This window comes from Battus philenor, unplaced genomic scaffold (assembly GCF_028537555.1).
Source record: "Battus philenor isolate CCGP_79_NKW_IND1 unplaced genomic scaffold, ilBatPhil1.0.hap1 SCAF_11, whole genome shotgun sequence".
In the NCBI taxonomy this organism is placed as follows: domain Eukaryota; kingdom Metazoa; phylum Arthropoda; class Insecta; order Lepidoptera; family Papilionidae; genus Battus; species Battus philenor.
Window position 1 is genome coordinate 1,374,709 of NW_027181673.1, and position 1,153,433 is coordinate 2,528,141.

Sequence of the window (1,153,433 nt, forward strand, 5' to 3'; positions counted from 1 at the left end):
TCTCTTTCATATCTTCTTTCATATATCCCCTTCCCGCTTTCTCATTCCTATAACACATATTATTACGGTATCACAGTTTATTTGACTTTTATATAAACTTTATTAACATTTTATTTTAATTGTATATTTTAATAATTTTCTTTCCACCTAAACTCTTTTTATATCTAATCTAAAGGATATTACCCCGATAAAACACTTTTTATATTACCTTTAGGCTGCTATGTAAAAGATCGATATAGTAAAATATAATACATCCAGGGTGATTACTTTCAATTGTAAAATCTACGGTATATCTTACCCAAAAATCAATGGTTTCAGAAATACTAAATAACGCAATCATAATGAAATAAGAAGAAACGTTTTCTAAAGCCAGATAACTACATATTAAAATTACTTTTCCCGCAAACTTTTTATTCTTCTCTGCTATCTGATGATGAACATATCTATGGGAAGATACACCATTATGACAACGCTTGGCAGACGGGGTTGGCGATTGCAGTGTAGTATTATGGTGCAAAGGATGCTATTTCCCCTCCTCTGGAAACCTAGAAGCTGTAGCAATCGTATGTAATTAATGCACAGAATGTGATTTATATCAGATTGTATTCCTGGAATCGAACCCGTGTCCTTCGATTGCAAGTCTCAATCCTCTACCGCTGGGACTCATTGTACCATCAAAAGTTACTGGCCTGTAGCATTCCAATTCCAAATTTAATTTATTTAATATACTTCAGAATGATCACTTTTTTCAGGATGATTGGGAAAAATACAAAGCATTTTGTTGACATCTATATTATACATTCACATCTTTAAAGGTTTTAAGCTTATAATTAATCATCCTTTATATAAATTACGCATACAATATAATATACAAGTAAAGTGTAGATAACTTCGTAAATTCTTCTGCCTTATTCCAATTCTCGAACTTTCTACTTTCATCTCACAAGTGAGGAAAGAGCAGTGTTGACAGACCTTTTTAAGGTTCTTAAAAAAGGTATTAGGAAAAACAATAAAAGGCAATGAATTAAATAAAAAAAAGAACTAGAATAATGAAAATAATGAACAAATGTTATAAAATAGCTGATAATAGAAATGTAAATTAAATGCGATATAGATAGTAAGAAAATAAATAAAAATTAAGAATGAATGAATTGTTAAACAAATAATAAACGTAAAATTTGTAAAACACTGGAGGGAAAGCAAAGTAAGTAAGGCGATGTATGGAAGGAACGTATTGAAAGAAATGAGAGACATTGAAAATAACAAAAAATGAGTATGGGAATAAAATTAAAAAAAATAATTATGTAAATAAAAATCTTATCCATCCTCGATAGTGGTTGAACGACGGAACCCTAAAACGAGCCTATAAAAAGAAAGTACCTTCTTTTGAAACACTTAATGGTTTTCAGACACTAATCGGGTAAAATTTATTTCATTATACGCTTTAGATATAAAAAAAGAATAAAGGATTCCGATTTTTAGATATTTAATGGAATCAGGCGTTACCTTGCGGAAGTCCATCCTAAGTAAGAAAAGGACCAATATTTAGCCACTCAACACGTGCTTCACCCCTCCACGGGGCATCTTCAGGAGTTACATTACACCGATTAATGCCAAACACGTAGTTCGCATTGTTTGCCGCATGCGCATTTGTCAGTGGGCTGGCGGGCGGTGCACTTTGTTGCACAACTACCTCTATATGTGCGGAAATGGCTAAACATTGGTCCTTTTCTTACTTCCGATTTTTAGAACTACAAAGTACTAAAAGAATATCAGATGACCGTAGATTTCTCTCATATACTTTTTAATACTTGTTCCACTGAAGTGGATATACGGGGATATTGCTGCATATCACTCACCCAAACCCGCTTAGTTTTTATATCAAATGCTTCAAAATTTAAAACTTTATATATTATTCTTAGCAAGTAGCATCCCATAATTGCAGCAGTAACATGTCCACGGTTGGACACAGGTTTCATCGATAGATTTTAATATAACTGATTGAAAAGTCTGCATCGTGTTTTCTTAGGATCTGTCTCATGTCCTTGTTAATATTTTAATGTGTTAATAAATTGATACATATTAATAAATTCTTCTCTTTATTTGCAGGTAAAAGTCACGTGGTCGTTTTACATCAGAGTATTAGTCAACTGGTTTAACTCAGTGAAAATGTTAAGGTTTAATTTTCCGAATTCAAAACCATCTCTAGCTTACAAAATAAGAGATTCAATTTAAAAAGTGTATGATGTGGTAATGGTATTTCGTCTCAACAACAGAACAGAGCTCAGCGGAAGATATATAAAACAAATGGATATTGTGTAAATAAAAAGTGGTTTTGGCAATGATCAAAGTTCTAAAGTGAAGTGTGTAAGTGTAGAATTATTGAACTGTGAAAGTGAAGTGCAGAAGTGTAGAGTTTAGTAATCCGTGCGTTGTTTATATAATGAAGTGAAGATGGGCTGTCAGTTGGGTAAATTGGCAGCGTCAGAGCGGCGTGGAAACAATGCGGGTCCAGCGTTGGCAGACGGACCTCCTCCAGCCACGGACCCACGGCTTCCACTGACGGCCAAGCAGAAGTATTCCATGCTGGCCTCGTGGAAGGGCATCTCCAGGGCTATGGAGAAGACGGGCATCTGCATGTTTATCAAGTAAGCATAATTTATCAATTTATGACTAATATTTATATATATATATATATATATATATATATATATATATATATATATATATATATATATATATATATACACATTTATAATAATATTAATAACGATATGATAATGCGATGTTATAATCAATACAAAATTTACAATGCTTTTCATTTATTTCTAGCAGGACTCCGTTTGTTGCTACCCAACCAAAAAATAAATTTGACAAAAAAAATATCACGCACATTTTATTCGTCGTTATCAATTATGATATTGCAGCGTTTCGTTGCGTTATGTTATACCATATTACTTATTTTTCAATTTTATGCGTAAAACAATAAACGAAATTTTTTTCCAACGCGTGACCAGGCCTCATAGAGCCCATGTGAGAAAGGCTTCTCCAATGTTATGTCATCATTTGTTCGCTGTTTTCGTTTCAATTCAAATCGGGGTGAACTATCACGGCAACATATGATATTTATTGGAATAACAGTGGCGCCATCTGTCTAAAATTGACCATTTTAACTTAGAAACCTTCACGGGTTCAAGCACAATGACTTTGCTAAAGATCATCACATGATTAAATGCATAGTTTACGACTCTATAAAGGACATACAGACAAACACTCATTTATATACATAAATATATTTATATATATGTATGTGTGTGTTATTTATGACCATTTACATTAACATTAAAATTGTAACTGGATTAAGCTTGTTTGTGAACGAATATGTAAAAGCACGTTCATAAAAAATATTTTATTTTGAATTCCATTTTTAAAATTACACGTGATAGTTTTTTTTTAAATATATTTCGTATATATAATAACGGGTATCATTATAAAACATATCTATCACTTATCTAAATGAGTTTAGAATATTATATATTTATATAAAATTTTACTGTATGTTTTGACTTCGAAAAACAAAGTTTTTGTTGAAAACACTCGATTAAATTAGAATGATTAAGCCTATATCACACCGATATTACATAACAACCAAGTTATCGAAACACTTTAAGTTTAAAGTCAAGAGAATTTTCGTTCATTAAACCTTATAAGTGAAAGTAAACGCTTCTTTGATTATAAACCTCATATAAATGCAAATTGGCTTCTTGAAAACGGAAGACGCGTTATCGGGTGACGCTTTGTTTGGTTTTTCACATAATTTGGACAGACTTGAGTCTATTATGTTAAAGCAAGAATTCACAGATTTTATAATTAAAAGAACGTATACAATATTATGCAATTAATATGAAATTTCACTTAGTTCAATTACACACGGAATATTAACACTAAAAAAAAATGCAAAAAGAAAGAACGGGCGAAGTAAATTGCCACTAGCTGTGCAGGTATTTATTTATTTATTTACTTTATTGGAGATAAACAGTAACAAAAGGCAGTAAGTAAAAACTTAGAAACTTAGAAATATAAAATTAGTTACAATTGTTACCTTATAACTATCTCACTAAGAACATTTAATGATTTATAGTCAAACAATGACAAAATAAATAAAAACATTACTAAACAGGAATTCTGCATAACACAGCAATAATTACGAGTCACAGCAAGCCGTCACGTTCTAATGAGGTTTAAATTGTATTGTGTGTACTCAATAATTTGGATCGAATTTGTCTTTTAAAAGATACGAATGAGCAAGAGAATATATCAAGATCACTGATATATGAATTGTGGAGGTCACACATCCTGTATAAGGGTGCACGTTTATCGATGTTTCTCTTAGCCGTTGATAAAAAAAGAGAGATCTAGAACGCGTTCTTGCTGCAAGAATTTGAAAGTTTACCTCGGACAACAGTTCCGAACAGTTAACATTGCCACCACAAATATTTTTAGTGTAGTGGCATCCATTAGAAAACGTTGATCCTTCAATGATAACATTCGGTGTCTGTTTAAAAACATTTTATAAGAATCCCGGGACTGGACAATTCTGCACATATGTTTAGAGGGTCATCGTTTTCAAAGCAAATCAAGATTACCAATACATGAGTTCTTCTTTGATGGTGAGGAATATGAAAAGAAAGAGGTTTAAGAAAAGGACCAATATTTAGCCACTTCCGCACATGCAGTGGTAGTCGTGCAATAAAGTGCACCGCCCGCCAGCCCGCTGATAAATGCGTATGCGGCAAACAATGCGAATCACACAACCGCCACCGCCAAATTACTCAACACGTGTTTCACCCCTCCACGGGGTCTCCACAGATTTTCTGTGTTTGGCACTAATCGGTGTAACAAAACTCCTGAAGTAAGTGGCTAAATATTGGTCCTTTTCTTACTTAGGATGGACTTCCGCAAGATAACGCCTGATTCCATTAAATATAAATAGAAAGGGGTTTTACATGTCTTCTTCTTCTTTTCAGCCTTTGGTCGTTCACTGCAAGGTATACGCTTCCTCTTAGATCGTCACGATGTCCGGTCTTCCTCTGTCTGCGTCCATCAACTTTAACTATATCATTAGTTCACCTACTGGACTGAGGATTGAAAATGCCGTTATATAAGAACTCAACTCTTCTAGTTTCTGTTAAATTCAGCTTAGAATTCTTCTCATTACGTACTCAATTGGTGATATCATCACAATCATGTAAGCTGATGTCAAAGATGACCACCCTGACCTCTGATGAAGATAATCATGTCGTCGTTTCACCTAGTAAGGAGCCAAACCACGCCGCGTCTGGTGACTCGAAATCCTTTTGGTAATCCAAAGGCCGTCAATTGTACCAGCGATGTGCCGCTTCCACTTTAGACGACCAATTCTTCGAGCTAGGTCGATGATTTCGGTTCTTTTACGGATCTCATTGCTGATTCTATATCGCAGCGAAACTCCGAGCATAGCATAATTTTTTTTTCTTATCGCCCCCGCTATTGTGAGGTTCTCGTATTTCTAATTTATTTCTGGGATAGGGATTTTATTTTTTCTTTTTTAATAATTTTTTCATTAAATATTCTTATTTTCGCACTCTTCTTTCATGCATCTCAGGTTTTTTCGTGTTTTCCCTTTGTTCCTGCAATTCATCTACCTTTACCTTCTATGCCTATCTTTCATCTTGTCAATTTTACGTCTCTTTATTTTATTATTCTTTCTACAAACTTATTTAAATCTTATTTATTTTTATTTACATGCTTTTTCATTTTTACAATATTTCTTACATTCTAACCTTTATTTCTATGAATTACATTTTCCCTGATTTTTCTGCAAAACTTGAGTAAGTTTTAAAAAAAAAGAGGTTATCGTCATCTGTGCAAGTATGATTCCTAAACTTATTTTGATACACACATATATGTGTGTGTACTTGTGTGTACACACACACAGATATATGTACATATATGTACATATATCTGTGTGTGTGTGTACATTACAGGTGGTTTTTATCTTAGTGATTATTTTCCTTCTCAATTTGATTTTACTTGACATTTTTGGTTTCACCTACTTTCATTTATTTATCTATAAACCACCCAAATGCTTAACAAGTAGAAAGTGAACCTTCAAAACAACCCTTCAAAACAGGTAGAAAAAACATGTAAAAAATAGGTATGATAAAATGCCTTTTGCTTAAGTTCGTTGTTATAAATAAATTTTATATGAAATGACAAATAAATAAATAAATATTATTTCATTAGGGATAATAATGAAATTCACAAATTTTCATATATTAAATATGAAGAAAATTTAAATTTCCTCATCAAGTAAAACAAACCGCTTACGACTGAGAATAAAGACATGAATGGAGTCGATTACGAAAAGTTTCGAGTCTTGCCCGCGGCGCGGTAATACAGAAAGTTATTCGAGTCGCGCGGATATAAATGTCTGAAGACGAACTCTGGTGTTTTAATTATAATTTTTAATTAGTTATGATTTAACTCGCGTTCACGACACATAGTTAAGGCTTTGAATTGAATATTGTATTAAATTAAAAATGTAAAAACGATTTATGAAACTAACTGCAAATGGACTCAACACACGTATTGAACCTGATACAAGTTTGATAAAAATCTGATTAAGTTTCTCTTGGACTTTTCCCGAATGCATTTGAAACCCACGCAGCTATTTTATTTTAAGCTAAAATATGCTATTGTAGTGGAGAAAATTGTGCATCTGTTTTGACTCTTCTAGTATAATTGTTTTAAAAGAAATATTATATTGTAGTATGAACTATCTAAAATTTATATATTTTTTTTTAAATGGTGCCCGCTCTTGGGGACCTCCCCTTCGACCCCTAATTTTATAGGAACAGGGTTTTATATATCTTTATTATTTTTTCACATCTGTTTTTTATTTCTATTCTTTGCTTCCATACTTTATATTATCTTTCTCTTCGTTCTTTCACTCTACAGTTCTATTTGTCTTTCTCTTCCATTCCGTTCCATTCATTCATCACCAAACACTGCAGTTATGTAATAGACATGGTGTAATGGACATGGTAGGTTGTATTTAATTTCTGCTTATATACTCTAGAAATTTTCTGAGTTATTACTGTAAAGAGATTTTACTGGAATTAAATTTCTCTCTCTACTGGAAAAAAATCTCTTAATTCTTCTGTGCGCTATATAGTCTGTGTACTGCTATTGTCTACGGATCTCCTCGGCGCCGATTCGACATCATAGATATACCGAATAAATCTCTCATCCTTTATTTATAGGAATTTTTTATATTTTTCTTACTGATTAATAAATTAAAAAATTATTCATACAGGCAAAACTAATCGTCTTCACAAATTATTATTTAAAATATAAGTTTAACATAGTTTTATGTTATTACCATATTTAATATCAAGTTTATGCGGAGCAAAAACCGCGTCAGCTACAGTCCTCTCCGGTGGCTCTAAACAAGTTAAATTCAGTATTCTAGGTCAACAGAAGCTGTTGTAGTCTCGGCGGGAATGACACGTTTCAATGTACAAAGAGTTTGCGTTCAATAATAGAGAATGCTTTAACCATTTCATAGCTTTTGTGTAGACGTATGCTCCATTTTGAGCGTTTAGAATGATATGACACAGGAAACCAAGTGAAAAGGCACCTGGAGAGTTCCGTGGTTATACCAGCGTACTATTTAGGACGTCCATCATGGACATATGTGGGTAAATGAAGGTCTACAGACAATTCTGGATATAACAATGAGGAAATTCGTAGAGAAGACAAAGTAATCTTTTTTTTGCTCTTGGAGAAATCCTGCATCATAATTATGGCACAAAGTGTGAATTATATAAGACTGTATCGAGAAACGAATCCGTAAACTTGCGTAAGACCAGTTTTCTCTTACGCGAGCGTTGTACTCGTATTTGCGCACGCTGCTCTCGCCAACCTCAACACTCTACATACACTCCTAAACCGTTTCTCTTGGATAGCAACCGGATTAGTTCTAGCGCAATGTAAACCTCCACAGCGACCTCAAACTCCCCACGGTCCAAGAGTTCTTTCTGGCTTGCTCAAAAACTTACTTTCAGTCGGCTTCTGCACACGTCAACTCTCCCCCCACACGTCAGTACAGACCAAGAGACGTCTTAAAGACGTTCTCCTCACGCCCATCAGGAGATTCCCACAGAACACTCACCACACCGCACCCGCTGCAGACACTCACAACACCGCAAGCGCAAACCACTCAGCATCATCAGCAACCACTGCACCTGCAACACTCCACACAGGTCGTCGCGTTTTACACAACAAAACCAAACACTATCCACCATGTCACAACACATTTTTAGATATCGGCCGCCCGCTCCGTAACTGCGAACAGCGTGGGCGGACCGTGGTTGGATCCAGATCCCTCTTCGGCTCGCCTATGGTCCACGCTGCCGTCCCAACCCGCAAGCACACTCCAGCAACACACCCCGTCAAACCTCTACTCGCAAAGAGCCTTGGCAACGTGCGACCATCACCGTAAAACTTGTAGGCGCCTCACCAGCTTTAGTTTTTAGTTTGTAGTTCTAGAACTCAGCTCCAATGAAGCTGTAAAAGCCTTAGGACTAACAGCATTAACATCAACAGAGAAAAAGCAAAAGAACGAAACCGCGACCATTGATCACAAGTCTAAGTCCTTTGGGATACCACAGCAGCAAAGAAAATCTTTGCTGTATCCTAAACAGTATATTCAGGATTAAAAACTTTCCGATTCGTATCTCGAACGTTTTTAAGCTACAAATGCGATGAGCTTAAAGCTGAAAGCTGTATAGAGTCCGAGGCGACGCAATGAATAAAGATCACGGCTGAGCTTCCAATACCCGAGTGCGGTCCGAGGAAAAAATTCATTAAGTTAATTAAGGTTTCAGAGCCGATGTTTTCTTTATTAGCAAGTTACTGCTCACTTTTTTATGTAACTTAATTTATACTTAGGATTCATATAATAATCTTATTTATGTATATTTATTACTAATGTCAGCAAATGAACATCGTTACAGGGTGATCGCTTAAACGTGAAAAAGCTTTTCATGAATAAATTTATAGCTTATTTATCAGCAAAGACATTTATAGCTTTAATATATATTACAGTCACCCTGTATAGAGTGATCACTCTGAAATTAGTTTGTAATATGACAATATAATAACTTCTAGCAGTAAAAAATCTACACAGAGAGAAGTAGAATTTATTTTTCTGGACTCACTTATTCAGGATAGGGTGTAGATATTAGCAACACTTCTTTGTTGAAATACCTATTTCCAGTCATCCTGTATAGATCTTGTATATAAAAGATTTAAAGGGACAAACATTTAGCTCAATTTTCAGCAAAAATTATAAAGCTTGTATACCTATTTTTAATCACGCTGTATAAAGTATTCACTCTGAAATATTTTATGTAATATATATTTTACTGTTTGAAAGCGATACGCCTATAATTTTTACCTGTACAAAAGCTGCAGAGTCGGATACTTAACAATTATAAATTTTAATGTGTAGTAATCTGAATTTTGAAAATAATTTTTCTTACCATATTATCATAATGTTATGTATTATTTCTGAACTCATTTATTTTGGATAGGTTATATATATTAGCAAAATTTTTCTATTTATACAGAGTGTTTGAAAATAGATACATAAGCTTTTAAGAGAGATACGTATAGCTCATTTGTCAGCAAAACACCAATGCACACCAATTTCAATTTCCAATCTTTCTGCTTAAAGTAAGAAAGGACCAATATTTAGCCATTTCCGCACATGCAGTGGTAGTCGTGCATCGTACAGAGACTGTGTTTGGCACTGATCGGTGTAACATAACTCCTGAAGATGCCCCGAGGAGTGGTGAAACACGTGTTGAGTGGTTTAACGGTGGCAGTTGTGTAATTCGCATTATTTACCGCATACGTATGTATCAGCGGGCTGGCGGGCGGTGCACTTTGTTGCTAAAACTATTTATGTTTTGGATATTCACCCATTAAAAGTTTTTACATCTATTATTACATTTCCTGTCATGGCAATACATATTTATATTTCACAAATCGTACTTATAATGCATTATTTATTACTGTATCATGTCAGAAATAAATTAGTAACAAAAACCAAAATCATACTGCTGAAAACATAAGTATAATACATGTTTAGTAAGATAATATTTTATCTCATTCCACCACTCGAAGCAACGGTTTAAATGATAGAAACAATAAAATAAAAACAAAGTTGCCTACAAACGTAACGTGAAACTTGTGAGAACTCATTAAAGCAAGTTCTCCCTTTCACAGGGATGTTTATTGTTGTTAAAATTAATAAAGTGTGTCTCTAAGACAAGCACATGAGCGGTGTAGTTTGAAATTATTATTTATTTTATATTGTTACGTACTGTGGGTTCTGACCCGGAATAAAACACCACTGGTTCACAAGGAGTCCTTTATTCACAAATCAGAAGGTCACCCTACTATAACACTAAGTATACTTGCGCTCAGTCCAAACTTCGTTTCCAGTGATTAGGATAGGAAAAAACAAAACTAATATATAATGTACTACGTCTAAAAATATAACTACACGATATTAAGTAGTATTAAAAATGTCATAGATCATCATTGTGCAGTGATAGCTCAGCGGTAGAGGACTTGAATTTGCGATCGTGGGTCGAGGGTTTGATTCCCGAGATACAATTCTATTTAGTTCACTCTAAGTATTAATTATATAAGAATGCCACTGTTCACGAAAAAGTTTCCAGAGGATGGGCAGCAACGATTACCAGTTTCGGTTGCAGAAAAGGATCGAAGGAAAACATTGCCTCACCAGTGAATAATATAGAAAGTTCCTAGCCTTCTGCAGGATGGTCATAGAACCTTCGATAAGAGTCAATAGTTAAAAGATATAATTTAAATAAAACAGAAAAATAAAAGAAGAGCGATATTAAACTGTGATATACATAATAAGGAAACAAAATATTTAATGGAATCAGGAGTTACCTTGCGGAAGTCCATCCTAAGTAAGAAAATGACCAATATTTACCCACTTCCGCACATGCAGTGGTAGACGTGCAACAAAGTGCACCGCCCGCCAACCTAGAGCCAGATTGACTCTGTGTTTGACACTAATCGGTGTAACATAACTCCTGAAGATGCCCCGTCGAGGGGTGAAACACGTGTTGAGTGCTTTAACAGTGGCAGTTGTGTAATTCGCATTGTTTGCCGCATACGCATTTATCAGCGGGCTGGCGGGCGGTGCATTTTGTTACACGACCACCACCGCATGTGCGGAAGTGGCTAAATATTGGTCCTTTTCTTACTAAGGAAACAAAATTATTTTAATATTAAACTAAGAATTACAATCCTGCAGAGAAGGCGATGGAATTGAGGTGATGTATGAAAAGGAATGCAAGATATTTTGAAGGGAAAAAAGGAACAAATAGAAAATATTAAGAAGGATCAGAGAGGAGCATGACAACAATAATATTCAGTGAAATATTATTTATTGTATAAATCGTCCCTGCTTTACCGTGGTAGGGGAAAACGAAAGGTCCCCAAAAAACGGAGGTCACATTAAACAATGAACGCACAATGGTTCGTCCCCTTTTGTTTAATTATTAATTACAGAGCAATTAAATATTATTTCGCGTCTTATTGTTCAGTAATTAATGTTTAGATAAACGCCAACATAATTACGTGTGCACAGCACTTACCATAATTATACAATAAGCGTACCTATAAATACAGACTACAAGAAAACAACACCTAAATAGTAATAAAAAATTCTTTCCCTTCTATATAGTATTTTGTTAACCCGCTTACTCCCTCTTACCTTAAATCTAGATTACCTTACTTACGTAACTTACACGATACGTTGCTTAGATCATCATGGAACTTGAAATTGACTATGCCTGCTCATTCTACTATGTTTATGGAGAAATCTTTAACTGTTGTCGCTGTCATGTTATGGAATGAGCTACCAGCACTAAATGAATGCGCTAAATCGCTTTTAGCATTTAAATAAATGGTAAAAGAGCATTTTCTTTATATATATGTATGTATATTTGTATACAAATGTATGAATTAGAATGCATATATGTACATCCAAAACTGCCATCACCTCTATGTATCTCATCTCGATCCAAAAGTTGTCTGGTAGAGATCGCCGCGTGTACCATATGAATTTTTTCTTTTTTTCTCTATTTATTGTCTATGATCTATAAAAAAAAGTATTGATAAATAAATAAAAAATAAAAATGGTAAGGTGAATAATCTGTCATTGAATAAATGAAAAGTATAAGCAAAAATTGTAAATAAAGATACCAAATTAATATATACTGAGAAATAAGAACAGATGTAAGTAAGAATGTGGACGAGAAAAGAAAGGCGACGTGTGAAAGATCAGAACTTGAAGAATGAAAGATTTTGTTAAGGGTAAAAGAAAAGAATGGAGAAAAAGCAATAAAAATAAAAAAATTGAAAAATTAACTACACTCGCATTTTAACTTCCCTGTCCCAAACAATGTAAGGAAACGAAATAAAAAAGTACAATAAAAAATATGCGTAAATAATTAATGTCGTACCTTTTTTAGCTGTTGACGTGCCTACTTGAAATAAATAGTACATCTATAGTCTTAAAGATTATCATCATAAAAAGTAACACTCAACTCGTTACTCGTGCCAAACAAAAGCCTAAACCCCTTGTGGTGAGGGAGTTCTGGATTAAACAAAAAAGGAACACTACTGTCGAAGTTCACTGAACATCCCTCTTTAATATGAGAATTATTTAGAATCTTTGCAAAATATAAACTAGTCATATTTTGTAGATCCAATCTCGTTTTTTTCAGTCAATAAGTATTATTATTGTCATATTTTTCTCTATTTTTATTATCATCCATTAATTTCTCTTTTTTTCCTCAACAATATTTATCATAACTTTTCTTACCTTAACTTTTATCAGAAAAACTACAACTCACAGCACAGTAAATACTTTTATTCCATTTTCCATTCTTTTAATACTCATATAGGCCAACTAGCGTAGTTTCCATTAGACAAATTATCTCTTAGATGGTTATCGAACGAGTGACCGAGCTCCCGACTCAATAATCAAAACGCTGTTTCAACCCCACCACTCTCAATCCCTTTTATCGGAAGTCATCACAAAAGGGTGACGGGGTCGTATAGTATTTCCATTTAAGGAAAATAAAACTACCTTTTATAAAATTATTATACTTTCGTATATTGTCTCACTTTTATCACCTTGTCAGCAGAAACCAACATTTACATTTTCATTTATTTTTGTATGTTAATTTAGACTTCTTACATTTATCTACCTTAGATTAATATTTATATATCTATTATGGAGTATTTTTGGTGGACTTTTAATATTATCATCGTTTATTATCACTTTATTTCCATTTTTGTTTTATTTAAATTATTTCAATTATGACTTTTATTTGCTTGCTCTTATCGTGGGTTCTATGACCATCGTACAGAACTCTAGGAAGATCTGGCGATTTTCCTTCTTGATCACTTGTGAGGCTATGGTTTCCTCCTCGATCCAATTTTGCAACCGAAACGGGTAATCTGTCTCTGTCTGTCTCATCTTCTTCTTTTCAGCCGTTGGACGCTAGCTGCATGGCAATATCACCCACGGTGACTGCATCCAGCTACTTCCTGTGACCCTAACTTCGTCTTCGGTCCACCAACCCAAGCTTTGTCTACCGGCTCGAAGTCACCGCTCGAGAACCTTTTGGCTCCAACGGCTAGCGATGTGCCCCTCCTATTGCCATTTCAGACGAGCAATTCTTCCACGGATCTTCTCATTTTCGAAAATAGCACCCTCCATTGCTCTTTGGGTCACAAATATTTAATGGAATCAGGCATTACCTTCCATAAGTCCATCCTAAGTAATAAAAGGACCAATATTTAGCCACTTCCACACATGCAGTGGTAGTCGTGCAACAAAGTGCACCGCCGGCCAGCCCGCTGATAAACAAAAACTGCCACCGTTAAATCACTCAACTCGTGTTTCACCCCTCCACGGGGCATCTTCATGAGTTAACTTACACCGATTAGTGCCAAACACAGAGTAAGTATTCTGACGGTGCACTTTGTTGCACGAGCATTTGTCACCTTGAGCCCATTTTTGAAGCCCGTCGTCCAATCTAATATTAATCAATTTACGTACTTACCGACTTTTTATCTCTAAGAAGACACTGATTAAACAAAAACTATTATCTTTAGGAATGCTGTTCTTAATTACAAGATATGTTCGAATAATGATCATGTAGATGAGAAATACCGTCGGTTTTTATAGCACGTAACAGACAGCCGTTTCAGTCAAACATGAGAAGTGACATATATGTATATATATGCGACCACATATATACACGCGACCTTAACAAAGTGTACTCTGGAATAAGAAGTCGTAAAAAGTAACAAACATTAAAATAAATTTGGATTTATGCAGATTAAATTTCAAAGAAATTGCTTATCTTGTTAAATTTATGACGATGTTTTTCTTTAGCTTGTTAGCTTGTTCTAAGCGTAACTAACTTAGCTACTTAAAACTTTCTTGAAGTTATACATCTACATATATTAATAAAAATTACTGGTGTAGTGCTGTCATGAAAGGCTTAAAATTTTAGGCACTTTAGGTATATTGTGAAAAATTTTAACAATATATGAACGACACTATAGTACAGATAAAAGCAATTCGATACATAGGCCTAAGTCGGACAGACGATCGAGTGCAGATACGAGATTGACTTTTACTTTGCACGTTTAACGTCACCCACATCTCTCGCTTAAACAAGAGTCGCATATCTAATGTTTTTTTAAACACGTAGTGTCCTGTACTACCTATTTGTATCATATAATACTTTTTTACTAGTTTCTTGACATTTTACTTACGCAAAAACTTGAAAAAGCTTCTTAACTTACTTCACTATAACAGTTTTACGCATTTGACAGTTCTTCTTTAACCTCACATATGCCAATTCGCACGCAGCAAAAGTAGTGTTATTTTACTTACGCAAAAACTTGAAAAAGCTTCTTAACTTACTTGACTATAAAAGTTTACGCATTTGACAGTTCTTCTTAAACCTCACATAAACTAATTCGCACACCAAAAAAATTTAATTCTCGCGTAACATGCAACTCATATTTAATCAATAAACAAAGCGATGGTTCTGAAATATTTTACACAATTTTTTGGACAATTTGTCAATACGCCCCAATACTGCTACTACAGATGGGCGATTCTGAGAGATTTTTTTAATATTTTCTTATCCGCCATTGACCAACTAGCTTGATGGAAGATGAAACACACAGTCTAAATTGGTACCTGTTCACTCTGACCCTGAAGAGACCTGGGTTATAATTCGAAATAAAGAAGCCGGCTGGTCGTTCCATACTCAGGCTGCGCGGATCAGAAACATTGAGTCGAAACTTGGTACACTTTCACATCTACGTACGTTGGTGTCTCTGTTCATCGAACAATATATTTCTTCAGCGCTGTCAAGCCTGCGTAGTTTCTCGCCGGCACTTGTCAACTGCCTTCCGAGTTGGTGGTAGCTTCCAGTAGGGACAACAATGTCGACATTTATGTTGACAGACGCTTTAAAAGTGGTTTTTTTTATGGCCCCCGCTATTGGAGGCCTCTCGTACCCCTAATTTGTTGGGATCAGGGTCTTTGTTTACAAATAAGTTTTCCAATTTTTTATCTTAATTATTCACTCACTTTCATTCTTCTCAATTTCTTTTGTTCTTACCTTTTTTTCCTTCACAATATTTTTCATTTTGTTCTTTCATTCCTTCTTGCTTTCATCGCTTTCCTTCCATCATCTTATTACTCTTAGGTGGCTAGGTACATATCTTTTATGTTCAAAAGTGGTTGAATTGGTCTAATATTTCAGCGATAGAAAATAGAAATTGTCCTGGAATTATTTCAAAAAGAGAGCCAAGAGAAGTGACTGGAATAGTCCAATAGGCAAATTGAAATGACATTAGGAAACCACACACAATAGCCACATGGAGTGAAGATATTAATGCGTGGAATCAAATGTTTTGATGCTCCCTCGAGAAGCTAATTATTATCGCGCACTCTTTATAAAACTATATTTGTAAAGAGCAACTGTTGAGTTTCTAGCCGGCTCTTAGCAGAACTTCCTTCCAGTAGCTTGCTGTAGTAACAACAATGCCGACATTTTGTTTATACGATTCGAAAGTGCTTGTAAAAAGCTATTCGAAATAAAGAATATTTTAAATTTGATTTTGATACACAAATATCTATACGCAAACAGCGTCTTGTTTTAACAATTGTTCAATATTTCTTACTAAAATTATATTTAACAATATATTTTGATTTAAATTGAAAAAAAAATTCGCTCACCCAGAAACATTTAAATAACTCTTGTATCTCTTATTTCACATTTGCTCGTCATAAAGAACATTCTAGAAATATTTTTAACAAATTCTATTTTAATGAAAATTTTTAAAAAAATTACCATGCTCGCATACCAAGAAATACATAAATAACTCTATCTTTTTTTCATATTTTGCGCATCATTCTGAACATTCTAGAAATATTTTCCACGCGAGTTCATATTTACACAGAGCTCCATATGAAGCGAATGTACAAATATTCTATTAAAATATACACGTCGTACTCTATTGATATTTTTCATGTCGCATTATGGATAACATTTTTGTTGTTGTGTTTATACAGCTGTAAATGTGTATATCATTTTCAGAAATAATATTTAACGCGGAAATATGTTTAAAGACATATATTCCCAATCACCCTGTATTTAGTGATCACTGTGAAATATACCATTTAAGTTTTTCTTTATTTTTCTATCGGAATGCGACAAGAAAATTACTTCTCACAGTACATAGTCCGCAGGAAAAGATGGTAAACAAAAATTAATTTTGATATATATTAATCCGTATTTTTAATCTTTTTTAACTATGTTATCATTAAATTATTTATTATCTTTGAAACCATCGATTCTTGAATAAGGTTAATTATCCTAAAGGCTTTTGCACCTTGTATGTATATACCAATTACTTATGAAAGCTGTCGAACCGAACCTTCGATTAATACGCGTGCAATATTCTGTTTTTATAAAATATTGTTACCCGCATTTTTCTATCAATAAATGCGCCAATAAAATAGACTCTCTTCTACGTATTTTAATAACACATTGCGATCGTCAACCGGCCTGCCAAACATAGCGATTATGTTATAATACCCCATAGATATCTTTGGTGGAGGCCTATACTTTACAATGTGCATCGATGGTCTGAAACGATAAATATATATATAAAGTACATTTTATCATTCCAACGGCTACAATTTTTTTGATCTCATACGTTACACTAAAGTTGCAGGAGCCTTAAGGTTCCTGAGTGAAGATCACGGACCGGAAAACGAAGCCTAGAACCTCCACACACTCGATGGATAGACAATCTTGTTTTGAGAGTCGGAGGACGCTGGATGTAGACCGCTTTCAACAGGTCTTATTGGAAATTTTTGTCGAAGGCCTATGTATAGCATTGGACCTCCTTTGGTTGAAATGTTAATGATGGTTCCGTATAGTTTATATATTCGTGTTAGAGATCTAGTTAACCTTTTTGGTCTTATTTTAAATCAAAATTATTATTATTATTTTTGATCAACGTTATAAAAGGACAAAAGTGCTCGGCAATATGCTGTTTAAATTAATATAACAGTAACTAAATTAAAATAATTGTGATATAAATGTAGTCACGTTTTACAAATAAATAATAAAAAGAATATATATGAAAGATTGCACTGGTAAAAGTATCATTGAAATGTTTTCTTTAAAAACAAAACTCTGCGAAAGAAAATAAATCTAGTGAAGAACTCTGTTTGGAATGTAAACAAAATCGTTACTCACAACATATTATTTTATATAATATGCCGATATATATACAGTATTCGATATATAAAAACACCAAACTAAATTACAATAATAATATTTATACAAAGCATTGAATACATTAAACTATTTCAGTATTCAATTTTCCTACATTTATTTGTACAATAGATATTTAATGGAATCAGGCGTTATTTTGCGGAAGTCCATCCTAAGTAAGAAAAGGACCAATATATAGCTACCTCCGCACATACAGTGGTAGTCGTGCAACAAAGTGCACCGCCCGCCAGTCCGCTGATAAATGCGCATGCGGCAAACAATGCGAATTACACAGCTACCACCGTCAAATCACTCAACACGTGTTTCACCCCTCCACGGGGCATCTTCAGGAGTTATGTTACACCGATTAGTGCCAAAGACAGAGTGCTCTCTGGCTGGCGGGCGGCGCACTTTGTTGCACGACTACCACTGCATGTGCGGAAGTGGCTAAATATTGGTACTTTTCTGACCCATCTTACGATTCGAATGTACAGCAAACTGTATTATTATCACTGTTACAAAAATTACGTGATTTGTATGACGAATATCGCAATAATTTCCATAGAAACATCTCGAATACTTCAAAAATAAACAAGCCCTTATTAAACGAAAGAAATCTGTATTCAAATAACGTAGTACCCATTTCGGAGGCTGTATATAATTTCATATTACTTTTAAAGCGTGCGACGTTTGAGGCTTAGGGGTCTTATTTCTTACATAAAGCGAAGAACCAATTCGCTTGGTTTCCACGCCGTTGGTTATTTTATGTACAATCAATCCGTACGAACGTATTGTAAATGTGTTTACAGTTAAATTCCATTGTTTGCAATTAAATTTGGCTACTATTGTAAATCTAAAATTGAACTGTACAGAAGCCGTAAACACACTCGTACGTAATCACGTTCAATTACACGTACACTTGCAAATGTATAAATGTACAAAGATCCAAAGCATATATCTTCTACTGTATCAATATCTTTGTATCTATATTCTACTTCTACTGAGTAATAAGAGTTAGACAGCTCAGCGGAACGGGTTAATAGAGACCTATAAAGCCCCAAACAGATGGCCCCTGAAGCCTTAATGTTCGGGAATGGAAACCGCGAACTACTAAGGGCAATGTAAGACGTCGTTATATAAATTAGTTTTAGTGCGTATTTAAAGTGTTATAAAACTAGTTACTTTGTTTTGTCGTCCTGCGAATTTCTTTTTTTTATCGTCCTGCGAGTTTCTTTGCTTTATCATCCTGCGAGTTTCTTTGCTTTATCGTCCTGCAAGTTTCTTTGCTTAATCGTCCTGCGAGTTTCTTTGCTTTATCGTCCTGCGAGTTTCTTTGCGTTATCGTCCTGCGAGTTTCTTTGCTTTATCGTCCTGCGATTTTCTTTGCTTTTTAGTCCTGCGAGTTTCTTTACTTTTCCATCTTGTGAGTTTCTTTTGGGAGCTCACCCCCCGTTTCATGCTACAGTTCACTAAATATTTAAGTGAAAATTCTGTGGAATACAGCTCCAAGAATTCTTTAAGGTCTTCCCAGAAACTTACTTTGAGTCAGCCGTTTCCGACCCAAACCCTCTCATAACGAGTGCTTCTTGCTACTCCACCCGTACCTCAATAAAAGCCAAGAGAAGTCCCAAAGACTCCTCACGCCCTCTACATGGTTCCCTCAGAACGCATCACAACCGCTGCAAATACCTACAATACTGCAGCACGCAGCACCGCTCAGGACATCGCGTAATACACTACAGAACCAATCGCTACCCATCACACACCACAACATCCGTTTTTAGAAGTCAGCCGCCCGCTACCTAACCGCAAACAGCGTGGGCGAACCGAGGTGATCCTTCTTCTGCATACACATACCATCAACACTACATAGCTTTACCCGGGTAGAGCGCATTACTACGTGCGAAAGACTTCATACAAGTAGTACACGCCCGTCCAGTTTTGTACATTTTTAAGTTTCTGAACCATTCCGCTCCATAAACTCAGCTCTGATGAAACAGCATGTTATAATAAGGAATACGGTAGGAGGCGCAATAATATTTTTAATTGATTATTCATAATTAAGACACAATCACGTCTGTCAAGTCAGCTGGTAAATCAATTTATTTCAACTAAAGTTTAACCGTTTCGTCCCGGAATACTAAAACATAAAACTTATCAAAAAATTTATACACCAAAACCACGTGCAGACAATGGAAATTAGCGCTAGACTAGCTAGAGTCATGCAGACAGCGTGCGATTTTTGTACATAACCTCAAAGCCAAACGCATAAACAACGGCCTGGTACAATTTCCACTGAAAACGAGCGATCATTTTAGGTTCCAGGGGTTTTCACACATTTGTGGTACACATATGTACTATCCGGGACGAAAGGGTTAAAACAAAAATATTCTACATAAAGTAATTGAACAAAAAAATTTTAGTCAATTCGCTAAAGATTTGCCAACTGCTATAAGTCAAGTATTAGGATCCCTCGTCCCTTCAAGATTTTTATTTAATGGAGATCGAATATCTAAGTAGGGTATCTTAATTTCAAATAAACCATAACTCCGTCGTAATTGTATGTAAATTGAGGAAACGGTCTACTGTTATTTCGTCGGTAATAAAGAAATATTTTGAAGTATCCATTGTTTCTTGACGTATTTTCATTTTGAATTATTCATAGAGACCGGAAGACGTTTTAATGTTATTTTTGAAATTTCCATAGTGGAAAAATTCTTGATCACTAAAGCCTTATGGCTAACGTTTGTTCACTTAGTTAAATAGGTTGCAAGTGAATTGGCAAATCGAACCGTACGTCAACTGCCCGAGCATAGGTAACAAGGAATGCTCTGTAAAGTAGGTGCTATCTTTGTTTAACTAAAGGTTGCCACAGCTTTATTGATGGACGGTGATCAAGAGACTACAGCCTCATGCACTGGTCCGATCAGATTTAAACCATACACGAACCACACCATCGAAGACTGGTACAAATGGTGTAACATATCGTGCGACAATCTCAAAAAAAATCACAATCTTCCATCACTAGACGCAGGCCTGTCCCAAATATTTTAAATAAGACCGTTTTGATCAAAATTTTCCGATGACTTTAACAAGTTCATCTGTTCACTTTGTTGGTGGACGTCCCACACTGCGCTTGCCAATTCGTGTAAAAATAAATAATCACAATTTTTATGTAGACTTATTTTCGAAATAGGACCCCTAATGCGTCTATTATAAGTTTTTCGTAGCCCAAAACTATACTAAATAGCCTATCAAATTACTTCATTTGTGTTGTCCTTGCTTTAAAAAAGTTATATTCCATTTGTTTCACATGTTGCTTTGTATACCGTAGTTACAATCGGTGCCGGACGAAATTCAATTATCCCCGGTGGATATTCCGAAAATCTGCGCGAATTTTTTTGTTTATTTATATTTTATACGCTTGCTTTAATAAATGAAAAACTTTTTGAGGTTTCTGTTTTTGTATTAATAACAATTTCTTTTGATGTTGTCTAGCATTATCCACCGTAATTACAATAAGGTTCCTTTTGTGTTTATTTTAGTAATTTTTAATTCACAATCGAAATATATTTCACTTTGGACTTTGATATGTTTTTTTTTATTTCTATTATATTTACAGAGAAAACTTATAATATCTATATCATTCTGAATAATAAATCATAGAATTGCTCGTTTGAAGTTGCTGTGGGCGGAACACTTTGCTATTGCAACCGATATCCTTCGGGGCAGAAAGTGGCCGTCGCGACCACAACGGTAGACGCTATGTGACTCTAGCCCGTTCTCCCCTCCTTGGGTAGACCAACTACAGAGCTAAAATCGCAGGAAATCACTAAGGCTTTTGGAAATGGAATTGGGAGTCAAAATAGACTGTGGCAACATAGCCTCCATGATGAAGGACTCAGGATACCGTCATACTTTCTTGCAATATAAAAAAAATTCATAGAGGAGGAAATGAAAACTACTGTGACATGACCAAAAATTAAAATTGTATAAAATAAAATATATAAAAATATAATGTAAAAAATGTAGCAAAAGATGGAAAACTATACATAAAAGGTATGTAAATAAAAGCAATAAGAATGAAAAATATGAAGAAAGAAAGAAGATTTAATGGCAGATATTGTGACGGATGAAAAAAGAAAAATAAATAAAATTACACTGAAAAACTTAGTGAAATCAAAGTTCCTGTACTAAAAAAATATAAGAGAACGAGAGGTTGCTGAAAACGTGGGAAATATAAAAAAAGAAAAGGTCCCGATAATTTCCGGCATACATAATGAGATATATATTCACCTTTTTAAATCTAATACATATATATTATATAAACTTGTATAGAAAACTGAAAATACTCTCGTAAAATTCGAATCAAACATTTAATATTTACTGTAAACAAAAAAAATATGTATTTGCTTCATTAGCTTTTTATACAAGAGAGAAATATTAAATTAATGAACCGGGATGTCAGATAAAGGACAAAGGGAAGCGGTAACGACAGAGGGGTGCAATAAAAAGAATTGTTTTTCACAGGGAGGTATTGTTAGCGATATATTTGCTGACGTTAGAAGGTATATACAGACCAGGTTTATGGTTTATCTGATTTATATCGCGCTATCTAAGCTAATAATGTATTCAATTTTAACAAATACTGACAACCGAAGTAAAAGTTTATCTGATGGTAATTCGCTGTTGTCGCTGTCAGGTTATGGCATAAATTACCAGAACCAATAAGATTCACTAAATCGCTGTCAGCTTTTAACCCTTAATAGCCTGATTTACGAAAGTTATTTTTTTAAATATTACTGTGTTTGCTTGAGGGTCTAGATGAAGGGAAAAATATATATTTTTTAATTTCGTTGAAAAGAATATTATACAACAGAAAAATACGTACAGCCAACCTATAAAAAAAAACTAATAGTAATGTGAACATTCGGTTTAAAAGATTGGTATCAAAATTGAAACTCTAGGCTATTAAGGGTTAAAAATATGGTATGGTAAAAGAGCATTTCCTTGACCTCTGAAATAGGATATTGCGTACCATTTATTATTTATTCGTATATATGTCATACCTTTATCATGTATGTATACATATATATTTATTTATATATTTGTGCGTGTATATATACATATATATATATATATATATATATATATATATATATATATATATATATATATATATATATATATATATATATATATATATATATATATATATATAGTGTATTTATATATGTATATGTATTTGTGTGTACACCCTAAAATGCCCTCTACTTCATGTCTCTCATCTCCATCGAAAGGTTGTCTGGTAGAGATCGCCTTGAGCGATAAGATCGCCTCTTGTACCTCTTTGTAAATTGTTTCTTTCTTTGGTTATTATTTATAGTGTACAATAAAGTGTAAATAAATAAATAAAAAACTTCGAAGACGGTAAAAAACAATTCACACAGAATAAGGAAATGTAATCAAAAATATAAGAAAGTATAACTTTATTTAAGCTTTATTTATTTTCATTTCAAATGCTTTGCCTATAAAGGATTAAAAAAGATATACAGGATGGAGCCGTAATGTTTTAGAATGGCAAGCACACTATTCGGCACCTACAAGACGGACAGATGCTTTCAACTCGTCTGACTGGAAAACTGTGAAGAGATATATATCCTGTACTAGATGATAATAAAAATAAAAAGAAAAACGAAAGAATATTCAGTAGAAATGAAATTTACTCACAAAGCGTTCATCTCCTACCTACAATCCTCTGAAACTGCAATAGCCACAAGGGAAAAAGTAAAAAAAGTGCAGATGTATTGTACAGAATAATCGTTCTATATTTATGTCATATGCGATAAACAGAGGGATGTTGTACATACTAATAGGCATCAAAAGCTTTTTAGGTCAACGGGGGATGATGGGAGATTTTAGCTCGCCGCGTGCTACTTGTGTTTATTCCAGTTTTTCTACGAACACATAATACAATTTGACATTGTTTTAGGGTCTGTTTAATGACACATTACACCGTAAGCTAACGAAAAGCATACAACGTTATATTTTTCAAATTTTAACCACTAATGAAATGTTTAAAAAAACCATGCGTTGAATAAGGGAAATTCTTTTAAGAATTTGTTTGTTTATTGATTTTAATATGTAAATGTTGTTAAAAACTCTACAAATGAGAGAATATAAAAAGGAATGACAATTTTTTTATTTAAATTTAATACTTCATTATTTAAGTAAACGTTCACAAACACTTTCATGTCGTCAATTATTTATAAATATATTAACAACACAATCAAAAAGGACAATGTTAGTCTGTCCAAGTGTAAGTTACTATCAGCTCGGAATGCTGATAAAATATGAAAAGAAACTCAATTTTTTTTAAAGTTATTCTTTTGAAATCAAATTACAGGTATATATATGTATATATGTACAATATATATATAACATATAACCCTGAAAACAAGTAAACGCACCAAGTATTACAAGACGTACAAGTTTCCATCAGGTGATAACTTATTTTTATTTATTTTATTTTTATTTAACAGTTTATTGTACACAATAAAAACACTAAAGTAACAATACAAATATAACTGACACAACAGGCACTACTTATTTCTAACCAGAAATTTCTTCCAGTAGGCCTACGGAAGGAGATTCATAAAAAGTAAGGCAGACATAACGTGCACAATAATTAAATTGAAATATTTACAATCGATACGACTTTTGACCATAATTACATACTTAACATGAACATAAGTGTGTACTTACATATTATATACTTACATAAATAAGCATAATAAATAATATATATACATAATATAAGCATAAATACATATATAACATATATAACTAAAAATATTATATATACTAGACAACTAGGGATAAATAGTGCTCTTTGACTCACTTTTTAAATACAGGTAATGATGGACAATCACTTAAATGCTTTAATAAACTTACAAAAAGCTCTAATATTTTTTTAACCAAGTTTAGTATATATGCGTACTTAGTAATAAAAACTATAATTATTAATTAAACTTTTAACTGAGACCAAATTAGGTTTTTTCGTCGGCAAAACTTATATCAAACAAAAAGCTGTTAGACTAGAACTGAATTAAAGTACATTTGCTTCATCTTCCCCGAAGCCTTACTATTTGCCACCCTCCACCCCGTCGTTTCCGTCTGCTATGTGAAAACCGCTATGAAGTTTTACACTGAACTTTTTAATATCGTACCATTCCACTACGTGCTTGGAAAGTTTTACAATGAGAGAGTTTAGCGCTGAGTATTTTCTTACATCTTTATTTTTTATATATATTCGTTTTTACACAGGCAGTGAAATAAGATCTATACTGTTAGACGTCTAGATATTTAATCCCTCTACAATTCGTCTTAAACATAAAACAGAAGAGACCAATTCATAGTTTTCATTTAATGTTAGATTATCTTTATTATTTTTATTTACATATCGTACCTTAGTACGTAAATAAGGCTCTGGATATCGCATTATATATTATCCTGTAATTATACTGTTAACATATGTAGAGTTCAAGTAATAATGCTTTGTATCGCTGGCCACTACGGATACATTTTTGTGTCGTAGACCCCTTGCCATGTTTTTCCGTGTTGGGTAGACCCCCTACTTACCTGATATTGATATCCTGTAAATTTCTAACTGTAGTGAAGTTTAGTGTTAAAAACTTAAAGTAAAAACACATGTTAATTTATACATTTATTAATTGAATTTAAATTAAAACTACTCAAAATGAAATTTTGTATCCGTTGTATAAAATATACGTAACATTAAAAAAAAAATTTTTCGCTGACGTAGACCCCTTGCAGGTTGTCATAGACCCCTAAGGGTCGATATAGACCACTTTGGAAATCACTGTTTTAAATCATTCTTGCGCATTCGAAATCCAATTCGAACGTGAATTTAAATTCAAACTCTATCAGTAATGCTTCCGTCGTCGTTGCGTTTGGACGACGATTTTGCGGATGAAATACCTGCACGAGTGATAGTTAAAACCACTATCTAAACGTAAAACATTTAATAGAAAAGAAAATTATTCAATAATTATTATTGTCACGATAACAGGAAACATCAATATAGCTGTCACCAATAAAATGTTTAGAAAAGGTTCAAGAAGTTAGTATGATTTAAATCCATTAGAACGTGTTTCTAAATTATATTTTTGTAACGGCTTGCAAGAAAATTTACAATGTTATTAATTTCATAATTTCAAATATTAAAATTATTACATACTAGAATGCTCAATTCAACATTGTTGACGACTTTAAAAGTCGATACTGGGGTATAAGTCAGTCTACATCTAGAAGAGAAGTGAAAAACAAGAAGACTCTACTGAAAACCGTAGAGAATGAGCTGATATGGGCAGAATCGCAGCCAGTTTCGTTGTTCGAACGAAAATTTACAACATTATTTTTCGATAACATTACATAGCAGCGTATTGTATTTTTATACACAGCTGTACATAATAGAATTATAAATTTTATAAAGCCTAGATGAAAGCTTTATTTCTTGTTTATTTTCAACTTTATATAGATCGTTATTTTTATAGAAATATATGTCAGATGTAAAACTATAATAGAATAAGTGAAAAAACTGGTAAGATGCAGCACATTTGTCGTCAGATATTAAATTTAACGAAAAGCTCCGAGGCGCATGCAATTAGCCTGGAGCCAGTTTAAGCTCTGCTCTGGGCGGCAACCCATTTAGCCTAGATTACTTTGCCCTATGGTATAGACTTGCATTGTTTTGTTTACCATTGTATTACCCTACATTGATGTTATTAAGTGAAATGAATAGTTTCAAAATACAAAAGTTATTGAACAATATATATATACTAGCTGATCCCGCAAACGTTGTTTTGCAAAAAATAATTGATATTTTAATTTACAAATAAAAAATAAGGGTTGATCGTAGAGGGGTGAAAATTTATGGTTGTATGTATTCTTGTATGCTGTATCATAAAAAAATAAAAACAAAAAATTTCGTTAAAAAAATAATTTTTTTTTTAGTGTGAACAACCTTTATCACTTAGGGGTATAGAAAATAGATAGTAGCCGATTCTCAGACCTACTGAATACGCATATTAAATTTGGTAAAAATCAGTCAAGCCGTTTCAGAGGAGTTCAAGTTCGAACACCGTGACACGAGAATTTAATATATTAGATTTACCCACCGTCCCGCATTCGGAGGACTCCGAGTCGACTCCGAATGCATGGTAGACAAGAAGATTGAGGAGGCGACCAACATCTCCGTCATGTTAGAGGAAGAGGGAAGGAAATCCTTCCTCAACTAGTGTAAGAAGGTAGCCAAAACCGCAATAGATAGAAATAAAACTTAATTATAGGCTCAAATATTGTCAGATAGGAAATTAAATAATAAGTTAGCATTAAAGTAAACAAAGAAATTAAATTAAATTGTAAATTAAAAATATTGGAATAAGTAGAATAGAAGATAAAAACTGTGATGAATATATGTAAATAACAGAATGTAAAGCTGCATAAAATTGAGTTTTAAATAAAAATGTAAATAAAGATGCCTAGAATGAAGTGATTGAGGATAGATGTATGGCGAATAGAACGAACGAGAAAAACTGAGAAAAATATGGAATGAAAGAAGTAGAAAGACAGATTATTTGATGAATGAAAGAAGAGAAAGATAATAAAAAAACGAGCGTAAAAAAATCAATAAAGAATATAAACGACCCTGTAGGTAAGGTAAGGACAATAGGCTCCCAATAGCGGGGGCCATTTGAAAAAAAAAACTAACTTATTTATATATTTGATTACCTTAATACAGAGTTTTCTAGAATTTTCTTATCATACGACTTTAAAGATCGTAAATAGATTTAATTTTATGATCCTATAAATGTTACAATAGGTGTATCAATAATATAATACGATAAAATGGAAGAGATCTTATTTTTTGACATAAAAAAATAAAGATAATAAATATATTTATTTCATTATTCTATATTACAATTAGTGATAGATATAAAAAAACTATTTATTTACTGTATCTCAATACGCTCGGTTTATTGACTCATTTACGTGGTTGATATTATAATATACACATGAAAAATAGTTAAATTTGATTTAAAAGTCAACTTTTAAGTTTTTGGTCGGAACATTTCAACAGATCAGCGTTTCGAACTGTTGGTAGCTTAATACTTATGTTAAAATAATCGACCATTCAATGCCTACTTGATTTTTGAACGAAATCAAAATGAAATTCAGCCAGAGGACTTTCACTGCTAGGCTTTTCCGAGATATTTTTAATAAGGCTGTTTGGATGAGACCTACAGCCAACCACTTTCCAGGATCTTGTCAAGGTCGCCTGACTACCTGGTTAGTACATACCCTACGTCGTGGTCTTCACTCCAAATCTCTACGAAAAGGGCATTGTATACTGTAGAGTATTATATTGAGTAACTTTTATTGTAATTTCTAAATGTATTTGATAGAAAAAGACCCATTATTATTATCTAATAATATGCATATATAAAAGAATCAGATGAACCAAATTTAGCCTTAAAACGTAGAGTATATGTCGATATATATAGATTAGACCTTTTACAGAAACGTAATGGAAAATTATTCATTTTCACGGCGGATATCTGTATAAATAACATTTATTATCTGTAATTTCGAAACCTCATTCTTTCTAATAAGCATTAATAGCCCAGTGGTAGAGAACTGAGATGCACGATCGCAGGAAAGCTTAAAAACGTTCGAAATATGAATTTAAAAGTTTTTAATTCTGAATATACTGTTATGGTTACAGTTTTCCTGTGATAACGCGAAGTTTTAATTTATAGCTTAATTCGAGCAGTGGTAGCTCAGTGGCACGGAATGGGACTAGAGATCGTAGGTCACTGGTTCTATGCTCGATACAATTTGTATAATTCACACTCTATGCAATAATTATATACACGGTTACACAGACCGAAAAATAATGAAAAATATTGAATTCTAATTCTTATCAATACTACTATTTACCGATACTTCTGGCGGCCGGCCCGCCATCAGTTCATGATTCGCCCGAGTGGCCCCTAGTGTTAATAAGTGTGCAACCATGATTATATAAGATTACCACAGCTCACAAGCTTCCAGAGGATGGGTACCAGCATCTTTTGCGTACTAATACACTGCGACCACTAATCTGCGTGCCAAATGTGGCGATCATGTGGCGTAGGCGTCTATGGGATGAAACGAAAGAACTATTTCTAAAGAGCAGTGATAGCCTAGCGGTAAAGGATTAAGACTTGCGACGGTAGATCGCAGGTTTGATTCCAGGCATACAGTGTTATATAATTCACACTTTGTACTTTACTAATTATATAGAATTGCCGCAATCCCCGAATAGGTTTCAAGAGGAGAGGCTATAGCATCCTCTGTATAATACCACAATGAGATCGCCAACCCGCCTGCCTAGCATGGCGATTATGGTATATCCAGTCATAGATATCTTCGTGGGAGACCTATGGATTGAAGAGGGCGTCTGTGTGCTGATACGACGACGGCTATGACTCTTTCCAATAAAATATAACGTTGAACAATTTACACTGAAGTTAAGGTTATATAGATATAAAACTTTTGTAAAAATAGCAAGGCTGCATTAATTCCATAAACCTTAAAAAAAGGATTCAAATTTAGTTGATAGGTTAGGCTAATGTTATATTTTTTTCAATAGAACCTATAATTATAAGTTAAATAACTCGCAATAATAATAAACAATAAAGCACAAATAAATAGATTTTAATTTTAAAGCTTGCAATTAAATAAAGCTTTTGGTATCGAAGCTTATAAACAATTTCCGGTTCCGCTGCGTAGCTATACAATAATCGGCCGAGTAATATTGCTTCCGATATTATTGCGAAGCAATATCTGAAGTACGGACCACATCGGATACGGACGCTGAATTGATATTAACTTTGTAATTTTCTTATTGTTAATACTAAGAATTGAGGACGTATTAGGTACGTATCTATATATATAATAATGTTTTGTTTGTCCGCAAAAATAACCAAAATTAATTAAAATACAGTGATAAACACGGCGGTAATAAAAGAAATAAAAAAACTACATATTTCCAGCTTTCGTCTTCAAAAATTAAATATATATAAATGTTTTGTTTGTCCGCAAAAATAACCAAAACTAATTAAAATACAGTGATAGATATGGCGCTAATAAAATAAATAAAAATAACTACACACATCTAGCTTTCGTCTTCAAAAATTAAATAAATCGTTCAATAAATATTGTTGACGAGTGTGTGGACTATTCAGTGATTAAATAAATAAAAATTATGCTGATAGTTAAATTAAAAATTTACAAAAGTAGATAACAGTAAAACAATACGTAACAATAGACTGACAGAACAAACGAACATTTAAAACTGTCAATGTAAAAAGTATAAAAAACAAATAGAAAATTGTTATATAATAAGGTTCTGTATGACCTTGTTAATCGCCAATAACTATGATTTAAAAATTATATTATTCTATCCATGAATACTATACTGATGTTAATGCGTGAAATTAAACGCTGTCGATGCTCACTCAAGAAGCTAATTATTGTCGCACACTCTTTATAAAACTATATTTGTAAAAAGCGACTGTTGTTTCACGCCAGCTCACAGCAGAACTGACTTCCGAGCCGGTGGTAGCTTCCTAAAAGGTAGTTTTTTGTAATAGCTTCTAATAAAGAATATTTTTGAACTCGTTTTACTGATAACAATAGAAAACCAGGAGTGCAGATATTCTTTTACTGACAAGTAAAATGAAAGTCAGTTGTGATACCATCACCGTCATCATCATTTCAGCACTAGAACGTCCACTACTAAACATAGATCTCTATCTCGTATTTGGCGCGGTATGAACAGAATACCAATCTCCGTTAGCAGAGAGAATAGAGAAGGAGAACTTCGCGTTGCTGTTGAGCAAAGAGGAGTCTTGCTAGATTTTAAAGTTGTGTAAAAAGGTAATAGGGAAAACAATTAAAAGCTATTATATCTATCTTTATTCCTGTGAAATGGTGTGGTCTCAGATCAAAACCACGCACGATGTTTTAATAGACGGAGTTATACACAGTGGAATACCAACCGGCTTTATGAAAAAAACTAGTCACTTTATCCTAAATAGTGAGTGATAATAATGAAGAAGGTTCTATATTTTTACACTTTATACCACGTAGTAGCCCATTAGTATTAATATATATTGAAGAACATATCGATCGTGGACACCGACTCAGTAAGAAACGGCAAAGACAAATTGGTGCTACGACAAGAGCCTACGCTATGCGTCAGCCGCGTAGCACTATTGCTACACCCGTAGGCGACCAGTCTACGGCTTTCTCTACTTCATATAGGTGAGGTCGTTGACATCGCACTCATATACAGGTTTATTGCTTAGACGTGTACAAAGTTTGAAGGGGTAAATATATGGCTTGTTTTTAAGCCTATTTTTAATCATCCTTTATAAGTTATCGCCCTGAATTAAGTAAAAATTATTTATTTTTTCTGTTGAAATATGACAGGTCAAAGCTACTGGCTGTACAAAGTCAGTACAGATATAAGAGAGATTTAATAATAATTAATTTTAATATGCAATGATTCGAATTTTGAAAAAACTTTTTCGTGCGATTTTTTTCGTTATTTGTTACTTTAAGAAACCATTAATTTAGGTAGATTGTATAATAAATAAATTAATGGAAAATAAGCTATATATACAACCACTTAAAACTTTAACACGTGATATATATTTAAATCAATATATAATAGTATTATTGAAAGTTGTCAAGTTAATTGTAATAGATTTACTTAGCAATCGCGTCGCCTTTGACAGGTTTAATGAAATTACGCTATTAGTTCAGTTAATATAATAATTTATTCAAATTAGAGTAATTGATAGAGCTACGGAAAGGCGAGGTGGTACGTAAATTATTTCTAAGATTTATATACGAATATTACTCATGAAATAAAACTTTTATTTCTTCTGTTGACTCGATGGACGTCTACTAGAAGTCATCAGCTTCCCCCAAAGTAACCTAGAAAAGCGTCTATTACTACTAATAGAATAAATCTTTATAAATTATATTGTAGCTATTTATCCGACATAACTGTATAATTTATGTTTATTTACTTAACCCATATCGCTTTATGTTATATTTACTAGATTTATGCTAGAGTTAATAATTTATTTATTTATTCCAAGGTTCTTCTCAGCTGATAGGTTCGTAACAAAGTAACACATATTTATCAATAAAAAAAATAAACAAAGGAGGGAATAGAGTATTTGATAGTGTGCATAGAGTATGTGACTCTCTGTGTGTAAAATGTAAAGTATATAGTACACATTATGCAGTATGTATTGTATATAACTCAGGAATGGTTCATATAGAATGATTTACACATTTTTTATTATCGGTTATTAATTAGTAATAAAAAAATAAAAAAAATTATTTTATGTAGCAGTTCCAATTTCGTAAGCCTTCTGCAATTGCTACCATTTCCCTCTATATCGAGCCAAGCGTAGCCATAATGGATCTAAAATAGTTTTAGTCATCAAACCAGATCTGTATGATCTGCCTCTTCTTGATATATCTTATATTACCCCTGGAAGTCCATACGGTGGTTGACTGTATCCACTTATCATTTACTTCGAAAGAGAAATTCTTATTCAAATATTAATTCACATTTAAATTCAAATTCAAATTCGAATTCGAATTCATATTCAAATTCAAGTTCAAAATCAAATTCAAATTCAAGTTCAATTCTAGTTCAAAAATATCTTTATTGAAATAGACTTTTACATGCGCTTTTGAATCGTCGATTATTTTAACATTTTAAGCAGTAAGGCACCACCGGCTTGCAATGCTGATCCGTTAAGAAGAGCCGGCCAGAAACTTAACAGGTGATGTCTTAAATTAAATTTGACAATATATTTTTTTATTATTACATTATAATATCAATCATGTATAAGAACCAACAAACTTAGTTCCGAACATTTCGATAAACTAAAAACTCTTGAATGCTATGTTAAGATATATTTAATAATATACTTTTAATTTTAAATTTAATACTAAGAAACGGAAGGTCTAAGTAAAATTGGAACTTATTATATATGCGCAAACATACCCATGAATGATTTAATAACTTTTTGAAGATGAAATTTATACGTTACGAGTTTATATTTATTTCTTGTATTTATACTACATGACGATTTTTCATATATGTTTTTAAATTAAGGCCCAATAATAATATGTTATAAAAAATGTATTGCGAAGTAACTGTTAGAATTCTGGTTTCATTAAAAGCCTCTCTCAGAAAATTTCTAACCTCATTTCTCAAGTTTTTTAAGTCCCTTGTCTTTTCTTTCTAATTTTGTGCATCCATGCGTGCTTCTTTCCATAGACCGCTTAAAAATTTTAAGTTTATGGATGTGTTTGTTTTTTTTATACTCAAGTTTGGCGTCCATAGATAAGTATTTGGAGGATGCATATGTTACAGGTTTTATTTTTTGCTGCTATAAGATGTTTCTGTTTCATCATGCGTTTCTCTTTCTTATTTCCTTTAAATGATATAAACTATATATATACATAACTATTACTTATTTATAAAAAAGAAGCCATTAAAAAAATATAAAGCAAAAAATTCCAGAAGATCGAAAACCCGGAAAAAAAATTCATATTCAGTACACGTATTACAGTGAAGAATTATAGAAACAGGCCACCAATGAAATTGAATCGTAAAGAAAATATTTAAATTTAGAACCGTCCCTCAATTATTATTTTTTTTACAAAAGAAATAAATTAGGGGCGAAGACAACCGTGCGACGCTCACTTCTTTTTAAATTCATTGAAAAAGTTAAAACGTACATTATTCTTAAACATTACTTTTTATTAATCAAATTGGCCAGTGTTTAAGTGGCTCTTTGACTTATTTTAATTTTAATTAGAAAAAGAATCGGCTTCTAATTTTAAAATTACAAACGATATCTTTTACTTTGATATTCATTCCTTTAAGCTGAATTTACAACTTATTTGCTTAATAAGCTATTTACACGTCTATCCATCACTCTGAAATATATTAATTTATTTATTTCTATTGGAATAACCCGTGCCAATAAATTCGCGCAGTACAAAAAGTGCACCGCAGGCCTGCCCGCCGATAAATGTGCATGCGGCAAACAATGCGAATTACATAACTACCACCGTTAAATCATTCATCACGTGTTTCACCCCTCCACGTGGCATCTTCGGGAGTTATGTTACACCGATTAGTGCCAAACACAGAGTGCACTTTGTTGCACGTCTACCACTGCATATGCGGAAGTGGCTAAATATTGGCCCTTTTCTTACTTAGGATGGACTTCCGCAAAATAACGCCTGATTCTATTAGATATTTAACAATAATTGATTTTAATGTGTAATAATTACAAAAGTTAATTTTTATCTCTATTTCTTTATTTATTATTTCTGAAACTATTGATAGTGATCCATACATTCTTCTTTTCAGCTAATAAACGCCCAGTGCAAGGCCTAGGCTTCCTGCAAAGGTTGTTACGATGACATTCGCTGCCCGTATCCAAGGACTTTCCGCGACCATAATTATGTCGTTCGACCACCCAGTGGGAGCTCTGCCCACGCCATATCTACCTGGTTTTGGTCGCCAATCAAAAGCCTTTCGTTGATACCATACATTAGTTGATTCTTTATGCATTCACCTCTTTAGAGATTTTACACATATAAACAATGGCTCGATATACCTATTTATTTAATATATAACACCCTATAAAAATATTAATTTAATATTACAGCAACCCAGGCATCTTTGTATTCCGATTTGGCTCCTTGACCCCTTTCCGAGATATAAATAGCTTCTTCATGTTTCAGGATTTCCTCGAAACTCAATACTCAACGTAAAATTAAGTTCAAGTGAATCTTTTATTGTGTGATTTTATGAAGCAATAATATTGAATATGTTACTAATAAAAATATTTTATTAAGTGACAATACTGATAAGATTTGGAAGGTGTGATCTATTTTTATGTATATTCAAAATGTTTGTATATTTGTTTAGGTTTTGGTAAAAATTAAATTTAAAAAAGTCATTTTTAAAAAACTTTTAAATAAAAAATATATATATATATATATATATATATATACATAATTATCACTTATTTATAAAAAATAAGCCAAAATTCCAGAAGATCGAATAACCGAAAAAAAAATTTAAAATTTATATTATATATTATTTTTTTTGTTTAATAGAAGCTATTTTTAATTTCAAAAAAATTCAAAATAGCTTCTTTTATACCAACTGAATCAAGTTTCTCAGCAATATATTACTATAAATCAAAGATGTAGAAACAAAGTTAATTCGCGTAGTGCATTCGAATATAAAATATTTAATGAAGCCGTGGTAAGAAGAATCTTAGTTAAAATGTAAATAAAACACGTAAAGAAAACATTCAGCCACACGTTTAATAAATAAAATATGGAATCCTTCATGATCTAATTTATTTATTTATTAATTATTTATTTTAAAAACATATTTATACATAGTAAGATACATTCAAATGTACCATAAAAAAATTATAAATTCAAAATTAAAATAGTATATGTGCTAGCACATATACATCTAATATTTATTTATACGTTCATGTGTATGTGTGAGTACAAGAGAAGTTTATGTAATAATATGAAGAATAGTACAGAATTTACTGTAAATATTTTTTTCAAATTCTATTTAAACTTTTTGGCACAACGCTGTGCTACATAAAAAAACATATGTACATGGCCTATAAGATCTTAATTCCTATAAAAATGTTACATTGGCGTTAAAAGAGTAACTATCAAGTTTGTTGCCATGTTCTTATCTATAGAATCAAAATTCTTTATCTGGTAGAAATTTATGTTTATTTATATATATATGCCCATCGAGTAAGCGGACGTCTTAGGCTGCGTTTTTTGGATCCGTGGTCTTTACTCCAGAACCATAAAGCTCCTGAAACATTAGTGTAGCGCATGAGAAAAAAAACCTTTATGCATATATATATATATATGTGTGTGTGTGTGTGTGTGTATATACACATGTGTGTGTGTCAATTATATTCGAAATTATTAGGTACATATTTGTTTCTTTGTTTAATTATTTCAGCATATACTCTATACTCTACCAAATTTTTTTATTTTACCGCCTAAAACATTTTCAACTTTCAAGTGTAGTTCGATAAGCGAAAAGGTTTATCCGTTTACACTAATTAAGTAGTTAAACCTGTACTGTTATTTGATCTGGCACATTGCCAAATGGGCACCGCTGTATCTCAGCACTTAAACTGTGAAAATTGTTCAAAGTTTTCGCTTTAATATGTAATTGAAGTTTGTTTTATACTTCGAGCCTATTTAATGCAAATCGCTTCTTTGTTTTTAATCTGTATGTTACTATATCTAGTCATATCTATATACATACTATATAGATATGCCGGTAAACGCAGCATATGTAATCCTCTCACTGGGTTAACTGACGGCATAGTCAAGGGTGCAGGAATTCCCTGGAACCACAATGACGATCGATCTTGCATTACCTGGATCCAGTACCATCGCAGCAATTTTAAAAAGAGGCTTTAATGCGCGTGTCTATCGACAGACATGATGACGATGGTTAATTAGGTGATAAGGAAATATGCGTCTACTATTTTCTTCTAATTCTTCCACTCTTGTCAGAGTGGTTGTGGTAGTTCGGTGTTTGGCAGAAAGAGAAAGCATTCGTTTACTGATTTTAAGTGACAGTTTTGATATTATCTATACATCTTGTTGGACAGCGTCCATTAAATCGCTTGTTTTCTTTTCCTTATACCATCAAAGGTTCTATTAAAACCTCATTACGTCATGCCAATCTTTGAAGTCTTGGAAGGATGAACATGATTACTTATTCCGTAATTTTACTTACTTATCTAACCGTTACTATCTTTAAAAATAACCTTACTATTGTAAACATACATTCATTTTTTAAAAGTGTTAGATGCATATAGCGATCTTAAGTTAAAGTCTATATCTTGGACTGACATAGTTATGAATCAAATATATAGTTTTAATAATTGAATTAAATAAATAAAACAACAAGACAACAAAGTAAACGAAATTTATAAAAGGATAAAAATATTTTACAATATAAAATCAAGTATGATACGTTGTAGTTAAAAGTAGGGATATGTTCGCGGTACGTGGGCCGAGCCGGACTGACGATAGGGGGAGATTGTTCGGCCGGTCTGACTCTTTCTCACCGCATGAAAATTAAAGAAATATAACATTCACTCTACAGATGGAAAGACGGTGTAGTCATGGCAATGTTGCTTGATTATTTTGATTTCATTTAAGCTATATCTTATAAAGTGTATATGTGTAAATCTGTGTTGTTTAACTTTATTAAAAGATGTGTTGTTGTGAAGTTTCTTTCTGATTATTCTCCATAACTACACATCTTGCAGAGTAGAGAGAAAAATAAAATAGAAATAATTAGTTGACGATCAACAGGAGTTCTAATGTTGAATAAACGAATTCTATGTTTATCTTATATACAGGCTAGGTATAAATGTATGAACAATAAAAAGGAATAAAATTTATAGCTAGGTTATTGTCAGCGGATTTATTATCAATTTTTGAACTTGGCGCGATATAATTTTATCGGCACTTAATAAAAGCAGTTTATGGATGATTCCGACGCAAGAGTTGGGACATAACACTGTGCCAGTTTCGAAACGAGCCCTCCGAGTTTCGAGGAGGGCACTTACCTCGCAATGAGGTCAAGAGGTCTCGTCTGAATACAGAAGGCAGGTACAGCTTTTGTTCCCCGAATTCCGTGCCAGTCTTTTCGGGTATTTAGGTCTTTGTATGTTTAATTATTCATGCGGATTACCATTCCTCTCTTTGGACGTTTTGACGTGTTGTACTTAGGGCATTCGCTTATAGTTACAAAAGCCTTAAATGGTTGAGCATATAGATCATTTGTCATCAAAAAGCACCTAATTCTTTACACACATTTCCTCAAAACACTCTGCAAATGATCACTGTGAAATGTATAACGTTAATTTAGACTGCAATTATCTTAATATTAAATATTAATTATCCTAATATTTAAAGCACCTTTCCTTACTGTATTGTCATTACCATCAATCATTCTGTATTTACAATGTTTAATTAATAACCTATTGTACAAAAATAAATTAAATATTAGGTTATCTCTATAGTAGAGTTTGTCAAACGCATAAAGTAATATACTCTGTGGTAATGCGTTCTAGATATTATAAAAATTATAATAGGAGATTACCTCATTATTTATCGCCTGCCAAAAATACTTAAACCCACTTTTATAACAATGGACGAGAGCCAAAATCAAACCCACTCGGTTAGTGGAAGGAAGAATCAGAGATCTTTGTCTATCACAAAGCGTAAAATATAAACATGTCAAAAATTAATAATCCGTCAAATAATAACAAAATGGCGTCGTTGAAATGCGCGGGAAATGTTTGTGTTCCGCTGATGCGTGGAACTAAGATATATTACAGACGTCAAACATGCACCCACGTACTTTAATGTTCAATATATCTCAAAGTTTATATGTAGAGCTATAAAGTTTACAATTAATACGCTTTCAAAGTTTCCCGAGACTTCTAGAGATCTAAATGCAGCTCTGCTGAAAAGATTTAGTTATAAAATCAAATGTAAACATGATATAAAATTAAATTTATGTTTTAAAGACCCAATTCGTACTCTGTGAAATTATTTGGCATTATTTTCATGTTTGAAACTGAAACTGTAGAAATATTAATGGTTTTGAATTATAGTTGCATTTTATTTACAACCAACTAGTTCCATTTGTAAAATTAAAAATGAATTATTGTGAACGAAACGTGAACGCGTTTTTAATCATTCGATTTTTAAAAAAATATTGATGTAAAGAGACGAATTTTTTATCTGTACCCGCAGACTTTTACTGCTAGAAGTTATTAGCCAGTCGCATTCTAATAATAAATAAATAAATGTATTTTAACATATTCTAGAATGATCGCTTTATACAAGAAGAATGGGAAAAGATTTATAAGTTTTTTTGCTGACATTTAAACAATACATATATTTTAAATATCTAATAGATTCAGGCGTTACTTTGCGGAAGTCCATCCTAAGTAAGAAAAGGACTAATATATAGCTACATCCGCTATGTATTATTTGTCCTTTTCTTACCTAAACTTATATTTAAACTAACAAATCAACCTGTACATATATATCTATTAACAGTGTTCAACTGAAAATACTAAAAAAGTGAAATACATTGAGTAGTTAAAAGGAAAATAAGTCGATACCGATTCAAATATATCCGCAATGTAACACCAGTTAATAGGCATGGTCATAAAATATTTATGGAGTCAGCATAACGGCGACTTGAAATCGACCTCCGGACTGACGCTGAGACATTTTATGACTGTGTACCAGTTTCACTTAACCCAATAACTTCGACGCATACCCACTAATATACGAAACAGTGTACATAGTTTAGACGACACAGACTGGCCTATAATGAACTTTAATTTTGAAAATAAGGTCAAAAATTCATGTGCTTAAAAAACAGATATATTTTTAATTAAATAAAAGAGTTAATGATTTTTTTTTTTGGAATTTATATCATCATAATTCAAAAACTTATTCCTTCACAAGATCTTTCATTCATTTCCATACATCTGCTCACTTTCTTCGCGTTCCCTTTAGAGTTCTACAATTTTATGTCTATTATCTTTATTTATTGTAATTGTTATTTATTTCCTTACTATCTATATCGCACTTAATTAACATTTCTATTATCAGCCATTTTATTACTGTTCCAAAAATATGCTTGCAAGTTTAAGAAGCTCAAACTATGTTCTTTTTCTTTTAAAATATTTTGAATATCGCCATAAAGAGAAAAAGGTGAGAAATATAGCCTTCCTTGTTTACATTTGATGTCACCCTTCTTCGATATGCCTTTTTTTTAGAACATTAATTCTTGTATTACATATGTGACAAGTGATTCAGATATTGCTGGAAAGTAAGGGTTTAGGTTGCAAAAACGATTAGGCTTTTGAAAAACAGAGATCAATGTCTTTTCCTAGTCTTGGAAGAGATGCGGGAGGAATAGCGAAACATGTTCACTATGAGAAGATTTGGGTGTGACGAAGCCTTTTCAACGTAGGACCCAGAGCAAGCTTGATAGAATTCTTGGACCGTTAGAAGTTTGGGGTCTATGTGAAACTGTATCCCTGTATCTATGATTAAAAAATAAAAGATCAAATTAATTTATACAAAATATTGAAACTTTTATTGATCGACAATTTTTTTTAATTATTTATTTTTGACTTTGCTTTGCAAGGTGTTATAGTTAAAAGACGGAAGAATTTTCTTAACAATGGTGGAGGTTTTTATATATATAATATATATATATATGTGTGTGTCCATATATAGATAGATTCCATTTGTAGATTTGATAAAGCAATAAAATTCAAATCAATGTTATTAATAAAATAAAACCTATCGTACTTTATATTGAACAAACAATTTTCAATTTCAATTTTAATTCAATACCTCTTCACTGCAATCAATAGTAAACAATAAAGTTATTGAAATAACATTTAAAAAAGAACATAAAAGGATTGAGGGGAACGAAAAAAGTAATCCCGTATATATGTCAAGGGTTGAACACGTGGAAGCGATTTACAAAGGTCCGCGCTGATTTATACCGAAACTGCTCCGATAGAACATAGTACGATTGACAATATAAAATAATTCCGTAATCCAAAACGGTAAAAGTCTAAAGCGAGGTCTTTACGGAGATCGAACGTTTCGCATTTGCCGTCAGATTCAATAAATTTTCTTCACATCTTTTTAGTTTATAGATAGTAATCTTTTTTTTAAAAAAATTTCCTTCTTTCGCAGAAATAAATCAGGAAACCTATATATATTTCAAAAGAAGGTTCTAGAATTATTGACGGAAGTATTTATAATGACCTTTACTCTACTGTATAACAACTGTATATATGATTATTTGTCACATCATATAAAGTGATCATTCTCAAATATTTCATATCGATTTATTTTTTCTATTGTAATACGATAGAGTCTGTCTTATTGTAAACACAAAGCTTGCTAGATAGTAAATAATAAATAATTAAAAAGAAGAAACCGTAACAAAAAAAACTGAAAAGTGATAAGAGAAGAATAGTCTGCAGAAAAAGTAATTTTAATATTTAGATATACGAATTTTGAAAGCCCTTTATTTTCATTACGTTATTATCTCTGAAAATATTGTTATTTGAAAGAATGTGCAATCCATTAACTGACAGTAAATGAGCCATAATATACAGATACTTTATATATATACACACACACACACATATATATATATATATTATGCGTTTATATACTACTTGTCATTTAAAAGTTCATGGTATTAAGAAGACAGAATTTTTTTCTACGTTGGCAGGGCTGTTTAATAAATTACCATCAAAAGGCGTGTCTCTGTTATACTTGGAACATCAATAAGTTATTTAATGAAAACAGGCGTTACCATGCGGAAGTCCATCCTAAGTAAGAAAAGGACCAATATTTAGCCACTTCTGCACATGCATAACTCCTGAAGATGCCCCGTGGAGGGGTGAAACACGTGTTGAGTGATTTGACGGTGGCGGTTGTGTGATTCGCATTGTTTGCCGCTTACGCATTTGTCAGCGGGCTGGCAAGCGGTTCACTTTGTTGCACGACTACCACTGCATGTGCGTGTGGCTAAATATTGGTCCTTTTCTTACTTATCAATAAGCTGCCTAAACCATTTTTAAGGTTGTTTTGTGCCTCAAACACGTCAAGTATCGATCGGTTCCAAAACCACAATTTTTTTGAAAAAAAAAATGCGTCACCGACTATACTCATATCGTCTCGAAACCACCTTATTAGCCTAATTTGGCTCCGTGCAACTTCTGGCTATTCAGGAAAATCAAAAGATCAATGCAAAGACTCCATTTTAACACGATTAACTATTCCGAATATTTTAAGGTCTGCAAAAGCCTTGGCTGTGTTTTCTCAGTGGGGATTACTTGGAAGGAGATGAAAATGGAATAATAAATAAAGAATTTACATTTATATGTGCTATTATTATAAACTTATTTTTGCTATGTAAAAAAAGTTTATACTGTCCTTCAAGACTGTAAGCCCTAGTTATAAAACATGCGAAAGTATTATATCAATAATAATTTATCATTTCTATCGCGACAGAAATCCCCGAATTGGACGGCTATTCATATTTTTAAGGTATTTTAATTTTCCATTTGCATGAAATTAACAGTATATTTTACTGAATATACTAATCTAAATTTCGTTTATATGGTCGTCCATAGATACTGAACACAAGGCGCTTTGAACCTGGTGACATAGATATGTATGGCGAAGCCATTTTTCAATAATAAACGTCGTAGGTTGATAAAATGAAGTTTTTTTTATTATTTTTAATAGACTAATTTCCCCTACGTTCTTACTCTTGGTAGAGTAATTCTTGCAATGTTTCTTCTTTCTCTATTCAAAAACACTTCGTACATATTCGATTCTTTCTCAGGGCATTGAAATTTCGTCGCCGTTTCAGACCATAGACGCCTGCTATAAGACAGCCCCCCCCCCCCCCCAGGATATCTATGGGGGGATATACCATAATCGCCATGTCTGGCACGCGCTTTGGCTACCATATTATGGTATTATCGAACGCAGAAGACTCTGCTCATCCTTTCAAAACATCTTTTTTAAGATAAAAGATAACATACATTTATTCAACATTGGAACATATAACAAAACTCTTATTGATCATCAATTTATTATTTTTATTAATCTATTTTATTTTGACTCTACTCGGGTTAATAAGGCGTTATAGTTGTAAAGAATAAACAAGAATAAACTCTACAACAATGTTTTTGGCAAGCTCATATAATTAATTCACCAAGTGTGTATTATTTATGATTATATACCGAGAATAAAACCGGCTACATACACAGCAAGTATCAGTGCTCTACCGCTGGGATATCACTGCTCGGCACTGGACTCCATTGGCCTTAATCTGATGCCGTTATTGGAGAACGCAATATTTTACTAGTTTCTTTTAAATTTAGTTCTTCTAGCGTTCTTCTCATGATACTCAAGTGGTGACATCATCATCACAAACACGTAAGCTGATGATAAAGATCACCACGATGATCACTCTGACCTCTGACACGATGTCTATGTCATCTCAAAATCCTTTTGGTGGCATAGGCCATCGATTGTACAGGCGATGTACCCCACCCGCTACCACATCGACGAACAATTCTTCAAGCCATGGTTATTATGCGGATTAAAAAAAAATTTAATTAATTGATAAATAAACTATAATACATGTTTTCATCTTCGCAACCATACTTATCGTTTATATTACAAGTGTTTTCACCTTATCTTGACGACCGCAGCAGATGACGTGTCTGACCTAGAAATATGAAGTAACAAGTGATTAATAACACCGAACGGAATTATACGCTCTGGAAGAATCTCGGGTGGCTAAAGTAAGATTAGATATTCAATTGGCTACATCTAACCGTATATAACAATGCAAAATTTTATATATTTTCATTACTCTCTTACTAACAGATTTACTAACGGAATACACAATGGTATTCTTTGTTTTTCAATGTGTATAGCAGTTGGTATATCCAGCTGCTCTTTGTTGTACATATTTTATAATATTTCAGATTTTTCGAATTTTATTTTAATAGCACTTCGATAAATGAAATATTCTTCTTTCTTTTTTTTCTTTTGAGTCGATGTACGCCCACTTTAAGGCATAGGCAAAGATCAACACGATGACCGGTCTTGCGCTGTTTGCATCAAGCGACTATCCACGATATTAACTGTGTCGGTCCACCAGTGGGACGTCTTCCCACGCCGCTACCAGCTTTTGGTTGCCGCTTGAAAACCTTATAAAATATAGACATCCAAAATAAATAATATAAATACATATTAAAACATATGAAATATTTTCTATTTCCTATTTCTTTTTCTATTTGTATTGTTGTTATGTTATATCCTTCGTTATCTGTTTTATTACGTTTCTTCTTTTTCTTTTAAAATATATTTTAGGGGGACCGGAAAGTAATGTCGTTTTTGTCGACATATTTTACAGAAATACTGATTTTTACCGCTCCGGCATTGACTTGTATATATAGATGTAAAAAAGCCGATTTAAAACGTTTAAAACCAAAAGTGGCGGTTTAAAACCCCAAATAAATCTTTTTAAACGGTTTAAAACTCGCCTACTAAAATAGAAGAACAGTGTTTTTACACATCATTATCGACAATACTTGGTCTTGTGTTAGTTACCTATGCAGTTTATACCTATGTAGGTAAGTATATTACATATAAAGTACTATAATTATAAAGAAACAATATTACATACAATAGATTAAAATATGTACCTAAATCATAAAGAAATTGTGGATAGGAGTTTTGACGTTTATTTCCAAGTATTTAAGGTCTACTCAAAGGTCTCTTGACGTCTCTCCGCGTGAGAAGTGCAAGTGTGTGAGTTTGGTTTTAAACCGAATGAAACACTGATAAATCTTTTCAAAATAACCAATATAGTTAACTAGGTAATGGTTTTTCAACTTAGCTAGGTAATGTCTACGCTTGGATTAGATAATGTGTTTATATTTAAAAAAAAACATAGTCGTCAACACTAAACGTTTAAAATCGAAAAAAATGGGTTTTTTCGGTTATAAACGGTTTTTTTCGTTTTAAACCGATTGGTTTAATTCGTTTTAAACCGGCCTTACATCTATACTTGTATACTAGATAGCAGAAGGTTGTTGATAACGAAGATGAATATATTATTGATTAGAATTAAAAACTTCTTAAAATGTTTGTGTAAATTTAACTTAAAAACCGACATTAATTTCCTATCCCGCTCATATATAAATAAATTCTATATTATATAAGTACATTACTTTTAATTAAAGTTAGTTATAACAATCTACTATTAAACGTAAAAACGTAATTTTGACGTATAAATTTAGCTAAATGTTTAGAGGAATTTAAAACACTAAAGACTAGAGTTTTTTTCATACAATAATCACTTGAATATAAAACGACAGGCCGCCGTCTGTCCTCGCACAAGCTGTCAATATCAGAATTGTCAAGAGTGTGATAAATTGAAAATATATTTTATCCACTACCCACTGGTCGCCCAAGGGCGACTTTATCAAGATAAATATCATAGATAAAAACCCTAAATCTGTCAATCAAAGGGTTGTTGAATAATGTTTATGACAGCGTAAATATACAGAACCAATATAAAATATCGTCATTATTATCCCCACAGGAAGCTACTATAGGCTCGGAAGGCAGTTCTGCCAAGAGCCTTCGAGAAACACAACAGTAGCTTTTTACAAATATAGTTTCATGAGAAGTGCTTAACAATAATTAGCTTCCTGAATGAGCATCGACTACATTTACTTCCTCTCTTTAATATCTTATCTTTATGTGGATATGTCTATGTGGTATTCCCAATGCAATTTCAACTAGCCAACTGGGCTATTTCGGGCACTTCCCTAGACTCACTTCTTTTGAATAACGATTTCAACTAGCCAACTGGGCATTCGGGCACTTCCTTAGACTCACTTCTTTTAAATAACGATTCCAACTAGCCAACTGGGCTATTTCGGGCACTTCCCTATGCTGACTTCTTTTAAATAACGATTTCAACTAGCCAACTGGGCTATTTCGGGCACTTCCCTAGGCTCACTTCTTTTAAATAACGATTTCAACTAGCCAACTGGGCATTCGGGCACTTCCCTAGGCTCACTTCTTTTAAATAACGATTTTAACTAGCCAACTGGGCTATTTCGAGCACTACCCTAGGCTCACTTCTTTTAAATAACGATTTCAACTAGCCAACTGGGCTATTTCGGGCACTACCCTAGGCTCACTTCTTTTAAATAACGATTTCAACTAGCCAACTGGGCATTCGGGCACTTCCCTAGGATCACTTCTTTTAAATAACGATTTCAACTAGCCAACTTGGCTATTTCGGGCACTTCCCTAGGCTCACTTCTTTTAAATAACGATGTCAACTAGCCAACTGGGCATTCGGGCACTTCCCTAGGCTCACTTCTTTTAAATAACGATTTCAACTAGCCAACTGGGCTATTTCGGGCACTTCCCTAGGCTCACTTCTTTTAAATAACGATTTCAACTAGCCAACTGGGCATTCGAGCACTTCCCTAGGCTCACTTCTTTTAAATAACGATTTTAACTAGCCAACTGGGCTATTTCGAGCACTACCCTAGGCTCACTTCTTTTAAATAACGATTTCAACTAGCCAACTGGGCATTCGGGCACTTCCCTAGGCTCACTTCTTTTAAATAACGATTTCAACTAGCCAACTGGGCTATTTCGAGCACTACCCTAGGCTCACTTCTTTTAAATAACGATTTCAACTAGCCAACTGGGCTATTTCGAGCACTACCCTAGGCTCACTTCTTTTAAATAACGATTTCAACTCGCCAACTGGGCATTCGGGCACTTCCCTAGGATCACTTCTTTTAAATAACGATTTCAACTAGCCAACTGGGCTATTTCGGGCACTTCCCTAGGCTCACTTCTTTTAAATAACGATTTCAACTAGCCAACTGGGCATTCGGGCACTTCCCTAGGCTCACTTCTTTTAAATAACGATTTCAACTAGCCAACTGGGCTATTTCGGGCACTTCCCTAGGCTCACTTCTTTTAAATAACGATTTCAACTAGCCAACTGGGCATTCGGGCACTTCCCTAGGCTCACTTCTTTTAAATAACGATTTCAACTAGCCAACTGGGCTAATTCTTGCACTTCCCTAGGCTCACTTCTTTTAAATAACGATTTCAACTAGCCAACTGGGCTATTTCGGGTACTTCCCTAGGCTCACTTCTTTTAAATAACGATTTCAACTAGCCAACTGGGCTATTTCGGGCACTTCCCTAGGCTCACTTCTTTTAAATAACGATTTCAACTAGCCAACTGGGCTATTTCGGGCACTTCCCTAGGATCACTTCTTTTAAATAACGATTTCAACTAGCCAACTGGGCATTCGGGCACTTCCCTAGGCTCACTTCTTTTAAATAACGATTTCAACTAGCCAACTGGGCTATTTCGGGTACTTCCCTACACTCACTTCTTTTAAATAAGTGTACAATAGTTCTCTTTTCTATTGGTGAATTATTAGACCTGTTATTTCTTCTGTAACATTTTCATATTTCACTGACAATGATTTGTTGATTCTGTTTATATTAAAGTCAGTGAGATATTTCAATGTCAGTTTTGTAATAAAGTAGCATCCAATACTAACTTATCTGTGTGTTAAGTTTGTTTTTCTATTCTTTCTTTATTACCTTCTTTCATATAAATGTGTCTAATGATAACTTTAATTTCAGACTCTTCGAAGAAAATCAAGATCTATTACACATGTTCGAGAAATTTCGCCAATACCGGACTAAGGAAGAACAAATCAATTCCACGGAACTCGCGGAGCATGCCAACAATGTTATGAACACACTCGACGAGGGTATCAAGGGTTTGGACGACTTGGACAACTTCTTCGCGTATATTCATCAAGTCGGAGCCAGCCATAGAAGGATACCCGGATTCAAAGTAGAATATTTTTGGGTAAATAGATTTATTTTATCATATATCACTTTAATAATACATCTTTGTTCTTTAACAGTTGTTAACTTGATAATTTCATCATCATCGTCGTCATTAACACGTTCACTGCGGCTTGAAGTCGATTCAACCTCATGGTAAACTTTGCACTGGTGCGGCACGTAAAACTCGTGTTTTCTCTCTAGTGTGGCGGCTGTTTACACTCAACCGTATGAGGTATGACAAAGACAAATATAGCTTTCTTTATGTCTGCGAAGCATTGACTCAATATTGTAAAAAAATATTGATGAACATGAGGCAGAAAAGGCCTCAACCGCACTACTAGGAAGTTCAGCTTGAGGCTGATTCGACCTCAGCCGCACCAGCTGAAAGTTCTTCAAAATTGGGCCCGCAGTGAATGTGTTAAAACTAAAGGATGTGAACAGTTGGACTTGGGCCTCCTAAATAGATATCCAATAGGATCGATTGAAATCAATCCGCATCCAATATTTCCCGGTAACCTTACTTAGGTAGTTCATCATCTAAAGACCCATGGCTTCTACTCCAAATTCTCAAGGCTGCTGCAGTCAACTGGTTTGCGCAATATGAGGCCTGCCTGGTCACTTTAATTCCCCTGTGAATCTCATCATTTTTGAGTCGATCTGGTAGAGAAATTCCGTGTACAACCCTCTCCATAGCTCCTTGAGAGACTGTAAGATTACCAACAAGGTCCGAAATAAAGCACCAACTTTCACTGATGTAATTCATTTATAGCAGCCTTTTCCAACGTGGAGCCCACGCCCCAAAGAGGGTTAATTTGATTTTTTTTGAGGGGCAATTCGAAAATGGAATCAATATAAGTTTAAGCCTACCGCTCCGGGCTATTTAAATGGAATACCAAGTGTCAAGTTTAAAGTTAAAAGCATATTCTTAATTAAATATAAATGTGTACAAAATAAATTTAAAATGCTGGGCATGGGAATTTTAAAAAAGCTAAGGTGTGACATGATATAAAAAAGGTTGGGAAACACTGATCTACAATACCACAAATCGTCAGTTCCTGGAACATAAAATAGCAAAATAATACTGAATGAAGAAGTGATAGATAATTTTTAATTACTTCAAAATCTTGACACAATCGAAAAGACCTTATTTTAGACCTTATGAACTTATATATGCATATTATACTTCGACGCTTTAAAAGTTTTCATAGATAAGTTAGTGAGAAAAACTTAGAACCGTATTCCGTGAAAGAAATAGGAAAAATCCGGAAACGGAAATCAATTGATTGTAATGATTTCTTGACATTAAAAAGTCATAAAAAAATGATTTTAGTTAAGTTAGTACTTTTAAATGTCACATTATTAATTTGTACATATATTCTTTAATCTTTTTCGTAGTTAGAGAGTGATAGATGTACATATTCTATAAATTTATTACAGTAAATGATTGATTACTTCGTATGTACACACTCCAAACTTAATATCAAGTATATTTTTAAATGCTGTAACTTTTTTGCTAAACTATAATAAATAAATAAATAAGATATAAAAGCGATTTAATCCACCGACAGCAAACCAAACATATCGCGTGTAAACTAATTACCAACGCCTTAAGGATATCTTTAATGAGAAACAAACACCAAACTCGTATGTACGCAGCAAACAATGAACTGTATTATTAAACTTAACAATAATAAAATATTTTCAAGTATAGTTATGTCTGTGCTATTCTTCTTTTTTATAAATAACACAGATAACATAATAGTTAGTTTTATAAAACTCGAACATCTGTTATCTTCCAGTTTTTAGATAGAAAGATTTCTGAGCAATATCAATAATGTAATATGTATCTCTTAGGTATATTAGTTCTTGATAATCTGTTCATTATTCTGTATTAAAACATTCATCATATTAGACATCTTCTGCTGGATATATTCCGAAAGAAAGTGGCCTGGAATCAACGTCTTTCGATATCTTAAGCAAGATTGTCTGCCCACCTGGACGAGCTCCAGAAGCTCAAGAACTCACCTGCTATTTTGCGTGCTATGTGACCTGCCTATTGTTACTTCAACTTACAATTCTTCGGATTACACTGCTTATGTTAGTTCATCTACGAACCCGTTCATTTCTAACTCGATCTCTTATATTTAAAAATGAATTGTCTCATAAAAATATAAATTCAAATGACTTTTGCTCACAACGGAATCGATTTTTTTCATCAGTTTTAACTTTTTGCAAATCATAACTAAGTTTTTTTATTCTGGCCATCGATGTAGCTTTTAAAAAAAAAAGAAAATTGTATTTTTAGTCTGTTAGATGTCATATGTTTCTAATTTTAGGTCTTAGATTAAAACGGTTTACTTAACTTATTTTCCTACCTTTGTAAGTGGCCAAGTTATACAGGATGATGTAAAAGCTTAAAAGTGGTGTAATGCTCATTTGCTTTCGGTTTATGTACACGCTATCGAATCAAATAAATGATTTCAGAAATAATACGAAAAAGCGTCCTAAAATTCTGATTATTATGAACAAAAATTAATTATTTTTTTAATATCTAGTCTCTGAGCAATGGTAGCTCAGCGGTAGAGAACTGGGACTTGCGATCATATGTCGCGGGTTTGATTCCCGATATACAATTTTATGTAATTCACATTTTGTGCATTAATTACATAGGATTGTCACTGCTCACAAATAAGTTTCTAGAAGATGTGCAGCAGTGTTGTCTACGTACCATAACACAACATTACCATCGCCAACACTCCTACCAAGTATGGCGATTATGGTATATCCCTCAATACATCTATTTGAGAAATACCTATTCCTTGCAATGTGCATCTATGTATTGAAACAAGGACTCCGATCTCTCCCCATAGACTTTATATTACCAGATTATTATACCACATTCTAATAGTAAAAAAATAATAAATATAACATGTTACAGAATGATCAATTTAAAACTTTTTTGCTGGCAAATAAGTCTTACATTCACCACTTCAAAGTTTTTAAATTTATAACAAATCAACCTGTATAATTTAATAGGTAGTTCTGTTATTCAAATATGTCGTCATACGAACATATGTCAGGTTGTTATTACATTTATTTTGAACATTTTTCCGCTCAATTCTCACGATGAACACAACAAGATAAAATAATATCTGATCGTAAAATTATCAGGAAAATAAAAACGCTCAGCGAAAATAAATCAAAAGTAAGTTATTCCGAACATTGGGTCCATAAAATGGATGGAGCATCATAAGTCACGTCACGGCTTAGTCTTGTGATTCTGTGAGATACATTATTCGCGGGAAAGTTTCACCCGGATCACATATAGTGTGCCAACACCCGAATCGTAATATGATTGATGTTTCCTAAGTCGTTTATCGCATTCCTCTGATATATTTCATATTTCTTAAACATCCTTTGTTTATTTATAAAAAGGATCATAATACATTATATGTGTATTAGTTTTTCTTTCTAACACAAAAAAATAACACTTCTTAGTGACGATTTAAAAGTTTTTTTCTTGATATTATATAACATAATGCGACTAAATGTAAATATATTGACCAACAGGTCACAGGTTCTTTTCCCGAAACACAATCTCATATAATTCACACTTAGGGCATTAATTATATTTGTATTTTATATCGGTTTCCGAATCTTATTTTCCTTTATTTTTGTAAATAGTAGCCATATTATATAGCAGGGGTGGACAAACTGCGGCCCGCAAGCCCGTACGGCTCTTTGAACGATTATTTTTGGCTACGATTGATTGTTGAACTATTTCAATATTTAAATTTATATAACCTATGTCAGCTTCTGGGAAATCGAAACAAATTTCTGGTGTGAATAATTATTATTATTATTCCATCATGAAATTAGCGAAATACAAACACCGATCATAATTAACTAACCGGCATTACGAGTGCTATCATATATGTGTGACATATCTAACTTCAATACTCATATTTTGTACTTTTCTTCAAATGATTTTAATAAGTATGAATTCTTGTAAAAAAAAATATCTTGTGCGTGTTTCAAATGCGTATTCAATTGCGGCGCGCAAAAAATGTCTTGCACAATTAAAGAGCTTGATCACCCCTGATATAGAGGGTGATTAATTACGTGTGTAAAAGCTTTGAAGGTATTAATGTATAGCTCATTTACTTTCAGTTTATATATGGTACACCCTTTTCAATCGATCGACCAAATCAATGATTTTGGATATAAAACGAAAAAACGTTAAAGAATTCGGATTATTCCAAATTAAATTTTTTTTTTTTTTAATATCTCTACTTGAACAATGGTAACCTAGCGGTTGAGAATTATGATAATAGATCGCAATTTCGATTCTCGGAGTACAATCATACATAATTCACAGTTTGTTAATTATATAGGATTGCCACTACCCACAAACAAGTTTCGGAAGAATTTGCAGAATCTTGGTATATCCCTCCAAAGATATGTTTGGGAGAGCCCTAAGCCTTGCAATGAGTCTAGGGAACTAATACAATATCTTTCACTTTATATAGTCACATACAACTTCCGACATACATACGAGCAGGTATATAAAATATTTTTCTTATATTAATCTTGTCTCTTTTACAAATGTCAAAAAAATCTATCTCCTTCACCCGTAACATGGATATCAAATTGTCGACCAATCTTTAGGTCAGAATTTTATTAAATTAATCCCTTCATAAATTTTACGAAACTCCAATCACATTGTACAGTCGTGCACAAAAGTGTTACGAATTAAAATTAAAAAATTAATATTTAAATAGTTGAGATTTATTATTTAAATATTTCGTCGCTCCTAAAATAATCTACTACGACCAAAATGATATTGCCAACCTAAAGTCGTCCACTGTTACTTTTATATCAATTTTTAAACTGTTTCAAGTAAGCTTGTATCTGTGATTTTTAACAAATATCTTCTTTTGTCAAGTATTTATTATGATAAACGACATTGTTTCTTAACAAATATATATATTACAATAGCTAATGTTAGAAATTGTTTATTGTACGGTAGACGCAAATAACTCAACATAAACGACGGATTATTGTTGACTGTCCAAATACGAATCTTCAAGTTCTTTGAACAATTCACCCGTAATGAGGACTCAATCAATCATAACTGTCACTAATAAGTCAGTAAACGAAATCTCTCTCTCCTTCTCTCTCTCTCTGTCTATCTATCTCTCTCTCTCTCTCTCTCTCTATGCCTAACTTTCAATTACCACGACCACTTGTACAAGAGTGCAATGTTGAGAAAAATATGGTAGACGCATATTTTGTTATCACCTAATTCATCACCATCACCATGTCAGTCGATAGACACGCGCAGCAAGGTATAGGCCTCCCTAAAGATCGCTATGATGACCGGTTTTGTATTACCTGCATCCAGTGACTTGGACACCTCATTTTTAAAGTCATTATTGTGGTGAAACAAAGGTATTGGTCAAATTTTTCACGAGGACCTGTCGACCTGGTCATATCTCGAGGATTAAAGACAATAGGTGGACACTAAAATGACTCGTTTGAAATGACCATTGGAAAAAGTAAATGTCGTCAGACCAGTGAAATGGTGGGCTGTGACAATGATACGATTAGATGACATTTGCTAAAAACAGAGAATTCTGAAAAGAGAATAAGGAGATCTCTACCCTAACGAGATCCACATTTTATTTATTTATTTATTTCTTTATTTAATATTCTTTATTGTACACGTTAAGAAACATTTAATAAGTTTTACAATAATATACAAAAAGAACAATGGGCGGTCTTATCACTCAAGGCAATCTCTTACAAACAACCATAGTATATATATATATACCACATCAGTCTTTATGATGCTATAACGATGTAAAGACAGCACAGGTAGATAAAGCTGCTAGAGTCACTGCAGCGTTGGAAGTTCTAACAAGAGTTCCTGACATCACTCTCTTTTAAAAGTCACTACCAAAACTATACCTATGACATAAATAATTTCGTAAAAAAACTAAAACAGTGTCTAAATAAAAATCACGGACGCTGCGTATGGTTTGAACGTGCGTCGAATTGCAATAAGACTTAGTTACAATACCGAAAGCGAACCAATAACGGACTGCGATCGGCCTTTTTTGATACCAGCGAAATTGCCTACGTGACACACCACACGCAACAAATCAACCTGTTAATACATATATAATATATACATATATATATATAATACAAGAGTCACGGCCAATGATGCTACAATCATATTACTCTTTCGTAAGAAATATTTTTTAATCAAAATTACATAATACTGTAATCGAAGTGTAAGATGAATTTGTTGATAAAAAGTGAATTCTTTATTTATTCATACAAATCAATTTCATCCTCTCAAAGTACTCCCCGTCCAATAAAACGCACTTTTTCCAGTCATTAAAATAGTCGGAATAATCTTCTTTATGCATAGCCCTGAACACCATCTTGAATTCGGTTTTAATCTCCCCAATAGTGTCAAAATGGCCCCTCCTCATTAGTCGTTTTTAGTTTGCTGAATAGCTAGAAGTCGCATGAAGCCAAATCAGGGCAAAACAGTGTTTGCGGAATGATATGAGTAGAGTTTTTGATGCAATTTCGGCACCAACCGTGACTTGATGGTTTAAGACAAAAAAGATCCTTCACAATGATTGATATGAGCCAAATGATATTCCAAAACTATCAGTGAGGTTTTCAATTATCAATCTACAATATTAGCATCAAATTTTTGATTTTTTTTTGTATGTGGCTCTCGTCGGTTTTAAATGACAATGTCACCTTACTTTTTAATCACAATAATTAATCGAGATGTTAGAATAGAAAATAAATTTGAAAACGCATCTATTTGGACATATACTTGTAATAATAGTATTAGAGAGAGAGAGAGAGAAATAGATAGGTTACATATCTCGTTGACGTTAAGTTGACTCTAGTCTGTCCGAATGTAATGCCACAGAACTGAAAATATCAGGTGAATAGAGATAAAATGGCATTTAGTTATATAATTAAATATACATTAAAATAGTCTGGAAGCCAACACGTTTTCAAGATGTGGTGTATTCTATGAAGCCATTTGCAGTAATATAACATATCAAGCAAACATTCATTAGCAATTCTTTTTAACTTTGGCAGCAGAATCTTTCTGAACATTATCAGGAACTCTTTTGTTAAATAGAATAAATTATATTATAACAGTGTAATTAAATATTACATATTTTACGCCATTTTGTGTCCATCAACAAATATAGATGCATTCAAAATGTAACGACTACATGTTTTGCCACAAATAAATTTTAATTATGTTAAACAGACGTAGCTCGAAGAATTGCTCGTTCAATGTCGCAGTGAGAGGACCACGTCGCTCGTGCAACCGGCGGTCTTTGGAGACGAAAGGTTCTTGAGTAGCATCCACGAGCTGATGGACGTGCAGTAGGTTGGTCTTCCACTTCATGGATTGACGACATAGGGTCGCTGGATACAGGAAGCGGAAGACCTGATATCATCTTTAGGGGAAACTTCTGTCTTCCGATGGGAGTCCATCGCTTGAAAAAGAATAAAAGCGCACATCAGATCTTTTCTTATATGGACTTCTAAATCAGGTGTTTCGTAGGTTAAAGTAAACGTACGTGTATTACAAAGAGTCCCCTTAAACCTGATACTTTCTATCGCTTAAATAACAATAATAATCCGAAATCTTGTAATTAAAAATATTAGTTTCAATTATGATAGCAGTTGAAATGTCAAGATTCCAACTTACAACTTCAATTTCGACGATACTTCTATAACAAGAATTCCGACTGCATTAATTCAAGAATCCTATTGTGGATAATCAGAACTTGGCTAGTACGGCTTTGATTATGAACTTCAAGGCGAACATGGAAGCTGTATTAATGGAATAAACGAGAAAGCATTTCTCCAAAATATCTTACACCTATCTTGAAAATGCTCATCTTATTCTATAGGTTATATTATGAGAAACAATTTAAAATACCTCAGAACGTGGCAATGACGTCTTCTAGATTGGACGTATGCTATTTTCAATAGCATTGAAATGTGCAGTATTAATAGAATTCACTTAGATTATTTTTTAAAGATATAATGTCGTTATTTTTCTTATTTATAATCTATATTACAATTTGACATATTGAAGAAAAATTTACCATTAAAACAATTTGAAATATTTTATTTGTTGCAGAAAATCGAGGCACCATTTCTAGCCGCTGTGGAATCTACTCTTGGAGACCGGTATACGCCGAACGTGGAAAATATATATAAAATTACAATTAAGTTCATCCTAGAAACTCTTATAGAAGGTTACGAGAAAGCAGGCACCCCTGCCAACAATACAACGTGAGCAGGATTTTGGCCGAAGAGAGATTATTTCACCAAAGCAAAAACTAAAACTGTCTATATCTATAATGTCAATTTCCTACAACAAAAAAAATTCTGGACGCCAAAGCGACCTTCAACTAGCTGTTATGTGTATAATGTGAATAATATATATATAGCCGACGTGTTAACACTTTCCTTCGCGATGTTACAACCTACTTATAAATTCATAAGTCAAGGAAAACTGTTTTAAAATTTAGGTTAATTTGATGTTGGACGTTTATATTTAAAATTCAATGGATTATTTGATAAGTGGTATAGAGTATTAAATAAACAGTATTATATGATTCCCTAGCGGTAAATTTTAGCGAAAACTATTGTATGTTTGTGTGTAAAATAATGTGTTTCAAATAGGCTTTTACTAAATTCTTATTTACCCACATCACTCATGCTAGCTGTCTCTACAAACTTTGTATTGCCAGAAGATATTCGCTTGTCGCATTCCAATATCAAATAATAAATTAATGTACCTTATTTCAGAGTTTTCACTTGATTCATTGATTAAATGTGACATAAATAAATTTTGTCACCTATAGATGTTGTTGTTAACAAAATATAAATTTCCAACACGAGAACTGTCAAACGCGCGAACTTCAAATCGAACTGTCAAATGCTCAAATTTTCAATAATCTTTATATTTTTTTAATTTGTTTTAAATATCTACGCTATTTTAATTTTTTAATCACTTTTAACTATGTATTGTAAAAATTAATTAAATGGATAAAGTCATTTTCAAGTTATAGCGTGAACGATTCATTTATACTTCATCATAATTATTTCAGGGTAAGACACCCACTGCTGGACAAAAGCCTGCATCAATGGCTTCTAAAAACCGAAGCGTTCCTAATATGGGAACAGCCTAACCAATGCACAGATAAGAGTAATTCTTATCACAATGTTTATTAAGGTAATCCGACTGGTTATAAAGAAAACAAGAATTTCCTATAAAACCTCTTTTATACATTATGTAGAGTCATGATACATTTTTTTAAGAATTCCTTTAGGTATTCGCGAGGTGTAAAGCTATGATCCCAGTTGGCTATTACTTCGGGTCTTGTACAAACATCTCTGTATGTATAAGAAGCAGAGCGGTCCCGATATGGAGGCAGCCTAACTAAATATTAGCTCGGCCGGAAAAGCAAAGCGGAGATGACTAGTCATTTTTACGATTATAAATTTATCAATGATGAAAACAGACGTGAAAGAATTATTTTCTACTTTTATCAATGCTAGGGCAGTTGTCGAAATTAATTTTTGTAGTTTTATTAAAGCTATGGCTGATATCGAAGCTTCGTTTTCTAGTCTTACCAAAGCTGACACAAATACAAAAGCTACTATTTTTATTCTTATCAATGCCGATCAACAACAAGGTACTAATTCTAGCTTTATCAAAGCTACAGCTGTTATAGAAGCTTTCTTTTCCTTCTATTACTACACACAAGAAGATGCTATTTTCCGCTATATCAAAGCTATGGCTAATACCGAAGCTTCGTTTTCTAATCTTACCTATGCTACAATAAGTAAAAAATCTGCTATTTCTAGTCTTACCAATGCCAAGACAAGTACAAAATTTGCTATTTCTAGTCTTACTAATGCTAAGACATACGAGAAGCTATTTTCAGTTTTATGAAAGCTATAGCTAATATAGGAACTTCGTTTTCTTGTCTTACACATGCTAACACAAGTACAAAATCTGCTATTACTAATTTTACCAATGCTAAGACATACAAGGAGCTACTATTCCAGCTTTATTAATACTATTTCTGATATAGAAGCTCTGTTTTCTAGTCTTAGCAATACTAAAAGAAATTCAAAAGCTACTATTTCAAGTGTTACCAACGCTAAGATACGTGAAGCTAATATTTCCGAAGTTTTGTCTGAGCAATTGTAGAAATAGAAGCTTCCATTTTTAGTTTTACCAATGCTATGACTAATACAAATGTTTTTAATTGTAGTTTAATCAAAGTTATGGTAGAAATAGTAACTTCCTTTTCTAGTTTTACCTTTGCTGCGACACATACAAATGCTTCTATTTGTAATTTAATCAAAGCTATAGCAGAAATTGAAGCTGCTATTTCTAGTTTCAATATTATTAAGACGTATACAAACGCCACTAATTGTAGGTTAAATAAAGCATGGGCAGAAACAGGAGCTTCTATTTGTAGTTGGACCATTGGTAGGACGCACAGAAACGCTACTATTTGTAGCTTTATGAAATCTATGGCAGATATAGAACCTTCTATATCTCTTTTAACTAATGCTAAGACATATGCAGAATCATCTACTTTCAGTTTTATGCATGTTAAGAAAGATATTGAAACATTGTTATATCTAACGGAGTGCTCTTTGACCATACGTTACAATGTAAATTTTATTCGTTGTAAATGTTATTGCTATAATTTTTCCAAGATCCATCTGTGAGTTCAATCTTCTACTGCCATACCTAAATAAGATACTTTACTTGAAAATATTAAATAAATCTGAAAAATCGTTACAACAAATCCTTTAGATTTTCCTGGATAATCGCAACCTCCAACATCGTCCCAATAAATACACCGCTGGTTTTATACACCATTCCTGTTTATGAATATTTTATTTACAAATAAGTTCATGGTGGCTATTCTGTTACGTCAATCATACAATCCATTAATATCAGTCTTATATAAACTATTTCTTTTATAAATCAATTTATTATTTGTCAATAAACACAGGAAACCTTATTTCGTAAATAAACTTCCGACATTTGACCGGAAAATGGATGTGTATTTCCGTTGATTTCATCTTTCAATTCGCCAAATATGTTTTCTGTCAAGCACTAATGTATGTTCGTTTGCCGAAATAATAGAAATGTATTTTTAAATGTAGATGATTGACATACTACCTATTAAAACTCCTGGCACGTTAAAATATGGAGGCAAAATTAAAAAAAAATCATACTTCTGGTACGTGTGATGAATCTAAAATCGAGTGTTAGGTATTTAATTTTTCTTCCTCCAATTTTCGTCGTCTCACTGTAGAAATTCGTGATCTTCTTTGGAAAATTTATCTTTACGCCATCTGTTCCGATCTTTTGGTCTGTGTATTGCTTCGACCTGATCAAACTAACGCATGAGAATACAGCTGATCCACTTTTCCAGTGATTAAAAGTACACCTAGTTATCACACTGTTTTTCTGGCTTTCTTCTTATGTGGCATCAAATTGAGAAAAAAATAAATATGTATATAGTATTACAGGCTTGAGGTTTGGAATTCTGGGAAGCTTTTCTATCTGGTCTAGACTTTATTTAGAACACTAGAGAAACAGGGCTAATTAGAACCTAGAGGTTCACGCTGACCTCTTGTACTCGATCGAAGAGTACCTTTATACAAACCTCATTCCGATGCCAGATTCTAAGTATTTTGTTGAACTTACATATTCTTCTGGAGCAATTCGTAAAGCTTAGTTCATATTTAATTTACTTTCTACTACTTTTCTAAAGTCTCGTTCGGCTCAGAAATTTCCAGAAATTTCCAAGGAATCTAAATCCAACAAAATCCCAATATTCATGACCGATGATCGAAGCTCGAATTTTCGATGCACCAAAGGAAATTTTTCACTAATGTGCCATTCAAGCGGATTATAAATTTAACTTTGCTAAATGCTAAACGCCTTGCGTAATGTTTGACAGTTACCGTGTTATGTGTTATTTCAAAATCTTACAACGCTGCGTCAATAGCTGAAATGATTCGAAGAATGATAGATAAAGTTAGTTAGAACTTTGCAAAAACGAGCCATCTTCCCTGTGATGTCCTGTGAGATTGTTTCATCATCATTTCCACCGTATGACGTCCACAGCTGGTTTAGCCCAGCTTTCCACGTATACTTTCAGCAGAAGCAGTTGAAAATGACTTTCTTTTCTATGCTTTCTTTTTTTTATGGCCCCCGCTATTGGAAGCTTCTCGTACCGCCTATCTAGTTTGGGACAGGGACTTTATTTACACATAATTTTTTCAGAGTTTTATCTTTATTCGACACTTAATTTTATACTTCTCATCTCATCTCATTTCTTTTATTCTTTCCTTTTATCCTTCACAATATCTTGCAATTTTTGTTCTTTCATTCCTTCTTGCTTTCATCGCCTTCCTTTTCTTGTCTTTTTACTTTAAGGTGGCTAGGTACATTTATTTTCCAATCTTTAACTTTATTTTTTTTTTGATATCACAGATTTGTTTGGATTTGAACTTTTTAATACATTGCTAGACTTGTCTTTTCTGTGCTTTCTGTCGACGTTTACTAGGTCGTTCGACTACTTTGAAGTGAACTTCCTACGTTGTATTCGCCATTCCGTGGTCTTGTTGCTCTATCACCTTTACAGTAAGAGAACGGCGCTGAGAAGTCATAGAACATAGATTGGAAGCTTCCTTTATCCAGCTTCTTCCGGTGACCATAACATGGTCGTCCAGTGGTGTACCAAGAACTTTTGCCGCCCGGGGCGGTCTCCAATTTGCCGCCCCTTCTATTATAATTCAATCAAATAGTGGTTTTTTATAAATTGATACACATAAATAAATTATTAAGTTATTTAATAAATATTAATTAATACACAAAGTAAATTTTTTTAGACATATGTGTATGCACTCGTAAACATATTTATATAATATCTACTCTTCTTTCTAGCTTTCATACTAGAAAAATCGTGTATAATGCTCTCAAAATTAAAATTATTTGTAATTTCTTGTTCTATTGGCAATATTGCAAGAGTTTTTGGTCCTAATTGACTCATTGTAGAACGAAGATAATTTAATTTATTATTCAAGAAAGAAAATAAATATGAAATGAATATGTTGCTTTTTACAACTATAAGTAAATTTAAAAAATGCCGCCCCTAGGTAAGTGCCGCCCGGTGCGGACCGCACCCACCGCCCCCCCCTAGGTACGCCACTGTGGTCGTCCGTTGACCTTGTGAGCTCCAGTTCAGAACCCTATGGCTCCAACAACAATCTGTTATGCGCGTTATACAGTCTGTCCACTGCCACGCCAACTCGCCAATCTGCTGGATAATATTAGATACTTACTTTCGTCTACCAATCTCCTAATTCTTCATTTAGTCTCAAGGCTTGTGTGATAAATAATAAAATATATGACGTCAGTTACTTTACGAATATATACTTTATAACCTTAAAAAGGAATTTTAATTCATTTTGAAATTCTAAAAGTCAAAAGCTTCAATGTCACAAACTGATTCGCAAAATATTCGATATTTAAATTCGAACAAATCTACTCAAGCCACTGCTTACTTCATATGTGCATGACTGTACATACATATTTGTAATATACTTTGTTATAGATGAACCTACATAGGAAGATTTACTAAACAATTTGAAACTGTATTTTCAGAAGAATATTGTAATCCTTTATATTAAAAAAAATATCTTGTTAACCTTTTCTTAATAAGTGTACATTTTTACCAGCAATTTGATTTTGAAAAAAAAAATGTTAATTTTCGTAAACATTTCTAATATATTTTTGTTTTATATATTCGTTATGTGATTTATTATAATTTCCAATTAATTTCTTTTAACGTAGTATTTAAGAAACACGTCTAAATAACCTAATGGTTTCTTACTTAACAGCCTTCATATAAGAACTCTTTTATAAAGATTGATTTGTAGATTAAATAAAAAAAAATAAAAAAATAAAATAGTCCGATATACCAAAACACAATTATTTGATTGTTACAAAATTTAATTTTAGAATAGTAAACGCTATATAAAAAAATATCTCGATGTTATTAATTTATTTAAAAAAGGCAACACTGAAATTTGAAAGTACGTGTTAAAAAAATCTAACAAATAAAACAATGTTGCATAATATGTAAATCCTTATTGTCGTCACTTAGATTTAAGTGTCTAAAAGTGTCGTATATATGTGTGTTTGAATTTGTCGAAGATATGACCTGTGTAAAAATGATGTAACTTTCGGTTTGAAAATAAAAATTATTTATGACTGTCTATTGTTGTTTTTTGGATACATGAGGTTTCAGAATATGTTAACTGGTTTGCGGTCTCCACTTTAAAATCTTAGGCCCCCGCTGGCTTGCCCACTGTAAATCAAAAAATGTGTAAATTAAAAAGATGTCAAAAGATAAAATAGGACTACATTGGTTCCCTACAAACCCTAGTCTGAGAAAACACCACAACAAAGTGGAGTTAACAAATCCTTTATGGGTCAGAATGTTCGCATATATTAGTAAATAAAGTTTCACAAGATCTCTTTGTCTACATTTTCTTAATTTTAAATATAAAATATAATTTTATTATTGAATAAATCGTATAGCATTCAAGAGTTTTTACATAAAAGAAATGTGTGGAACCTCTCAACAGATCACCGTTCCAAACCGGTGGTGGCTTAGTTCTTAAATTAAAGTAATCTACTATTCAAAAGCGTATGTAAATGCCTTGAATAAAGATATTTTGAATTTTTGAATATCGAATCACAACATTAATATAACTGTAACATTAATATAACTGTAACTCTCAATTAAAAAACTTTTTACCTTTTTTGTAACAATAATACTAATACAGATTATAAAAACAAATAAACAAAAATATTTCACTTAGACAGTTCACAGAGATATTTTTAAAAGTAGACGATACCAAATTTACATTATTTGATTCTAAATTTCTTGCATATTTATCTAATATAATTTATAAACTATCTAAAAAGCTGACACTAATATTTCAATGTCAACAAAAAATACATGAATCTGACATCAAAATGTTAAACTACAACATCTTGTGACATATGTCATTTGTTTATTTTCGCGGTTAAATTTTAGTGAGGTGACAGTGGCCGAGATTGTGCAACGATTCACAATCACTTAAAATCAACCTTACGCTTACGTGTTTAGGTTTGTATTTCAATAAAATTAAATGCAAAATGTAAAACTACTATGACGTATGTGGACCATAATTACGAAAAAGGACAGCACTATTATCACACAATCGGCTCGGGCGTCATTAAGTTGTGTATGGAGCTGAAGCTAGTGTTGTAAATTAGTTCGATCGTTATCGATTATTATAAAATTGTAATTAAAAAATAAAAGGTTTAAATTGATTAAAAATATTACAGTAAAATTAGAGTTTACGTGATAAATTCTTTTTCTTCCATACTTTAGGGTATAGAGACAATTTTTTCTTTCTGTTTTAAAATCTATTTTGAATACACTAACTTTCACTATTAATCGAGTATTCCAAATATGATCTTAAATATTAGGGAGACCGGAAAGTAATGTTGCATTCTTAAGTTATTTCACGCAACTTCATTTTTAACAATGTTTATTTCTAATCAACAATATATTCACCTTCGTTATCAACAAACTTTTGCCATCTGGTATACAAATCGAAAACAAGTATTCATTATTATCACTTAAATGTTAATTTCTATACTGTTGCTATACAAGCCACCTGAGAAAACCTCATATGCCCACAGCACCTTTAGTAAGCAATGAAAATAATTAAAATTCCATATTCATTTTCGATTTCATTCATGGTCTTTACTACAAGACTAACTTACGAAAACTATTTACAATATATAAATATTGATATTTACAGATGTTTACTTTTATTAAATAATTAATAAAAGTGAATATACATAAAGATTAAAAAGCAACGAATCGGAATAAATAAATTATCGTCATGATTTTAAATAGCGTATCACGTTTCACATCACTAGCGCTCGTGTGCCGCGACGCTTAGAGCAGTTATAAAAATTATTTCGCGCGCTTCACTAGCACCGATTTGACATCGAAACAAAAAAAATATTTAAGAATTAATAATACTATTTTCGTTATTTTTTGATAACGATTATTAGTTTTTCGAGAAATGAATGTGTAAAATCTGTGTAATATTCAAAATCAGATTGTTTATTTATAACTTTTGATTTGTTATAATGTTTTATTATAAAAGTGAGTGTGGCTAAAAGACGTTATAAATTCTTAACATAAACAATAATAAATATTTTGAAACTGTCGTATTTATCAGTAATTAGTTAATATCGGTGTAACAATACAAATCATTTTCAAATCACGTTCATCTTTAAAATTCAATTATAACCAATTAGCTGTGGCTAATTTGAAGATAACAGTGTTGTGTTTATAAGTGCAATGGGTTGCAAGCTGTCTCAGCTGGCGGCGTCGGAGTTCACCAATGACCCTCTGGACCGTCCACCACCAGCTGCTGACCCTCGGTCTCCACTTTCTGCCAAGCAACAGTACTGCATGCTTGCGTCATGGAAGGGAATTTTCAGACAGATTGAGAAGACGGGCATCATACTCTTTGTCAAGTAAACTTTTTTTAAATATTTCTTTATATATTGTCAAAGTTATATTGAGAAACCATGGTTACGTGACAGTTTTTTTTTTTTAATAATTTCAATGTTTTTACATGAATCGTTTGTCTTGTTGTATTTAGATGACCGTTTTATAATGTTTTTCTCATTTATAAATAAATAAATTTTTAGTTATCAGCTAATTATGGGCAAGGCTGTACAGCCACATACACAAAATATTCCATTTTTTTTACGATATTTTCAAGGCAAGCATGTAACATAGTAGACATCATCGCTTAACATCAGCCGAGATAGAGGTCAATTGCTTTTTATATAAAAATAAAAAAATCTATAATAAATAAATGTTACAGCTTGAAAATAAACTACTTTAATATATTTTTGGTAATTTCAAAATCAGGATGCTTTTGGAACTCTAACAGCTTTACGGTGAAGTCTTCCAATACAGGGAAGTCTAATTTGAATTTTTTGTTTTTGTATCAACTTTTTAATCTTTCGACATTTTACTTCGTTTTCAAATAATCGCTTTAAATCAGTTTTTCCCAACGTAAAGCTCACGCCCCACAGGTGGACAATTTAATTGCTAAGGGGAAAATTCGAAACTGGACACAACAATAGTTTAACCCTTTCGCTTTAAAATAATTATATATGTTATATAGAAGGGCGTAAGAAAGTCTTAGATGCAAAGCACGAAAATGGTTGGAAAATACATATATTACTTATAAATCACACACACCAACGAAGACCGGTACAGATGGCGAAACAGCGCTTGACAAACTTTCCAAAAAGGGTCATATTCCTCAGTATTATTGTTGCGGACGGCTGGCATTGCGCAGAGCGGCCATACACAAAGCCCTTCCCCCACTCCTCGCACCCAGAGGGCCTGCGCCGAGCGTGCATACGTGGAACCCCACTCCGCGTCCCACGCCCCGATATCTCTCCCACTAGCGCTCAGGCCAGAATAAATGAAAAGTAGGGACCAGGTTACCGTAACCAATCTCACTGTCAGGAGACACGTGCCGAGAAAGCACGGTACCTTGTAAGATAGTATAGTTACCTTGTAATAATTAGTTGTAGTATGTGTTAATTAGTGTAAACACTTAGTCCGGTCTGGCGTTGAAATCAGGGAGGAGTCAATAGCCTCCCTGATAGGCGGAAAAGATAAACAGTCATTCGTATCTGCAAAAAAATCGCAAAAAGTGCGATAGAAATAAACAAAAAGCAAACACAGTAAATAAATAGATAAAAAAAGACAAAATAGAACCAAAATGATACATAAAATTGTGATAGAAAATAATTATAGGATATAAGTAATAAAAATGTAAAATAAAAATGTAAATTGAAAATGTAAAAAGAAAAAGGGAAAGAATGATAGATGAACAGAGCAAAAGGGAAAGAAAGCAGAAATGTAGCATGAGAGATAGATAATAGACCGAAAGAGAAAGTAAAGTATGAAAGAAGAGAGAGAAAATAAAAAATTATGTGAAAAAATTAAATTGCCAATAAAGTCCCTGTCCCACCAAAGATAGGGGTACGAAAGGCCCCCAATAGAGGGGGCCATAAAAAAAACACTTAGTCAATAAACTTATTTGTTTACTTCATCGTCATGAGTGTTTCTTTTCGGATTCAACCCCGCGATTCACGCTACAGTCCACTAAACGTCAACGTAAAAGGCACCTCAGTGGAACGAGAACGAAGCCTCAATAATTATCATATTCCTCGGGAAACGATGCTAGGAAGATACGAGCGTTCTCTACCAATGAATGTTTCGAGTAAGAAAACCATCTCTCTTCATACCGCTTCACCAGCTTCCTCAACACTCTGGGGAAGTTGTACAAGCGTATTACACTATACGCGTATAAGCATATACTTATAGACTGTATTACATGATGTCGCACATGAAAAACACCTCAACCAACACCATCAGGTTCAGGAGCTGATTGATTTTTCAGGTATCTCCAACAGAGCCTTAAAAGTCCTTATGTCATTCTCCTACTAATGTCCGTTTTCAATACCCTCAACATAAACTGTAACTTCAAAGACTTCTAGAAAGAAGTAGTGGTGATAAGGATTCTTAAGCCCAACAAATCAAAGAACCGTCCTTCTTCATGCTGCCTCATCAGCGCACTCAATACTCTAGGGAAGTTGTATGATCGTATTATACTTTAGTGCCTCAAAGATATCGCGCATGAAATACACCTTCTCCCGGACGAACAGTTCGGGTTTCATAACCATCACCCCTGTGTTCACCAAGTTCATCGTTTTACCGAACACATCCTCACGGGATTCGCACCAAGTAAACCTCTGGACACGTGCGCCATTTTGTTCGATATCGCAAAGGATTCCGACAAAGTTTGGCATTTTTGTCGAATCGTACTTTTCGATACCTTCAGGTATACTCTTCACCCAGGGGCGGCATAATGCACACGGGCGCTGCCGTCTCAGCGGACGCCGCGGCGCTCTTTGTGACAACTAAGAGCATCATTTTGGAGCATCATGGTACAACAATGATATGACAGAGGCAATCAGCCAGCACGGTGGCGACAGTTATCAAACGCGAGCGCCTTATGGGCGGCTTCTATTTCGAACATTTTGTTACAATTCGAAATAAACCTTATTTCACATTTTTAAAATTTAGAAGCGGCCAGACTGCTGCGAGCAATAAGTGTTATTCTGCCGTCATAAGAAGAAAGGCCGTAACTAATACCATACTGTAAGCCATGGTTGCACAGACTTATTAAGACTAGGGGCCACTCGGGCAAATCATAAACTGATTAGACTATTTTGAGACTACTGGCGGGCCGGCCGCCAGAAGTATAAGTAATAATTTTTTTTTATTCTGGAATAGAATTCAATATTTTTCGAATGTACGAGAGTATTATTTATGCTTTTGGCGAGCCACCAGTATTCGACCGGCGGGCCGCGGTCTGTGCATCCATGCTGTAAGCTATACCTACTTATAAAATAGCTTATCGGAATATGAAAAAACTTTCTTGTTACGACGGCAAAGCTAATAGTTATAGCCGCGGGGGGATGGTCAGGCCTAGGGGGCGCCAGGGTTTCTAGCTAGAGCCGCCCCTGTCTTCACCGCCCGACTAATTCAAGAAGGCGTCCTCCAGGTGTCCTGTCTCCTTCTTTTACTTTCTTCGCTAGCAATATCCCCACGGTCTCCAAAGTTAATTTAGACCTCTTTGTGGATAATACTCTACAAATTATGGACACTTTCTCCTACCACGTCTACTTCAATCAGCGAAGACCCGCCTAGGCGAGTGATTTAGAATGGAGAATTGACGCGAATGACAAAAGCCAAGCGATTGTATTCTCTGAAATCTCCCAAGCAGTCCATAAGCATAATCACCACGCCAACGGGAGTGTAATACGATGGCGTGTTTTAAATTTTTTAATAGTTCACGGTTCCTTTCGTTCCTTGAACTCTGTTCCAATGAAGCTATAAAAGCCCCCGGGGTCGGCATCAACATCATCCAAAACAACAGATAAATTGTCTATGCAGCTAATGTCGCTACTAATATAATGATCTTATATGATAATGTCATTTATACATACATTATCATCACCTGTCACATATCGGCTGCCTACTCTACTTTTACCCTTTAACCATGTCCATCCATCGTTAGCCATATTTTATCCAAATACATGTGATTTTTTATGTTCGTTGATTTACAATACAAGGTAAATAAATTGATAAAAATAAATACATCTTTGTTGTTTATACAATACATATTTTTTTCTTATTTGGTATCGAAAGGCGATACGTGTATTAAATTCTAGATCTTTTCAAATCCATCCATAGCTCTGTCTGTAAGAAATCGTAGATTGACTGAGAGACTGAGATCCAGTTTATCGGTATTCTGCAGACTGCATTTTAAAAAGTGTGCAAAAGAACTACAAGTAATTTATCCATCTCCTTTTTTTCATCGGACAACAAGACGTACGGATTCACGACACCCGTACACGGTTGGAATTTCTACCACACGCACTAAGTGTTTTGCTAATATTTTTATAGTACCAACAACCTAGGAGTGGAAGAACCTACCGCCATCATTGTTTCCAACCGATTATAATGTATAACTATAATAGATCTTCTTGTCTCGAAGACTGATCTTGAAGGTGATCAGGTCAGGTCCGAATCACGCGTTACCACAATAGTCGAAGGAAAACATAGATGGCATATCAGTGCGACAAAGTTTCCAAAAAGGATCACGATCTCCTATAGTGACTGATACGACGCAAGAAGAAGGATTGATAAAACACTTACCTTGGGTTCCCAAAATCCAAGGGTTGGTTGTTAATATTTTTATAGTGCGAACAGTCGAGGAGTGGAACCACCGACAGGCGTCATTGTTTCCAACCAATTATAACTTAGAAGTCTTCAATACGCGAGTAAATAGGTATCCTCTTGGCAAGCATGTAGCATCTTAGACTCTTATTAGGCTAGACGGAGGTCAAATGCTTCGCCTATAAAGAATAAAAAACAAAACTTTTTTTTGCGAAAGTGGACATCTCTTCATTGATACTACCTTTTCTATTTCGCGAGGAATTTAAAATTGACCCAACCAATATATTGACTGGACTACAAAAATGTTTATCTCGGGCCGAATGCGACTCGCGAACTAGACACCCTTGACTTTAACAACCAATTTTATTGTAATTGTATTGTTTCTATTTTTTTAAGATATATGTATAATAGTGTATTATATATCCAGGGCTTTGAAATACTAAAATTCTGATGCAATATCTCGTTCAATCTCGTTAATATTAATGGGTAAGATTCACCATACTTGGTTCAAAATTTCTTCTAAGACGTTTGCGGTATACGATTAAATTCATTAAGGAAAGACTTAAAAGTACATTAGTTAGGATTCTTTCATGGTCATTTCAGCCGTGGAACCTTCACTAGGTACAGGTCTACTTTATAGATTCCCAATAGGACCGGTTTAAATCGACCCATATCCAGAATCTCCTGACGACTTAAACGAGCTCGTCTATCCGTATGTGTGGACGTCCTGCGATACACTTTAGGGGCCGTGGTCTCCACCTTAGAAATTTAACGCCCAAGTGAACATCTGTTCGGCGCATTTTGGGCCGCTGACATAAACCAATCACATCCACTAAGATATCTTTGCTTATCGAGCATTTTTTTACCAGATTGGAAAGCCGCCAAGCTTTCAGATAGCTAGTGCAGGATACTTTCAATAGTGTTTAGGCAAAAAAGCTCCCCCATATTGCATAAGCTATAGTCGAGAGAGACCAGTGGCGAACATAAAGGACGCCCGAAAGATATTTTTTTTTTTGGTTTCGTGGGTAAATCATTCGAATGTTCAAGATAGCCTGCCTCTGGGAGGAAGGCTATCTTGAATCTTAGAGTTATGTGAGATTCCTGCTCAATAAAACCCTCTCAATGATCGCCCTCTACGATGTGGAGACCGCAGTATATCGCGTTCTGGGATCACCACGCAATCTTACCTTGCGCTTTGTCATTTTAAAACTCGAAACCTTCGTCGTGCTATCACGATGATTCGAAACCACATCGATCCATCGTCCGCCTCAGAGTCGTTGCTGCTTGTGGGAGTTTAGAGCCCCTTCCCTAAAAGCAGGCGACTCCGAAGGCCCCGTTTCTGAGAGGGGAACACCAATCTCAGGAAGGCCGTCGAGAGCCACGTTCCTGCGATGATGGCGACGTCTCTGAGCGATATCGAGTGCGATGTCCTCTGCCGATCCCGTTTGGCCGCCTCCTTCTGGACCATGACAGTCTCGCAGAAAGAGACCACAGCCCTCCACGCCAACACAAAACCAACCCTTACGTCCTTTAGTAACCTAACACTTGTATCTTCTCCGATGAAGTAATAAGTAAGAAATAGTTTTAGTTTAGTATATATTTGTTTATACATTAATTCATTTATAAATTTTACAAAACTTCTAGCTTTATGATCTTTTATCGTTCTAATGCCCACTGTTTTCCTCACGCTGCTTTGCTTGGGGCAGGGAGGTTACAATACGAGTGTAAATATTTTTTTCTATTTTTACTGCTCTTTCTCCTTTCTTTCCTCAAGTCTTTTATTTCTTGATGTTTTGATCTTCTTTCACACGTCGCCTTTCTTTCACTCGTCTACATTCCTGGTTTTCTTTGTTTAGATTTTTTTGCTTATACTTTTTATTTGTTTATTTATTCAATGACACGAATTTTTTATTCTTACTCTTTTTATTTTTATTATCATTTACGTTATGTTTTCTTAAAGACAGGTTTCATCCGATCCTTTATTTTAATCCTTTTTTATGTTCCTAGCAATGATCTGTTGCACCACTTTTCTGCAGAACCTTATAAATGGAGGACGTCATTTGTCTTCGCCCATTAGGGAGGTGAAACTTTCCTCTTCCACTTTCTTACTCACCTCAACCTCAAGAGCAAGACGGAGAGAGTGAGGTTATTGTTATTAACACAGTATGCATGTGTTACTCTGGAACCGAACCCGAGACACGGGATCTTAAGTTCTATATCACTAACACTATATGTAAAATTAAAAGTGTAGAGACGATCGATACGTAATTAATGCAGAGACCGGTGTATCGGAGAAATAACCTAATTAGCAGTTTCTCATTTTACAAGCACTATATTGAATTTTAAAACGCTCGTCTGGGAGACGAGGGTAGAACGCGTTTATATCAATTTATTAGTTCTACCCCACCATTAGGTTTTATAAAAGTATAATACAGGATGATTGGTTATTGATGTAAAAATTAAGGGGTGAATTTATAGCTTATTTGTGTTTCTTTCTATTGTTAAGTAGTCGTTATTTCTTATTATGTTATCCTTGTGACATTAAATAAAGTAATAACACTAATGATGTCTTTTCATATAACATATACAGGATGATTGGTTATAGGTTCAAAAGCTTTAAAGCATTCATTTCAAATCAGCCTGCATAAAGATCAAACTCAAATGTGAAACATATATATCGGAGTGCAACGGATCAATAACTTGTATTGCTACAAGTTCTGCAGGGACAGATAGTAAAAAAAGTTAAATTTTTAAGCTTCCCACGGTTGGATAAAACTTAATAAACCTACATAAACGAAGAGCGCACAATAATATATACAAAACAGTGAAGTAATTAAAATTTGATAATGATTGCGATACAAAATAAACTGGGACAAAATATCCAACTTAAAGAAAGAGATCACTCGCGGAATCCAACTCGTTTGCGTTCAGAAAGCTCAAAAACATCTCGTTCAAAATACCGCAACGTTTGAAGACAAAGGTCTATATCCAATGTGTGTTGTCCAAGATGTGGTCACTTACTACTGGTCTCATAAAAAATCTCAAGGTCACCTAGAAGAGAGCAATGGAAGGGGTTATGCATGGAGTTTCGCTGCGTGAACAAATCAAAAATGAGATCCGCAGAAGAACCAAGATCATAGACGTGGGGCGAAAAATTGCTTGTATAAAGTGGCATTGGATGTAACACATCGATATTGCATCCGATGGAAGTTGAAGCCATCTACTAGATGAACAGACGACATAGTAAGGGGCAGCACAGGGCCGGTCATCACTGCTATCTTCAGATACTTCTATGCCTTCCAGTGGGCGACTATCAACTTAAAAGATGAATAATGTTCGTGGACCAAGTCCATCTGGCAACTGAGTATAGCCAGGTACAGGTCTGACCTTCCCAACGTCCATAACGAAAAAGATATTTGTTCCTTAAAAAATAGAATCCCATATCTGTTAGATATAAAAACACCAAGCGTACTACATTCTAAATATTGTTTTTATATTATTTGATAAGAAGAATTGCTAGTCCGAAGAATGGGACACATCACTCGTGAAACTGATGGCCATTGGAGCTCTGTAAGCTGACTGAAGGTCTACTAGGTCTCAGGAAGTCGTTGGATACGGGCAGACCAAGACCGGTCATCTTCTTAATTGGGGAAGATCTGTGCCTTGCAGTGGGCATCCATCGGCTCAAAAGAAGGAGATGGATATTTATATAGGATGCTCTACATAAATTTATATGTGCTATGCATTCACCCCTTTTTACGTATGACTAATCACCCTGTCAAAAGCACATAGTAAATTAACAAGTCAATTGAGGAAAGGAATATCTCGGCCATCATGCAAGACGAAGGGGAGAGAGAATGCTTCCTCAGCTACTGCAGGAAGGTGGTAATAAATGCAATAGGTAAAAATAAAACAAACACTAAAATATAGAAATAAAAGGAATATAGTAGTACCAAAAATAGTGCAATAAATAGTATAATATAAGATGATAATTACAAAGAAAATACGTGTTAAATATTTGAACAATAAATAATGTTGCAAAATAAAATAGTAAGGAAACCTAGAATGTAGTGGTTGAGGATGGATGTATGGCTAATGGAATGAAAGAGAAAGACTGGGAAAATTGTAGAATGAAAGAAATAGTACGACAGATAAGATGATACATGAAAGAGAAGAATGATAATAATAAAAAATATTAATAAATTACTAGAATTAAAAAGTCCCTGTCCCACACGAGATAGGGGAACGAGAGGTCCCCAACAGCGGGGAGCATAAAAAAAAAGTCAATTATTATCTTTATATAATACATGAGTGTTAGTAAAATATAAAATGTTACAAGCAAATGACAACAATTTTTTTGTTGTTGTTACTTATGTAGGGATATGTACATAAAACACCAATTCCACCGGCTCGTTTGGTTGTGACGTCACTGTCACGTTACAGTGAAGCGATTAAAGTATTGTCTACACTGACGAGTACAGTCGCGAACAGAAAGCTTTTGTTCTCACCACTGATATGTACACAGAACATTCCAGAGTATTTCAAATTAACAATTGCTCTTATAGATATATTAGTCTATTTAACTCGTTTTATTTAATGAATATGACAAATGTGATCCAGATGGACCGCAAGGATTTACAGGAAACTCGACAGAGTAAGTATTAAGTTGACATAAAAATGGAGATTCACAATTCAATAGGAGATGTAGAGCATCCGTCAATTTTATTTATTTTTTATTTATTTAATACTGTTTATTGTACACGCTAGGATACATTTGAATAATTTCATAATAATAAACAAAAGAGTACAATGGGCGGTCTTATCACACGAGGCAATCTCTTACATACAACCATAGTATGGAAATGGTAGAAGTGCAAATAATGGGTAATTATCGTGTACAAAACATACATATATACAAACATATGCACATAAACACACATACTTAAAATACATATTCTAAATATAAACATCGAACTGATTTGGATCGCACTTGCCTCAGAAAGAATAAACAAAATGGGTAGAAAAAGAAATGAATTAACAGATAAATAATCATAGTTCTAGTAAATAGTGTTTAATCATTTTATTAAAAATAGGTAGTGAGTTAGCACGTGTTATATTCAGCGGTAAATCATTCGATATTCAAATGGCCTGTGTGGTAAAAGATTTATTTTTCAATGACATCCCTGCTATTAAAATATATTGTTGTTCTTAAATTCTTTTTTATTTTCTTTATGTTTTCAGCCTATAGACGAAGATTTACTGCAAGGAAAAGGTCTCCACAATAGAACGCCGCTATATCCGATCTACCCTCATCTAGCGACTTACCTTATCTATATCATCAGTTCACCCAAACTGAGTTACTATTAACGTTTTACAATGTAATACTATAACAATAATAATTAATAATGCAATAATATTTAATTTAAGTGTAAAAAAATGCACTTTTTCACACTTCATCTTTAACATCCGTAATGGGGAATTTTCTAGACGATTTTCTTAATCTGTGAGTCGTCATTGTCGCATAGGCCTCTCCAAATAATATATATGGGGAAATATATTTTTACGGCCCCCGCTATTTGGGGCCTCTTGTACCCCTAACTAGTTTAGAATAGTGATTTTATTTTTTTAATAAATTTTTCACATAATTTCCTGACTTACATTTCATCTGTCTTACCCTTTCCGGGGATATATCATAATCGTCATGGCAGGCGGTTTGGTAAAAGTAGTTTAGTATTATGGCACACTGAGGACACTGCTCCATCCTCTAAAAACTTTATGAGCAGTGGCAATCCTATATAATTATTGCACAGTGTCGAACCTGCGACAAACGATCGCAAGTCTCATTCCTCTACCGCTGGGGTATGACTGCCCGATATAACCTTATTTGATCCGCTGAAATCCATCCACAGCGCTTTTAATTAACTAACCAATCAATTCTCATGTTCTCTTTTTAAAAAAATCAATTAGTAGTTTAAACTCAATCGCAATTTAAATTTCGATATTTAGATATAAATTTGAAATTTGAAATTTTTTTCGAGTTTTGTAAATATTATCAATGGAAATGTCTAATGTATAGCTTCGTTCTCATGGTCAAGATATTTCATTTACGAAAAAAGTACTAAAAGAACAATTTTCTCCCAACATCACGCAGTAATTAGCACGTAAAAATGAAACGCGGTTACGAATTTTGTACTGTTTGTCGGCAGTACAAGGTTTTGTCAACAATTGCTTTCTACTTCAAGGTTAGTTTGATTAAATATTTTTTTTTAAATCGTTCAAGTAGATGACAATGGATTTATTTTATTCTTTATAAGCGAAACACTTGACATCTGTCTTACCTGATGTTTATTGACAAGGTCTAAGATATATAGTTGTGTGGAAACAAATACGCCGATAGGATGTTCCTCGGCTGTTCTATAAAAGTATTAAGGAAGGAATTTCAACCATGTGCGGAGGTCGTGAATCCTTGCGACTTGTTGTCCAATGTAATAAAGGAGATCAGGGAATTATTTGGTGTAATTCCGCTGCACATTCTCCAAAATGCAGTCTGTAGAACACCGATATACTGGCAACATTTCGCCGTTGCTCCAAGCTTGAACGCTTAATGCTCACCAAAGTATCTTTACCTTTCAGCCTCTAGGCTCGTGTCTATATAGAGTCCAAAACTAATAATGTATCTTTATGCTAAAATTTATATATTTATAAAAAAGTACGGCAGACACACCAAAAATACAATAATTAAAAATAAACCAATACGCCAAAATTTTTCAAAAAGTTAACAAATGCTTAATGGGTCTGTGTATATGCCTATATATTAAATTTCCAAGAGAACTTCCTTGTCTTACTTTTAAATCAAAATTAAAAATATATCTATACAAATATCTGAAATTGGTGTGTCTGTTTGTAATATTTTAATTACCGCTGTTTACATGAATAAAATTTTTTTTTTTTAAATTTTTATGTTTGTTTGTTCAGGCTAATATTTGAAATGGCTGGATCGATTTTAAAGGGAATAATGCCAGTAGGTAGTAAAAATTGAATAAACTAAATTATTTTACGCTTAAATCCACGCTAAGTCATGGGCAGAACCAGCAATAAATAAATGAACCAAGATGATATATTGACAAGGGTAGAGTTGCAGTAATCCTGTTATCTAAATGTGTGCAGAATAAACTAGATCTCTACCACGAGGCATTTACATACGTTGTGAGATCTCTTTTTATTTACTGGGAGAAAAGGGAGGGATCTTTTAGATAGACACAAGATACCTCACCCTCTGGAGGAACGACAAGGTTATGTGGGATTTCCTCGAACAAAAATCAACTTAGTGGTCGCTCCTTCTAGGGGATCCTCTAAGGAAATCGCAGGTGTGTTCAGTACCGAGACATTCGGGGGGTAGCTGAAGATCCTTAGATATCGATGCTAAGAAACCTAGCTTGAATCTGACCATTCTACAATAAAGCGTAAAACCGACGGTAACAGTGACTGTCATTAATAATGATTGTTATTCGGATCACGTACGCGGTGCGTCAACGCACACGCTACCGTCGGTGACCATTGACAAGACATAAAAGGTAGCGGTAAGGATGTGGTTACATGAAATCCCAATTACTCAACCTATAACTGCATTCGGAAATACTTTCGCGAATAACTGCTCGTTTGTTTTTATTAAACGGTTTTATTTAGTTTGACCCGTACGGAATTTATTTGTTTATTTATTTGGGTCAAAATTAGAAATTGAAATTTAAACACCTTCCCGTTGTCAGATTGATCTGAAATTTGGTACACACATTTAATTTAGATGACAATACAATATAATAAAATCAATAACATTATAAAACTAAGATGGCCGCCGATACAAAATGGCGGATTACGTATTTTTCCTTAACCCCCTCAATATGGGTATCAAATGAAAGGGCTGCACTAGTAAAACACGATGATTATGTCAAAATTTAAAATTCAAGATGGACGCCGTTCCAATATGGCGGACTAGGTACATATTTTTCCACAACCACCACAATATGGGTATCAAAAAACCGTTTAACTTAAAAGTTTTTTAAATGTATTTATGTTATTGACTTTACAAGTTTTGTTGTTTTACAAGAGACAACACCTAACGTGCTGGAGCACAAAAATTAAATCGCTTGGATGAAAGATAGACACAGTTTATTTTAAAAGTCATCCGCCTACAACTTCAGACATACCAACGCCGTAATAAATTATTTGTTATGCGAATGAAATAATGTTTACGTAAAACTTTCACTACTCATTTATACATATTAAACATTGATTCAAAATTAAATTAAAATAGTCTTTAATTCAATATTCCATCAAACAATAAATATTTAATACAAATTCACAAACAACAACACATATGTCACTTGATGCCGTTCGCCATTTTTATATTTCATAATATTTTTCGGCGTGAGACGCGGTTTTGACAACCGCTTAGAAATCATACGCCGCGCGTCCTAAGTTTTTGCGCATGCGTAGACCGATGGATTGACAGATAAGCGAAAGCATTTTGACTATTGTGATTATTTTGCTACAGTTTTATTATTAAACACTTGCACAGCCTTTCAACCGGGACATCTATTAATACCAGAAGTCATTACTCTGTCGCATTTCAGTACAAAAAATAAATTTATGTGACCTATTTCATAGTTATTGATATAATCATTGATTAAACTTAAAATAAATGAATTTATATATCGGGCATATATTCGTCCAAGAAGGTGGTGCACTTCTTGTATAGGCGTCCCCTGAGGAAATTATCTCGAAACAGAGAAACACCCTGTACCTAACAACCAAGCTGATGAACAAGTTCTCATAAGACCAAGGGATGCAGGTTCAAGGACGCTCATCATCCACGAGGCTCAGGGGCTATGGAGCGAGGTGGTCATCGTTGTCCGTTGAACAACAGACACTCTCAGGCTGTGTAACAGTGTTCATCATGCGGTAGCAATATCATGTCACACACGTGCGTGTATTGCACGGACGAGACTAAAGATGCGATCGCAAGGTTCATCGATGTGAAAACGGCTACCACCACAGAGATACTGGCGCACAATTTGAGGATGCCAATATGGAGTAGGGATGAGGAAGTGGTCGGACGAAACATAGTTTTAAAACCTGGAAATTGATACCAAGATACCAATGATTTAAAAAAAGAACAATAATTAGTTGACTTTAATTTATTTATAAATAGTTTAAGAGACGTAAACACTATCATGGAAAAACGTGAGTAAAAAATAAATTCCATAATATTAAATGTAATTGTAAAAACAAAGGTATGAACGCTAATGTCTGTGTGAATATAGATTCTAAAAAAAAATTATGATATGTATACACTGACCGCATCAACTAGTCTAGTAATCTATGGGGGAGGCCTAAGTCCAATCGTTCACGTTCTATGACTCAAATTATGATAATGATCCAGCATATGATTTGGCACATCTGGTAATAAAGTAAGATTTACTGAATTCGGTTTTTGTGGAGCGTTTTCTTAACATACTCTTGCAATAAAACAATAAAGCTTTGCTTCTGAAAAAAAAATATTTTTACACGTACTTAGATTACATGTGTCTCACTTGAAAACAAAGGAACGATATTTAAAGTTTATTTTTTCCTTTTTATTATTTTATATTTTTATAACCTTTTAAAACGAAAATTTTATGATAAATTAATACAATGACATATGATAGTCTTGTCCAAAAACCACAGTAAAGAAAAATAGTTTCTTTATATATATGTAAGTACGAAAGATATTTCGAACGTGCCAATTCAAATGTCGGAACCACAGTACATTAATTTAGTTGGAAAACCAAATTTTCCATCATGCAAATGTTTAATAGATCGATTGACAGTTTCAAAACGTTCCATAAACTTTAATTTCCCAGTGTTAAACTGCAGTTCAATCAACACAAATTCAGGAACAAACTTTCACCGGCATCGATTGCTTGTTCCAAGGCGTCTGTTTCCAAACTATGCGTTATAATTAGTTAGTACTTTGTTCCAGCTAGACCAGGTACAACTCTAATTGAAGTTCTAAACACAATTGCAGACGGAACATTGATACAGGGTGATTGGCTTTCCGTGTAACTTTCCTCTGAACACTTGAAATTATATATACAATGGTATAGGTCGTTTACTGTTAAATATACACTACACGCAATCGAAAAACAAATTGTTTCAGACATATTAAACAATGTTATATAAAAAAAGGAGTTTTCTATCTATCTTGTTTATATTACACTTACAGAACATATAATTCTGTCGCATCCCAATTGAAAAAATAATAATAAAACATACGTCAGAGCGATATGCTATATGAATGCGAGACGTGGAAGATCACGAAAGATATTTCGCGTCAGCTCCAAGTCTTCGTTAACAACTGTTTTTGACATATTCTCGGGGTATACTGGCTTGAGAAAGTCTCCAACGTAGATCTCTGGAAACGCTGCGGTGAGATGCCAATTAACCAGCAGATCAAACGCCACAGGTAAAACCGGATAGGCCACACAACTCCGAAGACACCGGAATGAAATCCTCAAGAAAAGCGAAGACGTGGCCGCCCAAGGCAAACCTGGCGCCGGACAATCATTGCAGAAGTGAAGGCAGTTGGAATGACGTGAAGAGAAGTAAAGATGGCGACGTACTGTGGACGCCCTCTGCCCCATCTTGGGGACAGAAATAAATGACGTCAGAGCGATAATTTTATGGTTTAATTGTAAATAGATGAAAAACTAGCGTTTTTTTATTAAATGAAATAATTCATATACGCCTTTAAAGATTTTAACCTTATAAACAATCATCCTGTATATATACAAGGTTTATCAAGGAGAGCTTTATTTAAAGACAACGTCGTCATAGAATATCATACATCTGCTGGTTTAATTACGTTAATTAATCGATCGAATAATTTAATAATACAAAAAAATACATTTACAACAATACTTAATATTTACAATAACAAAATTAAATTTATAATAAATGCAATAGATATTATTTGTTTATATGTTTCATAAAGAGACAAATAAAGAGGGCAATACTCGGAGTTTCGCTGCGTAATCTAATCAGATACTAGGAGTTCTGCATCCGAAGGCTCATCACCAATGTAGCTAAAGGAATTGTTCAGTGGGCACATCGCTCATGTATCCGATGGCAATTGATTCACAAGTAGTTACCACGACCCGACAGTCGCGAGAAGTCCCATCATCATGGTGATGTTTGGGGGAGCCATATGCCTTGCAGTGATCGTCCACTGACTGAAAAGAAAATGATATATTTGATGAAATTACATCTTTAATGACAACTGTGTACGGTATTACACTACCAAAATAATAGCTCTAAATTATAATGTAATCAATTTTAATAGGTCATTATAGAAAAACTTGTTATAAAATTCTATGATAGTCTAAAATACAACAAAAAAATAATACTACCATTTTATAGATAGAATATAAAAAATTGCACCTTTTGTTTCAGTAATGAATTATTAAAATATTGCAGACATTCGGAATTTTTGATGCCAATATATATTTTCATAGTGCAAGTTCAACAATGGCAGTGCACTGAAAGACGATAGGTATTCCTGAATAAAAATAAAGTGATTACCCTGATCTCACGCGTACATTCCAAGTAGAGATTCAAACAAAAAATATTTAAAAAAATTAACTATTCCCTACGAAAAGTCCTAACATAATTCTGATTTAATAAATCTTCCAGATTGTTCCAAGAAAACGAAGATCTACTCCACCTGTTCGAAGACTTCCGTCACCTGCAGACGGTGGAGGCGCAAGTCAGCTCTACTGAGCTAGCGGAGCACGCCACAAAGGTGATGCACACCCTGGACGAAGGCATCAAAGGCCTGAGCGACATGGACTCATTTTTCGCCTACGTCAGACATGTTGGCGGCACACATACCCAAGTACCTGGATTCGTTGCCGAGAATTTTATGGTGAGATTGAATTTATTTCTTTATATAACGTCACTATTGTATCTCTTTAATGTCTAATGTCTCTATCTTACTCACTTCTAAAAAAGAAATTTCTTGGTCTTAACCATCAACATCATCGTTGCAATCATCGGACGTCCAGCGTGGACATTGAGCGATTCTTGACGACCTTACGTTATCTGTCAACCTTGTGGGTCTCCACCCCAGAACCTAAACGATCCATAACGAGAGATCTATGTTTGAGATTTTTCTACGAAATCTGTAGACGAAAGAAAATAACCTATAATTTTCGCAGAACCAACAATAATAGATAAAGACAGATATAATAAACAAGAGAAACGGGACATGGAAACCTGAAGTTTTTTTTTTAGTGTTGCATCGTAATTATTTGCCTATTGGCTTTAACAGTCTAGCCATATTCAAGATTGTTGAGCGTTGAAAGCGCTTAGTCTAAACTTAATTGCTGTAAGTCTAGAAGTACCTAGGGAGCGAAAAATCATCTAATATAGAGTTGTCAAAATATTTCTCCACTACTGATATCCCAGATTGGCTAGTTAAAGTGGCAGTTAACAAGCCACTTAGCCCAGAATCAGTCGCTGGATGGGTTTGGTAGTGGAGAACACACCGGCAAGCGCAGCCTGGGACATCTTTGTCGGAAGACGACTAAATGCACACCTCTTTCAAAATCTTTAAATATATTTGGGAGAAGCGTATGCCCAGTTGTGGTCGACCTACGGCTGAAGACAGTTACAAAGCGAGATCTTTTCATTGCACTGCGGTTAGGTTGACCCCGTAATTTTTGACTTTGGTACAGTTAAAATAATATTTTTTCTAAAATGAATAAATAGTAATATTTATTTTATTTGCAGAAAATCGAGCAACCATTCCTCGAAGCGGCCAAGACTACTCTGGGAGACAGATACACGCCAAACATCGAAAATATATATAAAATCACTATCAGATTTATATTAGAGAACCTCGTGAGAGGATTCGAAGAAGCCTGCAAAGAGAAAGAGAACGGAACGAATCATACTAAAAACACTTAAATGATGGAGCACTTTTCATTTCATTTTTAAATTTACCATAACTATGAAATACAAATTAGCATTGAAAATACTGTACAAAACAATATGTATCTTATATGTAAGATCACAAAGCATGTGTTGAATTATAAAAATTAAATACTAAGCGAATAAATTATCTTTATCTCTTTAGTTCACTATGAAATAATAAATTATAAATATAATACTAAATATCACTTGAACTACTCTATATTTACACTTACTATTCATGACGAGGTATTAAATTTTGGAAAGTGAACTTTTTAAAAAAAAAACTAAGTTCGTATTATTCTAAAGTGGAAGTAGGCGTGGCACATCGCTTGTCCAACCTATGACCGCGGGCGTCAAAAGGTTCTCCGGTAGACGCGGTTTTGGAACGCACCCTACTAGGTAGACCGTCATGGTTAAGGTCCCAAGAAGTAGCTGGATGCAAGCAGCGCAGGTCCGGTCATCATGACGATCTTTGAGGCAGACTTAAGCCTTACAGTTGGCGACCATCATCAATATGGAAAAGTAGATTTGTGCGTATATGGTAGTAATTTTAGACCGTAGATTTCAGAACAGAACCTGACATTGTTATTTTAATTATTCGAATAGTTAATAATAAATACAAATTTTCTCTTGATACACATTAGTGAGTATCATTATTTAATAAATGATATTTACCTTCATTACCGTCAACTCTCTCAAATATCGCTGCAATGAGCGGTCGATGGACTATGTCGTAGTTCCACTTAGTGTGTGGTCTATCAACACTACGTCTACCGACTCTTGGTTTCCACTTGAGGATCTGTTGCATACATGCTACATTAGCGAATCTCCTCATTTATTCCTTATCTCTCTCCTTGATCTTCCAGGAGATCCGAGCATAACCCTTTCCATTACTCTCTAGACGGCTTCTCAGGTCCATGTCGTCTTCGGCAAAACACACTAGTCAAAACTCTTTTTCTTTATTCACTTATATATATTTCAAAGTTTGTTACAGGTCTCAAAAAGCTGTCTTATGTAATAGATTTGTTTAGGCCTTTTTGTTGTTAGGACCTCTAAAACATGTTTCCCAAGAGTTTGTCAAGTAAATAAACCTCTTAAAGAAATACTTTTCGACGTAGCCCGTGGCTGGATTAAGTTCTTAACAACTCAGCCATCCTCCCTACCTCCGAGTGAGGAGGGATTACCTCTTGGTGTTTACACCACTCTCGATTCATGTTGCAAAAAAAACTAAAAAGTTTCAGTCATACAAAAGTAAATTAAATTATTATATCCTGTATTTTATAATGTACGGGACATATATTGATTCTGTAAACGAAATTTAGTTTACTTATTTATTATTTGATTTAATCTACTCTCACTCAAAGGAGACCAAAAAGGCATCGTACCGAAAAGATTTAATGTATCAAAATCCTTGATGAATCTGGTTTGAATGAATCTTTTCCATTATGTGACATTTCATGCGTAAAAACCAAAAATTAAAAATATATATGTATTAAAGGTACCTTCCACTGTTATTGTAAGAATTTAAAATATATATTTACCTCTATCATTACTCGAAGTTATTGTCACATTAAAGTTATTTTTTAAATTTAATAATTTAGTAATGATTTCAATTTTATACATCTAGTGTTTGCATGTTATCTGTGCTATATTCTTGAATGTTTTTTAATAAAAATTTAAAAATTATTTTTGTTTTTTTTTTTTTTTTATTGTAAGAAACCATTTCACACTTAATTGTTAAAACAAATTCAATGTATAATTTTCTTAAAAGAATTGTTAATATTATTTGATTTAAATTTCTGAGTTGAATGTAATACGTAAGTCCAAATCCCAAGAATATCCTTCTCTTTAAACATGCACTAAGAAGGACACGAATTCGCCGCACACGTTGAACCGCTATATAAGAAAAGGACAGCCATTCTTGGCTCACTCCTGAAAATGCCCCGTGGAGGGGTGAAACACGTGTTGAGTGATTTGACGGTGGCAGTTGTCATTCGCATTGTTTGCCGCATGCGCATTTATCAGCGGGCTGGCGGGCGGTGCACTTTGTTGCACGACTACCACTGCAAGTGCGGAAGTGGCTAAATATTGGTCCTTTTCTTACTAAGGATGGACTTCCGCAAGGTAACGCCTGATTCCATTAAATATTGAACCGCTATCTTTCGCAAAACCGTCTACTTCAACATTATAACCAATAACCATATATAAAGAAGTAAAAAAAATCATGTCGTATTTTCTTTCACGAAAATTTATTTACGTCACTAATATCGTACTGTATATTAATTTGTAAACAGATCTTTTCCGATCGTGAAATATGAGTTCACAGCCCCCGGGCCCAGCCTTTGTTAACTTGTCAGATACAAAAGAATTGATTTCGTTTTTAAATAAATGTCATCCGAGAAACAACTGGTTTATGTACAACCAGTATTTATATGATTTTTTGTCTGTTGATTTTCATCTTCTGTTATTACATTGACATAAGCTCGGATCAGATAGAAAGAGATAAACAACTTTGTTACATTGTAAAATATTTTAACACATTCCATACCAATGGGGCGGATACCACCCCCGTTGCACTTTCAGTTCAGACCATTTGCAGTACTCAAAAAACAAATGATTCTTAAAAATGAATTGTAGGATTGAATACGGATAATTATAGGTATTACAGATAATACGCTAATTATAGCTTTTCACTATTGAAAAAATGAATAAAATGGGTCTTAAACGACTTTTCTATTTAAAGTGAGGGTCGTATACGCCCCACGCGACCTGAATGGAAAATGTTCAAAAATTGCCGTAGCACGGTACGTGTTAAAATAATAGTCTTTGGCGACTGTCTGGTGCATTTTGAACTTCCTTATTTTTTATATTTGTTTTTTATACTTTTTGTATTAAGCTTGTATCGCTTTTTTCATGTTCTGTCATTTTTTTAAATTTCGTTCGATATTTAAATTTTTTGTAACGTAAGAGACTGGCAAACAATAGTAGATGGATGTTTTAATTGTTTTTGTTTTAATAAACACTACGTACTGTCAGAATTACAATAACATAGTTATATTTTTATTTTAATGCTATATGTTTCCACTCCTCTTTGTATCGTTTCCCTCACTATGAGGATCGTGACTCTTTTTATAGTTTGTTGTTGTTTTTTTATATGGCGCCCTATGTGGGACCTTTCGTACCCCCTCTTATTCTACGACAGGGGCTCTTTCTTACAAAATATTTTTTCTCTCGCATTCTCTTTTCTCTCATCCTTCCACTACTTACACTTATATTTCATTCATCGCTTCCCATATTTTGCCACATTTCTCCCAATTTTCGTTTTCTTTACATTTTTGCAATTTTATTTCTAGTTTTGATTTAATCATCATTTAATATTTATTACAATTCTATCTTACTTTATTATTATAGTTATCACATTTTTATTTCCTTTTTATAATATCGCAAGAAGATGCGATGAGACCCATCATCTTATATGAAAACGATGCGTTGTTATATGTTATTGTTATATGCTATGTTATCAAGCATAGTTCAGACCAACAGCTGTGGCTTCGTTGTCACCGTTCATCAACTTTTTCGGTGATCAGATTTCTTATTTGTCATCAAATTCTAGCCTTAAATACACTTTGTACAAACAGTGAAGAGATGAGTGGACTCTCCGAGTTCCATCACTATGCGTTGGTTCAATGAGTCCACAGAATTCAAACCCGAAGACGATTTTTTTTTATATGTGTTGATTTCAAATACACTTAAATTCATTTTGTTGCTATCTACATTCAATTGTAATTTATTTCATTAAAAAAAATTAAAAATGTCTGTTTCCACACGCATGAGAATAATCATAAACAATAAAACCTGTCATCGTCGTCATCAATTCAACTGTATGAGGTCCACAGCTGGACGTGGGACTCTACCATAGATTTCTAATAAGACTAATAGAAAGCAGACTACATTAAGCGTCCATAAAACGTATATGAAAGAATAAGTTTCCTTTTATTATATTTATAAATTGAATGTGACATTTTTCTACAACACTTTTTTTTGTTTAAAACGAATATGTGTGAATATATGGATGCAAACAGCTTCTGACCGGTCCTATTGGATATCTATGAAGAAATAGGAAGGAATCATATGTCCAGATTTAGATATACTACCAATGTGTAATATTTACCATAGCTGTAAACAACAGAAGGCTATGTAAGAAAGGGACTAATACATAGCTACTTCCGCTATGCAGTAGTAGACTGGTCGGTGTAACATCTCCTAAGGATGCCCCGTGAAGAGGCGAAATACGTGTAGAGTAGATTAACGGTGGTAGTTGTGTTTCGCATTGTTTACCGCATACGCATTTATCAGCGGGCCTGCGGGCGGTGCACTTCATTGCACGACTACTGCTGCATAGCGGAAGTAGCTATATATTAGACCCTTTCTTAGTTAGGATGGACTTCCTTAGCTATGTTACTTGGGTTATGCATTCTATAATAGTGTTCAATGTGAGAATTTCGCACGGAAGTCCATACACTTTATATGTCTTCAATCAAAAAGCTTTGCTTAATACATGATCTACTATTTTTGTACGAACAAATCTCTTCTGAAAACCTTTAAGAATTTATTGTACTAAAGGTTTCATGCCATTAACCTCAACGCCCTATGAAAGCTATTCTGTGTGGATCTAATTATTGAACAAACGTTGGGTTACATTCTTCTATCACACAAATGTGCAGTTCTTATAACAGAATATTTTGACAATTGCCTGCCATCGATATCTTTCGCTGCTGTTTAGTGTTTAGAAACCATTTTAATAATTCACTGTATTCATAAAAGATTTTTTATTTTAATTGCGTATTTTTAAGCACACGAGTAGTAAACATTATTAAATTAAAATCTGTTTTGGTGTTAATAGTAATAAGGCAGATGTTTCCTCGCACGTGCGATCTCTTTTCACTTTAATTTTTGTTTTGATCTGATGTGGTCTGTACTTTCTTTCTGTTGTATATAGTACATTTTAATGTAATTTCATCGCTAAAGGAGCACATAGCAGTACCGTTATTTATACGATAAGTTATAATGTACTTTTTACTTTTGTGTACTACTGATAAATGTATAAAAATATTTATTTAGAATAGGAACTCATGAGGCTTTTCTACTCCTAATCTTCTTGAAGGTTTAACTTAACTATTCTATGTATTACTCTATGCAGTTCTTTGAGGATTATACCAAAAGTTCTAATATTCGAATTTCGAAATTTTTTACTATACGCAATAGCAACGCCATCTGTTGCCTATATTAGGCACTTATCAAAAAAAGTGATAAAAATATTATTCTTAATTTAAAATTTACAATAACTCCTTGAACTCTCTGTCTGGGACAGAGCACGTAGTCAGACATGCCTTTCAACGTATATTTCATTGTAAATATATTTCTATTACACAAGAAGAAATTATAATTGAAGAAAGTTCTCGCAGCGAGTACAAGGGAGCTGTTTTAAATTGCAAAGTGCGCTTAAACTTCGCTTATTTATATTCAAGAGACAATAGCTACTGCGAGTGGTAATGTTTAAGCTCTATATATATATATATATATATACATGTACATATATATATAGGTACCAACAAATAAAATAGGATTGTTTGTTTGTTATATTAAAATAACCGCTTTTTTACTACATGCCTATGAACGTATATACGGTGCATATATCAAGTTAACTTTTTTTAATTTTGTCTGTCTGTACCGGTTAAATTCTGATGAATGATGGAATGATGAAATGGCTGCACCGATTTTGACGAGATTATATAAATCTCACGCGAAGTCGGGTGCACAGCTAATAGTAAATAAATGAACCTTTTTTACTATATGTCTGTCAACATAAATACGGTACATATATCGATATATCTTCTTTAAATTACTGTCTGTCTGTTCCGGCTAATCTCTAAAATGTCTGGAGCGATTTTGACGGAACTCATACTGGCAGGTAACACATGTAATAAGAAATAACTTAGACTACTTTTTTTTTAGAAATATTTAAAATAAAAAAAAATAACAAAACATTTTTTTTTAAATTTCACGTGGGCGAATTCGCGAGCACAGCTAGTTTTATAATAAATTTATTTTCATCCTCACCTACCGTGAGAATAAACGTCTACTGTACATATAAAAATCACTTGTCACTTATGGACATTTATTCTCGAATATATATATAAACAATTCTTAAAAGAAAATAAAGAATGAAAGAATTTGTTACCTCATATTATTATTATATTACAAAGACATTTTTACGGTCCTGTTTTTGTGGCCCCTCGTTTAACCCACGGGTGGACAGGGTCTTTTATAATATAAATATTCAATCCTTTCAATTAATTTACATACTCATTTTTCATCTTCTTAATATTCTTCATCATACCTTTTATTCCTCGTCAATATAGTCAATGAGGAAGGAAGTCGCTGGATACGGGTAGCGCAATATCAGTAGTCATCGCAATTTTCAGGGAAGGCCTTGTATTGGGCATCCATCCTAATGATGATTATGGACCTAATGACAAGAATGGAGAAGAAGGGAATATATAATGGCATCCTCTGACTTAATACACAGGTATGTGGGTTCCAAACGCATTGATCTATGAAGTGCCTATAACAATCAAATTTTTTTATGATCATTTTCATATTGATTCGTCAATAACTATAGAAAACAATTTACAAAATTTTCTTTACTTCTTCCTTTTCAACTGATGTACGCCCAATGCAAGACATCGATCTTCTCTAAAGCTCGACACGAGTCCTATGTAGGATTTCCCTCCTCTGTCTAGAACAGTGATTCCCAAAGTGGTCTATATCGACCCCTAGGGGACTATGACAACCTGCAAGGGGTCTACGTCAGCGAAAAAAAATTTGGGGGCCAATGAAATGAAAATGGGGGTCCACAGACTAGACATCATTAGCCGAGGAGATTTAAGATTAACCCTTACAAAATTGGCGCCAAATGTTTATAATTTATTATTAAAGCATCAGGTTCATCCTTCTCACTAAAAATATTGACATATTGCTTATGTTATTATATATATAGTTTATTTAATGTTACGTATATTTTACTCAACAGATACAAAATTTTATTTTGAGTAGTTTTAATTTAAATTCAATTAATAAATGTATAAATTGACATGTGTTTTTACTTTAAGTTTTTAACACTAAAATTCACTACAGTTAGAAATTTACAGGAAATCAATATCAGGTAAGTAAGGGGTCTACCCGACACGGAAAAACATGGCAAGGGGTTTACGATACAAAAAAGTTTGGGGAACTCTGGTCTAGAAATTGTAAACAGAGATATATAGGCTCTGACCATGTTGGAGCAAATTTTGCCAAAATAAATTAAAAAAAATGGTCGACACGATGATCGGTTCTGCGCTACCTATTCAACAACCTTAACTATGTCGTCAGTTTACCTAGTGGGGGGCATACCCACGCCGCGTTTACTGGCTCGTGGTAGCCACTGAATAACCTTTCGGACCCAACGGCATCGGTTACACGTGCGTTATGCTCCGTCTGCTGCCACTTCAGACAAACAATTCTTAGAGCTACGTTGACGAACTTGGTTTTTGGAACTAATATATAACTACTTCCGCTATGTAGCAGTAGTCGTGCAATAAATTGCACTGCCCGCCAGCCCGCTGATAAATGCGTATGCGGTAAACAATGTGAAACACAACTACTACCGTTAATTTACTCTACACGTGTTTCACTCCTCCACGTGGCATCCTCACGAGATGTTAGACCGACCAGTCTACTGCTGCATAGCGGAAGTAGCTATATATTAGTCTCTTTCTTACATAGCTTTCTGTTGTGTACACTTGTGGTAAATATTATACATTGGTAGTATAGCTACATCTGGACATATGCTTTCTTCATATCCAATGGGACCGGTCAGAAGCTGTTTGCATCCATGTATTTACACATATTCGTTTTAAATGCGCATGCGGTAAACAATGCGAACTATTTATCAGCGGGCTGGCGGGCGGTGCACTTTATTGCACAATGTAGCTATATATTAGTCCCTTTCTTACTTAGGATGGACTTCCGCAAAGTAACGTTTGAATCAATTAGATACGAAAAATGTTCGTTTTTGTTTATAAACATTTTAAAATCATGGCAAGATAAACCAAAAGCATTAATGGTGCTTTTAGTAAGAGCGTACCCTGAAAAGCTTCTCTTTATTCTTATGCACATACAGATGTGATAGCTTTAAGTGGTGAATGTATAGCTCATTTCCTCTAAAATAATGTACGGCACACATCATCCAAAAACTAATTTCTGAAAGAATTTGTAATGTACGTAATATAATAGAAAAGAGAAGCTGTTTTATCATATTACTTTATTAATAAAATTTATTATACCAAAAGTTATGAAATTATTTCAAAACTTATCACAACGCAATAAGAAAAACTTTGTTTTTGTAAGGTTTCGTTAACGTTCCGAGAATCAATGCTTAGCAATATGTTTCTTAATGTTACCTCCATAATAATTCATTGTCAATATTTTTACATCATAATTCAATATACAATCATTCAATTATCATTCAAAGATAAAATATTTAATATACAACATATTTAAATCATAATCAAAACATAATTTTTATGAAGAAAGAAGTTAATTAGTATACATTAAATTGGTTATTTCTCAGTGAAGTAATTATTTATTACTTAATTTTATATTCAATTAAATCAAAAAGCTCTATTTGAACGCCTGACAAAACATAATAGCAAATATTTCTTATTAATACAATTATGATCAATTTAGGAGCTTTGTCTTGACTAAAATTGTGTATATCACAACAAATGTAACTATGTATCACATTAACATCATTTAAACTTTATTTATAGAAGTTGTACCGTGAAAAAAAGACATTAACGTTATAAATTCATAAGAAAAGTTGAGTAAGGAAGAAAAATCTTGTCCTTCTGCGACGCTTTTAAAAAGTTATATTTTTAATCAAAGCGGTAACTTTGTTATTTTTATATGAAAAATTTTTGAAGATACCAAACGAGTTTTTTACATTTTTAAATACAGACCATTGCATTTTTTATGCAATATTTCTGCCTTCATCTTCTGACATTGCTTATACGTACTTATTCCATATAACTCACATGATAACTGGTTCCTTTGGTGAAATTGATAATAATATTTGTTTTGAAAAAGACTGTTCGTGTATCTGTAAAGTGAAACAAGAAAAATATCTAAAACAAATGTTTAACGAAGAAAATTTTACCACATTCAACATATATAGAATATGTGTAAAAAAATTTAATGGCTGAATGTATATTTTCACTCACTATTTCAAATCACCTTATGTAAAGTGATCACTCTGAAATATATTACAATTATTTTTTCTTGGAATGCAACTGGCCAATAATTTGACATTAGAAACTCTGCAGGAACAGATGGTAAATGATTATTAATTTAATTTTTTATACGATCGTCATTACTAAATCTATGGATAATTGTTATAATACTTTACTATCTGCAAAAACAAAGGAATACAGATAAGAAAAATACTAAACAAACACTCACAAAATAAAAGTACAGACATGCATCGTCTTATAAGCGAAACGTTCTTGATTATAAAAGCCATCAAATGATCCATAAAAAGCCTTTCAGGTAAAACTAACCGAATTACTTCGGCGTAATGTGATTTAAGGTAACCTTTTTTTTTTCTATACGCCATTAAAGACATTGAAGTACAAGTGAAGGTAAAACCGTGACATAAACTTTTATTATCTAAGGAAACACCTAAGCGAAAACGAAATGATTTGAGTTCACACTTAAGTTATATTGCTTCAAATAAAGATAAGGATTTGGTTATAAAACTACAATTCTTATTAAAAAGACTGGTTATTTTGATAGACACTTACTGGCCAAAGTTATTTGCCTATCGCATTCCATTTAATAAAATGTCGTTTCTGTCGACATATTTTACAGAAAAACCGATTGATTTTTTATCTCTCACGCCTCAATTTGTATAACAGATAGCAAAAGATTGTTGATAACGAAGATGAATATATTGTTGATTAGAAATAAAAACTTGTTAAAAATGTAGTCGTGTGAATTTAAATTAAGAAAGCGACTTTACTTTCCGGTTCCCTTGATATATGCAGTATATATACAAAATATTTTTTTTTTTTTAGTTTTTGTCCGTCTGTTTTTTCCGTTTAACCTCTGAAATGGCTTGACCGATTTTGACGGGATATACTGGTAGGTAGCTGATGTAATAATTATATACTTAGGGTACTATTGTTTCAGAAAAATACTCAAACAAAAAAACACCAACTATTTTTTTTTAATTTAATTCAATGCAAACGAAGTCGCGGGCAGAGCTAGTTACAAATAAACACATACATAAATAGGAAGATGCATATATTATCAATAAATATATATAATATACTACAGTATGCGGGCGGTGCACTTCATTGCACGACTACTGCTGCATAACGTAAATAGCTATGTATTAATCCTTTTCTTACTTAGAATGGACTTCCGTTCTTAAATATCTCTTGTGCGTCTCATATATTTTTTTTAATAATAGGATCTTTATTCCACAGATATTAGGGTCCGTGCTTTTCTTTTACATTTACGTTTAATATTTACAATTTTTTATATCCATTTTTATGCATGCTACTGTATATACTAACACTTGTTTTATTTTAACGAAACTTAACAATGTCAAGTTTTTAACATTACGTTTCTTGCGACCACTTCCTCATCCCTACTGCATATTGCCATCCTCAGGTTGTACGCCAGGGTCTGTGCGGTGGTTGCCGTATTCGCCACATCGATGAATCTTGGGATCGCATCTTGAGTCTCGTCCGTGCAATACACGCACGAGTTCGTGTGACGTGATATTGCTACCGCATGTTGGACACTGTTATACAGCCCGAGAGTGTCTGTTGTTCAACGAACAGCAATGACCTGGTTCTTAGCCCCTGATCCTCGTGGACGGTGAGCGTCCTTGAACCTGCATCCTGTACACTTGGTCTTATGAGAACTTGTTCATCGGCTTGGTTGTTAAGTACAGGGTGTTTCTCTGTTTCGAGACAATTTCCCCAGAGTAAGGACGCCTACACCAGAAACTGCACCACCTTCTTAGACGAATATGTATGCCTTTCATATATTTAAGTTTATTTATTTTAAGTTTAATCAATAGTAATAGCCTTGGCAAATGAGAACTTGTTTATCAGTATGGGTTTGAGTTAGGTGCAGGATGTTTCTCTGTTCAAGGAGCACAAGAGATTAACCTTTAAGTAATATCTATAACTCGTAAAAAGTTTAAATTGCAATTTAATTATTCAAATAACATAATTAACAACAAAGGTTGTAATAACAGTCCGGCAAAATTGAGGTTGTCTATTTAAATCTCTCAGTTGTATTACTTAATCGCAGACGCCAGATATCGTTATTTGGTAATTGCAATTATAGATAATGAACCCATATTTAAAGTAATAAGCGATAAGTATGCTAAACGACATTGAAACAGGCAAGGTTTGAACTCTCCCGAGGGTGCGTTAGGTCAGCCAAATGTATTACGAAAATTTCTTCATTTTTCCACAAAATTTAAGTTACATAGATCTTATGTTTAGTCGATAGTATATGGTACAATGTATACGTATGTAGAATAAAATTCCGAAAGCGATTTCAGATCTGCCGCTGTTGAGATTTAAATCTAATATTTTAAAAAAGTTTATAATTCTATTCAAGAGTGCTATACTGATGTTAATGCGTGGAATTAAATGTCGATGCTCAATCAGGAAGATAATTATAGTCGAGCACTCTTTATAAAACTATATTTGTAAAAAGCAACTGTTGAGTTTCTCTTCGGCTCTCAGCACAACTGCCTTCTGAGCCGGTGGTCGCCTACACCAGTAGGGATAATAATGTCAACATTTTAAATAAAGAATATTTTGATTTTGATATCATAGTCTTTCATCAATCTTGGAGAGAGACTTTCTTAGTCTCTCTCCAAGATTGACTTATCTTACATATTGATTTATGAATATCATTCTAAAGAATTTTTTTAGTGTTTAGGTTTAAGATTGTATGCCTTCAATCTTCAATCTAACTCTGGATCTTATAAACATACGCGATTTACCAAAAGTATAGGAGAAGGGCTTGTAAGATAATACCACTTCGATGCTCAGCAAAACAATGAGTCCACACTTCCTTTAATTTTCCTATCTTCTGTAAATAAATTAAAATGTATATAGCAATCAATATCGACATGTATTTATATAACAAATGTACAAGTTTTAAAATCAAAGTCAAAAAAGTTTTATTATATGAAGCCATTACAATCAATTATATTCGACAGTTTAAAATTAAGTTTATGTTAGTTCTTAATACGCATATTAAGAATAACTAAGAAGAAACACAGTGAGGTTAGTTATTTTTGATGAATTTATTTACAATTTTAGACCTGAAAAATATCACAATACATTTCCATAGATCTTTATCGTGAATACTCTGAAACAATAGTAATATGCCTTTCGACAAAGCCTTCGCTAAATAAATTTCTTGAATCTGCTAAAATATCAACTTACAGCGTGAATAAAATCGTATCGTAGTTTGTTTTTCTTAAATTAAATAAGCTTTTTATGTAAATACATTAGGTAGTGGAATTATTTAATAATCTTTACAGACATTAAAAGTAAGTAAAGGACCAATATTTAGCCACTTCCGCACATGCAGTGGTAGTCATGCAATAAAATGCACCGCCCCCCAGCCCGCTGATAAATGCGTATGCGGCAAACAATGCGAATCACACAACCGCCACCGCCAAATTACTCAACACGTGTTTCACCCCTCCACGGGACACCTTCAGGAGTTATATATATAAGCCGCGAGGTAACGCCTGATTCCATTAAAGACATTAAAAGCTTTCAAAGAAATTGATAAGGCAATTTCGAAATCAATGCTTTTGTGAACGTTATTGTAAACAAAAAGCATAAACCCACAGGGGAATTAAAGTTCATTTACAAATAGAAGTGGCTTTTCATGTACCATGAAAGCTTTGTGCCAACAGCAAAGTTTAACGTTTTAATGAAAATTTTCTTTACCTTTTCAATTTAAGTATTTCATATCGAAGATTTCAGACCTGTCTCGTATTATTTACGTGAGATTTATTACTGGAAATTTTCGTTATGCTACAGAAAATTTTAAGACTGATATAATCAACTTTCGATTTTACTTACATTCTAAATTCGTAAAACTTTATTTATGAAATTAAAATATTAAATTTCCTAGATAATACTATTTGTTAATAATACATATCACTAAGTACACGGTGTTTGAATTGGCACGACAGAAATCACTTTTATCTTATATATTATTTTTTACTGTATACTTATAACAAAAAATTTAAAAGAACATATACTATTATGAAAGTAAAGTCGCCGAAACGTCGCATCAACTTTCGTTCACGTTGGTTGAAAATAAACCTTTCATCAAATAAGTTAACTAACATTTTTTCGTTTTTTAATTGGAAGGCTGTATAATAACATAATTTAAAAAACTAAACGTATCCAATTACTAAGCATTTTTCGTAAAAATGAAATGTAAAAATATCTGACGTTAATACACAAAATATATTTAAGAATGATGTCATTTTATTAAAAAAAAATTATGATTATGTAAAATTTGCACTAACATCATACTGCGAGCAACTCCCGTAGCTCATAGCGTTCGCCCTTTCGTCAATCGAACTCGGCCCGCGTACATCGAATATCACACACTCTTATAGCCAACATGCTCCATAGTCATATGGATCACGGTCCAAGGAACCTATTTTTTTTATTTTTAATTAACTGTTATTATTTGTATATTATATAATAAATGTTGTAACGTTGCAAGTTAACGTCCCATAAATCTTAGATAAAATTTTAACCAAAAAATATGAACACGAGAAACAAAAAATTTGTTCAACCCTTGGCGGGGAACAGTACATCTCAACATTATATACTATATTTTTTAGTTAAAATTTTATCTAAGATTTATGGGACGTTAACTTGCAACGTTACAATGTAATGCGATAATTGCGCTTGTTTATCTTCGGGGCACATTACTAAATGTTGAAACGGGCAGTAAGGCCGGAACATAGATCAAAGGAAGTATCTGGATGCCGGCAGCCCAAGATCTTTGTAGTGATCTTTGAGAGCGGCTATTACATTTCAATAGACGTCTCCAGACAGCCCAGATCTTTAAGTACTGTAGTACTATAATAGGAACAGTAATATAAAGAAATAAAGTGAAGAGAGATAATTATTGCGAACAAACTGTAAAAAAACAAATTGAACATTTTGATACAGAGTAAAGTATAATAAACACATTTAAAAAACTTTTAAGTTAAACGGTTTTTTGATACCCATATTGTGGTGGTTGTGGAAAAATATATACAAAGTCCGCCATATTGGAACGGCGTCCATCTTGAATTTTAAATTTTGACATGATCATCGTGTTTTACTAGTGTAGCCCTTTCATTTGATACCCATATTGAGGGGGTTAAGGAAAAATATGTAATCCGCCATTTTGTATCGGCGGCCATCTTAGATTTATAATGTTATAGATTTTATTATATTGTATTGTTATCTAAATTAAAAGTGTGTACCAAATTTCAGATCAATCTGACAACGGGAAGGTAAACAAACAAATAAATTCCGTACCGGTCGAACTAAATAAAACCGTTTAATAAGATAATGAACACAAAATATAACTCAAATAAATATGAAAATTGTAAAACAAAAGTGAAAAATAATAATTAAAAAATTTACTGTATTCTCGAGGAAAGAGAAAGTGAGAGGATGTTTGATTGGAACAATGTGTTGAAAGGAACGGAAGAGAATGAGAGAAACAACAGGGGAATGAATGAAAGAACTTAAGAAAGACAAAAAAGTAGTGTGGAAATAACAAAAAAACTGTGGTAAACATATTTTAAATAATGTCCCTGCTTACCCATGGCAAGAGAACACGAGAAGTAACTTAAACTGGGCAATAAAAAGAAGAAAAAAATGTCTTGGCAGTCATGATTATAATTGGTTTAATTAATAATATTAATGATAATAATTATGCGTGACAATATCTTTTTACATCTTAAAATAACGTAATAAACCATTACATGATGTCATACAGGATTTTAAGATTGAAAATCTTGCACACTGCTTTTTTTAAGATTGTCACTTCATATATACGGATTAACTAAACTAAACAGTATATCTTGATACAGGTGTATCGTATCTCATTGCATTTACTTCTTAAAACAATACAGTTACAGGAAAAAACTAATTTATGTGTACGCTCCAACATAAATAATAAATAATATGTACGTGTACACAAAGTTTTTTACTTTTGCTATAACCTTTTAAGAGGACAAAGGTAATTTCAAGAGAAGCAATATCTCAGTAAGCGAGGTCGAAAACTTTGATGTTTCTAACACGTGTCGCGACTGCGGACGCCATCTTTAAAATATGAATCCACTTTGATATGACACGAGGCAAATAAATTTTATGGCCGATATTTTCATATATTATATCGACCACAGATAATATAATAATTTTCATGTTATTTACAAAAGTGTATTTTTAAATGGTTTTATTTAGTTCGACCAGTACGAAATTTATTTGTTTATTTATTTAGGTAAAAATTAGAAATTGAAATTTAAGCAACTTCCCGTTGTCAGATTGATCTGAACTTTTGTACACACATTTAATTTAGATGACAATGCAATATAATAAAATCAATAACATTATAAATCTAAGATGGCCGCCGATGGTCCGTAAAATGGCGGATTACATATTTTTCCTTAACCCCCTCAATATGGGTATCAAATGGTCTACACTAGTAAAACACGATGATTATATCAAAATTTAAAATTCAAGATGCACGCCGTTCCAATATGGCGAACTAGGTACATATTTTTCCACAACAACCACAATATGGGTATCAAAAAACCGTTTAACTTCAAAGTTTTTTAAATGTATTTATTTATATTTCAAAAAGTAGCTACAATACAATGTTTGTAATTATTTAATACACATAATTTTGTAAATATTTGTTCATTGCATATTTAATAATTAAAATAGAATAGATATTGTGATTTTAGAAAAATAATACAGATAAAAAATTAAATAGAGATAGAAAAATTTTAAAATTCTTTGATGTAAAATTTTCCAATTTGTAATTAGCATTTCTTAATAATTAGTAGGTAAGCAAGAAACGGTTCGATCTCTAATTAAAATTCTTTAGAACTTTTGAATTAAGAACGAATCTCTGGTATGGACAGCCAGTGCACTATAACTATAGTATAAACCTGATATTTTTACAAAAAGTGACAACACACAGATTGTAAAATTCTTCAATTTTTACTAAAATAGACATTTTATAATGTGATTTAATAATATGTCGATGACGTCGCAATACACATAGAGACACGAACAAATGACATCTGTCACTTTTATTTTTTTAAATAGTGAGGTGTATGTAATAATAGTGTTGTGCCTAAAAACATCGTATCGTCCTTAAAGAATATTCGATTTACTAAAGTTGCTAAGCACGATCAGGCTCTTCATCATCTAGTCTTAGGTCTCCTCCAAGGATCATCATGATGACCGGTTGACTTTCCGCGACCTTGACTATGTTGTCGATCCTTCTAGTGAAGGGCATACCCATATCACGTCACCCAACTTTTGGTCGAACCTTTTGTATTCGATGTACGAGCGTGGTGCCCCGCCTACAGCAACTTCAGATGACCAATTGTTTTAGTTATTTCGATGACCATAGTTCTGTATCCCGATCAAGATGCTTACTATAAAATCTTAACAAGCAGTACATTAACACTCTTCCAGCAGTAAAAGTATAATAATCGTGTATAATATTTTAATGAGGATGTTGGTTTTAATTTTTTTTATGACCCCTGCTATTGGGGGCCTCTCGTACCCCTATTTATGGTGGGATAGGGACTTTATTAGCATTTAATTTATTCACTTAATTATTTTATTTTCATTCTCTTCTCGTTCATTCTTCACATAATCTTTCATTCTGTTCTTTCATACCACAATTCTGCTTTCTTTCCCTTTTGCTCTGTTTTACTATTCTTTCATCCTCTTTTCATTTTACATTTTCTTAATTTCTAGTTTTGTTGTATCACATTTTTATCTTTATCTTTATCACAGTTGTTGGTTTTAATTGAGCAAGAGACGAAAGTCACGGTTTCATTCTTTAACCACATTACGTCGTAAGCCAAAACCATGCAAATTGGGATGATGAGGAAAAGGGAGAGAGAGAGTCTAAAGACAACAAAATTTCGAACATCTCTCTCGCATTCCATATCTTCGGACACTGCGGTCTTCAAGTACTCAACAAAGCGAGACGGCATAGGTATCAGAACAGTTGACCGCTGAAGCCTTAAGGTTCTAGAGATGCCAGACGCAGGCTACTTTCATCTAGTCCCAGTGGAAATCTATAGGGGAGACCCATGTCCATCAATTGACGTCATGCGGCTGATGATTGGTAACTATGGTAATTATTAACACCTTTTATGCCTTTCTTATATTACTATTGAAACTTTTCTGTTGATTGAACCTTTTCTCAAATTACATAATCGACACCCTTTCGCATTTCAAGCGTAATGAGTTTCATTTCATCAGGTCTGAACACTTGTTTCATTAAGAATCTCTTACGTTATTAAATTACGTTGAAAGCCCCTTTCGAGGTAGGCTTTCGCTATAAAGTACGTTCTTTAAAATTCCGCGTCGTTTTCACGCGATGCGATAATGAAGGTAATGTATCAAGTGATTTTATAGCTGGGAAACAGGTCGCAGAGAGCTTGGGATTGTTTAAAAGCGTTCACAGGCATCGTTCGGGCATATTGACACCATTATTAATATTTGATTAATGGTTTTTATTGCGCCTCCGGCTGTATTCACAGAGGCGCTTTAAAATTTACTTTAATATTTAGTGATCTGTACATGTGGGATTAGCTCTCAAAACAAACTCGCAGGACGATATAGCAACGTCTATGGGTGATACTTTTAATCTAATATATAAAATTCTCGTGTCACGGTGTTCGAACTTGAACTCCTCCGAAACGGCTTGACCGATTTTTACCAAATTTTACATGCGTATTCAGTATGTCTGAGAATCGGCTACTATCTATTTTCCATACCCCTAAGTGATAAGGGTGGTCCACCCCTAAATTTTATTTTTAATTTTTTAGACAATTTTTTTGGTTTTTATTTTATTATGATACAGCATACAAAAATACATACAAACCTAAATTTTCACCCCTCTACGATCAACCCTTATCTTACATTTGTTAATTAAAAACTTTAATTTTTTTTGCAAAACAACGTTTGCGGGATCAGCTAGTTTTATATATAAAACAACTTACTTTATCACTGACTCCATGAACAGAATCTCGGGCTCCAAGTAATTGATATTTTAGTTCGTGGTCGCCAGGTCCTAATGTTATAACGAAGGTCGAAGAATCTCTCCTCGCCTTATCGCAACGTTTTGTGATCCAAGATGAAGTTGGGGGGAACCTACCGCTTGAGGCATAGGGTATCCGCTCTTAATAGACTAGATGAGCCCCCATAAAGGGGTAAAGGGAATATTTATCATACAGACTCGAAAATTGGAGGAGTCAAAAACAAACCGCTACAGTTATTTAGTTGATCAAGAGTTCAAAGGATCCAATTGTTGGAAAATTTGTCGCGTACTATATAAAGTCATCTTTTCTGGTCTTCAGCGGTGTGTATTTCTTCAGACCCTTTGATTTGTTCGTATCTGATCATACCAGCGTAGAGGCCGTGTTTTTTTTGGTTATGTGACACATATATGTGTGCGGGTGTATGTGTGCGTGTGTGTGCGCGCGCGTGTGTGTGTGTGGTTTTTTTTTTTTTTTTTTTTTATAGAGGTTTAAAAATACCTTTACGTATCATAGGGCCTGATGTTGGTGCCCCGTATGTCGGACTCGATCTAGATCAATACCGACTAAAAACAATCCTCTCTCTTCGGTATCCCTGGTCCCCACGGCATGGCCGTTAGGCATTACTTCGCGGGGGGGATTTAGCCGCAGCTTTCTCTGATAGAGTGGCTGTTCAGGCGAACTTCCTCCGCTCTTGCTCTATTTTACGCAACTCCTTTAGCACCGTCGTACAGTACGCGCTCGTAAGTTCCCAGGCCGAAGGCGAGGATAGCATTGTAGCTATCAGAGTTTCAGGATAGATTTTGCATCCTACACCTTCTTCCCAAGACCTCCTGGCTTCGTTAAATCGGGGGCAGACGAAAAAGACATGCTCTGCATCTTCAATCATTCCGACACAATTAGGACAGTCAGAGGAATCTTCGTATTTGAACCTATGGAGATACGCTCGGTAACAGCCGTGGCCGGATATCATCTGAGTCAGGTAGTAGTTCAACTCTCCATGATCTCGGTTCACCCATGACTCTAGGTTTGGTATAAGCTTACGCGTCCATTTTCCTTTCGTCGACTTATCCCAGGACGATTGCCACTGTTGCAAGCTTTTCAGTCTTCCCCGAATTCTAAGTTCAGCTGAAGTTGGGTCTGATTTGCTTTTTTTGCTACGGTACAGATCAGTTCTTTCGTCTGCAAGAAGCGCAACAGGAACCATACCTGCTATCACGCATGCTGCATCCTCCGATACTGTACGAAAGGCGCTAGCTACCCGTAGAGTGCTGACTCTATAAACAGAGGCGATTTTCCGTCGGGACTCCTGTTTGCTCAGTGCGTCGGACCATATGGGTACTCCGTACATAAGCACTGACGTAGTCACCGACGCTAATAACTTCCTTCTGTTTTGCTTGGGACCTCCGACATTAGGCATGAGTCGGCAGAGTTTAGCTGTCACCAGAGACGCTTTCGCTGCTGCTCTCTCAGCCTGATCTTTAAAGTTTAGCCTATGGTCGATCATTACTCCAAGGTACCGTATAGCTGGTTGAGTTGCGATTTCACAGCTGCCGACATTGAGTGTGATGGTCTCCGCAACTCTCCTGCCAGTAATGAGCACTGCTTCCGTCTTCTGCTCAGCCAGTTCTAGTCCGACTGACCTCATCCACAGGGTGATTACTTGGAAGGATCTTTCAAATGCCCACTTCACTTCCTCCACGTGTTTCGCTACTATAACGACTGCTAGATCATCAGCGAATGCGACGAGTTTAGTTTCGCTGGGTAGATGTTTCTTTAGGAGTCCATCGTACATAGCGTTCCACAAAAGTGGCCCTAGTACTGACCCCTGTGGGACGCCTCCGGTGACTTTGTACTCCTCCGTCCCGATTTCCGTAGTGTATATGAGGACCCTATCAGAGAAGTAACTAGCGACTATTTTACGTAGGTATAGAGGTACATTCAGTGAGCTAAGTGCCCCCATGATGACCTCCCATTTTGCTGAGTTAAAGGCGTTTTTAATGTCCAAGGTGGCAACCAGGCAGTATTTTATCGAGCCTCTCTTCCATCTTTTCCCAGACACTGCTAGTTTGGCTATATTGACTACTTGCTCTATAGCGTCTAGCGTAGACCGGCCTTTTCTGAACCCATACTGTGAGTTAGCTAGGTGGGGTTCAACTGCTGCTTCGATCCTGCTGTGGATAATACGTTCTAGTATTTTCCCCGCAGTATCCAGCATACAGAGGGGCCGGTATGACGATGGCTCGTCTGGTGGCTTCTTACCTTTAGGGAGAAGTACCAGTCTCTGTCGTTTCCACGCGGTAGGAAAGGTGCCTTCCAGTAAGCAGCTATTGTAGGCCTCCAAGAAGACTCCTGGTGTTGCTACAATAGCTTGCTTAAGAGCTACGTTGGGGATCCCATCCGGTCCCGGAGCTTTGTTGTTTCCAACCCTACCGCATGCTACCATTAGCTCCTTCTCGGTAATAGGGGGGATTTCATTCGGATCCACAATCCCTAGTTGAAAGGAGGATTTTGGTTGCGTGGGGAACAGAGCTCTGACAATTCTTCCCAGTAGAATAGGACAAGTGGGCGTTGTATTCTCATGTCTCAGTTGTTTAACTACAACCTGGTACGGCTTGCCCCATGGATTCTTTTCAACCTCTTCCAACAATATTTTCCACGCGTTTCTCTTGCTCTCTTTAATGGATTTATTTAATTTTAATCGCGCTTCCTTATATTTGTCGTAGAGCTGGTCGAATTGTGGTGTTTTCCGAGCCCGTTGGGAGGTTCTACGCGCCTTAACACATATTTTCCTAAGCTTAGCAATGTTATCATTCCACCAGTACACCGGTGGGGTTCGGTTGTTGTTGCGTCGCCTTGGCATTGTTGCATCGCAGGCCTCGGTCAGCCTCCTTATGATTTCAGCCGCCTTTTCACTGGCACTTTTGGAAAGCAGTGGTCGATCCTCGAGTGCTATCTTGAACAGGCCGGGATCATACATGCTAGTCCTCCAACCCACTGAGCCAGTTCTTGTGTGTGGTACTCTATTTGTATTTGGCTTACATGATACCTCCCAGTATATGGCACAGTGGTCGCTAGCGGTGTAAGTATCCGAGATCTCCCAACTGTTATTTCCTCTTGCCAGTGTACTGCTGACGAAAGTGAGATCCACAATTGAGCTCGCCTCGCCTCTTGTGAACGTGGGTTTATCGCCTGTATTAAGTAAGGCGACGTCCAACAGTGACATCGCTTCCAGAAGCTGGCAACCTCTAGTATTAGTAGCTTTACTACCCCAGTCCACTGCCCAAGCGTTAAAATCTCCAGCTATAGCTACCGGGGAGTACATTCGGGCATCCTCCACTAATTTGGCCAGGAACCGGACGAACTCATCGTGTGTTAGGCTAGGTGGTGCATAGCAACTGTAGAAATGTACTCCATTAAATTTGGCTCTTACAAATCCAGAACAATTATTTTGATTACCCTGGAGAGGTTTAGTGCCACATGCCCAGATGACAGCTTTTCCTTCCTTATCGGTGATCCAGTTTAGGCCACTGATGTGCTTATAGGGTTCCGAAATTAGTACTATGTCTAATTTTAGCTCCCGTACAGTCTGCATGAGTAGGTCTTGGGCAACCTCACAATGATTAAGATTAATTTGTAGTACCTTGATCATTTTTGAGGCTGTCTTAACATCTGTAGTGCCTTTTTAAATACAGGGCAATGACCACATCCTGCAATGTGAGCACAGTCTTCGGAATTCCCAATGTCAACACAGAGGACACATCGGGCTTCCTTACCGCACTCTTTGGCTTTGTGGCCTATTTCCCCACATTTGATGCAGCTCTTCGATCTGTCATGTTTGTTGCTGCATTTGTTTGCAACGTGACCATAGTGCCAGCACCTGAAGCATTTTATAGGCCTTTGAGTAGCTCTTATTCTACAATTGACCCAACCTATCTTGATGTTTTGCCGCTCTGTTAAGGTTCTTGCCAGTTCAGCTGCTACTCTAATAGAAGCCGTAAGTGTTCCTCCGTATGCTTTGCGAAGGGACTTGACACAGTGTTCAGAAATTTGGCTTCCTCCGCCAGTTATTTTCTGTAGGGCTTCTACGATTTCAGGCACTGTCGTGGTTTCGTCTAGGTCCTTAATCTCTAATTCCTGTTCAGGTACTTTGCATACTACCGTAGCATCTTTTCCAAGAACTGTGGAAATGGTGTTTCTTATCTCCTGCGTTTTATCTTTTTGATTTTTCGCTAGGATAAGAAGCATATCGCCCGTAGCCGTCCTTCTAATTTTATCAACACATTTGCCTATATGATCCGCGGAAGCATCTTTTTTGACCCGCTTAAGGATCTCGGCGTACTGATCCTTCTGGCTTGGGCGAATGATAAGAGCACTCGGACGCGTTGCTACTTTTTTCTTGGGTTGCTTTTTCTTTTTTACCTCTTTCCACTCCGAGTGATCGTGTGGAAGTGGCGGCTTTGGCTTCAGCTCTGGCCTTACCGTAACTGCTAAGTCCGTTGTATTAGCTTTTCGCAGTTTCGGTGCCTGGCTGATCTCCAAGGGTGAAGAGCGTTCCGTCCTTTTGACTTTTCGCGTTTTTCGGCTCTTCGGTGTTGCCGATTTGCTTTCTTCTTCGGTTTCTTTTACAGTCGTGTCCGAATACAATCTGTATAGAGACGGTGACGTTTGCACTTCTCCTACAGATGTGGTGGCGTTTGATTTTCCGACGCTTCCAATTTCCCTGGTGATCTTTGCAAACGATGTACCTAGCGCGGCCACATGTTTGCGGATCTCTCCATGAACGTTTAATTTGCCCTTTATGTACTCCGCCAGGGCAGTGATTGTATTTTCGTGGAGCTGTAATGCCTTCTTCAGCTCCATATTACTTTCATTTTCGTTTGTTTTTTTTATTAATTTATCCATGCTGTTCCCACGAGAACCTAGGGAAATATACAGTCCGCTTCGGCAGAGCCCCGGTTACCGAAGTAAGGCCACTTAAGTACGCCTGAGGTGGGACCTGGTACCCTCAGGGGAGCGCTTGCGACGACCATTCCCTGTCGCCTTCCAGTCCTGGGCACGCTAGACCACTGACATCGGGTTGTGTTTTGTCCGCGAGGGCTATTTTATTTCACCCCTACCCTGTTTCGCAAATTGCGACTCTCGGGCTTTCCCCTATCCGCAACCTTGGGGACGCGCCACGTAGCAGTACACCTCAGCCCGTGGCGCGTGTGTGTGTGTGTGTGTGTGTGCGTGTGTGTGTGTATGTGCGCGCGTACGTGTGTACGTGTGGGCGTGTGTTAGTATATGTGTGTGTGCATGCGTGCGTGTGTGCGCGTGCATATATGCGTGTGTTTGTGTGTGTGCAATCCGAGTTTCATTAATACGGATGCGTTGTTTCTACTAGCGATACACGGAATACATAACATAAATTTAATTATAAAGTAAATGAATTTATTCCACAATAATTCAAAAGGATAACTCTGTGTTCGGAGTAATATTGTAATCGGAGAAAATAGCTGAGGAGGCGAAACGTGATTAAAATACAAAAGACTAACAAATAACAGAATTATATAACGTCCCTCCGGCGTCTATTTCAACGAGATCAAATCTGTACAAAGTTAACGGGAGAGCAAGTTTGCGGACGCCGAGCTGGCCTCCGAGTTTCCCTCTCGGAGGATCGCGTGTCACGTCGCAGGAGGCTCTCTAGACAACTGACGTAATCATAAGAAACAAGGTATCAGTTCTCTCTATAATTAAAACTGATATTTGAATAGTCTATACAATGAAATACAATTATATTTACGACAATTAAAATGCATTTATACCGATTAACTTGTATCCTTTGTCGTTTTAGCCAATAGACGCCCTCTGCAAGACATGGGACGGGCTCCCAAACGACACCGAGCGCCTGTTGGGAAAAAAGTTAGAGGCGACCATCGCCTCCGTCATGATTGAAGTAGAAATTAAATACTTTATCAAGTTCTGCAGGTTGCCAAAAATGTGTACTAGAATGAATTATATTAGTTAAGGTTAAAATGTAGACATAACAATACTGTTATCGTGATAAATTGAATAACTTTGATATATATATATAAGAGGAAAATGAAAATCAAATCTGTGATATTATAAATAGTAATCAGACTAAACTGCAGTGATTGAGGATGGATGAAATGTTTAAAGAGCGGAAGAGGAAAATAGAATGAATTATTGAATGAAAGAGATCGTAAGATAGATATTGTGAGGAATGAAAAGAATAATAATAATAAAAGAGAATGAAAAATTTACATTAAAAATAAAATTCTTGTTCCCAAAACGGTGGCGATTAAAAAGGCGCAGGCGTCACCCAAAGATATCTATGAAGAGATATACCATAATCATCACACTTTGCAAGCGGATTTCCGATCACAGTGTGGTATTATGGTAAGCAGAGGATGCCGCTGTTCATCCTCAAGTATGAATTATAATATTGTATCGCATATATTATAATATACAATCGTAAGGCTTAGTTATATATCGCTTGACTACCACTGCACGATTTCATCTTTAATTCTTAGGTTCAATCAACTCGTTTAAAAGTGATTATATGTTCTCAGTGAGATAGTTATAAGGTAACAACTGTAATTAATTATATATTTCTAAGCTTCTAAGTTTGTACTTTCTTACTGCCTTTTGTTACTGTCTATCTCCAATAAAGTAAATAAATATTCGGAAACTTACATTATTATTTTTTTTCTATTTAAATGCAACCAGCCATTAACTTACAGTCTACAGCAGAGTTTCTCAACCTTTTTTGGGCTATTTCCCATCTTAGCCTTCCTAAAATTGTTATGGCTACTGTAACATACATAATTTATATATTAAAGCGAGAGGGTGTCTAGACCACTTTCGAATTGTCCCCTTTGACAATCAAATTGACCCCCTGTGGGGCGTGGGACCTACTTTGGATAACTCTGATCTACAGGGGCATATAGTAAACCATAATTGATTTTATAATGTTGTAATCCAAAATTTTCAATATGTTTTTATTACAATTATTACGTTATTCAACATTTCTGAAACTACTTATTTTCAGCAGGGCGTACCTTACATTAATTGACAATCAACGGACTATATATTCACTCGTTTAAAGCTCTTGCACTTATTAAGATACACCCTGTATAGGGATCCCATGTTTATCAAGGTAAATCATATAACCATCTTTTCAGCTGATGAACGCCCACTGCCAGGCCTAGGCTTCAAACATTGCCACGATGACAGGTCCAGCGCTGCTTACATCCAGCGACTTTAACTATGTCTTCCGTCTACCTAATGGAGGTCTACCTACGTCGCGTCTACCGGCTTGTGGTAGCCATCTAAGAACCTAACGACCATGAGTTGCATGAGCGATATGCCCCGTCTCTACCACTTCAGATGAGCAAACGCAGCGAAACTTCGAGCAGAAATAAATAAATCATATAACCTTCCACTTTTCAGTCAATGAACGCCCACTACAAGGCCTAGGCTTCCCACAAAGATTGCCACGATGACCGCAACTAGCGACATCTCGCGACTTTAAATATGTCGTCAGCCCACCTGATATGGGCTTACCCACACCGCGTCTACTCGTATCGCATTTCAGACGACCAAACGCAGTGAAACTCCGATCATAAATAAATAAATCATGTAATCTTAAATAATACCGTTGTGAGAATATACACATCTTGTACTTTAGACTGTTGTAGCGAAGGTTACTTTTAACTTTGGCATAATACTACGAAATTATAAATGACATTAAAAGTTTCCTTTGATCGACTTAGCGTGATCCCACAAAGCAAGACGTTGTGATACGAAGTAATCCTTACGTAAGGCAGAGATCCCGGAGTAAGTGTCCCATCCAGGCCATCGCAAAGATTCGATTAAAATACGTACTCGGAGATTCGCTTGGCTTTACAGTTAAGTGCTTTTTCAAGGAATAAAAGGAAAGGAAATAATAGGTAGGTTGTTCAGCGATAAGAGAACTCTGCAAGGAAATCTCTGGCGCATTAGGTAAGTATCTGGCCTCGATGTAAAATGTTTGACATTATCGTTGAATGCAGTCTCCTATGTACAAACATTTACGCTTGGACATTTCAAGTGAGTTTACATTATACAACATACAACTATTTTTTAATCATCATCATCATTTTAACCATGGAATGTCCACAGCTGGACTTAAATCTTGCCAGACATTTCCAACAGGACCCGTAAAAAAACAATGCATACTGTTTCTCAGTTCTTGGACAGTTTTAGTCAAAAAATTTACGAAGCAATATGTCCTGCACAGCATAGGGATGATAGTATATCCTTTCAAAGATATCTATGGAGGGATATATCATAATCGCCATAGTTAGCAGGCGGTTTGGCGATTGCAGTTTAGTGTTATGATATGCAGAGGACAGTGCTACCAATTTTCTGGAATCTTTTTTGTCAACTTTTACAATTTTTATAATATAATATAATTATTGCACAAACTCTGAATTATGTAAGATTGTAACCCGGGAAAGATCTATTAATTAAGTTTATTTAGGTTTAAAAACATTTTCTATAACCCTTCCACAATAATAACTGAATGTCCCAAGATATATATCCAGACCAAATATGATCGTTTTTATTTATTTATTTACAAGACACGTAAAAAATGTAAACATACTATTGCTAATGTATATATTAAAATTAAAATGTAATTATAAAAATTAACCCGGAAATAAAATTAATATCTATGCCAAAAGATTACTATAAAATTACCATTACGATTAAATTTTCAATTATAATTATAAATGTTTTATGTAAAACTCCTATAAATAAGAAACATTTTTACTCTATATTTTGACGTCACATCAACTGTAAAAAGATCCGAATTAGCTGTTTTGTAACGTCCTCCCTGGCGAGCAGTCTATTCAAAAACGTTCATGTTTAATTACGTTTCAATAAATTTATTTCAAAAGCTCTTCTAGCACCACCAAATAATTTCTCTTCGTACATCCAATTTGTTATGATTCAAAACAATTTTATAATCAATTCCTTACTGTCTACGTACATAATAGCAACTAATAAACGTATTTTGCTAAAATTTCAAATGGTATCGTCTATTTTTTTATTAGTATCGTAAAGAATTACAATTTTAATACAAGATAGCACAATAAACCGAATTTATATTTGTGCTAACAGAGTTAATAATAAATAAAAAAAAACTAAAATGAAAAGATTAAAAATGAAATTAATCAAAAAAGTAAAACAGGATAAGTTTCTGTCGAGCAAACCGAGTTTTATTTACTTAAAAAGTCCTAATGATTAAAAACGCTTGAACTAAATTTATGCTAATCTTACTTTAAAAACTTCGTTTTTTTTTCTTGTGACTAGTGTGGCAATTTGTAATCTGTCATTAAAACATCATTCTCATTAAAAGTTCGATTTCAATCTAATTTGACAGTTGCATAATATAAAAGTGGCGGGAAACAACTTTAACTTTTAATTTGCTTTTTAATTTTAAATATTATCTATTTACTAAAATAGAGTATAAAAGGGTACAACTTCTTATTAGTAAATTAGAAAAAAATGTTATCCAACTTTATCGTATATATTATTGAAAAAATATTATTTGGCAATGAGAGCTCCATCTATCGAGTAATATGAGAAAATAGATGTTTTGAAGCGCTAGATTACGGCCTCCGTCGTACATAATGCAGTGATCTACATAAATACTGTAATTTAAATCAAATTTGCATTCGCATGCGGGTTTCCAATTACGTACAATGCCTTTGTAACACAATTGTCTGTATTATAGATAATTTTGGTCCTAATTCAGGGTTTGGATTGTATGGTAATACCGAATATATGAATAGGAAAATACCGAAAACAATAAGTTTTAAAGAAAAATAATACCGTTTTATGAATTGTACTATATAAAACTTATATTCAATGAACGTACACAATAATAAAAATCAAAATATATGAATAAAATGATTAAAAATATTTTTAATTCGATTACATACAATAAAATATGACTGTAAATTTGTTAACTTCTAAGAAAAGCATTTATTAAAAAGGCAATAATTTTTTAATGTATTTTATATTATCTAATAATATTAAGTGACTTGTTTTCTTTATTAGTAATTAATTAATGATTAAGTTAAGCTGCGACGCCTGTCATTTTACAAAGAATTCTGTCAATTATCAGGTAAGTTGAATTATAACCACATTATATTTATTTAAGTTTTTTTATTTGACAACACTACAGAAAAAGTGCGTTTGGCGCTTTTTTTTCTTACTTCTCGTACACCCCTACGCAGGGTTTTTTTTATTGTTTTAAATATTTTTCACGTCCTTATTTTTATTTCACCCTTTACATTCTTCACAATTTCTTACATTCGGCATCTATTTTACATCACTATATCTTACATTCTCCAGGCTTACACGTCTTCTTATACACATTCTTAAAAATTATAGTATACATAATTATTTTTACTTGTAACCGAAACATGACAGCTAATTGACAAGTTGAATAGTAGACTGGCCAGCTATCGTGTAAGAGAGATGGCCGCCGCGCTGCGACCGGTCCTATTGGAAGTCTCTGTTTGGGGTAAATGCCCAGCAGTGGACGTTTTAAAGCTAAAATCACGATGACGATGACGGTCTATTAGCATATATACCTGTTTTAAACATTAAATTCTCGGAGAAATTTGTACAAACGTGTGAAGCCCTTTGTTTATAGCTTAAACATTTTTGCAGAACTATGTACTAAGTTAAAAAAACGAATATAAAGTTATATACAATAATAACACTTAAGTTTATTTATCAACGACTTACATAAACAACAATGTAATAATAAGCTAAAATTGTTGGATGTATATTTCCAGGCGAGGTTTGTAAGAGGGACACAATCTTCATAATTTGTAATGGGCCATAAAACATCCGGCCTGTCCGTGACCCATTTACACCGTGGGCAAGAGCTTTCGAGATTTAAATGGCGTCTTTTATAGTTCCAGAGCAAAATTGGATGAAGCTAGAGGTCACTAGTGTAGCAATCGGACTCTGTGTCTTAAAACAGATTTGCATAAATTCATGACCATAAATTTAAATGTATTTTATCTTTAAAATCTGTAATTTTAATAATAATTGTAGAATTTTTTACACATTCTTTATCTTTAACACACAAAAGTTGTCAAACAGATAATGTCTATGACATTATATTTGTTGATAGAAGTGTGTATTAAGTATAAATTAATATGTAAGTAAATAAATTAAAATATTATTGAAATTTAATAGATTACTTTCATGTCGTGATATTATTGCGATGATTGAGAAAATTCTTAGATTATAAATATTTTTTAAACCGGATTTCATATCCCCTGAAATATTTTATTCGCCGAACAGAGCTGATACAGTGTTCTTCTAACAGCTCTTTTGTAATTAACTGATAGAGACAGATGATAGCTGAGGATGATAAAAATTAAAAAATTATAAACAGTTTAAAAATGCTTTTACATATAGCAACTATTTCAATAGGTTTGAGAGTTAATTTATTTTTCTTAATGTTATATAATAACATTTTTTATTATATAATTTGACGAAACTACGTGTTTTCTCACTGTTATGTTAAATTTTTCGTCATTACTTCCATTACATTCATTTTGATTCAGACTTTTATATGTTTTGATCTTAGAATAAATAGAAATTAGTCTATAACCAGCCTAGTCGTAAGGGAAGTAAAAATAATTATTACAATAATAAGAAAATGCTTCGAAAATACCAAGGTTGCTAATGTTACTAACAATTCAGATATGTTGTATAGTTTACACCCTTTTCAAGGAAAACAGATATGTTCAAAAGTGTATATCAAATTTTAGACTATTAATATAGTCATAGATAAGAGTAACTTCGTTAACTTCGTTAAGAAACAAAAAAGTTTGCTACAACCAATGTTTTCAGAAGAGATAATGTAATTTGAATTATTGAATATTTAAACTATGGAATGAAGAATATGATTCATATTGAATAAGTATTATTTGCGGCTATACCCATGTTTTACAATATGATAATCTCTCTAAATATTTTACTTAAAATCAATTGATTAGCATCCTAAATAGTTGAAAATGGTGAAAGTTGTTAAAATTTAAGATAATTTCTTGATTTAGAATTTATAATAAAAACTTGTTAGTAACATTTTTTTATTTTTAACTCTTTTGCAAGTAAACGTTAGCACAGAAGTCTTCGAAAAATATTTCAGTTCATTGTTTAATACTAGATGGCCCTGTATTAAAATTTTGATTACATTAAATCAATAACAAATAACATATCTTTTATTTACTTACATTGCAAACATTTTATAAATTTACAGTATTTAAAGGGAAATATAGTGTTATTTATGGTCTTTCATGACCAATTTCAGACAAAGTTTCAGTCCCGTGCTTTCATTCGTTCAAATCCTGTATTGACGTCAACAGTGACGTCTTTGCTAAGTTCCATTCACTTAAGTTTTCCTTAGTTTTTCAGTGTTTTCAGTTTTATTTTGTTAAAATCAATGATTGTGGGAAAACAAAATGTTTAGTTATGATGAAAAAGTATTAAACTGTAAGAAAGTTTAAACGGAGAATTTTTAAAAATGGACGAAGCCTGCGATTATGAAAACGAAATACCGATTTGGCAGGAACCCCGATGTGAACCACTCGGGGCTCCAAAAGAGAATCTCTGCGATGAAAGTACACCGGAACAGCTATCTGGGGATAGAATACACGCATTGGAAGAGGAGCAAGAGATTCTCTCGTCCTCAGTTTTCTCTTTAACGTCGCATCTCGCTCAAGTTGAATTTCGTTTGCGACAGATTTTAAAAGCGCCTCCAGAAGACAAAGATGCAATGCTTCAGGCTCTCGAGGAGTTCACTTCCCGCGGAGTCCCTGATTCACGAACAGCGCCCCAAGGTAGCGCAGATGAAGCGAATTGCAACGAGTGTGTAGAGTTGGAGCGAAAAATGAAACGGCAACGAACCCGGCAGTCGCATTTTATCGAACGGCTCAAATCACAGCTGAAAGAGCTTGAAAGATTCGCATCTGACCCAAATTCGGAATCAGGAGATAGCACACACAGGACATTGATAGAACATTTACGAAGTGAAATAGACCGAAGTCTGGAAGAAGGCTGCCACCAACCATTAAGTGCGGATGAGTTAAGACATCAAATCAATTGCGCCGTTCGTCAATATGCCGACAAACAGTTGTCCAAAGACGAAATAATTGGTAAACTACAAGCGCATATAGATGATATGCAGAAATTCATAAAACTAATTAAGAATGAAGACTTGAAAAATAATGGTAAAACCAAACCGGAACCAAAGATATTGGGAAAGTCAGAGTCATTTGATAAGAATTACACCAGGAATAAAGTTAATGATGAACTTAAAGCAGAAACTATTAACTTGATGAGGAAAGCATCAACATTAATACAGATATTCACAGTATCACAATTTGGATGTTCTCCGCATAGTAAAACTTATGATAAGAAGTCATCTCCAGTTGTGACACATTGGGGTAACCTTAGAGCTAAACTTGAGATGTCAATTGATTCTGTATTACATCTAATATCCCGAGAGAGACAGTCAAGTTCAATCATAGATAGTTATGACAGTGACTCTGAAGAGGGAGCTGTTGTAATTAATGATGCACCATTAACAACAGCTGTAAGAAGACATATGGCTGTTAATTTACGAGATTTACTTCAACATGGACTAATTGGTCCAGAGAACTCATCACTTGTACCGATAATAGGTTGCTTTCCCGTCCGCAGGTCTTCCACATCTCGTTCAATACACATATGGGAGGTTATTCTACGTTACTATGATCTGAATGATGGTGATAGATTTAACTCAACTCCTGCTAGAAAACTAAGTCAGAGCTTTAATTTAGACATAGTTGGTGGTACAGCTATCACAAATAAGCAGAGTTTGTTGAGTACTATAGGCAGTATAGTAGCTTCGCACACACCTTACAAGCGGAGTTATGATGCACACTTTAAGGCATTTGTGTGCGCTGCCTTAAATGCCCATAAACTTGTTATATGGCTAAATATAATGCTGAAATGTAGATCCTTGATTGATTCTTACTATTCATCTACAAGTTATATTGTGAACACAGGTTTCCAGGACACATTGCAAAGTCTAGACCGCCTCACACCTTATAACTTTGATTTGCCAGTGGATCTCGCCGTGAAGCAATTTCAAAATATCAAAGATGTATTTATGTAATTTTAAGAGCACCTTTTTTACACTGTCTTTACGCGTTATATATCTGCAATTCTAGTCCAATTTACTGTAGCATTTAGTTATTTTGTGCGACAAATTCAAATGTTGAATATATATGATTTATATATATGTTACTTATCTAAATAGTGATAGATATTCTATCAAGGATATTATGATGCTATTAGTTGCTACGGAGTTTAATCAGCTCTCTCAGTATGGTATTATAATTTAGTGTAGTAGATAACACTAGCCACTACCTAAATAAAAGACTATTCATATTCATACCAGAATATCTATGTATAAGTATATCTAAATGATAGATATACACATATTTATCATTAAAATGTGTGTGAAAATGGTTATATCTTTACTAATTTAATTCAAAATAAGACAATTTTAATACCTCCATGTACAGATATGTTTTTTAAATCATCCAATGTATATATTTCATATCACTGAACAATATGTATTGGCCTAATTATTATATGTTTAACATATATGTTTCAGTCAATTGTGTTATATTTTTAAGCTTAATTCAAGCAGTTATTGCTTAATGATTTTCTGATAATTTTGACATTTTCAAGTTTCATTGATATATGTAAATAACTGAGACATATATTTATCAATGCTATATTTATTTTAGTCTGTATGTGTCAAAAGTACATTCCATGTTTATTTCTGGTCATGAAACCAAAGAATTTACCTGAATATTATAGTTTTAAATGTATTGCTAATATAGTAGTTGAAGCATGTGTACATGTGTTTTATTATTCAGTAATTATCAATAAATTTCATGATTTTTTTTCTACAACACCGAGAGAAACATTAAGTTCTGGGTATAATTGTCTTGAGGCAAGTCGGTCCAGCTGAGCTGATTATAGATGGCTAGTGTGACAACATATGCAATACCAGAACCGGAACACCGTGACAAGTTTTATGGAATATGTGGAGTAGTAGAGAACTTTTTTTTTAATTACAAGATCTTGTTGACCCGGTGGAGTGATACTAAAAATAAAATGCACAACATATGCTTGGTACAGATAACAAAAATGTATATATGTAAATTCATCTAACATTTGTAACGGGCTTTATCTTGTAATTACATAGATTGGTTCTTATTTAACTTACTAGGCTTTTCTTTTGGTTTGAAATTTATTAAACATGGGTTTGGAAGGATTGGTAATTTTGTTTATCAGGTAACAATAATTTCAATCATTGATCATCTGTATGTGGAGGTGAGGTCCCCAGAGATTTTCAATATGACTAGTTTTAAGGGGCCTGACTCAAGGGTCTTCAAACAACCTTTGTTGTCATCTGGACATCTTACGCTGTGCTAGCCGATCCGCAGCTACCACTCCACAACTTACAAAGCCCCAAGGATACGTGTTCACGCTATGTGACCTTCCGATTAACTTACCAGACCACTGGGGTATATCGGTTAGTTTAGTTAGCTCAGAATCTCATTCTTATTTGATTTTGTAGAGAAATCCCAAGAATAGTCCTCCTATGTTCATCATTAAGCAACCGAGCTTGTCAAATGTGGCCAAAAGTGAGAGACCATGTTCCATGATCATAGATCAATGTTGGTAAAACCCTGATTAGATGATAGAAAGTCTAGTAAAACAGGGTGTGATATTTTTGGCATTTAATCATATCTTGTTATATATACATGTTTTAATATGTAACTATGTAAACACATCATTACAATCAATGACACTAATTTAATTAAATTAGTAAACAACTGTCTCATTTACTGACAAAGGAAACAAAGGTTCGAAAAGTCATAGGCAAAGCAAGAAGCCATCAGTATGTGTTGTATATAAATTATTTTGGCTCAGTCACTGAAAACATTGAACACATCCCTTATGGCATTAGTCATGATTATTGGTAACAAGAATGCTTAAAATGTCCTCTTTTTTCGTTACTTTATTCAAAAGCATGAACACACATTTACAAGTACGCTTGAACACACACGTACTTACAAACACACGCACACATTTAACTTTGGACAATTCATAGGTCTGTTGGGTCAGCTTGCAACGAAATTAAACAAAGTACTAAAATTTCACAGTATATTTTAACAAACATTCGGCACATGTCAAAAATAACATCAATACTGACAAACAAAACGGGACAAAATGCCCCGGTATAAATAAATTCCTGTCGGATAAGTAGTGATCCTTCAATAAATGCGGCACATACCCATTCGTTGGTAACAATTGCAACAATTTAATAACAATCCACAGAGAAAAAACATTTCAACAATTTCCTATCGTTTTTATTTCGGCTTGCAACACTGACAGGACTTTGTGCATAAACTATACACGTAATAAATTGTATAGAGTATTGATATAGATTACATATATAGTATGTTTCGTTGTTATTTATGTATAATTTTTATCCAAATGAATATTAAAAACACGTCAATTTTCACATTTTAAACAATAAATAATACTAAAATATTGATAAATAGGACCATAACGATGGTGATTTGTTACAAGCACAGTTGGAGGGGAATTGAGAGGTGGTTTACTCGGGTCCAAGCATCTTTTCGGGGCGGACCCACTTGTCAAACTGTTCAGCGGTGAGGTGGCCCAGTTTGATGGCGGCGTCTTTCAGCGTCGTGCCCTCCTTGTGGGCAGTCTTCGCGATAGCGGCAGCCTGAAACATTGCCATGGATTTTATTAAGAATAGTGTAAATTTGCGGAAAGTTTCACATAAGCTTACTGAAATATTGCCATGAGACTAATTTTTATTTTCACCAGATTGTCCCCTGCAAGGGTATAGGACTCCCCCAAAGATCTCTACGTTAACCAATATTGCGCTGTAACAGTCCACCGAATGGTAGGCCTATCCCCACACTCGTCTACCGGCATGTGCAATCTTTCGGACCCAATGGTCATCGGTTGCATTAGCGACGTTCTCCGCCCGCTGCCACTTCAGACGAACAATTTTCCGTGCCACGTAGATGACCAATTTTTTTTGCGAACCTCCTCATATCTGATTCGATTTCACAGCTCCTAGGACATCCTTTCTTCATTGCTCTTTGGGTGACCTTGAGCTTCTCATGACCGAACGAACGACCATGTCTCGGGGATCCGTATGCCATCACCGGCAACACATTGCTAAAGACCTTAGTCTTTGGCGTTGCTGTATTTTAAACAAGATATTTCAGGGCATTCCGAAAGCTGTCTATTCGAGTTGAATTCAACGAGTAATTTCTTTCTAGAAGTTGGATTTACCAAACTGGACGGTTTGACCCTGGTTTATATAATCTTGTACAACTTTGTGTGTAGCACTTCCAATGACTACATTAGACATCAACTTCTTCATAAGGCAAACTGTTACCTAAACGAGGATTGGCTCCAGAGGTGTAGTTTTAGTGTAGCTTACCTTATCGTATCCGATGTGCGGGTTGAGTGCGGTGACCAGCATGAGAGATTCGTTCATGATCTTGGCGATCTTCGCCTCGTTGGCCTGGATGCCGACCGCACAGTGAACGTTGAACGCATTACACCCATCACCTGTAAATCCCTCATATTTTACACATTGACACTCTTTAAAATAATAAACTACCTTTCTTTGTAGACAAAATCTATAATATACTATTAAGAGTGCACGTGTAGCTCAGAAATGGCCCCTTTTATAGTTCGAGCCATTGTTTCGAAATTTGAATTATTTACAAACGAATAATATTTTTTTCCAAAATTATTTTTACTGAGATTATACGACAAAAGTGCAAACTATGTATTTTGAAGTCAAATATAATGACAGCACTTTTACTTGTTAATTATGATCGGTGTTTGGATTTCGCTAATTTTACGGTGGAATACTAATAGTTATTCACATCAGTAATATGTTTCGATTTCCCAGAAGCTTATATAGGTTATATAAATTTAAATATTGAAATAATTCGACAATCAATCGGAACCAAAAATAATCGTTAAGCGTCGCATGTGGCTCGCAGGCCGAAGTTTTTCCACCCCTGATATAACTTATTCATCATCAAAAGGCTTTAAAAGACTACACATATTTCTAAACACCCTTATAAAATGATCACTGATATTTATTACATAATTTTTTTTTACTATGGTAAACAATAATTAATTTTATAATACTACATCACTTGTTATTTATGAAACTATTTTCATGTAACCAATCATCCTGTATAAGTAGACATGTGTTCGTGTGTCCTTACCGATAAGCCGAATAGAGCGCAGCACGTTGGAGACAATAAGAGGTTTGAAAACGTTGAGCTCAAAGTGGCCGTTGGAGCCGCCGATGGTGCAGGCCACGTGGTTGCCCATAACCTGCGCCGCGATCATTGTCATCGACTCGCACTGAGTCGGGTTCACTTTCCCTGTTAATATTTTGTATTAAATTAGTTTAAATATGACACTAACGTAACACGCTCCTTTCAGCCTGTAGACGCCCACTGCAAAGCATAGGCCTCCCCCAAAGATATCTATGGAGGGTATACCATAATCGCCACACTTGGCAGGCAGGTTGGCGATTTTAGTGTGTAATCGAACCAGTGACTTACAATCGCAAGTCTTAATCTTTATCGCTAAGCTACAAGTACTACTACAAATATGGCGTGCGCACAACACAAACTGCTCCCAGACGGCCGGCGCATGCGCAGACGCGTCAAGACACTGACAAACGCAAGACGTATGCCATTCGCTGATTCATTTCCCCGCGTTTTCGCTCATAACTACACTGTGCCGCTAATTATATGGCAGACAAATAATATCCTATCAAGATTTATCGAGTGTTTCATTCTTACACTCCTCGAATAGGGATTAGTATAAAGGAAATACTAAAGGTAGCTAAAATGAGGCAAATGGGTAGTTGTATTGTAATACCATACCTAGCTAGGAGTATAGCAAGCATATCTTTATTTAAATTTTTTGTTTTATGTTTTGTTTGCAACTGTATATGGTTAATGGTTTAATAAACTAAGGAGTGAATCATACACAAACTTAACAAACACAGTGTGGATATTTTTAAGAGAAAATAAAGCTTAAGAATAAATTGCTATACAACCATATTAAGAACATTGTAAATGAAGTAAAAAAGACCCGTTTTAGTTTGTTGTAAACTCTTACAGGTCAGGGAATGTTAGGAACCTAGTTTTAAATTGAAGGATGCTATAAGTTTAGTCTGATTTTGATGAGCTCTGAAGAATTTCCAAGAACATGGTCTTTTTCCGCAATCTGGACTGTATTGTCGGTACTATAAATGAGAATCCTACCCACGCCGCCGTACACCAGCTCGCGGTCACCGCTTTAGAACTTTTCGTCCTAAAAGACTGTTACAAGTAGTGTTCCGTGCTTACTGCAAGTTCATATGTGCAATTCTTCGTTCTACTTTGACCTTTCTTCTTTGGGTCAGGAATTAAAAATATGTCGATAAGAAGACAATCACCAGGCATAATGGAGGATCCAGGCTCGTTCTCAGGTAGCATCAGCTCGGCCAAACCACATCGTGGCCCCGACGCCAGCAGGCGAATGTCGTTCGCGATCTTCATCAGCGACACGGCGAGCACGTTCAGCGCACCGGACACCTCCACCATGGCATCGTGGCAGGCCAGCGCCTCGAACTTGTTCGGTGCCGCTTCAAACGGGATGCCTGCGTATGATAAACGTTATTAGACCAAAACTATATTCGTGGTACCAAATAATATAGCGCTCTTTCACTCGCACTTTTGAAAACAATAGAAAGGGATAGACGATTGCAGCGGGCGTTAATAATTAGAATGAAATGTAAAGATGTGTTTACAGATGAAATAATTGTATGTGTAACACTTATTTCATTTTTGGTGTTACAATAAACTAGAATTTCGATATACAAATTAAATTTTTTTACCATATTAATAATAAAATTATACAAATTTTTCTCATGTTGCTGTCTTTTTGGTTCTACAATCAATGAAATCACATCATCATTCCCTTGTTGTCCTTTTAGACCTTGACCTAAATGATTTGTCTTAGAAAAGAGACACTGATTCGGTCTTTCTCTTTGCCTTCTGAAGCTTATTCTCTAGGATTTTATATCTCTCCTGTTAGTCTCTTGCAAAAATAAAATCTTACAAAAAACAAATTAATTGAATGCCTTTTCTATTTAAATAAATAAAAGCCTACTCATAAAAATAACATATATAACATTATACATGATATCACAGAGATAAAACACAGACCAGCTTCTACTGGCAGGAACGATGATTCTGACTCATTTTCAACCACCACTTCCCTGGGTGTTTTTTTGTGTATGTGTATCTAACAGCATGAGCAATGTACTATATGGACTGTTAATATAGTCTCACATAAGCTCAAAAGTTTCCAAGGAATATGGTTCAAGTTTTCTACTGCAAGCCGTCTAAAGGGTTTTAGTACTTCATTTTAAATTTATGTAAAATAATTTTACGTCTTTTTGTTTTCGCAGGAAGCACAAAACCAGTCATTGTAGCGATATTGGCTGAAAATAAGAACTAAAAAAGGAGAGGTAAGAGACGATTCATTCATTACTGCAATAATCTTGGAAATTGTTCTGTACAAGAGGTGATATGCATTGATGTAGGAAAAGCTTTTCTCTTTTTGTCACTCCACTCCGTTGACTCATAACTATACCGGTACTTATATGTGACAGTGGAAACGGTCATAGGTAGACTTCCCACTAGGTGGGCCCACGAGTCGCTGGAAGTCGCTGGATTCTAGCAGCTGGCGGCTATGGGGTGACGTGATGATGATGATGACTGACCAGTGAGGCAGGCGATCTCGGCGCAGCACTTCTCCGCGAAGCCGATGCGCGTGTTGAGCCCGGTGCCGACAGCGGTACCACCGATGGCGAGGTAGTGCAGGCGGGGCAGCGTGGCGCAAACGCGGTCGATGCCGTACGTCAGCTGCGTCACGTACCCGCTGAACTCCTGCCCCAGCGTCAGCGGCACCGCGTCCATCAAGTGGGTTCTGGTCAAGGCATTTATTTACATTAACAGAAGACAAATTAGGTACACATTTATTTATAATGCCAGAATCTAATTTGATAGAAATCAAATTAAACTCTTCTAAGATCCTTCAGGATCAAAGGCTCAAATAAATATTACAAGTACATAGAAAACAAATGGACACCATTTCATTTGCAACAACTAATTTATATTTATTTTAGCGTTCATTAGTGATATTACATGATATTTTGAAATCCCTTCCACCCTTACCAAGACTTCATTACTACTTGTATAGTGAGATCAGCCAAGGAGTGGAACAATCAACCGGCATCATTGCTTCCAACTAACTATAATTTAAGAGGGTTCAAGACAGGAGTGAATAGGTTTCTTTTAGGTAAGCATGTAGTATAGACATCTTCATCACATAACATCAGGTAAGAGGTTAAAAGCTTTGCCTATAAAAGAAAAATGAAATATTACGTGTAAGAGTGGTTGTAGTACTGTAGCTTCTTGTTCTTCGGTAGCTTCTTCTTCGTCGATTGCTTCTTGTTCGTCGGTTGCTTCTTGTTCGTCTGTTGCTTCTTAATCTTCAGTTGCTTCTTGATGTGTTGACCGCAATTCCGCTAGCCCTTATAATGAGCGCGGAGACTCAACAGCGCGATGCAGATTTTCGTTGCGTCTACTGTGGCGCCATCTGTCATTTATTTGTTTCACTGCCGCCGCCGCCGCGATGCGATTGACGGTCACGTGGGTAAGAGCTTGGTGTTTGAGTGGCGCGCGATATGCACGCCACATACGTTTCAATAAGGTTTAGGAAATTACCATATGTAAGATGCTCACCTGCCAATCTTGACAATCTTATCGAATTCCTTGGCCTTGCACTCGAGGGTGTCTCGTAGCGCGACCAGGCCCGGCATGAGACGGTCGCGAAGCTCCATAGCGACGGCAATATGCATCGCAGTGGGGTACGTGTCGTTGGAGCTCTGCGATTTGTTCACGTGATCGTTGGGGTGAACCGGGTCCTTGCTGCCCAGCTTGCCGCCCAAGATCTGGATCGCGCGGTTCGATATCACCTGGTGATTGAGATTAATTTATTAAATAGGGTCATGATAGATGTTTTCAACTAGTATCAAATATTTATATAAAATTCTTATTTAGAGCGCATAATTGTTTTTTTTTAAATATGATACGTGCGAGTGAAGACCATCAGGGTCGGTCCACGTGGTTTCCGACAGCAGAGCAGTCCTTGCTACACTTCAGTCGCAGCAGTATACACCTGGACGGGTATAGTCCCTCTGCGTGCGAGCGTCACAGTTGTAACTGCCAAAGTAAAGTTTTTAGCTCACGGACCTCTTTCCGTGAGCTCAATTCAGAAGAAGCTGAACGAAACCTGTAGTATCTAACAGCGTAATTATATCGTATAAGCGTATTCATATCACAGAATATCGCAATATGAAAAGAAAGGTCTTTGACTGGTGTCTTCCATGAAGAATTTGAGACTTGGTCGTTTACGATGGGCCTAATAAGGCTCCAGGACAACTAGAGCTTCGCTGCGAGATCGAATCGGGAATGTTGCTCGAAAAATCGCTTTTGAACTGTCGGCCATTGAGGACGAGTGGTTTTAGAATCTAATGGATTCCTAAGATCCTAAGTAAGAAAAGGACATATATATAGCTACTTCTCTTGCATGGCGGAAGTAGCTATATATTGGTCCTTTTCTTACTTAGGTTTTAGAATGGCGACAACGAGCCGGTAGACGCGGCTTGGGCGCAAGACCGGATATCGAGGCAATGTTAGGGGAGACCTATGCTTTGAAGTGTTCTACCATGATGATGATATTTATTTTCATTTTCCTGACTGTATATATAAGTAGTGGTCGAGCATATACTAACCTCATTGGCGTTCATGTTGCTCTGGGTACCGGAGCCCGTCTGCCAGATGACTAACGGGAAGTGACCCTCGCGGTACAGCTTGCCACTGATCACTTCGTCTGCGGCTTGCATGATTGCTTCCGCTGAGGAAACACGGTGGGTCAATTACATACTTACATTATATATGTAAATATATATGAACACACACACACGTATATATAATAAATATACGTGTACTTAACGGTATATCGATAGATGGCGCTAGTAGTCGATTATGTAGGTAGTCGCAAATAATGGCACCAATCATGAAACCTGTATATGTATGTGCATATAATATATTTGTATATATATATTTATATATATGTCACGTTATATATATACATATATATATATACATATACATATATATATATATATATATATGGTCGCGTTTTAGCTTGAAAACGATTTTACCGAATTCATTCTTATATATTTCTTCTAAATATTATGTAAAAGGAAAAATAGAACTTCCAGTGCGGCTTGTATTTTTAATGCCGATAAATAAATTGTAAGGACAGTCGCCTAGTACTTTATAAAAATTATATTGCAGCATACTGTTACATTTAATCTAGCACGGTGTTCCCAAGCTTTATTGGTGCCATAATCCATCCAAGCCTTTATATACATAATTTATGTATAGATTTGATCCCCGTAACAATCAAATTACCCTCTAGTAGGCCGCGCGTAGGAAAACACTGACCTAGTATGAATCCCATCCACTTAAGCAAGAAAAGGACCAATATTTAGCCGCTTCCGCACATGAAGTGGTAGTCGTGCAATAAAGTGCACCGCCCGCCAGCCCGCTGATAAATGCGTATGCGGCAAACAATGCGAATCACACAGGTAACACAGATAAAGATTAAACGCTCTTTGTTTGGCACTAATCAGTGTAACATAACACCTGAAGATGCCCCATGGAGGGGTGAAACACGTGTTGAGTGGTTTGGCGGTGGCGGTTGTGTGTTTTCTTGCTTAGGATGGACTTCCGCGAGGTAACGCCTGATTCCATTAAATATTCCCACACAGCCGCATTTCATCACTGTCTCCATTCATCGTCCGCACCAAACGATAGCCCTTTGTTTATTTGTCTCTTTTAAAAATTAAAAAGTTATATATTCATTTTTATATTTTCTAAAAGGCTTCTCAATAGAGACTCGTAACAGTACAAAGTTTCATATACAGATACGAGATGGCGTTCGAAACGCTGTCATATCGGACAGCGTCAATAGATGGCGCTGGCTGTTCTGACATGAGTACACTAATAGGAATAATAATGTTCGATTACCCCGTAGAAATGCGCAAGCAATTTGCAAGTATAGAACATTATATAGAGTCACTACATTAACATATACAATGTATATCTTACCAATCTTCTTATCGAGTCCGAACTCCATGTTAACTTTTGCGGCGGCCTTCTTCAAAATACCCATCGCTACGACGACCGGATACTGCGACATACAAGTGTACATATAATTTTTGAACTGTATCATTTTTTTTATCAAACCCTAACACGTTTCAACCACTATAAAAATTTTGTAAGAATCATGGGCTTTTTTTTCCTCACGCTCGCCATCTTATTCTAAAAAATCCCCTGTATTTTGTTCTTTATTATTCTTCTTCCATCTTTGATGTGACCCCTCATTCTCTTCTTCCTTCCTTCATAATATCTTTCATTCTTTAACACGTTAAACCCCGGCGGGGGTCACCAGTGGCCCCAAGCAAATAAAACGTTCAACTCTTCTTTTATGGTGTTAAAGACTTTTTTAACACTTTTAATGCCTAATGTGTGTGTCACTTGTGAATTTAATTTGAAAAAAAAAACAGTCTAAACCTCTTATTATGAAATTATAGACATTTTAAAAATATATTTAAAAACTATTTACTTAACAGAACAAAAACCTGAAAAAGCGTGTAGGTCAATTTTAGTCAAAAACCCGCGGCGTTTAACGTCTTAACTTTAATTTACATTATAAATAGCTTTTTATCCGTCGCCACATTTCTCACAATATTAAATTATAATTTTATTTTAATATTAAATTTGTTCGTCCCTTAAAAATTGTTTTCCTATTACTATATCTCAGCTATATCACTGTTATTCGACCTTTGATAATCAGATATACACGTTCCGAGCCGCGGCAACTTTTGAAGAATTTCCATTCAGGCCACGTGGGGCGTATACGACCCGCGCTTTAAAAATTAAGAAAGTCGTTTAAAACGTATACTTTACACTTTTTCAATACTGCAAAGCTATAATTAGCGCGAAAATAATTATAAATTTCAATATGCATTATATACGCGAGTGCGTGATATGAAGTTATATATATTACCCTACAATTTATTTGTTAAAGAATCCTTTGTTTTATTAATGAGAACTGCAAATGGCCTGAACGAAAAGTACAACGGGGGTCGTATACGCCCCGCATGGCATGGAATGTGCTGACATAAGGCAAGACAGTTTTTTACCTGACCATGTATTGGGTGATTTTTGTCTGTCTGTTTTGTTTCACTAGACGCTTATATACCTCGGTAGCCAGATAAACAAGGACCTACTCAGTATTTTTATTAACAACTTTGTTACATTCCAAGTTGTAAATTTTACATACACCACACAGAAACAAGTTTGAGCGTATGAATTTCAAAATGTCTTTGATTTGGCATTTACATGCACTTTTGAATCGTCAACTGTCCAAGAAAAGTTGGCCAAAAATTAAACAGTTGCACTTTTTATTTGATATTTAACAATTTTTGACGAGGACATTATAGTATAAACCATGCAAATGTTTCAACAAACCAAGTTCCACACATCTCTATCAATTAAAAACTCTTGAATGCTTTTTAATTTTAGGCTTAATAAATACATTAACAAACTTAAATTAAACGGTTTTTGATACCCATATTGTGGTGGTTGTGGAAAAATATGTGCCTAGTCCACCATATTGGAACGGCGTCCATCTTGAATTTTAAATTTTGACATAATCATCGTGCTTTACTAGTGTAGCCCTTTCATTTGAGACCCATATTAGGTTAGGTTAAGGAAAAATATGTAATCCGCCATTTTGTATCGGCGGCCATCTTAGATTTATAATGTTATTGATTTTATTATATTGTATTGTCATCTAAATTAAATGTGTTACCAAATTTCAGATCAATCTGACAACGGAAAGGTGCTTAAATTTCAATTTCTAATTTTGACCCAAATAAATTCCGTACGGGTCGAACTAAATAAAACCGTTTAAAAAAGTTTGAGATATCTCGTGGAACTTTAATCTATATATATAAAAATGAATATTTGTATGTCCTTTATACAATCGCAAACTATGCATTTGATCATGTGATTACCTTCAGCAAAGTCGTTGTGCATGAAAACCACGATTTCTAAGTTGGTATAGTAACCAATTTTCGACAGATGGCGACACTGTCATTCCAATGAATTTCACAAATAGCCGCGACAGTTCACGCTGATTCAAATTGAAACGAAAACAGCGAACGAACAATGGCGTGTCGAGTTGTAGGTGACAAAAAAATTTATGTTAAAAATCATGTTCGGCTTACATAATTAAAATAAACACGATAAATGAACTAAGTATATTTATCCATTTCGTTTTCGAACAGTGAAGTCGCGGGCAAAGGAGGTGTATAATACAAAAGGATTTGAAAGCCGAAGGCGCTTTAAAAGCCAGAAGGGCTTACAGCGCCGAGCACCAATACAATATGGTTACACAATCACCTACAATTCTGCACATACTTTTGTAGTATATTCTTATTTGAGCATTACACATGTACTTACCGGCATACGTTCCTCAATCCCACCAATGGGGAAGTTTATAACTGAACGGACCGTTTGAGCGCCATACAGCCTGTCATCCGGCACGTCAACCTCCCCCATAGTATCCTTCTCCTTCCGCTGAAATTCAAATTCAGTCATTTCAATATTCAAATAATCCGTTGACATGTAACGGCGAACTAGCCGAAGGCCTTATTTACCAGTTACACCTATGGGCTGTGCACAGATAATAAAGGTAAAATTCAAATGAAATTAATAAAGAATATAACAAAGCATTTAACCCTTAGTAGTCTGATTTACGAAAGTAATTTTTTTTAATATTACTGTGTTTGCTTAAGGGTCTAGATGAAGGGAAAAATAGATTTTTTTTTATTTCATTGAAAAGAATATTATACAACAGTAAAATACGTACAGCCAACCTATAAAAAAAAACTAATAGTAATGTGAACATTCGGTTTAAAAGATTGGTGTCAAAATTGAAACTCTAGGCTATTAAGGGTTAAATATACCAGTGATTACAACTATAATAATATACGAATAAAATATATGTCGGCTGATAAAACTTCACAAAGGTAGTGTGGGACTGAGATAGTGTTCTATGAAGCCGAAATTAGCCAATTGTCTTTTTCTAAACGTCGATGTGCAATATTTATCGCCGGGTGTACAATGTACATTGTGTTAGAGTAAGACGACACGCTTTTGCGGTATGTAGGTTGAATCTAAAATAGTTCATTTTATTAATGCATCCATTAGCAACTCATTGAACTCTATTCCTAGTGAACTCGAAAAGTGGTAGTCCAGTAGGGGATTGTGACTTGCTATCAAAGGTCGCAAATTCGTTTTTTTTGGTACATTAACATATTTGCTAACAAGAAAGATTCCAGAGGATGAACAGCAGTGCCCTCTTCGTACCATAATAACACACTTTGATCGCCAACCTGTCTGCCAAGCGTGGCGATTAAAGTATGTCCTCCCATAGATATCTATGGATGCGGCCTATGCTTTGCAGTGTTTGATTTATTATTTCTTAACTGATATAATTTAACGTAAATAAACACTCAAATATCCTTATAATATAACTTGATCTCTATTTTGTATTGAAACTCACAGAAATCTTTTTCAGATATATTATACTTGCGATACATTCTCTGGCATGTCAAACTCAATATCTCTATTCTTTTGCAAAGGTACCTTAAATAAATCTCATATCGTAGAAACATTTTTATAGATAATTCTAGAATGTAGATAGCCTTATAAAGTATCCTCTATATATAGTTCAGTGACCTCTATACATTTATAAATTTTAATGATACATTCAAATGTACTATTTATACACATAACGTTAAACTCAAGGCGTGTCTGTATGTTGATCTATCAAGTTTCCTCGCCTGCTTTAATATAGTCAGTGGTATATGTTGGATAATTTTCACGTCATTAAAACTAATTCTAGACGTTTCCATTCAAAGATAAACTCGGCGTAGATTGGCATCGAGTAACATTTAACAATGAAAAATGTTTGCCCCTTGCGGTAAACATGTTACCTCATATCTCTATATTTACATATATGGTAAAATACACATAGCTTATCTAAACAATACAATATAATTTCTACAAATTTATCAATGTAGCTGAACGAAAGTCGAAGTGTTCAAGTTGAAGTGGTCAGGTCATAAAGAACAGGAGACGACTGACTTCAAGGTGGACCGGACACAAAACCTCCAACTTTCCAACCGGTCTTATTACTAAGTTATAAGGGCATATAGTTCAACAGTGGGCGTTCTACTCCTAAATTCATAAATACAATTTTTTTTTAAAGAGCGTTTATTTAAAGTTCACATATACAATTTTACATTAGTTAACTAAAAATAAATATATCGTCAACGTTCTGTTCGTCTGTTGTTGGCAAGTTTCTCCATTCCCTTCCATTCCATTCCGTTTTCTGCCAGTCTTGACCATAAACTACCTGCTCTCATTTCATTCTCCCATCGTCTAAATTGCCGGCCGAATTCTCCTCCCATTCTTGGTGTACCAAAACACTTTTCTACTCCATTGTTCTATGCATCTGGATCTCCAGATCCAGATCTCCATACCCAGTCCATAGCCAAAAGTTTTTTTTTTACTTTTGTCGTGACTTCCGAGACCCTTATTTCCTACTTGAAACAAAGTACAGAGTGCTTGACATCAAATACATTTCAACCTTCCGGCCAATCGACATGTATTTTTGGAAACTATTTGTGATATAGTTGACATGTGAATAACACAAGTAAAAAAAAATAAACCGCAAACCAAAACCACAGATGTTCATCAGTTATCAAAAAAATTTTCGTGTCCCAATTTAACTGAAAACACCGCAGTTTCCGTGAAACACAGTCAACGAATAGATAACAAACTGAAGATATATTATTAATTAGGTTTAACGAGAACTCTTTCTTTTTAGAATAACTTTTAATAGAGAACCATAGAGATACAATTCCGATATATTTCTCCTTTTTCTAAAGATATATAATTCTGATTTGGAATTTAGATTCTAGAGAAGATATTTTTTTTGGTCTGAAACTCTTGCCGAGAAAAACACAGAAGGTACTCAATCTAAACTTTGTTTAAACTCGGGGGCACTCTTCTGAACATCTGCTCAGGTCTTTAACCCTTTTCTTACCGCAGTCCGTTCCGCCGAAGTGACGCTACTGAACCGGCTTCACTTTCACTTCCAAAGAATTGTTTTCGACTGAAGGCGCATTCATAACAAAATTGATTGCACCCTAAGAAGAATCAATTCAATAATAAGGCAACATGAGGAACGGCAAATGGATGCCGGCTAACTCGGGCGCTGGTAATGAAAGGGTTTTTTTTATGAGGCCCCCGCTATTGGGACCTCTCCTTCCATCCCTATTTTGTTGATAACAGAGTTTTTTTATTTCTTAACAATTTTTTCACATGATTTTTTTATTTCCGTCCTCGTCTTCCATAGTTCACAATATCTTTTTTTCTTCCTTCTATCATTCCATAATTCCATCTTCCTTTCTCAATAATTCCATTCCTTTCATCCATCCTCAAACACTTCAGTTGTATTTTATATTGCAGTATCAGTGTAATGAAAGGATTAAACCCCATTCAGTACTATGAAGTAACCAGGTGCAAAGGTTGGTGGTAAGACAAAAGCCTCCCACAAAGATATCTGTGAGATTTATCAATCGCCACGTTAGGTAGACGTATTGGCGATCAGTGTGATATTACAGTACGCAAAGGACGCTACTGCTCAACGTCTGGAAGCTTATTTATGACCAATGTAGTGTACTCAGTGGCGTACCTAGAACTTTTGCCGCCCGGGGCGATCTCCAGTTTGCCGCCCTTTCTATTATATGTCAATCAAATAGTGGTTTTCGATTTAAAAAAATATTGATATATCACTTCAAAGTAATCACATAAACTTTTCAAAAGAAATGACATTTATAAACTGACATCAAAAAAAATAGTTAGGAAAAATTGCCGAACAAAGTCGTAAAGATCCATTTACGAATTCAACGAATTTTAATGAATACAATAAAATAAAATTATTATCTTGTTCTTGAATTAGAATCCAAAATTTACACTAAAATGCATTTATATACACCATAATTTATATAAATCAAATATTAAACTTATAATAATCATATATTATTCAAGAAAGAATATAAATTTGAAATGAAAAAGTTGCTTTTTACAACTAATAAGTAAATATAAAAAATGCCGCCCCAAGGTAAGTGCCGCCCGGTGCGGACCGCACCCACCGCCCCCCCCCCCCCCTAGGTACGCCACTGAGTGTACTTAGTAGATGCCACATGAAAACTGTGAAAGCTATATCGGATATATGATAATGCTATTATTTCGTAAAACAATCACATTATATTGTTCACAGGCATAAAACAATTTGCACCAAATTACCGCACGTCGCCACTCTACGCGTGTATTATATTACCGTTCAGTCATAATCCGCCTCAAATGAACAGTGGCTGTTATGAAAACAAAAACGTTATTTCGTTATAGCATATAGCAGTTGGATAGCTGTAAAATTAACAACAAACATACTTCCTCTCCAATGGCCAACTTAATAAAGCAATGACATAAAAATTTAAAGAATATATATATTTCTTGAACCATAATTTTTGATATGAATACAGAGCTATCGCATCACTGCGATAGTGACATCGCTCTCCAAAAGCAAACTGTGTTGTCTTACTATCCGGTGTGCCAAATCAATTGCCGCGTACCAGAAGCTAAGTTTTTATTCGCTCGTATCTCTGTAACTTATGTGCGTAACTTCAGAATAATAAATACGACGAAACTTAACGTATATTCCTGTGGTAAAATTCGCTTCAGACTATTAGAAACAAACTTTATGGTTAGTAATTAGGTTATAAATTAAAATCTGGCTAGATAACTTTCATATCACTAGTTAATAAGATTCGCGTTTATTATGAATTGAATCGATTTATATATATATATATATATAGACAGGTAGACCAGACTATAGATAGGTTTGAAGCGGCTTGCATCCCGCGTTTTCAGAGGATCTTAATGTGGTGTCTGTCCATCTGTGGACGTCAAAATTCAAACTTTCCATCCCCTGGGTCATGTGGGTTACTTTCATAAATCGGCAAATCAACCAAGATGTCAAAAGACAGATTCCAAAAAAAAATACTTCTTATATTTCATACAAAGATGTCTTAAAATTAGGTAAATATAATTATTTAAACTATCAGTTGATTTAGCAAAAACAACACATAGCAACGTTGTTAGTGGAGTCGTGAAATATGTTGTAACATTACATTTATATTGATAACCTTATTACGAAAACAAAGTGTAACTATATAAACAAGTTATACAATAATATGTCTTATCTCTATAAATATACGGCACAAGACACTAGAACAATAATCGAAAGTTTAAAGTTATCTAATGCAACAAGATCCAACGAAGCAAAAGTCACAAGAAACACAAAAATATCAACTCACCGTTTTACCGCTCGACTTGCCCCCATCAGGGGTCATACAGGTAGTACACGCCATTATAAAATATCAATTCACAAACGAAATATAAAATAAAATAAATATAAAAGCCGAAAAATACGTGCCGAAATTTTCTGTTGTAAAATGACAAGACAGATTAAGTGCCAGATACGAAAAGGAAAAAATTAAACAAAAGCGCGTCAAAGCGGCCAGTGATTTTATGTTTTTAAACAGCGGCCTGCTAAATAGCGTTTTAAATTAAAAACGCTTTTTTTTATAACGGACCGTCACGAGTTTACAATGCCACGTAGCGGCTGGAGACACACTGAGGAAACCAGTCGGGCGTCCCCTCCACAATGCGAACGGGGCGACTTGTAAACGATTTTATAGCGCCTTTATCATATACTCTAGCAGCGTGGGAGTTTCGAATACGTTATAACAATACTGCTATTTGTTTCAAACGTTCACGTTAATTTATATGCTACTTATTTTTGTGCCTGAAATAAAAATGACAGGCACTTTTCCTAAGTCATAACATGTAGTTGTATCTATTATCTATGAAGAATTTAAAGAAATATAACACCTAAGTTATAGAACTAAATAAGTTGTAAAAAAATAACTAGAAATCTAATTCAATATTTTTTTATAAAATCAGATCAAAGAAAATTCTACACAAAAAAAATTGTGTTTTAAAACATGATTTATTAGATCCCAATTGCTCATCAATTTCACACTACTTCAATTAATAAAACTGCTAATTATTCATTTTAATGAACTATGAAGTTACTTCTGTAAAATTAAAAAAGAGGTTACAGAGAGAAATATACTGACTTTAAACAGGTTAGGCAATGGAACCTTTTTTTTACTGAACAACTTACTAATTTAAAAACATAAATAGACATAACAATTAGAAAGTTTTTAAAAGTGCTATAACAATACTACCCACAAAAATATTAGTCATTCTTAAGATTGATGGATGACCTTGTAAAGTTTAAAAAAAAGGCTAGATGTAGACCGCTTTCAACAGGTCTTATTATATATATATACATTTAATCAATGGAAATATCCATGTAATTTTAAATAAATGGACACATTAAACATTGTATATAACAAATTAGAGTAATTCATTGTAAATTTTAAACATTTTCTTCACATTAAACACGCCATATATATCTTAAATAGTTTGTACAATAAACATAATACATATACATATTTTATAATAATTTTTTTATAATTAAAGTATATGTTGATAAACCAAAAACATTATTTTAAAAAAAATTCTGCTAGAGAAATATAAGAGGTAATTCAAATGAAATTTTGTTTACATAAATTTACCTTCATATATTCCAGTGGATAGTTCACTGTTCGTGATAATCACAATCTGAAGTCTTAAATATTTTTTCATATATATTAAATAATGAGATACTACACTCTACTAAGACTTTTCCTTGCACAAGTCCACATTTCAATTATAAGTGCATAGTGTGCGCTGTTCAAACAATTCACTTCAGAGCCAATATGTTAACCATATGTTATACTAACAATGGTATAAAATACAGAAATAAAGTCTAATGTTGCTAATGACATGAAAAGGATATCCTGTGTATAAGTGCAACTTTTTTTAATTTACATGTGTTAGTGTTGCCAGTGAAGTGTTCTATTGGTGTACACAACTAGATATGTTAAGGCTAGAGCAATTATGAATAGAGACTCATGTGGAGAAAAACGCATATTACAGTATTTAATGGAATCAGGCGTTACCTTGCGGAAGTCCATCCTAAGCAAGAAAAGGACCAATATTGAGCCACTTCCGCACATGCAGTGGCAGTCGTGCAACAAAGTGCACCGCCCGCCAGCCCGCTGATAAATGCGTATGCGGCAAACAATGCGAATCACTCAACCGCCACCGCCAAATTACTCAACACGTGTTTCACCCCTCCACGGGACATCTTCAGGAGTTATGTTACACCGGTTAGTGCCAAACACATAGTGCTGCGCAGAAGTGGCTAAATATTGGTCCTTTTCTTGCATATTACAGATTAGAATTGATAGTAAGGTTAATATATAAATCTATCTTCACATATCTAAAGATATCCATTCCATGGTGGGTAAGTGACTTTTCAGATTACAGTTACCAATCACAAACACAGCTTTAGCGAGACATTTCAATCCATATATGTCTACTTTTATTTACAATAAAATACTTGGATCTTATTACAACATTAAACACTGCTCTGTACATGAAGCTAAATTTAAAATTTCTAAGTAGTCATTATCTCTATCATATAATGGGACTGAAAATGCTTTTAAAGGTATAAAATAATAATTGGGTCTGTTCCCTTATTTTGCACCCTGAATTAAATATTTATTAATATATTTATTATAATATAAAAATGGATCTATTTCATATATATGTATTTATTGTAATAATGACTGGTTGTTACAACAGATTTTGTACTACACAAAGATATTTGCATGTCGGAGAAAATTTATTTATGTATCTTATTAAATAAATTATTTTTGGATTGATAAAAATTTACCTATACTGTTGTTAAACTACAATATAAGTTTTTTATTTATTCATAAAACAACCTTACCTAAAAGGATAAGGGCACTTTTAAAAAAAAAATGATTTGTCATCATTGGTCATTCTCAGTGCCCAGTGTGACCAAAACAAATGGGTATTTATTTATATATAAACATTGATTATGAAATAAAGAAATTTTTTTAACTAAAAATGCTATATAGTTTATATAGCATTTATAAAGCTATATAAGCTAACCAGGGGTAGCAAAACTCTGATATCGCGAAACATTTTTCGAAATTTAGAATTTCTCTCGAGTCGCAGTTAAATATGCAATTAAAAGTGGCAATTTTTTTTAATCATATTTATTGATATTATTCAAACAAAAGTACAAAATATGTGTATTGATGTTAGATATAATGGCCCACTTATTTGACAGCACTCCTAATAACACTAAGATGCCAGTTAGTTAATTATGATCAGTCTTTGTATTTCACTAACATAATGGTGGAATAATAATAATAATTATTATTCACACCAGTAATTTGTTTCGATTTTCCAGAAACTGACATAGGTAATATAAATTTTAAATATTGAATTAATAATTCGACAATCAATTGAAGCCAAAAATAATCATATAGAGCGGCATGTGGTTCGAATGCTGCAGTTTGACCAGCCTTGCTATATACCACACTGTTAAACAATCTGAAGTTTTTTCAGGTTGGAACATTATGTAATATTTGGACTAAACATATTACAATTACGTAATTATATAAAAATTTATAGTATTGTAAACATTATTGACAATATTGGTACAGTGACAATTCAAAATCCATATGTATTTAGGAATCTATTTAAAGTAATATATGTATCATTGAGATACATAGAATATTTTGAAATGTAGGTATAGTTGGCCTTTCACTCTCTATATGTATCCTATAAATCAGGAATTTGATTGACTTTCTCTTGTCAATATATTGTTATAAATTTCATTATAATAAAATACTGGTAAATGCTAAACTGAAAACAATTCATTAATATAAACCACTAATCAAAACTGAATGATGCACGATTAGAATTTATAGACAGTAGATTAGACCGCCTCTTTGACCATATGAAATGTTTCTTCTTTCTTTTCCTACTTATTGTCTATCGTGTACAAAAAATTGTCAATAAATAATTAGAAGAAACGCTGCCAAATTTCTTATTAAAATTTTCAAGTACATTCATTTTTCACATCTCATCTCGTTTTTTTTTATTTCACATAAATATCTGTATATATTCTTATGTTTATTAAAAGTGTTACATTATGTGCAGCCTGCTAAATAATATTAAAATTTAAATTGGCCTATTGATTAAAAAAGTTACTCACCTCTGTTATAAATAGACTATATAAAGTGCTCAGTATAATATAAATTACATTAATTATTTTATTCTCTTATAATGCGACAGGTGTATAACTTCTGGCAGTAGAATATACAGGGACTGATAGTAAAAAATATATAGTTTTATTAAACAATAATGTAAATTTATACACGGTTTTTCTTGCTATTTTATCATTGAATTATTTATTTTTACAACCACTTCTTCAGAGTTTCACACCTAATTCTGGTCACCCTGTATATGTATCCTACAAACCAGAATAAAGTAACATTGGCCTTATATCTCTTCTAGTATAGTTAATTTTACAATGCCCATTTAAATACCATAATAGTTTATATAATCTACAAAAAGTACTAGTGTCACCAATGCTTGGATAGATCATGTAACAAAAGAATGGTATCTTTAAAGAAGCATATTTTTATACACAAACTATTTAATGTAATATATGAAAAGTGTTTGTCCCCTTTGTGGGTGGAAGTCTTATTCATTGCTAGCTGATCTGTTGTCTCCATTTTAAAACCTAAAGTTCCCGCGGTCATCTGTTATGTGCAATGTGTGGCCACTGTCACTTCAAGTAATATTTACACCAAAGTGATCTATGACCTTGGCAGCTGCTGAATTTTGTTAACTAAATAATGTAACAACCCTAGCTTTCAAGATAATCCCTCGAAGATTAGCTGCTAAGACATCTAGATCACTCACTCATTATTTATCTCAATAGTTAGTGATAATGAACTAAGGATGCATTTACTTGCAACTGTTATTATATGGTGGACCTGTCCTCTTGCTATATTTAATTAATGTTGTATAATTTACAATTTCACATGTTGTACATTAAGTATGTAATAAAGATATTTGAAAATAAGTTTCTATACATGCAAGAAACTGATGGATTTTGGAGGCATTGATGGATGTTATTATGGGAAGTATTCATTTATTATTTAAATAAAAATAACTTGACTAGTTTGTAGTTTTATTTTCAAAACAGTTTGAAGACAGATCTATTGATAAAAATAACAAAACATATGTATATAATATTTTTTTTTACTTATTCTCTTATTCTAGAGTAAGATTAATAAGAAAACTAATGAAAAAAATTATAAATATAACTATTTTTTTAAATATTTTAACTGGTTATGCAACTTACCGCTTGGATTTTGGTTGTGGAAAATTCATGTTTTTTCAGAAGATGAACGACACTACGAAAATTTTTAGAAGAGCTTGCAAAAATTAAAGGTATTTTCAACATGGTCAGAGCCATGATTTATGTTATATTACAATATATAAAAATTAAATTCTACGTTTATTAGACAGCAATGTGACATATATACAGTTGCCCGTTGCGTTTAACAACATTGCCAGTATTTTAGAACCGCATAATAAAAAACTTCTTTTTATAGTCGACATAAACTTTAAAAAAATTTTACTTTTGCACAAATCAAGTTGGTTGTTAATTTTCATAAAAGATTTAATTATCAACTTAACATTTCCTTGATTATGACGAAATTTATTTCGCACTGAGGTATTAACTGAGAATTATTAATTATGTCTTGAAGTATAACAAGATATTTATAGTAAAGGTTTTATTTAAATTTAAGAAAAATTAATACAAATAAGAGATATTGTTATTAATATGATCAATAATAATCTTTTGGGCAGTGTCATACTTATACACAATTATTAGTCATGTCAATTTATAAAAGACTTGAAAAAGTAAATAAGTCATTATTAAGATGTGTAAGGATTATAAAAATAAAATGTACATAATTGATATTTCATCCAAACTTTTAAGAGGACATGTATTTTTATATATAGCAAACATATATGTACCAAACAATATTTACACCAAGAGAATGAAACTTCAAATGTTATAGGTATAATTTATTTAACAGACTGGCCGATAGTTATTTGGTAGACGAATTTCATGGTGGTTATTGATACGTAATTTTTGGATACCAATAAATTTTATGTGACATAGTTTAAACTTACTTTGATAGCAACTTTCAGGTTTAGTTCCTGTAGTGTGGTGCACGATTTAAGATGTGTTAATTTTTTATTTTACTAAAGGCATCCTCTATTTTTTTAATTACAGTAATATTTACATTTAACTATTGGATGATTTGATAATTGTGAACGCATCTTACTGGTGCTGCCTCTGGTGATGAAAATGTGTACTATCGTGTCGTCGGCTGCGATCGGGTTTTCTCGGCTCAGTCACGCCTAGACTCGTTCGGTACGCGAAGCCGCAGCCATTCCACGGCGACGTACCGACACTGACGCTCATGTCGTGGACTCTCTGTGCAAACGGGACATTTTATTCATTGCAACGGGCTTAGTTTACTCGACATAGTTTATTTTATACAAAATAATGTTGTGATACAAACGGTCGCTTGTGGTGTTGTGTTATCGTTATAAATTCCAGTGATTTACAAAGAATATTGTGAAGTGCATTTCTAGTGATCATAACCGTTTTTTGTCAATCGTTCCGGGATACCAAAGGATTGTTTTTTGAGAGCTTAATATTATATAAGGTAAGTTGTAGAGTTAATAGTTTAATTCGTTCAGAGGTGCGTGGCGTTTGGAATGGCTTCCGTCTATCGAATCGCGTGCGCGATAATGGCTGACTTTCTTTTCCGTTCTACGTCAAAGAAATAGACCTAGAGTACCAAAACAAAAATACGTAATTATGGTAGTTTTTTAAACACAATGGTGATAGATTTTGATGATACATGTGTGGGCAGATAGATTACGTATTGTGGGCGGATGCAGGGAATGCAATCAAAACTGTCCGGTCGCGCTAGTGCAGCGCAGTGTGGAGCCGACATTGGGGTTATCGAATGGGATTTATCGAGTGTTGAGTTTATGCTTATGGTTAATGCGATGTGGGTCGATACGTTCGTCCTCTGATCTTTACCGTTGTTGAGCTGTAATAAGTTTAATTTATAAAAGTTTATAACGACGTAAATAATACTTTGTGTGGAGGGATTTATTTTATTTTGTTGATTGCACAAGATAAGTGTTCATTGACACAGTTCGCGCTGCATTGCGAGAGGATCGATCGAGCCCGGGCGGGCTTTAAAACATAATGTTTGTTGTTACAGGTCCCCAAGGGAAATACAAGGACTCGGTCCGCGCATTATGAAAGTGCGCTTCCATAAACGTACTATCAAGTAGACCGTCATTTCGAAGCCCGTCCGATCCTTTCCGTCATGGCTATCCTGTAAGTATAGAATCGATGTCGTCAATGTGTTTAGTTAATTTCGAATGTTGAGTTCAATTTTCTGTTATTATTATTTCTTTATTTCCCGTTGCGCTACCACGTTTGCTCCCTCGTATCGAACAGCATGCCAAGTATGATTTTATGTTGACTCCCCATTATATTGTTGAGGCTTTCGTCGGGTGTGTGGTCCGTTGCCGATACCCGCTCTTCCCCCGTACTAACCTGCATTGGGTCGTGTCACCTGCGCTCGAGAGGCTAGTACAGACGATAGGAAGACGGTGATCGCGCGACGCCGCTCGCTCCGAGCGGGAGCGGGCGGCCGACGGCTAGTTCACATCATTCAGTTTGAACCGCGCGCGGATGCACTGCCGCGCCCGCGCGCGTCGACGGAAGCGCACCGTGGGTTGGAGCCGCGTGATGTGAACTAGCCGTGACGTGTCGCGTTGCAGATGGGCGGGCGGGGAACCGCGCGAGCGACGGCGGTAAGCGGGCGGCCCGATGCGCCCGCGTCATGTGGCGCGTGCTACTGGCCCTGGCGGCCCTCGGCGCCGCCGACGGCTCCTACGACGTCGTGCGCTCCTTCTCCGATCCCCTCGCCGCCCCCGCGTCGCTCTTCAACCACCTGGTCGTCGACCGGAACACCGGACGCGTCTACGTGGGCGCCGTGAACCGAATCTACCAGCTGTCCCCCGACCTCGAGGTCGCGCAGTCCATCGTGACCGGGCCGGTCAACGACTCGGCGCTCTGCACCTTCGACTGCCCGCCAAACTTCGTGAAGAAGCCCACAGACAATGTTAACAAGGCGCTCGTGATCGACTACGCGACCAGCCGCCTCATTACGTGCGGGTCCGTGCTGCAGGGGCTATGCTCCGTGCGCAACCTCAACAACATCTCGCACGACGTGCGCGAGGTGCGCGAGCCCGTCGTTGCCAACAACGCTAGCGCCTCCACCGTCGCCTTTATCGCCCCTGGACCGCCGAACCCGCCTATGACGCAAGTCATGTACGTCGGGGTCACATTCACCGGCAATTCGCCCTACCGCTCCGAGGTGCCCACCGTCAGCAGCCGTTCGCTGGAGGACGACCGTCTCTTCATGATCGCGCGCACGGCTGTCACCACCGGCACCAGAATGTTCGTCAACTCGCTGTCCAGGGAGCGCTACCCTATAAACTACGTCTACGGCTTCAGTTCCGAGGGCTTCAGCTACTTCTTGACTACGCAGCTGCGCAGTGTGGGATCTGACACTTACTACAGTAAGCTGGTCCGCGTGTGCCATGACGACGAGAACTACTACTCGTACACCGAGATCCCGATGTCGTGCACGGGCGAGGGCGGCGGTAACTTCGGCTACAACCTCGTGCAGGCGGCCTTCGTCGGCAAGGCGGGCTCCGTGCTGTCTTCTGAGCTCGGCATCACCGCGCAGCATGACGTGCTCTTCGCGGCCTTCAGTCAGAGCGAGTCCATAAATACGAACACGCCTTCCAACCTCTCAGCGCTATGCGTCTATTCGCTGAAAGCCATCCGCCGCAAATTCATGCAGAACATTAAGACGTGCTTTAGCGGGAACGGCTCCCGCGGCTTAGACTTCATTTCGCCTTCTCATGCCTGCATCGGAACCAAATTGCAATCTATAAGCGAAGATTTTTGCGGACTAGACGTAAACACGCCGTTGGGAGGCGAGCAGCCGGTGGAAGCTGTCCCCGTGGCCATGTTCAAAAAGAGGCTCACAGCAATCGCGGCCACGGCGACTGGAGACTACACCGTGGTCTTCGCCGGCACCGCCGAAGGACACCTGAAGAAGATCGTCGTCGAAAGTGCCACATCGGCGTTCGAGTACGGAGACATCATGATCGACGAGCGTTCGCCGGTCAACAAAGACTTATTCTTCGATACTCAATTAATGCATTTATACGTGATGACTGAGAGTAAAGTGTCCAAAGTGAAAGTTCAGGAGTGTAGCGTATATAAATCGTGCTTGACGTGCCTCGGAGCCAAAGACCCGTACTGCGGCTGGTGTTCTCTAGAGAACAAGTGTAGCCTTCGCTCGGACTGCCAGGAGGCGGCCAAGGATCCATTGTATTGGATCTCGTACCGCAGCGGCCGTTGTACGACCATTACCCAAGTTACACCGAATCAATTACAACGAACCACCGCGAGAACCTTAGATTTACATATAGAAAACTTACCCACTCTAAATGGCCAGTTCCTGTGCGCATTTACAGCTTTAGACCGTACTTTAAAAACAAACGCCACCCGTAAACCGTACGGCGTGAACTGCACTACTCCGCGAACCGACACGCTGCCGCCCATACCCGCCGGCCAGCACCACTTCACGGCCAAGCTGTCAGTGCGCACCACGCAGGGCCCCGATTTTGTTGCCACCAACTTTACCTTTTTCGATTGTAACACGTACAGCTCGTGCACTCAGTGCGTCAGTTCATCTTTCCCTTGCGACTGGTGCGTGGACGGTCACCGCTGCACCCATGACACCGCAGAAAACTGTAGGAACGATATACTAGTTACCGGCATCAGCAGAATAGGTCCCAGTTATCGCTCGGGCCCCAGCTTCTGTCCGACCATCAATTCCACTTCCGATGGCACTAACGAAATTCTCGTCCCGTCCGGCGTCAAGAAGGCGATCAAAGTTAAAGTCCATATCATAGGACAATTCATAGTCCAGACAAGGTTCGTGTGCCAGTTCAACATTGAAGGTCGTGTTACCCACGTGAACGCTAAGTTGCTAGCCGACACCATCTACTGCGAGCCCATCGACTTTACGTATACGTCGCGAGCTCCGAACATAACCGCGTCGTTCGCTGTCATCTGGGGCGGGTCTAAACCGTTAGACAATCCGGACAACACGCACATACTCATTTACCGATGCAGCGACATGGCGGACAATTGCGGCATCTGTTTAGCTCTACCCGAGAAGTTCGGTTGCGGCTGGTGCCAGGGATCCGATAGATGCGAAGTACAGGAGCAGTGCGGCGCGCCCAGCGTATGGTTGAATCGCACCCAGACGTGTCCCAACCCAGAAGTCCATTCATTCAGACCGCAACTAGGCCCGTGGGACGGCGGTACCAATATAACCATCGAAGGCATAAATCTAGGTCGCAACATATCGGATATCTATAACGGTGTCACGATAGCCGGTATTAAATGTCAGCCAATAGTCGAATTGTACGTGAAAACGAGGCGAATCGTTTGCACCGTCGACGGGCCGGGAGAAGAGGTCCCGCGAGACGGGCCCGTGGTCGTGCGAGTTGCGGACTACCGCGGCGAATCGAAGCATCACTACGCCTTTGTGAACCCGAAAATAAACTCTATTCAACCGAAATACGGGCCGCAATCTGGCGGAACTAAAATACGCATCACGGGCGAATATCTGAACGCTGGAAACAACATTCAGGCTTTTATTGACGATCTGCCGTGCGCTATCCTTTCGGTGACGCACGAGGAAGCAGTGTGCCGAACGAGTCACTCCTATCAGCTCAAAATGGGCACGCTGAGGATGCGTTTCGACACAGGAATGCGCACTTTAGAGCGTGAGAAATTTGAATATATTGAGGATCCTGTGGTCGAATTTGTAGAATCCGGTCCGCCTCTGGCCTCGCAGCGCAAACAACCCAAAGGCATTCCGTCTGGAGGGATAAATATCAAAGTAATTGGCCGCAACTTCCATTCCATTCAGTTCCCCCAAATATATGTGTATCACGACAACCGGCCTTACATCGCCCCGTGTCATAGAGTAGATTTCCAGACCCTTCTCATTTGTGAGTCCCCCGGCATCGAGAGCGCGGGGCTCAGCCTAGACCCGGACAGACCTCTGGAACTAGAGTATGGGTTCAATATGGACGACGTCCAGAGCGTCCAGAATTTGACAACTAAAACGGGCAACGCGTTCCTTCTGTACCCGGACCCGATTTATGAGAAGTTTGACGAGGACATTAAGTACTACAAGTCGGAGTACCTGACCATTAACGGGCAGAACCTAGACAGGGCGTGCACGGAGAATGACGTGGAGGTGCGCATCGGCGAGAGCTTCTGCAACGTGACGTCACTGTCGCGGCACCAGCTGACTTGTCGGCCGCCGGCGCGCGACGAGCTGCCCGACGGCGTGGAGTCCCCGGAGGTGGTGGTCAAGGTGGGCCGCGCCCTCACCTACAAGATCGGCAAGTTGTCGTACTCTTCCCAGACGGGCCTGCAAGCGGCCATCGGGAAGCCTATATTATTCGGTGTTAGCGCCAGTGTAGTGATACTCATATTAGTATTTGTCGTGTTTTTAGTTATGTATAGGAGAAAGTCAACAGAAAATATTAGGGTACTGAAGAATATGCAGGAGCAAATGGATATTTTAGAGTTAAGAGTAGCGGCCGAATGTAAGGAGGCTTTTGCCGAACTTCAGACTGAGATGACCGACCTGACAGGCGACGTGACGGGCGGCATACCTTTCTTGGACTATCGCACCTATGCGATGAAGATCCTGTTCCCCAACATCGACGACCACGCAGTGCTGCAGTGGGAACGACCAGAGCTTATTAGGAAAGAGAAGGGTCTCAAAATATTCGGCCAGTTGATAATGAATAAAACATTCCTATTATTATTTATTCGTACTTTAGAGAGCAATAGGTATTTTTCAATGCGCGATCGTGTTAATGTAGCTTCTCTTATCATGGTAACTTTACAAAGTAAGATGGAATATTGCACCGACGTGCTGAAGACGTTGCTTGCGGAGCTGATTGAGAAGTGCATGGAGGGCAAGAGCCACCCCAAGCTGCTGCTGCGGCGCACCGAGAGCGTCGCCGAGAAAATGCTTAGCGCCTGGTTCACATTCCTGCTCTACAAGTTTTTGCGCGAATGCGCGGGCGAGCCGCTCTACCTTCTGTTCAGGTCAATGAAGGGCCAAGTGGACAAGGGGCCCGTAGACTCTATCACCTCCGAGGCGCGTTACTCCCTTAGTGAGGAGAAACTCATCAGGCAGTCGATAGACTTTAAAGCGATGACTGTCAGCGTCTCAATATCTCAGCAGACCATCTTCGTGAGCGGCCTGGAAGCGACCACAGAGAACGTGCAAGTGAAAGTCCTCGACTGCGACACTATCAGTCAGGTGAAGGAGAAATGCTTGGACGCCATCTACCGCGCCACCCCTTACTCGCAAAGGCCCAGCCGTGACGAGCTCGACTTGGAGTGGCGCACAGGCGCTTGCGGTCGTCTCATCCTGTACGACGAGGACAGCACCACCAAGTGCGAGGGCGAGTGGCGCAAGCTCAACACGCTCAACCATTACCGCGTGCCGGACTGCGCGTGCCTCAGCCTCGTGGCCAAGCAGAGCTCGGTTTACAATCTATCAAATATGGAGAAGAACGACAAGTCACACACGTACGAGACGCTCAACAGGGGCAAGTACGGCTCGGCCAGCCCGCCCGCAAGCCCGCTCAAGTACGAGCACGGCGGTGGCTTCAAGTACTGGCACCTCGTGCGGCATCACGACGGCGACGCGCACAAGGAGGGCGAGCGCGGCAACAAGATGGTTTCTGAGATCTACCTCACGCGCCTGCTCGCCACCAAGGGCACGCTGCAGAAGTTCGTTGACGACCTTTTCGAAACTATCTTCAGCACGGCGCACCGCGGTTCGGCGCTCCCCCTCGCCATCAAGTACATGTTCGACTTCCTGGACGACCAAGCGCTGCAGCATGCAATCAACGACCCCGAGGTCGTGCACACCTGGAAAAGCAACTCGCTGCCGCTCCGCTTTTGGGTCAACCTCATCAAGAACCCCAATTTCGTGTTCGACGTCCACAAGTCAAATACGGTCGACTCGTGTCTGTCGGTCATCGCGCAGACCTTCATGGACTCGTGCTCCACCTCCGACCACATCCTCGGCAAGGACTCGCCGTCCTCTAAACTGCTTTACGCGAAGGATATTCCGGTGTACAAGGAGTGGGTGGAGCGGTACTACGCGGACATAAAGCTGATGCAGCCGATCTCGGACCAGGACATGAACGCGATGCTGGCGGAGGAGTCGCGGCTGCACACGAAAGAGTTCAACACGAACTGCGCGCTGAACGAGCTGTACGCGTACGCGGTCAAGTACAACGAGCAGCTGATGGTGACGCTCGAGGAGGACGAGTTCTCGCAGAAGCAGCGGCTCGCGTACCGCCTCGAGCAGGTGCACGGTCTCATGGCCCACAACTACGACGTGTGAGCCCGGGGCCCGTCGCCAGCCGCCAGCCGCCCGCCTGTACATACCCGCCCCCGCACATATCTTTGCTGGCAACCGTTGTATATATTAGATAGTGTACAGTCTTTAATATTGTAATTTTTGTATAATTTCAGCGGTCCGACGTCGTTTTTTAATTTTATATAATGAACTTTGTATTGGTTTACACGAGGCGGCCGCGCCGCAGTATGCATCGTAAACTTATTGTGTATGTCTGTCTATGTGTGCTCGCGTCCTACGAGTTAATGTTACGTGGATCGGTGTCAGTGTGTGTCGCAACCGTCGCAAGCGCATGTGAGCCCGCCGCCGCGCGGGCCGGTTTTAACTTTGTACTCGCAGTCTTATTAAACGAAATAGCCGACAGTGAACCGGTGAACGATTCCATTAATAAATATCGTCGAATGTACGCGTGTGTTTCATTCGGGGCCGCGCATGGTCCGCGCCCGGCGGAAGCCCGACTTGGCAGCTGTGGGCAGGGAGCACGCGGTACCGTCTCGCCCTACCCGCCCCTCCACTCCACCCCCCTACCACTCCCCCTCTCCGCCCCCGCCTCCGCTATCCCGGGCCGCGGCGGGGCGAGACGGTCACCGATAGCGCCCTGCTGTTTCAGCCGCTGTGCCCGGCTCGCGGCGCGTACCATGTTCGCGGTCGTGAACAACCTATACTGCATACCCGCCTACGTGGTGTGGATGCTGGTCCTGCGAGCCGTCAGGCCCGTGTGCGCGCCCCTCTATTGGCGGGTCGAGGGGCTCCTCTACCACTGGTTGCTGGCGATGGTGTCGCTGTGGGCGTGGACGGCCGGATACGAGAGTAAGTGCCCTAGTGCCTTTACATCGAGACGCCTGCACCTCGGCGCGAAGCTCTAGCCGTCACACCTGCATAATAATTCACTGAATATTTTCTTTAGCTCAGGGGTCGGCAACTTGCGGCACTTTGGATGTGTGAAGCTACGGTACTTTAGTTCCGTACACAAAAGTTAATACTATAAAAATAATATAATAATAATAATAAAACACACGTTTTCTTGCATAAGTATAGTTAAAAGTAAAGTAAGAAACCAACTAAGGTATAAAAATTTCGTCGTGTTTGAAACTTAGTTTTGTGCCAAATTCATCAGAATTTTCCTTTTTTCTCTTTAAATTCTTACTTAAGTATTAAATTATTAGCTTGTAATATCACATATATGAACAAATAGATTAGTTTTTTTACCAAAATACTTTATGCAAGTAGTATTTATTGCCGGCAAGAAAATTTGTCGTGGCTTTTAAAAATGAAATTTTGTAAATCTTCTCAAAAGGTTCCCGACCCCTGACTATACGCTGAGAGCATCGCGTCGAGAATGTGGAGCAATTAACTAAACAGAGAAAACAAACATTTTCCAAAGATAATTCAATAATGTGCCAAACAGAGCACGTAATTACTATATATGAAGCTATATACAGAAAAGTAATAAAAAATCTAAGAGATTGTCGCTGTCAAATCAATATATGAATTTAATGTAGATTCAAATTTGGTCGTAATTTTTTTTTAACATAATTTAGTAATGTATGTTGTTTTAAACAGCCCAATAATAAAATCAAGATCTTTAAAGTTGATTTGACAACGACATGCTACAAATGATATTATTCTACCAAAGGCACAGTAGTCATTACATAATTAGGAATCTAATCGTAAATTAAACACGATATTTGAAAGCAGTAATTAACTAATTATATTCTGATTATCCTAACGAAGTAAACTACACAAAGCACATACTGTTCGAGTGAGACAAAGGTTACATTGAACGTGTTTGATTTTGGAACTCTGGTAATGCCACCATAATCTCCTGGTGATATAAAACTAAACCAACTGGTATACTGATTAGGACAAAGAAATAAATAAAGAAAGAAAAAATAATTCATTATAAATAAATTTTACTTAAAATAAAAAAATAACGTGGTTGTCAAACCAATATTAAAATTTGATTTCTTTATTTATTACGCATTAATTTATTTAAAGTGAAACTTACAAAAATTATGGTTCTCTATAAGGCATCTTTTAACTTATTGTTACAAGGGCTTACAAAGATGCTGTTTTGTGAAGAGTGCATATATATATATACATATATATATATATATATATATATATATATATATATATATATATATATATATATATATATATATATATATATATATTGAAAGAGACTATATTGTAAAATCAAACATAATTGTCCCCAATAGTTATTGTCTTGAGCAAGGAATAGCATATGCCTATATTTCTAGTGCTAACCCTATGTATATTTATTTATCTACATTATTATGTTTATATACATATTGAATAAAAATATTCTAAAGTAAAATTTTATTACGCACAATTGGTTTGACAATTACGTTTTAAGTTGAAATAGACAACAGTTTGACGATAAAAATTAAAAATTAACCTGGTAAGAATTAAGAGAAAATGGAAAAAAAATATCTAAAATAATATATAAAAAATAAAAATAACCCAACTGAAATATGGAGCAAAAACCTGATGGCAGAGGCGTTCGCCGTGACGTCATCCGAGTTTACAAAACAAGGTAAGTGCGTATTGTACTTAATAATCTAAGCACAGACGTTAGGTGATGAAATCACCTCGCTGTTATACACGCAACACGTGTTTGGTGTACTGACTTGCCGACACTGCATACGTATACATATTCAAAATTAAATAATAAAAAAGATAAAAGAAATAAATCATTCTATAATTAGTTTTAGGATTCAGTAATACAACAAGCAAGTAATCAGATATTCTAGTTAATATTTCTAAAGCGATTTAAGGCTATGAAAATATGGAGTCTGCTTTAATTCTTTGTTAGTAAATAGAGAAAAGGAGCTACTTATGTAGTCTACTCGCCTACATACAGGTACAAACCATTTCATTATAATACAATTTTTTTTTGAAAAAGTGTCTTCTATACTAAGCTAACACATGATTGGTAAATAAAGCAGTTGGCGCGAAATATCGCAGGTTGTCATGAATTTTTTATCGATATCTGTCTTACAAAATTTGGACGTCATTTTAATTAAACTTTTCTTTTACATAAATATATTTATATACTTATTTATTTTTAAGCAACAGGTTCTTAATATTCAATGCATAAATAAGTGTCAAAAAGTCGACCCAATATTCTGATAAATTTGTTTTGACTATGCCTATTTAACCCTTAACTGGGCAGATTTTTTAAAATATTACATTAATATTCATACCACTTGACTTTTAAGACCCAATGATGCCAACAGAAAAAAACTGAACAAGCGTTCGAAAATTATGAAATTACCTTAACATTCACATACAAATGATTACTTTGCGTTCAAAATTGATGCCACTATTTTTTGTTAAATTTATGATGTATCTATACAGATACATTATCAAGAAAAGGGTTAAATATTTAATTTTTGATTATAACATTGAAAACAAAATTAATGATAGATTTTTTTATGAACTTTAGATGACATTAGTAATTGTTATAGACATTTCAGCCGTAAGACGTCCACTGATGGATGTAGGATTTGGATTTCCAATAGCACTGGTTGCAAGGGGCCTGTGCAGCGTCTTCCAATGAAGACGAAGATCAGCTGTGTCCACCTTGATACGTTCTCTGCTAACGTGGTCAGAGCTGACCGACAGTAAAGTTTTCCTTTAGGTCTATTTAAAATTTACTAAATTGTTTTCTTTGCTTAAATGCCTTTGTCTTTTACTCAAATGTTACTTGGTTATAACCAAAGTCAATTTGAGATATTTATAGATGAACTAGCTGTTCCCGCAAACGTTGTTTTGTAAAAAAAGTTTTAATTAACAAATAAAAATAAGAGTTGATCGTAGAGGAGTGAAAATTTAGGGTTGTATGTATTTTTGTATGTTGTATCATAATAAAATAAAAACCAAAAAAATTGTCTAAAAAATAAAAAAATAAATTTAGGGGTGGACCACCCTTATCACTAAGGGGTATGATAAATAGATAGTAGCCGATTCTCAGACCTACTGAATACGCATATAAAATTTGGTAAAAATCGGTCGAGCCGTTTCAGAGGAGTTCAAGTTCGAACACCGTGACACGAGAATTTTATATACTAGATTTTTCAGATAACTTGATATGGAAAAGCTAGATGGTCGCGCGGGTCAATTAATATGATATTTAGTTGACAACACTGCCTATTAGCCTGAACGAAACGAAAACCCTATGGTAAATGTGGTCATCTCTGACTGACGCGGCTTAACCCTCTGAGACACGGAATTTTAGAAAATAAAAATACCCATGTTGCACAGAAATTTTATTTCGTTTAAAATTTACCGAAATTTGTGTGTTATTATTAATAAGGATATACAATGATATAAAAAAAAATATTCTGTTATTAACTACTAAAAATTTTCGGTTCAAAACTTGAATCTGTCATATGATGATAAACCTTGCCAGCGCAATCGAGTATATTTTTAATAATTGCTAATGGTGTTGCCAATTACTTTAAATAATATGTATGTGCGCGCAACTATTCCAATATTTCCAGGTGGGTTGAGAAATGTCCCACCATGGGTTGTTACACTGAAAAAAAAAAGTTAAACTGAAATTTTACACGTCAAACGTCACTGATCGACACGGCCTGGACAGGAAACTGCGTTTATATTCTCGTCATATAACGTGTTAATATTAAACGTATATATGTAAGCCTAAATCACCTTTATTATCAGAAAATCAGTCACTGTTTAACCGTGTGATATCGAAGTTGAGTCACAGCGTGACGTTATAGCGAGGATTCGTAACGATAAATGTATTCACACGGAGTCATGTTTTGACTTGCTCATTTTATTCATAATTGGCTGCCTTGGCAGACTTTGTACTATCAGAAGTTTTAACTTGTCGTATTCTAATAGAAAAAATAAATTAGTGTCACGCATTTTATAACTGTTTATTTAATATATGTGAATGCAAATGATTACAAATATGCAACCCATGGTCGAAAGGTACTGGAAGGATGACCACGAACAGGTAGACGCGGCGTGGTCATCCTATGTGGACTGACATAGTTAAGGTCGCTGCATGTGGGTAGTAGAAAACATGGCATCATGGAGATATTTAGGGGAGATCTATACCTTGCAGTGGTTATTTAACGGCTGAAAGTAGATATATTTGCAGTCGTCAACTGTCAAATGCGCGAACTTCACAGTGAACTGTCAAATGTAGTTTTAAAAGTCATATATTTTCTTAAATTTATCACGTTTCTATACGATTTATTAGGTTTTTCTTTATGTAAATACGTTCACAAAAAAGTGGATTATAGTATCAGGTGTATGATTTTTGACACATGATTTTTTTAATTATTGTAGTAGAAGTAATTATGTTAACTGGCCTTACATATTTGAATATATATGTAATGTAATTATAATTGTCTACAAAAATACGATAAAAGATTTGTTTATCCCAAATCATTAGCCGGGTATTATGGACAGATATGTTAAGAAATGTTAATTACGAAAATATGGATCAATGAATTTTATTTAAATATACTATGTTTAATAATCAAGTCTAAAATTAACAATATGGTACTCTAGGTAGAGAATATCTAGTCATGGTATTACTTCATCAATGCGACCATATAAAAATGGACCCTAAAACCAGTCCGCGTCTAAGACCGGAGCGGTCGTAGTCGTATGTGGAAATAAAGTCGTCATTTACGCAAGCCTCAAATTAGATTTCTCGCGGCGCTGCGTAATTGATTTTCGCAGCGGTGCACAGCCGTCAATGGAACAATGTAACGATACGGTATCGACGGACCGGTCGCTCGGCGCGCTGTATTGACCTTATGCGGCTGCGTAGTTTATGCCGGAGGACGGTCGATGACCGGCGCCCCTCCGCCTCGGAGCTAGGAATGCCGGCCCGGTTCCCCCCGCTCGTCACGTTGCATTCGAGTGGCAGATTTGCATGTCATGCCCCCACTTCACTTCCGAACTGAGTGCGCTACAGAATTTCATTAGATGTTTTCTTATAATATAATTGAGAGAACAATTGTTACCGATCCGCGGCGCGGTCACGTATCGGTCGAGCTGCGTGTTTCGTCGGTGACTCAGAGGCGAAACCTGCATAATATATTCAGTGTATTTTGATATGCAATGTCGATGTATTTAAACGCTATTTCTGGTGCGAGTTTCGCGTCCGTCGCCGCGTAAAGATGTCTTATGACTCGAATGTAGCCAATAACACATATTTTCGTGCGTGAATTTGAAAAAATTGGGGACGTCTATAGTGTATTTACAAGGCTGACTGTACCACAGTTTCAACTGAAAATTGTCTCCATTTCATTTGTAATAAACGGAATAATTTTAATAAAACTCCGCAAAACATTATTAGACTACAATTAACAAAATTTATTACGCATATTAATCATAAATTCATAGAAAATGGTTAGTATTCAACCAAAGAATAATTAAACGATAAGAATCCTTCGCAGTGATGTCGCTTGATTGTTTTGATTTCATTTAGGCTACATGTGATAGTGTACATATATATATCTGAGTTTCTACCTGCTTCTTCACAACTATAACACCTTGCGAAGCAGTGATAAGCCAAAAATGAAACGGATTAAAAAAAAATTAGATAATAAGCCGTCGATCAAGTAGAGTTCTGTTAAAAGTTACAACATTGAACAAACGTGTTTTATTTATCTATGTGTGAGGTTTCTGCCTTGTAACGGGTGTCTATGGACTGTTGGTCTTGGACAGCCATTTGCCATCAGAAATGCATGAAATCGGGTCACTACAATTAACATAATACACCTAATTCATACGTAATATTAGTGTAAGTGTAAGAAGACATTGATTTTTGTCCAAAGCGTACCGTAACAAGAGTAATGAGTGTTCGATGTACATTTTCATCTTTATTACCGCGCACGTTGAAGTTTCACATGCCTTGCTTCCCTCCAATTACACTCCAGTGTGTACAGCACCGTGTGGACGGCTCAAAGGAATTCCGTCCTTAATGAAGTTCCGCGAACTCGAAACTCGAAAGTTTCGGAGCCCGCGACCGGCGAAAGGTCTGAACGTTGAACATTTTTAAAGGTCTCCGCTGTCTACATTACAGTTAAAACGATGGCCTTAATTTTTACTGCACAGTTATTATTTATTCCCATAAAATATCTATAGGAACGTATACTATAAAATACTCTTGACTAATGTACTATCATTATAAGAGAAGGTACTTACATAATAACATTTAGATTTTTTAATTGATTAAAATATATTGAAATTGGCTGAACTCATTTACATGGTTGATATTGTAATGTACAGGTCAAAAATTGTTAAGGTTCATTTAAAAAGAGCAACTGTTGAGTTTCAAGCCGCTCTGCATTCTAAGCTGTTGGTAGCTTACTATAAATATAAAATGCGATCGGATATATATATATATATATATATTTATATATTCTGATATTTATATATATGTATGTATATATATATGTAAATATATATATATATTGTCTGATGCATGGTGTGTATATATATATAAATAGTTTGAGCCCAACCGGTGGGAATGAGTTCGGTACCCGGGATAGAATCTTATATAATTCATACTTTGTGCATTAATCTTATTGTATTATCCGGATTGGCACTGCAGACAACTAAGTTTCTAGAGAATGGGTAGCAGCGTCTTCTGCGTAACGTAATACCACCTGTGATCGGCCGTTATGGTATATGCCCCATAGATATATTTGAAGGAGGTTTATGCCTTGCACTGGGCGCCTATCGTCTGAAAAGAAGACAGAAGATTAATGTTAAAAATATCATCGTCATTATTACAGCGGTAGTAGGTCTACTGTAGAACAGACAGGTACACTCCCATAGATTTCCAAAAGAACTACTTGGAAGCAGGCTGGGCTGCTTGCAGCTCTTAACGTTCTTAATTGTGTTGTGGATGGACATCGTGCTATGTGGCCAGGACTTAAACAACTTATTGCTCATTCTACTTGTATTAAACTATTTTTTGTAATTCATCGTTTCTCGTACGAAACAATAGTGGTCATGTCTTTGGATAATGGGTTCCCACGCAGGAAAAAGATTTGATCAACTCATCTCTTAAGTATTCTTAATGGTTTTTAATTGCGCGTATGAATTTTAAATTCGTACGTTACTAAAGAGGTAAACAAGATCTAGTTAAGTTCGATAGAACAGTTATGCAGGCCGTTTTGAATTGGTTCCATTGGAAATCTGTGTTTGGCACTAATCGGTGTAACATAACTCCTGAACATGCCCCGCGGAGGAGTGAAACAGGTGTTGAATGATTTGGCGGTGGCGGTTGTGTGATTCGCATTGTTTGCCGCATACGCATTTATCAGCGGGCTGGCGGGCAGTGCACTTTATTGCAAGACTACCACTGCATGTGCGGAAGTGGCTAAATATTGGTCCTTTTCTTACTTAGGATGGACTTCCGCAAAGTAACGCCTGATTCCATTAAACTATTGGAAATATATGGGACAAGCCTGTGTCCAGTTGTGAACCTATGGCTAAAATTGTGTTTATAATGATGATGATGTTATTGATATTCTTATAGTTTACATTTATGCATGGTCTCTGAGACTACACGCTATTTATTTACACTTTTTATACATTGTGTAATAGCCAATTAGCTTTAAAGTCATTCTCTACCAGTCAATCAAGTATAGAGATAAAAAATAGGCATGGTCCCAGTTTTTGGGGACCTCTCGGCTTACGAAGTATTTTTTCAAGTATTTTATTCTTCAGTTTTCTTCTTTCAATCATTACATAATCTCACATTCTCTTCTTTCTTCCTTCACAATATCTCTCACTCTATAATTTTTACTTATTATTAATTCACAGCTATTTATCACTATTACCCGACATTAGGTTTTCTTCATAGCCATGACTTTATGACCTCCTCGCAGTGTTGTAAGAATCTGTGACAGCCACCTGCATCCTCTATCGGGGAGACGATGCTGCCAATCTCTACCTTCCTTTACCTATTCTTCTCTACATCTATTCGGACAATCCTAAAAAAGGGTCAGCAGGTGATTACGTGCACCTCGATCTGGTCCACCACTGAGTTTAGATAGAAGCACGGAGGACTCTCCTTCAGTATAAACCTGGGACAAGACCGGTTCCAGCTCCACAATAAGAAATGCGCGATAGGCAGACTGCTTACGGGAAGAGATAATAAATATTACAAATTCTTAAAAAAAAATAAAATTTTGTTATATACTTTTTTATATATACTTTACTTTATGGTTAGGTATGAAGACTAAACGAAGAAGGAGAAATTCAAATCTACGAGTGTGTAAGAATCCAGAATACTATAAATTAGATTTGTATATACAATAAAGTTTTAATAAATGAGTCATGTTTGTCTTATTATCATCCTCATCTGTCCGATGTAGAACAAATGGCAGGTAGTATGTTAATTCCCCCCTATCACATCATATTACACGATTTCATATCCCACCAACAAGTGTTTCCTCCCTTTGTGCGTAGATTTCTTTAATTTAATAAATATTCGCACAAAACTCAACAAAACACTAAATTTAATTTGGTTTTTTTGACAGAGTAATCCGTAAATTAATTGATAACAAATAGGGTTTAATCTCACCCCTTTAAAAAAACCTTTAAAACAAAAACAGATTAGCCTGTGTAGAAAACATATGTTCATCGTTCATAAATGAAGTTTTGGCTACAAATTCGTGCAACGCCAAGTCATAGAGTCGATTTATGGATAATTCAATATTAAAAATCATATTCATGTTGCGTCATGAGTTTTAAAGAAACGATATATATTCAACCGGCGTATCGTGCGGTTGTTATGAATCAAAAGCATTCAAGCGATATAAATTCCGTAGAACATCCTTCGATTGTCACGGCTGGGATGCAAATTGAGACCTTCCTGTGTCCCACTCGTTCATTCGAGACTTATCGAGAAAAAAAAAACACCGAGCTGATACAATATAAGACGAAAGTGTAAGAGTCCCGTTCTTCACTTGTTCCACTATCTCATTGAGTTGATCTCTGTGACCACCCATTGTGTGTCGAATTTACACACACTGTTACTGAAAGCAGTAAATGTAGGGTTCTAATATAACATCTATGCCTGCCCATGCGACGGCTCCACAGTACAGTAGACTTATCATCGATTACTTCGGCATTATTATTCCCGATTCGAATCCATAAGACCACGTTCAACTTATTAGACTTCAAGAAAAAATCTATTGCTGAATCTTTTCGCGAGTCGGCCCGGCATATTGTCTTATCCCCAATGCATCTATCGGTCTGCAGCGCTTAAGCAAATAATGTAGAAATCAATGTATAAGTCATAAATTATATTTTGTATGTATATAAGTTTTAACTGTATTTACCAAAAAGAAAAAAATATATATATAGTAGAACGTTGTTGTGACTCGCAGCTGAGAGAGGAAAGTTCCGTATTAAATAGCGGCAAACTCTTACCAACACTGCGGTCAGTAAACGCGAAAAAAACTAGTGACCAAGGCACCATAGTTTAACAATTCTTTATACAATATATGAAAGGTTACATGGCGAAATCGATTCGGTAGACGCGCCGTGGGTAAGCCCGTACTAGACGGATCGTCGCTATAGTTAAAGTCGCCAGAAGTAGCTGAATGCAGGTAGTGCAGGATCTATCTTCATGTCTATTTTTGGAGTAGGCCTGTTTCGTGAAGTAGGCGTCCAGCCGCCGCTTATATAAATTTTAAATCTTTCGACCATGCTTAGTAAGGTGTTAGTTTTGGAGAAGAAGCAGAAAGGTTTATGACATATAGCCTAAATGAAACAAAAATAATCAGACGACATCAATGCCAAGTATTCTTTGTCGTTTAAATATTCCTTTATTGAATAATAAGCTTTTTCCGTCAATTTATTTTTAATATGGGTTTTGAATTTTGTTAATGTGGTAGTACTTTAACGTTGTGCAGCATTTTATTAAAAAAATATATTGTTTATTCACGTCCAAATAGAGGAAATATAGTAAAAAAGTTATTCCTTTATATTATTATTGTGAAGCCATTTGAATTATTTTTAAACAACCGGTAATTAGTTGAATTTTTTATCAAAAACAATTTATGTATATTTCGCGAGTTGAATTACCCTTGGCACACTTTTTAAAGTAAGATTACCGGAACGTCCACTCTATATGATATACAATATTACGCGCCTTTTCGTCTTTTTTTTTTAATTCCACGAACAGTTGCCAGTCGAGTTGTGACCGTGTATTGATTTTTTTTTAATTTCCTGTTAAATTTAATTATATATAATTTTTATAATCTGTTACTTGATCAATAAACTGTGTATATTTCGTATAATATAAATCAGAGAGATTTTTAATGAAAACGATTAAAAATATTATTTTATTGTAAATTAGTTTGATTATTATAAAATACGTTAGAAGATATGGCGATTTTAACAAAATTTCTTTGGTTACATTTTGAATTTTGATTTTGTAATTTGATTGGAGGGATTCTGAAATTGCGACCACGAGTCACCACTGGCGTGGGTCACGGTAAGTTGTTAGATGCAAGTAAAGCCTGTAAAATAGTGACATCTATAATTAGTGAATATATTTTTTAACTTTATTACTTGAATTAATGAAATGGACAATTTAAAAAAGCACTGAGAGGAATTTTTTGCAAGACCTTCGGTAATTGCAATGAAAGATTACATTTTTTTTACAAATTATTAAAGAATTACGATTTATCATTTTACGGTAATCCGTTCTTACCTTACATATGGCTACAAAATACGATATTGCTTATCTAATCGGCTTTCGCATATCTATACCGTTCGATTATTTAACTTGACCTAGTAACGTCTAATACAATTGTATAACGATTCGAATTTGCTATATAGCTATATTTTTATGGTGTAAAGAATATACTTTTAGACTAGATAGCTTATATTTTTATACTGTATAGAATATACTTTTAGACTAGACAGCTTATATTTTTATGCTGTATAGAATAAATATACTTTTAGACTAGATAGCTTATATTTTTATACTGTATAGAATATACTTTAGACTAGATAGCTTTTATTTTTATGCTGTATAGAATATACTTTTAGATTAGATAGCTTATATTTTTATACTGTGTAGAATATACTTTAAGACTAGATAGCTTATATTTTTATGCTGTATAGAATAAATATACTTTAAGACTAGATAGCTTATATTTTTATACTGTATAGAATAGACTTTTAGACTAGATAGCTTATATTTTTATACTGTATAGAATATAGTTTAGACTAGATAGCTTATATTTTTATGCTATATAGCTCATTTTTTATGCTAGATAGCTTATATTTTTATCCTATGCTAAATGTTTAGGAAATAAAGCTATTTAAATAATAAAGTAGGCTATTATTATATTTCTTAATATTGAACTATTAGCAACTGTTTATCGCTGGATAAACCGGTTATTAAGTGTCAATAGCATGGAATATATTTGTTTTTTTATTTCATTGAATAGTACTGCTCGCAATTAAGAAGTACTTTTTGTTTTTATTTTTAAATTAAACAATTTATTTATAATATACATTAGTGAAGTTAAAAGACCTTTTATTATAAGTAATTTTGAAAGAAAACTAATATACATGTATACAGGTGATATGATGTAGGGGTAAAATTTTGCTGTCAATTACTGTATGGTATATACGAAATAAATGTTTTCAGAAGTAATAATAAACGTAATGATAATATAATAAGAAGCGTTACTATCTATCCCTGCAGATTTACTGAGTTATTGGTCTGTTGTATTCCAATTGTAAAAATAAATTAATGTTACGTATTTCGGTGTGATCACTTCTTTGATGACAGCACTGCTCGCATTCAATGACTTCCCGTGACAATGTCGTCAATATAAGAAAGGACCAATATCTAGCCACCTCCGCACATGCTAAACACCGAGTTAGCACTAATCGGTGTAACAACTCCTGAAGATGCCCCGTGGAGGGGTGAAACACGTGTTTAGTGAATTTACGGTGGCGGTTGTGTGATTGGCATTGTTTGTCGCATGCGCATTTACGAGCGGGCTGGCGGGCGGTGCACTTTCATGCACGGCCACCACTGCATGTGCGGAGGTAGCTAGATATTGGTCCTTTCTTATTTGGGATGGACTTCCGCAATGTAACGCCTGATTCCATTAAATACAATGTCGTCAGTCCAACTATTGGGAGTCTGCCCACGCTGCGTCCACCGGCTCGTGGTCGCCACTCGAGAACCTTCCGGCCCCAACGGCACTGCCACTTCAGACAAACAATTCTTCGAGTTACGTCGGTGATCTTGATTCTTATGCGGATCTCATTTCTGGTTTGATCTCGCAGTGAAACTCCCGAGCATAACCCTACAAAGAAAGTTATTCTATGTGTCTCGGCCACTGTCTACTTCAGAGTGTTAACTATACACCTGTTATTAATCAGCCTGCATAATAGATGTTTTTTTTGGCCCCCGCTATTGGGAGCCTCTCGTACCCCTATTTTGTTTGGGACAGGGACTTTATTTACAAATAATTTTTTCAGGGTTTTATCTTTATTCTACACTCGCTTTCATTCTTATAAATTTCTTTTATTCTTTCCTTTTATCCTTTACAATATCTTGCAATTTTTTTTTTGTTCTTTCATTCCTTCTTGCTTTCATCGCCTTCTTTTCGTCATCTTTTTTACTCTTAGGTGGCTAGGTATAATTTTATTTCTAATCTTTATTTTATTCTTACATTTTCTATCCTTATTTTTAATATCGTAGTTTTGTTTAGTCTTGTCTTACATTCTATTATTATTTAATAAGTTCTATATAATAGATGTTGTATTATTGATATTTTAAAAATGTTAAATGAATTTTATTTTAGATCACGCGACAGCTACTCCTTCCGTCTTCGCTCGCGTCTGAAGTTTAAGCGAGTTGGACATAAGTGATTCATGCGTCCGTCCCTTAGTTTTATGAATTGGTCCATTGATTGGCTTTTGTTCTCTTATTGGTGCGCATAAATAGCCGTGACTCAGTTTTCCGGTCGCGTTGTCGTCGTAAATTGACGATTTTTTTTATTTACTTCGTATAAATATTTCATTGGTGGCCAGCATTCGTGGGTAGTTCGGTGATAAGAGTTCGACGAACTCGGTTTTGGACGCCATTGTAATTTGATGTCATGTTTTTAGATATCTCCCCTTTTTATTCGAATTTATTTCTGGAATTACATTTGTGACTTCTGTTTATAATCAGACTTCACGGATCCTCCTTATTTCAGTTGTATGCCCGTTCATTGCTAATTTAGGTATCCTTTGTAGATATCCAATTGGAGCAGCGTCTATTGACGATCTTACCAAGATTTTTTGTCCATGTTGCAGCTGGACGTCTTATGCTATGTTTTCCGGTCTAGTGCCCACTTCTTAAATCCTCAGCTGCCATCCGTTCTGCGCTATATGACCTGATCACTGCTAGTTCAACTTTTGAAGCAGTTGCGCTATAACGATTATATTTATTGGTGTTTCGATCCAATTCCTGAATATCACAGAGAAATCTAGAGTCATAATAGATCGTTGTGGGATTTTTGATTTCTAATGAGATTCTGTGTTAGAAGTCATGTTTCAGAGCTACATGTCATTAATGGTAAGATACATAGAATTTGCTCTTAAGCCAACAGATATAAGTCGTACGACGTAATATCTAAAATAAGTAGGACATTGTAAGTTTAATATGAAACAACTATGTTATTCAGAAAATGAAAATTTTAATCTAAAAGCGCAAAGTAAAATATGGCTATAACAAGCAAAGGTAAAATTTTAAGGCCCGCGTTACCGAGTGCTTGCGAATAAAGGAGCGCATCACGAGATAAAATGCTTGTTCTAGAATAATGTTATTCAAAGGCTCCACCGTCTCGCTAACGAGCATTACCTGAGGAGAACCCGTCTCTATTATTTGTAATACAGACATTTGTTAAAATGTACTTACATATATGTACATATATATATATATATTTATATATATATATATAAATATTTCAAACTTATTTGCGACCCACAGCCTTTATAAATTTTATACTTCCCCTATGTATTAACATATATTTTATATATTAAAGCGAAAGGGCTTAAACTCGTAACGAGTAAACTTTCGATTTGCCCCCCTGTGGAGGAGTAAAGGCTCCACGTTGAAAAATAATGTTCTAGAAGGTTCTTGTAAGTATCACAAAATTGATAAGAAATTTTAATTTCACAGTTCATTGTAACTTATGCATTTATGATAGTTTGCTTCGTAATTGTGAGCGTTTTATTGACAGTTCATCATCATCAAAGACATCATTTTAATGTTAGCAGTAGAACGTACACGGCTGGACCTAAACCTATTTTGATTTTCCTTAGTTCGGCTGTCCTATGGATATTCCTAGTAGATGGAGGTCGTACGCTATGCTTGCTGGTCTGGGAACTCCTGGTCCTCCAATCCAAGACCTTAAGGTTCCAGCAGTCATCTGTTATATAAAATAAAATTTCACTTTGAATATAAATGTAGAACGACTAAATATAAAAGTACCCACGTTAACATTTTAAATCGCGTTAATTGTTCAAACTACCCTACTTTCTGAGCGATCGCGTTTAGTTATAAACGTGCGTAAATATTAATAAAACCTTAAACATTTCGGTAGCGTTGGCGTCTAATGAGCAAGGACATGGGTTCCGACAGGCGTCGACAGATTTACAACAGAAACTGTATTATAATTAAATTAAACCATTGTGTGCTTTATTACAAAGCGTTAAGGTTTAGTTACGCTTTACACAAATTTAAAAGTAAAACAATTTTTTTTTATTGAAATAACAGTTAAGGAGTTTAGACTGCCAGTCATTTAGTTATATTGTTGAATGTGTTCCGTATTTAATTTCCTTGTTTAGTGTTTAAACATAGGTTATATAAACCGTCGATGTGACTAAATAGATAAAAGAGGTGTTGAGACAATGATGGCATATTTTTTTAAATTTCGAATAAAGAATTACATCTTGACTTTATTTATTGAATATATTTAAAAAAAATATTTATTTCCAAAGCAATGTACTGATCTGAAAGAAAGCGAGTGAGTAAGCACTCTAGTATAGACATTGAAAATGAGGTTAGGTTAGGTTAGGTTAGCTCCTTGATCTATTATATCCGCGATATATGAAAATGTCAGTAACGTTAAAAATTTGTGGTTTGATTTAAAGAATTGGTAAACACAAGGTGGATAAACATTGTTAAGGTATTTGGAAGACATCGGATGAAAGCTGCTTTCTCTGTGTTTGGCACTAATCAGTGTAACATAACTCCTGAAGATGCCCCGTGGAGGGGTGAAACACGTGTAAAGCTGCTTTCAACTGGTACTATTGGGAATCTACAGAGGTTTATACCCAGCAGTGGTCGTCATATAACTGAAATGTTCAACTAAAAGTGTAACTATAAGTTCCAAAATTACTAATTCAAGAAAAATGTTAAATTAAACTGCAAACACTATGGTAATGACTCATCACGATATCTCTGAAATGATAAGGCTTAGATGCATGAAATTCAGTAGGAATATTTCAAATATCGATTAGAGGTCAGCTAAGAAAGGATTTTTCGAAATTCAAACCGCAAGCTGAAATTAATGGCGCATTAAGTTTTCAAAGCGAGTAGGTGACAGATATTTATATATGGGGGGTATGTATGTATGTATAAGTAAATAGTTAAAAAGAATCTATATTCCACAGACATTAGCGTCCGTGCCTTTGTTTTTACTATCACATTTTCTTAAACCGTAAACTATTTGAAATTAAATTGAAGACAACAATTTTTTAACATATATATATGTATATATGTATATATATATATATATACATATATATATATATATATATATATATATATATATATATATATATATATATATAGAATAAATATTTTTACTTCTACCTTTTCCATACTATATTTGTTTGTAAGAGATTGCCTCGTGTGATAAGACCTTTCATTGTACTCTTTTGTTTTCTATTATGAAACTATTTATATGTGTCCTAGCTTGTACAATAAGATTATTAAACAAATAAATAGTTATTTGATACGTAACTTAGCCAACTTGTGTATATACGTGCTTCGTATTTGTACGTATGCATTTTCTTATCAAACTTTACAAGGTTGGCAGACGATGACATACCATAGGAAGTCATTGGTCACTTATGTGTATAAAAGTTAATTATGTTTAATCGACTCCCATCAGTTCCATGATGATGATCATATTATTAATGTCGATGATGGTAATATATCAGGGGGACCGGAAAGTAATGTCGCTTTCTTAAAATCACACGACAACATTTTTAAAAAGTTTTTATTTCTAATCAACCATATATTTTCTTCGCTATAAACAAGCCTTTTTCTTTTTTCCATCTAGTATACAAATTTTCAATGCCGGAGCGGCAAGAATCAATCGGTTTTTAGTGAAAGATCATCGATAGAAACGACATTACTTTCCGGTACCCCTAATATAAAGATATTTATGTGAAATAATTAAATAGAGAATAAAATGATTTATTTAATTAAAAATAAATATAAATTATAACTATATAGATCGGATAATGCATTGTCACGTATATTCAGTTCTTTACACACATAAATTTCGATTGACATATGCGGGAGTTCCCGAAGCTGTATTAATAGTCGACAGTTACACCGTTCCGTTTCGTGATGGATTAGTCACAGTATTGTCTGTTTATTGCGTACTTATTTAGTCTACCGCAGCTCCGCGCGTAGAATGGCCTGAATGATAATAGCATGTGGCGTTTATAAATGACATAGTTTTATTGAAAGATATAGTGATATATGACGGAATGTACAACAGAGGAAAAGTTTTAAGAGAAATAAAATTTGACTACTAAATCTTCTGATGGTAAGCGACGATTTCTTCAAAGTTGAAGCATGCAGACTAGGTAGACATCTAATCAAACTGACCCTGAAGAGACCTGGGAATTTCTGGGAGACCTGGAAGACTCCCGGGAAATAAGCAAGCTGAAACATAGTTCCATACTAGAGCTGTGCGGAACCGAAACGTAGAATCGAAACCCTTGGTACGCCTCCAGGGAAACTCAACGGTGTAAGAGATATTTAATGGAATCAGGCGTTACGTTGCCGAAGTCCATCCTAAGTAAGAGAAGGACCAATATTTAGCCACTCCCGCACATTGCACCATTATATGTGTATATATATATATGTATGTATGTACATAGCATACATTTATTCATATATACACATAATAAAATGTGTAATTCTTTTAGCGTAACTTAATGATAACTTGAATTATTAGTGTATTCCATTTTATATTATTATTTGGTTAGAAGATTTCAGACATTATTTACCACAATGAAAGGCGAACGGAATATTATCCGGATTAGACCTTATTAAAAGACTGGTTTGCCTTTAAGGTTGCGAAGGACGAATTGTAGTCACACAGGTTTCGTAATCTAAATCCTTTCTGTTTTGGATGTGACTACTAAAGCATTTTATTTATAACATAACTAATAATTTATAGATACATTGTCAATTTTTATCATCTATAGCAGAGTTGCCCAAAACTTTTTTGTGTCGTAGACCCCTTGCCATGTTTTTCCGTGTTGGGTAGACCCCCTACTTTCCTGATATTGATTTCCTGTGAATTTTTAACTGTAGTGAAGTTTAGTCTTAAAAACTTAAAGTAAAAACACATGTTAATTTATACATTTGTTAATTGAATTTAAATTAAAACTACCCAAAATGAAACTTTTTATCTGTTATGTAAAATATACGTAACATTAAATAAACGGTACTTTTATAAATAATGTTAATGTTTTGATATTATAATATAGTATGATGTAAGTAAATAGGTACTATCAGTGTGTGTGTTGAGATCTGCTATCGTGGACCCCCATTTTCATTTCATGAACCCCCAAATTTTTTTTCGCTGACGCAGACCCCTTGCGTGTTATCATAAACCCCTAGGGGTCGATATAGACCACTTTGGGAATCATTGGTCTATAGGCAATGCATTTAAACTATATCACCTGATGTTAAGCGATGACGATGTATACAATGTTACATGCTTGCCAAAAATTGTTAAATTTAAAGTAAAAGAGCAACTGTTGACTTTCATCCGGCTGGAAGCTTATTCACAAACTAACTACACCAGTCTTTTCCAACCTTGTGCCATGCACTGTTGGAGATGCTCGCATTCAAATTAATATATAATATAAATAAAATTAAAACTGATATAGTGTACATTGAAAATAGAGTTCTAAGAAGCCGAAATTAGCCGATTGTCTCTTTCCAAAGGTCGATGTGCAATATTTATCGCAGGGTATTGTATAAAAATGTGATAATTGTGCTGCCATTTGAACCTGGTGTCGGTATGTTTTCATCATTAGTCTTTCAGCTAGACTTCTAACAATGGAGTTCTTACACGTGGAAACTCTTGACTAAAGGAAAACGATAAGATATCTTTGAATGGCGTTAAATTTATTGATTTCAACTTATTAAAAAAATTTTAAGAGCCTCAAAGGCATTTGAGGTGCATAAAATAGCTGATGTTTAATATTATTGATACAATAAAAATATAGCATGGTTATATAAAGTTGTAATAGATTTAAAGGCGGCGAATGTTAAGCTATGGTTTCAGATGTAATAAATAATTTAACACGTTCCGTACGGTCAATTTTTGAAGATTTTCCATCCAGGCCGCGTGGGGCGTATACGACCCGCACTTTAAAAATTTAAAAAAAAAATCGTTTAAGATGTACGCTTTGCACTTTTTAAATACTGCAAAGCTATAATTAGCGAGGAAAAGTTAGAAATTTCAATATGCATCACGTACTTACTTATCTGTATTCGACCTTATAATTATTTTTTTAAGAATCCTTTGTTTTTGGAGTACTGCAAATGACCTGATCGGAAAGTGTAGCCGGGGTCGTATACGCCCTACATGGCATGGAATGTGTTAATGATGATATAGTGAGAATAAGCGTTTTAAAATTAGAATTATTTTATATTTAAATTAATTATCGTTTACTGTCTTTGCAAACTTTACTGTTAGAACTTTTTGTCCTATCGCATTTTAGGGTGATTGAAAGTAAGTAGGTTTGTCAGTTTTGTTGGTGAATCATTTATACATTCATCCGGTTAAAACTTTTGCGCCTATATTCAATCAGGCTGAGTTTCGCTTGAAGGCGACGTAAAACTTTCTTTTTTGTATAAAAATCTTTAGGTTATTTTTTTATGTGGGTAGAATGAAAATAAAAAGAAATGACCTCAATGCTGCAGATGTCGATGGGCGGCTGAGATTGTGTTCCATAGCGTAGGCAGCTGGCTTTCCCCCTCGGTTTAAAATACGCGTATCTTTAGATTAAGAAATTTATACAATACTTGAAGGCGTATCGTTCCTGTTGAATATAAGTTTCGTTATGAACGCGGCATTCGTGCGAGCATCATTATAAAATTGTTTGTCGAGGTTGAAATTGTTGTACAATGTTGCAGATAACATGCACGTATGTACAGGATGTATTTTTTTTAATAGTAGACGAGATGATTGCGGTTACGGAAATTATTCTGTGTGTTCATTATTTTATTTCATTTATACACGCCATCAGCATAATGTATAGATACATATACATAACAGGGTTAGCCAAAGTGCGATTCGAGCCACATGCAGCTCTTTGAACGATTATTTTTGTCTCCGAACGATATTAAATTTCAATATTAAAATTTTTATAACCTTATTAAGCTCCTGGGCAATCGAAAGAAATTATATAAAGTAATTATATAATAAACGTGCTATCATTTCACCGCTTGTCGCTTCATTTGTCACACTGTATATATCCATCAAAACCAAAATAATGATTGATTGAAAATAGGTCTAAAAGGGGTGAATGTCTTCGTAGTTTCAGCCCATAGACGCCCACAGTAAAAGATAAGCATACTTCAAAGATACCGGGGGAGGGGATATAACATAATCGCCATGCCTAGCAGGCGGGTTGGCGATCGCTGGAAGGACTCTGCTATGTGTAAATTTTGTTTTAGGAATCGAACCCTGGCTATCACTAGTAAGGGTTGGATTTGTAGCTCATTAATTGGCAAACGAGCTGTAATCTCACCGCTATACAGCTTATATTTCGTTTGTCAGCAATTGATATTTACAATCAACTTGTATATATATGTATATATATAGTTGGCCTGTATAAACGAACCCATCAACATTTCTCTTGCCATCGCACAGAAGTAAATATTCGCCCGAAGGTAGCGCGTATTTTTCTATTGCGTTACCGCGTTTCTTTCACGTAGAAGGAACGTAATTACGAATTTGTAAGCCCCGTGGCATTCGCGCTTTTCATCCTTTGAGTGCGCCGGTGACGTTTCGTGGCGGAGGCGAGCCTTTGGTTTGATGAACAAACACCGCATCGGGCGGGCGGGCGTTCGATGTTTTCATTTATTTATGCGTCTTTCGACTTTTAAACCTTAATAATCTAGAGTTTCAATTTTGATACCAATCTTTTAAACCGAATGTTCAAATTACTATTAGTTTTTTTTTAGATTGGCTGTACGAATTTTACTGTTGTATAATATTCTTTCCAACGAAATTAAAAAAAATCTATTTTTCCTTTCATCTAGACTAGTGATTCCCAAAGTGGTATATATCGACCCCTAGGGGTCTATGACAACCTGCAAAGGGTCTACGTCAGAGAAAAAAATTTGGGGGTCCAAGAAATGTGTCAAAAAGTTTTCAAGAGGATCGACAGCAGCATCCTCTGCGTACCATAATACCACACTGCAAACCGCCTGTCAAGTGTGATTATTATGGTATATCCCACATATGTATCTTTAAGGGAGACAAATACTGCACTGATACGTTTTTGTAAGCAAATAGCACTTTATGTCAAATTATTAGTTAATTCAAGTTTTATATATGTAATAGATTTTTTAATGCCAATTTTGACGTTGATATATAGAAATATATAGTGACATTGGAATTTATGCACGCGTATGTTAGCAGTTACATTTGAATAATGGGTTTACTGAATTCAGATGATTGATGATGCTTAAGATTTATGTGTTGATGGTTCGTGAGGCACTGCCGCCCGAACAGCAAACAAATTTAAGTACAGTTTTGTAACTTAGTAGTTTACTTAGCGAAGACAAGTCTGTCTGCCTCCGTGAACGTTTATTGCTACAATTATTGGTGGGACCGGAAAGTAATGTCATTTCTGTCGACATATTTTACAGAAAAACCGATTGATTTTTACCGCTCCGGCTTTGATTTGTACACCAGATGGCAAAAGGTTGTTGATAACACAGGTGAATGTATTGCTGTTTATAAATAAAAACTTTTGTTGAAAATATAGTCGTGTGAATTTAACTTAAGAAAGCGACATTACTTTCCGGTCCCCCATATGTATACCCGGCATTTCGTCGATATTTTCTTGCTAGATATTGTGCCAATAAAACTGCTAGTCCTAGGCCAGCCCGCTAAAAAAAAATTTAGGGGTAGACCACCCTTAACATTTAAGGAGATGAAAAACAGATGTTGTCCGATTCTCCAACCTGGCCGATATGCACGTTAAGATTCACGGAAATCGGTCGAGCCGTTTCGGAGGAGTTCAATCACACCGTGACACGAGAATTTTATATATTAGATTGCTTATCGAAAAGTTCTGGAGCGGCGACCACGAGCTGGTAGATGCGGCGTGAATAAGCCTTCCCACTAGGTGGACCAACGGCCACTATCAGTGTGTCTCGCTCACTGCCATTTCAGACGAGCAAATCTTCGAGCTATGTCAATTATCTTGGTTATCCTGCGGAAATTTTGATTCGATTTCGCAGCGCAACAAGAGCATAAACCTCTAGGACCCCATTGTCCTCTGGGTGACCTTGAAACTTTTTATGGGGCCCGTCGTTAGTGACCACGTCTCGGATCCATTACGTCTCTACCCAAAAATCTTCTTCTTCTTCTTCTTCTTCCTTCCCTTTTCCCTTTATTTGGGGTCGGGTCTCCTTATCAATTTGCGCCAGGCCACTCTATCCTGGGTTGTCTCTGCATCAAGTTCAAGGGTTTCCAGTTCCTTTCTAAAATTAGACCACCACGTAGCTTTTGGACGCCCTCTCCCTCTTGGGAATTCTGGGAGGCTTAAGACAGTTTTTCTGTCTCTATCCAACAATAACTGTAATAAAAAAATGTGATGTAAAATCTGACACACAACCTTCAAAGAATACTACATCGGCTAAATAATCTCTTATACTCTTAAAATAAAAATAAATGAGCTTAGTATAATAAATATGAAAAATGATTCAATTGCAGTACATTTTCTCATATTGTATTAAACATAATTTCAGTTATAATAAATATAAAAGGCATATGTATGAATGAGATAAAGACCGTTGCGTTAAACCATTCATAAGTAAATCAGGTCTTATTAAAAGCGTTTATTCATTTCGTTTATATTTAAATAGCGATGATATAGTTTGGAAATGCTTTTGCTCTAACTGTACAGTTGTTAAATATTGTTTTCGGCGTGGTGTTAGTTTTATTTTCCAGGCTATTGTTGGCGCTGGCTCCACTGATAATTTATTTACTTTATTGGAGGTAGACAGTAACAAAATGCAGAAGAAAGTACAAACTTAGAAGCTTAGAAATATAAAATTAGTTACAGTTGTTACCTTATAACTATCTCACTGAGAACAAAACTGATATATTGTCTGGCCCGTAAAGATTTTTATGTCGGGACCCATGCGACTTTCGGCCCGCGATCTTGACACCCCTTCCGTAAATGTAGAGGGAATCGATGTATAAATAAATTAACAATACAATTGTGTTTATTATATTAACCAATTCAAAGTCTAATGTTAAAATTATGCGCTGTGAAAATTTGCAATAAATTTACTTTTTCCTGTCATGTGTCACCGTTCCGTTGAAATGTCACGTCAGCGAATGTCTACATTTTTGATAACAATGTACATCATATATATATATACGATAAGTATTTAGTTCTGTTAGTCTTTCTCGATTTTATAACTTCGTGGAACTTGGGGTTACTGCATCCGCGAGATAATAAATTAAAAAAAAAACAACGTCAGATGTGACGCCTGACGTATTGGCTAAGTGCTATCTACTCTGTTGACGGAAGAAGACGTGAATCTCTTTCGAAATTAACTCTCTCTTCTGTGCAAGGAGTACAGAAGAGAACGGTTCTAGATGGAAATTCGTCAATGACTATAAAATAATAAACAATGTTAGTGTTGCACTTTGACAGCATTGATAAATCTAACATATAAAATTCTCGTGTCACGGTGTTCGAACTTGAACTCCTCCGAAACGGCTCGACCGATTTTTACCAAATTTTACATGCGTATTCAGTAGGTCTGAGAATCGGCTACTATCTATTTTCCATACCCCTAAGTGATAAGGGTGGTCCACCCCTAAATTATTTTTAATTTTTTTTGACAATTTTTTTGGTTTTTATTTTATTATGATACAGCATACAAAAATACATACAAACCTAAATTTTCACCCCTCTACGATCAACCCTTATCTTACATTTGTTAATTAAAAACTTTAATTTTTTTTGCAAAACAACGTTTGCGGGATCAGCTAGTTAAGTATAAATATTTTTTAATTGCGTCGTTCTGATTTAGTTTTATCTGTATTCTGTGGATCTGGCCTGTAAGAAAATATAAATGTAGTTTCTACTTATAGCGTAATATACGTGTTGTGTTTTAAAACACTTGTGTGAGTTTAAAAAAGCACAGTACAATTTGTAAATTAAAAACTGAGCGAAGTGATGAGTTCATGTAACACGTGTCCCGGGCGCCCGTAAATGATATTAAATTTTATTTTTAGTCTGTCGCCCGCCTTAGCGTCGAAAAATTTAATGCGCCTTACATGGCTCCGTTTTTTTTTTTCAAAATGGCGGCTCGAGATTTCGCTCATTACGAACTGTACACTCTGCGTTCTTAAATGCTTACCGGTGTACAGATAATTAAGTGGAAAATAGAGAAATAGCAAGTGTAATCTTTGAATTAAATTGTTTTTTTTCACATTAAAACAGTACTGGCGCAAAATAAAATGACATTAAAAACTATGTATGTATATTAAATATCGTTATTATCATACAGGGTGATTTATTATACATTGATTTAATAGCTATAAACAGTTGTTTATATAGCATATTTATTATTAATGTATAGTAGAAGCTTTTTAAAAAACAGATAGTTTCAAATTTAGTTTACTACGTATTAAAATTAATTATTTTTTATTATCTGTATCCGAAGACTGTATTGATAGAAGTTATTGTAATGGAAGAAAGAGTAATATGTAATATATTTTAAAGTGATCACTTTATATACAGTGACTGCAAATAAGTCTAAAAGTTGAAAAGATCTTTGCTGACATGTGAGCCATATATTTAGTCCTTATTCATATATGCATGTATATGCATTTCATTAATATGATTTGTCTGTTTGAAACAAATTTTAATTATTGTTTCCTTAGTGTCCATTGACGTTGAACATTCAGAAATCGTCTTACCACGCGTCAAATTCCTCACTATTGAGGAACGGGATTTCTTCTGGAAAGTTCGTCGCATACAGTTACGCCATCTATGTTGATATTTGACAGTGTATTACTTCGGCTTTTGTATCGACCGTGGTTTTTTAGACCTGTTCGAACCAAGGTGTAATACTGCGGTGTATTGACTGCAATGTATCCACTATTAAAAAAAATAATCTGTGGATACAGTTGGAAAGCAATGGATATACACCAATACCTTACTTTGCGTCGTGGTTACGTTCCAAAATAACACGACGCAAATTGAAACGCCGCAAAGTGAATTAAGATTTTCTATAGTAAACCATGTAAAGATTGAAGATAGGTTCCAGGGATACGAAAGTACTACTTCTTAAAAAGAAAATTGAACAAAGTATACATTTAAAAAAAATATAAATAAATTGGAATAATATTTACCTTTTTTGTAACCAGAAACAACACGTAAAAATTTATAAATTTATTATTCTCTTTTAAAAAAAGCACAACACACTGCGTAATTGAAACTGAACTATTAAAATTAGCTAAACAATGTGAAAATAAAACTGTATTCAAATTGCGTTGATTTTTAGCTAAAAAGGGAATCCCCGAGTTTTGATGGCATGGCGCAATTAGAAACAAAAGTGTTGCCATCTTTAAGAAAACAAAAAATAAATTAAAGACTCGAACTCAAAACAACGCAACCTCGAAAATCTAACGACGCATATAGAAAATTAGTACTAATTAAGCAGCGACGCAACTTCGAAAAAAAACGCAAAACGAAACGACGCGAAGCGAGAAATTGGTGTATAAGTTCCATAAGTATGGATGCGTAAAGAGAATCATTCATAGAGTTCAAACATCGCAACACATAATCTCCATACTTATTAACAAGACTAGTCAGATTAATAAGGTCACGTGTAATCGAGGCGAAGCGTGTTCCCAGCGCTGGTCGTGTTTGTAATTCAACTGCCGGAGAAACAGAGCGTTGTATGTGTAGTAACGGCTTGTTGCGTATCATAAACTGTAATGCAACGTTCAAACTGAACGCTTTCATTGTCGTTACAATTTTTTTTACTGCCTTGTGTACATTATTTTTCTTTATGAGTTTTTTACTTAATAAGATTATTTTCATCGTCATCTTTATGTCCGTCTGTATCGTCTATATCTTTCTTTTGTTCATCACATAATCTATCATTCCTTTACATACTTATTACATCGTCTTTCTTACTTTATCTTTACCTCCAGAGTACTATTTTTCATATTTTATTTTTGTTTTATTGTTATTTACTTCTTTTTAAACGGTTTTATTTAGTTCGACCTGTACGGAATTTATTTGGGTCACAATTAGAAATTGAAATTTAAGCACATTCCCGTTGTCAGATTGATCTCAAATTTGGTACACACATTTAATTTAGATGACAATACAATATAATAAAATCAACAACATTATAAATCTAAGACGGCCGCCGATACAAAATGGCGGATTTCATATTTTTCCTTAACCCCCTCAATATGGGTATCAAATGAAAGGGCTACATTAGTAAAACACGATGATTATGTCAAAATTTAAAATTCTAGATGGACGCCGTTCCAATATGGCGGACTAGGTACATATTTTTCCACAACCACCACAATATGGTTATCAAAAAACCGTTTAATTTAAAAGTTTCATTTCTTAACACTAGACATTAGACTACGACTTATTTCTTTTGATTGCATCACCCTTATTGCAGTAATCTAAGAAACCAAAGACAAAGGTGATGATATATTTATAAGCTATTTACGACTTAAGATCGCAAATCTCCTTGTGGTTTACTCTTTAAATAACAACATTCTTACAGTGGCCTCATGATATATATATATGATAATATTTTGTACATTTACAATAATTAATATTTGTAAAAAAAATATGCGTCGTCCATAGTGTATTTAAAAGGCACCAAGAAAAGTTAGTTGTACCAAAATTTCAACTGTAAAAAATCTCTAATTCATTCGTAATTAACGAAATTTGATGTTTAAATAAAATTCGGCAAAATATCATTGTGCTAATATTTAAAACGCATATTAAATTGACGAAAAAAGCTTATTATTTAATAAAAAAAATACTGAAATAACAGGAATCCTTTATGTGTAGCTTGATATACTTTAGGCTGTATGTGATAAAGGATATAGTACAGTACAGTATTTACATACTCCTGTATTGATAACTTTATTAAAAGATGTATAGTAGTGAAATTTCTTTCTGGTTCTTCTCTACCGCTAAAACACCAGGCGGAGAAGAGAATAGCATAAAATTTAATTTTATAAAAAAGTTGAAGATCAATAAGAGTTATGTTAAGTTCTAATGTTTTAGCTGTATCATGCCCACTGCTGAACATAGGCCTTCCCTATATATTTTCAATGGGATCGATTGGAAGCGGCCTACAGCCTTCTAAATGAATGCTCTCCTTTGTGCTTGATGATCTGTGATGTGATTATTTTTTTATAATAAAAGTGTTTTCTTTTGAAGTCCTAAAATCTTATAATTCGTGAGAAAATGGCATTCCATAACTATCCAACCAATCCTTATTTTTACGACAATCGTTAATATTTAAATTTTAGTAATCTAAAGTTTAGTAACGAAATTAGTTAACACTAATCATACCAACACTTATTAAGTACTTATTCCTACCATAATAGGTCAAATGACCCGACTTTGTTTACTGCTTGAATGTATGAAAAAATTTTCTTTGGAAGGATATAAAAATTAAATTAATGAGTATAATTGCTGCAGATTGATTAGTAACAAGAAGTCAAAATATCAAAATTTGCAAAATCAATAAGATGAACCCATATGGGTCATTTTGACCCATTACGGTACATTTAGTGTTAACAGTACAAAATATGTAATGATATCGATTCTTCACAACAATGTGACGAATCGATTTTAGATTTTATTACAAAAAATTGGACGGATAATGCTCGACTGTATCATTATACGCACGTGCCGGGTTTTATACGGAGGACGTAAAAGATTTTAGTGTTGCCCATCAAAAATCTCTTTCCTTAATTAATTCACGTCATTCTAGATGATTGTGAATCTATTGCGGTCAATATATATATTTTGTGTATACGTTCCTAACGAAGAATCTCTGATTCTATATCTGTATATATATTTGCTGAATTTTAGTATAAATAATATATAAGATAAATAATTCTACTGAACCTGTTATAAAAAGTATCAATAAGTATAAGGCAGCAATACTTTTTTTATCTTACTGAGCACTTAAACTTATGTGATGCAAATCTATCTATAAATATAACTATAACCATATATATATATATTTATATATATATATATAAATATATATATATATATATATAAAAATATATATATAAATATATATATATATATGTATATATATGTATATATATATATATGTATATATATATATATTTGTTCAAAATATGTATGGAACTGATGGATACTGAAACCTGTTCTGAAATAAAGACCAAAGATCAGCAAGTGCAGTGCAGAACGATGTGGATAGACGATCTTGTTAAAGTCCTAGGTAGAATCTAGATGGAAACCGCTTCCAATCAGTCCTATTGAAAATCTATGAAGGAAGTCAAGTCTAGCATGGAAGATTAGTATGATGAAGAAAAATGTCTATGTACTCATATATGTTGTGGGGGAGTTTGTGAATTTAAGTAGTGTTGGTTTTATTTGTCTAAACATTTATACTTTGTATGTATAGCAGAGTACTTAATGCCGAAGGTATTTTTACCAGTGTACTGTTTGGGCGCTGCAGAGATATAATAATGAAGGTAGGTGAAATAAGTAAATATAAAAGATAAAGCAAAACGAGAAAGGTAATAAAGACAAAACGAAAAAATACCTCGTATAAATATTTAACTAATACCTCTAAAAAATGAAGATAGGTGAAATAAGTAAATAAAAAAGATAAAGCAAAATGAGAAAGGTAACAAAGACGATAAGAAAAAACACCTCATATTAACTAATTCCTCGTAATTTTTTTGTCTTATAAGAAAAAAGTCTATGGAAGCATGCAGTGCAAGAACTTGTAGTGGGCGTTCATCGGTTGTATAGAAGAATCTATTCCGTAATCTTTTGGAGTAATCTTGGATTTTTGTGGAGGATTGATTTTTGTGTAAACGTAAGTCTTATTAGGAATTTATGACAGAGATGTAAGTCCATGGTAGAATAGTAATATAAAGAAAATTGTTTATTCATACGTGTAGTGTCGGTTTTACTAATTTCTTGTATTTTTTTTCTCTTAAAAGACAATGACGTAGCCGGATTGATCAATTTGCTTTAGACATTGGATACAGCGCATAACTGGTATATTTGGGGTAGGCCTATGCGTTACAGTGAGTGTCTATCAGCTGAAAAGGAGTATCAATTTGGACTTTTTTTGTCAAGTAATAAGGAATATTTTTTTTTGCTGAAGTTCACCTATGTAACGGTTTAACGTGGCAGTTGTGTAATTCGCATTGTTTGCCGCATGCGCATTTGTTAGCGGGCTGGCGGGCGGTGCACTTTGTTGCACGACTACCACTGCATGTGCGGCAGTGGCTAAATATTGGTCAAAATAAGAAATACTCAGGGTTAATTTTTGTGTAGAAATTTCTTATTGGAATTCTACTTGTAAACCTTTGTACAGTTGTACATGGCGTTCATTTAAAATTATAATGATAATATTTATAGTTATTATTAGCGATCATTCACCCCTTGTTGAAATGATACTCTGCACCATAACAATGACTATAGAAATACAAAATGCGGCGTCTCATCTCGGCTCACGTTAGGTAATATGATACGTTTCATTCACAATCACTAATGTAGGTGGTAATCTGGTTTGCGGCGCATTTCGATGCGTAATTAAATACTGACGCGTGTTGTTTTAAAATTTAAAAGGCGTGGAACTATACTATTAAGGGCTACTGTACCTGATAGCACACTTATTTTATGGCTCCATGTTTTAGGGTCCTTTACCCTATCCTAATCTATGGCCTTGGTTTACGAAATATATTTTTAAGTATTTTGTTCTACATTTTTCTTCGTCAAGCCTTTACAATATTTTTAAATAGATAACTTATATTTACTATTCTAATCATACATCGCCTATCTGTCGACACATTTCTCAAATTTTTATCATTACATTTGTTTATCTTAGCTGTTAAAATTTGTTTTCTTATTACTACACCAAAGCTATTTATCACTAGTACTTGACCTTAGGTTTTGTTCACAGTTATGATTTTATCACCTCCTCCATGTCTTCACTCTAAAACTTTAAGAAAATTGGATTTATAGCATGACTTCTATGAGCATTTCGAACTGTATATATATACGCTTTAAAGATAAAATGTGAATTTTTGATTTTAAAATATGTATAATGGAACAAGTGTGTTTATTCTATTATACCGGTTTATTTGCTTAGGTGTAGATTTAGACGTGAAATAATTGTGTTGAATAAAACAAATGTATTTAGAGACAATGTGTTCATTAAATGTTTTACATGAAGCTGCGTTGCGGTACCAAAAATTTAAAAAGAAATTTATACCGGATAGTTATGTAACTCGAAGGGCATGGCTTGGCGCCGATGGCCGTTGGGGCCGAAAGGTTCTTGAGTGGCGACCACTAGCTGGTAGAAGTGGCGTGAATAGACACCCCCCCCCACTACTAAGTGGACCGACGACATAATTAAAGTCTCAGAAAATCTCTGGAAGTCTCTGGATGCAGGTAATGTAGGCCTTTTTAGCTCTTCCCTGCAGTGGGTGGGTAGTGACCCACTTGCTGAAAAAGACAAAAAAGATACAGGATGATTACACAGGTGTTAAAACTTTAAAAGGATACTTATAGATTCTATGGTGTTAATGTAAGTATATACTATGCAAAAATCAAGTCCAGTGAAGTTCTAGTATGTACCAGACCGAATTGAGGCCCCCTAGCAAGCCTTCCAGCTTCACAACCTTTAAAGAACTTTTATGCTAAGCCTCTTCAAGTTATATCAATTATCATTAATAATTAACATTAGTAATTTATTATTACTATATTATTATTACCTTATTTGATATTTGTAAAATATTAATTTTAAGATATGGTGTAACATATAGTTATTGACAACGATGACCTATACTTTTACACCTTTAACCCTTAAATGCATGACTTTTATTTGTACTTTTTTTTTAAATATATTTATCTTGTAGATAAGTACATTAAAATGCAGGGCAAAAAAAATGTATATAATATTTTTTAAACCTACTTTTTAAAAAACCTTATGTTGCATATGTACAACACTATGCATTTACTCCCTCATTTTACGTTTAAGTGGTATGTTACAGTTTTACATCATTATGCATTTAAGGGTTAAAGATTTTACAACTATTTACAATCAACCTGTATATGCAATAGAGTTTAAAATAAAAAAAGGTTATAGGGATTGCATTTATTCTACAACCTGTGGTTTCTGTAGCGGTGTTTTGATTAGCAACCGTATCGCGGAGCATTTTTTAAAGCGAGCTCAGTACACAAAGCGTGCGGTAGTTGACGCATTAGTTAAATTTAGCGGCACTTGTACTCGTTGAAGGATAGTACAATCGCGCACGTAAATGTTTTGTTACACCAACATGAATTTATAAAATTTTTAATATTTTAAAACTTACATATTTAATTGAAATAAATTGTTTATTGTTTAGTGGTTATATTAAAGCATGTTTAAATGTTTTTACTCCTCCTCCCTGCGTCGTATTCCTCATTTCAAAATAAGAAATTTCCTAAATCAAGGAGGCATTTATATGTGCTTTTGAATCGTCGATTATTTTAACATTATAAACAGTAAGCTGCCAAGAGCTCAGAATGATGATCTGCTGTGAAAATTTAACAATATTTGAAGTACAGATTATAATATCAATCATGTAAATGAGTTTACAAAATCAGGTTCTGTACATTTCGATCATGCTTTAATAAGATTTATCCAATAGTATACTTGGAATTTTAGTTTTAAATCAAAGAAAAGTAAGTGTACAGTATCCGGCGGTAAATATTGCATCGGGTTTTGGAAACAGACAATCGGCTAATTTCCGCTTCGTAGAGCGTTATCTCTGTCGCACGAAATACAACGACTGACAAAACGTCACATAGGTAGTGTGGGACAGAGATAGTGCACTTCAAAGACGAAATTATCCGATTGTCTCTTTTTAAAAGTCGGTGTGCAATTTTTATCGCCGGATACTGTAAGATATGTTGTAGAAGAATAACAAATATGCGTAAATTCAGAACCATGAAGGATGTAATATCAAGGAATCTTGCCCCTTTTTGAAAAGTTTGTAGCGATCTATGTTACGTCATTTGTATTGGTCTTGGGCAGTGTGTATTGCTTCGAGCTTTTTTTATTATGCCATGTTAACACTGGAGGGTTAATTTAACGAAAGAGGCAATAAAAAAAGTATGTATTTTTAACACATAGACCTAAAAGGACTACCGCACGACCACAAGGAACGGGATTACGTTCGCGACTGTACCACAAACCGCAGCCGGACAAACAAGCAGCTCTTTGTTGTGCTGCGACCCCGTATTGTGAGAAGCGAGGGCGCATTGTCACCGCACCGACGCCTGTGTGAAGTGGGCACCGTTCCCTATTTAAGCCCGGTTGAGACCGGCCGAGTGTTTACTACACGTCGACAAAACCCGCAATGTACCGATGACTCATGGAAAAAAATACTGAAGATTTTATTTAACCTTTCAATGTATTTGATATTACTATTAAGTTTAGATCGTTTACTCATATATTTTAATGTGAACTAATAAAATACTCAGTACTATGTATATTATAACTTCTAGTATATATAATAAAGGAAGATCTATCACTAGCGGGACCGCCGGCCTAGATAAGGTGATGGGAAGTCGCTGGTTACCGGCAGAGCAAGATTTGTCTCTGGGGAGGCCTATTCCTTGTAGTTGGAGTCTATAACCGGATATGATGATGATATGGCACACATGCAATGAACTGTGTTCTGTTTTATGAAGCACCGTATTTAACAGTGTAGCAACAGCTCTGTGTATTTATAGAGCTGTTACAACCGATTATGTTTAATTATTTGAACTCTGTCTCGCCTTAAGCGATGACGAGGTCTACGATGGTACATGCTTGCCTACAAGAAACCTATTCACTCTTGTCTTGAAGACTCATAAGTTATAACTGTCTGGAAACAATGACACTGGTAGGATGTTCCACTCCTTGGCTGTTCGCACTATAAGTATTAGCAAAACACTTTGTGCAAGTGGAAGAAACTCCAACCGTTTACGAAGTTTGTGGATCCGTACGTCTTGTTTGATGTAAGGAAGGAGATGGGGGATGTATCTGGTCTAATTTCTCTGCACACTCTCCAAAATGCAGTCAGTAGAACACCTGTACACTTTAGCAGTACACAGGCAACATTTCGCCGATGCTCCAAGATTAGTGTTTACCAAAGCATCGTTACGAATCAGCCTCTTGGCCCTTCTCTGTATGGAGTTTTAGCTTCGAGTTGGACGTGTTAAATCAAATGCTGAGTACAATTTTATTATGTAGAGATATCTACAGGGATTAGTTACAGGTGTAAAAGCTTTGAAAGGGTGAATGTATATGCTCCTTTGCCAGAAGCTTTCATTCATCCTCCATAGAATGATGTCTGGAACTCTATTGCAGTGCAGAGACAGATAGAAAACTATATTTAATTATAAAAAGTAGCAATTCGAATTTTAAAAACTTTTTACGTTTTGTAGCAGTTCGAATTTTGAAAATGCTATCTATACTACGTGTTTTCATGTTATCTATTTTTTTTCTGAAACCATTCATTCATTCATTCATTTTTATATAAGCTGTGCAATACATTAATTGCTGACGAATGAGCTATACATTGAAGGCTTTAAAAGTTTTTACAGCTATATTCAATCACCCTTTTTAACACAGGTTCTTATTTTAAATTTTCTAGATACTTTATCAGTAGTGTTATTTAGCACGATTAATATTTTAGTGAAAAAAATCATTAATGTACTGAATGTCAAATTATATTTTGATTACTCTACCAATTGCTATATCGATACGAAAAAGTATATAAAGGATTTTGAAGTAATTTAGCTTTGAGGGTCTAATGTACCAGTTTATATTAGAAAAGGTGGTATTTTAGTAAATAGTTTGGTAGTAGAATAACGAAAATCATGCAACGTAGTCTAAAAACACGGATATATCACACGATTATGCAAATCCACTCGTAGAATTTAACCCAGTTTCCAAAGTTTAATTAAATAAGCATGTCCATACGGTGCTATATTGGTAATGTCAGGTGAGTATTTATGGTAAGCAATCGTGAGTCAGCTATGGCGTGATTAGAGGTGTGGCTTTCCTTGGATGACTTGACGGACTTAATTAGTGTTTTATCCTAAACGAGATCTTGTTCGCGGATTTGTTCTCGTAATACAAAATATCCAAAATATTAATAGCAGCAATATTGTGAAAATTGTTTAATCGAAATGAGATTCATTATTTCGACAAAAGAACTTTCACTACTGATCATGCTTAATATAATTAATAAGGCTTTAGTCGTCGTTTCAGCCCATAGACGCCCACTGCAAGGCTTAAACATCTCCCAAAGATATCTATAAGATATACAACAATCGCCACGCTTGGCAGATGGATTTGCGATCGCAGTGTGATATTATAGTACGCAAAGGGCGTTGTTGCATATCCTCTGTAAACTTATATGTGAGCAGTGGTAATGCTATATATTTAATGCAGAAAGTTTGAAATATATATAAGACTGTATTCCGGGAATGGAAGTCTCAATCCTCTACTGACGGTCTACCACAGCTCAATGATATTATCCTATGGCAGTTTAAAAACTACATACAACATATTTCAGATAGATTATATATTAAAGTACTGACCAAAACAGTTGTTAAATGATGATTTGCAGCGTGAGAACTGTCAAACGGGAAGCTTAAAGTGTCAAGCTATGATTCAATAGTCATTAAGTTTGAAATTCTTCAAGTTTCTGATGATCTGTTTCTGATGATGATGAAAATCTCAAAGGAACTTTTTTAAAAATATGAGTGATATCGGCAGTCGTTCTAAAGTTATGGCATAACGTGGCGAAAACACGGTTAAAGTCGTGGGAAGGAAGGATCTAAGCTATATATATACAGCTTACATTATTCGATAGTGCTATATATGATGCTATATATGATATGCTCTACACGTATATTTGAATCATTTTATTTTACTGTGTTTACTTTCATATTAAAAATAGGAACTTTTATTGAACATAGAGTACAGTAAACTCCCATACACGGTATTTTTATATTCCGTTTTCAAATAACGCTGTTTTATGTTCCTCGTATATACATTAGGAACGTGAATTGCCCGTGTTATATCTACTGTGATTAAAAAGTAAGGTGAAATTGTCATTTAAAACTTCTGGGTGTTAAGTATGTAATTTTTTTCTAGGTTGGTAGTACAGTCTAAACATTTGCTAAAGTTAAAATATCATTTGGCTGCGACCAAATCATTTTGAAGGTTGTTTTGTGTGATTGAGTAGATGATAACAGAATCGAAGAAGATCTTGAAGGCTATAGCGGTAAATAAATATTTCGACTGTTGGTTTGAAAGCGTTGATAATAGTATATTATTTCGTACGAGGATTATTTTGAAGGGAATAAAATTGATTTTGAGGGATAAATAAAGAACTTACATTCTATAAACAAATTCACCTTACTTTTTGAACACAGCCATATTTTACACCTTATGTTTCTTACGATTTGTATGTATTTATAACATATTAACATAGCTTTTTCTACAGATCAAATTTAAACCTCCTATAACGATATAAGTTAAAGTGAATAATTTATATACAAAGCATTATATAGGACACAGCGGTATACAAGAATACACGTAAAAAAAGTTTTAACTATACATTATTTAATAATTAAAGGTACTTTAATGTTTATTTATGCTCGTTTGGCTTGTAACCAGGTTTTAATTCAGTTCGTACGGCTATGGACTCGATAACGGGGTCAAAAGGTCCGGAGTTCGCACCGGTTCCATTTCACTCGCGTTGCGTTTCGACTGAGGAGGCGTTACGAAACCTGTTCCAGGTTAATGTTGGTTTAACGCTGATTAAATGGTAGTTTAACGCAAGTGATTTCTTAGAATTGGATATACGGGTATCTTGCGACAAAACTTAGTTTTGAATTTTGACATAATCATCGTGTTTTACTAGTGTAGCCCTTTCAATTAATACCCATATTGAGGGGGTTAAGGAAAAATACGTAATCCGCCATTTTGTATCGGCGGCCATCTTAGATTTATAATGTTATTGATTTTATTATACTGTATTGTCATCTAAATTAAATGTGTGTACCAAATTTTAGATCCATCTGACAACGGGAAGGTGCTTAAATTTCAATTTCTAATTTCTACTCTTTAAAGTTCAGTTGGTATTATTATTAATAAAAATTAAAATAAGCTATTATCTTTTTAAAAAGATTAATAGACAATCTATGGTCAGGGGCGGCTTTAGCTCGTGGCGCCCCCTACGCCTGACACCCCCCCGCGGCTATAACTATTAATTTTGCCGTAGTAACAAGAAAGTTTTTTCATATTCCAATAAGCTATTTTATAAGTAGGTATAGCTTACAGTATGGTATTAGTTACGGACTTTCTTATGGCGGCAGAATAACATTCATTGTTTTTATGCCTGTAGCACATCTATAGCGAAACTAAGCGGCGAGCCGCGATAGTTCATGTTTCGTCTTGTGTTTTAAGTTTTATGGACAGCGAAATGTATCGAATTTCTATTTCGCTGCCCATAGAACTCGGAGATGGTGGCGCCCGTGTGCATTGCACACCCTGCACTATAGGTTAAGCCGCCCCTGTCCATGTTAACAGAAATTGCCCAGCGGAATTGATCGAAGTGACAGTCGTTAGGCTTAGAATGTCAAGTCTAGAACTTTCTAGAGGCTGTCGAAAAACTTTGAATACCGCTTCCAATATGTCGTATTCGATGTATGATGTATGGGAGGTAGATCTATGTCCAAAGGACGCTGTATGGCTGAATTTTTTTTGGTGGTGTACATAGAAAGCTAGGATTCATAACAAAGAAACGCTCTTCAACGTTGTGTTGTTGTAAGAAAGTTATATATGTCTCTATTGGTGTACACCAATACCTCGCTTTGCATCGTTTCGTTTTGCGTTTTTTTCGAAGTTGCGTCGCTGCTTAATTATTACTAATTTTGTATATGCGTCGTTAGATTTTCGAGGTTGCGTTGTTTTGGGTTCGAGTCTTTAATTTTTTTTTTCTTAAAGATGGCAACACTTTTGTTTCTAATTACGCCATGCCATCAAAACTAGGGGATTCCTTATCTAACTAATAATCAACGCAATTTGAATACAGTTTTATTTTCAGTTTGATTTGCTTATTTTAGAGTTGTTTTAATTACGTAGTGTGTTGTGGTTTTTTTTTAATAAATTAAATTATTTAAATTTTTACGTGTTGTTTCTGGTTTCTTGCTGTTTATTGTAAATAAAGGTGAATATTATTCTAATTTATTTATTGGCAGAGTCATATAATTTTTGTTTTTTAATGTTTACTTTGTTCAATTTTCATTTTAAAACGTAGTATTTTCGTGACCCTGAAAATCTTCGATCTTTACATGGTTTGCTATAGAAAATCTTATTTCACTTTGCGGCGTTTTAATTTGCGTCGTGTTTTCTTTTGGAACGTAACCACGACGCAAAGTGAGGTATTGGTGTACATGTATGTATTGTATCAAATTGTTTCTTATATGTATAAAAACAAATTATCTACCAAGTGGCTAAGCTTTCCACTGTCGAACATACGACATGGTAAAGATCGCAGTAAGGCATGCTGGCATTATAAGACCATTTTAGTGATTTTTGGGTGATCGTTTATACCTTGCAAGTCAGTTCAATTCGGATGACAAGATGATGAGAATAACAAATGAATTATTTTATTCAATTTTGCAGTATAATGTCAAGGCGTTGGAGTAAGCGAAGCAGCCAATAATTCTATCTCTGTTGTTTTTGCACAATACGTTTTAACTTGGTCATATTGTTCTGTTACCTTGCGCCCGTAAAAGAGAAACCTCATCGAATTTGTTGATTTATAAGCGAGGACAAATAAAGAATTACATTTTATGCGGTTATTGATGGTTTTGTTTATATTACATTGTTTAACCTTTGACTTGAAAAAAGTCAGATTTTTTTTTCGAAAACAGCACCTTATTATTTAAGTGAAATATTGGTTATAATTTTTTATAGCTAGATTCTGTTTAGATGGGTATAGTACTCGGCATTTGATTTGGCACGTCGGAAATTTTATTCTGTTATTAACACGATCGGTTTTAACTACAGTATCAAACGGCGTGACCCATGGAAATGGTCGTTCAATATAATACGCCGTCTGTTTTGGTTTTTCTACGATAAAAACAATGCTCTATAAAAATAAACCATTCGATCTTTAACGAAAGTATTACATTTCTTCTTGTTTATCCCCTAGATGTCTTATTTCTTCCTTAGCTTCATTGGCAGATCTTTAAAGAGAAATAGAGTCCTGATCAGGCCCTTTAGATCATAATTCCTTATCCCGTCTAGACATGTTGCCTTCCCTATAGCTCTATCTCCCTCTTCTATTATCGAAGACATGTTTACGATTTTCTAGTTAAAATTTACTTTTCCCAGATGGCGTGCATACTTCAAATATTGTCTCACTTACTCCTGTATAATAGTATACAATAGTAATTAAATCGATTCAAGTGCAAGTATAGTCTGTGTGACTATAAAACTGTTGCCCATGCTCAGTATCCCATATGTGGACAATAAAAGTAAGATCTGGAAAATCTAAATTGATAGAAGAGTTAAAATTAACGTATTTATGAAACTCATCAGAGATAAGACAATTGTAGAAAACAAAAAAAAAAAAAATAACGTGAATGTATTATGTATTTGTAAATTAAAATAAGAAACACAAAAAAGAACTCAAGAGTGGAAATAAATACACTAAACGAGTGAAACGGCAGGACTTACAATAATTTAGTGAAAGTTAGGTATGCCTTGCTGAGAAGCGTCTTAAAGGAGGTAAACTAATTATAATAAATATGCTTATAGTGTGATACTGATTGCAGATAGATACGAAAAAAAATGAGATGTAAGATAGAAGTAGCTTACCGAGAGGGCAGGGAATATTGACAAGAGTGAAAATATAAAAAAAGAAGTAAAAAGACACGGGAGGAAAGATATTTAACAGAGAAAAATCTTGTACACTGATATATATTGTTTCAGCCCATAGACACTAAAAGGCCGAAGAGGATATTGATGCCTATACACAGGAAACTTGTAATCGAGGAGTGGTAATCCTATATAATTAATGCACAGTGTAAATTATATAAAGACTTCATCACGATTGAGGGTATTAGTTCTCCACCGCTGGGTAATCATTGCTCATAATTGAGTAGATATTTAATGGTATATTTAATATTTGCGTCAATGTTATTCTATATAGTAAGTACTAGGGTCGCATAAGAATGTATAATAATTGAGTAGATGTTTGAGGGTATATTTAAATATTTGCGTCAATGTTATTTTATATAGTAAGTACTAGGGTCGCATAATGTATAACAAGATGTTTATGGTCGATAAACAGTTGCACTACATACGTCCCGGACTTTCGTGGAGCACTGTAATAACTGTCGACCGGTCTGTTGACAGCGTACCGCTGTTCTGTTTCCTCTCAACGCATAACGACGGTGAAGGCTAAAAATAAGTCTCGACCTTGACTTGGGCTTTGTTTTCACGGATGTTCGTTGTCGTCACGTATGGTGTTTTTTTGGGTTACGTTCGATATTCAAAAATGTCTCTGGCCGGATGAGATTGTAAAAGTTTCGTTAGCATTTTGTGTGGAAATTTTTTTAGATAAGAGATTTAATGTTATAATTATACGTCTAAATAAGCAAAACTATACGGATACTAGTTGATTCCGCAGGGGTTGTTTTGCAAAAAAAATTAAAGTTTTTTGTTATTTTATTAACAAATATAAATGTGATCGGTGTTTGGATTTTTTTTATGATGGAATAATAATTATTATTATTCACACCAGTAATTTGTTTCGATTTGCAGAGCTGACAGGTTATATAAATTAAAAAATTGAAATAATACGACAGTCAATCGGAGACAAAAATAATCTTTCAAAGAACCGCAGTTTGGCCAACCCTGGAATTGCCGCTGCTCACAGCAAAGTTTCCAGAAGATGGGCAGCAGTATCTTCTATAATCAATGATCCTAATATATTAGGTCTCTGTGGAATTATATCTAGATTAGGAGAAACTAAACATTGTATTGGTTTGATTCATTTTGATAAAATAACTCTAAAAATTGCAAAAACAATTTTGTTTCCATTGCTAGAAAAACAATGTGTTGAATTAATTTCAAATCTCTTATCCAGTCTCATTATCGCTTGGCCTTGTCCGTACCTATTCCATAAATCACTCGAACCATTTCGTTTATCTGACCTTATCTACATAAAGCATTAATATCATTAATTCAAACATTAATAGTGGTGTGTCGAATAGAGCGCATCGGTGTAACTCCGCGCCTAGCGACGGATTCTACCATCGGATACAAATCACGACTGCGCCAGTAAATACTAATTCGTTCATTAAACATCACAGCGAGAGCGTCCCGGGGATAAGATGTCTTCGGCGCAGGCCGGGGCCGACTGTGGGAAACCAAACCGGTCCACAGTTTGGGAATTCGATCCTTCAATGGATACGGAACGTTAAGTCATAAGCGATAGCGTTTTTATTTTAACTAACATTTTTTAGTGAACATTCTTTACTGTTATTTAGCCTGTTTTTCCCAATGTAGGGAAATTTCATCGCTAAGGATGCAATTAGAAAGTGGACTCAACACGAGTTTAACCCTTTCGCTATAATTTAAACATTATGTATGTGAAATAGGGAGGCGTAAGAATTTAAGAAAGTCTAATGTGGGATATGGCACAAAATTAGATAGGAAAATATTGATCAAGCAGAACAGTTTTCTAGATCTAGGTGATATTAAAGGAATGAAATAGTAATTCAACTTAGGATTAGACTGCCTAAACAGCTTGGGACATATGATTATATCTCACTTTAGATTGTCAGAGCCTAAAGTCTATTAAAAGAAGTGCCTTTTAATGAAGCGTGGCCTAAACGGCAAGTAACATATATGTCCCCTACCTGATTAACTGTATAGCTATTTTAATTTTCTTCAGTAAAAGAATATACATCAAGTAATTTACTATGTGTATATATTAATTTACGATGTTTATTCTAGCAGCTCAAGTTAGAAGTCAGCGGTTCAATAGCAGCGGTTACGTTAACCGCTTTCGCTTATGAATAACGCCAGTGGATAATTTTTTTTAGTGTCTTCGAGTAGTCTCCAAGATGGCGATGATCGATCATTGCCATACATCGTTATCTTAAACCACAGCCTTTTAGTTTGGGGTGTTTTTACACATGCCCCGCGCTAATGAACAAGAACGTTCTAGAACAGTGACGCTATTTGTATGGTTTTTTAAAGAGATGAAGATAAGACTAGAAATAATTTATCAATGTTGCATAAACTTTGTATTGGTTCATCGAACACGAATCTCGTGATTGCGGAAATTAAAATTGGAGTTATATAAATCTATTTGTTATTATTTATTTTAATTAATTTATGATCTTGGACGATTGTATTTTTTAATGCGTTTATATTTTAAAATAGTAAACTGAAAAATAATATTACACTGCGATTTTGTAAATACTAGAAAATTTAGATATAGTTTTCATTTATAATATTAAGAGGTTGTTTAAATGTGCAATGCTGCACTGAATTATACAGAGTGATCGGAAATTGGTGTAAAATATTTAAAGGAGTCTATGCACATCTTATTCGCTCTATGGTTTCAGAAATAAAAAAAAACCTAGTAATAAAAAATCAAATGAACTATAAAGTCAAAACTTAAAACTAGGCCTATATCCACTGGACGCTCGGCTGCAGATGATGATAGTATATTTATCGTATATTTATACGTTATAAACATTGAATTAGTATCCGTGTGCACTAAACATGCAGTGAATCCAGACGGTAATATCCGACCTTGTGACGCAACATCGGATATCGTGCGGGCGAGAGGCGGACGTCTGTCCGGTCGCCTGGCACTGATTTTGTATACATTATAATAATTTAACTTGCTACTGTGTTGTTTATACATTCTTAAACTAGGATCACCATGTTGTAATTTTTTTACGTACATTCCTACACGAGATAGGAAATTAAACTCATCTATATATGAATAGTATATACGTTCAACTTTGAGAAAGACACCACTTGTGTAACATAGCTCCTGAAGATGCCCCGTGGAGGGGTGAAACATGTGTTGAGTGATTTGCCGGTGGCGGATGTGTGATTCGCATTGCTTGCCGCATGCGCATTTATCAGCGGGCTGGCGGGCGGTGCACTTTGTTGCACGACTACCACTGCATGTGCGGAAGTGGCTAAATATTGGTCCTTTTCTTACTTAGGATTGACTTCCGCAAGGTAACGCCTGATTTCATTAAATATAATAATAAAGACACCACTCGCCGAATTCAATTCGGATTGACATCTTTCAGGAGGTACCGAAACCTCTTCTTCTCCGAGCCGCAATGTTTGAAGACCAGGTTCTTTGACCAATGCGCGTTGTCGATGATTACATATGGATCCCAGACTCGGTTCACTTATAGAAAGCTTCATGGTCACCCAGAGAGCAATAGAGAGATCGAATCTAAAATGAGAAGATCCGTAAAAGAACTAAGATCACTCATGTAGTTGGTGACGTAAGTTTTCCAAATGGTGATCATAAACCAGTAGACATAGCGTAGGTAGGCTGTCCACTAGGTGGGCAACATAGGGTCGCGGGAAGTCACTGGATACGGCAGCGCAGGACCCGTCTTCGTGGTCACTTTTGAGCGAGATCTATGCCTTGCTGTGGGCGTCCATCAGCTAAAAATAAGAGGAAGAAGATATGTGAATATATTTCTGGAGAGGATAGTACCCATAAATGCTGCGGCGTATTTTTTTAACATACCCCCGTTATGGGTAACCTCCTTCTTTACGCAGTGACAATATGTTCTCAATAATTTTTTCACTGGATTTTTTTTTATTTTATCGTCATTATCCATCTTATCATCTTCTACTCGTCTTTCTTTCAGTCTTCACATTCTCTTTTTTTTTACTAAGCATAGCACTTTATAAGGGGATTGTAAACGTTGTTAAGGTTTGAAGATATTAATGCCTTTAACCAGATTTATTGAATATTTATTGAGTGTTAAATAAAATTAAGAAGATTCGATTATAAAGAATGTAATCGATATGTTAACATTATAATCAGAGTTTATAATACAATTGTTGCAGATTCAAGATGTTTTCTATAGTATTCATATGTATTTAACGGTGTGATTGCGTAGTTAATTATTGGAGGGTAGATGATATTATATATATATAATGTAAACACCTGAGTATTAAGATGTAAAGATATTTGTGAGTTGGTTTTGTTATTAGGATGTAAAAATATTGGTGAGTTTAAGTGATAATGTAACGTGACTTTAAAATTAATGAAATATATATGTATATATATACTTAGTTGAGGCTGAAAAGTTTTCAAATAGCCATTAGACGGTAAAGATAGTGTGGGCATGTCCCAGACTTGGTGCACATTGAATGCAGGCAGTGAACAATCATGGAAATCTCGGGGGGGGGGGGGAAGTAGCCTTATTCCTTGCAGTGGATGTCTATTGCCTGATATTATAATTATTCAGTATTAGGACTGTCCTTAAAAAAATATTGTCACACTAGTCCGGATAGAGTAATGATCCAAGCATAAGATTGAGTGTAAGTTATAATTATATCAATCGAACAGAGCAATGGACGATATGACATCAAATTGATTACTATTCTTATGTTAGATTGATCTGATACGAATTAATGTTATGCGTAATAAAGGTTATGTTATAATTAAAAATCTTGACAGTTCAATTGCGTGATTGTAATTATATTTTCGATTCTTTAGTATAGTTTTAATGAAAGAGATTTATTGAGCAGTCGTATAAAGAAATGTGTGCTCGATTAGGTCTGAACTTTTGTAAGAAAAGGACTAATAAATAGCTACTTCCGCTATGTAGCAGTAGTCGTGCAATAAAGTGCACCGCCCGCCAGCCCGCTGATAAATGCGCATGCGGCAAACAATGCGAATTATACAACTACCACCGTTAAATCACTCTCGGTCTCTCCCTGTGTCTCGTGTGAGTGGACTCGGTGTTTGGCACTAATCGGTGTAACATTACTCCTGAGGATGCCCCGTGGAGGGGTGAAACACGCGTTGAGTACGGGTGGTGCAATTTATTGCACGACTACTGCTACATAGCGGAAGTAGCTATATATTAGTCCTTTTATTACTTGGGATGGACTTCCGCAAAGTATCGCCTGAATCCATTAGATACTGAACCTTTTTGTTACCATAATTATTTTAGCCATAGTACGTCCACTTCGGACATAGGACATAGGCCTCTCCGTGGTTTTCCAAAAGGAAGTGTTGGAAGCAGCCTGCAGTCAGAGTCCCCTGATGATGGCACGCTCCTCTGTTCACCTTGTTAGTGGACGTTGTACGTTGTAATTCCCTTGTCGGTTCGAGATCTGCAACTTTAATGTGACATTGGCGCGTTACATGTTCTGTTCACTTTTGTGCTCTTCTACGTCTTCTTCTTTACAAGTGATGGATGTCCATTGTAGGGCATAAGCCTTTCTTAAAGATCGCCATGGTGACCGATCCTGGTCTGCTTGCATTCAGCGTCTTTCTGCGACCTTAATCATATCGTCGGTCTATCTATTGGTGGTCTACCGCCTTTTGTGTTCTAAAAGTCGTAAATTGTATATAGCTATGGGTATCAATTGGACCCTCACTATCCAATATAAGAAAGAAGGTGAGCCTTCGCTATATTTGAAATCAATGAAGTCTGAAACAAAAACAAAATATAAGTAAAAAATTATTACACCAAAATATTTACAAACTACATCAATTCATCTATGATACATGAGAGTTTTATACCGTCAATAAATTTAGAGGTAAATTTAAGTTAAGAACAATATATTTTATTTTTAAATAATATATAAATTTATTATTACTCGCCAGTGTTCGAAATGTAAATAAACTTTTATTTCGAATAATTTTGATAATAATAGCGAGATCGGTTAGACAGTTTATAAAATGATTTCTATGAAATACGTGCGCACGCGTGGGCATGGGTCCGATAGCGTGGACCTTATCAGGGTCGCATTTCCGTCCACTATTCGTGTTTATATACGTATCTAGCATCCGTTTAGCTATACCCTTTTTTTTAAAAAAAGAACGTAAAATTTTTGGTACCGCGGTTAGTTTTGGTAGGGTTAGTTTATATGAGACCCTGCCTTCTAGGGAGATCAGGTTATAGATAAAAATTCTAGATTGATGAATTCTAGATTGATGATTGGTATTAACAATTATCATTATTACACTAGATTGCTTAAAGCAGTCATTTTGACTGTTTTTGAAATTCAGACACAAAAAAAATATATATTTAAAAGGATACAATATATATATTTATAAAAATATATATCTACTTGACCTTTTATTTATTCTATAAAGGTTTACTAGTATATATCTTTCGTCCCTTTTTATTTACAATATACGTATATACTTTACCTATATTTTAATATAATTTAATGAATTTATAACTAGATTTTGTTAATTTATTATATGATCACTCCATCTTGAATTGAAATATCATATGCTTTTTATTTATTGTTTCCCTTACTTATGTTTTGCTATAGATTTGTATCACATAAGTTTTAAGTGCTCAGTAAGATAAAAACTAGTACTTCTGTCTTATACTTATTGACACTTTTTATAACAGGTTCAGTAGAATTATTTTTGTTATAAATTATTTATACTAAAATTCATCAAATATATGTACAGATATAGAATCAGAGCATCGTCGTTAGGAACGTATATGCAATATGTATATAGTGTACGTGTGTGTGTGCGTGTGTGGGTATACATTTCGTCACGTATATCTTCCTACTTCTTTGGAAGGGAAAATAAAAACTAGTTGTGATCTGTATCTGGTGTATGTTAAAGAGAATATTTATATATACAAATGAATGTGTGTCTGTACTCACGACGTGAAAATTTGATAAATTGTTACGTATATCTCCGGGAAGGTTTTTATAAAATTGTTTCTTTTTTGTTCGGATTTTTAATTAGATGCACTGACGTGCACACCTAATTTACAATAATAATTGATTTGTCGGTACTTGAATTTACATCGGTTTTTGAATTTAAAGTCAAAGAAAATTTATCCTTGATTACGTTGATCTAAACACTAAAGAGTAAAGAAAAGTAAATTTTGAATAATACTTATATATTCATAGTTATAGATAGTTTTTAAATTAGAAAATATTTTAATTCTCTAATATTCTAATTTCATTTCGATATGTTTAGGTAAATATTTTGATTGCTCATACACGTGAAAAGGTTGACTATTCGTGAACACATTTAGTGCTTTATATAAAGTAATTTATTACTTTTATTAAGTGAAAATAAATGTGAATGTAATATATAAGGATAATCGAATATATAAATGACAAGAATTCTTGACAATGATGTCGCTTGATTATTGTAATTTCATTTTCGCTATATCTAATAAAATGCATGTTTATAAATCTGTATTGTTAAAATTTATTAAAATACTAGCTGATCCCGCAAACCTTATTTGCAAAAAAAATTGATATTTTAATTTACAAATAAAAAATAAGGGTTGATCGTAGAGGGCTGAAAATTTATGGTTGTATGTATTCTTGTATGCTGTATCATAAAAAAATAAAAAAATTTTTTTAGGGTGAGCAACCTTTATCACTTAGGGGTATAGAAAATAGATAGTAGCCGATTCTCAGACCTACTGAATGCGCATATTAAATTTGGTAAAAATCAGTCAAGCCGTTTCGGAGGAGGTCAAGTTCGAACACCGTGACACGAGAATTTTATATATTAGATGTGTTGTTGTGGAGTTTCATACTCGTGAAGCAGAGTAGAGTCAATAGTAAAATAGATTAAAAAATGATGATAGTCAATAAGAGTTCTGTTAAAATGTTGAATAAATTAATTTTAAATTTATCTTATCTTCAAAAGGAACAATTACATATTCAAGCAGAATGTGTTTAAGAGATATCACTGTTACGCCATAGTAACGGTCGTTGTACGGCAGTTATGGTTCATATAAACGAGACGTTGGATGCTGAGTGATACACGAAAGCATCGAGTTGCTCTCGGAACAGGTTTGCCCCACCAACTCGACGGCGGAGGAATTTAGTTTGCTTTGTAGTGAAGAGGAGGTTTGGTCTTTAAAACGCTTCACAAATCTGTATATTTTTAACTGCATTAGATCAACTCGTATTAATTTTATATTTTACAATGTGTGGAACTTATTTGACTAGTATACAGGATATTATAAAATGTTAACAAATCGTTAATGGGTCTAAATATACGTATATATAATAAAGTTCAATGATATATCTTAGATCTTGCTTTAGTTTTAAATCCAAAATAAAAGCTGTTATTAAATAAATCTAAATATAGCATTGAAAAACTTTTCGTTGGTCGAAATGTACGGAAGTTAGCTAGTTGACTAATTGAAAGGGTTTATATTATAATGTACTAACTGTGCCCCACGACTTTGTCTGTAAGGAATTAAAATAGTGGTTTAATTAATTTTTTGTTTTTATTTTAATTATGTGAAATGATTTTAACAATTTATGTAAATTCTTATGTCACCTATACAACTCGAAACGTCATAATTCGAGCACTGATTTAGTTTCAATTGAAATAATCATGAACTGCCAATACAATATTTCGTATATTATATTTATTGGATGATAGTGGTGCCATCTGTTGAAAATTGGATATACTAAGTTAGAAACCTCCGTGGGCTCATGCACAACAACTTTGCTAAAGAACATCATATGATTAAATGCATAGTTTACGAGTCTATAAAGTACATAAAAACTTACATTTATATGTGTATATATATATATATAAACATATATATATATACACACATAGAAATGTAAGTTTTTATGTAATATATTATTGAAAAAAGTAAATTATTCTATCCAAGAATACTGTACTGATGTTAATGCGTGGAATTAAATGTTGTAGATCATGAAGCTTTTTATTGTTAAGTACTCTTTATAAAACTATATTTGTAAAGAGCAACTGTTGAGTTTCTAGCCGGCTCTTAGCAGAACTGCCTTCCGGCTGTAGATTCTTGTTGGGACAACAATGCCGACATTTTATGTGTGTTTCGAAAGTGATCGTTCGAATAAAGAATATATTGATTTTTGGCATTCTTATCAGCAGAATAAATTTTCATTATAAATAAATAAAATTTAGGCGTAATATGAGAAAATAATTTTCGGTCAATGTTTATTTTATAACATCACATTGTTAATAAAAATAAATACTTGTAATTAACAGAAATCTTCGTGTAGTAGTCAGATGTTTGAGAAATAATTTAGGTTTATACCCATCACTAGTCATTCACGAATGCATTCCAGAGACTCCGGTCTCCGATACGGGAGACCGGGAGTGGTATGAATGAACGAAAAAAAAAACTCTGAGAATGTCGACTTGAAACGCTAAACAGGATGCGTGTCAAAGCGAAATAGCTTGTCAATTGATATGACACATTCGGTTGGCCAATATCTTGTGGTTTTATCATTTTATTTTGAATTTACCGGTTTTTCGGCGGGAAATTTAAATTTGCGTCGAATAGATTAGTATATTCATTTGTTTATGATGTTATCCGCTTTTATTGTGTACATTTATTGCACCTATATAGACATAGATCTCTTCTATTTAATGGAATCAGGCGTTACCTCGCGGAAGTCCATTCTAAGTAAGAAAAGGACCAATATTTAGCCACTTCCGCCATTAGTGCCAAACACAGAGTCATTCATTCATTCATCAAGACTCTGCATACGCATTTATCAGCGGGCTGGCGGGCGGTGCATTTCATTGCACGACTACCACTGCATGTGCGGAAGTGGCTAAATATTGGTCCTTTTCTTACTTAGGTCTCTTCGACAGTTTTCTAAGAGGGGATATACCATAATCGCCACGCTTGGCAGTCGGGTTGGCGATTGTGGTTTGGTACTTCTGAAAACTTGTTTGTGAGAATTGCCAATGCTATATAATTAATACACAAAGTGTGATTTATATATATGACTGAATACCGGGAATTGAACTCGCAAGCTGCTATCGCAAGTGTCAATACTCTACCGCTGGTCACAGTTCTATTATTAATATTCTATTATTTATTATTGTATTCGTCATAAGAATAACACCAGAAGATACCAATTTGATAGAGACTAGAATTGGATTATGCTCCCCTGTTTGCTAGCCCTCCCGCGCCTGCCGCACTCCTCGCACAACTCCACAGTTCCCCAAGCAGTACACCAAAGACTGACACAGATGTTTTCATATATTTCGTAAGTAACTTACCAAGAAGGATAAGGATACTCCGTGGTCAGATATAACGCAAGAAAGAGTAGGATGACAGGGAAAATGACTGAAGGTGTGATCGACGTGATGTATTTACACACACACACACACATATATATATATACGATTTCGTTCAGATCAAGATGGCAGCGATTATCTCATTGATGGCGTCCGAATTCAAATCGGCGTTTCCAAATTTGAATTTAAACGCGCGAGTAGAATTTGATTTAAAAAAAGTATTGTGGCTTTAGTAGCCAGTAACAAGCGTTCTCAAGAGTATTATAAGGACTTTCCACGATGCTAAGATCACTGCAGCTGTGCCATGATACGACTAAAAAGAAGAATTGGGAAGAATACGAGAATAATAAGAAGGTAATTTAGAATACGAACACGAAACCAAATGTTCATACAGTCACAAGAATCCGTGATGAGACCGTCGGTCATGGGTTATCTGGTGCAGATAGGGTTCGCTCGTTGACCCCGCGCTATCAACCCGACGCTGGGACTTTTGCGGGCCTTATATGGCGACAGTCGGTTACGTACAGATGAGCGACCCTGACTGCTTGGAGGTCACGGTGATCTTCATGTTTTAGGGTCAATTTTATCTTTAAATTTGTGAATTAAATAAATTGTAAAAAAAAATTGTTATACAGGGTGTTATAATAGGTTAAAAAGATTTAAATGATTTAATTTATAGCTCATTTGTCAGCAAAATTTTTAGTACTTTTTAAATCTCAATTTAAACACCCTATAAAGTAGTCAATGACGTATATACATATACATTAATTTATGATTATATTTGAATGCAACAGACCAATAAGCTCTTAGTAAAATGTACTCGTATGTAGGGACAATAAACAGTAATCAATTTTAAAATTATATATATGTTATTTATTACTTCTGAAACTATGTTACACTATGTCGTTATATTTCAGCATATAAACGCTCTGCAAGGTATGATAGTGATGAAATACAAATGTCTAATTTTATGTCTAGTACAATAAAAAGTATCGAATAATAATGTTTTACAATCATTATGAATGTTTAATAACATTATCAAAGTTATTGAACAGTAGTAGTCCAGTGCTAGAGGTCTGAGAGTAATAGGTCGCGAGTTTGATTCCCCAGGATGGTGTCTTATATAAATCACACGTTTTACATTAATTGTATAGGATTGTTACTGCTCACAAATAAGTTTCCAGAGGATGGGCAGCAACGTCTTCTGCGTATTATAATACCACACTGCGATCACCAACCCATCCGTTAAACATGGCGATTATGGTATATCCCCCACAGATATACCTAGTCTAGACATAAGTTCTGTAACACGCTGTTGTGATCTTTCGACTCTCTTTTGTTTTAGTGCCTGATTGAAGGTATGTCCTGTGTATCTCCGGTAAGCCCCTAGACCTCAGTCTAGTTTGGTAATCCGAGAAAGTGTCCTTGTTGGGATTTTCATTTCTTTGGAAAGGTTTTTCTGCTTACTTATGGGATTTCGAAGATATCTGGCCTTGACTGCATTAACGGTCTGGTTCGTTCGAATAGACCGCGTTTGCCCGGATCACTCGCAGTCATCAACAGTCATGGTTTTAGTGTACCCTTGGGTGGTATGATACATAAACATTCGGTAATCCCTAGCTTTTTCAATGTATCAAAAATATCGGCTGTCTCCTTACCTACTTTGTACAGTGCAATTAATGAAATCCTATTCTCTTTTATGTCCCACTTCCAAATAATTTCTCAACAAAAACATACAATAATGGCAAGAAAGTTTTTTTTTTTATTGCAGAAGCTAATGTTCGAAATCAAATTAACGGTTTTTTTTAATGTATATAAACAGCCAGTAACAGAATTTATGGCTAGACCAGGTATATGTGAAGAAGGCCTGTGCCATGCACTTAACGTCTGTTGTTTAAAACGAAGATGATGAAGTTAATGAATGCATATTGTTTAAGATCTCATTCCACCACAAATGACTTTTGTTTACTTTAATTGTCAATTAAAATGACATACAAAACGTTTTTCCGATGATTTCTTGTTGACGATATCAACGTAATTATGCATTATGTATTCTCCTGCAGAACAATACATGTTTATATAAATCGCGTAATATTTCGTGTGAACCGCGCTTTACCGCCTCATGTGAACTGGCCTTTACTTTTATGCTATATCGTCTAATGAGATTGTTTCACTTCGCGGGCTGTAATTGTTAACCTACAAGCATATAAATATTTACCTAATGATATAATTGCTGTAATTATTAGAATAAAGACGTTCGTATTGTATTTATAACTATATGTTGTATACAAGATTTATATATATACATGTTTTATATGCGGGAAGTCGCTGTGTATCGCGATATTTGGAGTAGTCTTAAACTTCGTGGGCGGGCGTTTTTCGGTTGATTTGAATGTCTTAATGTTTTATGAACTAGTTCTCCGAGGACTTTGTGCTGCAAGAAGTTGGCCATCATGTCAGCTAATAGGCGCTCAATGAGAGACAGGCCTCCTCAAAAAATATTTATGAAAGTATACCACAATCATCGCATTGCATTCAGATCGGCGATAGTTTAGTATTATGGGTACACAGAAGACGCTGTTGTCCATCAAAATCAAATTAAATATTCTTTATTCAAATAAACTGGAGCACGTACTTTCGAATCGACAACCAACATAAAATGTCGGCATTGTTGTCCCTACAGGAAGCTACCACCTCGAAAGGCAGTTGTGTCTAGAAGAACCTGCGAGAAACTCAACAGTTGCTCTTTACAAATATACGTTTTATCAATGACATTTAATTATTTAATTCCATGCATTAACATCAGTATAGTGAGCAGTGGAAATTATATATAATTAACACACAAAGTGTGGATTATATAAGATTGTGTTGCGGGAATTGAACCCGCGATCTAAGATAGCAAGTTTCGTACATCTACTGTTGCGTTACCACCACTTTACGAGGTCATGTGTCACCCTTTTCTGACTACGTGACCTAAAAAACTAAGATGGAATATTAATACTTGGAATATTACATGCATTTTTATTGTATTTACAAAGTAATGGGAATATATACAGTGTTTAGTATAAAAATGTAGTTTCTAGATTCAATTAATTCAAGTTAAAATCAGATCCTAACTTTCTCTGCTTCGTAATACGGTTGCTTTAACTGATGTGGAAATTTTTTGTTTATGCAATTAGGTCTCTAGGTATATTAGCATTAATTTAAATATTTTTAACAATAGCCTGAAGTAGGGGCCGGCAACCTTTTTTTGTTACGGATCAAAATCAGAATAACAGTATAAATGTGATGTTTTGTTTTTGGAATTTTAGTGGGTCATTGGATATTATAAAATGTGTCACTCTGTGATTGACATTTTAAAGGTTATTGACCTCTGACTTAGAATCGTGTACGGATTTGTTAAGGTTTGGTTTTATTTTTTTTTTAAATTTTAGGTATAACAGCACTTTAATCAAATAATACGTAAAGAAATTGATAAATGTTCAATTAAATATATTTTCAAAAGCCTAGTCAGGGATCAGCAATCTTTTTTACTGCAGATTAAAATAAATTTAAAAGTGATATTTTATTATCGGAATTTCAGCGTGACCCACTTGAAATTATAATTGTGTCACTATGTGATTCATAGGTTATGGGTTATTGATCCCTGACTTAGTCATTACTATGTGCTATCATTAAGTTAGTGCTTGTATTAAAATTGTATGACTGTAAGAATACGCTTATTTGGATGAATCACTTGAGGCAGTGTTCTCCAATCTTTTTTGTGTCCTTTTTTGTGAAAAACATGGCAAGGGGTCTGCCCCCTTGCCATGTTTTTCCGTGTTGGGTAGACCCCCTACTTACCTGATATTGATTTCCTGTAAATTTCTAACTGTAGTGAAGTTTAGTGTTAAAAATTTAAAGTGAAAACACATGTTAGTTTATACATTTATTAATTGAATTTAAATTAAAACTACTCAAAATAAAATTTTGTATCTGTTATGTAAAATATACGTAACATTAAATAAACGAAAAGGTACTTTTATAAATAATGTTAATGTTTTGATATTATAAGAATAGTATGATGTAAGTAAATAGGTACTATCAGTGTCTGTGTTGAGATCCACTATCGTGGACCCCCATTTTCATTTCATGGACCCCAAATTTTTTTCGCTGACGTAGACCCCTTGCAGGTTGTCATAGACCCCTAGAAGGTCGATATAGACCACTTTGGGAATCACTGACTTAAGGTAATGAGATATATAGAAACTTGGTAGATGTCGTATTCGGTGATGTCCTTCAAAACTTAAACCAATTAAAACAAAAGAAATATCCCTTTTTTCTATTTTATATATTCATCGCGCTCGTAACTGTATGAAGGTATTTTGAAATATAGACAATATTTTTAGTCAAACCGTATTTACATGAAATCGTCACAATTAAAGCAGTGGTAGTCCAGTGGTAGAGAACTGAGATTTGCGATCGAGGCTCGCGGGTTCGATTAGCAGGTGACAATCTTATATATTTCACAACTTGTGCACAAATAACAGTTTAAGTCACGTAGTAGGACAAAGAAACACTTAACCTCGTAAAGTGAGAGTAAATGCAGCTGTAGAAGACTGACTTGCATTCGTAAATCACAGGTTCTATTATACAGGAGTAGCACTGCTCAAAAAGTAGTTTCCGTAGTAAGTTAGATTTCCAGAATAAAATCAAAATCAAAATATCCTTTATTCGAATAGGCAATTACAAGCAGTTTCGATTCGTCAAAATAAAATGTCGACATTGTTGTCCCTACAGGAAGCTACCATCGGTTCGGAAGGTACTTCTGCTAAGTGCCGGCGAGAAACTCAACCGTCGCTTTTTACAAATATAGTTTTATAAATAGTAAAAAACAATCTTATTCACACGGGTATTAATTATATAAGATTGTCACTGCTTACAAAAAGTTCCCCGTGTGGGATCTATACCTTGTATTGAGCGTGTATGGGTTAAAACGACTACGTCTTGCTTGGCAACATTTAGGATAGGCAATAGGCAAGTATATGTTACATAGACATTATGATATTTTAATTAAAGGAATGTATTATTAAACATTTTAATATCAACAATTTGTCATTTATTTCAATTTATAACATTTTGGAACAATGAATATATTTTGTTATCAATTAACCACGCTGCCTAGGGTAGTTCAATGTTGTGAAGTAAACCAATTCTGGTGGAAGGCCTCCGCCACCTAAAAAGACAGCCTTCAAGTCGTCATAATGGAAATCAAAAAATTAGTTTATTTAACTTAATACAGACACAAAGAAAGTGGTAAAAACAGCTCTATATAAGTTTTAAGACATTTGAATTAAAACCAAAAAAAACTAACAAAGAATTGAAAATTGAAGACAAAAAGTTTCTCTATTTTTGAACGTAAACGATGTTATTATTAACGCAATAAATCAATTAATTAATTGCTGACACTAAAATACGTTATTTTTTTTTTGGTGACCGCGAAAGGTCAGTAACCTTTGACTAGTTGTTTCAATAAAAAAAATTTCGTCCGAAGTAAAGTTAGAATAAACTTTTTTTTATTGATTATTAGATTAACGTACATATATTTCGAAATTAAAAGTGCTTGGTTTGACATGTCACAGCTAACAAATATTTTTACGCGCCAAACGAACATGACGCAATCGTTCTCACGACACACAGGATGACTCATGCTTCGCTGGTTACACGATTAAAATAGATTATCTGTGGTATCTTCAATTCAATCAATTTTAAACCTTGTGTGTATATAATAAGATTTATATTACATTATGTGCGGTATTGTTTTGTTGCCATATTCTATGTAATTATTGTATCTGTGGCAGAGATGAGAAAAAAATCACGTGGAATATTGTTTGTCCTCATATAACTGGAAGGTCGTATAACTGAATTTATTTCCGCGGTTATAAATTGTGTGAATATACATTTTTTATGTAAACGACGTGTTTTAAGATGCGATCGTGGGAGGTTATGTAAAATTGTTATTTCGTCTGTGCAAAATGGTTACATATGATGTATCCGTAATGAGTAAATACTCTATAAATAGTAAAAATTTACATTAATGTCCGAAAAATATGTATAATTATAAAGAAAATCTATCTGTTATTTTGTATAGTTCCAAAAAAATGTTGTTGTTTATTTTTAGTCTGTGCTCTTCGTTATTTCACTGGTAGGTGAGAAATTCCTTCGACGCTTATTGCAGAAAAAAGAAAAATAAAATCCGATTGCTAGACGCAGTGGCTTTTATTTCGTATTATGTTTTGATGCAGAATTGTTCATTATTTTACACAAAAGCTGAGAGTGACGTAATGTTGAGATTTTTCAGGGAAATTGAATCAGGAAAGAGATTCGTAAAAATCGCTATAGTTCAGCGGGTTGGCAAGTTAGTTATAGTGGGTAGGCAATATGGCCGCCGGGGTTTTGTAGATCAGAGACCTGGAAGTGCAGCATAGGAGATCGACCCATATGGAGAGACTACTTGTTGTTTAGCTGTGAACGTTCTGGAACTGAAATGATGATGACGACAAATATTTAATGGAATCAGGCGTGTTACCTCGCGGAAGTCCATCCTAAGTAAGAAAAGGACCAATATTTAGCTACTTCCGCACATGCAGTGGTAGTCGTGCAACGAAATGCACCGCCAGCCAGAGTCCACTCTGTGTTTGGCACTAATCGGTGTAACATAACTCCTGAAGATGCCCCGTGGAGGGGTGAAACACGTGTTGAGTAATTTGGTGGTGGCGGTTGTGTGATTCGCATTGTTTGCCGCATACGCATTTATTAGCAGGCTGGCGGGCGGTGCACTTTGTTGCACGACTACCACTGCATGTGCGGAAGTGGCTAAATATTGGTCCTTTTCTTACTGACGACAAATATATTGAGAATAATTATTGTCTGTTTATATTTGACTCTACCGGAGGACGTTTTTGCCGACCACCGTCTTACAAGCGTATAAATAATTTCTAACATCTGGCAGAAGCTGTGACGAATGACTTGCTCATTATAAATAGGCAACGCCCGCTGTGAATAATTCACTCGGAGGCCGACCCTTCGTGCGTTTAAGGCAGGTTAACTGTCTCAATGCCGCGGGTTCAACGCGGCCATTAAATTCTTACCCGTCTGCGTAATGGCCGCCGGATAACAACACGTCATAATCTCGTCTACGCTATTTAGCATCTCATTAAACTATATTTTATTACTATTTCATTTAACTGAAGAAAACTTTTTGTTTTTTGTGGAGTTATAAAGTTTTTTTATGATTTGAGATTGTATTTAGACTCTGTGTGGTATACTTTTTATGGCGTCCGTTATTGGGGGCCTGTCGTTCACCTATTTTATCTTTGGAACAGGGATATACTTTCCAATTTTCACCTTTTCTCTCTCTCTCATTCTTTACAATTTGTCTCTTTCTTCCTTCTTTCATCATTCATATTTTCTATGACTCTTACAGTATTCATTTACGTTACATTCACACGTCGCCTCCCATCTTTCTCCATATTTCTTGAAATTAATTATTTACATTTCCAATTGACTATTTTTATTTATATACACTGAAGTTTTTATATATTGTGTTATTTTACAATACTGATATAACTTTCTCATTTTCTATATAACAATTTATTCTTAATATTATTAATAACTCATTGTATTACAATGTCTTCTTACACGGTTTACTTTTACGCTTTTTGTGATATTTTATTGGTAAGATGGTAAGAGACTGTTGAAAATCAGCTTTTATTGAATTATTTAGTTGCAGAAGTGCGTCACATGACTCGGCACAGGTGCAAAAAACGCTATATATATATATATATATATACATATATATACATATACATATATACATATTCACTTATGTGTGTACATTTATAGGTTAGCAAACTGTCAAGCGACGTGGTAAATATATCTCTTAGTGCAATCAAGAAATTTATTAAGTACAGATTCTGCCAAAAAGGCATATTACTATATTTCACAGTATGTTCACGATAAAGATGTTCTAATTTTAAGGAAAAATACCTAAATTTAGTATGCTGATAATTATATATTGTTTTTTTAAATAGTTATTTTGACTTTGAGTTTGTCTATTTTAATTACTAAGCTCTCAGCAATTGTCTGTAATATTTGAATAGCCATTGATTTGTGTTCATATATCAGACGCGACACTAACGCCCTCTTTTATAAGCGATGTCCCATTTATTACTTTTTCAAGATTATTGTACAGTTCTAGCAATCACTTACAAGATTATAGAGATACACTTGTTTAACCATGTAATTAAAATGAGTGCTAACATATATTTCGAGGATTATATAAAATGATTTACTATTCGTTGAGTAAATTAATATAACAGTTTTGATTATTATCAAAAAATCATTTACGTCCGGTATTCAATTATACACGTGTAAATCTATGGTCGATCGAAATCGAATTGTAAATCGACGCACGCGCAACTTGTCATGGTATTGCGCCTGCGTTTGAGTCACGCACACATCTGTGTCAATTCATACGTAACTATTCACACAGGTGTTGAATTTAGAGAAACAAAAGACACTAATGTAACATGATACAGAGCGATGACTTTATATAGGGTCATTGGAGATAATTGTTTAACTAAGTTTTCACATCTATAACTAATATGTTTTATAATTTTTTAAATTATAAATCGTTCCAAATTCAAACAGGATATAGTTCTCGGCGATAAATATTGCACATCGACCTTTGGAAAGAGACAATCGGCTAGTTTCGGCTTAGTAGTAGTGAAGAATGACAGAAGAGAACGCTAATAAAAAAATACTGTTATTTGAAACAAAAATCCCTGTTAAAGATGTAAGATGCGGGAATGAGAGGGCCCCCAGGTATCAAACGACCTTAACAAAGTCTGGTAGACGTGCTCACTGGTCCATGGTGTCTATTTAGGAACCTCAAGGCTCTGGGGTCAATCTTTGTAGCCAGCCTTCGCTTATTCACTGGACTATATAGAATATGTTAAAAATATACTACCGTGTAAATCTTTATTTAAATTATGTTCTTAATTTCCGAGTAACATATACAATAACATATTTTCAAACATAGCTATGTACACAAGGATAGCACAAGAAAAGCCTTGTGATAATTATTTAGAAGTTTCATAAAATCAGTAAACTTTTTGTGGGTAACTGTGTATGCTTATATAAACACTATATCTCTGAATTGTTGTGCAATGAGTTAATAAAGTGGGATTCTTTCTAAGGCCCGTAAGTATGAGGTGTGAGGATAGAAAGAAGTCCAAAGTAGAAGTATGTGTATTAGCTAAATTAATTGAAAGAAGCTATGATTCTAGCTAGCTTAGGCTTTGTGATATTACATCTAAGTTTAGCTCGCGGAAACAAGAAGTCCATATGCTAATTAATATGCTGGTCGATCGTATTCCAGTCAAAACGATAACATTTGCATGAAGAGGGTCTATACCCGTGTAGGTGTAGTGTTGTTACTGTAGTGTAGTGTAGTTTGCGTGGCAAAGACTACTCGGCGGTAAGTACTGTCGCAGTCTGACCCTGACTGCTGTCGTTTGCACGCGGGTGCCGGTGCCCTAAATACGAGTGTGATGGGTGGGCGGTGTATCGCGCCCGATATAAGGTTTGTGTATTAGTTAAACATAGTGTATATTTGTACTGATTCTTAAAACTATGGAATCTATCAGGGGAACCGAAAAGTCATGCCGTTTCTATACATATAATTTACAGAAAAACCGATCGATTTTTACCGCTCCGGCATTGATTTGTATACTAGACGGCAAAAGGTTGTTGATAACGAAGGTGAATATATTGTTGATTAGAAATAAAAGCTTGTTTAAAATGTAGTCTGAAATTAACTTAAGAAAGCGATATTACTTTCCGGTCCCTCTAATATATTCCACCAATGAAAACTGTCAGCCAATCATAAGACGAGAAGTATCGTAGAGCATGGGATTCCCCTATTTGATGCGTCGCTGACGATGACGTCATATGGCTTCTGCATAGATTATTAAAAATAAAATCGTAAGAATTCTATTCCTGAGTAAAGGGTTGGTTTTAAGATGTTTACTATACTACCAATAAACTCGTCAAAGTTTCTTGATTGGTCTTATCAGATCTGGTAGCGTGTAGAACCCTCATAGACTTGTATTTAAGGCTGCAAGATGCTATTATAAGAGAAGTCAAGTTTATGGCTGTCTCTACGCGAGGTATACAAGATAGAATGAAGATGTCCTAAAGTAGTAATATGGATGTATACGAATCTCAAAACGTGATCAATTACGATGGGCCTCATAATATGGCTCAAGATCATCCAGAAAACAATAGAGAGGGCTATGCTCAGAGTTTTGCACAACAATCCAGATAACCGGCTCGAAGAATTGCTCATCTGAATAGTCATTGGGGCCGAAAGCTTGTAGAGACGTGGCGTGGGTAAAGCTCCCCCTACTAGGTAGACTGACTATATAGTTAAGGTGGGAAGTTAAGGTGGTGGGAAGTCACTTGATTTGGGCAGCTTAGGGCCGGTCATCGCGGTGATAGTTTAGGGAGACCTGTGCCTAGTAGTGGGCGTTCATCGGCTGAAAATAATAAGAATAATATGGAATCAATGAGTAAATACAAATGATAGGTTTTTTTGTTAAGAGATTTATGGTATTGTCTTATAATAAGGTGACCGGAAAGAAATGTCACTTTTTTAAGTTAAATTCACACGACTACATTTTTAACAAGTTTTTATTTCAAATCAACAATACATTCACCTTCGTTATCCACAATCTTTTGCCATCTAGTATACAAATCAATGCTGGAGTGATAAAAATCAACAGGTTTTTCTGTAAAATATTTCGTCAGAAATGATATTACTTTCCGGTCCTCCTAATAGATATTTCATCTGGTGATTGGTTTTTATCTGCTATCGTGAGATATATCTGATAGAATTATTTAAACTGGTCGATGTGAATATATCTATTAAAGTGACTATTTTATATACAAATACACTATAAATATCACCAATCGTGTCATTAACGTTTGACTTTGATAGGGAAGCCATCGTACACTGACCTAAGTCAACCTTCAAACAGTAACGCGTTTCCGTGCCAACAGTTCGTCTTTGTTTATTTTTAAATTTAATGTTTGTTTGATGCCAGAGTTAAATGGAGTTAGAAATATTTACAAGATCGTCTACCTGTATTTCAACAAGCGGATTGAAGATATTTGACTGTTGATGCAACGAAATTGTTTAACTCGTCAGAGGTCACTATTTAATCATATATTTTTAACTGTAAAGTAAATTTATATGCGATTTTTTTTCTATTGTAATTTTAAATGTACAGTTTCACTAATGTGTTGTATTTTCTGAAAAGATAACTTCCTTAAGTATATTAGTGGTAGAAGGGTGTTCGACACCTTCTTTATATGACCACTTCATTTAGTTGAATAGACTTATGGAGAAGGAGAGACGAGATTGAGAAGGTTATAATGTAGAGAAAAAATATAAAAGTGTGTGAAAAATAGTGAAAGCTTCAGTTTTCTTTTTCCGTACAAACGAAAAAGGAAATTAAAATATCTTTCTTTAATGGACACATGAAAAAAAAAACGCGTGACGTCAAACAAAAAATACATTTGAATAAAGAGAAATACTTTGATTTACACTTGTAGCTATTCACCAGATTAAAATAATGCAATGGATCTAGGAAATCATTTTCTCTGAAATTTTAGATACTCTGATCCATGAATAGAAAGACGACGCTACGAAGAGAATTGTCAGGTAGAATCAATGGTTTGACATTTAGTGGCCGCCCAGCTTAACGATGGAAAGGTCAGTTGAGGACTTGTCGAAATTACTTTTGCATTCAACCGATTTGATTCTAAGAGGAAGAAACGCCAGAGACTGTTAGAAGGAACGTTCAGTAATCACCGTGACTACGAATTCTCTATTAAATCTGCTTAACTATAAGATATAAACTAATTATTCAACATAGTCGAGCTATTCCATTGTTATACCAGATCAAAAGAAAATTAAAATTATAAAACAGAAATGTTACAAAATACAGATAAATAATATAATAGAATAAGAATTGTGAGTAAGCAGTCCGGGAGGTAATGGTGAAGGAAAAGAGGTGATATCTAATAGATTCAGGCGTTACTTTGCGGAAGTCCATCCTAACTAAGAAAGGGACTAATATAGCTACTTCCGCTATGCAGTAGTCGTGCAATAAAGTGCACCGCCCGTTAGACCGCTGATAAATGCCAAATCACTCAACACGTGTTTCACTCCTCCACGGGACATCCTCAGGAGTAACTACATCGACCAGTGTCAAACACCGAAGTCGGTGGTAGTTGTGTAATTCGCATTGTTTAACGCACGCACATTTATCATAGACTCCGTGTTGGTATTACCTCGAAGACCTATCAACTCTAGGAGAAATCCGATATTGGTAAATGATTCAGGTGGCGAAATAAAAAGGGCTCGATCGTGTATAAAGATATAAATTTCCATTATACCAAGCACGTAAATATTCCGTAAATAATTCGAAATTTCACGTAATAAATCCATTGATAATTGCGCTTTCATAATACTATTGCTGGGAAGCATAATCGAAAGTTTAGAATTGTATAAATACGTGAATATTCAACATGGCCCAATTCACGCTGGCGGCGCTATCTCGTCCGGCGCAGGGTTGTCGATCACCTGAAAAATTAATATACGAGTTTTATACATTTTCAAAATAAATAAATAATTAATTTTTACAAATTATTTTATTGGATTTATGGTGGGAGGATGTTTAAGGTATAGGCCTTCCCTAAAATTGCTACTTTGATCGGTTTTACGCTATTTAATGGAATCAGGCGTTACCTCCCGGAAGTCCATCCAAAGTAAGAATAGGACCAATATTTAGCCACTTCCGCACATGCAGTGGTAGTCGTGCAACAAAGTGCACCGCCCGCCAGCCCGCTGATAAATGCGTATGCGGCAAACAATGCGAATCACACAACCGCCACCGTCAAATTACTCAACACGTGTTTCACCCCTCCACGGGGCATCTTCAGGAATTATGTTACACCGATTAGTGCCAAACACAGATGATACATAGATATACATAGAAACACAGATGCAGCGTGGTTGTCACTCAAACATGTGTTATGAAACCTAATGCGAGTAAAATGAAGTAATTGTAAATTATGCAGTAATGCAACTGCATATACACACATTACTGGAAATATCAAGTAGTTGAGATGATGATCTGTAAGCTATATCGAACCTGAATGGTTTCAGGATTACTTGAATAAAGATATTTCGAATTTTGAATTCACAGGCCTTGTGCGGATTAACATATAGACACCAATCAGACACCCGCGTGATAGCGGTATCTATATATTGATTTTAATTTCAATTACATATTATTATTTATTTATATTATTCAAGTATATCGTTAGTGGGTGAACTAGATTCGAACTGTATTATTGCCGTCATCGTCTTTTTTAATCAGCGAAATACAAAATTTTTGACACATTTAAATACATAACTACAAAAAGCTAGGTACTATATGTAATTAATTAATGAAATTGTATTTGTTATCACAATAATTTCATCATCATCATCATCATATTAGCTGATAGAACTCCCCCCCCCCAAGATATTCCAAAGTTTGCCACAGAAATCGGTCTTGGCCTGCCCGTACAGCACACATTGGAACTAGTATTTATCCAAAAGTAATGAAGTGGTTTATTCGTAATTTCTATGAATCTTTTGGGCCTGAATATTTCCATTAAATATCAAGGACAAAACCCACGGCTCTTACCTCTTATTGCTTTTAAATTAAATTGACAATTATCTACTTTTCTTAGGTTACGTTCTAACTCTAGATTGACTAACACAGTTAAGGAGCCTCAGAGAAAAGACCACAGCATGGATTGTCACTCGAATCGCGTTTGTCTGTCTACCTTCATATGAAAGCCCGATTCAGCTGCAATGAAGTGTAAGCGGAGCGAAGTCGTTTGTTACTCGCCTCGTGTCCCGTACCGACAACGTGTCGGACGCTTTAATTGTCCGCATTCGGGATTGTTTGTCCCAGTTTCACAACTGCGCCGGCGAACTGGGTTAGCCGAATACAAAAAACTTGACACATTTTCTGCTGATGCTACCTGTGCCTTTGTGATTCCACGTCGCGCTTGTACAAAGGAGATTATTAATTAAATCTTACATGTTTTGTTAACGTATTGTATTAAAATATATTCTAACTATAGGTACGGCACACGATATACTGTAGTATCTCTTATATCTGATGTAGAAAAAACAGGAAGCTTCCAGTTTACGGGTATCCAGAGAAAAGGTAGTAAAAGGAAAGGTTGTTTTTGCTATAATACTACGCAGAATTGCTAAGTTTCGAAGTTGGAAGATTTCAAGGTTTTTACTAAGTATGACCATTGATTACTTTTCCAGAATCTTCTCTCCAAATGGTAAGATATTTTGTGAACGAAAAATTATCCTACGAAACCAAAAAAAGGCTGATAATCATGGAGGTTTGCCTAAGGTTCCTTTGGTCTGGTTTTAAAAAAGTCCGAGGAGTTCGTAATTACTAATGAATATTAAATATTTAATGGAATCAGGCGTTACCTTGCGGAAGTCCATCCTAAGTAAGAAAAGGAGTCAACTCAAAAAGTGACTTTGTGTTTGGCACTAATCGGTGTAACATAACTCCTGTAAATGCCCCGTGGAGGAGTGAAACACGTGTTGAGTGTATTAACGGTGGCGGTTGTGTGATTCGCATTGTTTGCCGCATACGCATTAATCAGCGGGCTGGCGGTGCACTTTGTTGCACGACTACTACTGCATGTGCGGAAGTAGCTAAATATTGGTCCTTTTCTTACTTAATGAATAATAATATGAATCGGTTTTCCTTGTTCAAAAAGTCTTGCGTGAGGGTTTTATTTTACAAACTTTTACATGAGCTAAGCTGCGTAAGATGTTCTGTTTTAAGATTCTCTTCCACTAAAATTGGTTACTACAACCTACCTAACTTTAGAGTTACATATCTTCTCTTGTGAGGGAATCCCATATAAGATATCATTTTGCTGTGAGATCAGTGAAGGGTTTATCTAGACTCCTACGGATAAAAACATCTCGGTATTTCTTGACTCTTTTTTTTAACTGGAACTCCCTGACATAAGAAAAATTAGTTCAAAAGTTACAGTGTGTTCAAGACATACTTGCATGAGGAGTTCTGATAATTTACCTCTCTCTGCCGCTTCCTGTTGGCTTCCTTTTTATGACTTACCATTTGGTATAATTACTTTAACAAAGGCTGGCAGCGAGACTCTTCTTGAAGATATTACACTTCTTATATCGATTTTAAGGCCAATCGATGTATACACAAGAGCAAGAAAGGGCTACGTTATACAGTAATAGAACATTTCTAGAATTGTATTTAAAACTTATTAGATGTTCATATTAACATATGTTTTTTATATGGTCCCTGTGTTTGGTACTTCTATTTAACCTCTTTCTTAACATAACAGGGACTTATTTCGCAATCATTTTATTTACGTACTTCGTTCTTCTTTCGTCCTTTATATCTTTTTTATGGGTCCGTCTTTGGGGACCTCTTTTACAGCCCTAGCTTATCGTGGAAAGAGACTTTTTTTTGCTCACTTCTTCTATCATGTTCTCTTTTTGTTTATTCACAATGCTTATTTGATCCTGATCACTGTTTAAATACTAATTATAACGTTAGGTCAAATTGTCTGGATGTCTAAGTGTTCGTAAAACAGAAAACGTGATGATGGTCTGTTAACCTATTGTATATTATACTTTTAAGTTTTAGATGTAAATGTGTCGACAATAATTTAATTGATTCGTAATTGACAACCCTAAAACTGAAATGCCCCAGTTCGAGGAGCAATTAAAATCGGCCTTCGCTGCGTTCCTACGTTTTTTCGGCGGTTCGACACGCTCCAGGCGCATTTCACGTGTACACACGCCTGCAACCGAACGTGTGATGTGTATTACATTGGTAACATTTTAAAACGTTCTTGTGCTCCTGTTACATAATCGCATACAGATCTAAAACTTTAATCTGATTCACTTACGATAAAGTCAGGTTTTTTTTTAAATTGCAAATGTCATCAAAGATATAATTTCAGCAATCAGACATGCACTGCTAGATATAGAACTTCCTCATAGATATATAATGGGCAAGTTCCGAAGACTGCATCCAGCTTCTGACTACCTTAAGGTCGTCAGTCAACGTTGTGAGTGAAAGTCTTGCGTAGTATAGGTAGTCTCCACTTTAAAGTTTAAGGTACTAGCTGTCATCCTATCTAGAGGCTAAGTGACCTGCCCTCTGTCAACTTTAACTTGTCAATCAGCCTTACAATCTCGGTTGCTTTAGTACAATTACAAATATGGTGAAACTAGCTGCGCCCTCGAATTTATTCTAGTGGAATAAATAAATAAATACTTTTTTTATTTAGTTTTAATTCAGGAATAAAAATATGTTTGTTACTCCTATCTTTCGTCATCAAAAATTAAATAAATCATTACGTATGTACCATAAAGTACCACGAAAAATTTCAGATCTGTCACTTGAGAAATTTAAAATCAATATTAAAATGTGTGAGAATACTATACTGATGTTAATGCGTCGAATTAAATGTTGTCGATACTCACTCAGGGAGCTAGTTACTGTCGCGGACTTAAAATTATTATGCAGAGTTTTTCGTCGGCTATTCTCAATAGTACTGCATTCCGAACCGGTGGTAGCTTCAAATGATTCATATATTTAGCTCTTTATAAATTTTACACTGTAAAGATATACATGATCTTTATTTTTATTGTTTGCAGTATTATTTTATGGTTTTTAAATAAATATAAACTTGACAATTCTCCTACAACACGGACGTGATATAATAACCCACGCCATTCAGATGCTGCAACACTTTGTATATTAAACGAAACAAATAACTTAAAGCACTTATTCAGAACTTGTCACCGTTGAGTACGAAACAAAGGCAACGTCGGAGCGCGGCGAACAATCGACGGGAGCGTGAGACGCCGTTGTAACACGGGGCAACCCAGCCGGTAATGCGTTATGAATCAGGTGGAGGAATATTCTTAATGGGATTAAAGTGGGCACTGTACAATAACTACACCAACATTGCAAGCGAAACTACTATACTTTGATATAGGAAAAAGCGCATGGTTCCAGAGAAATCGTGATGACTCGATACATAGGTGAAAATTCCATAAATATAACCATATAAGTTCTAGGATTCAATCATACTAAGAAGAATCGATGCTAGAGTTTCTTTCGAAACTTCTTCCAGTGCTAACTTTCCGAAATCGTAGTAATGTTATTACCCAGGCAATAGCGGACGATTAAACCGAGATTCGGTCCCTACTGGCGCCCTAATGTCAGAATATTAGGCTGGTGTTATTGACGTGTTAATTGGAATTTAAAATAATTATTTAAAGAAATCGTGGAGCATAGACGTATAAATGACGGTTTAACGTAGTCAGTTAACTTATAAATAAAAAGTTAAGTTACCTTCAAGTGTATCGATCTAAGTTTAGTATGCAAAGTGAACGTAAAAGATAAGCAACTTCGCTAAACATTGATGTTATCTTTTCGAGACAATCAGTTGAGAGTGGCCCGCGAACAATGTACCAATAGACCCGTCTGAAGAATTAAAATTGTCACAATGTTGGCATCTTAAGTGGCAACACTGTAGATGCTTCATTAAGATATTTCCAATTATACGTATTAAGAATGTCTTTACAAGATCGCGGACCGACAATTGCACCATCGTTTTAATTGGAGAGTACGTTAATTGTAAGCATTTGTGCAAATAAGTGAAATGGTACGATAGCGGTTAACGTTCCGGAATGTTCTAAATTTGTCTCAAATCTCTGACGTCACTAATAAAAAATTTTTTTCGACTAAAAGCGTAACAATGTCTTGAGAGATCAAGAGTCAACTCTCTGAGCCGCCGGAGTGTCTTTACTCGTGGTACAAACTCAACAATAATTACAAAAACTCGTCTACCCTCAGTAATTAATTGTTTAAAAACCTGTGTCAACCACAGAACAACAAATTTTCAAAAGTAAAATTGGATTTTACAAAGTCGTGCTTATGAACATCAACAAAATTTCAGCCGTAGAAAGTCCACTAGTGGACATTCCTTCACGATTGATTTTCGATCAGACCTGTTGGAATTGGTCTACATCCAGCCCGTCCTGCTCTTGCCGGCCTCAACTCCAGAAACTTAGGCAATAATCGAATGTAAATATTTACAAAATCATTCGAAATTATGTAAAAATAGTAATAATAGACACGGTTTTTGTTCAATAACTTCTATCCAGGTTGCTTTGTTTTCATTGATTTTGTTCAATTTTTTATCGCCATATCCAAAAACGTTTTTCTGTTGCCACGTTACGTGATACTCCAATATTTGACTGCGACGCGTCTTGTGACAATAGTTTTAAGTGAATTGCTTTCGTCTTGAAATATAACTAATATATATATTTAACAATTAAATAAACAAATGGAAGATAAGTGAAATAAATCTGGCCATAAATACTCTGCAAATAAAAAACATATGCATAACTTGTAAGAATATTTGTCGACTTCATTATCTATTCTACACTGAATATTACTACGGTAGTTATAATTCTCACAAAATGTGTTAGGTAGGTGACAAACCAAATATAATAATACGTACAATTACCCCTACCAAGGGCTTATCGTATTCTATAATTATTGACATGAATAAAAAATACATACGAGAATTATATGGGAACTATTATTGATAATTGCGCCTTTAGGCAGCGATAAATGGTGGCGTTGATCGAAGGTAGCTCTACCCTAATCCTAGCCTATGAGAATCACGCACATGTGTAGGAGGTGGTGGCGGGAGTCAAAAGAATTGTCTTTGTTTTTTGGTGCGTCTATATACCATCTTAGCCTTTCTAAAATTCTTCTCCACCTATATAACATGTATATTTTTGTACTAAAGCGAAAGGTTTAAACTCGTGTCGATTCCATTTTAAAAAGATCCCTTAAGTAATTGCTCCCTTGTAGGGGGTGGGTCAAATGATAGAAAACACTGGTTTAGATACAAGATGTTCTTATTTAGTGATAATTATGAAGAATTTAATGTCGGTTATGAAGCTGAAATAATTGAAATTTACAAATATGCAATACAATAGTAGTGGACTCGAATTTTGACAGTTTTGTATGTATGTTATTTGTAATTTTGTGCCGATGTTCAGAAAAATAATTAAAATTTTTATCAAACGAGTTTTCTATTTTTTTCTATAATATTCGCTTACTTTAAATATTTTAATTTAATGAATATTTATGATATAAATTAAGTTTTTCTATTATTAGTTTTAAATGCTCTAACTTTGACAAACACAGAGTTACATGGCGACACGTAACAAGAGAAGCGTGAGTTATCAGAATGGATCGGGACATGACCGCGATCATTGACACGTGTGTACGACTGAGAAAAAGTTTTTTTAGTTTTAATCTCTATTATTTAGATGTGAACTTGCCTGTAAGAGATTGTTGCTATTATGCAAATGTTCATCGTCTATTTACGTTTTATGGCTCCATTTTTGGGGCTTCTTGTACCTACTATTGTATCAAGGATAATGGCTTTTTGATTTTATATATATTTATTAGACAGTTTTTTTGTTATCACTGCCCTCTCCCTTTCTTCACAGTCTCTATTACTCTGCTTTCGTTCTTCACATTTTCATTTAACACGTTGCCTTATTTAGTACAAATGGCCACTATGCTGATGGTTTTGAAGTAGATTAGGTGAAGCTGTCGATAGAAACGGTGAAGCATTACGTATATTTGGAGCATGATCAACAAGCTTCCTTCATACGGCTTACCTTCTGGTTTTGGAGCATTGATATCGGACTTCATGAAACATGTCATGTAATGCAAATGGACGCTGGGAGAATGATAGAAAATATGAAGGGTAAAAGAGAGAAGAAAGTGAAGGATGAGGAAGAGGAGGTAAAAGTAGAAAGGTTTGTATCCCTGTCCCGAAAATAAAATGGAGAAACGAGAAATTTTTAAAAATGCCGGCGTTTCTCAGAAGACGGTTCTCTGTATAACTCTTTTTTACTGTCGCTGTTTTTGGGTATATAGACGACAGCATGGTTACAAAAAGATATATGTCTGATTTACGAACTGGACGAACACATATTCAGTCTCGCAGCGAGCCTCTAGTTGGTCACGTAAACTTGGCTTTAAAGACAGTCCTGACTCAGGCAACTCCAATCTGATCAAGTTTAACCCTAGCGGGCAATAATCACCCTAATATGAAGACTATTTTAACTGTGTCCGACTTTCCAAGCTGTATCACCTTGAGTTGTTGGATACACTAACATCGAATCTCAACTTTAGATCCTGGCAGGCAATAATCACCCCAATACGAAGACCTTTTCAACTGCCTCCGACTTTCAAAGCTGCATCACCTTGAATTGTTGGATATTACACTAACATCAAATCTCAACTTCAGGCCGTTTATTGAGTCCATTGCTAAATTAGCTGCAAAAACTCTGGGTGTTCTGGGAAAAGTTCCGCAGTATTTTACACCGGGATAGCTCTTATGTCTATATGTAGCACAAGTCCGGACATATGTAGAATATTGTCACCATATGTGAAATGGATCGGCGAATTACCAGGTCGAAGCTTTGGAGTTCATACAGAGATGAGACAAAAGGCTGATTCATAGCTTGGAGCACTGGCGGAAAGTTTTCTGTTGATAGATGTTCTACTGACTGCATTTTGAAAAGTGTGCAAAATTACACTAAATAATTTCCCCATCTCCTTTCTTCTATCGGACAACAAGACGCACGGATTCCTCCGCACACGGTTGAAATTCCTTCCACCCGCACTAAGCGTTGCGAACAACCAAGGAGTGGAAGAACCTACCAGCGTCATTGTTTCCAGACGAATATAACTTAGGAGTTGAAGACAAGAGTGAATGGGTTTCTTCTGAGAAAGCATAGACTATCCTAGGCCTCATCATCGATTAGGCGAGACAGATGTCAAATGATTCTATAAATGATAATAAAAGATACTACGGGACAGTAAGGGCAGCGCAAAACGTCAGAACAAATGAATACATTTAAAAAACCTTTAAGTTAAACGATTTTTTGATACCAAAATTTTGGTGGTTGTGGAAAAATATGTACCTAGTCCGCCATATTGGAACGGCGTCCATCTTGAATTTTAAATTTTGACATAATCATCGTGTTTTACTAGTGTAGCCCTTTCATTTGATACTCATATTGAGGGGGTTAAGGAAAAATATGTAATCCGCCATTTTGTATCGGCGGCCATCTTGGATTTATAATGTTATTGATTTTATTATATTGTATTGTCATCTAAATTAAATGTGTGTACCAAATTTCAGATCAATCTGACAACGGGAAGGTGCTTAAATTTCAATTTCTAATTTTGACCCAAACAAATTCCGTACGGGTCGAACTAAATAAAACTGTTTAAAAAAGGGTGTCAGATGTTAAAGCAATACTAAAAAGAACTGAATATTAAAATTTGAAACAAGTACACATTCGAGCGTCGACTGTACGATACGAACAAATCAATATAATGGCGTCGTTACTAGGTTTTCCCCGGTAAACTTTTAAATCGTCAACCATTGAAGTTGTGGCCATTTGTTTTAATAGTCGCATTCCGAACCCCTATACGCCCGATTGTCACGTAACGTTACAAACATTCTCTACTCGTTATAAAACTAATTCATGATTATTCATTATGTCTTATGTCTATAATAACAAACTTTACATGAAAAGTTTATCAAATTAATATGTATTTTCATATACGTTTCCATTATTTTTTGGTGATGAATCGTTGTGGTATACTGTCATTTGATCCCACCTCTGATGACGTAGTAGCCCAATTTAATAGAAACTAGAATCAGATTCTTTAAAATATGTAACGGAATGGGTGTTTGTCTTCCATCTCACTTAATGGATGTAGATGAAGACGAGGGTGGTATACGCCCATCTAAAAGAAACCTGTTCACTCTACTCTTAAAGGCTCCAGAGTTCAACTCATTAGGAATAATAGAACCAGGCTGGTCGTTCTAAATCTTGGCGACTCTAACCAAAAATGAGCTGTCAAACCGTTTAGTTCGACTTTTGGGTATGTCAACAACGTATGGATGAAACTTTTGCCTGCGCCTAGTAGTCCGACAAAGGAATGGAGATGGTTCAGTCAGTTCTAAAAGAGCCTTCGAGCACTCTCCAAAGTGTATCCTATAAAAAACCGATAAGCTGGCTTCTCGACGACGATGCTCAAGGTTGTGTAGTCTGAGTAGATTGTGTAGATTGAGTTCCCCTTTACTGGCACATCTCAACTTGTGGAATTCTTCACAGGTCCGGTAAGTCTTTGAGGTAATGCCTACATGAAATCCAAACAAGAAGTGTGTATATTGATCTATTGTTTCTGAAGATGTTAATGCTGTTAGCCCTAAGGCTTTTACAGCTTCATCGGTACTGAGTTCACAGAGCGGAAGGGTTCGTGAACTAGATTTAAAACTAGAAACTAAATGCTGGAGGGGCGCCTACCAGTTGCACGGGGACGCTCGCACGTTGTTAAGGCTCTTCGCGGTAGAGCTTTGACGGGGTGTGTTGCTGGAGTGTGCTTGCGGGTTAGTACGGCAGCGTGGACCACAGGCGACTTGAAGAGGGATCCGGATCCAACCACGGTTCGCCCACGCTGGTGTATATTGATCAAAATATGCTTGTATTTATATCGATTCTTAAAAATATGAAAAAAAAAATTAAGCCAATAAAAATCGTCAATCAATCACAAGGCGACTTCTCTTTCGCTCTACATAAATATAGAGCGATCTGGCGTGGGATTCCCCTATTTTATGTGATGTTATAATGTTTGATTTTACCAACTTAAAGTTGCGTGATTTCCGAATATCTGAGAAGAACCCGTAACGAATCCACACGAAATTTCATTTTTGGTCATTTTTACAATTTCGTTTATACTTAAATAAACTATCACTTTATACCGCCGGTAAATTACAAAGATGTCAATTATGAGACAGTTTTACCCCACTTTCACACCTATAGAGCATTACTCTCGGCTGGATGTGGTCGGTAAACAAAGCCCTTCATAATCCGTCTATTGTCCGCGGAACAATATACCGGTGGTCACAGTGTAGATAGGTAAGCTCTCCGAGTTGTAATTAAACCCTTTCAACTCTTCGAGTCTACTCGTGTGACGTCATAAGCGTTTGCGATCATTACCTGTGTAATCTTCGTGTTGGATTGGCTCTTTGTGATTTTAATTACATGAAATGACTTTTAAAGCTTTTTTGGGTAAATTTCTATTTTAATATTTCTTCTCACTTTTAGGAATTGGAATATTTGGGTAATTAATGACTTATACTAGGTTCTAGGTTTATTAAAACGTAGGCTGTTGTAGCCATAAGTAATTTATTTAATGTCTCGTTTTGTATTATACTCTTGATTTAGGGCCCCCGTTTTCGGGTACTTCTCCACTTGCCATGTACGGTAGGAAAATCACATTTCGAGTAAATGAGTTTATCAGATTGTTAATTTATTTATTAACATACTCCTTTCTTTCACATTATCTTTTAAGCCTTTCTTTTGTATGTCACATATTTGTATTATTAAGGAATCATCATTAATGTTCTAGAACATTTGTAGCCGGACCCAGGTCTCCTGTATTTCACAAAGACCGGTTAAATGCAGCTTATTTCCGGCGTTTCTAACGACTTTAAGAAGGTACTTTGTTCACTTCGTGAGCGCTGTGTGACCTGCTCATTGCCTGCTCATAAGAAATTGGTCTACGAATCTCCTCAATCTTCATTCTATCTAGATCAATCTCTATGGCTCAATAAGTGACTTTTAGTTCGAGTATGAAGTCCGAAGTGACAGACAAAAACTGTTAACACACATTGTTAAACGTTTTTATTTAGTTCGACCCGTACGGAATTTATTTGGGTCAAAATTAGAAATTGAAATTTAAACACCTTCCCGTTGTCAGATTGATCTAAAATTTGGTACACACATTTAATTTAGATGACAACACAATATAATAAAATCAATAACATTATAAAACTAAGATGGCCGCCGATACAAAATGGCGGAATACGTATTTTTCCTTAACCCCCTCAATATGGGTATCAAATGAAAGCGCTACACTAGTAAAATACGATGATTATGTCAAAATTTTAAATTGAAAGATGGACGCCGTTCCAATATGGCGGACTAGGTACATATTTTTCCACAACCACCACAATATGGGACTCAAAAAACCGTTTAACTTAAAAGTTTTTTAAGTGTATTTTTTTATACAGGCGGATCTATTCCATGATTATGCTTATAGGTGAATGTATACACCAAGTTATATTTGACTACTATGGACATGTATATAATACTCTTTCCGTGTATCTCACACCGCCCCATTAAGGAAGTTGGATCCATTGTGATAAAATGAATAGCGGATGGGTCCGCATTTAGCTTTCGTTACTGCTATTTTTAGCTGACGTTTTCCTGCAATTTCGTTTACCGTGAATCGCGCCGTTATAAATATATTTCACGTTTAGCACACACATATATGATTTGCTTTTCGTATGCTCTTGTTATGATAATATATCACTTTTTGTATGTGTGCGTGCGAGGGGTTGAATTTAACGGTTTATTTATATTTGTCTGCAATGTATTTGCTGAGTATTGCTATCGGGTGATACATCTCCTTTTAAAATTTCGTGTTTTTAATTAATTAAGATTTTTTCTTAGATATTTTTTCGGAGGTTTCCAAGAGCAGGTTGAGCAACTTCCGATGACTTTAACAAGGTCAACTTTGTAGGAACAACATACGGTTGAGGGTACGTGGTTTCAACTCCAGAACCTTAAGGCTCTATTGGGCATTTGATCTGCGAACAATGTGGTCTGACCACTAAACAATCCGCTGTACTATATCGGTTATTTTCCTTCATCTACGGACCTCATTTCTCATTTAGATCTAGCCGAGAATTCATTATTAGTATTAGTGTATTATTCGATAAATATAATATATATGTCAGTAAGATAACCACAATATCGTTTTTAATGTGTTTTCAGCTTTGCCGATGTAGTAACATTATTTAAGTGATAATACAAAACTATCAAAGTAAATTTCAGAGAATCTTAGAGTTTTAAATGCTTCGCGTCAAGCGATAGTTCTTGTATATCGCCGGCGCCTCTTCAATAATTAAAACATTAAACTGTACTACAATTCAAAAGTATTTTTTTCTTTGAGAATATATTACTAGTGATTGATTCATAGTATACTAATCTTTAGTAAGAAAAGGACCAATATTTAGCCACTTCCGCACATGCAGAGGTAGTCGTGCAACAAAGTGCACCGCCCGCAAGCCCGCTGAGAAATGCGCATGCGGCAAACAATGCGAACTACACAACTGCCACCGTCAAATCACTTAACTTATTATTTCCAAATACAGTCCTAGGTAACGCCTGATTCCATTAAATACTAATCTTTACCCTCTTTTTCACCATTGTGCGCCATCGGTTGCGATTTTCGGTCGCAGGTATGATCTCATGTACTTCACCGTGTAGTGCAGGGGTGTCAAACTAGAGAGCTAACATGAGCCGAATAATCAATTCTTAACTTCATATGTGCGGTAAATCAATGATAATGAAAACAAATGTTTTTATTTTAATATTTTAATAAGTACATAATACAGAAAGAAATGAAAATTTGAACGTGTAAAAATATTTTAACATAATAAAAAGACGCTGTTCCTCTCTACATAAGGGCGAACGATATAACAAAAATTATAAAAAAGATAATACAAGGTCTCTAAAGTCTTAGGGCAGAGGTTTATGCGAGTATAAATAAAAATGTAGGTATGCAGATTTTTTGACATGTGTTGTACAACTTAGTGTAACTTAGTATACTGTATTTCTCAATTCTAAATAGAAAAGCCTTATGATATAGAGGACTACGTGTACATTAAAGTAAATATATTTTAATATATAAATTTATAAATTTGAAATCAAATAAAGTGGAGTCAATTCTAGAGTAGAAATGTTTCATTTCAATGCACGATATATATGACAGGTGATTGAGATAGGCATTTTTGATCATTGACAAATGTATGTGTATTTCGTATTTATAGCATTATCTGGTGGTAAATCTAATCTGTTGAAATTCTAGTATGTAGATACCCAAGCGAGGTTATTCAACTTTGGTGCTTTATAAGTGGTTTTAAGTTAAGCGTCTTCTGTGCTTTTTACCATCGTAATCTGCAAATGCCACTTGGACTGCAGTGTAAGTTAGATTAAAAAAAATCGGAATACTTACATAACATAAATCTTTCTAAAGGACTCTTTCAGGATTCTCGACTCGCAGTATTTTAAAAAGTATTGGCGTTCATCTGTTGGATCCAATTATACATAAGTTCAACAAGATATCTTAGATCTTCCATTACTTCTAAATCTAAAATTAAAAGTATATTATTAAATAAATCTTATTATAGCATTCAAGTGTTTTTAGTTGAACGAAATGTGTGGAACTTTGTTGAATGTTGGTATCATAATGTATACATGATACAGATAGGCAATTCGAGTCGATAGTAGATAACATAACATGTTGTAAAAATGGACTGTTTAAAAGCGCGTGTAAATGGGAGATAGATATATTTAAAATTTGAATTTGATCCATAGTATTAGATGTACAACTGGAAACATCAGGATCGTGTATTTAATATAAAGTTTTATCGCTACTAGAGAGTCGGTAACAAGTTCCAGTTTAAAATGATCGAACTGGAAACGGCATTCGATAGATCTATTCCTGTTACGTATTACAAAAAACTAGCAGAGCTGCGCGCACGCATGGCGCCATCATACACACGTACCCCGTACACACGCACTTACACAGACGTTTAACGCACACATGGGCTAACCATCGGTCGCACTCGGATACAAATACCCGACGAGTTGGATTACCGACCGCGTTGCTTCAAAGTCGCGGCCTTGAACGACTTGTGAGCCACGCCGAGTCGGCTTTGAGGAAATTCTTCTTTACTTTTTTTTAATTATTATATCTGTACCGGGTCTTTTAAGTATTGTATGTCTAGGTATTAAACAGTCGAGATGTTCATCGTACAGTAACCGGCGATAAATATTGCACATCGATCTTTGGAACGAGACAATCGGATAATATCGGCTTCGTAGAGCGTTATCTCTGTCACACTAAATACAACGACTGACAAAACGTCACATAGGTAGTGTAGGACAAAGATAGTGCTCTACGAATCCGAAATTAACCGATTGTCTCTTTCCGAAGGTCGATGTGCAATATTTATAGCCGGGTGCTGTGAGTTTAATATAATTATTTTATAAGATAATTTGTTTAAGTAAAGAAGGGGCCGGGTACCATCGTCGATACACTGTATAAAAACATCAGAGATGAAAGAACTGTGTTTGTTAAGACGCAAATTTTGAAATACGTTTTCGTTATGCGACAAAATAATCATTATAACAGTATAAAAAAACTAAGTTCATAAAAAAAGGTGTAAAAAGGACGAAATAAAATTTCTATCACTATTTTAATGATTCAGCAATACACTAACTTTCAACATATAAATTACTTTCAAGATAAATTCACTTCGTGCATGTAAGTTGTTTAAAAGGTTAATAAATTATACGGAATCCAATTATACTTTGCATTAGTTTTTCGTGTTCAGTTTCGTCCAAAACTAGATTTAATTAAACCTCTTGCCGATTATTAAAAAGTATTTTTTATGATTAAATACTAAATCATTCTTGTTAAAGAGACGAAATCGACATCCGTCATGATTTTTCATGTCCGGGACATAATATCGAAAGGTATTTTTCGGACAAATTTTTTTAAAGATTGACGTTGAAGTGAATTGGAAATATATTTTTTTTATTTAACACATTTTATTGTTGATCTGTTATCAACACCTTTCTTAGCTTTTTTCTTGTTTTGTATGACATGTGTAATATGTCAAATGGCAATTGGGCTTTTTGTACAGATTAATTTTTTATTATTAAATTAAAAGAATTGAAATTAGATCTCCTTCTTAACAGTAAACTTTCTATTGTGGTAACAAAACTTCGTTAAATGTTATCATTTTTAATAAAATTATTTTATTTAACAAGATTTAAAGAAGCCTTATGTGTTTGAAATTTTCAAATTCGAATTCGAAAATTCTTTCAACTTATGGAATACATGTCTTTGATGTTAAGCCGAGTCTACCACCTATTTGAATGAAATGTTTCATTCTTCAGAATTAAACTCGAAAGAAACATACTGGGACTATGTAATTTGTTTTTAATAAAAACGCTAAGTAAAAGGTTCTAAAATTTAAAAGTTTCTTTGATCTATTATGTTGGTCAATCATCTCAACATGTCAAAGTTCAAAATACAGAGTATCGAATTTTGAAAGAAAAATAAAACCAAAACAAGTGTCTTCGTATACACACACACATGCGTGTGTGTTCTTTTGTATAATTGAAATTTGTCATTGATATTTAGTATCGATTTCTTAAATAAAATTATAGGCCTGTCGATTCCGAGTAATGCGGTCGATACATCGAGTCCCACCGTTTAGCGCCGCACGTAGGGACGGTTATTTATTTATCGATGTTTTATCGAGTCGATTTACTTTATCGATGCAACGCGATCTAAATGCGCTATGAATAGAAATAGCACCGTATGCTCGGAATGTTTTCTGAATACGATATCGGAGGTTTAGCAGGTGAATGAGTGTTGTGTTTAGTAGAAAAAACTTTTAGCTGGTGTTTATTAACATTATTTTTTTAGTATTTAAAACATAGAGTAGGTCTAGTTTAAATACTAGAGGTTACTAATAAAACATTTAATAGTTGAAGACCACAAGCAGGTAGACGCGGCGTGGGTAGATACACCATTAGGTTGGCTGATTCATGGTCTTGGGGTCGCTGAATGGGGGAAGCGCAAGACAGGATATTTTGGCGATCTTTGGGGGAAGCCTATACCTTGAATTGGGCGTTTATTGCCTGACGATGATCATGATAGTATAATACACACCATTACTTTTAAAAAGGATCATTTGAAAAGAAATTTATTTGCTTCCTTACCCCGACATAAGTCTTGTCTTAGCTATGAGTAATCAAATCTATCTTTAATGAACAAAGAATGTTATTTTCAGCACAAGGTGTATGTACAATAAAATTTCAGAATCAATTTCAGATCTGTGACTGAAAAGGTTTAAAACAAAAATTAAAAATGATACTTATGTTAATGCGAGGAGTTAAATTTTGGTGCTCACTCAGGAAGATTATTGTGAAGCACTTTAATAAAACAATATTTTTGTATAAAACAACTGTTAAGTTTGCCGGCACTTCTAAGCAGAATTGCCTTCCGAATCGGTGGTAGGTTTCTGCAAGACGGACAATATCGACATTTTATGATGATTCGAAAGTGCTTGTAATTGCCTATTCAAATAAAGAATATATTGATATTGATTTGGTATGGTTTTTGATACAAAACATTGTTAGTTATATACGCACCGTACAATGGAATCTGGTGTGTATATATATATTTTTATGATGCCTGTTTTTGAGATTCTCTCGTTCAACAAACAATTTAAACTTTTTTTATTTTACTGTCTACTTTCAAGCTTCTTGAACTATTATTCTCCTGTGTATTTTATTGTTTCTGAAAACAAGGACTTTGGGATGGCGTATACCATACAATTAAAGGAGCTATACATTAACTCCTTTAAAGCCTTTACATCTATAACCAAACACCCTGAATAATTATACCTATAACAAATAAAAAAGGAAATTAAACTAATTAGGTAAATATTTATATTCCCCTGAATCACTTGTTAGCAAGACGATACGTCTTTGTTTGTTTATAGCTGGAAGCGCTACTCTACTCTGATGTCGCGCAATTAGTGTGCGAACGACCTAATTAAATACAAGGAATTATTTTTGTTCACCGCCCCGGCCCTTTTGTTCATAACAATTTAACAAGGTACAGTCGTGTGCGATATTGTTTCAATTTAATATTGTATACGAAACGAGAATTAAGTAATAGTGTGATGCTATAAAAGGTTTAGAAATATGTAATTATATGTAAATGTTTTTGTATACATAGTGCCAACTCTCCCAATGTAATCTAGGATTTTATTTAAAATCAAATGACTACAGATTTGTATTTGGATGTTTAACCCTTAAAAGCCTAGAGTTCCAATTTTTTAAACCGAATGTTCACATTACTATTAGTTTTTTTTAAAGGTTTGCTGTACGTATTTTACTGTTGTATAATATTCTTTACAACGAAATAAAAAAAAATCTATTTTTCCCTTCATCTAGACCCTCAAGCAAACACAGTAATATTAAAAAAAACTCACTTTCGTAAATCAGGCTATTAAGTGTTAAGTTATTATAAGATACTTAGGGTTGATATGTCTAAGCACAAAACTTAATAATAAATATTTTTAGTAAGTATCTATGTCAATGATATTAGGAAAATAGTTAAAAAAATTCTAATACGTATACTATACTACTATATTCTAAGCACAATACTGGTGTCCGTAAAAATAATTTGATTTAGATTTTATTCTTTATTCCTATAAAATAGTATAATGTACAAAATATTGTAATATAACATTGTAATATCTTCTATCATGCTGTATATATATAAAGATAAATATAAATTTCTTTTATGGAACAATGAAACTTTTAACAGAACTGCTGTTGATTGTCAACTTTTAATAATCTATTTTATTTTTGATTCTACTCCGCTTCGTAAGGTGTTAGTTGTGGAGAAGAACCAGGAAGAGATCCAGTAAAATAACACATCTTTTAATAGTTTAAAAACGAGGATTTATTCATATACACTTTATTAGATATAGTCTATGAAAATAATTAGGTGACGTCGTTGCCAAGGATTCTTGTCATTCAAATGTTTGTTTATTGAATAATAAACCCTTTCTTAAAATTTACTTTTAATATGTTACGAATTATCAGTGCATTATACGCATTTATCAGTGGGCTGGCGGGCGGTGCACTTTGTTGCACGACTACCACTGCATGTGCGGAAGTGGCTGAATATTGGTCCTTTTCTAACTTAGGATGGACTTCCGCAAGGTAACGCCTGATTGTATTAAATATTCAATAATATTTTTTTTACAAATGAATTAGAGATCTTTTGAGGTCGAAACTTTTACAAACAGTTTTTTACGTCGCCTTGTGAATACACTACGGATCTTTCCTTTTTTTGAATTAATATGATTATTGTAAACGTACAAAATATCATCATAAATATATTGTGAGGTCACAGTAAGTATATTGATCTCTTTAAACCCCTTACTCAAGGAGATTCGCGGTTCTAAGCCGTAAATAGCTGGGATGGCTCTCTTTTGCAAAACAAATATATCTTCAATATCCGCAACTCCACTACAAATCATCAATCTATATCTCTATGATAATGATTTGGAAATAAATAAAATAAACTAACCTAGCAGTATCAATATCATAGTGCACATATATTTATGTATCCTGGATGTATAACCTGTTTAGTGAAAAACCTATTTTCAATCGAACTTTGGCTGTATCTTAATGTATATGAAATATAAATATATAAATAACTAAAGGAACAGATTATTGCCAAAGTAATTTTTAAAATAAAGCTAGGTTTACATGTGACTACTTTATTCTAGACATTCGATTTGCGGTAATAAAATGATTAATTAAGATTCTAATTTTTAGATGTAATTTACTACTACTACTACTACTACTCCGCTAGCTCAGTGACCCAAAGTGGGTCTTGGCCTCCGAAGCGAGAGACTTCCACTTTCCTCTATCTTGCGTCATCGTCTGCCATTGGTTGACATTCAATTCGCGCAAGTCTGCCTCAACGCGATCGATCCAGCGATACCTGGGTCTTCCCACTGGTCTTCGACCCCTCGGTTTTTCCAGGTACGCTACCTTCACGCTCCGATCCGATCCCATTCGCTCCAAGTGATCAAGCCAACGGATTCGTTGAGCTTCATATTCGCCAAAAATTACAACTTTATATGGCGAATAGAAAGATGTAATTTACATTTCTGAAATTTAAATGACTATTTTTAATCTGCCCGATTTATATAAATACATTTTGTACGCGACTGTACGTCCGCTGAGTGTTAGCGGTTCCACGAATATTGTCTGCGCTGCTAGTACACGGAGCCAGTGACTCTACGGTCTTAGTAAGTGTTTACTTAGAACGACATGATTAGGCAAACACCACAATGTTTCGGTGTCGGAATTTTTGTCTTTCATGTTTTAAGAAATGACGCCTTCATTGCTGTGTAATTATAAAGCGATTGGACTTTAAACTTGGGCTTAAATTATTTCAATTTCCTTTTAAATGGTCGATCGCAATTACCTGTTTAATATTCAGTTTAAATTATACACATTGGTTATAGGTGTATAAAGTTAAAGGATGTGAATGTATTGTTAATTTGACAGTAAAATGCTTGAAAATATTTACACATATTTTTTTTAAATAGTCTATTTTAAAAAATATGTGTAAATATTTGTTTAATTTTATTCTATGGGGACCCCTAGTACCCCCCTATCTATTGTAGGACAGTTATTTTTCATATCTTTAAATAGTCCGCTACAGTAAGATATTTAATTTACCAATATCTTTATGTAACCTTGTTAACTAAAATTTAAGAAAATCTGGACTTATCGATATAATTTGTCTCAGTATCACATCACTAGTATTATATATTTAAAATATAAACCAGTCGGAAGTTTTAATTGAATTACGCATCCGTTTTTTAATTAAAAACTCATTTTATAAGTACGCTATAAAGATAGTAATGTATTACTTTCATCTTGTTAATTACGTTGAAATATATTATGTCGATTACCTTGGTTGTCATTCATTCTTTTTAAATATTTAAATTGACGAAGCATTATTTGCCAGTATTTGTTAGTTATCGGAACGAGTGATACAGTTTAGGGAATTTATCAAATATGTTTCAGTCTATTGTTTCTGAAGATGTTAATGCTGTTAGCCCAAAGGCTTTTACAGCTTCATCGGTACTGAGTTCACGGAGCGGAAGGGTTCGTGAACTAGATATATGTTTCAGTCAGATGAAACAGTGGTATGTTGCGGACTTAGCAATATAATGATTGTCAAGCATTTTTAATAAAACTATTCATAAATAGATTGAAGAAGAGGAACTGCTTCAGCGATAGCTTTCCATAGGGACAACAATGCCGACATTTTATATTGATTGACCATTCGAAAACACTTGTAACAGCGTATTGGAATAAAAAAAAATGGATTATAATTTAGCAGAGGTTTCTCTGAGAGCTTTGCCAATTCTAGAGGTAATACAGGAATGTCCAAATAAATCTGCAAAGAAAGTTCGGTACTAAATAAAAGTTACATATGTAGGTAGGTTGCTATAGATATACCTCCACGATTATGGATTTTCAAAATACAAATCTGGAAAGTTATATATAGTGACATATGATAATAATTTATATAATTACTGTACTTAATATTTTTAAAATTCTAAGGAACGAATGGACCTTAGAGTTAGGTTCTGGATTGGAAACTACGAACCATTAACCGCAGCGTAAAAAGGAAAGATGGAGGAAAAGATGGACAGATGACTATATTACTGTCGTTGAAAAGCTCTGGATCCAGGTCACTTATAATTTAATGGAGATTACATATATCTTGATCTAATCCAGTCAAGATTCTCAACCTATATTATAATAGAAATGCTCTAAAGGAAGTAGTGGATAGTATGGCATGTAAACATCTCATCATCGATTCTGTCATGGCAGTACAATGCAAACACGGTGTTCGATGATGAAGTAATTATTAAGTAGGAAATCAATAAATAAAGCGATTATCCTGAATTTTACCATAAATGATGTCAGAAATAATTAATAATATAATGATCATTATTTCATTTTATTTTATTTCACATTATTTCTAACTATATAATAATGTTTGTCAAACTTTTGATTACAACGTAATAAAATTGATTACTGTTTACTATCTATCACTGTGACAATTTATTGGCATGTGATCACTTTATACTGGGTGTTTGAAAATAAGTCTCAAAGTCTGTTGCCGTCAAATGAGCATTCACCCCTATAACACTTTTATGCTTAACAAATCATTCTGTATTTTTCAGTGGTTCATTATTAAACAAACAGAATAGTTACATCTATCGCTTGTTATAAGTTTTTGAGGCGTTCAAAAAAATAATAAATAATATATTAATATAACATATCAGAGTGTATATACAGGCGAAAATAGATGTAAAAGCATTTTGTTAATAAATTATCTATACATTCATCCATTTAAATTTTTGCAACTAAAACCAAACTCTCTGTATAAATGTTATATAATTATGTAGGAATGTCAATAAATGGCAGCTGTCATATGCAATTTAAATATGAACTTTAGGAGTCAATGCTCCCGCTCGTAAAATGTTAACGATTTGATATATTTTTTGCATATGTTAGAATCAAATTACATCGGTATATTATATCTGTTTGTTGATATTAATGTCCGTGTTTGATTCTATAATTTGTTTAATAAATATATAATTGTATTTTGTAAAATAATTTCCGAAAACTTCAGCAAACGATATGGTATAAGATATCTAATAGGACCCGTTGCAAGTTGCTAGCATTCAACGTCTTTCAGCTTCATTTATGAACAACCATAGTTAAATATCAGGTGGCGCAAAAGAAATGTCATAATGTGAATATGTTTATTTTTACAAATGGCGTCAAAATGTTACTTTGTTTTTTATGGTATTTTAATCTTACAGGTTTCAAACAAATTTTAATCAACAATAAAGCTCTTTTTTAAATTGTAGCATAATGGCTGCCGTTTTAAATTACGACATGACCTCTTTTAAAGTAGCGAAGTTTGAAGATATCCGAAAGAGTCTCACCTTGGGCCTTTATGTACTACTATTTTAGTTTTTTTATTAAATGAAAATGCTTTAATGGAATCAGGCGTTACCTTACGGAAGTTCATCCTAAGTAAGAAAAGAACCAATATTTAGCCACTTCCGCACATGCAGTGGTAGTCGTGCAACAAAGTGCACCGTCCGCCAGCCCGCTGATAAATGTGTATGCGGCAAACAATGTGAATCACACATCCGTCACTGTCAAATTACTCAACACCTGTTTCACCCCTCCACTGGTCATCTTCTGGAGTTATGTTACACCGATTAGTGCCAAACACAGAGTCTTGTCTAGTCTAGTCTAAAAAGCGTCGCTTATGCCTTTTTTTCTCTTCAATTTCTCACCGTGCTTACCGAAGGCGCGGTACTGCAGTTTCAATAGCAACATAATAACAGTTCAGTGTTCTATATAATTTAATAATAAATTTTGTTTTAAATCTATTTTAGAAGTAATTATACCATAGACTTATATCGTAACCCTAAGCTTAGATTTCTGTTTCAATGGAAAATTTAAATATTCATAGATGCGGCATTTTAATGCGGTAATTGATTACATAATGAATCGATTTAATATTTAAACCTTTTCCGAGTTCGGCCTTGTAATTAGAGAGAGAGATGCCCAGAGTAACGTTGATATTTAGTAACGGATACAATAATTTCATTACCGCCTCTCCACAGCTCTGAGAATTAGAAATGGAACCATTAATTTCCATCGAGGCTACTCTTTACCATTTGACTTATTTACGATGCCTATAAACCAGGTGGATGGGTAGTTAACACGGCAGTTAAGTGCGGCGAGGGTGTATCAAGGCGAGTTATCTGCGTGTAATTTTTTTAATCAGTATCTTTATGTATTCGGTGTAATTAAAAGACTTATTAGTTCGGTTCTTCTTTAACGGTTTAAATTTAAAGATTTAGTTCGATCCGAGCGTTCCATATTTAAACAGCTCGATATTTATAGATTTACTTTTTTCTTCGTCATTAAATTCTTTTGTATGTATGTTTGATATATTGTATTATATATACTGGACGTAATGCTATGTGGATGTTTTTAAAACTGTCCAGCTGAAAAAAAAAGTTTAAGAAAAATTCGAAAAAAGAACTGTTATTTTTTAAAGTAAATTGTATCATTCATAATTAGTTTCACAAATTGGCAGTAACTTAAAATATACATATATTTTTAAGACCTTCCACAATGCGATGGTTAGGAAAATATAACGAGGAAACGTATTTTATTAAGAATAAAAGTAAGGGAAAGCTTCTTCTCTCGCAAACATATGTTTAGTAGAAGCACCTGTTCTAGATGTGTCAGTAACATAAAAGGCTTTGATATCGAACCTGTGGAATTACTTAAAGCAGCAGTGTCTAAGCGTAAAAAAATAATAATAAAGGTTCTAAATTAAATTATGTTTGTTAACTTGGAACGTATCTTTCTTCGATTATCACCGCGTTTTTGTTAAGATACCAAGGCTTTTATGAGAGTTTGTATATTTGAAGATCAAGTCTGAAATACGCTTGATGCCACAATAACATAAGTAATAAACACTGCCGAAGATCTGCATAGATGGCGTTGCAAAGTTTCAAAAAAGCATCACGATATTATTGCATTTTTGAAACATAAAATGTTATACGGTTTAATATTTTTAAATTAACATAAAGATATCAACAAAGTAGGCATGCTGGTTCGGTATGAGCGGTGTGTTTGAGGTGGGCGCTGGATAGTGATCGCCTCGTACTTTGATCACAGAGACAAGTGCGCGTGGTAGTGTCGGCGCGTTTGGCATGCGCGTCACGCGTAAGACCTCTCACCGTGCTCTAGGCGTAGTTAAATTCGATTTAGATTAAGATACATTGCCTTTAACGTCCGCTTTGGACGAAACGTAATAATAATAAAACATTTTATTGTACATCCAAGTAACTTATAACAGTATGATGAGAATCAAGTGGAAATTTCCAAAGATAATGAAGTATATATCGACCACGTATTCATGTCATCTTACGATATATTAAACTTAATCTTTTCTCGGGCACCACTATAAAGGCGGTGCCAACCTGACGATCCTCGAGGCTGATTTACGTGAGAGGCTTATGAATATTTAATGTCCTGTAACGTGTAACGGGCGCGTAGGCGATAGGGTGAAAGGACATCGTTCCATTAATGAAGGCATTATCCTTTAAATTGCTGGTATCTGATGTTCAGTTTAGAATCACGGAAATAAGGTCATAGTACGTATAATAAGGTTGTGTTTGGATTGTTAATAATGTTGTTTCAGCGTTTTAGACTATAAACGCCCTTTATAAAGATTTGGCCCCTCCTTAAAGATGATGAGGGGATATACCATAATCGCCACGCTTGGCAGAGCAGGTTGGCGATTGCAATGTGATAGTATGATATGCAGAAGACGCTGCTGCCTAAATTCTGGAAACTTCTTTGTGAGCAGCCACAATCCTTTATAGTCAATGCCCAAAGTGTGAGTCATATAACATTGTATCCTGAAAATAGAACCTCAGATCTATGATCGTAAAGCTAAGTTCTCTATCGGTAGGCTACCACTGCTCTGACACTAATGTTGTTTATTTAAAGCAATTTATTGTTATTTATTGCACATGAGATAATAGCGAAGAGGAAGAAAGGTAGTCGACAAAACTCAGAGGAATAGCACGTTAGAGTGGTTGTGACGCTGAGGCCAAAGCCGGAACGCCGTTTTGACACCATTCAGGAGTTGAAAACTGAATCGATGGTAGTGAAGGCGAAACTGGAAAAAGACTATTCCTTCTGTTTCGAGGATCGGAAAAAGCGTTGACAAAACTGCGTTTTAACATACGAGGGTTACTTTGAAGGGAATGAAATTGATTTGGAAGACTTCTTCTTTTTCCTTCCCTTTTCCCTTTATTTGGGGTCGGGTCTCCTTATCAATTTGCGCCAGGGCACTTTATCCTGGGTTGTCTCTGCATCAAGTTGAAGGGTTTCCAGTTTCTTTCCGATATTAGACCATCACCAGATTTGGAAGACTAAATAAAGAATTTAAAATCTTACTTTTTTATCACAGTATTAAGGTGACGTTCCTTGCTTACTCAGGTCTCATTTACTTAGGTTTGACTATATATTTCTGTAAAAAACAATGAAGTTTAATAATTTATTTTCTGTGTTTCGCACAAAAGTGCGTTTTAATGAGCAGGAATTGCTTTGAAGGAAGTGTAATAGATTTAGAAGTATAAATAAAGAATTTACATTTTATGAATTTTATCTTTACTCTTTGATTACAGTGTTATGTACACTGGTATCTACCGTCTTGTCTTAATATATACTCGTTCCAAAATGTACACAGCCTATTGCATTATATTTTGCGGACCTTTGATTCTGTTAGGATAATTTATAAGTCTGAAGCTTGGGTTATGCCAGCAATATGCATAACTACGTACCTCGTCTACATCGAATATCTTATTCTAATGAATGAGTCAACATAAGATGTGTTGTAATGCCGTTTTAATCTCCTTCTTTTGAATTTCAACCTTAGTGTATAGTATTATAGTGTACAATGGAATGGCAATTTACTTTTATGTAAACACGCATCTTTGTTGATGTATTCCATTCAATACTCATGTTGCACGCGCCATGTACCTCATTGTTGACACGCGATCGATCTTTCTTTTTTTCACACGTTGCTAGTGTATGTTGCCTCTCTGTCTGCGATTATGGATGTATTTATATATTCAAATGTATAGTTAAAATTAATGCGAGTGTTTGTATGTGTAGTTTTATGCTATGTGGTTTGGATAATTGTCTTTGAAGTTTGAGGGACAGTGGCCGTTTTGCTTAGTCCAGGTTTGAATCTCAATTCTACCGCTTATATAATAAGAGAATGTATAGTTGAGAACTGTATTAAAAGCATTCAGCATTTTAAAAAAAATGGTAAAAGAGCACTTTCTTGGCCTCTAAAATAGAATATTGTATACCATCTGTTATATATTCGTATTTATGTAATGCCTTTATATATATGTATATGTGTATATATATTTTCTTGCATGTGTATAGTAATGTATGTATTTGTATGTACATATACCCTAAGTAGCCCTCTCCTTCATGTCTGTCATTTCCATCCAAAGGTTGTCTGGTAGAGATAGTCTTTAGCGATAAGACCGCCTCTTATACTTCTATATGAATTGTCTCTTTTTTTTCTTTTTCTAATCAATGTCTAAGGTAAACAAAAGAGTGTAAATCAAAGAAGGCAGTTCTACCTAGAAGAGCTGACGAGAAATTACACAGTTGCTCTTTACAAATATAGTTTTATAAAGAGTGGCGACAATAATTAGCTTCCTGAATGAGCATCAACATATAATTCCATGAATTAATATCATGATAGTATTTTTGGATAGAATAATATACATTTTTCAATTCTTTTTAATATTGATTTTATATCTCTCAAGTACATCTGAAATTTATTGTGGAATTTAGAATATAGGTAGAGTCATTATCATTTCTGGACTAGAACGTCCACTAGTGGACATAAGCCTCTCCCATAGATTTCTAGTTGAAAGCGAACTATGTCCAGAATCTTTCGACGATATTGGAAAGGTCGTATGTTTTACTTTGCACTTGTCCGTCTCTCTCCATACTAGAACCTTTTAAAATATTAGAATTACAACTTAAATTACAAAGAAATTACCAGAATAATTAATGGTTCAATTTACTTTTAATGCTATGTACATTCGCAGTCATTGACACCCGACCCACTTTTAAATAAATTTAAAATTCATTTTATTTACGTTCATTACGTACAATTCCAATTTCGTTATAATTTTATAATCGCACTTTTCATATTCTTTACTATTATAATTAATTAAATATTACATAACGTTTATTTAAATATTAATTACACAAAATTAATTATTAGTACTCTTACAGTATTTAAATTAACAAATAAATTGGGTAGACATAGATATAAATTGCGAGTCTTTTCGTACTGTCAGAGCATGTTGGCATACGTTAGAAAATGTTAGCTTATGCTATATGTTAGAGTATATTGTCGATTGTTATAGCATGTTGGCTTATGTTAAAGCATGTTGGCGCTTTATTGTACGTTGGCCTGTCTTGTAGCATGTTTGCCTACATAAGAGCATGTTGATGCACCTTATAGCATGTTTGCCTACATAAGAGCATGTTGACGTACGTTATAGCTTGTTTGCCTACTAAAGAGCATGTTGACGCATTTTATAGCATGTTTGCCTACTTAAGAGCATGTTGACGCATGTTATAGCATGTTTGCCTACATAAGAGCATGTTGATGCACGTTATAGCATGTTTGCCTACATAAGAGCATGTTGACGTACGTTTTAGCTTGTTTGCCTACTAAAGAGCATGTTGACGCATGTTACAGCATGTTTGCCTACATTAGAGCATGTTGATGCACGTTATAGCATGTTTGCCTACATAAGAGCATGTTGTCGCATGTTATAGCATGTTTGCCTACTTAAGAGCATGTTGACGCATGTTATAGCATGTTTGCCTACTTAAGAGCATGTTGACGCATGTTATAGCATGTTTGCCTACATAAGAGCATGTTGATGCACGTTATAGCATGTTTGCCTACTTAAGAGCATGTTGACGCAGGTTATAGTATATTTGCCTACCTAAGAGCATGTTGACGCATGTTTTAGCGGGTTTGCCTACTTAAGAGCATGTTAACGCATGTTATAGCATGTTTGCCTACATAAGAGCATGTTGAAGCACGTTATAGCATGTTTGTCTACATAAGAGCATGTTGACACACGTTATAGCATGTTTGCCTATATAAGAGCATGTTGACGCATATTTGCCTACATAAGAGCATGTTGACGCATGTTACAGCATGTTTGCCTACATTAGAGCATGTTGACGCACGTTATAGCATGTTTTCCTACGTAAGAGCACGTTGACGCATATTATAGCATGTTTGCGTACATAAGTGTATAATATAGCACGTTTGCCTACATAAGAGCATGCTGACGCGTGTTACAGCATGTTTGCCTACATTAGAGCATGTTGACGCACGTTATGGCATGTTTGCCAACATAAGAGCATGTTGACGCACGTGATAGCATGTTTGACTACATAAGAGCATGTTGACGCATGTTATAGCATGTTTGCCTACTTAAGAGCATGTTGACGCATGTTATAGTATGTTTGCCTGCCTAAGAGCATGTTGACGCATGTTATAGCAGGTTTACCTACTTAAGAGCATGTTAACGCTTGTTATAGCATGTTTCCCTGCATAAGAGCATGTTGGAGAACGTTATAGCTTGTTTGTTTACATAAGAGCATGTCGATGCATGTTATAACATGTTTGCCCACATAAGAGCATGGACGCACGTTATAGCATGTTTCTCTACATAAGAGCATGTTGGAGAACGTTATAGCATGTTGGCCTACGTTAGAGTATTTTCGTGCATGGGCCATGCAGCGAAGCCCAACGCGAAGGATAATATTACGTCATCTTCAACGGCGCAATGAAAGGGGAAATTTCACAGAAACAAATTTATTCATTTACATAAAACAGTATAAATATAGGCGAAGCTTGAATTAATATATAAACTTCTACTTTGTGTTGTTATTACTCAAGACTTACCGGGACTAGGAAGAATCCCACAAAGACTTTAATTATAATGATTTACGTATTGATCACTATGATCATCACCTCTATTTTTGTTATCCAGATTAAACAGAGATAGTTAAACCACTTTAAATGTGATATTTTTCTACTTTTCTCTTTCAATGTTATCTTGTTAAGTTTTGTAATCCGTGATGTTTAATCACATGTACATCTACTTGTTATAAACTTAGAACCCTCGTTTGAAAATCGAACGAGCGACCCCCTTATACGTAAGCGAAGTGCACTACTGCGCCACCCCTAATCGGTAATAACAATGCATAAGGGCGGGCTCATCGGGGCACCAAAAATTCTTTAGCGATGCCCAGTTCACGGCGTCACGGGACATGATTGTCGGATTTACTAAGACTCCAATATGCGTTCAGATATGCACACTGTTTAGTTTAAATCAGAGTTCCCCAAACTTTTTTGTGTCGTAAACCCCTTCCGATGTTTTTCCGTGTTGGGTAAACCCCCTACTTACCTGATAAAGATTTCCTGTAAATTTTATAACTGTAGTGAAGTTTAGTGTTAAAAACTTAAAGTAAAAACAGATGTTTATTTATACATTTATGCTCCGACTCTCAGGTTTTTACAAGTTCAAAATGTATTGGGATCACAAAGCGAATACCAACATCCTACAACTTACTCAATTTTTTAAACATATATATATTTTTTTTACTTCATAGGTACTTTTAGAAATAATGTAAATGTTTTGATATTATAAGATAGTATGATGTAAGTAAATAGGTACTATCAATGTATGTGTTGAGATCCACTATCGTGGACCCCCATTTTCATTTCATAGACCCCTAAATTTTTTTTCGCTGACGTAGACTCCTTGCAGTTTGTTATAGACTCCTAGGGGTCGATATAGACCACTTTGGGAATCACTGGTGTAAATAAACTAATATATTACATAGTGGTCTAAACGAAGAAAGATTTTGCAACAAATTACGAGATGGGGTTGGTTTTGGAGATGTTTTTTTAAAATACTCTTATTTCGTAATGTTGATCTTTATCATTTCAATCGAAAAACGCTGACTGCAAGGCATATTCGTAATGTACATTAAATAGTTCGTCTGGTTATCACGATAAGTTTTAACCTAAATTTTTCTTTCATAATAATTTCACCGTGGTATATATAGACAAGCATATATATAACCTATATAGACAATAAAAAATATAAATAGAGAAGTGTGATACTATTATCTTTATATCAGCTGATAGATGTCCACTGCAAGGCCTGCACCAAAGTTCACCACGGTTGTATTCGATTGGTCTTGTCGATCGGTCTTTTCTTAAATATCTCGTGTACGTCTAGTCGTGCGTTGATACAAGTGTGACCGATGTAGTGTAGTTGGTGTCTGTGGGCGGAAACGACGACAACTATGATAAACTAAAGATAAGACTTCAATTAGAAATCAATTTGATAAAAACTAGAATCAAATTGAGCTGCTTAAAATTTTTGTTCAGGAATAAGTCCAAACAAAATGCAGATGCTTTGTACAAAAAAAAAAAAGTTTTTGTAAAATAATGTCGGTGTGTGGCAACCCTAGATCGCACCGGTATTACGTAATGTCTGCACTTTAGTCCCCGCTGTCGACAGTAAGGCACTGGACGTGTTATTGCGGCGCTCCAGCAAATGCTGGCTTTGACACCCCTGCAATTATATATTCGTTTAACTGTTTCTCTCAAGTTTATGTAACTGTGGTTACCAATAAGACAGGTATTTTTTTTTAATTTACCTAAAAAATATTCTTATTATATTTATTTATGTCTTGCTATATTTAGGACCATTCTTTTTGTGATTTTAAATAAATCTTAGTATAGCATTACAGAGTTTTTAGTGGATCAAAATATGCGGAATTTGGTTTGTTACGTCATTTATATGGTGGATATTCTTCTTAATAGCCGATGCTGAAGAACATAGGTTTCTTCCTAAGATATCCTGGATGATCAGCGCTGTGCTGCCCGCTTCCATCGACTTCCAGCGACTTCAACTATGTCGTCCGTCTACCTACTGAGGGTCCACAATGGTTGATATTATAATGTATACATTAAAAATTCTTAAATTTAATTTAAATAATGCAACCTTTCAGTTTTTTTTTTCGGGAGCTACTATGTTAAAATAAACCACAATTATAAAGTGTGTATCAATGTATACTTTAATAAATAAATTTTGTATTTGAATTTTAATACTATCTTATATAATCTATCGCACCACAATCCATATTGTAAATAATAAATAATTATTTCACATAATTTTAATTACAGCTAACATAATCAAGTTTTGTTAAGTAAACGTTCATGTACAGCTGTTACTATATAAGTTTCAGTTAAGTAGAGAAACGTATTCGCTTATGTTTAAATTAAATTTGATTCTTAGTTTCAGAGGAAAGACTCCCACTAGAAGGTATAGGCTTCCTCTAAATATGATCTGCGCAGCCTGCATCCATCTACTTGTCATGATCTTAACTATGTCGTCAGTCCATTCGAGAACCTTTCAGACCCAACTGCCATCAGTTGTGCGTGCGAATTTGATTACTAGTATAATAATTGTTTTTAAGTAATAAAAGGACCAAACACAGAGTGCATGTATGCATAATGTAGAATTTGACCTTTTAGACCACTGACTCTGTGTTTGGCACTAATACGGTGTAACATAACTCTTGAAGATGCCCCGTGGAGGGGTGAAACATGTGTTGAGTGATTTGGTGGTGGCGGTTGTGTGATTCGCATTGTTTGCCGCATACGTATTTATCAGCGGGCTGGCGGGCGGTGCATTTCATTGCACGACTACCACTGCATGTGCGGAAGTGGCTAAATATTGGTCCTTTTCTTACTTAGGATGAACTTCCGCGAAGTAACGCCTGATTCCATTAAATAATTAATTGTTTTTGGTTTTCTCAATATAAAACAATCTTAGGTAGTGTTAGTATATAAAGTAAATATTGTAATAAAATATTTGAGTCCAGTGAGCGAATTAAAAAGAGATTGATTTCGCTAACGTTTGCTTCTAATCCCGCGCGGCGCTCGCCTGCACCATTTCGTTAAAACTCAAACAGAAAAACGCAAACGCGGGCCAACCGTCGCTAAAACGTTTCCAGATCGCTATCTCGTGAGGTCTCGGAATCCTGTATTTAAACTGCATTGTCAACGCGGCGTCTCTCAGACGTCCCTGTCCTCCGCACAATACTACAACTTAATCTATTTGCACAGAGCTCCGTGAACCATAGGTCCATTTAACAAAAGGGTGTTTACTTAAAACCCCTTTCACACCTCTATTGTTCGACGACCAGTTATGTTAGATACTCGGCAGTGGCGCCATCCGCCCTTATTTCACTGGTGTTCAACTAATTTGCGGGAGGAGGGGCGGGTCTACTAACATTTGTCGGTGAACGCTGAATAGCCAGATTGAATCGAGACCCCGTCTTTGCGGAGTATGGAAGAATTTTAAGCGTTTATAAAGTATATTTCTCTACGTGAGAACTGTGTTCTGTTTAAGTTCTTACTACTTTGCGTAAGAACTTTGAATCTTTTATAGTTTATATAAGCGTTTATTGTTAATTGTAAAATAAAAGTGTTTTCGTGTTCACCGGGGAAATATATAACTGTTGTTACAATTTTTTGAGTTGTGTTATTTTTTGTTTGTTCGCAAAAATATTGAAAATTATTTAAAAAACAGTGAAAAAACTTTACTAATGAAATTAAGAAATAAAAATAAGTTATGCTACGTATGTTCAATGAAATACCTCAGTCAATTTCAGATCTATAACTGGAGAGATTTAAAAACAAAATTATAAAAATATTATTGGAAAAAGTATATTATTTTATCCATGAGTACTATACTGATGTTAATGCGTGGAATTAAACGTTGTTGATGCGGTTAGGAAGCTAATTGTCGCGGACTCTTTTTAAAACTACATTTGAAAAGAGTGTCTGTTGAGTTTTTCCTCGGCTCTTCTCAGCGGAACTGCCTTCCGAGATGATAACTTCCTGTATAGACAACAATGCCGATATTTTATGTTGATTGAAGATTCGAAATTAAAGGTTGTTAATACGCTTAGGAAGCTAATTATTGTTGCGCACTCTTTAGACAGGTATATTTGTAAAGAGCAACTGTTTAATTTCTCGCCGGCTCTTCTTAGCTGAACTGCCTTCCGAGGTGATAGCTTCCTGTAGGGACAACAATGTCGACGTTTGTATGTATATTTTGATTTGATGTAACATCACAAATGCATGCACATTTTCATACTATCTATATATTATGGTACGTTGTAATAGGTGCAATTTTAAATTAACGAATCATAAATGTCTCAATTCTTATTGTAATAAGGTTTTTGTTACTTTTCTTTTTCGATATATTTTAAATATAGATAAGGGCTGCAAATAGTGAAAGGGATGACATATCCCTTAAAATCCCCAATAGTGCATCCTTTTCTATTTTGTAAACAGCATTAGTTCAAATTTAGATCCAACTTAAAATCATTCTTGATTCGCCTCACGTAGCACGTTCAGAATTAAACCATCGAACCGCGAGGAGATCGGGGCATTTACAAATACGCAACACGCTTTGTCTACGCGAGAACTGACTGATAATTGCAGGAAATTTGGACCCCCAACCCTAAACGCATCGCGTATTTGAAAATTTATTGTATGTTGCATTCGGGGGATCATAGAGCTGCTAGCAGCTGTCCCGCGCTCTTGTGCGATAATTATAACACACAATTGTAAACTATATTTAGTTGTAATAGAGTTGAAATTTGAATGTGTGTGTTCGAAGTCCCATAGGACGTACGGTACGCCACCCTCGACATTAGATTTAGGCAGAAAAAATTACTTAATGGGATGTTTTCTGAGTGAGCAACGGTGGACGCAGTGCTCGGGATTGGGATTTTTTTTTTCATCCCAGGGATTTGCGTTGAAGAGGCATTCCCAGCGGGAAAAGAATTTTATTAAAGTTTTGTCCAAGCGTTATGGGATACCATGCGACTACTCTCTCGGAGGGATGCTGTATTTTTGGATGAAAATTTTGAATGGCCATTCTTTATACGAAATTATCGAATTATTTATTTATGATACAGTAATATACTGAATTAATATGAAACCTACTGTCTATAATTGGAATACTATATGTTTATATTATTTTAATAAAAAAACAGTGTATTTATATACACATTGATAATTAAAATTATAATTTGTACATAAGGGGATTATTGTGCATCACTGGCATGCCTTATTAAAATGTAGCCGCATGTAAACGTATCTTTGCATTTCTTTATATAATTAAATGTACGATAAATTACACATTAGGTAAAAATCAATCCAAACGCGCCAAATAGAATACACACGAATAATTATTAAAAGCTATAATGCTTTTGGTTCCGCTGGTAGATTCAAGTTCTGGAATGGTGACCACGGATCAGTAAGCCAACCATAAGATGTACACCTTCAAGGTGTATAGATGACCTTCTCAAGGTCGCAGAGGTCGATTCCGTCTCATTGGAAATCTTCGAAGAAGACTTATGTCCAGCTGTGGACATCTTTTAGCTGTTATTACTAGCCATTAATATAAGTTATGGATTTTCTGTTAATGAGTATTTAACCTTTGATTTCTTAACTCCGTAAGGTAACTGTTAAAAGACATAGAACCTAAGCGCTTCCATTGCAACTCTGCGCAGTGGAAGCGAAAAAAAAAACTTACATATGTTCAAAGAGATCACGTAAACTATTACTTGTGAACTAAACAACTTCAAAAGACTTGCTCGGGTTCTCAACAGCTGTTGTGAACATTCGTCCATCGCAGCCTGACCCCGTGTCCCGGGACCCTCGACCTTATAACACTCGGGTGTGAATGAGGTGTTGGGGGCAAAACGTGTCCGACTCCGCTGGCGTTACACGGGGAGGGGTTGTTCCATGGGGTTCTATTGTCCCACGTGTTGTTCGGACCCCACGCGTAGCTACAAAAAGACAAGTGATTTAATGGGTAGAGGAGAGAAAAAAGTTTTGTTATACGGCGAAAGTTTAAGCTTTTTTTTCTCTCTCGTATCGATGGATTGTTTCGTATTTTAGGCGCAGATTAAATATTTGAAGAATTTTAGGAACGTAAGATTTATTTGATTGGTTTTCAAAGTAATAAATCACGTGTTTATTGTAACCCTTCGTAAGGTTATCTTAGGATAAAAATGCTAAAAGAGTATCGAATGACAACCCCAGCTAAGCCTTCTCGGGTGCCTTTTTATTTGGTCATTATATAGTATTGTTTATGTGCCAAAATTTAAATAATTTAAACATGTAATAAATGAAATAAATAAAAATAAACTCATAAACAAGTTTCCAGAGGGTAGGTAGATATCTTTGAAAGACGTCTGTGTCTTGAATCTTTGAAACGATAGTGACATGCTTTAACTTAAATATAAATAGACCATAAACGCAACATAAAATTCGAAAGAGCCCACAAAAAACTAAAACAGATTTTCTTATGGACACTTACTATATCTCAAACATATCTTATATTATCTAATAGAATCAGATGTTACCTCGCGAAAGTCCATCCTAACTAAGAAACGAACTAATATATAGCCACTTCCACTATGCAGCAGTAGACTGATCGGTCTAACATTCTGATAATGCCCCGTGGAGGGGTGAAACATGTGTAGAGTGAATTAACGGTGGTAGTTGTGTTTCGCATTGTGCGCACGTGCATTTATCAGCGGTGGGCGGTGCACTTCATTGCACGACTACTGCTGCATAGCGGAAGTAGCTATATTTTAGTCCCATTCTTGGTTATATCTTATATTATTCCACCCGTAAGACGTTTACTGCAAATTATAGGCTTTCTCTATAGATTTACTAGGAGACCGATTGGAAGAGCCTGCATCTACTTCTTCCGAAGGTTTTCAAGGTCGTTGACCTTATGAGTACGTTCCACACTGTGTATGCTGGTACACATATATATGGTACTGGTATATATATATATATATATATATATATATATATATATATATATATATATATATATATATATATATATCACATATTTGTAATTTAATAATATTAACTTAGTTGCTTTAGCGGTTAGACCGTTAAGTATAAATGGTAATCGGTTTAAATGTCATTGTAAAATGTCAAACGCGGAATGTTTAGTCGATAAAAAATTACATAGCGAATTTATAGTTAAGTGGCCTTATATCTAAACATATAAATGATATATATGCTTCATCGCATTAAAAATATCATTGTCACGATTAAGTGAAGCCGAACTGGTAGCTTATTATGGAATACAACTTTGTACGGTATATATCACGGGGATTGAAATACCTATAGAATTGGCGTTTGACGTTTGTGTGTTGGCTATATCGGAATGCACTTTTGTAACGAAAAATTTAAAAAAATACTACAGCTAGCATTATTTCATGTAAATAAAAAGTTGAAAGTGTTGAAATTTCGTATGGGCGAATGCAACGATAAACTACAATTGATTTTAAAATTTTGATAATTTTTATTTTAGTAAATTACTGAAACCGCTTCCATAGTTTTTTAGATCAATCAATAATTTTGTAAATTATGTATAGACGCCAAAAGGCATATGATCTCCCCACATATCGTCACGATGACTGGTATTTCTCACATCGAATATGTTGAAGAAATATAATTAAATGTATTCTTATTATTGCTATCAGTGGTGGTCTAGTGGTAGAAGACAGAGATTTGCAATAGTACGTCGCGGGTTCGATTCCGGGGATAGTGTTAAATATTTCACACTTTATGCATAAGTTATTTACTTTTATTACTTTTATTTACTTTATTGGAGATAAACAGTAACAAAAGGCAGTAAGAAAGTACAAACTTAGAAGCTTAGAAATATAAATTTATTTACAGTTGTTACCTTATAACTATCTCACTGAGAACATATAATGATTTATAGTCATACAATGAAAAAACAAACAAAAACATTACTAAACAGGGATCAAAGACTATGGTTTATATAATTATATTATGGTTTAAATTGTATTGTATGTACTCAAGAATTTCGAACGAAATTGTAGTTATATAGGATTGCGACTAGTCATAAACAAGTTTCTAGACGATGGACAACAGCGTCATCTGTGTACCAAAATACCACACTGCGATCACCACCTGTTAATCGTGGCGATTATGGTATATACCACATACATATCTTTGAGGGAAGCCTATACCCTGCAGTGAATGTCAATGGGCTGAAATGACGATGTTATTGTGAAAAAAAAAACCTATTTTAGGTTTGATCGATAAATATTCCTCGCGAACTTCCAAATCTCAGGATCAAATGTTAACTCCGACTTGAGCGTTACGTAATTGTATCTCGTTTTCGTTTTGATATTATCTAAGGTTATTTGGCTCGGGTGCCGGTGTCAATTTACTTGTGTATTTTTCCGAAAAAAAATATAACGAGAAAATCGGTATTTTATTATAATTCACTTAACTTATTTAAAAAAAAGTCACACAGTTTGGATCGAAGGTCGCGGGTTTGATTCCGGGAAAATATCTTATGTTATACTTACTTACTTTGTACATTAGTTATATAGGATTGTCACTGCTCGTAAACAAGTTTTCAGAGGATTGGCAGCAGCGTGCTCTGCTTATCATAATATAACACTGCGATCGCCAATCCGCTTGCTAAGTTTGGCGATACTTGATACTTAATCTTCGCAATGGGCGTCTATGGACTAAAACGAATTAAAGTATCAAGACCATTATAACATTATACATATGAGAGACTGTTTAAAATCCTACTACTTGCATATTTAAAAAAAATAATAATAATTTTGATAATTTAAGTAAGATTTGAAACCAGAGTGTTTATTATGACATTACAGATTATAAAAGTTAAATAAATTATTTATTGATTAGTAAATAAAATCAATGAAAATATAAACGTAATTAAATTGAAATTAAGATATTACGTATGAAAGAGAAGTGGGCTAAAGATATAATAGAATGGTACACAATAGAAGATAGTAAATGCGAGAGAGGAAGACCAACATGCAGATGGAAAGATGACATGAAGGCAATAGGATATGCGAGAAGTGAGATTAAGCGGAGGTTTATACTGGAAAGCAAAACAAACACCCGAATGCATATCATTATTATTTAATTGTAACATTTGTTTGTTCTCGAAAACCAGATGACCACTTGGTAAAAACTGCCTTAAGCCTCCCAGAATTCCCAAGAGGGAGAGGGCGTTCAAAAGCTGAAAGGAAAAGGAACTGGAAACCCTTCAACTTGATGCAGGGACAACCCAGGATAGAGTGGCCTGACGCAAATTGATAAGGAGACCCGACCCCAAATAAAGGGAAAAGGGAAGGAAGAAGAAGAACATTTGTTTATTAATAAAGGCTTTCTTAAAACTTCTAGTTTCGTTAATAAAGGTTCTGATAATTTTTTGTTCACGGTTAAGATCCTTTCTATAATTTTCTCGTGATTTAAATCAAGGTTATGTATACGTAAATATAAAAATTACGAATGGATTCTTGAAATTGTACTCGTACGATGTAGAGTTTGTACCTCAAGAATTCGTCTCAATTTTGTCGATTACATTTGTAAATGATGCTTGAGATTGGAGTGTCCGAGGAGGCTTTAGACATCGATCGACCTTGGAACTTCTTGAGTAATGTCTGACCCGATACAGTATACGTCTTGCAGATTATTCGCTTTAGTCGTGCCATGTCTTGTATTATTTAGACGATATTTTTGATATTCTTTTGTTATTGTACACCGGGAGTGATTTAATAAACTCAATTGTTAGTAATTTTTAATATATCAAAAATGTTTAATCCTAGTTTTATTTGTACAAAAGTTAATGTTTAAAAATATGAGTATTCATTGAACGCCTCTTAAACCTATACCGTAAAGAATGCCATGAAATTTATTCTTAGCTGGTATCTATTTGGTGATTCAAATATTTCTACCAATTATTAAGTCTCTAAGTCTTAGGGTTCCATAGATATCGTGATGAGTCAGTACATAGTTGCAAATGCCTTATGTATAAATATTTATTGGCGAGATCTGAACTTATGGCCGATTGATCTCTATCGTCAAGAAAGTGGATGAGGAAGTATCGCCTCCCTCATGGGTGAGGACAGACGTCCTCCAGCATTTCTATGGTCTAAGAAGAGCAAGAATTAAAATAAAATAAAATAAATATATTGGCCTCGCACTGTATCGTCCTTGCCCCAAACAAAGCATGGGGAACGAATATAAAATAAAAAAAATAATACTTATGATCGGTAGTTGTAATTGTACAACACTGCAATTTTTTATATAAACTTATATTAATTAAACTAGCTGCGCTGCTATTAAACTAACTTCGTCAGGGTGAAATTTAAAATAAAAAAATCGTTATGTTTTTTTTTCGTTTTATTTTAATTATTTGAACAGGATATGAATTTCACGATTTATTAATATTTAATTTCAGCCGCAACTCGAAATGTCATCATTGTTTCACTGTTTTCATTTTAATTCAAATCAGTCTGATTTGTCACAGCAATATATAAATTAGATTTGAATAACATTGGCGTAGTCTGTCGAAAATTGGTCATACCGACTTAGAAACCTTTGTAAGCTCATGCACAACAACTTTGCCGAAGATCATCACATGATCAAATGCAAAGTTTACGATTCTATAAAGGACATACAGACAAATGTTCATTTTTATATAATAACAAGCTGATCCCGCAAACGTTGTTTTGCAAAAAAAAAATTGATATTTTAATTTACGAATAAAAAATAAGGGTTAATCGTAGAGAGTGAAAATTTATGGTTGTATGTATTCTTGTATGCTGTATCATAAAAAAATAAAAACAAAAAATTTCGTTAAAAAATAATTTTTTTTAAGTGTGAACAACCTTTATCACTTAGGGGTATAAAAAATAGATAGTAGCCGATTCTCAGACCTACTGAATACGCATATTAAATTTGGTAAAAATCAGTTAAGCCGTTTCAGAGAAGTTCAAGTTCGAACACCGTGACACGAGAATTTTATGTATTAGATATGTTCATTACTGTTATTTATTCAAATTAATAGAAAATTGTTGAAATGTTTCGTTTTAGATGTGTATACGTGTATCACAAAATTTCATCAAACTTTAATATTTTGAAAATGGAATGCGAAGGCCGGTCAAGTTAGTTGCAATCGATCGATAGTTTCTGTATATCTTTTTTTTTATGGCTCCCGTTATTGGAAGCCTTTCGTACCCCCTATCTGGTGTGAGACAGGGACTTTTTGTCATTTTTTTGACATTTTGACATTTGATGACATTTTTTTCATTTTCTTTCTCTTCTTTCATACTTCATATTATCTGTCGTTCATTTCTTTCTTTCCACAATTCCACTATCTTTCTCTTTCTTCTGTATCGCCTTTCATTCATTCCTCATTACTTTTACATTTTCTTATATTCCATATCCCATTACTTTATTTTGCTTTTATTTTACCTTTGTGTTATTTGTTTAAATTTTTTTACTTTTTTAGTCTTTATTTTTATCTATCGCTTCTCCTAAAATTTTTTTTACAGAGGTGAATGAACTCTTTTTTAGTTTTTTCGTCGCATATCAGGGAGGCTATGGTTTCCTCCCTGATTTTTACGCCAGACCGGCACTCGAATTCGAAGTTTCTGTATATCACTAACTACGCTAGTGTTACTTACACGACACGTGAATGCAAGTGTGCACCCGGCCTTAGTGTAGGGATCGTCTTGTCTGCGGCGAGCCCAAACGCCTTAACTTCGGATCCTTGTTTGATTGCTTGGATTAGTGTTGGTTGAATTTAATCCCAGTCTAGACTTTAGTTTGTTTCTTAACTTCGTATTTACAGATATTTCTCCATCTCGCTTTGATGAAATTTGTTATTATATTTACTGAACATCATTACATTTATTGATTTTAACTATTGCACTCAAAAATATATATTTATTTATTATATTAATTTTGATTAATTATTGTAACATCAATATGTTTTATTAATAATGTTTCAGACTGGATATTTATAAAATCTTTTAATATTAGACAAGCAAACTAATCATAGACATTTCGGCCAATGTCCACTGGTGGGCTTTGTTTGTTCCGACGATTTAAACAAAGTCATCTTGTGTGTCAAAGTGGATTATGTGAGTGCAGTACCAGCGCTGGGCTTTTCGATTCATGGTGTTCATTCCAGAACATTTAAGTTCCAGCAGCCATCTTTTCTGCGATTTGTGACGCCGAAAAAAATAGCCAAAAAGAGACCGAAGACCGGTCATCGTGATGATCATTAACGATGATCTGTAACGATACTGAACCGGGCATGTGCTCCGCGAAGTGTGTACATGGCGGTAGGCTGATGTTCGAATTTTCTCATTTGTGTTACATATTTAAGGATTTTACTGGTATATTAATTAAAAATTGAAGTTAGGATAATTATAAGTAAATTATTTGGCTGTGATAAATCTTAAAACAGAGATCTACATATTAACCTACATTACAAGGTATATGCCGGGTAACTTCGGCGCTGGTAACGAAAGAGTTATAGGAGATCTTGTACATTTCCTGCCTTCATACTTTCGTGTATATAATACGATTAAATTATTGTACAAGCCAATATATAAGACATACAATTGACGTCTTGCAAAGGAAAATCAAATTTTTTTTTTGGCCCCCGCTATTGGGAGCCTCTCGTACCCCTATTTTGTTTGGGACAGGGACTTTATTTACAAATAATTTTTTCAGTGTTTTATCTTTATTGTACATTTACTTTCATTCTTCTCAATTTCTTTTATTCTTTCCTTTTATCCTTAACAATATCTTGCAATTTTTTTTGTTCTTTCATTCATCCTCATCTTTTTTACTCTTAGGCGGCTAGGTACAATCAGGTAAGTATGGATAATTAAAGTTAAAATATGTGACAATGTGGCGATTTATTTAATATTTCCGTATCGCCAAACTAATGTATATTACAAACAGTGAACCGTTGTTATCAGCTGTTATCAGTCACATGAGCGTAGCGATGGTGCTAATAAAATTAACACCGTCTCTAACGACACGCGCTTATCATCTAAATTATTTATTTCTTTAACTTGCGGTTCAGTTAATTATTTAAAGTGAGCTCTTATCAGTTCTTTTATTATACATTTCGGATAGTAACACGATATATTTTATCGTATTACAGCTGTATATCTTCGTAACGTATTCGGTGAAGTCAATTCGTTATCAAACTAATAACAGAAACGCAGTTGAGAGTTCATAAAAAAATTATAAATAAACTATAACAGAAGTAATAATGAATTTGCTATCTTACGCAATATTTAATAAAATTTGCAAGCAATGATTGTAGGAAAAACAAATGTTGAAAATAGTATTCATGGTGAAGAATGTATTTGATGTTTAATTAAATCTCACGTGGTGGTTAAATATATAAGCGTTAGTCCGTTAAAGTGACAAGGGCCAGGAGGCTGTATAGCGCGCAAAACATATTGCCTAATGGAACAACATAGGATAGACAGAGGACTCCGATAAGTTTGTAGGAAGATACTGGACGAAGACCGACCGCTTCGAAATTTGAAATCCATAGAAACTCTGCCTACCCTCTGTAACAAGCCTACAGAGTATCAAGGACTAATGCACCGGGTAATATATAAACAAAGGATCTTGTTACGTGTGTAAAAAGATGCTAGATGCAGCCAACTTTCAACTGGTCCTTTTTTAAATCAATTGGAGAGTATTAGGCTTGGATATTAGTCCAACAGTGGACGTATAGGCTGAAGTGACGATATAACAACTGCGAATGTTTCTGTTACTTAGTTCTGGAAGGGTCATTTTTAAATATTTAATGGAATCAGGCGTTACCTTGCGGAAGTCTATCCTAAGTAAGAAAAGGTCCAATATTTGTGATATTGAGATAGATTCTAAGAAACTTCTTAGCCTTGACTAGCGTGCAGCGAAACTGGTGACTAAATCTTACCGTCCCTGTTTCTCTATAGAACGAGTAAGAAGTGACTTGACTATCTCTCTTACACTAAGTAAGAAAAGGACCAATATTTAGCCACTCCCGCACATGCAGTGGTAGTCGTGCAATAAGGTGTTCGCACTTGAACTCCTCTGAAACGGCTCGACCGATTTTTACCAAATTTTATATGCGTATTCAGTATGTCTGAGAATCGGCTACTATCTATTTTCCATACCCCTAAGTGATAAGGGTTGTTCACCCTTAAATTTTTTTTTAATTTTTGACGATTTTTTTTGTTTTTATTTCTTTACGATTCAGCAAACAAAATTACATACAACCCTAAATTTTTACCCCTCTACGATAAACCCTTATTTTTTATTTGTTAATTAATTTTTTTTTCCAAAACAACGTTTGCGGGATCAGCTAGTAATAAATAAAAACATCTAACTGACTTCGATCAGTATTGGTTCGAACGCACTTGCCTCAGAAAGAAGCAAGAAGAAAAAGAAATGAACTAAGAGATAGATAGTTAGAGGTCTAGTAAATGGTTCTTAACCTTTTTCTTGAAAATAATAATTTAGTGTAAAAGTGAAATAATTAAGTTAGGCATTGATACATTCGTCATTTCATTTACACTATTTTACGTGCGGTGGACCATTAGTTCGAGTTTCAATAGTGGTTTGTTACTGTCGCATTGAAAAAATTTTTTTATCGAATCATTACGATTGTCCGTTGGTCACGACCTGCACGCAATGGTGCACGTGTTGCCGATTGAGACACATACCTAAGTTATGAAGTAACTTAATCTGGACACTTAAAAATATATATTTAAATTATTTATCAGTGATTGATTCCAGTGAATTAGCAAATTCAATTGGTGGTGAATAGGTTGCATGTGGCAGAACAAATGACTGCTGTGGCTTTGAAGTGGAGAGACGGACCTGATAGCGCATCGTAGAAAGTCCAGGTCCAAGGTGGACAGGAAACCTGGTTGGATGATTCGATGCAGACCGCTTCCACCTTCCATGAAGCGAGTATATACAATATCTAGAAGTAATGCATAGTAAGAAAAGGACCAATATTTAGCCACTTCCGCACATGCAGTGGTAGTCGTACAATAAAATGCACCGCCCGCCAGCCCGCTGATAAATGCGTATGCGGCAAACAATGCGAATCACACAACCGCCACCGCCAAATCACTCAACACGTGTTTCACCCCTCCACGGGGCATCTTCAGGAGTTATGTTACACCGATTAGTGCCAATCACAGAGTAATGCATAGGGCATTTGTTAGACCTTGTGGCTTATGAAAAGGACTTGTTACTAAAAACTTTTTTAATTCTTTGGTTTGAAATTTCTTATAACTCTTCCATTTCAAAATATTGGATTAGATCCGCTCCATTACTCCATTTTTACCTCAAATCAAGGTTTCATTTTCTTTATACACATGAGAGGTATTCGAGATCATCAGATAATCTGAAATTAAAAATGCCGGCGTATTTTTCTTCGAATTTGGCTAAATCTTTCACCACACAGGCCGTTCTATTGTGGAATGATTTGCTGTTGAATATAAGACGTGCTAACTCACGACCTATTTTTAATAAAATGGTTAAGAAATATTTACTAGACCTATGATTATTTATCTGTTAATTCATTTATTTATTTTCTCTGAGGCAAGTGTGATCCAAAACAGTTTGGCGTTTTTATTTAATGTCGTATTTTACTTATAATATGTGACATAACGTATTTATTGTAAGTATATATGTTATATACACATGTATATATGATTATATATATGTGTGTTTTGTACACGTAAACTACCCGTTATTTATATCTCTACTGTTTCCATACTATGGTTGTCTGGTAGAAATTGCCTCGTGTAATAAGATCGCACACTGTACTCTTTTGTTTATTATTATGAAACTATTAATATGTATCCAAGCGTGTAAAATAATAAACAATATTAAAGAAATATTTAAATCACATAAAAGTAACGTATTGTCAACATAAAGGGTGTACACACGATCGCACATCAAAATCCTTTTCGGAAACTTTTTTTTTAAAACTGTTTGTTGTCAGCTCGTATCGTACAAATGGATAGGCACCTTAACATCGCGTGCGACCGTGAGAATCGAACTGTATACCGGTCGCAAAGCATCAAAGGCACCGCCGGGGCGCCTAATCGCCTCTATACCAAATTACACCCCGCGTATAAAACTTAATTCAATGCCAGCTCTATATTTAGTGACCCTTTGTAATGGTGACGTATTTATTTGAAACACGCGCGCCTGTGTGCTGTACGTGTAAATGTAATTGCACACGTTTGCGCGAGATGATTTATGAAAATGACATTTAGGTATTACGAATTGGCTCCAACAAAATATAACTATATTATATCTTTAATTGATTCTAATAGATTTCGTATAATTAAATTTTATTGGCCAGTTGCAAAAACTATTGAAAGTGTATTTGACATATCGAATTGAACCACACGCCTTTGACAGTTCACGTATTGTAAATTTATATTGTCGTTAAAAAAGTACATCTGTTTATTTATATAATTCACATTTAATATAACAGACCAATTAATTCTGGCAGCACAAGACTTCAGAGACAGGTTGTAAACAATTATTAATATGTAATTACTGTTATCTAAAAAAAAACAATTCTTCAAATTACTGGCTGAAAAAAATTAAAGATTATAAAAGACATGAACGAGTTATCTGTCAAAATTAACCCGACGACATTATGTTTTTTTTTTTTTATAAAAAATTGAACGCTTCTAAACATATCTCATTTAAAATGACTTTTGTAATTCTCGTGAATAGAGTATAATCACTTGTGTATATTGGACCTTAGGAAAAACGACCTGTGCCAAAAAAATATTAGAATAATATGAAAACGAAGGTATCAATGGTAAAGAATAAAAGTCTAATCTACTATCAAATGAATCCTTGTATAATACTGCCAAATACAATTGTACCCTATTCACAGCTGTCAAAGTAACTTAATTTATGCGTCTGTAATTTCGTCGGAGCGCCTCCGCGGAAATGAAAGTGAATGCCTATTGTGTAGTGCCTGACACAATGCCTTTGACGCCATCGTCTGTGTTTACATTCCCTCGCTTATCTGAGAATTGATCTCACGTATCAATGTAATATGGACATAACGATTTGTTTATGCATGTGTAATTAGTTCTATACCGGATATCCTTGAGTGTGGATGTGATATTATAAGTTTTCTTTGTTACGAAAAAATGCGTTTAAAAAAAATACGTTGAATTTTTATTCCTGGCTTACCGGCACAACATCAACATATAATATTTAATAGATTTAGGCGTTACCTGACGGAAGTCCATCCTCAAAGAAAAGGACTAATATATAGCTACTTAGTCGTAGTCCTGCAATAAAGCGCACCGTCCGCCAGCCCTCTGATAAATGCGCGTGCGATAAACAATGCGAAACACAACTACCACCGTTAATTTACTCTACACGTATTTCACCCTTCCACGGGGCATCCTCAGGAGATGTTACACCGACCAGTGTCAAACACGGTGTTTACAGCACGCGCATTTATCAACGGGCTGGCGGGCGGTGCACTTTATTGCACGACTACTGCTGCATAGCGGAAGTATATATATATTAGTCCCTTTCTTAATCAACATATAAGTCGACAGAAGCCGATTATCTCTAAAAATCTTTATCATTAAAATATTTCTCAGATATACAACAACCAAGTAGATAGTTTTTGACAAAAAACATTAAACTTTATTGTAGAAGCCTATGCTTCCAATTGGGATCTGGGTGAATGGATTGTCTGCCTAAGTGTTTGTAGAGCTCGGTGGATTTCTGATAAAATAAATAATGTATGATCTGGTATGTATATAACAGAGGATACGCAATTTAGTAATAAACCATCTCGTATGGTCTGGTTCAGTGATTTAAAACCTTTTTCGTGCTATGCTCTACCTCTTCATCTTTATAGCCGGTAGACGCCCACTGCAAGGACCTCCCTCAAAGCTCGTCAAAGATCGTTAAAGATCGTCTAAGAACGTCAAAGATCGTCAAAGATCGTCAAAGATCGTTAAAGGTCGTTAAAGATCGTCAAAGATCGTTAAAGATCGTCAAAGATTGTCAAAGATCGTCAAAGATCGTTAAAGATCGTCAAAGATCGTCAAAGATCGTTAAAGATCGTCAAAGATCGTCAAAGATCGTCAAAGATCGTCAAAGCTCATCAAAGATCGTTAAAGATCGTAAAAGATCGTCAAAGATCGTCAAAGATCGTTACAGATCGTCAAAGATCGTCAAAGAACGTCAAAGTCGTCGTCGTCGGTCAATCTAGTGAGGAGCGCATACCCACGCCGCGTCAGTCGTCTCGTGGTCGTCACACGAGGACCTTTTGTGAGAGCGATGTTTCCCGCCCACTGCAACTTTAAACACGCAAACATTTGACCTACGTCATTGACCTTGATTTTTACTATTACCCACCTTCAATTCTTTTATTACAAAGACAAATGGAGGAAGTTCAGTTTATACTGTCAGGGAAGAAAGCTTAGCTTATGCTGTCAGGGAATTTATTTCCGACCAGCACTGGTGCTCAACATGTCTTGCTTTCTCATGTCTTATAGTATGAGTGTAGGAGATAGGCTAGGCTGTATTTATAAATGCCAAAACGTGATACTGGCAGTATTAAAATATAATCAGCTAAAGAAAGTGCTTCAACTCAAACTGATTAACAATTTCATTGGTAGTCACTTGCTAATTGGATTTCACTGTTTCATAGTACGAAGCCATTGTGGTTGAGAAGCACTTTATATATGTCAGGTACGGCTGGTTTTATTTTTAATAACATATCACATGTATATAGCAGATTTGCAGCGAATTCTTTTAATTTTCTTAGAAATTACGGATAGGTGTGAGGTATAGTGCTGCATTGTGTCTAATACCTATCTTTAGCTGTTACGACAAATATAGGTGTCTATGTTTGTACCGTGGTAGAGATTTTGACAAATGACATGCGTCTATTCTTTAACAAAGGAACAAAAACGAGGGATTTTTTATTCTGTATGTCCACGATATAAATAATAATTTTCTTTTATAAGAATAACAATAGCTCAAGAAATAGAGAGAATTGTGACAATGAGGTGATTCTTTGACGAACTCTACCTTTTCACTGTTTTTTATTACTTGACTTGCTCTCTTGGTCAAGTGTCATTTGCAGATTCAAATATTGCGAGGGAGAAGGATGCTAAAGGCTTTTAGCCTGACACCTCTTTTAAGGTAGCAAAGCTTGATGTCTCCCTAGGAAACCTCAGCTTGGGTCGCTATGTAAGACGAACTCTACTAACTGATATAGTCCAACGGATTATCAAGTTGAAGAAATAGTGGACAGTGTTTATAACTTAGGAGTTTATTTTAGACAAGCACGTAACATTGTAAACCTTGCCATCGAATATCAGGCGAGACAGATATCAAATGTTTTGCATATAAATGTTAAAAAAAGAGTTAGGCCGCATAACGCGTGGAATGGATAGATTTTTGGTTCTAGAAGTGACAAAGCGGACCAACAAGCATAGCATAAGACATCCACTCACATGAAAACTGATGATGTTGTTTAGGTGATCAGTAAACGCTGGATATAAGCCACATGCCTCCTTTAAAGATTGTCACAAGGTTTGGTCCTACGGTGTCCGCATTCAGCGGTTTAACTTAATTAAATATAAACTTAAAATATGTGTAGTCGTACCTTTTAAAAACAAATGTGGCTGGCGGAAATTTTTAAATTTCGAATAACGGGTTGGAAGTTTGGTCACTTACGTTTTAATACATTAGTGAAAAAGAAGTTGATCGTTCTCCGTCTACCATCAACTCGTCTTATTGTTTAAAATTGCTGAGGTACGCGCGACCATTTTTATTTGCGCACGCGACCATCGGAAATTCCGACCAGAACCCTTTCTTAACACACATGTGCTGCTATGCCTTAAGCTCTGTCGCCACGTTCATATAACTTGAAGGCGTGATTATTTAATTCTCAATTAATCTTTAATATATGTTGCTGTCATTTAAAAAAATAGTGTTAAAATCCCATCTGAATCGAAAGTACGGACTCTAGCACGTATTTCTTCGTGTTCCGCAACACACGTTCGTCCAGTACCGTCTTCTGGTTTTACGGCTCCGTGTACCACTTTTACATGGGAGTACCACGCCTGAGTAGGAACATACAGCCTACATTCCTCCCATTACCCTCAGTATTCTTGCTTTCGGTTAAATAATATAATTGATGACCAGCCCTCTCATTTAGACGTCTAAAGTCACACCAGCGTGAGTGAATGTAATGTAAATGATTGCTGTGAGAATGATATAAAATATGAATGGTGGAAGAGAGAAGAAAGAGAGAAATCGTGTAGGATGAGAGAGAGAGGGTGAAAGTAGGAAGGTTTATTTCACTGTTCCAAAAATAAGATGGTGGAAGGAGAAAAGAAAACAAACAATATGGCCGTATTTACGCTGACAGTTTTTAAAGAAGCAACCCAGATAGTCAAAAAAATATTGTTACAACACCCCTGCATTATATATTGAAATGAGGACACTAACTATATGCGATGTATCCTAAAGTTTGAGATTTTTATAAACATTACTACACTAAAAGTACATGAGCATGTACGTGTTTTAAATTTAACTATTACACTAAAAAACGTCACTGTACCGTCGGTTCATTTAATCTCGTATAGATCTCTGTGAAAATAAAAGACCTCTTCGGCCGCCATTTTTTATCTTTTTAACGGTAAAATTGGAACGTTGGAGTGGGACGGCGATATCTTTGTCTCGTTCGGATGTCACGACGCCGGAATCCATGCGTAAGCGCCATTCATCTCGCGTTCGTATGGAACTAAAGAAAGGGTAGGGTTGTCACCTGTACAATATCTTATTATCTATATGTTCTAACAGAGATTTTGCAGAGCTTTACTTGAAGAGGTAATAAATGGGAATAATGGTAAAAATACTACAGGTAGGGTAATAAATTAAAGGAATAGGAGAAAAAGTAAAACACTAATGTGAAATAGAGAAAATAAATAAAACAAAAAGTTATGTAAATGAGCAACATTTGTTCAATTGTGGTAAATAGGTGTATTAATTACGGATTTTAAATATTATAAATAAGATTGTATTGCCCTGTCCTATGAATACGATAGGGGAGAGTGAAAGATGGTACATAACCTAAAATACCTGTGTCGCATAGGCAGGAAACCGTCAACGATATACCACCATTGTGGTAGCGAAGAGGATACAGCTTAGCACACGCTTGAGAGAGTTCAGCTGCGCCGAGAACTCACCGACAGTGTGGGGAATGATCTCTCGTTACCAGGCTTAATTAAGGCGATGGTATAGATGGAGCAGTCATGGAGCGCTGGTATAACTTTCTGCGAATAAGTGATGTCGCAGAAGGAGGCAGCGGAGAGAGGGAGAGCTACAGAACAGTTGAGTTCTCCCTCTACAGTCGGAGACCTGGACGTCTGCGGGTGTTACACCGCGCTTTTCTCAAACCCCCTTAACATGGCCTTGGCGATGGACTTGGAGATCCGTCTCAAGTAAGGAGTTGACGCACTGGGCCACCGCCGTTGAAACTGCGGTAGTATGCGAAAGCGTTACCGTTGATTCAAAAAAAGGCGTTCAAGAAGACCGTAGGGTTTTTGCCTCTAGGAGTCCGGCATACCCCTTTCGTTGCCCCCGCAGCTGAGGAGTATTCTATGCAGGATTTTCCCACGAGAAAAAAAAGGTCGAAAAAATTCGATACGTATAATGACGTGAGTGGTTGTGTTCCATGGATTCATAGATGGACTTTGACATCTATTTCCTGTGTAAAGTGATCGCTCTGAAAATATATTATTTTCTATTAGAAAATAACTATTATCAGTATAATGTATGCAAAGACAATTAGTAAATTTTTTTAACTGTGTATGTTGTAATCCGAATTTCGAAAACATTTTTTCTTGTCATATTATCATTACGTAATTATTTATTTATAAAACCATTTTGAATTGGATATTTGAAAAAATGTACCACATTTTAATTGACAGCGAATGATATATAATTCTCACCTTTAAGGTTTTGGATCTTTAATCAATCACCCTATATACTAATTGTTTTTAATGTTAAAAATTATTGGCTTGTCGAGGGCAAAAATATATAATATGTATTTGTTTATTTATTGATAAGACTTCGATAATAACAATTTTTCTTTCATTCGTCATTTCTGTCTATAGACGCCTGCTAGGCATTAAACTCCCTCATAGATATCTATGGAGGTATATAGCACGCTACACGTGTAAGGCGAGTTGGCGATCACAGTTTGGTATTATGGTACGAAGAGATCGCTGCTGCACATCATCTGGAAACTTCTGTGAGCTATATCTCATGTATGCACATGTGTGAATTATATATGAGACTGTATCTCCCGAATCGAACTTGCGACCTAGTATCTCAAGCCTCAGACTTTAACCGCTGTGCTACAACAGCATCCTTTCTTTCATTGTTACGCGATAATTTTTGTTTCTTTATATCCTAAAGCCTTTTGTTTGGTTTTGATATACGTTCTAATAATTGACAGCTGTGTTTCGAAATTTATTGACTATTTTTTCTATATTTCAATTTCTCTGCGAAAGAAACTTGGTTATGCTTTAACAAAGATAAAAAATAAATTCTGTTTAGCTGTTTGAGAAGTTTTTTAATCGATTCGTTTTTGTATATACAGATTTAATAATTAAATACGAAATATATCAGGTAAAGCAATGCAAAAATTGTAAAGAAAAAATAAAATGTAAAAAAAAAACTACAGAGAGGAACTGTGTGCCTCAATGTCATGTGTTTGATTAATAGATATGCCATCTAATGCATATTTGTATATTGATAGAATAAGTAAACAAGTTTAGATATAAAGAATAGGATTGAAAATACCAAAAAATAAAATGTTAATAAGGAAAAGATAAATAGCAATGTATGAATAGTTATAAAATAAAGAAGGAATAAATGTACAAGCTCACGTTGGTCGCACAGATAAACAAATCAAAGAGTAGTAAATATGGACATAAATTATGAAATAAAAGATGAATGAAAGTCTCATTTGGCAGCAGAGATTTTAGGTCGATCAATAAACAAAAATCAGGCAACACACGACACGACATTGAGTGTGGTCCACTAAGGCTTCGTTTATAAGATCGCGAGGATCCACAGTACCGCGTCCCTGCACTCGGCCCTTATCTTTGCCGTGCTGCTACCTGTAGACCTTTTGAAAATGCAGTTTTCCTCGGCAAGTGGTAGGGGACTGGTACCTGGAATTTACCGGTCAGCTACTTGAGATTTCCACACTCGTCTGGTCAGTTTGGTGTAGAATTCTTCTGCCTGGAGGAAGGAGACGAGGCTGCTCTTGCCACCGCGGCTGCCGATCTGATGATTTACACCGACGTCAGCGGCATTGACAACAAGGTGGGTGCAGCATTCTGTGTTACGCGGGACGCTCCGGATCTGTAATATTTGAGGAATGAGGCGATGAATATACGGGAAATAAGTATGAACAAGAAAGATGGAAAATTGTTAAATAAAAGAAGAGGAAAGGTAGATCATGCAAAGAATGATAGAAGAAAACAGATCTAAAAGGAAAGTAAATAAATCATTAAAGATTATGAAACCATGTTCCACAACAAGTACTCCCTATGGGTACGAGAGGTCCCCATTAACGGAGTCCATAAAAAATATTGAAGGTGACACCTAACTTCATGATGCTCTCCATGATGCCAAAAGAACAGGTGAGCAATGGAGACGAAGGTAACTCTGAGTTCATAATACCAAGATCCTCAGCAATGAGTAAAAAGGAAAGAGGAGGCATATTTAACGTTTAGTACAACCCTAATATTTGCACCATGCTGCGATTTATTGTTGTCACACTCTTTCGTATACATGCGCCACTTTCTATGCGCAGGCGCATGTAGTTCAAATTTAAATTATAACCTAATAGGTATACGATCCAAAATTGATTGTAATAATCATCTTTTTTCAAATCTCTTATTTATGTCGGTCGTGATAGTACACGGTGTTGTTCCGATATTTTCGCGGCGTCGTATAGGGGGATATACGAATTGAAAGTTTCACGCAAATTTTAACCTTAATGTGTACTAGGTTTAGTACATTTGAAATCTAAATTCGTGTAGATAGCGTATATTTTAATAACAATTCTGATGCGACTCTCGACTCTAAAGTACCGCGTTTAGTACTTTGTAGGTGTCAATTTCGGATAAAGTACTCCTTATTGCGTTATTAGATCGTGTTGTACGGAGCTGGAGTTATTTTGTTTATGTATATACAAAGGAGTACAGTTTGTCTGTAGTGAGTACAACACACATCGTGTAATGGTACGGTACCGTAAGGTTAAAGGTTTCTAATATGGTTCGCGATGTTCCGCCTCAAGGTGTTGGATTTGAATGGTAATACAATATACAGAACCCATTTGAATTGATAACTGTATTGGTTTGTTTAGAACTCTGATATCAGATATTAGATACAGAGTATCTCTAACTGTTTGGTTTAAATGGATAGTTAAAAGCGGTCCGTAATGTTTTTTGTTTGACTTTTAATTTCTGATCTAAATCTTGTTTTTAAAAGGTTTTATGTAGTTCGACCCGTACGGAATTTATTTGTTTATTTATTTGGGTCAAAATTAGAAATTGAAATTTAAGCACATTCCCGTTGTCAGATTGATCTGAAATTTGGTACACACATTTAATTTAGATGACAATACAATATAATAAAATCAATAACTTTATAAATTTAAGATGGCCGCCGATACAAAATGGCGGATTACGTATTTTTCCTTACCACCCCCAATATGGGTATCAAATGAAAGGGCTACACTAGTAAAACACGATGATTATGTCAAAATTTAAAATTCAAGATGGACGCCGTTCCAATATGGCGGACTAGGTGCATATTTTTCCAAAACCACCACAATATGGGTATCAAAAAACTGTTTAACTTAAAAGTTTTTTAAATGTATTTATTAGTAATTTAGGGTCATGGTGACCTAGTATTTAATCCTTTCGTTACCAGCGCCGGAGTTAGACGGCATCCATTTGCCGTTCCTTATATTGCGGAGTTATAGAATTGATTGCTCTAAGGGTACAATCATGCTATTGAATGCGCGTTTACTTAAAACATGTACTTGGAAACGAAAATTTAAAATATAAAAAAGTATCACCGTAATTATAATCTACTAAGGTTGACCAAAAGACGTTTTACTTTCAATTTATAAATCAGTAGGAATAAATCGAAGTAAAAGATGCGTTGTTTGCAGCGCAAATGGGAGAAACGGGTATCTAAATATGAACGTAAAAATTGTAATGGGAGTTTATGTGTAGATCGCTGTTTTAAGATTTATCACCGACAAATAAATTACTAATAATTATCCTAACTTCCATTATAATACCAGTAAAATTTTTAGATACGTAACACTTGAATGATAAAATTCGAACATCAGCCTATCACCATGCAAAGTGCATACCTCGCGGCGCGTTGCTCGGTTCAGTAGCGTCACTTCGGCGGAATGTACTGCGGTAAGGAAAAGGTTAATTGAAATGGGAGATTGCCAAACTTTTAGGTAAACCAAAGTATTCGACTACACACGTGTTAAGCATTACTATATAATGTTATTAAAAATCGATGCAATTTGCGTGCAAGTGACTGTCGCTTCCAGAGGTGAAGTTCACGTTTATAGCCTGTCACATTTGTATTAAAAAAATAAACGTATATAAGAACTTCTTTGATTTCGAAAATAATTGTAAATGTTGTATTTTATAACTTCCTCACTTAAATATTTTTCTATGTAATATTTTCCGCGATAACTATATAAAATTTAATTTTTTTCTTTTGTTTGTGTGTAGTAACTTATTCGTATTGTGTTACTAAGATATAAACGGAAATATTCTGTATATAACAGGTTGTCAAATATCTCCCTTCCGCTTTTTTGCTCTTTATTCAATGCTTTTTAAAAAGTGTTACAGTGATCGGATTTAGTTCAAATATGCGCCGTTTTGTTCGATAATCTGTTTCCATCTAGACGGCAACTTCATAATACCTCCCTCGTAGAAGCCCCCCTCCTTATTTGCGAAGAACTCGGACAGCCACTTTTCACAAACCTCTTTTGAGTTCAACTTTACACCACCAAGGGCGTTCGCCATGGACAGGAACAGGTGGTAATCACTTGGCGCTATGTCCGGGCTATATGGTGGATGTGATAAAACCTCCCATCCGAGCTCCCGTAGCTTCTGACGAGTCATCAACGAAGTGTGTGGTCTGGCGTTGTCCTGGTGGAACACTACACCCTTCCTGTTGGCCAATTCTGGACGCTTCTGGTCGATCGCCTGCTTCAAGCGGTCCAGTTGTTTGCAGTAGATGGTAGAATTAAGCGTCTGGCCATATAGGAGCAGCTCATAGTGGATGATTCCCTTCCAATCCCACCAAACACACAGCAAAACCTTCCTGGCCGTCAATCCCGGCTTGGCCACTGTTTGGGACGATTCACCGGCCTTCGACCACGACCGTTTTCGCTTGATATTGTCGTATGTGATCCATTTTTCGTCGCCAGCCGCACCATCCGCTTCAAGAATGGGTCGAGTTCGTTCCGTTTCAGCAGCATATCGCAGGCGTTGATTCGGTCCAGAAGGTTTTTTTGCGTCAAATCATGCGGCACCCAAACATCAAGCTTTTTTTGTATCCAGCCTTCTGCAGATGGTTTAAAATGGTTTGGTGACTAACTCCCATCTCCTGGGCGATGTCACGAGATGCCACATGCCGGTCTAACTCGATGTAGTCCATGATTTGATCGGTATTTGTCGTCACAGGTCTCCCGCCGGCTGGCATATCCATGGTGTCGTTTTCGCCGGCTCTGAATCGTCGAAACCATTCCACCGCGGTTCGAAGTGATAGAGTACCATCCCCCAAAACACCATTAATCTCACGGAACGTTTCTTTAGCGGATTTGCCTTTAACGAAGGAAAACTTTAAAATAGCGCGAATTTCGGCGTTAGTGAACTCCATGTTTACACGTCTATAACTGTTGAACGCAATATCCAAACTAATCATGCATAGCGTCGTTTTGTAGGTTATGTCAAGACCTTTCAAATTATGTATAGTATTGCCAGATACGAGCTCTGTAGCGCTTTGTACATAGCCGCGAAATTCAAAAGACAAAAAGGCGGAAGGGAGATATTTGACAACCTTTTATATAGAGCACGCACAGAAGCCAATGCGGTTAAGTCGAAAACTTTAAAATTGAGAAAATTTATGTTTTTAGATACATTAGTTTTTTAAAATTATTGGTTTGTTAATTTAATTTGAAAAGTATATAAAGTCTTTTTTTGAGGTGTAAAATCTGCGATAAAAGATATATATATATATATATATAAAGAATATTATATATTTGCATGATAAAGTTGTTCTAGGTTTATAAAAAATTAATTGAAAGTAATGAGTAAAATAGGAGAATAATATCATCGGTGTAGTGTGTCGGCACCTTTATCTCCGAGTCCGGTACATTTATCAGTCGCATCTCGTGCTGACCTCAACGGGGAAAGGTCGTCCGCACTCGTCTACTTCATCTCCCAGTCTATGCTCTCAAGAAAAATTAGCTTAAACCATTTTCAAGTTGGGTTTTCTCTGTACTTATTTCATTATATTCTACACCGGCTAAACATCAACGTAAAGTAATGTAGTTTGTGTAAGCCTTTAAATGTTTAATATATATTACAGTCTAAAATATTTTCTAAAATTAAAATTAAATACCTCTCCTAAACTAAATATTATAGATCATTTTAGACGTTTGGATTTCCATGATAAACTGATGATCGTGTTGAGGTCGTCCGAAGTCATTGGATTCAAGTCTTTTCCAACCAGGCTTGGAAATCCACGAGGAAGGCTTATTCCTAGCAGTGGAGGTTATGTATCTGAAAATATGATTTTAAAACTTTTTTTTCCTTCTAGAGAAGAATTTGAAATTAGTTTGTATTGAATTACGCTCTTCTTGCTTTCCTCTCTTAAGTTTTTGAAAAAAGGCTCGTATATAATATAGAATCTCCGAGGTAGCTGTGATGTCTTCCAAACTGGACTTTTTTTCTACTTCAAAGAACATTGGAACCCGTAGTGATAATATAGCTTACTCTTTCAAATTACGTTGTTCTCGCTTTTTTCTCTCAATTTTGTGAAAGCTCATGTACAGCATCATCTAGACTTTAAAAAAACATTTAAACTTATATTGCTAATATAACCTAATTAATGAAACACATATAAATTTATTCATTGTGAATTTTTATGGGGTGGAGGTAGCAACGGAGGGTATAACAGTAAAATCACTCTACAACTTGCTGAATTTAAATCCGCCTAGAATGAACGTTAGGTTATTCATGGTAAAGGCTTTCAAACGAGATTTGGTAGGACAATCGAGCTTTAGTAAGAAAAGGACCAATATTTAGCCACATCCGCACATGCAGTGGTAGTCGTGCATCAAAGTGCACCGCCCGCCAGCCCGCTGATAAATGCGTATGCAGCAAACAATGCGAATTACACAACCGCCACCGTCAAACCACTGAACACGTGTTTCACCCCCCCACGGGGCATCTTCAGGAGTTATGTTACACCGATTAGTGCCAAACACAGTGTGGCATTTATCAGCGGGCTGGCGGGCGGTGCACTTTGTTGCACGACTACCACTGCATGTGCAAAAGTGGCTAAATATTGGTCCTTTTTTTACTTAGGATGGACTTTCGCAAGGTAACGCCTGATTCCATTAAATAATCGAGCTTTAGTAATGTAGGAAAAGGAGTTTAGTCGGTGAATGTGAGTACCTGTACAAGGAGGCCTCGTTAAACGTGCTAAAAGCAATCAGCTCCGAGCACCGTACCCAGCTGTTTTCCCTACAACGCTATGGAACTGGCGTCTGTACGGTAAAAGAAATACTAAGAGGTTACGTCTGTAACAGCTGTGTATTCTTCTTTTAGACGATGGACGATCATTGCAAGGTATAGGCTTTCTCCAAAGATCGCCACGATGATGAATCCTGCGCTGCCTGACTCCACCGACTACGGAAAATCCAAGATCTTAACCATGTCGTCGATATATCTAGTGGGGTACCTAACCACCTCGCCTCTACCGTCTCGTTTGCCGCTCTCTCTCTTCTTTTTCTCTTTCTCGATTGATTCCTGTTTCTCTTGGTTCTGTTGATTTCTTTCTGTTTCTCGATTGTTGATTGATTTGTTTCTCGATTGTTGCGCACTACAAAGCACAGGTCTCTCCCCAAATATCACCACGTGTTGTTCAATTTATATCTGTTATATTTATTAATGTGATTAGGGGAGTTATTTTAGAAAAATGTCACGCATTATGTTTACAACTAAATTAATATACAAATTGCGCGCGAAGTAGCGGGGCGGGCCACCCATTCGCTTCCGGTGCCATCTGCCGTTCAACACGTTGTATCCAGTTACATGACATTTGCGCGGGTAGAGACAGAAGGTGTGTTAAGTAATTAAGTTAGAAGTACTTAATTGAATCAAAAGAGTGTTTTTAAGTATGAATGGAGGATGGAGTGTCAAGGCTTTTGGCGTTTTTTTTCTCTTATAATGCCTCCACTATTGGGGGCCTCTCGTTTTCCTATCTTTGGGAAGGACAGTGTCGTTTTTGTCTTATATTTTTTTTCTTTCACTTTCCTTTTCATTTTCATTCTCTACTATCATTCTTCACAAACTAATCTATCGTTCCATTCTTATCACAATTCATTCTATCTTTCTCATTCGTTCTAATTCTGATTCATACATCGCCTTCTTATTTTTCTATTTTACAATTTTGTTAAGATTATTTCACATTTTTATTAACAGTTTTATGCTCACTCTATTACACTGTTTTACTTTTTTATTTTTGTAACATGTTTAACTATTACTTAACAAAAATTGAGAAACTATTCCTTACTTTTGGCATCTTCTAACATAGAGACGATGTTTTCCTTATTTATTTTCACCCCCAACCGGCATTCGGAGTCGACCCGGAGTCCTCTGAATGCGGGACAGTGGGCTACCAAGTGGACCGCGGTCTGGTCCACGACCGGTTCAAAGAAGCACGAGGGGTCCTCCTTCAGCATAAATCGGTGATGGATTTTGGCGTTACGGTGTGTGCTTGCATGTATGTCCTTACGCATTTTACTCTTGTAGATTTTCCGTACAACGAGATGATCTACCTATATATACAGGATGATCCGTTATGGGAGTAAAAACTTAGGGGTTGATAGTATAGCTTGTTGATTAATATATTTTGCATGGTGCACCTGATCACCGGCTGTCTGGTACTTGGCGCGGTAAGACCAGAATACCAGTTTCGGTTAGCAGAGAGAATAGAGTAGAACATTATCTCATTGGTGAGTGAAGAGGAGTGTTATCAGACCTTTTTGAAGCAATGCAAGAAAGAACAAGTATAAAAATGTGAACAAGTGTGATAAAATAGCTGTGATTAGAAATGTAAATTAAGTGCTGTATAAATTGTAAAAAATAATAATTAACAATAAATAAACTGTTAAACAAATGCTAAAAGCTAAGGAATATAGAAATTAATAACATATACTGAACGTATAATTGTAGAAACCTAGAGAAAGTGCAAAGCAAGAGAGGCGATGTATGAAAAGGAATGAGTGATGATGTGAAAGATGTAAGAGGAAATAATGAAAAACATTGAGAAGGACGAAAGATAAATATGGAAATGAAAAGGAAAAAAAACCCTTGTTTATAATGATTCTGTCGACCCATGGGTTGAACAAGAGACCTCAAAAACGGACATTAAAGAAAAAAATATAGTGTACCATATTCAAAATCCAATGCTTTTAGAAATAATCAATTACTTAATGATAAAATATCAAGAAAAAGCGTTTCAAAAATTTTGAGTACTACATATTAAAATAAATTGTTTACTGTCTGTCACTATACACTTTGTATTGCCAGAAGTTATTGGGCAGACGTATTTAAAAAAAAAAAAATGTAACATATTTCAGAGTGATTAATCTATACAGTATGATTGGAAATAGGTGTAAAACTTTGAAGTATTTTGTTGCTAAATACCAAAGACTGTATGTAGTATACGTTCAATACGATGTGTTAAATAATTATGCACGAAAGACTATATACTCGAACAGTTTCATCCGCGGTCATGCTTTCAATCAATTGAAGTAAAGCAACGGTCTAAGCCTAGGTTTATAACAGAGCACTTTGTAAATTCGCGTAATAAATTTGTGATGTTTTCTCATTGATATTGAGTTTGTACTAAAAGCGATCTACCTCCAACGTTACACGACAACCTTCCATGGAAGAATATAGCATATAAAAATTAAACAGTTAAATTTAAAACATGTGATCTAAGGATATGTATCTCTGACAGCACGGGGTTAAAGAGTTTCCAGTGTTAGGAGTTCGAAAAGCAATGCGTCAGTTTGAAATACGATATTCACTTCGGAGTTATTATTCTCGTGGGCCATATGTTACGTAAGACGGTCGTGTCAAGGGGTTGCGTACCCAATCCATGGCTCCGTTATTAATACGCTTTCGACTTCACGTTTTGCTTGGTTATTAGTCTATGGGTTATTTAGTGTATGAGATACATATTTATTCTATAATGTACATCTTAAGATGATTTTTTCCGTTATTTTTCTCTCTTCCACCTATTGATACCTACTGCAAGGTACAGGTTTTATCTAAAGGTCGCCATAATGACTGTTCCTGCCCTGGACGCATCTAGTGACTTCCTGCGAACGTGACTATATCATTGGGCGACTTGATGAGGGGCCTATGGGCTTACTTTACTTGTAAAATATTTTCCATGTAATCTTAAACATAATTGAAATCGATTTTTAAATTTGCTTCATCACTGGTTAATTGCTTCATCGACTGTAGGCAAGGAGCTAGACCGGATTCAGGTCGGGTGATGGAGTAGTTACGAACCTCTCTAATTCATTTTAATGCTGCAGTGGCGTAATTGGTTACGTTAGGTTCTGAATTATCATGTAAGTTTTTTTGTAATACCACGCCTTCGTACATCTACCGTCTAATGGCAATCTTTTAATCTTAGTATAATCATTTTTTTGCAAGTTCTTATATCTACATTTCATGAATCATTGTCTTATTTTTATTTCCGCGATCTTCCTTTGATTTTCCTCGAGTTTTATTCTAGCTTGTCAAATCCCAAAGATTTTCTCTGTACATATTAATGCTCTGTTATTTTCTATTCTATAAGCCGATTAATATTCCTTAAAGCACAGCCAAATTGCACATTACTATATTTTATTACTTTACTATCTTTATTATATATTAACTGTATAGTGTTAAATAAATAAATATAATAGGAGTAACAATATCATAATTTTTTAAATTGATAATGGTTTAGGATTGCTCTATTACTAGTATTAAAGATATTGTAAAAATAATCACAAAAAAGAACACGTCTGAGTTTGTTGTAGATCATGAAATACTCGTAACATCAAGTTGGAGGTTGCTATAATTGGGGAATATTCAACTGATTTTAGATAAATTCAAATCTTCTGTCATTCTTCTCCTATTGTACACAAGTGGATATTTAATAATCGTATGTAATGATATCAATAAAAGAGTAATGTAGCTAATGTACAGAATGTTGTTCCAACAAGATGATGCGACATATATCCAATGAGTCTTTAGCAGTTAAAAAATAAATGTTTAGTGGTAAACTGATATCGAAACAAAGAGACATTCTGTGGCCTCCCTGAAGTCCAGATCTTGCGTTACTGGATTTTTTTATCCGGAGTTACTTCAAGAGTACGAGATATACGAGAATAAGTCGATGACGATTGTCGACCTCAAAACAACATTTGCAAAGAAACGTTAGTTATCCTACGAAAGATGTACCAGTGAAGTGTCTAGAATATGCGGTTTAGATTTGAGGAGCGTGTACATTTTAATGTGTTTTCCATTTGTTTACTATAACATTATAATTTTTCTTTCCTAAGCTTTCCTATTCTTTTTTCTATGTTTTTTATATTTCAACTTAATGGTGTACAACATATTTTAAAGTTTGAGAATGTACGATTGCCCTGGCGATTATTGGAGTCGAGTCATGGTTGCTATGCCAAGAGAATGACATCAAGAAGTAGAGAAGGAGATTGATCTAGGCAGGCGTAGACTCAAAAACTAATTTTGATACCACGAGCGTATCAGTATAAAGTTTATAAAGGTCCGACTTGTTCTCGACATCAGCTGACGTGTTAATACGGAAATTAATGTGCAAATTATAATTGAACGGAAGGCGAAGTTTAATAACGCGATTAAAAGTTTTTCTAACAAAAGGCACTTTACGTTTTTTTTTCGCTGTTAATTCGAATGCGAAGCCCGTAGCGCTGGGATGCGAGATTTTTGCATAAACCAATTTAAATTCAGATATTGCTGAGCTATAAGACGCGTTTTCGTGGACAGGTGTGGATTGATATTCGATAGATTTGTTAGTGAGACGTTGTTTCGAATAAGAATAGACCAAATAAAAAAAACTACTTTTATATATCCTACTATTTTACTATAGTGTGGATAGCTTATTTAGTATATTATCATCGAGGCTGCATAGGCCATCCTATAGATTCCCAATCAGATTTTTCAAAGATTTTTGGAATTTTAGATTTTCCAAAAAGTATTAAATATATATTGCTTATAATGAATATTTTTTTCAGTCCAGGTCTTACGTACACTGTTGCCCTGTAGGCCAGAGTTCCCAAAACTTTTTTGTGTCGTAGACCCCTTGCCATGTTTTTCCGTGTTGGGTAGGCCCCCTACTTACCTAAGCTCTGAGACTGCGACTCTCAGGTTTTTACAAGTTCAAAATGTATTGCGACCATATAGCGAATACATCCTACAACTTACACAATTTTATAAACATATATAATAATTTTTTTACTTCGTAGGTACTTTTATAAATAATGTAAATGTTTTGATGTATGATGTAAGTAAATAGGTACTAACAGTGTATGTGTTGAGATCCACTATCGTGGACCCCCATTTTCATTTTATGGACCCCCAAATTTTTTTCCGCTGACTTAGACCCCTTGCAGGTTGTCATAGACCCCTAAAGGTCGATTCCCAAAGTGGTCTATATAGACCATTTTGGGAATCACTGCTATAGGCAATCACAGGTTCCGCGACTACAGGGAGTAGGGCGCGAAAGGCACTTAGCCAAAACTTTCTTCACGTAACTTAGCGTAAGTGTCTTCTCTTGTACTTCAGTCTTCTTTATTAAATGCATTTATACTAGATTAGGATAAATTTGGACGCATAGATAGTAGAAACAAAAATAGTAATATACAAAATGAATTGTACTGTATAAAGATAGATTATGTTAGTATAAGATAAAGTAGATGTAAAAGTCGTATGGCTTTCCACAATAGAATGAGAAGTAAACAAAAAGGAGAAGATAAATAATGTATAAGATAGGTTGACATACATACTTACTAATTAGAAATTAAAATTAGACCAACAGAAGACAGAATGTAAAATAACAAAGTAGAACATAAGCCGGTCAGTGTAGATAAATAAGAAATGGAATAAGTAAAAATGTAATAAAGCAAACTTAAAAAAATATTATCTTACATATTATATGACTCGACGATATAGGTATAAAGGCGTGACAAAAAAGAGATTTGGATGAATTGGTCTAAATACTGTATTCAGGCGATCACATATCAAACTAAATTTGTTGAAACCTCGAAGTTATATTTGAAATTGGAATATGCAATTATAAGCGATTTCAATATGCCTTATATCTTCTGCTTTACTCTTCCAGCGTTCTTCTCAAAGAAAGAGATCAAAAAGACGATCAATGTCAACACGTTCATAGCTTATCACAAAATAGATCGTTATCAAAATCTTTTAATAGAAATAAACTCGTAACAGAGATTCAGTTGCTTTTATATTCTATTGAAATTACATATGATCTTACATGTACAATAATACAAGTATTGCCTGTAATTTAAATACGTTTTTGTTAATACAAAGATGACGTGAAAAGAAATGATTTATATTGAGATATATATATATATATATATATATATATTTATATTATATCAATATATAATTAAAGACAAACAAATTCATTTTTAAGAAATACAAAGATATCAACCCACGGCCATATTTAAACAATTAGTTGAAGTAGTTAAATCTATTTTACATTTTTGTAAATGCTTTGTACCATAATGTTAATAAGGAAATTCGCAAACGGATCTTTCGTTTTTCACCCGTGCTGGAAGCAAAATATTCATGAGTTCCTTGAATTGGATACATTTGTACCGTCGATTAGCATTATGATCGTCTGCAGTTAGATGTAAGCACTATTGTTTCACAAGATCCGGGTATGAACGTGGTGCGGGTATCCACATAAGGTGTCTGTTCGGGATCGATTATATCTTGTATCTAAATTTCTATTAATAATTTACCGTTAAACATTTCTCACAGATCTAGACTTTTTAGGTTTATATGTGATCAAACTATGTTTAATTTCGTCACATATTATAAAAAAGCACAGGATAAACGCATTCCAGTTGTGGTGTTAAGAATCCCGTGGAAAGCACGCCCAACTAATCCGTCTATCCTCAAACATCTAAAATAATAACCTTGCATGCTATCCACAGTTTGCTTGCTTATAATCCTAAAGTATGCTGCATAGTACATAGGACCTTTGAAAAACAAGAAAAGCTTGAATTTGTCAGCAATGTAGATGATAAAAGGTCAAAAGTCGAACTAAACGGCTGTACGTTTTTGGTGAGAGTCGCTAAGATTCGGAACGACATGGCTGGGTCTATTTATTCTGGTGAGTTGAACTCTGGAGCCTTTAAGAGTAGATTGAACAGGTTTCTTTTGGATGGGCGTGTACCGCCTTCGTTTCCATCTACACTTTCCATCAGGTGAGATGGAATACAAAAACCTATTTCATTACAACTATGTAAAAAAAAGACTTACTCCTTGGACTAATGCAAAAACAGACGTGTGCAACACAACCGTACTCGACTTAATAAAACTTTCCGCAAAACAGAAAAACCTAAAGATAGTTGATATCGGAGACTGATATGAATAGCCGTCAACCTGATCCATAAAGAAACGACTGAGACGATCCAATAAATTGATGTATTCATACCTTTCTTCCTTGAATTTGTAACTACTTTGAAGGCAAACATTTACCTGTTAAGGTACAACGTAAGCACGTACCTTTACGGATAAAATTAATATAGGTTAGGTTATACAATAAACCTTAATGATAGGTTTGCTAAATGTCTTCAATTAAATTAGGGTCAAAAAAACATTAACTCAATTGAAACTATGAGCAAAATAAATACTAAAACATAAGGACAATAATAAATAAAGAAGAAATAAAGGTAAAATATGTAGCAAATGAAATCTAGTAAGATAACCTTTTAACAATAGTAAAGAAAGATATTTTAATATTAGATTTAAAGACATGTGGTTGTTAAAGGCCTTGTGGATCGTACATTTCTCGGCGTGCTACCAAAGAGCTGTAGTATTTCAGAGTACACCGCGCAATGTAAAGCGTGCCACAGCGAGTTAAGCGGACACAAATTTCAATCGAGTGGAGCAACCACAGCCAGCCTGATACCGGAATGTGTTCACTGCGTTGCTACAGACAGATTTGCTCCGCGTCTTGCCTGTTCATTTGTTTCCGTTGATATTTCTCAGTGTAATCTGTGGGTACTAGAAAATTTGTAGCAGTTTCATAACTTGTTACATTAAAATTTTCAAGCGCTGCAGTTAATAGCAAAGCTAGTTCTTTGTACAGTAGTAGAAGCAGTAGTAGCACGCTTGCTGCTAGTATAATGAAAGCGATATTTTCAATGACTGTAGTATTGAAAGTAGTAGAGGCTATAATAAAAATAGTATAAGTGGTAGAAACAGTAGTAATAGATATGACAGTTTCATTGACAACTGTAGTGATAGTAGTAGAGGCTTTAGTAAAAACTGTAGTAGTAGTAGTGGCAGTATTAATAGCTATGACAGTTTTGTTGACAATAGTTTTACAGTGGTAGCGGCTTTAGTAAAAACTGTAGTAGTATTAGTAGCGGTATTAATAGCTATGACAGTATTGTTGACAATGGTTTTACAGTTGTAGCGGCTTTAGTCAAAACTGTAGTAGTACTAGTAGTGGCAGTATTAATAGCTATGACGAGTTTTGTTGACAATGGTTTGACAGTTGTAACGGCTTTAGTTAAGAATGTTGTAATGGTACTAACAGTTTTAGTAGCTATGATAGCGGTGGTAGTGAGAGCAATAGTTACTATGGCAGTGACAGTAGTATAGGTTGTAGAAAAGAAAAAAGTATATAGTTATAGTTAGTGATAGTTGTAATGGCAGAAGCTAAGAAAATAGTAGCGGAAGCATTAAAAGCAAACGTTGCAGCAGTGTGGGTATCAGAAATGGAGATAGCAGCAGTAGTAGTTATTTATTCTATGCCAGAGATAATTGGTGTTCAGGAAATTTCTTTTCATTTCACTCAAGTAAATTCTACGTTATCATTTTAATTCTACCTACACATGTTGAACTTAACACGAGTGATATATAAAGGATTTTGTCTTGTATTCGTCTTGCTGGCCGATCATTTGTTAGGTCCGCTTGAGGCAAATCGGTGGGAGCTTTGATATATCGCCTCTGGCTGGGACGCGGGGATTGTAAGGCGGGCGTCATGTTTCATGAAATTCATGAAAGCTTTCGTGGCGTTAACACGTGCAATGTGTTTACGGTAGCTGACATGTGGAAGATAACTTTATGTGTTTAGCTTTGAACCATACGCTTGAACATTTTTATAATTTTATTATAAAAGTTTCATCCAATAAAATCTATTAAGCGAATACTACTACTAGTATTGCATTTTTAAAGTGATATTACAGCTTGAAAATAAATTAACCAATGTTCTTAATAAACATATCTATGAAAGTGACCACAAAAAACTCGTCTGATTTTTCTAAGATCCAGGTGCTTTCGGTTTGAAGCATGCAATTTTAAGGGAGCCCAATCAGATTGTAGTTTTCACCAAATTGAGTCAAATTTCTGGCACTCTTTTAATGTCATAAAGGAATGAAATAAATAAATGTCAAAATGAATTATACCATATTGTTCAAATTACGTACTTAAACTGGTTTTAAATATTTAGGTGCATTTTTTTTTCAAACATCGCTTTATCTTCCATCTTTCTACTGATATTTTCTATCGTCTTTTTTGAATTTTCGATGTAACCTGATGGATTTCATTTTGAAATTTCCGTACCATCGTGGTTAGTTGTCCTGGAGCTTGTTGGGTATATTGTGCTATACCAGGCTACGCGTGTTCTCGATTCGAACTTTGTCCAAAATCGTTACATTAATCTACCTCAGCATGTTCATCTGTGCTACTTGGATATACGGAGATAAGTCTTTTGATCGATTCTCTTTTATTCAAAATCATCACTTGAAATGTATCTATACAAGTAATTAGATATTGTTTTTTTGATCACAGCAAAACATATTTTTTCTCTTGGGGTTATTTACCACGTATAAACATCATGAGAAGAATCTACGAAAATACCAATTCGATAAAAACTAAAATCAAACTTACCTCTATTGTAATAGCACCTTTAAGCTAGAAGTTACGTGTGTTCCAAACACAAGCAGATGTAAGAGGAGACACCAAACTGTAACAGGATTTTTGTTGTGATCATGTTCACATTTGTCCATATATACATGGCTTTCAGTTTACAGGAATGTGAAGATTGATGTAGCCTTATTAGAATCAGCGTTGGATGTTATATGGTTCGATTCTGAAATCCAGATTAATGTACCACGGAGGCGATAGGTCCGCTTGATGTATGGTCCGCGTGCGGAGGCAGTAGACTTGTCACCTGTCAGCTCGGCTCCACTTCCTCGGCCCGTTGCCCGTGCACCATCCATCATAGTTGTTAGAGCGGCGTTGGTGCGGGCATGTGCCAATTTGTCACGATCTAAACGTTCGCCAACCGTGCCGATCTCTCAAATGCCTTGACCGTTTTCAACTGCGAATCTTAGACGAAGTTTTGTGATTTTAACAGATGTCCCTTCTTTGTGATTTATTGTATTATTATTGGAAGGCTTTTACTACGGGCTCCTCTAGAGTGGTTAAATAAAGATGGGTAATGGTCAAGAAAATTGACGAGGAAGAGATATGATCTTAATAGGGAAATAGCATTCGTCGTAACAAAAACCTTTTTGTTAAAAAAGCATTGAACTGAAACGTTTAGGGTTTTAGTTTAAGGATTTCTTTGTCATGGACTGATATCGAGGTGATAATGCATTTGACTTAAACATCATTGTGATATCTAAGTTTCAAGAATGCCTTGGGAACATAGGTTAGGACTACCATTGTTGTAGCACTGTATTGGGTAACCGCCAAGCTCGTGGAGTACTGAGCCCACTTACTAACACTTAGAAGTGCTTATTTTTTTTAAATGGAATCAGGCGTTACCATGCGGGAGTCCATCCTAAGTAAGAAAAGGACCAATATTTAGCCACTTCCGCACATACAGTGGTAGTCGTGCAACAAAGTGTCAAAAACAAAGCATCTTAGTTATGTTACACCGATTATTGCCAAACACAGACTCTGTGCTGTGAAGATGCCCCGTGGAGGTGTGAAACACGTGTTGAGTGATTTGGCGGTGGCAGTTGTGTAATTCGCATTGTTTGCCGCATGCGCATTTATCAGCGGGCTGGCGGGCGGCGGACTTTGTTGCACGACTAACCCTACATGCGCGGAAGTTGCTGAATATTGGTCCTTTTCTTACTTAGAAGTGCCACAAAGAGCTTAGTCTCAGCTTGATCGATCTCTGACGTCGTTTTATTTGAAAAATTTATAAATCTGAAAGTGTGATGAAAGCTGAAAGTGAAATTCATTAACATTTTCTGAAGTATTAACTTTGTAAGAAAATGATAGAGTTACATTGCAGTACGTGGCCAAGAGTCTATGATATACACCATAGACAGCATTTTATTAAATTATTCTTCTATTACTTTTTTAGTTTACAGCTTTTTCAGACAAAAAATATTTTTTCTTACTTTCTTAAATGTTGTAAATGTATAAAAAAATTGAAACTTTTAACAGAATTTTTATCGATCTTCAACTTTTTGTTTGATCTATTATATTTTTGACTCTACTCTGCTCCGTAAGGTGTTATAGCTGTGGAGAAGAAACAGGAAGAAACTCCACAACAACATATAGTTTAGTAAATTTTATCATAGATTTATACATAGACTTTATCAGGTATAGTCCGAATGAAATCAAAATAATCAGGCGACATCACTGCCAAGGATACTTGTCATTTAAATATGCTATAATGACTAATAAGCTTTTACCGTTAATTTATTTGTAATATGCGTTTTGAATTTTGTTAAAGTTCGTTCATTAATGTTTTGCGATATTTCATTAAAAAATCTGATTCCGTTTATTACAAATGAATGAACATTTGCAGTTGATACTTTGGTACAGTCAGTTTTTCACGGGTCTTGTAAATACACTACGGACGTTTGTTTCTAAATAATTTAATTATAAAATAAATAAAATAAAAATAATGAAATTAAAAAAAATATTGTATATCGATTGTCCTCAACGTGAGTGCAATTCTAAAGCGTCTGCGTACTATTGCAACTTGCGTGCAACTGTTTCAAACAAAAAAATTGGGTCTCCCATTTTAATGAACACAGAAATAATTGTCTGTTATATTTTTCAATGGTTCTCCGTGTTTTAATTGGACCGATCGATAGAAATATATACGTTTTAATATTTCAAAGTGTAAACGATTCTTTTCTAGGTCACGAATCGCTAGTTTTGAAAGCAATCTATTTGCGTCCGGTACCGAATAGATGCGTATGTTTATTTTGATATATTTCAGCCGTTTCCAGTATCTGGGGCATCCCATCCAACGTTAGTTCGCAGTTCATTGGACTCGGTTTCGATATTAAAGTCCATCGATCTTGTTTTATGTTTTGCCCAACCTAAAATGTCATGTAAACTGCTATTTATTCGAATTGCTGAACTAAGTTGACATCTACGCTTATTCATATTATTATGAACTTTAAATTATTTTTAATGTCATTAGTTAAATGTGAGAAGAACCCAATTCGATTGACACTAAAATCAAAATATCTGCTATTACGGTGTTCTTAAATTTAAAATAAGTATCTACAGGGGTTCTAGATGCGACTGTAATATCTAGTATCAACTTAAAATGAATCTTTAGTAGATTCATTTTTAGTAGACCTATTATTTTTATAACGCATTTATTTAAACTAATATAAAATTTTTAACATTCTATTGCGAGGTAATTTGATTTCTTTACACGAAAATTTGGAATGTTAGCAATGAATCGTGTTATATCGCCTAGGATTCATCATATGGTAATTGTCATAGTATGACTCTGTAATATATAAGGTAGTAACATATTCAATATTCCGTCTAACACGTTATTCGATGTCTTGATTGAATTGGATTTCTATTTATTCAGTATGAACGTTTCTCAACTAAAGACAGAAATCTTTTTTTGAAAATTTTAATTGAAAATTATTTCTTTGTTCATAATTAAGATATATAAACTTAAGTTAGTAATAGTGTCATATATCAGACAGCGGAAATTACAGAAGCCGCCATGCAAAGGTGCAAAACTAGTGTTTAACAATAGAGGAGAGAGATTCTCACGCGTTCCGTCAAGATCCAGGTCGTGCGTCGAGTCACGCGGATCCATAGTCGTGGCTGGAGTTCAATGTCCAGTATTGAGAATCATAGAATTGTTTTATTTACTCTTCTAGATATGCCTAAGAAATTCGGCCCTTTCAATACTTATACTAATGAAGAGTCAGATTTGCACCGGGAATCCTACGAGATCGAGAAATCTAATGAATAATTAAAGTGCTATGGAAAGACCATAATGCGCATCAGTGTTAGTCATTGAAGCATAGGATGGTCTTCCGCAAAGCAACGCCTGAATTTATTAGATACGAAATTATTTATTCTTCATTCTTATTTTCTGATTTATTTTCATTTCTTAGATCACGGCTATTTTATCACTCTAGTTTATTATTTTAATTATACTTGTTCTTTTTTATTTATTGCTTATCATTGTTTTTCCTATCACTTTTTTACAGAACTCCAAAAAGGTCTGACACTCTTCTTTATTTACCAGTGTGGCGATGTTCTCCTCTGTTCTATCTGATATCCGAGACTGGTATTCATATAAATACGGGACATCCGGTGATCAGGTGTACCACAGTCTGGTCAATACCCATATCCCAGATGTACGGGGGACTTCCCCGGAATTTGAAATGAAGACACACGCAGTTGATTACAATGGAGTAACTAATTTTATAGATTTATGATGAAGGTTTTGTTTCTGAATTTTTTTGTATAAATAATTCATACACTATGTTATAAAGATATGTTTGTTTCATTCTTCTACAAAAGAGGAAAGGATGGAATGTCAATCGCGTCTTCAACTCGTTGGTTACGAAGTGTACGCTCTCCATTGCTCGCTATTGTGATAATGTTATCAGAGAGCAACGGGTCAATTCGGGGCGCGCAGGAAGCTGATAACGACCTTTGGTAAAATTCAGTCAACATTCGAAACGTACATTATGAACTCGCATGGGTCTTTATAAAAATGCGTCATTGTAAAAAAAAAATCAATAACATTAATTACTATTCTGTTCCTTTTTTAAATATTAACTTTACAACGTTCTATAAAGCTCCTGATACGGCTACCGCTGTCAGAAGATGCAATCTCTCTACTTGTCATAAGAATTGCGTTAAACACAGTTAGTCATTAGTCGTTAGTTGAATTTTTAGGACTACCGTCATATATTCTTTCGAAGTACCGTCATCTACATTATGTTGATCTTTATATAATAAATAGCTATATAAACGATTTTATAAATACGAAAGACATGTCTTAAGGAAAGGATTTACGTATATTTTCTTTTTATTTACAAATAAAACTAAAGACTTGATCCCTTATCGTCCGTAACGGGGAATTACCTGTCCCCGTCTGCTGAACAATCCCGGACAAACCGTCGCACAATTGTGAGATGGGCTATAGATGTTCCCTGTCAAGGGACACCCGGGATTGTTTTCCGCCCGGGACTGCTCGATCCCGGGATGCGGCCGTGTCACCAACACTTGGCGCCTCTCGGCGGGGAATCCCCGACGTCCGACACGTTCGGATTCGTCTGCTTTTCATGTCTATTGGAATTGAATGTCGTTTATGTGTTATCGTTTTGGAATTGTCCGCTGTTGAATGTTTGTTTTTAAAGCATATTTTTACATTCTAGTCCTTTTGCGTCCACGGTCAAAATCCTGTGGTCTATATAAATCCTATATTAATACCATATAGAGTATTTTTTTTATTTTAGTCCTTTTTAGTATACTATTATATATAATTTTAAAATAAACATTGAAATTAGTAACTTTGAAATAAAAGGCATATATTTTAATGATTTGATGACACATATCAGAAAAAGTTCAATATACAATGCAGTAAATAATTTTGTTCCACTTTTAATACTCTTATAGGCCAACTAGCGTAGTTTCCACTAGACAACATATCACTTCGATGGTTATCGAACGAGTGACCGAGCTCCCGACTCAATAATCAAAACGCTGTTTCAACCCCACCACTCTCAATCCTTTTACCGGAAGTTGTCACCAAAGAGTGACGGGGTCGAGTAGTGTTGTCATTTAAGAAAAATAAAACTACCTTTTGTAAAATTATTACACATACTATACATTATTATTATTGTGTGTAATATTCGGTATTTTTTTATTCCTTTAAATTATTAAAGTTCTTAAATGTATAAAAATTGAGGGTAGTTCAAAGATAAATAAATCAAAGCTTCCAATTGTAATGTATAAAAACGTTTTTGCATAGACCTTCAATTAAATAACATCCCTAAAAACCGTTAAAATTTTCTAATATCTAATATATCTAATAATATATCTAATAATTAAAAATAACTTTAAATTTTATAAAATTATCTTTATTAAACATGCTTTTTCGTTTCAGGTAAGTACTCCGAACTATTACAACTATGCAGAACATAAAAGTAAGTATCAACATATATAATGAAAGGGAGTCACTACTGCAAAGATTTAAAGGTAATGAACATCTGAAATAAAGACTGTGCTTCATGGTTACTATAACTAATGTAAAAACAATTACTACACTTGTTACTTCGAACTGAAGTTTGTTTAATTTGTTACTGCATGTGCAGAAGTAGCTAAATATTGATTCTTTTGTTATTGTGGAGGATGAAAGGAGAAAGTGAAATAAAATTAAAAAAACGAATCTAGTTATAACGTTCCCACGCATGGTAGGAAGACACGATAGTTTCAAAAAAAGGGGAACTATGAAAATAAATTTGAGGCTGCTAATGGAGCCTTGAAGTTTAATCTATGCTTTGTGTGTCTGTTACACTGTTTTATATATAAATATATAATAATATTTGTCTTCGTTTATAATTATATTCACTTCAGTACGTTACAAAGGCTCAATTTGAATGAAGAATAGATGCCACAATATTTTTTTTTATGAATTTAAAAAAAGTAGGCATAACTGCTTTCGAGATTTAGAGAATAAAGTTGATGAAAACTAACACTGAAAAATATACATGAATATTTAGAATCAATTTTAAAATAGAAAAAACGTCTTTAAAATCAAATACAGGGTGGCCCATAAGTCCTTTGAAAAGTAAAATTTGAATAAAACGAACAGGGCGCGCGTGAGCGGTGCAGGGGAAGCGATGGGAGTAACTTCGGTTTCTGGGAATTTAGTCGCGATGGAGCATTTTACCGGAGCAGACCGTGCGTTTTGTGTGCGCGAGTTTTATAAAAACGACAATTCGGCAACCGTTGCGCGGCGTAAATTTCGAAAACACAAAGTTTTACACAACTTTGACGACACTCTAACTCTTCAAACGATTAAGAACTGGGTTGCTAAGTTCGAGGAGACCGGTTCGACGTTAGATAAACCGCGGTTGGGTCGCCCAAGGACGTTACGTACGGAACAAAACATAGACACAGTGACACAGTCTATTCGCGAAAATCCGACACAGTCAACTCGTAAGCGCGCCAGAGCATTAAACGTATCCAGGACATCGTTACAACGGATTTTGAAGAAAGATTTACATATGCACCCTTACAAAATTCAGTTGGTTCAAGAATTAAAGGAAACTGACGGTATTCAAAGACAAAATTATGCGAATGAAATGTTGAATCGGTTTACTTCCTTCAATAACATAATGTTCTCTGACGAGGCTCATTTCCATCTTAACGGGCATGTTAGTAAACAAAATTGCCGCTATTGGAGCCCCATCAATCCAAAACTTAAGCATCAGAAGCCCTTACATAGTCCGAAAGTGACTGTTTGGGCCGCTATGTCAACCCATGGTATCCTAGGGCCTTACTTCTTTGAGGATGGCAGAGGGCGCGCAGTTACTGTTACGTCGGAGCGATATGTGGCTATGATCGAAGAGTTTTTCATACCAAAATTGCAAAACTTTTCAGGCTTTAATGCCAGAACGCGGTTTCAACAGGATGGGGCCACTTCTCACACCTCTAACACTGCTATGCCCGTTATCCGTCAACTTTTTCCTGGCAAAGTGATCTCTAAGAGAGGAGACATTTCCTGGCCTCCACGTAGTCCAGATCTGACCCCGATGGATTTTTTTGTGGGGCTACCTTAAGGCTAAAGTATACGACACAAACTCGCGGTCAATTGAGGCCCTAAAAGAAAACATCCGCCGAGAAATGACAAGCATTTCAGCAGTGACGTGCCGCGCAGTCATCGACAATTTTAGACGTCGTTTGCAAGAGTGCCGTGATCGCCACGGATTACATTTAGAAGATGTTATTTTCATAAAATAATTCCCGTTTTTTAAGCTTTTTTTGTAAATAAAAATTTAATTCATAATGTAATTAGTTTTATTTTAATAATTTTTTTTCATTTCAAAGGACTTATGGGCCACCCTGTATTATTACGTAAGACGACACCGTTGTTAGTCAACTGTGTTTGGTGATCAATAAAACTAAATATAACATTAGATCCTTAATAAAAACGTATAAGATTTTACGAAATCGATTTAATTATAGCTCGTAAATATCGGTAGATTTACTACCTTCATAAAAATTTCAAGGCGCATGAGTCATCAAACTTACCACTTTCGTATACTCAAAAATAATATGTTTATTGTCACTCACGCCGGTCAATATGTCAGCCTTAATTTACGTAGTTACGATAACGATGTCTTTTTTATTTAATGGAATCAGGCGTTTCCTCGCTGAAGTCCATCCTAAGTAAGAAAAGCACCAATATTTAGCCACTTCCGCACATGCAGCGGTAGTCGTGCAACAAAGTGCACCGCCCGCCAGCCCGCTGATAAATGCGTATGCGGCAAACAATGCGAATCACACAACCGCCACCGCTAAATTAATCATCACGTGTTTCACCCCTCCACGGGGCATTTTCAGGAGTTATGTTACACCGATAAGTGCCAAACACAGAGTGACATGATGTCTTTTTTCCTATTTTTTTAATGGGAAATACCACCAAATAAATTTATGGCGATGGTCATACTTCGTAGTTTGATAGTCAGCTCTCAATGTCTGGAAAAGGTACGCCATATCATGTTCATCCTGTGCTTTGTGCAACTTTGCCTTTAAGTTTTCTTTAGCGAGTACCTTATCCTTAACGCCAGCGAAATTAACTTCCCTTTTACAGGGATTTTTTTTTGGTAACCTTTACAAACATTTTTAGGTTTATTTACTAAATCAAAATTATATAATTTTGTTTCATTTCTACAGTCATTATGTTATTTAACAATACAATAAAAAAAACATAAGCACGGTGTGAGAAAAAGGGTGCACAAATTATGCGAAACTTTTGAAAATTGGCATGCTCCCAAAAAGGAAGTGATAAAAACATGCCTGTCTTTTTCAACGAGCCTGATCTATGCAAGCCTTCACTGCTTTTTATTTCATCCCACTTTCAATTGGACAATATCTTTGGAACGACAATGTTGTGTTCATATCAACCATCAGGGCGTGGCCTTTAGAGTATATAGTAACGTATTATAGCGTGTCAGTTTTGCAGAACGCTGCAGCTATTGTGCTTACTACTCTTCTGGATTCGTCTCCTTTTTTCCAGCATAGGATACTCTACCGGCTAAAACCACAAGGATTTTCATGACACCTTTTGTAGAAACTTCTGGAACGTTTTTGCGAAGTACCATAGTTAGACATTGACCTAGTGGTTCACGGTAGAGTTGGAGATATACCTGTTATCATAAACACGCCACCGCAGAGTTAGACGTACAGTGGATTATTCTCTTATATTTTGTTATGGTGGTTGAATGTTGGCATGGTGCTACCTCTTCCAGAGTCCAGGTCTCCTTCTTCTTTCTCCAAAGCCTCTTTCTTTATTTCTCTGTTTACTTTACCCTTTTTTACGGCGAACCCGTCAATCTACTCGACCACCCCGTTATGTAAATCGTAAATCTAATTGAATTACTTACGACCAGGTGAAAAATTTAGAATTAAATACCATAAAAAAATAAAAAAGCCTGTTTAGTTTCTGCATCGATTTGAATTATTCATGGCCGTTGACTATGATCTACTTCCTCCTGGGACAGTCCATCTATTCGGAACGTGGAACGATTGATGTGACAAACTTTGTAGCTCACGCGCGGGTCGATGTCGACCGACGTTGCCTTGTCGAGTGGAAAGCCCCCGGAGGCAAATTCGTACTGGCTGCACGTAAAAGTTTCAGATACGTGGTCGAAGGATCTTCATTTTTTTTTTAATACCTATATAGATAGACTTTTAACTAATAAATTTGCGTCATGCTTTTCAGATGTAACAAACATTTTTCAGTATTTGTCTTCTGTATATGTCTTCGTATGTAAAAAAAAAAGTGTTTATTTATACAACTAAATGATAGTTATTTAATGGAATCAGGCGTTACCTCGCAGAAGTCCATCCTAAGCAAGAAAAGGACCAATATTTAGCCACTTCCGCACATGCAGTGGTAGTTATGCAATAAAATGCACCGCCCGCCAGCCCGCTGATAAATGCGTATGCGGCAAACAATGCGAATCACACAACCGCCACCGCCAAATTACTCAACGCGTGTTTCACCCCTCCACGGGGCATCTTCAGGAGTTATGTTACACCTATTAGTGCCAAACACAGAGACAGACTCAGTGTTTGGCCTATATTGGCCTATATTGGTCCTTTTCTTGCTTAAGTGATAGTTGCCTCTTTTGCGTAGGCCTGCTTTCCTAAACCGCTCCATTCATTACGCTCCTGTGCCTCCTAGATCCATAAAGATCCTCGTCTCTGGTTAAAGATTTCGTTCGATCCTTTACTTGAATTTGGTCGTCCTCTTTTCTTCTTCTTATCTCGGCACCGACTCTCTTGGGCGTTTTGTCCAACTGATGTTCATTCAGAAGTGTCCTGTCAAGTAAAAGTTTCCGGAGATTAGTACAGGCTGGATTGATGCCATAGCAGAGTCGAATAAAATGTAATCAAAATTAAACCATACGTTTTATCTGTACAAATATCCCGAGAGAACAAAAATATGCAATATTTTTAAGATAATAATAATGTAAAACGTCAGTGAAGTCTTTATTATAAACATAAACATGACTACTGCCAGATATTTTCCTTCTAGAATCCCAATTGGAAATATCGAAAGCGAAGTTTTTTTTTCAAACGTGCTAAGAGGCTGAATGGTTACAGGTGTTCTGTATATCGCATTTAGTATATATGCAGCGGAATTAGACCAGATAATTCTCCCGTCTTCTTTCTTCCATCGGACAACAAGCCGTACGGATTCACGATATCCGTACACGTTTGAAATTCCTTTCTCAACTAATAGAGATTTGTATGTAAATACTCCGTATTGAAATATATAGGATATAAAGCAACAACGTAACATAAGTTTCTAAGCTACTTGCAGTTGCAACAGTGCAGTTTTGAATTCCAACGAGGTATAGAGTAGAAGAGAAATTATAAAGTTTTGTTACAAAGGGAGCTCGGTAGCGTATCGCCGCTCGGAGGTGTAATATTCGCTTAAGAAAGTCGAGAACGAAGCGAGAATTCGCCCGAAAACTGGAAAGAATTTCACAGCCCGTGGGAAATAACGGGATTTGTTTTTGTTGCGTTATAGACGCCGCTGCGACGATTTTTGGCGACATTTGTGGTCTAAGTGATAAAATACGTGATGTCCGGTATTATGTATATATATAAATATTCTTGTATATATATGTAGTAATATATGTTTGGATATATTTATGTGTGTATAGTAGTGTATGTATTTGTATGTATGTATACCCTAAACTGCCCTATCCTTTACGTCTAATTTCCATCCATTGCCTGGTAGAGATCGCCTCGAGCGATTAGATCGGCTATGGTACTTTTTTATGAATTATGTCTTTTTTTAGTTATTTTCTATGGTTTCCAAAAAGTGGAAATAAAAATCAAAAAAGACTAAGAGATCGCGTCAGAAATCAGTTGATACGAACGAAAGTACGATTGACAACTTTAAATGGAAGTACACAGGTTGCACAGGTTAAAGTCATGTGGGCATCGGCTCCCCGATAGGGGATTCAGAATGCCACAACAGATTCTTACAATACTGCGAGGAGGTCACAAAGTCATAACTATGAACAAAAGCTCGTCATCTTCGACGAGTAACAATGATGACTTACTACAAAATTATCACTAACTATCACCCTAACAAAATTATCACAGAACAAACTTGAACTGCATTTTTGATTTATAAGTGAAGCATAAATTGGTAACTTTTTTGAACTAATTTTGTATTTAAATGGGAGAAGTATGAAACAAATAAGTATAAGTAATACGTATAATAATTAGGTAGTAACTCCACTATACTACTACTACTACTGACTGCTACTGCTCTACAATAGTGTTGTTGAAAACATGTCTCACAAGACGAGCGGAAAGGCAGCTAAGAAGTAGAATAGGGCTCAGAAGAATATTTCAAAGTCCGATAAAAAGAATAAGCACAAGAAGAAGGAAAGTTATGCTATCTACATCTACAAAGTGCTCAAGCAGGTTCATACCAACATCGGAATCTAGAGCTAGGCGATGTCAGTTATGAACTCTTTCGTGAACGACATCTTCGAACGCATCGCCATCGTAACTTCCCGTCTTGCGCACAACAAATGTTCGACTATCATCTCGAGGGAGTACCAGACCACAGTCAGATTGTTGCTTCTCTTCGAGTTGGCAAAGCACGCGGTTAGTGAAGGCGCTAAAGCCGTCACGAAGTACACTAGGTCCACTATAGGCTGCTGATGACTTTCGTAATCATTGCGATTGTAGTCGTAAGTTCAGTTCTCGGTATACAATTTGATATAACTCACACTTTGTGCATTAATTATACAATATTTCCAATGATCATAAACAAGCTTCCAGAGGATAGACAGTAGCGTCCTCTGCGTACCAAATTACCACATTGCGCTGGTCAACCAGCCTACCAACGGTGGTTATTGTTATATATCCTCCCATAGATATCTTTAGGGGAGGCCAATGCTTTTCAATGGGCATTTATATGTTAAATCAAAGATGAATTATGATAAAACGTGGCCGTTCACGTCGGGCTTCATGCGCAAGCGCACAGTGATTCACCGAGCTACGAGATCGAATCGAAAGTAACGCATAGCTCAGTCTATTGACATTATTGTTAAATTGGCATTGGGTAGTTTTAGTAGCATGCAAAATATTCCGATGGAATCTTAAGGTCTTTGTTAAAATACCATGTTGAAGTTAGAATTGATTTAAATATGAAATTCATTCTCAGCTTTTCACTTGTACCACACTCAGAGCGATGTGTTGTTATTAAGACAGATTCCTTTGGCCGTTGAAATTATGTAATTTGCGGCAAGCACTCGCAGCCCCGGTCTGGTATTGGACCGCCATTCACGTTATGAACGGTAAAGCCTACATCTTCGATACGAAGCGAACGGTTTGACCTATTTGTCGCTCTCGAAGTGTTCGACAGGCGAGAATGGCGCTGTGTATAGCGCTTATCGCTTAAAATGCTTTTTTAAAAATCTCCGGCGTCAGCTATTTGCAAAGGTTGTTTGTGTTTTTGTGACGGTCTGTTGTGTGTTTGCAGTTTTTGAGCTTTTTGCAATGTACGCAAAAATGTTGTTACATGTTCACTTTATTGGAGTAACGCTTTCGAAAATTAAACATAATACAAATGCTGACCATCTTTTTTCTTTATAAAAAATGTTGATACATATTTTTTACTATACATTATTATATGATGTGTAAAGATATCTGACACATTCGTATTCACAATAGTACTATTCGCGTTGACGTGTTGCGGCGAAAGAAGTGTAACACAAGAGTGTAATTTAATAGAGCAAGTATCAAATTGAATTATATTTTAACATTTATATTAACTCAAAATAAATGTCTGAGTATTCTTAAGGCTATATGGGTAAAATTCAAACACGACCTGGGTTTTTTAAACATCCATTGATCTATTATTCTTATAACAATAAAACTTTGTATATATTACAATATCATATTCACAAAGAATCTATCCATTATAGAAGAAGATCTTGAAGAAGAGAAAATAAGAATAAGGTTAATCGATACTAACTTTTACAAGGTCGTCTGTAAACTTTACGATTGGAAGGTCAAACTCTACACTTGTCCCGTTGGACAGTTTTTTTCGTTCTCTTATCTTAATCTAACAGGGACTTGTTTTGCGAAATATTTTTTTTTCAGTATTTTGTTCTTCATTATACTTCTTCCATCCTTGACGTAATATTAAATTCTCTCTTCTTCCTTCCTTCACAATATTCTTGATTTTATAACATACACAGACGTCACAGAGTGTTTGGCACTAATCGGTTTAACATAACTCCTGAAGATGCCCCGTGGGGGGGTGAAACACGTGTTGAGTGATTTAACGGTAGCAGTTGTGTAATTCGCATTGTTTCCGCATACGCAAGAATACTTATACATAAATATATATACATGTGTATGTCTATATATATATATATATATATATATATATATATATATATATATATATCACATAATATCTGCTGTTTTACCATTTATTTGAATGCTGATAGCGATTTAGCGCATCACATTGGTTCTGGTTACTCATTTCATAACACGACAGCGACAATAGCAAGATTTCTCCATAAACATAGGCGAATGAGCAGGCATAGTCAATTTCAAGTTATCCTGTGATCTAAGCAACATATCATGTGAGACACGTAAGAAAAGATATCTAGATTTAAGGTAAGAGGGAGTAAACAAGTTAAACAAAATACTATATAGAAGGGATGCGGGCATTCTGGTGAAGTAGAATCGGCAAATATACAACATTACTGAAGTGTTTTAAAATTAGCAATCTTCTCATTTTAGACCGAACAAGGTCATATAAAGAAAAGGCAACGGAAGAGGCGCCGGGCTGGTGCTTCACACAATTAGGTGCGGCAATTAACATAGATGTCCATCTCAACCATTAATTCCGTCGGACGGATCTTAAGTCTTTCTCAAAACCCTTATTTTTTTTGCCTTATTTTTTTGACGTACTATGGTCCCCTTTTGTAACGATCGTCCTTCCCGGACACTTACTTTGTTGCACTAGTAACGCGCCGCTTTGTCGATAAATTTATTTATTTTAATTAGTTTAAAGTAAGTTTACAGTGCTCGGCGATCAATATTGCACATCGACATTTGGAAAGAAACAATCGGATATTTTCGGTTTCGTAAAGCACCTGTACCACACAATACACGATCTCTGTACCACATTACCTATGTGACGTTTTGTTAGACATTGTATTTCTTGTGACAGAGAAAGCTCTACGAAGTCAAAACTAGTCGATTATCTCTTTCCAAAAATCGATGTGCACTATTTATCGCCGGGTATTGTACAGCGTGTTTGCTTATAGATGTACGTTGAAATTATGTTGAAATAATTTTTATTATTATTTATTATTAATTATAAAATTATGTATGTTGAAATTATTTATTATACATTTCATTTCATTCTATCCAAAAATGTAACACTAAACATACCATAACGAGACAAATGACTTATTTTGAACTTTTGCATTTAAAATGCACGTATCATATTATTGTTTAGGCATATTTGATTTCATGATCCTTTTACTAGATATTCTACAGTTATTGTACTATTTTTATTTATTTTATTTTCTTACTTAAAGCCATATTTCATACATTCAAAAAGCAAATATAAAGTCGGGTCATTTGACCAGATATAGTAGATATTAGTACCTAGTAAGTGTTGGTATGATTAGTGTGATATAGTAAAAAGAGTAGTTCAAAACTTTAATTACTACACAATAATTATTGGCTACTATCTAGTCAAGTTTCATAAATCCAAGACTTTTTTTTTAAAGTTATACAAGAATGTATATCTTATTCTATTGTTTAATATATCTAAGAGTCGAATTGGGGACTCTGTGAGTCTGAGCTAGTGCTCTGGTGAGCTGGGATTCCCCTGGAGTCTCACCCAGAACTGAAGCTATGACCATCTGATGTTATTAAGTTGTGTTTCTTGGAACGGACATCGCATGTTAAAATCGTTTTGAATATTGCTTACTTGGGAAAGTAGAGTCTAGGAAAGTTCTTGCCTAGTCTGTACATCATTTTGTAACAAGACGTCTGCTGGTTTTATAACTATCTGTCTCTGCAGCCTTTGTACTTCCAGAACTTATAGGTCTGTCGTATGCCAACGTAATAAATACTTACTGTAACATTTTTCAAATTGATCACTTTATAAAGGTTTATAGTACATAGTTTAAAAACCTTTCTTGACTTTTGAACGATATATTCACCGCTTTAAAGGTTTTATATCTATAAATAAACACATCGTATAATAAATAATTATGTAATCAGAGATGATAAATGTTTTTTTTTCTAATTTAACATCTCTTTAATTAGACACAAAAATAGACAGTTTATATTTATTTATTTAAATATATGGATATTTATTAAGTATGCATATTAATAAGGTTTTACATTCCCAAGTTATGTTTCTAAGTTTTAAAATTATTTAATAGGATTCTATTAAAGTATGAAAGGATTTTTAAGTGATAAAGCGGAAGAAATTGCTCTACAACTGTATTGTCGACTTTTTTCAGATCATCATGCGTTTTGAACACTTCTAGCATTAAGTTGAATGATATCATCACTACTGAGTTTATTATGATTATATTTATTTAAATATTCTTGACGTTTTATTTTTGAAGTTCTCATATAAAAGTGATCGTCGTAAAAGGTTCAATACGTATAATAATATTTTATATCTTTAATACGGTATTATTTGAAATAACTATACACATTAGAAATTGCTTAAGAAATGTTAAGTATGTTTCAGCGCATACAATGTAACTGAGAAATAATAGGATATAAGCTACAGACCTAATCGCTTTGTTCGTAGCGAGGATTCGACTCGGAATATGAAGTTAAGATTACGTTCTCTACATGATTAAGCCTATAGGGGAATCCCCTTTGAGGCTTAGACTTTGTTACATGCTACCGTGCCTTACATAGATTTAACTTAATGTTACTTGATACGGTTGTAACTTAGCTATGTGAATTATAAATGGTGTATTTATTTTTGCTTCATCGTCAGTAAATTTAGTGTGGGACTCCTTTTCCGTAACTTCATGACGTCAACACTATATATATTTTATCTAATATATAAAATTCTCGTGTCACGGTGTGCGTGACTGAACACCTCCGAAACGGCTCGACCGATTTTCGTGAATCTTAGCGCGTGTATCGGCCTGGGTGGAGAGTCGGACAACATCTATGTTTCATTCCCCTAATTTTCATTTCATTCAACCCCAATTCTTTATTTGTTTTTTTTAATGTTTCCTAGAAATAACATACATGGCAAAACAAAGTTTGCAGGATCAGCTAGTGATAATATATTAATATTTATGACACCTACGTGTTCTGTAAAAACTACTTTGTAAACAGAATAATATATAACGTAGTCTCCTATGCTATAAGACGACTGCCAATAAGGTGGTCAGATGACCTTGTTTAAGTCATCGGAAGATGCTAGATTCAGGTCCCTTCCAAACGGGTCGTAAATCTATGGAAGAGGTTTATGACCCGCAGTGGCAGTATGTATAAATTCGTTTTGTCAAAATATATTTTTGATGTGCCAAATCACATGCCGAGATTTATTTTGCAATGCTGCAAAAATTATTTATAGAAATATAAAGAATGCAGAATTACATCAAAAACATTCGTCGGCAACTGAAAATTTATTAAGTTTCCTGATTAAAAAATACTCGGTCTAATTTGGCCGGCTTCCACATTTGCCAGAATGAAAATGAGATTTCTGCGGAAGCGGATTTGTAAGAAGCGTAATGTTTTGCTCGCACCCCGCGCTGTGAAATTTTTTAAATCACATTCTTTCTGTCTTTTATTTTTATATTATCATATCAACGTAAAACATAGAATTCAACTTGGATTAGCTTCTGGGAGCACTGAAAGATCTTGTCCAAAATACCGCTATGCTTGAAGACGAAGGTCCTTGGCCAGTATGTGTTATCCGTGATGACTTTCGAATCTGAGATGTGGTCGCTTACCATGGTCCTAATAAGAAGACTCGAGGCCACAGAGATAGCAATGAACGGTGCTGTGATAGTGCTCAATTCAAAAATGAGAAGATCCACAGAAGATCAAAGGTTACTGAAGTATCTCGAAGAATTGCTAGTGTGTTTATGGGCGCCGCAATGTGCAATTTCATAGTAGCGACACCGTGCTGATAAACGGACAGGGCCCGTCACTAGATCAACTGAAACAATCAAGATGCAGAAGGTCAATGAAGGTATCGCAAGGTCTTGTTTTCTTGCAGTGGGCGACTATCGGTCGACATGAATTGATGTTTTATGGTCTTTGTGCTTTGTTTGGAACTGATCGGTGTAACATAACTCCTGAAGATGCCTCGTGGAGGGGTGAAACACGTGTTGAGTGGTTTAACGGTGGCAGTTGTGTAATTTGCATTGTTTGCCGCATACGCATTTATCTGCGGGCTGGCTAGCGGTGTACTTTTTTGCTCGACTACCACTGCATGTGCGGAATTGGCTAAATATTGGTTTTTTTCTTACTTTGTGATTTGGTAATACTATTTCTTCGCCCAACCGTGTGGTGTAGGTGGGGAGCAGTGTTTGTTGCCGACGTTTTGGTTATTTCTGTGTTTAAGTTTCCTTCATTTTAAGATTTCTTCTTCTCGGCGGCTCTCTTGCATGGGAGTTCCAAGTCCGTGCGATGACTCATGTTGGTGACCTCCCAAGAACGGTGGAGAAGTTTAAGCTATAGTACCTACACGAACAAGACTATTGTTATTTTAAACGAAATTCCACACAGGCTCTTTTACAGTAATCACTTGTCATCATGAATGTCAGAGATGCTCAATTTAATCTTTTATTATAAGATAACTTAGATCTAAGAATTCGGTGGTTTTCTAATCCGGTGAAATTATTGTATGCAGTGCCTGAGCCAAGGTTTCATAGGGAGCCAGATATGCTATCATTAAAGAAGTGCTAGGATAAGCACCCTCAACGCCCTGCCACTTCGCACCCGCGCAATCTAAAAATGATATTTGGGCAGCAAAGCCACTCAGGAAAAAAATAGAGATAAAGAGGGTATTGCAGTGATGTACGGATGCCTAAGACAGAATTTAGTTGAAGCCCATTTAAAACAATAAATTTTATTATTGTAACAGTACTATTGTAGATTGATCTTCTAGTAATGTTACTTCGTATTTATGTAAAGGTAGTAATGTAAGTTTGAGAACATTATCCGACTGTTCAGTCATATTACGTTTCAAAGCTTTGACAATAGAGGTTAAATGTATCGTTTAATCTTAAGTATATCTATCGTATTATATTTGAAGATAATGTTTCATTAATATGTGTATGTAGATATTCAGAATACAACCAACTCACATTGACAAAGATTGGAGGTTTTAATAAGGAGTTTTTTGTTGTGAATGTATTGCTCGTTTATAAATATGTTATATTTTTTTATGGGTGGCCAATAACATCTTGCCATATAGTAATGTCTATAATTTTAGTCACATATCATCATTCATCATTTATTCCTATGTCCGGAACATGGGGCAGAGGGCGTCCACAGTACGTCGCCACCTTGAGGATCGGTTCAGTTATGTACTGTTTCAGTTTCTTTAATCGTATATTTTCGGGTAGGCGAGTGATTAGCCCATTATACCCTAGCCTGCTGGTGGTGCTGCCACCTTGGAGCCTGCATGCTCGGTTTTATATCGGGTTGCCTCCCTAATTAGTTATTTCTGTGTTAAGGCGCAGAAGACTCGCTCTTTTGCCCTGCACTCTCAGCTCAGCTGCACCTCGAGGTGGTAGCAGTTCCTGAGAAGGATGACGAGAACGTGAGGTGACTCGGACTGGCCAAGAATCTGCTTTAAACTTGGTGTGCCGTCACTAACACAGCAGATGATTTCTTGGCATTTTATAGGTGATGCTATTCTCACATATAGCGATTCCCACCAAGATCGTACACTGACTCCCTTCTCCCCCCATTAGGGAAATATAGTAAACAGTATTAATTTTAATATACAATAATTCGTAATTTTTCAATTGCTTTTTGTTGCTATGTTATCAATATATTATTGATTTTTTATAAAACCATAGATTTTTAGATAGAGCGTAATATATATCCATCTTCGGCTTATTGTACGTGGCAAAATATCTATAATAATATCTTGTATGTCTGCAAAAATATAAAATATTAAAAAAATTGCGATAGACACGATGTTAATACAAGAAATTTAAATAAGCTGTGTGCTACTAGTTTTCGTTTTCAAAAATTATATCAAATTATAGCACTAGGTATACATATGTAGAATAAAATTCTATATATGATTAAAGTTAATATTTAAAAACGATTGAAAAACGTATGTTGATCTATCCAAGGATACTATAAGGATGTTAATGCGTGGAATTAAATGTTGTCAAGCACTCTATAAAACTATATTTGTAAAGAGCAACTGTTGAGTTTCTCGCCGGCTCTTTTCCATACTATGGTTGTCTGTAAGATATTGCCTTGTGTGATAAGACCACCCATTGTACTTTTTTGAATATCATTGTTAAACTTATTAAATGTATCTTAACGTGTACAATAAAGTATATTAAATAAAAATAAATGAATAATATAGATATCATAAATTTATTTTCATATGAAGTGTAAAGTAAAAAAGCTAGTTAGGTGAAAAAATTAATAATAATGTTGTAATACGAAATTATTTTTATATAAAAGAAACATACGAATCTAATGCATGTTGATTGCAAGTTTACAGGAGAATGGTCAGTACGCGACACGTTTTAGCAGTTCGCTTGAGAGGATCGCAATCGACAGTTCCATTGCGCACATAACACGGTGTACATTTTTAATTGCCTTTAGAAACCGCCGTGGGAACCGTTATACGGGTTAAATGGTCTGCTAAAGATTTTGTATCCTCATTGCATAGTAAGCGTCAGTAATTTTGCAAGATTTCTTTATTAGCGTTTAATATGTCAAATTTCGTTACTAAGAGTATGTGTTACGAATTTTTTTTGTTCCTTCCAGTTTCTGTTATACAAATATTTTATTTGTATTTTTATTATATATTATGGCTATGCACTTCAAAATATTTGCAATTTTACTACGGTTTTATAGTAGACGCTATCTAAATAATATATAATTTTATTGTATTATAATAACAAAATATAATCTAGGGGCGACCAAGCTGCGGTTCGCGGGTATCGTGTGGATTTTTTAAAGTATTATTTGTGGCTCTCTATCAAAATTATCCGAATTAAAATTTTCAGTTATAATATTTTAAATAAATATTAACATTCCGTAGGTGTTTCAAAAAGTTTTTGTGTAACACTATTGTTAAATTTTTTTGCATATTTAAATTAGTATTTTACTGCGGACTTTCAGGAAGCTTGGCCTCTCCTGACAAATACTAACAATATAAGTATTTATTATTTATATATTTAATACGGGATGATTAGTTTTAGCACATATATATATATATATATATATATATATACATATATATATATATATATATATATAACAATTTCTACAGGGACAGATTGTTAATTAATTGTAATATATAGTAATCTCTATTTTAAAAATGCTTTTTCGGCAAAGGGTATACCATACAATTGACAAGAAATGAGCTGTTCATTCATCCTTTTAAATCCTATAATATATATATACACATCCTACAGAAAATCACATCCTTTCAGAAAATCATTGGTTTCAAAAATAATAAATAAGGTCATGTTATAGTAAGAAAAAGCATTTTTAAAATAGAGATTACTATATATTACAATTAATTAACAATCTGTCCCTGTAGAAATTGTTTTGTCGGAAAATATTGGGCAGCCATTCTGATAGCAATATAAATTATTGCAATATGTTTCAGAGTGATAACTTTGTATAGGTATATTGTAAAATGAGCTCCATATTAATCCCTGTAAAGTTTATACAACAGTAAATAATCAGCCTGTATAAGAGCTGACGTTTTGCAGGTATAAAAACTTTTAAAAAAAAAATATATTTTGTAATAAAAATATTTTAAATTCTTAAATATTATATTTTTAGTATTATGTTATAATGTAATAAAAAATATAAAATTACACAGGCCAGAAAACCGAATCTTAGGTTATTAAAAAAATATATGTATGGAAATAATATCAATGAAATGCATCAATATTGACATTAAAAATTTTAAAGTTCGAATACACTCGTTCTAAATTTGAATTTCCCTGAATTTTTTTTACATTATGAAACTTTTGTATGACATATAAAAACGCGCATTATTTTATAACTTCCAATTTGAAATTATAACAGATGCAAAAAATTTAAATTGATACCGAAATATTTAATAGATGATTTAAGTAATGCAACGGAATATTTTTTTTTAAATTTCTTACTTATTATTTTTATTTATTTATATACAACAGCAAAACACATAAATTGAAGTTACATTAAAAGTAACTGTATTAATAATGGTTCTATTATTAAGATGATGGAAGGAAGGCGATGAAAGCAAGAAGGAATGAAGAACAAAATGAAAGATGTTGTGATGGAAATAAGATAAGAATAAAAGAAATTGAGAAGTATGACAGTGAGTGAAGAATAAAGATGAAAAATCTAAAAAACTTATTTGTAAACAAAGACCCTGATCCTAACTAATTAGGGGTACGAGAGCCCTCCAATAGCGGGGGCCATAAAAAAATGGTTCTATTATGTGTTCCTATATAGGTGACCAAAAATTTAAAATTTCCTATTATACTGTAGAAAGATTAGGATCAAATTTCATGTAACATAATTTAACACGTTTAATGTACTATTTAAATAAATTTATATTTAAATATAAATCACATAAAAATTTTAATTTGAAAATATTTTCAATTTTATAGATATCGATAAAAATTTTAATCGATGTACATCCCTACGCCGATGCTCTCCCGTCGCTCTTTGTTCGTCAGCTTATTTACGGCTCTTCTTTGACGTATCACTTGTCCCGACACGTCCTGTACCAGATCCAACAGGTTCCGACATGATTTCAAAGGCCATGGGCCGGGCCATAGTGACCCTATTTTTTGTGATAAATATGCAACAAGTTATTGCTTATTGAATTGTATATTAAAAAAATATTCGTTAAATTTGCTTTTACTAATGTTTTTCTACGTGCAAAGAGTGTGTAATTATTTTAGTATAATCATTTTGGATGGTCTGTTTGTATCGGGCCAGTTTTGATGGCATTAAAAAAGTTATACTTTAGAAAAAGAAACAAAAATGAAATTATATTTTATGTCGTTTTTCTGTTTATCAAAATGAGTGATTATAATCCCCTAAAGAGGTTGTAGGTGATTATATATACTTGGAAAAACTGTCCAGCTTGATAAGTGCAACTTGGAGAACGAGACCTCGCCGAACCCAACTCGGATGGGCAGCATTCAGGAAGCTCCGAAATCTTATCGTCTATAATACCGCAATGTTTAACCCCTAAATGCATGACTTTTATTTATATTTTAAATATTCATATGTCATAATGATAAGTACATTACAATGCAGGGTAAAATAGAAAAAAATATATAAATATAATATTTAAATACTTATTAAAAAACCTTGTGTTGCAGATATACAATACATGCTACAATACTATGCATTTACTGCTACTTATGGCGTTTAGGCAGTATGTTGCAGTTTTTCATCATTATGCATTTAAGGAGACTTTTCTTTAAATAAAACGTAGTTTTAAGTATTATCTTAAATTCCACCAAATTAACAATTTCCAGCTGATACTGATATGCTGCAATGGAACCGTCAACAAACTATTTATCCAAACATGCGATAACAAGAATATGTATTTCAGCATCACAATAAACTTTCTTGGCATCGTCGTCATCAGTTCTTCAACAGTAGGAGGAAAACTGGAAATAGGCCTTCCCCTTTCATGTATATATAATCATGCTTGTAATATTAAATGATTATCATCATTTCAACGGTAAAATTTCTATTACTGGACATAGACCTGTCAGGTAGATTTCTAATTCTTCCAGTCGGAAGCGGATCTGCCTGCATCCAGTATGTTTCGTAGACCTTGAGAAGGTCATCTGTCCACTTTGCAGATGAATGTCATGCGCCATTTTCCAACAAAAACCAGTGATCATTTAGCTGTAGAAATATGGCGTGTCATACTAGACACTTCAAATGGTATAGCTTAAAAAAAATATTGTTATACTATTTTGAGTGTGACTGTACAAAGTGTTTTAAAATTTAGCATCGTTCACTAGTCGGTAAAGCATCGAGATTCGATAGTACAGTCAGGTAGACAAGTTGGCGATCTTTCTAACAGCAGTTTGTTTCGCAAGTGCGGACAGTCTGGTCCCGGCGGCGGTCCGATGCATATTCAAGAGACGTCTCCTGAGCAACGCGGTTGAATTTCAAAACGGCACCTCGGCACGTCGCCCCCGCGTTTGGGGAATACCTCGCGCTTCGGCTCTGGCTCGCCATGTTTGCATTTCGAATTAAAAAAAATAAAACAAAAACAGTTTTCTTTTTTTGTTTTAATTGACTTTACGATCCGCATGTTCTAAAAGTACACCGTGATTGGCATTTTAACATATATAAACTTTTTTCAACGAACAGAGATTTTTGTAAGCAAACAAAAAATTAAAAAAAATATGTTTGATAGCAAGTACGTTAAAAATATCAAATCTCCTTTTTTTCATTGTTGAATAATGTCGCTACGATCTCTTTGTTTTTGTACTTTTCTTTTCAAATCATTAGTTATACTATCCTAGATTAACATGCAATTAATGACTCAAATGCAAGTTAAATAAAAACCAGTTTAACTAAACTGAAATGAACATAAAAAATCGACAAACATTCGGTATATCTTTAAAATAAATTTATATATAACAAATAAAATATAATGTTATTTTATATATTAAAAAGATGCTTCCTTTTCCAATTGTCATCATAGAAATTAAGATTAGAAACGCACAAAAATTGTATATTTTATATGTAAATTGGAGACATTTTTTTTTCAAAATTTATTTACATTTAACTATAGTAGGTGCCATTTTGTTTGTCGATTTTTTCCATCTAATAAGTATTGACATAATGCTGTTACTTTAAAATTTTTAATAAAATAATAAATAAACCTTAATAACGATAAAAGATTAATTTATTCAACATTGGAAATTTTAATAGAACTCTTATTGATCTTCAACTTTTTATTATTTTTTTATTTATTTTCTTTTTGACTCTAGTATGTTTCGCAAGGTGTTATACTTGTGGAGAATAAGCAAGAAGAAACTCCAGAACAACACGTTGTGCACTGACTAGACCGCTACGAAAATCTACATTAAAACTGAAATGTAATTTTTGATTCGCTGCCAATTTGCAAAAATAAAAGATCGTATGATGTAATGTTTTTCTAAATATTGGTAATGAGCTCTATTTTTGAATGGATATAATTTTCAATGTCGTCAACGAGGTAAAGGACGTCCGGAGTACAAGCCGATAAGAATCTTTTTTACCTAACGATGACCGTCAAATCTAGTTGTATAAAATCGACACTACAGGTTATTTAATTCTAGATTTAAAAGCCTTTCACCAAGTTTTAAAGCTTTTACTTCTATTTCCAATCAACCTGTATAAAGTGATCACTTTGAAATATATTATTTTTTCTCGTGAAATTAGAAAGGCGTGATTTCTGAGAGATCAAAGTCTGCAATGGTTTCAGCAAATAGATATCGACTGCAAGGCGTATGTCTCTCTAAAGGATATCTATGGGAGGATGCACCATAATCGCCACGCTTGGCAGATGGTTTGGCAATCGCAGTGTGGTATTATGATACGCAGAAGACGCTGCTGCCCATCTTGTGGAATCTTTTTTTTTTTGGGCGAAGTGGCAACCTTGTATAATTAATGCTCAAACTGTGAATTATATATGACTGTATCCCGGAATCGAACCCGCGATCTAAGATTGCAAGTATCTTCTCTACCGCTGAGATATCGCTACTCAATTATTAAAAAAAATTATTATTTTAAATATGTATTTAGAAGAATTTTGATAACGATTTAACACATTTAATTTATTATCTGTGAAGCTATTGATATTTGAAAGCGTACATTCTATATTAATTAACATCAAATGTGCTTTGCATTCGCTAGTTTAAATTATTTATATATAAACTAGCTGATCCCGCAAACGTTGTTTTGCAAAAAAAATTAAAGTTTTTTATTAACAAATGTAAGATAAGGGTTGATCGTAGAGGGGTGAAAATTTAGGTTTGTATGTATTTTTGTATGCTGTATCATAATAAAATAAAAACCAAAAAAATTAAAAATAAAATTTAGGGGTGGACCACCCTTATCACTTAGGGGTATGGAAAATAGATAGTAGCCGATTCTCAGACATACTGAATACGCATGTAAAATTTGGTAAAAATCGGTCAAGCCGTTTCGGAGGAGTTCAAGTTCGAACACCGTGACACGTGAATTTTATATATTAGATTAAAACATCCTGTATAGTGTACAATCTTGCTAAAATAATCAAGCGAATATTTATTTTGAAGATAGGGTAATTTCCTATAGCGTCAGACATACGAATTACGTTTAAATATTTCATTAAGGCATTATGAGCAGGCTACAAAGGAGATTATGGCAATTCGAGCCCGCGAGTCGTCTAGAGGCGGAAACCCTCTCTCTCTCTGTCGTCGCAGGGAAATGTAGTATTTAATTATAATGTGTTTCGTTATGACGTGGTCACACTTCTGTATTGCGAGAGCCTTCCAGCTGACGTTCTTAATAACGTTAATAAAGTAGGTTTTATATTTGTACGCTAGCCTTTATCTAAATTTAATACCCACGTCATTTATCGGGCACCATTGCGCCATAAAATTTAAAATCAATATTGATATTTTAAGACACTCTAATGAAAGAATAAATACATTAAAAAAACTTTTAAGTTAAACGGTTTTTTGATACCCATATTGTGGTGGTTGTGGAAAAATATTTACCTAGTCCGCCAATAGGAACGGCATCCATCTTGAATTTTAAATTTTGACATAATCATCGTGTTTTACTAGTGCAGCCCTTTCATTTGATACCCATATTGAGGGGGTTAAGGAAAAATATGTAATCCGCCATTTTGTATCGGCGGCCATCTTAGATTTCTAATGTTATTGATTTTATTATATTGTATTGTCATCTAAATTAAATGTGTGTACCAAATTTTAGATCAATCTGACAAGGGGAAGGTGCTTAAATTTCAATTTCTAATTTTGACCCAAATAAACAAATTCCTTACGGGTCGAACTAAATAAAACCGTTTAAAAACAAACAAAATATACGTTAGGAATTTGGGAAGCATGCTAGTCATTTTTAAGCCCATAGACGTCCCACAGCTGGGTATAAGCCTATAGATTTCCAACAGGATAGGTTGGAAGTGGCCTGGATTCAGTGTTTTCATATGACCAGAAAAGGGTGGTGTATTCAAGTCCAGCGTACAGTCGTTAGAGCTATTTGGTTATTGTATTATATTACAAAATCAACAAGTAGAATTATTTTGATTAGCTACTAGCTATGCCCGCGACTTCGTTCGCATGGAATATAACAAAAAAAATAGTATATTTAGTTTTTTGAATTCTTTTCTAAAATAAAAGTAGCGTAAGTTACTCCTTATTACATCAGTTACCTGCCAGTATAAGTTTTGTCGAAATCGGTCCAGACATTCCAGAATAGCCGGAACAAACGGAAGGACAGACAGACAAACATTTTGTGATGTAATTTTGGTATATGTACTATAATTATATACATATGAATGTAGCATAAAGCGGTTATTTTAATATAAAAAACAGACACTTCAATTTTATTTATTTATATGTATATATTATTATCTCCACTTTATTATCGCGTCTTATCAACTACTAGATCCGCATGGAATTTGACAAAAAATATTTAATTTTTTGTTATATAAAAAATTTTCGACTATAAAATTAGTCTTAGCTACTCATTGTATTAGTTACGTGGTCGTATAATTCCCGTCAAAGACGAACAAACATACAGAAAAGATAAAAAAATGCAATTTTGGTATGTATACCGTATATGTATTTGTATTAAACTAAAAAGTAGTTATTTTAATATTACAAACAGACAGTTTAATTTTAAGTATTTGTATAGATGAGTTATTTGTTGAGAAATATGTTCATAGAACCCCAGAGTTAATTATTATATTAATTTACCGACTCTATGCTCTGTGGGTCCTACAAAGCTCGCGAAGGCTTCCGGCCGTAGACAAACGCGGCTCCGGCTGGACCCCGTGGGACTCCGCGTCTTAGATTTTCGGACCTCTACTCCTTTGTTGCTTAATTAAGCTGAAGTTATACCGTATATATTATATATACACATAAATATATATATATATATATATGATTGAAAATATGCGTAAAATTTTGTAACTTTTAAATAATGTATTTCCAACCAAATTGTATTATGTGGTTCCTCTGAAATATGAAATAATATTTTATTTAACATTGCAATACGATTCGCGAACAATTAGTTTTAATATGTAGTAATTTGAATTTTGAAAACAATTTTTCTTACTGTATTATCATTACGTCATTTATTATTTCAGATAACTTTGATTTTTGGTTAGGGTGTACCTTATATTAGTTGACAGCAAATGAGCTATACATTCTCCACTAAAAGCCTTTAAACATATTACAATGCCCTGTTACATACAGGGATAATAACGATATGAGCCGCACAGAAGCCAATGCGGTTAAGTGGAAAATTTAAAATTGAGGAAACAAATGCTTTTAGATACATACGTTTTTTTAATTTAATTAGATTATTATATATATATATATATATATATATATTTATATATATATATATATATATATATATATATATATATATATATATATATATATATATATAAATATATATATATATATATATATATATATATATATATATATATATATATATATATATATATAAAGGATGTGTAAATAAAAACGTACGACTACCACTGCATGTGCGGAAGTGGCTAAATATTGGTCTTTCATAAAGTTGTACAGTACACTTCTCAGGCAAATAATTTTACGGAATCTAGTGAAAGGTATAAGTAAATTGTCTTTATTTGTAGTGTAATCTTATGTGATTAGATATTTTTCTTACAAGCTTAACTACATGACGGTAGCGGTGATATCAATCCATTGCCCAACTGTGAACATTAGTCATGATTTCTATTAGTTTAATTTTTATAGAGGAAGCGTGTTGGAGCGCATCCCGGACGCCGCATTAGGTAATCGGCAGGTTACTTTTGGTTAGTCCGATAGGTTAATTGGTTTATTGAACCCTTTGTTACCTCCCCCCCCCCTCTTCTCCCCGCGATCACGTTAAACGTCAATTCACGTTAAGTGATGTAAGTGAGCGCGTAATCGATATTCAGGACGGATGGTTGGCCACGTGTTGCGTTAATGACCGTGTTTTAATCTATGATAAATATTACATTTCATTTCACAGATCTTCTTAATGACAGGTTGCGCCATCTGTCGAGTTTTCATGTAACTTTTGCAGCGATATTGAATTATTGCTCTGTTAAATAGTCCGTTTATTGGATATATAAAGTACAAAGTGGAGTCTCTGGATGCGTTCAGAGCTGGACTGATCATCGTGGCGGTCTTTGGAGGAGGTGTAGTACCAGAAAAGAGCGTTTATTAGCTGAGTAGAAGATATAAGTACAAATTTTAAAATGTTAATTAAATGGGTTGTAAAAGCAAGTATGCGGGCGTCTTAAATCTATATATAGTATATTTAAAAATTATTCAGGCGGTTTTCATATTATTGGCGAATATAAAGCTCAACGAATTCGCTGGCTTGGTCACTTGGAGCGAATGGGATCGGATCGGTGCGTGAAGGTAGCGTACCTGGAAAAACCGAGGGGTCGAAGACCAGTGGGTAGACCCAGGTATCGCTGGATCGATCGCGTTGAGGCAGACTTGCGCGAATTGAATGTCAACCAATGGCAGACGATGGCGCAAGATAGAGGAAAATGGAAGTCCCTCGCTTCGGAGGCCAAGACCCACATTGGGTCACTGAGCTAGCGGAGTAGTAGTAGTAGTAATATATATATATAGTTGAAATTCTAAAACCTTGCTTCCCGGGAATTGAACCCGCGACCTGCGATCTCTCAAGTCCTATATCACTGGGTTACCACTAATCAACAAAGCATACGGTACGTGTAAAACTTAAAACTATGTTTCGTTTCACAAGCACTGAGCCAGCGGAGTAAGTAAGGTTTTCATATAATAAATAGTACATTGCAAAGAAAGTTGGATTATTGTTGAAAATATGTCTATTGTTATTTTACTTATTTGACGGTTTCGTTTTATACATCGCGTCGTTAACAGTGCCAACTGCAAATTATTTTACTAATATGTTTTTGAATTTTAAAAGATTATTAAAATAACTTCTTGGAATCAGCAGTATGGGGGGATAAACACTAGTTAAAAAAAAATACTTTAATGTTTCCTATCTAAAATTTATCTAAATTATAGCACAGTAGAAATCGGTCGATACATAGCATTGTGACTTCAGTGAATAGACAGTTTTTTCTATGGTTAAATAATGCTTAACTACAATCTCTTATCTTCTTACTTAATACTAAACGAAAACATATACGTAGTTGCATAATAGTGAAGAAAAAGTACAATGGGCGGTCAATTCCTTCCACACAACCATAGTATGGAAACAGTTGAGGTGTAAATAACGAGTAGTTATAGACATATAGACAAAACATACATTCATATTTATTTATTTTATTGGAGAATATAATAAAAAAAGGCAGTATAAATAAAAAAAAAGAAATATAAAATTAGTTACAATTGTTGCATTAAAACAATCCCACTAAGAACACTTAATGAATCAAAGTTAAAGAATAATAAAACAAAACAAAAACATTACGAAACGGGGATCAATAAACAAACGCATTCTGCATATATTCATATACATATGTACATAGCATATACGCACACACGCAGGCGCCCGCACACACACACACAAACACACACATGAACATACATAAAGGCACATGTATATAGTACATATATTAAATACGTTTTAATAATATACCGTATTTCGGCTTCGAGTGCCGGTCTGGCGTTGAAATCAGGGAGGAGTCAATAGCCTCCCTGATAAGCGGAAAGGATACCAGGGAAGAATTCCTCTCTTATTGCAAAAGACACAATATGCAATAGAAAGAAATAAAAGTTAGGCATAGACAACAAATAAAAACTAACAAGACAAGTTAAAAAATAAAATAATATAAAACTGTGATATAGAATAGATAAAAATGTGATACAATAAAAATAGAAATTAAGAAAATGTAAAATGAAAAGAGGATGAAAGAAAGGTGAACAGAGCAAAAGGGAAAGAAAGCAGAATTGTGGCATAAAAGAATAGAATGAAAGATTGTGTGAAGTATGAAAGTAGAGAATGAAAATAAAAAATAATTATGTGAATAAATAAAATTGACCATAAAGTCCTTGTCCCACCAAAGATAGGGTTAGAGACCCCCAATAGCAGGGGCCATAAAAAAAACCAAAATGTACCGTATTTTTCCAGTATTCTAAACATTCATAATATTATTATAAGAGTCTTACTCTTATCAGATGAAGGCTTTAATCGGTAGTTCAATCTGATTTTGGTTTCTATGAACTTGAATTCTAATTCTTTTGACATTTTTCTCATGACAATATGGATATTAATACAATTAAATGTAAAAACATGGCATATAAGAATATTAAATGTATGTACAAAATTACAATGTCAGTTTTACAATTGAAGTGTCTCGAAGACAAACTTTGCACCCCGTAAGCTGAAGGGGGTGGGCAGGCTGCGTGCGTCCGGGCGAGGTGGCCATCGCTGAGGGATGGTCGACGTGCGTGTCGTTTTCTGCTGTTCGTTCACTGAATGGTTAATACGTCAGTGTGTGTTACAGTGGCGATACTACACAGATATTTATTGATATTTTATTATTTTTTTTCCTTTTTTCCTGCTGATTTTTGCTTACTTTATAAAACTTGGAAATCTATGTGAGACGTGTATGTCAAGAAAGTTAATTTTAATTTAATATTCTTCATTGTACAAGATATATTCGTATAAATAGTTTCATAATAATAAATAAAAGAGTACAATAGACGGTCTTATCCCACGAGGCGATCTCTTACAACGTAGAAGTATAAATAATGGGTAGTTAACGTGTACAAAACATATATACATATGTATATAACATAAATATTTACAAATAAGGCGACTATTATAAATATAGTACAGTAATGAATAAAAACATCAAATGGATTTGGATCGCACTTGCCTCAGAAAGAATAAAGAAACAGAGGAAGAAAAATAAATGAACAAACAGATGAATAATCATAAGTATTGTAAATAGTTCTTAAACATTTTCTTAACAATAAGTAGTAATGAATACATTAAGACTGTAATAATAATATAAAACCTTGATATTTTATACTAAGCTCCGAAATGAAGATGTTTGTACATATATCAGAGGACAATTAATATATAATTATAAGTATGAAAAGGACCAATATATAGCTACTTTCGCCATGTAGCAGTAGTGCCAAACACAGAGTGAGCTACTGTTTGGCACTAATCGGTGTAACATTACTACTGAGGATGCCCCGTGTAGGCGTGAGGTGCACTTTATTGCACGACTACTGCTGCATGGCGGAAGTAGCTACATATTGGTCCTTTTCTAACTTAGGATGGACTTCCGCAAAATAACGCCTGAATCCATTAGACATAATTACAAGTACATTTAACAGACTTTTCTTTGGGATTTTTTATTTATGCGATCTTTGGATATATTTGTTTTCGAAGGAACAGTAAATTACATAAATACATTACGTTATAATGTTTTTAAAAATGTAAAACAATTCCGGACTAGAAGACAACATGGCCATCTCAGAAATTATGTAGTCTTTCTCAAACGTGTCCAATTAAGAGTTGCGTTTTGGAAAAAAAATTGAACATATGTTTTGTCCTGTTACGTAACTAAGGAAAGTAAACACTATATAAAAGTTATAACTATTATTACATTTATTATTGTAACTGACTTGAATAACAAAGAGTTGTTTTTAAGTTGATAATTTTTTATCTCTTCAATTTAATAAGTCGAAACAAAAATATTGGGCATATCACATAACACGTATAAAAATAAAAATAGGTAGATTTTATATCAACCTTTACTTTACTAAATAATAAGAAATCAGAGTAGACTATAGTAGACTAAGATAATAATGTAAAGAAATAAGAGTAGAGCCAAGAAACAGAGAGAGAAGATTAGGAAGGAAAAATGAGAAAGAGAATAAGTGATAATGTAAACAAAAATGAAACTAAAAATTAAACCATTTATTATAAAAAGTGTCTGCCATTTAACAATAGAGATGAGAAGGCGTTGACAATGTTATATATTACGTCACATATATATGTTTAAACTTTATATATAGTATATGGACCAAAGTACCGATGAACACAAGGTTTGCCTGATAAGCCTGGTGGAACGTCATCCTACGTCTGCTTATTCTTGAGGCCCACTCTAACAACAGGGGGGTACCATGTGGGGCGTGGGCCACAAGTTGGGATACTCTGTTCTAGAGTACAGTAATACAACGCTGTACGCGAGGGATACGTTCCAAAAAAAATCGCGTTAACTGAAATTCGCATATAACGAGGTTTATGATTAAACATAGCCAAAAAGTATTACAAAAAAATACAAATCATTTTAATCAATCACTTTAATTCTAGGAACACTTTATGCAATACATACTCTTTGTTTTTTACGGAAAAATACATCTATTGACTTTTGGGAAACGTTTTGTTTACGTTCTTGTAAAATACGTTCATAACACCCAACACTGTTTTTAATTGTTTGACAGGTGGTCAAGACACCATAGAGAAGTTGATGACTACATTATATTTATATGCACTCTTTCGCGTAATTCGAGGCATTTGAGCGCGAAATTTGCAATTCGCGTTATAGTGAAACAACGTTTAACAGGGTCGCGTAAAGCGGGGTATTACTGTATAATATAGTTGGGCAGTATTATGTGTATCGCCACGGTATCGCACATTCGCAAAGTCGAACGCACTCGATATTTCACACACGAGAGCGTACTTATTTAAGGGATCAGAGGTGCCGAGAGTTGATGTATTCACGGCGCCGCGCCCGGGACCTTTGTTATCTGCGCACTGCCGCAGCGCCGTAGACGCTTCTAGAATTTCAAAGCCATCAATAACGAAACCATATGCCAATCAAATGGAACAAAATTAAATCAAAATTTAAGCTAAGCATTTGGGAAACGTGTCAATTTACATAAATTACATCTTACGTTATTTGTTAGATTATCGTAGTTTAAAATCAAGTAGACCAAATATAAATATTTATTTTAAACATATATTTTTTCTTACGCACCTCCATAGTCTAAGTGTTCGAACTTGAACTCCTCCGAAACGGCTTGACCGATTTTTACCAAATTTTACATGCGTATTCAGTATGTCTGAGAATCGGCTACTATCTATTTTCCATACCCCTAAGTGATAAGGGTGGTCCACCCCTAACTTTTATTTTTAATTTTTTAGACAATTTTTTTGGTTTTTATTTTATTAGGATACAGCATTAAAAAATACATACAAACCTAAATTTTCACCTGTCTACGATCAACCCTTATCTTACATTTGTTAATTAAAAACTAATTTTTTTTGCAAAACAACGTTTGTGGGATCAGCTAGTTTGTTTATAACAGACTGGTGTAGTCAATTCTTAATTCTTTATTCTTCTTTTATTAAAGATTTTGTTTATAATACTTTTTAATTTCGTAAATATAAATTAACATTTCAAAATCGTCTAAATTTAAATATGTATCAAAGGCTTTACAACTATTTCCGTTTGTCCTGTTTCAGAGTGTTCAAAATTACTCCCTGTGCCCCGAAGGGTCAATAGAATGGTCAACTTTTTAATTTATTCATAACTTCGCCTGTAGGTGGGAGAGTTGATGAGGTTTTAGATATTTCATTAGATATGCGTCGGAAAAATTTTTAGAAAAATTTTCAGTTTGTTATTTTAAATGTTGTTTTACTTTAAGTGTATAATTGGACCACAATATACAATAATGTTTGATGATTAAGCTAGTATTCGAGTTATTGGACGGCTATACTTTTAATGTGCAACCATCACCATAATGATAATCATGTCATAATCATCATTATTTCCACCGTAAGACATTCTCTGGTTCAAATTCATTCAAAATATAATATAAGTTGGCATTTACACACGATTTTAAAACGTCAATAATTTTGTTATTATAAGAAGTAAGTTACCACCAGCTCCGAATGCTGATCTATTAACACTTTGCCGTCCACACGTTTCTCAAAAATTTATTCGCTTAGCGCCGGCAGCGCTAATTCGGCTACTAGGGTTGTCGCCGGCCGTTTTTGACATTATCGGGTAATTATGAATTGTAAAGTTTTAATCAACTCATCGCTAGTTCTCATGCTTTCTCATCCCTGTTCCCTAACTTTCATGAAGAGCTAGCTAGAAACTCAATAGTTACTCTTTTGTGTGTACATTATAATATGAATCACATAACAACAAATCAAGTTTCACACATTTCGAGCAGCTAAAAACCTTTTGAATGTTATAATAAAGGTATGTAGGTGGTAATTTTAGCAAAGCAAAAGAGACTTACAAAGCGAGGTTAGGGCGACCCCGGGCGGTCCTGGAGTCTGTATTGCGAGGCGCTTATTGCGTTATAACCTAAGACGAGATTTTTTTAAGAAGACCCTTGCCATGGGTCATTTATTGGAGCGTCATTCACTTGGCGTTTCAATTTGCGTCGTGATTTTTCGGAACGTAACCACGACGCAAAGTGAGGTATTGGTGTATACATAAAGCGTTATTAGATAGTTATGGCCGTTGGGGTCTAAAGGTGAACCAACCACGAGCCAGTAGACGCGGCGTGGGTGGGTTCTCCACGGCCGGACCGACGACATAAAGTCGATGGAAGTCGCTGGATGGGGACATCACAGGATCGGTTACCGTGACCACCTTTGGGAGAGATCTATACCTTGCAATGGGCGTCCATCGGCTGAAAAGAAGAAGTAGAAGTTACGAAGAATCTTTCGCCAACAGGTCTCAAATCTTCTTTGTAAACATGTACCAGTTTGCTGACTCTTGACTCTTTGTTTGGACAAGAAAAGAAGAATGAACAAAGTCATATTTGTGCGAAGGGCATAGTAAAAGAATTTTTGACGATCGTAGATTTCTATGATCGTTTGATTCAAGTAATTGGAGAAGTAGGAAGGCGATATGGTAGATATAAGTAAAGAAATTAAGTTATTTTCAAATACGAAGTTTTTAAACAATTGAATCAAAAAATAAATGTTTAAGATTTTTATGTTATCTACTAATTAATAATGGATTTGGAATGCCCGAGTTTCTACCTCGCTGTTGACAGCGGTGGCAGGTTGACGCGATGATTTATTTAAGTTGTTCCGTCCATCGCTAAACAAACCTCCTTTTAGGATAGGGTGAGAGGCTTTCCCCCTATACCTCTCTCTTAAATTACACTTTTACCTGACTTCGTGAGAAGTAGTTGTGAAATGTACATACGTATTACGTATAATGTGTTAATAAAATATTGTATGATTTTAGATTGATTGAGACGCCATCAGTGATGTTTTCTCGCTCTTCTTTTATCTTTCTCTCTATATCTCTCATTAGTTCTTCTGTTTTTTCATCAAATTCTCTTTAATTCCTTTCCATCCCTTGTTACCTTTCATACATCGCCTCTCATTCTTCTATTCCTCCTGGACACTTAAATTTTACAATTTTTATTTTATATCTCTCTGCATTAACAATTTTTACAAACTTTTGTTTTTTTGGTTTACTTATTACATCTATATATATTTTTATATGTATCATATACTTTTTCATTTTTATTATAGATTGTTCCTTTATTTATTACCCGACTATTTTGGTTTGTTACTTTTTATACCTTTCTTCATCATCTTCCAATACACTAGATATGTCTGGCATCTTCCTTCTTGGTTCAACAAGGAGGAAATGTTTACTTCTATTCTTTCTTGTAACTGGAACTGGTATTCCGTGCAGCGAGTTTGTCGCTGACAATTGAATTCGACAGAGTGACTATCATTGCTATAGCGCTCACGGTTCTTATTGCTGGCCACTGTGGTCAAAATACTTTTATGTAAAAGCACTCTTGGGCATTTTGAATATCGAATGTTTCGAACGCCGATTTAAATTCGGACACCGTTAGTGATGTGGTCGCTGCCGTTGCGTTTGATTCTTGTAAACTTTAAATACTCTTTGTACAAATCTAAATATGCCTTCTTCGATCTCTCTTGGCTATCATTTTTGTTTACATCGTTTGAGATGATAAATCACATGTGCTCGCTAATAGCATATACTGCTATTGAGTTTACTCTGTGTTTGGCACTAATCGGTGTAACATAACTCCTGAAGATGCCCCGTGGAGGGGTGAAACATGTTGAGTAATTTGGCGGTGGCGGTTGTGTGATTCGCATTGTTTGCCGCATACGCATTTATCAGCGGGCTGGCGGGCGGTGCACTTTATTGCACGACTACCACTGCATGTGCGGAAGTGGCTAAATATTGGTCCTTTTCTTACTTATATTGAGTTCAGGTCAAAATTGTATATAGTATACGATTGTAAATAATCTATGTAAATATATAAATACGCCATCTCGATCACAACTGGTTTCTATTGCCCCCGTGATCAAAGTAGATACGAATACACGCGTAATTGATCTCTCGTCGGTACCCGCATATATGTATAAAGGCAATAAATTGATTTTAATTAATTTATTTATGCTAGTCACTTATAACGTATCTCGAAGAATTGCTCGTGTGTAGTGGCAGGTTCGTGCAGACGATGGCTGTTTGAACCGTAAGATTCTAGGTCTTTCTACCTAGATAGACTGACGAAATAATTAAAGGGAAAGTCCCTTCACGCGAGCAGTGCAAGATCGGTCCTTCTGGTAATTCCGTGAGAAACCTATTACTTGGAAAGAAAATAGATAAAATATTATTTTACTTAAAACAGGGTAGTTAAAATCAGAATAATAGATGCGTTTATTTAAACGATTTTTATGACATTTAGAATAAATTATGCAAATGCAGTGATAGCATAGTGGTAGCGGTTTGTGGGTCGCGGGTTCGATTATCGAGATGTTTTATATACTTTGCACAATGATTATAGGACTGCTAATACCCACAAATGTTGCCAGAGGATGGGCAGCTTCGTCTGCGTACTTACAACACATGCGATCGCCAACCCATCTGCCAAATGTTAAGTATGGTATGTTCCCAATAGTTATTTTTGGGGTAAGTTTATTACCTTGGAGTGAGCGTCTTTGGGTTGTAAAGACAACGTTGATACTCCAGTACGATTTGCGCAAATTAAGCCGTAATATATGAACAATAAACTTTGGATTATTATTAACTTTGAAATTGTTTATCCTCGTATTTCAAGTTCGTGTTCTAAAATTACCAAAAGGAAATATCTATCGATAAGATGAAAATTAAAAAGAAAATAATATAGGCAAATTGAAGGATTTAGTGTATATATACTACGATTGTTAACATCCTTGCCAAGTGTGGCGATTATGGTACCTAGTCTAGCAATAAGTTTTGTTATAAAAATTTGTTTTATTTGTGATTGTTAGTGTATATATACTACGATTGTCAATATGCCTGCCAAGTGTGGCGATTATGGTACATAGTCTAGCTATAAGTTCTGTTATAAAAAAAAATATATGTGATTATGTAGAGTGAAAAAGATATGTTAAAGTTCTAAATAAGTTATTCAAAGTGTCTGCCTTTTAGATTTAACGGAGGCTTTTAAACGGTCGGGTCATGTGTGGATTTACGAACGGTTTACATTAGAAACTTGGTCACTGCTGCCTCCAAAGATTTTTCCAGCGACTTAACTCTTTCCACTCCAATGTCGAATGTCACTCGACACTGATTTTGTTCCACAAGCTCCACTGTCGAATGATACTCGACATGGTGTAATACTTCTTTTAAAACAGGAAAGATTATTGTTACTAAAATGTTTGAATCACGAATGAATGAAACATATTCTAGAATCGCAATATACTATAATTTAATTCAATTTTATCGATGCTACATAACAGCCTTGGAGTGGAAAGGGTTAATATTTGGGTGACGGCTAGAGCAGGACAGATCATCACAAATGAATTTTAGTTTCTGAATTCGGTATTTTAGTTAATTAAGTGGATCTAATAAACAATGCGCGTTCACCCCGCAATCCCGTTTATGAATGCTGAACTAAGCATAGTATTAGTTGAACCCCGCGTCGGGAATGCCGTTGCTCGCATATCGGCATTCCACGCCGGCGTGGTCGCGGCGTTGATGATCGCGTGCGTGGCGTGGGCGGCGTGGGCGCGTTCAACGTGTCTTCAATAGCGCGCATAATTAGCGATACATTCCGCCTGGAATAGTACGGATGTTTAGCATAGATGTATACATATAAGTACATATACAATGGTAGCTAACAGCGTGATGGATAGGAAGTAATAATATAAAGCGTTTTCATCATTGTGATTATTGGTTTTGATTTTATTTAGCACAATATTTAAAATCATTTCAGCTGTAGTTCGCATATATGTATACATATATATATATATATATATATATATATATATATATATCAATCCAATTTTACACACACACACACACATATATATTTATATATATGTATATGTGTGTAAAATTGGAGTATCTGTTTGTAATATTAAAATATCCGCTTATACCTACATGTAAATGAATATCTATGGTGCATGTATCAAAATTAGATTTTTTCAAATCTTAGTCAGTCTGTATGTTTCGGCTAATCTCTGAAATGGTTGGACCGATTTTGACAGGATTTATACTGGTAGTTTGCAGATATAATAAGGAGTAATTTAGGCTAATTTAATTTCTGAAAAGTTCTTAAACTGAAAAAAAAATTAAATATTTTTTTTACATTCCACGCTGATGAAGTCGCGAGTACTGATAGATTGTAAAAAGTAGTTAAAAAACCATAAGAGAAGCTGAGTTGCTAGGACATTTGTAAGTGTTGGTTTCTATTCATATATTCTTTCATTTATGTTGTTTTTATTTACATAAAGCATGGGGATTATGGTATGTTCAAATAGAGATATCTGTAGGGAAGGCAGATGCCTTGCAGTGGGTGTGTGGTTGAAAAGATATAAGAGGAGTATTCATATACTAGTGCCTCCTTTAACTGTTCGACCTGTGACTTTTTTATTTAATATGTTATGTTAATGCCAACAATATTACAGACTCTCTACACATATTTGGTGGTAGTTTGAATTTTTTACCCGAGGTCAAAATTAAAAAAATAAATACAAGAGTCACTCATTAATTAAACAAAGTGTAGTGTAAATTACATTTCGATTTAAGATATTAAGTATTAAAGTTATAAACGTAGCTTCGGTTATGAAACTCGGAATTACCTTGCTTACCTCTTGGACGAGGTACGCAAGGCATTCGAGATAAATAAACTGGATGCTGATTGATGATCTTGTCACGTGTGTCGGGAATGCCGTCCGACGTCTCTGTGAAGCCTCCCGACGTAACTGGGTTGCTCTGAACCGTATACACTCACGTACAGTACAATATAAAATATTAAGAACATTATGAGAAGTGGGTAATACTGTGACTTATGAAAGTATATTTCAGACTCTATTTCTTAAATTTATATACAGGGGAAGTAAATGATTGTAAAACAATAAGTTATATATTTCATTAATATTTTAACAAAAAAAAAACCTTTAAATTGACGCAGCGTGGGCGTGGACCTTCACTAGGTGGAATGACGATATAGTTAAGTTAGTTAGTTGCTGGATACGGTCAGCCCAAGACCGATTATGGTGATGATCTTCGATAAGACCTAATAAGTAAGAGACCTAAATAAGACTTAAGACTCGCAGTGAACGTCTATCATATAAAAATAAATAAATTTAAAAAACTTTTAAGTTAAACGGTTTTATTTGATACCCATATTGTGGTGGTTGTGGAAAAATATGTACCTAGTCCGCCATATTGGAACGGTGTCCATCTTGAATATTAAATTTTGACATAATCATCGTGTTTTACTAGTGTAGCCCATTCATTTGATACCTATATTGAGGGGATTAAGGAAAAATACGTAATACGCCATATTCGTATCGGCGGCCATCTTAGATTTATATTGTTATTGATTTTATTATATTTTATTGTCGTCTAAATTAAATGTGTGTGTACCAAATTTCAGATCAATCTGACTACGGGAAGGTGCTTAAATTTCAATTTCTAATTTTGATCCAAATAAATTTCGTACGGGTCGAACTAAATAAAACCGTTTAAGAAGAAGCAATGTTTTCATAGAGGGGCACATTTTGGAAATTATGTCTTTGCCTGTATGCTAATTCAATGTTTATTAAATACATAGCTTCTCAAGTTTAAGGCATCTCATCCGAACAAGTGGTACATTCAATTTGAAGTCAACAAGAGATGTATTCCAAAGTAGATTAAATAAATGACTTTAGTTTTAGTTGTTTATAAATCGTCTATTCTTGCGCTATTCAAGCGTCATGTGTAATTTCAAAGCGAGAATGAAACGATGCAGAAATTCTCGTCGAGGAGCACGGACACGCCTCAATACGGCGAGCCAACGTGCCGTGGCGAACGGTAACGAACATCCATCGCGCGTAAACATACCGACCGGGACACAATAAGGTCGCCCCAGTTCGCGGCGAGCGGGTAAATTCGATTGCGTCGCCTCTCTTCGACGGAGTTCGAAGCGAAAATCCAGTTTGCATCCACCCACGGTCTGGAAAACGTGATACCCGCAGCGATCATTGTTCTCGAAGCTTTGTTTTGATTCTTTGTTCTGCAATTTTGACTCATCATCGGCATTACTCTATTGCCTTTAAATATGATATATGATCAACGCTATATTCACCCTATTTGTTATTGTGCTCATTGAAAAAGTTCATAAAGGCCGCTTCTTTATTTAATGGAATCAGGCGTTACCTTAAGTCCTTTAGTCCATCCTAATGATGGCCCTAAAAATTCCTCGTGGAGCGGTGAAACACGTGTGGACTAATTTGACGGTGGCAGTTGTCTAGTTCGCATTGCTTGCAGCATGCGCATTTGTCAGCGGGCTGGCGGGCGGTGCACTTTGTTGCACGACTACCACTTTTCTTACTAAGGCCACTTCTATTCTAGTAATACTTCATCATCATCATCACGTCAACCAAAGGTCGTCCACAAACCATAGGCCTCTCCCAAAGTTGCACGATGATCGCTCTTGCGATGCCTGTATCTAGCGACGTTACGCAACCATGTCTATGCTATAGGTCTACCCATGGAGCCTAGTGGACATGGTAGACACTGGTACTTAGCAAGTAGTAAAATGTAATTTGTATTTAATATATCATATTAAAGTTAAGATTATTTAATGAAATCAGGCATTATCTTGCGGAAGTCCATCTTCAGTATGAAAAATACCAATATTTCGCCACTTCTGCACATGCAGTGGTAGTCGTGCAACAAAAAGCACCGCCCGTCAGCCCGCTGATAAATGTAAGGATGAATGTAAGGTGTTTGCAATGACCACTAAGATACGACTGTTCCACAAATACAATAAGACTAAAACAAGCATTATTTTAAAATGTCAATCAGATATATTTTGCCAAACTATAAAAGTTTATCTACTAATGTGATAAAGTTCATTTTTGTCAGCACAAAACTTTTGCACACACAATACGTCACCAGACCGCAAACATGAAGGTATTCTTGATATATTGAATAAGTTAAAAAGCAATAGCAATTCTTTGAAAGGTCTGCTTTGATCCAGTTGAGGTACGCTGGCAATGGTTGAACTAAAGAGCGTAAAACTAACTGATGTTGTTCAGAACAACTATTTACGTAGAAGTTTATTGACCATTGAGTGTCTAACAATGATCTAATTCTCTTTATTTCTTAGTAAGTTACATTCTATTTGTATTATAAAAAGAAGAAATAATAACAATAACAACGTTGTAGGGTCAGATGTCGAGTACATTGTTCTTTTTTTTATGGCCCCCGCTATTGGAGGCCTCTCGTACCTCTAATTAGTTCATCAGGGTCTTTGTTTATAAATTAGTTTTTCAGATTTTTCATCTTTATTCTTCACTCACTGTCATACTTCTCAATTTCTTTTATTTTTACCTTATTTCCATCACAATATCTTTCATTTTGTTCTTTCATTACTTCTTGCTTTCATCGCCTTCCTTCCATCATCTTATTACTCTTAGGTGGCTAGGTACATTTTTCTTATTCTTTATTTTATTATTTACATATTCTATATTTTTTTAATCACAGTTTTCTTTGGGTTGTGCTTTCTTAATACATTACTACACGTTTCTTAGTCTATTTTTCCTATTATTAATTGACTAGTTATTTTATGTGCAGTTTATTAGATACCTACTTATCTATACTGTTTTGTTTCTATTAACAGTGTCACTCACCACCCTAATGAGTACGGTGTTCGGGTCTGTCACAGTGTCGTTAACCATCACCAATCAGACTACTCTTCTTATATCACCAATTTAAACGATCCTTCTAATACCGCTGTTCACTCTTGACAGACTTTTGTCATCAGGTTGTAGAGAGGTTTCGATGTTAAGCCTATCATTCCTATCTTCGTCGATTCAGCCAATAGCCGCTCACTGCAAGGCATTTGCCTCATCACAATCGCTGCTATTGTCAGGCGTGTTGGTGATTACAATACAGGAAATTTGTTTATCATCAGTGGGTGGTATCCCGGGAATCGATCCCGCGACGTATGATTGTAAATCTCAGTTCTCTATCGCTGGGATACTTCTGCTATTGCATATTGAATTCATTCCTAGTTATTTCATTGACTAGATCGTAATGCTTGTTAACAATAGTTGTTTTGTCTTTGTGTTTATTTATTTTATACGTATTAGTTATGAAATTAGTTCTACTTAACGCATCTGTTATTCTTATTTGCTTAGAAATTCGAAATTTGATTGTATTTTTCGATTTTATGATTTTATGATCTAAATTTGGTTCAATGTCTGAATGGTATTTATCATTGTTGTTATAGGTACAAGTTTTGATATACCGCTGCACACTCTTAGCGGCCGCAGTCACTAAATTACACGCCTGGCCCGCTAGACGATGTTTTATTGTCATTGTCCTCATCCCATTTATCTCAGAGTGGGTGGACAGTGGGAATACGAATATAATAACTTATGACAACAGTTTGTGCATCTTCTAAAGTGTATTTGTTTCGGCGTATTGTTGTCCTAGCTGAGTTTTGTATGAATTTTATTGGTGCTTTTAGTATAGAGTTGTATAGTGTGATGACACTTGTTGTTCAAGTTAGACGAAGTGTAGTTGATAACATTAGTAAATTTAGATATCTTAAGGTATATGAAGAATATTTTTTTTAACTTTACAGCTATTTTAAGAACTTGTTTAAAGTATGGATAATTTATTTGTACAAGATGCTTGGTTATATTTGGGTGTAAAAGATTTTAATGGATCAATGTATAGTTTATATGTGTATTTACAATCATTATGTAGAGTTTTAATAACAAAATCTGATTCCGTGCATCCGATGCCTTGTAAATAGACCCTATTTAATTTAACTAACATATTCGATTAATGTACATCTACATGCTTATAATTTAAAACAGTGGCAGAAACTGGTGTCAATTTGTTACGCCACGAAGTTTTATAATTACAGATATTTAAAGTATTAATAAAGTATATCGTCATTCCATACCAAAATTTAACATATTAACTATCGTCAATAATTGTGTCTGTTAATTCAGATACGTAACAAAGGTAGATCAGAAAGATAAACCATCTATATTATGGATCTACCCTCCGTGTATAAGCTGGTACAGTCAGCCGTCCTGCATGCGAACACACGTTCGTCTAGATTGCCGTACGAGTGGATTCCGTCAGTTAGCCGAGGTCGTGACCGCGCCGTGTGCCCGTATGCTCTAATCAGATTAAGTGAGCAGGCACTTCCCTCCGACAATATGTCGGCATCGGAGAGTATTGGTGAGCAAACTGCTTGATTGCCCAACCGTATATCCTACGTCCATTGGGAGCCGTAAGCCAACTAAGCTTAATTGTCGACGTTTGCCATCGCGTCGCTGAGGAAGTCACAGATTTACGTATCGATTGGGTTAGTACATATATTCATGTACTTTTGCGTATACACCTATCCCCCGATTTACAAGGTAAATATGTTCCTGAGGAAAACGTGTAAATCGAAAATCGAAAAACTTGCAGAAAATACATAATTTTGCTATTTAACAGTTGTGATTTTTTTTTTCAATATTTTTAAGTGTACACAGAAATAAAAATAAAATACATTGACAAGTTAAAATATATAATATATTACGGAAAAAACCGTTTTTTTTTTAGTATGTATATACGTTTGTTTGTGAATACGTATGTTTTGTACATGTCAACTACCCATTATTAGTACTTCTACCTTTTCCATATTATGGTTGTCTGTAAGATATTGACACGATTTTCCATTGTACTTTTTTGTATATTATTGTGAAACTATTTAAAAGTATCCTAACGTGTACAATAAAGAATATTAAATAATTAAATTAAAAAATAAGTAAAAAGCCTATAGAATAGTATTTTTTACTTTTTATGTGTGATGGCCCATCTTGGCCTTTCTACATTAACTCGCGATTCCAAAGTATAAATAAAATTGATAATAAATAAGTCTACACTGCATTAGATAGTATGTATACCTTCGAAATATTGTATCATTATGCTGTAATTTTTTTTAAAAAATATGTCCATATTTTGTTAGCCGAGTTCCTCTTCTAAGAGTTGAGGTATTTCATCAGAACAGGCGGTAGATACGACATGATGTCACTAGGAGTTGTATTCCATCGTAAATTTAATAAAGATTTTGAATTTAAATAAAAATTATAATTCGAAAGTAATATTCGATATTTAAAATATGTGTTTTAGATTTCGTTTGTTTATTCTGTTTGTTTGTTCTCGTCGTGTGATGTTTTTAAATGTATATGAACGTAAAGAGTTTTAATTGCGATAGCAATTAGTGGAAAATTCATATCGGTTTCAAGCAAAATATTTATTTCTTTAATTGCTCGATGTTTTTGGTATAAAGTAAAAACATTTAATAAATGACCCATCTATAGATATGCGTATCTCAGGGTACCTAAATACGGATTTAGGGTCAATTATTAAACTAAATATAAACAGATAAATATGCATGTTTTTGTTTCGTTTAAAATTGGTAATCTTTCGAACTCCAGATCAGAAGTCAACCCAAATAGTTTTTATCAGTGATCCACTTCATTAATTACTGCTATAGCCTAAAATATTTATCAGAATGACGGTAATTCTGAAGAATAATATTTTTTTTTCTCACGTTTTTGCATATTACAGTGTTTACTAAGTCTTTTAATATATATTAATGGCGCCCTAACATTGTCTAGTTTCAAGATTAGGTTTCGTGTGACCACTTCCTTATCGTTACTATATATTGCCATATTGATGAATCTTGCGATCGCATTTTGAGTCTCGTCCGTGCAATACACGCATGAGTTCGTGTGACGTGATATTGCATAAAGCGTGGGCCACGCCACGCAATGCCGGACGACGACGCACCGACATCGAAAGGTATCAAAAGACGCCACCCAAAAAGACCAAGGGGGCCCCCATAAAGAAAGTCACACACAAGGTGACAAGACACGCCCAAGCAAGAGGGCGCACCGAATAGCAACTGCCAGGAGGCAGAAGCAAGAAGAACAACACAACACAATAAGACACTGACGACGACTCCAGCACCACCATCGAAGGAGAAAAGCAGCAACACAACAAGTCTCTCGCAGCGCACCGAGCCCTGGGAGGCGGCGAAGAGTATAGCGTAGAAAAAATTTTTATTAGCTCGCGGGTCGAAGACCTTAAACCGTCCTAAACTAACGAAGTTGTAAAAGCCCCACAAGGCTAACAATGAAAACATCAACCATAATACAGATACGTGAAATTGCTATAGCCCCATGATGAGCACTGTTATACACAGCCCGAGGGTGTCTGTTGGTCGGTGGACATCGATGACCGCTCTCTTTAGCCCCTGAGCCTCGTGGATGTTAGCGTCTTTGAACCTGTCAGAATAATTTACTGAGGAAGAGTAATTAACATGTGCAGAAAGTCGCTGGATGTGGACAGCGGTATACTGGTCTATATGCCTTGTTGTGGACGTCTTTTGGCAGAGATGATGATGATGAATTAAGTGATACTATTTCAGTCAGTATAGTTGAGCAATGACAGCCAAGTTGTGATGGCCTGAGACTTGCGAACATAAGTCGCGGGTTCGAATCTTTGGAAACATTATCACATACACCAATACCTCGCTTTGCGTCGTTTCGTTTAGCATTTTTTCGAAGTTGCGTCGCTGCTTAATTAGTACCAATTTTCACTGTGCGTCGTTAGATTTTCGAGGTTGCGTTGTTTTGGGTTCGAAACTTTAATTTTTTTTTGAAATTTATTTTCCAAAAGATGGCAATACTTTGGTTTCTAATTGCGCCATGCATCAAAACTAGGGGATTACCTTTGTAACTAAAAATCAACGCAATTTTAATACAGTTTTATTTTCACTTTGTTTTGCTAATTTTGGAGTTCCGTTTCAATTAAGTAGTGTGTTGTACTTTTTTAAAACAGAATAATAAATATATATACATTTTTCTGGTCTGTTTCTGGTTACAAAAAAGGTAAATTTATTTATTGGTAGAGTTATGTTATTTTTGTTTTTTAAATGTTTACTTTGTTTAAATTTCTTTTTAAAAAGTAGTATTTTCGTGACCCTGGAACCTATCTTCGATCTTTACATGGATTGTTATAGAAAATCTTAATTCACTTTGTAGCGTTTCAATTTGCGTCGTGTTTTATTGGAACGTAACTACAACGCAAAGTGAGGTATTGTAATTCACACTTTGTGCATTAATTATAAAAGATTGCCTCTACTCTTATACAAGTTTTCGGAGTATGGGCAACAGCGTTTTCGGTATACCATAATACCACACTGCAATTGCCAAGCCGCCTGCCATACTTGGCGATTATAGTATTATCCCTACATTGATATTTCTATAGGCTAAAACGACGACAAGTTTACATAACAGTATATATGCTATACCAGTTATAACATTATATATAAGTATATATGCTAAAATAGTGTATTTTATTTCTCCCTCTTTGAATTAAAAGTACTAAGGAATACATAGTTCTTATGTATGCACATTACATCATTTATTATCATTACTAAACTCAAAATTTTGCTTTATTTTAATATTCAAATAGGCATGTAAATACAATTTTGAATCGTCGATTATTTTAACATTATAATCAGTAAGCTACCATCGGCTCAGAACGCTGATCTGTTGAGAAGACCCGACAAAAACTCAACAGTTGCTGTTTTAAAATGTAATCTAATAATTTTTGATGTGTACATTATAATATAAATTATGTAAATGAGTCAAAAAATCAAGCTCCACACATTTCGATCAACTAAAACTCTTCTATGCTATAATAAGATTTATTTAATTAATTTTTTGTTTATAACTTAGAAAATGTGTAATATATTTCGTGGAATATTTACACCCATTAAGGATATTTTAATGTTTCGTAAAAGTTACGAGATTATTTTTTATTTTCATATGAGATTTTAAATTTTGGTGCATAAATAATATGTTGATAAATTACATATTAAATGAGTTTTTTTTTCGATCGTTTTACGTACACTGTCAATTTATAATTTCTCCGAAATGTCTGTTATTTGCAACGTATTGGACGACGTTATTCTATTATTAAACGGTTTTATTTAGTTCGACCCGTACGAAATTTATTTGTATCAAAATTAGATATTAAAATTTAAGCACCTTCCCGTTGTCAGATTGATCTGAAATTTGGTACACACATTTAATTTAGATGACAATACAATATAATAAAATCAATAACATTATAAATCTAAGATGGCCGCCGATACAAAATGGCGGATTACATCTTTTTCATTAACCCTTTCAATATGGGTATCAAATGAAAGGGCTACACTAGTAAAACACGATGATTATGTCAAAATTTAAAATTCAAGATGGACGCCGTTCCAATATGGCGGACTAGGTACATATTTTTCCACAACCACCACAATATGGGTATCAAAAAACCGTTTAACTTAAAAGTTTTTTACATGTATTTATGACAGTCTAACTACGGTAACCTATTTCCAAAGCCTGCGACCTGACAACCAATGCTCTATTGCGCCTCTCGATTTGGTTCACGTGGTATGACGTAACACGTTAACGTCAACATACGAGAGTAGAGGACGAAATGGGCCAACTGTCCAACGAGGAGTTCAAGCATAATTAAGCAATTGGCGAAAACAGGATACCATCGTTTGTCTCCGCGTGGTGACCACCCACGCCGATTTTTATGGACGTGTGGGAAAACACAAAGGATCATGATCAATTTTAAATTGAATCGTATATATAGTAGGTACACAAAAGGACTTTGATATACATGTTTCGGACATTTAAGTGAAGTAATTAAAAATTAAAAAGTTGATCTTTAAATCGACCTTTCGGAGCTAAAAGAAATAATTTCGAATACGCTAAATCAGAGCAAAATTAAAAGCCTTAGATATATATTTAAATTGAGACGCTTTCCAAAGGTTAATTGGACTAATGTTTACAAAATAAGATCCAACGAAATGATTTAATGGTACTGTCTGAATTAATGAACAGAAAATAATTATAAATATTATACGAAGTGCCTCGGTAGACTTTTTATTTTAAGTTAAAGTTATTAGCAGTCCTATAAATAGAATAAGTATATAACACGCAATTTTACAGTGCTAACTTTTTTAATTTTAATTCTCACGACATTTTATTAAAATGTTTGGTGTTTAATTCTTAATAAAATACGGCTATGTACGCGTAAATATTTATTGGTGACTACTATGACAACTATATTCGTTAGTAATATATGCATACATATATAATTATATATGGGATTAAGAAATGTTTGAAATAACAATAAAACAGTTTTTTATGGATCCCCGCTATTGGAGGTCTCTCGTTCCCCTAACTTATTTATGGGGTTAGGGACTTTTATTTCTTTTTAATAATTCTTTCACCTATATTTTTATTTTTGCGCTCTTCTTCCATGCAATATAGATCGTTCATTCTTTCCTTACATTCTACATTTTATCTATCTTGCCCTTTCATTCCATTTTCCGATGCCTTATATCCATCACTTCGTTTCTCAGTTTTGTACAATTTTTTTTACATTATTTATTTATATAAGTAAGAAAAGGACCGATATAGCTACTTCCGCCATGCAGCAGTTGTCGTGCAATAAAGTGCACCGCCCGCCAGCCCGCTGGTAAATGCGCATGCGGCAGCACAGTTACAAAAATGTAACATTACTCCTGAGGATGCCCTGTGGATGGGTGAAATACGTGTTGAGTGATTTAACGGTGGTAGTTGTGTAATTCGCATTGTTTGCCGCATGCGGAAATAGCTATATATCGGTCCTTTTCTTACTTAGGATGGACTCCCGCAAAATAACGTCTGAATCCATTAGGTTTATTTATATACTTATTATTTTGCTTACATTCGTTTTATTTTATTTACGTTTCTCTTACATTATTGACTCTTATTTCATTCTATTACGTTTATCACATTTTTTCTACATAGCAGCATAAATCAAATTCATAACTGAGACTCTGGTTTAGAGTTAGAGCAGTTTTTTTTGGAACTCCTCATGAATACGAAAGGGCAGTGAAGGCAAACAGTCGCTAGGAGTTGCTTTGTCCACTGGAATATATTGGGCAGGGGAAATGGAGGGGGGTAGGGGGTATGATTTGGTTTACTCAGGTCGCCAGCCGATCGAACTGATGCCAGCGCGGTTGGTTAAGTCAGTGATCGAATTTTCAATAAGATAAGGGTGTTCATGACATATATATATATATCATATGAACATTTTAAATTAAATTTATTTTTGGTTAATCTAAAAGCTTGGGGCTACATATCTAATCTAATACTTTCGAGCGTTCTGATACTGTTCTTTTAGTAGCATTATAAATTTGGCTCTTAAATTTTTATTTCATCACCGTCATTAATATTTCAGCTGTTAATTGTAGTATATCTAGTTGTTGTAGACTTCTTATATTTCCTGTAGCTTTTATATTACATATTTAGTTTGTATCTATACGCTTTTTTACATTTACATAGGATATTGTACGATTATGATACAGGAAAGGTAATAAAAATTATCGACCGTTTCACATTTTCAAAAGCCAATCAATTAAAATTTTTTTTTCTACATGGCTTCTGTTTTGGGGACCTCTTTTTGTCCCTTTCGCGCCAAGTTCTTCAGGTTCTTTAATTTTTATTTACATACTCCTTACTTCGCAATATCTTTTATGCCTTTCTTTTGTTCTTCATATGTTCTATCTTTTTTCATTTGCAAATCTTCTTTCACACGTCACCTTTCTTCCCTCGTCTACATTCCCTGATCACATTTTTTTATTAAAATTTTAAAAATATTATTTTTGTCTAAAATAAAATATTGATATTAATTCTCAATTATATCGTTATGAGTAAAAATATACGCCAATAGTTACTTGTAATTTAATATATGAATAAATGTATCAAGTTTTTTTATTAATAGCGTCCCTTGAATAATAATGAACTTGGTTAGAACTTAACAATAACCAATAAACATACCTGAATTTTGATTAGTCCGACTAAATGACACAGCTCGATTTTAAAGATGGCGCCGGGCGTAACCACGTATACTGTATATGGCGCTGAATTGCGTTGAACTTTACGATTTAACAAATTTGAACTTTAATACAATGTGATAAGAGTTAGAAGCGTTTGTTTATCGAATGCAGGTTTCGTATAAACTTGAGGCCTACAATTTTAGTGATTTGTACTGAATTATTTATATTATCTGTACACACATATGCGATATCACTCACACAGCGATATGTACACGTTTCTATCCGCGTAATACACGTGGGGTGAGCTCGAGTGTTGTAATACTCTTAAAGTGTCGAAGTGTTTGAATTTAGTGGATTGTTTGAATGGGAGGGAATGCTTAGAGAGGCTTTAGCACTTGGAACGGTTTTAACCAGGCACTCGTGGCATAATAGCGGGGCTTGATTGAATTGAACGAGGCGTCGTAATGTTGTATTAGATGATTAGTGACACGTTATGTGCTTTAACTAGAGCTTTATATTCTCGTATTATAAAACTGTAGTGCGATCAGCGGTAGGCATCATAGGTCGCGGGTTCTATTCCCGAAATATCTAATATATAAAATTCTCGTGTCACGGTGTTCGAACTTGAACTCCTTTGAAACGGCTTGACCGATTTTTACCAAATTTTATATGCGTATTTAGTAGGTCTGAGAATCGGCTACTATCTATTTTTCATACCCCTAAGTGATAAGGGTTGTTCACCCTTAAACATTTTTTTTTATTTTTTCGACGAAATTTTTTGTTTTTATTTTTTTATGATACAACATACAAAAATACATACAACACTAAATTTTCACCCCTCTACGATCAACCCTTATTTTTAAATTGAAAATTAAAAATATTTTTTTTGCATAACAACGTTTGCGGGATCAGCTAGTTATCTTATATAATTCACACTTTGTGCATTAATTATCTATGATTGCTACAGCTTTCAAACAAGTTTGAAAATGGGTGGCAGTGTCATCTGTGTACCATAATACCACACTGCGATCGCCAATCCGCTTTCCAAGTGTGACGATTTTGGTATATCCTCTTTTGCGGAAGCCTATCCATTGCAGTGGATGTCTATGACCTGAAACTACGACTATATAAACAAGAAGAACGATATAGAAATGGAGAGTGAAAAGAATTGATGAATGAAGAGGTCTCCAGTTCTCGAGTAGAGATATTAGACCTGCAAGCGCAGCGCGGGACTTCTATTTTTAAAATGGATATACAACCTTATTTAATTGTCAGAACGCGTTGGATGTGATCCGCTTATTAATGGTTCTACTGGAAATCTTTGTGGGCGCCTATGTATGGTGGTAAACATCTTTCGGGTGATATGATAATGATAATAGTATTAATAATCAAGATTCATCGGTGTGGCGTAATCGGCTACGACCGCACAGATCCTGTCATATAGCTTGAGGATGGCAATATGGAATAGAGATGACGAAGTGGTCGCACGAACTGTTGCTCGAGTCGTTGTGAAAGCAACCAACACAGCAATGATGAAATAAAAATGTAATAAGTTTAATTTAGTTTAAAATAGTTTAAGAGACTAGAGTAACTTAGAATAGTTAATACTGACATGAAGAAATATGAGCAAATAAATAAAATACGGAAATATTACATGTTATTGTAAAAACAGGCACGGATGCCAATATCTGTGGAGTATATATTAAAAAAAATACTATTTATTATGTGTATATAGTAATTTTTTTACTTCATTTTTTAATTTATATCTTTTACACGCTATATCCTGGTTATCGCTATACTATATCTATGTTGATTGATAAATTATGTCTTCTTAGCTGATAGCCGCCCACTATTCCAAATATTCAGCCGCTGAACTTAAGTGTTTGAGGATGTACGAAAGGAATGGAATTATTGAGAAAGGAAGATGGAATTGTAGAATGATAGAAGGAGAAAAAAAATATATTGTTTAAAAAAATTATGAAGAAATACAAAACCCTGTTCCCAATTAATTAGGGGGTGGAAGGAGAAGTCTTAAATAGCGGAGGCCATAAAGAAAAATATTCAGCCGCTGAACTGAAGTGTTTGAGGATGTACGAAAGGAATGGAATGATTGAGAAAGGAAGATGGAATTGTAGAATGATAGTAGGAGGAAAAAAGATGTTGTGTAAAAAAAAGAAGGAGAGGTCCTCAATAGTGGGGGCCATAAAAAAATATTCAGCCGCTTCCAGTGACTTCCCGTGGCTTTATCTATGTCGTCGGACTATCCAGTAGGTGCTTACCCTCGTCGCGTCTACCGGCTTGTGGTCGCCACGAGAACCTTTCGATCACAACGACCAGCGGTCACAAGTACGAAGTGTTCCACTCACTGCCACTTCATACGTGAATAATGTCAAATGATGTCCACAAGGTATTAAGTCGGTCATTGTACAATGTGTGACAATCGAAAATATATTGCTGAAATTGCGTATGATAATTAAATTTTGGCTATATAGAACTTAAACATTTTTTTTTAAATAGACGTCCATATTTTAGGCATTTAATGGAATCAGGCGTTACCTCGCGGAAGTCCATCCTAAGTAAGAAAAGGACCAATATTTAGCCACTTCCGCACATGCAGTGGTAGTCGTGCAATGAAATGCACCGCCCGCCAGCCCGCTGATAAATGCGTATGCAGCAAACAATGCGAATCACACAACCGCCACCACTAAATTACTTAACACGTGTTTCACCCCTCCACGGGGCATCTTCAGGAGTTATGTTACACCGATTAGTGCCAAACACAGAGTCAAAAAAAAAGAGACTCATTGCACGACTACCACTGCATGTGCGGAAGTGGCTAAATATTGGTCCTTTTCTTACAAATTTTAGGCCTTATTATAAAAATATAGATATATGTATTGTTTTCACAATGAGGTCAGTCAAAGTGTCCTGATCGGGAATATATCTTGCTGTACATATCTAGCAATTGAATCAACATGCTAGCGACATTAAACATTAATATTGTCCTGTTAGGAATGTTCCTTTAGCGTGAAGTGAATAAGGGTAATTGGATTTCGAATTAGCACAAACAGAGTGTCGCGCGTTCGTTGGTGAAGTAACAAAAATCGTTTGTGCTTCTCTATTTGGACTACATTTGGAATTGATTGGAGGGTAGATCAATATTTAAGCGCCGCGCGTCCCGTGAGAGAGCACTCCGCTGATTTTTGGCAATCACCGCCGAATGTTTGCATGTGATTTGAATAAATATATTTGCACTATATAATGAGATGCTTTGAATGGACAATTTGGACTGATATTACATATTCGGGTGCCGGATTAGAGAGAAAATTGTTACGTGGAATATAGAAATATGTAAATAGATTTTAAACGAATTTCATATTATTTTACGTGAGCTGGTAGCTTGGTGGTAGAAAGTGTAACATGCAATCGTAGGTTGCTGGATTTGCTACTGCTCATAAACAAGTTACAGTATCGTCCTCTGCGTATTATAATACCGCACTGCGATCGCCAACCCGCCTGCCAAGCGTAGCGATTATGGTATGTCCCCCAATAGTTATCTTTGGGGGAGGCCTAGGCCTTGCAGTGGACTTCTATATGCTGTAGCAACGACGTCGATAGTATGTAATGATTATTCACTTAAAAAATATTTATAGTTGTATTACATTTTTTAGATCGTGTTCTATAATTATAAAAAAATATAGATGTATCAATAATATAAAAACCAAAAAGAAATAAATTAAGGCAAATTGTTATATTTATTGTACATAAACGTTTGCTATAGATGGATAAAGTATACGTTGAGGAAGCACCGAAACATATCGTCTAAAATACCGACCGCTATGCCAAAACACGAAGGTTTTTTAACTAGTGTATGCTGCCGGTGATAACGTACGGATCCGAGAGGTGATCATGTTGGGCTCCAGGTCACTCAGAGAGCAATTGATACAGATATGCTCGGGGCTTTGTTGCTAGATCGAATCACAAATAAGAAAACTCTAAGAAGAGATAGAGTTATCGAGGAAGCTTGAAGAGTTGATCATCTGAAATCGCAGTGAGCCGATAGTCATTGGGGCCGAAAGATTCTAGGCGTCGGCGTCGACAGCCCCATGACTTGTTATTCTTTTATATACCCTACATGTAAAATAGGGACTTGGTCTGCAAAGGTTTAATCTTTTTTCAGGTTTAAATTTTTAATTTAAATTTAGTATTTCTTGCTTCGCAAATTCTTACATTCTTTACATATTTTTAAGAGATCTCCTTTCGTCCCGCACCATTATTTGTATGGTATAACAACATTTTATTTTAGAAATTGACAATACGTTATATGAAAGTCCTCGTTACTTAACTCATGTAATTCGTTTACTCCTTGTTTGTAAAAACCTTTTCTTTTTATTTGTTTTAAAATATTACTTTAAAAATTTGGTAGTTAGTTCCTAACTAGTGGACCGAAGGTACTCGTATATATTAAGGTTGCAGGAAGTAACTGGATGTGAGCAGCGCAAGTCTAGTCACCACAGCGATCTTTGGGAGCGGCCATTGTCTTGCATTGGGCGTTTATTGACTGTAATGATGATGTCGATGAAATGTCTTCTTCTCCCAGCTGCGAGGCACGAAAGCGTTTTATAATTTTTTACAATTTTTCTTACACAATTTTCTCTTATGGCTAAATACAGCTAAAATTTATACATATTAACAAAACAATTTGGAATACTTAATTATATATTAGTTGCTACATTATTTTATGACAAGTCGCTGCCCAAGCGCTATAGACCGTTAAATGCCTTAAACTTTAGGACAATGCGCCGGGCCAACTCATCAAAAGATTCTGCTGTAGATTTCTTCTTGAGAAGATCCGGTAAGTTAACCGGAGGTATATTAAGGTTTTCACATAAGGTCACGTGGTTACGTCTTTTGGATGCGAATCGGGAGCAGTGTCTGAGTAAGTGATCAAAAGTCTGTACTGTGGAGTCGTCACATGGGCAAGTCTCATTATCGATTTTTTTAAAACGGTGCAGGTACTGCTTGCAGTACCCGTGCCGGCTTGGTAGTTGTGTGAGATGGAAAGATGTCTTGATGAGTTTTCGCAGTTTGTTTATGTTGGTGAGTTTCGAAAGGAGTCCTATGGTACATCGACCCAGAGCCGAGCTCTCGTATCTGAGAAATTTATAATTAGAAACATTTATAAAAACATCCGGAAACGTTTACACTTTCTCATACGGCAAAATTGTAATTCTCAAAAGCAATCGCACAAGCATTTCTTATAATTAAATTCCTCTGTAGGTACACTCCGTACTCAAAAGAAATCTTATTTCTGACATACAAAGAGGTTACGTCCGGGATATTTTCTTTTGAGCTGGAATTCTTGGTGGAAAAGTATTTTTTTTTTTACCGCAAACACCCCGCCATCCCCTCGTTCGTCCTTCTAAACGACTGTTGCTTGAGAGGAAGCATATTTTTTTATGTAAAAGGTAAATGAACTGGCAATAATTGGACTCAAGAAATTAGGTACAGACATTAAGACCTGTTGAAACATATTTCGAGGCAGTGTGAAATGATTTAAAAATTTGCCTTTGTTCATATCCTATGATAGGTTGGAATAAATGGCATTGTAGGCTGTTACCATTCTATTCTCCTTCTTGAGTCTACAGTTACGGACTTTACTTGATCAGAGATAGGTGATTCTATGGCTCCCGTTTTTTTGGAGTTCCACTCAAATCGACACCCATAACGCGGACAGACGACTTTGTTAAGATCTTTAACTAATCATACAAACATACTTGGTACTTATATCTACCACTGGTTGTATTAGCACCACTTTATGTTTCCTGCGTAAATGTATGAAATACAGGTTGTTGGTAAATAAATAAAAAATAAATTTAATGAGTACAATAACTGTAGATTAATTAGTAAGAAAAAGTCATGAAGTCAAATGTGCAAAAGTAATAATGATACATGCATTTTCAATGCAAAATTTCAGAATGGGAAATTTGACCCATTATGGTGTGTTTAGTGTTTTAAAGACAAGATACAGGCAGCTTTTAACTGGTTGTATTAGAAATCTATGGGGTAGTCTATAACTTTCTTTTTAACCTTTATAGGTAAAGAATTTGACCTCTGTCTCGCCTGATCTTAAGCGAGTTCTACGATAAGACATGCTTGCCTAGAAACCCATTCAGTCTTGTCTTGAAGACTCCAAAGTTATAATTGTCTGGAAACAATGATGCCTGTAGGTTGTCCTACTACTTGACTGTTTGCACTATAAAAGTATTAGCAAATCGCTTAGTGCGGGTGGAAGGAATTTCAACAGTGTACGGATGTTGTGAATCCGAGCTTCTTATTGTCCGATGGAAGAAATATGGGCGAAGTCTTTGGTATAATTCATCTGTCTATTCTCAGTTCATTAGTGTACGATTGTCGTGAATCCGTGCTTCTTGTTGTACAGTGGAAGAGAAATGAGAAAGGTGAATTATTTAGGATACTGATAAACTTCTCGTCGATGCACCAAGTTTCAAAGTATAGCTCATCGAAGCATCTTTATCAATCAACCTCTTGGCTCATCTCTGGAGTCCACAGCTTCGAGCTGGTACTTCGCTGATCCACCACGCAGATGGCTGCAGTATTCTACACATGATCAGACTTGTGTTACATACAATCTGTTGTTTTGAAATTTCAGTGACTTGCAACACTGCTCTGTTAAATTATGTTCTATGTTCTTGAACAAATCCGTACTTGGCACAAACAAGAGTCTAGTTGAAGTTAGTATAGTTTGCGTTCCAATCATCTCTCACGTCACTCCGTTTGTTTTATTTACAATCAGCTCAAGTAGATTTCGCCTCCGACGGAACTGCAGGCTGGCTGCCTCAGCCGGGGAGCGTAGTCCTCGGCTATAAATATTGAAATACAACGTTCTCTACTTTACAATGCAGTGCAATCTTTAAATATATTACCTGCGCCGGGAATTCGCACCGAAGTAGTCTGAATATATTCTGCCTCTTGTTTCGTAAGGCGAATTGTTTTATATGACAAACGACAACATAACATATTTATCATGTGATTTGTTTAAAACATTTCTGAATTACGATATATGTGCACCGTGTTATATATTTATGATATCCTATGATCAAAAAGTAAGGTGAAATTGTCGGAAGGCAGGTTTTTTTTCTATGTTGTTAAGACTGTTTATTACATTTGCCTTTTTGTTTGTCAAAAGGTTTAATCAACTCGGAATTACACATGTTTTTGTTAAAAGTTTCAATTTTGTCAAACGCGTCAAGAGTCGATTGGTGTCAAAATTGCTCAATTTTTTGTAAATTGTCAAAAACTCGACTCATGTCGTTCCGCAGCTACTTTATTAGGTTGTACCTGATTTGGATCCGTGCGACTTCTAGTTATTTAGCAAACTCAAAAGGCTAATGGGGGGATACTGTTTTGTCACGACTGTGCAGATAAAAATCAAATCGTGTAAGGTTTTGAAGGCTTTACCGGAAAAAATACTATTCCGACTGTTTCCAAGATTGTAAAGGGTGTTGGCAAAAGTGCGTTTTAAGCGAAGAGGATGAAATTGACCTGAAATAATATGATGATTTTTGAATGGCGTACACTATACATAAGTGACAGCAAATGAGATAGTTATTCGCCATTTTAAAGCTTATATGTCTATATCAAATCATCCTATATATGACAAAATGAAAACAAAAGGTTGTATGTTTCGTCTGCTGTCGTGGGCGCGTAATTCACTCTCACCTAATAGTAGTAAGGCGGAGTAATTCAGTCCGGATGTCTCGGCGCGTTCCGGACGGTCCGGGATGCAATCTGCATGCAATTTGCGGGCGTCATCTCGTTCCGGACGCGGGGAGCGCCTCATTAGCATGCGATGTGCCGGCGCCCACTAAACGGTTTATCATATCGCCTCGCTCGCCTACCATCGATTGTTGCAAATTGATGACCGAGTATGCAAAGTTATGGACTTTGAATACTGATGCATACAGACGTGCGAAATTCGATAACATTTATTTATTTTATAGCTTTATATTTATTTACGTATTCTAAACAGGCTCCGAAACGATTTTGTTTATATCAGTATCGTATAACGTATATAGGAGCAAAATTAGACCATCGTAAGCAGCGGATCTAAAAGGGGAATCCCACAGAAATAAAATTATTTATTTACATCGCTATAAATATGGGCAAAGTTTGAATGAATATTCACACTTCTACTTCGGATGTATTGTTATTAACTAAAAATCTACCGACACTAGGAAGAATGCCACAGATACTAGAAAGTACGAGCAGTGGTAGCCCGGTGGTAGAGGACTGGGATTTGCGATCATGGGTCGCGAGTTCGATTCCCGGGACCTAATATAATTCATACTTATTAACAAGTTTCCAGAGAATTATGGAATGATAGAAGGAAGGAAAAAAAAAGATATCGTGAACTATGGAAGACGAAGACGAAAATAAAAAAATCATTTGAAAAAATTGATAAGAAATAAGTAACCCTGTTTCCAATAAAATAGGGGTGGAAGGAGAGGTCCCAATAGCGGAGGCCTCAAAAAAAATAGTTTCTAGGGGAGAGATAACAATGTCCTCTGTGTGCTATATCACACAACGAACGCCATCCAGTTTGACAAGCGCGGCTAATATGGAATATTCCCTGATAGATATCTTTGGGGGTGGCCTATACCTTGTAGGCGCTGAAACGAAAAGACTGTTTCATAGTCCGATAAATGCTATCTATCTAGCCATGGTTTAGAATGTTCTGTTAGTATGGTATATTCAAAATGTTAGATATCTTATCAGGTTATAGCCCAAATTGTGGTCTCGTTTCGAAGGCTCCTGCGGCTAGTTATTCAATAAAACGTGCGCCTATGTGGTCTAAGAGCTTGGCGGTATTCCAGTCAGAAGCAATGACAATGAAACAAATATTTGTCTTTTCGAATGCCCTTTGATAAGCATCTTCAAAAATTAAGGCATTAATTTAAACACATTTAAAGATGTATATGTATATATATATACATCGTTTTTTGGTGCTAATTTTTACCATATGCCACTGCTAGGTTAGATATATGATTCTATCTAGAAGGATCTAGCAAGAGAATCAATAGATTCTGTTTTAACATAAGTTTAAGTATATTGTTCCTGCCCAAAATCTGCTTCATACTAATAGACATAGCCTGCTATATTATCCTTAAAACGATAATTTGATTAAATTTTTTTTTGCTGATAAATTTTAAATTGGGAATGTAAATACAATTCATTGCTATCGAGTAAGTTCTCTTATATAGTTACAAAAAGTTAGGGTTATGTGCCTTCAGGGATCTACCAACTTAAACCTCGATAAGCTGTAACAGTACGTGTTATCAGTTGAAGTATAAACTGTAATACTAGTTTTATATCTGAGGTATGATCTCCTTGAGTGATATCCCTCAATACGGCGGATTGTGACTTAATTTGGGAGGTTAAGAAAAAATAGGATAAAACACATTCAACATTGGAACTTTTAACAGAACTCTTATTGATCGTCATCTTATCATCTGTTTATTTTTGACTCTATTTTGCTTCGCAAGGTATTATATTTGTGGAGAAGAAGCAGGAAGAAACTCCACAGCAACACATCTTTTAATAAAGTTTAACACAGATTCATACATATACAGTATACAGTAATACCCCGCTGTACGCGAGGCATATGTTCCAAAAAAAATCGCGTTAACTGAAATTCGCGTATAACGAGGTTTATGATTAAACATAGTCAAGAATTATTACAACTAAATACAAATCATTTTAATCAATCACTTTAATTCTAAGAACACTTTGTTTTGTTTTGTTTACGTTCTTGTAAAATACTTTCATAACACCCTTCACTGTTTTTAATTGTTTGACAGATGGTTAAGACACCATAGAGAAGTTGATGACTACATTATATTGATATGCACTCTTTCGCGTAATTCGAAGCATTTGAGCGCGAAATTTGCAATTCGCGTTATAGTGAAACCGCGTATAACGGGGTCGCGTAAAGCGGGGTATTACTGTATAACATATAGTCTAAATGAAATCAAAATAATCGGACGACGTTGCTAAGGATTCTTATCATTTAAATATTCGTTTATTGAATGAAAAGCTCTGTTGTGCACTATGTTAACACTGTGATATCCAGCGTGTTTCAATTGCACTATAGTACCTTTCCAGCGATTAAAAGTTTCTCAAGTCGTGTGCATATAGTGATATATAGAGATGCAACATAGTGTAGTAAAGAGTAATGAGTCATCACCGAAATGTTAATTTATCAATAGGCGAGATGGTCCGCCGGGGCAGGTGTGCCGGCGCCCGTAGACGTGACTCGGTTCGTGAGAATCAGGTCGTGGTATTCAGACTCGTCTAAACTTTATATTTGCTATTCAAACTAAGATTCATTTAGAGTAAATATTGTATTGGTATATTTACTTCGATAATTATTTCAAAATGACATTTAATTTGTACATAGTTATAACGGAATAGAGGTTTGTCTTCTATCTCACCTGATTGAAAGTGTAGATCAGTGATTCCCAAAGTGGTCTATATCGACCATTAGGGGTCTATGACAACCTGCAAGGGGTCTACGTCAGCGAAAAAAATTTGGGGGTCCATGAAATGAAAATGGGGGTCCATGATAGTGGATCTCAACACATACACTGATAGTACTTATTTACTTACATCATACTAGCTTATAATATCAAAACAGATTGAATTGACGCCAAATGTTGATAATTTATTATAAAAGCATCAGGTTCCTCCTTCTTACTAAAAATATTGACTTATTGCTTATGTTATTTTCTTTATAGTTTATTTTATGTTTATTTAATGTAACGTATATTTTACATAACAAATACAAAATTTTATTTTGAGTAGTTTTTATTTAAATTCAATTAATAAATGTATAAAGGTGTTTTTATTTTAAGTTTTTAACACTTAACTTCACTACAGTTAGAAATTTACAGGAAATCAATATCAGGTAAGTAGGGGGTCTACCCAACACGGAAAAACATGGCAAGGGGTCTACGACCCAAAAAAGTTTGGGGAACTCTGGTGTAGATGGAGACGAAGGTGGTACACGCCCATCCAAAAGAAACCTTACTCTTAAAGGCTCAGTTCAGCTCATCAGGATGAATAGACCCAGACAGGTCGTTTCAAATCTTGGCGACTCTTACCGAAAACGAGCTGTCAAAACAGTTTAGTTCAACTTTTGGATATGTCAACAATGTATGGATGCGCCTAGTAGTCTGACTAAGGAATATGAGATTTTAATTAATAATATCGATTGTCCTTGACATAAATTGATTATTATACAGGGTGTTTCGTAATAGATGCAAAAGTTTTAAAATTGTGAAAATTAAATTTTTTACTTTCAATTGAAGTATACATACATACTTCAATTGAAAGTAAAAAATTTAATTTTTCTAAATATGATGATATAATTTATAACATTATTACTAGTGCGTCTACTATTACTAGTAAGTCTGCAGGAACAGATAATAAATGATATTTGATGTTATAGTAAAGTAATTCGAATTTTAAAACTTTTTTATCATCCGTCATTAATTATTTTAATAAATGTAATAAAAACATTGATTTTTGTATTTTGACAGCAAGTGATCTATACATTTAAGCTTTACACCTAAAATCAATCATCCTGTGTACATTAAGATCACTATCTTATTATATAGAGATTGATTGCACGTATAATAATGGTCAGTAGTGTAAGATTAGTTGCGTATTGTGATTTTTATGAACGTTTTAGTAAACGATAGGGTTTTTCTTTGAAACTGTCTAGGTATGAATCGATATTAAATAGTAATGTATTTAAAAAGTTTGCTAATATATTCTATCATATTGTAAGGTTTGATGTCAATTTTGTTGGCATTAAAGAGTTTTGCGAAAGTGAATTTGGAAAAAAAAGTAATGTGTTTATTATTGGCTCTTCTTTCTTTTACTTTAGATTCAACAATATTTTGGAAACAGTAATTATGTGAAACTGTAATTTTTAGTGTAATACCTTTTGTAAGAAGTATTATAGAGTAAAGATAAATATGATTTTTTTTCCCACATTGGAACTTTCAACAAAACTACCATTGATCGCCAACCTTTTTTTTTAAGGTATTTTATTTTTGATTCTACCCTGCTTCGCAAGGTGTTATAGTTGTGGAGAAGAAGCAGAATGAAACTCCACAAAATATATCTTCCAACAGTTTAACAACATAGATTTATACAAATACTAGATATAGCCCAATATACTAAATATAGATATAAGTGACATCAAAACAATCTAAGATTATAGTCGTTTAAATAATCGTTTATTGAATAAAAAGCCGCCTTTTCTGCCAATTTATCTTTAATATGCGTTTCGCACCTTGTAAATGGTGGTCTGATAATGTTTAGCGGAATTTTATTAAAAATCTGCTTCCGTTTATTACAAAGGAATTAGACACTTTTTGCAGTTGAAACTGGTACAGTCAGTTTTTAATGGTGACTTGTAAATACACTATGAATGTCCGTTTTTTATAATTATAGATTATAAAAGTTTATCGAACTAAAACTAGTCAAGAAAATCTTACGTAGGAAAATAGATTCATAAGGTGATAGATTGTAAATAATATGCTATATGTGCTTTATGTAAGAGGTTAGTATAAGTGACCACGCCACGTCTAAAGGCTCGTGGTCGACGTCGAGAAAATGTGTTTTATCTGATCAATTTTATTCGAGATGGCCAATGGCTAGACTAGAAAATTAATGTTTTTGAATTTTAATAAGTACATTGGGCGGCCATAAGTGCAATTTCACTGTATTGCCTTACGTAAACTCGCGAGCGACAGCAAGTGTTGCGATGAATTCTTCACCGTCGCCGATGTAGGTGAGCATGCATTCGGCAGCAGGGCCGGCGTCCGAGGCGCGCGTGCTGCACCGCGTTATTGCATGCTCTGACGTGATGCGCATAAATGCGGCGTCTACCACGCTTTTGGATTTTTCGGGACAGTCCCGTTTTTAAACAGTCAAATCACTAATCGGTGTAACATAACTCCTGAAGATGCCCCGTGGAGGGGTGAAACACGTGTTGAGTGGTTTGACGGTGGCGGTTGTGTAATTCGCATTGTTTGCAGCATGCGCATTTATCAGCTGGCTGGCGGGCGGTGCACTTTGTTGCACGACTACCACTGCAGGTGCGGAAGTGGCTAAATATTGGCTCTTTTCTTACTTAGTCCTGTTTTTTTTAATTACAAGGTTTTTTACTTGTTTTTTTTTTTTAATAAATATACTGTATGTAGTAACATAGACTTAAATAAAAATTGTTTCTGGATAATTATTTATATTTACGCTATTTTTATATTACAAAAACACTCTTTTCACATCGGTTATTTTTTATGTTAAATTCTTTTTTAGACATTTTTCTAAGAAAACGTTTTTCATAAAGGAAAAAATATTAAATACTAAATTAAAAACTGGTTTATATACGTATTATTAAGTAAATATACGTTGAGACTATTTCATATATCTCAAAGAAATTTCCAACCTGTGAACAATACAAATGATTATAATAATAAACGTAAAATTGTAGAACTCTGGAGGGAAGATTCGTCTTCCCTGGGTGTGAGACGATGTATGGAAAGGAATGAAAGATATAGTGAAGGAAAATAGAGAAAAGAATGAAAGACATTGAGAAGGACGAAAGATGAGTGTGGAAATAAAAAATATAGTATGTACCTTTTCTAAAGCTTTTAAATTCCTGAATTCTGCTTGTTCAGTTAAGTTTATTACTCCTAGTTTAGTGAAAATTAAACTTGATTTTTGTTTCTACCAAATTGGGCTCCTCTAGCATTCTTATCCTGGGAAACACATGTGGTGATCCTCATGAAGATGATGAAACTGATTTTAAGCAAATGATAATATAATTAATCAAGTACACCTGTAAAATCAAATATCTGGTTTGAAAACAACTATGTGACATTTATCCCGTTTTGGAATGCATTAATGTGGTCACAGGAGTCACGTAGTATACAACGGCCTTCAGTTGTACGGCGGCGAGAGCTCGCAAATAAATGAAACAGCCTTAGTTTCATTTGCGGGCCATCTCGCTGTGTTTTAGCGATGATTAAATTCGCATGAGTTGTGCTCGCTCTTTGCACTACACTTTGTGATATGAAGAAATGTTTTAAAAAATAATTTATCACGCGCTTGCATTCGCATAAACTCGTACACGCTTTAACGTTGTAACAAAATTAATGAACGAAAAAATGAATAGAATAGCCATGATTGTATGCGATAAGGTTTAAATACTTTAAATATATTGAACGTATAGCTAATTTGATTTCATTTAATATATACATACACTTATTGTAATATAAAAAACAAAAAGCATTTAAAATTCGAATCAACTCATATTTAAATTAATTATTCTTAACTATATATCTCTGCAGCCAGTATTTCTAAAAGTAATTAGCCTGTCGCATTCCAATTTCAAAAATAATGTAATATATTCAAGTGATCTATTTAGACAGGGTGATTGAAGATAGTTTGAATTAAATCATTGTATGTATATTATGCATAGATTATATAAATATGTGACACAAAAGTAGACTTCTACGTGAAAACAATGTCACGTAGGATTTTCACACTCATACAATGTTATGACTGTATATACGTCTTAATAATTCCGAAAGGGAAAATCTTCCTAATCTGACACGTCGACCTTAAGTGGGGAGAGTGTTCGTGGTGGCACCCCGCGGCGCCCCCCACCGGCCGCCCCGGGTCACTCAGCGTGGGGCCATCCCTGGCATCGCTTCATTACAATCTTTAATAGAAACATTGGACTTATCTGCGAAAATATTTGAAAGAAGAAAGATTTAACTGCAAGTTATATGAGACCGTTTGGCAAGTTGAATGCAGGATGCTTCCAAAAGGTTCTATTGATGTCATATGATAGTGATGATGAAGATGAAGAAGCCCCGGGTCACTCAGCGTGGGGCCATCCCTGGCATCGCTTCATTACAATCTTTAATAGAAACATTGGACTTATCTGCGAAAATATTTGAAAGAAGAAAGATTTAACTGCAAGTTATATGAGACCGTTTGGCAAGTTGAATTTAGGCTGAATCCAAAAGGTTCTATTGATGTCATATGATGGTGATGATGAAGAAGCGCAAACACGTAAACAGTAGGTTATTAGCGAGTGAATGCAGCATTTAATATATGGTTGCTGATTTGATATCTCTTAATACAGTTATATTTTAATTTAAACAAATTCAACTCAACTTATCTCAACGGAAAACTCCATTAAATTTAATACTATTTACTATAAAGAAAATATACCACAATAGTAAAAACAAACTGTATTGGGCGGTCTTAACACAAAGGGCAATTTTTTCCAGACAACCATAGTATGGAAACAGAAGGATAAATTACGGTTAGTTAATTATTTAGACGAAACATACATACACATAAACATTTATATAGCATACATTTATTCATAAATACTTATATTAAATATAGTATATTATATAACTAATAATACTATAAAAACATCAAGTTATCGTTGATCGCACTTGACTCGGAAAGAATAAAGAAACAGATAAAAAAATGGATTACAGGATAAATAAACACAGGTCTAGTAAATATTTCTTAACCATTTTCTTAAAAATAGGTAGTGATAGCACGTCTTATTTTCAGCGGTAAATCATTCCACATTCAAACGACCTGTACGGTAAATTTAGGCAATTAAATTTGGTATTTTAACGAAGTTCTTTAATTAAAATTATTATTAATTTCTTGATTAGTAGTTGTATCAGTAAAAAAAGACAATGTCTAATTATTTTTAGCAATAGCATGTACTGTTCTCTGTAAATAACTTTTATAAGTGGACACTAAATTAATTTGAACATTTTGAATTATGTTAAAGTACTTCGATACAATTGCTAAAGAAAGATTCGTCACACCAAAGATTCGCCTGATGAGGCCGCGGCTAATGAATATTTCCTTCCGCAGCTGGGGAAATCAAAACTTTTCCGAACTCGCTTCCCCGTCGACCAACAACAAAGGTGATTAAAGAAAGGTTTCGACTGACTTCTTTATTACTTTTTTTTTGTGTCTACCAAACAACCTTCAAGTAAAAATTCACCTTGCACTTTTTATAATTAGAGAGTAGCCGGTTCTATTTTTTTAAAATATAAAACTTTTGAGAGTATTGTGGATTGAAGAGATAATTAGGCAAGGGGTGTTTATGAAGAAGGTGTTTCGTAACTTTAAAATACACAGGTTAATTGCTATTAGACGACTCTTTGGCAATGATGGCGCCTGTTTTGTATTCATTTAAGATATATCTGAAAATTTATATGTGTGTGTGTATGTATGTATATATATATATATATATATATATATATACATACATCCCCCTAATATATATATATATATATATATATATTAGGGGGACCGGAAAGTAATGTCGTTTCTGTCAACATATTGACCAAAAAAGTGATTGATTTTTTCCGCTCCGGTATTGAAAATTTGTATTGTATATTAAATTTGTATATTAGATAGCAAAAGGTTGTTAATATCGAAGGTGAATATATTGTTGATTAGAAATAAAAACTTGTCGAAAACATAGTCGTGTGAATTTAGCCTAAGAAAACGACGTTACTTTTCGGCCTCCTTTATATATATATATCTATACTGTGAAGACTTGTTTAAATATGTGTTGTTGTGAAGTTTCTTCCTGCTTCTTTTCCACAACTATAACACCTCGTGAAACAAAGAGAATGAGAGAGAGAGAGACCTAAAGAGTAGCGTCAAAACCAAAATATTTTAAAAAAGTTGTCAAGCTATAAGAGTCCTGTTAAAAAAAATTTCAATGTTGTGTATATGAATTTTATTTTCTCTTATCATTAATTTATAAAAATAAAGAAACTCGTCAAAGAAATAGTCAGTCATTGCACCGAAAATCAACGTCCCAAACTCATTTTGAATGACGTGAACGCGTTAATTTCGGCATCGCTATCAGGTGACTGTTCACCATTACGGCTGCCATCAATTACACGCGCTTCAGTTGTCGGGAAAATTTGCAAGGTCACGACATTTATGACGACGCGGGAAACACCGCACGACTGAGTCGACCCGACGCCGCCCGTCCCGGTCTTAAATACGTCTTTAATCTTTACCTAAAAGCCTTTTACAATTTTTTATGCACTGGACTAATTACTAAGAATATATACGTGTCGATTGTACTGTTTTTAGATTATTTTATACAAGCATACGTCGTTCATCAAATCACTAACGAAGAGATAAGTCAATGAGCGAAAGTAAATGATATGGCCCAGCGGAATGAAAACAAGTGGCAGCTTACAGGATACATAGCGCGCAAAAGAGACGGTTGATCTCAAGCGCAGCGTGGAATGTCCAACTCTAATGTGGATAGACGATCTTGTTAAAGTCACTGGTTTTAGACCTCTGTTATTTGATCCTATTGGAATTTTCTAGAAAGCATTTGTTTAGCAGTGGACATCTTACGGTTTTAATCATGGTTGCACAGATTTATTAAAACTAGGGGCCACTCGGGCAAATCATGAACTGATGGCGGGCCGGCCGCCAGAAGTATAGGTAATTAAATTTTTTTGGTTTTATTCTGGAATAGAATTCAATATTTTTTCGAATGTAAGAGTGTATTATTTTTGCTGTCGGCTGGCCACCAGTATTCGACCGGCGGGCCGCGGTCTGTGCATCCATGGTTTAAATGATGATGAAAACATACCGTGCACTTATTTCTTTCGTATTTCTATGAAGTATGGTAAATGCTCCTTATTAGCGCTTTCTTCGTTCGCGTTTTAACTATTCGCGGATTAAAAAAAATGCGAATAAGTACATAAATAATAATAGAAGGATTTCAATAGCCATAGCCAATAGCCAACCCAATATCCTTTGTAAATGTCGTCAGATGAAAAAATAAAATAGATCTTATTACAACGTTGATCCGTCTATGGAACGAAGTCTTATTTTCAAGAGGCGAATTGCAAATGCGACTGCCGCGTGTCGGTCTGAATTGAAGGAACTTTTAAAAACTGCCAAGCGAGAGACCATTACGAAATTCATCAAGCCATTGTTTAAGTTTTGAGATCATTAATTAAAATGTCCAAAAGCTTTAACTAAATTGACTTTTTATATATTTTTTTTTGTGTTTTGTCACCTACGAACGTATCTCCTATAATCCCTTTTAAACTACCATTCCATATTCACGGTTTATGTATCTGCAGCATATTTATGGAACATACCCCGTGAATATAGAGAATTTATTGTAATTATATTAAATACAAGATTCATTTAAATACACTTTCCATGTTACTGGCCACTATGACCAAAATACTTTTAAGTAAAATAATTCTTGGGCGTTTTGAATGTCGAACGTTTCGAACGCCGATTTGAATTCCAACGCCATCAGTGATGTGGTCGCTGCCGTTGCGTTAGGTTCGTGTAAATTGTAAATAATAAAATACATATATGAATACACTTTCTTCGAGCAATCTTGACTATTATTTTCATCCGGTTAGTTTCGTATATTCTAGGAAATATATACATATTATTCTTTTTATTCAAAAACTTAGATATAAATATGTCTTAATTACTGTTAAGTGATGTAATTAGAATTTTGTAAAAAAATATTACGAAGTAATAATCAAGTATCGGCCATTTTGACGAAGGCTTTATCTTGTAGAGCGTATCAGCTGTCATGGATGAATGAAAAAATATTGTAACACAGTGCGATATTACTAATAATGATAATGCATTATGTTTAATTCTGTTTATTTATTTTGTATTTTTTAAATGTTATTTTATAGGCGTAGGTTGATTTTTCATTGTTTTCTTCTTTCATTTTTCACTAGGAAAGAAAATATGAAAACAGACGAACAGTACAAATAACAAAATCGTCACATAACAATAATGTGCAATCTTAGATCATACTAGCCTATTTTCTTATACGTTTGAAGAATTTATTTAATGGTAAATATTCAATTTCCGTTTGGTCTTTCATCTTAAAATTTATTACAATCGTTTCCTTGGCTTCCTGCAGGCTCCCCTCGCGTCTCCCCCCCTTCGTGGTCTTATTACGACCTAATAAAGGGATTTAATGCAGAGTTTTCTTTTACCGCGCTTTCTTGTTTTGACAGGCAATGTTGCCACCCCGGGGATTCGTGTTGTCATGTTTAAATATATACTTTTGTATCTCTAATGATGAAATATTTACAATTATTATATTTTATTGTATTTTTTAAGTTATTTATATATATGTGAGTCCGTGTTTTAATTATTATTGCATATAGTATTCATTAGAGGGCGGAACTGTTCCGATTGAGAGCCTTAGCTTGAGTGGTTTTAGGTCATCCAACGTAGAAAACATAGAGATGTACGTTCTAACGTAGATCGTTCACGATTACTTTCAAAGTATTAGGGGGGCCGGAAAGTAAAGTCGCTTTCTTAAGTAATGTAAACTTAAGAAAGCGACTGATTGTCACATGATTTGACTGATTGACACATGATTGATTACATTTAAAAAAATTGTTTCTAATTAATAATATATTTATCTTCATTAATAACAACCTTTTAAGATGCAAAATATGAAGAAATAAAAAGCTATCGACACACGATTTTCGGATGCTCCTCGATACAAAAGAGCTATACATATAATAGCAACACCACGTGCGATTCGCCAAACGTCTATCTCCTTTGTGTCATCAGTGTGACATTATTTACACCCACTTACAAGATTTACAAAGTCCATCCTCAATAATTAAACTATCAAGTGTTTATACAAAAACGTGTCAACTTCGCAATAATAAATTTTCAACAATTGCCTGAGTTTACAACGCGTTTAAATCGACAAATAAAAATTTAACCTTAAAAGCAGTCATCTTCAATTTCATTCACTAATAATATATACATTATATATCTAATATAATAATAATAAAGTCCATCCTAATTAAGAAAAGGGCTAATATATAGCTACTTCCGCTATGTAGCAGTAGTCGTGCAATAAAGTGCACAGCCCGCCAACCCGCTGATAAATATGCGTGCGGTAAACAATGCGAAATACAACTACCACCGTTAAATCACTCAATACGTGTTTCACCCCTCCACGGGGCATCCTCAGGAGTAATGTTACACCGATTATTGCCAAACACTGAGTGAGCTCATTCGACCTTTTGCCATCTAGTATGCAAATCAATGCCAGAGCGGTAAAAATCAATTGGTTTTCCTGTAAAATATGCAACAGAAATGATATTACTTTCCGTTGCCCCTAATAATTAAGACTTTCAATGCCAAATCTTCCACAACATGGTGCTGGGATATGTTACGAAGAAAAGAATTTTCTGTTATTAATGTAATAAGAAAATTTGTCAAAGTTATCACAAAAAAACTTGAAATGATTCAATTGTAAGATTTTATAATATCTAAAGGCGTCCTGAAACCAAGTTTATATAGTTAGTTGAAAGATAATATATAAGCTTTCATTACAATGTCTAGGGACTTTCGAACAAAGACTGGAAAATACTACCATAATGTAAAAGATTTTTTTGTAATAATAAAAAAGTCGGCTGAGTTTATTATGAAATGAAATATGAAATATTTTATACTTGCATAAACACGGTTAAAGGGTTGTTACAATTTTATAAATATAAGTACCACATGTTTAGCCAGTATCGGCATGCAAAAGTAACTAAGTATTATACCTGTTTTAAAACAATTCTACTTATAACTACTAACTTACATTACGTATTTATTATATTCAACATCATCTAAAAATCCTTAACAGTATAGTAGGATTTATTTACTAACCATATCCTTAAATTATGTAAAAATATCCTTTGTGTTAGTTGCCTTACATGCAGTGGTATTTTATTATATACAATGTTGGACATGACATTTTTTCTTATATTGGGATATTCTACCAGATGGCTTCACTAATGCTGTAATATCTTTCTATGATTAAAACGCAGATTTGAAATATTTTAAGTTGAAATATGTTATTTTAGTGGAGCCAAATTTTATATTTATTTTTATAAAATGGGCTTTCTTTGCTAGATTTATACAAGTAAAAACTATTGTCATTCATAAACTATATTTATATTAAATAATACTGATAAATGAATACCCCTTCTTAAACCTAAAAGAAGGGGTCCTAGTGCCTTGGACTTCAAACATACTTAAGTGAAACAAGACTGATTAAAACTGAATTAAAAATAAACAACTTAGAAGTAAAAGATAAGGTAAGATCTTCATTATATATATAGTGTTCGGTTATGTATTAAAGCCGTAGAGGGGTAAATGATCATTTGTCACCAAGAAGCCTTAAAAATTTCACACCTTTTTCCAATCATGAGGTATAAGTGATTTGTTTTGAAAGACAGACTAAAACTTAAATGAGAGTTATCCGAATTTTGTTAAGGCTTTTTGTTACTATAGTAACATTATGTTATTTATTACTTCCAATACCTTTGATTTGTTTTTTGTATGGTGACCATATGTTAATCGACATCAAATGAGCTGAAATGAGTTTACACGTATAAGCAATCATCCTTTATACATAGTCAAGTTGATCAGTTTAGAAACGCGGCAAATTGCGAACGCTTTTCCGTTCGGTACCTTTTTGAGACTCAAAAGACATTCCAGAACCCATCCCCGTGGAACATGTCACGTTCGGCAAACAGGGGCGGCGTGGTTGAGAGGCCCTGGTGGGGGAGACGGAGGGGAAGTCCCCGGCCGGTCGCGACGCAAATAAATATTTCACTGAACTTCGTATTTACGCGAGCAATACAAACAATACTCTCCCGGGTCCACAATGCGGTGGCAACGATTTAAGTTGACTGCGCGGACTGTCTGTAATTGGCGCCTATAGAAGCATTCACGTGAAAATTCTCTGTAATACTGGCCACTACCGACACAATAATTTTTTGGGTTAAATTATACTTGGGCGTTTGATTTGAAATTCGAACGTCGATTTGAAGTTGGACGCCATTAATGTGATAATCCCTGCCATCAAATTTGAACCAAAATTGTAAATAGTTTGTGTATATATGTAAATATATCACTACTGGCTTTAATATTCTTCGCCGTTGAAAAAGGAAGAAACACATGCACGGGTGATTATTCACCGACACCCGTATAACGCGACATAATAACAGAGATCTAGTAATTAAAAGCAGACATAGATCTATGAAGACATGGGTTTATTTATTAAATTTTCTAATAGAAAAAATAGTAATGTAATATTGAATATTTAAACTATGTATTTTATTCCTCTTCAAATTTTATTTTTATGCAGTATCATCAGCATTGTCATTTTATACATAAGACGTTCAGGACCTGGACATAGACTTCTCAGATAAGTTTCCATAAAGACCAGCTGGTAGAGGCCTGTATTCAGCCTCTTCTGACCTTCTGTCTACCTTGTTAGTAGACTTCCTTTACTGTATGTCCCGATCCGTGGTCTTCGCTACTAGCCGAAAACAAGAATTAAAATAAATTAAAAATTATTTAAATTTATGTATCAACTATTTTAATATTAATAATAAAACACGGTAAAATATATATCAATCAAACAACATTATTGTAATATTTTATCTCAAAGATAATTTAGAACTTAATCTCATTATACCGGTTTTACAATAAAAAAATGTAAATAAAATTGAATACTCGTAAAATAAAAATTGAAATTATTATTACATATTCGGACTCTGGTAAAGTAGTCAGTAGAGGTTTACAAACGATATGAAATATTTTTATAAAAAAATAATAACAAAAAACAAAAATATTTAATTTGAAATTACGATATTTTTTCATTCTTTTATTTAAAGTGCTATCCATTCATCTTCTTACGAAAGAATGCGACCATTAGAACATTCTTAATTTTAGACATTGCGGCTCTGAAGATCGAAGGGGTGCTCTTTTCAAACCACTGGAGTAAGTTTTTGTGCTAGAATTTTCATCACCTACCAACACTGCTTACAGTGAATCTTAGTGTAAGATAAGTAGCACTGCACTGTTTTGATTTTCTCATCATGCAGCCCAAATATTGTAGATTTCTTATTTTTCTTGTATAATTTTCCATAAAAAGGTTTAATTTAGGGGCTCCCGTTTTATTTCGTTGTCCTACAAAAAGGAAAAAACTTATGGTCGCCCTATTACTCTAACAGTTTTCGATGCATCTGAATGGACCTGAATCCTTCAGATCCTTCAGCGAATACCCGTATCGGTAATGTTGTTTACTACATATTGTAAAATTGTACATTGTACTGCATATCTTCCAGACATCGTACTCTAGGGGAAATTTATCTTTCACTTTACTTCTTGGAAATCACCGCGAGATAATATTGAGCAACGTAATTCTAAGGAAGAAAAGGACCAATATTTAGCCACTTCCGCACATGCAGTGGTAGTCGTGCAATGAAATGCACCGCCCGCCAGCCCGCTGATAAATGCGTATGCGGCAAACAATGCGAATCACACAACCGCCACCGCCAAACTACTCTTCCATTAAAAAACCTAATTCTATTCAAGAATTCAATTGATTCATCTTGCGGGGGTGCTGGGTAAAGCGGCTGGGTTCGATAACCCAAGCTCAGAGAGGCTTTGCAATGCTTCAACCAGACGATTATTTGACTAAATTTTAGTAAGAAAAGGACTAATATACAGCTACTTCCGCTATGTAGAAGTAGTCGTGCAATAAAGTGCACCGCCCGCCAGTCCGCTGATAAATGCGTATGCGGCAAACAATGCGAATTGTACAACTACCACCGTTAAGTCACTCAACACCTGTTTCACCCGTCCACGGGCATCCTCAGAAGTAATGTTACACAGATTAGTGCCAAAAACTGAGTGAGTGGACTTCCGCAAAGTAACGCCTGAATCTATTATAAAAATGCGCATATAAACGCGCCTGTTCAGCTACGCATGCTGATCTTAAATATTTAATAGATTCAGGCGTTATCTTGCGGAAATCCATCCTAAGTAAGAAAAAGACTAATATATAGCTACTTCCGCTATATAGCAATAGTCGTGCAATAAACAAAATAACATTGAATTTCGTAAACCAAACGATTTTGGCGGAAACAAGTTTGGTTTTTTTATAACAGGGGATACCACCCTATCGTATTAGATAGAAGCGTTGCTGGAGTTACTTCCGCCACTTCGCTCAGCGCTAAGTTGTCAGCCAGACAATATTAACCGACCAAGTCGAGGTTCGGTTCTCTCGCACCCCTCCATGGGAGCCTTTGAGTCTAGACTCAATCACATCATCCGTTGAAGTTATTTAAGAGATCAGCGGCCGCCTAAAGAAAAGTAAATAGTACGTAGCGGCCCGAATCGAAGCCTTCGAGTTTTGTTACCTTAAATAAAGTGTTAGGCTAGGCGTCCTTTACGCCCTGCCTTAATTCGTGGAATCTACAAAAGCCATTTTGGCAGCTGTGATAGACCGTCCGGTCCAAAAAAATAACTTAATCTTTTTAATACCATTCTTCTTTACAAGTCCGTTACAGAAATAACCTGATGTCCATTCTTAATAAGGATAAATCCTTCAGCAGGTCAGAGAGAGGGTTAGATGTATCATTAGTGTTCAGTTTCACCTTCAAAGGCTAGAGGATAGATCCATGTATTTTATTTTGTAGTTACTAAAGAAGAATCGTTTAAGAAACAGCTTATGTTTTATGTAATTTTTATTAATTGGTCAATGAACAGAAGATAAACAGTTACAAGATGTTTTGTTATAATTTGATTGATGAACAAGGTTTTTTATTATTTTTTATATTACACTCATATTTAATTTTTTATTTTTTTATTGTTCGTTTTTGGAGCTATTCGTTTAACTCCTAGGATGGGCAGATAGTGCCTTCGTCAGGTTCTATTTACATAACAAGTTTTTCACGTAACTTGTTTTATTCTAGAGTCATCTTTCGTTGTTTGTTTTTCATTCTTTCCTATAATTTCCTTCCCAATATCTCTCATTCCTTCGCCTTTACTCCAGAGTTCAACAATATTACATTTATTATTTTCATTATTTTATTCTTTAGCTTGCACACATGTACTTTGATTTATTTAGAAAACAACACAGAGCCTAACTGTTGTAAATCAAATTTATTACACAACATGTACAAAGTCCTCTAGATTGGTAGGCAATTTGTGTGGAATCAGGTTTAAAAGAGGATACTTCGTCCGCAGTTCTGGAGAGTGGAGACGAGCCAGCTGCCTGCAGCGGTCGTCGTACGCTGGTCCTGGCAAACCACCAGAGCACGGCCGACGTGCCCGTCCTCATGGCCGCCTGGAACCCGAGGTCCGGCGTGCTCTCCAACCTCATGTGGATCATGGATCGAGTCTTCAAGTTCACCAACTTCGGTATCGTCAGTGTGCTTCACAAGGACTTCTTCATACAAGCGGTAAGTTTTTTTTTTAAAAACAGAAGATACAAAAAAAAGAGATCAAAATTCAAACATCAGAATTTATAATTCAAAATTAAAAATATCTTTATTCAAGTACACTTTTACATGCGCTTTTGAATCGACAGTTATTTTAATAATATAAGTAGTAAGCTACCACCAGCTCGAGACGTTGATCTTTTGAGAAGAGCAGGCCAGAAACTCAACAGCTGCAGTTTTAAATGAATTTTAACAATATTTTTTCTCATGTTTACATTATGATATCAATCATGTAAATGACCAAACAAACAATCCTAACATTACGATAAACTAAAACTAAACTTTTCAATACTATAATAAAATTTGTTAAATATAATAATAAGTTAAAATAACAGTTACGTAAAATAACTAAGAAAAACTATATAATCATAGAGATATAATTTTAACGCACTTTAATTATTTTAATCATCAGTTTTGCCGTCGATGTCGTATATTGAATAAAACAAAACAAATTTAAGGAACCCATAAGACATAAATATATGACCAAACAGGTTAAACAACGAAAGTATAAGTAATACATATAAGTAACTTCCGTAAGAAATGACGCGGAAAGTACTCGAAGATATTTAACCGTATTGATATTTAAATAACAAATTGTTTTTATTTCTGGAAGCTTCCCATATTTGTGATACAACTGTGATCCATCTTATTATCTTAATTATCATCAGAATTTTAATTATAAAAATAATAAAAATAGGTCTAGTTTAAAGTAAATAGAAAATAATGCTACATCATTGAGTAAATAAATAACATAAAACACAAAACAAAATAGATTTCTTATGTTATGTCACCAATCACGTTAGCGATAGAAATCTAAACGACACACTTAAAGACACTATTTTAACAAAGTATAGATGTAATTAAATTAAATTTTTTATTTATTAAATAATTGCAATTTATTATTATACAAAATAATATGTTAGTTCTTATAATAACAGTTTATAAGACCGCCTATTTTCGACAAAAACTATGTGTACAGTTTAGCGACGTATATACTTTTTTTATTAAATAAGTAAATTAAAATTTAAAAAAAAGAACGTCCATTGATTGATATAGGCTTAACCAATAGATTCACAACAGAACCGGTAAGAAGCGAAGTATATTGCATATTCCGATGACCATAACAAGATGGTCTGTCTAACTTAAACATAGAGAGATTACCATAGGAACAAGATCTTGTCTACCTGTGTCCATCTCGTGGGTGGACATCAACGTTGCGCTTGCTCGTCTGGTCTTCACTTTAGAATGTAAAATCTCCGGCGATCTTGCCCACTACCATTTTGATTTGCCAATCCGCTAGACTATGTCAGATATGTTTGTTTATCTATAGATAAAATTGAATAACCTAAAAAATAAGGAGTCTGTTTCGCTAATGTGATGATCTACATAGGTCTGAAAAAAAAATTGTAGGAGATAATAGCCAGTCGAAAAGCAATTAAAACTGTCCATAGAAATGAAGGCACAGGTATTAATTTTCACTACCTGCTGCCGTCGATAAGGTTTCCCAACCAATTTTAGTGTCGATTGAAAATCCCATAAAACAATAACGGTAGGCGGCAATGATTGGGCGGGCGGCCCGGTACGTAATAGTTCCAATATTTGTGGCCGGATACCGGTTGTACAACGCTAATGAATTATCCGGGTCAACCGGTTTTGTTACTTCGATTATCTATATCATTAATATCTCTCGCAATCCACATCTCGGCAAAGTTTATTATTTTGCTCCCGTTTTGTTTTCTTAATATTAACTTGAGTTATATAGCTGTTTAGCTTATACTTTGTATTCCAAAATTCTGTGCAGCACTAAGCCGGTACGTGGATAAACTTTGTTCCAAAACAAGACAGGGGTACAAGATATCGCCAATAGCGCAGGCCATTTATAAATAAATAAAACAAACCGGTACAAGACTGGTCGTTCACTTTCGCACGACGTCCTTTGACTATCTCTTCTAGAAGTATTTTTATTAGTAACTTGTGTGGTTTAGTACACAGTTGAAATTCCTTCCACCCGCACTATGCGTTTTACTAATACTTTTACAGTGCGGACAGACAAGAAGTGGAACCTGTCGGTGTCATTGTTTTCAGACAACTATAACTTAGGAATCTTCAAGACAAGAATGAATAGGTTTCTTCTAGACAAACATGTAGTATCATAGACTTCGTCATCGGTTAGGATCAGGCGATACAGAGGTCAAATGCTTCACTGAAAAAGGATAAAATAAAAGTTGTCCAGTTTATATTTAGAAATAAAATTCCGCCCAGCCAAAATAGTTTCCCAAGGTTTTTACTAAACGGTTTTATTTAGTTCGACCCGTACGGAATTTATTTGGATCAAAATTAGAAATTGAAATTTAAGCACCTCCCCGTTGTCAGATTGATCTGAAATTTGGTACACACATTTAATTTAGATGACAATACAGTATAATAAAATCAATAACATTATAAATCTAAGATGGCCGCCGATACAAAATGGCGGATTACGTATATTTCCTTTTTCCCTCAATATGTAATTCCTTTATCCTCAATATGGGTATCAAATGAAAGGGCTACACTAGTAAAACAAGATGATGATGTCAAAATTTAAAATTCAAGATGGACGCCGTTCGAATATGGCGGACTAGGTACATATTTTTCCACAACCACCACAATATGGGTATCAAAAAACCGTTTAACTTAAAAGTTTTTTAAATGTATTTTTATATCTTAGTAACCTACGTAGATTACTCATTCAGTTCACATTTTGAAATACAAAATACTGCGCACAACCGGGTAATGATTAAGATTTAATTCTATTTTCCTCATCGCTAGTCAAAAACATTTCCATGTAAGTACTGTATGACAAAAACTTTGATTATCTTCTTACAATTTTTTTTGTTTAACAATAACCTTTCGTTAATTAAAGAAGCGTTTATACAAATAAATAAATAGATATGAGCTTAAAAATAAAACCTGTAATAAGCTATTTTAAATATTTAATATAGTAATGAATAATAGAGTTAAATGCTCACGAATGCGCGTCCCCGAGCACCGGGTGCACTGTGGACAGCGTGCGAGCGCGCGATGGATAATGAATAATTTAATTATATCGTCAATACCCGTATTTCACGGAAGAAACGCATTCGACAGCCGTGTGTTAGGGCGCTTACAGACTGGCGATAATTTTCTGCTTTAATTATTTTTATGCATTCTGATATAAATAAAACTTTTAAGTGTTGAATTTATACCTTATGTTACATGTGTTACAGCCTATCTATAAACCAATGGTTTTAATAATAATTAATATAATGATAATAAAGCAACAAAAAGCTTCAATAAAATTTATTTATCACATATTAAAATTAATTATTATTTATTTGTCACTGCAGATTTCATAATGCCAGAAGTCATTGATTTGTCGCATTTAAATAGAAAATATTAATTATTATAACATACTTTAGCGTGATTACTTTGTACAACGTGATTGAATATATTTGTAAAATCTGAGTTTTTTGATTAATTATGTACACATTTTTCCCTCTAGAAGCTTTTACACTGATAAACTATCATCCTATATATTTATATTAATTTATAAGGCCAAAATCAATGCGTATACAAGGTTTTCACTGATTTGATCATATCAAACAACAATTTTATATAAAAATAGCAGCATTGTATTTCGTTGTAACTATAATGGATTTCTTTTTAACCGGTAAGGCTTCGCAGTGTTATATTTTGCTATAATGGATTGCTTTGTAACCTTGTTCATGGACACAGTTAGCTACTTATTTTTTTTATGATACACGCCTGTGTTTTTCTTCTTTACGTTCCATCGTATTATTCTGTTTTTTTCTTATTATCCTCTGAGTTTTAATAGGTTATAAAAAGTATCAAGGCATTTAGAATTTAGTAGTCATATCGTGGACATTCTTATTGTTGGCATGTTCAATTAAATTCTTATTTTGATTTATTTTTTATATGTCTTCTCTAATTAATTGTTATTACTGGCATTGATTTTGGACATTTAATACTGTAGCGTTTGCTTTCATAGAGATTATTTTTAAAAATATTATTATATTTTGTTGTTAAATATCGGTATATATATATATATAAATATATATATATATATATATAAGCAATGGAGCCTAGTATAGGAACAGTAGTAGCTTAGCCGTAGAGGATTGAGACTTGCGAACGTAATTCCCGGATTCGATTCCTGGGATTCATTCTTACATATTCACATTTTTTCTTTATTTACATAGGATTGCCAACGCTGATAAAAAATTCAAGATGATGGGTAGCAGCTTCCTCTGCGTATCATATTACTCTGCGATCGCCAAACAAGCGTGGCGATTATGGTAAATCCCCTCATAGATATCTTTGGGGGAAGCCTGCGCGTTGCAATAGTTATATGTAAAAAACGTTAGTAGCGCACTGCCTAGACATATACTATCACAAAGATTTCTATTAGGACTAGTTGAAAGCGGCCGCCGTCTTAACAAAGTCGTATGTGGTTTTACTCCATTTTTTTATGGCCCCAGCTGTTGCGAGTATCGTACCCCCTATGCAGTTTGGGACAGGGACTTTATTTACACATAATTTTTTCAAAGTTTTATCTTTATTCGACATTCACTTTCATACTTCTCAACTTCTTTTATTCTTACCTTTTATCCTTCACAATATCTTGCAATTTTTATTCTTTCACTTCTTCTTGCTTTCATCGCCTTCCTATCCTCATCTTTTTACTCTTAGATGGCTAGGTACATTTTTATTTTTCAATCTTTATCTTTATTTTTTGATATCACAGATTTGTTAGGATTTGAACTTTTTAATACATTGCTAGACTTGTCTTATATTATTTTAGTTTTCACTCCATTACAGTTCTTAACGCCCTGTTGTTTGTGAAGTGCAAAAATCTATTTATAGTTATTGTATAGAAATCACTTGTATCTCTAACCAATAATAAATTGATTTTTTTTTCATAAATTTTTTCGTAATTTATTTCGTCAGACGCTTGTGTAACAGAAGCCTTAGATATGAATTGACGAGCTGACAGCGTGTCCGCGACGTGTCGGCCAATCAGGCGTCGTGATAGCACGCGCCACGACTATCTGTTACCATTCGCAATTCAAATCCGCCCATTCATTTTAGCCCTCATGTGAATCATTAAAAGATCATTATCATTATTTCTGTTTCTTTCAATTAATATATCATTAACGTTATTTCTGTACATTTTATTTTATTCACATTAGATCATTATTAGTGACCACTGTTGTACGTAATAAAAATTTCAGAAAAGCTTAACTTGATAGATATTAGATTTGAATAAAGCTTCTCAATAATTCAGATATCTTACGGCAGTGAAACATGGTCATTAATTTCAGGTATCATTGATTTTAATCTAATAATAGCACACAAAAACATAGCTTTGTGATCATTAAGTATCAAGGCCTTATTGAAAAGCACAAAGTTGCTCGTAATTACTCGATGAGACACGGAGAGTGCTATAAACATAAAGAGATGAGGAGATACCAATGAAAGGCAATTTGAAGTGGTAGGTGGTAAGTCACATAGTGCAGAACAGATGGCCGCTGGAGCCTTCAGGTTCTAGAGTGAAGACAGAACGGCAAGCGCAACGTAGAACGTTCCTCTACACATCTAAACTGAGGTACAATGCGCCGTTGGCCTCTCAATCTGATAATATTGCAAGGCGTGTAACCTGAGTCGAGGTTTCTGATCGAGCCTTCAATTAAGTTACGTTATCGAGGTATAAGCTAAGCGAATTCCGCGATCTCCTTCCTTTAGCACGAGGTATATATAAATTGCAACAATAATAATTCCGTCTGAACTATAACAATGTGCAAAAATGTTTGCAGAGTTTTAAAAAAAGGTGTCAAAGAAATCTGTTTTATCCTCTAAAATTCCGGTATAACACCATATCGATAAGAGACAATCTACTAATTTCACACTATCTCTGTCCCACACTACCTATGTGACGTTTTGTTAGTCGTACGACAGAGATAACGCTCTACGAAGCCAAAATTAGCCGATTGTCTCTTTCCAAAGTTCGATGTGCAATATTTATCGCCGGGTATTGTAAGCATTTGCACTTTTGAATTTTCAATTATTTTTAAATATTTAATGGAATCAGGCGTTACCTTGCGGAAGTCCATCCTAAGTAAGAAAAGGACAGAGTGAGCTCAGTCTGTGTTTGGCACTAATCGGTGTAACATAACTCCTGAAGATGCCCCGTTGAGGGATGAAACACGTGTTGAGTGATTTGACGGTGGCAGTTGTGTAATTCGCATTGTTTGCCGCATACGCATTTATTAGCGGGCTGGCGGGGGGTGCACTTTGTTGCACGACTACCACTGCATGTGCGGAAGTGGCTAAATATTGGTCCTTTTCTTACTTTTAATTATTTTTAAAGTTCTAAACTAGGTCGGTGTAGTTAGACCGTGAGTTAATCATCGGCTCGAATTGTTGATCTGCTGAGAAGTGCCGGCCTGAAACTCAATAGCTGGTCTTTTTAAATAAATGAGTTTTTTTTCTGTTTAAGTCCACGCTGTTAAGCTTGTGAGGATATAACAGCATAGTCAGTCACAGGGCTCGAGGATTGAAGACTCAGGAGCAAAAATGTAATTGAGTCAACAAAATAACTTTCTCATATTCTAAGTAAAACACTTGAATGATATTATCTAATATATAAAATTCTCGTGTCACGGTGTTCGAACTTGAACTCCTCCGAAACGGCTTGACCGATTTTTACCAAATTTTACAAGCGTATTCAGTATGTCTGAGAATCGGCTACTATCTATTTTCCATACCCCTAAGTGATAAGGGTGGTCCACCCCTAAATTTTATTTTTAATTTTTAGACAATTTTTTTGGTTTTTATTTTATTATGATACAGCATACAAAAATACATACAAACTTAAATCTTCACCCCTCTACGATCAACCCTTATCTTACATTTGTTAATTAAAAACTTTAATTTTTTTTTGCAAAACAACGTTTGCGGGATAGTTATAATATATATTTATTAGTGTACTGTGGCCGAAAGCCGTATTTTGTTAAAATTATTATATACACGTACACTTAGACATATAAAGTACTTATTAAATTAATAATATATTAATTATTTTGCCATTAAACATCGCATATGCGTCTAAATTTGAAATGCAATTTATTGCACGCAAGTTTTAATTAGCTAAATACAATTCGCAAAGCACTCCGTTGTGACTGTATTTTGTTTTATTGTACGTATCATATTTAAAGCGACGGCTTCACTTAGTGCCGGATGCGTATTTACAACTCCACGTACACGTGCTTTATAAAGTGCTTTTAAATGGGGAAACGTAAAAAAAATAAAATTGCTACGTCGAGAGTAGGAAATGCGGACATTCTACTTAACCTGAAGGATAATTTCTGGTAATTTATTTAGGTTTGTTTAATTTAAGTATATTTTGTAAATAAATACATAAGAAAAGAGATTCAATCATGTATATTTTGTAAACCTCCGAGAAATCACTGCCCGGTAAATACAGCGTAGAACGTACACTTAATAATTTATATTTAATGGAATCAGGCGTTATTTTGCGGAAGTCCATCCTAAGTAAGAAAAGGACCATTATTTAGCCACTTTCGCACATGCAGTGGTAGTAGTGCAATAAAGTGCACCGCCCGCCAGCCCGCTGATAAATGCGTATGCGGCAAACAATGCGAATTATATAACTGCCACCGTCAAATCACTCAACACGTGTTTCACTCAACCACGGGGCATCTTCAGGAGTTATGTTACACCGATTAGTGCCAAACACAGAAACACCTAAAAGTCAGAGTACACTTAAAAATTGAATAGGTCACATTGTTAAGGTCATAAAAAATGTTGAGTGCAGACCTCTTAAGACTGGTGTTTTTGGAAATCTATAGGCGAAGGTATGTACAGCAGTGACCCTTGTCTGACATGATAACGATAAAGGTCTATATGAAAAAAAAAATGTTTTTCAATTTTAGATGCGATTATTTATCTGTGTAAACTCACGTCTTAACGAAATAAAAAAAATAGCCAATTGGTCGAACAGTTTCCAAGTTTTGAATTTTGCGCCACATTTGAAGATTCATCTTGATTTATATATAAAGTACAGTATCCGGCGATAAATATTGCACATCGACTTTTGAAAATAGACAATCGGCTAATTTCGGCATCGTAAAACGTTGTCTCTGTCTCACGAAATACAGCGACTGACAAAACGTCACATAGGTAGTGTGGGACAGAGATAGTGCTCTACCAAACCAATTTATCTCTTTCCAAAGTTCGATGTGCAATTTGGTATACGCATTTAATTTAGATGACAATACAATATAATAAAATCAATTACATTATAAATCTAAGATGGCTGCCGATACAAAATGGCGGATTACATCTTTTTTCTTAACCCCCTCAATATGGGTATCAAAAAACCGTTTAACTTAAAAGATTTTTAAATGTATAATTTTAAAACAAGGCTGATTCATATAGAGTAGTATAATAAATAATAATAAATTAATTTGAAATGTAAGCGAAGTTGTAGCCCATTACGCGCTAAATGTTGGAGCGCTTGAGTGATTCAAGACGTGTGTTATCATTTCTTATTTACAACTTCCGCTGTTCGCTTTACGGCCACGTGTTTCGTTGGTACACTCGTCTGACGTGTAATGAACTGTCTTGAACCGGCCACGGATATTGCTATCTATTGCGCCCTTTTATTTGAGTCTTAAAAAGCCAATTAGGATCTATAGCGCAGATTCCGAATGCCGGATGGGCAAAAAGATAAAAGAAAGGAATATCTCGGCCATCATGCAAGACGAAGGGGAGAGAGAATGCTTCCTCAGCTACTGCAGGAAGGTGGTAATAAATGCAATAGGTAAAAATAAAACGAACACTAAAATATAGAAATAAATGGAATATAGTAGTACCAAAAATAGTGTAATAAATAGTATAATATAAGATGATAATTACAAAGAAAATACGTGTTAAATATTTGAACAATAAATAATGTTGCAAAATAAAATAGTAAGGAAACCTAGAATTTAGTGGTTGAGGATGGATGTATGGCTAATGGAATGAAAGAGAAAGACTGGGAAAATTGTAGAATGAAAGAAACAGTACGACAGATAAGATGATATATGAAAGAGAAGAATGATAATAATAAAAAATATGAATAAATTACTAGAATTAAAAAGTCCCTGTCCCACACGAGATAGGGGAACGAGAGGTCCCCAACAGCGGGTACCATAAAAAAAATTAGGATCTACATATCTGATTTTAATTTATATTATCTTTAATATTAGAAAATGACGCTATTACATTAATGTAATATTTATTTATTTACTTTATTGGAGATAAAAAGTAACAAAAGGCAGTAATAAAGTAAAAACTTAGAAGCTTAGAAATATAAAATTAGTTACAATTGTTATCTTATAACTATCGCACTGAGACCATTTAATGATTTATAGTCAAACAATGACAAAACAAATAAAAACATAAATAAGAGGGATCAAAGATTATGGTTTATATATTTTTATTATGGTTTAAAATGTATTGTATGTACTCAATAATTTCGAACGAAATTGTCTTTTATATATATATTTTATATATATAAATTTAGTAAATAAGGAGAATATAAATATCTTTCCTAATATACATATATATGTTAGGAAAGATATAATAAGATAAATATCTTTCCTAGCAAATAAGTTAAACATTCTTATGTTTACTACTTATTTCAAATTACACTGTAAAAAGCGATCAGTTTGAAATATATGACATTGATTTATTTTACTAAATATGTGACGGGGCAATAAATTCTGGCATAGTAGAGTCTGCTAGGATCTATTATTAAACAGTAATAATTTAATACACCGAAATGCTTAATTTCGAAAATGCTTTCTCTATATTTATTTTATTTTACTTTATTGGAGATAAACAGTAACAAAAGGCAATAAGAAATTACAAATTTGAAAAAAATAAAATTAGTTACAATTGTTACTATCTCACTAAGAACATTTAATGAATCAATGTCAAGCAATAATAAAACAAAACAAAAACTTTGCAAAACAGGGATTAATAATCCAGCGCATTCTGCAGAACAGACAGTAATAATTACGAGTTACAGTAAGCCGTCATATTCCAAAGAGGTTTAAATTGTATAGTGTATATACAATAATATCGAATAAAATTCTCTTTTAAAAGATTCAAGAGAGCACGAGAATATATCAATATCACTAATATATGAATTGTGGTTTATATTAATTCTCTCATTAGGCTCTTTATTATTTCTGATATTAATGATTATTGAGAAGTGTTCCATTCATTAATTAACGACAAAAGAGCTAAACATTCACCCTCTTAAAGGTATTACACCTGTTTCTAATCAACCTGTATAACGAGGTAAGGATATATTTACACTGTGGCGAAATGTCACTCTATATTTGACGTTTGGATGGTGCGGACGTGTGCTTTTGTCGATTGTTCCTAAAAAAAAAAAAAGATAAAATTCGTTCATTCAACATTGCAACTTCTAACAGAACTCTTATTGATCCTTAACTTTATATTACATTTATTTTATTTTTGATTCTGCTTCGTAAGTTGTTGTTATAATTGTGAAGATGAAGCAAGAAACTCCATAATAACACATCTTTTACTAAAATTTATTACACGTTTACACATGTACACTTTATCGGATATATCTGAAATTAAATAAAAATAATCAGGCGACATCACTTCCAAGGATTCTTATCATCTCAATATTTGGTAATTGAATAATAAGACTTTTACCTCAATTTAATTTTAATACGCAATTTGAATTTTGTTAATGGTAGTCCAGTAATGTTTAGCGCTATTTTATTAAAAATAATACTACGTAAAATAATACGATTGTGTGTTTTTGGACAAACCTATATTTGAATCACAATGAAGAAGAATCCGCAAGACTATGCTCTTGTATTTATATTGAATCATTGTCTTATTGAGTTTAACGGACAGTTTACATCAAAATTCTAGCAACTAGGATACAAGGATGGCATCTGCTTCAACCTTGGAGATTAAAAGAGCATGATATTCGAAATTAATGTAAATTTTAAAGTGCCCATCTTCAAAAGAACTATATAAATACATATTTAAATTTCTTTTATCAATAATTTTAGTCGTATGTTATCTATAGCTGAATGGGTCTCCTATATAGATTTTCTATTGGAGGGCATGGAAGCGACCTTCATCCAGTTGCTTCTGCGTACAAGCGTAATAAGCCCGGCTCTACCTGACCAGCTTGTAAGTGGCAGGGGTCGGTTGCTACACAGGAAGATAGTAGGCAAGAAGGAAGATCTACTCTAAATCTTCTAAACTCTACTTCTTTCGCAAGAAAAGTACCAATATTTAGCCACTTCCGCACATCACTCAACACGTGTTTCACCCCTCCACGGGGCATCTTCAGGAGTTATGTTACACCGATTAGTGCCAAACACAGAGTGTGACTTGACTTGGTTGTGTGATTCGCATTGTTTGCCGCATACGCATTTATCAGCGGGCTGGCGAGCGGTGCATTTTATTGCATGACTACCAATGCATGTGCGGAAGTGGCTAAATATTGGTCCTTTTCTTGCTTAGGATGGACTTCCGCGAGGTAAAGTCTGATTCCATTAAATATCTACTTCTTTCATTAGCGTCATTCGAATATCGCTATATTGTCTCTGGTATTCCAGAACTTTAAGACAACAGCGGTCATCTGGTCTGCCCGCTATAAAGCCTGTCACTTCAAAATCTTCTTGCAAATCCAGTGGAATGTGTTTGTTACTTTCGTCGACTAATCTTCTTATATCTATTTTTATCTCGCTCTCTTTAACTCTCGCTCTTTCTTTGGCAATTGTTTAATTAAAATTCGTGAAAGTAAAGCATAAAGAAAGATCTTTAGACTAAATGTTTGTCTCATTAAGAACAGGAATGCATTCTCACGGAAGTCATGGCATATCAAGCAAACGGATGCCGGATATGCGACGATAAGAAAATCAGTGGTTCGTTATTAAAAAAAAAAAAACAAAAACAAGTAGCGTAGGGGAACGAAATCCCATGCTTGTTTATTGTGAATTTTATTACCATGCAACAAAGCTGAGATTTTATTGTATGATGTATTTGGTCATGTTGGATTTATATGTTTGGTGCAAGTCACACGCTATTGCGATGTTATTTGATATACGAGAAAGGAATGTGCAAAGTAATGTACTTGAGCTGGTGATGGCTGTTGATGGAGACTGGAGATTTAAGGCTCTAGTGTGGAGACCACAGACTGCGCAGTATAGAGCGTACGAGGTGTTGTACGACGTGTGGTTTTATTGTTGTTTTTATTTACTCCACGGTCTATGACGAGTATAATTCAATCCTACGGTCGAAAGGATAATAATATTGGCAATACTGTTTATCCCTGTCAATGTACTATAAACTATCAAAGTCACTGTCGATTTATTTATATGTGACTAGCGCCCTGTGCGCGTTGCTATGTCAACAACTAAAATAAATTAGAAGGAAGGACGTTAAACGCTGTTTCAATTTAAATCAACATGTAAATATGAAATTTATTAGAAAGACAGTAGCGCCATCTATCAAAAATTTATCATACCAACTAAGAGACCTTTGATTATGCGTAATCAAATTGTTATAGATCATTGTATGTTCAAAAGGATAGTTCACTATTTTATACAGGACATACAGGCAAACATTCATTTATATACTTAGTCTGGCCATAAATACTGTTACTATTCAAAAAAAGAAAATATTACGTTTGAATTTGGAATCTGTCATTTTTATATGATTGCTTGATGTGTTTTCTTATTTTCGCGCCATTATATTGTTAAATATTTTGTTATATTAAAATGGAGTGGGGTGATAAAGAGAACCGAATCGCTGTGATTGCCTTACATAAAGTAGGTATGGAGAAAAGTGCAATTTTTAAAACCCTCCACCCGCTTGGTATTAGTCAAATGTTTGTTTACCGGGCTATTGATAGGTACAATGATACCTCCTCTGTTTGTGACAGAAAAAGATCTGGCCGTCCACGTACCGTTCGTGTGAAAAAGGTGATTAAAGCAGTTAGGGAAAGAATTCGAAGAAATCCTGTCCGTAAGCAAAAGATTTTATCTCGGGAGATGAAGATAGCTCCTAGAACCATGTCGCGTATATTAAAAGATGACTTAGGACTTGCAGCCTATAAGAGACGTACTGGTCACTTCTTAACTGATAATTTAAAGAAGAATAGGGTGGTAAAATCCAAACAACTACTTAAGCGGTACGCAAAGGGAGGTCACAAAAAAATTTTGTTTACGGATGAGAAAATTTTTACAATTGAGCAGTATTTTAATAAACAAAATGACCGTATTTATGCTGGAAGCTCTAAAGAAGCTTCGCAATTAGTAAACAGAGTACAACGTGGGCATTATCCCACTTCAGTGATGGTTTGGTGGGGTGTTAGCTATGAAGGGGTGACTGAGCCATATTTTTGTGAAAAAGGTATTAAAACGTCGGCACAAGTTTATCAAAATACCATTCTTGAGACGGTAGTTAAGCCTTTAACTAACACCATGTTCAATAACAAAGAATGGTGCTTTCAACAAGACTCGGCACCGGGTCATAGAGCTCGATCCACCCAATCTTGGTTGAAAACTAACGTTCCGGACTTTATCAGCACTGAAAACTGGCCGTCGTCAAGTCCTGACCTAAATCCATTGGATTATGATTTATGGTCAGTTTTAGAGAGTAAGGCTTGCTCTAAACGCCATGATAATTTGGAGTCCCTAAAACGATCCATTCGGTTGGCAGTGAAGAATTTTCCTCTAGAAAGAGTTCGTGCTGCTATTGATAACTGGCCTCAACGTTTAAAAGACTGTATTGCAGCCAATGGAGACCACTTCGAATAAACATTGTATATTTTTAATAGTTATATATTGATGTATTAAACTAACTCACTATGAAAGGAATAAATGTTACGTATAAAAAAAAAATCGTGCTTTTCTTTATAACAATATTTATGGCAAGACTAAGTATATAGATTTGTATCCGATTGGAATTATTGTCTGTGAAATGGTCCTAAAAAGTGCTACCTGATAGAATTTTTAATTACTACAGATAATTCCGCTGGTCTTTAGCCATACACTATATATATACATAGCCGTAGCACTATATTGGATATAGAATAGATTGCGGTCTTAAATTCAAAATCCGTGACGTCGTTAACAAAAAAAGAAACGTTTTGTCAAAAATTTTGATAAAATATATGATAGCGGCAGCAGGAATGTCAGTTTTAATTGTTTATAATGATCTAGTTTTGTTCATACCGTACTTACAGGTTTAGATGCTGAATCGTCATCATTTTAGATGAACGACGTCCACCGTTGGACATTAACCTGTTCCATAGGTACAACTAGGTGATTAAATGTAAACAAGATTCAAATGTCGAACTTGATATTCTATTGCGACGTTGTTCTTGAGAGGCAGTTTCCATCTCTTAGTTCAGATTTTGGTATATAAGTAGATGACCTTTGGGGAGAAAGATTCTAGAGAAGTGACCACGCGCTGGTGGACGCGACGCGGGTTGATCCCCCACCAGGTACGACATGACGTAGTCAAGGGCGGAATTCGTTAGAAGCGGTCAGCGCATGACCAATCATTTAGGCGTGTTGGGGTCGTAAGGTAGTTGTAGGTAAATCAACTATGCACATCTATACAAAGAACTTTACGTATTACTGTTCGTAAAACTTATTATGTGGTAATCAAATTGACCACTCACGGTTTGTATGTTTCCGTATATTAAAATCAAGAGAGTGATAGCTGGCACGATTCGCAGCTGTAGATGAGAACAAAGGAGAATGCCGCAAAGAAATATTGATGGTAGGTAGAACGTAACAATTAGGCGTAGTCGCGACTTAATAGAAACACAAAGCACATCAGGTAAGAAAAGGACCAATATTTAGCCACTTCCGCATATGCAGTGGTAGTCGTGCAATGAAATGCACCGCCCGCCAGCCCGCTGATAAATGCGCATGCGGCAAACAATGCGAATCACACAACCGCCACCACCAAATCAGTCAACACGTGTTTCACCCCTCCACGGGGCATCTTCAGGGGAGGTACCTCTTCAGGAGGGGTGAAACACGTGTTGAGTGATGCATTTCATTGCACGACTACCACTGCAAGTGCGGAAGTGGCTAAATATTGGTCCTTTTCTTACTTAGGATGGACTTCTGCGAAGTAACGCCTGATTCCATTAAATACAAAGCACATCACGTCGGGTCACCAATGTGATGGTGGAATTAAATAAACGGATGCAATTGAGAAAATCCTAATTTATTGTTCACACAACCACTATACAAAGATAGGTGCGTCTCACTTACTCTGGGTGCGGCCGCACATCAGCGCACACGCAAGCGCGCTGTAATAAACTCCAATAAATTCGGATTTTATCAATTGCATCCGTTTATTTAATTTCACCACCACAGGCGTAAGTCTTGATGATGTCTTTCGGCTTACATGTTATTGATCATTACTATTATTTTGATTTGAAAATGAAAATTAAGTTGATATTGAAAAATTGTTTTTTTTTTTTGTATAATCGCCCAAGACGTAGACTTGAAAAGGCGGCATAGAACACAGCTACCGATTTTACTGTCCGGGCACGTTTATGAACAGGCAATAAACCAGGATCGCCTTACAACCGGGCGGTAAAACGGCCCCGGGAAGTAATGACTCCGTTGCTAGGAACACGTACACAACCGAATGCGAGATTTTATTATACAATAACATGCATATTACCGATTCCTCGTCTCTAAATATTTGGGCTCTTAATTGTATGGGAATAAGAGTCATTTCGGCCTGTGATTAATTCCCTTTGCTGTTTTCATTTTGCCGCATATACAAAGAATTTTCAGGTTTTGGAACACTGAGATGTATAATCAATAATTTTAAACTGTGGTTTGATAGTCTCAAGGTAGAGTCAGAATCTAATTGTGAAGTTACATCGTAATTAGATAACGCATCATTAAGTTAGTTTAATGTTAAATCGGTTGGTTTGGCATGTAACTTAAATTGAGCTAAGTCATAAGTGTCAGTTGAGACAAGCGTTCGCTTCGATTCTTTTTCATCTTTTCAGCCGGTGGACCCCAACTGCAAGGCCAGATCTCCCCCAAAGATCGTCACGATATTTATCCTACGCTATCTGTATCTATCTACTTCTTGACTTAACTATGTCGTCCGCCGCATGCTTACTTCGATTCTACTACTAATACTCCGCTAGCTCAGTGACCCAAAGTGGGTCTTGGCCTCCGAAGCGAGAGACTTCCACTTTCCTCTATCTTGCGCCATGGTCTGCACTTGGTTGACATTCAATTCGCACAAGTCTGCCTCAACGCGATCGATTCAGCGATGTCTGGGTCTACCCACTGGTCTTCGACCCCTCGGTTTTTCCAGGTACGCTACCTTCACGCTCCGATCCGATCCCATTCGCTCCAAGTGACCAAGCCAGAGGATTCGTTGAGCTTTGTATTCGCCAATGATGTTTGGCTGTGCTACTAAAGTCTCAACTTCGATTCTACCTGATGTAAAATAGTGACTAGTATTACTAATATTTTATTTATTGTCAATGACCTTCAAAGCACCTATGTTATATTTGAACTGAAACGGCGAAATAAGCCTTTATTATTCATAAATGATTCCGCTGTAGGTGTAGTCAAATTGAGTCCAAAACTAACTTGGATAGTTAGTAAACAGCAAAGAGTTAAGGCAAATAAAAATGCAAAAAACTACTATCGATTCTCGACTGTAACGTTATTCATAGTTAGAACAATATAAGCGCAGCGCACAGCACCTGTTCTTAGGGTGCGGTCGCCTGCTCCATAACCACGAACAGCATGGGCGAACCGAGGTTGGAACCCGATCCCTCCTTGACTTGCCTGTGGTCTACGCTGTCGTCCCAAGCCGTATACACAACATCAACACTACACAGCTCTACTCGGGTAGAGCGGTTTACTACTTGCTAACGTAATCGTACAACTGGAAAGCTTCTGTGCAGCTTCTGTTTCATTTTTAAGTTCACGGACCCTTTCGCTCCATGAAGCTGTAAAAGTCCCCGGGCTAACAGCATCAACTTCAACAAAAACCTAGCAAATTCAACGCGCAACAACTCTACTCATGACAAATTACACTCGAAAAAACCACTTCGCATTTGTGGACAGTCGATTTCGCTTCTGTGCACAGAGAGGGCGATCAAGTTAGTATCCGTATTCTACCTTCAATCGCCTAGTACACCTCGCTTTATCACATCTTTCAATTACAATCATTACACTATTCACTAACACGCGTGTAGTTTACCTTCGTGCGAATGTCTTCTTTCAACTGTCAATATCCGGCTTGTTTCATCTTGTTAAGTACGCAGACTCAGTTATACGAACTCATTTTCGAAAAAGCTGCAAAAGCCTTTATTCTAAGAAAAACATATGTATGTAAAAGAAAAAAATCAAGTTATAAATATACTTATTAATACTGACTAATAAAAAGAAGTATTAACTGCAGCAATTCAAACTAGAGAGACTAAACAAGCATAACGTATAAATTCCGACAAAGCAGGTTTTGTACCGAATTTTTATTGTTAAAAGTAGACAACTTGCCCTTTCTCTTCTTCCCATATCAATTTGTTTCTATGGTGCGCTGTAAAAGGAGGCCATTAATGTCGTGTTAAGATGGAGATCGAGTGCATTTAGCTGACCGTCCCAGAGTCCGTTTAATGCATCTGCTAATGGCTCTCGGGGCGCGTAAAATTTCTCAAACTTCCCAGCGAGTCGTAAATGGTACGGTTTATTGGAAACAGCTGTTGAGATGCAGCGGAGTGTGCGCTAATTGTTCGCGACTCTTAATTTGTGTCGTAAAAAAACATATGTTTTCATACAACGACGGATTTGTACCTTTTTTAAAAGAAATATTGGAACAGTTATATTATTAGGGATACCGGAAAGTAATGTCGTTTCTGTTGACATATTTTACGCTTTGACATTGAAAATTTGTATACTAGATGGCAAAAGGTTGTTGATAACGAAAGAAGGAATAAAATATATTGTGGATTAGAAATAAAAACTTGTTAAAGATGTCGTCTGTCCTTGTTGGTTGACTTCTTTTACTTTGCTTCTCGATCCGTGATCTTCATTAAACATATATCGGGCTAATAAAAAGGTTACCTAGCCGAAAATAAGAATTAAAATAGATTTAAAAAAATATTTAAAATTGTTTACCAATCATTTTAATATTGATAATAGTCATAGCATAAGATGTATTAATCAAACAACATTATTATATTAGGGTGACTGGAAAGTAATGTCGTTTCTGTCGACATATTTTACAGAAAAACCGATCGATTTCTACCGCTCTGGCATTGATTTGTACTTTTTGGTAGTACTTTGTACTAGATGGCAAAAGGTTGTCGATAATGAAGGTGAATATATTGTTAATTAGAAATAACAACTTGTTAAAATGTAGGCGTGTGAATATAACTTAAGAAAGTGACATTACTTTCCGGTTCTCTTATAGGGTCCATGAATAGTTCATTCCTCAGCAAACTGTAAAAGTTTTTACACTTACTTTCAACCATTCTGTATAAACTCATCACTCTAAAATATATTGCATTAATTTATTTTTTCCATTAAAATACGACAGATCAACAACTTTTGGTAGTACAATGTCTGCAGTTATTGATAGTAAAGAATAATTAATTTCAATGTGCGGTATTATTTAATATGTTAGAAAGTAAATTTGTATGACTAGAAAAATGACACTTTCACCACGGAAAGAAGTAATAAATAAATTCATTAAAAACTTTTACGTTAAACGGTTTTTTGATACCCATATTTTGGTGGTTGTGGAAAAATATGTACCTAGTCCGCCATATGGAACGGCGTCGATCTTGAATTTTAAATTTTGACATAATCATCGTGTTTTACTAGTGTAGCCCTTTCATTTGATACCCATATTGAAGGGGTTAAGGAAAAATATGTAATCCGCCATTTTGTATCGGCGGCCATCTTAGATTTATAATGTTATTAATTATATTATATTGTATTGTCATCTAAATTAAATGTGTGTACCAAATCTCAGATCAATCTGATAACGGGAAAGTGCTTAAATTTCAATTTATAATTTTGACCCAAAAAAATAAACAAATTTCGTACGGGTCGAACTAAATAAAACCGTTTAAAAAGGCCATTTCCCATCAGTGCAAAAACCGTGATATTAATAACTGCTATATCACAACTGTACCTACTTAGAATCAGCCGTTCAAATACAATGAAGTTTAAAAAGGATGCGAGCTATTGCCCTCCTTGCGTTACCTAATTAGTTTAATGTTCCCTTTTAATATTGGTAGGCGGAATAATGGGCTTAAATTGACAAGAAGACAGGCTCTTTTCATGTTTGCGTTGTATTTTAAAAGGAAACTTTGTCTTATATATACGATTGTTAAAGTAACGTAACACCTTAGATCTGTCTTCCTATGCACGTGGTATGCTTATAACGCAACCGAAGAATGTAAAAACATACTAATTTTAACTTAATCCACTAGTTCTATAGATGTAAGCATAAAGATGTTGCAATATTAGAAAAATCCTAGAGAATAAAACTTTGTTTTTTGGTATTGAAAAGTGTTATTTAGCTGTCCAGAAAGACTTTGTACTGGCATAAGTCATTGGCTTGTCGCAATCCGGTAGAAAAAAATACATTCTTACTACAGGCTCTTGTGTCTTATGTGGCTTTGTGTGGTGTTGCTATTATATATTATATTATAGCTCTTATGTGTGGCTCTTGTGTGTGGCTCTTGTGTGCTCTAAGTGGCAGCTGAAAATCATGTGTCGTGTGTGTTATATTTAATATTCTTTTCTTTTTAAATTTATCCTGAGGGTTCAAATAAAACCGTAAAGACTTTAAAAACCACAAGGTTACAGAGGTGTCGTGTGAACAGCCATAGCTTTCGGATCTCTCATTGTCACGCTGTTAGTCGAAATTAAAAAGATTCTCAGAAACTGAATTTATATTAAAAGATAAATCACCGAAATGATATTAGTTTGTCGGCAAAGCTGATATCGCTCTCTAGTTAATTTACACTATGGATTCAAAATTTCAGACAAATATTTTTTTTTCTCTACTATTAAGTCCAACAAGTATAAGGTCTGTAAGGTAATTTAAGTATTAATTAAAAATATAGTGTTCAAAATTAAATTTCACTGAACAAGTGCTGGTACAGAGATTTATTTCAATTATGCAATAATATTCCATCCGAGCCTGCACATTACCTTCGAAGGCATCGCGGGGCACTTTCATTAAATTTGTCTGAAAACAAATTTCGTTGTCTCAACGAGCAATTAGTGATTTAATTCGAGAGTGGGTCCTCTCCGCCCGCCTTTATAACAACAAAGGAGCTAATTCCGAAATTCTATTACGTGGGACGCCGGAGCACCGAGTGTGCTAAATCGTTGTATATAAAAACCATCACCGAGTATTTTTAATCAAATTCATATTTTTATGTTAGTTTATGTGGTGCTTTACACAAGCTCTACCATATTTCAGTACACTTTATTGTTTTTAAACGGTTTTATTTAGTTCGACCCGTACGGAATTTATTTGGATCAAAATTAGAAATTGAAATTTAAGCACCTTCCCGTTGTCAGATTGATCTGAAATTTGGTACACACATTTAATTAAGATGACAATACAATATAATAAAATCAATAACATTATAAATCTAAGATGGCCGCCGATACAAAATGGCGGATTACGTATTTTTCCTTAACCCCCTCAATATGGGTATCAAATGAAAGGGCTACACTAGTAAAACACGATGATTATGTCAAAATTTAAAATTCAAGATGGACGCCGTTCCAATATGGCGGACTAGGTACATATTTTTCCACAACCACCACAATATGGGTATCAAAAAACCGTTTAATTTAAAAGTTTTTTAAACGTATTTATTCATATAAAAATAGCGGTGCTATTTTGTTAAATTTTAACTTCAAACTTTAATATTATTATAGCGCATAACGCGTTTTGTGATGGCATTTAAAAGTATATATTTAATTTTATTAATTGATTTATTCATGCATAAGACGTGCCTGGTCAGTTGCATCTTTTTTTATAATTTCTAGTGCGAGAAAAATATTACCAGGCATCTGAAGTCCAACGATCCGTACCAATACACTACAGGGAGGGTTGTGTGAAATAGACTGTTATTTTATTTTTTTATTAAATATTAATTAATAAGCATTAAGAGGTATCCCTTCGCTATTAGCCATTATAAATAGCTATGTATTTTACCTTCCTTTATGTTCAGTAATGTTGCGGTTATGGTTCATTTTATTCAGGTTTATTTATATATTTAATAGAATCAGGCGTTACCTTGCGGAAGTCCATCCTAAGTAAGAAAAGGACCAACATTTGTGTCGTATATGTTAAATTGCATTTAAATCACTCAACACGTGTTTCACCATTCCACGGGGCATCTTAAGGAGTTGTTACACCGATTAGTATAAAGCACAGAGACATTTATATATTTGCCATAATGATAGGTTATATTCCGAATTTTAAAAAATTGTAGAATTAAATAATTTTTTTTTAGAAAAGTTCTTAGAAGTAGAGGAGTAGGTGGTTTGATTTCAAGGTTAATAAGTTTGACGAATTGTTTGTCTCAAGTGGCAGAGATAGGTATATTACTCCTGAAATCGACGACTGTTGCAGATGAAACGTGCGACCGGGAATCACTGACGGAAGATAGGGTTAAAGCTGGTGGAATGATGATGATATAATATGATCCTGCTTTCCCAGCTATAGCACAGAGCGGCTTCACTTCGTTTTATTTCTTGCAACCTCTGCCAGTATTGCGCGGCACCAGATTTACTTGATCACACCTTTTTGTTCATATTCTTTTTTATTATAAATAATAGTATATATATTCCACAGATATTAGCTTTCGTGTCTTTGTTTTTATATTTACTTTAAATATTACCGAATTTTTTTTGCTTACATTTGATCTTAATATTGTTGTTTATTTGTTTTTATTGTTAAAGCAATTATGATATTCTTTTCGTGCTTTTTAACACTCTAAAGTTACAGTAGTCGATTTTTTTTCTTTAAAAAATCTGCTCAATTTTTTTTTGAAAGCCTACGACATTTATATTTCAACTTATCAAAGCAATATCAAAATAAATAAATAATATATTAAAATAATCATAATAAATTTACTAAATTTTTAAGCTAAAATGAAGGTTTTTATTTTTATTAGGATCTGTATTCCACAGATACTAGCGTCCGTGCACTTTTTTTTATTTTTACGTTAAATAGTTGCGATTTTTTTTTCTCACCTTTTTGCATGTTAGTGTTTACTGAGTCTTTTAATCTATTTTAACGACGCCCTAACAATATCTAGTATTAAAACTACGTTCGTGCGACCACTTCCTCATCCCTACTCCATATTGCCATCATCAGGTTGTGCGCCAGTATCCGTGATGTGGTTGCTGTTTCGCCACATCGATGAATCTTGCTATCGCATCTTGAGTCTTTTCCGTGTATCTCATTCATATGTGCTATATAGACGCCCATTTTATTGCACAGGCTTTTTTATTTTATTAATTCTAATTTGTATCGCTAGTGTTTTTTTACAATATTTATTTTTCTCTTTAATTAAGCGCAGACAGTTGGGAGAGGGTTGCTGCTATTTAATATGGATCTTTCTTCTCCCAGCTGCGAGGCACGAGAGCGTTTTATAATTTTTTACAACAATTTCTTACACAATTTTTTCTCACTGGTAAATACAGCTAAAATTTATACATATTAACAATACAATTTGGACTACTAAATTATATATTAGTTGCTACATTATTTTATGTCAAGTCGCTACCCAAGCGCTACAGACCGTTAAATGCCTTGAGATTTAGGACAATGTGATGGGCCAACTCATCAAAAGATTCTGCTGTAGATTTTTTCTTGAGAAGGTCCGGTAAGCTGAACGGAGGTATATTAAGGTTTTTACATAACGTTCACGTGGTTACGTCTTTTGGTTGCAGTGTCTGAGTAAGTGATCAAAAGTCTGTACTGTGGAGTCGTCATATGGGCAAGTGTCATTATCGATTATTTTAAAACGGTGCAAGTACTTCTTGCAGTACCCGTGCCCGCTTGGTAGTTGTGTGAGATGGAAAGATGTCTTGATGAGTTTTCGCAGTTTGTTTATGTCGGTGAGTTTCGAAAGGAGTCCTATGGTATGCACAGGCTTTTACCAAAGATAGTTATAATGATCGGTTCTGCGCTGCCATATGTAGTGCCTTCCCACGAACTTGATTATGTCTTCGGTCCATCTAGTGGAAGCCTAATCACATCGCCACTCGATAACCTTTCACTCCAGGGCTGGGAGGCGATGCGTGTATGTAGTATAAATGAATGCTGTGAGAAACATAGGAAATATGAAGGGAAATGTAAATTAAAAAAATAAAAAACGTTTCGGCTCTTACGCTTAACGGCAAAGTATATAGGCGGTCCAATTCCCGCCGATTTTATAAAGTAGCCAGTTTTAGTAAGCACCATGTTTACAGAGACAGCTAGTTTATCATTTTGTCATAACATTGTTTACATCTTAACTGAAATATCCGAAAAGAACCCGCGGGCTGCGTATCTTCCGGGTTCTTGATTTCGGCGCGGATGAATTTATATTTTTCGAAATAGCGTTACAGTAATTGAGTTTCTCGAAATACCATCGCCTCCGCCGAGCTTCGCGAATTAAAATTAACAATTTTGTTCCTATTGGTATTCCGATACCCGTCAAGGATAATACGAGACCTGGAAACTCTTGGTGGAATTATAAAAGTTAATCTTTACAGACAGATCTTTTTAGTCAACCCGACGAAGTTATTTTCGGCCTGATCTACATTATATTGGATATAACCTTTATAATATATAAACAATAATACTAATAAAAATAGAATGCTTAAAATTTTTATAACGTGATTACACGGTCTTGTGATGTGAAAATGTGAAATAGATTGCGATGTTGATGTTGATGACCACGTGGTAAAAACTGCCTTAAGTCTCCCAGAAATCTCAAGAGGGAGATGGCGTCCAAAAGCTACGTGGTGGTCTAATATCGGAAAGGAACTGGAAACCCTTCAACTTGATGCAGAGACAACCCAGGATAGAGTGGCCTGGCGCAAATTGATAAGGAAACCCGACCCCAAATAAAGGGAAAGGGAAGGAAGAAGAGAGAGAAACATGGTCTTGTGATCTTTTAGGAAGGTTCATGTGGGTCAGTGGGCACCCATCGCTTGACGTAATGGTGATGACAGCGTCTTCCGACTGACAAAGTCCAAAGACAAAGGGCTATCCGATAAATATACCTATTTACCATGTTCAAAAAGCGTCCTATGATCATCTCATAAATATGTATATATATATAACATATCACAAAAAATACGAGGTAAATAAATCTACATAGATAATCCAAAAAATTCCGATAAATATACATTTTTTTAAGATATAATTCTTAACAAAATTGTCGCAAATTATATTTCTACAATATGATCTGTGATTAAATAATTATCTGTGATTAGATGAATAATGATGATATAATACTTTCTTTTGTTTTAGTTTTCGATTGCCTCCGCTATTGGTGACCTTTCGTCCCACACTCCTATTTTGTGTTAAACAAGGATTTACTTTCTTTTAAAAAAAATCACTTTTCTTTTATTATTTTCATACCTTCCTTCCATTCTTTACATCATTCTCTTCTTCATTCCATAATTCAATCAATTTTTCTCTTCCGCTCTAATATCCTTTCGTTCAATCTTAATTACTGCAGTTTAGTTTATTTATACAATTTATAAATATCACATCTTTTTTAGTTAATTTTACATCTTATACCTATGTAGTACAGTTGTCCTATTTTCAATATTAGTGATGATATAATATTAAATTCTGTAAATTATAATTTTGATTCAACAAACAACTCCAAAATAACATATTAAATAACGAAGTTATATTTAAACTAGAGGGTTAGACTATGGGGACACATAAACAGTTTATTAAATTAGATATAAGTAGTTGCTTTTAGTCCGTGGACCTCTGTTTCCAAGGGCTCAATTTCGATGAAGCTGTACAAAGCCTAGACCGGCTAGTAGCACAATATCAAATACATCAAATAGCAATAGATATAAGTTATAGAATATATTAATGTAAGCAAGAAAAGGACCAATATTTAGCCACTTCTGCACATGCAGTGGTAGTCGTGCAATAAAATGCACCGCCATAAATGCCCACTGATAAATGCGTATACGGCAAACAATGCGAATCACACAACCGCAACCGCCAAATTACTCAACATGTGTTTCACCCCTCCACGGGGCATCTTCAGGAGTTATGTTACACCGATTAGTGCCAATCGGCTAAATATTGGTCATTTTCTTACTTAGGATGGCTTTCCGCTAGGTAACGCCTGATTCCCTTAAATATATATTAATGTACAAGAAATGGTTATTGACGGAATTTAAAAAAAATCTTAAGAAATTTACGCCGTCTATTTTTACAGAGTAGTGAATAAATGAATTCCAGATGTTATATCTTTTTAAGATGATATATGAATTCGTTTCGTATATGTTTATATTTCATATATGAGCGTAATATAATTTTTAAATATATACCAATTCCAGTAAATCGGTAGCAATGTCGGAATAAAATATCCGGGTGTTATCGTCTGGATGCAGGTGGGGTACTTTATTTCCCGGCACCTGATTTTCTCGTAATTAAAGATGGGATTTTGAGCTACGGAGAAGGGTGGCCGATACGGAAAATTTATAGTGATTTGATCGTTTCTTTCAGATACTAGTCGCTAACGATTACACCCGTATCGTATTCAACACTGAATTGTTGCCTATACTCTTTCTTAGTTTCGTCGTTTCAAACTATAGAAGCTTATTGCAAAGCATAGATATCCAAAGATATTTAATGGAATCAGGCGTTATTTTGCGGAAGTCCATCCTAAATAAGATAAGGACCAATATTTAGCCACTTCAGCCAAAGAGAACCATTCTGTGTTTGGCACTAATCGGTGTAACATAACTCCTGAAGATGCCCCGTGGAAGGGTGAAACACGTGTTGAGTGTTTTAACGGTGGCGGTTGAGTAATTCGCATTGTTTGCCGCATGCGCATTTATCGTTGCACGTTGTTGCACGACTACCACTGCATGTGCGGAAGTGGCTAAATATTGGTCCTTTTCTTACATCCAAAGATATATGGTGGGATATACCATAATCGCCATGCTGGACAGGCGGGTTGGCGATCGCAGTGTTATAATTGTTATAATTTATCAATACATACTTTTTGAACATTACCTGAAATGTTATTGTAAACACATATAGATTAAAGTCGAGTCATAAAAGTAAAAAAATAGGTTATTGATTACAATTAAAAAAGAAAATTTGCATTAAATTAATTGTTAAATTTCATTTAAAAGTGCAAATATACAGTTTGTGGTCGGCTCTTCTCGATAGTCAAGCGTTGAGAGCCGGTAGTAGCTTAGTTGTTGTAGTTTTAAAATGATCGTCGATTCTGAAGCGCATGTAAATGCGTACTTGAATATAGATATATTCAATTACATGAAAGTAAATATACCAACAATGGAAATCCGCAATACAGCGCTAATTTTCGCGAAGGATCCTGTCATTTGATTATTTTTGCATATCTATATATTTGGCAAGATAAAAATAAAGACAAACTAATAAAATAAAAAATGACAATAAACGAAATAATAAGAAAAATATATAAACAGAAATTGAAATAAAAATATTCAATTTTCGCCACTAGATAAAAAGTAAATTTAACTTGTAAAATCTCTAATACACACGTTATAAAATATGTACATAATTATATAATAGTAATAAAAAAGTACAATGGGCGGTCTTGTCACACGAGGCATATCTTCCAGACAACCGAAGTATGGAAACCGTAGAAGTATAAATAACGGGTGGTTAACGTGTACATATAGACAAAACCTATATATTTACAAACCTACATATGTACATAGCATATGTTCTTAAAATAAATACAGTGTAATACATGATTATGAATATAATAGTTAATAAAAATATCAAACTGACTTTGATCTCACTTGCTTCGGAAAAAATAACGAAACAAAAAGAAAAAAAGAATTAAAAGTGTAGTAAATATTTTCAATATTTTTAAAAAAAATTGATAGAGACATCGCGTCTTCATTCAACAATCGAACAGCGTGTGTTGTTAAAGATTTCTTCATAAAGGAAGAAGAATGCGGCGGCATTTTTTAAACCTCAGAAAAATTAAAAAATATAATTATTATTGTGCCTGAATTTGTAATAAAAATGTTTATAATGGCATTGAAGTTTATTGAAGTTTAGTTTGAGTCTTGGGTGCACAAAATTAGTTGTATGTCACACTTCTGGGGATAGATTCATTATCGGAATATTTACTTCTCATAAATATATTTTATATATATATGTGTGTGTGTGTATATATAAGGTTGTTGTTTTTACATTATCGCAATGCAACATTTTATCGGACGAAATTTATTTTTCCTCGAGCAAGCTAAATAAGCTATGATTCCTTCTACCGGCTACAATAGCGGTTGGCGCCTGGCTCTGCGCCAGCCTTGCGCGTCGACTTGTGAATTTTGCCCGCGAATTCAAACTTTCATGGCCCGACACGATGTTCGGTGGCAATGTTCGTCCTTGCCAAATGCACCGGCTGCCTCATCCGGCGACGACGATTCTTTTACATATCGCTTCTAAACTTAAACTTACACGTTCTTGTCCCGTGCAGTATTAACAGAGGAATTGGAATATTTGAAACTAGAAACCAATAATCGATTTGACTAAAAGCATAAGGTCGTTAAACCACTGCACCTGCAACACTTTACACAGGTCGTCGCGTTTTACATAACAAAACAAAACATCACTCGCCACGCCACAACACCCGTTTTTAGTGAGCGGTCGCCTGCTCCTTAACCGCGAACAGCGTGGGCGAACTGTGGTTGGATCCGGATCCCTCTTCGGCTCGCCTGTGGTCCACGCTGCCGTCCTAACCCGCAAGCACACTCCAGCAACACACCCCGTCAAAGCTCTACCGCGAAGAGCCTTAACAACGTGCGAGCGTCCCCGTGTAACTGGTAGGCGCCCCACCAGCTTTTAGTTTCTAGTTTTAAATCTAGTTCACGGACCCTTCCGCTCCGTGAACTCAGAACCGATGAAGATGTAAAAGCATTAGGGCTAACAGCATTAACATCTTTAGGAACAATACAAGGTCGTTAAATTAAGGTGTCTTTAATATATTACTCTGCGCTTATCGACGTATCAGAAAAAGGAGACATTTGTAGCGACATCATCAAGAGCGGTGGTAGCACAACGATAGAGTACTAACACTATCGGTGGTCGCGGTTTCTATAGATAGAACATGAATCCAGTCTTAAATGTAATTTACACTTTGTGCTTTATTTTGTAGTGTATGTGTGACTTTGACGGTCTTCGACAACGTGTCCTCTTACGAATATGGCGACCTAGCGATACTTTCACAATTGTAAAACTATTTATTAAAATTACAGATAAATATTGTGTTCCTCAAAGAAGAGGGGTTTAACATTACGTATTTATATAGAATTATCACTGCTCACAGACAAGTTTCTAGAGCATGGATGCACAGACCGCGGCCCGCCGGTCAAATACTGGTGGCCCGCCGACAGCAAAAATAATACTCTAGTACACTTGAAAAATATTGAATTGTATTCCAGAATAAAACCCAAAAACTATAATTACCTGTACTTCTGGCGGCCGGCCCGCTATCAGTTCATGATTTGCCCGAGTGGCCCCTAGTCTTAATAAGTCTGTGCAACAATGTTTTTATTTATGGGCCCCGCTATTGGGGCCTCTCGAACCCCTAACTTTTTGGGATCAGGGACTTTATTGTTCAATAATTTTTTCAGTCTTTTCTTTATTTATCACTCTCTTTCACGCGTCACAATATCTTTCATTCTATACTTTTGTCTTTCACGATATCTTTCGTTTTGCTCTTTAATACCTTCTTTCTTTCCTCGCCTTTCTTCCATCATCTTCTTACTCTAATTATGTTCTAGAGGATGGGTAGCAGCGTTCCCTGCGTATCGCCAAACGTGGCGATTATGGTATATACCTCCATAAATATCTTTTGCTGAGGCCTATGGCTTGCAGTGATCTATGGGCTGAAACAACGAAAATAGCCTCATGTATTTATAAGATATAAACCGCATTTAACTGAAATAATGTGATTTTGATGTCAATAAAATATAATAAAAGTAATTATTTTAATCAGAATTCTGTTTAAAATTCAAAACTTATTGTATTTAATGCTGTTATTTTATATCTAATTTGTGTACATGATATTTATTAATTAAAATAAATGAAAATTTGTGCACTGTATATCTTCTTTTGCTGACTTCTTATTACTGTTTTAGCGTAGGTCCTATTTTAAATATATTTTGTGCTAATATTAATTTGGTCGCAGCCGGTGTTGGACTTGTATCTGTCAAATAATTCGCTCGGATGTCATGAGCTGCCGTTCTTGGTTAGTGCTTCTAGGACTATTTTGTTTATGAGAGCAATGCGAAGCTTCCTCGGAAAAAGAGTCAGGAAGCACGTGGTCTAATTAAATTAAATGTAACAATAATAAGTTAGCTATCATAAATAACAGATTATAACATAAAGTAATTAAGAAAGATTAGAATATGTAAGATTACATGTATGTTGGATTGTCAAACAATGAAGGGGGTGGTCCTGAACACAAGCTTTTGTGTTTCTTAGCAGCATACTGGTTAACATAGAGCTCAATCTACAAAATACCTGCACAAAGTAATCAATTTGAAACATTTTTCATTCATATTTAATTTAATCAGGCGTTTCCTTGCGGAAGTCTATCTTAAGTAAGAAAAGGACCAATATTTAGCCACTTCCGCAAATGCAGTGGTAGTCTTGCAACAAAGTGCACCGCCCGCCAGCCCGCTGATAAATGCGTATACGGCAAACAATGTGAATCACACAACTGCCACTCGGTGTAACATAACTCCTGAAGATGCCCCATGGAGGTGTGAAACCCGTGTTGAGTGATTTGGCGGTGACTACTGCATATGCGGAAGTGGCTAAATATTGGTCATTTTCTTACTTATTTTGCATTCATTTATATTTCCATAAGAATGCTAAGGACTTGCATATATTTTTCGACAGAACAATTTCTGCAGAGACAGATAATTAATTCCAATGTAGTATACTATATACAATACCGTTACGTTATTTATTATTTTTAAAACTAAGAATTTTCTAATAGGGTTTACCGCACATCAATTAAAAACAAATGAGCTGTACATACATTTTTAGATCTTATATTTATATATATGTTTGTATGTGTGTGTGTGTGTATTTATTTATATATTTACTTTATTGGAGATAGACAGTAACAAAAGGCAGTAAGAAAGTACAAACTTAGAAGCTTAGAAAAATAAAATTAGTTACAGTTGTTACCTTATAACTATCTCACTGAGAACATATAATGATTTATAGTCAAACAATGAAAAAACAAATAAGAATAAAAACATTACTAAACAGGGATCAGAGACTATGGTTTATATATTTATATTATGGTTTAAATTGCATTGTATGTATTCAATAATTTCGAACGAAATTTTTTTTAAAAGATACAAGTGAACACGAGATTATATGAATTGTGGAGGTCACACATTCTGTATAAGGGTGCACGTTTATATTTGTCCTAGCCGTTGATAAAAAAGAGAGATCTAGAACGCATTCTTGCTGCAGGAATTCGAAAGTTTACCTCGGACAGTTCCGAACAGTTAACATTATGTAACATAATGCAATGCTCTCATATGACTTGCACATTTAAGTTTTGTAGTCAGTTCCAGTTGCGATATATCGCTATGCACTCGTAATCCAGTTTAACAGAACGTCGCGTGTTCCGGAGTCGTTCTCTGAGAGCCGCGCTGCGCCCGCTTGCATGCGGTCTCATCAATTTTTATTTCCCTTCTACGTCTACCTAATGTTCGGCTGTGGACTTTATCTTTGGAATGCTCTCCGTGAACTTTGTATACATTTCTCAATGTTTTCAAGTTTACTAGCTTTAAAAATAATAAATTGCTTTTATTTTAGAAAGCTTCTTATATATCAGATATAATTGTGATATATATTATTATCAGTATTATAATTATAAATAAAATAAAAAAGATGCAGTTAAAATTAAATACAAAAATGTTACATCATTTGCCATTCATACTCTTGTGTAGGAATGTCTAGTGGTGATAGAAAGCACTTCCGTACACATTAGTGGCACTCTGTGTTTGGCACTAATCGGTGTAACATAACTCCTGAGGATGCCCCGTGGAGGGGTGAAACACGTGTTGAGTGATTTGGCGGTGGCGGTTGTGTGATTCGCATTGTTTGCCGCATTCGCATTTATCAGCGGGCTGGCGGGCTGTGCATTTCATTGCACGACTACAACTGCATGTGCGGAAGTGGCTAAATATTGGTCCTTCTCTTACTTAGGATGGACTTCCGCGAGGTAACGCCTGATTCCATTAAATATAAAAGTACATATTAGTATTGCAGTTAAAATGTTATAACTATTGTTAAGTGTTATAGTTTTTAGCGGTACTTCCTGGTGTTTTTTTTACAGTGGTCCCCGCTTATGGTCTCTCTTATTTATGGCACAGTGACGTATTTTATTTTTTAATATTTTTTCACTTTTTTTATTTCCATACTCTTCAGTTCATTCTTCACATTTATTTTTTATACTTACAATCTACGTTTTCTATCTTTCTTTTTCTTAATAACTACCGTTCATTCATCACCTCACTTCTTTGATTGTAAAATATCATTTATTTGTAGTAAATCTTTATTGCTGTGTTTAAATAAGGGATTAAAGACTATCTTATATCAATTCTGAATCAATATTTAATACGTACATCTGAGTGGCGATAGTTTAATGTAAAAATAATTTCATTCGCATTACTAATAATTACGTTGGTGTATCTGAAGTTGTAGGCGGATGAGTTTTAAAATAAACTGTGTCTATCTTTCATTTAAGCGTTTTAATTATGCTCCAGCTCGTTAGGTTTTGTCTCTAAAATTGACTAATAAATCTATTAAACTCCCCACAATATTTCTAATTTGATTCGTGTCATATATACAGAATCTATAATTATTTCAATTTATAGTAGCGCTATAGATACTCTATGGTTTTATTGTTAGACTGATGTTAGAATCAAAATTTTACCAACAATTATAGATTACAGATCCGAGTTGTTAAGGCGAATGAGTAGTGTGTACGAAGGTTTAATTTCTACGTAATAACAGGAATTAAATTTAATTTCAATCGACGTTAGTTACAGTAGAAACATTTCCCGTCAGCGCAAAAAGCGTTCGCAACGTTTCCATTTGAATAATTCCGGGGAAATCTAACTAAACTTATGAATAGGTAATGCGACAGAATTTCCACCTTTTCAAAAATGTCCCACAGTTAATTCTATTTAAACGTTCCGTACTATTGAGGAATTTAGTCCGAGACCGTTGGCAGTTGTGAAATGCGAAGTTTTGCACGAAACGCCTTCGTCGAACCATTTGCGTCTACTTACCGTGTAACGGAAAACTATTCCACAAATTATCCGATATATACCTACAATATTATATCATATTCGAAAAATATCCGATAAATACCCTACATACAATATTTGAACACTATGCTACATATATTTTTATATATCATACACGCAAATTATCCGGTAAAATATCTTTGTATCATACATGAATAAATATTCATATATCATATATAAATCGTATTCTAATAAAATACCTCTGAATCATACTACTGCGACATAAATATTATCCGAAAATATTCAATAAGTATACCTGTATACGATATCCGAAAAATATTGTGCTAACCTGTACTAGATTAATTACGAAATTTAATGAAAAAAAGATTATTACTAAGCATTTTATTTACTTTTAGTTACGTAATATTTCAGAATATTAGACTAGGCATCGTTTTATAAAAAAAGTGTTTATTGAATTAGTTATTGGTGATGCGAATGCCTTGCTGAAATATCCGTATCCGATGTATCCAGACTTCGACACCACTATTCCGGAATACGCATGTTACTGAATAATATATGTGGATAGAATGCGAGGTACGAAACACGGTCGTAGAGCGGTGCCGGGCGCCCGTACAGACACTATCGAACATTAGATTTGATAATTAAAAGGTTACACTGATAATAATTTGCTACAATTTAAAAGGTATAAGCATTTAATGCTTTGTAAAGCTTCATCTAAATTGAGGTCACGGAAACAGATGTCTGTGGGCCAGAAAAAATATTGTGGACGATTGTACTCTTGTTACATTGATGACGAAAAACTACAGGGTGTTTGGTGAAATGTGTATCGCTTATCAGTAAAAATCTTTAGAGAGTTTATATCTATTTTCAATCAACCTGTATAAAGTGATCACTCTGATATATGTTACATTAATTTATTTTTATGTCGTTTATTTTTTAATTAACGTCGCAGGAAGTCGCTGGAGGCTTTTGGGGGTGTTCTATGCGTTGCAATGGGTGTCTATAGGCTTTTATAATGATAAAGTATTTTTTTATTAGAATGCGACTGGCCAACAAGAGTTAACTTAAGTCTGCAAAGACAAGTATTAGATAACTTACTAAGATAGCTGTCTATTGAAACATCGTTTATTTTTTTAAAGGTAGCTATCTCAGCCAATGTCACGTAGCTACCGCCCTCTGGTGAGTTGGTCGTGATTAAAGTAAACGAGAACCTCGTGTATACTAATAGGTTTACGAACGGTCTGTACGCTTAATCCATTAAATATTTATAGAGTTTACAATATAATTTCAGAGCTGCGTGTTTACAGATTGTGGTATACCGTACGGTTTGGTTTCCATGCGTGTCGAAAGATTCATTAATCGATTTGTATTGAGGGGTTGTCGGTTTTGTAGTTACCTTTCAATGTATTGATCATTCGATATCTTTGAAAGCTATTCTGTTTGGGAAATAAGAGTCATTATAAAAAGGTATGATATGAAAAAAAAATTATTTATGGCATAATGAAATTATACTTGGGAGATTTGAAAACATTGTAAAAAAATTGTTGTAGATGCGTTCATGAAGCTTTTTATTGTCAAATACTCTTTATAAAACTATATTTGTAACGAGCAACTGTTGAGTTTCACATCGACTATTCTCAACAGAACTGCCTTCCGACTCGGTGGTAGCTTTCTTTAAGAACAACAATGCTGATATTTTATGTTGATAGACGATTTGAAAATGCTTGTAACAGCCAATTTAAATAAAGATTAGATTGATTTCAATTATAACGTGTAACATTCTTGATACACTTATCACTTTGGTTTAAAAGTATTAAATTTTGAAAATAGAACAGAGCTAAAACTTAAAAGCAGATGGGAACAAAATATAAATAGTACGTAATCAAACTTTTGGTGATTTGAAAAGAAAATGTACTTCATAAAAATCTACTAGGTGGTTAAAATACAAAATAATTATAAATCTTGAATAAGGTTCGTGAGTAAGCAAGCAGTAAGTAAGTCTGCGACAATTATTCTTCAGGATTTTTTTCCGTAACTTTTATGAAACAGGGCAAGATGGAGTTGCAAGCTTTTATAACTGCTACAATCTATAGAGTGCTTGTCAGATCTCTAGTCCTTTTGTCTATCACATTATAAAATGCGAGACAAAATTCGAGCAAACTTGAAATTGATGACTGATTTGAAACATTAAAAACATTGATAAGCGAAAAAGACACCAAACAGTTATTCATCACTCTCTGCAGAAAAATCTTAAAAAATGCTATAGAAAGAAATAAAACGTAAATATTGCAAATAAATAGACAATGAAGACAAAATAAGAGCAAAATAATATACAGTACTGTGATATCAAATAATTATAGAATTTAAGTAATAATAATGTGATATAAAATAACAATGTAATTATGAAAATGTAAAAAGAAAAGAGGAATAAATGAAAGGTGATACAGAGCAAAAGGGAAAGACAGCAGAAATGTGGCATGAAAGACAATGTGAAGTATGAAAGAAGAGAAAGTAAATAATAAAAAATTATGTGAATAATTAAATTTGCCCGTAAAGTCCCTGTCCCACAAAAGATAGGGTGTACGAGAGGCCCCCAATAGCGGGGGCCATAAAAAAAAATTAAAAACATAATGCCTTAGTGTACCACCGAGAGAAAAATAACATTCATAACAATGTCAATCAAAATATCTCCTTCCATATCCAACAAATTCCGTTAGGATTAAAAGTGGTATTTTACCATTTTTCGTGAAATACGTTCAACGTATTTCGCTAATAGGTAGTTAATACGACCGTCTTCTGGCAGCGTGACTGGAAAGTCGCCTGTTGCTCTCTTGGGCACTAAGATAGCGCTCGAGATTATTGTACAAACACCTTAAACCTAATTTATAGAGTAAGGTTTTATCACATCGACAAAATTTAAAGCGAAGTTCGAAATATCTCTTTTTATAAATACTTTGGCAAAATATTCTATAGCAATTTTTATCAGGAGTGAGTATTTTGCGACTGACAAGGAAATACCTCATCTTCTCGTCACCGGACCTTCATTAAAAACCTACTAGTTGTCCCAAGGGACGGGCCCGGCGGGAGACAACTCCGCGGAAACATTTGCGGCGAGGGATTGGTGCCGTTCGCATTATAAATTGATTACTGAACAAGCCGCATTGACGAAGAAAGGGGGCTTTTCGCTTTGAAATTAGGAAATGCTTTTTGTTTACTTGCCCGATGTTAGATGACTTCATTTATTATAAAAATGACGGTTGACCATCTTGTTTTATTGCTTCTCTATTTGTTGACCATTGTACATCTTTCAGCGCTTTATTTACTGATGTCAATCATTTCTTTTTAGTATATTTCTCTTTACTGATAATAGGCGATCTTCTTTCAGTGCTTCTCCATTGGCTGATTGGACTTGTTTCAACGTTCTATTTATTGATGCTGGTCATCTTCTTTTACTGATAATGAGCTATCTTCGTTTAGTGCTTCTTTATTAGCTTCTGTTCGGCTACCTCCTGTTAATAACTCTCCTTTTACTGATTATTGTTTTCTTCTTTAGTGCCTCTCTGATGGCTTGTCAGATGAAATAAAAGATGTAAGTGTTTTAACATCAGTAAACGGAAAGTAAAAAGATTTTTTTTAGTAACACTGAAAAGTCTTTTCTGTTGGTTAGCTATCTTATGTTAGACACTCTTTTTTACTGATTATTGGCCTTTTACTATCGCTTCCTACTTATTGCAGGTTTTTCCTAATGCAATATAATAGGACATTTTCTTACAATACATTAAATAGAAATGACTAAAACTTTAATACGTACTGTTTACTAAAGTATAAGCGGCCTCTGTGAACTCCGTCAACGAATACTGCAATAAATCAATCAGGTTGGACACCATGTCGAGCGCACACAGCATGGCGGGGCGTGCCGCAGAAGTTGGTGGGGACTCGGGCACCCACATCAATGGAGATCACACACCTATCAGGAGCATACAACCAAGCTGCTTGTTAGAACCTGTGATTTTGTATTTTACCTTGTGATACGTAATTAGTATTATTACTTCCTCACCAACTTCGAATTTATGGTAACCAGAAAAACTTCAAAATATGAAGGATATAGCGAAGGGTAAGCCGAGTAAAGACAGAACTGTTTTATACAGGCGGCTTATTTAAAGGTATACTTAGAATGGGTGAATATATAGCTCATTCGCCAGTAAAAATCATAAAGTGTTCACTATGAAATATGTTTTTTTTTTAATTGGAATATGACAGGCCAGTGACATATAGCTGTCTAAAGTCTGCAGCAACAGATAGTAAACAATTATGAAGTAATTTGAATTTGGAAAACGTATTTGTTTTTCTATATTATCATTATTTATTATTTATGATATCAGTGGTTTTTGGATAGGTTATACTTATATTAGTTGCCCGAAAATGCCTGTTGCAAGGCATCGACTTTCCCTTCACATGACTATATTTATATCCCTCATATATCAAATCGCTACACTTGGCAGGGTGGTTAGCGATCGAAATGTGGTATTGTGGTACATAGAGAAGGCTGCAGCTCATTCTCTGGCAACTAGTTGATCCCGCAAAGGTTGTTTTGCCATGAACAAATAAAAATAAGGGTTGATCGTAGAGGGGTGAAAATTCAGGGTTTTATGTATTTTTGTTTGTTGTATCATAAAAAAAATTAAAACAAAAAATATTGTCTCAAAAATTAAAAAAAATTTAGGGGTGGACCCTTAACATTTAGAGGGATGAAAAATAGATGTTGTCCGGTTCTCTGTTCGGCCGATATGCGCGCTAAGATTCACGAAAATCGGTCGAGCCGTTTCGGAGGAGTTCATCACGCATACCGTGACACGAGAATTTTATATATTAGAAGATATACAAGTGTGATTTATATATTATATCCCGGGAATCGAATCAGCGACCTTGGATTGCAACTCTCAGTCCTTTACCGCTGAGCCAACATTGCTCTATCGTTTCTATAATGAATGCACAAAGTGTGAATTATATAAGATTGTATCTAGGGAAGCGGCGAACCTAGTACCTATGATCTCAAGTCTCAATACTCTAACATTGGGTTACGATTGCCTACAAAAATCTAGGTATCGTTTTTAATTATATAATCTGTAATAATAAAGTTAATGAACAGTAAAAAATTGCATCGAATTTAAAAGTTCTAGTTTATATTAAATGCGCTTGCAGAGATGCTTATATTACGTAATTTATTAAAAATTATTTAAATAAAAATAACGAACAGGAGCCGGTATTTTTTTTTGCAAATGCCGTGCCATTTACTCACCCTCGTCCCGACAAAATAACCGAGGTAAGATAATTTTTGCTTCGGAATCACGGTAAATTGCATTCGTCTCAGGTAAAAAGGCGACTGTATAATAGCAACATAGAGTAGAGTCATAACAGAGCTGATATCTTATATTTTTATATTTAAATTTTTATATTCATAATTAACATTACGCTAATTGAGTAACAAATGTGGTAATTAGATAAAGAACAGTGGTGGTCAATGGTTTAGGATTGAGATTTGCGAATATCGGTCGCGAGTTCGATTCCTGGTAAGATTGCATCTTATATAATTCACACATTTTGCATTAATTATATATGATTACAGTAGTTGACAAACAAGGTTCAGAGGATGGGCAGCAGCGTTTTCTGCGTATCATAATACTTAACTGCAATCGCCCACCCGCCTACTAAGCGTGGCGATTGTGGTATATCCTCTCAAAGATATCTTGGTGGATGTATATGGGCTGAAACTGTGATCTGACATATTCCAAGATTTATTGCGATAAACTCTGAAAAACTGAATTATTTTTTGCAAAAACTCTGCTTACAAAAAATTCCTCGTGAGGTCCTTTGAACTTAGTCACTCCACGGAGCTTTCTCCGAAGCGATCTAGGATCTCATAGGTGTGCCAATCAGGTAAAATATGATCTATGGTCTTCTACCAGATTTCCACCACGACTGGTCTTCCGTTGCCCACACCAACGACTCCTCGTGTGTCTATATCAGATATAGTGAATATTAAAAAAGATATCCTACAAGGTGTACAGACGCTGTTATTAAGTATTTAATGGATTCAGGTATTATTTTGCGGAAGTCCATCCTAAGTAAATCATTCTTGAGTGATTAAGCGGTCGTAGTTGTGTAATTCGCATTGTTTGCCGCATGCGCATTTATCAGCGGGCTGGCGGCCGGTGTACTTTGTTGCACGACTACAACTGCATGTGCAGAAGTGGCTAAATATTGGTTCTTTTCTTACTGCTGTTATTCAGGTTTATAAGGGAGTCTTATGTGCAGCACTAGACATGCTACAGCTGAAATAATGACGGTGATTATAAAATACTAATATACTCTCTGTTTCGTTTTTGATCTATGTCATTTAGTAAATCCTTGGGCAGAGCCGGACATTTTTATTCAAACCTTTTTAAATCAGCGATGTGGGGTAATGAGGTCGAAAATCAAAAATTTATGCGGGAAAAGTAATGTAATAGGATAGATACACACACACATACATATATATATACATATATATATTTTATACATCTAGACAGAAAGAAAAAATAAATCGTATACAATAGATAAATCGCAATCCGAGGTTTCTTCTGAGAAACCATAGAGTGGACCTAGTTACTAAAGACAAATATGTCAGGCGATCATTAAATAATAGAAGGGTGTGGAAATTCGATGTATAATACATATATATTAAAATGCAAAATACTACTTACTATATTACATATCGAGTTTCGGCTCGAATTAAAATGACTCTTGTATTCAAAAGATATATAAGAATAGTCGTAAAAGTATACCTATTATTCGCACACATTTTTTTAACTTCGCGATCACTTAACTATAACTTCGTGAACCCACTAAATGTTCGCACCATAAACTCTTCACTTCGACACAATGATGTCCTGACTATCGCTTTGTTATCGCTTGGTATCGCTGACGAAAATCCCGGTCTTCCTCAATACCCGTCTTTAAACACTGCAAGCAGGTAATTTCTAGGCAGTTCGACATGAGCTGGGCGAGTGAGGTAGAGAAACAATAAAGACACCTGAAGGACGAGCCTTTATCTACTTGAAAGATACAATAAAGATGTGCACAACAGAGCCACCATAACTTTTTTTTTATTAATTTCCTTTATTACCCCACTTGTAACTTTTTGATGTCGCACCGTCAGCCCCGACTGGCTTGATCGTATGATTTGTCTTTTGTTATTGGCGTTCTCCGCAGTGTCAGACATTTTAGCGTTTGTCACAATAGATAAAATTTATAGTTAACATGCAATATATCCAATGATTTACTTTTTTTCTTTGATATTGGCAGCTCAATCCATAAGCATGCAGACGGAACACTCATTAGTTTGTCTAAGGAATAAAAAAGTTTCATTCTTCAACTCCTCAAATATTCATTACTTTATTTTGAATAGGGATTCTATCTCATGTAGTATTATATTATACAAATGTTTTCACCTTCGCCTAAATTTATAACAACGCTCAAGTTTTTTAATGTATTTACTAGACTTTACGAAAACATTCATCTTGAAATAAACAATAAAGTTTAAGGCTGAGTAATATAGGTTACAAGGCACTTAAATTAAAACATAGTTTTACCAGATTAGTTTGCCAGCTCAATTTAAACCTACTTCATTTACGACAATACTCTATGAGGTCGAATCAGAATTGACGAGAACAGTGGAAGAACGAAAGTAACTAAAATAGCCTAGGGTATTGGGAAGATGAAGTAGAAGTGGATAGGTTACATGCGTGAGGAATAGATAGACGCTGAGGTGTTAAAGTTCTGGAGTAAGGGCAAGCGCACCGTGAAACGTCGACCACTGGACGCAGGTCGCTTCCATCCAATCCTATCGGAGATCTATGGGAAAGTGCAAAGTACAGTAATATACATATGACAGAAATAACGAATGATAATGTATGTGACAAAAAAAATTATATTTAATTCTTCATTGTTTATATGAGTCATAAAAATTGATTTATATAACGACATTTCAACGACAATGAAAAACAATGGTAGGGTACCTCGTTAATTGATGGATGTTACAGGAGGGGAAGTTATTGGGTGAGGTCACGTGTAGAAGTCCACTATTGTTCGACTTACCCTACCATTGATTTACGACGGTGCCGTGTGACTCGAGAACGGTTCGGAACACCTTTATATAGCCTTCGAGGTGTAATTTCGTCGTACGACCGTTGTACGATTTGAATTATTGCGTATTCGAATTCTTGAATTTAAATGTGTTACGTAATAAATTTTAGATATTGGTTTCTTAAATGAAACGATTTTAAATTATTTAATTATAAATGTATTCCTTATAATTAAACATTACTTATTTTATCAAAAACTTTTTTTTTATTGATAAAGGCTAAAATAGAATAGAATATAGTGTGGTTTCGTGATTCTGAATATTACGAATAACACAAAACCAAGTAGAATGCTACTAACCGTAGAAGAGTAGCACCAAGCCGAGTAGTTTAGCACAAAGCAGAGTTGAATTATATTGAATCGAATAGCAGAAAAGAGTTAATTAGCTATGAGGAGATTAACTAATAATAAAAAATAGCACAAAACCAAGTACGTGTATAATACCAAAAAACAAAGTTGAATTGATTTTTTTTTACTGTACAATAGTAAACACTGTTAAAAAAAACAATTATTGGAGGTGGCTTTTCCCAGACAGCCTTTTTATTTAAAAATTCCAAATAACATTTTTAAATAAAAATAAATCCATTTTGTGTTATATAACATTGTGCTAGGGATATCGGAAAGTAATGTCGTTTCTGTCGACATATTTTACAGAAAAACCGATTGATTTTACCGCCCCGGTTTTGAAAATTTTATGGCAAAAGGTAGTCGATAACAAAGATATATTGTTGATTATAAATAAATATACTTGTTAAAAATGTAGTCGTGTGAATTTAACTTACGAAAGCGACTTTACTTTCCGGTCCCTCTAATATATATCTGTGTAAGTTTTAAATCCACAACGAAAACTATATCAGTGTTTCATGTGTTACAACTGCAATGTTCCTATTAATATTTTAGTTTATAATGTATTTCTCTTAAATTAAATATAGATTATTAATTATAATATTAAATAAATATTGGCGTTGTCAAAGTGAAGGCAAACAATAAGCGTGTAATTAACGGGTAAATAAGCTTTCAGCGTAATGAGCGGTGGTCAATATTTTTAATCGACACCCTTATCACTGGCCCATATCTTAATTAATATTAAATTAATATTGAAAATGGGCGTGTAATATCCGCTTATTAATTCAAGTGGTCGTCATATTCTGGCCACGTCACCAACGGCAGGGTTTTAATTTATACGATGACATAATTCAGAGAAATATTAATGACTAAAAAATAATTATGTCGATTTTCAAAATGAGAGGCAAAGTTATCAAATATATTATTTATTAGAGAGTGCAAGGCGACTGAGAATCGTGGGGGTAATGTAGCATATTTCTGCTTCGTCATGGTCCAATGCTAGGCAAGTAGTACGTGTAAGAAAAGGACCAATATTTAGCCACTTCCGCACATGCAGTGGTAGTCGTGCAATGAAATGCACCGCCCGCCAGCCCGCTGATAAATGCACAGATCTGTGTTTTTTGGCACTAATCGGTGTAACATAACTCCTGAAGATGCCCCGTGGAGGTGTGAAACACGTGTTGAGTAATTTGGTGGTGGCGGTTGTGTGATTCGCATTGTTTGCCGCATACGCATTTATCAGCGGACTGGCGGGCGGTGCATTTCATTGCACGACTACCACTGCATGTGTGAAAGTGGCTAAATATTGGTCCTTTTCTTACTTAGGATGGACTTCCGCGAGGTAACGCCTGATTCCATTAAATAAGTGGTATATGTGGTAAAGCCCGAAGATAGTACGGGGCCTGGAGTTGATCTCGAGCCCGTACTTTGGACCCCAAAGTGGTTTTAGCACTGCAACTAAAAACGTTAACGATATCAATGCTAATTAAAAATGAATTGAAGGGTAAAGGTTTCGCCGCTCGAGTTATATGTACATGACGACTGAACTTATGTATCAAGTTGCATGGGCGTGTCTCGGAGAGCTTCAGCTTGTGAGGCTCTAAATTATGTAGGAATTAAAATAATCATAGTAAATATTATTAATAAAAAATATTTTAATTGTAATTATATAATATTAATTGAGATTATCAATAGTGTCTAGGCTCCTAAGCAGAAGTACAAAAGTCCGTATGTACAAAACCGTAATACGACCAATATTGATGTATGGAAAGAAGAATAAAAAGTGCTAGTGACGGAACGCAAAATCATGCGGAAGATCTTGGGACCAGCGAGAAATCAAGACGGATCTTGGAGGCTCCGAAAGAATGACGAAATCGAGACTTTAGTAGCACAGCCAAATATCATTGGCGAATATAAAGTTTAACGAATCCGCTGGCTTGGTCACTTGGAGCGAATGGGATCGGATCGGAGCGTGAAGGTAGCGTACCTGGAAAAACCGAGGGGTCGAAGACCAGTGGGTAGACCCGGGTATTGCTGGATCGATCGCGTTGAGGCAGACTTGCGCGAATTGAATGTCAACCAATGGCAGGCGATTGCGCAAAATAGAGGAAAGTGGAAGTCTCTCGCTTCGGAGGTCAAGACCCACTTTGGGTCACTTAGCCAGCGGAGTAAGTAAGTAAGTAGGATTATCAATGTAGCTCAAAGAATTGGTCGTCTGAAGTGACAGTGGTCGGATTATCGAGCAGCGCCCATGAATCGGTAGACGAATCGAGGGAAAGCCCCACACTAGGTAGACTGATATAATTAAAGTCGCAGGATGTCTCTGGATGTAGGCAGCGCACGACCTGTCATCATGGCGATATTTGAGGGAGATTTATGCCTTGCTAGGGGTGTCAATCGGCTGAAAAGATGATGAAGAATATTACGTTAATTAAAGTAGGGTAGATACATAATAACACTTGAACGTTGAAAGTAATTGTTGAGGTTGGAAGAATGAAATAACTTGTTAAAACTTGACCGAGTACCTCAGTTGTGAGTTGTTGCTTGAACCGCCGTAGCGGATTTTTCTCTCAAGATATTGTTATGCTCTCTAGTATAACAACATGCTTGAAAGTTGTGTAGTATTAAAAGTGTTTTTTAATGAATAAAATCATACGAGTAATGTCGGTAAAGCTGAAATTAAATGTATATCTATCAATAGGAAATGTTTACGCTCTTACGATAAGATTAAAGATAATATTTAATAATCTCCTACTAGTAGATTTAAAAAAAAATCTAAAACTTTATTGCTTATTACACTGTAAATGATGTCACATAGCTTACCTTGCTTTGATTGGTTTTGTATACTGATAAGCTGCATTACTGCAGTAATAATGTGATTATACCACGGAAAACAGTTTTCTGATGTTTTAATCTGTAGGCATTTTTTGGAATAGACAGCTGGCGATGGAGATCTCAGGCAAGTATCTCAGATTAACCGAGTCGTGTGGTCTTGTGGGACATTATACATACATGGTAGAAGTACATGGGCAGTAGTGTACTTTTCCACGTATACCCTGCATCTAAAGTAAACAGATGTTTGTTAAAATAACCGGTGAGAACCTCATTTACCAGACGCAAATGGTGTCGCGATAGCTGGAGCACGGCTTTAAAAAGCTGGCACCTAACAGTGGGAGTGAACGTAAGAAATAGAGAATACAGAAATCGACGGTAATTGATTTAAGATTTCGATCAACATAAGCCAAACAAAGCGTTAATTTATAGTTAACGCGGAATTATTAACGCAAACAGGGCGGCGACCGCAGCGCCGACGCACGGAGCCCCGCGTCACAGGTTCGCGGCCCCGAGACAAGCCGCATCACAATTTACAACTTATCAAATTGCGAGGCCTTACCGCAGCGTGCGCGACAACCAAATCCGGATTAAAAGTTACAATTTTCCAACGCCGCGTTTAATCACCTCGGAGTGGCGTTCACCTAATTTCAAATAGGGGGTGGAGAATGAAGTCACGGGGGGGTTATGAGTAGGAGTAGCAGGGGGAATAATTTATCCGCTTTGTCGCGATTCCTAATGGAATATTCAGTCGCGGATGACTTTGGCCGTGTTATCTGACGCCTCAACGTATTCGTGATTGTCTAACGAGGAAGTTTATACCCGTATACATTTTACCGACTTCTTGTTGATGTTATTGTTTCTTCGCCTGTAATTTTACGTTCACCGCCGAGTCCCTTTTGTTTATTGTATTTATTTAGGTGTAGATATTTTGATACATCTATAAACTTTAATTAATCTATCTAATTATTTATTACTATTGTTTTAGTACGACAATACAGAATTTATTTGCTACTTCATTTGATATTTTTTATTGTACATGCAAAGATACATTTAAATAGTTTCATAATAATAAAGAAACGAGTACAATGAGTGGTTTAATAAGACCGAAAGATTGAAGATCTAGACATTGTTAAAGCCGTTAAAATAGATTAAGAGACTTATTTTTATTATTAAAATAATAAGATTTTTGCATCTTACTTGTGCAAAAAAAATTGAAATATTAAACGTAAATGTATGTAGAAAATAGTAAAAAAAATAATTATGTGGTTAAGTAAATACGTCGTTCAACATTTTTGTAAGATAATAAAAAAATGTCGTTGTCTGTTTCAAGTACGTGCGTATTTTAAAGTGGAGTTTCTTCCTGTTTCTTCTCCGTAACTATAACACCTTGCTAAGTACAGTTCAAAAAATAATAAGTTGATAATTAATAAAAGTTCTGTTTAAAGTTCCGATGCGGAATAAATGAATAATTTTAAGATTAAGATTTTAAGTTTTTACACCATTAAGTAAATAATCAAATACCCCACTCCAGATAACATTACTTCGTAGATTTAAACCGTCCGTTTTCGTCTTGAAGATTTGCATGAAATAAAGTTATTTCCGACCGAATATTCAACGTAACGTCTTAGCCCCCGCAGCCAATAAGCCTTCGTCTCTCCCCGGCCGTCTGAAGCCTGATTGAAATTCCATTATCACCGCCCCTTCTGGAAATAGTAAATCTTTATAACTAAGGTTTTTCCTTCTCGCTGGCTCCGAGGCTCGCCTTTGTACTGGCTTTAGAGAAGCTTTTATGATTCGGATGCGTGTTGAATAGGCCTGGACTGGACGGATAGCTTTGAGTGTCTATTCGGCATTGGGAACGTGTCAACCAGTTTGACTGAGTTAGTGGATTTGTTTCTTTTGAATTTGAAACGTTCGTTGGTCTTGCGTTATAAAGGATTTTTCAGTAATGTACAATTTCAGGTGTAATAGCTTTAAATGGGTGAATGATAAAAAACGCATTACTTAAAAATCAAGGATTTGAGAATTAGCGTAATGATAATCACAGAAAAGGTTTGTTTTAAATTCGGATTGTTAGCATATTCAAAGTAATATTTGTTTATGTCCGTGTAGAATTGTACTAACAGAAGTAATTGGCCCGTCATTACTTTATATAGAGTGACTAGCTGATCCCGCAAACGTTGTTTTGCAAAAAAAATTAAAGTTTTTAATTAACAAATGTAAGATAAGGGTTGATCGTAGAGGGTTGAAAATTTAGATTTGTATGTATTTTTGGATGCTGTATCATAATAAAATAAAAACCAAAAAAAATTGTCTAAAAAATTAAAAATAAAATTTAGGGGTGGACCCTTATCACTTAGGGGTATGGAAAATAGATAGTAGCCGATTCTCAGACATACTGAATACGCATGTAAAATTTGGTAAAAATCGGTCAAGCTGTTTCGGAGGAGTTCAAGTTCGAACACCGTGACACGAGAATTTTATATATTAGAAACATGTGCAGTGGAAGCTATAAGTATTATATCCGTAACTAATTATCCTATACTGGTATATTCATATGCTATATAGGTAAGAGTGACAAGGGTAATAAATATCACTTTATTACCTGTTGAAGATCTATAAAGAGTAAATATTAGTTCATTTTAGTAACGTATATCTAAAGAAGGATTGGTAGGATGATATAAATATATGTTATGGAGGGAGAGGGTTTGGTTGGTGAAGGTGGACTCTGCTACGCGAATTGTCAGCCCCTAGCACCGTACCTGACTTATTTCTCTACAATACTCGTACAACAGACCCAACAGCTCCGTGGTTGTAGCTCTTCTCACCGACTCCTGTCATTTTTACCTCTTTATCTATGGACTCAGGCGAAATACCGTAAGGGATCCTTAACAATTCACTTTATTCTTGGCAACAAGTGTTTCGATAGCGACGTCCTTTTTTCGCATAACGTGACTAAAGGACTTTAAAATAGATAGAGAATGATTTTCGAAACAACTTATTTCATCTTGAACTCCTGAAAAATGGAGTTATTACTTACCTGCCGAGTCTAATATAAATGATCACGTGTTCATGGTTATTATCATCACTATTCCATCTTTAGAATGTCCACTGGTGGAGGTAGGTCTCACTCATAGATTTACGACCTGACGATCCAGCGCCGTCTGAACACCATGTGGCTAAGCGTCACGCTTGCTGGTCTGCAGTTTTCATTCTAGAATCTTAAGGTACCAGGGTCCATGTGTCAGCCGTGTTAGTATTTTAAAACCTTCGATCACATTTAATAATATTTCACAAGTTATTATTTTATTTATAAATACTTTTAGTTAAAAAATTTCAATGCCCGGAGAAGAATCGAAGAAGTTTTTTTTCACACGATACCTTTAAGCAACAGAAACAGGAACCGGAATGCAAATACAACATAACTAATTCAAAATTTCATTGTTCACTCGAATAAAGCTTAAGTGAAATAATTCCTCAAGTTTTGTTTTAAAAAAAACTCAATTCCGTCGCCTTATCGCTTTTTGTCGGCTACGAGATTATCTCCCGAATTTGAATATGTAATCCCGGACTGAAAAGTTACAGAAATTGTTCGTAGTAATATTAATAAACAAGAGGGTGGAATTTTTTCAAACTCAGGGCTGTCGACTGCTTCTTGAGTTCTTTCAGTTTCTTTTTATATTTATGTAAGGTGTTTTCATACGCTTTTGCATAAACCAATATCAAAGTTTTTAATAAACTGTAAATGTTTGTAATAAATCGTGTTTTGGGAATAAAATCTAGTACACAATTAGATATATACATCATTTTTACCCTTTGATAACGTAAAATCATGTCTATTCATTAGTAAACTAAATTCTTACAAGTTCTTTCCAGATGTTATTTTTTTTTAAATTTAGCCTGATTCGTTGCCTTAATCACAAGCATTATGTCAGTTGAGTAACTTTTGCAAACATGTAAACTCATCCTTACCTTATCACACGGATTGATTTGATACAAGTGTAAAAACTCTCACGAGGTTCCTGTCCAAAAAATAATGGTTTCAGAAATAATAAATGACGTAATTATGAAATAGTAAGAAAAAATATTGTTTACTCTCTGTTCCTGCAGATTCTGGCAGAGAAGGTAACGGCGTTTCGCAATTTAATGGATAAAATAAATCAATGATACGTATTTCAAATTGAACACTTCGTACAGGGTGATTTCAAATAGGTATATGAATGTAAAAGTATTAATGTTTTTTCTCATAATCGTCTATTGAAGGTTATACATATATATCTCATAATCATAAAAGGAGTATATAAAGGGGTGTTTATATATATTGAAAAAAAAAAACTTTTCTGTAATAGTATGTTACTTAAGCTCAAAAAGTTTACATTTTGAAGGTTTGTTAATAATTTTTGATTTTTAAGTTAAAAAAATTTTTACCGTGTTCGGAAATCTACGTTGTGACAACCCTAAGAGCACACAAAACACTCGCACGAAGGACTGCAACTAAACATTTTTCCTTTTTAAAAAATCTCTCACGCTCCGCGCTCACAGTGAAAATGAGGCGATATTTTAAGTTTCAAAAAGCGGCTGCGCGAAGCTGTAACGGTATTCATTTTGTTGATACAAACGAGAGCGAGCACAGAGCTTTTAGACGCAGCATCCGTCAACGGACGTGGCTCCGGTGTATCATCTCAAGATCGATCTCCTCGCTGGGGAGTTTACCGTACTTTTCCTTGGAAAGTCGAACTTAAAAATGAATTGATGGACTCTGGTCTAATGCATTATTGTTAAAAATAGTTCGGGAAATCCCGGATGAGGTATACATCTCCTTGGGAGAATATTACAAACGAAACTTATTGATAAATTTGCTGTTGAGTCCAAAACTCAAAAGCAGTTCAACCGATTTATCGATTTTTTAAACGGTTTTATTTAGTTCGACCCATACGGAATTTATTTGGATCAAAATTAGAAATTGAAATTTAAGCACCTTCCCGTTGTCAGATTGATCTGAAATTTGGTACACACATTTAATTTAGATGACGATACAATATAATAAAATCAATAACATTATAAATCTAAGATGGCCACCGATACAAAATGGCGGATTACGTATTTTTCCTTAACCCCCCTCAATATGGGTATCAAATGTAAGGGCTACACTAGTAAAACACGATGATTATGTCAAATTTTAAAATTCAAAATGGACGCCGTTCCAATATGGCAGACTAGGTACATATTTTTCCACAACCACCACAATATGGGTATCAAAAAACAGTTTAACATAAAAGTTTTTTAAATGTATTAATTCGTTCGATAGTTTGTATGGAAAGATAAAAATATAATTGTTTTTAATTCCCATACCAACAACAGAGTCATAGTGTTTCGAAAGCCTTGCCGTGTACGAATTAAAAAGACTTATTTCTGTAAGTAATCGTTATTTATTATAAGCATCTTAACTCTTTCATTACCAGCGCCGTTATTATATTATATCCCCCATAAATATCTTAAAGTAAGCCTATACCTTCCAATGGGCGCCTGTGAACTGAAACGACGACGATGGCGAAGGATTATTTATAGTGATTTCTAGTGAACGTCCTGCGAAGAGTACCAGGATCGTCTTACTTAATGCAAACTTAAACCAAACCATGTCACCTGATTATAGCATCCTTCAACTTAATAAAGTTAAGAGCAATCAAATGTTGTAATCTGAGAAGAGAACAGAACAACTTTTGATCACTTTGCACATATTTATAAAAGTTGTTGCATGTAAACACATCTTTATATGAGTTTACACCCCCTTTAATAGCATCCATTAACTTAAAAAAAGCTGCGAGTCAAATGCAGCCTAGTTTGTAAAGAGCTTATAATGAATCCAGGTTTTGATCACTTTAAAAAAAAAACTTAAAGCTTTTCAAATTTCTTTGTAATTTTTGCAATTGAAAGAGAGCTGTATTTACTATATAAACAAAGAACTTGTGAAATGTTTCATTGAATTCGAACAAAACTGCGAAGGTAGATTAAAATTGTTTATCTTACGTTTGTAAAAACAGATAATAAATTGCAGCAATGACCATATCTGCGATAGCAAAACAATAAACGTACCCGAGCGCTCGTTATGAAACTTCGCCGAGTGGAACTCCATCGTTAAGCGGAAGTTCGTACACTGTATCGTATATTTTACCGAAACTTTGAGTTTGTTTCCGAATAAAATCAGTCTGAGCCCGCTGGGGAAGGTAACCGCGTTATGCGAGATCGATCCCGAATCTCGATGTCGCCCCGTCTTTAATACATCAGCAACGACAAAATTATCCCTAAATTCACAAACGGACGCATCTGTGGGATTCTCGCTCTTAACTCTAGTGGCGCAACGATTAAATTGCTTCCCACTCGAGGTTAATGTTACTTTGCGTAAGTGTACGTCAGAAAAGTGGTCCTTTGTTGGCAGGTGTGTAAAAAATGCGACGTTATTTTAGTGGGACGTTAGCGAAATGAGTTCAAAGGAATAGATTTCTCCCTCCGTATTAAATTCTCCACGGGTCCTGTCAAGATAGTTTCGAATGGGATCCTTTATGCATGAGCCAGACATGAAAATATTCTATCCTCTTGTATGTGTCTGTCAAAGAAAATATTAAAAAATTCTTTTGTGCAGCGTAATTGACATTTTCTAAATTTACCTGAGTGCTCTGATATAGAATATGACTTGACATACCTGACCGACATTATACTCGAATTGATTTTGAGTTTATTTAGATTATTTTAAATATAACTCCTTATATTTTTATGTCTCCCCTCTTTGGGATCCTTTCGTTCCCTCTGCCATGTATGTCATGCCATGTATTTTTTTCAATTTCTTTTATTTCACTTTTTCATTTCATACTTACTCATATATTAAAATTTTCTTCTGTGCTTCATAATCTCTGTTTAAATAGTCTCTCGTACATCACCTTCCACCTACACCTTTCTATCTTCGTTTCCAAACCCTTATTTTCCTACATTATCACAGTTATATTTTTATACAATTATAATTACTTACATATTTTTTCCAAACCCTTATTTTCCTACATTATCACAGTTATATTTTTATACAATTATAGTTACTTACATATTTTTTCCAAACCCTTATTTTCCTACATTATCACAGTTATATTTTTATACAATTATAGTTACTTACATATTTAGTAATATAGTTCATTACCTTTATTTATTTAGTAAACCGATGTTGCTTTAATCATGACTAGCTTGGGATTTTGCTCGACTTTTTTTAACTCACTTCTGAGTCTTATTCTTCTCTATTTTATATTGTATTACTGTACTACTATTGTATTTTTGGAGGCTTCTAGAATTGTAGTACGACATTTGTCATCACTTATGAGAGAGGCGATGCTGCCTTCTTTGAAATTCTTCCATATCACGACTTAGGAATCAGAGCGGAATTCTCAAAATGCCAACCACTCATATTTACAGCATGCCATTCAATATGTACATTATTTATTGTAATATGAAGCATTAATATTATCGTTATAGACACCCACTGCAAGGCATAGGGCTCCCACATAGACTTCAATAGGGAATAACATAAATGCCACACTTGGCAGGGTTTTGACGATCGAATTGCGGTATTTTGGTACGCAGAGGTCGCTGTGAACATCCTCAGGAAAGTTATTTGTGAGCAGTGATAATCCTATATAATTAATGCACAAGGTGTGTATTATACATTATATCTAAAGAATCGAACCATTGACTTACGATCAAATCTCGATCCTCTACCGTTGAACTAACACTGCTTATATTCGATGATTCGTGGGTGAAATAAATTCAGATTTTTTCATTTATTTTTTGGTCACGACTAACACTGCTACCTAAATGACATTTGCAGTTTTAGAGGATTAGAGGGTGCAGATGGTATTTGATCTACACCTCTTTTATAATTTGTAAAGTTCAAAGGCTCTCTCGGAAACCATATCATGGGTCTACCTATTCAATTACCAAAAGCGAAAACCGCAGAGATCTTCTAGCACTGGGGCCTTCAAGAGAACCTAGGCATAGACTTTTTTATTTAATGGAATCAGGTGTTACCTTGCGGAAGTCCATCCTAAGTAAGAATAGGACCAATATTTAGCCACTTCCGCACATGCAGTGGTTGTCGTGCAACAAAGTGCACCGCCCGCCAGCCCGCTGATAAATGCGTATGCGGCAAACAATGCAAACACAGACTGTGTTTGGCAATAATCGGTGTAACATAACTCCTAAAGATGCCCCGTGGAGGGGTGAAACACGTGTTGAGTGAATTAACGGTGGCAGTTGTGTAATTCGAATAATATATATATATATATATACACACACACACACACACATATATATATATATATATATATATATATATATGATAGTAAACATGCTGCTAAATATGCAATTTTATATCGCGATTAAATAAAAATCGATCGAAACATATAGCGACATCTATGAACATAATTAGCAAATACTTTTATATCATATCAATTACTGTTTATATATATAATCGTAATAAATGGAATAACTTGCCCTCACGTCATGCGGCGCATAAAGGATCTATTTTTCTTTCATTCCGTCTTTATTACACAGACAGACGTTTAATGTGGGTATACGTTAGAAAGAATCCCCTCGAAGAAGACTGGATTGCCTAATAACAATCGACCACAATGTGCTTAGATACGGGAGGTCGAATTGTGTCGCTTATTACGTATTGTCATTGAAAAGAAGACGGTTGAAATGTATATTGTAAATGAGTGTAGTAACTTTTATCTTATGATCAAACAGGTTTTTTTTTTTTTAAATAAATAAATGTTTGAATGATCTATACAAAAAAAAAAGATTATAAAAATACCTAAAAATATTGTGTAAGTAAGATTGATAAGCAAGACCTTTTGAAACTGACAGTACAAGCAACGGGTTTTTTAAAAGGCTAATTTTTCTATCTAGATTACTTTGTATTATTTCTTACATAATTATACATGAGAACGTAGAAGTGACATTAAAATAAAGTGTGCGATATAAATACGTTTTTTAAAAACCTCGGGAACTATCACACATAATGGTTTCATAATACTAGTAAAAATATATGTGTTTTAATATATTCGAAAGAGGTTTGTGAAATATGATGTTCGATGAAAGACAATTTGACTTTTGAAAGGTAAATAGTTATTTCATACTTTTAATGATTTGATGCATCTAAATATAATGACTACCTTTGATACATGCGCGCCTCATAACGACTCTTATTAAATAGTGTCTCCGTTACTATTTTCCAAGACTACCCTCAATATTTAACAATCAATTTTAGGAATACCCTCACATATGACACTTCGAAATTGTGTCATTGAATTTCATTCAGAACATTTACCACATAAATCATGTCAAAAGTCTATATTATTAAAATGTTTCTTTAGTTTGATACCAAAGATAGATTCTACTTACAAAAGAGTATATGAACATTACTGCAGACTATAAAGGCATATTATAAAGATTATAAAGGATTATAAAGTAGTCAAGTCAAGCAGATTATAAAGGATCATTACCAACATACATGTCTTTGCTAATTAGTGTTATCAGTTTATCTCTCAATATATTTAGTGACAGCGTGGTGATATAGGATTTTGTAATTTTATTAATATGTGTAATGCCTTCCATGTAACACACGAAATTTCTCTCTGTGCCTTCAATAATTATGGCTTCTGAAACTATTAGATATATATTTTTAATCTAAAAATAATAATTCTGTGAAATCAATCTTCTAGAACTTCTCACTTATCTAAAATTATTCATTATAACCGTTGTCTTAATAGATGTATTCAGGATGTCATGTCTCCACTATCATTTTCGTTATTTCTCTATTATATCAATAATATTATATATATATATATATATATATATATATATATATATATATATACACATATACGTTTATATATGGACGTATGTATTCACGTGCATAGTAATAAGAATTCAATGTGAATAAGCACTCTTCGTCTTCCTTGCTAAGATTCAAAGGCAATTCAAATTCAATCGAATCGACTAATGACTATAGTGATATCTAAAATATGTCAAAATCTTACGATTATTTTGCCTTTATGCAGTGCTAATGCTGTATCTACAAAATATGCGCCATCTTGGAAACTCATCTCATGCTCTTTGTTTAATTCTAAACTATTACACAAACAAATTGAATTAGCAATACATCGGTCTAATCAAGATAGATTCAACCTTACCTTTCGATTTATTAATTATACATCCGGATAATACATTATCAGGCTCGAGTAACGAAAACGGTTGGGTACGTGACCTCGTCAAATTTAATAAGCTCATACCCGGTTACAGCGGCCTGGCGTGTAGCACCCGGACGGGGAATGGAAGCAATTCCGTTAAAGGGAAAGCCGGTTATAAGTCACGTAATAGGAGCCACGGTCTCAACAAATCCGATGGGAAAAGAACAGCGCTCACCGCACAAAATTAATTCCCTCTGTTAGTCCCCTTTGCGCATTAAGCATTCATGCTCCCGCTGTCTTGTCTGCTCCAAAGTTCTTCAGACTCTCTGTCAAATGTACATGCGCGAATACCTTGCAACCTTACTCCATACAGAGTGATTGCTTTTATGTGTAATAGTTTTCAAGGGCATATGTATCAGAAAATAGCATTAATTTTTACACCTGTTTTTTATCTTTTATAAATTATACACATTCTGAAATTATATATATTGAAATGCGACAGTATAAAGTCAGAAAGGAGATGCTTTGAGAATGCAATTTCTTATAGATTCCCACTGTAATACATACGCCTTTACCAAAGATATATATCGTGGGATATATTATAATCGGCTGGCGATCGCAGTGTGAACAATGGCAAAACTATGAAATTAATTAAAATAGTGTGAATTATATATAACACAATCCAAGGAATCGAACCTTAGAACCTTTAGCCACTTCCGCACATGCGGTGGTAGTCGAGCAACAAAGTGCATCGCCCGCCAGCCCGCTGATAAATGCGTATGCGGCAAACAATGCGAATCACACAACCGCCACCGCCATATCACTCAACACGTGTTTCACTCCTCCACGGGGCATCTTCAGGAGTTATGTTACACCGATTAGTGCCAAACACAGAGGTTACTACGGTTCTAAGTCTGAGGACCAGACAGCTGGGTTATCACAGCACAATTTAAATGAGCAACTGTTGAGTTTCTGGCAGGCTTTTCTCAGGAGAAAGCGTTCCGAGAAGGTGGTTGCTTACTACTAATAATGTTAAAATAATTAACGGTTCTAAAACGCAAGTGAATGTCTAATGAGATAAAGATATTTTTAGTTAAATTATGTTGTTTACTTTACTTTTGAAAATTAATTTATATGAAAGAGTAATATTCCGGAGATTTTTTAAAAACGATTACGTCACTAAAATGTAATTACTCGATGATTTTGTTTTTAATATTTTTAGTACTATTAACAGAGAGTAATTATAATTGTTCAGTGTAGTATAGTTTCAATAATACGTATTAATTTATCAATTTATGATGTCGCTGCAGCGAAAGACAATTGACTGCAGATTACGCTGTCATGTATAATTGGTATGTTTTTGAAAGTAAATAATTTATATTAATTTTACTTTTTAATTTAGTCTCATTTTCTTTTGGTTGAATGGGTAGGTATAAGTTGGAACTGTGAGTAACGTTGACGAATTTTCGGTCGAAAAAAAAAAGGAAGCGACTCGCGGTTTTTTTTTTCTCTCCTCTTCACTGCATTAGCCGGGAGCCCCAAGCCCATCCGACGTGCACTTAACCGATCTTCTTATTTTGGTCTCCCCGCAAGCGACCGCGCATCGCAAATTAGAATTTCATTTCGCCAAAGTTTCAAACGAATGTTTCACGTTGTTAATTGTAAAAAAAAAAAAAAACAAATCGTTCACCGGTTGCAATGTGTATATATTAAACGGTTTTATTTAATTCGACCCGTACGGAATTTGTTTATTTGGGTCAAAATTAGAAACTGAAATTTAAGCACCCTCCTGTTGTCAGATTGATTTGAAATTTGGTACACACATTTAATTTAGATAACAATACAATATAATAAAATCAATAACATTATAAATCTAAGATGGCCGCCGATACAAAATGGCGGATTACATATTTTTTCTTAACCCCCTCAATATGGGTATCAAATGAAAGGACTACACTAGTAAAACACGATGATTATGTCAAAATTTAAAATTCAAGATGGACGCCGTTCCAATATGGCGCACTAGGTACATATTTTTCCACAACCACCAAAATTTGGGTATCAAAAACAGTTTAACTTAAAAGTTTTTTAAATGTATTTTATATTTTATACAATTTTATTTGTAGCTTTGTAACATGATAAATATAAAGATAAAATTCATTTATTCAACATTGGAGCTTTTAACACAACTTTTATTGATCGTCAACTGTTTTTTATTCCATTTTATTTTTGACTCTACTCTGCTTCGAAAGGTGTTGTAGTTGTGGAGAAGAAACAGGTAGATATTCAACAACAACGCTCTATTAAAATAGTTTGACAAAACTCATTTACCCACAGATATTTTCTGTCAAATATAGCTTTATAAAAAAATAATCAAGCGACATCATTCCTAAAGAATACTGGCATTTAAATATTCTATAATACAGTAATACCCCGCTTTACGCGAGGGATACGTTCCAAAAAAAATCGCGTTAACTGAAATTCGCGTATAACGAGGTTTATGATTAAACATAGTCAAAAATTATTACAAAAAAATACAAATCATTTTAATCAATTACTTTAATTCTAGGAACACTTTATGCAATACATACTCTTTGTTTTTTACGGAAAAATACATCTATTGTCTTTTGGGTAACGTTTTGTTTACGTTCTTGTAAAATACGTTCATAACACCCAACACTGTTTTTAATTGTTTGACAGATGGTCAAGACACCATAGAGGAGTTGATGACTCATTATATTTATACGCACTCTTTCGCGTAAATCGCGTTATAGTGAAACCGCGTGAAACGGGGTCGCGTAAAGCGGTGTATTACTGTAATATGCATTAATTGTCAATCTATTATTAAAATGTGTTTTGAATTAAGTATAAATAAGACTGCTGACGCTGAATAGTTCGTCTGAAATGGCAGCGGGCGGAAGAGATCGCCCGTGCAACCGATGGCAGTTGGAGCCGAAAGGTTCTCCAGTGGTGATCACGAGCTGGTTGATGCAGCGTGGGTAGGTCTAGCACTAGATGGACCGACGAAATAGTTAAGACCAGTCGTCGTCGTGATCTTTGAGGGAGGCAGGTACCTTGGAGTGGACGTCGATCAGTTGAAAAGAAGAAGAAAGTAAGAAAAGGACCAATATTTAGCCACTTCCGCACATGCAGCGGTAGTCGTGCAACAAAGTACACCGCCAGCCCGCTGATAAATGCTCATGCGGCAAACAATGCGAATCACACAACCGCCACCGCTAAATTACTCAACACATGTTTCATTCGTCCACGGGGCATCTTCAGGAGTTTACACCGATTAGTGCCAAACACAGACTCTGCGTCTATACGCACTTTGTTGCACGACTACCACTGCATGTGCGGAAGTGGCTAAATATTGGTCCTTTTCTTACTTAGGATGGACTTCCGCAAGGTAACGCCTGATTCCATTAAAAAAGAAGAAGAAAGACTGAAGCAGGGCCTGCATCTGCAAAGGCGTTGTGTATATTGTACATTGCAAAGTTGGCGCTGAATGGTGACCGTTTTTTACTGAACCTATTGGAAGTCTATGGGAAAGGCTTATGTCCAGCCGTGGACATCCTATGGCTTATTAATTATAATTATTTTAAAAATCAAAAGAGTCTAGTCTTTGCAAAATGTTTAAAGAACTAGAAAACGGCGCCCTAAATGTTTGCCATGTTTATAAATATTTATGTATTTTGAAATGAAATATATACAAATGTAATCGAGTAACAAATTGGAAATGTTTGTATTTAAAGGCATCACAAATGAGGTTCTTATGTATGCAATAAGGTAACACTGATCATAAAAATGAGGGAGATAATGCCCGCTGGGAGATGTTTCGGTCTTACACCGAAGCTCACAAAATATGCATTCAGTATACCGAACCGTTTGCTTTTAAAAAAATTGTATTTTGACTTGTCTTACGAATAAGGTTTTGGGCTCTTATGAATTTAACTTTTTTTAAAATTTATAAGTTGATAACACAATTCGAACTTTAATAAACTGAAAATTGATATTTTAAAAACATTATTCATTTAATTGATTTTGAACTATTGATAATAAAAATATTGATGATTTTATGCCATGGGTACAGGCTACAATAAATTCGCTATGTTCCTCGCCATCTTAACAAGGAAAGGATCACACCTTTCTCCGTAAATAGAGTGGATAGCAATTAGCCAATACAATGCGTCAGGCGACGTATGTCATGTACATTTTTTTAGTTAATTAGCTCTAGGATTTCAGATCCGAAGAAGCTGTAAAAGTTAAAAAGACTAAAAGGTTCCAACAGCAATCGAATATAATATAGACTCTGAAATTTATGAACTCACACACTGAAATTTCGAAAGCAGTGTTTACATTGACCAATAAGGATAATCATAAAATTAATTAAAAAGACTGTTATTGATTGTCAACTTCTTTATTTTAAATCTGTTCTATTTTTGACTTATTTACTTAGCAGTAGACGTCTCTACACTGAAATGACGAAAAAAAATTATGATTACCTGCAGTAAAATATATTTTTAAATATTTATAATAGTCGTGAAACGTTTGCCTAATGGAAAGAGATATGGAGCGCTCATAACGGTATAGTGTAACACAGGCTTTAGAAATACAAGACAGCGAACGGAACCGTACGTTAGTCTTTGAGAAATAGGATAGTACGTGTCATCAACGTAATTAAACTAACAATGTCTTTATAGCGAAACATAGTACTGATCTTAAATATTATGCTTGTAATATGCCAGTCAATGTCATTCGGCGATCTAGTATGGTTGTCTGTTCATCTTGTAGGTGGACGTAATTCGCTGTATATATATATATCTAATATATAAAATTCTCGTGTCACGGTGTTTGAACTTGAACTCCTCTGAAACGGCTTGACTGATTTTTACCAAATTTAATATGCATATTCAGTAGGTCTGAGAATCGGCTACTATCTATTTTCTATACCTCTAAGTGATAAAGGTTGTTCACACTTAAATTTTTTTTTATTTTTTAACGAAATTTTTATTGTTTTTATTTTTTTATGATACAGCATACAAGAATACATACAACCATAAAATTTCACCCCTCTACGATTAACCCTTATTTTTTATTTGTAAATTAAAATATCAATTTTTTTTGCAAAACAACGTTTGCGGGATCAGCTAGTATATACTCGTATATATATACATATAAGTCTCAGGTCACAGTCAAAATGAATTGACGGAAAAAGGTTATAATTCAGTTAACGAATATTTAAATGACAAGAATCCTTGGCAGTGATGTCGCTTGATTATTTTGATTTCATTTAGGCTTTGTGTTAAACTTTATTAAAAGTTGTGTCGTTGAGGAGTTTCCTGCTTCTTCTTCACAACTCTAACACCTTGTGAACCAGAGTAGAATCTTTATCTGATGAAGTGTTAATGTGTAAATTCGTATTAAACTTTATAAAACGATTTGTCGTTGTGGAGTTTATTTCTGCTTTTTCTCCACAACTATAACACTTTGCGAGGAAGATTCAAAAATTAAATAAGTATATTCCAATGTTGAATAAGCAAATTTAACCTATTATCTTAATCACTTAACGTAGGGTACGATAAGCGATTTAAAATATCGGCAGTGTCTATATGACGTAACTGCCGAGGATTTCAAGGGAATCTTCGAGCTAAGCAACGATAACGAGATCCAGTCAGCCTAGGTCTAATTACCACCAAGTTAACGCTTCAAGATGGCTTCAAGATTCTGTTGTGACCACAAGTGCTGGCAAGCGCAGCATAGGAAGTCCATCTAAGTCCACCACGGATGGATGAAGTCAAAGTCAGAATGCGCTAGATCTAGGAAGCTTTCAATCCTTTTTTGAAATCTATGGAGCCTATGTCGACTCTCACAATTTGAATGGTCCCTTGCGAAAGAGACGTTACAGTAAAAGATTTTCGTGTAACTTATTTTCTTTTACGATTTTGTTCTTCACCACTTGAAGAGGGTTCAAAATAATCCTTTTTTAAGTTGCGATACATTCATACGTGTGTCAACAAAATAAGATCGTGACGAAGACATCAAAGTGCGAGGCGCTTGGCACTAAAGGCCTTTGTGTCGGCTTTAGTACCTCCGAAGCGCTGAGGTTTAAACGAACTTATAGTTAGGGAAATTCGTCGCGGCGTTGGGAAAATAAAAATAAATTTCCACAGAATACGCCGGGCCTTCGGCGGTGCGGGGACGCGCGGGTTTATACAGCGGTGTGGAACATTTGTATGAAACAAAAACTGTATAAAGCGTGTACATTTTCGATTAAGACATTTTTTATTCTACTTAGAATAAAGGAATATAGGCTCCTATATTCCTAAACAGAGTCTATATTCCTTTCCTATAGATAGAAAAGGAATATAGACTTTGTGTTTGGCACTAATCGGTGTAACATAACTCCTAAAGATGCCCCGTGGAGGGGTAAAACACGTGTTGAGTGACTTACCGGTGGCGGTTGTGTAATTCGCATTGTTTGCCGCATACGCATTTATCAGCGAGCTGGCGGGCGGTGCACTTTGTTGCACTGCATGTGCGAAAGTGGCTAAATATTGGTCCTTTTCTTACTTAGGATGGACTTTCGCAAGGTAACGCCTGATTCCATTAAATATTTTTTATTCATTTACAATACATTAAGTTTGTGGATCATATGGATCAAGGCAATTTAATATTTTAATATTTTTATATATATGTACACATACAAACATTTGTCTGAACTCAAACTTTAAGAGCTATGTTTACATTAGCTCGATGCAAGTAAAAAAAAGTACAGGTCAAATTAAATCTACTATTTAATATATATGTACGTAAACGAAATAAAGCACGGTATGAGGTGAGTTTTATTAGCAAATGTATACTTCGTATTAACTATTTATGAAAAGTGTGTGTTTTTATTCTCATACACATGCCATTGTAGCGTTCAAGTAAGCAGGCTTCGTATTGCTGCACTAGAGCCAACGATAGTTTTAATTTTAAATCATTCTTGCGTGGGCGTATTGAAATTTAAACTCGGATTCGAAATCGGACGACGTCGTTGATGCGTTTGCGCATTTCGGTTGATTATGAATAAGCACATACCAACCTATGCACCGTTAAATTAACTTCACCTGCTAACTGCACCTTCGTATGTTGGTTTTTGATAAGACTTACATACAATACTATTCAATTAATGTTTTTAGTTATAAATATATAATGTAAGTTGTGAGAAGTCATTGAGATCATTAGGTCTGAAGTAAAACTGCTAACGCATTACTTACTTACTCCGCTGGCTCAGTGACCCAAAGTGGGTACTTGGCCTCCGAAGCGTCAGACTTCCACTTTCCTTTATCTTGCGCCATCGTCTGCCATTGGTTGACATTCAATTCGCGCAAGTCTGCCTCAACACGATCGATCCAGTAATACCTGGGTCTACCCACTGGTCTTCGACCCCTCGGTTTTTCCAGGTACGCTACCTTCACGCTCCGATCCAATCCCATTCGCTCCAAGTGACCAAGCCAGCGGATTCGTTGAGCTTTATATTCGCCAATGATATTTGGCTGTGCTACTAAAGTCTCAATTACGGCATTCTTTCGGAGCCTCCAAGATCCGTCTTGATTTCTCGCTGGTCCCAAGATCTTCCGCGTTATACACCTTAAATGCCCTTACTGTACAAGTCGGTTGTGAAATGCGTCGCCAGTAAAAATAATGGGAAATGGTACGAAATTGCTACGAACGTTTAAGATAATGTTTATGAAGTGTTTTGTTTACTTTTCTTCTTTCTTGAGCGAGTTTATATTAGTCCAAATTTATTTGATAAATTAATGTATTCTTATGTAATACAATGTATGTAAGAAAGAAGTGTAAGAAATTGTTTTGAATACTTTAATTGCCTATTCTTCCTTAGTTATGATGAATCTTTGTATTTAATAATGAATATTAAATTAAGTATCCAGTTCATTAAGTTAGTATTCGGGTTGCTCTATTAATTAAAAATTATTTTACAAAAATAATTAAAACGAGGCACCTAAATATAGATACCGTTCAATGAATCGTGGAACTTCTCTTCAAGCTCCTTTGTGCGGTGATTTTAAAAATATAAAAAAAAAACTTTTTGACACGCCACAGAAGTTTCCAGGTGAAGTGTACTTGTTAATCGAGGTGAGTTCTCGTGTTAGTCTAAATAAGTTTCGCGAATAATAATTTAATTTTGGAGGGTAGTTATTTTGAGATCTGATAATTCAGCGAAAATTCGGATAAGTACGCGAGATTCTTTCGGTATAATATAATTATAAAGCATTAGTCAATATTTTCTTTTCGTATCTTATTAAGTAGTTAATATATAGTATGAGCAGTAGAAATCCGGTGTTAGAGGACTGAGAATTGAAAACGTAGCCCGCGGGTTCGATTCCTGCCTTACAATCTTATATAATACACACTTCGGGAATTAATTTATAATAAGTTTTTACTATATTACACTGTGATATATAATGGAATAAGACGTTACCATGCGGAAGTCCATCCTAAGTAAGCAAAGGACCAATATTTAGCCACTTCCGCACATGCAGTGGTAGTCTTGCAACAAAGTGCACCGCCCGCCATCCCGCTGACAAATGCGCATGCACCAAACAATGCGAGCTATACAACTGCCACCGTCAAATCACTCAACACGTGTTTCACCCCTCCACGGGGCATCTTTAGGAGTTATGTTACACCGATTAGTGCCAAACACAGACATAATGAGACTCTCACTCTGACTTTGTTGCACGACTACCACTGCATGTGCGGAAGTGGCTAAACTTTGGTCCTTTTCTTACTTACACTGCGATCGCCAAATCGCCTGTCAAGCGTAGCGACTATGGTATATCCTTTTCTAGATATCTTTAGGCGAGGCCTATGCTTTGAAGTTGCTCGATGCGGGTAGCGTAAGAATGGTGATCGTCGATCTTTGGGGACGCCTTTTTTGCTAGAAGCGTCTATCAGCTGACATGTTGATGATAGACAGCAACCAGATCGATATGAATGAAGGAGATCCACCCAAAAGGTGGTAGAAACGTTGGATGTAGACTGCAAATCAAGTCATCTACGAGGGAGGTTCATCTTTAGCAGTGGATGTAACTTATGATGATGATGTACAAGAATTAAATTTAGAATCTTAGTGTCATATTTGTTATAGTGATGATTATTTTATAGTTGTATATATGTAAGAAATTTTCAAATATAGAATCAATATGCAATTCTCTTTTTAAATTATATTACTTATACGCAAATAGATGTAAAAATCTGCATTAAACTTTACGTCATGTTAACGAAGATGCACGATGGGCGGATTTCGCTCCCACCCTAGCAGAGTAACCCTAAAAAAGAGCAAAAGTTAAGACCAACGTTGGTATAATGCGCGCCTCATTCATTATTTCCGACAAGGAATGTTTAATGCAATACAAACACCTATTCGAAGTTTAAATCTTGTTGGGGTTCGCGAAGATGGAATAGGCCACACACCCTTCACAAAGAAATGTTTCTACAAAACTTATTTTCATCAATTTTCTTTAAATTTAATTTGTTTTATATAAAGATAATGATAAAATATAAAAAATACTTTGAACAGAACCCTTATTGATTGTTATTTTATACCCTATTTATTTTTTAATCTAATTTCTTTTTGAATCTGCTCTGCTTCACAAGGTGTTATACCTGTGGAGAAGAATCAGGAAGGAACTTCAACAATCCACCAAGAACTTTGTTGCTTGCAGTATAAGCAATTTTAATGACAGTCCGCACTTTTCTTTGGTTGATAAGTTTTTAAACATTTATTGAAGTATTGTTACAAAGCACGAGTTACAGAACCCTCTAAACAATGACACGCGTGACCTTGAAGTTATTTATAGTTTTTTGTGTACGGTTCTCGGAAATTCTAACCGAGTACTATCGCAAACTTACTAGAACCTTCTCCGAGGTATAAATAGGTGTACTTCCCATGTAGATAGTTCAGTGTTGACTTGAGTGTTTAGTTTGACAATTCTCTAACATTCTCTAAAAATCTAGGTAGAACCATTACCATCTTTATCACGTTAGTCGATAAACATTGCAAGGCACATGCCTCTCTTAGGCCGGGTCGTCCCGTGAAGGTAGTGGAACAAGACCAAAACATCTCGTCGTTTTACAAAAAATAGTTTAATATACTATTTCCGCAATGTGGTAATCAAATATTAAGCTGAAAAAAAACATTTACTAAACTTTAATCTTATCCAAAAGACCCAAAAGTGATCTTCCTTAAAATTCAATAAGATAGTCCAGAAACTTATAGCGATTTTGACTATGGAGTCGATGCACCCACAGATAATATCTTAATTTAAGATGTATAAGAGATGATACTAAAATTAAAAGAGTATATACTTATCTAAACTTTTGAGAATTTTATACTTTATTTAATGGAATCAGGCGTTACCTTGCGGAAGTCCATCCTAAGTAAGAAAAGGACCAATATTTAGCCAATTCCGCACATGCAGTAGTAGTCGAGCAACAAAGTGCACCGCCCGCCAGACCGCTGATAAATGCGTATGCGGCAAACAATGCGAATCACACAACCGCCACCGCCAAATCACTCAACCCGTGTTTCACCCCTCCACGGGGCATCTTCAGGAGTTAAGCTACACCGATTAGTGCCTTTTAGACTCTGTGTTTGATAATAATCGGTGTAACATAACTCCTGAAGATGCCCCGTGGAGAGGTAAACATGTGCTAAAATTTTGGCTAAATATTGGTCCTTTTCTTACTTTTATACTTTATTCTATAGATGATTCCAAATGAATATTTTTTTCTTCTTCTGTGTATTTCATTCAGTAGATGGGGAAGGTATCCAATCTTAATGCGCGGCGGTGACGTTTGACGCTCCCGTGAGGAAACGTCGTGTTCTATTCAAAATCTTTTGCACCCTCATTTGCAGTTCTCAATTGAACATGTACTGTGGAATATTTAATTTGAACAGATGTCTTTTTCCTTTTCTAATGCGTACTAACTCACATCGCGAGGATCAGGTTCTATTCTTTTTCTATGTGTGGAATTAGTTTGTTAAATCAAAAAAGGAAAGCATCCAATGCAATGAAATGTTCAATATATAAAGGATGTTTGATTATGGGTGTAAAAACAGACGAAAGTATATCTAGGTTGCTATCAATGTACATAAGGTATATCTTATACAAAAATCAATGGATTCAGAAATAATAAATGACGTAGTAATAATATAGTAAGAAACGGCGTTATTAAAATTCGAACATGGAAAAATATTTTTATCAACCCTTAAATGTATGACTTTTATTTATACTTTAAAAAATGTATATCTTGCAGATAAGTACACTACAATGCAGAGAAAAATAGAATATAAAAACGTATATAATATTTTATTACTTATTTATTAAATAAACCTTAAGTTAAGATATACAACAATATGTATTTACTTTTAAGTGGGGTAATCATTTTACTCATTACTCAGTACTCATTAGTGGTATGTTTTTCATCATTATGCATTAAAGGGTTAAGTCTTTGTACTGTCTGAATGTGTTTTATAGTAGCATTTCAATTCTACTTCAAAATTAACTTATTTCGGGTTAAGGTAATTGGTAATAGTTGTACAAGCTTTGTTAAATCTAGCTGTGCCCGAAGAATTACAAAAAAGGAATTTTCTTTTAACAGTTTTTATAAAGTATACATAGCCTAATTTACTTCGTATTACATAAGCTACTTGCCAGTATAAGACCCGTCAACATCGGTCCAGCCATTTCAGAGATTAGCCGGAACAAACAGAGACACAGACGGACAAAAATTAAAAAAAAATTTTGGTTTATGTACCGTATATATATCCATACGAGCGCAATAAAAGGCGTTTATTTTATTTTTACAAACAGACACTACAATTTTATTTATTTATATACAACAGTACAACGACTGCAAGGGCAGATAGTTAACTATAATTAATTTTAATATTATTATTTCGTTATTATTTCTGAAAACCGTGATTATTAAAATTTGTGTACCATACAGTAATTGACAGCAAATTATGTATACTCTTACTCCTTTAAAGCTATGACGTGTAAATTCAATCATCCTGTATGTTAAACATTGCTTATTTTAAATATCCCACACAGTACATGTTCAATTCAGAATTGCAAATGAGGTTGTAAAAGATTTACGAGTGAACACGCGGTTGCGTCACGGGACTGTCAAATCCAGTGAATGAAAGTCGATAGAAAAAATTATTTATTTAGATGCATTAAGAATTCGGTGGATTTATTAGGCATTGAATGAAAAGTACTACCTTTATAAATACCTTATAAAAAGGTTGTACTTATGTATAAATCTTTCTGTAGAACGCACTAAACAATAAGCACAGTTCGCTGAAGAATTTTTCCACTCGGCCCACCTCGAGCGACAATCGATAAAGCACCTGCAATTCTAATAAAACTCCATCAATGTTTACTTTATTTTCCTCTAAAAATACAACGTGTAGCTAGGGTTGACGCGTATTACAAAATTATAAATTTATAACAACATTTTTGTAACTCTGCATGTCTGTAAAAAAAGTAGGAGTAGTTTTTACGTTTGTGGTATAGTTTAAACATAAAAAAACATTTTTTTTTAAATTTATAAAGTGAAAATTTTGGATTAAATATTTAAAACACGCACAAGACGGTAGAGGCGGTGTATGCAGGTCCCAGAATTGGTGGATATTGAATGCAGGCATATATAAACTGCCTTGTGAAATAAAGATCAATTATCAGCAAATATTGGATTTAGAATTTTTTTGGGCCGAGCTCTTAGATTGCTTTGATGAAAGTTTCATGGAGTTGCTAAGCCCATCAGTGGACCTCGGTGTGGGGCTAATATCACAACTAACACTTCGGAGAACGTTACCGCTTGAAGAAGAAGTGGCGGAAGCAACTTCAGCAACGCTTCTATATAGTATGACCGGGGTTTGTCGTTTGTTGTCGTATGGAGTTTTTATAATATTTAAATTTATATAATAATGTTTAAAAGAGGTTTTTGACAGCCCTAGCGCGTCGCGCGAAGGTACGGTATTGGATGACGAACGATTCGCGGGGACATCATCTTTTACGACAATATGGGACGTAAAGTTATTTTATTAGTGAGAATAATTTTCGCGTCTCTTAATGGAAATTTCCTTGAGCCCTTCGTGCTTTGGTCAAAATTTCTAAATAAAACACGATGTACTACAAAGCCTTCGCTTCGTTATATACAACTTTACTGGCATTTTATTGGCATTATACCTCATAAAGGTCTGCAATCTCGTCAGACCATCTGGCATTAGGTCTGCCACCTGTTATCAGCAAACGTCAGATGGTCAGACGAGATCGTGGCTACGGCAGGTCAAGGGTGGCTCCAATTTGCAGAAGATGGAGAAAAATGGAAAGCTTTGGAGGAGGCTTTTACCCTGAGGGGGTACATGCAAACTTAGTACAAAATTATTATCTTATATTTAATATTACAAATTTTGAGTCATTTGTATGGACGAAATAAAGCATATATATATATATATATGTGTGTGTGTATGTATGTAAATGGCGGGTGATGCACTTCATTGCACGACTACTGCTGCATAGCGGAAGTAGCTATACATTAGTCCCTTTCTTAGTTAGGATGGACTTCCGCAAGGTAACGCCTGAATCTATTAGATTAATATATTCACCTTCGTTATTGACAACCTTTTGCCATCTCGTGTTCAAATTTTCAATGACAGAGCGGTAAAAATCAATCGGATTTTCTGTAAAATATGTGTACAGAAACAACATTACTTTCCGGTCCTAATGTTTAATGCACATGTATGTTAAAATTAGTATCCCGAGAATCAAACTCGCGACTTATGATCGCAAGTCTCAGTTCTCTATCGCTGGGCTGGGCTAGGTTATATATAACGTATAAAGAACAAATATTGGACGTTGTCAAACGACATTGTGGCTGGCAACACTGCGCGGTGATCAAGCCCGCCGTAATACGCTGTTACCGACCGCGGTAAGCCTGCCTACGTGCCCCGAATGGCGCGAAACGTATTATCACAGATTATATAACGTCCATCGTCGAAACAGATACAACAATCTTGCAGCGAAGAATATAACGTGTAGCGTGCCAGCAATAATAACCGCTCGCCTGTGATATCTAGTTTCGAAAGTTTGTTACTGGCAACTCTTAGATGAGGTGTTTTGTTTTATTTTTCTATTTTTGATTAATAGCGTGAAAATTTAGTGGTTAATTGGAGTTCTATATAATTAACCCTTTCCACTCCAAGGCTTTCAGGTATCATCGATAAATTAATTGAATTATAGTATCCTGCGATTCTAGAATATGTTTCATTCATTCGTGATTCAAACATTTTAGTAACAAAAATCTTTCCTGTGTTAAAATTTAGCAGGATGTTGGCGTGATAAGTGTAAATAATTTAGTTATATTTTTTAGCTTCAAAAATGTCGGCGTTTTGAACAACAACTGTACTCGCTGTCGGTGCATCGTTATATATCCCTGCAAAGATTTACAAATATTCATATATCCTCAATAATTATTTTTTACCAAACAGATTTTCACTCTGCGTTTACAAAAATAAGTGTTCAAAGAATCTTCGGTGCTGGATATATTCCTTCACCATATTTTCAATAATACCGGTTGCAATCGGCGTATATCCAGTGTCTTCCGACGACTGTACAAAAAGTCATTTATCAATGTCATTATATATGTTTATATCACAATATTTATATATCTACAATCAAGCGATCGTACAACGCGGTCTCGTCGACATATATGTTTATATGAAAGGGGGATGCTGTGAATGGTCTCGCCGATACGGACAGGGGGGTGAGTGCGTGACAAATAGGTATAATTGGTCAGGCTGTCAGTTGCTATTTCGACCCTCGACTCGTGGTGCCCCCGCAACTGATAGTGCCAATTTGATTACTATATTTATATATAAAACCTTATAGAACCTGAACTACTTGATGCTTGAGACTTTGGACCTTAAAACATTGAAATTTTAATGTAGAAATATATTATAGTTTAATCATTAGATAATGGAGAAGGTATGATTCTTAAAAGCCACCTAATCTTAGGTAAGAAGGCACGACAAACTCCATCTAAACATCATAGAGGTTCAGGATAGACTGGAAGGACATAAAGAAAGCCCTTATATCTCCCTTCTGGGGACCTTATTCCTCAGTCCTTAGGAGGTCTATGTTACAGTCCAATATGAATGTAAACGTCTTACGTTGCGTTTGACATTCCATGGTCATTACTTCAGAATATTTAGGCTCCGGTAGCCATATGCTCTGGGCGCTATGTAGACTGCCCACTGCTACTTCTGCTGGTCACTCCTGTTGATTTGATCGTAAATAAACTGGGTATATTCTTCTCCATGGCTTTTTGAGTAACTGTGAGCAATGCATATATGTATTTTCCCAGAACCTAATTTAGTCAATAGGTTTTACTGGACTGTGCGGGAACGACGTGGTATTCTTTGCTTACCGTGGGTAGAATATAATAATGAAGTTAATAGCCTGATGTATATCATCATTATCATCATCATATCAGCCGATGGAAGCTGACTACAAGGCATAGGCTTCCACCACTTGCTGCCATGTCATTGTCTACTCACGCTGCGTCTACCGGCTCTTGGTCGCCACTTGAACCTTTCAGTTCGAATGGCTTGATACATTTATGTAGAATCTAGATAAATTTATCATGCCAGAGTACTCTATCTTTAATCTCTAGAGTAAGAATCTTGAGTAAGTGTACTCTAGTAAGATGTAGTACTGGTGTACTTAAGTTAGAAGTTACAGAATCACTAGACTCAAAGGCGAGGGTAGAACGGAATAAAAAAGTTCCCCTGTACGATTACAACTTTAATATTACGAACCGAAAAAAATACACACGAACGCTGTTAATGTTTTACGATAAACAAAATGGCGGTGGAAAGAAGAAATGCTTGCAACTTTCTTCATCGGACCCATGCCGTTTGATTTTATGCCTTACGTGTACTGAAATAAGATTCAACAGGGACGCAAGTAGATGTTGTTACGAGAAGTTTATGAGATTCTCCGCTATGGCCTCTAATGGCTCGTCTGGGTCTACCCGGGTACTCCCCCCCTGCGCTCCCCGTCAATCGTAACTTCAAGTCGTAAACGGTGCCAGCGAATACTACACGCGGTTTTTCTTGCTACTGCTATTTCTCGTATTAAAAGATCGCCAGATCTCTATTTTGTGTGTAGTTGTAAATACATATTTAACATATACGTAAAAAATAAATACATATAAGCTTTGAATATATAAATATATTAACAGAGATACAGCAACTTTTTTTTAATTGACTAAAAATTTTTCAACTCTCTTTATGTCTACTCGAAGAGAAGTTTATAAATATAAAATCCGCGATGTGAAAAGACAAAATTTTTTTTAAATAAATATATTATATTATGCGTGTTGATAGCGTTGTAATGTTTTGAATTTCAAACAAGAACCAAGAAATATATTTATAAAGTTTTTTGTTAAAAAAGTAACTTTATTTAGATACCGTCTGTTTTGGAAAATTACCTTATGCCACAGTTCTGAGACTGTCAAAGTTAAATCTTTGTAAAATTTCTGATATTTGCTAACAAAATACTAAATTAATTGTGATTTGACAGCATAGTCTGAAGACACAAACTCGTGGCTTTATGGTGGATATGACAAAACATCTCAACCCAGTTCCGATGATTTTTAGCTTAGCATTAACATGGTGGAAGATAACACCCATACGATTAGATGACACCGGCCGCTTTTCTTGAGTTGCACCACTCAGATGTTGAATTATTGAACTTTCATTTGAACGAACTACATTTGCATTGACCGTTTGGTTTTGTAGAATTAGTTCAAAGTAAAAAATTATTTTATGATCCCACGAGATTGATAGTATCTTTATTTGTTGAATTTTTGCTTTTGATGCTTCTTCGGAAACATTATAGACTATCCACTTTTCGTCACCAGTGATTTGTAAAACTTTTACTTATTGAGGAGTTAGCTGCAGTATTTCTATTTCACCAAATTTGTCTCCAGCCTGGAATCCTATATCTTTGATATTAACAATAGAAAACGGAATACATAGCAAGTTAACCGGGTCACCCATTTACAGCGCAACGAACGCAATTTCCATTAAAACGCTCGTCTTAACAACCTATTTTACTGCACTTCTATAAATTCGCTAGATCGTTACTCCGGTGTCGGACCTTGTATTAAATTCCACAACTAAGTTACTTTATGGACACCTATAAAGCTCTGCATCGTTGTAAAATGTTTGCGAATTTCATTAGGGTGTTAGTATTCCGCTTGGATCCGTCTCGTACTGCAGCGTGCATTTCTATGCATTGCCAACTGGGACAATTCGGGTCGCGGTTTACTTCGATATTGCAGACTGTACTTTTGATTTGTTGTCTTGTTAGTCAGCGAACTATAAATAAAGTTTCACTCTTCTGTGAAGTTTAACCTAAATTTAAAATGCTAGTCACTTTACAAATTCAAGCTACACGACTATTAGGACCTTGAATAAGTTCTCGCTGTTTTTTTTTCAAAAAAAAAAATATTTAAAATACAATGCGTACAATGACGTTACTCAAAGTATTGTCCATCATTAGAGACCACTTTCTCCCATCTCTCTGGCAGCAATTGAATCCCCCGTCGGAAAAATGACTCATCTTTCGAGGCAATCCATGAATCAAGCCATTTTTCGGCTTCAATAACATAAAACATTGCAAAAAGTCTTTAGATTTCTTAGTGCATGAAAAAATGATTAAAAACAACTCTTTAGTTTATTTAGGTATTTTGAACACTTTCTAATTATAAACCGTCATATGATTAAAAAAATTGTCAACCTAAGAAATGGTAGAGTAGTGGTAAAAGATTGAGACTTACGGTCGTAGGTTTTGAATTTGATTCCCGGGATATAATCTTACATAATTCACATTTTGTGCATTAATTATAGGATTACCACAGCTCCCAAACAAGATTCCATAGGATGGGCAGCAGCGACCTTTGCGTACCATAATTGCGCAGTGTGAACGCCAACCCGTCTGCCAAACATGGCGATTATGGTATATGGGGATTTACCAGAATCTATTTAGATATCTTAGGGGGAGACCTATATCTTCCAGTGGGTTGCAATGATTACACTGAGAAAGTTATTGTATTATTTATAATAAATTTATTGTATTAGAAACAACAGAAGGTGATGTGAGTATGCTCTTCTCTAGATGGACTGACGACATAGTAAATGTCGCGGAATGTCGCTGAATGTGCCAGTTGGACCAGTTCTGGCGATGTTTGGACGTGGCCTATGAGTAGCAGTAGACATCTAGCTGCTAAAAAAAAAAGAAAAACAACACCAAGAAATTTGTTATATTAAATACAACAAAGGTATCGGGATTTCACTGGATTCGAACAGCACATGACCTGTCTTCGTGGCAATGTTTTAGGGGAGGTTTATACCTTGCAGTGGGCGTATGGTGGTGTTAAACAAGGGATATAAGAAAGAAAAGGATCAATATTTAGCCACTTCCGCACATGCAGTAGTAGTCGTGCAACAAAGTGCACCGCCCGCCAGCCCGCTGATAAATGCGTATGCGGCAAACAATGCGAATCACACAACCGCCACCGCCAAATCACTCAACACGTGTTTCACCCCTCCACGGGGCATTTTCAGGAGTTATGTTACACCGATTAGTGCCAAACACAGAGTCCACTAATCTAAGTGGGTTAGCGGGCGGTACACTTTGTTGCACGACTACTATTGCATGTATGGAAGTGGCTAAATATTGGTCCTTTTCTTAGTTAGGATGGACTTCCGCAATGTAACGCCTGATTCCATTAAATAAGGGATATAAGAATTCAAAGTAAGCCTAATAAGAAACCAAAGCATCAAAAGAATCACCAACAACTAATACAGAAGTAATTCATCAAAATTAAAACAAGGTAAACGTACCGGGGTTAAGTCAATTCATTAATAAAGACAGGGTGTTATTTTGATTTTTAATGACGGCAATGTAAAATAAAACCGGAAGTCCCGTACCCTGTGTGTACACCGGTAACAGGGGATGCCGGGGACGCATGCAATAAATACCAGACGGCCCCATTTTGTCAAAGTCCAGTTGCGATTATTACAAGTAACATCCGTTTGAAACAATGCCGTGAAGCGACGCGACAGACAAAGGCGGTGATTTCACCTCGCTGCTATAAATCAAAAGCCGAAACCACCTGAGCGTTCGACGTGCTCGAGATTATAAATGTTAGTTGTACCGCGTTAATATTCATTCTATTTTGAATTTAATACTGTTAAGTACAAAGTTCAATTTGCATTGCATGAAGTTTCTTGTTTAAGAGTAACCAAATTAGCGTTAGGAAAGCGGACCGTATTGCGTACTTCATAGCTTACGAATCGCTAATTCATATAGATCAATTCATGTTCACTTCAAAACATATCTTATCATCAACCGTTATGGTTTTATTTCACTTGAAATATCTTGATATATAGGTAACACGATAGTGAAATTTGAACCTTAAATTGAAGAGTAAAGAATCTAATTTTAAGTGGCAAGATTTGACGAAGGTTTATCCAGGGATGAGCCGGTGTCCTTAGAGACCGACACCCCTCTGCTCGCTGCGCTCGGCGTGTGTGTCTTAGCACTTACGCCCTCACGATTAGACGACACAACGGAATTCTAATATTGGCGAAAGTCTGATCAAATATTTGCCAATTTCTGTGTTGACTGATTTCTTGATTAAAAGCGCTGAAGTGTCGGACGCCATTATTTGTTCAGCGCTGAGACTATTGTGCATGTTGTTGAAATAGGAGATAAAAAAATCAGTTCGAAATTTAAATATTAGTTTCTGTTCGATGTTACCAGCACAGGTCGCTTTCAATGGGTGATATGATATTTTAAATGAGAACTGTTGTTCTTCCCTGCCATGTGTAGGCGAGAACGCTTTAACTCGGGTAAAGTATTTTTTTTTTTTCATTTTATTTATTTTTTCCTTTTATCATTCACAGTCTATTATATTACAATTTTTTTCTGTCATTCACTATCTCTTTTTTCACAATTTAATCATCTCCAGTGCTTCTTTTCTCATTTTAGTTTTTAGAACACCGTTTCCTGCATTATCACAGTTTTGAATCGAATTTTTCTACTTTTGTTTTTATATAATTATAGCTAGTTTATTGTTTTTTCTTATTTACTAAACCTATATTGTTTTATTTATGACTAGCTCGGGATCTTGCTCGACGCCTTTTGACTTAGTTCCGAGTCTTATTCTTCTATATTGTACTACCTTTTTGGAGAGTTCTAAAAATATAAGAAGACATTTCTCGTTGCCCACGAAAGAGGCAATGTTACCTTCTTCGATCCTTTTCCCCGTCTAGACCTCGGAATCAAAGCGAAGTTCTCCGAGCATAGGACAGCACGAATAAATGAATAATTTTTAAAAATACACAAAATTCGCGATACTTTTTGAACACACCTCGTATAGTTCAACTTAGTAAATTTATAGTAGATATGGCCGATATTTATAAAAATAAATCGAAATAAATTTACTGGAAATTTTTAAGTCAAAATAGATGTTTTTTCTATTGTTATTAGGATCTATATTTCATAAATATTAGCGTCTGTGCCTTTGTTTTTACATTTACGTTTAATATTTACATTTTTTTTAATTTATTGATATTTTAATAATGTCCAGTTTTTAAGATTAGATTTCGTGCGAACATTTCGTAATCCCTACTCCATATTACCATCCTCAGGTTGTATGCCAGTGTCTGTGCGATAGTTGCCGTATTCGTATTAATAAATCTTGCGATCGCATCATAAATAATGAAGGTTTAAAATAAAGTAAAAAAATAAATTCGTCCACAAAACTGCGCAATATTTTCACCCCGATCCACCCTCGAGCGAATTCAATGGAACAGAGGTTCATTTTAGTTGACAGTTGCACAGTTGTGGAATATCTTTAGCCAACAGTCTGTAGGCTCCTGAGAATATATCGAAATTGCATCGTGAGAATGAACTCCTCGGGGACGGTGCGTGCATACAAATTGAGTCACTGGCTTTGTTACCGCAATATAACAATGTGACGCCCCACACCATTGATTTCACATTTTACAATTGATGTTTAAAATAGTAACTCTTTTATATTTCTAATATGTACAAGATTATTGGCTATAGGTGTGAAGGCTTTAAGGGTTGAATGCTTTCATAATTTGCCGTAAATTAGGGTATGGTACAACATTGTATGAATAGCGTTTTCAAATTTAATATTATTTATATATTTATTTTAGACCAAAAGTCTATGTAAAAAGACGAAAAGGAAATGTAACAGAATAACATAGAATTAACTTAAAAAATGGAATTTATATAGAGGTACAACAGACGGTTTTATTGCTCAAGGCGATCTCTAACAGACTACCTTTGGATGGAAATGAGAGACATAAAGGAGAGGGCAGTTTAGGGTGTAAATTTATTAACATGAACACTACATATTAAAATTATTTATTGTTTACTATTTTTCCCTGTAGACTTTCCAATCTAATAAAAACAAATAAATATATGTAATTCTTCAGAGATTAAATTATACAGGATGATTAAAAATAGGTGTCAAAACTTTAAAGTTTTTTGCTGATAAAAGAGCTATTACATATATGACCAATCAACTTTATTATTGTGATCATCAATTTTGGAGTGCCCGGTATTTTGGAATACAAGATGATGGGTATCATCACCTCTGAATTCCTGGGTAGTTAATGAACCGAGGATATACTTGAGTTCGCGGGAAGTGGCTAGATGCAGAGCTTGCCTTGATGTGGTCATCTATTGGCTTAGAAGAAGAAGAAATTCTGAAATCTTTTAAGAGAAATTAGTAACAATATAAATCATAAAAGATACTTGTGAAAGTGTTCACAATAAATTAACACTTTTAGAAGTGCTAGACTTCGTACTCTAGATTTTAATCGCAGTGTATATTCACTCAGCTATTACTGTACCAGTATTCGTTCTGATTTTAAACCTTTTTTTTTCAATTTACTTTATGGTTATGCTCAAGTGTAGTGAATATGTTTCGTAATTTTGTCGAACACACTGGCCGTTTGAAATTGGCAGCGTCTGCGAAAAATTTGCGAAGTTTAATTGCTTCGCAGTCGATTACAGGGCGCACATGTGTTGTGGGTACGCGGCGAGTAGCGAATAAAGGGTTCCCTGCTTTGTTGTGCGTTTAGGTATCGAATTTTTTTTTAACCCTCTAATTCGTAAAAAAGTATTAACAACAACCCTTTTATAATTTATAAACGGATTCGCAGGAATTCGTTGCGATTCTGAGCTCCTGCGAGGAAAAAGGTTAGTGAGAAGATAGGCCTGCGTTTCTTAAATACTGCAGGGTCATAGTTGAAGACGTGATCAAACGAAACAGTACCGAAAAATAAAACAGGTCGGGTAAGCAAACCAAAAACAGTTGGAAACAAAGATAAAAATAAAACAGGAATTGTTAACAAAATATGTAGTATATATATACTAGAAATGATGTAATAAACTTAATATTTGTCTATAAAAAAATGTGATAATAATTTTAAAACAAGAAAATAAATAGCATTTCAAATAATAGGTTTCTTCTAGGCGAGCATGTACCATCTTAGACCTTCATCGCACCTTAAAATCAGGCGAGACAGAGGTCGAATTCTTCGCTTATGAACGATTAAAAAAGCCGTGGAGAGGGCTAAGCTTAGAATTTTTCTATGAGATGGTTTTACAAGAACGGAGATCTGTAGATGAAACTGACATATATATTCGAGCCGATTGGTAAGTTGTACTAGCAACGACAGATCATATTGCGCGGAGAACTGTTTGACCGCTGGAGCCTTAAAGTTATGGAGAGAAGACTACGGTCCGTCAAGTGGAGTATAGGGCGTTTACCCATAAGGTAGACAAATGATTTTGTCGATGACATGGTCGAGAAAGGCTGGTTGCTGGCTTCCTACAGCTAAAATGATGATGACGAACATTTTGATGCGTTAATTTAACGTTTATATTTATTATTCGCTGGAACAATTAAAGAATATATAAGAATATTTGCAATACTATGATTCATAGAGTTCCTAAATTTCAAAGAACATAAAAGAATATGCTGTGAAAGAGGTGATGAAACAATTCGACCAGCCCTTATCTGACTTGGTTTCGGAACCTTTGCCGCTTCGTTCGAGGAAGCTACAGGATCTGTTTTATAATTAGAAATAAGACATGTACTTAAATAAGCTTATAATATAAAAATCGTTATGTATAATTATAATAACGACTAATGACGGTGTAAAATCGTCGTTTTTTAAGAATACCTTACTTATTTTATCTCCGTGTGTCTTGGTACTTATAATCCTTTCCTTTTTTAATATACCGTCTCTGTGTTTGGCACTAATCGGTGTAACATAACTCCTGAAAATGCCCCGTGGAGGGGTGAAACACGTGTTGAGTAATTTGGCGGTGGCGGTTGTGTGATTCGCATTGTTTGCCGCATACGCATTTATCAGCGGACTGGCGGGCGGTGCACTTTGTTGCACGACTACTACTGCATGTGCGGAAGTGGCTAAATATTGGTCCTTTTCTTACTTAGAATGGACTTCCGCAAGGTAACGCCTGATTCCATTAAATAATATACCGTGGCACTTTTCGTATAGTCAACCGGTAGAAAATGCCTTTGTTATTAAGTTCATTTGTACTTTGTATAGTATAAGAAGTGTTTAAATAAATACATTAAGGATTAACATCACAAAAGTTAATGTCGTAGTTAAAGACGTTGTGAGGAAGAACATATTTATATTGTTATGATTTGAATCTTAAATCGTACAGGTAAGGGCAGAAGACGTTAGAAAATTTATAAAGAAGTTTATATTTGGTATTTATTTCTTTGAAAGATTTACGTTTATTTTAAGATACTCCCCCTGTATATATTTTTATAATCTACCGTAAGCAGCGCAGAGCGTTACAAAGAGTCTCCGCAGTATTCACTCTATCACCGTCGCTTTTGTTTCAGTCAAATTGAAAGGAGAAATTAAAAAAATGCAGGCACGCGTACATCTCTCTCTTCTTTTTATATTCCTTTTTCGAATCCACTATCCGGACAATCCGGAGTTTCGCTGCGACCCGGGTAAAGAGACGTGCCCTTTAAAAGGGACAAAAGCATCGAGCACAACACTTGCTCGGCGGCCGGACAGGAGTACGTCAAAAGGAACGACGAGGGGGAGTTTTCGATCGTGCTTTTAACGGAGTTCGACTGCATGGAACGATGCCCGCGTAGACCGCGGCAGACCGCTACCTCCCCCGTTCAGGGAGACACAGATCAGGAAGGGGGGTCCTGCCTATCCGCCCTTTACTCCGCTCAACGGATTTGTGTAAATTTGATTTTCATCGCCCCCGAAGAGTGCGCGCGTTTGTTTATTTTTAATATCCTGAAAAGTAAGGTCGCAAAGCGCCGGCTTATAATGTTATCAGGCCCCGGCACCGGCGGGTTAATATGGAAGACGTACTTGTCTCATAAGAAGAGTTAAATTGAAAAGCTACGACGATATAATGCACGTGTTTACCCCCGATATTAGATTGCATCCGTGAGGTATATCGCTCGCTGTGCAAATAAAACTTTGTCATATAAAACCGATGCTCGCGGTTATGTTGAAGCAAATAGCCGGCGAATCGAATGTTTGCGATTCGGTTGTGATATTAATTCAATTCGACTATCGGTGAAATTTAATTAACTAAATTCGATTACAGTACATTTGTATACTTGTTTACATTAGGTATTAACATTATTTTTATTTGCATATTACGAATATGTCAAAATATTTTTTTTATCTATAAAGAGATATTAATAAACATAGATGAGTGGTATATTAGGTAAAATAGTATTATTGGGAAGGTAACTAGATAATGTGATGTTGCTTCAAAGACACAACTTATTAAGAATAAAGCATAACTCTCTCTCTCTCTCTCTATATATATATATATATATATATATATATATGTATATATATATATATATATATGTATATATATATATATGTATATATATATATATATATATATATATATATATATGTATATATATATATATATGTATATATATATATATATATATATATATCGTTTTTGTAGAAGTTCAATCAACCAGTAGATACAACCAACTAACAGATTGTTATACACACACACGCGCGCATACGCGCACAAACGCACACGCGCGCACGCAAGCACACACGCATATATATATATATATATATATATATATATATATATATATTTTATTGATTGGTTGTTAGTTTGGTGAATGTATAGTTCTTTCGTGATTAAAGAGCTTTAAAAACTACAAATATTTACAATCAACATATTTATATATAGTGATGGTTCTAAAATACGTTATATTATTTTTTTCTATTCAAATGCGACAGGCAAATAATTTATGGCAGCACAAAACCTGCAGGGACAGATGGTAAACAATAATTAATTTTATTATATACATACAATATTATAATTAATTACTTATTATTTCCGAAATCATTGATTTTTGAATAGGGTGTTGCTTGGTTTCGGTTGAAGTTGATGCTGTTACCTCGAAGCACTTTTACAGCTTCATCGGAATAGAGTTGACGGAGCGGAAGGGTCCGTGAACTTTAAAAATATGGTTTGTCATACATTAATTGACTGCAAATGAGCTATAGATTCACCTTTCTAAATATTTTATATACGTAACTAATTATCCCGTGTTTTAATAAACGTTTGAAAATAAAAAAAATTCATATGCTACGGCTCATGGTGTCATACTGAAGATTTTAATTAAATCAAAAATCACCGACGCACGCGACGAATTATACGCATCAGTGGACTCAGAAGCAAATAACAGACGGCTCATCAATCCGGCGTCTACGCCGACCTAGTTGTACAATGGAATATTTGCCGTACACGTCGCACCCTATAGAGACCGCTGGGACACCCGGGAGGTCCGGGAGGGTCCGGGGGGAGGCGCGTGCCCTCGCAATGCGTTCATTAAGCTGCATTGTGCGCGCCCGGGTCGAAACAGCAACACTTTCCACGCACCTCGTGATAATTCATACATCCATAATAAATATATTCGGCGTGTTACGTCGAAATCATTTTCTAAATTGAATTGTAACTTAATGTAAAAATGTTCCGCTCCTCTGATATATAAATCGAATCGGAGAAGTTGAACATTTTTATCATGTTAACTTCGCTTACGGTGTAATAGAATAATTCAACTTATGCGTAATATAAAATAAACGCTGCTTACAATTCTCTAGAAACTTGTTCTTTGGCACTGGCATAAGATTGTATCCCGGGAATTGAACTCGAAACCTACGATTTCAAGTCTCAGTTTTCTATCTCTGGGCTTCCGTAACAGAGGAGTAAGCAATAACAATTAATCAGAATGGTATATAATAGTAATAAAAATGTTTACAGCACCGAAAATCGACTTAAATATTCGTATGAAAAGGAGAATAATTCCGCTAAGAATTTTCCTTCTGAAAGCCGCACAAATTTGATTGACACATTTCGACAATGGGGGGATAGACCTTTTATGTCTTAGGGCGACGAGAATTTCTTAAGAGGAAAGGAAACTTTTTTTTATTATTTACCATTCGGTAAACTCTTTGTGATTCGTCCCGCTTCGCTTATTCACATTACGCAATAACTTTCAAAGTGAGGGGAAGTGATTAAGGTAGATATTTATTGCTTATTATGTACAACGCAGTTGAAACTCTGGCAATATTTTAAAAAAAGAGACGTCGGCTTTGCCGATATCATTGACATAATTTATGTCATTATCGGATACATCCATAAACAATATTATCATGATCATTTCAGTCGTAAAACAATGCTGAGTATGGGCTTCTTCCAGACCTTCAATACGGATGTATATTTCTTCATATGTTCAACTGACAGCTCAAAAAAAAAATTTTAAATCGTGTGGATTAAATGTTTCGTCGTCGTGTTGTCGGTAAACGTGGCATTAGTTTCAAAAAACACCACTGAGACTAATCTTCAGACTATATGTTCTTCTTTTCAACCGACAATATGTATATAAATATATTTATATACTTCTTATGGCTTTCGCCTATAATCCTTGCCCATAGATTTGTGATAGGACCGGTTAAAAGCAGTCTGCATACAGCATCTTCCGAGTACCTCAACAAGATGTTTATCAGAGTGAATATATGTACTCTTTAATTACGAAAGAACTATACATTCACCAAACCAACAACAAATCTCACGCTATTTATATATATATATATAGGTGTGTGCGCGTGCGTGCGTATGCGTGCGTGCGTCTGCGTGCGTGCGTGCGTTTGTGCGTGTGTGTATAACAATCTGTTTGTTGGTCGTATCTGCTGGTTGATTAACTTCTACAAAAACGAGATTGTTATTAATATCATAACATTTTAAATATACATATATATATTTATATGTATATGTTATAGATATTCTTAACACAGAGAGCAATGGAGTGGGCTATGTTTGAAGTTTCGCTGCGAGATCGAATTAGAAATGAGGTGATGTGCAGAAGAACCAAGATCAACGACGTAGCTTGACCATTGCCGTAGCTTGACGTAGCGAAGAATTGCTCGTTCGACGTAGGCAGTAGGTGTGGCACATCACGCGTGGAACTGAATGCCGTTAAGGCCGAAAGGTTCTTGCGTGGTAACCACTGGCCGGTAAACGCAGCGTGGGTAGTTCGCCCACTAGGCTCGTTGGATGTGAGCAGCGCAAGATATACCTTGCAGTGGGCATCTATCGGCTGGTATGATGACGATGTAAAAATCAAAGTTTATCTCTTCATCCTAAGTGGTAATATATATAAATACTAAAAATGACGGCTTCGAGTGCCGGTCTGGCGTTAAAATCAGGGAGGAGACAATAGCCTCCCTGATAGGCGGCGATGACAAACAGGCGTTCATATCCCTTTGTAAAGAGATCGCCAAAAGGGCGATAGAAAGAAATAAAACAAACATAGTATAAAAAGAAAAGATTTTAAATAGATTAAAAACGTAAATAGAAACAAAACTGATAGAAATAATTATAGAATAAGTAATAATGTGTAAAAAAATAAAAATATAAATCAAAAAATGTAAAAAGAAAAAGGGAAGAATGATAGACGAACAGAGCAAAGGGTAAGAAAGAAGGGTATAAAAGAATGGAATGAAAGATCATGTGAAGAATGGAAGCAGAGAACGGAAAAAAAAATTAATTGCCCAAAAAAGACCCTGTCCCACCACAAGATAGGGGTACGAGAGGCCCCCAATAGCGGAGATCATTGAAAAAAATACTAAAAATGAAAGTATTTTTCATAAAAGCAGAATCTAGAATATTCCATTAAAAATTAAAAAAGATAAATACTGAAAACATTGGGGTCGAGGATACATAATAGAACGTTCTAGATGTTATTACATACGCCGTTATATAAACTAAAACAAGGGCGGCGTGAAGTGAGCCAAATTGAAATTCCGATAGCAACGTGCTCGTGGACCTGGCCTATTCCATATTTGAAACAAATGCGAGTGAATTTATAAATGCAAACTGCGAACCCGATCCGGTTAGCGGAGTAATCTAGGCCCGCAAAGGAAGCAGCAATGGAACGGAAAATAAATCGACAAATTTTATTAACGCCTGTGTTGAATTGCGATGAGATTCGAATCGAAACTGGCCAATGACAAATTACTCAACCCTTTAACTATAATCAATGTAGAGAAATAATTAAAAAGGCAATTCACAAAAACCAAAGCTGAATAAGATAAATAAAAATGTAAACAAAAAATAAGTAATAATGATAATATCTCTTAGTAAATTGTAAACAATCTCTTAGTACATTGTAACAAAAACAAAATGATAAAATACTAATGTGTAACGAGAGAGGAATGGAAGGTCACAAAGCGAAAGAGAATGGAAGAAGAAATGTGGAATGAACACCGAAAAAAAGATCATAAGATGCATAAATGAAGAGTAAGAAAATAAAAAAGACTGTGAAAAATTAAATAAACGTAAACAAAAGTCCCTGTCCCACACCAGATAGGGGGTACGAGAGGCTCCCAATAGCAGGGACAAAAAAAAACTATAATCAATATCTGTTATAAATCGTTTAGCTTGTTTGATTACCTTTATTTTTTGTTTTAAATTGTATTTGTTAATAAAGTATAAACTAATCTTGAGCAGTGATAGCCTAACGATAAAGTCTGAGACATGCAAATCTTCCAGAATCTTCCATAATGCACACTTTTTGCATTCACTATGTATGATTGCCACTGCTCAGAAACAAATTTTGAGTATAGGCAGCAACGTTCTCTGCGTACCATAATATTACACTGCGGTCGCCAACCAGCCTGTCAAGCTTAGCGATTATGATATATATACATCTATGGGCTGAAACAACGATGTATGCCACATTATTAAAATTCTTTAGTCAAACTTTTTAGATTCAAAATTTTTAATTAACTTTGAAATAAATAAATAAATTTTGTGACAGATAAATACTGTTTAATGGAATCAGGCGTTACCTCGCGGAAGTTTATCCTAAGTAAGAAAAGGACCAATATTTAGCCACTTCCGCACATGCAGTGGTAGTCGTGCAACAAAGTGCACCGCCCGCCAGCCCGCTGATAAATGCGTATGCGGCAAACACCGATTAGTGCACTCTGTGTTTGGCATGTGCGGAAGTGGTTAAATATTGGTCCTTTTTTTAATAAATACTGATCTATGCATATAAATAATGCCAATATAAATTTGTAGCGCTTTAACAGTTAACCACGCCAAGTTCAAAGCAAATTGTTATAAGCTCGAAGTATATTCCGAACAGTTAAAAATGAAATTATGATTATTAAACATCAAGAGTTTTGTTTTCCGCTATTTTCATTTTTTGAACTTTTTTAGTTTTTCATTTTTACATATTGTGCCGTTATAAAGGGGAAATAGTATATATTTAATTAATTAAAAGGGTAGTTATGTTGGCAATAAAAAAAGGCACACAAAGAAAAATATGTATGTGTTTAATTATCTAAGGGTAGTGGGCAGAAGGCCTGGTCTAATTTTGCACCGCAGTTCGGTACTCCCCTGATGGTGGTGGTAGGCAGCTGCACGATCTCCCAGGACTGGTCAGGCGGCAGCAAGTCGAGAGCTGGGAGCGCCGGTAGGTTGCAGTATGTGTCGGTTCCGGTGCACGGTGATATAATTCCAACGGTGTAAAACTTGCAGTGTAAAACTTGTAGTATAAACTTTGCAGTATAAAACTCGAAGCATTAAACTCGCAGTATAAAAGTCGCAGCATAAAAGTCGCAGCGTAAAACTCGCACCTGTGAATAAATGTCACAGTTATGATATACATATATAAGTATATGTACAATTTGCTCCGCTGACAGTAAAACCCGGAGATGGCTTGCGATGATGGAAGGGCAGAAACCGAAAGCAGTTGATGTGATTGTTTACTGTCAGAACGGAGTTACAAAATGTAAAGCATGTAAAACAAAAATAGAAGAGATAAATAAATAAACAAATTGAAAAGTAATAATGAATACATAATGATGGAACTAAGGACACAGACAAAATGTTGAGCTCTAACTTATAGATAAATGCTACTTAATAATGATGTCTTTATAATATTTGTTCAACACTTACCCCTTGGGGTGCGAGACGATGTAAAGGTTGTGGCGTGAACTAAATGATGCCCGGAGAATGAATAGGATCAAGGCGTGAATTTATAACGTAAATTCTTATTGGCCCCGGCGCGTATGAAGACACATAGCTGGTGAACGCAACCGACACAAAGATTGTGCGTCGGTGCGTGAGACGACACCTAGCTAGTGAACGCGACCGAGGCCTCGATCCTTCTCCTGGCAAATCTGAACTGCTGTCGCTGGTGCGCGGGCGCATAGGAATTTTTGTTATAAAAACAAAGATCCGTTAAACCAATAGCACGCTCCCACGACCCCACGCCACTTGAGATATACCGTTACCCGCTAAGGGTTGAACAATTTTTTGCTGTATTGCGATTTATGAGACGTTTCTCGTGATTATATTTTTTGGTTAAAATTTTAACTAAGATTTATGGGACGTTAATCTGCAACGTTACATTACCCCGCGCGTCACCGAAGGATTTTATTTCATTTAAAGGAAATAAAATCCGAACTTATCGATAACAATTTCATTTTTATCCTTTTAAACTCATTCTTTCATACTTCTCGCAAACAAACTAGCAATAGTAATCATTATAAGGATTACTAACGCGACCAAACAATTATGAAGGTTATAGATTCATTCTAATAACCCAAACGAAATATTACGCGGTTAATGGTAATGCTTTAGTTTATGTTGTGTCGCATTATCTTTGTTATTAATTGAAACCTATTATTTTTAAATCCTTTATGTGCCATGTTCCAACATTTTTATCGGCCATGTCTTCTAATACATACACTAAGAGAGAATTATTTTTAATTGTACATTTTATATAAAGAATCAAGAATAACGTTAGTCTTAACGAGCTCGTCTTCTACGCTATCGGAATCGTCCGAAATTTGATTGACTCTATTAGTATAAAACATCCCCAGAAGGAAAAAGAGGACCCAGTGTAGCAATTTGTTTACGTAAGTTGTTAACAATAGCGCCATGTTTAACCTACTTTTATAAATTGATAAAGAGAGAAAGAAGAAAAAATTAAATGCACCACAATAAGGAAGGTGTTGAACAAGTATTCTACTCAATCTACTCCGTTCTGTTACAAATTTACTAACGAACGTTATGGTTGCTAGTATAAGAATTAAAAAAAAATAGCACAAAAAAATATGAAAATGATGCGTATAACTGCAACTAATGTGTACGGTCCTATGAAAAAATAGCAGAAGCAAAAAAAGTTACAACATAAGAACAAAATGTATGTTAAACTAAACAAAAACTTTTTTAAGTGAAGGATGTACACTTCAGTTGCTGGCAGTAGAAAAGGCAAAAATAACGTTTTACAAAATTAATTAAATAAAAAAACAATCACATAACTACACTACAATGCAAAATCAGACCTTTTAATACCACGTTAAGGGCGCCAGTGTGCCGTTTTAAAGAGAAGAAAAATATATTTATTTAATTATAAACGGGTAGCGAATGTTGGCCTGGTCTAATTTTGCACCGCAGTTCGGTACTCCCCTGATGGTGGTGGTAGGCAGCTGCACGATCTCCCAGGACTGGTCAGGCGGCAGCAAGTCGAGAGCTGGGAGCGCCGGTAGGTTGCAGTATGTGTCGGTTCCGGTGCACGGTGATATAATTCCAACGGTGTAAAACTTGCAGTGTAAAACTTGTAGTATAAACTTTGCAGTATAAAACTCGAAGCATTAAACTCGCAGTATAAAAGTCGCAGCATAAAAGTCGCAGCGTAAAACTCGCACCTGTGAATAAATGTCACAGTTATGATATACATATATAAGTATATGTACAATTTGCTCCGCTGACAGTAAAACCCGGAGATGGCTTGCGATGATGGAAGGGCAGAAACCGAAAGCAGTTGATGTGATTGTTTACTGTCAGAACGGAGTTACAAAATGTAAAGCATGTAAAACAAAAATAGAAGAGATAAATAAATAAACAAATTGAAAAGTAATAATGAATACATAATGATGGAACTAAGGACACAGACAAAATGTTGAGCTCTAACTTATAGATAAATGCTACTTAATAATGATGTCTTTATAATATTTGTTCAACACTTACCCCTTGGGGTGCGAGACGATGTAAAGGTTGTGGCGTGAACTAAATGATGCCCGGAGAATGAATAGGATCAAGGCGTGAATTTATAACGTAAATTCTTATTGGCCCCGGCGCGTATGAAGACACATAGCTGGTGAACGCAACCGACACAAAGATTGTGCGTCGGTGCGTGAGACGACACCTAGCTAGTGAACGCGACCGAGGCCTCGATCCTTCTCCTGGCAAATCTGAACTGCTGTCGCTGGTGCGCGGGCGCATAGGAATTTTTGTTATAAAAACAAAGATCCGTTAAACCAATAGCACGCTCCCACGACCCCACGCCACTTGAGATATACCGTTACCCGCTAAGGGTTGAACAATTTTTTGCTGTATTGCGATTTATGAGACGTTTCTCGTGATTATATTTTTTGGTTAAAATTTTAACTAAGATTTATGGGACGTTAATCTGCAACGTTACAATATATAGAGTGGTTGGGTATAGGTGTAAAACTTTTAAGCTTTTATATTTACTGCCAAGCACTTTGTATAAAGTACTTGTGTTCATTAATAAAATATTTTTTTTATAGTAATACGAAACGTCAATAACATGTTGCGGTACATCATTAGCAGAAGCTGATAGTAAATAATAATTTATGTAAATTTGCATTGGTGCTTATTATGAAACAGATTTTTATTAATAAGTAATGTAAAAGTTTTTATTATTTCTTGAAGGCATTGATTTTTGGATCGAGTTTAATATATCTTAATTGACAGCTAAGGAGAAATACATTCACTCATTTTAATGCTTTTACAATCACCATGTGTATAGATCATGGATGCACAGACCGCGGCCCGCTGGTCTAATACTGGTGGCCCGCCGACAGCAAAAATAATACTCTCGCGCATTTGAAAAATATTGAATTGTATTCCAGAATAAAACCAAAAAAATTTAATTACCTATACTTCTGGCGGCCGGCCCGCCATCAATTCATGATTTGCCCGAGTGGCCTCTAGTCTTAATAAGTCTGTACAACCATGGTATAGATGGTAGTGGTTTCTTGTGGGTAGAAATGACATCATACATTAATGTCGTGAAGGATTGATACCCGCCTTAGTCTTTTGAATTCAAATTTAGACAAGATTTATAATCTAATATATAAAATTCTCGTGTCACGGTGTTCGAACTTGAACTCCTCTGAAACGGCTTGACTGATTTTTACCAAATTTAATTTGCCTATTCAGTAGGTCTGAGAATCGGCTACTATCTATTTTCCATACCCCTAAGTGATAAGGGTGGTCCACCACTAAATTTTATTTTTAATTTTTTAGACAATTTTTTTGGTTTTTAATTTATTATGATACAGCATACAAAAATACATACAAACCTAAATTTTCACCCTTCTACGATCAACCCTTATCTTACATTTGTTAATTAAAAACTTTAATTTTTTTTGCAAAACAACGTTTGCGGGATTAGCTAGTAGAATATATAAATTGAAGCGATTAATAATATCTAACGTACGCAAATATCGTCTTGTTCAATCCTATCGGCACATGTTGCTCTAAATTGATAACTTTCATTAATAAGGGGGAACCCCCGTCTAGACTGGTTGAAGGTTCGAAATTTGATGCGAGTTAATGACATGTCGAAGTACACTGTGTTCCTCTGATCGTCCGCAGTGCTGGTTTAGACGTACACCTTGATTGTGAGTGCGCTTGTCTAACCGCTACAATAACATTGGTGTTCGGGAAGACGATAGACTATATATTATCAGAGGCAACGCAACTGAAATAATTTGTTTACTTTTTATTTTTTTTTTATCAATTCTTAAATTAAAAAATTACTTTTGATTTGTCTTTGTAAATTTGAAATATAATGATATTATTTACAATATATAGTTACAGAATGTCTATGGGAACCCAATTAGATGGACTTTGTTTATAATACATTATAGCATTAGTTTAGCTCAGTGATTCCTTGGTCTGTAAGACAAAGACAACCTTCAAGGGGTCTACGTCAGCAAAAAAAATTTACTTACATCATACGAGTACTATCTTATAATATCAAAACATTTACATTATTTATAAAAGTACCTATGAAGTAAAAAACTATTAATATGTTACGTATATTTTACATAACAGATACAAAATTTTATTTTGAGTAGTTTTAATTTAAATGCAATTAATAAATGTATAAATTAACATGTGATTTTACTTTAAGTTTTTAACACTAAACTTCACTACAGTTAGAAATTTACAGGAAATCAATATCAGGTAAGTAGGTCTACCCAACACGAAAAAACATGGCAAGGGGTCTACGACACAAAAAATTTGGGGAACTCTGGTTTAGCTATAGGTCGTTCACTATTGTACATAAGCGTCGTTCGTAGATTTCCAATAGGACTGGTAAGGAACTGCTTGCATCATACATCTTTTGATAACTTTAACAAGATGATCTGTCCACCTTGTCTTATTATTAGGAAAGCAGGATTTTTTTTTCTAGGTTTATTCGCCAAGCATCTCTAAAAAGTTAGATTATCACTTAGTTAAGTAAAAATCATTTCAAAGGATGTTCTGTGTCTTAAATACGTCAAGTCTTGATTGTTGATGAAATTGCTCATTTTTAAAAAAATGCATCTAAAACTCGTCTCATATCGTTCCATATCCATCGTATTTTCTTGATTTGGCTTCGTACGACTTCTGGCTATTAAATGTATCGTGGACTGGATAAAGCGTTGGCCGAATTGCTTTTTATTGGATGGTAATTACTTTGAAAGGGATGAAATTGATTTGGGAGTATAAATTAAGAATTTGCATTTTATAAACAAATTCACCTTATTATATGATCAAAGTATTACATTTATTTTAATATCATACATCCTCTATTTTTTTAAATAATAATTTATTTTATGCGTGTGTTTTTCTTTTTTATATAAGTAATTTAAGGTACATTAATTTAAGTTTTTTCAAAACAATTTCTGTTTAGTGCATTGCGTACATTCGTCTCTAATTTACTTTTTTTATATCGAACGAGAAAGAATACATATGCCTTGAAATATGAATATCTATACATTTGCAATTACTATTCACTTGAGTAATATTATAAAAATGACTCTATCGAGTGAATTAATAATTTATTAGTGTCTTGTTAAATTATGTTTGGAGATCTCTACCGACTGCATTACTCTGTGACGTTGTTCAATTTTAATTAAGTCCTGCAGGGGCATGTCTGGGCGCTGTGTGTGTTTCTGCTTATATCTACGTAACTTGCGAATGGCACCGCCTCTATATCTCCACTTTGAACTTAACTACCAAACAGCAAGTGGTCCTGCGATAGTTTTCAATTATGGATACAATTACTAAATGGGAATGAAAGGTATGTGACGTCACTTCACGATAGTCTAGTGCAGTGATTCCCAAAGTGGTCTATATCGACCTCTAGGAGTCTATGACAACCTGCAAGGGGTCTACGTAAGCGAAAAAAAAAATTGGGGGTCCATGAAACGAAAATGGGGGTCCACGATAATGGATCTCAACACATACACTGATAGTACCTATTTACTTACATCATATTACCGTATGATATCAAAACATTTACATTATTTTTAAAAGTACCTAGAAGTAGTATTTTGAGTAGTTTTAATTTAAATTCAATTAATAAATGTATAAATTAACATGTGTTTTTACGATAAGTTTTTAACACTAAACTTCATTACAGTTAGAAATTTACAGGAAATCAATATCAGGTAAGTAGGGGGTCTACCCAACACGGAAAAACATGGCAAGGGGTCTACGACACAAAAAAAGTTTGGGGAACTCTGGTCTAGTGCTTGAACATAGATCTTCCAGATTATCAAAAGGACCTTTTGATAGCGGCATTCTGCGACGATTTTTACAATTGCGAATAACCAAGGAGTTGAATAACCTACCAGCGTCATTGTAGCCAGCTAGTTATAACTTATGAGTCTTAAAGACGATAGCTAATAGGTTTGTTCTAGAATGTACCATGGTAGACCTCCACATCGCATAACACCACGATAAATAGAGGTCAAACGCTTCCCTTATAAAGGATAAAAAAGGTCTTCTATCTTGTGGATGAAAATCCTATGCTATATTTTATTACTCATTTATAACAAAGGTTGTCGAATGGCGACCACGAGCAGGTAGGTGAAGTTTTTGGGTGAAGTCTGTGCCTTGTGCTGGACGTCTATCAAGTGAAAAGAAGAAGAAATTATTTCTTTATTTTATATTTGATTTTTTCATTTCACAACTTAAAGCATATTAACAATGTTAATAAAAAATATTGGAATAGTAAAACTAATGCATAGGTTAATAATAGATGATTTAAATATGTTTAAAATAGTTATACTGATTTGAATTTAGAAGTAAACATAAAATACAGTATTAGACTTTAATGAAAGTAGATTGGGTAAAGATTTAGGTGCAGATTTGAATGCAGGTAATAGCAAAGTAAAAAAATCACTTCATTCATTCATTCATTCATTGATTCATTGATTCATTCATTAATTCATTCATTACTTCATTCATTCATTCATTCGTTTGTTCGTTCGTTTATTCATTCATTCATTCATTCTCATGTCTTCCTATGGACGCTCACTGTATGTTACGGGTCTCCCCTAACTGCCAAAATAACTGGTCATTGATTATGTCGTCGGCCCGACTAAACACTCCAGATAATTAAAAAAATAGTAATGTATAATATAATTTTAAATAGAAATTATAAAGAAAAGAATGAAAGTGTAAGTAATAAATGTCTTTATATGGTGGCAGATCCGTAAATGAGATGTAAATGAATGCGAAAAAATGTGAAGGAATTACTCTTTATTGAATTGAAAGAAGAAAAAGAGAATTGGTGAAGGACGAGAGAGGGTGAAAATAAAAAAAGTGAGATGAAAACATTATTGTTAAATATGACCCATTCGCAAAAATAACCCAGGGCAACGACAGGCCTCCAATAACAGGGGACATTAAACGACGAAAAAATAAAATAAAACTAACACTTCATGATCTTAATAAATTTATATGTTTAACATGTGATTTTGTTATAACTTCCCAGTTGGTTTAGGTTGTAATTATTTTTGTATATAAATTAGTTTGTTATATGAATAAAGTTTCATGTAGAAACTAGGCCTGAGACATTGGCTTTGCAAATATACGGTTAGTCCAGTATTTCTAAACGTGATGCCCACGCCCGACAAGGGGCAATTCAATTGTAAATAGGTGGTAATTTAGAAATAGACTTTATAATTATTTGTTACTTAGGGGGTCATAAGAATTTTAAGGTGACGGTACAAAAAAAGGTTGGTTACCACTGGCTTAGTTGCTAAGTGTTTAAATTCAGCAATGTAATGTAGTGATCCTTATTAAAAATCAGGCTACCGATTCGAGATATAACTTGCTCCGATGTAAAGAAGCATGTGGCTTAAGATAATCTACGTGACACAGCCTTAGGATGAAGTTAAATAGGCTTCTTTATTTCAAAAGATTAAATCTGATGCGCCATTAAAGCCTTTACAATCTGCACTTGTTAAAATTAGTTCCGTTAAAAATTGTCCGTTAAAATTGTTTAGCGTACTATATAAAAATAACATTATATGAATTTAACAGTTTTTTTCTTTTCTTTTTTACAGGTAAGTGAATGAAAATCGATTTGAGATTTAACGTGTATGTAAGTATTAGTACTGACTATATATATATATATATATATATATATATATATATATATATATACATAATTAAACTTTGTAGTTTTTTTATAGTTTATAAGGATTGCAGAATTAATTGCAATATTTATGATAGAATGTTTTTTCATTTATTCAATCAAGATCTTTCTTGTACGTCGTGAGGAGAAAACCAAAAGAGCTTTATTTGAAACTTGAATTAAATTGAGTTGATCCTGGAATTATTCAACTCAAAGCATCGATAATTTCAAATATGTTTTCATCTTTAAAGAACCCACAACACTATCAGATAATAAATCTTATTATAGCATTGAAAAGGTTTAAATTATCGAAATATGTGGAATGTGTTGACTCGTTTAAATGATAGATATAATAAGGTACGCATGACAAAAGAAATCGTTTATAAGAGCAACTGTTGAGTTTCGTGCCGGTTCATCTCACCAAATCAGCGTTTCGAGCTGGTGGTTGCTTATTGCTTATAATTTTTAAATTATTGACGAATAAAAAGGCATGCTTACCACACTTATTTTGAGTTTTGATTTTGGAAAAATATTAAAATCAATTTTTGAAATTTTCTCGACATTTTTATATTCTCATTCGTGTACTGGGCAGAGTGGTGGTAATAATGGTCAGGTCGACATTTATTAAGTCAAAAACTATTTCTGAATATTTCTAATGCAAATTGTATCAAATTTGTTTCTTATATATATTACTCGTATAATACGGAATAAAAAATAATATACATTTATTATTTAATTTCAATACTGCTGTTTTATTTCATATATTTAATCCTATTAAATAAAGTCAGATATAAACGGTAGTATCTAGATTTTGTAGCGATTTTCATTAATAAATTAAAAAAAATACATCTTATGTTTAAACTATAACTTACGTGAATAAAGGTATATTTAATTTAAACTTGAATTATGTGTACTCATTTGCATATCTCTCTCTCTTTTACTCTTTCTCGTGTATATATATATATATCTGAGTGTCTATATTAGTGTGTGTTTATCGGTATTTATGTTTGTGTGTCTTTTATACGCGTATTTGTCTCTATGTGTGTATTATACGAGTATGTCTGTCTTTACGTGGAAATCTGTGTGTTTATTATAAAAGCTCTTTCGTTGTATAAACTGTATTATGTTCAATATCATTATAATAACTATTTTAAACATCGTACTAAATTAGTAATAAATTATTCCTTATGTTTGTACATATAATTACAAAGTACATTGTTACATTCGAGTAATTGTTCGGCAAATATCAAACGTAAGGTAAAATAATATTCGTGTGTAATTATTAAGAAAACTTAATATTCGGAGTAAGTCTATAAACCTTGTACCAAATAATAAATGTTACGTAATTTTTACTAAACAGAATAATTGTTATTATATGTAAAAATTTGAAATGGGTGAATATTTAAGTCATTTGAGCAGCAACTCAAAAGATTTAAAACTTATTTACAATCATCTTGTATATAATGATCACTCTGAAATATGTTACATATTTTTGGGATGGATAGGTAGTAAACTGTGATTAATTTAAATATATTAAATTAATTTTAAAAACGTGTTTTTACCTTATTATTTATTTTTGAACGTTGTTTATTATTTATGAAATCATTGATTTTTGTACTAAGTGTGCCATATTTTATTTGATAGCAAAAGAGGTATGTTTAACCTTTTAAATCTTTTAAACTTGTAATCAAATACGTTGTATATAATATATATGTTGAAGCATACTTGTGTAAATGTAAACCTATCACCCAGGTATGACAAAAGTTTTGTTAACAGTCTAAATTTTAATAAGCAGCATTCCCTTGTACGTAACAAGGAGATGAGATTTTAAAACCTCCCGGCATTCGGAGGGCGCTGGAGGGACCGCCGTCCGACACATAGCGCCCTCTAATAAACAATGACATAATTAAGCACGTCGGTCGCATCGCTGACGGCCGCAGATGCGTGACGTCAAATTTGAATGCCACACGCGCCACGGCCGCCATTTTGAAATAGCGCGCGAATCGAGCTCCCTCGTCGTCGCCACTTCACGCGTGATTGACTTTACACAGATCAAATTAAACTGATTTATGTTTTACCATAGATTATATATTTTACTTATTTCGACATAAATAATAGAACGCTCTTATAAAACGTTTACTTCGCGAATATTTTTACCATTAAGTAAGTAAGTTGCTTGCTTCCAACTGGTCCTTTTCGAAACTTATGCGGGAGGTCTATGACGAAAATACATATGACTTTTATAAGTAAGCAATGCACTCAGTTTGTACTTATAATAACTTTGTACTTATATTTGGTATCAATTGTTTTGGAGCATGTGGCTTTATGTTTTCACTAGGTCGTGTCATTTTACATCTGTATTTTTCTTACATGGATTAATTTTCATATGTACATAGACACAAAAAACCTCAATAGGTACCAAGTTATGTTATATTGATATAGTTGTTATTTTAAAATACTTCATTTGTATATTTAAGTTTGAATAAGATTATATGCACACAAAAGTGACATATATATAATTAACGTCAATATATAGGTTATGGGTAGGCTTCCACTAGATGGACTGACGTCATGGTTATGGTCACGGGAAGTTCCTGGATGTAGGCAGGTCAAGGTAGCGATGTTAGGGGGAGGACTGAGCTTGGCAAAGGTCGTACACCGGTTGAAAAGAAAAATTGAATTACGCACTCTCTTCTTGAGAAATTTTTTCACTATGTTAAGTATTATTTCAGATTCTTCAAATTATCATGACATATAGTGTATGCCGTAAATAATAATATAGTCGATTACCATAGACTATACTAACTGTAGAAGTCGAAACTGGGACAGTCAGATACAAAAGTGTAAAAAAATAATTTAATAAAATCATTAAAAGTGCCGAAGGCTCTTTAGTTGAAAGTATGCTAATTAATTCCTTTTCATAATCACGTACAGTTCCGACGGAGGCTGTGGCGGGATGCAAAGAGCCTTAAAGTCCGGCCGGTTATTAGCATGGTAATCGAAAAACGGACTCATAAAGAGATACCGGGTGAACTAACATTTTTAATACGGACTTTATCTATTCCGTGATGTATTAATTAAAAATCGCGTACGTTTTATTAAGTTTACTTTGCTACGTTAGTCTTGATTTATTTCTTATTCTCATTCTCTTCTTTTTCTTATAACATAATTTTTCGTATATTATTATAAAATATATATTTTAGTTATAGTTTTTGTATTATATAAAATGGATATTAATTCAAAATATAAAGTGTTATATACAGACAAATGTATCTGCTAAAATCTTTATTTTCCATATGTAAACAAATACAATAATTACTAATAAAGATGTAATTAATTTTAGCAATATTATTCTTATGGTATAAGGTTTATAAAATAGCAAAAAATAATAAAGCCCGTAGATGCAGAAAATCACATGGGTTGGGCTGGGTTTATTTTCTGGTGGGTTAGGGTAGATTTCTAAATGTTTAACCATAAACGGGGCCTTCGGAGCCGCGGGAGTTTAGAGTGGGGGCCCTAAACTCCCACTAGCTTCGGACACTTTGAGGCGGACGATGGTTCGACGTGGTCTCGAACCATCGTGATAGCACCACGAGGGTTTCGGGGGAAGCGTGAACCATGCATGCATACCCCGGGACGAGCTATCTGAATTAGCACGGCGCGAGGGAAGACCGTGTGGTGATCCCTGACCGGGAGATACCGCGGTTTCCCGTATAGCGCAGAGGGCAGTCACCGGGGGGGTTTTAGTGGGTAGGAATCCCACATACCCCTGTCCTCCCCTCAGAGGCGGGACATCTTGAAGTTAGGAAGATTTTCCCCCGAAACAAAAAAAATGGTCTCTAAATGTTATACTGCGAACTAAAATAAATTTACTAATTAATAGTTTTGGATACGTTTGTTTCTTCAGTGAGGTGAGGACCCAGAGGTTGTCGAACCCATCTAATATCTATCATAATTCAATGTTGTATAAGAAAGATTTAAATAAAAAATAGTATATAAAAATCACGAAAAAGGTTTCAAGTGAAGTCTTGACAGAATATAAATATAAATTTATTACGGTTTTTAAATTTCTTTCCAGCTATTTCTGAATCGCGATCCCTTTCCGCAATCTATCTTCATTAAATAATGTAAAGCGATGAGAAATGGCCAGTATTGTTACGGCTAACCCCTTCCAAGGATTTATTTAGAAAAATTATAACTTAATCACAATTCAGACAGAGGGTCTTTTCACATCGATGGGTTAATTTTCACGAGTTATTTGCATCCAGTCAAAGCCTGGCAGACTTAATACCTCAGCGCTGACATCTGCATACAAATGGATGTAATTTCGCTGTGTGACAACCCTGAGGCGTGCGCCAGACAAATATTTACTGCTAGGGTTGTGCGTTGCGGCCGCCCGTAAAGGGAGATCGTATAGACCGTCTGGCAAGTTGTTGTACTGATTTCACATGCGCTTCCCTGCACCGGGTTATGATATTTCTCATTCCTTACCGATCCTCGTTAGTACTGTGATAATTAAAGATCACTAAAATGAAAATAAACCTCCTTTGTAACTCAGACAGATGGAATTTAAAAAAATATTTCTTGCTTGTACGTTCTATTTTTTAATATTTTTATATTTGAGTTTGATTCGTTGTATTTTTTCTTCTGGGTTATATATGTATATATATAATAAACTCGTTTGTTCATGTCCCAGAATCTAAATTCGAAAGACATGTATAATATCAATATATATATATATATATATATATATATATATATATATATATATATATATATATATATACACCTATATATATATACATATACCTATATATATATATATATATATACGCTTTAAAAACTGCTTCCACAATAATATCAAATAACAATAAAGGGTTCACTGCTTTGTTCAATTTGTAAAATTCGAGAGAGAACGCTTTATATAGCAGGTGTACTGGCCACTACGTACATTGATACTTTTTAGTTTTAATTTTATATAGCGCGTTCGAATTCAAATTCGAATGTCGATTTGAATTCGAACGCTGACAGTTAGACAGCTGTCATTATTATCGTATGAATTGACATTTTGAATAGTCTGTGTAATATACACCAATTATTTGTTGATTTAATTGTCTGCTTAGGATCATTTAATGTGACCACGTGTACACGCTGTGAGAAGAATGTTTATTGATTTGACTCTACTATTATGACATCCTTCAACTTAAAGCTACCACATTTTATGACATCCGTTTTTGGGAACTTCTCTTTCACCCTTATATATAATAGGGACTTGTTTTATTCCTCTTCTCCCATTTCAGGCGATGGACGCCCACTGACATGCATCCACCTCCACCAAAGATTGCCACGATGACCGGTCCTGCTGTGATAGAATCCAGCAACTTCTCTCATTTATCGGCTCCTGGTCGCCATTCGAGAATCTTTCGGCCCCGACTTAATAATTGTTTCATAATTAATTTCTATTTAATTTTATTTTTTCATGCTTCGGCTTTGTTCGTCACCTTCCTTTGATCATAACATTTATTACTCTTTTCATTCATATCAGCTAACATGGTTCCGAACGTACTATGAATTGTGATGAATCCATAAGTTCAGACGGGTTTTTTTTGTGGTCACCTTTTTAATATTAGCTAATAAACTTATAAATTGTATTTCCACTAAAAATCTTTTGTACTGTAAATAGATATGTTTATCACTTCCTAATTTAAACGTATTACATGAAAATGTATGGTAATACGGTATACAGTTACCAATAAGAGAGATACTAGTGCACTTTTCAGATAATTGCGCGTTTGGATCTCTCAAAGCCTTAAGTTTAAAGATGCTAATTCAGATAAATCCCAACTTGATTTTTTAGGAAAAAAATTTTGTTCGTAGTTAAGAGCAAAGTTGATACTCCTTAAAGGCTTGCATTGTATTGTTTCGAAGATGTTAATGCTACTAGCCCTAAGGCTTTCACAGCTTCGTCTGACATGAGTAGACGGAGCGGAAGAGTCCGTGAGCTATACTAAAAACACAACTGCCACCGTCAAATCACTCAACACGTGTTTTACCCCTACACGGGGTATCCTTAAGGAGTTATGTTACACCGATTAGTGCCAAACACAGAGTTGATGCTTTTCGCATTGTTTGCCGCATACGCATTTATCAGCGGGCTGGCGGGCGGTGCACTTTGTTGCACGACTACTACTGCATGTGCGGAAGTGGCTAAATATTGGTCATTTTCTTACCTATTCTTGTTTTAAAACCTACATTTGAAACTATAAGGTTGAAGCAGCTAAGACGTGGCTTACTTGATCGTGTCAGTGTTGATGTTGGTGTAGTGCGTGTGGATTGAGGATCAGAGGGTAGCGGGGACTATTCGGCAATCTAAGGAAGAATTCTGACCCTATTTCGGATTGCCCATGATGTTGGCGACGACGGGATCTGGCGGCCGAAGCATTTTGCATTTCAGACGATGAAGAATGTTGTGCTTGTCTTTGGAACATTGTACGTGTTTTTTGTTCGGTTAGCGGACGTCAGTGGAGTGATCCAAACGGACTTTAGGAATCTTCTTTTATCTGCTTCAAACTGTGCTTTAGTTGGTAAAGACAATACAGAGCGTACGTGATCGGTTGGCGTCGCTGCAATTTTAATTTCTATCAAGATGGCTTCATTAAAATGATCCTTATTAAAATAAAGATAAATAACATAACGACTTATATGAGATATGTCGTTCTAGAGTTTAAGACAAGATCTTGAATAACGGTATACGAAAGTTTTATTAACCCTCTGGATAAAATAACTGAATTACAAAAGTTTCTAAACGCAGTCTACGAAATTACGCTACCTTCCTAACATTCCAGATGCTATAACAGCGAACAGTGCCGCGAAAGACGCTTTCAACTTCAAGACCTTCTTACCAGTTTGTACCGCAGTCGAATTGTTCGAGAAAGTTCCAAGCTGCGACTTCATCTTATTGTTTATAGTGCTAAGATTGGAATGCAGGGTGGAATTCCACGTCCAACAAGTGCGTTCCAGTGTAATGAGCAACAGGTTTAGTTAATCCTGTTATTTCAATGCTATTTGTAATATTGGCAATGATTAGAGACATTTGGCACGCATTAGCAATAGCTGTAAAGCCTTCAAGTGTTAAATGTATGGCTTATTTATGTCACTTATATTTGATATACTATATCTGAGAACAAATGGTCTAAGAAAATAATGAAAATTTATTAAGAAAAAGCGTTTTCATAATTCATATAACTAGATATTTAAATTTAATTATTGTTTACTATCTGTCTCTGTAGACTTTGCGCTGCCAGGCGTTATTGTCCTGTTGAAATCCGAGAGAGAGAGAGAGAGTGAGAGTGAGAGTGAGAGGGAGAGTTTCAGAATGATTGCTTTATGCAGGATGATAGGATATAGATGTAAAAGCTTAGAATGTTTTTGTAACTGATCAGCGATGTATTTAAGCTTTTTAAGATTTTACAATCATTATGTATATAAAAAACCAATATATTAATGTTGACTCACATTGCTGGTAAAAATTGCGAACAAAGGCTCTTACTATTATCTATCCCAGCGACTAACCAGATCGAGGAACTAGTTTGGCTTATTTATAGAATTTCATTAGATGATGATGAAAGATTTTCAACATTGGAAATTTAACAGAGCTCTTTTTGGTTGTAAACTTATTTTTTAAAGTAATTTATTTCTGATCCTGCGTCGCAAGATGTTATATTTGTGCAGGAGAAGCAGGAAGAAACTCCACAACAATATATTTTTTTATAAAGTGTCACAATACTGATTTATACATATACACTTTATCAGATATAGCCTAAATGAAATCAAAATAACCAAGCGACGTTATTGTTAAGGATTCTTGTTTTGATTGACTAGATTAGACTGGATTAGACAGTGAATAACTTAAACTTAATTCAGCTATATAATATCACATAACTTACGGCAGATATAAAGTCATTGAAAGTGATGTGAAGTCGATAACAAAGTCATTCTCAGTAAGGAGTTCGTCAACAAGTTTCAGTATGTTAAACTTATAGATACATGAAGTATCCTGTAGGAGCTATATAACGATATCGTCGGTGGCGCATCAAAAAAGGGAATTCCAAAAAAGTTTAATGATTATATTCTTAGGTATAAATATGGGTGAAACTCGAATGAAATACACGCTTCTATTTTTACTACCGACCCTAGGAAGAATCCGACATTTTGTTTTCTTTTTTTTTTACAATAGAAAATTTATTGATATTATATATTATATATATATGTAGAACAGCGCTCGCCGTGCACGTTTGTACTTGCGGCATGCACATTTTAAAGTAAATTGTATTTGGTTGTGTTAGACGACTTCGCTCTTTTGTTAAAATTCTGTGAACTATCATTTCATATAAATAGTGAGTAGATACATTATAAAAACATTATTAATAAATAGTTTCTGTGTTTTATATTGTAGTTTAATAAACGGATTTTCTAGGTCCTTATAACTTGTCTTCAATCAATCTAAGCCAACTTGCTGTGGTTATTACTTGTTTATTATTATTTTATGTATCACAGGACTGTTTTATATTGTTTCTCAGTAATGGCAGATGTGATCTTGATTTTCTTATAACGTTCAAGGACATAGACATCTCATATAAATTTTTAATAAGATTAGTTGGAACCGGCGTTCTTAAATTCGGTTCTTAAATTTGTTGTCTGACCATCTTGTGAGAGATTCTTTTATATGACTTGACAATTACTCTAAAAAAAGTCATTAATATTTTTGATGCAAAATATAACATGCGATGTTTTATTTTGATTTTAGAGGAAAATATAACATAGACCGAAAAATTTTTAGGACGAAAACAATGGTTTTCCGCATGAAGCTCGCAGATATTTAAAAGTCGCGCAATATCGGACACGCGTGGAAAATAAAAAATCCCCGTCGATGTGAACATGCCCCAAGGCGCTTCCGTGGCGGGACGCGGATTCGGTTAGCATTTTATGTGCTAATGAACGCGGCTGCGTATTTTTATAAAGACCAGAGAGCTAATTAAAAGGTTGTCGCTTGTACGAGACGGCTGGGGTTGGGTCGGCGCAACTTCTCCGCGAAAACATTTTTCACAGTGACGTCTAAATGTAATGGAACGAAATGAACTAATGAGGCTTTCGCCGGATCTCATTCAATGGGAATTTCTTTTATTAGTTTATGCGTTGTTCGTGAAATGCGTTTAATAATCGTGAAGAATTTTTAAAGTTAAATATGTTTTTGTAATTTAAATTTAATTAGTTTCTACTTGGAATAACTTAACGTTATTTTTCTGTAGAGCGATGGTGTAGCACCCCGGGATAGAATTTTATATAGTTCACAATTTGTGTATTAATGATATGGGATAATATACAAACAAGTTTGCAGAGTATGGGCAGTAGAGTCTTCTGCGTACCATAATACTACACTGCGGTCATCAATCCATCTTTCGAGCGTGGCGATTGTTCTATACCTTATAAAGGTCTGCAATCTCGTCAGCCCATCTGGCATTAGGGCTGCCATCTATTATGAGCAAACGTCAGATGGGCAGACGAGATCGTGGCTACGGCAGGTCACGGGTGGCTCCAAGTTGCCGAAAATAGAGAAAAATGGAAAGCTTTGGAGGAAGCTTTTACCCTGAGAGGGTACATACAAACTTAGTACAAAATAATTGAAACTATTATCTAAAATTTTATCATTTATATATATATACACACACACACACATCTATATATATATATAGCTTTACCTCATCCATACAATTGACTTAAAATTTATTTATTTATTTAATATATATATGTATTATATTTATGTATTAGAGGGACTGTAGTAATTTCGTTTCTGTCGACATATTTTTCCGGCATTAAAAATTTGTACTAGATGATAAAAGGTTGAATTTAAATTAAGTTGTAGTTAAGCCCGTCAGATAGATGTCTTGATTGTAATATATGTGTCGTGGTTTAAACATATTTTAAAAGTTAGTTCTAAAATAGCCTATATATACATGTAAGAAATTTAAAAAAACTGGATTCGTTCATGAATTAGTCCATTACAACCACGTGTTGACGCACATCTGTATACGGTAGGTTGTTGTTACCAAATTTATATCCGGAAAAACTAACAATCGGCATTCCGCGCAATTGGTATTTCCATATTTAAAATTGCGGACAAAAGCAATTACGATGCGCACAACAGCTATTGGTTTTCCATTACGGGATAAATATTTTGTTGGATTGTTTTGCGCGGCGTCTACGAAAAACAATTTTGATAGTGCTACGCCGTAGCCAAGTTGTAACTTGGGCTTACAATGTACTGCAGTATTGGCGAAGTTCTTTTTTATTAATTCTAATTTGTATCACTAGAGTGTTTTGTTTAGAATATTTTTTCGCATTTACTGAGCGCAGACAGCTGGGAGGGGGTTGCTGCTATTTGATACGTATCTTTCTTCTTCTAGCTGCGAGTCAAGATAGCGTTTTATTATTTACTTTATTTATTTACCTATATAATTTTTTTTATTATTTATTTTATATGTAAATGCAGCTAAATTTAATTATATATTTACTTTAACTCTATTATACATTAATGTGAATATCTTGAGTTTTAAAACAATATGCCGAGCCAACTCTCTCTTTTCTGAGGAGGTCCGGTAAGTTGAACGGAGTTTTATGAAGATTTTCGCATAAGGTCACTTAATTACGCCTTTTGGATTCGAATCGGGAACAGGTTCTAAGTGGTGGTCTGTATTGCGGAGCCGTATCACGGGCAAGCATTGTTGTCGATTATTTTAAAACGGTGCAGGTACTGCTTGCAGTACCCGTGTCCGCTTAGCATTTGTGGGTGATGGAAAGATGTATTGACGAGATTTCGTAGTTTGTTTATGTCGGAGAGTTTTAGAAGGAGTCCTATGCACGAAAAATGTTAAAGTAATAGATATTTATTAATAATAAAACATTTGTAAAAAGTTATTAAATGTTTAGAAAACTATTTTCTCTGGATTGAATCTTCAATCTAAAATTATTAATTGCAGTTTTTAGCCAATAGCTAATATTTCTAAACATAAATAATTTAAGGTATTGTAAAAGCTGAATCCCTTCCATTCGTTCTAGAATTTCTTCTCAAATAAAACGTAGAATAAAAAACGCGGTACGGACCGAGGGTGAAGATATTAATTTAACGTATCAGCAACTCCGGACGGGCATAGAGGCCACAAAAGGGCAGACTTGGCTTTTTAATGAGCTGCTTGCATCCCATTCAACGTTTGACATAACGAAGTTGGCCAGCGGTCTGATGAAGTTTAGCGTTTATAATGACAAAGTTCCATCGCGATGTCGAACTGAAAGCAAATGGAACCCGGTCGCTTCAACTGTAATATGTTCGTCCAATTACATTTAACAGGGTTGTAAATCTACGGTCCGGTCAAAGGAAATGGAACTGTTTCGCAATAAATAGCGGAATGATGATTTTCGCATGGGCGACGTAAACGCGGCGCCTGAATGGATGAGTGTGACAGGGTTTCAACTGCGTAGTTGCCGAGTATTTAATTGCGATTCAGTCGTATTAAATCGCGTCGCTATGCAGCCGCTGGAAATCTAATTTCGGTATTAATACGATTTCGCCTGTGATGACTTCCATTTAATCCGTACCGTTGATTGTGTTGTCGTTGTACTTACTTATCGGGCTTTGATTAAAAAGTCTAGTCTACCTTTATAATCGGTCATTGATTGAAATGTCTGTCGCGCTGCTCGTTGGTAGACAAAGGGAAGCCGTATCTTTCAATATTGAAGTTCATTCTCATTTCCATGAAACGTAGTGATGGCGGAGGTCAAAAACCTCTTTTTTTAAAATTACTTATGAATAATTAATAGCAACTAGATGTTTACCAGTGCTGATCGATCGTGTACATATTTATCATATAATTTTGGACTAGCATTAACAAAATTCAAAAAGCATATATAAAATAAATTAAAGTAAACATCTTATTATTCAATAAACGAATATGTAAATGATAAGAATCCTTGGCACTGATATCGATTGAATATTGTAGGCCATATATAATGAAGTATATATAAATGTATTAAACTTTATTAAAAGATGTGTTGTTGTGAAGTTTCTTCCTTCTTCTTCTCCACAACTACAACACTTTGAAAAGCAGAGTATAGTCAAAAATAAAACAGATTAAAAAATAAGTTGACAATCAATAAAAAATTGTTCTGTTAGAAGTTCAATAACCCCATAGACGCCCACTGCAAGGCGTATGCCACCCCCTAAGATATCTATGACGAAAATAGATGCGGCGATCGTAGTGTGGTATTATGCAGAGGACGCTGCTTCCCATCCTCTGGAAACTTCTTTGTAAGTATAGCAATCTTACATAAATAATGCACAAAATGTGAATTACATAAGAGTGAATGCCGAGAATCGAACCGGTGATCTACGAATGCAAACCTCATTCCTCCACCACTAAGCTACCACTGCGCATTAATACATAGTGGTATGTTAGTGATAATAGTTATATGAATGTGTGCATTCCAGTTTGTATAAACGACATCTCCTTATAAGGTAGCTACTGCTTATATAAAGTACTTGACCGTTACAAAATATAAAAGAAAGACGTCGTTGGTAACATTCTAGTAAATCTCATTATTTCTGTAATATTTATGATTCTTTGACGAAACAAAAGTACGTTTGTAATGACATTGCGTCTCGACCTGAAAAATTGAAAGAAATAATATATATATATATGAATGTTTTCTTTTTTTAAATCTCAATGGGCAGTAGGGGTATCTCGTTACTGCATGCCGATGCGTGCTTAGGCCGCCTGCAGACGGGCCACTTGGCCTAATGAGCCGCCGTGGGCCGTGACGTCATTAGGGCCGCGGTGGACGGTTTTCTACATGAATGTACTGACCCGGTTTAAACAGGTTTAGCACGCTAGTGTCTCATTACTTGAGATATTTGCATACACTAAGAATTGTGTGTATTTTTTATTTGTTATGGTTTTTTTTTTAATTATTACAAAAAAACTCTCGAATATTTTTACTGTGAAATTGAATTTTATCTTGATTACATAACTATCAAATAACATATTATGTATATAGCGTAAGTTTATGTATCAGTACATATATATATATGTCATATGTGTGTGTAAGCAATTACTTTTTTTACAACTTTTGGTCACCTACTTTTTTATTAGTAAATAAATAAATAGATTAACAGCATCCATCACTAATCGAAAGTTGGCATAGTTTATTTGCTTGCTTCCTATACATACACGTCCATATATGGACATAAACATAGATATGTCTACGTCTAGACAGGTGTTTACGATTAAGCCGCTGTAATTATATCCATGTAGACGGTCTCTGGTTGCGACATTCGGCCAGTATGTGCATAATCTATTAGTTTAATATTAAACTGAATGTAAATGTTATTATTGTATCCCGTCTTATGACTCAAATGGTAATGAAGCGAAGAAAATTTTCGACCAAATTCTCATTACTTTAAGATAGAAGATTTATTTATGTATTTAGTATTTATTGCATGATGATTTAAAGTTCCATAGGATTAGGTGACTGTAACGCAAGAGACCTCGTGAGGTTTCCATGGTTAAAACCCTCAAATATGACAGTGTCGTGGACTCCTACTACGTCATGATCCAGAAGTAGGCAGCAGTTGAGGATCAGCAGAGGACAGATCTCGCTCGGAGACGACACCGTCAGCGCAGGGATTCGTCCTGACGACCCTTCAGAGAATGGGGCCGCGAGAAACGCGGCCTTCGCAGGGGCCTTAGGGGCTTAAAACTCCCACTAGTTTCAGCGGTTCTAAGGCGGACGATGGATCGATGTGGTCTCGACCCATCGTGATAGCACCGTGAGGTTTTCGGAAGTAGGTTGGACTATGCATACCTGAGGATGAGTATCTAAAATAGCTATGTGCAAGGCAAGATCGTATGGTGACCCCTGGCCAAAAAATACCGCGGGTTTTAGTGGGTACCCCAGAGGCAAGGTATCTTGACTGTTCGGAAGATTTTCCTCCCGAAACCAAAAAAGGCTTTCGAATATGGGTCTCCTGGCCTTGGTCCATACATTTTTTATTTTATCTCTTTAGGAGATTTAATGAATTTCATGTAACAGCATCATGATTTAAACTATAGGATTTACACTGTTGAACACAGGACTGTAATCAGTGTCTTACTAGAATCTTAACAAGCTCCTTTGTTCACATTGTGGACCTAGCCCAAGCGGTCAAAAGCCCTGCGTGCTATGTGTAACCCTTAACCTTAACCCCTTAACCTTTCCCACTTAAACTTGTCAATCAGTTAGGCTTCCTTAACTTCATTGATATAATAAGACTATATTTTAAAGACATTTTGATCGTAATTTTAAAACCCCTCTACAAGGAGGGGGGGAAAGTCCGTTGCTTCGAAGAATACCCCCGGGGGTTCATTAGTAGGAATATTCTAATGAGTTCGTTCCTCGTGCGGTCTGAAGCGAACTTTAGTCTAGAAGCGTCGCTTGAAACAACATGTATCAGAAAAAGCAAGCCCTTTCTGGAATTAATTAAAAAAAATCAAATAGCACATGTGAAGTGAGTCCTTTACCTCATTGCAAGATAATTATCGAACGTAAAAACTAATGCTCAGTGAGATAGTACATCAAAATATACGAGGAAAAATAGGAGATTCAATATGTACATCATCATGTTCTGAGGTATAAGCCTCTCCAAAAGATTTTTAATGGCGCCCGTTTTTAGTGTTTATCGTCCTTCCTGCGTTGTGATGGACAGAGACGTTACAAGTTAGGATAATAATTTTTTCAGGTATATTTATATTTAGATCTCCCAAAGATAATCACAAGGACCGATCTTACACTATTCGTATCCAGTGATTTTTAGCGATCTTCTCTATGTCGTCGGTCCTCCTAGTGGGGGCCCATGCTAAACCTTCGATAGCATTTACTGGCTCGTGGTCACCACTCGAGAACTGTCGGCTGCTCAGGCGTAGTGCCACGCACACTGCCATTTCAGACGGGCAGTTCTACGAGCTTCATCGATGACTAATTTTTCTGCCGATGTCATTTCTCACTTCCATACCTTGAGTATCGGCAAGTCACTCTTCTTAATTACTTTGTAGAAAAGTGTCCCTTTCTAAATGATATCTCGTTGCGTTTATATCTACTATCAGGTATGTAGGTTAGAGTTTGACAGTTTGCTACAAATTTCGCGCGTTTCTCATATCGATACGAGCTTCGCACGTTTGACAGTTCGCTATGAACTACGCGCGTATCACACTCAGCTAAAAACTTCGCACGTTTGAAAATTCGCTATGAACTTCGCGCTTTTTAAACTTCGTTACGACCTTCGAGTGTTTGACAGTTCGCTATGAACTTCGAACATTTCACAATTCACTACGAACTTCGCGCATGTCACACTTTGCTACGAACTTCGCGCGTTTGACAGTTCGCTGTGAACCTCGCGCGTTTTAAACTTCGTTACGACCTTCGAGGGTTTGACAGTTCGTTATGAACTTCGAACATTTCACACTTCACTACGAACTTCGCACATGTCACACTTCGCTACGAACTTCGCACGTTTAAAAATTCGCTATGAACTTCGCGCTTTTTAAACTTCGCTACGACCTTCGAGTGTTTGACAGTTCGCTATGAACTTCGCACATTTCACACTTCACTACGAACTTCGCGCGTGTCACACTTCGCTACGAACTTCGCGCGTGTCACACTTCGCTACGAACTTCACACATTTCACACTTCGCTACGAACTTCGCCTGATTCAAACTTCGCACGTTTGACAGTTGACCATGAACATCGCACTATTGACAGTTAGCTTTGGACTTCGTTTAACAGTAGACGTGCAGCAAATTTAAGATGTTTATAACAGCGATTATAAAATTAATTTCTTTAATCATATGAAAATTATAAATATTCATTCGGTTTTTCGAGCACTATGTTACGTCTGTGCCGGTCATCGGCGGTGAGTATCACTTCGGCAATTGTGATGTAGAGCGTGATTGACAGGACCTGCACATGAGGCTGCAGCCACGTGGACATCTATTCGTAGACTTTTCGGTGATCAAAGCTTTTCCCAAGTTTTCACCGCTTTTCCTGGCATATAGTGCATAGCTAGTAGTTACTAAATTTATTTTTTTATAGAATATCACAGCTAATTCTTATTTGAATTTTATGTGTTAGAAAATAATGCAAGAGAAAAAAGAAAAGCGTTACATGTATGCCGCTACGGGCGCCTGTGGAAATTAATTCGTGCGCATAATTTTAACTTTTTTTTTAACTTTTTCACCGCGATGAAGCTTTTGAAGTGTCCGGTTCATTGAACTTTGTATTCATCTTTATCCGTCTCTTTTAAATCGTAAACTGCTTTATGAAACTTTAATAATGAACAAGTTTATTAATAATAAAGGAAATCGTCGTATAGTACACAATTCTGGTCGTGAATGATTTTAAATTAAGAATAGGTTTAAATGTCACAAAAATTTCAGAATTTGAATATAGAACTCCGGAAATTTTTAGTGATAACACCACATAGCGTGTAGCGTAATAGAACAGCAAGTGTAAGTGCTCTTAAGGTCGTTGGAAGACGCTGAATGCAAGTCGCTACCAACCTGTCTTATAGGAGATCTATGGTAGAGGTAGATGTCCAGCACTGGACATCCTGTAGCTGAAACGATAATGATGATCTTACGTATGCGTTATTCGTATAATTGTAATAATTTAAAAAAATACTACCTTTTATTTGGAACACTTGTCACAAGCGATATGTATGTTGTACAATGTACTCTTATATCACGAAAGAATGTATAAACTACGTATGTGTACAATCTGTGTGTATGTTTACACTCTACGCTGTAATAATTACGATCAAAGAGCATCGCTATCGCGCAGAGTGATCAAAGTTATTGAAACGATATCCGCCCCGGGGAAATTCTAGGCGGAATAAAAAAAAAATATTTTCGTCCCGTGATTAAAATCGGAAGACTGAAAAATATATTCAAATGAACGTTGATTTTTGTTGCGGCATCGACGGCGTACGTATCGCGTCTGAAAGTCAACGAGAGTAGGTCCCCGGGCGTCGCGATTACAGGGGCTGTCAGACCACAAGGGCGCCCCGGGCCGCTGGCTGGATTATGCAAATGCTACGAAAACCCGGCCCCTCGTCGCAACTGGTCTAACAAGCTCCGACGCAGATGTGGGAACGGCGTACTGTCGCGTTCCACGCTCATTTACTCAGACCATTAATTGGCGTGCAATTTTAAAATCATCCCCGCAACTGTATCATAAATAATTCATGTTTTGTTGAATTTTATTTTTAAGTTATATTAACCTGTGGCGTTTTCTGTGAATTTCATCAAGTGGCCAAGGATGCAACGGACACAAGCGGCTACTTGCATAGATGTAGGTTGACGTCATATCGCATGAGCGTCGCGCTATGCGCACGCGCGTTCCACCACGTCAATCTAAGTAAGAAAGGGACTAATATTCCGTTATGCAGTGGTAGTCATGCAATAAAATGCACCGCCTGCGAGCCCGCTGATAAATGCACATGCGGCAAACAATGCAAATTACACAACTACCACCGTTAATTCACTTTTACTTAGGATGGACTTCCGCAAAGTAACGCCTGAATCTATTAGATACGTTTAAGACTTAGCCTTCAGCTTAGCGTACGTACCTCCAACTCCTCCGATCGGTGAATGAGCACCGCCTATATCTAAATTTTTATGTGAGATGTTATATTTATTGCAATAAATATCAACAAACCCAATAAATAACGGATATTCAAAAAAAAAAGAAGAGTCCTAAAGCCTTATTCCTGGACAGTTATTATTCCATAATAATCCATTCCTACGCAGCTCTGATTGAACCTAGAGGGGAGTCTGTGAAGGGGGAGATATAATATTAGCTTTGTTCTTTCGTAGAACGCGTCTCCTCATTACTGCTGAATAAATTTTACCGCTCGGTCACTTGAATAGCCATTGCAAAGGGTCAACTTTATTCGCAGACGTAAGTTTTTTTATTTCTATGTTTAATATAAATAATTATTTTCATAGCATGCCCGATAGACTGTGATAGCAGAAGTTGTTGACCTGTCGCATTTTAATAAAAAATATATTACTAGTACTTACAATTTCAATTTGCTTCTGACAAACACCGTTCGTAATGAACCCTCGAAAGCAAAATAATTTTTCAAGTTTTTTTCTTAAGGACTATTTATTAACCTTCTACATAGTGTTAAGAAAAATATAAATATAATAATATCGGTAATGTAATTTTCAAGTTATGACGCGACTATGGGTATATATGTTGTATGACAATAGCCAAGGTAGTTTTTTTAAGAACATATGATGTTAGATATGCCGTCATAACTAACATAGCTAAGAAAGGGACTAATATATAGCTACTAATGCACTATCAGCATCAGCAAGGCATCAGCGGGCTGGCGGGCGGTGCACTTCATTGCATGACTACTGCTGCATAGCGGAAGTAGCTAAATATTCCCCCCGTGCCCTGAGAAGAGCTGGATAAATTATTTCATGGAATCAGGCGTTATCTTGCGGAAGTCCATCCTAAGTAAGAAAAGGACCAATATTTAGCCACTTCCACACATGCAGTGGTAGTCGTGCACCGATTGTGTGATTGTGATAGTGTTTGGCACTAATCGGTGTAACATAACTCCTGAAGATGCCCCGTGGAGAGGTGAAACACGTGTTGAGTGATTTGATGGTGGCGGTTGTGTAATTCGCATTGTTTGCCGCATACGTATTTATCAGCGGTGCACTTTGCTGCATGACTACCACTGCATGTGCGGAAGTGGCTAAATATTGGTCTTTTTCTTACTTAGAGCTGGACCAAGACCGCGTCCACCTTCATGTGGAATATCTGACCTTGGGCGGTTGTGAACATACCATTAGTAACGGCTGGGAACTTAGGGGGCAGTATAATCAACACATTAGGAATATGTAAGAGAGGGTGACGTCAGTTACATCTTGAGGCATTTGAACACTAAAGCGGTTATTTTATTTATTTATTTAATATTCTTTACTGTACACGATAAGATACATAATATACAGATACAATAATATACAAAAAAGTACAATGGGCGGTCTTATCACACAAGGCAATCTCTTACAGACAACCATAGTAAGGAAAAGATAACAGTAATTATAAAGGGTAATTTACGTGTACAAAAATATACATATTCACAAACAAATGAACATAAATATACATAAACATACATAGACATACATACTTAAACATACATACATACGTATATAACATATATACTTATAATAAAAAAGGTTTAACACAAATATGTTTTTGAAACAATAAAGGTAATTTAAATAAAAATTCTTACGTAACTTTTCATATTAGATATAAAGTCAGACGGAGTTTTAGTAACCGAACGTAGTTGTAAGTAAATTGTGAAATACTAAAACTTGCCCGGCGCGAGGCAAAACTACATAATGAACACTGCTTGCATGCCCCGGAATAATTCCGGGAGGCGTGTGCTGTTAGCTAAGTGCAAGGGATGCCATTGCTCCGCTCTCGTATCCGATACAAGAGATATATCCGATAAAAGATACTTAAAGTATTAAGGAATATTTTCTTATACAATTAATTGTCAATTCACTAATTAATTTTTCTTTCCTATTTTTTCTTTCAGGTACTTGCGAAATTAATTCAAACAACAATTTTTTTTTTAGTTCGACATTTAACTTACTCAATATTATAATACAGTGTGGCGTGGAAAAACGTTTATTGAATAATTAACATAATTTGTGCAATGAATAATGCGCCTACGAGCGGTTGCGCATCGTTCCCTAGTTCAAATCCGACTCCCCGAGAACTGCAACGGCCGCGGGCGCACGTGCTGCGCCTTGGCTACCTGCCAGGCGCAAGGAAGAGCGCGCATAGTGCACGCCGTGCGAGTGAGCGAGACGAGTGGGCGAGACGAGCAAACGGTTGAGCGTTGTGACGACGTCCGCGGGAACTTTCACATATGGCAGCTTTTTATGTAGCAATATTATTACAACAGTGTTAATAATAGTAAACATACAGGGTTCCACTGGAATTTTTACGGCATAAACCAATGATAACAATGACTTCAAATGAATTTTTTCTTATATAGAACGGCAACGACCGGCAACAAAAGATATTTACTCAGGGATATACTATTATCGCAACACTTGGCAGGATTGGCTATCGCAGTGTGATATTATAGTACGCAGAAGGCGTTGTTACTCAACTTGTAGATATTTGTTTGTTAGCAATGGTAGTCCTATATAATTAAATCCCTGGAATCTAACCCGCGATCTGCAATTGTAAGCCTCAATCCTTACCACTGCTCAGTTCAACTATAAAAAGTATTATTTGTTTCAAGTTTTTTTAAAAAGAAGTCTAGTATAAATTAAAATCAATATATCCGATATCGTCGTACATTGTACAACACTAGTGGATATTTCAACGTGATATAGTCTACGAACCCATCTATTGTAAGAGGATTGTGATGTGTGGATTAATATTTGTAATTATACATAAGTTATATATTATAGGTTTTCATTCATATATACAACTTTAAGTTAAATTTAAGTAATTTTTGATTCTTTTTTTTTCTCAGCCGATGTCCACTTTTTTTTCGTTATGATATATCGCAGTTATAGAAAGATGATGTTTGTTATAAGAATTTTTCAGAGGGTGTGTTTGAAAATCTAGGTATCATTATTTCTCAAATTAGTTAATTTCGATTCCAGTTTCAATAGCATTGGTATTTTTTTTTGAGATACTATATTCTGTGCAGCAAGATTTAGGAGATCGGTCGATAAGTTGTGAGTGATTTTTTAGACCCATTATTGGGGCGTCACGTTTTACTCCTATCATGAGTTAACAGTGTCTCTATTTTTTTTTCTTATTCTTTATTTTTATTTATATCTCTTCTTTTATTTATCACATTATCTTTGTTTTTTATCTTTTATAGGCGAAGCATTTTACCAGTCTCGCCTGATCTTAAGCGATGACGATATCTATGATAATACATGCTTGTACAGAAGAAACCTACTCATTCTTATTTTGAAGACTCCTTAGTTATAATTTAGAAACTTTGAAAAGAATTAGCAAAACGCTTAGTGCGGGTGGAAAGAATTTCAACCTCGTATGATGTCGTGATAGACAGGAGATGTTTCATAACTTCCTTCCTTTGTATCTTTCTTGTCCGTGCCTCATTGCCTTCTATGTATCGTCTTTATTCTCCCATCACTATCCTATGGATATTAAAGTCTATTTTCGTTTTTATTAATACACTGGAGTATCACAGACTTTGTTATTATTTTATATGTGTCTCTTTATATTTTAAGTCCACAAGATATATAGACGATCATGTTATGTTCAGATGCAAGCCGCTTTCTGTCAGTCTTTTCAGAAATCTACAGGTGAAGCCTGCAGTGGTGAACCTGTACTTTTAAGGCTGAAATTTTGATGATGATAATACACGCGGAAGTGATAGTAACCGCCTGATTCCATTAAATATTTATATCCCCTATGGATATCTTTGGAACATGTCTATGTCTTACCGACTATTTAGATACGTTTTGAATGTATAATGTTAAATGATTCGATATAATTTATAATTTAAAACGGCGACGTATTTGATACGGCCAGGGCTTCCGAACAGCGTCGGAGGAATGTAAATCAACAAAATTCACCTCCTTTATTACAGCTAATGCTCCAGTTACGCACCATAACCGGCGCAATCAAATACAACAAAGACATTAAAGCTCTCAAAGTGTTATATGAACGGCAGTATCCTTATAAGTAATATTTATTACTCGAACTGCGTCGAGTAATTATTTAGCAAGAAGCCCTCGTGGCTCGTTCGCCCCCGTCGCGGGTGGGGGGGCCTGGTGGAGGGGCGCTGTTAGAATCTGCGCGGATGAATAAACTTCTCTCGTATATTTTGAGTGAGGGTGTACAGGTAACTGAATTAGGACCGTAATGTCTGTTTATGCTTTTTTGAAATTTCGGTTTCGTTTTGTTTGGCAATAAACTTTTCCTTCTTCGTCGTAAATTTTTTTTTCCGTGCTTATCTTTCCGGTTTGTTTTTGTTATGCGTATTATAACTTTTTTTTGACGTGAATAATGTGGGTATAATAGCATTTTTAATTTGAATTGCCGTTGTCACATATTTGATATATTTCATCCCATGTTTACGGAATGGTGAGTTGGAGGCGCATTTACATATTGTACTTTACAGACTAAAAATATTTTTGTCAAGCCGGTAGGCCTTCACAAAGTGGATCGACGTCATAGTTAAGGCTTTGGTGATCCTTGGGATAGGCCTTGCAGTGGGCCCTGTCTATCTAGGGTGGTTGTAAATAAATCTAAAATCTATTATAGTTTTAGCTGATAAGTGTGGTACATGAATATCCCTATGAAACTTTTATAAATATAACGAATCACTATATATGTATAAATATGTCAAGTCTTCAAACGTTCAATACCGTTTGTGTTGTGTAAAACATGGATAGTGAACATTTTATATTTAAATTTACCGACTAATTAATATGGTATTTAATTAATTACCTCTCACCGCAGTTCCAAATAGGTAATTTGAAACTGCGGCCGACGTAGGGACAAACAGACAGCGTAACAATTGAATTATCGACGCAAACATTAATCGAGTGGCGATTATTAGCTACTAAATCGATGTTTGCGGATACATCGATCGCATTGTACGCCCGAATCAACGCTTCGCAGTTGAGAGCGCAATGAATATATTAACAGATTGTAGACAATTAAATATTCACTGCAAATATTAAGATAACGTTGATTTATAATACTGATTAACTAACCTGAAAGTCTTTGTTTAATCAAATATTACTGGTCTCTTAGTATTCAAATTAAAAAATAAATTATTAAGACATATCTAATAGATTCAGGCGTTACCTCGCGTAAGTCCATTCTAAGTAAGAAAGGGACTAATATATAGCTACTTCCGCTATGCAGCAGTAGTCGTGCAATAAAGGTACACCGCCCGCCAGCCAGCTAATAAATGCGCGTGCGGCAAACAATGCGAAACACAACTACCACCGTTAATTCACTCAATACGTATTTCACCCCTCCACGGGGCATCATCAGGAGATGTTACACCGACCAGTGCCAAACACCGAGTGAGCCACTTAAAACATATTTCCAATTGAAAGTAACCTAAGGATATTAACCTCTATTAGCACAATTAATTTGCGAATAGTGGCTGTGCTAGCTTTAGAAATGGGTAGACAATACTTTTTGGCCCACGACGGTACTTTTAAGAGCGTCTTATTGCTATCTGCATGTACAATATTCGCCAGACAGAGGTAATACAGCGTTGTTTCACTGCTCATTAATATCTTGTGATTTAGAATGTGAGAAAGCCAAGTGGTATTGGTTTATTTATCTCCATAACATATTATGTTCGGTCCTTGATTAAATTTTAGTTTTAATATCGAAGAAAACCTTCGACTTAGAGTTTATAATATCTTAAAAATCGCCACTATGACCGATCTTACGCTACTCGCATCCAGGGACTTTACACGACTTTAAATATGTCGTCAGTCTACCTAGTGGAGGCCCACCCATGCCGCGTCTTCCCACTAGTGGTCACAACTCGAGAACCTTTCGGGATCAACGTCCATCGGCTGTATGTTGGTTTACACCCATTTTTAATAAATCTGTATGAAGTATATAAAAATTCTGGAAAGGCGGTAAATAATTATTAATTTTAATATATTAAAATATGAAGATCTGTTAGTATATACTTTTTTTCACTATATCATTGCATTATTTATAATCTCTGAAATCATTAGCTTTTAGTAAGGGTGTCACGTATATTAATTGACAGAAAATGAGTTATACGTTCACCCCTATATAGCTTTTACATATAAAACCAATCAATTTGAAACTTGAAGGGTTTTAAAAATGTACGTTTGATGGAAATAGAAGTCGTTTTTTTTTTCGAAGTAACAATAGCAGCCTTACGTAGATTCACGTCAAGTGGCGGAGCCCGACGAGTGGTTGACTCGAGGGCCTGGGTAATCCCGTTCGTTACAAATATCCTATGCTTCCCGAAATAAATTACGTCGCGGTGTACTCTAGAATAGCAATGAACGTGGAGATTGGCTGGCTTCGCGGGTTAATCAGATACGGGACGTGTTTCACAATTGTACTGGTTCTGGGTAATTATTTTGGGAACTCTACCATTTATAGGCTCTCTTTTATAACAATTATTTTTAAATTATATTCTAATATTGTATGCATGTGATATTTTGTAGTGTTAAGGCTTTAAAAGGTGACTACATATTTACTATTAACAAATAAAAAAACATGTTTAAAATTTTTATCGCTGTATATAAAAAATAATTATTGTTTACTATCTTACACTTACTTTTCTTACTTAGAATGGTCTTCCGCAAGGTAACGCCTGATTGCATTAAATGTTTACTATCTGTTCCTGACTGTAATGCTAGAAGTTATTGGCATGTCGCATTGCACTAGAAAAGAAATCATGTTACATATTCCAAAGTTAAACAGATTGTCACAACTTATCGTTAAACTTTAAAGGTTTTTCTGGTAAATGAGCTTTAATTTCACTTCACTGAAGCTTTTACAGTTAAGTATTTTGTGATTTCTGTAGACTTTAACAAAAGCATGGTTCTATGGTCTCCACTTAAATAACCGCTGTTCTTTGTCTCTCTGTTACGCTGACTTTGCGGGGTGTCCACAGTTATTTGCAACTTGCAGATCAGCTTCCAAGATCGCTATGAGGTTAAATAAATCTCAATGAATAGAGTCCAAGTATGAAAAGCAGATCGTTCCCCTCTTAGACTAAACGTGGGTAGAGCATCCGTTTCACAAATGAAATGGAATAAAATAAAAAAAAGCCACCAGCGAGTGCTTTCATGGTTAATTTGAAGGCAATTTTTTACGCGCGGCAATTTCGATTTACATTGAAGTGGGCTCGTATTGGGGAATCAATTAGCCGAGTGTGCGGTTAGAGCGCCGCTGCACTGGCTGCGCTCGCCTGATAACAGAACCCGCCATCAAATTCTATAATGCTATGCGCAAACGTATTATGAATATATATATATATATATATACACTAACTGATCCCGCAAACGATGTTTTGCAAAAAAAATATTTTTAATTTTCAATTTAAAAATAAGGGTTGATCGTAGAGGGGTGAAAATTTAGGGTTGTACGTATTTTTGTATGTTGTATCATAAAAAAATAAAAACCAAAAAAATTGTCTAAAAAATTAAAAATAAAATTTAGGGGTGGACCACCCTTATTAGGGGTATGAAAAATAGATAGTAGCTGATTCTCAGACCTACTAAATACGCATATAAAATTTGGTAAAAATCGGTCAAGCCGTTTCAGAGGAGTTCAAGTTCGAACACCGTGACATGAGAATTTTATAAATTAGATATACATGTATATAATTTGTATTATACTTCATTTATTTTAAATGTATATGTTATGTATGTTTATGTAGGGATATTGTGTACACATCAATTACCCATTATTAGTACTTTTACCTTTTACATACTATGGTTGCATGTAAGAGGTTGAACTTTCTCTGTCCCGCGCTACCTATATGACGTTTTGTCAGTCGTTGTATTTCGTTCGACAGAGATAATACCCTACGAAGCCGAAATTAGCCGATTGTCTCTTTCCAAAGGTCGATGTGCAATAATTATCGCCGTGTTTACCGATTTTGTTTTTGATAGTAACTTGTTTTTTTTTCATGTATGAGTTTAAAATAATTTGAATTCGATATTCTTAACTTGAGGTTGATTTTTCTAACAAAAATAATGCACAGGTAGTAACATTTATGTACGAATGTAGTTACAAATTAGCACTCTGTCAGACTAAGATCATATATGTACTTTGTGGGTGGTCAATGTGTTTAAAAATTTTATATTAACGTATAAATATTTTTATAAAGCAAATAATAAACACTTTTATAGCTCTAGTCTTTATCCTGCATGGGATTGGACGTCGTCCAACATTTGTGCAAAATAATAAAAACTAATATCTATTCTGTAGTTTTTTTTAGTAATAATGGATTACTATTCAATATTTTGAAATACAAAATCTGGCTGAGTGATAATGACGATTAATTTTTTAACAATAATTCACAAGCCTTCAAATATATTTACCCTATTTTTATTGTTATAAATGAATAGTCGACTTGCTTCATTACAATATAATGCTGCTCAATATTTTGAAATATAAAACCTAGTTGTTTTATTAAAAAAAAATAGCCTGTCGTCAGATAATTTTGTTTTATTATTATAGTCATAAATGATTAGACCTCTTGCTTGATTACAAATTGGTGCTACCCAATATTTTGAAATACAAAATCTGGATCAGTCCTAAATGTATTACAATTTTTTTAACAATAATTCACTAAATGTCAGATAATTTTGTTTTGTTTTTAGAGTTAATAATTAGTAGCTGTCTTGTTTAATTACAACGATATGCTGCTCAATATTTTGAAATACAAAATCTTGCACTGCCTTTGTTATATAACATAATATATTTTGGTATTTTTAGCAATGACATGTATGTATATATAAAAGGTACTATTTTATGACTCCAGCAATTAGCTAAGTTAATTATATGTACTAATAACTATTATAGCTCTAACATTGAATAGCGTTGAAATAAAAGCTAATATTCGCATTTAGCTAATAGCGTAACATTGTTTGATTTTATTTTAATAGCTCGCCAGTGGAACGACCGCTCGATTTGTTGACTGTACGGAGGCGGTATTGGTTCTTAATAAAATTTCAGAATGCGGTGCCGCAATACTCGCTAATTTGTTTGTATTTGGTCCGAGCGTTTATTGCGAACGCTATTCGGTATTCGTAAATGTATATTAGTGAATACACTAATTGTACGATCGAATATACTCGACGGTTATATCAAATTTAAACGATTCGTAAATTGTACCTTGAATTGCGTTATCATTATCAAAGCTTTAATATATATTATGATTGGTAATAGCCGTAAAGGCTTAAAGAGTGAATTTATAGTTCAATTGCTATCAAATAATCTGTTATACAGCCTATATAAAAATGAATGACTAGAAAAACTTGATAAATTTAGGCTAATGTAGTAAGAAAAAGGGTTGTCAAAATTGACGTTACTACATATTAAAATTAATTATTGTTTATTACCTGTCTGTGTAGACTTTGAACTACCAGAATTTTTAAAAAGATAAAATCTGAGAGAGATCACGTTATACCAGGTATTCGAAGTAGGTGTGAAAGCTTCAAAGTTTTTTGTCGACAAATGAACTATGTAATCAAGCTTTTTAAGCTATTTCATAAATACACTTGTACTAAACTAGTAAACAGTAGTAGGTTTTTTAAAATCTTCTGAATTATTTATACGAGTAGACAAATAAGTCTGATTGAAAAGTTTTGTAAAAAGCTCCGTTTAGCATGTCACAGGTTCAAGGTTGTCTTTCATTTTCAATTGAAAACCTCCGAAAGCTCCGTAGCTGATTTGAAATTTAAATTCTTCGTGTATTTATGAAACCCAGGTGCAGTCTGGCCCGCGTCGATTTAGTCATTCGGGAGATTAATCAATTCGGGGTCGTTTTACCCGGGGGTGCTACGGAAAATTTTAAAAGCTCCGATGATGTATTGTCCTTTCTGCTCTCCGAAGCTTATAAAGGTACTACGTTGTCGATTGAGTTTAATATAGTTGTTATCTATGAACCATTTTGTTACCTTCATATAATGGTAACGTAAAATAATATATATATATATATATATATATATATATATATATATATATATGTACAAAACAATTAAATAGACAAAATATTAGCTAGCTATAATATTCTTTTTTTTGGCCCACGTTTTTATAGAGGTTTCTATCTACTATATATGGGTTAGGGAGGTTATATTTCGGGTAAACGACCTCTTTAGGTTTTTTAATTTTTTACATACTTCGTTTTTAGACAATTCTTTAACTCAGATAAGCCTACTGTCCTATATTTAGGACAGTAGAAATAAAAAAAAGACCGTTAGCTGCGCATGAAATTTTAGATGCTTTAGAAAATATTTCTGATAATGAAGAAGATTATAGAGAACGACTGATATGTATTCTACCTCCTCCTGTTGATCCTGACTATCTCACTGACGAAGATTCGGGTGAAGAAGATAATGTAACTTTGAATAATTTGCCACGAAATATTCTGCTTCAACCGGCTGAAGTAATGATTCAAGGGCAGATTATGGTGAGTGATACAGAAGAAGAACCTTCTGATTCTACAGGTCGAACTAAACGTAGGCGTACCTACGCATGGAGAAAACGGGACTTGGCAAAAAATCCCGTGAATTGGCCTGATGTTCAAGTCGCTTGCCAAGATAAGCGCCCAATTGAGTGGTTTGAAAACTTCTTAGATGAAGATGTTATTTCGTTGTTTTTTTTTTTTTTTTTTTTTTTTTTTATTCGAGCTAATTGGCAAATGGGGAAAATCCTCATGGACACCTGGGAATGTTGCCCAGGTAGTGTCGGACTCTAACCGACTAAAAACCCCATTTGCCAATCTCCCCACTTTTCAAGTTAGTCCATCGACATGGAGGTCGATGCCTTTTTTCTAGATCCTTCTATGTGTACATCTCCAGGTCAAGGTGTCTCCTCAAATCTTTACTTATTTGTTATACCTTACTTCTAGTATTAGCTGTGCTGGCCTTTTTTTTTTTTTTTTTTTTTTATTATTAAGTTTTATGACTATGGTTACCATAGTCGTTTTCCTTAGTTTTTGTTATAAATGTTATTTATATTGGTTCTTTTTTTTTCCTTCTTTTTTATTTATTTATTTTTCTGGCCTTCTTTTTATTTTTTTTATTAATATTTTTTTTTTATCTTATACATATTTCGTTTTGCTTATCACTAATCTGGTATATGTCACCTGTATATATTCTAATATATACAATTTACATATCTTTCTTGCTCATTTTAATTTCTACGCACAGCGTCCTCCACCACCCGGACGCAGTATTCGGTAAAATCCCTTCGAGTTGTTTCGCCTTATGGCCAATCTTTAAGCAAAATAAATTGATTACATTTTCCTCCGCGTCCGGGTCGCAGATACACGTTGGGTCTGTTTTACATCTAAGCCTACTTAAATAATAAGAGGAGAAACCACCTTGACCTGTCAACATTTGGACCAATAAAAGGTCCAATTTTAAATTAATTTTACAATTTTAACAGCTTTTTTCGTTTTTCTAGCGTTCGAGAGAAAATTTTTTGTTGATGTTTCCCTTTCCTCATTATCACCAGGGTAGAATTTTTTAGCGAGCAGCTTCCCTGACTCTTTCGAGCTCAATTGACTGCCGTTCGCTACAAGCATTTGGTCCCTTTCTAATTTATGTGTTTTATTAAATGCCCTGTAAATTTCTTCCCATATGCTTTCCCGTTCTAGTTTCGTGCAGAACTCCATGTTGGCTTGTGTTATAATATACTTTATTTCCATTTGGACGCCTTTAACAGTAAGCTACACTACTCCTCGCCACCGCGTCCCATCTCTTCTTCACTGGACATTCAGAGTCGAACGCATTATGGTTGTTATTTCGTTGTTGGTGTCAGAGAGCAATAAATATGCTGTCAAAAAGAATTTGCCTGGAGACATAACCACTGAAGATATGAAATGTTTCATCGGCATATTGTTGGTTAGTGGTTATTCATGGCTCCCCCGTAGAAGAATGTATTGGGAAAACTCCCCTGATACAAAGAATGAATTGATCAGCTCGGCTATGACTAGGGATAGATTTGACTTTATTTTTCGCCACCTTCATGTCAATGATAATCTGGATTTGCAAGACAAATACACAAAAGTACGCCCCCTAGTTACACTTCTAAATAAAAAGTTCTTAGAGTTTTCTCCTCTTGAAGAGCATTACAGTGTAGATGAGGCCATGATCCCCTACTATGGTAGACATGGCTGCAAACAGCACATAAAAGGTAAACCTATTAGGTACGGGTTCAAAGCTTGGGTTGGTGCTACACGGTTAGGGTATGTTTTATGGATGGAACCATACCAAGGTGCTACAAATATGTGCAATCCAATATATAAAGAATTGGGGCTGGGTGCAAGCGTTGTTCTCACTTTTTGCGATGTGCTGATTTCACGTGGCGTTGACCTTCCTTACCACGTAGTTTTTGATAATTTTTTTACTGGGACGCCCTTGCTGGAAGAGATAACAAAGAAAGGCCTTCGTTGCACTGGGACAGTTCGAGAAAACAGGACATCTAGTTGTCCTCTGATTACATCGAAGTTACTGAAAAAAAAGGAACGTGGTGCTGTCGATTACAAAACGACACATGACAACACGTTCATTAATTATAAATATATTATAAATTAGACAATAATATATTCAGTATTGCTTCTAATGCTGTAGGAATAAATCCAATCAAAAACAATCTGCCAAACGCTTCTCACAAAGTGAAAAGAGAAACATTGTCATAGAAGAACCACATATGGTGTCCATCTATAACAAATATATGGGAGGAGTGGATCGGTCTGATGAAAATATTTCACATTACCGAATTGGTATACGAGGTAAGAAATGGTACATGCCGTTGCTCACACACATGATTGATCTTGCCGAACATAATGCATGGCAGTTATATAAAATAAATCATGGAAAACTGGATCATCTTGGCTTTCGCAAAAGGGTAGCAATTGCTTTGATTGAATCAAACAGAAAAAATGCCAAAAGAGGGCCTAGCCGACCCTCCCATCATGAACATGCTGATAGTCGTAAAGACCAAATGAATCATCTGGTTATTCCTCAATCGAAGCAAACACACTGTCGTCAATGTCACAAAAAATGTTTGACACGTTGCAAGAAATGTGATGTTGGAGTGTGTGTCAAGTGTTTTGAAACATATCATTCATAAATAGTGTTAATCTAGTAAATTACATATAACAATGGGTAATATAATCAATAGTTATCTAATAAACTACACTTTTTGATTACATTCTGTTTTGTCATAAATGGTTTTTATTTCCTCTTATTATCCTACTGTCCTACATATAGGACGGCTGTTTCCCTGAAAGCCTTACACTTAATTTTTTTTTCATAATTTTTTTTATGTTGCATAAGATCTAATAAACTAAATAATGTAACTTTTTTCAAAATTTTCAGAAAATTTTAGTTTCAGGCTTATCTGGGTTAATGCTTTTCTTTTAGCTAGCTATAACAGAGGAATTTTCAAGACAAAAGTGAATAGGTATCTTCTAGGCAAATATGTACTATTCTAGACCTTGTCATCGTTTAAAATGGGGCGATATAGAGGTAAAATGTTAGCCGATAGTAAAAAAGGCTATTAAAATACTTAAGATAGAATCTTGTAAAAAACGGAATGTAATTAAAAGGGGGTGTAGTGTGAAATGTGTCATTATTCAGTTTCAGATGACCTCGTCCTCTCTGTAAATTTGATCTTATTCTTCGACCACTAAATAATACCTAAATGTTACCTTTCATTGTTATTTATCGCAATTTATTTCCAAATTTGAATCTTTAATGTTCAGTATAAGGTTTCTAATATTTGAAAAGTTAAATTTCCTTTGTGTTGAATTTTTTAAATAATTAAGAAAATTTTCTTTGTACTTTTCCTTTCTCCCGACTAATCGGTAGCTATCACTTCTATAGCGTGCGATGCCTTTGTAATAGCTCATAAAAAAACTTTAATATCCCCTCCGTTGTAAAAAACTCTGATAGAATAACTTCGCTCTGAAGGCTTTGTACAGAGATCACTTTTTAAAAGTTCGCACTGCAAAGGATTTGCTTCCTTTGCCGTGCTATACGCTAATTATCTATCTAATCTCGTTCCGTTGTAGTGGAAAATTGTATATAAGAGAAGATGTGAACTAAGGTACATTTTTAATATATATATAACATTTGTTTTAAACTAATTACTCTTTAATAGTTTCAGACTATATATGCCCACTACATAAGTCACCCCCGAAGATATGTAGTGGGGACATACGACTAGCGATCGCAGAGTGTTTTTTTTTTAATTTTTATATTATGGTCCCCGTTATTGGGGACCTCTCCTTCCACCCCCTATTTAATTGGGAACAGGGTTTTGTATTTCTTAATATTTTTTTTCACCGGAACTTTTATTTTCGTTCTCGTCTTCCATAGTACACAATATCTTTTTTCCTTCTTCTATCATTCTACAATTCCATCTTCCTTTCTCAATCATTCCATTCCTTTCGTACATCCTCAAACATTTCAGTTATTCATTTGTATTATAGTATCACAGGTTTAATTGGTTTAATTATTTTCTCGTGTACATCAATTTTATCACGGATTTATTTTACAATTGTTTTTTTTTAATAACAATGAATCTATTTGAATAACTTTACCGTAGTGTGGTATTATGGTAGGCAGACGCTAATGCCTATCCTCTGAAAACTTGTTTACTAGCAGAGACAATCCCATATCATTCCACGTATCGCGGGAATCGAACCCAGAACCTTCGATCGCAAGTCTCAGTCCCTACCGTAGTATCTATTTTCACTTATTTAAAATAATAAGCTTTTTATTTAATAAACATCGCTGTTACTCAACATTTATACTGAATTTTGAGACACTAATTTTTCATTCATCTCTAGGAGCGACAATTACGAGAAACTGATAATATACAATGTAGTGGAGACAATCGCAAGTATATGCAGTCACATGATTGTCTAATTAGGTCCGTACCAAATTTGACACTGCTATACAGCGCAATATACAGGTGATCAAAAGTGTAGATAGATCCGTTGACATCGCGGAAGCTACGGGGCGAGTTCCGAGGTTTTTTAAATAACGTTCCCCGTTATTGGTGCCACCCGTTCCTTTATCTTATTTTTGTATCAGTGAAATGTTTCAGAATTATTTTTTTAATCATTAAACTTTTTTATGTTTTCTCTTACTCTTTCATCCTTCACATTCCTCTCTTTCTTCCTTCTTCCATCCTTCATATTTTCTATCATTCTTACAGCATTCATTTACATTACATTCACGCATCGCTACCCATCCTTCGCCACATTTATAAAAATTTTAATTATTATCATTCCCAATTGACTATATTTATTTTTATTTCCTTCAAATTTTCTATTTTGTGTTATTTTATACAGTACAATTATGAATTTCTCGTTTTGTATATAACAATTTCTTCTTAATAATTTACGTAACTTCTCGGAGAAGTAGGTTGTATCAAAAAAAAAACCGTAAGGCATATAACCAATTATGGATAATAGTTTTTACGTCTTTTTCAAAGGAGTCTTGAGTGTTACCAATCCTTAGTTAACACTAAACATGAATTAAAAATTCAATAATCAATTAACTATTTTGTTTAATAATGATAAATTTAATTTCTAGTTCCTTTCTATCAAACCTATGGAATATATTAGAGCAGGAAACAGTACGGTCATTTGACCCGCAATAGTAGAAATAGGTACCTAGTAAGTGTTATTATGATTAGTGTTATCACCTCTTCATTACCATCACCATCATGTCTCCCGATAGACGCCCACTGCAAACCAACCACAAAGATCGCTATGATGATTGGTTTTGCGCTACCCATGACTTCACAAGAATTTAACTATTCGCCGCATCTATGAGTCTGTGATCGCCACCCTAGAATCCTAGATCGCCATCCATTTCAACGGCTGTCATCTGCATAAGTGATATCCTGCACTGATTGTCATTTCAGACGAGCAATTCTTAGGTCTATATCGGTGACGTGGTGGTTTATGGTGGACTTTATAGGAAACTTCAATGTAATCTTAAAAAAAAATAACATGGTACAATCGAATAAATCTTTATTTATTAATTAAACTGCTACGGGCACAGGCTATCACATTTTCGAACGGATACAGGCGTTATTTTTTTCGAGCGCCCTAACACCCGAAATAGCTAAACGGATGTTATTATCGAAACCGCTTCCGCCATTGCCGGCGGTAAACAGTGTTGCCTTTAAAATTGCTCTCCCGGTTCGATCCGGTAATTTCAAATCTTTTTTTCTCAGCGCGAATGTAAATATTTATTATTCGAATTGAATTCCTGAACGATATTTGACTTTTACGGAATAGGCAATTAGAATTTGGTCAATTTTATTTTATTGGAAATATAAAAGAGAATGTACCTAATAATTGTTTCTGATTTCAGACAATATTATAGTATCGTTAGATAGCTATTAGATTACTTAAATGTCGCTTAAAAAGCTTCTTAAATCTTGGAATTTCTATAGGAATAACTTATTGACGTCAATTAAAACCAACGTATTTTTATATTAAGTCGGAAAACGTTGGGTTCAAACCGTTTCCAACCGGTTCTATGCGAGTGGCCCATGGTGTCTTTTAACATCTTTGTCACTTAATGTCCCACTGTGATCGAAAAGTAAGACGATGTTGTAATTTGAAACTGACAAAGGTCACGTCCGAAAACTCAAAGATTTGGTGTTTGAGCCTTGAGATCTAGCTGATGTTTGAATATTATTTTAGCTTAGCCCAAACTATTTTGAAGTTTTTTTTGTATCTCAAACATGTAGTCTTTTGGTCAATGACAGCAACTTCTAGACTTTCTTTTGATCATAAATCGACTTTTATACTTCCACAACCACCGTATTCGCTTAATTAGACTCCGTGCTACTTCTGGCTACTCAGCAAACACAGATGGCATATGTGGGGATGCTTTGACAAAATTCAGGAGATAAAAACCGAAAGGAAAATGATCTTGATAGCCTTCAACCGGAAGAAAACTATTCTGACTGTTTTCAGGACTGAAAGAAGCGTTCCCAAAAGTGCGATTTATTTGACGGAAATTCAAAGTAATCTGCTTTGTAGGGGATAAAACTAATTAGGGAGAATATATAAAAAAATTACATAAACTTTTTGATGACCGTATTATTTGTATTATACGGTGAGAAAAGTAACAAAATTATTTTAGCATCTAATTATTTTTTTAAATATTATTAAAAATGTATTTTTGCTCATATTTACGTAAAACTATAACGTATTTAATGTCCGGAAGTGTATGTTTTTGTAGCTATATGCGCTAGTCCGAACAGGCGCGATGCCACAATAATCGAAGAACGGTACTGTTAGCGTAAAATAATGCGTGACTTACTTTCCAAAAAAGGATCATGATCCTCAGTAGAGAGGAGAAAGAGGTAGAAGTCTACAAAATTAACCTTTTTAAATTAAGCTCTAGTAAGTTGTATGTGTGAAATACTAAATGACGCAGCGAACTTCGTTCCGCCTAACAGTAAATGACTCATTTACTTACTACTTACTCATTGACATTCACTTACTGTTACTGAACAAAGTTTAAATCGGAATTATAGATAACAATATTATTCAGCTTATTTTTGTCATGGCTGCTTGATGTATTTTAATTGGTACAAAAACGTAAAATTTTAGATATATCAACTCTTTCTTCAGTTATAAAAAATAACACGACTTCGTGCTGTGTGTGTGTGTACAAAAACACGCACACACACACATTTATATAAATTTGTTGCTCAATGTCCTGAAAACTTTTCAAATATAAGAGATTCGTATTACCCACAGTCGACAGAAAAACCTTCATACATTTTCATTTTTATTTACACTATAAAATTGATCAAAACTTCTCTTTACTCAAATAGATTTCTGCCTCGCTACAAAGCCGTAAGCAAAAAAAAAATGCAAAGCAATATCTACCGTTGCCCTCGGGGACTTTCCGATTGGACAAATGGCCATGAATTCAACGCATCGCTTAACGCGAAATCAACCGTAGCTTTTAGTGCTTAGAGTTCGAATTTCATATTCTCGAGCCTTCTGGACTTTTCCAACTTATCGTAAATCAAATCGCAAAGAAAAATAAACCTTAAGTTATTGGTAATAAGATATTAATTGATCGGCATAAAGTGAATTGTATGTTGTGTCGGCAAACGGACGGAGGTAGGCTTTGTCGATGCCATCGTTGTTTGTCAGGGTTGCCGTACAGCCTTGTGCGTGTCGCCGGAAACTCTTTATCGAGGACTGATCTATTTCAAGGTTTCCTTAATGTTCATGATTTTGGATAAATTTACGAGTTTGTTAATTAACTTGCTATTACGCTTGTGTTAAGCCTGCGATTTCGGAAGCGGCTTGCCTATCTTCAAATAGAAGATTTAGATATGGGTTCTACTCACACATTAGGTATTTGTTGGTTTAGGATAACTCACATACTTGTATGTTAAACACATTATTTGTCTATTCAAAAATGTATGTAGGTTTAGGAAATGATCTCATATATACATGTGTGATTTACAATATTCGTATAAAGGTCTTCACTTCTATCGGAACAGGACCCGCTTAAAGCTCTCGTAGTTTTAACTTGAAGGATCCTATTAAAGTTGAGCTCAATTTATTTTTATTTTGAATCAAATTGGCCTCTTAAACGCATAACGTTCAAAATTGATCACTATACACATACAGATAGATCTTATATTGGTCATTTATAGGAAAAAGAGATTCATTTATATACGTAAATAAGTCCATTTTTTCATGGTCATGCTAAACTTGGAGATGACTATCGATTTATATGTATTTGTGCGTCGTAGAAGATTGTAGAATAAAATGAATACAATTTTCTGTGTGGCTTGCATTTGCAATCGTTAAAAGTTTATGTCATCAATTCGGTACATATTTTTTACGTGGACAATCATATGTTGCTTGTTCCCGTGTTAGAAAAGCTCGTTTACACAATGTTTATTCACGAATCAGAAAAAAAAGTATGATTAATATGGTGTTATATTATACAAGACATTACAATATGAAAGATTTATAGTTTAATATATTACAATTAAAATATCTGATTATTAAAAAAAATATATTTCGTATTGATTATTAACGGCTAAAAGAGGTTAATGTAAGGAAAGTATTGAAATTATATTAAATACATTTTGTATTAAAAGAACATCTTTTATATTAAGAATTACTTACCTACGAAATATATTCTTTATTTGTTTTTACTCTAGTGAGCGGTAAAAACAAATAAAGCCTCTGCCTTTGACCACCAACTCGTCTTTTGGAAAGCCACGATGTAGTCCAAGATGAAGCAAGTCGACTAAGTCAGTTCCTGTTCACATTGACCTTGAACAGACCTAGGTTTTATTTCTCAGGATATAAGTCGGCAGATTGTTTCATACTCGGGCTGTGCGAGTGAAAAACTGGTTACCAGGGCTCCAAGGGAACTCCACCGTGTAACGGTGATAATGGATTGACATCCTAATCCTAATCGTAGAATTTAAAATGAATCCTATAGAAAATAACAAATGTCAAAATTTAATGTGACTTTAACCAATTAAATAAATGTATTTCTATCTAGGCTTGTAGTTCATCTTTCATTGGAGTGTGTATATGCTATTAAATAGTCTTAGAACTTGAGCACTAATCTGTGTCGTCCAATACATTAGCATAACTTTAATATTAGCTGACAGTGTATGCTTGGTAAATATTTATGAGTAATATTTTTACTAGATGACCTAACTGTTAGATTTAGTTTTGTGTGTTATTAGGCACAAGTATTATAATAATTAATATTTATCTTGTAGCATAAAGAAATAATGATTTAAATTAGTGCATTGTCTACGCCGTAGATATTTCGTAGACTCGTAGCACTAGCGTAGACGCGCCACAACGTACCTACGACGCTACGCCATAACGCATAACGCTTAAAATCATTTCCATTTTCTCGGTTAAGCGAATAAATTAAATTTTATTTCACAACCCCTCTGTGCAACCGCTGCAGACAACGTGTCCTTTGCGATAAATAAAATATTATTTACCGAAGGATATTTTATTAAAGTGTAATTCTGTTTGCCATTGCCGAAACGTTTTCTGCTGCGGTTTTACTTGATTTTCGCTATTTTAATGTTTAATTTTAAAAATAATGCGAATTTATAATAATTTCATTGTCGTTAAAAAAATGGACTACACTCTCGAAGAGAAGGGAGGCTTGTGTCCCAGTTGTGGGCTTCTTCTGATTATTATTTATTAGAACCAGGATTTATTTAACTTATTTTTATGATGATATTTTACAAGCAGTAATATCGTAAATGATATTTTTCCATGCTTGTTCGTTCTCGAGCAGAAGTTTTTCGCAGCGACCTTTGCCATTGTTCGCTCTAAAACAATTCGCACTCCATTATTTAGGTTTGATTCGGTGAAGGGTTTCTCTTGATACGTCCTTGGTAAAACGTGGCGAACTTGTGAACTTATAATTCATCATCGTCATTTTAGATGTTCACTGTCACGGGCTCCTTCTATAGATTTATACGTGAAACCGGTAGGAAATACTGCATCCAGCGTCTTTCGACGTCCTTAATTTCAAAATTCACATATATAATACAATCTCTCATAAAGCCATTTATTTGCAAACATCTGAAACGTAAAATAGTTTTTCTAACTAACTTGTAATATTTTTTTATTTTAATTTTTGTATATTTCCCTATCGATAGAGTTTAACGCAGTAAAATTGTACTTAAGAAAACCAATATTTACGTATCGAGAAAACATTCTTATAGATATAGTAATAGAGTTAATAATATGAATTGATAACGACAAAGTCATCATCAAGGCAGCATCAGCAAGGCCTGGGCCTCCTCCAAATCATCGCCACGATGACCAGTCTTGTACTGGATTAAGCGAGTTTTCTCTAGCGTATATTTTCGTTCCAACTAGTGAACGTATGTAACGTCGTATGAAACGTAAGTTAACTAACTTATTTATAAAGTGCTCTGTGTGCTTATTACGTCGTTTTTCATTACGTTATTGTACTCTCTGTTGTGCGGCTACTCTGCACCCAGCGTTTCGCTGTCGCCACGCTGGCGGTCGAAAAACAGCAATAAATTTACACAAAACATTATTCGAGCGTCGCCGTTTTCAGAATTAGCTTTCAGGTGCTCGCGAAAACCGGAAACGCTTCGCCCCTGACACTTCTGACGGACGCGTAATTAGGTTTTTTTTTTTCATGTCTACCCGCGTGACGAATGAGGTAAGACGTAAAAAGAGAAATTTGGATTTGTTTGCTTGGGTTGTATAAATTAATTTACTAGTGATAAAGATTTGTATCGAAACAGATTGCTTGGTTGTTGTCTCTGTATTGATTATTCTTACACAGCTGTCATTATTTGGACAAACCACCACTCGCTGTGAAGTTTGATAGAGGTGTCTTTTACTTTGATGTTATACGTGTGTTATTAATTAGACAGTTGGTCTATTTGTTTTTATAAAAATAGTAATAAAAATGTATGCATTTATTAAAAACTGGAATAAAAATGACAGAATTATTTAACAAACTACAGAAAAATAAACTAATTTCATCAAACATATTTATGTTGTAGAAATTGATATTTGTAATCATATGTTACTTGCTTTTTACAACAAAAACGAAAGTCAATACTAGAAATTTACTAAATTATCTAATAAGTTCTCATTTAGTTTAATTTTGTGCAGTGTTAAAAGTGGTATTAATAAATACAATTAATCACATTATTCCCCCCAAGGACTGTCGTTAAGGACTGTAAAAATTTGGAAATTTCACCCTGCTACCTGATGCTCTTTTAAATTATCTTTTCTTTCTTTCTTTTTCTTCCTTAAATTGTATATCTTTGTTGAAATTTTTCCTGTCTTTTTATACGTATGGCAGTTTGTGGCGATTTAAGGATACAGGATTTTTTTGCCGTGCAGTGGATTCTGTCAGATTTGTCGTGCTGTTGGTCTGTAACTAGAAGTCTGCTATCCCACACTAGTGATGGATGGTCGCCTTCGGTACTTTTGAAAAGGCTGGTAGTTCTCCTACGAAAATTGCAGTTCCTCTTAGTGCTATGCCAGAACACACCCCGGGAGGAAGCTGTGTCTTCCCAGATATCCTCCATGTACTGCAGCAACACGAATCGACTTCGCTATGCTGCTCTTGGGCTGGCATTGAGTAGACGATGAAGGCTTCCACTTTCAACGCCCGTCGCCTCTTACGGCGGACAGGAAATACCTTAGCTTTATTCTAGTAAACCCGGGCTAAAGAGTTGGAGAAACCAGACGTACGGTACCATGGCCTCGTCGCGACCGACTCCCTTCTTCTGTGCCATGACTCTCTCGCAGATGGCGACCAGCGTTGCCCATGCTCTTTTCTTTTCCAGTGCAGCCGCTACTGCTACTGTCAGAGAAAGGTCTTGCCCGATTTCCTAGACTAGGATATCGGACTCCCAAGCTGGGAGTTCACGCAGAATCACAGTCTCCGCCACTGTGTTGATATACAAGTACACACGCTAACATAACTAAACTGTACTAGACTTGCAAAAAAATATAAGATGTTTGAAAGTCAAATAGTTTTTATACGTCCAAACTATTCCATTGTAAGACAGTTAAAGACTCTATATTTGTAATTAATAGAATCTTATTTGCGATCAAAGTTATTATATAGGGCTCGTTTAAAAAGTTCAACAAGCACTACCCTTGTCCGGCGATATTAAAGGCTTCAATCAATCGCCACTCCAATACATTCGCCGTTATCAGACGCCCGGAGGCAATCCATTAAACCAATGCTAATTGTAGCGCTCGATGCTTTTTGTTTTTAATTTGTATACGCCCGTTCAAAATTCATATTTCAAATTGATTGATACACCGATCTGTTATATTTGTTATCTATGGTTCATAAATAAATATAGTAAAGGGTTGTTTAATTTTATGTTTGTACTGCTAAATGTATTGAAGCATGGAGCAAATATTCGCTGGAGCCTTAAGGTTTTGGTGTAGAGATCACGGATTAGTTTATGCAGCTTAGGCCGCCTGTGAACAAATAACCTAGTTTTTTTTTTGGTTTTTATGGCCGCTATCTTGATAGGATAGGCACTTTATTTTTTAATTTAATTCTTTTTAGTTATTTCCAATTATTAACATCCTCGCCCATGAATAACATATTCTTCTGTACTTTTTTTGATTCTTTTCCTTCTTTCAAACACCATCTCACTCTCTTGTCCACAATTTACAAAGTATCGCAATTACAATTTTATCTTCATTCATAATTTTACAAGAATATGTCTAACGTAATAAGTAACTATATTTTGTTTTTTACCATCATCATTTCAGCTATAGGATATCTAGGATAGGTCATTATCTACTAAATGTCATACGCTATACTGTGTTTACTGATTTTTGGCCTCCTATAAAGTTTCGAATTTCTTCCGTAAATTATTCATTTTAACAGAAAGAATAACATTAAAATATCTTGTAACGTTTTTTTACTGTTTTTTTTTAAATTTGATCTTTTTAAACCGAATAAAGTTTATACATACTTATTGCTAAAATATGATACATATATACATAGTTTTTATTATTTGTTATGTTTCTATAATAGTAACGTAATTTTACACTTGTTATATCTATACCGTTATAACTTGATGGCTACGGAATGCCTACAAGACAATAAGTCTACCATAAGTATTGTGTAAATATAGTACAAAATAAATAAAATGGTAATCATTTAGTTGAGTAATTTTTTAGGCAACTTTACTCTTTACAATGGAATATAGGGACTTTTGGTAGTTGGTGCTAATTTTTAAGAAGCCTTAAGAAGTCCACTCTTGGACAAAGGTCTCCTGGGATTTTTAGAATAGGACCTATTAAAAGAGGTCTACATCTAGTGTCGCCTGATATTTTTCTTACGTTAAACGTAATGTGTTTTGGTTTTTGTGAATACTATTTTCTATTATTTGAAGAAAAAACTCACTTTTCAAATAGATTTTCTTTATAAATAATATCAACTTTTAATATTTCACGATAATAAATTGAAAGAGGTTTGAAAATGAAAAACACTTTTGATTTGTATAAAATATCTTCAGTCTGAAGGCCAAATGAATAAATAGAATGACCCGTCAAGTACATGGTTGAGTTCAATGCATAACATAACGGCACAGTCTATAGGGAGTTATAAATAATGAATAGTAATATTATTCGAATAGTGATCCACTGTATATCATCGTTATTTTATTTATACTTAGTAAACTTTAAAGGCTGCTTAATTTATAAGCCTTAGTAGACAGACATGTGAAAATCATTAAAATATCTCGTTAAATTATAGGTGGTCATTGTTTTAGCCCAGGGGTGAGCAACCTTTTTTGGTCGGAGGGCCGCAGTTTCAAAAACAGTGGGCTATGAAAAAAATAAAGTATATATTCAAGGTTCAAACCATATTCAAAACGTAATTTATGTTCGTAATCAACCGATTTACAACTAATTAGACACTTTTTTATCTTTAAAGCCTTGATTCTAGCTTTTAAAAAATACAAAAATATATTAAAATTTACTTGCCTCGAGGGCCGCATGCGGCCAGCGGGCCGCGGGTTGCTCATCGCTGTTTTAGCCCAAAGACGTTTAATGCAAGATATAGACCTCACTCAAAGACTAGGGAAAATATACCATAATTGCAGTTCTTAGTAGATGAATTAGCGATAGTAATGTAGTATTATGGTACGATTTGTAAGCAGTGGCAATCCTATATAATTAATATACAATATCTGAATTACATAAGATTGTATCTCCGGAATCGAACCCACGACCAACGATTGCAAGTAACCTAGGTAAAGGATACATAAAAATCATATTTATTTGCAGAGTCATCATGGAGGCTGAAGAATGACCTTTCGTTCAATCCCTCGCCTTTTACGTCTTAGTTCAGGGGCTATTCCGAGAAGGCTTTCTTTTGATACCTAAGAAAAGGACCAATACTTAGCCACTTCCGCACATGCAATGGTAGTCGTGCAACAAAGTGTACCGCCCGCCAGCCCGCTGATAAATGCGTATGCAGCAAACAATGCGAATTACACAACTGCCGCCGTTAAATCACTCAACACGTGTTTCACCCCTCCACGGGGCATCTTCAGGAGTTATGTTACACCGATAAGTGCCAAAGAGAGAGTGACAATCATTCTGTTTTTGCGGCTAAATATTTGTCCTTTTCTTACTTACGATAGACTTCCGCAAGGTAAGGCCTGATTCCATTAAATATTCTTTTGATGCGTTACGAGAATCAAAAAATACGAAATAAAGGCTGTTTCGTTGTAGATGTAAAAGTTTAAAAGAAGTAAATGCATAGATCATTTTTCAGCACAAAGCTTTAAAGGTTTGATACAATGCCAATGAACCTTTGTAAGTGATCGCTGTTTAAAATGTAACATTATTTTTATATATTTGAACGAGAAAGGCCAATAACTTCTGAAAGTGAAGTTGGCATGGCAGACGGTAAACAAAAATTAATTTTAAGGATTATAGTTTTTATTACCTTGTTTATTACTTAATGCAATAAGTTTTGTACAAAGTGTAACTCTCTCTCTTCTTCTTTCCCTTTTCCCTTTATTTGGGGTCGGGTCTCCTTATCAATTTGCGCAAGGCCACTCTATACTGGGTTGTCTCTGCATCAAGTTGAAGGGTTTCCAGTTCCTTTCCGATATTAGACACGTAGTACCACGTAGCCTTAGGACGCCCTCTCCCTCTTGGGAATTCTGGGAGGCTTAAGGCAGTTTTTACCACGTGGTGTCATCTGGTTTTCATTAAATCTGGCCATGCCATCGCAATCTATTTTCCTGTAATTTGCTGGGGATCGGAGCTACCTTAAACGATTTTATAAAGTGTAACTATTGTCGTATAATAATCGAAAGAAAATGAACAAAACGTCCATCCGTTTAATTCTTTCACACATACTTCCAATGACCTGTATAGCAATCACGACATAATTCTTAAGATCTAGTCGCATAATTTTGACAGAGCTGTCATGATTATGGTGTTTTAATTGATTCATATTGACTTATTTATTCCGACACAACCTAACGGTGTCTTTTCATCTATGGTCCCCGTAATTGGGAGGCTCTTGTTCCTCTATTTTATTTTTGGAGTAGGGATAAATTTCATAATAATTTTTTAACAAATTTTCCTATTTTCATCCCCCCCCTTTCTCTCTCATTCTTTACAATCTCACTGTCTTACCTCTTCCATCCTCCATATTTTCTATCTTTGTCACGAAATTAAAATTCACGCATCGCCTACCAACCTTCACCACATTTCTTGAAATTTAATGATTTAATGACTTTTTTATTTTCTTCTATTTTTCTATTTTGTATTAATTTGTATAATACTTTTATACCAATATTATAAATAATTCAATGTATTACTAGGTCTTCTCCTTACACAAAACAAAACTGTAACGGTGTCCTTATATATCCGACGTCAAATGAAAGCGCGAGGCAATCTACCACTAGCGCCATCTATTGTCGCTTTTCGAAGTAACCGAGTTAAACATACATGTATAATAGAAATTTTTTTTTTTGTAACCGATTTTTTTTTTGTTATATTTAATGGAATCACAGAGACTCTGTGTTTGGCACTAATCGGTGTAACATAATTCCTGAAGATGCCCCGTGGAGAGGTGAAACACGTGTTGAGTGATTTAACGGTGGTAGTTGTGTAATTCGCATTGTTTGCCGCATGCGCATTTATCAGGCTGGTGGGCGGTGCACTTTGTTGCACGACTACTGAGTACATAGCGGAAGTGGCTAAATATTGGCCCTTTTCTTATTTATTGTTATACACACATGCAAACGTATAAATGACACACACATAAATAGCGTATGTGTATACGGAGGCATCACTGAATTTGTTCAGCGGAATATCTTCAAACTGAAAGAGTGCTTTAATGGATTGCCGTCGTATCAGATGTGCATCGGGTAGAATCTGATAACGCGAATATATTTGACGGCTGATTGGTTAAAGCTTTTAGTGACGCGATGCGAGGCGCGCTACGAGATTTATCGGATCGGATGCAACTCTGTATATTTAAAGGTTTAAAAATAAACGAATTTTATACATATAAAACTCCTGTGATATACTACGGTGACATATTTTGAACGACACAATGTGACGAGGATTGTATTAATTTCGTAGTACGGTTTTACAATAAACCACTGTGTAATATATTCACATACACAAATATATCAATTATTAAACAAAACCTAGATATCATAATCATCACTATTTAAACGTGGTCGCTCTGTCCACTTGTGGACTTAGATAGCCAGTCTTTCGGATTACCAGGTCTTATTGGTGGATGCACTGCGCCCGCCATATCGTGGTCACCACTTCGATTCCTTAAACCACTTGCGGTTATATGGCCTGCCACTGTCATTTCAACATATCAATCCGGTGAACAAAAGGTTATTTTTTATATATATTGTGTAAGTAAAATAGGATACTATTAATTTCAGTAAAAAACAATCAGAACTAATTAATATTTAAAAATATATAGAAAGCAGTACAATGATTTTTTTTATAAAGAAAACAGAACGGTTACAATATTTATAAATATTTAAAGAAAAATGATTTAATTTTTATAAGATGTTCAGTTATTAACGACATTTTTTAAAATCTATTTATCGATACAAAAAATAGGTTTTTATCAGAGAGATAATCATTATACGCCTTTTATAATACGCTTTGATGGTTATGACACGAAAAAAATGCTAATACATTATTATTTCAGCCGTAAGACGATAACTGCTGGATAAATATATAATCAAGATTTACAATAGGAGTTGGAATCGCCCTACATTTTGTATTTCAACGAACTTAACAGGGTCTCTTACTCTAGATCCTTAAGGATCCTTACCACCTGCTTACTGTTACTTTAACTTGCCGATTCGTTGGGCTACGTCTAAACTCTTTTTTGATGATGAACAAATACTGTAGTTCCTCATCAAGAATAAGGGCCTCGAAGAAGATTTTTACACTTGGCATATTCTAATAGCAGCTGTGTAATAGTCTGGTCTCAGCCAAGGCAGCGTTCTTCGTGATTGATATCTAGGTCGTACGTGGCCAAGCATGTTTTGATTTAAGAACGACTACGCCTTCATGAATAGCTATAGTGTAGGCCGGACGGCATTTATCTAACCCGGATTGGAAGATTTGGTTATAATTAAAGAGTTCTTATTAAACCCCATCAAAAGCTTTCGAATTTGTAGCCATTTGCGTATTTAATTAATATGGTATTTAGCTTAATTTATAGAGGCACTCAACAAACGCACCCGAGCCTGCGAAGTCCGTTTTTAAATTAGCGAACCCTTTTCTCCCCGAAAGAGAGTCTCGTGCAAGGTTCTATCGTAGGCCCGACATTAGTGCTTTACCTTCGTCAAATGGTAATTTTTTCGAGCGTTTATTCTGAGGCGATTTACCCTCCTCTACCCCCCCCCACCCGTCCGTCTTCGTAATATTTTCAACTATTTGTATCCGAGTATCTCCGTTCCCTTTCTTTATTCATAAGCTCGGATATTTCGGTTATTTGAAAATTATGCGGATTCTCATTCCGCTTTCGTTTTATTATCTTTAATAAATTTCGGGATGTTAATATATATGTTTGAATTAATTTGTTTGTTGGAGCGAACTGTATTACCTTTAGTTATTATATATAGCAATAGCGTTAAAACAACATTTTTGGGTAAAATCATATTAAAATATTGTAATATATTTCTGCTATTACTCGTTTCATAGTGATCACTGTATTTCGTAAGAAAAATTCCCGAAGAACCTTACTTAATAAAAAAAAACGATTATTAATCCAAGCTCTACCTTTTCTCTTCTTTTCAACTGATGAACCCCTACTGCAAGGTATAGTTCTCCAAAGATGGCCACGATGACCTGTCCTGCGCTGCCTGAATCCAGTAACTTCCCGCGACCAAAACTATTTCGTCACCGATTGCCATTTTAGACGAGCAATTCTTTAGCGGAACTTCTAATTTCTGATTAGATCTCACTCATTGCTCTCTCCGTAATATTGATCCTTTTAATCAGGCCCTTTATAAGTGACCACTTCACAGTGCAGCACTTCGACGCACCTTTTTCCACGGCGAGGCCTATTTCCAACTTTAACATTTGATGCGCACTGTTTCACCTGGACATTTATTACCAGACTACGTTATTCAGGAAGAAACTCTTGGCTTTGATGTTGCAGTTCTTTATTTACTTTATATTTTGCCTTTATGTAATATCTTACGGTCTTTGTTCTGCTCGATTTTAAATTATTGTAGAACAATGTTTTGTTTTACTTAAGTGCATAAATTGTGCAGTGCTGTCAGTTACGTATGGACAAATTTTACGATTTGGTATAGTGAAATAGTAAATCTACTACAACTGTGGGATGTCCACTGCTGGGTATATGTCGGACCTATAAATTATTGGAAGCGGCTTGCACCCAGCGCTTTCCAACGAGCTTGACCATTATCCTTCCATTATGAAAAGCTACGCTGTTTAATTCGATTCGTGGTTTTTACTGCACTATCCGTTTACCGTCCCAGCGGCCATGAGTTCCTTTTTTTCTCTTGCCTTCTCACCTCTACTGTCAAATGGCAGAGACTTTTTGTGATAAAGGGTTAATAATATTTCAGATTGATTTGTTTACATTATTACTTATTCTCTTATTTTTTTCTTCCTAATCTGAACGGTTCTTAGCTATACTATATACTCTTATATTATTCTAGTCTACTCTTAAGTCTTATTATTAAGTATTTATGTCAACATATCTTTATTTTTACATCGTTCTTCTCTTTCTATGCTTTCTGCTCTCTCTTTCCACACCATTATGGAAGGCTTTACTGCTTTTTTCTACTTTACCTTATACTACTTAATATATCTTTATACAATGCTATTAATTTATTTTATTTCTATTATGTCTGCGTGCCATCTATTTCCAAAATAGATGGCATTCGGCACTGTGTGATGTCTAAGTTAGCTTTTGATTTCTTTAATTTAAATTTTTCCTTTTTATTCCATGAGTCGTAGAACCTTAGCCATCTGTTCTGCGTGGTCTGCCTATATGCCACTTTAATTTCCCCACCTGCTGGGCTATGTTAGTTATTTCCGTTCGTCTACGTTAGGCTTTAAATTGATAATGTTGTGTAGTTCATAAAATGCGTAGTTTATCTATTAAGGTTTTGATTCTGTTTTTCATGGATTAGTCTGCTGTGAAAGGTCACAGAATTAGTAGAAATATATGAATAAATTTGTTGAATATGTACGTAAATTTCCCAGTATTATAATTTGCAAAGGGAACATTTCTTATACAGTTTGTAAAAGCGAAAATGTCAACATAGTCCTGAGGCGTTATCCTCTGAATACTACAACATAGCTTTTGGGGCGGAATCTCTAACAAAAAGAGGTCGTATCGCTTCAGGCGCCGCGGTCGGACGAACTAAATTTACGACTTCGGAACTTTGCGGAATCTATCGAAATTCGCTATCGGTTTCGGACGCCCCACATTATCATATAAATGCGGTGTTGACGCAAAAATATGCCAGTTCCACCTGCCGACTGAAGGCGACGTGATCCAAATATCTCGAAATACAGTTAAGTGTTATGGCGTGGAGATGAATTTGTTATGACCCGGGGAGGCTGTGCTCTCGGAGATATTACAAAACACTTACGGCGGGGTACCTGTGTCAGGACGTTGCGGATCTTTAATAACCAAATTTCCCTGGAGCGTTTACGATTGTTGCCATCGAAATAAGTACGCTTTGTTCGTGATTTTATAAATTCAAAAGCTTCAAGTGGCGACCTACTTCACGAGAATTTTCTGAGCTTTTCAATATGACGTCATGTAGAGGGTTTAATTCTCACGTCCACGATGCGAATGGTGAATCTATGGAACAAAGTGTAGTTGAGCCCGTTGTAATTATGTATCTATGGGAGATATACCATAATCCCTACGCTTGTTAGGCGAGTTAGGAATCGCAGTATGATATTATGGTACGCAGAGGATGCTGTCTATCCTCTTTAAACATATTTATGAGTAATCCTATATAATTAATGCAAAAAGTGTAAATTATTTAATATTGTATCCCTGTTTTATCATTGGAATTGAATCCGAGACCTACGATCGTATTAATATTAAATAAATTGTTAAACAAATGATAAAAATAATGAACGTAAAATTATAAAACTCTGGAGGGAAGGCGATGTATGGAAGAGAATGAAAGATGTTGTGAAGAAAATTAGAGAAAATAATGAAAGACATTGAGAAAGACGAAAGAAATTACAATTTAAATAAACACACTCACCAGCCATTATATGAACGAGAGGCTTCCGAAACAGGGTTATTTAAAAAAAACCTACTAACGCAAGTCTCAGTCCTCTACCGCTAGGAAACTACTGCTGATAGAAGCCTCTAATACTTCTATTTATTTGCTAAGAAATAAAACTCCAGATGACTAAGCTTAGTTGACTTAGCTTAGACTAAGCTTAGGGAAGTGTATCATATCTTTCTCTAAGGTTGGTTCTTTATAGAAGTAGTAACTCTTATGTGGACAAGTGTGAACGATAAAACACACTCCGATGTAATGTCTCTAGGTTGCTACTCATCGCCTTTTCAACTTGCTGTTTCACTAAGGTACATTGGTTAGTTACGTTCGTCATCTGCTTATTCCTGATTCGATTTCAAATAGAAATCCCGAGCATAGCCCTCTCCACTACTCGATTACCATGAGAAAAATGTGACATTAATGAACTAGTTTTATTTCACAGCTATAAAATGTTGACTTTAGAGATTGGACTTAAAATTGACATCCGGAAGACACAAGAAATAAGGTGCGGAGCAACAGGTTCTTTGCCGTTGATTATTGGCACAGAGGGAGTGGAGAAAGTCCGCACATTCTCTTACCTATGTGGCGTAGTATCGGAATCAGGAGAGACTGAAGAAGACACCGCTTCGAGAATCTCCAAGGTAAAGGCAGCCTTCGCATGACTCTGTTCTGTATGGCAATCACGGAAGCTGACTAGGAGAGTTAAGCTCAAAATATTCCGGTCCAATGTGAAAACCGTGTTGCTATATAGATACAAGACGTGGAAGGTTACCAAGGATATCACGCGTCGGCTTCAAGTCTTCGTTAACAACTGTCTTCGACGTATTCTCGGTAGAAACTGGCCTGAGAAAATCTCCAACGTAGATCTCGGGAAACGCTGCGGTGAGATGCCGATCGACCAGCAGATCAAACGCCGCAAGTGGAACTGGATAGGCCACACGCTCCCAAGGGACACTGATCACATTCCGAGGCAAGTCCTAGAATGAAATCCTTAAGGAAAGCGAAGACGTGGTCGCCCAAAGCAAAAATGGCGCCGGACGAACACTGCAGAAGTGAAGGCAGTTGGAATGACGTGGAGCGAAGTAAAGCGCGAGGCTCAAGACCGTTCGGGATGGTGACGTACTGTGGACGCCCTCTGCCCCATCTTGGGGACATAGGAATAAATGATGATAAATGTTGATAACGCTCGAATCCATTACAATCGCGTCATAAAGTAAATCAGACCGACTCAATATCCATATCAGAATATAATCATAAAATAATATTGGTTGCAAAATAAAAAGAAAAATTACGATTTAAAATGTTTAACTATGTACTTTTAATTAGCCTATTTTAACAGAAACACCGACTGATACTTCCGAACGGTATAATTACGGTATCACGGTTTCGGTATTTCAAAAAACCAAAACGAATGGCGAAATACCAGTTTTTTTTTTGCAATCCGGTAACAGATCCAGCTCGGGCCGGGGCGAGTGTACAGCAATGCGGTGATTACGTGCCATGAATTAACCCACTTCTGGTTTCTTTGACTTCGTCCTCGGGACTGTCTTTGATTTATCGCCGACATTGTTGTGGCGCCTTGACGTCTTGAGTAATTTGAGAGACGTATATTTGTTATTGCAATAGAACAAACGTGGAAACAAGTTGGACTCTCTTGAAAGTTTATTTTTTAATAGTTCAAAATGACATGTGACCATGCAACTATAAGGACAGTGTCCCACAATATCTCATGTATTGATACCTAGTGAATGCTGTCTATATTCCAGCATCATCTTCATGAACTTGAGAACTAAGCTCGAGATGTGTCATCACCATCACAGTGATGAAATAGTGATGATATATTAGTAGGATCGAAAAGTAATGTTGTTTCTGTGCATGTCGATATTTGATTGTCATATTGTAGCTCATTCCGTAATTGGAAGATGTATACTTGATGGCAAAAGGTTGTTGATAACGAAGGTGAATATATTGTTGACGAGAAATAAAAACTTGTTTGAAATATAGTTGTGTGAATTTAACAGAAGAAATCGTCCTTCTTCTTCACCCACTACTTGGCGCTAAAGCCTTCATTATATTCGAAAAAGGGCGTTCTTCAACTTTGTCCACATTGATCTCTAAGACGAATGGAACCTTTAAATTACTTTACTAATTGATTTGTATTCTTTAGGATAGTATTTTGTTTTCGTATAATATATGTCACTATATTTTAAAAGTTAAGTGTTCACCTGTCATACCTCTTTCATTTATTAATGGAAAATTCTCTGGATAATATGAAACATTGTCCTGTTATATATTTATTTATTTACTTTATTGGAGATAAACAGTAACAAAAGGAAGTAAGAAAGTACAAACTAGAAGCTTAGACGTATAAAATTAGTTACAATTGTTACCTTATTACTATCTCACTGAAAACATTTAATGATTTATGGTCAAACAATGACAGAACAAGTAAAAACATTAATAAACAGGAATCAAAGATGAGATTATAATTTATATACTTATATTATGTTTGTTTATATATCTATATCATATATTTATATAATGGTTTATATTGTATTGTGTGTACTCAATAATTTCGAACGAAATTGTCTTTTAAAACATCACTAATATATGAATTGTGGAGGTCACAAATTCTGTATAAGGTTGCACGTTAACGATATTTGTCTTAGCCGTTGATATTTATAATTGTTAGTATTTTTCTGTTTCCCAGATAGTTACAAACACATCAGACAAGCTAATGAAGAGATAACATGTATTTATTAGACATTTATTTGTAGTATCATGTATACATCTGACGTCCTGTCCGAGAAAAACAACTTAAAAATGCGAGGAATATTAGTTAATTCTAACTTAGATTTCAGGGGAACACTGTTCACTAGAGTTCTAGCTTAGATTCACAGACTACAGACATCGACTCAAGAGGAATCGTTCTCTATTAGAAATAGAGTCCCATAAATAGGCTCTTAAAAAGTTTTACATATATAGTGTTTGATTTAGTTTGTAAAAACGAAGTCTCTGATGAAATTTGACTTGATATTTTGGAATAAAAATAAAAGATTAATACTTTATAGAACCTATCCTCTGGAACACTTACTTATGAGCCAGCTTCTGATGTACAAATCAAGCCAATGTACTTATGTATTATGATTAATATCTAATGAAAGGTCAACCTTCCTTGGAATCTTCGCTATATATGCTTGCTATTTGTTTCCTTAGCGCAACGTATAGTAGCGAGCAAATAGACGTGTGCTTTGTTCTAATTATTAAAAAATCACGAATAATTTCAAACGTGTCTTAATAGAAGATCTGTTTCTGGTTGGATTTTTTTCAAATTAAATTTAAATCTTTACTGTCTCTTCGAAGATCCATTTGTTTTGTAGTACATTTAGAGGGAACAAATGAAGTAATGGAAAGAAATTAAGCTCGTTCTTACGTATCCCTAGTGAGGGGTTCAATGCCGGATAGTTTCGGGGTTAAAGGAAATTGCAGACGGGCTGTACGAGTGTCCCGTGGGACAGCGGGGGCTGGCGTATTTATTGTGTCGAAGCTAAGGATTATATTTGTAGTTTTGCGATTATAGGACTGTACCTTTGAAATAGTTAAAAAGGTTTTTATGTATCGATGATGACTAAATGTGATGACTAAGAAAGGGACTAATATATAGCCATTTATCGTGCAACACCGAGAAGTTTGTGACTCAGTGTTTGGCACTGACCAGTGTAACATACTTCTGAGATTGTCCCGTGGAGGGGCAAATAGGGGCAAAAAATAAAAAAGAACAAGCATTATTAAAATAATAAACTAGAGTGATAAAATTAGCTGTGATATTAGAAATGTAAATTAAATGCGATATAGACAGTAAGGAAATAAGAATGAAAATAAATAATTTGGTATCTAATAGATTCAGGCGTTACTTCGCGGAAGTCCATCCTAAGTAAGAAAAGGACTAATATATAACTACTTCCGCTATGTAGCAGTAGTCGTGCAATAAAGTGCACCGTCTCTTGACTTGATGTTTGGCACTAATGGGTGTAACATTACTCCTGAGGATGCCCCGTGAAGGGTTGAAACAGGTGTAGAGTAGATCAACGGTGGTAATTGTGTTTCGCATTGTTTACCGCACGCGCATTTATCAGCGGGCTGGCGTGCGGTGCACGACTACTGCTACATAGCGGAAGTAGCTATATATCAGTCCTTTTCTTAGTTAGGATGGACTTACGCGAGGTAATACCTGAATCTATTAGATAAATCTGATGACTAAGCTATAAATTAATGATTATATCGTCGTTCTCTTACCACGGAGATTCTTTTCACTTTGACATTTAACGGACTGTAAAGTGTCACGCGGGGTTATCTCCGAAAAGAAACTCGCAGGACGATGAAGTAAACGCAAGGATAAAACGTACTAAGTATTTACATTACACACATACTACAACTAAAGAATTACAAGACTAACTATGCTATGCTTCGAGGTACCGTGTCCGAGAGAGTTCCGTTGGTTACGGTACCTTGGTCCCTGCTTTCATTTACACAGGCCCGTGTGGGAGAGATATCGGGGCGTGGGACGCAGTGTGCGATTCCCCGTATGCACGCTCGGCGCAGATCCTCTAGGCAATGCCAGAAGTCCGCTACAGATTACATCAACGTTAATAAATCTTTTATAAAAATATTTCGACTACAAAACTGTACATTTATGATATCGACATTTATAATCTATTGTTGCTTTCAATAGAAGCTTTTAAACAGCCTTTACTGTTTCGTTAGGTTACTTTACGTCATAGGTAAAATTCTAAGACGGCACATAATCTACATATTCATGATACCTTCACTTATATAGTGAATTATCACAATATCTATGAAGCTATAAAGATTTTAGACACGGCATTTAATAGAAATTTTGAGAAATTTGAGATCAAGTAAAAATTTTTTTTGGTTCGAATTTTTAATATATTGATTATTGGCAAATCATTTGACGTCTAATTTGCCGTATGTTATCTAGAAAACATATATTCACTTTTGATTAGAAAATTCCGTAGTTATAGCTAGCTTGAAACAACGACACTGGTAGTATGTTCTTTTCGATAGCTATTCGCACTATAAAAGTATTAGCAAAACACTTAGTGGGTGATTCAAAGCGTCTTGAAGAAAAGAGTAGGGGAAAAAATTGATGCAACTCCAACGCATGCTTTCAAAAATGCAGTCTTTAGAATACCTGTAAACTGGAATTTTTTTCGCTGATACTCCAAACTCTGAAGCTCTATTTAAGCGTATGCTTCGATAACAATAAGCCTCTTTACTCGTCTCTGTATGATTAAAGAGAATCCACCCAAAAGGAGGTGGGAAAGGAAAGTTGATAGTGCCTAAATTGAAAGAAATGCAAATTTTCTGTAGCTCTTACAGGTATAAAACAAGTTTTATACCTGGACAAGTCCAGAAATTTTTTTTGGTGTGATAAATATAACCAATGTTGGATAATATGAAATTACACCCATTTAAGACAATTGGGGCCACGAAGCGAGCGGAGGAGAGCTAGTAACATCACTAAAGTTGAAGTAACTTTTATTGAAGTATCTGATCATTTTATGTATACTACATGCTTACACAATACTTCTTCCCAACTGTCGTCAGTAACTTTTGTATGAAATAAAATAATTTTGAAAAATAGCACATATTACGTTTGCAATTGAGTTGGTATTTCCTTAAGAGTAATTCCTACCTTGTAATATTATAGTCATTAGAGGATAGAAGAGTTTATTTTACGTAACTGACAAAGAGACAGACAGACAAAGACCACGAACCAACAAGCGCAGCGAAAGACGTCTGCCTACAAAGTGGACAGACGATCTTGAAAAAGTCCGTTTACATGAGGAGAGTTACTTACAATGGGACAGTAGCTCGCCTACACTTATTGTAATCTTTGTAATGGCGAATTTAATGCCTTTAGATATTTACTACCAGTCTATCCAAACTTTAGTACTAACGTAGCTCTAGTACTAGAATCAAATATCATGTAGTTTAAAATAAATATTACTAGCTATATGCTAACATAAACGCTATTTGTTAATCACTAGCAGTGCCCGCGACTTTTTTCGCTTGAAATTTAACAAATATATATATATATATATATATATATATATTATTTTTCTTTTCGTTTAGAATTCTTCTAAAATTAAGTAACCAAGTTACTCATTATTACATCGCCTACCTGCTGATGTTAACCAGAACAAACAGACAGACGGACAAAAATTAACAAAAAATAATTTTGGTTGATTTATATATATTGAAATGCATGTACTGAAAAGCGTTTATTTTAACATTGTAGATAAAAATTCTAATTTTATCATATATCAAAAAAAATGTGAAAGTTGTTTGAAATTATAAACTATATTTTATAGACAATAAAGTAATAATTGTTATTAAAAATACGTAAATAAATAGAAAAGAAGTTAGCTGTCGCAACAATGCTATTGAAGGCTATATAAAATATTAGACAAGTTGAGGCTGTTGAGGGTTATCGTGTATCTATTTCCGTATCCTCTTTGCGGAGCTTAAATGAATGGACATCGCAGAGTCCCAAAGGCTTTATTCGCCGTTCCTCTTGAAAGTTTTCAATACACATGTCGCATAGTTCACGGGGTAATTCGGGAAGTTCAGGGGGAGTATCCAATGTTAGAGATATTATAAATTACGTGAACTTAAGCCTTATTTACTACTCAGTACGATGTATATATCGCGATGCGATAGAAAAAATATTTATATATTTATTACCGTATGAAAGTAATTTTTATTTAACTAAATAAGCATATATATATTTATTTCACGGCACTGTATGCAGGCTACATACAACCTTTTAGAAACCTTCGATTAGGCCTATGTCTGACAATGTACGTCGTAGAACTAATATGATGGCGTTGATTATATGTAATACACAATTTACAAAGTAAAAGAAATAAAATGATAGTATATAAAAAGGTTTAATAGAATCAGGCGTTACCTTGCGAAAGTCCATCCTAAGTAAGAAAAGGACCAATATTTAGCCACTTCCGCACAGCGCTGTGTTTGGCACTAATTGGTGTAACATAATTCCTGAAGATGCCCCGTGGAGGGGTGAAACACGTGTTGAGTGATTTGACGGTGGAAGTTCACATTGTTTGCAACATACGCATTTATCAGCGGGCTGGCTAGGTGTATGGTTTTAAATGTGCCGAATTCAGATTCCATAAACATTTCGGAAACGCTGTAATGTTATTAAGGCCTTTAAGACATTGAAATATATTATTAAATATGAATACACAAGACGAAGTATTAAAGCTTTTCACACAACAAATGACACATGTGAAATGTGCTAAACATTACGATCTCTTTATTTCTAATTCGAACTCGTAGTAAGTTTATTCGAGATTTTTAATCTGTAATTAATTGTTTCTGTTTATTAAAAGTTGCATGCCATGAAAAAGTCCCGACGCGATCCAATCGCAAGCGGTTCGGCTAACATTTAAAAGCCCGTTGAAGTCGACCAACGAAGCGGCTAATGGCGCCGCGTAAAAGGGCCCCGTCACATTTCCAAGTTGCAAGACGTCATTATCTCAGCGCAGCTGCTCAATTTTCCGATCCAACGGATGATTAATTATGAAAAGACTTCAACCGCTTCAACCGGTGACGTCATTTGCTTGCGTTCGATTCTAGTTTGAACGCTGGTTATATTTCTAACGTGCTTTTCCGTAGGAAATTCAAATCACTTGTTTACCACAGTTCAATGAAATAAATAAATATTTGAAAAGACTCGTTTCATAGCTCTTTTTAAAAGTTAATACGTATGTGGTTTCATTTATATCGGTGACGAGTCACTGTGGCGATGTTTGAAGGAGGCCTAGATATACACGCAAACATATACCATCCGCGACTTTACCTTTTTAAAAACAAACGTATGGTTATATATAAATTTGTTTAATATTATTATGAATCTGTATGATATACGTACCTAATATTTACATTTTTACATTATCATTTATTCGACGATTTGCCTATGGTGATGCAATTAATTTAGATTGTTAAAAATATATCATCACTGTTGATTTTCTGATATATATCTAATATCATAAAATAAATAAATATAAAATCATAAATAATATTATATATATGATATATGATTATTTATGATTTAATTTGTTGATTTTGTCTATATGAAGTTGCGTAGAGTGATTCCGCTTGTTGTACTTGTTGTGTTTAAGTCAATGTTTATCTTTCTAATGTAAGGTGTACAGTTAAAAGGATTAAATATATAAATAAATGTAATGAATAATTTTATTGAAAACTATAATAATACATATACTATAATATATATATATATATATATATATATATATAGTAGCAGTCTGTTAATGTGCCCACTGTTGGGAATGTCTTTCACTTCTATGATATTATAATATGCCGATTACTTTTAAACGTTTTCTCAAACAATTTTAAGTCGTAATTATTTTTTGATTGAACCCACGACCGACTATCGTAAGATAAAGTTCACAACCGCTGTGCGATCGCGGTTAACCATTTAAGTGAAAACTCCAGTAATTTTGTAATATTACTTTCGCGGCTGCAACTTTCAATTTTGAACCCCTTGAGTCAACCGCCCTGCATTATTAAATTCTCCATTATTAACAGAGTGTTCTACTCCACGAGCATCTTTTAATAAAGGTCCAGACCAGACCGAGGATACTTTGTCTGTGGAACATATTTCACTTGGTTAGGTCAAAAATTTTAATAAGATTCACATTTTTATATTGAATATATCTTTCGCATACTTGTCCGTATTTGACTAACAATTCGCCTGATGGAAAGCGAAGATGTCGAAGACGGAACACAAAGACTCAATAGATATCTCCTTACTCAGAACCTGAAGAGACTCGGGAAAAGAAATATTGAGCCATCAGATCAAACCATACTTGGACTATGCAGATCAGAAATTGAAACGCTTGGTATTTCTGCAAGGAAAATAATAAAATATACGAAAATATATTTTATTGGATATAGTGTATGTAACATAGTGTATCTTATAAGCAGGAGAAATACCTATACCCTCCATAACTATAATACTATGTTAACGCCGTTCGCAATTAACAAATCCGGTTTTTATGTTGATTTTTATGCTCACTATACAATGTTATTTCTACAGTATTAAAGTTATTTATTACTAAACTTTATTATTATTTAAAATATCAACACTTTATAATATTATTTTTGTAACAATACCGTGCACATATAACAAAAGAATGAACCTTATTAACAACCCTATTTATTTTAAATTTAGTCGTTATTATGCATGTAGAATGACGTGTATATATCTTCTCGTTGCAGCCTATAGACACCTAAAGGCATAGTAAGAAAAGGACCAATATTTAGCCACTTCCGCACATGCAGTGGTAGTCGTGCAATAAAATGCACCGCCCGCCAGCCCGCTGAGAAATGCGTATGCGGCAAACAATGCGAATCACACAACCGCCACCGCCAAATTACTCAACACGTATTTCACCCCTCCACGGGGCATCATCAGGAGTTATGTTATACCGATTAGTGCCAAACACAGAGGCTTAGGTCTGCCCCAAAGGTATATATGGTGGAATATACCATAATCGCCACGCTTGGAAGGCGGGTTGGCGATCGCAGTATGTTATGGTACACAGGACGGTGCTACCTATCCTCTGAAAACTTGTCTGCGAGCAATGGCAAACATATATAATTAATGCACGGTGTGAGTTATATATGAGATTTTATCTCTCAAGATTGCAACTCTCAATCCTTTATCGATTTGCTACCAACTGCTCAAATATATAGAAGAATTTTTTCATTCAACATCATAGCTGTTCTTTTTATTCTAGCATGACAATGATATGTAACGTACTATAGAAGATAGGTTATACGTGTAAAATCTTTAATGTTTTAACATCTATTTCAAATCAACTGTATTTAAAGTGATCACTCTAAAATATGTTACATTATTTTTTTTTGAAATACGATAGGATGACGACTTTTGGTAATACAAAATATGCAGGACAGATAGTAAAATATTTGTTGTAATTCGAATTTTGAAAATGTTTTTATACTGCTAGGATAGCAAATCTGATATACAGTTATTTACAGCTATTTTAAATTGTCCTGTTTATTTAGATTAGCATTTAGAACTCGCCGTTTCACCATCACGTTCTATCGTAAACATTGTATTTATTTATACTGTACACATGTTGTCCCGGTGTCTAATTGGTATGTTTCGGATGAAAGGCACTTTGATCGTAGCGCCCGTAGAGCGTGTTGGAGGAAATTTCACTTCGATACAGCTCTGTTGCATCAATCGGCTGAGACAACGCGCCGACTGCTGGTACGGCAGCTACATAGACCAACTTACGCAGATTGGACACTTAAGTGAAATGGTGTTCACGATATTGTTGATAGAATTAGTCATTGAACAATTTGAAAATTTTTTATTTGCGTTTATTGTAAAAATCTGTTATCATTACTTCAGTGATAGGAGGTCTATTGTCTAGATACAAGCTTCCTACGTAGATTTACAAAAAGTAGTAATAGAATCGCGTTACATTTAGCATCTTTCGATGACCTTAACAAGGTCTCTCATTTAATGGAATCAGGCGTTACCTTGCGGAAGTCCATCCTAAGTAAGAAAAGGACCAATATTTAGCCACTTCTGCACATGCAGTGTTTGTGCCCCGTGGAGGGGTGAAACACGCGTTGAGTGATTTGACGGTGGCGGTTGTGTAATTCGCATTGTTTGTCACATACGCATTTATCAGCGAGCTGGCGGGCGGTGCACTTTGTTGCACGACTGCCACTGCATGTGCGGAAGTGGCTAAATATTGGTCCTTTTCTTACTAAGGTCTGTCATCTTGTAAGTTTTCCAACGGAGTGTTTGCCGTCCTGTAGTCTCCACTCTACAACCATAAGACCTCTGCTGCCTCTGCCTTCTTCTGCACGTTATATGAACTCCCCACTACTATAACTTGCAGATCTCTTCGTTTTTTTTATTTGACTCACAAAGCTGCCCAAATGCCATTGTCAGGTTCTGCAGGTTTGAGGTGACTGGGTGCAGAGTGCGGCTGTCCTAAGACTTCTTTTAAAGTAGCGAAACTGGAGGGGCCTTAAGGAGACTTGACTCGGGCCGCTACGTACTTGCGCCGGATTAGACGGCTGTCAAGCTATCAGATCGTTTCAGAAAGCTCCATGGTGTTACAAAGTTTAAGGTCCACCACGAGGGGGAACTCGGTTTAGGCTGTCACTCAACTTCTCATTCGTGAGAACTTCTCTATAGCTTGTTGAGCGTCATTTAGAGTCTGTGTTTCATTGCAGTGTATTTTCAATACATATGAATATAGATCAAAATGTATATTTAAAATTAAATAACACCAGCATCTTTATAAATATAGTAAAACGGGAAAGATACCGAATTTATTTTTGCTTCAAGCTGATTTGATAACTTGGCGCCTTCACGTATTAGAGGCCCGGATTTGTCAGCGACTTACTGTTTTGCGTTGAAAATATATATGTCATTTGTTTTTCTTCATAACTCCGATTCGGATCCGCACTTAGCACATTATTATTTTACTGCGTCATGCATTACCTCACAAAGGATATACAGAATGCCTTCTATATGCAGATGATATTGTTCTTGAAAAAACAAATCAGCGGATGATTTGCAGACAGACCTGAACCTATGGATTAGAGAACTAGAATCCAACGGCCTCCGCATAAGTAGATCCAAAACGGAACACATGCACTATGCATTTGCACCAACACCAACACAAGGCCATTGCAATCTGAACGTCAGCGGCATTTCAATACTATCCGTCATTGAGTTCATGTACCTACGGTCGACCTTAAGTACCGATGCAGACTCAACCGCTGATGTCAAGAACAGGATACAAACTGCATGGATGAAGTGGAGGGAAGTGTCAGGCGTTCTATGTGATAACCGTATGCCCATTAAGACCAAGGGTGAAGTCTACAAAGCAGTTGTCAGACCAGCTATGCTCTAGGGCTCGGAATGCTGGACTGTTAGTCAGAGACACGAGCAAACACTTCATGTCAATGAGATGAAGATGCTTAGATGGTCGGGTGGCGTCACTAGAATGGACAAAATACGGAACGAATATATCAGAGGTTCGTTTAAGGTAGCTCCGATCCCCAGCAAATTACAGGAAAAAAGATTACGATGGTATGGCCACATTCAACGGAAACCAGATGACCACGTGGTAAGCTTAAACCTCCCAGAATTCCCAAAAGGGAGAGGGCGTCCAAAAGCTACGTGGTGGTCTAATATCAGAAAGGAACTGGAAACCCTTCAACTTGATGCAGGGACAACCCAGGATAGAGTGGCCTGGCGCAAATTGATAAGGAGACCCGACCCCAAATAAAGAGTAAAGGGAAGGAAGAAGAAGAAGATTTGTTTTTCTTCATAGATCGTTGTTATAATAGATACGAGTGTATTATGTTGAAAAAATATGATATATTTCAAGTGATATTAAAAAGATAATTTAGGCATTAAAGGCGTTCGTAATTTGGCGTGTCTGAAGCGTTTACTCTTTGAGGCCGAGCGGCGGGCGCGGGGCGCACCTGCGCGGGGCGGGCGCCGCCAGGGGCTCCGGTATTGATTATTCGGGGGCGTTTACTTTCGCCACTGTTCTAATGGGAGACTATGGAATGTTTTTATTGGCAACTCGGCAGCCCGCGCAAACTGAATCAACATACCAATCGATATATTAATAATTCCGCTTAATTATTACCGCACGTTATTCCATCATGTTTACCCGTGAATTATACGGTGATATAATAATAATTGCTGGTATATCTTCTTTGAGTAATACAGGAGGTTTTTTCTATAGAGTAATCAGAACATATGGCCGTTAAAGCCTTAAGGTTCTGAATTGGAGACCACGAACCGGCTAACGCAGAGTGGAACCTTCAAATTACGGTGCACAGACAACCTTATTAAGGTTTTTGGAAGACGGTGGATACAGAACTCTCGCAGCTAAATTTTTAATTGTAAAATGCCATTACGGGGTAGATCAATTTGATACTATATCATTATTTTATTTTATTTATCAAATTAAACTCCTCTGGCAATCCTCTCTTGGTGATAGTGATTGTTTTTGATAGTTAATAAATGATTGAAAGCTGGAAAAATAAAATAATTGTCTGTTTGTTACATCATTTGTCCAATTTTGTTGATCGTATTTCTGTGTTTAAATTTATTCTGTTATTAATTAATATTTAATACAAGCTGTATCTCCGACTTCTGCGTGGAATTTAACAATAAATATTTTTGAGAAACGCTTAACAAGCTCGTATTGTAAGGACAGATATCTTATTTATAACTAGCTGTACCCGTGACTTTATCCGTGTGGATTTTTTATTCATCGTTTAAATTTTTTCCTAAAATAAAGGTAGCTTAAATTACTACTTATTACGTCAGCTTCCTGCCAGTATTGGTCTTTACAAAATTTATCCAAACATTTCCAAAGATTTTCTGGAACAATCAGACAGACAGACAGTCAAAAATTTAAAAAAATGTGATTTTAGTATAAGTACCGTATATTATCAGTTATTTTAATATTACATCAAGGTAACGGTCAAAAATTATATATCAATTTATAGTTCCTTTTTTTAAAACTTTTTTATTAAATGTATTCAGGATGTTTTACGAGTACTTCATCGAATATTTGTTCGTATTTGATAGAATCATGGTAGGGTTGTTATTAAGGGATCGAATATAGAGAGAGCTTGACCTCTAGTCTTAGCCATCGAGTTGGCCAGCACTGATAAGATAACGGTAGTGTTTCATAGGTGCTCAACTTACGAAAGGGTATCCCATATATGATATCTCTACGAGAGAACAAATACGAAAGACCGATTACGTTTCGTATATTACATGTATTAAGGATAGGAGAGTTCTGAAATAGATTTATTTTAAGTAAATTTGGAATCGAGTAATGACAGCCTTCTGTGTAAAGACGTAAACCATGGTTATACCGACCTATGATCCTGCCAACGCTTATAAGGATGTAAGATAATTAATTATCTTTGCGGTATGCCAAGATAATAATGAAGGGATGAACTCAACCTTCCTAAAGGACAAACAAGGTCATGTCATAAATCTGTAATCTGAAACAATAGGATAGACGTTTGCTATAACAATGGCAAAACAGAATACATATAATAATAATTTCTCTTAAAATCGTGAGTAAATAAACCTCGGGTTCGTGCATCTTATCGTACAACAACCCAAGCGAACCCGGAGGGGACAGTAATGCGAAGTAGTTTTGAATCGTGAAAGGTAAAGTATACCCCATATTGGATATAGAGAGAGCACATGAGTTAAATCTTCACAGATCAACATAGCTAGCTCACTTTAACAATGTGAACCTATATTTGTATCGATAGATATTTGGCGATGTTAGCCTTTCTAGCTTTTATAGCTTTGTCGAACTTTGGTCACTAATTTTTGATACGTGAAAGTAAAGTGTACTGGGGAAGTTAAACAAATAGATGGATTTGATGACTAATACGTTTCAAAGCTGTAGCTAAGAACGATTCATGATTTGGTTTAATCCGCACGCATTTTTTAATTTTTAGATTTTTGTTCAAACTGCTGCGTTTATTAGATTTACGTTGGGCGCTGTTAGCTTTTATAGCTTTATCGAACTTTGGTCACTAATTTTTGATATATGAAAGTAAAGTGTTCTCGGGGAAGTGAAATAGTTATAGATGGATTTAATGACTAATACGTTTCAGAGCTGAAGCAAAGAACGATTCATGATTTGGCTTAACCCGCACGCAATACTTAATATTTATATTTTTATTAAAACTACTGCGTTTATTAGATTCACGTCAGGCGCTGTTAGCTTTTATAGCTTTGTCGAACTTTGGTCACTAATTTTTGGTATATGAAAGTAAAGTGACTGGGATAAGTTAAACAGTTGTAGATGGATTTGATGATTAATATGTTTCAAAGCTGTAGCTAAGAACGATTCATGATTCGGTTAAATCCGCACGCATCACTTCATATTTATATTTTTATTAAAACTACTGCGTTTATTAGATTCACGTTAGGCGTTAGCTTTTTTAGCTTTTATAGCTTTGTCGAACTTTGGTCACTAATTTTTGATAAATGAATGTAAAGTGTTCTGGGGGAAGTTAAACAGACGTAGTATTTGATTACTAATCCGTTTCAAAGCAGATATTTGGTACAACTGGAGAATGATCCTAGAATTGGTTTAATCCGCACGCATCACTAAACATTCAGCTTTTCTTGCAATTTCGGGTTTTATATAATTTACATTTTTTTTGGGACAAGGAAATTTTTTTTTTAAATTTAATATTTTCATTTTTTTTCATCACATTTTTTTAGGTCTTTTCGTTTATATTCCGTCATAATTACCTTCGTACTTTTTGTCATTCTTTTCCCTCGGATTTACGTAAGGCGTTGTTAGCCTTTATAAATTTAATAGCTTCGTTAACTTTAATATGTAGATTTCATATAAACTAATACAATGTGAACTAGAGTATACCATCAATACATTTATGTAATCTTACATTGGGAGTCAGAAACCTTGCCCAAAGTTAGAAATGATCACCTAGTCAGTTTTAATTTGATAGCATCAAGTATAACTTACTTCTTTATTTATTTAACATTCTTCATACGTCAGAATATACATATACACATACATATATAAATATATATATTTAGCCTTTTTACCTTTGTTAAACTTTGGGCATAGGTTCCGTATACGCAAGCCTTAATTATGAGAGTTTAGGTCTTAACTTAATAATAGACATGGCTTACTAGCTGTTATAAAAAATATAACCAGCTTCTTCTGATTACACCCTGATCCTCAAAAACAAAAGATAGCTATATCGGTTGAATACTCTAAAGTTAACAATAGATACATAGTTATACCTCGCAAATACAGTGGCGATATTGGAGCGTACGATTGAACCGCGGTTCGTGATATAACACCGCAATATTCCGAGGAAACCTAAAAATAGACCGGGAGAAATAAGGGGCTCGGACGCAGAGACGTGGCTGCGGTCATTGCTCATGTGTGTAACATCGCATACACTTGTACATGCATGTGCACGTGAGTAAATATCTTTTCCTAACAATTTCTGGTCAACTTTTTTTTTTATGGCGTCCGTTTTTGAGCGAATCTCGTTTCCCTTGCTTCGTGTGAAGCAGGAACGTTACAATAACGGGTTATTTTTTTTTTCAGTATTCATATTTTTTATTTATCTTTTATCATTCTCCTTTAATTTTTAACGATTTCTTTCATTCATCACACTTTAATCTTCTTTCGCATATTTTGTCTTTTTCCTCGTCTACGTTACTTGTTTTAATAATTTGTAATTTTATTGTACGAAAAGGACCAATATTTAGCCACTTCTGCACATGTAGTGGTAGTCGTGCAACAAAGTGCACTGCCCGCCAGCCCGCTGATAAATGTGCATGCCGCAAACAATGCGAATTACACAACCGCCACCGTTAAATCACTCAACACATGTTTCACCCCTCCACGGAGCATCTTCAGGAGTTATGTAACACCGATTAGTGCCAAACACAGAGTCACTTGATATTTTATATAATTATATGTTCTTGTGGTACGGCTTTATCTGACTTTTTATTTTAGTCCTTACTTTCGTTTCTACCTATGGTCTGCACTGCAAAACTTCGGTAACCCAGATAGCGCGTGCATTGCACCAGAGGGTTGTGATCTTGCACTCACCAGCTGCAGATCCACATGCAGCCTCCTTGCTGATGTAAAGCGGCAAGACTCGCATGATAACCTGTCTGGTTAACGTTAAAATAAAAATAGTTGTGAATTATCCCTGTAAATATGTATTTCGTTTTGGTTATGGTGACAATGTATTTTAAAATTCTAAGGTTATTTACTTCCGAAATGTTGTGAACTACAGGTTAAACTCGTTAGAAATGACGAATTTAAATTCAATTTCATAAATTCTTTGATGAACATAGTATGGATTGAATCTCCTATAGCCGTCAAGTTAAATCTACTAGTAAAGGAATATGTAAATAACATTAATCCTTGGCAAATGATGTCGCTGGATTATTTTGTTTTCTTTACGTACACTGTTGAAATTTTTTCTACCCGTACTAAGCGTTTTGCTACTACTTTTATAGTGCGTACAGCCAAATAGTAAACCACATACCAGCCTTTCTTTTTGTAGCATAACTGAGTCTTGAAGGCAAGAGTGAAAAGGTTTCTTATAGGCATTCATGAGATAGGTGCAAAGACAAGAAGTATATAAATTTGTATTATTAAAATTTACAACGTGTTTTGTTGTGGGGTTTCTTTCTGTTTCTTCTCTACAAACAACACACCTTATGAAGCAGAGTAGAGTCAGAAATAAATAGATAATAAGTTGACGATCCAAAAGAGTTCTTTTAAAAGTTGCTACATTAAATAAATGCATTTTATCTTATCCCTTTAAACTTAATCACAGCCAATGTAATATTGTCAGCGGAATATTGAAAAAGAGAAAAATAAAAACTCGCAACTGAAACCTCTTTTGTACTGATTTTTTAAAAAACGAACCTCCCGTTCCGCTACCTACCGACTAGCTATTGAAGGGAGATAATTTCCGGAGTCGTAACGAGATCTCGGAGCTCGTATTTTTTATGTTTTACGACATTCCGTTCGACTTGCACACGAATCTAGATGTTAAATGTATATAGATTTCGTACTAAAATCGTGTATGTGTGTAAATTATCAGTTTTTATATACAGGCCTTGCATAAATTTTATTTAACCTTATAATAAATTACAAGCGACTTATTAACCTAGATATCTATTGATTTTTATTGATTTGTTTTTTTGCATAGCACCAGCGTTACGTAAAATACAGGGTGATAGGTTTTATACGTAAAACCTTTAAAGGGGTGAATTTATAACAAGTTTACGGTACATGATGTTTGAAAGTCAATGATTTCTGAATTAATAAATAATGCTGTGTTAATAAAGTAAGAAAAAGCGTTTTCAAAAATGGTATTGCTACATATTAAAATTAATTATTGTTTAATATCTCTATCTGCAGGTTTTGTACTACCATGAGTTGAACTGATGTAAACTGAAAAAAAAAAACACTATTTCAGACTTTATACAGGTAGATTGGAAATAGATATTTAAACTTTAAAGCTTTTGGCAAATGTGCTATACATTTTTGCATCTATCAGCAATCAACCTGTTTACTCTTACTTCTAATGTATGTTACTGTTATTATTAAAAGTATAAATAAAATGAGCAATGGTAGCCTAGCGGCAGAGGACTGAGATTTGCGATCATAGATCCCTGATTTGATTCTCGGGATACAGATACTATATATAAATCACACTGTGCATTAATTATATGGAATTGTATCTGCTTAGTAAGAAAAGGACCAATATTTAGCCACTTCCGCACATACAGTGGTAGTCGTGCAATAAAGTGCACCGCCCGCCAGCCCGCTGATAAATGCGTATGCGGCAAACAATGCGACTCACATAACCGCCACCGCCAAATTACTCAACACGTGTTTCACCCCTCCACGGGGCATCTTCAGGAGTTATGTTACACCGATTAGTGCCAAACACAGAGTGTCACTCTGTATTTACGCATTGCCGCTGGCGAGCGGTGCACTTTATTGCACGACTACCACTGCATGTGCGGAAGTAGCTAAATATTGGTCCTTTTCTTACTTAGGATGGACTTCCGCGAGGTAACGCCTGATTCCATTAAATGTATCTGCTTAGAAATAAGTTTTGGTAGACGAAGGGCTGAGGTGTCTTTTGTGCAGACCATAATACCACATTGCGATAGTCAACTCGCCTGCCAAGCTTGGCGATTATGATATATCCCTTATAGCTATATTTATGGGAGGCCTATACCTTGCAGTGGAAATCTATGGGCTGAAATTACATTTTATTAAATGTGTATAATTGTGTTTGCATTGTATAAGTTATATATATATTTGAGTAGAGTTTCTACTTCTGAAGTTACTTACACTCTTTGTCAAGTTATATATATGATTATAAACTGTTTGTGAATTGCGCTGGTGTATCTGTAAATTAAATTTATAAGAGATCTCGATGTTGGTCGTTTTAACGTCCAGTAATAATATAAATAGGTCCTCTTTACTATGCGGGCAGACAAAATGGCGACCCACGGCAATAATAAGTAAAAAAACCGCCCTATCTTCCCTAATATTGCGTTAGAGGCTACCCATCTCGAATGAGCGGTACGTGACACGTTTGCTAATAGTCCGAACTAGCTTCACCCCCCGGCTGCTCTCGGGCTCGGAGTGTATTTTTCATAAGTTACGACCGGGAGAAGGTAAACGTCGCTGGAAATGTATTCATAATGTTTTTTACGTGTATCTCTTTACGTTATTCATTTGAGTTGTTCGCGACCTTTGTTTGACGCTCTTCAGTTATAATGAGTTTAGATATTAAGAAGGTAGATCAATTTAAGCCTCATTGCTAACCAACTGGTTAGTAGTAGTGTCCCCAAGGTGTTTTTTTTTTTAAATAGAGCATCTCATTCCTTCTATCGTATTTGAGACAGTGAATTTATTTCGCAATAAATTTTTCATTGTAACTCTTTAATTTTCATTCTCGTCTCTCATTCTTCACAACTTCTATTGATACATTTTCTTTCATTCATCACATTTTCTTTTGTTCTCTTCCTTTAATTCATAATCCTTTCATGCATCGCCTATATTCATTCGTCACATTGTTTGATATCATTTAGTTTTTGATTATTATTTATTATTTTACATTTTTTTATTAACATACCCGACCTAATCTAAATTTAAAATATAATCTTTATTTTTATTTAAAACTATCCTGGCAACTTTCCTGCAATAATCTATGAGTTTGTAGTGGCGTTATTTACCTGCCATTAGGGAGGCTACGGTGCCACTTTTCACCCACTCCTTCAGCTCCACTTCACACTCATATTTTTCTTTTGCGAATACGTGACAGCTCGTTGTTGCGTTCACCACGGTCTAGTCCATCGCTGGGCCACAGAAGCACGAGCGACTTGCCTTGACTCTAAACCTATATAGGTGCTTAGCGAATCCCCTGTACCTCTTAAACATTCCCCAAGGGTGTTTAAACCTCGTTTGCCTTAAAGATTCTAATCCAAGGCGTAATTTAGTGTTTAGTACTTTTTATAATTGGATGTAATTTTAAATTGCTGCATTATTACTACTACAGAAGTAGATTACAAAACACAGCTCGGCTATATTATTTATTACTAGCCACTAGTCTTAAAAGTCTATCGCGTTGCAGGGACAGGTGTGAGATACGGTGTCCGGCGCTGTAGGTTTGAATAGCAGACGTAAAGAGGCTACCTTGCGTTGCACGCTATCATCATCACCGACCAGAATAGTATACCTATCTAACCAAATTTTAAATTATCCTACCAATTCTTTAGATGTTAATTTCATTATACTCTACACCAGATACAGTTTGGTGGCAGCTGGTTGCAGAAGACGTCAGAAATTATTAAAAAAAAACGTGTTTAAAACATGTGTACTTTAATTTTTGTTGTTTCAAATCTTCATATTATTGTTTGTTGAAGAATGTTTTCTCATTCTATTGCTCGCTTTGCAAGGTTTTGTACATGAAATTGTTGTTCAAAAATTACACCAATGATTTAATAAAATTAATGCAAGCGGAAATCATAAGCCTAAATCAGGCCCACTGATCCGGCCTCCCATGTCATATATTCAAACCTTTAGTCTCAACGCTAGGAGATGGTGTGGTTTCAAGTCGTGCGACAGTTTGGTAGGCGTACCGCGAGTCGTTCTTCACCGCACATGACAACTTTAGCTTGTTTGTTCATCATCATTATAATCATCTTACAGATGTTCACTTCAAAACATTGGCGTCATCCAAAAATCTTCAGAAAAGCCGGTATTATCCTACCCGTATCCTGTGACATTCCGTTACTTTCACTATATGTACACTTAATAGGGGACCTACTCATGCCGTATTTATCGGTTTATTAATAAGTTTATTACATAGTGTATTAATCAGAATCAGAAATCAATTTAATAACCTAGTATTAGTTTAATAAGCCAATATGTATGCCATAAGGGAAATCAAAGCCTTTTTTTTAATAACGGTAAAGATTAAATGAGTGATAGTGGGAATCTCGAATAGAACGGTAAGTTATTACTTCAACGAACAACCTGTCCGCTAAGTGAAATTGTTTTCTCGGGCTTTATAAATAAAGTCGATTTTAATGAAAAATCGCTCTCGTTTATTAGAAAACTGTACGAAGAAAGGTTCCGTTTATCAATTGCATAGATAGAGGTAATCATAGATGGCTTTATTTTCAAAATTATTTAATGATTTTATAGAAATATAAACCTATTCCGGACAACACACGCTATCGACAATATAAAAAAATTATAACGAAAATTTACATGTATCATACCATATATCATATATTTATACCATAATCACCACCACCTGACAGGCGTGTGGCGATCGCAGTGTGGTATTATGGTGCATAGTGGACTCTGTTGATTCTGGAAACTTATTTGTGAAATTGCAATCCTATATAAATAATACAAAAAGTGTGAATACGCTCTCTGATACATATACTCTTACAATATTGGCTATTTGTACATCGGCTTGACTGGTTTGTATAATCGAGTAATTATCATTATTGGTGAAGAAATCTAAAATGATAATCATTAATATTGTGTAGTTTTAATCTTTGAAATGATATCAATCTCGGTGCTACGAGCGTAGAGGTATGTCTACGAGATTACCCTTTCGTAGCATCGTAGCCGCACTTTTCTTGTGTCTTTTATAGAGGTTTCCGAATAACCTATTTATTGTGAATCATTTATTTGTTCCAGGTAACAAATCTTTAATGCTACTTCAGATTTTACAACGGGTCGATCCCGGGTCATTCCCGGACAATATATCATTTTCCGGTAAGCTTTATTTGTCCGGTCCAATTACAGCGAAACTGGCATTCGGGGATTCATTTATGGGATATTAATGATAAAGTAGAACCGCTTGCTCTTTTTCGCATATTTTTATTTTATTTAATTGAAACTTTTTGATGAACAAAACGCAAAGACACATATATTAGAAATAGAGAAGAAAACAACATGAATTCATACATATTTGCTTCGTACAAAAACCACATTTTTATATATATACACATGCGTGTGCGTGTGTGAGTATTGGAACTGTGTTTCAGATGGCAGACATGTGACAGATGGTGCCTGGTGTGCGTAAAATAATTATAAAAAATTATTTTACTGTGTTTAGTTAAAAACCAAAGAGATTTAGTATGCGCTTTCGTCGCAATACTCTAAATTATCTACGTTATTAGACTTTCTTTCTGATTTTATCTGATTATGTAAAAGACCGCTACAATTATTTGCATAACACGCTTTCTAGATCGAGATCATCTGCGTCTAGTGAGTTTAAAATTAGGTTTTTCACTTCTTTAATGTTAATCAACATATGTAATCAAAATGCTTGTGTCGATAAGAAGGACCAAATCACTATGACCTTTAAAAGGCTGGTAGAGGTGTATTTTTTGTAAAAATAAATTTTCCTTTTTTATAGTCTGTAATATGAATATGTCGAATGTCTGTAGTTTCGGAAGGCTTTGGCAGATGGCGCTAGTTTTTCGTAACGGTATAAAAGACACCGCGCGATGTAATCGACATTAATAAAGAAGACTCGACAACGACACGACATATATATTTATTTATATACTCGTATATATATGAAGTAGAGTCACGCATACTTAGAACATATAATAAGTATATATATATATATAAACAACTGCAGGACAGAAAAAATTCCCAGATTTTCATCACCCAATTATATTCATTCTTTCTTAACGTTATCGTCTTTGATTATTTGTAATGACCACTTATAATAATGACGTTATAAAAGTTCTAGAAGATACTGGTTTTATAGACAATAACATCCTTCAAGTCCAAGGCTAAACGTGTATTGATCGAAGAATCGTCTGTTATAAACTCGGTGGATTTTATGTGACTTTTCTAAATGTTTCGAACGTAAATATATATTTAATTACGTGTAGTTTTAACGTTTTGTTGATATCAACATTTTTCGTTTCAGCTATAAGACGTCTAGTACTGGATAAAGGCTTCACTTAGTTATTGCCAATGGGACCTTAACAAGGTCGTGTACTTTATGGGCGGACGGTTTTTTTTTAAATTTTGTTGTTAATATGAAGCTTTCAAAGTAGTTGATGATTAAATAATACGAACAGGACTTATTTTATCTGGTGAAATGATCATCTTTCAGCGGCGCTTAGAGAAGTCGTCATCGAATCCTAAATAGTAATCACGATTACATTAAAACGAAATTACCGAATCCATCAGGAGCGATTTAACGTCTTTATCTTATATCTATGCCGAATAAATTATTGGCATTTTATTTCTCCCCTAGTTCCATTCGCAGGCGCATCAAAATTAAATTCGTCGACTTACTCCGGCCGTTTGGGATTATTTATCCCGGAATCGAAATAATTTACTGTCACCCTAAATATTGCTTTTGCTTTCCACATGTACTTTATACCATTGTATTAAGGTTATTTTTCGTTTGACACGTTCGCAATGGTGACTTTGCGACGCACCTGTCCTGGGTCGATTTTTGTTCATGTAATGAATACTTTTAGGGTCCACTTTCATCTCGCTGCGTTCAGCGTTTAACAGTTAAAGATAATTGCCAGTCATAATTCGTTTATCTCGTGATTTTATCGTCGTTTTAGACTTAGATTAGATTTCAGAGCGATGAACCCAGCTATATTGTCAAGGCTATGTTCCCCCTTATGATTAGCAATCTTCAAGGTCGCCTCCCATGTAAAAATAAAACGTATTTTATATAAAGATTAATAATGTAGGAATGTTACAGTATCATATAATACAATCATGATTATTAACTGAATTCAACTTAGTTTTAAATATTTTGTGTGAATAATTAAACACTAATATGCTAAAACCTTACATTTTTTTTTCGTAAATATTAAATGTAATTATCTGTAGACTATTGCACATTTTATACTTTATTGTAAACCTTAGATAACAAATAAAAAAGAAACAATTTATACAGAGGTACAAGAGGCGGTCTTATCGCTCATTACTATATACAGGGTGATTTAAATAGCGGTTTTTTAAACTACAAAGCTCTTTGTAACATTTATAATAGAAATAAAGTAATAATAGAATGAATTATCAATATTGTAAAAATAGGTTAAGTAGACATATAAGCCGTGAGGCTTTCCACAATAGTGTGGAAAGCAGGTAAAGAGCAGAACGATGTAAAAAGAGAGTAGAGCAGACTAGAAAAGACTAAGATAATAATGTGAAGAAATTAGAGTGGAGTCAAAAACCTTTAAAAAATTATATTATAATTATAATTAAAGTAGAGGTAAGAAGGCGTGAGAAGAAAAAAAAAGCCTTTCATTTCGCACCTATAACAAATCATCCTGAGTAAAAAGGATCTTAATATAGCTATAGCTGCACGTATTGACACGTTTTTATTATTAAAAGAATAAACAAACGGTATTATTATCTAAACTATATGTAAATAAACACTGACGGGGTGGAAACGCGGGGTGTTATCATGGCAACGTCACCCCGGAATCGAACCGGCACACGCACCTAGGGTCTGCCTTTATTTGAGGCAATAACTTGTAGTCATACTTGGTGCGAATACGAAATGTAAATTATATTTTATTCTTCATATCCCCTACCTTTTGTTTGCGCCCCAATGTATTCGAGTATTGTCGAAGATAATGCCGGTGTTGGGTAGAATTTTTTCAATGTAACAAAACTTCCCATATGTAGAAAACTTATTGTGATATAGTGTTTATATTATTTATATCAATATAACTATTGTTTTGTATTAATGTAAGTCAATTAGCAAATATTTGAATGACTAGAACTCTTGGTAACGATGTCGCTATATGAATCAAAATATTAATTTTCATTTAGACTATATTTCACAAAATGTACGTGAAGAAATCTGTATTGTTAAACTTTGAGATGTATTGTTGTGAAGTTTCTTCCTGATTCTTCTCCAAGACTATATTACATCTTGCGAAGTAGGGTAGAGTAAAAAAAATAAAACTAAATAGTTGACGATCAAACAAAAGTCTGTTAAAAGTTTCAATAAATTTTCTATGAAATATTTACATTTAAAAGGACTCTTTCATGTTCATTTATATATACATACATTGAAAACTAGTCTTATCCGAGAACCGAGATAACGATTTAGATAAAAGTATACTTTTGTGTAGAAAAATAACAATTTTAAAAATAGGATAAACTGTATATTGACGCGTTGCGTTTAAAATTAACTAATGTTTGCGGTACGCTTGTCGAGTCGAATTGCGTATCCTGTGCAGCCAGATACGGCCTTTCTTAAAAACCTTAGCGACAACAAGACCTCTTCCTTTCACTTCGGTACAGTACTCGTCAGTCACAAAGCCTTACTCACAGCCAAGCGTCGACTTAAGTCGTACATATATAAAGTAATATCTGCTTGTAATGATAAAGATAAAATATTAAATATGTTTAATCAACAGAGCTCATATTTATCGTAAACTTATTATCTATTTTTTAATCTATTTTATTTTTGACTCTACTCTGCTTCGCAAGGTGTTATGTAAAGGAGAGGCAGAAAGAAACTCCACAGCAACACATTTTTTTTTAAATTAACATATAATTATACATATAGACTTCTATCAGATAAAGCCTAAATGAAATATAAATAATCAGGCGACGTCACTGCCAAGGATATTAATTTTAAAGTTCCTTTATTGAATAATAAGTTTATAAGTCAATTGACTTTAAATATGTCCTATTAACTTTGCAAATGATCTATGAAAATATTTATCTAAAAGCCTCAAACTTTTTAAACCTATTTTTATTCACTTGTATATCAAGTGATCATTTTGAAATATAGAACATTTATTTACATTCTACATTGGAATGTGATTTTAAAATGCTTTTTGAATTTTATAAAAGTTAGTACAATGATAGCACAAACATGTAAATACTATAATCACATAAATGTTAAAGAGCAAGACGGACTCAGTGTCGCGGCAGGTAAGATACGGCTGGGCGCATTCAGTCGACTATATTATCGAAGTGGTTAAACAATAGAGCTTCTACATTACCACATATCTGTTAGAATAAAAATATACTGCGCATTCTACTGTCTGTATATTAGTATATAGATATATCAGTTTGTATATATATAATGAATAGAAATTTCTTTGATATTAATCAAGGAAAAAACCTGGTGTCTTTTCACTCGACGGAAATACGAGTCGACTAGATTTACTGCTACCCCAATAGACATTAATAATCCTGTTCCAATTTCCAATATCTTCTTTAGATTACCAGCTCTTTAATCGCTACGTTCAACGGTTGAGTATTCATTGATAAATTCCATTTCTATTAAATCCGTTTCTAGCAAGAACGGGGAGTAGGGTGACCATGGTATACAACTTTTTGGGATTTGTCCGATTTCAGAATTTAGAGCAGTATAACAAGATTTATCTCAATAAATCTAGTGCTGTTGAGCATAAAGATTGTGTTGATTATAAAATTGTTACACTAAACTAATATGTTGTATTTATGTGCCCACAAAACAATTTATAGCACTTCTTTTTTTCTAACAAATATAGCTTAGTATCTAGATGTCTACATTCATTCAGTATGTACCGGCTTCATAGAGACTATCCATCAACATTGACTGTGATTGGAATTGTGTTAGCACGTTTACTAACTGAACTGAAACTTGATCATGCTAAAGATAGTAAAATTTCGCACAGCTTTGTCAAGACGAAGGATATGCTGTGTCCACGTGATTGTGACTAAATCGCTAAATAACCTTATGTAAGAAAATGACCAAAACTTAACCACTTCCGCACATGCAGGAATGTGAATGGCATGTGCGGAAGTGGCTAAATATTGGTCCTTTTCTTACTTAGGATGGAATTCCGCAAGGTAACGCCTGATTCCATTAAATATTCCAATGATAGAGGTTGAACGAGAGGCCTAAAACGGAGCCATAAGAAAAGCTAATTCGAAGTTAAGACAGAACACCGTCTGTGTCAGCCCTTATATCTGGAGCATATATATGGAAAGAATACTGTATGTATATATACTGTAAAAATTAAATAAAGCAATATATTAATAAAGCAACCGTTAGAAATTTACTTCGATTAAAACACGAGTGGATATAATGTAAACAGGTTATCCAAAATTCAAATTAAGCCACGAAAATGTTATTTGAACTTGTTCCGTAATTTTCTTTTTCGGTTCGTCGACAAGCAAAGTTTTAACAACCATGGACCACAAATGGACTTCCGCAAGGTAACGCCTGATTCCATTAAATAAATAACTTTAAGTTAAATAGGATGACAATGTTTGAGTGTTTGATTCGAGCGGCCCGAACACAAGATGACTTTTAAAATATCTACGATCACTTCTCGATTTTAATAGTTCACATAAAACATTGTCACCCTATTCGGGACCGCCTTCGCCTTCGAACAATTGCTTCTTGCAATAACAGAGCAGAGTTCGCTTTAATAATATTCAATAAGCTACGATTTTAACATTCGATAGTCTCACTAATAGGATTAGTGCTTCCCATCCAAAGGCGGGCGATGTCTTTGCCATTTCGTACGTAATTTCGCCTCTAATTAAAGTTTACTTATATCAAAGTCCCTGTAGGGTGAGGTTAATTAAAATGGTTTATAAATTGATATTTGTTTACTGCGTACCAGTTGCTAGCTTCTTACTTACGTTCGTACGTTATATATGTGGGTACATTTATTTATATTATCTATTACTTTTGATTACTCGAATCATTTTATAAGGAACTAAAGTCAAATTGATTTCACCTGCACTGTCACTCGTAAACTATGTTTTTTAGCTTGTACACCACTTAGTGTTTACTAATATTAATGCTAAGTTACTCCTTCTTGAACTATTCCGTAATATAAACTTAAATATTTTAAATAATACAAATTAATTTTTCCTTTTTTTTTTTTGCTGGTGATACAATAATTTACAATCATCATGTATAAAATGATCACTTTGAAGCATGATGTTTCAACCTCTTATGTGACGCACCTAGGCATATGCCTAGGTGTATATATATACAATTCTTACACCCCCCCTATGTAACATATATTTTTTTATATTAAAGTGGTTAAATTCCTGTCGAGTCCACTTTCGAATTGCCCCCTTAACAATCAAATTGCCCCCCTGTGGGGCATCGGTTTGCCGTTGGGAAACACTGCTCTGAATTATGCTACATTTATTTATTCTTTACGGGCGATCTATGATCTATCGCAAGTCTATTCTCTACCGCTAGCACTACTCATTCCACTTCACATATACACACATATAATAATCTCATTACAATGCCAATTAGGTGTAAAGGTATACAGGATGTTTGGTTACAAGTGTAAAAACTTTAATGATGTGAATGTTTGTCCCATTATTAAAAAGCTTTAAATCTTAAAGCACCTATTTCCACACAGCTTGTATAAAGTGAACGCTCTTAAAAAGTTTTTTGATCGGAGTACTACAGACTGTGCAGTCTACAGGAACAGATAGTAAATAATAATTAATTATAATATGTAATCTTCGTAAAAGAAATCGCAAGCATGATTAAAAAAAACGAAATGAAATTTAAGAAACGAATGGAAATGTTAAATTTCGGCAGTTTTAATGGCGAAAATAATCCGGCATTCCAAATTGAAAAGTTATTTCTTACAATTTCATCCTAATTATTTCGTAGCGACCGATCCCGTGGAGTTTGCTGCTAAAACCATAATTAATAATGGAATTCGGAAAATTTTCGAAGCGTATAACGAAAATATTGATTATGGATTATATAGGAAATGAATATCTATAATATTTTCATTTATTTCAAATTCCTCGCGTTCATGAACGAACGGTATGCGGGGTATTTAACACGGCCCGCTTATCGGTTTTATTGAGAGGGAAATATTTAATAAAAACGATTTCCAGCGATTTTCTTTTAAACGCCTCAAGATTTTAAACGCTCTAAGTGAAAATACCGCGGCGGAGACGGTGGAACAAATCTAGTCACGTGATATCACCTGACTTCGCTTGTGGTTCTAATGCAATAGCCAACACTATTTAACCCATAATAAAGAGTGATTAAATATAAATATAAATGGTTTGTAAAGATTTGTGTCTTGTGTATAATTATTCTATACACTTATAAAAAAAAAATATTGTATATTTTTGCCCTATTTTTGTGCTTTTTTGTTTGGAAGGTAAGGTTGTATATACACGACTTACTATTTACAACTTCATTTACAACTCCTGGGCAATAGAAGGCAGGTAATGTTTCTATTTCTAGTTTAATAGAATTGTCTATAACATTTGCTAAGCTGTTTGATTGTCAAAAGTTATCATATCATTTAACTCAACTAAAACCGTTTTGAAGGATGTTTTGAGTCTCAAACTAAGTCTTGATGCCAAAATAGCTTAATTTTTGGGAAAACAATCGTCAAAAACTCAACTCATACCGCTTCATAACAACCGTACTCGCTCCTGATTTGGCTCCGTCCGACTTTGGGACGTCGAATGATATTAAGGAAAGCAATCAAAAAAGCAATATAAAGAAAAAAAGTGATTTAGAAATTTAACGAAATCGAGAAATATTCCAAGTATTTTAAAGCGAGCGAATTTTCTTAATTTAAGGTCAACTATTATAGGTTTAATTAAATATGTTAAATGATTAAACTAGTTTGTTCATATCACAGAGGTGATCATCATAGGTTTTCACAGCACGTCGCATTTCAAATTTCGAATTCAAGTTATAGTTCAAGTTGGCATTTACATTCACTTTTGAACCGTCAACTATTTTATCATTATAAGCAGTAAGCTATAACCGGCATTCTTTCATGTTCAAAATACTGCAGCTTTGTAATTTTACTACTGTACTCGTATATCTGTATACTTCGTTATATTGTGTCTTAAAAAGAAACAAGCGACAATATTACATTTCATGTTTCAATCTGACACAAATCATTCGAATAAAGACTGATTACCGTGACGTCGGCAGCCGATCAATCGCCCACACGCCGGAGATTTACATCTACCCTCACCCACCAGGTGGGGAACCCCCGCCACAGTATTCGAGAAATTTTCTTTGTCTTATTTCGAACGCTAATTTATATCTTGAAACTTCTACGTGAATGCGCCCTTAAATATAATTCAAGTTACAAGCGCACGCGATAATGTAGCCCTAAAAAATATTTGTTACTTATAGGAACCCCCTCTACTTGCATCGTGTCAATTAATACCAGTGATCGTGATCCTTTTTGGAAAAGACTAACCCCAAATATGTACAAAAATATCTTAAAGGCAGTTTTGCATATCAAAAAGTGTTTTTATTTTTGGTCTTTTGGATTACAAGTTCGTCGGCCTCTAGGCTTGACTTGAACATCAAACTTCGGCTCATGTATTCATTTCATTCGTGCATTCTTATCAGATTTTGATGCTATATGTCCATACCGTTGAAGTGTCTTCACGAGTTTGCTTGTCTTTCACTTTTCCTCGCACATCTTCCTATTCTTTATAACTTCGGGTAAGGATCTTCAATTCTAACTACTTTATTTTATTGTCATGCGTATATAGTGTATGTAATATGTATATAATAATCATAGACCTGAAGGTTCTGGAGTGAGAATCACAGGCCGGTAAATGGTAGAACGTTTACCCAAAAGCTGTGTCTATGTTAAACTCGTCGGAAAATGCAGAATGCAGGCCAAGAAGATGAAACGTTTTTTACCATACAGGATGTTTTTATAATCAAATATCGCTTGTATCAAATTGGTAAAAGTTTTGATCACCATAAAGGTTGATGGAAGGCGATCAAGATGTAGGGGCAACAATAAGTCATCGTTGGCGGCGCATCGAAAAGAGGAATTCCACAGAAATAAAATTGTTCGTTAACGTCTATATAAATACGTGCGAAATTCGAATGAAGATATACACATCTACTTCGGGCTTTGTGTTGTTAATATCTCAAGACCTACGGTCCTGAGCAGATGCGCTGGTATACCATACCATAGTAACCGAAGCAATACATACGCCAAAGTCCGGAAAAAAAAGATTCTGAAAAGATGCAAGGAGTTTGCTTGTGACTTGTACCACAACCTAAAGTCGAGTACACACAATAAGGAAGCGACCAGGAGGTGTCGGCTGACGCCCGGGCGCGGCGGGGAGGGGGTAAATGGGCTCCTTTGATAATTTATTATTGAAACCTTGCTTTTATTCTTTCCTTTTGTAATATTGTCTCCACTCGGCTTATTTGTTCCGGTGTAATTTGTTTGAAAATTTTTCTATTTTCATTTTCTCATTATTATTTTATTTCGTCTGCGGCTCGTTATCGACGATTTATCACGGGAGCAACTAGCGGAGTGAGAGAAAAGTTTTTCGTTTTGCGTATTTTATTTTAAATTAACTTCGTAAGACATGCTTTCAGTCGGTTCTATTGAAAATCTTCAAGTAGCGCATGTTCAGAAATGGACGTCTAATGTTGATGATGATGAAATCAATCGTAATTCAATCATCACCAAACCTAACTTTATTAGTCTTACTAGAGTTTTGAAACTTACGTAACCTAAACTTCTATATGTTTTCACATGAGTCTTTTAAACCATTAAATATTAAATATATCATACTAGCCGTCCCTCTACCGCATGACCCGAGCTGCCTTTTATGGGTGTAAATTCACAAAGTCCATTCTTTGTTAATTTTATAGTGCAAAAAAAGAATACTCTGGAAAGTTTTGTAATATAAAAGCAATCTTACGTAAGGAATAACACAAAATCCACTTTTAGTTGATCTTTACTTAGCAAAAGGAATATGTTAACCAAGTTTCAAATCTAAACATAACTACTATACATATAAGTATATTTATAATTGTATGTATATATATATATAATTTGGTTGTTATCGGCATAAGCTTCTCTCGCAAACTGTTCTAATCGGACCCTCATTATTTATTTTCATTATATGTAATTTTCATAAAAGTAGATTGCGTATTACGATTCCTTTTTCGAAAATAACGTTGATTTTCTTAAAGATGTCTATTTGGAGTTTCGATGATAAATATTTTCGCGTCTGTTATTAAAAAGTTTTGGCAATGAACGGAGATAGAGACAGGTATAAGAAGACCAGGGCTCCCGGCATCGTCTGCTCACCTTCCCAAATTTAATCTCGAGAAAATTAAATGAAAACATCACCTGCGCCCGTATTTATGGCGGCTTCACTCCAGTTATTGTGAACGGAAAACCGGTGTCATATAGCTAATGCAGGCGGTTTTCGCTCATAGGTACATTGGTGTTAGGTGTTTAATGGCTTGCGATGGTTTGCCGTGGGTGCATAAGGGAGAGAAGGTAGCCGAGGCGCACAATAAGCCTCGTTTGATAAATTGCGATATTGTTGCCGCCGAAATACCCAAATAGGGGAGAGCTACCGACTTTTTTTTTACGTTCTGTTAATACAGGCGGTGCGCGTAGACGGCGGTCCTTTGGCCCTGGACGGTAGAGCTTGGTTTTCCTCATTGATGAATTTATGTATAGTTTTTTTTCCGGTCCTTTATTGAATAGTCTGGTAGTGCTTGCTATATCGTAAATAGTCACGATGAATCCTATATCTTTTTTACTTTAGTTATAAAACTTTATAAAACGATTACAGGTATTTTTTTTTCTGATATGTCAGTAATTTATAGTTTACTAGCTGATCCCGCAAACGTTGTTATGCAAAAAAATTGAAATTTTATTTTCAAATAAAAAATAAGGGTTGATCGTAGAGGGGTGAAAATTTATGGTTGTATGTATTTTTGTATGCTGTATCATAAAAAAAAACAAAAAATTTCGTTAAAAAAATAAAAAAAAATTTTTAAGTGTGAACAACCTTTATCACTTAGGGGTATAGAAAATAGATAGTAGCCGATTCTCAGACATACTGAATACGCATATTAAATTTGGTAAAAATCAGTCAAGCCGTTTCAGAGGAGTTCAAGTTCGAACATCGTGACACGAGAATTTTATATATTAGATTTATTATCTATATGTATATATTAGATTTATACATATATAAGCAGCGATAGAGTTTAAGATTTGCGACCATAGATCGCAGGTTCGATATCCTTATTACAATCTTATATAAACTACAGTTTGTTCGTTCATTATATAGGATTGCCATTGCTCACAAACAAGTTTTCAGATAATTGGCAGCAGCACCATCCTCTGCCTCCAAGCGTAGCGATTATAGCCAATCCCCCTATAAATATCTTCGAATAAATTCTATGCCATGTAGTGGGCGCATACAGCCTGAATCGACGACATCTAAGTATTGTTTCACCATGATATTTCTGGAACCATTTTTTTTTAAGAATATTCCTTTTGTATAGCAGAGAGCTCCCATAAATATAGCGGATTATACAAAATGCAAACCACAAGGGGTGTTCATTAAAAATGCATATATTTTCAATCTAGAGCTCTTATAATATGATGCTAATAATGTTTCTTAGCATTTTATATAAAAATATATGCTACTGAAATACGCGGGCTATTATTGTAACATGTTTTCGGACACAACACTTTTCACACGTCTAGAGACACCTTGTCGGTGGTCAAAGAAATAATTCCGGAAAAGCTGATTTCCAGACGACGCTACGTCCCTTGGCCTGCCAGGAGCACATACCTAAACCCCAGTGGACTTGTTTTTATGAGGTTATTTAAAGGATCGTGTCTGCCTCTATAAACTGAACACACTACGTTAACCGAAAAAAAATTCAGCGCAGATATGTCCCAGTCTATTTGCCTGAAATTTCCACAGTCGCTTAGAGTAGTGCGAAAATCTAAATAGTGGTCATTAACATGATATTGTTTCGAAAAAATATAAGTAAGAAAAGGACCAATATTTAGCCACTTCCGCACATGCAGTGGTAGTCGTGCAACAAAGTGCACCGCCCGCCAGCCCGCTGATGAATGCGTATGCGGCAAACACTGCACCACTGCCACTACCACTGCCTGTGCGGAAGTGGCTAGATATTGGTCCTTTTCTTACTTAGGATGGACTTCCACAAGGTAACGCCTGATTCTATTAAATATCGAAAAAATATATTCCAACAAACGACCTTTTCAGTACATAAATAAATTTGAATATATATCCAATGGTTTTTTATAGAAATTTTTAAAATTCGAACTAATTCATGGCCCACTCTACATATATATAGATAGAGAAAACTGTTGTATTGGAAGTGTTTTGTTATTTCCGAAATTATGTTTGTAATCCGAGGCCTTTTCTGCCAAAGAAATATATATTCATGTTAAAGTTAACTTAATGGTGCTTTGAATAATGACGGCGTAACTTATAATTAGATTATCTCGTTGCTCACACTAGTGGTTAACTTAAATCGGCTTAGCCGGACTGACTTAACTGAAGCCACTCGGACCCCGAGAGCCATAATATTATGACATCGAGTTTACTACATCAAAAGGAATATGAACACTAGAAGGATCACATTTAAAATAGTCTTTGTAATAAACTAATTATAGATATTATTACTTTATGAAAATCCTTTCGCTATTGGGGACTTCCCATTCAATCCCTTTCTGGTTGAGGACAGGGAATTTATTTTTGTTAATAAATTTTTCACTTTCCTTATTTTTTATTTCCATTCTCTTCTTTTATTTCTCACAATATCTATCTTACTACTATTTCATTCAACAATTAGATCTATTTTTCTTTTCCATTCTAATTGTCTTTGATCCATCCTCAATAACTACAGCTAGGTCTATTTAAAATTTGAAATATCAGAGATATTTTTATTTTTATTTTTCTCATCTAGTTTGTTCCCTACTATATTCTACTTCTAGTTCACATTTTATTCTTACACTGTTTTACTTAGTTATTCCCATTTATAACATCTTTAATTACTTTTCTCGAGAAGTTGAGGAATGTTTCGGCATTGTGTCTTTGGAATCCTAGTAAAAATTTAGTTTATGGGTTACCGAAATCGAATCGTTGCGAAACATCGCATCGGGTCGAAAAGCGTCGGTCAATAGAAACTCAATCCCGGGGGCGGATTACCCGCGTAATTTCAATCTACGCTGCGGCCGTCCGTCATAGCCAATACCTAGTCGCGGTTTCATCGAAGTACAGTCAGCAAAAAAAATGATTAATTTTGTTAACACTTTTAGTGAATTATTTAATATTATATATTTAAAATTAAGCAGTAAATTTTATTATCTAAAATATAGCTTGGAATTTACATTTTAATAGATTGAATTGTAATAAAAACATTAACCTCTTTTGCTAATAAATGACGGTATACAGCCCACGCATACACGCATAGACACACACACACACACACACATTATTAAGTAGCTGAATCCGGGGAGCGAAAGCTAAGTCATCGTTGCGATCACTGGGAGATGTCTTTATCTTGCAGAAGGCGTTCATCAGCCAATATGATGATGATGATGTGAAAAAAATGCTTCTTTTATTATTCCACGCAAAAATGAGGCAAACTTTGACCTTCCGTCGCGAAATGAATCGAGTCCAAGTGTAGTAATTTCGCACTTTCTTTGAATTAGACTGTCACTGTTGCCCAAGTGGCATTGGCGAAATCCTTGGGTATGAGCTGGCAAGGCGTAGAGTACGCCTAGCCTAAGACCTCTTGTAAATTAGCAAAGCTCGGAGCGATATATAATTTATCACACATACATGTAATTGTATGTAGATAAATGATTGATTGAATTAGACGTTTCTGCTGACCGTACGAGGCGGCGTGTGCGAGGCGCACGGAGGTGTGTTCCGCATGCATCTCATTAAATTCATAAACTACCGGCTAACTTTGTTACGGCGCGCAACTTTAGAGGCATTCATCGCATTCGCTACGTAAAATAGTTACCTGAAACACACTCCCGTCGAGTACGGAGTTTCTAACGTAATTCTGAGAGCGTGCTGGATGGGTAACGAGGTACGCTTATGTGTATGTGTGTTTTTTTGATTTATAACGCCGGTCCGATTCACTTTGCGTCGCGACTGTACATACGAACGAGGGCTGTCGACTTTTTTGTATGACTGTTGTGAATCAAAACTTGTTTGTGTTTTTGGAAATTTAAAATGTGGCAATTTTGTGTTGCTATGACTCCTTAGGATAAGATATATTGTTAATAATCATTAGTTCTATATTTAATGGCGGTATTTTGCGGAAGTCCATCTTAAGTAAGGAAAGGAAGGGAATTGATTGTTAACAATATGTCCTTTAAAGGACATATTGTTAACAATCATTAGTTCTATATTTAATGGAATCATGGCGTTATTTTGCGGAAGTCCATCTTAAGTAAGGAAAGGACCAATATTTAGCCACTTTGTTGCATGCCCGCGCACACAGCACTTTGTTGCACGACTACCACTGCATGTGTGGAAGTGGCTAAATATTGGTCCTTTTCTTATCAAATCATTTCTTCATTACTATTTTATTTCACATCAACATTTGAGGCTGTTCGTAAATCTTGTGAAAGCTCATGGTAAAATATGAATGAAAATAGTCTATAAATATAAATATTTATTTAAGTGTACCAAAAGTACCAAAAGATAAGCAAAGTCTGCAGTAATGTATTGTGTTGTTTATTTGTTTCGACGTATTATTAATTATTTTTAATCAATATATGTGTAGTGAAGAATAAAATGCCGAAAATATTCAAGAAATAATAAGTATTTACAGCTCCCCTGTAATAACATCATATAACTTGAACTAGCACGCGTCCTGATTTACGAGGAAATGGTTTTTATCACTTTCAAAATATACTTACGGCAGTAACAAAAAACTCACTACAAAACCTTTTTTTTATCTTTTACCTCATTCATGGATTTGAACTCTGACACTTGTAACACAAGTCTATATATATTGGTGATTGGTTAAGGGTGTAAAAGCTTTAAAAGAGTGAATGTTTAGCTCAGTTTCAGAATTGAGTTTCGTCGCCGTCGTTTTAACTATTATATGCCCACTGCAAGGTATAGACCTCACGCTTAAATATCTATGGGAAAATACCATAATCACCATGCTTGGCAGACAGGTTGACGATCGTTATTTACATTACTCTTTTTTAGAGTTGTCGTTTCAGCCTATAGACGCCGATTTTAAGGCTTTGAGGCTTCCCCAAAAATATCTATGGGTAATATATCATAATCACCACGCTTGGCAGGCATGTTCGTGATTACAGTAAGGTGTGTATGTTACGAAGAAGATGCTACTGCCCATCCTCTGCGAACTTGTTTGTGAGCCGTGGCAATCTTGTATAATTAATTTAAAAAAGTGTGAATTATAATAAGATTGTATCCAGGTAATGGAACCCACGACCAGCGATCGCAAGTCTCTGTCGTCCATCGCTGAGCTATCATTGCTCAATTCCAATACCTCATAGACCTTAATGAAGGTAATAAGGTAGTAAAGCTGAGCTTGCCTGGTCACGTTCTCCACTTTAGAACATCCAAATCCTCGCGGCCAACTATTCTACCTCTTTAGTTTCCCAATTCGCTGGTATCTATCTAGCAATTCGGGTAGTGTACTTTTTCAACATATGTCCAAATTTTTATCACATATTTCACGCTCTTTTGGGATGCTTTAACATACGACTGAAGATTAATTGTTACAAAAATAATGTAAGAATTTTTTTATAAGCGTCATGTCGCCTTTACGTCCCAGTAAAGAATGACAAGATGCAACGTAAACATGGAGATGTATAGCTCACTAATGCCATCTATCGAAAAACGCTCAAAAATGTTTACTTACAAATTTGTTCCAATAATTTATACCTGACACCACAGTATTCCCGGCCGATGATCCACGCTAGTTCAGTGTTCGATAAAATTTAATTGCCCCCGTAATCGGATACGATGGACGAAAAATCATAAGTACAGGGCTCATCCGGACATACGATAGCGAAGCCGTAAAACTGCGGACCCAATTAGCTCGGCATCGTCCGGAATTGTACGGAACCGTCCGGAGCGGTTATGTGCTGTAAAGCTGAACTATTTTTTATTGGAATAGGAAAGAAACTCTATATGTGAGTGGATAGTAGGAATTGATACCCATACAGCAATAACTATGTTTTTAAACTTATCTTATACTTACTTACATTTATAAATATGTACACTATGAAAAAAACATTTTTGCTTCAACCAAAATCGATAGTGCATACTCAAAAATCTCGTGACCGGGTCGTGAACGTGTCGTGACTTATAACTAGCTTCCAACATTTGTGGTGCGGATGTGATTCGACCATCTCAAAGGGCTACTTTCACTTGCTATTTTTCCATCATTTTACACAGTATTTAAGTAAAACACATTTAGAGCAGACGGGAGAAAATCTTATGACGATATTATACTTATAGGGAAAAGAGATTTAAATAAAATAATATGTCAATGCAATTTTAGTCGGCGGCCTCAGAATCCACTTATATAACGTTGTTTTTTTTATTTTATGGTTCTGAAAGATATTAAGCAATAATAGCAGATACAGGGTGACTATTTATAGATGTACAACCTTAAAAGGAGTGAATGTACAGTTCATTTGCTGTGAATTAATATATGTTACACCCTAAATAATAACCAGTGATTTTGGAAATAATAAGTAATGTAATGATGTTGTTAGAAAATGCGTTTTCTATATTCGAAAAAAAATCTATATATCAAAATTCATTATTGTTTTATATTTGCCTCTATAGTTGTCGTAATATAATAAAAAAATATTTTTCAAAGCGATCAATTTATACAAGGCGATAGAAAATAGATGTAAAAGTTTCACAGTTTATTGTTGACAATTTAGGTAAACATTTACTTCCTTAAAGATATCATTCTGTATACAGTTCATGAAACTAACATTTAAAACACTTTTTTTTTCCTGAAAGCGTCGAGTAATATATAGAGTAGAAGGTCTTGTGGAGAAAATTTTAAGGGAACACAAGTTGCCACTATTTCGGATAATGGAAACAAGTCATTACCGTCCGGCCGCCGCTTCCGGCGGACGTGTGACGAACTTTCTTTCCTCCGGGACTTCCCCGCTTTGACGATGTCGCTCGTACGCTGTTTAAATGGATTACTTTACCACACACGCTGTTTCGTCGAACTTGTTAGCGTTGCCGGAAAAAGCTTAGGTACATTGAAGTGGAAAAATCTTCTTCGATCATTAAAAAATAATACAAATGACTGAACATTAAAAAAATAAAATAATAACATATTAAATATGTTACAAAATTTTCATCTTCTATTGCAGGTAATAACAATAGAATTAACTCTCAAAATACAGTACTTTATTAAAAATAAATTTTCACGGCCAATGTTTTATCATATTTAATTATATGTTAATTATATTTTTAATACTAAGCGCTTTTTCTTAATTTCGAGGAACAGCATCTGTAGTGTTTTAAAAGAAGTGATGTTAGATTTACCGACATCATTTTAGTAGTCGTCGTTTCTATCCATAGATGCCCACTAAATGGCACCGGCGTTCACCATAATCGCCACACTTGGCAGGCGGGTTGGGAATCGCAATGTGGTATTATAGTACGTAGAAGACGTTGCTGCATATTCTCTGTGCACAGATTGTGAATTATAAGGTTGTATTCCAGGAATCGAACCCGTAACCTACGATTGCAAATCTACGACAGCTCAAAAATTGTATAAATCCTATCCCAACATCAAGGATTTATTATGTTATAATAAAACCTTAAAAAGGATTTCTTTAAATATTCATACAACCACAAAATGTCTGTTTTTGTAGTTCTTCTTATATCTGCGTTCGATAGGATCCCTTCTAAGTTGAAAGATTTTATTATAGACCTCTCAATTTAATACGTGAACAACTTCATCCAAAAGAAGGCTCAACGTCGCCCAGATAGCAATGGAGAGGGCTGTTAGCGTATATAGCGGTCAAGAGGTTCCGAAATCTATTCTTGTCCAAGATACCTCAATGTTTAAAGACGAAGGTCGTTGATCAATGTGTGTTGTCGGTGATGACATATAGATCCGAGACGTGGTCACTTGCAACGGGTCTCATGAGAAGGTTCAATATCACCAAGAGAGCAATGGAGGGGGCTACACTTGGTGTTTCGCTGCGAGATCAGAAACGAGGCAACCCGCAGGAGAACTGCTCGGTTGAAGTGGAGTACATCGCACGGGCGACCGAAGGCTGTTGGGGCCGAAAGGTTCGAATAGTGATCACGTTCCGATGATGACGCGGCGTAAGCAGGTCCCCCTCTAAGTGAACAGATGACATAACTAAGGTCGCAGAAAGTCGCAAGATGCGGACAGCGCACGACCAGTCATCATGGCAATATTGCAGTAGATGTCCATCGGCTAAATATGTATGTATATTAATAAATAAATAACAACGACGATGTACTTATTTATCTATTATTATAACAAATCAATACAATATCCTTTCAATTAGGCTGTTTATTAGAATTTCGAAGTATTGATGAGCGTTCATGTAAAATTCTATTCTAAATTCAAAAACCTTCCGTTTCGTTGCGTCGGCAGTTTCGAACGGAACGCAACGCGCCGTACAGCTTCAAAAATTCGTTCGCGCGTGTCACCTATCTCTAATTTCAGCCGGAAGCAGACCGTGTAATCACACATCGCAGAATCGCGGCGGAGCCTTTTGACTCCGACACCTGCCCGCCCAAGCTTCATACTTGACAATCAGGCTTTCAATGTAAAATTATATATCGAACGATTATTGGACCGTAAATTACGGAAGTGAATTTGAAGAACGACCCACTGGAAGAGGCTCGATAAAGTTTTTTTTTTAAACGTAAATGCATAATTTATGCGATCAAAAGTGTTAAAGGTTGTGCTGTATAATCTGCAAGACTTCAATGACTTTTTTTTTATCATGATGTTTAAAAGTGCACAACGTTTTTGATCACATCCCGACATGTTATTAAACGGTTTTATTTAGTTCGACCCGTACGGAATTTATTTGTTTATTTATTTGGGTCAAAATTAGAAATTGAAATTTAAGCACCTTCCCGTTGTCAGATTGATCTGAAATTTAGTACACACAGTTAATTTACATGACAATACAATATACTAAATTCAATAACATTATAAATCTAAGATTGCCGCCGATACAAAATGGCGGATTACATATTTTTTCTTAACCCCCTCAATATGGGTATCAAATGATAGGGCTACACTAGTAGAACACGATGATTATGTCAAAATTTAAAATTCAAGATGGACGCCGTTCCAATATGGCGGACTAGGTACATATTTTTCCACAATCACCACAATATGGGTATCAAAAAACCTTTTAACTTAAAAGTTTTTTAAATGTAATAATTTAAATTAATTTTTAAATAATTTAAAAGTAATTTTTTTGTTTTGATTTACATCAAATATTTGGCAGCGAATTTTGTTTTTAACTTACTCTGTGGCTGAAATGTGACCTTTGATGAATATCAAATAGCATTACTCGGAAGTGATTTTAAAAATAGTATATTGGATAACTCGAAAAGCATTCAACGTTTGAAATAAAATGCTAGGAAAGAAATTGCTTTCGCAAAGTTTATTTACCTGCGTCAAGTGTTCGATCTACTTAGAAGTTGGAAGACGACTCCGATCTGCGAGAAGTCCATGCCGACATATAAAATGAATTTTTATTGGAACCTTTTTATAACATGGTAGAAAAACATTAAAGTATATTATGCATATATAAAATATATAATACCCTATGTTAATCGACACCTTGCTATCATACTAGACGGAATTACTTGTAAAAAAAAGTATTCTTTTTTCAAAATCATTAACACAATCATACATAATCATCATTTCAGTCGTCGGTCATCCATTGTACCGCATTCGTTGTTCTCAGATAAGTTTTATAAGCTCGTGTATACAGCCACAAAATAAACGCGTCCTACGTTGTAATTACATTAAGGCATTAGTAATATATAAATAGTTGGATGTTGTGTATGGTTTCGACGTTGACTGTGCTCCATCTACCCTTAACTAGTTCGAATGTTTGTGGCTGCTGGGGTACTCGCTACTTTTTTGTTTGCGCACGCGCAGTCATCGGACATTCCGGCCAGAACCTTTCTATGGCACCTCCATGCCTGCCGCTCTTGATGCCTTGATCTCGGTCGCCGCTATTTTGTAACTAGAGGAGTTTTTCTTCGTGTCGCTTTGCATCACACGCTCGCCGGGTACCATCTTCAAGCGGACTTCATGGCTCCGTTTACCACTTGCCCGGCATTGGATGACGAACTGCGGGAAGTACCACGCCGGAATAGAAACAAACATGTTACATTACTCCCAAGCTCCACAGTCGCCTTGCACTCTCGATTATACAGTATACTTGATGAATTGGCCTCTCATTTAGTCCAACGCTACATGCACTTGTCGATCATTCATATATATATATATAAACATACATATATTTGGTGCAATTTCTTCTCTATATGTCAGTATAATTATCTCTTTGTCTCCAATTCAAGTACAGTCTAGACGATAATGCATGAGAAATAATAGTTTATTTATGCAAATTACTTCCATTTACTTATCTGGAGTCAGTTTAACCTACCTATTTTGGTATTCTCTTCTTATATATATATATTTGTACATTCTCTTCGGGTATATATATATATATGTACAGCGTAGCAAAATTTTAACTATGTATTTCTCGTGACATTACATCGACTTGACGGTTAAACTAAAAGACGGGTAAAAAAAAAACAAAAGTGACAAATAACTTATGAGTAATAAGTAAATAAAAACTTGAAAATAATTTTACCTTTAATATACATATGTATATTAAAGTCAATATTTCATTAATAAAAAAAATTTAGAACAACCTCATTTTCTAATTATAATATTTACATCAAACGTCGATTTTGTCACATAGATGCGTCGCCGCAGCCAGTTCGAGGTTGGATTCTTTCATTGAAAAGCAATAAACTATAAAACAAAACATGATGTCTTAGATAAAACAAAAATATCTTAAATTGGAGATATATAAGTACCATGAACCATTGTTTCATATGTAGACACGCGATACTTCTTTAATATGAAGAAATAGAAACAACGTAGGCCACAGCGTTATGTAAGTTTTATATTAATTACTCAAAGGTTTTGCCACCGTCCCCGTTGAATAATTATTCTTGCCATGAAGTAACCTTTGTACAGAAACAAATCCAGGAATAATTGAGACAAATTACATTAAGGCTGTAAGTTTCAACTGGCCTTGAAGTTTAATAAATCTGTTTACTTCTTGAAATAGGTTTAAAGGATCAGTTCTACAATTGAAATATTATTTTTATTGATATTTACTGCATTATTAGTAAAAACATAAGAAAGAGAAAGAAGAAATAGTAGACGGGTGAGGAAGAAAAGAAGTAACGAAGGTGTATTTTTAATTATTAATAGAATTACCAATGCTTCTTCGTGGTCAATTTCATAAATTTTCCTAAGTTTCTATTAGAGCAGAGGTGAGCAACCTTTTAATCAACGGCTAATTTAAATTTTAAATTTTAAAAACACTTATTAAAAATCTACTTACTGTAATACTTAATAAAAAATATGAATTTTAAAGCAAAAACATAATAATTAAAAGAACGGAACAACGAATATACTGGAAAATTGTAATGGGAATTATTATATCGTTTTTTGAATACAAATGTATATATAATACATACGCATCTTTCTAATCGTGCATCACTCATTTTTTAGCGTGGTACATGCATTTTGTTGTAATTAAATTTATAACAATATATTTTATTCATAAGAGAAAGTCGATAAAATAAATTCAGTTACAGAAATGCCGCAGGTTACTTATCTCTGTATTGGAGTAAATCTGAAATATCTACCAGGAATAATTTCCAAATAGATAGTTTTGTCTATACGAAAGCAGACGAACGTCTTGCCTTTCAAAACTCTAAAGTTTCCTTTCGCTATTCCAATGAAACTACCAATAAAGGAAGTACTAAAAGAACATCTGAATTACAAGCGAAGAGAGCGCTGAAAAGCAGCAAAGACTAACGAGTTCAAGAATAAAGCGCTTCCAGTAACAAAACGCGAAACACAAAAGCGTACATGACTACGGCAGCTAATTACAAACGTCACTTGGAAGCTCAAAGTCTGTTCCATTCACTCTTATAGACAAGAGATGCGAAGTACGCTCGGGTGGCCGGAAACGGGTAACCCCCTTGAATCCACCGTTCCAGCGGTTCAATCGCTTGATTAATACAAAGTTGTCCATTATTATAATTGAGGTATCCGAGTTTGGCTATTTGTTTTAATTGATAATTTCGCAGCGGTTTTGTCCCCGATCGATGTCTCTTTGAAATTTCTGGTTTCGCTTCTAAACGGAGTTTTGTAGGGGATCTCAACTTTGAAGTTTCAGGATGTTTGATTAAGTAACTGCTCTTGGATCGGTACGAAAATCTATCGAGCCTTTATTGATCATTTCACAAATTTGCTTCCGTATAATTTCGCCAAGTTTTGTTATATATCTATATTAACAAATTTATCATCATATTTAATGGAATCAGGCGTTACCTTGCAAAAGTCCATCCTCAGTAAGAAAAGGACCAGTATTTAGCCACTTCCGCACATGCAGACGTAGTCGTGCAACAAAGTGCACAGCCCGCCAGCCCGCTGATAAATGCGTATGCGGCAAACAATGGGAATTACACAACTGCCACCGTCAAATCGCTCAATACGTGTTTCACCCCTCCAAGGGGCATCTTTATAAGTTATGTTACACTGATTAGTGCCAACTTGACTCTGTGTTTGGCATACGTATTTATCAGCGGGCTGGCGGGCGGTGCACATTATTGCACGACTACCACTGCATGTGTGGAAGTGGCTAAATTATCATCATCATTCACTTCTGAACAGAGGCCTCCATTATAGATTTACACAGAACAGAGAGCAATAGAACCTTTTGGAGGCAGCCTATACTCTGTGTTTTCAGAATATTCCAGTAAGATTATGAAAGTGGATGTCAACTGTTCTGTGCACTATTGGACCAGTCGGAAGTATGCGTTCAGAGTCTACTAAGGTCGTCAATCAACCATGTCTACCGTATCTGTGACCCGGTGGTGAACCAAACCGTGATGCTTGCAATAATGAGCTGTCCCGTATCGGCAATAGAGAGATGGTAATGTGAGTTGGAGCTGGCGGAAATGATGGAAAGTGGCGCCATCGCCTTTCTAATGGGAAACTAAGAAGGCTACCAAATTTTTTTTTAATTAATTTGAGAAAATTATAAATGAGGTGAGGGTGAATAATATAAAAGAAAACGTAAAATAGGAATTAATGATGACAAAATAGCAATAGGGAGAGGAATTTGATATGGTAAATCAAACTGTTATATCAAAGAATGTGACGAAGCAAGAAAGGCGCTATGTGAAAGTATCAATGACGAAAGGAAAAGAACAAAAGATAATGTGATGAATAAAAAAAGAAGTAGCAAAAGAAATTGCGAAGAATGAGAGAGGAGAAAGCTAATCAAGACAAATTGATAATGAAAAATTGTTGTATTGAAGGGTTCCTGTCCAAAACAAATGGGGAGAACGAGGTCGCCAATACAAGGGCTATTTTAAAAAAATATAGTTATACTACGCCGTGGTTTCAATCTGTGATCTTCACTTCAGATCTTAAGGCTCCAGTTACCAATCGGCTAGGTTTTATCGCTTATTTTCTCATTGTCGATCCAAACTAGTAGAGAAATCTCGTTTCACTACTAAAAGTCGCCATTGGTAATATACATTGACCATAGACCTATGTCTATAGTCATTTAGGATGTTTCGTAGTATCCTGAACATTGTCCAACGTGAATTCGACGATCGACCTCTTTCTATAAGTTGGTTTTATATAGTTTGAGAAATATTTATGTAAATGGTTAGTTTTTAATAACAATACACTTGTTTTATTGGTAATTATACTAGCAGCTTAAATTTTTAACCCTGCAAAGGCTAAATTTTATGTTAGTTACCTATCATTTGCTTTTCATAATTAAAATAATGGTCTTTTTTATTATTAATTCTAATTTGTATCGCTAGTGGTTTTTTTACAATATTTATTTTTCGCTTAAACTAAACACAGACAGTTGGGAGAGGGTTGCCGCTATTTGATATTAATTCTCTTGTGGGTAAATACAGCTAAAATTTATATATATAAACAATATAATTTGGAATACTCAGTTACATATTAGTTGGTTCATTATTTTATTTCAAGTCGCTGCCCAAGCGCTACAGACCGTTAAATGCCTTGAGATTTAGGACAATGTGCCGGGCCAACTCATCAAAAGATTTTGCTATCTATCATTTGGTTTTTATAATTAAAATAATAGTCAATACAAAAACTGTACTAATGTAGATTATAACTTAAACGTGAATGTAGAATAAATTTTCTTTTCATATTTTTATAATTCTTAATAAAATGTGTTAGTTTTATCAGTCAATAAAATCACTATTATTGTTCAAAAATAAATATTTAATATAAATATTATTACAGAGTATAAAACATTAGATTTTCGTATCAATTAGGAAGAGCTATGTATGTGTTACATAGTAAATCGATTATTTTTTAATTATATTTTCATTATAATAGAAAAGAAACTTTTAGGGCAAGTCGGGGCGGTATTAAAACTAACTGTAATAGTTTCCTCGATTCCGTAGGCCTTTGGAAATCCCTCCTCGCGTCCTCTATAGGAAATGGCGGGAAGTTCCTCCTCAATTTGCCGAACGAGTCCCGGGAAGTTATACCGGCGAATTAACTAGCGTTATTCTTTCGCCGGGATTATCTTTATTTATACTCTGTATCGTGCGGTCGTAATTAAGTTTTTATAGCCCACAAAGTTTTATTAGATTTATTTATTTATTATTTATTTACTTTACAGGAGATAGACAGTAACAAAAGGCAGTAAGAAAGTACAAACTTAGAAGTTTAGAAATATATAATTAGTTACAGTTGTTACCTTATAACTATCTCACTGAGAACATATAATGATTTATAGTCAAACAATGAAAAAACAAATAAGAATAAAAACATTACTAAACATGGATCAAAGACTATGGTTTATATATTTATATAATGTTTGTTTATATATTTAAAGTTTAGTGTTTTATTAAAACAAATTTATTTCAGTAATATACACTCATTTAACACATATCTATGTAATTCTGTATTTTTTTTCTCGTGTTAAAAACAATAATTATTACACTTAAGACAACTTACAGGCAGATTGTTTATCATGTTCCGTGCCACGGTAATTTTTGAAGGTTTTCTTCAGGCCATGTAAGACGTATAAGAGCCACACTATTAAAATTAAAAAAGTCGTTTAATTCGTAATCTTTACACTTCTTCAATATTGCAAAGCTACAATTCACAGGGAAAAGATATAAATTTTAATATACAATACGTACGCGCGTACGTGATGTGAAGTTGTCTAAGTATTTTATTTTTTAAGAATCCTTTGTTTTTCAATGAGAACTGCAAATGTCCTGAACCGAAAGTGTAGCGGGGGTCCTTTACGCTCCACATGAGATGGAATGTTTTATATATATATATATATATATATATATATATATATATATATATATATATATATATATATATATATATTTGTGTGTATATATATATGTATACGTGTGCGTGTGCCATACGTCAGCAAATCTCTTTAAAAGTTTTTAAATATGTTAGTTTAGAAATATGGTACATTTATTTATCGTTATAATCAACTCTTTTTCAGCTATAAGAAGTCAGTTGGATGATAGGTTCACCCCGTAGATTTCCAAAAAGGCCGCTAGACAGCGGCCGGCATCTTGCGTTTTATCTCAGGCTGTGTTTATCGGTGTTATAAGTCATCATCTAAGCAGGCGATCTTGTTAAGATTGTCGATCATCAAACGCAGCGAAACGCACATACACGATATACGTCACACGCTGCGTTTGCCTATAGTAAGCTGCAGGTGTGTACGAACGAGGACTTTTTTAAGTTACCTTTACCCCTTTAACTTTAATGTACGCATACGAAATGCATGCATTTGTGTATCCATTACGATACATAAGTAGTTTGTTTTCTGATACTCGCTGATACGACCACTCCAGTACATTACGCAATACTTCCACCAAGATACAGCCTTTTTGTTTTGTTCTGTTTTTTATTGTGTTATTCGTGAGGCTTTGTTTCCACGGCCGCGCCGTAGGTTTTTTGCAATTTAAATACATATGAACGAGGCCTCTCTGTCGGGACAATGGCTCATACTGAGAGAAGCAGTCTGTTATCGTCGAACATTTTAGCGTTCAGCTATTGAAAACTCAACAAAGGGGATTCGTTATTGTATTTATAAAATATTTTTACAGTTAATAAATAAAAAAGGTTATTGATTTTTTCGACATATTTTAATTAACGCTACGTATGTCACTCAAAATACAATAGTGTAATACAAAGAAAAAGTTTATGTACGTGAAGTTTAAAATGAGGGTTTGCATATTTAATACAGATAAGATAAAGATAAAATTAGTTTATAAAACATTAGAATTTTTTAATCTATTATATTTATATGACTCTACTTGACAACCTGTTGTAGTTGTGAAGAAGAAGCAGAAAGAAACTACACACAACACATAAAGTTTTACACAGATTTTTACATATCAGATATAGTCTAAATGAAATCATAATAATCAAGCGATTTAATTGCCATGGAATCTTGTCCTTTAATTATTCGTATATTGAATAGTAAGTTTAGTAATATATATGTGTATATAAATAAGCTTTAAAGTTTTTTAAACTTATTTCCATTCAACTTATAAAGTGATCACTTTGAAAAATGTTACATTGATTTATATTCTATGTTGAAAAAGCCTTCAGGAAATGGTAATAACTAATAAATAATTTTGAAATGAAGAAATAGGAATTTCGAGAACGCTTTTCCTTGCTATATTATTAAAACGGTTTTTATTATTGATTTTAGGAGAAACGTATCATACATTAAAAGGAATTACTGTGAGCAATTCACCTCTTTAAGCTTTTACATCTATAGCAAATCACCGTGTACAAAAAGATACGTGCAGTAGGAGAAACAACGTCAGTAGTGTTTTATTAAAAGTGATGTTATCATTGCACACATTACTAACCTAATTTTGGCAATACGTAATTAATAGGAATAAAACATAGTTAAACATAAAATATTGTTAGTCTTATTATATATTTAATCTTATTAAGATAGATTTATTGAAATTAAAATAGAAAATGTAAAAATCTGTGAAACAAATTGATGTACATGAGAAAAATAAATAAACTAAATAAAGCTGTGATACTGCAATAGAAAATGCATCTGAAGTGTTTGAGGATGGATGAAAGGAATGGAATGACTGAGAAAGGAAGATGGAATTATAGAAGGAAGAAAAAAAGATATTGTGAACTATGGAAGACGAGGATGAAAATAAAAAATCATGTGAAAAAATTGTTAAGAAATAAAAAAATCCTGTTCCCAACAAAATAGGGGTGGAAGAAGAGGTCCCAATAGCGGAGGCCTCATACAAAAATAAAAAACCTAATTTTGGCGTATCTTCATCATCGTTCACACACTCAGCAGTTCCCAACGACTTTAATAGGCTTCAGTGACGAGGATATTTTTCCCGGACGTCATTTCAGCCTACCGCGTGCTCCGCAGTGTCGAGATGGATACAGTCTTGGCCCAGCTCTTCACGGGTCACGGGGGGTTCTCTATGTACCTTCACAGGTTCAAGCTCAAGGAGGACCCCTCGTGCTTCTGTGAACCGGGCGTGGGCCAGACCGTGGCCCACCTTGTGGCCCACTTTTCGGCGTTCGGAAGACTGCGCGCAGATTCCGAATGCCGGATGGGCAAAAAGATAGAAGAGAGGAATGTCTCGGCCATCATGAAAGACGAACGGGAGAGAGTATGCTTCCTCAGCTACTGCAGGAGAGTAGTAATGGATGCAATAGGTAAAAATAAATAATGTTGCAAAATAGAATAGTGGAGAAACCTAGAATGTAGTGATTGAGGATGAATGTAAGGCTAATGAAATGAAATGAAATGGGAAAATTGTAGAATGAAAGAAATAGTACGACAGATAAGATGATATGAAAGAGAAGAATGATAATAATAAAAAAAAGAAATGAATAAATTACTACTAGAATTAAAAAGTCCCTGTCCGACACGAGATAGGGGAACAAGAGGTCACCAACAGCGGGGACCAAAAAAAAAAAAAAACGACTTTAACAAGATTATTTATTTTGGCTTAAACGACCGTAGAACACTTTTAACAAATTTTAAGCACATAAACATTGAAGTGAGTTGAGCGTTGCGATACAGGACTGGGACTTGTCTTAGGTCGCGAGTTCGATTCCCGAGACGTGATCTTAAATAATTTAATGGAATCAGGCGTTACCTTGCGGAAGTCCATCCTAAGAAAGAAAAGGACCAATATTTAGCCACTTCCGCACATGCAGTGGTAGTCGTGCAATAAAGTGCACCGCCCGCCAGCCCGCTGATAAATGCGTATCCGGCAAACAATGCGAATCACACAATCGCCACCGCCAAATTACTCAACACGTGTTTCACCCCTCCACGGGGCATCTTCAAGAGTTATGTTACACCGATTAGTGCCAAACACAGAATCTGTGTATATAATATTGGTCCTTTTCTTACTTATGATCTTAAATAATTCACACTTTGTGCATTAATTATGTAGGATTGCCAATGCTAACAAATAGATTTTAGAAGATGAGCAGCAGCGTCTTCTGCGTACCATAATACCACACGCATCGCACACAGGCGATCGCCAACCTGACTGCCAAGCGTGGCGATTATGATAAATATGTTTGGGAGTAGAAAATATAGATGAAACATTTCCCTAATTTTTCCTTTTCACGTTACTAGCAGATTATATATTAATCATTTTATATTACTATCACAATTTTTCAGGCTTCATTTCGATGAAAACTTTTCTAAAGGAATAGGCGTGGTTAAGGATCCAATTTCTGCTTAGCCTCATATCACGGGAAGGTATTCACGGACGGTATATCCTCTAGAGATTTAATACCTTATTTTTTTGAGGACATAGTCTTTTCCTTGTAACGTTTTTAGAAACTTTTAGTTATATTTTTTTACTGATTTTTAACATTAAGTTTGGTTTTGCTACCTTCTTATTATTTATTTATTTAAAACTTTTTACACTTTTTTGTATAACAGCGAACTAAATTCCGAAGGCATTATTATTATTATTTATTATTTTATATCTAATATATAAAATTCTCGTGTCACGGTGTTCGAACTTGAACTCCTCCGAAACGGCTTGACCGATTTTTACCAAATTTTATATGCGTATTTAGTAGGTCTCAGAATCGGCTACTATCTATTTCCCATACCCCTACGTGATAAGGGTCCACCCCTAAATTTTGTTTTTAATTTATAAGACAATTTTTTTGGTTTTTATTTTATTATGATACAGCATACAAAAATACATACAAACCTAAATTTTCACCCCTCTACGATCAACCCTTATCTTACATTTGTTAATTAAAAACTTTAATTTTTTTGCAAAACAACGTTTGTGGGATCAGCTAGTATTATTATATTATTTAAAATCATCTAAGAGACTACAGTTTCTTATTAGTCGAATTAAAATTATTGTGAATTTGTACACTGCAAATAATTATCAAGTCAAACTTTCGATATCAAGTTGGCAAAGATTCAATAACTATATAGTAGCAATAACTGGCTTTGTTAAAGGTTTTTTACTTCTTATGGATTGTGAGAAATAGTATCTTTTGGCAAACGATACGCTTTTATTAGTGTTCACGGCTTTTGAATATTTTGTTAAGATATTTTGTGATGTCTCTCTCGGTCTTTATGTATTGCTGTCGACAAATTGAAAACTATTTCCATCGGCATCCATTATTACGTACGACCATTTGATTGTTGTGGGCAATTCGAAAGTGGATTCTACACGAGTTTAACTCTTTCAGTTTAATATAAATATTTATATATGTGACATAGGAGGGCATAAGAGTTTTAGAAAGACTAAGACGGAACATGGCACATAAAAAAACATCTCTTGTCTCAAATCAAGGTATCAATTTATTCATGATACACATGAATGGTTTTTGAGGTCATCAGAGATTCTAAAATTAATAATGCTTGCACAATCCGTACGATTGTGGTATGATTTACCGCTGAACATAAGACGTGCTGATTCACAACCTATTTTCAAGAAAATAGTTAAGAACTATTTACCAGACCTATGATTATTTAACCGTTAGTTCATTACTTTTTCTTGACTCTTTCTGAGGTAAGTGCGATCTAAATCATTGTGATGATCTGATGTATTTATTCATTATTGTATTATATTTACAATATGTATTGTACCTTTTTTATAATAAGTATGTATGCTTATAACATATGTATGTTTATGTATGTTTGTATATATGTATGTTTTGTACACGTTAACTATCAATTATTTATATTTCTCCTGTTTCCATACAATGGTTGTCTGTGATTGTCCCGTGTGATTAGATCGCCCATTCTACTTTTTTGTTTATTATAATGAAACCTTTTAAATGTATACAATCGTGTACAATAAAGAATATTTAATAATAATAAATTAATGAAATAAAATAAAAGATTGTATTATCCTGGTAGAGACCAATAACATCTACAAGACAATTAGTATCCCATTAACAATTAATTTTAAAATTTAATAACATGAAAGTTTCATTTTATTATTTACGCACATGTGAAATGTATAAATGAACGCATAAAAAAGATACATTTATCCGATGAAATAAAAATTTAAGTGGACATTAAAGGTATCTTTTATTTTACATTCCTTTTAATTATAAGCATTTTACCTGAAATTACTTAATTTAAGCTTAATTATAATTAAGGAGTTTTGCTCTTTTTAATTAAATTTTGTAGTGCGGGCGAAAATTAAAAACTGTGTCTTTTCCCTTTGCTTTATTTAATTACGATGCCGTATCTGATTGGAGAGAAATAATTACTTTTTTTAATATAAATTGTATTGGTCGGCGGTCAAGTGTCTCGACATAAAATTTATATTTTTCAAAGAAATTACTTGATAGATTTTTGATTGTAAACTCTAGTGTTGTAAATAGCCTTTTTAATCGTTTTTAGGCACTATGTATTTTATTTATTTAATATTTTTTATAATAATACATTATTATTTTTAATAATATAAAAAAGTACAATGGACTTATTCTACGAGGATATATCTTACAGGCAACCATATTATAGAAACAGAAGGACAAGGAACGGGTTGACGTTTACATTGTAAGAAATAGATTTGATTGAAACGGCAAGAGTATATATAAATTTACTCATATATACATTAATTGATTCATTTATTTTCAGCCAATAGACATATACCTCCTCCAAAGTTCGATAACCTATCTTGCACTGCCTCCTACAGCCTCTTTTCGTGACGCTAAATAAGCCGTCAGTCCATCTAGTGAGAGACTTTTAAATGACAAGAAGCCTTAGCAATAATGCCGCTTGTCTATTTTAGATTACATTTGTGCTATATCTGATAAAGTGATATATAAATCCGTAATGTTATACTTTATTAAAAGATATGTTTTGTGTAGTTTCTTCATGCTTCTTCTCCATAACTATGTTGCAAACTAGAGTAGAGTCAAAATTAAAATAGATAAAAAAATATAAATAGATAACAAGTGGACGATCAATTAGAGTTCTATCAAAAGTTCAAATGTTAAATAAATTAATTTTATGTTATGGTATCTACGTGGTCGCCACTCTTCGATCACCACAGCCTTCGGTTGCGCGAACTCTTCTTACCTTATCTACCCACGCCACGTTTACTAGGTCCTGGTGGCACCCTAAAAACCTTTCGACCATAACAGCCTTCGGTTGCATGAGTGACCCGACCGCCATTACAGACGAGCAATGCATAACCTATTCACGTATATATGTGTCTTATTAAACAGTGATTCGACATCTTTATCCGACAAGTAATAAGACTATGCAATATTCATACAGTCACTTTAGGCGATAAATAGATTTATACCGTTAGTCTTAGAGAATTTTGGCATGTATTTAGGAATACCTTATTAATTTTTTACACAAATGTGACTTGTTATATCGTCATAAAAAGTATAAGACATTGAATTACAATTTTATATAACTAAAACGTGAATATTTCTATATACGAATTGTTTTTAGCATTATTAGATAATAAACACTTCTTCTTTCACCACTAAAAGTGACTTAGTAGACTTTATGTTTTGATATTTAGTCGATTCTAGTGATAATAGTCAAAATTTACAAAAATTTAAAAATTACATATATACTTTTTGGTTTCCATTATTTCAATAAACTACTTAAAGTTAACTAAATCGTAATTTTATCTTGAAAGTTATTGTTTCAGCACATAGATGCCCATTTCAAGGCGTAAGCCTCCCCCTAAGTTATCTATAGAGAGATAATCGCCATACCTGTCAGGAGGGATGGAGATCGCCGTTTGGTATTATGGTACGCAGGGAACGCTGCTGCCCATCTTCTGAGAACTTGTTTATGAGCTGTAGTAATTCATATAATTAATGCACAAAGTATCCTGAAAATCGAACACGCGACCTACGATCGCAAGTTTCAGTTTTTTACCGCTAGATTACCACTGCTCTTATCTTATAAATACCGTTTTGAAAATATAAAAAGTCGCTACGTTCTGTAATATTTCTACAATAACACAAACGTTTACTTAAAAATCTGCTACGAATTGCTACGGCGTAGCAATCGATTTTCCCCGGCAATAGTAGACGTTTGCCGTTTTTAATTTCCCGTCCCATTTATCCTCACAATTTCCCAGTTGTTTTCAAAGCTACATACATCGCATGTAGGAGCCACTCCCGCCTCTATTACGGGCAACACGTTGTAAACTCCTTTGTGCTTGACTTGTCAAGGGTCATAAATTGTAAGCACCTGTAAGGTACGTTTACGGGCGCCGGGGCAATTTGATGCGATATTTTATATTCATAGGGCTCCGTATGCGAGAACTGAACGCTTTGAGAGAAGTACACGTTTTAGGACTTTTTTTAATTTTTTTTTCATACCCTTTTTCGCTCAACTGTACATGTTTGTAAAAACTTTTTTTTTTTTACATTTGAATTTCTAAATGGAAAGAAGTAGTTAGTCGCTTACGTAGTTAAACATACTCCTTTGCCATTGTTAAAAATATTTAAATAAGTTAATGTTTAATATTTCTCAACTAACTAACCCGTAAACCGTTTAACTAAAACAGGTATTACAATATTCTTTCAGTAATGCAATCGCGGATTGCTTAAAAAGGCTCTTCTTACCCAGAGAGTAGTAGAGAGGGCTTTGTTCGGGATTTCGCTGCGAGATCAAATCTGAAATCAGGAAAAAGATCTCCGATGTAATTCGAAGGATTGGTCGTTTCAAGTGGTAGTAGGTTGACCACATCGCTTATGCAACCGTTGGTAGTTGGGGCCGAAAGGTTTTCAAGTGGTGTCCACAAGTCAGTAGACGCAGCAAGGACAGGCCTTCCACTAGGTGGACTGTTGACATAGCCCAGGTCGCTGGATGCCGACATCATCATGGCGTTCTTGAGTGCGCCAACTTTTAAGTACCTGTTTTTGAAACAAAATTATTGTAACAATCGAGTAAGAAAATCTGTTTTTTTTTTTTAATTCGTTGATTCTAAAAAATCAAAATTAACGTTATTTACTTGACCATTGGTTCTCAATGTCTGTGTTCAGATTTCGACACTAAAATGGAGTAAAAGTCATAGTACATAACGTTAGTCCAGTGCAGATTAATGAATGCAATTACTCTTTCGAGTTCCAGTTTTCTTTCGAGTTTTACTTAGCTGTTCGTAAATCATCAGTGGAACTCACAAAATAGATTTACTCTTATTTTTATTGTACGATATTACTAGTTTATACATGCAAGATAAATATTCGAGCTGTCCTGTATTCGCAAAAATAGATATGAGTGTGAAGTAGTGGTGAAGGAACTGGTGGAAAGTGGGACCATCGCCTCTTAATAGATAGATAAAAAACCCGCCACAAATTCCTAGATAATTACAGGAAAGTTATCAAAGAGACTATAAACGAAAATTAAGATTAGATTTAAAAAATATAAGATCGGGTGTAATAAGAGAAAAAATAAAAAAATATGAAATGGAAATAAAAGTAAAAGTCGATGCATGAAAGGATTGTGAATCAAAGGAAGAGAACAAGAGAAAATGGGATGATGTAGCAACAGAAATTGTGAAGGATGAGAGAGGAGGACGAAAATAAAATAGTAACAATAAAAAAAATATTTTTTAATAAAGTCCCTGTCCCAGATACGACAGGGGAATGAGAGACGCCCAATAACGAAGGCTATTCGAAAAAAGGTAAACGCCATCGATGAGTCGATGAATTTTTGTCCCGTCGCCAAAAATTACGTTGTGCATTTACTAATTTAGACATATGTAACTATGTGGTGTTAGAGATATTAAATATATGACGTTGAATAGTCTAACATATGAGCAATAAATCGATATTTTTAATGAATTATTCGTAGTAAAATTGTATAGAGCTAATAAGTAACAAATGCTAAATATAAAAATCACGATATGTTTCTTCAAGGCAAACTTAAAGGGGGTCGAGTGCGCTATTCCTTTTTGGGCCGGTCCGCTGTGCAATTAAAACAAAAATAGAGAAAAAACTGGCCGCAGGTAATTAGCCCAGCTTTTATACGAGAATAACACGTATAGCGACTTTTGTTTACACTACGTGAACAAAAAATATGCACCGTTTTGTTATTATATTTCTTTTGAACTATTTTAATTATATTTTAATCTGTATTTTTAATGTTATTATGGAATTTTAGTAGTGATAGTTTAGTATTCTGACTTATGTGATCATCGATTCAGGTCATAGATGCCCACTGCAAGGTATAGGTCTTTTCCGAAGATATCTATGTGATCGCAATGTGGTATTACGGTGTGCAGAGAACGCTGCTGCTCATCATCTGGAAACTTGTTTTGTTAGCAATCTCATATCAAATCCGCTACATACGATCCAAGTCTTGGACCTTTACCGCTTGCCTTCTGTTCAGCCGATGGACGCCCACTGCAACGCATAGGTCTCCCTTAAAGATAGTCATGATGACTTGTCCTTCGCTGCCCATATTCAGCGGCATCCGCGACTTTATGTCATCAGTTCACCAAGTGCCAACCCACCACGCGTCCACTGCCACCACTACCACCGCGTCTACTGTCTTGTTGTCACCATTCGAGAACCTTTCGACCCCAACAGCCATCAGTTGCATAGTAATTAATGCACAAAGTGTGAATTGCATAACATTTCATCACGATAGTCCTCTACCGCTAAGATACCACTGCTCATTAAAGTGTGTCTGAAGGTATTATTGGTAAATTTAATATATCTCTATTTGAATTATAAAATCGTACCAGTTTTTATCATATTATTTTTATATAATAATAACATTAATAATTATTATACAAAGAGGTCCAGTTATCGCAGTGTGTATATATTATAATTTTTCATCACTGAAAATGTAATTTTTTATCATAAAACGTATATATTTTACAGAATTCGCTGTAAGATATTTTTAATCTAAAAACTAGAAAGTACTAAAAATAATTATTTTATAAATATGACCTTAAATAAGTAAATGTTTTTAATATAACATTACAATGTAATATCTGAAAATAATAAATAAATATATAAATGTAAACGATGTATCAAATAAAACAAAATAAAATTATCGGTGTAGGTATATTTGTCAGCGAGTGTACATACTTCTGTAAGGTTTTTCTCTTATCTCACGCTTAAGAGAGGTAACGAGGCAAAAGTTACGTATGGTCGCTCTCGTTAAGCTCGCAGACATCAGTAAAGTTTATTTTTACTTTTAACGAATTCTCTTCAAGTTTTCTATGCTGATAGTGCAGGATTGTTTGGGCGGAATCGATTTGCGCGAATGTCTATCTAAATTTTACGGCTTCGGATACGATTTTAGTTTTCTAGTTGTAGAAAATATAGTTTACCATTTCATGACCTAGAAGAAGAATTTCGATAAAAATTTTCAAAGAGTATATATAGTTTTGATTTTATATCTTTTAGGTCAGGGGTGATCAACCTTTTTAATCAACGGATCAAATTATTTTTTTTTTGCGAGCCGCACATATAGTAAAATAATAATAATTAATCAAACTTTATTGATAATCAAGATTTAAATTAAAAACAATAAAATTACGCATTAAAATTTTAATGCAAAATTAAAATAAAAAATAGAAGAAAAACCAATTATGAGAAATTTTATAATGTTCTTTTGATACAGGCTGATTAATATCAGCCGGAATTTTAGTTTATTTTTTTATGTTTCGGTTAAGTATGTTTATTTTTATTATTATACTTAATCTTATAACAATAAATTAATAAAAGAAAGTCGATAAAATAAATTTATAAATGCATAGCGGGCCGCATACATATAGCGGCAAGCATATTTAACGGGTCGCAAGCGGCCCGCGGGCCGCGTGTTGTTCAGCCCTGCTTTAGATCATACTAGCTGTCCCCAATCCGCTAAGAAAACTTAAAGGGGGGTTCCCCCCTCAATCACATTTATGGGTCATTAAAATATTATGTTAATTCATAGCTGACCTTTACTGGATGGAAGGAATATTCCTACCAAGTTTCAGATCTCTAAGCCTGATGGTTCTAGAGATATCGCGATTAAACTATACATAGGTGGAATTTTTATATCTACGGATGACTTAAGTAAAGGCTTTTGTAATATTTAGTGCCCCCTGACGAAAAATCAAATGGTTACAGAAATAATAAATAACGTAATTATAATACTGAAAAAAAATATTATTAAAATAGGAATTATTATATAAATAATAAGTAATCATTTAGTATTTACTTTATATTTATAAACCTTGGAATATCTTCGTTAGGCATTGTCAATGTTCGTTTGTTCACTAACTAATAGGTTCGTTCGTTCGTTCTCTACTGTTCGTTCGTCTACCGTCCTGACGAAAAATCAAATGGTTACAGAAATAATAAATAACGTAATTATAATACTGAAAAAAAATATTATTAAAATAGGAATTATTATATAAATAATAAGTAATCATTTAGTATTTACTTTATATTTATATACCTTGGAATATCCTCGTTAGCAGTCAAAATTCGTTTGTTCACTAACTAATAGGTTCGTTCGTTCGTTCTCTACCGTTCGTTCGTCTACCTCCCGAGCATAGCTAACAATGACGAGCGGCGGCCGGAGATAGCCGAAGTTGACCGATGCGCCAGCGCAGGCAATAAACGCTCGCGTAAGATAGATGCGATCTTTGCGTTACTAAAGATCGTCACACTGCAAATATTTATTATAGATTAATGTAACATATTTCAGAGTAAACACTATATATAGGCTGATTATATATTGATGTAAAAACTTTGATGGTCATCGCCCTCATATTTCTAAAGTTGTTCAGAACAATAGTACACGGTGTTATATATAGTAAAAAGACTCAGTTACGTAAGGCAGGGTCGAATCAATACTGTGATTCATTAAACAACTGAGATAAAATTTGTAATTAATATAGGTGTTTACTAAAAATAACAAAATAAAATCTAGATATGGCAAGTCTTAAACCCGTAACAAAGTCTGTAATGGTAAAGTAATGTGATAGTTAAAACACATCTGAGATATCTTGGGACTGCAGGAGAAGAATGTAGAAGAATTCTAAACGAAATATAAAAGAAAATAAAATTAGAAAGAAAGAAAGGTGAGGAAAAAAGAAAATATGAACCAATGAAAATAAAAAAGCTTTGAACCTTTTTACTGACAAATAAGGTTTACCTACACACTTATTATTTTAATGCTTTTACATGTAAAACCAATATAACCTGTGTAATCATATAACTTAACATTTATTATTCAGGGTCATCTAAATTACACGAACATTAAGTTTTCTTGAGAATTATACACGAATGTTATTTCAGCTTACGTTTGATGTTTGCTGAACAATTACTCGAATGTAACAATGTACTTTGTAATTATATGTACAAACATAAGGAATAATTTATTACTAGCTTAGTACAATATTTAAATTAGTTTTTTATGTTGTTATTGGACAATATATAGTAAAGATAACGAAAGATATTGTAGTGAACACACATACACAGACACATACAGACACACACACGGACATATATACACATTTACACTCAAATATAAGTACATATATATCTGAATAATTAATAATCAGTTCAGTACAATATATTACTTAGCTGTTATGATAATATTGAACATAATATAATATACAACAAGTTGTGGCAAGTACGATCTAAGCTAGTTTAAAGTTTAATTTATTATTGTATTTATAATAATGTATTTTATTTATTTATTTTAAAACTTTTTATACATTTTCGTATAACGGCGATCTTAACGCCAAAGGCATTCTCCGCCAGTTAACCGCTTGAGCGATGCAGAGATGGATTGATAAGGCAGGTGAAACTAGTTAATAATATAAAACAAGAGATATAAAATAAAAAAGTGAAATCAAATTGAGAAGGAAGAGAGTCACATATAAATATGTTAATGGCTACTAAAATCTATATATATAAATATCAAAATATGATATATAAATGTACCAAAGCGAATAAATACATATGTTATTCATATAAATATAATAATTTTAATAATAAAATTTTACAGTATCAACACAAGTTAACTACCTGTTATTTATTACTTTATTGTTTCCATACTATGGTTGTCTGGAAGAAATTACCTCGTGTGATAAAACCGCACATTGTACTTTCGTCTATTTTCTAGTATGAACAATAAAGAGTTTTAAATTTAATTAAAATAATAACGGAATATTTTATGTAGTGAACGCACATACACAAATATACACAAACACACATAGACATATACAGACTTACAATTAGAAGTACACACATGTACTATAAAAATGCTTCATAGTGTAACACTTTAATAGTGTCACTTAAGTCAGTCGTTGCGAGATCGAATCAGAAATATATAAGAATTAAAATAACCGACGCAGCTCTTCCGAGCGTAGATCCTCTGATAATAAATACATTTAAAAATACTTTTAAGTTAAACGGTTTTTTGATACCCATATTGTGGTGGTTGTGAAAAAATATGTACCTAGTCCGCCATATTGGAACGGCGTCCATCTTGAATTTTAAATTTTGACATAATCATCGTGTTTTACTAGTGTAGCCCTTTCATTTGATACCAATATTGGGGGGGTTAAGGAAAAATATGTAATCCGCCATTTTGTATCGGCGGCCATCTTAGATTTATAATGTTATTGATTTTATTATATTGTATTGTCATCTAAATTAAATGTGTGTACCAAATTTCAGATCAATCTGACAAAGGGAAGGTGCTTACGGCTCGAACTAAATAAAACCGTTTAAAAAGAAGAGTACACACATATGTATATGAATTATTGAATATATGTGAAAATAATCGATATTAGATACAGTGTAATATTTTATATTAAAAAAGAATTTCTCTTAGGAATGTCTGCCTTCGGATAATATGTAGCGTACGTAATCCGTTGCCCAGACAGAGGCCACATGACAATAGCGTACAGAGTAATAAAAGTTTCTTTGTGCTCACATTTTTCGATCCGATTGGAAACTGAAAGCCTCGTGTTAATACAACCTTACTTGTAGCATCGAAGCTTTCATTACTCTGTACTACTGATCTATTTTCTTCGAAAATAAATTCGTAGACTTATTTATTCGCTATACGTTCTTTACTGACGAATTAAATGCCTTAAGTACAGACGAAAGAAATTCGACCAGAATAGTTTTTATAACATTTTTTTTACTTTATTGGAGATTAGTAACAAAGGGCAGTAAGAAAGTACAAATTTAGAAATCTAAAATTAGTTTCAATTGTTACCTTATAACTATCTTACTAAGAAACTTTAAAGAATCAAAGTCAAACAATAACAAAACAAAGAAAAGCATTACCAATCAGGGATCAAAGATCCAGCGCATTCTGCAGAATAGACAATAATAATTACGAATCACAGCAAGCCGTCACGTTTCAATGAGGTTTAAATTGTATTGTGTGTACTCAATAATTTCGAATGAAACATGAAATAAATAAAATTATTTATTTATTAAACATTAAAAATGTATAGAGGTGAACAAGTTCCCAAAGTGTATATATCTATGAAGTCATTTACAAAGTGAACCACAAAAAGGACTCTGTGTTTGGCACTAATCGGTGTAACATAACTCCTGAAGATGCCCTGTGGATGGGTGAAACACGTGTTGAGTAATTTGGCGGTGGCGGTTGTGTGATTCGCATTGTTTGCCGCATACGCATTTGTCAGCGGGCTGGCGGGCGATGCAATTTGTTGCACGACTACCACTGCATGTGCGGAAGTGGCTAAATATTGGTCCCTTTCTTACTTAGGATGGACTTTGATGGAAAATCAAGCGACATAATTACCAAGGATTTTTGTCATATATATAAATATTCGTGCATTCAATCATATGCCTTTTCAGTCAGTTTACTTTTAATTTGCCGTTCTGAATTTTATAAATGTTAGTCCGATAGTGTTTTGCGAAATTTTAACAAAAATTCTGATAACATTTATTACAAATATATTTTTGCAGTCGAAACTTTGGTACAATTTTTCACGGTATGGACCTCACCTATTTTATATGGTATATTCTCACGTAAACATCTATGGGTGAGGCATATACCTTGCAGAATGCGTCAATGAACTGAAACGACAATTATGCTATAAGTCATAATGCTGTAAAAGTAACTGTTATAAGAAGGTTTTATTGGTATGTGAAATATCTTGACTGTATCGTCAATGACGGCTCCAGGAAATGATTTATACCTATTCTATATTACCTATTCTCAGTTGATATTGTTGCTGTTAGTTCGAAGGCTTTTACAGCTTCATCGGGGCTGAGTTCACGGATCCGTGAATTAAAAAAATTAAAAATATACAAAACTGGACTGGCGCGTACCAGTTGCATGAAGATGTTCGCATGTAGTAAAGCGCTCTATCCGAGTAGAGTTGTGTAGTGTTGATGTTGTGTGTATGCGGCTTGGGACGGCAGCGCGGACCACAGGCGAGCCGAGGAGGGACCCGGATCCAACCTCGATTCTCCCACGCTGTTCACCGTTAAGAAACGGGCGGCCACCCAGAAAAAAAAGTTTAAACAAGCAAAACTTATTTGACTTTAATATATTGAAATAAAACTTCTCAATGATCGAATACATAAGTATATGGACTATTAAACCAAAATCTTGGTGAACTAAAATGTTCCACTTTTAAAAACTAACCTCTTTTAGTACATGATATCACTCCGTACCCTTTAAAAGAAGGTTTGTGCCTTAACAATGGATACCATTACAAGATTAATACAATAGAATACAAAAAAGAACCTACTTTGAGGAGTGGCTGTCTGAATGGGGTGAATTGTAATCAAACACGAGGTGAAATGGGTAAAAAAAAACCGCTTGTTTGATGTTTTTGAAAACGTCGCAAAACATGTTACGTATATTTTGATACAATGGTTTAATAATGATTAGTTCTTTCAAATAAAATGTCTTTTTTTTACATTTGTACCGCAATTTTTTGATAATATAAACAATATAGGTTAAAAATTAATAACAAATGAAATAGCAAAATAATTTTTGATTTTTTTTTACATAAGTTTTTCTTTATTTGCGGGAACGTATCAGAAATGAGAAGTTCCGCAGAGGAACTAAAATCACCCACTTAATTCGATTGATCGTCAGCGGTAGTGAGCGGGGCACATCGGTTATGCAACCGATGGCCATTGGAGAGGAAAGGTTCTCGAATGGCGCTCATAAGCTGATAAACGCATGGGAAGGCTCCACACTAAGGCTGTCGCGGGAAGTCGCTGGATGCAGATGCGAGAGACCTGTAATCGTGGCGATCTTTATGGGAGGCCTATACCTTGTAGCAGTATATATATACATATAGGTATATAAAACCTAAATAATTTATTTATGTTCTGTATTAAGCAAAAAAAAATGAAAAAAAATACATAAAATACACCAACACATATTTGCACAAATAAAAGATGAATAAATCCTGAGTAAATAAGAAAACTTATTCGAATTTTCTTTATGCAGTTCCCTAAATAGGTTTACTAAGAAAACCATATAAAGATATCGATATTGGCGCATCACTACGGAATCCGACGCTTCCCACGGGTGCAACGACCCGCGCGAACGTTTCCTAGTTCCAATCTAGAACCATCGGAAGGACTTTTGAAAACGCTAACGATGGACGGATTGGACGGCGCTTTTCCAATGTATTCGACACGAAATAAAAAATGTAATATAATTTAATGACTAAATATAATTAGCTAACCCGTAAATTCGGAGTTATTAGATTTTATAGACTTTGGAATTGGAGTCACACGCTGAGAGTTGATTGAATTGATTTTATTTATTTAATTTTTTATTTGTAATTAACTTATAAGGACAGTACACAAATACAGATTGAAACTCTAAATATATAGTAATGTCAAAAACTAGACATTGTTTGGGCGTATTATAAAAATAAGTTAGTTTAACTTACTTTAAAAAAAGTATAACTTTGAAGTTGGAAAAAAATTATGAGGATACTATAATAACTTAGTAAATACTGTGACATGAAAAATACGTAAACGTAAAACAAAGGCACGGACGTTAATATATGTGGAATATAGAACATAGGAATAAAATATATATATATATATATTGTACGATGCATAAACAATCTAGAACTTGGCAAAACCGGTCATCGTGATGATTTTTATGAAGAAGTGGGTATGCTATGCACTAGGCGTATATTGATTGAAAAGAAGAATATCGATAATTGTTTAGTAAAATAAAAAACCTGCTTTGTAGTGTTTCCTTATAAATCTCTCGTTCACGTCAAAATGACAACATTCCCAATGATTCTTGTCATTGAAATATTCGCATAAATAATAATCTGACAGACAATCAACAATAATTATCTGACAGTTTGCTTTTAAAATGCCTTTTGAATTTTATAAATGATAATCCAATAATGTTTTGTTTATTATAAATAAGAGACTTTTTGCAGAAGAAACTTTGGTACAGCCATTTTGTAAGTTGCACATTTTATTTTTTTATCGACTTTTTTGTGACCCGTGCGTGCGTCAACGCCCACATAGCCACGATTCAGTGGCGTCCAAACGCGATTCAGTAACACAATAATATCTGCGATCGCTACAGTTGCAAGGTGAACCAATTGCAGCAAAATTATAAGACACTTTGTCTTTGGTGCTTTTACGTAAGCAGTCGAGTGAACAGTGGAATTGGTGCCGTTGTTTGAAGTACCAATAACAATGGTAAAAAAACTTGCTCGATTCTCCCACGCCACCATTCCTCCGTTCTCTCGCCGTCGCGATGCAGAAGCGTATTGAAAATGCGACGAACACGCGTTAATAGGGACATCATTGCAAAAGACGCCTTGTTCGTGGGACTATAATATTAAAATATATCCTTAGAGTATATATACACAGATATTCCTTTTTATTAAACATGCTATCTACTCGTATATTAATCTATGTGAAGGTCTATGTCCAGCGGTGGACGTATTTATGATGAAATTATTACATGTTCAAAATTTTATTTAAACTATTTATTACTCTCTTAAGTCATACCTATATATACAAATAATTTTTAACTGTTTAAAAATAATTTATTTTGGAAAAAAAAAATTTCATACAGTTCTATGCGATGATATTTAAACTTTTTTTCACATTGGTTACGATTTTAATAAAGCAGAAATTTTTTTTACACTAAATTCGATTGTTTTTTTTTTAAATTTATGTTTCACTTGTTAATGTGTACATACTATGTGTTAATTTTAAGATTAAAATATAGCAAATTTTTAAGATTGTTTTTGAATCATTTATAAATTATTTTTTTTATATTTAACATTTAAATGTCCAGTAGATACTTTCTACCATACATCACACGTAAATTTTTTGAAAATTAAACGTGTCGAAACGGAAGTGAAATATAGAATAGTGTCGACACGTAAACTTTGGGTAGTGGACAACTGCACCGTCGTGCAGGAGCCCCGGGTCTTTTAATCGGGCGGCCGTCGACCCGGTCTCTAAAGAAGGCGCGTCCATCGCGGCACCACAATACCCAATCAATTGTTGCTTATTTACGCCCGCCGACGCGCTGACGAACGTTTCGCGGGTGATTTTTCTTTCTGCCCAACATTCATTTGTTCCGACGTATGTTACATACGGACGGACGCACATCGGATATTTTCGGAAGGCTTAACACGAACGTATCTTGATACAATAAAACATTTTGGTGTTATATTTTATGTATGTGTGTGTTTATATATATTTGTATGATGAATGATGTTTTATATTACAAAATAATAAATGGTGATGGTTTTAAATCTACAACGGGTGAATGTATAGCTAATTTGTCGTCAAGTAATCTGTGGTACATAAATATACTAATTATATTGTTTACCATTTAACCCTGCAGAGTTTGTACTGCTGAAAATTATTGTGATCATTTCTTTATTATTATTTATATTAGTGTGATCTCTTTATATAGATTGATTGGAAATAAATATAAACAACTTAATCTTTACAATAATACTAATTACCTTTATTAATTTATATCTGCAACGCCTAAATAGTTAAGGTAGAGAAGATATAGAGAAAGCCTTCGGCGTCTAGTTTTCCGCTAAAAATAAATTATGTTAGAAGTGTTAAATAAATAAATAATATTAAAACTTTAAAACCTTGTTTGACCTCTTTTAAACTTTTGCACCTATAACTAACTATTCTGTATGCATGCCCCAAAGTAAAAAAAGATTCCTGAAGTATATATATATATATATATATATATATATATATATATATATATTTATATTTACTTTATATATATACATATATATTAATGATGACAGACTTTAAAAAAGGAAAATTAATTGAAACAAATAATGTACCTCTAACACATTCTTTAAATTCAGTTTGTTCTTCTAATCGACAATGCTAATTACATATGATGATTAACCACAAAGGAGTAAAAACCGAATTTTCAATTTGCAACACGCAGATGATCATAGTGTAAAACGTTGTTTTGCAAGAAGTAGGATCTGTCTTTTAGGTACGTAGATAAAGTTGAAAATAAAACATAGTGAAGCAGAGAATTTCAAGAGTTACGTCGAAAGCGTATAATAATTAATTTGAATTTTCAACTAAACACTGTAAACCTATCCCCCGATTTACACGGTACTTGTTTCACACGTTTTCGCTTTTACACGGTTTTCCAAATAAGTTTTTTTTTTGTTTTAATAACCGATTTTATTACCATCTCTCATAATGTAAACATTTCTGCTTTAAACATCGAATCGGCACAAATAACTTCGAGTGATTAAAGTTAATTCGAACCTTCGATTCCAAAAAAAGAATGAGAGTTATTTCTCCCAGTGATAAACGATAGTAACACACCTTTGGTTTTATTTTTTGTTCTTCTGTTTAATGTATTGTAATTAAATTTAAAAAAAAACGTGTTTCTGTAATATATTAAATATTTTAACTTGTCAATGCATTTTATTTTTATTTCTGTGTACCAAAAATTATGCATTTTTTGCTGCAAAGTTTTTCAATTTACACGGTTTTAGATTTGAAAATTTAAAATTTTCGATTTACACGTTTTTCTCTGGAACGTATCTACCGTGTAAATCGGGGGATAGGTGTATTACAAATGTTAACTACTTTGAAGTCATCTGTGTATGCTTTTTAAATATACTTTTTTATAATATCTCTCCATTAACATGCAATAAATTAAAAAAATATATATGAGCGTCTGGAAGTGTTAGTTGGCAAGTCGATCGTGCAACCGATGACCGAGGGGCCGAAAGGTTTTTGAGTGGCAGCCACAAACCGGATGTCGCTTGATGCGGATATCGCGAGACCGGTCATCGTGGCGATGTTTTCTTTATTCCACAGCCATTAGTGTATATGCCTGTGTTTTTACAAATACATTTAACATTTCCGTTTTTTTTTTTAATTCTTAGGTTCTAAAAACATTTTTGTCTTGTTCGATTTCCACGATGTCTTATCAATGTGCAGTTTTTAATATTACGATTCGTGCTACCACTTCTTAATCCCTACTCCAAATTGCTATCCTCAGATTATACGCCAGTATGTGAGTGGAGGTCGCCATGTTCGCCTTATCGATGAATATCTTTTCTTTTGAGGCCCATGGAGCAGGGGGTGTTCTTTCAAAAGCAGAAAGTATAAAAGGTTTATTTAACTTAAACTAGTAAAGAATATTACTTCAGTAGAAGCATTTTAATTAATATAATAATTAGACTGAATCAAGTCAAATCTATGAAGGCTATTTGTGAAAACGGTTATCAAAAAAAAATCCGTCTGAATCTGTTGTATACTCTTCGTATCGGCACGAGTCCAGGACCAAAATATTCACGTAAGTTCAGTTGGATTTTAACATTCAACATGTGATCCAATCTTCAATATATCGAAGACGTACTACCTTCTGGAAGGGCGCTTGAAGCTGAGAAAGACACAAATATATATACATATGTATAAATACATATATATATATATTTATATATATATATATATATATATATAAATATATATATGTACATATATATACTATACGTAGTAGTATAACTACGTAGGTATATACTTCAAGTAAACAATAATGTGTTATTCTGAAAACAGAGAAACATCACATACAGTTATTATTTAAATGGTCGATTCCTATAAAAAAATTATTCTGTAATATTTTATATTATCACCTTAACATCTCAAATACCAACTGCTTTGCCGACCAGCGTTCGTAATAGACGCCATCATACCACCATTGTTAACAGCGCCATCTATAAAGTGTCAAGGTTAAACAGCCGCTGCTTTACCGACATTAAGCGCAGCACAATACAAAATAGAATTATTAAAGAAACTAGTTTCTTTACATCTGTAAATAAATAATATGGAAATTAATAAATGAAAGTACTTACCACTAGACGAACAATGCTCTACGTAAATCCTGGGATTGATAAAACAATCCCCCTCATACCCACTAGAGCGTGAGATCTGCTAGTTACTAATTAGTCTAACTCGTTCCAAAGCAAACGATCCACCGGCAGTGGCATACTAGCGCAGGCACCGTCCGTACACGTTAGGTGCGTCCCAACACCGCTCGTTCAAAGTTTACTCAAGTACAGCGCACGTCAATTAAAACCAGGAAATTGAGTTATGCGGAGTTCGGAATTGCGGGGCTTCCCCTTATTCGGCATCCGTTGAAAAGATAATGGGCGGCGCTACGGGCGCCTCTACGAATTGTTCTGCGCTCTACGAAATGACAGTTTCGGCATTAAATTTATTTATAAATAGCGATAAGAGAAACGTTCTCCATTTACATTTCGAATCTCTTACTACAAAGGCGATGGATTAAAGCCGAAGTTGGTAATGCTTGCGGTTGTCGTTACTTTTGACAGAGATTTGATTATTAATTTTATTTAGAAACATTTTATTATTAACATTATTTTGAACTTTGAATGATTTACATCGTCATTTGCATACGTCAAAAGATGTAAATCAATTAGAGAAAAGAATTAAACTGTCTCTCTTTTAACAGTGTTCTTCTACTAGAATATTACCAGTATTAGCCAATGGGTAGAGGATTAACATTTGAGATCGTAGTTCGCGGGTTCAATTCTCGGGGTACAATCTAATGCAATTAACACTTTATGCATTGATCATATATAGGATTGTCATTGCTCACAAACAAGTTTCCAGAGGATGGACAGCAGCATCCTTTGCGTACCATGATAACATATTGCCATCGCCAATCCTTCTGCCAGGAATGTAAATCTGATATATCACCCTTTAGATATCTTTAGGGTGGGGCCTAGGCCTTGTAATGGGCGTCTGTTAGGTGAAACAAACACGACCGTTAAAATATGTTGCAATATTAACCCCTATCTCAAAAGAGACTCATACATTGCAAAATATAAATAGGTGTCCTTTTATATATAATTGATATTTCTTTAATGAATTAATCATATTATTATACATTTATAGTCATTTATAGTGATACACTCTGAGATTAAAAAGTAAGGTAGAACTGTCTTTTAAAACTCCTGGGCATTAATAACGCAGATAAACTTTATTGTTTGTCAACATTTGAAATATTATTTGATTCAGCCCACCATTTTTAAGGATAATTTGTCTCAAACATGTCAAGTTTCGATTGGTGCCAAAATCGCAACAGATTTTTTTTTAAAGAAAAATTGTCAAAAATTCAAAGTATTTGATCCTGATTTGGCTCTGTGCTACTTCTGGCTATTCAGCAAACTTAAAAAGCTAATTCGGAAACGCCGTTTTGAATCGAAGAAGGTCTTGAAGGCTTTACAGAAAAAGGCGTTAGCAAAGGTGCGTTGTCATCGGACGGGGATAACTTTCAAGGAAATGAAAATGTTTGAAATAATTTCCATTTTATAAATAAATTCACCTGACTTTTTGATAACAAAATTATATATATCACGTGAAATATGCTAGAGCTCAATTTAATAGAGACCGGAATTAAATTAGATAGTATTATTTATCTTAAAGTTATGAAAGTTTAAAATAAGCACTGATCTAAAAATAACGCACAACTAAGTCCAAGTATTGTTAGTACAGCGGTTATAACAATTCGTTCTGAAGCTTTAAATTTATATAGAAACTCCTCATAATAACTTCAAATGAAATAATATTAAATGTTTGAATTTGAATGCTCATGTCTAAAGTTATTGGAGCGTGGAAAACCGTGGGAGCGTGTCGAAATATTTTCTCCGGTTTTCGCCACTTTACTGGACCGCGCTGGGATGTGGGATAATCTGTAACAATTTCATTACGGCTGCGAATGCTTTGTTCTCAGCATTTGAAATGTAACGTTTCAGACGTCTAACATTTAACTAACATTTTCCTTTGTCTCACCAGAGTTCGCGTGATATAAATGTTGCCATTTCTTACCGTAACTAATAACTGAAAATCACTATTATCGTTATGATAATAAATTTATTATTTTGTAGCTAGATGCAACTGAAGAAAATTATAAATAAAACTAATTCAATTTCTTATTTCAATTTTTTACCTTTTGCGGTGTACGAATCAAATAAAAAAGAAAATGTTCGTTGATTTTATTTTTGATGCTTCACTCGGTTTGTTGTGGAGTCTTCTTGAATCTTGTTTAGTACACTTAGATTTAACTAGAACAAATTGAGCTAACATAAGAATTTCTAAACACTCTTATTGTATACGATGTGAATGAAGTGAATAACAATTTTAATCAATTACTTTTAGATAGAAAAACGTTAAAGAGGAGAGTCTATAGCATTCACAGTCGATTATTGTTTGGTTAATTTTATACAAAAACTAATGATAACTATATATTAAAATCAATCATTGTTTATTATATATCTCTACAGGTTTTGTACTATCAGAAGTAATTGACCTTTCGTATTTTAATAAAAAAAATTGTAACATATTTCAAAGTATATACAGGTTGATTATAAATGAGTGTGAAAACTTTGAATAGGTGAAAATAAAGCTCGTTCTAGCAGACTGTAATATTTATTGTAATAATGTATATTACGTATAATGAAAATGCGTTACCTACATTTCCAATTCTAATAGATTCCACCGAATATGAGGGTTGAAATAATGCTTTATCACCAAACATACGTTAGTGAGGTCCATTAGGGCGCCTCCCTATGCTTTTGGCGTAAAAGAAAAAAAAAACTATTAATTCTTAATACATTGTATAATATGTTATACAAACCCTGACGTCCCGTACCCGCATTCGGAGCCGATGAACAGGGGACGGGGTGATTGAATAACAAACGTTAAATGATGCAGAAAACATCAATCCATTTGCTTTTTAATTCTATTTTTATTTATTTAAACTTAATACATAAATCTAACAGGAGGAGATGGTGATTCATTTCATACCAATCAACCTTGAATGGAGTAAAGAGTGATGTGGATAGTCACCACATTTATCATCATTTCAACCGCAGGAATCCCAATGCTGAACAAAGGTCTATAGATTTCCAAATGGTTAAATTTAAATATCGAATTAATATATGTGGTCGTTTAAGAAAGACCTCAAAGAAGGCTCAAGGTCACCAATGAGAAGCTCATCTGAAATGGCAGTGGGCATGATACGTCGCTCGTGCAACTGATGGCCGTTGGAACTGAAAGGTTCTCATAGTTCATCAGCTGGTAGACGCGCGTGGGTAGACCCTCCATTAGACGGACTGACGATATAATAGAGATCGCGGAAAGTTGCTGAATGCGGGCTAGTGGACCAGTTATCGTGGCGATGTTTGAAGAAAGCCTATGCCCTAGATTGGTCGTCTTTCAGCTACAAAGAAGAAGCAAAGATATCCATTAATATGGAACTATTTTTGAGGTTACGTAGTCAAGACTGGAACGCTGTTAGACTAATATAAAAGGTTTAATGGATCAGGCGTTACCTTGCGGAAGTCCATCCTGAGAAAGAAAAGGACCAATATTTAGCTACTTCCGCACATGCAGTGGTTGTCTTGCAACAAAATGCACCGCTCGCCAGCCCGCTGATAAATACGTATGCGGCAAACAATGCGAATTACACAACTGCCACCGTTAAACCACTAAACACGCGCTGCTATGACTCTGTGTTTGGCACTAATCGGTGTAACATAATTCCTGAAGATGCCCCGTGGAGGGGTGAAACATTTATCAACGGGCTGGCAGGCGGTGCACTTTGTTGCACGACTACCACTGCATGTGCGGAAATGGCTTAATATTGGTTCTTTTTCTTACTTAATATAAAAGGACTGGGATTTTTTTGGTGACACCAGTTACGCCCTCTATATCTCACGCGACTGTCACAGTCTATAGAAACCATCTTAATAATTCACTGTACACATAACGGATTTTAATTGAGTATTTTTAAGTACAGCCTTGAAAAAGATTGCGTGCCGGAGAAAATATTTGCAAATTAAGAGATGTTTTGATGTTTAAAGTCGTAAGCCAGATGTTTCCTCTTACGTGCGATAATTTTATTCTTTTAATTTTTTTATATAGTCTGATCTTTCTTTCTGCAATGTTGTATACAGTAAATTTTTAATGTTGTATCGCCTGTAAAGGAACACGTCACATAACTGAATAACTATTCATACGGCAACATCAAATAAATATAATTTTAGCTTATGTGTACTGCTGGTGTAAATACTTAAATAAATAAACAATCACAGACATGTATGTATATATATGTGTGTGTGAGAGAGAATGAGCGAGTATGTCGCTACGCTTTCACTTCGAATGCCTTCGATAGATGGCGTTGGTAGTCGATTGCCTCGCGCTATCGTTAGTCGGGTAGTCAAACCGCTCGGTGCTTTCGCACTGAAATTGTCCGAAATGTTCTCAATGTGAGCGAGATATTTATTTATTTTACCGCAAAACATCGCCGTAAAGACGATACGGTCCTTGAAGATATTGGGTAGTGAAGTTAAGAAAAATAGTAACACATTGTTCAGAACGAATCGTTAGTTAGGAAGAGTACCAATGCTACAGGCTAGATCAAAAGATAGGGAGAGGATAGACAAAAGAATGTCGTGACTGACGTCATTGAAAACTGTGACTCTAGTATCCTCTATTTCCAATCTAATATCGTCGAACACTTTAAGAAGCGCGAGGTATTAATATACCCATGGCAAAAGCCAGACTGCAAATGACTCAGCAAATTCTGACATACGTATTCCCAATCCATATTCCAAGATGAATGTATACAAGTCGTATGTTTTTTTCAAGTTTCGAAATTATTATTAAGAAACTTAGACGGCTGTAAAAATATTCAGTTATAATATTCTATTCCATTCCTTGTTCCAGGGTAAAGCGAAAAGAGATCAATCATTGGAGGAACTCCGGGAGCACATCCACAGGTACTATATACCTTTGGGACGTCGCTTCATGGTGTTGTTTCCGGAGGGCGGCTTCTTGCACAAGAGGAGGGAGATAAGTCAGAGGTAAGTTGACCATTGTCGCAGTATCGACAAACTGAAGCGTTCTCCTTGAAGGACCTAACAAAACTATTCAAAGTTGTTATAGGCTCTTAGATTTAATCGTGTTTGGGACCCTTGAAGCTTTAAGTTGAAGGATGTGTATAAGCAAGTGTCAACAATACAACTTTAGCGATAGAATAAATAAATAGGCATTTACCAACACAACAATAATAACACTTTCAATAAGAACTTGTTAAAAAATTTTGGTGCAAAAACACAAAGCGGTGTGACAACTAGAATAACGATAGCGCGAGGCAATAGACTAATAGCGCCATCTATCGAAATAATTAGAAATTACTGCGTTGGGCCACGCTCTCTCTCTCTCTCTCACACACAAACATATATATACAAGTAAGTCACCGTTTATTTATTCAGATCAGCACTACAGATAAGTTAAAAGTACATCCAATAAAAGTTGCTGTATAGGTAATGGGTCTGTTGAGTGTTCTTTAATTTTGGAGACACAATATTAAAAATTTGCTAGTATAAGAAAGTTCCTTTTTGATTCTAGTTTTTATCAAATTAAGATCTTATTACGTACGCAATGTATAAATGATCCATGGTGAATAATTATATGAATAAATGAAGTCTATCGAAGTATCTAGAAATAAATATTTTTAAATTAAACGTCACATTTTGTAACAAATGAAATACAACGAAAATTAATAGAAACATAAAATATATGTGGGAGGCTGGGAGTACTTGAAAATAAATTCCATCGAATTTACGGCTGTATTCATTCATCATTTATGACGCCATTAGGTTTCGACATTTGTACATCGATGTGGGAGGTCGATGCCGCGCCTGCTCGGAAATTCACCTGTATTACTCACGAATAAAATAATTTCTGACAAATTGTTAAAATTAATGACGCGTTATTTATTAACAGAGATTTTTAAATTGAGAATATTTTAAGTACGTATATGCAGAAAGACGAGTAAAAACATTTGGAATATGATATATGATATATACATATACATATATATATAATGTCAATACTTTTAAATATACGTGATGAGATTTAGTTGCCCTATCACCCGATTTAATGTTTATTTATGGGAAATCTTGTGATTTTTTTAATAATAATTACAAAAAATAATAGATAAGCTGAAAATTATTATTTAGTATATAACCATAGTGTATCCACGTTAAATCTAACTTATATATATGTATGTATATACACACACCCAAACCCACACACACACACACACACACACACACGCATATATATATATATATATATATATATATATATATATATATTACCTGTACCCGTATTACTCACGAATAAAATAATTTGTGACATTTTCACTTGCTATGATTTACAATTCTTCTATTTTTCATCTTTCTTGCTTTACATTTTCATATATCTTTCCTACATCACATTTTATTCATCACCATAATTCGTAAGGTATCATAGCTTTTTTTTAAAAAAAAAACAATACCTTGTATAACAGCCTCAGTTACAGTTTAACTAGTGCCCTTTCTTTTACTTCTTATTCGTAAACACCTTATTTAATATATTAACATCCAAGGTAAGTTTTTCTCCTTGATTGTGGGGTTTTTAGAAACTATCTTAATAATTCACCGTATCTATAACAGATTCTTAATTTTAATTATTTTTAACACATAGCCTTCAAAATCATGCGCCGCAATAAACGTTTTAAATCAAAAGCTCTTTTGGTGTTTAAATTCCCAAAGCAGATGTTTCATCTTATGCGCATTAAATTTCTCTTCAATTTTTATATAATATTAAACAATTTATTTTCATTTGATGTGATCTGATCTGATCTTTCTGCAAAGTAATAAAGGAACATATAACAGACAGAATCATTGTTTACGAAAATTTTAATTGTAATTTTAATTTATATGTATGTACTGCTGGTGTATAAATAAATAAAATACACAACGCTGAGCTGTTACTAGTTCAAAGAATAAAATAATCTCCGAAACGGTTTTGTAATTATCACACGGTATGGTCGAAAGATATTGAACGCTGATAGTGAACTTCAATATTTAACGGAATCAGGCGTTACCTTGCGGAAGTCCTTCCTAAGTAAGAAAAGAACCAATATTTAGCCACTTCCGCACATGCAGTGGTAGTCGTGCAACAAAGTGCACCGACCGCCAGCCCGCTGATAAATGCGTATGCGAAGTGGCAGTCACTCTGTGTTTGACAATAATCGGTGTTACATTGCTCCTGATGATGCCCCGTTGAGGGTTGAAACACGTGTTGAGTGATTTAACGGTGGTAGTTGTGTAATTCGCTTTGTTTGCCGCATGCGCATTTATCAGCGGGCTGGCGGGCGGTGCACTTTATTGCACGACTACTGCTGCATAGAGGAAGTAGCTATATATTGGTCCTTTTCTTAACTTGCGTAGAATGTACCGCACATTAATTTACATAAAATTAGGTATATATTCATATCTTTCATAGATATAACCAATCTTGTAAAGTTCTACATAGGCGGGTAATGCTGCATCCGAAACAAGAAGCTTTTGCCATAAGAATTAATACGTTACCTTAATTATATCTCAAAATTATATCAAAAGTACATTTATGTTACTAAAGGTGAACTATATATGTATATATATGAGTCGATACGTAGCGCGAGAGCCTCCATTTGCAGCGCGTTACGGAATTGAATATGCAAATTTTGTCGTGAGGCGTTTAACGGTGTATTGAATTACTTCGCCGAGAGTGGGTTACGATTTTCTACGGCATACAATCGGTAATGCAGTTACGTCATTGCTTCGGAGGAGATGGAGATGATAGGCGCCGTCGCGATTCCATGTCCTCGGGATGACGTCATCGTATCCAGGATCCATTAATTTAAAAAAAAAATACACAACCAATGACTACGTAACTTAATGAACTCCAACTAAAATTATCGCATTAAATTGACAATGGCTTAGTTCAGTTAGTGAACAGTCTGGCTCACCGTAGTGCATCTGGTGGTCGACTTCCACCGTGAGATAGAATTGGGTAAAAGTATATAGAATTACGAACATCGTCTCCCTAGTGGACTACAAAGATAGTCGCCTTGTGTTCCTAAGTTTTAGCAAGGCAATTATTCAGAGTGCAATACATTGAAATTCTAAACACTATACACCGATACCTCACTTTGCGTCGTGGTTACGTTCCAAAAAAACACGACGCAAAGTGAAACGCCAAAAAGTGAATTAAGATTTTCTATAGCGAACCATTTAAAGATTGAAGGTAGGTTTCAGGGTTACGTTAATACAACTTTTTAAATAGAAAATGAACAAAGGAATCATTTAAAAAAGAAAAATAATATAACTCTGCCAATAAATAAATTGGAAAAATATATACCTTTTTTTTGTAACTAGAAACAACACGTTAGAATATATATACATTTATTATTCTTTTAAAAAAAAGCACAACACACTACATTACAACACACTACGTAATTGAAACTGAACTCTAAAATTAGCAAAACAAAGTTAAAAAGGGAATCCCCGAGTATAGATGGCATGGCGCTATTAGTAACAAAAGTGTTGCCATCTTTTGGAAAAAAAAGAAAATTAAAAAAAAATTAAAGACTCGAACCCAAAACAACGCCACCTCGAAAATCTAACGACGCACAGTGAAAATCAGTACTTATTAAGCAGCGACGCAACTTTCAAAAAAACGCAAAACGGAACGACGCCAAGCGAGATATTGGTGTATATCAAATATTCTGTTATAAGAACTACACATTTGTGAGATAGGAGTGCAGTCCAATGTTTGTCTAATTATGGCGCCCACGCGGGATCGCTTTCATGTGGTGTTTAATTTTGAGAATGTAATTATTTTCAAATTTAATTCAAATAGATTTAAAACATAAGCACATTCAACGAAAACCAGATGACCACGTGGTAAAAACTGCCTTAAGCCTCCCAGAATTCCCAAGAGGGAGAGGGCGTCCAAAAGGTACGTGGCGGTCTAATATCAGAAAGGAACTGGAAACCCTTCAACTTGATGCAGGGACAACCCAGGATAGAGTGGCCTGGCGCAAATTGATAAGGAGTCCCGACCCCAAATAAAGGGAAAAGGGAAGGAAGAAGAAGAGAGAGATTTTAAACATATGCGTCGCGTTATGGTACATAGGAATGGCGGAATTTTGTAGCAACTAGTAACACACGCGGGGTCGATAAGTAACGAGCAAAGTCGTTTAGTACAAACTGGAGTCGCCTGGGACAAGTTTCAAAGGCGCCGAACCGAATTTATGTGTTGGTTATCTCACAAGAACATATGTACATACAAAGCCATTACTTAGACAACTGGTTGCGCGGGGAATATTGTCTTAAGAAATATATTCCTGCATACAGATACTTTAGTTTTAAATATTATTAAGTTTAAAACTAATTCAATGTAACCACAGGTGTAAATCAAAAGAAGAAAGCTATAAGAATCCTAATTCGATAGAATTTAGAAACAGATTGAAGTCTCAAATAAGACCTGAAAATTAAACTTGCGAGGACTCTAAACAGGACTTTGGTGTCCTGATCTGTGACAAACCTATTTCGATTTCATTAATACCTTCAACAAATTAGGTATAACGATTTATGTCAATAAATAAATTAAAAGAAATTATGTTAGTAGATTTTTGGACATAAACAATATTAAACTTAAAAAATTGTTAAAATAAAATTTAAAACTTATTTACACAATAAATTTTTATATTTATTACTAAATAGCCTAATATAAAATCTAATATTTTAACATAAATATATATTATCTTTATATTAAAAGGTAAATAAATTATGTAAAGATAATTAAAAATTAATCAACTTTATATTCTTTCTTCTACTAATTTTATGGTTAAATACAAAAAGAGTTTTTAATATAATAAAATCCTCATCATATAAATTATAAACATGTGTAAATCAATTGAACAAAAATTAGTAACATCATTATAGTACCCGGCGATGAATATTGCACATCGACCTTTGGAAAGAGACAATCGGATAATTTCGGCTTCGTAGAGCGTTATCTCTGTCGCACGAAATACAACGACTGACAAAACATCACATAGGTAGTGTGGGACAGAGATAGTGCTCTACTAAGCCAAAATTAGCCGATTGTCTTTTTCCAAAGGTCGATGTACAATTTTTGTCATCGAGTACTCTACACGGGATTGTATTAAATACCGTGTACAGTTGCGTCATATGATGCGCCATGGATCTTGTCCACTTAGACAAGTTTGTCACATAAATATACCGTCTTGTCATAAATATACAAATAAAAAAAAGGTAAAAAGACCTCCTTTCATTGTACATAACATTTATTACACTTACAGCGTGTTAGTTTAATATAATAATATAAAACCTTCAAATACATTAAACGCAGAGGCCAGATATCAATAGCAGCACGCACTCTAGAACTAGAACTAACTCGAAATTAAGGCGTTAGAGCAAGCCTTACTCTAAACATAAATCATAAAACAATGATATAAGATCAGGACTAAATAACTGTCAGTCTTCAGCTCTGTTGAAGTCCAGAATGTTTTTTCCTCTTACTGCTTTGATCACCTTTTTTATACGAACACGAAATAGACGGAAGATCTTTTACTGTTACAAACAGAGGAAATTTAATTTTACCTATCAATATAAGACTTGATACCAAGCGTAAGGCGAATGTTAAAAATTAACTTTCGAATCTTAGCTTCTTAATGTAGTGTAATCAAAGTGATTTGCTTCTATATTTATCCCACTAATTTTTTAATTCCATGAAGTATTTTACAATATATTGGCGAATATATTGTAAAATAATAAAACACAATGAAGAGAAATAATAAAACACAATGAAAAGCAAAAATAGAATGACAGATTCCAAATTCAAAAATGTTATATTGTTTATTTTTAATTATAACAGTATTTATGACCAGACTAAGTGTATATATTACTGTATTAACACTGTAATACAATAATTTGATACGTGTATTTACATTTACGCAAATAATACGTTGTTATAAAAATTATATTGTTTACACAGGTTTTAATTGTACCTCTGTTGTTTTAGGTTCGCCGAAAAAAATAATTTGCCAAAATTAGAATACGTGTCGCTGCCGAGGGCCGGTGCTATGAAGGTTATAATGGAGGAAGTTGGACCGCGCAGAGACGAAGGTGCAAGCACTTCTAAGGAGAATTCAAAAAAAGGTTACATACAATGTGTGAACATTATACAATATACTATATTAAGATACGACATTTATATGTTAATTTATATTCTCTTTATTGTACCTCATCGTCACTGCGAAACATATGCCTCCCTCAATTATATCTATGGGGGTATATACTAGGGATGAGCAACCCGCGGCCCTCGAGGCAAAGTAATTTTTTTTTTAAATGCTAGAATCAAGGCTTTAAAGATAATAAAAGTGTCTAAATAGTTGTAAATCGGTTGATTACGAACATAAATTACGTTTAGAACATGGTTTGAACCTTGAATATATACATTTTTTTTCATGGCCCACTGTCTTTGAAACTGCGGCCCTCCGACCAAAAAAGGTTGCTCACCCCTGGTATATATCATAATCGCCACGCTTGGCAGGTTGGTTGACGATCGCAGTGTGGTATTATGGTACGCAGAGAATACTGGTGCCCAACACCGAAACTTGTAATCAATAGCAATTTAATGTAATCGTGATAAATTAAAGAACTGTGATATATGTATAAGATGAAAATACAAATATAATCTGTGATATTATAAATAGTAATTAGACCTAACTGCAGTGATTGATATATAATAGATTTAGGCGTTACTTTGTGGAAGTCCATCCTAAGTTAGAAAAGGACTAATATATAGCTACTTCCGCTTAGCATGACTACTGCTACATAGCGGAAGAAGCTATATATTAGTCCTTTTCTTGCTGCAGTGATTGAGGATGGATGAAAGGTTTAAAGAGCGGGACAGAAAAATACATTCAATTATGGAACGAGAGAGACAGAAAGCTAGATATTGATTGAATGGCAGAAGAGAATGAGAATAATAAAAGGAAGTAAAAATTTAATATAGTAAATAAAATCCCTGTTCCTACATAAATAGGGATGGAACCAGAGGTCCTCAAAAATATAAAAAAATACTATATAATTAATGCACAAAGTGAGAATCGAACTCGCGACCTGCGATCACAAGTATCAGTCCTCTATCGCTGGGTAACCACTACTAAATCGGTTATTGTAATAACATTTAGCCAAATATAATAACATACCTATTTATACAGGTTGTTAGGTTATTGATGTAAAAGCTTTAAAGGGGTCAATGTACAGCCCATATGTCATCAAAATTTTGGCGGCTTTCACACCTATTTACAAACATCCTTTATAAAGTGATCACTGTGAAATATAAAAATATTTTTTTCGTAAGAAAAGGACTATTATATAGCTACTACTGCATAGCGGAAGTAGTAATATACTTGTCCCTTTCTTACTTAGGATGGACTTCGGCAAAGTAACGCTTGAATCTATTAGATGTTTTTTCCTCTGTTACAACGCAATAATTTCTGGCTGAACGAAGTAAATGACAGATATATATAAAATCATTTTAATATGTAGTTATCAGAGTTTTGAAAATGCTTTTTTACTATGTTATCATTATGTCACATACTGTATGATATATCATATATAAGGCCATATCTGAAAAAACGTATGTATATATAAATGTGTATTGTAAAATTCTAGTAAAACATGTGTTGTTGTGGAGTTTCTTCCTGCTTCTTCTCCACAACTATAACACTTTGCGAAGCAGAATTGTTTCAATATCGAAACAGATAAAAAATTAAAAAAAAATGACGTTCAATGAGAGTTATGTTAAAAATTCCAATGTTGAATAAGTTAATTTTATCTTTACCTCTGTTTTTATTTTATTATTTATTATTAGTCAGCGTTATATAGCTTTTACAACAATAATCAATCTATCCTATATAAAGGCATCTATCAAATAAGTTTTACTTAAAACATGAAAATATTTAATGTCGTAATAAACTCTGTATATTTTTAGTCTGTTACAGAAACGCCTTAAAAGAGTCTTTGTAATTTTTTTCATTATCTGTTTCAGATAATAATTATAATCAAAACAGCACCAACAAAATGGTGGTGGACACCAAATCGGGGGACAGCATAGAATGGATTCTAGACGTGACCATCGCATATCCCGATCGGATTCCTTTACACCTGCAAGACATTGTATGCGGCATTAGACCGCCTTGTTCCACGCATTTGCATTACAGATTGTACCCCAGTAATGAGGTGAGTTATTCCAGATAAACATCATCTATTTACTTCTATCATTTATCTATTATTAAATAAACAAGACACTTATTATTTTACGAAAATATTCAGAATAATTATCTGAATGTAATTAGTTTTAAATAACTTATAAGATACTCAATAAACACTGTAACATGCAAAAAAATGTTGGAAATTATACATGTAATTTTTACAATCAAAGGCATGGAGTATAATGTCTGAATAATATAGATCCTGTATATAAAACACAATGCGAAACACAACTACCACCGTTAATCTACTCTACATGTGTTTCACCCCTCCACGGGGCATCCTCAGGAGATGTTTGGCAATGGTCGATCTAACACGCATTCCCTTTCTTAGTTAGGATGGACTTCCGCGAGGTAACGCCTGTATCTACTAAATATTACTCTGGGGTAGTTTTTCCTAACGTGGGGCTCACGTCCCACTAGAGGATTGTTAACGAGGGCAATTCTAAAGTTGACTCGAGATATCTTTAATCATTTCACTTAAATATATAAAATATTTATGTTACATAGAGGGGCGTAATACGTTTAGATAGACTAAGACGAGGCATAACATATAAAAGGTTAATAAATACTGCTCTAGGCTTTATAAAATAACAATTTTTTGAAATTTTATAATATACTACATTGAAATGTATTTATATTGTTATGTAATAAAATTAAAAATAAATCAATGAGACAGTTATAATTAAGATTCCTTTAAGAGATCTAATCACAGATGAGGAGATTCGTAAACGAACGAAAGGGATAGATATAGAAAAGAAATTGAGAAGTATAAGTGGCAGTAGGCATACCGGATGGTGAGCATAACAGATGATGGTTGCGGTCTTAAGCTTCTGGAACCTCCACCTGGTCCTCTGTCCTCGGAAGAAGCTGGATGCAGAGAGCTTAGGTCCTGTTGGAAATAAATTGGTGTGGTCTATTTCAAATGTTATTTTATTGTTTGCAGGTACCATCTGACACAGAAGGAATGACTCAATGGCTTTATGACAGGTTTATAGAGAAGGACAAACTGCTAGAAGAGTTTTACCGCACCGGTCAGTTTCCGTCGGGGAATTCTGAAATAGTCCGACAAGTTAGACAGGATAATCTACGCTATCTAATACTGCATTTATTCTTTATAGCTTCAACATATTTACAGTACAGGATACTCTGCGAGATATCTAACCACTTGTGGTAATTAGGATGTTTAGTGAATAAATGTGAACGATCTTTTTAATTCAAATTTTGCTGTCCTCTATGAGTTTTTAATTGAAATTTCTTATAGATTTAAAAGTAAAGTAAATTTAGTTTTTCTATTCGTTATCCGACCTTAAAATTTCATGTTGTAAATATTCATACAAATGTATGAAATTAAAATAGTTTTTTTATTACACTCATACTTTGAGTGTGCAACGGTTTTTTATTTACATGTAAAGATATTTAAAAAGAGAATAATGGTATAAATTTTCTTGGAATTTGAAGCCAAATATAATTTGATATAGCAGCTAAAATTGAAGGAAACTGATCGTTTACAACTGCCTCTGCCATTGAAGATTAATGTAACGGATTTTGTGAATTTTGTTCGCTTTCTAGCATTGAATTTTAAGTTTTTGACGTATAAAACATTTTGATACATTAGTTAGTTGTATTCCGGTAGTAAAATCGGTGGTTTATTCCTTTTTTTTTTAATTTGTTAGTTTAACGTTCCAAATTTAAAGTGTGTGTGTTTTTTTTTTTTAGTCGATAATGCCAGGAAGCGATAGTTATATTAAGAAGGTGCACCTAAGTACATTTGTTTTATGTTTCATTTAAGTATAATTCCCTCGCATTTTATATTAAGATATGGTTTGTGTGCGACATATCGAAGGCATAAGGATGCAGTTCATTGATTTTAACCGCATCCAAAGCACTATCTTATAGTGAGAATATATTTACAAAGTGTGCTGTGACGTGTAAGTCAATATATAAGTAAATTTCTTAGCATAGGTCTTGCGCTTTGAGCAGTACCAAAATCGGATTCACTTGTATGACAATAAATACATCAATTTCCTCTCTCACTGATCGCTTTCATTATGTTACAAGGAGGAGACATAAAAATGTAACCTTCTACTGGTTTTATTTAAAAAAAAACGTTACGAATAGAGAACTACCTGATTATAATCGGTAGGAAAGCTCTCTAGAATAACGTTTCACTATTTAAGCAGCTTTCTCCTGCTCGAAGTTTGAATTTAGAAAAATAAAAACGAATTTAATACAATGGAGTTCGCGATATGCCGTCGGAATTTAAATTTTCGAAGCTACGAACGAAATTGGCATTTATTATTAAAATGCAATGTGAAATTCTAAATGAACTTTTAAGGCAATGATACATTTACTGGATATTCTTTATTTAAAAAAAATTCTAGTGTCTTGTTTATAGAAATCAGGAATTTGCATAGTTTTTTTAATGTAAAATTTTAAATCACACAAAGTTTTAGGCAGTTTATTAAATCGTCTCTGAGCTTTGGCTACCTTCTATATTAGCGTAAGTTAATGTAATAAGAAATGACACTTAAGGTAGGGTCCTTTTTACGTGAGTTGAGTGCTTTCTCATTGTTAAGTGGAGATTGACATGGAGTCTAAAAAAATCGTATAAAATTGGACAATAAGCTATAGATTGTTTATTATGGCAAGTCATTTACATTTATGAAGCTGGTAAAGTAATAATCATCCAAAATCCTAATTAATTTCTTAAAAATATGTATGTTTTCTTCGTGTTATTGTAAGTGAAAATATGAATTTATCGTGAAATTATATATAGTAGATAAACTGTATTTTGAACACGCTATGTACAATGCTCTTCACTTGACTATACAGTATGTTATTAATACCCACTTCTGTAATCTTAATAGGAGATTTCACTAAACACACGCTATACCTTAAGTGCCTGGGTTATAGGAAAGTTTTTTTTTTTAATTTATAATCACTATAGAACAATTAATACATGATTAATATTTTTTGCAATATTAAATCAGTAAATGCATGTAAATAATTCGCATTAAACAGTACTTAATATTTACAAAGTTTTCTCTGTTGTTTTCCGCAATAAAACACATTTTTATATATAATTGAAAAATATTGACATAACTATCTGCAAAAACTTAGATTTAAAATTGCATGTAAAGGTTTTAAACACGTATTTGCATTAGTTTAACCCTTCCCTTACCGCAGTCCGTTAAGAAGTGACGTCACTTCCAAAGAATTGTTTTCGACTAAGGGCGCGTTCAATAACAAAATTGATTGCACCTTAGGGTAATCAAAACTCATGCGCTGGTAACGAAAGGGTTAATATGTCGAATGAAATTGCATACGTCTCTTTTATACTAAGATTTCTCGATCATTATTCATGAAACATATAACAAATCTTATGAAATGTTGTGTTGAATATTATATCATATCCAAACATGTTCCTTATTATATCCAAGCGTGCCTTTTGCTTAATAATTAACGTGGATATCCAACTATGCCTGTCAAATGTTATCAGTGAAAGCGAAATTATATTTAAGTACAACAAATTCTAGAATGCTTAGATTTAAATTGTCAAATTCTCTTTGATTTTATCTTATAGATAAATCAAAAATTATTATTATGTAATTTGGAATAAATTAGTAAATTTTCCATCTAAAGTAGGCTCTGATATATGAATACGCATTTAGCTAGTGGATTTAATCTACCACCCGTGCACCTTTGCTTCTCAAAATGGCTAAAAATCATTTTTTTCAGGTTAAATATGGTATAGTACAGGGGTGAGCAACCTTTTTTGGTCGGAGGGCCGCAGTTTCAAAAACAGTGGGCCATGAAAAAAAAAGCATATATTCAAGGTTCAAACCATGTTCTAAACGTTATTTATTTTCGTAATCAACCGATTTACAACTAATTAGACACTTTTATCTTTATCTTTAAAGCCTTGATTCTAGCATTTTTTTTTTAAATACAAAAAAAAATAAAATTTACTTGCCTCGGAGGCCGCATGCGGCCCGCGGGCCGCGGTTTGCTCATCCCTGGTATAGTATTTTAAAGATTTTATTTGTTAAAAGGTGGGCATATATCGTGTCAAAAAGAGATAAAAAGGAATTTAAAGTTTTATCACTTCTATAGATATGTATTAAAAGTTTTTTTTCGTATTATCGCATGTTGGAAACATTCACTTACCAATATTAATACAGCCTTTCTGCTCCCTGACTAAAGAGCATCATAATGTAAATTTGACATTTAAATCTAAGTTAACACAAAATAACAGCCGTCCTCGATTTTTTAAAATATTCTTACATATGATCATATTATAATTATATTTTAACAAATAAATCACTTTTGTTTACGAAGGCACATTTCGTATCACGATATAATAATACACATGATAATATTTAATACTAAATAATTTTAGCTAGTTTCATTTTTAAATAACTTACTAACTTACTTTCCGTTTGCCGGACGCAAATGCCAGTTAAGTTGAACATTTTTTATTAAGATATATTCTAATTGTTCAAGATCGTCACTTAGCCGATGCTCACTTAATATTACTAAACAATAAGTTTAATTTAAAAAGTTATTATTTAAAGTGCGTATTTCATTTGTGTATGTTGTGAAGACAAGATGGCCGCTGGAGCCTTTAGATTCTGGCTAGCGCACCTGGGAGACTGGGAACGCACTTCCTACAGCTAAAATGATTTATTTATTTTATTTATTTAATATTCTCTTTTGTACACGATAAGATACATAATATACAGATACAATAATATACAGAAAAGTACAATCGGCGGTCTTATCACACAAGGCAATCTCTTACAGACAACCATAGTAAGGAAAAGATAATAGTACTTATAAACGGTAGTTCACGTGTACCAAAAAAAAAATACATATTCACAAACAAATGAACATAAATATACATAAACATACATAGACATACATACTTAAACATACATACATACTAATGATGTGTTGTGAAAGATTTTTCGCATGCGCCCGGCTAACGGAAATGTACCTTGTACATAATTTCTAGTATTACATATATCTAACAGTATATATTGCATTTATGTCTGTCTGAACCACAGGTTTCCAAACTTTAAATCATTTGCTAGAAATAAATCAATTAAAATAATTTATTGTCTATTTATGACATAATAATAAATTGAATAAAATGTTTTAAACCTCTGAAGTATTTAGTAAAACCCCCGTCTAAGAGGCGGTACCGTAATAGTTGGGAACCTATGGTCGCTATCAAACTAAGTATTTAATGGCGATGCAATTTTAAAAAACATCTTCTTACCTCATAATTTGTCCGCTGTAGTGTACTGAAAGAGCGAGGATTTTATTTTCAGCCTGTAAACAAATCAGTACATCAGGTGCATTAAGAACTTTTAAACCATCTACGATTCCGACTATCACACCGAACTAGTTACGTAATTAAAATATATAAAAATTATTTTGAAACTCCACAATAAATACACACAATTGAAATGTATAAAAATAGTTTATTTTATCATGGGTTGTGATTTATGTATTTCGTTATAAATGTGTACACCAAGTGTTTATTTTAATGATCGAAATTTTTAAAATTGATTTATTTCGGTGTAATGGGAGGTCCGGTTTCGCTAAAGCGGATTAATGGTAGTGGTTTTATAATAATTCGAATTTAACGATGGGATTATTTTCAGTGTAAACATTAACTTTACAATATTGTATTTCTTTTCTCTTTTCATTTTTTTGTCTCCGGGTGAATCGAGTTGTTTTGCGATTATTTAGTTCTTAATGAAATGACTATCTTTAAGTTCAATGTTGTTATTATTATTTTTTTCTTTTCCTTTTTGTTTTTAGTTACGTTTGTATTTTTTTTAGATACTAATTTAGTGATAGATTATGTGATGAAAGTGAATTAATTTTTTTTTTAATTTTTAATTTCTCGTAATTACATTTGATTTTTGTTGTAGCTATTAATCTTGCGTTCTTGTGATACGGGAATAAAGGCGAATTTTAACTCTTATGCAAACGTCAAAAGGTATTAATCTGTCTAACCACTTCATTGTCGATGTATTGTTTTCGCCTAAATCATAACGACTAACATTTTAGTCGATGTATTTCGACGCTTATATTATGCGACGATCTCGACTTAAGTGACACTACAATTGCTACAGATAACAAATGTATATGTAGAGATTTTATTTTTACTTTCATATATTCAATGTCAATAATGCTAGCAACATTTTTTATCTGCTATACGATTATGAAATTAAAAAAAAATTGTGTTATGTAGGTTTTTCGATAACCTGACATTAAATAGACACACATTTAGAACTCAGACAGGAGACCGAATAGACATATCTTCTATTACGTATTGATTTATTTAAAATTTATGAATATCAATACTTAATTAAATAAAGGTTATTTTTTACAGTAAAACACTATTTTTTATTTCGTCTCGTTTTCGAATCGCTGAAGTTAGTGAGAGTGTAGGGCTGCCACCTTAACCACCGGCGGCTTTGTAAAAAAAAAACCTAAATTTAAATTTCAATTCGGACAAGTCTAATAGATTAATGATGTGTTATTTGTCTCCGAAATGCCATTTTGAAAGTTTCGTTGGACTAAATGTGTGTCAAAATGTATTTAAATATTATACCCGAACACGATTTATTCTTGCTTGTCAAATAAAAATATTAGTGTCATTCGTATGTATATATATGAACTGATCATTCTATGGCACTCATACGAAACTTGTACTTTTATCGTGGGAATATATAATATTGTGGTCGTAAAAATGTAGTTTTTACATGCATAGGGCATTTTCAAATATGTATGAGTATCATAGGGTTACGTAAGTGAAATCGCTCCTTGTAAATAATGGTAAGGACGTCGCTCCCGAGATATTGAATAAAGCAAGTTTGTGGCACCAAAAGATGTTTCATTTATTTATACCTAATCCTTTGTTGTATAAGATATGAGTGAACAAAGTCTGAGTGATAATTGTACAGACAGATGTGGTTATTTTAAGTATGAATAGTCAATACGTAGATTAATAAATTAAATAAAAAAATTATTGCTATATACTGCTGTTTTCTTATCTAAGGAATCAGGCCATGTAAAAAAACAGATGTATGTATATATACATATATATAGGGACTCCGGCTCGAATTCGAGTACCGGTCTGGCGTAAAAATCAGGGAGGAGTCAATAGCCTCCCTGATAAGCGAAAAAGAGACCAAAAATTCATTTATCACCCTCTGTAAAAAAATTATAAATAATGCTATAGAAAGAAATAAAAAGTAAATATTGCAAATAAATAGATAATTAAGACAAAATAAAAGCAAAATAATATATAATACTGAGATATGAAATAATTATAGAATCAAAGTAATAAAAATGTGAAATAAAATAATGTAATTAAAGAAAATGTAAAAAGAAATGAGGAATGAATGAAAGGTGATACAAAGCAAAAGGGAAAGACAGTAGAATTGTGGAATGAAAGAAAAGACCCAAAGACAATGTGAAGTATGAAAGAAGAGAAAGAAAATAATTAAAAAATTCTGTGAAAAATTAAATAAATTTGCCCAAAAAGTCCCTGTCCCACAAAAAATAGGGGGTACGAGAGGCCCCCAATAGCGGCGGCCATATATATATATATATATATTTATATATGGCCCCATATATATATAGATATATATATATATATATATATATATATATATATATATATACATCCACTCCTACTGCCAGACCAGCAATTTTCGGAGCTGCGTGGCTGATCTTGGTTTACCTGCGGGTTGCCTCATTGCTGATACGATCTCACAGCAAAACTACATAGCCCTCTCCATTACTCTCTTGGTGACTTTGTACATTCTCATGAGATCCGTTGTAAGTGACCACGTCTGGGATATATGTCATCACCGATAATTCACATTGGTCAACGACCTTCGTCTTTAAAAATTGAGGTATTTTGGACGATAACAGGTTTCAGAGCTTCCTGAACGATGCCCATCCGAGTTTGATTCGGCGAGTGGTTTCTTTATTAATTTTTTTTAATATTATTCTCGTGGTCACGTTGTGCAAGCAGCAATAGAAACTGTAAAATTACTATTAAAAAAAACTACTAAGTACATGCAACTAACTGTCTCAACAAACTTTGTGCTGCCAGAAATAGTATGAATGATGTATATAGAAAAATTAAATTAATGTAACATATTTCAGAGTGTTCATTTTGCACAGAATAATTGAAAATAGTTGTAGAAGCTTTCAAACTTTTTGCTGACTAATTAGCAATGCCTACACCTGTTTAAAAATGTACACCCACAGCCTTAAGAAAATTGAAGGCATATTTTTCGATTTTAATTCGGTTTTTACTAACATGTTATACATGTTTACATATTTATTCACATAAAATTTCAAAAGGATGCGAAAATGAAATTGCGTCAAAGTCAAAATGGCCGCAGTCGGTAATTCGAATTGAAAATACACGCGCTACGGCCAAGCCTGCTGAATATCGCGAATGGGGAAGCTGAAAATCGCTCCTTTCAACCTGTAAATAACATTTTGAAGCGCGCCATAAAAATATATAACGTCTAGAGAACACGTGTCGCCCTCTCTCGAGGCGTCGGTCCACTGATCTAACATACTAGATGTGTCATTAGAAATTCTATAAAATATTTAAACCTTTTCAATTTTATAAAACACTAGTGATTCATTCAATGCGTTATATACTGTAAACAGAAACTGCGGTGTAATTGTCATTTAAAAACACCCAAGGACTTAAACTGTCTATAACACTGTGCAAGCGTCTGTTTGTTAAAAGTTGGAATATCATTTACCTCACCCCAAACCATTTTGAAGGATATTTTATGTTTAAAGTCACTGCCATAAAATTGTCATTTAAAAACACCTAAGGACTTAAACTGTCTATAACACTGCCCAAGCGTCTGTTTATTAAAAGTTGGACCATCATTTACCTCACCTCAAACCATTTTGAAGGATATTTTGTATTTCAAACGCATCGAGTCTTTAAGAATGCGTCAAGAACCACCTAATTTAACTTCATTCGACTTTTGGCTATTCAGAAAACTCAAAACTAATGCGAGGACACCTTAACACGATTGGGGTGATATAAACCGAATCGAAGATCTTTAAGGCTATACCGGAAGAATACTGTTACGATTGTTTCTAGAACTGGAAAAGCGTTGTCAAAGATCCATTTATCAGTAGCAGATTCCTTAAACCTGATGAAATTAATTTCAAGAATGAATAAAAAATCTATCAACAAATTCACATCATTATTTTTAACACAGTTATATTAGCAAACTCACATTCTTAACATTTCTTAGGTAATCATATAAAGCATGAATGAATGTTGTAGTGAAGTAGAAATCACTTAAACTTGATCTCTCGCGTTGGTGGATTGAGTTCAGAACAGCACTACAAGCCTTGGAGAAGGCTTTTTTCGAGATTTTTGCTCGAGATAGAATCAGAAAGGATAAAACCCGTACACGGATGAAAATAAAAAACGTAAAAAAGCAGCCAATTTGGAGTGGTTGTGAACAGGCCACATACCGTGTAGAATATATAGCGGCTGAGACTGTAAGGATCTTCCACAGACAGAAAGCCAAAATATCCACTAACAAGGTAGATGGGCGACCTTGTTAAGGTTGTGAAGGTATCCTATGGCTGAAATGATGATAATACAAAGATCACTGAATTAAATATTTCCTAACTTCGAGGTAAAAATTTTTGGCCTTATAACATACTTCGCTGTTGTGTGTGCATTTTTAGTTCCTGGCAGGCTCTCCTAAAAATATCAGTGTTCCGTGCCGGTGGTTTAGGTATAGATTACTATTTAAAATTTTAAATATAATTGAGGTTTAAAAAGTGCATGTAAATGCGTACTCGAAAAATGATGTTTTGAATTTGAATTTAATTAGTTTTTAGACATATCCAGTTTAGATACATCAATGGTTTACCCATTTTACTCTTAAAGAAGGGGCTCGAGCGACAGTAGACGATTGTATACTGACAAAAGAAAACTGTATTAGAGTTTTTCTTTTTAAGCTAAAAGGTATTTATATTATTACACGCAAAGAGTTTTTTATGTTTCGCGCGTGTTTCGTCGCCATGTTTACTTTTATCTGCGACCGTTTCGTGAATTTTATTTCTGTTCCTCTAACAGTATTTATATATTTCACACGTTGCTTTCATATGTTATGGTTTTTTTGTTTTTATATATCGTCATCACATAAGCCGAAAATCATCTAAAGATCATTACTATGACTTTCTGTGATAGGACTGCGTTTCAAGTCTTCGGTTTACCTAGTGGGGGCACGACACTTCTACTAGCTCGTGGTCATGCACCTATCGGCTCCAAGAGCTGACGGTTGCACGAGTGATGTGACCTCCTCTCCTAACCATCACCAGCTGGTACTTCAGATGAGCTGTTCTTCGAGCTATGTCGGTGACCTTGATTGTTCTCTAAATCTCTTTATGTTATATATATGTCGAAGAAATATCCTCAAGTGTGTTTTGAGGAAGTACTATGTCGCCTTTGTCGGCATTATTACCATAATTACAGTGATTAGAATACACTTCCACTACAGCACAGTTACGGATATTTTTTTTTGATATCCTTCAAAGAGGCTACTATTCCTTGAGCAGTTTATGTGGTGTTATAAAGAGTCACGTAACCGTCTAATCATTGGCCTTTAAATATGCTTCGATTGATAACACACATCATTGTTTCACCCTATGCGATATCTGAAATAATTACCCGCAAAAATAATAAAGTTACTGTTATACATAGCTTGCCCTCTACTTTAAGGATTATTGCAAAAGTTTAATTTAAAATTAGAATTTTGGTACCGGACATTGTATTTATAGTTTTATATTAGTGGGTACAGATGAGCTATTTAATGTATATTATGCTTATACACTTATAATAAATTATGCTGTATATTTTTGAATTATTTTGAATTATATTTTATTTGAAATTAATGACGCTTTTATTAACTTCAATATTCGATTTAATTTTATATTAAATAAGTCTACTACACTTATCCCCCGATTTACACGGTACTTATTTTACACGTTTTCGCTTTTACACGGTTTTCCAAATATGTTTTTTTTGTTTTAATTATCTATTTTATTACCATCTCTCATAATGTAAATATTTCTGCCTCAAACATCGAATCGGCACAAATAACTTCGAGTGATGAAAGTGAATTCGAACCTTCGATTCCGAAAAAAAGAATGAGAGTAATTTCTGACAGCGATAAAGGATAATGTATTGTAATTAAATTAAAAAAAAAAAACAGTGTTTCCATAATATATTAAAAATTTTAACTTATCAATGCATTTGATTTTTATTTCTGTGTACACCAAAAAATATTTCAAAAAATTACTGCGTCACAAAAACTGTAAAATTGCAAAATTATGCATTTTCTGCAAGTTTTTCGATTTATACGGTTTTGACTTGAAAAATTTTAAATTTTCGATTTACACGTTTTTCTCAGGAACGTATCTACCGTGTAAATATGTTAATGGCTACTAAATAACATATATAAACATACATATATATACATACATATAAATATATATATATATATATATATATATATATATATATATATATATATATATATAGCTCATAAAACCGGCCGTTGGGACAGAAAGGTTATCTAGTGGTAGACCGCGAGCCAGTAGACGCAGCGTGGATATGCCTCGCGTTGAGCATGTATCGATTGTATATATAAACTTTATTATTCTTCGATTTCAAAAAAATATCACTGTAAAATTTTTTAATACCAATTTAATAAAATTATAATGATTCTTTTAGTAAGAATATTCACAAGAGGATACTGGAATATGCTATTTCAATTTTTAACTTTCCGGAATTCTTTCTGTTTGACATCCGTACATCCAAATTAGTACGGACATAGAGGCATTCCAGATCTCTTTTGAACTTCAAGTGTTCCGCGGTATTCACAGCAAACGTTCACGTCGTTTTGTTGAGCACCAATTTATTTCATACTCCAAATATTTCACCGTATTATGTTCCTTTTAAACTAAATCTTACTGCAAAAATATCTGCAAGATGTACATACTCTATTCTGTTTAAATTGTAATAAAATGTACGTTTTATATAATAATTCATGTATTAACAGAAAAAATGTATATATAGGTAGCTAGTAAATAATAATTATTGCATTACTCGCCGAATCTAACTCGAATGGACAGCGTTCAGGAAGCTCCGAATTATCGTTCAAAATAACACATTTTTAATGACGAAGGTCGGTCGGAAGGTTTTTGAACAGTGTGTGTTACTGATGATGACATTTATATCCGAAACGTAGTCACTTACGACGGGCCTAATAAGAAGACACAAGTTCATCCAGAGAACAATGGAGAGCTTTGCTCAGAGTTTCATTCTGACATCGAATCAAAAATGAGGAGACATGCAAAAGAAACAAAATCACCGAAGCATCTCGAAGAATTGCTCGTTTAAAGTGGCAGTGTGGAGCTCATCGCTCGTACGACTGATGGCTTTGATTCGAAAGGTCTAGAGTATCGACCACAAGCCTATAGAAGCGGTGTGGATAGGTCCTCACCAGGTGATGAGTGGAGCACATCGCTCGTGCAACTGATGGCTTTGATTCGATGCCGATAGATCTCGTGTGGCGACCACAAGCCGATAAAAGCGGTGTGGATAGGTCCTCACCGGGTGATGAGTGGAGCACATCGCTGGTGCGACTGATGACTTTGATTCGAAAGGTCTAGAGTAGCGACCACTAGCCTATAGAAGCGGTGTAGATAGGTCCTCACCAGGTGATGACTGGAGCACATCGCTCATGCGATTGATGGCTTTGGTTCGATGCCGAAAGATCTCGTGTGGCTACCACAAGCCGATAGAAGCGGTGTAGATAGGTCCTCACCAGGTGATGAATGGAGCACATCGCTCGTGCGACCGGTGGCTTTGGTTCGAAAGGTCTAGAGTAGCGACCACTAGCCTATAGAAGCAGTGTGAATAGGTCCCCACCAGGTGGAACAACAACATAGTCACGGTCACAGGACCATAGCAATCTTTAAGGAAGACCTGTGCCCTATAGTGGTCATCCATCGGCTGAAAAGAAGAAAAATAAGAATTATATCATACGACTATGTGTCATATCTCTGCGGGCAAGTGTATAAATAATAATACAACTCAATGAGCACTTCGCTTACTAACGCAACTCTAATTAAGTTAATTATACAACTTCGAACTTAACCTGACCATTAAAGTAAGTTAGCTTCACTTTATAGCTATAATGCAATGAGGGGATGAGGGTTAAAACCCTTTGATAATGTTACGACATATGCACGAGGAATACGAGAGGGTGGAATGACAGAAGTAGCAATAATGAGATTTATAATGTCACGCATTTAACGCGCGACGAACAGCTGATGTGACGGGATAGTATCAATTTCATGTCACGGGGAATTCCCAAAAATTAAAATTATAGACTTCGAAAAAAATAGTTTATATTTAGAAGCATTCATTATGAAAATAGGGTCGATAACATGTCCTAAGACACATAACATTCTCTTATGTAATGTTATTGTAAAATGAGAAGAGATAGATATGTATATAAGGATGCCCACTGCTAAACATAAACCTTCCATATCAGCAATAGAACCAGTTTAAAGCAGCCTGCGTTCAGCGTGCTTGACGCTGGTACTTGTAGGTGGACCTCTAACAGGGCGGATTCCGATCAATGTCTTCATTTTAAAACCTTAAGGCTTCGACATCCATCTTTTCTCGGTATAATCCCATACGGAAAATATATGAAAAAATAAATAAACATTTATACGAGCTACATTACGTTATTGTCAGCGAAAAGGGGAATTCCACAGAAATGTTATTCTTTATTATATATATATATATATATATATATATATATATATATATATATATATATATATATATATATATATATATACTTCTACTTCGTACTTCGTGTTGTTACTACCTCCAAAACCTACTGGCCTTAGGAAGAATTTAAAAAATGGAACATCAAAAAGTGCAAATTAAAATCGATACGAAAAAAAAACTACAAAGAACCCCTAATACTAGATGGTCACGCCTCAACACACGTCATCGACATAAAATTAGCCACGGGCGACGTAGCCCGAGTTGGGCGCCTGTCAATAAAACGTACGGCATGCGAAGCACGTCGCGTGCCATGATATTAGCTATCAGATACAGCGACAACAAAATTATTATTAAAAAAAATGCAATCATGACTTTTACCTTTTGATGAAGCTTCTAGGGTTCCATAAAAGTATTTCTACCCTCAGAAATCATATATAAATATTACAGTGTTCCAATTTCAAAATCGTAAACTGTCAATATTACTTTAGATATTATCCTAAATTAATTATAATTACGGTTTTAGACCAAAACATGTGATTGTAAATTTTAACGACTTATCTTAGATCTAGAGCCTTTTGGTGGAAGCCTTTGACTTGCAGAGGGCGTTCATCAACTTAAAAAAGAATATATAAAACCTTCGTTTTCTTAATTTTAAATAGAAAATTAAAACTATGTTACAAAATAAATCTAATAATAACTTTCATTAGGTTATAGTTTTTATATTATAATTTATACATAAAATGTTGTTAAATTTAATTTAAAAAGTGGAACAGTCGAGTTTCGTGCTAGCTCTTTCTACAGATCAACATACCGAGCCAATGGTAGCTTACTCCTTATAATGTTAAAAATAATTGACCATTTAAAACTGCGTATATATACCTACATGAATAATGATATTTCGTATTTTTAATAAAATAAATCTAGTTTTCTTACTACATATGTTTAAAATTATAGCGATAATATATTAATAAATCATTTATAGACGAATATGGTAGCGTCCGACTTCGTACTGTCGACAGTTGTTAATTATATGAATGGTAATATATATATATATATATATATATATATATATATATATATATATATATATTACCATGTACATAATAACCATTTCAAGTACCTCTTAAAAACAAATATTTAAAAAAAAATGTTCATAGCCCTCTTCAAATTTAGCTCACGCTTTGTACGTATATATAAAACTAATTATAATTTCTATCCAATTATAATTTCTTTACTTAAAACATTCTACTTAACATCCTATTCACGTATCGCAGATAATAAACTCTGACACAGATTATATCAAAGCAGTAGATCAATTGTATACCGTAAATTAAACCAAACCAAGAGAGCAATGGAGACAACTATGATTGGATTTTCCATGCGAGATCAAAAATACTAAATCCACAGAAGAAACAAAATCTTCTTTTTCGGATTGACAATTCTTCTAGCAACGTTGATGAACTAGATTCTTCTGCGGTTCTTCCCATTTCTAAATCGATCTCGCAGCAAGCTCTGAATATATCTTTAATAATAATAAGTTATTTTTATATATATAAATCATAATTTCGAAAAAGTTTTTTTTTTACTACATAAACGTTATTTACTAAAGGATTGACGTTTTTATAAATGAGAGTACCATACATTAATTGGCAGCGTTAACAGTTTTAACGATTAAACCAGTGATCAGTTACCATGTATATAATTAAATTTTGATTTGTCCTACTGGTATTGTATGTTATACTGTGGTCACATAAAATCCCCCCGTACGGGTCTATACAAACAACTTAATTCCATAGGTCACAGCCGAAAGCGGATTGCTGTGCAATCAGCCTCCGCGGTCCGAAATCACACAATTAACTGAACCCCGGCACATTTATCAATTAGATTAGGTCCTAAGTAAACATGGCAACACAATTGTTAGCCTCGCTCCCTGGACAAGCCAGTTCGCCTTGCTTTAGATTGTGTTCGTGTATTGACGCCTTATTTGTACAGCGGTTTTGGGTTAAAAGTAATCTTAGTTTTAACTTACTCTTTAACCCTTAAATGCATGATTATAAACGTATAAAAATATCACAGAGTCAAGAATAGGTTAAGTAAGGAACAAATCAAAAAAGTGTCTATACCTTCACAAATTAAATTTAAAATATCTTTCTTTAACTTTTTTTTTATTGATGTTAATATAAGTGTTTTTTTTACAATATTTATCTTTCGCTTTAACTAAACGCAGACAGTTGGGAGAGGGTTGCCGCTATTTGATACGGATCTTTCTTCTCCCAGCTGCGAGGCACGACAGCGTTTTATAATTTTTTGTTTACAATTTTTTTTTTTACACAATTTTCACTTACGGGTAAATACTGCTAAAATTTATACATATTAACAATACAATTTGGAATACACAATTATATATTAGTTGCTACATTATTTTATTTAAGTCGCTGCCCAAGCGCTACAGACCGTTAAATGCCTTCAGATTTAGGACAATGTGCCGGGCCTAATCCTAACTTTTGAATCGTCAGTGATTTCAATATTAAATTACTGCTTAACTTAATAACTACCACTGGCTCGTAATAATGATCTGCTGAAAAGAACCGGCTGAAATTCAACAATTGTTCTTCCTAAAACAAATTTGATAATTTTTAAAGTGTAAATTATATAATAAATTATGTAAATGAGTCAATAAACCACGTTTCACAAATTGCAATCAACTGAAAACTCTGAAATTATATAATAAGATCTATTTGATAATAATAAAATAATAGAAGAAACAAAAGGTTTAACCCTTATTACCATAGAGTTTCAATTTTAATACCAATCTTTTAAACCGAATGTTCACATTACTATTAGTTTTTTTTATAGGTTGGCTGTACGTATTTTACTGTTGTATAATATTCTTTCCAACGAAATTAAAAAAAAAAATTCCCTTCATCTAGACCCTTTAAGCAAACATAGTAATATTAAAAAAAAATCACTTTCGTAAATCAGGCTACTAAGGGTTACGACATTTTGTGAAACTATGTTATGTATGCATACACTAATTTTTGTTTACTCTATGGTTATCAATGAGCATGTGGTGATGGACGCAAAGATTTTGTTTTAAAAAGGAAATTTAAAAAAAATTGTATGTAAATTATTGGCAACAACATGCGTTTAAGTGTTGATTATTATTATTTAGAAAACTAACCGCGCCCGCGACGACGTCCGTATGGAATTGGAGCGAAAAAAATTATTAAAATTATAAAAAATAAAACTATAAAAAAATTGCCAAGTTGCTCCTTATTACATCAGCTATCTGTCAGTATAACTCCCGTCAAAATCGGACTAGCCATTTCAGAGATCAGCCGGAAAAACTGACAAAAATTTTAAATACTTACTAACGTCCACTGCAAGGTCCTGCACTGCCTGTATCCGGTGACCTGCCACCTACGCCCGCTGCCATTTCGGATGAGCAATTCTTCAAGCTATGTCGGTGATCTTGGTTCTTATTATATTGCGATATATATATCGATCAATATTATTTGCACTATTTTACCACCACTAGTGTCAATATATACGTTTGTATCATTATTAAACGTTTTATTTAATTCGATCCGTACGGAATTTATTTGGTTATTTATTTGGGTAAAAATTAGAAATTGAAATTTAAGCACCTTCCCGTTATCAGATTGATCTGAAATTTGGTACACACATTTAATTTAGATGACAATACAATATAATAAAATCAATAACATTATAAATCTAAGATGGCCGCCGATACAAAATGGCGGATTACATATTTTTCCTTAACCCCCTCAATATAGGTATCAAATGAAAGGGCTACACTAGTAAAACACGATGATTATGTCAAAATTTAAAATTCAAGATGGACGCCGTTCCAATATGGCGGACTAGGTACATATTTTTCCACGACCACCACAATATGGGTATCAAAAAATCGTTTAACTTAAAAGTTTATATAATGATATTATATAATATAATATAATGATTTCGATTAAAAAATATTGATGATCACGTAACAACCACTAAATATAATTACGGAAAAATTTAAAAGCAATAGATTGTAATAAAAAAATATATCTGTGTGTTATGTAAATAATCTTTGCTATACTTTGCTCATCTTCATTCCTGCACTTAAATATCATGGATCCGTGTAATAAAGTTTGAAATTCCAGCAATAAAGCGCTTCAACTCCTGTGTACCTTTATTGGACGAGCGACAAGGAAATTAAAGCACCGCTGAAAGCAGCGAGAAACTATTTTAAACAATCACTTTATTGCACGGTGCTGCGTTTAGACGGAATTTATAAATTCTTTACAAATTGTTTACTATTTAGTTGTCAAGTACTTGTCAGAGATGGAACGCTTGAAATTGTAGACGACTATATATATATATATATATATATATATATATATATATATATATATATATATATATATATATATATATATATATATATATATATATATATATATATATATATATATGTATGTATATATATATATAAGACAAATCATCAAGTTCGTTACGTCCAACTTCGAAAAAGAGATCACTCGCCGAAACCATCAACGATGGGCTGCATTCGGGAGGCTCTGAAACATCTCCTCGTCCAAAATATCACAAGTGTGTGGTGTGTTGCCGGTGATGACTTTCGAATCTGAGACGTAGTTTCTTACGGTTGGCCTTGTATGAATGCTCTAAGTCACCCAGAATACAATGCTAGGAGTTATTGCATAAGAACTAAGGACCCAGAGGTAGCTAGAAGAATTTCTCGTCTGAAATGACAGTAGGTGGGGTATATCGCTACATTAAACTATGGCCGCTGGGGTCAAAAAGTTCGCTAATTTCGAACAGTACGGTACAAGCGGAAGGCAGTGCAAGCTCTACAGGCCTACCTATTCTATAGGCTAATAGCTTCTGGTAGTAAAAAGTTTACAAGGACAAATAGTAAACAATGAATAAATTTGTGGCGGAGTTTAACAGGTTAGGTAGGAAATGTTAGAAACATCACCTTACAAGCTGGAGCACAAAAATTAAAACGCTGGGATGAAACATAGTTCATTTTCCAGTTTATTTTAAAGGTCATTCGCCTACTACTTCAGATACACCAACGCCGTAATAAATTATTTGTCATGCGAATTAAATAATTTTTACATTAAACTTTCACCACTCATTTGTAAATATTAAACATTGATTGAAAATTAATTCCATATTCCATCAAGCACTAAAGATTTAATACAAATTGACGCCATTATTATATTTCAAATTATTTTTCGGCGTGAGACGCGGTTTTGACAACCGCCTACAAATCATACGCCACGCGTCCTTAGTTTTTGCGCATGCGTAGACCGATGGATTGACAGATTAGCGAAAGTATCTTAACAAAGGTGATTATTTCGCTACAAATTTAATCTCTATAAATTTGAATTTTTAAAATGGTTTTTGTTACTATATTATCATTGAGTTATTAATTATTTAGGATAGGGTGTTACCTACATTAGTTGATAGCTTGAGCTTTTAAACTTTAAACTTATCACAGTATATATACACATTTTAATTTTCATTCAAGTGACTGCACCGTTGCAAGTTTCCTTCAGTTACGGTCGACCATTGCGCCCCACCTACACGATATTGGATGGTACAAACTCGGAGATACGGAGAACAAAGTTGACGTACGACGTCAGACCAGATTCGTTCCGGAGCAGAGTGCATTTTCAAAGCGTTGTTTCTTGGTAGAACTTACTTTGTTGTTTCGCTATGTAATTGATTTGATTTTTCAAGGAGATTAAAGAAGCGAAATATCCTCGAAGCTTCCGAGTGCATCTTTATAATATGATATATTATATAATTGAATGCATTTCTGATATAGTTGTAGAAAAAATAATTAATGGAACATATCAAAATTCAAGAATTGTTCGTCTCAAATGGCAACGGGTGAAGCTAAAGACGCGGCGTGAATTGGTACCCTACCTGAAGAACAGACGACAAAGTTATGGTTGCGGGAAGTAGCCGGATACAGGCAGCGCAGAGCCGCTAATCGTTTCAATCTATAGGGAAAGCCCTTGCCCATGATTCGGCGTTTATCGGCAAAATTATAAGAATAGATATCAGTGTCATAACTGAGAATGAGAAATATAAAGGAGTTTATACACTGTACACACATCATTGTACAATGACATAACAATGTCGTCTCATACCTAAGATGAAAGAATGGTACGAAGATAAAGAGTATATTAACAATTATTTAAACGCGGAATGTAAATTTGCACGGTGTATACTGATAAAAGCGATCGAGTAGTTTCATGGCCATTTTCTATTTTTTTGCATGAGAACCATCAACAAAGTGTATAAATAAGTATATGTAAAGTAATCACTCTATATGTTGCATTAATTTATCTTTTCTTACCCGTGAGACCTTTAACTTCTAACAGTATAGGCTACGCATATATATATATATATATATATATATATATATATATATATATATATATATATATATATATACATATATACATATATACATATATATATATATGTACTAGTATATATTCATTTGTATATTTATATGTACTGTTTGCTGCTAATAAATTAAAATATCTATGTAAAAACATTTTAACAAACTGTAATATTTTCAATATCACTTTAACTTTTATATATTTATCCTTTCAGCTTTAAATCCTCAAATTATCGTTTCTCAACACTCGACTAACTCTGTCAAACTCGGCTTTCAGTGAAGGCTGTGAGACTAAAACTTAAGACTCCATTGAATTCTACTTCATAGAAATCTTACAGTTATAGATCCAAGAAACAACGTTGGGCATTGATCTAAGGTATTTAATTAGAATTCTATACCATCGAACTTATATAACTTCTTCGATGTATTAGTAATAACTTAATATATATTCGGTTTATTGTAAAGAATCCGTATAAAAGATTTTAAAGAATATATCTTTATATATATGCTTAAACTCACTATATGTGTTTAATAAACCTCTTAGTGGTGGTTGGGACTTTTTTTAAAGAGAGATATCCGCTTTGCCAACCTCACTAGTATGAAATGTATTACATTACAATAAACTTCAAATACAACACAGTTGCGTAATATTTTTTTTTATATTTAACTGACTGTGTGACTATATATATATAGTTACACGAAAACTTGCGAAAACAAAGACTGACGCCATATCGCATGACCGTCGCGTTATGCGCACGCGCATCTTGCTGCGGAGCGCACGTCTCTCTGACTTGCCTACGCTGTATCGCTACCGTCTATCTATTATCTAATATTCACACTTCCTCGTACTGTGCAATCCTTATAAACTTTTTTATGTTATTATTACTAACCACACCTACAAATGCATTGTACACTCTGCACAAAAATTAATGCTTATAATATAATAAGAAAATAAGTTTTCACAATTTATAACATGTTAAAATTAATTATTGTTTGCTGTATAAATCTGTATACATTGTTCTGCCACAACTTAATGGTATAACGGAAAAAAAATGTTGCATATTTCACAGTGATGACTTTATATTTATTGGGAATAGGTATAGAAGTTTTAATGCTTTTTGCTGATAAATGAGCAATACATTCACACCTTAATTTTTTTAACATAGCATATCAACCTACATATATACACTACACATGCACAAGTACACATTCATACACATAAATATCCATTGCATTTAAAATAGGAACTGTAATTATGACACGTACCCGTATTCGAATTATAACTTAACAAGATAACTTAAGCGAGACTAAAGTTGCGTTTAGCCCGCGGCGCCTCATGCGTACGCACTTAAAGAAATATGAAAACTGTCGTGATTAACGCAAAGTTAGCTTTATTTACTCCGTAAGTCGTGTTTACGACGCCGTGACCCTACAGCGTGACGTGACAGGAATTTACCGTCACTTATTACATATCGTTACTACTAGAACCCGGGGATAAGTTTTCACGATACTGCCTTTGTAAGTTTTGAAGGTTCGCTTTGAGAAGTCAGATTCGATTCGCTTACATTGCTTCGCTTCAAAAATATATTCTTTCGTTTTCAACAACAACTAGTAATCTCTACAACCACCTTGTATTGATTGGTAGAGATTGACTGCGTTTCAATAAGTTAAATTAAACCAGTTGGATACGTACCTCTACTTTGTGGGTTTCCCTGCTCCTTGTTTTAATTTAGACATATTATACATTTTTAATATTCAATGATAACGTTAACCATGTTCGTGATAACAAATAAGTTTAAAATTAATCTTAAAATGAAGATCTTTAACCAGTGTGTTCCCAGTGATGACCTATGAATCCAAAACGTGGTCGCTTACTCGAAAGCAGTGATTCCCAAAGTGGTCTATATCGACCCTAAGGGGTCTATGATAACCTGCAAGGGGTCTACGTCAGCGAAAAAAAATTTGGGGGTCTATGAAATGAAAATGGGGGTCCACAATAGTGGATCTCAACACATACACTGATAGTACCTATTCACTTACATCATACTATTATAAAAATTATTTATAAAAGTACCTGTGAAGTAAAAAAATTATTATATATGTTTATAAAATTGTGTAAGTTGTAGGATGTTGGTATAATAGATTGGTTTAGTTGGTATGGTATATACAAAATTTCATTTTGAGTAGTTTAAATTTAAATTCAATTAATAAATGTATAAATTAACACGTGTTTTTACTTTAAGTTTTTAACACATTTCACTACAATTAGAAATTTACAGGAAATCAATATCAGGTAAGTAGTCTACCGAACACGGAAATACATAGCAAGGGGTCTACGACACAAAAAAGTTTGGGGAACTCTGCTCTAAAGGCTCGAGGAGATTTAATAAGAAATGTGGATATCTGCAGAAAAATCAAGGCACCAGATGTAGCTTGAAGAATTGCTTGAAAAACGTAGTAGTGGTCGGGGCACAAGGCTCGAGCAACTGTTTAGATTGGAGAATAAAAGTTCGCTAGTTGCAACCACGAGCGGGAACACGCGACATGGGTAAGCTGGTCACCGTGACGATCATTGGGATAAGTCACAAGGCATATCTTGCACTGGACGTCTACGGCAGATATAGCTGATGATGGTAAAGAATTTCATTATGATTCCATGATGTCACATAAATATTTACTAAAAAAAAATAGTATAATACTGAATGTGTATATCGACTGATGACATATCGATTGCGGTCGCCCGAGCCGCGCGGCGACAATCCCCGACGCCAGCCAGCAATGAAATCCGCTCCGCAAAACATTCATCCACTAAAAGCATGACTATAATCCCCTTGTCACTTCATAAAGCCGTATTATCCGATACAATAAAGGTGTTTTATAATGAGAGTTCGAACGGTTTTATCATATTCATACTTTTAAAATAAATAGACCGCATTTTAAATTGAAATGCAATACCGACATTTATTCGTTTAATAATTTATATTTACTATTATCACACTTTTAACACATCAATATTATATAAAAATATATATTTTTAGCAAATTCTGACAAATTTAATAAGTTAAATGAATACATATTTCAACACTGAAACATTTGAAGTTCCTCTATTTAATACTAGATGGCGCTGGTTACATTTTACATCACGCTATCGTTTTAACGCAGCCGGTATTGTATGTAAATCAGACAAATATTGATTCGTTTTTAGCTCAAAGATCTACAAACCATCATGTCAGCTAATAGACGCCCACTGCAAAGCATGGCCCTTGTCATTCTACCTAAGGGCTTACTCCCGCCATGTCTACCGTGGTCCCATATTGATTAGTATTTAGTATGACTCTGTGTTTGGCACTAATCGGTGTAACATAACTGCTGAGGATGCCCCGTGGAGCGGTGAAACACGTGTTGAGTAATTTAGCGGTGGCGGTTGTGTGATTCGCATTGTTTGCCGCATACGCATTTATCAGCAGTCTGACGGGCGGTGCATTTTATTGCACGACTACCACTGCATGTGCGGAAGTGGATAAATATTAGTCCTTTTCTTACTTAGGATGGACTTCCGCGATGTAACGCCTGATTCCATTAAATGATTAGTATTTCTTCATATGGCCACCTAGCGGTATTAAAGGTCCATCTTAACTGCATTCGTCTTTGAACCTTTATAACAGGCGAACAAGACACTTTAAGAGGTTCTTTATATAAAACGTCACTCACAGATTCGTTGTACATACTACTAATACAAAATATATCAATCGTCCTCTTTTATATAGAAAGATTAATTTGACACCAACCTATTGCTTTGTATAAATGATCACCTTTTTTTTTTCGGTTTAAATGTGACATATCAGTAACTTTTAGCCGAATAATAAAATAATAATAGTCTACGGGAACAGATAGTTAACAATTAATTTTATTAGTACACGTTGTAACATGATTTTTAAAGTCGCTTTTTCTTGCTATATTATAATTATGTTATTTATTATAACTGAAACCATTGAATTTTGGATATAGTGTACCTACATACATTATTTTACAATAAATCTGCTTTACATTTAACTCTTTTCGGCTTTTATTTGCAACCTATCACCCTGTACGAGTATATTTATGTGTTTGTGTATTTTTTTTTTAAATGGACACATATATCATTATCTATATTTTCGTTCTATATCTTCATTTTGCTTTTCAGTATAGGCTCTTCCTTCTATCTTCTTCTTCTTCTAGGCTATCTTACCTCTTCCAGATCATGTGCTATTCTCATCCATGTCCCACCTGCACTTGCTTTCATGTCATTTTTCCATTTGCATGCTGACCTTTTTCATTTTCTTACCATTCTATTATATCTTTGGCGAACTTTTCTCTCATACATCATTGATACCCAGCCCATTCCCATTTCATTTGATTACTTCTGTTATATCTGTGATGTTTATTTTTCTCCTTATCAATTTGTAATACATATATATATATATATATATATGAGCTAAACTTGTAACCTCACTAGAGGTTTAACAACATTCAATTATGTTTACAATAATATATAATTTACATGATTATCTTTTCGCAAATTTGGTTCAGAATTCACGTAAATAATGTCTTATCCGACGTAAATACAAGACTTAATTAAATCTCAATATACCGTATTATATCCGATCCGTAAGAAAATCTCGTCGTCAAATGAAATATTATTAAGGTGCCTTTATGTTGTTAATAAGGACTTCTTATGGCCTATTCATAGCGCCTCAAGTATTATCCGATCTCAGATGTCCTTGTCTAATTACGGATAAAGAAAAATATTTCCTATAATTGATATACACCTAAACCTCGCTTTGCGTCGTTTCGTTTTGCGTTTTTTTCGAAGTTGCGTCGCTGCTTAATTAGCACTAATTTTTACTGTGTGTCGTTAGATTTTCGAGGTTGCGTTGTTTTGGGTTCGAGTCTTTATTTTTTTTTTTGAAATTTACTTTTTTTTTCTAAAAAATGGCAATACTTTTGTTTCTAATTGCGCCATGTCATCAATACTCGGGGATTCCCTTTCCAACTTTGTTTTGCTAATTTTAGAGTTCAGTTTCAATTACGTAGTGTGTTGTGCTTTTTTAAAAAAGAATAATAAATTTATATACATTTTTACATGTTGTTTCTGGTTACAAAAAAGGTAAATATTATTCCAATTTTTTTATTGGCAGAGTTATATTATTTTTGTTTTTTAAATGTTTACTTTGTTCAATTTTCTTTTTAAAAGGTAATATTTTCGTGTCCCTGGAACCTATCTTCGATCTTTACATGGTTTGCTAAAGAAAATCTTAATTCACTTTGCGGCGTTTCAATTTGCGTCGTGTTTTTTTTTTTTGAACGTACCCACGACGAAAAGTGAGGTATTGGTGTATTAGGAATAATGACGTCACTTTAATTAAATTTCGAATAACATTTGCTACGATATTCACCGGACAGAGAGGAGTTTATTCAACAAGCTTGTAAAAAACCTAGAAGTGTGAAGGTTTTTTTAAAGGATTGAAATTGGTTATCTACTGGATTGAGGATTTTTTTAAATGATCACAAATTCGAATATGTTATATATTATTATATAAAAGTTAGTACTCCCAAGTAAAAGCCTATTCAGTGTATTTACACCGTCTCTTTTTATTTTTGAGACCACTCGTAACGTAAAAAGAGTTCCCGTGGGCAGGGACTTCTATATTTTAAACATTTTTTTTAAGTTTGTATTCTCTTATCACTTTCCTCTAATGTTCTTCATTATCTATATTACTCTTCTTCATTCATTCTCTTACTTTTTATTACTCTTACCTCTTTACCTTTTTACATTTCTTTTCAGATATGTCACAGTACAGTTTCAATTGGTTTTTTTTATTTATTGTTTTTTTTATCACATTTTATTCTACATCTTGAGTTTTAACAATTTCTTTATAATTTTCGTTACAAATCCTGTTGCAGCGAACATAGTGTACGAATCCACCGCCTTATCGAATTGCATCCCCTCTTAGTCGTAGAGATTAGGGTGAACAGAACATCGCAGTTGCTAAGAGAGACAAAGCTGTCTTTATTTCTCTCTCTTAGTACCTGCTTCTACCTAGCTGCGGCTTCTTGGCTTTAAATTGACTTCTAGCTAGATCGGCTACCTCTGAACAGTCTTGAAGGCTGTAACTTTTTAGCGGGTGAACATACTACAATTTCTCAGCCTTCATGTCAATAGCAGAAGCCAATACGAGAGGTAAACGAATGTCCTACGAATATAAGCGAAGCGTTTTTACGTGAAATGATAAACCAAACAAAAAAAGTGTTTGGCACTAATCAGTGTAAAATAACTCCTGAAGATGCCCCGTGGAGGGGTGAAACACGTGTTGAGTAATTTGGTAGTGGCGGTTGTGTGATTCGCAGTGTTTGCCGCATACGCATTTATCAGCGGGCTGGCGGGCGGTGCATTTCATTGCACGACTACCACTGCATGTGCGGAAGTGGCTAAATATTGGTCCTTTTCTTACTTTCAATTATTTTTAAAATTCTCGGACTTCCGCGAGGTAACGCCTGATTCCATTAAAAGTGTTGCGTAGCGTTCAAGTAAAAAATATTTTGCATATAAAGAGTATATTTATTTATCAATAATATTGCATATAATTCACTATATATAATCTACTGTAGACAAATCGACATATTCAATGTAATTAAGGAACAACAACCAAAATTGATCAGTCGTAAAGATGCCATTTTTATCAGGACAGATCTAGTCCGTACACGTTTTTGACTATTTGTAAAAAACTGACGAACATTAGTAAAGACAGTTCCGTGTATCAATATATAACATCCGTCATGTAGCCTTTATTTCGAGGAACGGAATTTTGATTCATCAAAATGCTCATGTATCAAAATTTTGATCCATCACCGTAAAACTATCAATAATGATGACCCTATAAAATCAAAGTTAACTAATATTTTGACCGTAAAGGACCAGATTTTTAAGGAAGGTGGAAGTTTCATGGAAGGTCATGCTAAACAGAAAATGCCTATTCCACTTCATCAACATTTCAGCCATAGGTCTCCCCCTGAAACTTTCAATAGCGCTGTTGTGGATGCGTGTTCACACTACGATTTCCGGTGTGTGGTTTTCACTTCAGAACCAAAAAGCTCCGGCTTTTATCAGTTACTCCACGCTAATAAAGTTTATTCTAATTAAATAAGTACTGTTCCATATCACAAGTTTATAAAAATAGAATTACTTATGCTAGTTCAATAAGTATATGAAAATAGATATATAAATAAATATCAAATTAAACACCCAAACACATGTATTAAGTATGGCACACACGTAAACCTTTCAAAGACAAGCACACGAAACATATTAAGAAAAGTTTGTCATAGTAACATATTAAAACCTCGATCACAACGTAACCCACGTTATTAGCGGATCAAAAGAAAATTCGAAACGTTAACCTTACTACGGCGTCATCACGCGAAAACTATTTGCAAAACTAACAAATAAAACTGTAAGTGCAAAATCAACCTTATCACAACAAAGTAAGGTTGATGTGAACCGAAAAAGTAAAGTTGCGTACACATTGCCGTCATTTAATGATGTCGGACGGCATGCTTTGATCTCGTTCTGGCTGTAGTACAAGATACAAGCGAATAATACTACAAGAAACTGCAATTATTTTCAGGTGTTTAAATTAGTGGACTCTGTGGTCAATAAGTAAAAAAATCTCTGCCCAATTTGATTAGAGAAAAGACTCTACTAACCTTTAGACCTCAGTCACCCTGCAAAAGTGACTCAGATGCAGCAACAAGGTACGCCACGTGGTGTGGTGGGCGTGGTTCGTTCTTTTCAGCGGCGAAACAGGTAAACATATTGTGTGCCAAATGTCTCAAAGGAAACAACACTCGAATAGCACGGCTTCTCACGAATGTTTAGTCATAATAATTAACAATACCAGCACCTAATTAGCACGAAACAGCAATACGAAATGTTCGTAGCGGCGCCATGGCGCAGGCGCCGCACGGTGACAGCGTGCCAATCTAAAACGACGGTATTCAAAAAAATTAGTGGTACTTTGAAATATTTTCCTACCCACCAAACTATAGGCAAAGGATTGTAGTATGCATATATATTTATATATATATATATATATATATATATAATATTTACATATGACTGTAAGACTACATTGTAAACTCGCTACTAAGACTACATTGTAAATTTTGTTACGTATTAATAAAGTAACAAGAACGGCACTGAGTGGTTTTATTTTATTTTACTTTATTGGAGATGAACAGAAACAAAAGGCGGTAAGGAATAACAAACATTGAAATATAAAATAAGTTACAATTGTTACCTTAAAACTATCTCATTGAGAACATTTAATGAATCAAAATCAAGCAATAATAAAACAAAACAAAAACATTACTAAACAAGGATCAATAATCTAGCGCATACTGCAGAACAGACAGTAATAATTACGAGTCACAGCAAGCAATCATATTCCAATAAGGTTTAAATTTTATTGTGTATATGCAATAATTTCGAGTGAAATTGTCTTTTAAAAGATAAAAGAGAGCACGAGAATATATCAATATCAATATATGAATTGTGGAAGTCATACATTCGATATAAGGGAGCACGTTTACCGATATTTGTCTTGGCAATTGATAAAAAGATGAGAGATTTAGAACGCGTTCTAGATGCATTCGAAAATTTACCCAGGACTACAGTTCCGAACAGTCAACATGGCCAGGTCAAATATTTTTAAGTGTAGTGGCGTCTATTAGAAGACGTTGATCCTTCAATGATAACATACGATATCTGTTTAACAAATTTTTATAAGTATCCCGGCGGCAATGCGGGTAGTTCAGAATACAAAGGAATTTTTCTTTGTATTATTTCAACTTTTTTTAGTAGATTGGATACAATGGATTCTAAATAGGGGATAGATACCCTAAGTGAGATGTTGTTAAATTCGTTAGCGCATTCGGATATCTTGAGATATTTTTACACTGTTTGTTGGATATAAGAAGATATTTTTAATGGGATTCTCACTGCTGCCCATATGGCATTTCTATCTTCCGTGGGTATGAGGTGGCATGGCGCAAAGTGTCCCTAGCCTTTTAAATTAGCAAAGCCCGAGTGGTCCCAGGGTAGCCTCGTATCGGGCCACTACATATTAATATTTTACCGGAGAGAAGGGTCGCCAAGTTCTTAGATCGCTTCGGTGAACGTTCTATAGAGTGAACCGAGCGTGGACCAGACCATGATCCACCTGGTAGCAGAATGTCCCGCATTAGGAGGGCTCCGGTACGAGACCGAATGCCGGATAGAAAAAAAGATTGAGGAGACCACACTCGCCTCCATTATAATGGAAAAGGATGCAAGAGAGTCCGTCCTCAAATTCTTCAGAAAACTTGCACAATACGTAATTAATAGGAATATAGTTAAACATAAATTATTGTAAGTCTTAATATATGTTTAATCTTATTAAGATAGATTTATTGAAATTAAAATAAAAATGTAAAATTTATGTACATGAGAAAAATAAATAAACTGAATAAAGCTGTGATACTGCAATAGAAAATACAACTGAAGTGTTTGAGGATGGATGAAAGGCATGGAATGATTGAGAAAGGAAGATGGAATTATGGAATGATAGAAGGAAGAAAAAAAAGGTATTGTGAACTATGGAAGACGAGGATGAAAATAAAAAAAAATCATGTGAAAAATTGTTAAGAAATAAAAAACCCTGTTCCCAACAAAATAGGGGTGGAAGGAGAGGTCCCAATAGCGGAGACCTCATAAAAAAAGAACGTTCTATGGAGTGACCAAACTCAATGATCACCGCGGGGGACCTCGACGAGCATGGCGGCCGAAAGAGCCTAACCTCAGCTTGGCCGGTTGCTATTGTCTGGCCATAACTACTGCCACTTCGGAAAGCGATATGAAGATTCTGGAAGTGTGCTTTATTGGAAGTTGGTTAGAATAAAACCGCGCAGACTCTTTCTAGTATTTATAATCCGTGAACATAATTAAATTTTAAACCTATGACAGATCGACTCATTATTTTAATGAATCATTGTATTACAGAGTAGCAGTTGTACTGTCGTTTAGAATCTTATGAAATTGAAGCGATAAGGAGTAGACGCGATCAAAGGGCGCACAAAAATTTTAAATTTGATTAATTACAGTGACGGTTTAAGAAAACGAATATGAGTACTTATTATTCGATCATCTGATTACAAAATACCGTAAAATTTTCTTTAATTGTGCGAATTTAAAATGATTTAAATCATATTTTTATTTAATATCATAGATGGCATACGCATCAACGTAAATATGAATTGCGCCATCTGTTGAGTGACAGCTCAAACAGTTTTAGACTTCGATTTGAAAATTGTTCAATTATTAAAAAAGAAATACCGTAAAGAGCTATGTTTGGTTTAGGGTGGGCCAAAAATTTTTGCAAAACTGTGGACTCAGTGGAATACGTGAAGATGTTGCGAGAGTTTTTGACACCACAGTTGCATGAATTTGAAGGATACAACAGCCAGACTTGGATGCAACAAGATGGTGCAACATGCCATACCTCAAACGTGACTTTACCAGTGGTCAAAGAATTGTTTCCTAACAAATTGATTTCTCGCAGAGGTGATGTCATGGCCTCCCAGAAGCCCGGACCTTACACCTTGCGATTTTTTCTTGTGGGGATATCTGAAGAGTCGAGTATACCTTAATAAACCGACGACCATATCCCAATTAAAAGAAAACATCCACGGGGAGACAGCCGCGATTCCTCGCAGCATGTGTCAACGAGTTTTCCAAAGTTTACGTAGTCGATTACAGGAGTGCCAACGGCGATACGGAGCACATCTAGACAATGTAATTTTTAAAAAATAAATTTTAGTCAATGATAATTACGGTAAATAAATCATGAACAAAATAGCATTTGTACTTTTATTTCTACACATGTTTCAAAAGTGCAAAAATATATGGCCCACCCTATATTTCACAAATAATTATTTAAAAAAACATATTAAGTTTTAGTTTAATTATTTTAAGTTAATTGTATTCTTTGACATTGTTACATAATTATTTGATTTCGCTTATAACTTGTACCACACAACTTTCCCTGTAGTAAAACTTACCCGCAACCAATAGTTGCGGGCTCTGCGATACAAAGAAGCTCGCGTACTTCGGAATAGTTCGGCAACTTCCGCCGACTTTCGGCAACTCCTAACAAGATTCTTTCTGTGTAAGCCGAGCCCAATAATGAATACGTGTAATCAGCCCCCTAACGAACTTTTAATACAATTTGTTGAGTAAACGTTCTATTACTTTTGACTTTGTTAATCACCAACTATGTTTTTCTTCTTCATGATGAATCCCTGTGTACCTTGAAAGTACATCACATTATCATCATCATAATTTCAGCAGAATTTTCAGACTTTACAGATTATACATGACATTCTAAACAATCCTTTATTATAACATTGCAGCTCGATTAAATTTAATGTGAATACGCATTCAATTACACAGAACCGAGAAAGAAATAAAAGAAACACTTTTTTATCACTTATACTCTAACAACAATTTGATAATTTATTTTATTCTATTTTTTATTTATTTAATATTCTTTATCGAGCTGACGGGCGGTGCACTTTTTTGTACGACTACCACTGCATGTGCGGAAGTGGCTAAATATTAGTACTTTTCTTACTTAGGATGGACTTCCGCAAAATAATGCCTGATTACATTAAATATTTAAGAAGGGTTTTGTATCTCAAAGGCGTCTAGTCTCGATTGGTGATGAAATCGCTTAGAAAAAAAAACGTCACAATACACTCAGCGTAGTTGTGATTATTGTGCCGTTATGAAGGTGGGCTGTTATTGGTAACAAAAGGCGAAAGAAGAAAAATATATTTATTTAATTAAAATGGGTAGTGGGTAGAAGGCCTGGTCTGATTTTGCACTGCAGATCGGTACTCCCTTGATGGTGGTGGTAGCCAGCCACACGATCTCCCAGGATTGGTCAGGTGACAACGAGTCGAGAGCAGGGAGCGCCGATAGTTCACAGGATGTGTTGGTTCCGGTGAAAGGTGATATTAATTCCATATCAATGATAATAGGTTATTTTTTTGTATAAAACTCACACTCGCACACAAATTTTATCTAAGATTTATGGGACGTTAACTTGCAACGTTACATTATACTGTATAAAAGGTTATTAAATATCATAAATTATGCATATAATTGCCAAAAATAAAATATAAATGACTTGACTGGTACAATGGATTATAGCCCTTTACGTGTCGAAACAATGAAAAAATTTACAATGCTAAAATAAAATAACGAAGTTGTATGCACCAGAGATTCAATCCGGATCCTTTCAATAGAATCTAAATAAGCTATTACGAAAACGCATTATACTATTCGTTGTCCCTAAAGAGGTGGCTGTCTCCCCTCCAATCAAAGCCGATGTAAGTACTCTAAAATGCCGCTAAACTCGGCACCCCATTCGGTTCTGTTATAACACGAAATGCGATAATCAGCGTGTCATCACACGCGCTCCGTTCAATTTATATGCAAATACGGAATTCCGTACAATTATTTAGCAATACCAACTCAAAGGAAATGGGCGCTTAATTGGATCTGATTTCCAGGAGCCCTTAGTCGAGGGCCGAATTTTAAATTTACACATTAATTTTTGTATGTATAAAACCTAACTGTCCCGTCAGATTGTACTGCAAAAATTTCTTGGTCTGTCGCATTTCAATTAAAAAATTATGATATAATGTTACGTGTCAGAATATAAAATATGTTTTCGTACAGTGCAAAACTTAAACATAGCATAGACGAATATTCACTATTCGCGTACAACTTTGTAATTATACAAACACTATTTCACTTACCTGTGTAAATCACCGGTCACGTGCCGATGAAACTCTCCGCCTTCCTCGAGACTGCTCCTTAAATACCGCTAGCTGGTTATTTGCCACCACCTGCCATCTGCAATGAAAGATGGCAGGTGTCGGATGATGCAATAAAGCGGGAGACGCACCATAAAGCTCGTACAACTTTATTGTGTTAATTATCTCACCTTCACCTTTTTATGTCGCGCCGTCAGCCCCGACAGGCTCGTTCACGGAACTCGTCCGTTGTTCCGGGCGGTCTCCTTTGTGTCAGATATTTGAACGTTCGTCACAGTAACGTATTACAAAGTAATCGCTATATTTATTAATAAAATTCTTAAATAATGTTGCAATCTATAAACATCGACCGATGTAGCTATAAAACGTATTATAATTTTTAGCTATATTTATAACTAAGTTTTAGTGCAATTTTTCTAATTTTTTGTCATAAGAACCTTGTACAAAGTTTAAGAATACAACCAGTGGTATGAGCTATGTTTTTTTGTTTTTCTTTTATGGCACTCGTTTTTGTGGGCTTCTCGTTCCTCCTATCGTGTTTTTAAAACAGGGCCTTAGATTACAAAAATTAATTCATCTTTTTTCTTTTAATACACTCTCTCTCTCTCTCGTCCATTACAGTTTCTTCCTTTATTCATCCTTCACATTATCATACATTCATACAGAATTCGTCTACATTTTATTCTTATTTACATGGCCTTCAATATTAAATTTAGTGACACTTTATGTAATACGATTCCCTCCAATGATTTTTATTTATTTCTATATCACACTCCTATCTCTACGTCAGTTTTGTTGCATCTTATTACATCACTCACCGTCTTGGTACAAAACCGCAAGAAAATGTGGCGGCACTCATTATCTTGCCAGAGCTGCAGCAAGAGATTCACTTACCCATTTTTATTTCGCATCCTATTCTCAACCCTCCATTCACGTGACAGAAAGTGTTAGCGTGAACCACGGTCTAGTCCATCGCTGGGTCCAAGACACACAAAGGATTTTCTTTGGGCTTAAACCTATATAGATATTCAGCGAATCGCCCGTGCCCCGTGGACGCTTGGAAAGAAACTGTATCTAGCTCGAAGAGAGAACTATGTTTTGAATATCTAAGAGAATTGATCTAAAAAGAAAAATATTGAGGAAGCATCTACGATTGACGTAGTTCTGGAACCCAACGAGCTAAAGAAGAATGTTTGTCTCATCAGTTCTGCCGGCAAAGTTTTATTGTAAATGAGAACAATATTGTATATATCTTTGGTCATCTTTAAAATCTATAATAAAAATTTAAAAAAAAATTACGGATCAGTAAGCAATTCGTATTAATCTTTCTGTTATTAGAGTACTATTAAACAAAAATTAAGTAAAGCGTTATCATTAAACGGGCAAAAGAAAATCCAGTTCGGTCCAATAAATACATATTTTCCACTACGCCGTCCCCATAGCTTTCGTTTCATGTTCGGAATCAAACGATTTGCTCACACCGCACCGACTCAGATGTATTTCTAGGCACGTACCCCATATCGATATTTCTCTTATCGACAATTATTTTTTATTTAATTTTTTCTACCCGCTTAGAACTGATTATGTGAGAACTTTTGCTACATTTTAGGTAAATTCTAATACTTGACCTTAAAATAAATGAATATAATTTACAATAATATATCTGCCCACTGTTCCAGAGAGAAACGTTCACAGAATAAACATATGTCACAAAAAGTAATCATTGACTACATAATAGTAACTTAATGAAGCTTGAACAAACTGCCAGAAAGTGACCAAGTGATGAAAGCTATTTAAAGTTTATAATGTACGTTTGTTTTTATGTAACATTTTTTTTTGTTAATAAAACAGATTTTAGTGCTATTTGTGACATGAATAAATATCACATCTCTTTATAATAGTTTGACTTAAATTTTATGGCAAAATCAAAACATACATTCCAGGCATTATGCTGATTATGGGTTAAATTTACGTTAATATATATATATATATATGTATATATATACACATATATATAAATATACATATATAAATATATATATATATAAATATACATACATATATATATATATATATATAAATGTGTGTATACGTGTGTATATTAAAAATATACATAAACGTACTTTATTTGTATCTCCTGTTCAACCGTCCAGTCGATGTAATGTCATAATAAATAAGTGTAAAAGATTGTTACGCTGCCAAGAATAAAGTAAAGACTTGTGTTTGGAACCGCCGCCTTTACTGTTTGACAATCCCTCAAACACATAGATGATGTTAAGCACGTAGAATAGGTAGCCGCAGGAACTTTAATATTTATAGTCAAGACACGGACTGTAATCAGACAGCTGTGTTGAGGTTATCGGAAGAGGTTGTATGAGATCGAATAATCATTTTTTTTTATTAATTCTGAATATTACATTAACATTAATTAGAGAATAAATACATTTAAAAAACTTTTAAGTTAAACGGTTTTTTGATACCCATATTGTGGTGGTTGTAGAAAAATATGTAACTAGTCCGCCATATTGGTAGTCCGCTATATCTTGAATTTTAAATTTTGACATAATCATCGTGTTTTACTAGTGTAGCCCTTTCATTTGATATCCATATTGAGGGGGTTAAGGAAAAATATGTAATCCGCCATTTTGTATCGGCAGCCATCTTAGATTTATAATGTTATTGATTTTATTATATTGTATTGTCATCTAAATTAAATATGTGTACCAAATTTCAGATCAATCTGACAACGGGAAGGTGCTTAAATTTCAATTTGTAATTTTGACCCAAATAAACAAATTCCGTACGGGTCGAACTAAATAACACCGTTTAAAAAGTGAAAGAAGCTATTAAAAATTGAAAAAGCGTCAGCATAGAAATATAATTTATTTTTACTAGTTTAAAATTCGAATTGGCAGTTTAAAAATAATCGTGGTGATATCGATATAAATTTATCGATACGCTGATCAACACAGCGATCCACTCTAATTTAGATATTCCTGTCTCTACCGGTCCGAATTGGATATCCTTTTTATGAGCGACCGCTTCGGAAAGCGGTTTCTCTCGGATAAGCGACGTAACGACGTTTTCCCTAATCGCGTTTAGATACGGCACAGGTAATAGCGGTTACTTCACGAATATTCCAAAACTCAACGTAATTAAAAGATATCCTATTTACATTTTTAATATAAACGGTTTTAAGGGACCACATCTCTATTTATTAAGTTAATTTTATTTGGGTTTTGTGGAAATTCCTTTCCAAGTTACCCCGCGCTTTGAAAAGGAAAAGATATGTAAGTTAGAAATCTCCTAAAACCATTTTTGGTCATTCTCTGAGCTGATACAAAGTATTTGTTGCTGTGCTTTTAGAAAAAAAACTTACACATTTCTGTATATACTTTATTCCTCCATTTATAAATCAATTTTAAGCATGTTAGTAATGTTTTGGATTGAATTGCTCCACTATTTTAAAGACATTATAAACGTGAACACAAAAAACCGTCCGGGCTTGTAAACGGCTGTTCTAAGACCAGAGTGCTTGATACCCACGTAGCTTTAATTTGCATGTTATTGTAAGATTTTGTTTTTGAAGAGCATCTTAGAGCGCTTCTGTGAACGCTGCATGGATTGACTAAACTTCAGGGACCCCACAAGGGGACCTCAGTTTAAGCTGTAACATCGATAATACCACTTTAGAATTCTGAATCTGATCGTAGTTTCTATCAAATATTGTACTTCTGGTATTCTTATTACGTACTTGAATCATCACTGTTAATGGTTTTATACAGACGTCATCGTCATCATCATAAGTTCATCTTTAAGATGTAGTGGTTTTAGATGATCTAAATTAGGTCATCTTTTCACCTTGTGGCAGTCTTCACCCATCCAGAAACTTAGGCTCTAACGGTCATCTGTTTTACACGCAATGTAGTGTGCCTTCTGCCACTACAACATATAAATCTGCTGGACTATGACGATTATTTCTGATCATCTCATCTTCAACTATATTCTAATATATAAAATTCTCATGTCACGGTGTTCGAACTTGAACTCCTCCGAAACGGCTTGACCGATTTTCACCAAATTCTACATGCGTATTCAGTATGTCTGAGAATCGGCTACTATCTATTTTCCATACCCCTAAGTGATAAGGGTGGTCCACCCCTAAATTTTATTTTTAATTTTTTAGACAATTTTTTTGGTTTTTATTTTATTATTATACAACATACAAAAATACATACAAACCTAAATTTTCACCCTTCTACGTTCAACCCTTATCTTACATTTGTTAATAAAAAACTTTAATTTTTTTGCAAAACAACATTTGCGGGATCAGCTAGTATAAATATACATAAGACTGTTTTGACATACTTAGATTTAACTTACGTATCTCTGGTTTGTTTTTGTAAATGTTTTTCAAAGCTGTGTCAATCAAGTTTACGTTACGATTCGCTGAACCGACTTAAGGTTGACATGATCGGTTTTATTCAATTGTTCGTGTAAAAGTGGATGATAAGAATAATTTATTTTGAAATAGTCAATGTATTAAACAAATACAAAAATTTATTCATAATTTTTGTTACGCAACCTTCGCACGGCTCCGTTCTATATGGCAATCACAGAAACTGACTAGGAGAGTTAAGCTCAAAATATTCCGGTCCAATGTGAAAACCGTGTTGCTATATGGATGCGAGACGTGGAAGGTTACCAAAGATATCTCGTTGACTCCAAGTCTTTGTTAACAACTGTCTTCGACTTATTCTTGGTACATACTGGCCTGAGAAAGTCTCCAACGTAGATCTCTAGAAACGCTGCGGTGAGATCGACAGGAGATCAAACGCCGCAAATGGAACTGGATAGGCCATACGCTCCGAAGGAACCCTGATCACATACCGAGGCAAGCTCTGGAATAGAATCCTCAAGGAAAGCGAAGACGTGGTCGTCCAAAGCAAATCTGGCGGCGGACGATCACTGCAGAAGTAAAGGTGGCACAAAGGTGTTTGGCACTGGTCGGTGTAACATTATTCCTGATGATGCTCAGTGGGGGGGTGAAACATGTGTAGATTAGATTAACGGTGGTAGTTGTGTTTTACATTGTTTACCGCACGCGCATTTATCAGCGGGCTTGCGGGCGGTGCACTTCGTTGCACGACTACTGCTGCATAGCGGAAGTAGCTATATATTAGTCCGTTTCTTACTTCCTTTAAAAGAGCAACCGTTAAGTTTCTGTCCGGCACTTAGCTGATCAGCTCTCCAAGCCGATGATAGCATACTACTCATTTAAATGCTTTCATGAATTGTCAGAAAATGAACAATCCTTATCCTGTATTATGAATTTGTTTTATTAATTGATACGATATGTTATCTATTCATTTTCAAATTGAATATTTAAGCATTATAATTTTTACACTTCGATTGAAACAAATAATTATTTAACAGAGAAAAGCAAAGTTTTAGTCACTGTAAACAATTTTTAAACTAACAGGACTTTGTACCCTGCCATCTATTTATATACAATAACAAAATTAAATAGTGAAATAGGTACGAAATATACTGTGCACAATGATCAAAATCAACCCTCTGTACATCTCGTTCCCTCCTTCACAAGTCCCAAGAAGCGTCAATACTGGTTTAATTAAAAACTTTGTGTTGCTTCCTTTGTATAAAATGGGAAACTTGGGTTAATTACCGAACGTTTTAAATAGCTCAAGCCTTTGGCTATTTGTTTTATGTTATTAAGTGCCATGTTTTTCATTCGCACAACGGAGTTCCAAAACTCTCGCAATTCCGAGCTTTTTGTAGACTGAAGTTTCACGAAATGAAAATTGAAACTCGAGATGGTACGAATCTTATCTGGTATTCTTACACGTATCTTAAAACAAATATAACAAGATACAACAATATTTATGAATCTCAACATATGTGGTTATAAATAATTTCCTCGATATTCTTTTAAGTTTTTATATGTACCAATTATATGATATTATTTAATTAATTTAATTTAATTTAATATTCTTTATTGTACACGATAAGGTGCATTTAATAAGTTTTACAATAATATACAGAAAAGTACAATGGACGGTCTTATCACACAAGGCAATATCTTACAGACAACCATAGTAAGGAAAAGATAAAAGTACTTATAAAGGGTAGTTCACGTGTACCAAAAAAATACATATTAACAAACAAATGAACACAAATATACATAAACATACATACTTAAACATACATACATACGTATATAACATATATACTTATAATAAAAAGGTTTAATACATATTATAAATATAATACAATAACAAATACAAACATCTAACTGAGTTCGATCAGTATTGGTTCGATCGCACATTATTATTCAATGTTATTAAATAAAGATATTTGTAAATTTTCAAACTAGGTAGTTCATTCAAAACTATGGAAGTCGACTAAATGTACGTCGATATAACTCCAGGTATCCATCAGTAACTAACACTTTCATTTGTTCTATTATTAACAACCAAAAATAGGAATATGAAAGTCATAATCATAATTATTTCAGTCACAGAACGTTAACTTCTGGACATAGGATTTCGCCAAAAGATTTTCAATAGGACCAATAGATTCAATGAATTTCAACGAACTTAATATTGACTTCTGTCTACCATGTAAGCGATTGTTTTAGCGGTCAATACCTTAGATAATATTTATTAGATACTAATGTATTCTGATATGTATTCACTGCGAAATCGAATGAGAAATGAGGTGGTCGACAGAAGAACCTAGACTACTGATGTAGCTCGAAGAATTGCACGTGTGAATTGGTAGTGACTAGGGACATCACACGTGCATCTGATGGTGGGGTTGAAAGGTTATTGATCACAAGCTGGTAGAACAAGTTCACAAGTTGCGGGAACTTGCTAGAAGTAGGCAGCGCTAGACCGTGGCGATCTTTGAGAGAGACCTATGCCATGCAGTTGGCATGTATCGGCTGAAAAGAAGAATAATATATTCTGCACTTGAATCTGGTCTCTTACTCCTCATTTGTGAAATAACAGTCGGTTAATCAGGAAGGAGAAGATCCTCAGACGAAGAGATGGCCTTTGGGGCCACAAAATTATGAAGTGGAGATCGTGATCCGGCAAGCATAAAACGCCGTAACGTAAACGACCTGCTTAAAATTGTCGCAGGAAATCTTGAATATCTTTGGGAGAAGCTTATGTCCAGCTTTCGCTTCCTCTATTGATTATCACTGTGCTCTATTCTTTTTTTACAAGTGCCTGTCAATTTAGTATAATTTGTCCACCTCTTTCACTATATCCTTCGACTTAAATGATTGCTTCTTGTCTGTTCAGTCACTGTACATTTATCAATGGGTAAAATCATGTAACATGACCTGTATGTGTCTATATAGAACTCTAATTGATCCTCAACTTATTATTATTTTTTTTTATCTAAGGTAAGGTGTTATAGTTGTGGAGAAGAAGCAGGAATAAATCCTACAATAACTAATTTGATTAATATATATCACCAGGGTCTAAGATCACTAGGTCAGATTCAACGATGACTTGACTAAAAATTTCTAGATTTAATTTGAACTATATCCAACATATGACTTAGTTAATACTGTTAATATCTGCAAATTGGCCATTGGGACTTTTGTATTTATGATAAGCTATTGATTTTTAATATTGCATTTCTGCATCTTTGAATACGAACGCATATTTGATATATCACATATCCAGAATGCATTTGCAAAGATTTTAGCTTCAATTCTTCAAGCCCCTTTACGAATCCGTAAAGAAGTCGTGTGCAGCACAAATTGAAGCAATTCGAACGTAAATCGCATCTCTCTAGCTGATGCACCACTTTCGTAGAATTCAAAGTGATCCATATTCGGGGTCGTACATTCGTCTCCGAGTCTCGCATCCAAAGGACGGACTCGAGCCACTCGTCGCCGCAACAGTTGACTAAGTGATTTCCAATTCTCCTTCCTTCGAGCCGTCACGGAACTAAATATGCTGGATATGGTTTTACTCAAATTTTTCTTTTTATTTACATATATACAACTTCTTTTTTTTTAATCTAAAACATTCATGTTTTTCACATGGTCAATTATACGTGGCATGTTCACGGGTCGGAAGACCATCTGCGTTGTTTGTTTTTGCGCCTGATAATACAATAACAAAAAATGTCGTGTATCACAAGGTACTTAAGCAACCTATGTACTAAAATACAGAAATAATAATGAATGATTAATGTAGTTATTTAATTTTTTTTGTAATTTTTCCAAAAAAAGAAAAAAAAAACACAATCTGCTTATTTATTGCCATTAAGGCGGAACAAAGTTCGCCGGGTCAGCTGGTTTTTATATATAATCGATAATTAAAAATAGGTTCAACTCTTTGAAGGTTTTTCGTTTTAAATACGCAAATGCTTATTTGCAGTCAATTAATATGTGGTAAACCATATTAGACATGGTTTCAGGAATAATAAATAATGTAATAATAATACAGCACTAAATACTAAAATTAAATGTTTTTGCTGTCGGTCCTAGCAGACTTTTTACTGCTAAAAGTTACTGTCTGTCGTATTGGAGTAAAAAAAATATGTAAAATAACTTGAATGGTCATATCAAACAGGCTAATTGAAATGAGGTATAAGCTTTTACATCTATGTCAATCAAATATATATGTTATAATATTTACCTTATGATAGTTTCATTACAGAACGTTTTCGTGATATTTCGCGGCGTGGGTAAGGCTTCTACCAGATGGACCCATGACACAATGTTGTGGGCAGTCGCTGTCATCTATAGGCTGATGTGACAATAAAATGACATTTATTTAATGGAATCAGGCGTTACCTCGCGGAAGTCCATCCTAAGTAAGAAAAGGACCAATATTTAGCCACTTCCGCACATGCAGTGGTAGTCGTGCAATGAAATACACCGCCCGCCAGCCCGCTGATAAATGCGTATGCGGCAAACAATGCGAATCACACAACCGCCACCACCAAATTACTCAACACGTGTTTCACCCCTCCACGGACACAGAGTCTGTGTTTGGCACTAATCAGTGTAACATAACTCCTGAAGATGCCCCGGCAAAATGACATTTAATTATAATTAACCTACAAATCAAATTTGTATAAGATATTTTTAATAAATGAGAAAATAAAATGAAAATGCCGCATCCAGTAACATGTAGTTCTTCGCACACCTTTGGTTCATGCGTCGCTTTGTGCTCATGCCGCGCTCGATCGGGCGCTTATTCGCGATTACGCTCGTCTCCTCCGGCTTGAGTCAGCTAAACGCGACCCAGTCGAGCGGCCCGGCTTTGTTTGAAGTGGAGGTGTACGTATTATTGTTAACTCGAATCCGTTCCTTCTAAATTGGGACAGACATTCTCTTGGATCTAAACGTTGAATTTGTGTTGAATATTTCAACACATTTACAAGTATATAAATAAGCAAATTTCTATGGACGATGCAAGTCTACGCATCAAGTAAACAATAGTGTGTTATTCTGAAATCAGATATTTGTTTTAAAAACAACTAATGGTTCACACCATTAACCTACCAAAAACAGAGAAATGACATTTAAGAAAGAACTCATTTTGATTGTCGGTTCCTTTTAAAAGTTTATTCTGCAATATTTTAAATTTTCACTTTAACATCTCAAACACCGATTGCTTTACCGACTGACGTCATAACACGCACACACACACGCACACACACACATATATATATATACATATCAATCATAATATACAGGATTTGGATTGTTCAATCTTTAAAGTGGTGAATATATATACAATTCGAGTGACATCCAAATAGATTTTATTATATGTATAGATGTTATATAAAGAGTAAATCTTAATTTAAGTTAAATACCTTTTCAAATATGTCCGTATACCGGCGTTGTAAAATAGCCTAATTGGAAATAATTATTAAAATAAAAAAATTTAAAAAACTTTTAAGTTAAACGGTTTTTAGATACCCATATTGTGGTGGTTGTGGAAAAATATGTACCAGGTCCGCCATATTGGAACGGCGTCCATCTTGAATTTTAAATTTTGACATAATCATCGTGTTTTACTAGTGTAGCCCTTTCATCCACCAATTTGTATCGGCGGCCGTCTTAGATTTATAATGTTATTGATTTTGTTAAATTGTATTGTCATCTAAATTAAATGTGTGTACCAAATTTCAGATCAATCTGACAACAGGAAGGTGCTTAAATTTCAATTTATAATTTTGATCCAAATAAATTCCGTACGGGTCGAACTAAATAAAACCGTTTAATAAAGTCGAATCTTTACTACCGCGAAAAATCAACCGGACGTCCTAAAAGTACTTAAAAGCTATGATTAATGTACAGAGTGCATTTCGGGAAACGAACTCGGGATCCTCGAACACAAGTGTCAGTCTTCTACTGCTGCGCTACCATTTCCGAGTTCTTGTCATTTGATTATTATTATTATCTGGCGCCCAAGAGACTTATTTCACGTAACCACAATATATTTTCTTAGAAATTTCGTGGCCCTTATTCTCTTCTACTTATCTTACAGTGGCCCATACTGAAGGAAGGTCGCCCAAATCCTGTAATCTATTTAGTCGTACCTACACCGGCGTTTACAACACCGGAGGCTTATGCGGATTTCGTAGGCGCGAAGCTTAATTGAAATTTGGAAGAGGTTTTGGTGACAAGTTATTTTGTGGATTAGTGTGTCTCTGTTGCATCTAGTGTTTGAGGTATTCGATTTAAATCGGATTAAGTTTGTTTTTTTTTTGCCCTTTACTTATTTTCTGCAGCTTTACTTATCTATTTTAAAAGGACTTTTGATACCTACAGAATGAATACGTAATATCGTAGCATTAATATGAAGCTATATAAATAAAAAATGTTTGTCTGTATGTCCTTTATAAAATCGTACACTATGTATTTGATCATGTAATAATCTTTAGCAAAGTTACTGTGCATGAACCAACGAAGGTTTATAAGTTAGTATGACCAATTTTTGATAGATGGCGTCGCTGTAATTCCAATGAATTTCATATATTGCTGCGACAGTTCATGTTGATTTTAATTGAAACGAAAACAGCGAACGAATGATGACGTTTTGAATTGTAGGTAATGTAAGAATTTATGTTAATTCTGAAATTCATTTTCAGCTCACGTAACTAAAATAAGTAAGAAAAGAACCAATATTTAGCCACTTCCGCACATGCAGTGCCAAACACAAAGTGAAGTCAAGTTGACTCACTCTGTGTTTGGCACTAATCAGTGTAACATAACTCCTGAAGATGCCCCGTGGAGGGGTGAAACACGTGATGAGTAATTTGGTGGTGGCGGTTGTGTGATTCGCATTGTTTGCCGCATACGCATTTATCAGCGGGCTGGCGGGCGGTGCATTTCATTGCACGACTACCACTGCATGTGCGGAAGTGGCTAAATATTGGGCCTTTTCTTACTTAGGATGGACTTCCGCGAGGTAACGCCTGATTCCATTAAATAACTAAAATAAATCAATTTTTTCTGCCAAATTCCACGCGGACGATGTCGCGAGACACAGCTAGTTAAGATATAAAAGATATCTCTCATAAATATATTACAATTTCATAATATTTAAATGTACTTTGATTATTCTTGAATAGATGATATTCCATTTAACAAATTGTAAAGAGACGTTCATTTTATTTACTCTAATATCCACCTACACTTTTGTTCCCGACCTCATTAGCCAGTCTTTGAAATTATTTCCAAGGCATCTTTAACGCTTCAGCTATTTCAATATTATATCTTGAAATTTTTCTATTATTATATCGTCCACTGTCGCTTTTATATTCAGGGGCTCGCTCAGAAAGAATTCATTTAACATTGAAACTTCGTATTTTTTTCACAATGTATTTATAATATTAGTGAAGCAGGAAAGTAATGTCGCTTTCTTAATTTAAATTCACACGACTTTATTTTTAACAAGTTTCTATTTTTAATCAACAATATATTCACCTTCGTTATCGGCAACCTTCTGCCATCTAGTATACAAATTTTCTATACCGGAGCGGTATAAATCAATCGGTTTTTCTGTAAACATGTAGACAGACACGATATTACTTTCCGATCTCCCTAATATATTTAGTTTACATATAACAATCATATTCCGTAATATATTTTCGAAGGACATTTGTCTCATTATTTTCTGTACAAACGACTATAATAAAGAATAGAATATATTGATGTAGTGTTCAATATTGACGTAACAATTTCTTAATTCCTTTCATAATATATTCACAAAAAAAATAAAATCATAAGCCTCTTTGTATTTTATCGATTCTAAAAAGTTTTAGTTTTACCAGAATCTAAAATATCTGTAAGTGGTCATAAATGTCTATCCGTTGAGAACATTCATTTGTATGTCTCCTTAGTTTGTCAAAATCAAGCTATTTCAGTTTGAATTTTTATGTATTTCTTCTTATTATTTTCTGCCGACATACGTCCACTTTAAGACATAAACCTCCCCGAAAAATCGCTACGCTGGCTGGTCTTGCGTTGCCCGCATACATCGACTTCCCGTGACATATCATCAGTCCACGTAGTGGTCACACGAGAACCGTTCGGCCTCATCACCTATCGGTTGTACGAGCGCCATTTGCCGCTCACTGCCATTTCAGACGTATAATTCTTCTCGCTACGTCAACAACCTTGATTCTTCTGCGGATCTCCACATTTCTATCTAATATATTCAGGCGTTACTTCGCGGAAGTCCATCCTAAGTAAGAAAAGGACCAATATTTAGCCTCCCTCGCCAGCGGGCGGTGCATTTCATTGCACGACTACCACTGCATGTGCGGGGGTGGCTAAATATTGGTCCTTTTCTTACTAAAAACTTTACTTTGGCAGTTACAACAGTGACGCTCGAAGAGGGACTATACCCGTCCAGGTGAATACTGCTGTGACTGAAGTGTAGACGGTCTTCAACCCTCCACGGGGCATCCTCAGGAGTAATGTTACACCAATTAGTGCCAAACACCGAGTGCTTTTATCAGCGGGATGGCGGACGGTGTACCTCATTGCACGACTACTGCTACATAGCGGAAGTAGCTACATATTAGACCTTTTCTTACTCCACATTTCTAACACTATCTCGCAACGATAATCCAAGCATAGCTCTCTCTGTTGCTCTCTGGGTGACCTCGGGCTTTCTTCTAAGGTCCACCGTAAGCGACCACGTATCGGATCCGTGAATCATCACCGTGCCTTTCACCTGGTACTCACGGCAATATAAAAGATGAATGAAGGTTTGTAATCACAGGAATTGAAAAACATATCACAGATTGTTTTAATTTCATATACTTTTTTAATGTAAATAATTATAAACATACGTGACGAGATTTATCTGCCCTATCACCCTATTTCGTTAACGTTAATTTATGGGACATTGTATTTTAAGTTATTACAGAAATATATTGCATAGTTAAGCATATACGTAAGATCAGCCGATAATAATTATTAAGTACACGTCCACCTGGGTGACCACTACTTATTAAACCTACTTTTCATATCTTGTTTTTGTTTTTAACTCTTAAAAATAATAAAAATAATAAACCTAAACATGTAGAACTCTGGAGGGAAGACGAAAAAAGTGAGACCATGTATGAAAGGAAAACATGAAATAGAGTAAAAGATATTGTGAAGGAAATTAGAGGAAAGAATAAAGACACTGAAAATGACGAAACATAAGTATGGAAATAAATTTATTATTAGATAAATAAACACCCTGTCGATCTATGATAAGGGTTGAATAAGACGCCACAGAAACGAGGTCAAATAAATCTTATTTTTTATCAACCATATCTTTATCTCTGCACCACTTAAAGTTGACTAGTGGATAATACTTATTATGTTACATTAGAAAGGCTTTTATTTGTATATACATATAAATAAAAGATAAAAAACTTAAATAAAAATTTTAATTTTTGACAACCCTAAAATTTCTTTCAGTGTTAAAGCTAGCAATATGGGTTCTTAAACTACATGCAGTCGCTTTTTAATATCGAAGATATTTTAGTGTTCAATTCGTTTTGTATTAAAACTTATATTTTTCCGATTGCTTCCGCGAACAGTCTTATTCTGAGTGCTACCGAAATAAATTTTGAAATATAACTATATATCTATAATGGTGTCATATTAAGCCTTTCCACTCCAATGTCGAGTGTCACTCGACACTGATTTTGTTCCACAAGCTCCACTGTCGAGTGATACTCGACATGGTGTAATATTTCTTTTTGCGGAAAATTTTAAAACAGGAAAGATTTTTGTTACTAATATGTTTGAATCACAAATGAATGGAACATATTCTAGAATTGCAAGGTATTATAATTCAATTCAATTTTATCGATGCTACAAGGCTGTTAGCCTTGGAGTGGAAAGGGTTAACGTAGTGGGATTAAGTCGAAAATACTGTATGTGATCAGATAACTTACAATATACCGGAGTATGTGTAATAATATAATAATTTTCATTTCGTATCACTTTTATGGACTCTATCAGAATAATCCCACCCCACTGGCCATTGACTGTGCCCACCCAGTAAGCTTCTTTAATAGGATTTTGATATTGCACACGGCGTGCGAGCTCGTAACGAATTATGTGCTCTACTGTACTGCGGTATTAAATTTTTGCTACGTACATTCGCCGTAATAAATGTTTAAATTGCAACGTATTTCCGTCACTAAATCCTATTACGTATCATATCTATACGTAAGAAAAGAACGCTTGTATACAGTATGATTGATTATCGATATAAATGCTTTAAAATGAATGCTCATTTCCAATCATTCCATATAAATTGGTCACTTTAAAATGTGTAACATTAATCAACTTTGTGGCAGAATAAAAATTCGAATTTTGAAATCGGTTTTTCTTACTATTAAATCGCTTATTTATTATCTTTGAAACTATACATTTTCTGTGAGGTATGTACCATTTAATAATTATCCGATAATAACAAACAACCTGTAGTTATTAAAATACAAAATTCTTATGATATGTTTATCATAAAAACAACTTTATTCTGTAATATGTAGTGATATAAATGTGTTCAGAAAACTAAATAATAGTGTATATAATATTTCAGCGCCGTGTATGAAAACATTTTTAATGAAGCATACATCTAAGTAATATGTTTGCTTTGTTATTTTAATTAAAAATGTTCATTGTTAAAAAACGGATAGAAATTTACGTTAATCAAAGTACAAAGTTTTGATTATTCTCTTACCTTCACTACTGGACATAGACATCCTCTAACTTTTTACAATAGGACTGGCTGAAAACGACCGATTCCTGCGGCTTCCGATGCCTTTTACATGATATAAAAATTACCTGTAACGCTCCGCCGTTTTCAAAAGGCTTTGCTCGATGCCAAGGTCGAGATTAGAAAGAGTATAAAAGAAGGTAGCATCGCCTTACCCTTATGGGCGACGACAACTCGTGCTCAAAAGTGGAGCAGTCTACAATAAACAGTAATAAAATAATAGGTGGGGGGGTTCCCGAAAGTAGAAACATCACAAAAGGGTTGCAGTCGAAGCGTTTACGAACAAACGCGGGCGTGCGTCAATCTCCTAGCTTCCGTAATTGGTGTTTTTACCCCCACGATTACCCGTCAGATGTTACCGACGGAAGTGATATTAATGCGGGGTTCCGCGGGAAGTCTTAATCGGTCTTATTTACTGTTGTTTTGATTTCTGTTGTTGTTATAAAAAGTTAACAGGCACCGATGAATTTATTTAGTTTGACTTTTAAACTCTTCTTTAAACCAAAGAGATTTTTTTATTTTTTTTCCCAAAGAGTTTAGTTTAAGACGATGAACATACATTTTCTCTCTCTTACGTACGAACAGCGGTAGTCGACCTGTAGAGGACTGAGACTTGCGATTGTAGGAGTTCAGTGGAATCACATATAATTCACACTTTGCGTATTAATTATAGGTTTGCCATTGTCAACACGTTCACTGCGGCTTGAGGCCGATTCAGCCTCATGGTAGACTTTGCACTGGTGCGGCGCGTAAAACTCGTGTTTTCTCTCTAGTGCGGCGGCTGTTTACACTCAACCGAAACATGAGGCAGAAAAGGCCTCAACCGCACTACTAGGAAGTTCAGCTTGAGGCTGATTCGACCTCAGCCGCACCAGCTGAAAGTTCTTCAAAATTGGGCCCGCAGTGAACGTGTTACAAAAAACAACTTTCCAGAAGGTATGCAGCAGCATTCTCTGCGTACCATATCCCTGCATAGATAAAACTGGTGGAGGCCTATATCTTGCAGTAGGCGTCTATCGACATTTGACAATGTCGATGAATTAATATTCAACCAAAAATCAAAGTAGTAAAAAAAAAAACATAATGCTTCGTCTATTTGCATGGTCTTTTAACATCTGAATAAACATTTTTCCCAGTTAAATAACACATAATGCGAAAATAGACCGGAAGTAAGTGAAGATATCCCTTTGTGCTGATCTGAGTGCACAACAAAAAACACGGGTAAGACAAACGAATATACCCCGGGGCGAGTTTCAAACGATATTCGATATTATTTGCTCTCGCAATTCCCTATCGCGAAGTTACCTAAGCTCGAAGATTACCAACTCTGTACAGATATTTCGAAATAGGACAACTCACACAACACAACGAAGATATATTTATTATAATATAGTTTCACTTTAAGATTTTTAACACACCATTAACACTTTACTTTTACGATTAATGTTATAAATATAATGACAAGACATAATAAATACATTTAAAAAACTTTTAAGTTAAACGGTTTTTTGATACCCATATTGTGGTGATTGTGGAAAAATATGTACCTAGTCCGCCATATTGGAACGGCGTCCATCTTGAATTTTAAATTTTGACATAATCATCGTGTTTTACTAGTGTAGCCCTTTCATTTGATACCCATATTGAGGGGGTTAAGGAAAAATATGTAATCCGCCATTTTGTATCGGCGGCCATTTTAGATTTATAATGTTATTGATTTTATTATATTGTATTGTCATCTTAATTAAATGTGTGTACCAAATTTCAAATCAATCTGGCAACGGGAAAGTGCTTAAATTTCAATTTCTAATTTTGACCCAAATAAACTCCGTACGAGTCGAACTAAATAAAACCGTTTAAAAACAGATTAGACATACCGCTAAGTGAACTTACTATAGATAATTCATACCAGTATCTTACTGCAGGTGAGTTGTAGCTACTTATTGCTACTTTCTTCTGCCCAAACATAGCCACTATGACCAGTCCTGGGCTATCCGTATCCAGTAACCTATAGTAACCTTAACTAGATCGTCGGTTTTCCTAGTGGGGGATTTATTTACACTGCTTCTATCGGCTCCTGGTCGCCACGAGAACCTTCTGGCTCCAACAGACATCAGATCTACGAGCGATGCGCCCGTCACTGCCACTTCAGATATAATATAAAAATAAAAATGTAAATAAAATGCAATTATTTTGGTGTCATTGTGAGTTACGGCTACTGCCTTTGGGACTTTAGTTGCTGTGCAAAATCAACGGTAGGCGAAAAAACCAACTTCATTTTTATTACCCTACTCAATATTCGCTACATTCATACCTTTGTCGCCTACCATTATCGTTTCTTGGTAACCGTCAGTATCTATAGTAACTTGTCATGTTTTATTTGGAAGCTAGCCAGGATGAAGAGATAGAACTTTTAATATAACTTACAATACGTTTACGTGATCGTCATTACCATTTAAATGTCCATTACTGGACATATCGGTCAGTATCAGCATTTTCCAACGACTTCAACATCGCGTTATGAGCTGTATACCTACTTTAGCATTAATTAAAGCTAGCTTTAAAGAGGTGAATGTATAGATACTTTTCTATCAATTCATGTATCGTTAACCCTACCCAAAAATAAATGGTTTGAAAAATAATAAATACTATAATGATAATATAGTAACAAAAAGCATTTTGTATTATGATGCTAGAATTTCTTGTCATGTCGAATTATAAAAAAAAATAGTGTAACATATTTCAGGCTTATCACATTATACAGAATGATTTAAAATAGGTCTAAAAGCTAGATTTACATTAATCTTTGTGAAGCTTTTACATCGATAACCAATTATATTCTTTTTCGTCTTAAAAGTATACAAATACTTCATATGTGTACGAACTTTCGTTTCGTAGTTTTAAATATAAAATTTAGAATATATTATTAAGTAAATCTTACTTAAGAATTCAAGTTTTAAGTTGATCGAAATGTATGAACTTGGTTTGTTAACTCATTTATATGATTGATATGTACATATGATAAATTGTTAAATTTAATTTTAAAAATGCAACTGTTAAGTTTCTGACCGACTTTTCTCAACGGTTTAGCGTTCTGAACCGTTAGTAGCTTACTACGTATAATGTTAAAATAATCTAAAATTCAAAAATGCCTACTTAATAAAGATATTTTGAATTTTAGAATAGCATGACCTAGATCAGAGTTCCCCAAACTTTTTTGTGTCGTAGACCCCTTGCCATGCCGTGTTGAGTAGACCCCCTACTTACTTGATATTGATTTCCTGTAAAATTCTAACTGTAGTAAAGTTTAGTGTTAAAAACTTAAAGTAAAAACACATGTTAATTTATACATTTATTAATTGAACTTAAATTAAAACTACTCAAAATAAAATTTTGTATCTGGTATGTAAAATATACGTAACAAACCACAAAGCGAATACCAACATCCTACAACTTACACAATTTTATATACATATATAATATTTTTTTTACTTCATAGGTACTTTAATAAATAATATTAATGTTTTGATATTATAAGATAGTATGATGTAAGTAAATAGGTACTATCAGGGTATGTGTTGAGATCCACTATCGTGGACCCCCATTTTGATTTCATGGGCCCCCAAATTTTTTTTCGCTGACGTAGACCCCTTACAGGTTGTCATAGACCCCTAGGGGTCGATATAGATCACTTTGGCAAGCAGTGACCAAGATAGAATCATCAAGGAAGTTCAAATGACCTAACTAATGATGTAATAAGGTGTAAAGATACATTGAACAGCGTACAAATCTTAACGCATGACGTAACATCTTGAAGTGACGCCGAACAAGCCGCTAAGGACGTCATTAATATTCATCAAAGTGCGTTCGAGTCAGGTGCTTCGATCCAAGTTACAAGGTATAAGTTGCAGATTGCCAACTTATGGCACTGGCAAGTCGCCAACTTGTATTCAGAAAGGCTTCGAAAGTATTCAAGAGCTTTTTAAGTCTCGAATATTTACGCTTCGGTGTAGATTACGTAGTTTTTTTTTTGTTAGGAGAACAAAATAACCTTCTTTTATATTAGAACTCTTCATTGCATAACCATAACATGCAAAATATTTTTTTTTAAATTTTACACGATTCTTATTACTATAACGTATATTGCCTTTGATTTCTTGGTGCTTTTTGGCAATTATATCTAATATATAAAATTCTCGTGTCACGGTGTTCGAACTTGAACTCCTCTGAAACGACTTGACTGATTTTTACCAAATTTAATGCGTATTCAGTTGGTCTGAGAATCGGCTACTATCTATTTTCTATACCCCTAAGTGATAAAGGTTGTTCACACTTAAAAAAAAAATATTTTTTTAACGAAATTTTTTGTTTTTATTTTTTTATGATACAGCATACAAGAATACATACAACCATAAATTTTCACCCCTCTACGATCAACCCTTATTTTTAATTTGTAAATTAAAATATCAATTTTTTTTTGCAAAACCACGTTTGCGGGATCAGCTAGTATGTATATATATAGGGTGATTGGCTATAGGTGTAAAAAAGCATCGACGAGGAAAACGAATAGTTTATTTGACAGCAAAAGATTTTACAGCTTTTCCACTCACCATGTATGCGATATGCCATACTTTTGACAGTGCAAAGTTCACAGTGACAGATGGTAAATAATAATTAACTTTAATATATAGTTATTCGAATTTAAAAACTATTTTTCTTACTACATTTTTAGCATATACATCTACAATCAAGCACTCTATATTATTAAAATATATATATTTAAATCGATATTTAAGTACATATTTTTAAATATATTCCAATTACAAATAATCTTGTAACAAAAGAAAATAAGGTGTTGATTTTAAGGGACAAAAATGGAAGACGAAACTCAATACTTCGACAAACAAATTTTATATTTGTAACTTCCTGAAAAAGTTAACACGGTGAATTTATTTCAGATTGTAAAGATTCATTCGGGCAATGAAATAATTACGTAGTCAATTTGCACCATTGTAAGTCAAAAATGCTTATGATTAACTTTGAAATATTTATTAAAATCTCCTAATATTTTGTAAGATGTTCTAGTGGAAAACATATATACAATATTAATTTCTGCTAGATTGCAATGTTAATAAAAACAATCGTGGTTTTACACACAGCACATATCTCGTATGTTCCGCTATTAAACAAGCATCAATATATATTTACACAACAGAAAATACTACTAACAAATATTAAATAAAAAAAATAACATTCATTTATTTAACATTTGAATTTTAATAGAACTCTTATTATTCGTCAACTTATTATCTATATATATTTTAAGTTTAATCTCTATAACAACACATATTATATTAAAGTTAAATAATACAGATTTATACATTATCATATACTTTATCAGATATAGCGAGGATTATTGTCATTTAAATATTAATTTATTTAATAATAAACCTGTTTAATACATTTATGTTTAATAAGCGTTTTCAATTTTGTTAATGGTAGTTCAATAATGTTGTATTAAATGATCTAATTTCGTTGATTACAAATAAATAAGATACATTTTGCAGTCAAAACTTTAGTACAGTCAGTTTTTTACGGTGCTTCTTCAATACATTATGGATATCTCCTATTTTTGATTATTATAATTATTGTAAATTTAAATGATATTATCATAAATATATTATCAAGCTACTGTATGAATATTGATCTATTTAGACCGCTTTCTCAAGGAGATTCGTGGTTCTATGTCGTAAATAACTCTGATGGCTCTTTTTAGTTAAACAAATTTATTTTCAATATCCGCACTTTACCCCAAAGCATGTGGATTGGCTATAGGACATAATGTTGTGAAAATAACTAAATTACACTGTCTAGTATAATAACAGAGTAGTGTTTTATCTTCCTAACGGCATAAGCTGCAACACTAAGCGTTACCGCAAGAGACTCTTGTGCCTCCATTGAAGTTTGAAAATGCATTAACATAAACATTGTTTTGGTAATAACTTATTCTATTTTTTATTCTTACCTAAGATATGATATCGAAAACATCTCTTGTTTTCGATATTATGAAATAAAAACTCAATACATACCTTTTAATATATATTATATAAGTGATTGGATATATATATAAAAGGTTAAAAGAGGTGAATGTATAATTCATTTATTATCAATAAATTTATGGCAACCCTAAATCGTAGTAATAATAAAGAAGAAAATTTTTTTTCAAATTTCGAATTTTTACATATTTAAATTAAATATTGTTTACTATTTGGTCTTGTAGACTTTATACTGCCAGAAATTATTAGTCTGCCGCAAACAAATAAAAAAATTATATAGCATATTCATAGTGATATTTTTGATAAAGGACCTATTTATTCAACCTGCTATTACGAATTTAACCAATCATACTGTATATATTTTACAAAAATACTTGACCCAGTAAGAAAGGCACTATTCAAGTGCCGGCGCTTGAATTCAACTGGCATTCGAATTTAAATGGGTCTTCAAGAGTAGTCCATTTTTTTTAGGATCTATATTACACAGATATTAGCGTACGTGCTTTTTACTTTTAATTTTTATAAAAAAAAAATTGTCACATTTTTGCATGTTACTGTGTTTACTGTCTCTTGATCTATTTTAACGACGCCCTAACAATGTCCAGTTTTTAAAATTACGTTCCGTGCGACCACTTCCTCATCACTACTCCGTATTGCCATCCTCAGGTTGTGCGTCAGTATCTGTACGGTTGCCGTATTCTCCACGTCGATGAATCTTGCGATCACATCTTGAGTCTCGTCTGTGGAATACACACACGAGTTCGTGTGACCTGATATTGCTATTAGGGTGTATTTTTTTCCGCCTCGCTCTTTAGGCCCTGAGCCTCGTGGATGGAGAGAGTTCGTCAGGTTAGTGTAGATATGAAGCGTTATCATTCGAAAGATACACGTCAATAAAAGTTGAATAATGTTTGATACAGACGCTTTAGAACATTAAGTATGAAAAAGACCAATATTTAGCCACTTTCGCTCATGCAGTGGTAGTGGTGCAACAAAGTGCACCGCCCGCCAGCCCGCTGATAAATGCGTATGCGGCTAACAATGCGAATTACACAACTGCCACCGTCAAATCCACCACGGGACATCTTCAGGAGTTGTGTTACACCGATTAGTGCCAAACACAGTGGCTCTGTGTGCACGACTACCACTGCATGTGCGGAAGTGGCTAAATATTGGTCCTTTTCATACTTAAGATGGACTTCCGCAAGGTAACGCCTGATTCCATTAAATGCTTTAAAACATTATAATGAGTTTGAATTTTAATTATAAAGTTATAATTACCGCATAAAACAAACTTACGGAACAAGTAAAACCTTTAACTCCCTATTAAACGACACCGCAAAGGTTATTTTCTAAAACAAAAACACAATAAGGTGACCGGGAGCTCGTCAAGACGCCCGTGACGTTTCTAAATAGGGTTGGAGGTTGGAGACAAGCTCAGAGGCAGATGGGGGAGAATTCTAAAAAGTTTTTGATTAATTACATTTCACCCGGCGTGGAAATATAGCGTTCCAGGTGAATGCTATGCGAGATGTTCAAGAGTTTAAAATCTAAGAATCGGATGTCAAATAAATAATTTATAGTTTTAAATTTACACATTTATTATCACGAAATTAAGCAGGTTTTTTTTTAATATTTTTTTACAGATAGCATCTATTTTTGGAGGCTTCTCGTACTTATTCTACATAAACATTTTTTTTAGTTATATTAAATATTTGCGTAATCATCTTGTATTTCTCGATGTCATTTGTGCACTCACTTTTTATTCTTAATTATTTCGTACCTATAATTTTTTCATTCGTTACTTCAATTACTTCGTCTTACCACCAGAATAGTACAGGTTTACATTTTTTTTATTTTGCTTAATTTTTTTATTTGCTTTTTTTCTCAGTTAACTAGGTTACAAATCTTTTCGTACTTATCTTTCACATATTTATGTTTATATGTCGGAAAAAAACTGCTTTTTGGTACATTTTACTCTTGAGAGTTTCCATTGCACTGGCGATTCAAGCGATAAATAATCATTGACTTTCTATAATTACTTATTATAAATAATAATCACTCGATTTTACGTCGCGATCACGTAGACATGTTTATGTACATATGTAAAATAGCACATATTTAATTAAACTAACAATATTATATTGATGTTAATGCGTGGAATTAGATGTTGTTGATGCACAGGAGGCTAATTACTGTTGCGCACTCTTTATAAAACTGTATTTGTAAAGAGCAACTGTTGAGTTTCTCACTGGCTCTTAGCAAAACTGCCTTCGGAGCAAGTGGTTGCTTCCTGTAGCGACAACAATTATGACATTTTATATCGATAGACGAGTCTAAAGTGCTTGTAATAGCCTTTTTGGAAAAAAAGTATAGTTTTGATTTAATTCTTCTTCTTAAAGTGCCTCTCCAACTAGTGGAGGTTGGCTATCAGCTTCCTGCTCTCTTCCTTATTTTTGGTTCTGCGTAATAGCTCAGCAGCGCTGGCGATTCCGGTCCACTCTCTAATGTTACGAAGCCACGACTTCTTTCTCCTTTGATTTAATATAATATTGTAAATAACCTTTTTACTTCCGAAATGTACGTTTTTCTTACTTAGCTAATGGTTGCTGGAGTCATAAGGTTCTAGAATCTACGGACCTGCAAGCGTAGCGGAAGACACCTACAAGATCATGACTTTAACAGGTCGTTGAAAGATACTGAATACAGCTCATTTACTATCGATCTTGTTGGAAATCTATGATGGTAGCCTATGTCCAGATTTGAACATCAATGAACAAAAATAACAATGATGGTCACTTTAAACCTCTTACATTGTAATAAGAATTTTAACAAGTTTTTGTTTAATAATAATAAATCCGACTCATCAGGAGCTGGAGCAGTTGAGTCTCCTAGTTGTGACCGCCACTACAATCATGGTGGAGTACTTCACCAATAACACCCTGCACCAAGACTTTAGAGAGAAAACTCAGACGAATTATATAATTCTTGTGATCACATTTGCATGTCCTGTCTAATTCTTCACGACTCTACTTGTAAAGTGTGACGGCAGACTTTCAAGTTTATTACCTGACATGTTTGAAATACCTGTTTTACCGGTAGGCAGGGCTGTAGGAGGAATAGTATCTACTTCGGAATTTTCTATTCGTTATTTCTTTGAATTTAAATTTCCCAACATCTTAACTTTAATTTGATGTTAAAGTTAAATAACTTTAAGAAATATTAATTTATTGTTAGACTACTTCGAATTCCATCTCGATTTGGATTATGTAAAGATTTCGTCGAAACATTTCTAGACTTTTTTAAGTTTTAAGAGTTAGTCAATAATTCATTTTGGTCTGTCGATAAAGTTTATTTGAATTGATCAATAATTTAAATTGATTATATACCTAATCTGTTAGTTGATCACACAAAGGACAGATTAACAAAAATATATACCCTTACCCCTTACCTTAGCTATGTTTTATATATGCGTTATGTTAGCAACTCTGATATCATTATCATAATAGGTGTTATTATGCGTCATTATTTATAGGATTGGCGATCGCAGTTTGGCTTTAACTATCCATCCTTTCGAAACTTGATGAGCAATCGAAATCCTATGTAACTAAAGCACGACGTATGAATTACATTAGATAGTGTCCCGGGAATCGAAGCCGCGATCTATGATCGCAAGTCTCAGTTACTACCGCTGAGCTATAGCTGCCCATATAATGTGGTACTTCAATCTAAAGCACATAATTTTTACATAGTTTTTAATTTCAGCACAATTTTAAATTTATTTTTAGGCATAAAAACAATGCATACAAACAATACAGGAAATTATATGTAAATCATTACCGTTGAGCTATCGCTTCTCATGTTCACGTTACATCAATCTAAAGCATGTAATTGTTGGAACACGTCATCTACTTTAAAGAGAATGTGTTTATTTTTAATTTTATTTTTAGGTATAAAAACAATGCAAACAAACATTACAGGAAATTATATATAAAAAAGTTTTCATATTTAAAACTACAAGTTAATTATATCTTAAATTTATGTTTAAAAATTCTAACAACACCCAATTTATATATTTCGTATTATATTATGGTATGGTATTATGGTACGCAACCTCTTAAAACTTTTGAGCATTGGCAATCCTATATAAATGATGCACAAAGTGTGAATTATATATTGTATCCCGAGAATTGAACCCGCGACCCACGATCGCAAATCTCTACCCTCTATCTCTAGGTTACCACTGCCCATTCTACTTACTACTCTTCTTTCTCTTTTCTGCCGATGAAGGCCTCCTAGGCATAGACCTACTCCAGAGATCGCCACAATGACCGGTCTAGCGACTTCCCATGATCTTCACTATGTAGACAGTCCCACTAGTGGGAGACTTGCCCACGCCGCCTCTACCGTCTCTTTTTTATTTATTCAAATGTGTCTCTATCCTCAACAATTATATATATATAGACTTCTTGTGTTGGATACAGGCTTCCCCATATATTACCAATAAAACCGGTCGGATGCTTCTTTCGGTTTTTACATAGGGTGTACCATACATTAATTGACCACAAATTCACAACTTTACATATTTAATCAATCACAATATATATATTAGAATAAACATATAGTAAATTTATAGTCATCTTTAATGATGAAATTATTAAAAATAATTAAATTTATCATTCAATAATGAATTATAATTTGGAGTGATTCAAATGGAGTACTTAAGTAACAAATCCCCGGGAATATTAACTGATATTTCATTCAATAGAAGCGGGCGAGATTGCGAAATTTTTGCATAAAAATTAAAACATCCCAAATGGAAAACGCTTGTTCCGTCCAAAATTGATATGAAAATATTTTAACTTTTCGGAATCTTCAATCAATGTAAGTGAGCGGAAATTAATTTCTAAAAACACCGGATGGGAATTTTTACGTTTTATTTACATTAAAAGAATTTTAAAGGTAATATATAACATGTTTAGAAAAAAATTCCTTCGCATATATATGTAAACTCGAAATATATTTTTAAGGTTTATTTACATTTAACTATAGTATATAGGTTCAGTTTTGTGTTATAATCTTTTAAAATCTTATTTATAGTAACATGACGCCTTTTATATAGAAATTTGGTAGTTCTGGCCACAAAGAAAAACAAAAACCATTATCCACTTTTTAAAAAATGGCGTCCATTTAATTCGTGACTAGGCGAACAGAAAGAGTGTATCGCTTCTCTCTTTTTGACAAAATAAAAAACAAATGAAAAGTAGTACGAAAAAATAATTCACTTAGTAGTTGATTTTTTTTTAAATGTGACCTCTTTAATGTCAATCCAGCCAGATACAAATGACTTATTGTTTTTTTATACTTGTTTATATAGCATTGCTATTTAGCAGTGTTATTTTCTACGTTTAAAAACACGTTGTTGTTATGTTTTGAATAAAAAAAAAAACTTTTGAATACAGTAAATATATACCGAATATTTATTTCATTTATTTATAAATCAATCCGATTTTTATTTCTAATATACTTATTGCACACAGAGAGAGCTATCAATGTTGCATTAAATAAACTACAATGTATTTTATTATACCTATAAATTTTATGTCGATTTCCACGGAATAATGTTAAGGGAACTGCTAATTATAGTTTGAAAGTCTAACATTACCTTTCATATCTAACTTTTTAATATTTTTTTTAATGTGGACTCGCAGACTTCTTTATTTATTAATTAATGTAGTAAAAATTCATTGTTTCTATCGAAACAAATTGTTTTGTTTTTATAATGGTTATTTTTAAGAATAATATTTAGTTTAGATTCTTACATGTTCCTCTTTTTTCGACAATCATCATTTCAGCTGTCCACTGCTGGGCATAGACCATAAAAGGACCTGTTGGAATGTGTCTACAATCTGCGTTTTCTTGCAACCTTACCCAGGGTTTTTGTTTAACACGTTCACTGCGGCTTGATTCAGCCTCATGGTAGACTTTGCACTGGTGCGGCGCGTAAAATTCGTGTTTTCTCTCTAGTGCGGCGGCTGTTTACACTCAACCGTATGAGGTATGACAAAGACAAATATAGCTTTCTTTATGTCTGCGAAGCATTGACTCAATATTGTAAAAAAATGATTGAAACATGAGGCAGAAAAGGCCTCAACCGCACTACTAGGAAGTTCAGCTTGAGGCTGATTCGACCTCAGCCGCACCAGCTGAAAGTTCTTCAAAATTGGGCCCGCAGTGAACGTGTTAACTTGTGGGTGGAAGTATTACTCTTCGTTAGTCCGGAGTTTTACCTCCAGAAACTTATTCCTAACAAAAGAATCTATAGCCTTATTGGCTTTTATAGATCGTTGACTTGAGAAGGCAGAGCGCGGAAGGCGTTTGGCCTATAAATCGTTTACATAACTTAACTCGAGGAATCTCGGCTGGTGCCGTTACATCACTTGCATTGTTACAAGATGGAGCAGGGGGGTGCTACGCTCTTACATCGCCTAAGTAGGCAAGAAAAGGAACAATATTCAGCCACTTCTGCACATGCGGAACTACCACTCTGAACCACTCTGTGTTTGGCACTAATCGGTGTAACATAACTCCTGAAGATGCCTCGTGGAGGGGTGAAACACCTGTTGAGTGATTTGGTGGTGGCGGTTGTGTGATTCGCGTTGTTTGCCGTATACGCATTTATCAGCGGGCTGGCGGGCGGTGCATTTCATTGCACGACTACCACTGCATGTGCGGAAGTGGCTAAATATTGGTCCTTTTCTTACTTAGGATGAACTTCCGCGAAGTAACGCCTGATTCCATTAAATGCCTAAGTAGGCGTTCTGCGGTGTGGTAAATGTCCGGGAAGTGTTCTCCGTTTAGACTGTCAGAGAATACACGTTTAGTACACTATTTGATATCTAATTTTTTTCCCTCCGTTATTGGGGACTACTCGTTCAACCCTATCTTGGAAGGAAGAAGATTTTTTACAATTCAATAATTTTTCCACTCCTATTTTTATTTTATTACTCTCTTTTTCACGTCACAATCTCTCTCATACAATCCTCTATTTTTCTTCGCAATACCTTACTAGTTCTTTCTCAATACATAACCTTTCTTGCTTCTTTTTCACTTCTAAAGTAACACAGTAGGTTTACTTTGATATCACAGTACAATTTAATTCTTGTCTCTAATTATATACCTTCTATTTGTATATCTAATTTTAATTATTACACAATTTTTATAAAATAATACCTATATTCACATTTTAAAATTTTCTGACCCTAATCGAAACTTATTGCTTTGGTCTATTTCCTATCTATAGTTGATATCTAATTGACCTTGCACCATCTTTATAGGTTATAGCAGATACAAACTTTTAACATTTATATAAGTCGAGTTTTGAATTGAATAGAAAGGAAAGTAAAGAAACAATAACAATATAAAAAAATCTTTCAAATAAATTATAAAGCTTCCGTTTCGATTATTACGAACTCATAAATGCACACAGCGAAATCTTTATTGCACTGGCACAAAAGAATTCATTTAAAAAATCCTTTCACTGAAAAAAAAATGAACAAAAATAAGTTATTCATTAAGCAAATAAAGGCTTGTTCCTGTCGCCACATGCGAACGATTAATTCAATGTTGAGACGGAATTCCGGTCACCGGCTATTTCGGCCCCTATTTACTTTCCAGACCCCTAATAGAACCCTTCAATCCCATGTTAAATTACCGATGCTAGAAAATATAGAAACGAAATGTATATTGGATTTTTTTCAACTCAAACCTCTCTGGGTATATTTCTGAGTATTTACATAAGAAATAATTGAAATATAGGAGATATATAATCAAAAAATAAAAATTAAATTGCACTGTGATATGAAAGTAAACCTTCTGGGATATTATAGTTGCAAAAAAAAAGAAAGAAAGGTGATGTATAGAAGAATACTAGTAAGCCAGAGAAATGTGAGATATTGTGACGAAAGAAGAATATATGTCTAAGATTTTGATAGAAAGACAAGTATAAAAATGAAATAGAAGTGTAAAAATTATAGAATTGTAAAAAATTCTGTCTTTTTTAAAATAGGGGTATACGAGAAATCCTCAACTACGGAGGCCGAATAATATTTTTAAAAAAAAATTAACCCGTGGAATATTCAACAATTTTAAGATAACAGAGATTCATATTAATTTAATATAAGAATATCTCTCAAAATATTATCATCATTTAGGCTCTAAAGCGTCTACTAGACATAGGCTAGATATAGATAGATTTTAGATTTCCGATAGAACCTTTTAGAATCTGCCTTCATACAGCGTCTTTCGACGATCTTAACAAAGTCGTCTGTCCTTGTTATATGATATAGATGAAGGTTTTACGCTGCCTTTGCCTGTCCATGGTTCTAGAACCTTTAAGCCCCAGCGGACAACTAAACTATAGCTTATATTCTTAACTATCTAATGGATTCGGGCGTAATTTTGCGGAAGTCCATCCTAAGTAAGTACATTTAATGGGTATGTCATTAATATATTTATGTATGAATTAAAGGCTGCAAGTTTATGTTACCAAGAATGACAGAAAGATGATGGAATCACCAGATCCGTGTTAGTCGGTTTTCTATATACCTCAAAAACATGCCGACAATGTTCCCTTGTGATCGTGATATCAAGAAAGTTAATTGAATTGTTATTTTCAAGTTCCTATAGGATATGTATTTAAATAACTTACAAAAATGTCCAGGTCTTGCCTTGTACCTATCCAGCATATGAGAATATCATCCATATACCTATAATAGTAAGGATGTTACTATTACCCACAATATACCTATTCTCATAGTTGTCCATGAAGATCTCCGCCATCAAAGGAGATAAAGGAGATCCTATAGCCAATTCCTCCCTCTGTCTATAATAACTACCGTTAAACCTAAAATAATTTTGTTCCATGCAAATTTTGGTTACCTTACTCTCTGATAGATCTGATAATGTATATATAAATATATTGGTCCTTTTGTTACTTATATTCTTAACATCATTGAAATCGAATCTCGCGACACAGGAATCATGTTTTGGTTTTACTCCTATATACGAGTATATACATTAATTGGTCACCTCAATATGTCAAACATAATAACTAGGGAGTTGGAAATAATAATTGAATTATTATTTTTAATACAATTAAAATGAAATTAAATTCGCAATTTGGTATTAACAATAGTTTAATTTAAATTATGATGACATAGAATACTTAGTTTCACGCACTAATACACACACACATATGCGAATACAATGAATCTATTTTACAAAAACGTTAATGGCAGATGTTCTCACAACCTCTATATTTAAAAAAAGATACAATAAAAAGTTATTCTTATTAAAAATATTAAGTGAAACATGAAAATTATAACACAGGCATGCTATATGGTAAATAAATAATAATTATTCATGACATTTTGATACGATATGATATACATGACATACATACAACATTACCTTTCAGTATTCATTTACTTTCAATGTACTTACGAAACAAAAGTAAGTAGAAATGCAGAAGAATCCAGGCTATCGACGCATCTCGAAGAATTGCACGTCTGAAGTAGTAATCTGCAAATTAATTAGTATTTAACAAAAAAAAAAGAATCGAAAAGAAGTGTGAAATGTGACCAAATGCCGAACCAGCAGAATTCTAAAGAAGATACTTAAGAAACACTTACCATATTCAAATTTATAAAACAAATATAAGGATGATGACTTAGAGACCTTTAACGTTTACAGCTGGTTTAATCATCCCCTATAGACTTCTAATACTGTTTGATTAAAGAAATGAGAGGAAAAGTAAAACACTAACGTGAAATAAATAAAAAAGTAAATAAAACAGAAAGTTGTGTAAATAATCAAAAATTGTTGAAAAGATGAATAAGAAAGATCACGTAACATAAAGAAGTAAATTATGATTATTAAACTGTAATCACAAAGATGATTCGATGAAAACTTTTATTGCTAAAAATATAAAATATGTGAATAAACCTTATTTCACGTGTAGGAATTTAAAAAATACATTCAACGAAGACATATATTCTGAGCACGTTCTTAATTTAATTTCGATTTAAATCCACTGAAATTCGAACATATTCCATGTTCGAATTTCTCAAGATTCTTTCTCTCTTCCACTCAACCTTACACTCCGTGTAACGTTTCCGAAAGCAATGAACGTCTTAATTGAAATTGTTTCGAACATTTAAGAAATTCAAAGTGAAATTTCAAATTAGATTCTTTTCTCCGATGAACCCTTTCGAGGGAAGAATTTAAAGATTCGATTCGCTCAACTTCGCTCGCTATTATGAAAACACCGTACAAATGAAAATATTAACGAGGCAATATAAATCAAAAGTTTCGAAAAAAAAAAACAAGAAAAAAGCATTACGTATCTCAAAAACTCGGAGAAGTGATAATATAAAAGTGAAATATTTATTTACAAGATTATTCTTGACTTTTTTGCCTTTTCGGTGAGAAACATCTTTTGAGGAATTTCTAATATCATTTTATCATTTAATAGAAGATATTGATATGTATTTTAAAACTCTGAATAACTTAAGTTTTGAAATACTTCTATAGTAATTTTGTAACATGTTACAAATATAACCTGTAATGATTCGAATTTTGAAAAAAAAATTTTTAGTATTATCACTTTTATTATTTATAAAACTGTTGGTTTTTGGATAAGGTGTACAATACATCAATTGATACCAAATGAGCTATACATCCACCTACTTTGAAGGTTTTACATCTATATTCTAGCACTCTTTATGTATATTGAACAATAAAAGAAACGACCCTTCAAAACGACCAACAAAAATATATATCATATAAGTGAGATTTTAAAAGAAAAAAGCAATTTTTATAAAATCATTTACTTAAAATTATTATTATGTCCAAATTTAACTGATCGTTTTGAATAAAAAAAACGGTTATTACTAGTCTATTCTAGACGTATCTTCTAAGCGTGTTTTGATTTTGTTTTTATTATGAAAAAAAATCAAATTTGTAACTTAGTATTTAATAGTTAATTTGTTATTTTTTCGTAGTACTTTTCATATTTTTGAATGATATATTGAAAATTTTTATTTATTTCATTATACTTCTTCTTTTTAGCTGATAGACGTTCGCTGCAAGACACAGACCTCACAAAACATCACCATGATGACCTGTTCTGTGCTGCCCGCATCTAATGACTTCCGACGACGTCATATCGTCGTTATATCATCGGTCTACCTAGTTGAGGAGCTTACCCACGCTAGGTCTACCAGCTTGTGGTAGCTACTCGAGATCCTTTCGTCCCCAAAGCACATCGGTTGCTCGACGAAGTGCCCCGCCCACTGCTGTTGGAAATCTTGGTCCTTCTGTAAATCTCCTCAATCCTGATTCGAACTCGTAATGAAACTCCGAACATAGCCTTCTCCGTTGCTCTTTGGGTGGATCTTGAGGTTTCTTACTAGGTCCATCGTAAGTGACCGCGTTTTGGATCCGTATATCAACACCGATAACACACATTAGTGTAAAACCTTCATCTTCGAACAATTCCATGATTGTAAAAAATGTCTAAAATATATCTCATCCAGTAAAAAACACGTGCATGACATCTTCGTAATGTTAACGATTCAGGAACAAAGTTATTTCAATTATATTACAATTAAAATCGAATTTCTTGTTCGTTGAACTCCTACGAGGGGAGTTTTATTGGATTCGACCGTCGTCGGTTATGTCCTGAACATTAATATTGTATCATCGCTGTACATGGCTACATTATAATTTGGATCCCATGAATTATTAAAAATAGGGGTTCGGAAATAGTTTTCTATCTATATTGTATTTTGTAATCAGATTCTTTTTTTTAGGGTAAAACCGTGACTGATCTATTCGACTTGAATTTACAATAGATACAAAAATCATGCACCGAACTAAAGTACATTAATAAAGCGAAGAGTAAAAGTACTTCTGACTTAGGCATTCGGCGATCAAAAAGACCTCGCAAGTACTCGCAATAGCGCTGACAATGATGCAGACGCAACTACATGAAATTCAAATTCAAAATATCTTTATATTACTACTACACGAATGCCTACGCATTTATACCCATTTTTGCAATTACAATTAACTGAAATGTCAGAATGGTCAGTGCTAGAGTAATCTACTCCCTCTCATGCTGATCTGCAAAGAAAATCTGATATTATACTACATTTATTTTATTATTCTTCTAGAACGAACAATTTAAATGACAAATAATGGCTATAGGCGTCCAAAATGACAATTTTTATTTACATGAATCGTTGAATGTTTTAATGATATTGCTCGTGAAGATGAAGATAATATCTAGAATCTTGGCTACGCTATTGAGATTGCAAATTAAGGATAGGAGTCTGCAGTAGTCTGGAAAAATCTAATCCGTATCAAGCTAGATATAAAAAATTATGGTCTCACGTAGCAGATTACCGTAATAGATAATGCAAAAGACAAAGCGGATATAGACCTTCATCTAAAAGCAATAAAAGTGAAAGAAGCTGAAAGAAATAAGATAGAATCTCAGATATAATGACGGACTGAAGAAGATAAATAAATAAAACTATACTGAAAAACTTTGTGAAGTCAAACTCTCTGGACCAAAAACGATAGGGGAACTAGATTTACCTTAAAAACTTGGGCCAGAAAAACGATACTATTTCATCATCATTATCATTTCAGCCATTGAACGTTCACTGAAGAATATAGCCTTATATAAGAGGAAGAGCCTCTTCATATGTTTACAATAGATTCAGTTGGAAGTATACTCATCTAGCGTCTTCCCTAGGTAGGGTGGACAGCCTATGTGCCAGTTGTTCAAGGACCCTTAAAAATGTGTAATAATACAGGTTTTAAGAAGATAATCTATGAGATATCAACTGTGTACAGATCATGCGACCTATTAAGTAAATCCCTTAAACAATGGTTCATAGTAAAAAAGAAAGAGAATCCAACAGATTAATGGCTGCAATTTAGAAAAACTCCTGGTCGAGATTAAAAGAAATCTTTTCGAAGGAGGGCAGTGCTTATTTCACTTATCATTCTTATCTCATCCTGTTTACTTTTAAAAATCACAGCCGTCACTTTGATTCTAGATATCTGAATATCATGATTTTTAAATTAAGAATGGCAAATCAAGAAATTCTTAACGTATCTCAGTATCACATCATATTAAATAATGCGATTAAAGATAAAAGACAAGTAAAAAGAAATGCAGATGCTAGATGCAGGTAGCTCAAGAGCATCGTGGCGACATTTGGGAGAGGCCCATGTTTTATGTCTTTTTTTTTTGCAGTTCCCCTTTTTGGGGACCTATCGTTCACTTCTGCCATGTGCGGAGCAGGGACATTATAATTCGAGTAAATATGTTTTTCATTTTACTTTCTCCTTTCATCTTTTACATTCTCTTATATTACAATTTCCTTCTGTTCTTCACAATCTCTATCATTCTTCTGATTCAAATCGTCTCTCATGCAAGGACTTCCCGTGACTTTAATTAAGGTTTAAGTATGTCATACTTCATAATCTAAAATTTAATGTAAATAAGATGAAAGGGATTGAATTCCGAATTATTTTTAACCAACCAGCTGAAATTTAAACAAGTTTATTTATTATTAAAAGAAAGGATAGAACATTTATCATTAATATAACGGGTTGAAAATATCGTAAATGTGTTCAATTACTCACCCTCCAGTTTCAGGTAGATACGCACTTGAAATTATTTCTCCAGCATTTCGTTAACGATCCGGTTCAAGGAGAGCACTCTTTCGCGTTACGTTTCATAGGCCATCATGTTCGCGTCGACTATGTACCCTAAAATAAAGGGTAAGACAAAGGCTGGCCCCTAACACGTGAAGTTTTCCCCTGTGCACTGTAAAGCTGCCCTCTCTTGCGTCAGTAGTGCTTTGGGATACCGCCTAGAACCTAGGGGAGAATTTGCAAAGATTAAAAAAATTATAGAATGATTAGCTTAGTCAAAAATATCTATTCTTTTTACTTAGAATCGTTTATATTGATTACTGATGTATTTCATGTGGAGAAGAACCCGATTTGAGAATCCTTCAACATAAATGTAAGTTCCAAATGCGCCTTGAATTGAGAATAGTTCGTAATAAATTCCGATGGGAGTTTATAGCGATGGGTTTCAAAATTATCTTTTATACAGTTGATAAAATAATTAATTTACAAGCTATATTATCCATAATGAGTCTTTGAAATGTAATAGAATGTTTTTTTAGGTATTTATATCATTGAATAGAAATGTTACATAGACAGTGAGAAAATTGTAATAGTATTGTTTAGAATAACACAAAATAGAAAAATTAAAAGAAACAAAAATAGTCAATTAGACTTGGAGTAAAATGGTTATTTAAAATTTCTAGTGACGAAAGGAGGTAGACGATGTGAGAATATATAATATAAATGAATGCTGTGAGAATGAAAGAAAATATGAAGTAAGAAAGAGAGAAATTGTAAAGGGTAAGAGAGAAAGGACGAAAATAAAAAAGTTTAAAGAAAAAAATCATTGTTAAATATATCACTGTTCCAAAAATAAGAAAGAGGAACGATAGGGTCCCAATAACAGAAACAATTATAAAAATATTTATTACATGATATATAATTTTAAGACATAATGCAAGGTATTTTTAAACCATAGCTGCCTACAAAACAATCCCTTAACAATAGTTAAAAATAAATACCGAAAATCTGATTTTTATATACCACACAAAAAATAATTCTTTTCTTAAAAAAAGTCACGCAATTTATTAATAAATAAAATATTTAAATATATTTTAATGTACAAACTCTATTATTTTTTTTTAATTGTCACTTTTAAATAAAATGTAACATAACAGTAATCTGTTAATCATAGCGCCCATTAAAAGAAAGATATACATGATAATCGATTTTATATATATATATATATATATTTATATATAAAATAAAAATAATGTGTATATATATATATATATATATATATATATATATATATATATACACATTATAATATTTTATTTCAAGAAACAGACCTCGTCTAGTTTTGGTACTTTATGATATTTGCCATATAATTTTGTATTTTATCGTTCTTATAATTTACGTGTATTGTATTCAAGTTGAATTTCTTTTTAATAAACTATTTTTGTTATGAACATTTAGTTAAATGTATTGTTTGATGGAAGAAAAATGAAAAAAAAAACTCTTTACCAAAATCAACCCTCTCAGAGGCGGTCATATTTTAGGCACAAAACATTACCATATCATCTACATCGCAGTCGTACGTCGCATCCGGCGTTCTTTACGGCCTATTTGCAGGGAAGGAGCTTTACAACCGCCCCGTATCCGCTTATTCAGTATTTTTATATCACCTGCCGCAATTTTTTTCTTTACAAAACATCTGCAATGATGCTATATTAAACTGGGAGGAACGTGTTCATACGGTTTCCTTTAGTTTATTGCATCTGTTTTATTCGATTCCGGAATTACATTTGATAGGCGAAACCGCAACGGGACTCCGTACCTTCGAATAAATTTAAACTCTTGCATGTTATCAATATATCGTCATTGTTAAAGCAATATCTACTATATGTAATATTTTTGAGATATTTAATAATAATATTCTTATATTCAATAATTTTCTTAGCTTTTTTTGTTTATTTTTTTTTATTTTGGTGCCTTATGGTGGTACATATTACCATCTTAAATACTCAAGCACTTCTTGAAAACAATAGGCAATGTCCTGGACAAAAGATCACGCGTACTTAATTAATCCGGGACATCGTAATTTTTTACATCATAGAAGAAACTACCAACCTGGTTTAATTAAAAGTATATCTTATTTACTCTTTCTTATTCGATCTCCCAGCACATCTCAGACCATAGCTCTCTCCATTGTTCTCTGGGTGACCTTGAGCCTTATTATGAGGCCGATCGTAAGTGACGACGTCTGGCATCCGTAAGTCATCACCGGCAACACACACTGTTCAAAGAAAAATTTTCATCTAGAAGATATTTCGGAATTGCCTGGACGCTATATAGATATAGATATATATATACCCTTTTTCATTATTTACGATAAGACACCTGACATCGGTAACACGTGTCTACTAGCATATAAGTCATGGCACTAAACAAATTTGGCATTAAAAAATGTTTTGCTTTAATTTGTCATTTGTTTAATAACCGTTAAAGGAAGCTTAATAAAAACTTTCAAATCATCATTATCAACAATATGTAAACAGTATGTAATTACTTAAACAATATACGACCCCAAACATAACAAGTTTTCGCATCGTCTACCAGACAATAACCTTATTGAATACAACGCTCAACTCGTTTGTGCACACCGCTGCATGTGAGCGACTACTGTACGTGAATAAACTTTGTATGTGTGCAATTTACGCGACGCAACAACAAATATGGCCGGGTTTCTCACGCACACATAGAGCTACGGGCAGAAATGAGTTGCAAACAACTGTAGAACATTATTGAGTGCATTGCAAACGACCAGACAAGGCCCAATTAAGGCAGCGTGCGCCCTGCAACCCGGCGGTTCACTCATGCGAGTGCTTGTTAGCCGCCCGCCCACTATCCAAGTGACTTTCGCTTAAGGAACGCGTATACCTGTCAAACACTATGAAAAAAATACATTCATTCAATTTTATACTTTTCATTCACCAAGTACATAAGTAAGATCAATGACATATTTTCTACATGAACATTCTTTTTTTTTATGACCCCCGCTATTGGGGGCCTCTCGTACCCCTATTTATGGTGGGATAGGGACTTTATTAGCATTTAATTTATTCACTCAATTATTTAATTTTCATTCTTCACATAATCTTTCATTCTGTTCTTTTATACCACAATTCTGCTTTCTTTCCCTTTTGCTCGGTTTTACCATTCTTTCATCCTCTTTTCACTTTACATTTTCTTAATTTCTAGTTTTGTTGTATCACATTTTTATCTTTATCTTTATCACAGTTTAATATTATTTATTTTTACATATCTACAACTTGAACATTCAGCATATCACTAATCCTAGGTATGTGTGTCTTCTGTATATTTCTAACAATCTCGTGACATATATTTTGAGGTTCTTCGTATCTTATCTTAATTACGTGAGCCTATAGACGTCCACTGGAGGCAATTTTAACGATTTCTTAGTAGAGGGTTAAACACGTCGTGTCTACCTGGTCGTGGCCATCGGCGCAGAAGTTCTATGCTCTATTGCGTGTGTCTACCAACCTGCCTGATGGACAACGACTATATGATCGAAGATAAACCACGCAGACTCATTAGTCACCTATTCAATCCAAACTTGAAGAGATCTGGTTTATAATTCTGGGGAAATAAGGAAGCGAAGATCGTTCCTCAGTCGAGCTGATCGGATCTTTTTCTTTTCAGCTGATGGACGATCACTGCAAGACATAGGCTTCCCTCAATGATCGCTATGATGACCTGTCCTGCTTTCCCGCGATCTTGTCGTCGGTCCACCTAGTGGGAAGCCTTCCCACAAGTGGGCTACCAGATCTACAATACTCTACAATATACTCACTTTCAATAATCCGTCTCTACAATAAAACGTCTAGAAACATCGTCATCGTAGCGATCTTTGAGAGAAGTCTTTCCTTGCTGTGGGCATCCATCGTGGTCGCCACTCAAGACATGCCAAAGATCATCAAGATGCACTATCTACACCCAGCGACTTCTCGCAAACTGAGCGGATGATAAAGTTTGAATTGAAACGCTTGGTACGTCTCAAAGGAAACTCAACAATGTAGGGATAGTAGTAGACCAACTTCAACTCGACCTTTAAAGAAAAGGGGATGGTGGGATTAGGTCGATATTTTTTTGATTAAATAATCTTCCAAGTATGATCATATCTTTTATGTTTCTGTGATTTATAAGTGTTGTGTATATAATTAAAATAAAGATATTAAAACTGTTGTACACCTGTAATATATTGAATTACTCAATACGACTAAATTATTAATATACCTGTTTGTAACTAAAATAAAATTTATCCGCAACCCACCCTCCACCTAACAACCCGAAAGCAAAATAATTGTAATTAGACAACGTTGTAATTTGAAAACAAATTTAATTTATTCAAATGAAACCCTACGATAGACCTTAATTAATATATTCAATATATTTAATTGAAACGAAGAAAATTCAGTAATATTATCTTAGAATACGAAATATATAAATTGAGAGTGTAATGAGATTTTTAACATAAATTTAAGATATAAGTATACTTGTAGTTTCAATTTTTTTTTTTGTGTTCCTTATTTCATCTGCGATCAGTCCCAGGGCTATAAGCGGATTTGTTGAGTGGTTATCTTTGGAAGGGGTCTCCCCGGCGGGAGACACTCCTAGTTCACCATCGAGCGTCTAGTCTCTGGATGTCGTCGATCTGTCGCGTTTAAGACGTTTCCTGGTCCATGCAAGTCAATTCGGAAGCCAAGTCATTTGGGTGTTTGTCTAGCAGTAGTAGCAGCAGTAGTAGATGACTGCTGGATCTCCTCCTTTACTGTTTTGATCTCCAGTAGTTTCAAATATGATAATTTTTTTATCTCATTAGCTGTTATTTTTACTTACATATTTATTTACATTGTTGTTGTGCCTTAAAATAAAATTAAAAATAAATATATTCTCCAGATAAAAAGATCCAACTACTATGTGGTTAAGATTGAAGTATTCCATTATAAGAGCAGTTGTGGCCCAGCTGTAAGGACTGACACTTGCGATCGTAGGTCACGACTTCAATTCCCAGAATACAATCTTATATAATTCATAATTTGTGCAATAATTATAATTGGCAAAGCCCACAAACAAATTTCAAGAGGTTGAGAAGCAGTGTCCTCTGCGTACAATAATACCACTGCAGTGGTATTATTATTAAAGTCCGTTTAAAGTCTAGTTAGGTAGGTATCCTAATGAAGTGTTTTTTCTGGCGTTGAAATCAGGGAGGAGACAATACCCTCTCTGATAGGCGGAGATGACAAACAGGCATTCATATCCCTTTGTAAAGAGATCACCAAAGGGCCATAAAAAGAAATAAAGCAAACAGAGTATAAAAAGATAAATAGATTAAAAATGTAAATAGAAACAAAACTGTGATAGAAAATAATTATAGAATAAGTAACAATGTAAAAAACGAACAGAGCAAAAGGGTAAGAAAGTAGAAATGTAGCATGAAAGGTAGAAAACGGACCGAAAGAGAATGTGAAGAATGAAAGAAGAGAGAGAAAATAAAAGATAATGTGGAAAAATTAAATGCTAATAAAGTCCCTATCCTACCACAAATAGGGGAACGAGAGGCCCCCAATAGCGGGGGTCATAAAAAAATGAAGTGTTTTTGTCTATTAGAAAAATTGTTGAGATGATAGGATTAATCATCTTGTGACTCTATGATAAGTATCACAAAATAAGTGAAATACCATAAACTGGATCCCGTACTGAAATTAGCATAATAATGGTTGAGCTAAACTGTAGTATGTAGGGTTTAGATTGTTAGTTCTTGAACTATATTTTTTGACCATATTTCTCCGTTCCATCCGTTCCATATTTTTCGATGACCCAGAAATTGTCAAGGCTATGTAAATTTCGTTCAACTCTAAACTAATAAATAAAATTATTTGCATGTAGGGATGTCACTGCAGACAAATAAGTTTAAAGATGATGGGAAACAGCATCCTCTGCGTACTTTAATACCACACTGTTTGTGACTGTGTTTGTTGTTGACTCTGTGTTTGGCACTAATCGGTGTAACATGAGTTATGTTAGTTAGGGTTACAATTGTAACGAATTTTATATTTCTTAGTTTCTAAGTTTGTACTTTCTTACTGCCTTTTGTTACTGTTTATTTCCAATAAAGTAAATAAATAAATAAACCACTGTAATCGCTAACTCGTCTGCCAAGCGTGGCGATTATCATATATCCTTCCCATAGATATCTTTGAGTGAAGCAAAAACGACGAAATATCATTATTATAATACAGAAAAACAGTTTTCAGAATACGTATGATTGTATTTTAAAATTATTTTTTATTCATTATCTATCTGCAGATTTTGTAACGCTAGAGTTTTCAGTGTGATTTGAAATAGGTTCTTAAAAGCTCAAAAGCTTTTTGCTTAGAAATGAGCTTTACATTCACCCCTTTAGAGCTTTTACAGCAATAAGAAATAACTCTATATAACACAATATGTAGGAATAAAATCGGATAAATTTTACAGTAAATGTTTTGTGTTTACCTAGATAGACTCGTATAGGGATTTTAAAGATACTAAAGCACACTAAAATAGATTCACATCTTCAATTCCGAGAATACATTTAAAAGGAAAAGATAACATCAAAAATACTGTTGCCGTTTGAAAAAATAAATGAACCGTGTTTCAGAGACATAAACACATTTAAAGAGATGTAAATAAGAAAGTAAAATCGCACGTACATTCGGTCTTCAAAGGAACCGTATCTCAATTCAACATCCATCAAGGTATATACAAATGTTTCTTTTGAGTTATAACGTTACAGGTGAAACGATGTAGCAAACGAGAAGTGGAATAATCGAATCAATTTATTTTTTCTCGTCTAAACAACGTCTGAGTGAACTCGCTAACTGAGGGAGGGCTGTTGGGAGGGGAATCGAGCAGACGTCAGATATCGATTATTCGAGAGGGAATACAACATTCGCTCTAGGCCCGGACACACGTCTTCTAGAACGTAAATTCAAATTTGAATCCTCAGTCATTACAACAAAGTTCATATTACTATAACACGTATAAGAAATCACTCACGTTAGCCGGTGAAAGGTACAAGTGGCTTATCAAAATCAACTCTTACTGCTTCAAATATTCAGTCGCAAATCGCATAGCTAATACATTTTGAATTCAATACATAAAGCTACTATCTACAGATTTCAGATGCAATTTCGATGCAGTACGGATTTATCATCGGCAAGTTTTCAGAGTTATTTTTATTGAACGCCGATAGCTAAGTTCGCTAAGTTGGCTTTAAGCACCTCACTTCAACGTAAGGAACAGATGTTCCAGATTTACGAGGTCTTAAAACTTCGCTCGAAAGTAATGAAAAACTTTCGTGTAATTTAATTGAAAATGGCAGTAAACACGCTTTAGCCATCGGAAGTTTCAACTTCCGTTAAAAGGACTTTCAATACGTTTACCATTGTACTGGAATGAATATTACAGAATATTTTGTAATGATTTTATTTCATCTAAATGACGTAAGCGCTTGGCGACGACATCATCATCAGTCCAGCTGTATATCATCAACTATTGTACATAAGCCTCTTAGATAGATTTCCAAAATGACCTGTAGAAATCCTGCATCTAGTGGCATCCGACAACCTGAACGAGATTGTCTAGTCACTTGCGTAGATGTACTGCGTTATGTTCATCAGTACGTGATTATTCATAATTATTGTAGTATGAAATAAAGCTATATTTAAAGGAAAAATATTATAAAGAAAATATTAGAACAGGACCAATATTTAGCCACTTCCGCACATGCACTTTATTGCACGACTACCACTGCATGTGCGGAAGTGGCTAAATATTGGTCCTTTTCTTACTTAGGATGGACTTCTGCGAGGTAACTATAATTCCATTAAATAAATATTAGAACGATACATATGAAATATATATCTACATCAGAAAATTTGCATATTTAAGAATAAAAGTAATATACATATATAAGGTAAGCCGCCAGAATTATCTCAGGTGGCGCAAAAGTAATGTCATATTTTGAACCGGCAGCCATTTTGTTAAAAATTAAATATCACCAAAATGGCTACCTCCCGAGTTGATACATAGTTGCGTTCGTTTTACAACATTTCGAATTGTTGCACACAAAACACCTGGCTCCAGTTTATTATATCTTTCTTTAAGCTTCATAAAATTATTATCTCTTCTTATAATAAACTCTCATATAATGTCTCTAAATTATCATGTAATAAATTTGAGTAGTTCAATAAATAAAAGTTCCAAAATAACGTTTTTAAAATAATAATATAGTTTAGCCGGTGGCCGTTGAGGCCGTAAGGTCCTAGAGACGCGGCGTTGGTAGGCACCTTACTACATGGAGCGTCGACATAGTTAAAGTTGAAAGAAGTCATTGTCATCTTTAGGAGAGGCATAAGAAAAAGGAGAACTACAATATACTTACTTTTAATAATCCGTCTCTACAATAAAACGTCTGGAAACATCGTCATCGTGGCGATCTTTGAAGAAGGTCTATGCCTTGCAGTGGCCATCCATCTGCCTTAAAAAATAGGAGAAAAAAGCTTAGAAATGAATCGCTCCAGCTAGAATTCGATTTCGTTCATTTAACACGTTCACTGCGGGCCCAATTTTGAAGAACTTTCAGCTGGTGCGGCTGAGGTCGAATCAGCCTCAAGCTGAACTTCCTAGTAGTGCGGTTGAGGCCTTTTCTGCCTCATGTTCATCAATATTTTTTTACAATATTGAGTCAATGCTTCACAGACATAAAGAAAGCTATATTTGTCTTTGTCATACCTCATACGGTTGAGTGTAAACAGCCGCCGCACTAGAGAGAAAACACGAGTTTTACGCGCCGAACCAGTGCAAAGTTTACCATGAGGCTGAATCGACCCCAAGCCGCAGTGAACGTTTTAAGGCTATATTTTTGAATCTGAATCTATAGTTAACATTCATCTTCACTAACTTATTTCGATATTAGTTGCAAATAAGTTTGCAAAGAGAAGCGTGCGTTTAACGCCCGAACATACATAGTTAACAATGAACGCTTGTGTAAGGCATGTGCGATCTTTTTTATACTAAGTCGCCATAGTACTCCCCGCTCTGATTGTTACTACGGTCGATTGTAATCTGGTTACCGTCTGTTCAGCCACTCCTGGTACATCTCTGATGGTTTTCAGTGGGTAATGCTGGAGAAACTATTTCATTGTTCATAGTGGCAGGTTTGATCTGTGTAGTTCCTGGTGCTGGTAATGCATAGTTCGTCGCGTACGCTGGTTCCAATTCGGTCTATGTAGACATTTCTCGTCTTGCCTTGTATTGCAATCTTTTTTAAAGTTAACAATGAACACTCGCGTAAGGCAGGTGAGCTTTTTTATACAATTGCCACAGATCATTGGGCTTGGATTCCTTGTTGGTTTAACTTGAAGGATACATTATAGAGAATCTGGTACTAGTTTCTTTATAATTTAGTTCTTCTTACATTTTTCTTATGATAATAATATAGATAATATAAGAAATTAAAAGCCACGTCAATCTATTATGCGCACTGCCAATTTGCGAATCCACTGGACTGCGACGGTTACTTTCTACGAATCTACGAATCGCCCTAATTCTGAATCGATCTCGAACTGAAATTCCAGATATATCCCTCTACATGGCTGATTGAGCGGCCTTCTGACAGCAGCGTCCTCTGCTTACCATAATACCACAACGCGATCGATAACCTGCCACATACACATACATACATATATATATATATATATATATATATATATTGTATGAACAAATGACCATACAGCCACTGCCATCTGTCGGTGTCATCCAGAGTTACATGATAATTCATGATATTATCACAAAATCGCGTGCACTTTTTGACAATTACTCTTTTCTCCGTTCCATCGCTTTAAGCTTTTGGTGATGATGTACCTGATATACCTGTACCTTGATTCTTGAAAATTCTGAAAGTGTTGTGTGTGTATATCAAATATCAGTCATTTATGGATATTTGACGCGATCGATAACACGCCATTTATATTTATATATATAAATATATATATGTAAGTGAGCGTTTATATATTGTATTGTATGTATGCACTTGTATGTATGCATGTGTGTACAGAACAGCCTAAACTACCCTCTCTTTCATGTTTCTCATCTCCATCCTACGATTGTCTGGCAGGGATCGCCTCGAGTTATAACACCGCTTCTTCTACCATATAAATTGTTTCTTTTTCATAAATCTTCCCCCTATTGATATATATGGGTGTCTATGGTCCTAAAAGACGACAACGTTGATGAATGGTTATCAACCATAGTAAGTCCACAGCTGGGCATAGACCCTCTCCATAGATTTCCAATAATACCGATTCGAAACAATCTTTTATTGTAGTAAAAAAAATTTTTAAAACAATACTTCAACATATAAACAATACATTAGATGTTTTCGTAGCACCAGTCTCCCTATTTACATGCAAATATGAATAGCGTTACCTTATTCAATGCTTTCTAGCATCTTTCTTATCTATACATAAACAAAATTACTTGTATTTTGTACCTTCTTTAAGAATATTAGAAATAATACTACCTAAACTTTATATTGTTACTAGCTGATCCCGCAAACGTTGTTTTGCAAAAAAAATTAAAGGGTTGATCGTAGAGGGATAAAAATTTAGGGTTGTATGTATTTTTGTATGCTGTATCATAATAAAACCAAAACCAAAAAAATTGTCTAAAAAATTAAAAATAAAATTTAGGGGTGGACCACCCTTATCACTTAGGGGTATGGAAAATAGATAGTAGCCGATTCTCAGACATACTGAATACGCATGTAAAATTTGGTAAAAATCGGTCAAGCCGTTTCGGAGGAGTTCAAGTTCGAACACCGTGACACGAAAAATTTATATATTAGATTTAGAAGATCTGGTTATAGGTGTAAGAGCTTTACAGAGGTTAATGTATAGTTCATTTGCTGTCAATCATTGTATGGTGCACCCGATCAAAAAATAATAGTTTCAGAAATAATAAATAACGAAATAATAATATAGTAAAAATAGGCATTGTCGATATTCGGATTACCATACATTAAAATTAATTATGGTTTACTATATGTCCCTGCAGATTTTGTACTGCTAAAAATTATTGGCCAACTGCATAAATTACTATAACGTATTCCAGAGTAATCATTATATATTGTATTATTCATGGTGATTGAAAATAGATATAAAAGTTTTGTTTTTGCTGACAGATAAAGTACACAATCGCAAACATCCTGTATAATTGTGGGATAATTAGACGGTAGAATTAATGTAATTCATGAAAAGCCTTTTCTAGATGAACTGATCTTTAGAATTTCAAAAGATATAGAAAGAGACTATTATCTTTAAATAGGAAAAAAAGTGGTTTTTATTAAGAAGATTTATTACAAAAAGACAATGTTAACAGAGAAGTGTTTACAGGCATGAAATTATTTGAATTATTATGTATTATTGAGAAGGGTTTCGAATAAATCCTTACCGAATTACAATGATCCTTATTTCGTTCAAAGACCAATTTGAAAGAAGGTGTTGTTGATTGTTGCTAACACTTGTTATAACTGTGTTGCACGTATCGGAATTTCAAGAATAAATAAAATTAATGAAATTTAATAATATGTAATAATAACAAAAGAGATGGCTTTTAGTTTAGAACATCTAAAAATCTCCAATAAATATAAAAAGATCGATACCGATCGATCTATACTTACCTACCCCTTTTTCTAAATCGCCAAATGTCTCGGTAAATGCGATTGTTACAATGGAAAGGATAAATCAACCTCCGAGTCCATGGCACCCTTGTTATACCACGTTGGCGACAATTTGTCAGCGGACCCTTTACCGCGATATCAGATATTATCGAACAACGAAACAAATCGCCTAACATTTTTATTGACCGTTAGGTTTGTTGGAACGATGTTATTGGTCAAATGTATTTTTTTAACTATTGATCGCACAACGTATATATGTATTTCTACTTTGTGAATTAAAAAAAATTTTCATTGATGTAATCATTTTCAGTGGCAATAGTCCACTTGTGGACATAGACCTCCACCAGATATTTACTCACAGCGATTAAATGCAGCCTACAACCAGTTTCAATGACTTTAATAAAGACGTTTGTCCACCGTAGATGGATGCCCTACAGTGGGCTTGCCGCTCCGTGGCCACCATTCAAAAATCATAAAGTTACAACACCCATCTGTTTTGCAAGCTATCAATAACATGTATCAAATTTGACTTCAAACCAAAGTATATGAAATAAATAAATGCGAAGAGAGACCTGTGATAATAGTTAAGGGATGAAAAACTATGGATGAAAGGTTAACAAGGATGTCAAAGGAGTGAAAGATTTTATGTAAATAAAATAATAAATGAAGAAATTATTATACTCGAAAATTTAAAGTCATGTACCAACAACATGATAAGTGGAACGAGAGTCACCCAAGAAAGAGCTCCATATAAAAAAATTGAAATAGCTCGCAAAAAGAAGAAGGTTAAGAAAGGTAACGAATCAGAATTGAGAAGTTCAGCAGAAGAACCAAGATCAACCATGTAGTTCGAAGAATTCCTCGACAAAGTGACACAACGAACGTGCCCCACGTTGCTCGTGCAAGCGATGGCTGTAAGGTTCTTCGAGCCGGTAGACGTGGCATGGGTGAACCCCCACTAGGTGGTTCGACAATATAGTTAAAGTCACTAAAGGCCGCTGCATGCCGGCAATGCAAGACCGACCATCGTGATGACATTATGCCTTGCAGTGGGCGTATATTATATATGACGTAACTGCAGAGATTCTAAATTGTTTATAAAGACTTGATTAAAATACAATTTATTCATCGACATTGATGCTAGACATAGGCCTACTCCACAAATTTTCAATAGGACCAGGTCGAAGCGACCGTAAGCGTCTTCTGACGACTTAAACGAAGTCTGTTCGTGATATTGCACTATATATATATATATATATATATATATATACATATATATATACATTTATATAATGTAAATACAAATAAATAAATTTAAGTAAATTTTATATATATATATATATATATACATATATAAATATATATAAAGATAAAAATACACACACACAGAATGGTTATATGTTTAAAAGTATAAAACAGATGAATCTATAGCTTTGTCAACAAAGAGTTATAAAGCTTTTACAGCTACTCTGTATAAATGCGACAGGCCAACGACTTATAGCTCTACAAAGTCTGCAGCAACAGATTGTAAACAATAATTAATAATAAATGTAGTTATTCGAAACTTAAAAAAGCTTTTTATTACTATTGTATCGTTACGTTTTTATTTTTTAATAAGCCATTGATTTTTGTTTAAACACATGCTATACAAACATCAATGGTTAATTTATAGCAAATTAAATATGTATTCACGCCATTAATTATTTTACATCTGATAACCAAATTTTGTCTATATCGGCGTGGCACATGTCCAGTAATTGATGTTCTGCTACTAATTGATATGAAAAATAAAAAGGAAAAAGTAGACATAGATGTTTTAACATTTTTAACTAACTAAGATTCAACGTACATAGATATAATTCAGAAATTACTGAGCGTACCAAATTTCAAGAAATACAAATCAAAACATTTTCACGTCTCTTGCAATTGTCAGGTGGGAAGTTTTTCAATTATTTTTCTTTTTAAAATTTCCATTTAAATAATATATTGAAGTGGTTGACGAGGGGCCGACGTTTTCATTTTGGGTCCATCGCCTGACGAGCGACGATATGAGGCCATTGTTTTTATAGTAATCTCTTTTTCATTTGAAAACAGGTCGTGAACTCTTTTGTGTGGTAATACACAGTTCTTGAACGTGAAGTTTCATCTAAAATGCGGTTTTTCATTGTCTGCGATGGACTTTTTTTAGAAAAATTTACAAATAGAGTTGTATAAAACTGAAAATTAGTAAAATCGATATGAATTTCAATTGATTATACACACATATGTCTTCTTGATTTCTTGTGATGCAATTGTCCAATTGTATTTGATGATTTTACGTTACGTGTAAAATATATTAGGTTTAATGGAAGAAAATCATGAACGTATAGCAAAGACGCATAGAATTCATGATTTCTCTCCGTCTTATTACGACTATTTGGTAATACAAAGTCAGGTATTTAAATGTAAGGAATAAAATGTAACAGATATTGAGATTGAATGGCAATAAATAGTGATAAGACTGTGATATAGGATTGAGAAGTAAAGTATGATCCAGAAAAAATGTAAAGTAAGCTAGAGAATAGATCAGAAATCAAAAACAAAAAAAATCAAAATTTTTATGTAGCATTTCTGAAGGAAAGCGGGGAAGCGAGGCGATTTATGAAAGGAGATAAAATATGAAGAGGTATATAAGAGTTTGTTGTAGGTAACAGAGTAAAGAATGTGTGATATTGAGACGAATAAAAGAGTGAAAGTAAAAATATTACGTGAAAATTATTTTTGATCAAAAAGTCTATGAGAACTACAACATAGGATAAACGAGATATCCTTAAAAACGAGAGCCTAAAAAAACCAATAAAGTTTTCCAGTTTAAGTATCAATGATTGGCAAAATTCTGAACTAAAATCAACTTTCGTTCATCAATCAGTCTATAGAAACTTCTTCAAGAACAGATTTTATGCTCATCTTGAAGCAAATGTGGATCTGAATTCTTATTTATTCAATTTATTATGGATTACTTGGTTGAAAATTTTAGTTCTTGCACCTTGAGATTATTCAAAGTACAAAATAAGCTTTCTTTTAAGACTTTCTAAGTTCTGGATCGAAATATATTAGGTCTATCGACGCTATCTGCGAACAAAGCCCTCCAAGTTTATCTAGGCGTCTAAATTTTATCTTTATTCAATTTAATACTGATTACTAGTTTGAAAGTTTTGCAGTTCTAGAACTTAGAAATAATTCAATGTAAAAATAAACTTTAGTTTCAAACGTCGTAATTCTGGATAGAAATCTATTAGACTTATCGAAACTACAATTTGCTTCATGTTTGTCTAAGAGCAAGTGTGTATCTGAATTTTGTTTTATGAAATTTTATCTGTATATTTGGGCTGAAACTTTTGCAATTAGAAACTTTTATAAATACCAAAAATATACTTTTTAAAGACATCTGATGTAATAGAATATTTTGATATACAAACTAATGTATGAAGTATAATGTACACACTGGATGTTATACCTTCAGAGACTTTCCCTTCTGCGAAATCACTTACACCAACTCCAGGTACTGTCAGCTGTCGTCTCGCTAATCTCTGGATTTAGAATGCCTGTTAATTACCGTATCCACTTTATAAATCACGTGAAAGCCTTGTCAAAGCGTGTAATGCTTTAGGCCTCCTGATTTTGTACAATCCGAACAAAGCCTTTATGTAAGATGCCTTAATAAGTCAGCAAGACTTTATCTATCGCGTACTTACACGAGGAATAGCTTTGTTAATGTTACACTGTAAAATCGAAGATAGATTTTTCTTGCATTTCTTCGTCATCATCTTTTTATACATAACAACCAATAATCGCACATATTTCTGTCATTGAAAGTCCATAACTGGACATGGTCCTCCTCCATGGATTTCCTTTGAGACCAATTTAAAATGACCTGCTTTCAACGTCTTTTAAAGGCCTTATGAGTGGATGTCTTCAAAATTTAAATAAATAAAAAAAAATATTTGTGGTGCCAATGTTAACTGTTCGGAACTGTTGTCCGAGGTAAACTTTCGAATTCCTGCAACAAGAACGCGTTCTAGATATCTCTTTTTTTATTAACGGCTAGGACAAATATCGGTAAAAGTGCACCCCTATACAGAATGTGTGACCTCCACAATTCATATGTTAGTGATATTGATATAATATCGTGCTCTCTCGTATCTTTTAAAAAACAATTTCGTTTGAAATTATTGAATACATACAATGCAATTTAAACCATAATATAAATATATAAACAAACATAACATAAATATATAAACCATAGACTTTGATCCTTGTTTAGTAATGATTTTATTTGTTCTTTTATTGCTTGACTATAAATCATTATATGTTCTCAGTGAGATAGTTATAAGGTAACAATTGTAACTAATTTTATATTTCTAAGCTTCTAAGTTCGTACTTTCTTACTGCCTTTTATTACTGTTTATCTCCAATAAAATAAATAAATAAATAAATAAATTCTTAACCCCATAAAACACAATCTAATACGCACTTAGTTGGTGCAGAAATATGACCGTATCCGCCCTTATAAAATTTAGGATCCTAAAGAGTACACTTATAAAACACACTTAAATAAATTCTAATCTTTTAGACCATTTGTGTTACGCCCTTAAAGACTACAATAGCACGAACAAATAAAAGCGCACTTATAAGGGACTAAATCGAAGTATTAAACAGGGAAAATGGAAACAATAATAAATATCCCTTAGCAAACATTCGAAAATAGTTTTCTTTGCAAATATTGATAGGTGGCCGCTATTCGACGATAGATGGCGCTCAGTGATTGGGCACGCATTTACTTTTACTTGCGTATGACGATTTGATTTACGATGACGCTTAGTGAAGTTATGGCTGGTGTTGCCAGTTCAAACGCATATCTAGGACAGTCCGCGTTAAGATATTTACCATTACTATTATTATTTTGAAATTTATAGTAATATTTACAGTATTATGTGATGATTTCATGGTGTAGTCACTAACTAAAGGCATATATTACAGTTTGCTGTATTTTCTGACAAATATTCATCCCTTTGAAGCTGTCTTGGATTCTCTGAGGATGTAGACCTCCTTTGATTTCATCCACTGTTGTCTATCTTTCACTTTCTTAAATATCTTTTCTATACGAGTATATACAATAATGTACTTTTTTATAAGCTTTTTGTCCCAAAATTTTGTATATATAAACTGGTCACCCTTGCTATAGCGATGTGACAGAATACTTTGTAAGCGATTGCTTTGTGCAAGTTATGGCGATCAACTTTTATAGTCACTCGTCTAAACCCTTCTCATGTTTTTTGGTGGAGAGCAATCGAAATATCAAGAGCGTTAGGTTTAATCAAAAATTATTTTCTGTTACCTATAACCTAAGATGCGGTGCGTCAAAAATGTTTTCATATATTATATTTCATTATTCATTATTCTTTATTGAGTTAGCATATTTACTTTTAAGGCAATATTCAGTTTTTGAAAGCTATACCGTATTTTATACACTACAAAAAGCACGACGGAAAACAGAGACATTCAAATTTAACATGTTTATAATGGCTCATGGTCTAAAATAGTGTTTCTCAACCTTTTTTGTGCCACGCCCTACTATAAAGTTTCTAAAAATTTTACGCCCTCTATGTAAAGTAAATTCTTGTTTTAAAGCGAAAAGGATAAATACGTGTCCAGTTCACGTCGAATTGGCCCAACGTGGGCCTCACGTTTGGTATGTTTCTAAATTTTATGTGTATTTCTTACAAAGTAGTCTCTGAGTATAATGCGACAAATTTAAAAAGTTTGTTAAATAAAAATTGGACAGTATTTTTTTAAGCTGATTTAAGGTTTTTATAACATACATTTGACGGATTAACATCTTTATTAATTGCCAGATTTTATTCATCCTTTTAACATATTTGTTTATTTTTTTTACTTCTGTCATTATATAGGGTGGGCCATAAATTTTTGCACTTTTGAAACACGTGTAGAAATAAAAGTACAAATGATATTTTGTTTATAATTTAGTTACCGTAATTATCATTAATTAAAATTTATTTTTTAAAAATTACATCGTCGAGATATGCTCCGTCTAGCCGTTGGCCCCTTACTCTCACGGTTTTGGAGAAATCAAGTGTTGTTATTTGCAAAAATTTTTGCCCACCCTATCAGTCGGTATCTTATAGAACCAAAATTCTTTATATTCATATACTTTTCGTAGGTAATAACATAAATCTAATAATGACTTTTATAAATATAATTTACGTAGCACCAACTTAATATTTTCGCTCGAAAATTGCCGTATCTGACGTTGAAGTAATTTATGCGGAGACCTATTAGGAATGCGAGACACGTCTCGGCAGAATGGCCACGGCTTCGACGGAAACTTTTATAAATATGCCAACCGTAGTCTTTTAAAGTGACGCATTTTAAAAAGATCTCATCAAATGAGTATAGTAGAGTTGTATTAAAAATGAAAACGCATTAAGAATCGGAATTTAATAATACGAGCTGGTTTAAAAACCTATATATTAAATATTTGTAAAAAAATAACTATAAGAGTATATAAATAACAATAACATTTTGTTACAGCGCCATCTAACGTATTTAAAATGAACTAAGAACAAAATGCTTTGACATAATCCTATTGGTTCACGCATAAATACATAGATGGCGCTAAAATATACGTTTCTAAATGAGTTATTTTACTTTTTATGCCTTGCATGTTTACGGCGATGTCAAACATTAATTAAATAATAACATCCGCGATAAAAAATATTTATTTACTAAGAAGCTATCGGAATGGCTGAAATTTACGACGAAGTTTGAGACGACAATAAGCGTGACTTGACGGTTATAAATATTAATGGTGTATTGAATCAATTTATCGATTCAATCAATTTCAAATTTATTGGTGATTATACGTCATTGTGACCATTGGATAGATTTAAATCGAGCTATACCGGGAACATTGTTTCACACTTTCCATCTCGTTTGTTAATAAACTTAGATTATTAAATATTAATGGGATTTGCTGTTTGATTTTTCGCATGTACCGTTTAATTTCTTCCACAGAGAGTTTAGAAAAAAGGGGAAACTCTGCGTGTATTCTCTTTAGTTCAGACGCCCACGCTACTGCCCAGGGGCGACTCTGACCCGTGTGTAATAAAACCCTGGCGCCTTCTAGGCCTATCCCCCTTCCCCGGCGATAATTATTAACTTTGCTGGCGTAACAAGAAAGTATTACCATATTCCAACAAACTATTTTATATGTAGGTATAGCTTACAGTATGGTATTAGCTACGGCCTTTCTTCATATGACGGCAGAATAACACTAATTGTTTTTATACCTGTAGCACATCTCTGTTGCCGCGGTGCCGGTTGAACTTTGGCAAACCTATATAATGAATGTACAAAGTGTGAATAAAATAAGATTGTATCATGCCTACGATCGCAAGTTTTAGAACTCTACGGCTGGGCTCCCAATGTTCATTCACATCACATACTATTATACAGGGTGTATGGTTATATATGTAAAGGCTTAAAGTGTCACATCATTCTTTTTATCAAAAATATTTTATAATCTCAATATACTTTGGAAATATAATGAAAAAGATTATCATCACAAATACCTAGAGTGCTTCTTGCATCAAAATTCTACCTCCGGCACTTGTCCTATAAAATACTAATGGTGGCTGCATCATCATTTGACTTTAAGCTTTATTACTTTTTATTAAAGCTTAATATCAAATGGCGCGAATACATAACAATAGTTTCTAAAAGCGACATCTAGTGTGTGAAAGCGTCAACGCTAATTCAGATACAGGACAGCTGTGTGGTATGCATTCAAATTACAAATACATGTCGGAATTCGAGTGACTCTGAATTAGATGATATTTTTAAGGCATAGATTTGATTAACTTAGATTTCTTATCAGCTTTTTCTTTTCTGAAGGCCGTACTTATCTTCAAACTTACAGAATCGATGACAAACTCTTTCCATACTATTCTATCAGGATAGGTAAGCAGAGGTGCTTTCTTCTGAGCAGTAATGGAGAGTTCAATTATCGATTTGACTGGCTTTATTAGACCAGCAGATAGATGACTGTTCAGATTGTCTTATACCGTCTACTTTCCCTACAACCAGAAGCTTGCAGAAGTTGTCTGGTTGTCGATGAGCGATGTGACCAAAATAATTAAGAGCTCCTTGGTAGCATATTGTGGAAAGCCTAGTATTAATGTTAAGCAGGTCGTTGGTGGACTTTTTGGTGCGTCTTGCTGTTCATGATGTACATAACATTTCCCTTCAACACACAAATTTGAAAAGCCTTAATTCTTCTCCGCTTCGGAAATTGACCATGGTTCGAACGGAATGAGGTTCACTGCGATTTTCATTTCTCATTACACGTGCAATATGCTCTGCCCATAGAATCAGAGAGACAATTTTACAAGCTACGTGATCTTTGTTCTTCTGCATCATTTCTTTAAACAACTTCCATTTTACACTGTTTATACTATGTAGGTGTTTACATTCAACTTTTTATTTTCTTTTCATTTCCTTAGATAAGCGTTCAAAAAAACGTGTAAAATGAAAAAAACTCTAAATATAAAAATGCTTAAATTAAGAAATGAGTAAATCCGTATTACATAAATATTTATAAAACAAAAACAATAAATTATTATTAAAAAAAAATATTAATTAATGTGCAATAATAATTCAGTTCATAAGTACAAGACATAAATTTAAATTTAAATTAGTAATAAAAATTAATTTTCTAAGTATATATCTCACAAACGTACACTATTATACATAACATTTTTGGTCCAGTACATCATAAACGTACACGTTTATGATGTACTGGACCAAAAATTAATTTAAATAAGGAATTTCGTTCTTTATTACCGGCCTCTTTTGTTTTTTTTTTTAAGTAAACTAAGTCACACATCTATGGGCGTAAAGTAACTGACAATTTACTTAAGAACTGTTTACTTAAGAATGCCGGGGAGGAAAGGGATATGGTATTTCATTTGTATTTTGTTATTATACATAAGTTTTTATAACAGTTAAAATAAGAATGGAAAAAAATGGTTTCGTGCTAGAGCCAAAATTTGAGAAAGAAAAACTATATTTATTATTATTCGTGAATCGCGTTATTTCAAAATCGTCTAAAAAAAGAGTAAGGTGTACCTTACAGTATCCAATTTGTTTTGATTTTGTTTTCATTTCGTTGTTCTTATCGCATCAGTTTTAGAGTGCCTGTTGAAAGAAAAATCAAATTGAGATATCTTATATTTACATCATTTATGCTAAATTTATTGTTATCCGAAAATATACAGATGTTTGAAAATATAATCCAATTGATTATTAATCAATAATACACAAATGTTTGAAAGTATAATCTATATAGCTGTAAAATATTCACAAATTATTACATACCGAAATACGAGTATACTATGAAAAACGCAAATAAAACAAAGCGTGAATTTATTAAAAACATTCAAATGACAGCTACTGGATGTTAATTTTTTTTTTTAATTTCAACTATGAGTCAATGACAACCATGATCATCGACTCAATCGTAAAAAGTTTTAAATGAATAAAAAAATAGTTATTTTAATTGCAAAATTTATAGATGCAGCGGAGATAGGAATAAGCGTAATTTGTCTATAACCTACTGAAGGATTTAGAACTTTCAAGAACGAAAATAAGCTCTTTTCGGGAACGGTCTTCTAAGTGATGAATTGACAGGATTATTTAAAATTTCGTTAGGTAAGAAAGAGAAATCTGGTAGATTAAGGTGAACGCCAATTTCTGGCCTCTTTCAACCTCGTCAGCCCCAGCATCGTACCCAGCTTCTTTCTTTACATCGGGATGGATTGAGCACCCACACCGTATATCCTTGGAATATTCTACAAAGAAGTTATATCCGTGTGTAGTAAGATTGACGCCCCTGACAAGCATGGCGATTATTGTATATCCTCCATAGTTATTTTTTGTGGAAGTCTTTCATTGGGCATCGATGATACGTACAAGGAGCAGTAATTATGACGAAATTTTATTAAATAAACATTCCTCGTTCATTATATTAAAGAAGATGTGTTCGCAACAGTACACTGGAAAATGAAGGCCATTGTAGTCGAGACGGGAAAGTGAATGCGCCGTGCGAAAAATTCTAATAGTTTGGTACAGTCGCAAACAGCTTACGTGTGATGGTAAAGGTTAAATTGTCGGACCTATCTGGCTTTCTATCAAAGAGGGTAGGGCGAGAAATATAACATGACTGTACCACGCCCATAAATTGTGTCTTGTCTATTTTTAATATGATACGTTACTGAATACTTTAATTTTATTTTTTATTGTGTCATTTATTGAGTTTGAGTAAATCGGTAAAGAAAAATTTATAAATATTGCTCTCATGTACCAAGATCAAAAGTCATTGAAAGTGGAGGTTTAAGAGAGAGGTTATTTAGGATTCCATGCATTTACCGTGCGCATGACCAGGATCATTGCATTGTAGAGAAAGATGCCGGGTATCGATATCCAGTGAGGCAAGCTTAGAGAGGCTTTGTTGTAATCAAAAAGCCTCCACACACGACCTAACTAACCAAAAGGTGATGTTGGAAAAGTCTAAAAAGCACAATGTTATATACCGAAATGATATACATCCAGATTAGCCATAGAAATAAAAGATTTAAAGAGGCTTTGTCTGGCGATAAACTTTAACCTTTTACACATATTTGCAAACAACCTTTATAAAAATAACCCTCTGAAATATGTTACAGTTTTTTTTTTCCGTTGGAATGCCAATGTCAATAACTTCTAGCAGTACAAAATGTAATCCGAATTTGAAAATCGCTTTTTCTTATTATATCATTATTATTATTCTTTATTTATAAAACCATTGATGTTTGTATAAAGTACACCATACTTAACACGTCAATCCTTTCCAGGCTTTTAAATCTATAATCAACCATTCTGTATACAGTTAGTTGTCATTTAATCATAATGCATACTCGTGATGCCAAATACCTGGTAGGTTTTCTCCTATTATCAATAGAAGCGTTTCAGGAATTTCTTTTGCCAATGTTAACGCTTGCAGATGGTAGGAACTGGAAAGGAATGTTTCTTTTTAAGGACCTCTTTTTTGTGGACCTCATCGCTACCGTTTATAAAGGCGTTACATGGAGTTATCTCAGGTAAAAAAAATCAGATATATCTTTTATATACATTTTTTTCTTTCTTCATAAGATCTTTCATACTTTTTCTTTTCCTAAATTCCTTATATCTTCCATTACTCTGGCATTCTTCTATTCCTTTCACACATCACCTTTTATTCCTCTTCAACATTTCTAAAATATCACAGTCTATCTATCACTATCACAGTATTTTTTATTTGCTAATTATAATTATTAATCCTTCGTCTATTTTGACTAGGTTAACAATTTTTATTTTTAATCTGATGTATTCATTTATAATGTTTTGTGATTCACTCGTAGTATGTCTGATCTTACCCGACCCTTACTTTGGTAAAGATTGTTAAGAATATATTGGACTTGGAATAATATCTCCATTTTTCGAAAGCTCTATATCCTTGTCATATCAGCTGATAGACGTCCACTGGAAGGTATAAACCTATCTCAAAGATTGCTACGATAACTGGTCCTCCTGTACCCATATCCAGGGACTTTTTGCTAACTTGACTATGCCGCCAGTCCACCTGGTAGTCCAGCTCATGGTCACATTTCCAGATTCTTTCGACCCCCACAACCACCGATTACAATCCGCCCACTTTAGACGAGCAATTATTCGAGCTACTTCCACTGAAGTTGAAGGTCACCTTGGTTGTTCAGCGGATCTCCTTGTTTCTGACTCGATCTCACAGCGAATCTACGATCATAGAATAAAGCTTGATACCAAATTGCTCTACTAATGTAATAAGTATATTGTAAAAGTGATGAGCGTCTAAGTTTGTTGTGGGCCTTTTTAAATCGGGGTGCGTTTAAGTTGCTCAATCTGATTCCAGGTTAAATGGGGTTCATCTGATCATTCTTCCCATTAAGTACCACCAATTATTGTTAGACATTCGTATTAAAAGTAATATATGATTTAAGAAATTTAAATATAGAAGACGATACCATTAAAGGATAGTTTGCAGAAAAACATGGCGTTTACCGCCAAAACAATCTTAACTTCACTCACTTTTACCTCTTGGACAATGATGTATAAATATAAAACCATATGACGTAAACAAAAGAGTTTAAATTTGAACGGCATGTTATGTTTAAACAAGCAACGTCTTTAGACGCGGCTAAATCGAGTCGAGCATTACGCTGTCGCTTGTGGTAAAGAGCAGTCGTTGATTTTTATATTTTCTAAAATTATTTTTCACATTTAAAAGTGCAAGTGGTGTTTTTTTTAATCTGTGTGATAAATTTACATATTTGGATTATCTGTTGTAAGTAAATTTTTATTATTCTATGACATTTGACATTCATTTTTCCCGCCAATTTTTAAAAATAGAACTTGTTCAAAAATCGTATATATTATAAATATAGTGAACGGTTAATGTTTCTAACAATCATTATTTCGGTTTGTAATAAATGATATAACAATTGTAATGCATCAAACAATAATTTATTTAAAACTTTCTTTTATTTTATGAATAATAATTAATGAAACATAAAAATATTGACGTGATGTACGTTCATGCAATTTTTTAAATGCAAAATTATTCACAGATAATTAATATGCGCAAAATTATTTACGTAATCTGTGAATGTACAAGCTTGTATAAAAACATTGTTCAATGAAAATTATGTATAAATCGTCGATTTTTAATATGAATTAAGAATATTAAATATTGAAATTTTGTAGAGAACTTACCGTATTTCTCGCCTTCGTGTCATAGGCACATCCGAAATTATTTAACGATGTTAAGAAAAAAGACTTACGTTATATATATGAAAGGACTATATGTAAATTAAATTCATTTAATGTTTATAATAAAGATACTAAGAAATAAACATAAATCTAAAAATGATTTTTTTTTTATTAAAATGCATTCTCTGAAGAACATGTATCTTTAATTTAAAACTGCATATATTCAACGTTTCATGTCCAAAAATTATTGAGGGTTTTATAAAGAAATGCATTAAAAAAACCATCTTTATGAATATTAATGATACTAATAAATTTATATCGAATAAGATACATGCAAAGAGGTTATATAGTAAAATTTATAGCTTTATAAAAGAGGTGACGTTTAAATTAAAAAAAAAACTTGGGTAAAAAAGAACAATTTTTAAAAATGTTCTAGAATCATTTTAGATTGTGACATTTATGTGTTTATTTTTTTATATTATTGCGTATATGTATATCTTTTCCAGAACAACACGTTGTATATATATATATGTATATATATATGTATTTATATATATATATATATATATATATATATAAATATATATATAATAGATTTAAATATATTAACTTTTTTGATTTATAGACAAAATTCCCGTAAAAAATAACTACTACACTTACTGTACAGCATTTATGTCGGTTCGAAATTTTGTAGTTTAGGCCACAGATAAAAGACAGACTTGCGATCATAGGTAGCGGGTTTGATTCCATGGATACATTCCTTTACAACTCAAATTTTGTGCATTAATCAACTAAGATAATCTATAACTGTATTTAAGAGAATAAACTACATCAAATCTAAGCGAGTAATTATAAGTTAATGTAATTGTAATTTTAGGCTTTTTTCGATATAATTACAGGTTTATATTTGATATAATCTAACTATTATTAAATTTAGTGATAAAAATGTTGTATACAAAATTCAAATTATGATCGTGAGAAGTTTTTAAAGGTCCTCTCCGAGTAATGGAAGGAGATTTTAAGTGGCTCAAATTTTTTTTTAATACTCCGTTATTTTGATAATTTAAAAAATTCATTTGTACTTTGCACATTTTAGAAGGCTCTGTTTAAGTGTCAATATAGTGAGTCGCTATTTCAGTCCATATATGCCTACTACAAGACATAGGCCTCCGCCTAAAGATATAATCCCCTGTATACACTAATACTTCGCTTTGCGTCGTTTCGTTTTGCGTTTTTTTCAAAGTTGCGTCGTTGCTTAATTAGTATTAATTTTCACTGTGCGTCGTTAGATTTAGAGGTTGCGTTGTTTGGGGTTCGAGTCTTTAACTTTTTTTTTAAAAAAATTCTTTATTTTCCAAAGATGGAAACACTTTTGTTTCTAATTGCGCCATGCCATCAAAACTCGGGGATTCCCTTTCTAACTAAAAATCAACGCAATTTGAATACAGTTTTATTTTCACTTTGGAGTTCAGTTTCAATTACGTAGTGTTGTTATGTAGTTTGTTGTGCTTTTTTTAAAAGAGAATAATAAATTTATATAAATTTTAACGTGCTGCTTCTGGTTACAAAAATGGTATATATTTTTCCAATTTATTTATTGGCAGAGTTATATATTTTTATTAAAAAAAACTTTTTTACTTTGTTTTTTACGATTTTACGATTTTCGTTTTAAAAAGTTGTATTTTCGTAACCCTGGAACCTATCTTCGATCTTTACATGGTTTGCTATAGAAAATCTTAATTCACTTTGCGGCGTTTCAATTAGCGTCGTGTTTTATTGGAACGTAACCACGACGCAAAGGGAGGTAATAGCGTATATATATATATATATATATATATGTAGAGGCTGGCTTACCCAAGCCATATCCACTGACTTGTATCGTCACTCGAAAATCTTTTAGTCTCATCGGCCTTTGGTTGAACGAACGATATGCTTGTCACTTTAAATGAGCAATTCTTAGAGTTACATCGGCGACCACGGTTCTTCTGCGAAGCTCCGATTAAAAAAATCAATACTTTAAACAATGGCAATGAAATTGACGATAATAATTGTTTTCGGATTACGTAATTGAATAAACGCTTTTTAAAATGGCGTCCAAAATATTTACATCTGGCATTAAAAATTTATAAGATAAAACAGAGCCAAGCGGTTCCCGAACGGCTGCATCCGAGATCTTATCACATGATGACTGCAATTGAGAGCCGAGTAATCGTTTTGCCACAGTTCGACGGCACGGTTTACATCCTAACCTTTGTCGTACGCTTGAGAAATTACTTTTTTTTTACGAATTAACGTGTATTGTAACGTTGTATCTATCAATACATTGCCACATTGATAGAGTTATTTTTACAAATTTTTAAGTTAAAGTAGCGTAAAATGTTGTTAATGTATATCAAAAATAAGTTATCATCCAAAGATCGTCAAGTTTTTGGCACAACGCTGCTCGCGACTTCCCTGGCTTTTTTTTTCTCACACCTTCTCACTTCTACCGTTAAGTAGCAGTTTTTTATATTTATCCGGTTTGATTTTTCTTCACATAATAATATTAACTATGTCGTCGGTCCATCTAGTGGGCCTATCCACGCTGCATCTACGGCCCGTGGTCTCCACTCGACAGCCTTCCGGGTTCAACGGCCATGCTTTAACCACAAGCATTACCGAAACCCGAAGAATGCAATTATAATCCCAGTTGAAGTTATTATAAAAGAAATGAACCTGGAATCATGTGATTTACAGACTAAAAATTTGGTAGAAATATTCCTTTAGTTAAGATGGAGACGGATTTCACGTAATTATTCCCGAACAAGTAGAGATAGCGTTAAATAAATTCGCAAAGGTAACGAAGGCTTTAGGTATCTTACAATATTTTATAAAATAAAAGCCTCCGTTAGAATTTGTCGTGGGCTCTTCTTATATCATAGCTTGTTTGAAGCCCTCGTAGTTTAAAGTTTTATTCATGACATAATCCTATTTAAAGGTCCAATCAATATGACTCTAGATTCTATTAAATTAAGATATTGATTCTAAGTGGATAATAAATTGAAGATTCTTTTAACTTGGTATAATTTTAAGAGCGAGTCTAGCTTCGGCGTCAGCGTCGAGTGGCCTCGAATCGGGATGCTAAATGACGGAATGGGTTGTCAATCCGAGTTCCGTTTTCGGAGGACCATGCATTGCAACCAGATCATCTATGGAACGTCCATCTTCTTCTTCTTCTCTTAAGATCACCACGGTGATAGGGCCTTGCGACCCTAACCATGTCGTCGGTCCACCTGCCTACGCCGCGTCTGCCGGCTCGTGTTCCTTTCTGGAGAACCTTTTGGTCCTAACCGCCATCGGTTGCATAAGCGATGTGCCTTATCCACTGCCACTTTAGACCAGCAATTCTTCTAGCACCCATCCATCAAGAACATCAAAATTAATTACTTCTAACAGGGGTTATAAGAAAAATCTCACTTATCATCAACAGCCTTTCGATTTTAGATTACTTGACAACTACAATCCGATTATAAGATAAAAAGAAATCATATATTTTGATCAGACGACTCGCATTGGTCTCTTAATGAATTAAGACCTAAGTTTAACGCATCTGGTTATAGTTTTAAAACTTATTGCAAACGAAAATATAACTAAAGGAATTATTTATAATATTAACATATTATTATTATAACGTATATACGTAATATAGAAATTCTAGAAAATTTCTTTGTATTGACAGTGTTCGTAGAAATCTTTTGAATAGCTACACAGCAAGAGCAGTCACTGGTGATCTTTCAGGAAGGCTTATGCTTTTCAGGAGACCTCCATCGGCTGGCAAGATTAATATGATAATGATTTACCACCAAGTATGCGTAGATTTTATTATCTGGCTTTGTTAGGTTTAGCCGCTACACTTCTCAACTTTTGGCATTTATTGCATCATCGGTTTTTGAGATGATAGATAGCTGATGGCATTTATTGGAGACTTAGGCTTTATGTTAACTAAGAAAAGGCTCTGGAATCTCATTAAGACTCCAAATTATTTATTATATCGGCTCTACTTGAAGTTAGTTTTTCTAGTAAATATATATTCGTTACGAACAGCGGTGACCAGCGACAAGGACCGAGTCTTGCGACAGTAGGTCGCGCGTTCGACTCTCGGAATACAATCTTATATAATTCACACTTTGTGCATTTATATAGGATTGTCACTGCTCACAAACAAGTTTCTAGAGGATAGGCAGCAGCATCTTCCATGTACCATAATAATGCGATCGCTAATTAACCTGCCAGGCAGGACGATTATGAGATAATATGTTATGGTTACCTATTTATGGTATATCCCACATATACCATACATAGGTATCTTTGGGGGTGGCCTATTGTAGTGAACGTCTACGATATATATTTATATATATATAGAGAGAGAGAGATAGGGAGAGAGAGAGAGTTGGTAAGAACAAAAGATGATGAATAAATGATATTGAGAAGGAAAAAAGACGGGAACAAATGTAATAAAATATGTGAACAAAAATTAATTTTTAAAAATAGTGCCTTGGATATATTCGTAATGTAAACATGTGTATTTCAACTTGAAAACGTCTTTTATATTTTCTGATACTTTTACGAAAGAAATACTAAGGAAGAATTGCGCATTCGATACTTCGCTCTGAACTTCTCGTGTTTAATATTTCAAGCGCTGCAAATTCATATTTTATTTTAACATCGTAAACATATTTTATTTATTCCATATTTAAAAATTGATTTTGGAATACGACATACCAATTACTTATATAAATCTGTTAGGGTCGATATTATACCAATATTTAAAGTCAAAATTTTGCACCTGACTTTTTGTGTTAATGAATTTGTAAAGAAATTTCTTTTAAAACAAATGTACCCCGAATTTATTTTCATCTTTCGAATCTGTAATAATGAGTTGTTTTTGCATATTCGACGCTCACAATCAACTTTCTCTTTAAATACAGAAATGATAAAATTATTTTTATCCCGCCGTCGAGTTTCATTAACGGATTTATTGCGTTCGAAATTTGAATGTTTAATGATGTCGTCGTCAATTTTCGAAAATTAAAAAAAGAATGCTGGCAGCTGGAGTGCTTTAAAAAAAACTATCTTTTGACATTTACTGTGAAGCAATTAAATTTAATTATTTATGTCATATAATTTGCGAAAGTAAAATCGAGTATTTTATTTAAATAAAACTATTTTAATATTTTACTTTATTTTAAAATTTATTATTGTCATAAAATATGTGTATATTTATTTCGAACGACTTATTTAAATAATGAATATTAATCTATTTCTTTTCGTATGATAATTTTATTATATATTATATCGATCCATATTTTATTAGTTTCATAATAATAAATAAATAATAATCTTGTAATATTTAATAGAATACGTGTTTTTATTTCCGTTAAACGTCTGTTCACATTCTAAGTGATTTATATTTATTAATTCTGTTCACGTAATCACAAATATCAAAGAGTAAGAAAAGGGCCAATATTTAGCCACTTCCACACATGCAGTGGTGGTGGGGCGCCACGGTGGCAGTGCCAAATACAGAGTCAAAGAGTCTCTGTGTTTGGCACTAATCGGTGTAACATAACTCCTGAAGATGCCCCGTGGAGGGGTGACACACATGTTGAGTGGTTTAACGGTGGCGATTGTGTAATTTGCATTGTTTGCCGCATACGCATTTATCAGCGGGCTGGCGGGCGGTGCACTTTGTTGCACGACTACCATGCATGTGCAGAAGTGGCTAAATATTGGTCCTTTTCTTACTTAGGATGGACTTCCGCAGGATAACGCCTAATTCCATTGAATAAATATTAAAGAATTATTAATCATTTTTATAATCATTTATTAACATTTGTGTACAGGGTGTAACACGACCGATAGATCAAACGTGGCCATACCGAAACTTGCGATGGTAGGTCGCAAGTTTGATTCCCGGGATACAATCTTACGTATTTCAAACTTTATGTATTAATTGTATAGAAATACCACTGCTCATATAAAAAGTTTCTAAAGGATTGGCAGCAGCGTTCTCTGCGTACCATAATACCAAACGTGGTGATTATGGTATATCCCAACATTAATATCTTTGGGAGAGACTTATGCGTTGTTATGCGTATATGGACTGAGTCGACGTACTTTTCAGTTCAAAAATTTTCAAAGATTCAGCAGAAAAATAGCATTTATGAATTTTTGGAAAATATCAGATTCTGTCATAGAAATAAGTGATACAATAATTAACTGTTACATCAACGCGAATACTAAGCCTTCTGTAGGAAGCCACCGCAATTAATAATTGCTAAAAAATATTAGGGAGACGTGAAAGTAAGTCGTTATTGTTGACATATTAATTAGAAAAACCGATTAATTTTTAGCGCATTTGCACAGCGGCATTGATTTGTATACTAGATGGCAAAAGGTTGTTGATAACGAAAGTGAATATATAGTTGAATAGAAATAAAAAAATTGTTAAAAATGTAGTCGTCTGAATTTAACTTAAGAAAGCGACTTTACCTTCCGGTTCCCCTAAAATTATAATTAAATTTAAATGACTGTGAAGTAAAATAAATTACTAACTACAGTACCCGGCGATAAATTTCGCACATCGTCCTTTGGAAAGAGACAATCGGCTAATTTCGGCTTCGTAGAGCACTATCTCTGTTCCACACTGCATATGTGACGTTTTGTCAGTCGTATTTTGTGCGACAGAGATAACGCTCTACGAACCCGAAATTAGCCGATTGTCTCTTTTCTAAGGTCGATGTGCAATATTTATCGTCGGGTACCGTAATAACCTGTTTGGTAACTTTATCGATAGGACAACAGCCAGCGACGTCGATGAGGTTTGTGTGCCTTTAGGAAGTCGGCGCCAATGATAGGAAAACACTTCGTAGGTTCAAGTCGAGCTCAAGCGTCTAGTCTCTATAGGTTGCTCTTTTTAGTGCTATTAGTCGCATATAGGTTGGAAAGTAGCGGATATCTCATACCATACTTTTCTTTTGCGGTACTACGAAGATAATTACGCTGAAGTCGACTTAAAATTGTAATAAGAATATTTTTCGCGGTAGATATAAGTGGACTGTATTAGTGAGGTGGTTATACAAACTAAACGGTATGAATAATATGTAGCGTCAGTTTGTTACAACAAGAAAATTAAACAAAAAGAGAGGAAGTCAGGGACCAAAGAACTCACCATATCAAAATCAATTCCTTATCCCCAGAGTCCTGAGAGCAGCGCGGATCTTGATCCTCATTATAACACTATCCAATCCTCTTGGAATGCGATGGTCGAAAAACTTCTACAAAGTCTGCTAAAAACAGATGGTAGGTAACAATTAATTTTAAAATGCAGTTATTCGAGTTTCTATAACGCTTTTTCTTAGTTTATTATCATATTTTTTTTTAATTCCTGAAACCATTGATTTTTCGTTATGATATATTTATACATTAATTGACAGTAAATAACCTAAACATTCACCCCTTCAAAACTTTTAAATCAATAACCAATTATGGTTCAAAGCTTTAAAGGGGTTTACCTTGTGTGGGATTCTTCCTAGGTTCTTGAAGTTGGGAGGTCACCGAAGTGAGATTCATCCTAGGGCCGATAGGTCTTGATATATTAACAACACGAAGCCCGAAGTACAAGTGTGTACATTCATTAGAACTTTGCCCGTATTTATGTCTGCATAAATGAACAATGTTATTGGGTTTGGAATTCCCCTTTTTGATGCGCCGCTGACGATGACGTAATGTTTCTGCCATAAAACCTAAGTAAATAAAGAATTATATCTCTGTAGAATTTCCCTTTTCGATGCACCACTAACAAAGACGTAATGTTGCTGCAATAATACCGATGTAAATAAAGAATTTTATGTTATATCTGTGGAATACCCGTTTAGATGCGCCAATGACGACGCAATGTTGCTGCTGTAATACCGATTTAAATAAAGAATTATATTTCTATGGAATTCCCCTTTTTAATGCGCCAATGACGACGTAATGTTGCTACAATAATATCGATGTAAATAAAGAATTATATTTCTGTGAAATTCCCCGTTTCGATGCGACGTAATGTTGCCCCTACACTTGTACAGGAGTAAAACTAGTCTGCTACACATACTACAGCTAATTAAAATAATAGCTGGTTACAAAAATGTAGTGAAAATAGCAAGGTTTTTATCACCCCGTTCGAAATTTAAATCGCACTATCTTTTCAAATCCACTCTCGCGGTATACATAATTCGTGTAATTGAGTAGTGATTACGTGTTATGTTATCTCAGTAAGTTCATATGCAAATATCTTCGAGATTACATATTTCGTTACGGATAATTTCATATCTTTATACGTTCAATCGATTAGAATAAGCGGTAAATCACGTTTCGCTACTGTATGCGATTTGTAATTTCTAAACGTTTTTTGACATGCGAGTAATGGAGCGGTTTCACTTTTGGCGCGAAACGAGAATCGGACGCCATTTTGTTGTTGGCTTTTTATTTATATTGCGGTTAAAGCTTTCAGCTAATGTTATGTTTAACGAGAAATATACGAATAACGAGGATTACGTACTTAGTAATAAATATAGATATCAATATGATGTCAGGTTTTGTATGGAAACCAATACAATTTATAATTCGTAAAGAGTACACGCAATGTTTGAAGATGAAGGTCTTTGATCAATGTATGTTACCGGTGGTGACATATGGATCCGTGACGTGATCACTTACATAGCCTCATAAGAAGTCCCAAGGTCACCCAGAGAACAATGGAGATGGCCCAAGCTCGGAGATTCGCTGCAAGATCGAATCAGAAATGACGATATTTGCAAAAGAACGAAGATAACCGAAGCAGCTCTTATGAAGTGGCAGTTGGTGTGGCACATAGCTCGTGCAACCGGTACTTAGAAGCAGCATGGGTAAGCTCCTCTTTAGGTGGACCAACGACATGATTAAGGTCGCCGTAATTCGCTGACCAGCCGCAGGGCCGCTCATCGTGACGATTTTTAGGTAAAGGCTTATGCCGTGCAGAGGGCGTCCATCTGCTGAGAAGAAGAAGAAAGAAGAGTGCAAGAGAACTACCACTACCCATTCTGGCAATGGTAGCCTAGCGGTGGAGGATTAACTTGTGATTATGATTACGTTCGTTTCTCAATTTACACTTTACACAATGATTATATAGGATTGCCACTGCTCACAAACAAACTCCTAAAAGATGGCAGCAGTGTCCTTGGTGTACCATAATACTATACAACGTTCTGGAAATACCAACCCATCTGCAAAGCATGGCGATAATGCTTTGTAGTGGTCTATGGGCTAAAAGATACCGTCATATAAACCTATATAAATGAATGTGTTAGTACAAAATACCTATTTATAAGTAGTTCAAATATTGTACGGATTTCTCATCACCATCGTCATCACAGATGACTGCTATAGCCGGGTTCTAGAGTGGAGATCACAGACAGGCGATGACACCGTATAATGTCCACTAACATAGTGGATATATGACCTTGTTTAGATGGTACTAAAGGTTAGATGCATACTGCTTACCATTGATTATAATCTGTGAAAGACACCTATGTGCAGTAGTGACTGTCCGACGCCCAACATCTGGTTTATAATACGACTACATAATACAATACATTATTTTATTAACCTTACAATTTGTGTAATGTTGCGTTAAATAAACAAATTTCTTTTGGCTATAGTAAAGAGGTGACATTTTTTATATATGTTCCACAGACATTAACGTCCGTGCCTGTATTTTATATTTACGTTTGTTATTTGCGATTATTTATTTACAAACGTTTTTGCATGTTACAGTGTTTACTGTCTCTAGATGTATTTTAACGATGCCCTAACAATGTCTAGTTTTTAAATTACGTTTCGTGCGACCACTTCCTCATCCCTACTCCATATTGCAATCCTCAGGTCGTATGCCAGTATCAGTGCGGTGGTTGCCAAATTCGCCACATCGATGAATCTTGCGATCGCATCTTGTATCTAAAAATAAGTCTCTTAATTTATCTTAACAACGTCCAAACTATGTTGTTTTTAAGATTAAGTTTCGTGAAGACGTGACGTCACAATAACTTATTTCTTTATAACAAAGGTCGATTAGACTCGGTCCCTTCGGCCACCCGTACGGCTAATTCAAAACCACTACAAGCACCTATTGTTGTTCTAGAAAGTTCCATCTCAAGTCAGGCGATGGAAACCGCTATCAGTATAAATTTATCACCGTAGAAAGTAAACGCTCTTGATGTTTCAAACTACTGTAATTTGCAACTGGCATTTACGTTCCTAAAGGTTACATAATTTTGCTTTTTCTATATAATGCCCTGCGGTATTACCATAAATTCACTTTTTATATATAATAAGGTTGTGTTGTTCTTTAACTTTAACGTTCTAACTTATATATATATATATATATATATATATATATATTTATATATATACATATATATATATATGTAGTATATGTTTGAATAATATATATATATATATATATATATATTATTCAAGCATATACTACAGTCGCCACGCCGCGTTTGGCAGGATGATTATCGATCTTTATCTAGGTATTTTTTAATTACTTATATATCGTAAATTGAACAGTATAATATATTTACCAAAAATAGATATTTTGTAAAATTTAGAGATGAAATATGAATAGATGTCGTGCAGAAATAGCCGTTGGTACTTCTGCGTAGTCTAAGTGTTCTTTTTTTCTTTATTTTGGTGCGCAATTAAAAGGTGTATATGGATACTAAATATATTACGTGTTTACTAGTTTATATTAAAACGAGTTTAACCAGTGTAAAGTGTTCTATTGAAAAAAGTATAATTCACTTTTTTTCATTTTTTTTAATTCATTATTTTTTTAATTCAAAATGACGTTCGGTATGAAATAACAAGACTTTAACATGATTAATGCATACCTTATATTATATTTCAGCCATATTGAATGAAATATACTGCATATAATTCTAATTCTTTTATTAAAATTAAAATGTACTCTTGTTGAATTAGTTTCTATTCCTATAATAAGGAATATAATAAACCATTGATTTTTGGGATATGGTGTATCATATAATAATTGTCAAAATACAAGCTATTTATATGAGCAGTGGTAGTGATTAGGATTTACGATCGTGGGTCGCGGGTTCAATTCCCAGGATTTATTATATAAGATTGTCACTGCTCACAAATAGGTTTTCAGCGGATAGGCAGCAGCATTCTCTGCATACCATAATCCCACACTGCGGCCGCCAATCTGTCTCCCAAGCGTGGGTAATATGATATATCCCCCATAAATATCTTTGGGACACGCCTATACCTTACAGTAGGCGTCTACGGCTGTAACAACAAGCTATTTATTCACTCCTTAACCGTTTTTACAATTATAAACAATCACCATGAAAAATATTTCATGTCTAGAACAGATGCACTATTAAAAATATTAACATTACTCAAAATTAATTATATTGTATTATTATGTATGTAATCAGATTTCTAATTAAATAAATATTTCTTTAAAAAAATAAATATCTGTATTACAATCCCACGATACGATTATAAAAATTCCCATACGCTTTTTCATTTAAGAAATTTGAACTGAATATCTAAATTTCATATAACTTAAATAAGGAGTCACTGTTATTTGAAATACATAAAAGTATAAGTTCTATTCAGTGCAGAGAATAAACAGAAGTACCTAACAATAGGTCGTATAATAATGGCGGAAATGATTACAATTGTTAAAACATCACCAGCTTTCATCATCTAGACGACACTTGAATTAACTTAGATCGTAATGAACAAAGCAGGCTATAACAATTGAGATAAGTATCGTAAAATGTAGATCATGTGTCATCTGTTTTGAATCAAAATATAAAAGTTAATCTAATATTATTAAACATGGAAGGCAGTCGATAAAAGTGAGGTGATGAATGAGAGGAATAAGAAAATGAATAAATAAATGACATGGAGAAGAAAAAAAGATGGAACGCGTGTTATTAAATAAGCGAATAAATATTAATTTCTAAAAATAGTGCTTTTGCCCTACATAGGGGAAGTATAAGAGGCCCCCCAAAAGAAAGAATAAATATATATTATCTTATCGGAATGCTTAACATAGATATCTGAACTAAGGCTCGTTAAGAAGCATTTATATGTATATATGCTTTTAATGTGAATATACGTATTTATATATATATATATATATATATATATATAAATACGTATATATATATATATATATATATATATTTATGTTTAATTTTTTGACGGTATGCACACGATATAAAATAATATCTTTACTGCGAAATCTACACACTACTTCCACAGACATTACTGTCTATCCCTTCGTTTTTGCGTGTTCACTAAGTATTTAAATCTATTTACTAACGTAAATGGTAAGCCATTTAAAACTAAGTTAAGGTATATATACATATGCTTATCCTATGAAAACTTATATGTGAACAGTTGCAATCCTACATAATTAATGCATAAACTGAATTATTCAACATTATATCCCGTGCATCGAACCCGCTACCTACAATGCTCTACATATATATCATATTCCGCTAAATAAAGCGATGATTTACCAAAGACATTGACAATGATGATTAAATTAAGTTCATCTTATAAATTTGGTTTTTTGATGATTAAAATGTCAAGGTAATGATGATAAAAAATACTTCAGTTTTTTAATTCTAATATTAATAAGTTTCGTGAACCATAAGACAATTATGGCAAAAACTACAATATATTTAAATAGATACGCAAAATCAGAGTGGAACCGCAAAAACTATTTGGTTCAACATCGTTAAGCCCAACATTTCGTGACAATCATAAATCCAATGATATTACGAATAAAACAGAATTAACATTAGAAAGTAATGTCGTGTAATAACCCGAGGAGGTTTACCCTGGTTAATAGTATTTATAACGATTCCACTCGTGACGTGATGCGTCACAGTCGTTGCTCCGATTCTGTGATCATCTTTGACCCCAATGCATGTCGTGATGCCTGTGCCCTAGATGCTCGGAAAAATGTGATTTAAAAACACGCCTTGCAACAAGCACTGCCTTGAAAACTAAACGATACCGAAAGTTCCGGAGTGATTTTTATAATGATAAACATATTTAAGTCAAATTTCTAGTTTAATGACATTTTACATTTAAGCTAATACGTATATAATGTACTTTTTAAACTGGATAACATAGAATTGGGTTAGATTCGTAGAGTTTAACGCTAGTTGAACTTTGAGTTGAAGTATGATTTGATTTCATTTCCTTTTCTATATCAATTTTGTATTCATTTCATACTCTGTTGCTTATTTTTTAACTCATACTTCTTAACTCTATGCTTAGTACTGTTTTATTCTTTTCTTAACAATCTTTTTTCTTATCTCCACTTTTGTGTTTTGCTTATCTCACAAGGTTTGGTATACTTTTGTTTACAATTATATACCTAAGTTTGGTTATGTTTGCTTCTTTATTTTACTTCTTTAACTCATCGTTTCAACCATAGGTCATCCACCATTGGACAAAGACCTTTCCTGTAGATTTACAATAAGATCAGATGTAAGCCTATATCCAACGTTCTTACGATATTAAGTATCCACCTATTGTGTAGATCCGTAATTTCTACATCAGAGCCTTGTCTATATTACAATAATGTATTCTCAAATATAATTCCAAGAATGGAATTATTGGATGCCACAGGATATGCCTTTGCACAGTACTGTTGGATATCTGATAAGAAGGAAGAAGGTTTCACGGGCAATCCAGGTGTTCATTCAGACACTGAAGACTATGAAAGAGGTAGTAGTGAATAGAAAACAAATAGAACAGAATTTTGTGTAAGTCCAGAAAATTCAAGGATCGACAGGAATGTGATTTTGTAAAATATTTTTTGGGACTATTTCAGCTGTGATTTTATCCAATGATACAGCTTTTTATATATGGCCCCCAATAGCGGGGGCCTCTCGTACCCCTAACTTTTTGGGATCAGGGACTTTATAAAAAAAAATTTTCAGTCTTTTCTTTATTTATCACTCTCTTTCACGCGTCACAATATCTTTCATTCTTTACTTTTGTCCTTCACAATATCTTTCGTTTTGCTCTTTTATACCTTCTTTCTTTCCTCGCCTTTCTTCCATCATCTTCTTACTCTAAGGTGGTACCTAGCCACCACATTTTATTTATTTTTATTCTTTAATTATATCTTACATTTATTTTGTCTTATTTACACATTGATTTTACTTTCTTAATTCTTTATTACACATTTCTTTTTCTATTTCTTATTATTAGTTAAGAATTTATTTTGTTCACAGTTTATTAAGTACCTTATTCTATACAGTTTTATTTCTTTCAACCGTATCACTCGCCACCCCACGAGGGAAAGATAGGAATGATGGGCGAAGGTTGTCGTCACCCATCATAACGGCGATGCTCTCTATGTCTATCTTTAGCTTTGTTTCAGTCTCTAGGGCTACTCTAATGATACCGCTTTCAAGCATTTAGTATGTATGTCTATCATTATTACATAATATCTATGGTCGTTACTAGTCGTAATGGTTTGATTACATGCGGATAAAACACTGAGACAGTGGAAGACTTTCTAACAGCGTTTCGAAGCATATCGATGAATTATCCATCTTCAACAATTGATATAATTGTTAACCCGCGTTCTTAGGACTCACATCAAATAATTCTGAGACTGAATTCCACTAGCCACTACATGCACGAAGCGAAATTTTTAATCAATAGAAGAAGGAAAAACTAATTGATCACCAACCACAAAGCAGCCACATGCTTTTATGATCAGTTCTGAAGTTCGATAAAGCAGTAACCGAAACAATACACGCCGCAGAAGACCGGCACAGATAGTGCAATATATTGTGAGAAAAATTTTCCACTACGGTTCACGGTCCTTAGCAGTGAGTGATACCCAAAAAGGAGAAGTTTGAATTTAGAACAAGACTAGTTTTTCAACATAACGGTTTCTTTAATCAAATGCTCGTGTTGGTAGGTCTATTATCTTATTTAGAACTAGCTGTGCCCGCGACTTTATGTAAAAGCAGCCTAGGTTACTCCTTATTACATCAATTACCTGCCAATATAAGTACCTGTCAAAATCAGTCCAGACATTTCAGAGACAGGCCGGAACAAACAGACAGACAGACAAACAATTTAAAAATATGCAAATAATTTTGATATATCTACCATATATATTCACCTGCAATTAGTAAAAAATGGTTACTTTAATATTACAAACACAAATTAGTATAACAATACTTTAAAACATGTCACACTGAATCGACAAAGTCAAATTTGAGACACATACATGCTTTGTAAGGATTATCTCACGAAAACTAAGAAATATCAGTAATAGAATCAGTAATAGATATAGTTGTATTATAATTCTGAAATATAATTAATATCATTATCCAATTTATTGCGGAGACATCAATTGTAAATAACAATGATCTTGTTAGAGCTAAATTGAGAAAAAAGATTAAACTCTCTCACGCTCAAACTAAACTCTGATGCAAAAAACCAACAAAGAGACGTAGAATCACTTTATTATTTCTTTATGTTTTAAATATGTCTGTTTTCATGTTGATTGCACATCGCGATAACATGACACAAACGGAGAATTGCGAAATAAATTTAAATTAAACTTAACAAGGTAACAAAAAAATAACTTTTACTCAAAATCAGTATTTTTGTTTCGTTTTCATTTAGTTGGTGGAATTACATATATTTATCACATAAACCATCTCGTTTGGGGTTCTCTGTTGTTTTTTATTCGTTATTTTATCCTAATCTATGACAGGACCTTACAAAGTAATTTTCTCTTCAGAACCCTGTTCTTCATTTTTCTTCCTCTATCCTTCACATAACTTCGCATTCTGTCTTCTTTCTTCCTTTACAATATCACTTCTATATGTTTACATGTCTTTATTTAAATATGAAAGCTAAGTAAAGAATGTCAGAACCAATTGGCTTTTTTATATTTCCGTTTAGGAATGTACTGTTGTGATAAAAAATTAAGGTGAAATGGTCATTTAAAAGTTCCTGGCATTAGAAAAGCAGGTAATTTTTTTTCTAGGCAGGTAGGACTATCCATCTATCTATAAGTGTCTATATACTAAAAGTTGGAATATTATTTCGCTCAGACCAATTCATTTTGAAGGATGTATTGTATCTTGTGTTATAGGTGTTAATATCGCTCATTTTTTTTTAAAAAAAAAGATAAAAACACTTTGCTAATAAAATAACTTTATGCGGTATTACTCATATAACTATTCGGCTATAACCTTTATTTACACACATATATATATATATATATATATATATATGTGTGTGATATATATATATATATATATATATATATATATATAATTTTTAATAATTAAATGTATATATGTGTATATATCCATCTAAAATGCGTTTTATTTGTTATTGAACAAAGTTGTAAATCGAAAACTATGTATCAAAGTGTAATTTGTACCAAATTATTGACTACTAGAAAAGCAAATAATTATCTTCATTTCCAATTAATTCTTCGTGTCAGAATTTGATCTATTAATAATTCATACGCGAAATTTTCACATGATTTTTTTACATTGATCGCACGGCTATTATTTACTGAAACGTTAACGAAATAGAAAATTTAGTGGCATATCACTTACTTTATTGCATTTATACGTGCGTTGTTAATAAGAAAAATATATTTCACATGCAATTGTGTGTAAATTTATGCGAAAGTAGATGTGTAATTTGAAGCATTATTTTTTGTATGTCCGCAACTAAAATAAACTTTATTTTATAATGCTCTTCGTCTAATACTAGATGGTCCTTTACTAGTACATAGTCATCTAACAATATATTATAATCTACTTGTACATGGTCATCTTCTTGTACATAGTCATCTGTTAATATACAGTCATCTACTAGGACACAGTCTTTTACTAGTACATATTCATCTAGCAATACATGATCACTAACTGGTAAATAATCATTTATTGGTACACGGTCATCTAATAGTAAATATTTATCTACTGGTACATGGTCATCTCCTAGTATATGGTCGTCTACTGCTACATGGTTATCCGTACATGATCACCAAGTAGTACATCTGCGTAACTTATTCATTGTGATGACGTCAGTAGCGATGATGGGTCATTTAACTTGTTATCATCTGACGATAGTATAAAGCGATAATGATGGTAAATAATGACTTGTATTTTTTATTGCAGCACCACGCAAGAATCGCCGGAAGTCATTAATGGAATCGTGAAATACCGCCCGCCAGATTAGAGATCACACGCCAAGCTTTCACAGCATCCAAAGATAAATAAGCGAAGAAAATATTTGAGAAGAAAATTTAGAGTCGTTTCTGAGAACAATCTGATTTAAAGAATAACATATAAATCAAAGTTTAACTACTTGTTCTGTCGATCGTAAACAAATACTCAATATCCATTACCGTCTCAATTCAGAAACGGAACGTAAAATAATTGATGGCAATGCGAAGAGAAATGCAATAAAACGCGCAATGATAGCCGTCCATTGATGTTAAAGCGTAAGAGTAGATTTTATTGACAACTAAGGTTACTATTTGAAGGCACCTAACCTCAAAGGTCAAACAAATTATAGGCTTTTGTTCGAACGTGACTGGAGAATCGGATGATAGAATTTAAATGCTTGAATTTTAACTGCATATAGAGGCAACGTAATTCGAAAGTGAGACAAATTTTAAGAGACTATGACGTAATATTGTCGGAGTTTTGAATGAAGGAACGGCAAAAGGCATTATGCGGAAAAGGGTCCAATGAAGTGGATGGGTGAGTGTGATTTCTATAGCTTGTTATGTAAAATCTGTTTACTTACTTTCGGATGAAAGTCGATGTAAATTGTTATTTGTCAGTTGATGAGTTGTACAACTTTAAGTGAATTTTTCTTTATTATTCAACGTTACAAAATATAAGAAAATCTTCCAGAATCTAAGCAGTTTATTTATAAAATTCTACAGGTATTTTATGTTTTTACATTCTTGAGTAATACTAATTGTTCATATGGTAAGTATATAGTCTGTGGCATATTTATTTCTCCTCCTAGTGTTATACCCTTCACTATCGAGGATCATGATCCTTTTAAGAAAGTTAGTCATGTACGTAACGTTACTTGTGTGTATTACTTCTACTGCGTAAGAAAAGGACCAATATTTAGCCACTTCCGCACATGCAGTGGTAGTCATGCAATAAAATGCCACAGACTCTGTGTTTGGCACTAATCGGTGTAACATAACTCCTGAAGATGCCCCGTGGAGGGGTGAAACACGTGTTGAGTAATTTGGCGGTGGCGTTTGTGTGATTTGCATTGTTAGCCGCATACGCATTTATCAACGGGCTGGCGGGCGGTGCATTTTATTCCATGACTACCACTGCATATGCGGAAGTGGCTAAGTATTGGTCCTTTTCTTACTTAGGGTGGACTTCCGCGAGGTAACGCCTAATTCCATTAAATACTTCTACTGCGTCAACGAGTGTGTTTCGGAAATGCTCTGCGAATGAAAGCCATCTATTTACTTTACGGTGTTCAAAATTTAAAGTTTATCTCATTATTTATTTATACATATTTATTCATTCGTTCATTCATACTTTTATTTATTAATTTACTCATTCAGTTATTGATTATTATTTTACATATTTATTTATATATTAAGTGTATTATTATCTTTGAATTAAGTATAGCGACGATTCATTTATATCAAGTTACAGAACTACAGCGGTGTAATGTGATATTATTATACATTTTTAATCATTTATATTTAACAATTGTGACGTCATGATAGGAATGTAAGAATAGCCCAATATGGTAGAAACTATAATCAAATGCTCTCTTACAAAAGATGGCAAAGGCATCTTAAATACCAAAGTACGAATAATTAGAATTTCAAGAAATTATTAGTTTTGATTAGAAATCTATAGAAATAAATTAAATTTGAGTGTCTGATTGTAATATTAAAATATCTGCTTTTTACTAGATAAATAACTTTCAAATTTTTGTACATTTTTAAAAAATGTTGTATGTCTGTCTGTTCGTTCCGGTTCATCTCTGAGATGGTTAGATTGATTTTGACGGAACTTATAATGGCAACAAACTCTACTTTTATTTAAGAAATATTCTTTGAGGAATAAAAATTAAATAAACTAAATATTTTTTTTGTTAAATTACATGAAGACACAGTAAAGTTAGTGACGAAATTAATTTTATAACACCAACCCGGTAATAAAGTATTAAGAAACAGTCCGAGAAAGACCTAAAAAGGCCCTTGATCTTTGCCTTCCAAAACATAATTTAAGTAAAGCGCCATCTATGCCATGCCTACTCAAACTACTGAAATCTATATATACCATTGTAAAGGTAACAAAAAAAACTACAAAAATATATTGTTTAAATTAATCTTTAATTGTATTAAGAGTTCGCTGGATATTTTATAAAATCTAAATATTGTTTTAATTATAATACATAACAATAAGAATTGAATTTGCTCTTACAATAAAAAAAGGCTTATTTAAAACAAATTTCACTTTCATGTTGTTACAATTTCAAACAGCTTAAAACACGTAAATTATTGGATATATAAGAGATTACGTCCCGTATATTTACATAGAAAACGCTGCCTTATTTGCCGATCGATAATGAAATGCTTTCCTGTCCAATCGCTTTCCCTCTCGTCTGTACTACTGTTTAGTGTACAGATCATAGCCATAAGCGAAGCGGGTAGTGGACGCGGGTATGTTCATTTAGTATTATTTAGAGTTCAGTTCTTAATATAATTATCATACATTTATTTAACAATCTTTTTATTTAACTTTTAATTAGTCTCGTGAACATTTTGGTTAATTTTATTAATGTTGTAAATGTAACAACAATACCGATAGAATGCTTGGTATTTTTGATGCGTTTTTACATCTGTAACTTTAATACCTTCATGTTTTTTATTTATTCATATTCTTCTTATTCGAGGCGCAAACGTCAACTTTATACTGAAGGCATTCTCTATCAGTTAATCATTTGAGCTATGCTTAAAAAAATCCTGAATACTTGTATAAGGATACAATAACAATACATTGTTATAGAACTGTAATGTGTTACATAAATAAAGGTTTAATTTACAATAAATATTTTTAGGTAATAGTAGCCTAGCAGTAGAGATCTGAGACTTGCGATCTTAGGTCGAGGGTTCAGTTCCCAGGATATAATCTTATATAATTCACACTTTGTGCATTTATTACAAAGAGTTACCACTGCTTACAAATATATTTCCAGAGCATAGGCAGCAGCAACCTCTGCGTTTTATAACATCACCAGATCGCCAAATCACCTATGAAGTGTGGTGATTATGGTATATCCCCCATAGATATCTTTGGGGGGAGGCAAATGCCTTATAATGAGCGTTAGGGGGCTGAAACAGTGACGATATGTTTTATACGTACAGAACATGTCGTAGCTATATCTGTATTTCTTTTTTCTTAGGCCATTGATGAGTTCATAAAAATTAATTAATAAGGGCCCGCTTCGCCTCTGCTCTGTGTGTGCTGCCTATACAACGTAGTACGGTGGAAAATCGCAGCGTCGATATCGCTCAGCATTCTGTACCATTAGTCTGATCTCAGTCGAAGATTTTACGCGCTTTCATGTGAAATCGCAAGTTATCTCTTATTGCGTACCATTACTAATATTACGTACCGTGGTTACACTTCATAAGACCGGATGTCTCAGTGGTAAAGCACTCTATATGTAACAGGTTCGAATACAATATCATTTCATGTCAGTGGTATATTTTTTTTTGACATAAAATAAAAGTTGATGTATCTTTTCAGCTGTAGGATGTACACAGCTGGGCATATGAAGCCTTAATTCCTGTTTTTAAAGGTACGCCTTCGTTTCGCTGGCATTGTGATAAAATTTGAAATCAAAAATGTATATCAATTACGGGTTTTACATAATAATTATTAAGATTGTAATGCCCTATCTCGTAAACACGATAGGAGAGATTAGGGGGAGAATACAAGAGGCCCCTAGTAGCAGGAGAAATCTGCTGGGCAAGAGGTTACTTACGTTTTACTATTTATCTTCTCATTCTCCATCCGATCTCTTCTATAAACCCCTAGCATACCTCTCTATATAGGTCGTTGAGCGACCCTGAATGTGCCAATAAGAGCCAGAGTAAAAAATTAAGTTTCAGTGTCGAACATCTTCTCAAACATCTATAGTAAAATTTCGTCATAATGCATTGAGGGAATTTAAAAAACTGTTTCCTGGTTTCTCGAAAGCTGTCATCTTTAGGTTTGTAGCAAAAAATTGGCTATCGTACAAATTTTGGGGGTAGTCCTATATCTTGCAATTGTCTATCGACTGAAAGCAAGATACAAAAAGATATCCTCAGCCTTGAGTTAAATTCACTTATAATTATTTTGAAAAATAAAAACTAGGGTTATATGATCATCTTTTTCTCTAGATATACAAAAAAAGTAATTTTGTAGATTTGTAGTAAAAGTGGTTTAACTAGAAACATGTTAACTATTATTTTATATTTCACGTGGATCTTATTAAAATAAATAGTTTTAATAAAACGACAACGTCAAAGTACCGAATAAAAATAAATATATAAAAGCGCCCTCTAGAATGTGAAATTGTAAACTACACACTCATATGTATATTGTTTACATTGATTCTTATTGCTATAACAAATGATTACTTGAAAAAGTGAAAAAAAAAATTATGTCTCTAACGAAATATTACCAAAATTTATTAGTGGATGAAATTTGATTATTAAATGCATAGGAGATAACGTTGTTCATAGTAAATTATTCTTTTACCTGTAAACAACTTAACTTTCTTTGAGGTATAATTGATATTAAATCAAACAACATAAATTAATATTTAACTGATTTTATTCTGTTTATTATATTATTATACATATCAATATTTCATAAGTTCTTTGTGACATTAACTAATTGTTCATATTAATTTTTAATTCAAAAGTGAAACGCAATAGTTACACAAAATATGGGTAGATGGCGCTGAAAACAACTAGTCATTGTCTTGAGTACTCTAACTTCTGTGCTATACAGACAATTTTATTTATTTAAAGAAATACAAAGAATGTGTAAAATAATAATTATAGATTACAAAATTAAATAATATGTTTTCATAATATTATTACATAGGAGAATTTGTGGCATTGACAAACTTTTTTTTCAATTTCGAAATTTGCTTTCAAATTTTACAGTAAAACTTTTTTTTTTTTAATTTTTGATTACGTTGTACAAACCTACCCAGTGTCATTATTTTTCTTATGATGACTCATACGCAAGTGATTTTGTAACTTTGACCTATTTGTATTGAACTTTTAAATTGAAGACTGTAGGCTTCTAGATTTGAATACATATCATTAATTACTTACTTGAAATATAAATATTTAAAATAGAACATTATAAATAACAAAAGGTAAGGTTACATATATCTGTATAAAATTGATGGTTTTTTTAAGAAATATAGATTGTAACCATATCTTTTATTTTTATCGAGATCTAATTGTACGTAAATATAGGGTGACTCTTATTTATATTTTAATTAATTTATTTGTATACAATTCTTACACATGCTCTCCATTAGTCAACCTTGTACCGAAGAGATAACCAATAGACAGATCTGTAAAAATTCGAGACGGAAATAGACGATATGTTAAATATCCAAATAATAGTTCAAAATAACTTTATTCCAATAGTCATTTATTTACACTTTTGTATCGTCGATTATTTTAACACTATGAACAGTAAGTTACGACCGGCTGGAAACGCTGATCTGTTGAGATGAGCCGATTAGAACAAACAATTCAACAGTTCCTCTTTTGAATGAAATTTCCTCCTTTTTTCATGTGTACATTATAATATTAATCATGTAATAAAGTCAACAAACCCAGTACCATACAATACGATCAACTAAAAACTCTCGAATGTTATAATACATAATTTTAAGCGAACAAATATGCATAATCTAATAAATAATATTTCCATGTCACAATGTTAGTTACCGTACTCCTCCGAAACGGCTTGACCGATTTTTACCAAATTTTATATGCGTATTCAGTAGGTCTGAGAATCGGCTACTATCTATTTTCCATATGTGATAAGGGTTGTTCACCATTAAAAATTTGTTTTTAATTTTTTTGCCGAAATTCTTTATTTTTATTTTTTATAATGTGGCATTAAAAATACATACAACTCTAAATTTTCACCCCTCTACGATCAACCCTTTAATTTTTTTTGCAAAACTACGTTTACGTGATCAGCTAGTAGTTAATAAAGGCTTTTTTTTCTTTATGGCCCTCGCTATTGGGAGCCTCTCCTACCCCTGTTTTGTTATAATTTTTTCATGGTTTTATCTTTATTCTACACTCACTTTCATTCTTCTCAATTTCTTTTATTCTTTCCTTTTATCCTTCACAATATCTTACTATTTTTTTTTCTTTCATTCCTTCTTGCTTTCATCGCCTACATTTCCTCATCTTTTTTACTCTTAGGTGGCTAGGTACAATTTTATTTCTAATCTTTATTTTATTCTTACATTTCTATCATTATCTTTTATTGTTACAGATTTGTTTAGATTAGACTTTTTTCTTTTACATGTGTTTTATATCTGCATTTTCGTTCAAGTTTTCCTATTTTGTTTTATTATTTTTTATTGCATTGCAATAAAGGCTTCGATCGATGTGCATTTGATGTGTTTGAAGTTATGCTGCTAACTGATCTAGGCTTTGTGCAGTCCGGGGACTAAAATTTACGCTGGGTGATCGTACACTAGTTACAAAGAAGATGCTCACACGCAGAGGGACTATACCAGGTGTGTAGTGTAGTGTAAGTTGTGCGAAGCGGGGACTACTCTCTGCCCTCGCTTGAACGCGGGTAAGGCGGGCGCGGCCGACGATTTATGTGCAAGAGAGTCGATCGATGTAGTTATAGATCCACAGTTCGTATGAATTATAATAAGATATTGCACGTTTTCTGTCGATTTATGCAAGGTTCACCCTATCTAAAAATCAACGGCTTCAGAAATAATAAATAAGCTATATCATTTGCTTTGAATTAAAGCAAATATATCAAATATTGTTCTCTGTCTAAACAAGCTATGTACTATCAGAAATTATTGGCCAGTGGCATTTTAATAGAAAAAATAAATTAATTTAAAATTCAGAGGGATTATCCTATAGAGGATGATTAAAAATAGCTCTGGCGTCATTTTTTACAAGCAATTGTAACTTAGTAGCCTTCTAGACAAGAGTGAATGGATTTCATATGGGAAACTATCTTAGGTCTCTTCATCGGTTATGATCAGGCGAGACAGAGGTCAAACATTTAATGGATTCAGGCGTTACATTGCGGAAGTCCATCCTAAATAAGAAAGGACCAATATCTAGCCACCTCCGCACATGCAGTGGTTGTCGTGCATGACTAGTGTGACTCGGTGTTTAGCACTAATCTGTGTAACAACTCCTGAAGATGCCCCGTGGAGGGGTGAAACACGTGTTGAGTAAATTTACGGTGGCGGTTGTGTAGTTGGCATTGTCTGTCGCATGCGCATTTACGAGCGGGCTGGCGGGCGGTGCACTTTCATGCACGACAACCACTGCATGTGCGGAGGTGGCTAGATATTGGTCCTTTCTTACAGAGGTCAAATGCTTAGCCTGTAAAGGATAAAAAAAGCTGTAAAAGGCTTAAACATTTTTGTTAATAAATGTTTTACACACACATATATGTAAACGAATCCGTACTCGAACTTTAATGTTTAATAAATTATAGCTTTTATTACAGTAACAAGTTAACCAGATGAAAATGTACCTCATTGAAATATTATCTGAATCACATATATACATACATATATAGACTATGTACGGTCATAATTTATTTAGGAAACTTTCTTCTGAGAGACTTTAATTATCGTTTTATATGGATTTACGGTTATTTTTTTATTGATTGGATATTTATATGGATTTTACGAACAGCTTTCTTGTCCTGTACAAATATTATTTCGTATCGTACTGTAAGACAAAATTACTTAAATAGACAAATATTAAAACTGGCTTTGCTTCCTAATTCTGTGAAATTAAGAATGTAACAAACATGCGCTTAAACACCTCAATCCTGGTGAAGATTTGCCCATAAATAAACGACATTCTTCACGAGATCATATCGTGAAGAACAAAATCAATAGATTAACGAAAGTAAACCAATGTTCAGGGGTCAGACAACATAGATGGCCGCTGGAGTTATAAGTTTCTGATGTGGATGCCGTGGACCAGCAAGCGAAGGGAAGGCTGTCCAGGTATAAATTTAAATGACAATAAAGGTCATCAGAAGACGTTATATGCATGTCGCTTCAAACCAATTCAATCATAAATCTGCGGGGAAGGTATATCCATCAGTGAACAACCTATTTCTGAATCAACTTAACCCTTGACGAAATAAATATATAACATGTTCCCGCGATGTCCTCGTAACGTCCCCGCAACGTCCCCGTATCGTCGCGTGTAAATGGTGTCGTATAAGAAAACATTAGCAAGTAGACCGTTGTACCGTTACCTCGTCCGGCTCATCAGTGTACCCGTGAACGTTGTGGTTATCGCTCGTCTTGCGATCTTCCGTTCCCCGGTCCGGACCGACGCTTTAATACGGGCACAACGGGTTTTGAATTAACGGTAAGTTTAACAAGTTTACCATGACCTATTATTTATAATGTAAACAAAAAAATTTTATGCTTTTTTTTCTTTTATATATACTTCATTTTGACTTATTATCTGTATTTAAATAAATAAATTTGACATATCAGTTTCTTGTATTAGCCAATTAATATGTTCATGTATAAATTACTAAACATTTTAATATTGAAAAAGCTTACAAAAATTCAAAATTAGGTCACCAAAAATGTAACACTATTCGATTAGTTAATAGATATAAAAATACGTAATTTTTACCATAAAATATATGAGATACTTATATAAAAATAAACTTGGAATTCACATATAAAGCTAAGCTTTCAATTTTGTTTTGTTTACTATAAATATTTATATATGAACATCATCGATATATTTTGAAACAATAAGTTTTAAATTCTATGACAGACAATTTACATTATTGTTATAGACAAAAACGCAATTTAATTAATATCCAGATATGGTAGTCGATTAGATCATAGTGAACATTTTTGAAAATTTTCTGTTTCAATTTGCCGAAAAAAGTGGACCAATATTCTTTGTTAGCTTCATAGCTCATTTGTCAGCAAAAAGCTTCGAAACTTTTACATCTATTTCTAATCACCTTATATTAAGTGATCACTCTCAAACTCAAATTTTAGTTCGAATTTTAAAAAAGCGTTTTTCATTATTTATTATTTCTTTAAACATTGATGTTTCGAATAAGTTGTACTATACATAAAATGAAAGATGAACTGCCTCCTAAAATTTTATAAACCTATAATTAATCACCATACCGTATAACTTGATATTATAAGTTTAAGCAAATAAAAGAGCAGTTGACATACATTTATACATTTTTGTCTAACTTAATGCCGAAGGCATTCTCTGCGAGTTCAGTTCAGATATAAATTATTAAGGATAAGTGAAAATAGTTAATAACATAAAATAAGAAGGTAAAATCAAATTGAAAAAGAACAGAATCATTTAAGAAAAGTTTATGTAAATAAACTAAAGGTTAGTACATAATATAAGTATTTATAAATATACCACAATATATGTATTTAAATATCAACATTTACTATTTATATAAAAATAATTAATAAACTCCAGCTATTGTATATTTAAGTGAAAAGGATGTGCGGTGTTAAACTCTACTAACATATTAATGGTTAGGTACAGGATTAAGGATTTATATGTTATATAAAGCCTTTTAACTATAAGTAAACCTGAAAACTTTGATCAATTTCAACATATAACAATATTTTGAATATATGGTTTCTTATGTTCGAGGTTACTCTATGAGATCGAATTTAAATGATAGTTATACATTTTATGAATTTGAACGACCAGCGGAGTTCGTAGGAAACTATATATGTACAGTGTAACAATCATATTAGTTCCACAGAAGATTTATTTTTTTACTACTACTTCTCGATTGATGTTGTTGTTAGCCCGAAGGCTTTTACTGCTTCATTTGAACTGAGTTGACGGAGCGGAAGGGTCTATGAACATAAATATTTTTTCTGAGCAATCATCACACTATCAGTGACAATATTAACACCGGCCTGTGAAAAATGTGTTCCAATGATACAGCGCCATCTAGCGCACAAGACGTGTATTAAATATGGATCTTGCATAAAACGAAATAAACTAAAAAGCTTAAATAATGAATAAAAAATGGGGCCTCCATTGTTTATTTCATTTTTAAGAATCACATATATATACCTAACCTATATATGTGTAAATATATATATACATAACCTTTAAATGAGCTGTGGTAGCCCAGCGATAGAGGGCTGACTTGCGATCGTTAGTCGCTGATTGCATTCCTGGCATTAAATCTTACATAATTCACATTTTGTGCATTTATTATATAGGATCGGCTCTGCTCACAAATATGTTTCCAGAGAATTCCAGAGGACCCTGCCGCCCCCTTTGCATACCATAATACCACATTGCGATCGACAACCCGCCTGCAAATCGTGGCGATTATGGTATATCCTTCTATAGATATCTTTTGAGACCTGTCTTGTGGGTGTCTATGCTCTGAAACGCGATGAATCTAGTAATTTTCAAAAAATGTTTACAATATTAAAATATATTGAAAAAGTTTGAAATTAAAAAAAAAAACATTGGTATTAATTTTAGTTTCATATATTTATTTATTTTAATGACAATTTTCAATCTAATTAAAACTTCATGGTGCACTTACCAAATATTGACCCAATTTACGATCACTATAATGTACTCTTTCTATCAAAGTATACTTTTATGAATTACATATTCCGGAGACATTTGACACTTTTAAAATCGAAGCGTTAAATGTTGCATTAAAACATTTACATATTACATTTCTTGACAACTATCAATCTATATGTTATAGATGTAAAAGCCTTTAAGGGTGTGAATGTATAGGTTATTTGTGAATTTAAAACTTTCATATCTATTTACAATCATAAAGTGATCACTCTGAAATATTTTACATTACTATATTTGTATTGTAATGCGACAGAAAAACTTACAGATATATAGTAAACAATAATTTTAATATGTGGTACTTTGTTAGAACTATATTTTAGTTTATTATTGTTACGTCATTGATTATTTTGAAGTTATTGATTTTAAATACTGTGAACCTTTCAGAAATTAATATTAAATGTGCTATATATTAGCCTCTTTAAATATTTAACACCAATTACCTGATAATTTGAATTCTTACATTATTTATGCCCACAGTTTTCTTTGCTTCTCCTAGCTTCTCGTTCAAACGATTCACTTTCCTATTACCTTGTAACGATATATTACAGTTACGTAACGGAATATTCAGGCTGAGAGTTATTCATGTAACAGTTAGAATTTAGCTGTAAAATCGTTCATAGCAGTATAAAGTCATATATACACACACATAAGTTTTTCTGTTTAAATTTTTGATTACGTGTAAAATGGAGGTTCATTTATTAGGATGGATGAAAAGCTGTATAATATTGTACATATTTACATTGAAAATTTAATTTCCTTTTTTATTTACTTCTAAGTTATTCACTTACAACTTTGTGTAGTAGATATAGTTGCTCTGTTTTTGTGAATAATTTTATATGTTTAAATAGTATCCAGTATATGATACAATACTTTAATTAAAAATTAAGCTGAATTTGTTTATAACATGTAAATTATTTATTTATTCTTCCAAATCAATTTCATCCCAAAATAATGCTCGTCCAATAAAACGCTCTTTATCTAATGTTTCTTCCAGTCCCCGAAACAAAAGGAATAGTCTTATTCCAATACAGCCTTCAAGACCTTCGATAAGGTTTTATCTCCTCAATCGTGTCGAAATGGCATCCCGGCATAGACCTTCTGAGTTTGCTAAATAGCTAGAAGTCGTACGAAGCCAAATCAAGCGAATACAGTGGTTGCGGAACTATATGAGATGAATGAACTATATGAATTTTTGACACCTTTTTTTCCAAAATTGTGAGATATGTTTTGACGCGTTTAAGATACAAAACAACTTTTAAATGATGTTGTATTAAAATAGGGTAAAAAATTAGCTGCCTCCCTAATGCCCAGGAGTTTTGAATGATAATTTCACCTTACTTTTTGATTACAACAGGTGAAGGTTTTTTTTTTTAATGGCCCCCGCTATTGGGAGCCTCTCGTACCCCTGTTTTGTTTGGGACAGGGACTTTATTTAAAAATATTTTTTTAATGGTTTTATCTTTATTCTACACTCACTTTCATTCTTCTCAATTTCTTTTATCCTTTCCTTTTATCCTTCACAATATCTTGCAATTTTTTTTTGTTCTTTCATTCCTTCTTGCTTTCATCGCCTTCCTTTCCTCATATTTTTTACTCTTAGGTTGCTAGGTACAATTTTATTTCTAATCTTTATTTTATTCTTACATTTCTATCATTATCTTTTGATATTACAGTTTTGTTTAGATTAGACTTTTTTCTTTTACATGTGTTTTATATGTGCATTTTGGTTAAAGTTTTCCTATTTGGTTTTATTAACAGGTGAAGGTTTATTAGTATACTGTAATAAATAGGTCTAAAATATGAATCTAGACTTTATAATTAAGTCGCCTGGGCCCTTAGTTAAGTGGTGAAAGTGACCTTAATATGGAACTGGGGAACTCCGTAGCTTGGCCGCATGTAGTTCTCTGCGTCCACTTTCACATACGTCTTATTATTGTTTGCCAAAGTGATTTTCGTCGCTAATATATTTCAAATAAAACTTTTAGGTTTTTCGGTCAACATACGTAATGCGTTTTGAAATGTTTTTATAACGTCTTAAATAGTTACAAAATGTAAGTGATAATATTGAACGTATCTTTTTGATGTCAAGTGAAATCTATAAACTACTGTCATCTAGAATCTTCTTATCTATATATATGTTAGATGATACATGATAAGTCATAGATTTAAGTAGATATTACTGCGATTTAAGAGTAGAGTGTGTTAATAAAGGCTTTAGATAAAAATTTCAAACATGAGACAATAGAAACGTAACTTCTCAGCATTACGTAGATTAAACGTTCGGCTGCCAGGTCCATCTGGTTAAGAGACGATCCGGATACTAGTTTTTTAATTTTTTTTCCTCTTGACGCGGCCAAATTGTAATATTCTTTTGTAAAAACATAAAAACATAATACGTAACAGTATATTTGTAATAATATATAATTTATAATCGATATGTTTTTATATTTAATTTAGTAACTTCTAAAAAATCTTTTTTATCTTCAGTTTTCTATTTGTTAATTGAAGTTATTAAAACATATTTTATTTATCTATTCATATATACGAGCATTGGTAACCAAGGGTCATCGTGGCGATTTGGAAAAAGCCTATGCCTTGAAGTACGCATCTATCTGCTGATACTATGATAATAACTCCTTCTCTTCCCACTCTTGTACATACACACGTTCTCACACTCATAAATTCTGAGTATGTATGCGATATTTCATTATTTGTTTCGTGCAAAAATAAGCTGTATGGATTAAAAAGATAAATAAATAATATCCTAGTGTAAAGTTCAACAGCAACGATACATTCTTAGCAATCTTATTTACATTAAAAAGTATATAAGTCTAGAAATCTACCATGATGTAGGGCATTTACAATGATATTTTGACCTCTATAATTATGTTAAATACATACAACAATTAAATTGATTTTTAAAACTGTAAACGCATTGCGTATAGATCCACCGAATATTTTTTATATAAATGTATCTTACTTCAACACTTTTTTTTTAAAAATCTTGTGATTCGTATTACATTTAATACTCATTCCAAAAAATACGAGGAATATTTTTGATATTCTTTTTTTAAATTACGGAATTGTTATCTTATTACTAATCTAAGAATTCGAACCGGACTTATTTGAATGCTATTGACACACTTGTCATACAACCAAAAATGATTCTCGAGAAAAAAATATATTTAACCTCCTTTCGAAACTTTTGTTTCGTTCGTTTTTAAAAGGATGAAGATATGGCATCTGTTATTTATATCTTCTCCATTCAAAGACTGTATGGTAGAGATCAACACGAATGATAAGATCTTTTGTACTATCATTAATTATTTTTTATATTGATTTCTGTTATATATTTTATCATGCGCATTCATTTGTTTTTATATACAATAAAGTACAAGTAAATAAAAATACACAAAAGCATCTATTACGCATAGATGCGTTTGTACTCCGTCTAAATTTGTTAAACGTGTAAAAAACCATCGTAGCTTTGTATTGAACGACGCTTTTGTAGGGGTGGTATAAACTCTTTCTAGTTTCTACCAAATTGGATATTCTGACATTTTTCTCCATGATCACTGTAAACGATCATAAATGGTGTACATTTTTAAATATATGATCCTTCAATATTTAATGGAATCAGGCGTTACCTTGCGGAAGTCCATCCCTAGTAAGAAAAGGATCAATATTTAGCTACTTCCGCACAAGCAGTGGTAGTCGTGCAACAAAGTGCACCACTCCCACCACCATCACCACTGAGTGGTTTAACGGTGGCAGTTGTGTAATTCGCATTGTTTGCCGCATATGCATTTATCAGCGGGCTGGCGGGCGGTGCACTTATATTGGCCCTTTTCTTACATATGATTCTTCGTTTCAGCCCATAGCTCACTGCGAGTAGGGTATATACTGTAATCGCCACGCTTGGCAGGCAGGTTGGCGATTGCAATGTCGTATTATAATACGCAGACGACGCATCTATTTAATGTGTCTAATTAATGCACAAAGTGTGAATTATATAAGTTTGTACCCCGGGAATTGAACCCGCGAATGGATTAAAAAAGCCTGTTTCCATCGTGTTCTCCTAAAATTCCTTCTTACATTCATTGCTTGTATTTATTTTTATGTTTATCGTTAATTAGCCTCTAAATTAATAATTAATTAGTTAAAATTTTGCTTTGGTTTTAAGATTAATAATATAGTTATTCGTATGTTTCTGTGTCCTTTATTTATGTTCCTTGATTTTGTAAATTAAAAATAAAATAAGAATTAAAATAGCTACTTCTAAAATGATACATATTTCCAAGCAAAATCATACGAAAAATATATAGAGGGATAGAAAATATGTTTATTATACATTCACACTACCGGTACGAACAGCAGGATTATTTGTCCACATCGCTGACATTCCATGAATACCGCAGCTTTCACCGTCGCGACGCGTTTCAACCCGGAAATTTCCATAGATTTTGTTTTATACTACAGTTAATATAGGCAGGTGATATGTTTTAAAATTTACGCTGGTGAAGTTGAATTCTATCATTTTGTTAAATAAATACATTTAAAAAACTTTTAAGTTAAACGGTTTTTTGATACCCATATTGTAGTGGTTGTGGGAAAATATGTACCTAGTCCGCCATATTGGAACGGCGTCCATCTTGAATTTTAAAATTTGACATAATCATCGTGTTTTACTAGTGTAGCCCTTTATTTGAAACCCATATTGCGGGGGTTAAGGAAAAATATGTAATCCGCCATTTTGTATCGGCGGCCATCTTAGATTTATAATGTTATTGATTTTATTATATTGTATTGTAATCTAAATTAAATGTGTGTACCAAATTTCAGATCAATCTGACAACGGGAAGGTGCTTAAATTTCAATTTCTAATTTTGGCCCAAATAAATAAACAAATTCTGTACGGGTCGAACTAAATAAAACCGTTTAAAAACACATTACTAATTGCTTGGAATTATTATGGCCGTCGTTATTGGAGATCTCTTGTTGACTCCCTTATTTGATTTTGGAACATGTCATTTACATTTTACTTAATAATTCTTGTTCACATACTTTTATATTGCTTTACTCTTCTTTCATTCGTCATATGATCTAACTTTCCTCTTCTTTCATTCTATAATTCTCTAGCATTCCTCTACATACTAATTTCCATTCATGCATAGCCTCTCTTCCTTAATCTCTTTCTTTAAATATCGCAGGTTTAAGTAATTATCACATATTTTATTGTATTCTTAATTCTTATACTTATATATATATATATATGTTTATAGATACGATTTTCAATTTAACATTAATTTAACACAATTTAATATTAACATATATATATCTGCCTTATTTATATCTCCCTATTTTTTTTTATTTATTTAATTACATACTGTTTTATTTATCGGTTTGGTGTAGTACAGTTAATACCTACATATTATTTGCAACTAGCTGCAATATGACGGATTTTCTGCTATCAAAAGTTTAGCAGTCGTTGTCCAAAAGGAAAAAAAAATTACGAGTGATCCATTTATTTTTTGATTTACCAACTATAACTTACAATTTATATTCACTTGGCTATAGAGAGGGCTACGCTCGAGGTTTTAAATAGATCGATTTACATTGTAAATAATGATAAAACGCTGTCGTGCCTCGCAGCTGGGAGAAGAAAGATCCGTATCAAATAGCGGCAACCCTCTCCCAACTGTGTGCTTAGTAAAAGCGAAAAAAAATATTGTAAAAAATACACTAACGATACAAATTAGAGTTATTAAAAAAACGGCTTAGCCAAGTAGCGCACAGAACAGATATCCGTTGAAGCCTAGAGGTTCTGGGGTAAGTAAGGATAGTCAAGTTCAACCTGGTACATCCACTCGCGATCTATTTTGGAAAGTTTTAGTTTTGATCTTTATTCGATCGATAGAGAGGTCTTTGTAAGTAAGGTGTTCTTGTATGTAACATTAATTACCAATTCAATTATGTAATCATACGATTATGACGTTAATATTTGAAATATATTTAGTTACGATATTTATTAAATATCATAAAATAACAAATATTATTATAAAAATCTTTAATTTAAGAAAAATGTAATATTTATTTTATTACACCAAATCCAACCCTGTATCATCTCTATAGAGGAAAACGTCCGAAACTGTTAGCAATGTTGTTGACATTAAAATTACATAAGTTGAATCTTTATGTTGTATAATCGTATAAGATTCCGTGTCATATTTCGACACACACATCGAACTATTGCACAAAGTTCTTTTGGTAACCCAACTGATGACCTGCGTATTCAATTTTTAACAGATACGGATTCGTTTTTAAAAACATTTTTTTGGAATTTTAGTTATGTGAACAACAACATTTTGTTGTATTGTTTGAATTTGCGAGAACTCGTAGAAAAACAGAACAAAACACATATATATCTATATATATATTTATACAATAATTAATTATTTTTACCTTGGTCACGCCATATCTTAAATACCAACTAAGAGATGATGTTTATATTTATATCGTTCTCTAAAATTACGTGAAAGGTTGTTAAAGAAAAATAAAAAATCACAAATTCCTTCACGGCTTGCAATTGATATGTCGATAAATAATCTCTTTTGTTAATGGTTGTTAGATACTGTTTCAACAAAACTTTGTCTCTTCGCCATTAATGTCTTCAGTTGCTGAATGAACAAGTTACTTGTTTTTTTGTAAGCCCACTATCCTAAATCATCATTAAATACCTTTTTCACGGATTCATTTCAGCTCATAGACGACCTTGGTGAGGTCAATCTTTTCGTTAAATTTAAATTATTGAACTAGTTGAAAATCGTAGTTGGCTATTGATTAAAACTACGTATGTAACATTATTTTTAGGCTTCAATTCCATCGTTGAAAATTAAGTAAATAACATAATTTTAGCACCACTGTGTCTAAAAAAATTTTAAAAATCAAATGCAGGATAAGAAATTAAATTATGTTCATCTTTACGCGTTCAAAAAAGTGAATCACCGTTGTTAGCAAACTTAGATAAACCTTTCACTAATAGGTGAGGTACATATTTTTAAAATTAACAAATGACGTGTACTTGCTTTCTTAATGACTCACTTCGGTTGGTCAATGTGAACACAGCTTTCTAATTTACTAATCGGTCATAACATATAGCTAAGCTATTTGAAACAGTATTATTCTTTACTTAAAGGCACTGTATATACTGACAGGTGACGCAAAAGTAATGTCATAGTGTGAATGAGCCGTAATTTTTACAAATGGCGCCAAATGTCATTATGCTTTGACATTTATGATGTCGAAGTAAAAAGAATTAGTTTTCAATAAGCGATGGAGTATATCTATCACCACCTGTTATAAGTTATTACTAGGGTAACAGCAATGGGAAACTGTCATACATACAAAGCTATATTTATTTTTATTATTTCTGAAAGCTTTTTTAATTATTTTTTTTATTATCTTTTTAAAAATTAATAGTAAACTTGTTGATAAAAATAAATAATTAATATTGGTTAAGACATTCTTAATTTATGGCTTGATAAAGAGAAATAAGGATTTACATAAAAGTTACATATAAGGTAAAATTAAAATTTTATCCATTTATCATCATGTACATAAAAGTAAAATAAAAGGTGAAAATAAAATTTAACCCAATTTTCATCATAGACTCCCACTACTCACTGAGGGGCATAGAGCTCCCCCCATAGATAACAATGGGGGGTATACCATGCCAGGGAATCAGCAAAAGCGTAGCTATCACAGAGCCTGATCGATGATACTTTGAATAAATCTACAAACTGGTAGTACATTTTGACAACGTTCCCGTATCGCCTGATTAACTCCACCATTTCATGATCGCCTAGTACTTTTAGAGCACGTCGGTATGTCCTTACGAAAGAAAATATTTACGTTCCTTTACGACGACGCGGCCCCAAAAAGCGTTCGGTTAAGGCGCGCCGTGCCAAATACCGGAACAATTCGATGGGCAACGGTACTCTAATGAGTGCAAGACGTTGCGGCACAATTACATATCTTCGTGCCTATGCTAGCCTGGTAGTTTGCGATCGATTATACTGCATGGAGTATCTATTAGTTTTAATCGAATAGGAAAATTTAATTACATAGACATTGAAGATAAACTTTGTATTGCAATAAATACATCTTCAGTATTCTGATAATGTACGTATACTATGTATATACACATACACACACATATATATATATATCTAATATATAAAATTCTCGTGTCACGGTGTTTCGAACTTGAACTCCTCTGAAACGGCTTGACCGATTTTTACCAAATTTTATATGCGTATTTAGTAGGTCTGAGAATCGGCTTTTATATTCTATTTTTCATATCCCTAAGTGATTTTTAAGGGTTGTTCACCCTTAAAAATTTTTATGATACAACATACAAAAATACATGCAACCCAAAATTTTCACCCCTCTACGATCAACCCTTATTTTAAATTGAAAAATAAAAATATTTTTTTTGCAAAACAACGTTTGCGGGATCAGCTAGTATATATATATATATATATATATATATATATATATATATATATATATATATATATATATATATATATATATATATATATATATATAGTAAAATATAACTAGCTCGTCCAACCGATGAGCGATGGCGTCGAATGATTTTCAAGTGGTGACCACGAACGTAAACGTGGAGAAGGTAAACGTGGAGTGGGCCTGCCCACGACTAGGTGAACTGACGTCATAGTTAAGCTCACGAGAATTTGCTGGATGCGTTCACCGCTGGTCATCTAGGCTATATTTGGGGAGGCCTTTCCCTTACAGTTGACGTAAATCGGCTGAAAGAGCGAAGTCTGACATGAACGAAAATCAGCTAATTTCTGGAACGGGCTTCCAAAACAGCATTGGTGGGATTATTTGAAATTTTGTTAATTAGGCGTCTAGTCTGTAAATATGAACGTTAAAACGTTGCAAAGTGGCCTACTTTATAATGGATCCTATGATCTTGAATGATATTGGACAGTCCGTCTTTAGTATTGCCTTTATAATAAGAAAATATGATTAAGGATATACATATTGTAACAACTTTATATGAAAAGTCTGAACAAATGCCTCCTCCATAGAATTTTAATAGAGCCGGTTGGAAGCGACCTACATTTAGCGACTTCCGTTGGTGTTAACAAAGTCATCTGTACTTGTAAATGGGTACTAGCTAGTTCTTGGTTCCCACTCTACCCGAAGACATTATCAGCCCTCTTTTCCGCGCTCTGTATAAAAATAGTTCAATCTGTTGTAAATAAACAACGGAAACAACTCCTTAGTAAACAATCTACAAATTCCTTTTGATTTATTTGTAAAGCAACAATCTATGGTTGATAGAAAACCTATAATTCCAGACTTATTTTATGCACATACTTATTATTCTGTAAGATCTGGTATTAATTTATATATAAGAAATTTTTTCCCGACAATGTAGGTATATGCATCAAATAAACAACAATGTGTTGTTCTGAAAACAGAGCTTATTTTTAAACCTTTAAATGTTTATTCTGCAATATTTTATCACTTTGACATTTCAAATACCAACTGCTTTACCGACCGGCGACCGCTACGGACGCCATCATAATACCTTTACTAACACCGCCATCTATGAAGTGTCAAGGTTAAACAGCCACTGCTTTACCGACATTAAATAAACGCAGCAGAATACATGATAGAATTGTTAAAGAAACTAGTTTCTTTACATTGGACACCTGTTCATCATAATTCCTAACACAACTTCTAACTGCTGACAGAAGCTAATGAACTATAAATATGGCTTGAGGATAAAGACGTGATTAAAATTGAATGAGGTTCTTAGGTAGATTGTTTTGACCTTAATGACCTCTAGAGATACAGTGTAATTGATAATACATGTAAAAGCTTCAAAAGGGTGAATGCTAATTTACATGTCCGTTGATGTATGATACGATAGGGTTGTCAAAAATCATTAGTTTCAGAAATAATAAATAGCATAATGACAAAAAAAATCGTTTCAAATATTCGGATTACTACACATTACAGCCTATCAATTTTGACGATAAAGCTCTTTTGTAAATAGCATCTTGATATCTGTAAACAGGTTGTCACGTACTGTTTCAACAACGCTCGGGCTCTTGATCTTTAATGTCTTCAAGATATCCTGATCAAGTACCTTTTTCACTGATTTCATAGATGTCCACTGCAAGTAATAGGTTTTCCCCAAAGATCGCCATGATGACAGGTCTTGCGCTGCTGCTGTGCTGTTGATCTACCGAGGAGGAGCCTACTCGAGAACCTTTCGGCCCAGCCGTCTGTTGCAATGGCAATGTGCACCGCCTGTTGCCATTGCCACATCAGATGAGCAATTCTTCCAACTATACCGGTTATTTTGGTTCTTTTACGAATATCCTCATTTATGATTCGATTTCGCACCGAAACTACAAGCATAGCCCTCTCCACTACTTTCTGGGTGACCTTGTGCTTTATAATAGTAGCTAATAAATTACATACATTGTAGAAGGTGATTTATGTGAAGAAGATTTTACAATTTAAAGGCTTTTAACAATCAGAAATAATGAAAGTGAAATAGCCTAAAGATAACTAGATCTCGTAGGCGAAGTCAGTGACGTCACAGTAAGGAAGGGTGGCGGCGATTTGCAGTTTGATATTTATTGTAATTTAGATTGTAACCAAACAAACTTATGCTGATAAATCTAATCTAAATTTATTAATATAATATATGTTTTCATAGATAAAGGAGTCATCATTTTCAACCTTAAAAGGAATTCTGCTGGTGGTAGACCTCTTATATAGGTTTCCAATGATACCGTTTGGAATCATACTGTACCAGTGCCTTCCGACGACTTATACAAGGCCTTTTCAACCTTGTGGATGAACTCTTCCGCTTATCGGTCCTTTCTGCTAGTTATTCTAAATTCAAAACAATATCCAATACCGTTTGGTATAGGATCTTACAATGTAATAGATTAAAGTTCAACTATGTCATGTTTCACAAGAAGCGAATGATTTTACCGCTATCTTATTAATACTCATCTTTAAAACCAGTTAAAACTGGACATTACCAGTTATTAGAGAATGTGCGTATACGCATAACTACGCGTCAATTTTCATTAACGTTAAGTAAATGTTAAGTTATGGACTTTGCAGGCTGGTCAGGTACATTTATTCATGTTAATAATCACATAGGATTATTTACATTGACCATTTATGTATTTCATGAAACGCCGGTTGAATTTAATTCGCTTTTAACTGCAAAGATTGAGCTTTTCTATAATAACATCTTTCTACTTAAAGATGACAAATGCGTTTTGATCTAAGACAAGCGAACTACAAACTCAGACAGGTTGTTTTTGTGATCACTTAAATTATTTTTAATATAGTAATAGAGCGATTCTAGTTGAATTATCATTTAAACCTCGTATTACCTTGTCATATTGTTAACGGATTATTACGATTTTCTGTTTTATAAAATTCTTAAATATGTAATTTTGGAGAAGCTATACAGGAGTGTAATGTATGGTGTCTGTTTACCTTGTTAAGGTTGTTTTATTCCCCTGCTATGGGACACCTCGTACCCCTATCTATTGTAGTACAGGGACTTTGTTTTTATTTAACAATTTCTTTATGTAATATTTTTATTTACACGCTCTTCTATCGTTCCTCCTATGATCATTCATTCCTTTATTGTCTTTCTTTCTACAATTCTTCATTCTTTCCCTTTAATATCCATTTTTGCTTTTATTCGATACCATTATTTCTTCTCCTCATACCTTAACATAACATAACAATATTACAAATTCTTTGTTTTTATTCTATATCACATTTTTGATCTATTCTAGGTATACATTTTTATATGTATTATATTGTTTACTTATTTATTTAATTGCCTATTTATATACTTTAATTTATAATTTTTAATTTTAGCTCAACTATTGTTTCTTTTTATCTCTTTTTCCGCAATCGTTTTGCACATTTTTAAAAACGTTGGTCTTGTTTCCTCGTCGTTTATAAGCGAGTCCATAAATTCCTCGCTAACCTTAATGTCTAACCAGCATTCGGAGTCGACCCTGAGCCCTCCGAATGCGAAGACAGTGGGATACCAGGTGGACCACGGTCTGGTCCACGCCTGGTTCACATTACGTGGGGTCTTCCTTGAGATTAAACCAGTGAAGGTACTCAGAGAACCCCCATGTCCCGTAAAGAGTTGGAACAAGACCGCGTCCACCTCAAAAGTGTATGTTGAAGTATTTGGAAGACGATGGATGCAAGTAGCTTTCTACCGGTCCTATTCTAAATGTATAGAAGATGAGATGCTGATAGATCCAGAATATGTAGTTTTGGATGGTCACGCGTCAAAAGAGTTATTAAATTTCTTCATTGATTTAACTATAGCGTTGAAACAACTTACATAACACACCATCGCACTGTAATTTTATATGCTTGACGTGTTATTGCGTTTCCCCGTGACGTTACGTGAACTATACAAGCTCTGGTAATTTATAATGGTATAGGAATAAATCCTATGTTTCAATGCTACACTATAGTTAAACTAATGAAGAATTTTCGAAACGCCTTTGATGGGCGATCGCCATAACGTTGACATATACTTCACGGTTCTGAGTGTACGCATATATACTAAAGTTTCACAAGATATATATACGCGATTAGCGATAAAGATGATAAACAAGTATGATCAAAAGAAGGTGTATTCACATATGTACAAAGAGTATTTACAATTTACACGAACCTAACGCAACACCAGTGACCATCACTGATCCGAATTCAAATCGGCGTTAGAATTTGAATTAGAACGCTTAAGAATGATTTTACATAAAAGTATAGTGGCCGTAATGGAGAGCAACACGGAGCGCGAATATATATATATATATATATATATATACATACACGAGTTTTAGTTCATCGACATGCGAAACTTGATTTAATTAAAGTACACACCAAAAATTGTTAAATTTCATTTAAAAGAACAGCTGTTGATTTTCTGGCCGACTCTACTGAACATATCGGCGTTCCCAGCCGATAGTAGCTTACTACATATAATGTTAAAATAATCTTTAATATCACAGAGATCTCTGTGTTTGGCGCTAATCGGTGTAACATAACTTCTGAAGATGCCCCATGGAGGGGTGAAACACGTGTTGAGTAATTTGGCGGTGGCGGTTGTGTGATCCGCGTTGTTTGCTGCATACGGATTTATCAGCGGGCTGGCGGGCGGTGAATTTTATTGCACGACTACCACTGCATGTGCGGAAGTGGCTAAATATTGGTCCTTTTCTTGGCTAAAATAATCGACGATTCAAATGCGCATATAGGGGCCTACTTGAATAAAGATATTTTGAATTTGGAAAGGAGTTTATTCTGGATCTATTATTATTAAATTTCAGATATAGGTACATTCACAGCTGAATATAAGCTTCTCCCATAAATTTCTAATAAAACTGGTTGAAAGAGGCATATCCAGCGTCTTGCAACGACATTATCAAGGTCATATATACTCCTTGGGAGGGTTCATAGGGACATATTCTGAACTTAACATCATCATCACTTTAACACTCTAAGATTACAAATTCTAACTACAGAATTATAGACCGCTATGTTGTCATTCCAGAGAAATCATTTTGGTAGATTTGGACTCAATAGGTAAAATAAAACGATGCATGGACATTTCGTTTAGCCAGTTACTATAATTGTTATATTGTGACATTATAAAATTAAAAGTAATTATCGCAATTGCACAACTAATCGAACGTAGGTCTATATTACAATATACAGGATGATTGTTTACAGGTGTAATAGTTTTCAATAGGTGAATGTATAGCTCAATTGGTCTCAATAAATGTACGGTACATCCTACACAAATATAAATAGTCTGTAAGAAAAAGTTTTATCAAAATTCTAATTACTACATATTAACATTATTTATTGTTCACTATCTCTCTCTGTAAAGTACTGCCAGAAGTCACTGGCATGTCGCATTCAAATAAAGTTTTAGTGTGATCTATTTATACAGGGTGATTAAAAATACGTGTAAAATACACGTATTCACAGTTTGGTTTATTAGCTTATATAGATTTGGTAGCCGATCAATCTGTATAAGGTATTTTTAACATCTCTTTTTTCTTTCTACTATTTATCCCTACACTACTCTTGTCAACCTGATCAGATAGAAGATCTATTAGAAACTGAGTCCGTCTTTAAGCAATGTGAAATAACTTGTCACACTCGACTTGTGACATCAGGTAACACTTAATAAACACATAGGGATCACGCGTCGCAGCACTTTGGTTACAAAGTCCGGAAGCGCTTTCCAGTTTTATGTCAGTTTATGCATCATGTGTCACATGCTATGTTACAAACACGCACGGAAATACACGTGCCGTTTAAACATCGCATTTATGTTAAAAATATTTAAAGGTAATACATTTTCGATTCATAATTTTAACTACAGGATGTTCTCTGCTAGACATAGGCCTTCCATAAAGATTTTAATTTTCGATTACTTAATTATTATTATTGTTTATCTCATTTAATTATATACCTACTACAGATTGTTTTATTTAATCAGTTTATTATAAAATGTTTTAATATAGGTTTTTGTTGTCTATTTTTGAATAAAACGTGATACGTGAATCGTGATGTAATTTTATCTAAATAAAAGAAAAAAAAAGATTTGATATGTAAATGTTTTAAAGCTTCGTCATTTCAAATAGTAAAGCCTATTTTACAAATAATTCTAACTATATTTATATATAGCAACACCAAAGGCATTAACATAGTTCATGTTACTAGATTAAAACATACCGACTCATTGTATTAAACACAGGCTATGTCAAAAGGTATATTACTATATTTCAGACTATATTCACGATGAAGATATTTGAAAATCAATTGTTCTTATTTAAAAAAAAATGGTATTCATACATTCATCAAAAAAAATTCCAAATACTTCTCACTATATACAAACTAACATAAACGTAATTTTCACCTGACGGTTATAGATAATTGTAATGATCTCATATAATAAAGTATTTTGACTTAGAAGCCAATAGTAGCGGACATTGTAAATGTCATTTATCAGTAAATTACAAACATTACTGTGTTTCATTTTAATTTGATAGTAAATTTACTGAGCTAATTGCTAACCAATTATTTAAAGGTGATAAACAAAAATACGGTACATATATAAGTTCATTCATTATAATACGTACCAGAAGAGTGGAGTAGGCGAGATGGAAACGAGAACGCATTCCAATACCCGTCTGCAGTTATAAGATTAACATAATGGTCGCGCTCGAGTGACAGCGATGTGTCATAAGCGGAAGCGATTTTTAAATTAATTATTTTTGTTTTATCATTAACATCTGCTATTTTATATATATACATATTTTATCTCAATAAATTGTGCTCCAGTCAGAGAAAGAGTGAAGGGGGCGATTGTAAAAGAACATGTCTACCAAAAGCTGGATATTCGACAAAAGGAAAATAGAAGAGAAATACCTTGATAACAAGCACTACGAGTTCCAACTGTAGAAAAAGAATAGAATAATGAAAAAAGGCATTTTTATTGTGAAAATAGAAACGGTATATATAAGAACAAAAAATACCAAAGATGTGCCAGATTCCTTCTCCATAACATAAACTCTAAAGTACATATATGATACAACAATGGGAATTTAGACTAATATTATACATACACTTTTATAATAAGCCATATTATGTATACAATTCTACACAATTCACATTTAGTACATTAATTATATAGGACTGCCACTGCTCACCAAGTTTCCGGAGTATAGGCCGCAGCGTTCTCTGCGTACCATAATACCACACTGCAATCGCCAACCCACCCGCCAAGTATGGCGATTATGGCATTTCATCCTATAGATGTTTTGGGAGAGACATATATCTTGCAGTGTGCGTCTATGAGCAAAAACAATGACATATATATATATATATATATATATATATATATATATATATATATATATATATATATATATATATATATATATATATATATATATATATATAATGGTTTAGAATTACCAGAAAATTAAATTAAAATAGCTCAAACAAAAACTGGCTAAAAATTCTACTGGAGATCAATGTCACCTTAAGAGCAATATAAAGAAATTGCTCGAAGTTTCACTGTGAGCTTCAATCAGAAATTAGGTGATCAGAAGAACAAATGTCACTGAGGTAGTTCGAAGAATTGCTCGTCTGTATTGGCAGTTGGTGGAGTATATCGTTCATAGAATCGATAATTGCTGGAGCTGAAAGGTTCTTGTGTGGACAGAACTGGTAGACCGATGATAAAGTAAAGGTCGCGGGAAGTGGCTGAATGCAGCCTGTATAAGACTGGTCATCGATCTTAAAGTATACCTTTGCCTTTCAGTGGGTGTCTGTCAACTGAAAAGAAGAATAGGAAGAAGTACAACTTATGAATATTTATGAAATTTATTGCTATTTATGAGCACTTCTCAGATTGGTACGCATTTGAAATTTTCGTCATAAATTTAGAGAAATTCTAGTATTCATTTGTTGTACAAAAGCGATCACAATAAATTAAAAGTAGTATGTTTTTTTAGCAAAGGTAAAAAATATAAAATCTAATGTTCTGATATTACATATTCATAAAGAACAGAACTGAATGGAGATATTTTTTTACTGTAAAACCGGCTGACCGAACCCAAAAAGCCTGTTTTAGTTTTAGAGGTCAGTGATGCTTCGTATTCCAGTTCTGTCAGTCACGGCCGTTGGGTTATTGACCTCATGGCGTACGATCTATACATCTATTACAAATTGTTCGGTTAAAAAATAAGATTTATTTGTACTGTAATTAAAGAAAACTTTAAACTTTTTAGTAATAGTTATTGATGTTACACAAAGGATACTGAACACTAAAATTGTTTTAATAAAAATATTGACGGCTATAGAAACTTTTTTGAGTCTTTTATAATAATAAAAATAAATCTACTTGATAATATAGACTTCACCGTTATCAAGTACATCGGTGACGTCATCGACGAACTTGTCAGCATCTACTTATTTCTTTGTCTATGTGCTTTTTTTGCCGACTGTACACTGTCGCTTTATAAGCAAACTTTGCGAGCTCAGTGGCTAGTGCGTGGAAGTAGCTTAGCGTAACCTTTGTTTACCTAAGTTAAGTTAAGGGCTCCCTCAGATACTTTGCCTGGATTTGTTATATCACGTGCAATATTACCAGGTTGGGAGGCTGCCGAGTTCTTCGATTGCGCAGGCGGATGTTCTATGGAATCAACTGGCTTAATGGCGTTAGTTTCGGCTGCCACTATATATGCTTATATAATACCTACTGGAGGGCTTGAAAAGGGCAAACATTCAATTTTATGTGACAGCCTGACATCACCACTAGACAACATTGCTTATTTATACAATCCACGTATTCAAAACTATTTATAATATATTCTAATTATGATATATCTTTCCTCTCTTTATATATGCACTTAGAGACTTAACCCTTAATAGCCTGATTTACGAAAGTGATTTTTTTTTTTAATATTATTTTGTTTGCGGATCTAGATGAAGGGAAAAATAGATTTTTTTTAAATTTCGTTGGAAAGAATATTATATAACAGTAAAATTCGTACAGCCAACCTATAAAAAAAAACTAATAGTAATGTGAACATTCGGTATAAACGAAAAATTCAAAATTGAAACTCTGGGATATTAAGAGTTAAATTATTAGGCATAAATATTCCTTTCGTTAAGAAATAGGTCAATAGCTGACTTTTTTAACGCCCCTTACGAATATCCACCTGATAATATTCGTAACGGTCGAACAATGTATATATTTGTATATATATAGATAATAAATAATATAATCCTATTACTAGAATGAAAATCCTTGGCAGTGATGATGCATGATTGTTTTGATTTCATCTAGGCTATATCTGAAAAAGTTTATATGTATTAATCTGTTATGTTACTCATTATTCAAAGATGTGTTTTAGACACAATAACATCTTGCGAAGCAGAGTAGAGTCAAAAATAAAATAGATTAAAGGTATAGATAAAAAGTTGACAATCAATAGTTAATAATAATATGTTACTGTTATATATGTATATATATGTTGTATTGTATATCTTGGCTTGCAACAAAGAATATTTTTTTCACCACGAATACCTTTTTTGTCTAAGAATTTTTTCGTATTCAATACCACACACAAACATCTTTGTTTCATCAGTACAGTAACCGCAAATTATTGGCAAATTTAAAATTTTCATGATTCAGAGATTGTAACATTTGAATTCTAAATTTCTTTATTTCCAATGTATCATCATTTGCGGTTAAACCAAACAAAGGGTCCATCGTGTTATGTACTTACTTACCTTATGTTATATATTTAAGTCACGAGGACTTGAATATCTTATATGTTTATTTTTATGTACATAATACTGGAATTAAAAAGTAGGATGAATTTGTTTGTAGAATGTAAGTAAGCTCGATAAGTTGGTGGATAAGTTCCGGGGAATAAACATCGGATATTTACTGTAATTCAGTTTTTTTTTTCGCTTCTAAGTTATTTAACTTACAACTTTGGACAGTAGAAATAGTTGTTCTGTTTTTTTGAACAATTTTACGTCTTTAAAATTGTTTATAAAATTTGAATTTTATATTTATTCTTCTAAATCTATTTCATCCCTTTCGAAGTAATCGCTGTCCGATTATTCCTCGAAATAGGCGATAAAGCTTTCGAGACCTTCTTCGATTCGGTATTTATCTCGTCCATCAAATCAAAACGACTTCCCTACATCGGCATTTGGAGTTTGCTGAATAGTCGTATGAAGCCAAATCAGGCGAATACGGTGATTGCAGAATAATATCTATATATTGATATATAGATGTTGTCCCTGCACATTTCGTACTGCAAGAAGTAATTGGCCTGTTGCATTGAACCTTTTAAGAGCATGACAGGAAAAACGATACTTTCAATGTACTATGTGATCAAATTATAAGTAAGAAAAGGACCAATATTTAGCCACTTCCGCACATGCAGTAGTAGTCGTGCAACAAAGTGCACCGCCCGCCAGCCTGCTGATAAATGCGTATGCGGCAAACAACTCAACACGTGTTTCACCTCTCAATCAAGCAATTCAATTAAGCATTTGAGGAACTGGTGCGTATAAAATTAAAATAAAACAAACGTTAAATCGAATAAAAATGAATTTAAATCTTGACATCAATCTGTCGACCACCGGTTAACATAAGCATGAAGTATTTTTCATAACTCAGATCGAGTCAGATTTCTTGAATGGATTTGTTGAAATTGCTGGTCTAAATATAGACTCTATGTTAAGTGTCAAGGAGAAAAGCTTGGATATGATACCACACAGCATTATACACACAATATTTGACGAATAAATATATATATATATACACATATATACTATGTGATCAAATTATAAGTAAGAAAAGGACCAATATTTAGCCACTTCCGCACATGCAGTAGTAGTCGTGCAACAAAGTGCACCGCCCGCCAGCCTGCTGATAAATGCGTATGCGGCAAACAACTCACCACGTGTTTCACCTCTCCACGGGGCATCTTCAGAAGTTATGTTACACCGATTAGTGCAAAACACAGAGTGCTCAAGAGAATCAAGATGCAAGGCGAAGTTTTTTCCTAGGTTCGTAGGACTGTCTGTAACAATTGCCAAGCGTCTGTTTTTAAAAAGTTCCAATATCATTTGGCTTAGCCGAAAACACAACAACAAATTTTCATATTATATATAGATATATAAGAACAAACATTTGTTTACTTTGATTAATTGATCGCATAGTACGTATGAAGTATCGTTTTCCATGTCATGGTCTTGAAATGGTGCAATGCATTAGGTCAATAACTTCTTGCAGTACAAAGTGTGCAGGGACAGGTCATCATCATACCAGTCAATGGATGTTCACATCAAGGTATAGGTCTCCCTTAAAGACCGCTACCATGATGTCTTGCAACAACCTCTTTCAGTTACTTCCTGTGACTTTTAAAATCGTTTTAGAGGCGCGATCTTGTAATGACTCCTTGGCGTGTTTATGGCCTATTATCAAGACACTATTTTTGAAAGTTTCTTCAATAGTAGCATAAAAAGTAATTAAAAAAAACCATTGATGCTTGGAGAGGACGAAACATATATTATTTGACAGTGAATAAGATATATATATATATATATATTTACCAATAAAAAGCTTTTATACCGAGAACCAACCAACCTCTTGTGTCGTTGGAAATGTACCATAAATAGATACTATAAATACACGCACACCCACGCAAACACGCACACATACACATACACATGTATACTTTGTAAACAGCCGATTGCAATAAGACCGCCGTTTGTACTTTTTATTTTGCCCATACTATATTTATTTTTTTCCATTATTTTGATCTACAATGAAGACTTAAATACGTAAATAAATAGTAAATTAATACAAAAAAATAAATTTAAATAAAATTCATATAACGATTCAACAATTTGATTATCTGTCAGACCACAGATAAAAAATTAAATATGCAAACTAAAAATAATGCCTCGTAGATTTTTGTGCATATTTACAAAACAGTGTCAACGTTATACCGTTAAAAAAACTGGTTGATATTTAAATTTCGAACGACGGATTTAATGCGCCTACCATAAAGAGCTGTTATTGTCTTACTCTACTACTTTAAAAGTAATATATTATCTGTGCTAAATATGTTTAAAAGGTTGATTTTATATTCTCCGTTAACATTTTCGAATGTTATTCCAATTAGGCATTTGAGGAACTGGTGCGTGTAAAATTAAAATAAAACAAACGTTAAATCGAATAAAAATGAATTTAAATCTTGACATCAATCTGTCGACCATCGGCTAACATAAGCATGAAGTATTTTTCTTACTTGAATGGATTTATTGAAATTGCTGGTCTAAACATAGACTCTATGTTAAGTGTCAAGGAGAATAGCTTGGATATGATACCACGCAGGATACACACACAATATTTGACAGCGAATAATATATATATATATATATATGTATATATATATATATATATATATATATATATAATATATAAAATTCTCGTGTCACGGTGTTCGAACTTGAACTCCTCTGAAACGGCTCGACCGATTTTTACCAAATTTTATATGCGTATTCAGTAGGTATGAGAATCGGCTACTATCTATTTTCCATACTCCTAAGTGATAAGGGTGGTCCACCCCTAATTTTTTTAAACAAATTTTTTGGTTTTTATTTTACAAAAATACATAAAAACCTAAATTTTCACCCCTCTACGATCAACCCTTATCTTACATTTGTTAATTAAAAACTTTAATTTTTTTTGCAAAACAACGTTTGCGGGATCAGCTAGTATATATACATATATAAATACATTTACCAATATGAAACTTTTACATCCATAACTAATCAACTTTTTGTGTCATTGGAAATGTACTATAAAATTTCATAAAAGTGCATACGCACACGCACGCGCACACAGAAACATGCGCGCGCGCACCCACCTACATATACACATATTTAATTCATTACTATCAATACAAGAATAAAATTGAGCTCTGCAATAATACCCTTCAACTTAAAATAAAGCTAAGTGAAATTTAGACGCGCACTTAAGGGGCTTAAAACTGAGATGTTTTTTTTGTAATGACTTCTTGTAACATCCATAACAGTTGGTATATTTTTTTAAATAGATATCCGTTTTTGTCTCACAGTTAAACGTTGTACAAAAATCTTTATTGATTTCTTTGCAGATGTTTTACGTACTCTCGTTGTCAATATAAGATCGAAATTCAAAAACATTCCATAACACGGTCATAACGGTCTGTACAACTTACGCGCGAATGCGAATACACTTAACGGATTACTTAAGCATCGTCTATTAAAATAAAAAATATATATAATCCTACTCAGTTCAAAAGTAATGTAACTTGGTGGTCAAATGATTTGATGCTCGAATATCATTATAAATGAACGTGAACACCTTTTTTATTTGGTAGCATTATAACTCTAGAACAACGTTATCAATTTCAAACATTGTACTTTACTTTGTGTTTTGGTGTTTTTTTTTCATTAGCAGTGTCGATTTGTATATCACAAAGGCAGTAATTGAGTGTTCAAATCACAAAAATACATGTCTTTCGCCTAGCCAATTCTGTATCGTCAGTTTCCGTGTTAGAAATGCATTTAAATTATTTATTAACACACCAGATAATATAACTAACAGTGTCATGAATTAAAAATCATTTAAAAAAAAAAAACAATATTATCATAAAATTACTTGTGTATTAAAGAAGATCAAAAGTAATGTAAGGTATAAAGGAATACGTAAAATGGAACGCATTGAACGCATCGATGTATTTAACAGTGTATAATAATATCCTTATATCGTTTAAAATTTAACTGATCCAAACAAAAAATCGAGAACACTAAACACTATGTTGGTTTACATGATCCGTGACCCCAAAGTTAGGTACTTTTCATTTAAATGCTTTTTAGACAACAATGAACACTACTCTACATTTTTCTTAGTCTAAATAATTAATGCTTTCGAAAATATAATTCAGATTATAATTATAAACGTAAGTCTACATTTATTTGCATGTTTAATATGTTTGCGCTCACAAAATAATAAATTTAACAAATATTAATATTTGATTTATTGCGTAAAGTATCCATCACGATAGTATTATATAACAATCACACTAGACATCGTTGACATCTAACGGAAACTAGACAAATGTATAACTCACAATTAACGAGAAATAAATTAAAACTATTCAAGTGGTTGTAGAACTATTTACAATAATAAGTCAATAAGTTTTCTATTATTTTAAAATAAGAACATAAATCTAAATTAAACTAAATAGTAACAATTTATGATATGACCTAAAACAAAGTTTGAAGCGCCGATACTATAGCAAAAGTGGTACAAAAAGTGAAAGAGTAAAATGAATTTTAAAATAGCCCTACATAGCCAGTTCAACATAGTTTTGATCCAAAATTATTAGAATGGATAGTTTTTGCAACGTTAAACATCATACGTACTATTTTACGCCCTGTTGAATATGCAATAAGGTTGATTTTACCGTTACATTTATATTTTAAATATATACTAATAACTGTTTCTTTTCCTTTACAGGTAGAGTTCGTGACGTTCATAATGACGCGGCGCAAAAGTGCGTGTACAAAATGGACATTAGTTTTAGTTTTAACTTTAATGTGTCAAACGGTATTTTCGCGGCCACAAGATGATGCTCTTCCCGGTGTTTTGGGTTCTTCAACACAAAGTGCAACAGAAACACCAACCGAAAACCCTATAAGGTATAGATTTAGGATTAATAATAGTTTAAGTACTTTTGTATCACCAGTAGCTATAAGTTCAAATAACTTAGATGTTAATAAAGCAATAAACCAAAAAACTAATTTAGCACAAAATGTTAATGATAGTAACTTACATTTTAATGATCTTAAAACTTTAGATGCTATAACTATCCTAAAAAAAGGAACAAATAGAACAAGCCGCACAATTAGAACCAATGAAGACCTACTAAGATATAACAATTTTGATAAATCTAGCAAAACAGGTAGGGCATATTCTTCAATAATTAAAAATGGAAAACACAAAGTAAATGATAATCTATTCACTGAGAAAAATAAACCAGTAATTAGAAAGGTCATTACAAAATGGACCGATAAAACGAAATATGAAGATTTACATTTTAGCAATGAAAAAAGTGATTCAAGTGACGATAAAATAAATGATAATGAATACGGTAGCAGAGAGGATACTAGTAGTGAAATCAGTGAACTATCTAAAATCAATCATCCAAAAGTTACAAAGAAAGTTTACTACAAGCCACGACCACATTCAGAACATTATCCTACTAACCCCCCTAACATACAGTACATAGACAACATATATACACCTACTAGACCAACATATGTATTTACTACACCTACTCCAACACCTATTATCACAAACGTGGGTTACCCACCGCCTTGGCCTCAGCAAAATTACCATGTCATTCAACCTGTAACAACAACTCAAAGACCTATAAGAGTCACAAAACCGGCAAACGATCATTATAATTATCATAATAATGTTAACAACTACCCTCAATATCCCGTCAACAATTTCGAGGTCACAACTTTCCAACCAACCTCAGCATACACAGACAGAATTATAATCAGGCCGGAAGAGTACAGTGCTTCACCCGACGACTGCCCTACTATATATCTTTCATTAAATAACACCTTCCAAGGGCAAGGTAAAGAGGCTTGCCCTGATCTAAATATTGCAGTAAACACTAACGTTATTAATAAAAATGTAGTCATAGAATCAGAAGAGGATACTGATAATTCATTTGTTGGTGCATTTGGTGTACCACTGATGGACGATTCGGAATCAGGTGATAACAATAATGACTATAGTGAATCGGCTGATGATGAGGAAGAAAATGAAAGTGCCTCTATAGAAGGAGCAGCTATGACAAACTATAATGCTAATACAGCACAGGAATCTGCAGAGCCGGGAAATTTTGCGTCTCCAAGTTCAGCGTTATCTACCGTTTCAACACCCGGCCGTCCAAGTGATAATGACGATGATATATTTAGTTTTTCCTCTATCATAGATTTTTTTAGACCTGCACTTAGTGCATTTAATTGGTTAGCCGCTATTAACCCGTTGAGTTTTGGTATCATTTCCTTTATTTTAACTCCTTTAGCAATTCTTTTTGCTGGAGTATCCGGACTTGCTGCATTCTTTGCCCCTTTCGCGTTATCGTATGCTAGACAAGCGCCTCAAATAGAAATACAGCATCCACAATGGTTTCTGGACAGTAATAATAAAATGGTACTCGAACCGTCTACATATTTAAGAAACTTGAATCCTATATTACACAAAATTGGCAAACTAAATAATAATGTAGAGCCATCAGTGAAGCCAACTATGTTTTTCAAAATAAAACAGTGGATGAGAAATTTAACACAAAAATTGAGAACTAACAGTAGAAGTTTGACTTCTAATGGTCGTAGAAATAAAAGGAGAAGACGTGAGATATGGACTGCAACTGTTAAATAACAAAAATACGGAATAACAGTTTTTATAATTAACAAATTTAATTCAGATGTTAAAGATATATATTGTTTTGTCTTTTTTCGCAATATTCCCTTGTCACGTAAACCCCAAAATCATGTACAAAAGCGCTTATAAGGCACAGCTTAGTCGCAAATATAATTGTTTGATCTTTATAAGAGATCTCAATATTCTTACTTTTAATTACATTTAAAGTTAGCAAAATTTATTACAATGAAGAAGGTAAGATATAAGGTAGTTCCTTTGCAGTTCATTGGCTTTTATCATCTTAATTTTTACAATACTAATGCCTCGTTACCACAAACAAAGTTCAACTCTACCAGTAGCTGCAAGAAAGGTTAACAGATTCTTTGTCCTTTCTGGTAAAATAAATATGACCGGTCGATGGTTACAGAGGCGGCGATCCTGTTTTTTAATCATAAATAGTTCATGGTTAAACACCTGCTTTGGTTTGTCATTTTCAATGTGAGTATGCTGTAAAATCCAGTGGACAGACAGCATTAGTATTGTTTACTAAAATTACAAAATGACTAGTTCGTTCATTTATTGACAACTATAAATTATATAGGACAAAGGATCATAAAGATTTTACTTATGTTAGCTTGATGTACGGTTTTATGGAACGTTTGACGGACAATGTTAAGTTAAATATGTAGCTGTAAAGTTTGATTTGAAGTTGTCCCAAACAGGTTGCTAGAGGAAAGCTTATACTTATCTTCTCGTTCACATCTGTGACAGGGATTATAGTGGAAGCCACATCTGCGAAGATGTAACAATGCAAGTTAATACAGTAGAAGTTCTAATTCACGTTCTTTGAAATAATTAATTTAAATCTTACTAAACTATTTTTTGGGTTTGGGGAAAAATATTTCGGATGTATACGATGCCCTGTCTCTGAGGGAAGGACAGGGTTATGTGATATTCCCACACACTAAAACCCCCCCAGTGATTGCCCTCTGCGCTACGCAGGGTACCGCGATATCTCCCGGTCAGGGATTGCCACGCGTTCTTTCGGTTCACGATACACCTGAAATCCTAGTGGTGTTATCATAATGATTTGAGACCACATCGACCCATCGTCCGCCTCAGATTCGCTGAAGCTAGTGGGAGTTTACTCCCCACCCTAAACACCCGCGACTCCGAGGGCCCCGTTTATGATAAAACACCATTCTCCGGAGAGTCGTCGGGAGGTGCGTCACAGCGCTGATGGTGTCATCTCCGAGCGAGATTTGTCCTCTGCCGATTTTGTTCATCCGCCTTTTTCAGGACCATGACGATCTCACAGAAGGAGGCAAATCTTGCTAACCTAACCTAACACAAGACAAGATATAGTGAACGTCTATGTACAATGTTAACAGACATCCTTATAAGTATATTCGGAAGACACTAGATGCAAACCGCTTCCAACCGGTTTTATCGAAAACCCTAGTGGTATTTGTTAATGATTAGCACAATTTTGATTATTACTGCACATTTTAAATGCAAAACACAGTTTGGAGAACCTTTTTATATTTGATAAGTAACCTAACAATGTCTTTACTAAGCAACAAGATAAATCTCTTGTGACCTCTGTGCGTCGACATGTAGCCTTTTCGGAAATTTCCATTTTTTACCAATTAATTTATATTACATAAAATATCTCCTGTTTAGGTATACCTTTGGGATAAGATTTCATTCAACGTCCGCCATTGTCTCCGGTCAGATGCAACCCAAGAGAGAAAGAAAGAAGACTTTAGGCCCCAAGAGGGGCCTAAAGTCGTTCTTACTCAGTCCTCCTATCTTCTGTCTTTTTGATCCCGACCTCACAAGACGATCACTCTTTTACTCCATTTATGATCTTAGCTTCGATGCATATGACCCGTCCATCTCCATCTTCGTTGATCAATTGGATTCATGATATATATCGTTTAGCTTTATTCTTCCTCTTATGTCTCTATTTCTTTTAGTTTTATCCCCTGGATACTCCTTTACATAGCTCTATGAGTTCTTGCCAATTAATGTCTATGTTGTTTTATTAGAGCTCAAGCTTCGTAGCAATATGTAATGCTGAATAGATTACATGTATCAAAAGTTTTTTTATATGTTGATGCCTAGTTCATTGCTTTTAATTATTTCTGTTAGTATACCAGTATTTCATCTATCTTGTAGAAATTGTTTTGGCTAGTTGTTTAGACATTTGATCACTGAGCGATATCTGTCCCAGATATATAAATTCTGTTACTTATTCGAGTTTATGTTCATTGATTGTTATATCTACTGGTGATGGTATACCCACCAATAACTTGTATTTGTTCACTCTCTGAAATTACTTTTCAACAATATTGTATTTAACACAATTTTACAACGTAGTCAATCCGATTTGTTGCCTCGGCTAAATCTTAAAATTTATTCATAATAATCCGTAACTCAGAGAATATTTTGTTGGCGCGTATTAAACTTTATTAATGATGAACGAATGGCAAAATAATTAATATTTATTAAGAAAAAATAAAAAGGAATTCAAAACTCCATAATGATTTGTTGTCGATATTGATGTCATTATTTTTTCAATAAACAAAATTTCGTCATCGACATATGATAAAAGACTTATTATACATATATATACAAAAGGAGTGGACATCTGCGCTTATTTAGACATTTTCAAATATGTAAAAAAAGAATTCTGTACTACTATCCATTTACATATGATAGTAAAGTGATATTTAACTTGGATATATTATATAGAAAAAGAATCTACATAAATAAATAAAATTGGATTATCAGTTTGTATTATATATATTAAAAGAAAAGCTTTTTACTTCATGCATATGAATATATATAACATAGATCATAATAACATTATTAAATTTTTGGTCTATCAGTATGTTTGTTCCGGCTAATCTCTAAAATGGCTGGACCGATTTTGACGGGACTTATACTGGCAGGTAGTTGATGTAATAAGTTGTAACTTAGGCTACATTTATTTTAGAAAAAAAATTTAACGAAAAAAACACTTAATAATTTTTTGTTCCACGCGGACGTACTCGCGGGCACTTCTAGTATGAAATAAAAATAAAACGAATTTAATCAAAATTATTTTTAAAAAATAATTGGTCAATTTTTTTCGAAGATTAATATTTTTCTTTACACATTTTTTGAATTAATAAAATAATTTAATTATTTTAAATATTATGTGATTATAAAATGTAAGTTATTAGTGTTACATTAAAATGTTTAGTTTAATTATCTCTACAAATGTTTATTTTATTTTTAAGCATTATGCTCAGTATTATATGTAACTATTTATTCAACCTTTGTGTACATTTGTGGTAAGTATTAATTATTTATTAAAATTTATTATTTTTAAGTGTTTTATAATAAAGGATAACAAACATTACAAGTGGTTTTGTTTTATTTCTGGTACCATTGTCTGTTTATTGTCTATTCTACAGCACGGTGTTCCTTTTATGCGTTTGCGAACAACTAGCGCCATCTGTTGATGCCGACCGAAACTATAATAGTTCCGAAATATTTATTAATTTTGCCGTGTAAGTTTGGTAAGCTGCGATCGTGAGTCGAAGAAAAACATACGAATTTATACATAAGTTATAAAAATATAGGGTATCCTGACTAAAGCAAGATTATTGCATTAAAAGTAAATTGCATACAAGTAAGAATTAGGAGATAATTATAAAGTATTTGTTTATGTCAGTTATAAAGTTACAGTGATTTAAGTTCAAATTAAAAATATAACAGAGATTATGCAATGACCATATAAAAAGGTTTTAAAAATGTAGCACATCAAGAAGAGAAGTCAGTATGTCCAATACCATAACGCATATACTCTCCTGTGAATGGGTTGTGTGTTAAAAAAAATATATTTCCGACAATACTGAAGTAACTATGGAGATAACATATCTGTTTTTTTATTGTGCCGATGGTATAAAAATGGTTGCGCATAAAAGGAAAATAAGAAAATAACTAAAAAAAAAACTATCATTCACCTAACCCATATTTTATTTAACATTTTAATTTTAAAGAAATTGCATGTAATAATTTCGTCCGAACATGGAAAAGGTTTTAGGCGTGGCAATAAATAAGACACAAAATTCTTGCTCGGTCTTATTTCTTGCAATTACGAGAGGTGACACTGTAAGTCTATACAAAAAATTCAATTAAATCTTATTGTTTTTAAAAATTATTTCTTTGTCAATTTAGGCATGATTGCATGTTGTATTTTTATTTTTTAGATTCTTTAACATTGTAACTTTTCTCAGAACTATTATTGATCGTCTTTTTTTAATCTATTGTATTTTTGACTCTACCTTTCAAAGAGTAATAAAGTCAGTAAAAAGTTGTGGAGAAGAAGCAGGAAGAAACTCCACAATAACACATCTTTCAATAAAGTTTCACACAAATTTATACATAAACACTTTATTAGCTATAGCCTAAATGAAATCAAAGTAATCAGGCGACTTCAGTGCCAAGGATATTTGTAATTTAAATATTCGTTTATTGGATAGTAAAATTTTTCTGTCAATTTATTTCTAAAAACCGTTTTGAATTTTGTTAATGTTAACCAAATAATGTTTTGCATTTTATTTAAAGTTTAATAACACAGATTTATACACATTGTGATAAGTAGCAGGTAATTGACTCACTGCTTATCACTATCTGGGTGTTTTTTCGACGGCATTTTTGAATTTCAATGTTTACTGAAAGGAGAATCTTTCTCAGATTTTATCATGTGTCGCATTATTACGATGTCAATTTCCGTTGTCGGACGCAAGGAGATCCCTCACGCTGGTTATCAATGGAATTACTTAGACCACGCTTGAAATCTTCAAACCGGTTGTAAAAAGTAGCATAAGAAAAACTACATTGTAAAACTTTAAAGGGTTGAAGGTATAGCTCATTTGCTGTCATTTAATGTAGGGTACACCCTATCCAAAAATAAATGGTTTTTGAAATAATAAATTACGTTACGATAATATAGTAACAAAAATTAGTCTCTGCAAGCTTCATAGTGCTAGAAATGGTCGCCATCCAATAAAATAAATAAGTTAATAATAACAATAAATAAACCTTTCAAGCTTTTTACACCTTTTTACAATAGCCCTGTGAAAAGTGATCACTTTGAAATATCTTAGATTAATAAATTTTTACTATTGGAATGCGTCAAAGCAATAACCAATAACTTCTAACAAAACAAAGTAAACTATAATTAATTTTAATAACATGCTATCCGAATTTGGGAAACACCGTTGATTTTTGAATAGAGGCTGCCATACATTAACTTACCGAAAATGAGGTATACATTCAGCACTTAATAACTTTTCCGCGCACCAAAAGATAACGAAAGGGTGATGGTGATCGATAGACATCTGTCTTTGTTCACTTAATGTTATACTTATTAAAAATCTACAAAACTTTATTTGTAATAAAAGTTAGAAGAGAAAATTTAAAACTTAAAAAAGTAAAAGGCTTCATATACAAAGCACAAAAAAATCGCGCAGACGCGAGATGTTCATATTAAATGTTAGAACAAGTCTCTATAACTCGTCACAAACAATTTTTTTTGGTTTAGTATGTACTTCTAATTTTGTAATAATATATTCAAAGGAGAAAATAGAAATTTTAGGTGGGTCGCATAAATATGTTTAAAGAGCCGCAAACGGCTCGCGGGCCGCTTGTTGGTCATCCCTGATTTTGTGGCCTGCCTCTTTCTTGAACAGCGAAACATATTTATTTATTAAAGAAATCGTAAATACAATCAAAATTATTTTTATAATTTTATACCAATTTTTGCAAGCGTAAAGCCGCTGCTATATTCCATTTCTTCCGTTATAAAACTATCAATATCGGGGCACAAACAAGTATTACAATTAGCAATAGGTTTCAGAAAAATATTCTTTATAAATTTCAAATCGAATTTTCATAGCTAATACATGACAAAATCTTTCTTAGCAGCTAGTAACTATTACAAATATTTATTATAATCGATAACATGTAATTACTCTTGTATGACATAATTATAAAAATGTTGTAACTCTACATAATATGGAATTTTAACTCATAAAATTTAACATAAGTAATGAGAATAAAAGATCTTTTTTTGATAATTATTACAACATGTACTTTGAACGTTTGGTAAAAAAAAACAAATTTAAAAATGATCATAGTGCCTGTCAAATAAAAATAAGTTCCTTTGTTCATAACCTAAATTACTTTCTTATAAAATATTATTACAAATAAATTAGAAGCTTAATTAAACTTAATGTATTTAAGTTCAAAACGAAAACCACTATAATTATGTTATAAATAATATTAGATTAGAGTTAATTAATATTAGAGCTTTTTAAAAACTTGAAAAAGAGATGAACTTTGTGTCATACCGAATAAAAATAGTTTATGTTCAAATGAAGTAAATAAACACGTTAATTGCTAAGTATATCTATCATCATTTAATTCTATAATGTACATGTGATATGTCTTATTTTTTATCATTGTATGTTTCCCAAAAATAAAAAGAATCATTTTAGTTATATGACATCTACGCTGGTCATAGGCTTCCCCTATAGAATTCCACAAGGACAGAGTGAAAGCAGCTAACCTTCATCGTCTTCCGATGACAAGGTGTATTGATATACTCATACGTCTTTTATACACACATATATAAAAAAAATTGCCATAAAATGTTCACTATCTAATACTTGCCTGTATTTGCTTAGTGCTAACATATTTATATTATAATTAATACATGATTGCGATTACCTTCAACGTGAATTAAACGATTAGTGAATAAAGAAATAATTACAACTTTTTTTTATTTCAGAAAAGAATCGATCGCCCAGCATGAAATATCTCCATCTGAATCCGAATCGTCGAGCACATCGAGAGAAGTTAAAGAAAGGCCACCCATAATAGGCGATTCTGTAAAAAAGGTTGCAGTTCAACTACTTCATAAAACTTCCAATGATACTATAGAGAACCCTGTGGTCATAGATACAAGAATCCCGCCGAAATTAAAGAATCAGATTAAGCATCGTATTAAAACTAGAAACGACGACGGTGATGAACCATCGGAGAATTCACATATCGGTATTGCCGTACCAATAACGATGGAGGAATTGGAATCAGAAAATGCTGTTACAGACTCTGTCAGTGAATCATCTACGCCCAACGAAGGAATTTCTACTTGGATACTTTTAAACAATCCGGCAAATAAAGAAAACCCGTCGTCATCTACCGAGCCTACTAAAATTGAAGAACAACCGAAGAAGCAAAAACCAACGAACGCCAAAAATAAGACTAAAGGATCACAACATAACAAAATTCCAAAAAGACCCATCATTAGCAGTACAAACAAATCCGATTTAATCGCCGGTGGATCTGCTATCAACGAAAATGTTTATAATAAAATTAAAGATACAGTTTTATCAAACGTACAAAAGAATAAAAATGGACAGCGTACAATATCCACAACAACTACTCCAGTGACAACAGAAGCGTCTACAACAAAAAAAGAATCAACAACAAAAGCATCGACCACAGCAGTATCAGTCAACAAGACTACAAAACTTGCTAAAAAGAAGAACAAAAATAAAACAAAAGTAAGCACAAGCGCACCGGTTGTAAGTGAATCAGCCTCTTTACCTATGGAAGCTAAGGAACAGGAGATAGAAATCGAAGTTAGTACACCCGTAACAACAACTAAAAAACCAAAACGCTCTTCGACACGAAAGAAGAATAAAACAAAGAAACGAAAGACCACCAAACCAAAAGCCGAGAACACCACTGCTGTAACAAGTGAACTTAAAAATGCAAATAAAACTAAATCATCTAAGCTACCCAAACCGTCTAATACAGGACCTATAACCACACAAATTTACAACTATTTTTCAAGAGAAGTAATGCCATCTGTAGGTGTAGGCGTAATTGGATTAGCGGGGTTAGTAGGGATTGCCAGTTACTTCCTATATCCATTTGCAACACCAGTAAGACGAACCTTTGAAGTGGACAAGAAAGATGATATTTACAAAAACAATGCTGAAGAATACGGAAGCGAAGGCAATGGTCAGGCGGAGGAGGAAATGCTTGGAACTGTTCTTGCAGGAATGCCAGCTCACGCGAAACACAAGATCAATCCATATGCAGCTCAAACGCCTAATTTGAATAGGTATCAAGTAAAGAAAGACCAGGATATTAGGTACCGTCAAGTACAACATACACACGCAGCCAGCTACGATCCCCACTATAAAGCTCAACATTACGCCCAGCAGAAAACTGGTTTAGCCCACGGCGCTGTTTACCCTGAACAGCTTGGTTATAATCGCCAGCAGTATGAGACTCGACACGCGTATACACCTGAAACAAGATATGATAAGGTTTCAACATCCTATCCGCAATATCCAGCTGTAGAACCGATTTATACAGCACCACAAACAGGTCCGGCGGGCACATCATCTTTTGGCAGCGACACATCTAATTCTGTAGTCTACGGTGTTAAACCATCACCTGAATCCGACTTCAAACCCGTTTATCCTTTCGACGGACAATTTTATCAACAGGAGACCACCAGTCACCCAGCGACTTATTCACCTACATCAATGTTTTTAGGATCAAATAGCGAAGCTGATGAAGGCGAAGACAAATATAGTGATAATTCGAATTCTAATTTTAACAGTGGCACGGTAGATAATAAGTTCGTTGTTGGTAACGTACCGAAAGAATTGAGTGATGAATCGGCCACACCTGCCGTAGTCCCTGAACACGGACCTAGAAATATACGTAAGAGACGTAGTTTACGCAAAAAGCGAGGCATTACTCAATCTATCGAAGACATTCTCAAATCTACAAAGGATAATACAGATATATTTTTAAGTAATGAAATTGATGAAATTCCTCACATCCCATCGAAGTATACCAGCTTGTATGAAGTAATGAAAGACAAAGATCTACCAAAGTCACCGGAAAATGTTTTAGCTGTCTATCCTACATCCGTAGACCCTAAAGTTTCTTCACCAACCGGGGTTCCTTCTACCACATTAAAAAGTGAAGTGGTTGAAAGCATTTCAACTCTGCCGTTAGATCATGAGGAAGAAACATCAACAGAATCTGAAAATTCCGACGAGATTGAAGTAACAACAAAATCATTTAAAGTTTTCACAAATAATCCAATAACTGATTCAGATAAAAGCAGTCCGTTATTCAATAATGGTGTACCAAAATCAGATACAACTACACAGAATAAGAACTTGAATACTGAAACAACAACAGAATTAAAGTCAGAGACAACTTCGACAATGCCACCATCACCACAGCCTGTTACTGAACCTAAATTACCATCACCGACATCACCATATCCCACTTATGGCCCAGAAGTTATAACGTATCCCCCATTAAATCAAGATGGCGGATTTTTCGGTTTCCTGAAGCGTATAGTCGAATTTAAATATAAACTTGGTTTAAGTATTTTACAAACAACGACTGATTCTTTGAATAGATATTTACGTAACATGGAAAATTCTGTAAAGACTGTTTCGAACCAGCATCAGTAGACATATTTAAAATATTGAATCTTAATGATACTCAGTAACAGAAACTTCTTATTTATTTGCTTTAATATCAGATGGAACCCAAACGAAGTATATGAAATAAATTTTGAATGTATCGTGTCCATCAAAATTATCATATCGTAGTTGAAAAATTCTAATAAGCCTGAAAATGTAAATTATAATTAAAAATAGTCTTTCTATTTGTATACGTAAACAATAATAAAACTGTTTAAATTTTTTTATTCCGTAATAGTAATTTTTGTCCATTTAAAGCATTTTAAAGTTAAGATCAAATTTTATTAGTATTATATACTCATTACTTGCATTTAGTTTATATAATCCAGAGAACAAAATCTAGTATTAAAGAGCACTAAGAATATCCTTAAGATTAATTTTTTAAATTATTCTTACTGTTTATTTTATCTCAATAATTAAGCTTAATAGTTATTATAACATGACAATAAATTTCTTAAACGTTTTTAAGAATCGACAGTAGATGGCACTGTCCTATACTAATATTTTATGTATGCGAAAAAGATGTGAATATTATATTTTCAGAATGTTATCCTCGATAATTCTTAAACTTAAAACGCAATTGAGGAAAGCCTACTGAATTTATATTGTGATATGTATTTATTTAAAAATAATACGTTTCGTATTAGTTATGATAAAAGTTTAGACCTTTAATTCATTTTGTACTTACTGTGTTTAAACTAAAAGAGAATTTAAAATTGTGAACTGGTAACTACATTTTTTTTACTTTTGCATGTAAATATTTAAATAAAGTAAGATAAAAATGATGTGATTTTATTTAAAATACGATGTATGTTTGTGAATCAAATCCTCTTGACTTATTTCGTCATGAACTTCATCCGTTAGAAGAAGATGAGTTAGTTATCTAAACCGATCATAAGAAACTAAATATTTAAACAATTAATAATTAATAGTAATAATTCAACTAAAATATTGAAATATTTTTTTTTACTTTAAAGATTTTTTTTATTTTAATGTCGAGTGAAACTTTTAAAAATATTGTTTATATTAATCCTAAATATTTATATCAGGATAAAAGTTCGTAAACTAATCATTTATTTTATAATATAAGAAAGCGCCACCTTTACTTCGAAAATAATTGAATAGTCACGTTTGTACATATAATAGTGTAAGAATATTCTGCTAGATGACGCTATAAAATAAATTAAATTAAATGGTACTATTATCATAGACATTTAGGAACTATACTACCTATTATTAATTGCAAAGCTATAAGCGTTATTATTATGTTTCGTTTTTATTTATTTATGTCATGTACATGACAATTAAATTGAAATTCGAACAATTTTAATTTTAAAAATTAGGACTACGTACAGGCTTAAGTTGCCATTTATTCAAACTTTTCTACGATAGAATTTTAGTTATTAATTTGTTTACACAAGTTTTGCGGACACGTTTACTGCAAAGAGGTTGGGGTAAACAAAATCGTGCGTAAAGAGGGTCGACGGTTAGCCTCATATAAAAATAATAACCCTTCGGTGTAATGGACGGAAACTTTTCAGGTCCACTATGAGGGTCAAAATGTCCCTTGTCGTAAACTCGCTTTCATTTAGGGTTAAGCAAGCGTAATAGTATTTAGTTTTACACATAAAAGGATTTCCAAATAGATATCCTACTTGTAGTTGGTTGGTCGACATTCCGCATTCAGAATAAATTGAATAAAGAAATTCTTCCGTAGAAATATTATTATAATAATATTGCTACGTATGCTATTTTAGGTCTAATATGCATAAATCTATTTGAATATTAAGAACAATTTTAATGATAATGTTTTATTGAATGTCAGGATATTTATTGAGTAATTTTTTTAGTGAACATTTTAATCAAGACATGAAAGCAGATGGGTGGATTTTAAATCGTTAGCTTTTGAAACCATCTTTATGTCCACTATGATAATCTGTGTTAATGTTTTTTATTCAAGGAAACTTACATGATGTCTCAATTGTTGATATTCGCCACTAGATGGCATTGCAACCTTTTAACCTTACCGACCCACTAATTATCCTTTATATCAGTGATTCCCAAAGTGGTCTATATCGACCCCTAGGGGTCTATGACAACCTGCAAGGGGTCTTCGTCAGCAAAAAAAATTTGGGGGTCCATGAAATGAAAATGGGGGTCCACGATAGTGGATCTCAACACATACACTGATAGTACCTATTTACTTATATCATACTATCTTAAAATATCAAAACATTTACATTATTGATAAAAGTACCTATAAAGTAAAAAAAATATTAAATATGTTTATAAAATTGTGTAAGTTGTAGGATGTTGGTATTCGCTTTGTGGTCGCAATACATTTCAGCTTCTTCACCTTGCACTGACTTGTTCAATTTGTCACTCGTTTCCTGAATCTTGAAAAGGAAAGTGCTAAGAAAATATTTTAAAAAATATAAATTAACATGTGTTTTTACTTTAAGTTTTTTACACTAAACTTTACAACAGTTAGAAATTTACAGTAAATCAATATCAGGTAAGTAGGTAGTCTACCCAACACGAAAAAACATGGCAAGGGGTCTACGACACAAAAAAGTTTGAGGAACTCTGCTTTTGAACGCTTGTAATATTAATGTTATTATGAATGTCTCTTTAATTAAATGACAAATGTTTGACAGCTAAGGACGGGTATTTTATTTTATTCCTAGGGTATGATATTTGTGTTTTTAAATGTTGTTTTTAGTATTTATCCACATATATTTTAATTTTTTAATAGGTAACGTTATCCACACATCACATCTTTTTTTAAAAAATAACTGAAATATGAACATAAAATTTTGTCAAATCGATTAAACTGTTCTCGAGTTTTGCGTTTAGCAACTTTTGATGATTTATCGATTCATTTATATTTATTGGTTGCTTTATTGTATCGACTTAAGAATGTTTATGCCACAATTTCACCAACAACCTATGGTATATTACGTCCAATAAGACAATCGAACAAGAGTCAGCAATAGAACACTTCACGTATAATTATTGTGGTGTAAGCAACTTTAGATAGAATGGACTGAAGATTACACATAAATGTAGTTGGATATAGAGATGGCAGTGAGCAGGGTACATTACGCAGGAAGCTCTCGTGGCTTTGGAGTGGAGATCGTGGAATGGCCAAGGCATAGGACATTCACTAACAGGTTTGACAAATGACATTGTTGAATGTAAAAACCGACTGATGCTATTAGAAATCGTTGAAGAGAAGCTTGTGTCCCAGCATTGGACTTCTTGAGTGTTAAATTATGATGAAACCACCGCTGCTACACCGCCTGATGAGATTCAAGTGTAAGCAATAGGTATTACAATTTTAGACAGAGATTTCTAGTGTTTGTTCCTTTAAATAGGCTTTGATAAGCATTTAAAAAAACAACACATTGATATAATATACTTTTAAATATATGTATGTATAGTATCAATGGAATCTATTTACTCCTTATATCAGGTTCGGAATATTGAATCACAAGTAGAACGTAGCAAGAAACGATAATTATATATATATATGTTATATTTTTTTTGTCTTGTGAAAACAAATGATCGTAGACATTATTGATCAATCTTTCCATAGCATAAGTTTTGAATATTTTCGTGGATAAATGGAAAATTTCATAAGAATTTTTTTTTAAAGATGCGTTTACATCAAACTCTTTTTTACGCGGACTTTTTTTAAGAGTTTTCAATAACAGTTACAGAAATTTTTCTTTATAGTAACAGAATCGTTTCAGTCTATAAACATCCACTGCAGGTCTTCCTTTCCTTTAGATATCTATGAGGAGATATACGATAACCGCCAAGCTTGGCCGGCGAATTGGCGATCACAGTGTGATCACGGCATGCAGAGGACGCTGCAATCCATCTTTAAAACGTTGTGTGCAGTAGCAAACCTTTATAATACCTTTATACACAGTGTGAATTATATAAGACTTTATTTCCGATTGCAAGTTTCAGTCTACCCTGAAGCCCAACACTTGTGCAAGACATATCTGCAACAAAATTCACGCTTATTATGCAGCAATGAATATTTGCAAAAATTATTTTTAATTTTAAATTCATTTAGTATTTTTGTTTGGTACTTATGGATTTTATTTACACTGTATCCCAATTTTTTAAATAATTTTTTTTTATTTATAAATCCTCATTTTTTTATCTTACGCGCATTTCTAAGGGACGTATCAGTCGTGTTAAAATGAGATAACTCTGTGTTTGGCACTAATCGGTGTAACATAACTCCTGAAGATACCCCGTGGAGGTGTGAAACACGTGTTGAGTGATTTAACGGTGGCAGTTGTGTACGGTGGGTGTTGTTGAAGTGGCTAAATATTAATCCTTTTCTTACTTGAGATGAGTATATCTTGATCAAAAATGGATCAATTAACTTTATGTAAATGAAAATATCGGCGTTAAAGATTATTTTTACTTTATTAAACAAGGCAATGCGCGTTTGTTTATATTGCAGTATTCATTTAATGAAATACACTGATATTCATATGTAACTTTTATTGAGATAAACACATCGAACTGAACGACAATGAATACACAATAGCTCGCCACCAATTCGCGTTACACAAACAGAGGCCGCCGTCTGCCTTTTGCATTCAAATGAACTCGAGTCGCGTGCGTTGGACAATAGTCAGTAATTTATTCTTCGTAGTCTCCACCATGGGTTGTAGTGAAATTAATTATTGTAATTTCCGTTTAAAATTCGTTGTAAAATGCGATACTACGTTCAGAAACGTGTATTATGATTTTTGTCAGTGAAATTTTTATTTTAATAAATCAGAAAAGTTAGATGCTTATCTGTATTATTTATACAGGTTGATTGTAAATAGGTTTGAAAGCTTTAAGATATATAAATTATCGTAAAAAAGCTTCATACTTTTTACCCCTATATTTGAACACATATAAAGCAATCACTCTGACATATGTCACAATTTTTTTTATTGCAATGCTATAGACACAGTAACTTCTGGTAATTATTTTAATATATCTAACATATAAAATTCTCGTGTCACGGTGTGCGTAATTGAACTCCTCCGAAATGGCTCGACCGATTTTCGTGAATCTTAGCGTGCATATCGGCCAGGGTGGAGAATCGGACACCACAAACATTTTTCATCCCCCTAAATGTTAAGGGTGTACAGACTTTTCATCACTTACTCAGACTGCTCCCGATTCTAATTCTAAAGACGTAATTACGTAAACTTATGTGAAAACCTTAATATACCTCCGTTCAACTTACCGGACCTTCTCAAGAAAAAATCTACAGTAGAATCTTTTGACAAGATGGCCCGGCACATTGCCCTAAATCTCAAGGCATTTAACGGTCTGTAGCGCTTGGGTAGCGACTTGAAATAAAATAATGTACCAACTAATATATAATTGAGCAAAACCTACAAATTATATTGTTAATATGTATAAATTTTAGCTGTATTTACTTATCCATAAGAGAAAATTGTGTAAGAAAAATTGTAAAAATTATAAAACGCTGTCGTGCCTCGCAGCTGAGAGAAGAAAGATCCGTATCAAATAGCGGCAACTCTCTCCCAACTGTCTGCGCTTAGTAAAAGCGAAAAAAAATATTAAAAAAAATAACGATACAAATTAGAATTAATAAAAATATGTTAAGGGTGGTCCACCCCTAATTTTTTTTAAATTTTTTTGACAAGATCTTTTGTTTTTATTTTTTTATGATACAGCACACAAAATACATACAACCCTAAATTTTCACTACTCTACGATTTACCCTTATTTTTTATTTGTTAATTAAAAACTTTTAATTTTTGTTTGCGGGATCAGCTAGTTGTCTATTTAAAATCTAATTCGACTTTTGAAAACAGTTTTCCTCACTATTATCACTACGTCCTTACATATTACTTAAGTGTAAGAAGGAAGCATCTGACAGCGTCACACACCAACGTTCACCGGAAGGTTCACTCAAGATCTTAGGCGACGTTAAGGCTCTGCAGGGATATTTTGAGGAGTTCAGTTGCTTAAATCAAAAGAGAACGCTCACACAAAATGAACGCAGTACTAGGTATCACGACTTTCAGCAACCAGAACAAGGAGGAGGAATGAAAGGATAAATAAAAATATAAGTATTACAGTGTATTCATGAGCTCAATGTGAAAAATCTGAATAATGCGGTATTGAATACAGCGTGTTTTCAATTCGAATTAAACAGAACGGCTTTTCATAATAGGTTTTGTACTGTAGCAAGGATTATCGAGAATATCACTTGTTTTATTGTCACGCTTTTCTCACATTTTCCGTTTACGGTTCATTTATTAGTAACTGTCTGTTTGTTTATTTTGAAATAACACGCGTTCACTACTAGGGAATGCTCACGTACAGAAATTCTACGGTGATGTGTTTCAATCTATTTTATAAACGGTGATTGTATACAGGTGTAAAAACTTAAAGTGAATTATATTCAAAAATCAATGGTTTCAGAAATAATAAGTAAAATAACATTTACACAGCAATAAAAAACCTTTTCTAAATGTGGATAACAATTTCAAATTAATTACAATTATTGTATTATTTTTTCTGAGGAGACGTTTGCAGGATGTACAAGACCAGATGGGTAAAACGCCTATAAGAGTGACAAGAGACACGAAAAGAGAAAAAATAGAGGCATGGGAGTATGATAGATGGAGAAGTTTAAGAGAGATCTGCGCCTAAAAAGCGACTATTACTTATTTGTAGAAATATAGGCTTTTTAGTGCCTTTGTAGATTTTGCTAGAAGTTATCGATCTTTTATAATAAGTTAAAAATATTTTTACTGGTAATAAAAATGTAAAAACATACAAATGACTACTTATATTATGTTAATTATTAAGATATATGTCAACTGTTATTTTTTTAATGAACAAATAAAAATTGAATTATTTCGAAAATAGAACCTTATTTGCTACTAGTACGAGGTTGTTGAGATTATTTAATAAATTATTGGGAAACTAATCGTGGTTTCAGTTTACAACCACTGTGAAGCATAGGCCTCTCAAAAAGATATCTATGAGAAGATATTATACAGTGGCCACGCTAGGCAGGTAGGTTGGTGATAGTAGTGTGATCATCTAGAAACTTGTGAACATTGGTAATCGTATATAATTAATGCACAATTTGTAAATTATATAAGATTGTAGTCCAGAAATCGAATTAGCAACCTACGACCAAAAGTCTCCGATGATCAATAAATTATTAAAATTGGTCGATCACATCATGTAAGTTGTTGATTAAAAAAAAATATCCTAAATAAAGAAACTCGATAGTTCTCTTAAGAATGGCCGTAAAAGTCTTGTAGAAAGATCTCTTGGCACAAGTTTTAGTTTACGCTCGCCGGTTGCTTTGTGAAATGCTTTGAGCTATGTTGAATTTACTAAAAATAATATCGCATCGTACAAACGATTGTTGTGTTTTTGAAATGTATTTTGTATTTTCTCGAATATCTTGGATTTACTGCGACTTGCCACTACGCCGTATGCTTTGTCCGACGCTCTGCTGTCGGTTCCATTTCAAAGAAAGAAAAAATAAATAAAAATGTAATCCTGATATTTCTAACAAAAGTGTATTATAAAATAGTCACAGTAGATCTAGTTTTTCCTTCATATTTCAAGAACAATACTCAACAACACTGTTTATAATATACAGGATGGTTGGTAATTGGTGTACAAACTTCAAAGGAAGAAATGTATAACTTATTGCTGTCAACAAATGTATTTTTATCGACTACAGGCAAATGATTTGACCTCTGTCTTACCTAATGTTAAGTTACGACGAGATCTATGATGATACATTCTAGCCTGGAAGAAATCACTCTTGATTTAGAAACACCAAAGTTATTGTTAGCTTAAAATAACGACATCCGCAGGTTGTTCCATACCTTCGCTGTTAGAAATATAATAGTAGTATTAAAACGCTTAGTGTGAGTTGAAGATTGATTTGATTTTACGACTTTTATTAACATAATTTTATTTTGTTAATCTCTCGTTGATTGACCAAAAATATTGTTCCAGCATCAAATGTTGCTCCAAATATTTAAAACTATATAAACCACGCTAAGATATTTTATTGGAGAGTCATAAATTGTGTATAAATATCTGATTTTGTTGTCAAATAATAAAGTGTTCTGTTATAAATTCTGTTAAGATTACTGGGTGAGTAAACTTAATGATAAATAAGCAATCCTTATTTACTAATAAGGCTTTGTATTTGTGACATTATCGAAGCCGAAATGAGTTCAATATTAACATGTTTCTTGTACGAAAATAACTGATGTAACTTAGTGGATTGACTAAATTAATATGACAGTTGGCATTCCATGCAGCTGAACAGAGACCGCTGGGGCCTAAAGTTTCTAAGGTCTGCCTATAAGACAGACGGAACCTTGTTAAGGTCACCAGAAAACACTGAGTGTAAGGATTAGAACTGGCCCTATTGAAAGTCCTTGATGTAGACCCATGATTAGCAGTGGATTACAGTGGTATAAATTATGATGATAAGAAATATTTTTTTAATTACTTCTGTCCACATATGACGATACAAATATGCAATGTTTGACACGAAAGTGAGTACATAAAATAGAACAGACATACATACATTTAACCTAGGCGTATAGGTAACTTGTACTCATTTATTTCAAGGTTCAATGATAAAGAGAATTGTTTACTTAAATAACATACGTGCGTGATTTATAGACAGATCTTTCGTCTTTTTTCAACTTTTTTAGAATATGGAATACTGATGAAACTAAGAGGTGGTCTGCACGTTCCCGTGTGAAAAGACCGCCCATTGTACTTTTTTCTAGTTTTTTTCTTTTGTCTAGTTTTTTTCTTCTATATAAATAAGTATAATTTAATACTCTTTATAGTATATATATGTCAATGTATACATATATGTAGTAACTATTATAACAGAGCTGTGACATGAACAAGAATATATAGTGTAGTGTTTCAATAAGTTTCTTAAAATTAAATCAATATTTGTTACAAATTATCAAGGTTTTACTTCTACGATCTCACATATATATTATACGCCTGGTAAGATTGGTGGCCGTTTTGTGGTAGAGGACAATATATTGTGGCTTCGTACGTATTAGTGGATTTCAGATTGGAAGTATTTATCAAGTTAGACTTCGCTAGTTAGCTACGGCATAGCTGACTGACAGGGCTGTCAGCTTTACGGATTTCACGCGAGAAGGCTTTATCCTCTCCAGTCGATTAAATCGCCCGCCCTGAATATACAGTTTACTGATACAGCAACATGATTTCGGAAATGTCTCTTACAGTTTGCGTACGTAAGGGTCTATTTATTTGAAACCTATTGAATTTATTATTTACAAATGTCTTACAATATTTATTTTGCATTTCTTTAGAATAATTAATGTTATTAGTAAGTACGTCAATATAAGGATACAAGAAGAGTCCAGTCTGATTGAAACTAATTTCAAATTGAGATCTCTTGCAATGTCATTCTTCAAGTTACAATGTATACTTATGCAGTAAGTAAGTGGAGGCGAGCCACGATTCAAACACTTATATGTTACTGTTACGTATCTTTTAGGCGATGGTCATCAATGAACGAAATTGCGAGTGGAAGGGAGTTACCCGAGCATGTTTTCTTTCTAAATGGCTAAGAAGATAGTCAAGAGTGTTCGAGATGGTATATATTTGGATATAAACAAAGACTGTTTACAATTTCAACACAAATACGATAGCAGCGACCTCAACACAAATGGCGTTCTAATAAAAATTGTTGTTTGAATTCAAACGCAAAATAATAATTTAATATACAAGTGTTGTAGCTTTGGCAAACAATACGGAGAGTAAACGCTATATAGAGTTCCAAATTTACTTTGTCTTAGAAAGTGCTCACTAGAAACACGCTCTAATTTTATTGGTGATTATTTTCACAAATGTCATTTATAGAATAGTAAGAGCTAGAGGCGATATAGCTCGAAGAATTGCTCATCTAAAGTAGCAGCGGTAACATCGCTCGTGCAAATTATAGTTGGGGCCGAAAGTTTCTTGAGTAGCGAACATGAACTGGTGGAGTCAGTGTGGCCCCCCACTAGGTAGACCGAGAGAGTTAAGCCCGCGGAAAATCGCTGGTTGCGGGCAGCGCAAAATCGATCTTCGTGGCGGTCTTGGGAACCTATGCCTTGCAATGTGGGTCCACTGCCTGGAAAGACGAAGAACTAATTTTTTAGTAGTTTTCTTTTAATGACCTTTTTAATATTGTTATAACATACTTCCTTACACATTTCGAACTGTCAAGGTAAAGTAATGAAACGTGTAGTCAGGACCTGTCAATAGAAAAAATAAAATAAAATACGTACTTCTAACTGATCACTTTATTAATTGATTTATCACAATAAAAACACTTATTACCGGTTCTTCCTAAACGCCTTTTTGTACTTAATTGACGACTAGTTTGACAGGTAGATTTATGTGTTTTTATTTACACAATAAGTTTTTTTTAAATATTTTTTTCTTCATGTCTCTCCATAAGAACTTTCCTCAAGCTCTGACGAAAATGTGAAAAAATAATTAGGTGGAGCCAATTTCAAATTTTATGCGTATCAATATATTACTTTGATTGACTGATTTTTGTGGGATATGTGTATATTACATTAAAAGGTTTTTTTAGATAAAAGTAGCCTCAGTTACATCTTATTATATCAGCTACCTGCAGATACAAGTCTCTTTAAAATTGGTTCAGCCGTTTCGGAGAATAGCAGGAACAAATCGACAGACAGACAGACAAAAATGTAAAAAAATGTCCAAATCCATGTATTAAAATGCAGTTATTTCAATATAACGAACATTTATTCAAATTTTATTTATTGATGATGATGAATTCGTGGGATAGGTGATTTTATTTATATAAAATAAACGTAACCAGCCATTACAATTCAATTATGATAATTACTTTATTGTTCACCAGTTGTTTTAAATGCTAAACGCGTTCATTAATTATTTACCAATCGGTTATCTGTTTGAATAGACCGGAGCACGTCTCGTCGATTTAATTCAATTAATTTCATTTAATTATATAAAAATGCCTCAAATCTAATTAAATATGCGACAAAATCATTTCTCAATAAATGATATAGAGTTCGTAATACAATTTTAACGATCTTGTTTATTAATCTATTTATTAACTGTCAAATCACCACCATGGACGCAGCACTTTTGTATGATCGCATTATTAGCGCCAGGCAAAGAAAACAAAATTAAAAGATGCTGTAAAAATAATCAAATTTAACAAGAATTGTAGATGAAGGAAATGAGGTAATTTGTAAAATAATATGAAAGTGTGATGAATGAAAGAAATTGTGATGAATTAAATGCCAATAAAACTATAAATACTGAAAAAAATATTATTCTCGAAATTAACGGAGGTTATTAAAAATCTACTGCCAGCGCCATCTAGCGGCATCGGTAGGAGTAACAGTGCACCGAACTCCATCTTGTATTGAATATGAGAAACTTCGTTCGTTACATATATGTAGTAGATGTGATAAAATTAAATAATTGATATATATGTACATAGCAAAAGATGGCACCACGTTTTATATTACATAATTCTACGCTTGCTCTATAGGAATCTTGAAAAATATGTAGCTACGCCTGATTACCAGATTAACTTGATTTAATATGTTACTTTTAAACATTATAAATGTTGTGTACTATATTTTAAAAATTCCTTTGATTAATAATAAAACATTAAAATCAATACTACAACAATAGCAATTTCCAAAGACCTTGATTATGTTTAAAACTCTGTTAAAAGTACATTATAATTTTTATTTGGACGTAGGACGATTTAGAAGTCTTGTCGATCTTTAACGCATAACATATGTTGCGCACGGCTGGCATTGCGCAAAATGGCCGTATGCAAAGCCTTTCCCCCGCGCCCCGCACCTAGAGGGCCTCCACGGAACTTCACACCGCGTCCCACGCACCGATATCTCTCCCACTAGCGCGCAGGCCCGTATAAATGAAAGCGAGACCGAGGTACCATAACCAACCGCACACTCTGTCGAGGTGGACGCGGTCTCGGCCCAGCTCTTCACGGGGCTCCGGGTATTCTCTGAGTACCTCCACAGGTTCAAGCTCAAGGAGGACCCCTCGTGCTTCTGTGAACCGGGCGTTGACCAGTGTCCCGCATTCGGGGGACTCCGGTTCGACTTCGAGTGCCGGTCCGGTGAGAAAATCAGGGAGGAATCTATAGCCTCCTTGATAAGAGAAGAAAAAACCAAAGAAGAGTTCCTCCTACTCTGTAGAAAAATAATAAGTATAATAATAGATAGAAATAAAAACTAATAAAAATGTAAACAACAAAAATAAAAAAAAAATTATAATGTAAAACCAAATGATATTGTAATAATCCTTTATAAAAATAAAATAATAAAAATGTAAAAGAGTAATGAGGGATGAATGAAAGGCGTTAAAGAGCGAAAGGGAAAGACAGAAGAATTGTGGCAAGAATGAAGAGAACGAAAGATCATACGATGTATGAAAGACGATAATGAAAATAAAAAAACATGTGAAAAAATTAAATAATGTTGAATAGTCCCTGTCCCACACAAAATAGGGGGTAAGAGAGGCTCCCAATAGTGGGGGCCATAAAAAAAAACCGCACACTCTAGCTGGCACGGTACCTCGAAGCATATAGTTAGTCTTGTAATTATTTAGTTGTAGAATGTGTGTAATATAAATATTTAGTTGTTGTTATATTCGTGCGTGTATATTTCTAACGAATAAACGTATTTGTTTACTTCATCGTCCTGCGTGTTTCTTTTCGGAGTTAACCCCGCGTGTAAAGCTACAGTCTATTAAATGTCAACGTGAAAAGTCCGTGAAACGAGATTGGAGCCGCAATATCATTTGTAGCTTTTACACGGTGAATACCACAGTCGATCTATGTTTTTGATACTAGTTGTTTCTGAAACTTGCGATGAGTTAGAAACGAAAGTAGCATATAAAATTATTCAATTAAATTGTACGATTATCGACCAGTGAAATTTATCTACAAATAGGAAAGATAGTAACAGATATATCATGTTTTTATCAGGACATGGGCGATAAAGGAACTTTGTTACACTGTTCAAGTTAAAATAAAAACGCTTGTTTCTAGCGCGAGCGATCAGAGGTGGGATCAGTATCCTTTCTTAGATTGCAGTGTGGTCCACGCTGCCGTCCATTTATACTTATACTTTACTTAGTTATAAACAACACTAAATTGACCAGGAAAGCCTCGTCTCTACTGCCTCATCTTCCATCAGAGTGTTTAATGCAAGTAAACCCGAATGCTTTGGTTTAGTATAGTTCACGGACCCTTTCGATCCGTGAACTCATTCCCGATGAAGCTGTAAAACCTTTAGGGCTAACAACAAAAACTTTACGGATACAATACGAACACTTGTTTGTATGAACACATTTGATAGTTCCTAACTATAGTTTTATTTCCTTGTAAATAAAAAAGGTTGCTAACTATGATGAACTAAGCCTTTGTTGTTACAGAACAAGTAAAGGTAAAGTTTTTTCTTCTTGTGACATAATTCTCTTTGGTGTAAATCTCAGTTATATTTCCATTCATATTTTATAATAACAGAACAATGCCGTCGACGCACCATACAAACTATGGAAGTTAACTTTGACTTCGGAGCGGACTGTGTTAATGTAACGGGCCGGAGTTGTGTTGTATTGCAGTTAGCTGTTTCAACTTTATTGTAGTACTTGCCATATGATTTCATAAAATTTTTGAATACATTCCGTTCTAACTTTACTATTACATTATATTTTACTGCACATAGCATTATCGTCTGTTATTATTGAGTGCAGAATGTATTTTTGTTACAATATTTTTATTGAAACAAAATTCGATTCGATCTCAGAGTGATATTTTGTTGTTTCTGATTTAAAAAAGATATCCCAGAAGAAACTATGGTCAATGACTTAATCTATTCTGTTATCTTCAAATAAAAATTCAAATGACAGAAGTATGTAGTTTCAGGCCGCGTCAACAGATGGCGTTAGTTTCTTTTGCGCAGTAGAATTGATATTAACATAATAACAAATTTACTCATTTAATCAAACTATTATCACTTTTATGACTCAAGAAAGGAATGTCAGAAGAGGTTAACTTGATTTAAACTAGAATCAAAAGCTCCACTATAATAATGTCCTCTCAAAACAAAGCTGCACAGTGAACAATCGTCTCATGATATCAAGAGCCCACAACATAATAATTACGCTATTTTTACAATCGCCTTCCTAAACGTTTTTATACAGATATTTAGTGCAAAAATTCCCGAGCTATATATTTCATATTACCATTAAAAAAAATTAAACTACAGTTATTTTTGATCGCTTAAAACAGGCTTCATAGGAAGGCTCTAGGTCACCCAGAGAGCAATGGAGAGGGATATACGTAGAGTTTCGGTGCTAGATCTAATCGGAAATTAGATCGCAGAAGAACCAAGATCATAGACGGAGAAGAATTGCCCGTGAAGTGGCAGTGAGTGAGGCACATTGCTCTTGCAACCAATAGTCGTTGCGGATGAAAGATTCTGGAGTGACCACGAGTAGGTAGACGCCGGTAGACCATACAAGGTAGACCGAAACATAGTTATGCCTTGCAGTGGGCGTCCATGGGCTGAAAAGTAAAAGAAGGCTTTTATCTAATTTTTTTAAATATTATAAAAATTTATTTCGAAATATTTTTGGTTAAATATTATTTATAAGAGAGTACATGTAACTAATTGGTAGTATAAAATCTGCAGGGATAGATGGTAAACCATAATCATCAATATGTATCAGTCCAAATATTAAAAACGATTTTTCTAACTATATCATCATTACGATTTTTAATATTATCGATACCATCGATTTTTGTATCTAGGTATATTAGTATTTATATAATATTCTTTATTGTACACTAGGATACATTTAAATAGTTTCACAATAATAAACTAAAAAATCACGATGGGCGGTTTTATCTATCACACAAGGCAATCTTTTTCAGACAACCGCGGTATTGAAAAGATAGGAGTATAAATAATAGGTAGGTAATGTGTACAAAACATACACATATATAAACATATACAAAGTATACTTATTACAGTATAAATCAAACTGATTTGTATCGCAATTGCTTCAGAAAGAATAAAGAAACAGAGGAACGGAAAAAAATTATGTAAAACAAACGAATTTTTTTTATTAAGTTATTATGTTATATACATACAATAAGTAATATATTTTGAATATAAACAAGACGAACTTAATCTATATTTAACGATCTTCCAGATAGAAGATTAAGAAACTCCACGGAACACAGATTACAATTTCGGTCACAATGGAGATTAATTATTTTACTTGTAAATTGATTTTTAACTGAATTTACGGTTCATTGTAAGTTTATTTATCGTTTGAAAATTTTAAAGCACTAACATTAAGCGATGGACAATTAAATCGTGTAAATTTTCCAAAATCACTTTTTATTTTGAAATTAGATGTACTTATTTATTACTTAATTATATTAAGTGCCATAACTTGAAGTCCCAGTGTGTTTCACAATTGGTAACTTAGTTTCGGCATTGAAAGATTGTCTCTAGATACCATAGAGAATAGACATCATTTCAGCTGTAGGGCTTACAATACCGAACTAAAATCAGAATACCAGTATTTGATATTTGAAGTTGGAAATATCGGGATACCGAAACACACATAGAAATCTGCTAGTTATGTTTTTACTTACCTTAGTTTTTATATTTACTTGTTAACAAATCTAATATATAAAATTCTCGTGTCACGGTGTTCGAACTTGAACTCCTCCGAAACGGCTTGACCGATTTTTACCAAATTTTACATGCGTATTCAGTATGTCTGAGAATCGGCTACTTTTCCATACCCCTAAGTTATAAGGGTAGTCCACCCCTAAATTTTATTTTAAATTTTTTAGACAATTTTTTTGGTTTTTATCTTACATTATTTACTTATCTTACATTTGTTAATTAAAAACTTTAATTTTTTTTGCAAAACAACGTTTGCGGGATCAGCTAGTTATATATGAAATCCAATAAATATTGTTTCGAATTGAGTACATATTATTTATTCTATAACATAAGGAGTAGGAGTAGATATTTACAAAAAACGTGGAAGTGAAAAAAAAGTAAATGTTAATTTTATTACATTTAACAAATAAAGAGGCTCATGTTTCATTATATAATTAAATAAGCAAAAAATATAATTCAATTGACAGTGTTTATGAAATAATATAGATATCTTACGTTTTTTTTTATTAAAGTATGCTCTTAACCCTTAATAACCTAGAGTTTCAATTTTGATACCAGTCTTTTAACACGGCAAACACAGCAATATTTAAAAAAATCACTTTCGTAAATCAGGCTACTAAGGGTTAAAACAATAAAAAAAAAACAAACACTCAAACGTTTCATTATCAATTGAGGACGGAATTTTCGTACAAATTAAATTAGATTTATATTGTGCATAAATTCAATTTTTATCAATTAATGCAATATCAAAATACCGGTATTTTTACATGAATACCGGTTTTTAATAACGGACAAAAATCGTCCGGGATTCCGGTATCCGGGATCCCGGTATTGTAAGCCCTAGTTGTACGACATCCACTGCTACTGCACATGGGATTCCCCTGTAGATTTCTAATAAGACCGTTTTTAAATTTTTTTCTCATTAAACCTTTATCATTGTTGGACAGTGTCTCTACTTAGATAATAATTTTTTTTTTAATCCCATAATCATCTTTCGTTCTTACAGTGTCTTTCATTCTTTTATCTATTTTGGTTCAGATTATATATTATTTCTACCCGCAGTAACTGTTTTGCTAATAATACTCTTATAATGCGAATAGCCAAGAAGTTTAATAACCCACCAGCGGCATTATATCGAGCCAATTATAACTTTTTTATTTATTTATTTATGGCCCCTGCAATTGGGGGCCTCTCGTACCCCTAACTTTTTGGGATTAGGGACTTTATTGTTCAATAATTTTTTTCAGTCTTTTCTTTATTTACCACTCTCTTTCACGCTTCACAATATCTTTCATTCTTTACTTTTGTCCTTCACAATATCTTTCGTTTTGCTCTTTTATACCTTCTTTCTTTCCTCGCCTTTCTTCCATCATCTTCTTACTCTAAGGTGGCTAGGTACATTTTATTTATTTTTATTCTTTAATTTTATCATACATTTAATTTATCTTTATTTACACATTTATTTTACATTCTTAATTCCTTATTACACATTTCTTTTCTATTTCTTATTATTAGTTAACAATTTATTTTGTGCAGAGTTTATTAAGTACCTTATTGTATACAGTTTTATTTCTTTCAACCGTATCGCTAATTATAACTTAGGAGTCTTCAAGACAGGAATAAATAGGTTTCTTCTAGGTAAGCATGTAGCAGAGTAGATCTTGTCGTCGCTTAACATCAGTCGAGATAGAGGTGAAATGCTTCGTTTATAAAGGATTAAAGAAACATTACCTCTGATAAGATCAGTTGGTGGCGACTATATAGTACTTTCCGTCGACCTTGACAAGTCAATCTGTTCACTTAGTCGGTAGATGTTCATCGCTGCGCTTGTCGATCTATGTATTCCACTCCCGAACCTTATAGCCCTAGTAGCTAGTGCATTATATGTTCACTAATTTTCCAAAAAGATTGGTTCTCATTAATATAACATAAAAATATTAACCCTTAAATGCATAATGATGAAAAACTGCAACATACCACTTAAAGATCATAAGTAATAGTAAATTCGTAGTGTAGTATATCTACAACATAAGAATTTTTTAAAATAAATAAGGTTAAAATGTAAATTTTCTGTATTTTTTTCTATTTTCAGTGCATTGTAGTGTACTTATTTGCAAGATATATATATATTTTTAAAGTATAAATAAATATCATGCATTTAAGGGTTAAAGAATACAATTTTTTTGAATAAAACATCATCCAATATAACTAAGTTGTATGAAATATTCATATCATAAAAACATGCTGATTTTTAAAAAATTTATCTTTGCTTTTAAAGAAATCATATCAGAAAAATAAAATGAAGGACTATAATATTTACTAGTGCACTCTATTCAATTGATTTAAAATGTAAACATAAAGCAGCTGATCTTGCGATAAAATATCCAAATACAATTTTCTTTTTGAACAAAGATCAAAAATATTTTAAGTCTTTAGAATTACATCGAATAAAAATTTAGGTAAATAAATCAACCTAGATTAAAATAATAAAATAAACATTTAACAACTTTAAAAGACTATCCAACTAAATCTAATTAAAAAACCTTAAAATGTTCTGCATGTTAATATTCTATCATCATCGTTTTGATAGATGTTCACTGCAAAGCAAAGGTCTTCTCCAAAGATCACTACTATTTATTATTTCTGATCATGATCATCATTGTTATCTTAGAAGGCTTTTAAAGCTTCATCGTAATTGAGTCCACGGAATCCGTGAACTTGTAACTTGCATCGCCACTCTGACCATCGCCATGTTCGATGTGCTTTGCTCACTGGCACAACACACTTGTGATTATTGTACTTATTCTCTGTTTATGTAGTTGCTGTTAGTTAGAGGCTTTTACAGTTTCATCGGAACTGAGTTCACGGAGCGGGAGGGTCCGTGAACTTAAAAACTTTAAAGCTGGTTGGGCGCGTATCAGATGCATCAAGGCAATCGCACGTAGTAAAGCGCTCTACCCGTGTAGAGTTGTTGGTGTTATGTGCATGCGGCTTGGGACGGCAGCGTGGACCACCGGCTAGCCAAGGAGGGATCTGGATCCAACCTCAGTTCACCCACGCTGTTCGCGGTTAGGAAGTGAGCGGCCGCTCTCTCGAAATTAGGTGTTGTGTGGTGAGTAGCATGGTTCTGTTGTGTATAAACCGATGACCTGTGTGGAGTGTAGCAATTGCAGAGGTTGCTGGGGAATCCTTGTAGCTACGTCAGTAACCTTGGTTTCTCTGCACATTTTCTCAATCATGATTTGATTTAACAGCGAAATTCCAAGCATAGCTTTCTTCATTGTTCTCATGACGACTTTCAGTCTTCTTTTAAAGGTCATCATAAGTGACCACGTCTCAGATAGATAAAACATCATCGACAATACACAGGTACACCTACGTCTTTAGACATTACGGTATTTACGACTATAAGATTTCTAGGAGCATGCCGGGCGTCTATTCGAATTGGATTCGGCTAGCGATATCTTTTTAAAAGTTGGACTTACCTAGACAGGAGTGTTGTCCCAGGTTTATTATCGTTTACAACTTAAGATATAGCACCTCGGACTACTACATATACAATTTTTTTATTAAATGATTCTATTGTTTATATTATTATTCTTCGAAGTGGTGTATATTATTTAATGAAATCAGGCGTTATTTTGCGAAAGTCCATCCTAAGTAAGAAAAGGACCAATATATAAGTATAGTGGTAGTCGTGCAACAAAGTGCACCGCTCGCCAGCCCGTTGATAAATGCGCATGCGGCAAACAATGCGAATTACACAAAAAGCACCGTTAAATCACTCAACCCGTGTTTCACCCCTCCACGGGGCATCTTCAGGAGTTATGTTACACCGATTAGTGCCAAACACAGAGTCCACTGCATGTGCGGAAGTGGTTAATTATTGGTCCTTTTCTTACATAGTGTATTTTACAAATGAATGTATCTATCGTATCGTACGTATCATTTATACATTTAATATGTTCTTACATATGTCTTCATTTCCAAATCCTGATCTGGTATTCTGAAAACTTAGTTAAATACAGAATCTATGAATAGCGATTTAAAATTTTACAGAAGTTAATTGAACATTATTATATTTCATGTTTACTATCGAGGTGAGCTATCATCTGTGCGTGTATTTGTTCCAATTTTAAAATCAACCCAAATGCAATGACAGCGATCATATCATTGACGGCGTCCGGAGTCAATTCGGCGTTCGAATTTTAATTTGAACGCGCGAGAATTTTTTTTAATAAAAACTATTTTGACTGTAGTGGCCAGTGACAAGAAGCGTAATGAACGCTATATATACTTACGATAATAATTAGAAACAAAAAACAAATTCACGAAAAAACAAAAAAAAACACGATATGACATTTAATGAGAAAAGATAACTTTTAAATTGCTTTTGTTGCGGAGTTATCTTAGAATGTTTGTTAAGAGTGGATGTAAGAATTACGTAAGGAAAATTTCTCGTAAGAATATAATAAAAGAAAACCAGTTTCATTCGGATATGAAACCGAGTACCCCTTATGATTGTTCTTGAACCATATAAAAGAATTACGGAACATACGTTTTGCGTATTCGTTTTTTAAATTTCACCTAATTTAATACGAATGTTTTTTTGTTTCTTCAATAGAAGTGAAAGAAATTTTGCACATTAGATTTTAATCAAATAAATTAAATTAAACGTGCGTTCGATTCTTCATCCATATATAAACTATAAACTTCGTAAGAATTGAGAATATGTTACGCAATTTTATGCGTATTGTTACTTCAAGTTTTTCACAGAGCAACTCTTATACTATATGCTTATAACACTTCAACATTATATCTTTTAGACATGGCTTTCAATCACTATATATGTTATATGACAATATATTCCTGTATAATTTCAATATAAAACAGATTGGTCTACCATTTTGTCTATTATTAATATCTCATGCTTGCCGGAGTCCTATATTAGTATTTTGCATGGTTGTTATTATAATGTATACATGAAGCAGTATTGAATTTATTTAAAAAGAGCAACCGGTAAGCTCTTCTCAGCAAATCAGCAGGCCAAGCCAGTCATAACCTAACTTACAATCTTAAAATAAGTTACGATTTAAACGTGCGTTGTAAATGTCTACTCGAATGAAGATATTTCGAATTTTGAAAATGAACTTATCCTGGACTTTTTATTTCAAATTTCAGATAGGTCTCCCTCAAAGATTTTAACTACAAAGACTTTTAACATATATAATGTTAAAATAATAGACGAATCGGAAAGGCATTGGAGATGCCTGCTTGAATATATAAATTCTGAATTTAAAATGGTAACATCTGGCGCTCACCAGGTGGCGACACTGTATCTCTTGGGAACCTATCATGTATAGATACTGGTAGGTAATTCTTAAAAAAGATTTATTAATGAAATTACAACCTATAGAACATCTTTTTGAACAGCCTTTTGCCCCATAAAACAATTTAAAAATATAAATAGAGTGTTTTTTTTAACACTTTTCGTTGGGGCATTAAATTATAGTACACATATATATTTATTTATATATATATATATAGTGTTCTATATAGTATATATATAAATATATATATATATATATATATATATATATATATATATATATATATATACACATTAGTTTTAATTAAATTATAGTAAAATAAAATAAATCAAAGAATATTGGTATTAAAGCTGTAATGAATTTGTACCTGTATTTGAGATACACGAAGCTGCGAATAAACCGATTCGGATTTGAACTGAATAAACATTTTCTAATGATGTTTGAAATATTTTCTTTCAGTCAAAACTCGTATAAAGAAACATCACTACACCTTTGAGGCAAGGAATGTAACATACTTTCGTATTTACATTAAAATGTTAAATCTTTAGATTAATTTTCTTAACATGTAATATAAGCTATCAGGTGACGTTGTATACAATCTATTTTTATACTACTGTCAACCTAATTTCAAAAGATTTCCGTGCAATTTTAAGTAAACAAATACAGTAAGTTCTCGAGGTACCGCAACATTCGCACTAATGACGAAAAAAAATCATAAAATTTGTTTCCAAAAAAATGTGTCAAATTTTTTATGGTTTTCGTCACATATATATCTAATACAATCTTGCACGCTTCTAGACTACCACTGCATGTGCGGAAGTGGATAAATATTGGTCCTTTTCTTATTTCATTACGAATTAGTGAATATTACTATTTTAAGATCATTATATGTAAGTTTATTAACATTATATACTATAATAGTGTGTACTGTATACCCGTCAGTTATTTTAAAAGAAAAATCTATTTTTTTTTAAATTATTACGTTTGTTATGGATGTTGGTGCGAAAGATTTCACCGGGAGCCGGTAGATGTCACGTGGTTAGGCCGCTCCAATAGATGAAATGACGACACAGTCAACATCGCGCAGGCAACGCGATACCAGATCGTCATGGCGATTTTTGAGGGAGGCTTTTATCTTAGTGTGGGTGTTTATTGAATAACATGAGGGCTAACTTCTGTTAAGATCAGAGCTTGAACATTTTACTTTTTTTATTATTAATTCTAATTTGTATCGCTAATGTTTTTAAACGGTTTTATTTAGTTCAACCCGTACGGGATTTATTTGGATCAAAATTAGAAATTGAAATTTAAGCACCTTCCCGTTGTCATATTGAGCTGATATTTGGTACACACATTTCATTTAGATGACAATACAATATAATAAAATCAATAACATTATAAATCTAAGATGGCCGCCGATACAAAATGGCAGATTACTTATTTTTCCTTAACCCCCTCAATATGGGTATCAAATGAAAAGGCTACACTAGTAAAACACGATTATTATGTCAAAATTTAAAATTCAAGATAGATGCCGTTCCAATATGGCGGACTAGGTACATATTTTTCCACAACCACCACAATATGGGTTTAAAAAAACCGTTTAACTTTAAATTTTTTTAAATGTATTTATTTACAATAATTTTTTTGCTTTTACTAAACGCAGATAGTTGGGAGAGGGTTTCCGTTATTTGATACGGATCTTTCTTCTCCCTACTGCGAGACACGACAGCGTTTTATCATTATTTACAATATTTCTTATACAGTTTTCTCTTATGGATAAATACAGCTAGAATTTATACATATTAACAGTACAGTTTGGAAGTTTTACTCGATTATACATTAGTTGGTACATTATTTTATTTTAAGTCCTGCCCAAGCGCTACAGACCGTTAAATGCCTTGAGATTTAGGACAATGTGCCGAGCCAATTCGTCAAAAGATTCTGCTGTAGATTTTTTCTTGAGAAGGTCCGGTAAGTTGAACGCAGTTATATTAAGGTTTTCACATAAGGTCACGTGGTACAAGGTAAAGCGATTGGCTTTAGCGGACGTAGAAATCAAGATATTTATAAAGTATTTTATATAAACATAATATTTGGTATTAAATCAATTTAACTTCAAATCAAAATTGCAGTAGTGGTATGATAAGTGTAAACTGTGATAATTCATTCATTCAACAAGCCTTACATATTATTACTGATGGTAAACAGAACTTATATATAGTGGCTTTCAATATGAGCCCGATTAAGGAACTCATGGTTGCTCAACATGCCATGGAAGGGGCTTTATTATGGATTTCTTTATGAAATCAAATCATGAATTAGAAGATCGATCAAAGGATTTGTTGAAGTCGCAGTGTGTGTACCATATTCCGTAATTTAACTTCAAATGTTTATCAAAAACAATTTTATAATATACATGTACTATTGCGCATTAAATAATTGAAAACAAAAATCAGAAAACGTACACTTTTGAAAAACTCTTTCCACGTTTTTTTAAAGAGAATAATATTAACATTTAAAAGCTTTTTAATGATCGATGGACTACCGCAGCCATTTTGAATGGATTGTTTTAAAACCTTGGATAAAGCGTTTTCGTCGGAAACAAAAATTTACTGTACACTTTTGCAGAAATATTGTGTTAAAGGTTATTTTTAATATTATATTGCTATATGAATAGAGAGTAATGAATAGAATTCTACCTAACATAATAAGGCTTTTGTATTTATATACAGATAACTCTTATTTGATGTTTCATTAAGTGAACTTTAGCAAGTGGTAGTGGACTAGGCCAGGGATGAGCACACCGCGGCCCGCGGACCGCATGCGGCCCTGGAGGCAAGCGAATTTTAATTTATTTTTGTATTTAAAAAAAATGCTAGAATCAAGGCTTTAAAGATAATAAAAGTGTGTAATTAGTTGTAAATCGGTTGATTACGAACATAAATTACGTTTAGAACATGGATTGAACCTTGAATATATACTTTATTTTTTTCATGGCCCACTGTTTTTGAAACTGCGACCCTCCGACCAAAAAAGATTGCTCACCCCTGGACTTGGCACTTCGCTTGTACAACCTACGGCTGTTTGGGACGAAATATTCTTGAGTGGTGACCAGGAGCCAGTAGACGGTGGTCAAGGTAGCAAGTAGCTGGACGCGGGAAACGCAAGACTGGTGATCGTGGCGATCTATGCGGGAAATCTGTCTTCTATCAGCTGTCATGATGATGATCATGATGTAGCTAGAGAGTTTTGCTACGGGTGATTAGTAAGACAGTTCCTTTTTATCTAAAACAGACGCAAGAATTAAGTGAATATTATTAGATTTTTACCAATCATAACAAAGAATTTTTAATAAATAGTTTTTTTTTATGGCCTCCGCTATTGGAGGCGTCTCATACCCCTAATTAGTTGGGATCAGGGTCTTTGTTTACAAATAAGTTTTTCAGATTTTTCATCTTTATTCTTCACTCATTGTCATACTTCTCAATTTCGTTTATTCTTACCTTATTTCCATTACAATATCTTTCATTTTGTTCTTTCATTCCTTTTTGCTTTTATCGCCTTACTTCCATCATCTTGTTACTCTTAGGTGACTACGTAAATTTTTTTTATTCTTTATATTTTTTTTATTGAAACAATAATAATAGTTGGAACCTTATTCGATATTTCATTAAACAATACATATTATAATTGAAAAGAATCTTCTTATTTTCAATTAATGAATGCCTATTGCAAGGCATAGGTCAAAATGTACTGAAATCGCCTCGATGGTTGGTTCTGCGCAACCTGCGTCTGCAGACTTTCCGCGTTACTATAGCATCGGTCTACCTAGTGGGGACATACCCATGTCATGTCTACCGGCTCATGGTCCATTCGAGAAACTTTCGGCCACAACGCCCATCGGTTCCACGACCGATGTGCCCCGCCCACTGTTAACACGTTCACTGCGGGCCCAATTTTGAAGAACTTTCAGCTGGTGCGGCTGAGGTCGAATCAGCCTCAAGCTGAACTTCCTAGTAGTGCGGTTGAGGCCTTTTCTGCCTCATTTTCATCAATATTTTTTACAATATTGAGTCAATGCTTCGCAGACATAAAGAAAGCTATATTTGTCTTTTTCATACCTCATACGGTTGAGTGTAAACAGCCGCCGCACTAGAGAGAAAACACGAGTTTTACGCGCCGCACCAGTGCAAAGTTTACCAAGAGGCTGAATCGACCTCAAGCCGCAGTGAACGTGTTAATACAGAAGAGAAATTCTTCGAATTAATTCGTAAAAAGCGTCTGTTTCGATCTCACAACAAAACTTCGAGCATAGCCCTGTCCATTGTAGGTGACGTTGAGCCTTCATATAAGACGCGTCGTAAGTGACCACGTTTCCAATTCTCGAATTAGGAAGAATAATCTCTTAAATCATATTTTCGCAATTTTCTATTATAACAAAAGAATAATATTTACATGTACGTACCGATAATGTTACAAGAATCGTTAACTTACTTCGTATTCCACTTCGTAAGTAGCGAAGTTTTTAACTTTGTGAATGTTTTAACACGTAGAAAGTCAAACTTAAGTCGTAGACGCAAACGCTTGTTTAAGTACATTCCAGTTCCAATGCATTGCGGGGGAACAATGGAAAACTTACGTTTTGTATTCAAATTCAACAATGACGATATTATCTAAGAATACTTTTCATGTATCGGAATTCGAATACAGTATAAGTCTGTGCGACCATCTTTACACACACACACACGCACAAACACGCACACGTGCACACACACACAAATATACATATAGAACGTAAGAGCATGTGTGAAGAGGAACGTCACATTGAGCGAGCGAGAAGTGTGTGTGAGAGGGAGACATATAGACCACGGTTGAACGACAAAGGAGTGTGCGAAGTTTGGATTACGATTTTTTTAAAATAAATATTTGTGACTCGATTAAAGACTAAAGTTCAATCAATACATACCCGTTTAATACCTTTGCTTTCTCTCGAGGAGGTACTTTGCACGACATTCATATAAGGTTAAAATCATTTCAACCCACACTAGGCGTTTTGATTCTCTTTTAATATTGCGAAGAAACTACCGGCATCTTTGTTTCCAGCTAAGAGTCTTCTAAGCAAGCATGAAGCATCGTATAGTTCCTTATAACTTAGCAACAGGCGTGACAAAGGTTAAATGCTTCACTTATAGTCGATAAAAAAATTATGGGTAATTTCGTAACAGCGTTTACTTTATCGGTTCCTTTGCAAAGCATGGCAATTAGGTAGAGCAGTTTCAGTAATATTAACTGTGTTGTACAACCCATGAAAAGATTACATTATCAACATTATAATACATAACAATGTGGCGTTCATTTGAACGCACCCAAATTTAGTATCTATGAACGCATCTGTTTTTGCATGCCCCTTCTTACACTCGGTACATCTCGCCCTCTTTCTGACGCGCCGCGCTACCGAGCGGACGTGTCGCTTCAACCGCTGTTCAACAATGGAAATACTTGTAACTCAGATTAAGATTTCTTGTTCTGTGATATTATAAGTTTAACTATCAAGCAAGTGTTTTTCTTTACATCGAATTATCTATTACGGGACGAGGGGCCTGTACTGACGACCACACCTCAACAGTAACTTAGTATAAGAAAGACTTTTGTGTTTATATATGTACTTTTTGGTTAGGTATCTTTTAACCTTTTACGTGCCATGCCCCACCTTAACCTTTTCAAAATTCTTACGCTGTAATTTTACATGTCAACGTCAGCGTAATGTCACATGATTTCTAATAAAGTTAAAAATATTTTAATACTAGGAAGGGCACGGCTCAAGTGGCGTGAGATTATCGAAGCATGCTATCGGCTCAGCAGACCTTTATTTTTTAAACAAACATTCCAATGCGCCCGCGCACCAGCCACATCAATTATATCATTGTCCGGGAGAAGGATCCTGGCCTCGGTCGCGTTCACAAGCTAAGTGACGTCTCACGCACCGACGCACACTCTTTGTGTTGGTTGCGTTCACAAGCTACATGACGTCTCACGCGCCGGGGCATATTCGAATTTACGTTATAAATTATCGACTTTCTTTTCATTCTCGGAACATAGTTAAGTTCACGTCATATTTATATCGTCTCGCTCCTGTGTGCCGGGGTGCGAGTTATTAAAATATCCTTCCGTTATTGAGGTAGAATCTATTCGTATCTCACACCGTTACGAACACATCCTGTCTACTACCGGCGAACCTCGTTTCGACCTGCTGCCGCCAGTCCTGGGAGATCATGCGGCTGCTTACCACCACCAGGGTAGAACCGACTTGCGGTGTAAAATCAGACCAGGCTTTCTGCCCACTACCTTCTTCATTTTTTAAATAAATATTTTTTCGGTACAACGCCTCCATATGTAACATATATTTTTTTATATTAAAGCGAAAGGATTAAACTTGTGTCGAAATTACTTTCAAACTGCCCCCTTAAACAGACATTGCCCCGCTGTGGGGCGTGGGCCCCACGTTGGGAAACACTTTTTTAGATAATCAGTTGTAACAACGAGCGACGTGTAATCTGGTATGACGTAAAACTATATCATAATATTAAGCAACTTATATAGATGATAGAATATCTATTTTTATACTTAAAACGTGAATAATAGAGTTTAAAATGCCGTGAATGTTTATAATTTTGTTCACAATTAGATTTTAATAGAGCGTTTACGAAGCCTTCCTTCCTAACAGGCTTCGCAAGTTGTAATTAATGAATGCTATTACTTATTATCGTTAATGTTTCAGTTCAAAGGGCACGACGACCCCATGGCTTAGTTACATGCCTATCACAGACGGTTGATATTATGATAAACAGTTTAAATGAAGGTTTTATTTCATTTCTTTTATGATTACATTAACGACTTTATTTTTTAATGGTTGTGATCAAAGTTTTTTGAGCTAGAAAAAGAAGTAATCATCACCCGAGTGAAGTGATGATTAGGGAATGTCAACATGAGTTTGGTATCAAAGTAACAAGTGATTTTAGAAGACTGTTTAACCAAAAAGCAATAACTACTTTTATCAATAAAATTATTAATACTAGAAATAAATAATATTAATCTATTACATCCGTATATACGAGTGTAAGTGTAGTATAGTGTAGTAGTTTGTATACTTGATTGTTAAGGAGGGCATTTATAAAATGCAACTCGACATGAGTTTCATCCTTTCATTTTAATATAAAATTATATGTTATATGAAGGTGGAATATGGTGAAAAAAGAGTAGGAAGCACCGGTAAATATAAAAATGAATAAAAGAATTGAACATGTTATATACATATAAACACACACATAGTTAATGTTTCTGAAATGTTTTAGACTAATTCTCATGGCTAAAGATTAAAGATTATGGAAAAATACAAAACTTGTTTCACACAAGTCATTGACACATTGACACTTTGACATTTATTGTTTAAAAGGTATGAAATTTTAGATAAATTAATTATTATCTAAAGTATATTTTTCATATATATATTTATATATAGATATATATAGTAGTGGGTATAAATATATACGAATCTTCGATACTTCTATCTTACTATCGAGAAAAGTGTACGGTAGACAGTCTGTGAACAGAAGTCGAATTGTTAACTGTCGCCTTGAAAAATGTTTTCAAGCTTCTAGAATAGCAAGGATTCGACATAAATTTCAACAATGTGAAGAAATTTACACGATGCTCGAATACTTCAATCGAGTTTAAATAACTTTTTAATAATAATAAATATTCAAATCTAAAACAAATCTTAAGGAAAGCTTAAGAAAGTGAGACAATATATAGAAGGATAGTAAAGGAATAAAAGATATTGTGAAGGAAATTAGAGAAATGAATGAAAGAGAGAAAGACGAAAGATGTGAGTGGAAATTAATTAATTGTATTTGAGAATTTACATTTATGGGCGGGGCATACCGCTCGTTCAACTGATTGCTGTTGGGGCCGTAAGGATCTCGAGCTGCAACCATGAACCGTTAGACGCGGCGTGGGTTTACCGCCCACTAGGTGACATAGTTATGGTAGCGAAAAGTCGAAGGATGAAGGCGCCACAAACTCGTCATCATGGCGATCTGAGACCTGTACAGCGAGCATCCGTTGGCTGAAATGAAGAAAAAAACAGAAAAATTACATTGTGAATAAACACAGTCTTCCAATCATAGATAAGAAAGGACCAATATTTAGCCACTTCCCCACATGCAGTGCCAAACACAGAGTTACTAATCGGTGTATCATAAATCCTGAAGATGCCCCGTGGAGGGGTGAAACACGTGTTGAGAGATTTGACGGTGGCAGTTGTGTAATTCGCATTGTTTGTCGCATACGCATTTATCAGCGGGCTGGCGGGCGGTGCACTTTATTGCACGACTACCACTGCATGTGCGGAAGTGGCTAAATATTGGTCCTTTTCTTACTTAGGAATAATTTTTATAGAACAATTCTTCTCTTCTACCTTGCTTACATTGCAAAGGCATAAGAGCACCAATATTTAGCCTTATATTAGTGCCAAACACAGAGTACAGTAACACTCTGTGTTTAGCACTAATCGGTGTAACATAACTCCTGAAGATGCTCCGTGGAGGGGTGAAACACGTGTTGAGTAACGGTGGCGGTTGTGATTCGCATTTTTTGCCGCATACGCATTTATCACGAAGTGGCTAAATATTGGTCCTTTTCTTACTTAGGATGGACTTCCGCAAGGTAACGCCTGATTCCATTAAATATTCCAATGATAGAGGTTAAACGAGAGGCCTAAAAACGGAGCCTTAAGAAAAGCAAATTTGAAGTTAAGACAGAACACCGTCTGTGTCAGCCCTTATATTTGGAGCATATATATGGAAAGAATACTGTATGTATATATACTGTAAAAATTAAATCATTAAAAGTAATATATTAATAAAGCAACCGTTAGAAATTTACTTCGATTAAAACACGAGTGGATATAATGTAAACAGGTTTTCCAAAATTCAAATTAAGCCACGAAAATGTTATTTGAACTTGTTCCGTAATTTTCTTTTTCGGTTCGTCGACAAGCAAAGTTTTAACAACCCGCACACGCCTAATTACGAACGGTCGATATTTTCGTGTACTCAATTTTTTATTACGGTACATGTATACAGAAAATATTTATTGGCAGTTACATGAAATTATTTCAAAATCAGGACATTCTCAGAAATAAAAAATTATAAAAGATTTATTCGTTCATATATACACACGTCTTGAGGAGGATCCCCATACAGTCCAATTAGCTACAAACTAGAATCAATTAAATATCGTATACAGGCATCTTTCAAATTAAAATCAAGAGGGTTCCAAACGTTATAATCTAAGAAAAGCCCACACCAAACTCAGACATGAAAGAAAAATGAAAGAACTTGTTTATTTATCGCAATACAAAAATATACAGGATGAGATAATAATCGGAAAAATAAATATAAAAATAAAAACATAAAATAGAAGTAAGGCTTGATTTGAAATTGTAACTAATTGTGATGCAAAAGAATGTGACGAAGGAATAGAGATGGTATGTGTAAGGAATGTTATTAAAATGAACAGAAACAAGTTAAGATTATTGCAAAATGAAGTCGTTGTTTTAAAACATTAGGGTTGAGGGAGGGGTCCCCGTAAAAGGGACAGGTTTTGGATGTGACTGGTAGATGTGATGTGGTGTAAATAACATCACAATAATTTCAGTGATCACCTATAACGCATCTACAGGTGCTGAAACTGTAATGAACAATAACAGTAATTGTATGATAATTGTAAAATATAATTATTCGCTCGATGAAAAGATGGAGGAATAAAATTACCAGCAGAAATATTTTTTGTTAATTTAATATGTCATATATATAATTACTGAAGCTTCAGACAATTGAAGTTACTCACAGTAGCTGAACTAGTTACAGAGAGGGCTATGCTCAGGAATTTTTACAAGATCGAATGATGAGTGAGAATATCGTAAAAAAACGAAAGTAATTACATAGACTAGTGGATTAACAATGTGAAGTGACAGTGGACATGCCAAAAGTGCGCAGAACTGGTAGCTGCTGGAACCGTAAGTTTTCTAGAAGACGCTGGATGCAAGTTACTTCTCATTGGAAATCTAAAGCAGATGCCCATGACCAGCAGTAGACATCTTCTTCCTGAAATGGTGCTGATGATGATAATTTTTGGATTCTTGAATTTTCCGAGTGCTTGGCAGGTTGTAAGTACATTTATTGTACGTAAACAACACGAGCTTAGATATACAGTTAAAATCAAATAGGTTATTCATAAAAATATAAGTAGAACATAAGTAGAATTATAAGTAGAAAAATTCTTGAACAGCATAATTAGAGGAAAACAAAATGAAGAGAAAAAAATATCTCCTGTCGTTTATTTCTTTAATGTTGTATTTCTGTATATTTGCCGCTAAATTCTGAAAGGCGCTTATAATTTATGAGCATTTACTAATTGTAATATAAACGTTTCTGTACTTCATTAGTTTTGTTTCATCATCCGTCATGGCGTGTTGTTAGTTGGTGAAATATAAAAACAATTGTTTTAGCTGAATTATCGTATATTCTACCGTGATTCTTAATTTTATTAAATAACGGAGGATAACTTGGTGAATATTTTAAAATATTCGTTACCTCTGCCAATGAAGATCGTGTATAATATTTTAATATATACATTTTAATAATGTTTACATTTAGTTAAATACGTAAGCCTATGAAAGTTATTACAATTATTTTCATGTCTTCAATAACAAACAGTGTAATCACAAATCATCCAAGATATAAAGCATTCAATAAATTATTCCCTTGTATGGTAGATCTAATTTACAACACGTTTATCAGGAGCTGTCAATGTCTTCATGACCTATTCCTAGAAGGGCAATAAAGAATGATTTACTCAGAGATACGTCATACTAGAGCAGGGTAGGATCAGACAAGACAAGCCAAGGGATGTTAACCCGTACCGCTTACATCAAAAAAATATCTCTAATGTAATGATATGTTATTCGAAATTTATGTGTAAAACTGAAATGCATATTTTGTTATTATAAGAGAGCTATTTAGCAAAGTTAAAATGTTAATGCTGGGTGGTCGTTTTGATACGATTGAGGAGATAAATACCGAATCGAAGGTCTGTTTCGAGGACGGAGATCACTTTGAAGTGAATGAAATTGATTTGTAAGAATAAATAAAAAAAATACATTTTATAGACGAATTCACCTTACGCTTTCATCACAGCATTGGATTGGCAACATTTATCTTATTTTAGACACTATTTAAACTTTAAATAGAACAACTATATCCACTATCCAACGTTGAAAGCTAAATAACTTAAAGCAAAAAAAAACCTGTGAATTACAGTAAATCTCCAATGTATATTTCTCACAGCCTTATCCGCCAACTTATCGAGCTAGCTCGGAGCCGATGCGGCTACACTGCAGATGTTGAACTTCCTGAACAACTAACAACCGCTAAAGCCGATTTGATTCTGTGAACACTTTAGATGAGGTTTAAACGTACTACGACGACGATCAAACTTTTCTTGTCATTTTAAAATTAACTTAATACGACATACTTTATATTCCATTACATCACATAGAACTGTAATACGTAACCAATATATATAAAACGATAATAAATTAAAGTTATTTTACAACATAACAGTGTCCCGTATAAAGATATTAAATATTCCAGTAAATCCTATAAAACAATAAGACGTTATATAAAATAGCACAATAGTGTACTGTATAAAATACTAAATATTCCAGTATAACATATAAAACTATAACACATAAACGTTATATTACAGCATAATAGTATAGTGTATAAAAATACTAAATATTTCAGTACACCATATCAAACCATACTACATAAAAGTCTTTTACAGCGTAAAAGTAATCCGTATAAAAATATTAAATATTCTAGTAAATCATTTAAAACCATAATAAATTATAGTAAAATAGCAGAAAAGTATATTGTATAAAATACTAAAAATTCCAGTATAACATATAAAACCATAACATAAACGTTATTTTACGTCTTAAAACTATACCATATAAAAATTCTAAATGTTTCAGTTTGAATTATAAAACTATATAAAATATACTAATAATACTATATAAAAATACTAAATATTCCAATATACCGGATAAAACCAAAATATATAAACGTTATTTTACGGCATAATAGTATACTGTATAAAAATACTAACTATTCCAGTATACCGTATAAAACCATAATACATAAAGGACATTTTACGGCATAACATAAATACGTATAAAAATATTAAATATTCCAGTAAATCGTATAAAACCCATACTAAATTATAGTAATACAGCATAATAGTATACTGTAGAAAATAATAAATATTTCAGTTTATCATATAGACCTTAAAATACATATTATGGTTTTATATATCCTAAAATAACAGTTGAAGTGGCAGTCGAAAGGCTACTAGGTTAAGATTAAGGCTATAGCGCATAGAACAGATGGCAATTGTGTCTTTAAAATACTATAGTGGAGGCCACGTACATGTGAACTAACGCGGACAGATGACCTTGATAGCGTCGCCAAAGACACTGTTTGTATGCCGCTTTCAAACTGTGTTATTTGAAATCCGGGTACATATATGTAAAAGGGGGAGTCTATCGGCTGAAAAGATGACGATGGTTCGACATTATGATAAAACAATTTCTGTTTCACAAACATTTCAAAGGATCAAAGTTTTTGTATGAAAAAAAAATTCCTCGCGAATATCACGTGGAAAGGATTAAAAAGTTTGGTATCGACGCCTCGCTGGCGCTTTCGCGACACGTCAAAAGTGAAGAATTTTAAACTTCGTAAGTGCAACCCCGATCCGGGGGAATTTAGCGCTGTTCTTAAGAATTTTCTCGCTTTTGCCGATATTTTACGTGATACTCGTTTTTTATGTACTGCTGACAGAACTTTCTGTTCCCTGGGAAAAAATATACCCAGAAGTAGTAAGTCCGATTCTCGCAATGAAATCTTTTATAATTTACACTTGGTGCATTAATTATATCTGATTGCCACTGCTTATAATCTTCCAGAGGATGAGTAGCAGCATCCTCTGCGTACCATAATACCACACTGCGATCGCCAACCCGTCTACCAAGCGAGGCGATTATGGTATATCTTTTTTTTTCGTTCCTTTCATATACAGTAATACCCCGCTTTACGCGACCCCGTTATACGCGGTTTCACTATAACGCGAATTGCAAATTTCGCGCTCAAATGCCTCGAATTACGCGAAAGAGTGCATATAAATATAATGTAGTCATCAACTTCTCTATGGTGTCTTGACCATCGGTCAAACAATTAAAAACAGTGTTGGGTGTTATGAACGTATTTTACAAGAACGCAAACAAAACGTTACTCAAAAGACAATAGATGTATTTTTCCGTAAAAAATAAGATTATGTGTTGCATAAAGTGTTCCTAGAATTAAAATGATTGATTAAAATGATTTGTTTTTTTTTGTAATAATTTTTATTTTTGACTATGTTTAATCTTCAGTATTTCTGATAACGCGATTTTTTTTGGAACGTATCCTTCGCGTAAAGCGGGGTATTACTGTACCTCCTATTCCATTCGTCAAGTGTTCCCAGCCTTAGCTGTCACTCGACGAATGAGATGGGGCATTCCTCGTAATCCGCTGGTCTTTTACTCTTCAGGGTCTAAGATAACTTCTCCATAGATATCTTTAGCGAATACCCATCTCTTGCAGTGGATGTCTATGGCCTGAAGCTACTTTTTTAATAGTTTATATTTATTTTGTATAATAAAAACTTTTACGATTTTTTATTATGAATAATATATGTTTCTTTTATGTATTATACACATTTTTTACTACATTAAAATAAAATAAAACTAAATCTGTTATTCAATTTGTTATGATAACGTATTTATTATTGAATTAATGGAAATCATGTTTTATTCCATTGATTATTCATAGTTCAGCCTATCTACATTAACAGAAATTATAATAAAATGTAAAGGTTAGTTTACATGTGCATATGGTTGTATTTCCGTTGCAAATCTTAATTTATATTATGTCAAAATGAAACTAATACATAATGTAAGTTATAAGAAAATTAATATCATCTAAATTTAAAAAAAAAAATAACTTTAATGACTTTCTTTTTTTCAGCCTATGGACGCCCACTGTTAAGCAAAAGCTTATCTCGAAGATCGCCACGATGATACGAACTTAATAATGTCGTAGGTCTATCTAGAGGAGGTTCTTCATAAGAGATAGTTTTGTTCTTACAAATTATGATGTTGACTAAATTTTTATCTTATTAAATAACTGCCTGTTAATGTAATACATATATTTATCTTCGTTCTAGTAATAATGATACGAGTTCTAGTAATAATGAGACTCTGTGTTTGGCACTAATCGGTGTAACATAACTCCTGAAGATGCCCCGTGGAGGGGTGAAACACGTGTTGAGTGATTTGGCGGTGGCGGTTGTGTGATTCGCATTGTTTGCCGCATACGCATTTATCAGCGGGCTGGTGGGCGGTGCACTTTATTGCACGACTGGCTAAATATTGGTCCTTTTCTTACTTAATAATGATATGTAAGAGCACCTGTTTGTGCCAATAAACTGCATATGCAGTTCAGTGATATGTACTTTAAAATCTGATAAATATATGGAAAATAAATAAAATTGGTAGCCGTTATAATTTCAGATTCGCGGAATTCTATATTTAAATTTTGAAATTCACTAGTTATTCGATATTACGACATAAATTGGGAATAATTTTCCGAGAATCGTTTCAGATATCGAGACCATCGCTAATAACGTCGCGTGACGAAAACTTACTTCGATCGCATGATCGACCGGACAATGAACGTTCAGTGGGCGGGCGGATCGAGGTGTTGCTAAGTAACTTGTTGCCATCTAACGATACTTTATACTTTATATATATATACATTCCTATCTGTGACAATACGGGTGTCGAATTTCTTATATATATGTTAGGTTAATGTAAAGGTTATGTCAATATACAATGGTTATGACAAAAGACTTATATATACGAAGCAGTGCTTCCTACTGCCACTTTAACCACGCCGGTTGGACCATAGACCAGTAAGTGCAGTGTGGGATATCAGACCACACAGTGGACGGACAACTCCGATTGGAAACCTGTGGAAGAGACCCATGTTCAGCAGTAGGAGTTGCTGAAATGATGACGATGATCTTAGCAGTATGACGGTATTCGAGCAGTGGTAGCTCAGATCTAAGGACTGTGACTGTGTGTAAGTTGCGAGTTCGACTCCGCGAGACGTAATTCACATTTTGTTTGGAGAAGGACTATGTTAGGCATGATGACACAGTAAGCGTTTGTCAGCTGAAAATAAGAAGAAATTAGTTTTTATTGGAATACAATAGGCAATTAATTCTGCCAATAAAAATTCTGTAAGAACACATTGTCAACAATTATTAATTTTAATATGTAGTGAGACGAATTTTGAAAACTATTTTTTTTATTTTATTACCGTTATTTTTGGCCAGAGTGTACCATGCATAAATTGATAGTAAAAGAGATTTACATTTAAGTTTTTAAAACTTTTACACCTATTAATAATCACACTGTATATAGATAGATTATTACGTTTACCTCTTTAAAGAATCTGGTGTTTACAGTGATTAAACACTAGAGGACTTACATAAAGTACATCTATTTAAATTAGACCATATAATAACTCCAACAAGCGCAGCGTGCTCGGACGAGGTAGAATCACTTTGTGAAAGCTTTTAAGACGAGAAAGTTTAAGTTTGTAAACATCGAACAAATAAAAGCACTCCGCGATCAACTTAACGGTTGCTTTTTACTAGTTTTAAAATTCAGATATAGCTCAGTTAGGTTCTGTTGATAAAAAATAGTCAATTATATATCAATACTAGCTGATCCCGCAAACGTTGTTTTGCAAAAAAAATTAAAGTTTTTAATTAACAAATGTAAGATAAGGGTCGATCGCAGAGGGGTGAAAATTTAGGTTTGTATGTATTTTTGTATGCTGTATCATAATAAAATAAAAACCAAAAAAATTGTCTAAAAAATTAAAAATAAAATTTAGGGGTGGACCAATCTTATCACTTAGGGGTATGGAAAATAGATAGTAGCCGATTCTCAGACATACTGAATACACATGTAAAATTTGGTAAAAATCGGTCAAGCCGTTTCGGAGGAGTTCAAGTTCGAACACCGTGACACGAGAATTTTATATATTAGATGTCTGTATATTTAAAAACTTGGCTCAAGCTAATACATTGTAATAAAATCCTTATATACTATGCAGTAAAACGGCCGCTAGTCAAAGAGTATAGTCAAAATAACTTTATTATATGAGGTCATAAAAATCATTTATAGTCGTCACCTCATTTTGTTTACGTTAGTTAGTAAAGCGCCATCTATTGAGAAGATCTAACAAGAAACTTAATGGAGTAATTAACAAGAAACTCGATAGAGTTTTGTAATAATGTAATAATTTTTGTTGATGATTGTATTAACAATTTTTGTAATATAAAATTAGAACAATTTATTATCAAACATATTTATTGTGAACATATTCTTAAATAGAGTAATATACCTTTTAGCTGAGCTTGTGGTTAATAATTAATAGAGAATGTACAAAGAGATATATATACCGCATTGTTTTGTAGTTTTTATAAAATCCTATACATTGACCTACGAATTATTGAGATATATTATGGAGCTTGATAGCGGGATAGCTTATTTTAACTTTTTACATTACATTGTTCAATATAATTATTTGTTAATTTTAAGTACAAAAGCTATGTTGGAAATAAAAACTTGTTAAAAATGTAGTCGTGTGAATTTAACTTAAGAACGAAACCACTTCCGACAAGCAATTCTTGAAGCTACATCATTGATCTCACATATACTTAGTCTTCGCGTAAATATTGTTACAAAGAATAACAATTTTTTTTATAATACACAACATTTACTACTATTAAAGTATGTTAGTTTAAAACATTAATATAAAATATACAAAGGTTATTCCAAGTGGTCTCCATTAACTGCGATAAAGTCCTTTATTAATCGCAGCACGAACTCTTTATATTGAAAAATTATTAATTATGAATCATATGTATTGTTTAAGGTACTCAAAATAAATGGCGTTTAGAGCAAACAGCAAGCCTTATGCTATGAAACTGACCATTAATCATAATCCAGTGGATTAAGATCAGGACTATATGATCGAAAGTCTTCAGCTCTGATGAAATCCGGAACATCGTTTCTAACCAAGATTGAATGGATCGAGGTTTATGATGTCGTATGCTGTCTTACTGAAAGGATCAGTTTTGGTTATTAAACTAACTTCAGACTTCAACTACCTACTTCAGAATAGTATCTTGATATACTTGTGCGGATGATTTGAAACCTTTTTTCACTTAGTCCCACCATGCCATCGCTGGAGTCAAATAATGTTTTACTCTGTTGTTTCAGTGTAAATAAGGTAATTTTTTTATTAAATATTGCTTAGTTGTAGAAATTTTCTAATCCGTATCCAAAATTTTTCTGTGATTATCCTTTGCGTGCCGTTTAAGTAGTTGTTTTAATTTTACCTCACTTTTCTTAATTTAAATTATCTGAGAGAGCACAGACTATACATGAATGATATCCATGTATATGGGAAAATTAGTTTCACGTAATAATTTTGTTATAGTTTTTACCTTGACTTTAGCTACTTTATAAGCCTTTTTTATGGATTAGTTTGTCAATTAATATCTACTCATTGATTCCATTAATAACTATGTGATATATTTTAGTATTTATAAAATCCATTCTACCTGATTTTTCTTCCATTTGGTGGTTGCATCAAATAACTCTGTTAATCTCTTGCTGGTACGATCAAACGTACTTCGTGTATAGTCGCGTACTATATCTAAAAATCAAGAAAACCATGCACTGATTATTTTATTTTACTATAAAAAAATATCTGTATGTTGTTTCAAAGATATGACTTAAATATATTTTCAAAGAGCGGGATCAAAGCGTGCGCTTCGTCTGTATGAAATGCGTGAACATCCTTTAGGCGTAACGGAAACTAAATTGCGAAGTGAAACGTTGCGATATCACAGTGTAAAGTTTAATACGTAATTTGTTCGTAGATAAGAGAACTGTGTAGTATAGTATGTACAACATTAGTTTATGTTGATTATTATATTCATATAAATTGTTGTTTCAGCCGATAAACACTCACTGCAAGATATAGGCTTCCCCCAAAGATATCAATGGTGGATATATGATAATCGCCACGCTTGAGTCGGGTTGACGAACGCAGTGTGATATTATGGTACGCAGAGGATGCTGTTGTACATCCTAGAAACTTGCAGTGAGTAGAAACATACATTATTCATAGTAAAAAATCGTAAAAGTTTTTATTAAACAAAATAAATATAAGCTATTAAAAAAGTAGTTTCAGCCAATAGATATCCCCTGCCAGACATAGGTCTTCGCTAAAGATATCTATGGAGAAGTTATCTTAGATCCTGAAGAGTAAAAGACGTTAAGCGACAGCACAGGCTGGGAACGGTTGACGAATGGAATAAGAGGTATATGGAAGGAACGAAAAAAAAGATATACCATATTCACCGCGCTTGGTAGGCGGGTTGGCGATCGCAGTATGGTATTATGGTACGCAGAGAATGCTGCTACTCATCCTCTGGAAACTAGTTTATAAGCAGCGACAATCCTATATAATTATTCCACAAAGTATAAATTATATAAGAATGTATCTCTGGAATCGAACTCGCGAACTATGATCCATACTCTCAGTTTTATACCGCTGATAAGTACCTTTAGTGATCATTTTAAAAATACAGTTAATATAGTACTTCATTACAAAGATCATAGGTAGCAATTTATTTTAAAGCTATGTTATCATTAAAATTTGTATATATATATATATATATATATATATGTACAAGTTTTTGTTAAATAAATATACATACTGCACTACTGCCTCTTTAAAAAGAGAGTAGTGGACACTAGATATGTTTTTAACATAAAAAATAGTCGATTTTACAGTGAATATAGATCGATGCCTTTAGTTTTGCCAATTTATGTCTACGAACTTTGTGCTTCGTCTCGGGGGTTAGGTAGTGTAACTTAGTTTAGGCCCTGTCTGGTATTAACATCGTTAGTTAGTTTTGTCCTTGTAGAATCGTGCGCTGAAATAATAATCCTTTTAATTTGAAATGATAATTCTTTTTTAAAATAAACCAATGTGAAATTAAAAACATGTCCAGTGGATTTTAAATTACCCTTTTTGTAGCAGAGATATTACATCATCAAGTTGGATGCTCTTTCGGACAGTTTCTTGTCATATCTCCGCCTTCGAGTCACATCACATAGATACTGGCACTTCACTTGATTTTCTCATAATTAAACTAAGTGATCTCTGGATATTATACCAAACACTTATACTCTGATAAAAAAGCCTCTCCATCATCAAGCCGTAAGACGCAAGTGCCGGTCATTGACCCCATTCTAATTCTTCTTTTCTGCCGATGCCTGCCCACTGCAAGATATAGGTCTCCCCCAAAATCGTTATGACTTGTCTTGCGCTGCTCGCATCTAGTGACATCCCGCGACTGTAACTATATTTAATGGAATCAAGTGTTACCTTGCGGAAGTCCATCCTAAGTAAGGAAAAGACCAATATTTAGCCACTTCCGCACATGCAGTGGTAGATATATGTTACATCGATTAGTGCCAAACACAGAGTCTGTGTTTGGCACTAATCGATGTAACATAACTCCTGAAGATGCCCCGTAGAGGGGTGAAACACGTGTTGAGTAGTTTGACGGTGGCGGTTGTGTCATTTGTATTGTTTGCCGCATACGCATTTAACAGCGGGCTGGCGGGCGGTGCAAGTGGCTAAATATTGGTCTTTTTCTTACTGTAACTATATTTTCAATACCTATACCTCGCTCACAGATTTCTAAAAGGACCAATAAAATAAAATGTAAATAATAAAATAGAAAATAATAAAATTGTCGCGATAGTAGGCTATATATGAACAGAATGCAAATAAAAGTTATAATCTGAAAGATATTGTAAAAGAAGAAAGTAGAGAGAATGTGTGATTATGTGAAGAATGGAAGAAGAAATATGAAGAACAGAGTACTGAAAAAAATGGTAATCCCTGTTATAAATTATGATAGATCAACGATTTAAAAAAAAGAACCAGGTGACAGTGACATGAGTCGTTTCCCGATAACTTAAATAAGATTCTCTGTCTACCATAGGTAGACGTCTCATGTAGCGCTTTCCGACCCTGGGTTGAAACCTTAAGGTTTCAGTGGTCGACTTCAGTGCTTGGTAACCTGACCACTGCTACTTCAAATAGCCATTTCTCTGGGATGTTTATGTTACGAACCTCATTCCCGATTCTATACCTTCTTCATTCTTTCGCATAACATGTACACAGTACTTTATTTAGTCATTAATTTATTAAAATATTCATTAAAGTTATACAATCAGAGTTCGGTCATACCGAGTTGCGGTCACGATTCCCGTACGGGACAAATAATTGTGTTACCCGCAAATATTTGAGCACCGTCTACGTTTATTTAGTGTTACGTCATTCTATTTACTTGCTACACTGATGTTATTTTTTTTAAAGTCAACCAATGTTTTAATTAGGACATTCGTAAACGAACAAAAGTAACCATCATATGAGATTTCGGTTAAGATTAAAGTGTATTATCTGGTCTACCTGGCATATTCTGGGCTAGCTCTACCTCCGGGTCAGCACGGCATCGGAGTGAACCCAGGATCGGCCCATAAAGTAAAAAAAACCAACATAGGTCCAACAGTTGTTATACAACGAAAATAAATAAGAAAACAGAAATATTATTAATCAGTATTTATAAGTATTAAAAACCTTTTTCATAATAAATTTTGAAATTGATAATTATTCTGAAAAATACATCCCTTCCCATATAAATGGTCTCCGCCATTTAGCGGCAAATGATTTCAAGTAGCAGTTAAAAATAACAACGTAGGTTTGCATAGCGCGCTGGGGTCTCAAAGTGCTGCAGTGGAGATCACAGGCTAGCAAGTTCAGCGCAAGTTCCGTCCAGACAAACGATTTCATTACGCCGGAAGATGCAGTATGAAGCTTACTTTGAACTGTTCCTATTGGAATTTTATAGGAGAGGTATATCCAGCTGTGGACTATTTTAACGTAATAACATAATTGAATAGTAACTGATAAAGTTCTCTAGGATATCTATAAAGCATATGTAGTGATATGATAACTTCAGGACTTCTCGAAGTCCCAATTTTGTAACAGTTAGGGCAATTAATTACCAAGATCTCGTTACCCAAATAATCTCTTATTATTTTAATAGGTTTTGTACAAGTTAACGCTAAAGATATCTTTGCGGAGATATACTATAATCATCGAATTTGATAAGCAGGATAAAGATCACACACAGACTCTGTGTTTGGCACTAATCGGTGTAACATAACTCCTGAAGATGCCCTGTGGAGGGGTGAAACACGTGTTGAGTGATTAGGCGGAGGCAGTTGTGTGATTCTAATTGTTTGCCGCATACACATTTATCAGCGGGCGGGCGAGCGGTGCACTTTGTTGCACGACTACTACTGCATGTGCGGAAGTGGCTTGGTCCTTTTCTTACTTAAACCTGTTTTGTTAATCTTTAATAAAAAATCTGCTGTTGTAGAGTTTATTCTTGCTGCTCCACAACTATAACACCTTGAGAATCATAATAGAGTTCAAAATAAAATTATAAAAAATTTCACGATTACTGTTACAAATTCCAATGTTGTTTAAATGATATAATCTTTTATCTATTGTTATCTTTGTCAAATTAATATAATTTATGATCTTTTCCAGTGGCTCGATGTACAAAAATATTGTAAATAGATATATGAATATATACATAATATAAATCAAGAACAAGAAGATACTTAGATGTACATAAGTGGCTGACATAGCCCTGCGTAAGTTAAGGTGACATTGGGCATACATAACGCGAAGAGCCGGTGTATGCTGGGACCTTGTGGTGTTATAAGGGTGTATACACAGTAGGTGAACTCACTTTCAGTCTTGGAAAATTAAAGGTCCAACAGTGGACTCGTTTATAACTTTTTCAAGCAAGATGTACAATAAAAAGTTAAATAAATATATATATATATATACTTGTGCAGTTAAAGTTCATTCGTATTTCTCCACTGCTAGATATATAGACTCTCCATTACGTACCTACACGGTCTCCTGCTCCCATCCACCCAATAACTGTGCGGGCGTCAATAATTCTATTCCCGTACACATTGTACGGAGGTATGTGTGAATTCTATCCGCTCACATTTCGACAGCGCAGCGATTCGATCGAACGGGCGGTATGCAATCATGCGTCGCTTTGAAAACCGCTGCAACTCGCCCGCGTAATTCATTAGAGTCCGCCATTTACAGCGTTCAATGTATATCGTTTTATTTATACGATTAAAAAGATACGTATTTCATGATAATTTTTATAATAAGAGTGTTAAATTTTTTAATTTTTATGTAACTTTTTTTTATTTAATATTCTTTTTTGTACACGCTGGGATACATTTAAATACTTTCATAATAATAAACAAAAAAGTGCAATGGGCGGTCTTATCACACAAGGTATCTCTTTCAGACAACCATGGTATGGAAAAGGTAGAAGTATAAATAATGGGTAGTTAACGTGTACATTAAATACATACATATTTATATTACATATATGTAGTTAAGATTATATTTTAGTTAAGCATATAATATTTAATTATGGTAAATTTTGGTTGAAGATAACAAAACAGTGTAAAAAAAAAAGTCGAAGGGCGGTATAATGTGTGTGTCTAAAGATGATTATTTAATAAACATTTAATTTAATAAGATTTGCTTCGAATTTTGTTTTTAAACTACATTCCACGTATATACTTATAATAAAGTATAATAAATATTACAGTATAATACAAATGATAAATATAATACAACAATTCAAAAAAATAAAGTTGGTGTACGTACGGATGGTCAATTGACTCAATCAAGTCAATTGGCAATGTAGTGTATGGATAATCGACTTTCAGTGCATTCACTTATCAGTTAATCATATTGTGTTTGATTAATATATAATTATACCTTCTGACATTGTAAGTTATTATTGGTTGCGTATAATTCAAATTATTCCTCCTCTTTAGGATGGGTATGGTGGGTATGGGTATAGGCCTAGCGATTTCACGTGAAATTAAATATGTTGTTGTTTCACTTTGGAAGGACGTAATTGTGATGCGCCGTAAGAAGATGAAAAGTTAACGTAAAAAATTATTATTGTAAAAAAGAACACCGTTCAAACATGATTGGTTAGTACAAGAGGTCTTAAAGACGGGACAACAACAAAATAAAAATCGGTAAAAAAACTTTTAAGTTAAAAGGTTTTTTAAACGGTTTTAATTTGATACCCATATTGTGGTGGTTGTGGAAAAATATCTTCCCAGTCCGCCATATTCGAGGCGTCCATCTTGAATTTTAAATTTGGACATAATCATTGTGTTTTACTAGTGTAGCCCTTTCATTTGATACCCACATTGAAGGGGTTAAGGAAAAATATGTAATCCGCCATTTTGTATCGGCGGCCATCTTTGATTTATAATGCTATTGATTTTTTTTTATATTGTATTGTCATCTAAATTAAATGTGTGTACCAAATTTCAGATCAATCTGACAACGGGAAGGTGCTTAAATTTCAATTTCTAATTTTGACCCAAATAAATAAACAAATAAATTCCGTACGGGTCGAACTAAATAAAACCGTTTAATAAAAATCACGTCTCGTCCACTGGTTGGTGGTCGTCATTAGACAACTTTTGGCCCCATTGGCGAGCAATGTGTGTGTAATTTAAATTATTTTCTTGTAGATATTCTTAAAGTAAATATTACTCAATTGTAACATTTATAATTCAACAATTACCAATGAAAGTATAATTTTTTAAAATCGTTCGTAATTTTTTTGTTATTTCAAGGAATGTAATTTAGCCAGACATGATATAAATGTATTCATTAAAATTAATATTAATGGAGTATTTGAAATAACATTTTAATAGGTTATTTCACTTGAATTTTATATGTTAACAATTTTTTACACATTAGAATTAAAAAAACAAAACAAATATATAAAAAAGCGTAGTTAAAAACAGCTGTTCTAATATACAATACACAATATCCTAATGTATAGTATTAGTAAAGTAATACGTATTGTAATTTCCAAAAATTCCTTATGATCCATGTTTTAAATAAATATTTTCGCATCTTTATTAATCAATTGTAAATATTTTAATTGTTTAACAAAAGGAAACACACAATCAAGATACAGAATGATTGGTTATATATATAAATTTTAAAGGCAAAAATATAAATAATAACAATAATAAAAATAAATGGCTTCTTTAATAATTGATGACGTAATGATAGTAAAGTAAGAAAAAGCATTTTCAAAATTCGGATTACTTCATATTCTACTTTATTGTTTTTTGTGTTTATGGCGCCCGCTATTGGGGATCTCTTGTTCCTCCCCCTATTTTTTGGGAGCAGGGATTTACTTTATTTATTCCTTTTTATTATATTCATACTCTTCTTCCTTTCTTCACCATATCTATCATTCTGTTCTTTCATTCCGTAATTCTGTGAATTTTTTCTTACGCTCCAATATCCTCTCACCAATCCTGAGCATTGTAGTTTAGTTTATTTATACAATTTATATATGTCACAGCCTTTTTAGTTAATTTTACATCTTATACCTATATATCACAGTTCTATTATTTATCTTATTTTAAATACTATTTACATATTTAATTTATTTCTATTATAATTAGTTCTAATATACATTTTTGTATTGCACTGTTTAACTTATCATTTGTTGCTATTTATTATTGTTTTGGCTACTGTTCTGTAGAAGTTGAGGAAGGTTTCTCTGCCTTCTTTCTCTATCAGAATGGAAGCAATAGAGGCCTTCTCTATCCTTTTTCCTCTCCGGCGTTCGGTTTCGAAACAAAACCGTCTGAAGGTGGGGCATTCTGCTACCAGGTGGATCACGGTCTGGTCCATGCCCAGTTCACAGAAGCACGAGAGATCCTCTTTTAGCTTAAACCTATGAAGGTACTGAATCCTCTGTGCCTCGTGAAGAGTTGGATCAAGACCGCGTCCATCTCCATGCTGCGGAGCACCAGATAGGCCGCGACGGCGTCCGGGAAAAACTTTCGCGTTATCGATGCCGTTCTACTCTATTGTTAGCTGTCTTTGAAGATTTTGTACTGCCAAAAGGCATGTGTAATTTTAATACAGTTTCAACGTGATCACTTTAATTGTAAATAGGTGTAATGTTTAAAGGTTTTTACTGACAATCACCGATCAATTAACCCTTAGTAGCCTGATTAACGAAAGTGTTTTATTTTAATATTACTGTTTTTGCTTAAGGGTCTAGATCAGGGCTTCTTAAACTTTTGTCATTCACGACCCCATATATGATTGCTAGTTTCTTGACGACCCCATACCAATATAAAAAAAAATAGTTTTCCATGATTTATTTATTAGGTAATAATATACATATACATATGAAAATATATAGTTAAAGAATTAGTTTTGAAACAAATAAAATTCTAAAATTAATAATTGCACAAAAAATTATAAAATTGTATTTATATTAGTTTAAAACCTTCAATAAATGCGCGTGTCTTGACGCTGCATGTCCACTGTATTCCACCAACTCTAGTGATGTTATAAAATGGTATATATAAACATTTGACATTAAAATCTCTCGACCCCAGAATTTTGCTATGCGACCCATAGTTTAAGAAGCCCTGGTCTAGATGAAGGAAAAAATAGATTTTTTTTAATTTCGTTGGATAGAATATTATACAACAGTAAAATACGTACAGCTTACCTACAAAAAAATTATAGTAATGTGAACATTCGGTTTAAAAGATTGGTATCAAAATTGAAACTCTAGGTCAGTGATTCTCAACCCATGTGCCGCGGCACTTTTGTGTGCCGCGAGATTTTAAAAATGTGCCGCGAAAAATTTAAAATATATATAACACATATACAAAAAAAAATATTCAACGTAAATATTTATATATTGAACCAGCTAATTATATTTAATTTACAAAACGCTTTTCTTAATCCCTAATTATGATAAAGTCATGTTTATGTATTAAAAATTGTCTCAAGTCTACCACACTTGTCTTTTTCCAAATGAGCATGTTGTTTGTGTGATATTTTAAATTTACATGATTTTCCATTGTAATACTAATCTACCCTTTGTAAAATTAGAAAAGTATTTGATTCGTATCCTTATTAATTTGTTGGCATGTAGTTTCGATAAAAAAATAGGAGGTATATTGACTTTGCAATGCATGTATTCTTTGATTTACAATATCTAAGACTTTTCAGATTTTATTCCATTCGATGAATATTTCTGTAATTAAAAAAGTTTGCTGTTTATATCTAAAAAAATCCCGAGGTTTGCTGCTAAATTGTTTCACGAATACAATGGCAGCAATTATTTAAATAAAATTCGATTTTATGCATTAAAAATTGTATTTGTGTGAAAGTTATATAACTTCATAAGGGTTATATTTTTCATTTTCATAAATTACAAATGGTTACAGAATTTGTATATTTATAAATTTAAATTTATATATTCTTCGATTTTTTTGACAGTATTTTTTTTGTTTTTTTCAGACCCCTTAAAAATGGACAAATGGATAAAGAAAAAAAAGAATAATGATGACATATACGACCAAAGTAATGAGTGTTCCTCTGTTTTAAGTGAAAATAGTTCTATTTTAAAAAAGTATATAATTCCTAGAAAATATAACGACAATTTTTTAAGATTTGGATTCACCTCATCGTTAGAAAATAACATAGTAGTCCCAGAATGTATTATATGCAATTTAAAATTATCAAATAGTGCTATGGTTCCTAGCAAACTTCTTCGTCACTTGGTTACCAATCATCCCTCTTTATCAACCAAAGATAAGAACTATTTTAAAACGTATCTTTCAACAAAAGTAAAACAAGGAAAAAATTTTAAAAAACAATTTTGTGTGTCCGAAAAAGCTCAGTTTGCTTCTTATGAAATCGCGGAATTGATCGCAGTAAAATTGAAGCCCCATAATTTAGCAGAAGAAATTATATTACCTGCTTGCCGTAAAATAGTCAAAACGATGATTGGTGAATCAGCCGATGTTGAAATTTCCAAAATACCCCTTTCTAATGACACTATACATCGCAGGATAAAAGATCTATCAGAAAATATCGAGCAGAATACTACAAAAAATCTTCAAAATTCCTTTTTTGCAATACAAATAGATGAAACCACCGACATCACAGGAAATTCTCAGTTAATTGCATTTGTTAGATTTATCTATGAAGATGATATTATAAATCAATTTTTATGTTGTCGGGAGCTGTCAAATTTTACAACCGGGAAAAATATTTTTGAAGTAATTAATTCATATCTAGAAAAAACAAATGTCTCTTGGAATTTTTGTATTGGAATTTGCACAGATGGTGCACCCTCAATGACCGGGCATATTAAAGGATTTGTATCTTATGTAAAAGAATTGAATCAAAATATAATAGTTACACATTGTTTTTTGCATAGAGAAGCTCTTATAACAAAGTTCCTGTCACCAGATTTAAAGATAGTTTTGGAGCAATGTGTTAAAATGGTAAATTACATAAAATCAAGACCATTGAAAAACAGATTATTCAAGGAACTATGTAAAGCAATGGAGTCCAAGTATGAATCTTTGCTACTCCATACTGAAGTAAGATGGCTATCCAGAGGAAAAGTCTTATCTCGGGTTTTAAAATTAAAAAAGGAAATGAAAGCTTTTTTTGAACAAAATAATAATATTGAATTTGTTGAAATATTAGAAGATTTAACATGGACAACGAAACTTGCTTATTTGTCAGATATTTTTGTCATTTTTAACAGTATTAATTCAAGTATGCAAGGTTCAAATGAAAATATTTTAAATTCAACTGATAAGTTGGTGGGGTTAAAAAGACAAATTTCTTTATGGAAAAAGAAAGCCCAAGAAGGTAATTTAGAAAAGTTCGAATCAGTTCCTAAAGACGGGTATAAAATTATTAAACAAATTGTTCTTGATCATTTGACAACATTAGAGGAGAGAATTGTTTATTATTTCCCGGAATTGGATATTAATAAGTTTGATTGGGTTCGTAACCCATTTCTAATTACGGGCACTGCTGTATTTGAGTTAACTTTAAATGAAGAAGAAGAGCTTATTTTGCTTTCAACTAATCGAGATTTAATTTTAAAACATTCTGAAGAATCACTTAATACATTTTGGATAAAAATCAGATGCATCTATCCACTTTTATCTAGAAAAGCTTTAAATATTCTATTACAATTTTCCACATCTTATTTGTGCGAATTCGGATTTTCAGCATTAGCCAATATTAAAACTAAAAAAAGATCAAGGTTGTTAAATGTAGAAGACGATATGAGAGTAGCATTGTCATTTTTACGACCAAATATAAATGAAATTATCGAAAAACATCAAGCTCAAATTTCTCATTAAAGTAGTTTAGTTAATTAGCTTTTAATTTTATATCGTTAAGAAAACTGGCCATTTTGTTGTATTTTTAGATTATTTACATATAATACAATTTTTATGGTTCTTTTTATTCAGTTTGTCATGCCAACAAAAAAACTTCTGTTGGTTTTTTTTCTTTATGTGCCGCCAGATTTCAGAATAGTTAAAAATGTGCCGCAGGTGAAAAAAGGTTGAGAACCACTGCTCTAGGTTATTAAGGGTTAAAAGTAACCGTAAACTTTTAACAAAAATGTATGCAATGGGTATACATTCGTTATAATAAAATGACAATATCCACACATGGACATTTTTATCGAGTCCCCACGAGACCGCAAGTTTATAAAATGTAACGCGATAATAAATTAAAGCGGTGCAATATTTTTTAATAAATATCACACGCTGTGGTTTTTTTTACGATTTATTATAACGACCGCTTTATTGTTTTTTTGTTGAAGTTTTTGTACAGTTGCGTGCAGAAATACTTGGTCGTTGCGAAATAAATTAATACATTTATTTTCTATCTAAATATTTATGTATCTTTATATGTAAACAAAAACGATATGTATTACATGTGTACTGGTATAAAAATAAAATTGACACAAAAATGGTGCGAATTTTTTAATATTAAAATAGCATTTATATACGAAGTGTTATATTAAAATACGTTTTTAGGGATCTCTTCTTCATCTCTAGTTTTCTCGTGTCGGTCGTCATCACAATAATGGTGTGATTTGACGATGTTTTTCAAGCTGTGCTAATTGGAAGGAAGATCGAAAATCGGTATTAGTTACTTTGGGCATCATATCTCAACTGCGTCGATGCGTTTGGGTTTAGAAGTTAAGACGTACAAACATTCAAGAATATGTTTATGACATATAATATAGTTAATGTCTGTTTGTTCACTAACTAATAAGTTTGATAGTTGGATGAGTAAGAACGAAGAATAACGTTCACTATTAAATTATTTAATTAAGAATTTATCACAGGATAGATAGGAAGAGATAGAAACTAATTTTAGTCAAAGACAAAAATATTAAATATCAGAAATACGATTTTACGGTAAAACAAAAGAATATAATGCAAGGCTAGCGCTGTAGTAAGAAGCGTGCGTCTAGTGCCCGAGCGTAGCTAACAATGGCGAGCGGCGGCCGGAGATAGCCGAAGTTGACCGATGCGCCAGCGCAGGCAATAAACGCTCCCGTAAGGCGTGCGATCTTTGAATTACTAAAGGTCACCATTTAATTTTGTAAACATAGTTCTTTCACCAAGTTGAAGTCAGCTAGTCGGAGAGTGCGGTATATTAGAAACAGACAGAGTACTAATAAAAACGAAGAACTTATATGTAGTGATAAACTTGATATTTCATAGAAGCAGGTAGCATTTGTCAGGATTATCCAACAGCACTGCACGAATTATATTATGAACTTGTGACAATGCTAGAATCAATGGACTAATCTATTTCTTTAAGAGGTTCCTAATTATTATTTTAGTTTGGCAAATAAGTCATCTCCATTTCGATAGATTCACTCTACACTTTTTTATTTTGTTAACGTGGTAAAAGCATCTAACCTATATTTTTTCTTGCTGTGTGAACTTCTACTTTAAATTAGTAAAAGAATTATATCAATCAGTTGTTTAATTTTGTTTTTATCTCAATTTGAAAATGGAAAAATAGGACTTACACTACCGACATATTCTATTGTATTACTTCCCAATAGGCAGGGATGCATCGCAAGCTCAAAAGAAGTGGCGTCGTATATGAAGATGAAGCCTTTAAAGAGAGGCAGTGTCGAAATTGGAAGAACGTCATCCAAGCTATATTTTTTTTACAAAAATCTTTATGTACTATAATTCAGTTGCCAACTCAATATTATTGCACGCGACTGTACATTGTTTGTATTTCATAACTTTTATTAAGAACGTTAACCTTACGCTAACGATGGTGTACAGTCAGAAGACATGTTTAATTAACTTGTTATATAAGACGCGAAAGTCGCTCTAGTGGGATATTCGAGGTAAATTTATTTATTATTTTTACGATTTATAACTGACTGACATATACACATGAAATAAAATAATAAGTTTCTAAATATCTAACAGATTCAGGCGTTACTTCGCGGAAGTTCATCCTTAGTAAATCCTACATAGCGGAAGTAGCTATATATTAATCCTTTTCTTACTTAATAAGTTTCTAGTTAAAAATTAACAAAAAATATTTTTTGATTTATTATAGATGTAATAGTGGTAAATGCATACCTCTTTTGTTAAATAAAACTATAACATTTTAAAAAAATATTTGGTTTCAGAAATAATAGATAGCGTAATATCAATAAAGCAAGAATAACCATTTGTAAAATTCGGATTATGACATATAAAACACGATTACCGTCAAGTCAAAATTAAATATGTGATAAGAAACAAAACAATTAAATTGAGTTTGTAGGATGCGTGGTGTTTCAAAACATACTTTTCAGTTAATATTGATGCCTGCGGGCTTTTTCAGCTTCATCGGAACTGAGTCCATGGGACGGATGGGTCCAGGGTGAACTTATCAAAAATTATTCCTGGGCAGTCGCACTCTAGACATACGATGATGTTCACACGTAGCAAATTGTTTCACCTGAGTAGAGGGGAGAAATGTCGTTGTTGCGTTTATGACTTGGAACGACAGCACACTTTAAAACTCATCATATGTGCAACTCTATAGTGTACGGGAAAGACGTGGGTATTGTTAGAGAAGTCCAGAGAAAGTCAGTTTCTTACCTGTACTGTTGTCAATCTGACTTGACCCCGTGTAGCGCAAGGATTACAAAAATTTAACTGCATTATAGTGTGGTTGTGTATTGTTAAAACGGTTCACAAAATAGACGAAATCTTATACATTATTGTTTACCTAAAGTTTTCAAATTTCGTTTTAATAAAAAATATGTTAAGTGCACAAAAGAATCATAAATTATATATTAACATAAAATAAATATAAAAGTAAGAAAAGGACCAATATTTAGCCACTTGCGCACATGCAGTGGTAGTCGTGAAACAAAGTGCATCTCCCTCCCGCCCGCTGATAAATGCGCATGCGGCAAACAATGCGAATTACACAACTACCACGGTAAAATCACTCAACACGTGTTTCAGCCCTCCACGGGGCATCTTCGGGAGTTATGTTACACCGATTAGTGCCAAACACAGAGTGAAATAACGCCTGATTCCATTAAATAAACATAAAAGTTCAAAAAAGTCGTCGCTTCAATCTATAGACGCCCACTTCAAGATATAGGTTCCCAAAGATATCTATAGGAGGTGCGATCACCACAGAGGACTGTGCTCCTCATCTTCAGGAAACTTGTTTGTTAACAGGGGCAATCCTATATAATTAATACACAAGTGTAAATAATAAAACATTGCATCCTGGGAATCCAACTAGCGACCTATGATCGCAAGACATAATCGTCTACCGTGATTATAAAATAGTTAGAAAGCTTTTTCAAAATTAAATCGTATTTTAATAGAAGAACTAAATTATGTTAACATGTTTCATAGTAGGGCTATTAGAAACATATTTAAAAGCTTTGAAACTTTTTTTGACATATAGGTATGTTATATGTTGACCCTTTAAAACCTTTTACAACCTTAACAAATTACCGCGTACATTGAAATACGCTGTATCGTCCTTTTTGAGTTTTATAAAAGCGAAACATGTAAACTAATACACGGTTCAGTAAATAAAATATTCCCAAGAGTGATTCTGTAGAACAAACATTAACAGATTTTGTATATTAAAACTTTTCCCTGTTCGCGAAAAGAATGTTGATTGAAATTTTATATTTTCGTATATATTTTTATTCAAGAGTGAAACGAACAAAGCATTCCGCTGTCTGCTTAGTTGAAATATCGTAGCAACTGAATATTAAATCAAAATATTTCGTTTTAAATATACAAGATGAATGGTTTTTCAATTTAAATATTTTCTTTTAACCTTTTAGTAACACACGTATTGTTTAATACAGTATTTATCAACATTTCATGTGCCATCCCTCATTTTAGCCTTCTTAAATTCTTACGCCAAAACGGAAGCCTTAAACTTCAGTCGAGTTCACTTTTATTCACGTTGAAAAAAAAAAAAACGATCTAAAAGTATGTTGGCCGCTTTCATTCAGTTCTAGGGAAGTCTATGGAGAAGGCGTTTGTCCAGTTGTGAACATCCAATGGCTGGAAATGATAATAGTTTTCTATCCTGTATCATTAGTAAGAAAAAGACCAATATTTAGCCACAATCGCACATGCAGTGGTAGTCGTGCAACAAAGTGCACCGCCCGCCAGCCCGCTGATATATGCGCATGCGGCAAACAACGCGAATCACACAACCGCCACCGTCGAACCACTCAACACGTGTTTCACCCCTCCACGGGGCATCTTCAGGAGTTATGTTACACCGATTAGTGCCAAACACAGAGACTCTGTTGCGTTCCGCAAGGTAACGCCTGATTACATTAAGTATCATTACCTCTTTCTTCCTTTTTTCAGCCGGTGGACGCTATCTATTGTAACTGTCTACCATGTCTAAAACGTTTACTTATTTACATACATGGTTTTTAACCATTTAAAGCTAGGCATATTTTATAAGTTTTGATTTTTTTAAATGTCTGATTTATGCAGCAATAGGAACAAAAAACAAACTAGGTTCGTTGGTCTTCCATATAGACTCACTGTGTTGAATTCTCACAGTCACGTTTCATGCATTGTTCTTCTTTTTCTTTTCAGACGATGGCCGCGCAGTGCAAATTACAGGCGTTCTTTAAATATCGCCACGGCACCCGCATACTTGCCGCGACTTGAACTATATCATCCGTCTACCTAGAGGGGGGCATACTCCACCACGTCTACCGCCTTGTGGTCGCTAGTCGAGAACCGTTTAACCCCGACGACCATTGGTTTCCTGAGCGATGCGTTCCGCCCACAGTCACTTCGTACAATAAATACCATGCATTAAATATCACTATTAGATCTTGTTATATTTAAAGACAAATAGAAACGTTCAACATAAAACTTTAGTAATTTGAAGAAGCATATTTAATAGAAAATAACGGAGGGTACGTTTTAATTTTATTTTAATTCTGTATTACGTTTCTGTCAACGCATTTTATAGAAAAATCGATTGATTTTTACTGCTCCGGCATTGGAAATTTGTACACTAGATGGCAAAATGTTGTCGACAACGAAGGTGAATATATTGTTAATTACAAATAAATACTTGTTAAAAATGTAGTCGTGTGAATTTAACTTAAGAAAGCAACATTACTTTCCGGTCACCCCTAATACAGTAACATAAAAATTGAAATGCAAAATGTTATATTGTACACATAGAATAACCTCAAAAATCTACACAGCACTTCTAAACGATTTACGTTGAACGCACCACTAAATTCTATCCGAAAACAAATCTGTATGCAAATTGCGTTTACAGCTCTATGCTGTATTTGGAACATGCACATCACTCAAAATGAAATTTAGCGATTGCCTTCAAAAACATAGAGACTGTAATATTATTGTTATTGTATCGAATTCCGCGATAAACAATGTAATAAAGGATGATTGGTTACAGGCGTAAAAATATTCAGTAATTCAGCAAAAAAATTTTTGGTTTTTACACCTATTTTTAAACGATTTTTCTACTAATTTATATTTTGTAAGTAAGAAAAGGACCAATATTTAGCCACTTCCGCATGCAGTGGTAGTCGTGCAACAAAGTGCACTGCCGGGTACAGTGTGACCTCCTACGACTGAAATTACTATTAATGATTAATGGGTTATGAAGACAGAGATAGCAATAAGGCATTCTCTTTATTTAAATTTGAATGGTTTTTGATTTAAACCATCTCGCGAATTATAATGATAATCTCTATCGATGTAGGCGATTTTTTTAGCAATGATTTATGGTTTATCTAATCTACTATAGTGGTTTGCAGTCTGATACATGTTTAGCATGTAGGCATGCGCGTGCGGCGCAAAATGTAGGGATGAATTAAAAAATAAATTGTTATTTTTGATTTTTTAATAGACTTTTTTTTGATGGAGCCTTCCGTTCTCCTATATTATTTTTGGGTCGGGGATATATTTTATATTTTCCTATTTTCACATTCTCTCTCACATCCTTCAAATATTTCTCTCTTTCTTCCTTCTTCAATTTATATTTAAAGTTTTTACACGAATAAGCAATAACATTGTATAGCCTGTTAAATAATTATGACCTTGAAAGTTTAATGCAGTATATTTTTATGATTATAATCATACAATAATGTATTTAATGGAATCAGGCGTTACTTCGCGGAAGTCCATCCTAAGTAAGAAAAGGACCAATATTTAGCCACTTCCGCACATGCAGTGGTAGTCATGCAATGAAATGAACCGCCCGCCAGCCCGCTGATAAATGCGCATGCGGCAAACAATGCGAATCACACAACCGCCACCACCAAATCACTCAACACAAGTGTTTGTGATGCATGACGCATATGCGGAAGTGGCTAAATATTGGTCCTTTTCTTACATACAATAATGCTTGCCGCTAGATGTTAATATGTGTAGAAATCAAACGCACTTCTATATCTTCTACAATTTCGTAACGTAATATCTTATAGTGTGTTAGCGTTCGTCGCTTTGTGACGTAAGACGGCGCGTCTCGTTAGCTGGGTGATTTCATTAGTTTCAGTGCCTTCGAGGACGAAATACATTATTTGCATATTATTACGTCGAGGTACTAATATGTACTTCATTTAGACAGCTTCTAGAAAATCTATGTGTTTTCTTTGTCTTTTGGAACGTCAATGTTAAATATATTGCCACTGAAGATTTATTAACGCTTATTTTATGTTTTAATTTATTTTATTTTATTTGTTTGTCGTGTAAGCGCCTTAGATACGTAAGTTAATAATAACAAACTTATATTTATTATTCAAGGTGTCATTTTTTTTTGTTTCGTAACCATTTTATTATTGTTATTACAATTTTTCACTAACCAATCAAGCAATATTATTGTTCCCAATCAAATTGCTAAAATTCCAGCCAATAGCTGATGATCATTTTTGTCGTTCGTACGGATCGCCAGAATCAAAAAGATGGCGCCCTCAGTGGAACGAGTAAGTGCATTTTAAAAATCGCTTGATGTCGGTTGCAAAATGACGGCTCTTCATCTAAAAACCCTGAAGTATATTAACTTACATATTTATTGACGCGTATGTACCGTGTGATATACCTTCCAGTTGGCGTCTCATAACTGGATTGTTCTTCCATTGGAGTTACTTTGAACGTGCGTAATAGCTGTAAGAAAGATTTCCGTTGTTTTAATGGCTCCAACCATAATGGGTTGGAGCCATTAAAACAACGGAAATAATAATATTTCGTTGGTTGACCCCATATGTGTTGAGGTGGAACGCTCCGATAGCACACATCATATATCATTAAAATGTACAAAATATACTCGTAATTTAAAAAGAAAGTAAGTAACATCAGAAAAAAATTTAATAGTTTAATATGAGCTAAAACGTCGAATTTTCTGACTTTAGGCACTATTTGGCCTATTACCAGTTTTAAACTTGACGTTGATTTATGGGAAACTTATGTATGGTTGATCCATTTCGTAGTGTTTGACCTTATATATTCCAATTTGTGAAGCGTTTGTATTTACATTTTATTTACAAGGCTTGTTTGAACAGGCAAAGAATAAAGATCTCAAAAGATATTCTTCCGTATTGTGTCTGTTAAAAAACAAAGAATAAATAGACTAGTACAGCTAACTCGAGAACGTAATTTGAACTAAAATCGCATTACTCCATTAGCTAACCGTATTTCTTTAACGCGGAAACCAATTTAGAAAAAGAAAAAGCTCTTCCCTTTCGCAAATGAATTCCTATTTGGTCGCTTTATTGTCGTAAAAGATTTTATGGGGCTTTGATAGAGATTCGAATGTATTTTATTCGGGGGTGTCTGATCGGTTTAATTATATTGTCTTGTACGCTTTTTCTTCTTTGTTATTTATTAAGAAAATAAAATTGAAATGTAAAAAAAACACAGTTTTTACGCAATACGTACGACTGAGTTTAAAATGTTTTCCGAATACTCGACTCGTCTCAGTCTATAATAATCAAGTCTTGTATAAACAAGTAAACACAATTTCTGTCCACAACTTCAGGCGTACGAAATATTTAATGGAAAATTTTAAACAAATCAGAATATTAACCGATGCTTCTCAATAAGTGCATGCAAATATATTGTATATTTACAAGAACGTTATCAATTTTTTCAGAAAGTCTGGTATGTATAAAAAAAAAAAATAATATGAGTAAAAAATAATTTTATATTTCTTAAACTTAACATTATTGAGTTTGCAAATCATTCCATGGTTACAACACTGTAAATGACGTCATAGAAGACGCACCTATGGAATGATATGTTCATCATCAAGGTCTTCTTTTCGATGGAAGCCCGCTGCAAGACCACCACCAATGATCATCACGATAACCTGTCCTGCGCTGCCTATATTCTGCGAATTCCAGCTCTACCGTGGTTGACACCTATAAGCTATATCAATATTTTTCAAATAAGTAATTTTATGTTCTAGTAAAAAATATATATTTACGACTTTCTTATGTCGGTTTTTATCTAATCTGAGGCATTTACAGTCCAAACAAATGTTAGACTAATATTTACTTCAATGAGAAATGTTATCTTACGTTGTATATTTTTTAAATTTTATCGGTATACTCATAATGTTCACAATTTCGACTGCGTGGAATTTGACAAAAAATAATTTAGCTTATTTTTTGATTAAAAATTATTCAAAATAATACTAGCCAAATTTACACTTTGTAACATTATCTAACGGGAATTATATATGCTAGTATAAGTCTCGTAAAAATCGATCCAGCCATTTCAGCCGGATCATTTTCGGGAACAAAGCGACAGACAAAAATAAAAAAAAAACAATTTTGGTACATGTACCGTGTATATGTTCACACGGGTGTAGTGAAAAGCGGTTATTTTATCAGAAATATATAGGGGAGGCCTATATCTGGCAGATGACGTGCTACGCCTGAAATGACAAATCAATAGAATATTTATCATAGTCCTCGTGTAAAAGTTTTGTCCTAGAAAATACTGTAGCATCATTAGATGATAATTAGGGGTACGGAAATTTCGTATTTACGAAATAGATGCGAATAATTGCGAAAATTTCTTATAAATGCGAATAAATGCGAAATGTATGTAATTTTTCTGTTTTTCAAGATCATTTTTAAATGAGTTAATTGATGAATATACACACTTTCATAGGTAAATTCAGTGATGTCAACCCCATCACTGAATAACCCAATCACTGTATCATAGACCCCTAAGACCTACGGGATATATTTCTTGGCTTACTTATCAGTTAAGAAGCTCTTTGTTTTGTGTAAAAGACCTCTGGTCAGTTGAAAATCTCTAATTTTTAGAAAAACGTCTTATCTTTTTTTCGAACTCTGCCATCAATGGGCTAATCCATGAACTCATTAATAAAAATGTTAATCATAATATGCATGACAATTTGTTGGCCGTTAAATGCAACTTTTCGTCCTTTGATGGAGCAGAATCTAATACAGAGTATTTGACATCCAACTTTACATAGTGGACGCTTAACTCATCTTTAAAATATACAATGTCGTCGTAACAAACTAAAAAAGAACGCTTAAGGTTGCGAATATTAATTTTTTTACGATTTTTTAATTAACTAAACTTGTCAAATGTTAAGGCATGCACCTTTAATTTTGAAAATTTTGTGTCGAAAAATGTCTATTACCCCAAATTTAATAAGTTTCAAAGTATAAATGCGAAATTTGCAATGTTTGAAAAATTTGAATGCGAAATTGGTGATTTTTTTTTGCGAAAATTCCGTACCTCTAATGATAATATACCGATATCTGAAAATGCCCGGGTAACTTAGAAAAACTGGTAAAATCCATATGTATGTACCTTTGACCTACTGGTTACCAAGACAAGTCTTTTTAAGTCAAAAACAAGTCTTTTTTACTTAAAAAGACTTCAACAACAAGTCTTTTTTTAAGTTGTCTGAACTGATATTGCTCCTCCGAGAAAAGCACAGTGTAAAAGAACATGGAAGAACATCGTAATCAATTCTGTCAAGGTGTTTAAGTCGAACGCGACTTTCAGTGATGAAGAAATTATTGAGAAGAAGTAATTTTAATGCTATATCAACTGTTTTAAATGTTAACGTGACTCCATTCAACGATATGTTTTCTATAGCTCGATTCCACAACGCCTCATTCTAGATCTTATCTCTTGATAGACGTCACTTTTAAATGCAGCAGATGTACCGTAGTGCAGTCTATGGAGTATTTTAAATAAATTAGAGACACAATTGAAAAGATATAGACAGGAATAATTTTGTTTTTAGACTCTGTGTTTGGCACTAATAGGTGTAACATAACTCCTGAAGATGCCCCGTGGAGGAGTGAAACACGTGTTGAGTAATTTGGCGGTGGCGGTTGTGTGATTCGCATTGTTGGCCGCATACGCATTTATCAGCTAGCTGGCGGGCGGTGCATTTTGTTGCACGACTACCACTGCATGTGCGGAAGTGGCTAAATATTGGTCCTTTTCTTACTTAGGAATAATTTTTTTGAACAATTGTTCTGTTTTACATAGCAAAGACATAAGAGAGACAAAGAAAAATAGTCAGAAATGTCTTAACAAAAATGCTTTAGTAATACTTTTGATTTTGATAAAAAATTCACAGCAGACATGGCGCTTTTATTAGGAACACTTTTAATGTTTTTTTTGTATTTTATTATACATACAATGATATCATCATAGAGAAACAATGCCCATCAATTTCAGACAAACATTCCAATCAATAAATTTCAAATCTATCATTGGAGAGATACAAAACGTATGTTAAAAAGTATTATTGATTAAAATATATTTTTTTATCTAAGAATATAGTGATACTAATGCGTGTAATTAAATGTTTTTGATGCTTGATAAGCTAATTATTGTCAAGCTTTCATTATAAAACTATATTTGTAAAGAGCAACTGTTGTGTTTCTTTTCTTAGCAGAACTGTTATTCAAGTCGGTGGTAGCTTTCTGTAGGGACAACAATGCCGATATTTTATGTTGATTTACTAATGTGATAAATTTATTAAAAGTGCATATAACCTATTCAAATAAAGAATAAATTTTGATTTAACATAAAAAGTATCGATTTGGAAATCAAATAGTAAAATTAAACTTCCACAACACTACTCTCTATTTTCATTTTCAGCACATCTTTGAATCTTGAACTTGAAAAACACGCATGAGTTCGTGTGACGTGATATTTGCTACCATCGCATGGTGGACACTGTTATAAACCCCGAAGGTGTCTGTTGTTCGACGAACAACGATTTCCGCCTCGTTCTTTAGCTCTTGAGCCTTGTGGATGGTGAGCGTACTTGAACCTGCCTCTGTAGCGTACACTTGTACCTGAAAATTGCCGTTTCGGGTATGTTGATGAATATTGAATCTCATCCGTGTAAAACACGCATGAGTTCGTGTGACCTGATATCGCTACCACCGCATGGTGGACACTGTTATAAACTCCGAGGGTGTCTGTTGGTCGACGAACAATGATGACCGCATCACTCTTTAGCCCCTGAGCCTCCGAGATGGTGAGCGTCCTTGAACCTGCCTTTATATTATAGCCTTGTAAGTATGGAAAGTCGCCTGGTAACCAAAGAGAGCGTCACTTCATAACATTCTATAATACTCCTAGCCATCTATCTCTCTCTCTCTCTCTCTCTATATATATATATATAAATATATATATATATATATATATATATATGTATATATATATATATGTATGTATGCAGTATCAAATTTAATATGACATACATAACATTTTTTAAGTCCTATAAATAATGGAGATTAAATATACCACCGAAACGAGAGATACGATCCAATCTTATTTACGTCTACGCTTCTAACGTGAATCACGTATATATCACGTTTCAAGTTACTTTGGAGTCTACCGATTCCGGTGTACATACGTGATAGATTTTTCTTGACATATATTAAAATTTACATATATCAAATACGCGATACTATCGTAAATGATAAAAAAAAATTCCCTCGAGAATGTCAATGATATTCGTGTACTGGAAATTGAAATATGAAATCCTTTACAATTCTTTTGTGATTGTCGCTTTGAATTGGACGATGCTATGTGATAGTGGAGTAATTGTAAAAGCTATGTAAAGATGGACGTATACCTTTGTATATGTAAAAAAATATTTGTAATTTTTCATAATTGTAGTGAAAAAAAAAATTATAATTGTTTAGTCTCCATATAAATATAAGTTAATGTACAAAATTAAATTTAAAATAAATAAATTCTTATACATGGTGATTGGAGAAAGTATGGACTGTTTGTTATTTTTTGACTCTGGTATATATAGTTCACCGATAATAACCAATTAAAAGTGGTTTTAATATCGAAGAAAACGGTGAGGATTTATGGTAGAAACTGGAGGAGCGTTACATGAAAAGAAGGATTTAAAACATTAAAAACTATTATTTTCCAGCCATTTCCGCACATGCAGTAGTAGTCGTGCAACAAATTGCACCGCCCGCCAGCCCGCTGATAAATGCGTATGCGGCAAACAATGCGAATCACACAACCGCCACCGCCAAATTATTTAACACGTGTTTCACCCCTCCACGGGACATCTTCAGGAGGAGGGGCTAAATTGTTTACAATACTAAAAACTAACAAGGAAACAATACCAATACTAATAAGTATTTAAAATATTTTACTTCTATTATAGTAACGTGTTGTTGGTAAATTAATATTTTCAGTTTCTTATCTTGTAGTGTTCGAGTCATATGTAAATCCATTACGGTAAATGGCGAAGGAAATCACAGCTGCAAATATTTGTGTTCGACTTCACATGCAGCGACATAAGTGACGCTTGGAATTGCTTAAACACACATTGACATGTGCCAGTACTATAAACGAGGTCAGCCTGAGATTATTGGAGTAGGACAAAGTCGACAATATTAATAGATATTAGATTGTCTATAAGTTTAAAACAGATGCACTAAAGTAATTTATTAACCTTTTTATTTCCTAACGCTATACGAGTATAACGCCTTTAAAGCGATTGTTTGCTCAATGACTTGTAAAAAAAAACAGAAGTTCATGAACCTTTCATAATGCAAACAAAGATTGAAATGTCATCAAAATTTATTCAGGACTCAAAATTATCAAGAAAAGGTTCCACACAATATTAGGGGGACCGGAAAGTAATGTAGTTTTCTTAAGTAAATTCACAAGACATCATTTTTAACAAGTTTTTATTTCTATCCAACAATACATTCACATTCGTTATCAAAAACCTTTTGTCATCTAGTATAAAAATTTTCAACAACAGAGCGGTAAAAAATCAATTGACTTTTTTGTAAAACTAGTGACAGAAACGACATTACTTTCCGATCCTCCTAATATAATCTGTATTGTTGAATGAGATGTCACTGGCTGATTATAAATAGATAAAAAACATATTCATAGATCTACGTTGTGGCGGTGCTGTGTTGAAGGGAAGACTCCACAATAAATTCAACAAATTTTATATTTGTGGTCACTTTCTCAATATTATCAGATTCTCATTTTAAAGCTGTAAAGTATATATATATAATAATGCCATTATGTATATTATTTCATCATAATTATCGACGAGAACTACTGTACATAGGATTCTCCTAAAAATTTGCAATCGAAAATATAGTGTCAATATCATTTCTCGGTATCGTTGACATAAGGGTTGGCGAGTATATAAGCAGTTTTTTTTAATATTTTCGGAAAATGCTGCTGCCCAACTACCTTTAATATTTTTTCCTTATGGCAATTACGGTAGAATAGGTTGGGGATTATTATATGAAACGATACCAATATGGCAAATGAATGATAATATGTTGAAGTTTAAAAATATTTTGAATGAAATAACAAGTATGTTAAAATAGAGGTACACTCAACTTAATTTTTACACGAGATATAGGCTCCTTAAAAATGTGCAATAAAATCAATATATAATATAAAAATTTATGACAAGACAATATTTTCTTAAATTTACCATATTGGTAAATTTAAGAAAATATTCACCATTATTAAAAAATATCGTGTTGTATTAAAATATATAACAAAAATCGTGTAAAGAGGTTCAATTGAATTCACATTACATAAGTATTTATATTATATGATAAAAAGTAAGGTGAAATTGTCATTTAAAACTGTTAAGGGTCACATCCAAACAAATACATTTAAAAAACTTTTAAGTTAAACGGTTTTTTGATACCCATAGTGTGGTGGTTGTGGAAAAATATGTACCTAGTCCGCCATATTGGAATGGCGTCCATCTTGAATTTTAAATTTTGACATAATCATCGTTTTTTACTAGTGTAGCCCTTTCATTTGATACCCATATTGAGGGGGTTAAGGAAAAATATGTAATCCACCATTTTGTATCGGCGGCCATCTTAGATTTATAATGTTATTGATTTTATTACATTGTATTGTCATCTAAATTAAATGTGTGTACCAAATTTCGGATCAATCTGACAACGGAAAGGTGCTTAAATTTCAATTTCTAATTTTGACCCAAATAAACAAATTCCGTACGGGTGGAACTAAATAAAACCGTTTAAAAATGAAAGATTTGGTGCTTGAAAATCGTCGATTAGAGCCTTCACCGATAGTGTTGAAATGTCATTGCCTAAGCACAAATTTGGATTGGTTGATGTCATAATGCATTGGTTTGTAGCGAAATAATCACAGCTGTCAAAATACTTTTGCTTATTATCCATCTATCCATCGGTCTACGCATGCGCAAAAACTAAGGACGCGCGGCGAATGATTTGTAGGCGGTTGTCAAAACCGCGTGTCACGCCGGAAAATATTAGGAAACATAATAATGGCGAACGGCTTCAAGTGACATATGTGTTGTTGTTTTGTGAATTTGTATTAAATCTTTAGTGCTGTGATGGAATATGGAATTAAATACTATCTTATGTCAATTTTGAATCAAAATAATTCAAATAACAAATAATTTATTACGGCGTTGGTGTATCTGAAGTTGTAGGCGGATGACCTTTAAAATAAACTGGGTCTATCTTTCATCCAAGCTTTTTAATTTTTGTGCTCCGGTTCGTTAGGTATTGTCTGTAACATTGCCTACCTAACCTAATAAACGCACCACCACAGGTTCTTATAGACTATTTTGTCAAAAACTCGACTCATATTTAATGGAATCAGGCTTTACCTTGCGGAAGTCCATCCTAAGTAAGAAAAGGACCAATATTCAGGAGCTACGTTACACCGATTAGTGCCAAACATAGAGTCTGAAGATGCCCCGTGGAGGGGTGAAACACGTGTTGAGTGATTTGACGGTGGCAGTTGTGTAATTCGCATTGTTTGCCGCATACGTATTTATCAGCGGGCTGGCGGGCGGTGCACTTTGTTGCACGACTACCACTGCATGTGCGGAAGTGGCTAAATATTAGTCCTTTTCTTACTTAGCTCGACTCATATCGTTCCGCAACCACTTTCGCCTGAATTGCCTATGTGTGACTGGATAAACAGCAAACTTAAAAAGACAATGCGGGTACCCTTTTGATGTTATTGACACGATTCAGGAGATAAAAACCGAATCTAATAAGGTCTCGAAGGCTATACCGGAAAAAGACTATTCCGCTGTTACGATGGCTTGAAAAAGCGTTGGCAAAACTGCGTTTTATCAGGCCGGCATTACTTTAATTGGGACAAAATAGATTTGGATTTTATAGATAAAGTCACCTAAGTTTTTGATTAATTTTAATTAATTTTTAGTACAAAACAAAAATTAGTTTCCAGTGAAAATACAATCCTACGTATATGATATATAAAAATTAAAATGGAGAATAAAAATCAATTTCTTTGTTCATAACAAACGTGTACGTTTATTTTTGATTTGACTTAAAATCTATTATGACTTACATCAGATAGTATGTGTAAAATAATTTGATAGTATGTGTAAAATAATTTGCCAAGTTGCTTATATATTTCTTTGATGTCCATAAACACAAATGTTAATGTTACGTTAAAATTTTAACGCTCGCTCTATGTAGAATTAAAATATTTTTAGGGATTCGTGCTAAAAGTAAAAAAACAGTTCAAAAAAATTATTTGTTGCTAGCGGTGAAGCCGGTTATTTCAAAATCATAGAAAAAGATTTTTTTTCTTTAATTAAGCCTCCGCTATCGGGACCTCTCCTTCCACCCCTATTTTGTTGGGAACAGGGTTTTTTATTTCTTAACAATTTTTTCACATGAATTTTTTATTTTCGTCCTCGTCTTCCATAGTTATATATATAAAGATTTAGGTATACATAAAATTTCGTAGAATTACCAAACCGTATCACTCCTATCATTTCTATCAAATCTCAACGGTAGATCTTTTGAAAAGTTTTATACAAAAATACTTGCGTAAACTCTGAAAAGGTTTCTTATTTGCCCATCGGAGCACAACTATAGCGGAGGCCTACGTCTTTAGCTGGCTGTTAAGGCGGGGATATTGAAAAGGGAAGTCGGAAGACGTCTCTCACAAAGAATCCTTAAAACGGATAAAGGTCAAAGGTTTTTAATTTATTTTACTTTTTGTTAACGGAAATAGAGCTTTATTTACACTTATGTATAAATAGAAATGGTAAAAGATCACTTCCTTGGCCTTTAAAATATTGCGTAGCGTTTGTAATATCTCTTCTACGTATGTGTATTTATAAATAAGTATTTTTGTATGTATGTATGTGGTAATCGAGATGCAGGGATTGAATTTTAAAGTCCTTCGTGGGGCACAATTATTTATTTTAAAAAGAACTCCTAACCTAAAACTGCGCATGCGCCATGCGCCTTCGTCGTTCAACCGTCGTCCGTCTCCCTTTCTCATATACGCCTCTCGCTTGTACCATCTGACATTTCTATTCACGCATGCTCTTACATTCCATTCTACATGTATGTTTGTATAGATATGTATATACACCCTAAACTGCCCTCTCCTTCATATGTTTCATCTCCGTCTAAAAGTTGCCTGGTAGAAATCCTCCCAAGCGATATGACCGCCTCTTGTACCTCTATATTTTTTTTTCTTTTTTAGTTATGATCATATGATATACAATAAAGTGTAAATAATATAATTATTAAATAATATATAGACCAGTAAAAGTCTACATTATAAAAAAGAGCTGAAGTATTTATATTTTTGTTTAATATTTGTTTCGAACTGTATGATGTGGGTATGTGTGTGTTTTGGAATAAGATAAAGTAAATAATAATTTTTAAAAAATTATTCATACCTGCCTTTGTTACGCCATTACCTAAGGACGAGTTTATAGGTTTCATTAATTCCTTTTTTATATTTTTCCGAACACTTTTCTGAAGATTCTTATGTAGCATCGATGAAATTTTGCCAGTTTATCGGTATTGTATATACTGACTATTTTAGAGAGTGTGCAGCGGAATTACATTAATAATTCCCTCATATCCTTTTTTTCGATGGAGAAATTCCTTCCACCTGCACTAAGCGTTTTCCTAACACTTTTATAGTGCGAACAGCAAGTAGTGAAACAATCTACTGGCTTCATTGTTTCTTGATAATTATAACTTAGGAGTCTTCAAGGCAAGCATGTAACCATCTTAGACTTCGTCATAGGTTAATCAGGTAAGACAGAGTTCATAGGCTTCCGCTATCAAGGTTAAAATAAATAATTTTAACATTGTGCAAGTACTTGAAATATGATATATAGAAAGAAGCTACAAAAATCCGTAACTAGCGTATATTACTGTTGTTGTATTGAGCATATATTTACGTCTCATAAAACGGGATATATATTAAATTTATGCTCCGAAAAGGGGCAAAATCAGATTGTATCATATTGTATCGAAATAATATTAGGAAGTGTCGGGTATATCTCCATCACTAAATTGAATTTACTCTAAGCGTGTCGACGTTCAATATAGGATCATTTTGTCGTCAATTTGTACACTCCGAGACTAACTTCAATGTGAAAAAATATTGCCTATTTTATATAAAGCGTATTGACTCTTTTTTTCTATTGAAAATTTATTTGACTTTGCCGGATGATTGTTTCCATGTGAAGAACACTTCTAGACGGTGGCATTACTCATTCGCTGTCAATTAATGTATTGCAAGGAAATATAATTATTAAAATAAAATAAAAAATGTAAAAATCTGTAAAACAAATTGATGTACATGAGAAAAATAAATAAACTAAATAAAACTGTGATGCTGCAATGGAAAATACAACTGAAGTGTTTGAGAACGGATGAAAGTAATGGTATGATTGAGAAAGGAAGATTGAATTATGGAATGATGGAAGGAAGAAAAAAAGATATTGTGAACTATGGAAGACGAGGACGAAAATAAAAAAATCATGTGAAAAAATTGTTAAGAAAAAAAAACCCTGTTCTCAACAAAATAGGGGTGGAAGGAGAGGTCCCAATAGCGGAGGCCTCATAAAAAAATATTATTAAAATACAGCAAGAAAGAGTTTAGTAGATCAGCGGTAGAGAACTGAGACTTGAGATCGCAAGTATCGTGTTCAATTCTCGGAATGCATTCTTATATAATTTACACTTTTGTTTTAATTATAAAGGATGGGCAGCAGCGTCCTCTGCGTACCATAATACCAATTTGTGATCATCAACACTCTGCCAAGCGTGACGATAAAGGAATATATATAGATACCATAGATTGAAAAAAAAATGTTAAAAGAGCAACTGTTAAGTTTTTGGCCGGTTTTTGTTAATAGATCAGCATTCCGAGCCGGTGGTATCTTACTGCTTATAATATTAAAATAATCGACGATTCAAAAGTGCATGCATGTAAATATGTATTTCAATAATGATATATCGAAGTTGAATTCGAATAACAAAAAATTGTGCAAATTCAGAAGTAAAGTAGGTCACTTAACCTTTTACCGCAGATTTATTAGTTCAAAGAACATAAATCCCAACGAACGTAGAGAAAAAGTCAGAAGATAATAAAGAGTTAGGGCCAAACGCAAGTGTTCAATTGAAACTGCCTCGAATTTCGATTTGCATGCAAATGATTGAAAACTCGCCGGACTGGTTGAGAGGAGAAAAAAGTTAATTCAGTACCGCCGCAGTCACAAGATGCGAGATTTAGTTCATTATTTTTTTACTAGATGTCGCAACTATCGATCACAGATAACAGAAAATAAATAACACGTCGTCGATAGAGATAAAGAAGGTCATAGCTAGTAAATATATAACTCTAATTAATTAAATACATTTTAAATACTAGGTATATACAGGTATATACTTTTTTGTCTTTGGCAAATGGATGGATCCTAGAAGTCTCCAATAGTGGACATCCTATGATTGAAATGAAGGTGATGATGAATGGCCAATGCTTTTTGATGATTAGTTTGATCTTGAAATAGTACTGAAGGTGATTATTGATTCTACATAGTGATGAGTCCAAAGCTATGCAGTAAACCTTTCGTTATAGAGGGTCGCTCTAAGCAATTTGTTATATGAATATCTTGCCTTTTTAATTACATAGAACCTTCAATACAACCTCCTCTACTAAAAGAATTACTTCCAGTAATTAATTTCAAACTAGTTAACTTTATTTAATTTGGATATATTTACAAAAATATTTTTAAAAGCTTCTCAAAACTAAATGCGAATAGCCAGGTTTTAATATTAATATAAATATTGTAACATACGATCGATAGGTTTAAACTACAGGGAACTTTTATGTTATCTAGAAAAATAAGATTGGTTGTAATTTTCAGCAAAATAAATGTATTTTTTATGTTTTGTTGCTACTTGTTCAGTACAGAACGTTAAAATAAATAAATGATTTAGTTTTTAATTGTAATTTAATCTGTAAAATATTATGTTATTCTGGCAACATAGAAATTAATAGTAACACTAACAACTGTCATTTTTCCTTCTCTAATTTTGCTTTATAACGCAATGCGTGTTTTATTTTATTAAGTCTATATTTATTATTAAAAGTTAAAAGCAGTTTTATTAAACATTACTATTTAAATACGAAGGAGATCATATTGAAGTTTACTTTTGTTGTTCAAATAACTTGATGCAACTTTATTGATCAGGTTTTAATAGGACGGGGTCACTTATAATGCCGGTTTACATGCTGGACAATATGTAAACTACAAAATGTTCCCAAAAGGAATTGTGTTACACTGAGTTGCCACCAAAATGTATGTTTTAATAAATTCAGGCGTTACTTTGCGGAAGTCCATCCTAAGTAAGAAAAGGACTAAGATATAGCTACTTCCGCAGTAGCAGTAGTCGTGCAATAAAGTGCACCGCCCGCCACTGTTGGCATCATTACTCCTGAGGATGCCCCGTGGAGGGGTGAAATACGTGTTGAATGATTTAACAGTGGTAGTTGTGTAATTCGCATTGTTTGCCGCATGCGCATTTATCAGCGGGCTGGCGGAATTATTAGAGCTACGTTGGTTATCTAGGTTCTTTTTCGGATCTTCTCATTTCTGATTCAACATCACTGCGAAACTCCAAGAACAGCCCTTTTACTTACATACATGAGATATTTAAATACTGACAAAAAATATTAAATGTTACTACAGTTATTTTTGAGCTTTTATTTAAAGATACTTTACCCGAAAAGAAAACTTGTGTCGATGATAAGTAAGATGATAAAACAAACCCCGAGAACAAGATACCAACTTATGTTAACGGATCCGTTGTAGGAGAAACGGGGTCTGAAATATAAGAGTACGTTATTCATGTTGTTGTGATTAATATATATCTTTGAACCAAAAAGCGTTCGTGTTTTGTTCCTTCGAACATAAGGTTGTTATTTGGATTAAAGTGAGTAATTGTTTCAATAAGTAACATACATAAAGTATAGCAATAGCTTCATTGTTATATTTTTAAATACCAAAATCATTAAAAAAAGGTTAGTTTAAATATAAAAGATAAAACCGACAGCATCACTTCAAACTACAGAAGAATGCAACTGCAGTCTTAAGTCTTAAAACACTTGTCAAAATCTAAGAAATTGGTGAAACATGTTTAATGAGCGCCAACGATCTCTTTGTTAATATGTAAACAATAGTAAAAAGTTGCAAAGATAACATTCATTACAAATTACGAATGCTAACATGCAACGTGGCAACGTTATCTAATATATAAAATTCTCGTGTCACGGTGTTCGAACTTGAACTCCTCTGAAACGGCTTGACCGATTTTTACCAAATTTTACATGCGTATTCAGTATGTCTGAGAATCGGCTACTATCTATTTTCCATTTTTTTTAATTTTTAGACAATTTTTTTGGTTTTTTAGTTTATTATGATACAGCATACAAAAATACATACAAACCTAAATTTTCACCCCTCTACGATCAACCCTTATCTTACATTTGTTAATTAAAAACTTTAATTTTTTTTGCAAAACAACGTTTGCGGGATCAGCTAGTATTATATATATTTCTTATCGTTTCCTCCGATAAATAAAAGACTGAGAGTAAAATTATTCGAGCAACCTTGAATGCAGATGAACGCTCCCGTTCCATCTCATATAGCGTTCTCTGATATGAAATCTCATCTTGCCAATACGTGCAATTTACTGCCTGTCGCCTAAGTGGTACTCAAATCAATTTCTCGATATTTCTCCAGCTTATATATTTCAATATCTTTCATAACATCATAGAGATCCTGTACATAAAACTATTTATATTTTATTACTAAAAGAGCTTATATGTATATGATGGAATAAGATAATACCGAATATAACGCTTATTTAACAAAATTCCACATGACGACATATATCTACCTTTTCCTTTTAGCCTTCAAGAATTTTAAAGTGAAATGTGTAGATGTTGGTTTATTGACACATTTCATCGTGGAACAGGCCTCCTCAAAGATATCTATGTAGGTATATACCATCATCACCACGATTAGCATGCGGGTTGATCGCAGTGTGGTATTATGGTACGCAAAAGCCGCTTCTGCTTATTCTCCTGGAACTTATTTGTTAGCAATTGCAATCTTATGTAATTAATGCACAATATGTGAATTATTTACGATTGTATCTCGGGAATCGAATCTGTGGGAAGTTTCAGTCCTCTAGGCTAGCGGTCTATTATTGACACATTTACATGATTAACAGTTTAATATACCATTATTTTTCTTATTATATTTCTGCAATATCTTTTGTGGTTAATCTGAGAAATGTTACCTATTTAAAATCCAGTCCCAATAGTTTTAGTGGAAAAACATATTAGTATATACGCGATTAGCAGTAGGAGAGAAATAATTACCCGCGAATGTATTTGTTCCTCAAATTCAACACAAATGTAATGACAGCAGTCATATTACAGAGGGAGTCAGAATTCAAATAGGCGTTCGAATTCGAGTTCGAATTTGGAAGTAATTAAAAAGAATATGTTTTAGTTGTAGTGGCTAGCAATACAAAGTATTCTTATATGAACACTACAAGTAGTTAATAATAATTAAGTGTAGTTTAAGAATCACATTTATTGTAATTTTACAGAGAAAAAAAAGGAAAATCGAAAATAATACCCATTATTCATTTTATATGAACAGAAAGAGTTTCAACTGCATCTGTGAATGTCGGCATCTCGCTCGGATCGTTACGGTCTTTTAACGATTTCTTTCGCTTTTATCAAACTTCTGATAGTGTTCTTGTCGTGCAACCCTTTTGCATTGCATAAGAAAGTTCAATCGGATTTATTTTTTGCTTGTGATTTCCGGCATTGCATTATACATTTATTACTAAAAATTGTAAACTTAAATACGATATTGGGTTGACAACTTCAGTAAATAGGAATTGTTCGCTTATCATTGTTATCAACACACACTTTTAAATCGTAAAAAATAGAGGGACTTTACAATTTAATAATTAAAAAAAGGATTTAATTGCGTCAATTATGAAAAGTGTGATTGTATAAAAATAATTCCACGTTGATAGATTTTACGTTTCCATTACGACAATTTAAAATTTTATATGTGAAATTGTGCGTTTTGCAAATTTTCGACTTAAAAGGTAGATTTTGTCCGATTACGGAATCGACTAGAAAATAGTTCTTTAATTTAATACAGTTCTGGATTTTTATTATCAATAACCGTGGTAATTATTTTAAAATAGATGTAATCGTATATTTTTTAAAAATTAGAATAATTAACTACCCATGATTTCATTTAGAATCCCATGGTTAGAACTTCTAATTCTTATTCATGAAATGACTGGTCAAATAGGCACTCAGTTACGCGTGTTTATAACCTATGTTGTTCAAGGCTTTAATTTTTATTCTATTTTTTCGTAGATAGATGTCCACTGTAAGGTATAATCGTCTTCCAGAAATAACTGTGGTAGGATATATCGTAATCGCCACGATTGACTCATGTGTTGGCGATTGTAGTATGGTATTATAGTTCTGGAGATAAAACAGTAAGAAACTCTACAACAACATATATTAAAAAAATGTAATAATATTGATTTAAATACATATTTTGTAAGATATAGCTTAACCCTTAATAGCCTGACTCACGAAAGTAATTTTTTTTTTAATATTACTGTGTTTGCTTGAGGGTCTAGATGAAGGGAAAAATAGATTTTTTTTTTAATTTCGTTGTAAAGAATATTATACAACAGTAAAATACGCACAGCCAACCTATAAAAAAACTAATAGTAATGTGAACATTCGGTTCAAAAGATTGGTAGTAAAATTGAAACTCTAGGCTATTTAGGGTTAAACGTAGTACCAGCTCGAAGCTTTGGACTTTGTATACAGACGAGCCAAGAGGCTGATAGGTAACGATGCTTTAAAGAGTGATAAGCATGTAGCTTGGAGAATCGACGTACAGTTGCCAGATTGTTCTAAAGACTGCATTTTGGAGAGTGTGCAGCGGAATTCGACCAAAGAATTCCCCTATCTTCTTTCTTCCATCGGACAACAATACATATGGATTAACACCTGTACACGTTTGAAATTCCTGAGCTTAAAAAGCAAAATGACTAGTAGCGTATCATCACACATATCACGTAAGCTTAGTCGAAAGGATTGTTATCAAAACAAAAGTTAATGTGATTATCGAACTATAGAGTCTATGTTTCACAGTAAATTATATCATATAAAGTTCAAAATTTTTAGATTTTTTTTTAATATTCGTTTTGTCTAATTTTACTCTTTATATTAGAATAATACTTAAAAATAATGTGAAAGCTCTTTATTACATTTAAAAATGAAAAACAAAATTGTTGTTGAAAAACCCCGCGTTGATTTCCATAAGCATCAAAAAAAATTAAGTTCCTATACACTATAGGACTTGTGATACTTTTAAGGCTGCCAGACATGGACAACCTAGGTACGCTTTTGTCTATGGAACAGATAAGAAAAGGACCAATATTTAGCCACTTCCGCACATGCAGTGGTAGTCGTGCAATGAAACTGACACTATGGAACAGATGTAGCTGTCGCTACGGATGTAAAGAAAGACAATCCCATACCTGCACACGACTTCCAGTTCTACTTGACCCTGCTTACTGAAGCATTATGTCTTTAGCAGTTAGGCATCGCAATACAATTTGTGTAATTGGTAAAATAGTTTTATCGATACGCATTTGTTTATTAACATTTTCGTCCTTGTAATTTTTACTTAATTGCAACCGTGAGAAGAGTAAAACTAGCGCCCAAAGTGGGACCAAATCGAACTAACAAGTGAATGTAGATATAGCATAGTCTTTCTTTACATAAAAAATAGAAATAAATGTAAATATATTAAATAAAAATGAGTCATTACTGCAAATAAATTTTCAGTACTGCAAATAGTTTTAGTTTATTCTAGGCAAGCAAGTACCATTGTAGACTTCGTCATTGCTTAACATTAGGCGAGACAGAGGTCAAATGTTTTACCTATAAGGGTTAAAAAATAAATTAAAACAAGATAATCAAGCGACATTATCGTCAAGGATTCTTGTCATTTACATATTCGTCTGTATTTTTGTCAATTTATTTTTAACGTATGTTATGAATTTAACAAATGGTAGCCCAAAAACATTTTGCGGAAATTTATTACAAAATAACATTCAGTTTGTTATAAATAAATTGGTGGCTTTTTGCAGTCGAAATATTGGTACATCCAGTTCTTCAAGGTGCCTTTTAAATACGCTGTGGACGTCCCAATTTTTTTTGAATTTATAATGATTATTTTAAGTATATAAAATATTACCGTAAATATTTTATGAGTCGACATTTTCATTTATTTAAACCGTTTTCTCGAATAGGAATGATTATTATTTTACTTTATATTTTCAAAGTTACCTTAATAAATGTACCAGTTTAAAAGATACCACCTTTTAGATAAAATAAAATATTATTTTTTTTATTCTTCGTTTTGAATTCGATATTTTTTTGTTATTTTAAAAATTCTTTAAGATTTTGTTCGCTATAAATAATTAAAAAAAATATATTATTTCCGGAATTATCCTAAAACTAACCAGACGTATTGTCACCATTTGCACAGAATGTTAACCCGAAAGATGTTTTGGAAGCTTTCGTATACTCTATGTAAATATCGTACTCCTATTCGATAGACGAGAATGTATCTCATATAGGACAAAATCGTATTTCCACAGGATATTAAATTTCACTTGCCAGACCCATTTCAATATTGAATAAGGGTGTAGATTTAAAAGTGTTTTACTTTTCTTATGAGTATTGTAAAACTAATCACAATGAATTTATTATACGGCTTAGATATGAACGCAGGCAATCTTTTTATACGGCGAGATCTGTATGCCGAGTGGATTGTCGAAAAATTGACGTCCAGAAGACATGGTGCTGAAGATGGATGAATGCTGAAGTTCTTTGAACATATAACCCGTAACGAGGACCCAATGGAAAGTTTGGTAGTGCAAAGAAAAATTGAAGACAGACATCGTGTATGTCACTAATAAATCAGTAAATTAATGTAATTATTTCGTCAAACACGGAGCTACATGGCGATGTTTAGAGCAGCAGAGACACCGGAACCAATCGGAGCATAACCACGACCACTCTAAGTGTACGAAAGAGAAGATATGAAGGCTTTTGAAAAACTGCTATAAATGTGATTTTCCCCACAGATAATACTGGAACAGTTGGCTTCAAATGATTTTTTATAATTTATTTGATTATTACCATTTAAGCCGCAGAACGTATACTGCTGGACATATGATGTCTATTCATTCCTCCTTTTCCAATGATTTCCAAAAGGACTGTCTGTCTGTCGTCTTTCCACTAAGCATAAGTTCTGCTCTGTGCTTCCCAGTGCGTTGTCGCCGCTATAGAACTTTAAGTCGACAGCTGCCAACTGTTCTGCGAGCTATGAGACTTGCCCATTTTCATTTTTTTCCTGCTAATTAAACACAAAAAACTATTTTATACATGTACTATATAATTCTGTAATCAAAAAGTTAGGTGAATTTGTGTATAAAATTTAATTTCTTCATTTACTTATTCCAAATCAATTTTATCTACTATAAAGTAATCCCTGACTAATAAGACGCACTTATGCCAATATTTTCTTGGGCCTAAAAATAGTCGGAATAGACCGGTTTCCGGTGTAGCCTTGAAGGCTTTAGACGATTTGGTTTTTATCTCCTCGATCGTATCAAAACGACGTCCCCACAATGGCCTTACGAGTTTATTGAATTTAGAAATTTTTGTGGACCTTTTTTAAAATTGAGCGATTTTGGCACCAAGATTTGACTCGTTTGAGATACACTACCACCTTCAAAATGGTTTGTGCTGAGCCAAATGACATTCCAATCTTCGACAATCAGATGGCAAATGCTATAGACAGTCCTATTAATCTAGGAAAAACTTGCCTTCCTAATGCTCAAGAGTTTTAATGGACAATTTCACTTTTTGATCACAGTATATTGTAATAGTAATACCACAAAAATCATCTTCTTGCACTTTTCTTACGAAATCAACAAATGATCCTGTACTGATAATGATATGAATAAACAGATACAACGAATAAAAATAAATGTCATGTTTTAACAATTAGATTCTCGAGTGGTAGGAAACCACAAGTCGGTAGACGTGGAGATAGGTCCCCATCTGGAACGACGATATATTCAAGGTCGCGGGAAGTAGCGGAATAGAGCGGTATGGTGGAAATATATGGGGGAGGCTTATCTTACAGTGGGTTTCAATCAGCTCAAAAGAAGAAATAGAAGTAGAGTGACGTCGGTATTCAGCAGTTGTGTCTTATGGTTTGAATGATGATGGAGAGGCTTCTTAATCAGAGTCAAAACAATGAGTCTGAGATCTTGATGATGAACAATTATCTGAATTACTTGAATTTAAATGAACCTGTGGCTGTGTAGAATATAAAACCTACTTCATTCCTCGGTAGATATAAAGCAAATATATTTTTGTAAACTTTATGTGGGAATTAATAATGTGGGTGCTTCATAATTGATTTGCACTTATAAAGTGCGTTGGTGGTTAGTAGTTTAACTTTATGTTGTACATAAAATTATAAATTTATGACTAAATTATTCAATGAGGGCGCTTTCTTTGAATAAAAAAGGTAGAGTTTTGATGAAAAACGGTAAACATTTGTTTAAAGATAATAACAAAAGTACTGAAAGGATATCAGCCCAATGAAAACTGAGTTCGCTACCGTAGCAATAAATCTTCATTAATCCGAAAATCTTGTTTGGCAAAGTAGGGCTTACGTTTTATTAAATAAGAGATTAAAGCATTGTTTCCATTACGGTATAATAAAATATCTTTTCTATTTCTTATATATCTTCATCTGATTACAAAATACTGTGGAAATATTACTTCATTTTAGATTGGTACACGATTGTAATGTTCCCTTTATATATTTGTTTAGTCCTGTTTCATTGCATCAACATTGCATGTTATCAAATTGCAATGTTGTTGGGATTTTTTATTAAGATTCCAACCATCGACATATCTCGTCCATTTTTCGGCAAATTATGAATACTAGGCTATAAAAACTGTATTTCTATCGCGACAAACAATTCATCGATCCTTCTTTCAGCTTCGTTAAAATTGCTAATATACAGCATATTAGCTGTGTGGCTACGTGCTCTATTGATGCAAAGAGGTGATAATCAATCGGCGCCAGGTCTACGAGGTACAGAAAATTAGGCAGAATGTACAATTTAAATGATATCAAGATTTATTTCAATGTTTATGCTTTTAGATAGAGCATTGTCGTTTAACGAAATCAATTCGCTATGTCTTCTGGAAATGTCTGGAGGATCGAGGTCTTAGTCCTGGTCGCAGGAAACGCTGGAAAACACTGATCGCGTGTCATCGATAATCGTGGTGATCTATGGAATAGGATTAGGGCCTTGCAGTAGGCTTTTATCGTCTAAAATGATGATGATGTCTTCTGACCCAATTTAATTGACTTTCAATACTACTACTATACTAATTAGTGATTTAAGTTTATCGTTTGTTGGCAGTAGCAATTATCAGTTTAATCAAATAATTCTTGCAATTTTTTGCAATTATTAATTTTCTCATTTCCCTGGTATTCCAGAGCATTTGCAGTTTTGTACGTTGAAAGTACGATATATAGACTATAGTTAGCAGGTATCAAATGATCTAAACAATGAAGTGTTAAACAAATGATAAAAATAATTAACGTAAAATTGAGATACTGGAAGGAAGGTGAAGGAAGTAGGGCGTTGTATGGAAGGAATGTGTAGAAAGGAACGAAAGATATTGTGGACTAAAGATGAGTAAGGAGTTTAATTAAAATTATTAGAATAATTATAATGTAAATAAAAACACTGTCCACCCATGATATGGGTTGAACGAGAGGCCCTAAAGACGAGGCCATAAAAAAACAATGAAGCGTGCTCACCACACTTTACTATCAATACTCGATGTGTTTCAACAGACTTTTTCTTTTTGTAGTTTAGGCAAAGCAATGCTAATGTTTTGTAGCTGGGATATTGTGTAACATCTCTTAATTATTCGTATTTATGTAGTATCTTTCTCATGTAAATATATACATATATATACATATATACACATATATAGCTATGTATATGTGTATGTGTGTGTACAGTAATGTATGTATTTGTATGTACGTACACCCCAAATTGCACTCTCCTTCATGTCTCTCATCTTCATCAAAAGGTTGTGTGTTAGAGATCACCTCGAGCGGTAAGACAGCCTTTTATATCTCTATACAAATTGTTTCTTTTTTTATTTATTGTCTATGATGTACAGAAAAGTGTTTATAAATAAATAAATAGTACTTTGAAGTAAGATTTTTTTACTCAAAATAATTAACTAAAAAGACAAAAGGGCGTTGAATTTCGTGCAACACTAATTCAAATTCGATGTAGTTTCCCGACACTAATGTGATTTACAAGCATTGTGCCGTCTTAATAGACGTAAGTGAATAAGATACTCGTACCTGCTCGAAGTGATGTCAGTCATTCGTTCCATTCGATCAAGGGTAATCACTAAAGGCTTTGATATTATCAATTAGTGTTACTGTAATTGATATGTAATGATATTTATTGCATATAATGAATATAACGGAAACGATATTAAAAAATATTATGTAAATATGATAAAATTGAAATACGACACAGTTAAAGTTGCGAGAATTCGCCGAATGCAGGTAGCGTGGCGTGGAAGAAGAAATGAAATACCAATAAAATAACTAAAATAAACTAAGTATGTACATTAATGTACACCCAAAACTGCCCTCTCCTTTATGTCTTCCATCTCCATCCATAAGTTGTCTGATAGAGATCGCCTCGATCGATAAAAACACCTCTTGTATCTCTGTATAAATTGTTCATTTTAGTTATTATCTATAGTGTGCAATAAAGCGTAAATAACATAATAAATAAATAGTGTATAGACTAGTCAAATATTTATTGGAATCAGGAGTTATTTTGCGGAAGTCCATCCTAAGTAAGAAAAGGACCAATATTTAACAACTTCCGCACATGCAGTGGTAGTCGTGCAACAAAGTGCTGTGTCACTCTGTGTTTGGCACTTATCGGTGTAACATTACTCCTGAAGATGCCCAGTGGAGAGGTGAAACACGTGTCGAGGGATTTAACGGTTTAGTTGTGTAATTCGCATTGTTTGCCGCATGTGCATTTATCAGCGGGCTGGCAGGCGGTGCACTTTGTTGCACGACTACCACTGCATGTGCGGAAGTGGCTAAATATTGGTCCTTTTCTTACTTAGACTAGACAAAGTAAAACTACACACTTTGAAAAAAAGTCAAAGTAAGCAGTCTTAGGTAATTTATTACCAAGTTTTATTCCAGACGGTTTAAAGTGTGTGTGTATTTTGGAAAAAAAAAAGTAAATAATAATTCATTTTAATACGTAGTAATTGAAATAAAAAGAGATTTTTCTTAGTAAACATATTATGAATACGTTATTTATTAAACATTTTATAAAAGAACGAATCAAGCTGTATAGATTGTCGAAAATTAATTTATAATATTTTTGTTTATATTGTGGGTATATTAATCTGTACTGGATTACCCACAAAAATTTATTTCTTCTCCGCTTTTCTTAGTATACAGCCACGAGATGAGAATCTCGGAGTGGTCCAGCCATAACTATTATTGGAATGGCCTACGACTTACATAAATTCTGTTCCCGCTGATCGAGCATCGCACGGACGTCTGAATTTTGGATTGCTTCCAAACTCAATAGCGTGCACTCGATCTTTTTTTGCTTCACCACCCGCATTTGCGACGAATCCATTGAATACTTTCTTTTTCATTTATATTGCCGCTTTTTATAATTTATTGTTTCAACGCAAACGCAATGTATGAATTTTTATTGGCAACATATTTATTTATCGACTCTTTGTACAACTTTATGCTTTTAGACCAGTGATTCCCAAAGTGGTCTATATCGACCCCTAGGAGTCTATAGTCTACAACCTGCAAGAGGTCTACGTCAGCGAAAAAAATTTGGGGGTCCATGAAATGAAAATGGGGGTCCACGATAGTGGATCACACACATATACACTTATAGTACCTATTTAATTACATCATACTATCTTATAATATCAAAACATTTACATTATTTATAAAAGTACCCATGAAGTAAAAAATTATTATATATGTTTATAAAATTGTGTAAGTTGTAGGATGTTGGTATTCGCTTTGTGGTCGCAATACATTTTGAACATACACTAAACTTCACTGCAGTTAGAAATTTACAGGAAATCAATATCAGGTAAATAGGGGGTGTACCCAACACGAAAAAACATGGCAAGGGGTCTACGACACAAAAAAATTTGGGAAACTCTGTTTTAGACGTTCTATATCAGCCAAATCCGTGTGATTTTGAAATAAAATAATGTACCAATTAATATATAATTGAGTAAAACTTATATAATGTTTTATATTGTAACTGATTATTATATTGTAATTATAAGAAAAATCGTAAATTATAAAACGCTATCGTGACTCGCAGCTACCTGTCCATGTATGTATGTTTATTTTAAAATGGAATTAAAAAAAAAAAACAAAAACAACCGATGCCGGATTTATGATGATGTACCTCTTCAATTTTCTTAAAAAAAAAAAATTAATGATTTTCTAGGTACTAAGTCTAGTAAAGAAATAAAAAAAGAATTCCATTTGTAATTACGTATCATTTTGCTTACATTGTGTGTGAGATCACAGGTATATGTGATCCGTCGCAGACGATCAAGTTTTGACTGCACTTACTCTGCAATTTGGTCTCCATTCTTTAGTAACACCGTGTATGAATACATTTGAAATTTATTAAACCAAGGTAATTTATACTATAATAATAATAAGCTATTTATTAATAACTAAATAAGATGAAAATAGTATCGTTTGCGGTAGTCGATGTGTTTGTTTCTTTAATATAGTAAATAATGTAGACATAGATTTTCTATTAACATTTTTATTTTTATTTAAATTTAATAAACGAATATAAATACATCTAAACAAGTAAATAAACATTGGATTGTCTGTTTATAATATTAAAATAAACGCTTTTCACTACACGTATATATATACATATATATATAGGGTACATTGATCAAAATCTATTTTTTGTAAATTTTAGTCTGTCTGTTTGTTGTAACTAATCTCTGAAATGGCTGAACCGATTTTGTCGGGACTTATACAGGCAGGTATCTGATGTAATAAGGAGTAACTTAGGCTACCTTTATTTCAGAAAAACGGTTAAATGAGAAAAAAATCAAATTAAGTAATTTATTTGTTAAATACCAGGCGGACTAAATTGCGGGAACTGCTAGTTTAAATTAAAATTGATGAAATTTTAACATATTTTCCATTATAAACAACATGTTTATTTCTTGCTTGACATATAATGTTTATATTTCCTTTTGGTGTTTTAATTTTAGTGTGAATGTAAAGTGTTTTTTAAATCTACTATTTACATTGTTAGTCATTTTTTCTATATTCTTTGAAAGAAAAATTATTTATATTAAAACGATAAGTGGAATAACGACATCAGGCTGTGGGAACTTGCTGGATGTTGGAAATAAAACCGGTCATCGTGGTAAACTTAGAGGGAGGTCTATGTTACATTCAGCGACTATCGTCTGAAAAGAAAAAAAAAATGATAAGTGGAGAGTGTTTGTAAATAGGCTGTAAAAGGTTTAAATATATAACTCATTTGCTGACTAATGAACTATGCCCTGTAAAGCTTTTGTACCTATATGATGTAACTTTCCTCTTTTTTCATTATATAATTCTCTGGCATTTCTCTACAGACTAATTTCCTTCCATGAACCCCCCTCCCCTCACTTCCTTCACCTCGTTCCGCAAATATTACAGGTTTATGTAATTATCACATTTCATCTCTTTTAGATTTATTTTTATACCATACTATTTTGTATTTTTATTTCTTATATTTATTTAATACAGGTTAGAAAATTTTATTACAGATACGATTTATTTTATTTACATTACCTTTGTTTCATTTATATTTTATTAGTGATTCATATTTAAATCATCATTTTATTAAGTCAATAACATTCGCCAATATAAAGTCTGATAAATAGCAAGTAGTAATTATTTTTTATATGTACAGTATAACTATATTATCTTTATTAACGGAAATGGTGTACTTTATATTAATTTACAGCAAATGAGACAATACGTTCACCCTTTCTTTATTTGGACTCTGTTATTGGGTACCTCTTGTACATTCCCCTGTCTTAGGTACCAAGGATCAATATGATCTCAATAAATTTTTCAATGACTTTTCTATTTTCTCTGTGTTTGGCACTAAGCGGTGTAAGATAACTCCTGAAGATGTCCGTGGAGGGGTGAAACACGTGTTGAGTGGTTTAACTGTGGCAGTAGTGTAATTCGCATTGTTTGCCGCATACGCATTTATCGGCGGGCTGGTTTGGTTCACTTTGTTGCACGACTACCACTGCATGTGTGGGAGTGGCTAAATATTGGTCCTTTTTTTACTTTTCTATTTTCATCGTCATATTTTATCCTTCACATTACCTTCCACACATCTTTTTTATTCATTCTCTTTTCATACTTTATTTTTTTTCTTACGTCACTATCCTTACTTCGCGGTCACTACAAAAAGAGTACAACTTTTTTATTTTATTTTTAATTCATTTAATCGTGCTTTTCTTAATATTTTACATTCGTAAATTTCAATTTACAGTTATATTTTACATTCACCACTTAAAAGCTTTTACATCTCTAACCAAATACCATACCATAAATCAAAAATTAAATGAATCAATTATTTTCACAACAAAAACCGCGTAAAATGCGTATTACATCTATTATTATAATAACTATTAAGATATCGCAATGAAGACTATGCCCTGTCTTGATTACATGTCTAAGAAGCAATCCTATTTAGTTCTCATGATGCAATGCTCTGGTACGGACATTTGCATGAATTGTTTCTCGAGTTATAATGAGGTTTGTGCAATTTGTTTAAGATTTATGGTAGAGTCTTAGATTGTTCTTTTAATGATGTTATGTTTACACCAGCGCATTATTTTCATGTTTTTAATTAATTTTTTAATTAGTAAACTGCACACGCATTTAAAATGTAATATACATTTGAAATAAGTTGTTTTACTATTTTAAAAATCTACTTTGAAAAAATCATAATTAGACTTTTTTAGTCACTCGTATCAGAGTGTAGTAAGGATTAACACAGTGAGCAATGTAAGGGCCATGAGGTGTACCAACAATCAAAAAAGGTAGTGCCTACCATAAGCTACCTGCTTTCCAATACCCTGCACCAGCTGTCGCGACCACGACTGCGTCTGGTATCACAGTCTTTATAACAAGCATCTGTTTTATTTTGGTGTTACGAACATTCCTCTGTGCAGGGGATGCCTGGAAGAGGACGCGACTCCTGCCTATGTACTGTGGTTTACGGTGGTAGCAGTCTACTGGGCTACCCATCTCGGACCACCAAGGTCGCCGGCGACGTCCAGGATCTGTTGGAATTTCTTGAGGAGATGGATTAGCTCGAGGAAGGCTAACTCCGACGCAAAATGAGAATACATAGATAAGATAAGACTGTCATTATTATTTTGTGTATGTATATTATTCATTTTCTGTTTATATTGTAAAGAATTGAACTTTTATATTAAGTGACAAAACTCCAATAGTGTATGGAGACAGATTCCGTACGTGTTTTTACTAGTTGGAATGAAAGTAAAGATCTCCACAAATGATATACAAGTTTTATTATTCGAGTTAAACAATTAAATACAGAGAAATAGCAATCGAAAAGTGTTAGTGTCGTGACGCGAGCGCCGTGCGTTTAACGCTGGGACATTTGGCCGACAGGGGATGCGTGCGCGCAGAGCCGATTGAACTGCGCGTGAGTAAGTCGCAGGGCTACACTCGACACAGGGCCGCACTCAGCTGTTCCCACAAGTGTCTCCATGAAAACGAGTTTTAAAGATTATAGTTTTCGAAAAACAATTTATGTATATTTAACAATTTCATTTGCTTTTACTCTTACCTTATGCAATGGATGATTTAATATAATAAGTTAAACTTAACTAGATCGGTGTAGATATAACAAGTAAGCAGGTGTTTCAATGTGATATAAAAACAATATAAAACATGAGAAATACTATATATAGGCTGTGCAATCAATTAATATTGGAATAATTCTTATAAAAAACAATTAGATAACCATTAGATGTGAGATTTAACTAATTCTAAGCAAACCTTGTACTATTTATATATGATAAATGCTATTACATATTATTTAATTACCTATAAACACATACATTTCATATACACACACAAACACATATATATGTAAATATATATATATATATATATATATATAGTACAAGGTTCGCTAAGAATTCGTTAAATCTCACGTCTAATGGTTACCTATTCCAATATTAATTGATGACACCACCTGTATATAGCATTTCTTATGTTTTGTATTGTTCCTATATATATATATATATATATATATATATATATATATAATGCCATATATATATATATATGATAAATGATATTACATATTATCTAATTACCTATAAACACATACATTTTATATACACACACATATACATATATATAAAAAAATATATATCTATTTTGTGTAACGTATGTGTGTATTAGATATAAGTTAACTCAGACTTAGTTTCATTGATATACGACATTGAGTCCAAACCAATATTTGAGATATTAATTTATTTTTGTGAGTTTATAAATTAATTTGAATAACGTTAATTTTTAAAGAAACCTATTAAAGCACTATCGAATGTACTTATATCAATAGCATTACAAATTAAATTGTTTTTTAGGATAATGTTAAAAAATTACCATTAGCATTTATATATGGTATTTTAAACAGTACGTTTGGATGTATGCAATGTTTTAGGATAAATAAACACTGTTAGAAAAAATACTCCTGATTATGATGATGTACTTTGCAAAAAGCAATTCGTCTTAAGATATAGAGGAAAAAAATTACAAAGTGAAAATTAAAAAAAAAAACATTACAGATAAGTTTTTAATAAAGCCAAGTGAATAACCAAGTGTAAGTAGCAAGGACTAAGTAATGCAAAGATAAGTAGTAGCACTTTATTGCCAACAAGCATAGATAAGTAAATGGTGACTTAGCTAGAAATAAACAAAGAGACTTGTGAACGCCAAGAATTAAGATAAACCTCAACTCGAAACAAGTTCTCATCCTTTACTTGTTAACAAAGTAATGACTTATTTGAACCCGAACTGTCTTGTCTTGACACAGTTGTTGGGTCAATTTATTGACGTTCATTCTGTATATATTTAACAGTACCAAAATAATGTACAGATTGGGGGAATACTGATGGTAAGACTCTGATGGCCATAATTCTGATGGTGATGATTCTGGTGATAGTGAAGTTAATAATGATAAAACAGATAGTGGCGTGACTGGTGGTAATGATTGTCATGAGTCTAATAGTGTTGGCGGATATATTAACGCTGATAATGCTGCGAAGAATTCAGTGTAATATAATATTGGCTTTTACGTGTCTAGTCAAGTTTTAAAATAAATTATTTATGTGTGGAAATGAATATCCAATTGCTAAGCACAAAACTAGAGTGAATATAGTTATTTATTTACATATTTTGAATATGAAAAAAGTATTAGCAAGTTATTGATTAATGTTCTTTTTTTTCTTCTTTTCAGATGGTTGACGCCAAATGCCTTCCTGAAAATTGCCACGATGACCGATCCTTCGCTGCGCATATCAAGCAGATTTCCACGATTTTAACTATGCCGTTGGCCCACCGAGTGGGGAACCTACCCACGCAGTCTAACCTTATTTATATATACATACATAGATCAATCGATGAAGTATTTTACTTTTTTTCTGCTTTGATCCATAGCGATACTTTTTAATATTTTCGTTAAGAAAGGTGGTCTTATGAAAAAAAAAAGCAAAAATATTAAAAATACTACCTTGCTATACCTATCAAATATTTGATGACAAACAAAATCAAAAAATCGTATCAATACGTAATGGAATAAACAATATAATGTAGTATTAACTATTTAAATGAAAATATATTCACATTAATATAAAAGCCTCCCAGTGTACAAAGTAAAAAACTTTTGATCGATTACTCCAACATGTACGAATAAGCCTTATTTATTTATTTTTGTTTTGAATAACAAACGTACATTTTTTCACAGTTGAGTAAGTAGTTTTAGAATAGGTATGAAATAAATATATAAATGTAATGTTAAATTATTTAATAAAAAAGTAATATTTCTCTTGTCTGAAACATTCAATACGTAATTTGTTCTCCGACGGTCGAAAATAAATGTATTTCAATTTCTTAACGAAACAAACTTCAAAGTCAAACGTAGCGGTTTGATTTTGATTCGTTAGTTATTGTAATGTAGCCATAGAGTAAACTTCACGTTATTTCGACGAAAGTTCAACCCCCCACAACAAATGAAACGATGCGATTGAATTTATTCGCAATTTATTTATTTCCATCTAAATTAGTTTGTTTATTTTTATTTACAATTTAATTATATTGTATTTTCAACTTCTATTAAACCATCTATTTATCGTCAAAATTTTATCCGTAATAAGTCAAATACTATATATAATCATCCCCTATCGATTTTCACCATGACCTGATTTTATGGCCTCCGATTTTGGGGACCTATTGTTCACACTTTTTTTTTCTGTTATCGGGCGGGAAATATTCATGATGAAGACAAGATACCATGCCCTCTGGAGGAAGGACAGGGTTATATTGGATCCCTTACCACTAAAACCTCGTCGGTGGTCTACTTCGGTACCTTTAGAGGGATCACCGGATCTCCTTCGGAACATGCAGCTGCCACTCAGTACTGTGTTAAAACACATCCCGGGAAGATGCTGTGCTTCATCTGGATCTTCGCTGTACCTTGCTGCCAAAAGGACGATGACGGCCCCCACCCTCAACACCGGCAAACTCAATGTCCTACTAGTCACATTTTAACAGATAAGGAATACCTAAGCCCTGTTCTAGTGAATCCGGTCCAAAGTTGGACCTCTCATTCACTCCTGTCTCAACATAACGGACTTATCTCGTAATCATCTTTCAACAGATATATTATTGACACATTCTGCCCCTCTTCCTTTGCTATAATATTTGAAATCACTGTTTACCGTTACCAATTTTTGTTTCCTATATTGTTTTTTTTAATATTTATTAAATTATTAGCTAAATATTTATAGTCTACCGTATAATTCTGTGACAATATTTCAAAAATACATAGCGACATTTTTTGACTCTCATTAGAGAGGAGATGGTGTCATCCTCCACCTTTCTCTTGAACTCCACTCGGAATCCAGGTTGGATTCTTTTGAGAATACGGGATAGCTAGTTATTGAATTATGGCAGACCGGAAGTTGTCTTTATCCAGCGTATTCCGACGAAACTGACAAGGTGGATAGCACACTTTGTGGGTAGACGCTCTACCCTGTTGCCTGTTCGTGATCTCTACTTCAGAATATTTAGACCCAAATATAAGCAACTATTATTTGTCCGTATTGTGTTTTAACTTTTTCTTCTTTTTTCTTTTTAATGGAATCAGGCGTTATCTTGCGGAAGTCCATCCTAAGTAAGATACTCTGTGTTTGGCAGTAATCGGTGTAACATAACTTCTGAAGATGCCCCGTGGAGGGGTAAAACAAGTGTTGAGTGATTTGACGGTGGCAGTTGTGTAGTTCGCATTGTTTGCCGCATACGCATTTGTCAGCGGGCTGGCGGGCGGTGCACTTTGTTGCACGACTACCGACCACGAACCGGAAGACGCAGCACTGGTATGTCCCTATGTGTTGAGTGAATTGACGGTGGCAGTTGTGTAGTTCGCATTGTTTGCCGCATGCGCATTTGTCAGCGGGCTGGCGGGCGGTGCACTTTGTTGCACGACTACCGACCACGAACCGGAAGACGCAGCACTGGTATGTCCCTATGTGGACAAAAATGTAGTTATTTTTATAGCTCCATTTTTAGATCCTTCTGTATCTCCCCTTAGGTTGATAGGTACAATATTCTCTTAATAATTTACTCACAAAATAATTTTTAATTTCTGGCTCTTCTTTTATCTAAATATTTTTCAATACTCCTTCTTTTTCCATCACATACTCTTTCATTCCTTTCTATACCTTATTACATTTCATACATCGCCTTCTTCCTTCTCTGTTCCCCCTGTTTATTTTTCTGTCTATTAACAACTTTGGTAACAGAAACAATTTTTCTATACCTTTTTTTTTTACGCTTTTCTTTACATGCTTTATCATTTTTATCACTTTGTAACAGATTGTTTCCTTCTTTATTTATTACCCGACTAATTCGGTTTGTTTCTTTTTATCATTCTTTCTATTACCTTCCGGTAGTTCTCTAGAAAAATCTGGCTGTTTTTCTTTTGGTTTATCAATGAGAAGATGTTTCTTAATCTATCGTTACTTGCAACGGAAGCTGGAATTATGTTCTTAACGCGCTAAATACTGGACAGTCGGTGATTAGGTACTCAGTGAATTTCCCCTGCTCTTAAAACTTATTGAATGTATCTTAACGTGTACAATAAAGAATATTAAATAAATAAATATAATTACTGTATAAATTTTGTAATTCAAATTCCTAAGTAGCATAGAAAGTTGGCATCTTGTTTGTTCTATTGGTAATATCTCGGCTTAGTATACGGCGTCAAAAAGTTATCCGCCCAAGTAAGAAATGCCTTCATTGCGATCAAAGCTCTGCCCTTTGCAGATTACACTCCAATTTTCCAACCTTTGAATTGAACCTTGTTAAACAGACCGAAATGAAACATAATTGCTTTAATTAAGGCCTAATTATATTTAATTCTAATAATAGAATTTGATTTCGTAGTAATTTTTGAAATAAAATGTACACTAATTTGGAATCCCTGCTCGAAATTATTTCTTATGTTATTTGAATATAGACCAATTAATTTTTGAGACAAATCCACCAACAATAAAGTCGTTAAACATATATGCTGTCAAGTTGATAAAAAATATTTTAGTTACCTTTGAATTGTATTGTAGACAGATAAAAATACTTTAGTTACCTATGAAACATTGTATTGTCGACATTTTATATACATTATCTCAATTTTTTTCCACGTTTTTGCATCTGCCATCATTTTAAATCTTTTGAAATTTAGTATTATATAATAAAGAAAGCCTCTCTATACGTTAGATCCGCCATTTTTGATATTGTTGGCTTCAGATTATAAAAACGATTAAAACTAATAATTCGTTGTGAACTGTGTCTATTGAGAAAGGGAATGCCCCTGAAACAGAATTGCTCATGATTCATGACCGCTCCAACATCAAAATATCGTAACAAATTACATAAACCTAAAACACATAAAAACCCCTAAACATAAAGAATAAAGTTTATTTTTAAGTATAAAAAAATTACGTATGATCTTAAGTTATTTATTTTAAAAAAAAACTTAATGAAAAACGTTCAATATTAATTGAAATATTTTATATTAAAAGAACGCAAATTTTACTAGGTAAATAGAATAGGAATAAACTGATCGAAAAGATGCAACGTTAAAATTATGTAATAGATTTAATTAGATATAGTTCTGGCGCGTATATATATATATATATATATATATATAACTTATCGTAGATTCAGCCCATAGATGCCCTATGCAATGCATAGTTCTCTAAAAAAATATCTCTGGGAAGATATTCCATAATTAGAGCCTTATGAAAAGTCCGCGAGTTGAATTTAATTCAACGGTGTTGAATAAACAGTAACGTTTCTATTTACATAATTTCGAACAAATAGAATAATAAATTTATTTAGTGAGCTTAAAGGATTTATAGAATTATTGGGTCAGAAGCCTTAAATGTTTATTAGGTGAAGCAATATTTTTATCGAACCTTTGTAAGCTAAATATACAAATACATACAATAGAATGTGCCCAGACTGCGATTATACGAAAGAAAACATCTTTAAAAATGTGATAATTTTTATATTTATTATTCATCATGTATCATAGCACTTTATGGAGTGCTAATGGATATTTTTATAGATTTTCGGGTCCTCTGTGGTATGTTGTAAATATGAAAAAAAGAAAAAATATTATCATGATTTCCGCGGCACGATTTCCACTACTGTACATAAGTCTTTCAAATGGATTCGTAATACTACCAGTAAAAGGTAGATTGCACTTAGCGTCCTCTACTTTGTGAGAGAACGGTTTACACTGCGCTTGCGTAATATATATGCTAGAAATTAATTTAAATAAGTTTGCTTATTCCTAACGCTGATAACGGTAAACAAAAGAATAAATGAAGGGGCATTATTATGTCTCTTTGAAATCGCTCTATTCAATTTGAAATGCTTATTTTAAAAATTTATATTAAGTTCATTTACAAGCTGACGGAAAGTGTCGAACTAAACTTGAAGCATCTCAACTTTCAAGTAAATAATGATTGAATTATTTTTGACAAAATTAGCAATAGAGTTTTGCAATTTCTAAATTAAAATTTTTATAAATACAGTTTTTTTTCCTGAATAATTTAGGACGTTAAAACTGCAATATTATTATATTACGTAATCAATTTTGCTAAGAACATATTATAATTCGAATGTTTAATAGGGGAAAGGGCAAGTGATAGTTCAGTTGTTAGGAATTGTATCGCGATAGTAGATCGCAGGATCCAAACTCGTGTCACTATGTGATACAGTGGTGATAATACTGGAGGAGGAGGTACTGGCATTGCGGATGGTGATACTGGTATTGCGGATGGTGGTACTGGTATTGCGGATGGTGATACTGGTATTGCGGATGGTGATAATGGTATTGCGGATGGTGATACTGGTATTGCGGATGGTGATACTGGTATTGCGGATGGTGATAATGGTATTGCGGATGGTGATACTGGTATTGCGGATGATGATACTGGTATTGCGGATGGTGATACTGGTATTGCGGATGGTGATACTGGTATTGCAGATGGTGTTACTGGCTGTAGTAGTAACGGTGGTGGTGATAACAATGGTAATGATACTGACGGCAAAGATACTGGTGCTGGTGATACTGTGTAATGTTGCAATAGTCCGAATTAAAAATTAAACAAAAAAAAATATAAATGCAAGAAATGTCACAATTTGTAATGCAGTAAAAATATATTTGAACACTTGGTGGGGCACGGTATATCTCAAGTGCCGTGGGATCATGGATATATATATATATATATATATTACAACTGTGACAACTATTAACAGGTGCAAGTTTTATTATTAAAATAACCTTCGGTCATTGAGGTTGAATCTATTCGCACCTCGCATCGGCACGAACACATCCTGTCTCCTACCGGCGCTCATCGTTTCGACCTGCTGCCGCCTGACCAGTACTGGGAAATCTTGCGGCTGCTTTTCACTATCATCAGGGGAGTACCAACCTGCGGTATAAAATCAGACCAGGCCCCACTATCCTTTTTATTTTTTAAATATGTTTGTTTTTCGGTACAACTGGTAAAGATGACCCTGCAGATAGTGATACTAGTAATATTAGAAAATAACCAATCGATACTGAATGAGATGTTAATTTTTTTTTTGGAAAAATTAGATGTGATTTATTTTTAACAGTTACTAATTCAATTATCTATTAATGTCATTAAACTATATAGATATGTATTGTTCGTAATAAATAACAATTATTATAACTGTATAGTTACATAAGTCCTTTCTTTGATCATTATAATACTCTTGAAAGTATAACGAAATATAAACAAAGTTACACATGTACAAACTCATAACATTCGTACAAGCGGTGGAAATCAATTCGAAAATTGCCTTTCATTCGTCTATTGTCCTCTATCGAATTATACCCTCACAAAGCAATGCCCACTCAACTAAATTAACAACTCCACACTACCATTCTGTATATTGTAACGAGCTCTCAACCTGAACATACAATAAAAATAAATTATGCTACAAGATATAATTGCTTAAATTGCTATTAAAATTATGAACGATGTATTCGTTGATTGGTTTTTTATATATGTCATTACAATGTACGCAATTTTTTTTTGGATCGATTTTACTCTTGTGTCCAAGAGGCATTTTCAGATTTTGCAGTACTGCAGTTGTTTTTATCCTCCTTTTGAAAACTTCCATTCCCCCCTATCATGTTTGGGGCACAGATTGGTGTAAATAAGTTTCTCGTATTTATTATTTTTACTTCACATTTTATTTTGTACCATCTACTTTTTACCTACTACTTTCCCGCGACTTTTAATAATTACCCACAACTGTTTCAAGTTACAACCACTAAATATATTTGCATAAATAAGTAATTAAATATACGAATACTACGTCAAAATATTAACTATTCTCTATGAAAACAGCCATTTGTCTATTAGTATAGAATAGAGCTGAAAATTTAAATTGATCCTAGGGCGGGTCTTTGTGGGCATTCGTTCTAGAGGTGTCGATAACAATGGCCGAAATAATCCATGGCTTTGCTTTTTGTCGATTACGAACGTGGCTTTGGGCAAAGTAAACGGTGAAAAATTTTTAAAATGTTCGTTTGTTTTTTATTTGAAAATTTAAGGGCTTGAAAAGCTGCTTCATATGTCACTGTCGTATATTTGTATTATCTTTGTGTATTACACACATTTACATCTTATTTTACTATGTATGCCCACTATTGACGCTGTTGAAGCCCACTATAAGGCGTATGGCTCCCCCAAAGATATCTATGGGGGGATATAACATAATCGCCACACTTGGCAGGTAAGTTGGCGATCGTAGTGACCGATCGAAAGCGAATCACTTCTCCCGACCTTTACCTAACCTAACCTTTTTTTTTTTCATAACCTAACCTAACCTAACCCAACCTTTAGTATGTCGTCGTTCCACCAAGTGGCGGGCATTGACAATCTTTCGGTACCAACGGCTATCAGATGCACGAGCGATGTGCCCCGCTCACTATCATTTAAGATGGGCTAGATCGGTGATCTTAATTTTTATACTGGTCACCACATTTTAATATCGCAGCGAAGTTTCGAGTAAAATATACTTAATCTTAATATGTAGTCAAGAAAAGGACTAATATTGAGCCACTTCCGCACATGCCGTGGTAGTCGTGCAACAACAACAGTCGTGTTATGTTACACCGATTAGTGCCAAACACAGAGTCAATCAAGGCACTAATCGGTGTAACATAACTCCTGAAGATGCCCCGTGGAGGGGTGAAACACGTGTTGAGTGATTTGACGGTGGCAGTTGTGTAGTTCGCATTGTTTGCCGCATGCGCATTTGTCAGCGGGCTGACGGGCGGTGCACTTTGTTGCACGACTGCCACTGCATGTGCGGAAGTGGCTAAATATTGGTCCTTTTCTTACTTAATATCTAGTTATCCGAAATTTTATTTATAATTAACAATCACTTTTCACATTCACCCCTATAAAGCCTTTCACTTATAAATAATTATCCTTTATAGATATCGTTAGTGCATTGTTAAAAACCAACAAAACACCGACGATTTAAAACAAAATAATCATAATCAGTTGACTTCAGGTCACGTAAACACCGTAACATGGAATAACATAAGCATGAAAAAAATTGGAAATATTACTTATATATATACTTAACAATAAATAAAAACACTCTATTATATCCTACTATACAAATATTTGTTAATTAGGTAATATATAAAAGGTTTAGTATAGTAGACACATTTTACTTTCATTTCCCTTCATTTTTTTGACACACCTTCTTATTGGTTTTCTCTGCGTTAATCTGAGGTGATTGGTAGAGAATAACTCTTCGTTTTTGTTTTAGCCCATGGATGCCCAAAGCCTAGGCTTCATTTCAAAATATCTATAGGCGAATCCCTTAATCGTCAATTTTGGCAGAGTTTTCGGCGATCACAATGTGGTATGTATATACGCAGAGGACGCTGCTGTCAATTCGTTATGAACTTGTTTATGAGTAGTGGAAATCCTATATAATTAATGCAAAAAGTGTGAATTATATGAGATTGTATCCCGGCAATTGAACCCGTGACCTTCGATCACAAATGTAAGCCCTCTACCGTTGGGATATCGCTGCTACTTGCAAGATATTTAATAATTACTCGGCTTATTAAGTCGCAGATTAAAAAAATGTGTATTTCAGGAAATTATTTCTAAAAGGTACGTTTTTTACAAAGGAAGATGGTCGTTAAAATGTTTACAATTAATAAACGCCATTGTAAAACGCAACCTTCCAATTTAATAGAGAAATTAAGGATACTTGAACAATTACGAATTGAAAATATTCGAAAAGAGCGGACGAAGCGATTAATCCTTTATATCCTGTTAACAATGAAGAGGATTTGTATGATGCAGAAATTATTAAATTATAGATACTGTTTTTCATTACGTTAATATCAATTATTGTATTTAATTTCAAATTTTTAATTGGATCTTGAATATATTCGGGTATTTTCTAATTTATTTTGTATTCTATATAATGCACCTAATACATCGTTTTAACAACACACGCAAGAAACTATTTTAAAATACAAAGTAATATAATAGATAATAGATATAAATAAAAAATAATTAACAACGTAATGATAATACAGTAAGAAAATTCGTTACAGTTACAGGTTCGTTTTCAAAATTCGAACCAATAACGACTTACGACTTTGTAATTGGTCTGCCGCATTCAAATATAATTGCAGAATGATCAATATATACAGGGTGATTGAGCGTAGGTATAAAATCCTATAATATTTATACTCGAATCTGAGCTATATGTTCACGAATTTAAGGCTTTTATACCTACAGTCAATCACCCTTATGTCACGCAGTATGTTTGCTTTCATTCAGTAACGTGTGATCAAACTTCTTAATTCAATATTCTATACTAAATATGAATTATTAAAGATCATTCAGTATGTTAAAAGACAACGTTACCTGGCCACCAATACTTATTAAATATAAAATGCCATAATGTGAACGTATCTTAATTTTCACAAATAACGCCAAATGTCACTGTGTTTTGATATTTACGATGTAGATATATAAAGAATTAGCTGTTAATAAATAATAGATCACTTATAACGGGCCTTATATGAAGGCTCAAGTTTGGTTGTAGATAACGAAGGCGAATATATTGTTGATTAGAAATTAAATAAAAATCCGTAAAAAAACTTTTAAGTTAAACGGTTTTTAAACGGTTTTATTTGATATCCATATTGTGGTGGCTGTGGAAAAATATGTACCTAGTCCGCCATATTGGAACGGCATCCATCTTGAATTTTAAATTTTGACATAATCATCGTGTTTTACTAGTGTAGCCCTTTCATTTGATACCCATATTGAGGGGGTTAAGAAAAATATATAATCCGCCATTTTGTATCGGCGGCCATCTTAGATTTATAATGTTACTGATTTTATTATATTGTATTGTCATCTAAATTAAATGTGTGTACCAAATTTCAAATCATATTGATAACGGGAAGGTGCTTAAATTTCAATTTTGACCCAAATAAATAAGCAAATAAATTCCGTACGGGTCGAACTAAATAAAAAACGTAGTCGTGTGAATTTAACTTAAGATAGCGACATTACTTTCCCGCCTCCCTAATAAATGACGTAATCTTCGAAAACAGATATAACACTAGAATTATTATACAATATATCGACAAAAATTTAATTATCATTAAAATGTTATTCAGTTTAAATTCGAAATAATTTACGGTGCATTAACTTTGACAGTTAGCGATAAATTTAAATGCAGCGATGCCGCGGTACGGTTTCATGACCATTCCCGTAGTTAATCTCGAAACTTACGTACGGATACGTTTCAGTTGTAAACTACGTACGGGCTGGTTGTTCGTATTTTAAATTGCATTAATTTGTTTTATTAACAGTTTACGCGCGATGACGTAGTTTTAACATATGGCTTTGGAATATTAATCAGACTTCTTTTTCTTTTCATTGGATACTCACTGCAAGGCACAGGCTTTGCCTGAAGATCCTCACGATGACAGGTCCTGCGCTGTCCGTATCCTTCGACTTACCTCCACCCTAAGTATGTCATCGATCCATCTACCGGCCTGTGGTCGCCACTCGAAAACCTTTCAACCAACGGCCATCGATTGCACGACCTATGTGCACCACCTACTATCACTTCAGGTTAGCAATTCTTAAAAAACTACGTCGGTGATCTAGCTCCTTCTGCAGATCTCATCATTATCGATTTGATCTCGCAGCAAAACTCTGAGCATAACCCTCTAGATTGCTCTCTGGGTGATATAGAGACATCACAAGAGACCCGTCCGCATATCACCTTAGACTATGTGCGATAAAATCTGACACAAGTATAAATTAATAGTGTATTTTGCAAGATTCTTATTGCAATATAATCATATACTGTGTTCTATTTACAAGTTTAATCAGTGATTTCCAAAGTGGTCTATATCGACCTCTAGGGTTCTATGTCTGACTACCTGCAAGGGGTCTACGTTAGCGAAAAAAAATTTGTGCACTGACTAGTTCAATTCATCACTATAAATATGAATGTGGGACAAATACGTTTATTCATGTGTGTCAACATGTGTTTTTACTTTAAGTTTTTAACACTAAACTTCACTACAGTTAGGAATTTACAGGAAATCAATATCAGGTAAGAAGGGGGTCTACCCAACACAGAAAAACATGGCAGGGGTTCTACTACACAAAAAAGTTTGGGAAGCTCTGAGTTTAATGTAAATCTCTTTAAAAGGTCTAAATAATAATAATAAATTTATTTATCAAAATACAGATATGCATACTAGAAACAGATATAAAGAATACATGTAGAATTAAACATGGTATATAATAATTTGAATTTGAAAGATAGTTGGTGTTGTAAAATTTACAGATTTCGCAGAGATTTCAGTTTAGTATTCCTATACAAACTTGTTAGTGAACAGTGCCAATCCTATATAATTAATGCAAAAAGTGTGAATTATTTAATATTGTATCCCGGGAATCGAATCAGCGACCGACGATCATAAGTATATATTCTTTTTATCCCTGTACTATCTACTGCACAATAGTATGGCGTATTTCTATTTTTTTTACTCCCGTAAGCTAAAAAAGCTAGTAGAGCTACTATTAAAACGCGTGAGTAACTTCATAAACTTTTTATAATAATAAATTTAAATAAGTTAATACCTATGAAATTTACTAACTCTGCATATCAACTACCAAAAGTTATACCCTTGGAATATAGCGCAGAAAGTACGTAATATATGAGGGCGATTTGCTGTAATACTCAAATGCGAAATACGACTTCCCTCGGGCGGCTTTTATAGTAATAAGATTCTTAGTCCCCTTCGATTTGATGAAATAGGATCATTGAAAATCTGAAATGGCTTACGATTTCCCGTGCCGAATGTTTTGGACGACGGTCCCGTGTTTTGTTTTGTAATTTGCATCTATTTTTAAAACCATGCACACTAATGAATGAATCTAACGTAACAACCCATTATCATCTTCATAATATCACTCAATATGTCAAGACGCTCGCTGCAAGGCCTAGATCTGCAAGAAAGATCGCCACGTGTGCTGTGCTGCCAGCATTCAACGATTTAATTATGACGTCGGTTTACCTTGTGAGAGGTCAACCGATGCCATGTCTTCTGGCTTGTGGTCAACACTCGAGAACTTTCGGACCCTAACAGCTGTGAACAGTCCATCAGAAATTTTAAACATTTCACCAATGCATTCTTCTTGACCAGTCACATGGAGAATAAAATTAAAGTTACCACTAAAAAAATCATAAATAAACTAAGGGTATTTAATGGAATCTGGCGTTATTTTGCAGAAGTCCATCCTAAGTAAGAAAAGGGCCAATATTTAGTCACTTCCACTCATGCAATGGCAGACGTGCAACAAAGTGCACCGCCCGCCAGCCCGCTGATAAATGCGCACGCGGCAAACAATGCGATTTACACAACTACCATAGTTAAATCACTCAACACGTGTTTCACCTCTTCACGGGGCATCTTCAGAAGTTATGTTACACCGATTAGTGCCAAACACAGAGTGCTAAGAAATAAGGGTATCTACCTCAAAAGGCAATGGACATATCTGGTTGGTGTTGTGATTTTAAGGGTCAGAAAGATAATTGAGTCTTAAAGTGACGAAACTCAAACCGGAATGTGGTCACATAGTGGCTTGAATGGAGAGCATGTGAACAGAAAAGCACACGGGTAAAGTTGCTAATACCAGAGAGGGATGATATCATAAAGGCAGACAACATTTAGACCCTGATTAAACAAGAAAAACGAGAGGTGTTAAAAATAGCTGAACTTAATTTAAAGTTATGGAAGGTTGTAAAAAGGGATGAGTTAGGTTTCAGCGTGTTTACTGCATTTCTGCGTGGGAGGTCATCCCAGGCGGGGCTGTGGATATGAGGAAGCTTGTCGGCGGAATAGCTATGATGGAGAAACCTTGTGAGGTCCGACCTTGCCAACGCAAAAGCGACCATGCGAATAAAATTCACCAAAAAAAAAAAACAAAAACAAACTTACTTAGCCCAATATTCGAATTCGAAACAGTTAAATTTTGGCACAAAAACTCGACAGACAGAGTATTTAAAAAAAAAAGTTTTGAAATAGCCGTCTGCTCAACTCTGTTACACTCGAGTCGAAAAGTGCAAAATCCCAATTAGCATTTGGTAAGCAAATTAAGTTTTTACGCTCGCTGATTTCTGTTATTCAATGAGCTTTCGTGTTAATTAATAAACAATCATTAAAATCTTATCATAATAATCTTTTATGCATTATTTCAATATAAAATCAAAATATTCTTTATTCGAGTAGTCTTTTAGCTATATTCGATTGGTGCTAGACGCTATAAGCATTTCTGACTTTTATAGATTCTTCGGACTCTGAACTCGCAGATTTTGGATCCACGATCCACGAAGAAAGTAGACTGCTGGCTGTATTGGCTATATTGGCTATGTTCTATTGGAGCTGGGCGCTGTTAGTTGCTACACGCTGTCAGTCGATATGACTTTCACAGGTTCTTCGGACTCTGGACTCGCGGATTTTGGATCCACGAGCTAATAAATTACAAAAAGAAAGTAGGCTGCTGGCTATATTGGCTACATTCGATTGGTGTTAGACGCTGTTAGCCGTTCTGACTTTTACAGATTCTTCGGACTCTGGACTCGCGGATTTTGGATCAGCGAGCTAATAAATTAAAAAAAAGAAAGTAGATTGCTGGCTATATTGGCTATATTCGATTGGTGCTAGACCGTTAGCCGTTCTAACTTTTACAGATTCTTCAGACTGTAGACTCAAGTAAATAATTTAAAAAAAGAGAGTAGGTTATTACAAGCAGTTTCAAATAGTCAGTAAACATAAAATGTTGGCGTTATTATCCTACAGGAAGCTACCACCGGCTCGGAAGGCAGCTCTGCGACCCGGCTTGAAACTCAACAGTTGCTCTTTACAAATATAGTTTTATAAAAAGTGCTTGACAATAATTAGCTTCCTGAGAATAGTATTCTTGGAAAGAATAAAATACCTTTTGCATTATTATTTATTTTTAATATTGAATTTAAATCTCTACAGTACTACCACTAAAATTGACTGTCGGACTTTATTGTACATACGTTTACCTAGGACACTAAATTGGCCTATTTTTATTCCTTGTATTAACACAGTATCTATCACAGTTTTTTTTAAATAATTTTGAATGTTTTTGGGGACAAACAAAAAATTATTATAGATATACCAGAATACTAGAAACTTTATTCTTAACGACTTACATATTGTTAAATATAAACTACCTTTGATTAAATGGAGTAGCATAGGTCTGATGTCTTATTGAAATTAACACACTTTACACATCTGATTATAATGAAAAACGACTCACGTCGGTAATACATGATGTAAATAAACAAACACTCATGACTACATATCTATATACCTGCATTGTTCTAAAATGTATATTTGTGATTTTTTTTTTGTATCTTTTGATGTCATTTGTTACGTCTAAATGAAAGGCTAATATCTCAGGAATATCGAAAGGAAGGTATCTTGGTAAACAACGGTAAAGGATAGAGCGAGATGAAAGAGGATCGTGGAGACCAAGACATGTAAAGAGTTGTAGAGCTACAGAAAGAAGAATATGAAGATTTATGTATTTAATATACAAGTAGTTGTATACTATGTATGTATATAACATCTTGTAATGAATATTTAATAATAATAGAGTTAGCAAATATATCTCTGCACAATAATCAAATGGTTATTAGATAAATAATTTTTATCAAAATTTATTCTCTTCAAGTTTTTTAACGACGTTATCATTTGCCTTGTTTTCGCCTGAGGCGAATGGAAACAATTAAAACAAAGAAAAACTTCGGGACCATCATTTTGTAAACATTATTTTACCTAGAGTTAGCTTTATAAGGAGAAATTAAATTTTATTATACTCATTTTTTTATTAGGATGAATATTGCTTTAACAAACTTCGTTGTTTTTCTTAACATAAATATCAGAATGTTTTCTAATAAAAAAAGATAATTAATGGATAGATTGATTCTATTGATTTCCAGTACAATATAAACTTTAATGTAGCTTAAATGGACCTCAGATATAATCAGCACTGGACATCACAACTAGACACAGGCCTCTGTATAGATTTTCAATAAGAGTAGTTAAAAGCGACCTGGATTCAGCATCTTTTAACCACCTCTATACTCATATATGTAACCAGCACATCAAGTAACTATAGACAAAATATTTTTTTACAATAGTGCAAAAATTTTAATACTTTACTCTCCCGTATACGGACGACGAAGAGAGGATTGTGAAGTATAGTGTTAGGAGAAAACACCAGTGGCAGCATCGCTTCCATCGTGAAAGATGATGGAACTCGTCGCATCTTCTTGCGATATTGTAAAAAGGTAATAAAAATGTAATAAAAAAAATAAAACTTAAGTCGGGTAAGGAGAAAATACAGCAAGAAATAAACCGATAATAAATAAAGATATAAAAGTAAAACGTTAATTAAAAATTTGAAATAAAATTATAAAAATGTAAATGTAGTTTTAATTGTACCTGTAAATGGCAAGTCCTTTTTCGAACAACGTTCCTTCGATGATAAAATCTTTGAATCTTAAATTATTAAGCAATATTTATAAACTAGCGACAGAAATTTTGTTATCTTTTCTATTTCTGTCAATAACTAGCGAGATACATTTTGGTTTCGGCCCCTTGTATCAGAAAAACTCCAATTAATAGTACAGTAAACACTTTTATTCCACTTTTAATACTCTTTTAGGACAAGTAGCTTAGTTTCCACTAGACAACTTATCACTTCGATGGTTATCGAACGAGTGACCGAGCTCCCGACTCAATAATCAAAACGCTATTTCAACCCCACCACTTTCAATCCTTTTACCAGAAGTTGTCACAAAAAAGTGACAGGGTCGAGTAGTGTTGTCATTTCAGTAAAATAAAACTACCTTTTACAAAATTATTACACTTGTTTAAATATTTTTAATTTAATGATAGTATAATCCAAACTTGTGTGTGTTGTCAATAACAATTTACGGATCCGAAACGTGGTCGCTTACTGTGAACATTATAAGAAGGCTTGATAGCTGTGCACGAAGTTTCACTACAATATCGAATTAGAAATGATCACAATTAAAGTCATAGACCTGGGTTTATCAATTGCTCATCTGAAGTGGCAGTTGGTAAGGCACATCGCTGGAGCAACTAATGGCAGCTGGCGTCAAAAGGTTCTGAAGTGGCGACCATGAGTTGACGACATAAGGGATACTACTTGCTATAATTATTTATAATTATACATAAATATTCTATAGTATATGTATTAACTATTTATATATATATATATATATATATATATATATATATACATATATGTGTGTGTGTGTGTGTGTAAATGCAATTATCAAGATCTATGTTTCCGTCAGCTTGTCAAGCAACAGCTTTCGCAATTTCCTTTTAAATGCGCAATGATTCCTGATCATCCTAATAACGAGAGGGAGCGCATTCCAGAGAAGAAAAGATTATATTTTTATTTATGTTCAGTTTATTATAAAAATTACAATTAATACTACATAAATTTTCAGATGAAATCATAATTTAAGCCGACGTGAAATGAAAATAACTCGGCGAGTAAATGCGTCCGTTTTTCCGCTATCAAATGTGACGTTCGGACTCCAAGTGTCACGTTTCTTCGTATTTATGCCTTGACATTTTCGTGTGGAGTGTTCTCTTAAACTTTACTACGGCTTCAACGGCCTCGTACGGGTGAAGTGAAAATTTTGGAGTACCGAGAGTTCTCTTTTACGTTGCCTAGTCAAAAGGCGTTTTTAATATTTATGATTTTGCTTTAGTCGGATTAGTTATTTATATTTTTTCTAAATGAACTTACATGTACATATTACATGTATCTTATTCAAGTACCTGAGTAATATATGGCGTCAATATCTATTATTAAATAGTTTGGAAACCATATGGTTTAATATAATGAAATACAAAATTTTGCATCTGTTTAACCCAGTTCGTCACTATAAAATACTGTTCAAAAATATCGTTCACAAACAATATAAAAGGTTGTGGAAATAGTTAATTCGTTTACATGAAAACTATAGACACATTTTTTTAAAATTTTCTTTTTCTCCTTCTTTTCAGCCGATGGATGCCCACGGCAAGGTAATGGTGTACTTCAAAGATCGACACGACGACCGATCAACGACTTGTCGCGAACTTAACTTTGTTGTCGGTCGACTTAGCTCGTGGTCATCACTCTAGAACCTTTGACCTCCAATGACCATCGGCTGCACGAGTGATATGCCACGCCCACTTCCATTTCAGACGAGCAACTCGGAGAACTACGTAGGTGATCAAATTTTTGAATTGATTTCGCAGCGAAACTCCGAGCGTGGTCTATTTCTTTCTGGGTGAAGTTGAACCTTTTGAAGACGTCCGGTTTAAAAGTGGATTTACACTAAACTAAAATTCATTTTTTTCTAAATTGCTTATTTTCAACGACTATTTAAACATTGCCAATTATCTGCTTTTACTTATGATTTCGTTATTTACATTTTATTTTTTATTGGAATCAGGCGTGATTTACGGAAGTTCATCTTAAGTAAGAAAAGGACGAATATTTAACCACTTCCGCACATGCAATGGTTGACTCTGTGTTTGGCACTAATCGGTGTAACATAACTCCTGAAGATGCCCCGTGGAGGGGTGAAACACGTGTGGAGTAATTTAACGGTGGTATTTGTGTAATTCGCATTGTTTGCCGCATGCGCAACTATCGGCGGGCTGGCAGGCGGTGCACTTTGTTGTACGACTACTACTGCATAGCGGAAGTGGCTAAACTTTGGTCCTTTTCTTATTTTATTTTTTGTAGTTTCTATCCTATTCTTTATATCTAAACTTATTTACTAATTCCATCTGTAATGTTATTTACAGTTTTTTTGCGTGTTGCCTTAATTAATTCAAATAGATTGAGGAACACAGTTTACTATAGTATGTAGATGCTATTTTGTTTAAAGATTTTATTTTGCCCTCTTGTAGTTAGTAATTTGATAATGTTACTGTGATGTTGATGAAAACTTTGAAATTTCAGGTTTAAAATTTATGCAGTTTTAACCTAATATTACCTCGACTATCATGGAGAGACATTTGGTGGAAATCATAAGACACAGGGTCAGGCTTCACGGCGAATACATTATCAACTTCCAGCCAAACACTTTTAATTTTTGACTGAGTGCTAAAACCGTATATTGTGTAGCTTTATCATGATGAAAGACCACATCAAATCTATTGATTCATCACGAACGTTTTCTTCAAGATTCATTCTTTATTCTCATCTGTTGTTGGCAGTGGAGAACCAGCCGAAGGTTCTGCTTAGCGGTAAAAGCTTATAATAAACAATGCCATATAACCATATATATATATATATATATATATATATATATATATATATATCATTATCTGATTTAACCCGTGTTTTTGACAGTCCTCAAGGCCTAATGGGTGTTCTATCTTTAAGATACGACATTACTTGTATGTTATAATCTATTATATTTTCATGTGCGGTCTGCACCAATTAATGATGATTCAAATCACCAAAATTATCATCACATCTTTGTTGACCAATCTAATTAGTTGTTAAATATTTAAATGTGATTACTTCTATAACGAGTTTAAATATCACATTTCGTTAAAGAAAACGCTCCCTGAGTTTTCTCTTGTTTTTCGATTTGATATTTCGCTTGAAGTTTCGAATTCAAATTCGCATATTTCATGATGTCAGTACAATGCAAACTTTCCTCCATTGGAACCTGCGAATGTTTGCGACTCGAATGAATGATGTGCACACTTTAAACTTTATTTTGGCATTAAGTTATGTTGAACTTTCAATGAATAAATGAAAATTTGCAGTTGTCAATGCAACGCTTGTGAGTTAATAATTTTTATCTCAAACTAGCTGCTGCAATACTTTGATCTGTTATAAATAGTTTAATTTTGTGATCATTATATACAGAAGCATGTAACTATTAAACTATAAAAATAAAAATTTCAACACTTGTATTGTTAAACTCGCGAAATCAGTTTCATTAATCAATATATATCCTTGAGCCTTTTGTAACGAACTATCTACATAGTATTAGGATATTTATAAAATTTGAATCCAACTGATAATAGCGTTTTTAAGTGATGGAGTGATAGAGGATGTCCAGTAGCAGATTTATGTTTATTAATATAAATGAAAAATATACACTTGAAGAATTATTTTAATGAAAGCAACAAACGCTGGAACAAAAACAGCGGATTAGGTTTTTCAAAGATAATGTTATCCAAATGACTTCTGTCAAATTGCAGTTGAAAGTGAATCAAAATCAAGCCTTGTGTTTTGTACCACACGCAGTAAACAGTTCAATGGAGGTAATTTTACGACGAATATTTTCTTTTGCATTTACAATAGTTCAGGGATTCTTGTTGTAAACTCTTTCTTCGAGATAGTCACATGAATAGAATCCATTGAAGTTAAATCGGACGTCATCGATATTAGGAGATATGCACAAAGCGATTGATCATTTTTGGGGGGAAAGCTTCCAGAAGCAAATTCATCAAAGCTCTGGCCGCACCATCCTGTAGAAACCACATATAAAATAAGTACAATGGACTCTTTTGCAGGTTTGACAAAAAGAAATTCCATCATCATGCGTCGATAATTCTCGCTATTTACAATCGTCGCCTGGCTTCAAGTATATTCTATAAAAAGGTACAATTATTAATTATTAACTGATTGAGAAGGGAAGATGGAATTATGGAATGATAGAAGGAAGAAAAAAAAATATTGTGAACTATAGAAGACGAGGACGAAAATAAAAAATTCATGTGAAAAAATAGTTAAGAAATAAAAAACCCTGTTCCCAACAAAATAGGGGTGGAAGGAGAGGTCCCAATAGCGGAGGCCTCATAAAAGAATTGATATTAACTGTCGGTTTAACACGTTCACTGCGGGCCCAATTTTGAAGAACTTTCAGCTGGTGCGGCTGAGGTCGAATCAGCCTCAAGCTGAACTTCCTAGTAGTGCGGTTGAGGCGTTTTCTGCCTCATGTTCATCAATATTTTTTTACAATATTGATTCAATGCTTCGCAGTCATAAAGAAAGCTATATTTGTCTTTGTCATACCTCATACGGTTGAGTGTAAACAGCCGCCGCACTAGAGAGAAAACACGAATTTTACGCGCCGCACCAGTGCAAAGTCTACCATGAGGCTGAATCGACCTCAAGCCGCAGTGAACGTGTTAAAATGAACCTCGTCGCCCCAATGTAATTTACAGAGATACCAATACCCAATAGTGCAACAGTAACGTCAGAAAAAAAATTACAAGCTTTTCTTATCTAATGTAAATTACTATTATTTTGCACATTTACATAGTTTTTTAATATATAGAATACTTGAAAGTAAATTTTAAATGCAAAGTATACTAATAAATAGTTTAGACAAACCTAAGGGTATTTGAACGTACGTCGCGTCAAATGTTTGTCGATAGCGGCACGTGATTAATCTCATTGGACGCGTTTCGCTTGCACGGACCTAATTTAAAGCTCTGAAACATGTTCGTTACTACTACGTTACTAGGAACAATTTAATAGACCTACCAAACAGTTTCCGATTCGACCAATACCACTGAACACGACATAGTTTCGAATTTGTTCCTTCCGGCGATGTACGTTTTGCAACTGTTTTTGTCGAATAAAAAACTACATACAAGGAATACCTTTTAAATTACATTTGTAATAAAACTATATATTTTTATTTAATATTTTAATGAATAATTGAAACTTTTATAAACATTTCTGTAGATTTTACACGTAACATACAAAAGCTATCTTCATAGAGTTGTATAAGATTGGGATTGACTTTAGTGGACTGTATTTACTCGTAATTAAAAGGCCTTGGTCTAGAGAAGGAATTAATTTATTAGGAATTAATTTTACAAGGAAGGGAAAACAAACACGTGTGCTCGGTGGTGGTAGGGAGCAGAGAGAGAGCACAGATAAAAAACTTATTTTACAGATTCGCCAAACCATAGATAAAATCTTAATTAAATCATTTTTTGGTGGTACTATTGCCAACAAAATTGTTGAAAGTAGAGAGTGGTTTTGATTTATTTATATGTCCCTCCCCCATTGGGGGTCCTTACCTCGGGTGATGCCAAAGTGTCCACCCGAGTAAAGAGGTCTGTGATCTCCCTATACGGGAATGAAATTAATATGCAGCGGCCTGAGCTAAGGCTTCGAGAAAGCTCACGAGACTTACTCCCTATGTGGTCTAGACTAAGTGCCATCTAGGCTCTGGCTAATAAAGCTCGCAGAATCTGTAAAAGGTAAGTAAGGTATCTGTAAGGTTTTGGAGTGGAGACCATGACATGGCAAGTGCAGCGTGTGACGTCCAATTATAAAGTGGATAGATGAAATTGTTAAAGTCGACTGAAGATTCTGGATGCCATTACTTCCATCCGGTCTTATTGGCATTGTCTCACTGGTAAGTAAAGAAGAGTATCGCTTGACCTTTTTGGAGTTCTACAAAAAGTGATCAGAAATACAATATTCATAAAAAAATATATTCAAAAATATTTATTAATAAAAGAAACAAGAATAATGAAAATAATAAACAAGAGTAATAAAATAGCTGTGATAATAGAAATGAAAATAAATGTGATATAGATAGTAAAAAAATTTGCTGTGCATCTGTTTGTTAAAAGGCTTTATTATCTCCAAATTACTTGTGTTTTTGTCAAATGTTACAATTTCGATCTCGATTAATGTCAAAATCGCTCAAATTTTTGTAAAAAAATCGTCAAAAACTTGACTTACATTGTTCCGTAATCATTGTATTTGCGTGATTTGGCTCCATTTGACTTCTGACTACTTAACAAACTCATAAGTCCAATGAGGGGACGCCTTTTTAACACGACTGAGGAGATGGAAACAGAATCGAAAAAGGTCTCGAAGGCTTTACAGGGAAAAGACTATTTCGACTGTTTCGAGGACTTAAAAAAGCGTTGGTTTTTAAGTAGATGAAATTGATTTAGAAGAATAAATAAACAATTTATGTTTTATTACAAAACTTGCCTAACTTTTTTATCTCAATACTATAACGAATCAACCAGTTCAATTGTAATATATGGACGAGGACGAGAATAAATATAGGTTGATTAAATCGATGTTGTTACGTCGTGAAATTCTTACATTTGTAATATTAATGTATTGGACGTTGCTGTTCACGAAACTTTTTTAAAACTTTAAAGCCAGTGCAGATACATTGCAGATATTATTCAAAAACAACAAACTACTATCGAAGTTCGTCTTCCAACTACATCTGTATGATTAAATGAGGTACTGTCCAAAAAGTATTTAATGTTTCAAAATTAGAACCAAGACATTTCGGCGCAAACATTTGAACAATTTATAATTTTTGTGCATTTTAATTAACATGTTTAGTATCTAATAGATTCAGGCGTTAATTTGCGGAAGTCCATCTTAAGTAAGAAACGGACTAATATATAGCTACTTCCGCTAGGTAGCAGTAGTCGTGTAATAAAGTGCACCGCCGTTATTGATGAATTATCACACACCGGTAATGATGAAAAAAAAATAGATACGGGTTTATCTCTCAAATAGTAAAACATTTCGTAATTTTTAAATTACGTTTTGAAGACATTGCGATGCTGAACCGAATTGAATTACGGAACATTCTTGGAAATATTACAGCCGAATAAAAACATTAAAACTCGAGTTTTCGTGTAAGCAGGAAAACGGAATGCTTTTATAAAGAATTATGACTGTACACGTATATGAGCAGCTTAAAACTTATGTCGTAATTTTTACACCTATTACTTATCGCTTATGGGCGATAAGAACACTAGAAATTTAATATATATCAGAGAAACTAACTTCAGTGGTGTTCTTTTTTTAAAACCGCAATGTTTACAATTATGACGTCACTAGCTATATTTCGGTGCAACAGAGTTTGTTTCAAGATAAAGATTGTTTGTAGGTGTAAAAGTTTTAAAAGGGAGGATTTTATAGCTTAATGGCTTTTAACACTAATCATACCAACACTTACTAAGCACTTATTTCTACCATAGCGAATCAATTGACCCGACTTTGTTTCCTGGTTGAATGTATAAAATATAGTTGTATTAACGGAAATAAAAATTAAATTTATTTTTATTATTAATGTTTATTAAATAATATTTCGACCATTTATATAATACAAAAGTTCAAGATGGGTCATTTGACCCGTTGTGGTATGTTTAGTGTTAATTAACTTGTAGAACCTCCTATTCGAAAGTTATATTTTAAAAAATAATAAAAAACGTTATGATAATATAGTAAAAAAGCATTTTTCAAAATCTATTTTTTTTTTCTATTAAAATTAATCATTGTTTATTATCTGTTCTCGCAGACTTTGTACGGCCAGTAGTTATTGGACAGCCATATTAAAATATAAACAAATTATTAATATAAGACATTTTAGAGTCATCACTATACTGGGTGATGACAAAAAGGTTCAATAGCTTTAAATATTTTTGTTGACAAATCAAGTCCGTTTAGTCCATAGATGCCCACAGCAAGGTATGTAACTCTCTCAAAGATGTTTTTCTTTTCTAATGGTCCCCGCTGTTGGGGACCTCTCGTTCCCCTATCTCGTGTGGGATAGGGACTTTTTATTTCTAGTAATATGTTCATATTTTTTATTATTATCATTCTTCTCTTTCATGTATCACATTATCTGACGTACTGTTTCTTTCATTCTACAATTTTCCCAGTCATTCTCTTTCATTCCATTAGCCATACATCCATCCTCAACCACTACATTCTATTCCTTACTATTTTATTTTGCAACATTACATTTATTGTTCAAACATTTAACACATATTTTCTTTATAATTATCATATTATATAATACTGTTTATTGCACTATTTTTGGTACTACTTTATTTAGTTTATTTCTATATTTTTTACTTTACTTTTTTATTCATCTCAAAGATGTCTATGGAGGGATTTACTAATCAACATGCGGGCGAGCTAGCGATAACTGTGTGGTATTATGGATTTTTTTGTGAGCAGTAGTAATCCTATATAATAAATGCACAGTGTGAATAATATTGTATACCGGGAATCAAACTCGCGATCTAATATCACAACTCTCAGTTCAGTTTTCATTCAAAATACAAGTTGTTCTGTATTAATCTTTTCACACTTTACTAGGTTGAGTCACTACTTGATTTGATATTTTTAAACGGTTTTATTTATTTCGACCCGTACGGAATTTATTTGGATCAAAATTAGAAATTGAAATTTAAGCACTTTCCCGTTGTCAGATTGATCTGAAATTCGGTACACACATTTTATTTAGATGACAATACAATATAATAAAATCAATAATATTATAAATCTAAGAGGTCCGCCGATACAAAATGGCGTATTACGAATTTTTCCTTAACCCACTTAATATGGGTATCAAATGAAAGGGCTACACTAGTAAAACACGATGATTATGTCAAAATTTAAAATTCAAGATGGACGCCGTTCCAATATGGCTGACTACGTACATCTTTTTCTACAACCACCACAATATGGGTATCAAAAAACCGTTTAACTTAAAAGTTTTTTTAAATGTATTTATTTTATTTCAGTTACTGTCAGTATTATCTGTTTAATAGTTTCATAGTGTGCTAAAAATTTATTTGCATGGTACTACCTTTATTGAAATTATTTACTGCATATAATCCTTGGCACACATACTTTCTTTGACAATTGTTTTAAATCTAGGAATTCAAGCTTTCTGTTTTTTTTTCTACTCCCGTTGTAAAACTGTAGTATCCACTGTAAGATATACTTATTCAACGCTATCAACTCTAAGCTAAATATTTTTTTGCTTCGGTCTGGTTTTGATTTTCGAACTTAAAATTACTTATGTTTTTTAATAAGTTTTTGTTACAATAACAAGAATAGCGGTAACCACGACTTACGGCTAATACATTATTATTAACAAGTTTAAATTTAATTATCAGTAGTAACTTTGGCTTTCCGTAATTTCTATTATTAAACTTGGAGACTTGATATATAAGTTTTGTTATCATAAAGTAAACTATATGCATATATCACGGTGAATACATTTATATAATTTTTATATTCACAATATAAAGAAGGTGTGCGAAGATATATATTCGTTCAAGGAGATGGTGTACTCCGTGAGAATGCTTTTTTACGCTGGGGTGAAAAACATCCTGTACATAAGGTACAGGCTGTTTTTCCCAGGCTGATAGACCACATCTCTTTAGCCTAGGCTACGGTACAGCGGTAGGTTCAAGGGCACTCACCGTCGACTAAGATTAAAGAATAAAAAGCGAGGCGGTCACCTTCTTCGTTAAATAACAGACTATATGACAGTGTCCATCATATGCTTGTAGGATGATACTCAAGATATCGCGAAAAACCGCACAAATATTGGCGTACATCGCAATATGGAGTAGAGATAAGTATTTAAGTAAAACTAGACATTGTTAAGACTTTATGAACATACAAACAAACAAGACATTGCTAAATTATTAAAAAAATGAAACAAAATTTCAAAGCACTAAAAAATTACTTAGTATGAAATAGTTTAAGATTTAACTTGGGAAATAGTTTAAGAAGAGATTAGGTAGATAGAGCTTAGTAAACAGACGAAGAGAAATATTAATTTAAATATATATATATACATACTGATATATGTATATGTATACACAAATATAGTTTATATGTATATATATATACATATATATATTAATAAAATTCATTTATGTATAAACATATATATGTGTATATATATATATATATATATATATATATATATATATATATATATATATTGGTATAAGTAGCTATATATTGGTCCTGTTCTTACTTAGGATGGACTTTATAACGCCTGAATCCAATATATATATATATATATATATATATATATATATATATATATATATATACCTATTTCTCATCACTACAGAATGATCACTTAGACAATTCTTTTTGAATGCGACAGGAAACTTTTGGTAGTATAAAGCATGCGGGAACAGATAGAAAAGTAAACAGAATTTGGAAAACTTTTTTGATACATTACCATAACCTTATTTATTATTTCAAAAACTATTTTTTTGGCCCCTTTTTTGGTGCCTCTTTTTCAACTCATAATTTTACATTTATTATTCTAATTAATTGTTAAACAATTTATTTATTCTTAATTCCCATTTATTTCACAGTCTATATCGTACTTAATTTAAATTTCTAATTTCACGTCTATTTTATCATTTTTGTCTATTACTCGTATTTTCATTATTCCTGTTCTTTTTAGTTAATTTTTTTTGCAGAACTCCAAAAAGGTCCGACTACACTCCATTGTACTCATTAGTGAGGCGATGTTCACCTGCTTTATTCTCTCTGCTAACCGAAATCTATATTTTCTTTTTGGATAAAGTGTGCCATATATTGAATGACAGATAATGATTTGTACATTCAACCCTTCAAAGCTTTCACATCTGTAGCCTATAACTGTTTGTACAAATTAATAATTAAGGACATTATAAATATTTATCGAGGATTCTTATTTATTCAAAACTAATGCTAATTAACATTCCACTGATGTACAAACTTGGTTAATTAGTTTGTAAAATGAGTGGAGAATTCGAAATTCGGTGATTCAGAGGACAAACATGGCGATGCTTTTATAATTAAAGTTCTTTGATGTTATTTATCTTATTTCCTTACTTCGTACAAAAGTTTAAGTGAAAGTTTAAATATTTATATATTTCGTATAGAATTATCTAAATCACAGATAAATTTTCATACTACTCAAAACGACGTTGTATAAGTTTTATATTTCTCAGAATGTTTTTTTCAATAGATAATAAGAAGCATTTTTTATTACTTTATAAATGCGGGAAATAATAACATCTGGACAGAGCAGTTGTGTAAGAAAAGGACTAAGTGCCAAATACAGAGTCTAATCGGTGTAACATAACTTCTGAAGATGCCCCGTGGAGGAGTGAAACACGTGTTGAGTGATTTAACGGTGGTAGTTGTGTAATTCGCATTGTTTGCCGCATGCGCATTTATCTTATTATATTCATGCACTTTATTGCACGACTACTGCTACATAGCGGAAGTAGTAACTTGTTTTTATTTCCACGTCATTTACATTACAAATGTTAGTTTGTTAGTACATACAACTTATTAGTATAACATTATTATGGTTAGTTCTTTCTATGATTTCGTTAGGGATGAGGCCACCTCTTTACTTTCCAGAATTTTCTGTTCTTAGCGAGGGTCATCCAATGTTGTCCTGCTGTTGTAATAACAACAATTGTTTTACTGGTATGCTATTATAATATAATGAATTTATTGTTTTTATATACTAATAATACAAAAGATACTTATCACTAGGCTAGTGACTTAAAATGATGCACGACTGTTCCTGGCCAGGGCGATAGCTCTGAGCAATGCTGGAGTTCAATCTTTCTTAAGCCTCATTCGGACTATGCTAGTATTTTAGTCAAGTAGCGAGTAATTTAGTAGCTAAAAATCGCTCGCAATAAAGAATATAAACTGATTAAACCGATTTTTACAGATATTTAAGAAGAGGTAAATTTGTGTGATTATAAATAATTCTATGGGTGGCTTATATTGCATAGACTTAATATTCTGGTACCTTCCACATATTTGGAAACAAATTTTAAAGTTAATTTGAACTAAATTTTTGCGGTAACTAATGAACTTGGGCAGTGGTAGTCCAGCGGTACAGAACTGGGACTTGTGATTGTAGAACGCGAGGTCGACTCCCGTTTTTCTTCTACAAAAAGCTGCTACAAAAGGCAGTTGCACCATCCGGCCATAATTTCAACAGTTGCTCTTTAAAAATATAGGTTTATAAAATCCTTGACAATAATTAGCCTTGTGAATGAGTATCAAAAACATTTAATTCCAAGTATTAACATCAGTATAGTGTTCTTGTTCTCATATACATTCAAATATTTATTTTTAAAAATCAGTTTTAAATATCTATAAATTGAATGTGGTATTTTATTGTAAATACTTATACCTCTTATATATCAATACATGTTATATATAAGGAAAATATCACGTAATATAAACGAACATGAAATTGTAATTCTAATCAATTTTGGAAATTTCTCTGATCTTATTTTTAATGTACGAAATGGTATAGTCGATCATGCAAATAATGCGTCTGTGTTGCCTGAGGTCTATAATTCTATTCCAGGTTGCCCTAACATCGTGATATGCGATTGCTTTAATGATAATCCGTCCGTTCTGCGCGAAAACATCAAATAACCGATACTGCAAATTGAAATGCCTGCATGAAATATGCAGCTATTTGAATTTTAGATCGTCTGCTACGGCATAAAACAAACGGAATGGAAAATGTAGACCATTTATCGTAAAATTGCTTTCGGTATTGTCACATCTTACATAACATTTTTTTTGTCGCTCTGGTTTTATAGGACTATATGAAAGACGGAGCAGAAAATTTTAAAAATGCAACCCGACAGAGGGACTAGAGCAGAGTTCCCCAAACTTTTTTGTCTCGTAGACCCCTTGCCATGTTTTTCCGTGTCAGGTAGACTGCCTACTTACCTGATATTGATTTCCTGTAAATTTCTAACTGTAGTGTAGTTTAGTGTTAAAAACTTAAAGTAAAAACACATGTTAATTTATATATTTACTAATTGAATTTAAATTAAAACTATTCGAAATAAAATTTTGTATCTGTTATGTAAAATATACGTAACATTAAATAAACTATAAATAAAATAACATAAGGAATAATTCAATATTTTTAGTGAGAAGGATGAACCTGATGCTTTAATAATAAATTATCAACATTTGGCGTCAATTCAATCTGTTTTGATATCATAAGATAGTATGATGTAAGTAAATAGGTACTATCAGTGTATGTGTTGAGATCCACTATTGACCCCCATTTTCATTTCATGGACCCCCAAATATTTTTTAGCTGACGTAGACCCCTTGCAGGTTGTCATAGACCCCTAGGGGCCGATATAAACCACTTTGGGAATCACTGGACTAGAGCGAGTTCCAAATAGATCCCTCGGAAGTGTACTGCAGAGGATGATGAAAGAAAGTGATCAAAGAGAGTCAGCTTATTTTCCATTTCTTCATTACTAAACATCACGTCTGACTTATAAAGTCTCAATGAGATAGATGACAAGCTGTTTATTTATTTATTTAAAAACTTTTCATACATTTTCGTAAAGCGACGAACTGAATGTAAGAGATATTCTCTGCCAGTTAACCGTTGGGGCAGTGCAGAGATAAAGCTATATGGTAGGTTTTTAAGTACCATCCTATTCTCAGCTTTCTTCATGTTAGTAATAAATATATAAGATGTTATTGATTTCACTAGATCTGACTAGAGTGAAAGTATTTGTTCATATGTTACACCGTTTACTTTCCCTACTTACTGTATTTTATCAAATTTATCTGGTTTCGGCGTTCGATGCGTCCAAAACAAATATAGTCAATAGAAAAATATTGTAAATAGCCTAGTTTTGATTTTTTGAAACTTAGACTTATTATTGCGTATTCCCATCAGCTTTTTAGTTTATGCTCCAATGCCTAATTTTATGCAAAGTTTTAAAATTGAACTATTGCTTTATATTGCTAATAAAAACTAAACAGTAATAACCAAGCGATAGAGGAATGAGACTTGCATTCGCATTTCGCTGGTTAGATTCTCGGGATTCAAACTTATGTAATTATATATGGAATGCCACTGCTTACAAATACGTTTCCAGAGGATAGGCAGCAATGTTCTCTGCGTATCATATTACCAAACTGCTATTGCCAACCCGTCAGCCAAGCGTGGCGATTATGGTTTATCCCGTCATAGATATCTTTGGGTGAGACCAATGCCTGCCATGGACGTCTATAGGCTATAACGATGCCGGAACGACCTCATCATATTAATAATAAATAATTAACATGTGTAATAATATTGCTACATAAAAAGCCGCCATATGTGAAAGTTCCCGCGGTCGTCGTCACAACGCTCAACCGTTTGCTCGTCTCGCCCACTCGTCTCGCTCACTCGCACGGCGTGCACGATACGCGCTCTTGCTTGCGCCTTGGCAGGTAGCCAAGGCGCAGCACGTGCGCCTCCGGCTGTTGCAGTTCTCGGGAAGTCGGATTTGAACCAGGGATCGATGCGCAACCGCTCGCAGGCGCATTATTCATTTTCCGCGCACAAAATTATGTTAATTATTGAATAAACGTTTTTCCATATCACACATGACAATAATTAAAATTAACTATTATTAAAACATTAGTATAATCATATATAATACATATTAAAATGATTCAACCGTCACCAAATACACAGACGGACAAATATAAATTTTCAAAACCGCTACATGCGAGTTGTCAACACAAAAATAACAATATGAGCTGAATAAAAGACATTTTTGTTTTGTATCAACAGATTGACACTTCAATTTTATATATCTATTTACATTGAGTGATTTTCGTAGTCTCGGATTTGCAGTGGATTTTCAACGGATCGTTTGTTTTACGAAGTAACACGATGCTTTTGTTCGGTTTTATTTTAAATCTAGTTCCGCTTTTACGTTTTATTTTGTAAAAAATATTAAATGAGAATTTATTTAAATTTATATAATGAACCATAACTAGATATTATGAGTAAAGAATTGCTGGTTTCGTCAACAATATATTTGATTTATCAACGATAAATATATATTGCATTTAATGGAATCAGGCGTTACCTTGCGGAAGTCCATTCTAAGTAAGAAAAGGACCTGCACATGCAGTAGTAGTCGTGCAACAAAGTGCACCGCCCGCCAGCCCGCTGATTAATTTAATGAATTTATCAGCGGGCCCGCCGATTAGTGCCAAAGATAGAGTCATTCTGTGTTAATAATAATATTAATCGGTGTAACATAACTCCTGAAGATGCCCTGTGGAGGGGTGAAACACGTGTTGAGTGATTTGGCGGTGGCAGTTGGGTGATTCTTATTGTTTGCCGCATACGCATTTATCAGCGGGCTGGCGGGCGGTGCACTTTGTTGTACGACTACTACTGCATGTGCGGAAGTGGCGTAATATTGGTCCTGTTTTTACTTAGGATGGACTTTACAACGCCTGAATCAAATTCAATTAAATATATATTGACCAAATATAAAAACATTATAAGTATTGATGGACGTTATACGGTGCGTGTGTTGGTTCATGGTTTTCTCTAAGGTATTTTGTTCTAAGATACTACACTATGTTGTAAAGGATGTAGTTTTTTTTTAATAAACTTTATTATATTACCTAACAAAAACATACAATAATGGCGGGAAAGAAATCTATTATAACGTAGAAGCTAATTTTCTAAATTTAAATTAATATTTTTTAAATGTATGTAAACAGCCAGTAACAGAATTTATGGCAAAATTAGGTATAAAAAATTTGCCTCTTTTTTTTACAAAAAAAAAAAATTTTGCGATCCGCTGCAAGTAAGGAGTCGAGGCATTAGGCCACCGTCGTTGAAACTGGAGTAGTATGCAAAAGCGTTCCCGTAGTTTCAACAAAAGGCGTTAAAGAAGACCGTAGGGTTTTAGTCTCATAGATCAAAGACAAACTGGAATGAGGAAATAGGTTAGATCAGAGTTCCCTAAACTTTTTTGTGTCGTCTTTTTTGTATCGCGGGAATCGAACTCGCGACCTGAGATCGCAAGTCTTCATCCCTCCACCGCTGGGCAACCATTAGTATACTAAACTAGCCGTGATCCAGGCCATAAAGTCTACTGCAAGGCATAAACTTGCTCCAAAGCAGAGTTCCCCAAACTTTTTTGTGTCGTAGACCCTTTGCCATGTTTTTCCGTGTTAGGTAGACCCCTACTTACCTGATATTGATTTCCTGTAAATTTCTAACTGTAGTGAAGTTTAGTGTTGAAAACTTAAAGTAAAAACATGTGTTAATTTATACATTTATTAATTGAATTTAAATTAAAACTACTCAAAATAAAATTTTGTATCTGTTATGTAAAATATACGTAACATTAAATTAACATAAAATTTCATTTCATGGACCCCCAAATTTTTTTTCGCTGACATAGGCCCCTTGCAGGTTGTCATAGACCCCTGAGGGTCGATATAGACCACTTTGGGAATCATTGGGTTAGATAGTGGTTAACTTCAGACAATTGATTTAAAAAAAATACGAGACAGTTAATTACAGTTGGGTTGAATGTGTCTGTGCTTTGTGATGAGAAGTAATAATAATAAACAAATTCTATTTACTACTACACGAATCAAGTTATTGTTAATATTGATATCAAATTTTGTCAGAGTTACGAACTTATTTACGGCCAATTTACAAATTTCCAAAACAAATTATCGGGCACGGCCCGGCCTTTATTCCCCGATTTCTATGGCCCATTGAAAATTATTCGCCTATAATTTTTGTTTGCGTAGAAAACCAATTAACTCCGTCGTTTATTATATATTAAAGCGAAGTGATTCGCGTGGTTTTACTTTTTAAAAACAAGAGTCGATCTACAAATGCATTGGTACACTTTGTAAATGAAAAGTGTGATTTTATTATAATAATTACATTTAAAAAAGCTGTTTTTAATATAGATATACTTCTTCTTATTTTTAGATGATGGACGCTCACTGCAAGGCATATACCTCCTCCCAAAGATCCAGCGACTTCCGGAGACCTCGACTATGTCATTGGTCCACTTAGTGGAGGCTTACCCACGCCGGTTCAACCGGCTCGTGATCGCCACTCGAGAAACTTTCGACCTAACGGACATCGGTTGCACGTGCTATCTACCCTGTTTACTGCCACTGCCACTCAGACAAGCAATTCTTGGAGCAACGAGCATTTCTTATTGGTAAAGCCATCTCTCGCCGTTGCTCTCTTATAAATATATATATATAAATATAGCAATTTGCGTATTTTCTTATGTAATAAATACGGAACTGTATTATTGAAACTAACATCAGTGTCGTATAACGCTGTATTCAACTGCAAAAACGACTTGACCCCTTGTATTACGAACATGATTTTATTTCCATCGCTCAATAAGGTCAAAATTAATGTCAAAATTGCCTTATTATATGAGATCGCTATAATCATTTATAATTTTCAGTTATGCGGATGAATTAAGGTGTGTTAGTATAGAGCAGTGCTCTGCAACTAGTGTGCTGGGAGACACTGGTGTACTAAGAAAGGGACTAATGTATAGTTACTTCCGCTATGCAGCAGTAGTCGTGCAATGAAGTGCACTGCCCGCCGTATATATATATATATATATATATAATTTATATATATATATACGAGTATATATATATATATATATATATATATGCGATGTTATCTTTCGTACTATCGCAGTCTTGGTTCATTCTATACTACATACATTTTTACATTTGGCTTACAAAGGTTCGATGAAAATATTTCTTCACCTACCAGACATTTAAGGCTTCTCTAAGGCGTCAATACATCTATAAATCCTTTAAGCTCACTAAATAATTTTTTTCTGTTTGTTCAGAATTACATAAAAAGAAACTTGTTTATTCAGCACCGTTGTATTAAATTCAACTTACGGAATTTTCATAAAGGGGCCATACATAAAATACGTCACCTATACAGGGTGACCGATAGAAAGATTAAGCATTGGTAGCCTAGCGGAAGAAAACTGAGGTTACGACTGTAGATCACGGATTCGATTCTGAGGATATATTTGTGTTTAATTTACATTTTGTGCATCAATTATATATTATTGCTACTGCTCATAAATAGATTTTATGAGATTGAACAGTAGTGTCCTCTGTGCACCATAATACCACACTGCAATCGAAAACCTACCTGCCAAGAATGGCAATTATGGTATATCTTCCCATAGATATCATTTTGAGAGGCCTATGCATAGCAGTGAGCGTATATGGGCTACAACGGCAATACAGGATGATTTGTTATGGGTGTATACACTTTAACAGAGTGTATATATAGCTCTACTTCTTTTTTTCAGCCGATTGACGCCCAATGCAAGACACAGGCTTCCCCAAAGATCGCTACGACGACCAGTCCTACGCTACCCGCGACTTTTACTAGGTCTGTAATACGAGTATATATTCCATATGCTGTCAATTAAAATATGGTATGCACTATCCAAAGAGCAATGGTATTAGAAATTAATAATAATAATATAGTAAAAAATACTCTAGCAATTCTGATTAAGAGTAATACGATTTTTTTTTATTTTATAATTTTATTACATACATAATTAGTTAATTATTATTTACTATGCGTCTCCCTGCAGACTTTGTAGTACCAGAGGTGATTGGTATGCCAAATTACTAAAGAAAAAATATGAAGATTTTTCAGAGTGATCATTTTATACAGAGTGATTAGAATTGGAAGTGGGTGTGTACGCTTTTTGAGAGAACACCTTTACCGTTAAAGCTTCTAAACCTTTAAACAAATCATGGTGTATAATATTGTGTATATTTAGTGTTTCTCTTAAAAAAAACTATAGTCATATAATAAATATAAGGGGGATCGGAAAGTAATGTCGTTTCTGCGTATGTCGGTTTTTGATTATCATTTGATTTTTCATTACGTACTCGGAAGATGTTGTATAGTAGAAGGCAAAAGGTTGTTGATAACGAATGTGAATGTTGATAAGAAATAAAAACTTGTTAAAAATGTAGTCGTGTGATTTTAACCCTTAAATGCATAATGATGAAAAACTGCAACATACCAATTAAACGGCATAAGTTGCAAATGCTTTGTGTTGTATATCAATACAACATGAGGCTTTTAAATGACTAAGTATAAAAATATTACACACACACACACACACACACACACACACACATATATATATATATATATATATATATATATATATATATATAAATCAGACCCAACTTCAGCTGAACTTAGAATTCGGGGAAGACTGAAAAGCTTGCAACAGTGGCAATCGTCCTGGGATAAGTCGACGAAAGGAAAATGGACGCGTAAGCTTATACCAAACCTAGAGCCATGGGTGAACCGAGATCATGGAGAGTTGAACTACTACCTGACTCAAATGATATCCGGCCACGGCTGTTATCGAGCGTATCTCCATAGGTTCAAATACGAAGATTCCCCTGACTGTCCTAATTGTGTCGGAATGATTGAAGATGCAGAGCATGTCTTTTTCGTCTGCCCCCGATTTAACGAAGCCAGAAGGTCTTGGGAAGAAGGTGTAGGATGCAAAATCTATCCTGAAACTCTGATAGCTACAATGCTATCCTCGCCTTCGGCCTGGGAACTTACGAGCGCGTACTGTACGACGGTGCTAAAGGAGTTGCGTAAAATAGAGCAAGAGCGGAGGAAGTTGGCCTGAACAGCCACTCTATCAGAGAAAGCTGCGGCTAAATCCCCCCCGCGAAGTAATGCCTAACGGCCATGCCGTGGGGACCAGGGATACCGAAGAGAGAGGATTGTTTTTAGTCGGTATTGATCTAGATCGAGTCCGACATACGGGGCACCAACATCAGGCCCTATGATACGTAAACGTATTTTTAAACCTCTATAAAAAAAAAAAAACATGTATATATATATATACATATATATATATATATATTCTAAATCCTTGCATTGTAGTGTACTTATCTGCAAGATATATACGTATATTCTTAAAAGTATATATAAAAGTCATGAAATTCAACTTAAGAGGGTTAACTTAAGAAAGCGACATTACTTTTCAGTCGTCCAACATGTTTACAATAAATTAAATCAAAGTGTTTACTTTTTTAAATAAATAAAACCGTAAAATACGTGTATTTATTGCGTCAAATAAAAAAATAATCCAATAACAAAGGAACACAAAATTGGTAAATACAATTACAGTCGAACATTCTGAAGTAGACAAATGAAATTTATTAGTTTTCATTTTCTACTGCACGCACGCCGAAAATTCGTTTCGTACCTGTAAACTAAATTAACATACAAATTTGTTTTCGAATAGAATACACTGTGTACATACATCGCGAAAGTATGACGTTTTGTTTTGTTAGAAAGTAACGCCATCTGTTGACAAAAAAACTAAACATTTCATCAATTCAACAATTCCCATAGTGGTTTGGTATATTTTGTACGATTGACTAATTTAAACTCTGTGTAATTTTAGATATGCTTCTGCCTATAAAATAATAGGTTTTATTATCTATTATTATCTTTTTCGCGGTGCTATCTTTTCTTCCACCTCTCAAAATCTTGGGACTGGTACTTCACATTTTCGTGAATATTATTTTTGTCATTAATTTCTTTATTTAAAGTTTTCCTCTTCCTTCCTTCACAGTATCTTTTATTCATTTTCTTTTCTTTCATCAATCATAAAATCTTCCACTCTTTTGTTGTGTTTCTTAATTCTTGCTGAGGCAAGTGCGATCCAGATCAGTTTAATGTTTTCATTTATTATCGTATTATATTTATAATATGTATTATACCTTATTTATTATAAGTATAATTGTTATATACATATCTATGCATGTTTATGTATGTATGTTTTGTACACGTTAACTACCCATTATTAATACTTCTACCTTTTCCATACTATGGTTGTTTGTAAGAGATTGCCTCGTGTGATAAGACCGACAATTGTACTATTTTGTCTATTATAAAACTATTTAAATGTATCCTAGCGTGTACAATAAAGAATATTAAATTTAAAAAATTGATATAAAACGAATCATTTATATCAAAATAATTTAACCTTGTATTGTATTAAAAATATGATATTTAGAATCGACGGACAAATAATAATAGAGGAAAATAAGTTAATTGAAAATACGATTTAAAGTAATTTACTTATTAACAATTATAAAGAAAAAATCTATGGGATTCTTACTAGGGCCGGTAAATATTAAGGTAATAAAAACACGAAGTCCGAAGTATAATATTTATACCGATGCATATAAAAAAATATATGTCTGTGGGATTCCCCTTTTCGATGCGCCGTTAACAACGACTCCGGTAGTTTCTACAGATCAAACACAAATAGAGTTTGCATTCGTAACACGTTTTAATTAAATATTGCCTCTCAAACACTTACTCTTGCTTTACAAATACAACTTACTACAATTTCAAACATCTGCTTATAACTCAAGGTTGAAGGTTAAAATAAAACGAATAAGTATAAAATAATTTAACTTATATTACATATTCTAGACGGATAATATTGTTAAGGCTGTCGAAAGGCGCAAATTATAAGCCACTTTCAAACTGTCATATTTAGAATTTATTGTAGATGTCTATTCCAGCAGTGGACATTCAACTATTACAACTAAAGTGATAATTGCATTAAATCACATATAGTATGTTTGCGATAAAGTTAGGAGGTAGAGATAAAACAGGGAAATCTCTTTATAACCTCATAAAGGATTCAGGACTGTCAAGCCCATTCTGCAACAGTACACCAGCCGAATATCATCCCATTCCTGGAACAGGTTTCTAAAGAATTAAGGAAAGATGAATTAAAATTTGAATGGTGAGGAAACTTGAGGAGTTTAGTTGGTGAAGGTAGACGCCAATGAATTGTAAGGAATCGGTTTTAAATCTACTACGAGTTGACAGTTCCGAACATCTGGTCTCCACTTACAACACGTTATATCAGGCACACGCTCGGTTAATTAAAAATTAACTTTATTTTCATGTTGTTAAGCTTCCATTTTCTTATATTTGAGTTGATAAATGTTTATTCATTTGTTTATATTACTATTCACATAATATAATTTAAAGACTTCACCTCTTGTGTTCGTAATTAGAAATAGCCGGAGAAACACAATTTTATAGAAACTTGAATCAGATTGGGCTATTCCAAAGGTTCGTGGCTCGAAACGAAGAATCGACAACTAGCTCTTATAAGCGCTGTCCCATATTCAGTGCTATCCTAACAGATATAAAACTAATTAGGAAGAAAGTAAGAGAATAGCAGCATGACCTCTCCGATATGGGATACAGGAAGTGGCCACAGATTCATACAATAGTATGAAGAAGTCTTAAATTCAAAACCTAAAGTCGGGTGTGTAGTTATAGATATTTGTGATAAAGTAATAAGAAAATAAATTTGAGCAGCTGAGAAAAGCAATCGAGAAGCAGCTGAGAAGAGAAAATAAAAGTAATAAAAAAGAATTAAATCAAAGTATAGATAATAAAAGAGAAAATAATAAAAATGTAACACGTGACGATGGATAGAAGGCGATGTATGAACATAATGTAAATAAAAGTTATATAGTGAAAGATATTGTGGAGGAAGAAAGAAGAGAGAATGTGAGATTACGTGAAGGATGGAGGAAGAAACATGAACAACAGAATACTGAAAAAAATTTTTTGCACTCCTTGTCTTAGACAAGGGAACGAGTGACCCCCAATGAGCAGAGGTCAATAAAAAAAAAGTTCTAAAGAGTATTTTTTGTGGTCACTATATATTATTTAAGTGATCAAACAATTAATTTTCATGCTTTATAATCACTTAAAAATCCTTCATACTATAACAGAGTTTATGAGATGTTTTTGTTCAATGAATTTGTTAAATTTATAAAAAGATAATTACAAGAGAGTGTTTTTAAATACCGTACAGTACCCGGCGATTAATATTGCACATCGACTTTTGAAATGAGACAATCGGGTAATTTCGGCTTCGCAGAGCATTGTCTCTGTCCCACACTACGGATGTGACGTTTTGTCAGTGTGACGGATGTCTCTTTCCAAAGTTCGATGTGCAATATTTATCGCCGGGTATTGTACACAGTTACCCCCCAAAAATATACTTATTTCTTTATTTGTTCTATTTATACATGTATGTTGAATAAAAAAGATGAAGAAATAGAGATGTTTTAGAAATATAATGCCTCTTTAGTAAGGGTATATTCTTGTGTTACTTCGTACTATTTCCACGGGCTCGAATGCATCGCAGCTGAGTGCATATCCTCCGGTCGTCCCAGACGGCTGCTTTCAATTCCCTTATCAATTTCATGAAACTACGCTTATCCGTAGAACACGATTTTTGTGTTTGTTCACTATACGTTTTATGTGTTTACAGTGACAAGTACAAGACGTTTGAATTGTAACTGATATGACTAGACCGATAACAGTGTTAGAACTCGAGATTATTTTGATATAAAATATTCTGTATCTAATACAAAAATAAAAATATTTTATTCGAACTAAACACAAAAAATTAGACATCTGTTTACATATCACCGTCATTTTAGCCCACAGGCGACCATTGCAAGACATATGCCTTCTCTAAAGATAACTATGGAGGTATATATCATAATCGCCATTCTTATCAGGCTGGTTGGCGATAGCAATGTGGTATCGTGATACGCAGAACACGCTGAAATTTTTTTGTGAGCACTGGCAACCTTTTATAATTAAAGCACAAAGTTAAAATAATATGAGATTGTATATCGAGAATCGAACCCGCGATAGGCTATCATAGCTCTATTTATTAATTTTCATTTTATTATACACCAATAAACCTATTAAAAATACATGATAGACGTGAAGGAGAAGTTAGTATAGGAATGTATAAAAAATAAATACATTAAAATATACTACACATTACAGAGTATAACACACTTGCACATATACACAAATATATATATATATATATATATATATATATATATAATATATATACAAATACATACATATATGTAGATATGTATCTATTTGTTTATACCAATGCTAAATTTTAATTATGTTATATTTGTAATCGTTCTCTATATTTATTTTCGAATGTTTTAACTCTGTGATATAATTATAAATATCTTTTTTTAATAATTTACTACACAAATTAGTGATCAGATTACTGAAATATTATTAATATTATTTCATATAAAAACTCAATAGTTACAACTGGAGTCCAGTTCAAACTAACTGCTGAGATGTCTATCACAGGAAGGCGATAGAGTGAGATAAATGAAGGCAATTTGTCGAGACGATATCGCCCTAGAGCCGAGCGACCGCTTGTTACTGCTTCGCTTCTAACAAATGTCGTCTTGTCGGCTTCGTATGTTTCATTTTAAAGCACTATCAGTGGCGGCTCAGATTCACCTTTTTTAGATGAAAGACTCAGTACACAGTAATATGTGCACTGTGTATAATGTCTACTACACTATATAGAATATTTTTTTTTATGACCCCCGCTATTGGGGGCCTCTTGTACCCCTATCTTATGGTGGGACAGGGACTTATTTTACAATTATATTTTTTCACATTCATTTTTATTTTCTTTCTCTTCTTTCTTTCTTTACATTTTCATTTTCTTTCAGTCTATTTTCTCTCTTTCATACAACAATTCATCTTTCTTTCTCATTCGCTCTATTCAACTTTCATTCTTTTCCCTTTTCTTAGTGTAATTTACATTTTTTATTTTTTTTTGTTACTTTTTTATTTTACATTTAAATTTCTTACATTATAATTATTTTTTATTTATCACAGATTTATGTTTCCTCTTTTATCATTTTATTCTCTATTTTCTATTTATTTATTGTATTTGCCTTTTGTTTATGTCTATAGCTTTTTTGCAATTTCTTTAGCGAGGGTCAAGAATGTATGTTTATATTCTTCGCCTATCAGGGAGGCTATCGAGTCCTCCCTGATTTGCACGCCAGACCGGCACTCGAAATCGTGCCGGAGTCCCCTGAATGCGGGACACCGGGCCACAAGGTGGATCACGGTCTGGTCCACACCCGGTTCACAGAAGCACGAGAGGTCCTCCTTGAGCTTAAACCTATGAAGGTACTCAGAGAACCCCCCGTGCCCCGTGAAGAGCACTATATAGAATTACACATCTGAATTGACCCATAGGTGACTATAAGTCGGTAGACATGAGGTGGGTAAGGCCATGTGAAATCACTGGTTATGGTCAAAGCAAGGCCGGTTACTTTGGCGATATTTGGGAGACGCATATGCCTTGGAGCGATCGTTTATATAACACGTTTATGATGATTCAAAATAGCTACTCAACTCAACTGAATCTGTCAGAATTATAACAGTGTGCGCAGTTCCGGTATAGCCTGCGAGTGCAACATTAACTTAATGATGATTAAGCTATTGATGTTTTAATTATATTTAGTAATCAACTTAGATAAGCTTATTTAGATGGATACACACACGGACTAGGTTGTTCTCTTATATATCACTATTTATATATTTATAATCGCGTTCAATTACTAATTGTCGAACCGTAGGCATAATAAGAACCATCACTGATATATTGCCATCCTCAGGTTGTACGCCAGAATCTGTGCGATAGTTGCCGTATTCGTCGCATCGATGAATCTTGTGATCGCGTCTTGAGTCTCGTCCATGTAATTCCCGCATATATTTTTAAGCATAATAATAAGACTCAAGCGATGGAGAAGGCTATGGCCGGAGTTTCGTTGCGGGATCGAATTAGAAATGATGAGTAGAGGAACCAAGACCAACGATGTTGTTCGAAGAATTGCTCTTATTAAGTGACAGTAGACGGGGTACGTCGCTCGTGAAACTGATGGCCGTTGGGCTTGGAAGGTTCTAAAGTAGTGACCACGAGCAGGTAGAAAGAGCAGGCTCCCTAGTAGGTAGACCGACATAATTAAGGTTGCGAAAAGTCTTTGGATGCAGACAGCACAGGACTGCCTAGCAGATCACATTTTGTACCTATGTTGACCATGTTATTTCATCAGTTTGAGTTTTTGATTGAAAGGTTTGCATCAATAACATCTTAGATTTACAGTGCAGGTGTCGATTGAGTCGAAGGTTTTAGAGTACCTGCAACAGTGTAAATTTATTTATGAATGATAATAAAATATGAATATATTGCTCGAAATATAGCATTAAATATATTTGTCAAAGTGATTATAAAAAGAAGTCATGTGACTTTGATGTAGGGTCATGTCGGGGTAAATTTGAGACAATCGTTGCTATAAAGTACACAATTATAGAAATGTTAAATAACATTATATCTTCAATCACATTTGACCGTTCTGAAATTCTTTTCATGACCTACAAAGTGGATAAGAATAAGAATAAATAAATAATGTCTTATTAGTAGTTTTTGTAATATTTCATTTACATTTATTCCACACCATATATATATATATATATATATATATATATATATATATATATATATATATATATATATATATATATATATATAAATATATATATATGTATATAAAATGTCTTTTACAATACTCCATCCTACTGTTTACCAAAATACCGATTTTTGGCACCATATAATAGTAAAGTTAACAAGATATACATGTCATAAACTGAATGTAGTTTATTCTAAAATAATTATTCTTTTAAACTTAAACATTGCTAGAGTTTAAATGTTCGAAATTCGTTCTAAAAAAGTTATTATTATTTTTTATTTAAATGACATTAGTTGTATCCTAGAAAGTTATTTTTTAAATTTTTGTTTTAAATTACAACTATGTTAAACATATGTTTTACTTTCATTGAACGCTGTAAGCGAGATATCTATTTAAATCTCATGTTGAAATATTTGACTTACACTTGAGAGTAGATCATAGAGATGGCAACAAAAAGTTGCTGAATATCGAGTATCGATTTAAGCTTCATTCAAGTTACACTTAGTTACATTCATCGGTTCCACCTGATTTCGTTTGAACGCTGCTTCGAAAATATTTTATCTATAATTAATTGAACTATTTCAATTACTTTAATAAAAATACATAAACTATAAATAAATATATGAAAGCGAAGGTTTTTTTATATTTATATAGCGGAGACTGCGAATTGACAAGCGCAGCTAAGAACGTCAACCCACAAGGTGGAAAGATGAAATTGTCTTCGTAATATGATGGATATATTGTATATAGCGACAGTGACAACCTTTGCTATAAAAAGATCGCACCTATATTACGCGAGCATTCATTGTTAACTGTAAAATAAGTTGCAATACAAGACGAGAAACGTTTCCATAGACTGTTTGAAGCCAATGTACACGATGAACCTTGCATTATCAGCAACTACACAACCCAATCATGCAACTACGAAGACAGAAATAATCCCTCAATAGGTAATCCACTGAAAAATAGCAAAGTTGCACCAGGAGTGGCAGAATAGTACGGTTACCAGTATTGCTATTGACCGTGGTAACAGTCTGAGCGGGGAGTACTGTGGCGACTTAGTATAAAAAGGTCGCTCCTACCTTACGCGAGCATTCATTATTAACTAATTAAAAAGGATCAATATTTAGCCACTTCCGCACATGCAGTGGTAGTCGTGCAACAAAGTGCACCGCCCGCCAGCCCGCTGATAAATACGTATGCGGCAAACAATGCGAATTACACAACTGCCACCGTCAAACCACTCAACATGTGTTTCACCCCTCCACGGGGCATCTACAGGAGTTAACTCCTAAATATTGGTCCTTTTCTTACTTAGGATGGACTTCCGCATGGTAACGCCTGATTCTGAACACATTATTAACTATACTCGGGCGCTAAACGCACGCTTATTTTTACTAATACTTTTGCAATCTATCGAACTAATAATTTATGAGTTAGTGAACACACAGATATTGGGTATAGGTGCTTCTAATCAGTCGTAATGGGAATATATTGAAAGTCAATTCTTTCAGTAACTGTCTTATAACAGAAGTAATCATGGCTGTAATTCGACTATGATACTATTAATTTTCGACTTTCAATTTAAATTTTAAATAATGCTTATTGCCATTATCAAAACCTATCCGATAAATGAATATATATTTAAAATTTATATCATATCTTTCTTTTCATATATCAATAATATAATTTACTAATGAATCAACATGATACCTGAATTAAAAGTAGAAAAATTTTCTGTGATACCTGCACTGAAAATTTATTTTAAAAATTTTCTCTATAGCTTCTAACGTAATCAATAACACATCACTATTAAATATATATTAATTAAATATTGCGTTTATTCATCGTTACAACTCAGAATATTCTTTTTCATATATAATATGGATAAAAAAAAAATCTATTTTTTTAAACTTGGAACTCTTAACAAGATTCTTATTGATCGTCAACTCTTTCTTTTAAATACTGCTTTAAAATGTGTTATAGTTGTAGAAAAGAAGTAGAAAGATTATCCAAAACAACAAATCGTTTTAAAAAGTTTAATTATAACGATTTATGCACACACACTTTCTGTTAGATATAGTCTAAATAGAAGATAATCAAGCGACATCATTGTCATTTAAATTCATTTATTAAATAATATATCTGACTGATCAATCCAATTTTAAGATGCATTTTGATTTTCATAAATTTTGTAGACCTACTGGGAAGCACAGGACTTCCCTAAAGATATCTATATGGGGAATATACCACCATCGCCACGCCACCAAACTTGTTTATGAGCTGCGACATCCTATATAACTAATGCATAATGTGAATTATATAACATTTTATCTCGAGAATCGAACTGACGATCAATGATTGTAAGTTTCAGTCCTCTACCGCTGGGCTTCGATTACTCGGATATATTTAGATTAAACATTATTAAATGTGATTAATAATAAATCATAACATTACAAAGAGTGTATATCAAAAATTAGATTTAATTCTAGTCGAACATACAGGAAACCTATAGATGCGTAACACAATTGTCAAAATATCCTTTGTCGTAAACAATGAAGTAGCTTCAATAAGGGTTAGGAAGCGAAGAACTATTTAGTTTAACAAACAAAAGGGTACCCAAATATACCACGCGCTGGTGGAAAGGGTTCGAGAGATACAATTTAGCGAAACTATAATTAAGTAATTAGATTGTATGTGAACTAATTAAAAAATTATATTAAGTTATCCTTTTGTACATTTATCTACACGATTATACTACTTGAAATCATCTATAATTATTTGTAAGTATATGTTTTACGTCAGACGAATTTAATTTTATAGAATCTAGAAATAAATTTAGCTCGCTTCTAATAATATCGTTCCATTTCAAATTATAATAATATATATTTATTGCACACAATAATTAAAGTAATTTAACTTATGATATCACAAAACGCAATCATTCGAAAATGAAAAAAAAACACAAAAAAAAACAATACTAATAATAAATTGAATCTGTATTCCGGATGTTGTTCACGTTGTTAGCCTTGTGGGGCTCTTACAACTTCGACGATCTCAGGTGTTGCTGCTGCTGCTTTTCTCCTTCGATGGTGGTATTGGAGTCACGTCGGCGTCGGTGTCTTGATGTTCTTCTTGCAACTACCTCCTGGTAGTTGCTATTCGGTACGCCCTCTTGCTTGGGCGTATCTGGTCACCTTGTGTGTGACCCTCTTGATGGGGGCCTCCCTTGGTCTTTTTTGGGAGGCGTCTTTTAATGCCTTTCGGGGTCGGTGCGTCCTCGTCCGGCATTGCGTGGCGTGGCCTACGCTTTGCTGTCGATGAATAAATTGACACACGTGAAATTTTTTTTAAACGTGCCGAACGTAGCTACGTATGTATGTGTGGAAGCCTGTTACGTTTACGTGTTTGCATGCATACGTACCTCTCCAGCAAGGGTCTCACCATCTCGCTTCAGCCTCACAAAAAAGAGTAGGAGCTCGAATTGTCGTATATTTTGATCTGTCAAGACGTTAATACGTCTAAGTAATATCATCCTAAGACTAGATGCTTGGATCTTATATCTTACGACGACTTTTTTTTTAAATAAAACTTCGCTTAACATTATTGAAGATTTAATACAAAACATATTAAAAATAAATTGACAAAGATGGAAATTTATTAAATGAATATTTAAATGATGAGAATTCTTAGCAATAATATCGCCTGATTATTTTGTTTACATTTAGTCTATATCTAAATGAAAGTGTATAGAAATAAATCTGTATTGTCAAACTTATTAAAAAGATTTGTTGTTGTGGAGTTTATTCATGCTTGTTCACGACAACTAAAACGCCTTGCGAAGCAGAGTAGAATCGGAAATTAAATGGATTTTAAAAAAGGTTGACGATCAAAAATCCTGTCAAAAGATCAATAATTAATTTTAACTTTATCTTAGCGTTCTCCTAACAAGGTCGTCTGTAAACTTTATGAGCGGATGTCCTTAGCTTCGTTTGTCGATCAGTGGTCTACATTATTTAATTACAAAAAAAAAACATTATAAATTCATTTAAAAGAATCAGGCGTTACCTCGCGGAAGTCCATCCTAAGTAAGTAAAGGACCAATATTTAACCACTTCCGCACATGCAGTGGTAGTCGTGAAATAAAGTGCACCGCCTGCCAGCCCGCTGATAAATACGTATGCGGCAAACAAACCGATTAGTGCCAAACACAGAGTCATTAGCATTAATCGGTGTAACATAACTCCTGAAGATGCCGCGTGGAGGGGTGAAACACGTGTTGAGTAATTTGGCGGTGGCGGTTGTGTGATTCGCATTGTTTGCCGCATACGCATTTATCAGCGGGCTGGCGAGCGGTGCACTTTATTGCACGACTACCACTACATGTGCGGAAGTGGCTAAATATTGGTCCTTTTCTTAATTATAAATTCAGTTATAAAATATAATTTGTTTTTGATTTTCAAATATTTAAGTTTGCGGAATGGACTTAAAAAAGTAATTAATTCTACTAAGCCCGATGAAAAAGCGGATGGATTAATTTACGTAAAAAACAAGCAAATATCATTTTGGGTTTTGACTATATTTCTTATCGTCTGTATTATATGCACTTTGTACCGGGAATCGAACCCGTGATATATGATTGCAAGTCTGAATCCTCTATAGCTGGGCTATCAAAGCAAAAAGTGTTTGTTAAAGAAACCTCTCAATAGCCTGCTGATGGATTTAGGTCAAGAGCGAATATATGATAATTTTTGGAACGGACTTCTGGAGCAGCACTGGTAGTATCATTTGAAATTCTTTAACGTGCTACGTGGGTCGTCAGCCCCGAGAACTCTCTCTACTACTCGATGGCCCCAGCACCTACAAGTTGAATGCACGGAATGAGGCGAAGTTATATCTCGTAGAAGCAGCACTTTAACGCAAAATGTCATCTATTAAATTATATTCGCTGAAAGCATTGTCCTCATGTTGTACTAACTTTTGTAGAGAGGAGTGCATGCAATCAGATTAACAGGGTCCCGGGATGAGCGAAAATATTGTTATTCTTAATGGACGCCCGAGGACACGATATAAAAAATGTATTTTATTAACTCTTTAAAGTCAACGTAACATAAAATTATACTACTAAAACATTTTCATGTCCTGTTAAAATTCATATAAAAAGCTTTAACAGATTCTGTTGTATCAAAATACCAACCAACTTAGACAACTTGATAACTTTATAACGGTTGCTTGGAAATAGATGTCCTTTTAAGTTTTTTGCTTAAAAATTAACTGAATTATCCTTTACACCTATAAACAATCATGCTGTATATAATATCCTCTAATTTTGGTATGCGTTTACTATTAATTATATAATTTTTGGTTTATTTATAATATATGAATAGTATAAAGTATTTTTCTATACTCTTTTATATGTCATTTATACAACTGTTTATTTCTGTACTGCTTTGGATTATCTGGTAAAAAATTCGTATAGCGTATTAAGACTGGCATTGTACAGTAAGTAACATTAAATAAATAAACAATTTAATCGGCACAATACATAGATAAATTTATTCGATAAATATAAAAAAAAAAACCTTTCTTCCTTCGAATTCATGTTAGTGAAATATGAAGGTAGAAATAAACGCAAAAGGAGTCCTCGACGTGATGTTTCATCTCGTAAAGCAGATGCACAAAATGAAATTCTAGAACAGATCCGAGATGTTCTAAAGATATAAAATAAATTTAAACGCAACAATGTCAGAGCTACATAATAAACTAGAATATTGAAATCTGATTTAAATTTTATATGACTCGTTGAAACATTTATCTTGGTGATCAAAAAGGTTTGTCTTCAAAAATTTTTTTTACATAAAACTTTCTCTAGATGTGCTTCTTCAACTAATGTCGTAATTGTTCATTAATATATACTTAATAAACCTCATAAATGCAGTATCAAGATATTCGTTTTACGTTCACTTTTGAGATATGTAATAGTATTTTTTTATTTAAGAGATAAAAGAAAATATTAATATTACTGAAAAATCAAACACTGTGTAGTAATAAAGCTCACAGAAGCTTATATAAAAAGGGTGAACAAACAAAACAATAAATGTAATTACTCAAAAACACAAAGAACAGACAACATTCGTTTAATCAACGATTTATGTCGGTTGATTCAGGCCGAAATCGTTACAGTAGGGTAGCGTTTCATTATTTAAGTTTTACCTCATCTTTATTCAACGATCGTTAAATATACTGATTTAATTCTATCAAATTAACATGATAAATCAAAATTTATTATCTTAAAACAATAATCATCAAAAATTTCTCAGCTGAGAATCTATTTAACGAACCAAAATAAATTTAGCAACGCTGTGTTGTGTTTAGTAAAATTGAAATCTTGGATCAACCTGTTAAAATATTAGCTAACATAGGTATAAGCGTGCGAATTTCAAAATCTAGTCTAGAAAAAGCGATGTTACTTTATCTAACAACTCTTTCTTTTCATAACTACATAATTATTAAAACTAAATGCATTATTTCCGATACAAGTGCTATCCAAGACAGTTTGTTATTTTTTATTACTGTATTTTTAATTTTGTATTAAACTATATAAATTATAAGTATATATGCAAAAATCTATGCATATGTTTTGTCTATATACACATTATTTATAGTTCTACTATTTGCATAATATTGTTGTTTGTTAGAAATTGCCGTATGATAAGACCACCCGTTGTACTTTTTTCTTTACTATTATGCAACTACATATATATATATATATATATATATATATGTAACATCACTTTAAATTGTATACGGTTACAATTTGGACATCATCACAAAAAAAACTCTAATAATGACACAAAATAGTTCAATTACTCTCACTATTTTTTCTCTTTCATATACAGGCAAGCATGAGATATTAATAATAGACAAGTAGCATTGTGTAAGAAGATATCTTTTAGACAATGCTATCAGTTATAAATATATATATATATATATATATATATATATATATATATATATATATATATATATAAGTGTAATAAATAAGTGCAAAAATGGCGCGACGTCTCAAGCATCCAACGATCTTTTATCAGTTGTAAATGAAGTGTTTAGTGCTAAAAGTGATATCGCGTCGAGGAGTCAAAGCCTCCCCGGAGTCCAGATCTTATGCCACTTCATTATTTTCTCCTGGGTATTTCAAGAGCTGCTTTTACCACAACAGACCGTCGATGATTGCCTAGTATAGTAACAACATAAACGAATAAAGGTCTGTTGTCCCACGTGCGTCGTGCGACGAACCACGAATTTTCTGTCTAGATTTCAAGAGTGTGTACGTTTAGAAGGTTTCTATGATACATTATGAAACTTTTTTTTTATTTTATTTTTTTTTAATTTTTGGTCTATCCTGTATAAGATGCTAAAGCTACGGCTTCGTGAAATAATAAGCACTAGACTTTCAAGATAAATCATTTCAATCTAGATATTTAATGGTTCTGTTTCTTTCGATAACAATGACGTATTGTAACAGGAATTCTATTTTTAAAAATATTATTACAGATATTCGAATTATAAATATTGTGACATAGTTTTGGCGGCGAATTCAGGGTGATCTGTTTTACCAAGCTTACGCTAATAAAACTTTGTACGTTAATAGCGTATGATTGCCATTGTTCAGAAACAAGTTTCCAGAGGACGGGCAGCAGGGTTCTCTTCTCTTCTCTTACAATAATAGCAGACTGCGATGGCCAAGCCGCCTACCAAGCGTGTCTATTATGGTATATTACTCCATAGATATATTTGGAGGAGGCCTATACCTTACGGGGGCGTCTATTGCCTGCAACGACGACGACTTTTCTATCTTACCTCCATCGCATACTAATTCATTATTACTACTTGTTTAGTTATTTTGTTTTTTGTATATTTGTTTTCAATGTAATGTTTTATTATTACTATACTTTTTAATTTTCTTTTAATTAAGAAAAAGTCTAAAATAGAACAAGTCAACGCCATAAACTTATGGATTCAATATTGTTTTTCATACGTGTTCCCATGATGTTTAATTAGAAGCTTCATAAAAAATTTATAGATTTTTCGTCGATCGAACAGACATATATATGATAAAGATTTCTATGATACAGAAACATATAATAATATCAAAGGTAACATTTTACCACTATTGTATTATGTGTACCCGTCTGTATGAGGTTTATATTCCAAAGGTACAGCACTGCCGTGCCTTGTTCTCGGATATAACATCTCCATTGTAAAATATCTCCACCAACTATTTCTCTTTGTACTTGATTGTAAAGATGAGTTCTTTAGAGTATATAAATATCGTATGGAGTTTGAACTATATATTAGAACGCATCGGTGATATAAACAAAGTTTTTTTATGGTACAGCCTATTTAGGACCTCTTGTTCTCTCTTTGGGACAGGGATAAGGACTTCTTTTTTGGACAAAGATATATTTTTCAATATTTTTTTTTATTTACTTTAGTTTCTTTTTCATCCTTCACATTTTATTTTATTTTTCTCTTTCTTTCACTCTGGAGGCATATTTTCACACTTTACGTTTACAATTTTCTTAATTTAATTTTCTATTGTTTAAAAACTTTTTACACAATACTGGCTAATATACAGTTAAAATATTTTTTTATTATTTACACACAGTACTTTACATAGTTGTTTTCACTTGTATTTTTCTTGGTTTAATTACATCTTCCACTATGTGACGATTCCGATCGTCTACCATAAGGGATGCTATCCTGCCACTGGCGATCTCTTCTCTTATCTCTGCTTCACAGTCTGTTCTTATTCCTTCGTGTAAGAGACAGCTTGTTATTGCATCACGATCTGGTCCACTGCTGGGTTTATAGGTCCACGAGGGATTCTCTCTGAGATTAAAACTATACAGATACTCAGCGAATGCTCCATGCCTCCAAATATTTAGGCCAGAACTGCGTCCAATTTCAAATAAACAAAGTTACGTTCGAATTTCTAGAGCGATCGTAAAATATATGAAAATGAAAAACTTTGTTATGTTTTTATCTCTTATAGCAACGGTAAATACATGTAATAGAGTAATAAAATAAACTGTGTGATGTGGAAAAACGTTTATTGAATAATTAACATAGTTTGTGCGCGGAAAATGAATAATGCGCCTGCGAGCGGTTGCGCATCGTTCCCTGGTTCAAATCCGACTCCCCGAGAACTCCAACGGCGGCGCGCGCACGTGCTGCGCCTTGGCTACCTGTCTAGGGCGCAAGTAAGAGCGCGTATAGTGCACGCCGTGCGAGTGAGCGAGACGAGTGGGCGAGACGAGCAAACGGTTGAGCGTTGTGACGACGTCCGCGGGAACTTTCACATATGGCGACTTTTTATGTAGCAATATTATTACAACTGGTAAATATCGGACTTTTACAATTAGCAACAGCGCGTCGACTGACGAGGCGGTAAGGATGTGTTGTCGAGCGTTATATAGGGTGGGCCAAAAATTTTTGCAAATAGCAACACTTGATTTCTCCAAAACCGTGAGAGTAAGGGGCCAACGGCGAGACGGAGCACATCTCGATGATGTAATTTTTAAAAAATGAATTTTAATAAATGATAATTACGGTAAATAAATCATAAACAAAATAGCATTTGTACATTTATTTTTACACATGTTTCAAAAGTGCAAAAATTTATGGCCCACCCTATACAAAATACTGCGACTGCGTTCGTTCTTCCGTCAGGACCATGTTTGTGTAATGTAATATAAAATATATAGCTTGATTGTATAGTGATATATGTATGTATATATACAACTAAAAGTGTAATTAAAATTAGTACTTATTGATAATATATATAGATAGAGAATAAAATGTTTGGTTAAAAACTTTGATAATTAAAAAGGTGTTGTTATTTTATATCGATGGATATTATTACTACTTATGTATATATAAACACACGCACACACACACACACACACACACACACACACACACACATATATATATATGTGTATATATATATATATATATATATATATTTATATACAAAAATTCTCTTTCAAATTTATGTTTTACAAAGTAAATCCTTTTTTATTTAAGTCGGCAACACTGACATTAGGTTTTTAATACATTTCCTATATCGTCATATACTATCAAAGTATATTGAACTATCATGATGTAGTCTTAACAACTTTAGTCAGTTTTAACTTAGTTCAGATCAAGTTACGGTCTGACTTTCAGTGTGTGACGTCAGCGCGTCTTTGTGAGTTAGCACAAACAAACCGATTATTGAGTTTGTTTCAACCAGCTAACTTAACCCTTCAATATTGACTTTAGTTACTTACAATGCTGTAAACATAAATACGAGAATAGGTTACTTACACTCTTTTACTGGAATACTTGTTTATTATATATCTTAGCTATTTATTAATAATGTTTATAATCACTTTATTATCGTGATGTATGCTTCGGTGGCCTTATTAAAAAAAACCATTATAGAAGCTCGTTGAGATTTATAATGCACTATTAAATAAAATACATTTAAAAAACTTTTAAGTTAAACGGTTTTTTCGATACCCATATTGTGGTGGTTGTAGAAAAATATGTACCTAGTCCACCATATTGGAACAGTGTCCACCTTGAATTTTAAATTTTGACATATCATCGTGTTTTACTAGTGTAGCCCTTTCATTTGATACCCATATTGAGGGGGTTAAGGAAAAATACGTAATCCGCCATTTTGTATCGGCGGCCATCTTAGATTTATAATGTTATTGATTTTATTATATTGTATTGTCATCTAAATTAAATGTGTGTACCAAATTTCAGATCAATCTGACAACGGGAAGGTGCTTAAATTTCAATTTCTAATTTTGATCCAAATAAATTCCGTACGGGTCGAACTAAATAAAACCTTTTAAAAAAAATCGCAAATTCTCTTCACACCATACATAGCAATAATTGTAAACATATGATTTATTTGGTAACTAATTATTTTTAATATATTAAATTTTGTCAATGAAAATAAAATAAAAACTGTATTTTAAATTGAAGGACGCCATTATAGATGTTAATATAAGTATTTAGTCAAATATGCTCATATATCATTTTTCTGTTTATATATACTAGTAACAAATTTTTCAGGGATAGTGTAGGATGTTAACCCGTAAATTAGACAGATGACCTTAAAGTCATTGGAAGATGCCGGATAGAGGTCGTTCGGAATCTGTCTTATTTAAAATCTTTGTATAAGGCTTTTGTCCATCAGTGAACGTATTGCAAGATGTCACAATGATTGCTTTAAGTTGGTAAAAAGGTCAATAAATGAATCAAAATCAAGTAAACATAAATATAAAGGAATACATTTGAATTTCTCTTAAGTATAATAAATCAATAAATAAATTACCTGGTTGCAAAATATCTAGACAGTTACAGCGTTACATTATCTCATTATATCACAGAAATAGCTAGGAAAAAATTACATTGAATAAAACAAAAAAACTGAAAGCCTTTCAAATGAACTCTATAAAGGACTTCCTAAACAGCATCAGTCATTTAATACTTGGTTAAGTTGAAGGAGGAGTATGATCGGTGAAGGTGAACAGCAATGTTATTGAATGAACTTAATTTTTAAACCTTACGCGAGCCGTCAGCCCCGAGAACTGTACCGACACAACGTGATAGACTCGTCACCCGTACCATGGAACCATGGAACCATGGAACCATGGAATACTAGAAGAGTAAAGAATAAATTTTGATAAGTTACGATCTCATCACTCTGCTACATAAAGATAAAGAAATATTTCTGTCTGAAGAAATAATGTCGATATTCCAGTGAATTTATTAAGCCTTTCGTTGTGCATGTTCGCAATTCTGTAAGAGTTAAACACGTAAAATTGTACTATTATTTATTGCTCATTACCTGTTAAGGTTTCTGGGAATACATTGGCAGTGTTGTAAACAAAAAAAGGTATATTTTACATCTGAATTGCTAGTTTCACATCATATTCCGAGCTCAAAGGAGTAATTTGAATAATTTCGTACAGAATGTATCGGAATAGCGAGTGGGTTTTTAAGGAATTACGTTGGTACAAGGGTTGTCCATAATAGGTTTTGTATATGAGCGAGGATTACGTGTAACATTCCGCCCTCTTTTGTTTTATTTTTCCATTAACTTTTTCGCGATGTGTTTTTCGGTCGGGTCGGAATTGTTTTCTTTTTTTTTTTAGACACCGGCCATTAACAAAAGGTGAAAATGATAATAGATACAATAAAGTACGTAATAACAATTGTTTCTTTGAATTCATTTACTACTATATGTGTAATTAATCTTTTAAATAAAATATATATATAAATATAATTCATGTTGTTCTGTACATACTTTTATTAATTTTTAACATTTCTTAAGACTTTAAACTTTTAACATTACTTTTAAAAAGGTGGTCGTTACAAGTATCAATCAAGATTGTATTGATGGACATTATTTTAAGTGAATAAGAATTTGAATAAATAAATAAGTAATCAATATCCATAAATCGATTGTACTGTAGACATAGGTTTTTTTTCCAACTCTCTCCGATTATATTTATATGGGATAGGAAATTACAATTTTATTTATAATATATAATATTCTTAATTAAGGATGTTACATAAGGCATTACATATTGTAAAAAATTTACGTTTTGTTTACATATAAACATTTTATCACAATTAAACAATTTTTGCTTATTTACATAACATTCTTTTTATTTATTTTCCCTTTATTTATTTTACATCAGTAATTTACTTTTACCCGTATTCCTTTAATTTCTTACCCGAACTGTGATTTTGTCATTATTCCTTTTAATTACGTCTTCAATTATCACTGTGCAATATTTGAGGGACATAGGCCTGTCTTCGTCACTGTTTATCATGTAGGCGATGATGTCCTTGATTATTTTCTTTCCTGTAATGAGTTCGGAATCTCATCGGAGTCTTCCAAATGTGGGGAAGTTGGCCACTAGATGCACCATCTGGTCCACCCCCGGTTCACAGGTGGGACACTCCTGGAGCTTAAACCTGTGAAGGTATACCGAGAATCTCCGGTGAAGCGTCAGCATTTGGCACAAGACCGTGTCCAGCTTGATGCTACTTGATTAGTTAGATCTATGTAGATTTGAGAAGTGTGTATGTTTAGATGGACGTACCTTAGTAATGTTATTAAAAATTTCTAAATGATTATTTTTTTTGATAATTTTTTAAAACCGATTAAGGCTCTCCATATACTTCGTGCATATCTAAATGATTCAGGCGCTACTTTGCGGAAGTTCATCCTAAGTTAGAAAAGGACTAATATTATATATAGTTACTTTCGCTATGTAGCAGTAGTCGTGCAATAAAATGCACAGCCCGCCAGCCCACTGAATAATGCGCATGCGGCAAACAATGCGAATTACACAACTACCACCATTAAATCACTCAACACGTGTTTTACCCTTCCACAGGGCATCCTCAGGAGTAATGTTACACTGATTAGTGCCAAACACCGACTAATTGGCACTGGCGCTGGCGGGCGGTACACTTTATTGCACGACTACTGCTACATAGCGGAAGTAATACTAGTATTTACTTCGTGCATGTTTGCTCAATATTCCAATTTTTTAGTGTACGCCCAGTGCAAGATGCAGGCCTCCCCTAGATCGCCCGCATCTAGCTCCTTACTGAGACTTTTTTTTTAAATATTCTTTTCCTCATTTTGTTTTCGGGACAGGGATATATACCTTCTTATTTTCATCCTCTTTCTTTTCTTATTCACAATTTCTCTGTATATTCTCTACCCTGTGTTGTCGGCTCACTTAGTGGTGGAGTTGCCCACGCCGCGTTTACTAATTCGTGGTCACGAAATGAGAACCTTTCAGCCTTGATGACTTCGGTTTCACGAGCGATGTACGCCTAATAAATCGCCAACGTATATATTGGCTACGTATATTTTTATTTGCGTTACAAAAAATTCCATCTATATGATGCCTAAATAGATTTCAATTTTATTGAGAGTTCTTCAGTAATTGCTTTTCATTTATTTCGACATGTTCCTTTCAATTCACTTCTCAGGCGTGTCAATATTAACATATAGAGAGAATTCAAAGACTCGTCTGATTTTTTTTTTAACTAAAGAAAACTTCAAACAGATTTTTGTAATATCCTCGATGTTTACAAACAATTTGTATTAAACATCATGTCAATAGCAGAATATTAAGAAAATAAAATTATAATAACTTCGATTTTGGTTATCGAAAATCTTGGAATTATGTTTTTCCTATTAAAATCGCATAGGTTTTCATACAAAAAAACTTTCTAAACAAAAATTCTGATTGTCTTCCTCATATCCTATATATGATTGATTACAGATATAAAAGTTTTACATCTATTTAAAATCATGCCTGTATAAAATTATCACTCTAAAATATGATACGTTAATTTTTTGGTTTGTAATCCGATGGGCTAATGACGTTTGACAAATCTATCTGCAGGGATAAATAGTAAACAATATTTTTTTTATATAGTAATTCGAATTTTTAGAATACTTTTTACGTATTATGTTAGTTGCTATTTTTGAAACTGTTGATTTTTGGATGGGGTGTACCATTATTTGATAGCAAATAAGCTATCTATTCACCAATTCAAAGTTTTTACATATATAACCAACAACACTAGTATATATGATAATTTCATCAATATTCATAATTTTTCAATAAATGTAAATAAATATATACATAAGATTAGCATTAGAAATAAAAGTAAACTTTTTATGACTTTCTATAGGCTTTATGTAATCAATTAGTTCTTTGAAGATTAAAGTTAAAGATAAAATTAATTTATTCAACATTGGAACTTTTAATAGAACTCTCACCGATCTTTAACATTCTATTTATCTATTTTAATTTTTTACTCTACTCTGATTTACAAGGTATTATAGTTGAGGAAAATAGCTGAAAGAAACTCCACAACAACACACCTATTAAAAGTTTATAAAACACAGATTTATGCATATACACTTTATTAAATATAACCTAAATGAAATCAAAATAAGCAACATTGCCAAGGGGCCATGTCATTTAAATTTTTATTTATAGAATAATTAGCTTTTTTCATACAGTTACTTTTAATATGCGCTTTGAATTTTGCAAACGAAGGGCAATACCAGGCCTCCCTAAAAGTATCTATGAAGGATATATCATAAGCGCCATGCTTAACCAGCGGGTTGGCGATCGCAATGGTATTTTGGTACGCAGAGGACGTTGCTATCCATTTTCTGGAAACTTGTTTGTGAGTAGTGGCAGCCCTATATATTTTATGCTAAATTCCGCTGGACTACCATTGATCTGTAATATTTTTTTCCAGTGCCCTGGAAACGAAAGTAAAGCTAAAAGTAGATTTGGAGAGTATCGCCTTAATGATGAGCGACGACAACCTTCGCCCATCATTCCTATCGTTTGCTCGCAGGGTGGTGAGTGTTACTGTTAAAAGGAATAAAACAGTATAGATAAGTAGGTACAAAATAAACTGCACAAATAACTAGTCAATTAATAATAGGAAAATAAACTAAAAATAGAATAAGAAAAAAATAGTACTGTATAAAAAAAGTCAAACCAAAAAAAAAAAAGAAAACTGTGGTATAAAAATAGGATAACTAATATAATAAAGAATAAAAGAAATGTACCTAGCCATCTAAGAGTAATTAGATGATGGAAGGAAGGCGATGAAAGCAAGAAGGAATGAAAGATTTTGTGAAGGAAAAAAGATAAGAACAAAAGAAATTGAGAAGAATGAAAGTGAGTGAAGAATAAAGATAAAAATTTAAAAAACTCATTTGGAAGCAAAGACCCTGATCCCAACTAATTAGGGGTACGAGAGGCCACAAAAAAAAATTGTCACTAATTTTACTCTCTGTGAAAACTTTCATAATGCCTTAAATAAAATGTAAAAAAATTGGAGTTAATTTTGAAATAAATCTTTTTCGTATTTGAAAGAAAGCAAGACGTTTGAAAATTCATTTATTTATTAATATAGACGAAAACAAATATTTCATTGCTTTGTATTTATACTGTGGGGACACGAGCTTGTTTGAGCTTAATGTCGATTGGTGGAAGTCGTACGATATTGTGGTATCAACGTTATTTAACATTATTAGAAATATTTTTTTTATAAAACTGGTATATAAACTTCTCCTTGTATTAAATTATATATTCTACTTTATTTACTTCATACTAACGCTTGTTTATAGGCGATAAAAGTTTCGGTGTTTAAGCGCCTGTTAAAATATAAAAGCAAAAAATTGTTCTCGCCACTGCTTGTTGTTCGGAGGCGTCAGGAGGAAAACTTTTTCTTTACTTGCTATCCGGGTTATGTTTGAACCAGTAGTTACGAGATTGCTTGCAATACGCGAGTATTTATTTGAACTAACACTTTTTTGTGCTATATAACTTTATGGCTATAGGAGAGTTTTATAACAATATCATAAATTCAGACGTAAGACGTTCATTGCTGCACATAACCTTCGCCCATAGTTTCCAGTAAAACCAGCTGGAAGCGGCTTGAAATTACTGTTTTCTGTTGATCTTAACAAGGTCATTTGTCTACTTCAAGGCTTTTCATTCTTCGCTTCACTGGCCAGTCCGTATTAACCACTCCAAAACCTTGGCTGGGGTCTTAGTGTCACGATGGAGGTTAGTCAATCTAAGCAGATTTATATTGGCTTAAGGGGGAGGGAGGCAAAAAGTGACTTAACAAGTTAAGATAAATTAACCATGCTTTACCGAAGAGCAATATAGGAACAAAGTCTTCCAAGTCATGATATAAAAAACGGGGACATTAAAGAACTTATTTCATTTATTATTATCATTAAACATTTAGGAACAAAATTAATATAATAAAATAATAAACAATAAAATACCTCATAGATTCAGGCGTTACCTTGCGGAAGTTCATCTTGAGTAAGAAAGTGACTAATATATAGCTACTTATGATATGCAGCAGTAGTCGTGCAACAAAGTGCACATGAATGCGCGTGCGACAAACAATGCGAAACACAACTACCACCGTTAAAACACTCTACACGTGTTTTACCCCTCCATGGGACATCCTCAGATGTTACCAACATTTATGCTTCATTGCACGACTACTGCTGCATAGCGGAAGTAGGTATATATTAGTCCCTTTCTTAGTCAAAATTAATTACTTGTGTATATCATGAGGACAAAGCCAGAAGAGCCTAATTTGATAGAATGTACAATCTGATTAAGTCACCCTACAATGGCATCCTTCAACTTAAAGTTACGAGTTTTATTTCAGCACAGAAAAAAATCTTAAGGCTCGAATAGCTCTGCTCGCGATGTCGATCTAACTTACCATTTTGCCGTGCTTTGACGGTGATTCTCTTTCTTCTACGGACCTCCTTATTCCTGATTTGATGTATATTTGATATCATAGAGAAATGCTCAACACGCATATTATAATTTTTTGACGAAAAGTCACTACTGCCTTTCTGGTTTTTACGGATTTGGGTCAAAGGGTGCTTAGCTTTGATCTGGTTAAAAATAAGATAAGATAAAAAAAAGATATTCAACATTGGACCTTATAACAAAACGCTTATAGGCAACTAATTTTTGATTTATTTTTTATCTATTTTATATTTGAGTATCCTTTGCTACGCAAAGTGTTATAGTTGCAGAGAAGAAGCAGGAAGGAACTGAGATATTTTTTAATAAAATATTGTAAGGCCTGTGAGCTCTTAGCTCGCCTGTTCATTTTCAATTTTAAAATAGCAAAAATATGTTTCTAACGAATAACTAGAAGATATTTCAGAGTTTCTTATATCTGGGCAATTATCGAATTCAAAGCGAAAGGCAGCGAGTAACCCTTTGAAGCATGGTACCGCATCAAAGAAGACGGAAGAAATGACAACGGATCCGAGTTCCGTTTACGAAGTTTAAAATTCATAAATGCTTCCCTGTAATAAAAGAGCAAAGGAGTCGATTCGGGAAGCCGGGGATAATTCGTATCAAATAAAATATTAACAGGAAAATTAAAAGAAATAAATTCTTATTAAAAATAATTATTAGTTGCGTTTTGCAAATAACGACTTGTTTTATTATTATTAAATTACCTGTCGTTTTAAATGACTTCGAAACCTTTTTTGTTTTCATATAAACTTGAAACCTAAATTAGCAAAATGAAGTACAAATATAATTTGATTTAGTTATCAAGCTTGAATTTCGATAAAACAAAAAAATGTTTAAAATATCCCATCTATATGTAATGAAATTAAAAAAAATTATAAATTATTTAAAAAAAAACATAATTTTAACCACCCTGATAAAATCCAGATAAACAATGATACAGTTTTAACAATATAAATTATTTATGAAAAATTTACAAGTAGACAGCTAAGTTGTGATAGTGTTTAATATCTCGATGTATACAGGGTGATTGCTTTTAGGTGTAAAACATTCTATCTGTATAATGTGATTGCTCTGAAATAAGTCTCATTAACTATTTTTTTTTATAATGTGACAGTAATTTTTAGCAGTACAAAGTCTGACGTAATAGGTAGTAAAAAATAATTAAAATCAACACACAAGGCTCCATAAAAATAGAAAAAAAATACCAAAAACCAAATATATTTAAAGTGAATTTTATAAATATGAATGCTTGAAAATTTTGAATAAAAGTTATTATTATAATTTTAGTAAGCTAAACATTCTTATAATTAAATATCTGACACCTAAGAGTGCTGTATGCCGACCACTCGGATCCGAGTATTGGAGACGGTAAAAGTTTATACACTAATATCATAGACATTTGTTCCGCCTGTGAATTTTTGAACTCGTAACTAATATTTCCAAGAAATTCTCGATGCTGAGGTCTCATTACCAATACATGAAACTACTGTAGGTGCATCACTAAACGTTGAATAAAATATTTAATGGAATCAGGCGTTACCTCGCGGAAGTCCATCCTAAGTAAGAAAAGGACCAATATTTAGCCACCTCCGCACATGCAGTGGTAGTCGTGCAATGAAATACTCCGCCCGCCAACCCGCTGATAAATGCGTATGCTTCAAACAATGCGAATCACACAACCGCCACCGCCAAATTATTCAACACGTATTTCACTCCTCCACGGGGCATCTTCAGGAGTTATGTTACACCGATTAGTGCCAAACACAGTGACAGAGATCACCAAACTACACTAATCGACAGAGATTGTCAAACTCACATAAAACTCCCTTAAATTCAGATGCCTTTAAAGGTTTATAAAGTCACTACTACAGTATTAAAAATGAATTGAACACTAGTTTTCGTAAGTTGACGATATTGTTAGAGTAGACACGCAAAACAATGCTCCCGCGCCATAAACGCCGGAGTTTTTGTTACTATTACAAAATGAACGGGAGGCACGGATCAGAGTGTTGAACAACGTGTGTATATGTTAATATATACTAATCTGAATCATGTTAACGCCTTTTCTTAGTACATTATCATTATAGTATTTTTTGTTTTTGATAGAAAATAAGTTATACATTGCAACTGATGGTAGTTGAGACTGTCCGACGGAGAAGCTAGACACGCTTGGTTTGGCCCCTACTAGATGAACCGACTATATAGCAAAGATCTTGAGAAATCACTGATGCATTAGCAGTGGGTATCTACCATCTATAGCAGAGTTCCCCTTGCCATGTTTTTCCGTGCTGGGTAGACCCCCTACTTAGCTGATATTGATTTCCTATAAATTTCTAACTGTAGTGAAGTTTAGTGTTAAAAACTTAATGTAAAAACACCTATTAATTTATACATTTATTAATTGAATTTAAATTAAAACTACTCAAAATAAAATTTTGTATCTGTTATGTAAAATATACGTAACATATTAATATTTTTTTTTACTTCATAGATACTTTTATAAATAATGTAAATGTTTTGATATTATAAGATAGTATGATGTAAGTAAATAGGTACTATCAGTGTATGTGTTGAGATCCACTATCGTGGACCCCCATTTTTATTTCATGGACCCCCAAATTTTTTTCGCTGACGTAGACCCCTTTCAGGTTGTCATAGACCCCTAGGGGTCGATATAGACCACTTTGGGAATCACTGGTCTATAGTGATGGGTGATGATGATCATTTTATACCATTTACACTTTTAATTTTTAATACCTGTAACCAATCACCCTGTATAAAATAAATAAATATAATATTGAATCAATTTTATACACGTCTTCCATACGGGGAATAGTATGAAAGCCATTTTGAAATGAACTCGAACGTCATTTACCGGCTGGTTGATTTTCAATGCGATGCATGATTGAATGCGTTTCATAACGAATTGTACGTAAAGAAGGGTTTATACATTTCATGTGAAGGTATATAAAATAATGATTTCATTTTATATATGAGAGTTTAACGACTGTTCATATATAGGTAAAACAATGGTTACGTTACATATGTATGACACGACCACAAGCCGATAGATGCGGTTTACTTAGTATCCCATTAGACAAAGAGCATGGGCCTTGGAGGCTAAAAGGTTCTGGAGCGGCTACCACAAGCCGGAAAACGCGGTTTATTAGTGGAGGCCCAGTCCACGAGTATTTTACTATTTTTCTTCTTCTTTTGAGCTGATAGACGTCCACTGCGAGACATAGACTTTCCCTAAAGATTTGACGATGACTGGTTCCTCACTGTCCACGTTCAGCGACTTCTTGCTACTTTAGCTAAGTCAACGATCCATCTTGTCGCGTCTGCCGACTCGTGGTCGCCATTCAGGAAGACACGCACACACACACACACACACAAGCACACACACGCACACTCGCATGCACACACGCACGCACACACGAACACTCACGCACATACATACGCGCACACACACACACATATACACACAACACGCACACACACATGCGCACACACGCACATACAAAAGCACACATACGCACACACACACTCACAACACAACACAACACGCACACACCCATGCGCACACACGCATATACAAAAGCACACATACGCACCCACACACACGTACACACGCACACGTGCACACGCACACGCATATACAGGGCTTATATTATAAATTATATACTTCTTTAAGTTATATTTAACTGATAAATAAGTAAAGATGCATTTAAACTACGTTTAAAAGTATGTACAGAGTTTAAAAATCTAAGAGCAAAGATCGAATGCTACTGAAATAACTTATAGCATTGTTGGAAGTTTACGGCCTGTCTTGCGCTTCAGTCACAATGGAACCGTCTTGAACTGATTTTTATTTTGTTCCACAACTTTTGTTACAAGACAAATACAGAACACGATACTAGAGAATGGCTGTAAATAGTTTTAAGATTATTTTTCAGGCTTCTATTAATTGTAATGTACAATGTACAATAAAATTTTGTTATAGGTTTTGGAGCGGAGACAATGTAGCGGCAAGAGCATCACAAAACTTCTGGGCACAAGTGGACATGCAATCTTGTAAAGGTCGTCGAAAGACGCTAGATGCTGATCACTACTACATATTCAGATGCAAGATGTTTACTATGGATGACGATTTGAAATAGACCTATCGAGTATTAAAGAGATTTGCCGCTGAAAAAAATATCTGGTGTTAACTTAGTAAGGTACCCTGAAAACTGCTTTAGCCGAATCATTATGAAAGATGAATATTTTATTAGAATAATTTCAAACGATCTAATTCTACGAACATTGCAGATTTTAGCAGGGAGCTATAAAGCTATTAAGAGATTTAACATCATCTCTTTCACGTTGTAAAATATTATTATCAGATTTTTTCATTCGTAGATTCTGTAATAAAATACAATGGAAGCTTAAATTTATCTTTTCGGACTTCCCTTTGTGGAGGCACAAAGGTAAAAATAAAATCAAGCAGAGCCGTGTTTCATTTCAAAGCAGACGGCGCTGTGGAAATCCACAAGTCGGTGTTGTTCGTGAAATATAAAATATTATGCATATTGAAATATTCTAACAAGATTTTTAATTATATAAAGATTTTTAATTTGTAATCAATGTTGATTAAAATTAACTTATATTTTCCTCGTTTACGTCATAACTTCAGACCGACTTTACATATTTATTTCTAGAAGTTTCTAAAAACTTTGTAGACGATTCCAAAAGAAAAAATGTTGCGTGTACTTATGCGCAAGAGAAGTTATTCTTCTTAGGCGCTATTAAAATAGTTTTTCATTGCATGCAAACAATTAATTAGAATAAAATAATACTAAACTGAAAAAGGATGGTTAACACAATCAATAAGATTCAGTTTTTTTATTTGAAATATTAAATCAGAAAGTGTTTACTTTCTTACGTTAAGTGTGATATAAATTCTCTCATTACTCGAAAGGTATTTTTAATTTATGTCCACTGCAATACCGTTTTCCGGTAATGATTGAATCGGAAAAAATATCTCATTTAAAACTATATTCATTCTTAATTTTAAATATAAATGAATAAATTTAATATTGAATTCAAATATTTAATTTAATTTGATTACATTTTTATATACCAAATATTTTCTTTATTTAAAAATGTAATTTAGTATTTGTTTTAACTTTGCTATCGCTTTTAATTTTGATGACATTTTTTAAATAATGTTATATATTTAATTTGTATTTTTGAAAAAGTTTAACAATATTAATCTAATACATAAAATTTCCATGTCACAATGTTAGTTACCGTACTCCTCCGAAGCGGCTTGACGAATTTTTACCAAATTGTATATGCGTATTCAGTAGGTCTGAGAATCGACTACTATCTATTTTCCATACCCCTAAGTGATAAGGGTGGTCCACCCTCAAATTTTTTATTTTATTTTTTATTCAAAAATTTTTTATGATACAGCATACAAAAATACATACAGCCCTAAATTTTCACCCCTTTACGATCAACCCTTATTTTTTATTTGTTAATTAATTTTTTTTTTTGCAAAGCAACGTTTGTGGGATCATCTAGTAATTTAATAAAATTTAGTAGATGATAAACGGAGCGGCGGAGGGTAAAACCCCCACTAGATGAAACGACGTTATAGTTAGTCGTTGGACGCAAGCAGCACAGGAACGGTCATCGTTGCGATCTTTGGGGAAGGCTTATGTCTTGCAGTAGGCGTCCGCCGGCTGAAAAGAAGTAATTATTATAATAAATCATCAAATCTTCATTTATATTAAGAAATAATGAATACGGATAGTTAACCTCAATTATATTGGAGCACTTATATATAAGCACAGATTTTTAACTAATATATGCGAATGGTAAACAATATAGATCACTACTGAATATAATTTATTAGCACCAATATTATTTGCACTGATACAAAACTAAAACACGCTACCTGTTACCTTTTGAATTATACTGATGTACGCGCATCTTATCACTCTCATAATTTATTCATAATGCGCTTAAAGAAGTAAGTATAACATCAAAAAATATAAAAAATTGTCCGGACGCTAATAATTTTGGACAATGTCTTGGCTGTTGAAACTTCGTACTTGATAGCTGTGAATCACGCATCTTTATTACTGTAATGTTTCGATGATTTTAGCTTAAAGGTTTCTGCAGCTTCATCTAACATGAGTTCACGGAGCGGAAGGGTCCGTGAACTGTATTTAAAACTAAAGCGTTCGTGTTTCAGAGTCTACTTTTGATACTTTGATGGAGGTGGATGCGGTGAAGACGGGGCTTACCTGGTTGTGTCAATGTTAATGTTGGTGTAGTGAGTGAAGAGTGTGTGAGAGTAAAGAAGGATACTGATCCTACCTTGGATCGCCCACGCTCTTCGCGATGAGTCGGGCGGCCGGCGCCGTTTGCGGTTCTGTCGGTGGCGAGTGTTATGCTTGGCTTTGCTACATATCACGCGTTTTCTCGTACGATAAGTGGACATCAGTAGAGTAGCTATTGCTGAATATTTATAATGTCGTGTAACATAAGCATCGGCCACTATTTATCTATCAAAAATTTTTCTAAAAGCTTCTCATTTTGTCCTTTTAATGCGAATAGAAAAGGAGAGGAATAGTTTAAATGCATGATTCATAAATAATGTCACAAAACACAAGTTACAGAAACCCTCTAAACAATAAACATGGAACCTTATGATCAAGAAGTGTCATAAACATGTGTGACCTTGAAGTTATTTATAGATTTTTGTGTACGGTTCTCGGAAATTCTAACCAAGTACTATCGCGAACTTACTGGAACCTATAACCATAGGTGTCGCCCATGTCGACAGTTCAGTGTTGTTTTTCGTCTTATAAGATTAAGATCTACGATCGGTGATACAATAGTAACTATTTATTAAGTTATTTGGACAATGATTTCTTGAGCCATTTGTAAGCGAAGTTTGGACTAAGCGAAAGTATACTTTGTTTTAAAGTAGGGTGACCATCTTATTTATGAATAAAGGACTCCTTGTGAACCAGCGGTGTTTCATTCCGAGTCAAAACCCACAGTACGAAACTATAGTATGTTTAACATCTGATGCAATTAAAATTCAAACGACATTGGATAATAAATAAAAAAAAAGTTTTATTACTTATACACCGCAAGAATAGAAAGAAACAAATGAAAACTCAATTTACAAACGCGTAAGGTAGAATAAAAATATAGTAATATTCTTTACGATGTCGGTAAAATCTAAATTAACCAAAATACGCAGACACTTTGCGACTTGATATCAAAGGGGATGACTGAAGTGGATACGAAAATTTAAGGGTCATCATACCTGGACACTGTTTACTTTTCCTTATATACACATGGTATGAAAACGTGTATAATACCATAAAAGAAACGTAGAATTATTTTTTTACAAAACTAAATGGTATTACCGGCTTAATTTGAATCTCTTTTTTTATATTTGAAGATGAGAAACAAGACAAGTTTTTTAGTTAAATGTGTAACATCGAAACCATTCTCTATCGGTTTCATTGGAATGAAGTCCTGATTTTTACTCTTTATGTATAACAACTACAAGAGATATCTGTCTCCAAGACCCCCAAAGGATGTCCTTACCGATCCCACGGCAGGGCATCCCTAACCCACTCACAACACAACAACCTTATTCACGGAGAACACTGCACTCACTGGCCTCAAAACAGCTACAACTTCACCCGAGACACATTGCCCACAAAAACGCGCGCGCGATACATTAAAATCACTATACTTTTCACAATTTACTTCGCTTCTGTGGACGTCCAGCGGGTTCCTTGTTCCACCTTCGAATGCCGATTAGTCCTCGCTGCAATCCCTAAAACCCACACCTATCCTCAATACCCTCTGCACTCCCACAAGTACATGTCTTCTGTCTTAGTGCGATCGTCATAATTCAACTGAAATACGATCAATATGTTAAGTCGATTCCGATAAAGGAAATATAATATTTAATTTTTTATTTTCCTTATTATTTTCCTAGCTAATTAATTTTATTTTCTTTTATTCCTCTTTTATGATATTTACTCGATTCATCTACTCGATGAAAGATTATCTCTGCGCCGCCCAAACTGTTACCTGGCAGAAAAAGCCTCCCTATATACAAATAAGTGTACATATATAAGAAGTGTTTAAAAAAAATAATAAATAGCTTGAGAAAGACATTGAAGACGATGAATTAATCAAATAAGAAAGGCTATAGAATCCCTCTTTGATGTTTTGTATATTGAAGAAGAGAATTGAAATAGTAGTAAAATAGTAAGAAAATTACTGGTGGAGATGAATCATGAAAAAACGGATTATAAAGTGAAAAAGCTTATTTTAAGTTTGAACAAAGAAATACTGCTTGTCAACTCACTACAGTAAAATAAATTAAATATATAATAAAAGAAGCCTGATGAAATATTTGATGTAAGAAAAAATTTAATATTTCAAACATTTTCTTTTGATTCCCTTGAATCTCATATCAGAAGTTTCAATGTTTGAAGTTATAACAAATATTTATCACGAAAATAGTTTTCATTTATTTTGAATAAATAAACATGAAAGATGTCAGTGTTTTTTTTATTAAAGTAAACTATAATTTGATTTTGTTCTTAATATTAAAAGAACATATTAAAATATAGAATTCAAATTTTTAAAATACATATTTGTTAAGAATACATATTCTTGTACATACACTTTCATGTACATACATGAATTTGTTTGCAAGTTTATAATGTCCAGATTTTATGTTGTTTTTAAATAAAAAACACAATGAAATATCTCGTATATGTATTGCTCGAGTAGTGGTAGCTTAGTGGTAGAGAGCAGAGACCATAAAATATAAAAAATAAATGAATGTAACATATGTATTTCAGAGTATTCACTTTAAACAGGGTGATTGGGAATAGACATAAAATCTTTTAAGTTTTTTCCTCGCAAATGAGCAATGAATTTATCCCTTAAAATCTTTTACAACTATTGCTATTCACCATGTTTCTTTACGTGATTTTTTATGTAGTTGTAATGGAATAGGCGTTTGTCTTCCATCTCACCTGATGGAAAGTGCAGATGAAGACGAAAGTACACGCCCATCCAAAAGAAACCTGTTCACTCTACTCTTAAAGGCTCCAGAGTTCAACTTATCAGGAAAAATAGACCCAGGCAGGTCGTTCCAAATCTTGGAGGCTCTCTCTCACCCAAAACGAGCTGTCAAACCGTTTAGTTCGACTTTTGGGTATATCAACAACGTATGGATGAAACTTTTGCCTGCTTGTTTTTATTCAAAAAATATTGTAGTTTGCAAGTATTTTTTAATAAATATGCATCCTAAATATTTAATGAATTAGGCGTTATCTCGGGGAAGTCCATCCTAAGTAAGAAAAGGACCAATATTTAGCCACTTCCGCACATGCAGTGGTAATCGTGCAATAAAGTGCACCGCCCGCCAGCCCGCTGATAAATGCGTATGCGGCAAACAATGCGAATCACACAACCACCACCGCCAAATTACTCAACACGTGTTTCACCCCTCCACGGGGCATCTTTAGTGCAAAACACAGATACACTCTGTGTTCGGCACCAATCGGTGTAACATAACTCCTGATGATGCCACACTTGGTGTGGCACAAGTGGCTAAATATTGGCCCTTTTCTTACTAAATATGCATCCATGAATAAATAATAATAAATAGTGAATGTAATATTCATCACCAATACCAATCCTATTCACGTCTCGTAATTTTTTTTTTAATTACTGAAAAGTTTTTATGTAGGATAGATTTGTTAAAACATCTCACTCAAAGATTTATTACTACGTCGCTACGAAATGTCTACGTCTGTGACGTCACGCTGAGTCTTTGCGGTGCACTCTAAGCTTGTGACGTAGTGGTGCAAGTATAAGCTACGGTTACGTAGCCGTTGTAGCAACCGCTTGCACTGTATTGCAAGGTTAATATATCATACTACTGAAGGAGCAACGCTGAAACTAATTATAACATATATTAAAACATTTAAATTTTGTTATTTTTCCGTCTTGTAATATGTTAAAAATTTAACCATATTGCCAGCTATCCTGTGTTTGGAGGATTCCAATTTAGAGATTTAAGCAAAAATAGAAATATATCACTTCGCGTCCCTAATGGCAGACGGGAAAAAATAAAAATAATATTAAAAAGTAGTACGAGGATCGGGAAAGACCCTGGGGCAAGTAAATAATATAAGAAATAATAATGATGCTATTTTAAATTTGTAAATATAAAAAATAAAAAAAACTAGAAATATTTGTAAATAAATAAAAATGAGTCAATACTTTGATAATAAAATTTACCTGTGATCTAAGAGCGGAGATGAGAGAAGGAAGGTGATGAAAAGCAGATAATAAGTAAGCGATGGAAAGATAGATATTGTGAAAAACAAAAGGAAAACATTAAAGAATTTGTGTAGAAACAAAAATAATAATTTTTAATTGAAAAAAATATTTGCCCGAATGTGTTATATCCCTTAGCCTAGCCTAGCCCAACTTATGACAGGGTGAATGAAAGGTCCCCAAAAAAGGGGACATTTAAAAAAATTAAAAAATTGACAAGATATATGCAAGTTGATTGTTTAGTAGTGTAAAGGAGTAAAAGGGGTGAATATATAGTTCCCACCTGTATAAAGTGATCACTCTGAAATAAACATCACATCCGCCAATAGACACTTACTGCAAGACATGAACCTTCCCCAAAGGTTGCTACTCTAACATTATTTATGTTATATATTAGAATGCGAGAGACTAATACCTTTGGCAGTATTAAGTCTGCTAGGAAAGATAGTAAACGATATTTTTATATTCTAATTTCGAATAGTCTTTTTACGCATCATCTTATTTATTACTTCTGAAATCATAGACTTTTACACTGGTGGCCCAGAGGTAGAGGATTGACATTTGTGAACGTAAATCGCGGGTTCGATTCCCTGGATACAATCTTATATAATTCACATTTTCAGCATTAATTATAGGATCGCCACTGCTCAGAAAAAAGTTTTCAGAGGATGGACAGCAGCGTCCTCTGCGTATCTTAATACCACACTGTAATCGTCAAGCCAATTGCCAATCGTGGCGATTATGGTACAACCTGTAGATACCTTCAGGAGAAGCCTAAGTCTGGCAGTGGGAGTTTGGACTAAAACCACTATTTTTGCGATGAATAAATAAACAAATATGTCTTAAAGGGAATATGTTTTTTGAAATGTCTCTGTGATATTTTTAAAGTTATAACCAATCAATCTGTATATATTAGGGGGACCGGAATGTAATATCGTTTCTGTCGACATATTGTACAGATAAACCAATTGATTTTTACCGCTCTAGCATTGATTTGTATACTAAATGGCAAAAGATCAATAACGAAGGTGAATATATTGTTGATTAGAAATAAAAACTTGTTATAAATGTAGTCGTGTGAATATAACTTTAGAAAGCGACTTTAATTTCCGGTCGTCCTAATGTATATAAATAAAAAATAAACCATTTCGTTGAAATTCATTTCCATATTGAAATCGCATTAAACCTATTTATAATATTTATTTACAGAGACACGATCTTAAGTGTCGTGAGACATGAGCGAACTGCTCTTATTCGTAAAAGGAAAATCTCGGGAAAAACATAAGGAGGTGAGCAAAGATATTTTTAGATAATGTTCACGCTATATGAATCTAAATATCGTTTATGATGTTTATTTTTACCTATATCATTGGTTCGGAAAAATGTCTATGCTAGGAAATACTCACGAGTTGATCTATAAATATCGAAACAAATTACATTTTTTACTTACTAAATAAAACGTCTTATTACTTAGTTATAAATTACGTAGAAAAAAAGAATAGCAAAGATTTTCTTATTTAGATATTTAATAGCAGATTGGAAAGTTCAAGAGGCAGTAAAAGGTAAGGTGTGGCGACCACGGATTGACAAACGTGGAAAAGAACGTCCACCTATATAGACACGTGACCTTGTGAGGTCATATAAGGTCACTTTCAATCGGTCCTGTTGAAAACATTGGGATGTCTATGTCCACCAGTATGCAGTATTATAGCTAAAACGAAGATATATAGTGACTACTAGATACGCTATCAATTGAAATATATAAATATAAAGTTTTCTTTTTGTATCGTAAATAATAAGTTTTATTTTTAAATACCTATTCTTAAGTTAGAAAAGGACAAATATATAGCTACTTCCGCTATGTAGCAGTAGTCGTGCAATAAAGTGCATTGCCCGCCAGCCTGCTCATAAATGCGCATGCGGCAAACAACACCAAACACCAAGTGTTGGTACTAATCGGTATAACATTACTCCTGAGGATGCCCCGTGGAGGGATGAAATACTCGTACGTGTTGAGTAATTTAACGGTGGTGTTGTGTAATTCGCATTGTTTGCCGTGTAATGTGTGTGTGTAATGCGCATTTATCAGCGGGCTGGCGGGCGGTGCACTTTATTGCATTACTACAGCTACATGGCGGAAGTAGCTATATATTAGTCCTTTTCTTACTTAGGATCGACTTCCGCAAAGTAACGGCTGAATCCATTAGATCCTCTTCTTAAATTAATATTTAACATTTTCACATGTAAATTATTAATATCTAATATTTTTTGTTGATAGCAACACATTTTTGACGTTGATTTATGGGACAAGCTGTATAAATTTAAGAGTGCAAAAAACAACCTGGATACTCTAGGTAGATTATTATGTATTCATGTCTTCAAAATAAACTAAATAATATGTCATGTAGACTTTAATAACTTATGATTAAAACTTTGTACATGAAGTTAATTATAAGAAGTACAGGCGTGTACCAGTAAAGTTGTTTACTTGGCGCATGTTTCAAAGTAGAAAAAAAAACATAGTTACCCACTCAGCAAGACGTCATTATGCCGCGCGGCAAACATACCAAAGTTCCGATGGAAGAAACTTTTCGTTGCAGTGACGTCATGAAATATGCAACTTCGTATTTGAAATTTAAAGCGAAACGTCACCACAGAGAACAAGGGAGAACAGTTGCAGACAAGTATTCTCTTCGCTACGACTGATACTGCAGACGTCGCGCTCTGAAATATTGCTCGCGTACACTTGCGTATTGTGAACTGGGAACAATTACTGCAATGTTTTTTTTTTACTGCAAGTCATTACTGAAATATTCCATCGAGAACTTTACGTTCTTTACCTTAATCAAAATTTTTAAATAATTAAATATGAAGCTAAATGATAGCCATTAAACACGAAAGTATGTAATCAAACATTTGGCCAAACATTTCAATAACTAAATTATAATTTTTAATTATATTTCTCATAAGATATTATATAATAAACTAGAATAGAATATAAACAAGTTTTATGAATGTATGTCGCGCTAGGATCGTTGGTCGCGGGTTTTATTCCCAAAATACAATTTTATATAATTCACACTATGTGCATTAATTATATATATCACTGCTCACAAACAAGTAGGATAAGTAGCAGCGTTCTCTGCGTAGCCATCATAGTATATCTCTCCATAGATATCTTTGGTCATGCCTATGCCTTGCAGTGGGATTCTCTCGGCTGTATACATATATCTACATATAATAACTTGTCAGGTTGTTTAAAAAAATTAAATAAGCACCTGTTATATATAAAAAATTGCATTAAATATAAATGAAAGTGTATAGATAGAAAAATATTAATTATCTAGTTTAGATTATTCTGTTTTATTACATTTTATACACAATTTACATTGTTATTTACATCTATACGTTTTGCAAAGTGGCGCTAGTTAGTTTTTATAATAAAATGAGATATAATTAAAATTATCACGAATAAACGTGTATAATTTAATAATATATTTATGTGGTACGATGACTTCGTGTTATTATTCGTAAATAATTGTGATATTTTGTTCAAGTTGAGATCAATTGATACGATGAACAATGAGTTCAATTGACAGAGGAACGATTGCACGTATCTTTGAGATATCCACCCATGTTAATCTCATAAAATCTCTTGAACCTTAAGGCTTGAATGTATGAAATTTGGTACAAATATACCTTTTGTTGACATAGCTCCAAGAATAGCTCGTCGGATATATCTATATTTAAATGGTTATATTTGAAATCACAAGCGATAATATGTTAGATTTTAATATACCACGCGTTCTATTATTGTTTATTAATTAAAATTCAGTTTAGTTAAATTTATGGAATAATGGAGAAATAATTTATTCTTCTTTTCAGCCGATGGACGCCCACATTACATTAGCAATATGCCCTGTCACTACCACTACAGACGAGAAATTCAATACGTCGGTGATCTTGGTTCTTCTGCTTCTTTTTATAACTATAAAATTATTCTCTTATACGGGTTTCACTCCATTCTGTATCTAATGATATCAGTCCTTCATAAAGTTCAAGGTTTTTTTTTTAATTCAAAGCCGATTGTCATGGTCATTTCTACTTAATAGCTTCAAGTTATACCTTCAAATAGTTTCCAAGTTTAAACGATAGATCAATACATAATTGACATCGCAACGGACATTGGTATCTCAATGTTATGCCAGTCATTTATCGATCTATGTCGCGCGTATGTCGCGTGGTAGCGGGGTGACACGATTCTCACATTATTGTCGGTATTATTAAATAATACAGAAATGCTTGGTGGATTGTCAATGTAGTTTATAGTTAACAATTTAAGTAAATACATTTAAAAATTTTAATGCATCCTAAATTTGATGCTAATATAGGAAAGTTCATAGATGCGGCTTGGTTAGGCTCTTCAATAGGTGGGTATATCATTATTACTAGAACGAAGATACATAAAAATCGGTAAAAAAACTTTTAAGTTAAACGGTTTTTTAAACGGTTCTATTTGATACCCAGATTGTGGTGGTTGTAAAAAAATACGTACCTAGTGGAACGGCGTACATATTGGAACGGCGTCCATCTTGAATTTTAAATTTTGACATAATCATCGTGTTTTACTAGTGTAGCCCTTTCATTTGATACCCATATTGAGGGGGTTAAGTAAAAATATGTAATCCGCCATCTTGTATCGGCGGCCATCTTAGATTTATAATGTTATTGATTTTATTATACTATATTGTCGTCTAAATTAAATGTGTGTGACTAAATATCAGATCAATCTGACAACGGGAAGGTGTTAAAATTTCAATTTCTAATTTTGACCCAAATAAATTCCGTACGGGTCGAACTAAATAAAACCGTTTAATAACTAACAATCAGTTATTTAAAATGTGAAATATTTAATTTATATATGTCGTAATTTGTGAGAACAAAAGTATATCTTAAGAAAAACCTCCTCTAAATGGACCGATGACATAGATAAGATGGCCGGTTGTCGTGTCGGAGGCTCATGCCTTGCAGTCGACACCAATGGTGGTAATAGACTTCAAACTGAATAGTGTCTTTAAAATTGAATTGGCATAAGAGGTCACTATATATGACCCTAAGTCTCTCTCTCTCTCTCCTAAGCATTATTAATCCCATTTGATCATGGGATCTACTTTCCTTATCTTCTTTCTCCACCTCGCGCGATTGAACACTTCGTTTGCGGAAACTTTGCAGACTGTCATATCTTTCGATATCGTATCTGCCCATCTTGTTTTCGGTCTTCTGGACCTCTTCTTCTGGACCCAGAAATATATAGATCCGTAGCGACATTCCCGATGTATTCAGGAGATCTCCTCTTCACGTGTCCGTACCATTTAAGCCGACTCTCTTGTTGCTTATCGGCGATGTCACGTACCCCGAGGCTGCCGTGAACGTACTCGTTGCGTATTTTATCGAGCCTCGTTACTCCGCACATCCATCGAAGCATCTTCATTTCTGCTACTTGATCTGAACATATTTGGCTTTGTGTTATAGCCCATCACCCCCATAAGTCAGAACAGGTCTTATCATGCTCTTATATATCAGGCCTTTAAGCTTCACTTGCATGCCTCGATCACAGGTAACGCCAGTTATTTCCCACAACTTGAGCCAGCCAGCTGCGATTCGGTGTTGTATACTTACCTCCAAATTTCCGGAATTGTGCAACATGGTACCTTAATATTTGTATATTTAATGGAATCAGGCGTTACATTGCGGAAGTCCATCCTAAGTACAGTAACACCGAGTCATTTGGCACTAATCGTTGTAGCAACTCCTGAAGATGCCCCGTGGAGGGGTGAAACACATGTTGAGTAAATTAGCGGTGGCGGTTGTGTAGTTGGCATTGTTTGCCGCATACGCATTTTTGGGCGGGCTGGCGGGCGGTGCACTTTGGTGCACGACAACCACTGCATATGCGGAAGTGGCTAAATATTGGTCCTTTTCTTACTTAATATTTGTACCCGTCACATCTGGTGACGAGTCCATCATTGTTCAGAGGATATTCAAGTTGATTAGGTTCGTTGCACATCATTTATTGGGTTTTCGCAACACTTAGCTGAAGGCCACCTGCTTGTAACTGACGTTTCCATTCACCGAGAGCTACCTTCAACTCTTTTCGGGATATTGTACAAACAGGTATATGACCCTAAGTGTATAATAATAATCAATAAAGGAATATAAGTGTGTAAAACAGCTTCCAGCTAGCTAGACCCGTGCTACCTGAATCAACATGGTAAGCTCACTGCAGATTACTATTTATGTTAGTCAAAAATTAAGATAATAAATCGATAGAATTTCACCACTCAACTACATAATAAAGTGTAAATCTGATATACATAGTAGTATAGTTTAGTAAAGCGAAAGAAGAGGAAAAAAATGTTTCTTTCGTTCCGTTGGTGAAGCTTTCTAGAATAAAGTACAAGCAGGCAAACTTTTTAAAATTATATAAAGGCACGCAATTTCGTAATGACCATAATTAGTTTGAATATTAAGCTCCGTGGAAAAACCTGAAGTCAAAGCACAAGTAAATTATAAAACAATTTTAAGCGGATAAAATTATTTCTTATAAAATTCAGTTTTTAGCGAAACTGTTATGTCCACTATGAAAAATAAAATACGGCATCCTAGACTTCTCTCGAGCGCTTGTGACGCGAATATCTGTCGAGATATTATAAAACGGTGCAAGTTACAAAATCATTATCACTAGTATTATTTCAACAGTGCGCCATTGTTGTAGTATTTTGCATATTTAAATCAATGTACATTTTTTTATTTATTTATCATTATTTAAAAGGTAATTTTTTGATAATAGATAAAACTAATCGGATTTATATTTGTGCTATTAGCACAAAAATAAAGCCGGGCTGGCGGGCGGTGCACTTTGTTCCACGACTACCACTGCATGTGCGGAAGTGGCTAAATATTGGTTCTTTTCTTACTTTTAAACTTATTTTACTAACATAGGTTTTAATATTTTTACTTTAGGTAAGAAGTGAATTCCTATGCCTTGTAGTATCGTCCATCGATTAAAAAGAAAGAGAGAGAGAGAGAGAGAGAAGGCAAGTTGAGGTGGCAGTGGTAAAGCCACACATGCTAGAACAGATGATCACCGAGAAGCCTTATTCCCGCCGCCATAAGGTCATCGCACTTGCTTTACTTTGGAAACTTATGTTTATAATAGAAAAAAATAAAATAGATTCAAGATGATTTTTACTACAGGACCAATACTTGCAATTGTATTCCAGTAAGAAATACAGACTTAATTATGTTATTAAAAAAACAATTACTTACTTGGGCGTGAATTCATGCCTGCGGGCAGTAGAGGATTACGGTGTAACGCGAAGGATATTCACCCCTATGTACACAAAGTTGTTAGGGCTGTCGGAAGACGCTAGAAACAGGCCGCGTCTACCTGATCCTATATAAAATCTAGTGGTAGACCTATGTTATGTTGTTTGATGATATATAACTTGATAAACTTACTTAGAAATTTTATTCTACAAACACCTGTTTTAAATATGAGCGCAAATAAAAATGTGTTATTTTATTAGCAGATAAATTACGCATGTACGGCGCGTAATAAGGCCTCAAGAAACATCTTCCAAAAGGCCTATTCTTACGAGGATACCAAATAATATATTAATACGAAAAAAAAAACTTTTATGTGATGCTTAAAGAAAAGCAATTTAAAGTTGTAACAATATATTAGACCTTTATGATAATCGCGTGTATCTTTTATTATTAAAAGTTTCATCATAAAATAGTTTAAGTGATGATTATGATTCAATTGTAAAGCTTTATTGTAATGTATATTACAAACGGAGTGTTACTTCTAGTAACTATACAAAACAAAAGAAATGACAAACAAAAAAACATTTTTTTACATCATCGTCTGTCCATCATGTGCTCGGACGCTCTCGGCCAGTGGTATAAACATCAGAACCTTAAGGTTCCAGTGGAAATCATTCCTTTTACAACTTAAGTATTAATGAATTAAATTACTTGATATTTTGTATTAAATATAATTCTAATTACTTAGTATAGATTTTGTTAAAGTAAAATGATCTTCATTTGCAATAACTTAAAGGTAAACGATGTACCATAATCCCACTGATTTTACAAACACACAGAAACACAACTATCAACAATCATATTACTTTGAAATCATAGCACAATAAACAAGATTATTGTTAGTTGAAACTTTATATACGTATATTATATATCTATTAGATATATAACGTACGTATGTGAAGTTTGAAATAGTTGACTTAATGGTTAATATATTTATCAACACCTATATATAATATATTACAGGCATTCATCACTCCTGGTGAACGGACTGAATCTCGATAAGGCGCCGATGAACCACTTCGGTGCGGTGGTGATGGCAGCCAAATTATCAGAAACAACTTGCTGCCACTGAGGTACGACCGTCTATATTATTTTTTTCAGCGGAAGAGGGAGCTGTCCATAGGAATCTAATAGACATGTTGTATGCCCTTCAACAGGTTTATGTGGGCATATATTCGTCCAAGGAAGTGTTGCTCTCCCTGAAAAGGCGTCCTAGCTTTGGGGGGAATTGTAAAACAAAGGTACAGACACTAATATCTGTGGAACATAGATATAATAAAAAATATGTTATATTGATGACGTCTAGGAAAACCGCTGAGGCTTCAAAGTTCTACATTGAAGACCGCGGACTGGTAAATGCAGCGAGTGGTGTCCACCCACAGGCTGGACGAACGGAAGGTGGTTGAAAGATGCGGGAAACAGGCCATTCCTACTAGTCCTGTTGGAAATTTATAGTCACTATTATACATTGAGATCTTTAGTTCAGCAGTGGACATCCTGCATCTTAAATTCTTCTCCATATTCTTCTTTATACTATGGTGCTACAATCCTTTATCAGTCTTAGTCTCCTCCATGATCCTCTTCCATCTCGCTCTATCTTTCGCCGTTGTTTGCCAAGATGTCTTCCGATACTCTTGGGATCTTCCTTTACAGATTCCAGCCATCTCTTCCTAAATCTTTTGGGTCTTTTTCGTTGCGAGGTCCACTTCCAAATGGCTGCCCATCTGAGCCTTTTTAACTTGCAGAACCAAATAACAGTTTTATTCTTACAGTTTAAATTATGATAATTAAATAAATATAAATATATAAAAAATGTCAATGGTCTACAGTATAAATAAAGTATTTGCAAATAGTACGCTTTTATAAGAAGTAATCCGACGTCTATTCTTTGAACACAATTTACAAAATGTCCTTCGCTTTTCACCTCCCAGTTGTGTGAGGCGCGAACATAATGGCAACTTAAATCTTATTACTCCATTAACTCATTGTATTCCTTTAACGCGAAAACCAATTTAGAGAGAGAAAAGGTTTTTCTTCTCTTAATAATACATTTCAATTCCTCAGTTTTTATTGGAAGCTGATGTTTTAAAGGAATTGAGTAATTGCGCCATTAGCTTTTCTATTTTCATTATATAAAAGATGTTCTGTTCGTTATTGTTCCTGTAATATTTTTTTAATTTTTCACAAAAATGGTTTTATTATGCCAATAAGAAATGGAACGATTAAGAAGTTTATATATTATTTAGAACCAAGATCACCGACGTAACTCGAATAATTGCTTATCTGATATTTGGGGGATGGAAAGCAGAAGAAACATTGAATAACCTTTGTATTACAGGTCAACAGTTACATTTGTTACTACTTGTTAATCGTAAGAAATTAACTAATATTGACCCCGGCATTTGATTTGGCACATCGGTTATAAGAGTAAGACGGTTATCTGTTTAGAACGTAGTCTTTATCGCACAGTTTCCCTAGCATGGCATTTGCTATAGACAAAGATATAACGCTTTTCTCCGTAACGCACTCGAAATTCTTTACTTTTTTTTAAAAAAAGTTAAGAAGCACATTCTCTATTTTAATAAGAGAGTGAGAAGTGTAATAATTTTATAAAAGGTAGTTTTATTTTTCTTAAATGGCAACACTACTCGACCCCGTCACTCTTTTGTGACAACTTCCGGTAAAAGGATCGAGAGTGGTGGGGTTGACAGCGTTTTGATTATTGAGTCGGGACCTCGGTCACTCGTTCGATAACCATCTAAGCGATAAGTTGTCTAGTGGAAACTATGCTAGTTGGCCTATAAGATTATTAAAAGTGGAATAAAAGTATTTACTGTGCTGTGAATTGTAGTTTTTTTCTGATAAAAGAACGTTCATATAGTATAAATAAAATTTAAGTAATATTATGACTATGCCTATCGTAACACATAGTTTGAGTAATTATTTGAGTACATTATATCGCATAACCGACAGTATTCGATACGCCCACGCAGGGACTGCAGCTAATGGCTCTGGCCAGATTCGCTTGATATGGAAATTAATACCTTACATATACGATTACCTCGATAAATTGTGAACGATTTTCAAACCGCTGTGACTACATATCGCTCGTTTTGATCGAGTGAAATCAATGCATCTGTGAGTAAACCGGCAATGGACTTATTCTGTATACAATTTAAAAAATACAGGAGATAATATTATTGTACGGAATATGGATTTCATTGATATATTTAATATGAGGTGTCTATTACAATATGATGTATAATTTTATTTAAATAAGATAGATTGTTAGTTCTATGATTTCTTTATGTATTTATTTATTTGTCATTTTATGTATAGCGGCGAACCCAGTGCCGAATTTATTCTCTACCAGTTAATCGTTAGGCGGTACAGTGAAAGATTCAAGGTGACGAGGGCACATCTCACGTGGAAGGTTCTCTTTTGGTGATCATAGGCTCGATAGATGCGGTGAGGGTAGGCTTCCACTAAGTTGAATGATGACATAGTTTAGGTCATCGTGGAGACTTTTGGAGGAGACCTACGCATTGCATCTATTAGTTCCCATGATGATGATGATTGTGGTAATGATCACATTAATCATTATTTTGAAAATTTGTCTAATAGTAAATAATTGTCAAGATACAAAAACGTACAAAGCACTTAAGTAAATAAATTAAATTTGGGATACGCCGTGGTCTGCGTTTTAGATACAAATCTAAATGGAGCCGAAGTCTGCGTTTACAGACGAAATATTATCTCCATTAAAGGAAGTCCTTGTCTTATCTGCCAAGGATATCGGACAACGTTAACGCCCGTAATAATTTTTATCGCGGTACACCCGTTCTGGAAACAAAAAAAAAAAAACTATTTTTACAAGGAAGATGTATTAGGAAAAGATAGTTTCATATTTCTACAAGATCTTATATATTACGATAGTTCGTGTATCGAATAGTCAATGAATGTTTTGAAATATACGGCATTGTTCGTTAATTTATTTACTTCTTTAACAACTAGTATAATGACGGACTTGTGTTCTTCTCTACCAGTCAATAAATAGGTAAAGATAAATTGTTGGTAGTTATATAAATATCATAGAAAATTGTGGACTTTAAAAAAATCTTTGTTCAAAAATTTTTCTTAAATTAAAATCGCCTCTATTACTCCTTGCTACCTGTCTATATAAGTCCTGTCAAAATATGTCCTGCCGTTTGAGAGATTTGTCGGAACTAGGCTCCCGAAAAAAAAAGGATTTTTTAATTTGACATACCATACCAATTTTTTCGACCATATGTAGTCAGCATCCATTGACGGATTATACACCGACGAGATCAAAAGTCCTTATTTAATAACCTTTTATATTGTACAAGCGTGCTTTTTGTTTTAGTAACATAATAGCTGGCCGGAAAAACAGAAAGCAACAATTCTCATGGCTATAACATTTACATAATTTCACACTTAAATAACCGCCGCGAAGGATTTATGCATTTTTGTATGTTAATGAATGGTCCGTTTTAACCTCAATGGGTTATTAAAAACATGACTGGGGAATTTTACTATCTTTATGCAGTTGTTACTCTTAATTAACTTTTTTTTTTAAATAAATAAATTTCTGGTAATTTATTTGATACAAAATATCTTGCACATTGTTTTGATTGTGCTACAACAACAATTTATAAAAGTTGGTTTTAGGGTTGTGTGAATTAGTTGAATTTGTTGCTATTAGATTGCTCTCGACTTTCACAAGTAACTCTAACAATTAACGTAGGTTGGTGACATTATACCTTCGATGACTTACTTGACCGAAGCCTGGATTAGATTTCAAAAACACTTTACAACTCTTGGGTAGAAACAATCCACGAAATCTGATGCATTTTCATTCGGCAATTTTTCTCGATAGCTTTCATACGGTTATGCTAACTTTAAAATCCATGTTTCTGTTCTATAGTTTACGCGAGGAGCTTATCGTGAATTTTTCATTAAGGTTCAAGCTTTTGAACGTTTAGCTTTGAGTTTTCTTTTTATCACCAGTTATTTTAAGTTATATCTGCCTTTTAAACATCCAAGTTCAAGTTTTCTAATATAATATCCATTGTAATAATGATATTATATAATAAAGCGATTTTGACTTTTACAAAGGAATTTTATACTTTTATTTTGGTTTTTTTCGTAATTTTAATTAACGTTTTAGGAGGCGTTGAAATGAATTTATGGAGATATGTGATACGAGAGATTATGACTCGAATAATGATTACTAACTCGCTTACCAAGCGAGGCGATTATAGTATACTTGCAGTGGACTTCTTTGCGCTGAAATAACAACTACTACGATATTATATTTAACTCTTTTTTTATTGGCAAGTCATTTAATTTTCATCAACTTACTGAAATATTTAATCTAAGTGAAGGATCACTGTGAATATCTTAACTATTTATTTTCACAAACAATTCGTAATAAAGAGCTGATAAACGAGAAATGGGAGGAAGGCGATATTGTTGCGACAACGACGGAATAGTAGCATGGGACGAGGTTACTTGGGATTTGCGATCACAGCTATCGCCAATCCGCTTGCTAATCGTGGCGATTATGTTATATCCCCATCGATATCTTTAGGGAGGCTTTTACTTTTCAGTGAGCGTCTATTAATTGAAACAATATCGAGAAAGGCGTTAGTATTTCGTTCAATATATACGTAAATGAAGGTAAAAGATTTGATTCTCTTTCTAAAATTTAATTAAGATTTTAACACAAAGATGTTAAATGTAAAAATATACGAAATATAAAAAATTGCGGTAGCTCTCGATCTGAAGAATAAATTACAGACTATTGTCCAACGCACGCGTCTCTGTGAGTTCATTTGAATGCAAAAGGCAGACGGCGGCCTCTGTTTGTGTAACGCGAATTGGTGGCGAGCTATTGTGTATTCACTGTCGTACGGTTGAATGTGTTTATCGCAATCAAAGTTATTGTAATTTTAACCCACATTTATTCCTTCTTTAAGAAGATATTCTGTACGTATAATGCAACTTTTTCCTCGTCCTTTCCAAAATAGTTTATAACTTATCTTCAGAGCCTTATGTCGACTCGTTAATTAAAAAAAATGAAAGATGTCTTTCTCCGTTGCGGATAATATTGCCTGTATGTTATATAAAGTAACGATTTTATATATTCGAACCAGTTGTCCACAGTTTTATGCCATCATATTCCATATTGAAAAGCATATATCAATTCTTTAATGACTTCCATTATATGTTATCTTGCATCCTTCTCAAGACAAATCCAGGTCGTGTCAAATATAAATACTTTTTTATCATCATCATTACATCGACAAGACTGAGTTGAAGTGACCTGCTTCCAAACAACCTTAACAAGGTCATCAGTTTACTTTGTATGTGGTCACCACTCCAGAACATTAAGGTCCAAGATGCAATCTGTTCTGTACTCCATTAGACAAGCCTATTGCTATTTCAACTTACAATTCGGTTGGGTCATTTCTTAAACTATCTCGTAGGTAACTCTGAGCATACCGGCAAACGGTTGACATTAAGTCTGTCATCCAGTAAACTTTTGCATCTGAGAAAATCTGCTTTTTAAGATGATTAATTCGATCTCGATATATATCATCATCTTCTTCTTCTTCTTGAAGTGCCTCTCCAACTAGTGGAGGTTGGCTATCAGCTTCCTGCTCTCTTCCTTATTTTTGGTTCTGCGTAATAGCTCAGCAGCGCTGGCGATTCCGGTCCACTCTCTAATGTTACGAAGCCTCGACTTCTTTCTTCTACCAACCTTCCTTTTACCAGCGACCTTTTCCATCATGATAAGTTGAAGGAGATTGTATCGTTGGTGTCGAAGAACGTGTCCCAAGTAAGCGATTTTCCTTCGTTTTACTGTGAGCATTAGTGCGCGTATCATCATCACAAACCTATAAATAAATATATTTTTTTGACTTTTTTAAAAACACTTTTTTAACTTTTATAAATTCAGTAAAAGCCTCTTATTCTCTCTTTCTTCATTCACGTTTTCACTATTAGCGGATTAAAAAAATTCGACCCAATTCCTATATACGTGGCTAAAAGTTTCTTTGTTCGCACATCCAATAAGTACATACATAATAATGAAATAAATCTAACAGGTATCATACCCAATATCTTTTGTAAACGCCGTTAAATGGATTAAAAAAAAAAGAAATAATGTGGCCTGTTCTAACAACACTAACAACAGCGGAAAATAACGAAGAATCTGTACAAGTTCAAATTTTTCCAGCCCAAAATTATCATAGCCGAAATCCCGAATGGAAAAGGACGAAATAGGTTTGAGATAGTATCAAGGGACATTCAGGAATTGTTTCAATCTCAAGATGAAGATTTGTGTGAAACAGACTTGAAGGAAATATATAATATACAGCCCACTGAAGAAGAGGCTTCAGCAAGCTCTGAAAAAGTGATTTTTAATTTGAAAAAATCTTAGTGAAGGTTTAAGAATGGCAAATGAGCTATGCTTTATGAATATTGATCCGTCGATGGAACGAAGTTTTATTTTTAAGACGCAAATTGCTAATACGACTGCTGCGTGTCAGTCTGATTTGAAAGCGCTTTTGGAAACTGCCAAGCAAGAGAAAATTACTAAATTCTTCAAACCATTGTTTAAGACTTAAGATAATTAATCGAAATGTATAAAAATTTCAATTAAATTTATTTTTTAATATGTTATTTTTTTATTTTGTCACCTAGAAACGGGACCCCTGTAATCATATTTAAATTATTCCGCTTTCACTGTTTCTGTATTCGCGGCATATTTATGGAACATATACCCCACGAATAAAGAGATTTTACAACATATATGTGGGAACGGAACGTAAGATTGAAGGAAATGAGCGATTGATTGATGAATGAATGAAGAGTAGGAATGAATTATGGCATTCTCTGGGAAGATGGCGATGGGCCGGTTTGTATCAACTATGTAAGAAATGAAAAATTAAAGTGTTTAAAAATATTATTCGCCTACGTGATTCACTCTCACATATATAAAGATTATTTGATTTATATTTATATATTTATTTATGAGTTAGTTAATCAGAGAATAAATAAAAAGAAAATTTTACGTAAGAAAATCGTTACGCAAATTGAAACTTTTCACTCTTCGAAGCGTTCGAGTTTTTGTCAGCGCCAATAAAAAACTTTTTTTTACAAAAACGGAATAGAGTTACGGAACTGAATATAATCCGGTCCATTCAATTGCAATTGAATACAATTTTATAAAAAATCTCTTACGACTTGAGTTCGAATTGAACTTAATTACATTAACCGAATCTTTTAAATTAACATACATCTTTTTAGTTGCAAAAGGCTTTCGTTTTTAGCTTGAAAGAGGCTTTATGATACATAACAGGATTAGAATAAATACATTAATGCCTTCCAACTGCAAGCAACAGCTTACCCTAAAAATACGTATGGAGAGATATACCATAATCGCCACGCTTGGCAGACGGGTTGGCGATCGCAATGTGGTTTTATAGTACGTGAAAAACACTGCTGCCTATCCTATGAACAATTAAATGCACAGTGTGAATTGAATAACATTGTATCCTGAGAATTGAACCCGCGACCTATTGACTACCGCTGCTCATTTACGTCTTATTAGTTATAATTGAATAATAAATAAATTTTTCAGGCATAATCATGGATTGATGGCCTGTGGTACCTTGTAGTTTTGGTAGAGAGAACGCCAAAAAATTAAAAAAAAAATTCACAGTGATCACTTTTTATAGGGTGTTTGAATATATGTGTAAAAGCGTGTGTATAAGATTTAAAACTTTTGACACCTATTCCCAATCAGCCTGTATCTATCTTGTATATATTTTTATTTCATTTTTACCTCAGGTACAGCTGACATGACAAGGAATGTTTGTAAGATTATGTTAATGAAACAAGTGTCGTAATCAAAAAATAAATAAGAAATAGTACATGGCTCAGCCGGCAGGGCCGGATTTGGAGTAATATAATTCTGCGTGTGAAGAAGACGCGTATAGAATAAATTCAATTTAGCAATGGAGATGTATCCAACACTTATATACACGTGATATTATTTCTAAACGATATAATCCGATTCAGATCTACGGAATGGATAAAGATGGGATCTTAAATATTATAAAATAAAAACATTGATCCTTTTATTGGTCTTTGTATTTTAAAAAAGAACAATGTAAAAGGCGAATAAGTTACTTTTGCACATAATTCTGATTCGGATTTCCTTTCGGTTCTTTAAATCATGATCTTTGTGACTTTGCTAGGACTATTCAGAACAGCATTTTCCAACCTATCTTGTTACATGCCCCATCTTAGCCTTTCCAAAATTCTTATGCCCCCTAATGTAACATACATAATTTTTTTATTAAATCAAAAGGGTTAAACTCGTGTCGAGTTAACTTTAGAATTGCCCTCTTAACAATCAAAATAGAACGAAAGAGAAAGAAGAATTTTTGAAAGAAAGAATGGAACCATAGATTATGTGAAGAATGATAGTTGGGTATGGAAATGAAAAGGACGAAAATGAAACGACCCTGCCCTTCCCAAAGATAGGGAAACGAGAGACCCCCAATAGTAGGGGCCACTGAAAAGAAAAAAGAAACAAAAATGCAAAGTATATAGTATGATTTTAAACCAATAAAACAATAATCGAATTGCCCTCCTGTGGGGCGTGGCCAACTTATTGAGAAACACTGATATAAAATCTAAAGTTTATAAGATTGAAATGACATATAAATTAATTTTATGTTATCTTTTACAAATATAAAAGATGTCTTCTTCTTTTCAGGCGATAGAAGCCTGCAAGGCATAGGTCTCCACGAAGATAGAAACGATGACTGCTCCTGCGCTTTTCCCATCCAGGCGACCCTAACTAGGTCGTCTGCTCGAAGTCGCCACTCTAGAACCTTCCTTATTCAACGGCCATGGGTTGTCAGAGCGACGTGCCTCGCCTACCGCCATTTCAGACGGGTAATTCTTCGAGCTACGGCGATTGGTTCTTCTTCGGATTTTCTCATTTCTAACTCATACTGCTATTATAATGTTATTTGTAAGAGTGAGACAGCAACAACTGGGTTTCATTCCAGCATAACTTCACACCTAAGAACGTAACAAAACATCTTGAACTATTTTATGATAGTAATAAGATTTGACAATAGTCATATCGGTAAAGCGTAATTTACGTAACATTTTACAACTTTAAACGAGGCTGTATTATTGGAAATAGGTATGTCTTGCCTCAACAGCAAGCATTGCGACAACGACATTTTTTTAAGGCCTTTCATTCAATTCATATCATGTATGGAAAGGGTTATTATTTATGTAATAATTATTTCACATAATTTTTTTTATTCTATACTCATCTTTCGACCTTATAAATGTCTTTTATTCTTTTCTCTCATTTACAACAGCGACTTTAAGATAATTTTAAGACGTATTTACCATGTTATAGTGAATAATGGTTCATTCAGCCTATAAATGCCTACCGTATGGCATAGGCCTCCCACAAATCTATCTACAGGGGGATATAACTTTATCGCCATGCTTGGCAGGTGAGCTGATAATTTCAGTGTGGAATTATAGTACGCATGGGACAATGCTGCCCATCATTTGGTAACTTGTTTGTGAGCAGTACTATATGATTAATGCACAAAGAGTGAACTAATTAAGGTTGTATCACAGGAATCGAATCCGTACCCTACGGTCACAAATCTTGATCCCCTTCCGCTAGGCTACCACTGCATAAGCTTTCTGTCTATCACCCTGTATAGGTTAAAGAAAAATCGAACCCGCGGTCTACGATTATATGTCTCAGTTCTATACTACTTGTCTATCGCTGGTAAATAGTGTAAAGGTTACTCTGGTATACAGGCTTGCCTTTTGATGCCACAAGGCTATTCTTAGAGAAAAGTTTGGAACATGATACTCCTCGTAAACTCAAATTTTTTAATTTGTAAATTCACAATATAGTTGAGAAAACATGCATATTCCGTATGGAATATGAAAATTCATTACTAAATCCGGAAACAAATTTGCATTTACACTAAGTTTGAAGTGCTGAATTAAATATGTAATAAACATAATGTATGTATTTTTTAAAAGCCTTATTCCATCTCTGAGATACGATTCTTTTTTCCAGTATTATTTATTATTTTTACAGTTAAAAGATAATAAATTCATTTTATTTAAATATTAATAAATTGGATCTTTTATAAATGCGGTAGACATTATTAAGCTATAAATACATTAACGATCGGGTAATAAATCGAACGCTGTTTTTATATTTCGTTATTGTTTTGATGAAAATATCAACTATGATTTTATTTTTAATTTCCGCTGCGTTTTTTGTACAATGGCCCCGTCTTAGGTACTCAGGGGCAATATGTTTTTAATAAATTTATTCATTGGCTTTTCTATTTTTATTTAAATCTTTTATCATTTTCATTATCTTCTGTACTCTTTGTTTTATACTTCACATTCTTTATCATTCCTTTCCATACCTTATTTTTATTCCTTACGTCACCTCTCGATGCGTTTGAGCATCCATGTTAAGGCTGAGATACTGAACGTATACAGGATGATTGGTTATAAATATAAAAGCTTATTAAGGTTAAATATATTGTTTTTTGTTTGTCAGAAAGGCGTTTTTAAGTTATAACGTCTATATACAATTATCCTGTATAAAGAAATCTCTCTCCGATACGCAACAAAGGTTACATTAACTAATGTATTATTTCGGAATGTGATACGCGAATAACTTCTGGCAGAACTAAGTCGGCAGATGCAGTTTGTTAACAATAATTAATTTCAGTATATAGTTGCCCGAATTTTATTCTTATCTTCATTACGTAAATAACGTATATTTATGAATGCAATGATTTTTATATAGGGTGTGCGTTTACTTTCACCCCATAGACACCATTGCAAGGAGTAGGTCTCCTCAAAAATATATATGGGGGGGATATACCATAATCACCATACTTGGCAGACGGGTTGGAAACCGCAGTGTGGTATTATGGCGTGCAGATGATGCTGCTGACCATACTCTGGAAACTTGTTCGGGAGCAGTGGCAATCCACATATTGTGAATAATGTCCCTGGAATCGAACCCGCTAGGCTACCAGTGGGATTAATAACAATGGCATAATTGACATCAATCATTCCAGATTTCAATTATGTTAAAAAAATTATCTAATATATCAGAGAATGTAAACCGGCGAAATTAAAAACACACCTTTGTTAATACGAAATAACCAATATAAAAACCATCGCAACGCTACCTTTTTAAAACACCTACTTTAACATTCTCCTTTTACAAGCTAATTAAGCGACTTTGCTGCATCAACGACATCGTTAGCATACGGTTAACTCCGCTTAGCTCAGTTAACTTTATCGTCTTAATAAAACCTAACAAAAGATTTACGAAGTACACTCGCATACATTAACATACAAAATGTCACATTCTGAACATCGTATCACTGTCAGAAGATGCAATATATGTCACTGTATATACCTCTTGTACTGCCACAAAAAATACTACTACTCCGCTAGCTCAGTGACCCAAAGTGGGTCTTGGCCTCTGAAGCGAGAGACTTCCACTTTCCTCTATCTTGCGCCATCGTCTGCCATTGGATGACATTCAATTCGCGCAAGTCTGCCTCAACGCGATCGATCCAGCGATACCTGGGTCTACCCACTGGTCTTCGACCCCTCGGTTTTTCCAGGTACGCTACCTTCACGCTCCGATCCGATCCCATTCGCTCCAAGTGACCAAGCCAGCGGATTCGTTGAGCTTCATATTCGCTAATGATATTTGGCTGTGCTACTAAAGTCTTAATTTCGGCATTCTTTCGGAGCCTCCAAAAAAAAAAACTAAAAAAAAATAGTAAAGATAAATTATCTGTAAGTGAAAATTTTAATTATTAATTAAATTTGATAAAAGCACCGATGCAGCTATTTAACGACAATATAAATCAGCAGCGCGTATACACGCGGTAAACGCGGGAAGTTCAGAGCGAACTGTCAAATGCGAACGAAGTTAATACTTAACTGTCAAATGCACAAAATTTTAAATAAAATTCCATCAATTTTTTTTTTGCAAATTTGTGTTCTATTTTTTATAACAACTTTTTATAAACTATTTATAAATAATAAAAATATTATTGAAATCGATAAAGACGTTATGGGGTGAATTTTTATGAATATTTATATAGTCAGTAAAATTGTCTGTAATGTCTCATCTCGGGGATTACCCACAAACTTGAAACATAATTTTGTATTTGTTATAAAAATATTGATCAACATAAAAGTTAAAAGATATCGAACAAAGGTAAAGTTCAAACTTTGTTTCATAAGAAATAAAGCTTGAGTATTCGCTCTTGCAAAGGTATTACATCGGTCTTAAATCAACTGAAACCATTCGGTTTCTCCATGCCGAATTGTGTAACAGAATCGCTCGAAGTTGAATAACTCATCCACTCTTCCCGAAGAAAATGCGCTAGAACTTGAACCAAAAGAAATCGAATGACTCTCTCAAGTCTGTCTTATCTTTGGGTGTGGACTATTTTGGTGTGAGTATTCATGACTACACCGCCTTTCTCTTTGTAGAGAAATACGTCCGCCACAACTGTATTTGCGGTTTAATTCTGGATGGTAGAGATATGGATGCATTGCAATATCGATACTTCTTTTTCTTCTTAGCTCCAACGCCTTAGATTTGGATTCATCTGATCTATTTTGAACAGCTACCATATAGCCTTACGCCACGGGCTGGTCATGTAGGTTCCTCTTAGTTTTATCGTGGGTTACATGATAACAGTTACTAAGTTCGATCTCTCTGCATTCCTTCCACGAGGCAGAAAGCCATCAAAATATTGCGAAAAAATCTCATTCTTCGGCAATCCAGAAACACTTGTAGGAAGATTGTTGTAATTGCATTATCGGTACCAGACCCAAAAGTAGGATTTCAACGCAATAATCTTGATTCGACTCAATCCGCAATAAACCTGACCAGAAAGTCGTTCAAGCTAGCTAGTTGAATAAGACCAAGAAATATAATAATCTAAATAAGGTCACTGAACTCACGAAAAAGAAACTGTTTCAAATGACCGGAATAATAAAATTAAGGATAATCAAACTAGAAATGGGAGACAAGTTCGCTTTTGACACTTAATAATCTGTATTTTACAAATATAGCTATAACGATTGTTTTTTTTTTTAAACGTAAATATAAATGAATATCCAGAAGTTTTGTTAAGCCTGTTCTTAGTTGTAAAACATTTAACTTGGATCGAAACCAAAAAAATTTATGATAAAATTTAATTAAAAAACAGGTATCGTGTATCATGAAACATTACAATAATACTACAACAAACTATTGTCCAAGTTTTACTTGAACGGGATCAATAATATATTTTAGTATTTAATCTTTGTTTCCAAATAAGATGTTTTATAAATAAATAAGTTGATACTGAATGACATTTAGTTTATCGGTTTTTTTTTTTATTTCGATTAATCAATCTATTTTAACAGTGCAGATACACCGCGCTTTGGTTCTATATTTCCAACTGGAGGCTAAATTATAATTTAGATTTATAAGAAATAATAATTACAGTACATTTTGATATTTTGTAGAGAGACCGTCATCAGAAAGTAAACAATATTTGAGATTTCCTTCAAAGAACAGGAAATTAATATATTCACTCGTCTATATTAACAGACGGGCTCTATTCGAAATAAATATTTTAATCTCGGCTTTATATTCCACAAGCTACTTTGTATTTCTTTGTCAACATTTTTCGGATATTATGTTAATAAATAATTAAGGTTTCACAGAACTCTTCTGACATTGTAAAATATTGATCAACCCCTATAAACTCGTAACCCTTTTTGGATAGTGTATCTATTTGTCTATTATGCCAGCTATGCTGATATTCAACAGTATGTTGTTGCAGCTACTGCGGTACTAAGAGTGGTTTGGAACATAGTAGCTATTTAATGGAATCAGGCGTTACCTTGCGGAAGTCCATCGTAAGTAAGAAAAGGACCAATATTTAGCCACTTCCGCACATGCAGTGTTAGTAGGGCAACAAATGCACCGCCCGCCAGCCCGCTGATAAATGCGTATGCGGCAAACAATGCGAATCACACAACCGCCACCGCCAAATTACTCAACACGTGTTTCATTCCTCCACGGGGCATCTTCAGGAGTTATGTTACACCGATTAGTGCCAAACACAGAGCCTCTGTGCTTGGCACACTACCACTGCATGTACGGAAGTGGCTAAATATTGGTCCTTTTCTTACATAGTAGCTACAGTCCATCATCTTTACCGGTGATCTAAAAATCTTATAAGTTATCACCGTCTTTTTTTCTTTCCTTGTGATTGAGCGTGTTTATGGACTTATGTTTTAACAACATAAATATTCAAAGACAATTGGTGTAAAGACGCCGGTCCGTCGCTTACACTCCAGAACTTGGATGAAGATGATGACTGACACCTGCGATTGTAACATCCGAGTTAGATTCCCGGGATATCTTTTTCCTTATAGCTAATGGACGACCAATGCAAGGCAAAAGGATCCCAAAGATATCCACGACGATGACTCATCCTGCTCTGCCTACCTTAAGGAGGGCGTACCTTCATCACCAGCTCGTGGTTGCCACTTGAAAACCTTGCAACACCAATGACCATGGTTTACACAAGCGTTGGGCCCCTTCTACTGCCAGTTCAGATCAACAATTCTTCGAGCTATCATGGTTCTTCCGTATTGCGATTTGATTTCCCGGGATATCGTTTTACATAATTCACACTGTACGTTAATTGTATGGGATTACTATTGTTCACAAGGAAGTTTGCAAATGATGGCCAGTAGCTCCCTCTGCGTACCATAATACAACACCGCGATCGCCAACCTGAAAATAGTGGCGATTACGTCGTATTTCCCTATAGATATCTTTGAGGGATAGGTTTTGCAATCGTCTATGAGCTGAAACGAGGAGGAGAAAATATAATTGTAAATATATATAAATATATATTTATAGCTAAATTTATACCATGCTTTTTTAAATTTCGAATGAATATGCAAATCCTTTGATATAAATCAACGCCCGGCGTTTTTAAATCGTCTTCTCTAAGCCACCGTCATTAGTAACAGGAAGTTATTTCGGGCGCTTCGATAAATTCTTCAACGAATACCGACGTCAAATACCTTGTATACTCAATTTGTATGGACCATTCAAAAAATATTTATCGATAATCTTTATGATTTTTTTTTTCAATCCTTAGTAAACCAATTAACTTTATTAACGTATTTCTTTAATAAGAAAATTAAAATTATATTTTCGCTACACAGGAAATTGTAATGTAAGGATCTGTATACATTACAGAGTTTATAAAGAAATATATTAAAAAGAAATTTCTATCGTTTGCATATAAACTTTGTAGTCTTCTCGTGTTTGAACTTAAGTATATGTATCTTCTTTCTTCCATCGTACGATAAGACGTATGGATTCACGACATCCGTACACGGTTGAAATTCCTTCCGCACAAAGCGTTTTGCTAACACTTATATAGTGCGAACAACAAATGTATGGAACAACTGACCGGCGTCATTGTTTCCAAACAATTGTTTTGGGAGTCTTCTAGACAAGAGTGAATGGGTTTCTTCTGGGCAAGCATATACCATCTTAGATCTCGTCGTCGCTTAAGATCAGGCGAGACAGAGGTAATGCTTCAACATGACGACAGTGTAAATAAAGGTAGATATTGATAAAACTATTATAAACTATATTATAAATCACAAAATTGTATTGTATATACGTGGCAGTTAAAACATTGTACGAACGCGGGGCCAAATCGGACTGGTAACCGAACGCGGGTCATTTTTACGTACTTACGAAGCCATCCGGTAGTCTCAGATATACCACGCGTCCAACAACATGTAATAAAATCTTTTCGACTCTATCTCGCTTATTTTGATAACTTAAAGATAATATAAAAAATACAATAAAGGTAAGTTCTATTTAGAGAGACTATTTGATTTAACTTTCCATCAAAATAGGCGAGACAAATAAAAATTTCGTTACAAAAAAGAAGAAATAATATATAAAAATTGTGACATATATATTAAGCACATATATGTCTGTGTCAGTAAAAGTAAAATGTCTGAAGTGATACTAATATTAGGTTCGCCTACAATGACATATATCAACTTAAAATAAAACAATATGAATTGACATCTAAATAGAGCTAACTTAATATGCATTTTTTTTGTTACTCTAACATACTCGTATATTAGTGTAATATATTCGTAGGCTAGTTTATTATTTAAATGTGATAATTACACTGCAGTTAAAATACACTTATACCGACCTTCTTTTTAGCCGATATTCTCCCCAATTTTTTTTTCTTTTTAAATTTAATACTCCTTCTCCTAACTTATTTTTAGACAATAATTTAAGTGAGAGAATGTGACAATAATTATCACATTCTTAAGTTAAATTCACACGTCTACATTTTTAAAAAGTTTTGATTTCTAATCAATAATATATTCTCCTTCGTCATCAACAACCTTTTGCCATCTATTATACAAATTTTCAATATCGGAGCAGTACAAATCGATTGGTTTTTCTGTAAAATACATCGACAGAAACGACATTACTTTCCGGTCTCCCAAATACATACTTTCTTATTTTTACTTTCTCTTTCTTATCCTTCACAATTTCTCTCTTTTTTTCCTTTTTGGTCCTTTACATTTTGTACTATACAGTATTCACCCGCATTACATTCACGCATCGCCTCGTCAAATTACTTCTCTCTCTCTCCCAAAAGTTGCCACAATGCCTTGGACTGCACGCATTGACCAGCTACTCACGATCTTAATTATATCTTTGATCCACCTATTGAGGCCCTACTCACGCTGCCTCTATAACTTCGTGATCGCGACCTAAGAAGCCTTCGGTTCCAACAGTCACCGGTTGCACGAGCGATGTGCTCCACCCTCTGCTACTTCAGTGCCCGAAAACTGCTTTGGTATTATGTTTAAAAAAATTTAATTTTTGTGTATAATACACTGTTATTATACTAATATATATCTGTACACATTGGCGAATTTATGAAGGTTCATATCAATGCTGGGCGACCTTTTGACCATTCCACCTTGGGCAACAAGTGTCCATAACGCCACATTTTTTACATAACGTTCTCAAAGTATTTCAAAAGTTCAGTTGTGGAAATTTGAAGAGATTTATTATTTAACTCGAAACATCAGAGACGGTCATCTATGGAATCACATTTTTAAAATACGCTTTGTTAATTTTACTTCTAGTGGGTTATTATAAAAACACTGACTGATGATATATATTACAGACAAGCCTACAAAATGATTCTATCTAACATTTTCCCAGCTGGGTTCCATTTTGGCATCGCAATTTTCCTCGCATTATATCTAAACGGGAGCTTACGGCATTTCATAGCGGCGTTGTGTTTCTTTTGATCTTTCTCTCTCGATGTTCGTTTATGCTGAAATCTTTTGAAATTAATCTTGAAATGTGTGAATTTATTGCCTTTGGATTATAACATTTTGGTTTTGTAAACATTTTCGGTTATTTTATCTTAATATTATAGAAGTTACGAATGTGTAATGTTTTTGAAAACGGTAATACAACATACAAATTTATAAGAAGAATTTAAGTAAAAATTATTTTAATTAAACTTAGTCCAATAAATTGACAAGTTGAAATGGCAGTAGACGCCCACACAGCGTGTAGAATGGATGGCTGCTGGGCTATAAAGATTCTGAAGTGGAAACAACGGATTACGAAAAAAGTGGACTTTGTGGGGATTTTTGGTTGAAAAAAAAACATATTAAAACTACTCAATAGTCCATAAAAGTATAACAATTTATTTTTGGTCTTTGTCGCTTTCAGTCTTGGTGCTGCAGTGCTGATATTGGTATCTGGATACAAGGTCCTTCTTGAAATTATCGGCCATTTTTCTTTTTAGATGACAGAGTGCTTTGATGTCATGTTTTAAAAATTAAACATATTCTTCTGTATAACATATTTGTAGTATCTGTACCTCTATAAAAATCAAAAAATAATTTTATGTAAAAAAAGTTGTAATTTTGATGTATGATTTTGATGAAGTAATAATTTTGATTAAAAAAAGTTGGCGGTCAATAAGAGTTCTTTTAAGTTCCAATGTTGAATAAATGAATTTTACCTTTCGTATTTACACGGGCTTTAATAAGAATAACCTATTTTCTACTGATGGTAGGATTTTTTGTAACGTCTTTTTTAATAAAATATATACGCTATCTCTCAATGAGAACAGGCAGTTCAAAACTTGACCATTTTAAGATAAAATACGAGATTTAATAATGTAAATGCAGAGTAAGACGTCCATTAACAAGATGCACAGGTGACCTTGCTAAGGGCGCCTGGAAAGGCTGGATGCAGTTTACTTCCAACTGATCCTATTGGAAATCATTATGAAAGGCTTTGTCCAGCTGTAGATGACATACGGCTGAAATGATGATAATGACGATGAAGCTAATGTAAAGATAGATAAATAGTCTATAAAAATGTGTTTAGACTTGTAGTATATGAAAGATATATTTAACCACAAATTGTTATTCAAAATGGTTTGCGGTTCACACCCTATTACGATTGGAGTATTTACAGAGCTGATATTGTAACAGTGGTAAAAATGGAGTTGTATCTACTCTAATGAAAAAAAGTATTTAAATAATTTCCAAAATATTTTGAACACAAACGAATACAAGTAAACAAGGTTAGTAATCACTCCGGACACACTACGTGATATCATCACGTACCAAGTAATTATATTAATGTTATACGAGTCGTAAGTTATTTATGAAGTGTAGCGAATCCCAAAAGTAAGTCGGCTGAAATTATTCCAAGTTGCGTTCTTAGTAAAAGTAAGCGTGAACTTAATGTGACACAAACGTACTGAGGTATACAAGATATTATGTATGTTCATAGAGCTGTCTTTTTTGATTCGACACGATTATACTATGATTATTCTATCAATTTAAATATAAAAGAGAAAAAGTAACTAGATGTTATATTTAATAAATTTAATTTATAAGAATAATATTTCGATGTGAAAGGTCTAAATTAAAATAATTACCATATATGAAAAAAGAAAAGATTTACTAATAAGCGAGATATACCAAAGGATTGGCAATTCAAAGTGAAAGTGGACAAAGAACATAGAGAGGAGAACAGATGGCCGCAGGGGCCTTAGGGCTCAAGAATCAAGTTTGAGTTGAAGGAACGGGTGTAAAGTGGCACCATCGCCACCCTAATGGCAGATAAACAACGCCGCCGCAAATTCTTAGAATATTGCAGAAAAGTTGTCAAGGAGGTTATAAGCAAAAATAAAGATTGGATTTAAAAATATCAGGCCCGGTATATTAAGAGAAAAAATGTTCAATTAAAAATAAATTAAAAAACAGGAATAAGGAATTTTAAATTATTAACTTATATCAAAGAATGTGGCGAAAGCAGCGAAGCGATGCGTGTAAGAATTGTGAAAGGAAGAGAATGTAATGAGGATAGGATTTCGTAATAGAAATTGTAAAGAATGAGAGAGGAGATGGAAAATGAAATAGTAACAATGAAAATAATCATTCCTTAATAAGGTACCTGTCCCAAATTGATGGGGGACGAGATGCTAACAATAACGGGAACCTTAAAAAGACAGTCAAGCATAACGGAGAACGGCCACTGACACTGTGGTTAGACTTTCCGCTTCCTATCAATCTTATTGAAAATATGTAAAAAATGCCTATGCCCAGCAGTGGACATCTTACAGCTGAAATAGCGATGACTAAATATTTCTAAACAAAATATTTCGGCTCAGTTTGATAATTCGTATATAAAATATTTAATGGTATCAGGCGTTATTTTACGGAAGTCCATCCTAAGCAAGAAAAGGACCAATATATAGCCACTTCCACACATACAGTCGTAGTCGTGCAATAAAGTGACCAGCCTGCCAGCCCGCTGATAAATGCGCATGCAGTAAATAATGCGAATTACACAACTACCACCGCTAAATCACTCAACAGGTGTTTCACCCCTCCACGGGGCATCTTCAGAAGTTATGTTACACCGATTAGTGCCAAACACAGAGTCACTCTGTGACTCATTATTTGCCGCATGCGCATTTATCAGCGGGCTGGCGGGCGGTGTACTTTATTGCACGACTATGACTGCATGTGCAGAAGTGGCTATATATTGGTCCTTTTCTTACTTCGTACATAAAAAAATGTTAAATTATTTAGTAGCTAAACTTTGTGTTAGAAGCCTTTCAATAAATTATATAAGTATACATATTAAATCGCGTTCCAAAATTACAGTTTCGTATAATTATTTCGCATGAAATAAAACTTATTAATATGATAGCGTACAATTTAAGCGCAGTTAAAATATCGTTAAGGCAAACAATGCTATCAAATGAGGTCGTATGTGGACGATTTGTGTTTTAATTGAAATTTAATAACAACAGTATTTATTATATTAATGCTTTTAGTTGAAACGTATGCCTACATACAAATAAATAATTCGCGGGCCAACTGTATTCGCAAACAGAATATTTGAGACCAACTTCGGTTTCACAAGTCACATCGACGTACATGCTTGAAATAATCTTTCGATTTCTAGAATCGCCGTAATCAATTCCATTGGGTAAGATTGCATATGGTTAATGTGGTAATAAAGCTATGCAATAAATTGAACTTTAACTGTATTAAATAATTCGTAAAAACGTCCAAAAAGTCATCTAAGTTTATTATGTGGTCTTCTTAGATCACAGCACGTTCCGTGCAGCTTTAAGTTGAAAGATGACGTTATAAAGGACTTAAATTTCTATATCAACTTTAGCTTTTTCTGAAAACACATGCGCTTACATATGTTCATGATCACTATGAACAAACATAAGTTATTAAGAATATAAATAGATATATATATAGTATTTGACATAAATATTACTTAAACAGTTTTTTTAAATCAAATCAATAAATTTGTAAAATAAATTCTAACATCATTTTAAGCTAAAAGTGTACAAAAGTTTATCCATCTATCAACGTAATCGATCGGGTGACGATCGAGTAGATTACAATACGGGCCGCTAGATGGCGCCACAGTACACGTGTAATATAACCTGCTTAGCAGTTTCGAGATTCATTTATACTACTGTGAGCAATATAGGTAATAATATAGGTGATAGGAAAATTCAAATATATATATATATATAGTTGCTTTTACGTATGTAAATCAGTCAGTTAAAAATAGTTGAAGATTTCTTTCAACTTTACTGCTTATATTTTTAACATAAAAGTAATTAATAGATAAATAAATTTACTTAAACCAAAAAACTGTACTAAAACGTCATGTTTTTTAAAAGTATCGAACACGAATGCAAATTTTAGTAAAAATATTTATTTTTGTACATAATTTTTATAGATAATGGATATATTGTCTTAAGTAGAATAAACCTTTTATTAAAGAATCAGAAAAAAATTATTAAAATTAAAATATATATAATATCACAATATAATTATATAAGTGGGAAAAATTAATTCCTCGAGTGACGAAGTAGGCGACGTAGCTGTGTAGAAGAGCTACAGCATTGCTACGACGTAGCAGTTCAGCTGCGTAGAGGCTAGCTATCCAGTGCGCCGAACATCCAATCTACGAAAATCCATTTGCGTCCTGTCCCCCGCAGCGTAGCTGTCGCTTACAAGGAAGTTAATCAACGGACGGTACAAAGCGACAGGTTCAATATCAATGAGCAAATGTACCCGTCAAAGGCGACGAACATTACGACTATTTAACTAAAATTGTAAATACATCTAATTAATAATTGCTTATTTACAGGTATTTATAATTTATATATAATAAAGGACTGTATCTAGAAGGTTTCGTACCATGGCTAAAATTATGATTAACCTTCATGAGTAACCTTCTTCTTCTTATTACTTCGCCAAAGATCACCGCGATAACTGGTCTAGAGCTATCTGTATCCAGCGACTTCTCGCGAACTTAACTACACCGTGTCTACCAGTTCGTGGTCAGCCATCGGTTGCTCCGCCCACTGCCACTTATGACGATGAAATCTACTAGCTACGTCGGCCATCTTGGTTCTTTATCGGATCTCCTCATTCTTAATTCGGGGAATCTAGTTATTAATTATTCTACAATTGGCCCCATTCGGAAAATTTGTTTGCGTTATTTTTTAAGCAGCGATAACTGTTGTAGTATAAAAATTCTGGTACATAAGTGGCAGCTAAATATATTGTAAATATTAAGTTCACGTGAAAAGTGTTTACGCAATGGTTTCATGAATTATTTCATTTATTTAAAACGTCTAACTCATTTCAGACATATGACTTTCACTACTGGATGGAAGTGGCCTTCATCATCACCTGAACAAGGTCATCTGTTTACCATCTTTTCAGGCGATGGACACCCACTGCAAGTCATGACTTCCCCAAAGATTGTAAAGATAAACGGTACTTTGCTGTCTGAATCCAGGATCTTCCCGGGATCTTAATTATGTCGTTGGTCTACCAAGTAAGGATCTACCTACTAAGCCTATGGTATCCATTGCCTCAGCGGCCACATGTTCTGCAAGAAACGTGGCCTTATCACTGCAATTTTATGTGTCGCGAGGTAAGACAGTCCATTTAAGCTAATCTAAATTTGGTACAGAAGAAAAAATAGTGATAAATCGTTTTATTAAGATTAATGAACCATGTAATAATCAAAAGAAATATCGGAATAGAGTTTTCCAAGCATTGAGTGTTTCATTTATACACAGAAAAAAAACTAGTCTGTCTATGTCGGTTAGTTTTCTTTTTTTTACGAATCACGTCATTCCTAATTCGATCTTCTAGAGAAATCCAGAGCATTGTTCATGGCTCATTAGCGAATGTAAGCTTTCCAAATAAGGCAGGAGGTAAACGGTCATAATTTGTGCCTTATGTCATCACACATTGGTTGTTTTCTTATTTTATATTAGTATGAGAAGTCGTATTAAATAATTTAATTAATCTTATGTGGTATTTAATATTATTATATATGAGGATTGTATCAATAATAAGTCACCAATATAGGGATATTATATGTCATTCCATATGTCATAGCGTAGTGGAAATAGCTTGCAAGACAGCGTTTGACTAACAGAACAGCTGGGTGCCGCTGTCCAAAGTAACGCTTGTCACTTATTGATCGCGACTTAGTAGGTTGTAAACTATTTGGAGGTTTGCAATATATCGGCTTTGATCTGTGAAACTTGACATGTTGTTTCATTCAAACAACTATTAGAATATATATCTTCATAGCGATATTTAATAGGTGTAATATTTTGTAGTAAATTTATTTTGAAATTAAATTTAACATGGTCATGCATTTTATTTTATATCTTTTTATAAAATTTATTTTTCAATGTATATAAAGCCACCTTTTTGCATCATCATGTCAGCCAATAGACGCCCAGTGCAAGAGATAGGCTTTCCAATGATCACCACGATGCTATTAGGAACATATTTATGTATATTTCAGACATTGCACCACCACTGCTAAACAGAAGCAACCTACATCCATCTTTTTCCAATTACCTGAACACTGTCATCTATGCACTTTCTCATTTTCAGCTAATGGATGGTCACTACAAGGCATAGGCCTTTCTCAAAGATTTCCACGATCTTGCGCTGCCCGCATTCAACATTTTGACTAAACCTTAACTATTCCAAAGGTCTACCTAGTGAAAGACCTTTAACTGTTAAATCTATGGCTTATAATCGACATCTCTATAAAATAAATACATAAGACTATGTTGCAGTTGCGTAAGAATCTCTAGGAATACCAACTTTATATAAAATAAATAAAGCTAGTTTTAGATTAACACTCATTACATCGTTTCGAATAAATATGCATTATGCTGTTAATATCTATGGCGTATAAATAGGTCTTTAACAAGAGGCAAAGCTATACTTAATTCCGGAACATATATACATGCTAAGTTCGGTTTCATGACCGCACATTACTTCTGTAATACTCAACCACCTTATAACTTGCCAGTATGGTCACAATAATTTCGTCTCAAATCATTCTTTCGCGAATTTAAATTCGAACGCCGATTTGAATTTGAACACCACGAGTGCAGTCACTAACATTGTGTAAGGAGGAAATTGTAGATACACTATACATATGTGAACATATGATTTGATTGCTCTTGGCTATCACCCTGCTAAAATACTTGATATGTTATTTACAAATTTATTAATATAATTTGTAAATTAATAGCTAAATCTTTTACAAGTAAACACGTATATTTCGTAGAAGTAACATCAGATACGTGCTCGGAAGGTAATTTCCCTTCGCCCGCTAAGAGCGTATACTTCTATTAGTTTTTCATGAATATCGTAGACGCTCAAGATCCATTTCATCATTATGATTTCAAAACATAATCATCTCTCAAACATCACCATGATGACTGGTTTTGCGCTGACTTGACTAAGTTTTCAGTCCACCTACCGAGGGGCCTTCCCACGCCGTGTTAACCGGCTCGTGGTCGCCAATCGACAAACTTTCAGCCCCAATTGTTACCAGTTGCACACGTGGTGGGCCCACATGAGAGGATCTGTTTAAGAACAAATATTCTTTTTAATCTTCTTCTTTTCAGTCGACGGACGCACACTGGCATAGGACTCCCTCAGCGACTTCCTGGTTCACCGAATAGGGGATCTACCCACGCCGCGTCTACCAGCTTGTGGTTGCCACTCTAGAACCTTTAGAGCCCAACGGCCGTTACCAATTCAGACGAGCAATTTTTCGAGCTACAAGTATTATCTTACTGCTTAAAAATGTTTAATATTTTTAACTGATTATTTCTTGCTTTTTTGGCTTTAAAAGTCGTGTGAATAAGCGTCATTAAAATAGCATATACGTCTCCAACCATTAAAATTTTTGAATTCCAGTTTGTAGAGCTATTGAAGTTTTCACAGAAATTATTATTATACCTCAATACGTCAAGCTTATGTTGTTTTATAGCATTTACAGTAATATACGAGTAAACGAACTGCTTCATTAATTCGTTTAGAATATTTTCTTAAGCCTCCCTATAAAGTTATCTATCTATTTCTATTCCTTCTTTAATTAGAAAATGTTTAAGTTAAAATAGATTTATTATATGATCATTATAATGATTTATAATTGTCGGCTTAGAATTGTTTACGTTATTTCGTACAGCGCCATCTATTGAGAAGAAGTACCAAGATACTCAAGTTTGTAATTATTTCGACGATTGTATTAAGAATTACTTTTCTTTTTAAAATTAGAACGTTTATTATTAAACATTTAAGTCGGTAACATGCCCTGATATAGAGTAATAAGCCTGTGCAGAGCTTGTGCTTAGTACATTTTTACAATTTACTAAGATATAGTAAATTTATCTCGTGTCGTATTATATTTGTTATAATATCGTATACAATATGATTTTATTTCACACTTTTATGACTAATGTTATCACTTTATATATATAAAGCTTCGAGCTTATAAAGCTTCGCAAAGCTTACAACGGGCGTGCTGTAATTTGAGCGAACAGCTGTCGACTTGATCGCAGTAAAACTGTTAATCAGGTCAAACCAGTACCCGGTGCAATTCGCCGACCGTTCCAAAGTTCTACGTATGCACTACAACCGCAGTCTAGAACTTTCCTCACGCAAATCCTAACCTATAAGACTAATTAGTTATTTCCTACAATAATTAATTTAACTAACAAAAGGCTGATATGATCTGTTGATGATGATATCTGTCATCAGCGATTAATATGTTTCATTACTACAGTAAACTGGAAAATAATAAGAATTATAATTAAAAAAATGTAATACTTTTAATACTATTAATATATTATATATCTGTAGATAATGCATTAAATTATCATAAAATCAATTTCATTTTCTAGTAAATTTTCGAAAAGAATGATTTAAAATTGAGGGTATAAATCCACGGGTATTCATATTGTGCATTACTAGTAGACTAAGACTCGTCGTAGGGTGCGGGTTTTATTCCCGGGATAAAATCTTATATAATTCACTCTCTGTGTATTGTATAGGATTAAGTAAGAAAAGAAATAATATATAGCTACTTCCGCTATGTAGCAGTAGTCGTACAATAAAGTGCACCGCCCGCTAGCCCGCTGATTTATGGGTGCTATTCCTGTTTGAGTCAAGATAACTTCTTCCAGGTACATTGTTATCATTACGTCAACCATTTGCTACTATAACGCGATTACCCAAAATGTAACTAATGCTAAAACACTTGCAACTGTGAGTTAAACAAGTTTAAAATAAAAAGATGTTATTTGAGAGCTGCCATCTTGTTTTTGCTTGAGTCAAGAGAACTTCTAAATCATTCACGTGAGGATAGAAGCACAATATAACTAAACTAACTCCAAAAAAAGTTAGTTATTATTCATATTAAATAAATAATAATCTGTCACGCGTAATGCAGTGAACATATTTGAACGGAACATTCCTAATGATCTTACCCATTCGCCTAACGAGATATTAATATTGTTAGAAATTACTGTTCTAACGGAGAGTAAAACTAAATGCCGGTTCATGACGACCTATTTTTTCATTTATTATACATTAAAGTAACTAGTGGCAGTCAACTTAAACTTACGAAGTAACACTTAAGTATAGATTTTAAGTGCATACTTTTACGTATATAATCTAGTGTGGCGAAAGATATATTGACTTCATTTCTTGAATCTTCGCTGACATCAGACACGTGTAAGATATGTAGACGGTACGACGGTATGCCTTTAAGTAAGGAATTACAACCACCGAGAAAGATTTAAGGGGATAGTGGTAGGAATTCTTCATAATGCTATCTACTCCTCATAGGGCACAGTGACAGATCTAAACCTAGAAGATTTATATATAAAACCTAATAAAATTACTTTTAGTCATCGACGTTTCAGCTCACAGACGCCAATTGCAAGGCGTAAACTTTGCGTAAAGTTATCTATGTGTGGATACACTAAAACCACCATGCTTAACAGGCGGCTTGATGATCACAGTGTGATATTATGGTACGCAGGTATGTGAGTAGTGGCAATCCTATGTATAGTAACCTGGTTATCGAACCCGCTACCTACATTTGCAAGTCCCAGCCCTCTACCAAAAGACTACTACTACTTGCATGTAAATATTTAATGTCATCCATATAAAATATACAAGGTTAGACTGTATTAACTTTGTTGGGACAAAAGCCTATCCATTAGAGAGACACTAGTGCTAATGGCTTTTAATAGTACAAATCTGTTGGATTTTGTGGTCCTGAAATATGTAACTTTAATAATTATATATATATATATATATATATACATATATATATAACTGTACTGTGAACTGTAATGTGAACCGATTATAAATAATCAATACTTCCATTTACGAATGCTACAAATATTAATAACTAAGGTGTTCCTACACCGAAGGAATTATAAAAAGTACCCGGAATTTTTCCTAAAGAGACGGAACAACTCATCATTCCACGGATTAATCGTGCGGGTGCCGAAACCATCGCGATGTAAGGAGAGATGTCTAGTAGGTTGATCAGGTGATTCGCGTAGCTCGTTCAAGAAACTTCTTCCTGACTGATCTTATCAAAACTTTGGAAACCAGCGCTATTCCTATATATACTTTGACCTTAAATATCGTCGGTCTACCTAGTGTGAGGGTCTAGTACCGCCCCGTCTACCTAGTGTGGGGGCCTAGTACCGCCCAGTCTACCGGTTTGTGGTCGCTACTGGAAAACCTCTCAGCCCTAACGCCATCTGTTTCATGAGGCATTTTTAATATTTTATATACATTAAATTGAGTATAGAAGTGTGGATGTTAGTTATTTTTAGGTAGCATATAATACATAAATATATGTAATTATATATATATGTTTGAAAGTGTTTTAAAACTAGGTTTTATCGAACCACCAACATTACGGTTGACAACTATCGTAACTAAAACAATTTAAGTTAAAGAACTACCGTGAACCACTTCCGAACTGAACTACAAACAAAATTCGAAAGTTTGTGGAGTAAATTTAAATTCTCGCATTAAACAGTTAAGTAAAAAAAGTGTTAGAATAACTTTACACACTGTTTCACGAATAAAATCTTGACGTGTTTTTATAAATATCTTTTTAACACGTGTCGTAAACCGAAGCTTATTATAAATGAAAAACTTAAAGAAAAATCTTGATTTGCATTTGTAAAACAAGTGTTTTTAATTTCAATAGCAATCTTTATTGTGTATTTTATTTTGAATTTAGTCTTACACGTAAGAAAAGGACCAATATTTAGCCACTCCCGCACATGCAGTGGTAGTTAGGCAACAAAGTGCACCGCCCGCAAGCCCGCTGATAAATGAATATGCGGCAAACAATGCGAATCACACAATTGCCACCGTCATATCACTCAATACATGTTTCACCTTTCCACGGGGCATCTTCAGGAGTTATGTTACACCGATTAGTGCCAAACAGAGTCCGCTTGAATTGTTGGTTAAACCAAACGTTTTGAACTGCCACTCGATGCAATTTGGTTAATTTGACTTAAAAACGCGCCTGTTCAGCTAGGCATCCTGATCTTAAATATTTAATGGAATCAGGCGTTACCTTGCGGAAGTCCATTCTAAGTAAGAAAAGGGCCAATATTTAGCCACTTCCGCACATGCAGTGGTAGTCGTGCAACAAATATTCCATTAAATATTTAGTCTTATACATTTCATAAGATTTTAATTATAATATAGTTACGATTTATTATTGACAAATCTTATATGAACATTATGTATGACTGTTATAAAAGTAAATAATATTTAATATTTTAATTTAAGTTAACATATTGCCAGATAAATGCCCACTGCAAGGCATAAGTCTCTCTCAAAGCTTGCCACGATGACTTGTCTTGCGGTGTCATATGCAGCTATTTCCCGTGAACTTTACTATGTCGGTCTATCTAGTGAGGAAACTACCAACATTACGTCTCTCGGTATGTGCTCGCAACTTGAAAAAAAAAAACAATATAATTTAAGCATAAATGCATACATTATAAAAATAAAATACCAAAAAAAATACCTTTACACATATAATTAATGAGCAAGTATTGTATATATGTGGGAGAGAATAACGCAGGCGAATAATAGATGTATTTAATATTTTTTAAAGACTTTAATTTTTCACTTCTTACATAGTTGATACAAACCGGCCCATCGCCCTCTTCCCAGAGAATGCCATAATTCATTCCTACTCTTCATTCATTCATCAATCAATCGCTCACTTCCTTCACTCTTACGTTCCGTTCCTACATATATTATATATAATTTTTGTAACTTGATAAACCTTTACGATCACAATTATCATTTAAGCATATCTATTATACCTCTAATAAGTAAATTGAAGGTCATTATTTAAAACCAAACGAGCTTTGGTTTAGCCTTTTTAAGCATTTTTGATTTGGCATGGTAAGGTTTTTTCCAATGGAACCTTTTTCTTTTTTGGCTTTGGTGGAGTAATATTTTGTATATATACAAGGTACCAAGCCGCACTATGGGACAGAAACGCTAGTACCGTCTAAAAAATCTATAACATTGTAGTTAATTGAAATAAAAAAATGAAATTTAACATGTATTATCTCAGGTGTATGGGCTATCAAAAATCTATCTATCATTACATATTTATTAATATTATATAAAAGATGTACGAAAATAACATTTTAAACTTTTCATACAAAAACAGAGAGATTACGTGAAGTTTTCTTATTTAATTTAATTAAATGTGTTATGTACGTAGTTTTATGTCAACAAGTATTAGTATTTTTTCTAATTATTATTTAATAGCAATAAGTAACTGCTATTTAACTTAATTATATATCCTCTCGTTCTCTGGGGGGCCTACCGTTCACCTCGTCTTGGGCGGGACAAGGACATTATTTTCCAATTAAAATTTTTATTTCATTTCATTCACTCTTTCCGCATGTCTAACATCACTATTTCTTTAGTATTTTCCTCGTTCTTTTCCTCCACCTATCTCTCCTCACACTCTTGTGAACAAATTCCATAGTATCGCAATTCCAATTTTTCCTTCTTCTGATTTCGATCTTCTACTTCCTATATTATTACATTTCACTTATGTTCTGATTACATATATAATTCTGTGTAGTTATCTGTTCTAATTTATTTCTATTTATAACTCCCTTGATTACACTGCAACATTTAATAAATGCAGGGCGAAGTTCGTCTTCGCTCATTGGAGAGGCGATGTTGCTTACCTCTATCTTCCTCTCTGTTTCCATTTCGAGATCTTTTCTGAGTCGTTCGAATGCTGGACAACCTGTGAACAGGTATACCACGGTCTGATGGATGTATCTTAGGTTAGCAACAGAATTTGATAGGTCTAGTTATATTTTTATCCAATGCAAAATATTAATTCTTAATATATTTCCATGTAATTATTAAAAATAACAAGTTATAAGATTATATAGTCTATTAAACAAATTTCTGTTTTTGTATTATATATACTATATGTGCTTTATACTTTTATATATATGTACATTGTAATTCCAATTCATTCTGTCCATCGATGATCGCTCGATCCATTTTTTCTTTTTATCCTTTTAAGACATTGTATTCCATTTTTTGTCTATTTCATCTGATGTATTTTTATTAACCGTGCAGATGCATAATGTTAGTAAATAAATATATAAAAAGTGTAACATTATTTAGTGTATTACAACAGAGATTAGGCACCTAGATCTCGGCTCTGTTGGTGCGAAGCAATCTCATTTCGGTGCGACAGCGTGTGTAATATAATTGCTTCCTGGCTTACGGGATACATTAGTGATATTAAATTAGTTTTATGATGTTACACCTACATCGGCAGAAATTATTTTCTCACAACAATTTACTACAACTAAGTATGCTCAAATAAACATATACATATTACATAGTGATTTTTTTAATAATGTATGGCTGTAAAGCTTGGGCGCTAACGTTGAAAGAAGAACAGAGAAAAAACTGCTAGTGACGGAACGCAAAATCATGCGGAAGATCTTGGGACCAGCGAGAAATCAAGACGGATCTTGGAGGCTCCGAAAGAATGCCGAAATTGAGACTTTAGTAGCACAGCCAAATATCATTGGCTAATATAAAGCTCAACGAATCCGCTGGCTTGGTCACTTGGAGCGAATGGAATCGGATCGGAGCGTGAAGGTAGCGTACCTGGAAAAACCGAGGGGTCGAAGACCAGTGGGTAGACCCAGGTATCGCTGGATTGATCGCGTTGAAGCAGACTTGCGCGAATTGAATGTCAACCAATGGCAGACGATGGCGCAAGGTAGAGAAAAGTGGTAGTCTCTCGCTTCGGAGGTCAAGACCCACTCACTGAGCCAGCGGAATAAGTAAGTAAGTATTGTGATATATTTCGTCATAAATATTATTTCAGTCGTCCACAGCTGAAATAGGCTGTTCTTAAAGGTTCAAGATCCGGCCGTGAAGACCGTGATGATAAAGTTTTTCTTATTCCTGTTGGAGATTAACCCTTTCAGGACCATAAGGTTACGGTACCTTATTTAATCAATTTAGCTAAATGTAATGAATTAATAGGCATCCTAAAAACATAATTTATACTAAAAATTCAAAAAAGTTTTACATTTTTTTTGGAAATTTATGGGACAAATATGTCCCTATGGTCGCTAAGTGTTACTTTCTACTTAAACATCTAAATTTTGGTTTACTTGTTGGTAAGCTGTTTTGTTGTAAATAATGTACATTTGTTACTTAGTGTACTTTTTTTTAATTGTTTATGAATAATATAATTATAATAGGGCAAGTTATTTGTGATACTCGGCAAAACAATTCCTTATGTTAGATGATTGGTTGATGATTAGATGGATTGTGTTTTTGAGACGTTGAAGGTTCAGGTGATTCTTGCCGTTGAAGAGTCGTTGTTTCTTCAACCTCGACATCAAATACCCCTTGGTCATCATCCTGTACTAGAAGTCTTTGGTCTTCGTTATCAAGCACTAAGTCATCTTCCTCATCGCTATTGTCACCCACAAAATATTGAAGAATTTTATTTTTTCGAAGTTCATAAACTCCACGTCCCTTACGAAACATATTCTGAGAAAAATATGAATGAGAAAATGATAGCATTTTGGTATATCACCAGGCCAAAAGTTAAGAAATTCCGTAAAAAGTATCCCTTTACGCCGACAGGGACATCCGTGTCCCATAATCTTTATAACGATTTCTGACAGAATACAACATAAATACATTACTACTGAATATTTAGAATAACAATTTACTTACCAGGTAATGATAATTTGACACTGTAAAAACTTGAGAAGCGCTTTTACAATATCAATTATTTATTCCAAACAGCAGATCATTCGCGCCAAAAGAACTCTAACGTTCCGATGACGATAGACAATAAACGGTGTTAGTAATCCTATATTGCCAGTAAATAATAATAAAAAGGTACTTACCGAAATATTAAAACAAAAAAATTATTTACAATGGTTACGTAAATATTTAAATAATCCATGATTTTTGCTTGGGACACCGGCGTCCCCGTGGTCGTGAAAGGGTTAAATCGATTCAAATGCAATGCAACTGAATAATATCGTTTTTAGCCAACCCGATGCGTCTACGAATGTTTAGATCGTAAAGGCTAGTATTGGTTGTAATGGAGCCTTGATACTAACTATTTATTCATAAGACAGGCTTCCCTCAGAGATCGTTTAACGACTTCTCGCAATTTTAACTATGTCGTCAGTACATATAATGGGTGGCCTACTCACGCCGCGTGTTCCGTCGCGACACGTGCTCGTGGTCGGCACTCGACAACCTTTCGGTCCCAAAGGCGATATTATAGGCGAGGTTATACGAGCGATGTGTCCCGCTCACTTACTTCAAACGAGCAATTCTTCGAGCTATTTCAGTGATCTTGGTTCTTCTTCCAATCTCCTCTTTTGTGATGCGATCTCACACCGTAACTCTAAGTAGAGCTGTTTCCATTGTCCTCTAGGTAACCTTGAGCTTTCTTGTGAAGCCCGTCGTATGACCACGTCTCGTATCCGTATGTACCAGCAACAGACATTAATCAAAGACTTGTCTTTAAATATTGCGGTGTTTAGGAAGAGATGAGGTTCAGGAGCTTCGTTGTCGCTGCCCATCTGAGTGATTTCTTTCTCGAAGTAAGACCTACTTAAACTTCAAGTTTTGTCCCAGATATACATACTCTACAACTTTAAATGTAGCACCTCCGCTAGCTACTCCAGTAAGCACTACATTGAAATGCTTACATAATTTTAAAAAATATGTTTTACGATATTATAAAATTCTGTACCAAAAGAGCCCTCGTGTCATTAATGATACAAGATACGCTTGGTCATGTTTATAAAAAAAAACGTACATCGCACAAAAATACGGCGTTTTAATAACGCCTTTGATCCCCTTCAGATAAAAATTAACTACGTATGAAAGCTCTTAATGATCGATGGGCCGACGCGCCGGTTTTCATTCGTGGATGAATTATTAAAAAAACTCAATACAATGTTATCGTATATTAAATTTTACACATATTTTAATCATTCACACTGTTATTTTCTATTTGTTTTTAAATTACATAAACATTATATTAAAAAAAGTATCTATGAAAATTTGTACAATAAACTACCGACCTACCAGGTTGCCCACAGCTGGACATAGCCCTCACATGTGTAATTACAATACGACTGTCATCCACCCCTTTTGCACGAACTTAACAAGATCATCTATTTACCTTGTAGATGAGAGTCTTTTGCTGTGCTTACAAGTCCATTTAAATCGAAAATCGTGTAGAATATATCGATACAACACGTCAGGTAATGTGTGTGAAGTATTTTTATTTAATTTTCTAACTCATGGATTTTCAATCCATGAGCCCCGAGTCTGAAAAAGCTGGAAAATTCAGAAAAGCTTACAGAGTCCATATATAGTTCGTATAGTGTATGTATAGTTAGTTTGTATGAATCAGTGTTTAGTTTATGTGTGTTTAAACCAGTATTAATAAATAAGTTTGTATGCTCAGTCGTCCTGAGAGTTTCATCTGAGAGCTAACCCCACGTGTCATACTACAGTTTATTAAATATTAAAACGAAAGCGTTCCTGTGAAATACGGCCGGCGCAATAAGATCATCACGAAACAAAAATATCTCTTATCTGATTCTTTAAGATAACTAGAAAATATACTTCTGCACCCTTATAATACCTATAAAAATAAAGTTACAAAAATTGATTACTAGATATTAAGGAATCAAAATTTTCCCATTCAAATGTAATTCATATATTGTCTAATAATTCAGACAATACATTCAAATTCCGTAGCAACGTAGATTTCCGACAAGGAAAAGCCTGTCTACATTTTCCGGAATATTTCGTTTTGAAATTCTAATTTAAACTTGTTTAACATGACAGAATTCTATGTTAACGTCTTAGTCAGGTACTTAGACATGTTTAGTTACTTTTTTGTCAAAGGAAACAACGGCTTTTCTTTTACAATTTTACTACACAATACAATCAAATCAAAGTTATTTGAAATTCGATTGGATTTTAGTAAAAGGGAATACGGATATTAATTGCATGTTTTCCACATTATTGTGTAAATGTTTCAATTGTAGTTGCCACACTTTGCCACACTTAAAGCTACTGTTAAAATACTTTTAACCAGCGAGTGACAACCGACGACACACGATTAGCGAAGAGAGAACGTTTTTCTGTAGACCACATGTAAAGATGTAATTGCCACTCTTGAAACTATAAACAATTGCACAAATGTTATCATACGAGTCCTGATAGAAGACATACTTTAAGCGAAAAGACATTAATCGTCATGTTGACAGAGGGCTTTAGAGTAACGCCTAAAGTGCAGCAGGACACCATATTGGTAATTGCTGCCACAATTTGTCACAGTTTGCCACACATATACACACGAAAAGTGAGCATTTTTATATAAATATTTGTAGTGCATGGTAAAAATTATGATTATTTAGTCTGTCGTCTTGGAGGACACATTTTGTTTTAGACCCGTGCGGTAAGTTGACATTATTATAGTAAGCGAGCCGGTATAGCATTATACTTTTTCCAAACAATAGTGTATATTAACATTTTTACTATTTTTTTATTAAGAAAATCGCATAACGTAATTGATTAGTAGAACGTGCCTAAAAGCATTAAGTTCGCGATTACATAAATTGTAAAAAGGAGTAAATAGATAAACAATTATTTGTATTTTACACCTAAATCGAGAATATAATTACGAAGATGCTAGCTTCTGTAATACAGTTAATATTAATTCAGAAGGCAAATTCGTTGGCAAATTTCGTAAAGTAAATATTATTATTAATCAAAAATAAACGTATAAATATATATAGAGGAGTTACTGATATTGCTCTTTTTATTTTTTTTTAATTAATACTAATCCGCCTTCGACAACCAACTTGCTTATCCCAAAAGAAGGATATATCTGTTAACTATGACGCTGAAGAGTCCAGGTTTCTATGGAGGGTTATACCATAAGTAAGAAAACAACGGGGCGAAACACGTGTTGAGTAATTTGGCGGTGGCGGTTGTGTGATTCGCATTGTTTGCCGCATACGCATTTATCGGCGAACTGGCGGGCGGTGCCCTTTGTTGCACGACTACTACTGCATGTGCGGAAGTGGCAAAATATTGGCCCTTTTCTTAATTACAATAATACTACAACAAATAATTGTCAAAGTTTTACTTGAACGAGATCAAAAACATATTTTAGTATGTAATCTTTGTTTTCAATTAAGATTTTAAATAAATAAATAAGTTGATACTGAATCACATTCAGTTTATCGTTTTTTATGCTTTGTTTGGTTTTTTAACCTTATGCTAAAGGCTTTCAGCGGACTGGCGGGCGGTGCACTTTGTTGCACGACTACCACTGCATGTGCGGAAGTGGCTTGGAAGTTCCTTTTCTTACTTAGGATGGACTTCCGCAAGGTAACGCCTGATTCCATTAAATAGGATATATCATAATCGCCACCCGGAGTAGGCGTGTTGGCGATTGCAGTGTAGTATTTTTGTACATAAAGAACTCGGCTGCCCATTCTTGCTTATTTATGACAATGAATTAATGCACAAAGTTTGAATTGTGTAAGATGGTATCTCAGGAATCGAACCCGTGACCTGCGATCGCAAATGATCAAGGGTACATGCTTACATATAAACCACAAACTGCCAAGAAAAAAAAACCATTGGAATTACATTTTAATTTTAATTATATCCTGAAAGACAAAGAAGTCTCGTTTTCACGGAAATCAATTGTCGAAGAGAAAACGGAAATGGTATTTTCACGGTGCCGGTAAACTACGTCATTGCCAGGGTTTAGGAAAAGGGTCGTATGTTTAATCAACCAGAAAACCGATTCGAGGGAACCTTGCTTTTTAGTGACGTCACGTCAATTCCTTCTCTACTGTCCTGTTCGAGACGCATCATTGAATATTTGAGCGTTGTGATGGTTAATGAAACGGATGTAACGGTAATTGACCCACAAACAGATTTTAACCTTTAATCGTGCGTTCATATTATTAAATTGCTCTGAATTGAATATCATTTTATCAATATGGCTGTAACTTAAATAAATGTTTTAATTTAATAAGTAGGAATTCCGTAACTTTGGACAGCGCCGATAGATGGCGCGATCAGTAGTTTAACTCGCGCTATTTTTAACGTTAAAATAACGGGTAAAACATTATTGCATCTGGAGATTCAAGATAAATTTATCAATTTATTATGATATGTTACAGTCTAGTACTGTCTTTAAAATCATCATCAATAAACATCACATTGTGTTGACATTTAATTATATTAATTATTAAATTTATTAACTCGTGAAACTTTCGCACTTTTCAGTTCAAAGGTGATTTTTCCTCGCTACTGCCTATTGTGTTTATTTATCCCTGATACTTCCATATCCCTTAATTCAGTAGTGATCTTTCTTCATTACTACTTTATTGAAATTATAAATCCATGCTATTTCCATTTCAAATCAAAGTTGGTAGTTTTTTACTAGAAGTTGTGGAGAAATGTTTTTGCGCTTTACAGTTGGTTTAGTGATGGCTTTTTGTAACTACTGCTTATAAGTTTTTTGAACTATTTTTATTTCCGTATCTCAAGTAATGGAAGTTATTTATCTGTAACATTTTACTAGGTTACTTGCTCCTGGCATTACCACGCTTCAGTTCATTGATGGTCTATCTCAACTACAGCTTATTAGGTTTCTAAACCTTTTTTTACTTGTTTCCTTTAAATGATGGGAGTTTTTTAATAACGTGTGTAGGATTCCTAGGCCATGATATTTCTACGCCTTTCGATTTAGTAATCTTCTTTACTAACAAATTCTTACAGGGCTTCTAACCTTACCTTACCTTTTTTGATTCCGTCTTCTCTTGAAAAGGTGTTTTTTTCTCGCTTCTGTTTATTAAGTTCCCACCCCCTAGCGTTTACGTACTCTTCAGTTTAATAGTAAACTTTTTGTTATTTATGTCTATTTATTTTTATTACCTCAAGTACTTTAAAATCAAATTTTTTTTTCACTATTTTTAGTAGGTACATTAATCCTGATATTTTTGAGTCCGTTGGTTGTTTGATCTTTGCTAGCTTCTGTTTTAACTGCTTATTAGTTTGCTACTTGTAATTATTTTTTATTTTTACATATTTGGTTTCTTCACGTCTAGTACATCCATGCTGTTCGGTTCAAAAAATTTCTAACCTCATTATTTATACATAAACCCTAATAGTTTTGCGTCAGTCGGTTGACTGGTAATCTTTTATAGCTTCTGTTTAATCTTCTTATAGGGGTTTTAAACTTCTGTTAAAATTGTACTAAAGATTTTTATTCGTACAACTACTTGTTAATTTCGTATGATTCTGGTACTTTTGCGATCGTCAGTTCTATGGTAATCTTTTTTTAACTTCCGCTTATTGGGTTTCTAAACCTCTGGTGCCCTATTAAAACAAAGAAACAAATTGAAGTGTACAGTCGTAAAAACCGCTTTAATTTGGACCGCTCCCGCTTAGAGCGAACTTTTTAACGACTTCGCGTGAACTGAAAATAAAACACAAATAAATTTTAAAACTTTTCCGCATAACAAATGTTGCTCGCTTATTTATTAACTTTGTTTACTTACAAGACTATTGTATTTATGATGTACTTTTTTTACATCGCAACTTTTGGATTTTATACAACAAAAAATGAATCGTGTCGAGTGTTTAACTTGAGGAAAATTACATAGCCTCCTAAGGTTCCACTTTGTACTAGAATAACCTTATTATTTTTCTTTTTTGCCAGTCGACGCCTACTGCAAGGCATAGTTAACTAAAACCGCGTGAAGAGATTCAAAGCCCGCCCAAGGAAGGTGTGTTGCCGCTCCGTCGAAGCCGCGCGGGTGAGCGTCCGCAATGCACATTACAAGAAGCGTCGCCTAGCAACGAAATCGTGACGTCACGTTCCGTTTGGGACCTTGAATCGTTCAATACGAAAATACACTGCAAGGCATGTTACTCCCCCCAAAGATCACGTTTCGCGCGTCTAACGTTTTCACTTGACCTTAATTATGTCATCGGACAACATAGTGGGGGGCATACTCACGCCGCGTCTACCAGCTTGTGCTTGTGCTTGTGCCCCTCGAGAACCTTTCTGCCCCAGCGGTCATCGGTTGCACTCACTGCCACTTCTAACGAGCAATTCTTCGAGCTGCTTCTGTGGTCCTGGTTCTTCTACGGGTCTTCTCTTTTTTGATTCAATAAGTGTCTACTCTACAACTATCAATTTTCCACAATTACGTGATTTATAATCATATTCTTTATTGTGTGAATTCGATGTGTGTGTGACGTGGCTTCTGTCATCCGATTGGAATTATATTGTTTGTTATTAATCAAAACAAATGTAGTTCAAGAACAGAGATATATATATATATATATATATATATATATATATATATATATATATATATATATATATATACTTATACACTTTTTTGTATAAATATAAACTTTCTTAGAGTAGCGGTAGAGTAGAAAAACAAGTTTCCATAGGATTGACAGCAGCATTGAAATGGACATTGTATATCGCTCATAAATATATTTGGAGAAGCTTATGTCTTGAAATGGGCGCCTACGTCCTGAAACGAAGGACGACGAAACTTTATCCTGAAACAACTATAATATTCTTGTTATACACACAACAAAAGAGGTCCGCGGTCGATTTATTTGGGCGGAAAACTTTTCCACCGGATTGCGTTTCATTACTTAAGTTTACCTCATCTTTATTCAAAGGCTGTAGCCATGAATTGTATTAATTCAATGCAAATAAATATACATTTAATGTCAAATGTTTTAATGAATCCAGAGGCATTGTTTTTTAAGTTCTATAAAGTCTAAATTCGCAACTATATATAAACACACACACAACAATTTTTCGTACTATATCTGATTTAAACACTTGTTATGTACTTCGTAAATATATTCAATATAGTTTTAATCAATTTAAAAATAGTTGCAAAAATACAACACAGTAATTGTTTAAAGAGGTGAATGTACAGTACATTCGCTATCAATTATCGTATGATTGTATAAATATCAATGGTTTTAAAAATAATAAAATCAAGGTTGTGTTGTAATAAGACAAATAATTTTGAATATTTTAATTATTGTTCACTGTCTGTCTGTACAGTTTTTGTACTACCAGAAGTTATTTTCCCAACACATTTCAATAGAAATAAAATAATATAAAACATTGCAGAGTGAACACTTACACAAGTTGATTTTGATTGTAAATTGGTTTAAAAGCTTTAAAGATCTTTGCAGACATATGAGCTATACGTTCAGCCTTTGAAATATTTTATACCTATAACCAATCACCCTATATAATTTACAGCTAAAGATCATTGAATGTCCTCAATATGACAATTCGTTGCGAAGACATTGAACTGAGAAGTTCTGTTCAAAAGGAATGCGGTGTTTAATCTCAAAAAGATAAAAAAAACATATATATATATATATATATATATATATATATATATATATATATATATATGTATACATACATAAAAATTGTGTGTGTTGTGTTATTAGACTAAACACACACACACACATATATATTTAATTCGCTACTACTCTCTAAACTTTTAAAAGAATATTCTAGAACATTTTAGAGTATTCCTCTTCCTACAAAAATGCAAGTGCTACGGTTACTCAGTGCGAATACTGAAGCGATAACATCTCTGCGGAGATAGTTTAAGTGAAGGAACAGTGACGTAATCTTTGTATTTAGACTTGGAAGAAATACTTTTCTATATGAAAGTCGCCGGACAGTTTCGATTCTGTCTTTTGAAAATATCTTTGACTGCATTTTATTACCCTCTAGTTAATGATGATATACAGGATGATTATTTTTTATCGTTTATGAGCAAAGCTTTTGACTTTTATTTCGCTTGATTTTACACGAAGACTCCTGTTATAGTTGCCTTAAAACATCAAGGCCAGTTAGTTGTTCCAAACCTTGGCTGTTCTCACTATAAAAGCAGTAGAGAAACACTTAATATTTTATAAATACTGAAGCATGAAAAACATCTTAAAGAAAATACAGGGTGATTGGGTAAAGGTGATAAAGATTTTACACCTTACGCTTTTTCTTTTCTAACATGCGATAGACCAATGCGACATACCTTTGGTCATATATAGTTTGCAGGTACAGACAGTAAACAATAATTAATTTTAATATGTAGCAAAGTGAATTTGTGGTGATGACGTATAGATCTGTGATGTGGTCACTTATGAGAATGCTCAAGATCAACCAGAGAGCAATAGCTGGCTATGCTCGGAGTTCAGCTGTGAAATCGAAGCAGAAATGAAGACATACGCAGAAGTATCAATATAATCGACGTAATTCGTGTGAAGTGACAGGCGAGGTACATCGCTCATGCAACGGATGACCGCTTGGACCGGAAGGTTCTCGAATAGTATATGTAAGGTCGCCGGGAGTCGCTAGATGCGAGCAGCGCAGAATGAATCAGAATCAGTCACCGTGGAGATTTTTGGCGGAAGCCAATGCCATGCAGTAGGAGTCTATCGACTGAAAAAAATACTAGTGGATAAGGTAGACCTATACATTAACCTTTCTGAAGCCTTTCCACTTGTAACCTATCACCCTGTATTTTACTTACGGTGTTATCTATGCTGTGGTGGTAATAAAATATCACAATGAACTAAATGAACGACACTACTACAGTTGAAAGCTAAACTTTCAAACGATTTTTCATGTAAGCTTAGTATTCTAGAATTTTCAAATCTCTTTTAATTTTTGTTTTAGCATATATAAATTGAGCCTTTTATAAAGCCTGTGGTAAATGACAGCTTAACTAGAGATAAATATAATACGCAGAGAGCGTATAATAATTATGATTGTAGCAGTGGTAAACCATTTAACTGTTATTAAATTTCTCCGCTACCTCATGAATGATAAACCGGAATAGCGGTAAAGAAGAAAGACTGATTAAAAAGTTGTCGTGTTCAATTTAAACAACTTTAAAGTTACCAACTTTTTTTTTAAATGAAAAATGAAAACTGCACTTAACGCCTGTAAGTTTATCGCGAAAGTGAAAATGGTGTAAAATTTTACACGGGTTTATAATGTTATAAAAATATGAATAACTTTTTTTATTTAATAATTTACATCAGTGTCACGAACTATATTTCCAGTGCAAGGTACACTTTGTATGTCTTCGTGAATCATCTCCATACTTCTGTATTTTTCGTACTGTCATATTTAATTTTAATTTTAATGTATTTTATTGTGGTACGAGACGTGGTCCCTAACGATTGGCTTTATAATAAGGCAATAGACTAGATCAGAGTTCCCCAAACTTTATTGTGTCGTAGACCCCTTGCCATGTTTTTCCGTGTTAGGTAGACCCCCTACTTACCTGATATTGATTTCCTGTAAATTTCTAACTGTAGTGAAGTTTAGTTTAAAAAACTTAAAGTAAAAACACATGTTAATTTATACATTAATTAATTGAATTTAAATTAAAACTACTCAAAATTAAATTTTGCATCTGTTATGTAAAATATCCGTAACATTAAATAAACATAAAATAAACTAAAAATAAAATAACATAAAATATATACTTAATAGGTAATTTTATAAATAATGTAAATGTTTTGATATTATAAGATAGTATGATGTAAGTAAATAGGTACTATCAGTGTATGTGTTGAGATCCACTATCGTGGACCCCCATTTTCATTTCATGGACCCCCAGTTTTTTTTTCGCTGACGTTGACCCCTTGCAGGTTGTCATAGACCCCTAGGGGTATATATAGACCACAAGATATAGACCACTTTGGGAATCACTGGACTAGATACACCAAGAAAGCAATAGAGTGTTATGGAGTTTTTCTACGAAATCTAATTAAAAATTAGGACATCCTTGTTCAGCGATATGGCTTGTTTTCGGGACATGGTATAATAACCAAAAGGGTATAGTTAATTACTTTTACATGTGTCTTCTTTTTCCCATTATTATTTTTGGAGGGAGAGTGAGAGGGAATTTATTGCACAAAATAAATATCTTTTCCTGTCTTATCCTTGTATATGACTGCTGATTACAATCTTCTCACTTCGTTTCTTACACCTCTTTCATCATTATTTACTATTAAGCCTCTCTCATAGGATTACAATAGAACAAATTAGAAACCTCGTGCATCCAATTACAAATTATTAATAAAAATGATGAATTATTTTTTGAATGAATATTTTTTTAGTCGTTAAATATAAATCAGGTGTGATATTTAACGAGTATTCAAAGATTGCTGTTAAAAGTCGAGTTATAATTGACTTTTCAGTTCGTCGATCAGGTAAGTTTTAATGATGAAAGTTATTTGCCTAATTATACTTTCACAGTTAAATTGAATGTAATAAGAAATCTATGTACAACTAATTATTAGGATATATCTTGTTTATATCTCTTTTTATCAATAACATCATCATTATGATTTCAGCCGTAAGACTTTCTGTAACTGGCAGGTAGTGCTCTGCAACCAGATTGCTTCTAGGTATAAAAGTTTAGGGTGAATGTATAGCTTATTTACTCACAATAAATAACAGTATACTTTATTCAATAGTAATTGGATTCAGAAATAATTAACTCACGTAAACTCACAGCCTCTGAAACAGGTTGTGTAGGATTTCTTATTTATTCGTATTAATGTAGGACCTTTTTCATGTAAAATATATATTTGTGTATGTGTAATTGTTTTTACATACCTATATGAGTATGTTTATAGTATTTGTATGTATGTCTACGTTTATATATGTGTATATATATGCAAGTGTACTGTATTCCGAAATGTGTAGTATATTTTGTTTTTTTTTTTGTCTCTCATCTCCATACAAAGGTTGCCTGTTAGATATCACCTCGAGCAATAAGACTGTTTCTTGTCCCTGCATGTTAATTGTAATATTTTTTAGTTATTATTTCATTACATTTCTTTCTAGTTTTTTTAAACAGTTTTGTTTCACAATGAATAGTATATAAATACATAAATAATTACATAACAAGAAAAAGCATTTTAAAAATTCAGATTACTACTTATTGTAAGCTATCTCTCACTACAGGCTATGTACTTTCAGAAGTTATTACCCCATAGCATTCTAATTTCAAATTTAAATCAATATACATATTTCAGAGTGATTACTTTCTTCTTCCTTTTTCAGCTTATAAATGCTCTTTGCAAGGTATAGGCGTCTCCTAAATATCACCACGGTGATTGGTGATGCGTTGCCAACATCTAGCGACTTCAAGTCACGTCTACGGGTGATTTAACTTTACTTGATTGAAAATATGTCTTGCAACTTTAAATGATAAGGAAAATACTACAAATGAAACCACTGTTTACGTATAAAATCAACCAACCACTGTATTATGTTATAACAATATAATACGGTTTGAAATATTTCTACCTAATGAAATTACTCGGCTAAAGAGACATGCCATCATGTACCGGGGTGCTACGTGTCGACGAGTGCAAAGCGGTGCTACGATAGATTTGTTATTGGAAGATATCTTGGTATTTTTTAATAACAAATACATATAATGATATGATAGAATAACTTCGCATTAAGAGTTGTACATATATTTGTTTTAATTTTTTATATATATATTTTATATATAACGGCGAACTTTATGCTGAAGGCTTTCTCTACCAGTAAAAGGTTGGGTGATGCAGAGATAGACAAAAAAAGGTAGGTGAAAGTTAATATCATAAAAGACAAAAAAAAATAACTGAATAGTAAAATTAAATTGAGAGACAAAAAATCACGTAAAAACACGTTACCTAAATATACTAATGGCTATATCTATATATACTATTTATATAAATATAATAAATAATAAAATCGAATTATCATGATGAATACGTCACCTTGTCAAGCGACGGCTTTCGAACCTTCGCTTTGAATACGCAAAGATTCCTAATATCGAGAAGGAGCGCGTTCCAAAGAAGAAAAGCTTGTATTGCAACGGAGTGACTAAGTAGTACACAGGGGGGTGTTTTTTCATGAATACTGGCTACGAACTGGAATTGACAAATTAAGTATACAGGTGAAGTGGAAGAAAAGAGTACTTAGTGCACGCAAAGAACGGCGCTGTCGGATAGGCAGCCATTTTAGATAAGAACGGTAGGACGGTAACATAAGGGGTATATAGTGCAACATTCCGTTCTATCGAAGTGACGCTACTGAACCTGGCAGCGCGCTGCGAAGTGTGCACATTGCATGGCAGAAGACTGATGTACGAATTTTCTCATTTAAGTGTTACATAATTAAAGATTTTACTGGTACATTAATTAAAAATGGAAGCTAGTACAATTTTTAGTAATATATTTGGCTGTAATAAATCTTAAAATAGGGATCTACACATAAGCACACATTTAAAGTTTTACGTTCATATTTAGATTCCCGTCTTTTGACATTTGCACTGCAAACAAAGTACCTTATACTTTAATTTATTCCACCTGATTTATAAATTGAAAGTAAAATGTCTTTTGGTCAACCTTAGTAGATTATAATTGCGGTGATACTTTTTTAAATTTAAAATTTTAGTTTTCGAATACATGCAATACTTACGAAGAATTCAATTTGGGTAAAGGCGCATTCAATAAAATGATTGTACCCTTAGAGGAATCCTGAAATAAATAAAGCAACCCTAAAAGCCTATTTTGAAATGAACTAGGACCAGATAAAGATTCCCTAAAACGGCATCGTTAATCTTAAAGCTGTGAGGATCCCAAACGCGCGTTGATGTGAAAGATCATAAAAAACTCAGACTGCATTTTTGTGGTCACCTCTACAATATTCTTAACGAAGTATTAGTGGATTCTATTTTCAAACTTAACCGCCCTGTCCTACTCTTATTTAAGAAAAGGACCAATATTTTGCCACTTCCGCACATGCAGTGGTAGTCGTGCAACAAAGTGCACCGCCCACCACCCCGCTGATAAATGCGCATGCGGCAAACAATGCGAATTACACAACTGCCACCGTCAAATCACTCAATACGTGTTTCACCCCTCCACGGGGCATCTTTAGGAGCTATGTTACAATTAATACTGGTCCTTTTCTTACTTAGGATGGACTTCCGCAAGGTAACGCCAGATTCCATTAAATCCTTAATCTTGAAGCTATGAGGATCCCAAATTCGAGTTATTCTGAGAGCTCATAAAAACTCAGACCGCATTTTTTGTGGTCACTTCTATAATATTCTTAATGAAGTATTAGTGAATTCTATTTTCAAACGTAACCGCCCTGTCCTACTCTTATCTCCCGGCAGCATTTACCATGACAATTCAACTATAAACTCATCATATTAACTAATTATTAATGTTATAATCAGATTACATGTAAATGACGTCAAGTCAGATCCGGTCACGTTATATAACCTGACATAGACGGAAGCTAAGTAATTTTATTAGCCAATTAGGGAAACTGTATTATATCCGTATCCGACATTTATGTAACTATATTTAGTTGTATAACAATAAACAATAAAATGTCTATTTCAATTGTAATAATTCTTTATTTGAATTAATATTTTTCTTTAATATACAACATTTTATAGGACCGAAAAGTAATATCGTTTCTTTCGAAATATTTTCTTAAAAAAACAATTGAGTTTGACACTGACTCTTTGAACACTCTTTGACACTGACTCTTCTAAACTTTTTATGCTAGATGACAAAAGGTTGTTGATAGCCAAGGTGAATATAATATATATATAATATTTAGATTAGAAATAAAAACTTTTTAAAAATGTAGTCGTGTTATTTTAACTTAAGAAAGTGACATTAAGCATTATTTTCCGGTCACCCTAATTCAAAACGACGAAAAAAAATATTTTAAGAATTAGTTCTTCAAAAAATATTCAAACGAACTGTTATGAAAGTTAATAAAATGTTCGTGTCTATAGTATTACATAAATATAGGTGTCTTTTTTTATAACATTATATATAAAAAATCCTGTCAGTTGGAGGAAGCTCGTGTTTTCTGTTGTTATTATCCTAACGTCAAGAAACACCTCCTTCACCTTTAAATTACGAAATTGTGTAGAACCTGTTAATTATTATTATTTATGTAGTACCTATACCTCGTAATTATTTTTATCCATAAATATCAAGTTATGTATATGTTTATTTATGTATATGTAAGTATTCCTGTTTGTATGTATGTGTGTATAGTAATGTATGTATTTGTATGAACGTACAGCCTTTACTGCCCTCTCCTTCATGTCTCTCATCTCCATTCAAAGGTTGTCTGGTTGACATCGCCTCAAACGATAAGACCGTCTCTTGTACCATTTGAATTGTTTCTTTCTTTTTCTCCTCTATTTATATACATAACATGTATGATTTACAAAACAGCATTAATGAATAAATAAATAAATATAATTAAATTCATGCATACATATATACACATACATACATGGATGTAGGAATGAGAAAGAGGTCGCACGAATTGTAATGTATAAATAGGACATTGTTAGGTCGTGGTGTTGTATGTATAAAAAAATGAAAATAAATTTAAAAGCAAAAAAAAGTTATTTAGTTTAAAACAGGTTTAGATTTAATCGGCGTGAAAAATAAACAAGACATCAATGATTTGAAAACTTAATAAAAATTATTTTGTTAATTTTGTTCACACATGTTACAACAATGAAAAATTAAATAAATATTAGGTTATAAATTAATTATTTTAAAACACATACCTTGATATGGTTTATTGTTACTCTAAAACCATATCGAGCACATTTAAATAGATATATCGACAACTATGTAATGTGTATATATATATATATTACATAGTTATATATACATATGTATGTATATATACTCGTACACATGAATTCTTGTCTTTGGTGTTCACTCAGGAAGTTAATTATAGTCAAACTCTCTTTATAAAACTATATATTTAAAGAGGAACTGTGAAACTGAACCTCATTTAGGAAGCTAAATATTATCAAGAACTCTTTATAAAATATATTTGTAGGGAGCAACTGTAGACTTTCTCGCCGGCTTTTATCAGCAGAACTGTCTTCCTGTCCGGAGGTAGTTTCCTGAAAAGACAACGGTGTCGATGTTTTATGTTGATTTACTAATCGAAAGTGCTTGTAACAGCTTATTCCAATAAAGAATATATTGATTGTTTTAAAATATATCGTTGAATAATTATTTTATACGTAATATTGCGATTTCATGTTAATGGAATTTTTATACATTTAAATATACATATATTGAAATAAAACATTTATTAGCATTTTTATCTATAACCGGATCAAATCTTGACTCGAATGAAATAAGGTAATCGCTGTTTCACAGAGTATAAATTTAATTAATTTACGTAAGAAAAAATATGTTATAAATGCAATCTAGACCAGGGCTTAAAATAATGAAATTGCCCCTTAATATCTCTCGCGCCTGTTTCATTTCAGCTCCGCAATTTCGTATTACAGCTGAACGGATGCACACGCCAGTCAGCGTGTTTCTTTTGATCTCCCTCTTCCTCTCTTTGAATGTAACATTAAACGAAATCGGCTTTTTAAAATTAAAAAATTACATCTTTGCTACCTTAGCATTATTTTAATCTCTTTTTAAACCTTACAAAAAAGTGCTACAAGTGCTTTAAGGTACTTGTAGTACTTTTCTGTAAGGTTCGATTCAAAAGCTTTTTCTGATAGGCATAAAAACTGCTCTATAGTATATATTTATTCGTCTATATCAAGATATGTTCTGGATAACTCAAGTATTGTACACGACTATCTTCTACCACTCGTCATAGAGAGGAAATCATTCTTCTATTTAGGAAGCATGCGCATAAGAGTAATATCTGGATAAAAATAAGATTTCTTCAGTAAATTTTAAATTATCTTCTATTTCTTCTTCTTCTCTTTCTAAAAAAATAGTTAATGTTTGCTCTTGATATATCTAAATCCATCAACAGTTTACAAAAAGATTTCGGATACTAGCTTTTGCTATGCATGCTTATCGTTCCTACCTCTAACGCAAACAAGTACAGTTAATGTATATCGTAACCATTGTATTGTTTGCTGTCCTGTATTTGAAGGACTCCACCCCCCCTTGATCTTGAAGCTGAGATAAGAAAAAAAAAAAGAGAGAAAGGAAGTATCGCTTCCTTCATTGGCTACGACAATCTGTGCCCATCATTCCTTAAATATAATAATAGATTTAAATAGACTTGAATATAAATAAAAAAGAAAAGCAAATACTAAAATAAAGAAAGGAAATAAATAAAGTAGTACCAAAAAACAGTGCAATAAACAGTATAATATAGTATGATAATTATAAAGAAAATATGCGTTAAATGTAATCAACAATAAATGTAATGTTGCAAAAAAAATGTAAAATCTGATATATATAAAATTGTAAGAAAACCTAGAATAAAGAGGTTGAGGATGGATGTATGGCTAATGGAATGAAAGAGAAAGACTGGGAAAATTGCAGATCGAAAGAAACAGTACGACAAAGAATATGATACATAAAAGAGGAGAATGATAATAATAAAAAATATATGAATAAATTGTTAGAAATAAAAAGTCCCTGTCCCACACAAGATAGGGGAACTAGAGGTCCTCAATAGCGGGAACCATAAAAAAAACATTCCTAGAATTTGGCCCTCAAAAACATTACATAAAAAATTAAAAAAACCGATATCTTGTATATTACAACTTTAGTTATAAGAAATTTCCAAGTCTATCAATACTTACTTCATAGCTATAAATACATTACAAATATAGATTGAGGTAATGCAGAGGTATATATGACGATTTTGGTTAAAGCTGTCAAATGCATGTCGCACTAATTATTAGACTTATGTTGATAATCAAAGACGTTGTATAGATGTCAGACTTTCGATCATAATATTTTATTATTTACTGCAATTGCATACTATTAAATATTTGAAATCTTCGGTACCATTTAGAATAAAATTTACGATGTCATTACAAAAGAATATGCTATATTTTTCATTTATTTATTAAAAAAATATTTGTTAACACAAAATACATTTTTGTATTTTTTTTAAATGCGAACCCTACTATGCGCACAGTATATTTGAATTTTTTTTCAATAAATCATTCCACTTGGTTACAAAGGCAAATATTGTAAATACGTAATTTTGTTAATAACAAATCACTCAATAATTTATTCCATATAATCTTTTAATATGCATTATTATATTCCATATTTAAAATTAGGCATATCAAGTGTTAATTATAGTTTACTTAACATATAAATAGTACCAAAATAATATATATTTGTTTAGCTTTCCCGTAGAATGTTTCGGAAATGTTTCAAAGATATGTTCGCTATCAGGCATTATGACGGGTTTATTCAAACTGTCTATTCAAAGGAGAGGCTGTCCCAGGATAATTTTAATAAACATTGCTTATACGAGCATATTAGTATATAAATGGACCTAAACTAGTTGATTCCAGACCCAGGCAAATTATTTCAGTTTATAATTACTGTAATTTCGTATGATTTATTACAAAATGTTAGCATGAAGTTTTGTGCTTTGATAGCTATCTGGGAAAACTTATAACACACACACACACACTTATATGTATTTTTTTTTCGAAGAGGTTTAAAAATACGTTTACGTATCATAGGGCCTGATGGTGGTGCCCCGTATGTCGGACTCGATCTAGGAGTCAATACCGACTAAAAACAATCCTCTCTCTTCGTTATCCCTGGTCCCCACGGTATGGCCGCTAGGCATTACTTCGCGGGGGGGATTTAGCCGCAGCTTTCTCTGATAAACTGTCTGTTCAGGCCAGCTTCCTCCGCTCCTGCTCTATTTTTCGCAAATCCTTCAACACGGTCGTACAGTACGTGCTCGTAAGTTCCCAGGCCGAAGGTGAGGATAGCATTGTATCTATCAGAGTTTCAGGACAGATTTTGTGTGTGTGTTTGTGTGTGTGTGCGTGCGCGTGCGTGTGTGCGTGTGCGCGCACCTGTGTGTATTATACATTGACATTTAAGATGACAAAAATATTATAATTATTATTTATTTTAAACAGAAGAAGGAAAATTAAATACTTCAGTGGACGAAAAAGTTTTTTTAAATCGATTTTGGAATTAAACTTCACCTCTTAATTTAATCATTTACTTTTTCATAAAAGCGCGATTGATTGAACCTAGTATCAAAGTGAGCTTGTCTATAATGATATTTCATATTTCTCAGATCTATCCCAGCAGTGGGAACTTATGACTAATATAATACAAACGAATCGTATAATCTCTGATCTAATAATGAACCACTATGAAGTTTACGTAAAAACAAATGCTTGAAGTACGGTTCGATTTCACTTCCATTGGTCGCAGTAAGCTCTTTGTGAGAATTGGATAAATAACTCGAATTTACACAGAGGTTTGTTTAGGAAAACAAACGAACCCGAAAATCAGTCGGCCACGTTTGTCTTCGCGTGGTGTTTTTTTGCGGTAAATTGAAAATACTTCGTGTGTTCAACTTGTTAAAGAACGCGTTGTTTTATTACGTTTAAGATTGAGAAATTCGTTTTTTTTATACTCAACTGACACAATTTATTTAATATTCTTTATTGTACACGTTAAGAAACATTTTATAAGTTACAATAATATACAAAAAAGTACAATGGGCAGTTTTATCACACAAGGCAATCTCTTACAGACAACCATAGTATGGAAAAGGTAAAAGTACTAATAAAGTGTAACAATCTGATTTGTCTATAAGCTCGTATAAGCTAACTTATGTAATATAAACTCAACGATGCTTTAATTAATGACAATGTAACTTATAATCAGTATCTTTCGTTGACGAACTTAAATCATTCTAGCTGAACTGATCTATTCAACATTGGAACTATTAACAGAACATTTCTGGATAGTCAACTTATTATTTTTTAATCTATTTTATTTTTAACTCTACTCTGCTTTGCAAGGTGTTATAATTGTAGAGAAGAAGAAGGAAGAAACTCCACAACAACACATATTTTAATAGTTTAACAATACAGATTTATAAATATACACTTTATTAGATATAGCCTAAACAAATTAATTAAGCGATATCACTGCTAAGGATGCCAATATATCATATGAATATTCGTTTATTGAATAATAAGCCATTTCCGTGAATTTATTTCTAGTTTTAAATTTTATAAATGATAGTTCAAAAATGTTTATTACAAATTAATTAGAGACTTTTGTCGTTGAAACTTTTTACAGCCATGCTACTCAGACACATTATTTTACTTCTTGATCATTAATCAATTGTAATACGTTCACGAAAGGACATAGATCTCGACCACAGATTTCTAATAAGACCAATAGACAGATGACCTAAGTATATTTTTCTTTTCACGCTGGCCAGTCCGTAGGCGTCACTCGTGAACTAACATGGCCTCAGCAACTCCAAATTGCTTATTGGCTAGGTTATATCGGTTACTTTCATATCCCCACGTTCTACCCCTTATACATCTTTGTTATATGCTGGAGACATCTACAAAAGCTGCGAGAAGTAGCTGCATGGACAGCACCAGAGCGGACATCGTTGCAATATTTTGTTGAGACCTTTTCCTTACATATATTATCTCCTTATTATTCGGTTGGAGCGTAAGCTGTCGTTGCAGTGTAAGCCGCTTCCAACAGGTCACATTGGAAACTAAGGGGAGATGTTAGTCTAGTCAGTGGACGTGTTTCGGGTAAAACTCTGATGATGATATAAAGATAATATTATTCAGAACTGAATATTTTAGAGAGCAAAACTCTGAGCTATTAAGATGTTTGAAGTACATTCATAAAAATTGGGCAAAATTCTTAATCAAAAACTTGTGTTATACCACATTGTAATGTAAGACCGTATAAGGAATATATTTATATATATATATATAAATATATATATATATATATATATATATTAATATATATATATAAATAAATATATAAATATATATTATATAATAATATATATATATATATATATATATATATATATATATATATTATTCCTACAACTTTGACGATATAACCCGTAACATCGTTGACGAGATAGTAAAAAAAAAGTTGTGGGAAAATCATTTTTAAAAAAAAGATTTTCATACGTTGTTGATGACGTAACCGGAAACTATGTGTACAAACAATTCCGCCGAATTGTTTGTAAATCGAATAAAACACCGCTTCCTTGGTAAGCGAACGCTTCCGCTGAACACATTGTAGTAAGAATCTAAGTGTAACATTTATATCTCTTTACGACCCTACACTTAGTGTCCACTATGTGTTTCTTGCTTTTTCTATTTTTTTTATTACGTTCCCCTTATCGTTGTTAATATAGTGACTTTGATTTATTTAATAATTGTTGATTTTATTTTGGTTTTAGCTGAATTTTCTCCTCTTTCATTTAACTTCCATCATTCCTCACAATTCTTACATTTACATTTTATTCCTTTTTCTTTTATTTTATTACTAATTAACGTTTTGCAGTAATGTAACAATATATGTTTGCTACCTCTAGTTTACCCCATTTTGAAAGGGACAGGAAATTTATTTTGCAATTAAAAAATTTTTTCACTTACTTTTTATCCATGAATAATATTTTCTCTTTTCGTCTGCCTTTCATCATAATTTCTTTCGTAATTTTCCGTGTTTTCTACTTACGGGTGATGGTAACATAGTAACACGAGATTAGCCACCATCATCATATCAGCCGATAGACGCCCGATGTAATAAGGTACAGAGCTCTCCCAAAGATCGAAATGTTCACCGGTCCTGCGGAACCTTGATTAACTCGTCGGTCTACCTAATGGGGTCCAACTAACATCTACAAAGTTATAACCAGATTAAAATATAAATGAATAAAAAAATAGTATAAATAAATTGTTAACATTTAATGGAATCAGGCGTTACCTTGCGGAAGTCCACACTAACTAAGAAAAGAACAAATTTTTAGGCACTTTCGCACATGCAGTGGTAGTCGGGCAACAAAGTGCACCCACCAGTGCCAAACACAGAGTCATTTTGACTCTGTGTTTAGCAGTAATCGGTGTAACATAACTCCTGAAGATGCCCCGTGGAGGGGTGAAACACGTGTTGAGTGATTTGGCGGTGGCAGTTGTGTGATTCGCATTGTTTGTCGCATACGCATTAATCAGCGGGCTTGCGGGCGGTGCACTTTGTTACACGACTACCACTGCATGTGCGGAAGTGGCTAAATATTGGTCCTTTTCTTGCTTAAATTGTTAACACAAAATATATTCATAATAGTAGTTTTAAGTTAAATAACTACTTAATTTTTTAATGTAATCATCAACATTATCATTATATCAGCTATAGGTAAAGTTCACAGCTGGACATAGGCTTTTCTATAGATTTCCAATAGGACTGTTTGATAGCGGCCTACATACTACCTATTTTCAAAAAAAAGGTTAAGAACCATTTACTAGACCTATAATTATCTATCTCTTAGTTCATTTCTCTTTCTTCTTACTTCTTTCTGAGGAAAGTGCGATCGGACCAATACTGATCGAAGTAAGTTAGATGTTTTTATTTATTATTGTTTGATATTTATAATATGTATTAAATCTTTTTTATTATAAGTATATATGTTATATACGTATGTATGTATGTCTATGTATGTTTATGTATATTTATGATCATTTGTTTGTGAATATGTAGTTTTTTGGACACGTGAACTACCCTTTATAAGTACTTTTATCTTTTCTTTACTATGGTTGTCTGTAAGAGATTGCCTTGTGTGATAAGACCGCCCATTGTACTTTTTTGTATATTATTGTAAAACTTATAAAATGTATCTTATCGTGTATAATAAAGAATATTAAATAAATAAAGCGTGTTTCGAAGAACATGTTCGAAACGTTATTTAATTAAATAATATGTTATTATTTATTCATGAAGTAAAACGAACATAGAATGAACTATTAACATCATCACTTCGGGAACTTGATTAAGTCGTCGGTATACCTAATGGGTGGCCAATTCCCACCGCCCCCAAAAAGTTATTCTTCTCCTTTTCAACGGACGGACGTCCTCTGCCACTCTGCCCGCATCCAACGAATTCTCGCGACCGTATGTATGTCATCGGTCTGCCTAATCCGGGGCCTATCAACGTCACGACTACCAGCCATGCAAACCCTATTATAAATCTAGGGCAAGGCCTATATCCCCCAGTATAGTCAACTTCCTTTAGCGTAAAATTTTTATTTGATTAAATTTAAAATTGATAATTAAAATGATGTATATAATTATACGAAAAGAAGTAAATATCACAGTTGTATAGCTCAAAATAATCAGTTAATTAATTTAAAAGCAGTGATTTGTATATATATATATATATATATATATATATATATATATATATATACATATATATATATATAGCAAATATGAAATCAGAATGATCAAAGGATTCTTGTCATTTAAATATTCGCTTATTATTCAATAATAATATGCGTTTTGAATTTTGTAATGTAGTCCAATAATGTTTTGCAGTATTTTATTAAAGAAACTGACTTTATTTCTTACAAATAAATTTAAAATTGCATTCGAAACTTTGGTACAGCCAGTTTTTTACGATGTTAAAGATCTAACAATTTAATAATAACCGTCCGTCTATCAACAAAGTATGAATTTAAAACATTTCATCACTTTTAGATATCATGTAACAAAGAAAAATACAGTAACCCCCTATTTCAAATTAAATTACCAACACAAAGAGTAAATTTGAATATCGCGGCGAAAGTTCTGATGTGGTCGTTCGGAGCGATTAAGCTTTTATTACGAATTTCAAATAGGTAGCGTACAAAAGGGTGGATTATGGGAAATACAATATTGCATCTGATTAAAATAATTTCGGTGTATAATGCCTAAGTTAAAGAGAAACCAGCGACATGTGATTACGCGAGCATATTAAACTTTAGTTATTTAAATAATATATTATTATTTTTATAATAATAAAATGTTTTTATATAATATAAAGTGTTTTTTTTCTCTCGTACCCCTAATTAGCTGGGATCAGGGACTTTGTTTACAATTAAGTTTTTCAGATCTTTTACCTTTATTCTTCACTCACTGTCATTCTTCTCAATTTCTTTTATTCTTACCTTATTTCCTCATAATATCTTTCATTTTGTTCTTTCATTCCTTCTTGCTATCATCGCCTTCCTTCCATCATCTTATTACTTTTAGGTGGCATCATTAAGGCGATGCTCTAAATCTATCTTTAACTTTACCTCCGTTTCCAGGGCACTGCGCATCCTTGCATGTGCCGGATAATAGGCCACAAGGTGGGGCACGGTCTGATCCACGCCCAGTTCGCATTAGCACGAGGGGTCCTCCTTGAGCTTGAACCTGTGAAGGTACTCAGAGAACCCTCCGTGCCCCGTGAAGAGCTGGGCCAAGACCGCGTCCACCTCAACTTTGCGGAGCACGCGATAGGACTGCGTGGCATTCGGGAAAAATATCCTCGTTACCGTTATATCAACCTTTAGACTTTCACTAGATATCATCCTGTAGATTTGCAAGCCGACGATTTAATCATGGCCCTGTATTCCTCTGAATACAGGGCCATGATTAAATCGTCGGTTTACATATTTGGGGTTCAACTTATGCCAGGCCTATGAAGCTATAAAGCCTTCTTCTTTTCAGCTGATAGACGCCTACTGCAAGGCATACGCCTTTTTCTAAGATCGATACGATGACCGGTCCTGCGCTGCCTAAATCCAACGACCTCCAGCAAACTTAACTATGCCGTCGGTTCACTTAGTCGGGAACCAGCCAACGCCGCGTCTATTGGTTAGTCGTCGCCACTCGAAAACAACCATTGCACGAGCGATGTACCCTTCCAACCGTCACTTCAAACGAGCAATTCGAGCGACGTCAGGTCTTGGTTCATCTAAGTAAGAAAAGGACCAATATTTAGCCACTTCCGCACATGCAGTGGTAGTCGTGCAACAAAGTGCACCGACCGCCAGCCCGCTGACAAATGCGCATGCGGCAAACAATGCGAACTACACAACTGCCACCGTCAAATCACTCAACACGTGTTTCACCCCTCCACGGGGCATCTTTAGGAGTTATGTTACACCGATTAGTGCCAATTCTCAGTGATACTATTCTCAGTGATACCATTCGATTAGTATCAGTTCTCTGTGTTTATATTTGTGACGCATTTGTCAGCGGGCTGGCGGGCGGTGCACTTTGTTGCACGACTACCACTGCATGCGCGGAAGTGGCTAAATATTAGTCCTTTTCTTACTTAGGATGGACTTCCGCAAGGTGACGCCTGATTCCAATAAATATTTAGTTCATCTGCTGATTTCCTTATTTATGATTCGAACTCGCAGCGAAACTCCGAGCATATCTCTATCCATTGCTATCTGGGTGTACTTGAGCTTGACTCCTTATGACAGTTATTACTAAATTAAAATACAAATGATTATTAAAAAGTATAGATAAATAGTTAATACCAGTATTATGATGATGTAACGGTTCACAGAAATCTGCTTTACGGACTTATAAATACTCGCAAAATATAAAATATATTCATAGTACTTAAATTAATAAACTGCATATCTTAGCTCTGAAAATGAGATTATTTTTTTTTTATGTGATTATAAACATCGTTATATCAACTTTAGAAAGTTCACAGCTGGATATAGGCCTTGCCATAGATTTATAATAGAGTCTGTGTACAGTGTCTTCTGTCGACATTAACAAGGTTGTGTGTCGACCAGAGAACGTCTTACACTAGGCTCACCGGTCTGTGGTCTTCACTCCAGAACTTTAATAACTACTTACTAACATTTTTATCGCGATTTCTTTTCAAATATCCAGAAATCCGAGGTCCGATGAAAATGTAAAATGCTTATATCTAACAGTGTCCAAGACCAGACGAATATAATATTTGTTTTGTTGCTATACAACATTAATTATTTAATTTACTAACATATCATTAATAATTCATGAATTAAAACTACATACACATTGATTTTCAATCAGACCAGTCAACCAGATATAGGAGCTTATAAATATTTATAAAATATATTCATTGCACTAGCTAATAATTAATTGTCTAGTGTGATGTTGACGGATGCTGTTGAGAAAATCCTAGTTTATTGTTCAAACAACCACTATACAAACGTAGGCGCGTCGGAGCGAGAGTTTATTACGCCGTGCTGCGTATGCGCCGTGAGACGCGCGCGCCGAGAGACCGGGGATCCGGGCTGCTGACTTACGTCAATGCGCTAGGGCGCGCATGTTGCCGCCGCGGACAGGACAGTCCGACGTAGTGGGACTGTCCGCCATAGTCTATTTATTTTGATGTATGGAACTGTAATATTTTTATGTTTCATGTAACTATCATCATCATCATTCAAGCCATAAAGCCTCCACTGCTGGATATTACCCTCCCTATAGAACTTAACAAAGTCGTCTGTTTACCTTTATAGACGAAGCATTTGACCTCTGTCTTGCCTGATCTTAAGCGATAACGAGGTCTACAATGGTATATGCTTGTCTAGAAGAAACCTATTCACTCTTGTCTTGGAGACTAAACTACAAGTTATAATTATCTGGAGACAATGACGCCGCTACGTTGTTTAATTCCTTGGCTGTTCACACTATAAAAGTATTAGCAAAACGCTTAGAGCGGGTAGAATGAAATTCAACCGTGTATGGATGTCGTGAATCTATACGTCTTGGTCGTCGTACATACTCACAATTAGGTGCTCTTCACTATAGATCCTTAATGTTCCAGCAACGATCAGTATCACGCTATATAGTATATCCACTGCCACAAATTTTTACAAATTATTTCAACATTTAAACTCAAGTTGTTTAATTATGATAGATTACTATTGCACCGGTTTTCGCTCAAAAATCTGAAGCCACTCTCTTATGATAATACTGTGATCAAAAAGTAAGGATAGTTTGTTTATAACATGTAAATTCTTTATTTATTCTTTCAAATCAGCTTCATTCCCTTCAAAGTAATCCCCGTCCGATATAACATACTTTTATCAATGCTTTTTCCAATCTTTGAAACAGCCGGAATAATATATTTTGGCATAGTCTTCAAGATCTTCTATAATTCGGTTTTGGCCTCTTGAGCTTGCTGAATAACTGAAAGTCACACGGAGTCAAATCAAGCGAATACAGTTGCGCAAGACGCGTTTGATGGAAAAAATCCCTTCCAAATAGTTTGGGCAAATGATATTCCAACATTATCAGCGACGATTTTCAAGCTGCAAATCTTTTATTTACTGTACGTGGTCCTTCGTCGATTTTAAATGATAAAATCCCCTTACTTTTTGATCATGGTGGTATTTAATTGATATAATTTTATATGTACCTATAAATTAATACAGATGTAAGTCGAAGCAAAAGAATTAATAAAAACATTATTTATTAGTAAATTAGAAAGCAAATATAGAAAGAAGTAATAAAGTAAATGTGTGAGGCAATTTGACCCTACTCGAAAGAGATGAATCGCCTTATCCCTAAGTAGATAGACACATGTTGCCTTTTCGTGATGTGCTCGATTCCAGATTATTTCGCTGTCACTTACAGCAAAAGTTTCTTCTTCAAAATGAAATGATAAATGCGCAGATGTTCTGTGTAATCCTATGAAATATTTTAAGTTTAATGTACCTTATTTTCACTGTGTAATTCCTCGGGATAAACCAGTAGTATTCTAGCGGTAGAAGATTAAAGTTTACAATCGTAGGTCGCAGGTTCGAAATCCAAAAATTCAGAATACAATCTTCTGTATTTTATACTTTGTGCCATTATTTTATAGACTCACTCACAAACAAGTTTTCAGAGAATATATGTTATTCTGCGGCGTCTTCTGCGGATCATAATACAAAAATGCGATCGCCAACTCGTAGGCTAAGTGTGGCGATTAATTTTATATCCCCCATAGGTATCTTTGGGGGAGGCTTATGCCCAACAGTGGGCGTTTATGGGCTGAAACTACGACGACGATAAACCATCTAACCTTTGAAAAGTTATAATAGATTTGTTGTTACATAGATATAAATAAAATGTTTGCCATTTGCCAGTATTCAATAAGTAATATGTCATATTATATTAATAAGTTATTTATTATACGTAAGTTGTAATGTTTCAATAATGTATCAGATGTATATATCAATACTGTCCACACTATTAATAATCGTAGAAGCATTTGACAGTTATTCAAGACAGTGTGCCGTCATATGTAGAGTTTAATATGTCAACAATTTCATTCTACTACCGCTAACAGTGCAATATCACAAGCAGAGACAACGTCTTAACTATTGCAGCGATGAAATATGTCCACAAGTTTAATTTTATTGGTAACCTATTGAACTCAATTATTGTTTAATATCTCCATTATTATTGGTAAATACATAGAACTGTTTTATCGTATTTTCTATAAAAGTCTACTAGATGGCGCTAGTCAGTAAGATTTATAGACGTAGTACTGATTTACCGACGTTTTGTTCTCTTAGAAAATAAATAATTATATATCACAAAAATGTACTTAAGTCTTCACGGACCTTGAAGAACAGCTTCCAATCGTCTGCTCTTATTGTAGAGGAGAGGCAACTAGGGGCCTTAAGTTTCTGAAGTGGAGACTACAGATCAGCAAGTGTATTGTAGATCGTCTCACTAGGTGGAGAGACTTTATTTGGGTCTTAGATGACGCTGTATGCGATCTGGTTTCGTCTAGTGTTATTGGAAATATACGAGGAAAGTTTATATCCAGCCGAGAACGTTTTATGGCTGAAATTATGATAATAATGCAACAAAAAGTTAAAATCAATATAACTTGCCTACATTTAAAATTAAATTAATAACTTTTTGTAGGCAAATGTATATGGAATTGTAATATACATTCTCATTTCATATTTTCGAAATATAATGTACTATATTTACAGTGTGGATGAATTTTAAAATGTATTTATGTATTTCAATATGAATGAAAACATTGAAAAAAAACATTCATTACGTAATTTCAAAAAACTACGTAAACATCTCATCAATTTATTGAAATGTTTTTCGGATTCTTTTAGTAAGATGTGCCGAATTTCTATCAATATTTTCACTAGAAGTTTAATAAAAGCTGGAATGTTACTTGATTTAGACATCGGCATTAGACCCGCGATATTTATATATACCCTCGAATTTTGAAAAGTGTTGCGAAAGTTTCTACATGAAAAATAACACTTATTTTATTTTATCTCACATTTCATCTCATACATTTTTTTTCCTATTACATTTTAATAGTACATCAAAAGTTAATGGTTCAAACTTAGCTAAACGAAGTTGAGTTCGCACAAACTATGTTGTCCAACTAGTCCACCCTCTAATTACAAGTGCGAAACGGCCTTCGATGTTCAATAACTTAGATAACACTTAATGGGTTCCTTTATATGTATATTCAATTTGAAGCATATTGTAGGAAGTTATAGCCTAGTATCTTCCTGCAAACTGCACTAATAATAAATAGTAATTTAAATCATTGTTATTTGCTATAACAACATAAAAAAGTATTAACTAATCAATAAAATTTGATATAAAAACGATATTGTTAGCGGCGCATAGAACAGGGGTGTGGCGTTCATTAGAACGCACCCAAATTTATTATCTATGAACGCATCTGTTTTACATGCCCCTTCTTACACTCGGTACAACTCGCTCACTCTCTGACGCGCCGCGCTACCGAGCGGACGTGTCGCTTCAACCGCTGTTCAACAAAGGAAATACGAGTACTTGTAACTCAGATTGATATCTATTGTTCTGTGATATTATAAGTTTAACTATCCGGCAGGTGTTTTTCTTTACATCGAATTATCAATTACGGGTCGAGGGGCCCGTACTAACGACCACCCCTCAGGGGAATCCCACGCCAGAGCGCTCTATATTTACATCGGGCGATAGAAAGCATTCTACAATACTTTTCATCTTGTGATTTGCTGACGGTTTTTATTGGAATATCATAGTTTTAAAAATTAGTATTAACATGGGCTAAGTTTGCGAGCGCGCCCGCGTTCAAGCAGAGACAGTCAGGGCCCCGTCGCTCCTGACCGCCGAGTAGTTCTTGTTTCGCAAACGTACCACACAACAGTCACAGCATTATACACCTACATGGGTATAGTCCCTCTTCGTTCTAACTAAAGTACAATCACCCGGTGTAATTTTTTTAGCTCGCGACCCTTGTGTTTCTGCGAGCTCAATATTGGTAAAGCTGCACAAAGGTTAAAAGCTTTGCGAGCAAAGGTTGCAAACTAGAAGCATAACAACATAGGTAAAGTCGCGGGTAGTTGCTGTATGTAGGTTGTATAGGACCGGTCATCATTGCTACCTTTGGGGGAAGTCTATGCCTTGTAGGGGGCATCCGTCGGCTGAAAAGAAGAGTAATGCACAAAGGGTGAACTATTTAAGATTGTATTCTAAGTAACAAAACTGCGATTTCCGATCGTGAGTCTCAGTCCACACCATCGTATTTTTTTTATTAATTACTAAAAAAGTATATTTAAATATGATTTAAAATAACTGTCATTGTAACATTTATAATGTAACATTTCCAGAACTAGGGATCAATAGCGTGCGCCTTATTCATAAGCAATCGCTACTCTCGCAGCGCAGTAATGAAACATACAGGTCCGATTTTGAAATTCCAAGCGAAACGTCGTCACATGAAATGGATGAAATCTGGTAGTATTCGCAAAAGACTTTTGCCGTCGACGTCGTAAAACATGGCCGCCTTTATGAGTTGGATCCTGAATACGAATAATTATCAACTATGCTTTGGAATGGTAAACAGAAAAGCAACGGGTTCTCTGCAAATGGTTTGCATATGTCAGAGGATATTGCCGATGCAAGTATACATAATCCACACAGACATAGTGATGTTTATAGAAGTTTTATATGTAACAAGTTTTTTTGTAGCCCCGATTTTAGGATCTCTTGTTCAACCCATATCATGGGTGGAAGGCCTTTATTTACATTATAATTTTTTATATAATTTCCATTCTCATTTTTTGTCCGTCTTATTGTCTATTATTCTTTCCTCTAATTTCCCTCACAATATCTTTAATTCCTTTCCATATTTTTCTTCTATACATCGCCTCACTTTCTTCGCCTTCCATCCAGAGTTCTACAATTTTATGTTTATTTTTATCATTTGTTTAACACTTTATTTATTACACACTCATTTTACATTTTTAATATCACAATGTATAATATTCTTTAATTTATTTTCATATAAATACTTAATTTTATTTCGAGTCAAAAATCAAATTTTGTTTTTAAAAAATCCTTTATTTTAAATTGTGAAATTTTTCGAAACAATTGTCGTATGTTGAAACGTATGTGTCGAACCAAAGCGAGCAACTCAGTGCCTGTCGATATAACGATGCTTAAATCAATATTCGATATTCAGCAACCCCTTGTTGCCATTTCAATGATCCCGCATAAGTGTAATGCGAATATTGCCACGTGAGGAAATAAACGGAGAAAAATCGCTTATAGCATCTAATGGATTTATTTATTTTTATATCACTTGTGAAACGATATGTTAATTCACACACTTTGGTATTTTTTCGCAAGCTTATATAATATTTAGATAGCTCTTTACATTTCGCATACCTTTTCTATCAGCTGGAAGATTTTGATCCGATAAAACGTCATGTTATTCGACTTATAAGTGATAATGATTTAATTTCTAAGAAACTTCTCAACCTTGAAAACCGCCTGCGATTAGCAAGTTCGTCAATTTACTACAGGATTAATTTTGGGGTGACGACAGCCTTATCCCACCATCTCCGTTTCTCAATATGACGAGTAGGAAGTCGAACCACTACCACCTTTACACTGTTGAGTTCTCTTGGAGGCGCACCAAGTGTTTTGTTTCTATGTTTCTGACTTGTACAGTCCGAGTAAAATAATCTGCCACCTTCCTTATTTCCTAGAAATATAACTCAGGTGTTTTCGAAGTCAGAGTGAACAGGTTGTTATTGAGTCTACGTGCTTCTTCTTTGATTACATCTCTTTCCCAAAGGTGAACTGGGCAAAAGCGGACTAGTAAGCGATAAAAAATAAATATAAGCATATTTTTTAATTTTATAGCTTCGTTATTAGTTTCTCTATATCTATAGATTTAGAACTAGCCTGTAAGAAAATAATGCGCTCATGTAAATGTTTATCTCCGATTTTCTTTGTAGGCTCCAATAAATATAATCAGTTGTAGTATAGTACAATTAATAATAAGTAGAAAAAGTCAAATTAACTTTATTATATAAGATTAAAATCGTCTATAGTCGTCAGCATATATTTAAGTTTACATTAGTTCGTAATGCGCCATCTCCTGAGAAGAACTAACAACAAACTCAGAGGTGTTTGGGATTTTTTTCGTAATTTTTTTTTGTATAAAATTAGAACAATTCATTTACTAACATCTGTATCCTAAACATAGTCTGAAAGAGTAATATAATTTTTCACAGATAAATTTACTTTAAGATACATTATTTTGATATCAATATAAACAATGTCTAAACATTAGATTCTATGTCAATATTACATCTTTCGTTATTACATTATATCTCCTATATATATTTATAAATATGCAGAGCTTTTCGACGTTTTATACATTTTTATTTTTGATCATGTTTGTAATGTGCTACACAATATGTAAATCCATTATAATTAATGTCAAAGGATAACAAAGACGCAAATATTTGTTCTGAACTTCACATGGACCGACGTAAGTGATGCCTTAAGTGCAACAAATATTGACTATTGATAAACGTGGTTAGGTTAATGTTATAATGATAGAATGTAATACAAAATTAATAAAATTAAAACAGCCTTTTTTACTACTATGTAGTTGTCGCCTTTTTCGCGTAGGCTTCTCCTGAACCTCTCTATCTATCGCACTCTCGCACTTCACGCAAAAGGGGTCTCTGGTTGCAGGTTTCGTTCTACCTTGGTCGTCCACTTTTTACCGCGTCTCCTGGCACCTACTCTGTTAGGTGTTTTGCCCTTCTAAAGTTGTTCATTATACCACATTAAGAAAAGGACCAATATTTAGTTACTTCCGCACATGCAGTGGTAGTCACAGATTCTCTGTGTTTGGCACTAATCGGTGTAACATAACTCCTGAAGATGGCCCGTGGAGGGGTGAAACATATGTTGAGTGATTTGACGGTGGCGGTTGTGTGATTCGCATTGTTTGCCGCATATGCATTTATCAGCGGGCTGGTGGGCGGTGCGCTTTGTTGCACGACTACCACTGCATGTGCGGAAGTGGCTAAATATTGGTCCTTTTCTTACTTAGGATGGATTCCCGCAAGGTAACGCCTGATTCTATTAAACATTATACCACATGTCTTGCTTATTATCACTTGAGTATTCTTGTTTCCTCACGTCTATTATGTCTGTTTTATTACTGATGTTAATATTATTGTCCTTGACATATGGTTTTTGGATGAGTAAGTTTCTTTCCATCTTACGTCAATGAATGACCACGTCTGACATATGTATGTTAGCCTCCTAGACCGCATATAAAACCATCAAAAGTTAAATCACTAATATAATATTTAAATATAAAACAGAAACAGCAATTTTATTTAAACATGATTTTATTTGACATGTTTGAATTACACTTGACGATTTTACCGCAATCCCAGGTTACTAAAAAACCTTTCCATTGATTAGAAAATATATACAATTTAATAGATAGGGGTTGAATTTGCAAAAAAAGGACAATTAATAGTATATATATAAAGGAAGGAAGATTTAAGAGCTAATTTACCTATCAGTGTATAATATTTTTAATAATAAAATTCGTACAAACACTCATTTATTGTAATAAAATTTTAAAACAATATGACATGTAAATACTAAACATAACAATGAACTTAATGCTGAAGGCTTTTTCTATTACTTAACCACCTGGTCCTCGTTTCAGTCCATAGGCGCCCTCGGGGGGATATACCATAATCGCCACACTTGATAAGCGGATTGGCGATCGCAGTGTGGTATTATGCAGAAGATGCTACTCCCTATCTTTAAACTTGTTTGTGAACAGTGGCAATTCTATATAATTAAAGCACAATGTGTAAATAATATATAAATGCATCCCCCGGGAATCGAACCCGCGACTAGATCTCAAGTCTCAAGTAAGAAACGGACCGATATTTGGCCACTTCCGAACACCGCCCGCCAGCCCGCTGATAAATGCGTATGCGGCAAACAATGCGAATCACACAACTGCCACCGCCAAATTACTCAACACGTGTTTTACCCCTCCACGGAGCATCTTCAGGAGTTATGTTACACCGATTAGTGCCAAACACAGAGTCAAAGATTGGTTCTTTTCTTACTTAGGATGGACTTCCGCGAGATAACGCCTGATTCCATTAAATACTCAAGTCTCAGTCATCTAAAACCGTACAAACACTGCGGCATTTTTTAATATTTTATTTTTGATATAATGGTTAATAACATGATATGTTTTTTTTTACTAAAAAGCCTTATTTAGTTTTAATTTGCATTTTATGTTTAACAAACAAGTAATATCTTTAACTAAACTATGCAGTTTATATTTCTTAAACAAAAATGCTGTTTTAGCTACCTTTTTTATTTTACTTTTCATAATAACCTTCCGTTTTACCAAAGAAAGATTTATAAAATAAAGAGTCATATTTAAAAATATATATTTCAATTTAAAATGTGTACATGTTTTTTAAAATTATTATATGTTGACATAAAATTTAGTCCGGGTTTGTCCGGATACCGAATCAAGTTGCAAAGCCTTAAACAAATATAAAGAATTGTTTGAATTTATTTACAACCTAATTATAGTAGCTTACTTATATCATTTTTTACGTTAATATACAATAGATGATAATTTCCTAACATTTTGTAAAGAAACAACGTACTCAAATAAATATATTTAAAAAAACTTTTAAGTTAAACGGTTATTATTAGTTAACGGTTATTAGTTAGTTATTTTAACCCATATTGTGGTGGTTGTGAAAAATTATGTACCCAGTCCGCCCTATTGGAACGGCGTCTATCTTGAATTTTAAATTTTGACATAATCATCGTGTTTTACTAGTGTAGCCCTTTCATTTGATACCCATATTGAGGGGGTTAAGGAAAAATATGTAATCCGCCGTTTTGTATCGGCGCCCGTCTTAGATTTATAATGTTATTGATTTTATTATATTGTATTGTCATCTACATTAAATGTGTGTACTAAATTAATGTGTTTTAGATCAATCTGACAACGGGAAGGTGCTTAAATTTCAATTTCTAATTTTAACCCAAATAAATAAACATATAAATTCCGTACGGGTCGAACTAAACAAAACCGTTTAAAAATTGTAAGATGCTGTAAAAGTTTGTTAAAAAAATTTTCTTATACTTCCAGAATATTCTGAAACTATATTATACTGACCACAGCAAAATATTTATTCGCCATCTCCGCTTATAGTCGTATTGATGTATTGATATAACTTCTTTGTAACCTGCCAATATAGGAGTGAATATTGAGTAGTGCATATGTTCTGGTCTAAATTCGAATAAAGATATCACAGAAGATTTATACCGGTGTATTGTGCGATGTTATGTATGGATGCAGTATGACATACGTTATTCTCGTGTACGTATCTACATATTGTACGTAACGTATCGGATTTTTGTTAAAGTTAAGAATTTTTCTTAAATATAAGCGACCTAAGTTAAGTTACTCTAAGTTACTCTTTATTACATGAGCTATCTGCCATTATAAGTTTCTTTAAAATTGGCACCGCCATTTCAGAGATTGGCCGGACAGACGACAGGAAGACTAAAATAAAATATGCAGTTTTGTTATATGTACCGTATATATACATATATATATATATATATATAAATATATAAATATATGTGTATGTGTTTATATATATATATATATATATATATACAAAATGTACGTACTAAATATATATGTGTGTATGATATATTTACCATTAAATCATGTATGTATTAACTTGTTATCGCGCTAAAATACGTGATAATTATTTAATTTTTATATTAGATGTTATAAGAAAATTAATTTTAACAATATTAAGCTTGTTGCGGTAGCTAGTCATAAATAAATATTTATTGACGATTACTTTTGTTAAAAATATTATAAGTTTTGTATTTCGAACAAAACGGACTAAGCCAACAAGCTGAGTTAAGTGTTCAACGATCTTGTGGAATTTATTACTTGATAATTCAGAAACATAACACGGGAGGGTACTGTACAAACGTACAGTAGCGTACAAAAATTTACCAACAAATCACTGATTATATAATTAAAAGTAAATATGTTCAACAAGAAGCAATTTTTTTAATATTATAGTTCATGTAAACAAGCTAATTTTCTCTTTTCTTCCGGATAACGTGGGCCTCTATTTGTCAAGCTGATTGATGGTTACCCGTTTAATCTGAAAAACGTTTACCGACTGACATTTGTTAGGAAAAGTTACAATCAGTACCTTGTCGAAGTAACTTGTAAAATTTTATATAACGATAACTTCAAAAAAAAAATTATACGAAAGAAAAAATAAATGGCGATTAATTTTCATAGATAAGATAACGCATTAGTATTAAAGGATTGATGAAATTTAGTACAAGTGGCCAAGATAGAAGCCGATCCTAAACTGTTTTCTGAGATTGTGATCTTGACCTGACTGTGACCTTTTGGGGAGGCCTATGACTTGCAGCAGCCGAAATAGAGCAGGAATCACGACAGCGTCATGATAAGTAAGACACCAATTATCTAGTTCTTAATGAACACATACTTATATAGAAGAATATAATATATATATATCCATAAATTATACATACATGTACGAGTACCATATATCTCGCAATTAGTGATATATTATGGCGATTCTTCCGACAATATACGACCAAATCAAGTCAATAGCAGTCATGTTTCTAAACGTATCAATTTCTTTAGAAAGAGAGCGTCATATATCTCTTAACCCTTTCACGACCACGGGGACGCCGGTGTCCCAAGCAAAAATCATGGATTATTTAAATATTTACGTAACCATTGTAAATTATTTTTGTGTTTTAATATTTCGGAAAGTACCTTTTTATTATTTTTTACTGCCAATATAGGATAACTAACACCGTTTATTGTTTATCGTCATCAGAACTTTAGAGTTCTTTTGGCGCGAATGATCTGCTGTTTGGAATAAATAATTGATATTATAAAAGCGCTTCTCAAGTTTTTACAGTGTCAAATTATCATTACCTGGTAAGTAAATTGTTATTCTAAATATTCAGTAGTAATGTATTTATGTTGTATTCTGTCATAAATCGTTATAAAGATTATGGGACACGGATGTCCCTGTCGGCGTAAAGGGATACTTTTTACGGGATTTCTTAACTTTTGGCCTGGTGATATACCAAAATGCTATCATTTTCTTATTCATATTTTTCTCAGAATATGTTTCGTAAGGGACGTGGAGTTTTTGAACTTCGAAAAAATAAAATTCTTTAAATTTTTGTGGGTGACAATAGCGATGAGGAAGATGACTTAGTGCTTGATGACGAAGACCAAAGACTTCTAGTACAGGATGATGACCAAGGGGTATTTGATGTCGAGGTTGAAGAAACAACGACTCTTCAACGGCAAGAATCACCTGACCCTTCAACGTCTCAAAAAATCAATCCATCTAATCATCAACCAATCATCTAACAACAGGAATTGTTTTGCCGAGTATCACAAATAACTTGCCCTATTATATTTATATTATTCATAAACAAGTAAAAAAAGTACACTAAGTAACAAATGTACATTATTTACAACAAAACAGACTTACCAACAAGTAAACCAAAATTTAGATGTTTAAGTAGAAAGTAACCCTTAGCGACCATAGGGACATATTTGTCCCATAAATTTCTAAAGAAAATGTAAAACTTTTTTGAATTTTTAGTATAAATTATGTTTTTAGGATGCCTATTAATTCATTACATTTAGCTAAATTGATTAAATAAGGTACCGTAACCTTATGGTCCTGAAAGGGTTAATACAATACATAACAGACATGTCCCAAGTTCCAAAATTTTCTCTTATTTCGCGCGGTAAGAGCAGAATACCAGAGTCAATTATAAGAGACAATAAAAGAGGAGATATCGCCTCACTGGTGAATTGATAGTAGTGTGTCTACACCTTTTTTGAGTTTTGCAAAAAGGTAATAGTTAATACAATCAAAATCAATAAATAAAAGAAGAAAAATGATGAACATAGTTGTAATATAAGAAATTTAAACTAAGTGCGATATAGATAGTAAGACAATATTAAATAAATAAATAGTCAAACAAATGATGAAAATAATGTAAAGTATAGTATTGAAACAAATGAAAGATATTTTGAAGGAAATAAGAGAAAAGAATTAAATACCTTGAGAAGGATTACATAATGTAAATATAATAATGAACGATAAATAAATCGTTAAACATATGATTAAAAATATACGTAAAAGCCCTTAGGAACCTGGAAAGAAATTATGGGAAGAAATGAAGAGAATCCATAGGAAATTTGAGGAAAGTATAAAATACATAGAGAAGGAGAACATAATGTGAATAGAATAATTAAAATAAATTAATTAGTAGACAAATGGAAAAATATAAAACGTAAAATTGTAGAACTCGGACGAGAAATTATGGGAAAAAATGAAAGATGTTTCGTAAGAAATAAGGGGAAAGAATGAAATACATTAAAAAGAATTACATAATTTAAATATAGGAATTAGGAGTATATAGATTTTTAAATGAATGATGTAAATAAATAATGAACATAAAATTTTAGAAATCTGGCGGGAAATAATGGAAAAAATTAAAGATGTTTTGAAGGAAATTATAGGAAAGAATGAAATACATGGAAAAGCTCTATATAAGGTAAATAAAGACCCCATCTATCCATGATAGTGATTGAAAGTGAGGTCTCAAAAATGGAACCATGATAAAAAAGTTCAAAAATTTGCAAACATTTTTAACTTTGATTATCAATTTTTTCTCCATAAGGTCGCTTGTATAAAACAGGAACGATATCAACGCAAGTATATAAAACAGTTTTAATGAAACTCAAAATCGAAGATAAAATAATTCGCATAAAAATATTGCATTGCTTTGGGGACCAAGGCTTAATATAATGAAATTGCCCCTTAATATTCGCGTCTGTTTCATTTCAATTCCACAATTTCAACGGGTGAATCGTCTTCATTCAATATTTGATTCAATATAACTTTTTTTTAATACCTCCTTTTCTATTCTATTTTTAAATATGGTTAATAGTGTGCCAGTATTGCCATTTGTCCAGTAACTTTTAAAATGTTATTGAGTTCGAGAACTATTGACGGAAGGATCGTGATAACTTCTCCCTAATTGCGTATTACATAGTATATGTAGATATGTCTATGTATATATATATCCTTCCATATGTGTTCATTAATAATTAGATTACATGTATAGTATTTTTCTTGTCTTCTTTCTTTTCTTTCTTTTCTTGCTTTTCTTTCGTCGTTTCGGCCCATAGACACAATGCAAGGCATAGGGCTCCCTCAAACATATTTATGGGGAGATATTCCATAATCATAACTCTTGGCACGTGGGTTGGCTATCGTAACACGCTGAGGATGATTCTGGCCATCCTCTGAAAACTTAATTGTGAGCAGTGTCAATCCTTATATTCATTGCAGGAAGTGCGGATTACATAAGATTGTATCTCGGGAATGGAAGTCGCGACCTATGATTGTAAGTCACAGTCCTAAGAAAGCACAACTCAAAGAAAACTTTGTTAAAAAAATAGAATATGTAAATAAAGAATAAAAAAAGTTTACCTAGCCACCTAAGAGAAATAAGATGATGGAAGGAAGGCGAAGAAAGCAAGAAGGAATGAAAGAACAAAATTAAAGATATTGTGATGGAAATAAGGTAAGAATAAAAGAAATTGAAAAGTATGACAGTGAGTGAAGAATAAAGATGAAAAATCTGAAAAAGTTATTTGTAAACAAAGACCCTGATCCCAACTAATTAGGGGTACGAGAGACCTCCAATAGCGGGGGCCATAAAAAAAAGTCACAATCCTATATCGCTGTGCTATCACTTTCCATTAACATTAAACATTTGTACTACTACGGTACTGCAACCGTAAAAAGAAGTCTTTGTTCCAGCAGTAGAAGTATAGTGAACAATCTATGTTTGTAAGTCTCAATGAAGTATGTAACCAACAATAATGACATTCATAATTCAGTAATTAAATTAAGTTAAACTTAAAAAAAGGCAAGCATGGTTTAGAGACTTATTTATATAACTTATTGTTTTCTACAAATTCAAAACATTTTAAACTTATATTAAAGCAGTTAAAATATTAGATGATAAATATCAAAAATTCCTGATTATCTATTGTATGACACCATCCATTGCAGTCAAGTAAAACATAGCGAACGAACCGTTCGCCCGTGAAATTTATTTGGTCAAAGCCAATAGTCGCGTATCCTGTAAATGAATCTGTATATTTTATATCAAATGTCGGAATGAGGTCACTTTTGTAATTAAACATTAAACACCGTTGAACACGCAGGCATCGACGGTTTGATCACTCAACAGTGGATAGTGTACAACAATATGCACTGTCCATTCAAAGTTCATGAATTCGTAAAACATAATATCATCTACTTACAAATTTAAAGCGTTCTGTAAACGAAATGTTTTTTTATATAGTTAATTAAAATAGACAACGAAACGACGATGGAATATTTTATAATTTATGTGAGAACTCAATATATTTTCAAAATTTGTACAATTTTTATTCCGTATTGTAATGAATTATCTCGCGGATTTCAAATAAGATACATGAGCTTAAAGATACTATACAGTCGTATATATAACCAGCACCAAATAAAGTCAGAGAAATATTATTTATTTCGAATAACGTAATCTAATTATTCTTATATGTCTAAGTAATAAAAAATGACACATGCGAATGTACAATAGAAAAAAAAATTAAACCATAATATTGTTATAACACAAAAGTAATTAATGTTTATTTATTATGTTTGTGTGTATTTTTAACTTTAGATTGTGTGTGTATGTTTGTTTATAATGAATTGGACGAAATTTATTTAGTGTTACCACAATGATTCTCTACGACAATCTGTTCTTTCGCACTGCTATGATAGACACACTTGTTTTTGGCGTCAATACTACTACACGGTGATTGTTTATAAGTATAAAATCTTTACAGGGGTGAATGTGTAGACTGATAAAAGATAAAAGGCAGCCTGCTCCCTGTATGTACAATTAAAAAAATGTATTCTAACTTGAATCGATACATTTAGCTTTTGTTATGGTGGACAACAATATAATTATGTATGTACATAGTAATTGATTATATATCTAAAAGAATGAAAGATATATATGTATAAAGTTGATAGCAAAAAACCTTACGATTTTTACTATTTACAATTACCAAGTATAAAGTAATCACTTTGAAATGTATTACTTTAGTTTTTTTTGTTTTTTTTTTTTTCTGTTAGAATTTAACAGATCTATTGCTCCTGGAAGTACACTGTCTAAACTAACAGACAGTAAACAATAATATGTTTTAAAATGCGATAAATCGAATTTTAAAATTTTGTATTCAGTAAATAAACTATATATTTACCCCTTTAAATGTTTAATATTAATTACCAATCATATATGCGTTGAGACACCAATGTATTCTTTGAATATTCTCGCCAGTACTAGGGTTTGTTCTTAACGGTTTTTTTAAAGGCTGTATCTACGTCAGGTGCCCTTTTTTTGCGATAATTGCGTCAATTAAAACCGCCACACATCACCCTTATCCATTTCTAGTTTGAAATGTAAATTTGTAATAATGGTTTTAAAAGTATCAGTGATCAGGGTTCTGTATAAATTTTCTGCCAACTGTCAAGAATTTCGCCTTCGCTTGTTAAAGAAAGCTCCGTTGACTTTGGATTATTCCGAGGTCATCAATCAAGTGAACAAGGCTCTCGTCGTTACCCGGATGTGATTAGAGCGTTACTGGTTTCCGCGCCGGAAGTGGAATAAATTACTCTTTAATGGAGGCGCTTTGAAATTTTCGATATTTTCAATGGTAGTTAAGTTTTTTTTTTTAACGTCAGAGAATGAGGTAAAAACTTTCGTTATTTTTTTAAAATAACTGTACGAACACTACAAGGCCTCAGCCGCCACCAAAGACATCTATGAGGGATATACCATAAGATGCCCATTTCGAAACTTGTTTTTGAGCACTGGCAATCCTATATAATTAATCAACAAACAATGAATCTACATATATAAAAATGAATGTTTATCTGTCTGTCCTTTATGGAGTTGTAAACTATGCATTTGGTCATGTGATAATCTGCAGATTTCAAATGATACCGGTTGGAAGTATCAAAGACTTTTGTTAAAATAAATCTCCACAAACAATTAAACGTATAATAAGATACAGGAGGACGGAGTCGTAATAATGACACATGTGAAAAAAAAAATGCGAAGCCGCGCGAGTAAATGTGCCGGTGCAGTGTTAGCCCCAGGCGTTGCCTCGAAAGTCTCGCACCAGTTGGCGCCCGCACTTCTGAGATACGACTGTATTTTGTTTTTTCGTTCCGCTGATCTAATTTTTCGTCAATGTAAATTAAAAGGTAAGTGTCGAATAATTTGCAGTATACGATTAAGACATTCACACGTGCTTAGTTAGACATTCAAAATTGTGATGTGCAGTTCTTAGCGTGTTAATATGTTACAATTTTATTTTCATTCATTTTTTTTCTAATTTGTGTAGAAGTGGGTAATGAGAGTCGGGTGACTCCCATTTCCCACGAATGATCATGTATCGAAAGAATCATAATCACCAGTTCCGAGCATATCAAAAGAATTTCATCCCATAGTACCGAGCACACCAAAACAGTCAGTGTCTGCGATTAACTCATCAGATCCTAGCACTTCAAGTCAAATTACATTGCATGATTTAATCAAGTTACCAGAGAAGACACGTATTATTAATACAAGACAATGCCGAAAAAAACAACATGCAACACTTTTAACTTCAACACCATTGAAAAAAAACCTTATAGAAAAAGAAAATAAGAAAGAAAAGAAAAAAGGAGAAACACAGAAAGAAAATAAGAAATGGAAAGGTAAAGGTCAGGGAAAAAAAGTAAAGTAGTGAAGAAGACTCCTGAAAAGGTAAAGCGTCAAATACTTCAAGAATCGAATGAAACCTCTGTATCTGATGTTGGTACTAACGATTTGTGCCAGCATGATGAGGATGATGACCTAAAAGATGTGGGAAACAAGTGCCCAGTATGCAACGATTTCGGCAGAAACAATGAGATATGGTTCAGATGTACCTCATGTGGTCTATGGGCTCACTCGGAATGTACTGGGTGGGACTCAACTCAAGGTTATGTCTGTGATATGTGCTAGATTTTCATTGACTCTGATTGCCCCCAGGGTGACCACCATTACCCTCATATCAGTGCAATGGGAGTCAAATCTGTTTTTTTTTTAAACTTGAATAATTTTCAAAGTTGATTGCCAAAGTGATTGAAACTGATCTCAATTGATAGTATATTAGTTATATTATATTTAAAGGCGGTTGCAATAAATATTTTGTTTTATAATTAATTTTTATTTGATTTCTCGCTTAAGTGACCCCCATTACCCTGTTTTACCCTAACTAACCGCTACCTTGATACGAACAGCGCACGATGTTCGATAGCTGCCGCAATTCCTCGTCCAGCAAGACTATCTCGCCGCGCGGGTATTCCCGCTGATTTTTGGTTTTTATATATATATTGGTGTTTGTAATCTGTGTGTGAACGTGTAATAAATAAATAGATATTATACTTGTTTCTATGAAACGTCCTAGGCTGTGTTTTATTGTGCTATTGTGGCCTCTTGTACTTCCCCTGTCCTGGGCACATAGGGTTACAAGTTACATAAACAATTTATCCAATAAATTTTCTTCTTTCCAACGTCATTGCGCTGGTTGATACGTGATCACTACTCCGGAACTTTCAGACCTCAGCGGCATTTGATCCATACCACCTCAACTTGCAAGTACAACATAGTTTCGGGGCAATCTTCCTTTAAATTTTATTGCATTTCCCTACTATCAATAATCACTATTTAAATACAGGGTGTCTAAAAATCGTTTCATTCGTATTTTGTCTCTTGTGATTTTATAACGCAGTCACGTTGTAAGTAAAGCGCATTTAAAAACATATTTTTTTATAGATAATGTTTTAGGGTCTTTCAAAAGTATTAAGTCTCTCTCCCTCTGCTTAATAAACACAAATGATAAGCAATCAAAAGAAATTGAGGAGTTTTCGAAGTAAGCAATTTTGGTACAATTACTTATCACTTAAATTTCCCTTTGTGAACTTTGTTAAAGACAAGTTCTTTCTTCGTTTGGCTTGTCGCTTTGTTAAAGACGGAAATAAATTTTGGGACTCGCATTTTATTTATTAATAAGGTCATTTATTTTCGATACCGGAATTCATTATTATTTAATTATCTTAGAAATTAAAAAATATATATTTATATATCTTATTTTATTTAAGAAGATTCATTTAAGCTATTTTGACATATTTGTTTAGCAAACGTTATGTATATGGCGTACTCATCTGCGTCAAAGTAAGTAAAATTAAAGTGTATGTTAGTAATATTACCTATAAAATAACGGATTTTTACTGTATGTTCTGGCTAATCTCTTAAACTGATGGACCGATTTTAACGAGACTTATACTGGAAGGTAATTGATGTAATAAGGAGTAATCTAGGTTTTTATCTTAAAAAATTCTTAAAAAAAAAAACTAAATATTGTTTTGCTAAATTCCACACGGACGAAGTCGTGGGCTAAGCTATATTTCTTTTCTTTCTGTCTAATGGATTCAGGCGTTATTTTGCGGAAGTCCATCCCAAGTAAGAGTCAGACTCTGTGTTTGGCACTAATCGGTGTAACATTACTCCTGAAGATGCCCCGTGGAGGGGTGAAACACGCGTTGAGTGATCTAACGGTGGTAGTGGTGTAATTCGCATTGTTTACCGCATGCGCATTTATCAGCGGGCTGGCGGGTGGTGCACTTTATTGCACGACTACTAACGCATTGGCGGAAGTAGCTACATATTGGTCCTTTTCTTATTTTTTGAGTCTGTTCCAGCTAATTTCTAAAATGGCTGGATGATAATTTATATGTGAACTATTATTTATTTATATGTATATATAGTCTTAGAGTAAAAATTCATGCATACCATCTCGAAACGTACATCACCTGCCATGTACAACTTCTTTTGATTTGTTTCTTTATTTATCGTCGCATCTGTCTTAAACCAGACGGAATCGGTGACAAGCTGCATATATATATATAATCTTATTTTCTGCTTTCCTTTAGGGCAATGGTAATGAAGAATCTAGTTTCTGATTTGACTTCATCAGACGCCATTTTGGATGATCGTACGTGGTTATTTACCGTCTATTTTCCCTTCAACTGGTAACTTGGCAAGATTTCTGATTATCTGTATGTGAAAATACCTTGGAATTCGTTGAACATATGCTATGTAGTCATAAATTAACGTAAGTTAAAATAAAAGTTCTTTATCTTATTCGACGGACGCCTACGGTAAATCATAGGCTTGAAGATTTTTTTTTCTCCTTTCACCCCCTATTTAATTGGGAACAGGGTTTTGTATTTCTTAAGAATTTTTATTTTCGTTCTCGTCTTCCATAGTACACAATATCTTTTTTCCTCCTTTTACAATTTTACAATTCCATCTTCCTTTCTCAATCATTCCATTCCTTTCGTACATCCTCAAACAGTTCAGTTATCCATTTCTATTAGAGTATCACAGCTTTAATTGCTTTAATTATTTTCTCGTGTACATCAATTTTATCACGGATTTATTTTACAGTTGTTTTTTTTTTTTAATATCAATGAATCTATTTTAATAACTTTACAATGTTTTATCTACCTATCTTTTGTTCCTGTGTATTGCGTATTGTGCAACTTTCCTAAATAATTTGAGGACGTATGCTTGAAGATTGCGACGATGACCCATCCTGCGCTGCCCGCTTTCAGTCACTTCCAGTGACCTTGAATATGTCATTGGTTCATCTAGTGGGGGGGATACCCACGCCGCGTCTACTGGTTCGTGGTCGCAACTCGAGAACCTTTCAGTCTCAACGGTTCTCGTATGCACGAGCGACTTTTTCTGTTATCAGCCACGTACATTACGCAATTATAAAATCTTCTAGTACTTTTTATTGAACCTAAATAAATAAAAGTCATTGAATTTTAATTTATATTCGAATAAAATATTTTTAAAAGGGTTAATTAAGTATTATTTTAATTCAAAGTGAAATAATATCGAACTGAAAGTGTTCTAGGATGCAGAAAATGTTTGCGACTGGAAACAATTCACTGGGGATAAAAGTTAATACTTCCTTTTGCCATTTTTTTTATTACAATTTCATTCCGCTGTACTCTCATCAAATTAATATGGAACAGTAAAAAATATAATGCGCAAGATATTTTTTAATTTTAAAAGTGGAAACTTTTATGCTCGGGTACTGTAAAATGTGATTATTACTCTATAACAATTGTTTGACGACGGACTACGAGTATTATTATTAAATAGACATTTTTTCAGACACATTCAATCGTTGGTCGAAGGTTCAATTCCCGGAAAACAATCTTACATAATTCACAGTTTACGCATTAACATCTTATGATTACTACTGCTCACAAACAAGTTTCCAGAGGACAAGATTGTAATACCACACTGCGATAGAAAACTCACCTGCCAAGCATGGCGATTATATCCTCCCATAGATATCTTTGGGGAAGGCTTTTTCCTTGTTGTTGTCTATGGGCTGAAATGATGATCAGATATTTTTGTTAGGAGCAATGTAACTGAAGTTGTTTAGGACTGGAAGTTCACTTTTGGACATGGGCTTTAATCCTGTGTCTTCTGAAGATCTTAACAAAGTCAGCAATTCATCACATGGTTGAATATCGGGCTAACTACGATAACAATTTTCGTAATAGGCCCTAGCTTGATTTATGACTGACGCAGACATTTTAAAAATAATTTAAGATCTTCAAAAAACCTATATACGCTCTCATATTTCTTTTATGACCCCCGCTATAGGGGGCCTCTCGTACCCCTCCCATCTTTGGTGGGACAGGGACTTTATGGGCAATTTTATTTATTCACATAATTATTTTTTATTTTCATTCTCTACTTTCATACTTCACATAATCTTTCATTCTATTCTTTTATGCCACAATTCTGCTTTCTTTCCCTTTTATTCTGTTTACCTTTCTTTCATCCTCTTTTCATGTTACATTTTCTTAATTTCTATTTTTATTCTATCACATTTTTATCTATTCTATATCACAGTTTTATATTATTTTATTTTTTTAACTTGTCTTGTTAGTTTTTATTTGTTGTCTATGCCTAATTTTTATTTCTTTCTATTGGATGTTGTGTGATTCTTTTGCAATAAGAGAGGAATTCTTCCCTGGTATCCTTTCCGCTTATCAGGGAGGCTATTGACTCCTCTCTGATTTCAACGCCAGACAGGCACTCGAAGTCGAACGCTCTCATATTAGGCCTCCGTCGATCGCAATGCACCACACTTTTACTCACGACAACGGTGTTCGTGTTCAAGCGAGGGCGGTTAGGGTTGAACCGCGTCGCTCCTGACCGCCGAGAAGTCTTACACACTATACTACAGTGACAACACTATACACTTACAAAGGTCCCTTTTCGTGCGAGTGTCACCTGCACTTCCATTTGCCAGAGTAATGTTTTTAGTTCATAGACCTTTGTTATATATATATGCAATAACTGTATATCCGTTAGCGGGCGGCGATAAGTCAGGAATACACGCGTTAATGTGAGTTACCATTCGAGCACGTTACTCACATATATATCTCATCTCATTTGTCTCTGTGTTTGGCACTAATCGGTGTAACATAACTCCTGAATATGCCCCGTGGAGGGGTGAAACTTGTGTTGAGTGGTTTGACGGTGACAGTTGTGTAATTCGCATTGTTTGCCGCATACGCATTTATCAGCGGGTTTTCGGGCGGTGCACTTTGTTGCACGGCTACCACTGCATGTGCGGTGCAAGTGGCTAAATATTGGTCCTTTTCTTACTTAGGATGGACTTCCGCAAGGTAACGCCTGATTCCATTAAATATCACATATATCTTTCTTCTTCTTAGCGAATGAATGCCAACTGTAAGACATTGGCAGCGACTTCCCATGGCCTTAAGTATGTCGAAAGTCTATCTAGTGGGGGCCTACCCACGCCGCGTACTGGCTCATGGCGGTACTCGAAAACCTTTCGTTCCCAACTGTCATCGGTTGCACGAACGATTCGCCTCACTCACTTCCACTTTAAACGAGCAATTCTTTGAGCTACGTCAGTGATCTTGGTTCTCTTGCGCATCTTCTCATTTATGATTCGATCTCATATCGAAATATTTACAGAGACTATATACAATTTCTATACAAATACAATTGCTGTGATTACGTCATCGATAGCGTCGGAATTCAAAATGATTTTCGAATTTGAATTCGAATTCTCAAGAATCATATAACACAAAAGTATATATCATTAAAGCCTTAAGACGTCTACTAGATTGAAGTAGCCCTGTGTTCCCTACAACAATCAATTTTCAAGAAAGACACGAACGTTGCTTAGACTACGCAGATATATTAACTTTTGCTATTGCGTTAAGTCCATAGGAAAGTAAAATGTCTATAGGTGCAACTAGTAGTATAATAATTAAAAAGTGCGAGAATATGGTTTTACTTCTATGAAAATCCACTTTTCATTTAGTAAATGATTGTGTACTTAAAATGGCAATGATGCTGGTTTACTTAAAAGATAAGGATTTCGTTTAATTGAGATAATATTTCGTTTGTAGGCGTGAAACTGCGGTTCATTAAGATCCCTATCTGTGAAACGGTCGGTCCGCGTTCATATTGATGGAAGTTTCTTGCGTATTGCTATTATCTAAGTTTGCAAATATATTAAATGTTTAGTCACTGAATTCAATTGTTTTGTAATACTACTATTCAAAGGCTTCGAAGGAGGGCGGTACCGCCCTGGAGTAGGTGCTGGAAGGGCTGTATGAAATAGGTATTCATTTCACGGAAATAAATTAGCAATATGTAATGTTTCACTATATAAATATTATATTAAATAAGCATTAAGTCGGCAACGACCGCACAGATACTGGCGCAGAACCTGAGAATAGCAATATGGAGTAGGGATGTGGAAGTGGTCGCACGAAACGTAATGTTTAAAACTGGACATTTTTAGGGCGTTATGAAAAAAAAAACTAATGCTTTAAGAACTTAAAATTTAAGTTAGGAAATAGTTTAAGATGCTAGAGTAACTTAGGTCTGTAAAAAAAATACGGAAATATTAAACGTGATTATTAAAACAAAGGTACGGACGCTAATGCATGTGAAATATATTCATTTAATAGAAAGTATATAATTGGTATAGCATACAGTAAGATGATTACGGTAAAACGAAAGTGTTAATATGTTTATTATAAATATATCTTCAACGTCAGACTTTAAGTCAAACTTTAGTATTTAAAAAAAGAATAATGTGTACATAAATTCTATTCCAATATTTAACAGGCATATTCCAGCTGACTATTTAAAGTTCATATATTTTACAGACGACACCGCAACGAAATCAGTGGAAATGAAAATAACCACAAAAAGGATTGGAGTGAATCCCTGGAGAAATATTTATCTCAAATTGTTTTCACGCTTAATTTATTTCCCAGACAATGCTCATGGAAATTGCGTGTAGATAAATGAAACGCAAAAATAAATCGTTATGGAGATTGGAAATAAATAAAATTGTTTCATGTCGTATTTTTAATTTACGTCTATAAATTTTATTAACATCTGAAATTTTTGTTGCGGGAATTGCGTTTTTATTAACACTGGCCTAAATATCTTTTTCAAACGACAAATGTCATATATATATTGTCTACTTTTTAATTATTTTTTTAAATTTAAAATGACAAAGCACTTTAGGCGTTTGTCCAGTGGAAAGATAGACAAGAGCTGTCGAGGTGAGTAGTCTGCGAATTCGTTTAAAAGTGCTTAATATATCAAATACGAAATTATTTATCCACAGAGTATTTTTTGTTGCCAAATTTTCGCTTGTCTTCCTTAAAGTGATTTTATAAATAATTTTAAATTCTAAAATTATTATTTTTTATGCAGAAATACAACACGAAGTCAAAAAATCTCGCCATTTGTATAAGAATTTTTAATTATCGTTTAAAGACAAATTTGATTTAGTCCTCTCAAAGGCTAGTATCAGCTTATTTCAGGAACGGCAGGAAAAAAGAAGTCTGATTCGAGGCCCCTAGAAATATATTACGTGAGTCGTCAGCCCCAAGAACTGTAACCTGACCCTCTTCATGAAGCGTGATAAACCCTGAGCCTGAACAATAAATCCATGGAATGCTGAGAAGTTACGTCTCTATCCAAGAACCATATTGGATCCTTCTGCATTCAAGGCCATGTATGGTTTATTAGTATACTGCCATTAAACTTTAAAAGGAAAAAAAACCAGAGAGTCAAATAGCAGCATGCATCGCCTCATTGATAAGTAAAGAGAAAAGCCGCCAGACCTTTTTGGATTACTGCCAGAAGGCAGTAGATAAAAGATAATAAAACGCAGTAGTAATTGTTAATAAAAAAGATAACCAAATGTGATAAATAAATTTAATGATAATTCTGTGATATAAACATAAGTTAAAATAGAATATAACATAATGTTAAACAAAGTTAATAGATGAATCGAAATTGTAAAGTCGCAATCTAGGAGGAATAATCAAGAATAAATGGAAAGGTATGAAAGGTAAAAATGGATAGGGATGGAAAATAATACGGCGGATTAAAGAAGAATGAGTGAGAGACATTAGGAAGGAATCAAGAAGAGTGAGAGGTATTAAGAAGGACTTAAAAAGAGTGAGAAAAAAAATAATATGGATAAATAATTAAGCAAAAATGTCTCAGTGAACTCAAGACAGGGGTTGGAAGGAAGTTGGAAGAAAATAGCAGCATGCGCTTCTTCAGCATTAGATAGCCGACTTCTTGTCTAGCAAAACAAACAAAGAATATATTACGTGACCTATTATACCATAGATGAACCCCAAGACATTTGTCACAGATATCCCCAGGTAATAAAAAAATAATATGATAGATAGCAAAAGGAACATGAAATACAGACGAAAGTTTGTAGTATGCCGTTTCATTTATTGAACTAAGTGATTTAAGGAGGAGGTATATACATTTATCACAAACACTTGGTACGTTGCCAGTAAAATATCAGTAACAAACAATATAATATTAAAAGGTTGAGTATACCTTTTCAAATATCTATTACGTCTTAAAACTTAAATCGAATAGCACTGACTGTTGCATTTTATCAGTGTGTTAGTGTATAACTGCACTTTTAAATGTAAAGTAAATGTATTAATGATTGTTGTTTTTTATATGAGATGTTGAAAGACTTATAGTCCCCTATACAAAAGGTCTGCAGAGGAATGAACGCGACAAAAAATATAAAAAACTTAAAATATGACATGTGTCTGTTCACAACTGTGGAAAAATGTAAAGATGCATTCACACGTGGCTACTTTTTTAAATTATTTCAATTTTTTTTTTTAAATTCAATTAATTTTCACATTTATTTGATTCACTGTCAGTTTCAAGATTACTAACTTTAATGAAATTATCAGTGTTTATTTTTGATTCTAAAATCACAAGAACAACGCCCAAAGTATTTGTATCGAATTATTGAACGTAGTGTAGTTTTTTAAAAGGCCCAATTTCATTATTTTTGATTGCACATAACATTTTGTTTACGAAAGGTATCTCGCTATACAATAAGGTTTTGTGGACTATAATCTTTATAGCACTTTTTGATACTGCTTTGATCGCTTCTTTATACTGCTAGGCATCGGCGTTCCCAAAGACTTCTATAGGGGATCTACAACTATCACGCTTGGTATGCAGATTGGCTACCGTACTGTGGTATTATGGTACGCAGAAGACGCTGCTGCACATCTTCTGCAAACTTCTTTGTGAACAGTGGCAATCCTATATAATCAATGCGAAATTAAATTTATTTTTAATTTAAAAAATTGAAGCAACTATTGGATGTTTTTGGTAAATAAGGGCAAAATGTATTTTCTTTAATGATTTTTCGTTTTGTTTTTGTAATATGACTTAGATAATTGTAAAACATATTTTTTTATTTTGCAATAAATACATTTATTTCGATATTAAAATGTTGAATGCTATCAGGCACTTCACGTGAGGTAGCATGGGATTTCGTTCATTACATTGTATCGGCTGGCAAGCCTATTACCGCATATATGTGGTCTGCATCGCAAATTGCTGTAATTCGCTTCGAATTAGGTTTTGATGCGAAATCGGCGTTTTAATTAGTTTAAATTAAGAGTCTGGTGAATTTAACTTTATATGCTGTAAATTGTATTACAGCATATAAATAGTGTGAATGGAAGTACGGATAAAAGCTTACAGAGATGAATGTATTGCTCCACGAGGCTTTTTTTCTATGACCCCCGCTATTGAGAGCCTTGCGTACCCCTAACTTATCTATATAGGGACTTTTATTTCTTTTAAATATATTTTTTTCATATTATATTTTTATTTCGCTCTCCATTTATTTATTTATTTATGAATATTTTTACTCTTTATGTACTAAACCAGTCTACTTTAGGGCAGAGGCGAAATAATCGAGGCAGGTGCTTAAAATATAATAAAATACAACATACCTACTAATGATACAATAACAATACCTACATACATACCTACTAATGATACAATAATAATACTCACATACATACCTCGTATAAGTATTTATATATAATACATAAATAATATTTACATATAATATAATACATATACTTCGTGTAGGTAAATGTTCGGTCGATCTTCATATGATCTTTTATTATCTTTCACTCCACAGTTCTTCTACTTTTCCCTTTCATCCATTTTCCTTTTATTACACCATTCTTACCTTTCTTCATACCTTATCTATTACAGTTCTTGTCCTAATTTTATTTCTCACATTTGATCTCTAGATTTACATTTTACAATATTGTTTTGTTAACATCATAATTTATTAGCCTTAATTTATTTTGCTCCACGAGGTGGTCATCGTTTTCCGTCGTATATCAGACACCCTCATTTATTTATTTACTTTATTGGATATAAACAGTAACAAAAGGCAGTAAGAAAGTACAAACTTAGAAACTTAGAAATATAAAATTAGTTACAATTGTTACCTTATAACTATCTCACTAAGAACATTTAATGATTTATAGTCAAACAATGACAAAACAAATAAAAATATTACTAAACAGGCATTTTGCATATCACACCGCAGTATTTACGAGTCACAGGAAGCCTATATATCATGCGGTGACAGTGATATCACGTTACACGAACTCCTGCGTGCATTATACGGATGAAACTCAATATACGATCGCAAGATTCATCGGTGTGGCGAATACAGCAACCGCCGCACAGACCCTGGCGTCCAACATGAGGATGTCAATATGGAGTAGGAATGAGGAAGTGGTCGCACGAAACGTAATGTTTAAAACTGGACATTTTTAGTGCGCTGTGAGGTTCAAAAAAGACACAAATGAATAAAAAAATCATAATAATTAGTTCATTTCAAATAAGTTAGTAAATAGATTAAGAGACTAAGTAAACACTGTTTCATGGAAAAATTTAAATGAAAAAATTTCGGAAATATTAAGCGTAAATGTAAAAACAAAGGTAAGGACGCTAATATCTGTGGAATATTGATTCTAATAATAATAAAAAAATGTATAACTCACTTGCTGCTAGTGTATCATACTCCCTATCTAAAACTAAATGGTGCCAGAAATAATAAACAACGTAATAATGATATCGTAATAAAAATCGGACTGCAACATATATGAATTAATAATAATTTGCTAGCTGTTCATGCAGAAATATACTGCCAGAAGATACTAGCCTATCGAGATAAACAAAATAAATTAATGTAACATTTTTCAGAGCGATCATTTAATACGGAATGATTGAAAATTGTCATAAAAACTTTAAAAATTTTTGCTGAGTAATGAGATATATATACATTGGCCCCTATATAGTTTTGACATATATTACTAATCATCTTGTATATATATACATAAACTGGTTTATAAAAGTAAAAAAAAAACTTAGTATGAATACGTGATATTAAGCATTTTCGGGCGTAATATTTTTAGTGATTGATGTGATTTAGTACCAAAATATTACGGTCAAAGAAATGAAAGGGAAAATATTAAACACTTTCAGCTCTCACACAAAAGAGAACCTCATACGCTATAAAACTAAAATAATGTTTATTACCAAAATGTAAAATGTTAGAAAGCTGTCTATTCTAGAATATTACGAATCCAGTATATAATAGAATAGACAGCTTTTGTAACATAAAAGTTGCGGCGGAGATACCATAGATTGGTACGGTGGACAGGTGATTTTGTTAAGGCCCAGCAGTGGGCAACTTATGGCTGAAATGATGATGATGACATCAGGATGGAAAACGAGGGTAAAAATTTAATTAAAAATTATTTGTTTCTACGTTATTTTTAAATCTGGTTTAGTTTGTTCCAAATTTGTCTATAAGAAAGCATAAGTGAAGATTCTAAGATGGAAATTATTAAATTACCGTATAAGGGAAACAGATCGATTTCAATCTTTTACCACGATTGGTTAATCACCCACAGAATTACGTATAGTTTATTAAAAAATAACTTAAATCTTACTACCTAAGTAATTAAACTAATGATGAACTTAAAAACAATATACTTTTAACGTATAGTGCCACTTTAAACAGAGGCATATGTTTCACTTACTCATATTATTTTTCTAATTTCCATTGTTATTGTAAGTGTTCTTAGCTGCTAAATTTTAATTATTTTATTTCATGTTATTTTTTGACTGCTTCATCTTTAATACTATAAACATAAACCCAAGTTGTTTTCTCGTGGTATCTAATAATTGTAGTTCTAATTTTAAATTTAAAAATTTCAAACTGTTTAAATTAAGAATGAAATACTACTTTGAAAAATAGCGGGCCTCTTTACAAAAATTACGTAAAATATATATTCATATTACAACCCACATTATACTAAACAAGGTCGTCTCTCATCTTATATGTGAACGTCCAACGCTATGCTTGGACACGCTAACGCTTATCGCTTACGAGCTTGGAGCTTAGTGAGCGGGTGGCGGTCTTTTTCAAAGTGTTTTTAAATGTGACACTACTAGCCTATGGAAGACCAGCTCGCAGATGCACATCTATAGTCCAGTTTGGAATAGGTCCGATTGCACACATATATAAAATATAACGTAACACGAATACACACCCAAACATATACACAGATATTTAATGGAATCAGGCGTTACCTCGCGGAAGTCCATCCTAAGTAAGAAAAGGACCAATATTTAGCCACTTCCGCACATGCAGTGGTAGTCGTGCAATGAAATGCACTGCCCGCCAGCCCGCTGATAAATGCGTTTGCGGCAAACAATGCGAATCACACAACCGCCACCACCAAATTACTCAACACGTGTTTCACCCCTCCACGGGGCATCTTCAGGAGTTATGTTACACCGATTAGTGCCAAACACAGAGTCCATACACACAGATACATGGATACCATTCCGTTTTAAAAGAAACAATTAAGAAATATTTTCATATGTGTTTATTTATTCAGTCTGTTTGTTTATTGTGTTTTCATAAGTTATTATGTAAAATAAACGTATATTATTATTACTAAAGCTTTACTTTCTCTGCGGTCATCTTTTCTTGTGTTATATGTACTGCCCACTGTGAGATCTTTTTCCGTTGGACCAAGACGGTTACTTTCGATCGCCGACAGGTCTCCTCACTCCTGAGCGAAGCCAATTAGATACAAAGCGATATGTAGTCTATATCAATGTTAAAAGTCATCACTGGTAACACACATTGGCCGTAGACCATCATCTGAAGACATCGAGGGATATTTGACCGGAAGATATTTTAATGTGTCTCGAACGCTGCCAGCTGAGTTGGATTTTTTTTTATGGCCCCTACTATTGGGGGCCTCTCATACCCCTAACTTTGGTAGGACAGGGACTTTATGGGCAATTTTATTTATTCACATAATTATTTGTTATTTTCATTCTCTACTTTCATACTTCACATAATCTTTCATTCTGTTCTTTTATGCCACAATTCTGCTTTCTTTCCCTTTTGCTCTGTTCACCTTTCTTTCATCCTCTTTTCATTTAACATTTTCTTAATTTCTTTTTTTAGTGTATCACATTTTCATCTATTCTGTATCACAGTTTTATACTATTTTATTTTTTTAACTTGTCTTGTTAGTTTTTATTTGTTGTCTATGCCGCTGAGTTGGATTCAATGATTGATCTCTAATGGAAAATTGGACTTGTTTGACTGCTTGTTCCAGATACACGTATGTATGGCCGTTGAGGCTGAAAGGTTCTAGAGCAACAACCACTTGCCGGTAAAGGCGACGTGGGTAAGCTCCCTACTAAGTGGAGCGACGACATAGTCAAAGTCTCGGAAGGTCGCTGGATTTAGGCCTACGCATTGAAGTGGACGTCCATTGCCTATAAAAAGATGAATACACAGTGTTAAAATTTACAATTTATATCGTTTTAAAACTATTTTATTGATAAAATTTCACGTAATGTCACCAATAACACATTAGAAAGTAAATAAAATTCGCCATTAGTAATTACATCCAAGTAATAGTATTCAGCTTTGATCTGCACCGTTCGTTTTACGCCGGCAATATGCTTTCCGAAACATTTAATAAACGACGCAGCTTCGATGCTGAAGTAATATACTGGCAAATAAAACGACTCCGCCGAGAGTTCTGTATTTCAATGCACTATCTGGCACACGAAAAATGTCGTGTAAATGTAAAAGATATTTACTCACGATACAAATAAATGTAAACATTTGCAATATACTAAAATTTGTTGCTTGTTTTCGATCTTTAAAAGACAAAATTAACATAGCCTTAAATGTATTTTTGTGCATCAAGACGAGGCAGTGAAATGTCATCTCTTACCGACTCTTATAATCTCATATTCACTCAATCGGCTATGAAGAAACGAATGCTAGGAATTATTCTACCAGATTAAGATTGGGGAGATTCGTAAACGAACGAAGGTTGCCAACTTTGCTTAAGGAGTATGTCACATAGCATGAAGAATAGATAACCTCCGGGAATTTAAAGTTCTGGAGTACAGACCGTAGACCTGTAAGCATATTTAGAGTTATCCAAGGACGTTGGGTGCAGGCTGCTTTTCTATATGACCTCCGTCGGGGACCTCTTGTTCCTCCCTGCCATGTTTAGTTACAAATTCAAGTAAATATATATATTTATTTCGACATGCTTCGACTTACTTCTTTTATCTACATTCCCTGGTCACAGTTTTTTTTCATTAACACTGTTATTAACTTGTCTGTTTAAATTTTAAATATTAAATATTTTTATGTATTTATCATTATTATATTTTTTTACATTATTATGTCATTATTTACATGCATGTTTTTGACTAATATTTTAATAGAACCAACTTATCCAGTTTTTTTGGTTACAATCTATTTTACCTCTGGAGGCTTCTTGTCTTACTTTCTACTGCTACAGAGTCTCTTTATCCTAAATATTTAATGGAATCAGGCGTTATATTGTGGAAGTCCGTCCTAAGTAAAAAAAGGACCAATATTTAGCCAATTCCTCACATTATATATATTATGTGCGGAAGTGGCTAAATATTAGTCCTTTTCTTACTTCTTTTTATCCTATTTTTATTTACTTTATTCTAATTCTAAGTCATATTGCTGGTATTGTAGACTGCACAATTTTTGTTCGCAGGTTGTCGTCGTCTATAAGGGAGGCAATGCTACCTTCTTCTATCCTAATTCCAATCTCGACTTCGGCATCAGAGCGAAAAGGTTCACGACGCTCTGGTCTACCTTCGGGTCACAGATGCCCGTGCCACGTGAACATGAAGATCAGACACGCCGCTTTCAAACGGTTTTCTTAGAAGTCTGTGGTAAAAAGCTGTAAATAAGTGGACGTCATATGACTGATATGATAACGATGAAGAGAAAATGTAATTACATGCATAATTGTATAACATAGCTCGTGAGTAACTAACATTGACTTTATTAAACCTTATACGAGAGAACATACAGACCGTACACACTGTGGGTACTTTGTATTATATGTATATTGGCATATGGAAATTCATTACCAATAATTGCAAATCAAATTCTGTTTACCAATTCTGATAAGCACATCTAAGTAGATACATAAGCATATACAAAATGTAACTGTTACAAACTTGTACGTAATTATTACAATGAGATAATGATTTGTTCTACAGGGAATAGTGTAAAGTTAATACTTAAAAGCAAACACTTTTTTCTCAAAGTAGGCGTTAGACGTTATTCGCCAATTCTCAGTTTGAGACCAAACTATTCAATAAAAATATAACTAAACATACATAGATACAAACAAATACTCCATACTAAAAATCTACGTGTTGCATTCATTTCAATAGATTATATTTAAGCGTATGTGTGTATGTACGTGTTTTTTTTGTTTTTTTTTTCTAAGAGGTTTAAAAATACGTTTACGTATCATAGGGCCTGACGGTGTTGTCCCGTATATTGGACTCAATATAAGCTCACATATCGACTTAAAACAATCCTTCTTTGAAAAAAAAACAAACATTATTCGGTATCCCTTGTCCCCATGGCATGGTCACTAGGCATTACTTCGCGGGGGGGATTTAGCCACAGCTTTCTCTGATAAAGAAGCTGTTCAGGCCAGCTTTCGCTCCAGCTCTATTTTTCGCAAGTCCTTTAGCAGGGTCGTAGAGTACACGATCGTAAGTTCCCAGACCGAAGGTGGAGGTAGCATTGTAGCTATCAGATTTTCAGGATAGATTTTGCATCCTATATCTTCTTCTCAAGATTTCTTGGCTGCATTAAATCGGGGGCAGACGAAAAAGACGTGCTCTTCATCTTCAATCATTCCAACACAATTAGGACAATCAGGGGAATCTTCGTATTTGAACCTATAGAGGTACACTCGATGGACACTCGATGAACAGCCGTTGCCAGATATCATCTGAGTTAGCTAGTAGTTCAACTCTCCATGATCCCGGTTCACTCATGGCTATGTATGTGTACTCGTGTGTCTGTGTGTGTGTGCATGTAGACATATAATAGGCACGGAAGATTTTTATTGAGAAAAAAGAGAGAAATTTGATGTTTATTGTATTGTAATAAGGCAATAAATAGGTTTTAATTTGTTTTATAAGTCTACTACCTATAAATAATAATAAGGCATTAAGTGTGCCGTTGCATACATTGTAAAAAATGTAATAGATATGACCGAACATTTTCTATGTTTGGAAAATAAGAAAAATAGATTCTTTATTTACATCAAAGCTTTCATATTGGAGTGGACGATCGCAATAAGTATTACTAATATTGCTTACGTCTTACATTCGCTTCTCGCTGATCGAGCATCGCACGGACGTCTAAATTTTGGGCCGCTTCCAATCTCAATAACGCACACTCTATCATTTTTGCCCCGGCGTCGACGTTCACAAAGAATTCGGTGAATAAATTTGTCATTCATATTTATGGTTAATCTATTATTCAGACCTTTTTTTTGGGGGCTTTTTTAACGCCTTGAAGCTTCGGCCTTTCCTTTTTTCTTTAATGAATTAATTATTTTAAAACATTTTGTTTTGACGATCTTAAAAATGTCGCCAGCGACATGCTTGTGTTGTAATTCACTTCTACTTGTTAGCTGCGCGTGTATAGGTGACGTCACAATAAATAAAGACGACGATCAGAAATTAAACTAGGACCTATTTCCTGTGTTTGAAGGACTTAGGACTTAGGAATAGACATAGGTAACATAGTCTTCCTAATAGGTGACGATCGTCTGCGCCCATCATTACCAAAATAAAAATGTAGAGTGCAGCTATCAAGTAATATAATAAACAGGAAATCTAATCTATAAGTGGTGTAAAAGCTAATAAGACAGCTAATGTATTAGCAAAAAAACGTTAAAGGTTTTACGACTGTTTCCAATCAACCTGTTTAAAGAAATCAGTTAAATATATTACATAATTACTTTTTCTGTTGAAATGCGACATGTTAGTTACTTCTGGCAACAATGGTGCACCTTATCACCGGCTTTCCTATGTTTAGAGGGCCCCGCCCTGATTCCTAGTACAGAGCAAATATAGAAATAGATAACATCGTTTCCATAATGGGCGACGAACAACTGCGCCTATAGTTCTTAGGTTTTTGCAAAAAGGTTGTGCAGTAGGCAATAAATAAAAACAAGACTCTATAGTAGTATATATTGCAAGAAAGTAAAAATTAGTATTAAAAAATAACTACGAATAAGTGTCAATAAATTAAATAAATAAATGAACCAATACAGAGATACAAATATAAATCTGTGATTCAAACTGTGATCAAATAGCGAACACGAGGGAAAGAAGGTGATGAAAGGCAGATTATAGATAAGCGATGGAACAGTAGATATTGTGAAGGACGAAAGGTAAGCATGAAACAATTTGTGAAGAATAGAACGAGAAATATTTTTTATCTAAAAAAAAATACTGAGCCAAATATGTAATATTCCTGCCCCACACAGGCAGAAAAACGAAAGATCCCCAAAAACGAGAACCATAAAAAACAAGGATCTTACTGACTTACAGTAGTTAGTATGAAATCTACCCACTTGGTGAATTGATCACCTTGTCAAGGTTTTCGAAAGACGGTGGATCTCGGCGCTTGAAACCAGTGCTATTGGATATCTAAAATAAAAGCTAATGTATATGGACATCCCTGAAGTGATAATGAAAACGTTTAATTTTATATAATAATTTTTTAACAAACATAATCATTATTTAAAAAAATATATACATTTACCTAAAATAGTACGCTAAAAAAATCATTTAAATAAAAATTTAACAAAGTTATTTATTACGCTATTTAAATTCGTAACTTACATTAATATTCAAAGAGCTACGGCTGGGTAGGCTGTCGAGCGCATACATAAGCTTCCGCTTTGGCTAATTCTAAGTAATCTGATTTAATGCAACCTTAGAACTTAACACAGTGCGACCAAGAATTCGATAGCACTGTCGCTAGTGTGTTTCTAAAGCTTCGAACTGGACGATTTGTTTTATAACAAAAAAAAGGTATTTATATGTTGCATCTAGTAGAATCTAGTAGAAGATATATATATATGTATGTTGTATCTAGTTCTTCTTATTCAACAAGTACTAGTCTCTGTTTTTAAAACGCTGGTCAATATAGAAGAAAAGACACTTTATACACCATCGTCATATGTCATACGTCGTTTTTACTTCAATACCTCCTCCTTATCTGCCATCTTCTTTTTCTTCTTTTTAAGCTGATAGACGTCCACTACATGGCATAGGCTTTCTCTAAAGATCATCACGTTGACATCACCTACACGAAACCTGTGATCACTATAATTTGCAGATTTGAAACGGTATATCTTCATGTTTAAAATGCTTAATAATTTATCACTTTCTTATAATTTTCCATATAAAAATATTAAGCATACATTTTTTCGTAGAACGCTTTATATATATAAACTCCTCACTCTAGGACTGTCTGTGTTTTTTGCTGTCTATCGTGACGTCATTGCTTTTAACTACATATAATTCCTAATTTGACTATTTACCCTCTTCTAGCCACTGTTTCTAAAACCTTAGTTCATGTAGATGTGTTTTAAATATCTTTATCTGCTACGTGTTCTTTACTCTAAGATCCATCGACACTAATACCACTGGTTACTGCTAATAACACGCAGGCAATATTGATATTCATTTTTAATAGTTTAATAAGGAAAATACAGTGTAATCTTTTTTTAAAACACGCAAGAAAAAACTAGAAACATCCTCAAAAAGTTTTCGACCAGAACGCTTAGTGCGCGGACAAAGTTGCGACCGTAAGTTACGCAACGTAATAAAATGATTTCAACTTTTAATATCCGACGTCAAATGTCAAAAGTTGGACCGGATGTTGCATTATAATTGTCGTCGCCAGACGCCAAAGTTTTCGGAGTACATCGAATAAAATGAGCTAAAATTCAACTGAATTAAAGTACCAAATCTACCGTTATTACAGTTTCATTTTATGAAATCAAGTAACATTATACAAAGAATAACATTTGAAATATCCAATTACATTGACGCGCTTTATTTCTAATCATTTACATTTCACATTTCACCATTTCTATGTAGTCTAATTCAACCGCGTATTATGGTATCGGACAACAATAACATTTATATATATAAGTACACTTTATTTAAATATGTAAGATAATAATATTCTTTATTACATATTTCTATTTATTATTAGAATTCAATTCGCATGGGCAGCGTTCAAGAAGCTCCTAAACCTCTCCTCGTGGAAAATACCGCAATGTTTGAAGTCGTAAGTCGAAAGTTTTTGATCAATGTGTGTTAACGGTGATGACGGGCGTAATATGAAGGCTCGAGGTCACCCAGAGACCAACGGAAAGGTCCATGGTCAGAATTTCGTTCCGAGATTAAAATGGAAATGATGACATCTGCTTAAGAACCAAAATCACCGACGTATCTAAAAGAATTGATCATCTGTAGTAACGGTAGATGAGGTTCATGCAGCTAATGGCCGTTGGGGAAGAAAAGTTTTCGAATGGCGATCACAAGCCGGTAGATACGGCATGAGTAGAGCCCACACTAGGTAGACCTAAGACATAATTTATGTCGCGGGAAGTAGCCGGATGCAGCTAGTGTAATACCGGTCATCGTAGCGATCTTTGTTCAGGCCTATGCGTTACAATGGGGGACTTTCAGCTAAAAAGAAGAAGATAAGTTTCTATTGATTGAATTTAATCTTGAATTCAAGAATATAATGATATTTTAAATCTTTTAAATCCTCTGTCCTAGTGCGAATAAACTGTTACAATAATGTTTCTAATGTTAGTAATTTCGATAAATTAAAGATATGACATACTACTTACTAGACATCTAACATACGATATAATTACTACGGCAAGTTTTAATCCTTAATAAAAAATCTACCAATAATAATGAATTATGTAGATACGTGTCTATTACCAAAAACACGCTGTGATTACAATAACCTATAAAATAGTCACACTAAAGTCGTCGTAGACCTAAATTCATTGAACCTTATATAAATGATAGTGACTCATACACCAAAATAGATTGGTAGTTTTAAAAGATAGTGGACAGGCCATATAGTGCCAAGAACAGGTGGTTGATGATGATGATGGAACGGCTTAAATAAGTTTGTATGACACGCGACATTGTTAAAGTCGTTAGAAAACTAGATACAGGCTGTTTCAAACCATTCAATAGAAATCTATGAAGGAAGCTTATGTTCAGTATTAGATGTCCCACCGCCGAAAAGATGACAGTGACGAATAGTATTATATATAAATAGTATTATAAACATTAGAACATAGTTTAAATACTCAACATTTCCGCTATTTTTTTAATCTAAAGCAGTAATAATTCCAGTCGAAATACACTAACATCGTTACGAGAAGAAAATAAAAATGGTCAACAAAAATACGCCCTGAAATATTAATTGCAAATATGGTCACCCTAACAAAGCGATGTTGTACCACGCTAAAGAGGATTATAAGTTGTTTGTACAAAAAAAAACCTACACATTCTTTCAAATGTTCCGAAAATATTCCGACGGCTTATTGTTTTGAAAATTTTGCTTCTGTTTTTCAATAACAATTCTTTATGTAAACTGCAATGCCAGTCAAAGGAATTAAAACTCATATCAAAGTAAAGATACGGGACATCATAGATATTTCCCGATCTATGTGTAATTATATTATATTGTTTTTCCTAAATGTTTTCTTTCCGCGTAAAATATATATTCTAATATCTAATAATAGGAACCTTTTCCATTTGAGGATCCCCCCCCCCGTGTAGAAATTTTTATTTAGAAATATAGGCTCTGACTATGTTAGAGGAAAACTTTGTAATATTAAATAAAAAAAATAGAGACCTTCTAATCGGTTTTTTTGGAACTCTGTAAGGAAGTATGTCCAGAAATGGATGCTACAGGATTAAAATAATTATGACTTTTGTTAATATTAGACAAAAATTTTAAAGATAAATAATAAAATTATTAATTAAAGTAAAGATTTACTTACAATTATATATTTCACTAATATCTATCTGGTGAAAGCAGTCAATGACCTACTTACTTAATAAAGATATTAAAATGAAATATATCCTTTCAATCAAATATACTATACAATGCTTGTAGAGATTATTTCTAAGTAAAAGTATGATTTGAGATTAACTTATCGTTGCTAATTTATTATAAGTTTATAATAAAAATATTTTTATTAACCGTCTATTTTTAGTTTTTTTATTAATTTATTCAAATGTAATCTTATATCGCCAAAAGATATTCATATTGGTAACATTTATTATCATTTCTACTTTATATATTTTTCTTTACCGCGAATTTAATTATTATTTTTTGTTGTAGAGTGGTACCTGATTATTGCTTCCTTATTATTAACCTAGTTTTCTTGTTACTGAAATTTAATCTATGTATATAATTTTTAAGTCTTTTTTAGGTTGGTAACCTGGGAATGGCAATACGGAGTAGGGATGGACGTGGTCGCAAGAACTGTAACATTAAAAACTGGAATTAAACGACGTAAGAAAGACGTCACTAAATAAATAAAAAAAACTAAACCAAAAATTAAAAGCACTAAAAATAAAATATTTTAAGACTTAAGGAAACAGTTTAAGAAGACACTAGAGTAACTTAGCTAAGTATAAGTTGTAGCATACAGAAATATAAACAAAAAATACGGAAATATTAAACTGTTATTGTAAAAACAGAGTCACGGATGCTTATGTCAAAAAAAATATTTAAATTTATTACAGACATATATACTATATACCTTAATGTTAATATTGTGAATTTTGAAAATCAATGTTAAAATGCCGTGGTGTAATTTTATTTGACAATGGCACTAAAAAAATATACCATTAACATATTACGAGTAAATATATGTAGTAATAACATTTAACAAGCTAGTCTTAAGAGAAAAATCAAGATCACCATATTAAAACATATATACCTATGTCAGAGCAATGCTTTGACGTGGGTGTGTCAGCGTATGGTTTATGGGAACGCCTGAGAACGACAATGGGCTCTTTGGTGTGCTATCGAGTAGAAAAATGAATTATTCTACCAATTTATCGTACCGCCGCCGCCTTGTGAGCCCGACCGAGTGGTCAGTCTTTTCACTTCATTTAGAAACCTATCCTTTATGAAGTTTTCTACGAATATTTATCATACAATTCCAGCTTATTTAGTATGTTCTGTATTTAAAATTCTCTATAATTAAAATTATTTCAGCTATACAACATTTGCTGTTCTACAGGTCTTCAACATGCATCCAACGTCTTCTTTCGATTTCAACAAGGTGGGCAGATGGTTTTATTTTATCCTTTTATTCCATCTTCCTCCTCCTAATATTAAGTCCCTTCTGTATTCGATTCATATTTGGACTTCGAAAATGTAATCATGTTTCGAAATTTCACGCTCAGAACCATTGGTTACCCATAAGGCTTCGCCGGAATACTCACATCCTTCGTCTATTCCATAATATTCTTTCAAATCCGCTCAATCTCTTCTATCTCAAATCAAGGTTTCAATTCCTTCATGATATATGAAATCATCAGAGAATTCGAAATTAAAAATGCCGGCGTATTCTTCTTTTTCACACAGGCTGTTTGATTATGAACTGATTTACTGCCATTTATAAGACTTGATAAGTCATTACCTAATTTTAATAAAATTTCAAGGACTATTTACACTTATGATTATTTATCTGTTAATTCATTACATTTTCTTTCTCTATTTCTTTATTCTTTCTGAGGCAATTGCGATCCAAATCAGTTTGATGTTTTTATTTATAATCGTATTATATTTATAATATGTATTTTACCGTAATAGGTGTAATATCTTATTTATTATATATATACATATGTATGTATGTTTGTATATATGTAAGTTATGTACACGTGAACTACGTTATTTCTACTTCTACCTTTTCCATACTATGGTTGTCTGTAAGAGATTGCCATGTGTTATAAGGCCGCCCATTATACTCTTAATTTTATTATTATAAAACTATTTAAATGTATCCCAGCATGTACAATAAGGAATATTAAATAAATAAATTATTAAATATAAATAAGTTTACTGCTTGCTAATACAAGACTAATAATGCAATTCCTTTATCAATAGGCTTGTATATTGTAATGACGTCATTGAGATAAATTTTTTTATTTACAAAGACATTTTTTACTACTTTTCACGTCTTTTAATAAAAATATTGAAACCAAAATTTTGCAGAATAAGTAGAGTCGTTATAGAGTATTCAACTTAGAAACACATTTGGCTATTCAAATTTATCTGTATAGAAACGAGAAAGAATATCATTGTCTTAATATTTTAATAACGCGTGCCGAATAAAACAAAGTGAAAATCCAACAAAATCCAACTGTATATGTATAAATTTTATATTCAAAAGCAGGAAGGATTTTATGCTCCGGGCATTGTCAACCAAGATCTGTCTACCGGAGAGTTGGAAACGAGTGAAATACTTAAAGTTTTGCATGAAAATAAAAATGCAAAACTTTTGTAGTAAATAGAATTCGAAAGATAAAAATAAATAATATATATGAAGCCGTGACCGCGTTGTAAAATCGTGTATTTTTTGCAAAACGTTCGAAATTTGAATTTATGAAATGTTTTTGTGGCCAGTATTATTTTTTTAGGATGTAACGGTACTGCCTAATCCTACTAAGTGCTTATAAATATTTAAAAACATATATATAAATGCTTACATAAATATTATTATTGTAAGAATATTTCACTTAGCGTTCCGACAAAATGTTGCATTTATATATTTTGTAAATGTCATCGTTGGAGCCGAAACGTGACCTCGTGTCAGTATACATTTCTTGGTTAGGTCCTCAACTAAATGGACTGACGATATAGTGAAGGTATGTGTATCTGTATGCAGGCTGCGCATCCAACACTTAATTTTTAAAATGTAAGTAAAAAAAGGTAAGTATAGATGACATTTGTAATTCTTATTGTTGTTATAAATAAAGATGCACCGACGGCATAAAGGAGAGATTTGTCGCTTCTACTAAGATATAGGCAGTTGAATGTAGCAGAGACTGCTGTTTAAAAAAAAAGTGTATTTTAAAATATTTTAAAATTTATGTTGCCAAATAGTTTAATAATAGGCTAGAATAACATAGTAAACACTGTGACAAGCAAAAATGGGAGGAAAAAAATCGGAAACTTTAAACGTAAATGTAAAACAAAGACACGGACGCTGATGTCTGTAAATAGGTTGTTATTCGCGTATCGAGATAGATGGCTAGATGAGCTTATGATGTAGTCGTTCGGTTCTCTTCCCACAAAGATTTCGATTCAGCTAAAGGATGATGTCCAGCTTCAATATCTGAAACGTTTATGATTTTGTTTTAGATCGTGTATTCTTGACAGTGCTGTTGTCTATGTGTAGAAATATTTGACTATGTGTAGAAATTTATATTTAATCAAGAAACTTTTTATCGACATATTTATTGGTTAATCCGTAAGGACTTTTTTAACCCGTTTATTATAAAGTAGAATTATAACGAAAGACTTTATCAGTTTGACGTGTATATTTTTATAGTGAATAAAAATTCTCTTTTACCGTAGTTTATACTGCGCAAGATATGGGCAAAGTATGTTATATTTTTCTCCAAAGAAAGTAGAGTGGGGCAGATTACGTGGTAAGGTTCGCTGATAACAGGTGGACACAAAGGGTCATAAAATAGACAGGACCAGAGAAGCAGACCTAATACCTGATGCGCTGACGAGATCGTGGCTACGACAGGTGACGGAAGGCTCCAAGTTGCCAAAGAAAAAATTGGAAATTGAAAATTGGAGGAGGCTTTTACCCTGAGGGGGTCCATACAAAATTATTACCAAATTAACAAAACTATTATTTAAAATAACTAATTTTAAGTCATTCGTATAAATGAATGAAATAAAGCTTTATTATTATTATTTTTATTACTATGTTATATTTTCACAGTGTATCATTGACTTTATATCGGTAATGTATCGTAATCAAGAAAATTTCATTAATAAAGTCGATAAAGTTGACATCGTACACTTAAAAACACTTTCCGACATATATAAATGTATTTACATAAAATGATTTTACAAGAACGTAAAAGATATACACCAATGACAGTTCTTACGTTAAATGGTATTAAGAAAAATTGTAAAAAAAAAACAATTAAGACTCCCGTAACGAAAGACGAAATGGCAGATTCTTTTTAATTTATCTAAAGGTTCGTGTAAATACTGAAATTAATTGCTTCCGAAGGGTTTTTTGTTTATTCTGATCGAAGATTTTTATTACGGGATGAGTGGGACAGGAACCACAAGAAGAATTTATTTTTTATTCCTTTCTTTTCATACCTGAAAGTGACGATTCGAATAGGGTTACCACAGAAAAACTTAAAGTTGTATGACCTCTAAGTTAGTGCATTAAAATATTATCTTTTACCAATTTTTATATTGTATCTCGGCGCTTGTTACCTACAGTATCTTTGTGACGTTTTTTTTTCTTTTATCAATCCTTATTTTGACCTGTCTCACCTGACGTTAAGCGATGGTGAGGTCTAAGATGGTATATGCTCGGCTAGAAGAAACCTATTATAATATATTATTCTTGACTTGAAGAATCACAAGTTATAATTGTCTGGAAACAATGAAGCCGGTAGATTGTTCCACTCCTTATCTGTTCGTAATTTGAAAGTAGTAGAAAAACGCTTAGTGAGGGTGGAAGGAATTTCAACTATATAAGGATGTCATGACCCGCGCATCTTGTTGTTCGAAATATAGAAAATAGAAGAAAGGAGATGGGGAAATTATGTGGTGTTATTCCGTCGCACACTCTCCTAAATGCAGTTTTAAATATTTAAGTATTTTCATATTTAAGTGAACAAAGATTTATTTGAAGTATAAGAACGCAATTTTTAAGACTACACGAGATAAAGAATAAAGAAAGTAAAATAAATGTGTAAATAAAGATAAAATAAATGTAAGATAAAATTAAAGAATAAAAATAAATAAAATATACCTAGCCACCTTAGAGTAAAAAGATGATGGAAGAAAGGCGAGGAAAGAAAGAAGGTATAAAAGATCAAAACGAAAGATCGTGAAGGACAAAAGTAAAGAATGAATATATTGTGACGCGTGAAAGAGAGTGATAAATAAAGAAAAGACTTAAAAAATTATTGAATAATAAAGTCCCTGATCCCAAAAAGTTAGGGGTACGTGAGGCCCCCAATAGCGGGGGCCATAAAAAAAAGCCTACACGAGTATTTCATAGCATATTTGATAACACACATTGCTACACATGTATTATTTACGTATGTTTATAAACTCCCACGATTACACTGGAATTCCGAATCTTTATTTTCGTTTCGGCCCGTAGACACCCTCCGCAATCATAGGCTTTTGCAATAATCGCCACGCTTTGCAGGCAAATTGGCGATAGCAGTGTAATAAGATACGCAGAGGGCACTACTGTCCTTCTGGAAACTAGTATGCAGTGGCAATTGTGTAGAATTAATAAACATAGTGTGAATTATGTAAGATTGTATACCGATAATCGAACACTCGACTTACGAATGCAAGTCTAAGTTTCCTACGGATATAATTTAACAGCCAAAGGAATAAAGTTTCATATCTAGTAGTAAAAGTGAATTATGTTTGTTATCACTATAATGAATACTAAGTGATCTCATTTTCAGATGATGGACGCTCACTTTAAGGCATATGCTTCCCTGAAAAATCGTAAATATGAATAGTCTTGCGCTGCCCGCATCTAGCAAGTTCCCGCGCCCTTAACCATGTCGCCACTAGACCTTTAAATACTTAGTAAGAAAAGGACCAATATTTAGCCACTTCCGCACATGCAGTGGTAGTAGTGCAATGAAATGCGCCGCCCGCCAGCCCGCTGATAAATGCGCATGCGGCAAACAATGCGAATCACACAACCGCCACCAGTAAATCATTCAACACGTGTTTCACCCCTCCACGGGGCATCTTCAGGAGCTATGCCACACCGATCAGTGCCAAACACATAGTCAGGATGGACTTCCGCGAAGTAACGCCTGATTCCATTAAATAATTTAAATCCTTTGTGATAATAATATGATTTTTATTATCATTTCAGGCATAAGACATCTTACTGGACAACGTACTGAAACTCCCTCGCAGATTTCTAGTAGGATCCGTTGGAAGCTGTTACATGTCACGGTCTTCCAAAAAACCTTAACAAGGACATGTGTCCACCTCGTGGTTGTACGTCTTACTCAGGTATTGCTGCTCCGTGGTCTCCACTCCTAACCATTAAAGCCAGTAAGAAAAGGAACAATGTTTAGCCACTTCCGCACATGCAGTGATAGTCGTGCAACAAAGTGCACCGCCCGCCAGCCCGCTGATAAATGCGTATGCGGCAAACAATGCGAATTACACAACTGCCACTATTAAATCACTCAACAAGTGTTTCACCCCTCCACGGGGCATCCTCAGGAGCTATGTTACACCGATTAGTGCCAAACACAGAGTGCAAAGGTAACGCTTGATTCCATTAAATATTTAAAGCCCTAGCCGTTAGGGCCTGTTTTGCGCGCTATGTGGTTTGCACACAACCAATTCGACTTGCTAATTCACAGAGTTGTGACAGTATCTTTAGTTCATTTACGCACCTCCTTATTTCTGATAAATTATTTATATTTAATAAAAATTTATTTACTGGCCGTTAATAATAACATAGTACAAATCAAATAACTGTTTTCTTTAAAAATATACATATATTTATCCACAGGTTTTTACGTACGGATCGAATGAATCGAAATAAACAAAAACATTATAAAGCAAAATACATTAATACCATCAGTTTTGTATCGCTTGATGTATATCAAACAATTGAAATACAATATATTTTATAATTATTTGATAGCGATGTAAAGTTACTGAACAAATATTATTTCGTAAAAGTTTTTATAAATAAAACTAACATTTTTTTTATAAAATTAACCACGAATCTAAACATGCAGCTAAAATCTAAATTTCCTTTTTATTCGAAACAAAAAGACTATGAAGCTAGTTCCTGCTAGAAGAATCGTTCACGAAGTTATTTGGAACAGAAGAAAAAAAAAACATTTGGTTGTTAATTCTTGTTTAAGTTTATTTGTTCGTTGCGATTTTTCGCATCGCCGGAAATAAACAGATAGCTCCCGCGGGCCACATCTAGTTAAACAATATTGTTAAAGTGTTATTTACGCTTTCGCTTCATAGTTCGTATATAGGTAGTAAATGGAACTATATTCTGAATTTTCATTTGACTATTTCGCTGTAAATTCACGTTTAAATATTAATGATATATTGATAATCATGAATCATAGGTTGTTGAGTTCTGATGGGTTGTTTCTTCATTAGTTGAAATGACGCCATAGTTGAGGTAACGGGAAATCATTTAAAGGGGGGTAGAGTAAGTCCCGTTACCGTGACGATCTTTACACTATGATAAAATCCTAACCTTTATCAAAGATATAGCATTATAAATATATAACCTTAAACCTACAGTTTAAGGATAAGTAGTCATCGCAAATAAATATATAGTTGGACTTTAAAATGACTATTATAATCTCGTTTACCATACAGAATATCGTTTTCATGACCCTGTTTTAGGGGCATTTCGTTCAAACCTTATAACAGGTGGATACTCTTTATTCACATAACATTTTTTAAATATATTTTCATACCACTCTTTCTTTCTTCTCCATGCATCTCATTCTTTCCTTTAATATCCTTCAAAATATCTCTCATTTCTTTCTATGCATCGACACGCTTCCTTCGCCTTTTTCTTTCTTATTTTTATCATTTGTAACAATTTATTTATCCTTAATTATTATTTTCTTACTATATATATATATATATATATATATATATATATATATAGCACATAATTTAATTCTTTTATATCACTGCTATTGTATCAATCTTCTTTATTATTATTCTTTTTCTTTCATATTTATTTATTGCTTTCTATTGTTTTTTATTATGTTTTTAAATACCTCCAAAAATGTCTGACGACACCCTTCTTGATTTACCAGCGAGGCGATGTTCTCATTTTATATTTTCTCTGCCAATCTAGGCTGGTATTCTGCTCTTATCGCACCAAATACGGGAGAGCCAGTGATCAGGTGCACCACGGTATTGTGATATCATACTAATTTTTTTTAAAAAAAAAAGCTATTTTTTTCTGTAGGCTTTGTCTAAATATTTACACCTATAACCAATCAACCTGTATACACATGAATCACTTTTAAAGATAGATATATTATATAATGAAATAAAACCACGAAGCTGTTACTCCGTGAACAAAAAAACTACGCCGTATGTTTAATTATGTTTTTCCAAATATTACATTATTATTTTATTTACCTTTGTGAAACCGTATGTGAAATAAGTATATTAATAAATATGTAAAAATGTATTTTAGATTTTTTCTAATAATTGAAAATCAGAGGTAACAAAAATGATTACCTATGTTTTCGTTACCTTGGTATTTTCCATTTATTAATCCATACAAGTAAATGACATTAAATTGTCTGTTTGTAATTTTAAAACAACCGATCTTTACTACGTATATATAAATATTTATCCACGAAACATGTATACTATAATCATCATTTTTCTATTTTTATCAGTCTGTCTGTATGCCGGCTTTGTTCCGGCTAATCTCTCAGATGGCCAGACCAAATTTGGCAGGAATTATACTGGCAGGTATTTGATGTAATAAGACGTAACAAAGGCTGCTTCTATTTTATAAAAACTGTTACAGGAAAAAAAATACTAAATAAGCTAAATATTTTTTTTTGTTTAATTCCACGCGGACGAAGTCGCGGGCACAGCTAGTAGTATATATATTGTTACTGGTATAATTAACGTTCGACATTGTCTGTAAGTACCAAAAAATAATAATGTTACAACCCTACTGATCAAAAATCACCAGTGTTCCGAATTAATTGTCTTGTTTTCTTTGTGGACCGTCGCATTTGCAATTCAGATGGGACTGTCGAATCTTGTCCAATCTACTAAAGACAAACTCAGAAGGTCGTAAGAAAATCGCTTCACGACGACTCAACCCCGTTTGTTAATCGGTAAATTGAAAGTGGTTTTATTTAGAATAGATTATTCCTCTTTTTTCTTTTGTTTAAGAGCTTTGTCATATAATGACGTAATAAGATCGACATCATACAATAGCTAGTAATACACAATAAATACATTTAAAAAACTTTTAAGTTAAACGGTTTTTTGATACCCATATTGTGGTGGTTGTGGAAAAATATGTACTTAGTCCGCCATATTGGAACGGCGTCCATCTTGAAATTTTGACATAATCATCGTGTTTTACTAGTGTAGCCCTTTCATTTGATACCCATATTGAGGAGGTTAAGGAAAAATATGTAATTCGCCATTTTGTATCGGCGCCCATCTTAGATTTATAATATTATTGATTTTATTATATTGTATTGTCATCTAAATCAAATGTGTGTATCAAATTCCAGATTAATCTGACAACGGGAAGGTGCTTAAATTTCAATTTCTAATTTTGACCAAATAAATAAATTCCATACGGGTCGAACTAAATAAAACCGTTTAAAAATCCCTAAGTTGAAATGAATTAACAAAACAACAAACCGGATAGTGAGTAAAATTGAAGGATACTGTTTGTCTTTCCTTTCTCCACGATCAATAAATAAACTGTTACTTGAACATAGATTCCTCATACTATAAAGGGAAACCTTTATGCCCACATATGGTATTCTAATAATAGGATTTAATTATTGTAAAAAACTGTTATCTGGGAATGTAGATTCCGGAAGGAAGGACATGCAAAGATCTCCAACCGAAGAATGACGGATAATGTATAGCAAAAGAAGAAAAAGATAATGTAAAAGACGAAAGAGAATGCTTATCACTTTACCCGGAACCAGAGGCCTCACAAAAACGACAGTCGGTATAATAAAAACAATAGTATTACATCTACAATCTTTATTGACTTATCTAATTTACCTATGATACAATATACCATTCAGACAGAAACATCTCTGTTAATATCTTTCCGTTTCTCTATAAGATGGTAGATAAATTACGGAGTTATTATGGAGGCGTAAAAAGCATTTCGACTCAACGTTCCTGATCTGCGTATGCCGAGTATCTTCAAGGTCAAAAGATCATCTCCGATCACATCGTCGCTTTCCATCAGACGAGAGGATGATTAAACGCGCAGAAGATAGCATTAAAAAGAACGATGTTAAGTAAGTGTGATTAAGTTCAATAAATAAAATGAAATAGATAAATAATATCATGATTGTAAGTCGATAGACACCCACTGCAGTCTATGCCAAAGATCTCAACGATGAACGATCTCACATTTATAAATAATCTATTTTGGCGTCACTTTTTTAATCATTCATAGGTGAATCATTTGACCTCTGTCTCGTCTGATTTTAGGCAATGACAAGGTCTACAACAACAAAAGCATGTACCATACTAAACCACGTAGATAAAAGAAATTCAACTATTGTACATATTTATCAAAGTAATATAAAGTTATTTGTTTATTTAACAACGAAATAGCTTAACGCCGAACATGTCGTACTCCAAAATCACTGTAACAGCTAGAAAAATTGCTCGTCTGAAATAGAGGAATGCTCGCACAACTGACTGCTGTTTGAGCTGAAAGGTTCTTGAGTGACAGCCTTGAGCCGGTAAGTGCAGCGTGAATAGGTCCCCAGTTAGATGGTCTGACGACATAAAAGCATTTTTTTATCCTTCATATCATTTGACTTCTGTCTCGCCTGATGTTAAGCGATGACGAAGCCAACGATGGTATATGCTTGCCTATAAGAAACCTGTTTACTCTTGTATTGAACATTCCTTAGTTATAATTAGCTGGAAATGATGACTATAAAAGTATTAGGAAAAAGTTAGTGCGTGTGGAAGGAATTTCGACCGTGTATGGATGTCGTGAATCTATGTGTCTTGTTGTGCGATGGAAGAAAGGAGATGAAGGAATTATTTAGTGTAATTCTACTGCACACTGTCCAAAATTCAGTTATAAATATTATGTATTGTAAAAGAACATTATTATTTATTTAAAAAGCCGTTCACGATGATATGGATTATTTTTTTGTCTAGATAAATTATGTTACAAGTCTAATTTAGTTTCTCTTTGTAGATATTCTTATTGGCTGTCATAAAGTCCCTTTCTATATTAATACCACTCGTGTCTAGTTTGAACCACTATACCGAAAGCTTGTTATAAAGTTGTTTCCCCATTAAACATGATACGTTAACAAGAGTCAGAAGATGCGACGCCAGAAATAACAAGAAACAATTTCTTACGTAATGAAACTAATTTGAGCTTCTAGCGCCATCTGTGACGTTAAAATATATATGTCAGTTTTATATATGAAACGTAGCTTAGTAAATAAAAACCTTATTACATTGTAAAGTATTTTAATATATAAAAAAATTTGAGAATGAAATTTACATTCTTTAAAAGAGCTACAGTTGTACCGACAGTAGGCAAGATACAAGGCCATTGAACAATAGTATGTGAAAGTAATTTAGTGGATAGGCCATGTAACGCGTAGAATAGATGGCCGCTGGGATCTTATGATTCTGGAGTGGGAACAATGTACCAACAAACGCATTGTAAGACCCGTAAACGCAGTACACCCAAAAATCAGAGAGACGAATATGTTGAGGCCGTCAGAAGAGGCTGGATTGAGGCCGCTTTTCATCGGACTTATTTGATGCTTAAATCCAGGAATGGATATCTTGCAGCTAAAATGATGACTGTGGAATTGAAGTAAGTAGGCTTGTATAACTCCTAGCTCAGGTTCAGTAGTATAGGGCTTAGATATTCCCTATCTGTCGTAAGAGGTGACTAAAAGGGGATCGAGTTCTCGGGTGTTGAGGGTGGAAGCCTTTATAGTCCAATGCTAACCCGAGAAGGATAGCAACGTCAAGTGGTCTCACGTTGCTGAGATATAACGATGATACCAGGTAGGGCGCAGCTTTCTCCCGAGTTGTATCTTGGCACAGTGGTGAGGTGTAGCTGGGAGTTCCATAGGATATCTGATAGTCCCTCCAAATATAGGATACATAGCCTGTGTTCATCTTTTCACCAAAAAAAAGGAGAACAGCATATTCCTAAGTTACTCCAAATGGATGTCCAACTTGGGTTTTCTTCAAGAGAAATAAGCACCAAAACGAGGAAGATTTGTGAATAACATTCAAATACACATGGCTGTTGCCGCCTCAAGCTGTCGACAAGGCATGGGCAGGATCTTGGACAAGGGAAGTCGCTGATTATGGTCAGAACATGATCAGTCATTGTGATAGAGAAAGAAGAGGTCTGTGCCTGTGCAGTGGGCGTTATGCTTCTGTAGAAAAGCTTACATAAGCTCATTACGAACAGTAAACTTGTGCAATATCATCTAAAAACATTTCTCAGTCAATTTCACATTGAATTAATTGCAATATTGAACAGCTTCGATTTCATAAGCGCTACGCGAATCCGCGGCATCTCTTCGTATTTCATTTTAAAGAAGCAATTTCGTGGCTTTCTTGTTCGATTCGAAAATCGGAGAGCTTACCTTTTCTTAAAGATTTTCTCCTCACAAAGATTATGGATCCGATGAGCTTTATGAAATAAGGTCCATTTATTCTTACGGCGTAGACAGAATAGGATTATGTGTACGACGTTTGGTTCATAGATTACTGAATATCTAATTAAATTGGATATGGTATTTATATAATAGAACTTGGGAATGAATTATGGATATTGTAACTACAAAAATAACTACAAAGAAATCAAGTTTTTGTTGGTTAAAGTAGCATTAAATTGAAAGATGTCTTATATGGCAGTTCAATATGTATCTAGTTTCTAGGAAATTGGGATCTTGTGAAATCTTCTAATGCATTATATGAATACATTATTAAAATGAATACATACATATGTATATATATATATATATATATATATATATATATATATATATATATACATAATAATTTTATTCATATTACCGCTATGGATTATTTATATTGATAGATTTTATACTTGTTAAGTTATATATGCCTGCCTTTCTTTTGAAATTGCTATGAAGTACTGCAGGTATTCTATACGCAACAATATTGCAAAGAAATTAGTGTGGTCATATATGTGACAAAGCACATACTGGTAAAAGTTATTAAGACAAAATAAACGAATTGAACGTGTTTCAGAATAAAAATTGTGTTATTTGATTTCTTCTTGGTCGTTTATTATCATTGCTAAAGACCACGCCCTTCCTGAAAAGTCTTCGTCGAGGAATCGACGAGTTGCCTCCATAAGCCTCTTTGGCCTTTTTGAGCGCACTATGAGGCTATCTTGGTCTCTTTCCTACTAAAACCAGCTCATCTAGGCTCTCTTTTTGCGTACCAGCTATTTGATATCGAGTGCCGGTCAAAACCCAACCTGGGTTTTGACCGGCACTCGATATCCTTTTGGGGTTCATTGACCATAGTTACTCCATAAAGCATTCACCGAAGCGATCTATCATCTTGACGGCCTCCTAATCCTGTAAAATAGTATTATGTACCGGCCTCCTCCTCCAATGGTAGCCCTTGAACTTAGCTCCTTTGATAGAGGCCTTAGGTTAGGCGCAATGTGCGGCCTGCCATTTCATACCTGCGGTGTCTGCAAACGCTATTTGGGTAGCAATAAGAGTCCTTTAAAAAAGGCTGTGTCCGTAGCGCCCAAAAATCTGCTTGAACCTGGTTTTTATGCAGAGTAAATTAAGATCAGATCTATTGGTTCTCCTGTCAGTATACGCGTTGTATTGATTTAATGTCAGTAAAAAAAGATTGCACAAAAGTAAGTTTTAATTCTTATCATTTAGAGATTTTCAGTGTAATTTTGATATTATCGACATATTTTTTAGGTTTTGATCATCTTTAATTGATTGACAACTAGATAAAACACATGTTTTCAATTAATCTTTGGATTTTATAGCCTCTTTGCGCAACGGAGTTTGCTAGTAAAATGCGTATAAATTTATATAGGACTATGGTATTAAATTAGTAATTTTAATATTTGTAATGCTATTAAGGCATTTTGATTACAGTTCACGTACAAATCACTATAAAATCGACAACAAAAACAGGCAGCGCTTGTTAAATAAAGGCTTCTCTCGACTAATTCTTGGACCCTATTTATCGGGGATTGGTCGAAGAATTAATTAATGGAGCACACACAAAGATCGTTAGACGGAAGTGGAGGCGTTTTCTACGAAAAGCTCACCGACGGCCAAGAATTGTACCCTGGAGAGTAATTTCGAGCATGAAACTAAACGTAGCGTAGACAAAAACAGTACAGCGAATTTTTTTTTTATTTAATTTCCGTTCCAAATTTAAAAAGGTTAGAAAATTTAAAATAAATTAATTTGTTCATTTATGTCTGCCGATAGATACCCATGCAAGGTAAGTTTTTATTATGTCATCCAGACCCTTTCAGCTTAACAGCTGTAGGCTGCACGAGCGATGTGTCCTGTCCACCACTTCAGATGAGCAATTCTTTATGCTATGTCGGTATCGACATATACTATATAGTATGTCTTGTATAGTTTATACTATTTAGAACAAGAATCATTATTGAAACATACTCCACACCAAATTAAACATCCCGTACAACCTTAATATAATACACTATGCTATGTTTTGGTTTTCTTCTTCCTCTCATTTTACTGTAAAAGGACTTCGGACCAAATAAATAAATAAATACATAAATATATAAATACATAAATCAATTAATTAATAAAATAATTGATAAATTAATGAATGAATAAATAAAAGCTAAAGTAAACTGAGACCGGGATCTGTATTTATACCTATCTATACTATAATATTGCATGTCAGATTTTCAATTTACTAAATAGAAATGCCGTGACAAGAATACATCGTAATTCAAGCCCAAATTCACTACATTATGAACGGATCGTGTTTAGGTAAATAAATTTGGTGCTGTGAAATGAATTTTAGATTTAATTTTGACGCAATGGACTGCTGTTTCAGAGTATTTCTTTGTTTATGTGGTTTACCACACGACTATATGAGTCGTTACTTAAACAAACCTTTTTGCAATTAGTGTTCGCGTTCACCAGCTAGACCCCTATCTATATCTAACCAAATATTAAACAATACCAATAAAGCTGCTTTAGAAGCTCGTACCAGAAATGAGTCGACGTTCGCTCTTGAGAGACCTAAAGTAATTATAAGATAAAGAAAAACCCACTTATGGTCATAAAAGGAGATGAACTTCAAAATCGGAGAATACGACGATAACAAGAAAAAAGGGATCATGGAATAATGTATCTATCAGGATTCGGTTGATCTATTTTTAAAACTAAAGAAGGGATTCCGAGAGAAAAGTTTAAAGAAGAATTTTTATTAATGATATTATATTGGTTGCTACTCAATACATATTTAACAACGTATTATATACTTAAATTAATTAATAAAGTGACAAACACACTATAAATAAAAGAAATAAAAATAAACGCGTTGCATCCAAATTTCTTCTTCAAAAAGTTGAATATGTCATAGGTTTGAGTGTGCACATATCTAACAAATTTTCTCGAGATATTGCCTTACTCAGTTTTAAATATAAAATTTAAAATATATTTTAAATACGTCTTGTTATAGCGTTCAAGAGATTTTAGTTCTTTGAAATGAGTAGGATCTGGTTAATTGAATCATTTCATGAGCTTATTCATTTTATGAAATTACAATGTACACAACAAAAATAGTTTAAATTCATTCAAAAACAACAGATGTTGAGTTTTAGACAGGTTCTTCTCAACAGATCGGCCTTACTCACGCATTGACTATTATTAACGACACAAATGTGCTTGTAAATGTTCAATCGAAAAAAAATATTTTAAATTTAATTTATTAACTAAATAAATTTATTTTCTATGATCTTTTTGTAAAGTAACTATCACGCATAGTGAGGTACTCCACGCATGCTTAAAGATTGTAAATTTAAACAGCGCTACATAGAGTATATTAATAATTTAAAGGTTTTTAATAATTTGACCATCGATATTTCTTCTTTTTCTTTTTAGCCAACGGACACCAACAGCAACATACTTAATATTATTACAACATATTTAATACATATTTTTACATATATAATCAAAATAATCAGACAACGTTATTGCCGAGGCTTCTTTAAAAGTGTGAATATACAGCTCAATGCGACGGACCCAAAATTTCTGGTATTACATAATTGTATGGATAGATAGTAAACCATAATTAATTTTAGTATATAGTACTTCGAATTTTTAAAATGATTTTTCTTACTATGTCGTAATTACGTTTTTTATTATTTATAACACCATCGACCTTTGTATAGGGTGTACTATACATTAATTAAAAACAAATTGTCTGTACTTTAACACCTTTAAACGTTTTAAAACTACAACACATAGCTCTTTCTAAAAAAAAAAAAAAAACAGAATGGTTTCACTGATTTCATATACTGTGGTGAGAGGAAAAGTAAGGTTTTTAAAAGTAATTGACTTTTGAAAGCGACGCAACCTCGTGGCTCAAATTCTACAACAGTTTACGTTTATTTCTTCTCTCAGTTTGTTACCGTTATAACAGTTATGTTAATAGTTAACAAATTTAACCTCACCCACGGGCTATGAACTCGTTACAAGCTTCCAGAATTATCCCACCATAATCCTTAAATCATTACATCAGGAATAGCTCTTTGGTTGAAGACTATCTGATGCTTTTAAATTCCGGGTTTGCTTTTCAATAGGTGCATTACTATATGTTATATAGGGTGATTGGTCAGTTGTATTCACTATAAAAAACTTATAAATTAAATTCGAATGATTGATGTTTTATACACATTTTTAAACGGTTTTATTTATTTCGACCCGTACGGAATTTGTTTATTTATTTGGGTCAATATTAGAAATTAAAATTTAAGCACCTTTCCGTTGTCAGATTGATCTGAAATTTGGTACACACATTTAATTTAGATGACAATACAATATAATAAAATCGATAACATTATAAATCTAAGATGGCCGCCGAAACAAAATAGCGGATAACATATTTTTCCTTAACCCCCTTAATATGGGTATCAAATGAAAGGGCTACACTAGGAAAACACGATGATTATGTCAAAATTTAAAATTCAAGATGGACGCCGTTCCAATATGGCGGACTAGGTACATATTTTACCACAACCACCACAATATAGGTATTAAATAAAACCGTTTAACTTAAAAGTTTTTTACCGATTTTAATTTTCTATTCAAAAGTCTAATTTACGTAAATAAAGGTGCATATATAAGCGTGTATAAATACTAATTTGATTAATATTAATATTTCATTGGTAATACATTTTATAACATCGATGCGTATTTAGTTAAGTTTGTGAAGGCTTTAATTGACGCCATCAATGCCTCTATCACTTACCATTGGCACGGTGTCACTTTTGACAGCGGAACAGTGAACTTACGACGATAGCTACTGTCTCTATGTTAAATATTAATCACTTAATTGACTTTAATAATTGCTACAATGTCAATTGTATTCCAAATATAAATGTTTATATACAATTCTAAATAATTTTTTTTATAGTTTCGGGGGAAAATCTTCTGGATGTTCAATATCCTCTGTCGAGAGGACCGGGTTATGCAGGATTCGTACCCACTAACTCCCCCCCCACCTAAATTAGGGGTTCAAAAAGTTAGAGAGACCGTCAAGTTAACAAATCTATATAAGTTAAATCATTCCGTTTGTTAGCTTTAAATCTAACTTTAAAAGTATATTATTAGATAAATATTGCAATAGCATTCAATAGTTATTAGTTGATCAAAAAGTGTGGAACTAGGTTTTTTGACTCATTTACATGATTAATACTATAATTTACATATGAAAAATTGTTAAATTCCATTTAAAATACCAACTGTTTGGCCAGTTTCAGTCGGCTTTTTCTTCAGATCGGCGTTCCGAACCTGAGGTAGCTTATTACGTATAATGTTAAAATAATCGACGACAATAGCGCGTGTAAATACATACTTAAAAATAAGTTTTGATTTTTTCATATCAGGGGGACCGAAAAGTGATGTCGCTTTCTAAGTTAAATTCACACGACTACATTTTTGATAAGTTTTTACTTCTAATCAACAGTATATTCAACTTCGTTATCAACAACCTTTTACCGTCTAGTATACAAATTTTCAATAACTGAGCTGTAAAAATCAATCGGTTTTTATGGTTCGGTTCCTCTAATATGTTAGTGATATACACAAATTATAAAATAATTGTGTTCGTATATGTTTCTCGATTGTAAATAAAACCTTTAACAATGCTAAAAGAGCTAAAGTTGATCTAGAATCGAAACTAGAATCAAAATGGCCTCCCCTATTATGACATTAATAAAAACGAAGAAACCTACGAGAGTTTAAACTTGCTTGATGAATGATCGGACAAGAGCCGAAAACAAACTACTTCATGTTTTTTAATATATCATTCGCATGTAAATACCTACTTGAATATATTTTAAATTTGTTGTATATTGTATTTGTTGTATGTTAAGATTAAACTTAGAAATATCCGGAAAAAATAACTTAATATTTATTTAGAACTATCATTATAGACGTTATATTAGATTATAAAAGTCAAGATACATAAGTAACTTAGTGCATTGTCGTCAGCGAAATTCTGTTAGCTCTCGCATAGAGATAGCACTCGCGGGAGTACTTATAAACATTGTATTCATTTGGTTTAAAAATATACTGTTCACAGAATAACTAAATATTTTAAAAACATACAGCATTTATTGTAAATGTATTTAAATGATATTCGGCACTTATTTATATAAAAAAATAAAGTTGGAGTGTTTGTTTGTAATAATGAAAAAAAAATACTGTATTCGTAACATATACGGTACAAACATCGAAAATAAATTTAAAAAAAAATCTGTCTTTATCCCGGATAATCTCAGAAATGTCTGGACCGATTTTGAATTGAATTATACTAGCATATAGCTTATGTAATAAGGAGTAACTATGGCTCCTTTTATTTTTATAATATTGTAATATAACGACACCTATAAAAATTAGTACGGGCCACGCGAAACGGCCCATCCGTTTCGTCAGTTAGTATTATTTATAATAAGTTGATATAATAAATATAAGCTTGTTATCAGTTCAAATGTATAACTTATTTATGTTAAAATAATCATTGTTTATGTTTATTTTCTTAGCTTGGGTAAAATTATAAAATAAATTAAAATACAATTAAAGATCGTATTGATTTCTACATCGATAAATAAAACAATTTAAATCATTCGAATTTTAAAACCACAGTCAACTCGATATATTATTTATACAATATAGTGCCCATATGTAATGAATATTTAGTAGAATAGATTTTCTATTTACTATTTAACACAAATATTGCTGCCATTTTAGTAATATATATGCCATTTAGTATATATATATATATAAATATATACATATATTATTTGACATTCCAGCCTCTGTACGTCTCCAGCGGGAGAAAAAGAGTATCCCCACATCTTTTTGTGGTGTTACCGAAAAGTAACAATGGAGGTATAGACCCATTAACCGCCAAAGTAAAACTAAAAAAATTATTAATACGAAATGTTTATTTATTACTGCGTGGACATAAAATAAACACAATACAATATTACAATAGAAAATACAATTTGAGTCCATTTTGAAGGGGTGTACTCAATTAAGTACAGTGGCATATTATGTGTGAAAAATTTCAAAACACAATATTTTTAGATATTTTTTACATTGCCAGCATACTATTGAATGGCTTTTTTCAATCTTCTGGGGCATAATTTCCTACACCATCTTGACAATCCTGGTACCAAAGAAGAACGTCGAGCCTTATATTGAGTTTTCTGGCGTAAATAAAACCTTGCAATGGAACGTCGAAATATAAGCTGATACATGTTATCACTGTGATTCATTACATGCAGACGCTGGGCATTAGTAATATCCATGTCAAGCATATAATTATACAAAACCCACTACCACTTCTTTCTGTGAATCGCAACCGTGTAAAGTGATACTGATTGACCAAACTCATAGCACGATATTCTTCTTTTTTGAGATCCACCAAGGGACTATAATTAGTAAAGAAATTGTCAAAACATACCCGATGGCATGTTGGATCTGTACCCAATTTTTGAAGTAATATTTTGACTACTCTAGATACTAAGGGATCAGGAGAAATTACCTCAGCTTTTCTGCAGTAAAAATCAAATATATAACAGCATCCCGTGAAACTTGCTGTCGCCCAATTTTTATAAACAAAACGCACTGACTTTCCTTAGATAAATTATTTAGCAGGATTATGACCAAAATATTTGACCATTGATTTATCAATTGTAATATTATTGTGTATCACACCCCACTGTAGAAATTTATTCATAAGAATATCAGTCAGTGGCCGTATTTTAACATCTTGTCTCTGTTACTACTTGCTTCATCATTGTTGGCAAAATGTTGATTCTTTTTTATGTCCCGTAATCTTTGTCTCGGCTTGGTTCGTGATACCATTTCAACACCAACATCTTCATCATAAGATCAATATAAATCTTCTCTTGGTAATTTACGGTATACAGATAAAATCAATATCACTAAATACTTTTTCAAATCAACCGAATCTATTTGAAAATTGTGTCATTTCCTTGGTTTGAATATAAAAGAGTATTTATTATTATTAGGGTTATGACGTCTTGATCAAAGATTTGCTCAAATATTTTTACTGGCGTGAGATCTTGTAGCTGCTCTTTAAGTTTTACTTGTTTATCTTGTACATCTGATTTTTTAGCAGTGGTATAAGAGTACTTTGGTTCACATTTTCGCTATACCGGTTGGTTTGGCTGACCTCCTCGCGTTATCTTTGCCTTTTTATACAATGGTTCATCATCGCTGCTATGACTATCATCACTTTAAGGTCTAAATACTTCAATATTACCAGGCACTTCATGTGGTAAGACCGCAGAAACCTTATCTTCTTCGGCACGTTCTTCCTCATCTGTGACAACGCTGGGTGCTGTCGGGATAACAGCAAAGTCGTATTCGCAATCACTGTCACTTTGTATTAAAACAGCGTTAACTGCTTCCTCTAAGCTGCTGTAATGATCAGAAACGTTAAATTTCTTCGAACTTATTATCACACAAATCTGAAACAAAAGACGATTAATCGTTATATGGATTCGGCCGCTGTACACAATTAGGTACAGTACGATCCCATGCTGAATTACAATGTAAATATATGAAATAAAACAGTTATTTAGTATTTCATTTGAAAATAAGTCTTTTTACTATAAAAACAATACATGAAATATAACATTTTATTTACGCCAAACTTTAAAAATAATTTTATTGAGTACTTACCTCTATGTACATTTATAGAACGATGTTAAAATCCTCACACATACAGATTTCAAAAATGTATTGGTATAAATTGTAATTATTTCGAAGCACTGTTCCAATTGACCACTACAAGTAGCAATAAGTAAAAAAAAATGACAACAACCTTCAATTGTTTCACTGTATCTAATCAGGTACATAAGCGCTATATGAGTTAAGTAAAATGCAAGAGGGTAGTAATAAATAAAATAAATAAATATTATAGCAAAAGTATAAGAATTCTGAAACCTAACAAAATTGTACTCAAAATGTGATGATAAAGTAATAAATAAATATCAAAATTTTAATTTTACTGTTATATACCAAAAGGGATTAGCGAAGGAAAAGAGACGAGGTGTGAATGGAAGAAAGAAAAAGGTTGTGAGGAACGGAAGAGGAGAGTGATTACGAAATACAAATTCTTTGTCCTCAAAATGATGTTTACAAGACGTCCCAAAAAATAGTCAAGTTAAAAAAAAGCCTCTGAACGTCCACCGTTGGACTTAAACCTTCGTGTCGACTTCAAGTAAGACCGGTTTTTTTTAAAATGTACTAATATATTGTAACTTGGACTGAAATGAAGTCTTTTTTTAAATCTATAGTATGCCCAGCTGTGGACCTTCTAGGACTGCGATTTTGTTTTGATTAACATTCTAAATTTTTATTCGATATTTAAATTACGAAATATATGTGACTAAAATAATTGTTTTATATACTGTATACTTCTTGATTAATCATTAAGTAATATTTAGGAAAACAAACATATATCTAGTATTTTTTAAAATTTTATATGTACTAAATAAAACTAAAATACTTAAAAGGTAGGGTGTCGATTTAATTTGCTGACAATAATATATCTTACACAAAAAAAACAATGGTTTCAGAGATATTAAATAATATATTATCACGATTTATTAAGAAAAAGCCTTTTCTAAATTCGAACTACAACATATTAAAATTAATAATTGTTTACTATCTATTCCTGCATTCGTTATACTGACGATAGAAAAATATGTTACTGTTACATATTTCATATTGACCATATTAATAGCTGTATAAGATTTTTGCTGAGAAATACACATGTAACAAATCATCCCGTATAGATAGCGTAAATGTTTTAAGTAATAATAGAGTAGAACGTTAAGCACACACTTTAAGTTACATCCGGAGGACAAGTTTTTAGCCACCAGATGGAGTAAGACGCGCGGAAACAGACCAGTGTCGATAGCATGTGATGCCTAAACTGTGGATCACCATCCAGTTGTGCTTTGAACGTAGCGAGGAAAGCTTGTGCCCTTCGCTGCCGCGATATCGCAGTTACACGAAACCGATGCGCGAATATTTCAGACACTTTGTGTGCGATGTTTTGTGATTGTGTTTGATTGATGTGTTACTTTTATGGTGCGTGTCTTGAATGAGTTTCGGTGAGTTTTTATTTATTTATATTTACTTATTTAAAGTTAAGGCAACATTTAATTTATTTGTATATAAATGTCATATATACGCGAAGATAAAATATTGAATCTTTTATATATACGTGCAGTGATAAATGAGTTTATTTTGTAAATCAATTTAAATAGTTTTGTATTAAAAAAAACTTGAATATCTAGTTTTATGTAAATATATCTTAAAGTTTTCAATATTTTTTGGAAATATATTTGATTAATTTTTAAGTACATTATTTTACATGCTGTTCGTTAACTTTAGTTATGTGAAATAAATTACGAAATGTAAAAAAAAATACTAACAATATATAAATCAAAGTCAGGTTATCTCCTTGAATATATTACGTAAACTATAAGTTAGGTCAAAGATTTTATACAAGTTAATATATGATATTATACAAAGTTTTGCCTATTTTGACGGATGGAGAAAAATAAAAATAATATATTGATTTTTCTTTATTTTATGAACACTTTTATATCATGTTAGAAACTTAAATTAAAATTACATATACTCATATTTAACCTCAAAATCTAGACGCGTCGACTTTACTAACATTTTTATATTTTAATATAATGTTAAGTTATATGTAAAGGCTTTTAACGGGTGATACTGCTTATTTTTCAGCGGAGAGCTTTTAAATTTTACACCTACTTCTAATCATCCTGTATAAAGTGTTTTGAATTATGTTACCGTAATTTATTAATTCTATTGTAATGCGAGAAGTTAATAACTTCTGGCTGTAAAAAGTTTACAGGAACAGAGCATAAACAATTTTTAAATTTAAAACGATTGACAGATAATGAGCTATAAATTCAACCTTTTAAAAAGCCTTTATATCTGTAACTTATTCTGTACATTAAAAGAAAGTATTTTTAAATTATTTCAGTATAATGAATCTTCAATTACAACTTTGACATTTTTTATATAACTATATATTATGAAATTGCTAACTAAAATATAATAAAAAACTGTAATCTTTAAAACCAATAGTTATTTATAATTTACCAATTCCATTATATGACGTTCATTTTCCATTTAAATTGAGTTCACGAATAAGAAGCACTTAGAACTTCGAGAGAGAAGACTAGGTAGGCTCTTTTGTTACAAGGCTTTCATGATGGATACAATTACGGAGTCTATTTCTAGTGTTGTAGAGATACTTAGGCTTTATATAGTAAAATTACTAAGATTTTGTGACATATATATTCATATTTTAATATATGAGATATTACATCGACAGACACTTGGTCGAGTTGGTCTTTCGCGTTAATATAAATATATAAGTTTGTTACATAGGGAGGCGTAAGAGTTTTAGAAAGGCTGAGGTGAAGCATGGCTTATATATGGTTGAAAATACTGATCGCACGTTTTTTAATTTAATATTTTTTATCAACGGCTAGGACAAATATCGGTAAATGTGCACCCTTATACAGAATGTGTGACCTCCACAATTCATATGTTAGTGATATTGATATATTCTCGTGCTCTCTCTATCTTTTAAAATACAATTTCGTTCGAAATTATTGAGTACATATAATGCAAATTTAACCATAATATAAATATATAAATAAACATAATATAAATATATAAGTCATAGTCTTTGATCCCTGTTTAGTAATGTTATTATTTGTTTTTCATTGTTTGACTATAAATCATTTGATGTTCTCAGTGATAGTTATAAGGTAACAACTGTAACTTATTTTATATTTCTAAGCTTTTAAGTTTGCACTTTCTTACTGCCTTTTGTTACTGTTTATCTCCCATAAAGTAAATAAATAAATGAATAAATAATAAATTAAAATTTTAAAACTCAATTGCTGTAGACAACAACACAAGTTTCGAACTAAATTGCTGTAGACCCGAGAAGAACATGCGAAGGAAGCATAAAATACTATATATATATATATATAAATATAAATATATATATAAATATATATATATATATTTATATATATATATATATATATATATATATATATATAAATAAATATATATATATATATAAATAAATATATATATACTGTATGTTTTTCGCAATGCAATTATGATATAATTTACAATGTACTGTTATTACACGAACGTACAACTTCTTCTGCGACACTTTTCATATCTACGATAATATTTTTAATCTTACAATAAGAGCTTTAATATTTTCGATATATCTCTGAACACTATGATACGTTACCGTTACAAAACATATATAAAATATACATACAGTAAGCAATCGTGAGATGCTGTTAAAAAGTCAGCAGTGTTAAATAATATTTTTTAAAGCCATACAACCTTTAGGTATACAACCTTTTTACTGTAGCCAGTCACTTTAATTAAAAAAAATTCATCGTTCAAAAACCTTTCCATATTATTTCAGAACTATTGATAACCACTGTAGTGGTATTTTAATTTGTATGTTTCTGTTAATTTTATCGCGTCTTCTTACCTCTGCCTCCAGAGACTTGTAATGATAGGATAATATTTTTTTTTCTCGGCAATTCTTTTAATTACATTTTATCAACTTAATCTATTTTCTTATGTTTACCTTCACGCCCTTATTAAGTCTTAGTATCTATTTTATACGTGTCAACGCTCTAAATATACACACACCCATACATATATATATATATATATATATATATATATATATATATATATATATATATATATATATATATATATATGTTACAAGCTGTCTGGGCTGACAAGTCAAACCTATGCTCGATTGTATGCTATAGTAAGAGTAACATAAGCTAGTAATTTATTTACACATTATCACCATTTCAGTCTTAAGAAGCGTAGTGTATTCATCTTAACAAGGTCGTTTTAAAAAATCATTAATAATATACATAACCTATGCATAGTTAACAACAATTCGATAACCACAAACAGGAGTTCGTTTAAATGTTTAAAATTTTAAAATTCGAACATCGAAATATTTATTTTAAATCGAAAGTTTACAAAGTACGCTAAAAACTCAGCGCCGTGTTTACGATGTTCCACAAACGAGAGCCCGAAAAGCGCGGGCAAATTCACTAACGTTAGGTCGCAAATATTAATTTTCAATGACTGCACATGAAATTTGTAAAACTTTAGGGATACCACTTTTAAATTGTTTTATTTCATTAAATTAAACCATGTTAGCTGATTGTTTTAAATCTCTGCACGATTTTAATTAAAATTAAATTGATTTATTATATAATTACGGGTAAATTAAATCTTTTTTGTAATGTATTTCGTTTTTACAAGAAAACAAAGCTTTCGAATGATAAAGAATAAGTATAAGAAATAGTAATATGTGTGTTATTCAAAAGATGACATTATAAATCTATGATGAAGGATATTATCATAGATATCCAACACTATCGGTTGGCAGCGGCCTGCATCCGGGATGTTTTGACGTTGTAAACAACTTTTGTATATATATATATATATATATACATATAAATATATATATATATATATACATATGTATGTATAATTATATATATATATATATATATATATATATATATATATATATATATATATATATATACACTAAACTAGCCGCTTCCTATTGGTCTTATTGGAAATCTACGAGTAAGGCCCATGTCCAGCTGTGAACATACTACGACTGAAATTATGAAAATGAATTGTATGGGTTTATATTTATTATACTATATGTATTTAAAAGTATTCTGTACATTGGATTACCAATCTCTTCAATTCATGACTGCCTTCTCTGTTCAATAAAAACAAAGTCCATCCAATGTTTTTTTTGTTTTAAAAACATTTCCAATAACATAGTCTTTTAATGTCTTGATGTATATAAAAGCATAAATAATATATAATTGAATAAGCATGGGAATATCATGAATTAATTATCTATGATATTGACGGTATCTTTCGAACCAAGGCCACAGAGGTAGCTCGAAGAATTGCTCGTCTGAAATGGCTGGGTATATCGCTCGTGCAACCAATAGCCTTTGGAGTCGAAAAGTTCTCTAGTGACGACCACGAGCCGGTAGACTTGTTATGGGTTGACCGCCCACTAGTGGGACTGACGACATAGTTAAGAAAGGAAGTCGCTGATATGGATATCACAAGACCGGTCATCACGATTTCTTGATGATAATGACGGTATCTTTTAAAAGATATATTAATTTAATCATAAAGAACTGGTTGAGCAGTGGTAGTTCAGAGGTAAGGATTGAGATTTGCGATCGTAGGTCGCGGATTCGATTCCCGATATACAATCTTATCTTAAGTTTCCAGAGGATGTTCAGCCACGTGTTTTGTTTACCATAATAACATTGCGATCGCCAACCCAAGCAAAGCGATTGTGGTACAACCGCTCATAGATATCTTTGGGGAAGGCAAATGCCTTGCAAACGGCGTCTATGGCTTACAACAATGTGTAAATAATGTTTATTTTTATAGCATATCGCATAACATAATGTATTCATAGCGTAAATAATATACAAATTGTATTAAGAAATCCATTAGTAGTTGAAATCAATTTTCCTCTTAGATGATTTCTTTTCCCCTGCGTTATATATACAGTAATGATTTAGATATTTAAAAGGAAATGATATAAAAGTTTCATTTCTTCACGCAAAAAGATGTCCCCTTTTGACATCTTTTTTTAAATCACAGTAAAATATTATCAGCGGCGTTAATTTAATAACAAACAATAAATTTTAACGCAACCTAATCAAGACAAAGGGGCCGGCCATAAAAACGTTTTCAGCAAAGAGTTAAAAAGAATTGTTCCTTAATTCGCGCGCCCCTCGGAGGCTTCAGTGCTGTCGAGATGACAGATGTATGCCTCTTTGAAAGGCGTTGGACTTTCGTCTCGAAATATGTGCCTTCTTCGTTATCCGAAAAAACAGTTTAAGGAAACCAACAAAAGATCCTTTTCGTTTTTAATTCCATGACTGCAGACTTTACGTATGGTTTAATAAACTAATTTAAAAACTTTCGCAATCAGTTTGTTATATAATGATAAATTTAAATCTATGATAAATAATTAAGTAAACATTTATGCGCATATTTGTAATGTCGATTATTTTAACATTATAAATAGTTATAACTATTACCGGTTGGGAATGCTAATCTGTTGAGAATAACTCATTAATACAACAGTAGGTCCTTTTAAATTAAATTTAACAATTGAATAGATGCTTCATACATCTGTAAATGTGACAACAAAACAAATTCCATATTATTCAATCAACCAAAAACATTTGAATAATATAATTGCAAACAATGATAGATTAGATATTTATATTTACCTGTATATATCATTTTAACACTCTCATTGCAAAACCAGGTCTTTTTGGCCTGGTTGTCATCTTTTGCTCAGCACAGGAGCTGTACCTTCCGTTTTTCTTGATGTATAAAAGATATAGTTGTATATATAAACTAGATGACTATGATTGAATACAGCATCAAAATGATATATTTATTTATTTTTCACGATTTTATTTGAATATTATTATCAAAACGGTATCGGGTCACAACTGCCTGGTTCGCATTAGTGAAGTTTCCTCTACCAGATCGAATTGACCTGGTTTAGCACGGTAAGTCGCAAAAATTAGTCTAGCAGCGACCGTGTTAAACATTTTCAATATATCCGAAGACTGTTTTGCTGATTTTCTCCAAATAAATAATTATGTGTTAGTAACAGCAAACTTTCTACGTGGAAGATAGTTAATAGAATCAGTCGGCACTCTACGGAAGTCCATTACAGAGAGATATGTGTAAGTTATTTCATTGGAAATGTGGCATATTACTTATTCTAGAATATTTATGTCTATTTTTTTTAATAAAGATAATTGTTTTATGATTATTTCTACTAAAAACATATTTCAAATTAACTCAGTAGTTACATTGATGATTATACATAAAAAATCTTACAAAATTTGATCGGGACTAACCAAGGAAATTCATGCCGCGATGCCGAAGAATAGGTTGTGATCAGACTTCAGGGGCCCGGGATACACACCAATTAGTCGTAGAGACGTGGTTCCTGATCACTGAAGGTATATTAAGGAGACTTTACAGAGATTTTTGATAAAAGGTCAAAAGAGGCAAATACAGTAATCATATACACTCGAATGCATGCAAATCGACTCACTCTTAAAGCTCGCATTCAGAGCCGCTGCATTTAAAAATTCAAATTTATTTTCGTAACAAAATTATGTTTACTTAAAGCTTAAAATCTTAGCTTTCCCGTGAAGGTTTTTTTTTAAAAGGAAATTTTACAAAATGATGAAGTGTTTTTAAAATATTTTAAAATAAAAATAATGCATTTTAAATTGAAACAAATTATTTATTTACTACCAGGTTATAAGAAGGTACTATTATAATACGTTTTTATATCGCACGAATCATGTCTTTTGTACAATCTATATCTCTATAACGTGGGATTTTTCAAATTACTGTGATATTTATAGTGAATAAATAATAAAATGGGTTTTCGGAAAAACTTAATTTATTTGTTGCTAAGTGCACCAGTTCAAGCATTGCTATGTTACTCATTTAAATAAAAATCTCAACAAAAATACAGTTTTGGTAGCTCTAGCTTAAACAGATAAAAAAATGTTTTTTTTTTTAACTTGGGTATATACTTAATTACTTATTTTCTGTTGATGTAAATGCTGGTTGCCCGTAGGCTTTACAGCTTCATTTGAGCTGAGTTCGCAGAGCAGAAGGGTCCATAAACTTGAAGGCATATTACTTAGTAACTTGAAAAATGTTCACGGCGATTTGATGTAGTTTTTAAATCTTTCGAGCACAAACAGACAGACAAACATTTACTTTTATGTACGTGAACTAATTTGTATTTAGGAATTTTTTAATAATATTTATTAAGATGCACGTGTTTCGAGTGTTACATATTTTTCCTTAAGTGGTCTTTAACGAAAAAAGATAAACATGAATCATTTTTACATAACGCGTTATATGGGGTATAACTAACGCGTTATATCATAATACGCGTATAACGTGTTACTATAACATGAAACAAGTCTACCGAGTTAAAGGGGGGATCACTGTTAGTTTACCTTCGTGTAATGACATAAATTTGTTTAATATACCAAAATGAAATATCAGGCGTTCAACGAATAGCATACAACATAGCCTGCTAATAGCGCGATGCTATTTTTAAATATAAATACCAGCAGCATGAACGATTAACTTCACATCAAAACATTAATGCTTACAAAATAATATTCAACTTCGAGAAAAATCGATGCGATGGCATCGTCTCGGCACACCGTTAACTAGATCTGCTACAGCCAGTAATGTTTACTTAGAAAAATGTTCTCCACAATGCCACTTTTTTTTTAATTGTGTAAATTGCTTTGTTAATAACACATCCTATATAGGCTTTTCAATCATCCCTAATACTAACACAAATCTATTAGTAAGACACTGGTTAACTATAAGACTTATTGTCGTAACTATCTTATAAATAAGCGAAACGCTTTAACTAGATTCCCTTGTACTTCTTCCAACAACATAGCTAGTTCTATAAACGCCTTGTTTCAAATTACACGCACTTAATGCCTGATACGTTTAATCCCCAGATCCGCTGTGCCGTTGATTTTAATACCTTAACACATTGACATTAGGTATATATTAGTTTGACAAATATCTTTGTAATTACACTATGTCTATTTTTGCGCAGAATAATTTAGCATCGACACATCTAAGCAAAATCGTGTGAAATTTATTAATCAATACTGTATGTTTTAGTATCTCAATATATTTACAAATGTAATGTTTATTAATATTAAGAACATTTTAGCTATGCCTACGAACTTTGCCCTGTCAGAAGGTATTGGTCTGTAGCATTCTAATAAAAAATCAATCTAATGTATTTAAAAGAGGTCACTTAATTTATTGCCTTAGTGTGAAATGAATAAATAAAGTTTGCGATAGATAAATATTGACCCGTAGACCGGCAACTGTGACGATATTTGAGTGAGGCTTTAGTCTTTCAGTCCTCTTCTATTAGTTGGCATGATCATGATGACAATAACAATGATGTAGATGAAGTAGATGATGGTAATTATGATGGTGGTGGTGGTGGTGGAGACGAAATGATGACCGATGTAGACGATGCGGGAACTATCAAACACCATAATTCAAAGCAAACTGTTGAACACGCGATTATCATAGTCAACAAACATATAAACGGTGTAAAAGTAAAGTGTTACCAATATGTTATCATATGAACCTTAAATGAGGTTATGTTTCATGATAATCGTAAGACATCGTTCTGATTAGAAGTATTTATCCTAATAGTGAGAAAGTAAGAGATAACAAAAACAAATCTATTTTAAGGCGAAGCGTTCAAATTTCACGATTAATAATTTCGAATTGATTTTCGATGACCGACTTGAGTGAGTAAAGTGTTGGAAAATTTATTTAGAGCATTCCATTGAATCCGGCGTTTACAGATTGTTGAGCGAGGATGATGCTCCAAGATTAAATATTCTAAATATTTGTTGGTTCCAACTTATCGATTACGTTTTCATTAAATGATGTACAGAATATTTCAATCATTATTGTTGCTAATGCTGAGATGAGAAGGGCGTTCACCCAATAAAACAATCCTACTTTTATCTGTATAGTAACAGATAATTTTGTAACAACCCATACACAAACATTTGCACTCAACACTGAGACACAAAATTATACATTTTATTTTACCTATGATATTTCTAGTAACAATATCCTCCCATCAGAAAAAATTGAATTCCTGGCGCTAAAGACAGACATATTGATACAGGTGTCATTTTTAGGTAAAGAAAAAAGTTTATTTCACAAATCAAATTTAATTCTAATTATAACTAAACATTAATGCTAGAGGGTTTTTACCTTCTATGATTTTTCAATAAAAATCTGACTTTACATTTTAAGTCATACATACTCAAACATACAATCCATCCCCAGTTTTTAGATTAAAATTTTCTATTTAATTTGACATTAATCTAAAACTTATATCTACGTTATAGTTAGAGAGTTTCTATCTCTAATGACTTGAAGCAAAAACTGATTTTAACATTTATACTAAAAATTGAAACCAAATAAATAATCATACACACAACTCACTTCAACTCTAGTGTAGTTCCTACCTTTAACGACTGTTCATTTAAAACCTAATTTTCATACTACTAAGAACCATACGCATACTCATAGCTCAAAAGTTCTAGCTGGATCTGACTAATTATTCTATATCACTGTTTTACTAATGACACTTAAGATTTTCTATAAGTCAATAAGTCTTTACTCGTGGATTTCCGCGGTACAAAAAGGGTTCAATGTGAATTTTACTTTGTTAAATATTTACTTCTTTATTTACTCTTATACTGTCCCTCGTTTAAATCATTACTTTTGCAACGAAAAGAGGCATAGTTAAATTATACCGAAAAGCGGCAACAAAGCATTAAATGTTGTACATATTAGCAAATAATGACAAAAAGTGTGACTCAGTGTGACAAGCGAGCGAACGTAAATATAAAAGATTTAAAACAGGGGATAATACGTTATATAGGTGATTACATTTTCTCCAATAAAACATAGTTTCAAAGTATATTCTTTTATTCGACTAACTTTTAAACGTATTGATAGATCCTGCGCTGCCTGTGCGTCGATGTCTATATCCCCTACAAGGTTTGCACATACAAAATCATATATTACTCCTTAGAGGGGATTAATAATTCAGCAAATAACTTTGAAGTTTTAACATCGATTTCCAGACACCTTACACAAAATTGTCATTCTTAAATATGTTACATTTTTTTTATTAGAATACGTTAGGCCAATAACTTCAGTATAAAGTCTGTAGGTACAGATAATATATGGAGCAATAATTAATTTGAATACGTCGTAGTCAAAATGTCGTTTATTGATTTTTGTTATGGAGTATTGTTTATATGTTAATTGACAGGAAATAAGCTTTATATTCACCCGTTTTAGGTATGTAAATTTATTATCAATCACCCTGTATAATAAAGTTTTCGACAGAAATATCAAATTCTTGGTCATTGTAGTCACCAATTGTAAATAAAAATATTTTTCAAATAATTTCCGGAAATTTGTTTACGTAACACAGAGTTCAAAATTCTGAAAGATATATAAAGTCAACAATCGCTTATTGCTTTGTTTTTGTCCGTCTATAACTGTCCTAAAAACCGTTAAACAAACAACAATACCGATAATTCAAAGAGTACCAATGCTACAAACTTGTTTGCTCGCAAAAGTTTGCATACTGCGAAAGGGTTATTGACAAATTTGTCCGTCGGAAATTTCCCCAAAAAAACCTCGAAACGCCATCCATCGAGTGCTAGACAGATGAATTTATTTTAAATTTATTTTGTTACTTCCAAAATATTCGCGGATTAATCGGAACGTTTCGATAAAGCTTTAATTTCTTTATTGGTTACCCGGATTGAAATTATGCGGTCATATGTTAATTACCACCTTAATTACGTTGTAATTGATCTAAAACAGTGATTTCCAAAGTGGTCTATATCGACCCCTAGGGGTCTATGACAACCTGTAAGGGGTCTACTTCAGAGAAAAAAAATTTGGGGGTCCATGAAATGAAAATGGGGGTCAACACGTACACTGATAGTACCTATTTATTTACATCATACTATCTTATAATATCAAAACATTACTTATAAAAGTACCTATGAAGTAAAAAATTATTAATATGTTACGTATATTTTACATAACAGATACAAAATTTTATTTTGAGTAGTTTTTATTTAAATTCAATTAATAAATGTATAAATTAACATATGTTTTAACCTAGAGTTTTTAACACTAAGCTTCACTACAGTTAGAAATTTACAGGAAATCAATATCACGTAAGTAGGGAGTCTACCCAACACGGAAAAACATGGCGACACAAAAATGTTTAGGGAACTCTGATCTAAAAGAAGACCTATTACTATGTTTTTAATTTAAAAGCGCACATGAAATTTTATTTAAAAATAATATTTTAATGTTCTCACAATTGTACGTAATTAATCCTTCTTTCAGACTGAGAAATGGAGGAAGATGTAAAGAAATTTAAAGTACGTAGAGAGACAGGAAAGCGGCAAAGAGAAGTCAAAATACATTGCTCAATAATAAACGCGACGTATCTTACGGATAGCAATTTTTAATCTGCAATATTAATATGACAGTTGGTTATACGCATAAACGCTGTACGTGTTGACCCATCTATAAGAGACAAACTGAAGCCATTACATGTTCATGACTTCTATGAAATGACTACATCTTTTCCAATATATATCCAGGTTTGTTTCTTCTAGTAATCTTGTATTGATATATGTACAGGTTAATAGATTATCGATATAAAAGCTTTAAGTTTGTTCATATATTATATCATCAAAAAGTTGATTTACAAGACACAGCGAGAAACTGACTGTACCAAAGTTTCGACTGCAAAAAGTCTCAAATTCATTTATAATAAACGGAATCAGATTTTTTAATAAAAATTTGCAAAATATTGTTGGACTGCCAATTGTAAAATTCAAAGCGCATATTAAAATAAAATTTCCGGAAAAGGCTTGTTAACGAATATATAAATTACGAATTATCCTTGGCAACGATGTCGCTTGATTATTTTTATTTCATTTAAATAAAGTACACGAAATTATGTATTTAGTTTTTTAACATCTTTTAGGTTAGCAACAAAAACGTAAAAATGATGTATAACCAATATACCATATGTATCAATTTATTTAAAAACTTGAAGCTAAAGAAACTAGCTTGAAGAGAGCGTCTCTTGTTTTCTAAACTGGAGAGTTGCAAACCTTACGATTTTATTATTACCCAGAAAACTAAAATAAATCGTTCACTATGTTTATAAATAAAATTACATTATCTTTATTGTTTTACGTGTATATAAAGAACCAGAAGATGTTTTGAAAGTATCGCTGCGAAATTTCTTACAAAAACAATATATTACAAAATTAATTTTTCAGAAATTATTCAGTTTTTTTATGTCATGTAAATACAATGTAATAAATATGATATTGTTTTTAAAAGCAATAATAGTAAGAAACATATGTAAGCGGTGTTATAATAAAGTGCTATCGATGAAATCTCTTGACAGATTATGTATTGTCACAGTCGTATCTCATCTTTGTGATCAGATATTTTCATCCCAACGGTGAAAAACTTGGTTACAACACCAATATATTTTGAGGCAAAGCGTTTTAACATTATTGTTTTTCAAAAATTCATGTCAGGTTTGAGATGTCACTTACGTAAATGTTGTCTTTTGTGAATCTATTTTTGATGACAGATATATCATGTTTACATTTTTTTCAGCTATTAAATAAAAATAAAAGATTAAAAAGCGAAATGTCATTAACTCCGAAATCAATTCTCGGTGACCCTAACAGTACTTTCGTTTGATCTTAACAGGCCTAAATCCTTCACAAGGCTATACAGATATTTCGCTATAATATCTCCCACTTCTATTTACACCATACAAATTCACTGTAAAATTATTACTAGTTATTTCTTTTAGTAGATCGTACTATTGGTTCACCCTAGTTATTTGTGGCGATAGCTTTATTTGTTTCCTAGACAACAGTTTGTTCCGTTTGTACTATAATTTTCAATGCTTTTGTTAATAGGTATAAACTAAGAGAGGAAGACAGTCGTAACCTAAGAGGTTATATTTTGTTTTTTTTTATTTTTATTTAATGGAATCAGGCGTTACTTCGCGGAAGTCCATCCTAAGTAAGAAAAGGACCAATATTTAGCCACTTCCGCACATGCAGTGGTAGTCGTGCAATGAAATGCACCGCCCGCCAGTCCGCTGATAAATGCGCATGCGGCAAACAATGCGAATCACACAACCGCCACCACCAAATCACTCAACACGTGTTTCACCTCTCCACGGGGCATCTTCAGGAGTTATGTTACACCGTATTAGTGCCAAACACAGAGATTTTTTTTTGTGATCAATTAAGTGATGCTTCCAGTAAAGAGATTGAAGTATTTGTAATGTAAAATCCTATTTATTTTATAAACATATCACGGCATATTTGTAACGTTAGAATTGTAAATAAAGCTCATTACGATTCTGTACCCGTAATATGATATTTCTTAAAAATCAAGAACTTTTTATTATTCAAGACGCTAGTACAAAATCGATAGCAGCCATCCATTATATATCGTAGCACATCCTATTAACTGTATCCTCAGACACATTTGCTTCTCGGTACGAGGAAATTGGTTCTAAGGCTTACCGAAAAAATCTACTTCACCTAACACTTGGATGTGGGGGAGCTCCTTGCGTGTATTTTATGTTATTTACATGCTTGTTTAGTTTAAACATTTAATAGTATATTATTTTTATTAAATATTCTTTATTGTACATGCTAGGATACATTTAAATAGTTTCAGTCACATAAAAATGACGGTCTTATCACCCTAGGCAATCTCTTACAGACAACCATAGTATGAAAAAAGTAGAAGTATAAATAACGGAGGTAGTACATGTAAAAAATAAACATTTATAAAACAACGTACGCTCGTAAACATACAAAGATATATACTTATGTTTTAAAACATTTATACTTATAATAAATAAGGTATAATACATGTGATGGTGTAAAACTTATAATAAATATAATACAATATTAAATAAAAACATGAAACTGATTTGCATCGCACTTGTCTCAGAAAGAATAAACAAACATAGAAACAGATAAATAATCATAGGTCTAACAAATAGTTCTTATCATCTTCTTAAAAATAGGCAGTGAATTAGTACGATTTAGCTGTAGAAAGATAGAAATTCTTGTGTCATTTAGTTCAAATTTAGAACATCTTTAACGGCAGATAAAAATATAGGAAAAAAAGTATTCGTTTACACAAGGATTTATTATAATATAAGTCATATCCACTCCCGTCGAACTAAATAACAATCGGCGTTGTCATTTTTAAAGGGGATTTTCAAATATTTGCAGTCTACAAGTCCCAAAACACCTTGTAAATTTTTCCATAATTTTCTGAATAAATATAACGGATACAGGCAATATTTTTATTTTACTATCTAATTAAACAACGTAAAGTACAAACAAGAATAAAAAGGTTATACGTAAAACGTATTATTACATCAATATTCAAAGATTATAATTTTAATTTTATAGATTTTTGATACATAAGTAATATTTAGTTTTCCGTCTCTACTTCAAAGTTGCATTATCGAGCTTATCGTGTCATTCGGTGGAAGGGCGATATAACATATAATGTCACTGTAACAAGGTCAAAATTTCAATATGCTAAATTCTTTATCAAATAGGAAATGGATTACATCTCCTAGTTTTGTCAAAATGACTCCACCATCCTTTCGGACAATAAATGCCACAGACTTGACAATTTAACATTGAAATAGTTTAAAGCTGAACATGTCATACCTAAGGTCACAGTAGTATCTTAATTTAAATTTAAGTTAATTAGTAGGCGAAATTGTAGTTGATGATCATGATGATGATCTTGGACAGACCATCCAGCTTGATAAGTCCGACTTCGAGAAGATCACTCGCCTAATCCAACTCTGATGAGTAGCGTTCGGGAAGCTCCGAAACATCTTTGTGTCTAAAATACCGCAATGTTTGAAGACGAAGTTATTTGACCAATGTGTGTTGCCGGTGATGACATACGGATCCGATACGTGGTCACTTATGATGGGTTTATAAGAAGGCTCAAGGCAATCCAAGGGGCAATTGAGAGGGCTATGCTCGAAGTTTCGCTGCGAGATCTAATCATAAATGATGACATCTGGAGAAGAACCATGATCACAGATATAGCTGGGAGAATTAATCTTCAGTAGTGGGCTTAGTTTTCGAGTGGCAACCGTGGGTCTGTTGATGCGTCGTGGGTCTGTAGATACGTCGTGGGTCTGTAGATGCGTCGCGGGTCTGTAGATGCGTCGCGGGTCTGTAGATGCGTCGTAGGTCTGTAGATGCGTCGTGGGTCTGTAGATTCGTCGTTGGTCTGTAGATGCATCGTGGGTCTGTAGATGCGTCGTGGGTCTGTAGATTCGTCGTGGGTCTGTAGATGCGTCGTGGGTCTGTAGATGCGTCGTGGGTCTGTAGATGCGTCACGGGTCTGTAGATGCGTCACGTGTCTGTAGATGCGTCGTGGGCCTGTAGATGCGTCGTGGGTATGTACGTGCGTCGTGGGTTTGTAGATGCGTCGTGGTTCTGTAGATGCGTCGTAGGCCTGTAAATACGTCGTGGGTTGGTCCCTAATTAGATGGTCCAACGACATCGTCAAGGTCACGAGGAGTCGCTGGATGCGGTCATCGTGGTGGTCTTTCTCAGTAGAACTCTCAACAAGTAAATTGACAGTCTTTTTAAATCTTGCAAAAGATGCTTACATGAAATATAGTTTCATTAATCGTGTCTAAGCTATATGTTTATAATTATAGGGTTAATAGAAGATTGCGTTAGAGGATATATTTCAAAAGCCTTCCTAAGTTACTTAATTACATGAGATTACTTCCTAGCGTATAATTGTTGATTATTAATAATTTCATCCTTGTAATTAACAGGTGATTATGATGTGAATATTTGAAGTGGAATATTCGTGTGTTCGAACGGAAATTACAACAATTTGTTTAATTCTATCTATTCTATTAATTATTAGTAAAATTTTTATCAATTCTATGCTAACAAAAAAAAAGAAAATTGGGATAAAAATAAATTTCCAAGAAAAACCAACAGGCTTAACTGTCTAGTACAATACTGTGAATGAACACTTCCAGGCATAACAGTACATTTGTCACATACATATATACAGTATATGATAAATATACGAATTAAAATAAATATGTTCTGAGGTACCAAATGTGAGTCCTTGATCTTCTTATTCGGTCGGCAAAAATTATGCTTTATCTTATACATAGCGGGACTGAAGATCGAACTGATGCTCTTTTAAACCACTAGCGTATCTCTTTCAGCCAGGATATTCGTTCTATATCAACCTGGATAAGTTCTACATCTTCACAGCTACATACAACAACTCACCTGTATTTTATATTTATATATTTTATATATACAGTATGATTGGTTATTGATATAAAAGCTTTAAAGGGATGAATGTATAGCTTATTAACTGTCAATTAATGTATGGTACAAGTATTCAGTAATCAACAGTTTTGAAGACAATAAACAAAGTAATGATTATATCGCAAGAAAAAGCATTTTCAAAATTCTGATTAAGGCATGCTTAATTTATTTATAATTTAATATTTGTCCCTGTAGACTTTATACAACCAAAATCTCGTCGTTTTTGAATAGAAAAGATAATAATATGACATATTTCATAATGATCATTTAATAAAAGACAATGTTTTTGTTGACAAATGTCCTATACATTCACAACATACAAACTTCAACGACTTCTATCAAAACACTCCATACTTATATACATATATATACACGACCTTAAAATATGAAGATACACGATTAGGAAGATGAAAAAGAAGATGCTTTTAATGTATATATTTTTACTATATTCCTATCCCATCTTCATATATATATATATATATATATATATATATATATATATATATATATATATAAAAGGATACTTATACATATATATATATATATATATATATTTATATTGTGTATCTTCATTTTTGAAGGTCGTGCCCTTCCTAGTAAAACTCTGCCTTTTTGAACGCTTCCGTCACTGTGAAGCCTGCCATCACCAGCATAGCGTCACCCATACATAAAAAAATTTTGAAAACATTCTTTGTTTTCTTCAAAGAAGACCATAGACCAAAGACCTAATATCCGTACATAGAATCAAAGAACAAAGAGTCTATTTACATCAATTAATAGCATAAAAGCATGTAGATCAAATAACTGACATCGTAATAGAACCTCTGCTATTATGATATATTAAAATTCTTACAAGGCATTACTAGTTTTATGAGCTCCTAACGCATTCTTACATATTATTTGGTTCGTGCTTGATTTACAGGCATAGACGCCGAAGCCCACTTATTCTTATTAAACATGTCTATATTAAATAAGATTGTTGTAATAAACATTGCAATCTTCTTACTTATTCTAGGTGGATGTTGTTTTTGTTAGCCCGAGGGCTTTTACAGCTTCATCGTACCTGAGTTTACGGAGCGGAATGTTCTGTGAACTTAAAAACTTAAAAATATACCAAGCTGAATAGGCGCGTACCAGATTCATGAACACATCATCAACACTAATCATCACACAACATCAATACTACTCAGCTCTACCCGAGTAGAGCAGTGTAGTTTTGATGTGTGTATGCGGCTTGGGACGGCAGCGTAGACCATACGCGGGCCAAGAGGGATCCGGATCCAATCTCGGTTCGCCCACGCTGTTCGCGGTTAGGGAGCGGGCGGTCGCTCCCTAAAAACGGGAGTTGGCAATGTTCTTACTGTTGAAAGAAAGACTTCGTTTATTATATGTTCAATAGAGAAAGTGGTAGCCCAGCGATAGGGGACTGCAACTTGCGATCTTAGGCGCGATTCTCAATATACTATCTTAGCTAATTCATACCTTGTGCATATAAACAAGCTTACAGATGATGGGCAGCATCGTCCTTTGCGTATCATAATACCACACTATAATCGCCAACCCGGCTGCCAAACGAGGCGATTATGGTATATGTACACCAATAGATATCTTTCAGGGAGGCCTATACCTTGCAGTGAAGGTTTATGAGCAACAATGACGACGACGACGATTTGGGACATGACATGACATATTTCATTTATTGTCATTAAAAGTTACTATAAGAGTTTGACAATTTAATTTTTTACTAAGTTTTTGGAAGCAGAATGCTGTAATCGCATGGCCACAATTAATCGAAAAAAAAATAACTATTATTTATTTAGCTTAGTTGCTTTTTTTTGTTTCTTGCAAAATGTTTAGAAAGGCTTTTAAATCAAACCAACAATTTTATTACTAAGTATATTTTTCTGTGATATCGAATTAGTAAGAAGAAATTGGTAACCGAAAGTAGACGACACAGCCCAGCGAAACATGAACGAAATAGATATATATACTGGGACATTAAGACTAAGAAGAACGTGAACAAAATAAAACGTCCAAAAAGGTCGAAAGATATTTTTATTAAGGTAACCGAAAGATGGTATATGCAGTCCGCTTCTAATCGATCTTATTGTACACCAATGTCCACCGGAAGATTTCTGACAGCTGAAATGATTAAGATATACAGACCTGTATAAATTCAGGCCCTTAGAATCGGGCTGTCATGCTTTTATGTTTTACATTTCCATAGGTTTATTAGTACGGTATTCGTTTGTTTATATTAAACACAGTTTCGAATGTAACATACTTAATTTAAACTTAATAATTGAAACACAGTTCAAATGGTCATTAAGTTAAGTCAAACAAAACAAGTATAACACATTAACAACTTAATGAAAGTAAAGACCGCTTTTTAATGGCGGCGTTTGAAACGTGCCGAGCGGCGGAAAAACAAACAGCGTGAGGGAACGTGGAAATCTGTGAAATAAAAGAAAAGATGTTACTAGACTTGTGAAGTCGGCCAAGCATCGGCGGAACGCTTAGAAAACTCTTTAAAAGAAACCTTAACATGTGTTTTATATATGAACAATATTTGTTAATTAAGTTTTTAAATGTATTTAGATAAATAGATTATTAACTATCACGATGCGGCTGCTTGTTATTTAAATTGAAAAAACTTCTTTTTGTTTTTAATTAAAATGTTTTTGTATATAATATGACGATTGTATATTTATTACATTCTGTTGGCAATTAAAATAAAACAATTCTTATATATTCTTATATAAACACGTAGATTTTGTACTGTCAAAAAAATAGGCTTGTCCCAGAAAAAAAAATTAAAGAAATGAAACGTTTTAAAAAGTTATTTCTAATAATAATACCAAACAACGATTATTTATGAGATATATTTTATGTTTCGTGTTTTTGGCTTTAATTTAGTAACTACATTACTTAAAACTAATAAAATCGTATGTTTTATTCTCGAACATATTTAGCCAAGCCGTTTTCTTTAAACCTTACCCTTCTCGTATACATTTTAGTATAACTTACATAACGTTTGCGTTTACTTATTTATGTTGTGTACATTAAAACCTTTTCGAAGGTCGTTATCGTACTTTTAGGGAGGAAACTAGACTTTCTACGGAGGCGTTGGTGCCAGCACTGTACCAAGAAACCCCAAGAGAAGATAAGCCTTTCTCAGCTTTCTCACTCGTCTCCAATTGAAAATGCCAATGCCACTCAGTACTGTGCTAAGACATCTCGGGAAAATATAAGTCTCCTTCGTTATCCTCACTCGTTTTGAATAGGAAGCGCCAGTGCCACCTTGTACTGTGCTGGGACATCCCGGGGGAAATTCGAGCCTCTCAGCATCCTTACAGGTTTTTCATGGATTGCGTTGATGACACCCAGTATTTGGCAACGACATCCCAGGGGAATCAAAGCCTCTCTCGGCATCCTCACTAGTTTCTGATGGAAAGTACTAGTACCACCCCGTACTGTGCTAAAACAAACCGGGGTAAACTGAGTTTCACTAGGCATCCTCGACGTGTTGTATAATAGCAACACTATTTCAATTTGTTGCTGCTCCTTTTGGATTACTTTGAACAGACGATAAAAGCCCTCACCGTTAAATCCTGAGAAATCTACGCTCTTTTTCACGATTTTATTCCCATTCTAATGAATCATGGACTAAATGATAGGTATGGATATCTTCTATGTAATTTTAAATATATTTTCTTAATTTTTCTGCTTCATTATAATTATTAATTTAAACTATACAAACGTAGTATTAGTTTCTAAATATCATCGTTCACCGCCGAAGGAAATATACTTAATATATATTATACATATCTCTAAAATTTCTTTTATATTTAATATCAAAAAGTCGAGTATTTTTAATTATAGATAATATTAAATAATACAACAATTTAGTCTTACAGATTTAAAAAGATTGCAGATTTTTTTACATCCACTAACATACTGTTTTGTTTCGCTGTACTAACTAGTGAAGACTGGAACATATTAAAATTTACCTCTGTTTTAAATTTGTGTACACAAAAATGGTTTTATATACTTAAAATATAAGCATCAACCCCTTCCTTAAAATAAAGACGAGTTTTTACCTGAAAAGGTATATTTTATAACTTATTTATTTGAACATACAAAACACATTAACCAACACATGTACACACTTATTAGCTTAGACCATTTACATTTTACTTCATTATTTTGCCTTATTAATTGTGTTTTTATAAAACACAAAATAAAATAATATAAGTTAAAAAAAGAAACACGTTAACAAATATTTATTCTCTTAAATTTACACTGTGTTTATTACTAATCGGTGTAACATATCTCCTGAAGATGCCCCGTGGTGGGGTGAAACACGTGTTGAGTGATTTGACGGTGGCGGTTGTGTAGTTCGTATTGTTTGCCGCATACGCATTTATCAGCGGGCTGGCGGGCGGTGCACTTTGTTGCACGACTACCACTGCATGTGCGGAAGTGACTAAATATTGGTCCTTTTCTTACCTAAAATTTGTGGAAACTTAATATTTAATAAAAAAATAATGGTAGTGGAAATCTTGATTAATATACAAATTAATAATACATAGAAAGTTTTTAAAATAATTTCATAGTGCATTTCTTCAGAAAATGTAAACTACGAAATAAAATATACATTTTTAGTTGCGAGTAATGCAGTTTCTTAGCTCACGTTCCGTTTGCCTGTGCAGATGGTGAAATCAGGTATGAATTACGCGGATGCAGCTCGTTTTTCATTGTTAAATAAAATTCACGAAATGCATAAGTATTTTTTAAAAGAATTAAAAAATAAATGTAATCTCATCTTTTGGTACATTGCGTGGTAATATTTCTTTTTATTTTATATAATTTTAGATCGACACGCTGACAGTAAAACTTAATATAAGTTTATATACGTTTCGTATAACATAGTACAAAATAAATGTTTACCTAATGTAGACAAGAACAGACCTGATCATATTTATATCGACTTATTTTTTATTTTTTTATACTTTATTGTACACCTAAACTATATTAAACGTTGTCTAAATAGTAATAAAGCTAGAAAATTACAATATATTTTAAAATAATTATAAAGGAAAATAAAGTATAATATTTTTCTTCTAAAATAAATCTAATTATAACTGCGAAGAAGTAAGAAAAATTAGTGATTTTAACGACTTGTAATGAATCGAAACTCATGTAACTTTTTCACATTTAAGAGATCCGTTTTTTCTCTCTTCTATTCCTTTGCCAACTAGAGCATCTTCAAATACATTCATTACAACACTTTAGTAGACTAAAATATTTTCACTTAAACCTTTTTTCATTTAACATATTTACAAAGTGATTGGTAATTGGTATATAAACTTGAAAGAGATGAATGTAACTTATATGTTATCAAATAATACATGATACACCGTATCTGAAAATATCCGTTTTCAAAAATTATACACAACGTATAGATATATTTATTCAGGAAGTTCAGAAAATCTCTTCTTGTTCAAAATACCGCAATGGTTGAAGACGAAGATCTCTGATCAATGTGTGTTGCCGGTGATGACATATGGATCCGAGACGTGGTCACTTACGACGGACCTTGTAAGAAGTTCATCAAGAGAGTAATGGAGATGGCTATATTCAGAGTTTCACTGCGAGATCGAATCAGCTTGAAGAATTGGTCTTCTGAAGTGACGGTGGGAACATCGCTCGTCCAACCGATGGTGTTTTTGGCCCAAAAGGTTCTTGAGTGGCGACCATGTGCCATTAGGTGGACCGAATCCCTGGATCTTAGCAGCGCAAGACCTGTCATCGTGGTGATCTTTGAGGTCTATGCCTTGCAGTGTACGTAAATCACCTAAAAAAACTAATATATCTATAATCTATATTATTTTTTACTTACCGTCTGTTACTGTTGACAGAAAACAGTATCAACATTAACAACAGTGTTACACCAGGACAACTCCTTGGTCTATATGTTGCACAATTTTGATGGTAAAATACTGTAACCTGTATATCAGTTCGAAACTCTGGATTTCATATAGAGACAAGCCAAGAGGCTGATTGGTAGTTTTCTGATTAGATGTTTTGATGAGTGTAAAGCTTCAAATCTTGTAATATAAACGAAAAGTTTCTAGTTTATTGGTCTTATATAGATTATATTTTAGAGAGTGCATTAGTTACATCTATTAATTCCTCTCTTTTCTCCCATCGTACTTCGAGACGTACGGATTTTTGACATACATACATAAATAATAAATTCAAATATCTTCAACTTGTACTAAGAGTTTTACTGATACTTATATAGAGTAACTAATGGATTGGAGGCGTTATTTTGCGGATTCCATCCTAAGTAAGGAAAGGACCAATATATAGCTACTTCCATGAGACATACAAAACTATATCTTTATATCATATCATTTTGTTTCAATATGTCATTACATGTATTCGTTTACTTTCAATTGACGTCAATTTTTTAATTGCCAGGGATAGATGTCTTAACCTGTAAATGCATGGTGATGAAAAACTGCAACATATCATTTTTAATACAATAGTGTACAGTAAATGCATGTAATAAGCATATGGTGTTTTAATTAATAAGTTTAAAAATGTTATATATGTTTTTATACTTTTCCCTACATTGTAGTGTAGTGTACTTATCAGCAAAATTTATCATAGGTAAGAAAAGGACCAATATTTAGCCACTTCCGCACATGCAGTGGTAGTCGTGCAACAAAGTGTCCCGGTCGCCAGCCAGAGACTCTGTGTTTGGCACTAATCGGTGTAACATAACTCCTGAAGATCCCGTGGAGGGGTGAAACACGTGTTGAGTGATTTAACGGTGGCGGTTGTGTAATTCGCATTGTTTGCCGCATGCGCATTTATCAGCGAGCTGGCGGGCAGTGCCCTTTGTTACTTAGGATGGATTTCCGCAAAATAACGCCTAATTTCATTAAATAAATTTATTATATTTAAAATATAATTAAAATTCATGCATTTAAGGTTTAATTTAAGTTCTGTTTCGTATGAGAGATGTGTTTTTTTTCACTGTTTCTTTTCGTAATTTTTATTTTTTTCTCCGTCTAATTTAAAATTAAAAAAAAATGTCTGTATTGGTTCGTAGTCGTTCTAGAGTCTGTCTGTATTAGTTTGTAATCGTTCTAGTCTTTCTTTTTTCTTTCTTTTTAGGTCTTACCAACACATTTGATATACATTTATATTAGTATAACGTGTTCATAAATATTTAAATAATATTTTTATAGCCCGTGTCGTTGGCTAATCAGACGTGGTCAAGCGGATCGTTTTGCGGCTCCTTTTACATTATCCCCCATTCCTCTCACCGAGGCGTTACGAATATATAAAAAAGGATTTTAAAAATATGACTAGCATTTCGATTTTACAAAATGGTGCTTAATAAATCTTTTTTAAATCCATGATTTACGCGCATAAATGAAATGTATTATAAAGTCAAATTTTTTGATACCCAAAATTGATATTGTATATTTTTTTCAATGAAAATAATCTCTCAAATAATGCATAATCGGTATTAATTTATTATAGTGGTATTACACTAATTTGGTTACATGAAAGGTTTACTGTAGGCATAATTTAAAATTGTCAAAAGAAATTTTAATTAAAATCATTGAAAAATATTAAAGTTATTACAGGAAAGATATCTGTAAGAAAATCAACAATTCACCCCTAATCCGTAGTAAAGAACAGAAACCTGAAAGTTACTAAGTCATTCATTACTACTCGTTATGATAATTAAAAGTTGAATCAATAATTAAAAAGAAATGTAAATATATAAACATATATATTTATATACATTTGAAACTAATTGGTTTTTCAAGTCGATAGAAAACGTAAATTATTTTCTCTATTGAAATTTTGGACTTAAATAAATTTTTAAAGTAATTTGAATGCCATCTCTAATTATGATTGACATGATACGATGTTATGTGACAATGATTTGTGGTTTATCAAATGTTATGTGATTGTAGGTGCGGTTTGACATTTACAGGACTACTTCAAACAACTATATTATACAATATATGTATGTATATATATATATATATATATATATATATATATATATATATATATATATATATATATATACATATATATATACCACTGTATCACGTTTTAGGTATGCGTAGCAAAACGAGGGATAGCATAAGTCGCTTTGTTCGCTGTTATGGGGAGCGTTGGTGCTCATAATTTTCTTTCCCCAGCTAACCTCCTCACCGCTTAGAAAATTAAGGCGCGGTACAACGCTTTCGGTAGCACTTTAATAACATCTATTTAGGTCGTTCATCGTAGCGTTAAAAATGTAAAGGAATTTAAAAATGTTTGCCTTTTTTTGAGTAAAAATAAATTATTTCATATGAAAGTAACAAGTAAAATAAAAAAAATTGTAAGTTTCTAAATTGTTGAAAATAATTTCATTCTCTTTTTTTATTTAATGTATTAAAATATTTGTAATTGTTAATATCCTAATATTGAGTCAGCTAGAAAATTTATTAATGCCAGTTAGTATATTCCACACTAAATAAAACTCAAAAGTATACATTTTTTAAATTTTTATACTATTTCCTATAGACCAGTGGTAGTGTAGCGGTAGAGGACTGTGAATTGCAATCGTGGGTCACAGGTTCGATTCAACAAACGAACAAGTTTTCCGAGAATAGTCATCAGCGTTCTTTGCGTACCATAATTCCACATTATTATATAAACAATGTAAAAACTAAGTTCGACAAATTTTGATCTAATTTAAACTCTTTAATATGTTACTATGTAAATCTTATCATATAATTTAGATCAGTGATTCCCAAAGTGGTCTATATCGACGCCTAGGGGTCTATGACAACCTGCAAGGGGTCTACGTCAGCGAAAAAAAATTTGGGGGTCTATGAAATGAAAATGGGGGTCCACGATAGTGGATCTCAACACATACACCGATAGTACCCATTTACTTACATCATACTATCTTATAATATCAAAACATTTACATTATTTATAAAAGTACCTATGAAGTAAAAAAAATATTATATATGTTTATAAAATTATGTAAGTTGTAGGATGTTGGTATTCGCTTTGTTGTCGCAATACATTTTGAACTTGTAAATACCTAATAAATGAATAAATTAACATGTGTTTTTACTTTAAGTTTTTAACACTAAACTTCAATACAGTTAGAAATTTATAGGAAATCAATATCAGGTAAGTAGGGGGTCTACCCAACACGGAAAAACATGGAAAGGGGTCTACGACACAAAAAAGTTTAGGGAACTCTGATTTAGATAGTAACCTTTTTTATATTAGATTTTAAACTAAGAAAGGGAATGTCTTAGATATCTTGTAAAACTTTATTATATATGAATACACCCAATGAAAGACTTGTTAATTCTTTAAAAACTAAAAAACTATGGTAAATATAAAAATGAATGCTTGGATTACATGTACATTAAAATAGCTGGAAATTCACTCCGCGCTGCGCAATATTATATTTAATAAAACAATTTTCTCATACATTCGCTGCTCCACCGAGGCATACTTTCCAAGACGTCAATTTAATGTATGCCAGTATTTATAAGTGTGTGCCCTTACACTAACGTAGGGTAGGTGAAATAATGAGGTGACTTGTTAAGCCAGGAGCACCATTAACCCATTTCATATAATGAATTTTCATAAAGCGAAATGCTAATTTTGAGGTTTAATTTTTTAACATTATACGCGAATACTTGTTAAACGATGTTTACCTATTTTAACATGAAAACAACTAGAATAAAAATGTAGAGAAAATTACATACTAGCAACGCAATATCACACAAATAAAAACACTGGTAGGCAACCGGAAGACGACTGAAACTTACGATCGTATATCGCAGGTCAAATTCTCGGAATGCAATCTTATATTATCAAACTTTGTGCAGTTATATAGAATTACCACTGCTCACAAATAAGCTTCCAGACGATAGGCAGTAGTGTACTTTGCATACCATAATACTAAATTGCGATCATCAACCTGCCTGCCAAATAGGCGGTTATGGTATATTAACGACGATATTGGTATTTTAATCGTTATCTAAAAACGTTTTTAAATGTTATATAATATAGGTATATAGTTATATAATATAATTAGGAAGTACATACATATATATATAGTACATACATATATAGTTCTATAATATAATAAGGAAGTACATACTTCCTTATGGCGATAGAGCACTAAAGACGTTATACATAATCCTGTTTATAGCAACTGACTATTTAAAAAAAATTTAAAGTTACATGCTGTATATGTTAATGTATAATATATGTATGTTCATATATCTTTTATAAATACACTTATTTATTCATGTCTGCCGATAGAAACACACTGATTATGTCATTGATTATGTCGACGGTCCATTTATTGCAAGACTTACCCACGTTGCGTCTAACTATTCATGGTTGCCATTATCAGCGAATAATTCTTTGAGATACCTTGGTGAGTTCGGTTCTTCTGTGAAACTCCGCTTTTGCTTCTAGCATAGCTTTTTCAGCTCTCTAGGGCACTTCAAACCTTCTTATAAGATAGAGAAGTGACCACGTCACAAATCCATATGACATCACTGGCGACACAGGTTGGTAAAATACTTTCGTCTTTTTACATGGTGGTATTAATGCTCTGGTAAATATATCTGTGTACTTACATGTAAAAACCTTTAACACGTTCACTGCGGGCCCAATTTTGAAGAACTTTCAGCTGGTGCGGCTGAGGTCGAATCAGCCTCAAGCTGAACTTCCTAGTAGTGCGGTTGAAGCCTTTTCTGCCTCATGTTCATCAATATTTTATTTTTATATTTTTTACAATACTGAGTCAATGCTTCGCAGACATAAAGAAAGCTATATTTGTCTCTGTCATACCTCATACGGTTGAGTGTAAACAGCCGCCGCACTAGAGAGAAAACACGAGTTTTACGCGCCGCACCAGTGCAAAGTCTACCATGAGGCTGAATCGACCTCAAGCCGCAGTGAACGTGTTAAAAAACTACATAATCATAATCTAAAATACCATAGATGCAAATAAATAATTTAATATTACTTTTATAAATGTATAAATAACTATTTCTAGTAATATTTTGCAACTACCTTAACGGAAGAACGAAGTTTTCTTGAACAAGTAAAACATTTTACTTAGTAGGAAACTTCCTAGTTATTAATTGATTGAATGGGAACTTGTTGTCGTAATTGACTTTTCATTAATTTTTTGTTTGTCTATATTTCAAATTTGTTTAAAAATTAATAAAAGATTCAAATTTCAGAAGAGCAGATAGTGCAATTAGTTTTCTTCGACTTGGGAAACCTTAGGAAGTTTAGGGCGGCCGCCCGCCCCCTTATCGCGAACAGCGTGGGAGTAATATTATATTATATTATATTATATTATATAATATTACATAACATAGTACACTTTATCCGATAAAACACAGTTTCGTAGAATCTACTTATATTCCATTAAATACATAATAAAATTTTAAGAGATTTGATGGTGGCTTGTACCGCGTACATTATATAAGTTATTTTAAAACGCAGTACCAGCGACATGTACTGGATTCGGAAGGTGTTACGAAAATTTTGTTCCTGTACTTTTATTCAATATCAAAGAAGACACGACGTAGTACCTTGTAATTTTCAATTATGTGAAGACTTCGGCTTTGGGTAAATTAATCTAATTCAAATCAAATTCCACGAAACATTTTCATGTTTTAAATTTTGCGAATTCCGCACCCGAGAATTCATACGCATCGATGGATTAAATTTAAAATGTTAAATAAGAAACCTCGGCTTACAAATTGCTTGAATAGGTCATGATTTATTTAAATTATCATCCTTAAAATTCAATACCTCGATTTGATGTTGCATACCTTGCAGATATCGAACTATGTTGAACAGGCGGCCTTTGCGGTCGAAAGGTTCTAGGACGACGACCTAGTGTCAGTAAGAGATGTAGTTAAACCTCTACTAAGTGGATGCAGACAGCGTCTAACTGGTCTTCAAAGCGATCTTTGTGAGTTGAGTTGGACACTGTTCTGGTCCAAATGTTCACTTGGTACGGGAGATTCACTGAGTACCTACATAGATTTAAACTTAGAGTTCCCCGTGCACCTGTGACCCAAAGGTAGACCAGATCATGATGCACGTAATAACGAACTGTCGAGAAAAAGATGGAAAGCGAAAGCATCGCGTAATAGAAAACAAGACATGCCGCCACATATTTTTAAAGTTTTGTCACAAAATAATAAAAATAATCGTTAGTAAAAAATAAAACTGAAAAAAGTGGGAACTTAGGTAAAGTGAATATAAATACAAAAATTTAAGCTAAAATAGAGATACGAATAGAAATAGAGATCGGAATAAATATGTAATATTATAAAGAGAAGCTTGAAAAACTAAAGATAATGTCCAAGATAGGCGGTATGTAAGAATTATGAATGAAAGAAAATAAATTATTTTAAAGCGGATGGAATGGAAAAAAATTGCAAAGGACGCGAGGAGAGGAAGCTAGTAAAATGGAAAAATTATTACATAAAAATTGCCTGTCATTACTATTACATAAGTTAGGGGGAACGAAAGGCTCCCAAAAGCTAGGGCTATTAAAAAGATATTTGAAGGAGGTCCATGACTTGTAGTAGGTGTCCATCGACTGACATGGTGATGTTATCGAACCTTCATATGTTTAAGCTAAATAACAATCAATAAATTTGAGAAAATTCGAGAAAGAAGGTAAACGTCAAATGCAATTAAGCTAGGCAGGGTTCGATAAACTACGAAACGGAATACACAATTACATTGGGGAACACAACATGCTATGAAACATACAGATATCTTAACGTTTCCTGACATGTGAAGAGCCCACAGTATAGTTAAATGTCTTTTTAGTCGTCGCTTTCACAATATCTCTGACAGCAGTAGAGCAATTTATTCTCAACCTCTATTATCTCCTAAGAAACCTCCGCACTCTAATAGGATTTTATTTAATACACTTCTTAAATTGATTACACTTATAATAATCTTAATTGTAAAATGAATTCCTAATTAATATAATATAATTACATGTTAGTTTACTATATAAAAAGTTACTACTAATACTTGATATGTAGTTTTAAAAATATATCTATTATTGTTCTTTTATTTACTGCAATTCTTTCGAATTGGTACATTGATACGGGGCAGTGATCCAGTGGTAGAAGACTGAGAATTGCGATCATAGATCGCTGGTTCGACTTCCGAGATAAAATCTTATATAATTTGCACTAAATCAATTCATACTGATTAATTGATTTTTTTTGATTACCACTGCTCACAAACAAGTTTTCATCAAGCTTAGCCCATGTTTATATCGATATAAAACTATGAAAACAGTTTTTAACCAATTAAAGTCATCAGGTAATCACAAATCGAGAAGTATTGAAGAGCGCTCTCTTTCGCCCGAGGTATACAAAGAATTATATTTCTGTGGAATTCCCCTTTTCAATGCGCCGCTAACACAATGGTATATCCACGACGTCGAGATATTTTGGTTGTTATTTCAAACTCTATTTGCTTATTGCGGTACAGCACTAAAGGCGCTGAACAAAAACATCTTTATAGCAACTGATTATTTTTTTTTTCAATTGTAATTGTTACAAAAAGCACCGCAGATTCTCGAGGAAGCCGTAGCTTGAGTTATGATACGGAAAATTCAATACAAAAGATAATAATTTCCAAGAACAGAAATTACTAGAATATCGTAATTGACTCGCTCCTCGAGCTGCCAGCACGAAATGCAGTTGAATTAAATAAATTGATGTTTCTTCCTTAGAATTGCGATTTCTCATCTCAGTTTTAATTGAACAGAAATAATATATTTATTGAGGGTTTCCTTTTTATCTATTTATTTATTTTTAATTTATGATCTCGAAACAGCTAACTTTATCGTCAGGTACCCACAAGATATAAAATATTTTATAAAATTAACTTACAAAGAAAACAATCTGATGTATATGTGTACACGATTTTTTAAAATACGCTCTATTTACGACGCCTTGTCAATCCTTCTTTTGTGTGAATTATTGTTTTTGTTCTAAGACGACTTCTTTCGTAAGAAAAATTTCTATCAATTTTTAGTTTTTAAACTGTGTGGTTCCAGATTTATTCTGATAAGTCAATCGTTTCGTTGTTTTAACCCAAAGCCCAATGCAAGGGAAAAGCCTCTCTTAAAGACAACAATGGGTACATAAAACAATCGCCAAGCTTGTCAGCCGAAATGGCGATCGCTAAGTGGTATTTATAAGCCCATGGAAGCCTAATGGAAGGCATAGGCCTCCACTAGATATATTAATGGGGAAATATATAATAATCGCCATGTTCGACAGGCAGCTCAGCGATTGTAGTATGTGGTTTTATGGTACGAAAAGGTGGCTGCTGTTTATACTCTGGAAAAACTTTGTGAGCAGTGGCAATCCTATTTAATTAATGCACAAAGTATGAATTATATAAGATTGTATCCTTTCTCGCTGGGATACCACTGCAATGAGTAAATACGTAATGGAAATTAGTGATTAGAAATAGTTATAAGAGCTTTGAAAGCGTGAAAGTGTAACATACTATACACTATTTAAATATCAGTGGTTTCTGAAATATTAAATAACTTAATGATAATATAATAATACAAAAATAAGGAATCCATCCATTCTTGTGCAGTACCCGGCGATGAATATTGCACATCGACCTTTGGAAAGAGACAATCCGCTAATTTCGGCTTTGTAGAGCACTACCTATGTGACGTTTTGACAGACGTTGTATTTCGTGCGACTGAGATAAAGTTGAATAATGGTAAGCACTAAAAAGTTTATATTATTTAATCGTGGAAAAGATCTTTAATTTATTTGGAATTTTAATATATCGATAATGGTTGACGATCTACATATGCGATGTACTGTTAAACCGATTCACTAAGTTTGAATTATGTCAATTGAAATGAGGTTACATTAACATTTCGCATATAATTTATTCAATGATGTATTCAGATGAGTAGATAATTAGACAAAGTTTTATTTATACGGATAGCTACACACACACACATATATATATGTATATATATATATATATATATGTATATATATATATATATATGTGTGTGTGTATATATATATACATATATATATAAATAATAAAAATATTGGTTTTTATTTTTAATGATACAGCATACAAAAATACATACAACCCTAAATTTCCACCCCTCTTTGATCAATAATATCGATCGATAAATATGGAAAATAAGTCTCACTATGTAATCAAATCTATAAAAATTGATAAGTTTTAGTTTTAAAATCTTTAAACGAGTTTATATAAAGCTCATTTGACATGTTAACTTCAATGTTTTTAAACTTATTTTTAACACCCTGAATTAAAATCACCCTGAAATATGGTACATACATGGATCAATAACTTCTGGCATTACAACGTTTGAACTGACAGGTAGTAAATAATAGATAATTTTAATGTGTAGAATTTCAAATCTTAAAATGCTGTTTATTTTTATATTATCATGAGTTTCTTATTATGTCACATAGTATGTAGGCTTTTAAACCTAATTATCATCCTATATAATATAGTTCCACCATGTACTGGTTCATTATGGTATTCCTGGAACCACGAGATTTAAAAACTTCACATTTAAAATTATATTGTTTAAAAAGCATTACAATAAATGTGGAGTAATCGAAATAACTTATTTTAAATTTTTTGAATTTAGAACGAATTTGGAACTTATAAAGTGATTCATTTGAATTTCGATCGAAATAAAACGGATGTTCTAAGAAAAAGTATAGAAAATTATATCGGATTAGCAAGACGTAGTTCAAATAGATTAGATTTAATTACAACAGTAATAATATATAAATAAGAAATAGAAAATATAACACGTTGAAAATAATTTTCTATTTATTTTCATAAAGACCACTCCATTATATTTTCTATTAAAATAAAATACTTATTTTTCATCCATTACCGCGTGCAACTTAAACGGATTTTAATTACTTTGTACAAAGCGCTGAGAAACATCACCGCTTTGAATCTTTTTTACTTTAAAGTTCATGAATGTGGCAACCGTGTTTCAGGTAAATACTAAAGATGGATATAGAAAAATATTAATTTTAAATCATATATACAAGTTTATTTTATTATAAATGTAAAAGATTCACGAGGGTGAATATAAAGTGTATCTGACAGCAAAAAGACTTAAATCTGTTACTCGTATATTCGATCATCCTGTATAAAGCGATCACTTTAAAACTCTGTAGGAATATGACACGCTAATAACTTCTATCAGTACAGCCTGAGACAAAAACTAAGTAATTTTTTTTTTTTTTTACGTATATTATTTATTATTAATAAAACCATTGATTTTTTAATAGAGTTTGGAAGATATTAATTGACGCAAATTATCTATTCATTCACCCCATTAAAAGCTTTTATTATATTACGAAATATCCTATAAATGCTGGTGTGACCGCGCTTTAAAATCGCATGATCGTAGACACATATTATGGGTAGACAAATTTATAACAATAGGCTATTAATAGGCTTGTCATTTTATCAACAGTGACGTCAGCAATTACGTCATCAATAACAATATTTTTTATGTTAAAAGCACACTTCCAATACAAGTAGTTTATTGGTGTATCGTTTATGCATACAACAAGAGTTGCAAATATTCTTTTACCCCTAAAAATCACTTAATTATCAATCAGGTGTTTACAAAATACTAAGCCAGCCTTCTACTCTTTGACGGTCACTGCAAGGTATAGATATGCTTAATCATATCTATGGGGGGATTTACCATAATCGCCATGATTGGTAGTCAGGTTGGCGATCGCAATGTGGTATTATGGTACGCAGAGGACGCTGCTGTCGCATGGCTTGGCATGGCAATCCTATGTAATTCATGTGCAGTGTGAATGCTTTATGCTGAAAATAGAATACAAAATAGCTATCTGCAATGTAAAATTTAATTTTCGTCCATTATGTTGTTAAAATGCGATCATTCCGAAAGGTCATATTTAGTATAAATATAAAAGGTTTCTTTTTATATACAGGTATAAGTTAAGAGTGTAATTAAGGTACCCGATAGAGAGGTTCATGTAAAATTTATTTTTTTAATACTACAGCCTTAATAAAAACACAAAGGAGATTAAAGCAAGGTGCAAAATGAACATCCTCGAAGCCGTAAATTATGGGACTAGCGAAATGAACTTTAAAAGATTGTGAAATTACAAAGCGTTGAGGCAAAAAATTGGTCCACTATGCGTAATGTTACGAATAAAGAAGAAGCTGATTTCTTATATTTTTCGGGTGCCCCAGAATTTTCTAGATTTATGAACCCCGATGTAAAAAGTTGAGACATTATAATGTAGTTTTTTCTTTCATCAATTTACTTATATTACAGTTGCATACCTTTTTCTTGTGACTTTATAATCAAAATTCTTCTTTTTTAATTTTACTGTAAAATAGAAAACGGTGAATAAAAGTTGCTAACTGTCAACCTAGGTGAGTTCTTTTTGGACAACTGTTAACGCCATATTGCGAAACCAAAAAAAAACTAATTATTATCAACCCATAAACCTGCTATGTATCATAAAAATCGAGAATGTGTGCTATGAAAGAAATGCTAGAGCTCATTAATTAGGAAGCTGGAGTCAGGAGAAATGTAGTAAAGCGATGATCATATAGCACATAGTTCGTATGTAACAAAGGGAATAAGATTTTTTTTTAATAAAATGATGCAAAACGTTATTACATAATCAAAATTCCAAATGCAAAATTCATTAAACAAATATTTAAATAGTAAGAATCCTTGACAATAATATCGCCTGATTATTTTGATTTCATTTAGGCTTTATCCGATAAAGTGTATATGTATAAATCTGTGTTAAACTTTATTAAAATATGTGTTGCTGTGAAGTTTCTGCATGTTTCTTCTCCATAAATATAACACCTTGCGAAGCAAAATAGAGTCAGAGATAATAGATTAAAAGTTTAATAGATAATCAGTTGACGATCAATAAGAGTTTTGTTTAGTTTCAATGTTGAATAAACTTATTTTATTTTTTATCTATAATGTTTATTAAAGTCAAAGATAGAACTTAACTTGAACACTTAGATATGTGTATAACATATTTAATTATTTAATTTGAAATACAAATTAAAACGAATGTTTGTTAAAAATATATCAGATTTTTTATAAAATCTACTCATTTAAATATGGCATAAAAATTTATTTAAAATTTGCAAAATTAAAAAAAAAAACTTCACATTAATTATTGCAAAAGAGAGGACTTAGATATTCTTTTTTCATATTGAAGAAAATACAGAAAATGAAAATTCATTTCCAGTGTCCGATAATTCTTTGAAATCCTAAAGAGGATTTGCTACAGTAAGAAACCGTAAGATTTCTTATTGAAGAATTTTCTTAAGATAACAAAAAATTCTCTTACACAAATGGTTTTAAATCGCTCATGTAAAAAACATATTTTTGATGAAGCTTTCACGTTTGTTTCGATTTAAAAAGCTCTGTATTCGCTTTGGATCAAATTTAATGATAATTTTTGTCATGAAAAAAAATTGTGGAAAAGCCCTATTTAATAAAAACACGAACAAAATTATGGTATCTTATTATGTCATCATTTATTTATTCCTATGTCTCTAAGATGGGGCAGAGGGCATCCACAGTACGTCGCCATCTTGACCGGTCTTGAGCCTCGCGCTTTACTTCGCTCCACGTCATTCCAACTGCCTTCACTTCTGCAGTGATCGTCCGCCGCCAGGTTTGCTTTGGGCAGCCACTTCTTCGCTTTCCTTGAGTATTCCATTCTAGGTCTTGTCTCGGTATGTGATCAGGGTCCCTTCGGAGCGTGTGGCCTATCCAGTTCCACTTGTGGCGTTTGTTCTGGTGGTCGATCGGCATCTCACTGCAGCGTTTCCAGAGGTCTACGTTGGAGATTTTCTCGGGCCTGTATATACCGAGAATACGTCGAAGACAGTTGATAACGAAGACTTGGAGTCGACGCGTGATATCCTTGGCAACCTTCCACGGCTCGCATCCATATAGCAACACGGTTTTCACACTGGACCGAAATATTTTGAGCTTAACTCTCCTAGTCAGCTTCTGTGATTGCCATATAGAACGGAGCCGTGCGAAGGCTGCCTTTTCCTTGGAGATTCTCGAAGCGGTGTCCTCTTCGGTTCCTCCTGATTTCGATACTACGCTACCGAGGTAAGAGAATGTGTGGACTCTCTAATTATTTATTCTTATCTTATTATTATGACATAATTTACCCTTAAATACATGGCTATGAAGGTTCCCGCCCTGACCTGAGAGGTACAAACAATAAACCATTTCAGGTTTTTTTGCGATAAATTTTACAAATATCTTTAATCTAGTAGATATAGTCATATCTAAGCTATATTCTTCCTATTTTCAGCCCATGGATGCCCAATGCAATGTTTAAACCTGTTCCAAAGATCGCCACGATGACAGGTCCTATGCTGTTCCCATCCATGTCGTCTGTCCATCTAGACGGGGGCATACCCACACTGCGTCTCATTATCGCCAATCGAGAACGTTTCAAATAAGCTGTTTAAAAAAAGTCCTTCACACTGTAAAAATATTTTTTTACGATTTTTTGTTTGATGAAAATAAGGGAGTTTATAATAAAAGTTTACTCAGTTATCTAAAAAGGATTTACGAATATGAAACTTAGAAAAAATTGCAGACAATAGTAAGAGAGATAAATCCCGAAAATATTCTATTTTCAAATCGGAATTTTTGTGCCATCAGTTCCATTAAAAGAACCGAACAGAAGTGCCTACAAGGACTTTGCATGTAAGCGCACTTCAACTCCTTAAACTCCTGGAACTATATTTTAGTCTCGAAGATTACGAGAGCTTTTTGAAAGTTTTATTCAAGTTCTGAAGACTTCCGTTGTTCCAGATGATCCGGCAGTTTTTAAAAAACCGGATTCTCTAGGTAGATTTAAAGAAATTCAACATTTCACAATTCTATTGTTTTCGCTTTGCAAACTTAGATTCTTATGTGCTTTATTTGTACGATTTCTTCGATCTTATCTAAGGTTATATTTCACTATTTTTATAAAATATTAACTATTACAGGCATATCAGTAATACTTGTTACCTTTGATAGTTATTAGGTTGTTAACATATTATTCCAAATCTAAATGAAAATAACCTTTATTTCAATAGGCTATTACAAACACTTGAATCTTCAGTCAACAATAAAATGTCGACATTGTTATCCCTACACTAAGCTACCACTGTCATGGAAGGCAGGTTTGCTAAGAAGAGCCGTCGGGAAAAGAGGAACATTTGCTTTTTAAAAATATAGTTTTATGAAGAGTGTCCGACAATAACAAGCATCCTGAATGAACATCAACACTATATGATTTTGCGTATTAACATGGTAATCTTGGATAGAATAATAAATCTTTTTCAATAAAATATATTTAATATTAGTTTTCAATTTCTTCAGTGGATTTGAAATTGATATACCTTGTGCCATGTAATTTTTTAGAGACTAAAACTAGCAGTTTTTTCAGAACTTTTTTGCGGACAAACGAAAGATTATTATAGATGTTGCAACGCAACCGTAAAAATACCAGCTTTATTAAAAACATATTATTGTGTAAATTCTACATTTATATGATGATCAGTCACTTTGGGGATATACTTTGTCCGAGGTCACCCGACCGAGAGAGATCTTACAATAACAATATCCGAACTCTGGTCACTTAAAAAAAATCTTCGAGAAATTATTCTATTTGAAACAAATTCAGCGTGTAGTGCAGGACAAAAGGCTCTGTTTTGAACGGTGTGTGCAACTCGTCAAATTACTTTTTATTTCAATTAAAATCCACATTTTTATATATCGTTCGATGCTATAATATGCTGTAATAAAACGTGTGAAAAATTCTACATTTTTTATTCAAGTTTAAAAACATGAATTTGTCACGTAGTGTGACGTAGTAGTTGGGCGACTTTCTCAGTAACAATTATAAATGTATGAGCCAAATGTTGTAGTGTATGTGTATGTAGTGTATGGCATAGATAAGTAAGGAGATAGACTTTGACGCTCTATATCAACGCGTGCTCTAGCGAATATGGCGACTTAGCGATATTTCCACAATTGTTAAAGTTATAATTAAAATTACGAATAAAATTTGTGTTTCTCCAAGAAGTGTTTAATTAACATAACACATGTTATTACCACAATTACCATATAATCATTATATTATATTTTATTATAACTTGTTTCTTTTTTTATTAGATTTTTATTTAATAATATTTTTTAAAAAACATGGGTATGATTTATATAATTAAATTTATTCATTAACAAGCGTTTATACTGCAAGTGACTTGTATCTCTAAATTATGTTTTATATACTATATTTAATAATTTACCCAAAATATGTCCGAAAAGTATAGTTAGTTATTTTATATAATGTGTATACACACACACACAGACACATATATGTGTGTGTATTCATATGCAATGAATAAATTTTCAATATATATATATATTGAAAATTTATTCATTGCTATTCCGATATCCTATTTGCTGCCAGAAGTTTTTTTAAGTTACATTCCTATAGAAAAAAATGTAGCCTATTTTAGTCTTCCCTTTAAATAGGATGATTCGAATCAGGTTCAACGTTTATTCGCTGAAAAAAGAGCTATCACCCAGCATTAACATCTATATACAATCATCCTGTATGAAAATAAACTAGGTTTTCATGCAGAGTTTATTATATATTAATCCTCTAAAGCAATAAATTATTAATAACGACCAAAGTTAAGATTTATTCAAATTCTTCAGACTTCATATCGGAACTAAATCAATCACAAACGGTTTAGTCAGTAGCTAACTAGTTTTGATATTTATAACCGGGATTATTGCGATGAATAATTGTCTTTTAAATAGAAATAACACATCTTTACAATTATTTGACACTAGTCTATTTAACATTCGAGTATAAGTTAAAGTGGTGAAGTGTTTTGCTTACTATAATTTGTGTACCATATTTATATTTATACGTATATGCGAGTACTTGTGTACAGTGGTAGAGTAAGTAAGAAAAGGACCAATATTTAGCCACTTCCGCACATGCAGTAGTAGTCGTGCAACAAAGCGCACCACTCGCCAGCGCGCTGATAAATGCGTATGCGGCAAACAATGCGAATCACACAACTGCCACCGCCAAATCACTCGACGTATGTTTCACCCCTCCACGGGGCATCTTCAGGAGTTATGTTACACCAATTAGTGACAAACACAGAGTCATCTGCGTTTGGCACTGTCATCAAAGGTTTTTGATGAGGAGATTGCACGACTACCACTGCATGTGCGGAAGTGGCTAAATATTGGTCCTTTTCTTACTTAGGATGGACTTCCGCCAGGTAACGCCTGATTCCATTAAATAGTGGTAGAGTAAGTTGCACGTTCGATTCCCGTGACACAAAGTTCTATAATTCACACTTTGTACATTAATTACATAGGATTTCCATTGCTCACAAATAAGTTTGTAGAGTATGAACAGTAGCATCCTCTATGTATATACACAGATACAAAACACACTGCGATCCAACCTGCCTGCCAAGCGTGGCGATTATGGTTAATCCTCCATAGATATCTTTGAGGAAGATCTACGCTTTGCAGTTGGTTTTTTTTGTGTACATACTATTTTTATTTATTAGAGCTATGGCACCAACTGCTAATTCTATTATGAATGGCTGCAGTATAGTCCTTTAAACGTTGAGGCCAGTTGTCATCTTCTAACATCATTATCAAGTATGAGCACACATCTTTTCTATGGGAAAATTATTAATTAATAAATATCTTTGAGGGAGATCTACTCTTTTCATTGTTCTACGATGAGATTTAATGACGTCGACGACATATATCTTATTATGTAGGTAGTTTGGTAGGGTATTCTTATTATGTGGTAATAAATAATTTATAGCTTAACTTATATTACAAAACTAAATTTACAATTTCAAATTCGGATAACCTATGAGTAAATACTACGCTTCATACATACATATACTGGCATCAACGTGATTTAAACATATCGAGAATATTTGTTAATGTAAAATAACTATGAGATAATATATTATGTATAATAAATAGTGTATCTAACAAATATATTACCGACTTTAATCGCTCTCACAAAACCCTTTGCAATAAAATTTATTCTCCTCTGGAACGCGTTCCTACGCGATATTAGGATGATCAGGAATCGTTGCGCATTTAAAGCGAAAGTTCAAGAGATGTAGCAGACAAGCTAACAGAATTATCACGATAGCTGGATTTTATAATTATATATATATATATATATATATATATATATATATACACACACACAAACACACATTTATATATATATTTGTGTGTGTGTGTGTGTTATGGTATATTATTATATAATTATATTATGTAGTAGCCACTAATAAATTTATGTAACGTATTTTTAGGTGATTAGTTTCCTCTTCAATTTGATTTTACTTTTTATTTTATTTTTCGTGTTTAACGATATTAACTTGTTTCACCTATATTTATTAATTTCTCTCTTCACTGCCTAAACGGTTAACTGTTAGAGTATGCATTCGGCATTAACTTCGCCATTATACATAAAACGTATAAAAAGTGTTTAAATAAATAAATAATGAAATGTTTACTCTGTACAACGGCGTCCTTAATGATTTATAGGTAATAAAGAGTTATTTTATAAGGAAATTTCTTAAATGTTCAACCTTGAACAATGCCTGCGAGTAGCGAACCGGTCAATTTTGTACAGAATTAATTTTAAATAATTCACTGCGGAACTTCACGACTTTATCCCATTATCCTCGTATAAAAGTCGAGTAGAAAGTCGGTCCACTACCATCTGTACATTACGGACTTCCCTTAGTACCAAGCGTTTGAATTCAACGTTTCTGATTCGCACAGACCAAGAATGAAACGATATCTCATCTTCTTTATTTCCCGAGAATTTTAACCCAGGTTTCTTCAGGGTTAGAGTAAATAGATGTGAGGAAGTTTGCGTGCTTCATCTTAGACTACATCGTCGTTATCCATCAGGCAAGTTGGCGGTCAAACACGGAAAGTCTGATAAAATTTTTTGAAGAAGAACATGGCCCGGTACAAATCTGGTAAATAGGCATGTGATATAAAAGAAATATTTGTTATAATAAGTAATTAATTATAATATTAATATATAAATAAAAATATGGAAAATTGTACATTAGATAAAAACACTGACCGAATTGATACGTGCACCGTATGTAGAGGCAGACTCTCTCAGACACGATACCTCGTAGCATAGCATAGTTAGTATGTATTAATTAGCCTTTGTTCAAACGAATACTATTAAAGTGTTTATAAACGAGTTTCTTTGCCGTATCATCTTGCCAATATCTCTTTGAAAGCTAACCCCACGTGTTGCACTACTCAAATAAATAGTAAAGTGAAAGCGTCTCCATGGAAACTTTGTCAGAAATAAAGCCTGCGCCATACTGTTCAGGCTTTACCCCCTCCTTAGCTCATCAAGTAAGCTGTTCCTCAGACACAAACACCTCTTCTATAAGACCGTAAGATCCGTATTCGTTTACGCAAGTTTGGTCTTCACCCATGCCCCGGCAAATATACTTCAACCTCTAAGGACGTTACAGAACCGCTTTACCTGGCTCGCAACTGCGACGTGGTTTCAACGTAACATTGACCTACACAGCGACTTCAAACTAGAAACCGTCTAAGAGTTCTTCCAGGCATGCTCAAATGCATTCTACTCACATAGCGAACTCCACTCGCTACTCCCCCGGCACCTCCTTCAGAAACTACGTAAGGCGTCCTAAAGACGTCCTTACAGATTCTACCGCAGGGTCCCAAAACCCACATGCTTCAGACACTCGCAACACTTCAAGCGCAAACTCAACTTCTTCATCAAGCACTCTACTGACGACCGCTAACCGCACGAGAAAACGCGTGCGATGCTCAAAAATCAAACACAACACTATCAACCGTCCGTTACGTAACGACGTTGGCTGTCCGACGCCGCCACCGCGAACAGCACGGGCGATCCGTGGTAGGATTAGTATCCTTCCTTAGATTGCCGAGTGGTCCATGCTGCCGACCATACAACTTGACCAGGAAAGCCTCACCTCTACTGCCTCATCCTCCATCAGAGTGTCTTATGCAGGTTCGCATGCTTAAGTTTAGTTCAAGGATATTACCGTTCTGTGAATTTTTTCCGATGAATCTGTAAAAGCCTTAAGGCTAACAACAAAAACTTCACAGATTCAATACAACAGAGGCATCTGTGGAATGCCGGCTCAATACGAATTGTAATCATTTTCTCCTATCAAAATAGATTAATAAATTAAGAAAATATTAAAAAAAGAAACTTTCATCTGGTTTGTCTTTGTATCCTGTACGTATTAAATAAATAAATAAATATATTTTTAACAAAACAACTCCATAAAACCAAGACTAAATGTCAAAGGATTAATCCCGACATAAATGGCTATTGGCAAGGATTTAATACCTCATAATATTAGCGAGGCTGAAAACGAGCCATTATGAAATTTATACACACCATCCGTCTTGTTTAGTGCAGTAGATTAAGCACATAAATATATTGGTTAAAGTCTCTTAAACGATTTAGTGTCAATACGATAGAAATGTTCTTAAGTTAACGAGTTCCTTCTCCCTGATGAAAACTTATATCTTAACTGTGTGTTAAAATAAATACAACTTTTACATTGTACAAATGTATTTTCTAAATAACATTCGAAATGGAATCAAGAAACAACAACGCTCTCAAATTTAACTTAAGAATAAAGCCTCCTTTGGCAAACTTATTAAATTGTAACCACTCTGTCAGATATTAAAGTGAAGACGGATTAGACTTAATACGAGATTACGGAGGATTAACAAAGATTTGAATAAATTAAGATATTTAATTTTGTATTAATGGTAGAATACTACACGTGAGACAGATATATAGGTTAATACTCTATGAATTATTACATAAAAGCGGCTTTGAACTATTTAATATTGCAGACGAATATAGGCTGCTCTTTCAGTTTCAGGAAAACAGTATCACAATTTTGCTACACGAGTATATAATTATATATTACAACCTTTCAGAGTGGTTTCAAAAAGAATAAAACGTCGGTAAACCAGTATCTACTTCTATGATGCATATACTAGCGCCATCTAGTAGGTTTCTATACAAGACATGATAAAATAGTTCTATGTATTTATTTGTCAAATGTTTTATTATAAAGAATTTTAATTTTATGTCATTTAGGTTTCTTTAACTGAAAATATTTCGGCAGATGTATTGTATTATAAATACTTGAAAATACATAAGTTGACTTTAATTTTAAGGATAACTAATCAGCCGACATTAGTGGAGTGAAAAACTGGTATAGATCTAATATATAGAGACACATTTTTTATTTTTAAAACTAACTAGAAACTTATGTTGGATAATAATATAAAATGTTATATAGAAGGATTTTTTGTGACATTAGCGAAAAATAAAACTACCACTTGCACACCTTTTTAAAAAGTATCCTCGTGTAGACACATCCTTAAATTTCTTTATAATTGTTGATGCTAACCACAATCGTTTGTTATTTTTGATCGCTTAAGAATGGTAATATTAATTGGTTTTGTTCAGAAAAATAATGTTTACTAATAGTTGGATAATAGTTTCGTTTGATTTTGAGTTATATATTAAAATCATCGTACACGCTATTAAAAACAATTGTTTAAATTCAATTTACTACTACGAAAACATTACACAATATCTCTCCCTAATAATGTTATTTAAGCAATCGCTGATTCGTAATTAGTGCATCAAAAAATGATATAAGTCAATTCTACTAAACAGATAAAACTAAGTCACTGTCGTAGCTCGAAGAATTGCTGGTTTGAAGTAACAGCGGGTGGGGTATATTGCTTGTGCAGCTGATGGCCACTGGGGCAGAATGTTTCTTGAGAGACCACTAGCCGGTAGACGTGGTGTGGGTACGCTTCCCACTCTGTGGACCGTCGAAGTGGGTGGATGTGGGCAGTGCAAGACCGACCATCGCGATCTTTGGAAGATACCTATGCTTTGCAGTGGGAGTTTATCGTCAGAAAAAAGAAAAAAAAAGGAATCTTACTACTCAATACTTATAAAATAAAGGCATAAAAGTTGCCTGGCAGAGATGGCCTTGAGCGATGATACCGCCTTTTGTACCTGTATATAATTTTTTTATTTAAATTATTATCTATGTTTTTTTGGTACTTTTTCTTACCATTTTTTATATTATACTAGCTGATCCCGTAAACGTTGTTTTGCAAAAAAAATATTTTTAATTTTCAATTTAAAAATAAGGGTTGATCGTAGAGGGGTGAAAATTTAGGGTTGTATGTATTTTTGTATGTTGTATCATAAAAAAATAAAAACAAAACATTTTGTCAAAAAAATAAAAAAAAATTTAAGGGTGAACAACCCTTATCACTTAGGGGTATGAAAAATAGATAGTAGCCGATTCTCAGACCTACTAAATACGCATATAAAATTTGGTAAAAATCGGTCAAGCCGTTTCAGAGGAGTTCAAGTTCGAACACCGTGACACGAGAATTTTATATAATAGATATAGAATTTAAATACAATAAATAGTAAATAAATAAATATACTTACTATTATTCCATGTTCAAAAGATACAGCCACTTTTAACGAACATATCAACTTCGTTTGAATTGATTTTCGATTTAGATCAAATAATCGAACCAAAATATAGAGATCTTAAACAACTGGGAACAGTTAGTGTATTCCAAATACTGCGAAAAGTAGAAATCGCTTCGTGTTTGAGCGACGTTCAATATTAAATTGTTGGCATCGTCCCAATTGCAGACCGCATTAAATATAACACGGTTTCTCAATTTGACTGTACTTGATATTGACTAGCCTGATCATTTGGGAGATATCAACACTTTGGTTTTCCAATTATGTCGATATTGCACTAATCACATATCAATGATTCTAGATATAGCTGAGCCAAAAATGAGTTCAGGATGAACAGGATGTTTTTTATCTTAAAATGAGGCAATTTTAACCAGAATAGAGATATAGGATTCGGAAGTCCAGATTCTAGAGAAATGGAGAAGTAACTGTACTGACTGTACTAATGCTGTACAAGGAGGTCATGACATACTGAACATAACAAACGAAGTGTGATGAATAATCAATAGAATCACTATAAAATACTATTGTGATAGAAGTTTGTCTTCAATTTTATAATAATAATTAGACAGCAATACTTAGACAACTGATTTTTTAATTGTTACCAAAATTTACCAAATTATAAACTGTAAAAGGACATAATTGAGATTCACATAGTTATGTTACTAAAGCGGATAAGCATATTGGCCTTCCTTGTTTAGATTTCGATAACCTCTGTCCTATAATGTATCATTCAAGTACCGTAGGGTAAAGAAGATAGAACGATAGACGATTTTATTTATCCTTTATAAGGGTAGCATTTGACCTATGTCAGACCTGATCTTAATCGATGACAAAGCCTACGACGGTACATGCTTGTCTAAAAGAAACCTATAAGCTATTAAATATCTTATGGATTCAGGCGTTATTTTGCGGAAGTCCATCCTAAGTAAGAAATGGACCAATATATAGCTACTTCCGCCATGCAGCAGTAGTCGTGCAATAAAGTGCACCGCCCGCCAGTCGGCTGATAAATGCGAGGCAAAATATGCGAATTACACAACTACTACTGTTAAATCACTCAACACGTGTTTCACCCCTCCACAGGGCATCTTCAGGAGTTATGTTACACCGATTAATGCCAAACACTGAGTGCTCTATGGTGCATTTTCTTGCACGACTACCACTGCATGTGCGGGAGTGGCTAAATATTGGTCCTTTTCTTACTTAAGTAATTAATTATAATATTAATATACAAATAAAAATATGGAAAATTGTACATCCTCAGGAGTAATGTTACACCGATTAGTGCCAAACATAGAGTGTTCAAGACTCCTAAGTTGTAATTTTCTAGAAACAATAACAATAGCCAACCTAAACTTGATTCTTCCACTCATGTAATAGAAGATACGATAGAACGTTATTTTTGTAAAATTTTCTAGTTTGACAAAGTTGTAAAGCTTTTGTACGATGCTCTTTTTAGAAAATTCTTTTGCTTTGAAAAAGAATCGAATACCGGTACGCATCCCTTTGAATATGATGTAAAACGACGAACACAATAACACGTACCTGTCGTGACAGCTTTTTCGTATAAACAATGAATTCCAAACTTAAAATGACGTGAAAATCCAATATTTAGTTCCTTTCTCCTCTGTCTATTACCAAATTCTATAACTACAACTATACTTTGTGTTTGTGTATGAGTGTGTGTGTGTGTGTGCGCGCGCATGTGCGCCTTTGTGAGTGTGAGTGTGTGTGTGTGTGTGATTGTACGGGTAAAATCGAAGAATGAATATGTAATTTATATTGCTCGCCAGATATAATTTATCAAAGTGATCACTTTAAACGAGTTGGTCGGAAATAGGTGTAAAAGTAAAAAAAAGTTCTAACTGAGCCATAACCAATCATCTTGTATATAAATAAGACTTCTTATTTCTCTTGTTTAAACCATAAGTTCTGAACGACTTAAACATGTCATTAATAATTTAATGTTATTTAATGCTTTGTACAATTTTTTTATAAAAAAATTTATTAAATCATGCATATGCTTTCAAAAATCACACAATCACTTTTAAATCTTTATTATTTTGACTGTTCGCTTTCAACTGTGTTTGACAGTTATCACGCTGCATATTTATAACGACGCTTAACAGGGGAATATTTCAATATTTATCGATAGCAAAATTAATATATTAATTTAATGTATATTTCAGACACATAATAATTTAGACTAAACGCAGGGATAGGTAGTATAAAATAAAAACGTACTTTCGTCTTTCTGTATACGTCCTGCGAATACAGATTAAGTCCTAATTAGCTAGAATCCGAGTTTCAGCATTATAAGGTTTCTGTCTGGTCTTTCGTATTATATATATGTATATATATATATATACAAGTATAACGATACTGATTTCGGAATTTACTTTAGTTGTTCAAACAGTATTTTTGTAGACATATAGTTATTTATTAATATTATTAGCGAATCAAATCAACACTAATGCTTACAATTATGTATTAAGGCAGTGAAATGTGGTCTCTCTCTTCGGGCATCAATGGTAGGTTCATATTTGCTCAACGACCACTGGAAAAAGTTTTTCTAAGGATTTATTTACGTAATTAAATCAGGAATGTAAAGATTTGATAGACAGATGAAAGAAACTCTCAAAACTCAGCGGATTAGTAAAGTAAGTTAAAGTTAAAGTACGCACCAAGCGCTAAATAGATGGCCTCCGGAGCTATAAGGTTCTAGAGTAAAGACTCCAGAACTTTATAGCTCTGGCGTACTGACCCGCAAACATTGCGTAGAACATCCACTACAAGCACCTTTTTAAAAGCATCGGGGTAATTCTATATGCGGACAGCTTTTTACCTGTCATTTTGAAATTCTTTCGGGAACGCCATGTCTAGCAATAGACATTCTAAAGCCAATACGATTATGATTTAAATAAAAAAAGTTGATTCATTAAAATATAATTACCGTTTAGTTTAGTTCACCGTGTATGCGCTTACAAACCTAAACTTTTTCATACGTCTGCTTCTGATGTTAGATAATAATAAATTTGTTTTTATAATAATAGAAAGAACATCACAGGTTGTTTAAAATTAATTTTCTCTGTAGTGCCAACATAACGTCATCGTCAATGGCGTTAAGATAAAGGGGAATTCTACAGAAAAATAATTCTCTATTTACATCGGTATTATTGCAGCAACATGTCATCATCAGAGGTCTATAGAAAAAGGGAATTCCACAGAATTTCGGACTTCGTGTTGTTAATACTATGCCTATAATTATCTATCTCTTAATTCATTTCTTTTTCTTCTTCTGTTTCTTTCTGAAACAAGTGCGATCGAACCAATACTGATCGAAGTTAGTTAGATGTTTTTATTTATAATTGCATTATATTTATAATATGTATTAAATCTTATTTATTATAAGTATATTTGTTATATACGCATGTATGTATGTCTATGTTCGTTTGTTTGTAAATATGTATTTTATGCACACGTAAACTAACCATTAATAGTACTTTTCCATACTATGGTTGTCTGTAAGAGATTGCCTTGTGTGATAAGACCGCCCATTGTACTTTTTTGTATATTATAGTAAAACTTATTAAATGTATCTTAACGTGTACAATAAAGAATATTAAATAAAAAAATACTTGAAAACGGCCGTAGGAAAAATCCCGCAACTCTTAAAAGGCAATAATTGTAAATAAGTGACCTATAGATTTATGGTACACCCTGGACATGCCCTTAAAGTTAGGAGGTCAAAAGAGCCGTGGCAGGTAAATTACGAAAAATATTAACCGTCTATCAATCGAAAATAACAAATGTTCGAATTCTAATAGTTTTATTTGAGTGGTAAATATCGACAGTGAAAGATGTGTCGAAAATGTTTCAGCGAAACCATTTATTTTAAGCTACAAAACGAACGTTTTAAAAGTTTTTCATACGAGTGCTGGCGCTTGGTAACAAGAAAGACTTCGTATTTCTTTGTGCGGGTGTGTTGAGTGTTTTTCAAGTTGACGCTGACATGTTTAGGTTTAGCATGAGAGCGTTGGAATACTTCCGTTTTTTGTCATATCTTCATGGTGGAGGAAAAACAAGGAAGCACTACACTCCCTCCTTTTATGTTTAAAGAAAAACCGAAGAAAGGACCTTATATTTAGTTACCTATCATATGGACTCTTATTCTTTAAACAGCATATATCATCACACCTGTATATTAAAGATTTTAAAAATATTATTAGCTCTCTATACATACTATATTACTAGTTTTAACAATTATTTCTAGTATGATTTATATTTAATTAAAGGAATAAAATGGGATGGAAGGTTTCAGAAGATTTCTGAACTGTAATGACTAAATAAATAAAAATCAAGCGGAGGTTTTTAAACAGCTCCTTAGTTATACGTATAGGTTACATTTATAGAAGATTTAAATTGATGAATGTATAGCACATTTGTAAGTAAAGTAAAAGTAAAACTGATTTAAAAGTTATTACTATGAAATATTTAAGGATAATTTTTTTGGTATAATGTTACATGCTAACAAATGCTATAAAAAACAGGTTGCAGAGAAATATCTTTGTTTCAGCCCATAGACGCCCGCTGCAAGTTATAGATCTACCCCAAAGAAACTTATGGGGGGATAAATCATACGCCATGTTTGGTAAGCAGAAGATATTGCTCCTGGCAATATAGGAATATAACTAATGCACAAAGTGTGAATGTATCTCGGGAATTAAACCCGCGACCCACGACTGTAAATCTCAGTACTCTACCACTGAGCTACCACTGTTCGAGGAAAATATAATTAATACTATTATATAACAATTCAAATTTTTGAAACGAATTTTCCTACACGAATATTTCTAAAATTATTAACAAGGAGTACTATACATTATTGATTCCGTAACATAAAAAGGTTTATTAAAATGACAAATATAAGAGACTATAAAATAAATAAAAGTTCGTTCGTGTTTATACCTGTGTGGGTTTGTGTACTTGTGTGTAAATATATTAGAGAGACCGGAAAGTAATGTCGTTTCTGTCGACATATTTTACGGAAAAACCGATTGATTTTTACCGCTCCGATATTGAAAATTTTTATACTAGATTGCAAAAGGTTGTTGATAACTAAGGTGAAAAAATCTTTACTAGAAATAACTTGTTAATAATGTAGTCGTGTGAATTTAACTTAGGAAATCGACATTACTTTCAGATGTCCCTAATACTTTTATGCTTTTACATTTACAATTTAGTTCTTTTTTTTATGGCCCCCGCTATTGGGGGCCTCTCGTACCCCTAACTTTTTGGGATCAGGGACTTTCTTCAATATTTTGTTCCAGTCTTTTCTTTATTTATCACTCTCTTTCACGCGTCACAATATCTTTAATTCTTTACTTTTGTCCATCACAATATCTTACGTTTTTCTCTTTTATACCTTCTTTTTTTCCTCGCCTTTCTTCCATCATCTTCTTAGTCTATGGTGGCTAGGTACATTTTTTTATTTATTTTTATTCTTTATTTTTATCTTACATTTAATTTATCTTTATTTACACATTATTTTTACTTTCTTAAATCTTATTATATAGAATTTAGTTCATATGAAAGTTTCAGCAGTCAAATGATGTCCGATTCTGAAATTTAAATTAACGGTTGCATGTTTCATAATGCTTTACTTGTCTGAACACTTTGCATAATAGCAGCTCGCATGTGTTCATAGTACAGATCCATTTTACTAGATGTGTCTGTAATTATTTGTTCAATATGGAAAATTCTTTACGAACTTAGCATAAATAATATACACATTTAGGTGTCTCGAAGGACTTTTGCTATCAAAAATTTTTATTACTGGCCAGTCGCAGTCAAATAGAAGAAAAAATAAAACGTATTCTATAATAATTTTCATAAAACAATTTAATGAAAAATTCTATTTACGCTACGAGTCTTTAATATTGATTTGATTATACTTTTTGTCAGTATGTTTAAGTGTACACTAAAATTTTATTGTGATAGTATAGTTATAATATAGCGAAGGACAGTTCTTATAGTATCATTTTCCTTGTATTTTTTTTACATTCCGTATTTCGATAGGAACCTTCTTCGTTACAACGAAAATTTAAAAAAAAATCCAACAATGTTTGACAAAAACTTACAAAAACTTATGTTATAGAAAAAAAATATAATTGACGGAATTCGATGTTAATACCTATCTCATGTCCAAGCAGATACAACAGTTTCTAATAAGCCAAGGTTACAGTGCAGAGACAGGTTCTAGGATGCTCACCATCCGAGAGACTCAGGGGATAAAGATCGAGGCAGTCTTCGTTGTTCGTTGAACAACAGACACCTTCGGGATGTATAACAGTGTCCATCATGCCGTAGTAGCAATATCACGACACATGAGACTCGAGATGGGATCACAAGATTCATCGATGTAGCGAATACGACAACAACCTAATAAATCGCACGAAACGTTATTTTATAAACTATACATTGTTAGGGCGTCGTTAAAATAGATTAAGAGATTTAATAAACACTGTAATATACCAAAAAATTAAATGTAAATGTAAAAACAAAGAAATTAATGTAAAGTTCTATGGAATGTAAATTCTAACAATAATTTAAAAAAGGATTCGAAGTTATTCAAACTCATGTACTAGTTGTTTATAGCGTGCCCAGCGACAGAATTCTTATTTTAAAAATATTTATTTAAAAAAAAGAATTGTGCGGAAATTTCCTTTCTTAAAAATTATCTAAATGCTGACCTTCACGTCGGGAAAATTCTTGGAATCTATCATCGGTATTTCGTGCCTCTCGTTAGAGAAATGATCGTGGAATAGTGCTAACTTCGCAAACGATATTTTATTTGTAACTATAAGTCAAATATTGGTTTAATTGCGAATTGGTTAGATAGGTAATCTGATTTAAGCATGATTTTGTGTGATGCTTAACATGTATATAGTAGAATATACTTTAATACTGCAACAATGTTCAAAATTTTCACACATAACACCAAACACGTATAAACAGAATACGGTTCGTGCAAAGACCGTTAAAATATTAAAAAAGAACAAACACTTATTCAGATAATTCGAGACATTCTTCATGGATGGTAATAACACCGTCATGTAAAAGATTCAAGTTAATTTCTTAAACACAAAGACATACCGCAAGCGTCGCAAGATGGAAAAATACTCAAAGCGTATATGGAATAATCTAGCTCTTGCTTGTTTTAGTAAAACGGCAATCTCATGATATCATACATGGTAATAGGTATGCAAACTTTAGAACGGTCCAATATGTAACTAAATTGCTCTAAATTAATGTTAACTATACTGTATCTAAAAAAATGTAAATAATAAATAACGTACTGATAATATATATGTATATATACACAACCCATAGAAGTTTTAATAGAGAGAAACGATTTAAAACAAAACTTTCCTTTCTTTAATATCACATGGTGTAAACAACTGTTTTTAGCTCTCAAAAATTTTTGTCAATAAAAACAAAATTAGATATGGATACTTCCGCTTATCTGTTATATCATAAAACATGTAGATATTATAATACAAAAACTACACAGTTAAAATTTAATATATACACATACAGGATGTTATGTAGAAAAGTGTAAACATTTTGCAGGTGGATAGAGTAAGTTTATACAAATATGGAGATAGTATAGTTATGTGAAATGAAACTAAATATCTCCACGAATGATATACAAGTTTTATTAGTTTAGTCGAGTAATTAAATATATAGAAATAGTTTTTGAAATGTATTGGGGTCGTGACGCGAGCGACAGGCGTTTAGCGCTGGAAAGTTTGGTCGACTGAGGATGCTAGCGCACACAGAGCCAAACTGCGCGTGAAGCTGTTGCAGCACCACACAAATATTTTTAGTATAAGCAACATGATCTAATAATTTTTAATTATAGTAAAAAAAGCACTCGAAGAGGAAGCCACTAAGGTGGGTCTCAAGATCAACACCAAAAAAATCGAGTACCTCCACATGAAACGATACAAGAATAAGCGTGTTCAACGACCTGCATGTTGGAAACGTTTCATATGCGGGAGTGGCGAAGTTCCGATATCTAGGCTGCATAACGGATGACAACACTAGAGAAGAGGAGATCGATATCCGTATCCAGAACTCGCTGAGATGCAGTGCAGCACTTCACAAGGTTCTAGTGTTTAGTCTCCTAAGCAGAAGTACAAAAGTCCGAATCTACAAAACCGTAATACGACCAATATCGATGTACGGCTGTGAAGCTTGGACACTAACTTTGAAAGAAGAACAAAAACTGCTAGTGACGGAACGCAAAATCATGCAGAAGATCTTGGGACCAGCGAGAAATCAAGACGGATCTTGGAGGCTCCGAAAGAATGCGAGAAATTGAGACTTTAGTAGTACAGCCAAATATCCTTGGCGAATATAAAGCTCAACGAATCCGCTGGCTTGGTCACTTGGAGCGAATGGGATCGGATCGGAGCGTGAAGGTAGCGAACTGGAAAAACCGAAGGGTCGAAGACCAGTGGGTAGACCCAGGTATCACTGGATCGATCGCGTTGAGGCAGACTTGCGCGAATTGAATGTCAACCAATGGCAGACAATGGCGCAAGATAGAGGAAAGTGGAAGTCTCTCGCTTCGGAGGCCATGACCCACTTTGGGTCATTGAGCCAGCGGAGTAGTAGTAGTAGTAGTAAAAAAACAGTTTCCTGTAAATTGCTGAGAAATCTTTTTAATTGTTATAATGATAATGCTAGTGTATTTCATCATTTTAACTACCTCTTAGACTTTTCGGCCTTTTGTGCCGGGTGTGGAAAAATATGTATATTTAATTATAAACGGGTAGTAGGCAGAGTTGGCCTGGTCTAATTTTACATCGCTGTTCGGTACTCCCCTGATGGTGGTGGTAGGCAGCTGCTCGATCTCCCAGGACTGGTCAGGCGGCAGCAAGTCGAGAGCAGGGAGCGCCGGTAGGTTGCAGTATGTGTCGGTTCCGGTGCACGGTGATATAATTCCAACGGTGTAAGACTTGCAGTGTAAAACTTGCAGTCTAAAACTTGCAATGTAAAACTTGTAGTATAAACTTTGCACCTGTGAATAAATGTCACAGTTATGATATACATATATAAGTATATGTACAATTTGCTCCGCTGACAGCAAACCCGGAGATGGCTTGCGATGAAGTAAGGGTAGAAACCGAAAGCAGTTGATGTGATTGTTTACTGTCAGAACGGAGTTACAAAATGTAAAGCATGTAAAACAAAAATAGAAGAGATAAATAAATAAACAAATTGAAAAGTAATAATGAATACATAATGATGGAACTATGGACACAGACAAAATGTTGAGCTCTAACTTATAGATAAACGCTACTTAATAATGATGTCTTTATAATATTTGTTCAACACTTACCCCTTGGGGTGCGAGACGATGTAAAGGTTGTGGCGTGAACTAAATGATGCCCGGAGAATTAATAGGACCAAGGCGTGAATTTATAACGTAAATTCTAATTGGCCCCGGCGCGTATGAAGACACATAGCTGGTGAACGCAACCGACGCAAAGAGTGTGCGTCGGTGCGTGAGACGACACCTAGCTAGTGAACGCGACCGAGGCCTGGATCCTTCTCCTGGCAAATGTGAACTGCTGTCGCTGGTGCGCGGGCGCATAGGAATTTTTGTTATAAAAACAAAGATCCGTTAAACCAATAGCACGCTCCCACGACCCCACGCCACTTGAGATATACCGTTACCCGCTAAGGGTTGAACAATTTTTTGCTGTATTGCGATTTATGAGACGTTTCTCGTGATTATATTTTTTGGTTAAAATTTTAACTAAGATTTATGGGACGTTAACTTGCAACGTTACATTACCCCGCGCGTCACCGAAGGATTTTATTTCATCTAAAGGAAATAAAATCCAACCTTATTGATAACAATTTCATTTTTATCCTTTTAAACTCATTCTTTCATACTTCTCGCAAACAAACTAGCAATAGTAATCATTATAAGGATTACTAACGCGACCAAACAATTATGAAGGTTATAGATTCATTCTACCTAATAACCCAAACGAAATATTACGCGGTTAATGGTAATGCTTTAGTTTATGTTGTGTCGCATTATGTTTGGTATTTATTCAAACCTATTTTTTTTAAATCCTTTATGTGCCATGTTCCAACATTTTTATCGGCCATATCTTCTAATACATACACTAAGAGAGAATTATTTTTAATTATACATTTTATATAAAGAATCAAGAATAACGTATGTCTTGACAAGCACGCACGTCTTCTACGCTATCCGAATCGTCCGAAATTTGTTTGACTCTATTAGTATAAAACATCCTCAGAAGGAAAAGGAGGACCCAGTGTAGCGATTTGTTTACGTAAGTTGTTAACAATAGCGCCATGTTTAATCTATTTTTATAAATTGGTAAAGAGAGAAAGAAGAAAAAATTAAATGCACCACAATAAGGAAGGTGTTGAACAAGTATTCTACTCAATCTACTCCGTTCTGTTACAAATTCACTAACGAACGTTATGGTTGCTAGTATAAGAATAAAAAAATAACACAAAAAAAAGTGAAAATAATGTGTATAAATGCAACTAATGTGTACGGTCCTATGAAAAAATAGCAGAAGCAAAAAAAGTTACAACATAAAAACAAAATGTATGTTAAAATAAACAAAAACTGGAAAGTGAAGTAGTTTTTTTTTTTGGTGAAGGATGTACACTTCAGTTGCTGGCAGTAGAAAAGGCAAAAATAACGTTTTACAAAATTAATTAAATAAAAAAACAATCACATAACTACACTACAATGCAAAATCAGACGTTTTAATACCACGTTAAGGGCGCCAGTGTGCCGGGTGTGGAAAAATATGTATATTTAATTATAAACGGGTAGTAGGCAGAGTTGGCCTGGTCTAATTTTACATCGCTGTTCGGTACTCCCCTGATGGTGGTGGTAGGCAGCTGCTCGATCTCCCAGGACTGGTCAGGCGGCAGCAAGTCGAGAGCAGGGAGCGCCGGTAGGTTGCAGTATGTGTCGGTTCCGGTGCACGGTGATATAATTCCAACGGTGTAAGACTTGCAGTGTAAAACTTGCAGTCTAAAACTTGCAATGTAAAACTTGTAGTATAAACTTTGCACCTGTGAATAAATGTCACAGTTATGATATACATATATAAGTATATGTACAATTTGCTCCGCTGACAGCAAACCCGGAGATGGCTTGCGATGAAGTAAGGGTAGAAACCGAAAGCAGTTGATGTGATTGTTTACTGTCAGAACGGAGTTACAAAATGTAAAGCATGTAAAACAAAAATAGAAGAGATAAATAAATAAACAAATTGAAAAGTAATAATGAATACATAATGATGGAACTATGGACACAGACAAAATGTTGAGCTCTAACTTATAGATAAACGCTACTTAATAATGATGTCTTTATAATATTTGTTCAACACTTACCCCTTGGGGTGCGAGACGATGTAAAGGTTGTGGCGTGAACTAAATGATGCCCGGAGAATTAATAGGACCAAGGCGTGAATTTATAACGTAAATTCTAATTGGCCCCGGCGCGTATGAAGACACATAGCTGGTGAACGCAACCGACGCAAAGAGTGTGCGTCGGTGCGTGAGACGACACCTAGCTAGTGAACGCGACCGAGGCCTGGATCCTTCTCCTGGCAAATGTGAACTGCTGTCGCTGGTGCGCGGGCGCATAGGAATTTTTGTTATAAAAACAAAGATCCGTTAAACCAATAGCACGCTCCCACGACCCCACGCCACTTGAGATATACCGTTACCCGCTAAGGGTTGAACAATTTTTTGCTGTATTGCGATTTATGAGACGTTTCTCGTGATTATATTTTTTGGTTAAAATTTTAACTAAGATTTATGGGACGTTAACTTGCAACGTTACACTTTTAACTCTGTAAGTTAAGGGTGTGTTTTGTTGTTATATACGTGAAAACAAAGATGAGAGGACAAATTACTTTTACAAATTAATAAGAATCGTTTTTAATACCACTCTTACAAGTGTAGATATGAACTAGGTTTCCGCACAACAGGGCAATTATACAAACCGTACCAAACCAAAAATATAGTAGAGAGATGTTACGTTTTAAAACGTCGTTCGCTCTACCGAGTAATGACCGTTTCTCAGATTACGACCGTGTACTAAAAATTTACTTCCGGTATTCCGTACCGAAATAGACCAGAGACCCAACGTTAATGAGAATTTCTTTCTAGATCGTTAATTATAAGAAGCTTTTCGGCTACATCATTATTTGTAATAAAAATAATACATACTATAATAGGTAAATTAGCTAATCAATCACCTAAGTAAGAAAAGGACCAATATTTAGCCACTTCCGCACATGCAGTAGTAGTCGTGCAACAATGTGCACCGCCCGCCAGCCTGATGATGCCCCGTGGAGGGGTGAAACACGTGTAAAGTGATTTGGCGGTGGCAGTTGTGTGATTGACAGATGAATTCGCATTGTTTGCCGCATACGCATTTATCAGCGAGCTGGCAGGCGGTGCACTTTGTTGCACGACTACTACTGCATGTGCGGAAGTGGCTAAATATTGGTCCTTTTCTTACTTAGGATGGACTTCTGCAAGGTAACGCCTGATTCCATCAAATAATCAATCACCTGTTATAGCATTAATCAACTTAAGGCTTTATGGGTTCCAAACGCACTCTGATCTACGAAGACTCCATTTTAAACTAAGAAAGTTTTTTTTACTCTTCACAAATATTTTTAACACAGCAGTTCGATAAATTTGTACACAGGCTACTACTTAAAAATCCAGGAAAAAATTATTACGATTTCTTTTCGATTTTTTTTAAACATTGGTAGAAATTTTTTCTTCAAGCCTAAATGTTATATTAATAATACTTTTCACTTATAGTTTATTTTACATTTTTAATAAAGTGTTTTAATTAATTACGTAATACTTCAGAGACATTAAAAGGTTGTATATTGTAGTAGTGTACAGATTTGCCATTGAAGGAATTACTTGTTTTACGAAACATAGAGAAAGATATATAAGCTTATCTTTATTTTTCTTACTATCTATAGTAATTGTATTATATTTTATTAATATTTATTCTCCTTATTCTTTCAACAATTTCCCGTCTTATGTCGCGACTTTTTCCTATTACTTTTTCTCCGCTTTCCTGTATCCTGAAGTATATCTAAGAGTCTGTAACTTTCCAAATCTAAGGTCAAGGTTGTGTAATTTTACCGATGTACTCCCGTGGTCTTATTTCAATGTATTTGCACTATTACAACCAGACTGCCACATACGTATTCGTTTTAAAATTTGCTTAGTATATGTAAAAATGTTGACTGCGTGATTTTGTTACGAAAACTGCGAAGCAGCGCTTTTGCGCTGCAAGTTTTTGTGTGTCTTTGGTGCTATGTAGGAATGAAAGTTGTCTGGATTCACATGTACTTTGTAACAGTCATTCTTATATAAGTATTACCTGTTTTTATATTATTATTAATAAATAACCACGTCACGGTGTATTTACTCGGACGTTGACTTGATTCCCAGTGATTCTGTGAATTGTGAAAGAACAGAAAAGCAGATTATTTTAGTTTCTTTATAATACGAAAAGATTATTAATATTGATAGATATTTGTATAAATGAGAGTGTTTTATTTGACAACATCAAGTCGAAATATTCCCCGTATTTTTCGTGTGTTCTTTTGAGAATGACTTAGCAGTCAAACGGTCAATCAGATGATTGGCAGTTAAAATTGCAAGTTTAACTGTCAAGGTTATAACATCTAATATATAAAATTCTCGTGTCACGGTGTTCGAACTTGAACTCCTCCGAAACGGCTAGACCGATTATTAACAAATTTTACATGCGTATTCAGTATGTCTGAGAATCGGCCACTATCTATTTTCCATACCCCTAAGTGATAAGGGTGGTCCACCCCTAAATTTTATTTTTAATTTTTTAGACAATTTTTTTGGTTTTTATTTTATTATGATACAGCATACAAAAATACATACAAACCTAAATTTTCACCCCTCTACGATCAACCCTTATCTTACATTTATTAATTAAAAACTTTTTTTTTTTGCAAAACAATGTTTGCGGGATCAGCTAGTTATCTATATAAAAAAATATTTAAAATAAATTTGATATATAAGTACAAGCCTATGTAGGGTCGTGCTCTATAATCATCCGTTAACCTAATTACCCTTGGACGATGCACGTCCTGCGGCCAGTGGTTATGTGGCATTGGCAACGGGTCCAACATCACGTGCCAAAAGTTAGTCACGTCGTAAAGTGTATGCTTGGGGCATGATAACACGTTCTGCTCACAGCATCTGCTGGCATTAAAATTAGATGCTTTTGTGATAGATGAGGTACTTCACGTAAACAGTTAAGTGAATACAAACTAGGTTTATTGCCGCGATGTTTCAGGGCTTTTAGAGTTATTAATACCAAATATATGTATAAGTTTCTTAAGTGGAGATCACGGGTCAACAACCGCAGTACAATACGTCAACGTACAAGGTGGATAAACGACTTTAACAAAAGTCCAAGTGGTCTTTATGAAGAAATAAAAATTCTCAATTCAATTTGTGGTAATTCAAACTCGAATGCAAAATGCAGTATTCATCATGAGCACACTGGCTAAATTCGATTGGTACTGAACATTGTTAACCGTTCAGGCTCTTACAGCTTCTTCGTACTTAAGGATTTCGGATCCAGGAGCAAGTAAATTAAAAAAATCTACGTAATGAAAAGACCAATATTTAGCCACTTCCGCACATGCAGTGGTCGTCGTGCAACAAAGTGCAACGCCCGCCAACCCGCTGATAAATGCGTAGCACACAACTGCCACCGTCAAATCAATCAATACGTGTTTTACCCCTCCACGGGGCATCTTCAGGAGTTATGTTACACCGATTAGTGCCAAACACAGAGTCACCGCTTGCATTGTTGGTTAAACCAAAAGTTTTGAACTCCCACCCGTTGTAATTTGGTTAATTTGATGTACAAACGCACCTGTTCAGCTAGGCATGCTGATCTGAAATATTTAATGAAATCAGGCGTTACCTTGCTAAAGTCCTAAGTAAGAAAACGGTGGCAGTTGTGTAATTCGCATTGTTTGCCGCATACGCATTTATCAGCGGCTGGCGAGCGGTGCACTTTGTTGCACGACTACCACTGCATGTGTGGAAGTGGCTACATATTGGTCCTTTTCTTACTTAGGATGGACTTTCGCAAGGTAAAGTCTGATTCCATTAAAAAAAATCTACGTTGATGCTTGGTTTTCGAAAAAAGGTGTAATCCTTTTCTCCGAAAACATCTTCGATGAATTGATATAGGAGTTGGGAAAGGAATATTTTGAGTCGCCGGTGTGTAGCACAACGTCGCACACGAACACGAGGGTGGTGCGTTTCTAAAAAGAGCACACTCTTACTTATTCTCTGTTGATATTGTTGCTGTTAGCCCGAGTGGTTTTACAGCTTCATCAGAGCTGAGTTCACCGAGCGGAAGGGTCCATGAATTTAAAAGAACTTAAAAACAAACAAATCAGGACGGCCGTGTAACAGATGCATGAAGATGTTCGCACGTAGTAAAGCGCTCTACCCGAGTAGAGTTGAGTGCTGTTGATGCTGTGTTTATGTGCCTTGTGACGGCAGCGTGGATCACAGGCGTGCCTAGATAGGATCCGGATTCAAATCGAGTCGCCCACGCTGTCGTATAATTATAAGCAATAGCAGATTGTGATTGACTCATGTGGCTTTGACGGGTAGGAAATATCAAAGATCTTCCTGAATTTTGGAACCGACTAAATGAAAGAAATATCTTATAATGGTTTTCCGAGTAACATATATAAAATTTAGTTTTAATAAGGTAATATAAGAATTCATTGAAATTCAGATGTGTGTGCTTAAGAACGGTTTTCGCGGCGAATTTTCGTCTAGTAGCTGATATACTGACGATAATATGTGAAGGGATTGCTAGGTAAGGTGTCTGGTAATTATGAAATCATTTTTGAAATAAATACGATTTATTATTTGATGAAAACAAGCTTTTATTTAACATTCTTGTTGCTTTATACTGACTAAAGTTTCTATTTGTTAATATGATGATTATTAATATTAGTTTTATTATTATTGATCGGCTATATTCAATATAATTGTATTATAAATAACTTATAATAATTAAAAAAAATAATATTAATTATACGTATAAAAATAATATTTCATTTTAGTAGGCGCAAGGCTTAACGAAAATTAGTTAACCTTTATATATCCGTATCCCTTCTGGAACTTATGTTCCAAATGTAAGAATGTAAGTAAATTTCTTGTTGTTGCATGAGTAACAATAAGAAATAAATTTTTGGTCGCTGGAGGGTTTATTTTACAAGATGTCATCTATATATTGTACGTTCAACCGCTTCCTTTTTATCATCGGACAGTTAGAGTCACAGCAGGCATTCCTTTGTTGGGAATATTCTTCGTGTACGAACGAAATGTTTCGCTCTGTCGTTTATAATAAGTAACAAACTGAAATTGTTGCCTGCGTTAGTATTTTTCAAAGTAAAATACAGTTTCAATTGTCATATAACCTCATAAACAATTTATTTACGAATAAAGTTTATGAATGGATTAATAATAAGAAGTTGTGAGCAGCATTGTGGTGATTTTTGGGGAATACCTAAGCCTTACACTTAGTGTCAATAGGCTGTTGACACTAAGTGTAAGGCTTAGAAAGACATGTTGACAGATGATGAAAGGAAAATAATTTCGTAATATAGTTGCTACTTGGTCACCCTAGTCATGGTCATATGAAGTAATTGGATGAAGGCGGGTTCTAGCCGGTCCTACTGTAAAGCCATGGGGAGGCCTTTAATAGGAGGCTGTGGATATCCAACAATCAAAATAATAGAGATACGATAATTTGGTCACCCTAGTCATGGGAATATATATATCTGTATTATTTTCTATCGAGCAAGCCTAAAACTGAATTCTTATATAAACCCACTCACTTGCTACTATTAAGAGATCATTCATTTAAACATACACACACACATATATGTATATATATATATATAAATTTGTGATTTCTCCATTAGTATTTTCATTCTTCTTATCTTTATTATATTATATTAATTAAACTTACAATAAAATACACAAAACTTTTCGGAATACGCTTCCAAATAGTCGAATTTCCAAAATATTGTCTCTTCAATGTGAGCCGGACATGAATTTCAAAATTTACATAAGTTCTTATGTCATCCACGACTCGAAACGTCATCATTCATTCGCTGTTTTCATTTCAATTCAAATCAGCGTGAACTGTCACGGCAACATATGAAACTCATGGGAATGACAGTAACGCCATCTATTTAAAATTAATCATAACCTAGAAACCTTTGAAGGCTTATGCACAACAACTTTGTCAAAGATTATGATATGATTAAATTCATAGTTTACGATTTTGTTAAGGACATATAGACATACGTCACTTATTATACTTATTATACTTATAATATATATATAAGTGATCATTTACTGGATGGACAGATATTATAAAAAATGTCACCAATGAGTCAGTAAATGAATGCTTTGACTCCACCAAAAACTGAGGTAAGTTTCAAAAAAGGGCCTGAAAACTGACCTGGTCATGACCACTATGATAAGAGTGTACAAATGAGAAGAAGTTTATGGTGTAACAATAGATGTATTGTATTTAATAATAGGCTGACGGATTGAATCAAAAATTTGAAGGTCCGCAGAACAACCAACATTATCAACGTAGCTCGAAGAATTGATCGCCTGAAACAGTAAGCGGGGAACATCGCTCGTGAAACCGATGGCCGTTTGGGCCAACTAGTTTTCGACTGATGACCACGCGCCGGTAGACGCGGCGTTGGTAGGACCCTCACTAAGTGGACCGACGATTAAGGACACGGGAAGTAGCTGGAGGTAGCCAGCGCTGAACCTGGTTATCATGATGATGTTAAGCGAAGGCCTATTTCTTGCGGTGAATGTTCATCAGCTGAAAAGAAGGAGGAGATACTAGTACACGAGTAGGTGTTGGTAAAGGTTGCCATAAAACGTATTTTAAATAGGAAAAATTAAAAGCCTTTTTATTAAACGCAAAAATAAACGATGGCCGTGACGAGGTCCGTAAAGTTGGAATTATTTTAAGTGAAGAACTCCAAAGTGAAAAATGAATTAAAAATACACGAAGACGAGATCATGGCGTGGAATACTAAACACGCAAATTAAGCTCTCACTTGACAGATCCATTAAAAATACTTTAGATTTTAATCTTTAAATGTAAGCCGTGAGGAATGAATAAAATAGGGGATGATTCTGCTTGGAATATTTCCAAATAGGGCTAAGTTAGCCTCGTTGAAGAGCAGCTCGGTTCCAGTCTTTGACTAATGGTGTGACCGAGTGACATTTAAGAAAAACAACCATTCAGAGAAATTCTGTATAATTTTTTTTTCCCAGCATAATATCTTTTTGTGTATTCCCCCCGCCTTTCATTTTCATTCATTTCATTCGGTGTTCTTATTTCAAATTTATCTCATACTTTAGATTTAATTACGCCTTGTCATACGCAATTAGTATTTTTGAATTTATAATTAAATCAATGTACCGTGGACTTAATTAATTCGAATATTAAATCTTGTAGCCTATCTCCATTTATCGGTTTTACACGAAATAAAACTATGCAGAGTAATAATTTAACGATATTATGGTTCATACACACGTCGTTTGTACAATAACCACTAACTATCTAGTTCTCTAAGTCGACTAGATATTATGCGCAATAGATACATTACGTGATGTAGCAGACAAAGGCAACCTAACAAGTCTAGGTACGAATTCGGAATGCTAAGTGTATATTTTCGACGAGAGGTAGCCGAAGCCGTGGTTCTCTTGAGTCTACTTACTCCTTGGACCATTCGCCGTAGTGTTCCAAGAACTCGACGGCTTTCTGCTCCTCCTGAGCAAGGTTTACCAGCCCGAGTCAAGACTCGTCTTCGAACTCTTTAACATGGCTTCTTTAAAACAAATTTAAGTCCGTTCTCTGCGTCCTGCAAATTTCAAAATACAAAATATAGATAAACATTATATATATACAGTATCGCAGAAGGATAGCTATAAGATGAACTAATTCTGTTTTATAGATAAATAGATTTACGTTAACAATAGATATCTATTGTAATTCAGTTTCAAAGTAAATATTTCTGTTCGAAACGCCGGCATAACAAGCTTGTTCATGCTTGAATAATTTAAAATTATTAATTTAAACTTTGTTCAAAACACCAATGATTGATTATGAACTAAAATTATTCTTTATTCATTTCACCAAATGATGTCAAGGCCTGATATAAGCAATTCTATCTTCTTCATTCTTTTCTTTTGCATTAGAATAATGTAATGTGAGGAAATTTCTGAGACAACTCCAAAATACCGCAATGGCTAAAGACGAAGATATTTGTCTATTGTGTGTTGAAGGTGATGATATACGAATACAAGGCATGGTACATAGCATTGGAGAGATTGAGCAATGAAAAGAGTTATATTCGGAGTTTCACTGTAAGGTTGAAAAATGTGGAGATCCGTAGAAGATCTAGAGTCAGACAGAACCGCTGATCTAAAATAATTGTGAGCGGGTTCAATAGCACGTGAAAACGATGACCATCGTGACTAAAATGTCCTCGAGTGGCGACCACGCGATATTGGTGATAAAACAAAGGTGGTATTCGCTGGCCTGCAGATAAAGACCATTCATCGCGGCGATCATTGAAGGAAGACTATGCCTTGCAGTGAGCGTCTGTTAGTTAGCTAAAATTTTTTTAGTAACCAAAAAAACAAGCGATGTATTGTATTAATTGAATCTAATATATAATGAATGTAATACTATAGAATGATATCGGCTCGACTTACTGGAATCATATTTGAATCAAAATTGTTAACGGATTTATAGAAAATGACAAAGGCTAAAATCCTTTTCAGGTACTATTATGTCCAGAATCTCTTTCAATTTAAGACCCAGGCTTCTTAATATGATGAAACAAATAGATAATCCTCCAAACCTAGGCACTTGTAAAAGTTCAAGAATTTAATTACTGTAAACTACACACACTAATAAGCACGCACACGTACAAACTAGAGTTCTGATAGATCAACATTACATGGTTACTTTCCTCATAAAACCATCTATGTTCTGAACTGCTATTACAACTAGCACAAGCTGTGCTGCCTCCTTTTGTCTCTGACATTTCTATGAGAATTTTGAAAATGAAATTTTGAATTTCCTTTCTATGAGAATCTGTAATTTTTGTTGTTATATGTCCTCTGCTAGACGTAGACCTCCGGGTATACCTAATAGGATTGTAATGTAGATATATTTGTGTAATAAGGATATCAATTTTTTTTAATTTTATTAATTATTTAAATAAGTCAATACACAGACTACAGCTCTAACATTATGAAGTTGTAAATTCAAAGGGCAAATACAATTTCGAAATTAATAAAAATATAAATAGATTTCTACTTATAATAAATTCAATATAGAATATTCGAGTACATAAAATTCATCGGCTTACTTTAGCCGAAACATTACGGTACAGAAACAACTTTTTTTATATTAGGAAACTCAATTGGTGTGTAATAAGTTCTCGTTTATGTGGCAATAAAGATAAACTTTCAGTATGACGATAAACGGGTATTTCGGGTCGATTGTACACGAATATTTTTATTTCATTTTAGCGTGCAATGAAACATCTACCTATTAACACCGCAACTGTAAATATAACATAAGTTATTTAACTTAGAGATGCAATTAAAGATCCGTAGTAGTCATCTATTTACAAGAATCTTTAAGATATTTAAACATTTCGGTATTAGATCTAAACGAAGAAAGATCTGCGAATGACATTATAAAAATGTTCTAATTTATACACAGCGCCTCCGATAGAATTTCAAATTAGATTTGGTAAAACGGATAGATAATAGACGGAAAAGTATTCAGGGGGCGTCTCCGTGAAATTAAGTTACATTCATATCGAATTCAGAAAATCCCGTGAGCCCTACAATTCTCAATAAGCTAAGGCTTTAAAACTTCAAATCGATTCACTTTTTAAATTTTTATCTGTTTTATTCAAGAAAAAATATATTTTATTAAACAAAATCATTGTTAATTGGTGTAACAGCTTTAAAAAGGCTTTTACATCTCTATGTAATCATTCTTTATAAAACAATCACTTTAAAATATGTTTTTTTTTCTTTTAAAATGTGGTATGCAAATTACTTCTTATAGTACAAAGTCTACAAAGACAGATAGTAAACATAAATTAACTTTATACATGTATTATACAGAATTTTGAAAATGTTTTTCTAAGTAAGAAAAGGACCAATATTTAGCCACTTTCGCACATGCAGTGGTAGTCATGCAACAAAATGCACCGCCTGCCAGTCGGCTGATAAATGCGTATGCGGCAAACACTGCGAATTACGCAACTGCCACCGTTACACAACACGTGTTTCACCATCGATTAGTGCAAAACACAGATAGGTCTAAAAAATAAAAAAAAATTAGGGGTGGACTACCCTTAACATTTAGGGGGATGAAAAATAGATGTTGTCCGATTCTCCAACCTGGTCGAAAATCAGTCGAGCCGTTTCGGAGGAGTTCAATAACGCAAACCGTGACACGAAAAATTTATATATTAGATTATAAAATCATATTACGAGTATAACACTACATGCCACATATACATCATAAATACTTTACTAATTTCTCTTATTACTAATAAAAACATAATTAAATGGGAAAACGTTAAGTAAATAGGTGTTAAATCTTTAAAGGTGTGAAAGTATAGCATCTTTGCCAGCCAAAATTTTTATAGCTAATTTCCTTCACCCTTTATCAAGTGATCCCTCTGTAATTTTATTTTTTCTATTTTTCTATTTACAAAGTCTGCAGGAACAAATAAATGTTCTTCACATTTATTTTAGTAAAAAGTAATGCTAATTTTGAAATGATTATTTAAAATTAATAATTTGTTCAGTATTTCTGAGACGAATGATTTTCAGATAGGTTATATCATAAAACATTAAACACGTACCGCAAGATTTTATAGTTTAAAAAGCTCAATGAATAAAATAAATTAAAAAAATTACTCGTGTTAAAATTCTCAACTTATTCAAATTATCGAAGAGCTAATATCGAAGTAGTAGGTAAGGAAATGGCACCAATACAAATAATATTGAGGGCAGACGCACTACCATTCGTTGGTCGGATAAATGGCTCTTTGTTGCATCCGGTATGGTAATATATTGGCATATAGTTTGTTGATAGCTCGCACCGAATAAATTTATATTCTATATTAAAAAACATTTATCTTCCTTTACTATTCTTTGTTTTAGGCATTTTATTGTTCTTTTTTCCTGTGATCTTGTTTGGACGAATACTCCCTTTACTGTACACGTGTTTAAAATAAAACTTAATACTTAATTATCGTTATATATTTGCAACACTGAACAACTGTCAACGGCACTATACATAAATGTAAAAAAACAAAAAAACTTGTAAAAATTTCATATTATAGTGTAAATTATTTTTAAATAATAATAAACTCTTTATAAGTACTATTCTCTTTTCCTTACTATGGTTGTCTGTAAGAGATTGCCTTGAGTGATAAGACCGCCCATTGTACTTTTCTGTATATTATTGTATCTGTATATTATGTATCTTATCGTGTACAATAAAGTATATTCAATAAAAAAAATTTAAAATAAATAAAGCCTTGGAATAAGTTGCTTTATTACTGTAAAAGTGACCACAAAAAATAGTCTAAGTTTCTTGTGGGTGCTTCTCAAATCAGCGAACATTAGAAATCCTCGCTGCTTTAAGTTGAAGTATACCATTATAGGAAAATTCTATCTGATAATAGGTTCTACCAGATTAAGCTCTTCTGGCGTTTTTCTTATCATATAAATAAATATTCACCATGAACTATATAATGATATGAATAAATAAATAAATGGGATTATTAAAAAAAAATAACACTTTAAAAGGCTATCATTTCGATTTATTTCTGTAGCCACTTTAATTGAGCCTATCGTAGCTTAACAAGATCAATGTTGTTTTACAATTAAATTTTTTTTGTAACAAACAGAAAGAATGAAATTTAAAAATTGAATGTTTCGTATCAAAACATGTTGTTTAGTTTAAATAATTAACTTAACATGTTTTTTTTTATATAAACAGACAAACAATTTGTTATTATTTTTTTCTTACATTATTAGGTTATTGTTTGTAGAAATTAAAGGCTTTCGATTGATGACCACAAGCCGGTAGAAGCCTCATAGGTAGAGAATCAACTTTGTGGATCGACGACATTATTAATGTCACGGAAAGTCTGTTGAATGCGGACAGCTCAGGATCTTGCAATGGGCGGCTATCGTCTGTAAAAGAAGGGAATTTAATTTATTTTTATTTTATTTCTCTTTAACATAAACTTCGGATAAATCTGTTTAACTTGATTATTATTAAAAACTATAAGGATGGGAGACACGTGTTATAAACTTATTGCGCACCAACTTGTATTATTAACCTGAAAAAAAAAATAATATTATTAAAATATGTTTGATAAACTTTAAATTCTATAAACGTAAATGTTACATAATTTTATAAATAAATAAATTATTTTTTTTAACTTTTATTTGTTTATATTATATTTACTATAATTGTATTATACTACAATATTAATTTTTTTAACTTGAGTGGTTTTTATATTACATTGAACTATACGTGGAACTTAGCAGTCAAAGCCTGGCGGTAGAGAACAGACAGAGACAAAGACTTCGATGGTTTGATCCCCAGGATACAATCTAATATTATTTACACTTTGTGCATTAATTATATGGGATTCCTATTGCTCACAATCAAGTTACTAGAGGATGAGCAGCAGAGTTTTTTGCATAGCATAATACATTACTGCGATCGCAAACCCGCCTGCGCCTGCGCAAGCGTGACGATTATGATAGACAGATAGTAGATATTTTTTGGACAAGAGCTTTACCTTGCAGTGGACATCTGTAGTCTAAAACTACTTCTACATGTAACTTGCTTTTTGTCTTACTTCATTATTTCTTGTTTGAACAATATTTATAATTATATCATGTAAGTATATTAAATGAAAAACCGTGTAATGCATGTATTGATTTTATACATAAATACAGCGAACTATCGATATCATTTACTTTTAATTTTGCCTTAGTCTTGTAGAATCTTTCAGAATGTAAAATAATGTTATGATTTATTTCGTTTTATTTTTAACAGGTTCTGTATTACTTAATTAAAGTCCTAATTTTATAATTTATACATAATACTTTCTATTCTTTAGTAATCAAATGAGATTGTAAATAATCGCAACGATGACGTCATTCATTATTATGTACTTTATTTATATATTTACTTATTTAATTGTTCGTCATCTATTACAACATAATCTTCTCTTTTTATTGAAAATAGTCCTTAACCCTTAAATGCGTGTCTTTTATTTATATTTATACTTTAAAAATACGTACCTTGAAGATAAGTACACTACAATGTAAGGAAAAATAGAAAAAAATGATATAACATATAATATATATATACTTATTTAGCAATAAAACATTATGTTGCAATTTTTCATCATTATGCAATTAAGGAATAAATCATATTACTTATACGCAAATATGTTTCGATATATGAAATAAACATTACATTAGAACTTTAATATCAAATATCGTAAATATATATAATAGAAAGTAATTGGTATACGTATACTTGAACATAAGAACGCAAAAGGAAAATAAATTATAATGGTTTATGCAGCTTTTATAAGCGATTTACATTTAAGAACGCTTAATTTAAATTTACATTTGTAATAGCAAACCATAGTCTTGTAAATAACTGGTAATTTAAAACAAGTAATTTCTAGGTGTATGTAGGAAATATGCTCGTGTATTACATGCAATTTGAATAAAAGCTTTTATTTCAGTTAATAGTCTGGATAGAATAATAGGGCTGTATTAAAAGGAAATATTAACATTGTGTGTTTTTTAAATAACTCACTTACAATACTGCCTATTTTTAAAGTTAATTTTTTAAGTAATCAAAATTAAAACATTCTTTATTCGAATAGACTGTTACAAGCACTTTCGAATAAATACAAAATGTTGGCACTGTTATTCCTGCAGGAAGGCAGTTCTGCTGAGAAGAGCCTGCAAGAAACTTAATAATTGCTCTTTACAAATATAGTTTTATGAAGTGTGTTTCACAATAATTAGCTTCCGGAATGCCAACAACATTTAATTCCTTACATTAATTTAGTACTCTTGGATAGAATAATAAACCTTTTTCAATAATATCATCCTTAATTTTTCAATGGAATCAGGCGTTACCCTGCGGAAGTCCATCCTAAGTAAGAAAAGGACTAATATTTAGCCACTTCCGCACATGCAGTGGCAGCCGTGCAACAAAGTGCACCGCCCGCCAGCCCGCTGAGAAATTTATGACACAGAGTATCTGTGTTTGGCACTAATCGGTGTAACATAACTCCTGAAGATGCCCCGTGGAAAGGTGAAACACGTGTTGAGTGATTTGACGGTGGCGGTTATTTAATTCGCATTGATTGCCGCATACGCATTTATCAGCGGGCTGGTGGGTGGTGCACTTTATTGCACAGGTGCCACTGCATGTGCGGAAGTGGCTAAATATTGGTCCTTTTCTTATTTTTAATTTTGATATCAAATCACTCCAGTGGCGATCTGAAATTGATTGCTCGGTTTTGGTTGAAGTTGATTCTGTTAGCTAGGAGGCTTACAGCTTCATCGGAACTGCGTTCACGGAGCGGAAGAGTCCTTAAACTTAAAAATAAAACAGAAGATAGACAGACGCATTCTAGTTGTACGATGACGATAGTATACCGCTCTACCCAAGTAGAGCTGTGTAGTATTGATGTTGTGTATACAGCTTGGGATGACATCGTAGACTAAAGACGAGCCAATGATGGCCCAAGATCCAACCTCAGTTCGCCTACGCTGTTCGCGGTTAGGGAGCGGGTGGCCGCCACCTAAGAACGAGTGTTATGGTGGAAATTGATTATGGAATTTTATTGTACATACGTATACGTTATGCCATAAATGATTTACTTAACTTTTAAAGATGAAAACAAGGAGTATATAATGTATTTTTATTCGTTGTATTAACATCGTTTCAATCACTATTTTTTTTTAAATAATTTTTAATGTTTTAGCGGAAAACAAAACATTATAGATATATTGACTGAAGTTAAGAATGATTAAAAATGTAAACATATAGGATTGATAGGATATATAATCCTAGGTAACAATCTGAACAACTACAATGACCTAGTCAAAGAAATACCTACGAATACGTTCAGAAGGAATTTCTATGCGGCGTAGGAATGCATGAGAGATGTTGCAACGAAATTGCTCTATAACCGAATGAAGGATTTAGGTCTGTCTAGAGTTAAAATTAGCTCATTTCTGGAACAAGCTTTCAAAGAATCATCATTATTTTAAATTAGGCTAAATGGGGAGAAAGGTCTAATCAGTAAAGTTAGATGTATTTTTAGAAGGCTTTCTTATATCAACTAAAAATGAACTGTAATAATATTTAGATGATAACAAAATATACTATTATTATTATTGAACTAAGGCAAAAAAATATAATAAAAAACAAACAAAAAATAGAAGATGTAATTATAGAATCCTGCAGAGAAGACGATGGAAGTAAGTCTACGTATGAAAGAAAGAAGAGAAATGAATAGAAGATATAAGGAAGGATGAAAAAGGAGCATGAAAATAATAATATTCAGTGTAGAAAGGTTCCCAAAAAACGGAGGCCATTTAAGAAGAAACAAGGGAGTATTTCTTAACCCTTTCACGACCACGGGGACGCCGGTGTCCCAAGCAAAAATCATGGATTAATTAAATATTTACGTAACCATTGTAAATTATTTTTTTGTTTTAATATTTCGGAAAGTACCTTTTTATTATTTTTTACTGGCAATATAGGATAACTAACACCGTTTATTGTTTATCGTCATCGAAACGTTAGAGTTCTTTTGGCGCGAATGATCTGCTGTTTGGAATAAATAATTGATATTGTAAAAGTGCTTTTCAAGTTTTTACAGTGTCAAATTATCATTACCTGTTAAGTAAATTGTTATTCTAAATATTCAGTAGTAATGTATTTATGTTGTATTCTGTGATAAATCGTTATAAAAATTATGGGACACGGATGTCCCTGTCGGCGTAAAGGGATACTTTTTATACGGAATTTCTTAACTTTTGACCTGGTGATATACCAAAATGTGATGGTGATATACCATTTTCTTATTCATATTTTTCTCAGAATATGTTTCGTAAGGGACTTGGAGTTTTTGAACTTCGAAAAAATAAAATTCTTCAAATTTTTGTGGGCGACAATAGCGATGAGGAAGATGACTTAGTGCTTGATGACGAAGACCAAAGACTTCTAGTACACTGTGATGACCAAGGGGTATTTGATGTCGAGGTTGAAGAGACGACGACTCTTCAACGGCAAGAATCACCTGAACCTTCAACGTCTCAAAAAATCAATCCATCTAATCATTAACCAATCCATCAACAACAGGAATTGTTTCGCCGAGTACCACAAATAACTTGCCCTATTATATTTATATTATTCATAAAAAAGTAAAAAAGAGTACACTGAGTAACAAATGTACATTATTTACAACAAAACAGACTTACCAACAAGTAAACCAAAATTTAGAGTTTAAGTAGAAAGTAACCCTTAGCGACCATAGGGACATATTTGTCCCATAAATTTCCAAGAAAAATGTAAAATTTTTTTGAATTTTTAGTATAAATTATGTTTTTAGGATGCCTATTAATTCATTACATCTAGCTAAATTAATTAAATAAGGTACCGTAACCTTATGGTCCTGAAAGGGTTAAACGTGCTTTCCCTAAAACACAGTAAATTCTGCATTACGCTCTTGCGCTGTATTCATGGAATGTAGGGATGATACAGCTCTATTGTTTGACTATTTATAAAAAATCCCAAAAAAACTTTTTTTCTTATTATATTATCATTTTATCACCTTAACAATAAAATAATGTAGTGTTTTAGTTCAAAATACATCATAGCTAATTATATTTTAGACTAGCTGTGCCCGCGACTTCACCCGCGTAGAAATTAAGAGAAAAAAATATTTTTTTGCTATTTTTTTAGTTAAAGAATTTAAAAAAAATTGTGTTAGTTACTCCTTATTACATTAGCTACCTGCTAGTATAAGTTCGGTCAAAATCGTTACAGCCATTTCATAGATTACCCTGAACAAATAGACACTAAAATTAAAATAAATGTTATTTTGATATATTGATATTAATATCGTATATATATATATCTTAATGTAGTTATTAGCGATTATTTTAATATTATAAACAGACACTCCAGTTTCTTTTGTTATTTATATAGATACAAAAAGATTATATCTTCTTTCGCAAGCGGAAATTGTGGAGAATTTATTTCAAAAGTTTCTGTATTGTCAAATTGATTTGGACAAAGCTTGCCACTTCATATAAACAACGTAAACAGCTTTTAAAATTTATGAGTAAAAGAAGATGAAATTTTCAAAAAAAAATTTCAATATATTTAATTTATTCGCTAATTCATTTTATTATTCACTTTGTATCATTTGAGTACTTGTATATGTCTAAAAATGCTAGTAGATAATTATTTGACAGGAACTTCAGTCAAGTTAAGCGTGCTTATATTGGCATCCTTCAATTTAAAATCTATATATATTATTTGTTATATTAATATAGTGTTTTATTACTGCTTTGTATTTATATGTATTATTATAAATTCATCATCAATATATATATATATATCTATATCTATCTATCTATCTATCTATATATATATATATATATATATATATATATATACATATATATTTAATAAATATAATACATATATATTTAAGACTGTGACTTATGATTGTACGTCGCGGGTTCAATTCCAGAAACGCAGTCTCATGTATGCTTCACACTTTGTGTATTAATTAAATGGAATTACCACTGGTCATAATCAAGTTACTAGAGGATGGACAGTAGCGTCATCTGCGTACCATAAAATCACTAACTTCGATCACCGAACCGCCTGCCAAACTTGGCAATTATGGTATTTCACACTTATACACACTTAGATATTATACTACACTTCCACTCAATACATATTTATATATATATATACATATATATGTTTGAGTAAATATATACAAGCTCACCATTTAAAATATAACATGAAAGCTCAACTCAAAACCATTAAAACCGAACTATATAAAAACAAAATTAAAATAGACTACACTTCAGCTGTAATACAGAAACGAGCGCTTAGTTTTAGTCGACGTGGCGTTTGTTCCAGCCCTTCTCGACCATATTACACAGGAGAACTCGTGTAGCGCCATCCTCGCAACTGGAGGACGTTAATGGAGCATATGAAACAAGCGAACACCGTATACGACCTGACAATCCCGAGCGAGATGTTTCCTATATCTACGTAAAAACATTTACTAATAATATCCTATTCTTTCTTATGAAGTGTGTCTTGATAAACAGAATTTGATATACACATTGATTCCTTAGATATATAAGGTGAAATATAAATCATTTGATTTCGATTTACATGTGATAAACATTCAAAATTAAATCTTGGTAAAAGTAATGAATTAAGTAATTAAAATATAATAAAGAGTACAATAAACAACAAGTTGCTTTAATCTCCCTTACAGACTTCATTGCCGGAATTATTTTATATATCATCAACATTTATTGGGCAGAGAGCATAAAATAATGTTGTAATTTAATTTTTAAGTAGTAAAGTATTTTGTAAGATTAATGCGTTCTATTTTCGAATAGATTATATTATTTTTAAACTAGCCAGTTTTAACGTATTACTAAAGCTAATAAATTAATACAATACCGTCGTTATATATATTATACATGGCAACACACAGCAATATTCATCCCAAAGTATGTACTTTCTGTTGATATATTACGAGCAGGAACAATATATAACAATCTGAGATATTATGTTTCAATGCCCTTGCCGGTATATTGACTATCGCGTTACCTTACGTGGAATTCTGAAACGGTATAGCTATTACTATACGTGTGGTAAACATTCGACTTATACTCGCTTTTATGTCTTACGTAAAAATGTATTGATAAACGTGTTGCTATGCGCAAAATTCGAGAACCATTATTATTCTTCCAATATTTTCTTTAAGGTGTGAGTAAACAAGTAAAAACACTTTTTCTTTTCACATACGAACCAGATTGTAAATTAAAACACCTGTCTCTACCTGTCAAATATTTGACATCAACTGAAACTTAAAAATTCATGTGTTGTCAAATTAAAAATGAAGTGTATTTTTTCGGTCTGGATGTACATGGTCGCCTTGGTTGTATTTTTACAAATTTAGTTAGGTTGCTTGATATAAACACAGAAGTAAAAAAAGGCATATTTAGCCACTTCCGCACATGCAGTGGTACACAGAGTCTGTGTTTGGTACTAATCGGTGTAACATAACTCCTGAAGATGTCCCGTGGAGAAGTGAAACACGTGTTGAGTGATTTGACGGTGGCAGTTGTGTAATTCGCATTGTTTGCCGCATACGCATTTATCAGCGGGCTGGCAGGCGGTACACTTTGTTGCACGACTACCACTGCATGTGTGGAAGTGGCTAAATATTGGTCTTTTTCTTACTTAGGATGGACTTTCGCAAGGTAACGCCTGATTCCATTAAATATAAACACAGAAGTTTTAAAACGTAATTATAAATAAAGCTTTCGGTGAACTTTTTTATTTCGCCAGTGTTGCCTTATTGGTATTTTCAGATTACGTTAGGGTACAAAGCGCGAAAGATGTTCAGCCTAAATCACGTGTATGTAACTTGAGGGTTCACTGACATGACTAGGTAAGCCTCGCCTTCATCGCTTCCTCCTCCATCGGAGTGTCACATGTAGGCATTGAAATGATGACATGATATTTTGATGATATTTATTTTATGATTATCTGTGATCCAACAGTAACGTGAAATATTCGTTTAAAACTCTGGGTTTTAGGAGAGCAAATATTTTGTTACTATTTTAGTTTGACTATCTATTACACTTGCTAAGTGTCTATTTGTTATAAGTTGGAATATAATTTGGATAAAATCAAACCATTTTAAAAGATGTTTTGTGTCTTAACGCCTCAACTCTCGTTCAACTTTTTTGAAAAAAGCATCAAAAACTCGATTTTAATCGATTCGCGAGCATATTATTCGTCTTATTTGGTTCCCTGCGAGTTATGGCTATTCATTAAACTCAAAAATCTAATGCAGAGACGCTATTTTGAAACTATTGAGAAGATAAAACCGAATCGAAAAAGACGTTGAAGGCTATACCGAAAAAAAAACTATTTCGACTGTTTCAAGGACTAGAAAAAGCGTTGACAAAAGAGAGTTTTATCTTTTGCCAACGCTTTCTTAAATAGTATTAACGAATTCACCTTAGTTTTTTATCACAGTATTATTACCAGATTGGGAATCCGTCGAGCTCTAAGTTCGCTTAGGTTAGCACTCCATGGGACCTTTCCTTGCCAGCAATCGTGTCGGCGATGCTGAGTGGGTCATCGGCGTGGAGGGCCGTGGCCTCTTTTTGTGAGACCGTCATGGTCCAGAAGGAGGCAGCCGAACGGGATCGGCAGAGGACAGATCCCGCTCGGAGACGACGCCGTCAGCGCAGAGACGTGCCTCGCGACGGCCCTCCGATGAATGGTGCTCCCCTACCATAAACGGGGCCTTCGGAGTCGCGGGAGTTTAGGGTGGGGGCCCTAAACTCCCATTAGCTTCGGCGACTCTGAGGCGGACGATGGTTCGACGTGGTCCCGAACCATCGTGATAGTACCACGAGGGTTTCGGGGGTAGCGTATCCACGCATACCCCGGGACGGGCTATCGAAAAATAGCAAGGCGCAAGGGAAGACCGCGTGGCTATCCCTGACCGGGAGATACCGCGGTCCCCCGTTTAGCGCAGAGGGCGACCACCGGGGGGGGTTTTAGTGGGTAGGAATCCCACATACCCCTGTCCTCCCCCCAGAGGCAGGGCATCTTGAATACCTGAAGATTTCCCCAACCGAAAAAAAAAAAAAAAAAGCACTCCATGGAGTGATTTGAAGCTAGAGCTTCCCAGGGGGGAAATCAACATCATCTGTCTAAGTAAAATATCATTGTTATTATGAAAAACTATACAAAATAAAAAAATAAAACTCTTTTTGAGACGTTGAATCGATAGATAAAGTATTAACTATTAATGTATCTGTTTGAGTAGATAGAATAATAATAATTTTGCATAGTTATTATAAAGTGCGTGTACACTACCTATAAAAATAACTAAAATCGATTTCGATTCGGCAAATTAAGGCATTCAAGGTGAAGTGCTCGTAAACGGTAAACAAGGTAAAGCAAGTTTCATTAAAATATCTACAAACGAAATCCTTTCAAACCGGTCGGTATCATGAACTTGGTGAAATTAACTCCACCGGGTTTATTAGAACCGCTGGAATTTGTTTTCGATGTAAATTGAAGTGATTTTGGTATTGTACCCAACTTGTTAACTGTCCATAAGAATTATTGTACAATGTAGAGATATTTATACATATCTTTCACATACGAACATTTATTTGTGCACTATTTTACGTAATAAGAAAAAATACCTGAAGGATATAATTTATTAGCAAGCATCTATCATCTTAAAATGTATATATATACTAGCTGATCCCGCACATGTTGTTTTGTAATGTTATTAATAAATAAAAATAAGGGTTGATCGTAGAGGGGGTGAAAATTTAGGGTTGTATGTATTTTTGTAAGCTGTATCATAAAAAAAAAACCAAAAATTTTGTCTAAAAAAAATTTAGGGTTGGACCACCCTTAACATTTAGGGGAATGAAAAATAAAAAATAGATGTCCGATTCTCCACCTTGGCCGATATGAATGAATCGCTAAGATTCACGAAAATCGGTCGAGCCGTTTCGGAGGAGTTCAATCACGTACACCGTGACACGAGAATGTTATATATTAGAAGATATATATATATATATATATATGTATGTATTGCTTTTTCTCTATTGTTATATATATTGTCATATATTGTTATATATATTGTCATATGTTAATGCTGTTAGCCCTAAGGCTTCTACAGCTTCATGAGAGCTGAGTTCCCGGAGCGGAAGGGTCATGAACTTAAATATGTATATACATACATATATATATATATATATTATATCAAAAAGCACGATATCCACGAGAGCTTTTGGTGATGAAGCTTCATTTTGAGATACGATATACAACGAATTTAAACTTCGCCGTATTATCCTTAATGATCCGTGTAAAGGTCGTCTCATTGTTCTTTTATTGATACTTCTTATTCTTCTTAGTTTTAGCTGATAGGCCTCCTCCAAAGGTTGTCACGATTACCTATCTTGCGCAACCACCCTAACCATATCGACGTTCTGACTAGTAGACGTGTGATGTGCCACGCCTACTGCAACTTTAAACAATCAATTCTTTGGTAGTAATTCATAATTCATTTGTAGCAGATGTAAAGCCTATTCTTTATACGGAGTTAATCATAATCAATAAATACAGAGGTCACATTATACGTATTATTAAATTTTTGTATTTGATACCGTCAGCTCTACAACTTTTGATAATACGAAGTCCGAAGGCTATATACATCGAACGTTTCTTTTCTTTACGATATAATCGTTAACCCTTAATTAGGCGCATTAAGAAAATCACTCAATTAGGCGCATGGGGTCTTATATGACCCCAAAAAAACATTGAGAAAGGAGTATCAAAAAGGAATAAAACTTAATGGATTTCTATAGTAATTAATAAAGTTCTTTAATATACTTAACTTTAAGAAACAAATACTTACTATGACATTAAAAATATTAAAAAACAAACAAAACAGTAAACCTCTCTTTAAACTAATTTTTTTGGCATAGCCGAGATCAACTTAAGAAATAAAGTTTATTCAGCCTCATCAGCGGAATCTTCTGTTCTGCATTCGACGCAGTGAATCCTTGAGTGTTGCTGACAAATAAATTTACAAAACTTGAAACATTTTGTTGGCACTTTTTTGTCGTCCTTTCTAGGACATGATGAACAGCCCCCGCGCTCAGCTGTCGATTGATAAACCGCCTTATAAACTTCATAGAGCCGTTTTTTTGTTGTCGCTGGTACAGCACATAGTTGTATGTGATGTTTTTGGTGATCTTCCACAAGTGCCGCAGCTATTTTCTTCAAGAAAATCCGTCTTGTATATGTCAAAGTCTTCTCAGTATTCGCTTTGTGTATGACAAATGCGTTGATGCCAGATATGTTTATACTCCAGGTAAATGTAAAATAATATTTTGTGCTCGGGTCCTTACTGCGTTCGATGGTGGTACTTTACACCATTTCACTTTCGGGCCATTTCTCTGAGTATGTCGAGATAAAAAATAATTATCTTCCGTTGATACAGGGATGTCTTGGATATGTTCAAACTCTTCAATTTCGCTTTCTGAATTATGAGCACTATCAATGAGAGCATCGTTTAAAGTTTTGCGAATCCGAACCAGCAACATCTTTCTCTTTATCAAGCACTTCATCCAGCCATTGCAATACTTGTTTGTCGTTAGGCATTTCAATTCAAAAAAAAAGAAAAAGCATAGGAAAAAACACAAAAATACATAAAGAAATCATACCGTATCAAAATACACACATACAAAGATAAATAGTAAACAATATACTAATATAAACACAAAAAAAATCACAAAAGTAAAAACTTACCTTCGCCAAAAAATGGAACGTAACTGGGCGCATGGGGTCAGCTCTCTAAAGGACAGCGATGTGTGCACACGAGTTAATGTTCTGGATGTGACTAATTCGCGTACCCCGTGGGGAGTGAGGAAGCTAGAAAGAGCGTTAGCACGCTCTGAACACTGTAAGCCATAATTTTTTGCATTTCAAGCGGCCCTGACCCCATGCGCCTAATTAAGGGTTAATATTTATACGAATATGTTGTTCTTATATAAAAATAAGGTTCGATGTTTACCACACCCGTATAAATTATACTAACTACACCGGATGGAACTCAAGTGGTCTCTACCCAGAAGATTTTATAACTGCTGATCATGCATTGTTCTAACTCGACATATTTGGATGATGTCCAAACGAGATACGCCTTCGCGATTCTTTTGCTTCAATACTTATCTTTATTGTTAGTTTTGCGCTGACAGAATTGTTTATTGAATTCATAAAGCACTTATTATAAATATCATTTTAACCTACACTAAAAAAAATATTAGCTGTCGTATGCAAGACAAAAAGAGGTATTCAAGATTGTAATAAAAATGTCTACACATTTTTTTTTTCAATAATTTCATTATTTACCATAGTGTATTTTTCCGCGACTGTCGAAGCCATATTTCGCCATCGGCGGTTCGACTAAACCTAGTTTTTAATAACTGGACTTTTCCCGGAACCTTTTATCGGACCTTTACATATTTTTGTTCTATACAAGCATGACATCTCTGTATCGTGAGCAGTAGCTTCGCGGTAGAGGACTGAGATTTGCGATCGTAGGGTTCGATAAAATCTTATATAACTTACTTGTGCATTAATTATATAGGATTGCCTATTGCTTACAAACAAGTGACTAAAGAATGCAACAGGGTCCCCTGTGAACCACACGACACTGTCAAGCCCACTCTCAACTAAAATGCGAAGCAATTATGGTATATCCCCTATACATATCTTTATTTAAATATATATATATATATATATATATATGTGTGTGTGTGTGTGTGTGTGTGTATATATACCTATCCCCCCATTTACACGGTAGATTCCTGAGAAAAACGTGTAAATCGAAAAACTTGCTGAAAATGCATAATTTTGCTATTTAACACTTGTGATTTTTTTTTCAATAATTTTAGGTGTACACATAAATAAAAATAAAATGCATTGATAAATTAAAATATTTAATATATTACGGATAAACTGTTTTTTTATTTAATTACAACACATTAAACGGAAGACCTAAAAAGAAATTACTCTCATTCTTTTTTTCGCAATCGAAGGTTTGAATTCACTTTCATCACTCGAAGTTATTTGTGCCGATTCGATGTTTGAAGCAGAAATATTTACAATATGAGAGATGGTAATAAAATCGGTTATTAAAACAAAAAAAAACTTACTTTTTTATTATATATATATTTATATATATATATATATATATATATATATATATATATATATATATATATATATATATATAATAAAAAGTACAAGTACTTTTGATTTAGTGTTGTGCAACTGTGTATGTATTTTATAGCGTGTACAGCAATTATTTGTGTAATAAACACGAGAAAACATGCAATCTATACTATATTTAAATTATTATATAATAATTCATACAATGAAATACATAAAACTTTAACCGGTTTTTTTTTCTAAAGAATGTATAAAAGGTGAAATTCGGAATAATAATGTAATGTTTCAAGCCAAACACGGAGGAAAAGCATTATCTCGAATTTGATAGGTTCGATTTGCATCGATCCAAGTACGGTTCAAGCCATCCCAGTTGAACATTAAACGCTAGAGCTCTCTCTCATTACGTAGGATAATATTTTTATACCGGCTAATAATGGTACGAATTTGTGTTTTATTCAAATTTCGCGATCGTATATTTTTTTTTTTGTAATAACATTAAATTTTACGTAATATTGAATAGACCAACTTATTTTACCACTTTATTAATTCATCTAATGTCACATCTTTATAAGTACTTTAACCTTTTCCATACTATGGTTGTCTGTAAGAGATTACCTTGTATGATAAGACCACCCATCTTACTTTTTTGTATATTATTGTAATACTTATTGAATGTTTCTTAACGTGTACAATAAAGAATATTAAATAAATAAATCTTTACCAATATCAATCTATTCTTGAAGATGTTGATTAGTAAATGTACCTAAATATAAAAGATTAAATTCATTTATTGAAAATTGGAACATTTAACAGAACTCTATTGAGAAAATAGCATGTATTACCAGCTACTTGGTATACGGACAACGTATTTTTACGTGTTTAGCTGTCTGCCACTGGAGCGTTTTTTTTTTTAAATAACCATTCATATTATATTTAAACATAACATAAAGAAGGTTTCGTTAATAAAACGAAGTATAATTCGATTTACTGCTATTTTTTTGAATAACCGATTCACCGAAAAGCACCCGCTCTACGCGTATAGCAGCGGCATGCAAAGTGTATTGTAAAGTAAGTTTTTTATCTTAATCCATCATTACATTTGACATAGGAAAAATTAAAATGATAAATATGACACACTAAGTTATTCTTAAAATAGCGTCATATTCGAACACGGTTCGTTTTTATCCGCGTGATTGAAACGTTTTTTATTAAAATATTTTTGTATTTAAAATTAATTAATTGAAATATTTAAAAATTCAAAACAATATTTGTACTTTCTATTTTAAGTACTGATTTGAACAGCGATGAACAGATTCATTTATATATATATATGTACACAACCTGCACACATAAGTACATCTAAAATTAATCATATATGTAATGGTTCTGTTGTGTTCATTTATAGGTTGACACTACATTAAAAGTTTTCTATGTACAATATTTTATAAAGAAGGATCACATTTCATTTAAAAAAATATATTGATGAGAAAAATGATCACCTGTAAGAAGGAACATCTGACTTACGACTTTAGACACGAAAATAGATCTTAATTTTTAAAAGAATTTTTTTTTTATCAATCAAAAATACATTAATAAAATACAAATCTTTTCTAACTAGAATGTTTGCATACCGCCATTTGTAATTCTATATTGATATTGTAATATTTAAAAGTTGTTAATAAGATGTATAGTAATAAATAAATACCGACTTAGCTAATAATATCGGCAAATAAAATTAATACATTATCTCGTGTTTTCGTTCTTATATCCCGACACGCTATTAATCTCGCGAAGTAATGACTGTATGATATTGAATAACCTTTATCACCAAATGTGTAATTACTTGTTTTAATTAATGAAAGCAGTAAACATAGCGCGAAACAGATGGCCGTTGAGAACTTATGTTTCGAAAATTAAGACAACGGATCGAGAAGCAAATCAACTTCTAAATTCAAAGTCAAAGTAGCTTTATTATATAAGATCATTACAATTATTTTTGTGGGATACTTTCTTTATTTCGCCTCCGTTCTCGGTACACAGAGGCGCTTTTTAAGTTGACATTTAGTGGACTGTAACGTGACATGCGGGGTTATCTGTGTTTGGCACTAATCGGTGTAACATAGCTCCTAAAGATGCCCCGTGGAGGGGAGAAACACATGTTGAGTAAATTAACAGTGACAGTTGTGTAATTCGCATTGTTTGCCGCATGCGCATTTATCAGCGCACTTTGTTGCACGACTACCACTGCATATGCGGAAGTGACTAAATATTGGTCCTTTTCTTACTAAGAATGGACTTCCGCAAGGTAACGTCTGATTCCGTTAAATATGCGGGGTTATCTCCGAAACGAACACGCAGGACGATGAAGTAAACAAACACGCTTATTGATTAGGAATACTCGCAAGAATTTAACAAGTAAATAATTACACTACGCCTATTTATTACAAGCTAGCTATACTATGTTACGAGGTACTGTATCCGAGAGAAAGTGCAGTTGGTTACGGTACCCCGATCCGTACTTTCATTTACACGAGCCAACGCGATAGTGAGAGAGATATTGGGGCGTAAGACGCAGGGTGGGATTCTGTGTATGCACGCTCGTCGCTGGCCCTCTAGGTGCAGGCTTTAAGGGTGGCCGCATTGCGCAATGCCAGCCGCCCGCAATATTCTTGGACTTGTCTTAGAGGTAATAAAAATACGAAGTCCCTAGTATAATTTCACTCGTCGATCGTCGCTCTAAAAGCGGAATTTAATAAATTCCCTTCACCATCTCTACACCAGGACGCTTATCGAGCCTTCATGGGGCATTATACACCGAACACACATCACACAATTGCCCACGACACCAGCGAGCAGTGAACGTCTTACGGTTGATACGATGATGACGATGTATATTTATGACCATCAATATGTGTTTTGTAATAAAATGTTTTGGACTTAATAAGTGGTTTTCCTTATTGGCATGAAATTTCACGGAGGTAACAAAGCAGTGCCTCGTGCTTCTATACGAGCCATAACATACATTTTTATCGGATTTAGCTTAACTTGTACAACTATTTTCTGACTTAATAACATTTAAAGATTCACCTCCATGTGACTGAACGCTAAAAGCGCTTACTCTAAATCTTTTAAGTCCACATACATTTTTAACGAATTTATTTAAATAAAAATCTTGTTTCGTTGGTGCTATAATAATTTATTATAATCTTAATGGACGCATTCATTTTATTACCTTCATGCCTGTAACCTTCTTTTCGTTCTTTATCCGAAATTTAAAAAAAGGTTTCCGTTATAACTTTACAAAATGTTAGATCCAAAAAGAAACATTATGTGGTTAACGTTGTCTTCGTCAACATTGTCGCCCATAGACGCCCACTGCAAGGGATCTTCTCTTCTTATTCGTGCACTTTTGTCAGATCACTCGTGATCATGCTCTGGTTGGTTCTGGTGCCCCTGCTGCTCTAGGGGTTACGCGGACAGTGACAGCTTTGATGATGTCAATTGATCTCCTTGGAGGAACTGCAATAATGTCTCTATTGTATCCTAAGGACAATGTCAAGATTTAATAAATTGTGTCGTATCAACATTCGCCGTTGTTTCAACCCACAGACGCCCACTGCAAGTATTAGACCTCCCTTAAATATATCTATAGGAGATAAACCATAATCGCCACCATTGGTAAGCGAATTGGTATTCGCAGTGTGGTATTCTGGTACGAACAGGACGCTGATGCTCATTCTCTGGAAACTTGTTTGTGAGCAGTGGAAATCCTACATGAATAATGCACAAAGTGTGTTTTATATATTATTACGTATCGGGAATTAAATCAGCGATCTCTGATCGCATGTGTCATCTGCCGTTGGGCTACCACTACACAGCGCGTTATGTGGATATAAAAGACACAGATATTTCTTATAATATTGTAGGTGTTGATTGATTTTATGATATTTTAGTATCATGTGGGTGCAAAGAAAGTTTACTTTCTACCGATCCGAAACTTGAGGCTACCTACCTAAGGACTACCGAGGGCTTGGCTTATGTGTATATATATATATATATATATATATATATATAATATTACCTTCGCTCAAGGGGATCCAATATCTTGTTTACAGTACATCCGTCTGAGTTTGTTGAGAGCTCCTCTCAAATTATGGAGCGTTTGGAACCCTCATTATTTCTCTTCCTCATGAGCGACGATAAATGACGCTCTATTTTTCCAGAATCCTACAAAAAAATTGTACAATTCACAATAGAAAAGAATATAACTCAGAAGTAAGTCAAGCTAACCATGAATAAAGAAATATAGTTAAGTAAATGAGAAAGGGTAATAAAATAGATATAATTATATAAAAGTAAAATTAAAATTTAAAATTATAGCGACCAGTACAATGTTAATAAAAACGAATAATTTAATAAAACTTGTGATAATGTAAGAAACTGCTATAATTTAGTAAACTTTGGTCTAGGAAAGAAGACGGGGGAAGGAAATTGATGCAGATGCAAGGTGATGAACAGAAGACGATATGAATGTGGAGATAAATAGGGATTATAAAAAAGTTATCATGTTTCCGCTGTACACATAACAAGAAGGAACGAGACGTCCCACAAAAGGGAGGCCAAATAAAAAAAGAAACACTTATATCTTAAATGATGTCATTATAGGGGAGCCCAATTTGATTCTAGTTTCTGTTAAATTCAGCTATTCTTTTATATTTCTCCCTCATGACGTATACAAAGGATCTATAAATGATACTAAATTGATTGTGATAGTTATAAATCAACAACAACAGAAGCTTCTCTATTCTTTTCCTAAGCCAAACAATAAATATCCCTACTAAAGTATAAAATATTTTTTGATCATTATGATTAAGAATTTACATAACATTTTAATGTTCTTACCTCATTTATTCACTTAGTAATATTAGTGTGTATTTAGAGTTATAAACCATATAAATAAAAACCGTTTTAATTGACCACTTCTTTGATTCTTTGACACTGATCATATATAAAAAAAATATCACAAATTCATTTCTGAAATATCTAACCAGACATATATTTCCTAAACATCTATTTCATAGTTGCCTAACGATTCCACTTCAGGGATATTTTTTTCGTTTATTGTTATAGTGAAAGTTTGGTTTATTGCTTCATAAACAACGACTTGTTTTACGGCAGTTTGGTTTTTCTAACGTTTAACTTGTTCGGATGTCATAACAATAAGTCACAAATACTGTGCGAATAATCGCCGCGTATAGCAAAAATATTTGGATTGTCTTTGTTATTCTTTATTAGGATGGTACATGTTTATTACAGGTAATCCTGCTTTTATCTAACTATACGTCATCCTTTATGTTTTAATAAATATGTAGAGAATTTGTGTGTGTTTGAAGTGAGAGATATAACAGCGTAATCTTTCTTTTACCTTCTATACCTAAGCCTTTCACGATTAAACAATTATTTGTTTCTGGTACAGGCTTAATAATTTCATTGGACGGATCATTAAATATTTAATTGGATAGGTAAGGAGTCTAGCTGGTCGACCTAGCGTCATCAGCCTCGAACTATGTACCCGACAATACTTTCTACGTAAGAAAAGGACTACTATATAGCTACTTCCGCTATGTAGCAGTAGTCGTGCAATAAAGTGCACCGCCCGCCAGCCCGCTGATAAATGCGCGTGCGGCAAACAATGCGAATTACACAACTACCACCGTTAAATCACTCAACACGTGTTTCACCCCTCCACAGGGCATTCTCAGAAGTAATGTTACACTAATTAGTGCCAAGTACTCGGTGTTCATTGCACGACTACTGCTACATAGCGGAAGTAGCTATATATTAGTACTTTTATTACTTAGGATGGACTTCCGCAAAGTAACGCCTGAATCTATTAAATACTTTCTACAACGCGATAGGCATCCGTACGGTAAATCCACGGAATGTTCAGAAGTTACGTCTCTAATATATACAATTAGTCATGTTTTAAGATAAATAGCTCTTTGGAGTAAAGTTACTTTTCCACAGTAAATTACAATTAACCAACTTGCACTCACATCTAATTCACGAAGAATAACGTGTTATTAATTAAATACTCTGCAACAAAGTAAGTATGATTGTTATTGTAGAAATAATTTTATGTTTTAAGAATAAATCTTTTATGTCTGCCTATACGTGCTCATTAAAAGGCTTCCCCAAAAGATTACCACTGTGACTAATTTAGCATAGCCCGGATTTGAAAACTTTCGGAGTTTGATTATCTTACCAGTCCATGCAGTGGGAGCTTACCCATGCCGCTACCACAAGGAATTTGGTATGCCCACTTATATCAGATGATCATATAAAGAAATAGACGCCAACTGCAAGGCATATACCTCGCCAAAAGAACTCCACGATGACCAGCCATACTTTGCATCCATTGACTTCCCACGACCTTGATATTTTGTAGATCCACCTAGTGAAGGGTCCACCCACTCCACTTCAAAAGTCACTTCAGACCAACATTTATAGGAGATAAGATGGTGACTTCAGTTTCTATGCTGATCTCTTCATATCTGGATCGATCTCGTAGTGAACTTCATAAAAAAAGAATATGAGTATGATGATTTTCAGGATACCAATCAAAGAAACCTTCACAGAGCTATATGCGGTAGCGCTAATTTTCAGTAATAAACGCCGTACTGGAGCCGAAAGGTTCTGAAGTGGAAAACACGAGCTGGTAGGCCACCGACTAGATGGACTGACGACATATTTAAGATTGCCGGATACAGCTGGTTGCGGATAGCGCAGAACTGGTCATCGGCTGAATTACCCAGCTGAAAGAAAGAAGAATCATCCTGCAAGACGATTCAGAAGATGACAAACTATCTATATATCTTTTTAATTTGAAATTATTTTTGAGTTTGAGAAAAAATTTCAAGCACAGGGTTTAATGTTAGTAAATACATTGTTATGTTAAAAAAAAACAGATGACTGTCGATGATCATTGTAAACATACAGAATTTAATTTATTTTATAATATTATTGTTAATATAACTTTGTTAATTATATTCTGTTAACTTCAATAAAAAATGAACACGTTTCTCATGCTTTGTAACACCATATATGATTATGCAGTGTATTAGATCTATACTTACCTGGATTCGATTCGAAATGGACTGTATGATAGGGCATCATATTGTCATAGAAATCGTGAGTTCTAAATCAGAATCCCTATACAATAGAGAGATCGCTGCATGGAACTAACCAGCTGAACGATAGTGTATAATTTTATGACAATACAACCAATATAGCCACATGCGTTGCAATCTCAAAGGATTATTACTGTCTATTATTATAAGTCGATTTAATATTCGGTTAAGTTAAAATATTTTTATTAAACCGTTAAAAGCACCTATTGCCATTGTATTTTAAATGGACAGTAATTACTGATGTATGATGACATATTTTATATTTTTTTTACTTATTTTCTAGACCCCCAGTATTAGGGATCTTTCGTACATTCTCCTAGCTCAGGTACGCAAGGATAAACTTTTTTATTTTCATCCACATCTTTTATACCTCTCATTATCTTCTACACATCTTTCTTTTTTTCGCCACATTCTCTTTCATATCATCCATACTTATTTTCCTTTTTTACGTCACCTTATTTCGCTTTTACCCCTAGAGTACTTCTTTTATATTTTTAATTTTTTATTCATTTACTTTTGTTTACTAAAATATTTTACATTTTAATTTTTTAATCAACATTTTTACTTTTTTTTTGTTTTATTCTAAATCACGAACTATCACAGTTTGTTTTCTCAGTACAGTTTTATCCAACTAGGATTTGTTGATGTTATACATTCGTAAACCGTATTTCAAATCAAATATTATAAGGTCGTTCGTCCGCTTTGAGATTGAACGTCCTTAGTTGCGCTTGCCAATTCGAGAACTAGTTCATTACCTTATCACTCCAGCAGCCTAGCAAAGAAGATATTTATTATTGGTTTTGCTTATTGACTCAATGCGAGAGCTTATATAGTACCGATAAAGGAAACATTCAACGACGTATATGATTTTTAATAAAGAACCTAGTCACTGTCGGAAATGAAATTACAGTTGGAATTAGGAAACAAGTGAGGTCTGTCGGTTGACAAGATAAAGCAGTCAAGTCTATCACTCACTGCAATGCCTACCTATACCAAAGATCACCACGACTGTCTTGCGCTGTACCAATTCAGTAACTCCCCGCAACCTATATCTTCGGTGGTACAAGTTCCATTCATGGAACTTTAGAACTTGAAAAGGATTAAAATATATGAATACAAGGAAAAAGGAACGCAAATATTGAAGTATCAGAAAGTAAACAGGATTGTAAGGTGAGGACAAAGTTATAACAATGCAAACTACACAACTGCCACCGTGAAGTTGTTTGCCGCATGCGCATTTGTCAGCGGGCCGGCGGGCGGTGGACTCTGTTGCACGACTACCACTGCATGTGCGGAAGTGGCTAAATATTGGTCCTTTTCTTACTTAGGATGGACTTCCGCAAGGTAACGCCTGATTCCATTAAAGATAAAAGTACATACAATGCTTCTGAATTAGAATTTTTTTGTCGTTTTATTTTTCTTTTTTTTTCTTATCAGTTGTTGGACCCGAAGCCACGCAAGGTATTAGCTTCTCCCAAACATCGCTACGAAGACTAGTATTGCGCTGCCCGTATCCATAGACTTTCAGCGAAGTTAACTAACTATGTTTTCAGTCTACGCGTGGGGCACCTACCCACGCCGCGTTGTCCTATTACCTAACATATAATTCGCTTTTAATTCCACTATTACCATAAGTTACATGTTCGTCAGTACATTATCATTCCGAGAGCATACGATTTGCGGCACGATCTAACTTTTGGCACATGACATTAACCGCGTTGCCAACATGGCGTTATCCCGGTTCAATTTACAACGCTCAGTACTTTTGTTGGTGTAGTAAATGCTTAATATGTTATCATTGTATCGACATTAGATAAGGTTTTTACTTTAAGTCTCAAAATTTGTAATTCTTATATGTACGAGAGCTTGAATTTTTTTTTTCAAATTTGATTAAACAACTATTAACTAGAAAACTATACATCTTGGAAAGTGAGACCGATGCCTCTCATGGGAGATAAAGAACGCTACCATATTTTCTTAAGTTATATATTAGATAAAAATAAAACACAATTTTAAGGATGAAGCATAAATAAGTTTTGAATATAAAACTAAATAAAAATTAGTGTTACTGTGATATCAAGGAATGTGGCTCTTACTTGAACCGATGCGTGTAAGGATTGTAAATAAAAAGAAAGAGAATGAAAGATAATGTTAGACTGAAAGAGGATATAGCAGAAGAGATTGTGAATGAAGAGAGAAGGTTCGTTCTCTTATCTCTTAAGATAGGGGAACGAAAGGACCCAAAATAAGGCGGGGCATAAAATAGTGAATAAACTATACTTAGTAGCTACAATATTAAATTATTATTCTATATTTCGTATATAGATATAACTGTAAATATTTTCATTTAAATCAATATAGACTGAATATTTTATTCCCCGTGATTCTGTCAGAGAAAAGTTTCGTCAAGAAAAAAATATATATTACATAATCGACATGTTTATAATATTTGACACGTGTATTGGTAACCATTGTTTCTAGACCTATAAGTATTTTCTGTATTCCATACTAGATGGCGCTGGTTGTGTTTCAAATCGCACTATCGTTTGTACGCAGCTTGTAGTGTTGGTTGTATTCCTTCAATGACTTCCTCTGTAAACGTAAAGTTACTTCGACTTTCAGGACTTAGTATAATAACAATACTTTACGGGTTTATGAAAAATATTACATGTTTGCAAAAGGGTAACTGTTATTTGATTTTATGTACTACAGGAAAACAAAAAGTGCCGGTTTCCTAGATACTCTCTGAATTTTTTTCTTACATACTTCTTACAGCTTTGAAACTCAACCTTCTTACACATTATAATTTAGTGGAAATACAAAATTTTACGACACGAGGTACTTTAAAAAGGTAGGTGATATAGATATGTGAAATTTCCTAAACTCACTTTAGCTTCGCGAAATATCATCATACGAAATTGCTTAACGTAATATGCGTGTAGGTTGAATGTATAAAATGAATATTATTATCACAACGCGTGCTCATTTCCACTCTTAAACTCATTTGACACTTGCCACGAGTAGCACACGACGCCGCGGAGCAATAAAGATGGAAATGTTTCGTTTGATTTTGTAATCGGGCTACTGTTGTAATATTTATGGATTTGTTACATTGATAACGAACATCGATGTACTAAATTTGAAAAGTTATTCCATATCGATTTTGACGATAAAATTATTATATGATATTATCATATTATATTATATCATGTCATGTTATGTTACGTTATGTTATGTTATGTTATGTTATGTTATGTTATGTTATGTTATGTTATGTTATGTTATGTTATGTTATGTTATGTTATGTTATGTTATGTTATGTTATGTTATGTTATGTTATGTTATGTTATGTTATGTTATGTTATGTTATGTTATGTTATGTTATGTTATGTTATGTTATGTTATGTTATGTTATGTTATGTTATGTTATGTTGTTATGTTATGTTATGTTATGTTATGTTATGTTATGTTATGTTATGTTATGTTATGTTATGTTATGTTATGTTATGTTATATTGGTATGAACTAATGCTAAAGGATTTTTATAATTCGTTGTTTTGATATCATGAAGACTTTACTAACTAAATTTACGTAACAGACCTGAGGGTATGTGATTGTCAATTTAGTATTTCTGTTTACTTTCTTAAAAATTAGTAATTTGTCAAATATCGTAAGACTTTATAGTAACTTTTTCCGGAGAGTTAAGTCAAGTCAAGTTAAACAAGCAAAATATTAAGTATTACGCGATGGTTACAAAATAAATTACTTTGTGTCCTTTAGACATTCGAGCCTTGTTCACATTTAGTTACGTATCTAACATATAAACTATACAGGGCAATTGGCTATTGATGTAAAAGCTCTAATGGTAACATATTATTCATTAGTTAACAAAAAGCTATAAAACTAGATATGCTTAACAATTTCTTTGTTAAATTGCACACGGTAGAAGTCACGGGCACAGGAAGTGTTTTATGTCATCGATGTTCAGAATTTGTAATTTTTATTTATAGAGAATTCACCACAACTACAACATCGTGTGAGACTGTTCTTATTATTCTCTAATAATAGGAATTTTCTAACTGAAAACCTAGTAAAACTTTTAAGGGGTTCGTCTATATTATCAAAGCAAAAATATATATATCAAAATAAAAATAAATGTCGTACGGAGTTACGATTTTTGAAGGACGATGAATGTAATTTAGACAGAGGACGTTTTTTTATTCACTGATATCTTGAACACTACAATCATATGTGAATTTTTCATTAAGATTTTCTAGTATACTATTATATTGTCATATACTATCTGAAATACAAAACCTTGGTGAAAGATGGTGAAGGATGAGATGTCTTATGTTGAGGAACCTTTTAAGCATGATAAATAAAGAATAAAGACTAAAGGCAAAGCATTTCGTCTCTGTCTTCTCTATGTTAAGCGATAACGAAGTCTAGGATTCTACATGCTTATCTAGAAGAAACCTATTCACTGTTGACTTGAAAACTTCCAGGTTATATTTATTTGGAAACAACGATGTCAGAAGGTTATTCTATATTTTGGCTGTTAGCACTATAAAAGTCGTATCAAATTGCATAGCGCGGGTCGAAGGGGAGATATAACTGTATATAGATGTCGTTCATCATGTGCATGTTGGTATGCGAAGAGGGGATAGACATTACCATTATCATCATCAGCTGATAGACGCCAACTGCTAAGTACAGGCTTCTAGTAGAGATCACCACGATATCGGTGAATATCAAAGAAACATTTATTACATGAACCGCAAAGATTTTTCAAACAAAGCATTTTCAAAGAGCAATGATCAGAAAAAAAAATAAAGATAATATACAATTCTCAACCACAATCCAACTTATTATTACTCGAATTTATATCATGTTATATGAAAACTAGAGATCAATTTCAATTGACCATATAAAAACGAGATAAACATGTAATTATTATTGGATACGAATAAATATTTGAAAGCAAACAAGCGATAAAACCTTTAGGAGATGGAGGTTCGGATTCAATTTCGCTTCTAGATGATTTAGGGTGTACAGCTAAGCAATTCTAGCTGCCGCCGACAACGCGGATTCGTATTTATGATTTGTTACTAATGCAGAGAATAAATTTTGCGTACTCTGACCGTGAGAAATTTCAGCGAATGTTCAAAATAAGCAATTTTCTTTTCGTTGTTTTAATGATCTGCTAAAACAATTTTATTTGCTTGTGTAAAACAATTTTAACAATCATTTTAATGAATTTACATTATTTAGTTGATGCTCTACATCAGTAATTCCCAAAGTGGTCTATTTCGACCCCTAGGGGTCTATGACAACCTTCAAGGGGTCTACGTCAGCGAAAAAAAATTTGGGGGTCCATGAAATGAAAATGGGGGTCCACGATAGTGGATCTCAACACATACACTGATACGTACCTATATACTTACATCATATTATCTTATAATATCAAAACATTTACATAATTTATAAAAGTACCTATGAAGTAAAAAATTTAGGACTGGACGTCATTAGCCGAGATAATTTATTATTAAAGCATCAGGTTCATCCTTCTCACTAAAATATTGACTTATTGTTTATATCACTTTATTTATAGTTTATTTTATGTTTATTTAATGTTACGTACATTTTACATAACAAATACAAAATTTTATTTTGAGTAGTTTTAATTTATATTCAATTAATAAATGTATAAATTAACATGTGTTTTTACTTTAAGTTTTTAACACTAAACTTCACTACAGTTAGAAATTTACAGGAAATCAATATCAGGTAAGTAGGGGGTCTACCCAACACGGAAAAACACAGCAAGGGGTCTACGACACAAAAAAGTTTGGGGAACTCTACTCTACATCATGAAGCTTGCCTAGTTTAGCTATTAATTACTTGTTTTTTTGTACACCTTCGGTAGGTCCGAGAAGAGATCGTATACTGTATTTTTTTTCAATCATCGCTTCCACTGAATAAGCCAGTGTTATGCTATTGCAGACTTATTCCGTTACTATCAAATTCGGTATCTACAGGTAGTATTACACCAGGCGATTTTTTTTTTTGAATTTTCCCAATGTAATATGAGGGAAACGAAATCAACGAACGAAATAGTAAGAACAATCGTAAGAGCGAATACGATATTACACATGGGATTAGGAAATGTTCAATAACTTTCCAGTAATAGGTACTATTGGCTACCTTTGTAGTTTTTTATTAATATATTTATGGTAATGTCTTATTACCATAATTTATTTTAAAGAATCGATCGCAAACTATGCCAAATATAAGAAAAAAAATACTGCAAAAGTCCATAGCGGTGAAAAAGTTGACAGAAATGTGTACATGGATAATATCGTATTGGAAACTTACTGATGATGGTCAACACCAAATTTCTCTGGAATAATACCGTAAAGGACATTACTATCAAAAACGTTTAATTTTAATTCTAGTAAAATCTTTTCTCTGAAATAACTCAGATAATTTTATGAATACATAAACAGAAACGTAAGTACATAGATGCGAAAAATAGCTTTTATTTGGTATATAAATTTCCCTTGTAGGTTGAATACAAGGAAAGTTATTAAAGAAATTAAGTTTTTTTTTGTTTCTTCTGAAAAATAAGTTTTTGCATTATGTTTATACAGTGGGGCGACAATTTTACATTTTTTTTAATTTAACCCTATATGTATGTAGTATGTATTCTGTTTGTAATATAAACCTTTTAATATATATCAATTTAAAAAATTAATACGAAACTGTCAAAGGTCATAGAAAAAGACGGAAAATAGAAGCTATCGGAACAAGAATTTCTTTGTCTTTTATTAAACACGCAAACCTAAAGATATTAGTGAATCTATTTATTTGATCTTTATTACACTATTAATTTTACTAAAAATGAAATGCACAAAAATTTTTGAAATAAGCTTCCAAATATGAAAATATGCACAATACGTTCAGTTCAATGTGAGCCGGATATGAATTTCAAGATTTACATAAATTCTTATGTCATCCACGACTCGAAACGTCATCATTCGTTCACTGTTTTCATTTCAATTCAAATCAGCGTGAACTGTCACGGCAATATATGATATTAATGAAAATGACAGTAACGCCATCTATTTAAAATTAATTATAACCTAGAAATCTTTGTAAACTCATGAACAACAACTTTGTAGTAGACTATGGCACATTCAAATGCTTAGTTTACAATTTTATAACGGACATACATAAAAACATACTTTCTATTTATGTAAATATTTAAAAAAATATATGAACTTTCTTTAATTATCAAACCTATTACAATTACGTGGTGCAATAAATTGATTGTCGATATAAATAAAAATAAATTAAGCAGAGTTTCATACACTACGCAATATACTTTATTATAACAAAGTACAAGGCAGGTTCGTTTCTATAAATGTATATATCGTAAGAAATCTGATATCTCCGCTGGGAAACTTTTTTATCTCTTTATAACTCTACCACTCAAACTATATATTTTTTCCCAATGTTACGATGAAAGTTTTTTTTAGTGCTTCATAAATAACGGCATGTTTTACCGCTGTTGGATTTTGGCGACTTATGAGTTATTACATTTTCACAAATGCAGATTACAATTGCTTCAATATTGATCGTTATATAAGTTGACTGGTTATAGCTGTAAGGATTTAAAGGACATCTATAATGATGTCTGTCGTCTTTTCAGCACAGATACCCTCTGCAAAGTGTAAGCCTCCCCCAAGGATCTATAGGGGGATTCGACATAATCATCACGCATGGTAGACGGGTTAATAATCGAAGCGGGGAATCATAATACGCAGAGAATGCAAAAAGTGTAAATGATATAGGATTATATCCCGGAATACCCCGCGACCTATGCCCTCGCTAGTATCAGTCCATATAAACTATCGTGATATAAATAGATGTTGAATTTTATTCAAAGCATTTGACTTCTGAAGTCGAGAGACACAGATAGTGAAGGATGAAATATTAATGCCTAGGAATGTCTTAAACATGATTAAGGACAAGAAACAAATCTGCTTATAGTCTGCGTCTGATTCTTTTTTATCAAATATAGGCAAAGCATTTGATCTCTGTCTCCCGTGAGATTAAGTAGTGACGAGGTCTCCAACGCTACATACTTGTCTAGAAGTAACCTATTTACTCTTAACTTAAAAACTCCCAAGTTATAACTATTTGGAAACAACGACGCAGGTAGTTTGTTCCATTTCTTGGCTGTTTGCAATACATATATTTTTGATTTTTTTTATTCCAACTGCTAACATTACAAATATAAATATACTTTATCTAAAAATCAACTTTATAGTCGACTTGGAATTTTATAAAACATAGAATAACAAATCTTAAATCGTAAGTTTCTGTAATAAAACTCTACCACCTGTACTTTTTAAATCGTAATGTACAAAAAGGTGTTATAAGACAAGATTTTTTTACGAGACAAGATGAATCATAATGGCAAAAAGCTAATTTTTATTCATAGCATCCAGTAGAGAAGATTAAACTAAAATTATAAAACTTGTTAGTTATAATAAGATTATAAAATTTTTTTTACCTGCCAAGGTGTTTGAGTAAAAAGGCCGCAATACAAACAAGTATACTTGGAACAACCTTTTTTATATTAATAAATTAACAGGTAATAATATTCAAAACTGATTCTATCCGAAGAGTCAATAATAAGGAACCAATACGCTATGTTATTTTCTTATTTTAAAACGAAATCAAAATAATACAGATTTGATTCTGCCTTACTTTCAGAATTTAAATGTTATCGTTCTAGATTATATCTATGGCAATGTAGCTTGAATCATTATATCTGAGAAATGTCTTTAGTTTTGTTTTTAAAAGAGTGATTGCTTGGAATTTTTATCATCATCAGAATAATCACCATATCAGCCGTAAGACGGACTCTCCAGTAGGTCATTAACGGACCAATCTTTTTTACCACGTTTCTGAGGTCACTTGTACTGCCCTGCCATGTAAGAGCAGGAGTCTATTTACAAATTATAATTATTTTACGTAACCTTTTTCATTCATACATAACTTTGCCTCCCTTTCATCGCGTTCTCTCTTGGATACTTCATTTACATTTATTCATTTTATTACTTTATCTCTATGTTTTTAACATTGTTTTTATTTGGTTACTTCTCAATTCTTATTTCTTATTCTATTTCTTACTGTATATATCACAGATGCAGTTTGTCACGATTTTTAAAAATTTCTCTAGTTAAAATTTTTAATCACTTTTTTGTACTTGTTATTTATTACATTTTATTATTGTTCATATAACCTTTTTACAGAAATCTAGAAAGATTAAGTGATGCTCTTCATTCTTTACTATTTTTGACTGGTTGGAAAGGGCATATATAAACGTCCTCAGATGACCTTAATAATTTCGTCTAATTAGCAAGTAATTGCAACTTCCTTTCATTCATACACTTCGCTTGCCAGCCCGTGATCCCCACTCCAGAACTAAATGACATCCGCCATTTATTTTGCACACTAAATGGTCTGCCTACCGTTTATCTTGCTAGCTAATTTGCTGAGTTGTGTATTAAAATAAAATCAACCCTTTACGCCCTTGATTCTTTGTTGTTTATGCTAACCATCAAAGTTTAAATATTTGTCCAAATAAAATAATACGATGATGTAATAATAGTACACAGCGTGGGTAGGCTCCTAAAAGTCCTGAAAAGTCGCTGCAGCAGCGCAAGACCTGTTATCATATTGATCCTTGCGGTAGGCCCTTACCTTTTTTTGTTTACAGTTTTTGGGCTCTCTCGTATCTTACCTGTCAAGAGTAAACAGGGAAAATATTTTCTTACCATTGTCTTAAACGTTTTTTATTAGTTCTTCCTTTTTCATCACGTTCTCTTTCATTCCTTCTTTTACATCGCATATCATTCTTCAACATTTTTCTTGGACACTGCAATGAAAGCTAATGAGGCGATATATTCTTCTTCTATCATTTTCTGCTACCGAAACTGGTATTCTGTTATTAACGCTTGCAGTCGACGTCTATAAGCTAAAATAAAATTAAATATAAAATAACCACAATTTTAATTCATATATGAATAGATTAAAAATCACATTCGTATCTATTCAATTTCCAATTGAATTAATTCAATCCAATTCAATTGCCTCGTCTAGTATGTAGCCTACCGCAATGAATTGCTACCAATTTAATTCCAGAGCGAAACAATGAACCGAAGCTTGTCGAAGGTTGAAATCTTAGACGTGGAGATAATGTGTTTTGTTGCATTCCAGTACTATTGGATTTGTTACATTTATCTTACACCTATTGTGATGAAGAAAGCTATTTAATACAGTATTTCAAGACAATACTTAAGATTGTTATTACTAACTCAATTATATTTATATAATTTGAATCCCCCTTTTAAAGCTTTCACATCTATTACTAATCATCCTGTAAATAAATTTTAACTTATATTAACAGAAAAAATCATCAACACAAGTGGACACAAGTTAAGTATGTATATGTATGTATATATATATATTTATTTATATATATATATACACAAACATACATACTTAAGATATATACATATTAAATACATCGACTGATTTAGAAGGTATAGAAGGTTTCAGATATAATAAGTTACTTATCAATATTACAGTAAGAAAAAGCCTTTCCGTATATTTAAATTATTTATTTCTAGCTTTCTGTACCAGCAAACTTTGTACTGTTAGAATTAATTGGCCTCCCGCATTCCTTTAAAAAAATGTAACATATTTTAATGCGATTTACGCGGTGATTAGAAATATTTGTAAATCTCAAAGTATGTTGCCGAAAAATGAATTATAAATTCGTTCATTTAATGCTTTCACAACTATAATCAACCTGTATATAAATGTATATGTCTACTATATGCGCAATACATATCCAGTTATACTATTAATTACCCATTAACACTAGACTTGCATAAGTAAATCACCGAAGCGTATGGAACATAGAACCATTTATCCGACCAATAACTGCAAGTGAGGCTTAACATAATTCTTACTGCAGTAATTTGTTGAACTTAGATTTAATACGTCCAATTTGAAATGTCGATTGCAGATAACTTAGCGCATAAAGCTTCGGTAGTTATATTATATTGGTTGGTTTATATTCATTTGACAGTTTAAGTTATGAAGCTGTCTCAACTGTATGTCAACTTAGAATAACCGAAGATAAATTAGTTATTTGACTTGTAAATTAAGTTAGGTTAGTTTAAACTTAGAATATACATTATTCTTTATGTAATAGAGACAAAGTTAGTTTTGTGGGTACGTTTTTTACGATTTTTTCTACACTATGTAAAAATTTTATACAAAATTAGAAGGCAGTATTTTGAATTGGTGCTCAGAAATATATAAGCGTCAAGTAAAACCAAAGTAGTCGCAAAAAGTAACAATCGACTACATGTCACTAAAAAAAATTCCTATCGAGTGCGAGGACATGTGACGAAAGTGATTTCGACCAGTTTACTATAAGAGAGTTTGCGCATTATCACATTAGGAGGACTGTGGATATATGTTTTGGATATCATTAGTTATTTCGTAGAATTTTGAGTTATTATATGCATAATATATTTATAGATATATAATAATATATATCTTATATATTAATATGAAAAAGATATTAATTTATGTAAAAGGTACAATAGTTTTATTATCTGCTGTTGTAGAATTATGTTAATAGACGTGGCTGAAATATGATTTCTCAACATTCCATGAATTCACTTTAATGGGTGCGGGGTTCATCGTATTATCAGGGGAGAAGTGTGATTCTCGGGGCTGACGGTTTAAAGAGACCTCCTTGCACAACACTGGCATTCACACACGCTAACCAAATCCCTCTTTATACGTTGCCCAATTTTAAATGACTAATGTTACTTTGGATATCCGTTATAGAAATCTGCTGGTGCTCACTTTTGATAATCCTAAATCCTTCAGCAGGTTGTAGAGTTTTCGCTGTAGTTTGACAGGAATGAAACAAAAGGAATTTGATTATTAGTAGAATTATTAACACATTTAAATAATAATAGCTACCAAATAAAATAATAAATTAAAAAATAAAAGAAAAATAATCATTTGCATGCTTATTTTATTAGTAGTATAGATTTAATTAGTAATTTAATACGACCCCAGGTTAAGTGAAGCTACTTTATAAAGAAAGCAAGGATTAGCAGCCTTTGAAACTGACACTAGTATTCAAGAACATATCGGATTATGCACAGAATACTAATATAATACTATTACAATTTATTTCTATAACAATAGAAATGCAATAAATATGTTTAGATAATGTTATTTTATACAGAAGTAATGTTTTGATATAGTGCGCTGTGTAAAATAATACTTAAAAGAAGTTGTTGGAAGACTAAATAAAAACGATTTAAAGATAGAAACACCCTGTACATTTAAGCCGATAAACAAGTTATCATTAGCCAAGGTAATACAGAGACAAGTTCAAGGATGCTCACTATCCACGAGGCTCAGGGGCTAAGGAGTGATGTGGTCATTGATGTCCGGCGAACAGCAGGAACCCTCAGGCTGTATAACAGTGTCCATCATGTGGTAGCAGCAATATCATGTCACACGAACTCGTGCGTGTATTACACGGACGAGACTCAAGACGCGATCCCAAGATTCGATGTGGCGAATACGGCAACCGCCGCACATATACTGGCGCACGACCTGAAGATGGCAATACGGAATAGGGATGAGGAAGTGGTCGCACGAAATGTAACTTTAAAGACTGGACATTATTATGGCGTCGTTAAAATACATCAAGAGAGTAAGCAAAACGCGTAACATGTAAAAACTTGAACAAAAAAATATTCGTAAATATTAGACGTAAATGTTAAACAAAAGCACCGACGATAATGTCTGTAGAACATAGAACCTAAGAATTGGAAAGATCAAAAGGTTTGCAATGAACGTTGTCATAAAATTTTATGCGTGTGTGGCTATTTTATTTTATTTATTGCATTTATAACTTCGTAATGATTATAAATTTTATTATAATTTCTCCTATGTAACCTATATTGACTCATTATTATATATTATTATATTTCTGTAACTATATAGCCTTGATACTTGAAATTTGATCGGAATTTTTTTGTTGTTAGTGTTTTTGCTGTAGGAGAAAGCTACAGCTTTTAGAGACTATTTATGCTATTAGAAATCTGACACTATTTGAATATTTATTTACAATTTATTCAATTTAAAATAATTTTTTGTGCGAATGATATAAGAGCTTAACTTAAAAAAAACTACAGTGAACTTAATATATAATTATAATGAAAACTTACTTCCTTATAGATGTGTAATAAATTACCAACTAAGTAATATAATCTGTAATTACAACGAGAGATGCGAGGTGATATTATAGCGCGTACTTAAATTCGTTTTCGACCTCGTTTTCTAGCTCCCGGGAGCAACATCGTCTATAGAGGTTAAAAGAAGACGATGTAGTTTGATTTACGATTAAGACGTTAGCTAGCTAGTTTTACGTGTTTGACTTTAGTGTCGGTGTACGTATAAAAAGCAATTTACATCTATATAAACGTTATAAGGAAAAAAATGGTACACTTTTGTATTACTATATTTTTACAGTCACTTTTAATAATTTTTAATAATTTCACTCTAAGTGCTTCATTGTGAGAACAAACATGATGAGATACTCTTCTGCTGTGGAGGCAACGAAAGAGCTATACCTGATTTCTACTGACTAAAACACCACGGTCTTTTTTATGAAATCTGTCGAGATGCAAAAATAAAAAGTTTGTAAAAAAATCAAAAAAAGATAACTTATGTCCCTGATCCAAATCCAATAGAGGTACGAGAAGTGCCCAATAACAGAGGTCTTTATGAATAAATGAAAATAGTCAGAAGGGGGGAAACGAAGCAAGAAGGAGGAGGATTCGTAAATAAAAAAGCATATAGCATTTATTTGACAATACAGTATACAGTACAGACCATCAATACAGCATTTAATACTCTTGATTGATTTTTTATGAAACATAGACAATTACTTTAGTTTTTTTTTTAATAAAAAAGAATATATTTCATCATCCGCTCGCTGCCTATTGTTTCGTCAGCGCGACAGGTAACAAATAGTTCGCAGTTCCCTGCTTGAATTGTAGCTTTCGCAACGTATTAATAACATCGATGGCCATGTTCTATCAGTATTTTTTCAACTCCTGCCAAAGAACGACGTGAATAACGACCATTACAAATTTGTAGCGAAACGAGTTATGTAACCTTTTTTACATTTATTTTTATTTCATATATTCATTCGATGTACTTGTACCTTTCGTGTTTTATGAGTTTATCTTTACTTTTTACCGTTTCATCCGCAGGACTTCCACTGTTGGATATAAGTCTTTTCCATGGGTTTACAATCGGACTTATTGAAAGCATCTTTCACCTAGCGTCTTTCAACAAACTTAACAGGATTGTCTGTCCCCTTTGTGGGTGAACGTTATACGCTGGGTCCGTGACCCCAAGCTAAACAACCTTCATTTCGTTGCGTTCTATTACCTGCTACCTCAACTTACCAATTCGTAAGCCTACGTGGGTTACATCTGTTCATCTATGAATTTCCTTATTCCCTTTTCGATCTTTATAACAGCCTATTCTATGACTTACGTCACCAAAATACTTTTATAAACATATTGCACCTTATTTCTATCGTGACTTACTTCTTATTCTTTTCTTATTAAAGAATTATAAGCATAATAGAAATAATTTGTAGCAATAAATTTATTTTATTTATTTACACTTTATTGTACAATATAATAACTGAATAAAAATTATATAGAGATACAAGAGGCAGTGTTATCGCTCGAGGCGATCTCTGCCAGACAACCTTTGGATGGAGATGAGAGATATGAAGGAGACGGCAGTTTAGGATGTACATTCATACAAATACTAAAATTACTATAAAGATACGTATATATGAAAATACACACAACAAATGTACATAACATTATTAAGTAATATATAACAAAAAAATAAACTTTATAACAACACATCATCTTTTTAATAAAATCATATAAATACAATAACGTTTGTGATATTTAAACATTTCGGTATTACATCTAAACGAAAAGAGATCTAACATTTATATAACATATAGATAAGATGCTTATAAATATTTATATGTGTATATATATATATACATATATATATATATATATATATGTATATGTGTATAGGGGAACTCGTAATAAAAATTAATGCAAAACTATTATCTAACTTCATGGCTAGGAAGATTCGGATTTCGGTATTAGAGCCAAATAGCATCGCTAGTCCAGACCGTGCTTATATTAAGCGAAATACATTTTATGACTCACATAATTCTGTCCTAACGAATTTTAACAGAGTTTGTGCTGAAAATTTCATTTAGTCGTTTGTCGTTATACAAAAATAAAAACAATTTCTTTTATTATGAATCACAACAGAATTGAATTCGAGATAAATGTAAATATTTAGAATTATTATTTCTAAAAGATAAATGAGATTCTTTTAAGAATCAAGGTCACCCATTTTGCTCGAAGAATTGCTCGAATGAAGTGGGGGAGGAACATCGCTCGCGCAATCGACGGCTGTTAGGGCCATAAGCTGTTACGCGGTGTTGGTAGGCATGATGATGGTGATGATGATGATGATATTTAGAATGATGTGATGACTTTTGTATTGATAATCCATTTATTTCTTATCGACATGTAAATATATATTTTAGAAATTTAAACGTAAATGTTAGGCTCCGTGTGGGTTTTTGGAGATCATATATCGCGTATTTGATTTCTAGAATATTCCAGTTACTTCGCGATGTTTTTTTTTCTTTATCTAATATATAAAATTCTCGTGTCACGGTGTTCAAACTTGAACTCTTCCGAAACGGCTCGACCGATTTTTACCAAATTTTATATGCGTATTCAGTAGGTCTGAGAATCGGCTACTATCTATTTTCCATACCCCTAAATGATAAGGGTTGTTCACCCTTGAAATTTTTTTTTAATTTTTTGACGAAATTTTTTGTTTATATTTTTTTATGATACAGCGTACAAAAATACATACAACTCTAAATTTTCATTCCTTTGCGATCAACCCTTATTTTTTATTTGTTAATTAAAACTTTTTTTTGCAAAATAACGTTTGCGGGATCAGCTAGTTGTCATATAAAATACACTAGTAGGAGTTAAAAAATAGCAGACGTTTACGCTAAATGATAATTTTATTACATTAAATCATTTATTACATTACATTTAATTTCATTACATTTATCTCATCATGAACAATCATTAATACATATATCACGCGCTTTCATCATGACTAGATAATTAAAAAATTCCTTTGTTTATCTTTTTCGTACGGAGTAAATTAATTTGTCTTAATCCTGAATCAGAGCTGTGTCGTGAACATTTATTAACATATCTAGGCTCCGCAGAGACGCGGCTTTGATTAATCTTTGCGAATGTTCGTCTAAGGCTTAATCATGATTTGGACTCACGAGAGACTCTTTGGTAAATAAATTAAATTATTTAATCTAAAAAAACGTATATATACAGTATAAATGTGGTAATAAAGTAGGATTTTGGACATCTCTCGGTGTGTAAAGTTGTACTTACATAAATATATCATTACGTTTTCCAGCTGTTAAACAACTGGGATTATTATCAAAAAAATTTTCACTCTTATTTCATTTGATACTTTAATTTTCGTCTACACCTTTATATAAGCAGGTTCTATGACTAGCTTATTTTACTTTAATATAAATCTCTACATTGCAGTAATTTTTTTTTACAAATCGCCTTAGTATTTAAGGCTGTGATTTGATTTATCAATTATCATCATTTCAGCTGTAAGACATCATTTAACAGCTGGATATAGGACTCTCCCATAGATAACCTGCATTTTTTATTCCTAATTTTTTGATTGTTACTGCGTATTATTTATTATTTTCGAAACAATTTATTTTTGATTTGAGTATACTGTACTTTAATTGACGGAAAATGAACGATACATTCACCCTTTTAATTCCTTTAAACCTAGATCCTTACTTAGCTTCTGTATCTGATAAAAATCATCTGGTTATTTAGGGGAGTCGTAATAAATAATATTTCTTATGTCTATTAGATTTTTTGGATTCGAAATATAAATATAACACGTAGTGATAACGCGTTCGTTTGTTATATAACGTGAGATATATCAAGTGTGGTTTTTCCTTTGATGTAAGATAAAATATTACTTCGGAGTGGTGCAAGAATTCCCAACCGAGCGGTCACGTACGCGCCAAGTTGCGGATGTAAACATGTTTTCGTAAACATAGGAATAATAAATAGCCGTAGACGCTAACGTTTTTCTGTCGCACGAGAAATTATTGAGTACCAACTGTGGCTTGACGGTGGCTCTTACATAACTTTGCTCTCCTGGTACTACCTTCATATTTTAGTCATCAACGATGACGTCATAACATGAATATAACGAATATATGACTGGAAAGTTATGTCGTTTCTGTCGACATATTTTACAGAAAATCCGATTGATTGGCATTGAAAATTTGTATACTAGATGTCAAAAGATTGTTGATAACGAAGATGAATATATTGTTTTGATTAGAAATAAAACCTTATTAAAATGTAGTCGTGTAAATTTAACTTAAAGCGACATTTCTTTCCGGTCTTTCTAATATATTTATCGATATAATTTTACTATCAACGAAATAACTAAGAATGTATTTATTTATATAAACACTTTCCATACAATATGTGTAAGTTACCATAAAAAGGTCGACTGTCCACCATGCAAGCTGACATTCGCTGCGCTTATCAATCTGTGCCCGAACCCCGGCTTGAGCCTGCTTTACTTATTTTACCATATTTGACTCATTAAGGCTTTAAATCATTAAGACTGTTTAAAAGAACTCAGATGCTTAAAACGTTTCACGAAGTAATTACGCGCAAGAGCCATGAAGAAAGGATCTAGGCTTGAGCTGTCAATCGAATACGTTTACCATTTCTGTTCGGGAGCTGCAATAATTTAATTACATGTCAACTAACTTCTATAATAAATGCCAAAAAAGGTTTTTATGGTGTTCTATATATACGTTACGGCGTTGTCGAGTCTTCTTTGTCAATTCCTGTATTATATTGTTTTGTATTGTATTGTTTCTGAAGATGTTAATGTTGTTAGCCTTAAGGCTTTTACAACTTCATCGGTACTGAGTTCACGGAGCGGAAGGGTCCGTGAAATTAATGTCTATTCTGCCGCGCCACTTTTACACTAAAATAACTAGCGCCATCTGTCGATGCCAGCCAAAACTACCGAGTTCTGAAATATACATAGATCATTAGCAACAAGTTGTAGCAACAAAGTTAAATGAACTACGCAAATAATCGTGGCAGATGAAGTTGTAAAGATCGTCGTAAGCGCTGGAGATAGGCTTCTTTCAATCTGTCTTATTGAAAATGTATAGAGCCTATGCCTGCTGTCGTGCTATTTATGGAACTATCTAAATATTTAATGGAATCAGGCGTTATTTTGCAGATATTCATCCTAAGTAAGAAAAGGACCAATATTTAGCCACCTCCGCACATGCAGTGGTAGTCGTGCAACAAAGTGCACCGCCCGCCAGCCCGCTGATAAATGCGAGAGTCCTTGACTTAACTTGACTCAGTGTTTGGCACTAATCGGTGTAAAATAACTCCTGAAGATGCCCCGTGGAGGGGTGAAACACGTGTGGAGTGATTTAAGGGTGGTAGTTGTGTAATTCGCATTGTTTGCCGCATGCGCATTTATCAGCGGGCTAGGGGACGGTGCACTTTGTTGTACGACTACCACTGCATGTGCGGAAGTGGCTAAATATTAGTCCTTTTCTTACTACATCTAAACATAGGTTGGAACAATTCTGTAAGAAACTAAAATGATTTTAAGCAACATAAATTCTTATTTATAAACGCGATATCGTAACATATAACATATTGTTTTTGTTAATTAGCTCACTAGCCGATGTGTAGTTTCTTACTATATTGCAATATATATATCACGTTTGCCTAGTAATAACCATGATAGATCTCCAGTCCAACAGCTTGATAGATTACATTCAACACACATAAGGACGGAAAGTAAAACAAATAAACGAAAGGATGGATGATAAAAAAATGTTTGAATTTACATCCGGCTCGTAAAGTTTCGCCTCGACGTACGCTTTCAAAATTAAGTCTGAAACGATGTAGGTTGTTTCTATTCAAATTTCTACGCTCACTTGTAAAGAACGGAATGGTTCTAAAGCAAGCAAGATGGAGCAAATGTGAGCACATCTCTTAGAAAACTTTATCTTATCAAGCAAACTGAAACCTGCATAATATGTTTATGAAGAACATATTATTCTGTTCCTGTCAATCTATTAATTATTTTTTTAATATTATTCAATACTTTGGTTCCTAGGGGAACTTGTCATCATATTTTACACCTATATGTATAAACATTCGTTAATTGTATTATCGTGTAGTATAGATCATGCGTGTTACTTCACACAACTGTATTTAATATCATTAAGAGAAAAGGACCTATCTCCACTCCTAAGTATATTTAATATTCTTTATTGTACACGATAAGATAAATTTAATAAGTTTTACAATAATATACAGAAAAGTACAATGGGCGGTCTTATCACACAAGGTAATCTTTTACAGACAACCATAGTAAGGAAAAGATAAAAGTACTTATAAAGGGTAGTTCACGTGTACAAAAAAATACATATTCACAAACATATGAACATAAATATACATAAACATACATAGACATACACACTTAAACATACATACATACGTATATAACATATATAATTATAATAAAAAAGGTTTAATACATATTATAAATATAATACAATAATAAATAAAAACATCTAACTGACTTCGATCAGTATTGGTTCGATCGCACTTGTCTCAGAAAGAAACAGAAGAAGAAAAAGAAATGAATTAAGAGATAGATAATTATAGGTCTAGTAAATGGTTCTTAACCTTTTTCTTGAAAATAGGTAGTGAGTTAGCACGTCTTATATTAAGCGGTAAATCATTCATAAGTTTCTGTATTCCTAAGAGTATTTACTACTAAGTTGTTCTATTTATAAGTCATACTAGTTAGAGTAGAATGCAAGAAGAGTCGCTGGTGCTGTAACAATATGGAGAAGATATCACAGACCGAATATCGCAACGTAGGGTGTACAACTACAAGTTGGATAGGCGCTATAAGACGCAATGTGCAGTTCGGTACGTAATAGTCTTATTGGAAATCTTTCAGCTAGACCTATGCCCAGCAGTTGACGACTTGATAATGACGTCATACTACATTGCTAAATTATACATATCATTAACAACATAAGAGGGATAATAATTGTTAAACCGTTTTATTTAGTTCGACCCGTACGGAATTTATTTGTTTATTTATATGGGTCAAAATTAGAAATTGAAATTTAAGCACCTTCCCTTTGTCAGATTGATCTGAAATTTGGTACACACATTTAATTTAGATGACAATACAATATATTAAAATCAATAACATTATAAATCTAAGATGGCCGCCGATACAAAATAGCGGAATACACATTTTTCCTTAATCCCCTCAATATGGGTATCAAATAAAAAGGCTACACTAGTAAAACACGATGATTATGTCAAAATTTTAAATTCAAGATGGACGCCGTTCCAATATGGCGGACTAGGTACATATTTTTCCTCAACCACCACAATATGGGTATCAAAAAACTGTTTAACTTAAAAGTTTTTTAAATGTATTTATTTATAATGATCATATCAGCCGATACACTTCCACAGCAAGGCATAAACATTCCTCAAAGGTCGCAACATGTAGTGGTCTTCCGGCAACCGTATCTATCGACTTACCGCGATCTTGACTATGTCGTGTGTTCACTCTGTAGTTATATCCTATGCCTTCTACAATTAACGAGTCATGTATCGAATAGCGCAATGTTTTATTTTAATATATAAAATTTCCATGTCACAATGTTAGTTACCGTTCTCCTCCGAAACGGCCTGACCGATTTTTACCAAATTTTATATGCGTATTCAGTAGGTCTGAGAAACGGCTACTATCTATTTTCCATACCCCTAAGTGATAAGGGTTGTTCACCTTAAAAATTTTGTTAAATTTTTTGACGAAATTTTTTGTTTTTATTTTTTTATGATACAGCATATAAAAATACACGCAACTCTAAATTTTTACTCCTCTACGAGCAACCCTTATTTTTTATTATTTAATTAAAAACTTTAATTTTTTTTTGCAAAACAACTAGCTAGTTTTAATATAATATATACATTATATTTTGATGTCGTGAAAATAACCAATGATTTACAAACATGAGTATATTTTAAACCATTAGAATATCAATAACGACTTTGCTCGAAGAATTGCTCATTTGAAGCGGAAGTACGGAACGGCATATCGCTCATGCAACTGATGGCTGTTTGGGGCGACAAGTTCTCGGGTGTGCGAGCACGAGCAAGTAGACACGGCGTAAGTACACCCTGCACTAGCAGAACCGAGGACATAGATTTAAGATCGAGGGAAGCGCAGGACTGATCTTTGTGGGAGGCATATACCTTTTAGAGATCATCCATTGGCTGAAAAAGAAACAGAAGAATACCAAATAACGTTTTATTTATTATTCTATAATAATTTTTTTTTAGTAAGCTAAATTTGCTTTTAGACTCTTTATAATGCTTGTGTATATCATGAAATAAATTTACAAAGTTAATCAAATTGAAATCAGTTGTAAAAATTTAATTATTAATATATGATTTATAAATAATAATGTGGTTTATGTAGTCCAGTTAGTAGATAGGCCCTCCACAAGGTAGACCGACTAGGTAGCAAAGACCGCGTAATCGCTGGATGTAAGTAGCACAGGAGCGGTCGTCATGACGAAGAAGGATAATGTAGTTTAAGAATAAATTGCTCTAAGTTTCCCGTCTAAGTGTTATAAGGTCATTACAATCAGGATGTGTTTGGGAACGTGTTTTAAAGATGCCATTATATGATAGTCCAATTTAAATGAAATTTTTAAATTTAAAATTTCATATGATTAACATAAGAGATCGTTGTATATGTGTAGACATACGCCATCTATGATTTAAAAAAAAACTATTAACGTAATTTTTTTACCCATTATAAATAGTCTTAAGAGAGGAGAAAATTGAAAATAAATGTAGATATATAATTTAAACAATAAAGTTTTTCTTTATTCTTCTAAAACAACTCTGCGCATATTTTTTAGCTCGCATACAAATCAACAAGGGACTATTAAAAATCCTGTTGCCTACATTTCGCTTTTCAACGTTTAAATGAGAACATTAAAATGGTACTTACGCTTGAAGCACACTTCTCTACATGCGTTCAGTGCGGCGTATTCAGTAAATTAGTAATTACACCACATCCACGTTTACTAACGGATATTCATTTATAACGAAATAAGCCGCGGTAAGCCGGTCCGATGTATAAATTTTTAAGTAATGTATTACACGATTTATTTGTTATCACGATAAAATTTGTAACATTAAAGTGAACGCTTTTATGCAATAATGAATAATTATGAAAAATCTGTAATGAAAATTCACTAATAAAACTATTACGGATTAGTTTTACTATATTAAATTATTCTATTTACAACACTTTTTTTTTGTTTCGGTGTGGGAAATCTTCCGGTATTCAAGATGCCCTGCCTTTGGGGGGAGGACAGGGGTATGTGGGATTCCTACCCACTAAAACCCCCCCCAGTGGTCGCCCTCTGCGCTAAACGGGGGACCGCGGTATTTCCCGGTCAGGGATCGCCACGCGGTCTTCCCTCGCGCCGTGCTATTTTTCGATAGCCCGTCCCGGGGTATGCGTGTATACGCTACCCCCGAAACCCTCGTGGTGCTATCACGATGGTTCAAGACCACGTCGAATCATCGTCCGCCTCAGAGTCGCCGAAGCTAGTGGGAGTTTAGGGCCCCCACCCTAAACTCCCGCGACTCCGACTTTTTAACACCTATCACTTGTTGGCCGCCCACTCTATCTTTAATTATTATCTAAGTACATTGTGGCGTGAATTTAAAGAAGCTCCGAGAATATTATATGACTGAGACTAGTATTTATAACGTAAACTCGAACTAGCCCCGGCGCGTGAGACGTTACATAGCTTGTGAACGCAACCGACACAAAGAGTGTGCGTCGGTGAGTGACGTCACATAGCTAGTGAACGTGGCAGAGGCCAAGGTCCTTCTCCCAGGCAATGGATCCAAACTCCTGTGGCTTGCGCGCGGGCGCATTGGTATGTTTGTTATAAAAACAAAGGTTGAGCCGATAGCACGCTTCCACGATCCCACGCCACTTAAGATGTACCGTGCCCCTAGACAATTGTTCTTATTTTATATAAAAATACTATATTTATTGATTATTATTTTTTAATTATATATAAAAATACAAAATACTAACTCTGTAATCAAACAATACATATTTATCAAAAAAACTCATTCAGTTTTTGATTGCACTACATAAATAATATTTGTGTATTTTACGTGACAAAGATGGAAAACGAATAAAATATTTTTGTTTAAATTTTATTATACGATTGTTATCTGTGATAAGGGTGAATTCCACTGTAAATAAAAAATCTAAAAAAAATTGACTCATATATACATATTAGTTTAATAAGTACATTATTATAGTGCGGCCCGCAGATTATCGTGGCGACTTTTGACGGTGGCCTTCGCTTTGTCGTGCGTCCATAAGCTAAAGAAAAAGAAAGTATATAATATAGTTAAACATTATTTTCATATTTTTAATAATAATTTTTTAGACATATATTTTTGGATACTTAAGTTTATTATATTAATAGATTTGGGTCTATTTAAATCTTCTTTCTCGTGTGAGAACAGATGATTATAGCTCATAGGGTTCCTACATTTGGCATAAAGAGATTCAGATCTCGTAAATTCAGTAGACCACTCCATCGCAAAGCTGATAATCGTCTAAACATTCATTCTATTCTGGACAGTCTATCTCTTCCAATCTCGTCAACTGCTTAAAGTAACTTAGGGTACAAACAGCATCTAAAATATTTGGTGCAGGAGGTAAGAGAATGTATTGTTTGATCAAAATCCTTAAACTACAATAAAGTAAAATCGTCTCATTGATATTTGACGGTAGACTAAGATTTCAGAATTTACCAGAAAGCTATTCTTTTTATTTCTTTTAATTTATCAGCGTTCCGTGGATTTGTTGTACTAAGTTCATCAAGTTGTAACGTCCGTGTTGAGAACAGCGTTCGTGGCTAACCGTCTGACCTTCACTGACTTAACTTAATTTTAATGAATTCTACCAACGTTGATATGAAATCCTGATCCTAAAATAAACTGAATTTTACTCTTGATAGACTTAAATTCTTCAGAAGATTATGGAAAGGTTTCGCTTTATACCTCTCGCCTTCACAGCATACAAAGTCACAATGAATTTATTTTTATATTTTTTTGACTTCATTGTAATAGTTCATCTTAATTCAATTTATTTGCGTGATGTTTTGTTATTAGGTATTGGATTCCCAAGAAAAAGTAAATTCTTTTAAAAAAAATGTGTTTTTCACGAAAATTCCTTTGAAAAAATTTCATTAAATTAAGGTGTTTCCCCGAAATATCGTATCAGACAGGGGCTATTTATTACCTATGTATTCGCGAAAACATGTTTACGCAGTAGTTTTTTGGTATATGGCTGTGAAATAGGGATTTTTCTTTTAGTAGCTCTATTTTTGGCGCTAATAAAACAAGTTGTTTATAGTTTGTATTAGGATTTTGACAACAAAAGCACCCTTGTCTCCTATATTTACATACGACACATTGTAAGCAATGTTTATCCTTCATTAAATTCGTGTCATCTTTTGTGTATGAGACAAAGACCACCAAAAAACCACACAAAGAAAATGATAAATTATTAATTTTATATATACAATTCACTTGATTTTAAATACGAGGTAGATGGATTAGATATTAACAGGTGTAAATAAAAATCAGTAAAAAAACTTTGAAGTTGAACGGTTTTTTATACGGTTTTATTTGATATCCATATTGTGGTGGTTGTGGAAAAATATTTACCTAGTCCGCCATATTGGAACGGCGTCCATCTTGAATTTTAAATTTTGACATAATCATCGTATTTTACTAGTGTAGCCCTTTCATTCGATACCCTTATTGAGGGGGTGAAGAAAAAATATGTAATCCGCCATTTTGTATCGGCGGCCATCTTAGATTTATAATGTTATTGATTTTATTATATTGTATTGTCATCTAAATTAAATGTCTGTACCAAATTTCAGATCAATCTGACAACGGAAAGGTGCTTAAATTTCTCTTTCTAATTTTGACCTAAATAAATAAAGAATAAATTCCTTACGGGTCGAACTAAATAAAATCGTTTAAAAACTGAAAATAGTTACTACTTCTTCTTTTTTTCACCCTAGGGAAGTCCATAGCAAGGTCCGCAAAGATTGCAACGATGACCGGTCCTGTACTGCCTGCATCTAGCGCCTTATCGCAAACTTAACTATGTCGCCAGTCCCACTATGTGGGAGGCTTACCCAAGTCGCGTCTGCTGGCTTGTGGTCACTGCAGAACATTTCGACCCCAACAGCCATCGATTGCGAAGCAAAATGACACGCCCACTGCCTTCATACGAACATTTCTTCGAACCACATCGTTGATCTTGGTTCTTCTGTGAATCTCCTTATTTCTGATCTCCAATTTTGGGAGCAACCAGGGTCTCTTTCTCTGCTATATCCATGCTAGGCAACATAATACTTGAAAAAACATATAACCTTGGAAATACGGATATTTCTACGTATAAAATCTCTGCCTAATTCTATTTATATGGAGGCTTACAAGGTAAAGGAACGACGTTGGTATGTTCCTTGGAAGATGACTTTTGTACAATAGTGGACGTTCTGGTTCTATGAATAACGATGGGGATAATGATTTTCTACGTATAAGATCTTTGAGTAATTCTAAATATATAGAGGCCAACAAGGTAAAGCAATGACCTTGGTATGTTCCTTGAAAGAAGACTTTTGTCCAATAGTGGACCTCTTCTGTGAAAAATGGTGATAATGATAAAATACAACAAAGTTCATGAACATATAATCTATATTGCTTTTATCACAAAAATGGGAAATTTCTAAAACTTATACAATACGAATTCTAGCTCATAACTCTAATTTTAAATTCTCTCACTAAGCGACTAACTACGTGAGGAATTTCTGAACATTGCGCTAAAGAAACTTCTTGTGCATACAAACAAGTTCAAAGGTAAATCTGCATTCCTTTCTCAGATCACTGACAATGAGACTTCGGGCCATACGGTACGCTTTCAGAATTTTAAAGTTACGAAAAATATTTTATACAAAAGAAACATCCGAATGTGTTCTTTGCTTTCATTTATGAACTAGCTGTATTATATTCCATATAATCATCAAAAAAATACGTATCTGGCTAAACAGTACTTAACATTCTGTATATAATAAATGAATTGATAAATATATCCATTAATTGTTTTATAATTTATTCGTTAGGTAGACAGTTTCGGCCTTATTTTGTACACCCCGAAACGCTTCGAACATTTCGCCAGCCTTTAAAAACTTGACAGAGACGGTTTACTTAAACCAGAGCTAAAGCCTTCTGCAGTGGTAGTTATGTTACTAGCCAACCAATAGCAATCGACTAAGCAGTTCTTTGACTCTCTCTAAGTCGAAATGCTAAGTCAGTATTACCCACGATTGGTAGCCCTAGTTGAGGTCCCCTTTTGGGGGGCCTTTGAGCCTAGTTGCTTCATGGTGCATCAACCGAAGTGATCTAAGACTAGTCAGCCACCCAATCCAGTGAAATAATATAGTACATATCGGCCGGAGTTGAAACTTTTCCGGAAGCCCCTGACCTTCGCTTGAAAGAGAATTTAGATTAAGCGCCTTCTACGCCCTGCCATCTTGAACCCATGGAATCAGATGTTATTAAAAAAGATGACTCCTAGAGTGAGCTGTTAATCCACGGTTTAATCTCACATAGTTTCTTCGATATTTAAAGTTTATTTAGTAATTTAAAGAAAACTTAGGTCGAATCAATTGGACACTTAGAAGCGAAATTAAAATTGATCAAAGATTATCTAAATGCAGAATAAAGAGAACATTGCAGGTCGGGAAAAAAAAAGAAATATGATCGTATGATACTGAAGTGGTGAAAATAAAGATCACACGTAGCTCGGAGAAGTTTTTGTGTGAAGTGACAGTAATTGGGGGACATAGCTCAAGCAGTGCCCGATAGTTGGGGCGGCTGGTATACGCGGTACTTCGGTAGACAGCCCAATAGGTGGACAGGCTTCATTACCAAGGTCCCGTGAAGTCCCTGGATATGGGCATCGCAAGATTAGTTGTGGCGATCCTCGGGGAAGTTTATGCCTTGCAGCAAGTAATATGATAAAATTCTGTGATATTTTATGGTAAATTCACCTTTGAAATCAAATCAAAACTATAAACAGATTTGAACAAAATGATGCCATTACAAGGTTTTCTGATATTGCTACATAGTGTACGAAACATCGATACAATTGTAAAGATCGATTTTCCACTTCATTTGAAGCTAGTTTCTGTATCAGACTTGTTACTATCTAAAGACATGGATGGGTCTATCGTGAACCAAAAGTAAATAACAAAAAAATGTTACGTTTAATAGATTCTTTTTATAATGTTTCATTTTGTTCAAATGTATTTTAAAAAGTTTTGGTTTGTACACTGCAATACCAGATAATAATGTTGGTATATATTATTGTAAAGCTGTATTGTGTTTTATATAACGATAAACGTTTGACAGCTAGTGACAGCAAGACTCTATGGTTGGAATAGGAAAAGAAAAATGTTATTTTCATTATTTTCCTTGGCAGTTTTCTTACTAACGACCTCGTGTCCTAACCTTCTCGTGTCTTAAAGAAAACATGAAAATAATTAACCCGAATTGGTCGAGCCTTTCAAGAACTTGCGCTTAGCAACATTGACTTATGCTATAAACAATAACTCACTTGGTTCAATATGTACTTAGATAGTAAAAATATGTAATAAAACATGTTATAATTTTTCACATATATTTCAGTTTATTTACAAATATGTTGTCGAAAACAAGGAGTCAAGTACAGTCATTATATCGTATATAATATAATATAATATAATATAATATAATATAATATAATATAATATAATATAATATAATATAATATAATATAATATAATATAATATAATATAATATAATATAATATAATATAATATAATATAATATAATATAATATAATATAATAATAGGTTGTCAAATATCTCCCTTCCGCCTTTTTGTCTATTGAATTTCGCGGCTATGTACAAAGCGCTACAGAGCTCGTATCTGGCAATACTGTACATAATTTGAAAGGTCTTGACATAACCTACAAAACGACGCTATGCATGATTAGTTTGGATATTGCGTTCAACAGTTATAGACGTGTAAACATGGAGTTCACTAACGCCGAAATTCGCGCTATTTTAAAGTTTTCCTTCGTTAAAGGCAAATCCGCTAGAGAAACGTTCCGTGAGATTAATGGTGTTTTGGGGGATGGTACTCTATCACTTCGAACCGCGGAGGAACGGTTTCGACGATTCAGAGCCGGCGAAAACGACAACATGGATAAGCCAGCCGGCGAAAGACCTGTGACGACAAATGCCGATCAAATCATGGACTACATCGAGTTAGACCGGCATGTGGCATCTCGTGACATCACCCAGGAGATGGGAGTTAGTCACAAAACCATTTTAAACCATCTGCAGAAGGCTGGATACAAAAAAAAAGCTTGATGTTTGGGTGCCGCATGATTTGACGCAAAAAAACCTTCTGGACCGAATCAACGCCTGCGATATGCTGCTGAAACGGAACGAACTCGACCCATTCTTGAAGCGGATGGTGACTGGCGACGAAAAATGGATCACATACGACAATATCAAGCGAAAACGGTCGTGGTCGAAGGCCGGTGAATCGTCCCAAACAGTGGCCAAGCCGGGATTGACGGCCAGGAAGGTTTTGCTGTGTGTTTGGTGGGATTGGAAGGGAATCATCCACTATGAGCTGCTCCCATATGACCAGACGCTTAATTCTACCATCTACTGCGAACAACTGGACCGCTTGAAGCAGGCGATCGACCAGAAGCGTCCAGACTTGGCCAACAGGAAGGGTGTAGTGTTCCACCAGGACAACGCCAGACCACACACTGCGTTGATGACTCGTCAGAAGCTACGGGAGCTCGGATGGGAGGTTTTATCACATCCACCATATAGCCCGGACATAGCGCCAAGTGATTACCACCTGTTCCTGTCCATGGCGAACGCCCTTGGTGGTGTAAAGTTGAACTCAAAAGAGGTTTGTGAAAAGTGGCTGTCCGAGTTCTTCGCAAATAAGGAGGGGGGCTTCTACGAGGGAGGTATTATGAAGTTGCCGTCTAGATGGAAACAGATTATCGAACAAAACGGCGCATATTTGAACTAAATCCGATCACTGTAACACTTTTTATAAAGCATTGAATAAAGAGCAAAAAAGCGGAAGGGAGATATTTGACAACCTGTTATAATATAATATAATATATGAAAATACAATACAATATAAAAACTTGCACTAGCTTTCGAAGTGATAGTGGTAATTGAAACAATAGGGAAAGGCGAGGAAATATACAAAATCGCAATACATTCAATGTTCCAGTAAAAACAATGGCTTCGAAGTCCTGGGAGATTTTCTCTCTCGGTAATTCCATTCGGTTGCTGCAGGAACCATTTTATATTGTTCCAGGGAATTTAAACGAAGTACCTTTTATTTAACAGCTATTTAATCATTGGATATGACTATATATGTAGTTTTTTTTGTTAAACAAGAAACACTATGTTATCATTATCTTAATTTTAGACTCAGGATGTCCACAGCTGGGCATAGGCCTACCTCATTTTTCTACCCGGTATCTACAAGTATATTAAGGATGTCCGGCGCTACACATGCCATCCAGTTCCACTCCAGAATCTTAAGGCTCCAGCGGCCATCTGTTCCGCACGCTGTGAAGCCTCCTCACAGTTTAGCATGATTATCCACTGGGAAATTTCGGTTACTATCCATAAAAAACAGTAATCACTGTTTCAAATTCTCGTACACTTTCTTTGAATTGTATATTATCACTAATTTTTACAAAACTTGAAATAAAAAAATGACACTTGAACAACATGAATCAAATATCCCCCTATTTTCTGAGTTACTAGAATTCTCTTTAGATTTAATAAAATTAAATTATTTCTAAAGTTCTATCGTCGGTGCGACGTCGAAATATTGGTTTGAATGGTAGCGTTTTTTGCTTATAAAGGCATCATAGCTCGTAATGATGCTATATGATGTATGTTTTGTATTTTAAACTTCTTTGCAGTATTGTACCAGATGAATGCACGAGACGAGCAACTTGATATTGTAGAAAAGGTACCTCCTTTAAACGTCTCATGCAGGCAAGTGCATATAAAGCGAACGCAGTGCAGTCGACAAATACAATATGAACAATTATGCTAAGTAATGGTATCGCAACAAAGGCGGGCGGCTGAGCGCGTACATCCGAGCATTTCGTGCTCCAGTCTCACTCTTGAAGTCCCGCTTTAAAAGCTCGCTTTTATGTGAAATGTGGGTTACTGGCTCCTCCAATGGTTATTATTGTTTTATTGCAAAGAGTTTCAACATGAAATGAATATCTCAGATGCCTCTAGTTCCAGTTTGAGTGAAAGCTAAGTAGCGTTTTGTGTTCCTGTACAGAAATCTTTCGTTAAATAACTTTCTTTTAGCTATCCGAATTTTATTTTTATTTATTTGGACTAATAAAGTAATCTGTTTACCAATTATATTTCATACTTATCTCCTCTGGAATTTCTGCCCAAATTAGTATAATAGTATTTATTTATATATTCACATAATTATCTGTTTAAGGTTCTAATTTAAAAATCGCTAGTGTGCGTTACAAAAGAATAAAGGTTTCCGAATGGACCCCGCAACTAAAAAGACCTAGAGGAAGATGCAGGAACAGGCGGAATGTGCAGAGGAAGATCTCAGGAGTATGAGAAGGAAGACATCTTGGCAAACAACGGCGAAGGATAGAACGAGATGGAAAAGGCTCGTGGAAGAGGCTAAGATTCATAAGGGGTTGTAGCGCCAAAGGAAGAAGAAGAAAAAGGGTGTCTTACGAAAAAGAAATTCGAAGAGTAATTTTATAGAATATAGAATCAAATTAAGATTCGCTGCAATATAATCGTTTAACTAAAATATATTGGTAGGATGGTATAATTTCATCTTTTATCTTAAACCTAGAACAATTGGTTTTTCTTCTGTGATCGTTTTCAAAACTAGAGTACTACCAAATATATATTTCTTTAATAATTGTCAACCTTTTTACTATTAATTTTTAACCATTTTTTTAATTATTCGAAAACTGCAGACGACAATACACTATTCTAAAAAGATCTGAATCATTAAATATTATCTAAACGCTCCAATTAGTAAGTATAAATTAAATCGGATATAAATTATTTATTCGTGTTTTAAAATGATTGTAGCTTTAAATGTAACTCATTTTACGAGCATATAAACTAAACAGTTTTTCTGCTTCCATTGCGCGGTTTGTATGGAAGTCAGTGACACGTAAATAGTTTGTTAACTTTTTAATTTAATTTCCATTACAGTTCGACATTACTGTGCAACACGCTTGCGTATAGTTTTGTTTAATAACTCATTTCACTACAATTGTAATTTTTAAAATTATATTTTAATTTAGTGTAAGCGATGTATGACAAATTAAACTTTTTTTAAACGTTCATTTACATTTATAGCAATATAATAAAAGAGATGAAAATGAATGTCTGATCAAACAAACTAAGTATGGTTCGGTCGAGAAAGATGATAATTCCTCAAATCACCATCACCTCATCTACGTTGCGACTCCACTTGGTTGTGAAGCGTAGGTAAAGTTATATATCGCAATACCTACACTCTCCTTTGCAACTCTCCTTCTGTTGTCGTAGCAAGCATCTCTCTTATGAATCGGATCTTTCATGTCGATTCTATTTACTTCAAATCTATTATACTCCTTACATGTCGCTGAAAGGATTTGGACGAGGGCGACACAAGACAGGTCATCGTGGCGATCTTTGGAGAAGGCCTAAGTCTTGCAGTGGGTATCCCTCGGCTGAAATTATGACCACCAAGCTGTAGTTACACAGACCATCTATCTTTGTCAAGACGGAAACAGTTCGTGGAGGAGCTAGGAGAAGCCAAGAGGAGAACGATGGTTATGATGTAGTGTTGTAATTTCACCGTTATTATCATCACAATTGCAACCGTAGGATGTATTCTGCTGATCATAAACCTCCCACATAGATTATCAATGGATAAAGTTGGTAGTGACCTTAATCTAGTAACTTATGTTGACTTTAACAAGATCATCAGTTTACTTTATGAGTAGACGTTCTACGCAGCCGATGCCGTATGTATTAATATTTAGAGTGACCATCTATTCTGCAAAGTACGTGACCTGCCCAATGCAACTTCGTAAATTCCTAATTTGATCTCGTAGAGTGCTCTATTAATAGTATTTTTTAAAGTACGGTTTCAAATATAGGGCCTACGAGGTCCCCGATTGCCCCGTTTCGTTTATCAAGCAGCTAAAGCGTGCCCAACGCTTGGCGAATGGAATAAAATGTACGTGATATTTTCTTCGAGCGTCGCGTAAACCTATCTTGTACTTATCCAAGTGGTAGTGGTCTGGATATTTATGAGGCATGGGGGATTCTCAGTGTACTTACAGCGGCTTGACCTCAAGGAGAGTTCCTCGTGCTTCTGTGAACTGGGGATGGACATGACCATGTTGCTCCTGATCACCGGCTGTCCCACATTTGGAAGATATAAAATTTAATATGAACAGGCAATAGGGAATGAAATAGACAGTGGAAGCATTGCTTCAAGAATTACTGCAGATAAACAAAAAGGGGATAAGTGGGAGATATATAATTTAGATCATAAGTTTAAAAAATGTGTTGAGTAAGACCTAAGGAATGTAAAAATATATAGGAATAAATAAAAAAGTACTAAAGATAAATAATAAATTAGTTGCAGAATGTAATAAAATTTAAGACACGTAAGTCAAAACAAAAAAACTGGGAAAATATAATGCGAGAAATAATCTGTGATACTGTAGGAATGGAAAAGAAGGATGAAAGGCGATGGTTGAATAACAATAATGCTTATGGGGTGAAAGATTTTATGATGGATGAAAGAAAGAAAAAGCACGAAAGATACTGTAAAGGAGAAAAGAGCACAAATGATAATAAAAAAATATATCTGAGAAACATATTGCTCGAAATTGTAATGTCTCTGTCCAACACCAAACAGGGGGAATGCATATAATAAATAAAAGAAAACTATAAAAAATGAAAACATTATTATAGTTGATTAATTTTATTATTAGCATACAAATATGTTTATAATATTTAACAATAAATTTTCCAATATGGGCGGTAAGACAGAACTGCATTAAATTGCCGAAGCGGATAGAACAAAGAGCCATTTATCCAACCAAGAACTGGAAGTATATATTGACGCAATATAATTCACGTTGTAATTTCTTGGAGTTAGATACTATGCATCTATTTCAAATGCCGATTGCAGAACATTTCACGAGCATAAAGTTTTAAACACGTTTCGCAACGGAGGCTATGCGGAGTAAAGTTAGTTCTTACATCTTTTTCCCGGGGTAAAAACTTGATTATTTTTCTTTAATCTTTCAATGTATTTCATAAAAGGTTTTTTTTTCTTGTAACCTTATAATTTTGACAGCTAAAAATCTTCCAGCAACTCAAAAGGCACATCTTTACTTAGATCTTTCATATGTTACCTCTCCGAGTTTCTCAATAACTAATCAATAAGTTTTTTGAGTGGAGATCATAGAGCGACAAGCGATGTGTATGACGTCCAACTCAATCATGGACAAATGACATTATTAAAGTTGGATGACGTTAAAATGATGCCGCTCGCTCGGTCTTATGGCAAATGTATGGAAGAGACCTATGCCCAGTAGTGGAGTTCTCATAGCTGAAACGATGATAGTAATGGTGACGATAATTTCGTGTTCAGTTCATAAAAATCTAGTATTTAATAATCCAAGGTCTAAGTCGCTGCTGGTTGAAATACAAACATACCAACTCGTTTTTGCGAGTCTCGTTTTTGGAAACCTCTTGTACCCTTTATAATTTTTTGGGACAGGAACTATAATATTAATAAGTTTTTCAGTGTATTTCTATTTATTTTTTTGCTTTCATCCGTAACATTTCCTTTCAGTCTTATTGCTGGTATTTATAAAGCATTAACTTACAATTCTAATTTTTGAATGTCTTCTTTCTATATCACAGTAATTTTTATATACCTGTTTGTTTTTTGCCCGACCCTAATTTTTATTATCTCCTTTATTAGATAGTGTGGCGGTATCCTGGGTCCCTCAAAAGAGAGGCAATGCTGGCACTGTCTATTTTGACTCCTAATTCTATTTTAAGGTCTATTTTTAAGGTGCAAAATACAAGACAGTAAGAGTTTATGTGCACCATGGTCCCTGTCAACTGGTTACCTCTTGTCTGGGTTGCATAAGTAAAAATTGCCTAACAAATCATGTAACACTTGTGTAGTAGTAATAACTTCGTCAGTTATATTTTCCTTCATGATAAATAATAATTTACCTTTTCCATGTATATATAGATATGTATATGTGCATTAATGTATATAAAAATATTTTTGTATGTATGTATAGTGATGTATATATTTGTAAGTACGTACATCCTAAACTGCCCTCTCCTTTTTTCCTCTATTTATTATCTAATAGAATCAGGCGTTACCTCTATTTATTGTCTGTGGTGTACAAAAAGTATAAATAAGTAAAGAAATAAAATAAAGCTCTTGTATTTTATAATAAATATGCATGACTATATTTTTTTTTGTAGAGTAAATTCCAGCATTTGTGGTCGGTACGTTGGAACATAAACTGTTAAGTCTGAAAAAATACTGGACTTGTTAAACTACTTTTGCTATCAACGACAGACTTCAAACCAGTTTTCCTTGCGTATTACAGTTTAGAAATAAATTCAGCTTCGTATTTAAGTTTATCGTTTTGTAAAAAATGTACCGACCTGTCATAATTTTTTAATACTTTATATTATAAATGTACATGAAAAAGAAAAAACTTTGTATTATAATAAAAATATTTAATGTAACCAGGCGTTACCTTGCGGAAGTTCATCCAAAGTAAGAAAAGGACCAATATTATGCCACTTCCGCACATACCGACGAGATAGTCAAGGTCGTGGGAATCGCTGGAGGCGGGCATCTATTAGCTTAAAACAAGAAGAATAAGAAGGACAGTGCATAGATAAAGTCATGAAAAAAATCTAAATTAGTAGGAAAAAATAAGTAAGATAAAAACGTCTAATATTTATGTCCTCGGTCCTGTTTCGTTGATCCACATTGTGGGGGATTAAACCACGCCACGTCTACTGGCTCGTGGTTGCCACTTGAGAGCCTTTCGGCCCTAATCGTCATCGGTCGCATCTCACTACCACTTCAAACGTGAAATTCTGCGAACTACATCTGTGATCTTCTTTCTTCTGCGTATTCTCTCATTTCTGATTTGTGATCTTGAGTTCTTTTATCAGGCCCATAGTTCTACATCTTGGATACGTATATCATTATCTTTATCCATACATTACACTAGACGTATGTATATATTAAATAAAAAATAGTAATCAAAATTCTCGTATAATATTAATAATATCTTATAAAATATTCGTATGAATTTTAGCATACGCAAATTGTTGCTTAGTCAAAACTTCGACACGGCAGCAGCTGGTTGTCTGTCTTGCCTCATTACCATTCCATACGGGAACAAAATAATTTTCAGACGCTACTCTTAACGACCGTAATCATTTGTATAACGAAATTATTGTCTATATGAATAATTAAGATGCTATATAGATTGTAAAAACATTAATCGATTACTCAAATTAAAATTCAACACATTCTATCACATCACTTTTTGACGTCAACTTTGAGACTTTAGTAATAATTCTGATAAAGAAGTTTTGTCATAAAATTAGCTGATTAGTACGGAACGTGTTCCACGCATTATTTTTACTATGACTTCAGCAGTAAGACGTTCACAGCTAGATCTAGTCCTAGCATAAATCCAATAAAACTGATTGAAAGAAGCCTGTATTAGTTGTATTTTGGTTATAGTCTTTATATTGCATTGGATATTGGACGAGATGTGTCGTAGTTTCCAGAAAGCTACCCAGCCGAGTTTGATGATAGACCTCAATCTCAAAGTTGCTATATTGTTCAAGGTCCACTCGTAACTACCTAAATTACTGCAATTATATTTATATATTTGTTTACAGTTTCGAGCAATAGTATCCCAGAGGTAAGGACTGAGACTTGCGATCTTAGGTTGCAGGGTCGTTTCCCGAAATACAAAGTCAAATAATTTACACTATGTGCATTAATTATATATGATTGCTCACAATTACATTTCCATAGGATAGGCAGCAGCATATTCTGAGTACCATAAAATGAATCATGATTATGATATATCTCCCCATAGATTTCTTTGGAAGAGACTTATGCCTTGCAGTGGGCATTTGTGGACTAAAATGACAATTTATTTACATGAATTAGTTAAAATATGAAGCAATTCTAATCTCAATTCACACATTTCTCGACGAAGAAATTTTCCATTAGCAATAAAATATTAACGTAGCAAGTCCGCAAGTGGAAGGGTGAAAGGAGGGATATTTCACAGTAGTTAACCGCTACTGACTACATGAGAGCTCACGCCTTGCACGTAGGGAAAAAAAAGAAATTCATTTCGGTGCAAGCGAATGATAAGTTATAAAAGTACATACGTGTAGTATATATATTTAATTTCATATTAGTAGAAACGTTTGAAGGTATACATGATGATTGGTAATAGATGTAAAAGCTTCGAAGGAGTGAATATCTAGTTCATTTGCCATATGGTAAAGTACATAAGTAAAAAAAATGTTTTAATAATTACAATTACCGCATATTAAACTTAATAATGGTTTACCATCTGCTCCAAAAAATTTTGTATTACCAGAAGTAATCGACTTATCGCATTTCAATAGAAAAAAATAATAATAAAACATACTTCGGACTGACATGTTTACAGGGTGTTTAAAAATAGGAGTAAAACTTTATATGTTTAATTTTACCTGTATATGTTTGAGCCGTCTATTTTACGACGCAGTAATGTCTGATATACAGAATGTTTTAATTTAAATATTATCTTAGCTAAATTAAATAACTCTAAAATCCATTCCGTAAAGCTATTGGAGCGCGTCTTCGCCGATGGCGTTGGTTGAACATTTGCATTAATGTTTATATAAAATCAATGCCTATTATTCCAAGCATATAGGTTTTATTGCACAGCCGATAGAAACTCTTTAATTAGAAATGAAGAAATATATGAAAGTATTATTATAACATGGAAAAATAAATATAAATGACTGTGTTGCAGCCTTTTTTATTATCTTGGTATTTAGATCAAGGCTTGCTTTATAAAACTGACTATAAATTATAATTCAGTGGATTAAGATCAGAGTTTAGTTTTGATCTTAACGGGCAGTGTTCAGCTCTGATGAAGTCCAGAACATGTTTTTAACAATGCTTTATGACACGGCACCGTGTCTTGCTGAGATTCCATTCTTGGATATTAAGCACGGTGTTTTAAGAGGCTTAAATAGCTTTCCAAAAATGGTATCTTGGTATTCTTGTGCATGTTGTATTCATACCTTTTTAAAAAAATATGACTCAGTCACTCCTTCATAGATAACACCTCACCAAACCATCACTGAGTTCGGATAATGCCTACTGTACACTGTTTACTAATTGAAAAGCTTCTTTACAGCTTTCAGCATAAATAAAGACATTTTGTTTGTTTCAATTTTGCTGTTGTTAAATTTTTCTCATCCGTACATAAAAATTTTCTGTGACCTCCCTTTGCGTACCGCTTATGTAGTCGTTTTGATTTTATCACTTTGTTCTTATCAATTACAATTAAAGTAATTACCAGTGCCTCTCTTAAAAGTTTCAAGGACTAAGTCATCTTTTAAAATACGCGACATGGTTCTAGGTTTTCTCCCGAGATAAAATCTTTTACATTCGTACAGGATTTCTTCAAGTCTTACTCTTACTGTTTTTAAAATCTTTTTCGTACTAACGCCACGTAGATGGATAGACATTTTTATATCACAAATAGAGAAGGTTTTACTGTCATTACTGATATCACATAATAAGAAAATACAATGAACAATGTTATAAAAATTACAGTTTCCAAATTCGAAATTAATATTTTGTTTATTTTTAAGTATAATTGTATATATGTACAGACTGGTTATCAAACTCTGAGAGTAACATAATAAATCAATATTAAGTAAGAAAAGGACAAATAAAGCAAAGGAACAATGCTAATCTCACAACCGCCACCAAAAACCTGCCAAAGAGTGCCAGAGCACTCTGTGCTATGCACTAATCGGTGTAACATAACTCCTGAAGCACTTGTTGAGTAATTTGGCGGTGGCGGTTGTGGGATTCGCATTGTTTGCCGCATACGCATTTATCAGCGGGCTGGCGGGCGGTGCACTTTGTTGCACGACTACCACTGCATGTGCAGAGGTGGCTAAATATTGGTCCTTTTCTTACTTAAGATGGACTTCCACAAGGTAACGCCTGATTCCGTTAAATATTTAAAATCAATATAAATCGACTATACCCTTTTTATTTTTATTAAGTAAAAGCGTTATCTTATCTATAATCAGAGCGAGCCACAGGGAGACTTCAGCTGCAATACAATTGGAACTCCGTGTCCAACTAAAACTATTTGTGACCAGTAATTAAATTTCTTTTCACTTCCTCCTCACTATCGGCACTAGAATTTCCACTTACAGAAACGGGATTTATAAAAAAATATATTCCTTTTTCAACCGTTCCAAGTTGGAAAGTCCTGTGTTCCTTAGAGAAAATCCTTTTTGCATTTACACTGATCTGCATTTTTTTCTATCCTGTCGATGGCTTAGTAAATATATAAACATTTGTGGTATAGTAAAATGATACATACACAGTGTGATTACTTATCTAAGTTAAAACATTTTTGAATGACTAGCTTATTTGTAGGCAAATAGATAGCCTTTTTTTTTCCACTCGTACCCCTATTTTGTTAGGGACAGGCACTTTATTTACAAATAATTATTTCAGGGTTTTTTCTTTATTCTACACTCACTTTCATTCTTCTCAATTTCTTTTATTCTTTCCTTTTATCCTTTACAATATTTTTTCTTTTATTCCTTCTCGCTTTCATCGCCTTCTTTTCCTCATCGTCATGAGTTACATACATTTATTTCTCTACTGAAATTCAATGATCATTACGTTAAAAGTTCTCCTGGACACATAACCGCTTGATCCAGATTTTCAGTAGTATTTTTTATAAGTACAAGGCAGACCGTGGAGTTTGGCGAGGTAATCGAAAGAGGCTAGTTGCAGGCCGCTTCTTGCCAGCCCTATTGGATGTTTCAAGGAAGGACTTTGTCCAGTTTTGGTCGCCCTATGGCTGAAATGATGAATGATAATGATGACGTTCACCTTATCAGTGATCCGTTACATATGAGCTCGATGATATCGTTCTTTCAACCCACAGTCACTCATTGTATGGCTTATGTCTTCCTCAATGATATCAATGAGAAGATATACCATAATCGCCACGCTTAGCAGGCGAGTTGTTGATCGCAGTGTGGTATGCAGAGAACGCTGCTGCCCATCGTTTGGTAACTTTTTTGTGAGTAGTGGCAATCCTATGTAATTAATGCAGAAAGTGTGAATTGTATAAGATTTTATCTCGAGAATCAAACCCGCGACTTCGTTCGCAATTCATAGTACTCTATCTCTGAGCTACCACTGCTCGATTGTATATAAAACTTTATTATTAATTCTACACCTTTTTTAACTTCTTTGTCTGAAAACAAAGTTGTGTTTCTTTGTAAACGGATAATTGCACGAATTGCATGTTCAAAGTAAAATATATTTCTGAGTATACTTGCATAATACTATTTTGTCTTCTTGAGCTAAAATACACTTTATATAATGTAACCGTAAGTTAGAAAAAAAACGTAAATATCGGACTTATTGTTATGTATGTGAATTGTGTATTAGTGGGTATAGAATTATGTGTGTTATTTTATAAATTGAATCAGTATTTCTTAGATTTTACTAACTTTAGTCTATAATTTGTCGAATTATACATATTTATAAATACCTTAGTCAACTATTAAATTATTTATTGTTAATTTAAAATTCTTTCGCGAGCTAGTTCGCAATCGCATACACGTTAGTGACGTTTGATCAAACATCCCAAAGACACTGTACGCTAAGATTAAAGACATTAGGTTGAAGACTAACAATATGGTAAGACGTGTATTAATGAGATTTATGGAGAAAGTCACGTAATTGGATTAGATTAGTGTTCTTAGAAGTTTTGTTTATATACATGGTAATTGATTATAGGTGAAAAATCTTTAATGACTCTAGATGAAAATGCATAACAGTTTTGCTATCCAGCCTTAAAGATTTTGAGGACTAATATATAGCTAATGACGGCATTTATCAGCGGGCTGACGGGCGGTGCACTTTATTGCACGACTACTGCTACATAGCGGAAGTAGCTACATATTAGTCCTTTTCTACGGACTCTTCTCTTCTCTTCTTTATTTTCTTAGGCTACGGACTGAGCTCACTTTGTGTTCGGCACTAATCGGTGTAACATAACTCCTGAAGATGCCCCATGGAGGGGTGAAACACGTGTTGAGTAATTTGGCGGTGGCGGTTGTGTGATTCGCGTTGTTTGCCGCATACGCATTTATCAGCGGGCTGGCGGGCAGTGCATTTTATTGCACGACTACCACTGCATATGCGGAAGCGGCTAAATATTGGTTCTTTTCTTACTGAGGATGGACTTCCGCGAGGTAACGCCTGATTCCATTAAATAGTCCTTTTCTTACTTAGGATGGACTTCCGCAAAGTAACGCTTGAATCTATTAGATAATTATATATATGTTACATTAATTATTATTTTTTTCTATTACAATTCGACAGACTAGTAATTTATGGAAGTATAAATTCAGCAGTGACTGATAAAAATAAATAGTAATTTTTTATTCTTTTTCTTTCTATATTCTCTTAAATCCAAGGGCGGCTCTAGGTAGCGCCCGTATGTAATAAAACCCTGGCGCCTCCTAGGCCTGACCTCCCTCTCGGCTATAACTATTAACTTTGCGATGATTGATTTAACGAACTGTTTTATCATATTTTCTCTAAAAATCTACTAGATGGCGCTAGTCTATAAGCCTCATAGACGTAGTACTGATTTACCGACGTATTGTTCTCCTAATAACTACTAAGTATGCGTATAATACGTGCACTAAAAAAATAAATAGTTACATATCACAAAATTTATTTCTGTCGTCCTGGATCTTAAAGAGCAGTCTACCATAGTCTTCAATCTTTATCTTTACAAATATAATAATAGTAAGTACATCCAACGACTTTCTGAGACTGTTATATTTTACGCACATATCTAATAAAGCGTTTTTTAATTTTGTAAATCACAGAGAAAGATGTTACATAATTATGTTTATTTTTAGTACAACTTCATATATTATTGTTTATGTTGTGTTATTTAATATTCTTATACATATAGAGGAGATTGTAATATGTATAGACGATCTATATATCAAATATATTTATACAGTAAAACATAAAAACTAAACGTAGAGTTGAATAAAGTAACGCTTTCATAAATACTAATGATTGTAACAATAACAGAATGAGAAATCAACGAAATCGCAACAGATCCGATGTTTCAGTAAAAACAATAGATAGTCGTGGCTTTTACCCCTCGGTGATTTCAGTCGGTTGTTTGAGTCGATTGTAGCAAGAAATTTAAACGATGCCCGTTTTATTCATTTACACAAGCTTCTCCGTGCAATTTGACCTTTATTGTAAGAAATTTTAACATCAATTCGTTTCGAAGAAAATATTTAACGAAGCAATCATGAAATTTATTGTTTTAGATGCGAAAAAAGTAAATTAATATTGTAAATATCTTTGTGTTACTTTGCTTTTATAACGTCTTTTCTTGTAAAAGAGCTTCAATAAGAAAAGCAATATTTTTAAAAGATGTTCATAATCATGGTGATCTGTAGTCCTCGGAAATTATCGTCCGTGTCTTTGTTTTACACTTACGTTCAATATTTGCAATTTCAAAAGTTATTTTTTTGTCTTCTTAAAACTAACTTAAAAAAGCGGGGAACTAAAATCTAGTGTTAGACCTAAAGTTTGTTTCACTGAAGAAATTTCTTTTATCGGAATTTCTTTTCCTTGCATTACTATGTGGTATTTCTTCAGATGGCGTATCCAAAATGGTGTAACTGACCGTTTAAAAACACCAGCATTAGTATAAAACACGCCACACAGTTATCCAGAAAGTTATTTACTATTGATATTGCTCATGTGGAATGAGTAACCCATGTAGGTTACATATAACAATATTTCATACTATAATGTATTTTTTATAAAATATAAACCTTTATTTAGTTAGAAAAGCCAAACTTTAACCAAAATTTAGCCACTTCTGCACATGCAGTGGTAGTCGTGCAACAAAATGCACCGCCCGCCAACCCGCTGATAAATGTGCACAGGCCTCTGCCACTTTGCTACAACTGCTCAATATTTCGGCATACCTATAATATACTTTTACTATATATATTTTTATGTATACATATATATATATATATATATATATATATATATATATATATATACACATATATATATATATATATATATATATATATATATATATACATATATATATATATATATATATATATATATATATATATATCACACATATGCGGAATGTATTATCAAAAGTCATTGAATTTTTTTAAGGTTGTATATGAAATACAAAGAAGATAACAGCACAGAAGTACGAACTTTTTTGAGCACTTTTTTTTTGAGTTTCGTATAGTTGTAAACATAATGATAAGCAAAATCTAAATTCTTTGTATAAAGAGATAAGTAGCTACCTCATGGGAACGGTAAACATCAAATGGCGTAAGGTATCTACTAACTTACGGAGTTAAACTCCCGTGTGCCCGGAGATATTTAGCTGCACAAAGGGAAAGCTTTGTGAAGTTGCCACCGAAGCCGCTCATGCAATAAAGTTCAATATTACCAGTGGTGTTTGCTTACAAAGGTTTTAATATTACAAGAGGAACTCTTGTACATATGTGAGGTACAGGTAAATGTGTTATGGTAAGGAATTACAATCTAGGTGAATTTATTTACTATTTTCATATTAAATTAAAGACAAAGGTGTACAACCAAATTATGGTATAAGTAATTACTTGTACAGGTAGTTTATAGCTTGAGATCTCGGTGCCAAAAAAAAATCGAAATTCAAAATAACTTTATTTAAATAGGCATTCACATGCGCTTTTGTGTCGTTGATAATTTTAAAATTACAAGTGTTATGCTACCACCGGCTCGAAAAGCTGATCTGTTGTTAAAAGCCGACCAGAAACTGTGAGTAAATTATAATACCAATCTTGTATAGTAGTCAACAAACCAAGTTACATACATTTCTATCAACCAAAAACTCGTTTGCTGTAGATAAGATTTAATTAACAATAAACTTTTAATTTTAGATTTTAAACTAAGGAACGAAAGGCCTTAGATATCTTGTACAACTTTATAATATAAACGCAGTTTACGCAGTTTTGACATGATTGAGGAGATAAAAACAGAATTGAAGGTCTTTAAGCCTATATCAGAAATAAGACCATTCCGACTGTTTCGAAGACTTAAAAAAACGTTATCAGTCAAAAGTAGGGGATAAAATTGATTGAAAACAATAAATAAAATCTAATATTTTTAAACAAATTCACATTACTTTTTGGTTGCAGTATTATATGTACAAGTACAATATTCTTTAGTAAGAAACTCAAGATATTTAAGTTGTCTTCGTCGCCAGTCACAGCTGTAAAAGCCTTTCAACGTCAAAAACAGCTGCAATTTTACAGATGCCGCACTTTGTAGAGGTTTAGTGCAAACGGAACAATAGACTGTAATGGCCTACGGCTTACTGTACTGGATGTACTATAGTCTACTTATGGTAGCGAATTGAATATTACTAACTGTAATATTTCTGTATGTATATTGCCTAATATATTTTAGGTAGGTTTACGTATTTAATAATTACGTAATAATGCAATATTATAGCTTGGTTAGTCCAATTTTTAGAAACGGGTCACTCCTCAAAATTTAACTCGGAACGCTGCCCTTCGGAACGTTTCGAAAATAATTTTGAAAACGAAGGTATTTGACGGAGCAATGACATGGCCACTTATGACGGGCCTTATAAGAAGGCGCAAAGTTACCCAGAGGGCAATGAAAAGTGCTATGCTCTGAGTTTGGTTGCAAAATCGAATCAGAAATGAATTCATGAAATCCGCTGAAGAATCAAGACCACCGACGTAGCTAGAAGTATTGCTCTTTTGAAGTGTCCGTAGGTAGAGCAAATTGCTCGTGCAAGTGATGGTCGTTGAGAGCGAAAGGTTCTCGCTGGGCGCAGGTAGTAGAGGACCGATCATCGTAGCGATCATTGGAGCGTGCATCGGTTAAAAATAAATACATTTAAAAAACTTTTAAATTAAACGGTTTTTTGATACCCATATTGTGGTGGTTGTGTAAAAATATGTACCTAGTCCGCCATATTGGAACGGCGTCCATCTTGAATTTTAAATTTTGACATAATCATCGTGTTTTACTAGTGTAGCCCTTTTATTTGATACCCATATTGAGGGGGTTACGGAAAAATATGTAATCCGCCATTTTGTATCGGCGGCCATCTTAGATTTATAATGTTATTGATTTTATTATATTGTATTTTCATCTAAATTAAAAGTGTATACCAAATTTCAGATCAATCTGACAACAGGAAGGTGCTTAAATTTCTAATTTTCAATTCAATTTCTAATTTTGACCCAAATAAATAAACAAATAAATTCCGTACGGGTCGAACTAAATAAACCGTTTAAAAAGAAGAAGGATGCTATATTGCGTCTACATGATGATTAGTGATAGGTGTAAAATCTTTAAATAGGTAAATGTTAAGCGCATTAGTTGTCAATTAATATACAGTATATCCTATCTAAAAATAGATTGTTTCGACAAAAAAATTACTACTCTGTAATATATGGTACTCTTAGATACTTATTCCAATCACGTTGATCAAAAATTGTTTATATAAAAATAAACTTTATTAATACACCATGCACAGGCTTTGAATTTTGTCGATAAATTTAAAATTGCCTCAGTGATTCAATATGTCACAAACTATATTTGGTACTATACACTTTAATAAAACAGCCTTTTAAATTTATATTAGACAAGGAATAAAATCAGGAATATTCCAGAATCAATAATACATTCTAAATATAATATTGTTAGAGTTTGCACGAATGACGAAATGATAGGTGTGTATTTAATTTCGTCTTTTTTCGTTGATTTTAAGTTAATAATTATGCTAAGTAATGTTTTACGAACAAGTAATCCGTGCACTGAGGCGTAGCAGAATGCCTCGCGGCTGAGTCGCTGTTCGTTTTTCTTTTAAATTTTACGTGAAATGTAGGTTACGCTGCATTCCGTTGCATATTGTCTTAACCACGATATTAAGAGAAAACCCAGTAGTCGTCGTTGGTAAAATTATGAGCTTCTTAATTTGCGGAGACATTTCTTTTAATAATTCTTCTAGTAGAACATTATAATGGTTAGTAAAAGATTTCACTAAATTAACATTATTTTTGGTTTAAAATTACCATACATAAGATTTTAAAAGTCAACTCATTTGTCAACAAAATATTTAGACTACACCTATTATTAAGTACCTCGTATAAATATCTATCTAAATGATTATTCATTTATTTTTTCATTTTTATATTTAATTTATTTGAAATCATTGAATTCAATAACTTTCGGCAGTATAAATTCTCTATGATACATATTAAGCAATGATTAAATATATTACGAAGTTATCCGAATTTTAACAACGTTGTTTCTTAATATATTATCATTTCGTATTTCTTATATCCGAAACCATTGATTTGGAAAATGTTTCCGATATAATCGACGGAAAATAAAATATACATTCATCCCTTTAAAGATTTTATATATATTAGGGGGACCGAAAAGTAAAGTAGCTTTCTTAAGTAAAATTCACACGACTACATTTTTAACAAGTTTTTATTTCTAATCAACGATGTATTCACCTTCGCTATCAACAACCTTTTGCCATCAATAATCATTTATACAAAAACTATTTAATATCCTGTACTCTTTTCAATTTATTCTTGATTCTAGATTCCATCAAATTGGATTCTTGTAACATACTCCTAATTGCGTATACAAATGGCCACTTTAAATTATGATATGTTTAAAAGTGTAATAATTAAATATTTGAGACAATTTATTCATAATTAATTTTTAAAAAGACATTTATAACTACGTGTATGTAAAAGAAAATTGATGTAATGTATGTTTAGAAAATAATAAAATAATTTCTTGAACATTTAATTAATTTCTTATAAGCAACTTCGTCGTTGTAACAGATGGCGGTCTTTGCGAGCCCTTCACAATATGCGTAGGATTAAACCCCTCTCATATTCTGTACCCAAACATATGTACGCGCGAATAATTATCATTGTGTAAAATGTAAAAAGGAGAAACGAGCAATTGTCTACTTATATGCCTATATAATACCGACTTTACTAACTTATCCTTCGCAATACAACCTTTTCTACTTTGGAACGCGCTTACCTTCGATATTACCTTCGTTATTATGATCAAAAATCGTTGCGCATTTAAAGCAAGGGTTTGAAAGCTGATGCTTTACAAGCTTTCGTAATCATCGTGTTACATATTTCGATTTTATTATTTATTATATTTATTTAAATAGTACGTGTATATATATATATGTAAATATATTATCTAGATATAGTATTTTCTTAAGCGATTCTCTTCCTTTTCAATTTGGTTTAACTTTTTTTTTCGTATTTTATGATATTAACTATTTTCACCTACTATTATTAATTTATATCTGCGCCGCCCAAACTGTTAACTGACAGAGAATGCCTTCAGAATTAAGTTCGCTGTTGTACAAAAATGTATATGGTCATTAAATAAAATTAAAACGAAATCATATGCAGTAGTAAGAATCTAGATAAATAAAAATTAATAACTTAGCAAGCCCTATTTTAAGACATCTAATCAAGAAATGAGAGAACCTTCTTCATGAACTAAAATAAAGGAATAGGAAAGCGGAACAGCAAGTTGTAGGGAGGATGGGTGGGCCATAGTGCACAGAACAGGTGGCCATTGTCTCTTTAAAGAGTTGAAAGAAATCGGTAAAGTCGTTCATGAATAATGCATGAACCAAAAAAAATTTGGGATTTATTTTTATATTGATACAGCAGGTTACATACTGTATAAATAGGATGGGACCTTTTTACGAATAATTGTTTTTGATTCATACGTCATTATCATCATTTCAACAGTAGACCATCCACTACTAAATATATTATAATCCTTATATATCTAATTGGATTGATTGTAAGTATTGGTATTGGTTTCTGATGTTACTTCATTTTTAAAAATTACAGTTATGCTTATTTGCATAGCTCGACACAGAACTAATACAAAAATTGTCGGATTGAAAATACTACAAATAAATCTGAGATACTCTGTCTTATACTGCTTATATCAATAAGTATCAAAACTATTGCGCCTTCTATAGTTATGTTGTAGATGACTCTATGTTAGATGTTTTAATTTTTACGTATAGAAAAACAATATGATATGTCAGCAAATATCTTTTATATATTACAACAAAAGTTACGTACATCTTTGCGTACTCTTAATTTATGAAATACAAAGTATCTTTTATATAATTAATTTATATTTTAATACAAAAATGATTAACACAGCCTGCAGCATACAACCTAGTCTCTGGAAACATGTGAATGTATTTGAATTTAACTGATAGCTCGCATTGTACAGTTACGTATTCAAAACAAACACAAGTACAGACACGCTGTAGTTCCAATTACTCTGGCAATCCAACACTGTATCGTAAACCTTTTTTTTACCTGCATAAGTTGAGTGGCATATTTTTGTCTTTGATAAATTATTAGTATATATATATAATAAGTTAATAATTTTTAATACTACCTATTTAATAAACACTTAATATAGGTATGTACAGGGTAATGCTAAAAAAATTGAGATTAAATGTTTCTCGAACCTAAACGACTTATAAAAAGTCCGAATTCGCTCTAAAGCTTTGAAACTTGTAAGAGTTTTGTAATCACTAATTAAATTTCTTTTTTAATTCTATTCGATGTCACGAAGAATTTCACTTATGGGCGACGAGATTCGATGGAAAATACCGTTCTTTATTTTTTTGAATCGCTTCTTTATTGAACAATTTTCGTATGTAATTTTGGAAAATTGCATGTCTTATATAAAGAAATCTTAGAAATAGTTTTATACTTAATATATATTTGTTTATTTTTTTAACTAAATGGGTATTTTTGATATAGTTCTTTTGTTTTTAACATAGCCATAATACAAATAAAATTAGATAAAATATATAAACAGTAATATAAAACAATGAAATAACTCTA

The 1,153,433-nt window shown here is 33.8% G+C and overlaps 8 protein-coding genes, 1 non-coding gene and 1 pseudogene across 10 annotated transcripts; 8 read left to right on the forward strand and 2 right to left on the reverse strand.

Annotated features, from left to right (window-relative positions):
- Positions 1–2,221: 2,221 nt before the first annotated feature.
- LOC137930909 (neuroglobin-like) lies at positions 2,222–56,648 on the forward strand. Its single transcript, XM_068774269.1, has 3 exons — positions 2,222–2,648; positions 47,505–47,736; positions 55,918–56,648. The coding sequence occupies exons 1-3, from the start codon at positions 2,455–2,457 to the stop codon at positions 56,074–56,076; spliced, it is 585 nt and encodes a 194-aa protein (XP_068630370.1). The 5' UTR covers positions 2,222–2,454; the 3' UTR covers positions 56,077–56,648.
- Positions 56,649–64,033: 7,385 nt separating this feature from the next.
- Positions 64,034–82,380, forward strand: LOC137930199 (neuroglobin-like). The gene is made up of 3 exons (XM_068773371.1): positions 64,034–64,434; positions 80,462–80,693; positions 81,560–82,380. Exons 1-3 carry the CDS (start codon positions 64,256–64,258, stop codon positions 81,734–81,736), a joined length of 588 nt encoding a protein of 195 aa, XP_068629472.1. The 5' UTR covers positions 64,034–64,255; the 3' UTR covers positions 81,737–82,380.
- A 30,298-nt stretch (positions 82,381–112,678) lies between these two features.
- Positions 112,679–114,715, forward strand: LOC137930533 (RUN domain-containing protein 1). Its single transcript, XM_068773818.1, has one exon. The coding sequence runs from the start codon at positions 112,801–112,803 to the stop codon at positions 114,433–114,435; it is 1,635 nt and encodes a 544-aa protein (XP_068629919.1). The 5' UTR covers positions 112,679–112,800; the 3' UTR covers positions 114,436–114,715.
- A 1,775-nt stretch (positions 114,716–116,490) lies between these two features.
- LOC137931807 (fumarate hydratase, mitochondrial-like) lies at positions 116,491–137,303 on the reverse strand. Of its 2 annotated transcripts, none has more exons than XM_068775320.1 (10): positions 137,109–137,303; positions 127,073–127,189; positions 124,652–124,733; positions 123,268–123,389; positions 122,216–122,448; positions 121,192–121,397; positions 119,860–120,063; positions 118,631–118,792; positions 117,826–117,956; positions 116,491–117,093 (listed from the first exon to the last, which is right to left on the reverse strand). In XM_068775320.1, the coding sequence occupies exons 1-10, from the start codon at positions 137,220–137,222 to the stop codon at positions 116,962–116,964; spliced, it is 1,503 nt and encodes a 500-aa protein (XP_068631421.1). In that variant the 5' UTR covers positions 137,223–137,303; the 3' UTR covers positions 116,491–116,961. The 2 variants fall into 2 exon arrangements, with proteins under 2 accessions (XP_068631421.1, XP_068631428.1); XM_068775327.1 differs by lacking the exon at positions 137,109–137,303 and adding an exon at positions 132,061–132,404.
- Positions 137,304–138,177: 874 nt separating this feature from the next.
- PlexA (plexin A) lies at positions 138,178–145,807 on the forward strand. The gene is made up of 3 exons (XM_068774771.1): positions 138,178–138,492; positions 139,063–139,181; positions 139,631–145,807. The coding sequence occupies exon 3, from the start codon at positions 139,693–139,695 to the stop codon at positions 145,384–145,386; it is 5,694 nt and encodes a 1,897-aa protein (XP_068630872.1). The 5' UTR covers positions 138,178–138,492; positions 139,063–139,181; positions 139,631–139,692; the 3' UTR covers positions 145,387–145,807.
- Positions 145,808–147,611: 1,804 nt separating this feature from the next.
- Positions 147,612–578,210, forward strand: LOC137931318 (acyl-CoA:lysophosphatidylglycerol acyltransferase 1-like). The gene is made up of 6 exons (XM_068774783.1): positions 147,612–147,961; positions 352,128–352,342; positions 568,533–568,669; positions 574,731–574,867; positions 576,768–576,958; positions 577,934–578,210. The coding sequence occupies exons 1-6, from the start codon at positions 147,916–147,918 to the stop codon at positions 578,162–578,164; spliced, it is 957 nt and encodes a 318-aa protein (XP_068630884.1). The 5' UTR covers positions 147,612–147,915; the 3' UTR covers positions 578,165–578,210.
- Positions 287,326–287,703, forward strand: LOC137930787 (histone H2B-like; annotated as a pseudogene).
- On the reverse strand, positions 416,733–416,916 carry LOC137932578 (U2 spliceosomal RNA). The gene has a single exon (XR_011109096.1). It is a non-coding gene; the product is annotated as a U2 spliceosomal RNA (small nuclear RNA).
- Positions 578,211–695,705: 117,495 nt separating the features above from the next.
- LOC137931908 (mucin-4-like) lies at positions 695,706–732,764 on the forward strand. Its single transcript, XM_068775426.1, has 5 exons — positions 695,706–695,786; positions 721,270–721,451; positions 721,854–722,719; positions 728,827–728,845; positions 730,040–732,764. Exons 2-5 carry the CDS (start codon positions 721,291–721,293, stop codon positions 732,762–732,764), a joined length of 3,771 nt encoding a protein of 1,256 aa, XP_068631527.1. The 5' UTR covers positions 695,706–695,786; positions 721,270–721,290.
- Positions 732,765–735,857: 3,093 nt separating this feature from the next.
- On the forward strand, positions 735,858–824,885 carry LOC137931922 (protein qua-1-like). The gene is made up of 2 exons (XM_068775427.1): positions 735,858–735,949; positions 824,525–824,885. The coding sequence occupies exons 1-2, from the start codon at positions 735,858–735,860 to the stop codon at positions 824,883–824,885; spliced, it is 453 nt and encodes a 150-aa protein (XP_068631528.1).
- The last annotated feature ends 328,548 nt before the right edge of the window (positions 824,886–1,153,433 follow it).

Excerpts from the sequence above, each read along its gene's own strand:
- LOC137930909 (XM_068774269.1), top strand. The coding sequence starts at position 2,455 with ATGGGCTGTCAGTTGGGTAAATTGGCAGCGTCAGAGCGGCGTGGAAAC. Across the intron at positions 2,649-47,504 it reads GGCATCTGCATGTTTATCAA|ACTCTTCGAAGAAAATCAAG; the intron begins GTAAGCATAATT and ends CTTTAATTTCAG. Across the intron at positions 47,737-55,917 it reads TCAAAGTAGAATATTTTTGG|AAAATCGAGGCACCATTTCT; the intron begins GTAAATAGATTT and ends TATTTGTTGCAG.
- LOC137930199 (XM_068773371.1), top strand. The coding sequence starts at position 64,256 with ATGGGTTGCAAGCTGTCTCAGCTGGCGGCGTCGGAGTTCACCAATGAC. Across the intron at positions 64,435-80,461 it reads GGCATCATACTCTTTGTCAA|ATTGTTCCAAGAAAACGAAG; the intron begins GTAAACTTTTTT and ends TAAATCTTCCAG. Across the intron at positions 80,694-81,559 it reads TCGTTGCCGAGAATTTTATG|AAAATCGAGCAACCATTCCT; the intron begins GTGAGATTGAAT and ends TTTTATTTGCAG.
- LOC137930533 (XM_068773818.1), top strand. The coding sequence starts at position 112,801 with ATGGACGAAGCCTGCGATTATGAAAACGAAATACCGATTTGGCAGGAA.
- LOC137931807 (XM_068775320.1), bottom strand. The coding sequence starts at position 137,222 with ATGGCTCTGACCATGTTGAAAATACCTTTAATTTTTGCAAGCTCTTCT. Across the intron at positions 120,064-121,191 it reads CGAGATCGCCTGCCTCACTG|GCATCCCGTTTGAAGCGGCA; the intron begins GTCAGTCATCAT and ends TATCATACGCAG. Across the intron at positions 118,793-119,859 it reads TGGATCCTCCATTATGCCTG|GGAAAGTGAACCCGACTCAG; the intron begins GTGATTGTCTTC and ends AAATATTAACAG.
- PlexA (XM_068774771.1), top strand. The coding sequence starts at position 139,693 with ATGTGGCGCGTGCTACTGGCCCTGGCGGCCCTCGGCGCCGCCGACGGC.
- LOC137931318 (XM_068774783.1), top strand. The coding sequence starts at position 147,916 with ATGGCAGAGGCGTTCGCCGTGACGTCATCCGAGTTTACAAAACAAG. Across the intron at positions 568,670-574,730 it reads AGGAGGGAGATAAGTCAGAG|GTTCGCCGAAAAAAATAATT; the intron begins GTAAGTTGACCA and ends CTGTTGTTTTAG. Across the intron at positions 574,868-576,767 it reads TAAGGAGAATTCAAAAAAAG|ATAATAATTATAATCAAAAC; the intron begins GTTACATACAAT and ends TATCTGTTTCAG.
- LOC137931908 (XM_068775426.1), top strand. The coding sequence starts at position 721,291 with ATGACGCGGCGCAAAAGTGCGTGTACAAAATGGACATTAGTTTTAGTT. Across the intron at positions 721,452-721,853 it reads CCAACCGAAAACCCTATAAG|CAATGAAAAAAGTGATTCAA; the intron begins GTATAGATTTAG and ends TTTACATTTTAG.
- LOC137931922 (XM_068775427.1), top strand. The coding sequence starts at position 735,858 with ATGGCAGTGAGCAGGGTACATTACGCAGGAAGCTCTCGTGGCTTTGGA. Across the intron at positions 735,950-824,524 it reads CATAGGACATTCACTAACAG|TGGTGATAATACTGGAGGAG; the intron begins GTTTGACAAATG and ends TATGTGATACAG.